The sequence below is a fragment of the Ambystoma mexicanum genome, chromosome 4q, assembly GCF_040938575.1.
Source record: "Ambystoma mexicanum isolate Mex_15411 chromosome 4q, UKY_AmexF1_1, whole genome shotgun sequence".
NCBI lineage: Eukaryota > Metazoa > Chordata > Amphibia > Caudata > Ambystomatidae > Ambystoma > Ambystoma mexicanum.
In genome coordinates, this window is record NC_090928.1 from 542,393,797 (window position 1) to 543,547,229 (window position 1,153,433).

At 46.2% G+C, this 1,153,433-nt stretch overlaps 3 protein-coding genes, 1 long non-coding RNA gene and 1 other non-coding gene across 6 annotated transcripts; 2 read left to right on the forward strand and 3 right to left on the reverse strand.

Moving 5' to 3' along the window:
* Positions 1-420: 420 nt before the first annotated feature.
* On the forward strand, positions 421-153,326 carry ABRACL (ABRA C-terminal like). Its single transcript, XM_069608111.1, has 3 exons — positions 421-554; positions 57,543-57,611; positions 152,793-153,326. The coding sequence occupies exons 2-3, from the start codon at positions 57,551-57,553 to the stop codon at positions 152,975-152,977; spliced, it is 246 nt and encodes an 81-aa protein (XP_069464212.1). The 5' UTR covers positions 421-554; positions 57,543-57,550; the 3' UTR covers positions 152,978-153,326.
* A 60,332-nt stretch (positions 153,327-213,658) lies between these two features.
* On the reverse strand, positions 213,659-424,649 carry LOC138467835 (uncharacterized). Its single transcript, XR_011268157.1, has 2 exons — positions 424,153-424,649; positions 213,659-216,959 (listed from the first exon to the last, which is right to left on the reverse strand). It is a non-coding gene; the product is annotated as an uncharacterized lncRNA (long non-coding RNA).
* Positions 423,285-860,408, forward strand: HECA (hdc homolog, cell cycle regulator). 2 transcript variants are annotated; one of them, XM_069608112.1, is made up of 4 exons: positions 423,285-423,949; positions 606,876-607,916; positions 766,956-767,110; positions 855,117-860,408. In XM_069608112.1, the coding sequence occupies exons 1-4, from the start codon at positions 423,709-423,711 to the stop codon at positions 855,279-855,281; spliced, it is 1,602 nt and encodes a 533-aa protein (XP_069464213.1). In that variant the 5' UTR covers positions 423,285-423,708; the 3' UTR covers positions 855,282-860,408. The 2 variants fall into 2 exon arrangements, with proteins under 2 accessions (XP_069464213.1, XP_069464214.1); XM_069608113.1 differs by lacking the exon at positions 423,285-423,949 and adding an exon at positions 595,243-595,389.
* A 10,855-nt stretch (positions 860,409-871,263) lies between these two features.
* Positions 871,264-871,432, reverse strand: LOC138468583 (U1 spliceosomal RNA). The gene has a single exon (XR_011268348.1). It is a non-coding gene; the product is annotated as a U1 spliceosomal RNA (small nuclear RNA).
* A 94,152-nt stretch (positions 871,433-965,584) lies between these two features.
* Positions 965,585-1,134,601, reverse strand: TXLNB (taxilin beta). The gene is made up of 10 exons (XM_069608114.1): positions 1,134,508-1,134,601; positions 1,117,433-1,117,894; positions 1,107,034-1,107,125; positions 1,047,538-1,047,708; positions 1,042,594-1,042,788; positions 1,033,063-1,033,182; positions 1,025,640-1,025,714; positions 1,022,693-1,022,785; positions 1,018,275-1,018,370; positions 965,585-970,877 (listed from the first exon to the last, which is right to left on the reverse strand). The coding sequence occupies exons 2-10, from the start codon at positions 1,117,878-1,117,880 to the stop codon at positions 970,374-970,376; spliced, it is 1,794 nt and encodes a 597-aa protein (XP_069464215.1). The 5' UTR covers positions 1,117,881-1,117,894; positions 1,134,508-1,134,601; the 3' UTR covers positions 965,585-970,373.
* Positions 1,134,602-1,153,433: the final 18,832 nt, after the last annotated feature.

The window sequence follows — 1,153,433 nt, forward strand, 5'->3', positions numbered from 1 at the left end:
GAATCAGCCCTTCAGGCGGGAGACTCCCGATTTTTGGATGAAAAATATTGATATTATTTACCTGCTGTCGCCTAAAATAAATACCCAATGCAATCATATGGGGAAATTCCTGTCTACCGCTTTCTGTTTCAAAGTCTCCCTCCTAGGTTGTCGACAATGCTGGCATGTATGAGTACATAAGTTGCAAAATGTAAACTGTTTTAAATTCGACTGACAACAACTGCGGCATTGCCGTCGTTATCACCAGCCTCGTTCTTAATCTCGGAAGAATGCACTGTGTTCATCAGCTATCAGCCACGATGCTTGCCCCGGGGTCTGCCTTCCCGCTCCTGCAATGATCACGAGGCGCTGGTGGAGCTAGCGTAGACCACATGTGTAAATGTCCTGAACGTAACGTGGAACTCACATGATGAAGAGGAGGCGGAGCTTTGCAGGACCCGTTCCTCCGATGGGAAGTATACTCACCACTTCGGGACAGGAACTGGACGCACCCAGATTGGCGCTATTTCCGCAAATCTATCAACCTTTTAAGGCTCCGTGGTGACAATACAAACGTAAGTCCAGCTGCGTTACGTTAACTGTTATTTACGCATTTGTAAGCCGAACGTTTGAGTTATGTCTGAATTGAATGGACCGTCCGTAGGGGATGCTTTGGTATCTTTTCTCTTAAGTGTAGGAAACCACCTTCGCGCTTGAATGAAAACCCGGACTTAAAGCCATAGAAGCCACCCTTCCCTTGACGCACCCATTTTGTAGATTTAAAAACTAGTACAATAGCTAGGGGAGAAAAAAAAGTGTGCCTGCCTTTATTTTGTAACATATCTATGTTTGTAATTATATTGAAACATCTGTTTAACAATTTTTTTTTTTTTTTAACCTAATGCACAGAAGGATAAACTGATTTGACCAGGATCACGCATTTTGTTTAAAGCTTGGATTTCAGACCAGCCCATCATTTAGGGGTTTCACTTGCATATTTTCTTAGGCCTGGTTAATAGTAATATGTTCAGTGTGTGGACTTCAGAAAGATTCTGTTTTTAAAGAGATTAACTGAAAAGTACTCCAAATCAAAATAAACGAACTTGACCGATCTATAAACCGCTATAGAAATATGTTAAGCAAACAGTAGCGTGGTAACTTTCTTTTCTCTCCATCTTGAATGCAAGACTATAACTACCAGAATGTAAAGTAATGCGTCATGTAACTTATTACAGTAACAAAGGCTGCGAAGCCTGGGTGATTGCACATACTATTTAAGCCCCTTCTCCTCACGCTGTATGCTAACTCTGTAACTCCCTAAATTAGCAGTTCAGTGAAGGAGGAGGGCATCAATCGGGTCAATAGACAAAGATTCATTAAATGTAGTACTTGATGGCTCAGTGAGATAAATGCTCTGATGCCACTGTGCAGGGCACAGGTTCGGTTCCTGGGTAAGGGGTTTCATCTTTATTCTTCCACCCCAACTTAGATGGCTGTGCACACCAGAAATCTCGGAGGTCTCCCGCTCTTCCCCAGAGAAAGTCTCAACTTCGGCATCTCCATGCCAATCCCAGGGTTTAGGCAGGTCTGTATCAATCTGTTCAGATTTGAACGAGATTTGCATTAACCCTTTTGCCAGATCTCTCATCACTATCCATAGAGGACATGAACAGAATATCAAAATAAACCTCCTTTTGACCTCTGATGGGCTATGCGCCGCAAGTGCCTGCAGGGGCAGATGCTGTGCACGCTTCCACATGGGACTTTAATTGCACGAGGACCTGCAGTACATGCTGATTCTCAGTCGTGCACAACATTGCTGAAGTGGGGTGCTGTAGATAACAGAATATTTAATGATGGTGTGTGCATAGTACAGGAGGGTGCGCCCTGTAACATATTATGCGCTGGCTACCACTGCCATGCTCTATGAGGCTCGTAGAGCATGGATTCCATGTGCATCTCTTGCTTGAAGCTGCATCAGAGGGGCCTGGTGTCCTTTTTCGTCCCTAGTTAGTGCCTTCTGAAAAGTTGACCAGTTCTCTAGCCCATCGAAGTACTTTAACTGCCAAAAGCTCTTTTTCCCCGATAGTTGTGCTTACAGTATGCATTAAGCTATGTTTGGGGGTCTGGTCTAAAACATTGCCTGCTGTTTTTGGGCAGAGGGGCGTTAGTACAAGGTTTAATACGTAATGATCCTTATAATAACAAGTGATAAGAGAATTCCTCATCTCTCCCCTCCTAACTGTTTTCACAAAAACATGTATGCGCTTTGTCTCCATTTGATTTTATGCAGTGTCGTGTAATTTTTGTAACTAGGTAGTGGCTTTTGCTCTGGAGCAAAGAACTCCACTCCAAAAACATGAACATTGTGTTAGTCATGCATTGCCCACCATCTTAAAAACACACCTATTGCTCTTTTCAAGCATTTTAATGATTTTCGTTCTGGGACTATCCAGAATTGGGAAAATTAGGAAGGTAAGTAATGATTTAGACTCTCAAGTTCTTCTTTGCATAGTATACACCATCAATCCTCATTGGTGTATTTGCCACGATATGACGATAGCGGCAAAAAGCTGTGAGACAGGCATACTATCAAGAGAGACACAGGGGGTCATTAAAAGGTTGCTGATCCGGAAACAACAGAACCGGTAAACGTGCCGGTACCATTGTTTCCAGACAGTAAACTATGAGTTCTGCGGGCAGGTGCCCTCCCGCCCGCCAGGTCTGACCTGGCAGGTGGAACAGCACCCGCCCGCAGACCTTGACGGATGCACTGGCACCATTCATGAATGGCGCTGGTGCATCTGTCCCCCCATTCCCATCGAGTCCAATGGAACTGGAATGGGGAGTAGATATTTCCGGCACCCGGCAGTGAGGAATCACCGGAACCGCCAGGGCTGTAATGCCCGGGTAAGTCCCCATTGCCGGGTGCTGGAAAAAAATGACTCCGGCCGCAGCCGTGCTGTTTTTACCGGCACGGCTACCGCCAAACTCATAATGAGGCTAACAGTCTCAAACGTATTTGTCTTAAAATCTTAATTTACTAAGGTTCCTGGGGTGGTGGAATGCCTGACTGGCCTTACTCCCTTAACTGATGTTTCTAATGGCCGTCTTTGTGTAATAGTCTAAAATAAGTCAGTCTGTGTCTAAACCTATGCTTGCCTTCACGCTGTACAAAAATGTGATAGGAGCAGTGGGCGGAGACAAATGCTGCCCCGGTGAGCTCCGTACACTCAGCTGCCCTTTACTCCCGAATACCCTGATCTGAGGCATGCCTGAAACATAGAAATGTGGACTGGAGGTTCCTGCCTGTTAGGCAAGATTATATGCAGTACCCTTTGGGTGCACTACAACAACCCTGACCTCCTGGCAATAGGAACCCAGCCTTTGGTATAAGTCTGTAAAACACAGGTCGGTAGCGTGATTGAATAACCAGGCTTATCTCAAGAGGGGTCAATGTGAGCTTTAGTGGAGTTAAACAGAGATTCACAGTGACAAGTATTCAAATAAACTCTTACACACAAGGTTTCTTGATTGAACAATTGTTAATTTAACAGTCAGTTTGAGTAAGCCTTCAGAAGGGGCAATATAATAGTAACACACAAATACACACTGTTAGTAGTCACCTCAGGTGACTTAAATGGCTAAGACACTGTGGACATTAATATATCACTGTTATTTAGAACAATACTTAAGGGCATGTCAAAGATAAAGGTTATTTAGAACGAAACGAGATCTCACAAGCATTCTGAAAGCAGGTAAGTACTTTGTTAACCCCCAATGCAAAGTTAGTTGACCCCTTCCTGGAAGGAAGACCAAACACAATGTCAGAGGGAAGATTTATTCAGGGAGCCAGGCCAAGCCAAAGTCAATTGGACAAATGTCTAGGTGAGCTGAAGCACGTCTTACAGGTCGGTAAAAGTCTTGAACAATGTTTTAGAAGTCTTTGTAGAAAAGAAGAAATCAAAGCAGGGCCACAAGCTGTTTAGGCTTGTGAGGTAAAGAAGCTGTTAGAAACTGCACAGAAGTAACCAAGACCAGTCTCAATGTAGAACAAGTGAGGCTACACAAGAGGTAAGTTCTCTTAGATTGTACAGTACCTTTTGGTTAGAGGAAAAATGGTTCCACCTGGCTGCAGGTCCTGTGTTCCTGGACCTCAGTCGTGGGGACAAGAGGGAGGACGCCTGGAGGACTCCTGCACTGCGACGGGACGATCAGCGACCGAAAGGAGACCGAAAAGGACCAACTTCTATTCAGTGGCACTTCACATTTTCTGCTCCTCATGTCTCAGCAAATAGCACCACTGTGGACTCTTGGCTGTTGAGAGGGGCTTTCTTTGCATCTGGGGTCCAGCACTCTGTTGAGGTGGCTCAGGCTCGGTCGGTCCTGCTTCCTCGGGGTCCGGAGGATCTTCCTGGAGCTCTTGGCCAACTCGAAAGCAACGCACACGATCTGGTGTTCCTCTCCCTGGCTCTTTGGTTCCAGCAGCAACTCCAGTGAAATTTCAACCAGCTTTGAGAGGATGTCCAGGTGGCTTACTTTGGAGTTGATTGGTTCCACCAACTCAAAGGGAAAAGTCGTCCTTGCAGGGCTTCTCTAGTCTAGGCTAATTCAGAGCTTCAGCACAGAAGCGGGGCTTCACCGGGCAAACCCAACGGTCCAGGAGTTTCAGCAGGTGTCTCTTCCAAGTTCTTCTTCGGATTCCTTCGTCCAGTGGTCGACTCTGCCTTCCAAGCCAAAAAGCCTTGCCTTTTTATGCAGGCTTCTCCCATTATTTCCAGCCTACCTGTCAGTCACCCAGCAGGGTGGCTGTCCTTGCCAGAATGCCAGCCAATCACCTAAGAGTGCATTTCTGTCTCATAGGAGACTAAGCACTGGGAGTTTTGGGTACCTCCCTCGCTTCCTGCCCCCACCAGACACCCTGGAGCCACTTGTGAATTCCTCCAAAGGCAAAACAAACCAAGGGTCCAACCCTGGTTTGGCACGTATAGTAAATCTCAAGAAGGACCTTTCCACAAAGAAATGGCAAAAATGGCCACAATAAACGCGAGCTGCAGACGTTATTTCACATCGGAGCATGGGCCAGAGTCCTGAATGGCATCAATAAGGCTACAGAAGGTAACTTATGACCGCTACAAGCAAGTGGTTGTTATATAAAATTGAATTGTGGGCCGAATAAGAGGGCTTTCTCTGTCAAGCGATTGCAAGTATCCAGCTGGCAGGCTAAACTGGGTTGAGAAAGCAGTGATTGACCAAGCATTAGGAGGTCCTTCCCCTCTATTTCCCCAGTGAAGCCTGAAATACCCACAATACAGGGCACCACGCGCGTGCACCAGGAAGTGCTCGAAAGTGTACTGTTTACTGTTCAATGTGCGTGGTGTGCTATGGGGTAAGGCACTAATTTTATTAATACGTAGATTTAAATTGAGTGTGTAGAAGTGTTGGTAAATAAGAGGAATACTGGGGGTATAAGTGACACTACCTTAACTAATGCAACTACGCTCTTTAAAAAACCCTCAAGGGAAAATGGGTGATAATATACCACATAAGATCAAGCAAGATGACACTAGTGGTATTAAACTCATGCACAATGGTAGGAAGAACCAATTCTGGCTTAATAGTTATAAGGCAAGTTTGCCTGGCAATTGACCACTATATTCCCGATTAAATTGATTGTTAGGGTGCCTGAATGTAAACCTAATGTTTCCAAGGTAGAGCTATTGGATGAAACAAGCTTTATGAGTATTAACTCGGAGGAGCTATTTCCAGCTTTGGAAAATGCTTTATTTACGATTGTGGAAAAATGTGAGTCTAGAAGATAAGCTAGCTATACACTCACTGCTACTATGTGATGTTAGTAAAAGAAGCAGGAAATATGTGTGGTAAAAGTACGAATACTAACACAGAAATAGTGTGGAAATTTGTGTGACCACTCGAATATAAATGATCAGAGAAAACTGAGCGAGCCACTGGAAGGAAAAAAATTAATATACAGTGTCAGAATATATTTCATCCAAGAAGGGTAGGTGTAGTAAAAAGAATTTGGAAAATATGAACTCTAAAAGACAACTAAGATAGAAAAAATCTAAGAAGAAAATAAGGTATGGAAAAGCAGCCATGTATAGTATAACTAAGACAAAAGGTACCAATAATGGCTGTATTTTTGATGTAGAGGACACCATTGAGTTGAATAAGATAGAAAGACTTGAACCTGAACCTAATAAGAAGGGAACTAATATTGAATTGAAAGCATCGTCGATCTACAAAGAACGTAACTATGTGGGTGAACATAAGGTTGCGATACATTAGCCTCTGGTGAATGATAGCAGTAAGAACAATATAAAAAGACAAAAGAAGGTTAATGGTACTGATAGAGATTTTTTTAATGAATCCATCTAAGCTGCATTCAGGTAAACTTAGCGCGGGGTGGCAGGGTTCCCCCAAGAAGGCGGTAATACGGAAAAAGAAAAAGTAAAAAAAAACCTGCTGCGGATATATTGATTGATGTACGTAAGCTATATGAGAATGCTCCACGTTTCGGTGATGAAGGTGTAAGTAAGGAATGCATGAAAAACACAAGCTTTGAGCGGTAAGGGGAACACCAATGGCACCCCGCAGAATATTGAAAAGGTTAGTGAAACAAATATTAAAACAAACAACAAGGAGTTGGTTGACATGAGCAATATGATATTGGCCCTACAAATAGAAAAAGTAGATACTACCGAGATGATGGTACTTAATAGACATCACATCCTCTCAATATGTGCAGCAATTATACCCCTGCGGATGATTGCATCTGATGATTTTAAAATAGTGGACCAAGAAGTAAGCTCTACTAGACTTATCACTAATGTTTGGTGTTATGAACAGTCCATACATGATTTTATATTGAGTCAGAAAAAGCTTTTCGAGAAGATAGGTTACACATGTAATGAAAAATACATACGGAAAGTAAAATATGAGGTAGAAACATCCAAACAAGAGGTGAGCAAGCATACTCCAGAGTAAAGAAAAAAGGGTGACCAAAATGAACTCAAAGATAGATGCTGAGAAACCAAATAGACCTATTGATGAAGAAATTCCTGACGGGTATTGGCAGTGGCTCCCCACTGCATTTAAATCTCATTTTGAATATTGTTCCTGATGATGTGGAGATCTTGGAACACTCGAGGAAATGCCCACTATACAAGCGAAGATGGTCTTCTTGATGATATTGCTAGGTTTAGAATGATTGCCTTGCAGGAAACGTGGCTCGTTACTGAATGTGAAAATGATGGAGGTAGTAATCATGTAAGTAATGCAACTCATGGATCTAGAGGACGTCCAAAAGGAGGATTAATTGCCTCCTATTTAACAGCCACAGAGTGGGATTAAACATAAGGAATCCGGTAGTTATTGTAACATGTATGGCATCGACTATAGATACATTTGTTTTTGTCAATGTATACAATCCTCCTGACGGAAGGCATAACAAAGAGAATATATTAACTTTAACCAAAATACTGGTTGAATATGGAAGTAGGATGCCGTTAATTATTGTTTGAGATCTAAATGCAAAACTTAACTTTGAGTCAGAGTGTACAATCGAAGAATATAATTCTGAACCGTTTGATTGTCACTATAAGAAGGAAGGCAAAGCATGGATCTCTTTCTTTTTAATGAATTCTAACTAACCATCTTGAATGGTAATACACATGGGGATTCTGAGAAACATGTGACTCGAATATGTGGCCGTAGTATGAGTACACTTACATGATTGTGAATAAAAGGGCACGTATGCTGGTGCAAGATATGGCTGTAGGGTGCAGAGAGGAAAGTGATCATCTTCCCCCTATACCTCTGCCTAATTGATAAAAATACAACTAGCAATGAGTATCAAAAGAAAGGGGATATCGAGGTAATGATGCAGGTAATCTAATAAAATGGAACCCTAGAAATATTGAGAAAGTGTATGAGACGGCTATAGACTTGTTGGAAAACTTTATTGAAGTGTTTGAATGTAGCCCTTTGAACACCGAGTAATATACTTCGCGAATTTGAACATGTAACTGAAAAAATAAAAATTGCTGTAATGAGAAACGTTATAGGTCGGTGGGTGAAAAATGGAATCTGGTACATCAAGAGATTTGATAATGACATACATAAGTGGAAAGAAATGCTTAGAAAGAATATCCAAAAATGCATAAAGGAAAATGATATAAATGTTATAGATCAGATATATGAACTTAAAAGGCAGCATAAAACATGGCTAAAATACAATTTGAAAAAGAAGGAATATGGCTTACTTTGGCACAAGCGTCAAAATTAAAAATAGTAAAGCCATGTGGGATATTATGAATAGTAAAAAAGAAAAGACGCTCCCAATTGAGTACCTGATAGCGTATTTTTGGCACAAGTAATCAATCCACTGAGTACTTTAGCCAGTGAAGAGGATGAGTTACAGAATGAGGCTACGGTGTGGAAGGGAACATTCACTGTAGTCTCACTGACAAACTTGATAAAGAAATTGCCCAAGTCAAGAAAGGTGCCCATAACGACCCAGCCAACTACAAGATGCTGGCCATGCTGGATATTCCAGCACAATTTGTTGTTAAAAGCGTGTTAGATGATCTAAATCAATGGATTATCAGTTGTGGAGTACTGCCTGATAACCAATCTGGATTTAGAGCGGGGTCTTCAACATCCCATAATATTGCCAACTTAGTGCTGTGGAATACTCGTGGAAGGCTTGTGGGCTGTCTGTATATGTCTGGTATGTCGACTTCTCGGCTGCCTTCGATACTTTTTCACGAAGCAAGCTATGGGCTAAGCTAAAACAATGGGGACTACCCCCCGGACTGCTGTATACGATACAACTGCTATACAAAGATACGTCGGTCAGAGTTTGCCTTGATATAGAGGGGAGACTACCAGAAGCCATCCCTACACTCCGTGGAGTAAAGCAAGGCTGTACATTAGCGGCCATATTATTTAACTTGTATTTGACAGTCTTTCAAAGAGAGGTGAGGAACACCCATATGTATGACATTAAGATGGGAATACTAAAACTTGGTTGGCTAGGGTATGCCGATGATCTCCTCTTATTAGACTATACACCCAAGGGACTTCAAGCTAAGTTGGATGAACTGGTAAAATTTGCCTTGGCGAATGATCTGGTGGTCAATATAGATAAAACTAAAATCATGAAGTTTGACTATAAAAACTTGAATAAGAAAAATCTAAAATTGGTGTTTATACCTGAGACAGATTGAAGTTGTCAATGAATATAAATACTTGGGTGTAATAATAGACAACAGGCTTAACTGGAAAAAACATTGGACCAAAACAAAGCGTAAATGTATGATAGTGACCAGGGCATTAAGTAAATTTATTGGAAGCCAAGGGAATTTTTCAGTGAGCACAATGTTGAAATTATATTATGCTAAAATTGTAACTTGTATGTTATACGGAGCAGAAATCTGGGGGAGTCATTTTAAGAAAGAGTTGAAATTATTTGAAGCAAAACTGTTGAAGATCCTAATGAGAATGCCCAAAAATCTCTCAGATGAATACATTCTATTAGAATGTGAGTTGCCAAGTGTTAATAGCTGTATTGAACTGATGGTGGCCATGTTGTATGCCCAGCTGACTAGACTTACTAATGGTACCTTTGTGGTTAAGTCAATGGAACAATATGAAAGTGCACAAAACAAGGTTGATTTTGTAACTTTAAATAGATGGAGAGGGGTTTATTATAAGTGGATTAAGAATGATAGTGGTGGTTAGCTGTTGTAATTGATCAAACAGACTAAGCAGAAACTAAAAAGTATGATATATGATCTGGACCATGAACAAATGTTAGTAAATCTTAGGTCAAAAGTAAATAGTGGGTTATTTCTTAGCCAACTAGCCATGAGGGTAAGCAAACCAATTTATCAATGTGCATATCCAGATTGTATCACGATCCGCTGGTACCTGATGTTTAAATTCAATATTTGTAATGTTCTTGTCATTTTGGGGGCCAAACTCGGCTTCCAACTTGGATACTGCAGATTATGTGGAGTAAATACTCTTGAAACAGCATACCATATAATATGCGAATGTAATAGCCTAGCTGAGCTACAAAGTAAATGCCTAATGAAATATAATGATACTATTCCCAAGCGCATTATGCTTGATACTTGGCGAAGATTACTTGATGGAAATGACTTGAATTTTTTATATGATGACATTTTATGTGATGATCTTAGAAATTTTAAAAGTTATCAAATGGTATATTGATGTTTTAATGGTGATGTACTAACTTTTTTTTTTGTTTTTAAATGTGATCGTTTAATTTTTAAACTTTTCATTTGTCTCCAGGTTTCCAAGGTTTGTTAACTTATTACAGGTTTGCCACGACTTAGAATTTCTTGTAGAAATTGGCATATTGTCAAGATCAGTTTTTGCGATTTGCCTTTGAGCATCTCCATCCATCTTTCTTCCGTCTCCATTATTTGCTCTCTGATTTTATAATACCTGCCGAATCTAGATCTTTGTTCTGAGAGATCGTTGCATTCCATTAGTAGGTGGAACAGTATTTCAGATTTTTGAGTGTCTGAACAGAAGCGGCAAAAATGTTCTGTTAGAGCGATTTGTCTGGTTTTGGCTAGATAGAAGCGTGTTGGTATGGTGTTCGTTCGGACTTTCAGATATATTGCACGGATTTTGGCATCAGAAAAGATGGTCAGGTAGGCTGGTGATTTGTTAATGGATCGAATGTCTTTTTTTAAAAGCTTATGCGTAGTATTTGTGATTCCATGAGATTTTATATGCAAAATTTTAATTGTTATAAGCATATTATTTAAATAATTGGCAAAAAAAGAATACTGGGGCCATTTTGACAAAATGGCACCCTTGAGTGCTTTACTACGAACGCAGCCCGCGGTAAAAGCACACCACGGTGGTTAAAAGTAAACCACTGCCACCAGCCATTCATCGAGAAAAGGGTAACCTAAAAATGTTACATGAGAAACTAGACAAAGGGGGTACTAAGTAACCCCTCCAGCACCCTATTGTAAGATAGTGTGTGCTGGGTCTAGAAAGTTACACATGTAAGTAAAGTCAATTTCACTTCACTGCTCTTGGGGAACAGTAGTTTATCCAAGAGAAGGTATTTTAAACTTTGGGAAATCTAAAAGACTTCCCTGTGCCACTACACTGAAGGTGCTGTGTGACACAGTGTAAAAGATGATGGAGTTTGTGTTTCTTTGAAAGTATGGAGTCTGACAGAGTTCAAATCACATAAAATTACATGAGAGAGTGGGGTGGGGGGAAAAGGGCTCACTCTCTCCAGGTTAAAAATGTAAAGTCCTAAAATCCAGTAAATTTGCTCGGTGTCTCTAAGGTAGAGAGGAATTGACACATTTCTGAGAATTCTCCCTAACACCGCCATCGGAAATGGCAAGCCTGAAGCCCAAAATTGCAATGGAAATGCTTGGAAATCAAGCCGGCAGAAAAATTAGGTATTCAACCAAAATGGAGGACGGAACACTCAGAGTGAGGAATAGGTTCCGATTCAACAAGCGGTCCTACCTCCAACCATCAAAAGCACTGGGTAAAGCAAAGCCAAACCCACAGGAGTAATGGAGGAGCCTGGAGGGATTTGAGAGGCGGACAGAGCAAGCGCCCAATCATACGCGGCGCACAACACTCCCATTTCCCAAGCAGAAATCCTCCCATTCCCCCAGCCAGAAATCCAAAAAGCAGGCATCGGACCGGTATGGACCGCTAAATGATAGGAGCCCTGTGAAGGGGAAGGAGTAGGCGGAGGGGCCCGCTCCGGAGGAAGAAGACAGCAGAACAAGGTACTGACCTTGCGCTGCACTCCTGTCTCCCATTCAGACATTTGAACATGAGATACTGGCCTGGGAAGGCCGGGAAAGCAGCAAGAGCCTGACAAGAGTACAGAAGTAGCGGAGGGACCCTCTCTGGAGGGGGCCATCACACAGGCCTCACAGGGAAGGGAATACTCGGGGCTCCTTCCATTGGCAGTATTCACTCCCAGACAGTAGCAGTAACAGCAGTGTAGGAGAACCTAATGTACCTGAAGGCGGCGGACAAATTGGTACTACAAATATCACTACGGGTGCGCCTGGGGTAGCTAGTAGGACGGGAGTAGAAACATCAATACCTACATTGGACTTGGGCCTTTTTTTAGGCCTAAGAAGATGACCAGGAGAGGCACAAAAATGGCAGGTAGTGTGACAAAGTACTAACAAGTGGACAACTGGACACACTTAATCGGGGCCTCTCGTTTGTTCCCACCTGTAATACCACTCTCTCTTTGTAGAAAAAATCTGTTTACACAAGCTACTATGCAAGATTAGGTTAAACATTTTCTTTGAAATCCGACCTATGGAATATTTGCCTGTTTTGCATGACCTATTAGAAATGCGTGCAAAGAGTGTTTTTGACCCTCATGTTCCGAATTCAATACTTAATTCTGTCAGCATCGTCTTTTCAAACACGTTGAGTAATATTAACTACCAGAGACCCTCCCCTTATAACATCAGAAATAGACAACTGGAACACAGAATAATTAGCCAGAGATGAAGACCTCACGATTAAACCAGCAGATAAGAGTGACACTCGTTGTAATGGAAACTGTCTATTACAACCAGAATTTCTTGGCATTATTACGAGATGAGTCAACCTACATATATTAAGCTGATCTGCAACCCCATTAATGAGATTAAAGAATTGATTTTGAAGGCATTTGATCATGATTGGATAAGTTTGAAAACCAAACGGTTTCTCATTATCAATTTCCCATCACCCCCGTATTCTACAGATTGCCTCAAATTTGGAAGAATTGTGCTCAAACACCATTTTAGGCCCATTGTGGCCGGGACTGACAGTGTGTTCGATCCCCTGGCTATCTATGTTGATTGTTGCAACCGCTAGTTCAGGTGATTCCTACTTACTTGAGGGACACGTCAGGAAAGACATTACTGCATTATCTTCAGACTGTATATTATTCTCTTAAGATGTCTGCAGTCTTTACACATCTATCCCACACAATGAAGGTTTGGATGCCGTGGAATGACTCCTTCTCAATTCAGATACAGTGAGAGGCAAGGTACAATCCATGTTGGAATTATTGAATCTCATCCTATTCAATAACTACTTTAGATTTCAGGGCAATGGCCCCAGTATATGCAAAGACTTTCATGTACAAATTTGAAAAACTTTCATTCTTGATCAACTGAAATGGGCCAGTAACCTTCTCCTATGGAAAAGGTACATGGACTACATTTTTGGGATGTGGTGTGGGTCAAAACGAGAGCTGTCTTTTTTTTCCGATTTACTTCAATTCATAGGCGCATTAAATTTACTTTAGAAGTTGGTTCGCCCTCATTACGCTTCCTGGATGCTAGAGAGATGTTTTGGCTACATCTTTTAGAAGCAGTGGAGCCAAGGGGACTCGATGAGGAGTTTTGTCTAAACTGCTTTTTATGATTGTCCGGAACATAACATGTCTGTTGTACATACTGACCTGTCAAAATAACGTTGCGCGTTGAACATTAATATCTACATCTCGCCACATTTGGCAATACTTTTTTCTATATGCATGTCCTTAAGGGACTGGTTATCCTGATAATTTAACCAATGTTTGACAAATTTGTCCCAATGTATTACTTGTTGACTGGTAAGATGGTGCTAGACAAACTTTGCTGCCTTTAAACATTTTCATGAGTGTGTAAAGGCTCTCTATCCATAAATCATTTGCTGTTCTAATTCATAATATGCTTGTTCAATGCTAACTCAATTATATGGACTACACAACTATGTTGAGAAGAGCCTACCTAATGGTGAGTCAATATTTGCTTCTTTTGGGGTTACCTGTTTGTAGTTCTAAACGGTTTAACTGTGCCCCATTGAAATTGTACATGTAACCAAATGAGCCAATTGGGTGTTTAACCCACGTAAAATTTTCTTCCCTATTCATTCCTTTTTTCGCAATTTTTGCTATCATTTTGTTTGACTTAATGTTTGTTCAGACGCTTGTTATGGAGTTATTCCCTCTTGACATAAGGCTCACCATTTGAGCCCTTAGTTAAGCAGTGTCCTGCCGTTTAATGACCGTGACATATGTGTGGCCTGTGGCTGGACCGCTCTTGATTTTCACACTTAACTGTCTGTACCGATCTAAAATGGCCGCTGGGGCCTCTAACCTTATGGTTAGTCCGCTTTCTATTTCCTCCACGTGTTTATACGCCCGTCAGTATATCACTGTGGGTACGGAGGGTTCACAGTCCATGGAATACTTTCACGCAGCGCATGGGATTGTGCCTGCTAATATTTTTGTGTAAGCGTTTGCACTTGAGTGTATGCGATTTGTCTCGTAGTTGAGTTGTGCTTACCCTGGGTTTACAATTTGACCTAATGTGTTTTTCTCCTGTGTGATGCATGCGTTGGAAGTACTGTATTGACCAGTATACCACTCTCTAAAGAACTCCCCTGAGTTTTCGGGTGGATTGAAATGCAAGTCAAGTCTATGCGCCATTCGAGGACGTGTACCTCTACTCTCTGGAGGGTAAGCTTCCTTACTTGTAGAGGGTTATACTATACCTTGGTAGATAGTGGTGGTTAGATACATTTGGTAAGCTTTTGTAATAATTTGATGCCTTTTACACTTTTTGTAGATTTGTTTGCACATGGTCGAGGAACTGGATGATTTGCATTAGCTATTGAATTACCTCTGAGAGTCAGCCCTCTCGGTCGAGCTCGTTTTAAAGGGTTTTCTTTCATCGATTTGAAACAGTAGGTTAGTGCTTACTATGCCTTTTTGTCTTTGGGTACTTCATACACTGAGCTACCTCTGATTGGTTTTTGTTTCGCTTTATCCCTGCAGTATGTCCACAGGTCCGATAGGTCTTGAACGTTTCTGTATATTTACTATGAGCTCCTGCTCTTTGGCCAGGTATGTCCATGATCGTACCATCTCTATCCTATTCTTGGCCATTTACATATGGCATGCGCCACCAGGGAGTTGATTATTAGGCGTTTTCTTTATATCAGTTGGTTACATCCAGTTGGCTCTTTGGACTTTATTGGGTTTAATTGGAATTGTATTCCCATTTGGAACACTATTTGTACATATAACCTTGGCATGAACAGCACATGAGTTCGCACGGATTTGGAAGTAATTATTTTAAGATCTATTGGGTTGATACAGACCTTATAAATATGTTTTGATATTTCCTTACGGTTTGGATTGCTCTAGAAGGTGCGTGGATCCTGAAACCGTTTTGTTCAGAATGCCTGATTTTCTAGAAGAAATTGAAGTCCTTAAACTGCCACAATATTTTAAAAAATGGTCTGCTTCATATTGTTTAATTTAAACCCTTAAGAAATGTGTATGACTTTTTGTCTCAAAGTATTGGCTGTTTTGTACAGCATTTGGAGGTGTGCAGGGGATGGGAGACTCCACACATTGGACCTCTTTTTGTTCATTATATTTTGTGATTGTGTCAGAATCATAGTTCCTCCCCTGCACCTATAGTCTGACTTGTTAGCAATTTGTATTGATTGTTGGTTCATAATCAAGGTGTGCAATAACAAAATCCATGTACTTGGTATTCACTCCCAGGCCATCAACCAGACTTCCTTTTACTTGGGATTTGAGGGATTCTTTCACCCCCACAAGTAACCCCTGGGCTTAAGGGAGGAGGAGAAGGAAATCATCAGAAGGGGAGGAGCAAGGAAAGACCCTAGGATCACCTGGCAGCAACAGATAAATTGGCAAGCAACGGGAAATAAAAGGAGATCACTACCCACAAGCACTGCGTACATCAATAGAAAAGGGGGCTTCAATTGGGTGACATTAATGCAATGATGCAGGGGCAAGAGGGTCTGAAGCGGGAGCAGACAGCGACGCAGGTCCACTCGGCAGAAGCCGACATGGAACAACTTGACGCAGAAGATTCCCCCCCCCACGAGATGCTCTGATCTCCAAGGAATGCTAGCAGAAATAAAGGCGGAGCTGAAAGACTGTCATTAACCTCACTAAATCAATCACAGACCTTAGTATACAGATGGTAGCAGTTGAAAGGACGGTGGGCGAAACAGAGGCAACGCTATGCGAACAAGAGGAACTGGCTAAACGGATGAACATAATGGAACAGCAAATGGAGTGGCTGGCGCACAAGCAGGAGTGGCGGCTTCCGAAAACTGATCCAGGCATAACAACCATAGGCTACGAGGGATACCAACATCCGTCCCAGACAGCAACATGAAAAGATAAGCACAGGAATTGTTCCATCACCTACTAGCGGATACAAAGGCAGAGATCATTGTTTTGGATAGAACCCACGGGGTCTACACAGCATACCAACAAAGGAAGAACCTGCCACCAGATGTGCTTACAAGAGTGCATTTCTTTGAGCTAAAGCAACAAATCATGAAGGAGGCCAGGAAACCGGAGCCCCTAAGATTCTGCAAAGACTTCATATTGATGTACCAAGTTGTGTCTCCTGGAACCTTACTGCGACGCAAACGCCTGAGAATTGTGAGGGCATGGTTGCAACAAAAAGGTATACGATGCAGATGGACATACCCATGTGGCCTCTGATTCTAATACCAAGGTAAAGAACACCATGTGTCCAAAGAGGAGATGTTGTACCTAATGAAGCAACAAGATCCTCAATCTGCGGAACAAACCCCAGAGGGGTGAAGTGACACGTCCACAGCGGATGCTCAGGAAGGGTGGATGGCAACAAACCTGCTCTTACCCCAATGGGAGAGGGAACGGCCCTAATCTAGCAGAGCATACCCGAGGCGGGAACCCGCTGAGAAAAACCTAATGAAAAAGGGAACGGGAGGAGCAATAGGGCGATATATAAACCACTAAAGGGCCCAAGACACTTTGCTCCAGATGAATGAACCACGGGGAGTTAGGGATTCAGGGGTGGAGGGTGCTGAGGGATGGAATCTAGCCCATTTCAAGACGTGTATGACAGGAATACAGTTTGCGATTAATACACTGGTTAGCGTTGTTGTTAAAATGGGAGGGGAAGTTCAGGAAAGTTTTGAAGGGAATAGTTTACATGGGAGGGATGACCCACATTGGCTGGAGAGATGACAGCCCCGCTTCACAGGACACTAAGGCGTGGGAAAGCGAAGCTTAATTATGGCTGATATGATGATGATGATGATGATGATGTGAAAGTTCAGGGACTGAACTCCCCAATGAAAAGCTGATTGATTTATACTGAGACTGATGGGGCTGCAGGCCTCAGTAATTTTTCCTACAGGAAACGCACCTACTACAGAGCGCCGAATAAAAACCCATGACACATAAGCTCTTCCCGTTGCAGTATTTCGCATCTAGCGGCACAAAGACTAAGGGTGTAGGGATTCTAATACGCAGAGGGACCGGGTTCTGGAAGATATTCCTGTACAGGGACCCAGATGGCAGATACATAGTACTTCAGGGTATATTGGAGGTACGGATATTCACCTTGATCACACGATATGCCCCAAACGAAAGACGAGATCAATTCCTGAACACATTACTGCAGAAAACTGGAGGATGGTGCGGGCCTATACATACTACTCAGCGGCACATCAAGGTTTTTCTAGAATTTACATTGTATTGTCAGCAACGCTCATTCCCAGAATTGTACAATAGAAATGGGGATGCAATACCTCTCAGATCATGCCCCAGTGTCCATCCGGATAGACTGCAATACACCCACGGAAGAGGTCCCCAGACAGTGGACGCTAAACAAATAAGCTCTTAGGGATATGGCCCTGAGGTCCCCTATGGAGAAGGTCATTGACAACTACTTTAACGAAAATGACTCTGAAGGAATAGACTGGAGGGTGATTTGGGATGCAAGTAATGCTGTACTTTGGGGGAAGGTGGTAAAAGAAACAAACTCTACACAAGCAGAAACAAAGACCTGGGACACTACGTAAAGCTAGAGTGAGATTAGAGGCATATATGGCAGACCGGTCCACCCAGGCACTAATGAGGGTAAAACAGACCGATTACATTAATGGGGGGGAAAGGCCAATCGTTTCCTTGCCGCTAAATTACGAAAACAGCAGACCCTTAACTATGTTACACAGCTGAAAAATTAATTGGGGGGGAATTACGATTCACAGAGGAGGATAAGCTGGCAATAGTAGAATCGTTTCATAAGGGGCGACTGTAAAGGGTAGATAAAGGCATATCTGAGCAACTGGAATATATCCAAGAGGTACAATTGCCGAAAATAACGAAGGAAGACCGAGGACTCCTTGAGTACCCCATAACAGAGGAAGAAGTAGGGGAGGCCATTGGCTCCTTACCAGCCAAAAAAGCTCCAGAACACCATTGGTAGGGAAATGGATATTACAAGACATTTCGAACTCAGCTGGTAAGGTCACTGACCCGGTTTTTCAATAGAATTGAGGAACTAAGGGTGGTTTCAGGTGACGTGAGCGTTTCCACCACAACTCTAATATTGAAACCGGGAAAAGACCCCAATGACTGCGCTACTATTGCCCCAACTCCTTACTTAATGTAGATGCTGAGTTGTATGCCAAAATCCTGGTGGAAAGGTTAACACAAATTATGCTGCAGGTAATCCACGAGGACTAGTCAGAATTAATTCTGGGAAGACGGCACAAGATATCGATATTGGGAATAAATAGGCCCAAAAGTTTTCTATGGCCGCCTTGGACGTAAGGCAGGTGTTCGATAGTATTTGGTCCAGCATTTAGAAGGATGGTATTGGCTAACTTCCAGATCCCCTCTACTAAATTCTTGATGTATGGGAAACTTGCAGGGAGGGTGGACATCCGAAGGGGCACGAGACAAGGATGCCCACTGTCCTCGTTCATATGCGCTATGGAACCATCGGCAGCAATGCTCAGGCGAGACCAGGGGTTAGCGGGGGTCAAGTACAAACAGGTGGAACATAAGATCGCCCTCTGTTGATGATATCCTGCTTTTCATGAGGGGCACGAACCAGAGACTATGCCAAATGTAATGAGGAGACTCTGGGGAATTTGCAGAGGTCTCTGTTTTCACTATTAAATCTAAAGCCCTAAATGTGTCTGACAGACCCGATAGCATAGCTGACCTAAGTAAAGCATTCCCACGGATTATGGTAGGAGAAAGGGATAGACTACCCGGGGATAACATTAACTAAAACATAGTAGGACCTATACAGGGCAAACATTCCTCCTTTTATGGAAGAAACTGCTGGAAGACTTGGACAGATAGGAAAACCAGCAACTTTCACGGCTCACTAGAATTACGGCAGTTAAAATGACTTTGCTACCCCACCTCCTTTATGTTTCGAGCTCACTCCCTATCAGTATCCTAACACAGATGGCTAAAACATTACAATCAGCAGTCTTGGTATTCATATGGCACAAGAAGCGACCAAGGGTCCCTAGAGTGGTCCTGATACGAACCTAGATAATTGGGGGGGGGGGAGGGGGATTGGGAGCACCGGAATAAAAAACGGTACATACTAGTAACACAAATGACACCCATGCTACACTGGGCAACCCAGGTAAAGGATGGTGTGAAATGGAACAAGGGGCGACCACACTACTGTTAAGCATGCTCCCCTTCATGGGGCGGGAGGGCAACTATTGGAATCCACCCAAAATACCATACAAGGATGGGACCAGGCGATGCGACTGAAGGTGTGGACTCCAGGCCTTGGCCCCTATAGTCCAATGAGTTTTACTAAGGAGTTCTCCCCAAGATGGTACAATGGAATTTGGGATAAATGGGGCGGACGCACAGCTCCACGACTGATGGATTTTTATCATGGGGGAGAGCCACTCTGTTTTGGAAACTGCAAGACCAGGTTCCAAGTTGGGGAGGGAAAATGCTATAGATGTATTCAGATTAGACGTGGGTAACCCAGAAGGAAGTGAAAGAAGCGGGCAAATGGACACTGATGGGGCTGGAACTGACAATGAAAGGAGGGGCAGAGAAGGGTGTTTTGCGATTATACCGCCTAGTAGACAATGCTCAGGTGAATGATAGGCTACCATATAGGGATAGATTGGTGGGGGGTGGGGGGGGTGAGACCTGGATATAGAAATCTCATAAGAGGTATGGGGCCAAATATGGCCACAAGCACACGGGGCCTCCAAATGTACGGCCATCATCATTCAAAATCTGTTATAGGTGGTACTTAACCCCCCAGCGTCTAAACAAAATGAAGACCTAATTGTCTCCCCCTCTGCTGGAGGAAATGCAGTGCAGCGCTCTGGGAGACCTGGGCCATATGTGGTGGTCCTGCCCAAAAGCACAATATTATTGGAAGGAGAAATTGGGCCATATCTAGGAGATTAAGGAGCGGAACTACCAAACTCCCCACTAGTGGTGCTACAGGGAGCAACAGCCGAAGGCGCATATGCGGCTAGTGGACCTAGAGCATCCCTAATCCCACATAACTGGCAGCAGCCCGAATAACAGCCCAATCATGGAAAACTAAGGCAGGCCCGTTGCTAGCATGGTGGTTGGTGAAAGTATGGGGGGTATTGGCCATGGAAAAAGTGGTGCTCTGGCTACATGAACTTATCAAAAGTATCTCGAGGTGTGGCTCCCCAGTTCGTCCAAGAACAACAACTTTTTAGACCCACCATGCTTAAGAACTTGTCAGTTATGTGAGAATAACAAACGCTTTACATGAACAATTGGAGGCTAAACACGGAGTGCCTGTTAATTCACTCAGGGTCATCCCACTTTGCTTGTGTTCAATGTTAGGGGAGGGAGGAGGGAAAGGGGAGATTTGTTATGTCTATAAAAGACATTACCACCAAGAGACAATGACTGGAGGTGTATAAAACTGGGCTGCTATAGAAGAACTATTTGCGGGAATCCAATCACATGGAACCGTGCCCAGTGTTCTCTGGTGAGGTATAATAATAGTTTTGAAAAAAGAAAGTGCTGCAACTGCCGTACCAGTATCCCTGGTTATATGATATGGCATTTATAACGCGCCTATAGACGAGTGTCTCGAGGTGCGACGAGGCAAGGGAGGGGAAACGGAGGGAGGACAGAACGATCCTGCTATGCCAAGTGACATTAAGATCGCGCAAGTGAAGGGGAGGGGAGAAGGGGTTAAGTGCAAGGGGAATGAATGTCTCAAAATGGAGCTGAGACAGGACAGCACCTACTGTCCAGTCCATGAAGGCAGCCCACCTTAAGGCACTTATGCCAGAATGATTTTCCAGAAGAGAGGACTGCAGCGTATCGGAAGAAGTCCAGCAAGCAAGGTGGGCTCAGAGAAACTCTGGAATACCCTACGATTGGATTCCATCTGCAGGACAGGAGCAGGATACAAGAAAAAAAAGAGCGACCATTGTCGCACCAAAGGCCTCAGCAGCAGCTCTCTCCAGGAGCATTCTTCCGGCAATTCAGGTACATAATGTTTGGAATGCACAATGTCTCACTGATAATCCATTAACTCGAGATTAAACCAGCCCTCTAATCGCATCCTGGAAAGCACACAAGATTTTGGTGGCCAGCAACTTCGGCTGGCCCTTTCAACTGCCAAATGCACTGGTCCACCCAAACAGGATGTAGATTGGGCAGTTTAGGATTCTTTAGGCCGTTCTTCACCAGATTAAACTAAAACCGAGGGGCCATTTGCAGGCTCATTATGAGCCTACATCTGCAAAATGGCCACTTTGGCCAAGCCTCGTGGTCCACATAGACGAAGGGATTGTTCAAAACAAAATCGTCTAGAGCAAGGATTAACTCATTCATTTGTTAGTTTTGGGAGATTGCAGGGATGGTTTGTACTTCTTGGAATGGATAGACAGAGGTTTCAAGAATGTAAGTCCTTATTGTGTTATAGGGTGGGTATGTCTAATGTCTCTTTGGCTGATGGAATGGGCTCTTTAGGATCTATGACAGCCCTCATAGGATGGTATCGACTTTTCTTGGACTCTGGTTCGGTCAGCGGTTACTAATGGTTGGGAGAGTTTAAGGTAGCAGTGGTCTACTGAGTTGAATTGTCAGTTGTCCAAGTGTGAATGGGAAAGGGCGACTAAAGAGGCAACCTTGATGAAGTTGGATCTTAAATTGCGAAAGATTTGGCAGAACATTTTGTGTAGATTTTACTGGACCGAGGAAAAGCGTTTGTTAGGTCTCCGGGATGATGACCGTTGCTATGGATGGTGGGGGACTTGGTTACCCATGTTTTGGGGATGTTCAAGGGTTGCATTAGTCTTTGACCTGTATTCACAATTCGATGTTTTGAGATGCCCCAAATGCACGTTACTGAGGTTGAGTTGGTGTAGTAAGGGAGCAAACTTTCATTTGAGAACTTGGACTGTCAAAGCGTTGGTAGTTTCTCAGAAACTAATAATAAATGTATCCAAAACTAGGAAAAAGCCGCAAATTGAAACTTGGTTGAGTGAGTTGATTATACTGTCCACTTATGAGATTGTGATGTGTAAGAGGTGAGATTGCTCTGAAGACTGTGCTAGCTTCTGAGAACCCTTTTAATGATTTTAGTGATTCTGGGGGCTGATTGTGATGTGGCTCTTGGTTATGTGACTGTGCACAATTAGTTTTATTACTTGGGTTTTTCTGTGTTTATTTTGTGGGGGGGGTGGGGGGAGTTATTTCTGTTGTATATTGGCTTGGTAAATTTGTATTTCTTCACTCCGTAAGTGCCAAGGACGAGGTATCTCGTCTTTGACATTACTTCTTTAGTGCCAAGGGCGAGATGGCTCGTCCTTTTTTGCACTCAGTTTTGTGCGATAAAGGCCTTAGCACTGGGGGGGAAAAAATCCATGGCCGTGAAGGGGTTAAAAAGCCTTCATTATGATTTCTCTTGTGTTGCACTGAGCTACATTGTTCTGTTATTTGTGACATGCTTGTGATGGAGACGTTTGGAAAGAAACATAGTGTTTCAGCAGTAATGGCGAAACCAAAGTTGGTTTCAAGTGGTCTTCTCACCAGGTACAATTTTGTCAATGTCACGAAGAGGGGTTCACTCACTAGGGCTGTTCGTATGACCTTTTCCACAGCGCCCTTACAGTGAGCTCCAACATCTCTAATGTCCTTGGGGTTCCCTTCTCCAAGCTTCAACTTGTTCACTTTCAGCTTTCAATGCAAAACAGTCCGTTTCTTAACTAGGCCCCTTGGGGTTCCCTTCCCCAAGCTCGGGCCTCTTCCAGCTTTTCTAAACACGAAGTCTGTTTCTTCAAAAGTCCTCTTAGGTTACCTTTCCCAAGCTCGGTCCTCTTTCAACTTCCAAAACACAAGATCCACTGATCGGGATGTGCCCTTTCCCATGTACAATCTTTCCAGCATAACCTCCTTTTATGGGGTAGAATCGGAGGCTTTTGGAAACGCTAGGCTCTTTACTTTTCCTCAGTGCGACCACTCCGAGTCATTTCCCCTTTCTTGGTTCATTACTTTCACTTCCTTTTGCACTTCTTATTGTCGGGTGCTTCCTGCACCTTTTCCTAGGTTCCTTCTTTTTCCAAGCACACTGAGCTTTTTATTCCTTATTTTGATTGTGCCTCTTGCATGCTGCTTTCATGCTTTTGCGCACTCTTTTACTTCTTTCTTTTCAGGTCCCTTGCACCCATTTTACTGTCCTTTCCTTTTGGGCCTCTTGTACACTTTCAATGGGCTTCTGGCCCTCCTTTTATTCATATCTTTTTGTTGTCCAACACAAATCCGCGTCTCGCGCTTACAGTTACTTGTATTTTTGTTGTTGTCGTCAGCTACAAACTAACGCCCATTTCAAACGCGGTTCTCTTTCTTGCACATTTGTTTCATTACCTTGTATCGTGCTCTTCACAACTCGGCTTTGCAAAGATGTTGAACTCACTGGGCTGACGCTTTACTCCGGCTCTTCGTTCTGAGGTCGGGGTCTCACCACCTGCCCCACTGATACTCCTGGGCTGTCTCACTGGCCCTGGGGAACGAGCATTCACATACACCCGTTCTACGGGGCACCGGCACGCCTCTTGGCGCCCATTCACAGACCCTTCTTGTCTCCCTAGCCACGCTGCTGCCTATTCGTACGGTAGTTTCTCGGCATCCAGGTCTCTTGCCTCTGGTCCTGGGCAGCTGGTGCGTCTTGGCTCTCCTCCCAACTCGTTCTCCTGCCTGCTCTCCTACTCGCTCATACATTTGTGTCGGGCCACACCATATACAAGACCAGTCAAATGGAGTCTGGTGTGAATGGTTACTATTTAATGCCTGCCTCTATTAGTGGAACAACTTTAGTTCTTTCTATGGTAGGTTGCCCTTACTTTTCCCCATGTTACTCCTATGGTTAATTTTTACTGGTCTTAGTCGCCCCTTCCTAGTCTGTGTTCAGTGGAAATGGGGTGGGAATGGAGATGCCCTATAAAGGCTGAGGGAGAGTAAGTTGGGGTGGTTTTGGGACTGGGGAAATACTACGTCTTGCCCTTGGGTATCCTCCTCCCAATCCATTGTGACTCTCTACTCTGGTCAGGTGATCCTCCCTCACTTGTCCACCCCCAGGGTCGGGATCCAAAAGCGATGGTGCTTCCCTGGCCACCTGAATGGAAGATCCAGAGGGAGGGAGTGGGTGGAAGAATACTGTTGGGTTTCTCACAAAGCTTAATCGCAATTTCCTAAAGAACCTCCACATATTAAGGTCAAATATATATTCTATTTAGCTCCTGGTTGTAGCCTTGAAGAGCCTGGTTAGCTTGGCATCAGGAGCTACTTGTCTCCCCAGGCCAACTGATGCCAAACAATCATCAGTGTGAATTTAACTCTGCATTTGGGACAATGTATAAATAAGCATTAGGTCACATTTATATGATATAAAGTACAAGGGGTAATGGAAAATATGGAAAAATGTTAGTTAGAATTCTGCAACTCTGACTTCGACATAAGATGCAATGTGCTATCTCCTGGTCCCCCCAGTAGTAGCTTCTGCCCACTGGGTAATGCCGGATACCCAAGAGATGCTTTTAGCTCCTGCTTATCTAATCTTAATTTCAACGTGTGTGTGTGTGATGTCCTCGCACTGCATACACCCATTAATAACAAAAATTTTGGAGGAGATATCTGATTAGCTGACTTTGTTGGCCCACAGACCATTATCCGATAAAGTACCAATTCTGCCCTAGATGTGTGTCTATGTAATCTATATTTTAAAAGTTAGTTTAGTTATGTTGTCCAGATTTATCGCAACAAACCCTTGAAATTCATTGGATGTGGTAAGTCGTGACAAGCCTAACCCAGCGCGTTCCCGTTGCAAAGCCAATAAGCACAAAACATTAAGAGAATTGATTCACAATGACCGTGCAAATGCCTTTATAGGGGACATAAACGGGATGCGCCGAGGTAAGCTGGTTATGACTATAAACATCTGCTGAATTTCAAGGGTTTTGTCATACCATGGTTTTTTTTATGTGCCACTGGCCATGGCCTTTGGCTGTGTCCACTGTACATGTTCCCTCAATATCTTTCTTTTACACCTGCGTTCCATGTCTTTCAAGCCCACAAGCCAGGCCCTGGCTAGTGCGGACTGCCTTTGGCCGTACCCACTGTATATTTTACAACTTTACCAAGCCATGGTCGTGCCCACTTTCCACTCCCCGCCTCCTCCCCCCCCTCACTGTAGGAGTCAAAATCCTTTTTTTTTTTCTTTATGCTCTTTTATAAAAAAAATAAAAAATCCCCCCCATAACCATGGTTATAATAGCAATGTACTACAAATAGCGACGGTTATCTGTAGGTGTCCCTTATCTGCGGTTATCAGGAAAAACAATTAATACAAATGTTTCCCTGCCCTCCCAGACACTCACCAGTTGCCCCTCTCTTCCAGTAAATACTTCCCCTAATCCTCTAAACGCCTGCTTCCCTCCCTAGCCCTCTCCCGTGCCCCCAACCCTCGTTGTTCCATGTGATGCATTTTCATTCTCGATTTCTTTTGTAGCTGCAGACCGTGGCTACGAGAAAGTGTTTGTGCTCTTAACTTGGTCGCCAGCCCTTATCCAACTCCCCAATTACACAGGGTGTCCTTCTCTCCCTCCGCCCCCCAGCCTAATGCCATTGCGTCGTTTTTCCGCCTCGAAATGGGATTTTCGGCCTTTTCTGGTAGCCATAGGTATAACCAGAGTTATTTTTTCGCATCGAACAAAAAAATGGCCGCCCTTTATTTCTGAAAAGCCTCTGCCGCAAAGCATCATGGGAGATATCACTAATCACACATTTTGGGAGAAGGCAGCACCACCTTATCCGTCAAATGTGTTAATACTGGATGCGAGCACCCCGGGCCCACCTGACGGAAATAGTCCTTGCTTTGTGTCCAAGTTGTTAAGTAGTTGGTTTGATTGCATCCAGCGGTTTTGGCTGTGCGCTTGAGCAGAAATTGGACTTTTTGCTCCATGGGAAAATTAATGCAAAACTGCTTAATAAAAAAAGAACCCCTGTTTTCATAACTTCTTTCCTTTTGGAACTGTTATTTCCTAAAAATGTCCCATCTGGGCTGCTGAGGGGTATCGTGGGGGGGGGGGGTCTATGGCGCAAGTACATTTGTGTTTGCAAAATTTCAGCAAATCTATCCTACGAGTGAAAAGTTATTAGCAATTCATTTCCTATGGAACTTGATACTCCACTATAGTGCCGCCGCCCTCAATTTTTAAACACATGTTTTATATTTAGTCACATATATCTGCGTCCAGAAAACAATTACTTGTCAAAACGTGTCCACAAGCAGATGTACAATCCTTTGTTGCCATCTAACTTTGTATACACACAGAATCCTTTTTATACACATTCACAGACGCACAGTTAATGTCACTGCAGGTATGTTTGTATGGTATTAGTTGGGTTGAGTAGGGGGAGGTTGAAAGTAACCCCTTTCAAACTGGATCGCGTAGCAAATCTGTGTTGTGCGATCCTCAGGTCCTTGGTACAGCAAAACAGCAGTATTGTCTCCTTTTTTATTTTATTTTTTTATTTTTAGATATGTGGGGGGTGGAGTATGGGTTTATCTTCACAGCCTGATGTGCAGCACCAGTATTTTATCAGTACTTCCTTCCTGCTCGCCAACATGCCTGACTGCTGCATCCTGGTCCCGGCTGAATGAATGTTTGATGCAAAAACGCCAAACCAGCGTTTTTCCCTGCAGTGAAGATTCAAAACTTTGTTTTTTGTGTGTAAAAGATGGGTCGACCCAATCTTTCACATTCTGTGGTCTTTTAGAATGGGCAGTTGATGGGAATAGTAACTAAGGATTTTCTGCTTCTCTTTTGAATTTGTGCATTGGGAAAGTGAATAGCTTGAGAAGGGGGAAATGTAGGACTCTGTCTGTCAAGAGATGGTATAACTTTCATTGTAGCAGCAAGAAGCTGGACCTATTAAGGATACCTTTTTGCTTGTTCAAATATGTAGTCAATTATGATAAGAGTAGAACGGTTCTGGCTAGTTAATCGTGTTCTTTTATAGAGCTCGCAGGCACTCATTTGCGCGCCTGCATTTTCTTTAGATTGCTGTGTGCTTTTGGCACGCGGTTAGGACAATGTTTGATTATGAGTGCTTTTAAATGAACTAACTGGCAACATATTTTTTTAGCAGTAAATCATCTATTAACAATTAAATTGACTATACAAATTGAATAAGACAAGTGTCATCTACTTAGCTTGAAAGCGCACACAAACAAGTATGCTCCCGAGACAATATATCTGCTCTCCAAAATCCGCACTAGCCATTGGCTAACGATGATTGACTCTTGGTGAGTAAGAAATAGTGTAATGTGCACACGTGGAGAAATGAGGGACTGGGTGACTTTTTTATGTCTTGCTAGCATCATGCATCTGACATTTTTACTCTGGATTATATACTCGTTCAATATGTTGCTGAAAGTTAGCAATTGCACCCAGCGACCATGGTCAGACCATCAACACTTCTGAATGAATGGATTAACATGAAGGAAGCGGAGCCCTGCAATGCAATCTGGCTCACAACTCAATCGCAGAACTGGAAACACAAAAGATTAAATCCAATAAAAATGGTAACAAATGGTATGATCATGTGTTGCCACTGATGAAGACTTGCCTTGGAAAACTAGAAATCTTCTGGTGCCATTCCCAAACCTTTCTCAGTATATTGACACCAAGTAGTGGTGATTTAGAATGGTTTGGTTTGAAAACGTTTGAGTAACAACCCTGTAGATGTTAAACTGGAGATCTTGTTGAAAGTCTGACACATTCCAACTGACCTGCCTTTCCTCCCCCCCTGTAGACCATCGATAAAATTATTTCCAACAAGTCGTAAAATTGCATATGATGATTTGGGAATAAACAGAGCAACTGATCTGTCAACTGTGACACGCGCATCCTTCTCTATGCTACATCCAGCAGGGTTTAGTTTTGGCTAAAGGGGTTTAAATATTTGCTAGTGGGGGTGCTGTAAATGCCGCCTATAAACCGAAGCTAATGTCATGGGCTCTGAAGACTGGGGACATAGTGGTGTGTGGAGGGAGGGGGGTTGGTTATTTAGCTACCCATTGACTGGCCATGGCGATGCTGGTCCCTATGGCTTTTCCCACTCACTCCCTGCCAAAAGAAGACGCGTCTGGGATTGTGTTTCTCTTTAACACTAGATTTTGAACTTCTTCAAAATGTAATATCGAATCAACATAAACATTGTGATTTTATAAAAAAAATGTGTACGTATGTTATCACATTGAGTACCATATTGCAACATAAATAAAGGGTTCTGTAGATTACAAGAATCCTGCTTCAAACTACATATTACTGCAGTGCGAGAAAGACATGAAATACATATTACCCGTCCCCCAAAAAAAGGAATATCCGAATGTAGTATATAAAATGTGGAATATATTGCTTTTGTTGGTGTTTCATTATCTGTATGTGTCTTGTTAGCCAGGTTCGAACTTAAAACTTGACATTATGCCCCTAAAACGGCTCATTGATGGAAGTAAACCGCTATAAGGCTCAGCTTCAGCATTACAGTGCATCTAGTCCTCCCTGCCCAGATTCTAAAAAAAAATAAATAAAGTTTTCGTTTTTATTTTTTTGGCTAATAAGGTGGTGCCGAAAGTGCTCCTTTTTTAAGCCGAAAATATCAACATTGAAAATGAGGCTTTTAACATAGCGCTTCAAATGGGAGCTGTGAATGAGGGTATGTAATGCTTTTCAATGCACATGACATATGCGTTTGGATACATAGGCTTTTGCTGGCGTTTGGTTCTGTCCACCCATTTCTAAGCCAGATCTACCCACACACCCATTTTGCACTGTTTTCTTGCATTTGAATTGTTTGCTGAATTTGGCTGCCATTTTTACTTCAAAAATGGCATCCGCTACATGTTGTTTCACAAAAGTTGTTTAATATTTTTTAATCAAAAAATATATATTGCTGCTTTAAGTTATATATTTGTATTTAATTTGTATTACCGTTATAGATGGGTTTTGTTCCAAAGAATCTCTCTGAAAATGTACTTACTTGTGGGTGTTGGCCTATAGTTTTCTGATGTTAGCAGTACCTGATTGTATGTGCAATATGTTAGTGATGTCAGTAGGATGTGATTGGGTCTGGAGTATGTGTTTGTTTCCCCAAGAAAGCCATTTTCTTTCACCATTGGAAGAGAGGTAAGGCTGTTTATTTTGTCGGTTGCTTTGTTAATTACGCGTTGAAACGTTTGCAAACTAGGTATTTATATATAAAATGTGCTCCGTGGTGCCTTAGCATGTATATGTGTGCTTGTACCTGAGGTGCTTAAAACACGAGATGCATGAGGTGGGCTTCCATGGCTATCGCTTTCCCATCCCTTAGTAAAGTGAAACTACATTAGCATTTCCCTGCATGCCAGGTACCGTCGGTATTGCGTTCCTGCTGCTCTCTGCTAGCCGTCTATCCACAAATATGTTCTCCCGGCTGTAGACGGGGGCAGCAGTCCCAAAGAGACAGATAGAGGGGGAGCCTGCACAGTAGCATGATGGGGAAATGGATGATAGAGACTGCAGAGAGCTGGTTCCTGATCGTTTGGGTTCGCAATTCGCAGATCCTTTGGTGCGGTACATCCTGCTGGCTGAAGGTACACTGTGCGCAAGCACACTGCCCACCTGGCTGCTCGTGTTCCTGCTTCAGGGGGGTCTGAGAACAGGCGCGAGCGACGTAAGTAGCGGGTCGTGGCTAACAAACTGACTGGGCCCGGACCCTTGTGCATGTGTAATGCACTCTACATCCCTGTAGAACGCCTGTGCGTGTATTTATATGTCCTTGTTCCTGCTTGGCTCTCTCGCTGTCCATGTCTTTTGCTTACTGACAAATCCTTTTTTTTTTTTTTTTTTAAATATTTTTTTTTAATATTCACTGTGGGGAATTTCATTGTCTGATGTTAATTATCAGCAGAAGAAAGATGCCCAGAGTGGAAGGGAAGCTGGCTGTTGGCAGTCCATCCCAGTCATGTTACCACTAATATAATCTAAATGCTGAAGTTGCTGACCCTATAACCAGGGCACGTGTTTCTAATCATGGATGCCAATGCTTGTTTTTATTTTGGACAAGGCATCCGCGACAGTTTTTAGCTATTTTGTGCCTAAAGCACCATTAAGGAAACATACAAAAAATAAGCTACACTTGGAGAGTTCTCTCTAAATGGATCCAGTAGCCAAAGTTTTAGATCAAGTTCTGCATAGTACTTGAACATCCCTATGCCATGTGTAGAAACTCGGCATGTTCACGGCTACATGTAGCGCATTCGCCAATCACTGAAGTAATGAAGGAGTGTAACTTATGAGCTGTATGGTACATTTGATGTACACATTTAGAATGTAGCAATCCATGTGGATAATTGACTGTTGGGCATTAAGCCCACAGCCATTCTTTATCAGACATCTTCTCCCACACTTCCGCCCTTCCCCCAAAGAAGCTTCCCATTATCTCAGTGTATTTTTCGGCTGCTGCCTCTTGCAATACAATTTAGAAACGATATGCATTGTGTTGGTGTTCGTCACCACATCGTGAAGGATTGCAAATTCTGCGGTTTATATGGGAAACCAGAGATCGTCTCCTTGCAGCACGGTTTAATGTATGATATGAAAAGGTTTACCTATTTGTTCCCTGTGACCTCCTCCCACCCCTCCGTCCTGCAGCTGTTCTAACATAACAAAAAATATGTCCACAAACAGGTGCCCAATTTGTCCAGATTCACAATGTACTTGGAATTGTTTTTAAAGGTAATGGGTAGGCCAGTTGTATTGAATAGTAGCATTGAGGGCAAATAATTAAAGTCAATATATTTATTTGCTATACGAAGTGCCGCCCATGTTGTATGCCTAGTTTGTCATTCCTTGATCAATACTATACTAATATCCAAAGACAGCACTGAAAGTGACAGCACATCTGTCTGTCTCTAAAAAGTCAAACTTCCTACTGCACCTCCTTAGAGGTACTCTGCCTTTCCTCTCCTTCCCCCAGAAGCACACGGTCTCCCAAGCTCTGGTTCTCTCTAGGTTGGACTATTGTAACAGCCTCTTTCTAAATCTACTTGCCTCTACTCTCTGCCCTCTGCAACTAATCCAGAATAGGACTGCGAGACTTGTCCTTGGCCTCAAGCATTGGGATCGTATCTCTCCAGCTCTGAAATCTCTCCATTGGATGCAAGGATTAAATTCAAAACCTTCTGCATTGTCCAGAAGGCTTTCTGGGGCCTGATTCCAAAATGCCTTCAGCTATCCCTCTGCAAATGCCTCCCCTCTCGAGCTCTTTGCTCCTCTACCTCCGACTCCCACAGGGTCAATCGTTTTTAAAGAAACGAGCTTGAGGTAGATCTGCCTTCGGCTGGGGCCTCCTTCTGGAACAACCTCCCTGCCACTCTCTAAAACTTGAGGAGAACCATCTCTGGTTCCGGAAGCACTTCAAGACCTTCCTCTTTGCTTCTGCCATTGCTCCCCCTCTCCCCTGCTGATCTGCTCTCTCTTAGCACCGTGCACCTGGCCACCCTCTGTCCTCCGAGCCCAGGTACCTTGCCGCCCTCCCGCACTGCCTCCGGGCCACCCCTTTCACTGGGGTCTGTATCTGTACCCATACAGTACCCACTCACCATTTTTTTCCTTCCTGCGCTTTTCAGACCTACCCTGTCTGCTGCCTCAAACCCAGCACTTGCCAATTGCTGGCTGCACTGCCACTGTTTGTTGACTTTATTATTAATCTGTTTCTCCTTTGCTCCGCACTTTCCACTTCTCCCCCTTCCATGCACTTTTCTCTCCCCCCCCCCTCCCATGCACTTGCGCGTTCTAAATGTCACTGGCCCTAATAAGATTGTTGGTTTGTTCTCCCCTGTTCCCCTCCCTTGCCTTGTCGCACTCTGAAACACTTGTGATAGCGCGATAGAAATAAAATAGCAATCAATTTATGTAAGTGCAGGAAGCGCAATATGTTCACAGTACCACCAGCATATTGAGCCTGTACTGCACAGTAATGGGTTTGCATGGCCAGGCCTCACGCTTCATTTTGCAAAGTCGGTATCTCCAATGAAACACGTGGGATCTTATCTACCCATAGCAGCCTGAGCAGCATTCTCCGAACTGTAGCAGAATATGCTTTTGGGACGAGAAATTGTTCCATTATGATGTCTGCTGGGCATAGAGACCTAAGTTACTCCTCACTGATGACGCCCAACAAGACACTTGTCTGGGGATGCTTGTGGTCTAGTGCTGAAAAGGATGTTGACCTAGCTGTTTGTGGTGCGCTTTGTGGTGCACTGCCCCTTTTGGGTTGGGACCAAGCCTGGTTTGAATATTCTTTCCCCTTCTGTAATGGCTTGGCAGGCTAAAAATGTATGCTATGGAGGGTTTCCCAGAGCTGTGCCCGTGGTTATGATTAATTCAAAACCTTCCAAGCATTGCCTTTTTGTTTGCCATTCTGATAGATAACAGCAGTTTTGTGACCACAACCGTTTTAACCAAGGATATTCTGCCAGAAAAGATATTTGAGCATTTGTATCCATTGTTCTACCTTCAGTAATTGTTTCCACATGAGTATGCACATTCAGAGACCCTGACCTCCGAGTAACATATTTTGTCTTCCCGCCACACAAACCCTACATTTTCCCTATATCTTCGCCCACTAGGGGTAAGGGATAAGGACATTAGTTTGAATTTCCTGAATTTCTCTCCGCTCCCTGATATCTCGGAGGTAGCCATGTGCTTTCCGAGCAGCCTTCTAATCTCTAATGGCTTAGCTGCAGCTACAAACCAACGACTAAGAAAATATTAATAACCAAGTGTACCTTTTTTAGAAACTTTATTTAGAAGTAGTGTCGACTGTAACAATTAAGCGCTTTTACCCAGGGGTGTTTCTAAAAGCGGACCCGGGGATCGAACCTGTGTTGCTCGTGTAAGTCTTGCTTCCAAGGCGAGCACGTTGTTCCCGAGTTATTCTCCCGAGCCTAGTCGCGATAAAATACGAATCTTGACTGGAAGCTCTCAATTGCTCCCCATTCTATTTCACTTCCACTAGAATACACGAAGTTACGAAGCAGCTGCGCTGCCCTGTGCTGCTTTAGCTAAATGCTACAAGGCATCAGGAAGACCGGTTCTTGTTTTTAATTTACAAGCGGGAACATTTCAAAATGCCACGTCAAGCCCGTGCAAGTCTGATCATGCCGCAGGAATCGGCACAAAAAGGCGAACGAGGAGAAGGCGGTGCGGTGCATTCGTTACCTCGACCCGAGAAGCTCAAATAAACCCGGTCATGTCTAGTTTCAAATCGCCGCTTGATGTTTGATTGCTCCTCGTCCTAGCCCCACACACCTTTTTACAATCGACTTTGACGCTCGTGTTTGAAGATTAATATTATACCAGTACCAGTTGTAAAATATACCATTTCTTTACCATGTGCTCTGCTTGCATAATAACCAAGTACACTTTCACAAGATCACCATTTAAAAGTATAACGCCTTTATCTTGAGCTCGGGACTTCAACGTACACATTGGAGAATCAAAAATGCAGGACCTCGTGGATTGTGTAATGTATGCGGTAGGGTGCAACCTCTGACAACAAGAGCTCTACAGTAACTCGAAGTACACCTCGGAAATTGTGCGCAGTACACAAGAAGCAGTTTACAGTATAAAGAAACCACAGGGCCTCTAGTCACGGAAGATGCTTGCACATCCTATCTGTGCACTGGACGCTCGAGCCACTTCCTGATCTGCAATCCAACACACGCAGAAAGGGACCTCCGAATTTGGACGCTACTCCGTGAGTGAGCGCAAAAGTAGCAGCCCTCTGTATCTTCAGAGGGCGGAGGCAAGGTCTTGGCAACTCCTAGCTAAAGTGGCCTCTTCTGTAAGCGTTCCTTAGAAGAAAATTGGATATTTTCCACCTCGGCTAGAACCACGAGGCCAGAGGTGGAACAGATGTCTTTTATGTCCCAGCAGACAACCAAATATGCGTCATGCGGGTCCCACTCATGTATGATTAGAAAAAGACCAGCTTTATTTAAAGGCCTTCCGTTGAAATTGGTGGAAACCAGGCCTGGAGGAGATCGAATGAAAACTACACAGAATTGCACACATTTCATTAGACACATTTTGGCAGCCTTAGTGGGAGTTGGTGGGGGGTGTTATTCATTATGCAGAAATACATTTTTAGGAGCTCTATGGAGACTGCTTTTATTTTAACCAAGCCTGGTAAGCTTAACTGACTGCTTCCTGCAGATACTTAGAATTCCAGGCCCAGTGGTGTTATGCAAATATCTGATGCAATATTACACCCGTGCTGGCCCAATGGAATTCCATGAAACTATATGTAATATGATTAACAATGCACCTTGAGAGATTTTTTAGGATTTACAAGATGCCAATGGGAAAAGCCACAGCACTTAGCAGCTAGCCATTCATTTTATTTGTACATTGCCTCATTTTAAGAACTACACAGTGTTTTTGTTTACTGAGCCACTCGGAAGCTATGTTGTGCATGAATTGTTAGTTTCAGGGTTCTAGGAGATGGCTCGATATTGGGTCTTGCACTCTGTAGCTCCCGCTCTCTCTCAATGCTTCACTCTTCCTTCATCCCCCAGAGACTGAACATTTTGGGAAAGATTGGAAGAGTTATTCAAGCAAAAAACGCAGTTTTTCGGCCTACTCCCATTAATTTTCCTATAGGGAAAAGGCCATGGCCCTGTAAAAAAAGAAAAGAAAATTCGAACAAAGCCCTTCAAATTAACTGAAAAACCTAAGTGAGGGTACAGATTTTAACACAACAAAACCCTTGAAATTCAGCGAATGAGGGAAATCGTGACGAGTTTAACTCGGCACGTTTCCGTTGCAAAGCCCATGAGCACATACATATTATAAGAGAAGGGATACAAAATGGCATTATGGGGGACATCGACACAAGCGTGCCAAGTTAAGCTGTCCTCACTTCCCACAACTTAACTAAGTTTTTTTTCCTGTGTGTGTATGTAATTTGTGTGTATGGATATATATCAACACTTTGATCAAAAGAGCGTAACTGCATAGGTTATAGGTTATTCTCTGCTTCCTTCAGAAGTGCAAACGCCCTGAGTAAAGCCAAACCCTCCCCCCCACCCCAATCAACATTACAAATGAATGTTCACAACAGAGATTCCATCACTCTGCAGGAAACAATACTAGAAACAGGAAGAGGATGGAGGTGAGACACAGGAAAGCCCAAGTCCAGGTCGTCAACGGAGACGAGTGTAGTGACAAAACCAACGTTTTTGGCTAGCCCTGTGATAGTCCTATGCCAGGCACTGCCATAACTATACTACCTGGCCATAAGATGGCAACAATTGTCAAATGCATGAATATCTGGGCGTATGATGTCCGTGCCTGGCAAATGCCTATCTAATACATGTACACAAGCCAAAACTGTTGGTTTTCCCAATGCTAGTTTCAAGAGTCTCATATTTTCTGTTAATACCCTAGATTTTTTGCCAACCAAACGGTGCCGCTTTGCACAGCATTGTTCCTTGATTATGAGAGATTTGCCTCTACAATGACCAAGCTCTGTTGTATTGCCTTTGTCTTACATGTCTGTCGTATTACAGGACCATTTTGACATACAGCTCCTGTCATGATGCCTACCTCCGGGCATCTGGATCGAGTCCATCAGCCCCGGGAGCAGGTATCCAGATACTCATTAAAACCCCAACAGCTGTTTGGATTCAGGCCTGGCGCCATAGGCGCCAGACTCAGACTTTACTTACCTTATGCAGACCATGCTGCAAATGAGTCCAAGCTAACGTGAGGCCTGGATGGGACTATTTTATTACAGGGACTATTTTTTACTCGGGTGTGGTTCTGGGGAACTTCTTACCTGGGACTACTTTGCAGGCTATTTAAACCACGCCCGAACAGCAGCTCATGCTTCGTGTTATTCTACATCCAGCAGCGTAACGCTCACCGTGTCTGCAAGTCAGCATCCAGTCTTCTGCCACGAACGCCTCGAATCCAGAGCTCCTAGACAAAAGGAAAAGAAAGGAGAAGAGGTTAGATCACGGACATTATTTGATTCCTTACCTGATTCCGGACCCACCACATCTCTGAGCCTGGAAAGGACATTATTACAGCACGCGTCGCTTCGCCAGCAGCAGCGCCGCGTTATACTCGCCAGTCCACCGCATCTTTCAACTCGGCGCTGCTTCCATTTTCTTCGTCGAAACCCAGCACCTGGGGGGAAAACAAAAGGAATAACAAGGTGAGCCGAGAAAACCGACAAAGACAATCTTTTTGCCACCATAGGCTTACTTGCTTTACCACCGGAGGTATTATCCTTTAATTCGCTGCATCTTTCTATGCCGCACCTATAAAGGGAGAGAAAACAGCAAGTTAAACTCCTGCAAATTTTACCAGACAGTGTTTGGTAATACAGACTCTTACCTGAACGCCATCAGCTGCCTCCAGGCAATATTCTTTTGGACCCAGTTGCAACCTAACGAGGGAATGGAACAAGAGTGAACATCGGACATATTGAACTCTTTGAACTTTATAGACACTGGAGTCAATATTCCTCCGGAACTCCTCCAGTACTTTCAAACCAGTGAAGTAACTGGTATCTACGCGCCCCTGCATGCCATGCAGGATGGAGAGCTCATCATTTAAAAACATAAGGTGAGGTTACCAAGAGGGGATATCGGAGGTGATTAGTGGGGAGAACGAGAACAGATGGGGGGGGGGGGGGGGTTTCACTAAAGCCCACGGGTGGCTAAATCCCTTTCTCCACTTGCAGGAGAATACTTCTACGAGTCCAGCAGACAAGATTAGGCGGGCCAGGCCAGACTGTCATCTCTTCACTACGCATCACGTTGGTGGAGACGCAGCTGTCTGGGTCCGATCGACACCCCTGTGGGAACCAGGTGAGCGTAACAGCCCCTCATTCGTATACACATGTCGTCAAATGTTAGGCATGATCGGTTTCTCAAATCATTATGAAGTCCCCTCAGATGTTATAAAGTAAGCCATCTGACTGCCGCTCAGTCTCCTTTTGAGCATGCATTCAAAAAAGTTGGCTTAATCCTTTCTCATTGTCCTACCCCACAGCTGCTACACTTTGCCTAAGTGTGATTATGCATTTTTATTTAAATTAGCTGCCTAGTTTATTTATCACATTGGCACAGTAAAGGGGAACACGCTCTTTTCAGTAAATCACGGTGGTACCAACACCATGTTTCATTTCAGACTATCTTGGTTCTTTTGCATTGTGTTCTTAGTCTGCGCAATCTAATCGTGTGTGTGTGTGTGTGTGTGTGTGTGTGGGATTTCCAATAATGCAACGTCACATAAAGTCGCCCTCTAAAACTTTCCCAGCCGCACATTAAATGGTCCGAATGAGTGCCCTCTTTTCCCCATCCACGATCCAAGTGTGAAAAGTGGCACATAAGCTTTTTTTTTTAGTGATTAGAAAGCCCTCTACCCTACTCTAAAGTAGCCATGCATGGATTGTATTATTTAAAAAAAAATGTTTTTAATTTTGTTTTTTGGGCCTTTTGGATGCAAAAGCTATTGGAATGTGAGGAAAATCTGTGCACAGGCTGCAAAAAGAGCTAGTTAGGAAATGTATGTTCAAAAGGCATATGACTACATCATAACATTCTATTCAGCTCAACTGCTTCACATAGACCAGTCTCGATGCCATACGCAGTATGAGCATACCATCCTTTCTTTACCGTTCTATGGTCCACCTAAATGTGTCTACACGGATTCCAGTTATCACAAACCATTCCTTTTCCTCTTCCCCATCACCCTATCTTTACATCTGTCATTTTACCCACCTTACCATCCTCTTATCTTCTCCCTACTCTTTTTCGTCTGGATACCCCATGCAGGAGCAAAATATTCCAACCTCCAGACATGCCAGGTTCTCTGAGACAAATACAGTGGTGTTTTGGGGCAGTATACAAGGTTCGAAATTGAGATTCGATGAGCAGAAGCTAAAACCAGCTCCTGGGTGTCTGGTATCTCCATGTAGGCAGGAGCTACCGCAGGGGAACCAGAGATGCTCAGAATATACTCCTATTCCTTATCACCCTCTGCATATATAAAGAAAAGAAACACTTTTTCATGCTTTATTATTTTTTTTTAAAACAATCTTGTTCTTTTATATATTTAGAGTCGTGTAAGTCAACATAAAATAGACTTTTAAGAGATATGACATCACACGGTACTTGACCGAAAATACAGACAAAGAATATTTAACACGAAGCCAAAACATTTTTTGGCACAGCTGCCAATTTGTGTATGTAAGACGAGCTCGATCTCAATCGTGGTTTGTCAAAGAAATCACATATTGTAGTATGCATATAAACAATTCAACATTGTAACATCACATAGAAATGTTAGAAAGACAAAAAAATTCTGTTTGTGTTAGACGGTGTCACTGCACTGTGGTTGGGGGGATAGTGCGTCTACACCGAGGTGTTTCAGCCGTTTAGGTGGGCTTGATGTGCCTCATCTTGGGCACGGCCTTCATCAGGATGAGAAGCTGTATGGTATGATGTCTGTGCTGCAGGGGAAGGGAGAGTATTTGAGCATGTATTATTTAAACTGACTAAATCATACATTGTGTTGCTTGGATTAATCTTGCAAAAACACACAGCTTACCTATGGCTAAATTAATTTCACAGGTGCTGTTATGGAGATCCAGTTGCCTCGAGGGCTGATCTCTATGTAATCCTGTCATAAAAAAACAGAACAATGGGGGATCACCGATTACTATGTGTCCCTGGGCTTGTAGCAATATACCGAAATACACGCGGTCAGTGAGTGAGAAAAAGGGTCTTACCTCTCAGTTGAGGTCAGTATCTAATACTGTAAGCCAGTTTCAGAGTTGGTTTCCTTTATTCTTTCTTTCTTTTCTAGGCGGTCCCCGCTGGGGAAATCATAAAGACAGGGGGATGGAGAGCCTCTAATTACTGCTAACGGTAAAAGAGATGCACTTTCTACACACTATGCGAGGAGCGAGCGGGCTACGCAAAGGTACCTGTACGGCTGCAGAACTTGCATGCCGTCTGCAGCTCGAGTGAGCCTGTTCCCCTCGAGTTGCTGAGTCACTGCGGCGGCGGGGGCTTGGCTGCAAAGCGTTGGTAACGCTGTTGCTAGGTCCCCGCAGGCATTTGTATTGGCGGCCATCTTGGAAGGGGGATTCCAAGCCGCCGGGTGATGAAAAAAAGTGATATCTGCTCGTCCGTCTGTCAAATTTGAAAAATATCCAATTTACGTTATGATCCATGGATATGTGGATCTAAAAATATAATTTAGGACCCATTGTTGGTGTTGCTATAGCAACCAAATCGTGTTGGTGACATGTTCCGGATCGAGTGTAACAAAAGCTGTTAAGTGGATCTAAAGATATAATGAAACGCCCACTATAATAGGTTGCCGGGGCACCGCTTGTGTTGGATACCTTTAGGGGCGCGGTCGTGCAAAGAAAGAGATGCTGTCCCAATTTGATGTGGAATGAAGGCTAAAGGGACATGCTACGAGACTGGGGGGGGGGCCCTCATATGCCTTATCCACCTAACATTTACATATGTATTGTGCATGTAAGTGGGATCACTGGATGACAGACTTGATTGCATCCTGCAGGATGTCAGAAAAACTTCATTGTGCATATACAATCCCAAAGCAACAGCATATGGTTGTACATCATAACATGTCAAAGGCATATTTGCATATCTTTATACATATCAAGCAGTAGGGATGTACATGTGTTGTCCATGAAAAACCTTCAATAGTGATAGTTGGTTGAGCTAACTATTGTGATCTAATTTGCCGTTTTAATAACATTGACACACTATGACTGTGTATACACAGAAGTGTGTTGAAAAAGCCTTCAGTCTTTTGCTCTTAGTTAATTTTACAGGAAAGATTTCCTCTTGACAGATGTTTAGTCCAGAATGTACTGTGGTAAATTTATGAAGACCTATTCAACTGTGATCTTTGTTTCCTACACACCCCTCCTGGGTAGAATAGGCTTCCAACCAGGAGCCCAATTGTTAAAGCTTCCAGAGATACCCCTTTAACTTTTTGTCCAATTTGCATGAACCAGTGTGTGTGTTAGTGGATGTGTTCTAATTCTTTATTAAAATTTTCAAATACTCAAAGGTCACATTTATATTTTTGAAAAACAACAGTTGGTAGCTGTTGGTTTCAATTTAACCGGGCTACACTGTGCTAGAAGCAGGAGATAAATGGCTCCCAGCTCCCCTCAATTTCGAACCCGGAGTATAAAACCCTATTAGAACATAACATTATGCGCGTATAACCGTTTCTCTGTCTTTACCCTTCCCTGCTGCTCTTCCCTATTGACTCGTAGACCAAAGACTTGAAAACCCCTGCAGGCATCACAATATGCCACTCTCTGGAGAAGCCTTGCAGTGTTGGGCCACTTACGCTGGTGACTGGCGCAGTATCAATTAAATAAAAATCTACCTAAACTGTGGGATGTTTTAACCTACTTATGCTCTGCCCTGCGGCATCACTGTGTGCGCTGATGGTGCCAGAATTATCAAAATGGCCGCAAAACCCCTATGCGCGCCCAAACCTATGGAAATTGCGCTTTGCAACACGAAAAGATGGCTGCCAAATATACCATGCATGTTGTCAGTGGTGGAACGGAGACCTCACTGCTGAAACATGTCACTGGGCTGCCCAACAAGTAAAAATGGGGACTGCATGAAAAGCAGTGCTTTGCTGAACGAAATCGACAATCTTGCCTTTAAATCCTTTTTCTTCTTAGCTGAAAATAACAGAATGCTGGTCCCAAACGCCATTAAACATCCTATATTCTTGCTGGGTGTTACTAGTCACTTCATTCAAGAAATCATTATGAACATACAATGTCACGAAAAGCTGAACTTGTCATCAGAACATTCACAGCAAAAAGGTGCCTGCCTGTGAAATCTGTCAAAATCTGGGTGCAGTAACAGCGGCCGCCTGCATGACAGCTGTCCAGGGATTGCATCATAAGGATTTCAACTTGTACAACTGAAATCTAATGTCTGAAATTTAAGTGACCTGCCGTTGAGAGTAACTTAGTTTGTCAATATTTAAATCTCATGGTTTAGAAGCTTAAATAATTATTATAGCTGTTAGTTTTGAAAATTGCAAGTTTTTTTAAACCAAGTATAAAAAATGTAACAGAATTAAATTTAAATTATGGCTCAAGCCAGTTCCACAGCTTTCCCTCACAAAGGCCAGGCATTTCCCTCCTGCTCCACTCCACCAGGAAATCACACTTCTGTGTATCAGGGGAGGAGAACTTGATCTGCAGCAGAAGAGGACAATGGACTTCCTCTAGCTGAAAGGATATGCAGAGTGTGAAGAGTCATAAACGGCCTCTCCCAGAAGGAAGGGGCGGAGATTGCTTCTGAGCTGCAAGAAGAGGAAGGAGGTGGGGACAGACAATTTGTTGATTCACAAGGCCAAAAAGCACATTTTTAAAAGACTGATAATTTACTGTGTAAAATTGTGAAAAATATGTAAACACCGGACTTGTGAACCTAATTTTTGGCTGCACATTTTAATAGGTGCCAGAACTCTGCTATGTTCTGGGAAGTAACAGGGTAAATTATGGTTTTAAATCAAATGTATGTATGTCAAAAGCATGAAACTTCACACGCTTATGCACCTATGCAATGCGCACATTTGTGGAAATTTGCTCCAAAATTGGACCACGTGTTCTGGACAAAAAGGGCAGAATTCTGTCAAAAGCAGACCCAAGATCCTACAGCGATGGGGCTTGGAAGTATCTGCTCCACAAAATATGTCATCTAGATATGTTATTGTTATAAAGGTTGCACATTTGTAAATATGTATTGTACTAAACATAGATTTTATGTTCAAGAGGCAAGGGGAGGATTCTCTGACTCGTAAACCCACATCATCATGGTGACACCCTGTTTTCTCCTCCAATCAAGGGAGAGCGGAGACTCTAGCCAATAGCCTGGAAAGGGGGCGCGCTTAGGATAATCCAGCATACACACCCCCTTATCATATGCATAAATAGAGAAAGCTGAGGACTTAGAAGGACACCGATTCACCCACTATCCGGATCCTGGCGAAGCACCCTGAAGCCGATCCATCCATATTCCTTGCTCCTGACTCCAGAAACTTGGCAAGCAGCAAGGCCCATTTCATTAATTGAACCATTTTCAACTGGGCCTGGAGTTTCCAGGACTAGAAAGAACCCCACAAAATCTAAGGGGAACAAAAACAGCCGGTCTGTGCTGTAACTGCTTTCCTGCTAAAAGAATTATTACCAGTGCCGTGCTGTGACCAGATAGCTGTGACCCGAGCCGTTGCAGACCCTGTCCAGTCCGGTGTGCCCAGCAGAATTTCTGAGCTGAATCCCTGATCTTGACGGACCAGAATTCCTGACGGTTCTGTTCAAACATATATAGTGAGTATCCATAGAATAGGACTGTGTCACTAGCATATGTACTATCCATAGTCTATCGCTATCTAAATCCATCCGATCTTAGTCTTCAGAACCTGCATTGTTAGAAATCTTTTTGAATTGCCTGAACTCTCTATATTATCCCTACGATCTCCTTCGGTAGTAGTATTGTTAAATATCTTTTGTGCTCATATATTTCATCTGAAGAAGGCAAGCTCCTCGGCAGGCAGTTGCCCGGATCCAGTGGCGCCTTGGTCCAGTGGCTGTGTTTCCGTGTGGTATTTGCTTCTTCATAGTCATCCCCTATTGTAATGAAATCCTGTCTTTTGAAAGCGCATCCCTGTTTTCTCATTCTTGCGCCTATCTCAGAAAAACGACCTCTACTAAAACGTCCATAACTTCCTCAAATGTTATGCTAGAAACAAAATTTCAACTTCTACTTGTAGCTAACACCCACAGCTTTGCAAATCCCTATAGTTCTCCCACAATCGCGATTACAGCGCACGGAAAAGTTTGACACAAATTTTAATTTTGGCAAAACATTACACGTGTAAAAGTTTTTTAAATTTTTTTTTCTTTTTATTGCACCCAACCTCTATTTTAAGTTTGCACATTGCTTATTCATGTCAAATCATTGCTAGTGTTTGTCTGCAACTATCCTAAGCGGCTCCCAGTAGAATTTACACAATTTCAGCAATTTAAGCCAAATTTAGTGTTTTACCCAATCCATTCTCAGATAACTTTAAAACCATTTTGACAGTTGCCAATCAGTTCTGTTTCTTGGAAATTGGGATTGACACACTTGTTTGAGTTCTGCATTCTGGAATACCTGCTCTCTATCCTCCTATCTCGTTACATTGCTTGTAGGAGGTCGAGGTGTATGCAGGGGGAAATAGTAACCACACTGCTATTTGATCTGAACACACACACACACACACACACGTATTTTTTCTGTGCTGAATTGTTTTGCTCACTATTACGTCTTGTGATTAAAGAGATTGCTTAGTGTTACCTCACCCCATTGGTGATTATTGTATAACTATTAAACATAGTGTGATTATATTGTGAACTACATAAATATTTTAACTTTGCAAACCAGCCTAATTCCTGGTTCATTGTGACCGGGGGGGGGGTTCCAAGTAAGGGGCGTGATATGAATGTTACATCGAGAATAAAAGAGCTTTTAGACACAAATAAATAAGGATTTCAGTTGTGTATTACACGCTAGGCGTTGACTTGGGTGAAGTGCCGTATTGAAATCAATTACAAAACGGTCACATAAAATATCTTTGATGAAAACTAACTTCCGACATGAACACGTTCTGTTGTCCTATTCACGCCACCCCCCCACCCTCTCGGTCTCCTTCAGTGCTTTTGAGACGCCCCAAGAGCATTTAGGGATCAGGCAAGTACATAACTGAACAATCTGCGCTTCCTTTCCCCGTTTGTGAATGCCTTCCCACACCTACCCTCAACATGTAACCTCCAGGAAATTCGACAGTTGGACATCAACACTGTAGCAGTGTTAATTGACTTCTCCATTCACTTAACGGCACAACATAGGACCTTTTTTAAACTTAAAGTAAGCAACTGTTGCATTTGAGAGGGTCTGTGTGGGAGGGGGAGGAGGGTATTAAAACCTCTGTTTGCTTTATCCCTCCACCAAACACAGCCGGTTGCATGCTCACCTATGCTGCCTCTGGAAACCTTTGAAGGAGAGAGATATTTGAGAATATTTTGATTTCATGAACTCCAATGCTCTTTTCCAAGTTGCTTTTCCAGGATGACATTTATTTTGTATTTTGACCGGTTTTAATACTATGCCTGATGAATTGCAGTCATAAATTGCCCCCAACAAATGTATGTTGGCCAGTGAGGGAAGCGCTCATCCCTTCTTTTCAATACTTCTTTTCCTGGTCAAAACACTCAAAACGAAATATTCATCCTAACCATCATTCCCCCTTATTTTCTTTTCCTACATGTTGAGAGTTAAGTATACTTTTTTGTCTCCCTGGTTTTTACCACGTTTTCCTTTTTTTTTAATGGTATCCTTCACCCAGTTTCCCTTTTACCCCACAGACCATGGTCCGACTGCCTCCTTGGGCAAGGCCACAATAACCGAGTGATGGATGTATCTAACTTCCCCACTGTGTCTTTCTAAATGAAATGCTGCTAACAATGACAACCACTGTAACTAACACCTGCTATGTTTATCTCTGTAACTATAACCAAGCAAGCGCACTGTAACAGCGCCGCGATGACCCCGGGCCGGTGTGCGCTTTATAAATTTAAATAACAAAATTATTAAACCATAGAGCATAGTCACTTTTAGTCGTTTTTTATGTGATGCTTAAGAACAAACCCTTGTTTCGGTGTTGGCATCTTCAGCACAGCCCATATGTTCCTTTTTAATATGCCAAAATAAAAACCTTCCAACAGTCTCTTCAACACCCCTATTCTGGGCTATGACCCTAATGTCCAAATCCATTTTGGAGCACACGCTCTAAGAATGTTTGTATTTTTGGTCACTGTTTACTTTTTTAGAGGAGTAGACCTGAAGGGAAAGGTGAGTTATTGTCAAGCACGCTAACCTTGTACTTTTCTCTCCCACTTTAACCACGGGTTAGTCACAATTTCTTTCTATTTCAAATCTAATGAGCAACTATGTTCTGTCGACCTTTTGTAGGAAGTACAGGACTCCGATTCAAATGGGAATGTCCCGTAAGGTGAAGTGAGCTAAAACGTGATTGCAGATCCTCCTGAGCGGGCTCTTTTGCCTTTTGTTCTCAGTCAAGGGGTTCTTGCATTTTTTGCAAACTTTGAAACACTTGAAGCTTCACCCTAAGTTTGTATGGCTAATCCAGACATGGACCCCTTGTTATCTGATCCTAGAGATACATTGCCCTGCCTCTCATACGAATTCCATCAAAGCAGAAACACATGTCTGGTTTGGTGTTGGTCCTCTTGCTCAGTGGAGAATTGCCTTGCGTTTTGGTGCTGGATGTCCATTAGAATGTGATTGTTGCCCTTCAAAGTGGGCACTATCCCATAGAAACGATTGTTCGCTCTCAGTAGCAGGGCTCACATTCTTTGCAAAGTTTGACTTTGAGAACACTTAAGACTGATATTGTGACCCTCCTTCCCCCTGCCCTTGTGACTTCTACTGCTCTGCCGGAGTACAGGGATGGGTAGTGGTTTATAAATTACTACTCAGCCCCACGCTAGTACTAAACCAGCAGTGATCTGAATCATAAAGGTAGAACCGGCATGACCTGAATGGTATGCCTCTTTAAGGCAGTATTGGCTGAGGGCAGGTTATACTGTTCAAGAGGGGTGCGAGCCAGCAAGGAAGCATGCAAACCATTAGAGGTACTAAAATAATAGCAATGTCCAATCAGTTATGTAAAAAATCCTTTAATAAAAACACAAACTACCCCTTCTGTAACTAAATAGATGGAATATGCAAACTTTAAAGGGTCGTGCTGTATATGATGACCAGGGTTTGCGGGCAATTATCTTTGCAGCAATGTGTTAACTGTATTTTGAAATGGTAAAGGGCAAGGGTCTTAATTGTCACTGTTCCTTTAAAAACAGGCCAATGGGACAGAACCACTGTTTATACCTTTTTAACCTTGGAGCTGGCCAGCATGGGGACGGGCTTCTGGGTGCTTTTCATGTGGACGAGTTTGCATGGAGACTGTGTAGCTGGTTCAGCGCAAGGCAAACGCTGTGCACTTAATGAAGTGGCTATCGGTTTAGGCCCAAATGAACCTTGGAATCAGGAGACATGTAAATATTCATAGTTCGGCACTACGTTTCTTGTTGTGTTTATTCAACTGCAACAGTGAGCCGATTCAGCTAGCTTCTAACGATGCAATGCTGTTCTGCAGCAGCAATCGGATTGATGAAGCTGAAGAACAAGCAGGAGATGATGAATCAAAGGAACCTCTGTTGGCTCGTGTAGAGGCTTGAAAACAACTGGAGAGCAGTTGAGTTGACTCAAAAGCAGTTTGAAGCAGGAAACGGAGCCCAAGGCTGCTACTTTTTATTCTGCATTGCTATTGGACCCTGTCCAGGATCTCAGAGGAAAGCAAGTGCTGCTTCTGCCCTTCCCAGCCAGGAAGGTTGCCATAGAATGCTAGCAGGTGTGCCACTTCCAATGGGCAGAGCTGGAATACTAGTGCTTCAGCAGCAGGCAGACGTTTCCAGCAGCAGGGCACTCCAAATATCCCAATGAACTGGCTGGGGTTGCGGGGAGACCTAGCTCTTTCCTTGGAAATGCTCATAACCCATACCCCCACCCCGCCGAGTCCCCTAGTGGCAGCAGACCTTTGGTAGACTGATGCCCCAATACGTTTCTGGTGAAATCCTTCCTCTTCAGTACAAAGGTTACCCGTATAATAACAATTTTGCTACAGGAGATTGGTCAGTTTCTAACCTTCTCGAAGGAATCGATCTCATCTGCTGTTTGCCTTCTCATGTCAGCTGCCAGATTGCTTTATCTTCAGGAAGGAGTTGTGCCTAAACATTTTCAAGATGGAAAAGCCTTCCTCGGAGGATATACCCTCTCCACAGCTTCCCAATATTGCAGCCCTTAGGGCTTCCTGTTGATCGAAAATACTCCAGTAATTGTCCACTGGCGTGACTGCTCTGTTGTGCTTGCAGAGGAGCCGTTTTTGAAGCATTGAAGCCAATCCTTCCTTGTGAGGGTGTGTCCTGTCCCTGTGGGAAGGTGAAGTCTACCCAGTCATAGAACACATGCAGCCTTCATGGCTGGGCCCAGGGCCCAGGACCCTGGTGTTGCTGCGCCCCAGACAGTAATGGACATCTTCTTTGACAACTGTTGGAGTTACAGGAAACCAGTTGATCATACAATTACATCAGTGGGTTTGAAAAGGTAGAACTGAATTTCCTCACAGACCACTATATTGATACAGATATAGCTTCATATGTATGTTTAATCAACCTGCAACCAGGCCTTGGGGATTCAGTTATTTCAATCATGGGTGCCAACTGTTAAGGGCAACCCATGCCTGTTGAAATAGATTCGATTACAGCAGGCTGTTTTGGTAATGTACATGTTACTCTGAGTCTGCCATGTTGGCAAACCACAAGGCAGTTGCTGGAATCTCAGTAGACTGGGTCCATGAAAGAGCATATATGTATACTATACTTTTTGAGCACTGAGCATTTAGAAAGTAAGGCCTCATTAGAGGAGCAAATTTTATAATCTAAAAATAAAAAAAAGTAGGCTTGCGCACCCGCGAAAATGTTGTTTCATCACACATTTCCTTGCATTAATGTATGTTTTAGGTTGCAGAAAGTTATACAATGCAAGCCCTTCCCTGCCTATGCACCCTGTTGTGCATCCACATCATCTTGCTGTCGCATACTCTATTTCTTGTAACTTAAATTCAGCTGACAGTCCACAAAGTCATCCTGTGAAAGTCTTAAATGGTGTGGTGGCAACAGTAAAGACAGACGCAAGTGATCACAGCTCAAGGGTGCTTAGTAAACTATATGCAGGTTGGAAAAAACACCTATTCTAAATCTAAGATGGGAGCACGCATCGACCATCAAATGAAAAAAAGGCAGTTTTAGCGGCGTTGTGTCAAATAGAAAGGGCTGCTACTAAGAAACCTATTGCCAAACCTTACAACTACTACAAAAAGGTGTGGGATGGTTTTCAAGAAAAGAAAGAAGTGTTCTCAAATAATGTCAGGATGCGGTAGCTTGGTTCTCCCTTCCCCACATTTTGAGCACGGGGCAAGGAGGGATCTTGGAGCCCAGCACACTCGAGCTTCCCCAGCACGAGTCGACAGTTCTGTTCCAGTTTATCAGGAGCCTCGATGGCCAAGTCTCGTTTTTCTTGAAAGTCTCTTGCCTTCGAGGGCCTGGCGTGTTCAAGCAGCAAAACAAAAGGTTTCTTCAACAAATGTAAGTTTGTTTCCTGGTTTCACTTGGGTCCCCTTCTTCCAGGCGTTGAACCTTCTTTACTCTTAGCCTGCCTCCACAGAGTTCACTATGACTTTTCCTTCCTTCACAACTCTTAATGTCTTTTTAAACCGTTCCTGTGGACATCCCTCGTTCGGGTTCACTCTTGTCAACACAGTGTTTCTTGGCACTTAAGACTTGCCCCCTTCTCGTCCGCATCCCTCCGTCTGGTTCACTCTTGCCAACTTCACATTAACAAATGTTTGCAGGATTCACTTCCCTTGCTTTCTCACAGTTCTTAAGTCAAAGGGTTTCGACTGTATGGGGATTTTGCTTGACCTCCTGTATGACAACTTAAACCTACTTGGCGGCTCTCCTACGCCCTTCTGGTAACTAGTTTCACTCAGACGGGGATCGACCAGAGTCTGTTGAGTTAGCACCCACATGGTGCCGGTTCCTTCTGCAACTGGTCTCCCCTCAATACCTTTACAGTTCTTTGAACTTAGTTCAACTTGCCACTTTGTGTCTTTCATTCACCACAGCCCGGACCTTATCGGCTCTTCCCTCGACTCACCAGCTGTGATGAACCGCTTGGCTTTCCTCGTAACTGGAGTCAAGTTCGGTACCACGGTAGCAGGAATTTACCTCACTCCTGCTTGTCAGCATGGACACGCTCTGTGTACTGTTGACATCTGTTGCAGCACACTTGGGCTATTGTCCTCTGTTTTACGATTCCCTCTGCTGAGGTTTCGCGGGTCTGGGTCAGAGAGGGCAAGGTTGTCTCTCTCCTTGTCAGCTTCTCTATTCTCTGCCTTTCTCCTCTTGAACTGCCGGACCTGGATAGCTGTCTCGTTGTGTGGTCTGCCTTGTTTGTACTATGCTCTCTTGCTCCACCTTTTATCCCTGTGGGGAAGGGAAAGGGCCGTCGGGTCTGTGTGATTCTGACCAATTGCCTGACTTTGCCTGACCCTTTGGGACAGGTCAGGTAAACCGCTCTGGTGTTAGTCCATTCTCTGGGTTGTCGTGCGATGTCTGTAAAGGGAAGGGGGTTAGTGGTTTTGAATGCCCTACGTGATGGGATGGGGAAAAGGCATTGAAAGAAGGGGAATACCGCGTCTTCCCCCTTTGGGGGTCCCACCCCCTGTGGGAACCCCCCCCCCCATCCAGGTGATCCTCCCTCACTGGTCCACCACCACCCCCAGGCACTGGATCCAATAACGATGGCTGTGTCCTGGCCACCTGGATGACAGATCCCCGAGGTCTAGCCAGGGAGACACCTTCAGGTTTCTCACAATGGCGAAAGTGTGGCAGTGGAGCCTGCCACCACTAGACTAGACGCTTAAGAACTCAGCCTGTGGTGATAGTCTCCCAATGCCATGGAATCTCCGCCCACAGTTAACATGGAGAGGGACAGTTCAAGAACTGAGGTGGGTGGCAAGCCAGAGCAGGTATCGACCGTAAAATGAGGCATCATTTAGCGAAGAGTAAAGGTGGCCAAATGGACTCAAGGTAGTAGTAAGTGGTGGGCAAGTGGTAAGAGTGTTCCCAGGAAGTGGCAATTAAGACCAAGAAGGCGCACGTCCACAAAGGAAGAGAGACCACAGAGCACTCCAAGGAGGAGAACTGACCCAGCAAGTCACAGGGAGACGGAGGGTAGGGACAAAGAGACCAAAGAGAAAAACTGGGTAAGGTAATGGCTCCAGGGAGCGAGAGATGCTGCAACAAGCTGATAAGGCTGCATCGATCTAAAACCCGGAAGTGGCATACAAGCGAGTCTGGATACAAGCCTCTGTGGTTTTTGAGGCACAAAGATAAATGAATGAATGAACCGTGCATGCACGGAACACGGACAGGAATGTGTTGCATGCCTGTGGTGTAAAGGGGGTGGTGCCCGTCTGAATGGGATGCCCGTGGAGTGTCATGTGGGCCACATCCAGGCTGGCATCTGCCCAGCCACCACTTCAGGTAAACCCGGTGCATGGTGACACAGCCACCTTCTACACAGTCTGAACACAGCCTGCATAGCGTGTCCAGGGTATATTTCCTCACTATATGTAGTTTAGCATGACATGATACTGAAGAAACCATTAATAGCCTTTTTGACATCAAAGTGCCAGGTTTTTTAATGTTGCGGTATTAATTTGAACACTTCATACTGATGCCTTCTGTTAGCAACAACATTCACCTTTTACAGTCTTTTCTTGATTAGGCCACTCTTGGTTTAGGCTTTGAAGTCCCAGCATTAACATTCTGATGTTTGACCTGGGGTAGAAAATTCACGGGCAATAAACCAGCATAATTCCAGGATTGTTTGAGCACGATCTCGAGCCACTAGCGCATTAACCACTTCATTGTGTACTAACTTAAGATTTTCTGAATCTGCTTTGCGCAAACAACCCAATTATCACAAAATGTAAAGACCTCATCCACCTGCTCTGTAGCAGAACTATGGTCCACTTAACAGGGCTGACCTGCACCCATGCTACCACAAAACAATATTCCCACAATGCATCTTAGTCCCTTTGTTTTCAGCATCTATTTCCCACTTTGGATTCCCCTAATCTTCTTCCTAGCTTGTTATCATTGCTCCACCAGACTAGGGACTGGATACCCCTGGCGGAGCGGAGAAGCAGTCTGCAAACCATGGGCAAGCCTAGACGCTCTAAAAATGCTACATTGGTGGTGATCATTTTGGGCTACATGCTAAACATGAAAAGGCCCTTTTTCCGCAATGACGTGAATCCCCTAATTTAATCTAGAATTTCAATTGTTATCCTTGATTAGAAAATCTGGAGTAAATTTGTTTGCGTTTTTGCTCAATTAATGGTTCTGTAAATGGCAATTTGGAGTTCCTAATCATGACTGAATTTTTAATCTGTATAATTTTACTTTGACAGTAGGACAATGTTCTCACACGAGGCACTGGTTTCTTGACTTCAATGTCCACATGAACATTCATAAATTTGTTTGATTTAGGAGGTGGTTTCTTCAAAACCACTGTCTTCAGTCATGATCTTTTGAGTTTGAAAAACAATGAGCTTCTTGTGTGGAGAATAAACGTTTGTTTTGAGTGACAATAGAACAATGAGACTTGCTGAGCCAGGGCTGAGAGATACACAAGTGTTTTCTTATTAGGCACAAATGACAGTAGAGATTATGAGAGTTCACAAGTCACATGGAGTTGTCAGAACCATCTCTGCACATTATAGAGGATGCAGCTTATGTGGCCCAATTCCAGATGGGTGCTACCAGACGTTTGCCTAAAGGTGACCGTTTGTTGCAACATCTGGTGAAACGGCGAGACCTTGGGCTTTCTTACCCTTTCGTAACATGGGGTTCAGCTAGCAGTAGCTTCTGTATCTTTCTACAGAAAACATAACCGTAATGGTATTACAAATGAGGTAATGATAGAAAAAAGGGAAGCAGAGCAGTAGAGTGTCTGATGTCGGGTTGCCGGGCTGTAGCAGAATCTGTCAGGCCTGAAGTTTGTCCATTGTGTAAAGATGATTCTATATGGTTACATAGATTGAGCCTAGTGAAAGCCAATGATGATACATAGATGTTGTTACACAACACTTGTGAAGATGGAATACAATTAGAAACTAGCATTGGCAATGCCCACAGCTTGGGTTTTTGAGGGCATCTAATAGCAGTGCCTGCAAAATGCCTAATACTTTATACACATGGTCAATCAATGGGTGGGCAACCAACCAAACGCCTACAAGCTTTGTATCGTCTCGACATATGGTATTCGCCCAATCTGAAGAGATGCAACAAAAGGCGGGCGCTTCAGTTTAATCTAGCAACCAAAATAGCGTGTGCCGCTGCGCTTGCAAGAAAAACATAGGTTTCCGCTCTGTGCTACCAAAAAGAAGAAAAATATATCCCGAAACGAGTACAGGACCTATGGATGCAAGGGACGTGAATGTTTTGGAATGAATGCATACCCTTTTTCTATCACATACTGATAAAGGGACTGCCAACAGAAGTACAGGCATTGTTGGATAAGAATGTGGGCATAGAAGCTGAGGGCTGGCCCGAAATGCAGGCAACGATGGTACATTATTGCAAACAAAAACAAAAAGCGAGACACCGGTGGCAGAAAATGCTGCCAAAGCAGAAAACAAACTGGCGCAAAAGAAATGGGCAAAATGCAAAATGGAATGGGCAATGCTCGTGCCAGACGCTGCAGCAGTGGCACCCGCATCACAGGGAGGGTTTCCCACGTGAAACGTACCGCAACAAGGGGGTTATCTGCAACCGTAATACACACAAACATGGGGAACCCCACCACAAAGGAATTGCATGCATGGGAGATTCTTTCCCATAGGAAGAGGGGGGGTATAGAGGGCCAGGTGACAGGGTCTTCGGGCTGTTACATATGCCAGAACATGGGGCACCTGTCCTTTTTGTGCAGCAAGCACAAGCGATCCAAGTGGCTCAGCAACAGGGGTACAGCAAAGTACTGCAGCAGATGCAGCTTCTTCTGGCACAACCACAACTAACACAGATGCCCGTACAGCATGGTGGGACAAAGATACATGGAGGGATAACGGATAGGGGGCTCAGCGGTGACGCAACCACCAGCAAAGGCAGAAGGGATCGCAGTGGTGCTAGGACAAAACCTGGTGCTCAATTTATACCTGGGTCAGCGTTGTAGGGGAAAATCTTTTCCCACCAAGTTGCACGCAACAATAGGGGGGCCCACAGAGAGCCAGAGGGTCCAGTCCTAGCAGTAATTGATGACCCTGAAAAGGAACCCGAGGTAGCAGTGAAAATGGGACAGAGCACTTTCTTTTCTTACAGACACAGGAACAACCAAATCCTGCATTGGGGTGGGAGAATCCCCATTGTCAATCAAGGTAATGTATATGCAGGGTTTCCCTGGGGCAGTGGTCACGGTTCCAGTTACAAAAGATTTACCCCTAACCATAGTGACGTGGGGAGGCGTGCCTTCAGGGCCATGTAGAAGATGCGTCTACCGAGGGGCTCCTGCCGATCCTAAACTGATCCGTCCAGACGGCACGCAAAATCTGCACACAGCGCACAAAAATTGCATGTGCGGCCAGACGAATACTTGTAGCACGACTGGTGCGTAATGCTGAGCGGACTAGTACAGTGACTCGCGTGCATCCAGTCCGCCGAAAATTGTAGCGGCGCTGAGGCAAAGGAAACAAAATGGCAGCCCGAGGCGAACAAAGGAATTGACTTGCTACATAGTTTCAGTTTGGAGACGGCCGCTTGCAGCCGAGTGAAGCGTTAATGGACACATGTGAGAATGCCCGGTCTCGGGCGAGGGAAAGAACAAGAATTTCCCAGTGCTACACAGCGGTTTGAAACGCACGCCGGTGGCCCATACAAAGACAGGTACAGCACCGGCATATTCAATAGGGACGCGCGCACTGGGAGTTCAGAGCTGTTGGGCACACCGAGTGGCTGCCCAGAAGAAAACACTGCGGGAGCTCGCTACCTCTGCCGAAGCACCGGATGAAGAAATGCAACGATCGGATTTACAAATAATCCGCTGAAAGCACACCGCGATGCCCCAATAACATTGCTACAACGTTACAATGGAGGACAAAGGGGGCGAAGTGTAATGAATACACTTGCAACTGGCGGCGGGCCCCTGTAAATCATCCTGCAAAGCCGGTCAGCACAAAGTGCCATAAAACATAATACGAGGCCGCATCCAACCCTTAAACACTGACCCAGCCACTCAAGATGCACAGTGGGGCATAAGCAGAGACACGGGGACCTGTGGAGGCCCGAAACGGGAACGGCGAAACGCACATGATGTGCTGGATGGAGCTGTAAACAGCATATAGAGCATAGCGTGTCCAGTTCGCATGTGGGGACCGGACAGTGGGATCACCAGAAAACGTAGTAAGTTAGCGCGGCGGTGGGTCTGGAGCGAGCCTCAGGCAACCCCACTGTGATGCTGGAAATGCATCGGAGGGACAGGGCCTCCGTATCCTTGTCCTTTAATGCTTTTTATCATGTGTAATGTCATGTTGTCTGCTCAGTTCATGTGGGACTCCTGGCGGTGCAGCTCTTTTGGTTTTGGTGAACAGACCCATGGGATACCCTTATGGCACCCATGGGCAGGGGTGCAACCCTGTGCCCCTAGTGTATGTTTTGGGCACCTTTGGGTGGCCCACAGAGCAGGGTACAGGCTGGTGGCAGCTCCGTGCTGAATTGACTAGTGCCCTGAGCGTCCTCCATTTTGGGATGCCCTGTCATTGGAATCGGTAGATTTCTGATGGAGACGAGATGGCCGCCGTGGCCTCTTGCCTTCCATCGCCTGTTACCTTGATCTTCCCGAAGCAACTCAAAGTTCAAGCAGCAGTCGGTTACTGTGCACAAGCTGAAAACCAGAATATATATGCGTCGAGCAGAAAGTAGAACAAAAACTCAAAATGGCCTCCTTACACAAAATGGCTTCTCAAGCAGTAGTTTCAGGTTCACATTTTGTGACATTGTTTCATGATGCGAAAGTGGTACAGTGTGCTTAGGCCAATACATAATCAGACGGCATAGTTGCATTTATGTTTCTACAACCTAAGATACTTTTGTTTAAACACTGGAGGATGGTTTATTGAACTTTGGGAAGTTTCTTGGAATTTTGGAACACTGGATATTGCTTTGAGTAACACTTTGGTACGTTCTTGATTGGGAAACCCTTTGACCCTTTCCACATGTTATAGTTCGATAATTTTGGAACATTACCCTGCACTTCTTTTGGACACCTTTATCCTGGTCCTTTTTAGTTACACTTGAACTAACATCCTAACACTTTATGTAGAATTAAAATAAACACTTCAAATGCCTCTTGTTCTCCATTTGTGAGGAGTCCACAATCCATATTGTGAAGACTGGCTGCAAACTGTACACTGTTTTGTTTCATATTGACAAATGTAGGTCTTGGCCATTGTCTACATAAAATCATTCTGGCACATGACCCTCAGTTACATGAAATCTAGCATAGGAAACACTGAGATTATGATCAGTGGAAACTAGCCAGCTGACAAGCCTCCCCTGTTGTGCCTGCAGAGGCTTGCCACTCCACCTAAACTATCCAAGGGGTGAGAAGCTGTCCATTACCCTAGATTCTGATCTCTTGATAGCTTCTCTAGGCAACCTGTTGGTAATGTCCAGATTTCATCTTCTCAGAAGCATTGAGCTCTTCTGTGTCATGCCTAGAGTTTGGGCCATAATGGCACTTAGATCACCAGCAGTGGACGTGCACTAATGGCTACTAGTCCCCTGACATATTTCTCTTAAAGTTTATGCATAACTTACTGAGAGCACCAGGGAATTGTTTCGAAGGGTCTTCAAAACAAACATCACAGCTAACGATGGAGATGCAGCCTCTACCCTAAAATTCACAAATTGTTAAGTTTCTCAATCTTACCTGGTTGCTGTTTCATCCTCCGTACAGACCGTCAAGCTCTGGAAAGCACTCCTCTTGTATACCCCTCATGATCTGCAAGCTAGAGTATCTCCAGTGACTGGTGTAAACATTAATGCTCATTACTGTGCCATCATTGTATGGTTATGAGTAGCTGCTTACCTGTGTAACTAGGTTTGAGGTTGAATTTCCTTAGGGGGCGGGGGGAGTATGGAAAGTGTGGGTCATCCAGGTGTTCAGGGCTTTCCTACAAGCAAGGAGGTCTAACATGTTCTGGTTGTGATTCTGAAGTATATTTCACATTTCTGGACTCTGTTCTGAGTGAGATTTAACAAAGACTTTCCATTCTGGGTTCAGGTATTCAGGTTCTGGCCTTGAGCTAGGGAGTTTATTTGATAAGAATTCCTTATTCCTTCCACCCAATCTGAACATGTTTTATGAGTTTCAGAGCATTTTATGTGTAATGCCTTGATTGTAACTTGGCGACCGATCAGTAAACAGTGCAAAACCTACAGTGCCAGAGAGGTGATCTATGTGGCACTGCGGGGCATGTTCTGCAGTAGGTCTATTGGATATGATGGTACTCTTAGGTAGATGTTTAGTCCTGGCTAGAAAATAACAGGCCCGTTACCACAGTCCCTATGAGGTAAAGCTAGGAATGTGAATCTGCCTGTCTGTGGTAGAACAAGGATTGGGTGTTTGAAGGATTTTTTAAAGACCAGAGACCACTCGCCCCAGGATGCAATGACCTGGCAGCCAGAAACTCTGGATACACCAATTTCTGTGGAAAGGTCATCCTTGAAGGCCTTAGTGATGCCTACTTGCGGGGGATGAATGTGCGTTGTCGTTCTTGTATGAACAGAAGGAACCAACCGGCAAAGGGAAGACCACTAATGTGAGGCTTGTGGGATGAGCGTGACCAGGCGCCTCCTGGCGAGCCAAGGGAACCTGCACCTTGAGAGCAGCCCGTACTGAATATACTTAACTAATGGAAACCGGGTTAAAGGAGTGAGGCCACTAGCAGGACTCAGCAGCAAAATTAAGATGCTGTCTGGAGCACAAACCAGCCAGGGGACGTGGGTATGTCTGAGCCTTCCGACAGATTTGAAATAGCCCCCACGCTTTTTGCAAGGTTTGGAACACCAAATAGAAAACACCTAAAGCGATTGAAGATGAGCACTGATTTCAACATACCTAGATTGTGAGGGAGGTGTTTTAACCAACATGTCTTCGCTCTAAATCTGCACTAAATATATATCTTGGGTTCTTTCTAGGTTTCCATTGTTCTAGGGACGCCAAGATTAACAATAAGTGCTTAAATATCATTTAATTTTTTTCTAGGTACAACAATGAACGTTGATCATGAAGTCGGTCTGTTGGTAGAGGAAATACATCGTCTTGGCACAAAAGGTGAGGATTGTATTTTTTTCATGGTCTAAATCTTAGAACTTTCCGCGTACCTGTTAAAATGGCAGCTTTTAGTACATTCCGAAAGTGAACTTATCCCTTTTGATATCCGGGTGGGAAATGGGTTATCTCGTTTGTGCTTTGTTAAGAGGAAAGTATTGTTTCATAGTTAAAACTTTCATTTGACAGAAACGTATATGAAAGGGCAGCACATGGTGACATTGAAGCCCAGACACCTTTGTTCTGATACCTACTTTAGCACTTCGCCATCATTGTGTTATTCATGGCAAATATGTTCATATGTTAAGCACAAATATATTAAGTAAGTACAGTATGCTGCCCTGTGTTAGTTCGAAGGAAGGAGGTGTCGATTGGGTTTTTTAAAAGGGGGAAGTTGGCATGCTTCAAAGAAGCAAAACCACAGCAAACATACAAATTAACAGTAGGTTAATTAAAGAGTATATATACCATTAAAGGACAGGAATTCAGAGGAGCAGCCATGTATTTAGGATGTTGGCAGCAAGAGAGAGCATGACTGTTCAGACAGATTTCTTTTGTGCCCAAATGAACCAAACCGTGTTCCCAACTTCATATATAAAAATGTTTCTCCAGCATGGGGTCTGGCATGGATTCACATGCTCATGAATATTCCCAGTCATCAGGCTGGGAATCCTCGGTAAAGAAAAATCAGTATCGGTTTCGTTTCTGATCTGTCTTTCGTAGTAGTAACCAATCACTGATCTCTGCGTCATGCTGACCACAGCCAATGACTGCCCTCTACCTAAGCCCCGCCTCTGGCAGCCTTCTTCAGATTTTTACCGCACGTTCAAGTGTTGGGAGTCCTCGTGCTTAGCTCTCGAGCTTTTACTGCGTGTTTCGCGCTTTTTCAGGTGAATTTTCACATTTTTCCGGTTAATCGAGCCTCAAGCTCCACCGTTTCTACTCCTACGACCCTCAAGAGTGAAGATTTCGTCGAATCAACTTCTTGGAGGATTCCAGAAGATTCGCGGCCAACTTCGAAATGGCCCAGGACCCGAGTTCGTCACCCGGACACAAGCTGTTTCGCAGCTGCCCTGGATGCGGGCTGCAGAATGTGTTTAAGGAAGACAAACATTTGTGATGCCTCTACTGTCTTCATGGGGACAAGACTCATGTAGAGAAGGACTGCCAGTTCTGCAAGAACTTGTCGGAGCGGACTATGAGGGACCGTCGATCCCGTCTCGCCAGCTGGTTGGAGAAGGGCTCAACGGGTGAGAAGAAGAAGAAGAAAGGGTCCGAGCGGGCTTCTAAGTCCTGTGCGGGGGCCCAACACCAGGCCAAGCGCCGCGAGTCCGCTGGCTCCGGGAGCGCCGAAAGGTCGGGCTCTTCGGTCGCCAGGCAGGGCGCGCCTTCCCCGGCACCGTCAACCACGAGCCAGCGCTCCGGTTTGGGGAAGAGGAAGTCCGAGACCCCGGGTAAGCTTTGGGAGAAGCCCCGTCCGATCTCGGAAGAGGGGGAGCGAGGCGTCGCCCCTCCCCCTAAGGAGAAGGCCCATGACGCACCTAAGGTGGTGAAGGCCCCTACCCAGCAGTCAAAGGCCTCTATCGAGGCGATCGCGGCGACTCTGGCCAAGCCGGCAGAGACCCCGCCAGCAGAGACTGCCTCCGAGACTAGAGTTTCCCTGCCGCCAAGGAGGGAATCCTCTTTTCAGCCCATCGTCATGGCCACCATGATGGAAGAAGCGAAGGGGGGCACGGTAGCCTCCTCGAGCTCCGAGTCAGCCTCGGAGGAGGAACTGACCGAGGCCGTGAGGAATCTCGAAGTCCAATTTGAGAAGGTTCGATCCCGCAAGGAAGATCCTCGGGAGATAACCGAGGAAGACGACGATGGCGAGGAAGAGCAGCCTTCCCTTCCGGCGCAGCCGGAACCTAGGCCTCAGGATAGCTGGGCGGCCATTTTGTCTGCGATCCAGTCCTTATGCTCTGAGATAAGGACGAGATTACCACGGCCCAGGCCGGAGGACCCGCAACCTGGCCCGTCGGGAAGTCCTCAGAACAAACGACAGAGGACCCAACCCTCTCCTCCACTCGCCCCCGTAAGGCCTACAGTTCCCTCCTCATTCTCCCACGAGTCGGGAGATGACGGTGCGATGGGCTCGATGACTGGTTCTGAGGGCGACGGCGACGGAACTGGTCTCCCGTCTCCCGGGCCTCGCCGCCCGACGAGATTGGCTCATTCCACGCCATGATCAGGGCGTCCGAATTGTTCCAGCTCTGTCCGGAGGAGCAGAAAAAGGAAGGTTTCCTCTATCAACGCCGGGAGGCCAAGAGGAAGACTGTCATTGCGGTGTATCTAATCGATGACATCTGGGAGGAGGGTCTGTCGGTTCTCAAGAACCCCTCCACGGCACCAGCCAAACGGGACCGGTACGAGAAGAAGTACCGGGTCCCCGAAACCGCTCCCCTGTGCCTCGGGGCCCAGCCAACGCCAGACTCGGTCGTCTCGGCGGCGGCAAAGAGGAAAGCGGCGGGGTCAGGAGCCGCAGCAACGACGATCAAAGCGGCCAACGCCCTGGCGATACGTGGCCCGTTACGACAGGGAGCTCTGCTTTAAGCTGGCCCCCATATTGGACTGCCTACCGGACGAGAAGAGGTCCGAGGCCCTGGAAATACTTCAGGAAGGCGAGGTGGCATCGGACCATGCCATAACGGTGGCAACCGATATTGCCGATACCGGGTTCCGCCAGCTGGGCAACAGTGTTTGCCTACGATGACGGGGTTGGCTCCGGGTGACCGACTTCCGTCAGGACGTCCAGACCAGGGTGTTGGACATGCCGTTCGACGGCAGCAACTTGTTCGGGAAGGCGGTGGACGAATCCCTCCAAGCCATAAAGACGGACACGGAGACGGCCCGCGCCCTAGGAGCCCTTCAGCAACGACGGCCCTTTCAGAGCTCTGGAGGCAGACAGGGTGCCTCCAAGGGATCCAGCGGTGGCTCGTCTTCCTACCGCCAGTGCGGCACGCTCCTCGTCTCAGGAGGCCTACAGGGGTCGCGGCAAGCAGGGAGCGCCTCGCCGCCGTCGGCAAGGTGGCCAGGGCGGCAAGGCCACCACCTCCAAGCAGGACTGAACCGGCCGTGATCTCGGGTCCCCACCGAAGCACCCCGGTGGGAGGCCGGCTGACGAAGTTCGTCGGCGTGTGGAAGTCCATCTCCACCGACCGTTGGGTGCTGGATACCCTGGCAAGAGGACACTCTATCGAATTCCTGAAGAAGTGCCCTCACTTTCCACCTGTGGCCAGGAAGGAAAGTCACGTCCCGCAACTGCTGTTGGAAGTACGGGCGATGCTCAGGAAAGGCGCCATCGAGCTTGTCCCGAAGAGACTCCGGGGTGTACTCAAGGTACTTCCTCGTCAGGAAGAAGACGGGCGGCTGGCGCCCCATCCTGGACCTTCGTCGTTTGAACAAATACATCAGATCACAAAAGTTCAGGATGGTCACTCTCCAGCACGTACTGGGACAGCTGGAGGAAGGCGACTTTCTATCGTCGTTGGACCTGGATGATGCATACTTCCACGTTCCCATCCTCAAAAGTCACTGAAAGTTCCTCAGGTTCGTCGTCCAGGGACGCCACTACCAATTCAGAGCACTGCCATTCGGATTGAAGTCGGCCCCCAGGGTCTTTGCCAAGTGCCTAGCACCTGTGGCGGTGCGGCTGCGCCTGCAGGGGATTCACGTCGACCCCTACCTGGACGACTGGCTCATCCGCTCAAGGACGAGGGAACTCGCCGTCGAACACACTGCGAGGACCGTCCAGCTACTCACAGACCTGGGATTCGCCATAAATTACCCAAAGTCCCACCTGGTGCCGTCGCAGGTGGCCCTGTTTCTGGGAGCGAAGCTCGATACAGTGAGGCGCCTGGCGGCACCGTCGGAAGAACGGACGAAGACCATTCTAGGCAAAGTGCAGCGCCTGCTAGCCACGGACGTGGCCAGGGTGAGGTCCATCAAGTCCCTCCTGGGGATGATGTCCTCTTGCATCTACCTGGTGCGCCTCTGCAGACTACGGATGCGCCCTCTTCAAGAATTTCTCGACGCCCGTTGGATGCAGGCGACGGGCACCTTCGAAGACAGGGTCCCCCTCAATGAGGTGTTCCGGCGGGCGATTCAGTGGTGGGGTGTTCGAGCGCACCTCACGGCGGGAGAGGACTTTCAGACGCCGGCGTACCAGGAGACGGTGACGACGGACGCCTCCCTGGAAGGTTGGGGCGCCCACACCGGAGATCTCCACGCAAGAGGCCTCTGGCTCCCGGAGGAGAGGCTCCTGCACATCAACGTCCTGGAACTCCGAGCCGTGTTCTGGGCTCTCAAATCGTTCCTCCCGTCGCTCAAGGGCAAGGTGGTGCGGATCTTCACGAAAAACACCACGACAATGTTTTACATACGGAAGCAGGGAGGCACCAGATCCCCAGCCCTATCCAAGGAGGCACAGGATCTGTGGCACTGGGCGGTCGCCCAGGGGATGTTCCTGGTTCCCTTCCACCTGGCAGGAGAAAGAAACACCATCGCCGACTCGCTCAGCAGGGAGCTGCGCGCGTGTCACGAGTGGGAACTGCGCCAGGATCAGGTGGATCAACTCTTCCGACGATGGGGCAAACCCCAAATCGACCTGTTCGCTCGAAGTGCAAGAGGTTCGCCAGCAGGTTTCCCCAGCCGAGAAGCATGGGCGATGCGTTCTCGTTCCCCTGGGACGGCCTATACCTGTATGCGTTCCCTCCGTTGCCGTTGCTGCTTCGACTCATCAACCAGCTCAAGAGGTCCCGGTGCAGGATGATCCTCGTCGCACCGGCGTGGCCGAGGCAGATCTGGTTCCCGGACCTTCTGGACTTGTCAACGTCCCCTCCCATCAAGCTGTCGGCGGACGCGGACCTTCTCTCCAGAGAAGGAGGCGCCATCTTCCACCACGACCCGGCGTCGCTGAACCTGCAGGCTTGGCTCCTGCAGCGCTAGAGTTTGGAGGCTACGATATACCGGCCGATTGCAGAGAGGTTCTTGCAAAGGCCAGGGCGTCCTAGATTCTCAAATGCTACGGTCATAAGTGGAAGAGGTTCTCTATCTGGTGCCGCGCACAGAAGATCAACCCCCTACGGATTAAAGCCCCTCAAGTGCTGCCGTACCTGCTATCGCTGGCAAAGGCTGGGCTAGCCCTTGCCTCCATTAAGATTCATCTGGCGGCGATCTCCAGATATACCAGAACCACAGGACGGTCGTCCCTGTGGTCCCATCGACTGGTAAAAGAGTTTATGAAAGGACTGTTCCGGTCGTTCCCGCCGGTGTAGGCCCCGGCCCCGGCGTGGGACCTTAACGTGGGGCTGACCAGGCTCATGGGGCCCCCATTCGAGCCGATGCACTCCGCACCGATGAAGTTTGTGTCGTGGAAGACTGCATTCCAGGTGGCCATTACCTCCGCACGACGAGTGGGAGAGATCCAGGCCCTGTCCTGCAAAGCACCGTACTTGACTTTCCATGCCTCGAGGGTGGTGCTTAGGACGCACCCCTCCTTTATGCCCAAGGTGCCGTCGGACTTCCATTTTAACAAGCCCTTGGTGTTACCTGTTTTCTTCCCGTCTCCTTCGTCGCCGGCCGAGAGGACTTTGCACTCGCTGGATGTGGCTAGAGCGCTGAAGTTCTACGTGGACCGCACAAAGAGATTTCGGAGGACATTGCAGCTATTCGTGAACTTTGGACCTGTGAATCAAGGGAAGGCTATTTCAAAGTCTTCTATTTCCAGATGGCTCTCCGGCTGCATCATGCACTGCCACCGGTTGGCTAACCGACTGCTGCCAGGCCGTCCGAGAGCCCATTCGACCAGAGCGATCGCTGCTACTACGGCATTCTTATCTGGTGTGCCCCTGCTGGACATCTGCAGGGCTGCTACGTGGAGGTCGACGCACACCTTCACGAGTTTCTACTGCGTCGATCGGGATTCCAGGGAGGAGCCCAGGGTCGGCCAAGCAGTGCTGCGCAACCGGTTCGCTTAAGGTGAGCCTGGTGAGGAGGTAAGAGATGCTTAATGTTGAGTTTTTTTGTATTGCTTAATGTTGAGCCTTTTGCCACCCCCCGTGGTTGTGCATGTGTGTACTGCTATTTACTTGTATATTCATGAGCATGTGAATCCATGCCAGACCCCATGCTGGAGAAGGAACAAGTTACTTACCTGTAACTGTTGTTCTCCAGCATGGGTCTGGCATGGATTCACATGCGAACCCTCCCGCCTACCCCTCTGCGGCTCTTCACTTGGTCATACTGCCACTTCACGTGCTACCAAATCTGAAGATGGCTGCCAGAGGCGGGGCTTAGGTAGAGGGCAGTCATTGGCTGTGGTCAGTATGACGCAGAGATCAGTGATTGGTTACTACTACGAAAGACAGATCAGAAACGAAACTGATACTGATTTTTCTTTACTGAGGATGCCCAGCCTGACGACGGGGAATATTCATGAGCATGTGAATCCATGCCAGACCCATGCTGGAGAACAACAGTTACAGGTAAGTAACTTGTTCCTACCCTCTTGTAGGCTTTTGGTGAAGCCTCGGGCTTAAAGATCAACGCCAACTAGTCGGAGGTGTTAAACTTAACATTAGGGGCGGTGGAGCGGGATAGGTTGAGGGGAGCACCCTTTTCCAGTGTAGTCCGGGGGGGATTCGTTACTTGGGGGTGAAAATCACGGCATCCCTACCAGGCTGGTATATGGCTAATTTCCCCCCTCTTCTCAAAGCAATTACGAAAGATTTCCAAAGGTGGCGAGGCCTTAGGGTGTCATGGTTGGGGGCGGATAGCCACGGTAAAGATGGTCACTCTCCCGAGGTTGCTATATTTATTCCAGGCGATCCCGGCGAACTTTTTTAAAGAATTGAAATCGCTGACTAAGGGTTTCATTTGGGAGGGGAAAAGAGCTAGGGTGGGAATTGGGCTTCTGATGGCGGCCAGGGGAGAGGGAGGACTGGCTTTGCCGAATTTTCGGCATCATTACGAAGCAACTCAACTCCGCATCAGGGAGTGTGTGAAGGGAGAGGAAGAATTGCATGACAAGCTATGGGTGAGGATGGACAGAGCGGTGGCGCACCGTAATCTGGCGTCGGCGCTGTGGCTCCCTAAGTCGCATAGAGCCCGCCATCTGTATGAGAGCTCGATTACCAAACTTATGGCCGACATTTGGGATAAGCTGACGGGGACTGAGGAGATTACCACTTTTCCTTCCCCCTTCACGCCCATCTTCGAGAATAGGGACTTCACCCCAGGTTTAGAGAGGGGAGCATTTGTTGAGTGGCGGGAAGGGGGCTGTAAAAAGCTGGCTTATATGTTCCGTGGAGGGGAATTGCTGTCTTTTTATGAATGCAAGAGGGAATTTGCAATACAGGAGGGGGAAAGGTTGCGCTATGCACAGATGCAACACTGGCTTCTACACCCAGGGGTCAGAATGGCAGCCACACGAGGGCCCACGCCTTTCGAGAGATTTCTACTCACTAATGATGGAGCGAAAGGCCTCATATCCAACATCTACAAAATCTTAGAGACCATGCAGGCACGCAATGGGCTTATATGAGGGAATGGGAACGAATCTTAGGGCAAGAGATTGCTAGGGCGGAATGGGAGAGGCTATGGAGGAGGATACCTAAACTGGCTAAAGCGTCACAATTACAGGAAATCTGGTATAGGATACTACTCGGGTGGTAATACATCCCGGTCAGACTTCATAGGATGTTCCCGACAAAATCGGATAAGTGTTGGAGGGGTTGTGGGATGGCGGGTTCAGTAGAACACATTTGGTGAACCTTTCTGGGATGAGATACGAAAGGCGCAGGAGCAGGCCTTTGGTGCGGGAGATGAAAGAACGTCAGTGCAAATCCTGTTAGTCATTCGAAAGACATTGGGGGAGGGAGAACCGAGAGGAAGGGAAAAGGCTAAAGCGATATTGTCCTTGGCGGCTATGTTGTTAATAGCCCAGAGATGGAGGGGCCCGGAGGTGCCTAGGTGTCAGGACTGGTATCCTATCGGAAGATCTGGGAAATAACGGCTCTGGAATGGGCTACGTACGCCATGAACAATAAAGTGCAGAGCTTTGCAGCAGAGTGGGGAGAGATTATGAACGTTCTTAAGGATTACTTTAGGGTGATGGGGTGCCCGCAGCGCCTGAGACTATTGGACCTACAATGAGCGTGGGATGTCTGCCCGGTAGGAGGGTGATTCGGGAGGATTATGCTTGTTGCCGTGGGGGGGAATGGGTTGGGGTAGGAAGGGGCTTAGGAGGGATTGTTTTCTTTCGTTACCTGTTGGACATGTTATAAAATTCAATAAAAAGAGTTTAAAAAAAAAGTTAATAAAGAAGATCAGCATAAGTATACTTAGAAAAATAAATGGTGGACAATCTTAAAACTGGTACTACTTGGAGAGACAAAGAGACAACTTAAAGATTATTGGGTATAAGACAGCAGGAGTTTCTAACCTCCTGTTGAAGTTTCACATCTATAAACGTGCAGCCATTTGAATTATGCACCGGTCTACTCAGTCACTCTGTTTGACCCTCCGACGTTGGTAACTACTGTGGTCCATGCAGCACCTAACCTGCTGTTTTGATCTTTGGGCAAAACCTATTGTACATGTACAATACAACAAGCTTTAAAGTCTATGTGTGAATGAACACTTTTATAAATATTAGAATGCTCTGCAGGTCCACTTACCTGACTCATGGACCAGAAGCCAAACACAATAGTACATATGACCAAAACCATTTTAATCTCCTTCCATACTGTGAGAAACCTGAAGGTGTCTCCTTGACTAATCCCCAGAGATCTGTCATCCAGGTGGCAAGGACACGGCCACCGCAATTGGATCCAATTCCTGGGGGTGGACCAGTGAGGGAGGATCCCCTGGATGGGGGTGTCCTCGTGGAATGGAAGTGAGACACTGAAGGGTGCGAGCGGTATTCACCCCCTCAACACCTTTTCCCCATCGTACTATGTTGGATATTCAAACTCTACCGCGCCCCTTTTCCGATTCAAACACTTTCCCAAACCACGAAAGACAACGGACAAACACCAAAGCCGTTTCCCTGACATGTTCCAATACAAGGGTCAGGCAAAGTCGGGCAATTGACCAGAATCACCCACACATGACAACCCTTTCCTTTCCCCACAGGGATAAAAGGTGGAGCATGGAAGCACACTACGAGCAACGAAAACCGCACGACGAGACGGCTATCCCAGTATGGCAATTCAAGAGGAGGAGAAAGACGGCGAGAACCAATGGAGTGACAAGGAAAGAAGCAACCTTGCCCTTTCCATCCCAGACCTGCAAGACCTGCGTGGAAGGAATCCTAAGACTGCGAACAATAGCCAGCATGTGTTCCAGCAGATGTCAACGGTACACTGAGCACGCCTACATGGATAATCGGAACAGTCAGAGACGCTTGCTACCATGGTACTGTCCTTGACTCCAGAGACGAGAAAAGCCAAGCTGTTCATCACAGCCGGTGAGTCGAGGGGAGAAACGGATGAGAAATCAAACTGTGTTGAACGAGAGTCGCAAACGGCAAATTAAGGCAAGTTGAAAGAACTGTTAACATTAAGGAAAGCCAGCTGCAGAGGTGTCCGGCACCATGTGGTTGCTCATTCGAGAGCCACTGGTTGAGCCCACGTTTGTTGAACTACCAAGAACCAGAAGGCCCTAGGAGAGCCTCAAAGAAAAGGTCAAAGTGGTCATACAGGGGTCTAGCAAACCCCCCTGTACAGTTGCAAGTCTTTGACCTGCACGTAATTGGAAAGCTAAGGGAGTTGAGTCCCGCATAGTGAGAAAAGAACTGTGTGATTGACATTAGTTGGCAAGAGTGAACCCGACTGAGCGATGTCCACGGTGTACTGTTCAGACATTAAGACATGTGAAATGCCACAGGTGAAATTGCTTTGAGAAAAAGCCGTAGTGAACCTGATGGAGGGAGACTGATATTCGAAAGGGGTCTGCGCCCGGAAGAGGGGGGGATCCAGAGATGAAAAGACATCACCCAACAGCACTTGAATACAGCAGATGGTATCTTTTTTGAATGCAAGCCATAGTGAACCCGACGGAGGGAGGCCTACGTTCGAGAGGTGTCCGAGTCCGGATGAGGGAGACCCAGGGGTGAAGAACCATCACCCTAGTGCAAGCAGAAAGGAACTTTTGTTTATTATTGTGAACCTATCGGGCCCTCGGAAGCAAGAAATTTAAACCGCGGAGGTCCTGATATCGCTAGGAACTTTTGTGGATCTGAGCCAGGAAGAGGGAGATCCAGGGGTGAAAAGTAATCACCCAATGTACATGCGGAAAGGAACTAGTTTCTTATTTTGACCATATCAAGTCTTCGAAGGCAAGAGACTTGTTATAGAAAAGAGACTTAACCACTGAAGGTCATGATAGCTGAGAACGAAACGGTCCTCTCGTGCTGGGAAAGCTAGCGAGCGTGCTGTGCTAGAGTCCCGCCTTGTCCCGTGCTCAAAACGTGGGAAATGGAGACCTGTGGCCATCACATCCTGACTTATCTTTTGTGAACACTTTGTTCTTTCTTGTGAATTATCTCCCACACACTTCTGTTTAGTTGTAAGGATTGGCAATGGTTTTCTTTTCTTTATTTAATATAGGCCCTTTGACAAGACGCCACTACTACTGCCTTATTATTTTTTGATGGTCGTAGCTGGCTTCCATCTTAGATTTAAGTTTAGATTAGGCGTTTTTCTGACCTGTTTATGCAGTTTAATAAACACCCTTGAACTGTGATCACTTGTCTGTTGTTACTGTTGCCACCATGAGTTCCTTACAATACACACATGGTTTATGTCAACTGCTAAATTTTATCTTATCATGCTTGTGAATATCTAGATACTTTTGTGAACCACAATAATGTACAATTCAAATATGCATTGCCCCAAGATTTAGTGGGCAAGGAAACTAACTCATTAATAAACCCTCAAATAGATGATTTTAGTCTGCAGCAATGTGCCTAGAAAGTACATCATTGACACTCATGAGTTGCGTTCAACATTTGTAGCTGAAGTGCTAAGGAATTTAAGGAATTGCTAGTGATAAACCTATGGAAGAGTCGTACATGTGTTTTAAAAAAAACATGCATTTTTAGAGTTTACTGTTAGCACCTTTTGAAAATCACTCACAAAGTAGGCACTTTCTTTTTTTAAAAAATCTTTATTTATCTTTTGCATAGAACATTAAACAGAACATAAACCTAGGCGAAGAATCAACAAGAATTACAGTAAATCGAGTGATAATCTCATCAACGGAATAACGAGGCTTTGCCTGCCTACTCTCACGAAATCACTCGATTCATGGCTATCATAAACTAAACTACTGAGCCTATACCTTGTTGTTAAACAGAAACAAAAGCACAATATACGAACACCAACAACGTTCCACAACAAACACACACTTGCGTACTCTCATTATACCTATACCTGTCTAATTTTCAAGTCTCAACTATAATCGAAAATTTATTTCAACCATACAGTTCGGTAAATGGTCCCACATTTCCAAGTAATCTCCTTCACGTTTCTGCTTTCGCATCATGAACTTGTCATAGCCTGACAATGTCTGCAAATCCAGCAACCAACCATCTACCGACTGTTTCTTCCTTGTTTTCCAGCCACTAATAGCGCCTTATCAATCCTAGCCCCATAACTCTTGGCTACAACGCATCTTCCTGAACCAAAATCACAGCACGCGCTGATCTAGGAAACATTGCCAATATTTCAATCAGTCTGTCTAGAACCTCTCCCCAAAAGTCAGTCACTCTAGGACATTTCCCAAAGCATATGTAGCAGTGTGCTGCCCCTTCGACCACAGCCCCAACCAGACTCCTCATTCGTAATGCCCATCTTAAACATCCGCTCTTGCGTCCAGTATAGACTAACAGGATCCGCTGATGGGTGTAATGTAGCTAAAGCCCATTTTAGATCTTGTTCCCACTCGTGACAAATCATCCCATTCCTTAATTCAGATTTTCTGCCCCTGTTCTCCTGTCCAGGCCTGCCTCAACTACTCCCAGGAAGCAACACAAACATGTAAGGGCATAATTTTCAGGAATTTTGATGCCATGCGTGGAGGTGAGTCAAATGCACAAAATGGCAAAGGCTTTGCTCTCATTGGTTCATTTAACATTCCCTGCCTCTGACAGCGGCTCACTCAACTCCACATAACTACTGAACTCCCTCTGTCCCAGGCCAAAATCCGTTCTTAGTCTATCAAAGGGAACCACTTGTTCTTCACTCCAAACCTCATTAATTCTTTAAATTCCTCTCTTCACCCAGCTTTGTCAGCACAGGACCTTATTCTCTATAATTGTCAAGATTAGGGTATCCAAAACCCGCAAACGCACGGGGTGCATTAAAATAGCTCTTGGAACCCTTGGCCCCCTGCACTCCCCCATAGAAAAGTCTGGAACAGTCAGTGCGTTCGAGTGCCCTTTTAGGGAACTTCAGAGGAAGTGTCTGGATGACGTACAGAACCTTAGGCAATAAGACAATTTTAATTGCGTTAACTTTCGCCCAGAGGCCGAGGGTCAAGCGATCACATTTGCACACTTATTGGCTGCAGCAAGATCATTTTATTGCAGAGATTTACACAGGGGTACATTAAACCTCATAAAACCACATCCAACATGTCCTGGGCACCCTTATGTTTAAGTGGAAATTACAGTTCATGTGTTAATGACCACACAAGAATAGAACATTCTTGCATCTGATGTTTCTATTTCTGTTCCAGGATTAGGACATCAGGCCATACTTTGGAAGTTAGGCTGGTTCACCATTTTGTAATTTGGAATTAATTGCCACCATGCCACTGTAGTTTGAATGAATTGCCAGGTCAATATAGAACTTGTGGTGTGTGTTTATTAAGGGTCTACCGAACTTCGGCTTTGAGTAACTATTCTGCCGAAGTTCTCCTGAAATCAGCTATTCGGCATTTGGCAGGATAGTTACTGGAATCTTACTCGAAGTTGCTTACACCCCTAGTTCTTGGTTGGCCTTATTCCATGTGCTGTATTATGGGACTGAAACATTTTCTGCCGTCCACAAGGTGGTGCAATTGCCTTACATTTTGTACAAGGTACAGGATGAAGGCATGCGGTTGCATAGCCTATAGGCACCCTCAAAAGCAATGGGAAAAACCGCTGCGCGCCGCCCTTGTATTGCGTGGTGAGTACTCTCCTATGAGGAACGCCTTTCCTCTTCGTTGGAATCTGCTCTGGTCTCCCCCTCTTTGTTCAAACAATTTTGGGAAGAAAGACCCCAGCCTCATGGGGTGGAGAGGGAGTAGCCTCTGATGTCTTGTGCAGACATACCATGTAAGTGCTCAGTTTCGGGGGCGGGGCCTGCAGATGTCTCCCAGGCTCTCTGGTTTCACTGCCATTAACACTTCCATCGCAGCCCAGAGCAGCTATTGTATTCCATGGAGCCACCCTCTGAAGCAGGGAGAGCCTCCTGCTGTACCCTGGGCTCGGGCTCTTTGTTGAGGAGCTATGGAATGCTCCAAAGCAAAGACTGCTGGAGAGGAGCTCTAATGGCTTAAGGAAGCACGGCAGTAATGTGCGCTCTAATCCTATCCCTGGAGGACGGCACACTACAATGAGGTGTGGTTTCATGTCATGCGTGAACTACTTTCCCTGGCTAGCATATGCATAGCATATGCTACCTCCAGGACAGCAGCACTATTGTGTCACATCTTAAGGGTTCTCAGACCTCTCGCCAGTCTGAGCAGGCACCAGCCGAGCAGGCGACTTATTACTTTAAGTCAGTCCATTAAAAAAACCAGCACTCATTGGGTGGCCCCTCCGCCGCACACGCACAAATGATTCCCATCCCGGTCTTTCCTCTCTTCCATCTTGAAGTTCCATTCTACTTTTTTGAATTGTCACTATGTTGCATTGATCTACAGTAAATCCCAATTTTCTCTTTCTTTCCTTCTTTCTATCTTTCTCTTTCTTCCTCTTTCTTCCTTTCTCTTTCTTTCTCTCATTCTTTCTTCTTTCTCTCTCCCTCTTTTTCTTTCCTTCTCTTTATTTTTCTCCTTCAGGTCCCTCCCCTTCTAAAGCTTAGTTACAGCAATGATCTATAAGAATGCCCTTCACTGAAGCCCTGTTAAAACGAGCATTGGCAAAGCCAACAGTTTTGGCTTGGTATGCATACTTTGACACAGTAGTAATCTACTATTCGGTAACTATTCAGTTCCGGCAGAATACTTACGTCAACTATTCGGCATTCGACCGAATAGTCAGTGTACTATTTGGTGTGCACCCCTAGTGTATATATGTATGTTAATTTGCTATTTTGTTTAAAACCTGTTTATGCAAACTTTAAATATTTTTTCTGGTACTTCTGATCGCTTATGGCATTAAATATGCCACAGAAATTATCATCCTGTATAATTGTCTTTCTCTTTATAATTTTCACTTGCCCTCTTCTATATATTTCCTGCCCCTTCTATTTTCAGCCTCTACTTTCTATTCCCAGTCGTACTACTTTAGTCCATCCCTGATCCCTCCTTTATTACCTTCTGTTGCTTTGTGCTGCTGACTTTTCCTTGTCTCACTTGCCTTCATCTCCTTCCCTTATCTTTCTTGTCTCCTCTTATTGTGTTCCTCCCATTTTCTCCACCCATTTTATTCCTCTTCTTTCATTTACCTTCTCTGCTCCTTGTCTTGTGCCTCTTTAATTCTGCTCTTCACCTTGTTTTCATCTCCACCCTTGTTTTTCCATCTCCATTTCTTCTTTGTTTTTTTCTCCTTCCCTCCTTACAGTCTCCTATTTACCTCATCTTCACTGAAACTCTTCCGCTCTTGCTCATTGTCTTCTTTCTCTTTTCTTCCTCCTACTCGGGACTCCAGATAAGTGCTGTACTTGCCTATTTTCCTCCCTAAAATCAGGCCAATACTCCAAACAAATAATCTGGAGTATGAGGTATGCATATATCCGATCCTCTGCCAACATCACTGCCCAGGTGATGTTTTTACATCGGTGGCCTGTATAGAACCTTTGACTCTGCTTAAAGTGCTGCTTCTTGTGAAAAAGCAAATGATAAAAATGATTCCTTTTCATTTGGAGGCATTGTAAGCTACAAGGAAGTTTGGCATTACAAGCAAAATGCTGATTTTCTGTTTAATTAAAATGCGCTTAAACAATTGGGGGTCTGACCAGCAACCAAACAAGATGGACGCGTAAGCCATGGAGTCTGCCTGATGGCGCTTAAGCATATGGTTTTGTCAGACCAAAATGGCTTTAAGCGAATGTGCAACTTGGCCCGATGTGCTTTCTGGTGCGATTTTATTTCTAATTTCGCTTGGTCTTTGATGTGTACTCCTCCCGATGCGTACCCATGGCGGTGATGGTGACTGGATTCGTGGGAGACTTGCGATGATGATGATGATGATGATGGCGGCAGCTGCTGTGAAGTGAATTGTGGTGTGTACTCCCTCCTCAGCTGGTCTTGTCTGACATTCATACTGATGAGTTACCAGTGCACTGCTTTCTGAGTTTCAGACTCGTCGTCCGAGTGGTCCATTTCGTCAGCTTTACGCATTGCTGGTGGCGGCGCTGCCCGGCTCCCTGAGGAGACCTCACAGCGTCACGTTTTACGTGAGCGCGTGGCTGCATTTGCTTCATGTGGCCTGCTCTCTACTGATATTCAAAGTTCCTTTTTAGTACTGACTGATCTGCACAATTAATTTAAAACACATATTTGGCGTTTTAAAAAGGGTTTCATTTAATTGATGGCACCATCAATGACTGATGAAAATGTTGCCAACTCCTTCTTGAAATTGGCCTCTATTAAGTGCATGGAGAAAATCCTGAATGAACTTCCCACTAGTCAATCCTCCATAACGGTATTAGACTCCAGAACTTTAACCATGCAAGATTACTTTTGTACTTGCAAAAATGATATTAAATGAATAATTCAAGATTGAATGAAATGGAGAATCGTATTTCATCTACTGAAGATGGAAGGTTTGGGTCATATGCAGCATAAATGACCATTTGCAGCTGGACATTTCAAATTTAGGAGATAGAAAAAGGAGAGACACCATTAGAATATATGGTGTACTGGACAATTCTGAACAGAATGCTCCAATCAGATTCTTAACAGATTTGATATCTAAAGTCCTGAACATTCTCCTGAATTTAAAAGGGTGTGCCGAATTAGACCTTGTTTTGTCAGCAACAGCGTGTCTCCTAGACATTGCCTGCCTGTTGGGTCACCAACAAAACCCCCGAAAGTTTCAGCTAGCAGCTCTAAAAACAAAACTCTTCTAATTGTTCAAGGCAATACTTATTTCTCCAGATATTTCAAAAAGCTACTCAAGACAAATATAAAAGGGGATTTGAGAACAGCTTTGAAGAGTCTAGACATCAAAGACATTAAGTATGGCTTATTGGAACCTGCCAGAATGCTGATCACTGCATCTCATGACATTACTAAAGAATGCACGGATCCTGATGAGTTGCACGCTCTTATTAAATCTCTTGAATCCCTAGATAATGGATGCTTTGCCCAGTGCTAAACAAGAGTCTACAATTGTCCTAGGGTGCTACAGCCGTTTCATGTTGATAACTTATCCAATCGTAATGAGTGCACATATGGCAAATGTCATCACTTGAGGAATAAACCTGACCATAATCCTCCTCCAAATCCTTTTCAAGCTCCAGATAAGCATATGGACAAATCCAGATCCCCTATAAAGCACATTGACACTTACGCAGCTGCCCCAAACAGTTAACTTTGTTTTTTATGTTATTAACTTTGGCTTACTCATGGTTTGCGTAATGTGGCCTTATGGTCTGGTCTACTACCCTTTACTTAACATGCTCTGTCGGGGCTCATTGACTAGCAGTAGTCTAGCCTATGGCAGCTCCTAAGAGTTGATTCTTTCTCTTCTTATATTACATTTTACTTGTAGATCTATTGCATCTTTGTTCATTAATTTCTGCTTACTGCACCGCATTTCCTTTTATGTTCCCTTCCCTTGTGTTTTTGTTTCACCTTTTATTACAAAATGTCTTTCTTTTAAATATTCTGTTATTGTGAATTGCATTTCCATGCATAAATTGCACTTCAAATTCTCTTGTTTTAATGCAGGATGTTTATATTTGTTTACAGTTCAGAGTGTTTGTTTGGCTATCACTATTCCTTTCCTCATGTTACAATGGGTATTAAGGTTGTTTTCTGAAATAGGAAGTGGTAAAGAGACGAAGAATCTTGGGCCATCTTGGAAAAAGTAAAGCGGGCATTGCTTGCATTCAAGAAACTCCTTGGATCTGACTGAAGAAAATAATAGATTTTTGGGTTAGAAATGTCTTTTTTGCAAGGGCTATAGGGAAAAAAGTGGAGTTGGTATAACTAATTGGTGAAGAACCTGATCCCTTAGGTCGCTGGTCGATTATTGAAGCAATTGTTCATAAATTGAAAGTTACAATTTTCAATGTTTATGTACCTAATGCCCGGGTTTGTTATTTTGGCTTAATTTAAAACAAATTATTTTTCAAAAGGATTAAATGCCCAATTGTGTGTGTTCACTCCTGATGGAAAATCTGACACTAAATTCATTAATTTCAAATCACTCAAACCACATCAAAGAAGATCTCAACCTTATTGATACATGGTGCTTTTGTCACCCTGATTTAAAAGAATTTCCTTTTTGCTCTCGCCCTCTAGATAAATCCCTATCTAGACTAGACCATATATTTATCCATTCGCCACTTGTTTGTAGTAATCTTTACTCCGAAATTGGCCATATGGTTCTATCTGATCATGCCACAGTCCCTACTGTCCTTTAAATGTGAACTTCAACTCCATTTCTCTTCCCAATGGAGATTTAATTCCTCTCAATTAAATGATCCATCTTTCATTCAACAAATGAATGACTTCTGTACTGACTTTTTCATGAATCCGGTCAATACCTCTTTGCATAATAACTTGGATGTATTCAAGGCTTCTTTACCTGGTTATATTATATAATATTCTGCATTTATGAAGAAACAAAATAAGATGTCAGAAGATCTGCTTCATTCTATTAAGTTACATTAATCCTCTTACTTTAATAATCCCACAATGCTACTTTTAAATCCCTACTGTCTAAACACATTACATTTAACAAAATTAATACAAATAAAGCTTGCTCCTTTGTTGAGAACAAAAGCCACATTTTATGTTTATGGAGGTTCTAATCTGGTAATCTGGTAAGTTATTAGCTTCATGTCTCAAAAATGAAAAGGCAAAACTAAAATTGCTTCTATTTTTAATCAACAAGGCATTAGAGTTACTAGTACTGACCAAATCAATGGTGCATTTTAGAGCCTTATTCGTCTGACAATATTCTTACTTGTGTAATAATAAGAAAATTACTGATACCCCACAGATTTGTCCTTTTTTTTAGTTTCCCCTTCAAAAATCTTTTCTCTGCCTTAATACATGTAAAGCTCCTGGGCCAGATGGTTATCCCATTGATTTTTATTGTTCCTTCTCAAACATACTCTCCCCCAAACTCCTTGAATTATTTTGTTTCAAAAGTTCATAGCTTGAGGACATTTGGAGAAGCTATATCAATGCTATTCCCTAAACAGGACAAATGCTGTTTAAAAATGGTTGCCCCATTTCTCTAACAAATTCGAAATCTAAAATGTTGGCCAAAGTTATTGCTAATACATTGGATGGGATAATGCCTAAACTTTTGACTGTAGATCTGGCTTTATTAAAGGAAGATATGTTTCTAATAGACTTCTTTTTAATGTTCTTTCTCGTGCACAAAAATCATCTGATCCTCTGATTCTTCTGGCACTTGAGGGTGAGAAAGCTTTTGATCGCGTCTCCTGGTCCTTTTTTTTTGTTTGAATCTTTAATTTATCATGGGTTAGTCATAACTTCTTTAAATGTATTAAACTCTTATACTTTTCACCCTATACCAGACTTTTCATTAATACATTTTTCAAAATCATTTCCTGTCTCTCGTGGGACTAGGCAAGGTTGTCCTTTCTCCAGTTCTTTTTTATTTTAGCTTTTGAACCTCTTCAAAGCAATATCAGTAGTATTTCTATAAATGACATCTATATAAAATGTTCTGCTTTTGCTGATATTGTTCTTTATATTTCGGATCCTTCCACATCTATCCTTGAGTTCATGTCCACTATTGATCCATATTCTGAAGTTTCTGGATCTAAATTAAAAATCTGAAATCTTACCTTAACTTATTCTTGCATAATTTCTGATATTCCTTTATATGGTATGAAATGATGCCTGTAATCCATTAAATATTTAGGTATCCTTATATCTATCTGTAATTCTAGATCAAATATATTCTTCAATTAACCAATGGTGCCCTCTTTATCCTGGAGGGGTCATCTAGATTCTATCAAAATGACATGTGGATTTATTATTCTTTATTTCCTTTCAATTATTCCATTGTTACCCACTACATAAAAAAAATAGGCATACTGTTAAATAACTGTTTGGAATAATAAAACTCTAAAAATTTCTTTGAATAAACTTAAAACAAATATAATGGTGGTGCAGGGGGCTAAAGTTCCTAGCTATCGCAGACCTTTTGTTATTACAACAAATCATTCTGTTTCAGTATAATGAATCCCAACTGATTCTCTATCTAATTTTCTTCAGACATCGTGGCCTGGTATTAAGAAGTTCCGCCTTGTACATTCTTTGAAAAATGCTTGGACCTTTTTTGGCTCAATACATTCTTTCAGTTTAAACCCAAACTTGATAAGCTACAAAGATGGTTCTCTGCTAGAGGTTTCTGGTTAAACATTTATTACTGAATAATATAGCTGTTCCGTTCCCCCCCCCCCCCCCAACACCACCAGGTTTGTATTAAATTCAGTCTTAATGCAGATTACAGGGGTTCTGTTGGCCTAGTTAAACTCAGTTACCAAAGCGGATTACTAAGCAATGGGAATTTGATTGGAATTAGCAACTCTCAACAGACACCTGGGTTAAAATTTGGGAGCAGCGTTTTTCCACTTCAGTTGCTGCTAATCTTACACAATCACTGTATTATATCCTACATAGAGCCTATCTAACACCACTTAGAATTTCAAAAAATGTCGAACACTAGTTCTAATTTATGCTGGTCCATGCCCTTCCGCTGACTTCACTCATTCCATATTTAAATGTAAATATGTTTATTCTTTTTGGGTAAACATTTGGAAATGTTTGCAGTGTGTTCATTCCAGGAACCACTAACTTTATGCAATTTGACGATCAGAGTTTTAGTTCATCCTTGCATGTCACATAGACTGTCTCCAGATTGTGTTTTTTAATCTATGATACTTTCCATTGTATTGCTACAAACTGGAAAAACATGCACCAATTGTTGTTCAGCCTATGGTGGAATTCCATTTGTCAGTTCGGAAAAATGTACGCTTTATGCAGTAGATATTTACCTACATTTAACAACAAATTGAATATTTGTACCACATTCTTCATGTGTAGAGTATTAACTTCACTTCTAATTATGCTGTTCTCCTCTCCCCGTCTTCCTGTGTGCCTTCTAGTTTGTCCTGTTTGTCTTCCCCTGTGAACCTTAATTCATTTATCTAATATTGTCAATTATGTTAGGTTGTTTGCAATATAATATTTTGCTTTGATACTACACTTTTATTGTCCAGAATTATTCTAAGCTATTCTTTGTTATATGAAATCTTCAGTATAATCATTTTTTTATGCTTCAATTTGTTAGCTTGTTTATGGAAGTGTTAAAAACAATTATTAAACTTGCAATGTGTTTAAATGTGCAAAACACATACTACTTAGGAATATGAACTATATATATACTCCCTAAAAATCCTTTTACTCAAAATGGGAAGTAAAGTACTCTTAACACAGATTTTTATTTGGAATGCTGTTCCTAATCTCAACTTCTGATTTTTCTCCCCTTTAATCATCCTTTACTTCGCCACTCATCTTCTATTCTTCTACTCTTCCTCTTATGTTCTGTTCCATTGCCCCCTCGGCCTTGGCCCTAAAAATTCGATTAATATTAATTTTGCAAATCAACAGTTCTCAAACCGTTTTTTTAAACTGTGTTTATTTTTAAAACCGAGCAGAGCTATTACAGATCAAATAACATCATAACATAGCATACAGCTTACCATATCTCCCTGTCCCCCCACCCCGCCATCCGGCGCTCCCACCCTATAATAGGGTCTCAAAAGCCCAAAATTCCTGTTACTGCATTGACATCTTCCTCTGCCCGAGAGGCTTCCCTTCCTTCCAGGAACCTCTTGGTGTTACAGGGTTTGTAGGTTAACACCGGGAACTTCCAATCATAGTCCAAAAATGGAGCCCAGGCATCTTGAAAGTGATGCAAAAGTCCAGACCTGGCCGTGGTGATCTTTTCCGCAATCAGGATGTCCCACATTTTTCCCCACCGCAACATCATGAGGTCCTTCGTGTATTTCCATACCGCGGGCAATCACAATTCGCGCTGCTAATAGACATTGGGTCAGCAGTTTAGCTTTTCTTCCCAATCTGGGGTAGCTTCCTGGGATTGGAGAACCCAGGAGGATGGGTTCGGGTTCGAGTGAGATTGCCACCTGATTGATGTTTTCAATCGTGGTTAGTCAGTGTGTCCAAAAGAGTTGTCTTCGGGCATGACCACCACATGTGAAAGGAGGAGCCCGGTCAACTGCAGAGCAAGCGGGACTCAGGGCGTGGGTCATCTGGTGGAGCCGCATGGGAGGGTAATACCAACGCAACAAAAGTTTGAGCCTTCCCTATTTGTAATGCAGGATGCCGATGAGTGGGCTTGTGTCCATATGTCGACCCAGTTTTGGTCTGTCAATGGGTGCCCCAGGTCCGCTTCCCATTGCGCCATGGCGCGGGTCTTGGAGGTAAGGAAGTCACCTAGGAAGCGTTTATATAAAGCTTAGATCCTCCCCGAGTAGGAAGTTCTTGCAGGCTCAGTTCGAGGGGTGGGTGGGTAGGGGTGCGCATTGCTGCTTGAAGAGTTTGAGGGTGAGAGCACCAGTGGCGAAGCTGAATATAGTAGAATCTGTCCGATTCCTCAAGCTGAAAGGTTTCCTTGCATTGTTCGGAGTGAACTTCCACAAACAGTTGGCCCAGTAATTCCAGGCCTCCCGCGATCCAATTTCTGAAGTTGTGGGGGTTAGTTCCAGGGGAGAAAGATGGGTTCTTGAAAACCGGGGAGAAGGGGCCCAGGCCCCTTGGGATCCCTTAGCGCCGCAGAGCCCAATCCCAAGCGCTCAGTGTTTAGTAGACAATAGCAGGTCGTTCCAGCTCTGCCGTAGCGGGGGTGGGATATGTGGGAGAAACCACAGGGGGAGAGGTAGCCAAGACTGTTCTATCTCTACCCATCTAGGGCGCCCAGATATCAGCCAAGCATGGGTATGGGCTAACTGAGCCGCTATTTGGTAGGTCTGGGACTCCCAGCCCACCCAGCCGTGCATTACCCAGGATTGTTTTCAGGGGGATTCTAGCTTTCTTGCCTCTCCAGATGATTTGGAGCAGTTTCTTCTGAAGCCCCCTGACGGGCAGCCGGTAGAATTGTTACGGGTAGCGAGCAGCAGGCATACAGGAATCTAGGGAGGAGATTCATTTTATTGGCCGTGATACGCCCCATCAAAGAGATCTGTTGCGACGCCCACATCTTCAAGTTTTTTTCCAGATCGCGGAAAAACGGGGGAAAATTTGCAGGGTATACTGTCCTGGGGTCTGCATGGATTTGAACTCCCAGATAGGGAATCATCCTCTTCATCCATTGAATGGGACACAGTGGTGCCAGGGCGTTACGATGACCTGGGGATAGGCCAACTTTCTTCTTGTTAAAATTAATAGAGAAGCCTGTAACCTTCCCATAGCCAGCTATTTCTGCAAGGGCATGCCGTAAGGAGGTGGCGGCTTCCGAGATAGTGAGCAGGACATTGTCTGCGTAGAGGGCTATTTTATGTTGTGTGGGGCCAATCTGGGGGCCTTAATGCTTACATTAGCTTTAATTCTCTGGGCAAAAGGTTCCAGGACAAAAGCAAAAAGTAGTGGGGAATGAGGGCACCCCTGCCTGGTCCCGCAGGTTAGAGAGATCGGATTGGAAAGAGCGCCATTGACCCTAAGAAGAGTTTTCGGGGATTGATAATTGGCCAGGACCATCTTCTGGAACGCAAGCCCAAAGCGGAAGGCCTCAAAGGTTTGACGCATAAAGGCCCAGTCCACCCAGTCAAACGCCTTAGTGGCATTCAGGGCCATCAGTACGAGTTGTTGGAAGTTACGAATGGTGAGGTCGACCAGGTCCAGGGCTCTGCGAATATAATCCCCAGTGGATCTATTTCTGATAAAGCCTGATTGGTCCGGATGGATTATGTCAGGTAGAATGGGTGACAGGCGGTTGGCCAGGATTTTAGAATAGATGTTGGCGTCTAGATTTAGCAAGGCAATGGGTCTGTAAGAGGCCGGGTCTTTGAGGTCTTTCCCCGGTTTGGGTAGCAGGATTGTGATGGAATCCAACAAAGAGGGGGTGGCAGTTCCCAATTCCCTAAAGGAGGTAAAGAGGGTTGCCATGGGAGCAATTGACTATGGCGGAAAGATTTTATAGAACCTTGTGGAAAACCCATTTGGGCCAGGAGCTCGGGATTTGAGAGATTTAATAGCATCCTCTATTTCCTCACCTGTGGTGCCTCTCAGGCTGAGTCCTTCAGGTGAGGTAGTGCCGCCTTCTGCAGGTATTTTCTTTGTTCACTTTGGTCTCTGGGGGGTGCAGTCATCACCGGAGTCAGATGAGCCGCCGCCAGTTGCTGCTTCTCCTGTTCTGCATATTGCACAATGCCTTGATGGTCCCGTAGACTGATATTTGTGTTCTGCCTCTCTTTGGCTAGTTTACTCACTAGTAGTTTATTCGCTTTATTATTTTTGGCATAATAGAAATGTTTAGTTTTGGCCAGGAGATGAGCCGTATGTTCAGGATAGTGAGCCTCAATTTTATTGCGGGCGACACGGACGGCCCGCTGTGTCTTCCGGGACCAGCCTTTCAATTTATGTTCTTTCTGCTTCCCGGATTTCCTCCTCAAGGGACAGGCAGGTCTGTCGCTTGGTCTTGTGGTACGCCACGCCTCGTGTAATCATCCCCCCCCCCACCTCCCCCGGACCACCGACTTCATGGCATCCCTGGTGTTCGCCGGGGAGGTGTCTTCGTTCGGATTTTCTTTGAAGAAGTTTCGAATAGTGGTGGCAACTGAGTCTCTCAGGGGCAAATCATTGAGGATCGGGTCGAACATGGCCCAGTGGCGTGGTAAGTGTGGAGTGGGTTGGTGTACTCGGAGTTCCAGTGCCACTGTAGCATGGTCGGATAGGGTTCTGGTCCCAATAGAAACTTTCTCGATGTCAGGTGGAGGTCTATTCTTGAGAAGGTCCTATGAACATAGGAATACAAATAGAAATCGCTCTCTTTGGGGTGTAACACTCGCCACAAGCCCACCACCTCTAGTGTTCTGAAAAGGTGTAGGTGGCCCACCGCCGTTTTGAAATCTTTGGGAGAAGGAGGTTGTGATTTGTCGTTCGTAGGATCCGGGACCCCTTTAAAGTCCCCTCCGATCACCATCTGGCCTTCTGAGAAGGAAGAGAGGGTCATGCCCAGGGAGTCATAGTAGGCGGACTGTCCCACATTGGGGGCATATACAGAAACAAACGTGTATAGTTGGCCCAGCAAGGGGCATTTGATAGCGTCATAGCAGCCTTCAGGGCACAGTTTTGTGTCCAAGACCTGCGGGTTCAGATTGTTCCCAAAAAGAATCGCAGTCCCCTTTCTTGGTACCACTGGAGGCTAAGAACTGCATCGGGAAACATCTGGACCTAAGACGTCCAACGGAAGTAAATTGGTCTCCTGTAACAAAGCCACTCCAGCGTCTTCATCCAGAAGTCGTCGTATAATTAATTTGCGCTTGACGGGAGAGTTCAGACCTTTAACATTAAGAGAGACAAATCGTAAAGTTCGTTAATCTGGGGCAGCATCTGCATCTACAAGGATGTCTGGGCGAGGAGGCCGGGACAGGCCAGGATCAGCTGTCACTGTAAGGGAGCCATAGCTGGAAATCACTCTGCATCTGAACTTTTAATCTGAGACTCCAACGGGAGAACAGAAAGTTATTTTTAAGTGGGTGGCTGGGGTTTCAGGATCGGACCCTCCCGCCCCCCATGGCCAACTGGGCCAGAACCATGGACCCCGCCAACATGGCGGGGGCAAGTAACCAGAGAAAAGGATCATTCCAAGGACTCCTAGATGATCTGTACCTTGGAAGCGGGAATGAACCGTGGGGGGCCCACCGCAGAGTCTGTAGCTAAAGAATGTAGGGTCGGCATTTTCTATAGAGAGGTTGGGGAGTTGGAAGGGTAGGGAGAAGCAGGGGTCCTTTAGGTGGCATTCGGTCAGTTATTTTTTTCTTCCCATACCTCAGTACTTTAGACCAGAAAGCTCTCCTGGGTATCGGCGAGGAAGTAGGAACTCTGCCCTCGTCAGCTGCGATGAGGGTTGGAGCGCCTCCCGGGGAGTCTGCGATCTTTGCTCTGCGTCTTCCAGATGGGCGATTCTCCGAAGGGAGCCGTTGTAAGTAAACTAGAGCGCTGTTGGAAACAGCCATATGTAACGAATCTGACGGCTTTGGAAGAAAAGAGTCCAAGGTTGGAGGGATTTCCTTTTCTGAGAAGTGAGAGGTCTTGATGGATTTCAAGGGTAGAGTCCTGGAAGGACAGCTCATCCCGGGAGCGACTTATTGTCGAAATGGCTTCCTTCATTTGTTTTTATTTATAAAGTGCACCAGACCCGAAGGTATCCGGGCGCAGAAGGCAGAAGAGGGATGTTCAGCTTAGATTACATTGCTGTGAGGTAGTATACAGTATATACAAAAGGCAGTAAGGGTTATTCAGCATTGGTTAAATTGCTGAGTGTCATGCATTAAATACAAGATTAAGGCAGTATAGCATCAGGAAGGCAAGTATGTACAGTATATACAAATAGGGCAAGTAAGTAATCTGATAGTGGTGAAGGTGTCAAATGTCATTTTCCTTAATCCAATTGATAAGGTTAGATCTAAATTGAAGATAAGGTAGATCTTCTCTAAGTGTTGGTGGGAGTGAGTTCCAGTATTGGGCAGCTTTGACTGGGAGACTGCTTTCGCCCGTCTTAACGCAATTGAATCTGGGGACTAGTAGGAGGTTAGCGTTAGCTGTCCTTGAGGGCCGATTGCCAGATTTGCCAGACAATCCTCCAATGAGGTACTGTGGGGCAGCATGTTGTAGACATTTGTGTGTCAAGGATGCCGTTTTGAGAAGAATTTTATCTTTTGTAGACAACCAGTTATTGGCTCTTCTGAGGTCAGATATGTGGGCTTTCTTGGGGATGCTTAGGGCCGCTCTCCGGGCATTATATTGCAGAATCTGGATCTTGTTAGTGATGTATTTGTTACTCCCCACATATAAAATCATTACAATAATCCAGTTTGGATAATACTAGGGCTCTTGCTAGGGTAATGCAATTTTTAGATGAGAGGAAGGGTTTAGCAGCTCTAATTAGTTTACAGGTGTAAGCTGTGGCTGAAGCCATAGTGTTAACTTGTTTTTTGAAGTTTAAAGTGGAGTCATGATAGAATCCAAGTGTTTTGATTTCCTTGGCCACTGTAATGTCATTGTTGTCTATTTTGAAATTCGAGTAAAGATGGCCTAGTTTGTAGAGATTGGCAGGGGTGCCAAGAATGAGGAGTTCCGTTTTGTCATCATCAGGCATAGACAGTGGGAGGCCATCCATACCTGGATGAGGTACACTCTTGTCACGAAGGCCAAATCCTTGTTCTAATCTCCCGTCAGCGGGATGAGGATCTGTATCATCCACATAGTTAGTGTAGGTGATACCCAGGCCATCTAGATCATCAAAAAGGGGCTTTGTGAAGATGTTGTACAGGGTGGGAGGGACACAAGAACCCTGGGGCACACCACATGTAATGGGTATGCGGTCGGCGGGTGCAGAAGGCGAGAAGACCCGCATCGTTCTGTTATCTAAGAAGGATTGAAATCAACCTATAGCTTCTTGTGAGAAGTGAACGGCAGAGTCTAGATGGTTGCACAGAAGCTTATGGTCGACCAAGTCAAAGGCCACAGAGATCTAGTAGCAGTAGTAGTGCTGTTTTACCATTGTCTCTCAAGGCGTCTATTTGTGCTTTGAGGTCGATAAGCGCAGTTTCCATTCCACGTTGAGATCTAAAGCCTGACTGGCACACTCCTAGGAGATGGTTACATTCCAGATATTGTTGGATCTGGAGGTACGCCACCTTGTCTAAGATTTTAAGCAGGAACGGGACTGTGGTGATGGGGCTGTAGTTTGTCGGAATGGAAGGGTCAAGTGTTTGTTTTTTGAGGAGCGGTAGAACCCATGACTGTTTCAGATTCTGGGGAATGGTGCCAGTGGAAAAGGAAGCATTTATAGGTTTGGTGATTAAGGGGGAGAGGTCACGTGCAGCATCTTTTATGATTTGTGCTGGGCATTGGTTGCCGTGACAGTTGGAAGGTTTGAGGGTAAGAATGACTTTTTCCACTTCAAGGATAGATACTTTCTTAAAGTGGAAGTGGGGTGTCGGTGTAGTGAGTAGAGTGTTAGGCAAGGTGGTCACAGGCACAGGTGTGGAGATTTTATGTGGGTTGGGTGCGAGGAGGAGGGTTTCTTTTTTATTATTGATCTTGGCTTGGAGAGTTGAGATTTTGCTGGATAGAGCATTCTTTATGCTGGTGCCTCAGCGTTTGTCTTTAAGGCCTGTGTCGGGCTTGGATGGGTGTGTTTCTATCTCTTTGAGGATAGTGAATAGTTCCTTAGTATTGGAATTTGCTTGGGTGATGCGCAAGTTGTATGATTCTTGTTCGGCAAGGATAATCTCCTTTTTGTAAAGGGAGGCTCGTTTGCTAAGGTTATTTTTGTTGGTGTCAGAAGGCTCTAGTTTCCAAATTTGTTCACACTTACGTTTCTCCAGTCAGATTGGTTTCAGGTGGGGGGAGAACCAAGTATTCATGTGCTTTTTCTGTTTACTCTTTCTAACTTTCAAAGGCGCTATGGTGTCAAGGGTGGATATCAGTACTTTGTTATATTCTTCTACTAGGATGAAAGGCTCTGTGAGGGCAGGAAGCGAGGTCAAGGTAGGTATAATCAACGGGATGAGTTTGTCGACAGTGATGTTTTTCTTGTTTCTCGTGGGAATAGCAGGAGCTATTTTAGTGGTTTGTATAGGTACTGTTGACGCTATAGAAAAGGAGATCAGGTAGTGGTCGGTCCAGGGCAACGGTATTGAAGAAGTGATGGAAGTCTGGCAGTTTTACTCTGCTATCCAGTCGAGGGTTCTACCTTTAGTATGGGTAGCACCTGATACCTTTTGGGTGAATCCTAGTTCAAGGGATTCGTTAATCTGCAGAGCAATTGGGTCCGAAGGGTCTTTGAAGCCAAGGATATATAGATATATAGATATATAGATATATGATGGATAGAGTTTGGGTTGTCAGAGATAGTCAACTTGGCGGTTAGGGATTTGCAGGAATCTGTATTAAGTGGTGGTGTAAGTCTCAGTGCTAAGCTAGATTTAGTAATTATGAGCAGTCCTCTGCCTCTAGAGGTAGTGCGATCTAATCTTCGAAGAGTATAATCTTTAGGGGTAGCTAACATGATTGCTGGGCTAGCTGCTGGGTGCAGCCAGGATTCCTTGATAGCAAGGAAATTAATTTTTTCCTTAAGGAGAAGGTCCGCTATTTCGGTTGCGTTGGCTACTATGGTTCGGGCGTTGATTAGAGCTCCTTTTATGTTAGTCTGTGATGGCTCTAAGGGTGTTGTCTGGATGTTGGGGTGGCGCCTTGGGTGGGTGTTGTGGTTTCGATTGATACGACTGTTAAGTTGGAGTGGTTGCTGTGTATTTGTAACTTTGTGAGAGGGGGCTATGGCTTTGGAGTGGGGCTGCTGTCCTCTCGAGTTTCTGGTGGTGTTATTTGGGGGAGGATGAGAAGTTTTGGCTAGAGGTTCGTATATTTTGGGAAGTATGGCGCGAAGTTTGAGGTTTCTTTGGAAGAGACAACAAGGTCTTGTATTCAGGCCGTTTGGACAGAGAGGTTTGTTGTCAGATGTTACATATGCAAGCGTTGGTAAAGACATGGTAAGGTCTGGTACCCTTATTAGATGTAGGACCAGGTAGGTCAAGGGCATATGCATAGTTTGTGTGTGATGTGGCTCGCCAGTGGTAGGTATGTCATCAAGGTAGGTTCAAGTATGTGCAAATGTCAGATCAGGGTAGGCATGGATGCGCGACTGTCTGGATTCGAAATGGGCATGGGTACCTGGATATAGAGCTATGGCGATGGTCGCAGAGGTCAGAATCGGAGTGAACACAGCAATCGGATTTGAAGTAGGGACCAGCGCACTGCTATCTGAGTGCAGGATAGCGCAGATGCAGAAGTACCGAAGTTCAGAGTAGGCGCTGGTGTATAAATGTCTTACTTTTAAGATAAATGCTGGTGCCTAGGTGTAGCGCAGTTAGCGTTGTAGCAGAGTTTGGGTAGGCATAGACGGTAAAGCCAGATTCGGGTATGCATGACTATCTAGGTTTGAGAGGGATAGATGTACAGGTATCTAAAATCAAAATGGGCGCAAGTTTCTAAATACAGTAATGTTGCTGTGATCTCACAAGTGTCGGCATGAGCACAGGGCAGAGTTGAAGTGTAAATAATTGAGCTATATTTGAAATGAGCACAGAAGCCAAACAGTGCAATTACACTAGTCACATTAGACCCAAGCCTAGGGTCAACAAGGTTACAGTAGTTGGGTATAATGCATTGACAGTGGTTAATCAGACATTGGCTGAGCAGTGAGCACTTATGGACAGATGTGTGAACAAGCAAACAGATAAGTCTAGATACAATTTGCAGCAGAGGGTTTAAATGTAGTTTACAACATTAGTACGGGCTCAATTCTTAGAGGGGGCCAGGAACACTTAATAGCAAAAGTGGTGTAGGCTTAGTATTGACGTAAGTATAGTTTTCGACAGTGGACTAAATGCATATCATCGCAGAGGGCGATGAGCAATTAGTAATGCAGGTAGGAGTACGAATAGCACGCCAATTGCTAATTGCATTTATTAGTTTGAGATAATGAACAAATCTCTGCAGTGAGCGGTCAATGAGAAGTGACCATTGGGTTACTCTAGTCATACATACAAAGTAGGTGTAGTACTCTTAATGGAGACTTACTCGTAGATGCTGAACAGGTGCGGGATTCGGGGTACAGGATGCAGTGTTAGGTGGGTCTTGTCGGGTCGCCCCTTCGTTGTGTAAAAATGCACTCTATTACGTTGGAGGGGGGTGGGTTTGTGGGGGTGTGTACGATTCCACTCCTCACCGAGGGCGCAGCCTGTGAGTACGGTCCAACAGCAGCTGAGGCTTGTCTAATTGGGGGAGAAGGGCCTGAAAGAAGTTCCCCAAGTACTCTGGGAGGGCCTTGTCTGGGACAGAGGATGGGATACCCGGAATCCAAAGGTTGTTGCGCCGGCCCCTATTTTTGAGGTCCTCCTGTTTGAATTTGAGGATCTTGCATCTGTCCTGTAGGGTTTGGATTGAGCGTTGGATCTCCCCCAAAGCGGCAGTGTGATCTTGGGATCGGTCTTTGACTTCCCCCAGGCGTTCCACTTCTGTGACCCTTTGGTTGGTATGTTCAAGCTTTGTGGTGAGTTTGGCCATGCATGACCTGAATCCGATTTGAGATCTGCCATGAAAGCTTGAATGCCAGCCGCGAGTAACATCGTGGTGATATGTGAGTTCTTATTAGCTTTTGATTGCTTAGCCATTGTGGACCCCAGCTGATGGGCGTGAGGTCAGTTGCCCCTGTAGTGCAGGGTAAGTTGGGGGGGGGGGGCACACTTAGGATTGCTTTCAATAGCGCCTGATCTTGCTGGAGGCTAGGCGATCTCAAACAGTGCTATCCTGAAGTGTATAAGTTCAAGCAGCCAAGAAAGTTGGAATGCAGCAAGATGGGGGAAGAGGCCTCCGTCAAACGCAGGCCAGTAGGAGTTAACCAATTTATAGCAGAATCAAAAAGCAGGGGGGGGAGGGTCGTTAAGTGGGCCTGGGCGCCCCAGGAAGTGGGAGAGAAAACCCCCTCTCTGCGGTTTTGCACCACAACAGGGCAAGAGAAACCTTGATTAGGGCTGTTGTAAATGCTTAGGAAGTTCAGGGCTACCTTCCTAGCCCATCAGTCGAGAAGAGGAAGTGTCCTCCCGACAAGAGCAATGGCCGTAGCTGAAGTTATAAGACTCTTTGGGTCTTGCAGGAGGAGAGCCGTTGAGTGGGCAGGAGTGCCCCAGGAAGTAGTAGGAAAAGTTCAAAATGGCCGTGCTTATTGAGAGTGAGAAGGATAGCCTTCACAGGGTAACCCCACCAGGGCAGAGCAATGGGAGCGTAACTTTCTCACTCCTCCCCAACGTTGCAGCCAATGGCTGCAAGTGGGAATCGCCCTCTAGCTAGGTCTTTTGCCTGCGAGGGGCGATCCGAAAAGGCTGAATGCGGGTGGGGCCGGGAGCGAGCCCCTCCCCCCACCCCCGAGATATACGAGCAGCTGCCGTGCTTGTAGACCAATGGGAGAATCTCCGCGCCCAGCGGAGGTGACGGACGGACGAGGGAACACTCACCACACCGGTGGTGTCCTGGGGCTCCTGGGGCAGCGCCCCTCAGCGCGGCGGCAGTCTTTGTTGTGCCGAGCCCAGCGCAACGGCCACGTTGTCCGCCCTGGAGTGAGCGGGCTAGATGCAGGGGACGAGCAGCCCGCTTCGGGGGGCTCCAATTGGACCGCCTCCGAAGTCGGAAGGACCAAGGGGGAAGGCACTGGCGTCCGGGACTCAGGCCGATGGAGAGTCGCCGCAGGCAAGGACTTTGTGGAAGAGTGGATCAGCCGTTGCGCTCTCGCGCGGAGGAACAGTGCCAGGGCGTGCCCCCGTCCGCCATCTTGGGTCATCCGGCGCTGAGGAAGCGAGGCCAGGCAAGTGTAATTCGGAGTCTCCCAGGGCAGAAATCTCGCCAATCTTCGGTCGGCAGAATCCTCAGACCTTCTTATAGTGCAGCATAAACAGTAGGCTTAAATTGAAATGCCAAAGCCATTGAACATCCACATATTCGGCTGACCCAGCACGGAGGCCATCAATGGAGCTGCCGAATCGACGGCGCTCCAAGCCACACCCGCCTATCAAACTGTTTAAGGCTCTTATGGTAGTGTGAAGAGAAGCATGACGTCTTCATACTTGCTACAGAATGTGCAGAATATGAACATAAAGCAAAATGTTCTGAACCACACCCATATTGGGGGAAACCTACTCAAACTTGTATACTCGGTGTTGCCCAGGATAAAATGCCTTAACCCAATCCCACTTGACTGGACAAGCAATGCTGACATTCCTATCCTTTTTTTAAAAAAAATGTATTCTTTATTTTCATTTTATACATTCAATGAATACATGAACAAAATTCCTCTCAATTCAAATAAAAAATATTTAGAAACCAAAGAGTCAATGTAAACTTTATACATAAAACCACAAATATTTATACACCCCCCCCCCCAAACATCCCTCCCTTTTCATCTATACAACAGACCGAGACTAATATAAATCCATGAATTTCCCCCAAATCTTTTCGAAAATAACTTTTTCTTTTCTCTCCTATAGATCATGCTCTCCATTTCAGCTAATTTATGCATTTCATCCATCCAATCGTCTACGCTCAGGGATACCATCGATTTCCAACCTCTCGATCATTTTATTTCCTATTGCAGCACCTCTAAATAGCCATTTCTTTTGGCAGGTGGTCAATTCTTCCAGTAACTCATCTCCTCCCAAGACCAGTGTTTTAAAGCCATAGGCAATCTTCTCCCCCAGAACCTCATCAGATATTTCACAAATATTCAACCAAAAATCATGCACTCTCTCACATTCCCACAGCATATGTTCCAGTCTGATGTACATCCCCCCCCCCCCAACAGTCATTTGTGTGTGAAAGACCTCTGGGGTCCAGTAGACTCTTCAAAATGTTGATTTGCCGGGACCTTTCACTCAAACAGATCGAACATGGTTGACATTTCTGCACATGCTCAACCATAGTTCTGAAGAAATTTCACATCGAAAGTCTCCTACTCCAATCCCCCCGCAACTGACCATTCTTCGTATACTCCGCAACAATCAGCGCATAGATTCTACTTGCCAAACCACCTTCACCCTTTTTGGATTTAACAGAAAAAAAGTCAAAATGTAGCCCATTTTCTAAATCCCCCCGCCCCCCGTTCCTATAGCCTTTTTCAGCCTACTTTAATCCCTGGTTGAAAGGTATTTGCTGTAAGCAGTTTCCCTTCTTTTTGTAGGTCTCCAATAGGGATGAAACGGTATTACGGTATACCGTTAAAGATACCGTGAACCACTTAATTGAACAATAATAACCGTCACATTGTTTATACCGTTCATACCGTTAAGTGTGCTTTTCAATCTGATTTGGAAAGGCTGCAGTAAGCAAGTGCTGCGCAGTCTTGGTCTTGCACCGTTGGATGTACCGTCTGCCAAGTAGTTTCAGTTGGAGCAGTTTTTAATGCCATTCATAAACCACACGTGCCTGACACAAAATCAGTATGTTAGCAATAGGAAGAATAAATGCAGTGCCAAGAAGGAAAAGGGTTTACTTTGGGTTGGCGGCTTTGGGGTTTATAGATTTATAATGGATAATGTTTTCTAAACATATGACAATGGGGGATTTCCCTGTTTCTATCATTGAATTTACATATAAGTCACACTGCAAAATGTACTCGTCTCTGAGGATATTCCCTGCTGCCATACCAAAGGGTAACATGTCCATGATTACTGAACACCTTTTGGCCCGCAAGTAAACTAAAGGCTGTAACGTAAAGTGTGTGTGTGTGTGTGTGTGTGTGTGTGTGTGTGTGTACACAAGCGTATACTACCATCAGGCTCCAATGATCTCTGGCATGCAGGTTATCAAGATGGCAACATGTTTATCTTCACAAGTAGCCAGTGGGGGAGCTAAAGGCCTAAAGGACCACTTAAGAAAAGCTATTCAGTTTGGTTTGCCAGTCGCAGCAGGGCTGCCCCCCCCTCCTCCTCTCCACATGTGTGTTTGTGCTTGGTGGAAGCAAGGGGTGGCATTTCAGTGGAAAGTATGTTGAAAAGCCCAATTCTGACCCTGGGTGCCTGGTTTTGTTTGTGATGATAAATCTGACAATTTATGACTTTTAAGAAAATAGTTGTTAAGATTAGTTAACTCCACCTGCTATACCGCGATAACCATGATATACCGTCATTTGGCAATAAGGTTATTGTACCATCATAAAACTAATACCGTGACACCCCTAGTCTCCAATCCATCTAACTCCTCCCAAAAACCATTCTGGACAAAATAAAGTTTTCCTATTTTCTTTAATCCCTGCGTTTGCCCAAATGGATGCATCTGGGCCCTGGAGTGCATCAACACCCAGTATACTGAAAGTTCTTTCCAGGAACATCGCAAAAATTCAGTGGTGAGATTCATCTTACTTCCTGGTCTTGACAATGTTAAAATTGCCCTTGGCATCAATGGCCCCACAAAACTGGTTTCAGCTATTGCCCAATCATCTGGATTATTTTCTAGGAATGGAATATAAAATTGAGCCATGAACGCTAAGCGATGAGCGTGAAGAGTTTGGCACACCATTTCCACCCTTTTCCAGAGGCAATTGTAACTTCCAAAGTTTTAGCCTCAGAGGTTTGTGATTCCAAATAAAACTCTGCAAGAGCCTCTCAAACTCCTCCCAATATTGTGCCCAATTTTCAACTGTGCATACCAAGTACATAGTTAATCTTGCTGAATTAATTGTTAAGGTGTTTACTTTCCCCCATAAGGATAGGTTTAGTACCTTCCATCTCTCCAGATCTAGTCTTAAACCTTCCCTCAAATCTTTTAGATTTTCATGTACCAATTCTTCAATCTTTGGTGTATACCATATTCCTGAGTATCTCATCCTGTCCGCACACCATCTAAAAACCAATAAAGTAATCAACTTTTTATTACAGGTTGTCAATGGTAACATTTCCGATTTCGTCCAGTTAACTATGTCCTTATGATACATTGCAATTTGACAGAAGCTCCATCAAGATGGGTAGCGTATCTTCTAAATCTTTCAAGATCAGCAGTAGGTCGTCTGCATAAAACCAAAGCGTCTGTTCCATACCCCAACAGCTTATCCCACTTAATCTTCTTTCATGCCTGATTGCAGTACCGCAATGATAAACAAAAGTGGGTATAATGGGCATCCCTGCCTAGTTCCTCTTTCCAGATCAAATATATCCAATCTTAATCCATTCGTACTTATATCAGCAGTTGGTTTTGAATACAATAATTTAATCCGTTATAAATCTCACCGGGGCCCATTTTGTATAGCACTGTATAGATGGTTCCAATTAACACAGTCAAATGCCCTTTCAGCATCTAAGGACATTACCACAGTCTCATTGGTTCAGTCTGAGGCTTGGGACATGGTTTGAATAAGCCTCTTGTGTGTTGCTTGAAAAATGTCTGTTTTGAATAAAACCGGATTGAATTTCATGTACCGGCCTTGGAAGTAAACTTTCCAACCGCAGAGCCAATATTTTGGATAAAACTTTGTTGTCCGTGTTTATTAAACTGATTGGACGGTAGCTCGATGGTTGAGTCTCATCTTTTCCTTTCTTAAGAAACACAGATCCTAGCATGTCTAGTCGTTTGTGGTAATACGCCATCCCTTAGTGATGAATTAAACCTACCCTTCATGAAGTTCAGGACAGAATTTGGTAGAATCCTGTAGAATTCAGCTGGAAGGCCCCAGGAGATTTCCCTGTATTCAGTTTACTGATTGACCTTCTTAATTCTTAGATCGTCGGCTCTTCTAGAATTTTATGTTCTGTCTCTGAAATCTTTGCGAATGGCAGAACACTATAAATCAAGTAAGATTGGAAATATACTATTAACGGACCATGCACCGGTAGACATGGATTTGAATCTAGATTTTGAGCTCAAAAGAACATTTACATGGAAGATGAATACATCAGTTCTGAGTGAAGAGAAGATTTTGGAAAAATAGTCTCAGAAGTGGAAAATCATACTGGGGATTTGGATGCAAAGACGGTGTGGGAAGCCTTTAAATGCACAATGAGAGGGCTACTATTAAGTCTGTCTAGCAGCAAGAAAAACAAGACTTGAAAATGAGAGGCAAGATTTAGATTTACGGATCAAGAGTCTTTCGCAGGAAATGATGGAAGAACCGAATAAGTCGGAGAACGTTAAGTATGGAAGTTGAAGACAAAAATGAATACAATGTTAACAGAGCTGAACGAAGTTTGTATCAAAGATGTTCCTACTATGAAAAGGGGGAAAAATGCGATCGGTGGTTGGCGCATTGATTGAGGAAAATGAATTCAGACAAGGCTATTACTTCAATTCGAGTTCCCAACGGTTTGATTATTTTTAAACCCAGAGACATTAATGACATTTTAAAGAACTACTATAAAAAATTATACCACAATGAACTAGCAGTGTCTGGAGTAGAACATGTTATTGGGAACCTAGAGATTCCTATCCTCCTTGTGTATACCCTCTTGACTAATAAGGTAGAGGTGAAGCCCACTATCTCTTCACACCGTTCCTTTAAAAGGTCCCTTCGAAAAACACTAGAACACAATCTTGCAGTGCTAGCCGGTACAGCCAACCCCTCAATGTCAACCTTCAACCAAACCATGAAGTAACTAGTAGACTTGCATAGTGCTGCACTGAGTTAACACCTTGTCTCCTTGATAACCCAAACCCTGGCTCACAATAAATGCACTGAACTCCACAATGTTGGTGCAAACACATAAGCATGTGCCCTACTTACCTTTAAAGGCATTACAAAGTACTTGCCTGGCACTAATCACCAAAGCTAAAACTACCTATTACTCAGACTATTATGGCTACCACTAACCGGAGTAAAGCTAACCCAATGCCTTGCCCCGCAATCCGAGGGTCTTTTAGGAAATTGAAACACAATGAACATCTTCAGCACCAAGATAGATACAATCAGACAACGTATTGATGTGTCAAAATCGTTACCTCCACCAAACTGACCCCACCCACTCCCCTGCTCCAGAAAGACATCTTCAGTAGTGAAACATTTCTCAGCATCCTCCCTTATTCACCCCTTTCATACAAATAGTCAGTTTGATATGGCATGCTTTAAGGTGACCCTTGACTGTTCTCCTTGGTCTCTGCTGCATTTGACACAGTTAACAATTCACGCAGATGGAACAGGGTTCACAGGCACAGTCCTCAAGTGGTTCACCTCCTATCTCTAGGACAGACAGCAAGCAGTGTAAATGTGTAACTCCAGACCCAACCATCGGTATGGCACGGTTGGTACATGTAGTGATTCACATATGTTCCCATACCTGTGTTTTTCTAGACCGAGATGATACGGTCAAATATTTTTGCCACTTTTCCTGAAAATGTCTGATCTGCTACAGCACTTTGTATAGTGCCGGGGTGCAGGACATTATACCACTGACTGTGGTCTCTGCCAAGGAGTGCTTTTTAAAATGTGGGAGACAGTTGCGAGAATGGTCACAGGCTCCCTTGCACATAAGAGTATGGGCAGGGGGTCTGTGGCCTGGTGCTCCGTGAAGAAACATGGCTGCCTGAGTGCCACCTGAGACTTTAAGGCTACAGGGCCTTAATTTGCCAGTTGGCAAACCTGATTGCCTCCTAAATGGCAACTACAGGTGGGTGAGTGCCCTGTGATGACCCTGGCCGACCTTGCATGGTGGCCGGAGCAAGCGGCCTTCTGAGCGGGTCTGGAGGTGCGTCAACGGGCGGTCTACCCTTGAAACGTCGGCTAAGCGGGAGGTGGCGGGAGAGGCTGTGGCTCACATCTGGGGGTATAGTGGCTGCGGAGACTGGAGCGGGTGTCGTCGGAGACCCGTGGGATTAGTCGGGCTGGGTCTGTGTTGCCGTCTCCACCTCCGATGTGCTCTGGATCGGCCCCCACCGCCCTGCAGGGTCTACCTGGAGTGTGGTGGCCTTGCTCCCGAGGTGATTTCCCGTTAAGGCAGAGCTGTGTGAGGTCCCGCCGTCCCACAGTGGGACCCGGATGTCGGATTCACTTAATCAGATGGGCCGGGGACCAGAATGGTCCCAAACAGCAGCTACGGGCTACCACTGCAGTAAGAGCGTCTGGCTGGGCATAAGCTTGGTGGAGGGTGGCCGCGCATGAGCAGCATCACCACATGCGAACATTGGGAGCGTGGGGGCTTCCTGGAACACTGTATGGGGCCAGGCCTACCTGGTGGGGCTTAGCAAGAAGTGGGCTCTATTGAGCATCTGAGCTTTGGGCTCCCACAAAATCATCCAATAAGCCTTAAGGGTAAAGTTGCAATCCCTATGAAAACGGCACTGCAACCACAGTCCAGTTTCTCTGAGAATCTCTTAACTTTGGGATACTGCCTATACCACACGTTACATTCTGGAAGGAACATCTGGGTCTTGAGATCCATACCATGGCAAAGGCAGGGAAGGCACAGAAATCTGGCAACATCTCCTCTGTCGCACATCCAGGATCAGGGAAAGAAAGCGCTCGCTACTGTGGGCCAGGTTCATGCGACAAAACCCACCGAGTGAACCTCAATGGGCTACAAAAGCTGACTTACAACTGTGGCTCTTGGAGATCCAGGGAAGCCTGGCCGAAATGTCTGGCAAGTTAGCCTCCATGGATAAGCGGCTTGATGAATTTGAGGGACGCATCGAGGAAGTGGAGACTACCCTATGCTAGCAGTTCTATGCAGTCCGTGAATGGCCTCAGAGTTGGAGAGCAAAGTAAGTCTCCTAGATGCTAAACATGAGGATTCAGAGACTCTCTCACACCATAACAATGTGCACATTAGAGGAGTGTGTGAAGAGTCGGGAATGAAACTCGGACACCAGTTAACCATGATTTTGGTTAAAGACTTTTATTGAAAATGTATACCTTTTCAAAATACTTATTTGTTTGGGGTCATTTCCACCCACCGAGAATAACATTGTACACATCAGTAATAAAGAAGTCTTTGGTTTCACCACCATTCCATCCTTCGTCATCTGTCCGCTGTTGCCATAAAGTATTGAATATATGGGCCCCAAACCTCTGGCGGGCGAGCATGTAGTGGCAAAGTTTGAATAAAAGCAGTATCATCATGGCAATATGCAAAATCCTGAAGCAAACCCTGTACACTGGGGGGTGGCCTTTTCCCCATGCCATGGCTACCCTCCTACGAGCTACCACGAGCAATAGCGCCGCCTCCCCATCTGCAAGGCCCTTGTGCACCCCAAAAGAGCCATCACCGGGTCTGCCTCTAACAGTTCCCCAGTTATCAAGGAGATTTCCTTTAGTACCCCTGACCAAAAGTTGGAGACCCATGGACACTCCCAAGCCAGATGTAGAAATCATGCCGTTGTATAGCCACATCTGCCACAGGCAGCTGGTGCGGAAGCCTGGGCGGGGTGTGATAGACTTGATGTATGAAGTTAAAGTGTAATATCTTGAATTTAGAGTTTAGTGATACTTTCTGGGTTTGTCTCCATATATACGCCCAGTCCTCGTCTTCTATGGTCATGCCCCTGGGCTCTCTCAACGTCTCTTTGGTGTCTCCCCCTTCCACGGCCCATCTGACATAATGCTGCTATACATCCACAAAACCAAGCGGCTCTCCCCCCTCGGATTGAATCACCCCCTGCAATAGTGGCCACACAGAGGATTGCATGGGAAACAAGGTAAAGAATGCCTTGAGGGCGTGTCATGCACAGAAACTGAGAAAAACGTCTAGCACAGAGTCGCTCCCTTGCCTGCTAAACGGAGACACTCACGCCCGACAAAGAAGTCGCCAAAGTTAACAATACCAAGTTTGTCCGCCCTCTCCAGATAGGCACACTCGCTTGTCATGGCCAACCCGGGCACATGTACCGGAAGGAGAGCCAAGGAGAGTGGAAACATAAATTTTCCCGTTTTCTTTAAACAAAAACCAAAAAATGTTCTTCTCCAAACCGCACAGGTGATCTCAACAATGTTCAGGGTGTTGGGCGATATCCGGGATGCCCCAAGAAACATCGCACGCAGCAGGTCTGGATCGGCTAGCGCCATCTTGACCTGTACATGCAGCCTCACAAATAAATGGAATACCAGTGCCCTAGAAAGTGCGCCTGCGCTGCCCAATAGTATTGTTCATGGTCTGGTAGAGCTAAGCCCCCTTGCCATTGTTTGTATTAATGTGGTATATGCCACCCTCACCGGCTTTTCGGCCCACAGCAGATCGAGGATGAGCTACCTGATGGCAGCAGGGGAGCAGTGAGGAAAATGTACAAACATTTGGAGAGCACAATCATTTTGACGATGGAAATGCGGCCTAGCGTGAGCGGGAGTGTACGCCATTTTGCCACTGCCTCCTGTGGCTTCCCAGTTGTTCGCCAATAGTTGTTGCGAAACAGGTCATCCCAAGTTCGAGACACCTGCACCCCAAGGTAATGGACCCCGGAAGACTCCCAGCCGAAATCCTCTTCGAACCTGTGTCCCCTCCGTGAGGGGGGGGGGAACACCACAGCTTTGTCGTGATTGGATCCTCAAACCCGAGAATTCCCCAAACCGCAGCACCTCCTGCATCACGGGGCTCAAATTGTCAGCAGGGTTGTCAATATAGAAGGCCACATCATCTGCATATAGAGATAATCCACTTGTGCGGGCTAAGATTCAGCCCCCTCTGAATATGGCACTCTCGCAGGATCGCCACCAGAGGCTCCATTGCAAGGGTAAATAAGAGTGGGGAGTGGCGGCATCCTTGCTGCGTCCCCCTTCCCATTTCGAATCTTTCGCAACCCACCAGCCCCACAATAATTTTCGCCAGGGGGTTGATATATAGTAGAGAAACCAGTTTAATAAAATAAGAGCCGAGCCCTAGCTTCTGGAGTACAGCGAACAGGTAGTGCCAATCAACTGAGTCAAAGGCCTTTTCGACATCTAGAGAAACAGCAACCTCTTGTGATGTTTGTTCAAGCACCACACCCTGAAGAAGTGGCAAAGGCCAAACGCGGTGTTCCTCCTGGGGGGGGGGGGGTGCCTGCCTGGTCCGCCAGTACCAAGCCGAGCATCAGTGGGAGCAGCCAATTAGCAAGCACTTTAGCAAATATTTTGTTGTCTACATTAATTGGAGAAATTTGCCGATTCGAGGTACAGTCCTCAACCAGCTTCCCCTGTTTGTGTAACAATACAATGTTTGCCTCACACAGTGTGGGGGCGGGTGTCCTGATGGCAAGAAATTCCTCATATAAACACTGTAGCCGGTGAAGCCATTGTGTCCCGCAGCTATTGATCCCAGGAGCTCCTTGATCACGGCCAGAGTCTCTTCCAATGAGACCCTCCAATTGAGAGGCTCACGGATCTGCGACTCCACCCAGTACAGTTCGACCTCCTCTAGATAATGTCGCAGGGTGTCCAAGTTTTGCGAGTACCTCAATCCGTACCGACTCTTGTAGAATGCCCGGAATTCCGCAGCAATACCATCTTCCGTGTGCATAAGCTCACCTAGAAGGTCTCTAATGCACTCTACTTGCGGGGACTGCTTATCGGCCGCTAATAGCCCCTGGTTTCTGCCCCTCCCCGTACTGACGTATCTGATGGCCTTGACCTAGAAACTGGATTTCCCAATCAGCGTTGGCCCTGAACCTGTCGAGCTCCTTGCAGAACTTTGCCAGGGTCCGGTGGTCTGTCATGGATGCGTATTCAGCCTCTGTAAAGTCCCTTCTGATGTCCCGGAGAATCCCATTTACTTTGGGAATGCCTTAGGTGCTATGTCGGCGGGGTGTGAATAACCAAAGTGTCCCAGCCAAGGAGATGGCACACTCATTGCGCTGAAAGAAAAACTGGATGTCCTCCCATAATTCCTGAAGGAACTTAGTCTTGCATTGCACCAGGTTTGAATTGCCACGAATGGCTGCCCTCCAAACCCCACCCAGCCCGCACTCCAGAAGCATGGGAAAATGATGAGAGCGTTCAGGGAGTATCCAGCTGTCACCCCACGTGAGCTCTCCATCGCGGGACACCATTAGGTCGTCCAGCCTAGAAGGTGTAATCGCGTTCATCCCTGTGTTGGTGTTGCCACTCATCTACAAGATCGTACATCCTACATATTTCCTCCACCTGCAAGCTTGCCCTGGACACCGGAGCTGGCCCACCCCGGATCTATCACTGAGAGGTTCCATCACCGTATTTAGGTGCCTGCCCCACACAATGGTGGTGCCTTGACACCCGGCAAGCTGCCCATCACCCAGTCGAAAGCTTTGGCATTGTCAACAATTGGACCGTGTGAATTCACCAGTGCCACCAGTATCCCCTCTAGGACACCACATACAAGCAGGGCCCTCCCTTCGTTTCTCGCTGTTGAGACCAGACAAAACTTGATTCCCCCCCCCCCACCTATCAGGATAGATACCCCTCTCGCATAGGAGGAGTAAGAAGAAAAATACCTGCGACAACCCCAATGGGCACCCCATTTGTGTTCGGAGGAGGGAGTTAGATGGGTGTCTTGGATGAAAGCCACTTCCACCAGGTGCCTTCGGAGGTACTGTGCAACCTTCCTGATCTTGGAAGGGCTGTTTTGCCCCCGGCCCCCCCTCCCCAATGTTCCATGTACCTATCCGGACGGTCCTCTTCCCCAGAGATTTTCGACTTAAGGATATGATGGTGAGACACTAGGCGACAAATCTGACTCCTAACAATTGGAACCAGACCAACCTCCCCTTCCCTCCTGCCACCCCCCCCCCTGAACCTTTTTTGGCCTATCGCCTGCCACCCCCACGGGCCTCCCTCAAACCCGCCTGAATGTTACCCCCCCACATCCAAAAACCATAACCAGTGCTGTACTCTGGGAGCTAGGGCCAAGCCTGCCTCGGCCCGCTACCCGTGGGTAGTAAACACATTTCCCAGCAGCCCGACCTGGCAAACAGATGGGACAGCGGTATTTAAACAGTTGCTTGACCAATCCGCAGTTCTCTTCCCGGATCATCTGTCAGGAGATCGGGCTCAGGGGGCCCCCTGATCCTCACGGCACTGGTCCCCGGCCCCGTTCCAGGGCCTCACTCTGGCAGGGCAGGAACGCCCACCAATCTCATCCAGGAAGGAGCTTGCCGCCTCCGGGGAGGTAAAGAACTGTCTTCCCATTGTGCTGAATACGGAACTTCGTGGGGAATAGCTTAGAATAAGGAATACTGTAATCTCGGAGGTGCCGTTTGACCCCCTCCAGCGCCCCCCCCTGCAAAGGACCGTCTTGATTCCTGCACCTCTGCTGAGAAGTCGGTCATATTGGATGTCTCCTTTCTGCCTGGCCAGGTGAAGAATTGTGGGCCGATCCCTGTAGTTCAGAAGGCGAGCAATGATGGGCCAGGGGGCTGCCCCAGGTACGGACGTGCAGCTGGAATGCAGTGGGCCCTTCTGGCCACAAACAGGTGAGAGCTCGGGACCTCAAAGATCTCTCTGCACAGAGATTCAACCAATTACTCCATCTTGATCTACCCATGACGTTTTCTAATACTGACCAAACGTATATTGTTTTGGCAGGCCCTTCCCTCCAAGTCCTCGTTCTTAGCCGCCACTGACTTGAGCTGTACCTCGAGGGTCGATAGCCTGGCCGCCAGCGATGTTGATCTATCCTCCAGGCCAGATACTCTGTGTTACACTTTGCCCAGGCGGTCACAGTGTTTCTCCAGAATGGGGTCTGGCATGGATTCACATGCTCATGTATATTCCCCGTCGTCAGGCTGGGAATCCTCGGTAAAGAAAAAATCAGTATCTGTTTCGTTTCTGATCTGCCCTTCTTAGTAGTAACCAATCACTGATCTCTGGGTCATACTGCCCCCAGCCAATGACTGCCCTCTCCCTAAGCCCCGCCTCTGGCAGCCATCCTCAGATTTTTACCGCACGCTCAAGTGTTGGGAGTCCTCGTGTTTAGCTCTAGAGTTTTTTACTGCGTTTTCACGCTTTTTCAGGAGAATTTCTCATTTTTTCCGTTTAATCGAGCCTCAAGCTCCACAGTTTCTAAAGCTGTTCAGGAACTGCCCTGGATGCGGATTATATAACGTTTTCAAGGAGGACGAGCATTTGCGATGTCTCTACTGCCTCCATGGGGACAAGACGCACGTGGAGAAGGACTGTGCGTTCTGCACGAACCTTTCGGAACGGACCAAACAAGATAGTCGTTCCCGCCTCGCCACCTGGCTGGAGAAGGGCACAGCAAGTGAGAAGGCGAAGAAGAAGTCTGAGCGGGCTTCTAAGTCCTTTGAGGGCACCCCGGCGACAGGGGCCCAACAGAAGGCCAAGAACCGTGAGTCCGCGGCTCCGGGAGCACTGAAAGGTCGGGCTCTTCGGTTGCCAAGCAGGGCATTACTTCCCCGGCACGTTCAACCACGAGCCAGCGCTCTGGTTCGGGGAAGAGGAAGTCCGAGAACCCGGGTAGGCCGCTGGAGCGGACCCGGTCGATCTCGAAGGGGGAGCGAGGCGCTGACCCTCCCCCCAAGATGAAGGCCCAGGACGCACCTAAGGTGGTGAGGGCTTTGATCCACCCGGCTAAGGCCTCTACCGAAGTGGTCGCTGCGACCCTGGCAGAGCCGGCTGAGACTACGCCAATGGAAACGGCCTCTGGGCCCAGAGTATCCCTGCCGCGGCGGAGGGAATCCTCTTTCCAGCCCATCGCTAAGACCCCCGGCTGAAAAAGTGGGGGGGGAGCGGCGGCCATTACAGCCTCGGAATCAGCCTCTGAGGAGGAACTGGTGGAGACAGAGAAGGGCCTCAACGAAAGGTCCATAGGCCTCAACGAGAGGTTCATAAACCTCAACGAGAGGTTCGAGAAGGTTCGATCCCAGGGGACGGTCCCTGCTGACGTGATCGAAGATGGCGACGACGAACAGGGCCCAGTGGAGCGGCAATCCCGTCCGTCGCAGCCATTGCCCAAGCCCCAGGATAGCTCGGCGGCCATTTTGTTGGCAGTCCAATCCTTATGTACCGAGGTAAGGACGAGATTACCACGCACCCCGACGGAGGAGCCAGAACCAGGCCCGTCGGGAAGCCCTCCGAACAAGCGGAGGAGAGTCCACCGGGCTCCGCCCTTTGTGCCTGCGAGACCGGTGGACCCCTAATCCCCCTCACCGGGAGAGGATACAGCGACGGATACAGCGACTGGGACGGACGATGATGACGGCGGCGATGACACAGCGGACATCCCGTCGTCACCCCCCAACCCCACCCCCCCCGCGGGCGTCCCCAGCCGAAAAGGTTGGCTCTTTCCACGCCATGATAACCAGGGCATCCGAGCTCTTCCAGCTCTGCCCTGAAGAAAAAAAAGAGGAGTTTCTGTACCAACGACGAGAGGCTTAAGAGGAAGACGGTCCTCGCGGTGCCTTTACTCGACGACATCTGGGACGAGGGGCTTGCTGTCCTCAAGAACCCTGCCACGACACCCGCCAAGAGGGACAGGTACGAGAAGAAGTACCGAGTCCCCGATGCCGCCCCCTTGTGCCTCAGGGCCCAGCCCATGCCGGACTCGGTCATCTCGGCAGCGGCCAAGAAGAAGGCAGCGGGCGCGGCGGCTTCAACTTCCACTTCCCTGCCGGACAGCGAGGGCAAGAAGTTGGACTCTATGGAATGACGAGTCATCTCGGCGGCAACGACGATTAAGGCGGCCAATGCCTTAGCGATCGTGGCCTGCTACGACAGGGAGCTCTGGTTCAAGATAGCTCCCCTGCTAGATTTCCTGCCTGATGACAAAAGGGCGGAGGCCCTAGAAATTCTGCAGGAGGGCGAGGTGGCGTCGGATCATGCCATAACGGTGGTGACGGACATTGCCGATACTGGATTTCGCCAACTGGGCAAAAGAGTTTGCCTCCAACGACGAGGATGGCTCAAGGCGACAGACTTTCGCCAGGACGTCCAGACCAGAGTGTTGGACATGCCGTTCGACGGCAACAACCTCTTTGGTAAGGCTGTGGATGAGTCTCTACAGGCCATCAAGACCGACTCGGAGATGGCCCGGGCCCTTGGGGTGCTTCAGCAACGACGGCCCTTTCGGAGCCCCAGAGGCAGACAGGGTGCCTCCAAAGGATCCAGCGGTGGCTCCTCCACTTACCGCCAGGCGGCCCGCTCCTCTTCCCAGGAGGCCTACAGAGGTCGCAGCAAGCAAGGGGGTTCCCGCCGTCGTCGTCAAGGAGGCCAAGGCGGCAAGGCCGCTTCCAAGCAAGACTGACCCGGCCGGGTTGTCGGGCCCCCACCGAAGCACCCCGGTGGGAGGCCGGCTGACGAAGTTCGTCAGAGTGTGGGAGTCCATCTCCACCAATCGTTGGGTGTTGGACACCCTGGCCAACGGGCACTCGCTGGAATTCCTAAAGAAGTGCCCTTGCATTCCTCCCGTGGCCAGGGAGGAGAATCACGTCCCTCAACTGCTGTTGGAGGTAAAGGCGATGCTCAAGAAAGGTGCCATCGAGCTCGTCCCCAGGAGACTCCGGGGCTCCGGAGTGTACTCAAGGTACTTCCTCGTCAGAAAGAAGACAAGCAGTTGGCGCTCCATCCTGGACCTGCGTCGGCTAAACAAGTACATCAAGGCGCAGAAATTCAGGATGGTCACCCTCCAGCATGTGCTGGGACAGCTGGAGGAAGGCGACTTCCTATCGTCGTTGGACCTGGAGGATGCTTACTTCCACATCCCCATTCTAAAAAGGCACAGGAAGTTCCTCAGGTTCGTGGTTCAGGGACGCCACTACCAATTCAGAGCCCTACTGTTGGGATTAAAGTCAGCACCCAGGGTTTTCACCAAGTGCCTGGCACCAGTGGCGGCGTGGCTGCGCCTGCAGGGGATCCACATCTACCCCTACCTGGACGACTGGCTAATCCGGGCAAGTTCAAGGGAACTCGCCGTTGATGATACGGCGAGGACCGTACGGTTGCTCACGGAGCTGGGGTTCGCCATCAACTACCCCAAATCCCACCTGGTTCCATTGCAACTAGCACTGTTTTTGGGGGCGAAGCTCGATACAGTGGAGCAATTGGCCTGCCCTTCAGTGGAGAGGACCAAGACCATCCTGGGCAAGGTGCAGCGCCGGTTAGCCACGGACGTGGCCAGGGTGAGGTCCATCAAGTCCCTTCTCGGGATGATGTCCTCATGCATCTAACTTGTGCCCCTTTGCCGACTTCGGATGCGTCCGCTACAGGAGTTCCTCGACGCCCGCTGGTTTCAGGCGAGGGGCTGGTTCGAGGACGGGATCCCCCTCGACGAGGAGTTCCGTCGGGCGATCCTATGGTGGGGCACCCGGGCTCACCTCACGACGGGCACAGACTTTCAAACCCCGGCGTTTCAGGAGACGGTGACTACGGACGCCTCTCTGGAGGGTTGGGGGGGGGCACACCGCAGATCTCCACGCAAGAGGCATTTGGCTCCCGGAGGAGAGGTCTCTTCACATCAACATCTTGGAGCTCCGAGCAGTATTCTGGGCGCTCAAGTCGTTCCTCCCGTCCCTCAAGGACAAAGTGGTGAGGATCTTCACCGACAACACCACCACGATGTTCTACATACGGAAGCAGGGGGGGCACCAGATCCCCAGTCCTAGCCAAGGAGGCCCAGGATCTGTGGCACAGGGCCGTCGCCCAGGGGATGTTTCTGGTTCCCTTCCACCTGGCAGGAATAAAAAACACCATCGCCGACTCACTCGGCAGGGAGCTGCGCTCGTCCCACGAGTGGAAACTGCGCCAGGATCAAGTGGATCGACTCTTCCAACGATGGGGCAAACCCCAGATCGACCTGTTCGCGACGGCGACGAACTCCAAGTGCCAGAGGTTCGCCAGCAGGTTCCCACAGTCGAGGAGCATGGGCGATGCTTTCTCGTTCCCTTGGGACGGCCTGTTTCTATACGCGTTCCCTCCATTGCCGTTGTTGCTCCGCCTCATCAACCAGCTCAAGAAGTCCAGGTGCAGGATGATCCTCGTCGCATTGGTGTGGCCGAGGCAGGTCTGGTTCCCGGACCTTCTTGGACTTGTCCACGTCCCCGCCAGTCAGGCTGCCGGCAGACGCGGATCTTCTCTCCAGAGAAGGAGGCGCCATTCTCCACCACGACCCACAGTCGCTGAACTTGCAGGCCTGGCTCCTGCAGCACTAGAGTTTGAAGGGTACGATATCCCAGCTGATTATAGAGAGGTTCTTGCAAAAGCCAGGGCGTCCTCAACTCTTAAGTGTTACGGTCATAAATGGAAGAGGTTCTCTGTCTGGTGCCGTGCACAGAAGATTAACCCTCTGCGAATTACGGCCCCTCAAGTGCTGCCGTACCTGCTGTCGCTGGCCAAGGCTGGACTGGCTCATGCCTCCATAAAAATACATCTGGCTGCCATCTCCCGATATACCAGGACGACTTGACGGGCGTCCTTGTGGTCCCATCGCCTGGTGAAGGAATTTATGAAGGGACTATTCTGATCATTCCCGCTGGTGAAGGCTCCTGCCCCGGCGTGGGAGCTTAATGTGGTGCTGACCAGGCTCATGGGGGGGGGGGGGGGCCCATTCGAGCCTATGCATTCGGCGCCTTTGAAGTTCCTGTCATGGAAGACAGCGTTCCTCGTGGCCATCGACGAGTGGGAGAGATTCAGGCCCGATCTTGCAAGCCTCCATACTTGACTTTTCATGACACGAGGGTGGTGCTGAGGACTCACCCCTCCTTCATGCCCAAGGTGCCGTCGGACTTCCACTTCAACGAGCCCTTGGTGTTACCAGTTTTCTTTCCGTCGCCTTCGACGCCGGCCGAGAGGACTTTGCACTCGCTGGGTGTAGCTAGAGCGCTGAAGTTCTACGTGGACCGCACAAAGAGTTTTCGGAAGACGTCGCAACTGTTTGTGAACTTTGGGTCTGTGAATCAGGGTAAGGCTCTCTCGAAGACTTCCATCTCCAGATGGCTCTCCGGCTGCATCATGCATTGTCGCCGGTTGGCAAACCGACCGCTGCCCGGCCGTCCGAGAGCCCATTCGACCAGAGCGATCGCTGCTACCACGGCGTTCCTGTCTGGTGTGCCCCTGCTGGACATCTGCAGGGCTGCTTGCTACGTGGAGGTCGACGCACACCTTCACAAGATTCTACTGCGTCGATCGGGACTCCAGGGAGGAGTCCAGGGTCGGCCAAGCAGTGCTGCGCAACCTGTTCGCTGAAGGTGAGCCTGGTGAGGAGGTAAGAGATGCTTAATGTTGAGTTGTTGTATTGCTTAATGTTGAGCCTGTTGCCACCTCCCGTGGTTGTGCATGTGTATACTCCTATGTATTCTTTTATTCATGAGCATGTGAATCCATGCCAGACCCCATGCTGGAGAAGGAACAAGTTACTTACCTGTAACTGTTGTTCTCCAGCATGGGTCTGGCATGGATTCACATGCGAACCCTCCCACCTACCCCTTTGCCTTTGCAGCTCTTCACTTGGTCATACTGCCACTTGGCGTGCTACCAAATTTGAGGATGGCTGCAAGGGGCGGGGCTTAGGGAGAGGGCAGTCATTGGCTGGGGGCAGTATGACCCACAGATCAGTGATTGGTTACTACTAAGAAAGACAGATCAGAAACAAAACTGATACTGATTTTTTTCTTTACCGAGGATTCCCAGCCTGACGACGGGGAATATTCATGAGCATGTGGATCCATGCCAGACCCATGCCGGAGAACAACAGTTACAGGTAAGTAACTTGTTCCTTATTTGGTATTCCTTTGTTTACGCTTTCCTTTTATTGTTCTGTTGGACAGTGTGAGGGCCAGTTTTTGCGCATGCTAGGGGATTCTACCTTTAGATTCTAGACTAGGTAGGGAATCCCCTGGTAGAGTAGGCTGTTGGGTTTCATTTGCATTTTTCTTTTTAAATAAAATGTCAAATACTGAGAACTACTCGCATTACTGACCCCTCACAAAGCATACTATAAGGGACTAATCGAGAGGCCCAGAACTTGCCTGGCCAGGATAGGAAAAATCTCATCGAAATGTGTTTGACGACGAGTGAAATTTTATTTTGAATCGGAGCACCATCCGGTCCATTCTCCATGAAATTCCTGGTCTACGAATCATTGTCTCAAGACACATCTCTAGAGTTGAACTGTTCCACGAATTCAACCTGGATATTGCTATAATTGACATTCTCCAGCATTTGGATCTTTCATGGATTCACATGCTGTGAGTAATCCCCGTCGTCGGGCTGGGAAACTCAGTCTTTTAACTTAGCGTTTTCCTATGGAAAACTTTGACGCTTCAGTGTCCTATCAATGTCCTTTTTGGGTGCTTTAGGCCCCACCAATAGGACGTAGTGTATAAATAGCCCCCCCACGGCTTCCCTTCTGATTTCAACCATCTCCAACGTGTTGGGATCACCTTGTGTTGGTTCAGTTTTTTGCACGTGCTTGTGCTACGGGTTTTGCGATTTATTCTGGTCTGAAGAAGTCTGTTCCGGCCCTGTGCGACTTGTGGGCTGAAGAAAGTGTATGAAGGGGGTGGGCATATGAACTGCATCTATTGCCTTTACCTGCATCATTTTGCTGACTCTTGCGAGATTTGTAGAGGTTTCTCGCAGACGACCCTTAAGGACCGCAATCAGCGGTTGGTTTGCTGGCTTAATGATGGCACCTAGGTGGGATCGGTGAGGAGCTTCTCTGAGCGGCATTTACAGGTGGTGGATCATCGCCGGGTGGCCTCGGCTTAGCTGCCGGGAAAGTAATCTTGGCCGGCTCCTGGGCCGGAGGTCGGAAAGAGTGGTGGAGCCTCTTCAAGTAAGCACCTGTCGAAGGGGGCTGTTTCGTCCAAACATGGTTGGTCGGACCATTCCCGGGGGTCTGGAAGTAGGCCCGAGAAGTCAAGCTCTGGCAAAGGGGCATCTCAGGAGAAGGCCAAGGGTGGCTGATGAAGACTCGTCGACGAAGCGCTCCTCTTTGGGGGACCATCATCGGTCGTCCTCTAGCCGAGAGTCCTCAAAGCACTGGTCGGCGTGGCTAAGCGACTGGTTCGCTTGGGAAATCTGCACTCCAGGTGGCGGTTCCGACGGCGTCCTCGTCGACGGGAGTTCCGTTGTCGACGGGTCTTCTGCCATCTACAGTACCGTCGTCGACGGTTGTCTCACCGGCTCCGGTGGCGACAGGGTTTGATAAAGGCCTGATGATGTTGTCGTCGAGGTTGGATACTGAAGATTTGGTGCCGGCGAGTGGCCCGTGGCAGGCCTTGGACTCGCTGATACCGGACGCCATTTTACATCAAGAGGCAGCTATTTTTTTCGGTTTCGTCGGAGGTGGACGACGACCGGGAGCAGGTGTTGCATTCGGCCTTCGGGCTGCAGTTGTGGACCTTCGACGTCAGGGGGGCTGGTCCGGCTAGTTAACCACTGGTGAACCCGCAGGCTATGTTGTTGCTCCAGGTGCTGTCCACGTTACAATCCTTGTTGGGCCAGCTGGATTCGAGGTAGCCCCCTCTGCCTGTGGTTCCGGTGGGTCCTCTCATGGACGCGGCTGGTGTTCCACCACATTCGTCGGCTACGGCAGGGTTACTGGGGCCTCTGCAGGTGATTGAAGAACGTCCTCGTTCCTACCCTGAGGAGGATAAGCTGCTGGAGTCATAATCTGACACTGTGCCTCGTGAGTCCATGTATACTGGCTCTTCGTCGCCGACAATGTACGCGACGTGGGATTCGGACGGGGAGGTGAAACAGACTCGTAGTCCAGGACAACCATCACCGCCCGATGGTTGGGGAGTTCCACGGCATGATGGCTAAGGCAGGTGTGGAATTTGGTTTGACTCCTGAGGAAGAGCGTAAGGAGTGCTTCCTGTGCGACCACATGGGCAAGAGACCGACATCTATGTTCTCTGTGCCTATCCTGGACCACGTGTGGCAGGAGGGCCTGCGCACGATGTGACATCCCTTCTCGCAGCTGGCTGTCAAAGGGAGGCTAGAGAAGAAGTTTAAGGCCCCAGACTCTACTCCAAAGTGCTTAGTGTCACAACCCACTCCCAAGTCAGTGGTTTCGGCTACAGCCATTCGTAATGCCTGGAGTCAGGCCAAGTGTGTGACCCCTCCACACAGTGACGCCAGGAGACAGGATACCTTCGGGAAGAAGGTTTTGACTGTTGGGGGGATGACAGTGAAATCGGGCAACTCCCTGGTGATCATGGGGCGCTATGATCGTGAGATGTGGCATCGGCTGGTGCCTATTTTGGAACATCTGCCGGAGGACCATTGCAAGTCTGCCATGCTTTTAGTGCGTGAAGGGGAGGAAGCTTCCAATCACAGTATTAATATAGCCGTCAACCTGGCGGACTCCGGCTCTAAGCAGATTAACAACTGTGTTGTACTGCGTCGCCTAGCTTAAGTGCACGCACTTTCTCCCTGAAGTGCATTATAAGGTTCTAGACATGCCTTGTGGGGGGAGCAGTTGTTTGGAGAGAAAATTGATGAGGCCCTCAAAGGTATGAAGGAGGACACTGAGACTGCTAAGTCGTTGGGAGCTTTGCAGAGTGGGCATTCCTTTCGGCCTTTCCTAGGGGCTTCGGGCAATACTTGGTTTACTTCCACCAGGGACTGAGGTTACAGTCGATCTGGATATTCTTCCCAGGGGTATCGGAGATCGGCGCAGAAGAGTCGGGACTTTCATGCCTCAAGGAAGAGGGGCACAGTCCTCCTCCTCTAAAGGGAGACAGGCTAAGCCACAACAATGACTGTCTCCAGGGAAACATGGTGGGGGGCAAGGTGGCACGGCACATGGACGAGTGGTGCAAGATTACGTTGGACCGTTGGGTATTGGACACGGTGCGTCTGGGCCACTCACTGGAGTTCAAGTGCTCCCCGGTTTCCATTCCTCCAGTGTATACCGTGCAACCTCATCTTCACATCCTACGACAGGTTGTACTTCTGCTACAGAAAGGGGCTATAGAATTGGTTCCGGTGGCCGAGAAAGGTCAAAGGGTTTACTCCCGCTATTTTGTGGTGAAGAAACCCAACGGCAAGTGGCGGGCCATTCTTGATCTTCGGGCATTGAACAAGACTGCAACCCCTGAAGTTCAAGATACTCACTCTTCAGGAAGTAATTCAGTCAGTACAGCCGGACGAGTTTCTGGCCTCGTTGGACTTACAGGACGCATACTTCCACATTCCCATGCGTCGACCGCACCGCAGGTTCCTGCGGTTTGTCGTAGGAGATGATCATCACCAGTTTCGGGTACTCCTGTTTGGGTTAAAGTAGTCTCCCAGGACGTTTACAAAATGTTTGGCACTGGTGCCGGCTTGGCTCCGACTGGGAGGGCATCAAGTATACCCGTACCTGGATGACTTGCTGGTGCAGGTTTCGTCGCCAGGGAAGCGCAGGCAAATCTTGGGGCTACAATGCAGCTGTTGCAACGGCTGGGCTTCGCTGTAAACTTCGAGAAGTCTTTTCTGTCGCCTTCCAGGGACTTGGTGTTTTTGGGGGCAGAGTTTCAGACTCGTCGGGGACTTGTGAAGCCTTTGGGCGAGAGGGTGATGAAGCTCCGGCAAAGGGCGGTGGAGTGGAAGATTGGTGCAAGGGTGTCGGTCCGGACCGACATGTCACTGTTGGGGGCCATGGCGTCATGCATTCCTCTGGTGCTGAACTGTCTCCATATGAGGCCAGTGCAGGAGTTCCTCGCGGACCGGTGGGCTCAGAGTCGAGGCTCGTGGTCAGATAAGGTGGTGATCGCCGACAGTCTGGTGGACGCTCCTCGATGGTGGCAGTGCTCAGAAAATCTGGTTCGGGGCATGCAGTTGCTGGAACCGAGTGCCAATTCACGATTGTGGCAAATGCCTCTCAGACAGGATGGGGGGGGGCATGCATCTCGGGGGATCACAGGTTCAAGGCCTGTGGAATCTCAGTTCCACATAAATGTGCTTGAGCTGAGAGTGAAAATTGGGCCATGAAATCATTTCTGCCGCGCATACGCAGGTCAGTGGTGAGGGTGTTGACCGACAATACCACCACAATGTTTTATCTCAGGAAGCAGGGTGGCACGTATTCCAGGGTGCTGTCGAAGAAAGCGCATGATCTTTGGCATTGGGCTCTGTCGCATGACATTGGCATTGTGGCGTTTCATATGCCGGGAGTGTTGAATTTGCAGGCGGATGCGCTCAGCAGGGATATCGGCCAGCTCCACGAATGGCAGCTGAAGGAGCAACAGGTATCCATGATCTTCCAGAAATGGGGCCATCCTCCGTCGGATCTCTTTGCAACGAGGGAGAACAAACAGTGCAGGGAGTTCGCCAGCAGGTGGGCTCACCCCGAGTCTCTAAGGGATGCGTTCTCGTGGACAGGGCGGTTCGCTTATGCATTTCCTCCGTTTCCACTCATTCGACAGACCCGCCAGTGGATCCAGAGATACCCATGCCGTGTGATTCTGGTGGCTCAGTTTTGGGCCAGGCAGCCGTGGTTCTCGGATCTCCTTCATCTGTCCGTCACAGAGGCGATTAGTTGGAAGCGATGTCGGACCTTCTGTCTCAGGACAAGGGCGCTGTGTGGCACCACAATCCGGGGTCTCTCAGCCTGACGGTTTGGCGCCGGCTAAGACTGTCCAGGAACTGTCGACGAATTTTGGAGGTGGCGGAGCCCCGTCCACGAATGTCTCCTATGCATGCAAATGGAAAAGGTTTTGTGTGTGGTGTTAGGGCCAGCCGGGGGTGGACCCTTTGAATATTTCACCTGAGCAGGTTCTTCCCTACCTATTGCTGTTGGCAGAAAAGGGCCTGGCGCTATCATCTATAACGGTTCACTTGGCAGCGATTTCGAGATTTACTCGGAGGCGACATGCGGCTCCTCTGTTTAGTGATCGTCTGATCAAACATTCTATGAAGGGGTTGTTCCATACTTTTCCTTCAGTCAAGAAATGTCCTCCGGTGTGGAACCTAAATGTGGTTCTGTAGGGTCTGATGAGACCACCGTTTGAAACCGATGCCGACGACTCCTTTGCAGATTTTGTCCTGGAAGATGGCTTTTCTGATGGCCATTACTTCGGCCAGAAGGATGTCTTGAGTTGCAGACGTTTTGTTGTGGGCCCTCCATATTTGCGGTGCTTGAAGGACAAGGTGGTGTTAGCTACTAATCCACACTTTATCCCAAAGGTGCCAACAGCATTTCACAAACTCTTCAATTGTGTTGCCGTTGTTTTTTGCTTCAGCCTCCATGCCTGCAGAACGGACTTTGCATTCGCTGGACGTGAGGAGAGCGTTGAAGTTTTATTTGCATCATACTCAAGATTTCAGACAATCTAAACAGCATTTTGTGGCTTATGGGCTGTCCGTCAATGGACGGGCAATCGCCAAACAAGGACTTTCTCGTTGGGTGTCCTGTGCTATTTCGTTGTGCCACACTAAAGCTGGAAAGCCTTTGGGAAAAACTCCAAGGGTACATTTGACGAGGTCTACGGCTTCGTCGGTGGCATTATGGTCAGGGATTCCACTGTTGGACATTTGCCAGGCGGCCTCCTGGGCGGTGCTGCATAAACGTACCCGGCATTACTGTCAGGAGATGCAGCATGGTGAGGATGTGCAGGTGGGACGGGCGGTCGTGCAATGCCTGTTTCAATAAGGTAAGCCCCGCTGCTTCGGGGTATTTGTTTGAGCTTGATCACTGGATGGGTGCTTTGTCTCATGTATGTGATTCTGTTTCTGTATTAGTTTGCCTTTGCACTCTGCCATGCTTGATTAGTACTGCTATGGAATCTATTCACAGCATGTGAATCCATGAAAGATCCAATGCTGGGGAAGGGAGTAGTTTCTTACCTGTAACTCCATTTCTCCAGCTTTGGTATCTTTCATGGATTCATATGCGGCCGCCAGCCGCCCCTGCAGGCAAACCTGATTCGGGTTTCCTCCACCTTGGGGGTTACAATCTGAAGTAAACCGCACGAGAGTGCGATTTATACCCCACGTCCTATTGGTGGGGGTCTAAAGCACCCAAATAGGTTGTTGATAGGATACTGAAGTGTCGAAGTTTTCTATCGGAAAACGCGAAGTTAAATGACTGAGGTTCCCAGCCTGACGGGGAATATTCACAGCATGTGAATCCATGAAAGATACCAACGCTGGAGAAATGGAGTTACAGGTAAGAAACTACTCCTTTCCATCTACACTAGTCCAGAACCATCTCCTTTCATACTCGGGTGACTTAAGATTAAGGGGCTTTGATTTACATGGTTATGTGGGAACAAGCTCTAACATTTTGCCATATGAGCTTAAAGATCGTATCGGTCATTCATATTCAAAGCAAAGTATAAGTGCAGTGGGAAACAACCATGAGAGGGGAGGAAACTGGGTGTGGCTGCCAGAGTTGCAACCGATTGGAGATACGGAGGCCTGCTTTGTTAGATTGGAACTCACAAGGCTTTAAACCCCTCCTCTGTCAGGAAAACGCTATTACCAAAAGTGGTAATGCAAAATTCATTCTGATTCCTTCCTGGCATAGGAAGTAATAATTGACGGTTATGTGATTTGTCAACAAATGGCCATGGTAAATCTGTCTGGGAGGCCTTGTTTGGGTTTGTGGTAGCAGTAAAGCAACAATGGTCTATTTCTATTGATCAAGTGTTTCTACCCTGTATTCGAGCTGTAAACTCTCTACCTGATGCAGAGTGTGGTCCCTACTGATTATAAACGTATATGCCAACTACAAGGAAATGAGCCAAATAATTATGGAACTTTTGAAGCAGATCATGCATAAGCAGAATGAACTTAAGCGTGACCCTATTATATTGGCCGGTGACTTCATTATAGATTGCCTTTGGGGAAGAGTTGCGCATAAACAGGATCACTGTTGGGAGGGGCGTAAAATGAAATCCTTCTTGAATGAATGGAAACTTTCCATTGATTGGAAATGTGAAATGTGACTTAAATGGCAGCACAGCCTGGCATGGAGATCAACCTCAAGAATAGATTTTGTTTATACTTCTCAGGGACTGTTTCAGTGTGCATAGCAATTCCATGTTTGTTATTGAAACTAAACCTATTGATCACTCACTGTTAGGAGGCAGGTTTGTGTGAATGAAATCGAGCCAATTGCCTTGCAGGACAGCAAGTCTAATAATAAACCAAGATAAAAATGGATTAACTTGGAATGACCGATGCACGTGTAGAGATATCCCTGTTTGAGGAAACCTGGCACAGCAGAGGCGGTATGAATTAGCAATTTGCAGCCCACAATGTATCATTTGTAAATGTTCTGAATAATACAATCAGAAAGGTTACAGTCAAAGGTTTTTGTGCAACGACCAGAAAGGGGTTCTATATCCCAGAAATTCAGGCACTAAAAGCCTTATGAGAAAAACACATACACTGCATCAAGAGTTCAAATCTTACCCTAGGCAAATGCTTGTTGGGTATAAAAGAGAAGAGACATTTTAGATCTAGGGCCCAGGGTTTACGGGTCCCGAGACATCAAATGGAGGGGGAAACTGATTTTGTCTACCATTTGGAATAAATTGGATAAGAACTTTTGACAGACTATACAAGAGAGAGCACAATCAGTCTTACAAGACTGCCCTGTGCCAGAGAACACATGGGTATCCCATTTCTCAGAGCTGTATAGCCTGAGTCACTTGCTGTGTGAGGGAGCGGATGGGAAACACTTGTGGGACTTTGTTTTTGATCTGGATGATATAGAGAATATTATACGTAAATTAAACTGCTCAAGAGCCCTGGACCCAAGCAGGCTATGTAATGCGGTCCATAAGACTGACCTAAAGTTGTGGGTAGTAGTCCTATGTAGAGTGTTTTTGTTTAAATAGTCTTTCCCGCAAACAATTTCTGGATCTGTGGCACAACGCAAATGTAGTGCCAATCTTTAAGGAGAGGGATACCCATCGCCCTGCTGGATCCTGAGTCTAAACTATTTGCACCCTGACCCAGGCTGATCCCACTCTATGGGCAAGTACTGTAGGCATTGTCCCCACTGCTTTAGGAAAGCCACATCGAATTGGCTTTCCTAAAGCAGTGGGGACCATCACAGCAGGTTTTGTCATCAATCACCTTCAGCAAAGGGTTTGGGAAAAGCAAACCCCTGAGATATATGCATTGTCGATCGATCTGTCGATGGCTTACGACAGTCTATAGAAACCTGCTCTCGTTGAAATTAAAAAAGCTGGGGTATCCCAAGCAACTTGCTGGCTGTGTTGATTAACCTACACTGTGACCCAACACTTCGAGTCAGATTGGGTCGGCGGGGCAATATGTCTATTCCAATTCAAGCTCCAGTCTACGTTAGGGTTGTGCCTTGGCACCAATACTTTTAAATTTATTTTTGTCACATATTTGAGAAGACCTACTGAAAACTTCATGTGTCCCTCCAACTGTCTGGGGATGCAGGGTGTTTTGGATTAACTATGCCGATATTCTGCTGTTAGACCATTGTAGGGTGGGTATCCAGCGACTTCTTGGGGCGTTCGGTTAATATGATACAAAAAAATGCTCTATTACTGTGAAATCAAAAATGCTGGTAATGTGTGCTGGCGTAGGTATCACACTAGTAAATAGCTGGGCCTTAAGGTCGACTAACATCGTCGAGGTGCGGTATGTGAAATATTTTGAGTTTTATATCTATGATGGGAATAAACTGCTATTAATTGAGCAAGTGATTGCTAAAACAATGCAAATCGCCTGCCAAATGAAATCACTAAATTGATTTTGAAAGTTCTCACTGAAGCCCCTTTTGAAACTTTATGAACCAAAAGTGGTCCCAACGGTGTGTTGTGGTCTAGAAGTGTCCCACCAACTTGCAAAGTATGATTTTGATTATGTGAAGGGGAATCTTAGTGTGAGTCTTCCGAGCTCAGTCCCAATATCTGTTACCTTACCTGCTTAAATGGAACTAAAAAGAATTTGCTCGAGCAGGGCCCTTTTGTGCTCCCAAGATATGTCAACCACCACCAAACTCTTTGAGCAGAAAATCTGTCAAAGGCCTTAAGTGAAAGCCACTTGGTCCAATCATCTTGTAGATTCCTAGTCGTGGCAGCAACAACCTTAGAAGAAGTGGCCATATATTGTACTGCAGCAAGGAACAACACTGGAGATCCGGATTCGATCATGTGAAAAAGCGAGGTCCTACAAGACAGAGTTGTAGGGAGGGTGTATAGGAAATGTGGGTGTTGCACCCCCTACTTGTTATATCCCTCGTGGTGCTTCGCAGGATGTTCATTATGCTTTCGTTTAAACCTGTTGCCAACTAAGAAAAGATTTAGATGGAAAATGAAAGATGCAAGTGTTGCAATTTGCCGTTATTGTTAAAAAAAAAAAAATCTGTAGCATTTGATGTGCTCAGCACTGATATCACTTGGGTGTAATTCCTTTTGTGTGACACTTTTAGGGCCCTGGATTACAACCTTGGGAAACACTCTGGGAGAATGTCCATATGGACCACTGCTGAAGATCTACACTGCTTGCTTCATATTCTTTTATTCGAAAAGTGGATTTGCATTGATAATGTATTTTCATATTTTGGTGATTTTTATTAGAAATGTATTGTGATTGTTCTTTTATTTCTTTTTATTAGGATCTGTTAGAGAATTGTGTTCATTCCTTCTTCACTTGGACCATAAGGCACCAATAAGAGAAGTGAGATACTTTTCAGGGACAGAGATAAGAGTCCGGTAGGGAGATGGGTGAGGAAGACCAGAGAGAGAGGGGATAGGTAATTAAGTTATAGGGGAGATCGGAGAAGTTGAGAGAAGGAAGGAGTAGGCAGAGGAGTAGATGTGAGAAAGCAAAATGATAGGGACAGATAGTGAACAAAAGTGTGTTCAAGAAACGAAGAACGAGCGAGGCACAACTTGACCATCGCTGTCTTTGTGAACACCAGAGCAGGTTGCTATTAGTAATTCCCAGAGGTAGTGAGATTGAGAAGGCTGCAGTTTTAGACCATCATCCGGAATCCAGCCTAGAAAAGGACAGAATAGGGTTACATTTCACTAGTCCTCATTTGGAACCATCTGATGAGTAGGGAAGCTTGGACTAGGGTGGAGGAAACCTACAAGTGGTTGAGGACCAGACCAGGAAAAATACCCAATAAGCAGGCCTCTGGGGTCCATACATATTTCTTTAGACCACTTCTTTCTAAACTGGTTTGCATCTCTGCCCAGAACTTCCTGACACATCCAGAACATATGCATCATCTCCTCCACATCTCGGGCAAGTCTTACCCCAGAACTCGGGAACCTAGATATCAAATATGGTGTCATATAAACTCAATGCAGAACATAAAGTTCGTCAGTTTAAACCTCGCATTTTTTGAGACACTTTTAGGAAACCCTAAATCTCTTGTCCATTCTGATTCTGTTAATTCCTTTCCTACATCAGACTCCCATTTTCCTTTAACCTTCAAATCTTCGTCACAAATGGATTCCCTGATAGTCTAGATATCTCATGCCCACCCTCTGATGTGTCATACAGTAGTTCCAATACTTTGTCCGCTGCTGTTAATGTCTGTGGATTAGTCCACCTGTGACGTATCATGTGCTATTCCTGAATACATTAGGAATTGGCCTTTGCTTATTCCGTATTCCTCTACTGCCTGTCCAAATTCCAGCATGTCCCCCATTATCAGTCCCCTGCTTTCCCAGTTTACTCTAATTTGGTTCTACTCTAACTTATCTGTGCTATATATCGCTGCTAGGGGTATATGGAGGGGTGGGGAGATATTCTTTTAGTCATAGTAAAGTGTTGGTCCTACTCCAAACTCTAGTTCTAGGATCTACTGGGGGTTTCTTAATCCTATTTCTCCAACCATAGCACTTATTTCAACACAAGTGGAGCCACCCTAACCCTTAATGGTTTGTGCTCTATCGTCTCACGATCCGCTAGCCATTTGGACACATGCTGCAATTGCCCAGCTAGATAGTAAAGTTCAAAATGGACGGAGTCGCACTCCTCCATGTTCATATTCTCTGTATAGTACTTCTAATGCTAGCTGGCGGCTCCCTGATCTCCATATAAAACTTCTTATTACTGCGTTTAAGTCTTTAAAAAAAGGATTTGGGTATGAGGAACGAAACATTTACAAAATAGTGAAGCAAATGGGGGGAGGGCCACCATTTTCAACAGTGCCGCTCTGCCCATCACTGACGGGGGTAATTTCTTCCAGAACGTGATTGAATTCTGCAGTCCACTCTGTGCCCTCAATGTATTGTCTATAGGTGTGTCTTATTTCAAGATATATATTGATTCCCAAATATCGGAATGTGCTAGTTTCCCATGGCAGCCCTAAATTTGGCAACACTGACTCTGCCACCCCTCTCCATCCCGCTAAAGGGAATATACATGACTCTGCCTTGCTAATGGTCACTCCCGACAATCTCGTGAAATTATGTAGCACTTCCAGATAGAGTTCCAAGTTGTCCTCGGGGCTTTGCATATACAACATTTCTCCAGCATGGGGTCTGGCATGGATTCACATACTCATGAATATTCCCCGTCGTCAGGCTGGGAATCCTCGGTAAAGAAAAAATCAGTATCAGTTTCGTTTCTGATCTGTCTTTCTTAGTAGTAATCAATCACTGATCTCTGGGTCATACTGCCCCCAGCCAATGACTGCCCTCTCCCTAAGCCCCGCCTCCGGCAGCCATCCTCAGATTTTTACCGCATGCTCAAGTGTTGGGAGTCCTCGTGTTTAGCTCGAGTTTTTTACTGTGTTTTCACGTTTTTTCAGATTTTCTCATTTTTTCGGTTTAATCGAGCCTCAAGCTCCACCGTTTCTACTTCCGATAACGGGGACCCGTTTCGGAATTCTTCTACGCCCCTCAAGGGTGAAGTTTTCGTACACTTCTTGAAGGATTCCGGAAGATCTGCGGCCTACCTCAAGGGACATGGCCCAGGACAAGGGAAGCTCGACGCCTGGATCCAAGCTGTTCAGGAACTGCCCTGGATGCGGATTATATAACGTTTTCAAGGAGGACGAGCATTCGCGATGTCTCTACTGCCTTCATGAGGACAAGACGCACGTGGAGAAAGACTGTGCGTTCTGCAAGAACCTTTCGGAACGGACCAAACAAGATTGTCGTTCCCGCCTCGCCACCTGGCTGGAGAAGGGCACAGCAGGTGAGAAGGCGAAGAAGTCTGAGCGGGCTTCTAAGTCCTGTGAGGGCGCCCCAGTGACGGGAGCCCAACAGAAGGCCAAGCACTGCGAGTCCACGGACACCGGGAGTGCCGAAAGGTCGGGCTCTTCGGTTGCCAGGCAGGGCGCTACTTCCCCGGCACATTCGACCACGAGCCAGTGCTCTGGTTTGGGGAAGAGGAAGTCCGAGAACCCGGGTAGGCCGCTGGAGCGGACCCGGTCGATCTCGAAGATGGAGCGAGGCGCTGACCCTCCCTTCAAGGCGAAGGCCCAGGACGCACCTAAGGTGGTGAGGGCTTTGATCCACCCGGCTAAGGCCTCTACGGAAGTGGTCGCTGCGACCCTGGTGGAGCCGGCTAAGGCTAGGCCAGTGGAAACAGCCTCTGGGCCCAGAGTATCCCTGCCACCGCAGAGGGAATCCTCTTTCCAGCCCATCGCTAAGACCCCCGTGAAGCCCCCAGCTGAAAAAGAGGGGGGGTGCGGTGGCCATTACAGACTCGGAATCGGCCTCTGAGGAGGAACTGGTGGAAACCGAGATGGGCCTCAACGAAAGGTCCATAGGCCTCAACGAGAGGTTCATAGGCCTCATCGAGCGGTTCGAGACGGTTCGATCCCAGGGGACGGTTCCCGCTGACGTGATCGAAGATAGCGACAATGACAACGAACGGGGCCCAGTGGAGCGGCCATCCCGTCTGTCGCAGCCATTGCCCGAGCCCCAGGATAGCTCAGCGGCCATTTTGTTGGCAATCCAATCCTTATGTACCGAGATGGACGAGATTACCATGCACCCCAACGGAGGAGCCAGAACCAGGCCCGTCGTGAAGCCCTCCGAACAAGCGGAGGAGAGTCCACTCCGCTCCGCCCTTCGTACCTGCGAGACTGGTGGACCCCTCATCCCCCTCGCCGGACCCTAGAGAGGATACGGTGACGGATACAGCAACGGGGACGGACGATGGCGGCGATGACACAGCGGACATCCCGTCGACACCCCCCCCCCCCCCCCCAACCCCCTTCCCCCGCGGGCGTCTCCAGCCGACGAGGTTGGCTCTTTCCACTCCATGATAACCAGGGCATCCGAGCTCTGCCCTGAAGAACAGAAAAAGGAGGGGTTTCTGTACCAACAACGAGAGGCCAAGAGGAAGATGGTCCTCGCGGTGCCTTTACTCGACGACATCTGGGACGAGGGGCTTGCTGTCCTCAAGAACCCTTCCACAACACCCGCCAAGAGGGACAGGTACGAGAAGAAGTACCGAGTCCCCAATGCCGCCCCCTTGTGCCTCAGGGCCCAGCTCACGCCGGACTCGGTCGTCTCGGCAGCAGCTAAGAAGAAGGCAGCGGGCGCGGCGGCTTCAACTTCCACTTCCCCGCCGGACAGCGAGGGCAAGAGGTTGGACTCTATGGGACGACGAGTCATCTCGTCGGCGGCGACGACGATTAAGGCGGCCAATGCCTTAGCGATCGTGGCCCGCTGCGACAGGGAGCGCTGGTTCAAGATCGCTCCCCTGCTAGATTTCCTGCCTGATGACAAAAGGGCGGAGGCCCTCGAAATTCTGCAGGAAGGCAAGGTGGTGTCGGATCACGCCATAACGGTGGCAACGGACATTGCCGATACCGGATTTCGCCAACTGGGCAACAGGGTTTGCCTCCGACGATGAGGATGGCTCAAGGCGACAGACTTTCGCCAGGACGTCCAGACCAGAGTGTTGGACATGCTGTTCGACGGCAACAACCTTTTTGGTAAGGCGGTGGACGAGTCTCTACAGGCCATCAAGACCGACTCGGAGACGGCCCGGGCCCTTGGGGTGCTTCATCAGCGACAGCCCTTTTGGAGCTCCGGAGGCAGACACGGTGCCTCCAAAGGATCCAGCGGTGGCTCCTCCACTTACCGCCAGGCGGCCCGCTCCTCTTCCCAGGAGGCCTACAGAGGTCACGGCAAGCAAGGGGATCCCACCGTCAATGCCGCCTCCAAGCAAGACTGACCCGGCCGTGTCGTCGGGCCCCCACCGAAGCACCCCGGTGGGAGGCTGGCTGACGAAGTTCGTCAGCGTGTGGGAGTCAATCTCCACCGACCGTTGGGTGCTGGACACCCTGGCCAACAGGCACTCGGAATTCCAAAAGAAGTGCCCTCGCATTCCTCCCGTGGCCAGTAAGGAGAATCGTGTCCCTCAACTGCTGTTGGAGGTAAGGGTGATGCTCAAGAAAGGTGCCATCAAACTCGTCCCCAGGAGGCTCTGGGGCTCCGGAGTGTACTGAAGGTACTTCCTCGTCAGAAAGAAGACAGGCGGTTGGCGCCCCATCGTGGACCTGCGTCGGTTAAACAAATACATCAAGGCGCAGAAATTCAGAATGGTCATCCTCCAGCACCTGCTGGGACAGCTGGAGGAAGGCGACTTCCTATCGTCGTTGGACCTGGAGAATGCTTACTTCCACATCCCCATTCTAAAAAGGCACAGGAAGTTCCTCAGGTTCGTGGTGCAGGGACGCCACTACCAATTCAGAGCCCTGCCGTTGGGATTAAAGTCGGCACCCAGGGTTTTCACCAAGTGCCTGGCACCAGTGGCAGCGCGGCTGCGCCTACCCCTACCTGGACAACTGGCTAATCTGGGCAAGGACCAGGGAACTCGCCATCGAACATACGGCGAGGACTGTCCGGTTACTCACGGAGCTGGGGTTCGCCATCAACTACCCCAAATCCCACCTGGTTCCATCGCAAGTAGCATTGTTTCTGGGAGCGAAGCTCGATACAGTGGGGCAATTGGCCTCCCCTTCAGAGGAGAGGACCAGGACCATCCTGGGCAAGGTGCGGCGCCTGTTAGCCACGGACGTGCAAGGGTGAGGTCCATCAAGTCCCTTCTCGGGATGATGTCCTCATGCATCTACCTTGTACCCCTTTGCAGACTTCGGATGCGTCTGCTACAGGAGTTCCTCGACGCCTGCCGGTTTCAGGCGACGGGCTGCTTCGAGGACAGGATCCCTCTCGACAAGGAGTTCCGTTGGGCGATCCTGTGGTGGGGCACCCGGGCTCACCTCACTACAGGCACAGACTTTCAAATCCCGGCGTTTCAGGAGACGGTGACGACGGACGCCTCTCTGGAAGTTTGGGGGGCCCACACTGGAGATCTCCACGCAAGAGGCCTTTGGCTCCCGGAGGAGAGGTCTCTCCACATCAACATCCTGGAGCTCCGTGCAGTGTTCTGGGCGCTCAAGTCGTTCCTTCCGTCCCTCAAGGACAAAGTGGTGAGGATCTTCACCGACAACACCACCACGATGTTCTACATATGGAAGCAGGGGGGCACCAGATCCCCAGCCCTATCCAAGGAGGCCCAGGATCTGTGGCACTGGGCCATCGCCCAGGGGATGTTTCTGGTTCACTTCCATTTGGCAGGAATAAAAAACGCCATCACCGACTCATTCAGCAGGGAGCTGCGCTCGTGCCACGAGTGGGAACTGCGACAGGATCAAGTGGATCGGCTCTTCCAACGATGGGGCAAACCCCAGATCGACCTGTTCGCTACGGCGACAAACTCCAAGTGCCAGAGGTTCGCCAGCAGGTTCCCACAGCCGAGGAGCATGGGCGATGCTTTCTCGTTCCCCTGGGACGGCCTGTTTCTATACGCGTTCCCTCCGTTGCCGTTGCTGCTCCGCCTCATCAACCAGCTGAAGAGGTCGAGGTGCAGGATGATCCTCGTCGCACCGGCATGGCCAAGGCAGATCTGGTTCCCGGACCGTCTGGACTTGTCAACGTCCCCACCAGTCAAGCTGCCGGCAGACGCGGATCTTCTCTCCAGGGAAGGCGGCGCCATTCTCCATCACGACCCACAGTCGCTGAACTTGCAGGCCTGGCTCCTGTGGCACTAGAGTTTGGAGGGTACGATATACCGGCTGATTGCAGAGAGGTTCTTGCAAAAGCCAGGGCGTCCTCAACTCTCAAGTGTTACGGTCATAAATGGAAGAGGTTCTCTGTCTGGTGCCGTGCACAGAAGATGAACCCTCTGCGGATTATGGCCCCTCAAGTTCTGCCGTACCAACTGTCACTGGCCAAAGCTGGAATGGCTCACGCCTCCATCAATATACATCTAGCTGCAATCTCCCGATATACCAGGACTACGGGACGGGCGTCCTTGTGGTCTCATCGCCTGGTGAAGGAATTCATGAAGGGACTATTCCGATCATTCCCGCCGGTGAAGGCTCCTGCCCCGGCGTGGGAGCTTAATGTGGTGCTGACCAGGCTCATGGGGGGGGCCCCATTCGAGCCTACGCATTCGGCGCCTTTGAAGTTCCTGTCATGGAAGACAGCTTTCCTCGTGGCCATCACCTCCGCATGACGAGTGGGAGAGATCCAGGCCCTATCTTTCAAGCCTCCATACTTGACTTTTCATGACACGAGGGTGGTGCTGAGGACGCACCCCTCCTTTATGCCCAAGGTGCCGTCGGACTTCCACCTCAACGAGCCCTTGGTGTTACCAGTTTTCTTCCCGTCGCCGGCCGAGAGGACTTTGCACTCGCTGGATGTAGCTAGAGCGCTGAAGTTCTACGTGGACCACACAAAGAGTTTTTCGGCAGACGTCACAACTGTTTGTGAACTTTGGATCTGTGAATCAAGGGAAGGCTCTCTCGAAGACTTCCATTTCCAGATGGCTCTCAGGCTGCATCACGCACTGTCACCGGTTGGCAAACCGACCGCTGCCCGGCCGTCCGAGAGCCCATTCGACCAGAGCGATCGCTGCTACCACGGCGTTACTGTCTGGTGTGCCCCTGCTGGACATCTGCAGGGCTGCTACGTGGAGGTCGACACACCTTCACAAGATTCTACTGCGCCGATCGGGACTCCAGGGAGGAGTCCAGGGTCGGCCAAGCAGTGCTGCGCAACCTGTTCGCCTAAGGTGAGCCTGGTGAGGAGGTAAGAAGTGCTTAATGTTGAATTTTGGATGTAATGCTTAATGTTGAGCCTTTGCCACCTCCGTGGTTGTGCATGTGTATACTGCTATGTATTCTTTATTAATGAGCATGTGAATCCATGCCAGACCCCATGCTGGAGAAGGAACAAGTTACTTACCTGTAAATGTTGTTTTCCAGCATGTGTCTGGCATGGATTCACATGCAAACCCTCCCACCTACCCCTCTTCACTTGGTCATACTGCCACTTGGCGTGCTACCAAATCTGAGGATGGCTGCCGGAGGCGGGGCTTAGGGAGAGGGCAGTTGTTGGCTGGGGGCAGTATGACCCAGAGATCAGTGATTCGTTACTACTAAGAAAGACGGATCAGAAACGAAACTGATATTGATTTTTTTCTTTACCGAGGATTCCCAGCCTGACGGGGAATATTCATGAGCATGTGAATCCATGCCAGACCCGTGCTGGAGAACAGTTACAGGTAAGTAACTTGTTCCATCTGCATACCGTGAAATCACTTGATGTATACCATTAACCTCCAGTGCCGCATTTTTTAACTCCTTTCTCATAAACTGTGCCTGTAGCTCTATTGCCAGGATATGTAACGTGGGGGACAGTGGGCATCCTGTTTGGTGCCTCTTTGAATGGTAAATTGATATGACGCATATCTTCCTGTGTGCACTCTCGCCTTTGGCGTGCGATACAGCAATTTGATCCATCCCAAACTCTTCCCCAGCCCAAAGCCTTCCAGGGTAGCCAACAGCCATCCCCATCTGAGTGAGTCAAACGCCTTGATGGCATCCAGAGCCACGATTGCACATCCTTCTTGCCAATCTTGCGTTGCGTCTATTACAGCATGCAATCGCCTGTAGTTTTCAGACGTTGCCCTACCTGGGACATGCCAAGTCTGGTCCGGGTGGATCAGTTGTCCTGTAGCCTTTTTTAGCCTTTCGGATAGTACTGCGAGGATCTTGCAGTCTTGATTAGCGATCTCGTCAGTATGACTCGCAGCATCTACTGGTTTTCCCTGGTTTCAAGACTGGGATAATGGATTCCTCCATACTTCTGGGCAATTAACCCATTTCATACGCATTCTCAAACGTATCAAGAAGTCTTGGAGCCAACAGATCAATATATTCCTTGTGAAATTCAGCAGATAAACCATCCCCTCCTGGCACCTTCCCAGTGGGAAGTGTTATGATCACGCCCTTAATTCATCTTCCGTTAGTGATTTCCCAAGTTCCTCTGCTTGTTCAATATGAAGACTGGGTAGCGTTATTTACAATAGTTTCTTTAGTCTCCTCCATTCTACTCTTACCCCGCTCCTCATATAATTCCTGGAAAAATCTCCCAAAGTCTCAATCTCCCTCTGCGATCTCCATAGTTCTCCACAATTATTCTCTATTGCCGTGATCCCCATCCTACTTCCATTTCCTCTACTCTGCCATGCTAATAGTGTACCTGGTTTATCCCCTTGCCGTGTAGACATTATTTTGTATACCTGTATCTTCCGAATCTCTCCCAGCATTACATGCATTCTTGCCGGAGTGTAGATTCTGCCCCCCCCCCCCATACCCCACCAAACTACCCCCCCCCCCCCCCCCCAACGTGATTGCTCTTCAAGTTTGATTTTATATTCAATGATGGCTAAACTCCTCTCATTCTCTTTTAATCCCCGCCGCTTTTGCGATGGCTGCACCTCTAAACACTACCTTGAAGGCGTCCCATAGAACACCGTGCTGTGTACACTCCCTTCGTTAATATGGAAATTATCCTTCATCTGCTGTGCCATTGCATCTCGATAGGATATATACTTCAGGGCTTCCGCTCGCAATCTCCACGTAGGGATCGTAGCTGGCATAATATTTAGCACCCATTCGACTGTCGGAGGCGATTGGTCTGACCGAATTCTGCCTTCATATAAGGCACTTACAAAGTCCCCTACACAGTCCATTCCAGTTCAGAAGTAATCTATATGGGTGTAGACACCATGTACACATGAAAAGTAGGAGAACTCTCTGAGGTCCCATTAACCATCTCTAGATTTCTTGCAATTCTAACACTGTTTTTAGGACTTTTTTGGTGGTGATGGGGTCATATGCTTGGTTTATGATCTGTCCAATACAGGATCTAAGGTGAAATTTAAATCCCCCTCCCCACAACCATGTCATACCTCCTGTAAGGAGCCAGTAAAGAATACAATGAGCGCAAGAAAGCCGATGCATTACGATTGGGGGCGTAGGTGTTGATCAGGCACACCTCTCTCCTTTCCAAAAAACATGTAATAGCACTATTCTCCCCTCCGTATCAGTTAACACTCGTATTTTGTGGAAGGGCCCCAATGGGGCCACCCAGATGAGAACACCCCTTGCATATTAAGTACGTAGAACCAAATCTCACCTGCCCCATTTTTGTAACATCCTGGCCTGGCTATCCGCAGCCAGATGTGTTTCCTGCAATAAAACAACCTTAAAGCCTTTACATCTTATATATGACAACACTCAAAGCCTTTTAACATAATTTAGTCCATCGGACATTCCTAGAGGAGATCTTTAGTAATTCAGCCATTGGGTTGTAATTTCATCTTCCCTTCTCTTCCTGCCACCCCCTCAACAAGCTGCTCACTTATGACATCTTCCTCCCCCCCCCCCCCCCCCCCCCCCTCAGGCTCTTCGATGAAACCACTACTTACAGTTACACATTTTTGCAATTTGCACTTAAACATGTTAAAACAACTTATAAAACGAAACCACCCATCAGGTTTTCCCTGTCGAGGTGATGCCACCATTTATTCTAGCTCGAGAGACTTGGTGGATCGATACCTCTAGGTATGTGACATCTCCCAGTAGGGAGATTAAGCAGTCACGTGGGGGGGGGGGGGTCCTGTCTCTCGATCAACACTGTCCCCTCTGTGAACTCCAGTGCCTATTCGACAGACAGCTGGGAGCTTGTAATTGTGTATTCTCCAAGTGTCTTAATCAAAGCTTATTCGTCCTTCCCTGCATCCTTGTCGCAGTGGTAATTAGGCCAGTTCCTTGTAAAAATGTTTTAGTTATGGACCTTTTTATGTTGCTTTCATCAGAGCCATTCGGTTCTCATCCGTCCAAGCATTAGCGTCCTTTGGCGTGTCAAAGAACAGGGATTTGCCTTTGTGTAGAACCTTTATTTAGTTTATAGGGGTATCGGGGGATGTACTTAATTCCCTGCTGCCTCAGTCTCTCCTTGTTTGGGGTAAATTGTCCTAGTCTCCTCTGTACTTGCAGGGTATAGTCTGGGTAGATAGGTGCAGCTGACCCTCTGTTTATCTCTCCTCCCTCTCTGGAGAAAGCAAGAATGTGCGCCTTGTCTCTAAAATTCAACATTTTCGCATTAATAGGTCTGGGTGGGGCTCCTCATCGTTGCTCGGTGGGCCCTCTCCACCATGAACCCATGCAACAGCTTCTCAATACCTATCTCTTGAAGCAACATATTTTCTACAAATGAAGTTGGGTCTCTTCCTTCTTCACCCTCCGTCAATCCTAGGATATGTATATTACTTCTACGCGCTCGCCATTCCGCATCTTCTGCTCTCTCGTGTAGCATTTTCACGGTTTTGGGCAATTCCTGGACCTTGCTCTGTACTTCCTTTGAGGTGGATGAAGGTTCCACTACCTTGGTCTCCGTCTCTCCAACCCTGCTAGGAGGCCAACGTTGCAGCGCCCTTCATGTATCCGAGTTTCCATTGCTGTTTTTAGGGACGTTATGGCCTTCAGAATCTTGGTGCCTGGTCCTTCTAGTGCGTTCATCAATTTTGCCTCCCGGGGTCTTGTTTTACGTTCCCCTTTGTGGCAAACGCATCCATTTTGGTTTGTTTGGGCTTTGCTGATGTTTTTTCTTCCTTCCACCCTCTGACATGGGTCTGCTGCTTGATTGGTAATCTATGCCCTTTATTGTGCTTCTTCAATCCCACTCCAGTTCGCTCCTCAGCATATGTATGGAAACATTAATATTGTAGTTCAGCAACGGTGCACTGCCGCAATACATTGACTCTGTGTGAAAAGGCCATATGTATTCGCCACTCGTGATTTAGTACGCTTACTATGTCTCAAATTGTCTCCTATTGCCATGGGCATTAGTTATGCCAATCCTTGAACCTTTGCATCGCGGATCGATCCGCTCAGTCTGTATGTTGCAGTCCACCGGTCGGCCTGTATTCCTTCCCTCCGTCCCTGGATGTAATGGCAACCCACGTAGATGCCTGTATGCTACTCTGGGTACTGCCGTCTATTGGAGTGCTGTTAGGGAGAATTCTCAAAAATGTACTAATTCCCTCCACCCAGCAACTTTGCTGGATTTTGAGGACTTGATTTTTTTAACCTGGAGAGAGTGAGACCCTTTTTTATCCCACTCTCTCCTGTATTTGAATGTGATTTTGAACACTCTTTTGGTTGTGGAGTCTGACAAACTCCATAGGCATTATCTTTTACATTGTTACCCAGCACCTTCAGTGCAGTGGCAAAGGGAAGTCTTTCAGATTTCCCAAAGGTTTAAATACCTTCTCTGGGATAAACTACTGTTTCCCAGAACAGTAAAGTGAAATTGACTTTACTTACATTTGTACATTTCTAGACCTAGCACCACACTATCTTACAATATGGTGCTGGAGGGGTTACCTAGTATCCCCTTGGTTTAGCTTCTCATGTAACATGTTTTCATGTTACCCTTTCCTCACTGAATGGCTGTTCGCAGTGGGTTCATTTTAACTACCGTGGTGTGCACTTACCACGGGCTGCGTTCTCAGCTGCAGTAAGGCACCAGAGGGTGCCATTTTTGTCAAAATGACCCTGGTCTTCTTTTTTCGCCTTTTTTTTTGTTGAAGGGTCCTTCTTGAGATTTACTCTGCACGCCAAACCAGGTTTGGTTCCATTGTTCGCTTTCACGAGTGAAGCCCGCCTCTGGTCCAGGGTGTCTGGGCAGGAAGTGAGGGAGGTGCCCGACACTCTGTGCTTTAGGAGACTGTATTGCTCTCCCCAGAGTGCACGGAAAAACATAAATCACCAATGAAATTACAGAGCAAATACTTTGAACGCAGACAGACGCAATAACTCACAACCACACACTCTTAGAAGATAATCAGCTCTTATACGGCTATTTATTCAAAGCTTAGAAGCAACTAACAATAACATAGAAATAACTCACAGAAGTAATATAGACATAAATCACACAAGAAGCAAAGTATTCAAAAGGAAATACATCACCGTGAGCGTAACAGGATTCCTCATCTCGCCCCGAAGTGGCTGGAAGACCCCGGGAACAGCCAGGCCGAGAGAACCACAGCTCCCAGGAGTGCCGGACGTAAGCGTCCTTCTCCGGCTGAAGGCTCACCTGACCACCTCCGGGTTTCCACATATTATACACACTCCACAAAGGGGAGTAAATTCTCGAACCTTCTGGAAATTGCACTTGCGCAGTTGATGAGCAGCCGTCGGTTGCCAGCTGGGTCAATCGAGAGCTACCCTCAAGGAGCAGAGTGCCTCCCTTCTCTAAAAACACGCTCTGCGGAGAAGACTACCAAACCATAACAACGTTAGTTTTCCCAGCAGAAATGTCCTTGACCGCATACCAGGTTTGGAAAGCATGTTTTTCTCAGCACCATGAATCTAACACACAGCAAAATGTGTGCAGCTTTTCACTGCGGCAAATATCCGTCATGGCTCCGAGCGCTCCCAGAATGCATTGCTCACCGGCGCCATTTTAGTTCAAGTATAACAGAGACCTGAATGCACTCTGTGGTGATTGGCCGGCTGACTGTCTGGCAAGGACAGCCACCCTGCTGGGTGACTGACAGCTAGGCTGGAATGAATGGGAGCGAACTGAAAGGCAAGACTTTTGGCTTGGAAGGCAGTCGACCACTGGACAAAGAAACCGAAGAACTTGAAGAGGACGCCTGTTGCAACTCCTGGACCGTTGGTTTGCCCAGTGAAGCCCTGCTGCTCTGCTGAAATTCCAAATTCGTATTGACAGAGAAGCCCCTGCAAGGATGACTTCTCCCCTTGAGTTGGTGGGACCAATCAACTCCAAAGTAAGTCACCTGGACATCCATCTCGGAGCTGGTTGAATTTCCAGAGAGTTGCTGCTGGAAACCATATAGCCAGGGAGAGGAACACCAGATTGTGTGCCTTGCTTTTAAGCTGGCCTAGAGCACCAGGAAGATCCTCCGGACTTCCAGGAAGCAGGACTGACCGAGCCTGAGCCCCCTCAACAGACCCCAGAAGCAAGGAAAGTCCATCTCGACAGCCAGGAACCGCAGTGTTGCTATTTGCGGTAGACCCGAGGAGCTAAAACACTGAACAGCCACTGATTTGAAGATCGCCGGTTGCGAGCAGTGACATTCCCATTGCAGTGCAGGAGTCCCCAGAAGTCCTCCCTCTTGTCCCCAGAACTGAGGCCCACGAACAGTGAGATCTGCAGAGCTGTACAGGAACAGAAGTCCTCTGCTGCACTTTTTCCTCAATACAAAGGTACTTTAAAGTCTGAGAGAACTTACCTCTTACTGCAGATTTGCTTGCATCTTCTAATACTCACAAGCTTAATCAGCTTGTGTATCCATACATTTGATTCTTCTCTTCAAAGACTTCTAAAACACGGTGCAAAGACGTTCTACTTACCTGCAAAGAAGTGCTTCAACTCCTATAGAGTTCTGCCTATTGACCTTGGCTTAGCCTCTTTCACTGAACAACTCGTATTGGGGGATCTGAAAGTATTTGCCTGCTTAAGAATATTTGTGGTCTCTTGTATGATCTAAATAACCTTTTCATTTGACTTATTACTATATGATTCTAAATGCAACAGTGATGTATTAATGTCCACAGCACCTTAGCAATTGAAGTCACCTGAGGGTGTAGGTAGTGTCTGTGGTCCATCCCAAAAGGGTATCTATTGATTTAGAGATATTAAGGGTGTGTATTTCATGAAGTGTATGAGTGTTACGGTTATATTGCTCCCTTCTGAAGAAGCCTTATTCTAACTGACTGATAAATTAATAATTGTTTATTGAAGAAACCTTGGGTGTAAGAGTTTATTTGAAAACTTGTCATTGTGAATCTCTGTTCAACTCCCCTAAAGCTCACATTGACCCCTCTTGAGATGAGCCTGGCTGCTCAACACGCTACCAAAACTGTGTAGTACAAGTTTATACCAAAGGTTGGGTTTCCTATACCTGTTGGGCAAAGTTTGTATGCCATACCCTCTGGGAACACTACAAATAACTCTTAACAAGTGCCTTCATGCAGGCCGACTTGGCATGTACTTTACTCTCCGTCAGATCGCAGGAACTGTTCATCACCATTTAGTGGGGTCGGTGACCAGAACCGTCCCTACGCTCCCCTCAAATTTATCCACTAGGTGTGGACACACTCTAACAGTCCCGTGCCTCCCTCACTCTGTGGGTCCCCTGCTGCGTCACTTGCCATCGGCTGGGTTTTCTTTTCCAAGCTGTGCTACCACTCCAGCGGTCCCAGCCTTGGTCGGAAATTCATTCTCCTTCGCACAATTGGGGGATGCGGTTGCAGTCATAGCATTAATCTGATGCCTCTGGGATTTACTCTGCAGTTCTTTTGTCCCTGGCGCTCTCCGAACGGCGCCCGCCATCTTGGATCAGGTCTGTTCCGTCGCGGCCGTCCTTCCAACTCTCATGTCTCTGTTCCTCTGGCGATTTTTCTCAGAGAACACTGTTTTATCTTCCACATTTGTAGTTCTCTTTGGAACCAACTTATAATCATTATCTGATGCAGGGGAAATATCAATTTAACGGATTTTCATCAGCACCCAGAACTCCACACGTCTTTCGCACATTGCTGCAGGCCATTTCCCACTAGTTCCCCCTGTGAAAGTTAACAATGGAATCTCAATACTAAGTTAGAGTTGTGGAATTATTGAGGCCATTTGTGCAAACATACAAAGTTCAAATATGGTGGGTAATCTTGATTGTCTATTCAGGAACTCTATCAAAATATAAACTGGCATACAGCTATGAGAAAAAAGGTTTAATTTAAAGCACAACATCTGGCACTTAAACAGCCTAACATAAATCTGACTAATGTTGACACTACTCACTACAGCTCTTGTTTTAGAACTCATCAGCACCTGCCATTTCACATATCACATTCTGCACCCCAAAGAGGGCGCTAGAGGGCCGACCAAGATGGCGGCTCCCTAAACGAGTTCTGTGTAGCTCCTTATTAATCCTGTACAATCCACGCTTCTGTTGTGGTCCTTGCATCTATTCTGCTGCCCAAAGTCTGCGGGGTGCACGGACGCATGCATTGGGCCCATTATTGCTGCCAACAAGACTCTCCCTGCCGAAATATTTGCATAAGCGGACCCGCTAGCTGCGACCCACACGCCCGTGCACTCGGGTACCCTCACCGGTGGAGGCCCTGCCAACGGAGACACGAGTGAGGAGCCTTCGAGTGATCGTGCCATTGCTGCGGCAGAGGAGATGCTGAGCGGCTGCCGAGAGCCCAACAACCGCCTGGAGAAATTTGCTAGGTGGCCCCGGCCGGATCGGCAGCGCCCGAGATCAGGATCAACTCGGTTTCCCGTGAAGTCGGAGCCGCGGGGCAACCAACCATCGGCTACAGACCTCGGCTGCCGGCTCGACTCGGCAGGGAGAGTCCGAGCAGCTGCCCGCGCGGGAGCCCCATAGGGCGGCGAGGTAAGAGCGCCTCATATTGTGCGTAGCACCAGAAACGTAAGCGCCCGTCCATCCTGCTCGTGACCAACACAAGATGACGGCATAAACCCCCCGGCTCGCCCGAGTGACATTTACAACTGCTTTCACCGGTTAGCAAACGCAGAGCAGTGCTGCGTTCGACCGGACACAGGCCCCCCCTCCTCCCTCTGATGTAATCCGTCAAGTGCCCGCTCAGTCAGACGGGACAAAGAGCCACCCGAATCAGGTGGCAGCACTCTGATAAACAGGCACCAGAAGACTACTCTTCCCCCATCCTTTCATGGCGGCGCACAAAACTTGCCTGGCAATATAGACCACATGCTTGGCCCTCGCCCTTCAAACTAGTGGGGGGCTGCAGCAACCAGGGTGCCTTGCCGCTCCGTACCAGACACAGTCCATGCGATTGCTGCAGGTGGTGTCCCGGGCCCTGGCCTGAGTCATCCCAAGAGTCATCCACAGCAAACTGTATCAAACACTGTTCCACCTGAGGACCGACCGCCTCTCAACACAGCATTAACGAGGAGCAGTTCACGACCATAACAGGCCCCCACAAGCCCAGGAGGGTGCCCCCCCCACAACCTTAGCGATGGACTCCCATCCCAATAGGTTCACCGCGAGCCCGGCGGGTTCACTGTCAGCACCGGCAAACACAGCTGCGGAACCCACGGCATCCCCCAGCAGCATCACTACCAAAGCGGCGCGTCCTGTGAGATCCGTCCTAGGAGTGCAGAACAGGCACTGACCTGTGGAAGGAGAGCTACCGGGGGACCCTGTGACCTTTCCCGGCGAGGTCTCACGAAGACAACTAGCACCCCTAGAGTGCACCTCCTGAGACACCCACGACATATGAGTAGAACGCTCCATGCTGCTGATTCCACCAAGACTCTGTTACTAACACTCCAATCAGCAGGCTGCCACAGACCAATTGTCGACACCCCGAGGCTGACCATGAGGAAAAACGACGAATCGCAGCGTAAACTAAATTTAGAAAAACTAGCTCCTCCGCCAACTTATCGAAACCCACCAGCAGGCCAGAAACACCTGTACAAGATGTTGCCCAAGAGGAAGAACAGTCTCAGAACTCTGACATCAAAGACATTTTACTAGACCTGAAAGCTGGGATAGGAGGTCTGGGTTGTAAACTAGACCTGTTGTCCTCAAAGGTAGACCAGTTGCAGCATCGCCTAGATAAACATGCGGACAGGTTTGGATGCAGTCGAACAACGGGTGTCAGACCTGGACGACGGTGCAGCATCTCTTGCATCGAGAGTATCATCGCTGGAGACTCAAATGAAAGTTGTAGGTGCAAAGAATGAGGACTTGGAAGGGCGCTCTCGTAGGAATAATATTAGGATTGTCGGGGTCGGGGAGCAACAGCCCGGAATCAAAATGGAAGACTGTCAAAGCTGTGCATGGAATTGTTTGGAGCTGAAGTCCTCTCCCACCTGTTGTCGTTGAAAGGGCGCACAGGGTTCCCAACACCAAACCAATTCCAGGAGTGAACCCACGCCCAATCATAGCGAAGCTCCTAAACTATAAAGATCGCGACTCAATTCTCAAGTCTGCCAGAGGAAAAGGGGACCTCCAATACGAAGGACAACTTTCAATTTTATCCAGACTTCTCCGCAGCGGTTCAAGCTCAAAGAAGGTAATATACAGCCATCCAACACCGACTGCAAGACAACCAAATCCTCTATTCAGTTCTTTTTCCAGCAAAACTTTGCATCCAACATGAAGGTAAAGTTCAATTTTTTAACTCACCCGAGGAAGCTAGTGACTATCTAGATCGAGCAGGTTGTAAACCCGCCTCTAACAACCCAAGGCCACAACGCAGGGACCGAATGAGGAGGGATCCACCATAAACCCACTAGTCAAGCACAGTAAGAAGACTGAACTGAATTGCAACCACGATCACTTGATCACCACCACAGAATCGCAATCCTAGAAATTAAAGGAGCCTTACCCCTTGGAAGGCTACTAACGCCCCAAGCACGGCACTGTTAATCCCTCCCCTTCTGAACAAGAAAATTATCGTGGGCCAGTTGGGGGTTGCCTACGAAAGGGGGGGTTGACAGTTACAAGAAGATGCCATCGACGGCTCACCCATTCTCCATCATGGCTAGTCCTCTGGCTTCCGCCACACCACAAAAAATAAATAAATAAAATTAAAAAACCAAACCACTCTCCACACGCCTCAGTAGCAGCACCGAGACGCGCCATCTACCACACGATCGCAGCCAAGAACCGACCTAACATACGCTGGAACAGTTTAAAGTAGCCACCTGGAATATACGAGCAGGCAATCAACCAGCGAAAACTCGGAGAATCCTCCAATACTTGAGGAGAGACAAAATTAGCGTGGCCATGTTGCAGGAGACCATCTCCTCCCGGAATCAGAGAATCACTGGGCCCGTACATGTGGCTGCTACAGGTACTTTTCGTCATACTCATCCTACGCCAGAGGGGTGGCCACCCTGATTGATAAGAGGACCAAATTCAGCCTGATCGAATCCAAGAGAGACACAGTGGGAAGAACAGTACTGGTGAAAGGGATCCTTGCGGGGAAGGAAATAGTGCTAGTAAATTTGTACGCCCCCAACACAGACGGCCCGAATAATTTCAACTGGGTCATGTCACACTTGGGAGTAACCAGCTCAGCAACCATTATCTGGGGAGCAGATCTGAACATACCAATGAACCCCCAGATGGATAAATCACACAGCACAGCTGGGCGGCCCTCCAAGGCTAGCCTGCAGGTTAAGGAAATCTGCCAGGCATTTGACCTGATCGACATTTGGAGATATTCCAACCAAAACTCGAATATACATTTCATTCGGCTGTTCACAACACCAGTTCGCAAATAGACTACATCATGGTGTCAGCTCAAAGTCCATTCCACAGGGGACCCAGTCAAATTCTCCCCAGATCCTTTTCTGATCACTCGATGGTGACACTTGAATACTCCCTATCTTATGCTAAACCGTCAGCACTCAACTGGAGATTCAAACCAGGATCGCTTTCTGATCACGTGTTTGCAGCGGAACTACAGCAAGAAATCGGGTCCTTCAACGAGCTAAATCAAAATTCCGTCAGCAGGCACCTTGTGGGAAACGCTAAAGTGCTATGTACGAGGAGTATGCATGGCGAAAAAGAATGGTATCCTGAAATTAATACGACGAGAATTGGCGAGCAGTGAAAACCATCTAAAAGAACTCAAACTCACCAACGCTGATACACCACAAACCCATGCCTACCTAAAAGCAGAGCTAACTAAATTTAAAGAAGCGGCCGACTGAGAGCTAAAGTTCCTGGGACGTAGACATCAAGACCGGCAATATGGCGAGGGCCAAAAGCCAGGGGGGCTGCTTGCCCGCTTAATAGCACTGGATTAAAAACCTGCCTGCATATAACGAGTCTGGGACGCTCGGGGGACCCAGTATGCAGCGAGGAGGAAATAGTCAACACGTTCCGCACCTTTTATCAAGACCTATATAGCTCCAAACACAGCACACATCCTGCGACACTACAAAACGTCTTAAACGACACTGAACTCTATTGGGTGGCTGACGAACTTCGCCTGCATCTGAATGCGCCCATATCTTTGGAGGAAATTTTAGCAGCTATAAAAAACCACCCGAACATTAAAGCCCCAGGCCCCGACTGTCTTGCAGGTGAATTGTATAAAGCCTTTGTGGCCATCGTAGCCCCGTGACTACTCAAAGTTTATGAAGAAGCCCTGGACCGAGGAATTCTCCCAACAACGTTGCGTGAAGCCAATGTAATCCTCCTTCACAAGGCAGGTAAACCCCCGGAAGACTGTGCCTCCTATAGGCCAATCTCCTTGATTAACCTAGATAATAAGATACTGGCCAAAATTCTTACGGCACGACTACCTCCTCTCATGCCTGCATTGGTGTTGGGGACCAGGCGGGGTTCATTCCAGGGCGCAGCACAACCTACGGCATCAGGAGACTCTTTGGGGTCATAGAAGCACTCGATCCTACACAACAAGCGATAGCTGTCCTTCTCGATGCAGAGAAGGCCTTCGACTCTGTCGAATGGCCATACCTCTTCCCGACACTTAAACAAATGGGAGTTGGGAACCTTTTCATTAAACTAGTCTCGCTGCTCTATAACGACCCTCAGTCCTACATCACCCTATGCAAAACAAGATCTACTAGTATAAGGTTAGAACGGGGAACCAGACAAGGCTGTCCTCTTTTGGCCCTAATTTTCTCCTTAATAATGGAACCCCTAGCCTCGCGGCTGCGCTCCCAACACCTCCATAAAGGCCTCACTCTCGGACCTCATAAACTAGTGGTCTCCCTATACGCTGACAATGTGATCCTATTCGTCAATGATTCTCCCCCCCCAAAACCAACCTCAACCCGATAATGCGAGAAGTGATCAAGTTTAGTAACATCTCCGGTCTTAAAACTAATCATTCCAAATTAGTGATATTCCCCCTGACGCGTAATACCCCCAAATTCCTGGACGACTACGGACTCTGGTGGGAAAACTCCCAGGTTCGCTACCTGGGCATCCTTATGTCCCTTAATCACAGTTATATATTCAGAGACAATTCCGAGGCAACACTGGGCTCACTTCGGGAACGCGTACACAGATGGAAGACACTTCCATTAACACTCTGGGGTAGATCCTTACGGATTAAAATGGTGTTTCTCCCCAAACTCCTGTATCTGTTCACGAATATACCACTACTCCTACCGCTGTCCTTTATTAAAAAGGTTAAACACCTCATTCTGGATCTTGTGTGGGCAGGGAAACCAGCTAGGGTAGCCCATGCAACATTAGTACTACCGGTGTCGCAAGGCGGCCTCCCACTCCCGGACATGGAGAGATACTTCTGGGCAGCCCAGGCTCAATTTTTAAGCCACTGGTACGCAACGCACTTCCGACCACATGTCTAGGTAGAACGAGATATAAATTTTCCTTGTGGGATCGCTAACAAATTGCGTGCGCTCTTTTCCACTCTCAAATTTCAAAAAATAATGAAAACTAATGTAAATACGGGGGGGTCGGCAGCAAGTGATAATACTCCCTCAAACTTCCCACAAAGTTTGTACAAGTAAACAAAGAAATCAGAGTTCGGGAGGATATCTCGCGCTCCTAACATGTCATGGTCTTAACATTCCAAATTTTTATCCAAAAATGGCTTCCACCTATACATGGGCTGGATCCCAGAACCTCAATACCTTAAATTTGGAATGTTAAGACCATGACATGTTAGGAACATACATTTTCAGGATCCACAACACAGGGACAGAAGATATAACCTATTGACATAGAGAGGCCTTGATAACGACCAAAGGTCGAAACACGTGTCGGCTGTTCTTCACTTTGAAAATCAAATTAAACTAACAAATGTTATGTAACTTGAAGTACTTTTGTATCTATTCAGTTGGTGTGAGCGCGAGATATCCTCCCGAACTCTGATTTCTAGGTAGAACGAGCCCTTGCATCTCCTAACCTATTGAGAGCAGTCCTTATTAGTCACATCCCAGTACTTCGCAACAAGTTGAATACTGTCTTATCTACGTACGCAATTTGGAAAAAATGGCACAGAAATAAGATGTACAAATAAGATTCTCACCCCTGTTGCCAATTAAATTTATCCCAGGCGTCCCCCTGACAGCGGAAAAGGTCTTCCAATAATGGCCTCACAAAGCGGACCTTCGTTTTCTCAGCGACCTGTTCTCCAAAGGCCTCGCCATAACACTCCAGATGGCCAGGGATAGGGGTTGTAATGCATCACTTGACACATTCATCTACTTTAGACTACGATACACTCTGCAGACTCTCCTCCCATCATTCCCCCAACAGCCAACAAAGTGGAACCTACTGCATAATGTAATCCAGGCGGGGGGAGAGGGGAGGTTAGTCTCAATGATAATACAAATCCCTACTTGCAGATACAGCAACCAGACTCTCAAATAAAAATGCGATGGGTAAACAGCCATTCAAGCCACGATAACCGAGGAGGACTGGAACTAAATCCTTCGTCAAACTCAGAAAATAGCTATAAACACACGCTTCAAGCAAATTCACTTCAACTTTGTACACCAAACTTACTTCACTCCAGCCAAAAAGCAAAGACATTACCCAGATCTAGCAGCGCAATGCGAAAGATGCGGCACCATGGCCGTTGACTTTTTCCACCTCGCCTGGGTCTATCCAGGAGTGGCCCGGTTTTGGAATAAAGTCCAACAAACAACGGCTGCAATCTTGGGGGAAGAGCTGTCGCCTCTCCCGACTGTTGCCCTCCTGAGCTTGACCAAATATCTGCACTCCTCGATGAGGAAACTGGCAGCCCTTCTTCTTGTGCTGGCATGCAGGAGAGTTGCAATGATATGCGGGCGCGGGCCAGCCCCTACGCTGGCTGCTTGGAAAAAGGACATTCGGTACTGTCAAGATATGGACACTGAATTTCTACGGACACTAACCCTGCACGCACGGCCACCCGATATATGGGGCCCCTACATCGCATATTTACTTTCCACATCGACCAATACAAACTCCCTAACCCAGACTTCATAAAAATGAAGATGGTCATAAACCTCCTAGCGGCACAATCAACGGCGAAGGGTGTGGCGACGGCGAGCCACCAACAAAGTCAACTAAAACATAGACGTGAGTGGTTGGGAGGGGGGAAGGGGATGAGCTGAAAGGCGCAATTATTGTTGCGCCCCTTCTACAAAATATCAAAAGGGTGCTTGTCAGGATGTCTTGCATAAATCAACCGTCTTCCGACCAAACCTCTGCTACCCTACTAGCTGGCCCTACTGCTAACAACGAAAACAAACTACTTACCGTACAGCAGTGTTTTTAATTCCCTTGTCTTGTGCTGGTTGGTGCATGATCCCGCTCGCAAATGTCTCTTGAGTCCTTTCTTTGTACTCTGTCCACTCTTACAGTTCAGAAGCAAAGTTCAAATGTCTCTTGGTTTGTTTCCTGGTATACAATACCTTTGTCTTGTATAGTTCAAAATACATTTCATTGATTTTATATACAGAAGCGGACTGCTGAGCCCTCCAAACAAAGTTTTGTTCAATATAAGTAGTGTAGAAGTCGACTCTGCGGATACTTTAATTCCATGGGTTATTAGGTTCAAGTTCACTGCCTCTGGGTGTTTGTTAGATTTTCAGGTCTCGGGTAATCCTTTGTAGGTTATCGGGTTTAGGTTCACCTCCTTCAGGGAGATTCTCTTGCTTCCTGTTCTCTGGTAACTCCTTGTGGGTTATTGGGTTCAGGTTTACCCCCTTAGTGCGTTTCTCGTGTTTTCTGCTCTCTGGTAACCTCTCATTGGTTATTGGGTTCACCCCCTATGGGTGTTCTGTTGCTTTCCGTGTTCTTATAGTCCCCCAAGGGTCCGCTGATTCTCTATATGGTTTCTCAGTACTTGTACTCCTCTCCGGAGTGTTGCAGAGTTCCACCGCCCTCCTCCCTCTCCTCGACATGGCCTGCCTAGCTGCTACTTTGCAGTGCTCTTCGCATGGGAGGTGGTCCCTCCAGCAGAATGGCAACCACGCTTCTTTGGTTGTCGGTTCCCCGGTTGTGCTTCTTGGTCTGCACGTCGTTGGTCGGGTACATCTGTATGCTGCTTTGGTGCCGGTTCAGTCTCTATGCGTCTGAGACCTTGACGTATCGGGCTCTCAGCCCACCTGGGCTGGGCAGCATTCCACAGGCTCTCTACCTACAAAATATGAAATATGGATCCGCCTCCCGAATGCCCTGGCTCCATGCTGTAGTATGGGCTATGGCAGAGCGCAGTGTTTCTCAGGCTGGCTGCTGCCATGTGGATGCTTCGCTCGCAGCTGTTACTCCCCTTCAGATAAGCAACTCGGTCCTTTTACATCTGTCTTTGTCACGAGAGACACACAGCACGATTTGGGTTTTAGTTGTGGTCATCATGGAATGGGCAGCAACCAAACCAGACAATTATTTTTTTGTTCAAAAACCTTTATTGTACATAATCACATGTGCCTTTCAACAACATAGATTTAACATGGCTTCCAGAGGCAAAGAAAGACATACATTTGTAAAGAAGCCAGAAGAAAAAATAACTCCCTGTCAGCCTTCCACTCTTCAAGGACGATGGATTTTTACATGTCTAAACCAGTTAATCCCCTCCACCCCATAGCATTGATCAGAATGACCAAGTATGACGTAACGTCAGATCTATGGAACATTCAAATTCAGTTCCAATCCCGGTGCCGTAAAGCGTTGTATAGAATTGTTGTTCCTATCTTTAACATACTCATAAAAGGTATAACAGACTTTAAGAAACTTCTGATAGGACCCGGCACTTGGTGCATATAGCTTCTCCATGGCCAAAACGCTGCAGACCTTTACCCACCACCAGGCCACCATTGGGGCCCTCTTCTGTTTTCCAAGCTTGCGCCAGTGATTCGGGCATATCTTTTGATATGCCCAATATTTCTTTCCAGAAGAACTTGGCTTTGAGGCAGGTCCACCACATGTGTCCAAGGTTGCCCGTGGTGCCACATTTCCTCCAGCAAAGGGGTGAAAATTGCAAGCTCATTCTATGTATACGCTGTAGAGGTTCAGTAAAGCTGACTTAGCCTCTGAGATCATGTGCGTGCACAGGGATTTCAGGGATGAGACCCTCTGGCCTGTATTACTTGCACTACCGCTTTTCAAGGGATCTGATCGAGCGTTTATTGGCAGTGAGCTCTGCTGTGTACCATAGTGTGGACGGTTGGACTTTGCTGCAACTAAACGTTAGGGGCGCATGGTCATTGACTAGGTTTTTGGTGAACTTGTCAAATGAATCCAGAAGGGCTGAGGTATTCCCTTTGGTGGGGAATGGTGCAAAAGTTGCCTCTAGTGTATCTAGCAGGTTACTATTGAAGGAGTGGTCTTCAATCTCACGGTGTTACCCTATCCTTTCTGTGGCAGCTGTGTGTGTGAGATATGAGAAGCAGGATTGCGGCATGGTAATTCAGTCCAGGTGGTGCGTGTTTGAGCACAAGAGCAGCGGGGAGGAGGTGAAGACAAGGTTGCGCGTGAGTCATTTCACATGGATGAGGTACAGTCAGTCTGTTTAGGGTCTATGGAGTCGGTCTGAGAAAATTAGGGAGTCACGTAGGTTTTTTGCTGGTGGGGACTCGGAGGAGTCTGTCTCTGAGGAGGATGCTATTTTTGTAGGAGACGGTAGCCAAGCAGGGAAAATTGCAAATTACATCAATTAACTTGCCTCTGCTTTTAGGTGGCTTATACATGAGTGAATTGTATAATGAAGTCCTTGCTTAAGCCGGGGAACCAGCATGAAGTGGATTTGAAGGAGGGATGTGTGGTGGTTCGTACCTGCCACCCCACCTCCCAATTGTTTCTGCGCAAGTCCATATGTTGGATGTATGTTATATGTATGTATGTCGTGGGGTAGGTGGACAACAAAGATATAGGGGGGAGGAGGATATAAATCATATTTCGAGGGGATTGGGTCCTCCGACGTATTCCATATCTATGACATGTAATCGCCACAGCTGTGCTGCTTCGGAAACTTTTTTCTGCGTCCGACGTCGATGCGCCGTCGTCGAGGGCCTCCTCCGACGTCATCCGATGTGATAAGTAGGACCCACGACGCCCGTAGCCTCAGTTCCGTTTTTTCCGCGAACGTGTTGCTTCATGAATCTCTTAACGCCTTGACTCTTTGGAGTTCGGTTCTTCGAACCTGTTCGTTTTGTGTAAATCCTTTGTGTGAAGATGTCTTCTACTTCGTCTTCGACCCCGCGTCCGGGTTTCAAGAAGTGCGGGGAGTGTGGGTCCAAGATGTCGGTGACGGACTCGCACGACGCCTGCCTCTGGTGCCTCGGGGAGGCCCACGACACGGATGACTGTATCGACTGCCAGTCGCTCACGTCCAAAGCCTTACGCGAACGTAAGAAGTTGTTGTCGGTAGGTTGGGTGTCCGAGCCCAGGAAGTCGAAGTCTGCGGGACTTTCGACGGATGATTCGAGGGGTGACTCTCCACGTCATCGTCGGAAGTGTCGTGGGTCTCCTTCTAGGAGTCGGTCTTGCCGCTCCTCAGCCTCTTCGAGGCATTCTCGGAAGCGCCGACACCGGTCGTCTTCCAGGTCCTCTTCGGAGGACTCTGCCCGGCACGTCGCTTACCCCACCAGCCGTGCGACCCCGGAGGAATGGGCTTCCTTCGGGAAGAAAATGCTGGCGATTCTTGAGTCGCAGGGTACTAAGCCGTCCGCGCCCCCGAGTGGGGTCGGTCGTGATAGGTCGAGAGACGCCGCTCGCAAGAGTGGTCGGCACGAGTCATGGGAGAGGTCCCGTTCGGACAAGGAGACTCGTTCTCGACGTACCCGGTCCAGGTCCCGGTCCTCGACGCGTTCGAGACCGTGTGCACCTGTGAGGTCTTCGAGGAAGACATCGACGTCTGAGGCGTCGAGGGCGTCGACAGGCTTTCTCGAGGCTCCGGCTCCGAGGAAGTCGTCGAAGCCGTCGACGCTCAGGTCGTCGAGGGACACGCTCGTGGCTCCGGCCTCGAGGGCTGTGTCGACGCCGCCAATGCTGGAGGCGCTGCATCTGACGTCGGCGCCGATGCCGATTCTCTCGACGCCTTTCGTGTCGGAGGTACCCCGTGGCACGGGAGAACCCCCTCGGAAGGCTCTGGTTAAGAGCAAGCACTCTCGGGTGCCTTCTTTTCGCCACCTGGACTATATTTCAGAGGCGGATGAGGATTCTGATGGCCTGGTTCCTAGTCAGGTTCCAGATGAAATTGTCTCGGGCCATGGTCAGTTTGACGATTTGAGACAGTCACTGCATGGTGCCAGTGGACTGGACACCTCTCCGGAGGTGGAGTTTTGTAGGCCTGAGCCTGGCTCTCATGCCGATTCCTCGTACCGGCGCCTTATGGCTAGGGTTTCTGAGTACTTGGGATGGTCTGCTCCCCCAGGGGAGTTTGCGCAGGATGATCTGACGGACATCCTTGATGTTGGTCCCCCAACTGATCCGGTACTGCCGTTCCATATGGCTTTACAGAGAAGGGTGGCGGCGGCTTGGACTGCTCCGGAGAGTCTCCCGGCGGTGGGCAGATCCTTGTCGCGAAAATACCGTCCAGCCAGTAGCGACCCCTGCTACTTGACCAGGCACCCCACTCCGGAGAGTTTGGTGGTGCAGGCGGCCACGGCCCCGGCAAAGCAGGCGTCGTACCCTACCATCCCTCCTGATAGGGACGACAAACGTTTTGATGGCTGGGCGAAGAAAGTGTTTTCTTCTGGTGGTATGGCGCTTCAGGCGGCCAACTCCATTTGTGCCTTGTCTCGTTTCACACACACTCTGTGGAACTGTGTTGCATTAGCGGCTGAACATATTCCCGAAGGGGACGAACGGGATGGTTACCTTGCTATGGTCCAGGATGGTAAGGATGCCATGTCTGAGTCCGTTCAGTCGGGTTTGGACTTAGCTGAATGCGTCAGTAGGTCCATGGCGGCGAGCACCGTAATACGCAGGTTTGCCTGGTTGCGGAAGTCGGGGTTTGCTCCTGATGTGCAGTCCCGGCTCCTCAACATGCCCTTTGACGGTGAATACCTTTTTGGCAGCAAGGCTGACGAGAGCCTTGAGAGGTTGCAGACCTCAAAAGCTGCAGCAAAGTCGTTGGGCTCTGCAGTTCGCCAACCTCTGCCTTTTCGTCCTAGGGGACAGCAGTGGAGGGGTGGTTCCTTTCGCTATTACTCCTTCAGTAAAGCGAGAGGAGCTGGCAGTCAGAGGCCAACGCAGGGGTACCAGAGGTGGACAGGGTACCCGTGGTGCCAAGGCCGCTCGGGCAGTTGCCTCTTTGCCCTCATGTAACGCCGCAGCCGCTCCTATTCAGTCATGAGGCCATGTCCCATGGTTCGCCGGTTGGGGGAAGGCTGGCGCAGCATCTTGTAGAGTGGCAAGCCATTACTTCAGATGTGTGGGTTCTGGAGATCATAACCCACGGCTACTGTCTTCCCTTTCGGCACAGGCCTCGCGACAATCCACCGGGGAACCTCTTTTCAGAGTCCGGATCCGCTCCTTGCGCAGGAAATTCAAGCCCTGCTGGAGAAAGGCGCCATAGAACTGGTGCCTGTAGCGGAGAGGAACAAGGGATGGTATTCCCCCTTCTTTTTTGATTTCGAAGAAAGACGGGGGATTGTGACCCATCATGGACTTGCGCGGTTTGAACGAACTCCTCAGGAAGGACAAGTTCAAGATGGTTACTCTCTCTCAAGTCCTCCAGGCCCTTCAGCTTCAGGACTGGTTGGTGTCACTCGACCTCAAGGATGCTTGCTTCCATGTGCCGATACATCCCAAGCACAAGAAGTACCTGAGGTTCGCGGTTGGCGACTCGCACTTTCAGTTTCGGGTCCTGCCGTTCGGATTGACCTCCGCCCCGAGGGTTTTCACCAAGCTCATGGTGGTGGTGGCAGCGCATCTCAGGCAAGGGGGATTCACGTCTACCCCTACCTGGACGATTGGTTGATCAGGGGGAACTCTCCCGAGCAACTCCTGGATCATCTGTCCGTCACCTGCCACTCCCTTCACAGGCTGGGCTTCTCCCTCAATTTAAAGAAGTCCCATTTGACGCCAACACAGCGGCTCCAGTACATCGGAGCAGTGCTCGACACTTCCCTGGGGCAGTGTTTTCCTCCCCAGGTGAGGGCTCTTCACATTCAGCAGATGGTGCACAAGTTTCAGCATGCCCAGACGCTCCCAGCGTTCGAGTTCTTGAGGTTGCTCGGCCTCATGGCATCCTGCATTCTTCTGGTGCCAGAGGCTCGCCTGCGGATGAGATCTTTGCAGTGGGCGCTCAAGACGCAATGGTCGCAGTCCTCCGGCAGGATGTCGGACCCGGTTCAGGTGCCGCCCTCGGTCGCCCGGGACCTTCTGTGGTGGGCCGTCGAAGGCAACTTGATGAAGGGGGCTCCATTTTGGCTTCCCTGGCCGGAGGTGACGATCGTGACGGATGCATCCCTCACGGGTTGGGGATCTCATGCCAACGGGCTGACAGTCAGCGGTCGTTGGTCTCGTCGGAGTCCAGACTCCATATCAATCTGTTGGAGCTGAGGGCCGTCAGACTAGCCCTGAAGGCATGTCTGCCGACTGTGCGAGGAAAGAGTGTCCTGATCCTGACAGACAACACAGTGGCCATGCACTACCTCAACAAAAGGGGGGGGGCAGGGTCACTTCCTCTGTGCAGGGAGGCGATGCAGCTCGAGTTCTGGGGCATCCAGCGGGAAGTTTCGATCTCGGCAGTTCATCTGGCCGGAGACGAAAACGTGACGGCAGACGCTCTGAGCAGGCAGAGCACGATCTCTCACGAGTGGGAGTTGGCTCAGGAGATTCTCCTGGAGATCTTCGCCCTTTGGGGGACCCCTCAAGTGGATCTCTTCGCCTCCAGTGTCAACCGGAAGTGCGAAAGGTTTTGCTCGCGGGAATTTCCTCCAAAAGGAGCCTTAGGAGACGCGTTCGTGGTGGAGTGGTCATTCCCGCTGCTGTACGCGTTTCCTCCAGTCCGCGTCATCCCGCAAGTGCTGCGGAGGTTACGGAAGTTCGGTTCCCGGATGATCCTCATTGCTCCGGCGTGGGCTCGGAGGACGTGGTACCCGGACCTTCTCGACTTGTCCATCTGCCCTCCGCGTCGTCTTCCCTACTGAGACGATCTGCTCTCACGGGAGGGGGGGGTCAGGTTCTCCATCCAGAGGTCAGATCCCTCAACCTTCACGCTTGGCTTCTGAAAGGTTGAGGTATAGGGATTGGGACCTCCCTGAAGACGTGATGGAGGTGTTGCTTTCGGCCCGAAGGCCAGCAACAAAGTCTCTGTACCGTTGGCGTAAGTTCTGCGACTGGTGCAGAGTTCAGAATGTGGATCCTTTTGCATGTGACTGTCATGATCTCTGCTTCCAAAAGATCAGGACTTGCCCGACTCCCTTGGAAGCAGACCCATAACCCCGGTTCCGAGTGCCAGCCAGTCCCAATTGGGACCTTTTGGACCCTGTCCTGGCGCCAGTGGCACCAGGCTCATAAAGATGCCCAGTCCCAGCGCTGGAAGCGCCGGGCTCATAATGCTTGGGTGGACTTACCTGCAGCAGACCATGCTGCTTACTTACCTGCCAGTTGAACCCCTGATCCTCTTCTGTTTGGGACTGCTTTTCCTGTTGGGTGGGGCAGTAGCCACTCCCTAGGTTCAGAACACTGGAACTCTTCTGGAAAGCAGGAACTCTTTTCTTACCTAGGCGTGGCTGTGGAAGGAGACACCTAAGCACTACAGGAGGCTATTTAAACCACACCCGATGGATGAATCTTGCTTTGCGTTATTCTGCATTCTCTGCAGCAGAACGCTCATCGTGTCTTCTGCTTCTGATCCTGGGCCTAAGGGAACAAAGGCTTACCATCCTGGAATCCAGTCTTCAGCAGCACCTGTAAAGACAAAGAAAGAACAGGTTAGCACTACGGTCTTCAGTGGCAGCGCATCTCTTACCTGGTCCATCGGCTGTCACCAACGCCTCGCGCTGCATTCCGGCATCTGAAAGACAAAAGCTTACCAGCTCTTTGCACGCTCCGGAGGCCTTCGGCGCTGCATCCCGCATCTGAAAGACAAAAGAAGGTGCGTTTAAAGACATTGGGCAACTTTATTACTCACGTGCCATTACTCCTTCCCACGCCGAATCCAGTGGGTATTCCAGCACCCTTCAGCTTCTCTAAAGCTCCGAACTTGTACCTGCAAGATAAAAGGGACAGTTAGTGCGCATCGTGAAGCAGGCTACAAGCGCTTACTTACGTGCTTCCAGGCGCTTCTATTCCTCACGCGGGTTCGATCCTCAACTCTCATCAGCCCGCCATCCGCCATCGCCGGAACCCTGCAAAACAAGAGATATCATTACAAAAGACTTCTAAGACATTTGAAGTGCCCAGAACTTACCGTTCGTGCAGTTAGCGACGGACAGCAGTCCTCTGAGGTCAAGAGGCCTGCACCCTTATCCAGTGAAGAAACTGGTTACGGCACCCTGCCCCGAGGCAGATGGAGAGCTCGGCGTTCACTTACCTAAGACATCTTACTCTTCGAGTCAGACATACAATGCACAGAGGTCCAGCCCAAAGAGCCAACCGTGTGTTACACATCACCTTTGGTGATACGGCATTCACCCAGTCAAGACCGGCGCCTCTGCGGGAATCAGGTGAGCGTTACAGTGACATCCCCATGGTTCTGTCCTTTTTACTTTCTTTGGCCCACAGGGGCTTGCAAGTGGGTACCATTAAAGGTTACCTGGCGGCGCTGTCCATCTTTAAGCGCTCGTCTGAAGAGTGTTCTTACTTTAAAATCCCTTTAATTTCACAGTTTCTGAAAGGGCTCACTAATGTGTTCCCTCCGTCACCGTTCCTGGTGCCCGGTTGGGATTTAAACCTTGTTCTTAAGTTTCTTATGGGTGCTCCGTTTGAGCCTTTACATTCTTGCCCTTTGAGGCTGTTAACTCTGAAAACTGTGTTTTTAGTTGCGGTTACTTCCGCTCGCAGAGTGAGTGAGTTACAGGCACTTTCAGTTAAGCCACCCTTCACTGTATTTCACAAGGACAGGGTTGTCCTTGGAGTACGTCCTTCTTTTCTTCCGAAGGTAGTGACGGAATTTCATTTGGCCCAGAAGGTTGTTCTTCCGGCATTCTATCCTCCTCCGCATCCTGGTAAGGAAGAGGAGAGGCTCCATAGGCTTGATCCTAGGAGAGCTTTAAGCTTTTATGTTTCACACATGTCCCGGGTCAGAGTGGACGATCAACTCTTTATTGGTTACGCTGGAAAGCGTTTGGGGCAAGCTGTGACGAGACTCTCTGGATTATTTTGGCCATCTTGGAGTGCTACCGCTTGGCGGGTAAGGACCCACCGGCTGGCTTGCGGGCCCATTCTACCAGGGGTATGGCTGCGTCTACTGTCCTGCAGAGGGGTGTTCCTATTCGCAACATCTGTGATGCAGCCACCTGGGCTTTAGTACATACATTTGTACGTCACTATTCCCTCGATTCCATCCGAGCACAGGATATGGCCTTTGGCAAGGCGGTCCTTTGCTCTGCTATTTGATTGGCTATTCTAAATTTTGATTCTAAATTCTTTCCCTCCTCCTTGCTCTGGTACTGCTTTGGGAGTCTGTCATAGATATGGAATACGTCGGAGGACCCAATCCCCTCGAAGAACAAGTTACTTTCTTACCTGGTAACGTTCTTTCGATTGGATGGTCCGACGACGTATTCCATATCGCTCCCGCCCTGCCTTCCCTGCTGCAGAATTTCTTTTGCGATTGCAGCTTACGTTCCGCAAGGCTTTGTGTCTGACTGGCATTTGACTAATGTCACACGTTCTGGGGGAAAAAACTACAACTGAGGCTACGGGCGTCGTGCGTCCTACTTATCACATCGGATGACGTCGGAGGAGGCCCTCGACGACGGCGCATCGACGTCATCGACGCAGGACGCAGACGCCGAAAAAAGTTTCCGAAGCAGCACAGCTGTGGTGATTACATGTCATAGATATGGAATACGTCGTCGGACCATCCCATCGAAAGAACGTTACCAGGTAAGAAAGTAACTTGTTCTTCTATAATGAAAAGAGCCTCAAGATCATTGTTGGTTATGAGGTTGCCGATGGCTGCATGTGCGACTGATGAGCGGTCGTTAATCCTCATAACAATATGAATAGTAGGCACTTGTGACAGGCAGGGGTGTATACAGAATATTGATTAGGTTCACAAAGGTAGCAGTCCGGGCTGCTTTGGGCATTAGACTGCCCAATCTCTGAAGAGAATGGGAATGGGTTGTGGCGAGAGGAGACTCGTGGGGATGTCGACCCTTTCGAGGCCCTAATGCGACAAAAATCGGGAATTGTCCTTTTTGTTTGTCTGACCTTCAGACACCCTGGACAGAGATGCCCTGCGATATAACAGTTAAGGAGGGAAATGAAGGGGCAGGCCTAATCAGGTACATGTGCCTTATGTCTGGTGACCTAGATCCACTTGCACCAGCTGGCCAACTGCAAAAAGAGGGCTGGACGGCTGCTTAAGTGTACCTTGAGGTATGGCCTCAAGGTATGCAACCCTTCTTGCCAGGACTAATCGCCTTGCTACCCCCAAAGAAATCTATCATTGAACCCTTTACCACAATCCAAGCCATCAGATATTACACCAGATGATCACCAGTGCCACTTGCTCATGAAAATGGCAGAGATCCACTTGATACACATCCCATGTAATATAACAAATGTCCACTCAAAACCATAATTGATTCCAGACAATAGGATTTGTTACAAAGAGACACTTTGAAACACGTTTTCAATAGATCCTCCAGTTGAAATGTGAGGCAGTTTGTAATTTAGCAGGCAGTATTGTTTTTTTTTAATTTCTAATTTTTTATTCTTCTTTTTTTTTATGGGAAATTCAATGTTCACTAAACACAAAATATGTTAACTGCCTTGTGCACATAAGCAGCCCTACAGATAAAGGGTGTATCGGCCACTTTTACGTCCTAAAAATAGGCAAATGCTGTATTTGCAGTAAAACATAGCAAACGGATGTATAGAGAACCTCGTGCCCCTGCTTTTCCCCACCCAGCTCAATGGGCGTTTGGACCGGTAGTACCACAGGAAGAAACTACTATAATGAATGTATCGGAAGAAGTACACATTTTAATGTGCATGAATAAGTAGGTGCAAAGAAATTATTATTATAAAAACATTTCTGTTTTACAGGTGAAACATATTTTAACCTGCTTATAAAATACTCAGACTGGGAATTTGAACTTACATTTTTACTCTATAAAAAAAAAAATGTACTCCCAACTTTTAAACATAGGGAGTAAAATACTCACTAACAAAACAAACGTTTTTAGGTGGAAATCTCAGCAAAATTATAACGTATTTCTGCCTATTCTAGAATGAAACTGGATGTTCTAAAAGCTTTGCCACGTCAGAATGTTCTCTTTTTCCGCATTGTCCCATAGAACATAAAATGATCCTGACGATGTGCGCAGATAGTGTTAACGTTTGTTTCTTGTTCCTTCCAGTGAAAAACGGCTCCCTAGAATTATTGATTACTTCCCCTGGAGTAACCTCCTTCTAGCCAGACCTCTCCACCCATAAGAATCCGGTTTCTTAAGAAAATCTAAAACAAAAGTCCTATTTGTAGTAATTGTGTTCAGGGCCCAGTCAACTGGATCATTGGTATAATTCCTCAGTGCTACTTCTTCAATACTAAGCTCATTTTGACTGGGGCAAAGCGGATTGTAATTTACTGGTGCTGACATGCTCGCTAGCTGTACATTTTGATGTGTGCGAGTTTTGCATATTTCATACACTGACCAGGGAGCAAGCGGTGTCTTCATCTGCCTTCCCCTGGTACTCCAACCATGAAACATGAATACATCTTTGCTGGCATATGTTTTCAGGTAGGTGGAAACGATATAATTAGAGGTGCAAACACCAGGCAGAAACAATAGGGATTCATGGAAATGGTGTCCACCATATACAGACATGGCACAAGGCGTGCAAGGCATGGTTCGGTGTGTGAGCTGAACTGAGCCTATAGGACGGTGTGGTGTGGCTGTAGTGCAAGTGAGGGTGTGGAGTGACGTGGCCATTCAGAAGTGTATCGTGAATGGATGTGGATCTCCAAGCATATTTTTCACTAGCCACATGTTTGTTGTGCTCCAGGGGAGTGTGCCAAAATTCCAAAATGACTGGTCACCTTTTAGCAACCTTCTGCTTGTCCACGGTGTCCAGTACCCACAGGCCGACTCTTTTCAGATCCCATGCTTTATAAACTATCTGCAAATTGCCCCACTGGAAATAATTGTGGTGTTATACTGTAATTTCTCTTTGTACATGGTGGGAAGTTTAATCCTCGCCTAGAAAGGTATGTACTGTAAAGCAGAGTCTCGCTGTTCAGGTTGTGTGTAAATTCTTGATGCAAATGGAGTGTTACCCTATCTGGTGCCCTTTATGCTCATGAGGCCAACGATATGTAGGCGTTGCCGGAATGGACATTTTGCCCGTGCAACTGAACCATCTCTCGGGTGAACTCACTCTGTCCTGATGCATTGCTTATTCTTGTTGTAAAGCTGAAATCCATTACTCAAACGTGATTTTGCTTGACCTTGTTTTGTATGTGAAACCCTTTACTTGATTATGATTTTTTTCTGTCTTTCTTTTGGAAAATCTAAAGTGGAGTTAAAAAAATATATATATTGGTATATCATGGGTTCCCTAATTTTAATGTAGGGCACACACGCTTCGAGTAAAATAATCTTAAATGCTAATACTGCCAGTTCCTTGATATAACATATGTTTATCTTCAGGTGCAGATGGAAAACTCCGTGTGAAGTTTGGGGTCCTTTTTGCTGATGACAAATGTGCCAATCTCTTTGAAGCTTTGGTCGGAACGTTGAAAGCTGCTAAGCGGAGGAAGATGATCAGCTATGAAGGGGAGCTGCTGCTTCAAGGAGTGCATGACAATGTTGACATTATACTGTTGAAAGATTGATGTAATGGAACTTTTCACTGTTTTGGGTAAATATTATGAAAAAGAACTCGGAGGAAAATGTATTGAATTCTTTTATGTATTTTTCTAAGTCTTTTCTACATGAAAGGAGTGGGCATTTTTCGTTTTTCTTCTTTTGCACTTCGGCCATTTTTGTATAAATAACGTGATGATGAAGTCAAATACTGGAATACATTATTTCTCAGGTCAAACTCTTTGAGATCTTCTGTACACATGTTTTGCCAGTGCATCTGTTTGGATTTGTTTATGGGATTCTGCTGTCCGGTGTTCAATCAAGACTATTAATGCAATGAACATTTTCCAAGATGTATTAAAAATGTCTACTTTCAAACATTGTAAAGCCCCTTTTATTGGTGCTGAATTTGTCCCATTTCTGAGGGCATTAGTTAACACGGCTGTTATTTCGCATGAGCGAGAAATGCAATAAGCCTCGGTGATGTTTAATCAATTTCCTTCCAAATTGATTAAATTCCTCCATGTCTTGTCCTTGACCCAATGGAATGCATCTGGATTGAATCCCACATTGCAAATGCTTCTTTATCCGATTGAGTACTAGGCCCTTGCTTTTTTTTATTTTTGCATGTTCACACCTGAAGAATTATTTTTATAATTACACTTCTCACAATTTTACATCATCTAGAGGCAATTTAGGTGACCCGTTCTAGATGAGAGAGGGGGTGTATATTGCAGCAGGACTCTGGAAATGTACATGCTTGCATAATCAATTAAAATTGCTAGGGTTTTTTAAAAAAAACTTTCTAACATGTTCTTCTGGGATTTAACTCTGTATAGCTGTTATATTTCAAACCAGGGTACACCAGTCTTCTTATACTTCATTTGTTATACTTCCACGCCACTATTCCTTAGTTTATGAATTTAGGATAACTTGTCTTTCATTTGTATAATATTGAGAAGGAAAAAATATTCCTAATGTTCCAATGCACTGTACACATACTAACCGGGAATGATGAATAGAAGGACTTTGAATGATGAAGATTAGTGGCACACAGTCGTGCACTTCCCCCTTTCTGTTGCTCCATCTCGTCCCACCCCAGAAATCATGAGGATGTACCAAGCTTCCATCCTTTGTCAGTGATCTAAAGCAAAAAAAGGCAGGCTGAAGGCTTCCACTTAATTTCAGCCAATACGTCATTGGGTAGATGCCAACACAACCATGCCAAAATTTGACAAATCAGAATCTCGAACATTAATCATGTGGTGCTTCATGAATGTGTAAGGCTTGGTGATTGCACAACAAATCCAGGAGGTGGCAACACACCTAGTGCTACTGGCCTTGCTTGAATAACCTTTGTCAGAGGTACTCTGTTGAAAAGGGGGCCAGCAAAGCTGACGTAACCCAAGGACGTTGCCAAATATGGACAGTAAGCTGAGACTGCCCAGGACAGAATGACATTTTGTAGGCGACTAGCAGTGTAAGGCTCCACATTCTCAATGCTCCCTATGGACACCTGAACAATAATTGCTGCCTGTTGAGTCCCACTCAACTGAATTTCTAGAATAAGCAATGGCTCACAGAACAGGGGAGTCGGCGCTCATTCAGGCTTCAAGCTGAGAACGCCCCCCAATGTCAGTTGTACGCTTTCAAAGTGGATGACCGGCTCACTTGTTAGATGACTTTTAAAGGCTAAGCCCTTCACCTCCCGAGCCACATGGACAGAAGGAGTTTGAATAAAGAAAAGTACGGCAAAAATCTGAATCTCAGGGTGTATGGAGAAAGAGAAGCAACCACCTGGAGCAAGGGACAGATGACTTAGCCAAGTCAACCAGGTTTTTCTTTACTACCAGGAAACCATCAGAAAAAGCATAACACCCTCCCGATTCTGAGAAGGGCTCAAGGAATCAAATGGAATGGGAGGTAAAGCAAAAAAGCTGCTAATGTCAAAAGATTGCCATTGTGGCCACTACCGTTGCCAGAGTTGTGCTTCCCCTTGAACAGTATAAAGGGAGATGGGCATCCCCTGGGATGCATAACCTCTTGGTTAGGATTCCAAACCTCTTCCGGGGGTGGGAAGGGGGAGACTACGGAGACTAGGAAGATTGAATTACGTACGCGAATGATGCACAGATTTATGTGCATGTGACCAGCTCTCCTGTCTTCAGCGCAATACACAATCAGAAGTTAGAAATTGGATGCTATCTAACAAACTGCAGATACATCGTTCTAAAACGAAGGTTATGCTTCTAGGCCAATATAACATTCAGACAGCATGGAGCAGGAAGGTAGCTTAAATGTGTTATTCAGATCTCCCCACATCCTTTGCCAGTCAGGTAAGGAATTTGGGTTGTATTTGGCAATCTAATCTAGACCTGAGACTACCATGCACAAGAAATAATTAAGACCATCTATTTCCACTGTTGACTCGTCCAGCCAATTCTATCTTTTATTCCAGAGTCCGAACGACCCGTAATGGTAGGTTCATTGGGGATTCCTGCAAAACGGGTTGCACAGTTGCAGAAAGCACAAAACTCTGCTAGGACACCTGTTTAATGGTCCTAAATTGTCATCCGTCCCACTGCACCAGAGGACTCTCCACTGACTGCTGGTTCAACCGAGAAAAACTTTCAAAATCCTCTGTCTTGTCTTTGAATTTCTAAATGGACTTGCCCCTTCATATCAACATGTGCTCCCTATTGCCCATCACATGTTCTGCGATCCTCTGATCTAAATGTTTTAGCATAACCAACCTCCCAGTTAACGGTTTTATTACTGTTGATCCTATGTACTGCCCCCTCCCTACTGCACTTTCCCTTCCCCCCCCCTCCCCTGCACGTGCCCAATCTCAATGTCACCTGGCCTAGTAAGATCATTGTCCGTCTTCCCTCTGTCTCTCCCCCCCCCCCTGCTTGCCGCACCTTCAAACACTTGTGTATAGGTGCGTTATGAATGTCATATCATATATACATGGAGGGAACAGATGTTTCTCAGTTCTGGGTCTTCGATTATGGAGCTCACTCCCCATCGAACTCAGAACAAAGGATTATGTGGTCTTTAGGAAAAATCTGAACTGCCCTTCCAGTAGTCTTTTTTTTTTTTTTTTTTTTTTAATTTTTTTTTTTAAATGCATTTATTTATTTTTTTATTCTGTTTTTCAGGCAAGCTGTAATCCCCAAATGAAGTTTAGTCTGCCTGCTTCTTTCCCCTCCATTGGAGAATATGCACATGATAAATGAAGCAAATTCTTCCCTGACCGTTTCTGATGAGGCAATTCTGCCAACTGACTGGGCTAAGTACCTCCATGGATGTAAGCCATTGCTAACTGATTGTTCATACCAGGACCAGAGAGTTTGGCAGTGAGGAGCCAACTGCTTTGGTGGCCAAGAAGACTGCTGATATGCTCACTAGTTCAGTGAATAACCTTACATGCCTGTGACCAGAGACCTAGAGCCTAGTAGGGACCCAGGCAATCGTCCCAGCCTTTAATGCTGGTGTTTTGAGTTCCCTTTTAAGGGAGGAGTATAATGAAAGGGTATACACCTTAGCAGGTTCTCATTGGTCAACCACCTTGCCAGGAAGGGGGAGAGGAATCCTGGGCCAATAGTTCAGACTATGGATGTCGGAGGTTCAAAATATCAAGAAGTTCCAGACGCTGCATGGATCACCTAGACCTTCTGATAAGGATAGGCTAGAAGGCCCTCAACATGAAGGAAGAGCCACCAGTGGATTCAGTACCTTTTTGTAAAGACTCATGGGGTTGTCATGGGTACGAAGGGCATTGCTTAACGTTTGAAAGCATTGATTTGACACTACAAGTCTTAGGAATTTGTTACACTGGAGCGATTAGCATGTGAAAATGGGCATACTTCAGCTCTATGGAGGTCATGAAATTGTCTTTTTGGAAGTTGTACAAGAAGACTAGTCTGATGACCATTTACTTAACTGACAAGTTCAACCCCTTTTGGTGCAGCACTGGCCTCATTCCTTTGACTGTTTTCACACCAAAAGGATTGAATAGAAATCTGTCCTTATCAGTATATTCTGCACACCAGACTAACTTTTGCTTCGTCCCAATAGTCTTCCATATCGGAGTACGAATACATTCTCACATAGGATGGGGCCTGGCAAACTTGAATGTGTTATTTTATGCAACTTTACTCAGGACCCACAAATCTGATATTCAGGTCCCCATGTTGCAGAGAACTCATGCAGCTTTGCTCTGCTAGCTCCTCTTTGCATACAAGATTTGATAAGACCATGTCGGAGAGTTAGTGGACCAGTAGGGGCAAAAGGGACTTGGTTGTCAGGACTGCTGAGAGGTATCGGCCACCTGTGATCGGTGAATGTGAAAGGGGCCCCTAGGGGTCCCTCGCGATATGGAAACGAGGCAATAACCATACACGAAAAGATGCGCCAGACACGAGGTTCAAATTCCGAATGCTAGGGTTTTATTGCAAGCAAAATAGTCCCAATTGGCCAATTCTGGTCTCGCGCCCCGTGACGTGTATTTTCTAGACCTCGAGGGACGCAAGAGCGCGAATTACGTACATCAGTTACATATATACAAAATGCATATCATACAATCAGCTATGTCATGTTAACACCCCTCTTTATTAAGTTTCTTTGAACTCTGGATGACAATGGACATTTCCGACGGGTATGACAATTATGACACTTTCGATGTCTATTCTAGTAACCATGTGCAATTAGAAAGTGCGGAGGCATCTTTTAGTTGTTGAACAGAAAACAATGGTTCTGTTCTTTGAACCAAGCTGCACACGGGGGAAGAGCCACATTCCAAGCTTTGCTATCTATGAGGTACTATTCGTGTCCTGGGAGCTGACACGCTCTAAAGGGTTTTGTGAAGGGGGGCCGTAAGAAGAGCATAATTCAAGCCTTTAGCTGTTTTATTCTAACATATTCTACCACAGTACGAGACTGGCTGGCAGCTGTGAAATGATTAAATGCCCTGCAGCTCTCCCTCAAGGCTACAGAGAGGGAGCGTGGGCATTCCTTTCTGAGCTGCTCATGAGGAGCTTCAACAAACTCCTCAGTCCCGCGGCCTTGCCCGTTTCATATTCAGACAACAATGTTAACAGTTGAGCAGAATTCGCAAGAATTGCAAGCTGCAAAGCTGTTTAGACAGAAAGCAATGAGCAATGGTTAACAAGCAACATGGCGATTCTTGCTACGTTTAAAATGGCCGCTTGCTGGTCAAGCATAGCAGTCTGTATTTCTATAATTCTGTGCATAAGACGGTTGGCCTTCGGCCATCAAGATACGTCCGTCAACCAAATGAAGGGTATTCACTTTTCCAGATTGACAAACCCTCCTTTTGGCCGTATGCCAAACGTCTTATTCATTTATTGTATCCTCCTCTGATGAGGATAAGTCTGGGGTACCTATGTCTAAACCTTTCATGTTATCATAAGCATCATCTTCCTCATAAATGTCTATAGCCATGAATTGTTTTATTGTTTTTGTTTCATCAGTGTCTCTGTTATTTCGGCCATGCGTTTGTTTTCCTCTCGACACCATGTGCATACATCCCTTAGTACATTTCTCAGTTATTTCAGTGCAAATTATTGGTAAGCATTGTATACAACAGCAACATGTTATGAATATACCAAGTACCACCATTAGTATCGAAATTAACTTCCATCCCCAGGACCGCAACAGTCCCCACAACCAGGATCTTATCCTCCAACCCCCTTCTTCAGTAGAGTGTGGAACTTAGGACATGTAATTTCCGGATTGCTTTAAATATCATAGGGGAGTAATCATCTATATACACACAGCATGCAGTTTTTACGAGTTTGCAAACTCCCCCACGATCAACTAATATTATATCGAGAGCCATCCTGTTTTGTAGTGCCATTAGTCTTATTCCTTTTTCTTCTAAAGTCATATTCAATAAAATAACCGTTGTTGAATCTATTGTATTTTTTAATATTCTAGACAGTTTTCTTATATTATAGGAATTTTCTATTTGGGACAAGAATGGTATAAATGATTTGGCTATATCTATTGCCATCATTCCATCCTCGCTAATCCTTTGAGTTCTACCTTTTGTTTGTCTGGCTACTTCTGCTGTTTCCAAGAGGAACACTCCTGGAAACAGTAGACCTAGGTAGCATGTACCTCCCCAGTTCCTAGGTAACCATGGATATGCTTTTTCCCCCACATAAAGTAAACAGGGTCCCCTATGTACATGGGTTCCATTTCGTGCTTTAAAACCACTGTGTTCAGGCAGTTGCTAAACGTTCCTACTTTATAGGAACCTTTTTTCTGTAAACATAGGGGAGCAGTTTCGGGGCTGTGATCCACTGTATAGGCAGGGGGCACAGCATCTTTATTCCATTCATCCCTCATTCGAAATGTCATTACTGATGTTTCTTCTGCTGGCGGGGTCGGTCTATTCTGCCTATGTAATCTATCTAGTCTTGTTGTCTTTCGTGTATTCTTCCTCATGGGATCTGGTGAAAACACGCGAGCTTTGTGGAATATGGAACAACCCACAGGTCTCATGATCACTTCCTCAAATTCATTCATATTAGTCTCATCTAGCTGACCCGTATTACTCTTGTTCCATTTCCCAAAGAACATTGCACTCAACGATTCTTCACATGAATAAACCAATGGTAACGGTTGTACATACCAGCCTATCCCTTTCCCACCGTGCTGTGGTAAATGGGCACAGACCCAGCAATCTTTTTTCTTTAAAACCGCATGGGTCATGTTCATGATGAGCAACAATGTATTGTTGCCATATCCTTCTCTGTCTTTCTTCCATTGGGGACAAAGTACCATTGATTACATGAACCGGGCTTTCAGTAGCTGCTTTTGGCAAAAGTGTTTCTAATGGGTGCGCGGACTCCAGGAACCATAGTGCAATAGCTGTTATTGTTGGTACTACCATACTTAAGAAACACAGGACCAATGGCCAAATCGGTACCTTATTCCTTTTACCATGCTTTTTCCCTAAATTTACATATTTACTATCATCTTTTCAGCAGGGGTGCAGGAGGAGGCTGAAACCGGTCTTGATTTGTTCTTCATCGTTCTTCTTCTTGCTGGCAAAATTCGTCGCAAATGTCTCTCGTTCTTGATGCCAGAAAAGTTCAACGAAAATGTCACAGTTCAATTCTGCCAGCCCTTTCACAGCCTAGATCACTTATCCACTCCGAGCAAGATTAGTTGTTCTTTCTCCCAATGCTCAGACTATTTCTGAACAGTTCTTTATTGATAGAGTACTATGTGCATCCAGCTTGTCCTGCTCTGGCTTAGGAGACACATACTTTATTATAAGCGCAACGAGGAGCTGTGAGTCTTGAATTGTCCGACTTGCACAACTCTCACACTTCTCTCCTCTACGCCCCTGGTTCCTACTCCGTATGTGAGTGGAACCGAAGGCAAAAGAAAAGCACCAAAGATCTGTTGATCACTTTGCCTGCAGAGGCCGCAAATTATACCGTTTCACTCTTGGTATTGTATGATCCGTGAATAGTGCCGTTGCACTTCCAGTATCAGGCTCAGTGTCAGCCTGCGGCACAATGATGGGTAGCGATGAGTGCCGTGGCAATGATGTAGTTTCTTTCTTTGGCTCTGGTGCGTTTGCAGAGACTGGCGGGCGCCAAAGGGGTTCACGCGTTGTTTCTGCTCGTGTGTGCAAGGCAGAGTTTGTGTCGCTCGGCAGTGATGTTTCTGCTGAGCAACGTTGGGGCACTTTTCGCCCTTTCCTTTTCTTGGCAGTCTCCTCAGGCTCTGTTTCGAGTTTCACTTCTCGCTTGGGCTTTGTTTCAACTTTCACTTCTCGCTCAGGCTGATGCTGTGGCAGTGGACTGGCAACAGTTTCTTTAGTTTCCGAGACCGTCTCCTTTCTCTGGTCGTCGGAAGTTGTCAACAGTCCTGGGAATATTTTGGCATGTGTCGCATGGATCCATGCCTTCCGACCGTCCACTCGAATAGCCGTTTGCGTCGCCAAAAGTACTTGGTAGGGGCCGCGCCACCTGGGTGCTAATGCTGTCTTCCGCTCAAAGTTCTTGATCAAGAACCAACTTCCAGGCTCCAGCGTGTGCCCCGGTCCGGTGTATCGCACTGGTAACACCTCCTGCACCTGCTGATGAATCAAACGCAACTTCTGCATTAAAAGCTCACAGTACGTGCTTAACACAGGATGCTCGACCTCACAATCTTTTGGGCTGCGGTGCGCACCATACATTTGCCGGGCTCCCCATTATAATTTCATAGGGGAGAGCCCAGTTTTAGCCTGCACAGACGTGCGCATGCACAATAGTGCTAGGGGTAATGCATCCACCCAACTCAACTTGCTCCCAGCACAGATTTTAGCTATCTTTGACTTTAAGATACCGTTATGTCTCTCCACAAGCCCGGCAGAACTGGGATGCCTGGAACTGTGGAATCGTTTCTCTATCTGTAGACCTGCACAGATCTGTAGTACTACTGCACCCACAAAGTGTGGGCCGTTGTCTGACCACAGGACACGGGGCAACCCAAACCGGGAGAAATACTCCTTCAACATTACTTTTGCCGTTGACATGGCAGTACAGTCCTTTAAAGGATATGCCTCCACCCACTTGCTAAATGCACAAATCACCACTCACACATTTGTAGTTCTGGCACCTTTCCATTTCTATGAAATCAAAATGGATCACCTCAAATGGCATAGAGGGTGGGCCAAAACTACCTACTGGAGTCACGGTTCCCTTCCCTACATTGTGTTGCAGGCACGTAATACAATTCTGCACTAGCCTTTCTGCATTCTTTTTTTATGTGCTCATTTTTCCATACTGTGGATAAATGCTGTACCATTTTCTTCGCGCAAATGTGGGTAGGGCTATGCGCCATCGTAACCATTGCAGTCACGTAACAATTTGGCAACATCCAGTTCTTTGTTTCCTTGTCCACCCAACATCCTTCCAAATCTAACTCAGCAGAGCGCTCAGCCCACCCCTGAATCTCTTCGGTCGTGGCCTCAGCCTGCATTTCTTTGACTGTGGCAACTCCATTCTCTATCATACAAGGTACTTTCTCAGTCTGAACTGTCATCATTTTATTTCCCAAATCTGTGGCTGTTTGTTTCGCAATCCTGTCTGCAAATGCGTTTCCCTCTCCCACTTTGCATGTTACTTTTTTATGCGCCTCGCATTTCACTATCGCTAAGCGCTTTGGAAACGTGAGTGCAGACAACAATCGTACAATCAAAGGGCCATGCTGAATCCTGGCCCTATGTGATGTCAAGAAGCCCCTCTCAGCCCAGAGTCGGCCAAAGTTATGAACCACGCCAAAGGCGTACTGGCTGTCAGTACAAATATTCATGTTCAAATTCTCAGAGTTCACAGGCCAGGGTCAGTGCTATTATTTATGCGGCTTGTGCCGAATTGTAGGGGATTCTTCTGCTTTCTACAACACTCTCTAGGGTAGTAATTGCATATGCGGCAGTTGACGTGCCATCTGGTAATTTAAAACAAGAGCCGTCACAAAATAACTCCCCATCTGGCTCTTTCTGTGGGATGTCGCTCAAGTCAACTCTTCCCTTTGTTTCTTCTTCAGTGACCATTAAACAATCATGGGGTGGTGATTCATTGTCACCAACTTCTGCTATGGGCAGTGGCATTAATTCTGCAGGATTCAATGCGCTACACCTCATAATTTGGGTGTGGGGTGCAAACAAGATGAGCTCATATCTTGTTAGTCTGGCAGAAGTGAGGTGTTGCGTCTGTGTTCTATTTAATAGAACGTCTATAACATGTGGCACCATCAGAATTAAAGTGTGCCCCAATACCATTCCTTCCGTTTGTTTCACTGATGCAGCAGCCGCTGCGACGGATCGCAAACATCGTGGTAGGGCGCGCGCTACAGGGTCCAGCGCGGAAGAATAAAAGACGCACAGCCTATTTCTTTCACCTTGTTCCTGTGTCAAAACCGCCAATGCACATCCTTCACTCTCGCTCACAAATAGTCTAAAGATCTTCTTATAGTTAGGAGTGCCTAAAACTGGCGCAGCACATAATGCAGCTTTCAATTGCTCAAACGCTTTCTGACATTCCTCATCCCACTGTAAAGGCATCACTGCATCCTTTTTAGTTAATTTTATCATCGGCTTCACAATCAACGCAAAATTACTGATCCACTGCCGACAATAAGAGGCCATGCCTATTACAGCTCTCGCTCCTTTTTGAGTTTTTGGAATAGGCATACTAGAAATACTTTCTATGCGTTCTAGTGTTAATCTTCTCCCTTCTTTCGAAAGTAGGTAACCCAAATAAGACACCTCCTTTTGATTATACTGGAATTTCTTCAAACTCGCCTTGTGGCCATGGGTCGCTAGGTGTGTCAATAGTAATATAGTACTCTCTTTGCAGATCTCTTCTGTGTCAGCAGCTAGTAACAAGTCATCTATGTACTGCAAGAGTACACAACCTTCGGGTAATTCTAGCATGTCTAGCAGCTCTTTTAGCGCTCTGCTGTAAATGCTCGGGCTTTCTGTGTATCCTTGTGGAATGCTTGTGAATGTGAATGATCGACCTCCTAGAGTGAACGCGAACAGGTATCTACTGCTTTTATCCACTGGAATGCTAAAGAACGCGTTCGTCAAATCAACTACACTAAAGTATTCTGCAGTGGCCGGTATCATTGTCAGTATTGTTGTGACGTCTGGGACCAAAGGGAATTGTGGGTCTACCACCTTGTTTAATGCGCGCAGATCAATTATGAAACGATAGAGTACTTCATTGCCTCCCTTCTTGTAAACTGGAAGAATCGGGCTGTTGCACGTGCTACCTGCAATTTCTTCAATCACCCCCAATCTCGCCAAGTCGGTAACAATACTCTTTAATCCCTTTTCACCTTCAACAGAAATTTTATACTGGGGAATTCGTGGTAATGTAACACCCTCTTTCAAAGTTATTTTTGCTGTTTCTATTTTCAAGCATCCTACATAGTTATCATGCATTGCCCACAGACAGGTTGGTACTCTACTTAGCTTTTCTGGTAACGCTTTTGACATAAATTACGTCACCGGTGCATCGTGAGGCCACATCGTGAGGAACACCCCATCTGCCGTACAATGTAGAACTGTCCCCAATTTTCTCAACAAATTTAATCCTAGCAAGTTCTCTCCACAATTTTCTGTCAGAAGAAATGGACACTGTTCCGTAAATGGTCCTATTGTAATTGGGACCGCTTCGGACATGGGTTAATTACTGGTGTACTTGCAAACCCTACAGAAACATTCTTTTGCCCCGACAGTGGGATCTCCGGAACCAAGTGGTGGTCTATCGAACACTTTTGTGCCCCTGTATCTACAAGGAAACGGTGCTCCTTATTCCTGACTCTCATTTCTACGTAAAGTCCTCTCTGATTCACGGGAATAGACACTGGTTCCGACCCCTGCCGTGGGCTGTCCTATTGCGAAAATAACACATCGTCCGACGTGTAGTCACCGCTGCTGCTATAATACGTGTTTGGCTGTGTATCAAAAAACTCCCATGTCCCCCTCGGTGTCCTCCACTCTGATCATTTCTCTGTTGGCCCTGCCCGCCCTGATTTTGGTTCGGAACACTTTGGTTCAATGCCTGGTTCTGTTGAGCTTGGTTTTGACCATAGGATTGGTTTTGATTACCTCCATTGGTATATCCCTGCTGCTGCTGCATGCTATTACTACTTGGGCCGTTTGACCCCTGATGTCCTCTGAGGCCTTCTCTGGCCAAACCCACCTCTTTTCTGTAGGTGCGGGCATTGCGCTCGCCAGTGTCCTTCCTCCTTACAGTACGCACATTGATTTAATCCCAATGACACCCCGTGCGTATTATTCAAATTTCCTCTGCCTTGCGCGTTTCCTCTACCTCTATTATATTCAATTACCTGCTGCAGTAACACTCCTATTGTTCACATCGCTTCTTTTCTCATCTCCAATGGGTACCCATTACACATCTCACTTCCTTCACTGACGTTCTTTTGTTCGACATCCATCGCATTGTTTCCCCCACCCATGCCTGCAATCTTTGTTTATCCCCCATTTGTCCCGGTGCCGGCAAATGCTTTGCACCACCTGAAAAATATGCAACCTCGACGCCTCCTTCCTACCTTTCTTAATACACTCCTGACTATATTCAGGTGTAGCAAACACTTCAGCATATCTATCTTGCATTTCATTTTTTAGTTCAATGAGTTTGTACACATGTTTTTGCATCCTCATCTCTTTGCGCACTGCGTGCTAACTTATTCAAGTCTAACAATCGTTGTGGCGGTAAATTCCCAAGTATCTTTTTCCATTCTCCCACCAAAATTTCCCCCATGCATTCCAACACTACCTGTCTCTCGCTGCTTCTTTGGTACCCATACAATGAGGCCAATGCTGCCGTCCCATCGATTCCTTCTATGTACCTTTCTGCCTCTTGCTGTAATTCAATCTTTCTTTCTTTGCTGATCGCGCTTCGAGTTACCTGGACGAATCCTGTTCCTTCAGCCCCGCCTCTCGCCTCCCCGGTCTTAATTTCGACTTCGGGAGGGGTGGATGGTGCTGAATCTGTCTCTGGAGCGGGAGGTGCGGATGGGACAAGTGACACAGGTGGCATCTGTGAAGGGCCTTGCTGGGTGCTGGGAAATTGCACGTCTGCGGTCTGCGCTTGTGGGAGGGCTCGAGCTGTGGGTGGGGCTTGGGTTAATGCTTGCGTGAGGGGGGAGTGCTTGGGCTATGGGAGGGGGTTTGAGAGCTACTGGTTGGGCCTGCGCAGTCACTACTGGCGTGTTTGGTTTCGATCCTGGTTTTGGGCCTCGACCCGTATTAGTTAACAAATGTTCCATTAATTCGTCTGTGTAGTTCCCGCTGCGGGTATATTCCTTCTATGTTCATTTGGTCACGTCTCCCTTCCCGTTTTAGGCTTGCCGTCTCCTCCTCCTTTTCTTCTGCTACCTCAAGCTTCGTTTTGTGCCTACGCGCATGCTTCTCTCTACTCCTAAATCGGAGCATTGCTTCCCTCCTCCAATCTTTGACAGTCTCAAAAGCTGCGGGTCGCGCTTTTTTCTAATCGGCAACCTTTCTAGGTTATCTATCCTCGCAATCTCAAAACTACCATTAATCGGCCACTGATGGTCCTGTTGCTTTCTAGTTTGCCTATGCCAAATTTCACAAAATATTATCGCACCCACACCATATTTTGCATACATGTCATAAGCCGGCGTTCCCCCAGGCGGTGCACTTTGGCCATTTTCCAAGGACTGTCTACCGCAGCTGAAAAGCCCCGCTAAAGTGGACAGTACTCCAGGCATGTTTTTAACCTTCCCCTTTGGTTACTATACTTAACCTGGACGTTTGAATTTGCAAAATCAACACTCTACCAAAAATCAGGGTTTTGTTTGAATCGGGGAATGACTCGCCTGATAAAACAAGTCGCCTGTCCTGACGCAACCTCTCCCAACGTCGTGTCTGCGCTTCTCTGGCTTCTGCCTCGTCTCGGGACCCTCTCCTCCTTTGCCCTCTGGCCCGGTACGTCGATCAGGGATCAGATGTGTGCAGATCTGCGGAAGGAATCTCTCCTCACTTCTACAGGGTGCCCCGTACACCTCTTGATCCCGGGTCGATCGTCCCGTCCTCGCTCTTCTTCCGCCTTTACTCTGTTACAACATATACGATGGGGCAAGTGGGGGAGGGTCCCTATTCGGGCGCCATCTTGAAAGGGGCCCCTAGGGGTCCCTCGCGATATGGAAACAAGGCAATAACCATACACTAAAAGATGCGCCAGACACGAGGTTCAAATTCCGAATGCTAGGGTTTATTGCAAGCAAAATAGTCCCAATTGGCCAATTCTGGTCTCACGCCCCGCGACGTGCATTTTCTAGACCTCGAGGGACGCAAGAGAGCGAATTACGTACATCAGTTACATATAGCTGATTGTATGATATGCATTTTGTATATGTCATGTTTAACACCCCTCTTTATTAAGTTTCTTTGAACTCGGGATGACGATGGACATTTCCGACGGGTATGACAATTATGACACTTTAGATGTCTATTCTAGTAACAATGTGCAATTAGAAAGTGCGGAGGCATCTTTTAGTTGATGAACAGAACACGGTGGTTCTGTTCTTGGAAGCAAGCTGCACACGGGGGAAGAGCCACATTCCAAGCTTTGCGATCTATGCGGTACTATTCGTGTCCTGGGAGCCGACATGCTCTAAAGGGTTTTGTGAAGGGGGGCCGTAAGAAGAGCATAATTCAAGCCTTTAGCTGTTTTATTCTAACATATTCTACCACAGTACGAGACTGGCTGGCAGCTGTGAAATGATTAAATTCCCTGCAGCTCTCCCTCAAGGCTACAGAGAGGGAGCGTGGGCATTCCTTTCTGAGCTGCTCATGAGGAGTTTCAACGAACTCCTCAGTCCCACGGCCTTGCCCTTTTCATATTCAGACAACAATGTTAACAGTTGAGCAGAGTAAGCAGAATTCACAAGAATTGCAAGCTGCAAAGCAGTTTAGACAGAAAGCAATGAACTATGGTTAACCAGCAAAATGGCGATTCTTGCTACGTTTAAAATGGCCGCTTGCTGGTCAAGCATAGCAGTCTGTATTGCTATAATTCTGTGCATAAGACGGTTGGCCTTCGGCCATCAAGATACGTCCGTCAACCAAATGAAGGGTATTCACTTTTCCAGACTGACAAATGGAAGGAGCCCCCTAACTCCCTTGGGTTGGGTCTCTAGAAGACTGGACGGGTGGAAATCGATTTGGTGCCTCTGTGATCAGCCCAGCCCCAGAGGTTAATGACATGGACTGCACCCCAAGCTTTCACTCTGTTTAGTTATCTTGCCTAATTTGTCTGCAAACGAGATTCCCCCTAAACCCGGGTTGGGGGGGGGGGGGGTGTTAAGCTTTCTTGGCAGATGAGCATCAATCTTGAATCCGAATATTTTTGGTCGGGCAGAACCGTTGTTAAGCACACCACAGCCGAGGGCTTGAGTCATAAGCAATGTCTGAGAGCTAATGGGGTGGCTCGTGCATCATTAACAGCATCTCTGAATAGTCTTGTCCCTCTCCCAGAGCAGAACAGTGTATCAAAGTTCTGGAGTAAGGCATGGGCCGCACAGATTGCCTAGTCTGATACCTAGTGTGATACCCTGATCTCTAAGTGTGAAGAGTCATGGGACTACAATGCGTCTTCCTGTGGTTCTATTTGACATGCTCGGGAACAAGTAGTCCACCTTCCCAGTCACTGGGCAGTTCTCAAACCCTGAAATAAGTTGCATTAGAGTAAGGAAGCGTGGCTCGTTAATACAGTGCTGTTCCTCCCGTTCACAAGCAAGGACCAGTCAGCTGAGGGTGGGGTCTGACATTGCCTTAGCTTGCCATTATCTAAAGTAGATGGCAGATTGATGTCAGGGAAATCCATGCCGACTCTAATATGGATTAGGATCTCCAAAACTTCCTGGTCACATAGTGGCCCCAAGACTGCGCCAGATCTGGTTCAGGCTCATTAACCACATTGGATGCCAATAAGGAGCTCCTGGTAGAGCAGTTTGGTATGAGCGTCTTGAGAACATTGCAATCCATCATTTTCTTGGGCGTAAAACACCCATGTAATACCAAATGGGGCCCTTTTAGGTGGGTGGATAGGGGAACTGGTAAAGGAAGGGAAAAATAAAATGGACCAAAAGGGGTTTTAATGACATTATTAAATGTAAAGTTATATGTGCTTTATCAGTAAAGACTTAACTGACTGTACAGTGTGTCCCCACTTTGGGGACACATGGAACACTGGGACTAAGAACCATAGGCAGATCTCCCCTGCCAACCAGCAAAGACTTACCTGAACCTGAGGTTCTTAAAAAGGACAGATACAAAGGAAGATCGACAGATACAGCGAAAGAAGGACGGAGAGGAGAAAAGGAAGAGTAGTGACCCATGCAGGCCGTGACCCTTGATCGGCCCTCCCAGGGCATTGAGGTGGCTAACTGGGCTGTGCTTGTGAGCTGCAGCCCAGGAAAGATGAGCACTGGGTCACATGCAGCCCAGGTGAAGTGACACTCTCCCACCCCCCATGGGCAGTGTGAGTGGGGCGATCCCGAGATGAGCGGCGTAGCCTATGAGGCAACAGCCTGCCCAAGGCAACCCTTTGAAGATGGTGCCTCAGCCTAGGGCTGCCCTGAACCGGTATGCCGCCTCTGAGGATACAGTCTGCCTGGGGGCCTGACTGGGGTTACCAGAGGAATACAAGTCCTGGCCACTGCTGGAAGTCCACCTGCCCCAGGTCCAGACAGGGTGGGTGGTGAAGAACAACCCTGACGGCACTCGTGGCGTGCATGAGCCAACTAGGACATCTCCCACTAGGGCACAGGAAAGCACTGCCACAGAGGAAAGACGAGGGCTTCACAAGCCCAGACAATACATGCACCCCCACAGAGGAAATTAAGGGCTTTACAAGTTGCATGTATGAAGGCACATCGACGGAGGACAATGGGCCTCGTTAGCCCAAATATGAAAAACCATCACCCCCCTAAATGTGTGCACTTTTCATCCAGCCCTGCGCTGAACAGCAAGGTTTTTAAACCCGTGGCAGCCACCCACAGCACAGCAAGGCTGTTCAAAGGAAGACCAGACTGGAGAAGTGGGGCAGGACAGTATAAGAAGTTACTTTACTTTTTGGTGGTTACTCTTTGTATAACGTGACTGACAAATGGGGACACTGCACTGAAAATTAAGGGCAGACTTCAACGGCAAATGGTATTGAAATAATACAAAAAAAGTGTATTGGAAGAAAAGGGATTTGTAGGTTTGAGGGCATGCGAACCAGAGAAAGCGTGAATAGGAACTGGTTCAAAGTTCATATAGAGTGAGGTTTGTTTTGAAGAGTATCTGCGATTCTTATGAATGTAACAAAAAACGCAGTGGAACCATGAAAGCGGGCAAACATAGAATGGAAGAAGGTCCAATTACTTGACCGGTTTGTGGGTTTTTTTTTTTATGTGTAGAAAAGCCTGAAAGGGTAACAAACTCCTCTCTGGTCCTGTACCTTTATTTAAGATCTGGAACCCCATCTCCTGTATTAACATCATATTTTATATCCGGTTGCTTAGCGTCTCCCCTCACCTGCTGGTCTGGGAGGGGTGAGTGGTTCCAGTCTGGCCATTTGCTGGCTCGGGTTATGCTTAAAGTGTTCACTCTCGGACCAGGGCCATAAAACAAGTGACCACACCCAGTATCCAAGGTTTGGTTAGCCAGGATGGTTCTGCTACCTCACTTTCTGTATGTATGTCAGTCCATCGCAATACTGATACCACTGAAGCATTTTAAATAGCTGCACTGAACTGGTTTAAGCTACTATGGAAAGACCAACTCACTAGTGGGAGTTTAGCCATTGAAAGTTCCATACAAGAAAGGGGGCCTGTGGATCCCAGACTTTGAGTATTGTTATGCAGCCCTGCATTTGCAGCTTGCGGTGAATGGTGCAGGGCTTGGTGATAACTGGGGTTTTTGGAGATGGTAGAGCGGTGGGTGGCGCTCTCCCACTTGAATATCTCTTGGCGGGAGTGAAAAAGTGCAGGAAGAAAAAACTGGATATGCGCAACATTATGAATCAAGGTAAGAACACACAGGAAGATGTGACTGAATACCCCATATCACCTGTAATGGGGATACTGGCCCTTAAGCTTGAGACCGTGAGAACTGTATTTAAAAGAGATCTGAATATAGGAGGAGAAGTGTTCTAGTAAGGTGGGTCAGCTTTAAAATGATGACCTATTTAGCAATGTCAATGTCACCCGATGGGATCAAGCTATACCGTCTAGTCCCTTCTTGATGCATTTGAAATTATTTGCCACAAAACTCTGGCCATACCATCCTACAGAACCATACCCAGCTTTTCTGTTGCAAACAATGTCAGTCCGACTGGGAGAGGGAAACCGTGGCCTTGTATGAATCTCTCAACATCTTTGGTATCTCATGACATTGTTGTAGTTGGAACGAGATGGGAACCCAATGTGGGCTCCGATTTGGCTGAAGTAGAGTGGAAGAGGATATTCTCTCGTGTGAATCTGGTCTCCTAATGATTTCATTTTTAAAAAAATATTTTCAACACGCACATGACGAAATAAACCATATGGAGGTGCAGATGTGACCAACAATTGTACCAGAGGTAGACTGAATCCAAAAAATGCTTAAACATATATTGTTTATGAAAGTACACATGAGCTATCCAACCCCCACAAAGGGTGCATACGTTTTGCCCCAATTGCTTTAGCTGCCCTAGGTACAGAAGTAATAGAACAGACTTCAGACCATGCAAAGTGAGCTGACCAAGATTATTGATTATTGAACTGCGCAAACTTGTTGAGGCCACTTACTGAAGGGGGCTCCCGGATCTACTACTGGTGAAAAAGGAAGAGCAAATGAGCGGGAATCTTATTGCCCATTGTCATGGTCCTGAAGTCAGGGGCACAGGCATGCAGGGGTCGCATGCTTAAGAGACCTGGGTGGACACTGGCTCATAAACAAAAGTAAACAAGAACATTCATTTAACATCAAAAAGCTTTTATTATGGAGATCAGATGCATTCACCTTGAACATTCCATCCATTAAGCACTTCAGATCCATTAACCTTGAACATTCCATCCAAAGTGTATTCTTGGGTGTGGCTGCTAATGGATTCACAGCTATATAAACTACCCTGAACCTCAAGACAGACGCTTCGCGTTATTCTGCACTTACCAGCAGCGTAACACTCCCCGTCGCCTAAGGTCAGACCTGCTTACCTTTTGAAGACTCTGCTTCCTGGACATCCTGCCAGCATACGTACCAACTGGGGGAAAGCTATTCTTACCTGTCCATCTCTTCGGCGAACCGAGCATTCATCTTAACACTTTCCGGAACGCTGAAATCTTCATCTTGGCACTGCAGCACAACACGCTCCATCGACAGCAGCGCCTGCAAGGAAAAACAGTAGACAAGGTTAGACATCAAAAAAACAGTTTAAGGTTGCGCTTCTCCATACTTCGCACTTTAACCTAAACCATCACTTACCTGCTGTCGAACGCTGCAGTAGCATCTCATAGCTGCATTGAGGCCGCATTTCCATCTAAGGGAAGAAAACGGAAGAGACATTATTACGGGGATAAGGAGCAACATATAAAGACATTAAAATGAACGAACCGAATCACAAGAGCTCAAGAGACACTTACCAAGCATAAGGAGAAGCATAGTCGCAGCTGTGCTGGACTAATCCTTATCAGGGATCAGTGAAGGAACTAGATCGCATTCAACGCGCCCCTGCCAGAAGTAGCAGGACAGAGAGCTTACCTTCCATAATTCACAGGTGAGCTTTATGGGCCGGCGTATGCTCACAGAAACCGTACTTTGGGGAGAAGGGCTTGAGAGGTACAACAATCACAGATTGGCGCACTCACACACTCTTTTCTCGACGCAGGAGCAGTATCGCCATGTACCACCGCTCACAGCTTTTCTACCGAGGGAGAGGCCTGAAGGGGGTGATTCAAGATCAGGGAGGGCTGCAACCGTGCCCCAATGCCTCCGCAGAGACCAGGTGAGCGTACTCTTACAGAAATTATACCTCACACTGCATTGGATCAGTGCCCCACCTCCTCACCCCTCTTGCTTGAGAAGTGGCAGATAGACCCGATTAAATGGCTTTCCTAACCGAACATCCGTTAGGGGAGTAAAAGATTCACAGAGCAATATCTAGGCGTACTTCCTCCTTTTGCCACAAGAATGTTTACCCTGCAGCAATTTAAGAATGGGCTCTGATATTGTTGTGAATAATTGAGGACAATTTGAACCGAAAGAAAATTAGCAAGAGGGATTACCCCTAAAGAGTCATTGGAAGGGGACAGACCTGGTAACCCAGTGATGGGTGCGAATTATCTATTCCCCATGTTTGCTCTGGTTCCTTTATCATTTAACACCAAGGTTTGGTCACTCAAGTGTCCAGCTTGTAGGAATAAGAAAGCGGCGTGGCCTCACTGGATAGATTGGCTGCTCTTCCTAGGTATGAACTGATTGTTGATTTGGAAGTGAATCTGTGATAGATTGCTCCTCAAACACTGAACGTCATGGCACTGTTTTGTATATGAATTGATATGGATTTGTTCTGGATTACTGAAGTTTATGGTTATTTTCCTTAACTTAAAATTTCATAAATAAAGCACACATTATTTTCTACCTCACCACTTGACCCCCATCCCTTTAATTCCCACCAACATCTCCTGGGTATGGAGCTTGGAGTTATTGGCTGCCACACATACTGCCATTGCTGGATTTTCTTTCTCTTTGAGGAGTTGGTTGTTCATAATTGAGTGTGACTTGGTTTGCAATATCTTGGAGTACTTTATACAAATGTTTGTCTGGAAAAAATAAGAATTGGAAACTAAAACCGCTCTCCAGAGATTTCCATAACAGGAAGAGTTCAATGCTTAATGTGTGTGGAGCAGAAAAGGCAATATTTTCTGAACTACTAAAAATCGTACATTTTGAAAAGAAATTCCTTTTTTTCCAGCATTGGGTCTTTCATGTATTCACATGCTTAGAATATTCCCCGTCGTCAGGCTGTGAATCCTCGGTAAGTTATATAGACCTTTTCCATAGGAAAACTTCCGACACTTTTGTGTCCCATCTATGTCGTTTTGGGCCGCGTACGGCAGCGCCACTAGGACGTAGAGGTATAAATAGCCCGCCCCCGCGGCTCCCTCAGATTTCAACTAGTGGTGGGATTACCTCGAGTATCTACTATTTTTATTAGGTTGTGCGTTCTTCTGCTTCTTCGACTGTTTCTTTTCGAAGAATGTCTGGAAAGGCGTTATTTCGTCCGTGTGCTACATGCGGTCTTAAGGTGTATGAAGGAGACGGGCATATGGACTGCATCTACTGTCTTCACCCTCATCATACGGCGGACACGTGTGAGATCTGTCAGGGCTTCTCACAAAAGACCCTAAAAGACTGCAACAGATGCCTGGTTACTTGGCTCAATGACGGAGCGGATGCGTACCCGGCATCAGAGGTAGGCTCTAGAGCCTCGAGATCTAAGTCTCCTGTCCCCCCTCGTCGCTCAGTGTCGGCGGAGCCTCCAGCGAAGAAATCATTCATCTGAAAAACGCCCCTCGGAGAAACATCCTGCGAGGTCCTCCTCTTCGCATAAGGCTCCGTCTTCCTCCTCATCTAAAAAGGAGAGAAAAGACTCATCAAAATCCTCAGGAGACCGTCATAAGTCTCCCTCGAGTCGAGAGTCCTCGTCCCACAAGTCGGTCAAAAACGGCGAGACCGCATCAAGGCCCTGCGCCACAGACTTCGACGACGATCCGGTCGTCGACGCCTGCTTTGTCTTCGGCGACAGCTCTTCCTACAGCTGTTTCGTCAGGTCAAACAGTGCCTATGGAAAGATGTCATTGTCGACGGTGGCCCCGTCGGTGGGATGGCAACCGGAGGTTTTTGATCCGATCCCGCCTGAGGCCTTGCTGCAACCAGAAGCGGTTTTCTCCATCTCGTCAGCGGAGGATGACCGTGAGCCAGTCGCACATCCAACCGATCTGGGATTACAACCAACTGGTTCGGGGTCGCTCTTGAGTGAAAGTGCCATTCCAGTTACCTCTTCCTTACTGAATCCCCAAGCTGTTCTGTCCCTGGAGGTGTTGAACACATTACAGAAGCTGTTGGAGCGGTTGGATACTCGGTTACCTCAGCTTGTTCCGATAGTGTTGCAGGCTTTGCCAGTCGTCGACGAGCCGGGCCCGGCTCCTCGCCCTCCATCCAGAATTCCTACCGCTTACACGGTTGAGGAGGATCGTTCTCGTACACAGGAAGGAGAACTGTCAGTCGGAACGTGAAGGGTCGGGTTCAGACATCTCGTTATCCCCCTCAAGGGACCCTACATGGGACTCTGAAGCGGAGATGGAAACTCCAAAGAGTCCGGCGCAGCCATCACCACCTGATGACGTGGGTGCTTTCCATGCCATGATGGGTAAGGCATGTGCGGAGTTTGGCCTAGTCCCAGAAGAAGAGAAAAAAGATTGTTTTCTGTTCGATCATATGGGCAAGAGAAGAAAGGCGATATTTGCTATCCCCATTTTAGACCATGTCTGGCAGGAGGCACTAAAAACCATGCGTCACCCTTTTTCAGAACAGGCAGTGAAAGGTCGATTGGAAAGGAAATTCAAGACTCCGGAATCGACTCCCAAGTGCCTGATGTCTCAACCTTCGCCGGAATCGGTGGTATCCGCCGCGGCGGCCAGAAAGGCAAGGTCGCAACACAAATGCACAACCCTGCCAGACAACAAAGCCAGGAGACAAGATGCTTTTGGGAAGAAAGTGCTATCGGTTGTAGCTACTACAGTTAAAGCAGCCAACTCCCTGGCTATTATGGCCAGGTATGATAGGGAGATGTGGCATCGGCTGGCTCCTATCTTGGACCATCTCCCGGAGGAACACAGGAAATCTGCCATGCTGCTCGTACGTGAGGGAGAAGAGGCTTCCAATCATTCCATTAACATTGCTGTCGACCTGGCGGAATCAGGCTTCAAGCAAATCAACAATGGCGTAGTGTTACGAAGGCAAGCCTGGCTTAAGTGCACGACGTTCAGACCAGAGGTACAATATAAGGTAATGGATATGCCGTGCGAAGGAGAACATCTTTTCGGGGAGAAAGTGGATGAAGCCTTGAAGGGCATGAAAAAAGATTCTGACATGGCTCATTCCCTTGGAGCCCTCCAGAGTGGTAGGAATTTTCGTTCCTTTCGTCCCTTCAGAGGAGCATCAGGTAACTCCCGGTTTGGATCATCTAGAGACAGAGGTTTCAGCAGACCCTCCTACTCTTACCAAGGCTACAGACGTGCAGCCCAAGCTACTCGTAAAGGCAGAGATTACCAAACCTCCAGACGACGAGGCGCCTACTCATCGTCGAACGAAGGATAAACAGACCAAAAGCCAGCAATGACAACTTACAGAACGTCCTGGGGGGCAGAGTGTCTCGCCACGTCGACGAGTGGGCGCGCATAACAGACCAGTGGGTTTTGGCCACGATACATCTGGGCCATTCTCTACAGTTCAAGGGCAAGCCACCAAGTATTCCACCGGTGGTCTCGACGCAGCCCCACCTTCAAATACTAATGCAAGAGGTGGCGCTTATGCTGCAGAAAGGGGCTATAGAACTGGTCCTGGTGACAGAAGGAGGACAGGGAGTGTATTCCTGTTACTTTGTCGTCAAGAAACCCAATGGAAAATGGCATCCCATTCTAGATCTACGAGCTCTCAAACTGCTCAAGAATCTAAAGTTCAAGATGCTCACACTCCAAGAAGTGATCCGTTCGATACAACCGGGAGATTATTTGTCGTCGCTAGACCTTCAGGACGCATACTTCCATATTCCGATGCGTCGACGACACAAACGATTTCTACAGTTCGTCGTCGGACGAACCTATCATCAGTTCAAGGTCCTCCCGTTCGGACTGAAATCATCTCCCAGGACGTTCACGAAATGTCTGGCTCCAGTAGCAGCCTGGTTAAGGAAAGGTCATCATGTGTACCCTTATCTGGACGATTGGCTGGTGAGGGGATTGTCTCCGGAAAGGGCACAGGAAAGTCTGAATGCCACCATGGGCCTCCTACAACATTTGGGCTTCGCGATAAACTTCGAAAAGTCCTCCTTATCGCCATCAAGGACCTTGGTCTTTCTGGGGGCGGAGTTCCAGACACAGTCAGGACTGGTAAGGCCATCCGTCGAAAGGGTTCTGAAACTGGAGCAAAAAGCATTGGATTGGAAAGTTGACACCAGAGTGTCAGTGCGAAGGTACATGTCCCTACTGGGGACCATGTCGTCCTGCATACCCTTAATCAACAATTGTCTCTTCATTAGACCGAATCAGGAATTCTTGGCGGATCGATGGGCACAGAGTCAAGGGTGTTGGTCGGACAAATTGACCATCAACAGCAAACTCGGCGTTCCACTTGCCAGGAGTCAAAAACGTGCAAGCAGGGAGATGAATCGACTACACGAACGACCAACAACTGCACTGTGTCTTCGAGAAATGGGGTCGTCCGGCCCTTGATCTCTTTGCGACGAGAGACAACAAGAAATGCCCACAATACATGAGCAGGTGGCCACAGCAAGACTCACTAGGGGAAGCGTTCTCTTTGCCGTGGACGGACAAGTTTCTGTATGCCTTTCCCCCCGTTTCCGCTCATACGTCAGACGCTGCAATGGATCCACAGATATCCATTTCGGGTGATCCTGGTGGCCCCGTACTGGGCCAGACAAGTGTGCTTCTCCGATCTACTCCATCTGTCAGCGGCAGAACCAATGAGGTTCCAGAAAATCCCAAACCTTCTGTCTCAGGAGAAAGGGGTTGTTTGGCATCACGACCCCAACAGCCTCAGTCGGATAGCCTGGCTCCTGATTTCTCCGAGTTTGGTACGTTAGAGATTCCAGCAGACTGTCGTCGCATTTTGCAAGCGGCGAGGGCGCCGTCCACGAACGCTTCATATTCATACAAATGGAAAAGATTCTGCATATGGTGCACAGGTCAATCAGGTTTTTTCCTGCGTAATATCACACCGGAACAGCTTCTACCATACTTGCTACTCCTAGCTCAAAAAGGCTTGTCTGTTTCATCCATAAAAGAGACATTCAACTCCGTTATTTAGTGACCGGCTGATTAAACATTTCCTTAAAGGATTGTTCCGAACCTTTCCTCCCACGAAAAAGTTTCCTCCAAGCTGGAGTCTTAACCTGGTTTTGGCAGCGCTGATGAAGCCCCCTTTTGAGCTGATCTCATCGTCATCATTGAAATTTTTGTCGTGGAAATTGCCTTTTCTGGTGGCTATTACTTCGGCTTGACGACTGTCAGAAATACAAGCTTTAGTGATCGATCCACTTGAGGTTTTTCAATAATAAAGTCGACTTGGCTACTAATCCTCATTTCATTCCTAAAGTGCCTACCATGTTCCATAAGCACTCTTCTATAGTGCTGCCGACGTTTTTTCTTACACCTTCGCCGGTGGCAGAGAAGACTCCATACATTGGACGTGAAAAGAGCTTTAACATTTTACCTCATCGCACTCAAAGCTTCAGAGACACGAGACAACTATTTGTGGCTTATGGCCCTTCGGCTAAAGGTAAACCGATCTCAAAACCAGGACGAGCCCGATGGGTGTCGTCTGCTATTTCCTTTTGTCACTCAAAAGCCGGAAAACCGCTGGAGAAGCATCCAAGGGCCCATTCGACGAGATCCACTTCTTCGTCGACGGCATTTTGGTCCAGAATTCCGCTGGGAGATCTCAGGCGGCTTCCTGGTCGGTACCACACGTTTACCCGGCATCATTGCCTCGAACAGCAACATGCTGAGGATACACAGATGGGTCGTGCAGTCCTACGGCACCTGTTTCAATAAGGTAAGCCCCAATTAAAGGGTCACATCCTTCGGCTAATGTACTTTTAAGTGTGGTGTTTTCACTGTTAACATACTATAATGTGATGTTTTACCATGATAAATATGCATTATGGTTATTGTGATATTGGTTTGCATACACACCTCCAATGTTGGGGGAATACTGCTATACAATCTATTCTAAGCATGTGAATCCATGAAAGATCCAATGCTAGAGAAGGGAATAGTTTCTTACCTGTAACTCCATTTCTCCAGCATTGGTATCTTTCATGGATTCACATGCGCCCGCAAGCCTCCCCTACGCATGCAAGGCAGAGATCCCCCCCATACTACTTTGGGGGTCGAAATCTGAGGGAGCCGCGGGGGTGGGGCTATTTATACCTCTACGTCCTAGTGGCGCTGCCGTACGCGGCCCAAAATGCCGTAGATAGGACACAAGTGTCGGAAGTTTTCCTATGGAAAAGGTCTATATAACTTACCGAGGATTCCCAGCCTGACTACGGGGAATATTCTAAGCATGTGAATCCATGAAAGATACCAATGCTGGAGAAATGGAGTTACAGGTAAGAAACTATTCCCTTCTTCAGATCCTGCTTACATATAATTCATGTGAATTCAAAAATCGATTGAAAGGGAAAATATAGGGTATCATTCCCAAAGAGGATGGAAAGAGAAGAGTAAGTTGGAGGATCCAGTAACTTCTACTTTAATCAAACCATCTCTCCCATGTAGCAACTTTGATTGTGAGAGCTTGCAGCAGCTGTGGGAGGTCTCTTGCGTGGGTTTCTTTTGCGTTTTTATCATTCTTCATTTGGGCATGAGAAATATAATACTCACGGGTTTATACACCGCTCACAACACCTCTTTTCCAACAGAATGCAGTGCCGATCTACAACAATATTGGATCTCGCTGGCCACTTAACGAGTCTTTATTGCCATCACACACATGCCCTCTCCCTCAGCAGCCATCCACGTTCCTGAACTCATGGGTAGCTTTTTGGAGCCCGGCCATCCCTCATAACTACTTATCAAAGGCACACACACATTCTAGCCTTCACACAATTTCCCACACCTTGGACTTGGGGCAACAAGGACGTTCCCACCACAAGCACGTTGAGGCCATATTAAGGAGAGAAAGGCGCTATACAAATAATTACTACTAAGGAAGCAATGTTTATGAGAAGGAGACCAGATAAATTGTTGGTCGCGGAGGTGGAAATATTTCTGAAAGATATTGTGTTATTGCAGAGCTTTTTTTGGGAGCGTTGATTCCATGATGGCTGCCTGCACGGGGAGGACGTGCTAACCGTAGCTTTTCTCCGACCCCCCCCCCCCATGAAAAGGGAGTTTTAGGCCTTTCAACTCCCTCCCCCACGTATGGGCACGTTAGCATTTGATCCCCCTCCAACAGTAAGGTGGAGGACCGATTGGCATGAAAGTCCAAGGGAGAGAAGAAAAACTGAGGCTGCGAGATGCCGGACCTCAGGAGGAGCATGGCGTGGCACCTCAGCTGGATCCTTGGTTTTGAGGGAGATGGTGGATGGGATTTGGTGCCCACAGGACAACAGTGCAGAGTAGAAAGACTGGGGGCATCAGAGGAAGAAGCCCTCCCTGCATGGGTATTTATTTTATTTATTCACATTTGTTAAGCGCACAGCAGCCCGTGGGCATTGTGGCGCTGGTTACAGTGGATATTCATATCTTAGTTACAGTAGTCACGTAAATACATACAGCATGAAGATGGCATTGTGGCTTGTAGCACATATGTACAGATATCATAGTAGTGCGCAAGTATATACAGTGAGTTAGCAGCTAGTTGAAGAGTGTAGTTTTTAGGTTTTTTCGGAAGGCCTGAAGAGAGGTTTCCGCTCTGAGGGCTGTGGGTAACGTGTTCCAGAGTTTAGGTGCCAGATAGGGGAATCCTAGACCTCCTGCTTTGGCCCTGGTGATTCGTGGCACTGTGAGTTGGTTGGTGTACTCTAGTCTAGTGGGTCTGGTGGATTGTGTTCTGACTAGAGAGTCCGATAAGTAAGAGGGTGCTGTTAGGTTGATGCATTTGTGTGCGGTGGAGAGAATCTTGAAGCAGATTCGGTCTTTAACTGGTAGCCAGTGAGCGTTTTTTCTTGCTTGGGAGATGTGCTCTCTTTTGGGAATACTTAGAGATGCTCTGACAGCGTTGTTTTGAGTGGTTTGGAGTCTGGCTATGTTTTTTTTTTTTATGTCCCCGCTAGGAGGGAATTGCAGTAATCCAATTTAGCTCCTATTGTCGCTCTTGCAATGGAGAGGCAATTGTCTTTTGTTAGAAATGGCTTTATGGCATTGATTAGTTGGGTACTCGGAGCGGAGGCTGATACAATGGCACTAACTTGCTTATCCATAGATAACGTAGCATCAATGTGGACTCCAAGCGTTTTAACTGACGAAAGGACTGGGATGATACAGTTGGCAATGCAGAAGTTTTGATAGGTTGGACTCAATTTGGCTAGCGTGGATTTTTGACCGAGAATGAGGATTTCAGTTTTATCCCTGTTGAGGCATAATCCATTGGTGGCCATCCAGGCTTGGATTGTGGAGTAAATTTGTTGGAGGGTAGAAGCGTCTTTGATATAGCTCCCCGTGAGGGGAATGAGCACCTGGGTATCATCAGCATAGTTTGTGTATGTGATCCCAAGTGCATCCAGTTTATCGAAGAGTGGCTTTCTAAATAGATTATATAGCGTAGGGGCAGTACAGGATCCCTGGGGGACACGACAGTGTATGATAGTGGGTTCAGCGTTTGCTATATAGGAGAACACTTTCATGGCTCTGCCTTGTAGGAAGGACGTGATCCAAGTTGCTGCGTGATTGGAGAAGTGCGCGGCATGTGTGAGGTGGTTGGTGAGGGTATTATGGTCAACGAGATCAAATGCCGCTGAGAGATCTAGGAGCAGGAGTAATGCAGGCTTACCCATGTCAAGGATGGAAGTGATTTGGTTTTTCAGATCTAGTAATGCGGTTTCCGTTCCGTGTCCTTTGCGGAACCCTGATTGTCTCTTACCAAGGATAGTTAGTTTCGAGGTACAGTTGGATTTGCCTGTGGGCATCCTTGTCTAGTATTTTAAGAAGAAATGGGACGGTTGTAATTGGTCTATAATTATTTGGTTGGTAGGGGTCTAATGTAGGTTTTTTTTAGGAGAGGACGTACCCACGCCTCTTTGAGGCAGTTGGGGACTGAGGCGTTTATGAAGGCAGTGATTAGTGGAGCAAGCTGCTCCACGCATTCTTTGATAATTTTAGGGGGGCATACATCGCCCTTGCATAGCGATGGCTTGAAATGTTTTAGGATGCCTAAGACGAAATTGGGATGGATGATGTCTGAGTGTTTGTGGTGGGTTTGCTTCTGTTTAGGTAATGGTCAGAGATTTTGTTCTGGAGGTCTATTTTTTTTTAGCATGGCAGCTTGTATGCTGGAGCACCAGGCTGCATCTTTAACGATTTCGTCCCTGCAAGTGGGAGGTACTGTTAATTCTTTAAAGATGGTAAATAGCTCTGTGGAATGTGAGCTGGTCGAGGAGATTCTGTTGTTGTAGGATTCTGATTTGGCTTTGAATATAGATTCTTTGTATTTTTTAGCGATGGTTCGGAAGATATTTTTAGTGTTGTCACAGGGGTTAGCCTGCCAGGTTTTTAGCGCCTGCCGTTTGGAGTTGCGCAGGTTAAGGAGCTCTTCTGTGAACCACGAGTTGGAGTGGAAGGATTTCTTTTCTTTTTTGTTTTCTAGCGGGGCGGCTGTGTTGATGGCGTTAGTCAGTGTGTCTCTGAATAATTCTGCTCGTGTGACAGGGTCAGGGGAGAATGGTGGTGCTAGGCATGGGAAGTTGAGATAGGCACTGATGTTCTCTGCAGTGAGTTTTTTTTGCGCTTCTAGCTACTGTGGCCGGTGCTGGAGTGGTCGGCTTGGCGCATGGAGTTATGGGGATGGTGAATAGCAGGCAGTTATGGTCTGTCCATGGGAGGGCAGGTGACTGGTGTGCAACAGCAGAGAAGCATTGCGCACAGTGGTGGAGGAACCACTGTGCAAGCAGCATTGCCCCTCATGCCAAATTGGAGCATCCTATGATGTGAGTTGACTAAGGCTGACGGGACAGCGCCTCCAAGGGGAGCACTACAGCATTAGACTCCTCAATTTGAAGACCGCCACAAAGCAAGGGTGGGTGAGCCCCAACCTCACTTTGGTATGGACAATAAAGCCTTAAGAAAAGTTGCGCCAGCCATGCTCCTAACCTAGCATATGGGTGGCGAGTGGTGCAGATGAGGTGGCACCGGCGATCGGGTGATTTCAAGTCTATTGAGTGCTGGCTGTGAAAAGGGTGAGGAGGCCCTGGGGCTTTAAGGATTAAATGGACAGCTACATAATTCACAGCGACTTCTTAAGCTTATAATCACAGGTAGGCCCCTAATCCCACGTGCGTCAGGAGGGTTGGGGCAGTAATCTTGGTAATAGGATCCAGGGCAGCAAAGGGACACAGGAGACAGACATTTTGGGCTGGTTTGACATCACATTGGCGCAAGCGGTCCCCTTTTGTATGAAAGGCACAGGACTGAAGGCTAATGGTACTTGTCATTGTTTGGAGTAGAATTTAGCCGTGGATACTGCAACCGGGTGTGAAAGCAGACGCACGAAGCGTTGCTGTGATGAGTGGAGTTGGTTGATTAACTGAGTGTAGGCAGCCAAGTGGGGCACCCCCAAGGAAGCATATGTTGAGTGCGAAAGGCACACAAGGGGCATAGGGGACGATCACTAAGTGCTGGCAATCGTAGGGGAAAGGCACGCCTCGCGAGGGTCGATCTCCAACTCCATGGTCACCACACAGTGTGACTCAAAAACTGAGACACAATGGCAATCACCAAAGAAGGACTAATGCAATGCTTCATCGCTTGAAGGAAACACTTCAGAATCGCTTCAAGAACAGATTACAGCAGTAAGATCTGACATAGAAATGGCGGTTCGGGAAATAAAAGGGGCCATTTTGAAAATAAGTAACATGTGGACATTGCTGAGCGATCTCTACAAGACCTGGCAGAAGAGTCACAGAAAAATGATGAGACCCTGGAACAACTGGTGCGGATGACGCACAATTTGGAAATTCAGTGCGAGGATCTAGAGAACAGATCAAGGTGAACCAACATTTTCAATAAGAACGTCCCAGAGGAGATGGCAGATAAAGACCTTAAGCACTCAATACAAACACTTTGTGCAGATTTGCTTGTGAAGATCCCTGCGCGCAATGTTCTTTTAGACATAAATCATAGGGTGGGCCCTCCTAGGAGAGGGTTGGGGGTTCAATCCTGGGACTTGCTTGCTGCATTCAAATCCTATGCACAGAAAAGGTCTGAGGGCAGCACGTACAGGCACATCCTTAACCATCAATGGATCAGAAGTTCAGCTTTATCAAGACCTGCTCTTCTCTACCCTTCTTAAAAAGAGGCAGATGAATACGGTCACTAGTATACTGAACCCGGAGAAAATTCCCTACAGGTGGACCTTACCCTTTGGCTTGCTATTCGCTTAGAAGGGTGGACCATTTTGAGTGACATGCGAGGAAGGTCTGGATGTAGTAGCACCAGAAAGTATATATTGGATGCGGGAGGCCAGACCACCGAGCAGAGGCGACAATGGGAGTGGTCCATGGCAAATGAAACAGGAAAGCCTGTGCTCCGAAAGGCTGGGACAAGTTGAAGGACACACCACATTCTGAGGGGTGATGGTGAGGGGGGGAACCAGGTACATGGGAGAGCATTGATGGGACTTTTGACAAGTGAATAGGGGAGGGAACAGAATTGGTGGGCAAAGTTCGGGATACGATTGGGGGTAGCAACAGGTGACCGGCTTGGGATCTTTTAAAGGTGCTTAGCATATCTCTCTGCAGTTGATTGTTGCAAGGTAGTTTACCGGTGCGTGGACAGGTTTTCCTGTGGATGTCACTAGGACCCATGTACCGGCCTGGGTTAAAGTATGGGGAGAGGTGTTTGGGGAAGGGAGGGGGAGGGCGCAATGGGGGGAGGAGCAGTATAAACTTCAAGGGGAGGCGGGCGAGAAAAGATCGGATTCAAAGAACCTAATATGCGCAATATGTGCAATTGATTTCAAAGTAGATATAGCTCATGTCGATTTAGGGGGCTCTCTACGGGGATTAGAGATAAAGGTCCAGTGGAAGGGAATGAGACTTGTTGGAGTAGGTGCTCATCATGGGCCTTAAGGTTCTCGCGTATAGCATTCGAGGGCGCAACTCACCAGCTAAGCGATGCAAGCTGGCCTCTTTCCCGAGGCATGAGAAACCAGTTATCTTTCGGTTTCAAGAAACCCACATATGTAGAAAAGATACATTGCGTATTCGATTACAAGGCTACTCGTGGATCTTTCAGGCCAATATGAATGAGAAAAAAAAGCAGGGGTCTAGATAGCGTTCCAGAAATAATCCTGATTTCGTGATGTTGAACTCGATGAGTGACAAACAGGGTAGATACCTATTTGTGAAACTCTGCATTCAGAAGGAAGTATTTACGGTTGCGACTTTGTAAGCACCCGTGTTGGGGTTTTTTCAAGGCAACAGTGGTGGCTCTTGAAAATATAGCCGAGGGTCAAGTTATACTGACTGGGCATTTCAACATTATATGGGAGGCGGAAATTGACAGAAGCAGAGTGGGATTTATGCCATGGGGCACACCAACACAACAGTTTACACAATTTGGGCTAGTGGATGTCTGGCAAGCTAACGGGAAAGGAAGCAGGATTCACGTTTCATTCTCATGTTCATAAAACTCAGTCGCAAATAGATAATATTTGGCCGTCTGCTAGAATAGGAAGTTTCAGTGGGATTGATTGCGCTATCGGACCATGCACCTCTAGCGACAATACTAACTGACACACAGAAATAGGGGGCTGTGGAATTAGGTTTTGCTGGAATGGATCCTGGTGGATATGGTTCTTTCAGGGGAGATGGAGGAGAGAATTAAGGCCTGTTTTGGGGGAAATGCAACGGCGGATTCCTCCACGGGGATTTGGTGGGACGCTTTCAAAGCGGTATTTATGGGGGAAAATTGATGGCACGTAAAGCTCTGAGAGAAAAAATGAGTCTGCGACTTGAAGAAAACTTAGAAACTCAATTTAAAAATATAATGCCCTACGAGAACTACAATGAAAACTTATAGAGCAGTTGGAATTATTAAGGGCAAAAAAAGAGGAAAGGACCCTACTTGGAACCAAACAATACAACTTTGTAGAGGGGAATAGAGCGGGTAGGTTACTAGCATGACAATTAAGACAGACAGCCACCCAAATTATTCTAAAAATGAGAGATGGGGAAGATGTGACAGATACGGAGGGAATTATCAGGTGCTTTGAAATGTTTTATGGCATGCTATATTTGTCTAATAAGCTGCAGGAGGGCCTGCTGAACACATACTTAGCGGAAGTATGTCTTCCAAAGTTACCAAGATCAAATGGGGAAGACCTGGAGGAGGGCATTACAGAAGAGGAAGTTATTCCAGCCATAAGCAAAATGCCGTCAAACAAAGCTCTGGGACCTCATGGCTTTACAGCTGTGTTTTTATAAAGAAATACCTGCAAATTTTGGCCCCCACTTAGCATGTCTGTATAACTCCTTCGAAAAGACTGGGCACGTTACTGCGTCAATGGATGAGGCTAAGCTAGTAGTATTCCCAAAAACTGTGCAAAGACCCGACACAATGTGAATCATATCGCCCAATGACGCTGATAAATATTGATGCCAAAATATGCACCAAGATCTTGGCTTCACGAATGGAGGACAGACTTCATATGTTAAAAGGGCTCAATCAAGCGGGGTTCATAAAACACTGTCAAACCTTTGATAATTTAAGGAGGGTATGCCACCTAATTGAGAAAATTGTGGCGTGGGACCCCAGCAGTATTTCTAGCACTAGACGCTGAAAAGGCGTTTGATCGGTTAGAGTGGCCCTTTCCCTTTCAAACCATGAAGAAAATGGGGTTTGGCGAGCGCTTTCTTCATAGGGTACAAGTGAATTATCAAACCCCAATCCTTTGTCTGTACGTTAATGGACAGCTGTCTGGTCCCATTCGTTTAGAGAGGGGAACTAAACGGTGATGCCTGTTGTCTCCCCAGGTTTATCTGATATACCTGGAACCTTTCGTGCAGCATATACGGTAAGTGAAATGAGATTGGAACATAAAATAATGGCATTCGCCGATTACCTGTTACTGGCCGTATCAGATCCTGCAAAATCCTTGGCGATCGCATTGGAATTGGCACTATTTAGGGAAGTTTCCGGATTAAAAATAAATACTCATGAATCCGAAATACTTAACCTTACACTATCAAAAGATCTTTTAGAGGAAATACAGGGAGCCACCCAATTTTAATGGGCTGAAGAAAAGAAAAAAAATATTTAGGGGTCTATATTATGAAATCTGTGGCAACGTTGTATGAGGCGAATTATCCGCCCTAGGCTAGGGTGTATGGCTTCGATAACGATGGTGACTCTACTGCGCTTTTGCTACTATTTTCTGGCTTTACCAGTTCCTATCCCTATGAGTTTTCAAGTCACTCAATTGTTTCCTATCCACCTTTATATGGCATAATAAAAGACTGCGGTGGCTTTGTGTACTTTAAATGGCACCAAGGAATAGGGGAGGCATGCCTCCCCAGATTTCAGAAACTATTACCGGACGGCCCAATTGAGGGTACTGAAACAATGTCTTTCAGGAGATAATAGCAAGCATTGGGTTGCTATGGATAGAGCACTGGTGGGTGCTCCATTGGACGAGGTTTTATGGCTGGCTAGGGCCGACTGTCCTTGGAGTATGATGGTATCGCATTTAACTGCACTAGTGGGTGAAGTGTGGGATGAAGTGTTGCAGCAGAAGCATATAATCAACCATTCTGTGTCCCTTCCCACCACTATTTTGGGAACCCCAAGTTTACTCCCGGGAGGGAGGTAAGAGCTTTTTGGAATAGGAAGGAGGTGGGCTGTGTAAGGCTCGCATATTTAATGCTGGGCCAAGAAATTAAAACATTTGAGCAATGTAAACAGTCTTTTTCACTTAGGGAAAGGGATCGGTTCAGTTACTACCAACTCTGGCATTGGGTTGCGCACCCCATAATAAAATCTCTGCCGGCACACAGCTCACCACGTTTGAGAAATATGTTACGTCGCATACAGAAGACGCACGTCTCCACATTTTATGCTTTGCTCTCTGAAGGAGGGGGTATACTATCCCAAAAACACAATCTATCCAAAGGGAACTGTGGTACACAATTCTTTCCCAATGGCACTATACACTGGAGAGACTCAGAATGATGTTTAATGGAACTCCACTGGACTGTTGGTGCAAATGCAAGTTGATTGGCTCCATATTTGGTTGTCTTGTCCGGCTTTGCAATCCTTCAGGGGCCGGGTCTGTAAGACAATGCAGGAGGTGATGGGGGTGAATATATCTGTGTGGGCAGGGGACTGTCTTCTGGGCCTTTGGATAAAAGATGCGGCTCCACGAGATGGGGCACATAAAAAGGCATTTATGGTATTGACTTTTGACAGCCCACCATGTGATTGAGTGGAATTGGAAGAAAGTGGTGGCCCCAACCTATTACAAGTTATGTATAAACTCTGGCTTATTTTGGCCATCCAATGGGTCACATATAATATACAGTGGGAAGAACAAAGGTTTCGGACATATTGGGGTACATTATCTGAATACTTGCAGGATGATTATGGAATTCAACTATGCCCACAAAACCTTTGGGTTCTGGACATTGCCTAATGCCTCTTTAATGTATGATTATATTGATTGCTGATCAAGGGAAATTGGGGAGAAGGGGGTGTAGGGAGGGTGGGGATGGAAGGGGGGAGTTTGTTACGTAGACTAGTGAAATGCCAATAAAAAACAATTAAAGAAAAAGCCAAGCAATGTTGTTGCATTCTCTCAGTAAGATCTGGACTGCCCCTGCAGAGTCTCGTACGAGTCGGAGTGGATAGAAGCCAGACTAGTCATATGAAATGCGTTGTGATTTTTTTCTTTTTACTACAAATGCGGTTTCATACCCACAACAGATTTGCATCAAGCGAAAGCCGCCATCAAATTCTTATACGTAAATGAATCTTATTTCTTATCAAGTAATGTGTGATTTACTTGTATTAGATATTTCGCTGCACTGTTTACCCACAGAATACAGCTCAGCACCACAAAATAATTCTATCTAGCGGTTGACATAGGGCCTCATTACGAGTATGGAGGCAGCCATGCCCTTAATAATGGCATGGCTGCCTCCATACCGGGTTCCCGGTCCGCGTTCCTTCAATGAGGAATTACCAGGCCATTCCAAACTTGGAGGACCCGGTAATTCCTCATTGAAAAAACCCATCCCCAATCGAGCCCCCTTACGGCTCAATGGGAATGGGGAGGGAGCTAATAACGGGCCTGTTAATAACGGGCCCGTTATTAGCTCCCTGGTCCTCTTGCGGGACCCGCTAAAGACGTCTGGTCTGACCAGATGTTCTGAGCGGGTCCCGCAAGGGAACCTCGTAATAGGGCATCCCGTAATGAACGTTGCCGGTCCCCTACCGGCGCCGTTCATTACGGGAGCACCAGGGTCGTAATGAGGCCCATAGTCTCGTACCTTTTGAGAATTATGCTATTTGACTAATTTCTTATAATTAACATACTTGCTACAACCCGTAGAATACAGCCCCACGCAAAATTCTGCAGCTGTTCCCATAGCTTGGCACTTTGACACAGCACCCGTTCCTTGTACCCTTGCAATTTGGGCTACTGTTAGGGATCTAGCTATGCTCTACCTGCCTTCTATTTGGCAATAAATGTAGACATGCATTTTACCACTACTTTCATTACTTTACAACACAGACTACAGTCTTCCAAAGGGCGTTCATGCTCACGGCACTTCGAAGCCATATCAATGGCAGCAAGCGCTCTACAAATACCTCCTAACCTAAACTTAAATAATATTCTTGTGGCCCTATTGCCGAATGTGTCACTGGAGTAAAAAAATGAACTACAAAGATATGTGAAACAGATGAAGTGGTTCAGAGATGCCAGCAGTAACAGTCCTCACTGAAAATCTTTTTGTTGGAACTGTTAGTACGATGTTGGAATGCATGGCCAAATGCTACTGCTAGTTCCATTCATGTTTGAAAACCAATATTAATGACTTAAAGAGCACTAGCTTCCTGCTTGGTGTTACTCCGGATCAATGTGTTGATTTGTAAACCTATAACTATATTAACAGAAAATGCACCTTGATCGCAAACCCATTTTCTTTCTGGCGTGATTGATTGGCCATTGACCGCCTCTTTGATTTGGCATTTGGGGAGCTGGTCTAACTCCATAGCAACACAGGTTCTGCCACAAAGTTTCCAGGGGGATGCGCAACTGTTCATTGCTGCACCAACCTATCCCTCGGACATTATTTGCGATAATTTACAGGATCCTATAACCGACTGAACCATTGTGGAAGTGAACATGTTCTTCAAAAATGACAGATTTGGTGGAAAAAGGCAAAGGCTTCCCAACCTTTCAGAGAAAGCTCCCATTCACCGCCCCAATACAAGGACTCTGGGATGAAGAACTAGAAAGGAAGTACATCTTCAAATGGCGGTAGCTCACAAAATTATAGAACTATCTTTAAGTGGCAAGCGTTCCAATATGCTCAATGATCTGTATTTGCCCATGGTTGGAGGTGCATGGTGATGATTTATTACAGCGTAGGTGAGGGTAACTTGAGAAATGTCTGGGTAACCCTGATTAAACTATTACTGAGGTAAGCAAACCGAGTCAAAGAAGATGCGATCGACCTCTGGAAATGAGGATTAGAAGTCATCCAGAGTGCCTGTTACACAAAAATGGTATCATATGAGAGCGCTGAGAGACCCTAATGCAAATCACCGAGGCAAGGCTGACTGGCTAAGAAATACTGAATGGGAAATGAGGAGGTTTAAAGTGATCCCAACGTTCAGAAGTTGGGGCAGACACCAATGACACTGAAAAGGAGCAGAAGGAATCAAGAGGACTGTGTGTTTTGTATTATGCTTCTATCCCTATACAACAATAGGGCAGGGATGAAGACAAGAGAAACGAGAGATCTTCATTTAGTTCTAACACTTGCCATTTACAAACTGAGTGAGAACCAAAAGAACGGAATTATGGGAGATATAGTTAAACACTTCAATTACAACAGTGCATGTGCTTTAGATAAATATAATCGAGCTAGAAGAAGCATTGCACATTGGGGGTTGTAGTTCAGCTCTTGTGAACAGGCATGCACACCCGTCAACCACGCAGACGGCTGAAAAGGAAGGATCAGACCAAAAACTGTCGATGTAACATTTGTTTAACTTTGCAAGCAATTTTTTCTACATTTATTTTTAAAAACTGTCTCATAGTGTGACATCGTAATTTGCACGAACCTTTACATATGGTGTGGAAAGTGGAGTCATTTGGACTTGATGCAACACTCAAACCTAAGGAAGTTACTGCAACCACTGCAAGCTTGACCTGCCCTGATGAGACTTTTGAGGTGTACAACATTCATTCCTGGGGAATGTTCTCTCATCAAAGATGCTGATCAGGTGGAAAGGTTCGAAGTGCATAATCCATGGCAATCCCAATGTTGATTGAGGAGACAATTCCTCCAATGCAGCAAGTGGCAATGCACTCAAGAAAGCCCAGTGGTACCTTCATAGAGGTCTCCTCAAGTCTATCAAGCCCTATCGCCACTTACTTGAGATATGGCTCCAAGCATTACCAATCACTGTCTTAACACCTCTGCTTCAGGTACAGTCATGTACAGGAGTAGCCTACACCAGATTTCCAACTATGGGTTTGGTAATCCGACCTCGAGCAAGTAAAGCAGCCCCTAACCTTACAAGCACCTCAATAAATCAAGGACATGGGAGAAGTACCTTGGCCTGGAAGTATAACCTTACCCTTCAGATGATATCAGCGATATAGATGATGAATTAGATCATCTTAAAAACAGAGGAATCCAAAAAGAGAATGCTAACCGTACATTCCAGATATCCCACATACCTTCCATTGTTCTTGAAACTGCAGTAAAGTTGGATAGAATATATCAAAGCAGTGAAATGGTGAAGACCATGCACCCAGAGGCGGGTTATCATTGCAAAGAGAGGATCAATGACTCCATACCATGAATTAAGAAGCATACTGAACAGTCTAACTACAGAAAGGAGCATGCCTTTTGGAGGATGTCAGTAAATGATTCATAGGAACCAATCCAGTTTACAGGACTCTCAAAGACCAAATGAACAACATGTATGGATGCCACCATCACACAGGTCTCTAGTCTCCACCTTGAGCGGGTGACTCAAGAGGGCTTAGCAGGGAATGAATGAGCAAGGTAATAGGAGCTTGCCACATGTACCCTCTTTCCCTTATGAGGAGCCAATGGAAATGGAGATATACACAGGCGAGGATGACGATTTTGAGGAGGAGAACATGGGTACAGCTCTAGAAGACCTTCCTGTGCACTCGCCAGAGATTGAGGACCCCATGTCCTCTTCGCCTATCGATGACAACTTACTACATAATTGGCTTAGAAAAGCAGACCAGAATTCGTAGATGATTTCCTCAATGAGAAGAAAGAGGTTTGCTAGTACATTCCTATACTTAAATCTGTAAAGAGATGACTAGACCCATTCCCTAACAACTCCAGTATTTGTAAACCCAGTTAACCCACGAGTTAAGAAGAGCTCAACCAGCACATACCAACCCTCTGTTTATCAAGGGCCACTTAAAAGCAGACTATTTGACTATTTATTTGTCACCATAACACGCAAACGGGTAGGTACCCTTTGGCAACATCAGAAACCCCTCCTGACAAAGAAGGCAACACACTTTTTGCCCTAGGTAAAAAAAATTGCCATCATCTGCAGCATATCAAATGAACATTGCTAACAACACAGCCTTATTGGCTAGTTTCAAGAGAGCTAAATGGGACCATGTAGAAGAACTTACTAATGTCATCCAGCCCATGAAAACAGAACTACTGAAAGCCTTATCAGAAGGGAAACGGACTGCTAATCTTTATACATAAAGCAGAATGTATGTATGTATGTATGTGTTTCCGGCTATACAAATCCACATCGTTGAACCCTACCAAATTTTGCATGGATTCCTCTTTTGTCTGGGTCAAGATCGCAGTCTATGTTTGGATGCAAAAATCTTATATGCAAAAAAATGTTGGGATGTGTGTCTGTTAGTCCGGCTATACAAATCCACACCGTTGAACCCACTGCTACCAAATCTTGCATGGATTCCTCATTTTTCTGGGGCAAGATAGTAATCTATGTTTGGATGCAAAAAATGCACTCCGTAGACAGCCTCATTTACTGATGCTCACCCGATTCACTACAGTAGGTACTAGAAGGAGGCAACATTTTGAAAAGTGTCTGAAGCAAAATGTTCGATATGTTGGTTATTCCTTTGAAATGTTTTACTACTGTATGTAATTCAAAAGTGTTTATTAAAGAATTTCTTTTATTGGGTTTCCATAAATACAAAGATTAAAACAAAATAAACTTAACATGCCCCCCCTAATAATTCCTCAAAACCCCATATCCCAAACCCTCCCCAACTCCCTTCCTGCCCCTCCCTCCCTTGTACACTGGATGCCAGAATATCATTAATTTAAAGTATGTTCAATATTCGTAAATTCCGCAGGCAGTGTTGCTCCATATAATCTCCACGCAAAAAGTTCAGAATCCACGGCCATTTCGTTGAAAATTTGGCCTGCAGGCATTGAATCTTATAAGTGACCTATTCCAGTGATACAAAATTCCACAGTTTCTGGTTGCAGTCTTTTATGTGTGGAGGGTCTGAGGATTTTCAATTCTGAGCCACTACCAATAGGGCCGCTAATTGAAGAATAAAAAATGCCTTCCTCGTATACTTTGGCCAAAGTATATTGCCTTGTGCCAATCCTAAAAGGCTTTCCGCTAGGGTCAACTCTGTCTTGAAAGCAAACATTGTCTTCATATTTTCCTGGACCTCCTTCCAGAAATGGGACAGTTTAGGACACAACCACCCGACATGTAACCAGTTTGCTTTCCCCCCCACATTCCCTCCAACAAGAGACCAGAACCACTGGAGCAATTTTATGTAAGCATTCGGGAGTATAGTACCATTGGTGCATTAATTTGACCCAAAATTCCCTAATCTGTATGGACCTAGTCATTTTGTATATGTCTGACCATAAGACAAACCATGTTTCTTCCGTTGGTGTGAGCCCTAAGGTTTTTGCCCAGGCCGGTTGATATGTGGGGGGCCTTGTCAAAGGTGTGTCATTTAGGAGCTTATAAAGTCTGGAAATCAAGTGTTTATCTCCCGAACTAGACATCAGGAATTGCCCAAATGTTGTCAATGATCTTAAAGCCGCTGACTTATTGGATGGAGCCATCAGCCAATGGCAGACTTGAAAATATTGGAAGCGTTGACTCTCCTGGAGGGCCAGCTCCTCTTTACATAAAGCAAATGACCTGATGTCCTGCCACAAAAACATATATCGAAACCTTGTACAACCCTGTGTTTTCCATTCAAGGTAGGAGTTTTACAGCTATACCTGGAGTGACTTGTGGATTCACAAATAAAGGGGTAAAGTGGGAGGGAAATTAAGTAAAGTGATGTTCCCGGATAGCCTGATCCCATATTTCCTCCACCAGCCCTGTGATCTCGTAATGATGTATGTTCCGTGGTCTGTCTATTCTAGGCAAACATAATTTCTCTCCCATTCTAGGTCCCACTGTAGCCCTTTCCATCTGTCTCCATCTCCTATCTGTGCCTTCCCGAAATATTCTTTTATCGCTCGTAGCTGCGCTGCTCGATAATAATCTCTGAAATTCGCGAGACCCACCCCTCCCCTATTAGGAGGAAGCATTAGGGTTTTCAATTCAATGCCTGGATGGGTTATTATTCCATATGCAATTTGAGATTATTTTATGTAATGTATGAAAAAAGGAGGCAAGGATTCGGATCGGAAGGGCCTGAAATAAATACAGCACCTTGAGTAGGATCACTATCTTGACCAAATTAATCCGACCAAGCCATGAAACCATTAGGGGGTTCGAGGATTGAAATAGCTTCTGAATCTCCGCCAAAAGTGGTCACAAGTTAGCAGAGTAAAGTTCTCCAAGTGAATGTGTAATATTTACTCCTAGCACCCGAATACCTTTCATCAGCGAGCGAAGCTGCGTTGTTTCCATTGCTTTCGATCATTTGTCTTGTTAGAACCCGAGATATAAAAATTAGGACTTTGTAATGTTAATTATAAGACCAGCTACTCTTCCAAACTCTTCCAATTGGACAGTGCCACAGGTAATGAAGTTCTCGGTGAGTGATTGTGAGAAGCATATCGTCTGCATATGCCATCAGCTTATGATTATCTCCCCCAAAAGATATGCCTTGTATGGCATCTGATTGACAGAGATAGCAATGGTTCTAAATGTATTGCAGAGAGAAGGAGAGATAGGGGGCAACCCTGTTTTATGTCCCTATGAAAAAAAACTGCAGGTCTACCTGCCCATTTATGAGCAATCTGGCCGAAGGGTTCACTTAATTAGCTTGTACCATCGCTAAATATTCAGGGCCAAAGCCCATAGCACGTAGAGTGCCAAATAGGAAGGACCGCGCTACACGTTGAAAAGCTTTTTCTTTGTCCAATGACACTGATATAGCCTCATCCCCCTTTTTAGCTACTTTTTCAAGAAATTGGTAAATTCGCTTAATATTATGGTGGGTTTTGTCGCCGTTTTATAAATCCTGTCTGATCAGGGTGGATAAGCATAGGCATAAGGTCTTCTAGTCGGTTTGGGAGAATTTTTGTAAATATTTGTGCATCAATGTCCATGCGAGCTATCGGACGGTTAGAGGCGCTTTTAGCTGCATCTTTCCCTGGTTTCGGGATACAGATTATTTTGACATCCTCCATAGAAGCTGCTATTTTATCACTTCTACTAAAGGAGTTGAAGAGGCTGGTTAATTTTGGGGCCAAAGTTGCTCAGAAAATTTTGTAAAAAGCGGGAAAATTAGCCATCTGGTCCTGGCGCTTTGTTTATGGGCAGGTTAGCTATTACAAATAGTACTTCTTCCCGAGTAATGTCTTTGTCTAAATGTGCACTATCCGCCTCTGAAACTTTCCCCAGCTGGGTTGATTGCAAATATTTCTTTTGAGCTACCTGATCCAGACGATCTGATTTGTTCAGTGCCGAATAAAATTTCTGGAAATTATTTGTAATTTCTTTTGTTGTTACCCTCTTCCCTAGTGTATCTTCCACCACCTGTATTGTTTGGCCCACTATTTTCTGTTTTAATTGTCTGGCTAACATTCTATCCACTTTGTTTTCCTTCATGTATATCTTCTGCTTTAAATACAATAGGCTTTTTTCTGCCTGTTTAGTGCATATTAATTCCAGTCTGCCCTTCGCATTGTGGTATTTCCTCTGGAGGTTCAGTTATGAATCTACCTCCATCTGTTTTAACATATCCTTTGCCTCCCCCTCCAGGTCCGTTTCTATTTTACACCTAAGTTTCTACCAATGTGCTTTTGTCGCAATAAGCTCCCCCTAAGTGTCACCTTGAACACATCCCAAACTATACCTAAGCTTACTTCCACGTCCAGATTAGAATAAAAAAACTCCTCTTGCCCTTTTTTTGGGGCATGTAAAGAAGACAATTTTATAGTTATTGATCCTGTCTGTACTAAAAGATAGAGGAAACAACCCTCCTATCAGCGTGTACCTTTGTAATAGAGACCTGTGTTCCCGTCTTAAACGCAATTAGTATCCCCACTGTCTTCCCCTTTGCCGATCTGATTATTGAATATTGCTTTAACTTGTGTCGCTCCTGATATTTAATGTGTGTTTCTTGTAGGGCAATAAGATCAGGTTGGTGTGTGTGTAATAGCCGTCTCAATTTACTCCTCTTAATGGGGGTGTTAAGCCCCCTTATATTAAGTGTCAAACAGCAGAAGGTAGAGCCGTTTTGCAAATGGCAATGCGAATGGGTGGGCACCACACTTTAATTTAGTCGTTATTTCAAAAATATTTTTATAACACAAAAATCTGTTAGAATTCTATTAATCTGTATGCTTAAAGGAGCAGACTGACGGAAAGTCCAGAGACACCTGGGCTAAAAAATACAGTGTTTGCAAAAAGCTGGGTAAAAATACCAAGCTAATCTGTCGCTCTCAAACTGTTCCCCTAGGGGTTACTAGGTATTTAGTTAGTGGTCTTGATATCCTATCTTGTTATTTATTAACAATGAGGGGGGCGTGGCTTGCGCGCACAGCAAATGGCCGCCTGAAGGGAGAGCTCCGGCTCGGCCAGAAAATCCTATGGCTAAACATCCTTCCTGAACCGTTCTACATACTTTGGAGGAGTAGAATCCTGTGGCGGGGGGTCTCCTACACACACCCTCCAAAAATCGGACAAAACCGCAGTTGTGCTGCCGAGAAATCCTGGTCGGAAGAAACACCGAAAGGGGAGAGACAGCGACGCCACACGACGGCTCCGTGGCAGACTCACTGGAGGCCGCAGGAGGAGCGGGCCGCAGTGGGGGAGGGGCGCGACGACGAGCGGAGAGTCACGGAGCCTCCCGGAAGCCAACGATGACCCGGTCTCGCTGAGCCGGCGCTCGGGGAGAGCCCCGCTGATGTACGTGGCCCCGGACCCGGCCGCCCTCCGGTGGAACCGGACCTGACCCGAGCAGGGCGCCTTAGTAAGGCGCGGTAGAAATCACCGCCGGCCGGCGGCACAAGTGAGTGGGACTCCCTGCCCCATTCCTTACAAGCATAACACGCGGCTCAACAAATACGACAGGACCCACGCTGCGTAGGCACAACGTGGAGGCCCAAGGGGACTATTCTGCTATTCTGGGTTCCAATAACTCCCCGTGGGGTGCACAACGTAAGCCCGGGTGCGTCGGTGAGGCAGCCGGTTGAGTACCCACGTGTATTGGATTCCCCGAGTGGCTGTGACGGGAAGAACGAGCGAAGGGGGATAGATACCCGGACCAAGGGCGGATACACGAGACATAGAACCCCCATACTGTCTGGGTCCGAGTCAACGACACATTAAGTGGGAGGATACGACCCACTTCATCATCCTATATGGGCCGCACTGAAAAAAAGGGTGCAGGAGGCAAAAAGGTTGGCCCTATGGATTCCTTCGCTAACTCTCAATCATGTGGTGTGCCTGGTGGGTCTTATCAGCCCCCGGACAGGCAGGAAGACGACCCCCTGGAACGCTTGGCGACGCTGGTCCAGAACGGGTTCATGGCGGTAAACGTCAAGCTGGACGATATAGTGGCAACTATCGGCTCCTTGAAGGCCAGAGTGGAGAAGGAGAGCTCACGAATAACGGACACGGAGAATAGGATCAGTGCTAGTGAAGATACAATATCTCAGCACGGCCGAGATATAGCCCAGCTGCAGATTGAACTGCGGAAAACCCAGAGCAAATGCGAGGATTTGGAATCCAGATCCCGCAGAAACAACATACGGATTGTTGGGGTCGCGGAGACCTTCGGCAGGGGAGACATGGAGCGGCAGGTGGAACACCTTTTGAAAGACGTCCTTGGTTCTGAATCTCTCTCGGAACATTTCCTGGTTGAGAGGGCCCACCGTATCCTGGCACCACCACCGAAGCCCGGGGCACCGCCTCGTACCATCATAGCACGCATCCTTAACTATCGAGACAGAGATGCAATCCTCCGGCTCTCCAGGGAGAAAGGCACGTTGCACTTCGAACACAATAGAATCCACATTTACCCCGACTTTTCTGCTGGGGTACAGGCACAACGCAGATCCTATGAGCCGGTGAAAAGACAACTTCGGATGCGGAGGGTGCCTTATGCCCTGATCTTTCCCGCGAAGATCAGAATCCAACATGGAGGCAGGGCCCATTTCTTTGAAAGCCCCAATGAGGCCATGGCATACGTGGAGGCCTCCATCCCTCTACCTCCCAGGGACAGGACACACGTTAGAAACGCTGGGAACCAGCCGGGAGTGGAGGGGCTGGATGCGGCAGACTGAAGGACTTGTACCGCCTAAATCATGCCACGGGGAAACGTGAATCAATACAGAGAACGGCCTGGACACAAACTTAATGTAGGTCCGAACCGTGAGCCCCCGACAAGGTGGCCAGATGGCGACAGCAGCTACCCTCAGGAAAGTTCCAAGTTTATTTCAGGGGTATGCCCATCGGGGAAATCCCGAGTGTTATTGGGCAACATCGTCAGGTTGGGGTAGATGATGTGGGGAGGGATTCAAGAAGTTGTGATAAAATTCGTTCTGTTGGGATCCATGGGAAGCATGTAGGGGGGTGGAATCTGGGGAGCCCAGTTGGAAGGGTGTTACGAGTTAAAAGTGGTGGTCACAACGCTGCACATGACAATCGCCCGGGAAAAACCGGAACAAGAATGATAAGATTAACACACAGCTATGGCACGTGCCGGAGTAAAAGATAAGGGACTGAAGTTGAAACTCCTCACATGGAATGTTAGGGGGCTGAACAATCAAGCTAAGTCTAGAAAGCTGGGGGCCTACATTACTAGGCATTGCCCGCAGGTGGTCATGCTGCAAGAGACTCATGCACTCCGCAAAGTAAACACGGCCTTTTTGAAGAACTGGGGGCACAATCGATACTATACAGAATACTCTACACAGGCGAGGGGGGTGCTGACCCTTATACACCCCTCTGTTGGCTTTCGATACGGAAAAAGCAAAGTGGATATCCAGGGACGCTTCGTCATAGTATGGGGGAGCATAGCGGGAAGGGAGGTGGTGCTGGTAAACACATATGGGCCGAACTTGGACGATCCCGATTTCTATGTGAATGTGGTACATGAGATAGGATACACGGGACTTGAACAAATTTTGTGGGGGGGGGGATTCTAACACTATCCTTGATGTTACGTTAGATCGTTCCAGTACAAAGCATCGAACACCCTCTAGGGCGGCAGAGATGTTGTCACAAATTTTGTCACAAATGGCACTGGTCGACTCTTGGAGAATAATACATCCACATAGGAGACAATGCACATTTTATTCATCAGTGCATGACACCGAGTCCAGAATAGACTATTGGTTGATTTCTTCGGACCTCTCACACCAGATAGACAACTGTGAAATACTTCCCCGCACATTTTCAAACCACTCCCCTGTGATGATGACGATCATACTAGGAAGCGTAAAACCCCCAGCCAGAAGATGGAGGATGCCACCAGATATCCTTACCGACCCAGAGGTAGCGGAGTCATTACATATAGAGGTAGGACATTTCCTCGACATCAACAGGGGTTCAGTGAATAGCTATCATACCCTTTGGGAGGCCTTTAAGGTATGGGTGAGGGGTATACTGCTTTCTAAGTCCACAGGGATGCTAAGGGCAGTTCGGATAGAGCTGGAGGAGGTGGAGAAATGCCTGGGGAACCTGGAGGCTAGATACACTGACAAACATGATAATGAGACCCTCTCAGATATCAATCGTAACTTGTTAGAATTCAACAAACTAGCTACCAGAGAACTACTGTATATGTCAACCCCTCATAGGGCACGCAGATACGGTGAGGGCAACAGAGCAGAGCGTACCCTGGCCAACTTACTGAAAGCCGAGAGGCAACACACACCGATTTCCAGCATATTGATAGAGGATGGTTCAGTGGTCACTAGCGAAGAAGGGATTAATAGAGAGTTTACTCGGTACTACTCAAATCTTTATTCCAATCACGACTCGAAATCACCCGAAGAGGTGGAGGCGTACCTCCACGGCATCACCCTCCCAACGCTGCCCATGGAATACAGGCTGGCATTGGACCAACCCTTGACCACTGAGGAAATCGCTGATGCGATCAAATCATTGGCCAACGGTAAGGCACCGGGCTCGGACGGGCTAGTTGCAGAATTATATAAGGAGCTTAGCGAGGAACTAACCCCGGTGTTACAGTCGGTATGGGAGGAGGCTGTGGAAGTGGACACCCTTCCACCATCAATGAGAGAAGCCATAATCACAGTATTGTTGAAGCCCAGGCGACCATCCAATGAGATGTCTTCTTATTGACCCCTATCCCTGCTTAACTGTGATGCTAAAATATTTGCTAAAATCCTGGCCACTAGACTTCTACCCCACATGCCCACATTGATACATCCCGACCAATGCGGCTTTATCCCTACTATACATTAATTATAGGTTCTTATGCCAATGCATTTCGGAGAAAAATACTCCTTCAGGGCGATTACGAATACTCAGGTTCGCCCGGAAGAAGGAGAATTAATGTAAAGATGATACGCTGACCTCTGTTCACATAAGGAGTTATTATTGAACAAGATTGAAATATATAATTTTGACTACCTGGAGGACTCTGACTTGCTCATTATGAATGAACTGAAGTACTTCACAGAATAATTTGAATCTCATTGTTAATAAATAACAAGATAGGATATCAAGACCACTAACTAAACACCTAGTAACCCCTAGGGGAACAGTTTGGTATTTTTACCCAGCTTTTTGCAGAGCCGTTTTGCAAAGCCACTACATTGAAATGCACCTCCAAGGACATGCGTCTAACCCTCAGCTTCCAGACCTGTGCAATGTTCCCTCTAAGCTGTGCGCATGTGCGCTTGCCCGCTTCCTTCTGGGTGCCGTTCAGAAGAAATGTAGCAGCGCACACAGACAAATCCCACCAATTCACAAAGATTGAATAAGGCACAAGCCACAGCAGATACCTAATATTTGCTTTCTCATAAAATAAAGCTAAATTGGACTAACTAGTCTTGATATTCTGATCTAGCCTATTTTAATTGCCCTACTATGCAAACGTGACCTGAAAAACATAAAAATCCAAAAAACAGAACACACATACAAGAGGTTAAAAACGAATATGAAAAAGTGCCTTCACAAACAGAAGATATGGCTAAGATATGCCTGCAAACATTAACCAAATAAGCTTCCCGCCCCACTCATGACTCCTATACTTGACTCTACCACACTTACAACCTATGACTGTAGTCCGTCCCAGGCAACATTCAGATATTACCAGACAACCATGACTATGCCTACTGTGGCTCTGCAAAAGGTTACCAGACATGCACCTACATCCACTTGTTTTCTGTTTGTTATAATATGAATGATGTTCAAGAACAGGAATTTCTGCTACTTATGGTGCCTTAGCAAAAGCGTCACCCAGACTATGTAACCCAACGGTCAGCTCAAATATCGGATACTGACTGTATGTAAGCAGGCTACTTGGATGTGTATCTTCATTACATCATTCCTGTTCTTTGTACATATGTCACACACGCACTTTGTAATGCCCCCTTGCAAATGCATTTTAAAATTAAATATTAATTTGCCCTCTAAAGATTTTGAGTAGGCAAATGACATGTTCAGAGTCTCCTACTTTATCATTGCTAACATTATTCGTGGAGAGCAACACTGCAACATCATTTACTTGATCTGCAAGGAATAAGGGGTATGGACTATGCCTGGCATTATGTGTACATAGTATTAGGGCAATGGATATTCAGATAACTAGAATGCTTTTTACACAGTCTGCATCCTTTTCAAGTTTCAAGTTGCCATGGGGCATAGACCTTAACATCTCATATGGTAATTCACTGGTATACAAAAACAGTTTCACTGAGCGCTTGTATAATCCTACCCAACAATTTGAAGGTGAGGTATGTTGCAAACAATGTTGTATTCACTTCGTACAATTGTGCATATGTAGAGTAGATTCATGACAGTTTCTTAAAATGCACATAATGTCATGGTGAGGCTTTAAATATGGTTTGCTTGCAAAGTACTGTGGGTATGCAAATATCCCTGTTAGTGTTTTACTACTACAAGCCCCCATTTTTTACAGAACTCAGTCTATTATTTGAGGCTAGAACATGAGCCCGGGAGAGGTATGGTTCCAAGGGCAAAGGAGAACGCTCCTTTGTGGTGAAGAACAAATCAGCAACTTTCAAAAACCGAATCCGATATTTTGGCAGTACAGTACAGTGAAGGAAATGTGTTTGTTTGGTAAAGGATAGGGTAACAGTCTAGGAAATTGTACCTTCTGTTTTTTTCTATTCTCAGCTTGCAGAGGGATTTTCAATATAATCATGCATTTGCTTTTATTGCCTCTAGCATTCCCTTGCATCTTGTTGAAATGATATCCGTGTATTTCAGAAGAGGGGTGTCTAGATAAAGAAGAAGGCATGCAATCTGTTGTACCTGTGAACATTGCTACTATTGACTTTAAAGGCAAATATATGTGATGCTTTTCAACTGGCTCCTGAAGAAACCTCAGTAAGGCTCTTGTTGAATTTTATCTAGGCTGTTGTGAAGAAGGGTGGGCAAAACTATAAGCTGCATTATGTGCCCTGTCTTTTCATCTCCTATGTCAGGGTTACAAGTAGGGCTATGATACGATTTTACTCCATACTTGGAATCAAATGATTTTTCATGGAGTAAGAAAATAATTAGCTTTGGCAGTAGGGATATTTCATGCTGAATAAATATGTTCTTTCCCATTAAAATTCTTCTTGACATCGGGCAATAATATTATTAGAGCTCCTATTTATGCCACTGCTCTGCTGGTCACTGATTCAAAAAAATATCAGTGGAACGGTGTGAATAGAAACAGGGGGAAGGCTCCTATATGTGCATGTTTTACCATTTTTGTTGGGCACATTTTCCTGTTTTTAGAGAGTAAAAATTAATGGCTTGTTTTGAGTAAATATTGCACAAGTCACAGGACAACAAAGTGGCTAGTAAGCAGAGACCCTGGAAGTCTGATCAGATTCTGTGATGCAGTTATTCTGATGCAATTATCACTCTTACACAAATAGAGGCATGTTCTCCTGGTCCTTGAATTACTTAATTAAAGTGGTATGTGAACTTGAATTGGCTTGTTTTCTTAAACATTCCTTTTAGCTGCCATTATTCCATTTTCTTTCTGAATTATTTGACAACCACATCAGTGATGAGCGATATTTGTTTTTTGTAAAAAAAATATGAGTGTTTTATTTCAAAGGCATTAAACACTTTCTGCATTGTCTCCGAGCAGTGTCAACAAACTAATAGCCACAACTAAACGTATTGATTATCCCGAGTATACAAATCTATTTTGGTGCATACACATTTGTTTCTCTGCACTGGAGTACCTTTGGTAGGTACTATGCCATATCATGAAGTCTTGAAGTGGTTGATGAGCCCTCCTTATAATCGCATATAAAATATTTATTTTAGCCTATATAAGTTTGAAAAAAATTGGTGTAAGATGCACCTTTTACACTGATTTGTAAAGAATTGCAGTCGTTGGGAAGGGGAAATACCCTTCCAAACTCTTGTGAGATGGTGACTCACTGAGTACGGATGCTCACAAAGTGGCTTACCTCGTTATTCAGTTGCGCACATGGAAAATAAAGTGCGCACGAAAGCTAACCATTCCCGCACTTAGGGAAAAATAATTAGAGGGAACATTGGTCCTGTGTACTACCCTTCTGCTCCAATACTTTCCCCCTCAACTCACAATTTATACCCTCCCCCAACACTTCAACAACTTTCCCCTCTCCCGGGTGTAGACCATCTTTGCTATTCTTTCCTCGGACTCCGTCCACGGCGATGGCCTATCCCTTAGACCAGGGATAAGTGCAGGGTATACTAAAACCCTCTTTATGTGTCTTCAGTGGGTTCCAAGATGAGCCTCTGCGAAGCCCCAGCTTTACAAAGTGTCATTCGTGATCTGTGAAAGTGTACCTTATTTCTCCGCGGGGGGAGGGCCTTTTTGATTTCTTGTTCGGTGCGGTGTATTGTTGTCCATTCCCATTATCGCGGACCTCGAGGAGCATATGCATGTGACCTGGAGTGGGGGTCTAAATGGTCTTCCTGATCCAAGCGCAAGATTTGGGTTGCTTCCTCCTTTGTTGTGACTCGATACTGTTTGGCCTCACAACTAAATAAGAGGCCAAATGGGAGGGACCATATGTATAGTATCTTGTGCATTTGCAGATGTTTAATGATTTGCCGCAGATCTCTTCTTTTTTGTCGCATCAGCAGAGAGAGGTCTTGATAAAGTGGGATTTCATTTCCATTGAGTGTAACCTGTGTCGCATTTCTGGCTTCCCTTATGATTTGTTCCTTCTGGGGGTAACATGTATGATGCTGGAAATGCATCGGAGGGACAGGGCCTCGGTATCCTTGTCCTGTACTGCTTTTTATCGTGTGTTCTGTCATGTTTTCCGCGCAGGAGTTCATGTGGGACTCCTGGCGGTGCAGCTCTCTCTCTTTCGGTTTGGTGAACAGACCCATGGGATACCCTTATGGCACCCATGGGTAGGGGTACAACCCTGTGCCCCTAGTGTATGTTTTTGGGCACCTGTGTGTGACCCACAGAGCAGGGTACGGGCTGGTGGCAGCTCCGTGCTGAAATGACTGGTGCCCTGAGTGTCTTCCATTTTGGGATGCACAGGCCCTGTCATTGGAATCGGTAGATTGCCGATGGAGACAAAATGCCCCCCATGGCATCTTGCCTTCCATCACCTGTTACCTTGATCTTCCCGAAGTCCCAGGAAGCCCTACCTCTGTCCCTTCCCCCTGACTGGCTGTTGGGTGGAAGTTCCGTATATGGTAGTGTGGGGAAGGGCCGACCAGACTGGCTGGAGCCTTCTCAACGACCGTATGTTGTGGGTATGCCTGTGGCTGGGACCTGGGTGAATGGAGTGTGTGACCAATACGCATTCTGTGTTGTGACTGTCTAGTATCTGGTGTTTGACACAATGGTTGAGACAGCCCTGCCCAAAACCGGTATGAATGCAGCTTGGAGTGTTGAATGGCTCGGTCCCAATACACATAACTTGTTGTGAGTGAGAAGTGAATGGCCTGAATACCTTGTGTGCCTGACTGGCTGCCTGTCTGCATGAATGCCCGTAGTCGTGATTGGATGCTTGAGTATGACCCAGCGGAATGAATGGAAGATCAACAGTATATCTGGGGACCTCTCACTGCTAGGAATCGTGTTCGGAAGCTGAAGTCCACTACGCCGAGTAACTGGAGTAACTGAAGCTTAACCTTGAGCCCTGCTGGACAAGAAGAATTGCTGTTGCTCTACTTTGCAATCTGAAAGCTGTTGTGCCTCAAGAACTGACCCAGAGAGGACCTGGTAAGGCGCCCTCTTCCCGAGCTACGAGGGACCATCGTGCACAGCTGATCTTTGCCTACGCTCCCTGGTAGACAGACCTTGGACAGGCTGCCGACCCGATATGGAGATTGATGCGGAACTCCAAGGAGAAGCACCCGGACTGTTGTCCACCACTGTCGCCGACTGGAGCCGCTGCACTCCCGTTACCTAAGAACTTCATTGATCCAAGGACGCTCTCATCCGCATCGTCGGCGCTGTATCCTGCCGGAGAAGGCCTGACCGTCGACGCGCCGAGGAGCATCCACCGGTGGGTTTCCCGCCACCCAAAGACCACAGAGACGCCAACGACTCGACGCCCTTGCTGGGCCACAGTTCTTCAACTCTTTGCGCTCCAGAACTATTGACATCAAGGTGCCCCGCACCCCCTTTTCCTTGCAGGACGTTTACGCTTCCCCGTCAACGAGCACCGCTAGGAACGACACAGCCACTTCACTGTCGTAGCTCGACCTGTTCTCCGTCGGACGTTCGACGACCCGGGACTCCTGCCTTAAAGGGATGGCACTCAAGAAGGGTTGTCGATTTCACCGACGAGGAACGCAACAACGCCAAGGTACTTTGGGGTTGCAGAACTATTGGAAAGTCTAGTGGGAATAATATATGGACTGGGCTTGTATCTTTCTTCTACATGTTGCCCAGGTGGGGGATCTCCACACAGAACTGTGTTTAACGGTAGTTACCAGTATTCTGCCAATTGCTCAACCATCTTGCTTTCCTTCCTCTCTCTACTGCTGGTTTCCTCTTTATTTTGATCTGTGTGTCATTCTGACCGTATGCACTTTAATAAGGTCTAATAACGTTAGTGGTACCACTTTAGAATTGTACATATTTACCATTGTGGATTTTCGGAGTACAAAAAGAAATTATCGTGATCGTGTTTATGACTTTGAATATTAATTATATAAAGACTGTGTTTTAACTGATACAGTGTGTGGACATTCCTTCGTGGGTGCTCGGGGACTACACTGTACTTAAGAACCAGCTTGCATCACCTCCTGAGAAGCTAGGCCTTGATTGCTTGATCACATCTACCAATACTAGAGAATCTTGGCAGGGGTCTCTGTGTCTCTCCTCTACCATATAGAGAGCGGAGGTACAGACCCCCCTCCGGTCTTTACAACATGCCATTGCAACCACAGTGTCTTGGGTCGGGCGCCTGGTCCTGATGTTTTGGACCAACCTTATGTATTCTGTCTATTGGAATTGTTACCGCCACTTTCGTGTTTAGTAAGTCTCTAAATACTCTTGTAACCTCCTCTCTCAAAGCTGAGTCATTCACTGATTCTGGAATGTTTCGTACCCCAATGTTAGACCTTCTTGATCTATTCTCCAGATCCTCACTTTGCAGTTCTAGATTATGTGTTGTCCTTGCCAACTGTTCGAGAAGCTCTTCCGACTTCGTGGTGTCCTGAGCCAGATCTTGTAGTGCCTTCTCATTAGTATCGGTTCGTTCCTCAGGAGAGGCAATGTCTTTTCGTATATCTGACAGGACGGATTCAAATTCTGCTGTAAAGGTATCAAATTGAAGTTGCAAGGAAGCAGAAAGCTTATCCTGAAAAAACATTAAAGCATTGTTCTACATCTTCCTTTAGAGGCTGCCATGTCAGTGTTCTTGGTGTCCATCTGTATCTCTGCTAACTCACTATTGTCATCTGGATGAATTTGAGCCCTACTCGACCTAAGCCAGCAGCTTCTTATTGGCTTCTCTTTAGGAGTGGGTGGAAGCGTGGAAGTGCGCTCTTTTCTTTTCCCTTCCCCCTGGTCCCTGGCATTGACCAAGTGCTTCTCTAGGACGATTCCTACTAGTATGCTGTGGTTAAACATCCTTCTGTATTATCGCTTCTTCCTAGGGCTTCAAGATTTCCAATAGATGTCTTTATGGGTAATGTGGCACACAGTTCTCTTCTATTGACAATTGTGGGGGACTTTTCAATCCTTCATAACTTAATCACCTGAAAAGAGTATGTTTCCCTTCTTCCCCCTACTTTGTTAACATAAGTGCTTTTCGTCCATATGTTTATTGAGACTTGCATCAGTAGCTTGCAGGGCTTTCCATGAGAGTTGTTACTTCAGATTGGCAGATTTCAGCCACTGTCTATTCTCCCATGCGCCTTACCGGGATGTTTCTCTTCAGTCCCAATACTCCTTGTGGGTCCAGGCTATGCTGTTTTCCACCAATGGTGTTCAGTTGTCCTCCAGGTTAGCCTACCATTGCAATATGTATTGTTTTTGTTGCTTCTTCCACAGTCCTAATCCGCTAGCAATTCTCGGTTCTATACCCTTATACCCGTTGCCAATATAGTACTGTTTGTGTATTCAGTACCTGGGAGGGAGTCGCTTGCGCCAGTCGATGCCCACCAGAGGTCTGCTTCCTCCTATTCCCTCTCTACCTGTTCCCGGTGGGTCCCACCGAGATAGGAGAGAGGAGCCACCCTCCAAATGCACACTGCGGAAGAACCCTTCCCTGGCTCTGTATGCCTATAATATACCCTGGGAGCTCAATGTTATGTCGGGCAGCATTTTTGGGCGGGGTGAGGATCTCTCACTATTTTTGCAGAGCAGGATTTTGGTCGGGGTCAGCAGGGCCGGCGGGTCTTCTCGCAAGCTTTCTGCCGTGCCGGTTAATAGCTTAGGTGGTGGCTCGGCTTGGGTGATGTCCTATTGTCCTGCGATAACTCCGACCATTCGGGCTTCCGTGTAGCTCATTAACGATTTTCCCTGCAGAACCGAAGGTGGGGTAGAATCCACTGTGTCGTCGTTCGGTCCCACATATTTGAGCAGTGCTCTCTGTGGTGTCCCTCAGCTGGGTGTGGTGTCCCTCAGCGGAGCTAGTCAGGGGATTTCACGTGTACAGGATGCTTCTCGTGCGAAAACACTCTGCCTTTTCTGTTTATCCTTTCGAAATTTGACTTTCCTTAATGTTGACAACATATACTTTCTGTAGGAAACATGTTTATGCTTTTTAAGGCTTGTTCCACAGATCCAGGCTTTATATGGGGTTCGGAGCTCGATCTGCCATGTCTCTACTGCTTGGTGGCCATCTTGGAATCCCATACTATTAAAGCATTTTTAAAGGGAATAAAAAGAAATGTAAACATTTTTTTATCACGCCACTCCAAACCTGGGAAATCGCAAGGTTACAGTTTACTTAAGTTCATTCACTGGAAGAGAGCACAATCAATCTTTCTTGGACATTTTCTCAAATGTGCTGCAGTCACTGAGTGACTGAAACATGCTGCACAAAAAAATTAACATCACTTGGAAAAGCTCCATCTGATGCAAAGCAAAAATCAAAATCAAGAGCTTCTGAAACGCAAAAGCAAACAGCAGCACGACTTACCGAACAGAGGACAAGAGCTACTTTCTCCAGGGCAAATGAGATGCCAGAGCAAACTGAAGCAAGACTTGCTGACATGGGGACAAGAGCAACATCCTCCAGGGCAGATGATACACCACACGATCAGAACACGGGCAACGCCGGTTACCCCAGCTAGTGCAGTACTAAAAAACACCCTAGAGGCAGCAGATACTGCTGTGAGAATCATTGCAGAGGGAAACTTATTGAAGAGACGTGCTTGGCTCAGAAACTCTGCCTTTAGAGCAGAGATTTTAGCTACCCTTTTAAATATGCCAATAGAAAATTAGGTTCTTTTTGGCAAAGCAGTCCATCGAGCCCTAGAAACTGCAAAGAAGCACCATGAAACACTGGAAACATCGAGTCAGATTTCAAACCGTCCTTTTTGGCTTTTGGCAGAGAAAGTACAATAAAGCCAGTGGAGTTATTGTGGCCAAAGATAATCGCGGGCTGCAGCACAGACAACTTACTCCTCTGGTGCAGGTTCCTCCTCATGGTTCGGAAAACCAGAGACAATTGTCTTCCTCTCTGTAAAGACTGGGGGGTTATCTGTGATGCCCACTATGATGGGGTTAGGGGCACAGAGGCACCCCTGCCAAAGCTCCCGGGCTAGCAATGGATGAGCAGCCAAGGGCAAGACTTACAGGGAGGTGGAGCAGGCTGGTTATTGGGTGAAGTGAATCCCCAAACCCGCCCCAAAGGAATGTCTATACACTATGTTATGTGCTAACAGTTCTTTTATTAAATTAGATTAGGTTTAGATGAATATATATACACACTTAAATAGGACAATCTTCTTCAACAGACAACACAATATGTACAGTACTGTGTGGTACCATAGTTATTCCTAGCTTCAGCAATAATGCACCAACTGGTAATTGTAATAAAATGCACCAAAATTACTAAGCACTGTTTAACTTCAAATCACTGTAGGAAATTACTTTAGAACACAGGCAGAATGTTTTTTTGGAGTCAAAAGGCAACAGTTCGTGGATACACCCCCTACCCCCGAACCTGGGCAACCTGCAATAAAAGGTAAGCTATACTTTCCTTTTATATTAATGCCCAGTCCTTATGTGTTCATTAATTGTCTTTTCCTGTTTCTACAACTCCCACCACCCCTCAGGTACTTGGGAAGCAGCAAGGGAACCGGGTTTAAGACGAATCTGCGACCCTGGTGTTACCCATGCAGGAGGAAGCCCCACTTCCTTGTCACAGCTCTTTGGGTGCCTTGGAAGACGGAAGTTTTGGAGTCTCTCAGCTTTATTTGAGGATGGACTCCCTCTAGAACAGTGGTCTTCAACTGGAGCGCTGTCCCCCCAGGGGGCCCAAAGGATGTCTGCAGTGGGGGGGGCAAATGCTTTAAAAAGGGGTAAAGATTACTGTTTTTAATATAAAAAAAGGAATAAGGTGGCTGCTTTTAATAGGAAATGTAAGCAGTAGTTAATATGCTTATATTTTAAAAAGCCTGAGGCCCCCCATGACATCCTTTGGGTCTCTTAGGGGGGAACAAAGTACTAGGTGGAGGGCCCAGAAACAGTAGTTTTACTCAAGGGTGGGGGCTTGAAAAGAAGAAGTTCGCAAACCACTGCCCTCAGAAGCAGTTGTTGCTGGGTTGTTGCTGTTGAGCAGGAGAAGGGAACCAAGCAGGGTCGGAAAGGCAACAGGCAGGCATTTCTCTGCAGGCGGCGAGACTGGGCTTCTTCAGCTATGGAAACGTGGACAGATTTTAAGGCTACAGTGCCACTTGAAGATTTCTTTGGTTGGAACTTGGCAAGCTCCGGGCAACGAACAGCACTATGCCAGGGTACGCCCCTCATCCTGGTGATGCACTTCCATCTGGATTTCCAATGTTCTTAGACAGCCTCCGGTTCCTGCACAATGCTGGTGGACTTCTTTGGCATAAGATGCCTGGACACTCTTCTTCAGGACCCATGCAGATACCTCTGCAGGACAGCAGGCACTCAGGCCAGGCTTCCAGGACACTTTGGGGTGAAGCACAGCAGTTGCACTATGTCCGCTCGTAGCTACGAGAAGAGGTTGGCTGTCCAGGACTCTCTGATCAGTCCTTGAATCAGCACAGCAGCCTTTGGATTTGGTGAAGAGTTGAAGTAGCAGAACTTCTTCCTCCAGCTGGATTCAGGATACAGGCTTCCAGGAAAACTCCAAGCTTCTGACCTCTGACGCAGAGGTAAGTGAGGGGTGACTCCTGTGCAGAATACAAACAGACAAAGCGCATATAGGGCTAAGTAGTGGTACAAGCACAAGGAGGCACTGTCCGTCCAAAGCATTTCCAGCATCACATTTATTTTATTTATTTATTGAGTATTCATAATGCACCTATACAACAAATGGTGTTTCAAGGTGCCACAAGACAGAAGAGGGTCGGGGAGCAGGGATTAAGAATAACAAAAATGGTCCTTCTATGCCGAATGTCATTTGGATCGTGCAAGTTCAATAACAAGAAATGCAGGAGAGTGGGGGTGATGGTGCTGGCCAGAGCGGGATGCATTCATGCTAAGGTGGGAAGGGAAGAGTGAAGAGCATGCAAGTGTTGAGGGGAGAGTGGGGGAAGGCCCTGTGGGTTAGGCAAGTGTTAAGGAGGGGCCCTTGGCTAAGCAAGTGCTAAGGGGAGGCCAGGTGGACAAGTGCCTGGGGAAAGTAGGAAGTGAAGGGAATGAGGATCCACATGCTAAGTGCGAGGACAGGGCTGGGTGGACTCAGTAGGGTGTAGGCACCGCCAGGCTAGTACAAGGGGAGGGAGCCGGGTTGGGCAGGTCCAGGTTTGGGAGAGAGACGGGGTCAGGGGAGACTGAAGTGATTGGGTAGACTGTGCGCGGAGGTCATGGTGCACCGTATGACTCAGAAGGAACCAGGCAGCCTGTCAAAATACAGCATAGGGGGGGCATTAGCTGGGTTGGGGGAAGGAAGAAGAGAAAAGGAGGGTAGTGAGAAGCTTCCGGAACTAAGGAGATCCGACTCAAACCCTGATAGGGGCAGGGAGGCCATTCCAGAGGGAGGCTCATGCAGAAGAGAGATCTCATACGCCCCTCCCCCCACCTCTCTGTTGGAAAAGCATCTGATTGATAGGGAGTTGGAGCTAGAAGATCGAAGGGCTCTAGCAGGGATGTACTTATGGAGAGAGAGTTGGAGGTAGCAGGGTCACAGGCCTCAGAAAGCCTTGTGGATGATTCAGAGGGCCTTGAACTTGATCCTTGTAACAACCGGGAGCCAGTGGAGAGATTTTAAGGCTATAGAGATGCAGTCCCTGGGTTTGAGGCTAAGAATAAATCTTTCAGTCCTATTCTGGATTAGTGGAATGGGCGAAGGGAGGAATTAGGTAGCTTGAGGAAGAGGATGTTGCAGTAGTCCAGCTTAGAGAGGACAAGAGCTCTGGCAACATTAAGTTTCTGGGGGAAGGTGAGGAAAGGGAGGATGCCTCTGAGGCGGTGCAGCTGAAAATGGGCCTTCCTGGCAAGGTCCACGATGTGAGGAGAGATGAGTCGAAGATGACACCAAGGTTTTCTGCTGCACAAGAAGGGAAGGGGAGGGGGACCATGGAGGACGGCCAGAGAGTAAGAGGGAAAGAGGGAGCAGGGGTCCCAATGAGAAGGATCTCAGTCTTGCTGGCATTAAGGCAGAGATCGTTAGTAGCACACCAGACAGACAAGAATGAGAGAGGAAGAACAGGAGTAAGTGGAGGGAAGCTAGAAGGAGAGCTTTGTGTCATCTGCATGACACTGGAAGAGAAGAGAGAAGGTAAGATCAAAAGGGCTACAGTGGCAAGGTAGATGTGAACAGCCACAGTCAGAGGATATAGCCTTGAGAAACGCTGCAGGTGGAGAGTGTGATGGGGGGAGAGAAAGTGGCCCAGTTGAACCTGTGAAGTTCGGTCAGAGAGGACGGAGGTCAAACAGTCTAGTCCCAGGTCTGTGATGCCAAGGGTATCGCATATCTGATTTATAAGGGTGCCATGATTAACCCTCCGCCCGACTGAGGCTAGGGTGAACGAATCTCCCATGAGATTGTCGCCCTCATCCAGACGGTCAACATACCTTCTGGAAAGACCATCTGCATTATCATGACTCTTCCCTGGCCTCTGCTCAATGGTGCAGTCTAGCCCTTGCAGGCTAATGGACCACGTGAGCAGTTTGGTGTTTTCACCCTTCATCTGCATAAGCCACTTGAAAGGCTCTCTGACAGTCTTCAGTCCAATGAACCATCTTGGGTTGCTTGGGTGATGTCAGGGAGGCAGCTTTGCCATAATATGCCATGAAGTCTCTATAGTACCCAGTGAGGCCATACAAGATTTCACCTGGGTTTGAGTAGTTGGGGAGGGTCCCAGTCCTATAAATCTTGTACCTTGTGTTAAGGATTTTAAAGGCACGGTACACACCAGACCAGGACTCTTTCTACTGGCCAGGGATGCAGCGCACCATTAAAACACTTTTATTTTATTTATTACAAATTCAGTTTGAGAAGGCACCCAACCCGTCTCACAACTCCCTTTACAAATACCCTGGGTCGCAATGGACCATGGCTGGTGTGTAATAATACAATATTTATTTATTTTTCAATTCCAATGAAAATCATACAAATTTAATATAGGGCAGCAATCACCAGTGTGGTGATATTAACACTGTAAATTGATAGAATACACTTAGTTTGACCTGGTTACATAAGATATACAGTGCACAATTGAATTAAGGCAAGATTTATTTTCAGGTGGTATTTTCTGATCGCACCACAGTTAATGTTTCCTCCTGCAACATCCCTTAAAACTCCGGATAACCACATTTTGTGTTGGTAGAAAGATGTAGCAAGGAGTCAGGTATACTAGGCAACAAACAGAATGTAAATCCGACCTTCCACATCTGAATGGGAGGCAGAATCAGATTGAAAACCCTTGAAATTGAGCAAAATAGCACTCGGATTTACTAAATACTTGTTTTACATATGCAGTTGAATGAATAAGGCAAAAATGGGTATAGCAATATGAAAGATGTCAGAAAACTAGCAAACTACAAGGCAATGTACTAGCAACGGACATACAGTTCAGAAAATCAACTTTGGAAGGAAAAACACAGTGCAACAAAATCACACGTGGAGAAATTGCAATTGCTTATTTTCACGGGTTTAAAATAGCAAAACAGCTTGGAAAATGGGTTAAACAGACAAAATCTGAATGCGGTTTTGATGCTAAGGTACAAAGGCACATCACAGGTATAATATGGAAATGAAAGGTAACTCTGGAGGGATGACAGTATGAGATTCTATTAAAACTATATTTTCGTGACTAGATTATCAAAAAGAGAAATGCTGCCCGTGAAAAGGTTTAAGCTGCAGTTTTACAACCTCACGCTGTTTGTCTCTTTAGATGGGAATTTAATTAATTTATTCCAAATAGTACTAAGAACTTATACAACGGACTGAAATGATTGGAAAGAACAGCGCTAACACATGGAGATCACTTCAGATTTTCCTAAGAACAGGGTACACAGAGGATTCTGACAATTTTAAGGATTTTGCTAGCGCAGTTATAAGATCTCTATGGGATTGGACCTAATACAAGGTAGCAAAGCAAGGGATACAGTTTTTGGTTACTGGGGAAGGGAAATACTCACAACAAGCACTTGAATGGGGTAGCCTGGACAGCAAACCGGGTTTCTGAGCAGCGAAGCAAGATCTGGTCACTGCGCAGCAGGCTCTCCTGGAAGGGAACAGCTGGGCCTAGTCTGGTCACTGGAGACAGCGAGGTGCATCAGCTGGCCAATCAGGTAGCGGGGCAAAGCCGGTTTGGTCAGAGGATACTCCCAAAAAAGGTACCACCGCTTTTCCCCTTTCTCCCTGAATTATTGGGATTTTAGTAGGGTTTTAATTCTGGATCAGAGGTTCAGCCTGGGTAGAGTCAGTTAGCTCTGGCCTGGCTTCTGGAATCTGTAACCTTGCAGGGTGAATGGGGAATATCTGGATCTCTGTATGTTGAGTTATGAATGCTGGATTTTCTTGAATGTCTACCTGTCGGAATTTCTGGAAGGTCTCCTGAACTTTGAATGTCTCTACGTTTATAGGCTGGATGACATCAGAGAATCTTTACTATGTGGGCAGAACTAAGCTAGACATACCTCTAAATCGGATAGGTCAGCCTATGGATGTCGCCTCCTCCCTGTAAGCAGATTGGACTGAAGGAGGTGACTCATTTTTAGGGTGGGTGTTTTATGAGGTATCTTTGTTTCACCAAAGTTATTTTTGCCAAAATAAGTTATTAAGGAAAACACTTATTTTTATACACGTCAGCCCTATAAAAATTAGGTAGACAGATCCCATATTTTACAAAGAATATACCATTCAAATCCCAAAACAGTGTGATGCTGTTTAGTCATTCTGGCAATCTTTCGCCATTTCCATGGAAAACATTTCACCTAAAATTCAACAATTATATATATGTATACATATTATCACACGGCATGTTTTCATTAATTTTCAAAGCTATACCATGTATGCTTTTCCCAGAAATGGCATTTTCCTGGCGTTTGTGCTCCAACATGCTAGAAAAACCTGCAACTTATTTTAATGGCGCAAACATGACATTTAAATGGTCATAATTTCACATTAATACGTCTTTTGATTACTGAAATAAATGACATGTTCTGAAGAATCCCTGCAATCAAAAGGGCAGGCTTTGTTTTCCAAATATGGGCATTCCTTCGAACCCCCAGCCAAATGTCAGGTTCTGGTCAGTTTAGCCCAATGTTGCTTCATCTGACAAGGTTGCTAGATTCTCCACCTTGGCCCATTCATAATTTCCATGGGGCTGGTCCACTTGGGGAAGGTGATTCTGTTCCCAGGGGAGGCAGGGCCCTTTGAAGCCAGGGCCTACCAAACCTTTTCTGCTGACCCCACAGTAATTTTAATTACTTATTTATTTTTCTTTCTTTAACCAGAAAGCAAGTCTTTTGGGACTAAGTATCATGTATATATTTTACAGCAAACCCCCGTCACATTTCTATGCAAGCACAAAGCCTTAGTTTAACATTTCACTTCTTAAAAGGCATTTTCTTGTTTGGCAAAAGCACACTTTTACACGTGGGTTAATTCTTCTTGGATGTCACTTTTACAAATGCGGCTCTTTCTCACATCTATATTCTGAACATTATTTATAGCCCTAGTCAATTTCTAATACACAGAAATTTGTACAACACAAGGGTTCTCTGAAACTGACATCAAGCAAAAGGAGAGAGAGAGCTTTTTCTGAAGAGTTTGACTGTGTTAGATTGTTGCAAAAGTCAAATGTTTGGCGTACGGCCTGGAGTGACTTTCTCTGCTATCTCACAGATTTTCCTTGATACATAATGCCTTTCATGGAGGACTGCCCTCCTTTGCTGGCGTATAGCCTGAAGATAGATGGGCATGAATGTGTCTTACTGGAACCAGCTGTGTAATGTTGAAAAAAAATGGAAATGGCATCAGTGTTAATCCATTTTAAACAAAGAACATTTCCTTTTCTTTAGTTGGAAGTTTTAAGCTGGCAGCATAGCAGCACTGCACCAGGCTGCTTTTGAATTCTTCTTTTTGATGCAAATGAAGAAAATGACTTGCAGCAATTCTCAGGGTGCTCTATGTTTCATCTCGCCCTATATTTGACTGGTAAAGACAGCTCAGCCGTTATTTTGGTGACTGCAAAATGCAATTTTGATGCAAGTCAACAGTGCTAAACAGAGCCAGCACAGCCATTCTGCTGGTAACTGCTGAAATTCAGTTTGGTGATGTGGGGGAGTTCTGCTGGGCTGGTAGATGTAACCCACAGATACCCCCCTGCTTTTCCAAGACTTCTTGTTGAGTGAGAGTAGGGCAAAGTGGGGTTCATCGGGTGGTGTTCTTCTTCCATCAGGGAGCGGTACACCAGGATCCTCCCTTCGTCTTTCGTTGGAGTGTGGAGCTACACCCCCTTTCCTTCCTTCCCTTTCTGAGTCCCCGGGCAAGGGGAATGGAATTAGTACTAAATAGGAGATAAATAAAGACAGGTTTTAGAATTTTTTCTCTAACTGTCTTACCGGAAGGTTGACCTGAGTGGAACAAGACACACATTTACAATTAGCAGCAGACAAATGACTTAACAAGGCAATAATAGTTATTGAACTTTTACACCATGGTTTTGTGATACACTTTTGCAATGCTAATGAAGAAAAGTACTCCCTGTTAGATAGATATACCTATGGACCTACCTATTCCCTTCTGCTTGTTCTTCTTCTTTTGTCCCATTCTCCAGGGGTCTCCTCTATTTGACTTTCCTTGGGCTCCTCTATCAGCCGCAAAGTGTGTCTAGGGTGACAACTCCTTACCTGATTAATGTGGACCCATTTCTCTTCTGACAGCTCTCCTTTGGGGATGCGAATTTTGTAGGCGAAAGGTGAAATTGTATCTACAATTTCAAACGGACCGCACCAGGAAGGGTGAAATTTCTGCTCCTTAGTCTGGTTCCTTTGAAACGTGTACAAGTAGACCCTGTCTCCTACTTGGTATTCCTTTTTGGTTGTTTTTAAATCATATTGAGTTTTCATCCCCTCCTCCGATTTCTCCAGATTCCGCTGAGCATACCCAAAAGCATGCTGAAGGCGTTTTCTTAAATTCTCAACATATTCATGTGTTTTGGAGGCATTTATCAGTGTCTGCTTTTGTATTCTGTAGAGCAGATGCTGAGGTAGCACCATTTTTCGTCCAGTCATTAGCTCAAATTGAGACATTTTGGTCACAGAAGATGGTGTAGATCTAATGGCCATCAGGACAAGCGGTAATTGGATGTCCCAGCTTGGCCCAGAATCTGCCACTAACTTTTGTAGAATGCTCACAATGGTTTTATTGTACCTCTCAACTCCCACACTAGAGGACACGCAGTATGCAATATGAAGTTTCCTTTTTACCCCAAGTATCGGCCACATCTTTGTCATCACTTCGCTGGTGAAGTGACTTCCTCGGCCTGACTCAATCCTTTGGGGAAGGCGAAAATGCGAGAAGATGTGGTTGATCATCAGGGCAGCTACTGTTTCTCCCTTGCAATTTGGGGCCAGGAGACATTTCACCCATTTGGTGAACAAGCATGTTACTGTTAACATGTACTTGTTTCCCCTAGAGGAGCGAATCACAAGCCCAATGAAATCTACTTGTAAATCTGACTAAGGCACTGTCATACCCCTCTTCTGGAGGGGAGCTCGGTGTGTGAGTGAACTTGGCTGATATTGTGCGCACACAAGACACCCCTTCAAATATTGGTCGAGGTCCTGCCCCATGTGTGGCCATTATACAACCTCCCGCAAGATTTCTAGAGTAGTATGAAACCCCAAATGACTGGCTGTGGCCGCGTCATGGGCGGGATTTAGCATCAGGCTTCAGAATGAGGTAGGTACCACTCACTGGTCGCATCCAGAGATGATTCTCCTTACCAACAATTTGTCTTGGATTCAGAACATTGTGGGACACTTCTTCAAAACCCTGAGGTCCTCTTTCCCATGTAACTGGTTTCCATCAGAGGAAAGTTCTCAGGGTCCTCAATGTGTTGGCAAAATTTCCCAATAATCGGATCCCCTTTTTGTGCCACGATTAAATCAGCATCTGAGGTCTCCTTACTCCAGTGGGCAGTTGAGAGTTCATTGTGAGCATTTGTCTGGAACCTGGTGACAGCATTGACCTGGATTTCCCCCAACAGGGACTCAAGCTCGAGGAGATCCCCCTGGATGGCTCTGGTTTTGGCCAACTGATCAGCCAGGTTGTTTCCAGTTTTGTCTGGCCCCTCTATCCTGGAATAACCCTTAATCTTTTTCCAATAGATAGTCATCCCATTAGAGGTGACCAGATCATCAATATTTTGTATTAGCTTGCCATGTTTAAGCGGTTTGTTATTAGCACACAGCATGCCTCTGGTTTTCCAATTGACCAGGTGCTCCACAAACCCGTGCCGGACATAATCTGAATCAGTGATTAGGAGCAGTTTGTGGAGTCAGTGTTGCACGGCAGTAAGGATGGCCTGATGAACTGCCATCAACTCTGCCACCTGACTACTGTGGGGACCAATTTTGTACCCAGCAGAGGTTTCCGGGGCATCATTCACCTAGCATTTCCAACGCCGGTCACAAGCTCCTTCTCCCTGTTGCTGTCAACATGATAGGCGCACCCGTCCACATAAACTGTGGGCATGCCCTCGCACTTGTCTTCTTCATAGACTTTGTGCGGGGAATTCGGGTACACCTCCATGTTGTCTTGGGGTTTGAGACTTTCGTCCTCGAGACAGTTTTCTCTGGCTCAATCATGCAAGTCAGCCAGACCTTGCGTGAGGGTACTCTTCTTGTTTTAGCTATATCTGGCCTCCACAGGAAAGCCTTGCATGGACAGAATCCAAGAAGTAATTCTGGAATTACTCACATTTCCTGTCCGGATTCTGTCACTATGGAGGTATTGCAAAGGCTGGTGTGGAGTCTGCACTATGATGTGCTCCCCCTGGATGAACGGGCGGTAATTTTTTAATGCCCACACCGTTGCCAGGAGTGCCTTCTCATAATCGTTGAATTTTTCCTCCACAGTGGATAAAGTCTTGCTTGCATAGGAGATGACTTTATGGACCTTGTCATGCTTTTGATATAATACTGCTGTCAAGCATGTTTTAGAGAACCCTGTCTCCAAGAAGAACTCCTTGTTTTTGACAGGGTAAGCGAGACAAGGTGCTTGTGAGAGACTTCTTTTGAGTTGTTTTACTGCCTTGGATTGTTCTGAACCCCACTCCCACTTGACCCCCCCTTCAACAGATGGACCAGTGGTCTTGTGACCTCTGCTTAATCCTCAATGAACTTCCTACTGTAATTAGTCAGTCCAAGGAGGCTTCGGAGCTCACACAGAGTTGTGGGGTCTTTCAGTTTTAGTAGTGCTTCCACTTTCTTCTCCTGGGGACAGAGATCCTCAGGAGTTATTTCATGTCCCAAGAAGTTAACACGGGTCCTGCAACATTGTGCCTTCTGGAAGGACAGTTTTTCTCCGGCAACCCTCAACTGGGTTAGAACATTTCAGATTTCCGCTATGTGTTCCTCCACAGTTGAGCTTTTAATCAAGACATTATCCACATAGACCAGGTTACATCTTTCACTCAAATCGGGCATGGCCTTGTGTAGAAAGATGTTGAATTTGTTGACGGAGTTTGTGTATCCAAAGGGAGTCCATGGCCATGTTTACTGCTGCCCCCTGAAGGTAAAGGCCAGCTTGTATTGGTCCTCCCTACTGACGGGCACAATCCAGTATCCATTTGTCAGGTCAATAGCAGTGTATACATTTGACCCCTGGATCTGGGCCAGTCCCTGGTCAATGTAGGGAAGAGGCCACCGGGACATGTGGACCCGTTTGTTCAGCTCCCTAAGGCGTGCGCAAAGTCTCCATTGGCCATTTGGTTTTAAAATCCCCAGCAGCGGATTATTAGGTGCTGTGGACTGGACGAATTATCCCACAGGACTCTAGGTTTTTGATAATTTCTGTCAGGGACTCCACAGTTGCGAGAGGCAAGTGATATTGCTTCACAAATACTGGAGTCATCCCAGGGTCTGTGGGAATTGAGGTAGTATGTATCTCGGTGTGACCACAGTCATACGAGTCCACAGCAAAGATATCATGGAAATCTAAGAACACCCGTTTCAACTTTTGCTTTTGCTCCTCAGTCTCACAGGCATCAGCAAGGTTGACCCGCTCTTTAACCATTTGCCTGAAGGCTGGAAAGACTTTGGGTTTACCAATCTCAGCGGCCTCCTCCAGCTGTCCAGCTGTGTGGGGAGGTCTCTGGTTAAAGTGTTGACCTGGACAGAGGGCTTAAGGTAGGAGAGGCAGTCATTGTGGACCTGCAATATCACCTCATCCTTCCTGATGTCACAGCTCATGTCTTCCTCCCTGTAACGGCAGAAAGAGTACACCAGGAAATTCCCCCCTTGCTGGGTGAAGATCCTGTCCGGTGGTATGTCACTGTCTCTGTCATTGTCATAGCAGTCATTGGGGATTGGTCCTATCAGTTCATTTCCTAGATCCATGGAAAAATGTTGGTCATCAACCGCCATTCCAATACTGGTGCCTGTGCCCAGAGTGATACTCCTGAGGTCGCCGTTATCCACCAATTTTGGAATGGTGTTGTGTTCTACATTGACTAACGGTGTTGGGTTTAAGCCCATCGCCTGCTGTTGATGATGGGCATTGAGGTGTACATAGGTGTCAGGATTTTGTCATTTCTGTCCTCTTTTAATTTTTAAGTCAAGTGGGAATTGTTGGGTCCGTGTTGGGTTGGTGACCTCCTCTCCAATTTGAAATTCAACTGCATATGGCAGCAATTGGGCTGACCGAAATGCTTTTTCAAAATTATCAAAGCCCATGGGATTTCCCCCTAGTCAGGAGCAAGCCTTGTAATTAATAAGGTCCAAATTAATTGCAAACCGATTGAGAATGTCACTGCCTAAATAGAATGCAGCAGGGACATCTCGCACGACTCAACAATTATGCTCTATGCTTTTGTCACCTAGAGAAATTTTGAGCATACACCTGCTAGGCAGGAGATGTTTGGAATTGGGAGTTTCCAGGCCCATTTCCCACTTATCCATCAATTTAAATGTGGGAATGGTTAAATCTTTTGGGAGTTTTCTGAACATGGCTTTGCTGATGAAGCTCTTTCCGTTGTTGAGGCACACTCGGGAGAGAACAGGCTCCTTCCCCTCATTTAACTGAATAGGGAGGAACAGCTGTTCTCTAATTTTCTGAATGTCAGCTGGTTTTTCATCACTTGACTACAGGATTTGGATTTTCTGATTGGAAATTAATATACAATTTCAAAGTATTTCCTTCCAGCATGGAATGCCACTTGAAACTGGAAGGAAGGTTGATTTTCAGGAATGGAGAGGAGTTCCCATCACCAGTTTGTTGTCCTACAGCAATTACTGTAATGTCAGGTATTTGATTATTTTGGAAATGAAACTCCATATGATCAGAATTGTGTTCAGCCATGTGGCATGTGGCATTTTATCTAACATGGTTGACACTTTGTTTTAATTTTATTGGCCGGTTAGTCTGAGTCTAGAGGACCTTATTGACACAGTCTATCAGGGGGGACAATAGACATGGGGACCCCTCTGGAGTCACGACTATGACCGGGTGCTTCACCTTATGTCACCCAATTTAAATTTCCAGATCTGCAGTCCCCTCAACAAGAATTTCATTCCCGTTGAGGTTCTGGAGTTGTCCAGGAAGAGGGGTGAGAGGGATCTGGTGTCTCTCTCCTCTTCCTGAATTTAGCTGCTCAAAGGCCCTTCTGGACAAAAGAGTGGCTTGGGATCCAGTATCCACCAGTGCTGAAAATGCACACTGCCCTGGCACTCGGACGGGGGCGTAGAATCTAGCTTCTTTCTCCTCCAAGGGGCAAAGGTAATGGGCATTTTAGGCAAGCTGGGAGGTCAATTTCTTTATTTTGGACTCCGACACAGTGGGGTTTTGGACATTTTTCATTGCCGGAATCTGGGAATCTGTAACAAAAATCTGGCATCCTGAAATATGTGGGATTTCAGAATCCCCATTTTCCCTTAGGTCGGTGCCGACCCCCCCTTTACCTGGTGGCAGTCACTAGAACCAGTTTGTGGGGAGGATCCATCCATTCATATTTTGTTCTCAGGATGACAATTCTGGGGTTCAGGGTTGGGTGACTGAATCATTCCCCACACCCACCCAGTCTTCATTCAGGTCCATTGAATGAGGAGAAGATCTTCCCAGAATCCTTCAAGGATTCTTCCCGTTCAAACTAGAGAACACTAACTTCCTCCCCAAAATGGGTCTTTTTGATTTCTTTATTTCTCCTACCCACCCTCTGTTCCCTGGGTTGCAGGTTTTCGGGAACAAGAGATTTTAGTTCCGGTTCCGGGGTGTCCAGGGGTTTTCACAGATGAGGACGGAAGCTTCCTCTAGGGCTTTGCACCCCCCTTCCTCCCGTGCTTCCTCCTCTGGAAACGGTGGGTTGTTGGGGTTCTCTCCCCGCCATTGTTCTGGGGTGCCCGACCCTGGGTTTGAGGGGTTCTGAGCCGCCATGTTCATCTGAGGGTTTTGTTGAGCCCTCAACATGCAATTCAGATCCTGCGTGAGGTTCTGGACCTGGTGCTTTAGTTGGGGCACCCGTTCTGGCTGGTACGGGGGTCTTTGCTCAAACCTAGGTGGTTCTCGGGAAGGGTACCTATCCCATCTCTCAGAGTACCCTGGGTATTGGGGGTTCCCTTGGTAACCCTCCACCCTTGGCCTACCCTCTCCCAGATTGGGTGGTCTGGACTCCTGAAAGCAGGGAAAGAAAGGAGGGTTGCCCTGCAGGTTGGGGTTTGGTAGATACCGGGGAAAGAAACTTAACCCAGGATTTGGGGAATTACTGCCCTCCTGAGGGAAGTTAGGAGGGAATTTTCCTGAGGCAGTATTCACCTGGTTGGATCCCCTCCCTTGGGCTGGGGGAGTCATACGTACCCCAAGATAGGTTTGTTGCCCTTATATCTGGGACTGATGTAATCAGCAGAGTTAGGGGTCACATTGGTGGGATTACCTACCTGACTACCACATTCTGCTGATTGATCAGATGGCCTTCTTTGCCTCTGATGTGGCTGGTTTTGGGAACATGTGTTTTAAGACCCCCCCATTTCTAGATCCAAAATGGGGGCAACCTTCACCTCTGCCACCTTAGCAGCAGTGGGGCTGTTGGTTGGTTTGGGTGTTTTTGTCTGGTTTTTGTTTTCTGCAGGTTTTTGGACATCATAGATCATGGTAGCCTGCTCTATTACCCAGTCCAGGGTCCTGTCGTCATGAGAATCCCTTACCAACTGGGTCATTATATATTTTGGGAGCGCATGAAAATAGGTGGTTATGAATTCTCTACTATTCGTGCGCACCCACCTGGTGGTTTGTGCAAAGCCGCATTTTAGCTCCTATACAAATTCTCTTGGGGCCTGATCCTCTCTGCATTGCAGATTGCAGGCTGCTTTGCGAGCCTCTTGGGGGTTTCTGTGGGTGGAAAAGTGCTTCAAGATGGCTGCCTTATAGGTGGACTACCTTGAATGGTTCTGGTCTTCCAGCCCCGAAAAGAAGCTGGAGTACTCCAGAGAGAACCTCCATTCGGCATAATCTATGCAGTTCTGGCTATTTTTGATGTGAAAAGAGTCCATCATTTGTTCATGTAGTTTCAGCTGCTCCCAAACAGAATATTTTGCATTTTGGTGATACAGGGTAATAAAATTCCTAATAGCCTTATTCTGTCTAATTGGTTCTTTCACCCGAGCTCTCTTTTGTTTATTGGCCTTCTCTTGCCGCGTTACCCGAGTCCACTCACCCTCAGCCTCAGAGCTGCTACTGTTTGAGGTCCCCGCTTTATCTTCTAGGCGCTCCTTGATTCTTTGAGCTTGCGATTTGCTCTCAGAATGGTGGGGCCTGGTTTCTTCTCCCATGCTGTACCTTGGGCTCTCTGGGTCACTCCCCTTTGACTCCCTCTTTCGCACAGAAGAGCGGCCTTCTGACTCCTCTCGGGTTCCAGGGTTGGTGGAGAACCCCTCCACCCCCACTGCTCTGCTTGTATGGAGGTTTTTAGAATGCTCTTTTGGGGCCTCAATTCATGCTGTTTTTCTGCGAAGTGAACCAAATGGTTCCTTTGTAAGTGATGCTTCTGTGGGTCTAGCTCCCTGAGTTTCTCCTCATAGGAGTCTTCCTGATCAGATATTTCAGCCATACAATTTCAGAATTCGTACAGGGATGCCCGTCCAGCAATCTCTGATGGGCGGTGGCTTGCCTGTTCAGTCATGCTGGACCTACTTGAGTCTGGCTGCCTCATGCTTCCCTGTTCTTGTGAACTGGCGGGCATGAAATCAGCAGCGCCTTGTGCATACAAAGTGATAAATGTGTTTGAGGCCCTTAGTACAGAGGGTACCCCGCTGTGATCAGGGGTTGCCCTGTCCCTCTCTACTTTTTCAGTATCCCTCCAGTTTGGATTTAGCTTAGCATACTCTTTTTCTAACGGCTCAAGTTTCTCCTTCTCAGCCCCTATTTCCTGACGGTAGGCAAAGGCCTGAGACTTTTCCTCTGCTGTCATGGATTGACTTACTTCTATGACCTTTACTTGAGCCTCTACGTGGCTCTGCAGTTCCCTGTTCTCATCAAAGAGGGCCTCATTGTCTTTTTGTGCTGTCTGTATGGTCTGGGAATACTGAGACAATTTTTGTTGCAGGAGATTCATCTCCTGATTTTGCACATTTTTAGCTTGGGTGTTCTCTTCTCGAGCACCTTCCACTCGTCTGGTGTGCCCCAATAACTTTCCATATTCTACTTTTAGTTCCTTTAGTTTCTGGAGGTCTAACTTTCTTTCCTGTAGATCTGTTTTTAGGTTGCTCACTTCCTCACACAGGGCATCTTTTTCTTGATGCGGGGTGCCCCTCTGGCGTTCTTGGTTAAATTCTGTCTGGAGGTGGAGTTCTTTACTGATTAATTTCTTATTCGCCTCTTCCAATTCTTTGATCTGATTTTGTAACATGGCTATTTATTCTGAGCAGGCCCTATTATATTTTAGTTGTTGATTCAGTTTCTGTTGACTCTCTCCCAGAGAGTCAACGTTTGTCTGACACTCCACTTTTAATGCATCTAATTGGGACTCTTGCTCTGAATGATTTGATTTTGTTGTTGTAGAACCATCTCCTCTTTTAGCTGTTTGATGTAATTTTCAAATACTACCTTAGAATCTTGGTTCTTTTGCAATTTCTCTTCTACCAGTTTTAGCTCTGTCTGGCTTTGGTTTAAGCGCTCAGACTCGTTTTGCACAAGGGTTCTATCTTCTTCAAATTTTTCCTCCATAATCCCCATGTGGAGATATAGGTAGGGTGAGAATCGGACAATTTTAATCTGTTCCTCTTCAATGCTTGGAGTCATATACATCTCGCTCAAGGCTTGATGTAATAGGCCACCGTCTTGCCAAACATCCTTGTTCATGGTGGTGATCTGTTGCATCATTTCTCCTAGCCAGACCTCCTCATCTTGCTGTGCCCATTCCACTCTGACAAATAATTTGGGCAGAAAGTGCTGCCTAGCCATGTTTATCTCTACTGTGGTCATTATGGAGAGTGTTCTTTATTAATTTATTTATATACAAGTAAACCTGTATTCTGTTACTTTTTGTCTAGTTCAGGGTTGAGTTTACTTTATTTTTACACACAGGCCTGATACTTAGAGTCTATGTTTTGGGAAGGCGCTTTTACAGTGTAACACACTTTTCTAACCACAAAAAGTATACATACCTTTTCTAGGTTAGCTTGCTGTGTTAAGCTGTCATGGGTGGAAACACTATCTCAAATCCCGGCACGAGCCCCCACTTTGTTAAGGATTTTAAAAGCACGGTACATTCCAGACCAGGACTCTTTCTACTGGCCGGGGATGCAGCGCACAATTAAAACCCTTTTATTTTATTTATTACAAATTCAGTTTGAGAAGGCACCCAACCAGTCTCATACCCCCCTTTACAAACACCCTGGGTCGCAATGGACCATAAACCAGGCTGGTGAGTGATAATACAATATTTGTTTATTTTTCACTTCCAAAGAAAATCACACAAATTTAATATAGGGCGGCAATCACCAGTGTGGTGATAATTACACTGTAAATTGATAGAATAAACTTAGTTTGACCTGGTTACATAAGATATACAGTGCACAATTGAATTAAGGCAAGATTACTTTTCGGGTGGTATTTTACGATTGCACCACAGTTAATGTTTCCCCCAGCAACACCCCCTCAAACCCCTGTTAACTGAATTTTGTGTTGGTAGAAAGGAGTAGCAAGGAGTCAGGTATACTAGGCAACAAAAGCAATGAAAATCCGACCTTCCACCTCTGAATGGAAGGCAAAATCAGATTGAAAACCCTTGAAATTGAGCAAAATAGCACTCGGATTTACTAAATACTTGTTTTACATGTGCGGTTGAATGAATAAGGCAAAAATGGGTATAGCAGTAACAAAGATGTCAAAAGACTAGCAAACTACAAGACAATGTACTAGCAACGGGCATACAGTTCAGAAAATCAACTTTGGAAGGAAAAACATAGTGCAGCAAAATCACACGTGGAGAAATTGCAATTGCTTATTTTCACGGGTTTAAAATAGCAAAACGGCATAGAAAATGGGTTAAACAGACAAAATCGGAATGCGGTGTTGATGCTAAGGTACAAAGGCACATCACAGGTATAATATGGAAATGAAACAGTAACTCTGGAGGGATGACAGTGTGAGATTCTTAAAAGGAAAGGAAACTCGGTTTTAAAAGTGAAAAGCAGTTGCACAGGGAAAATCGAATTCAAAAGGAAAATGACCAGTTCTACTAAAACTATATTTTCGTGACTAGATTATCAAAAAGAGAAACGCTGCCTGTGAAAAGGGTTAAGCTGCAGTTTTAACCCCCTCACGCCGTGTGTCTCTTTAGATGGGAATTTAATTAATGTATTCCAAATAGTACTAAGGACACATGGAGATCACTAAATATTTTCCTAAGAACAGGGTACACAGAGGATTCTGACAATTTTAAGGATTTTGCTAGGGCAGTTATAGGATCTGTATGGGATTGGACCTAATACAAGGTAACAAAGCAAGGGATGCAGTTTTTGGTTACTGGGGAAGGGAAATACTCACAACAAGCACTTGAATGGGGTAGCTTGGACAGCGAACAGGGTTTCTGAGTAGCGAGGTAAGATCTGGTCACTGCGCAGCGGGCTCTCATCGAAGGGGAAATCTGGGCCTAGTCTGGTCACTGGAGACAGTGAGGTGCATCAGCTGGGCTAGCAGGTAGCGTGGCAAAGCCGGTCTGGTCACATGATACTCCCAAAAAAGGTACTGCAGCTTTTCCCCCTTTCTCCCTGAATTATTGGGATTTTGGTAGGGTTTTAATTCTGGATCAGAGGTTCAGCCTGGGTAGAGTCAGCTAACTCTGGCCTGGCTTCTGGGATCTGGAATCTTGCTGGATGAATGGGGAATATCTGGATCTCTGGATGTTGAGTTATGAATGCTGGATTTTCTTCAATATCTGCCTGTCGGATTTTCTGGAAGGTCTCCTGAACTTTGAATGTCTCTACTTTTATAGGCTGGATAACATCGGAGTATCTTTACTATGTGGGCAGAACTAAGCTAGACATACCTCTAAATCAGATAGGTCATCCTATGGAAGTCGCCTCCTCCCTGTAAGCAGATTCGTCTGAAGGAGGTGACTCGTTTTTAGGGTGGGTGTTTTATGAAGTACCTTTGTTTCACCATAGTAATTTTTGCCAGAAAAAGTTATAAAAGGAAAACACTTATTTGTATACACTTCACCCTTATAAAAATTAGGTAGACAGATCCCATATTTTACAAAGAATATACCATTCACATCCCAAAACGGTGCGATGCTGTTTAGTCATTCTGGTAATCTTTCGCCATTTCCATGGAAAACATTTCACCTAAAATTCTACAATTATATATATGTATACATATTATCACAGGTCATGTTTTCATTAATTTTCAAATGTATGCTTTTCCCAGAAATGGCATTTTCCTGGCATCTGTGTCCCCAACATCCTAGAAACACCTGCAACATCTTATTTTAATGGCACAAACATGATATTTAAACTGTCATAATTTCACATTAATATGTCTTTTGATTACTGAAATAAATGACATGATCTGAACAGTCTCTGCAATCAAAAGGGCTGTCTTTGTTTTCCAAATATGGGCATTCCTTCTGACCCCCAGCCAAATGTCAGGCTCTGGTCAGCTTAGCCCAGTGTTGCCATGGATTCGCCTTTGAAGTCCTTCAGTTTGAGTTGAGGGGAGGCGTCATCAGGAATTCACACCTGTGTACCAAGGCAGTCCATTGTCTCATGCTGGAGCAATGCTGCTTCATCTGACGAGGTTGCTAGATTCTCTACCTTGGCCCTCTCAGTTTCCAGGGGGCTGGTCCACTTGGGGAAGGTGATTCTGTCCCAGGGGAGGCAGGGCCCTTTGAAGCCAGGGCCTGCCAAATCTATTCTGCTGGCCTCACAGTAATTTTATTTATTTATTTTTCTTTCTTTAACCTGAAAGCAAGTCTTTTGGGACTAAGTATCATGTATATATTTTACAGCAAACCCCCATCACATTTCTATGCAAGCACAAAGCCTTAGTTTAACATTTTACTTTTTAAAAGGCATTTTCTTGTTTGGCAAAATTACCCTTTTACACGTGGGCTAATTCTTCTTGGATGTCACTTTTACAAATGCGGCTCTTTCTCGCATCTATATTCTGAACATTTATAGCCCTAGTCAATTTCTAATACACAGAAATCTGTCCAACGCAAGGGTTCTCTGAAACTGACATCAAGCAAAAGGAGAGAGAGAGCTTTTTCTGAAGAGTTTGACTGTGTTAGATTGTTGCAAAAGTAAAACGTTTCCCGTATGACCTGGAGTGACTTTCTTTGCTTTTTCACAGATTTTCCTTGATACATAATGCCTTTCAGGAAGGACTGCCCTCCTTTGCTGGTGTATAGCCTGAAGATAGATGGGCATGAATGTGTCTTACTTGAACCAGCTGTGTAATGTTGAAAAAAAATGGAAATGGCATCAGTGCAAAACCATTTTAAACATAGAACATTTCCTTTTCTTTAGTTGGATGTTTTAAGCTGGCAGCATAGTAGCGCTGCACTAGGCTGCTTTTGAATTCTTCTTTTTGATGCAAATGAAGAAAATGACTTGCAGCAATTCTCAGGGTGCTTTATGTTTCATCTCGCCCCATATGTGCCTGGTAAAGACAGCGCAGCTGTTATTTTGGTGACTGCAAAACACAGTTTTGATGTATGGCAATGGTGCTTAACAGAGCCAGCGCATCCATTCTGCCGGTAACTGCTAAAATGCAGTTTGGTGATGTGGGGGAGTTCTGCTGGGTTGGTAGATGTATCCCACACTTGCAACAAAGAGGTTGGATTTAACCCCCTCCTACCTCATGACCAAGGTAAGTGACCTTCCCCTGAGCTATCTGGCACTTGGTAGCCTTGATAGTGAGGTTGGCCCTTTTCATGGCGTGCAACACCTGGTCCAAATGTGTCAAATGCTCTTACCAAGTGGAACTGTAGACAGCAGTGTCATGTAGGTAGGCCGCACAGAAGGCCTCCAGCCTACTGAGAGCATGATTGACCAACCTTTGGAAAGTGACAGAGGCATTCTTTAACCTTAAACGTATGACCCTAAACTGGGAGATCCCATCAGTGGTTGAGTAAGCTGTTTTCTCCTTGGCCTGGTCAGTCAGGACTATCTGCCAATAGCCTGATTTGAGGTAAAAGCTGCTCACAAACTTGGCAGCACATACCTGTCCACAAGCTTATCAGCCCTGGGCAATGGGTGCGCATCAGTCCTGGTGACTGCATTGACCCCTCAGTAGTCCAAACAGAACCTCCAGTCTTTGGTACCTGCCTGGGAACTAGCTTTGGGAACAAGGACCACTGGACTGGACAATGGACTGGTTGAGGGTTCATGACACCCAAGCCCAACATCTTGTCTACTGCCTGGATGTAGTTCTTTACTGTGTCTGACATCCTGTAGCATCTGTTCTTAACAAGTACACTGTCACCAGTGTATGTCAGGCCTGCATCATGGGATGATGGCTAGTGTCAGTGAAAACAGGTGCATACTGCCTAACCAAAGCCCTGCTATGTAGCAAATCAGGAAGGGGCTCACTCTCATCCTCCTCTTTCCCTGAAGCTAGCAGGGGACATGAAACATCCCCACTTCAGTGACAAGGTGAGCCTGTTGATGTGGAAGACCTGAGGGGCTACCCATGTCAACCAGGTAGTTGGCTTTGCCCATTTTGGATATTATCCTGAATGGTCCAGTCCACTTGTCTGCCAAAGCTCTGGGCTTTGTTTTCTCCATAACAAGGATCTTCTGGCCAGGTTTCCAGTCCACCTGTGAGGCCTTGAGGTCATGCCAGTACTTGTTCAGCTCCTTACTAGCCTTAAGAATTGCTAATGCCTGATCCATCATCTGTGCCTTCATCCGCCTGAGGCCTTGCACATAGTCTGCCACATGCTTGGTAGGATCTACAGGGGTGGCTTCCAAGCTTTCTCCAACTAATGCAAGGGCCCCCTCACTGGATGTCCAAAGAGTAGCTCGAAGGGGCTGAATCCAACACCCTCCTGAGGCACCTCTCTATAGGCAAACAGCAGGCATGGCAAAAGGAGGACACATTTTCTCCCCATGAGCTCTGCCAAAGCACCCAGCATGCCTTTGAGTTTTTTTTAATCTCTCAACCAGACCATTGGTCTGGGGGTTGTAGGATGTAGAGAACATGTAGATCACCCATATTCCTTCCACGTTGCCTCCATATAGCTAGACATACAATTGGTTCCCGTGTTGGAGACTACCTTTTTAGGGAACCCCGCTGTGGTGTAGATACCCAGGTGGACCCTGGCAACCACCTTGGTAGCGATAATATGAACCAGGATGAACCTGTGTCCACCTGATGTGGGGGTGGGGGGTGTAAGGTATGTCAATGCCAACCCTCTAAAAGTGTGCGTCAACCACTGCCAAAGGTCTTGCAGTAGGCTTCCACTTCTACCCCCATCCTGGGCCAGTAAAGGTGGGCTGAGAGCTTTTGCTTGCTCTGCTTAGTGCCAAGAAGACCAGCTAGGGGCACCTCACATGCCAACTGCAGAAGGAAGGGCCTGTAGACCTTGGGTACAACCAACCTTTTAACTGAACTGGGTTCTGGCTCAGTGCGCTCACTGTAAAGGAGCACACCCTCCCAATAAATCTTAAAGGACCTAGGCACTTCACCTTGTGGCTGAGCCTGTCTCCTCAAACCCTCAAGAGAGTGACACTCTCTCTCTCTCTGACCCTTACAGAAATCCAGCCTAGAGGGCCCACCTTCATCCAACAGGCACTGAAGTTCAGGGTGATTCTCTGGGGTGAGTACCTCTTCCTGAGAAAGGTCCTCTGGCTCTTCTCCCGCAGGAGTCGAGTCTAGGGTCACCACTGGGCCTAGTCCCTTTGGGGAGTCAGCATTCTCCTGCAAAGCAGTGAAACTTTGGAACTCGCTCCCAAAGGAAATAAGAACAGAAGATCACTCAGAATTCAGGAAAGTATTGAAAACATGGATCTTTAAATGCACCAAGCCACAGAAAACACCCTAGAGAGAAACCCTACCACTGCAACAAAAGAATACAACAAAACTGGACCACCCAAAGACATATACTGCGCTAAACCGAAAAGGAATAAAACTAAACCTAAGGGTTAACCCAATGCAAAAACAACCCAGACAAACCCCGACTAACCTTGCTAAAAACTCTCTAACACTCTGCATACCTATCACCCAACCAAGAACTTCACCACAAAACAGCCAAACTACAGGCACTCTACCGCAACACCCATCACGCACATGAAATACCTGCATACAACAACCCACAATCACACAAATGGCAATCAACTAAAATCATAACAGCACACAAGTGACTTTTTTTTCTGAAATGAAGCTACCAACAGCACATCAAAGCTATCTTGCGCTTTTCCCTCTCAACCCTACTAACTAACCACCGTGACCCCCTTCCTTTTCAGAGCCGCCTGAGCGCCTGGAGGCCTGCAGCGTTGTGCAGGTAAAGTCACAATAACATAATATGTACATATAGTGGAGCTGCAAACACTGGAACATCCCCAGTCGAACTTCAAGATGGCACAAGGGTCTCAAAAATGACTGACTGAGGAGATGAGCACGCTAAGGGAGGAGGAGGGGGGTTGATCCATGTAGTCAAGGGGCTTTCTAAGATAATATTTGGAATGGAAAGAGGTTAGGAATATCTGGATCAAGAGTGGAGGCTAGCTAGGACATCATGATTCAGCTGGAGGTCTATGCTAGAGGCACTATTCATTTTGAACAAAAGCTTTGTTAGGGTCTCTCTATGATCCACCAAATTCATTCCAGGAATCTACGTAGCTCTTTAAAAGACCAAGTCCCAGTGTGTGTTGATCCTGCCAGTGGTTGGGTTACAGAGAAGCTGGCCAGCAAGAAACCTCAAAAGCCCCTCTCTTTTATGAAAATGAAGTATGATAAGGAGCGGGTTATCGCAAGTCAATCATTCAAGAGGGAGGGAGCTAGATACCTACAATATCTATCTGGGCACCACACAGGAAGGGCCATCCAAAATCAAACTATGAAAAAGAATTCAGTAACACAATGTTACTGTTCAGTCAAGATAGGGAACTGAAGAGCAAGTGTAATGCAAAACACATTGAAAGCCATTAGAAAATATGCTGTTCCCAGGATAACATGTCTTGCAGCAAACATGATTGAAAGTTTGACCTTGAGACAGCTACAAACGGAGCCTGCAAGCAGCACTGAATTTAATGAAAGATGGAAAGCATCTCCCAAAGTGCAACTTCCAGGATACTGGAACAAGGGACCATTTCTCAGTAAAATGTGGGTAGTCCCAATAAAGACCCCCTGAGGATTCCAGGCCATATCAAGAATGGTAAACTGAGTGGGCTTAGGTTGGATTCCCAGGGACCAGCCAGCACTTGGTGGCACAGACCCTATGTGTGTAGAGCACATTGGACTCTGAGACGCTAGAAAATTCACAGAGCTTCAGTCCAACAGATAAACAGACTGATATCCCATTGCATCAAAAGACAGAAGCCTTAGACAAGCAGCAACTAAAGTCAAAACTTGGAGTAGAGAACAGGCAGTGCTGTCCGCAAAGCTAAGAAATCTTACAACAAATGCCACCAAGTGTCACCTTCCAAATGTTGAAAAAGAGCATAAACGGTTACTCCAAGAAATCAACCAGAAACAGTAACATATAAACCAGAGGATTACCAAAGTTGGTGAACATAGTAAGTGGAGTAGAAGACATCAGTGACCCAACCAGACGCTACAGCCACCTGTTTATTCAATATTTTGTTATTTTTATTTAAATATTTTATAAGGCTCCATCTGTGAACAGGTCACTTCTTTGTGCCCACGTGCAAAGGGAACTTGGGATAAGAGATTGATTTTTAAAGCTGTGATTTATTCAGATCAGTTAAGTGCATGGGTGTGACAAGACCCAAGTGCAGGCATTTCTGGTAAAAATAGAGCAGTATGTGAAAATATTCACAGTCGAAACCAGGAGGCTCTTGACCAAATTTCACAGAAAAAAATGCAAACCTTTTGATTTGGTTTAGGGGGTTCATAGTCCGGGCTGTAGATGGAGGAGTGCACGGTGCCAAGGGGTGACTTGGAGGAAGAGCCAGCCCAAATCAGACTGACTGCCAAGGCAGAGGACTTGGCTGCCTGGGAAAGTCCCAGAGGCACCACACCTAACCAGTTTGGCACGCAATGATAGGCAGCCGTGTGCTACCAGGGTAAACCGAAACATCGGAGCAGAAATAGTAGGTGCTTCACAATTTGCCTTTACCACATCCATTGAAGACTCCTGGGAGTTCTGAAAGCTACGGTGGATGATAACACAGATAAGAGAGTATTTATTTCCATGACCATGTGACCCACAAACAAAGCTGCAGGGATCAGAAATGGAGTAAGGACGGAAGGGGAAGTGACTCCTGAAGGCGAAGGTTGGAATTCGAAGAAGCAGAACACATCAAAGTGGAGACACTGATTGAAAGAACAGTGATCACACTGATTGACCCACAAGCAGTACAAATGAGTACTGTGCGAGGAGAAGTATAGAGAAACTACCCTGGGTAAGATCACCAGTTAAGCGAGTGAAAACGTGCAAACAAAGTCGAGAGGAGACAACAAATAACTTACAGTCTAGAACGAGGAACGCTAGCTGGTCCTGGTGGGCCTTTGATGCAGAAGGGGTATTGGATGAGGTTAATGCTGCGAGAGATAGAAATGGAAAGTGATGACTAATGGCTAATGAGTCAAGCGGTACTATGTGGAATGCCAAGAAGTGACAACTGCCGAGGATATGAAAAGTGACCCTAAGAGGTCGGGGAAGATACTGAGGAATAAGAGAAGGAATCAAGAAAACGATTTGAAAGGTGTTGTGGGTGTAACACTCCATAACAACATAGTAGAGGAGCTGACAACCTGAAAAAGGTAAAGAGAACTGCATTCTGGATGTTGTGGTACTAACACTACAATACTATGGCAAAGTGTACTGGCAACCGTGAAAAGGGACATTTTGAACTACATTACTTTGCATTTAGTTCTAACACTACACAAAGGTTGAGCATGGGGTGTTTAGATGGCTACCAAAAAAGAACAAACTGGAAAATGTATTTTGGTTAAATCACTCTGTTGGAGTTTTACATGTTGTTCTTGGCATCCAAAGGGTACCTTTAGAGAAAGGGACAATAAAGACTTGGAGTGGAACCACTCCAACAGCTCATTCTGGCATTGATGAATTGATTCGAGCCAGTAGAAACATTGAACACTGGTATTTTGTGGTTCAGCTATTCCACAATAGGCACGCGTGTGGTGTTGACCTACACTAAAGTCTCTGAGAATCAAACAGAGAAAATCTAATCCACAGATGTATATAAAGGCAGAAGAAATGAGGGGGAGAGTGTTTGATCTCCCATACTACTGAAAGTGAAGCACAAAATAGAAGGCCATCCACGTATACACCTTTATAACTTGAACTATATTGCTATGATATATGATATGATAAGTCATTTATAACGTGCCTGTACACAAGTGTTTCTAGGCGCGAAAAGACAAGTGAGGGAAGACAGAGGGAGGACAAAACAAACTATCTTACTAGGCCTTGTGTCATTCAGGTCATGCAAGTGCGATAACGCAAAGTGCAGGGGGGGCAAGGGGGAAGTGCAATCAGGGCAGCATTGCGCTGAGTAAGTGCAGCCAGGGCAACGCGACTGTGGGTAAGTGCAAGGAGGCAGGGGACTGCAGAGTTCCAGTTACAGCCCCTAAGTTTTTGGTAGGCCCAGAGCCAGTGCAGGGGCTACTGGTTGTGGAGGAGCCTGGTACCCAGTGAGACTCTGAGGGTAGCCAGGCAACCAGTCGGCATGGCAGACAGGGATCAGCAGGAGAGAGAGAAAGAGATGGAAAGCAGAGGTGAAAAGGAAGGTTTTGAGCGGGGCAGGGAGGCCATTCCAGAGGGAGGCACCTGCAGAGGAGAGAGATCTATCCCCAACTCTCTGCTTGGAGAAGCATTTGACCCTCAGAGATTTAGAGGTGGCTGAGCAAAGGAAGGTGTTTTGGAGGAAAGAATTGGATGTAGTGTGGGCACCGGCCCCAGAAAGCCTTGTGGATGATGCAGAGGATCTTGAATTTGATCCCTGCAGCCACCGGGAGCCAATGGAGAGATTTCAGGGCTGGAGAGATACCGTGCCTGGGCTTGAGGCCAAGGAAAAGTCTTGCAGTCCTGTTCTAGGTTAGTTGCAAAGGGTGGAAATTAGAGGAAGGCAGATTGAGAAAGAGGCTGTTGCAGTAGTCCAGCCAGAGAGAACCAGGGCTCTGGAGACTGAGATTCTGGGGTAAAGTGAGAAAAGGAAGAATACCTCGGAGGAGGTGCAGCTGGTAGTGGGCCTTCTTGGCAAGGCCTGTGATGTGAGGTGAGAAGAAGGGAGTGGAGGCGAAGGAAGAGGGGCCAAGGAGGGTGGCCAGAGTGAGAGAGGGAAAGCAGGAGCACGAGTCCCAATGAGAAGGATCTCAGTATTACTGGCATTACGTCAGAGATCGTTCGAGGCGCACCACTGCTGAATCGCGAATAGACAGTCAGGAATGAGCGAAAGAGCAGAGGCGGCTGAGGTAAACCTGAAAGAGAGCGGAGTGTAAGCCGCATTTCACTGAAAGTTAGAGGAGAAGGTAGAAATATAGAGATATGGTAGGCCAAAGCAGCCAAGTAGACATTGAAGAGCCAGGACGAGAGGTTAGAGTCATGGGGCACACCACATGTGGAGGGAGAGGTGGTGGAGAGAAAGGACCCAAGTTCGACCTGGGAGGGTCGGTCCAGGAGGAAGGAGTTCAACCACGCCAGGGCCTGATCCGTGATGCCCAGGTTCTCACAGAGTCGATTGAGCAGGATGGCATGATTGACTGTGCCAAAAGCAGTTCAAGGCGGATGAGGACAGAAGGAAGGCTATAATTTTGGTTAGTGAGTAGATGTTCTCGGGTGTTCAGGAGGGCAGTTTCTGTGCCGCTGGCTGCTCTGAAGCCAAAATATCACAAGAACGAGTGGAACGAGGATGACAATATGCTCTTACTCACTTTTTCATTTCAAAAGACATTAATTTATTACACAAAATATATAAAATTGGCATATTTCATTTAGCTAAACATTTTGATGCCCACATACATTTACCCACTCTTACACTCATACTCATACTTTCCTATTGTCAATTTATCTTGGTTTCCCACGATGATAGCATACATCTACCACCATCTACAATGATTATTTAACACAATATCATTCCCTTTCTTCAAATACAGGTGAAAATATCTGTGTGTCACAATTCCTACAGATTTCTAGGTCTACACGTGTTTCGAATGTCAAAGCAGGGCCTTCCAAATCGTGCCCCTTAATTGGTGCAACCTTCGTCAGGACAAAAAAGCGAAGTACCAATTGTGTCTTCCTTCAGATAAACTGGGGTGAGCCACATCTATAAAAACAAAATGATAACATCTAATGTCATCCACTTGTCTAATCGTCATCCTCATTTGTTTAAATCTCACTGTTATTGTATCATCTAGTAACTCTCACAAGTAGTTACTCACATCTGACTCACCTACACCTTAAGCTCATGGAGGAGGTGCAAAAGTTCTGGATGAATCGCAAGTAGGTTTATAAAGTTGACAAAAAAGCCTTCATTTGGCCTGTAAGTGGGGGAAACTGGGTTGGAAACATACCTACTGTCTCCAGTTCAAATATCTTAAACTCGACAGCAAAAATCTATTTACATAGGTGACATACTCACTCTCACATTTGTTGATGGCTCATATTTTTAAGCATCTCTTCTCCCATTCTATTCTGCATGTAGTCAGAACTTTTCTCATAATAGAGTGTACGTCCTCTCTGCTCACCTGTGTGCAGCTAAACAGCTGTTCTGTCAACCTCTTTTTCATTCACATTTGTGTTTTTTCTTTTTTACGTCAGCAAGGAAATATACTTACTAGATCAGTTAAGACTATTTCGTACAAGGGGGGTCCACCAATAGATGACGCTGAACGCCCTCTTAGTTAGATGATCTTTCCTTTAGTTCAATAAACTCTGGGCGATTTCCCGGTACGTAATCGCTTTACACACCCATTGTGCTGTTAAATTAAAGGCAAGACAAAGTATCACGTTTCTTGTCACTGCTCAATAGTCTTGTATGGTTATTTCATTGGTTATTTATTCTATTATTACAAACTGTCTACTCTATCACCTCCTTTTGGATCGTGGTTCAATTATCCTGAATATAACATATCCCATTCATATATTATATCTGTACAAATTGTGCCTGCTGCCATGGGTCTCTCTCTCAGAGTTGGAGACTATGAAAATCCTCAGGCCATATTAGTGTACAACATGATCTTTAACACAGGCGTGCCTATCTGGGCCCCTATTCCCTGCAGCCTGCGCTGTCTCATATCTATTGGTATTAATTCACTTAGTTATAGAGAGCTTTGCTTCCTTTGAGCGTAGCTAGTCCCGCCAATACTGTGTATGCTTAGTAAACTAAGAAATCTAAACCACGGGTCCCATCTGTAGATACAACGAAAAGCACAGTGTTGCAAATCATAATCACTTGCTGTATCTCAACTATGCGTTTTCAGCAGGTTTTTACGTCTTTCTTTGTTATTTACTTACCTTCCAATGCTGTTCTCTGCGTCTTCAGTGCCTCACGGGCGTATACACACGGTGCCTGCGTTGCACATCGCCTCATCTATGATCTATCCATGGTCATAGAAAGAGGACTGCTTTGTGTTTACGAACTGTCCTGTTTTACTCACCCTTCTCTGACATAGATATTGCGGATGGAATTCACAATGTGCATTTTTCTCATTCACTTCTTGTTTATTTCACGAACCAGATATATAAAAATTCGCCCATGATTCTCAATTCATCAATTATTTACAAATAGGTGTCATAATTATATGGGACCGTTATTATCAGATGTACTAAGGTGCTTCATCCTCCTCACATTTTTAAACCCTCACGTGGATACCTGGACAACAAACGGTGCCCGTTCCGTGTTATGCTAAAAGCAGCATCCTTCCAATATTTATCTAGGTCAATTGTTCTTCCATGTTGTAAATACTCCTAGTTGCCATCACATCCTCTTTCTGAGTTCATTCCAACTGGAAAATGTTTCATTGGGTTTATCTTTTTAACTGGCATCCTTCACAATTTATCTCAGCAAAAACTTCTCCCTATTCATCAGAGGGGCATTATCTGTTAGTGATAAGGTTATTCGACTCGACTGAGACATTGAGTCCCTGCAGTACCGTGTCTAGGTTATAGAACCAGCATCGCACAAAATGACCTACCAAAGGTGTATCCACCACCTTGTTCCGTATGCATGATCTGTGTTCAGATATTCTTTGCCTCACTTCTCAAGTCATTTTTCCAACATATATCAGGTCACAAGGACAACTGATAATGTAGATCACATTTTTAGTCTGACAGTGTGATTCCTAAGTTGCCATTTTGTAGCCCCATAGTTAAACTCGTACCTTGTTTCCGTCGAGGGGCAGGCCACACAATTCCCACATATGTGATGGCCTATTATAGATGGTAGCCCCCAGTGATTGCACACTGTTTGATCTCCTGTAGTCTCTTGATAGGTGTGGACCAGCTTCTGTTTCAAATTCTGACTTTGTTTAAAGCAAACATTGGTTTTTTGAAGAGCCTACCAGGTTGTTTCACCAGGTTGCAATTCCGATTCACAATTTTCTTTATCTCAGTACTTATCGGAATAAATGTTGTAACACAAACTAGCGTGTCATCTTTGGTCTTTTCCCGGGGGTCAAACATACATCCCGGCTAGTATTTGCAGCCCTTTTGAGGTTGTTTCTTACTAATCTTTTGGGATACCCTCTCTCGGATAGCCTCTCCTTCAGTTGCACTGCATGTTTAACAAATTCTTGTTTTTCTGTACAATTCCTGCGAATTCGCAGAAATTGGCCATAGAGAAAAATCTGCCGGAGTCCTAACGGATGGAAACTCGAGTAGTGCAACAAAGTGTTCCCATCCGTAGGTTTCCTGTACAGTGTAGTAACCAACTTGTCTTCCGATTTTCTGATCATCAAATCAAGGAAACTCACCTCTATGTTGCTCCATTCGATGGTGAATCTGATGTTCTCATTACAAGTATTGACCCATTCATGAAATGTATTCACAGACTTGCTGGACCCCCTCCAGATGATGAACACGTCATCTATGTATCTTTGCCACATCAACAAATATTGGCAAAAATGTGGATGTTGTACTAGTTTGTTATTGCTCCCTGAGATGAACTTATGTTCATAATTAGCCATGTACAGGTTGGCAACATCGGGGGCAAATGTCGCCCCCATACTCACTCCTTTCTAGTTGGTGTTTATATAAGAAAAAGTTTTTGGTCATTGCTAACCGAGTACACTCGAGAATAAAACCTGTAGGCGGTATGTGAGTTGTCCTCCATTGATCTAGGAAATTACCCAATAATACTAAACATTTCATTTGCGGAATCGAAGTATATAAAGGTTCAACATCCATCCATTCTCACTAGGATATCATCTTGCATTTTTTATAATCCTGATCATATCAGAGGAATCCTTGACATAGGATGACATCTGAAGAACAAATGGTTTCAAAAAAACTTTTTTTTAAATTTGTTTATGGTTCAGTTACAAAATGAAGAACCTTTACAAAACAGAATATAAAAGAACAATAAAATATTTACTTTTACAGCGGCTAACCTTTACATCCTATTATAGCACAACTTGAGATAGAGGATATCACATCTGATACTTAAAAATAAAACTTTGACATATACCGACAGTGGTTCAAGTAGAGAATCAATTGTGGATACAATTCGTCTTCCAGAGGGATTGATCTTGTTTTTATGTGTTTTACGTAAAGTGTAGAATGCTGCTTTCTTCGGATGCAATTTATTCAGAAAACGGCCTTCCTCCTTGATTATTCATTCCTCATTAATTGCATGATCTGTCAGGCTTTTGATTTCATCCTGGAGTCTCATAGTGGGGTCTTGATCAAGTTTTTTTTATACAAGTCCCTGTCTCCCAGTAGTCTCATACATTCGGTGTCATATTTGGTTGTTTTCAGAATAACAATCCCCCCTCCCTAGTCTGCCTGTTTTATTGTTATTCCTTGTGTGTTACACAATTTTCTTAAACTGACCCTCTCAGATTTACTCTGATTATCTGGTTGAAAGTTTTTTTTTTAATGGCACAGAGGACTTCTCAAAAGTTATTATTTCTGGAGGACAAGTATGAGGTGGAGGATTAAACGTAGATTTTACTTTGAGTCCTGTGTTGTTGGGTATCTCATCGCTGTTATCTCTTCCCCCTGTTGTCTCAGTATGTTGGTTGGGTAAGAAGATCTCGAAAAAATGATTAAAACTCTAGTTCAGTGGTAAAAGGGTCAGCCTTAGTCACAGGAACATATGATAAGCCCTTAGAAAGTAGCTCCAATTCAGTAGTATTCAACACATATTGTTTATACATTTGCAGTCTCAAATACAATTGATAGCAAATTGGTCTTTGGTTGACAGTGTTTTTGTTTTGATAAAGGTAATTTGGGTGCTGCTTGGTGGTGACTAGTAACACTCAGACTGCCGAGTGTGTCACAATTTATGAAGAACAGAATTTTCAAATCATTAGGCATGTTTATATCTAATCAATGAATTTGAATTGAATTTTCTGTTATAAATCCCTCCTGATGAGCCAAAAGATTTGGTGAAGCATGTGTAGAGGGCACTACTATTTAAGAACAATTTTTGGAGGATCATTTTTGGAATAAAAAAGCCTCATGTTACAACAAACATGATTTTTGGAACATCATTTAACCTATAGTTAGCGTTAACTTTAGGTGCGCTAGAAGGTGACTTGAAAATTCTGGTATTCAACACATATGAAGATAGATTTATAATCAGTATTTTGTCATTATCTACTGATTTTGGTACCACTGCCTGGTCCTCATTCCTGGGCTTAGGCCAAATTGGGATGGCCTTGACGGGGGCGGCCCCTTTGTCCCCCTCAGAAAAAGCCCATTGTTGTTGTGGCCTTCTTCCTCCTGTGTTCGTGCCAGCCTGACCACTCAGTGATTGGTCTGAGCCACTGGATGATCCCGACGTGTTCGAGAAGTTACAAACCTGCTGTTCCTTTGGTAGTTTGAACCACTTGTTGGGTCTATATAGAAACCTTGTTTCAAATAAGGATTGGTTTTCTCCTCCTTATAATTGGCAATATCTTTCTGTAGTTTGTATATTTTGCGGTCCAAATTAATCTTTTTAAACTTCTTTATCCCTTCCTCCAGATCGTCTCATTGTTTCTTCGCATCCTCTGGGTATTAAGTGTGTTATAAATAACCAATCATCATAGGCAGGAAACTGAGCAAATTTGAAAGAAAGTCACTTCAAAGTCTCATGAACGACCCAAATGATTTTATGAAAGATGCAGATAAACGGGGCAGACTAAGACTATAATGGACTATACTCAGGGAGCTCATAGACCATTCCTGGCTGACAGTGTCATAAAACACTGACACAGAATACTCTGATGACTTTCAAACAGTCCTGCTGGACGAAATAGAACTTTAGTACAACAGTCAACCGATTATTTAGGATGGAAAAATGTATCTATTGGCAACAATACCAGTAATGGCGAAAACCTGTTTTCTACCAAAGATATGTAATAAAAATGCAACTTCTGTGCAGTGACAAGGTGCGCACGTAACAATTGCGAGAAAAGCTCTGTAAAAGGGGAGGAGGCTCCTTTTAATCGCTACATAAGTCAATCCCAAAATAAAAGTAATTTACATATAAAAGAATTGTAGGGGCACAGGTAAGTATAACCAAACTTAGAGGTAGGCTAGAACACGGTAAATAGGCCTTGTAGCATGCCTTTGCAGCCAACGTGTGTTAGCTTTTTATTAATCTGCAACAAAGCCGCAGTGGCTGGTAACACATCGCAGGCCCTATGATCCTAGGCTGGTATGGTAAATAGCAAAACAACAGTTGTTATTTTTCGAGGTCACAGATTAGAACCCATGGGGCCGCCGACAGACATGGAGATCATAACCATTTAATAATTCAAAATGATTTGCAAAACATGATTTTTAGATGGATTCAAGAGAACCGCAGCAGTTTCAAATTGCCCCTTAACACATTTCGCCTGGGAAGAAGGTCAAAGAGTTCTTAATATGCAACATTTGTATAGCAGTATGTCCGTGGTTCAAGGATCTGACAGTGTCATGGTAGGGAGCGCTTCTCACGAGAACTTAGATGAGATGGGTGGGACAGATGAATAAAGTCCCGCTGTTCATCGCAAATAATTCAATGAATTGTCATTTTCATGTAGGAAGTGGTTGGTTGGATTGTGACATCACATAATAAAATTGAGGGCCGTGTGGGAAGATTTCTGGGCCCAATTACAGAACATAATGTATATTTTTCTATAAGGATCTAATGTGAGAGCACCAATCAGCTCGGTGTGGGGAGATTTTTTCATGTTTCAAAGTTACTAATGTTAATTAGCTCGATTATTATAAAAGTCTTAGATTTAGGGGTGTTTCTTTGACAGCGCCTTTTTTAAAAAAACGTTTTTTATTAAATGTTTAAACAAACAATACAAACCAAACTTGCACTGCATACAATAACATTTCAATTACAGATCACTTGATTGTGTTCACCGCTCCCCATATCCCACCCCCCGTTACGAGCCCACTTCCTCCAATGCTCTGTGCCCGCGTCTTGCGGCCGTGTGTTCCCTTCCATGAGTTCCATTGGATCTTGCATTGGCCCAAATAATTCTGCTATTAATAATTTCCAAGCCATCAGGGTTTCCGTCTCCTCCTCCCCCCCTACATTGCTAGCTTCATGCCATACCATAGTTTCTGCCTCTGCCCATTTCTGCAAATCCTTCCACCACACCTCCACTCGTGGTTTACGGCATGTCTTCCATCCCATGGCAATTCTTCTCTTTGCAAGTACATATGCCAAATCCTTTAGTTTGCTCACATGCTTAAGTTTCCGTGGCCTGGGGAACCCCCCCTAACAAGCAGACCCACACTGTGACGACCATGATCTAAACACCTCCTTCTGCTAGCTTGTGTGCCACTTCGCTCCAGAAGCGCTCAATAACCGGGCATGACCAAAACATACGCACCATATTCACATTCTCTTCATCACATTTGGGGCATGCTTGCCGTCCTGCATTTTTAAACCTAGATATCCTCTTTGGTGTCATATACGTTCTGTGCGTGATATACAGCTGTATCTGCTTTAGTCTAGCATTCCTCGACACCTTCCTATGATACCCTTGGGCTCGTTTCCACATCCCATCATCCATCGGGGTTCCCACTTCCCTTTCCCATTCTTGTCTCAACTGTACTACCTCCTTCCCCACTTTAGACATCAGCATCTCGTATATTCTAGATATCTCGTGTCCCCTCTCTGCTATGTCATATATTATGTCTATGGTAGTATCTGGTTCTTCCACCAGTACCGGTTCAGGCCACGCTCCCTTAATTCTCCGCACCAGTCTATGATACATTATATACTGGCCTGTATGTAGCCCATTTTCCTCACTCAGCACCTCAAAGTCTATTATTGTCCCCTCTTGCCAAATATCTCCCATGGTCGCTATTCTAACCGGTTCCCAGTGGTTTCTGATTATCATCCGTAATTGCTTTTCTCCACCCACTAGTGCAACTAGTGGTATTTGAGGTAAACACGGGGATGGATTCTCCATTACCTGGCAGGCCCTGTGCTACATCCTCCATCCCAGTACCATCATCTTGGGATGCCCTTCCATTTCTGCCTTGGGCAGCCACATAACCTCTCAAGTAAAATGGGGCACAATCCTGCCTGAACAACCTGGATTCCGAGGTACTCTCCTCAGAGAGCCATTTGGCCACGTATTGCAGCTGGCCTGCCACATAATAGACTTCATAATTAGGCATTTTAATACCCCCTCTCTCAGGAATTCTGTAGCTTCCAGAGGGCCACTCTGTTCTGTGTTCCATGCCACAGGAAGTCCCTGCACATACTGTCCAGTCTAGTGAAGAACTTCTTTGGTATCCAGTGCGGGATATTCCCAAAGTAATGCAGGAAACTAGGCAGGACCACCATCTTCAACATCACCCCACGCCTCATCATTTCTAAAGGCAGCTTTACCCAGAACCTCATGCAGTTTTCGATTTTCTTGATGGCTACCTCTGTGTTGAACCTATGCTCCTCTTCCACCGTGTGGTATATGTCTATCCCTAGATAGCGAAACGTGTTGACCACCCATGGTATCTGTAACACCGGTAGTTGTTCCAAGGGGATCCCTTTATATCCGCCTAATGGAAACATGCTGGACTTCTGAGGGTTCGCCGCTATACCAGACATCCCTGCATATCTTTCCATTACTTCCAGAATGTATTGGAGGTTTTCCTCCGGATGTCGTAGATACAACAGCACATCATCTGCATATAAGGATATCAAATGTCGTTCACCCCCTACAGCGATGCCTATCGTATCATATTGTTGCCTCAAGTAGATTGCTAAGGGTTCCAGGGCCAGTATATAGAGCATAGGGGAGCATGGGCAACCTTGTCTTGTGCCCCTACGGAGTTGACACCTTTCCGGTATCACTTCTCCAGTTTTAACGCTAGCCACCAGTTCGCTATATAACATCTTAGCCCACTGTAAATATCCAGGACCCATCCCATAGCCGGCCAGGGCCGCCAGCAGCCATGGCCATTTAACCGAATCGAAGGCCTTTATTGCGTCCAATGACACAATTGCTAGTTCATCTTCATTCTCGTTTCCGTATTCAATGACTCTGTGGAGCCTTCTAAGATTGTTGGATATGTTTCTATTAGGGACATAGCCTGTCTGATCAGGATGTATTAATTTACCAATGACCCTCCTCAATCTATTTGCCAAAACAGCCGTCAGTATTTTACTGTCTTGATTTAACATTGATAGGGGTCTGTATGAACCGCAGCTGTGCCCAGGCTTATTTGTTTTGGGTAGCGGTATTATAACCGCTTCTCTGAGTGACTCAGGCAGTCTGCCCAGCTCATATGCCTCATTCAGCATATCCAACAGTGGGGGAAGCACCTCTCCTTTAAATGTTTTATAGAATTCACTTGGGAGTCCATCAGCCCCCGGAGTCTTACAAGTGGGCAACTGTCTCACCACCTCCTCTAGCTCCTCCAAAGTGATCGGTGTATCCAGCTCCTCTCTTTCCTCGGCGCTAATCTGTGGCAATCCTATGTCCTCCAATGTTTCTACTATCGTCGCGCGATCATCCTCCCCATCATCTCCATATAGCTGCCCAAAATAGTCTGCAAACTCCTGGTTGACTCCCTCTTGGGTATCAACCACCCTCCCGTCTTCTCTTGTTATCGTCCTGATCGTGGGACTAGGGGTTTCACTTTTATATAGCCATGCCAAAATCCTACCAGGTTTATCTACTCCCGCATGCTGTCTCTATATATTTTTTGTAGTTGAGGTTACACAGTCTCTCCCAGTGCCCAGCACATTTCTGCTGCAGCCTGAGTATCACTTCGGTGTCTTCTTTAGTATTATTTCTTCCCTTCAGTGCCCTTTCTAATTCACTCTCTGATTCCCGCAGATCAGCCAGGATCCCTCCTTGCAGTCCTTTAGATTTTGATATAGCTACCCCCTCATCACTACCTTGAAGGCCTCCCACAAAGTGCCCACCGAGTCCACACTGCCAGTATTTGTCTCAAGATAGTTAACAATCTCCTCCCTCATATCCTCGCTAAAAGGGGGTCCCTCAGCGCCTCTGCTCTGAGGCGCCATGACGGTATCCTCGCCCTCGGGGGACGATATTGCCATCCGAGGATCAGAGGCGAGTGGTCCGAAAGGACCCTCGCTTTGTATTCAGCGTACGTGGTCTCTGCCATTATCTCTGGTGTGACAAAGACATAATCTAGCCTTGTATGTAATTGCTGCGGGGCAGAATAATGCCTCTCTTGGGGGTGTCGCACTCTCCATGCATCTTCAAACCCAAAGTCATTCAGCAGTGTCTGCAGCGTTTTAGCAGCTGGGGCAGGTCTATCCATTTTCCCATCTGATCTATCTACTTTAGGGTTTAATACGCAGTTGAAGTCCCCGCCCCAGAGCACCGCACTCCCCGCACACATGCTGAGGTTATTACACAATGTTCTAAAGTATGCCGCTGTATTTTGATTCGGGGCGTACGTATTTACAACACTTATCTCCCTATTTTCCACCAACGCCCTCATTATAACCATCCTCCCATCCGTCTCAACCAGCGTCTGTAGCAGCTGAAATGGGACGTGTGGCGCCACACAGATAATCACTCCCCTGGCATACGCCGAGTATGACGAACCCACCACAGTCCCCTTCCATTTCTTCCCAACATCTCCAACTTGTCTCGCGTCAGATGCGTCACTTGCAGTAAAGCTATATCTATCTTCTGTCTACGTAGGTATAGCATGACCTTATTCCTCTTCAAATAACTATTGAGCCCCCTGACATTCCAGGTAACTACTTTAAGATCCCCCATGGCATGGCAGAATCCCACTCCTCCCTTCCCCTGTATAGTCCAAATCCAATTGCTTAACTCGTCTATATAGGCTTGTGTCCAACTTAAACTCCCCTTAACTAAAAACAAAACAACCCCCCACCCTCCCTTCCTCCCACCCCTCTTCCCTGTCCCAACAACACACTCCCCAACTGTTGCCCAGCTCCATCCCTGGATCTCAGGCACCCCCGCATCTAGCCTTTTTTGTCAATAGCCTGTACTTGTGGCTCAGCAGGGTGAAGTCAGCCTAATGGCCGCCTTACTACTAATTCTCGGGGATAGGTTGCCTTAATCCTGCTGCTCCTACTTACTTCGAATTTGCTACGTCTAATGCTACACAGTTTAATGGTGCATTTTATTCAATATATTCCAGTCCAACAGGGTCAGTGAATCCAAAAGTCCCATAAAGCAGTTACCGGGACTCCCCTCCCGTTTATCCCCTTAATTTTCACATTACACCCTCCTACCTTCTCATGTTTTTGATGCTCCTGCTCTTCATCTTGCTCCGGACAGCCCTGCAAGTCCAGCCATGCCGCCACTTCCTCTGGGGTATCAAAAAAGAGCGCTTTACTTTTGTGCAAGACTTTAAGCTTCGCAGGGTAAAGCAACATGTATTTGATACCAGCCATGCGCAGTCTCCTCTTGACCGCAACATAGCTGTATCGCCATCTCTGCACCAACATAGTGTAGTCAGGGTACGCCGTGATGTTGGTAGATGCCCTTTCTATCGTTCCTCCTTTGCGAAAGTACTCCAGGATCTTTTCTCTGTCTTTGTAATTGAGGATCTTTGCAATTATCGCTCGAGGTGGGGCCCCAGGTCGTGGTTTCCTCATCAGGGTCCGATGTGTACGTTCAACCGTAAACCCCTGCAAAAGCTTGTCTGCACCTATTTTTTGCAGGATCATATTCTCCACATAATCCATGGGGTTGTGACCTTCTTCTCCCTCTGGCAAGCCAACCACACGGATGTTGTTCCGTCTTGCCCTCCCTTCCACTTCTTCTGCTCGATTCTCAAGATTTGCCATCTGCTGCTTTAATATGTGGACCTCCTTCACATTATTTGTGCTGGTTTCCGTGTTGGTTTTCACCGCACTCTCCAGACCACTCGTTCTTTCTGCTAGCGCTCTGACATCTTGCCGCAGCAAGGTAACTTCTATCCCCACTGCGTCTATTTTGTTCTCCAGAGCCGTTCGTAGATCCGCCATTGCTGTCCCCCATTTGGTAATCAGCTCCGTTATTGCCGCTAGGACCTGATGATTTTCTCCCCTTGGAGTATCGTCCACAGAGTTGTCATCAAGCTTTCTACCGGGGCGATTGGAGTCCGCAGTCTTGGCAAAGGCCTCCATTGTGGGTTGTTTGCTCTTTGTCCTTTCACCGACATCCTGCAACCCTGTGTGGGTGTACAGGTCCGGTCCCTTTGTGTCATTCAAGTTCTGGTTCCCAATGTTTCTGTGGCGTCACCAGAACAGTCCTGGCCCGGGAGCACCCCCCCCCAGGAAGCTGCAGAATTTGGCAGCCTGTGCCACGTCGTGACTTTAAGTGGGTTGTATCCTCCCACGTATCTGCTCAGACCGTCGCAGACAAGTCCCTTTGCACCTGTTCCCAAAGATCTCTTGGTGTGCCTACTCCTTAGCCACCACCGTACTTCAAGCACGTGTGGCGCTTAGTGCTACAAGTCTAGCTCAGCGTCCACCGTCTTACTTCTGATCTTGCTCCAGCAACCAGCAGCGTGTTAGTGCAGACCTTTCTTTGTAGCGTGAGTCTCAGCTGCTCCTGGGGGTGATGTTATCAGATTGGTTCAGTTCCCAAATGCATGGTCCCCTACAAGTCAGTAAGGCTAGTTCCTATCTCCCATTGAGGACCAATGTGAGCCTCATCGTGTAGGGGGCCTGTTCTATCCAGTATGGCCTTCTGTGCCCCACTGTGAGTGAGTGTGTATTTTGCAGGCCTTGCTGCCTTCTCACTTGCAGCCCAGTTCTCCACTATTTTTTATACAAATATTTCGCTCCGGCGGTTGCCCTTATTTCCACTCCAGCTGCTGCTGGGGATGCACCATGCACCTCCAGGGCTCTGCTATGGTTGTAGCGCGCGGGGGAGACAATGTATGCTGCCGTCAGCCAATTATTTAGATCATGTGTTTCATTCCAACAGCGCACCACGTACCTCTTTGGCTTGTTACTGTTACACAGCTCTTGGAGCCACTGTGTTCGCTACACCGCCAGCAGCCCGGTGCTCACCTTGCACAGCGGGGCTCTGCGATGTGACCCGCGCTGACTCCTCACATAGCGCGGATCGCGCCCGGTCTTCTCGATGAGGCGACACATCCGTCCCACGGTGTCAGCACTTTGCCGCTGCCGCCACCACAGGTGCAATGGGCCCCCCCGCTGCAGGCTTGCAGCTCGCGACTGCAGTGCCCCCTTTGTCACATGCTGTCCACGCCTTCCCAGGCAGGCGCGCCCCGGCCCCACACCGTCCCTGGTCACCGGTCCTTCTCTCCAACCTCCAGCGCACAGGATTATGCGGTTTTGGCGGCCGCGGACCCAGTTCCTTTGTTGTCCGCCATTTTGTTGTTGTTCATTGCGGCGCAGCTGCTTATTAAAAAGCTTTGATCTTGCTCCTCTTGCCTGCAATCCGTCTGCATTTTTCCAATACTGCAGGGCTCCTATTCACACGTCCTTGCCTTCATTTCCAGGAAGCAGAAATCATTTTTCCAGCGTATTTGTTAGGATCAATGTCGGATCCACGGGAGCAGCTCTCCCAGGCACGTTCTATTTCATGGCTAGTTAGCCACGCCCCCTTGACAGCGCCTTTTCATGCAATTCTGCTCGCGATCTGTTTGAATATAGCTGTCCGAGCTGTGTCTGGGCCCTGAATAAACGTTGTTACCTCTTGCCTGCGTACACTCCTTTATTGAGTACTTTTGTAATTTTTATTGGTGAGTGCCGAGGCGACCTCCGACACAGATACATAAAGCAGACTAGTGTTTTCCTTCTTGTAGACCAATCATCAGCGGTATTGGATTAATTACAGAGAACCTTTCAGAATATATTGACCACCATGTAATCACTTCCATATATCTATATTTCCCTTCCACAGTATTCCCCCTTTGAGCCTAACGACCACTACCCTTATGTCTCTAAATGCTTTGAATTAGCAGCTCCAGAAATCCAGGTTCTTTCTCAAACATCTCTTTGATGGCCTTCATTAACGTTATTTGCTCTTGAACTCAGAATATTAGCAATTTTCTTCTCCAAACACTTAAACACACATCTGCTTTGTACATATGTGCAGAAAATCCCCAATCAGATAGCCAAAATCTTCAGCATCTCATGGATTATAGGAGCTCCTAGTGAGCCAACAGAATTGGTTAGCCTGGAACAAAGGGACCACCCTGAATATGCAATCTGTGTTTAAAACAGCCACAGATGTTCTAATGTTAGAAACAATATTGGTGACATTGTCTTCATAATTTCGACTAAATGTACATCATTCTGATCCAATAAAGGCACAGATGCCTCCTTTGAGGCCACACTCATGTCTAATGCCATTCATTTGTTCAATAGCATAGCTTGCAGAGATATCTGCCCATGAGTAATCATTGAAAGGAGCAGTGAGGTATCATTTGCCACTTATGTCAGTAGCAGGAACATTTTCAGGATTGTATCTCTGTTCAGCTTGATGCCTATTCCAAGCATTAAATAATCCATACTTTCAACAAAGTTTTCTCAACCAGATATTCTCTTGTCTCTTTGAGGCGATCTTAGTTTTAGAAATTGTTTAATGGCAGGCAACAAAAACCCTATGCAACAATTCTCCTCTGTGGCGAACCAGAAGGAGTCGGAGAAGTTAGTGCCATGTTTCAAGGGTTTTATTCAAAATAAAAGAATCAAAACATCTAACTTACCAGATTTATATGAGGGAAGTTCCTTACCTAGCAAAACAAAAGGCAAGAATGTATGTTAAGGTCCAAAAAAAGCTCTTTAGTCTGAGTCCTATCAACTAACTGGCCCTACCACTTTAGAAAACTACTAACTAAAAAGGGAAAAGAGTTCAATGGCCTCAGCAGGGCTTCTGCCTTAACCAACATATGCTTGACTTGTTCTCTGTCTTTAAAGTTCCTTTTACACAGCAGGATATTCTTGCCAGTCTTTACATCAAGTTATGGGTTTCAGTCTCTCCTTTTAACAAAGAAAACTGTCTCTTGTTGCAAATCATTTCTTTCTTCCAGGATTGTTTAGAATATAAAATAAAGTCTGTCTTTTCCACCTTCGAGGCATTGGGACCAATGTTCCCTCTAATTATTTTTCTCTTATTGCAGAACTGGTTGCCTTTTTTGTGCACTTTATTTTCCATGTGCACAACTGACTCACGAGGTAAGCCACTTTGTGAGCATGCATAGATAGTGAGCTACCATTTCCGAAGAGAGTTTGGAAAGGAATTGCCCTTTCCAACCCACTGCCATTCCTTACTAATCTGCATAAAAAGTGCATCTTAAAAACACTTTTTCCAAAAAAATATGTTTTAAACAAAATGCTATATGTGATTATTAAGAGAACGCATCAGCCAGTTCAAGACCTCAAGATATGCCACAGTAGCTAACAAAAGTACTCCTATGCAGAGACAAATGTGTGCTTTATGCCACTGGAAAAACACTCATGTGTATTACAAAAAAACAAATATTGCTTTTCATAACTGATGTGGTTATCAAAAATCAGACCGGATACAATGGCCCTCATTACAAGTCAGGCGTTAAGGGTTTAACGGCGCCGTCGGCGCTGTTAACCCTTAACGCCTGATTCACACTTTAACGCCTGCTTTTTGCAGGCGTTAAAGTCCAAGGCGCTAAGCGACCTTGGTGCTAATTACAGCACCGTAATTTACGGTGCCGTAATTAGCGCCTTCCCCATCCCCATTATGCCCTATTGGGCAAAAATGGGAATGGGGAAGGGCAAATGGTGAATGGGGAATTACCGCCCCACTCACCTTGGAATGGGGCGGTAATTCCGCCATCCACCATGCCGGACTCCGGCGCTGGACCACTTCCATCTTCATCTCTCCACATTATTCTATCCACATTATTTTGTTCTGTGAGTTACTCAAAACCAGCCTTACAGCTAAGAGAAATAAACACCATCCCTAAAAACAGAAAAATGTGTCCAATAAAAATGGGAAACAATGAACACATAGGAACCAACCCCTGGCATCTGCCCAAAAAGCTCCACCGATATTTTTTCAAATCAGTGACCAGCAGAGCAGTGGCATAGGAAGGAAGAATTCTAATAATATTTCGGGCCGGTCTCAAGACAAATTTATAAGGGAAAAGAATATATTTTAATAAGCATAAAGTATTCCTGTTGGCAAAGCTAATAACTTTTTTTTACTCCCTGAAAAATCATTTTACTCTGAGTATGAAGCACCTGCTTGTAACCCTGACATAGGAAATAAAATAACAGGGCACATAAGACATCCTATAGTTTTGTCCACCCTTCCTCACCACAGCCTAGACAAAATTCAACAAGAGACTTACTGAGGTTTCTTATAGAGCCCTGTTAAAGTGAATCATATAATGTATGCCTTTTGGGTTAATAACATTGATGGTCAGAGATACAACAGCTTGAGAGCCTTCTTCTATAACTAGGATTCCCTCTGGAATTCCTTATCAGTTAAACAAGACGAGGGGGATGCCACCGTCAGTAAACACAGAACACATGTTTATATTGAAATGCCCTCAGCAGATGAGCATAAAAAAAAACAGAAAGCGCAGTTTTCTAGACTGTTACTGGAGTTTCCTTTCCTTCAGCAAACAAACACATTTCCTACACTGTACTGCCAAAACAACTGACTTGGTTTGAGAAAATTACTGATTTGTTCATCACCCGCAAGGAGTGTTCTCCTTTGACCTTTCACCGATACCCTTCCCCAGCTACCATGTTTGCCTCCAATACTAGTTGACAGGGCACTGTAAAACATGAAAGACTGTAGCAGTGAAACACTCATTGGGGTATTTGCATACCCATAATATTTTGCAAGCAAAACATAGTTAGTGCCTCACCATGATATTATATGCATTTTAAGAAAATGCAGGTACACAATTATTTTGTAGTGCATACAAGATCATTTGCAACTTATTCCACCCGTATATTGTTGGGTAGGATTATACAACTGATAAGTGAAATCGTTTTTGTATAGCACCGAGGTACAGTATAATATGTTAAGGTCTATGCCCAATGCAACTCTGAACACTTGGAAAGGATGCATAGTGTGTGAAAAGCATTCTACTGTCTGAATATCTGTTGCCCTAATACTATAGACGAGTAATACCTGGCATAGCACATGCCCATTATCTCTTCCAGGCCAAGTAAATGATATTGTAATGTTGATCTCCACTTGTAGGGTAATTTTAGAAATGCTAAAGTAGGAGACTCTGAGTATGACATTGGTCTTCGCAAAATTCTTAGAGGGCAAATTAATATTTGAGTTCTATAATGCGATAAGAGATGACTGCTTGCGTGACATATGTACTAAGAATAGGACGCATTGAATTAGGTTATATATCCAAGAAGCCTGTTTACCTACAGTCAGTATCCAATATTTAGATAATTGGTTTAGATAGTCTGGGTGATGCTTTTTTAATTATTATTATTAGTGTATTTATTGAGCGCGGACCTGGCTTTGGGAAACAACAGAGTGCTTTGTAATTTTAGGGGGAAGAACACAGTGAGGGAAGCAGAGAAAAAGTGAGTGGGAGCTAACAGGGGAGGGCAACGCTGGGTAATTTGAAAACAAGGGATCTACAAGCAACCAAGGAAGGAGACAGTAGGGAGCAGATCACAGAGCCTCAGGTACAGTGGGGAGCGGAGGGTGTGTGGACCTATGCATAACAGAGGAGCCCTTCCTTGAAGAGCAAGGTCTTGAGCTCTTTCCTGAACTGTAGCAGCAATGGGGTAGGTCTGATGTTGACGGTAGGAGGTTCCAGATTCTTGGAGCATAGGCAGAGAAGGCTGTTCTGCTCATGCGTTTCCTTCCTGCACCGTCAGAGTTCAAGCCTTCACATTTCCTTACTTCTGGTGGATTGCAGTTGTCTGGAGATGCTGACATTCTCAGTGAGCTGGCTTGGGCACTTCAGGGTGACAGCCTTATAGATGATGCAACAAGATTTGAAGATGATACAGGCTTGCAGCGGGCGCCAGTGCAGTTAGAGGAAGGTCATGGTTGAAATTCCAGAGTCCTTTCATGAGTCGTGCTGCAGCATGCAGAGCACACCTCAGGGGTGTCAGGGTAGCTGCTGGAAGGCCTACCAAAAAGGAACTTTAATAAGGCACGATGAATAACAAAAGTCCTGATACAAAAAACATTAAATAAGTGGATGTAGGTACATGTCAGGTAACCTTTTGCAGAGCCAAGAGAGGAAGAATCAAGGTTGTCTGTTAATATCTAGATATGTTTTGCGATAGAGGTTAGAGTAAGCGCGTGGTAGACTAAAGCATAGGAGTAATGGGTGCGGAGAGAACAGTAGTTGGTTAATGTTTGCAAGCATATTTTAGTTAGATTTTTCTTTTCATGGCCCACTTTTTCATATTAGTGTTTACCTCTTGTGACTGCAATTTGTTTTTAGGTTTTTAAGGTCATGCTTGCATAGTATGGTAATGTAAATGAGCTACACCAGAACATCATGACTAGTTCGTTATTTTAAGAGAAAGTAAATGTCAGGTAATTGCTGTGGCTAGTGCTGCATTAAATCTTTTAACATAGGTGCTAATTGCCTGTGTGCACTGCTAAAAATCTTCTTACCGGCACCCAGAAGGAAGCTGAGCAAGTGTTAATGCGCACAGCTTATAGGCAGTTCCCTTAGGGACCACTGCAAAAGATTTAAGACTACAGGTGTTGGCAGTAAACCCACTTGGTAGCAGTCTGTACCACCCAGATTTACCTGGTAGCTGTGGCTGAGCAGTCAGACTTCCCTCAAGAAGAGTTAGGCAGTATGCAAAGCATATACAATAGGTACCCAGATACAATAATACAAGCAAACACTGACCAGAGCTTTGGTATTAAAGTATATAATTATTTATTTAAAAACACACAGTTTGAAACACTCCAGCACTCTTATTGTAAAATGTTCTAAACACAGTTACTATTGTAATATATACACCCCTTTTCCCTTATCGGATAAATCACGGTAAAACACCACTTATTTTCATACAGAGGTGAGCGCTTAACTAGATTGCACTCTGATAAGTTTGTGAGAAAAGGAGGGAAAAAAACAGAATATGGAAAGGTACACCATTCTAAGATTCAGGAACTCTGATAGCAAGGCAGAAGAGCAAAAGTCACTGGTGGGCCAAAGTCCAAAGGTTGGGCCCCCTCTTAGAGAGAGCAGAGCACAAATGCACCCAAGATCACACAGTTACGCTAGGCTTAGAAAGTCTTGCAGAGGGTTCAAAAAGAGTTTAGAGAGGCTTAGGAAAGTTTAGCCAGGGTGTCCCAGGCTAACCCAGGTTCAAAAGCCGGGGGCTAAATCTACCCCGTACAGTCGGTAGCAAGGGAAGCCAGGCGAGACACGGTACCTTAAGTGGGAAGGATCCTCCAGAGGTGGCAGTTGTTCCTGGTAGTGGGTGCAAGTTACGTCGTCGTCCAGGAGAAGAGAAGATCTCGACTTGGAGGAAAGATGAAAGTCGTTGCACTACCAGGGAAGAAACCAGCCGCGGAGTCTTCCGGTTAAAGGTGGTACCTTTGATTCGCGGTCGTGGTAAAACATGGTATCCCGGTTGCCACGGTGCTTGGCACAGGCAAGGCGGCCACGAGGTACGTAGGGAAGGCGAAAAGACGGTGAAACTGGTTATCCCCACCAGTCAAAGGAAGAACACTCTCCGGCGGGAGATCTCCTCTGTCGTTGGGAAAAGTGGTGAGACAGTCCAGCAGGGCTCCACCAGTGGTGGTGTCGTGGCAGGTCGGCTCAGCTTCTCCCTCGTCTGATTCTTAGGTACTGTGGCGACTTCTGAAGTTCCAGTCCCCAAAGCCCTGCTTTTATGCAGCAAACCCCCATTCACTCAGCCTAGCTGTCACTCAAACATGCTAAGTGGTGAGCCGGCCGGCTCACCACTTGGGCCAATCAGGATGGAGTGCGACTTGAGTTGCCTAGGCAACTCAGTCCAGGGTGCCTAAATTTCCCTCCACCCCTCCTAAGTACCCCAGACAGAGTGGCACCACTTTGGAGGGCTTCTGTGGAGAAGCCCGCCAAAAAGTGGAACAAAGGGCTCGACTTGGGTTGGAGTCACAGAAGAGAACACAAACGCCATTTTAGAATCAAGTTTTGGCAATACCAACCAGAGAATTAATATTAATTAAATAAACTGGCGGTATGTTCGAGGCTACCGTAAATAATTAAATAAAGATAGTAGCCTAAAACAATGGGAAATCCCATAGGAAAATATTCCCGGTTGAATATAAAAAGTAGTATCCACTGCCACCAGCCAAAACTCGATCAGGGGGGACGGAGACGTGCCCCCTCGACTAACAGACCCCGGGGCAATTGAATTGCCCCAGCCAGTACGTCCACAATATGATGGTTTGTACTGGTTGTGTTCAGAATTTAAGACTAGTAAAGTCAATGGTGACTTTACATGCCCTGGGAGACAGTAGTCAGTCCCAGGGTATGGAGTCTATACTGGGGGGGTCACTATGACACCCCTGTGTCACTGCACTGAGGGTGCTGTGTAACACATATCACAAAAACACATGAAGCCCTATGGAGTAAAAGACCCCATAGCCCATTAAACACATCTAGATTCAAAGAAACACACTCAGATCATGCCCAAGAGTGAGGGTAAAAGAGTCTCACTCTTGGCAGGAGAAAAAAAATAAACCCCAAAAATCCAGCAAAGCTGCTGGGGGACTCACTAGGTTAGGAAATTCAGCCTAAACAGAGAATTCTCCCCAATACTCGCCCCCCCCCCCAGCCTAAGGGACAGGAGGATTTAATCCACTCCTGGATGAACCTCATACCTCTAGTCGATGACATACATCCTAGAGAGTCCATCAGCATTTTGATGGTGACACCTTGACCTATGTTCTATGGCCCAATCAAAGGTTTTCCTTTGTAAGCTATATGACCTACAAACCCTTTTAGGAACATCAGTCTTTTTAAAGTTATAGGGCATCTGGTTGACCAGTCCCTCAGAAGTTGGTACAACTTCTGAACCTGTGTTAGGCTTTTTCAAGGGGTCCTTATAAAGGATTCCCTTAGATCTAGAGGGGCCTCCAAGGTTCCTCACCACCTCTCTTGTGGGAGCAGGTTGGGCCCTAGGCCTCTTGGTTGGAGGGGTTGGGGTTAGGCAATGTACCTGCTTCCCCTTCCTCTTAGATCTAACCTTACCTACTTTAGGAGTTTCCCCCCTAATACTAGGATTTGAGTTGGGGTCTTCAGTAGAAGGTCCAACAGTCTGAAGGTTTTTGGCCTTAGACTTTTCTTTCCTGGTTTTCCACCAGCATTGAGAATTACCAGTTCTCTCAGGCCTAGGTAAGGGTCCAGTAGGTCTATCCTCCTCTTCCTCAGAAGCAGGGGGAGTCACAGACTCTGAAACTGGGGGAACAATGATGAAGCTTGGTTGGGGCTCCCATTTCCTTAATGCACTAGCCTGAAATGTGCCTGGGTTAGAGGTCAACTTACTAACACCAGGGCTTGTAGTGGGGGTCTCAGTAGAGGTTCCCACAGGCTTAGAGGGGTCCCTTAAGGTGGCCTCTCTAGCCAATTTGGTTAGGTTCTGGGTCTCCATACTGGGAGGCCTGGGGGTATGTGACACTACTCCTAGAGTTCTCAGGTCATTCCCCAACAGGACTTTCCCAGGCACCTCAGTCTGCACACTGACAGGGATCCTCACTGTCATGTTGTTACACTGAATGAGGGCTGGTAGAATAGGAACCATCTGGACAGGGCCTCCAGACATTTTGGTGGGACTTTGGGTGCTTTTGCCACATCCTCAGGTGGAAAGAAGCTTTCATCCACTACTGTTCTGCTGGCCCCAGTGTCTCTCCTGGCAGGAGTATCATGGCCATTGACAAGAACACTGTCCACATAATACACCTTAGAGTTAACAGGTAGGGAGGTATACACAACCCTATTCTGGGGACTAACCAGACCCATAGGCTCTAAGTTTACAGTTGCTTGAAGACCCAAGGGTTCTTCAGCAAAGAGTTCAAAGTGGGCACTAGCCATCTGTACTTCATCCTCAGGAGTGAAGGCTAAGGAGACTGTGCTGATCCCTGCAGGTTTACCCTTGCACCTGGGATCCCCTTGATATGGTCAGTAGCCTTACAGATATAACATTGTCCAGATGCTCTCTGAAAGGGTGGCTTGTTCTGACCTCCTTCTGGTTGTTGACCAGAAGGTACACTAGCCTGATTCGGTTTACCCTGGGGCTTACCCTGGTTATTTTGTTGTTTGTGGCCCTCTTTGGTATGGGAGGTATTAGAATTCTCTGGATTCACTTTAGGTGGCTGCTTTCCCTCATCCTTTTTCTGAGTGACCCCTGAATCCTTGTGAGTGGCCCTGTTGGCAACCCACAAGTCAGCAGCCTTAGCTAGTTTTCTGGAATCTAATTCCTTTGAATCAGCCAAGTGCTGTCTGAGCTCAGGAGAGCAGGCATCATAAATTGACTCCAACATAAAAAGATTCTTCATACCTTCATAAGTGTTCACCTTGTAACCCTTAATCCATCCCTCTAAGTTTTTCAAACACTCACTCACCCAGGTAGCCCAAGGGGTACCATCATTCTTTTTGAGGGTTCTAAACCTCTTAAGATACTGGGAAGGGGTCTTCCCAAATCTAGCTATCAGAGCTAGTTTCACACATTCATACTCTTTCCTATCCTCCTCCCCCAACTCCATTACCACATCAGTTACAACAGGGGGAAGCCTAGTGAACAACCAGGTGAGTAAGTCATTTCCTGTGATGTTCTGGAGCCCATGATTATATTCAAACAGAGACAACCAATCCAACACATCCAACTTTGGCTCATACATACCAACCAATTTTTTAGGCATCCGGGGTCTTTTAGGACTGGAAATTCTAGAGGAGCCAGAGAGAGAAGCATTTTCGACGGATAATGTCTTCATTTCTAGCTCATGCTTGAGCTCCATTTCCCTTAGCCTTAGTTCTTGATTCATTTCCTGATGTCTCTGTTCAGCCAGAGTATTCAGTCTCTTGAACTCTAGTTCAAGTTTCATTTTCTCTAATTCGAGATATTGAGGACTAAGTGTGGGACTTGGCAAAGGCCCAGTAGGTACAGCAGGTAGAGCAGACAGAGGCCTAGGGGGGACAGTCACAGCAGCCTCACCCTCCTCTTCTGACTCTTCCTCAAGATTATCAACATTTTGATCAATATCAATTTCTATACTGTTAGCTACATTTTCTGGCATGGTAGGTTCCTCAGCCCATCATCCAGACTTTGGTTAGCTAACAACCTTTCTATTAATTCCATTTTCTTGCCTTTAGTCAGGAGGTTCTTATGCTTACATAATACTCTTAAACAATCAGCAGTTTTTGTAGCAAGGGACTCTTGACTATAAGTTTCCATAGTTGACATGTTAGAAAGATTACTTTTTCAGTGCTAAGCTTTGTGGTTAGTTGTACTAAGGTATCCTCAAGCACTCTAAAGTGTATACTCAATACAAATCCCACCGCTGTACACCAGTGTTAGGCAGAAACCTGTGCAGTTCCCTTAGGGACCACTGCAAAAGATTTAAAACTACAGGTGTTGGCAGTAAACCCACTTGGTAGCAATCTGTACCACCCAGATTTACCTGGTAGCTGTGGCTGAGCAATCAGACGTCCCTCAAGAAGAGTTAGGCAGTATGCAAAGTATACACAATAGGTACCCAGATACAATAATACAAGCAAACACTGACCAGAGCTTTGGTATCAAAGTATATAATTATTTATTTAAAAACACACAGTTTGAAACACTCCAGCACTCTTATTGTAAAATGTTCTAAACACAGTTACTATTGTAATATATACACGCCTTTTCCCTTATCGGATAAATCACAGTAAAACACCACTTATTTTCATACAGAGGTGAGCGCTTAACTAGATTGCACTCTGATAAGTTTGTGAGAAAAGGAGGGAAAAAAACAGAATATGGAAAGGTACACCACTCTAAGATTCAGGAACTCTGATAGCAAGGCAGAAGAGCAAAAGTCACTGGTGGGCCAAAGTCCAAAGGCTCTTGGAGAGAGCAGAGCACAAATGCGCCCAAGATCACACAGTTACGCTACGCTTAGAAAGTCTTGCAGAGGGTTCAAAAAGAGTTTAGAGAGGCTTAGGAATGTTTAGCCAGGGTGTCCCAGGCTAACCCAGGTCCGAAAGCTGGGGGCTAAATCTACCCCGTACAGTCGGTAGCAAGGGAAGCCAGGTGGGACACGGTACCTTAAGTGGGAAGGATCCTCCAGCGGTGGCAGTTGTTCCTGGTAGTGGGTGCAAGTTGCGTCGTCGTCCAGGGGAAGAGAAGATCTCGACTTGGAGGAAAGATGAAGGTCGTTGCTCTACCAGGGAAGAAACCAGCCGCGGAGTCTTCCGGTTAAAGGTGGTACCTTTGATTCGCGGTCGTGGTAAAACGTGGTATCCCGGTTGCCAGGGTTCTTTGCACAGGCAAGGCGGCCACGAGGTATGTCGGGAAGGCAAAAAGACGGTGAAACTGGTTATCCCCACCAGTCAAAGGAAGAAGACTCTCCGGTGGGAGATCTCCTCTGTCGTTGGGAAAAGTGGTGAGACAGTCCAGCAGGGCTCCACCGGTGGTGGTGTCGTGTCAGGTCGGCTCAGCTTCTCCCTCGTCGGATTCTTAGGTCCTGTGGCGACTTCTGAAGTTCCAGTCCCCAAAGCCCTGCTTTTATGCAGCAAACCCCCATTCACTCAGCCTAGCTGTCACTCAAACATGCTAAGTGGTGAGCCGGCCGGCTCACCACTTGGGCCAATCAGGATGGAGTGCGACTTGAGTTGCCTAGGCAACTCAGTCCAGGGTGCCTAAATTTCCCTCCACCCCTCCTAAGTACCCCAGACAGAGTGGCACCACTTTGGAGGGCTTCTGTGGAGAAGGCCGCCAAAAAGTGGAACAAAGGGCTCGACTTGGGTTGGAGTCACAGAAGAGAACACAAACGCCATTTTAGAATCAAATTTTGGCAAAAAATACCAACCGGAGAATTAATATTAATTAAATAAACCGGCGGTATGTTCGAGGCTACCGTAAATAATTAAATAAAGATAGTAGCCTAAAACAATGGGAAATCCCATAGGAAAATATTTGCGGTTGAATATAAAAAGTAGTATCCACTGCCACCAGCCAAAACTCGATCAGGGGGGACGGAGACGTGCCCCCTCGACTAACAGACCCCAGGGCAATTGAATTGCCCCAGCCAGTATGTCCACAATATGATGGTTTGTACTGGTTCTGTTCAGAATTTAAGACTAGTAAAGTCAATGGTGACTTTACATGCCCTGGGAGACAGTAGTCAGTCCCAGGGTATGGAGTCTATACTGGGGGGGTCACTATGACACCCCTGTGTCACTGCACTGAGGGTGCTGTGTAACACATATCACAAAAACACATGAAGCCCTATGGAGTAAAAGACCCCATAGCCCATTAAACACATCTAGATTCACAGAAACACACTCAGATCATGCCCAAGAGTGAGGTTAAAAGAGTCTCACTCTTGGCAGGAGAAAAAAAATAAACCCCAAAAATCCAGCAAAGCTACTGGGGGACTCACTAGGTTAGGACATTCAGCCTAAACAGAGAATTTTCCCTAACAGTGCACTGCTAAAAATCTTCTGACCGGCACCCAGAAGGAAGCTGAGCAAGTGCTAATGCGCACAGCTTATAGGGAAGGTCTGAGGGCGGTTTAAAGGACAATCAGTTATGGCATCCAAATTACCTATCGATGAAGAATGTTCAGTTACAGATCGTAAAGAGCAGAAGAATGTTCAGTGTATACAAAGAGCCCAATTCAGTTTAGAAGGGGCTAATTTTTACCAGAAATTCATGGGACCAAGGGGTGAAGAGTTGCAGAGCTGGAGGAATGAGGGGATTCTCAGAAGAAGGATGGCACTTATAAATCAAGAATGTGGACATGTGTGGCACTGTTATCTGCAGCATTTGACATGGCTCAGGGAGCCAGAAAAATCTGTTAAAATACAGAAACGTACCAATTTTCCTCTGTTTTAAGGGCAGTAGCACAGTGCTGTTGGCACAAATGGGAACTGCAGTCACATGCTTCTCATCGCTGATCTGGCTGGAGGTACAGCTGCCCTTTTGAACATTTTGTGGACATGTGGATCTTATGCCTATAGGCAGTTGCCTCCAGCCTACTGAAGTGTGTGCATTTTCTCTACACTCCACGTGCCAATCCTCATAATCCCTGAGGAACACTTGGTCCTGGCACGCCCAATAACCAAACTCACATCTGTGCACCCTTTGTCCCCTTGCGTCCCTTTCATCATCACATATGGACAAATCCATGACTTTATTCAATGACGGGAAGCAGGAACTATTGCAATGGACTAAGCGTTCTAACTCCCTTTCCGTGGCATCATCAAAAGCCTTAATACACATTCCTGAGTAATACCAACTGTTTAGTCACACAGAGACATTCTTCTCCTCTCTCCTGGCACCTGGTGTCCAAACTGCGGCAAATGCCAAGTGGCTCCAGGTGACCAGATATGAATTTCTGCTGTTTATCAATTCATCTGAGTCAGCGTTCAGTGCCATTAAAGTATAGCTGCGGATCCAGAGGCTCACGACTTAAAAAAATGGTTACATCCTCAACCTCCTGACAGCTATGGAGGGAGGGGTGTGTCAAAACATTGGGAGTACGTACTGCATATTTGTGCCTCCCAATGACTCAGAGAATGGGACCTTGATGCAAACTATCACTGCCTTGTATAAACTCAGAGTGATCATGGAAAATGAGGCAGGAATTATAAATTATTCGTGGTGAGATTCGCTTTTCTCCTGGGTGCTGTTTTGGATGAGCCTCACTGTGAAGATTCTTCTACCTATTTTTGTCTTTTTTCTTATCTTTTGTTCTTTCAAAATGCTCTTACGATGTTGACCTGCGAGGTACCGAAAACAACTGCTATGATGACTGTGACCCTGTCCAAAGCTAGAATTACTACCATTTCATCTCACACGGGTACTCAGACTTAAACTGTTTTGTGTCCTCCACCAAATTGCGATGATTGTGTGGAGCAGTGGGTAGATTGCGAAATAGTTCGGTTTGCTCAGTGGAGAAGTATACCCATATTACGACCGATATAAAAGATGATTTTAGGGATGTTCCCCAAGAAGATAATTATGATTTGTAAGTTAAAGTATTAACTAAAATGGGGAATTTTGGGGTGGTCAGGAAAGGCCCCCACAATGAAGAGGGGTTCATGTTGTGCATGCTATATTTGTGACACGGATGCAGCAAACTGGGTGCGATGTTGCAATTTCATATGTATACAGTGTAGTTAATTGTGGATGGGATATGGTACTTTAGTGTTACTTTTTATTTAAAGTTGATACATATTAAATGTGCATGCACGTAGAAAGATAAAATGCAAAAACCACAAAATGAAATATACACGAGTCAGACATAATGTGCCATGGAGTCCCCAAAAGCAGGCAACGAGGAGTTTCTTAACGTGTATGCGGAAAAGTGGGGCCTGTCCTGAAGAACCTGCTGTAAAGGAGAGAAAATATTTATTAAACATGCATGCACACCTAGGAACATACAAAGGGAATTTATAAATCTGTATGTAGTGAGCTTTTATGAATTCATTTAGACTCTGCAGTCAGCAGTTTGTGCAGTGAATTTCAGGTGGCTGGGAAAATCTAGTTCTGCAGATTGAAGGTTAAAGGAGGAACAATGGTTAACCAAGCAGATGGTCAGCCGTCGAACAGGACACAATGGGCCACATTACAAGTATGGCGGTCTGGAAATAAGGGTGCTGGGAGCAACGTACCGGCACCCCTTCCAGACTGCCATACTATGAGAATGCTGGTAGGGGCACAGACCCACTGGCAGGCCTGACCTGCTGGGAAATCTGGCTCCTACCGTCATGTCTCCCACTGAAGCACCAGCACTGTTAGCACTGGTGGCGGTGCTTCAGTGTCCCCTGACGGACTCCATGGGAATGAGGATTTACCGTTCCACTGCCACTTGTGATATCCCGGTGGCATCGGGATAACAGTCTGCAGAATCAGTGTTACAGGGTTGGCGGCAACCTCGTAATGAGGCCCAATGTCCCTCCTCCCTCTCCCCTGCACTTGCACATTTTCAATGTCACTGGGCCTAGTGAGATTGTTGTTTTTGTTCTGCTTTGTTCCCCTCCCCTGCCTCGTCGCGCTCTGAAACACTTGTGTGTGAGCGTGATACAAATAAAATATCAATATCAATGTTTATAGCTTGGTAGTTCCGCAGGAGATAAATGTAATCGCTTTAAGTGCATTGAGGTTTTGCAGATGGACCCGACCATTTGTTTTGACCAGCAACAAAACATGGGGTGAAGGGACGCTCGAGGCCAGAGTAAACCGATACCCAGGAGTTTCAGTTGGATTCTCAGATATGCTGTGCATGTGGAAATTGCAGATATTTAGATTGTTCCGGGACGCTAGTGTAAGGGAGGCATGGTGCCACAAGTAGACACTGACACAAGATTGTAAGTTTCAAAAACTTTATTTATATATTTTGAATGGGGTGTTGGGAGAACTCCTAGCTTGCCCTAATGCTACAATGGGAGTAATCTCAATCATAAACTAAAGAAAACACAGTCCTGGTCAGTCATGTCAAAATAATAATGGTCTATGCTAAAATGCCTGATGCCTGCCCTTACTCTAAGATAACAAATGGTTGAAGGGATATGGATTGGGTCAAAAGAAAATCAGTGTGAAAAGCAAATGTCGGTGTGGCTGAGCAAGCATCTCTTCCCACATTTTGCAGCACGTGCTAATGTGGCACACTTGGCTTGGGTGACGCACGCTGGCTCCAGACACACAGACGCAGTTCAAATGTCGTGGACCAGGGCCAGCTTGGCCTACGACGATCAAGTTCCTTTTTTGGCAGTTCAACAAAATTACTACAGTTCACAATCATGCTCAGCTTCTTCTCCAGAAATATAATTTCATCCAGGTCTCCCTCTGCCAGGCTCACACCTTTATATCACAGTTCATGGGGTTCCCTTCCCCAAGCTGTGGGTCACATTCACTAGGCTCCCCTCTGACGGGCTCAAACCTCTCTTTTGGTTTCCTACTTTCGAAGACTTTCGAATGTGCAAGGATTTTTCTAAGACCTCTGCATGGCCACTTCCACTTTCTCTTGCTTTTCCCTTATAACACAAAAGTTCCTTGATTCTTTATAACTTTGCAAACACACAAAAAGAAAATTCAACAAAATCTTCACCAAATGACACTTTCTTGCAATGCCTTTTGGTACTTGCAGTTGTTCAGCAAAACGTTCCCAAATGATACTTTCTTGCAATGCCTTCTGGTGGGGACAAGTGGTCACCCTTCGTGCCCAGATGATTGGAGGAACAACATTGATAAAGCAATGGTGGATAAAGATTACAAATTAGCTTCCATAGCTCAGGATGTCAATTTCTGTGTGTGTGGCAGCAGAAAGAGATGGAATTACACAATGATAATGTGGCATGTGGCATTTTGGATAGGGATGGTGAAGTAGTAAAGTGCAACAAGAGGCCTAGATGGCGAGATGCAAAAAGCATGCAAACATCTGGATGGAAGAGTAAAAATTAGGTTTAGAGACGGGAGGTGAGCAGCCATCAACTGATTCCCGCCCCAGAGTTGCATTCAAAGGCCAGGGAAAGGGGTACCAATATACAGACAACAGTCCCCTCAAACTTTGTTTCTGGCCATTTGACTCGAAAAAGGGGTATTGTGTTCCCTGATGTTCGAAGAGGACGTCCCTAGAATGGGATGAGTACAGGATTTACTGGAGAAATAGGAAAATGGTAGTAGTGTTGCAAAACCACAATACGATACATTTAATGGCCTCATGAAACATTTAACAAAGACATATATACTCATTGATAGGGCAGTGTGAGGAGTCCGAAATGAGGGGCAGACACAAAGTTGGGTTATTCTCAAAGTCAGACATTTTATTAAACAGAAATGGGTTGGACAACACCTCTCTATCCCTATTATAAAGAGGAATCTCCCTATAAAGAAAACCACAACTAAAGGCTCTGTCTGTGTCAAGTTGTCAGTAACTCAAAAAGCAGTCCTTGTGTCCAAAACATTCAAAGCTGACCCTTACACTAGAAATAAAACAAGATGGTGCAAGGAAATGTCATTCACTTGATATTAGCTAAAGATGTTCACACCCAGAAAAATATAAAAATTATTCCAACAAAAATGGTTTCAAAGGAAAGCCAGTTGGTTTCCCTCCCCTGGATTTTTAGGTAGGATGGCAAAATGTCTCTTTACCCAACAGTTATTTTGTGTCAAATGTGTCTCTTTACCCAACAGTTCCTTGGTATCAAAAGTGTCTCTTTATCCTAGAGTTCCTTTGGGTCTTTGTCCCTGGACTCGCCAAGTTCTTGTTCAAACAATACAATCCATGACAGTCTTTCTTCTGCTTCAGACAATACATTCCATGAGAGTCTTTCTTTAATTTCAAACCATACATTTCTGTAACGCTCACCTGGTATCCACGGGGACGTCACTCAGCCTGTTCTGACCTCTTACGACCTCGAACCCTTCCCTGGAGGCTATTCGACTAGAGACTGGGCCTGAAACACAGGATTGATAGAGTTTAACTCCCTATTGTCTCTGTGTCCTTGAACCCCTTCTTCCCCTGAGTCCAACCCTTCCCTTTGATCCACAGCTCACCTTGTTTTCTCAGATATTGTGCTCTCCGTCCTGCCTTCAGCACAGGGGCGCGTTGATTGATGCGGGCTTGTTGCTGCCTAGTTACTTCACTGGCAACAGTCCGACAGGTAAGTATAATGAGTCTTTTGAACAGTTCTCTAACTTCATTCCTTTCCTTCCTTAGATGATGGCCAGCATCTGGGGATGGCAGCGTGCTGCTGAGATGAGTAGCGCTGAAGGTGAGTGAGAGTGCGATGCGCGATGCACCCCTTTCGTATTTGCATTGAACTGAGTTCTTTTTCCGTGTCTTTTAGGTGCCATGACGTTTTCAGCGTGGATGCCGATTATGAATAACAAATGCGGTGGGTAAGCGTGGTATGCGGCACCTCTAGATGTTTCCACGCTAACCTGGAGTGTCTTTTCCCTCTTGCAGATGGATGAGAAGTTTCGGAGACAGAGTTCCCCCAGAGCGGCTGGGATTCAGGTAAGCGTTTGAAGATCGTGCAGTATTTAAAAATAAGCGAAGATTTGCAGAATGCTTACTAATGCCTTTTTTCTGTTCTTTTCCCTTTTCCTTAGGAAGCGGCGTGCCGGGATGGGAATGACTCTGCCGAAGATGCCCGCAGAACAGAAGGAGCGATGACTGATGGGCAGAAGCGCCGCACGGTAAGGCTGTTCCTAACGGTGTTCTTGTTCTTGCAGGAGCTGAGCACAGAAGAAAGATGCAGGCCTACCGGAGACCGATCAGAACACAGTGAGTGTCACGCTGCAGATGCAGAAAACACAAAGCATGTTTCTCAGCCTGGGTATGGCTTAAATAGTCTCTGGGTATCCCAGGTGCCTCTGGGCTGAACCACACCCAAAAGACTAGACCGCACATGCAGTTCTGGGAACCGAAATATGTGGGGGCATCCATCTTGTCCCCATCAATGCACTACAACTCCAATCCCCAATGTTATCCTATGGGAGTGAGTGAGTCTGGTGCCACAAGCACCAAGTCTGCCTCCAAGTGGGTCTTTGGAGGGATGGAGAGGCCCTTGAGGGCCATGTAGGTGATCGTGGCCTGGCTCCAGGCAGACATCTTTTAGGGCTGGGAATATAAGGGGCAGGAATCATGACAGCATTCCCCCCCAAGGCCCCTCTCAAGGTGGCTCTTCTGTCCGGTCCTGGTGTGGTTGGATGGTTTTGATGAAGTCGTCTAAGCAAGCGAGGTGCATGGATGTACTCACAAGGCTCCCATATCCTGTCTTGTGGACCATACCCCTTCCAGTCTACTAAGTAGTATAATTTGGATCTGACGTACTTTGAATCTAGGATGTCCTTGACTTCTGTCTACCCGGCGACTACTACTTGCTGTGGTGGCGTTGCTACCTGGGTCCCAGGTTGAACAGGTTTAAGGAGAGACACGTGGAACACAGGATGAATTTGCATGTTTGACGGCAAAGCTAGTCTGACCGCCACAGGATTTATCACGGAGGTGACGGTGAATGGACCCAGGTATCTTGGACGGAAAGTTCGGGCTCCTTTAATGGACACGTGTTTAGACGCCAGCCAGATTTCGTCTCCCACTTGGTAGTTGGGGGCCTTTGCTCTGTGTTGATCAGCAAACTTCTTTTGGCAATTCTTAGCTTGAAGTAGGTGTTGAGCTGCCCTTTTAAAGGTTTGAGAAATGGTTGTGTGCAAGGTTTTGACTGCTGGCATTTCCAGGGTTGTAGGAACGTCCAACTCAGAAGTACGTGGGTGCCTGCCATACATGGTATAAAAGGGTGTCTGCCCAGTGCTGGTGTGTAGGGAATTATTATAAGCATATTCAGCTATCCATAATAGGTCGAACCAGCTTCCTTCAGCCTCGTGTAACATGCAACCCAGATACTGCTCGAGCGTCTGATTTGTCCTCTCAGTTTGACCATCCGTTTGGGGATGGTGACTGGTGGATAGCCGGTTGTCGATCTGGGCCATAGAGCAGCATTTTCTCCAGAAGTTAGATACGAATTGAGTACCTCGGTCTGAGAACAAAACTGAAGGAAACCCATGGAGCCGTACGAAGCCTTCAAGAAATACCTTTGCCAGAGTGGAAGCATTTGGGACCCCCTTAAGAGGAATGAAATGTGCCATTTTTGAAAATAGGTCCACGACCACAAGAATAGTGTTAAACCCTTGACTGGGTGGTAAGTCAGTAGTAAAATCGAGGGACAACGTGTGCCAGGGTGTTGGTGGGATTTCCAATGGTTGTAACAGCCCAGCCGGTTTCTGCTTGGATGACTTGTTTTGAGCACACACTCCACAAGATAGGATGAATTGGATAATGTCTCTACGCCACGTGGGCCACCAATAATTTCCTTTTACCTTGGCTAGGGTTTTAGCGATTCTGGGGTGGCCCTCGATCAAGGAATCATGATAACCGGACATGACTTGTTCTTGTAGTTCTTGGTTTGGTAAGAATAAACGATTCCTGAAGTAGGGCAACTGATCTTTTATCATGTAATGTTCTCCTTGTGCACTCCACGCTTGTAATTGCTCCAGACTCATCAGGTTTTGGATTTCTTCATGTAATTCTTTCTGTGTTATGGTTGCTGTGATTCCTAGGAGCTTGTCACTCGGGATGATTGCTATTGGGTCAGGGGTCCGATACCCTTGCTCTTCCACCCCCATACGGGAAAGGGCATCGGCCTTCCCGTTTTTCACCCCTGGTCGAAATGTAATCACGTAGTCATATTCAGCAAAAAAAAGAGCCCAACGAAGTTGTCGTGAGGATTGGACCTTTGCTGTTTTTAGGTAATGGAGGTTCCGGTGGTCAGATATTACGGTTATTGTGTGTCTGGCGCCCAAGAGGTAGTGCTGCCATGCCTTAAAGGCTGACTTAATGGCCAGGAGTTCTTTGTGATAGCGTAATTGAGTTCAGGGGGTGTGAATTTACGCAACCAGAAGGCAACAGGGTGTAACTGGCCCATTTCAGACGGCTCTCATAGCCATGCTTGAGGTGTCCGTTTCCACCAGGTCTGGGAGATCAGGACGAGGGTGGCGTAAGATTGGGGCAGATATGAATCTTGCTTTGAGTTCCTGGAAGGCCTCCTCGGCTTCTGTCATCCACTGGAACTTTCTGTTGCTTTTCCTTAGTAATGACATGATGGGATGCACGATTTGCGAAAATCCTGGGATGAACCGGCGGTAGAAGTTTGCAAAATCCAGCATACTTTGAACCCCCTTGAATGAATTTGGGGATGGCCAGTTCAGGATAGCATCTACCTTGTGTACATCCATTCGGATTCCATTCGGGCTGAGATTAAAGCCCAGGAATTCCACCTCAGAGACGTGGAATGAGCACTTTTTGAGCTTGGCGTAGAGCTGGTGTTCACGGAGTTTCTCCAATACGGATCAGACGTGTTTAACGTGGTCCTGCTTTGATGCAGAATATACTAGGATATCGTCGATGTACACTAGAGCACAGACATCAATCAATTCCCGTAGGACATCGTTCATGAAGTATTGAAATGCTGCAGGCGCATTGCAAAGGCCAAAGGGCATTACTTGATATTCGTACAAGCCGTATTTGGTGCGAAAAGCGGTTTTCCATTCGTCCCCCTGTTTTACGCGAACAAGGTGATATGCCCCCCTCAGGTCTAGTTTTGTGTAGCTTTTGGCATCTTTGACTTGATCAAGCAATTCAGGGATCAGTGGCAGGGGGTAGCGATTTTTTACGGTAATCTGGTTCAGTGAGCGATCGTCGATGCACGTTCTCAAGTCCCCCTCCTTTTTCGGTACGGAGAAAAGAGGACTGGCTGCTGGAGACCTCGAGGGACGGATGAACCCGTTGGCCAGGTATTGGTCAAGATAGGCCTTCAGGTGCTGGTTTTCTGGTTCCGTGAGTGTGTAAATTCACCCACAAGGGATTTGTGCGCCGGGTATCAGGTCGATTTGGCAATCGTATGGTCTATGCGGTGGCAGGGTATTAGCCTGTTCTTTCTGAAAGACATCTTGAAAGTCCTGGTATTCACTTGGTAGGGTGCCGATTGCCACAGTCGCAAGCATGGAGGTTCTGGTGTCTATTGGTTGTTTCTCTTGGCGATAACATGTGTGGGCGCAAGTCTCGGGAAAGGCCAATTCTTTTCCTCGCCAATCGATTCGAGGATTGTGAGCTACCAACCATGGCATTCCCAAAATCAACCGGAACTGTGGTGCCTTAATGAGGTCGAAGACGATAGATTCTTGATGTCCAGCCTGGCACAGAAGGGTTAAAGCTGCAGTGCATTGGGATACCGGACCAGAAGCTATTTCCGTGCCGTCGACTGTGGTAACAGTGTCGGTGGTTGATTTAGGGCGTAACGGAAGCTCCAACTTTGCCGCAAGATCCTGGTCGATGTAATCCCCATTGGCTCCACTGTCAATGTATGCTCTTGCTGCGTGCATCCGAGATGGTTGTTGGTAATTGATCAAGATCAAAGATAGTGCAAAATGGGAGATCTGTAGTTCACTTTCTTCGCTCGACAAGTGGACCCCTTCACTTGCTGGGCTGGGGAGTTTTCCGATTCCTTGATGGTATCTTCCTTATCTGTGGCCCCTACCGTCCTCCTCGGTGGCTTCACAGGGCACTCTTTAAGGAAATGAACTGACCTTCCGCAGTACAGACATAACTGCTGCTGTCTCCTTTTATCCCTTTCCGCTTTAGTCAAGGGGGATCTGACCCCCGCCCGATTTACATTGGTTCTCCTGAACCTTCCGTTGTTCGGGCAGTATTGTCCTTTGAACGCACATACATAGGGCGAGGGTCTGGTCTGGATTGATCTGCTCTTCGGTCCTGCAACCTATGATCCAGTTGAACAACAAGGTCAATGAATTCTGAGCAGTCTTTCGGGGGGTTCACTACTTGTGCGAGAACATCCTTGAGCTCCCCCCGCAACCCCTGATGAAATAACGTGATTCTCTTCTCCACTGGCCGTTCTGCTTCAACTACGAGTCTATTGAACGTGGCTATGTATGTTAATAGGTCTTGATTCCCTTGGCGTAGGGACCGAAGTTTGTTGTCTAATGCCTGCCCATGAGTACGATGGGCGAACAGCTTTTCCATTTCCTGCTGAAAGCCCCTGAAGTCATGTAGCAAAGGATCGTCTTGGGCCACAAAGGGTACAGACCAGTCCGCGGTGCTACCACTCAGGTAGGATAGCACAAAAGCGACCCGTGATTGGTCATTCGGAAAGGCCCCTGGCCTACAAAGGAAGTGCAGGCGGCACTGCTTCATGAACTTTGCAAACCTCTTGGGATCCCCCGTAAATCGTTCAGGCGGGGCCAAGGGAACTGCCCCAGGAAGGGTTATCTGAACGGGATTGGCTGATGGCACTGGCATCGAGGGCCCGCTTCCAGGCAATGGTGCATGCCCTGCTTGTGACTGGAGAAGTTGCCGGCTTAAATCATCAGTGCGTTCTTTGGCTACTATCAGCTCTCTCCTCAGGGTGTTGGTCTCTTGCCTGGCTGCATGTACTTCGGAACATAGCTGCCCCAACATGTGGGCTAACTGGTCGGTTTCTGACGTTTCCATGATGCCCAGGTGGATTTTGATGTGAGGCTTTGCGTTCTGTAACACTCACCTGGTATCCACGGGGACGTCACTCAGCCTGTTCTGACCTCTTACGACCTCGAACCCTTCCCTTCCGGCTATTCGACTGGAGACTGGGCCTGAAACACAGGATTGGTAGCGTTTAACTCCCTATTGTCTCTGTGTGCTTGAACCCCTTCTTCCTCGGGGTCCAACCCTCCCCTTTGATCCACAGCTCACCTTGTTTTCTTGGATAGTGTGGTCTCTGTCCTGCCTTCAGCGCAGGGGCGCGTTGATTGATGCAGGCTCTTTGCTGCCAAGTTACTTCACTGGCAAGAGTCCGACAGGTAAGTATAATGAGTCTTTTGAACAGTTCTATAACTTTGTTCCTTTCCTTCCTTAGATGATGGCCGGCGTCCGGGAATGGCAGCATAGCGTTGAAGGTGAGTGCGTGCGCGATGCACCCCTTTCGTATTTGCATTGAACTGAGTTCTTTTTCTGTGTGTTATAGGTGCCGCAACGTTTTCAGCGTGGATGCCGGTTATGAAGAACAAATACGGTGGGTAAGCGTGGTATGCGGCGCCTCTAGATGTTTCCACGCTAACCTGGAGTGTCTTTTCCCTCTTGCAGATGGATGAGAAGTTTCGGAGACAGAGTTCCCCCAGAGCGGCTGGGATTCAGGTAAGCGTTTGAAGATCGTGCAGTATTTAAAAATAAGCGAAGATTTGCAGAATGCTTACTAATGCCTTTTTTCTGTTCTTTTCCCTTTTCCTTAGGAAGCGGCGTGCCGGGATGGGAATGACTCTGCCGAAGATGCCCGCAGAACAGAAGGAGCGATGACTGATGGGCAGAAGCGCCGCAAGGTAAGGCTGTTCCTAACAGTGTTCTTGTTCTTGCAGGAGCTGAGCGCAGAAGAAAGATGCAGGCCTACTGGAGACCGATCAGAACACAGTGAGTGTCACGCTGCAGGTGCAGAAAATGCAAAGCATGTTTCTCCGCCTGGGTGTGGCTTAAATAGTCTCTGGGTATCCCAGGTGCCTCTGGGCTGAACCACACCCAAAAGACTAGACCGCACATGCAGTTCTGGGAACCGAAATATGTGGGGGCATCCATCTTGTCCCCCATCAATGCACTATAAGTCCAATCCCCAATGTTATCCTATGGGAGTGAGTGAGTCTGGTGCCACAAGCGCCAAGTCTGACTCCAAGTGGGTCTTTGGAGGGATGGAGAGGCCCTTGATGGCCATGTAGGTGATCGTGTCCTGGCTCCAGCCTGAAGGGCTGGGGACATGAGGGGCAGGAATCATGACAATTAATTAACAGTCTTTCTTTATAAGTTCTGACAACTTTTGTGGATTGCCTGGTAAACTCCCCTATTTTATAAAACAAAGGGGTGCCTGATTACAGTCCCAGGTCCTTCAGGCGTTATATAATAGTCAACAAAACAATTGGACCTATGGAACCGGGAATAGCCTCTCAACACATTTATTTATTTCATAAATACCAATAAATGTTCAATTTTCAATTTCTAAAAACTTTTATTTGCATATCAAATTCATATAAAATACTAGAACATTTCCACAGACAAGTATCTACAAATTCGACTCATACTCAATCACTCCTACCATTCGTTAATTTTTTGCTTTTTCGTATCAAATTCTTTGACTTGTAAAGATAAATGGCCTCACATATGGACAGCCACCGACCCTAGCTCCACATTACACAAAAGTCCTCCATTCGATTATCTGATGGTTCCGTCTGTGTGTTTCTAATTACACCGACATACGTCTACACGTGTTTCGGTTGTCTTTTTTCGGGACATCAACATTCATCAGCCCTTTGTTCATACAACCTTCTTCAGGACAAAATTAGGGGAGTTTCCTTATTCCCATACGCATCAAGTAGGGTGAGTATCACCACCTAAAATACAATATACAATATCAGAAACACGCTAAAATCAGTTGAACTCAATTCCATACATTCTCTGTTAAACATAGGCTATTCCCACTGTTTTGAACCACAATTAATGTGAAGGTATGATTCTCAATAGTAATCATCGTGAACAATGTCTAGGGGTGACACACTTGTCTAGCCCCCCATTTCCATTGTTAATTGGATTAATCCTGTCTACATCTCGGTATAGTAACCACCCTTATCTAGCCCCAACAAAGATGCAAACAAACATGTAGGAACACTACTTGTGGAGCATTGTACCTACTCAACTAGATCGTGTCTCCCTTTTCTGTATCACTACAGGATATTCAAAATCCTTCCTCAAGAGGGATTCTTCGCAGCTCAGTCAGGAGGGACCTATTAATCGTCATTGGCCCCTGGAAAGAAGGAAAAGAGCACTTTCTAAGAGGGTTTGTCAGAGTCTCTTTTGTACATATATGTAAGCCGAATCAATACTTACATCGGCTCTGATCTCGTGGTGCACCAATTCTTAACGCGTCTTAATTCGCCAATGTGCACGTCGTACACCAATTCTTAACGAGTAGCCGATATCTCTTGTGGTTGTTATATCATTTGACACGGTCTGTGGGCCAAAAACGGATGAAAATAACTAAGTGCGTTTGTGTTTCTTTACATCGAACTGATCATAATTAGAGCTGTTCCCTACATCTCCTGGTGACCTTTCTAGTATACACCCCTACATGTACCCGAGCATTAAACACGATCTAATAAATCTAGTAGAAGCTATATTCTACTCTGTACTTTCCCACCATTCTGTTCTTTCTGTTGTTTGCAGGCGGCCATCCCCACTCACTTGCTTACCTTGCTTCTTCTTTTCAGGTCCAAACTACATGCCGTCTCGCTTTTCGACTTCATCCGGCATTGTTTACATAAGTGCAGCCCGGATTTATTTGTACTTCCGTGTTGGTCGCGATAGAAAGAGGACTGCTTTTAGTGTTCCAGTCGTCACCGTACCGAATGAACTACACTTCTATTTTAGTCATGATAAAGAACGGACTGCCTTTACTAATTAATTTGTGAACATTGAGAATTTAACCCTTCTTCCTGCTTCTTGCATTAGTTGTGCATTAACGTATCTCAATGTTCTGGATATAGATCATATTTGTACATGTAGAGTGAAAAGAGACTCCAGCACATTCCACATCTATTTAATGTGTCATCAAAGCTCCCCATTCCACCGAAACATTCAGGCCATTTTTCACCGTATCTAAACAACATATCCATCGTTGTTCCAATTTGTGGAGCATAGTTGACATGTCCCCGCCTCTTTTCGGTAGTCTAATAGTCTGTAACACGAACCATCTCAGGTTGGTGTCTTTATGTTATTTCAGACTAAAGTGGTCCACCAAGGGTTTTTCCGCCACTTTTTTTTTCCGAATACAGCTACGGTGTTCCCCTATTCGCTGTCTCACCTCTCTGGTTGTTTTTCCCACATACAACAAACTGCAGGGGCATCTGATAATATAAATAGCGTTCTTAGTGCGACAGTTTGTGTGTGTTTTCATTTTCCATTTTATCGCCCCATCGTTGAACTCGTGCCTGGTCTCGGTCAGTGGACAGGACACGCAGTTGCCGCATTTATGATGGCCTGTGATTGGGGGTAGAACCCATTGGTTCAATATGGTTTGTTCCGAATTTGAATCTCTGTAAGTGTGCACTAGACGTTGTCTAAATTAAGGTTCTTTTTAAAGGCAAACATGAGTTTCTTCGAGAGACTTCCTGCTTGTTTAATAAGATCCCAATTTCGGTTTACAATCTTTTTGATTTCATTGCTTACCGGATTAAAAGTAGTAACACACACTGATCTGTCTTGTTTCTTTTTTTCTTTCGGTACCAAGCATTCTTCTCTGTTTCTGTTCAGAGCCCTTTTCAGATTGTTCTTTACTAACTTGCGTGGATAGCCTCTTTCTAATAGCCTTCCTTTTAGATTCTCTGCATGTTTTTTGTATTCATCCTTATCGGTACAATTTCTCTGTATCCTTAAAAACTGACCATAAGGTAAATTCTGGCGTAGCCCCACTGGGTGAAAGCTAGAGTAGTGGAGTAGTGTGTTTTTATCAGTTGTTTTCCGAAAGAGGGTAGTGACCAACTGCTGGTGTGACTTCTTAATGAGTAGATCTAGAAAGCTTACTTGATTTTTATGCCATTCCATCGTGAATTTGATATGATTGTCACATGTGTTTAGCCACTGATGGAATTGGTTCAATGTTTCCTCTGTGCCCCTCCATATCATAAACACATCATTGATGTATCTGTACCAAGCCCGAAGGCCTTGGCACAGATCACCTTGTTGCTTCAGATGGCTATGTTCACCCAAAATATATCTCTCTTCGTATTCCGCCATGAACAAATTTGCCACATCTGGCGCAAAGGTAGCCCCCATGCTGACTCCCTTTCTTTGCTTAAAAAGGGTTTGTTTAAATAGAAAAAAGTTCTCGGTCACCGCAATCCTTGCACATTCTTGTATAAACTCAGTGAGTGGAGTATGTGGGTCTGGTCTTGTATTCTGCCCAACACCCCCAAACGAGAATTAATAGGTCCCTCCTGACTGAGCTGCGAAGAATCCCTCTTGAGGAAGGATTTTGAATATCCTGTAGTGATAGAGAAAAGGGAGACACAATCTAGTTGAGTAAGTTCAATGCTCCACAAGTAGTGTTCCAACATGTTTGTTTGCATCTTTGTTGGGGCTAGATAAGGGTGGTTACTATACCGAGATGTAGACAGGATTAATCCAATTAACAATGGAAATGGGGGGCTAAACAAGTGTGTCACCCCTAGACATTGTTCATGATGATTACTATTGAGAATCATACCTTCACATTAATTGTGGTTCAAATCAGTGGGAATAGCCTATGTTTAACAGAGAATGTATGAAATTGAGTTCAACTGATTTTAGCATGTTTCTAATATTTTATATTGTATTTTAGGTGGTGATACTCACCCTACTCGATGCGTATGGGAATAAGGAAACTCCCCTAATTTTGTCCTGAAGAAGGTTGTATGAACAAAGGGCCGATGAATGATGTCCCGAAAAAAGACAAACGAAACACGTGTAGACGTATGTCGGTGTAATTAGAAACACATAGATGGAACCATCAGATAATCGAATGGAGGACTTTTGTGTAATGTGGAGTTAGGGTCGGTGGCCATCCATATGTGAGGCCATTTATATTTACAAATCAAAAAATTTGATACGAAAAAGCAAAAATTGAACGAATGGTAGGAGTGATTGAGTATGAGTAGAATTTGTAGATACTTGTCTGTGGAAATGTTCTAGTATTTTATATGAATTTGATATGCAAATACACATTTTTAGAAATTGAAAATTGAACATTTATTGGTATTTATGAAATAAATAAATGTGTTGAGAGGCTATTCCCGGTTCCATAGGTCCAATTGTTTTGTTGACTATTATATAACGCCTGAAGGACCTGGGACTGTAATCAGGCACCCCTTTGTTTTATAAAATAGGGGAGTTTACCAGGCAATCCACAAAAGTTGTAAGAACTTATAAAGAAAGACTGTTATTTAATTGTCATGATTCCTGCCCCTCATGTCCCCAGCCCTTCAGGCTGGAGCCAGGCCACGATCACCTACATGGCCATCAAGGGCCTCTCCATCCCTCCAAAGACCCACTTGGAGTCAGACTTGGCGCTTGTGGCACCAGACTCACTCACTCCCATAGGATAACATTGGGCATTGGACTTATAGTGCATTGATGGGGGACAAGATGGATGCCCCCACATATTTCGGTTCCCAGAACTGCATGTGCGGTCTAGTCTTTTGGGTGTGGTTCAGTCCAGAGGCACCTGGGATACCCAGAGACTATTTAAGCCACACCCAGGCGGAGAAACATGCTTTGCATTTTCTGCACCTGCAGCGTGACACTCACTGTGTTCGGATCGGTCTCCAGTAGGCCTGCATCTTTCTTCTGCGCTCAGCTACTGCAAGAACAAGAACACTGTTAGGAACAGCCTTACCTTGCGGCACTTCTGCCCATCAGTCATCGCTCCTTCTGTTCTGCGGGCATCTTCGGCGGTGTCATTCCCATCCTGGCACGCCGCTTCCTAAGGAAAAGGGAAAAAGAACAGAAAAAAGGCATTAGTAAGCATTCTGCAAATCTTCGCTTATTTTTAAATACTGTACGAGCTTCAAACACTTACCTGAATCTCAGCCGCTCTGAGGGAACTCTGTCTCCGGAATTTCTCATCCATCTGCAAGAGGGAAAAGACACTCCAGGTTAGCGTGGAAACATCTAGAGGCACCGCATACCACGCTTACCCACCGTATTTGTTCTTCATAACCGGCATCCACGCTGAAAATGTCGCGGCACCTATAACACACAGAAAAAGAACTCAGTTCAATGCAAATACGAAAGGGGTGCATCGCGCACTCACTCACCTTCAGCGCTATGCTGCCATCCCCGGACGCCGGCCATCATCTAAGGAAGGAAAGGAACGAAGTTATAGAACTGTTCAAAAGACTCATTATACTTACCTGTCGGACTCTTGCCAGTGAAGTAACTTGGCAGCAAAGAGCCCGCATCAATCAACGCGCCCCTGCACTGAAGGCAGGACGGAGACCACACTATCCAAGAAAACAAGGTGAGCTGTGGATCAAAGGGGAGGGTTGGACCCCTAGGAAGAAGGGGTTCAAGCACACAGAGACAATAGGGAGTTAGACGCTACCAATCCTGTGTTTCAGGCCCAGTCTCCAGTCGAATAGCCTCAAGGGAAGGGTTCGAGGTCGTAAGAGGTCAGAACAGGCTGAGTGACGTCCCCGTGGATACCAGGTGAGTGTTACAGAACGCAAAGCCTCACATCAAAATCCACCTGAGCATCATGGCAAACGTCAGAAACCGACCAGTTAGCCCACATGTTGGGGCAGCTACGTTCCGAAGTACATGCAGCCAGGCAAGAGACCAACACCCTGAGGAGAGAGCTGATAGTAGCCAAAGAACGCACTGATGATTTAAGTCGGCAACTTCTCCAGTCACAAGCAGGGCATGCACCATTGCCGGGAAGCGTGCCCTCGATGCCAGTGCCATCAGCCAATCCCGTTCAGATAACCCTTCCTGGGGCAGTTCCCTTGACCCAGCCTGAACGATTTACGGGGGATCCCAAGAGGTTTGCAAAGTTCATGAAGCAGTGCCGCCTGCACTTCCTTTTTAGGCCAGGGGCCTTTCCGAATGACCAATCACAGGTCGCTTTTGTGCTATCCTACCTGAGTGGTAGCACCGCGGACTGGTCTGTACCCTTTGTGGCCGAAGACGATCCTTTGCTACATGACTTCAGGGGCTTTCAGCAGGAAATGGAAAAGCTGTTCGCCCATCGTACTCATGGGCAGGCATTAGACAACAAACTTCGGTCCCTACGCCAAGGGAATCAAGACCTATTAACATACATAGCCACGTTCAATAGACTCGTAGTTGAAGCAGAATGGCCAGAGGAGAAGAGAATCACGTTATTTCATCAGGGGTTGCGGGGGGAGCTCAAGGATGTTCTCGCACAAGTAGTGAACCCCCCGAAAGACTGCTCAGAATTCATTGACCTTGTTGTTCAACTGGATCATAGGTTGCAGGACCGAAGAGCAGATCGAACCAGACCGGACCCTCGCCCTATGTATGTGCGTTCAAAGGACAATACTGCCCGAACAACAGAAGGTTCAGGAGAACCAATGTAAATCGGGCGGGGGTCAGATCCCCCTTGACTAAAGCGGAAAGGGATAAAAGGAGACAGCAGCAGTTATGTCTGTACTGCGGAAGGTCAGGTCATTTCCTTAAAGAGTGCCCTGTGAAGCCACCGAGGAGGACGGTAGAGGCCAGAGATAAGGAAGATACCATCAAGGAATCGGAAAACTCCCCAGCCCAGCAAGTGTAGGGGTCCACTTGTCGAGCGAAGAAAGTGAACTACAGATCTCCCATTTTGCACTATCTTTGATCTTGATCAATCACCAACAACCATCTCGGATGCACTCAGCAAGAGCGTACATTGACAGTGGAGCCAATGGGGATTACATCGACCAGGATCTTGCGGCAAAGTTGGAGCTTCCGTTACACCCTAAATCAACCACCGACACTGTTACCACAGTCGACGGCACGGAAATAGCTTCTGGTCCAGTATCCCAATGCACTGCAGCTTTAACCCTTCTGTGCCAGGCTGGACATCAAGAATCTATCGTTTTCGACCTCATTAAGGCACCACAGTTCCGGTTGATTTTGGGAATGCCATGGTTGGTAGCTCACAATCCTCGAATCGATTGGCGAGCAAAAGAATTGGCCTTTCCCGAGACTTGCGCCCACACATGTTATCGCCAAGAGAAACAACCAATAGACACCAGAACCTCCATGCTTGCGACTGTGGCAATCGGCACCCTACCAAGTGAATACCAGGACTTTCAAGATGTCTTTCAGAAAGAACAGGCTAATACCCTACCACCGCATAGACCATACGATTGTCAAATCGACCTGATACCCGGTGCACAAATCCCTTGTGGGTGAATTTACGCACTCGCAGAACCAGAAAACCAGCACCTGAAGGCCTATCTTGACCAATACCTGGCCAACGGGTTCATCCGTCCCTCTAGGTCTCCAGCAGCCAGTCCCCTTTTCTCCGTACTGAAAAAGGAGGGGGACTTGAGAACGTACATCGACTATCGCTCACTGAACCAGATTACCGTAAAAAATCGCTACCCCCTGCCACTGATCCCTGAATTGCTTGATCAAGTCAAAGATGCCAAAAGCTACACAAAACTAGACCTGAGGGGGGCATATCACCTTGTTCGCGTAAAACAGGGGGACGAATGGAAAACCGCTTTTCGCACCAAATACGGCTTGTACGAATATCAAGTAATGCCCTTTGGCCTTTGCAATGCGCCTGCAGCATTTCAATACTTCATGAACGATGTCCTATGGGAATTGATTGATGTCTGTGCTCTAGTGTACATCGACGATATCCTAGTATATTCCGCATCAAAGCAGGACCACGTTAAACACGTCTGATCCATATTGGAGAAACTCCGCCAACACCAGCTCTACGCCAAGCTCGAAAAGTGCTCATTCCACATCTCTGAGGTGGAATTCCTGGGCTTTAATCTCAGCCCGAATGGAATCCGAATGGATGTACACAAGGTAGATGCTATCCTGAACTGGCCATCCCCAAATTCATTCAAGGGGGTTTAAAGTATGCTGGAGTTTGCAAACTTCTACCCCCGGTTCATCCCAGGATTTTCGCAAATCGTGCATCCCATCATGTCATTACTAAGGAAAAGCAACAGAAAGTTCCAGTGGATGACAGAAGCCGAGGAGGCCTTCCAGGAACTCAAAGCAAGATTCATATCTCCCCCAATCTTACGCCACCCTCGCCTTGATCTCCCAGACATGGTGGAAACGGACACCTCAAGCATGGCTATGAGAGCCGTCTGAAATGGGCAGTTACACACTGTTGCCTTCTGGTCGCGTAAATTCACACCCCCATAAACTCAATTACGCTATCACAAAGAACTCCTGGCCATTAAGTCAGCCTTTAAGGCATGGCAGCACTACCTCTTGGGCGCCAGACACACAATAACCGTAATAACTGACCACCGGAACCTCCAGTACCTAAAAACAGCAAAGGTCCAATCCTCACGACAACTACGTTGGGCTCTTTTTTTTGCTGAATATGACTACGTGATTACATTTCGACCAGGGGTGAAAAACGGGAAGGCCGATGCCCTTTCCCGTATGGGGGTGGAAGAGCAAGGGTATCGGACCCCTGACCCAATAGCAATCATCCCGAGTGACAAGCTCCTAGGAATCACAGCAACCATAACTCAAAAAGAATTACATGAAGAAATCCAAAACCTGATGAGTCCGGAGCAATTACAAGCGTGGAGTGCACAAGGAGAACATTACATGATAAAAGATCAGTTGCCCTACTTCAGGAATCGTTTATTCTTACCAAACCAAGAACTACGAGAACAAGTCATGTCCGGTTATCATGATTCCTTGATCGAGGGCCACCCCAGAATCGCTAAAACCCTAGCCAAGGTAAAAGGAAATTATTGGTGGCCCACGTGGCGTAGAGACATTATCCAATTCATCCTATCTTGTGGAGTGTGTGCTCAAAACAAGTCATCCAAGCAGAAACCGGCTGGGCTGTTACAACCATTGGAAATCCCACCAGCACCCTGGCACACGTTGTCCCTCGATTTTACTACTGACTTACCACCCAGTCAAGGGTTTAACACTACTCTTGCGGTTGTGGACCTATTTTCAAAAATGGCACATTTCATTCCTCTTAAGGGGGTCCCAAATGCTTCCACTCTGGCAAAGGTATTTCTTGAAGGCTTCGTACGGCTCCATGGGTTTCCTTCAGTTTTGTTCTCAGACCGAGGTACTCAATTCGTATCTAACTTCTGGAGAAAATGCTGCTCTATGGCCCAGATCGACAACCGGCTATCCACCAGTCACCATCCCCAAACGGATGGTCAAACTGAGAGGACAAATCAGACGCTCGAGCAGTATCTGGGTTGCATGTTACACGAGGCTGAAGGAAGCTGGTTCGACCTATTATGGATAGCTGAATATGCTTATAATAATTCCCTACACACCAGCACTGGGCAGACACCCTTTTTTACCATTTATGGCAGGCACCCACGTACTTCTGAGTTGGACGTTCCTACAACCCTGGAAATGCCAGCAGTCAAAACCTTGCACACAACCATTTCTCAAACCTTTAAAAGGGCAGCTCAACACCTACTTCAAGCTAAGAATTGCCAAAAGAAGTTTGCTGATCAACACAGAGCAAAGGCCCCCAACTACCAAGTGGGAGACAAAATCTGGCTGGCGTCTAAACACGTGTCCATTAAAGGAGCCCGAACTTTCCGTCCAAGATACCTGGGTCCATTCACCGTCACCTCCGTGATAAATCCTGTGGCGGTCAGACTAGAATTGCCGTCAAACATGCAAATTCATCCTGTGTTCCACGTGTCTCTCCTTAAACCTGTTCAACCTGGGACCCGGGTAGCAACACCACCACAGCAAGTAGTAGTCGCCGGGGAGACAGAAGTCAAGGACATCCTAGATTCAAAGTACGTCAGATCCAAATTATACTACTTAGTAGACTGGAAGGGGTATGGTCCACAAGACAGGATATGGGAGCCTTGTGAGTACATCCATGCACCTCGCTTGCTTAGACGTCTTCATCAAAACCATCCAACCACACCAGGACCGGACAGAAGAGCCACCTTGAGAGGGGCCTTGGGGGGGAATGCTGTCATGATTCCTGCCCCTTATATCCCCAGCCCTCCAAGATGTCAAGCTGGAGCCAGGCCACGATCACCTACATGGCCCTCAAGGGCCTCTCCATCCCTCCAAAGACCCACTTGGAGGCAGACTTGGCGCTTGTGGCACCAGACTCACTCACTCCCATAGGATAACATTGGGGATTGGAGTTTTAGTGCATTGATGGGGAAAAGATGGATGCCCCCACATATTTCGGTTCCCAGAACTGCATGTGCGGTCTAGTCTTTTGGGTGTGGTTCAGCCCAGAGGCACCTGGGATACCCAGAGACTATTTAAGCCATACCCAGGCTGAGAAACATGCTTTGTGTTTTCTGCATCTGCAGCGTGACACTCACCGTGTTCGGATCAGTCTCCGGTAGGCCTGCATCTTTCTTCTGTGCTCAGCTCCTGCAAGAACAAGAACATCGTTAGGAACAGCCTTACCGTGCAGCGCTTCTGCCCATCAGTCATCGCTCCTTCTGTTCTGCGGGCATCTTCGCCGGAGTCATTCCCATCCCGGCACGCCGCTTCCTAAGGAAAAGGGAAAAGAACAGAAAAAAGGCATTAGTAAGCATTCTGCAAATCTTCGCTTATTTTTAAATACTGTACGATCTTCAAACGCTTACCTGAATCCCAGCCGCTCTGGGGGAACTCTGTCTCCGAAACTTCTCATCCATCTGCAAGAGGGAAAAGACACTCCAGGTTAGCGTGGAAACATCTAGAGGTGCCGCATACCACGCTTACCCACCGCATTTGTTCTTCATAACCGGCATCCACGCTGAAAACGTCACAGCACCTAAAAGACACAGAAAAAGAACTCAGTTCAATGCAAATACGAAAGGGGTGCATCGCGCATCGCGCTCTCACTCACCTTCAGCACTACTCATCTCAGCAGCACGCTGCCATCCCCGGACGCTGGCCATCATCTAAGGAAGGAAAGGAACAAAGTTAGAGAACTGTTCAAAAGACTCATTATACTTACCTGTCGGACTGTTGCCAGTGAAGTAACTAGGCAGCAACGAGCCTGCATCAATCAACGCGCCCCTGTGCTGAAGGCAGGACAGAGAGCACAATATCTGAGAAAACAAGGTGAGCTGTGGATCAAAGGGAAGGGTTGGACCCCGGGGAAGAAGGGGTTCAAGGACACAGAGACAATAGGGAGTTAAACTCTATCAATCCTGTGTTTCAGGCGCAGTCTCTAGTCAAATAGCCTCCAGGGAAGGGTTCGAGGTCGAAAGAGGTCAGAACAGACTGAGTGACGTCCCCGTGGATACCAGGTGAGCGTTACAGAAATGTATGGTTTGAAATTAAAGAAAGACTCTTATGGAATGTATTGTCTGAAGCAGAAGAAAGACTGTCATGGAATGTATTGTTTGAATAAGAACTTGGCGAGTCCAGGGACAAAGACCCAAAGGAACTCTAGGGTAAAGAGACACTTTTGATACCAAGGAACTGTTGGGTAAGGAGACATATTTGACACAAAATAACTGTTGGGTAAAGAGACATTTTGCCATCCTACCTAAAAATCCAGGGGAGGGAAACCAACTGGCATTCCTTTGAAACCATTTTTGTTGGAATCATTTTTATATTTTTCTGGGTGTGAACATCTTTAGCTAATATCAAGTGAATGACATTTCCTTGCACCATCTTGTTTTATTTCTAGTGTAAGGGTCAGCTTTGAATGTTTTGGACACAAGGACTGTTTTTTGAGTTACTGACAACTTGACACAGACAGAGCCTTTAGTTGTGGTTTTCTTTATAGGGAGATTCCTCTTTAGAATAGGGATAGAGAGGTGTTTTCCAACCCATTTCTGTTTAATAAAATGTCTGACTTTGAGAATAACCCAACTTTGTGTCTGCCCCTCATTTCGGACTCCTCACAATGCCCTATCAATGAGTATATATGTCTTTGTTAAATGTTTCATGAGGCCATTAAATGAATCGTATTGTGGTCTTGCAACACTACTACCATTTTCCTATTTCTCCAGTATTTTCCTATTTCCCCAGTAAATCTTGTACTCATCCCATTCTAGGGACGTCCTCTTCGAACATCAGGGAACACAATACCCCTTTTTGGAGTCAAATGGCCAGAAGCAAAGTTTGAGGGGACTGTTGTCTGTATATTGGTACCCCTTTCCCTGGCCTTTGAATGCAACTCTGGGGCGGGAATCAGTTGATGGCTGCTCACCTCCCGTCTCTAAACCTAATTTTTACTCTTCCATCCAGATGTTTGCATGCTTTTTGCATCTCGCCATCTAGGCCTCTTGTTGCACTTTACTACTTCACCATCCCCATCCAAAATGCCACATGCCACATTATCATTGTGTAATTCCATCTCTTTCTGCTGCCACACACACAGAAATTGACACCCTGAGCTATGAAAGCTAATATGTAATCTTTATCCACCATTGCTTTATCAATGTTGTTCCTCCAATCATCTGAGCATGAAGGGTGACCACTTGTCCCCACCATATTGTGCATTAGGGCCAGGGGTAGTGCAGTTCTGTGCATGAGAGATGTGGGGCAGACGCTTGAGGCTTACATAGCAGTGGGGTCTCAAGTGGGTCAATCAGGTACTTTGGGGGGAAAGGTACTGTCCCAACCTCAGCTGGGGGTCATCCATTACTGCACATATGTCCCTCACATTGTACCAAGTAATACCCTTCTGCCCTCATTTTTACTTCTTATCAGGGTGAGTTTGCCTGTATTCCATGAAATCGTCAACAAGATCTTTGAGATCTGCTTTCATCTGCCTCAACTGGTCCCTCGCTGTGTTCATAATATTAGTGAGTCAGATGAAGTTCAACCTGTACAAGTGTCTTTGTGTCTTATGTGACAGGGTCAAGGGTATGACCCTTTCAAGAGGGGCCATGGTCCTCTCTCAACCTGGGGTAGGCGGCCTACCAGGGCAAAGCCAGAGCCAGATCTATCCCAGAGATGGTGTGGGGGAGTTGAGGGAAGCCCCTGCCGGCAGGTCCCTGATATGTGTGGAGCCATGTCTGTATATTGGTACCTCTTTCCCTGACCCGATGCCTATCAGCTTCTGTTCTGGCCAGGTCTTTTTCTCTTACCTCTCAGGGGGTGCCTGAGACACTACAACTTTAAGAATGCACAAGATACCGGAGACCCCAGGATGGATAATGGTTCCCAGGAAGCAGCACTGTGCACAGAAAAACTGCAAGTACCACAATGAATTTGGGCCCACTGGCCAAGCCCTGGCCTGGAAAAGGAAAAATGGACTGCTTGCCCTAATGAAAATGGGCTATCCTTCACCATTTGGGATATTAATGGGAGAACCAACCCACAAAACCCAGACTGGCTACAGCGGATCAGTGTGGCAGCGGCAGCGGAACTGGAACTAGTCAGGGGCTGCACATGAATAGGGAGGCTCAAGAACACTCTGAAAACACTGTCTGAACTGTGACTTACTTGATAAAGAAGAGAACAAACGACCACAGTGCAGCATGGCTGGCTGGAGGAAAATAGAGTCTAGAGATGGGCGTGGTCAAAGGCTCCTATGAAGACTTCCAGGGGAAGTCTCGGTTCAGAAGGGGGGAGTTGGGAGTAGCTTAGACAGAGCTCGGCTGAGGGAAGCAGCTGACTCAGGTAGCCAATGAGAGCGGCAAGAAGCTTCCAGACAGGAAGGGGGATAGAAAAGGCCAGCAGAGTCAGTTGGAAGTGATTCATTTTTAGGATTCTTAAAGAACAGGAGAACACCCCAGCTCCCCTAGACAATTTAGCAAAAGATGACGCCTCTTGGTGCCAATTAATACAAGATGGTCTCTTCAATAAGTTACACAATATTCGCTTATCAATGCTAGAGAAAAAAAAAACCTTTACTCCAGCAAGTAAGGATTCCAACAGGAGTTTTAGTCATGACTCCTCGATACCCCAATTTGATTTTCATCCCATTACTCAGAGTGAACTTCAAATAATCATCGAACATATGAAACCCTCTCAATGCAGAAGAGATGCCTGCTCTTCAATGATCATTAAGAAATGCCCCCCACGGCTCCTCGAAGCATTATGTATTTTCATAAATACTTCCTTGAAGGAAAATAGCGTCCCAGATGAGATTAAAACCACCATGGTTACTCCCATTCTCAAAAAACTGGGTCTGCCAATGGACAACCCGCTCAACTTTCAACCTATATCAAACACCCCATTCCTATTGAAAATTCTGAATAGGGTGGCATATGGCCAACTGGCAGAACACTTGGAAAAATACCCTGTTCTCCATCCGAAGCAGTCTGGCCTCAGGAAAAAATTTGGGACGGAAACAGCGCTCTTAGAGCTCAAAACGAAACTATTGGGAGATATGGATAAAAACGGACTGTCATTAATAATCTCCCTAGATCAATCAGCCGCTTTTGATCTGATTGAACACTCTATTCTTATTCCCAGATTACAAGATGTAGCCAATCTCTCAGTCTCAGCAGCACAGTGGGTCCAATCGTTCTTGGAGCATAGAAGCAGTAGAGTCTGCACAGCTTCGGCAGAAGCCACTCCAATATCGGTGCTATACGGAGTCCCCCAAGGGGCGAGTATATCACCTTGCCTATACAACCTCTTCATGGCACCGTCCTTCTTCATGTTAGAAGAGGAGGGGGTCATTTTCTCAAATTATGCTGATGACACTCAATGCGTCATTCCACTAACAGGATTCCATGAGAGGGATGAGCTTGAAGTAAATAGAATCTTCACTCTAATTGAACAGTGGATGTTGGAAAACTTCCTTGCCCTGAACCGTAGCAAGACAGAGCTACTGATCGTTGGTAGTCCAAGGGCTCTAAAAACTCTTGATACAGCCTATAGTTCCTTCAAACTAGGAGATGACATCTCTCCACTGCCAAAAACTAAAATCCTAGGAGTTACCCTGGATTCTACCTTAAGCATGAAGCCTCATGTTTCCACAGTCGTGGCGGGAGCTGCTTACTATATTAAGCTTCTCTCCCACTTAAGGCCTATGATTTCACAAGAATGCGCAGAGAATGCCAGGGCAATAATTGGGGCAAAGTTGGATTACTGCTGCAGTCTTCTTCTAGGCATTAGTCTACTTGAATTACGCAGATTGCAGGTTGTCCAGAACTGGGCAGTCAGAGTAGTTCTTAGACTCCCTAAGTACAGTCATATAACGGAGGCCAGAAGATCTCTTCACTGGCTTCCAATAGAATCCCGGATAGTCTTTAGAGTTCTGGTTATCACTTTTAAGTGTAGGCAACAAGCTGTGCCCACTTACCTATAGAATCACATTATTGAGAAACCCAACCAATGTTCTCTTAGATCAGGAACTCAAAACCTGATTGTACAGCCCAGAAGTAGGACTTCTAAGGTAGAAAACGGGACTTTTAATGTCAGTGCTCCTTCCCTCTTGAATAAACTTCCGGATCGATTAAGGCATCACAACTCCTTGTATGTCTTTAAGAAAGAACTTAAAACACATCTCTTTACCTAATCTATACTTGGTGAACCTATCCGCCATGACTCCTCGATCCACCATTTCTAGAATCCTGCAATTTTGATCTCAAGGGTTCACCCAGTTGTAAACACTTGGTCTTCCCCTCTCTTCTCTTACCTTTTTTCTCCCAAGAGAAGGATGCGTCTTTGTGTTTTACTGTTGTATACTACCTGTTCGTCTGATCTGCGCCTTTATGCCTGAGGGTCAATAGCGCGCACTACAAATTTAATGTAATGTAATGTAATGGCCCTTGAATTACTTCATTAAAGTAGCACATAAGCTCCTATTGGCATGTTTTCTAATGCATTCCTTTTAGTTGCCTTTATTCCATCTGCAAATATTGTATCCAGTCTGATTTTTGATAGCCACATCAGTTATGAAAAGCAATATTTGTTTTTTTCTAAAACACATGATTGTTTTTCCAGTGGCATAAAGCACACATTTTTCTCTGCACAGGAGTACTTTTGCAAGCTACTGTGGCATATCTTGGGAGTCTTGAACTGGGTGATGAGTTCTCTTTATAATCACATATAACATATTTATTTGTTTAACCTATGTGTTTGGAAAAAGTGTTGTAAAATGCACCTTTTATGCAGATTAGTAAAGAATTGCAGTCGTTTGGAAGGGGTAATTCCTTTCCAAACTCTCTTCAGAGATGGTAACTCACTTACTACACATGCTCACAAAGTGGTTTACCTTGTGAGTCAGTTGCCCACATGGAAAATAAAGTGTACACGAAAGGCAACCAGTTCCGCAAAATAATTAGTGGGAATATTGCCCTCGAGTACCACGTCCGGTGCTCCAGAAACTGGTAAGTAGAGAATCGTCAGCCTTCTTTGTGAAATTCGAGAGGTATCATAAAACCTAGGTCCACGTAGATTAGAATACCTCCATCCCCAAGCACCAGTCAGAGACAGAACTCGCTGACCGGTTATTGGGGCCACAAGTGGCAGGAACAGAAAACACCAGGTCCCAGATGGCTGCAAAGGAAAACAGGTGTGTTAAAGGACATAAACTGACATGATCTCTCAAGGGCATTAACAAAAAGAAACATTCAGGGGCACCTACCAGTTGGGAAGGCCGGAGAAGCTGGTACTCCTTGCCTGTGGTCCCCTTTGAGTAAAGTGTTGTGGTAATGCTGGCAAGTGAGATAAGTGGAAAAGTCTCTTAGTTGAGACACTTGCAGGAGGGCCACCGTAGTCCGGAATAAGCCAAAAGCGTTCCTTGACAAAGGAACAACATGGTGCAAAGTTCAGTAATCCAGGGGCAAGACTGTGATCAGTTATTCAAGTATCCAATGGAACGTAGTACCAAGGCAAAACAGAAGGTTAAGGCATCCGTGGGAATGTTAGCTGAAGTGAAAGCAGTTCGGGTAGACAATCCAAAGAAAGGCGCCAAATCCTAAGGAAAAAACAGAAGCAGTCCAAGAGCAAAACGAGGTCCAAGAATCAGGAAGCAAACAGGGTTGAAAAAAACAAGCACAATGCCAAACGCCGTAGAGTACAGCTGAGACGCTCCGGGCAGCGTGAGTGAAGATCCTTTATTTCGCCAGTCCCCGGTCACGTGAGCGCTCTTCGCTCAGAGTGGATGTCACATGAGCGGGATGCTGGAAGTGCAGGTGCCATGCAACTTCCAATGTTGTTGCGGCCAGCGCCGCCAGCGTTGCCATGGTGTGTTGAGGCGTCTTTTCAGCTGACCGGATGGGTGCCTGGGCTGATGTCGCAGCTTGCGCTGCCACGGTGAACCAACATTGCTGGTTGCTTCTGGGCTGGATGCATCATGATCGGGTGAGTGCCGGAGTGGATGCATGACAAGAGGGTGGCTGAGACAGCAGGCTGGACCAGCATTCGTTGGATGCTCTGTAGCGCCCATCCTTGCAGGGGAGGCACAGAAGGACTTTTTGTACCAATCGCTGAAGAGAACACCCCTTATGAAGATATCAAGAAGGGGATCCTAGCTGGAGCGCTTGAGGCATGATGATAAAGACTATCAAATGTGGCTCAGAGTGCTAAAATTACACCTAGATGAAACAGTGAGACAGTTATCCTACTGGGTGAGGAAACTCCCAAACAGATGGTGGGGGACCAAGACATTCTAAGAGGTAAAAGAATGATGGTCCTCGGACACTCTACAGGGTCACTACCTCCATACAATTAGCGGATCATGCCATGAGCACACCATGGAAAAGGCAGTACAGATGGACAAATCAATTGAAGGATCTCCTGATAAGCGCTGGAAAACCCAAGGACAGAAAGGTTGTGCCATGTCCCGGGAAGGAAGCGGTTCACTCATGTTTCTGGCTGCCCTAGAGAAATGTATAGAGTGGTGTAAAGAGGATCCCTTGGCATCCCCACCATGCCCGGCCTTTTATTACGGGACCATCACATTGAGCTCGAACAAGCCGCTGTGCGTTTAGGAGCAGCTCCAAGTGTGGATGGAGCATATAAAACATATAGAAGACAGACACCCTTCTGGTACAACTGTCCACAAAATAAATCACATAAGATGGTAGGTCCCTCCATCCTTCGCTTAGTGTTCTTGCATAGCGTTCACAACCCCTTGGTATGTAACATTGTGCCATCGGGGAAGAGGGGTTTGCTGAGTATTGCCTCCAAAGATAAAACTCTCCCAGATGTGCAAGAACATGAGAAACGCAGGGTTGACTGTAGCGTGCATGGGCAACCATCCAACAAGAATCCTGCATCTGTGTGATTCACATACAAGGCTGAGCAATGGTGTGTGTGAATGCAGGATACAAAGCTGTACTGCCAGCATTAGCAAAGTGAAATTCCAAGATGGCAGCTGGCCTTGATCAAGACTTGTAATGCCTCTCCTCTTAGGGGGAGGGCGAGTCACAAAGATGTCAGAGAAAATGCTAACAATCACTGCTTATCCAATCTGGTCCAAACCATAACAAAGAAAAACACATAAGTATGGTTAAGTGTGGCCTGTCACCGGGGATGAGCCAGCTCACTACGTAAGGTTAGGGTTTTTTGACAATCGTTTGGAGATGGACAAAAAGCTTTGGAGAGAGTTGGAGGCAAAGACAGAATGAAACACAAGTGAAGCAGGAGGAATGAGGCTGTAGTGAAGGGGGGCAGAGAAAGAAAGGAGGAGCGAGGAAGATAACATTAAGGAAATGGTGAGAAGAAACATCAGAAGGAGTGATGTGACTGGAGGGAGAATTGGAGAAGGCGGGTAAGGAGAATGGAGCATAGAGGAGGTTGGAGATGGCATGAAGTGAGAGGAGTGGGAGTTCAGTCAGGAGGAAATTGGAGATGGCATCAAGAGAGAGGAGGATGGAAGTATTTAAGAGGAGTTTTAAGAAAACATCACAAGGATTTTGTTGCAGATTCAGTAGAATCACCGGGCTAGATTTAGTAGTGCTGGCCTTAAAGGGGGATGAACCGCCCCTGTCTACAGTGGGGCTATCAGTAAAGGCCTAGCACCTTTTTCTGGAGACACGGTAGCAAATGGATGCTGGATCAGAACTCAGAAAACTTGTTTTCTCCTTCGACTTTTAACACCATAATGTGCTCTGATAAAATGGTAGAATCATGAGTGGGTGTAGGTTTGTTTGTTCACTCACCTCATAGGAACTCAAAGTATGTGATCTCCTCAAACCCTTATGCATAAGCATCGCACATTATTGCACGTACAACCTTTATACATTATTCAGTAAAGTGTTACTTCGTGTGCTCACTGTACCCATGCGGTCACTGTGCCTGTACACATTTCAAAAGGGATAGTGAAGAAAACAGAAGGTCATAATACTTCAACACAACATTTACACATTGAATCAGGAATGACTATTATTATATAAAAGAATGCATTTTATTTGACAAAATATCTCAATTTGCTCTCTAATAATTCAGCAACAAATCAAATCAACCTTCTGACAAGGTATAATTCATACGTCTATCAAACCACATTTATGAGCAGGATCTGCAAAAAACATTGGGCCTCATTACGAATTTGGAGGTAGCCTTAAGAAGGGCATGGCTACCCCAATACCCGGGTCCGGGTCCCGCAAAAGGGGACTTACCGGGCAATTCCGACCTTGGAGGGCCCAGTAATTCCCTTTCGCTTTCCATAGGACTCAATGGGAATGGGGAGGATGGTAGCCGCGGTACCGTTCATAACGATATCGTTGCTACCATCCTCGTCTGCTCGCGGGTGCCGCTCTGCACGACTGGTCTGACCACGCGTCCAGAGCGGCACCTGCGAGCAGACGAGGAATGTTGCAGCATGGCAACAACGGCGCCGGTAGCACTACCGGCGCCGTTGTTGCGTTACCGCAACACTCCTAATGAAGCCCATTGTTTCCAAAACCAACTCTAAAAACTGCCAATTTCATTCTCACATGGATATGTCACAATTTAAGAAAAGCCATAGCTAAAATCAAAAAGCTTTAACATTAACTAAGTTCAAAGAAACATGTTCAACTGCACTTCTCAAAGTACAGGCATGTATCAGAGAAACCACATGTAATGAAATGCAAGAATAAAAAGGGCCTCATCAGGAATTGGGAATCCGCCAGGATACTGCCCACTCGTGATGAGGCCCCCTTTCTGGTGTATTAATTCATTCTCATCTCCACCAGATAAAAGACTAGCATTTTAGTATCATTGCAGGACAAATCAGTGTATTAAACACCTAGAAAAACAAACATTTTTTTAAAAAACTTTTTTATTTGTTTTAGTTGAAATTAATCAACCTTTCAAATGTTTACAAATACAGAAATATTGACATATTTAAAACATTATAATCTACAATTAGACTTCAATTAAACAAGGGCAATAAAGAACAATACAGAATTTTACCAGAATTCATAAAAGGAAAAACCAATATGAGTTAACTAATCAATGAATATCGAAAATTAATTAAGGATATCACACAACTGTTCACTTCTACTCAAGATGTAAACTTACAAGAAAGTTTACAGTAGCAATATGTAAAGGAAGATGGCCTGATCCCAAAATTAGAAACCAGGACAAATCTTGGGATGCAAGCTGTAAATAGTTGCAATGTCGTGCAAAGTGTGTTTCGCGCAATGGACGAAGGACAGTGCATTCTGTGATAAGATGTCTCATAGTCTCATGTGTGTCCGTCAAAGAACAAAAACGGCAAACATTTTCTTCCTGGTTTAACAGTTTTCTTTTTGGCAACAAATCTCTGGTACCCAATAAGTTAAAGCGCAATTTCAAGATGGAATGTCGGTACTTAAGCGAAGGACAACGTATTAAGTATGCAGACAATGTGCGCATTTTTTTATGGGGAAATATCTTTGCATCAGCATCGAAATATGTAAGACATCTCTGTCGAGTGGCAATCCAGTCTGCTTGGGATATTTTTAGTTTTGCTTTATCTGAATGATGAAGTAGAAGGTTTAACGAGACCTCTGCTTCAATTAGCACATAATAGATGGACATTAACCATGATTTAATGAACAGATGCTTACTTGAAAATAGGTATGATGAGATGAGTTTCAGGAAAGCTTGTGATGTAGTAGACAATAAGCATTTCCTAAAAAAAGTTCATTTGTGCCATTTGAGAACGGCCTGTAGTAAAATCAGTCCGAGCTCATACTTCAACCAGACAGCTGGTACGCAGTTTGGCAATTGCAAAATGCGGCGCCAATATCTCCCCTCCCATTTTGTAAGCAACTGAGATGGAATGTCTTGAAAGGTTTCTAGCCCATATAATAATGCTGGAACTATTTTTACTGTACAGAAATGCCAAGCCGGAAGTACTGAAAATTTGCCATATTTATGCATTAAAATGCTGGCCTGTGATGTAAATGATGTTAATCTTGTTTCTAGACGCAAGAGATGACCTGTTGGGTGTTTAGCAGTCTCAAACATGATGCCCAAATAGTCATAGTGTGGTACTCTAGTGATCGGGAGATTGTTCATCGACAATACATAAGAAGTGCCACATCTTTCAGGACAGAATACCACAATTTGGGTTTTGGTAAGATTGACTTTTAATTCGTTGGTCACAGTGTATATCGAAAATGCATTTAATAGACGCTGTAGACCCACTTGTGTTCTAGAAATTAGAACTAGATCATCTGCGTGAAAAAGGGTTTGTATAGGATAGCCGTTCAGCTTTGGTGAATCTGAAACGACTTTCGATAGATCATGTCTTGCGTCCTGAATGAAATACTTGAAAATGGCAGATGCTAGTAGACAACCCTGTTTGAGTCCTCTTAAAGTTGGTATTTGTTGGGACAAAAGGCCATCTAAGGTTAATCGCACCTTAATTGATGTCTCAGAGTGAAGGCCGTATATTATATCCACAAATGTTGCCGGACGTTGATCTCTCTGTAGTTTTGCCATTAAAAGTACACGGCTGACAGAGTCAAAAGCTGCATGGAGATCAATGAATGCAAAAAAAAACTGACTGTTTTTCCTGGAGACACTGGTTATTGATTGCATTTAAAGAGAATAGATTTACAGTGGTCCCATGCCTGCCATGAATCCCGTTTGATGGGGATCGCGTAAATTTGCATGAAGTGTCCAAGCATTGAATTTAGAAAGAATGATTTTTGCAAATACCTTCCCAGGCGCGTCAAGAAGGGCGATGGGCTGATAATTGGCCGGTAGACAACGATCGCCCTTCTTGAAAATTGGGATTATGATGGAAGTTTTCCAGGAGGAGGGTATTTTACGGGCACAAAGAATATTTTTGAATATGAGATAGAGAATGTGCGCCCATTCTCTTGGGTGGGTCTTGAACATAAAATTCGATAATCCATCTGGGCCTTGTGCTCTTGATGGACTAATTTGAGTTATGATTGACAGGATTAGCTCTTCAGACAAATAAAGCTGCCAGGGAGCATTTCTAGCCGATATATACTTAAAGTTGGCAAAGGCTGGATCATCATGTAGATTGGAAAAGTGCATAAACCAATCTTTTTCGGATACGCCGTTGATTTGGGCGTCACCCTGTAAAGTGGTATTATGATTATTTAGCATCTGCCACATTTGAGCCAAATTTCTGTGCTTCATTGCAGCCAGCATAGAAATGCTATCATGCTGAAATCGGAGAGATTTCCTCTGTCTCAGCCAGTTTTTATATCGGCATTTGGAAGTGTTCAAAAGTTGTTGACAAAAGGGGCCATTCTGGAAGAGTATAGATTTCCTTATTTTCCGGTATTCTGCTTTTATCTTCTTTATTGCTGGATCAAAAGAATGCGGATGACGGACGCAATTGTGTTTTAGAATGGTAATGGTTTGAGTAAATGGTTTTAAGAGATCTTGATATGGTACCCCATTAGTGTACCACTTGTCATCTTCCAGGATGGTCGTAAGCATTTTAATCCCCCGAACACTCCATTTAAGCCGATTTCTAGCAGGGTTGACACTGGCCGTAGCAGTAATCAACTGGTGGAATGGACTATTTTCACAGGACCATGCCACCTGCGCTACTAATAAACAATGATCACTATTTGGGTGAGGTAAAATGGAAAAGCGGTGGACATTTTGGAACAATTTTGCACTCATGTAAATATAGTCTAGCGTGCTTGAACTAGCTCCTCGATGCCAGGTAAAGTTTGAATGTGTGTCCCCTTCCACTGACCCATTCAGTCTATATAGATTTCTGTCAGCCATTAAAGTTACCCATTGTAGGGCTGCTAGAGAAGGATGGGAAATGTCACGACAGTCTAGATTAAGATCTCCTGTGACGATGGTATGGCTAATAGAAGTTCGAGTGAAAACAAGGTTCAATAGTTCTTCCATACCATCAAAAAAGATAGCATCACTCATGGTGAGGGAATTGCGATAGACATTCAGCAGGGCTAATTCCTGTGAGTGGCCCATGATAAGAACTAGCTGGATCTGGGCACCTACAGAGGCCCACGGAGCAATAGAGAACCCACTGGCACTGCGCACGCCCACTAATAAGCCTGACTGGAGGAGCAAGGAGCCAAGTTTCTTGTATAGCTATTAAATGGTATGTATCAGTGAAATTCGCAAAGGTGCGGGGTAGATGAGAATGACCCCTCGTATTCCAACATAGTAAAGAAATATCATTTCCTGCATCTGCTATTGGTGGTTATTGATGATTGTAATCCTCAGCCGAGGCCTCATCAGGCTTGCGCCGTGCTCCACCATAGATGTTAGATTTGGGTCTAAGGTATTGATTTTTGACAGGGATTTTTTCAGGGTCTTTTGCTAATAAAAAGCCCATGCTGAACAATTGCATTTTGCATTGCCAGATTGCATCTCGAACCAGGCCTGAAGGAATCCATAGTCTAACAATCGATGTTGATAGCTCGGAAATTAATTCGATTTGTTCGATATCATTGGACGCAAGCTTTTTAAGATCATTAATGTCTCTAAAGATGTTGAGAACACTTTTTCGATTCAAATCATAGCTAGGGAAGTTACAGTCTCTGCATTTGAGGATAAGTGTGAAAAAGTGTTCCCGTTGTGGATTAAGCTGGCGTGACACCGCCTCCATAGCATTTTTCGGGGGAGCCCACTGCAAGTTGGGCGTACCATGCTGTTTGTACTCATAATAATCAAAGTCAGATTCCCTCCCTTGGTTTTGGGCAGCATTAAGGCTTGGAGGACATTTGTCCTCCGTAACTCCTGCGGATGTAATCAGGGCATTTTTTGCCTGAGCTAAGCTAGCAGCCAGGTAATCATCAATCGTTTGTTTAAGATTTGCTAACTGCACAGACGGCACAGAGTCAGCTGGAGTTGTTCTAGACTTTTGTTTGATTTGTTTATGAAATTGTGGTATAGTAGTAACTGGAGGCACCAGTGGCCCAATGTCACCAAAGGTGCTCAGTGAGGCTCGATTCGGATTATTATCTTGTTTTCCGATGTTCATTATATCGGGAATACCATGTTCCTCAAAGAATCTTCTATGTGCATCATTTTGTGATTTTAAGGCCGCAAGTTGTTTGTCGGCCTCAATATTCCGATCTATGGAGAATACTAGCTTTGACAAAGGCGATAAAGGAACCCCCGAAAGTTTGGTATTGGGCTGAGTCATGATCACAGATGCTAACGAGTATTCTGTAGATGGATTCACACAATCGGGGTAGGTCAAGTTTTGTTCCTTAGTAGCTTTGAAGTTAACTGACTGAACTAGCGAGGCTATCGGTTTTACTGTTCTGCAAGTCAAATGAGCCTCCTTATTGATCTGTTTCAAAGAGTGGTCATTTAAAGCAGCACCCGAAAAGACTGGAGGTTACTCAGCCCTAAAGGAAGAGTCTAGCGGTGGACCTGTAGATGGAGGTTCTTTGCCTTGTAATGCAGTTGACTTACCCAAGGCTTTGAAAAAGGAGTTTAAAGTCTTTTTGGTTTGTTTCAAGTTGGCCATGTTCTTAGTCTTTTTTAATGCCAATAGTTTTTTTCGGGGCAACCTTTGGGTTCCTTGCTTTTAGTGCATCTAAGTGCCCCGCGCATTTTCCGCTTTTTCTGTTACGGGACAACTCAAGTGACGGGAGCTCTACTTCAACTTCTGATATTGAATATGATTGAGGCGTCAAGTTACATTCTTGCTGCACTGCTGGAATGACAGGCAGTTGTTCAACTGGGCGGATAATGCCAGTAATAAAAGGTAGAGCAGTAAACCTGGCACCATCTGGTTCAGGAACGTGAGTAGCAATGGGCTTAGGCGTCAATGATATTGGCGCTTCCCCCCTCCCTAAACAATCATGGCTCATTCTGGCACTTGTTGGTGAGGGTATATTTTTAGCAATTGATGAAACATAATGGACTCACAACCATTTCATTAAGTCGTCAAACTGTCTTGATTGCTGTGACACCTTGGTATCTAGGGATTCAAACAGCTTGCAAAGACTCATGATGGTTGTATTGATGGCTGACATGGCAGGTTGTATCATGACTGCATGTTGTAAAAATAAATCTGTCTCAATTGTTTTTGGGGGTCTTGGTGTGGGAAGAGCAAAAGAGTGTAACATAGATACTGAAGTTTGTGATTGGGACTGATCTATCATAGATGATTTACTGCACTGTGGATCTGCCGGTGGATATATTGACATACTCCATGCAATAGGAGACTCACTTTGCCTGGACTTTAAAGAAGAATTTGTCCGATCTTGCAAGAAAGGAGGAAAGGAAATTGGAGAAATACCAAGCCTTGATGATGATAGGCGAGGACAATTTCGCGTTGATGCCAGCATTGTAATGTCTGATAGAGGGCGCAAATTTGTTATCACACTAGGTGTTTTAGGTGCAAGAGAAATGTCCTCTATATTAGGATGTGCACCTTTCTTTTGGATCCCCAAATGAGAAGTGGCCAATGAGGAGATGGATACAATGGATTCATCTATGTCCGTATCAAAACAAAACTTGGGTTTCACTGACAAGACTTGACCTGAGGTACCGCCCGAGTGGGCAGAAAAAAATTCTTGTGGACTTGGATTTGGGCAACCTATGGATGGAATATACATGTTTGCAATTTGTGGAGGCATATTGGTCGTAAGCCGATATGTCATGACTGGGTAGAATGAGGTGCCGAGAATACTTCCGTCACAAAACAATTGGAGAAGGCACATTGCAGTTGTGATGTTCGGCCAAATATAGAGCTTCCTTGTTAAATAAGCTCATCTCGAAATACCTTGATCAGTGAATGGGAAGCATTCCTTGCACGACGCACCTCGCACAGCGAACAGCCAACAGTACTCGCTAGGTGAGCAGCGCGGGAGCGCAGGAGCGCAGGAGCAGGAGAATATAATGGATGCAGGAAGAGGCGCGGCCAGGTAGGGGCGGGCACTCTAAAAATGAATAAACACAAACAAGGGTATTAAGAAATAAGGATAAAAAGCAAAACAAAACAAATTAGCAAAAGCACCACTCCGGCGCAGCGTGCTAGCGTGATCAAATGGGCGTTATAACGTTCATATAGTTTTTTTTTTTTTTTTTTTTTAAATTTCTTTATTAATTTTACAACAAACTGTAATCAAAAGAATCAAAGGTTAATCAATGCCGTATGAGTATTTCAACAGAACATAAAAACAAAATAAACAATTCCCCCCCTCCCTCCCCACCCGCCTCCACCGAGACCACCATTAGAACTTCAATCTATGTTTTGGCTCCTTGACGGACCTGGACTGTCTATGTCTTCTGAGGCGCTATCGAGCGCTGCTGGGTGAAGCAGTGGCACCGTCAATGCCACCCACCGGAGTAGTTCCTCGCTGGATTCTAATCTCTGTACTTGGATTGCTGTTTCCCATGCAGCAGTCTCGGCCGCTATCCATCTTTTGAGATCGGCCCACCAGAGGGCTTCACTCGGGCCTCTTGCGCTTTTCCAGCTCATGGCTATGCGTCTTTTCGCCGTTATGTATATTAAATCCTTGAGCTTGTTGAGGGGTTTGTTTTTGCTGCTCCTCTTGTAAGTCCCCAATAAGCATGCTGCGGGGTCAAGAATGTCAACTACTATTTCAGCCTGTGCCACCTTTTCCTTCACCTGGGCCCAGAACCTTTGAACAGCAGGACAACCCCAGAACATGTGGGTCATACCAGCTTTGGGCATATTGCATTTGGGGCATGTCTGGATTGTGGCTCCCTTGAACCTTGATATGGCTTCTGGTGTAAGGTAGGCTCTGTTGGTAATGTAAAGTTGGATGAGCTGTAGGCGGGCATTCCTAGAGATTTTTTTGTGGTAGTGGGCTATCCTCTCCCATGTTTCGTCTTCAAACTCTCTGCCCAATTCGGTCTCCCATCTGCTCTTGCATTTGAGTTCGTTTTTGGTTGTGCCCTGCAGCAACGCTTCATATAGTCTGGAGGTTTCGTGTCCTCCCTCAGCAGTGTCGAGCATTGACTCTATGGTCTCGTTTACTATGACCTGGTCTGTGGTCTCAGGCCATCTCTTCTTTATGATTTGGATTACTGCTCTGTGGAGCAGAAACTGGCCAGTGGGTAGGCCTGTGGACCCGCTGAGGTCGATGAATGACGCCAGTTCCTGCTCACAAGTGAGGTCCCCTAGCGCCGCCACCCCCCAGGGTTCCCAAAGGGTGCGTATTTCCGTGTGCCCCCATGGGTGTTTAGCCATGATTGCGGCGATGGGAATCTGCGGGGAGAGAGGGTCTACAGACCCCACTTTTCCACAGGCCCGCCTCCAGAGCTGGTTCCCAAGTTTAGCTAGATAAGGGTAGTGCCGTAGTGTCTCCCTCTCGACCCACAGTGTGTCCCGAAGCAGCAGTGTAGGCAGGGCAGGCTGGAGAAGTCGGGTATCAGTGGTGGTTTCGTCGGCCATCCATTGTGTCACGTGTCTAAGCTGGCTGGCCAGGTAATACAGCTCGAAATTAGGGACTTTCAGCCCTCCTCTCTCAAAGGGTCTTTGGAGAATTTCCAACGCCACTCTGTGCCTACCCCCCTGCCATAGGAATCTCCCACAGAGTTTGTGCAAGTCTCTGAAGAATGAGGGGGGAATGTTAAAGGGAACGTTAGTGAAGAAGTGCAATAGTCGGGGGAGTGCTACCATCTTGAGAAGACCTGCCTGCCCCGCCACTGAGAGGGGAAGCTTGCCCCAAAAAACCATGGACCTTTCAAGGGAGTCTTTGGCTCTGACTGTATTAAGGATATGTTCCGTGTTGGGGTTGCGGTGTATGGTGACACCAAGGTATCTGAAGGATGTCTCCTGCCATTGAAGGTCTAGTGGGGGTAGGGATCTAAGTTCCTCCCTGTATAAAGCAGCCAAGGGGTAAAGGCACGATTTGTCCTTGTTAATCTTAATGCCCGTAAGTCTATAAAAGCATTCTAGGGTCTCTAGTATGTAGGGCAGAAGGTGCTCAGGATTGTGTAAGTACAGCAGCATGTCATCTGCGTACATGGACACGAGGTGAGTCACCCCATTTAGTTCAATGCCACCGTCTCCATATTCTTGACGGAGATATGCTGCTACAGGCTCGGCCGCAATAATATAAAGCATAGGGGACAGTGGACATCCTTGCCGGGTGCCTCTGTGAAGGGGCCATTTATCGGAAAACGTCCTGTTGGTGCGCACTCTGGCGGCGGGGCAGGCGTAGACCAATTGGGTCCATTTCAGGAAGGCGGGTCCGATCCCCATTTTGCCCATAGTGGCATACAACCATTCCCATCTCACCGAGTCGAAGGCCTTGGTGGCGTCCAGTGACGCCACCGCGTATTTTCGGGGGCTGTGCTCAGTGCTGTATATAATGTGGTGCAACCTACGCAGGTTTTCGGTAATAGAGCGCCCCGGCACGTAGCCCGTCTGGTCCTGGTGGATCAGCTGGGGGATCACTCTGCGTAGCCTATTTGCAAGCAGTGCTGTTAATATTTTGCAGTCCACATTTAACATAGAAAGTGGTCTATAAGACCCGCAGTCTATTCCATCCTTTCCAGGCTTTAGCAAAGGAATTATTGTGGCCTCCCTCATGGAGTCGGGGAGGATGCCACGCTCGTATGCCTCATTGAATACCCGTGCTAGCATTGGGGCGAGGGCGTCTTCATATGTCTTATAAAACTCCCCAGGTATGCCATCTGAGCCTGGCGCTTTTCCAGTTGGTAAGGATCTGATTATAGCCAACACCTCATCTGGGGTAATTGGCTCTTCTAGGGTTTCGGCCGTTTGAGCGTCTAGTGTAGGTAGCTTAATACTACTCAGGGCATCTTCTATTTCAGTGTTGGTGGGGGGCGGGGTCTCGGAGTAGAGTTCTCGGTAGAACTCGGAGAAGACCAGGTTGATCTCATCTTGAGTATGTGCTGTGGTGCCATCTGGTCTGAGTATGGTACAAATGGGTGTCCTGGGGGTTTCTCTCTTATAGAGCCAAGCTAAAAGTTTACCAGGTTTGTCCCCTAGTGCGTGTGTCCTTTCAGAGTGTTTAGCGTAGCTCAGTTTCCCAAGCGACTCCCAATGGGCCAGACAGGCCTGTCGCAATTCGGTTATTTTCTGTATATGTTCCGGGGTCGAGTTTGCCCTACCCTCCAGCTCACTCAGCTCTTTTTCAGCGCCCACTAGGGAGGTCGTGATGGATTTCAGGGTACCCCCGATTTTGGCTATCATCTCACCTCTCATAACAACCTTATAAGCCTCCCAAGCAGTTCCGATGTAGTCCACACTATCTAGGTTGTTCTGCCAGTATTCCTCAGTGCTGTCTCTTATATGTTCTCGGAAGGCTGTGTCTAGCAGGGCCTCGGCTCTAAGTCTCCACGTGGGAACTGGGGGTTTAGGTGGATATATCTCCCAGGTGGCCTGCATGGGAGAGTGGTCTGATAGCACCCTGGGCAAGTAACGTGCATCTCTAAACCTAGCTTGCAGCCCTTGGCTTATCAAAATATAGTCCAATCTGGTATGGACCTTGTGAGGTGGGGAGAAAAAGGAGTATTCGCTTTTCTCGGGGTTCTGTTCTCTCCACAGGTCACATAGAGCCAGTTGGGTTATTAGTTTAGAGAGTACCTTGGCTGGGGGGGAAGGGCGGGAGTGTTTAGAGTCGGACCTGTCTTTCGTGGGGTCTAACGTACAGTTGTGATCACCCCCCCAAATCACGGTGCAGTCTACATAGGGGCCGATTCGAGAGAATAGGGAGTGGAAGAAAGCTGTGGCGTCATGGTTAGGTGCGTACGTGCTAATCAAACATATCTCCCTCCCATCCATGGTCCCATGCACCAGAACCATCCTACCCTCGTTGTCTGTCTTGGTGTTCACAACTCTAAAAGGGATGGATGGGTCTATCCATATCAGGACCCCTCTAGCGTAAGAAGAGTAGGGGGATCCAATCAGGGTTCCTCGCCATATTTTGGCCATAGATTCTTGTTTGTCTTTTGTCAAGTGTGTTTCCTGAAGCATGGCGATTCCTACTTTACATCTACGCAGGTATGCGTGTATCCGGCGTTGCTTAACAAAGCTATTCAAGCCTCTGACGTTCCACGTTATTACGTTAATATTTCCAGCCATGGGTGTCGAGATATCTGTAGATTGTCCTCCACTCAGGTCCAGGCCTTACAAGTGGCACAACTGTTAAGGAGTGTTCCTGTGGTCTCGGTGTTGTCTGACTAATGTTCCCAATAACAACGGGTCCCCAAAATTGACCCCATAACTGCGAAATCCCGGAACTATGAACTGGTCCGTCGGGGTTCTTCTCGCCTAGACGGGCTTCCAGGAGTGTTACATATGAGTTCCCCGTCCCAAAAACATTAACCATTGAACTTTTAAACAATACAACCAGTCTAGTGGGGTTGCCCCCCCTCTGACTATCCCGTTTCCGCTCCGTTTGACCTATGTCTACAGGTGCCCTACGGGTGGGTTAATCACCCAAAAGTGTTTCTGGGGGTAAGAGATAGGTTGGCTCAGCAGGTGACTTACTTCGCCGTTGGTCTCCAGTATGGCTCCAGTTGACTCTGTGTTGCCGCGTTTAGAGTTTCATGCAGTGTGTTGCCGTCTATAGGTTTCGGTCCAATGTGGCAGTGGTCAGGGCGCCGACCGCCGTGGCCGACGCTGTTTGATTTCGATGTCAGGGATTTGTTCCCTATCCATCCACTCACATACTTCCGCTGGTGTATCGAAGAAATGGGCTTTATTGTTGACCAGGACCTTCAGTCTGGCGGGGTATAGGAGCATGTACCGCAGGCCTGCGTTTTTCAGTCTGACTTTAGTGTGGATGAATTGGGCTCTGCTCCTTTGAACCTGGAGGGTATAGTCAGGGTAGATGGCAATTTTCACTGAGTCCCTGATTATGCTGCCGCCCGACCTGGAAAAAGCAAGAATCGTTTCCCTGTCTTTGTAATTAAGTACCTTGGCTATTATTGGCCTGGGTGGGTTTCCAGGTGGTGGCCTTTTGGTGAGGGATCGGTGAGCCCTTTCGATGGTGAATCCTTGGGATAAGTTGCCAGCTCCAATTTCCTGGATCAGGAGGTCCTCCACGTAGTTGGTGGGGTCATTCCCTTTGATTCCCTCCGGTACGCCGATGAGTCTGATGTTGTTACGGCGTGCGCGCCCCTCCGCTTCATCCGCCCTGTCCTCTAGATTCTTCACTTTCTGAGTCAGAATGTCTACTTCCCGGAGGAGCAGCGTCTTTGCCTCCGAGTTTTCCTTAACTTGAGTCTCTAGCACTTCGGTTCTGCCCGCTATGGATCGTACATCTTGCCTCAGCAAGTTTAAGTCTATAGCAACTGCGTCGATTTTACTCTCCATCGTTTTTTGTAGCGTCATGATGGCTTCCAGCAGCTGGGAATTAGCGGGTTCGGGGGGCTCGGTGCCTGCCGCAGCTCCCTGGCTAGGGTTAGCGTCTGTCCTCGCAGCCCCCGTGGCCGCGTAGGTCTCCATTGTCGTTTGCCTCTGCTTGTTCCTGGCCCCTTTAGTGGCCATTGCTTCGCACAAGCCTTCGCGCCTGCTGCCCCTATGGTGAGTGTTAATAGTGTGGCGATGTTGTTGCCTCTGCCGGGGGCGCCTCCGTCAAGTGTGCGTCGCCCAGTTGGCCTGACTCGGAGTGGGGAGCCCCCGGGGTTATCAGCGTATCCGAATAAGGTGCTTAAGTGTGCCGGCCACTGGCCCTGTCTCCTAGCGTAGGGCTGCCCACGTATTTCGCTGGGTGTGCGAAGGGCCCCCCGTCCTGTCTCAATGGCTCCTGTGGGGAACCTCCTCACCCCCACACCACGGAGTCCGGGCCCCCGCACCCCTTTCGCCCCCTCCTTACTGCGTTTGGCGGGGTATTGGTTGCGACTTGCTGAGGATCAACCCAGCCCGGCGGGGGCCGGTCGCTTCTTCTCCTCCGTCGGGTCCACCGCTCGCGTTGCCTCTCCTGGCCTCGGCAGCCCAGGTCTTGTGTTGTGTCGCGCTACTCCGGTTCAGAGCTACTCGCCGCCAGCGATTTCCGCCTCAGCTCGCCCGCTCCTCGTCATGCGTGCTCCGACCCTTGCAAAGTTCGCCGGGTTCTAGTCTCCAGGCGTCTAGGCCGATCACTGCTGCGGTTGTTGGGCAAGCGCCATTTTGTGTGCCGGATCGCTTCGCCCAGAACCACGGCGTTTCTCCTCAGCTGAGTCCTCCAGACGTCCGAAACCTCGGCAGGCAGAGCCTCCAGCCGACTCCAACCTCTGGGGAGAAATTCGGGAATAGTTGTTGCGGCAAAATATTGTTTTAGCGGCCAAATGTTGGGCACATCGCTGGAGCCGACTGAAGACGCGTCCTTCTCACATGGCAGTTAGCCACGCCCCCAACGTTCATATAGTTAAACGCCCATTTGGGGCGTGCTACACAGAAAGCACCTATTGTGAAAGTGCAAGGTCGGAAATGAACCCAGTATGGGGAGTATATGTCTTTGCAGTCACCTTTAGGCTTCCTGAATCAGGGTCAGGCAAACAAGTGTTGCCGTGAAAGACGTCCTCTGGGCGAAATTCAAAACAACTTGACAAGAAGTGCAGAGGAGTTACGGGCAGCCGGTCCTCACAGCAAACAGTACTTGTGGTACTCGCTAGGTGCGCAGCGTGGGTGCGCAGGAGCAGGAGAATATAATGGATGCAGGAAGAGGCGCGGCCAGGTAGGGGCGGGCACTCCGTCACCGCTTAGTTGTGTGTGTGTGTGTGTGTGAATTCACTGCTTGATTGCAGAAAAACGCCGCTCTGCATTAGACACCAAACAAACATTTTAGCATCATTGAAAGGAAATGTAATAATGAATATGGAAACACATTATGGGCCCGATTCATTATGGGCCCGATTCATGGAATGAAATTGCGCTGAAAAAGGGGCTCAATGTACATGCATTTTCTGGCCACTGTGTCATTTCAGCAGACAACTGCCATAGTTGGGAAGATTTCACAGCCCACGCGGTCACGCTGCCTACACCAGGTGTTGGCAATCATGACTGCACGCCCCTCAGTCCGCAGGCACATATGTATGCCCAGAACACCTGCAGAAAGGCAGGCCATGGTCCAGGACATTTACGGGATGGCGCACTTCCCCAAAGTGATTGGTGCCATCGATTGCACACATGTGGCCCTACGTCCACCTAGGGCCACAGAGCACATCTATCGCAATCGCAATCACTGGCATTCCATCAACGTGCAGGTTGTATGTGATGCCAATGGAATCATTACCTCTGTATATGCCAACTATCCAGGGTCCACCCATGATAGTTTAATATTCAGAATGTCACCCCTACACCGGGCCCTGGAAGCTGGGAGGCATGGCAACATATGGCTCATTGGTGAGTACAAATGGCCCTGCAAATGCATGCATATCACACACAGACAAAACCACACCACTGACAAACCACGTCACCTCCACTGGGGACAGTGCCTACCCTCTGAGCACCTACATGATTACGCCAATATGGAACCCCACCACATTACCCCAGGTAAGATACAAGACATCCCATATTGCAACTCGGGCCCAGCTGGTCCGATAGCACAGCGAGTAGAGCGCTCGCTTTGACATCTGTGCAGAGCCTGCTGATGCAGGTTCGAATCCCAGCAGGGCCAAACTCAGCCTTTCATCCTTACGAGGTTGATAAATGAGCACCACACACCGTGGGTAATAATAAGCAGCGCTCAGATGCCTGATGGATCGTAGCGCTATATAAATGCTAAATTATAATTATTATTTACAATTATAGTGGAGTGCACATTCGGAGTGCCCAAGTCACGCTTCCGCTCCCTTGACCACTCTGGTGGTGAGCTACTATAATCACCACCAGATGCAGGATCATTATGGCAGCATGTGTCCTGCACAATGTTGTAACACGGCGTGGCATATCGGTGGACATGGTGGTGCCCCCACATCCCCAACCACATGCACGTGGGAGGGGAAAGGGCACGTGGCGAGGCTAACCGTACCCAGCTTGTGGCACAATTTTTCACCAAAAATCCAACCCCAGCGGAGTGCACGCAGCCCTGGCACATACCAGGTGACATTCGTTGATGACAAAGGGACAATCATCTGTCCCAACCTTACCAACCTGGGAATCTGTCCTTGGAAGTGCTACATTGTGTGCATCCCTTAGAACTTAAACCAATTCAATCAGTTGTGCACAAAAGCAACACATGGAAGATGGAGTATGCCACTAACACCATGCCTAACTACACATCTAAATGCCGTTATGCCACCTAAACACTCCCACACTTCATTGAACCTGGTTGCCACACCATGGTATGGGGTGCAATGTCAAAAGAGACAAATAAATGGCCAACACATAGCAGTACTGTCCCAAAGCGCTGAACGAGCAATGGAACTAGTTCAGAAAGAACACACTCTCACACATCAAAATAATAATGTACACAGGAACATCAATTGGCCAGTACAACATAACACAAACACAGTATCCCAACAGTTAATCTGTTTGACAGTGACTCGTCATATTAGCACAAGTACCCCAATGTGTTGTAACTTGCACTGGGCACCCTTGCAGTATTTGTGTGGCTCTGCTAACTAAAGGGGTCAGGTAAGTGCATACATCATGAAGGCAAACAATACTGGACATAGCCAAGGTAATTAATGAAGATGCAACATGAACAAAGGATGGATCTCAATGCCCAACCATGCAGTGGACAAACAATGAATCCCACTAGGGGTGTATACAGAGGATGGACTTGCGACTTCCCACAGATATAATGGAAGCCCAATGCCCCTGTGTAAGTTACTTTTACACGCTGCACTCCTTGCAAGCCCATGGAAAGGGGAAGCAGGAGTGTCTGGACCCTAAGGCACAAACAAGGAGTGTACAAACACGAGGCAAGCTGGTATGGGTCCAGCCAGAACCTACAATGAATGACCTTGGATGCCACACAAAGCAACAAACTGTCACATAAATTCACAATAGACCACAGGTAACACAAGGGAAGGGAAGGTGCAGAACTCGCCTGCTGAGAACCCCCAGCATTGGAACAATGGACTAACATATGCACAAGTGAGGACACAAGAATGGAAACCAAAATAAACAGGGTAAAATAGGCAGTAAAGTCACCAAGGTTCAGTAGATGTAAAAAAAGTAAACAAAAATCAAAAATGCCCATGGTGGACTAGAGGGGGGGCACCCAGGAGGGTGGAGGGGCAGGGTGCATGTCAACACCCACATGTGTGGATTTTGAGGAGAAAAAAGAATACCCCCCCCCATGGCTTCATGGGATGCACGGCTAGCATGGATCGGGAGAGCTGTCACTGCTGTCGCCACCTTCCGGTGTGGTAGTAGTTGTAAGGGAGCCCTCAGTTCTGCCCATCGGCTCCTTTTGCTGGCCTCCATGTGCAGCCTGTGTGAACGGCAGGTCGACCGCAATGCCTGCTGCTGGAGCTCCACCTGTCTTTCTGGGGGATAATGGAATTGGCCAACCTATCCATGCTCTGAGCCAACATCTCATATGAAGCCCTCTGTTGTTGTGCAACAATATACATGGAATGCTCCCACACAGTATTGCCAGCTGCCACACGGCCACCGTGTTGGTGGACCCCCCGCCTGCCTGGCCCACGGAAACCTGGCCCTTGATGTGTTGTCGCTGTCTGTGGCTGCAGGACTGCATCCCTCCCTTGATCAGCTGTCCCAGGACCAGAAGCAAATACTGTGGAGTGTGACCCTGCACCCATAACCACCACAGAGGGACAAACCAACACTGACTGGCCCTGTGAGGGGTCTCCCCCCCCTGCAGATGCTTGAACAGAACCCACAGTTGATGCACTCACCTGTGACAGCACAGAGGAATCAAATTCCGGTTCACCACCAGAGCCACAGGTTTCATCAGAGGTGGACTCATACTGAGTCAGGGCCTGGATGGATTGTAGCACCAGTGAATCTTCATGGTCTGCCACACCACGCCCTCCACTGATGCTCGGTGGTGGCTCAGTATCCTGTTCCTCCTCCACCACCTCCTCTGCATCCAGTGCCTCATTACCTGCACACAGACAGAAAAAAACATGAAGACATGTAAATAGCATAACCCACACACATAGGTATCACAATGTTGTCTTGCAACACATTCACATGTCATGTCAAAAACTCCTGCACGTACACAGTGTCAATGGAAGGGATGGGTAGCATGAAAGCAGCCACAGATGTGTGTTCAAGGGCTCAACAAAACATGTAGTGCATGGTGCATCGCACCTGCTTCACAAACAAGCATCTGACTGGCATAGTTCAGTCACCAACATCACTGATGCAAATACACAGATGCCACGTAGCATAGACATGCGTGAACTGTCAAACAGCATGAGATGGAACTTGATGACGACTGTCTCAGAGCCATGTACAATGGTTGTGACATGACATTACATGGAATTCACAAATTCAAAACACATAAGTGTCACAAGGTGCTACGGTGGTGGAATAGAGTGAAGGCAGACAACGATTCCATAGGCCAGGTCACATTGACATTACGCAAGTGAATAGGCACGTTGAAGGGGAGACCTGGGGTTGGAAGTGTGAGGGGGCAGTGCAGTACATGGGAACAGCCTCACATTAAAATACAACTAAGTAACCAGTAATGTACATTTTGTGGGCTGGTGACAGTGGAAGGGCAAGTGCAGACGTCAGTTGTCAAGTGCTGGTAGTAGATTGTAGGGATACAGTTGTGGAGGATGCCCGGGAGGCAGTGCATGGGTTCAACTGGTGGCTGAGAGGACCATGTCGGAGATAAGAGTGTGGCCAGGTGACTAGTGCATTCACTCAGTCATCCAGGACTCCAGCAGGGGGGAGGAGGAGAGAATGGACAACACATGAGGAAGCATCATCTGTGCCTACAGACCTGGAGAACGTTCACCTCCAGTTCCATTGAGGCAGGGAGGCTGTACCAGAGGGAGGCCCCAGCTGAAGATAGCCATTAACCACCAACTCATTTTGAGAAGAACCTACCGACCCAGAGGGAGTACGAGAGGGATGATTGAAGACCATGAGAAGGAAGCAAATGTGGAAGAGGGAGTAGAAGGAATTGCAGCCCCAGGATCCATAAGGCCTTGTGTAGAATGCACAGGTTTTGGAAATGAACTGTCATAGCCACTTGGAGCTAATGCCATCATCACAGTCCTGGGGAGAAACGATACCTGGCCCCAAGACAAAAGGACAATTCTCACAGGCCTGTACTGGATGAGTTGGAGAGGGAAGAGAGTAGAAGCACAGACATCTGTGAATGACATGTCCTCTGGAAACAGTGAGCTGCTGGAGGAAGGAGAGGAAAGGAAGAATACCTCTGAGGAGGTGCAGCTTTTAGGGTGACGTCAGAGATATGAGGAGAGAAGGCGAGTATGGAGTGGAAGATTATCCTAGGCTATCTGCCATCACAGGTTGGAGCCGGAAGAGGGCCACGAGAGGATGGACAGAGAGTGACAGGAAAGGAGGGAGCAGGTGTGGTGATGAGGATTGTCACAGTGTGTAGCACATTGTTTGTATGCAGTCTGCAGGACAACAAGCCCATGTCAGTTCACCATGACATGGTTCACCCCTGGCAGTCATGCAAATGCAGGCCTAAGTGCCAGACAATCATAACACTTCATTCAATCAACGTACACATGTCCTAGATGCACACGCTTCACCACTCAACGGACATTTCCTCATAAATTGGCAGGTCTCCCACGCCTTCGATCTGCTCCACATCAATCATATCACTGATGGCCTCTTCATGTGGAGTGAGTTTAACATCCTCTCGTGGTGACCCACCTCCAGTCACCAGATTAGAGGCAAAGTTGGCACCCAGCTTCTCTTTGGCTCGACACCGGAGGTCATTCCAATGCTTCACTACCTCAGGAGTGGTGCTCCTCTCATTGCCCAAGGCGTTGATTCTATCTGTGACACGCTGCCAATGGGCCATATGCTGAGCAGGCTTATGTGTGTTCCCTGCCTGCACGAGCATGTCACGTTCATGCTCCCGCACGTAGTTCACGAGGATCTGGAGTTCCTCTTCCTCGATGTGTGGGCCTCCTGTGCCATGCCTTGGGTTTGAACCTGTCCTGCTACTGCAGGCTTTGCCTTCTTGCAAGGTCGTGCAGACCCTGTGTGGCTGGGACCACTTGGGTCAGTAGGGGCTGGAGCACTGGTCGAGGGGCTATGGCATCACACACTGATGCTGGCACAGTAGGTTGCCTTGCAGGTAGCCATACCTGGTGCTGGTGCCAGGTCGTTTCACTGCACATCCCTTCCCCTTGGATGCAACAACATCTGCCCCTGCGACTAGCTGGACCAGGGCTGTAACCATTACAGGTCTGGCTGGGGGACCCTGAGCCTGGGTGGTGGGGGCTGCATCTGGCCCTGCAGCTTCCTGACCCTGGCTGGTGTGGACAGCAGATGACCCTGCTGCTCCAGGACCCTGGGTGCTGGTGCCAGGACCTTTCACTACACGGCCCTACCCCTTGGAGGCAACTACATCTGCCCCTGTGTCTAGCTGGACTAGGGCCGTGACCACTACAGGTCTGGCTGGGGGACCTTGAGCCTGGGTGGTGGGGGCTGCAGCTGCCCCTCAAGATTAGTGACCCTGGCTGGTGTGGACAGCAGATAGCCCTTCTGCTCCAGGACCCCAGGTGCTGGGGACTGCCAATGACCCTGCTGCCCCTGGGTGCTGGGGACGTCAGCATCAGCTGCATCTCCCTGACTCTGTTGGGTGGCGGGCATGTCTCTCCCTGCACAGCCCCGGGTACCTCGGACACCTCAGACACTTCTGCCACCTCTGCCACCATTCCCACTTGTTGCCCTCCCACTCATGTCACTGATGGATTGGTGCAATGGGATGTGCCGCTATCAATTGTCCTGGGCAATTTCAGTGAGGGGGCAGTGTACGTGATGTTAAACGTACCAGTGTGCTCCAGCAAGGCTCAATGTAACCCCATGGGAAAGAAAACGGGACGCGTAACGCACATGCACCACCAAAAAGAAAAATATGTGTACGTGACCCCTCGGTCGCCCACGTGAAAAGAACAAACGTTATGCAGTACGCTGTCGCACCAGCAACACAAAAAATGAGTACGCGAAGGGCACGTAAGTTACTGTGATGTTAAGAATGCGGGTATGCGACACACAGGGGCACCCACAGTATGCAAAATGCAGACGCGACTCACCATTAGCATCACCAAAAAGGGAACAATACACACGCGTGTGTATGCGCAGAGGCAAATCCCCCAGAAAAAGCTTGCACTGTCGCAGTAGTGAAGAGATCGCGTGGAAACGCTATTATCACCAAAGTCCACATGTCCGTCCGTTATAACTCGCACAAGCGTGTGATGCTTTATCCCAATCCTGTATGCAAATGCCCTATGTTCAGCACGTGTCACATACGTTACACGCTTAGGCCCTTTCCTCTGATTTCACGCTAACGCACTTTTCTGCACGTGCAGAGTCACTCTGTTTCCGGCTGTCCACGCAAGTAACACGGAACACCCACGCGCCTGCCTACCAGCCAATTTACCTGCCTCCAACTGCCCTGAGCTGCCTCCTACGAGTCATCTGCTGCTGCCTGCCCTCTGTGTGTGCCTGCTGCCCATGTGCCCTGCAATTGTAGTCCCTGCTGTACAACCATTGCCAGTGCTCCTGTCGTCAGACCTGTGACCACCTCTGCTGATCCAGAAGACTCCCAAAGTGCCAGACCACTGTTCCACAGCCCAGGACCACCTTGCCCACCCACACCTGCCTCAGGGTTGCCATGTGTGAACAAACATCATCTGAGGCAAGTGCCAACCCCCCGGCAGCGAGGCAGAGGGCTGTCAGCTTCAGTGCTAAAGAAGTTGACATCCTGGTCGAGCAAGTCCTGGGGCATTATGATGCCCTCTTCCACTGACCAACGCAAGTCGGCAAAGAAGGATGGAAGGTAATCTGGGACCAGATCGTGGGTGCCATCAACGCAGGGGGGGTGGCACCCGAGGATTTCAACCACGTGCACAAGTGCTGGGAGGACCTGAAATCCAGGACCCGCAACAAGGCCCAGTGCTTCCTCAAGGTTGGTTTCGACCAAGGGGGGGGGGGGGGCGACGGGGCAGGTTGAACACCATGAACATGCGCGTCCTGAAGAAGTTTTACCCGGCGTTGCACGTCCAGGTCATCGATTTGCAGCGCTGTCTGGAGTCGACTGTTAAGTGTCCATGTGTTGCTATCCTCCACAGTGCATGTGCATTTTGATGTGTGGTGGGAGCATGCACCTTGGCCTTACAGCAAGTATGCCTCTTGTACAGATGTCTGTGTGCATGTCCCAGACAGTGCTGCATATGTGTTCTATGAAGCATGCTTGATTCCAACAGTGTTACTTTTGCAACGTATGGCAGCATATTATGCCGTGAACATAGTTGCTTACATGTGTCTGATACTTGGCCGTGTGAGAGATGTGACATATGGGTGTTGTCGTCAACATCATGAACAGGCATGGTGTACACCTGTATGTGTCTGATATGTGACTGTGTGACTGGCCAACACTCCAGGATGGATGTAACTGGTGCATTTGAATGTGTGCACTACTCTTGCTGCCAGATTGACGTTGAGGGGACTCTGATGTGATAGCTCAGTGCACTGCTTCAGGACTGTCAGGTGATGTGTGTGAATGACATGTGTATGGGCCATGACGCACGTGTGTGTAGCATGCACAATTTGTAGGTGCTGACAGTGCCTTGTCCAAGGATGTGATTGTCTGTTGGGAAGGACAGACATGGATGTGCATGTGTGTAAATTGCACGTACCTGTGTATTGTGGAGGGTGATGATGGTTGTGACCTTTGCCAGTGCACTTCATGTGCATATATTTTGTGCCAAACACAAATATGTACAGTGCCCTGATGTTTGTGTTCTATGTCTCCCTATCCACAGCAATGTTGTAAGAAGAGGGCGGAGAAGGTGCTGTGGAGCAAGGCAGCAGGGATGCCTCCACCAGGCACAGACGCAAGGCCCAGTCACGCCCCCAGCTAATTTAATCTTCAGAGAATGAGGACACTGGTATCGTGTCAGAATCATCGGCCACAGCTGCTGTGGGGAGGTCCGAGAGGCCAAAGGTAGTCATGTACCCCTTCTAGAGCAGGAGGGACAGATGAGCTCGCACAGGGGCCACCCAGTGCGGAAGACGCTGGGGAGACATCCAGGTTGGTGGGGGTGGAGGAGGGTGAGGAGGCTGCATCAGCCCAGACCATGAGGGCCCGGCGGGGGTGATGAGGTGGGTGTGACTGGTGCAGTCCAGACTCAGAGGCAGGAGGCAGTGCAGGTCGCCATGGAGGTGCCTGTGCCTAATCCTGCCCATGGGCCTGCACCTGCACCAGCATGCACCTGCGGGCATGCCCCAGGTTGGACCCATCCACAGGTGGCGGATATTTCTACACTTACAGAAACACCAATACCTGCGGATGTCGCCATTTGAGACAGGGTGGAACCGGTGCTAGCCGGTTTCGCAAGGTGTACAGGCACCATTCGTGATGATGTGCAGGCTGACAGTGGTAGGCTTGCACATCATCACAATGAGATCTGGCGTCTCTTGAACTGGCTAGCTCAGTTCCTGGTCTCGAATTGGGTGCGTGGGCTGGCCACTTCTGTGACCCCCTCCTCGTCTTCCTCCTCTGCGTGCCAGTCATCCTCCCTGTCGCCTTCCAGCCCAGATACCACCAGGGCCCCCTGTGTACCTGTCCCACCCCCGGCGGCCCGTCTGGTGGAGATCACATCCCTGCTAGAGTCAGGAGTCGACGTAGGATCAGCCGAGGGGGTCACCACGCCGATCCAGCCGACGACAGGAGCTGTGGAAATGGAGGAAGAGCAGGCACCAAGTAGCAGGGCACATGCACGATGGCACTGAGTGATGTCATCAGCCCGGAGGCTGTCCTCAAGGAGCAGGCACTGGGCAATTTGGCAGCAGCAGGCTCGGAGTAGGAGGCTACAGTACTTGGGACATACCATCTCAGGGAGGCAGGTATCGGGCATGATGCAAACATGGACCTTCGCCAAAGGATGTTTTCTGTGTTGTAGTGGATGGGGCAGCAAATCGGGGCAGAGCAGGCACGGGAGGCAAAACTCACCATGGCCAGGGCAGAGATTTCACTGCATTGGCAGAGAGGCAGGCTGAGGTCCTTGAAGAGACTTGCAAGGAGTGAGGGGGGGTGGAGAGGACCATGTTGGAGTCCCTGCAAGCCCTCGAGGAGCGAGCGCAGGCCCACCTAGGGGAATTGGACGAAGTGTTCGATGATGCCCTGGCCGAAACATTGAGGGAGCATGGTGAGGAGAAGGACTAGCCTGCTGCCTTTGTAAATAGTTAATTAGGCATAGTTTCTGTTTGTTTTCTTTTTCATTTGGACTTTACTCCAATTTATGTACATAGTTGTTCATGTTTGATTTTGCTTTTATATTTTATGATTTGGAGTACAAATTGGACTTTGCTCCATTTTCCTTTGTACATAGTTTACTTGAGTTTGCAATTTTTGTGTTCACCATGCGGAAATGGTTATTTTTTTCTTTTTCCTTGTATTTGAAAGACTTTCATGGAAGTGGACTTTTTTTCTTTCTTTTGAGTTTTTCATGTGCATATTCAGAAGTTTGTTTTGGACATTTTAACATTATTTTCATGTATTACTGTACATATTTTTATTTATGATTTGCAGTGTGTATGAACAAAATACAACTGGAGACTATATTTAATTTGGTTTACGCACAGTAATTGTTTCTCTGACTATTTTCTATCCAGTTTGCATCTTTGTTACTCAGTTTGGTGTCACTGATAATGGCGATAGTTGGTCATGTGTGTGCTTCCTTGCATGCATGTGTCATGTTTGCTATACATTTGCGTGGGGCATATACACATGTGCATGACCAGTAGGTGGGTGTGAAGGGGGAGTTTGGGTGTGCACAGTCAAGTGCCATTGGCTTTCACATGAGCAGCATCACTATGGGGGTCATTACGACCCAGGCGGTAAGTACACCAACTTGGTGTAAACTATGTTTACACCATGGTGGATGACGGATTTACCGCCCCATTCCAAGGTGAGTGGGGCGGTAAATCCCCATTTCCCATTTACCCTTCCCCATTCCCATTTTTGCCCCATGAATATGTGTCACAATGTCAACATCCAGTATGCAGGTGATGTCCGGTCTGGAGGGGGCTTCCTGCAGGGTGGCGTCACAGGTGATGTGGCCTGGTGGGTCCCATGTGGAGGGGGCTGCCTGCAGGGTGGCGTCACGGGTGATGAGTGATGGGGGTTGGGGTGTCCCATGTGGAGGAGGCTGCCTGCAGGGTGGCATCTTGGGTGATGGGGGCTGGGGTGGAGGTGTCCCATGTGGAGGGGGCTGCCCGCAGGGTGGTGTCATGGGTGATGGGGCTGGGGTGGGGGTGTCCCATGTGGAGGGAGATGCCTGCAGGGTGGCATCACGGGTGATGGGGGCTGGGGTGGGGGTGTCCCATGTGGAGGGGGCTGCCTGCAGGGTGGCATCATGGGTGATGGGGCCTAGGGGGTCCCATGTGTTGTGGGCTGCCTGCAGGGTAGTGTCACGGGTGATGGGGGCTGGGGGTGTCCCATGTGGAGGGGCATGCATAGAGGCTGGGGTGATGGGGGCTGGGGCGTCGGTGTCCCAGGAGGGGTCTGCTTCCAGTGGATTTCTGCGGGTATCATTGGGTTGTTTTGGAGCGATTAGGGTGTGCCTCTGGGTATGCGACTTTTCACACGGTTTGTCAGGGGTGCGTCCGGGGTACACGATGCGTTTTCATGCAATTTGGCTGGGGTGCGTTCGGGGTATGCGATGAGTTTTCACGCGATTTGGCTGGGGTGCGGCCGGGTACGCAATGAGTTTTCACACGATTTGGCTGGGGTGCGTCTGGGTTACGCGATGAGTTTTCACGCGATTTGTCTCGGGTGAGTCCGGGGTATGCAATGAGATTTTACGCAATTTGGCTGGGGTGCGTCCGGGGTACGCAATGAGTTTTCACGTGATTTGGCTGAGGTGCATCCGGGGTACGCAATGAGTTTTCTTGCGATTTGGCTGAGGTGCGGGTGGGATACAAGATGAGTTTTAATGCAATTTGGCTGGGGTGCGTCCAGGGTATACAATGAGTTTCCATGCGATTTGGCCGGGGTGCGGGTGGGGTACGCAATGAGTTTTCTTGCGATTTGTCTGGGCAGAGTCTGGGGTACGCAATGAGTTTTCACGCGATTTGGCTGGGGTGCATCCGGGGTACGCAATGAGTTTTCACGTGATTTGGCTGGGGTGCATCCGGGGTATGCAATGAGTTTTCAAACGATTTGGCTGGGGTGCGGACGGGGTTCGCGATGAGTTTTCATGCAATTTGGCATGGGTGTAGGCAGGGTACGCAATGAGATTTCATGCGATTTGGCTGGGGTGCGTCCGGGGTACGCGATGAGTTTTCATGCAATTTGGCATGGGTGTAGGCAGGGTACGCAATGAGTTTTCACGTGATTTGGCTGGGGTGTGTCTGGGGTACACGCAGAGTTTTCACGTGATTTGGCTGGGGTGCGTCCGGGGTACGCAATGAGTTTGGCTGGGGTGCGGGCGGGTGTAACGCTTACCTGAACTCTGCGGGGACACCCACTCCTGAATAATTAACCTTAGGACTCTTCTTGGCTTACGATGTTGTCTCTTCTCAAAAGATTCTTCTATATGCTGCCACCATTCATCTATGGGATACACAGTAAACTCCTCAGTGATGATTTCCAAGGACAAATGTAACAAAGATCAAGGTTTCCTATTCTAATTCCTTGTCACTCTCTCTCTCTTTACCTTTAATTCTTTTATGGTGGGCTATCCATCCTGCTTCTGCGCAGGGGCACTTGTTCTGAACAGTGGAATCAGCAGAATGGAAACACTACTTGAGGGGAGTGGACGGAAGAACCCCTACGTATGTGTGGCAATAAGGAACTGGGAAGAGTACATGGAAGAAACCCTACGTATATGTGTGACAATAAGGAACTGGGAAGAGTACCTTGTGCAAGAAATAAATAATGGACTGGGAAGGGCTTGAACACAATAGTGTGAACTAAGACTGAAGGCTAGTGCACAAGGAGATTGAAGAAACAGTGTATGAGCCCCAACATATAATAACACGGTAAATACACCATTCTTTAACTGAGTAAAGTTGCGCTGGATAGGAAAATCCTACAGTATCTTCAAAAAGGAAACCTTTAACAGCATAGGGGACAAGCTGGTGCTGCAAATGGAAAAAGCTCCCTAGTAACGTTCATAGCCTTAAGGAACACTCCCAACGGCTCTTGCCTTCTAACGTATCAAGAGCAATGGGAACTTCCGTAACACGGAACGCTCTACTAATTAATGTCGGAGCGTCCGGTGACAGAATTTTTAATATAAAAACAAGAATGTATCAAGGCTATGACGGTGACAGAAATTCTGTGTATAGCACTGTTCCAACACACGGAACTTAGAGGGGCTCAGTGTTCAATACATACACGGTACGTGCTAAAGTGGAAACAAAGAATGGAACGTACGCGCGTCACTAAACAATCAATGTGAGAAAATACTTGCTGTGAGACTTGCTGACTGAAGTTTAATGGTGCGGGTGACGCTGCCGGCTGTAAACGAGTGTGTGCTTTCTGACTGAAACTTCGTGACAGAGAACAATTATGCTACGAACCTAGCGGAATGTACTTTAGGTATATAATTACTAAGGCTGTGGAAACTAATGGAAATATTTCACTAAACTGACTAAGGACAGAGAGTGGATCCGCGGTGAGCGTTCACTGCAACAGCAGAACGATGCGAAGCGCGGAGCAACAGAGGGGAGGGGCTTAAATATGCAATGAGTGTAAACATCTAGACACACACAGCCGCTTCCAGAAGAAAACTAGGCGGCCATGTTGGGTAATGAGGAAGTAACTGTTTCATGAATTTCTTTGGCATTGTGTTTCTTACCCACCACCCAGGAATGGTAAGCAACAGTCCAAGAACTTTTGGAGGTCACTAGGCGTTAATCGCACATTGGGACTGGGTGGCCCATAACCCTGTCAGTGCATTGTGCACGTGTTTGGTAGAACTCTGTGTCAAAATACCGTTAAATGTCTATGTGGCTGTTTATAACTTTGCGGCAAGTCTGGCATCTACATGACATTAGATTTGAAATGTCAGATACTGTGTTTTCAAAAAATGCATGGAATCCACAAAACAGAGGATACTCAAGCACAATTTAACTATGAGAGAAGGGGAAAGCTGCTAGAAATCACCAAGGAGAGCTGCTGAAAATTACCAACAGAAAGAACTGCAAAAAGATTACCAAGACGGGCAGCTGCCGTAAATTACCAAAGGAGATTTGCTTAAGTTTCTTCTGGGAGGAAATATTGTTGGGGAGACTAGAAAAGCAGAGGCTGTGATTCTTCACTGGAGCCAATGAGAGAGAGGAGCTGTGGGATCCAATTGACTGAAGTGCTGGCTAGAATACTAGTGTTCCACTACAAGCGAAGCTGCTTGGTCCCTGAGCGCCAAACCCAGAGATTTCACAAAGTAAGTAGATTGTCCAACAATGGGGGGGCGTGGCTACATGGCTACGGACTAGGACATGTATTCAGCTTCTCCTGCTGATCTGACAATGATCCGACCATCAAATAGGCTTTTTCAGCTCGATAAGAGGAGTGGAACGGAAGCCACAGCAACATGAACATGGTGGGCACACATCTCTGAAAAGTCTGAGGCAAAACATGATAGCGGAACGAAATGCAGAGGCAGAGAAGTTTGGAAGATTCTGTGAGTGAATTCAACAAAATCGTGCCTAGCCAAGAATAAAGGAAAGGGCTGATCACGTAGCGCTTGTGAAATGTAATGCAGCCCTGAACTCAAACAAAATCAACACCGGAACTCATGATAGAGTGTGGAAGCGAGCTGCAATCACAATAAGACAAGTGGAGTTGAACACAAAACATGCTGTCAGCTGCAGAGAATGATACCGAAGATCGATTGATACATTTTGTCACTGTACGCGAGCAGTGAAAGCAACGGATGGCCGTGAGGAACACGCAGAACTCCAATGTCCGGATGCTACATTGTGACACTGCAGGCAGGCTTGGACAACAGCGGAAAGCTGCGAGGGACGCTTAGCACATCCAAGTGAGGAGGATACCCAGTGACATTGCAAGCAGACTGAAACAGCAGCGGGAGGCTGCGTGGAACACGTGGTGCACAGGGTGCTGCAGCGGGGCTGCATTTGATGAGGGACCCTTGGGCCGGGGCACGAGAACCCCGCAGAACAGGTGACAGGATACTGGGCCAGAGGTGGCTGGCACACTCAATAAGCATAAACACGAAGCAACTCGAGTCCCAGCAAGGGCACTATACATGCAGGAATACGAAGGCTGGTAAATCGCATGACACGGAGGAACAGGGCAGAGAGATCACAGAAGGGAAGTGATCTGCCTGTCATGGGAATCGAAGAGCTGAGGGGGGGTCAGCGCCACAGCGCAAGACGCCAGCAAGCCTCGAGAAAGGGGCCCGTGAAGAAGCATTAAAACATACGCCATCTGCGCACAGGAGAATGATGACCATGCAGAGGCCTAATGCTCCTGGAAACAGACTAGGAGTATTCTAAGATACTGTACTGCAGTTGGGAGGGCAGCGGAGGCATGAGGTCTACAGCCCCAACCACGCAGGTACAAAGAGGACACAATAGGGTGGTTGGCAAACAGGGCGGGCCGCGGCGGACCACAGGGACCCTCACATAAAGACAGTGGTTAGCTGTGAGATAAGTGGCAGTCCCGGGTCTGAGACCCTAATTAAACTCTGCCTCGACAAGGGGTGCGTGGATCATAAGGCAGCATACACACATACCAACAGATTGAAAATTCACTGAACACAGAACTGCAGGCATTACTCCGAAGCTAGGGGAGCCAAGAATAGCAACACTGGCAGGCCAGAGGCACTGTAAACAAAAGCTCCTGGAACCTAATGAACAGCAATTACCGAAGTAGCGAGAAAGGTGCCGGGGAAGTCAGAAGACCCCTACAGAATGGCATAAATGACCCCCTCAGACCAGGCTGGCATAGACACAGAGTGACAGGAGGACGGATGCATGTGGACAAAGAGACGACAGATGATACGGAGCTGCAGCACACCTCGTACCACAACCGGATGATGGACATAGATAAGTAGGAAGCCAAACAGGAGCGAAAACAGGAGATCCACAGCAATGATAAGCTCCAAGATATATAGATAATGGACTGAGACGAAGATACTAAAAGGACGGCCCAAGAGGGACAGGGAGGATCTGTGAAGGGAGCAATTATAAGTGTCAGCAACAAACAGTGTACACTTCCCGCAGCAGCAAAGGAACGACTGAGAGAAACCTCACGAATGCCAGCAAGGAAAAAGACCTCCAGGGAGAAAGCAATAGCTATGACAGCTAACGGGAACAACAGCAAGGTGAAGCAGTCATCCTGTAACGCTCACCTGATTCTCGCAGAGGCGCCGGTCTTGACTGGGCGACTACCGTATCTTCAAAGGTGATGTGTAGCACCCGGTTGGCTCTTTGGGCTGGACCTCTGTGCACTGTATGCCTGACGTGTAGAGTAAGATGTCTGCAGATAGAAAATAAGGGGTTAATGAACTGGGGTTATTGGGGTGTCCCTATCTCTTTCCTCTTCTCCTCTCCTGTAGACCCCCAAAGGTTAACGCTCTCACCTTAGGTAAGTGAATGCCGAGCTCTCCATCTGCCTCGGGGCAGGGTGCTGTAACCAGTTTCTTCACTGGATAGGTAGCGCAGGCCTCTTGACTTCAGAGGACTGCTGTCCGTCGTTTACTGCACGAACGGTAAGTTTCAAGTCATTCAAATGTCTGTAAAGTCTTTAGTAATGATGTCTCTTGTTTTGCAGGGTTCCGGCGATGGCGGATGACGGGCTGAAGTGAGTTGAAGATGGAGCCCGTGTGATGAATAGAAGCACCTGGAAGCACGTAAGTAAGCGCTTGTTGCCTGCTTCACGATGCGATCTAACTGTCTTTTTATTTTGCAGGTACGAGTTCGGAGCGGCTGCAGGGTGCCGGAATACCCACTGGATTAGATGTGGAAAGGAGTAATGGCACGTGAGTATTAAAGTTCCCCAATGTCTTAAACGCACCTTGTTTTGTCTTTCAGATGCGGGATGCAGCGCCGAAGGCCTCCGGAGCGTGCGAAGAGTTGGTAAGCTTTTGTCTTTCAGATGCCGGAATGCAGTGTGAAGACCTCCGGAGCGCACAAAGAGTAGGTAAGCCTTTGCCTTTCAGATGCCGGAATGCTAACCTGTTCTTCCTTGTCTTTATAGGTGTTGCTGAAGACTGGATTCAGGATGGTAAGCCTTTGCCTTTCAGATGCCGGAATGCTAACCTGTTCTTTCTTGTCTTTATAGGTGTTGCTGAAGACTGGATTCAGGATGGTAAGCCTTTTTCCTTAGGCCCAGGACCGGATGCAGAAGACACGATGAGCGTTCTGCTGCAGAGGTTGCAGAATAACGCAAAGCAAGATTCATCCACCGGGTGTGGTTTAAATAGCCTCCTGTAGTGCTTCGGTGTCTCCTTCCACAGCCACGCCTAGGTAAGAAAAGAGTTCCTGCTTTCCAGAAGAGTTCCAGTGTTCTGAATCTAGGGAGTGGCTCCAGCCCCACCCAACAGGAAAAGTAGTTCCAAACAGAAGGGGATCAGAGGCTCAACTGGCAGGCAAGTAAGCAGCATGGTCTGCTGCAGGTAAGTCCACCCAAGCATTATGAGCCCGGCGCTTCCAGCGCTGGGACTGGGCATATTTATGAGCCTGGTGCCACTGGCGCCAGGACTGGGTCCAAAAGGTCCCAATTGGGACTGGTTGGCACTCGGAACCTGGGTTATGGATCTGCTTCCAAGGGAGTTGGGAAAACCCTGACCTTTTGGAAGCAGAGATCATGACAGTACCCCCCCTCAAGGCCCCTCCCAAACCGGGCTTCTCCAGGGGTTTTGGCTTGTCAGGAAATGTTCGGTGAAATCTTTTGATTAGGCGAGGAGCGTGGACATATTCAGCAGGTTCCCAGGATCTCTCTTGGGGGCCGTAGCCTTTCCAGTCAATTAGGTAGAATAGTTTAGATTTGGAGATCTTGGAGTCCAGAATGCTTTTGACTTCAAACTCGAGTTCTCCATCAACTAGGATAGGTTTTGGAGATTTGGTTAGTCGGGTTTGAGGTTGCACGGGTTTTAATAGAGAGACGTGGAAGACCGGATGTATCTTCATGTGCGGGGGCAAGTCCAACTTGACCGCTACTGAGTTTACTATGGTAGTGATGGAATAGGGACCAAGGTATCTTGGGTTGAATGTGCGTGGCCCTTTTAGAGATAGATATTTGGTGGATAACCAGACTTGATCCCCTACTTGATAGTGAGGGGCTTCCTTCCGATGTTGATCTGCTCCTTTCTTGTATTGTTCTTTAGCCCTTTGAAGGTGAGAAACAGCTTCCTTAAAGGCTTGGGTGATTGTAGAATGCAGGTAGTCTACTGCTGGTGTTTCAAGATCTTGGAGGGGATCCAACTCCGAGGTTCGAGGGTGACTGCCGTACAAAAGAAAAAACGGGGTTTTCCCAGTTCCCGAATGGACAGAGTTATTGTAGGCATATTCGGCTATCCAAAGGATATCTTTCCAAGTTTTTTCAGTTTGTTGCAGCATGCAGCGTAAATACTGTTCCAGAGTTTGATTGGTCCTCTCGGTTTGTCCGTCGGTCTGAGGGTGGTGACTGGTCGATAGTCTCACATCAATTTGAGCCGACCGACAGCAACTTCGCCAAAAATGAGAAATAAATTGACTACCTCGATCCGAAATTAGAACCGAAGGAAAACCGTGCAGTCGGACGATGTTTTCGAGAAATTCTCGGGCAAGAGTTGCTGCTGTTGGCAAGCCTTTGAGCGGAATGAAATGCGCCATCTTGGAGAATAAGTCCACGATTACTAGAATCGTATTGTATCCAGAGCATGGAGGTAGATCGGTGATGAAGTCCATAGAAAGCGTATGCCAAGGGCGAGGTGGGATGTCAATAGGGCGTAAGAGGCCTGCTGGTCTTTCCTTTTGACTCTTGTTTTGGGCGCATACTCCACAGGACATTATAAAGTCTCTGATATCTTTCTTCCAAGACGGCCACCAGAAGTAGCGCTTGATCTTTTCTGAGGTCTTGGCCATACCGGGATGACCTTCCATTAAAGAGTCGTGATAACAAGAGATTACTTTTTTCTGTAAATCTGTGCTGGGTAGGTATAATCGTTCTTGGAAATACAATAAGTTGTCCTTTACTGCAAAGTCCTTTCCCTGCAGATGCCAATTCTGTATGTCTGCTGGAGTTACAAGTTGCCTGGCTTTATCCTTAACTTCCTCTATGGATTCGGTGGCGATTACACCCAGAATTCTTTGTTCGGGAATGATTGGTACAGGTTTAGGGTTGATCGAGTGTTCTTCCACTCCCATCCGAGAAAGGGCATCAGCTTTACCGTTCTTTGTACCAGGTCGATAGGTAATTATGAAGTCAAACTCGGCAAAGAATAATGCCCAACGGAGTTGTCTAGAGGATTGGGCTTTTGCGGTTTTCAAATATTGCAGGTTTCGGTGATCCGTAATCACAGTAACGGTGTGTCGGGCGCCCAGCAGATAATGCCGCCAAGCCTTAAAGGCAGACTTGATAGCCAGAAGTTCCTTGTCAGTAATCGTGTAATTGATTTCAGGAGGCGAGAATTTGCGGGACCAAAATGCCACGGGATGCAACTGATTGGTTACCGGGTCCTTTTGTGATAGAACTGCCCCCATGGCAAGGCTTGAAGCATCAGTTTCCACGATGTAGGGGAGTTCGGGGCGAGGGTGTTTTAAGATTGGTGCAGAGATAAATTTAGTCTTCAAATCCTGGAAAGCTTGTTCCGCCTCGGTAGACCATTCAAAACGTTTGTTTTTCTTTAACAAGGCAGTGATGGGCTGGACTATTCGAGAGAATTCGGCGATAAACCTGCGGTAAAAGTTAGCGAAGCCTAACATGCTTTGCACACCTTTTACGGAGGATGGTGATGGCCATTTGAGAACTGCATCGACCTTCTTTGAATCCATACGCACTCCGCCAGGTGATAATATGAATCCCAAGAATTCAACTTCAGTCACGTTGAAAACAGATTTTTCCAACTTAGCGAAAAGTTTGTGTTGACGCAATCTTTCGAGGACCATTTTCACGTGTTTCCGATGTTCAGATTCCGATGAAGAATAAACGAGGATGTCGTCAATGTAAACAACAACACATACATCTATGAGCTCTCTGAGGACATCGTTCATAAAATATTGAAAGGCGGCCGGGGCATTGCAAAGTCCGAAGGGCATGACCTGATATTCAAATAACCCATACTTGGTGCGGAAGGCCGTTTTCCATTCATCGCCCTCTTTTACTCGTACCAAGTGGTAAGCTCCTCTAAGATCCAGCTTTGTATATATGCATGCTTTTCTGACTTGGTCCAGGAGTTCAGGGATCAAAGGTAACGGATATCTATTCTTAACGGTGATCTGGTTCAGGGAGCGATAATCGATACAAGTTCTAAGGTCTCCTTCCTTTTTTGGAACGAAGAACAAAGCTGAAGAAGCATGGGACTTGGAAGGACGAATAAACCCATTTGCCAGGTATTGATCCAGGTATTGTCGAAGGTGAAGGTTCTCAGGCTCGGTGAGGGCATAAATTCTACTACAAGGAGGAGTAGATCCAGGTATCAGGTCTATCTGGCAATCATAAGACCTATGAGGAGGTAGAGAGTTAGCCTGATCCTTCCGGAAAACATCTTGGTATTCTAGGTATTCGGGAGGTAACTGGGGAGTCTCTGAAGAAATTGCGGCCAGTGCAACACCAGGTGGAGGGTGACAAGTAGAGACACATTCTGGAAACTGGACCGTTCTTGCTCGCCAATCGATCAGAGGATTGTGTTTCTCTAACCAAGGTATTCCTAGAATAATCTGAAACTGAGGGGCCTTGATCACATCGAACACGATCTTCTCATGGTGTCCATCTTGACTTACTAGCGTCACCTCTTGAGTGGTATGCGTTACTGGCCCGGAGGCTATCTCCGTACCATCCACCGTAGTAATGACGTCCTTTACAGCCTTGGGACAAAGAGTTAGATTCATCCTCAAAACCATTTCATGATCCACATAATTGCCGATGGCACCGCTGTCGACGTAAGCTTCAATTGCATGTAATCGATCCGGATTATCAGGGCTAATGAGGACCATCGGTATCACGAAATGCAAGGTCACGGAACTGGTTTTCACGCTCGGCAAGAGGACCTCTATTCTTGTCGGGCGAGGTCGTTTCCCTGCTCAGAGTTTGTAACTTTGGTAACTGCAGCTCCTACTGCCTTCTTGGCAGGTTTCACCGGACAGTCTCGAAGAAAGTGTCCTGATTTTCCGCAATATAGGCATAATTGCAACTGTTTCCTCCTTTCCCGCTCCCTTTGTGTTAGAGGACCTTTCAGACCCCCTATTTGCATGGGTTCCCCGGAGTCTACTCCTTTGGAAGGAGTTGGCGGTTTGGAAAATACTCGAGCATCAAACTTGGAACGATCGGCCTTCCTGTTCTGCAGCCTGTGATCTATTTGAACGACCAAGTCTATATAATCCGAACAGTCTTGTGGGGGATTCACTACTTGGGCTAAAACGTCTTTGAGCTCTCCACGTAGACCTCTATAAAACAGCGTAATCCTTTTGTCCTCAGGCCATTGAGTTTCCACTATTAGTCTATTGAAAGATGCAATATAAGCCAAAAGGTCTTGATTACCCTGTCGCAACGAAAGAAGCTCATTGTCCAAGGCCTGCCCCTGTGAATGTCTTGCGAACAGTTTTTCCAAACTAAGCTGAAAGGCTTGAAAATCATGGAGAACCGGATCATCTTGATTAACTAGAGGGATCGACCAGTCTGCCGCATTGCCACTAAGGTACGAAAGTACAAAAGCTACTTTTGCTTGATCAGTTGGAAAGGCTGCTGGCCGGCATAAGAAGTGCAACCGGCACTGATTGATAAATACTGCAAACCTCTTTGGGTCACCAGAAAATCGTTCGGGCTGAGCCAGAGGTACATTCCCAGGTAGGTTGATCTGCACTGGATTCATAGAGGAGGTTGAAGGAAGATTTGCCCCTGATGCGGGTAACGGGGTCTGTCCGGCTTGTGACTGTAGCACTTGTCTAGCAAGATTGTCTGTTCTCTCCTTGGAAATAGTTAGTTCCCTTCTTAGAGCATTAATTTCCTGACGAGCTGCATGCACTTCTGCCCTTAGTTCCCCAAGTAACCAGGCTAGGGGGTCAGTATCCGAGGTTTCCATAGCGCCTGGGCGAGAGTTTTGCGGTAGGCTTTGCGTTCTGTAACGCTCACCTGATTCTCGCAGAGGCGCCGGTCTTGACTGGGCGACTACCGTATCTTCAAAGGTGATGTGTAGCACCCGGTTGGCTCTTTGGGCTGGACCTCTGTGCACTGTATGCCTGACGTGTAGAGTAAGATGTCTGCAGATAGAAAATAAGGGGTTAATGAACTGGGGTTATTGGGGTGTCCCTATCTCTTTCCTCTTCTCCTCTCCTGTAGACCCCCGAAGGTTAACGCTCTCACCTTAGGTAAGTGAATGCCGAGCTCTCCATCTGCCTCGGGGCAGGGTGCTGTAACCAGTTTCTTCACTGGATAGGTAGCGCAGGCCTCTTGACTTCAGAGGACTGCTGTCCGTCGTTTACTGCACGAACGGTAAGTTTCGAGTCATTCAAATGTCTGTAAAGTCTTTAGTAATGATGTCTCTTGTTTTGCAGGGTTCCGGCGATGGCGGATGACGGGCTGAAGTGAGTTGAAGATGGAGCCCGTGTGATGAATAGAAGCGCCTGGAAGCACGTAAGTAAGCGCTTGTTGCCTGCTTCACGATGCGCTCTAACTGTCTTTTTATTTTGCAGGTACGAGTTCGGAGCGGCTGCAGGGTGCCGGAATACCCACTGGATTAGATGTGGAAAGGAGTAATGGCACGTGAGTATTAAAGTTCCCCAATGTCTTAAACGCACCTTGTTTTGTCTTTCAGATGCGGGATGCAGCGCCGAAGGCCTCCGGAGCGTGCGAAGAGTTGGTAAGCTTTTGTCTTTCAGATGCCGGAATGCAGTGTGAAGACCTCCGGAGCGCACAAAGAGTAGGTAAGCCTTTGCCTTTCAGATGCCGGAATGCTAACCTGTTCTTCCTTGTCTTTATAGGTGTTGCTGAAGACTGGATTCAGGATGGTAAGCCTTTGCCTTTCAGATGCCGGAATGCTAACCTGTTCTTTCTTGTCTTTATAGGTGTTGCTGAAGACTGGATTCAGGATGGTAAGCCTTTTTCCTTAGGCCCAGGACCGGATGCAGAAGACACGATGAGCGTTCTGCTGCAGAGGTTGCAGAATAACGCAAAGCAAGATTCATCCACCGGGTGTGGTTTAAATAGCCTCCTGTAGTGCTTCGGTGTCTCCTTCCACAGCCACGCCTAGGTAAGAAAAGAGTTCCTGCTTTCCAGAAGAGTTCCAGTGTTCTGAATCTAGGGAGTGGCTCCAGCCCCACCCAACAGGAAAAGTAGTTCCAAACAGAAGGGGATCAGAGGCTCAACTGGCAGGCAAGTAAGCAGCATGGTCTGCTGCAGGTAAGTCCACCCAAGCATTATGAGCCCGGCGCTTCCAGCGCTGGGACTGGGTCCAAAAGGTCCCAATTGGGACTGGTTGGCACTCGGAACCTGGGTTATGGATCTGCTTCCAAGTAAGTTGGGAAAACCCTGACCTTTTGGAAGCAGAGATCATGACATCATCCTTGGACACGTTTGCCATTCCGGCACAAGTGATGGAAGGCGGAAAGTCAAAGACGAATGAAGCAAGGGAAGGAGATACACAAGGGAGGATGGACAAGCAAATTCTTGCCGCAATAGCGGAATTAAAGGTGTCGCTGTAGTTTAAAATAGATGCAATGCAAACAGACATGAATCTCCTGAGACAGGATGTTAGAACATTGTCGGAGCGCACTGGGGTGCTGAAAAAGTAGGTAAAGGGCAATGCCAGTAGCTGTAAAGTCAACTCCCTGGGTGTCTCCACCTTGAAGCAACAAGTGCAGAACCTGGAAAATAGGGCGGAGGAAGCAGAAGGCCAAGCCAGGCGTAACAACATGCAAATCATCGGACTGCCGGAAGGCGAGGAAGGCCAGAACCCAACCAATTACATAGAGGACATGCTCCTGCAAGAAATAGGAGCAGGCGCGCTTACCCAGGGGTTCACAGTGGAGAGGGCTCATAGAGCCCTAACGAGGAGACCACAGCCGGCACCTCCAAGGCCGATAATCGCCAAGATTCTCAACTATAAGGACAGAGAGAAGATCCTGGAACATTTACATAAAGGGGGCACCATTAGCAGGACGTCAGCAAAAGTAACAGCATATCCAGATTACACCTTCCTGGAGGATATGATGTAGGGTAAGGTGGAAGAGACACTGACAATTGTGTAACTAAATATGTTGGCCTATTTAAAGCAGCAAAATGCAGGATCACGCCTACCCCTCAATAGGTTAGTTAGTAGTGATACTAGTAGTACAGTATCTGTAACGCTCACCTGATTCCCACGGAGGCGCTGACCCAAACTGGACTGCTACAGTTGCTTCTATGACTATGATGAGGCGTAGAACTCGGAAGACGCTCTGGGCAGGACCTCTGAATATTGACTGTCTGGCTTGTAAGGTGAGTTTTCTGCAGGTGAAAGAAAAAGGGGTAATTACAAGCTGGTTGGATAAGTTCTCCCACCAATCTTCTGCTTTTCCCACTTCTTGGTTCTCGACTGGTCTCCACGAACTCTCACCTTTGGTTTAGTAAAGCCGAGCTCTCCATCCTGCTTCTGGTGCAGGGGCGCGTTGGAATCCAGTTACGTCACAGGCACAATTGCATTTGTCGTCTTCTGTCACGCTCTTTCTGGGTTAAGGGACCCTTTACGGCCCTAATCTGCATAGGTTCAACGGTGTCGACGCCTTGGGCGTTGCTTTGTGTTTTCGTGAATACTCGGGTTTCAAACCTGGATCGGTCCGCCTTTCTGTTTTGGAGCCTATGATCCAATTGGACCACCAAATCAATATATTCCGAACAGTCCTGAGGAGGATTCACGACCTGGGCAAGGACTTCTTTAAGTTCACCACGCAGACCTCTGTGAAATAGCGTGATCCTTTTATCCTCGGGCCATCTAGTTTCCACGATTAACCTATTAAAAGATGCAATGTAGGCTAAGAGGTCCTGGTTGCCCTGTCGCAGGGAGAGGAGTTCGTTGTCCAGGGCCTGCCCTTGGGAATGTCTTGCAAAAAGTCTCTCCATATTCGCCTGGAAGGCTGAGAAGTTCCGAAGAATTGGGTCATCCTGTGTAACCAGAGGGATCGACCAATCAGCGGCGCTGCCGCTAAGATATGAAAGTACAAAGGCTACCTTGGTCTGGTCAGTTGGAAAGGCTGCGGGTCTACAAAGAAAGTGCAGTCGGCATTGATTTATAAACACTGCAAATCTTTTAGGGTCACCAGAAAAGCGTTCAGGTGGTGCCAATGGCACCTTTCCAGGTAGGTTGATTTGAACGGGATTGGTTGAAGTATCTGGGGTATAATTCCCCCCTGAGTTAGGTAGAGGAGTTTGCCCCGCTTGACTCTGTAATAACTGTCTGGCGAGATCGTCAGTTCGTTCTTTTGACATTATCAATTCCCTCTTAAGGGCGTTCGTTTCCTGGCGAGCAGCATGGATTTCAGCTCTTAATTCCCCCAACAACTGGGCCAATTGGTCTGTGTCGGAAGTTTCCATAGCGCCTGGGTAGGAGATTATGGGTAGGCTTCGCGTTCTGTAACGCTCACCTGATTCCCACAGAGGCGCTGACCCAAACTGGACTGCTACAGTTGCTTCTATGACTAGGATGAGGCGTAGAACTCGGAAGACGCTCTGGGCAGGACTTCCGAATATTGACTGTCTGGCTTGTAAGGTGAGTTTTCTGCAGGTGAAAGAAAAAGGGGTAATTACAAGCTGGTTGGATAAGTTCTCCCACCAATCTTCTGCTTTTCCCACTTCTTGGTTCTCGACTGGTCTCCACAAACTCTCACCTTTGGTTTAGTAAAGCCGAGCTCTCCATCCAGTTTCTGGTGCAGGGGCGCGTGGAATCCAGTTACGTCACTGGATGATTTCAGTGTTTAGGCTCAGTGTCCTTTTGTGGCTTGTAATAGTCCTTCAGGTGCCGAGGAGCTGTTGGCGACACCACCACTGCTGTGCAAGAAGAGGCTCGTGAGTATAGAATATCTGAGGCCGCTTCTGAAGGAGCACCCTTTTATAATGTCCTTTTCTGTCTTTCAGGTGCCGAGATGCTGTGGGCGATGCCGCCTCTGTTGCACGTGCGGTGGCACGTAAGTATAACTGAATTGTGGCCGTTTCCAAATGGGCGCCTCTGATAATGTCTTTTCCTTCCTTTCAGGTGCCGAAATGCTGAGGGCGATGCTGCCGCTGCTGCGCGTGAAGAAGCGCGTAAGTATTACTGAGTTGCGAACCCTTCGGCTCGGACACCACTAACAATGTCTTTTGTCTTCCAGGTGCTGGGATGCTGCCGAAGCGAAGACCGCGGTGAACTCCTGTGTGATCACGGATGGACAAGGTAAGCGAGCGCAGCTGCGAGCGTGTTGCCCGTTTTCTAACGTTATGTCTTTATTTGCAGGTTGTCGGAGACCGGACTCTTGTGGCTGAATTCTGTGCCTTTTCTTCATCCACAGGTTGCTGCTCGAGAAGCTGAGGGTGTGTCTGGACCTGGAATGCAGGAGCCGACTCGGTGAGCGTCCTGCTGCTGTTGCAGAATAACGCGAAGCACGTGAATTCTATCGGGCGTGGTTTAAATAGTGGAGAAGTGCTTTGGTGCGTATTCTTCCTCCAGCCGCACCCTGGTAAGAAAAGAGTTCCAGTGTCAGAGGATTAGCATCAGCCCCACCCAGGTAAGAAAAGAGTTCCTGTAACAGAGGATTGGTCCCTCCCAGCCAGTGGCTGGGACTTCACCCAGCTTGGATTGTTCTAGGTGAGTATGCAGCATGGTCTGCCACAGGTAAGTCCACCCAATCACTACTGCACACTTTAAGAATATGGGCCCGGCGCCCATGGCGCCGGGACTGTGCTTCCTTATGAGCCTGGCGCCAGAGGCGCCAGGACATGGTCCAAAGGGCCCCTGTAGGGGTCTGCTGGAACCGGGGGTGGGGATGATGAGCCTGCTTCCGGGGACACTGGGCCAGTCTTGGCTCCTCGGGAGTAGCGCTCATGACAGTATCCGCCTTCCACACTGCGAGTACTGACAATGGGCCGGGAAAGGAGTGAGAAGCGGGGGTAGCCTGAGATTCATTTATGGAACTGGGCAACTGTTGGGGTTGTTGGGGATGGGGGGAGTTGGGGGAGTTTTAGGGGGTTGGCCTACAGACATGCACCACAAAACAAGGGAAAGGGAGTTGGAGCTAGGGAGGAAGGGAAGATAATTGGAGATGACGGGTGAACTCAAGATAGTAACCTGGAATGTGAGGGGGCTCAACAGCTATATTAAACGAAACAGGGTTATGACATACTTGAGGCGGCAGAAGATAGACATAGCATTGTTGGAAGAAACACACCTGACTAAAGAGAAACAAGTAATGATCACGAGCAAATGGAAAGGGATGACCAGGGGAGAACCTTACTCAGCATATGCTGGAGGAGTCCTGACATGGATAGTACCACATGTCCCTTTCAAGACACTGCAGTCCTACATTGATAATGACGGCAGAATGGTAATGATATGGGGGTGGGTAGAAAGTAGATAAATCTGTATCATCAACGTCTTGGCACCGAATCAGGACACTGCAGGGTATTTCAGAACTCTATACACAAAGATCAGCCTGTATGTGGATGGAACGCTAGTGTGGGGGGCCTTAATTGCACCCTAGATTCGGCAATGGACAGGTCGGACGAAAAGCTAACTCATCCGACCCCGGCAGCAAAAGCTCTGAGCACATTGTTGCAGTCCTTTCAGTTGTTAGATGTATGGCAGGTGCGACACCCACAAGAATGAGGGTAATCACATTACTCGGCCCCCCAAAATCTATACACCAGGCTGGACTATGTGTTCACAGGAACGAACTCGATAAATGAGGCAATACACGCGGAATACAAAGCTATAATCCTGTCAGACCATGCCCCTCTAGTGGTGACCTGGAGTGGTGACCTGGCACTCCCCCCGACACTCCGGGCCAAGATACCGACATGGAGACTCAGGGCGGAGGCGTTAAAAATGCAGGGTTCGGGGAGGGCCTGAGGGCGGAGGTGAAGGAATATTTCCAACATAATACTGGCAGTGTGGAATCGGCCAAGGTGTTATGGGAAGCGTTTAAAGTGGTGGTGAGAGGGACGGCCAAGGCCAAGTCTAAGGGGGATACAAGAGGTCATCACGCGGGTGCTACAAAGTGCTGAAAAAGAGTTAGAAACGATTATGTAAGAGGGCACAAGATCCCAGGAGTACAACTGTGTCCCGACAGCAACGGGAATGCAGAGGCCACTGGGAGAGACTGGGCAATCTTAGCTATAGGAAATATACCGAAAGGCAACATGCTGAAGGAGACAAACCAGGCAGATTGCTAGCCTGGCTATATAAAAGTGACACCTCCAGACAAACTATTAGGGCGGTGCGTGGGAAGGATGGTCAAGAGGGAGTGAACAAAAACTTCTATGACTTTTACAAGAAGTTATACGAAAACTCTGAGGAGGGGAGGGAGCCAGATATACGTGAAACACTCACAGAGATCATACTCCCCAGATCGGACAAAGCAGAGAGAGAGCCTGGAAATCCCTATAATGGCAGAAGAGCTGGGGCATATGATAGAGCAACTGCCCACCTGTAAGGCCCATGGGCGTACAGACTCCGTAGTGAATTTTATAAGGCATACAAGGCAGAAATACTTCCCCCCACTACTTGAGATGCTGAATGAGTCGCTCACCATAGGCAAACTACCTGAAACTTTTACGGAGGCGATTATCATGCCGCTCCTTAAACCTAACAAGCCGGATACGGAATGCAAATCCTACAGACCCCTCTCATTACTGAATCAAGATGGGAAGATTCTAACTGCAGTTATGGCAAATAGATTAAGACCACTCATAGGCAAACTTATACACCCAGATCAGACCGGCTACATCCCACACAGAAATATAACCAATAATCTGAGGCTGTTACACCATATCATTGATCACACCCAGGGAGGAGAGCAAGAAGCAGCAATCATATCACTTGATGCGGTGAAAGTATTTGATTCCGTCAAATGGCCATGGCTTCTAGCGGTCCTAGAAGGATTTGGGATCAGGCCCACATATCTGAAATGGGTGCGGTTGTTGTACAGTGAGCCGATAGCGAGGGTCAAGACGGGTTCCACTATATCTGAACAATGGCAACTGAAGAAAGGCTCCAGACAGGGATGCCCGTGGTCTCGGATGCTCTTTATCTTAGTGTTAGCACCCTTACCTGTGTACTTAAGGGAGATATATGCAGAAGTAGAAATCAGTACAAAGGGAGGACAACTTCTGATATCACCGTGTGCAGATGATATGCTCTTATATCTGAAATACCAGGAGCAAAACCTACAGTACATTCTGGAGGTGTTGGAACGGTATGCCGCGCTATTGGGTATAACTGTCAATCCGCAGAAATGAAGTATATTCCCCCTAGGGAAGTATGTAGGGAAGCCCATACACAAACTGCTGGTGTTACCGATAGACTGATAAAGACTTTTCGATGCCTAGGAGTAGATATATATCACGACACCGGGGTGCAACACATACAGAACACGGATGGCCAAAATAGAGAAAAGTATGGCATTCTGGACCAAGTTACCATTGTCCATGACGGGTCGTGCAGCATTACTGAAGATGGTGGTGCTGCCCAGACTTTTGCACTACTTTGCAAATATCCCACACGTAATACCCAAACGTGAAAATGTACAGAGTATATGCAGGGGATTCATCTGGCATAATGCTAGAAACAGAGTTGCATCGTGGAAACTACAGAACTCATATGAACATGGAGGCATTAAACTGCCTAATTTTGAAGTGTACTACTTAACGAGTCAGCTCCAATTTGTGGCAAAATGGTTATCGGAGGAACAGACACCCGAATCCAGGCTAATTAGGGCCGAATGCACCCCATATTTCTTTAATGAGATAATATGGCTTCCAAGAAAGAAGGAAATCAGAGGGGGCCGGTTGTTGAGACTAGGAGGGGATATTTGGCGCAGGGCGTGCAGAGCGGTAAGCAACCCTACCCGGTGCTCCCCGCAGATACCACTGTTGGCGCTGGAAGGAGTAGATACGCAGATTAGGCTGAATGTCAAGAAGTAGTGGGAACCAGTTGGGATAGCGACAGTTGGCGATGTATGGGTGGATGGGGCGCGCAGAGAGTTGGAAGAGCTGGCAGGGGACACAGGCTTGCATCAAGGGCAGCACATTACGTACTATAGACTCCGACAGATCATCCAGAGAACGCGCCCGAAGCTGAAATGGCCCAACAGCCGGGTGCAGTGATAGAAACATTTTATGATGTGGCAGAAGGGGGGCACAAGGTCTCCCGTACATATGAGCTGCTGATGTCCAAGATAGGGAAAGAGATAGTCCAGATGAGACTACATTGGGAGGAGGAAGCAGGAGTACCAATGTCCGATGGGATGTGGAGCAGGGTACAAGGGTACCACAAGAAGGTATCTAGGAATGTACGACTGCAGCAGATCCAGTTGTATGTAACCCACAGAGCATACTTAACCCCTGGGAAAATCGCTAAATTCAATAAGGCAGAAATACAGGCATTCCCGAAGTGTGGGGAGGTGGATGCAGGAATGGTACATATGTTCTGGTCCTGTGCAGAGATAATAAGATTTTGGGAGGAAGTGGCACAAATGATGGCTAGAGTGGAGATTAACCTGGATGTGAGCACACCCTGGGCATGCCTGCTGGGGGGTCCCCAAGGCCTCAGAGAGCTAAAAACATGAGCAAACTAAAAGACCTAGTGTATATATTGGCGAAACGCAGAATAGCGATGAGCTGGAAAGCACAAACACGACCGTCTGCTAATGTATGGTGGCGTGATATAATAAAATGGGCGAATGTGGAGACGGCGGTGTGGCAAGATGCCAGACGCTGTCATGAGGAAGCAGAGGAAGGAGTGCTAGAAGCCTGGAGACAACCAGTGGCCGAACTGGCTCTACAGGACCAAGTATATCCGGGAAGTACCTAGTTCTAGAAGTGGGATAAACTGGGGGATTGTGCCCAACGGGGCAAGTAATCGACGGATACAGTGTGTTGTAGGCCAGGGGTGAATTGGGGTGGTGGTAGTGGCAGAAAAGGGAAGAAAGCATATGACTGTACGGCAAATGTATGGTAACCAATGGTTGGTGAAAATGTATGGTTGTATGTTGAAAACCAATACAAATAATTTTTTAAAAAACACTAAAAAGTAGATTGTCCAACAATCGGTCAGTGGGGCGATCTATTTAATTAACCCATTCCTTTTCATTGGTGGGTTCTTTTCCAATAGTGTACATCCTTAGCCTATTTGACTGAATACAATTTAATGGATTCCCTTTTAGAAAAACACTCCTGGCAGATTTTTCTTTTACTTTCGAAAATTAATTAGCTCATTCCCAGTATACGCTGAAAACTGTAGCCTGTAATTTAATTGGTTAATCCTATTTGTCCTGTTGACCCCAAATTCTTTAAAGAAGAGGGGTGTCCCAAGCTAGAACAATCCCTAAACTGTCAACTCTCCCAACACAGGCCTTTAAGTGGACGGGCGTCTGAAAATCCAAAATCCTAAAGTATCCCAATGTTTGCTCTCCAACTTCCCCAACACAAGCTTTTAAGTAGCGGGGTGGGGGATCTGAAGATCCAAAATTCCTAAATCATCCCAATTCTTACTATCCAACTTCCCCAACACAGGCCTTTAAGTGAGGGGGATCTGAAAAACAAACTTCTAAAACTGTCCCCACTCCCTAGACCTGGCCTTTGAATAGAAGGGTGCTGCATGAAATTGATGGTTGGGTTTTTGGGGCTGTGGGGAGAAGTGCTTGCAAAAGTGAGACCTCATGTATCCAACATTGTGAACCAAACTGCTAGCCTTTTTAAGTGCGCAGGAAAATCGAAATTGCACAGCACTGCATTTGTAAATTGATTTTGTTCATTGACCAATGTTGATTATTCCTTGAATTGAAATCTGGATAAAGTAAAGTATTGTGATTTGAGTATTCCCAAACAACTTGTGTGATTTATTTATGTAATAAGAAGTTTCACTGTAAGCCACACAGAAGGTGGCATGTGTAGTTTTAGTGCGATTCCAACACGGGCCACCAACAACATGGCTGAACTTTTCAAAATCTGTAAGGAACTTGCCAATCCTACTGCAGTCTCCACTTCTCCTCTTCCTTCCCAGGACCTCTGCATGGCTTTGGCCTCCCATTTCACATCCAAAACTCAGGACATCCTGTCCTCAATCACCTTCACCCCGCCTCCACCCTCACCCTCCTGCTCTCAGCCCGCCCCTTGGCTTCCCTCCCTCCCCCTCTCCACCTTCCTACCCATAGTAGCCGAGGAGGTCACCACGACAGTCTGCTCTACGAAAGTCTCCTCCAAACAAGTGCTCCCCTGCTCTTCCAGAACCACCAAGTACAACATTGCCGCCCTTGCTCCCTCCTTGTTGGAGTTCTGCAACCACTCCTTTCCCACTGGCCCCTTCCCACCTCCCCTCAAGCACTCCCTTGTGCATTCCTACCCAGCTAACTACCACCCTATCTCCAGCACCCCTTCCTTGGGCAAACTCTTGGAGCAGTTGGTCATCTTCCAAATAATCCTTCATACCGAATCTGTTGGCGGTCTCCACGACCACCAGTCTAGCCTTAGAGCAGCCAGAGACACGGAAACTTCTCTCCTGATCAACCGTTAAGAATTGCTCTCAAACCTTGATTCCAACTCTCCTTTGGTTCTCATCCTCCTCGAACTGTCCTCTGCCTTCAACACTGTAAACCAGGCCATCCTCATAAATCGGCTCCATAATACCCATGACATCACAGAGCGGGCACTGGATTGGTTGACCTCTTTCCTCTCTAATCAATCCTCCCAGGTCCAACTGGGCCCCTTTCTCTCCTCCTCCTCACTCTCTTCTTGTGGTGTCCCTCAGGGTTCTATACTCTCACCCTGGCTTTTCAACATATACCTTAACCCTCTTGCCCACTTGATCGCCACCTTCTTGTAGTGTCACGTGACCCTGCGCGCGCAGGCACGTTTCACCGGATTAATAAAGGTATCACCGGAACTGACGGATCCACGTCAGTCCGGGTTTAGGCACCGAGACAACGAGTCGTGTATTTATTATGCGCGGCTGTTCCCGCGCTGCGATTCGAATCAGCCCGCCCCGCGCATCGGCGGAGGCCTCAGCAAACACGCCGAGCCCCAGGCAATCCACTAACATCACACTGGCGACGAAGTGATCGACACCCACATCAGCTACAAAATCCTGCAGCCGAGCTTAACGCTACACACACGGTGGTTGAAGCCCCACTTTCTGATCAGGACAAGGGCTCCCACACACGGCTGCAGCAGAACCATCCAACACTCCTGGTGGAATCCAGCAGCTTTCAACAGGTACTGCGCAGCGGTATACAGTCTGACCACGACGACCCCTATAACGTCGAGGTGCCACACTCCACACCGCCACCCTAGGCCCACGTTACAACGCTTAAGAGGACGCACATATAACTAAAATGTCGAGTCCAAGCACCAGCCCTGGGAGAGCCAGCATGAGCCCTTCTTCCAGGAGGAGTATCTCCTATGAACATCCCGACCCGACGCAGACATCATTTATGCCGCCATTTGACCCGTTCACCTCAGGCGCTGCCATCAGATGGGAAATCTGGCTCCAACAATTTGAGATGCACCTCGAAGCCAGAGAAGGTGCCAAAGAAAATGCGCACTTTCCTCCTACTCAACATTGGGGCAGCGGCCCTGCGACTCTTCAACGCAACACCCAACCACGGCAACACAGACAATTACGACGCAGCGAGATCGGCACTCACGAACATGTTCAAGCCTGACCTCAACCCAGACTACGAACGGTTCCATTTTTGCATGGCGAGACAGAGAGATTGAGAGACAGTGAACAACACCACGCGAAGGAGACCGATGAGCATGTATGTCAGGTAGTCGCTTGCGCGAGACCAAGAGCCCTGACTCTATAAGAAGTGGTGCGTGAAACAGAAGAAGATACCGTCCTACAACACACGGCGGCAGCCATCCAGTCCGGCAACTGGAAAAACTATCTCATGTCAATTGCCCAACGCACAACACCGGCTCAGACCAAACTCAGAGCGCTATTTGGGATCAGGCACGAACTCTCAATAGCTCCGGAAGGAGTGCTGCTGAAGGGGCACCGTATCATAGTGCCAGAATCCCTAGAGGAAAGGGCTCTCAGGTTAGCCCACAGCGGACACCAAGGAATCGTAAAGTCAACAGCCTACCTCAAGTCCAGGATGTGGATGCCAAACATGCAGCAAAGAGTAGTAGAACTAGTTGAATCATGAGCGGCCTGCCAAGCATACAGGAGGCCCGAACACCCTGAACCAATCAGCAGTACCCCAAGGAGCTGCACACGCTGGCACGCGGTCAGCATGGACAACTGCACCATTGCTGGAGAAGGATACCTGCTCGTAGTGATCGACGAGTTTAGCAGATATCCGGAAGTCGAACACGTAACCTCGACTAACGCCGCAACCACCATCCTCGCGCTGGAGAAGATATTCGCCACCCACGGAATCCCGAGGAAAGTCAAAAGCGACAACGGGCCCTCCTTCACCAGTCAAGAACTACGTGACTACTTCAAAGAGGTAAACGTCAAGCACCAGCGGATCACCCCGAGATGGCCCCAAGCAAATGGAGACGCGGAAAGATTTATGGGGTCACTTAACAAGGTCATCAGAATTGCCAAAGAACAAAAGCACCCGTGGCTGAAGGCCGTATACTGGTTTCTGAGGACACACAGACAGACCCCGCACTCGGCCACCGGGATCAGTCCCGCCGCCCTCATGTTCGGGGTACCGATACAGGCGGAACTCCCCGTATACCCCCACTGGACAGCCCCAGAACCTGACATCCCAGCGATAGACGGCAGACGGCTAAGGAGAAACGAACAGGAGAGCATCGCCAGGCGCGCCAGCCACCGAGAACTGACCCCAGGAGATACTGTCATCGTCAAGAACCGCGCACCGGCCAAGAAAATGTCCCTTAACTTCGAAGTACGACCATGGACAGTCAGCGCAACCAACCACAGCATGGTCACCGCCACCCGAGAGGGAGAAACCGTGACACGCAACGTGTCACACTTCAGGAAGGTACCGCCGGAAATGTGGGAAGAGCCATCAACACCCCCAAGAGGAGGCGAAAGAGAAACACTGCAAATCCCTCGAGGGCCGGCACCAACGGAGAGTCGTGCTACACCAGGAGAGATAGACAGATCACACTCACCCAATGGGAAAACCGAACCGGAGATCACGGAAAAGGACGTGCCCAGAGAAAGAAACACCCGCTACCGTCTGAGAGAAAAACCCAAACCGTCCTGCCGTCTCCGAGGGTACATAGTAGACGGAATCTACAGGCGAACGCCAACGCCATGATGAACCCCAAGAAGGACACGAATGAAAACAAGAACTTTAAGTCGCATGTTGCTGTGCAAGTCAGAACAGTTTATAAGACCCCGTGTTGATTACCATGTTGTTAAATATAATGCACAAATATCTCCAAGTTGGGGAGGAATGTGGTGTCACGTGACCCTGCGCGCGCATGCACGTGACACCGGATTAATAAAGGAATCATCGGAACTGACGGATCCACTTCAGTCCGGGTTTAGGCACCGAGACAACGAGTTGTGTATTTATTATGCGCGGCTGTTCCCGCGCTGCGATTCGAATCAGCCCGCCCTGCGCATCGGCGGAGGCCTCAGCAAACACGCCGAGCCCCAGGCAATCCACTAACATCACACTTCTCACCTCATTTCCAGTGTTATGCTGATGACACAGAGCTCTTCTTTAAGCTTCCCACCTCTACCTCCTCTCCTTCCTCTCTCATTCCCGACTGTCTGACTGCTGTTTAGGCATGGTGTGCTGCTAATGATCTCTGCCTTAATGCCAATAAGACTGAGATCCTTCCCATTGGGACTCCAGCCCCCTCCTTCCCTCCTACTCTCTGACTGCCCTGATTAGGCCCCCTTTCCTCACCCCTGTGTGAAGCAAGAAACTTGGGCATCATCTTCGACTCCTCTCTCGCCTTCTCACCTCATATCTCTGACCTTGCCAAGAAGGCCCACTTTCAGATTCACCTGCTCAGAAGCATTCGCCCTTTCCTAACCTTCCCCTTGAAACTCAATGTCTCCAGAGCTCTGGTTCTCTGCAGACTGGATTAATACAACAGCCTCTTCTTCAATCTACCTCTTTCTTCCCTCTGCCCCCTTCAACTAATCCAGAATAGGACTGCAAGATGGAAGGAACTAATGGTAGCAACAGTAAAGACAAACACAAGTGATCACAGTTGAATGGTGTTTATTAAACTGTATATGCGGGTTGGAAAAACACCTAATCTAAACCTAAATCTAAGATGGGAGCAAGCTACGACCATCAAATAATAATAAGGCCGTCCTAGTGGCATTTTGTCAAATAAAAAGGCTTATACTAAGAAAAACCTATTGCCAATCCTTACAACTATTACAAAAGCATGTGGGATAAAATTCACAAGAAGGAAAGGATGTGGTAGCCGGGGGTCTCGGTTCCCCACATTTTGAGCACAGGACAAGGCAGGCCTCCTGAGCACAGCATACGCTCAAGCTTTCCCAGCACGAGACGACAGTTCAGTTTACAGCTATCAGGACCTTCGGTGGTGAAGTCTCTTTTCTACAAAAAAGTCTCTTGCCTCTGAGAACCTGATGTGTTCAAAATAACAAACAAAATGTTTATTTTCAAATGCACTTTGGGTGATGTCTTTTCAACCCCCTGGATCCTCCTTTTCCGGGCTCAGATCTACACAAAAGTTCTTAGCAATATCAGGACATTCAGTGGTTACGTTTCTTGATTCTGAGGGTTTTGATAGGTTCAAAATAATAAAGAAAAGTTCCTTTCTGATTTCTGTTAGGGTGATGAATCTTCACCCCTGGATCCTCTCTTCCAGGCTCAGAACCCTTCCGAATGTCAGCCTCCCTCCGTTGTGTTCACTATGGCTTGAATTCAAAGGATTTCATCTGCTACATTCACATGTCGTTGGGCAATGACTTTTCACCCTTGAATCCACCTCTTCCGGGCTCAGACCATTCTTGAATGTTAGCCTTCCTCTGTCAAGTTCACTACGGCTTTCCAAATCAATTTCTCTTATGGCATTCACAAATCTTAATGTCTTTTTAAACAGTTCACCGTGGACATCCCTCTGTCGGGTTCACTTTTGTCAACACACTGTTCATTGGGACTTTAGTCTTCACCCCTCTTCATTGGCATCCCTCCATTGGGTTCACTCTTGCCACTTCACAATTCCTTTTGCTTTCTCATGATGCAGGATTCACTTCCCTTGCATTCTCAATGGTTCGACGGTCAAAGACGTTCCCCTGTACAGGGATTTTGCTAGACCCCTGTATGACCACTTTCACCTTTTCCTCACTGCTCTCCTAGGGCCTTCTGGTACCAGTAGTTTCATTCAACACAGGATCAACCAGAGTCTCTCGAGTGAGCACCCATGTGGTGCCGGACCCCTCTGCAGCTGTTTTTCTCTTAACAGTTTACAGTTCTTTGAACTTTCCTCAATGTGCACATTGCGACTTTCATTCAACACAGTTCGGTTTCTTATTGCTTCTCCCGTCGACTCACTGGCTGTGATGAACCACTTGCCTTTCCTCATATCTGGAGTCAAGGACGGTACCACGGTAGCAGTCGTCTTTCTCTGTCCTGCTTATCAGTGTAGGCATGCTCCATGTACCATTGACATCTGCTGCAACACACTCTGGCTATTGTTTGCGGTCTTACGATTCCTTCCACAGAGGCTTCGTGGGTCTGGGACGGAAAGGGCAAGGTCACTTCTCTCCTGGTTACCCTTTCGGTTTATGCCGCCTTCCTCCTCCTCTTGAACTGCTTTGCCTGGATAGCTGTCTCGTCAGGCGATCTGCCTTGCTCGCATTGTGCTCTCCTGCTCCACCTATTATCCCTGTGGGGAAGGGAAAGGACCGTCAGGTGTGTGTGATTATGGTCAATTGCCTGACTTTGCCTGGCCCTTGTGTCGGGACATCTCAGGTAAACGGCTCTGGTGTTAGTCCGTCGTCCTTCGTGGTATGCAAAAGTGTTTGTGTCGGAAAGGGGGGGGGGGCAATAGAGTGTTTGAGTATCCTACATGGTAGGCTAGGGAAAATGTGTTATAAGAAGGGGGAATACCGCGTCTCACTCATCGGTGTCCCACTTCACTCCTCGAGGACCCCCGTCCCAGGTTATCCTCCCTCACTGGATCCAATACCGATGTCTGTGTCCTGGCCACCTGGATGGCAAATCCCCAGGGACTAGCAAGTGAGACACCTTCAGGTTTCTCACAAAGACTTATCCTTGGCCTCAAGCCCAGGGACCGCATCTCTCAGCCCTAAAATCTCTCCATTGGCTCCCGGTGGCCACAAGGATCAAATTCAAGACCCTCTGCATCATCCGCAAGGCTTACTGGGGCATGGGACCTTGCTACATCCAGCTTTCTCTCCCTAAATACCTCCTTGTTAGAGTCCTTCAGTCCTATAGTTCCAACTCTCTGCAGACCAGACGTTTCTCCAAGCAGAGAGTGGGGGTAGATCACTTTCTTTGGCAGGCAGAAGGCAGCATTTGGGTGCTGCCAGTCCAGCCGTTTCTTACTGCGGCATTGTATATTTTTCTGGGCATCTGTGATAAAATAACCATGATAAGTGTTATTGCTTTGACTGGCATTTTGGTGCAACCAGTCTAGGTATATCTAAATGTGGCCTGGCATGCTTTACTGTAATATGTTATTACGCAACTATACTGGTATACATTGTGCAGCCAGTTGGAAAAGTTTTCATTGTGGCATAGCATTTTTAATAGCAAAGCATTATATTAATTAAAGCATTAGGTTCCTGTGCACTGTTGGAGACTTGCAAGTATTGGATTTTAGGATTGGTGTTACCCTACAAGACAATTGCAAATGTTCTGCCCTTTTAGCTAAAACACCTATTTATATCGTTCTCCTAGTGCAGTGTGTGGCGTACCCCTGAAGCAGCACCCAGACAGAAACCATAGAAACCTCTCAGCCTGAAAGTAACTCTTCTACCCCCTGGAAAGTTAGAACCCAAAGAGCAAAGGGTAAGTAGGAGAGGCCAACGAAGAACCCACTTTGTGGAGGAGCTCAAAATGATGCCCTTTGAAAGAGAAGAGTTCCTGGAGGACTTAGGTAAGCAGAATTTCTCTTTCAGAAACGGGGGAATCCCTCCCAAGAACAAATGGGTCCCAAAAGACCATGAGTGGGACAGGGTAAGTATGGAGACCGACCCAGGACAAGAAACTATTCAACCCCCAAACTGTAAGTCAGATAAGGTGGAAATTGAGGTGTCCCCCCCCCAAACAGGTTCTGAGCACTGCTTCCAGGTAAAGGGGGGGGGGGGCAAAGAATCGGGGTGAAAAGAGGATTCCCCAAATCCGCCCATTGTTAGTTGTTAAATTTTCTTTACAGATTCCAGATCTCCGACACCGAAAAATGCTCAAGATCACACAGTGTCGGAGTTCAATATTAAGAAAATGACCACCGGTCTGTCAAATAACTCACACTTTCTTTGCACCCTGGACTTGAAATAAGGGCGATTCTATGCACCTGTAAGGGTGCAGGGTAAGTGTGAGTTATGAGCTCTGGTGGACACTGGATCCCAAGCCACCTTCCTGTCCAAAAAGGCCTTTGATCAACTAAACTGAGGACATGGTATATGGGGGGCACCAAATACCCCTCACACGACTTCCCAGACAACTCCGTAAATTTCAACGGAAATGATATTTCCGTCAAAGGGACTGTGGATGTGTAAATAAAGATTGTGCGACATTGAAACATAAGGTGATTGTCGTTACTGCAGAGGGCACCCCATTGTTTACTAGGGAACGATCACCTAAGGAGGTTATCACCTCTGTTCGACTGTATAAACAGCCTATAAAATTGAAAATGAGTGTCAATTCTGTAAACATGAATGTTACCTGTCATTTAATTGATCGACTTTCTGAGAAAGTAGAATTCCATTTCAAGAATAACTAAGTCCCAGACATCACTGTCATCTCTGTGGTAGAACAAACTGGTGATGGAAATCGTGCTGTGTTCTTGAAAAGCAATCTTCCTTCGAGTTTTACGTGGCAATCCACACTGGAAGGGAACATCCTAAAATGTTACACCAGTCCACAATCAATAGAAACCTTGAGTCCTGTGAAACCAGACCAGGAAGAACCCGCTCAAAGTCTGACAGACATTCAGACAAAGGGCTTGTTTTTGTTGTTTTCCCCCATTCAGTTAAATGATGGGGAGGAGCGGGTGCACACCAGAGTATGCTTGAATAATGGAAGGAAAGGATTATTCAGGAAACTCCCAAAAGATTAGACCATTCCCACATTTAAATTGATTGACAAATGGGAAGTAGGTCTGGAAATTTACAAACATCTCCTGCCTAGCAGGTTAATGCAAAAAATGTCCTTTGGCAGTAAAAGAATAGAGTCGTGAGAGATGTCCCTTTTGCCTTTTATTTAGCCAGTGACATTCTTAACAGATTCACAATCAATTTGGACCTAATTAATAATAAAGCCTGGTCCCGACTAGGGGGGTAACGTCATGGGCTTTGACAACACCGAAAAAGCATTCCTGTCAGCTCAATTGCTGCCTTATGCGGTTTAAGTTCAGGTGCGAAAAGAGGTTACCATCCCAGGACAGGTGCAATAATTAACTATTCCCCTCAAAATTAAGCGAGGACAGAACCTCAAACATCACGACGCCTACAAACATTTTAATTCCCATCGCCAACAAAAAAATGTTTATATTTAAATCCAACACCTCTACAAGACCTAGAACACAACACCATTCGAATATTGGTGGATAACAGAGACCCTCGAAGTATCACCTTGGGCGCAGGCACCTTTATTGGAATGGCAGTTGATGCCCAACATTATTCTATTCATTTAGGTAATGAAATCATGGCACCAATCCCAAACGACTGTTTCGACATCAGCAACGGTATTCCTCCGGAAAAGATTTTTACTTCGCATGGGGGAATTTCTTGGTGTACTCTTCCTGCCCCTACGCAGTGGAAGAGGTGACCTGTGGCATCAGGTGGGAGCAGGTAGTGTTCAGAGTCAAGTACCACTGCCTCGAATCCATGGAATCTCCTGTCCAGGTAAACACCATGAAAGAAATACCTCCACCCAACTGGAGGATACTTATGGAATTGCTATGGTTTCAAGCAGATGGTTGAGGAAAGGATCAATCTTGCTGATGCCTGTGGGGCCGAGGAGCAGAAACAAAACCTGAAACAGGTATTACGGGAATTCCAAGATATCTTTTCAGTGGACTCATACGACTGTGGATGCACATCCATTCATTCAACCACCATACCCACGGATCCCGAGATGGCTCCAGTATTTGAGAAACAATACTGGTTACCTCTCACGTCCATGGAGCCCCTCACAGCAATTATTAAGAACATAGAATCCTGTGGTATAGTTTGTCCGATCCACAGTATCTTCAACAACCAGGTACTGGGGATACTCAAACTACGCGGCCAACGGAGACTATGTACAGACCTAAGGGACTTGAACAAACAGGCCACATATCAAGATGGCCACTTACCTACATCGATCAGGGGCTGGCACAGATCCAAGGGTCAAAGGTGCACACCGCCATTGACCTGACCAACGGCTACTGGAAAGTACCGTGAGTAGGGAAGACCAGTACATGCTTGCCTTTACGTTCGGGGTGCAGTAGTACACATGGACCCGAAACCCCTTTGGATACATAAACTGGGCAATGAATTCAACATCTTTCTACATAAGGCCATGCCCGACTTGGGCGAAAGGGGAAACCTGGCCTCTGGAGATGATGTTCTGATCAAGAGCTCAACTGTGGAGTAACATATAGCAGACATTTGCTATGTTCTAACCCAGTTGCAGAAAGCTGGGGCAAAACTGTCCTTTCAGAAGGCACAGTAGTGTAAGGCCCGAGTGAATTTCTTAGGGCACAAGATCACCCCTCAGGATCTTAACCCTCAGACAAAGAAGGTGGAAGCCTTATTGAAATTAAAAGACCCTACTACACTGCGGGAATTAAGAAGCCTCCTTGGTATACACTAAGTATAGTCAGAAGTTCATTGAAGACTATGCAGAGGTCCCTCGACCCGTGGTCCATTTATTAAAGGCTGGGGTCAAATGGGAGTGGGGTCCAGAACAAGCTGAGGCAGTTAAACAACTGAAAAGAAGCCTTTCCCAGGCTCCTTGTTTGGCTTATCCCATACAGAACAACAAGTTCTTCTTGGAAACTAGGGTCTCAGATACTTGGTTAACAGCAGTGTTGTATCAAAAGCATGACAAGGTCAACAAAGCCATCACGTACGCGAGCAAAACTTTGGGCCTCATCACAAGTCTGTCGGTAACCATTAAAAGTGGTGGTAATGGTAATAGCGCCGCCAATACCACTCAAATATTGCTGACTGTAAAAGCAGGTGGCGCTATTACAGCCAGTGGTATTACAGCCAACACCAATACTGCTGCCGATATTACAGCCACCCACACAAGGCGCAAACACAGCTGCATCACAAATCCATCCTCAGCGGTATTAGAGCCAAAAACCGGCACAAATACTGCCAAAAACACAGGCCAGTTACCTCTAGCATCCAGCTGCAGGTAAATGGACATGGGAGGCAGAACAAGGCACAGGTGCAACCAATGCACTCAGAATGGCTACATAAAGCACCCCCCTACCCCAAACACTGTTTCCCACACCATGCTGTCATTAGCCACTGCGAGCTGGGACAGGCAGTTTCTCATGCTGCGTCTGGAAGCAGAGAGGCGGGAGGAGCAGGCCAGGGCACAGGGAGCACGGGTTGGGGGGAGCTTGGAGGATGAAGAGGAGGAGGAGGAGAAGGAGAAAAGCACAAGCAAGACATGCACCCATCCCCAGGGACAGGCCCTCACCCTGGACCCTCACATTGGGAGCAGGATAAACACCCGTACAGCTCTTCCCTCCCTTCTCAAGCTAGTGTCAGTATTACAATTCCTATGTTCTGGCACCTTTCAACACTCCTTGGCCATGATGCACGGCATGGTACAGCCAACATTCTGTGCAGTTCTTGCCCAGTTGTTGGATGCCTTCCTGGGGCATGTGCAACACAACATAGCACTGCCCACCACCCCAGCCCAGTTCAATGCCATGAAGGCAAAGTTCTATCCTGTAGCCCGATTGCCTAAAGTGATTGCAGCCCTGGACTCTACCCATGTTGTGTGGTTGGCCCCGAAGGCCCACGAAGCAGTGCACCGAAATCGCAAGTACTACCACTCCCTCAATGTGCGGGTGACCATGCGACCCCAACCTCATCATCACCCACTGCTGTGCCGCTACCTAGGTTCCACCCACGACTCCATGGTCTTTTTTTTTTTTTAACTTTATTTTTGGTTTTTCAATATTCTCACCATACAAAGGCACCTCTAGGGTGCTTAATCAGAGTGAGACAAACACAGCAAAGTTAGAAAGAAAAAACAAAACCCCAACTTTAAACAACCCTGCCGAGCTAGCCCCCCCCACGTTCACCCTTACAGGATCCCGTGGGTTCCTTCCTTATTTTCAGTTCAAGATTGTCAGGTGCCCTCTTGCAGGTCTGGACTTCACCGCACATCCTCTAGTTCACAGATATATCAGAGTCTGATGGATCAACATTTCTTAGCAAATAATTTATGTATGGACCCCAGATATCCGGGGGGCGAGCATGCAACGGTAGGAGTCTTATAAATTCGCATTCAGTGTTTTGACAATAAAGAATGTCTTTTTTCCAGTCTTCAATATTGGGGAGCGGGCCTCAACCCCATGACATCGCGATTCTCCTGCGGACCAGCACCAGGAGCAGGGCTGCAAGTTTTCGAGATGCCGGCTGCAAGTATTTCGTAAGGCAGAGCAGGGCTCCGAGGGGTGTTGGGGTTACTTGTTCTCCAATAATGTCTTCGGTAACTTGTAGAACGGAGGCCCAGAAATTGTGGATTCCCGGACAATTCCAGGCTAGGTGGAAGAAGTCAGCGTTAGCTGCCGCACACCTGTCACATCTGGGTGACAGTTCTGGGTGATGTTTGTTCCTCTTAACTGGGGTGTAGTACGTCTGATGCACGAAGTTAAAGTGAATCAGTTTATGCCGAGTGTTTATTGCCACTTTTTGCGTCTGGCAGAGGATATAAGACCAGTCTTCATCAGATATCGCTTCTTGAATGGCTGTTTCCCATTTTTGCTGCGCCTTGGATTTGGGAGGCGCATTGCCTACTATGAGGGATTTATATAATGACGACACTAATCTTCCCTCCCCCTGTGCTTGAATCGTATCGTATTGTGTAATAAATCCATGTGGGAGGTTGTTTGGGAAAGGACGGAAACAGCTTTTGAAGGGTGTGGCGTAGTCTAAAGTAGATGAACACGTCTTTGGCCATTTGTGGGGTCAGGAAAGTGCCCCCGGGGAAGAGGTCACCAAAGGAGTGAATGTTGACCTTGTCCGTCCATATTAGGAACACTTTCTCATTAGTAATGGGAATACCAGGAACGAATCTAATGGGCAATAATGGGGAAAATCTTATTGTCACCCCGTATTTATTAGCTATTTTTTTCCAAATTGCGTAGGTGGATAGGACCGTGTTTAGCGTGTTATATGGGACCGGAATATGACTGATAATGACAGCCCTCAGGAGGTTGGGGGAGGCTAGGGCACGTTCCACTTGCACGTGGGGCCGAACAAAGTGGACCATATACCAGTGACTAAGAAATTGGGCCTGGGCTGCCCAATAGTACTTTTCAATATCGGGGAGCGCAAGTCCCCCGTTCGCCACCGGCAACGTAAGTGTGTTGTACGCCACGCGCGCTGGTTTCCCAGCCCACACCAATTCTAGTATTAGGCTCCTGACCTTTTGGAAGAAAGACCTGGGGTCCAGTAACGGACTGTTCGTAAACAAATAGAGGAGTTTGGGTAAGATGACCATTTCCGTTAAGGAGGTTCTTCCCCATATCGTCAAAGGTAGAGTTTTCCACCTGTGAATTCGTTCCTGCAAAGAATTTAATGCACAGACATAGTTATCCCTATAAATCTCATGATGATTTTGAGACATATAGATACCCAGATAGCGAACCTTTGAGGTTTCCCATTTAAAAGCGTAATCGTCTGGGAATTCAGTTGTGGTCGGGGTCAGGGGGAAGATTACGGATTTTGAATGATTGGTTTTGAGACCTGACATTCGACCAAATTTTATGACTTCTCGCATTACCGGGTTGAGATTGGCCTGGGGGTCGCTGACAAATAACATAACATCATCAGCGTAGAGGGAGACAATTAATCTATGGGGACCCAGTTTGAGACCTCGTGTCAGATGGTTGGCGCGCAGCCTGGATGCCTGGGGTTCCATAATGAGGTCAAAGATAAGGGTGGAGAGCGGGCAGCCCTGTCTTGTTCCGCATTCTAGTGTTATGCCTGCGGACCTGGAGTTTCCGAGAGTAATATATGAGCGGGGGCACTATAAAGCAGGGACACTCATTTGATGAAGAATTTGCCTAGACCCATTTGTGCAAGCGTTGCAAACATGAACGGCCATTCAACCGAGTCAAATGCCTTCTCGGCGTCTAGAAGAACTGCTCTAGCCCGTTGTGTTGGATTTAGGGCCTCTATGACGCCGAACAGTCTCCTGATCCCGTAGGTTGTGCTTTGCCCCGGGATAAACCCAGCTTGGTCTCCGATTACAAGTGCGGGCATAAGAGGCAGTAACCTTGCAACAAGGATTTTAGCTAGAATTTTATTGTCCAGGTTAATCAAGGAGATTGGCCTGTAGGAAGCACAATCGTCTGGGGGGGTTGTCGGCTTTGTGTAGCACCATTACGTTGGCTTCACATGATGTGGGGGGGGGGGAGCCACGCTGCGAAGATTCTTCAAAAACTCAGAGCAGAAGAGGGGCTAGGATGGATGCATGGGCCTTTTAAAACTCTCCGATGAGCCCGTCAGGCCCAGGCGCCTTGGCATTTGGGAGGGATTTTATTGCCTCCAGAACTTCTTCTACTGTTATCGGAGCATTTAGGGGTTCACGTAGCTCCGATTCAACCCAGTACAGCTCTGTGTCATCGAGGAACTTTTGTATAGTTTCTGGATCGGGGGGCCCCTTTAGAACTATGAAGATCTTGATAGAAGTCTCGAAATACCTTGACAATGTTTTCTTCAGAATATACCAGTCTACCCTGGTCATCTTTGATACACTCGACTTGAGTCAGGGTTTTATCTATAGAGAGGAGACGGGCTAACAAGGCGCATGGTTTCTGCCCTTCCCAATATTGGCGGACCTGATGCTTGCGGCTCGTGAACTTTATTTCTCGTTCAGCTGTTTCTTTAAACTTCAGCAGTTCTTTCTTTATTTCAGCCTGAACATGTAGGTCTTGAGTAGTGGAGGCTCTCATCTCTAGTTCTTTCAAGCGTTGTTCGCTACTGGCCAAGTCCTTCCGGATCAGTTTTAGTATGCCATTTTCTTTGGCCAGGCAGACTCCTCGTACAAAGCATTTTAGTGTTTCCCACATGGTGCTGGCCGAGGCGACCGAGTCTTGATTTATTTCGATAAAGGATGTTATTTCCTTGCGAAGTTCATCAGCAAAGACGATGTCGGTGAGTGCTCCGGGCTTGAATTTCCACCGGAGTCCAGGATTGGTGGTGCCTGGAAGTGTGGCTTCCAGTGTGACCATTGAATGATCAGAGAAGGAACGTGGCAGGATTTGACTTTCTCCCCAGTTAAAATGGCAGTGGATAGATGCTAGAATGTAATCGATCCGGGAACTAGTGTTGTGAACAGCAGAATGAAAGGTGTACTCTCTAGCATCTCGATTGTGGCGCCTCCAAGTGTCGGATAACTCAAACGTGTGGCAAATCTCCCGGACTTGGGCACTGGCTTTAGAGGGGTGTCCTGTTGTATTATGGGACTTCTCGAGGATGGGGTCAATTGGCGTGTTAAGGTCCGCTCCCCAGATAATGGTTGTTGAGTTGAACTTCCCCAGCTGAGTCATGACCCAGTTAAAGTTGTTGGGTCCATCGGTATTTGGTGCGTATGAGTTTACTATTACTACCTCTTTCCCTGAGATCAACCCTCTCACCAATAGAGCTCTTCCCTCTGAGTCTTTCACTGAGTTGATGAGACTAAAGTTCGATTTCCTGTCTATTAAGATTGCAACACCTCAACGCCCCATGATTTAGCCCAGAGTTGTTCCGATGAAGGCAGGACATGCGTTTCTTGTAATATAGCTATATTGATTTTGTGACATCTGAGATAATGGAGGATTCTCCTGGTCTTCGCTGGATAGTTACACCCACGGATGTTCCAGGTGGCGATTTTAAGTGATGTTCCCGCCATCTGGGTGGTCAATTAAGCGCCGGTTTATCAGGACTGGAGGTGTTGACTGGATTCTTGCGATCTGGAGGTGACCGGAGGGCCCGGCTTGTATTGGAGTAGCGAGGAACCTGATGGTTGTTGTAGAATAAGGGTGAGAGGTAGGTAGCGGCCCAGCTGAACTGCAATCCCACCCTTGAGTGGGCAACCCCCAACTGGCCCACAGAAAACAATCCCTTACAAACAGAACAGACAACATAGCAGTGCTTGGGGCGCCGGTGGCCCTCCAAGAGGCGGCTGGCTCCCAACTCTCGTTGCAAATTACGGTCCGTGGTGATAGAGATGCTGTATGAGTGTTGTTGAGGCGTCATATCTAGTGCGATAATTATGAGGCTGATGTTTATGGTGGATCTCTCCTCGGTCTGTTACCCCTCTGAGGGATGTGGTTGTTTGGGGCGGGCCGGCAGCCGGCTCGGTCTAGGTATTCGCTGATCTCATCTGGAGAGTTGAAGAACTGCGTTTTGCCTTCATGCTGAAGGTGAAGTTTCGCTGGGAAAAGCATGGAATATTGGATCTGGTTTTCTTGCAGTCTTCATTTCACGGCTGTGAAAGTACGTCTTTGCGCCTGAACGGCTTGGGAGATATCCGGGAAAAACTGAATCTTATCACCATCGTATTGGAGCTCTCCTTTGATTCTGGCTGCTCTGAGAATGGCGTCCCGGTCCTTATAATTGAGTAGCTTCGCAATGATAGGTCGGGGGTTTGCTCCCGGAATGGGTTTTGCATTAGGAACCCTATGGGCTCTTTCGACAACAAAACACTTAGACAGGATTTCTGAGCCAAACAGGTCCGTGCAAATTTTCTCCACGTATTCGTCCATTTTCAGGGCGGGTTGGTGTTCTCCGATTCCGACTATCCTTATGTTATTACGGCGTGAGCGGCCTTCCAAGTCCTCCTTTTTGGCGTTTACGGCCTTCATTTGGGGCTCCAGTAGGGATACTCTGGAGGATAAGGCCGACGTCCCATTCATTCAACCACCATACCCACGGATCCCGAGATGGCTCCAGTATTTGAGAAACAATACTGGTTACCTCTCACGTCCATGGAGCCCCTCACAGCAATTATTAAGAACATAGAATCCTGTGGTATAGTTTGTCCGATCCACCGTATCTTCAACAACCAGGTACTGGGGATACTCAAACTACGCGGCCAACGGAGACTATGTACAGACCTAAGGGACTTGAACAAACAGGCCACATATCAAGATGGCCACTTACCTACATCGATCAGGGGCTGGCACAGATCCAAGGGTCAAAGGTGCACACCGCCATTGACCTGACCAACGGCTACTGGAAAGTACCGTGAGTAGGGAAGACCAGTACATGCTTGCCTTTACGTTCGGGGTGCAGTAGTACACATGGACCCGAAACCCCTTTGGATACATAAACTGGGCAATGAATTCAACATCTTTCTACATAAGGCCATGCCCGACTTGGGCGAAAGGGGAAACCTGGCCTCTGGAGATGATGTTCTGATCAAGAGCTCAACTGTGGAGTAACATATAGCAGACATTTGCTATGTTCTAACCCAGTTGCAGAAAGCTGGGGCAAAACTGTCCTTTCAGAAGGCACAGTAGTGTAAGGCCCGAGTGAATTTCTTAGGGCACAAGATCACCCCTCAGGATCTTAACCCTCAGACAAAGAAGGTGGAAGCCTTATTGAAATTAAAAGACCCTACTACACTGCGGGAATTAAGAAGCCTCCTTGGTATACACTAAGTATAGTCAGAAGTTCATTGAAGACTATGCAGAGGTCCCTCGACCCGTGGTCCATTTATTAAAGGCTAGGGTCAAATGGGAGTGGGGTCCAGAACAAGCTGAGGCAGTTAAACAACTGAAAAGAAGCCTTTCCCAGGCTCCTTGTTTGGCTTATCCCATACAGAACAACAAGTTCTTCTTGGAAACTAGGGTCTCAGATACTTGGTTAACAGCAGTGTTGTATCAAAAGCATGACAAGGTCAACAAAGCCATCACGTACGCGAGCAAAACTTTGGGCCTCATCACAAGTCTGTCGGTAACCATTAAAAGTGGTGGTAATGGTAATAGCGCCGCCAATACCACTCAAATATTGCTGACTGTAAAAGCAGGTGGCGCTATTACAGCCAGTGGTATTACAGCCAACACCAATACTGCTGCCGATATTACAGCCACCCACACAAGGCGCAAACACAGCTGCATCACAAATCCATCCTCAGCGGTATTAGAGCCAAAAACCGGCACAAATACTGCCAAAAACACAGGCCAGTTACCTCTAGCATCCAGCTGCAGGTAAAAAGACATGGGAGGCAGAACAAGGCACAGGTGCAACCAATGCACTCAGAATGGCTACATAAAGCACCCCCCTACCCCAAACACTGTTTCCCACACCATGCTGTCATTAGCCACTGCGAGCTGGGACAGGCAGTTTCTCATGCTGCGTCTGGAAGCAGAGAGGCGGGAGGAGCAGGCCAGGGCACAGGGAGCACGGGTTGGGGGGAGCTTGGAGGATGAAGAGGAGGAGGAGGAGAAGGAGAAAAGCACAAGCAAGACATGCACCCATCCCCAGGGACAGGCCCTCACCCTGGACCCTCACATTGGGAGCAGGATAAACACCCGTACAGCTCTTCCCTCCCTTCTCAAGCTAGTGTCAGTATTACAATTCCTATGTTCTGGCACCTTTCAACACTCCTTGGCCATGATGCACGGCATGGTACAGCCAACATTCTGTGCAGTTCTTGCCCAGTTGTTGGATGCCTTCCTGGGGCATGTGCAACACAACATAGCACTGCCCACCACCCCAGCCCAGTTCAATGCCATGAAGGCAAAGTTCTATCCTGTAGCCCGATTGCCTAAAGTGATTGCAGCCCTGGACTCTACCCATGTTGTGTGGTTGGCCCCGAAGGCCCACGAAGCAGTGCACCGAAATCGCAAGTACTACCACTCCCTCAATGTGCGGGTGACCATGCGACCCCAACCTCATCATCACCCACTGCTGTGCCGCTACCTAGGTTCCACCCACGACTCCATGGTCTTTTTTTTTTTTTAACTTTATTTTTGGTTTTTCAATATTCTCACCATACAAAGGCACCTCTAGGGTGCTTAATCAGAGTGAGACAAACACAGCAAAGTTAGAAAGAAAAAACAAAACCCCAACTTTAAACAACCCTGCCGAGCTAGCCCCCCCCACGTTCACCCTTACAGGATCCCGTGGGTTCCTTCCTTATTTTCAGTTCAAGATTGTCAGGTGCCCTCTTGCAGGTCTGGACTTCACCGCACATCCTCTAGTTCACAGATATATCAGAGTCTGATGGATCAACATTTCTTAGCAAATAATTTATGTATGGACCCCAGATATCCGGGGGGCGAGCATGCAACGGTAGGAGTCTTATAAATTCGCATTCAGTGTTTTGACAATAAAGAATGTCTTTTTTCCAGTCTTCAATATTGGGGAGCGGGCCTCAACCCCATGACATCGCGATTCTCCTGCGGACCAGCACCAGGAGCAGGGCTGCAAGTTTTCGAGATGCCGGCTGCAAGTATTTCGTAAGGCAGAGCAGGGCTCCGAGGGGTGTTGGGGTTACTTGTTCTCCAATAATGTCTTCGGTAACTTGTAGAACGGAGGCCCAGAAATTGTGGATTCCCGGACAATTCCAGGCTAGGTGGAAGAAGTCAGCGTTAGCTGCCGCACACCTGTCACATCTGGGTGACAGTTCTGGGTGATGTTTGTTCCTCTTAACTGGGGTGTAGTACGTCTGATGCACGAAGTTAAAGTGAATCAGTTTATGCCGAGTGTTTATTGCCACTTTTTGCGTCTGGCAGAGGATATAAGACCAGTCTTCATCAGATATCGCTTCTTGAATGGCTGTTTCCCATTTTTGCTGCGCCTTGGATTTGGGAGGCGCATTGCCTACTATGAGGGATTTATATAATGACGACACTAATCTTCCCTCCCCCTGTGCTTGAATCGTATCGTATTGTGTAATAAATCCATGTGGGAGGTTGTTTGGGAAAGGACGGAAACAGCTTTTGAAGGGTGTGGCGTAGTCTAAAGTAGATGAACACGTCTTTGGCCATTTGTGGGGTCAGGAAAGTGCCCCCGGGGAAGAGGTCACCAAAGGAGTGAATGTTGACCTTGTCCGTCCATATTAGGAACACTTTCTCATTAGTAATGGGAATACCAGGAACGAATCTAATGGGCAATAATGGGGAAAATCTTATTGTCACCCCGTATTTATTAGCTATTTTTTTCCAAATTGCGTAGGTGGATAGGACCGTGTTTAGCGTGTTATATGGGACCGGAATATGACTGATAATGACAGCCCTCAGGAGGTTGGGGGAGGCTAGGGCACGTTCCACTTGCACGTGGGGCCGAACAAAGTGGACCATATACCAGTGACTAAGAAATTGGGCCTGGGCTGCCCAATAGTACTTTTCAATATCGGGGAGCGCAAGTCCCCCGTTCGCCACCGGCAACGTAAGTGTGTTGTACGCCACGCGCGCTGGTTTCCCAGCCCACACCAATTCTAGTATTAGGCTCCTGACCTTTTGGAAGAAAGACCTGGGGTCCAATAACGGACTGTTCGTAAACAAATAGAGGAGTTTGGGTAAGATGACCATTTCCGTTAAGGAGGTTCTTCCCCATATCGTCAAAGGTAGAGTTTTCCACCTGTGAATTCGTTCCTGCAAAGAATTTAATGCACAGACATAGTTATCCCTATAAATCTCATGATGATTTTGAGACATATAGATACCCAGATAGCGAACCTTTGAGGTTTCCCATTTAAAAGCGTAATCGTCTGGGAATTCAGTTGTGGTCGGGGTCAGGGGGAAGATTACGGATTTTGAATGATTGGTTTTGAGACCTGACATTCGACCAAATTTTATGACTTCTCGCATTACCGGGTTGAGATTGGCCTGGGGGTCGCTGACAAATAACATAACATCATCAGCGTAGAGGGAGACAATTAATCTATGGGGACCCAGTTTGAGACCTCGTGTCAGATGGTTGGCGCGCAGCCTGGATGCCTGGGGTTCCATAATGAGGTCAAAGATAAGGGTGGAGAGCGGGCAGCCCTGTCTTGTTCCGCATTCTAGTGTTATGCCTGCGGACCTGGAGTTTCCGAGAGTAATATATGAGCGGGGGCACTATAAAGCAGGGACACTCATTTGATGAAGAATTTGCCTAGACCCATTTGTGCAAGCGTTGCAAACATGAACGGCCATTCAACCGAGTCAAATGCCTTCTCGGCGTCTAGAAGAACTGCTCTAGCCCGTTGTGTTGGATTTAGGGCCTCTATGACGCCGAACAGTCTCCTGATCCCGTAGGTTGTGCTTTGCCCCGGGATAAACCCAGCTTGGTCTCCGATTACAAGTGCGGGCATAAGAGGCAGTAACCTTGCAACAAGGATTTTAGCTAGAATTTTATTGTCCAGGTTAATCAAGGAGATTGGCCTGTAGGAAGCACAATCGTCTGGGGGTTTGTCGGCTTTGTGTAGCACCATTACGTTGGCTTCACATGATGTGGGGGGGGGGGGGAGCCACGCTGCGAAGATTCTTCAAAAACTCAGAGCAGAAGAGGGGCTAGGATGGATGCATGGGCCTTTTAAAACTCTCCGATGAGCCCGTCAGGCCCAGGCGCCTTGGCATTTGGGAGGGATTTTATTGCCTCCAGAACTTCTTCTACTGTTATCGGAGCATTTAGGGGTTCACGTAGCTCCGATTCAACCCAGTACAGCTCTGTGTCATCGAGGAACTTTTGTATAGTTTCTGGATCGGGGGGCCCCTTTAGAACTATGAAGATCTTGATAGAAGTCTCGAAATACCTTGACAATGTTTTCTTCAGAATATACCAGTCTACCCTGGTCATCTTTGATACACTCGACTTGAGTCGGGGTTTTATCTATAGAGAGGAGACGGGCTAACAAGGCGCATGGTTTCTGCCCTTCCCAATATTGGCGGACCTGATGCTTGCGGCTCGTGAACTTTATTTCTCGTTCAGCTGTTTCTTTAAACTTCAGCAGTTCTTTCTTTATTTCAGCCTGAACATGTAGGTCTTGAGTAGTGGAGGCTCTCATCTCTAGTTCTTTCAAGCGTTGTTCGCTACTGGCCAAGTCCTTCCGGATCAGTTTTAGTATGCCATTTTCTTTGGCCAGGCAGACTCCTCGTACAAAGCATTTTAGTGTTTCCCACATGGTGCTGGCCGAGGCGACCGAGTCTTGATTTATTTCGATAAAGGATGTTATTTCCTTGCGAAGTTCATCAGCAAAGACGATGTCGGTGAGTGCTCCGGGCTTGAATTTCCACCGGAGTCCAGGATTGGTGGTGCCTGGAAGTGTGGCTTCCAGTGTGACCATTGAATGATCAGAGAAGGAACGTGGCAGGATTTGACTTTCTCCCCAGTTAAAATGGCAGTGGATAGATGCTAGAATGTAATCGATCCGGGAACTAGTGTTGTGAACAGCAGAATGAAAGGTGTACTCTCTAGCATCTCGATTGTGGCGCCTCCAAGTGTCGGATAACTCAAACGTGTGGCAAATCTCCCGGACTTGGGCACTGGCTTTAGAGGGGTGTCCTGTTGTATTATGGGACTTCTCGAGGATGGGGTCAATTGGCGTGTTAAGGTCCGCTCCCCAGATAATGGTTGTTGAGTTGAACTTCCCCAGCTGAGTCATGACCCAGTTAAAGTTGTTGGGTCCATCGGTATTTGGTGCGTATGAGTTTACTATTACTACCTCTTTCCCTGAGATCAACCCTCTCACCAATAGAGCTCTTCCCTCTGAGTCTTTCACTGAGTTGATGAGACTAAAGTTCGATTTCCTGTCTATTAAGATTGCAACACCTCAACGCCCCATGATTTAGCCCAGAGTTGTTCCGATGAAGGCAGGACAGGCGTTTCTTGTAATATAGCTATATTGATTTTGTGACATCTGAGATAATGGAGGATTCTCCTGGTCTTCGCTGGATAGTTACACCCACGGATGTTCCAGGTGGCGATTTTAAGTGATGTTCCCGCCATCTGGGTGGTCAATTAAGCGCCGGTTTATCAGGACTGGAGGTGTTGACTGGATTCTTGCGATCTGGAGGTGACCGGAGGGCCCGGCTTGTATTGGAGTAGCGAGGAACCTGATGGTTGTTGTAGAATAACGGTGAGAGGTAGGTAGCGGCCCAGCTGAACTGCAATCCCACCCTTGAGTGGGCAACCCCCAACTGGCCCACAGAAAACAATCCCTTACAAACAGAACAGACAACATAGCAGTGCTTGGGGCGCCGGTGGCCCTCCAAGAGGCGGCTGGCTCCCAACTCTCGTTGCAAATTACGGTCCGTGGTGATAGAGATGCTGTATGAGTGTTGTTGAGGCGTCATATCTAGTGCGATAATTATGAGGCTGATGTTTATGGTGGATCTCTCCTCGGTCTGTTACCCCTCTGAGGGATGTGGTTGTTTGGGGCGGGCCGGCAGCCGGCTCGGTCTAGGTATTCGCTGATCTCATCTGGAGAGTTGAAGAACTGCGTTTTGCCTTCATGCTGAAGGTGAAGTTTCGCTGGGAAAAGCATGGAATATTGGATCTGGTTTTCTTGCAGTCTTCATTTCACGGCTGTGAAAGTACGTCTTTGCGCCTGAACGGCTTGGGAGAAATCCAGGAAAAACTGAATCTTATCACCATCGTATTGGAGCTCTCCTTTGATTCTGGCTGCTCTGAGAAGGGCGTCCCGGTCCTTATAATTGAGTAGCTTCGCAATGATAGGTCGGGGGTTTGCTCCCGGAATGGGTTTTGCATTAGGAACCCTATGGGCTCTTTCGACAACAAAACACTTAGACAGGATTTCTGAGCCAAACAGGTCCGTGCAAATTTTCTCCACGTATTCGTCCATTTTCAGGGCGGGTTGGTGTTCTCCGATTCCAACTATCCTTATGTTATTACGGCGTGAGCGGCCTTCCAAGTCCTCCTTTTTGGCGTTTACGGCCTTCATTTGGGGCTCCAGTAGGGATACTCTGGAGGATAAGGCCGACGTCCCATCATCAAGGTCGGAAACCCTCTGTTCAACAGTGTCGAGTCTGTCAGCATGTTTATCCAACCGATGTTGGAGCAGGTCTACTTTGGAGGAAAGCAAGTCTAGTTTGCTCCCCAGGCTCCCTATCCCCGCCTTGAGATCTAACAGAATTTCTCTGATGTTGAAGTCTTGTGTCACCTCATCTTCGTTGGGCGGACTTGAGTTGGGCGATTGAGGTCTGCTGTTGGAAGAGGACGCTTTGACTGAGGAGCAGCTCTCAAAGTTCAGTTTTCTTTGCGATCTATCAGTTTTCCCCATGATCTCGATGGAAGAGGGTGATGAAGTGCCGAGAAGGCGACACGGAGTGAGCTTGGAAGAGCCAGTCAAGAATCTGCTGTGTGTGTTCTTAGCAAGCTTGCCGGGGATCTCTTACGGCTTGCTTCGGCGTGCACACTACAAATTTTGGTTTTGCCTCTGTCCCCTCTATTGTCTCTGAGAGGCGTTGGTGAGGGATTCCGTGTCGCGGCTGTGGATGAAACGACAACGTCCCTCAGATACACCAACCTCTAGATGGACACTTGAGCAATTTGCGGGGACAGGCTAAGTGATCAATGCCGTTTATGGCCTAGAACTGATGCAGTGACCTTGTGTGGGCTCCAGGCAGCTTTCACCGTCAGCGGCCGGAGGTGGGGTGTTTCTGCTGCGATCCAGGGCACTGTTTAATTGACTGGTAACCCGCCGTGGAGTGACGCACATATCTGTAGAGACCTTCTCATTCGCGGGGTTCCCGGTGCTTGCCCCGTACCCTCTAGTCTATGGATCTCAGATGGCCTCTTCCAAGCAGGGCTTGTCTATACTCGTTTTATGTATGTGGCCTCTAGGCCTCACCGTACCGTGGCGGCCGCAGGCTATGTTGATGCGCGGGAGAGCCGGGAGACGAATCCTACTTATCGTGGGTGCTGACGAATAAGGGGGCGCATATCGCGCTCGTACCTGGCTTTCCTTTGGCGTTTGGTCATCGGCCTCCGTCGTTCTGGCTCATTCGTGCCTGTCCTCTGGGCCTTCTCCGAGCTCTGCGGCCTCTCTGCGATCGACCCCTCCGCCGTCTCCCAGGAGTCACGATGCAGCGCGGCCGGCGCTCGGGGGGGGCCTCCGCCGCACACCACTGCCCTGTGACTTCTCCGCTGCGTCTAACGCCTCTGTGGTACAGTCGGTGCCTTTTGGTGTTACAGCCGGGCACTGCCGCCTCCCTTACGACTGCTCCGCCTCGGCTCCGCTGAGGTCACGCTGCCACCAAGATGGCGGATGGGGGTTGGGTCCTTTCTCGGGCCGTCGCTCATGGGCAAAAACTCATGCGACAGCCGAGCTCGCTCCAGAGTTGTGCACAGAAACGCCTTAGCTCTCGCTGGGTGTTCACAGCAGCTCGACTAGTCACCTCGGAAGCACGCTATATTCAGGATCTTTGGGGAGCTACACGGAGCTCACAGGAAAGCCGCCATCTTGGACGGCTCTCTCACGACTCCATGGTCTTACGGAAGAGCACACTGCCAGGATACATGGAGAGGCACAGAGGACAATGGAGCTGGCTAGTGGGTGAGTAAAACTGCCAGCACCTATGCACTGTGAAGCACCTGACCAAATTGGGGGAAGGTGAATAATGGCACAAAGCATGGCATGACAAGTAAATGCAAATCCAGTACCAGGCCAGCTCTCACACCAATGACAGGGTACAGCCCAGGGAGCATGAACATGGACAGACATGCAGATGAACACATACAGCAGTAATTAATTCCACACACGCATGACTACAGGTACCACTATGCATCATGCATAATCAAAAGCAATAACAAAAAAAAGTTCCACATTGCAGCACACAACAGCAGCACTGCCAGTGGAGCACCCATGTACCCATGTACACCCACCCCGCAATGCTGACCCACTGCCCCCAGAAGCATAGGGAATGCTGATAGGCAACCCAGCAAGCCACATGCATGAGAGCAACACCCTGGCTCAAGACAGCCACCAGGTACACATGTCACCAACAGACACCTCACGATACATCTGCTGCAACGTAACAGGATGCATGTGATGCCAATACAATGCATGATACCAGTGACACAGCATGTACAGACATTGTAAAGGCACATACCATGGGATGAAGCCCCAATTGCATGCACATGATGACCATTGCCATGATGCTGTGCAAGTCCACCCCCATACATTTCACAGTGACTAATGTCTGTGCCTCTCCCCATGCAGGTGACTCCAGATACCCACATCTGCCTTGGCTAATGACCCCTGTACATGATCCACGAACACTGCACAACATAGCCTACAACCACGCACACAGCAGGACCTGTGTGTGCATTGAGCCCACCTTTGGACTCCTAAAGGCACGTTTTCAGTGCCTAGATCGTAGAGGCATAGCCCTTAAGTTATGCTTCAGAGAAAGTAGGAAAAATAGTGCTTGTGTGTGCCATGCTTCACAACATCTGCATAAGGAGGAATGTGCCCCTACCCCTGACATGGACATGCCACCCCCAGAAGCCGATGAAGGCAGAGGCCACAGCAGGCAAGACCAGAGATCACTGTGTGACTGTCACTTCTGTAAATTAACTCCACAACAACGCAATCAGGAATGTCCACGCATTGATATAGTTCAACTGTTTTATTCTAACTATGTGCCCTGACTATCCACCTCTCCCTCCACCACCAACTCCGCAGCACACAATCCCCCCTCCCACCACCAACTCCCCAGCACATTATCCCCCTCCCCCCTCCCACCACAAACTCCCCAGCACACTATCCCTCTCACACTCCCACCACCAATCCCCCAGCACACTATTCCTCCTCCCCCTCCCACCACCAACTTCCCGGTGTGGCCACTCATGGCGGCCAGTGTGCCAGTCTCATTCACTGTCGGGGCCTCTCCTCCACCCCCACCTGCCGGCCCCAGGTGATCTCGGGTGTAGTAGTCGCTGCGACTGTCATCATGGTTTGGCCTGCTTTGAACCCTTTGTGGGCGTGGTGGAGGTGGATGGGACGGCTCTGCCACACCGTTCTGATGCTGCTGCATCTCATTGCCATGCTGTATGGCTTCCGCTAGTGCAGAGACGCCCTCTGTCATTTCACCGACACGTTGCCCATAGAGTGTCAGGGTGGACGTGTTTGCATTGATCTCGCCCCTGTTCCACACCATCTGACGCACTACCCTGCGGATGGCCCTTGAATACAGTCCCTGATGGCCTGCAGGTGTGCAGAGTGAGTGCACCCGATTACTTCCATCTCGCGCTGCCTGCGCTCCATCACATCCAGCCTTTGCAGCAGCATGCTGTGAGATGCACTACAGTGACTGGGAGAAGGGCTTTGCACTACACCACGGCTGCGTGCAGGTGAGCCATAGCTTGGGGTGTTCATGTCCGTCTTGGGTGTCATCACGCACTGAGGGTGCTGAGGGCTCCCTGCGGATTGATGGTGCTGGTAGCGCTGAGAGCTCCCGGGAGATTGATTCCACTGGCGGCACAGAGTGCTTCCTGGAGATTAATGGCCTTCAGCAAGTGGTGACTCTGGGCTGCTGTCCCCCTGTGGCTCCTCAGTGTCTGTGGCAGCAGGTGTTTCCTCTGTCTCCGTGGCTACGGTTGCTGGCCTTGCTGGGTGCAGACATTGCATGGTGGTCCATGCGCCTAGGCGTGGATTGTGTGTGCCTATGTGGGGTGGTGGTGGAATACCTTCAGGGTCTTAAAGTGCCACTGCCTGATGAGCTGGTAGCCTTTTCCTTCTCCCCCTCCTCTGAAGCCTCTGATGATGCGAGAGAGCCTGTAGGGGACATTTGTAATGTCGTTGGTTATGGTTCTGCCATGTGTTATGTCATGCAAGACACAATTGCTATGGCACATATGGGCAAATGGGTATGGTTGGCCATTGGAGTATTCATGTGGGACCACCGTCATGGTGTAGCATGATGCAATGGGTGTGTGGCCCATGGCCTGTTGGTCATTGACCTGTGTTTGGGTAGGGCAGGTTGGCCATGCTGGGGTGGATGTGGTTGGACATGCATGCTTGGGGTCCTTCATAGCCCCACAGCCCCTCCCCTGGAGTCAGTGAGATGGTGGGGTTGGAGGGTGGCTTGTTCCATGGCACCATCATGGCTCTATAGGGCACTGATGCGTATCCAGCAGTGCTGTTCTGTGGTTGACAGTGATTGGCAGGATGGGAACATGTCTGTGTGTGGGACGTGTTCTTCCCTGTGGCTTGTCTGCCATGCCCTCATGGGGCAGGACTACTGGGTCAGCTAAGTACTGGGGTGACCGCTGCACAGTGCCATGGTTACTCACGCACCTCAATCCCGCTGGCACAGAGGTGAGAATGTCATTTTTTTGGTTCACTTGCCTGCCCTCCCCGCTGCTGTGATGCTCAGTGGTGCCCTTGGTGTCCTGCCCCATGACTGTTCTGGGGGTTGCTGATGTGCAGCCCCATCACTCTGCCCTGTCAGCATGCCCAGTATTGCAGTCTGCTGACTTGTGTCCCTGTCCACTCGGGCTTCTTGCACTGGGTTGTCATTTGTGCATGCATTGCGGGGAGGTTCACTCACCTCCAGCCTCCTGACTGCTGGCTCCCGCCTCTGCACTTCAGACTCCCTCTATCCCCTCGAGGTCGAGCACTGCACTGCACAGTACTGTATTTATCCTCCCATGCAGTGAGGACCAGTGGCTTGGCTCCTGTCGCCAGGGACTCCTGGCAGTGTTGGGACAGCAGTCCATGCACGCTTACCCTCATGTCGCTCCATCTTTTCTGACAGTCCTCATCATGACCGGGTACACTGGCAACTGGTGTGACCTTCATGGGACTGTTGTGACATATTGCTGTCCGCCGCTGCCCACTGGTCTTTCTTTGCCTGGCTCCATACAGATCATCACAGTGGGCCACTACCTCTTCTGTGAGGACCACAAGTATACCCTCGCTAAATTTGGGCTTTTTGAGGAGATGTTCGGCCCCCTTGCCTCTTAGCCCCTCCTGAGACGTTTTTGATGGATTGCAGTGCTGGATGGCTGCAGGAAGGGTAGATGTTTGATGGAATGTGTTTCAAAATGGCTGCCGCGATGCTTTCCGTTCTGGCGGTGTTGCAATTTCCGCTGGCGCTAATAGTGCCAGGTTCACTGGCAGTAGCGCTATTGGTGCTGCTTACTTGGCGGTAGCCCTTACTACGGCGCTATTAGCGCACAGCGCTAATAGAGTTACCACCGGAGTCGGGGGCACCTTCATGCCAGGTTGTGATGCAGCGCTAATTCCGCCACACAAACCTGTGGTAACGCTGCATTACCGACAGACTTGCGATGAGGCCCTTTGTCCTTTGTGGAGGAAAAATTCAATGACTGCGAGAAGGCACTCCTGGCAATGTTGTGGGCACTCAAAAATTACCACCCATTCTTCTAAGAGAAGCATATCATTGTTGAGACTCCTCACCAACAATATTTACAAAGTGACAGAATTCAGATGGAGAATGTTAGTAATTCCAGAATTACAACCTGGATTCTGTCAATGCAAGGCTTTCCTGTGGAGGGCAGATATGGCCAAAACAAGAAGAGTCCCTTATCGCACGGGTTGGCGGACATGCATGACTGTCTCAAGGACGAAAGTCTGATGACCAACAACAACATGGAGGCGTACTTGACTTTCCCACACAATGGGCCTCATTACGAGTCCGGCGGTAACCGAGCCGGAAATTCCGGCAGGTTACCGCCAGACTCGTATTATCATTCCACCTCCATGATTGCCGGAATCACTGGGGCATTACAACCCCGGTGACCCGGTAATTCTAGAGGCGGAAATCGGTAAATCCCCATTCCCATGGAGTCCCATAGGACTCCATGGGGATGGGGACCATGGAAACACCGGCTCCGTCTATTACAGAGCCGGTGTTTCCATGTCCACCTGCAGGCTGGTGGTGTTAAACCCGCCAGGTCAATTTCCTCTGGCGCTAATAGTGCGAGGTTCACTGGCAGTAGCGCTATTGGTGCTGCTTACTTGGCGGTAGCCCTTACTACGGCGCTATTAGCGCACAGCGCTAATAGAGTTACCACCGGAGTCGGGGGCACCTTCATGCCAGGTTGTGATGCAGCGCTAATTCCGCCACACAAACCGGTGGTAATGCTGCATTACTGACAGACTTGCGATGAGGCCCTTTGTCCTTTGTGAAGGAAAAAGTCATCTTTCGCTGGGACAACAGCTGGGCTGTTACTATTCCGGTCCTGCTCTGCAGTCTCTGGCCCGCATACCGTTTTCCCTCACTCCGTCAGGCCGCCCGCTTTGCGGATTTGCTTTCCAGCTGAGCACCAATTACTCTGTTCGCCATCTGCGGCATACACGTCTGTTATAGTTGCTGCAGAGGGCCTTTTTACATAATCCCCACTTTTAATACTTGGGTGTCCTCTGCCAGGATGAAACCACAGACACACCAGTGCATTAAAAGTTCAGTGTGCCCTGAGCCTTTGTCAGTAGCACAGTGTACTCTGTAATGTTTGCTCTGCTCCATTTACCGGGTCCACCCTCCGGTCGCCTGTGCCAAGTGTCCTCCTGCAGCACTTCCACGATCTCAGCCGTACACAGTACCTGAGTCCCTCATGCGACTTACTGTGCGGTCAGCTGTTTCCGGTGCCCTAATGCCGAAAAGGCCTGCAGCGCTTCAACTCTTGTTGTCAGCCCTGTGCTGATCTACAGAGCTGCTGTCTCCTGGCATCCACATCTGTAGAGGCTCTAACATGCCCCCGGATTCTAGCACTCTAGTCTACAGTCTCCCCTTTATTCTGCACCGCCATCTTTGTTGTTCTCCGCGGGCCAGGTCCTGGACTTTGAATGGCTAGTGCATTGTTAATAGGATACATCAAGGTCTCTATGAGTGCCCTACTGTGCACGCCTGTTTCCTCCACTCAGTACTGCAATGACAGACGCTGAGGCTTGCTTAAACCTCCTCCTCCGGATAGAGTCATGTACGGATCACAGGAGCCACATCCTACTGCAGGGCTGCTTAGCCACACCCCCCTGGGTGATTTTTAGTTAACATTCAAAATTAACAAAGCTCATTCCCAGTGTACCCTGAAAACTATAGCCTGTAATTTAATTGGGTAATCCTATTTGTCCCGTGGACCCCGACATCTTTAACCCTTAAGTGCTAAGGACGAGTATTCTCGTCCTTGTTGTATAGACCTGATTAAAGCTCAGGAGTTAAGAGGTTAAGGAAGAGGGGTGTCCTTGCCCCTAAACTAGAACAATCCCTAAACTGCCAACATCCCCAACACAGGCCTTTAAGTGGAGGGCGGGTCTGAAAATCCAAAATTCCTAAATCATCCTAATTTTTACTGTCCAACTTGTCCAACTTCCCCAACACACGCTTTTAAGTAGAGGGGGTGGAGGGCATGAAAATCCCAAATTCCTAAATCATCCCAATTTTTACAGTCCAACTTCCCCAACACAGGCCAAAATACAAAATTTCTAAATCATCCCAATTTTTATTGTATAGCTTCCCGAACACAGGCCTTTAAGGGAGGAGTGTCTTAGCCGAATGGCTGGGATGAGGGAAGGGGGAGAGAGCAGGGGAGGAAGTGCAGGAGGCGGGGGCCCAAAGGGCTGAGCCCAAGGGGCTGAGCAAGTACTAAGGGAAGCCATGGAGGCAAGTGACAGGGGAAACAACCGGAAAGGGAAAGCTAGTGCAATGAACGGGGTGGACCAGATTCGGGGTAGGCTCGGAAGGGTGCACAAGGGCAAGTGCTGCTTAGGTTTGCTTGGGGTAGACTGGTTAAGGATGGCCTGGTCCCTGTAAGACTCATAAGGGCACAGGCATCAGTTGCAGCAGCAGGGGGACATTAGCACGGGAGGGGGAGAGGGAAGGAGGAGGAGGAGAAGAAGAAAGCCTTGAGAAGTTTCCGGAACTTAAGGAGATCCGGCACAAGTCTCAGGGGGGCCATTCCAGAGGGAGGCTGTTATGTAATTGTGTTGGGCTCTGATCATCCATACACAGACCAGCTGTGGGGCCATATGGTTTTGTCCAGGTCAGCTTTATTGTACATATTTACACTTGTACAGGAACCAGTTTCTCTTCATATGTACAGTACCATCACTGGTAGCCACAGTAGGCATCACAGGTAAATAGACAGGTAAATACATGGACAGAAAGGACAGAGAGACCCGCCAGCTATCCTTAGACACCCAGCTCAGGCCCCCAACTGACATTCATGGAACACTCACTCAGAGACCCACTCAACATTCTCCTGAGCTGCCTATTATTCAGACATCAACATTCCAATGGCATGCACTCCTGGCCAGTGACAATGCAAGACTTACAACATAACATCTCCCTTCCATACAACAGAACACATCACAACAGAGGCTCCTGCCAAAGAAAGAGATCTACCTCCCACTCTCTGCTCAGAGAAACATCTGATCTGCAGAGGGTTGCAACTAGAGGACTAAAGAATTCTAGCAGGGAGGTATTTAGAGGCAAAGGGTCTTGAATTTGATCCTTGCAGTCATTGGGAGCCAGCGAAGAGATTTTAGAAATGGAAAGATGCGGTCCCTGGGCTTGACGCCAAGGATAACTCTTGCAGCCCTATTCTGGATTAGTTGAAGAGAGCGATGTGGGAAAGAGGCAGACTGAGGAAGAGGCTGTTGCTTTACTCCAGCATAGAGAGAACCAGAGCTCTGGAGACATTGAACTCTGGGGAAAGGTGAGGAAAGGGACAATGCTTTTGAGGAGGTGGAGCTGAAAGTTGGACATCTTGACAAAGTCTGTGATGTGCGGAGCGAAGGAGAGAGAGGTGTTGAAGATGACCCCAGGGTTTTTTTACCATACAAGAGGGTGAGGGGAGGGGACCCAAGGAGGGTGGCCAGAGAGTGAGAGGGAAACAGGGAGCAGGCGTCCCAATGAGAAGGATCTCTGTCGTACTGGCATTAAGGCAGAGATCATTAGCAGCGCACCACACCTGAATAGCAGTCAGGCAGCCAGGTATAAGAGAGGAAGAAGAGGAGGTAGATGATGGAAGCTTAAAGGAGAGCTGTGTGTCATCAGCATAACACTGGAAGTGCGGAGAGAAGGTGGAGATCAAGTGGGCCAGAGGGGTAAGGTAGATATTGAATTTCCACAGTGATAGGATAGCGCCCAGAGGAACGCCAAAGGTAGAGAGTCAGGTGAAGGAGAGGAAAGGGCCCAGTTGCATTTGGGAGTGGCGGTTACAAAGGAAGGAGGTCAGCCAGGCAAGTTCCCAGTCCATGATGACTAGGGTATCACAGAGATGATTTATGAGGATGGCATGATTGACTGTGTCAAAGGCAGAGGAAAGATCCAGAAGGATCAGAACAGAGGGAGAGAAGGAATACAGATTCGAGAGCAGGTCTTTATGGGTGTTCAGGAGAGCAGTTTCCGTGCCTCTGGATGCTCTGAAGCCAGACTGGTGGTCATGGAGGCAGCCAGCCAATTCGGTGTGGTGGGTCGGTTGGGGATGACCAACTTCTCCATGAGTTTGCCAAAGAAAGGGGTGATAGAGATACAGCGATAGTTAGCCGGGCAGAAAGGGTCAGCAGATGGCACAAGAGAGTGTTTGAGGGGTTGTGGGAAAGAGCCAGTGGCAAAGGAATGGTTACAGAAGTCAGCCAAGGCAGGGGATATATAGGAGATGTTGTCCTTGATAGTTCTGGAAGAGCAGGCGAACACCTATTTGGAGGAGACTTTCCTAGAGCAGACTACTCTAGAGACCTCATCCAGTGCAATTGGAGAGACAAAGGAGAGTATCGGGGGCTGCGAGAGGGAAGGCAAGAGAGGAGGGGCTGAGAGGGGCGTAGATGAAAGCGAGGACAGGAAGTCCTGGGTTTTGGTGAGAAGTGGGAGCCAGTGCAGTGCAGAGGGTCTGGGAGGGAAGAGGAGAAAAGCAGACTGCAGTAGGATTGGCAAGTTCTTTGCAGATTTGAAAAGTTCAGCCGTGTTATTGGTGGCCCCAGTGATGCAGGCTTGGGCATGAGCCCTCTTCCTAAAGTGGATGGAGAGTCGATATTGGCTTTGGAACAGGCGGCAGACCAGTTTGTCAGTAGTGTACTTGAGGCCTGCCACTTCCGCTCAGCAGTTTTGCACTTGCATTTCATTAGAGCCAAGTAGGTGTCATACCAAGAGCAGGACTTGGAGGTAGGGTTCATGCAGATCCACATGACAGGGGCAAGGATGTCCAGCGTGTTGGAGATAGAGAGATGGAAGAAAGCCATAGCTGAGTCGGTATGAGAGTCAATAGCAGGGGTTTGAGGGGGGCCCAGGAGCTCAAGATGGGAGGAGAGAGTGGTCAGACCAGGAGATAGGAGTAGTTAGAGGGTTAGAGAGAGGGATGTCTGCTGAGATGAGCAAATCCAATGTGGAAGAATTGTGAGGGAAAGAGAGTCACATAGGTTGCGGAAGAGTATAGTGGCCGCATCCGGAGTGTCAAGATGGATGTTACAGTCCCCAATGAAGAGAAGTTTAGGGGAGGAGGTCAGGAGAGTTAAGGAGAGACCTGTCCATTATGAGGGGAAAATGGGGGTAAGTCTGCAGGCCTATGGATAGACAGCCCATAGATGAGGCATTCAAAGGAGGAGTAGGAATAATGGTGATAGGAACCCACTCAGGGAAAATCACGGCCACTTGGACCCCAGGTCAGATGGGCCTGGGATTGCAATGGATCTTGTAACCATGGGGGAGAAGAGTGTCAGAAGCAGTGACAGAGCTGGCCTATAACCACATCTCAGTGAGAGCAAGGACATCAAGGTCAATTGTTTTACAGCAGAGCGAAAATTGAGAGTAGCTAAGTGAAGCTGGTTGCCCCCTTTAAAGGTTTTCCGGGGGGTACAGGGGTGGGATACCACCACCGGGGGTGTGAATGAGGGGGGATGGAAGACAGTGGAGTGGCAGGAGAAGGGAGATGGTTGAAAAAGACACAGTAAACACCTGTTGGGCTGAGAGCCCTGGGCCATGGTAGTGACATTACAATAGACGAGAGTACTTCCCATCTGGTACCACCATTAATGGGTGAGGAAGAGAAAGGGGAGAGGACAGAAACCATTTGGGAAGTCCAAAGGTCAAGAGAAGGAACGGCAAAGAGAATGTCAGTGACAGTCTGCCTGGGGGAAGCATTGACGTAGGTGTCAGCTCTGGGTAGTCCAGGGTTGGAGACCAGGACAGCCTTCTTACATTTTTTCCTTCCAGGCTTCAAGAGAGAGGGAGGATAGGTGATGGTGAAGAAGTTAGAATAGATAGGGGAGACAGAGAGCCTGTTAGGTACGGGGGAGGAGGAGATAAGAAAGAGATGCCCAGGGAAGGGAGAGGGACAGAACTACACAGTGCACAACAGAACTCCCCATGTGCCCTAGCAGCCAACCAGGAACAGATGAAACAGGTACTTTAAACAAGACTACAGTGAGGACAGCAGAGTTAAAAGTACAAGATTTGAAGGTTCAACCATACATGAGGAATGCCAGAGCAGGGCAACACTCAAGAGAAGCAGGGAAAGAAATAGCCCTACGGTGCGGCCAAGAGGTGAAGAGGCACCTAGATTTGTGTTTTAAAAAACGGCCACTAAAATGTAAGCAATTGAATGGGGCAACAGATTATAGGACGCGCCTAAATTTAAGTTACAAAACAATGACCAATGCATAAGGTGAATGCAACATGAACGACACACAAATTTCGCTCGCTATCACAGAAACAAGAGTGTAGTTCCATCTTATTAAAAATGGAAGCCACAACATGTCTCTGAATGAGTACAGACCTCAAAGCCTCAGGAAAACTCAAAATGCTGAATCCACAGAAATACATATCCGTGCCAAGCTCAGACAGTGGCTGGCAACTGGAACCAAGGTTAAAGTAAAATTAGGGAGGATCAGAATGACGCGACAAAGACACGAGATAGCAATTCCCAAGACGCAAGCAGTATACTGCCAGATTAATTAAAGCTTTATAAGAGCCCCACCAGCCTTTGTTAGCCAGGTGCAGTACAACAGTAATCCAAAGGCCTCCATGAAGAATAACTCAAAAGTGTCCCCACTGGCAACCGAAAGCACGACACACATATTAATCTTAGCTAAAACCTCAATAAATAGGAGGTAAATCTATTCCAAACGCGGTGCCATTGCACGTGACCCATAATTGGAGAGCTCTGCCCATTCATTAGAAGCAAACACAGATAAGACACCTGCCGTACTCCCTAAATGCACACATAGACAAAAGGCGCAACACATGGCCAAGTACAAAGGGATAGCCCAGTCTCATGGCCTGAGAATGAGGGATGGTAACTTTTGTTATTTCTTTTTAAAGATTTGTGTATTAACATTTTGCAATAGACAACAACGTTCCATGGGCCTCTCTCCTCCTACTCTATATCGGGCTGATATCCTGACGACCTTTCAAGTGTCAAAGGTTGGTTAGCAATGTGCTAACCTATCCAAATTCTTAGTCATGCAACCCATCAAGTAAAATGCCAACGAAGCCCGTGCCATGAAGATGACATAGTTTAAGCTTTTATGAATATAGGGGTGGTTCCAGGTGGACCCATCAGATACTTGCAACCCAATGAACTGTTTCACCTATATGGAATCTATGTGTAGCCAAACCCACTAACCTATCCCCGTTCCCCACAGGTTTTGTAAACTTATATTATGTTATGTTATGACGTCAGGGATGACTAGGTTGTAGTACTTAAACTATTGTTTTTGATAAGCATTTTGAGAGTGACGAGATTTCAATATTTGTATGCTGTCCCGGCTTTGTTTCGATGTGAATAAATGTGGGTTTTGCCATGCACTTTGTCTACTCCAGCATTGAGTCTGGTTTGGATTGACCCTGATTCCTCTGAGCCTGTCTGGGAGTTTGGGGCCACCTTAACACTAAGGAGCTGTACCATAAGCATACTAGGCGGTCCTTGATGTTACAAAGTAGCAGGCGCAGCAGCAATTATTTTTCTCAGAAATCCTGAGATAGACTGGGAGAGGTACCTGCGGATTTTAGACTGTTTTTGAAAGCTGTTATATTTTACACGTCACAGCGTATACCGGAATCTAGAATGCCTCTTGTACACTTCTCTTTGCTTTTCACTGTGCTCTCTTGCACCTTCAGTTTCTCACTGTGCTCTCTTTCACCTTCATTTTCTCATTGTGCTCTCTTCCACCTTCATTCTACCTTTAACATGCCTCTTGCACTCTCTGTATTTCCTTTGGGTCGTTTGTACCCTCCTTATCACTTTCGGGTTTATTTTCACCCTCTCTTGACTGTCCGTTTTTCTCCTCTCTATCTATTTGCTGTATCTTTGGATTCGGGTCATTTACACCCCTCTCCTTACTTTTGGGTCACTCGCACCCACTCTTGGCTGTTGTCGCACCGCCAGCGCACTTGCTCTGTCTTTCTTTACTTCCGTGCCTCTAGCGCACCTTTCCTATCATTCCGCTTTGCTTTCTTTCACCGCTTTCCAGCTTTCGCTTGCTAGCTTTGCTTTTACCTTTTTCTTGCTTTCTTTCACTGCTTTCCAGCTTTCGTTTGCTTTCTTCTCGCTTTTGCTCAACAGGCTCTTCGCCTTCAACAACGCTCGTGTTCCTGCTCCAGCCTCCCGCGCGCTACTGAGTTTCTTTCTGGCTCACAAAACTCACCAATAGTAGTACGGCGCTGGCAAGCAGGTAAAATGGGTTTGGGGTCGAGTTCAGGGTCTCCCCACCTGCCCCTCAGATACCCATCGGACACGCACACATCCCTGGGGAATGAGCACTGGCTTAAACCAGGACGATAGACTGTCTTCTGTTCTGCTCCAGCTTCCTGGAAGCACAGCTCCCTCGCCACGCTGCAGCCCCTCACACACACACAGGGCCAGCATCTCGGCTCAACTGGTCCTTCTGGGCTCCTCTCCTTGAAGCCTCCTGCTCCTTGGCCTCCTGGTTCCGTCCAGCAACCCCAACTTTCTCAAAGATTCTGGCTGAACCACCATTTTTATAATGCAGGTCTGAGTCAATTTGAATCAGGTGTGCACAGTTGGGAAAAAGTGCCTGACCTTGCCTGACTCTATTAGTGTCACAATTCAAAGATGTTAGTTGGTAAACCTCACTTTGTATCCCTATGTTGTTTCAATGGGTAATCCTCATTGCTCCCATCACCTCTTCCTCATCCCAGTACTTATTGGAAATGGGTGAGAAGGGGTGTGATTGAAAATACCCCATCAAGACTGAGGGAGAGTGGGTTGGTGTATAATTGGCAAGGGGGATACCATGTCTCACCCTTGAGTATTCTCCTCCCAATCCCCGTGACCCTCCACTCAGGTGATCCTCCCTCTCTTGTCCACCCCCAGAGTTGGGATCCAAAAGCGATGGCCTTTCCCTGGCCACCTGAATGGAAGATCCCAGGGCAGTAGCTGTGAGAATACCATCAGGTTCCTCACAATATTTATTAGATTTGATCACAGCTATGTAAGGAGGAGTGTGTGTGAAAATTGGAAGCACTTGCAGTAATTTTGTGCACTCAAATGATGCCAAAAAATTGAAGTTTGACTGAAGCTATTAATGCACTGCACACACTCAACACTACTATGGAAAAGAAAGTAGCAGAGTGGTCTAGGAGGATTGGTACAACACCATTCTTTCTTGGGTGCCCATGTGGTTGAGTAATATCGTAAAGGTGCTAGTTCCTATCCTCGTAGTGGTGCTTGTTGGTCGTCGTGAATTTTAAATTGTTTTGGGTTGCTGCAAGAGGGTGGGGTTAAGGGAACAGATATGATGACATATAAATAGAGGAATCCCTACGAAGCTCCCACACCCCTCTCGAGACATGTTCATACACAGACCGATAAGTAGAATGGTGAGATTGAACACTTTATGGTTCATATAGGGAATCCAATCGGTCCCTCAGGGACACTCTCTAATCCACCTCCAGATGCTGAGAATTACAGTGAACATTGGGTAGATTGTAAAGCTGATGGTGATTGCGCTTTTATGACCTGTACACCTGAGGAATAAGCAGCGCGAGGAGAGAGCATAAGTGGTGTCTGCAAGACATAGATCCCGAAGGATGACTTGGATAGGAAGGAGGTGGAGTTATTAGTTAATGAATTAACTAAAGGGGAGGGTAAACATGAAAATCTAACACCCCAAAGGTGGCCGCAAGTATAAGATGATAAAATTCTTTTAGCAAGGCATTAGACGTATGGTGGTGACGTGGATCCCACGAGTTGTCTTTAGTGTGACATTGCATTTAGACTAGATGTAATTTTGTCACACTTCAGGGAGCTTTTAGGCTGCATGCTGCACAGAAAAACACACATGCAGCAAACCTCTTGTTTATTACACTGTATTCTTTTTTATCACACTTATATTAGTAGAGGAAGTTAAGCCATTTGGATTTAGTTGGATTGTGTAGCTTGAGTTTTAGAAAGTATAGGTGTTAGTTGTTGTATTGAGCAAGAGGTCTGCCATGCTGAAGCACACCATTTTTACAGGCTGCAGATCTTGCCATCCTAGGATGCTACGCCGCATTTTGGAGCTATAGTAATTTAATTGAAATTTCATTTTGCTGTTGGGCAGGAGGCTGCAAGCAGCCATGGTCAGAATTTGAAAGGGGTGCCAAACACTGTTCAGTTAATTGTTTCGAGGAACAAAGTTTTCAGGAGCCTGAAATGGGGCTTGAGGCATTAGGTGCCTTCCCAGACGATAACCGAACAAATACATAATGGTTTCACAGGATACATGAGACACACAAGAAACCACAAACAGTAGCATTTCCAAATTGAAAAATGAGGATGTGAGCACAGCGCCTCCACTTAGAGCAGGGCATTTGGTCTGGAGGTAAAATTGCCATGGGTGAAACTAAGAAATAGAAGAAATTAATTTCCAGGAGCAGAGCCGCACACATGTTTTTTCATATAGCTATTCATTGTGAACAGATGACTAGAATGTCACATCCAGATTTGCCACATGTCTCGGGACGGGAGTTGCATGTGCAAGGGGAGGCAGGTCAAAGGGAAAATCATGGGAAAGGGATTGTGTTTTTGCAGGGGATGCAACAAAGTTTTGACCTCACTAATTTCCACTTACCATATCATTGGTCTGTCTCGGTGAGATGCTATGCCCAGAGCTGTCTCAGGTGTCATTGCCCTATTAGGACAGAGCTTTGTAATCAACTATATTATGAAGAGTGCCAATCGATGGCAACGCAACACTTTCTGCTGACTATTAAATTATGTCACGTTTTGGGGTGGAATTTTAATTGTCACGTGAAAAGGAAAACCCCCAATCAGATTGCTCAATGCATAGTGTTCTTTAGGGGCTCAATGACAAATAGCCAATGAAAATTTTTTGGAGTGTAATTAATGTTGGATTTGTAGAATAGGGTAATTCTGCCATTTCCTGCCTTAAATATTGTAGCCTTCAATGGGCGTGTCGAGTTGACCATCAATTCAATTCCATAGAGCTGTTGGATGCACCCGGACATATTTTGCGGTTAAAGAGCTTTTTTTCTTGCAAGTTGAGAACTCCATTTTTGACTACTTTTGTGTTATTTTCTTAGATTACTTCGGGGGACTGCACCTTTACAGTGTGTGCGTGTGCTTTGGATGCTGGGGGTAATTGTCTATGTTCCACAGTTTCCCTTTGTTCTACTTACATGAACATGAGTTTGATGTATGTATGTGTTGAGCGATATTAACTTAATTTTGTTTAGTTAAATGCAGTGTGTGCTTTTTGCTGGTGAATTGTCAATCGGTATAACATTTCTGTTGGTCCTTCTGACTTTTATGCAGATGAGTAACCTGTTGAGAGCACTGTCCGCATATCTTTCTTTGTGTTGAGTGGTATGAACTTCATTCCATTGGTCCCTCTACACTTAAGGTGTACGTTTAAAAATATCATTACATTTATTGGTGACTAGGTGGGGTACCCGGCATTGCCTGTGTCCTGATTGAGTGGTGTCTCATGTGACCTAGGGGATGTTGCGCTTGTCCTCATGTCAGCAAGTCTTGCTTCAGTTTGCTCTGGAATCTCATTTGCTCTGGAGAAAGTTGCTCTTGTTCTCTGGTCGGTAAGTCGTGCTGCTGTTTGTTGTTGTGTTTCAGAAGCTCTTGATATTGATTTTCGCTTTGCATCAGATGGAGCTTTTCCAAGTGATGTTTGTTTTGTGTGTGGCATGTTTCAGTCACTTAATGGCTTCAGCACATTTGAGAAAATGTCCAAGAAAGATTGATTGATTGTGCTCTCTTCTCGTGAATGAACGTAAGTAAACTGTATCCTTGCCATTTCCCATATTTGGAGTGGCGTAATAAAAACACATTTTTAATTATTAATTTTATTCCCTTTAAAAATGCTTTAATAAACAGTTTCCAACTGTATATAGCAGCAATACATTTTAAAGGAATAACAAACATATTGAACATTTTGCTTCAGACACTTTTCCAAATTCTGCCTCCTTCTAGTACCTACTGTAGTGAATCATATAAGATGTGTGCATCCAACATCCAAACATAGACTACGATCTTGCCCCAGACAAAAGAGGAATCCATGCAAAATTGCTAGACATGGTTTCACCGGTGGGGATTTGTATAGCCGGACAAACACACACACACACACACATACATACATACATTCAGCTTTATATATAAAGATTAAAAGTGACTTCTCTTGAGTCTGGCTGATGTGATTTTCCACATTTTTGCAAATGCACTACTTCAGCCTAAGACCGAGGTGTGTGCCGAAAATCTTGGAACTCAGAATGGACTATCATGAGTGATTTTGGTGTAAATTCCGATTTGACTCCCTCTATAAAAATTCCCATGGAAAACGAAGGGTTTTATTTCGGCATAGAAACATTCATGAAAATCATGAAAATGTGCCAAATTTTGTATGAGTTTAATGTGGCTACATCAGTGGCTTAAACAACCAGATTAATGACCATCTGCGACAAACACCCTACATTATTTGAGAAAAGGAAAGAGGCTTATTCTCAGATATTATAGTTCTAAAAAAGGTCTTCTTAGGGGTATTTAGTATACTTGGTTGGTCAGGTTTCAGTGTCTACCGGGGAAATAAATGATTTCTCACTTTTCTTTAGATGCTTGTAGGGGTAATCAAAATCCTTTGTTGGCTTGACCCCACTTGGAATTCTATTCCCTTTGAGATGCACGATTCACAACACTTGTAACAATTCTATTGTTTGGATAGTCATTCAGGTTTCAATCCCAACTCAAAATAGTTCCTTCTACTTGAAAAAAAGCATTGACTCATTAATTGTGCTCTCATCAGATCTTGTACTATACACCAACTCCTCCATGTTTTAAATCATCGTCTCCATTTCGGTGGGGTTTTTAATGCCCAACCATCTTATTAGGTAAAATAAAAGTGGCGTTCCGCAAGGAGCTAACCTTCACCGTTTATGGACAACTCTTGACTAAACCCCTGACCAGACACAATAGTGAGAGCATAGGCTCCTAAGTACTTGGTAGATAGCTCAAGTAAGTGTCGGCCCTTATTTTATAATTACATCAGTGGCTTGCCAAATTTGGTGAACTTTAATGAACAGGAATATAAGTTGACATCTAAAAAATCTGATTTGGAGATGTGCAAAACATTATTTTGCAAAATTGTTACCCACTGAGGTAACTGAAAACCTTTCTCAATTCAGGTGCTACTATTTTGGGGGGATTGTTGGGAAGGAGATGGTCCTATCCCAACCCCCTAGCCTTTCCTGCGGTAGGTAGATCACGTGTTGGCCAAGGGGGGAGAGAAACCCACATCCATGGCACATCCCCTTATGATAGAACATAGAGACTTACATAAATAGCGCTGCTCACAGGCCCGAAAACAGACACCATTTTGCATTGGCGCAGACACCATCTTTTTTACTAGGCCTGGAAATCATCTCCCTGTAAACTCAGCTCTCCCTTGACCAGCACCTCACACAGAGAGCACAAGACATCTCCACTCCCTGCCAGCTCTGTGCGAGCCTTGTTCTCACGAAGACAAGCCATTTATTGTTGCAATTGTTTAGTATCACTTCCACAGAATGTGCTCTCCGCAGAGCGTGAGATCAAAGCAGGTCCCAGCACAAGTGCCCTTCCATCTTCATTAAACTACCCATGCCCTCTCAACCCCCACCTCGCCAGACCAGAGCACACCAGTCCCTGACCCCCCACTCTCTTTCATGTTGGTACCCATCTTACCCCTTCGTACTGACCATTCCAGAACACTGACGACAAGACTGGCACCCAAATAAATAGCTCCACCCCAACCAAGTAGTTCAACTACACCAATACCAGAACAACAGCCTTTTTTAGAAGAAAGCAGAGCAAAGAGGCCAAAAGAAACTAAAGACCAAGATAGAAATGAATAATTCTATAATTATTAATATTTCAAGTAAAGTAAACCTTTAACCAAACCACAAATAGACAGGCTCAATCTGGGTTTGTCTTTCATTCCAACTACCAACACAACATGTTTCGAAGAAGAGGTCAAACCCTTCAAACTTATCTGCAAAATGGAGTTAAACATTTTCTTTGAAAACTTACCTGACACACAATACAGAGCTAAATAAATAGAATATTTAGAAATGAAAGGAAAGAGCACTTTTCATCCTCAAGTCAACCATCCAATCATAGACTTCCTTAAATTGAAAACAACGAAAGAATTAAGACGTCTTGACTACAATACAAAAGGGACCCAGAATGTCAGACAGCATCAATTGAGACTTATCAAGGAATTTGCTGATGACAGGACAATAGTCATGAAACCGGCTGATAAGGGTGGAGCCCTAGTAATAATAGATACCACATTTTACAATGAAAGCTATATGCAATTACTATTGGACGAACAAACCTATTCACAACTCGATAAGAGCCAATAATGGAAATTAAAGAAGTGGTGGAAAACACAGTCAAGAAGGCACCGGACTCAGACTGGACCTCTGAGCGGACAATGGAATTTCTCATAAATAAGACCACAATAACAACTGTTTTTATGCTTTACCAAAGATTCACAAAAATCCAACCAATCCATTATTCAGAGCGATAGTGGCTGGAACAGTGAGCATATTCCAACCACTTGCTATCTATTTAGACGCGGCATTACAACCCCTCATACAAGTGACTGACACCTACCTTAAAGATACTTCACATTTTCTGCAACTACTAAATGAATTACCTTTGACGAATCCCACACTCATACTCTACACACTGGATGTTACCAATCTTTACACTTCAACCCACCCTGGAGAAGGAATAGAAGCGATGGAACGGTTGCTGCTAACTCATGAGAATTGTACGATTCAAAAAGTCTTCACCATTGAGTTATTACACATCATCCTGTATAACAACTACTTTAGGTATTTAACAGTAGAGGCCAGTATTCTGCCAATTGTTCTAACCAACTGCTTTCTTCCTATGTCTATTGTTGGTTGCCTTTATTAAGTGATCTGTGTGACATTTGAGCAGAGTATAGTTGATGCACTTTAATGAGATCTGATAATAATTGTGGTACCACTTTAGAACTGTATATATTTACCATTGTTTATTTTCTGAGCATAAAGTGAGTTATTGTGATAGTGTACATAACCTCGAATATTAATTAAATAAAGACTGTGTTTTAACTAATACAGTGTGTGGACATTCCTTTGTGGGGGCTTGGGGACTACACTGTACTTAAGAACCAGCCTGCATCACCTCCCGAGAAGCTAGGCCTTGATTGCTCAACCAGCGCTACCCTATAGAGAATCTTGGCTGGGGTCCTCTGTGCCTCTCCTCTGCCATATAGAGAGCAGAAGTACAGACCCCCTCTCCAGTCTTTACACTGGTGGCAGCGGTGGGATGCTTATGGGTTTAAGAATCAGTGTATAACCGTGCCACTTACAAAATATCTGCACTTTGTTAAATTAAGGTTTAGTTGTGTACACGATAACTGCATTACAAGCAATGGAATCTGTTGCGAATGGTAAATTGACTCGGATGAGCTTAGAGGCTCTCCAGAGTGCTTCTGAAGCCAGGGAGTTAGACTTTGTGGATAAGTCTAGGGATGAGCTGATAGCTGCCCTGGCGGACTACCAGACTGATTGTGAAACTCTTAAAGGGGGGGATGCAACCAATGAGGACTCTGCCCCGGGCGTTATCGTTGAATCTGTCTCTGGGAATGCCACCATTCCTGCTGCCTCTGTTCCAAACCCCAGCAATTCCTTGGAGCTTGAGTTATTAAGGATGAAATTGGCCTTTGAATACTGCAAGTTGGAAATAGATGCTGAGCTTAAGAAGGAGGAGTTGGCCCAACAAGTGGAGCTCAAGAATAGGAATCTTGAACTCAAAAATAAGGACCTTGAACTCAAGAACAAGGACACTGAATGTCAGAGAATCCAGCTAGAGAAAGCTAGAGTGGAGACTTCAACTAAACCCAGTGAGTGTGTCAGGTCCTCAGCCACCAAGTTTATGAAAGATTTGGTTGGTGTGTTTGTGGAGGGTTCATATATCCTCCAATGGATTGAAGCGTTTGAAATGGCTTGTGCAATTCATGATGTTGATAAGAGAGATTGGGCTAAGTGTTTGTTAAGCAGAGTGCCTCAGACTGGATATGACTGTATTCTGAAACTGAGTGTGGAAGAAAGGGGTCAGTATCAGTGCATGAAGTCTGCTTTGATTGCCAAGGTTGCCAAGTTTGGCAAGAACCTACCCAATACCTTAAAAGGTTCAGGGAATTTAAGAAAAGAGAGAATGTGTCTTGGGTTGACTAGGTGAGTGCTGAGCACATGAACATGATGGGGTGGGTTGATGGTTGCAAAGTGAAAACGTTTGTTGAATTGTCTCACCTTTTGTTCACCAGAGCTGTGTCAGTATGTTGCTGACCAGAACATATTAGATCCGTTTAAGCTGGCTAGGTTGGCTGACAAGTGGGTCTCCCACCGGAAAACTGAGGAGTCCCAAAAGCAGTCACAGTCGGGTAAACCAAAACCTTCCTCTCCTAAAACCCAATAATCTAGTGGGGATAAGTCATCTGTGGGTGGGAATAAGAGTAATGGTCCACCTGCTGCAAAGCAGGCTCCCAGTGGTTCCAATACCGTATCCCGCATTCCTGGCACCTGTTGGGAATGTGGGGCCCTGGATCACAAGAAGGGTGACTCCAAGTGTAAAGGTAAGGCACTTGGAGTACAGGCTGTCAGCCTGACCTACCCTACCCCATGTCTGAGGTGGAGGCCACTGTCCTCCCCTCCTCTACAGGGATCACATTTGGTGCTCCTGTAGAGATTTCCCTAGTATCCCGTGGGGCATGGGACCAGTACGCAGAAGTACTGGCCACTATCCCACAGAACACCCGTAGATTTTTGAGAAGTGTCCTCTTGAATGGCCAGCCTTCTACTGGCTTGAGAGACACTGGGGCAAGCATGTCAGTGGTGGACAGGACCCTGCTCAAGCCAGAGGACTGTGTAGGTGCTCTTCTTAGAACCACCAGGTTAGCTGATGGGCCTCCCAAATTATCACCTGTAGCCTTAGTCACACTCATGATTGGAGACAAGACAGCAAAGCTTCCTGTCCTGGTTCAGGACAATGTCCCTGCTAACATTCTTTTAGGTAATGATCTAGTGGAGTTGGGGTTGATCTCGGATGGTCTTCCCATGACTGCTGCTGCAGTCACTAAGTCACAGGTGACACAGAGTCTGGCTGTGAGTCAGGTACCCGAGCCAAAGGCAAGGCCTAAGGCAAGGAGAAGGAAGACCAAGAAGGCCACCTCTGCGAGGGGGGCTCCTTCTCTTCCTGCTCTTCCTATAGCACCCATTGGGATCCATGCTCCAGGCGGGCTGGGTCCAGTGGAAAACCCAAACTCAACTCCTGAGGGAGAAGAGACAAAGACTCTCCTGTGGGAGAGGTTCTCAACCCGGAGGACCACCCCGACCTTAATGCCTGTTGGCTGAAGGGGGACCCTCCCGGGCGGACTTCTGTAAGGGACAGAGAGAGTGCCACTCTCTCGAGGGTCTGAGGAAACAGGCCCTGTCCCAGGCACAAGGAGAAGTGCCTAGGACATTCCGGATCTGTTGGGAGGGTGAGCTCCTTGTTAGTGAGCCCACTAAGCCTGAACCTGGTGCCCTCATTAGGTTGGTGGTACCCCAGGTTTACAGGCCCTTCCTACTGCAGTTGGCGCATGAGGTGCCATTAGCTGGTCATCTTGGTACTAAGAAGACTAAGCAGAGGCTCTCTGCCCATTTCTACTGGCCTCGGATCGGAGTAGAAGTGGAGTCCCACTGCAGGACCTGCCCAACTTGTCAGTTGTCTGGCAAGACTGGAGGCAGTGTGATTGCCCCACTGCAGCCATTGCCAGTGGTTGGCACACCGTTTGAGAGGGTGGGCATTGACATTGTCGGTCCCCTTGACGGTCCCAATTCAGGTGGACATCGGTTCATCCTAATCTTGGTTGATTATGCCACCAGGTACCCTGAGGCTATACCCCTTCAGACTGTTACTGCCAAGGTGGTTGCCAGGGCTCTGCTGGGCATTTTCACCCATGTTGGATTCCCGAAGGAGGTTGTCTCTGACAGAGGATCCAACTTCATGTCTAGTTACATGAAAACCATGTGGAAAGAGTGCGGGGTAACCTACGAGTTCTCTACCTCTTACCATCCCCACACCAATGGTCTGGTTGAGAGGTTTAATAAAACTCTCAAGGGCATGCTAGGTGCTTTGGAAGAGCCCCTAAGAAGGAAATGGGATCTCCTCCTGCCATGCCTGCTGTTTGCTTACAGAGAGGTACCTCAAGAGGGTGTTGGTTTGAGCCCCTTTGAGTTACTCTTTGGACATCCCGTGAGGGGGCCCCTTGCTTTGATCAGAGAAGGTTTGGAAGCCACCCCTCCAGGTCCCGCCAAGCAAGTGGGGGACTATGTGTTAGGCCTCAGACGGAGGATGACAGTGATGATTTAATTTCAAATTTGTTTATTGGCATTTAACATAACTGGATGACACATGTCAAATCATATATGGCATACAATGCGCAGCCTCTAGTGTTATATAATGGTTAACGAAAGACAAAAAAAGGAGGGGAAGAAGGAGAGAGAGAAAAGAAAAGGGATGGGGGAGGGCAAACAAACATTTCAAACGATAACGTGGTAACATTAACTGTCTCCTTGTCTAATCTTCATCATCCAGGTTCAGGGTCTTCAGCGGGGCGTGTTGTGAGGTAGGGGGGGTGCCTAAGTTTAGCCGTTGCATTGGGTGTTCAGGGGCCACCCCAGCGGGTTTCTGTGTTCCGGCAGTCCAGTGTGATCCACTCAATATATGCTCATGGGGGTTTATCGTCTGAGGGGTAGATTATAGTGCTGATGATCTCCCTCCATGCCTCCAGGGTGGCGCTTGACTCGTCGGTTGATCTAGTGACGCTGTCCTCCCATGCCCTTGTCTCTGCGTTAACCCATCTTACAAGTTCGTTATGCCAGGCGTTATGTCTGGGTCCCGCTGTTTTTTTCTAGGACATGGCGATGTGTCTTTTTGCCACTATGCACAGCAAGTCCATTAATTTCACCCGATGTTTAAGTTTGGCCGGTCTGGGGTATGTCCCTAGGAGGCATTCCTCAGGAGACCATCTGTAGCTGGAGGTGCACGCTTTCTCGTAAGTCTGCTTCACTTTAGCCCATAAGGATTGTACTGTGTTGCATTCCCAAAACATGTGTATGAGGTCTGCCCTGTCCGTTTTGCACCATGGGCAGTTAGGGTTCGCTTGCCCATTGAATGCCATTAGCCTGTGTGGGGTTAGATATGTCCGATGCAGGACATTTAACTGTATAAGGCGAAATCTGTGATTTCTGGACACGGCCTTGGGAAATGCTAGCGCCCTGTCCCATTCTCCATCCGAGAGTACTCGGCCAGTGTCCGCTTCCCACTTGTTTTTCAACTTACCTCCTTTTGGGTTGGGATTATCATTGAGGTGTCTGTATATTTGGGAGACCAGTTTCTGTCCCTCGCCTAAGTTATACAGTAGGGTAGTGAAAGTATCGGACTCGGGTTCTTCTGGCCAGGTGTCCCACTTATGTCGAGCTAGTTCACGTATTTTACGGTACCACAAGTAATGACTAGTGGGTATCCAATCCATGTCCTGCAGTGAGCTAAACTCTCTGAAGGTGCCCTCGCCATATAAGTCTCCCCACATGTAAACCCCTTTCTTCTCCCAGGCCCTGAGGTATAGCAGGTCAGAGTTTGTTTTACATAGGTCCCAGATCATTGGTATTTCCGGGGAGTATATGTGTGTTGGGCGCCTTAATGACTTTGTTCTTTGCCAGATTTGTTTTCCCAGGGTGGCTATGAAGGGTGCGTTTCTCAGTAGGTGACTTGGCGCCCAAATAAGTTCTTTTAGTTACAGTGGAGAGATCAGGGACTGTAGCAAGGGGGTCTCAGATGTGGTCTCGTCGGCCAACCATTTGGACACAAAGTTAAGTTGGGCTGCTAAATAGTGTTTTTCGAAATGCGGGAGTTGAATTCCTCCTTGGGCATATGGCAAGACTAATGTGGAATGTGCTATTTTATGCCTACCCTGCCCCCAGATGAATTCTCGAATTAATGACTCTAGTAGACGGAAGAATGGGTTCTTAATGAAACATTGTACATCTTGGAATCCATACAGGAGCCTGGGGAGGATTATCATTTTAGTTATCGAGATTCTCCCCATTGGTGACAGTGGGAGTTTTGCCCAAAAGGCCATTGATCTGCGTAACTTGGGTATTACAGCTATTGTGTTATGTTCATGCAATAATTGAGGGGTGTGCATAATCTGAATGCCGAGGTAGCGAAACTTGGCGGTCTGCCAGTATATCCCCAACGATGGGAGCTCCTTCGCGCTTCTGTCTTTAAGGCCTGCTAGTGGGAATAAGCAGGACTTTACTCTGTTGAATTGTATGCCTGATACTTTGGAAAAATTGTCTAGGACTTCCAGCATGGTTGGGACATTGAGATGCAGGTCTCTAACGTACAGTAGAACATCATCCGCATAGAGGGAGAATATGTGATCGATTTCTCCTATTCTTATTCCGGCATCAAAGAATTGCTTCCGGAGGTAAATAGCAATGGGTTCCAGCCCCAGAATGTAAAGCATGGGAGATAGCGGGCAGCCTTGCCGGGTGCCTCTGCATATGTCCCAAACTTCTTATACATGTCTCCCAGTCTTTACTCTTGCTCGTGGTTTGGTGTACAGTATGCAGACTCACCTAATGAATCTCGGGCCAAATCCAAATTCCTTCAGGACCGCTAGCAGCCACTCCCAGAATATGGAGTCGAACGCCTTAATGGCATCAAGTGATAGCAGGGCATAGGATTCAGTGCTTGTGTCTGTTTGTTGGATGATGTGTTGAAGTCTGCGTAAATTCATGGTCGTGTTCCTGCCTGGCACAAACCCGCATTGATCTATGTGCACAACATCCGCTATCAGCCTGGACAACCTCTGAGCTAGGATTGTGGTCAGCAGTTTGACATCGTAACTAAGCATAGCTAACGGGCGATATGAATCACAATGCTCAGCCGGCTTGTTCTGTTTGAGGACTGGGATCACTAGGGTTTGCCTCATGCTGTTAGGTAAAATACCTTGTTCATATATCTCTTGGAAAACCTCATGCAAAAGTGGTATCAGGGAGGGGCCATAGGTTTTGTAAAATTCTGGGGGTAACCCGTCGCTCCCGGGGGCCTTACACGTGGCTTGCAACTTAATTGCTTCGGCAATGTCTTCTGTTGTAATCTCAGCCTCTAGGGCCTCGGTTTGTGCTGAAGAGAGTCTAGGCAACCCTATCTCCTCCAAGGTGTCTGCTATCTGGTCCGCGGGAACTACAATTTCGTGTGAGTATAGTTGTGTATAATAGTTTTTAAAGGTCTCATTTATGTCCTGTTGGGTCTGATGTGTATTGCCCTGTGGGTCATGAATCATGGTGATAGTGTGCCGGGGATGTTCCTTTCTGCAGAGCCAGGCCAAGAGCCTGCTGGGTCTATCCGCCTCTACATGCGCCCTGTTCGTTCGAGCGACGTAATCAAACTTAGCAAGTCTGTCCCAAGAGCTCGAGCATTCCTCCCGGAGCGCCCTGAGCCTGTCTTCATGCCGCTGTGGGTCTGTGGGGTCGCTACTAAGCCTCTCTATCTCGGTTTCTCCCTGGGCCAGTTCCTCCCGTAGTAATCTTCTGATGCCACCCGCTTTTGCCATGATCTCGCCCCTGGTCACTATCTTTAGGGCCTCCCATACTGTGCTTACATGATCTATGCTTCCCTTATTGAGTTCTATGTAGTCGTCGATCACATCTTGTAGTTCATCTCTGAATGCTTGGTCTCTCAGGGCCTCTACTGGCATTCGCCACATAGGGATAGTAGGTCTGGGACCGGTGTGGTTCCATTCTACTGTTAAGGGGGAGCGGTCTGAGATAGTTCTTCCTAGGTATTCTGCTCCTCCCATCTGGGGTAGGTGTTCTCTGCCTATAAAGATGTAATCTAGCCTCGTGTGGAGGCCATGTGGGGAAGAGTAGTACGAGTAGTTTCGGGTTTGGGGGTGGAGTTCCCTCCATATATCGGCCAGGTCTAATCTATCAATCAGCGTGTTTAGCGCGGTCGTGGCAGCCATTGTGGCGGTGGGTGGTGGTAATGATCTATCCAGTGTGAGGTTGCGCACGCAGTTGAAATCACCTCCCCAGATGAAGAGACTATGTCTATAGTGCGTGGTCTTAGCGTACATGGAGGCCAGGTGGGCCGTGATGTTGTTATTAGGGAAGTACGAGTTCACTATGCATAGCTCTTGTTGTTCAATGTGTCCCTGTAGTATCACATATCTACCTTCTGGGTCGCTCACAAACTTAGATAGTCGGAAACAGAGTTGGGGGTGAATCCAGGTATATACCCCTCTAGCATATTTCGAATAGGCTGTTTCAAACCCCTGCCCGCCCCAGTGTTCCTGCAGTTTGGCCATGGTTTCTGCTGTACAGTGCGTTTCTTGCAAAAGCGCTATTCCCACCTTTTTCCTGAGCAGATATGACTTGATCCTGTTCCTACGGAGGTAAGTCCCGAGGCCCCTAACATTCCATGTCATTATTTTTATTCTTCCGGCCATGGTGTTTTAGGGTGGATTTTGCCAGTTTCCCGGTCCCGGAGGGGGGTTGCCCACATTGTAACTCCCTCTCCCGCCCACATTCCCGCTTCTGTTCCAATGTATTCTGGAGACTTACCAACTTTCGTAACTTTCATTCGGGTGAATGAATAAACCAAAATGTTTAACAGTGAACTGCCCCCAGCAGTTGCTTCCAACTTGCAGCGCTCAGGGGCTCCCGAGCCTTCTAGGCCACTCCAGGCCTTTCGACGCGGGTAGTGTGCAGGCATTTGACCCGCACTGTCCTCGTGGGGGTGGGTCAGCGGTGTACTTGCTTGTGGTTCTTTGTGCTCCTGCCCTACATTGCTGTATTATTTTCTATAATGGCCCCTTGCGTTGTTCAATTAACCATCTTGACTCTAGTGTGGGGCCTTGTAATGGCGTTCATGTTCTTAATGCTTGTTTCTCTTTTATCTGTTTTGCTGTGATTCCTCTCCGTTCTCCGCTGAGTTATTGTGCTCAAGCCACATGTTTGCCACCGCCGGGGTCTCCAAGAAAGTTGCCTTTCCCTTATACAGAACTTTGAGGCGAGATGGGTAGAGTTGCATGTATTTGAGGTTGAGCGTTCGAAGCCTGGCTTTCACTGGAATGAAGGATTTTCTGGCTCTTTGGACCACGGGAGTATAGTCGGGGTATATGACTATTCTGGAGTCTTGTCTCCTGATCTCCCCGCCTTCTCTGGAATGCTGTAGTATCGTTTCTCTGTTGCGAAAATTTAGAATTTTCGCTATTATGAGACGTGGGTGTGAGCCTGACGGGGGGCGCTTTTGAAGTGATCTATGGGCGCGCTCCACTGAGAACCCTTGTGATAGTTTTCCCACCCCTATTTCTTGTAGGAGCAATGTCTCTACAAAGTCTGTCGGGTCTGGGCCCTCCATGTCTTCAGGAACCCCCAAAATCCTAATGTTGTTGCGCCGAGCGCGTCCCTCCGCATCTTCAGATCTTGCCTCGAGTCTCGCTACTTTCTGCTCCAAGTCCACTACCTTTGCCTTCAAGTCGGAAGTACTTGCTACATTGTGGTGCAGGGTGGCTTTGTTCGTATTTACTCTCTCAGTTAGGTTACGGGCATCCTGACGCATAAGCTGCATATCCGCCCTCATTTCCTCTATTTTGGTTTCAATAGAGGTGTGTAGTGCTGCAATAGCTTGGAGGACTAGTGTATCTTTGGGTTCTGTTTCCGGTTGTGGTGGCATTGCATTGGGTGTGGGCTCTTGTTGCTGCAGCTGTTTGGGCCTAACCGTCATGTAGGGGTCCATTGTTGTTGTTAATTTTGTCTTGGTTTTTGGTGGGGACATCTCCGTCACTGGGTCCAGTGCGCTGTCTCTACCGCTCAGCAGGTGGTTATTATAGTTCAGCTCAATGAATGCCGCCGTCTAGGCAGACTATTATGTGCAGTTCGATTGCAACCCCTAGACCACCTCTAGCACCATGCTATGCCGTTCCAAGGTGCGTGGTCAGTTTCAGCGTCGTGTAGGAACAGGGGGCCCTTAGTGAAACCCGCTGGTCCCTAGGCCTCGCCAATAATCAACAGCCCCCCGGGGTCTCACATGCACGATCGTCCTCTTTGTGTGGTCCTCCGCCCACGCCAGAGACAAGTTTCTTTTTAATGTGTGCCAGGTTGCCGCCAGCGCGCATTAGTTGCAGGGCCCTATTTAGTTCTCAGGACCACTTCCTCGTATGGAATTATGGCAGCTTGTCCATTGCTTGGGCCGCCTCCCTGGAGCTGCAGTGTGCCCCGGCGTAGCAAGCCGTGCTGCGTGGCAGGCCCCCATGAGAGTCCCAGGCCGCTCCTCCCTCCTTCCAAGGGCGGGCGTCTTTACCTTTGTAGGTCCCGTCGCAGGGCCGCGCAGCTGCTGGTGACTTCACTGCCTCCCCCACTGGCCAGGGGCTCCGTCGGACCGTGAAGAGAAAGGGGGAGGTCCACGGCCGCAGTGTTCTGTCTCCTTTCCTGCCGCGGGTCGCTCCTTGGTTCTGGCTCCCCGGTGCCTCGAGGCATCGCCGTCCGGTTATGGGGGGCTAAGACAAAGCCGTCGCCCCAGCGCAGTCCGTGTGCGGAGAGGGGCAAGCGTGGGTGGTTCCCAGCTGGCTCGTTGGGCTCGCGTTGTTCCGGATCAGAGTCTGCTGGGCGCCGCCATCTTGGGTGGTCAAGGGGCGCCTCTTCCCCGGCCTCGTTCAGGGCCAGCTGGCTTCCGATTTCTCCTGGAAGTGGGGTCCGATCACGGGGGAGAGGATCCCCTTTCAGCTGAAGTTATTTTCGAAAAGAGTATAGCTGTATTTACAGCACGATTCCGCTCGTGTCAGGATCTCGGGCAGGAGCTCCTCGGATTCACGGCTTACGGCATGCGCGCTGGCCACGCCCCCCGATGACAGTGATGATGGGTCAAGCACCAGCGAATCTCAAGGCCAGCCAGGAACTGAATAAATACTGGTATGACCTTAAAGCTTCGCAAGTGGATTGGACTCCGGGACAGGAAATCTTTGTGAAGGAGCCTACCAAGCCTAGAGCTTTGGCAGATAAGTGGACTGGACCCTTCAAGATAATCTCCAAGATGGGCAAAGTCAATTATCTGGTGGACATGGGAGTCCCTGGGGTAGCCCCTCAGGTATTCCATGTTAACAGGCTCAAGCCTTTCCATAGGCGAGCCAAAGTCTCATGTCTCTTGCTGGCTTCAGAGCAAGAAGAGGATGAGAGTGAGCCCCTTCCTGATTTGCTGCATAGAAACCCTCAGGATGGCTCAGTGGAGGGAGTACATCTCTCTCCCGATCTGACAACAAAGCAGCAGAAGGCCTGCAGGGCTTTGCTCTGGCAGTATGCCTCTCTGTTCTCACTGACACCAGGGCTTACACCTTGGTGTAGGCGCGAAATTGACACTGGTGACAGTGTGCCTGTCAAAAGCAGGTGCTACCGTATGTCAGATACAGTTAAAAACCACATCCAGGCTGAGGTCTCCAAGATGTTGGATCTGGGTGTTATTGAACCCTCAACCAGTCCCTGGACCAGTCCTGTGGTCCTTGTCTCCAAGGCAAGTTCCCAGGCAGAAACCAAGGATTGGAGGTTCTGTGTGGACTACTGAGGAGTCAATGCTGTCACCAAAACTGTCTTGCACCCATTGCCCAGGGCTGATGAGCTCGTGGACACCATAGGTGCTGCCAAATTTGTGAGCACCTTTGACCTTACCTCAGGCTATTGGCAAATAGCTCTGACGGACCATGAAAAGACGGCGTTCTCAACACCTGAGGGACACTAGGGACTCTACCAGTTTAGGGTCATGCCTTTTGGGTTGAAGAATGCCCCTGTCACCTTCCAGAGATTGGTCAATCATGCACTCAGTGGGCTGGAGGCCTTCTTTGTGGCCTACTTAGATGACATTGCCGTCTACAGTTCCACCTGGGAAGAGCATTTGACACATCTGGATAAGGTGTTGCAGGCCTTGAAAAGGGCTAACCTCACTATCAAGGCCACCAAGTGCCAGATAGCTCAGGGGAAAGTCATGAGGTAGGAGGGGGTCAAATCCAACCTCTCTCCAGTAAATTACAAGATGTACATGACTGGGAGACTCCCACTACTCATACCCATGTGAGAGCCTTTTTGGGCCTCACTGGGTATTATCGCAATTTCATGGCGGACTATGGAACCATAGCTGCACCACTGACAGCTCTGACCTCACCCAAACAGCCTAGGAAGGTTAATTGGACTGAACACTGTCAGAGGGCCTTGGATGGCTTGAAATAAAGTCTGTGTAGGGCACCTGTGTTTTGTGCACCTGACTGCAGCAAACCCTTTATCGTCCAGATGGATGCCTACGACACCGGAATTGGAGCTGTCTTGTCCCAGTTAGATGACAAAGGGAGGGAACATCCGATCATCTTCATCAGTAGACAACTCAAGGGTAAAGAACTTAGGTGGGCTACTGTTGAAAAGGAATGTTTCAGTATAGTTTGGAGCCTTAGGCATTTAGGCCCTACCTTACAGGGTCTACCTTCAAGGTCCAAACAGATCATAAGCCCCTGAAGTGGCTTATGTAGATGAAGGGTGAAAACCCGAAACTGCTCAGGTGGTCCATTAGCCGGCAAGGGCTAGACTTCACCATAGAGCATAGACCAGAGAAGAGTCACGATAATGCAGATGGCCTTTCCAGAAGGTATGTTGACCATCTGGATGAGGGTGTCTATCCCGTGGGAGATTAGGAACCCTGACCTCAGTCTGGGGGGGGCGACTGTGATGCTGGAAATGCATTGGAGGGACAGGGCCTCCTTGTCCTGTAGTCCTTTTTCATTTGTGTTCTGTATTGTTTTCTGCCCAGGAGTCCATGTGGGATCCTGGCAGTGCAGCTCTTCCTGTTTTTGGTTTGGTGTACAGACCCATGGGATACCCTTATGGCACCCATGGGTGGGGGTGCAACCCTGTGCCCATAGTGTATGTTTTTGGGCACCTGTGTGTGGCCCACAGAGCAGGGTATGGGCTGGTGGCAGCTCCATGCTGAATTTGACAGGTGCTCTGAGTATCCTCCATTTTGGGATACCCAGTGTCATGATGCCTACCTCCGGGCATCCAGAACAAGTCCATCAACCCCGGAAGCAGGCATCATGTTACCAGGAGCAAACCCAGCAACCCCTGTTAGGGGCTATCTGGGTACAGTCCTGCACATATAGGACATCAGTCCTGGCGCCTATGGCGCCAGGCTCATATGTTAAAACTTACCTGAGGCAGACCATGCTGCAAGGGATCCAAGCCCATGTGAGGCTTGGAAGGGACTATTTTATCTTAGGAACTATTTTGTTACTCGGTTGTGGAGGAATACTTACCTGGGACTACTTTGAAGGCTATTTAAACCACGCCCGAAGAGCAGCACATGCTTCGCGTTATTCTGCATCCAGCAGCGTAACGCTCACGTGTCTGCAGTCAGCATCCAGCATCCTGCCACGCCCGCCTCGAGTCCAGAGCACCTAGAAAGAAGGAAAAGAAGAAGAAAGGTTAGAACAAGAACATTACTGGATTTCTTACCTGATTTCGGATTAAGCGCATCTTCGAATCAGAAACAGACTTCATTTTAAACACGTTGCATCGCCTGCTGCTGAGCCGCTCCATACTCACCGTTCCTCGCAGCATCTCTATGATCCGGTGCTGTCTCCATCACCAGGTTGCCGCATTCCAATACTTAAGAGGGACAAGAAAACAACACGGTGAGCCAAGGGAACAAACAAGGACAATCTCTTGCCACCATATGCTTACATGATTTTACTGCAGGAGGTATTATCCACCAGCACGCCACTTCTTCCTACGTCGCACCTGCAAGAAAGAGAAAGCAGCGAGTTAAACCTTGGCATCATTTACCGGACAGTGTTAGAAAACACAGACTCTTACCTGAACGCTTTCAGCTGCCACAAGACGATCTTCTTTTGGGTCTAAACTGCAAAAGAAACAAAGGAATTGGACGAGAGTGATTATTCAGACATTTTGAACTCTTTAGAACTATATACTTACGGCCTTTCGCCCGGAGGTGTGGAGCCAAGATTTGTCCAGAACTCTTCCAATATCCTCAAGCCAGTGAAGTAACTGGCCATCAACGCGCCCCTGCATTGCTCGCAGGATGGAGAGCTCATCATACAAAACTATAAGGTGAGCTTTGTGAAAGGGAATGTCGGAAGTGATAAGTGGGGACACAGTGAGGTGTTAATACTCAAATCCGTGGGTGGCTAATTCCCTTTCCCTGTCTTTAGGAGACTATTCCTACGGGTCAAGCAGACGAAGCTAGGTGGGCCAGTCCAGTCAGTCATCTCTGCACTACGCATCACGTTGGTGGAGACCGTGGCAGTCCAGTTCCGCTCGACACCCCTGTGAGAGCCAGGTGAGCGTAACACCCATGCCCTGCCATTGGGATCAGTTGATTCCTGATAGGAAACAAGATGGCTCCTGTGGCCACTTGCTTTCTTTTGCCTGTTACCTTGTTTTCCCAAAGTCATGGGAAGCCCGGACTCTGTCCCTTCCCCCTGACTAGCTGTTGGGTGGAAGTTCCATATATGGTGTTGTTGTGAGTGAAGTCCAGGCCAGACTGGCTGGAGCCTTCCCAATGACTGTATGTTATGGGTACACCCTGTGGGTGGGACCTGGGTGAATGGAGTGTGTGACCAATATGCACTTTTTGTTGTGGATGTCTGGTTCCTGGTATGAGAGACAAAGACTGAGACAGCCCTGCCCAAAACTGGCATGAATGCAGTGTGTAGTGTTGAATGGCTGGGTACTTGTCCCAATCCACATTCCTTGTTGTGAGTGTCTGAGAGGGAGGAGTATGCCTGAATGCACTGTATGCCTGATTGGCTGACTGACTGACTGCATGAATGCCCTTCTGTATGATTGCCTGCTGAGTGTGACCCAGCAGTGTGGATGAGAGACAGAATAGTATATCTGGGGACCTCTCACCACTGGAAATTGTTCAGAAGTTGAGTTAACACTTGAAGAATAACTGGAACTGCTCATCCTCGACGACCAGCTGGAAGAAGAACTGCTGCTGCATTTGCTTCGACCCGATCCAAAAGCTGTTGAGTTTGTCACGGACTGATCCGAGAGAGGACCTGGTTAGGCGCCCTCTTCCCATGCTCTGAGGGACCATCGAGCACCGCCAACCTGCACCGAAGCTCTCTGGAAGTCAGACCCTTGAAAGGCTACTGACCGGAGATGGGGACCACCGAGGAGAACGAAGTGAAGCACCTGAACATCGACGCCGTCGAAGTCCATTGCCGTTGTCTAGGGTTCGGAGTATCGCTGTAACTGCTGGAGGCCCATCGAAGCCGTGTTGCCCAGAAGAGGGGACCGCTTGATGCTGTGCCACTGACGAACTGAGCCGCGTGCTCCTTTGCCTAAGACTGTTGAATCGAAGGACTCACTTGTCCGCACCGTCGACCGCTTTATCCCGCCGGAGAAAGTTGAGGACGCTGACATGCCGAGGAGAATCCGCCGGTGGGTTTCCCGCCACCCAAAGACCACAAAGACATTGACGACTCAACACCCTTGTCGGGCCACAGTTCTTCAGAAACTCTTTGCGGTCCTGAACCATCAATCGCAGAGGTGTCCCGCACACCTCATCCTCGCAGGACGTTGCCGACAAGCACCGCCTGCATTGACGCTGTGGGCTTGGCACCCTCGAACTTTTCATCGATGCTGTCGACGCCAAGTTCACCTTCTTCAACGCCTCTCGACGATCCGTGGCTCCTGCTTTAAAGGGAGTCATTCAAGAAGGATCCATCGACGCCTCTTCGAAAAACTCTGCTCTACCAGGTACATTGGGGCGGTAGAAACATTATAGAAGGAAATAAGACTTATAGAACAATATATGGACTGGGCTTGTGTCATATCTTTATTTTACAGGTTGCCCAGGTGGGTGGATCTCCACACAGAACTGTGTTTAACGGTAGAGGCCAGTATTCTGCCAATTGTTCTAACCAACTGCTTTCTTCCTCTGTTTATTGTTGGTTGCCTTTATTAAGTGATCTGCGTGACATTTCACCGGAGTATAGTTGATGCACTCTAATGAGATCTGATAATAATTGTGGTACCACTTTAGAACTGTATATATTTACCATTGTTGATTTTCTGAGCACAAAGTGAGTTATTGTGATAGTGTACATAACCTTGAATATTAATTATAGAAAGACTGTGTTTTAACTAATACAGAGGAGGTCATTACAACCTTGGTGCTAAGTGCACCAACTTTACCACCATGGTGTAAACTATATTTACACCATGGTGGATGGCGGATTTACCGCCCCATTCCAAGGTGAGTGGGGCGGTAAATCCCCATTTCCCATTTTCCCTTCCCCATTCCCATTTTTGCCCCATAGGGCATAATGGGAGTGGGGAAGGCGCTAATTACGCCGCCGTAAATTACGGCGGCGTAATTAGCACCATGGCGGGTTAGCGCCATGGACTTTAACGCCTGCCAAAAGCAGGCGTTAAAGTGGGAATCCGGCGTTAAGGGTTAACGCCGTCGTTAACCCTTAACGCCGGGGTTGTAATGACCTCCAGTGTGTGGACATTCCTTTGTGGGGGCTTTGGGACTACACTGTACTTAAGAACCAGCCTGCATCACCTCCTGAGAAGCTAGGCCTTGATTGCTCGACCAGCGCTACCCTATAGAGAATCTTGGCTGGGGTCCTTTGTGCCTCTCCTCTGCCATATAGAGAGCAGAAGTACAGACCCCCCTCCAGTCTTTACAGGTATAATGATAAATACTAGCTACAAATATTAGGCGCATTAATGGGCTCATCTGTTATTCTGTTATCCGTTAGGGCTACAAATTGGAAGCCAATGTATCACATTAACAGTTTTGATTCAAAGGATACTCTCACCTCAGCAGACTGAATAATTCCATGGAAGGCCAATGCTGAAAGCAAAGATCACCCCGACCAACGCGCCACTCCCTGCTCGTAAACAAAACCCCGAGAAGGAGTATGCGCCTGTCAGGGAAACCCTCTGGGGTAGAAAACCCTGGTCGAAAGTGTATCCCGGTGTCTTGAAAGCGGCGTGAAGACAGCGTCACCTGAGGTTATAGAGGTTCAAACTCAGGAAGGCTTCTTCTGGAGAGGATGACAATAGAGAGAGGTAAAAGGGAGGAAGTAGGTGAATATGGCAATTAGAAGGTAAGTAACCATAGGACTTCCCCTAACCTCTGAACCAGTCGAGTCTTGAATACCTGGAGAGAAGCCGCAGAGGCGGGAGCCACAGAGGACTTGAAAGCAAGAATCCTGTCAAAGAGAGAAAGGTAAGTGAAACTCTGGGAGTGGGAGGCTACGAAGCCCGGAAGGATACTTAGAATATATATCAGACGTGGACTTAATATTACACGGGAAATGGTAGCGAAATGACCAAGAAACTGAATCGGGATACAAGATGCGGGTAGCAGCCTGATGGATTGGGTACACTTCGAAAGCTGAGGAAAGAATGGAGCATCAGCTAGAACAGTAGTGACGCGAAGAGTTGACAAACTTCGTGATGTATAAGGGATCACATGACCTGCACGCTGCGCTTCTGGCATATGTGAAAAGGCTGGAACGCTGCATTTGGAACTGTGAGCAATGCGATCCGCCATCTTGAAATCACTGCTCCGAATGAAGCCACAGAGTTGATTCGGGGACCATAAGGACCACTTCTTCATATGTGTAACATCATCTGCAGCACCATCATACGCAAATATATTTATGTATTATTTTGAAAAAACCTTTGTGCTTAACAATCAAGATTGGACACCAAAATTAAAATTCTGGAAGAGATTCATCGATCATATTTTTGGAATATGGGAAGGAACTGAAGAAGAACTCCAGCAATTCCACAACTATTTGAATAGATGTAATGAACGGATACAGTTCACTTTAGAAGTGGTAACACCATTCATACACTTTCTAGATGTCACAGTTCAATAAACAAGAACAGAACCTTTAACACCATATACCGGAAACCAACCAATGTAAATAACGGTCTGCATTATAAAAGCTTCCACCCGAATCATGTGAAGGAGAATCTACCTTTCAGTCAATTGTTGAGACTAAAAAGAATAACATCACACACTGAAAATCTGCAAAAAGAATATGAAAATATAAGAACAAAATTAATTGAAAGAGGTATTCCAGAAGAAATCTTAGAAAATGCAAGACCTATAGAGGAACCATTGAAAAGGGATAACCTCCTCAAGTACATGAAAAAGAAGGAAAGCACCAGATTGATACATTCTTTAAAATTTTCATCCCAAAGATTAAGAAATGTATAATGAAGAATTGGGATCTTATCAAGAATGATCTGACTTTACACCATCTGTTTCCCGAACCACCAATGTTAGCCTATAAAAGAGGAAGACATTTTAGAGATACATTGATAAAAGCAGAAAGACCAAAGAACAAGACACAGCTATTACTGAAAGGACAAAAGAATGGCACCTTTGCCTGTTTAGATTGCCAACATTGTTCGAATTTGATAAAAGGGGACCATATCAGACACCCGAATACACGAAAGAAGATCCGAATCAGAGATTTTTCTACATGTATCTCGAAGAACGTGATATATGCTCTTAAATGCCCCTGCGGGAAATATTACATAGGCAAAACAGTGAGGAAAGCCAAAGAACGTTGGACAGAGCATAAATCCAACATCAGGACAAACAACATCCAGTCGCCAATTTACAGATATTTTCGAGACAATAAACACACAATAGCTCAATTACGATGTTTAATCTTGGAAGTAGTGCACCCCCTACCGAGGGGTGGAAACATCTCTGAGATACTCTCCCAAAGAGAATTATACTGGATCCACAAATTAGACTCTATGTCCCCACTGGGACTCAATGGGGAATACTAAATAGGGCCATATGTAAAGACTGGAGATAGTTGTCTGTACTCCTGCTCTCTATATGGCAGAGGAGAGGCACAGAGAACCCCAGCCAAGATTCTCTATTATTGGTAACGTAGTCGAGCAATCAAGGCTTAGCTCTTAGGAGGTGATGCAGGCTGGTTCTTAAGTACAGTGTAGTCCCAAGCACCCACAACGGAATGTCCACACACTATGTTAGTGAAAACCGAGTCTTTATATAAATTAGGTTAACGTTATGTACACAATCACAATAACACACTTTGTGCTCTGACAATTCTAAAATGGTAAATATATACAGTTCTGAATAAGGTCACCTGAGGTTATAGAGGTTCAAACTCAGGAAGGCTTCTTCTGGAGAGGATGACAATAGAGAGAGGTAAGAGGGAGGAAGTAGGTGAATATGGCAATTAGAAGGTAAGTAACCATAGGACTTCCCCTAACCTCTGAACCAGTCGAGTCTTGAATACCTGGAGAGAAGCCGCAGAGGCGGGAGCCACAGAGGACTTGAAAGCAAGAATCCTGTCAAAGAGAGAAAGGTAAGTGAAACTCTGGGAGTGGGAGGCTACGAAGCCCGGAAGGATACTTAGAATATATATCAGACGTGGACTTAATATTACACGGGAAATGGTAGCGAAATGACCAAGAAACTGAATCGGGATACAAGATGCGGGTAGCAGCCTGATGGATTGGGTACACTTCGAAAGCTGAGGAAAGAATGGAGCATCAGCTAGAACAGTAGTGACGCGAAGAGTTGACAAACTTCGTGATGTATAAGGGATCACATGACCTGCACGCTGCGCTTCTGGCATATGTGAAAAGGCTGGAACGCTGCATTTGGAACTGTGAGCAATGCGATCCGCCATCTTGAAATCACTGCTCCGAATGAAGCCACAGAGTTGATTCGGGGACCATAAGGACCACTTCTTCATATGTGTAACATCATCTGCAGCACCATCATACGCAAATATATTTATGTATTATTTTGAAAAAACCTTTGTGCTTAACAATCAAGATTGGACACCAAAATTAAAATTCTGGAAGAGATTCATCGATCATATTTTTGGAATATGGGAAGGAACTGAAGAAGAACTCCAGCAATTCCACAACTATTTGAATAGATGTAATGAACGGATACAGTTCACTTTAGAAGTTGTAACACCATTCATACACTTTCTAGATGTCACAGTTCAATAAACAAGAACAGAACCTTTAACACCATATACCGGAAACCAACCAATGTAAATAACGGTCTGCATTATAAAAGCTTCCACCCGAATCATGTGAAGGAGAATCTACCTTTCAGTCAATTGTTGAGACTAAAAAGAATAACATCACACACTGAAAATCTGCAAAAAGAATATGAAAATATAAGAACAAAATTAATTGAAAGAGGTATTCCAGAAGAAATCTTAGAAAATGCAAGACCTATAGAGGAACCATTGAAAAGGGATAACCTCCTCAAGTACATGAAAAAGAAGGAAAGCACCAGATTGATACATTCTTTAAAATTTTCATCCCAAAGATTAAGAAATGTATAATGAAGAATTGGGATCTTATCAAGAATGATCTGACTTTACACCATCTGTTTCCCGAACCACCAATGTTAGCCTATAAAAGAGGAAGACATTTTAGAGATACATTGATAAAAGCAGAAAGACCAAAGAACAAGACACAGCTATTACTGAAAGGACAAAAGAATGGCACCTTTGCCTGTTTAGATTGCCAACATTGTTCGAATTTGATAAAAGGGGACCATATCAGACACCCGAATACACGAAAGAAGATCCGAATCAGAGATTTTTCTACATGTATCTCGAAGAACGTGATATATGCTCTTAAATGCCCCTGCGGGAAATATTACATAGGCAAAACAGTGAGGAAAGCCAAAGAACGTTGGACAGAGCATAAATCCAACATCAGGACAAACAACATCCAGTCGCCAATTTACAGATATTTTCGAGACAATAAACACACAATAGCTCAATTACGATGTTTAATCTTGGAAGTAGTGCACCCCCTACCGAGGGGTGGAAACATCTCTGAGATACTCTCCCAAAGAGAATTATACTGGATCCACAAATTAGACTCTATGTCCCCACTGGGACTCAATGGGGAATACTAAATAGGGCCATATGTAAAGACTGGAGATAGTTGTCTGTACTCCTGCTCTCTATATGGCAGAGGAGAGGCACAGAGAACCCCAGCCAAGATTCTCTATTATTGGTAACGTAGTCGAGCAATCAAGGCTTAGCTCTTAGGAGGTGATGCAGGCTGGTTCTTAAGTACAGTGTAGTCCCAAGCACCCACAACGGAATGTCCACACACTATGTTAGTGAAAACCGAGTCTTTATATAAATTAGGTTAACGTTATGTACACAATCACAATAACACACTTTGTGCTCTGACAATTCTAAAATGGTAAATATATACAGTTCTAGGTGGTACCACGATTACTCTGATTCCATTAAACTGCATCAACTGTACTCAGTTCAAATAGCATATGAATCAACACAGCAAAACAATATCAATTATAGATTTAGGAGGCAAATAAGTTGGTTAGACAATTGGCAGAATACTGGGCCCCTACCACTAGGCACAATTCTGTATGAGGATCACCTGTGTAACCTGTAAATAAAGATGTGCTACAAGCCCAGTCCATATATTGTCTATTGGAGTCTTATCTCCGTCTATAAAAGTTCTACTGCTCCAAAGTACCTGGTTTTGTAGAGTTCTTTGGTGAGTCATTGACAGGCCCTTCGTGTGTGCACTCCCTTTAAGGCAGGAGCCGTGGGTAGTCGAGATTCGGTGAAGAAATGGGTGAACACTGTCGTTGCGGTAGCAGCTTCGGTTCTTGCAGTGCTCGTTGACGATCGGCCGAAAATGTCCCGCAAGCTGAGGCGTGTGGTGCACCTCGACGACAAGTGTTTGTTGCTGCAAAGAGTCAATGAAGAACTTTGGCCCAGCAAGGGCGTTGGGTCGTCAGCGTCTGGCGTCGGCGAATGGGATGTTACCACGGCTGGCTTCAGTAGCTTTGTCAGTGTCTCTGAGTTCTTCGGGTGGCGGGAAACCCACCAGCGAATTCTACTCGGTCGTCGGCGGCCTTCACTTTCTCCGGCAGGACGACAGCAGTCGACGATGATGAACAAGGGAGTCCTTGGATCAAAATGTTCTTAGGTAAAGGGAGCACTGCGGCTCCAGTCGGGGATGGCGGTCTGCGACGTGGACATCTGTCTGGGGCCTTTCTTCATTCCCCTTGGCGGTCCCCTTCTCCGGTCGGCAGCCTTTTGAGGGTTCAATGACACCCAGATCCAACCTAAGCCTGGATGTGGTTCAGAGGCGCATACTGCTGGAGCAAAGCCCTGCATGCCCTCTCCTGCTCTGGAGTCAGAGAGACATGAGAATTTGGCTCGCCTATGGAAAGGCTTGAGCCTGTTAATATGGAATACCTGAGGGGCTACCCCAGGGACTCCCATGTCCACCAGATTATTGACTTTGCCCATCTTGGAGATTATCCTGAAGGGTCCAGTCCACTTATCTGCCAAAGCTTGAGGCTTGGTAGAACCCATCACAAGGATATCCTGGCCTAGAGTCCAGTCCACTTGCGAGGCTTTAAGGTCATGCCAGTACTTGTTCAAATCCTGGCTGGCCTTGAGATTCGCTGTCGCCTGACCCATCATCTGTGTCATCCTCCGTCTGAGGCCTAACACATAGTCCCCCACTTGTTTGGCAGCACTTGGAGTGGTGGCTTCCAAAACTTCTCTGATCAAGGCAAGGGGCCCCTCACAGGATGTCCAAAGAGTAACTCAAAGGGGCTGAAACCAACACCCTCTTAAGGGCCCTCTCTGTAAGCAAATAGCAGGCATGGCAGGAGGAGATCCCATTTCCACCTTTGGGGCTCTTCCAAAGCGCCTAGCATGCCCTTGAGAGTTTTTTTAAATCTCTCGACCAGATCATTGATCTGGGGATGATAAGAGGTGGAGAACTTGTAGGTTACCCCACACTCTTTCCACATTGTTTTCATATAACTCGACATGAAGTTGGATCCTCTGTCTGAGACAATCTCCTTAGGGAATCCAACATGGGTAGAAGTGCCCAGGAGAGCCCTGGCAACAACCTTGGCAGTAACAGTCCGAAGGGGTATAGAATCAGAGTACCTGGTGACATGATCTACCAAGATGAACCGATGTCCACCTGAAGTGGGAGGGTCAAGGGGACTGACAATGTCAATGCCCGCCCTCTCAAATGATGTGCCAATGACTAGCAATGGCTGCAGTGGGGCAATGACACTGCCTCCAGTCTTGCCAGATAACTGACAAGTTGGGCCGGTCCTGCAGTGTGACTCCACTTCTACTCCCATCCGGGGCCAGTAGAAATGGGCAGAGAACCTCTGCTTAGTCTTCTTGGCGTCAAGATGACCAGCCAAGGGCACCTCATGCGCCAAATGCAGTAGGAAGGGCCTGTAAACCTGGGGTACCACCAACATTTTGAGGGCACCAGGTTCAGGTTTAGTGGGCTCACTAACAAGGAGGTCACCCTCCCAATAAATCGGGAATGTCCTAGGCACTTCTGCCTGTGCCTGGGACAGGGCCTGTTTCCTCACACCCTCGAGAGAGTGGCACTCTCTCTTACCCTTACAGAAGCCCACACAGGAGGGTCCCCCTTCAGCCAGCAGGCATTGAAGGTCAGGGTGGTCCTCTGGGTTTGGCACCTCTCCCAAGGGAGGGTCTTCTGCCTCTTATCCCTCAGGAGTTGAGTTTGGGTTTACCACTGGATCCAGCTCGTCTGGATCATGAATCCCAATGGGTACTCCAGGAGGAGAAGGAGCCCCAGTCACATAGGTGGCCTTCTTGTTCCTCCTTCTTGCCTTAGGCCTCGCCTTTGGCTTGGGTACCTGACTCACAGTCAGACCCGGTGTCACCTGTGATCTAGTGACTGCAGCAGCAGTCATGGGGAGACCATCAGAGATCAATCCAAACTATACTAGATCATTGCCTAACAAAATGTTAGCAGGGACGTTGTCCTGAATCAGGACAGGAATCTTTGCTGTCTTGTCCCAAATCATGAGTGTGACTAAGGCTAAAGGCGATAATTTGGGATGCCCACCAGCTAACCTGGTAGTTCTCAGAGGAGCACCTACATAGTCCTCTGGCTTGACCAAGGTCCTGTCCACCACTGTCATGCTTGCCCCAGTGTCTTTCAAACCAGTAGAAGGCTGGCCATTCAAGAGGACACTTCTCAAAAACATACGGGTGTTCAGTGGGATTGTCGCCAGTACTTCTGCATACTGGTCCCAGGTCCCAAGGGATAATAGGGAAATCTCTACAGGAGCACCGAATGTGATTCCTGTAGAGGAGTGGAGGACAGTGGCCTCCACCCCAGGCATGGGGGAAGGGTAGGTCAGGCTGACAGCCTGGACTCCTAATGCCTTACCTTTACACTTTGGCTCACCCTTCTTGTGGTCCAGAGCCCCACAGTCCCAACATGTGCCAGGAATGAGGGGTACGGTACTGGAACCAATGGGAGCCTGCTTTGCAGCAGGTGGACCACTACTCTTACTCCCACCCACATAGGACTTATCCCCACTAGATTTTGGGGTTTTAGTAGAGGAAGGTTTTGGTTTAATCGACTGGACTGCTTCTGGGACTCCTCAGCCTTCTGAGAGGTCCCCTTTTCTGTGTCCTTGTCCTTCCCACTGGAGTCCTTAGGGGACACCCGGTGGGAGACCCACTTATCATCCAGCTGGCTAGCTTAAAGGGATCCAAAATGTTCTGGTCAGCAACATACTGACGTAGCTCTGGTGAACAGGCTTCAGAAAAATGCTCAAAAAACAAAAGGTGGGACAATTCAACAAACGTTTTCACTTTGTAATCATCAATCCACCCCATCATGTTCATATGTGCAGCACTCACCCATTCAATCCAAGACACATTCTCTATTTTCTTAAATTCCCTGAACCTATTAAGTCATTGGGTAGGTGTCTTGCCAAACTTGGCAATTAGAGCAGATTTCATGCACTCATACTGACCCCTTTCTTCCACACTCAGTTTCAGAATACAGTCATATCCAGTCTGAGGCACTCTGCTTAAAAAACACTTAACCCAATCTCTTATCAACATCATGGATTCCACAAGCCATCTCAAACGCTTCAACCCATTGGAGGATATCAGAACCCTCCACATAGACACCAACAAAATCTTTCATAAACTTGGTGGCTACGGACCTGACACTCTCAACTGGTTTCTCTGAAGTCTCCACTCTAGCTTTCTCTAGCTGGATTTTCTGACATTAAGTGTCCTTGTTTTTAAGTTCAAGGTCCTTGTCTTTGAGTTCAAGATCCCTATCCTTTAGTTCCAGATCCCTGGCTTTAAGGATGAAGTGCTGTGCCAACTCCTCTTTCTTAAGCTCAGCTTCTATTTCCAACTTTTTGTATTCAAAGGCCAATTTCCTTAATAATTCAAGTTCCAAGGAATTCCCTGAAGAAACATTGCTGGAGGTCAGAACAGAGGCAGCAGGAATGGTGGCATTCCCAGAATAAGATTCAAAAACACCCCCAGGGGCAGGCCTCAATGGCTGCATCCCCCCTTCAAGAGCTTCACAATCAGTCTGGTAGCCCACCAGGGCAGCTATCAGCTCAGCCTTAGACTTATCCTCAAAGTCTAACTCCCTGGCTTCACAAACACTCTGGAGAGGCTCTAAGCTCATCCGAGTCAATTTATCATTTGCAATAGATTCCATTGCTTGTAATGTAGTTATCTTGTACACAACTAAACCTCAGTTTAACAAAGTATGGATATTTTGTAAGTGGCAAGGTTACACACTGATTCTTAAAACCATAAGCATCCCACCGCTGCCACCAGTGCAAAGACTGGAGGGGGTTGTCTGTACTCCTGCTTTCTTTAAGGCAGTGAAGAGGCACAGAGGACCCCAGCCAAGATTCTATATTATTGGAAACGTAGTCAAGCAATAAAGGCTTAGCTCTCAGGAGGTGATGCAGGCTGGTACTTAAGTACAGTGTAATCCCCAAGCACCCACAACGGAATGTCCACACACTATGTTAGTGAAAACACATTCTTTATATAAATAAGGTTCACGTTATGTACACAATCAAAATAACACACTTTGTGCACCGACAATTCTAAAATGGTAAATATATACAGTTCTATGTTGTAACACGATTACAATGATTACATTAAAATGCATCAACTGTACTCAGTTCAAATAGCATACGAATCAACACAGCAAAACCACATCAACCATAGATATAGGAGGAAAACAAGTTGGTTAGAGAATTGGCTGAATACTGGGCCCCTACCACTAGGCACAGTTCTGTATGAGGATCCCCCCACCTGGGCAGCCTGTAAATAAAAATGTACTGCAAGCCCAGTCCATATATTGTCTATTAGAGTGTTATCTCCTACAGCCCCAAAGTACCTATGTTTTCTAGAGTTCTTCAGTGAGTCGTCGACAGGCCCTTCTTGAGCGCACTCCCTTTAAGGCAGGAGACGCGGGTTGTCGAGATTCAGTGAAGAAATGGGTGAACACTGTTGTTGCAGTACCAGCTTTGGTTCTTGCGGTGCTCGGTGACGATTGGCCGAAAACGTCCTGCAAGCGGAGGCATGTGGTGCACCTCGACGACGAGTGTTCGTTGCCGCAAAGAGTCAATGAATAACATTGGCCCAGCAAGGGCGTTGGGTCATCGGTGTCTGGCATTGGCGAACGGGACGTGACCATGGCTGGCTTCAGTAGCTTCGTTGTTGTCTCTGAGCTCTTCGGTTGGCGGGAAACCCACCAGCGGATTCTCCTCAGTCATCGGCGGCCTTGACGTTCTGCACCAGGACGAAAGCGGTCGACAGTGATGAACAAGGGAGTCCTTGTATCAAAATGTTCTTAGGCAAAGGGAGCACTGGGATTACGGGCGGCGACTGCCGGTCGGCGACGGTGGACGGCTGTCCGGGCCTTCTCTTTGTTCTCCTCGGCGGTCCCCTTGTCCGGTCAGCAGCCTTTCGTAGGTCTGTCTACCAGAGAGCTTTGGCAAAGATCAGCTGGTGCATGATGGTCCCCCGCAGCTCGGGAAGAGGTCTCCTAGCCAGGTTCTCTCTTGGATTAGTTCTTGAAGGCAAAGCAGCTTTCAGATTGCAATGAAGGGAACAGCAGTTCACCTTCTTCTTCTGGCTCGGCTTCGAGAGTAAGCATTAAGTATCAACTTCAGTTTCTGAACGATTTCTGGCAGTGAGAGGCCCCCAGATATACTGTTTGGACTCTCATTCATTCTGCTGGGTCACACTCAGGCAACCAATCACTCAGAAGGGCATTCAGCAGCCAGGCAGCCAATCAGGCTCACAGTGCATTCAGGCCATCCTCCACCCTCTCAGACACTCACAACAAGGAATGTGTATTGGGACAAGTACCCAGCCATTCAGCACTCCACACTGCATTCATACCAGTTTCGGCAGGGCTGTCTGTCTTTGTGTCACATACCAGAAACTAGACACCCATAACAAGAAGTGCATATTGGTCACACACCCCATTCAACCAGGTCCCACCCAGGTCCCACCCAGAGGGTATATCCACAACATACAGTCACTGGGAAGGCTCCAGCCAGTCTGACCTGGACTTCCCCACAATACCATATATGGAACTTCCACCCAACAGCCAGTCAGGGGGAAGGGACAGAGCCAGGGCTTCCCAGGACTTTGGGAAAAACAGGGTAACAGGCAATAGAGAGCAAGAGGCCAAATGGGCCGTCTTGTCTTCTATCAGGAATTAACTGATTCCAATGGCAGGGCCTTGGTATCCCAAAATGGAGGATACTCAGAGCACCTGCCAAATTCAGCATGGAGCTGCCACCAGCCCATATCCTGCTCTGTGGGCCACACACAGGTGCTCTAAAACATCCAGTAGGGGTATAGGGTTGTACACCCACCCATGGGTGCCATAAGGGTATCCCAAGGGTCTGTACACCAAACCAAAAAGAGGAAGAGCTGCATTGCCAGGAGTCCCACATTGACTCCTGGGCAGAAAATAACACAGAACATACATGAAAAAGGACTACAGAACAAGAACGGGGAGGCCCTGTCCCTCCGATGCATTTCCTGTCAAGTCTAATAAGGAGACAGGGTGTCAACCCTCTCTCCCGAACCACAGAAGCCGAATAGATCGACCCTCCCACCGTGGTTGGCACGGGCCTCTGAATGGAAATACACAGATAACCATGTGGCAGCCAATGGGGGGAAGACGGAGTTAGGGAAAGGGGGTGGAATGACAAAGGAAAGGTAGGGAACAGACAACATGCATTTGCAATACAATACTTAATCCTGAACCAAAATATAGCCTAGTACTTCCTACTTGATACTACCTGTCTTACTAGCCTCCTAAGCGCTTAGGGTTCTTAATTACCCTATGCAATGACCATACTTATGACCGTGTAGTATAACATGTAGCTAACACATAGCGGACAAGAGCGATACGAACTGCATGGCACATACAAGGGAAACTCCCTTACGTGAAATCAGCATACACATGGCCCCAAGGGCTGACATTGAACATGAGCAAACAGAAGCAGTAACATAACCCAAGTTTTCCCTTCAGAATTGGAATGAACAGTCTTGCCCTTTATCTCTCAGGAGAAATGTTCCTGCGGTAAGTATTGCCTCATACTTTTCCTGGAGATAATGTTACATACAACCCGTGGGCTTGCCAAACTTAATTGAGTCTTTTAACGTATCAAGTAAACATAATTCTTGCCAATATACACAAACACGTATCAGGATACTTATCTTCGAGTCCGGGTGACTCACAAGTACACCCCGACGATCTGATATGACGCCGTGAAAACGCTGCCGCCCCGTGGAGCAGCTGCCGCGTATAGAAGCGAAGGCAGCGGTCTGAGAGGGAGGAATTGTTCACCGCTGCGGCCCGGGGGATATGGGGGGGAGCTGCGCGAATGCTTGCGTTGCCTCCCAAGTTAACCAGCAAGATTAACCATGCTCGGGCCAGACGCTCTCCTTTTCTGCCGAAAGCCTTCGTCCGCCTTCATGGACGTAAATCACTCGCTCTTCCTCTTGCGTTCCTCACACACACTGTCGTGGCCGCCCGTACTGCATAACATTAATTATCAGCACCTGTGCAAGGGCGGTCAACGGCTAAATACACTAGTAATTAACTCCAGCTGTCTCTTAGCGCGAATCCGGGACTACATTGTGCCTCTAAGCATGCTGGGAATTGTAGTTTTTTCCCTATTGCCTACAATATTGTCGTCTAGGCTTGCCCCAGACCCTATTCCTGACAGTACCTCCTCTCCCAGGGCTCTTCCCTGGGCCTGCCTTTTCCGGGTGACGTAAATGGAACTGTCTTACCAATCTGGGTGCATGCACAGAACTGGCTGGTTCCCAAGAACAATCCTCCACTCCGTAACCAGCCCATTCAATTAAATACCACAGGTTCCGCTGTCTGCGCCTTGAATCCAATATCTTCTTGACCTCATACTCCGTTTGTCCTTCCTTGGTGATGGCTGGCGGTCTCTGTACTCGTGTTCCCAGAAATGCGGGTTAAAGGAGAGACACATGAAATACAGGATGTATTTTCAATGTTTCAGGCAATTTTAATTCAACAGCCATTGGTGATATACATGTTATCACTTCATACGGACCAATGAATCTGGGAGCAAATTTACGATATCCTGCCAATGGTAAATTACGTGTGGATAACCATACTTTGTCACCTATTTGATACTTAGGGGCTTCCCGTCTCCCTTTGTCTGCCTGCGTCTTATAATCCTTCTTGGCTTTCTCCAAATTCACTCTAGCCTTTTGTCTTAGGGCCAAAAGATATTCTTTCCTCTCCTGTAATGCTGGAAAGTTTGCCACTGACGGTAACTGTTCTGGTAACATGTTCAGTTCTTGTCCATACAAACATTCATTAGGTGACATCCCTAGTGAAACATGTTCAGTGTTGTTGTATGTAAACTCTGCTAGCCATAAAGCCTGAACCCATGATTCCATACCATCATGCAAATAACATCGTAAATATTGCTCCAAAGTCTGATTGACACGCTCTGTTTGTCCATCAGTCTGTGGATGATAACTGGTGGATAATGCGCATTCAATACCCAGCATTGCACAAAAAGCACGCCAAAACTTCGAAGTAAACTGTGGGCCCCTATCCGACACAATACTTTGTGGCAAACCATGCAACCGAACAATGTTTTGTAGGAATAATTCTGCCAGTTTCCCTGCACTAGGAATACCTTGACAAGGCACAAAATGAGCTTGTTTGGACAGATAATCCACTACCACCCAAATAGTGTCATAATGCTTATTCTGAGGCAAGTCAGTTATGAAATCCATTGAAATATGAGTCCACACCTTCTCCGGGGTAAGCAAGGGCTGCAACAGTCCTGCTTTCCTTACATGATCTGCCTTACACTGTGTGCATGTTTCACATTTTTTAACATAATCAATTGTATCCTGTCTTAAAGTTGACCACCAAAAGTACCTAGTCAACATTGCTTGTGTCTTTTTCCTTCCTGCGTGCCCTGCCAAAGGAGAGTTATGACACCAATGCAGTGCTTTATTTTGTAAACCCCGAGTAGGTAAATATAACTTCCCTGCATAGTACGGAAGACCTTCTTTAACCGTCTCCAAAGGGTCCTTAGTGCCCCATGCCACATTCATGTTTTTCTTCATTTCTTTTTTCACCTGTCTTAATAGACTATTCGTTATCGCTCCCACCACCCTTTCCACTAGAAGTATAGTCTTCACCTCTGGCACCACATTTTCCAAGTTTTTCTGCCTGGATAGTGCATCAGCCTTACCATTTTTCTTTCCTGGTCTGAAAGTTACCAAAAAGTCAAATTCATTGAAATATTGTGACCACCGCAACTGTCCGGGGCTTAAAGTGTGTGCGGTCTTGAAGTATTGAAGATTCTTATGGTCAGTTACTACCACCACTTGATGTCTCGCTCCCATAAGATAATGTCTCCACTCCAGAAATGCTGCCCGTATAGCCAATAATTCCTTGTCCGTAATGGAGTAATTCTGCTCACAACTCGTAAGTTTCCGGCAATAGAAAGCCACCGGATGCCACTTCCCTTCTCCATCTTTTAGTGACAACACTGCCCCCACCGCTGTATTTGAGGCATCAGTTTCTACTTGAAAAGGTTTTTCAGGATTTGGGTGTCTCAGCACAGGAGCAGAGGTAAAGGCCAATTTTAGTGTGACAAATGCTTTCTCTGCTTCTTGGTCCCAACTAAACCCAGAAGACTTTCTTAACAACTTAGTTATGGGCGTAACAATTTGTGAAAAATTCGAAATGAATCTCCTGTAAAAGTTAGCAAATCCCAAAAAGGACTGAATGTCTTTGATACATTGAGGCACTGGCCAGTCAATGACTGCATGTACTTTCTTCTGATCCATTACAATACCTGTGGGAGTGAGTATGAACCCGAGAAATTCCACCTTAGTAGTGTGGAATTCACATTTTTCCAACTTCACACATAATTCATGCTCCTGTAGTTTATTTAACACCAAACGCACATGCTCAATGTGTTGTTCTTCTGAGGCAGAATAAATCAAGATATCATCAATATATACAATGACGAATATGTCCAGAAACTCTCTCAATACATCTTGCATAAAATATTGAAATGCGGCAGGTGCATTACACAAGCCAAATGGCATAACTAAATATTCAAATAGTCCAAATTTAGTTCTGAAGGCCGTTTTCCACTCATCTCCACTCTTTACTCGAATCAAATGGTATGCCCCTCTCAAGTCCAACTTAGTATAAATCACTGCTGATTTTACCTGATCCAACAGAACTGAAATTAAAGGCAAAGGATATCTGTTTTTTATTGTTACCTTGTTCAATGCTCTACAGTCAATACAGGTTCTAAGTGTTCCCTCTTTTTTAGGCACAAAAAACAAAGGAGATGACACTGGTGAGGTAGAATGTCTAATGAACCCTTTTTGTAACATCTCATCCAAATACTCCTTCAAATGTTGATTTTCTTTTTATGTTAGTGCATAAATAGGACTGCATGGTAACTTCGCCCCAGCCTCTAATTCGATCACACAGTCATAAGAGCGATGTGGAGGAAACCTCTCAGCTCCCTTTTTGTCAAACACTTCTGCGAACTCCACATACTGCCTAGGAATGCCAATCCCCACAGCCCCCACCACTTGTGAGTCACCTGTCTGATCCGCCAGAAATAGAGCCGGCCCTACCCCTTCCTTCAAATGTTCTTCACACTCTGACCCAGTGAAAGATACCTCTCTGGTGACCCAATCAATACGAGGATTGTGTAAGATCAGCCATGGCATACCCAAAATAAGACCAAAATGCAGAGCTGCAATCAAATCCAACACAATCTCCTCCACATGCCCTGATTCACATCTCATCTGAATTGGTTGTGTTTGTTGGCAAATAGGACCAGAAATCAAGGGAGAACCATCCACATACTGTACACCTTCCACCTGTGCTTTATCTCTCAATGGTAGTCCCAACTTCCTTGCCAAACCGATATCAATAAAATTGCCTGTCGCACCTGAATCCACCATAGCTGACACCATTTGTTTTGTGCATGCAAAAAATAATGTTACCAACAGATACACATGAGAGTTCTTGTGATCCATCGTATTAGCTGCCCAACTTGGGAACTTCTTCAAACTGGGGCCTGACCCTTGAGTTCCCACTAAGGTCGGCCCAATCCTTTTCCCGCCTCCACCTTACTCCCATCGCTCCTTCCGACCTTCTTTGGCGTATTAGGGCATGTTCTTATGTAATGGCCGGATTGTCCACAATACAAACATAAGTTATTCACCTTGCGCTGTTCTTTCTCGGTTGCTGACAAGGGTCCCCTTACGCCCCCAATTTGCATGGGCTCTCCATCGCTACTCTTTCCTCCCCTACCCTTGTCCAATCTTACAAAAGGTACCATCTCTGGTTTCTTCTTGTCACCCTTCCTTTCATTCATACGATGGTCTAACCTCAAAGCTAGATCAATCATCGCCGTACAGGAACTCGGTTGTGGTTCCACCTGGGCCATCGCATCTTTCAATTCCTCCCTGAGTCCCTGATAAAACAGAACTGTCTGTTTATTTTCCGGCCAATCTGTCTCTATTACCAACCAATTGAATTGCGTAACATAGGATACTAAATCACGTGACCCTTGTTTTAAGGCTAACAATTCCTTATCCTGAGCTAATGAAACTTCTCTTCGATCAAATAAACGTCAAAATTATGTCAAAAACTGATCCCAATTGTATAGCAAGGGGTCATCCTTTTGCACCAATGGCATAGCCCATGCTGCTGCATCCCCTGTTAGATAAGATATCACAAACGCTGCCCTAGCTTGTATAGTTTCGAACGCAGCGGGTTTACACAGAAAGTGTAATCTACATTGCGTCAAAAAGGTCATATACTTACTCGGATCCCCCGCAAATCTTTCTGGTGATGCTAATGGCAAACTGCTGGGTGCTTGTACAACAACAGTAGAGGTCCTGCCTGTGACACCCCCTGTGGACGTTCCCGCTCCCTCCAAGGGAGTACCCTGGGCCACTGAGCCTTGAACTTGAGCCTTAAGAGCGTTAGATTCCTGTCTGGCATGTGCTAATTCTGCTTGAATTGCTCGTAATGTCGTTAGCACGTCTGTTAACGAAGGAGGATTCAAATCCATTTGGCTTGGGTGGTTTAAATACCCCTAAAATCGGGGGCTGATAATTCTGTCAAGTCTAATAAGGAGACAGGGTGTCAACCCCCTCTCCCGAACCACAGAAGCCGAATAGATCGACCCTCCCACCGTGGTTGGCACGGGCCTCTGAATGGAAATACACAGATAACCACATGGCAGCCAATGGGGGGAAGACAGTGTTAGGGAAAGGGGGTGGAATGACAAAGGAAAGGTAGGGAACAGACAACATGCATTTGCCATACAATACTTAATCCTGAACCAAAATATAGCCTAGTACTTCCTACTTGATACTAGCTGTCTTACTAGCCTCCTAAGCGCTTAGGCTTCTTAATTACCCTATACCATGACCATACTTATGACCGTGTAGTATAACATGTAGCTAACACATAGCGGACAAGAGCGATACGAACTGCATGGCACATACAAGGGAAACTCCCTTACATGAAGTCAACATACACATGGCCCCAAGGGCTGACATTGAACATGAGCAAACAGAAGCAGTAACATAACCCAATTTTTCCCTTCAGAATCGGAATTAACAGTCTTGCCCTTTATCTCTCAGGAGAAATGTTCCTGCGGTAAGTATTGCCGCATACTTTTCCTGGAGATAATGTTACATACAACCCGTGGGCTTGCCAAACTTAATTGAGTCTTTTAACGTATCAAGTAAACATAATTCTTGCCAATATAAACAAACACGTATCAGGATACTTATCTTCGAGTCCGGGTGACTCAGAAGTACACCCGGACGATCTGATATGACGCCGTGAAAACGCTGCCGCCCCGTGGAGCAGCTGCCGCGTATAGAAGCGAAGGCAGCGGTCTGAGAGGGAGGAATTGTTCACCGCTGTGGCCCGGGAGATATGGGGAGAGCTGCGCGGATGCTCGCGTTGCCTCCCAAGTTAACCAGCAAGATTAACCATGCTCGGGCCAGACGCTCTCCTTTTCTGCCGAAAGCCTTTGTCCGCCTTCATGGACATAAATCACTCGCTCTTCCTCTTGCGTTCCTCACACACGCCGTTGTGGCCGCCCGTGCTGCATAACATTAATTATCAGCACCTGTGCAAGGGCGGTCAACGGCTAAATATACCAGTAATGAACTCCAGCTGTCTCTTAGCTCGAATCTGGGACTACATTGCGCCTCTAAGCATGCTGGGAATTGTAGTTTTTTCCCTATTTCCTAAAATATTGTCGTCTAGGCTTGCCCCAGACCCAATTCCTGACATTTCTAGCATCACACCACATCTCTAAATAATTTGACAAGAGTGGACAGATTGTGAACTTATGAGAGACAGAAAAGCCACAATGGACAATGTTTAATTTATTATGATAATACCTAACATGTCAATAAATGATATTCACTTCAGTTAGACATAGGTGTAATGTCTAGAAATAGATGGCAGAGACCAACAAGAGAATTTATGTACTAGATATCGACAAGAGAGCTTTTCAGGATGGATTCATAAGACTAGCCATAAGTAACAATGTACTATGTTTACGACAACATTAAACATGACAACAAATTATATTTTAATCCATTGTATATTTGTGTACTGTCTGGTAAGAGAAGGCTTAAACCAACCAAAAAAGCTGCTTTTGGTAGAAACACAAATTGAGAAATTATCTATAAATTAAGATAACACATGAGTTAGAATGTGCACCCGAATGAGACAGAAATGGAAAATTGTGGATACACCATAACTATTCAAGATCTTTATTGTTCCAAAAACATGGATAAGAGATTGTATAAAGAGGGTATTATATAGTAGTTCAACCCCACACAAGTAGTGATTAACTGCAAGACTCAATATATCACAACTAGAATTCTCAACTCCATTCTGTTAAATTAACATTTAAATACAGTTAATCTTTAAAACTCATTAATTTGGACACTATACCATGAGGAACAGACCATTTGCTTTAATTGCCCAATAGAATAACGAGTATGGATATAGTAAGTACCATAGGCCCATATATTTATGGGCAACTTTAAATACATGTTTTTGAACAACATATGTGACCATCTTTTCATCGATTGTCAATGTAATATCAGACTCTTTCCACTAGAGAAGTTATCAAAAATAACAGATTCAACTTAGTAAATCCAGAATGCTTTTTTGTTACCCATCGTTTTTTGTTAGTGACAACTTTGAATTACTAATCAGATATTGACATAACTAAACCTAAGATGATCACTTAGACCAAAAAAACTATTATGTCCATGGGAAACACACATAGTAGTTTCTTGCATATATATATTTTTATTATAATTTCATATTCTCCAACAAGATCATATATTAATGAGGGAATTCTTTTGTGATTCATATTAAGCACCATCACAAATTATAACCAATTATGACTTGTATTCTATCATAAGGAATTCAACCCGATAACATTAACATTTTACGTCGTTATTTTTACAATGGTGACGACACCTACGTCAAACGTGACATGATGACGTCACTACAATGTAATGACGCTACCATAGTAAGCGGCCATCTTAGTTGTTGCGCTTGAGAGAGGCAACCCTATCACCATGCGAAAATGCTGATACCTATCCTAGGTAACGTATCTTCCATAATCCTGAATGTTTTCTTGAATTTTTCATTGAACCTGATTTAGACACATAATATTGGAACACAACCACTTCAATAGAGTTGTGCTTGGTTACAGTGCACTACGGGAACTCTTTACGTATTCGATACGGGCATTAGCCTTCAAATGAAATTCTCCACTACGTTACTCTTCTACTTTGACCCTACTGACACAGGCAATTAGACGATGCCTCCATTATGGGAGATCATCGAAATATATTTTTAATTCCTATTACTTAATAAGAAACACTATGCTTTTGACAGATTTAGAGGGAACATTTCAGCCATATATGCAAAGGAAATCTAACCAAAGGAATTAAGATCTAACAGCAGCAACAACTATCAAGTTAGTATTGGAATACAACGGCTAATGTAAGTAGTAGGCCAATAAGAGATGGGTCTTTCACCTATAAAGAATTGGTACTTAATGTCACATAATTTATTTAGGGAGCATACGAAATAATGAAGGGAACAAAAAAGGAAATAACTCTGATGTACAAATGAGCTTGGTCTCAGAGGAAAGGAAAGTACTGGATCCTTCACGATCAATAGAAAAAAGACAGGTCAGCACTTGGTGAATATTTGAACAAAAAAGGAAATAACTCTGATGTACAAATGAGCTTGGTCTCAGAGGAAAGGAAAGTACTGGATCCTTCACGATCAATAGAAAAAAGACAGGTCAGCACTTGGTGAATATTTTTGGAATATATATATATATATATATATATATATATATACACACACACACAGTGTTTGGTATCGCTTTTTACAGTGCACGAATGTTAATGATCACAATAGCGTTCTATTTTTTATAAAAAGTATTGGATTTTGCAAATTTAAGGTTACTTTGAAAAATGAAAGGTTATGAAAATTTAAATTAAATATCTTTCTCTATGAGCACAATACATAGCCAGATACATTAGTGGTTTTTGAATTTCTGATTTATTGATAACGCAGCTTAATTCATAATAACTGTACAAATATCATAACTGTACAAATATCCTGAAACACTGAAGAAATTACTAATTGTATTATTTCTGAATACATTATTTATAGAAAGAATAGCCCCTGAAGAAGAGATAAACAGTCTAGAAAAACGCGTTGGACATTAAAAAACTTAATTTGAAGAAAAACAGCTTGAAAAGTTTTTATTTGAAAATACAACTTGAATATTGAGTAACACATTTATGTTGAATTACATGGCCTGCGGTAGCGGCCATGTAGTTATGGTTAAGTTGCTTATCCCATAGGAAGAGCACTTTTTGGGCGGCTTATAACTTTGCTCCCCCTGGAAGAATCCTCACCAAAAAAAGTCAAACAAAAGTATATGGCCCACTCTGATTTTTTTTGCGAAGTTTGGTGAGATTTGGTCCAAGAGGGGAAAAGTTTTAGAGGGGTCCCAAAATATCTTTTTGACATAATGGGAAAAAACTTTGCTCATGCCTACAGCCCAAACCGCTGGACGGATTTTCACCAAATTTGCGGCAGGAGCGGCGGCTTGGTCCCGAAAGCGTGCTTTTGTTAATTTGGTGTAAATCCGTCCAGTAGTTTTTTTTAAATGAGTAAAACGTGAGGCAAAAATATTTGTGATATCTATGTCCACTCTGCGGACTCACTTCCCTGTTCGATCCGCGGACTGGCCTCTGATTGGCTGTACTGTCTGCAGACTGGCCTCCGATTGGCCAGAAAATTCACTGACTTTAGCGTGATCCGCGGACATCGGGACGCACTGGCTGACTGGCTGGTGGGAAAATGTGAAATGCGTCGGTTTTCCTGGAGCGCCCGCCATCTTGGATTCGCAGACTTTTTTGGGGTCCGCGGACAGTGCAGTGAAAACATTTTTTTAAAAGCAGCATTTCACTTGTCAAACTCAACAAGGAATCTCTGGGGATGTGGGGGGGATGAGGATTGGATTGGATATAGCCATAAGAAGCCAAAAAACGGGTTGTTTCACCGACGGCGGAGGCGTCCCGCTGTAGGAAGAATAATCCTTCCTTCTTGCGGCATCCCGCTATAGGAACCCGGGTTGCTAATGGCCTTTATCCCCCATTTCAGGCGCTGCAATGGACGATAATGGTCAGTAGCCCTCCTTATTTATTTATAATGCACCAATGCCCTCATACATCAGGCTGTGTGGTTACAGTATTTGTTGAGGAAGTTGAGGTGGAGGAAGACAGCTTACTACTTGCTGAGAAAGGAATAACCTTTCTGAGAGCATTGCGGTCATTGGATTTGGTGTGGTGGCGCATGGAGGTGGTCCCATAGGAGTACTGTCTAGGCAGTCTGTGATTGAGTGCACTCAGTGCATTTCACTTTGGTAGCTTTAGCTTTTGGTACACTCTCAACAGTAGCAAAGAACTGGCACACCCATGATTCGATCTTGGTGCTAGAGATAGGCACTTCCTCTACTTCATCTTCTTGGTCCTCTTCATTGTCTTTGAAAGTACTGCGCTTTTTTTTTTGTAAAGGTCCTCCAGTTGGTGGTGGTGGTGGCTCTTGGGGAGGAGGGATGGCTATAACTGATGTCATTTTTGAGATAAATAGCAGTTTTGATAAAATTCTTCCAAGTATGTACTGTGTACTAGATTGGTAATGGATAATGAGTATGAACAGGTGTAGGAGGTGTGCAAGGGACATTTTGAAGTTGAAAGTTCCTAGATCAGTAGAAAATGCAGTTCAGAACTGTCCACGAAGGACGGATCTTATTGTGAAGTGCAGACGGGTTCCCGGACCCGTCATCATGCCGCGCGCCAGCGCATGGTCATGTGGCGCTGTCCTGAAGGTCCGCAATGAAGTCACATGTTCGTAGACGTCTACGGATGCAAAACTAGTTGAAATAGTTGCAAAAAGTGTATAGAAGTGTTAAAAATTAATCTAGAAGGTGGGAGATGGCAGAGTTTTAAGGTGACACTTTATAAACTGGACACAAATATTGTTATATTTGGTAAATATGATATTAGTAAGTTGTAGGAAAATTGCACACTCTGGTAAAAACACATGAAATTCACTGAAATAACGTTGTTAAAGGGACATTATGGTTAAGTTGGACTAATAAAAACCTATGAAATTCAATGAAAAAACTTTTTTTAAAAAAGGGACGTTATGGTTAAGTTGCACTAATAAAAACCTATGAAATTCAATAGAAACACTTTGCTAAGGGGACGTTATGGTTACAAGTAAAATCGAAAAACCCCTGAAATTCGCCAGTTATGGTAAGCTAAGCAACCATAACTCGCGCCACCACCGTGCACTGCTAAGACTCACACCCAGGACATCAAAGATGACATCACAAATATCATTGATGACATCACTGATGACATCACACGTGCATTTACTTTTCATACAAGGGGTTGTGAAGGTAATGTTGGCAAAAAAGTATTAGGGATTATGGGGAAATGTGTAATAAACTACATACTTCCTTACGCAATGTAGTGTTCTAAAGAACATTCCATTGCAGTTTTCTTTCTAGTACAGGAACCTACTCATACATAAATGTAGGTATTGGCTGCAGCATACACCACAGAGGTGCTATATTTGTAATTTTCCTAAGTTTTATAATAAAACGGTGAATGTTCTGTATCAGACTTTTCCGTACTGTGAAACATGTACTAAGTAGCTAATAATGCATCACGTACTACATATTTCTACTAATACACACAAAACATAAATAGACTACAATGCATACAAATATGAGGCGTATATATGGAGAGTAAAGTAAGCAAACAAGAGGCAGTGTCATTAGCAACTGCGTATAATCTATATGATTGTATTCATGGACAAAAATGATTGCTGTGTTTCAGGCCTGCTTTTTGCTTAGTGTAAGAACATGTGAGAATAGCAATATCTATAAATGTAATACCTTTTGAAAGTTAAGTTTCTGACTATAAGTAAATAAAACCACCTGGCCTAGATATGGCAGTGAACAAAAAAGAAGGGGTATCAATGAAGCCCTGAATGTAGAGGTTGGAATTCCAATATATTATCCCATTCTCTCTAAGTAACCCCATTCATGCAAGGATTTTTATGGTCACTTTTATTCTCTTGTTATCAGTTCCTGTTGTTTAGCTTAGACAGTTAGTAATTTGTCACATTTGTCCTGACCTTCACCGCTGAGATGAGTCCAGCGGACCCACGTGCCACCCGATCAACAGCCAATTGCAGCCCGGCATCCCCTATAGAGCAGGCTGTGCCATACAGCCCCTCCAATCCACACTGCATACATGCCAACCTTCCCGATTTAGGCTGGAGACTCCCGATTTTTCAGCGAAAAATCGGGCTATTTTTCACTGTCTCCCGCCTGAAATAGCTGTAGCCCGAATGCATTCCAATGGGGAAATGTTGGTCTCCCGATTTCCCTTTGGAAATCTCCCTCCCAGCTGTGTCTGAATGTTGGCATGTATGACACTGTGATTTTGTAAATGCTTCTTATAATATGCTGCCCGTGTTACCTTTGGCAGAACGCTCTCGGGCAGCAGAGTTCTTTGCTTGCATACTTTATTTTATATAAAGTTTGTTATCCTTGCAACCTATCTCTTGGTCTTATTCCCTGACTGGGCATGTTATCTTTACTTTTGCCTATTGTGAGGACACGTGTTTGTGCCTGCCTTCTGGATTTTGAATCCCAGCAAAGTTTTTAGCCACAAAAATACCTCAGATCCTATGGTGCTCTGCCTACATTTGAGGATCATATTTAAATGCACATGCTTTCATTTCCTGTTGTATGCTTTTGGCAAGAAATGATTTGTACAAGCCTCTTATGTCCGATACTCTTTAACCTGAATGAATAAAAAAGAATATAGGGAGCCAGTGGAATTTTTGTGAGTGCACTCAGGTGGGTGGGCGCGGGTGAGATATCATCACCACCACCAACAGCAGCAACAAGCACTGAACTAGGAAGGAGAGCAGCACAACACAGCAGTACACGCAGCATCAGATTATGGCGGCGGCCATGTTAGAAAAGAGGCGATTACCATTCAAATGCATTTCGACACCTACAAAAACGATATTCAAGCGCAACATGTTTAGTATTAGTGAACTAAAAATATCTAACAGTTTCAAAAATGGAAACATTTTAAATGTTAACATTTCCTTAAATGTACTTTCAAATTGTGGCGCGTCAATTGTTTGTATATGAATTATTCGATGCATAGTTGCTGAACGGCTTCACTTGATTCCTCACAAGTATTCTTCTGTGTAGTATCAGTTAGCGGTGCCCTCTATTGGTCGTTTTCATATTATATTTCCTTCTGAAATGGCCGCCCAGATAGTCCCAGTTCTTCCGCAGTCTTCAGCGGAACCTGCCAATTGCATGCAGGGTTAACAGAGTGGCAGAAACAAAACAAGGGAGGCAGGGGAGCTGACACACCCCTCCCGACTCCTTGCAATGCACAGACTGACAGCCCCGCACGGCCGCTGCACAATGTAAACAGTGCGGGAGGATGGGCGGGCCCCGCACGCTGCAGCCCTTGCATTAATGCACAGAAGCTGAAGCTACAAACCTACCACACAGCCACAGGTCTTCTGCTCAGTCTTTGTGTCAGCCCAGGAGAAGAAATACCAAATATCTCCTTTAAAACAAATTAATACCGAGCTTCTGCCCCGGATGGTGCTGGCTTTACAATGAGGCCGTGCTGAGGTCGCCAACCCGCAGCAGCCGAGGGGGCACTGGCTGGGGACTGAGCTATGCCGAACCTAAAAAGCAGCAAGAGCAGGAAGAACAAGCGCGCTAACAGCAGCGGCGACGACGAGCAAGAGAACGGGGCCCTGGCAGCGGCTGCACTGGGGCTGGGGGGCCAAGGGACATTGGCTGCAGCGGGGGCTGCCGCACCCCCGGTGGCAGCTGCAGCAACAGCGCAGGTGGCAGCCGCAGCTCCCCCGGCAGCAGCGGGCCCGAACCCCGCGGCAGCAAGCGACACCCGCAGCGGTGAGCAGCACTATGGGGGCGGTGGGACAGTTTTCATGTACAGTAGAAAGTACATCGCAGCAAGAGCCATTGTATGGAAGTGTAAAATAAGTGCAGCACTTCAGCTTCTTCTAGCCGTCCATTGCACACAACCTGTGGATCACGCCCTCGCAGCATGCCTATCCTGTACAGTATCATCACTACTAGTATTTTACTTAATGTACCTTGCACAGCAGAATCCAAGTATTGCATGCCGCCTTCCCTGCAGTAGGGCAGAATAACTGACTGCACCCCAATGATTCTCTCTGCAGCAGGACACAACATTGCCTCCCGACATACCCATTGCTCGCATGCTCTAAGAACAACGTTGCCTGCCTTCCAATTGCAATATCCTTCAGCACACAGCCCTGCCAGCTGCTCCTTGCGTGCTCCTACTTGTAGCAGCACTCACCAAGCCAGCCTTCATCTGCATCCTCCACTTGAACAAGAATATCAACACAATCTCCTCTCTTTCACATTCCCTCTCTGAAGCAGCTCCTGGCCCAGGCCTGTGCTTATTCATGGGTAATATTTCTTCCATCTCCAAAATTCCATTGGGTCTGCTTGTTTTTGCACGCATGCAAATACAGCCGGACACCAGCATTACCTGCATTGTCCTGTAAGCTTCTGGCAACAGTAACCCACGTTGCCTGTCCTCCTAGATACCCCACACTGCCAGCAGGACAGTATTTGGTGTGCGAGACTCGAGTCGCACTCAGACGTGTGATGTACTTGCTCAGAGTTTATGTAGAAACTGTCCTCATGCATGGTGTCTCGAGTTATGAGGGAAATAGGTGCCCATAGTAATAGTACTTCAGTGCAGGAAAGGAGAAAACACTGCAGTTGTAGGGGTAAAGTGCGCATGGTGAAGCCGGTGAACGTTCCTAATTACACATTGTACCCCAGTCCCCATCCCACCTTGTCGCAGGTCTTTGATGTTCCAGTCTCCCAACAAACGGTATAACGTTACCTTTATCCCTATAGACACCAAATAATGCCACTTTTATATACACGGTTACTCTGCAACGGGTGTGCTTTTTGTGTGCATATTGTGCAATCAGCAAATCGATTTTCAATATTTGTCCATGCTGTCTACTAGCATTACAAAACACCCCTCTCCACCCATCAAATTAGGGATATTGACACCATTAACACCCATGACGAAAACGACGCTCAAGGGTTGGACTAGACAGCAATGCTTGCCTTTCTACGTTTGAAAACATCAATTCAAAGACACGTGGCGGTCTAGGTCAATCCGTGAATTGTTGTATGCAGCTGCTTATGACGTAGTGCATTCATTCGGTGTCTTGGAACAAACTACTCAGCGCTCCGCACTGGGCATATCCTTTGTATTGCCTGCTTTGCACTTGTTTAACCTGGTTGCAGAGCATGGGTTGGTAATGAGAGACACTAAAAGGAAAATCTCACGTAGCGATTAGGCACGTACACTATAACTAAATATGTGCCCCAAACATTGAATCTTTGTCTTTAATACTCAACAGCTACATATTGACTTGATTAACATCAAAGTGTAGAAATATCAGACCTGCTAATTTCACAATGGAGGACACGTTTAGCAATTTTTAGAGCAAGTACCTTAAATCGGCGAGGAAAGCAAAATGGAAGAGGCTGGTGCAGTGCCTAGATCACATATTTTCGTCGTAATTTCCATAAGAAATCATTGAACCGCCCCATCTCCACTTAAAAGTCAAAGTGAAAGAATTACATGTGGTGTGATAGCCTAACAACTTGGGTAAACTGCCCACTACAGTTCTCTTCATACATGGAATGTTTACCATTTGAGACAAAACCTCAAACATCTTGGATGAAATATAGAAATAATATAATAATCCATAAACACACTGTTGGCAAACCCTGAGCTCGACGTCGTGTATTTGCCCTCTAAACACAATCGCATAGCTGTGCACCATAGTGTATCATTTATTTTGCCTATATAATAACAAGATGAATGGGCGCATGGCTGAAGCTATGTCAGTTTTCAGGTTTACATTTGTTTGTACTGGCTTTAGAAGAAGAGATGCAAACAAGTACAGTTACACACTGTGTCATCGACAGGTTGACAGATCAAGTTTCGTTCAGGGTAACATATAAGTAATCTAGTGAAACGATATATACCTTGTTACAACGTATTCACATGTAGAAGACTAAAAACAGTTTACTATTTTAGCTAAAACATAAACTTTATATCTTCAGCAAGAAAAGCTGTAGCTGTCAAATTACATATCACCTGCTAGCTTGTTTGTACATTAGGTTGATTTCCTAACATGCTGTATCGCCTATATTTTTTGTTGTACATATAGATGAGGGGGGAAAGGGAATTGATCAGAGCAAGGAATCCTTTGCCACCTATGGATTAAGTCCGTATCTATCTGTGTGTGTGTGTGTGTGTATATATATATATATTATAGGGTGGGTGGCAGTCGCTGCCCTATAGTTCAGGTGAGTTGGACTCCCATAGGAAGACAATTAGATACACCCATGCCCTACGAGACTGCACATTTCGGGAAAGATTTGTTAAAAAATAAAGTTAACTAAGAAAACAAAAAACACAGTTTTGGCCTACTCACTATTTATTTTCCCCATAGACAAAAAAGGGCAATATTCGGTGGACCGCACAGACCAAACCACTGTACCGATCTGGACCAGCTGCAAAACAACTTGGGCACAAAGCATTTACTTGTGGCCCTTTTGTGGTTTGGGGTTATTCTGTCCAGTAGTTTTTATATTATTTGATGGAAAAGGGGTGCCCCTTCTCCAAAATAGATAGCTATATCTTGGGTACGTTTCCAAGAAACCACGTGTTTATAAATTAAACAGCCGCTATCTTTTTTTTTTTCCCCTCAATGCGAGAGATGACCACTGTTATAGCCAAGGGTATCGGGAAATGAAACGCTGTTAAAAAAACATGCAAATGCCATCTGGCTAGAGGCGAGAGGAGGGCAGGGGAGGCAAGAGGACACTAAGTTAAATTTGGGAGTTGGAGGGGGTCTAGGGACTGAGTTTGCAACACACATTTTTCGGTAACCTCGGCTATCGGACAGAATAGCTGCAAATGAAATCGGCCAAAATGACCGAGTTGAAAAGCATGAATGCGTAATTTGGCCGAATTTCAGCCGTTCGAAAAATTATGAACGGCTGAAAAAGTTCGACCAAATCACGCATTCGGTACTGGGAGATGCGGGGTGTCCCCCGCACCCTTGCTCACTATATTGTGAGTGTGGGTTGCGGGGAGCCCCGCAGCTGCCCAAAAAAAAAAAAAAAACAAAACAAAAAGAAATAAAAAAGGAAAGGCTCCTGTGGTGCCGGTTCCCATCACGGAAGTGAAAGGGATCAGGCATTGCAGGGACACAGGAGTCGGCAGCAAGGTAAGTAGGGGGGTGGTGGTGTGGGTAGGGGTGTGAGTGGGGATGTGGGCCAAGTCGGAAATTTTCAGAGGAGGAAAGACCGAAGGTTATTTTCGGAAAAATAATCTTCAGTCTTTTCTCACTTGAACATTTCTACCTCAGTCTTTCAACCCCGATCCGGTGCGAATAGCTGACATTTCATAGCAAACTGCGTCACAGATCAGAAAGGGTTGTGGGAGAATGGGAGAGGGCAGCGGAGGTCAGGAGGCCATCATGGGTGTTTTTGGGAAGAAGCACACAAAGGGGGGGCAGGGAAGAATTTTGGGGTTTTGCTGTTTCCCCCGATATGATGACTACAAATAACTGAGGGTTCTGTATTTCTGTACCCGTGGCTGCAGATAAGTTTTAAAAAAAGGATAGCTACAGTAACGTCAGAGGTGAAAAATCACTGGCCTTTGTCCAGTGCCACGATAGGCATCCAGGACTCCCATCCATTCAGTAACCAGGACCGACCCTGCTTACCTTCAAAGAGAGTAAGGGGCTGTCCCCCTCAGACAATGTTGCCTAATAGATGAGCACAAGTTCTAGACCCCTTAGAACAACATGGCCTGAGAGGGCCAGCACCTTCCGCGCTTTGAAGCTAAGCAGGGTTGGTCCCGATTAATGCATGGATGGGAGTCCCAGATGCTTATTGTGTCACTGGCCAATAGCCATGGCCAGTGATTTTTCACCCCCTACGTTACAGTAGCTGTCCAGGGAATATTTAAGTACAGATTGCTGTGTTTAAAAGGTGAGCATCTGTTTTACTTTGCCAGCATATTTACTGGAACATTTCCTCTCTCAGGTTATTTTTCTGGTGTCCAATGCTATTTTGTCTTGCACATTCTCTTCTAAGGGGGAGGTCAATTGAACTACATTTGTATATTTCACTTTAAGATATATGTTCACTTACTATGCGTGTATTCATGGGTGGCAGCTTTTGATTTTCGCTATTGGGGCAAAGGTACCTGGGCATATATTATTCTTGCAGCTGGACATTTTGTTCCCTTTTCCTTGCTGCTTAAATGTGGTTAGTTGGGGTTGTGCGATGTATCACAGCAGTCTCCAGGAGACCAGACAGAAAACAAGGGGCTTGCAGCACGTTGCTTAACCAAAATGTGTGATCCTTGGCAAACAATTTAATCTCACTGCAAATTGCCTAAAGAATGGTGAGTTCTCAAAGCCTTCCATCTTTATACTTAACAATACCACTGTCAAAAGATCAGTCTGCGAGTGATGATTGTTTTTGAGCAATGGGTTGCAAGTGTTTTAAAATCTGGAGTTGGTAAGGCCGAAGGGAGTGCCCACTGGCCTTGGCTAGTGGTCTGGTAGTGTTTTAAAATGGACAGTGGCTGGCCGGTGGTGTGGAAAAAATCTATGGAATAACAAAACCCTTGAAATTCAAGGAAATAACTTTAGTTGCAGGGACGTTAAGGTGAGAACTTAATGCAACGAAACCCCTGAAATTCAGCTAAAGCCATATTTAACTTCATGCCTCCTGTTGTGCAGCCTATGACATCAAAGATGACATCACTAATTACATCATCTATGACATCACTCATTACATCACTGTTTATATCATATATAACACCACTGATTACATCTCTGATGGTGTCAGACATATTATAATTTATGACTTGGCTAATAAAAGCTTTGATTAACTAATAAACAATTTAGGCCGTGGCCTTTGCCATGGCCAAGGCTGTGTACACTGTGCATAGCCACTGCCCATGGCTAGTGGCTGGTTAGTGTTGTACAAAATACAGTGGGCACGGCTGTAGCCACTGGCCATGGCTGGAGGCCATAGATAGTGGCCCCTTAATGGGTTACCATACAGAGTGGGCACGGCCGAAAGCTGGGACCACTGACTATGGCCAAAGGCCATGACTAGTGGCCGCTAAGTGTTGTAAAATATACAGTGGGCACGACTGAAGGAGGTGGTGACTAGCCACGGCTGGAGGCCATGATGGCTACTGCCCCTTAATGTGCTATGATATACAATGGGGTGGGCAATGGGCGTGGCCACTGGCCATGGCTAATAGCTGGTTAGTTTTGTGAAATATACAGTGGGCAGGGCCGAAAGCTGTGGCCACTGGCTATTGATGAAGGCCATGGCTAGTGGCCCCTTGATGTGGTAAAATCCATAGCCGTTTTAGTGTTGTAATTTAATCAGAGATTCCATCAGTGATGTCATAGATGATGTCATCTGTGATATCATCATTGTAGTCATATGCTGCACAACAGGGGGCCTGATGTTAAGGTGGCTTTATCTGAATTTCAGTGGTTTAGTTGCCTTAAGTTCTCACCTTAAAGTCCCTGCAACTAAAGTTTTTTCCTTGAATATGAATCTATATTGTGAGACAGTCATGGTATCAAGAGAGATGACACTGACAACAGAGATCTATTTACTTTTATAATAATCAGGATGGTCTAACGCCTAACTCTATTCTATGGTGGGATTTCCCTGGCTAAAGAAATCTAAGGAACGTCTGTGTCTATAAGTCAAAAACAAATGTCTGTCTGTTGTGTATGGATAAAATAAAAATATTTTTGTAATGACAAAATAAAGCTATTGATGTATTATTATTGGAATCTAATGACTTTTCAATTAGTAATATGGCATTATTGGCATTTATGATTAATAGAGCTATAGACTAAAAAAGTACATTATATCCGTCTTACAAAGAATCCACACAGCAGGACTGTAGGAGAATGTTTTGTAGTTTAGTATTTATAATGGGGGATTTCTCTGATTGGTCTGTAAACTCCCTGTAGTCTCTATCTTGTGTGAATAGTCCCATTTTGTTCTCAACATCGCCCTGCGTCCTTGCTTATCTGCCACCACTGCAACTATGAGGGTCTGTGGCGAGATAAGATCTTCAAGTCGCATCATTTTACAGGCTCTATTCCATATTTTGATACCCACCGTCACTAAATACGGGTGGCTATGCTGTTCCTTCATAGGAGTCCAAATCAGGTCCCTAAAGTAGAGTTTACTAATGGCAGGCTGCAGGAGAGTAGTTTCTGTCCTGGGACCGTCTGCCATCCATAGTAATACATATTGAAACTTTGAAACATATTGAAACGCTTTGAAACACATTGTGTATAGGTGCTATATAAATAAACTATCATATCATATCATATTGTAACTGGCAAGCCAGGAAATACAACTCAAAGTTTGGTATCTTCAAGCCTCCCTCACCATATGGTCTTTGAAATACGCTCAACGCCACCCCGTGTCTACCTCCTTGCCATAAGAAGCCCCTGCAGACTTGATCTAATTCTAGGAAGACTTGTTTGGGGATATTATACGGGATGTTCCTGAAACAATGCATTAACCTCAGTAGTGCCACCATCTTTAGCAATTGGCAGGGTCAGCTTACCCCAAAACTTCATCGATTTTTCGATCCCTTCTTTTGCCTGTCTGGTGTTGAATTAGTGTTCCGATTTGGGGTCATTATATATATTTAAGCCCAGGTATTTGAAGGAGCCGGTAACTCCTCCTCTGCCATAGTCGCCTTCTTGGCCACTGGGAAACAGACATGACTTGCTCTTATTTATTCTGATCCCAGTCAGAATTCTAAAATTGTCCAATACCTATAACGCATATTGTAGATTTTCTACTGGGTTGCTGAGGTATAATAACATATCCTCTGTGTAGAATGATACGTAATGACTGTATGACTGTAAGTGTAACACCTAGCCAAGGTCTGTGAAGTGGAGTGGAGTGTACTTTTCTTAAAGAGGCTGAGCATACATGCTCCCGGGGATTGAATGTCAAGATCAGGACCTCCCTGGGCCACTTTATTTGCCACCCACTTCCAAAATATCTGTACCACAGGACATCCCCAAAACATGTGTGTGAAGTCTGCCCTCTCTTCCCTGCATCTGGTGCATTCCCTGTGGGCAATGTTCTTATAGTGGCTAGGACTTCTGGGATTAGAGGCTCTTCTAACATGTTTTACTGTTGAGTGTCTAGATGTGGCAGGGGGCGACGAGATCTAGGGCATCTTGTATTTCACTTTCATTGTCTGTCTGGGGGTCTACGTACAATGTCTTATAATACTTTGGGAAGACATTGCTAATGACTGCTTGTGTATTCATTTCTTCTTCTTCTGTGTTCCGAATGTAGCATATCAGGGATCTCTTATTCCTGCCTTTATACAACCAGGCTAGCATTCAACCTGGTTTGTCGCCCTGTGCATGACTCCTTTCTAAGTATTTTGCATGGTTACATTTCCCCAGTCTATCCCATTATACTAGGCATTCCTGTCTCAGTCTAATTTCTTCCTTCACATGCTCCTTTTCTCCTTCTGTTTGCTTCTCTTGCTCCAATAATTTCTGTTCCGCTCTTTTGAGGTTGTTTATGATCGTTTTCTGTACCCCCGCTGATGTCGCTATCATTTCCCCTCTGATAACTACCTTGTAGGTTTCCCAAACAGTGCCTATCTGTTTTACACTTCCTTCGTGTACCTCTATGAAATCTACAGTGCTTTTTTCTAATGTGCTCGTAAAATCCCTTGTCTAATGGTGCTTCGCTTCTCAATCTCCAGGTACGAATAGGCAGCCTTGGGGCTGAAATCCTTCATTTTGTTGAGAGGGTGGAGTGGTCTGACAGGACCCTAGCTAGGTGTTCTGCCTCGGAGAATTCTCCCACGTGTTCCTCTCCTGTGAACAAGTAATCTATTCTAGTGTGAACTTTGAGTGGGGCCGAGTAGTGAGAATATTCTCTGCTATTCACGTGCTGTGTCTTCCATATGTCTTCCAATTGGAAGTACTTCAGGAGCGTGTTCAGGACTTTGGCTGGAGGGGACGACCTCTTGTTTTTTGAGTCAGACCTGTCTATGGTGGGATTCAGGGTGCAATTAAAATCTCAGTCCCATATCACTGTTCCATCGCTGTAGGGGCCTAGTCCTGTATACAACGACCTGAAGAAGACAGTGGCATTGTGATTAGGTGCGTAGGTGTTCACTATGCATATTTCTCGGTTCTCCAGCAGGCCATGTATCATCGCCATCCTGCCCTCTTTGTCCGTCTTGGTGGTCAATACTCTAAGTGGTATTGCGGGGTGTACCCAAATAAGGACCCCTCTTGCGTATGTTGAGTATGTGAATCCCACCAGCACCCCCATGCCCTTTCCAGGTTCTGTTGCTTCCGTACATCTAAGTGTGTTTCTTGAAATAGCGCAGTCCCTACTTTGTTTCTCTTTATGTACATGTGCACCCTTCTGCACTTTAAATAGTTATTTAATCCCCGGATATTCCATGTCATTATCTTTATAGTTTCAGCCATTATGACACAGTGTCCCGGGTGCTTTTAGGTCCTTACGTCTGCTACGACCTTTGGCAGAAAGCATGCACAGTGTGTAACCAACTATACCAGGCTTCCCTCCCATGTCCGGCCCCCACTTGCCCCCAAACTTCAAACAAAATCAACTGTAACTTAGATTGTCCAGCTATGCGCAGCAAGCTAAGACTTTCCCGCTTCTGCTCCATTTGACTCACAACGGGTGGGCACTATTCAGTACCCCTGAAACCAACTTTAGTGGCAGTAGTGGGTCTTCGTTTAGCGTTCCTCCAATGTGGCTGCACCCCTGTGCTTCTGCGTCTTCTTTGATTCATGTTGTTGCTTCAATTTGTCCAAGCCGCGGTCATCTTAGTTCAGTGTAGACTTGTCACCTATCTTGTGTGCGCAGTCCATACATAGTTATACACTGTGTGGATTTTCCCCGGGTTACCCTCTTATGTCGAAGTTCACTGTCTCTGCTCTGTGGCCTCTGGGATCTGCACGCTGTCCATCCAGTCCTGCGCCTCTGTTGATGTTTTGAATAAAAGTACTTTGCCATTATGAATCACTTTCAATTTCGACGGATGTATCCGCATATACTTTAGACCTGCTTTTTTGAGTCTCGCCTTTGTTGTGATATAATGAGCCCTTCTCTTCTGCACCTGGAAGGTGTAATCGGGGAACACCAATATTTTCGCAGAGACCCTCTGTATTGTTCGTCCAGTCCTGGAAAAGGCAAGGAATTTTTACCTGTCCTTATAATTTAGGACTTTAGCTAGTATGGGTCTGGGCGGTGCGCCCAGCGTTGGTCTTCTTGTGAGGGAACGGTGTGCCCTCTCCATCGTGAACCCCTGTGACAGTTCTCCTGCTCCTATTTTGTGCAATAGCAAGTTCTCGACATATGTAGTGAGGTCTGCCCCTTCTGCGCCTTCTGGTAGTCCCACAATCCTTATATTGTTCTGGCATGCACGTCCCTCCACGTCCTCAGCTCTGTCTTCCAGTAGTTTAACCTTATGCAGTAGGATATCGATGTCTCTAGATGTTTGTACTCTGACCTCAGTATTTTCTTTAACTTGTTCTTCCAGTTTTCCAGCGCGTTCCGCTATAGCTCTAACATCTTGCCTTATTTGTTTAACGTCAGTGCCCACAGCGTCGATTTCGATTTCTAATGTCACCTGTAGTGCTGCTATTGCGTTCAGGACCTGTTGATTCCCCAGATCATTTGTGTCCTTCGGAGTCGACGCCGGTTCCCTCTATTTATCTCGACTGTCTGCATTGTGCCTGAGTACTTGGCCCTTTGTGAATGTCTACATGGTTGTCTGCTTGTTTTTAGATTATTTGCTTTTGTTTGCCATCATTCCACCTTCCCTCTCGTTTGAGCCTCTCTTTTCTGTTCCTCCAGCAGGGGCTGACTTCACTCGCGGGCCCTTGTCTTGAGATGTCTGTCTTTCTTCCAGAATTGTGCACTTTCCCTTTGTGTTAACTAGGACCACCTTAAGTGCAGGGCGTGCCTGGCAGCTAGAGTCGAGTGGCTTCTTTACCAACTTGCCCCAAAGGGCGTCTATTGGCATGTTGCTGCGTGCTTTCTTCTTCTTGCAAGGAATTCGAATGCCGTCTTTATATCACACGGTCCAGCTATTGCTCAGACTTGGTTTGTGGCCAACGTCCTCAGTTCTGCCTATTCACTGGTGCAATGTTGCTCGTGCCTGGGGGCACTTCTATTAATGTTGTTATGCAGTGGCAACTGTCCGCTGCATTCTAGCGCAGGTTTGGGGTGAAGCCGCGGGTCTAGTGGGCAAGCCTGCACCGGTATGCCAGTATACGCCAGCTGTGTCTGCTCCCACCCTGTCTTCCAGTCTTCACTTGTGGGCTTGCAAGTAACTTCTTTCGGGGCCTCCGTGTTGTTTTAGGAATATGTTACTGCATCTGTGCCAGGCTTTATTTGCTTATTCCTTTCTCTCAGTTATGCTTTGTTCATCATTTTACATGGCACACCTTACTTTTTGTCTGCGCGTTATGTGGATGGCAGGGTGCAATGTTCGCTGTGTTGTCACTCTTCCTTGACTTTCGGTGCCTCAATGCGTGTGTGTCGCTTGTTTCCCAGCTTGGCTTTTTGTGCTGGTGTTGTGTCGTGCTCGGCGGGAGTGTTCTTGTTCCTACGTGTTGCACCTTTGCTTGTGCCTGATGGAGTGTACAGGCTCAGTTTAGTTGTACGTGCCTCCCGTTGGACTCTCCTGGCAGGGTAGCGTTGTTTCCAATGCAGCGCTTATATGGCGTCTGTTCTGTACTAGCGTATTCGTTCAGGGAGGGATAGGGGCTGCCCTTCTTGGCTGCGCATCATTGGCGATGTGCGTTTGCCCCCCCTTCAACTCCCCCTCTCCTTACCGCCGTCCTCCGAGCTCGATCTCGTTATCTCTAACGGCTTGCTGCGTGTCCCGGACCTCCAGCTCCTGTGGCTGCCCTGCATATGGCGGCCGCCGCAGCAAGTGTTGCACCTCTACCTGTGTTCCTTGGCTGCAATCCGCCTGTCCTCCGCTTCAGGGGACTGTCTGAGGTGATGAGTCTGGCTGACGGCACCTTTTGTTCGTCTCTGGGTCCCGCGATAGCCGCCTTTGCTGTCTCTGCCGGCACGCTGGCACAGCCTCCCTGTTCAGCATTCTATTTCATCTGCGTTTTGTCGCATTTCTCCCTCGCCTTGGCCGCGGCTCCCAGGACACTGAAACCTTGTGTCTTTCGCTGTTTTTCGGCACCTTTCCCTGTTTGTTGCGCTGGATCTCCTTCGCTTGAGGATGTCTCCGCTTCTCCTCTCGCGTTGTCGTCCCTCAGCTCACTGCTACGCAGCTCTCTCAACCTCACGCCGCCATCTTCGTCTCCTCTCCCGGTGCAGCTTTCAACACGACGTATCTTGTGTTTTCCTTGTTTCTTGGGTTTGCTGCTTGCACCTGGCCTCTTAAGTGTTTTCGGATACCGCCTTTCAGTTTTTTAGGTAGAAACCGTATTATTTGAGCTAATCATTTGGCGGATCAGCAGGAGCCTCTAGTGTGCACGTCCTTCTCATATGGCTGCTGGCCATGCCCCCCTAATTCCATGTTTAACATTAGTCAAAACTCTCATAGGGTAGCATTTATTATTTTACTAGCCAAAATTACCAGATTAAAAATGCTTTATTTCTATGATGCACGATTCAGCCATTTCCTATGTGTATGTATGGTTACATTCCTGCATTACCAACACTCCCATATAATGTTTTTTTTTTAGATGAGTACATTTTTTAATACATTAAGTAGTTCATGATAAGGCTCCCGATCACCTCTGACATCTTGCTACCAACATTGTAAACACAGCCCCATGTAGGGACTTTTTATCAAAATTAATTTCATAAGTGATGTCATCAATGACATTTGTGATGCCATGTTTGATGTCCTGGGTGTTAGTCTTGGCAGTGCTCAGTGGGGGAGCAAGTTATGGTTGCTTAGTTTACCATAACAGGCGAATTTCTCAGGGGTTTCGATTTTACTTGTAACCATAACGTCCCTTTTAACAATGTTTTTTTTCACTGAATTTCATAGGTTTTTACCAGACTCTCCCTTAATTTGCTACAAGTTCCTTGCATCGTACTCCCGCCAATTTAGAGGCTATAGAGACCATAGATATTACGACAGCAGGCAGCATCAACAAAGCCCAGAAGCACGGGGGAAAACTCTACAACCAGCAAAAAATACATAAAACAACATTACTGATATTTACAACACCCAAATATATATTTTTATATGATTCAACATTTCAAAATGTAAAACATATTTCTTTATTTAGAACACAATATTATGAAATGCACCAAGCACAAACCATAACTAAACACCTCATATTATTAGTTAAGTCCAACTCTTCATACAGCCTGAGATACACCAGGAGCTCACAGCAAAAACCCTTTTAGCAAATAGTAAGTAAACAATATTTATTTCTCTATTAATAGCATTCATTAGGTAAACACTTCTCATAAGCAAATAACACCATTTCATATTTTGGCAGAAATGGCAAACACACTTGAGTGGCTAGAAGAAAACATTCCGAAGAAGAAATTAGTGAAGATGAAATCTCTAATGGAAAACAATACATCTTTCAATATAAACAAATAATGTAATTTATACAGAGCTCATTGAAATAATAATTTCTTCTTTTCTTATAGTACATACTTTACATGAAGAAACTACACCACAGATTAAATATGGACAAGTCCAAAAATCAGAAATACAATCCCAAACCCCAACTGTACACAATAAAATCACGAGCGTGTCTTCAAAATTGGATCAATTTAGCAGTGACTTTAAATTATGTTAATCATGTTACACACTGTCCTATTTGCACCTGTCCTCCCTGCCCCCAGCAATCACCCCAATCAAATTAACAAAACATAAATCAAAGAAGGTTTGATGAAACTTCTCTCCTTCCCTGCCACTTTGAACTTGCAACATCCTAGATTGCCCGAAAATGCAGTTTCAAAGTGTACCCTTCCAGAGCTCCCAGACCCATTCTTAGTTAATCCATCAAGATTTTACAACTTTTGAAGGCCTATTTTTGACTTGATAGTCTGCAGACAGTCGCGCAGTCCGTGGACAGTTCCTCTGAAGGGAACTATCCATTACTTTTAGTCATTCTCAATCTGGCAATCCAGGAGAGAGCACCTGCTTGGAGTTCCTGCTATTTACCCGCTGTTTGCCATAAAAAAGCACTTGTGGCCATCCCTCCTTCCCAGGGGCCACCACCACCACCAGCTGGAGGGCCTGGACAAGGGAACAGTCGCAGTGATCTGAAAGGAGGATGATGAGGAACAGAAAGATGAGGTAGAGGAAGTTCCTACCTCCAGCACCTGGAGAGAGTCATTGGTGTGGCATTTATTTACCACTGTTGGGGGGGGGGGGGGTGTACCGAAGGTTCAGGCTGCCCAGGTGAAATGCATTGAGAGCAGGGTCATACTCATTCGCAGACAATCTGGGCAGTACTCCTTCAGGACCACCTCCATGTTCTGCCACACCCATTCCAACCACCCGGGTGCTCTGAGAAAGGCTGTTCCTTTCACAGGGAGAAATAAGTTATCTTCCTCTACCCCATCTTCATCAACTGCTCCTGCCACCACACAAGCTACTCCTGTGGGGCAGAGGATCCCACTGGCTGCCTCGCAGGCCAGACAGAACACTGTTGATCCTTACCTTTCGAGTGTCACAGTACTCTGCGACACACCGCTCTGCGGGGGGGGAGCAGTTTCGGAGTGCTTTCGAGGATGCAGTAAAGGAGCACGAGAAACACTGCCACCTACATTAGATTTAAGGCATGCCCAACATCTTCCTCTGTCCACCTGCCCCTCCGTACCTGTGGTTGGTGCCCCTTCCCTCCCCCATCTTACCTTCTTGCCTCTCCTACAAAAAACAAATTCCCCAAAAATATAAAAGCCAGAAAGAAAAAAAAAGGTTCCATTTGGAGCCACCTTTCATAGTTAAAAATAGAACTAAAAATAAATAAATCAGAGGACCTTTTGCAGCCAGCAATGTCTGCGGACACCTGATAAGTTACAGGCACAGGGTGGGGGGGATTCAAATCAATTAACTAGATTTTTGTTAAAGAATGGTGGCTCTTAAAAGAACATCTTTTTTTAATTCTTTGGGGGTTCTATGCACTGAACTAACAAATGTTCTACTAAACTTTCACAAAAAAGGCATTAATTACTTTTCTGTTTTTGCATTTTGTTTACTTAAACTATTTAAAATACTTCAATGCATATTTTATGTGGTCACAGAAACAGTTTCAATGCATTTTGAACATTTTCAAGAAAAATCCTATTGCCAACATCAGTCAAATGCACTCCATCTCTTGAAAATTTTTTGACAATATCACATTTGACATTTTTATTGTGAAAAGATGTAATTCCAACATTGCGCCTTGCTTTCTCTTTAGCTGGTTAGGGCTCGTCCCGGGGGAGTGGATAGGGCAAGGATGGCCCGAAGTGAACATTCACCTCATAAGTCTCCCAGTCTTATGATGGTATTTGTTTTCTGTCATTTATATCTGTATTTATAAATTGTATTTTTTTGCCATTTTTCTGTATTTGTTCACATGTATTATTTGTCATATGAAAACATAACTTGCAACCAGTATATTTCTGCATTTATTCGAATGAAATACTAAATTTATTAAAACGATGGAAGTTGCTTATTCGCCATCAGTGTCCGCTCCATGATTACCGTACTGTTAAGCCGGGAAAGATGCGTCCACGCTTGGTAAACAGAACTAATCCCACACTAGACTGAGAATGTTTCCTGGAGAATTAAAGGACCGAACCACTAAAATACAGAGAAATAGTTACCTCAGCAGGTGCTGGAAGGTAATCGGAAACAGGGGGCCTCCTCCAATTGCACAGATACTCACACATACCAATATGCTGACTCTCACCTCTGCACCAGCAAACGATAGAATGCATCTATACCCCTCGATTAATTTCGCTTAGCCGCACACGTAATTATCAACCATCACGAACACCTCACCATTCTTTAGAACGCAGCTGTTCCCCACGTAAAATCGACCATGCTGGACACATAATCTCATATACAAGCACCATCTCCGCTAGAATGTAGCTCCCCCCCCCCCCAAGTCAAATTGGCCTTGCTGCACGCATACTACTGACCCCACACAACCTCAATACCACTCCTACCATTAGAATGCAGCTACCCACCAAGAAACTTCAGCCTGGTTGCACACATACAGAGTGCACCCAAGCACTACTTACTACCCTGTATCACCACTGACCTTGACTACAGTCCCCAAGGAGGTTCAACCCACAGCGCAAGGTACAGAGATCTTAATGTTTTAAGAAGTAAATTCATGCAAGTTAACTATTTGAGCGTTTAGCCTAACCCCAGCCAAAGCTCTTTAGCCTAACCCCAGTCACAGCATTCAGCCTTCAGCTTACCTCGGAACACCCTCCCCCGTGTTGTTTAGCTTTTTGTGCTTTCATGCTGGAAACCTGTCTGCTTAAAATGCCTCTGTTTCGTAACACTTCAATGTAGAGCTTTGCTGAGATCTGCTGTTAGCGGCAGGAATCGCTATCTAGGAGTTGCGTTCCTGGAAGATAGTCATTGGTGTTGTACACGGTATCAGTTTTGTTGAAACTGTTAAAAATCTTGCGTGTTAACGGAGCACTGCGGAGATCCGCTGAGTCTTGCAGTTAGCAGCAGCTCACAGCAGCTTGCTGTATCCGTGTTTGCCGTGAAAGGACACTTACTTGAAATGCCAATGGCAGGTAAGCGTTCCTATTACCTAAGTAGTAATACCGAGCCGGTTTCCTACTCTGACGCTGGGACACAGTACACATCCGGCCCGGTAGAGATGGAGCATAACGAAATGCAACTGAATGCTGACAGATTTAGGCAAGAAGCGGTTGTAGCCACTGCCGGAACTTCATGCCCACAGATACGTGTATTATCCAAGGCTTACAAAGGGGGGTAAAAAAGCTAAGGGGGTAAACTTAAAACAAGGAAGATAATGAACCCCCATACACCATCTGTGGGGCAGAAAATAACCTATTTCTTCCCTTCGTCTGGAACCAGTGCTGAAATGAGACCTGCCCATAGCAGGCATCTTCTGGACCCTGTGGAGAATAATAGCAAATGACTCAAGTATTCTTGAAATGGATGACCGGTTAGTCCTACTCATAACACAGACTGCATTGAGGCCGATAATATGGGCTTGAACTCAGTTTTAAATGAGAAAGAAATTGGCTATCCGGAAGAGTCCTGATCTGCTACACCATCTATGTTGACTGAACTATTAACAAGAAATAGCTCTTGTTCTTCTACTTCTCGGATAAATGAGGGAGAACCCCTATTGCACTATACGTTAAGAGAGTCAGATGAACGAATTAAGCTATCAGCGCCTATGATCTCTGCCTTGAATTCCGGTTTGAATGTTTTGGCCAATCTTTACGATACATCCGAGGTGAAGTAAGGTCGCACACCATGAACTGAAATCAAAACTAAAATTTGAAACCTTAGACCTTTCTTCCATAAGGGCTCCCCCAGAAAAAGTTACTAACACAGACCAACGGAACAAGAAAGCTGGTCCTTGTAATATGGAGCCGCATGGGGATGGGAACATAGCAAGTAGTTCCGATCACGCTCAAGGAGAAACGTAGGCAATGAATTTGGGTAATGAAAATCCTTTCACCAGGGATATTGCTGGCAAAGATAGGGAACAAAAAATAAAGTGTTCACAGAACAAAAAAGTGCCTTACAGCCTCAGGGTGCATGCTAAGAAAACTAAGAATTTAAAAAGCAAAAGCGGTAACAGTAAAAAAAACTCTAGAAAATTCCTTGGCTCATTGCACCTTACAGAAGCGGTGGGAAATGAAGCATTTGGGAATACAGACAATATTTACCTCTTGTTCAAGAAAAGTAAGCACAAGCAAACCTACTTCCAAGATGACACGAATGAGGAAGGGAGATATAGATCACAGAACAAAAGAAGTGGAAAATGTAAGACAGAGCGATGTGAAAATAACAAGTTCTTGTCGCAGTCGAGTGACACAAACAATCCAATGGCCAAATCCAATGAGGAGTTTGGCACCATTTCACAACAATATAACTTATTGCTACTGTCCGCAGCAGTCGCTTCCACCACTAATCTAAAAGTTCCCTCTATGGCTCCAACATCTGTGTCTAAAGATAGTGATTGGCCAAAATGTTCTTGTAATTGTGGATCCAGGTCAGAAATGACTAAAATGGACGCACAAAAGGATATAACTGGTTATTCTCTTTTTCTGATTTCAGAATTTTTATTATGTTCTGAAATCAGTCCGTTTTTAAATCGTTCAAATATGTTATCTTTATTTAGCAAAATCCCATGTCTACGACTGATCTCCACCAAGGACATAGAGTTGGTTGATGTCTTTGATGATAGAAGAACTGAAATTTTTGCAATCGAGATCCCATCAAGAGCAGTGTACACAAAGGTATTAGAAGAGTTAGAATCACTGAGAACCCTGGGCTATGATTTGCACCCAAGCTCCCTGAAACATCATTCACAGAAGAACTGATATTTCTAATGGGAAGAATCTCGAAAGCCTTAGCAAATATGACTCTGGGTTAAAAATGATGTCTACTGCTGATTCCAATAGTCGGAAGGTCACTTTGCGGGAGCAATCCATGTCACAGAGGCAGATGGTTGATGATTTGAACTTGGTTGCCAGGTGTTTTATCATTAAATAATGACTTGATAATCGGGGGGAGGAAATGTCTTTAACATTGTGGTAAATGCAAAACATGCTCAAGATAATATAACTTGTCCGCAGAAACATATAATTTGGGATGGGTTTCAAACTTTTCAAAAAGAAGCAACAAAAATGAAGGGACGTCGACCCGCCGGAGGACGGATGACTACTTTAAAAACAACTTTAGCTATACAAGTGAATGAGTCGAGTCCATTGCAAGATGAAAGATATTTTAGAGGTTAGAATCTTTTTCCAGGTGCGGAAGCAAAATTGCAACTGCCCATTGATTAATATCTATTGGCACCTGTCTCATTCCACGATTGATAGCTTTATTCTTGATTTGGAGAATTTGCTTGGGCGATATGAAGTTGAAGTCCTAGAGGGGGATGTTGTCCTTGCCGTTGTCTGGAATTCCACATGTCATATTTCTCCCAGTAATGTTACATTGATTCTAGAAGGAAACTCTGGACACAATATCTGTAAAAGGATTTCGGGTACGTATTGGTCTAAGGTCTGGGTGGAATGGGGTTCGTATATATTAAATGGTAACGTAAAGGGAGACATCCCACGTAAACCAACCTGGCAAAAAGGAGACCAACATTTGAGGATAGACTACATATGCCTGACTGAGAATCTTTTATCAATGTGAATGTTTTGAAATTCTAAATAGTGACTTCAGCGACTGTAAGAATGAACATCACTCGCTGCAAAGCTAGTTTGCATAGAGACATTGAGGTTAGCAGTGGGAAAAACCGGGTGATGCAGATGAGCAGAGATTTCCATATTTTTTAGGATAACATTTCAAGGTTTATGGACAGGTCTACATTTTACCAAAAGATGGCTGCTTTTAATCGGAAAGGTTCTCCAAGTTTATTTTTAATGAAACACATGACATATATGGGGACAAGGTTAATTCTACCCTTTGTGGTCGTTGACATAGTTACGATGAACTTGTTCACATTTTTAAAAAAAAGCTTTAGGAGAGTGCTTAGGTGAATAAAGTTAATTGATCCTATCGTAAACAAGAAAAAAATACAAAAGTTGAAGCAAAATGACAAAACCGGGATTGTAGCGCACTGATACTTACTATTTCAGAGAGAGTATGAGCGCACGCTGGCAGCAGTTACAAAAAACAATGCTTTGAATTTCTTGGCATGTGGGAAGAACACGAGCAGTATTCAACTAGAGGTCCAGACTGCGAAGTACCTAACTGATCTTTGCAATCAAACAATAGGATCATTATTCAATGTAGTCGGTAGTGGTACCTGGAAGTTAAAATATTGTTTATCCTGAGATTTTGGAATCAATTAAAAAAGTTCTCTAACTCTAGGGCCCCAGGTCCAAAGAGCTTGAGCAATAGAGTATTAGAAGCACCTGAGGAGGCCACCAGGGGGCGTGCAGGCGATGGAAGCCTGAGTGCCGAGCTCCCTATCCACCAGGCCATTATGGGAACAGAGCCCCCCTAATAGACCCCCCTGAGAAGAAGCGGGTGAATTGTCGAGGTGGGGAACACCCACTAACCATCGAGGCGAAACTCTGAGCACGGGGGTCCCCTGCAAAGTGAAGAACAGGATGCAGCGTGAAGCACGGAGTGGAGTGCACGCAGTCCCGAAAAGCGGCCGGGTCAAGGTGGCAGCTGGCATGAGGACTGTGCAGTGTTGTGCACCCCCTCGGGGAAGAAGAATCAGAGGCCCAGAAATAGCGTTATGGACGGAACTGATGAGGGAAACCAGAATAGAAGAGGAGCGCGGCCGGACTGCTCAAGGCGAGCAACAGCCTCCCTCTGTGGCCCCCACCCCCACCGCCGCTGCCGACCTCTAGCCCACGGATCGGGTGTGGAGAGCAGAGCGGTGTGCTCACGTGTGCTGTGGGTGGCACGGTCCGACGCCCCCGCCCCCCTCCTTGGGATTAACATGCAGGGAGAGAGGCCCGCAAGGGGAGGTTGAAGATTGAGCGGTACTGACGCTCTTGCCCAGAGGTCTACAGTGCTTTACTTGCTTCAATACAGCAGGCCACAGGGGATCAATAGTGAAGGATACATCCCTGAAGGGCGAATACCTCTATACTGTTATTAGCAAATGCTGTACTGGGACAGCTTGAGGACAGAGGAAGCATCTGGTCCATGGCCAATGCACATATGAACTCTTGGTGGGAAGGGACCGTATGCTGGGCTGGGATAGATTGACGGACAAGCAGAAACAGACCTAGCCTTGTCTGCTAAGGCACAACTAGGAAGCTGTACACTGTACTTCTCTTCATCTAGGGCGCCCACGCTGTACCGAGAAAGGCCTATATTAACTAATTGAAGGAATATAAGTGACTAAGTGATAGCTAGTCCCTGGACCAACCACAGACACAGGGTCATCACGCTTTGGGCACGCAAAGGTTGCTCCCTCCTTTGAAATCCACAAGGAGAGGTCAAGCTTGTAGAGTGGAGCCAGTCGGGGTTCGACAGCTGAAGCCAGAGGGAGGTGAGGGCTCCCTTCGCAGGGGCCTGTGCCCGCCTCCCCAGGGAGACTGGAAGAGCCGGGAAACTGAAGGACCTGTCCCTCTCACTGCAGCCATACGCACCGAATCAAGTCCACGGGCAGCAGGGGACGTGGAAACAGAAAGAACTGTTATCTCAGCTGGAACCCCCCTTCCCGAAGTGCGTGGTGTGAAGAGGGGGAGCGTCATATACCAGAAGACAGTGCCCGGTTTCAGATCCACTAACAAGCGGATTCCTCTCAGAGGTAGTGCGACAGAGGAGGGACCTAATAACAGCCTTTGAGGAACAGCAGCCCCTGAATACTCCCCCGGGAAACAAGTTGCGGCGCAGGGCCGTGCTTTGGGTGGCCCTGAACCCACTACACACAACACGCAGAGTGAGGATCGCTGGCAAGGGTGGCATTGAAGGAGGGAGACAGCCTGGAGTAACAGGGTGGACCCTGAGTGGGCGGACATAGGGATTCTGAGGCCAAAAGAAGAGAGTGTGTGACCCTTGAGCACACTCGGGCCCCTATACCCGCACCTGTACTCTGCTAGCGGGTAAGAAGATACTCTGCAGCCCTTGAGGTAAACTCCTGAAGAGGTCTCTCCCTGGCAGGGGTCGTGAGCTATCTGCTACTGGCAAGGGACCCCCCGCCCTTCTGAAGTGGGATGGGAAGTACTAGGCTGATCCTGGGATTTGAGGGCCCCTGATCTCAGGGCATGTGCCCGCCCCTCGGGCCGTGGACAGAGGGGACATCTCCCGAACTGAAGGCATTTTGTAGGTGGACGTCGTGATGGGAGTATCGACCACCGGCGGCCACTGACCATAGAGGGGGACACCACTCAGAGGACCCATTGGGGACAGCAGGAAGAGGCGCTTGAAGGCAAGGCTGAAGTTGGCTGCCTATAAGTACAAATTGAGTGGTCTGGGATTTCGAGATATACCACAGCCCAACTTGGCCATTGCACCAGTGGAATCTGCTGCAACTAAGAAGGATGTCGCCGTACTAATGGAGGAATAAAGAAATATGAGGGCGGACATTGGGAGCAGGGTGGATAGAATTATCCAACAAATAGACAAAATGGAGGAGAGACTTGAGGAAGTCGAGCACAATCAATTCTCTCTTGACACCCTAGAGACACAAATGTATATGCGGTTTACTGAAATGGAGAGACGCGAGGAAGAGGTCAGGATGAAGATGGATGATCTGGAAAAAGGCGAGAGGCGGAATAACCTCAGACTTGGTATACCGGATAGAGAGGGGGAGACGAAATTCGACCTGAAGAGAGCGTTACATGAGGTTACAAAACTGGTCTTCGAGGACGACACCATTGACAAAGCCAAGATTGAGAGAATTCACGGTGCAGGCGGGGCTGCGGGAGGCCCGAGGTCTGTCCTCGCCAAGTTCAATAACTACGCCGACAAAAAGTGAAAAGTCTTGAAAAAGCAAGGCTGAGAGGCCCGGTCACATACGGCACATCCAGAGTGACGATCTTTCAGGACCTGTCCTCCCTGACATTAACCAAGCGGAGAATGTGCTCTACCCTGACCAAATGGGTAATGAGAAAGGAGTGCAGTACAGGTGGGGGTTCCCGTTCTCCATCTCCTTCGAGTTTGATGGCCATAAATACAGGTTGAAGAAGGAGGAAGACATTTGGAAAGTCACGGGGGAGTTGCTTGGAGACGTCGACGCTTCAGAGACTCATGGAGACAAGGCGGGAGACGACAGGCAGTGGCTGATCAAAGGACCTATGAGAAGACGGATTCCAGGATCCGGGAAATATAGCAAGTTGAACACGTTGCCCATGGTGGACACTTGACTCAGACTCAGAATGGAAATCATCTAAGACATGGTCACAGGACCAGTGCGTTTCTCATCAGGGGGTATTTGGGTGATGTATAACAGGTCACCGATGTGGCCTGCTAATGTTGTGCACGTGTTGAGGACATGGCCCTTTTGGTGGCGGGAGAGGGTGGTTTGGTATAGGTGAGACGGGGGGGCTCAAAGTTTACGCGGTTCGATGTGCACGGGACCGGAAGGGAGCTGGTTCCAACTGGTGGTCCGGTCTTACCCTGGTGATGTTAACCGGGGGGAATCGGGGTGCCGAGGTGGGATAAAAGGGGGGGTGGGCGGTTATTTCTTAATGGGGCGGGATACGAGTCTTGTCAAAGTGGTGTTTATTGGTTGTGGTGGGACGGATTTATGTTTACAGGCCAGCCAGAGCGCTTAAGGGGATTAAGGTGTGGGAAAATAGGAGAATGGCAGTAGTCCAAGGTGACAAGGGGGTAGGCCTCCTGAGGGTGGGGACGCTGAATGTAAAGGGGATTAAGTAGCCCACGAAGAGGTCTCTGGTGGCGATGGAGTTTCGTAGAGATGGCTTTGATGTGATGTTCCTTCAGGAGAATAAATACGTCAGAGGGGAAGAACGGAGCGTCCCGGGCAGGGCACTGGGTCAGGCCCCTAAGAAAAGCAGGGGTTGGAATCCTTATTGGTAAATGGCTAAGAATGGAGGTTACAAAGGTCTGGGACGATAAGTAGGGTAGGGCCCTCCTGGTCTCTGGGACTATAGACAAGGTGGCGTTCACATTTGCTGCAATCTACTTCCCAAATCAGGGGCAACAGAGGTTTCTGTTGAACCCCCCCCCCCAAAGATAATACTCGAAGCTATGGGCCATATGATACTGGGGGGAGATTTCAATATGTGGTCAGATTTTACGACTGACGGACAGACCGGGGAGGGAGGGACAGAAGAAGTGCCTAGACCTGCGCACGGTGAGGTCTTGGGAATGTTGGAAGTCTATGGGCTACAGGACATATGGCTGTACTCGCGCCCGGATGAAAGAGGGTATACCTTTTACTCTGCCCCACATGGTACTTTCACTAGAATTGATTACATGTACATATCAAGGGGTCTATGGAAGGATGCACTGAGCACAGAGATTTCTTCGATCACGTGGTCGGACCACGATCTGGTCTTAGTGGACCTGAACTGGCGAGGGATGGTACCCAGGGGGTCTAAATTGAGATGTAACGAATCCCCACGGAAAGACCCAGAGTTCCATGAGGAGTTGACCAAGGAGATAGTGGAATTTTTCAAAATAAATAATACAGAGGAGGTCCCTAGGAGAATGGTGTGGGAAGCGGGGAAGGTGACCTGGAGGGGGATCCTGATTAGGGAAGGGGCTTGGAAAAAACGAGAGCGGAAACTAATTGAAAACAAGTTGCAGTTCGAAATCACCAAGTTAGACAAGAGGGTAAGGGACACTGCCGAGGGGAGGGAGAAAGGGGTCATGGAGGCGAGGGGGAAGCAGAAAGAACAACGATTCCTTGAGGAAGGTAAAAAAAAAAAAATCACGAAACTGCAGTTCCTGAAACAAAAGTTCTATGAAAAAGGAGACAAGGCGGATGCTTTGCTGGCTGCGAGACTGAGGGGGCAACGAGCCGAAAGGTGGCTGATGGCCATAGAGAGGATGGATAAAACGCAGGACCAAGGGAGGGGCAGGATGTGAGAGGAATTTGCGTCCTTCTACAAAGATCTCTACAAAACAGGCGCCAAATTCAGATACCGTACAAATAACAGATTACCTTTTGGGGATATTAAGATGCCCAGGCTCTCCCTGGAGGATGCCGAGGTATTAGAAGCCCCAATAACGGTCGAAGAAATAAGGAAGGCAGTGACGAGGGTTGCTACTGGAAATGCCCTAGGGGAAGATGGCTTCTCGGCGGGCTTTTATAAGTCTGTTCTTACCCCTCTTATCCATTTAGGGTAGAGTTATTCAATGATATCCTGGAGACGGGGGAAGCCCTGGAAACCTTCTCCCGAGCAATGATCACAGTCCTACCAAAGGAGGGCAGGGACCCACAAAGATGCGGTTCTTACCGCCCCATTGACACCAAAATGTATACACATGTTTTGGCGGCAAAACTAGAGACACACATGCCCCAATTGATCCACTCTGACCAGGTAGGCTTTATTAAGGGACTCCAGGACACGGACACATTTAGGAAAACTTTACAACTGATTCATGAGGCGCAGGGTATGGGGAGACAAACCCGTTCTCCTCTTGGTGGATGGGGAAAAAGCCTTTGACAGGGTAGAGTGGGGCTTTCTGAAGGAGGTGCTGGGCAAAGTTGGTCTGGGCCCGAGGTTCAGATGGGGCATCATGGCGGTCTATGGGTCCCCCCAGGCTTGCGTGGCAGTTAATTGTGGCTTTTCCCGTTGGTTCGCTCTGAGTAGGGGTACGAGACCGGGGTGCTCTCTCTCTCTCCGATCCTATTTGCGCTCTCTCTAGAACCACTAGCACAGAGAATCAGAGAGGACCTAGGTGTAGAGGGATTTACGGTGGGGGGAGTGGAATAAAAGGTAGCGTTCTACGCTGATTATATGCTTTTGCCTATGAAGAACCCCCTAAACTCCATACCCAGGGTAATCGGGTTGATTGAACAATACAGAGACCTCTCCGGATTTAAGATTAACAGGTCAAAATCTGTCCTATTGCTGCTGGACAGGGACAGGGACGGAGAGATACATAGGTTCACTCCTCTGGGGCTATTGGTTAACCATGGCACATTGAGATACTTGGGGATTAACCGCACAAGGGACATGAGAGACCTATTTCAGGCCAACCTCCCCACACTGCTATTAGGGTTTCAGAATGATCTCGAAAGATGGGGACAATTGACCATTTCATGGCTCGGACGCCTCAACGCCCTTAAGATGGTGTGCTTACCGAGGTTCCTCTATGCATTTCAAATTCTCCCTATTCATGTCCCAGAAGCATTTTTCCAGGGAAATAAAGTATGCTATGGTGAAATTCCTGTGGCAGGAGAAAAAGCCGAGAATATCCCTTGAGGTTCTCACTTTACCGAGAGACAGGGGGGGCCTCCGAATATGAAACTGTATTACAAATCCTCACAAGACAATCTCCTCCAGTCTCCCGCCTCAGTCAGGGAATGGCTGTGGGTGCCTAGGGGCAGACTCCCTCGCAGAAGCCGTGACCACCCTATTCTGGGCACCATATGGGACTTATGGAGACTGGGCACGGAAATGCAGGAGATGACAACCTGGCCCTCCCCTTTGAGCCACTTTTGGGCACCAGAAATACGTGATGCAATCCCGAACCCAGACAGATTCCATTTTTGGTTTGAGGCAGGTCTGGAGTGGGTGGGTCAATTGTGGAGGGACGGTACCATTGTCATTATAACGGAATTAGAGGGGAAGCTGGGTTTGGGTACCCTATCGGCCTTCTCATACCTTCAGCTGAAAGGGGTGCTCACGAGAGGAAAATGGATCGACAGGATACACAGAGACCTTACTCCTTTCGAAAACATCTTAGCTAAAAGAACGGAAATTAAGGGCCTGATCTCGGTCATGTATGTGATTGCATGGAAGGGGTCCACAGAAAAGCTGAGACGGAGATGGGAAACATATTTGGGGACCGAAATAGACCCAGCGTTATGTCTGAGACTGTGTAGAGGGGCCTCTCAGACATCGATTTCGAGCCATTACAAACTGCATGCTATCAAGCTCCTCCATAGGTGGCAATATGACCCAGTCAGGCTCACAAAGATGTTTCAGACTGTGAGCCCAGAGTGCGGGCGCCTATGTGGGGAAAGGGCCAACTAATGGCACATGTGGTGTGGATGCCCCCCGAGTGAAGATGCTTTGGGATGAAGTGTTGGGTTGGATCAAGGAAATTGACGGTGTACACCAATCCAAAACGCCTTCTTGATCCTGTTTGGTATTGAGGAGGCTGAGGGAGAACTGCGCAAGGTTGAGGGGTCGGCAGCGCCCCTGCTGCGCCTGGTGATGAGATGGAAAAGTGCTCGGACGCCAGGTAAAAGGGACTGGATCAATGTGGCGCTGAATATATGTACCATGGAAAGGATCACTGCAGCACTTCATGGGAGGGCAGCATCCCATGAAACCTTGTGGGGGGATTTCATGGCCAAATATTTGAGTAATTGAAGCAATGTGATGCTCAGTATAAGGACAGAGGCATTCAGGCGTGTGCCATGCTAACGGGGTAACTGGCAGAGCTATCCCTCATGGGACCCCCATAAACTGGACTATGGCCCGAGAACATGGAAAAGGGGCAGGAGGCAGCATGTATCAAACTCATTGCTTTATTTCTATCCTGCTCTAGACAACCAAAGGTTTTTTATGGTTTTCTTGAGTTAGAGAAGACACTGTTAACAGGGGGCAGGGTGGGGGAAAATTGGGTTAGCATGTCGTTGTGTTTGCAAAGGTTTGTCATTTCTTCTCTGTGAAAACCCCAAATAAAATAAAACATTTTAAAAAAGTAGCACCCGAGATGTGGGCAATCATTTTCCTCACCTTGTTTATGGACATACTGAGGGTGCATAAGTACGGGATGGACACAAAGGTGACATAGTTTTGGTTATAAACCTTTATTAACCAATAAAACTGTTGAAAAAATGACCATTCTGTCCGTAAAGCTAAGAGGGGTTTATCTGTATCAAAGGAAACTAATGTAAACGTCAGGATGTCAAATAAATGTTATGTCACTGTTGCATCCAAAATCCCTGCTTCTGACCCTAACACTATCAACTTAAACCTAATGTCCAAGGATACTACAGTCACAATTAAAGTGATAATGGCAGTTCTTCTCAACAGAAAGTTCCCAATGTCTCTGGTTGTCACATGAATAAAGCAAGTGTTCCTTTTTCACAAAGTAGTATTTGAATATCCAGGGATTAGCTCCTTTCCCCTGAATTCCCCCTTGTTTCAGTTCACATGGTATGGTCTTGTCTCCTCCTTATATGTTTTCTTTTATGTGGAACAAATAACTCTAAAAGTAAACACAGTGTTTATTCAGCCAGGGGCGTTGTCTCCCTTCCCTGCGCTTTCTGAACTTTCCCAAAGGTGTACAAAAGTTCTTGGATTTTCTGTGCTTTCTTGGCTGAACATCATTTTAGTCTTAGCCTTTCAAATGGATGCAGGTCTTGGACTCGCACTGAGCAATTATACAGGCTTGGTGTACTCTCCTGCCAAGCGTAGGTGTTTTCCTTGTCTGTCTCTTGTTTTCTGGCTTTCGTATGGGCGCGGTACCCAGACTCGCAATGTGGTTTCACAATAGCTTAGTTTACTTCCCTGCTAAGTATCATACCGCAAGACATGCACGTAAAGATTATCCCGTCTCCTTTTAGATGACATGGAATTTAAGGTTGCCTTCAGTCTGGTGGCGACTAAATGTAGCCGAGATTTGTTAGTTTTAACTTTAACAGGCCAACGAGTGAGCCTTAAAATAGCAGAAACATTAGTTGAACAAGAAAAAGCCTTTCTAACTAATGTATTGATAACAGAGGCAAAACAAAAACTTGAACAGATAGAGAAATCATTTCAGGAGTTTAAAACTATAACTATCGAAAAAAAGACAAATAAACTTAAGAAAGACATCTCTATGTTCAAAAAAAGAACGGGTAAATCCCTACCTGGCTGATGGTTTTAGCTACCAATCATTTTGGAAATTAAATGGAGGCGCGACTACTGGAATGGGCAAAAGAAAATGGGTTACTTTTTCAGACACTTCTTCAAGTAACTCAGGCAATGAGGACCTGTCTAATCAAACATTGGGAGATTATCCTTTTCGAGCAAGGGGCGGCTGCAGAGGCCACAGAAATATCCATCAATGCAGAGCAACCCGCAATATGCAAATATTGAATACCCCCAGCCCCCCCCCCGCAGGGGCCATCATATCAGGATTTCCAGACATGCAACCCGGCCTACCGCTGGTAAACGAAGCTTTGCCCATTTTCAATTTGTCTCCACGAATCCTCACAAAGCCAGAAATGTCCATCTTAAAACAAGGCCTTTCCTTTGTTCCAACACAAACCCCAAGTGCCTTGCTTCTTACTAGCGAGGTAAAAGATGTTTTGAGAAAACTCAGATTGAGATTCTATTTTTCTGACAAACACCACTGAGACTAATGTATCAGGTCTGACAACACGTTCGTCCTTCACTCCCAACTCCTCGGACATCCCACCAGAGTTTGTGACTTTTGAAAGAATTGTGTTGAAAGAACTTGAAAAGACAATCCAACATCCGAGAAATGCCTTCCGCCCTAATCTAGAACTATCAGAATTCCGTGCCACTGAAACTCTGGCCCAGGACCCCTCAATAGTTATTAAAGCGACGGATAAGGGCAGCGGCATTGTGGTTTGGGACGCTGAATCCTATGATCGGGAAGTACAAAGACTTCTGGACATCCCAGGTCACTATACTAAAATTCCCAAAGATTCAACAGGAATGATTAAGAAGAAAATCCTTATGTTGCGTGAAAGAGCAGTACGGGAAGGATATTTATCCACTAAAGAATTTGAATTAATCAACTGTTCGTACTCTGCTATTTTATATCATCCCAAAAGTGCACAAGGACACTTCTAATCCTCCGGGACGACTGATTATATCGGATTGTGGGTCGATTTTTGGAGCCGTTGTCTAAATACGTCGATTTTCTTTTTAGTAAACCAATCACAATGGCTAGATCCGCTTTTCTACTTGACTCAAGGGATGTGATTAATTTAGTGGAAGGACTGGCCTTCGATCTAAGTAAACAAATCCTTGTCACGCTTGACATAGAAGCGCTTTACACTAATATACCTCAAGACAAAGCAGTACACAGCTTACAAAACCATGTTGGAAAGACGTCCCTTACCACACAATGTCCCCACTGACTTTTTGCGAGGGTGCGCCGAATTGGTTCTTGCAAATAGTTTCTTTAAGTTCAAGGAGACTTATATTTTGCAAAGCAAAGGGACTGCTATGGGCTGTACTTTTACCCCCAATCTGGTCATTATTTTTATGGCACTGTTGGAGGAAAATAAAGTACTGAATAACACCAACCCATTTTTTGAACACATGAAATTATATCGAAGATACATCGACAATATTCTATTGATCTGGGAGGGCGATGTCGAGACACTGCTATTGTTTGTAGATTGGCTTAATCAGGTCGACTCAAACATACACTTTACATTTGACTACTCTATAATGAGAATCTCATTTCTATATTTGTCAATTTACAATGAATTAGGTATCCTGCAGACTGAACTTTACAGGAAACCTACTGAAAGAAATGCCACGCTACAATTCGACATTCAACACCCCAAAAGTTTGATACGTAATCTTCCCTTTGGGTTGTTTTTATGTTTACGCCCTAATTGTACAAACATCTCAAACTTTAATAAGCACGCTGACATCATGGAAACTAGGCTCCTCGAGTGAGGATACCCTAAGAAGTTGTTTAGACATTCTAGAAAGAGAGTACAGTACATTAATCATGAGTCACTGCTTTGCCCTAATGCCAGACCTACTGATCAAGATCAATTGGTGTGCATGTCTACCTTTTGCAAGCACAGCAATGCAATTAAGGGGATAATTGGAGAATTCTCAATTCGACTGAAGTTAAATTACAAAAAACATTGTTTGCTATTAAAAAAGAGTAAATATTTAAGGCAGAAACTTACCTGTGCCAGCAGAATTTCCCCCAAATGCAAATCAGAGTCACACATTTGAACTGTGTTAGGACACTACCCTTTCACTTCATGCGTGGCCTCTACGTTTTCAAAGAAAACAACTTCTTTTACCTGTGAAGGCAAGACTTGGGACTTGCGCACTTTTACTACTTGTAAAAGTAAAAACGTCATCTACGCTCTCCAATGTCCTTGCTGAATGTTTTACATTGGTAACATTTCAATACATGTACGCATCAATGAGCATCGATCAAAAATCGGAACATGCAATTTGAATGCACCTATGGTCCTCCATTATGTGGAAATGGGCCATAGTGTTGAACAGCTTACATGGTCTTGCGTGGAACAAATTGGTGAAAGCAATACTGTGCGAACAATAAATAGGCTGGCCTATAAGGAACAACTGTGGATTTTCAACCTTAAAACACTAGATCAAGGTCTCAATACACTAGAACCATGGAATGTCAATTCCAGATAGAATGTGTTTTTTTTTTCCCTCAATTTCTTCGATTTAATATCTTTCTGCGATTTCCCTGTCTTGTTGATAAGGTTCCCTTGTATGCAAGAGCTGTGCCTCTGTATACATGGTTAGTTATAAGTTAAAAGTTAACTACTTTTTCCATGCATTTCCACCCCTTGATACACTGCTACTGGACATCTGTCGGGGTAATCCATCTCCCCACTGTACACGGCCAGTTTAAACCATAAGTTAAATTCTTCTTTTTTCATGCATTACTATCTCTTTATATACTGCCATTGGCCTCTGTTGGGATAATCCATCTCCCCGCATGAACGGCTCTAGTATATTTAGATTGGTTGAGTATCCTACTTGCCATTTTACCATGCTGAGCGATTCCACCACAGTTACATTATAGATACGTTTATCTTGAAAGTAGTCCGTGCCCCTTTAAATAACATGGCAGTGTTTACCTTTGTTTACCACTACTACTTATGATTGTGCTTGCTGAGCAATTCTACAACGGTTACATTGTAGATACATTGTAGATACGTGTATCTTTAAGGTAGTCCGTGCCCCTTTAAATAACATGGGAGTGTTTACCTTTATTTACGACGTACGTCGCGTATCTTCGTTTAACTTTTGTATTTAAGACGACTCCGCATGAGCACTTTTTTAGTTAGCGTTGCTGCAGTCAGCGGGCGGAACACGGATTGGGTTCATGCAAAGTGTCACACACTAGATTTGTAAGTATTCTTTCTCTTTTTCCATTGCTTTTGGAACTGCTGTGCCGTCACGTAGGCAGAATTTGTCAACGCTTATTTACTTTCATTTATGCGATCGAGTCCACGCAATGCGGCTTCTGTCTGAGAAAGACTCATTCATAACGGCCCTGTCCACGTAACAATACGGTACTTTTGTACCACTTATCTGATAGACATCTCATTTGTTTCTATCTATTTGTATGTGAAAAATGGGTCCTCGGTCCAGATTTCTTGAAAGATATATGGTTTCCAAACTCACGTAATTCTGTCGATTTCTGGAGACAGTGCTTGCTGTTTAGTGGGGAGCTATGGGGGATTCCATTTACTCAAAACGCTTTGCCACTGTTAGTCTAAATTGTGCAATCCTTTTCTCTTATACAGATTGCGTACAAATATAGCCTGACTGAACCATGCATGGATTGTTCAAGTAGGAGAGAGGACAGTTCCTGTATATCCAGGTCTATCTAGGTTTATTAGCAATCTATAAACGAAGGCTGACAACACTCAATGGGAACAAATTTTGATTTCCCCTTAATAACAAAGGGAGTTTTTCTAGACAATAATAATTTACAACAAAAATCTGACAATTGTCGGTTAACACTGACTATTCTGTCATTTTTCAATTTTTTCACTTGTATATATTTTTTTCTTTGTCATGTTCACTCAAGATACTGGTGCCATTTTCTGCTTAAGCCAGTTGGCAAAGATGACATCTACCTTTGCAGCATATGATTGTTAATGGTAGGTTACGTTGCCTTTTCTACTCCGTTAGGCCTTTCCACCCAGCACACTGGACCATTTTCACTGTGAAACTTGCTTCTGCTTGGTGTATACTATCTTCCACCACCGGGCACAGATTTCTTTCTGGTTTCACAAACCCTTTCGCACTGGGAAATGAGTGCCACTGTTTTTTTATTACTATAGGTGCACTTGTATATTTTTGTAAGGTGTTTGAATTTGGTCTTTGTAGGTATTTGTACAGTGAATTTCCCTTCCCTTTTTTCTTTGTCCCTTATGATTGTTTGTGTAGTTTGGTGAGTGCACTACTCATTATGCTGTGCACATTCCATCCTAGCACATCATATGTTTTTCCTGTTGCAGACGTGGACTAAATCAATTTTTTTTTTAATTGAAAAACTACAGTTTTAACACAAAAAGAAAAACTTTTGTGTCAAGACATCAACACATCATTCCTTTGCTACAGGCACAATGGGTTACAGTCATAAATGCCGACTCCTGAAGCATCAGGATGAGTTCCCCTTATATTCAAGAGGAAGCTTCAGAAGTGCGTTCAGGTAGTTTACGATAGCGCAAACATGTTTGGTGTTTTGTCCAGAGGAGATCAAATACCACCATGCCACCATGTCCCCATCCAGAGGGGCGAATTTGCCTAAATGAGCAGAATGAAGGTCACAAATTGCTGAGCAATTTAGGATTAAATGCTTCAGCGTTTCAACCGAGACAGCTCAGAAGCGACAGAGATTGTTGTTTACAGTGGGATGTTTCCTTTGAAATAGGATTTCCTTAGTATTCAGGATATTTAAACGAAAACGAAGGAATTGTTCACTGTAAAAACGGGAGTAGCATTGAGTCAGATATTGAGGCTGGAGATGTAGTTTTTTTTGTACATTGCCTAGCCATTGGGATGCCACAAGTTTTGTGCGTTTTTCAACATTTATAATCCACGACCAAGCTTCAAATTTTCTTTTAGCAAGTTGGGGACGGGAGAATAAATCGAAGTTGTTAATTTCTGCAGCAACAATCCATTCTTGAACTCTTGTGTACCATTGATCTGACAGGCAGCTGATTTTGGGTCCATCAGTGGGAGTAAATATTCTGTAGGCTGGCGCTCCACCCGCCTCTTTCATCTTCCTCCACAGCAGGATGGACTTCCAAATCACATGAGTGAATAGGGAGTTCAGCGATAGTTCATGGTGTATCAGTATGATTGAAACACAGGCCGGAAGATTAAGAACACGTCTCCAAAAGAGTCCCTCTAGTTGGTTCCATTTTCGCTCACTAATATTCCAGCCTGCTTCTGCGCCAAACGTTAAGATGGGAACTACCTTTTTGAAGGTAGAACGTTTTGACCGGAATTAGCGAGAACTTTCCAAAGCTTTTATTGAGCTTTGCCGCCTGAAGCGCTAATCTTGCGGATTTCAGTTTCAGGTCATTTATCCACTGATCTTCACAGATTGAATTATTAAACTGAATTCCCAGGTAGCAAATCGACGTGACTGAAGTTAGCGGGTGGCCGCCAACGGCCCACTTAAAAGCACAATCTTTTCTGCTGGTTGTAGGTCCGATTGACAGGATTTTCGTTTTATCTGTATTGATTACGAGTTCATTGATAGCTAAGTAATCAAAGAGACAATTTAGCAGGCGTTGTAGGCCAATCTGTGTTCTGTCGAGCAGGATCAAATCATCGGCATATGCGATGTATCGTACAAAGTACTTGTTTAGTCTTGGGGAAAAGCAGTGGGCCTGGGCAAGATGAATCGGAAGATCTGCCAGAAATAATTTAAAAAGGTCGGCAGCAAGCGGGCATCCTTGCTTGACTCCCCTTGTAGTAGGAATGCTGTCAGATAGAGCACCATTCTTATTGAGGCGAACTCGGAATGAAGTGTTCGCGTGGAGAGCCATTATTGGATTAAGGATTGCCACAGGGCAATTCCATTTGATTAATTTTGCCCAGAGCAGATTGCGGTTAATGCCATCGAACGCTTGCTTCATGTCAATGAAGGCTAGATGGAGTTTGGTTTTTCGTTTTAGGGCATCGAGTTTCAATGTTGTTAAGATTGAGAGGTTTACATCCACTCCTGTTCCCTTCGAAAACCCTGTTTGACGTACATCCAGGATTCCCGCTTTTTTCGCCCAATTTACCAGCTTCAATCTTAGATTAGAGCCGAAAAGTTTGCCAATGCAATCCAATAGGGCGATGGGGCGATAGTTTTCAGGTACATCCCAACTGCCCTTCTTGTGGATCGGGATCACGATTGCAGTAAGCCAACTCAGGCAGTCTATTAGAGGTAGCAATTTTTTAAAAAAGACACTCGATAAAGGGGGCCCAAATTTGTGGATTTTTTTTTAGCATCACATTGCTAATCATGTCTGGGCCTGCTGCGTGAGAGTTTTTAAGCGTCTGGATAGCATCCACAATTTCGATGTGCGACATTTGTACATCCCAAGGCACTAATTTAGCATCCAGAGCTAGTTTATGCGCTTTAGACTGACTGTTGAACACTGCCGTGAAGTGCTTGCACCAGGTATCGCCAGGGATCGTATTCTGCGTTGAATTTAAACTAATTGACGGTCCCATATTCAAGATTTTCCAAATGTTGCGTGTATTCTTGGTGATCAGCAACTTCATCATGAGTTCTGCACGGTCTTGCGCAACAATAAATCTATGTGATCTGATCCAATTTCTAAAGATCGCATGTCTTGGTTTTACTTCATCAAACAAAATCAGAGTGGAGACATTTTTTTGTTTTTTTATTCTACACACGTCACTTCTTAGCTCTTTCTTTTTGTCGTCCAGCACTTTGCTGAACAAATGGTTGTGACTTTTATATTGCTGAGATGCATCATTGGTGGTTATTATATAGGACGATAAAAGCGGAGTATAGTCCACGCCAATTGGCGAGTTTATCAGATTTTCCGTTAAAGAGCAGATCTTCTTAACGCTTAGTCTTAAACGATTTCCACTTGGATGTGCCTCTACTGGCACAGAATATAAAAGCGCAGAGTCAGGCGCTGCCAACAAACAATCGAGTTTTAGCAGCCTATGGTCGCTCTTAGTCGTTTTTAAGGAATTTAGAGTAATGACCTTCGCCTCAAAATTCCTAGACACCCAGAAGTAATCAATAATGCTGTGCGTTGACTTGCTATGTCAGGTAGGTTGCGCCGGAATATCACCTTGCACACCGCCATTCAACATCACACAATCATGCAACTTCATTACGTTTGTCCAACGTTGCTCTTTCACGCCCAAATCCTCATAGGCGAGTTGACAGTAGCAGTTAGAGTGTGGCTCAAACTTAAACCATGCACTATTTAAGTCACCACAGCAGATGATCGTCAAGTTGTTATATTTTAGAATTGCATCATCCATAATAGCAGTGGTGAAGACTTTCATTTATTTTCGCTGGGTTCCAATAACAATTGATAAGCAGTAAAGAAGCAAGTGCATTTGAATTAACGGTCCGTGAGTGCATGATTGATCCTTGTACGTAAGGGTTTGGGTTTGAGCAGATTGGAGTAGACCAGTTTTGGGACAGACGGACCATGGTCAATAGCCCTGCACATGGGCGACCTTGTGTATTCTTAATTGCGGGATTGACCAATGTAACATAGCCGTCTCTCATTGGGGCATCAACCAGCCAGGTCTCTTGCAGACAAATAGCAAAAACGTCATCTAAAGAAACATCAAACCCCTGAAACAAATTATAGAAACCTCGGTTGTTCCACGATAAGATGGAGGAGATGGCCTCCTGCTGGCACAATCATGGCTAGTTCCATTTCGGCTGTCTCTGCTGACCTACCTTTTTCTCATTTTGGTGACTTGAGTCGCCTGGTCTCGCATCAGAAATCATGCTATGGCGTAAAGTTCTCACCTCTGCTAAATCATTTCTATACGTCGAAACCGGTTTAAGAAAGTTGGGGATCTGATCACATTGATTAGATCCACTCCATCAATTGATCACATGTTTTTATAATTGTTGTTATTTCAAACATTTAATGTCCTTTAAAATATGGTTTTCTGTTGTGACTATTAGAATGTCTTATTACACATCAAATGTACTTTGGTATATGTTTTAGTGTTTTGTGGATGGATGATTGGCATTGAATGTGGACGAAATGAGTGAATGACTTACTACAATTTTGCTTAATTGGTATGTTTTTAAAATTGATGCTGTCCTGCAACGCAAATGAAATGTGAAGTGTTGATTGATTCATGATTCGTTCATTTTGTATAAATTTTGTATCATGCTAAATAAATGTTGATACTTATTTTTAAAATAACATCCCATGGGCAATTTTTCAGTATACTTTTACTCTCCTGCCAACCATGTGTTTCTCTCTGTGATGTCTCTTTTTCTCTCAGGGTCCCAGACCCTCTCTTTCTTTCATATGGGTGCGGGTCCCAGACTTGCAATACTGTCTCTTCCCTGCTTGGTTTACTCTCCAAGCATGTACCTGTTTCTTTCTCTCTGTTATTCTCGGGCTCCCAGACCCTCTTATATTGTGTTCTGTAGTTCATCCCCCAATTCCGCCTGACCTATAGTACCTCTCAGTCTGTTTGCGTACCTGTTTGCCTGGTTCACGTCTTCCGAGCGGCGGTGTTCTGCTGTGGGGCTCCGGCAGCGTTGGGGTGCCTTCTCGGGACGGCAGCGGCTCTGCTGGTTACTGTTTCCTTCTCAGATTGTGGATTTGGCTTCAAGCAGCTTTCGGGTATCTGCTCTCGCCGGCGGTTGCTTCGCCTGTCACTGCTTTGTTCTCGAGCTGTGGTTTTGCTCTCCGGCAGCTCCTCGTACTTCAGGACGCCCAGAGGGTTAGGTGGGTAGCGGTCAGCGTAGTCCCTTGGTCCTGGACTACCTTCATGCTGCCAACTGCCTCTGTGCACTGCCAGTTGCAGTTTGTCTCCCTACTTGTCAGGACGGTGTCTCACGGGTTTCCTGCTCGGAGGATGGCTCTCCCCATGTTGGTTTCCCTCTGCTATTTTGTATTGCCTTTCACCAATCAAGTGAGTGATCTTCGTACTCCTGGTCATCATCTTTTTTATTTATTTTTGCTTTATTTAACTTGCACACATACATTGCATTGTAAAACCATACTTTGCATGGTGCACTTAGCACAGAGGGTTATTTCAGTAACATTATAGAGAGCAGCTTCATACACACACTATCTTACAGTATGCTTACTTCTCCTTCTTCAGCCACACTTTCAGATATTGTTGAAAGCCGCCCCATATATCTCTTGGTCGGCTTGCCGGAGGCACCAAGCTAGCATACAATTCCTCCTTGTCATTCCCCCAAATCATGTCTTCGAGCCAGTCATTAATTGTGGCGGCCTCCTTACTCTTCCACCTCATCAGTATACCCCTTTAGCCAACAACAGACTGATATTTACCAATTTGCGCTTGATCGGATTCAATTTATAGACATATCCCAATATACATGTTGTGTGTCCCCACGTAATGGGCAGGTCCACCATCTCCTCTAGTGCCCGACATACTTTGTCCCAATATTCCGACAGTGCCCCACACAACCACAGCATATGTATTATATCAACAACCCCCTCCACACATCTGGGGCATTGCCTGCCCAAAGCAGGATAAATTCTCTTGAGGGGGGCTGGGGTAAGATGTACTCTGTTCAGGATCTTAATGTGTATTAACCTATATCTAGAATTGAACGATATGTGCCTCGTCAGCCTACATACTTGTAACCAGTGTGTGTCAGTGAAGGTAGTGCCCAGGTCCCTCTCCCAGTCACCCTTGATGTTTGGTGTTTGTATCCCCATGGACATTTGAGCTAGTTTGTAAAGTGCTGAAGCAGACTTCTTTGCTGCCCCTGTGGACAGTATGTAATCAAGACTCTGGTGGGAAGTCAGCTCCTGTGGAAATTTAGACCACGTCGATGCCACAGCTGAGCAAAGCTGACACTATTGATCCTTCTGAAGTGGGGTGTTACCTACATTTACCTTGATCATGTCCCAGGTTACAAATACGCCTTCGTAAAATAAGTGGCCCACATACAAAATGGCCACCTTATGCCAATGTGCCACTAGCAGCGTGTCTCGCGCCGGGCCCAGAAAAGTCGTGCCCCAAATTGGAAGCATATTGAAAGCAAATTGGGTTTTTAGTCCGGTCTAACATATTAGGTTGGCTGATTTTACAGCAAAAGATATGGGCACTGGGGGGTTATTATGGGAGTAGGGTTTAGATTTGGCACAGAAGGAGGGTGTATTAAAGCGGAGGTATATAGCGTTCTCAGGGAATGATCGTCCCAAATCCCATAAGGGTCTTCCTCTCCCATGCGTTCCTCCCCCGGTACACCATTCACAAGGGGATTATTGTAGTGTGGACTCACCACCTGGGCCCCATTGTAGAAGCCTCCCCCTAGGGTAGAAGGGGCGACATCCTCAGATTCGTCACAGAGGTAAAGTTATGCTGCCACCGTGGAGGACTTCACATATTATTCCTTTACATGAAAAGGATGGTCGTACTAATCCTGCCAACTACCGGCCAATCGCCCTTTTAGATGTAGACAGCAAAATCTTGGCCACACTTATACTAAAAGAAACGGGTCGGCGTTGTAAATTTCAAACAGGCTTTAGAAAAGGCATAGGTACTCGGTTGAATGGGCTTATAATGAATGCCCTAATTGGTAAAACGTATGACTGAGGTACCTGCCCTCTTTATGTAGCCTGTGTGGATTTGGCAGAGGCATTTGACATGGTCAGTAGATCGCGGCTATGGTTCAAAGTACAACTGTGGGGCATACCAGAAGAACTATTGAATATTTTGATATGTCTTCACGACAGGACCACTTTAAGAGTAAGGCTGACTTATTTCAAACATTTTTTATTGAAGTTTCGTAAAGTAACACAAGAATGTACCATAAGAACACAATGTAACAGAAAAGCAACAACAAGGCAAATAGCAGGGCAACACAGGCACCAAAGGGCATTTGCTCAATTTCGGGGACAAAAAACAAATCACATAATGGGCAGGGACATCAGGGTTAAACATTTCAAGGGGTTCAGCATTGCACCTTTTGCAAGACACACCATATTAATCAACAGATCAACTAGTAAGTTCTTGTAAACAAGTACATAGGCGGCTCTAGCCTCTCAGGGTGGTTTACCGTCAGAGCGAGAGAGCATTGACTGTAGGAGGGCTTTCCAGTCATCCACGTGCTCAGTGGGCTCATTCATGCCATTCTTCAGGGCCTTGCACGATTCCACTGTTTCTGCTGTGGATCACTTCAGCCACTCCCTTCACCACATGCTATAGCTAGGGCCCGGACAGATCCTCCAAGACAGGGCAGTTCTGGGTTTGGCAATTATACATGCCAGGTCCATCAGTTTAACTATATGCCTAACTTTATCTGGGCGGGATATATGCCAAGTAGGCATTCCATAGCTGTCCACTTATATCTACTCATGCCTGCTGTTTCCAGGACCTGTTGAATTTGGAGCCAAAAGGAGTGCACCTTCAGGCACAACCAGAACATATGGAGGGAGTCCACAGGCTCTCCTCCACACCATGGGCAGCATCCGAGGGACGCCGGTTTATTAAAACGTGCAATCTTATGTGGAGACATATGTCTTATACAAGATGTTCAACTGCAGCATACAAAATCGTGCATTTCTTGAAACCTTTTTTTGCAAACAGTAAAGCGATATCCCCTTGTTCATCATTTAATTCACACCTTAAGTCTGCCTCCCAAGCATCTTTGAGTTGTGAGACCCGGACAGTTGCTTTTGCAAACAAACTCTGATAAAGGCGAGTCATAGGTTTACACCCATCTTCCAGGCCATATAAAATGGACAACATCTTATCATCTTTAAGTTCCTCCGGACACATGGCCACGGCACCTTAGCAAAGTTAGTAAGCTTCATATACTGAAGGAAGTGGCCCTTGCGTATCCTGTACTCATTAATCACATCACAGAAGTCCCTGTATGCTCCGTCCTTTAAGTCACCCCCCCCAAGTGGCAAGTTCCAGCCCCTCCCATCTCCTAAACAAGGGCACATCACACCTGCTTCGGCCTGTGCCCACAGCTAACGGTATATATGGGTTTTATGCGTACCCTAAACCAAGGACCTTTCTTATCCTGTTCCAGATCTTCCTCCCTAGGTCTAGCGTATAAAGGCTTATCCGGTGGATAGCCACAATCCACAGGTTCTCCTTAAGAATGACTGGTGTCATGGCCCCCTGCACTAATGAGGTGTCTAGCGTTGCATCATCTGACAACCATTTATCCAAGTACTGTTCATACGCGTCCAGGTAATACAGTTGAAGCCATGTTAGTTTGACCCCTCTGTCCTTGTACCTCAGCTTTAACATAGTGCAATTCTATGTCTTTTTCCCCCATCCCCACCAAAGAATGAATTCCATTTACAAGGGAATTCTGGGATTTAAAGAACGAACACAGAATCAGGAACAAGTCCTTGGCAAAGAAATGTATTAGATAGGGTAGCACCACCATTTTGACTAACGCGACTCTCTCCATCATCGAAAGCGGTAAATGACCCCAGAATTTCATAGATGCTGAAATTCCCTTTACAGCCCCACGTATTATCGCCCTTGCCCTTTAGCATCCATCTTGCTTCTCTTTCTCACCTTAGCTCCACTTTTGCACCACACTTCCAGTGCTATGCAGACAACGCCCAACTCTTATTCACCCTCTGTATTTCTTCTGACCTCCTCTGTCATTCCTAATTGCCTGTCCGCTATCCAGTCTTGGTGGACCTCCAATGACTTCTGTCTCAATGCTAGCAAGACTGAGATTCTTCCTATCGGGACTCCTGTTCCCTCTTTTCTCCCTTCACACTTGCCACCATCTATGGGCTCTCCCTCCTCTCCTTCCTCTGAGACCAGAAACCTTGGAGTTATCTTCGACTCCTCTCTCTCTTTCATTCCTCACATCCTGGACCTTGCCAAGAAGGCCTGTTTCCAACTCTACCTCCTCAGGGACATCCTCCCTGTCCTCACTGTGTCCCAGAAGCTCAATGTCTCCAGAGCTCAGGTACTCTCCAGGCTGGACTACTGCAACAGCCTCTTCCTTCATCAACCTTCTTCCTCTATCTGTCCCCTCCAGCTAATCCAGAATTGGGCTGCAAGACTTATCATTGGTCTTAAACCCAGGGGCCGTATCTCTCCAGCCCTAAAATCTCTCTATTGGCTCCTGGCATGCTGACAAGATCCAATTTAAATCACTCTGCATCCTCCAGCAGGATGTCTTGGGCCCGGGACCACGCAATCTGCAACTTGCTCTCACCAAATACTCTCCTTCCAGATCCCTCCGATCCTCCGGCTCCAACTCTCTCCTTGCCAGGCGCTTCTCTAAGCACAGCGTGGTTGGCCGTTCCTTTTCGTCAGCTGGCTCCCTCCTCTGGAATTGCCTTCCCCTTCCCCTTCCTTTCTGTCTTGGGCCTGATCTACTCAAGTTCCGCAAATACCTCAAGACTCTCCTCTTCTCCTACTCCTTACAAATGCCCAATAAAATAAATGAAAAAGAAATAAATCATCATGCATATAGTCTGCCTGGTGCCATAGGTTGACCCCCAGAAATCGGAATGCCTGAGTTTCCTACCTGATACACAGCTTTGCGAGGCCCTCTAAGCTTTAAGTACGGAGTACTTCTTGCTGAAGGAGCTACCAGTGAGCTCTGCAAAGTTGTCCGATACCTCCAGAATCATGCGAAGACATACAAGAGACAATCGTCTGCGCACAGTGAAATCAAGTGACACGTCCCATCAATCAGTATCCCAGCATCCCAAACTCAGACCTCGGGAACACTGCAAGTGGCTCTAGCACCAATATGTATAACATTGGGGACAGAGGACAACCCTGTCTGGTGCCCCTGTGTATCATCTGGGCGGGTGATATGTTTACTTGTATGCACCATAGCCACAGCTGCAGAATAGATCAGTTACCCAACAGGCACACTGTGAAAGTAAGACAGGAGCGATAGGTGGATGCAGAAATGATACGTTTAATTCTGAGTGTTCTCCAAGTAAACAGAGTAAAGGAATTTGAATCTCCCCTGTCAATGTCGTCCTCTGATTGAGGAAAGGTAGCTTTCATTCAGCCTTCTTCTATTCATTTGTGGCTGTCCGGCGTTCTGTAACAACCAACAACGACAAATCCTTGGTTAATTCACCAGAAATATATCATGACTCCGTCCTTGTACGCCAACCAATCAGGGTTGCCCAAGTACAGACCCCTTCTAATTGGTCTGTGTTGTAGAGACCCGCCCCCTACTTGAGCTGCCGTCTGGGACCTTCCTCCTGCCCCTGCCCGGTTGTTAGTGACTGGGCCCTCCCTCTGTTCCCCAGCTTCCCCTTGCCTGCCGGCTCCCTGTCGGGGCCAATGGTGTGCCGTGTATGGGTGAGCCCCGCCTCCTGTGGAATGAGCTGCAGTGTGACGCTTGTCCCTCATGCGGGAGATGCGATTCCGGCGCCGGCCTGAAGGCACCCTGTCGTCCCGCGGTTCCTCAGTGAGAGAGCCGTGAAGGCACAGAGATCTGGTGAGTCTGTGATGGGGGAGGGTGTTGAACCGTTCCCATTCCCCGTAGTCCTGGTGTTGGTTCCGTCCTCGGAATGGGTGAATGTGTCCGTTCCTTCTCACACCCCGCCTCCACCTTACACACACCCAGCGCCAATTCCAAAGCCACCCTAGATAGCATAAATGTGTTGCCAATAAACAGAATAGAAAGCCTTGACTGCATCTGATGAGACATCGCCATAAAGAGTATCATGAGTTTGGGATCTGTCGATGAAATACTGGAGCCTGCGCAAGTTCAACGATGTGCTCCTGTTTGGGACAAAACCCGGTCTGATCACAGTGTATCAATGACCCAATAACTCACTTCAGACTGCCGGTCACCAATGCAGTTAGTATTGTGAGATCATGATTTAGCATTGACAGAGGCCTGTAGGAGTCGGACAGGGAGTGTGGTTTCCCTGGTTTACGAATTTGGACAATCGTGAATTCACACATATTATCTGGTAGGTGACCTGTCTCATACGCTTCGTCAAATACTCGAAGGAGCACCGGCATCAACACGTCACTATAGGCCTTATAAAATTATGACGGCAGCCCATCCCCACCCGGGGTCCTAACAGAGTGCAGCGATACTATAACACCCCGCAGCTCATCTTCAGTAATGGGCACTTCCAGGGCCCTAGCCTGTTCCGCCATCACCTTAGCCAAGTTAATGTTTGCCAGTGAATAGCGAACCTCTTCCACAGCTACCACCTTATCCACACTGAACACACCATTAACTGCTGACTGGGACCTCCAGGCCTCACCACATTCGTCAACAATTTCTGTAATGACATGTCTGTGGCTCTCATTCTTGCACAACCATGCCAGCAACTGGACAGCCTTGTCCCCCTCTCCATGCGGTCTATAAGCATAAGTGCTATAGTCAAATTTCCTGAGATGTTCCCAAGTTTCAGTGCACATTATGCGCAAAGGCTGTAAAACCTCCTCATTCGGACCTCCCCACAGTCCACCCCCTCAATCTCCTGTATGTCATCCTCCAATCGATGCAGCTCCGATGACATTTTTCTTACGCACCCCGCTTTGCCAATCACCTCCCCTCCTACCACCACCTTAAGGGTCTCCCAAATCGTGCCCCATCTATCTACACTGCCCACGTTAACGTCTAGATACTCCTGTAACGCATCCACCAAGTGGTCCTGGAAAGCATCATCTGAAAGGGCATTAACAGGCATATGCCAGGTCGGAATCGGAGCAGATGAGCCTCGCATGGCCCAATGGGGAGTCATCAGAAATGGTAATACCTGCATAAACCACGCTCACAAACTCAGTCATACATTCCTTCCCCGTAAATTCCCCATACATTGGTAATCAATCCTAGTGTGGACCTTCTGCACAGAGGAGTAATAAGAGTAGTTTCTATTGTGCCCATTGAGAGTACACCTTATGTCAACCCTGAGAGGTGTCAGTTTCTCATATAGGGCGCAGAAGAAAGCAGATTCATCACAATTCTGGGCGTATGAGTTCACAATACAGACCTCTCTGTGTTTGATAAAGCTCTGCACAATGACCAGTCTGCCTTGGTCATCTGCCTCTACTTTGACCAACTTAAACGGTACCGACCCAGTGATCCACACCAGGAATCCCCTAGAATACCAGGAGTATGATGAGCTGTATCCACCCCTGCCCATTTAGGAATTATTGTTAGTTAACCGCAGAGGCGTTGCTAGGGGGGTGCTAAGGGGGCTATAGCCCCTGATCTTTTGGTTGTAGCTACGGATAGAATCTCGGGAGCTACATCCAATCCCGACATCAGCGTAGCCCCGGGTCTTTTCCAGACTTAGCGACACCCCTGGTGAACCGTGCGATTTTCAAAATGACTGTAATAGAATGATTTTGCAAAAAATGGTCTTAAAGTCGAGCACGTCGCAGGCATTAGGAACAGACATCAGGACGGATTAAACGTGAACAACTGGGGAATGGAAGGGAACACACGATCCCATATGGCATGTGGAAGGGGAATCGGGGTTAACGCATGTAGTACGTTAAATGGGTGGAATAAAATAGCGTTACCCTACCTCGGACTTCGATCATTAAAACTTCGGGGTCTGCAGGTAAATGCGTTTTTGTTAGGCATGGCAGTGGCGCGAACTGTTGGTAATCAGTAAACAGGGTTTTTACGAGACCCTGGAGCGGCACGCATGTAGCGGCATATAACGGCAAAGTCTCCAGGCAAGGGATTGGTGAGCATTTTTTTACTAGTTGGGATACGGGAGTGGTACAGGGAAACTTTAAAGGGGATGTGCTGGATTTGATCAAGTTCGGGGTTGCGGCAGAAACGCACCAGAGTGCAGGATTCAGGTTGGGAGGATGCGATAACTGAGGGCATAAGGTGGTTGGGTGTGTTCTATGCTGTAAATGCTTACTTTTTACCTTCACTATTAATAGTGCAGATTATGCACGTTCTAAGATCTGATATAGGCGCGCACTGGGTTCCGAGGGCTGGGGTTCTCTTGGGCTTTGGTGAGGCTACCCCATTGGACATGGCGCTGTTGATCTAGTTGGGCGAGTAGATGGGCTCCCTACTTGTTTGGGCGGAAACGAAGTTCGTGGCAGGGGCCATTGGGTGTGGGAGCGCCATTGGGCAAGTATTACATAATGGTCTATAAGCATTATTGCATGACTCTTTCCAGGGGGTGTGGGAAGGCTACTGGGCAGGTATTACAAGTGGCGCTATAAGCAGTAGTGAATGACGCTTTACATTAGGTTTAGGAGCACCACGAGGCAGGTAGTACAAAGTGATGCTATAGGCATTGTTGCATGACTCTTTCCAACGTTTATGGGAACGCCACGAGGCAGGGATTACGAAATGGCATCAAAACCAGTATGGCAGGCCCCTGTGTCATTGGGGGTGGGGGCACCACGAGGCAAGATGGTAGGCCCAACTATTATACATGATGGCAAGACGGGGGCAAACATATTGCATTTGTTGGATAGGAATTTTAGCAGGCACAGTATAGGGAGGTGCAGGGAATTGACAATCCAGGTGCCAATATGAGGAGGCAGAGTTGCTTAACTTTACGACACACGTTAGGATAGGATAGGGCTGCTATAACGCGCTTATACACAAGTGTCTCAGGGGCACTGTTGTAGCCCCAGGGATTACCAAGCATATTTCAAGCATGAGGTAGTTTTGCTATTAAATGGCTTGCAGCAGCGTCCTTATGGTAGTACCGGCAGGCGTGTAGCCCTCCTATGTTATGAGATGGCAATTATAACGCATCTATACACAAGTGTTTTGAGGCGCAATGTTGCGTGAAGGGGTGGCCCCCCTCACACTTTTCAGCAGCGCAGGGGGTAACCAAGCATATTGTAGTTGTGCTGTAATTGGCCAGTTACTGCTTACAGCGGTATACGTAGGTGTGAAGTTCATTTGGGACGTAAATGGTTAGCTTATCACTGACAAAGATACTCTTATCGTCACCTGGCGGGGGACTGTGGGGCGTAGGCTCGGTATTCTCTGGTATGGTTGAGGGGACCATGTCACTCACAGTTGCTCCTCTTGGGATTAAGAGTAGGTGCACATGGCCTTGGCGCCGGCCGCTTGTGAGCAGATTAGGTGCAATGTACAGAGCAAGGGTTACCGGCAAGGGTACGCACGTAGGGTTCGGCTGAGGCTGGGCGGATGCAATTGGGTAGTTGGCCGGAACCCTGAGTCAACAGGGGGGGTTCATGGGGGTAACTGCGCTAAGTAGTACTATGGTGGGAAGAAGGTCGGGGTTTAATGATTGAGTTAATAGAAGGCAGGAGCGGGGGCTGGAAGATGCATTTTGCTGCCACGGGTGCTCAAAACTGGGATTAACGGAAAGTATGATAGGGGCGCCCTTGGGAAATAGCTAAGGAGTCCCGCTGAGATACAAAGGATGGCTTTAAGGGGATGTTATGTTAAGGCATTCGCGCGAAAGGGGTGTGTTGCGTTACAAAGCAGTCAAGGGGCGCTAACATTGGGGGAGTAAGGCTCTTAGTTGAGTTCCGCAACTGGGAGAGTGATGCCCGGTAAAGAGTGATAAAACGAGGACTAAGATGGCAGGGTTGGTGTGGGGGTGTAGTTTGGTTGAGGTACACCAGTTCACACATGGAGTACGGCTCTGGAATGGCGCGGTAGCACGCAGGACTGGGGGAAAAAGTTAACTCCGGCATGGCAGCTGACACAAGGTGTAACTAGATTTCGGAAAATATGACTGGGGTCCATGAGCCAGGCGTTAACCGTTTACAAGCGGAAGTAGGAAAGGCGTCATTCGCTAAATTAAGGTGGTAAGCAATGCATTGGGGTACGAGGTTTGCATTGTGATCAGGGTTTTTAGATCAACAGATCAGCATGGCCAACCCAGCCTTTCATCCTTCCGGTAGCATTTTACAAATAACAGTGGGGATGATGCAGCTGGTAGGTAGCAGACATGACAAAGGGAAATGGTACGAGAGCCTCTCTTGGAAGCCCATCGGGGCCGGTAAGGAGGGGATTAAAGGGCCAGCAGAAATGGCGCTCCTCCAGCAGAAGTGCTCCGGCGAGGGCGCGCAGGCTTAGGAGTCTGGTGGTTGACAAATTTAGCTTGATGTAATATGGAAAGGGCAGATGCAAGAGGGAAGTGAAGGCGGAGTTGGGGTTAACTGTAACGAAGGAATGAAGCTCAACTTCACCGTCGGGTAATGGCGCTCCCACAGCAAGGGAACCACTGAAAGGGCAGGCGGAGCAACGAGGTGGTGGGGGAGAGCTAGCCTAATAAGACAAGCAAGTGACCCCAAAGCGAGGGGAGATCAGGAATCAGGGGTCCAGGGTCACTCCGAGGCAAGAACGAAATGGGGCAGGGGTAGAGGTGTTCCCAGAGCAGGCCTGCCCTTGTTAAGGCAGAACAAGATTGAAAGGTGGCAGGGGCATAAGTGTCTCCCGAGCAGGCCCGCCCTAGTTAAGGCAGAGCAAGATGGAAAGGTGGTTGGGGCAGAAGTGTTCCCAGAACAGGCCCGCCCTGGTTAAGGCAGAGCAAGATGGAATGGTTGCAGGGGCATAAATGTCTCCCTAGCAGGCCCGCCCTGGTTAAGGCGGAGTCCCAAGTAGTCCATGCAAGGGACAGAGTGCACTGGTCAGCATTGGGCATGGAGTTGCACTGGAGATCGCACTCAAAACAAAGGGAACTAGGAAAGAGGAAAGGGGGGAGCCGCGGTGGACTTTAACCACCTTCGGCGTGGCAGTGTTCTGGTGACCAGTGACATGAGACATACTCTGAATGAGCCATTGCACAGCCGGAAGGGTCTTCGCTCTTCTCGGACCAGCACCTCATGGGAGCCTAAACGGCCGGGGCGCCTGGTGGTAGCAATGAGGGCTCAGCTTCCCCTGAAGAAACGGCGCTCTCCCAGCCCAGGAACACCTGCAGGGACAGGCTGGTCTCAGGCACGAAGGGTGGGGAGAGTTAGGCCTACTGTGGACTTTGTTGGGAAAAGGGGGAAGCAAGTTTTGGATACGGAGCAGTCGCTGCACCTTCGTAACTATTTTCATAATTGTTTGCTGTGTTTTCTATTATGTATGAAAATAAATCTGCAGCCTTTTATGCCAAAAAAGAAGACATGTCTCATCCTGCACCTTACTCATAGGGAGAAGAAAGGGGCTGAGATGAATGAACAAGAGTAATGTATTTTGGTATAACAATGGACAAATGCCCAGATTATCTGTGTTAACTCGGTCACAGGGCCCTGTTCAAACCCCTGCCAGGTCAGCCTAGGATAGTGCTCCAAGTTAATAAGCAATAACAGAGGAGTCAGTCGTCAGTTTGCCTGTGTCTAGTTTAATGATTTTCTGGACAGAGGACATTGGGGTTTTTCTTGTGGCGGGGCTTTGAAGACGGCACGTTGGTTTTGAGCGCTATGCTGTAATGGAATGCTTCTAGGTGCTTTTACAGAGCTAACTGCACAGTAGGTTCTAAAGCATGGGGTCGCAAATGATAAGTAAATGGAGCCTCCTAAAATAAACGTCCTACAAACAGGGTCCTCCTCGGGCATCAATTAAAAAGTGTCCCACCGTTTCAAATGGCAATTAACTCTTTTTGTGACAAACAGTTGGTTTAGGACCAAAGTGGTAAGTTTTTGGTCAAATGTGATGCAAATTGTGCGTTTTAAAGTAACACTGGTCAATGCTAATAGCCGCATGGTGAAGTGGCTAATGGAACTGGCCCCATATGGCCAGGATGATCATGCGCTCCAGTATTCATAGGATGGCCATGCATCTTAATATGAATAGGGTGACCACTTTAAGTACTACTGGGTAGTGGCATGCACGTGTATGCAGTTCAACACATACAGCACCAATATGTAATGTGTGCATGCAGCTGTGCTTGCTTTTCTTTAAAAAAAAAGAACGTTCTAAAACAATTCGGGCTGGTGGAACTGCAGCACCTCAGTCATTAACCAGGCAGCATACGGAGGGTCCCCAGCCTACCAGTGTTTATATTAACAGGTGGCATTTTCCTACAAGCAATTAAAATGTTTTTACTGGAAAGAACGAACATCTTTTTGTAATAATTATTTTTGCACCTATTTATTCATGCACATTACTTCTTCTGATCAGGCAGTAATAATACTCGTTTCTTCTTGTGGCACTATGTGCACTACTGGTCCAAACATATCCATAGAGATGTGTTGGTGAACTCAGGGGCGCACGGTGCATATCCATAGAGATGTGTTGGTGAACTCAGGGGCGCACGGTGCATATCCATAGAGATGTGTTGGTGAACTCAGGGGCGCACGGTGCATATCCATAGAGATGTGTTGGTGAGCTCAGGGGCGCACAGTGCATATCCATAGAGATGCGTTGGTGAACTCAGGGGCACACGGTACATATCCATAGAGAGGTGTTGGTGAACTCAGGGGCACACAGTGCATATCCATAGAGATGTGTTGGTGAACTCAGGGGCGCACGGTGCATATCCATAGAGATGTGTTGGTGAACTCAGGGACGCTTCTACATGTCAGTTTCCCATTTTTTGTTGGGAGTATTTTTAGTCCCTTTTTTTTTGGGAGTGTTTACATATTGTTAGGGAGTGAACGTGGCCAACACACCTCTTATCTGTAAGGCTGCATGAAATAAACTGGTTGAATCTGATCATTTTTGGAAATTGATTTATAGTGGAAGGAACACTGCCCTTTTAATCACTACAGTAGCATTTATGAAAGTGTTAAATATAAAAGATACATTTTAGGTATATGTGTGGGATTTTACATTGTTAACTGTGTGAAGAGATTTGTTGAGACATCATATTTTTAAGTTTGGAAACTAATCGTGGATTACATAGAGATTTTTTTTTATACTGTTGTTGATTTTGTATACGTTTTTATTTTTTGTGAGTAAACCAATACAATACAAAAAAAAGAGTAAAGTATGGAAAATTAGATCGTATCGACCTCAAATTGATGAAAGAATTAAAAAAAAAATCCTATTTTGGCTACATCAAGATATGTGCTTTATTTCACAATGTGACTCAAAATGTCTCTCGATTACCCATATTTTCTTGCCTACTTTTCTTGCATGGGGAAAAGGACATCTCCTGTCCCTTATTTGTTTGCTTGCGTTCTGGTTCCCGTGAGTACTCTGTTCTGCCATAGTATGGCTCATAAACGCACAAGGTTTTAATGTTGGCAATGTTGAATGACTGTCAAGGCAGAAGTGGGAATCCCCACGGAGAGTATCACGACTTGGAGCGTTTAAAGAAAACGATGCCTGGCCGGCCACCACTTAAGTAAGAGTCCAGTCTTTTTGTATCTGCACAGGCCAAATACAAATTATATCGTAAACGATGAACTTTTAATCTTCAACAGATTTTCTTTTACCTTCCAGCTGTCTTGATTTGTATATGAACTCAGCGTTTGGGAAGCTAGTGTTAATATTCCACAGCATAAAAACGTTATGCTACCACAAACTCTCACAGCCTGACTACTGTCTTTCTTTACTGCTTTGTTCGCGACAAATGTTCTCACTCAGCATCTGTATGTTGGGTTGCATTTTTCCATTTGTGGGATAAAATAAACCATCTAATGCCAAACCCTGGGATTACATTTGGGGATAGTTTTCTCCTTGATTCCCACTTCAAATGAAGGGTGAATGTCAGAGGAAAGCCACTGCTAAAATGGATGATTAGGGTGCTGGTTACCATTTGCATTAGGTTTTTGCACCCTTTGTTGTGGTTTGCACATTAGTTTATTAATTGTAGGTGTAGTGAGAAAGTTGGACCATGAATGGGTGACACATTTGCTGCGACAGCTGTTGACATGACCTCGTTTTGCATCACTTGGTGAGAGCTCGTCATTGTTTACATCTGTCTTTCGTAGTCCGAATTCTTGTGATTATTGCCTGACTTTTTCACAATGGCCACGTCAAAATAGGTTGGCAGGAAAAATAAGGGCCCTACACAGCGGGATTGGACTTCTAGGCACACATTGGCATGGATGTTTGGCATTCCTGCTGCTTCACTACCCCCCACCTTTGTGGTGGGGATCTAGGTAGAGTAGGGATGCCATGACAAGCATCTCTCCTGCAGCCTTTGCTGTGCTTTTCCTGCCTGCTCTCCCTGCCCGTGGCAGTGTGTACAGGAAGGCGAGTGAGCATGGGAAGCTTCACAAAGCCACACTGCAGTGTAGCTCCATTCTTCTGGGGCAAGTGCATAAGTAAGTGATGGCAATCTTTGTCATTGGTACAACAACATGGATATCCAATGCCATGGTGCAAGTAGATGGCCAGTTGAGGACAACCCCCGACGATGAGGCACATAACCTGTGCAGTTCATGGGAACCCTTCTCAATAGGGCAGGTATCTGGGAATTTCATGACAATTCTAGGAAGTACGGCAAGTGTCTTGTCCATTGATGGCAATGGGCGAGTTATTTTGGCTTTTGTTTGCAAATTAGGAATGGATCAAGAATTTGCACGTTTCATGGCCAATCCCTTGCAATGGGAAATGGAGTTTTTTAGGTGATGGCAATCCTTGTCATTTTATAGCAAACTGTCCGTTCACAGCATTTCATGGCAGTCTACGGCAGTGGGTGTATACCTGTGTATTTAGTGGCTATACTTGGCAGGGGGGTTAGCACTTGGTCATTTGATGGCAATGCCTGACCATGAATGAGTACTGAGCAGCTATTGCCAGTATTTGACAATGAGGTGAATACCTGGAAATTTGATGGCAATTTCTGCCAAACGGTCAAGAATCTGGGCCTCCAAAGGTAAATATCGAGCATTGGATACCTGGGATTTAATGGTCCTGTGTAATGTATGCTGTGAGTAATTGGCATAGATTATGAATACCTGCTTTTGATGGGGATACCTGACATGATGTGTGAGTACCTGGGCATGTGAGTGCAGTACCCGAGGAGATAGAAATTCGTGCCAATATATAAAAGCCTAAAGTTTTTCCTTGGCCAGTGCTCATTTGTTGCTTTTGATCATGGTAGCAATGTGTCTTGAATAGGGTTCTGGTATTGTGACTATGTTACATTGTCCTTACAGTGTATTTGAAAGCTTCCAATCAAACGCCACTGTGAATTCACTATTCCCACTGAAAGGGATGATGCACCATCTGATGGCACAAACACAATAAGGAGGGTTCAAAACACGGTCTAGAGGCTGCACACCAGTGACAATAAAGGCCTCTGCTCAAGAATGGGAAATAGAATACCATATGCAAGCGCAAATGTTGGTGAAACACTCACACTATTGCTGAATGTTATCAGGTATTCTTGTGTTTCCACTTGCTTATAGCCCTAGAAAAACCTCTGAACAAATAGGTATGTTCCTACGTTGTGTCCTGTATATTTAACATACTTAATTCAACCATTCAGTTCTTAGTTTAGTGTGATTGTATCGTGAGAAATTATATATAAAGCATGTGTGTAGTTTGATCGATTTGTCTTTCTTTATATGCAGGAAGGGTAACAGATTTTAATTAATAATGATAAAATGTGATGGTATGTTAGTGCATCGAACTCTATTGTTGCTCGTTCTCAAAACAATTTTTTTTGTATTCTAACTATTCAGGACAGTATACGTAAGTAGTAGAGGATGCCCACTTTTGTCTCATGTAAAATATTGACACTTGGACAAGCCCCCTGTTTCTGGTCTTAGTCCTGCCCCCTTTGGATGTGCTTTGATATAAACGTAATATTAATTTGATGTAAAAACGATATCAAAAATGTTTATCGATATTTATATCAAATGCATATTTTTATAGGAAGTGTTTTCTAATTTATATTAGTTTTGATATAAGTGAGTATACATTTTATATAAAATCTATATAGATGGGAGCAGCGTTCAACAATGTTCTTTGGTCTAGCACCGAGAGCGTAGTGAAATCTGAAGATTGGCACTGTAAATATAGTGTTTTGCAGAGTGATGCAATGCTGACGAGACAGAGGGGTTCTGCCCCGGGGTGATAGGAAGCAGATATACATTTTATATCAAATTGATAAGCCCCCGCAAAGTTTTTATTGGAAGAGGAACTATCAAACAATGTTGATATATTTTTGAGATAAAAATATAAAATATCTTTTGATATATACATTTATATAAAAATAGAAAATCTTTTTTTGGATATAATAATGTATGTAAAATTCTTAAATCATATTTATTATACAGAAATGTATATAAAAAGAATATTTTTTGTATAACATTCATTTAATTTTTTTTATATAAACGTCCCTGAAAATTTGTATATAAAAAAAATGTTTATCAATTTTGATATACAAATGTATACAAATTTTATATGAACTGCCTTTGTTTAGTACAGTGTGTACAAAATTAAAAGCAGTTTACTTTATAAGTAAAGTGTGCTTTCCAGAGCCTGTACAAAAGTCAAACTATTGTTTCTAAGGCGTCTACGGCATCTCCTTCGCGACATACATGTGTCCATTTGCGACCCACCAAAGAGCTGTGAATCAACTCGTCAAGGGGGTTTTATATCCACAGCAAGGCCCAGGGAATCTTAGCAATGTGTGGACACACAGAGTGGCATTCTATCCATATCAGCAGAAAGCACAGATGGGCTTTATATTTAGCTCACCCGAATACAGCGTGTTTGTGTCAGTTGTATGAACAAAACCACCCATGTAAATACATGTTTACCAACTAAAACCAATGGTAGTTAGCAAGGCTATTTTTAATTTATGACTGAAGGCCGGCACAGGAAGCAGCTGCAGGCTGAACTTAATTTTAGATGTTGCTATAAGGATACAGGAAGCTAACTATTTACAAGCTATGGTGACACTCGCTAATTTTTGCAGAGAATGCAGGAAATAGAATGATGTGCTTCTGTTGATAAGAAAAATGGCATCGGTCCCAGTAAGCATCTGCAGAGGTGAGGTTATTTTTAGATATTGCTATAATACATAAGAAGCAGTATGCATGAAATAGAATTTTGCGTTTTGTCAATAAGAAACCCATTTCTGCAAACTAAACAAATACATAAATCTGTGCATTGTTGATAATGAAACAGCTTTGAGCTTTCACCCCTTAAAAAGAGTCTCTGACTCCAGCATGGGGTACTGTCGACCACAGTGTCAGAGCTCTGGATTCATACACTCCTGCTGACACTGGCTAATTGACCTGGAACACTTGATTGCAACTCTGCAGGGTGCCTTGCTTCGGTTGGATTTGATCGTGGGTCTGTGCACACTGGGGGAACCCATGCAGGGCCTTTTAATTGGTAGCTGTGTCTGCGGTTTATTCAGAGTTTTATTTGAATATCAACAAAAAGGTGAGTTTTGGGGGGTATTTCAATACTTTAATGTATAGTTTTTGTATTTTTCTAACCTTTCTGACTCATGCCATGAGACAGGCCCTTTCTGAGACAGGCTGTGCACTGTTAACTAAACAGCTGTGTGCTTTTAATGAGGTGTTTGAAATTGTATAGTTTGCTTAGAATGATCTGTGGTTATTCATGTCAGCTAGTGTAGCGCAATAGCGCATAGATGTCGGGGGGGGTGTGGGGTGTGTGTGTGTGTGCGTGCGTGTGTGTGTGTGTGCGTGCGTGCGTGTGTGTGTGTGTGTGTGTGTGTGTGTTTTGGAGATTTCGACTACAATGCTTTGAAAGAAGTTGAAAATGTGTAAAGGGTTTTGTAAGTGTTTAGTGTTTATAGCACTGCTACACAATCAATCAGACGCTCATACAATGAATCAGACACACAATCAAACACTCACAAAATCAATCGGACATTTTCAATATTAAAGTTTGGACCCCGCCCTTATAGACGTTCCAAACATTGGATAAACCCTGACTGCACTTGTGGGGCACTTGTCTTTTTGTGATGCGGCATACGTGCACACGCACAATGCAGTGTTTTAGCTTCACAGTGCCGATAAAGTTGATGAAATATTTTTAGCATACATTGTGACGCTAGTATTTGAGTATTTAAGTTTTGACCAAAGATCAAACATGTTGCGCAAGCAGTATACCCGTGATTTACTGGGACTAAGGTTGATGACATTTTTAAGGTTGGCGAATGCCAGGGTGTTACACTGGGCTTGTGATGTTTGGGGATGTGTACACGTTGGCTTCTGTGCCAGTGCCTGTTTTAGATTGTGCCGAATTTTTTTTGTACTTCAAAGTAGGTGCTACATTTTCTTTTATTCTGCATGCAGAGTGGCAAAAAACAAAATGTGTCTATGCTCTGTCTGCAAGGGAAGCACAGAGTGTTGCCCCGCATCTTTACATGTGAAAAATGCATTGTCTGCTTTAGAACAAAAGTGTGAGGTACAAGTGTGCCAGGACATTTAAAATACGGTTCTAACTTTTGCAATTTTCTGTACAATCTTTACAGTGCATGCAACTAGAAAGGCCCAATTTTGGCAGATCAGGCACTGTGGGACTCACATTTTTGCCAAAGACCACACCTTTGATGAAGTGGTATAGCCGAGATTCCTCTATATAAATGGATGGAAATTTCCATTTCTTAAGGTCCCTGTACCCGTTTGTTATATTCGATTTAATATGTTGACGCTGACGTTGCAACACGCTGTGTGGTGTGACAGTTGCAATATTGTTGGTGAATATTGTAAGGCGCTAATGCTCACTGTGTAAAAGATGCTTTATTCTGAATCAAATTTTTTGGGGTATTTTTAGTGCCATTGCGTACACCAACAGATGGATGGCACAGCTGGCAGAGTCTTTGGATGTGGATTGTGGCAACCAACAACCCCCAGCCGTTGGATTTATGGTGAATGATTCATCCAACGCAACACGTCCCCTTTGGTTTAGGGGCCCGCAAGACCCAAGGTTGAGGGGGTCAGCCACAGTTTCAGGATGACCTATTGTGGCACTTTAACACAGTTGAACAGATGGGGCGGTTCAAAGATGGAGATTGTTTTTTTTAATTTCTCAATGTAGCTCAGTAATCTGTGTCGCAGGGATGTCTTGGTTTATGGATGCAGGCCCACGGGACGGCTACAGATTTTGCTGCTCTGTTGTCACAATGGGTTATACATTTGGTACAGTGCTGCAACCGGGGATCAATCATGGAAAGCTATGGATAGTGGTATTGAACCCCAACCGACATTGCTTGTCTGTGTCGGATACCACAACAGTGTGAAGCATTGTCCTGTAGGTTTCAAACTCCTCACTATTGAACAGCGCCCCTGCCGTCTCTACCTTTTAAATCATCTAGGTCACACAAGCGATGTACCCGTCCTAGCTGCGTGTCTGAGAGCTGGTTGTTTGAATCTACATGTTTTTTTCTTTGTTGCATTAAAACCTTTGCTCTCTGCATTGACCTGACTGCACAATCTGTTTTCCTTCCTGTGTTAAATATGTCCTTCTATATAAATAAAATATTTTGTTCGAAATCATAAAATGGGCTGGCTGTTTATTACGTTTTCCTTTTTATTATGTATAATAGCCATCACTGGTTGATTTTTTTGAAAGTTATTCCATTTGGAGGTGTAAAGCTAGGATGTGCTGGGGGCCCAGCAATCCGATACGGGGTAGAGAAACAGTTTCTATGTTTTCAGTCACATGTTGTAAGTTAAGACACATCGTAGAACTCTGTTGCTTTTCCAGATGCTGGCTTTTTTATTTTCACAGCTGATGCTACAAGCTCCTAAAATACTTCCATACCTGTCAACCGTTTGTCTTAATATATTTCCAACAACTTCAAGCATGCGTCTCAGGAGGATAGCTCAGGGGCAACGTGCTCGCCTTGGAAACAAGATGACACGGAGCATCACAGGTTCGATCCCCAGGTCCGCGCTTAGAAACCTCTGGGTATTAAGCGCGTTATAAATAACCTATCATATCATATCATGTTCGTCCCATACCAGCTGAACATAAAGATGCAAACTAGGTGTTGTAAACAGCACATTTTTATTAACATTTAAAACAACAATTTTTATGCAGCTTTTATACACAATAGTCTGGGTTATCAGATGTTGTAAAATAATCCAGTCAGCTACTAAATTCGCAGTAGCGGCAACCACCATAATGGCATGTTCCTTCTGCACTTTTATTTTTAAAAAGCCAACCCTTCTGGGAATTTTAGGGCTCATTCATCTCGATAGGCTGCAAAGTATGTTGAGAACTCTAAACTTATACATGTATGTACATGTAAAAATGGGCGCATTTCGTGCAGACTGCTGCTGAGAGATAGTAGTGCATGCGTACACATCCTCCTATACATGTAAATGTTTCTCACAGCATTGTGACACGGTAACAAAATAATGCATACTAATTATACATTTACAGCGCATATGTATAACTCTTAGGATGTCTGAGCTATGGGTGTTGGGCATGTCCACAATGAGAGCCAGGACTTTTTATTTTAAAACGCTCCAGACATAGAAAGCAAACATATATATGATCAAGCCACTAGGTGTGGCGAAACGCGTCACTTTTTCTGCCTCCTGTTTAATGTTGCTGGGTATTGGCTGGAACGATTATTTTTTAAACAAATGGATTGATGGAATAAAGAAATCTTTTAATTGAAAAGAAATTCGGACTATGATGTTCGTGTCAAAACTTTCTAATGATTGAGTGGATCGATATGAGCAACTGCGAGTGCGATGTTACTACACCAACGGAAGGTTGGTGTTCATGAGAAAATATATATATAATCACATCACTAACAAAAAACATTGTTAAAGGGATGTTATGGTTAAGTTGCATATGAAATTCTATGGAAAAACGTTGTTACAGGGACGTTGTGGTTACAAGAAAAACCGAAAAAACCCAGAAATTCGACAGTTATGGTAAACTAAGCAACCATAACCTGCGCCACCAGTGTAAACTGCAAGGACTAACACCCATGACATCAAAGATGCCATCACAAATCTAATTGATGACACCACTGATGACATCACATGTGCGGCTGCCCCTTTTTTGTTCACTGACATAAGTATGCCAGGTGCTGTTCTTCACTAACAGGATGTAACAATTCAAAACGTTCTATCTTTGAGTACGGCACCCTTCTCGTATGTTCTTGCACTACTTTCCTCAGGGTTCACTCATATCATATCATACATATACATAAAGGGGAAGAAGAAAGCGTAAAACACAGCAATCATTTCTGTGCATGAAGATAATCAGTTATGTTATGAACAGTTTCTGGTAATACTGCTCCTTTTTTGCTTAGTGTAATTACCCTGTATATGCTCATATCTGTATGCATTGTGGTGTCTTTGTTTTCTGTGCAGTAGTGCAATTATGTAGTTATTAAGGCAATGGTAGCTACCTCTTACATGTTTCACAGTACCCGAAACTCTAAAACGAAAGCATTCATGATTTCACTATGTAACATGGGAAGATTTTCAAGATTACACTTCTATGGGGCATGGTGCAGACAATGGCTACGTGTCCACATGAGCTGGTTCATGTACTGCAAGGAAGTCTGTAATACAATGGTGTGTATAGCAATGCATTGCGCAATGAACTACGTATCTCATGATAGTTCTTCCAATGATCTTTGATAGTTTTCTGCTACCATTAAAATAACAATCCTTTGTGGAGGCTTTGCATGAAAACTAAATGCACATGTGATGTCATCAGTGATGTCATCAATGAGATTTGTGATGGCATCTTTGATGTCATGGGTGTTAGTCCTTGCAGTGCACACTGGTGGCGCGAGTTATGGTTGCTTAGCTTACAAGAACTGGCAAATTTTGTTTTTTTTCCTCAGTTTTACATGTAACCATAACGTCCCTGTAACAATGTTTTTTCATTGAATTTCATAGGTTTTTGCTAGTGCAACTTAACCAAAATGTCCCTTTTAACAACATTTTTTGTTAGTGGTTTTTAGTAGGGCACTGTAACCAGAACGTTGCTTTAGAAGAGTGTTTTCAGTAAAGGCAATCGTTTTTTAGTAGCGTAACTTAACCATAACGTCCCTTTTAACAACGCGTTTTCAGACAGTACGGACTTGAAAGTACCAATACCAGGACGTCACTCCAATGTAGTAAGCACACTGAAGTTTGTGTACTAAATGCATAGGTGCTGCAGTAAACAATAGTTGAGAAGCTTAATGTCTCATTTATTACGGAGCAATGGCAAGCACCTTAGAGTGGCTGGAAGAAAATTCCCCTCATGACGCAGTGACTTACACTACTAACCCCATTGGTACGCACAGTACTGTGAAGCGTACATTATGTAATATATATTGCTATATGTACAGCAAACACATGTTCTTTTCTGTGAGAGAACATATTGGAAAGGAAAGCAAGGCAGCACAAGCGGCAACCCTTCCACAACAGCATACGGCTATAGCAAAGGAAAGAAACTCTGTGCATAGCAAAAAGGACAGGCTGGAAGCCAAAGTGGAAAAATTGGTGAACAATTGTGCCGGCTGAAAGGTTGTGTGCAAGGGTGCATTATTGACAAAATGAAACGGCTCTAGCAGACCTGCACGTATACCCCTTCCCCATGTCAAAGGGCGCCATTCACTCAAAATCTGTGTGATGGGAGACATTAAGGTGATACCTCAATGTCTTCCTCCCCTCACGACCAACTTGAGGAAATCCCCCATTCCCCACAATAAGTATCCACTTATGCTACCCCTTCCCTTTGCTAATGGTGTGTATGAATGTGTACAAGTAAATGTTAATAAGTGAAAGGTTGTTGCGTGTATATGTAATATGTTTTTTTTTTTTTTTGAAATGCTGTTCTCACTCAGCGGCACACAGTCCTCCTTGGAATGACTGCCATTAAGGAAAAGGTAGGTGCCCTACGGACACCGCAGTTGCCTGGCCTATCCACAATGACAATGGAGGCATCCGTATGATGCCAGCACGCTCCGCATGTCCGCATGTTGTCCTCCACCTACGATGACGTGTGGGAGGGGACATTTGGTCGTTGTGCAAGTACACGCATGTGTATCTGTTCCTCTGTGTCCTGGTAACACTGCCACTGTGCAGCATATGCGAACAAACGTTAATTAGTTCGCAGTGCCTACCCACTGCCTACAGGTACCAATGCAGATCCCACCTGCTATACCATATAAACAGCCAGCGTCTCCCAAAAGGTTGTATATGAATTGTTTGTTTTACAATTGCTCGAATTACAATTGACCTTTTCACAATTGACCGAATTGGGAAACCCCCCGCAATCACCCACCCAACGCAAACCCCCCCCCCAAACCCCTTATATATATTACCAAACCGATATATATCTATATATATATTCAGTCAATTGTGATATTCGGTCAATTGTGACCCTTTAAAATCAGTCAATTGTTCATTCGAACAATTGTAAACAAACAATTTGGGTAATACCCTCCCAAAATGCTCGGCACACGTATCGTGCCCTATTATTCAGTATAGAAGCGGCAACGGTATGCACATGCGCATAATGTATTCCCCCCAAAACGCGTCCTGTGGACAGCAGTTCGAAAGGAGAGCAGTGGCGACGTCACCATGCGACCATACTCATTTCGGGGACACGACCGGACCCATAGACAGCGGCAAAGTATAGTGTTGAGGAACGTAGGGAGTGTTTTTCGGAAAGTACACGCTTACAAACACACCACAATGGGCCGTTGTACATGTATTTAGGTTTTTGAACAATGTAGGCCTGTTTTCCCGGTGCAAGTTCTCCACAGCAGCCCTACAAAAGGCCACACCCCAGAGCTGCTCCGCAATCTGTTTGCAGCTTTTCAGAACACAGTAGCAGGCCACATAGGTTTGGCGTGTAAGTGAAGTTGGACCAAATGGGCTGTGCTACATTGCCTTTGCAAGTAAATGCAACTATGTCAGTCCGGCTCACTGTCCACTGTAATGTACAAAATTAAGAACGGTCCTTCCTTTGACCCCCACCCACAGGTGTGATAGTCCCCACTGTCCCAATGTCATGGGTAGCAAGTTGAAAGCAGGAGTCTGTGCATGTGCGTTTCCCCAAGGACGGCGAGGGCTGTGCCCCAATAAAGCAGAAACATTCCTTCTTCGCTTTCTAATGTCTTCTTTCCAGCACACCGTCATTGGGTACTGTTAAAAAGTTGCACACTCATCCACCAATAACATCGAAGAGCTCTCCATGTAACAGTATCAGTTATGTACAACGGTCCTCTGCGTACACACCACAGCCAGAAACGTTATTGAGCAATCCCTCTGCCTCCACAGTCCCATTTCCATTACCGGCATCCTAAAAGTTCCCGGGTGTGGCTTTCATGCTGCGTGCGGGCATGGGGGAATAAATTGCAACCAGGGTAGGGGGAGTTCGTTGTAAGGGGCAGCTCTCAAAAGAGCTTTTTTTTTTTGTGGATGCTTCTAGAGAAACAACTTTTCGTTTTTTTTTTATTTTGTTTTATTTGTGCTCACATTATTACAGTAAACTCTTCAGTGCATCCTGTAGACGAGCAAAGAAAACTGTATTACCAATGGATGACAACAAAATGCCATTTGCTTGGAACAACTCTGTATTTCCACAACTGATGGGGTCATTGTTGCAGAAGACCATCCCACGAACGGACAAAAAAGTATACATGGTTCTGTTAATGAGACCCCTTCCGACCTCTAGCTGGCGACAGCAATCATTGGAATAGGTGCATACTAATATAGGCGCTACACATGAGAAAAGCACCTTGGCAGCAATAGCAAGCTGGGTAGGGGATTGGGTCTTCCATCGTGGATGTATAAAGGTTTCTTTTATTATTATTATTTTTATTTTTTTACGTGCGTGCAAGCAACTTTTTTTAAAATCTTTATATGCGTTTCTGTTTCCCTCTCCTCACATTTTTACCACATTCTGGTCAATGCTTCTTGCACAGTGTAAAAGAAAACGACATTGCCAATGGCACTCAAATAAATGCAATTTCTACGGAACCACTGCATATTTTGCGACCTCATGATCTCATAGTGGGTGGAGAACATGCCAGCAGTCTGCATAAATTCACACATGCTTCTGTTTACAACACACCTTCCGACCTCTGGCTGGGGAAAATTACACTGGCATGGGTCCATACTCCTCTTGGTGTTATGTATGAGAAAACGACCTTGGCAGTAGGACAAATCTGCATCACTGCGTTCAGCAACCTCTTCAGGTGACGGATTAAACGTCCACACGACATGTAACCCAAATGTAGACTTCCATATTGCACCACGACAAAGTCTATGTTCGTGACGGAGGCCACATATCTGCAAAGGTGAAACATCCTGCTGAAACTGCAGTCACCCTGACAGCCCCAGAAAGCGTCCACTCCTTCCAACCCGAAATGACCAGCAAAGCCTCTTTGCACACAGCACCTATGCAGATGACGCACAAAGGTATCGCCGACGATAAGCACTGTGCGTCTCTCCATCTTGACCAACCTCACGACACAGTGTTGGGAAGAAATGGTACCGCCCCTTCCGGTCAACCACATCCTAAAGGCCTAATTGCCTATTTCCCACAATTCCATTTCCATGGCCACCATGCTCATAATGGCAGATTGTGGCACATGCGCTTTCCCATCGACAGCGAGGGCCACGGCCCATTAAAGCAAACACAATAATTCTTCTCTTTGCACTGGCATTTATGCAGCACTCCCTCATTGGGTGCTGTCAAATTTTCAAACATGCATGCCACCATGCTCATAATGGCAGGGTGTGGCACGTGGGCTTTCCCATCTACAGTGAGGGTCATTGCCCAGTAAAGCAGACGCAATACTTCTTCCATTTGCACTGGCATTTTTGCAGCACTCCCTCATTGGGTGCTGTCAAATTTTCAAAAACGCATGCAGCAATCACTTACAAAACCTCTGCATTGCACACTCTTTTTTTGTACACCACTCCATATTTGCCGTTAAACACTCTCAGTGCACGTTCCATTTGATTAAAAAGACCCTACACCAGAAACATCTGCTAAAAAATGCACGATTGCAGAATCCACAAAGATCCTGAGGCGCACCCACCACACCTTTGGCCATGCACACAACAGTGCAGCCCTTGCCCACACCCACCACAACATTATGAATCCATGCATGCAACCATGTGGGCAGCTAACATTATGCACAAATGTAACCTACGTAGCAGCACTTCTACCCAACTCCCGACACCATAAAACACTAATTCATGAAAACGTGTTACAATTAGCAGAATCCACAAACATACCACAGGCTGCAGCACCCCTACCCATTGCCATTCACAAAGTATTGTGTCAATGGCAACCTAAGCACAACATTGGACCTACTTCAATAAGTCTGTACACAGCAGAGTAACCAAGCACATATAAGCTGCACTTCAACCATACCCTCTTTCATACTCATATTATATAAACACTGCACCCGGTGGCCACACTGCACATCTCACTGCACCATCTCCTGCCGTACACCAAATACTGTACCATGTTGTAACTATCACCACAACCATGTAACGCACAATACACGCTTTTCAACACACTTGTGCTGCTGTAGCACGTCTACAATGTGCTCCACACCCATTCTCCAAAGATCACCACCCTGTGCCTATAAGCTGCACTTCAACCATACCTTCTTCCATACTCATATTATATAAACACTGCACCCTGTGGCCACACTGCACAACTTCTCACTGCACCATCTCCTGCCGTACACCAAATACTGTAGCATGTTGCAACTATCACCACAACCATGGAAGACACAAGACACGCTTCTCAACTCACTTGTGCTTCTGTGGCATGTCTACAATGTGCTCCACATCCATTCTCCAAAGATCACCACCCTGTGCCTGATCCACTGTCAAACCTGCATTGCTGCAGTGGGTGTGCTCCTTGCACAAATTACCTGCACCGTAATGCAACCATGCATGTTAGCATGTCGCCAACTACCACTAGGCACATACGCACCACTGGCACCAGCACTCCTACCCAACCTCAGCACCGTACCATAATCTACAAACATTACACTGTCTCCGGCACCCCTACGCCCTTTCATTCACATACTATGGTCTTACCCACTTCCACTCAGATAGCATTGTGTCACTGCCAACCTAACCACAAAATGTTCACAACATTTCCCCTACTACAAGCAATTTGCACATAGCACACTATCCAAGCACATATAAGCTGCACTTCAACCATACCCTCTTCCATACTGACAGTACGCAAACACTGCCCCCAGTGCCCACACTACGTGACTTTTCACTGCACCATCTCCAACCACACATGAAAAACTTTACCATGTTCTAACAGTGGCCTCACCTGCAAAACCAAACATACACACATGGCAGCTCACTTCTGCTCTATTGCATCTCAAAAGTGCTCCACAACCATTCTGTACAATTCACCACCCTCTAACTGATGCAGAGTCAAAAATGCATTACTGTCGTGTGTGTGTTCAAGCCCTAGGCTCTTGAGTGCATGGCCTACGGTCTTCGGCCATGCACCCAATAGTCTAGGCCTTGAACACACCCACCGCAATGTAATGCCACCATCCATGCCACCAACTACAACAATCCACATACACACCACTGCCACCAGCACTCCTACCCAACCTGCGCACCGCCATGGAGCTTTGCAGCAATACATTGCAACTGTTACCATAATTTAGAAAGAAAACACTGTCTCCTGCACCCCTGTGCATTTTCATTCAGATACTATGGGCGTACCCACTTCCAAGTACTGTGTCACTGGCAATCTACCCGCATACTGTTCGCAACATTGGCCCTACTCCAACCAATCTGCACACACCACACTATGCAAGCACCACCCTCCACCGGATACAGAGTCAGACATGCATTGCTGCAGTGGGTGTGCTGAAGCCCTAGGCTCTTCAGTGCATGCCCTACAGCCTATGACATTCGCCCATGCACCCAGTGTAATTCTTCAACATACCCACCACTACTTCATGCACCCTTGCATGCCACCATGTGCCCAACTACCGCAATCCATCCGCAGAGCACAGCCACCCGCGCTCCCACCCACTCTATGTCATGTGCAATTCACTCCCCTTCTGAAAGTCACCTGCCACCACTCACCACGGAAAGAGGACGCCGCAAACATGTCGCGGCACAAGCTATCGGACTGTTATGACAGTTGCCTCCAATTACCACACAAAGTAGTCACCTGTCTAGGTACCCGCGATGTGGTGCAATACGCACGTATACTGCAGGCACTCCTCCGTCTTCTTCCACCTATTTACATATGTCACATGAACCACTTCTCACTCGCCCACCCTTTCCCTCCCTTCTTGCCGCCAACACATGGCGTATGGTATATTTTCCAGACCCTTCCGCCGGCGCACTATCCTGCGATACATCATGGCGGTGTCAGGCAAAATATGTTGACGCACAGCATACTTCCCTCCAGCCAACCACCGGCCATGTCTCAAGTTCTCTGACAGCATGCTGTTCCGCAAGCCAATAAGACTTCTGTCCGCGGAGCGAACAGGGAAATGGGTCAGCGGAGCAGACCCAGATATCACTGATTTTTAGAGATGTACATTTCAGTTGTTTCCAACAAAAGTACTGATTGGATTGGCACCAAACACACAAAAGCATGCTTTCTGTCCCAAGCCCCCGCTCCTGCCGCAAATGTGGAGCAAATCCGTCCAGCCGTTCGGGCTGTATCCGTGAGCAAAGTTTTTGCACATTCAGTTTATGGAGAAAAAAAGAAATGTTTTGGGACCCCCCCCTATAACTTTGCCCCCCTGCACGAAACCTCGCCCAACTTGGTGAAATAATTCAGAGCCGGCCCTATACCTTTTTTGCAAAGTTGGGTGGGGATTCCTCCAGGGGGAGCGAAGTTATAAGTCGCCGAAAAAGAGGTCTTCCTATGGGTTTAGCAACTTAACCATAACTAGACAGCCGCTACCGCGGACCGTGTAATATATATATATCATATCATAACTTCAGAGGCAAAACCTTGAGCTGGTCAAATGAGTGCAGGTGGTCATGGTGACAAACATTTATAAAGCTAGGTAGAGTGTTATGCAAAAAACGAAATGAAAACTAACCTATAGTGTTAAAGTATACAACTCTTTTAGCACTGCCTATAGGGCGACTGGCCGAGTGGCACAGTAAAGCATATGTTTTATTTATTAAACATAGTGATGATTTATACAGCAGCCATTGCCAAAAGGAGTTAGTGTGTGTGCATGCCTTGTTGCTGAAAGGGACGGCACACCCCAGCAGCTATTTTAGAAGTTTTCATAGAGTTTATGTACGATTTGTTTTCAATATTGTGATTATAAAAATCACTCCGAATTCATGATGGGCACTGTCTGCAAATATACTTGTGCAAGGGTGTGCATTTGCCAAAACAGCTACTTCTCTAAACACCCTCTGGCAGCATTCCCACGAAATGATTAAATTTTAAGCCCAATGATGCTGCCGCACATCCACAGCTTTTAGCTTCTCATTTAATCGCTTTACAAAGGTATCCTACAACAACAAATGTGTCAGGAGTCTAATAATAAATTGTGAACTGCATCCTACACTTTGACTAGAGATAACCGAGTAAGGGTTAAAATTCTTTCTGCGGGCAGTGGTTCTGTGAATAACACAAGTCGGAGCTTTTCACAGAATTAACACAAAGCATAGCTCAAACATCTCACTCGTTTGGAATGTGAAACATGCCAGAGTCATTTGCAACCAGTCTCGGAAGAAGACCAAGGCCTTCTGATGCTGCTGATTGCCACATGTTGATCAAAAATGGACTCTCAAACCATTAAACAAAACAGATGGGGAAAAAAACAACGTGCTATCTATCCCGAAGGAAGAACACCATAACCCTAGCAGGAGTGCCTATCCCTAGAAGGCGGGTGGTGCAATGCCTGTCTAAGAGGGATAGATGAAGAGAAAACTGTGCCTCGACACTACCAATTGAGTGGGTAAATCAAAATAATGATAACATCGTTTTTAAGCACCAACCTACAACACACACAACCAGTGGGATATTCGGAACAAACAAGACTTGTGATTAGATCTTGTGAAATAGCGGTGTCTGGCTTGCATGGGGGCAGTTGTGCCGTGGGATTTAAAAAATTATTTTATTCACCTTTTGGCATCAATTTAGCCACATGCGATAGGTTGTGTATGCAAAAATTCAAAGTGTTAAAAAACATGTTGAAGAAGACATGTGCCCATATCTATGGAACAATCTTAAAAGGCTCACGTAATGTGAGTGGTTCGTTTTTATTGCTATTAGAACGTATCCCCCATCGTTGTAAGGGATATCTAGGTGGTTGTGGGTACACCCAAGACCAAAAGGGTCGACCGGTTTTGATGGTACAGCGTGATACACCATCTTCTTCAGGACCAATAATTTGTTCTGAAATCTATACACCATCCAGTGTGTCTCATAATGAGGCAGCATAGGCAAACTGCTCCATCCCCTGTAGGGAGACCCAAACAAGAGATGGGGGGCTGGGTGTCAGTCAACCCTAGAAATGGTCAGGACTAACTAGAAAACAAACGATTGGAGCACATTTTTGTAGAGTAAAAGAGATGAAATCTGATCGTGCAGAAGCATATATAATATGCGTGGCCACACAACTATGTGGCATGGTGTGTGCACAAGTAACCAAGTGGTGAGGGAGGATGCGTCAGAGTTGAGGTGGTCTGGTGAACCCGATATTCAGAGAAGGGTGAGTTCAAATGATCAGGGGGCACTGCCGCTCGGTGTGGTCAGCATATATGGAAAAACTCATGCAACAGGTGCAGGATTAGGTATGCATAATGAACTTGGAGACGGATTCCCACCTGTTGTTCTGGGTGCTAGGTGGGAATCCTGGAGAACAGCATGGGAGGGGAGCAGGTGTCTGCGGAGTCACACACCGTTGTTCTGCAAAGGATCACAATCCTGACAGATCAGATTACAAGTGTGAGTTCCTGAATCACCAAAGGGAACTCTTGTGTAGGAAAGACCGCGTTGTGGTTAATGAGCTAGTGAGTAGCTCTTACCTGTATAGGTCAGGATACGCACCGTCTTGTCCATATGCTGGTGAGGAATGGAATGGGCTCAGCGGGTGTAGAGGGAGAGACACAGCGCTTCTGCGTGCGTCGCAAGGGGGAGGGACCGGAGGCGTGGGCTGCCGAAGCGTGTGGGTGGAGAAGACAGCCAATTGTGCGTCAGATGGGAGTGACAGGTCCAAATTCATGTTACTGTAGGGCAAGCAACTGGCAGTAGGCGGTTGTCATGTGAGTTTTGACAACTGTTAAGCATGTTAGGGACATTTATGAATGTGTGGGCGCGCATGGAATAGGCTGCAATTGTGCGCAATGTCTAAAGGTGTTCTCGTCTAATTGTGTTGAGAACAACTCGACTGGTTGTGCGATGAAGATCTGCCAACAAATGTTGGTGAGTCCAATTATGGTGGTGGCGAATCCAGGAAGGGCTGAAATTGGCTCTAAAGAAGGGCTGATCGGGCAGGGCCTGTGTCTGTAGTGACTAGGACGGGCGTGCAATATCACAGGGATATTCAGAAGATCCCCTGTCAAGGCAGTGTACAATATTACCAAACGAGTGGGGGGAGCTCGGAGGGGCGAATTGGTAATTGGGGGTATCTAACCTCAGGTATGAAGAACGGACCAATGTGGTGGCTGGGGAGGTCAACCTGCGATATTGTATCACAGCGTGGAATCGCCTAACGTGTAAGAACTGCTAGCGCCTGCCATTGAATGGATTCATTGAGTCCTTGTTGGCATGTGTTTAATCGAAAGATCCACATCTGCTAATGCTTAAACAGGATGTCATGGAAGTTGCCTCCACGTATGAAAGGCTTGATTTTCTCGAGTATTGTTCATTTAAAATCATCAGCAGTATGACCCTCGGCAAGGCAATGTGGAACGAGTGGTGCCGATATTTTGCCTGTTCTAATACATAAGCAGTGTTCTATCATGCACTTTTTGACTTCTCGCACTGTCATCCCTATGTACTTTAAGCTGCAGGGACAGGTGTATATATAACACCTTTTGTGTTGCAGTTGGTAAAATGTTTGTGTACCCACGGGGTATGCCAACCAATGTCCAGTGAGTTGCTTCTTATGGTCTGTGCACACATTGAACATTGGCCACACGGAGAGTGGCCAGTGGGTGGGTTGGTGTTCCATAGGGTCCATTTGGTGGAATGAGGAGTTGCATCCCCTGAATGTAGGGTCTTCACCAGTGAGTCTCTGACATTGCGTCGCCTTTTTAAGGCAAAGCGATGGGTTGGTATGGACAATTTGCCAGTGTTCAGGATAGGCTACAACTTCCTAATTTCTTTTTTGATCTTAAGAAGGGGCGAATAACTGAAAACCGCTGTAAAACCTGTGCTCTCATCTATGTTCTCTTGTTGTTCAAGAGTGACTCTCCGGGGATGTTCCTGGCTCTTTTGCATGTCTAGTTGACAATCCTGGAAGGATAACCACGCTGGGTCAGCTGAGCTTTTAGAGATTTGGCATGGACTGTGTAGTCAGTGGTCTTCGTGCATAGTCTGCGATACCTAAGGAACTGCCCGAAGGGGAGATTGTCTTTCAGTGCCTGTCATTTGTCTTTCTATAGACTTTGGAGATCAGTCTCCTATCAGATGTAGAGATGGCTAAATCTAGAAAGTGCCTTTCTTTTTTGTCCATTTCCATCGTGAATTTTAGGTGAGGGTTCTGATTATTAAGCCATAGATGAAAGGCGGTCAGTTAATCTTTAGTGCCTCTAAAAATCACAAAGATGTCGTCAATGTATCGACGCCAAATGAGCAGGTGCTCACGGAAAGGGTTTGAGTTTGGGTATATGTGTCTTCACTCGAAATGATCCACGTTCAGATTAGCCAAGCTGGGAGCGAAGGTCGCTCCCATGGCTGTTCCGGAGACTTGCTGGTAAAAATTGTTGTCAAACAGAAAGAAGTGATTTGTTAATGCGATCTCGGCCAAGTCAGCTATAAAGCCTGATGGTACTCCATGGAGATTGATGCCGGATTCTAACAGAGACCGTAACATAGACAATGTTGCTTGTTGAGGAATTTTAGTGTACAACGACTCTATGTCGATTGTGACCAACCAATCCAGGTCAGGGTTGAATTCCAAGGAGTTGAGTAAGACAAGCATTGCAGTAGAGTCTTTGATAAAAGAGTACATCCTGGGAATTTCATTCTTGATTAAATAGTCCACGTATTGGGACACGGGTTCTAGTATTGAATTGATACCAGAGACAATCGGATGGCCAGTAGTGGGAAAAAGGCCTTTATGAATTTTGGGCAGTGCATACGTGGCAGGTGTCCGTGGATGTGGGGGTCTGAGGAAGGCTGCTTCTCTGGCGCTTATATAGCCTTCAGCCTCTGCTTTTTTGATGATTGGAGTAATGAAGGCCTGCCAATTGGCTGTGGGATCAGTGGACAGAACCTGGCAAGTAGTGTTATCACAAAGGAGGGCTTCTACCATCTTGATGTCTGTGGTGTCTTGGATGACAATGGCCCCAGCTTTGTGTGCTGTTTTAATGGTGATCTCGCTGTTCTGGCCAAATCTGCGAGGGCTGCCAGTTGGGGTTTCGTGCAGTTGTTATGGATGAAAGGAATGTTTGATTCAAACTCTGCTATCTTCTTGAGTAGTGCCTGCTCAAAAGTGATTGATTCGGCTGAGTAAGAGCAAGAAGGCGGGAAGAACTGGGAAGAAGGACGTAGTCCTGTGACATCTTGTTGTTCGTAACTCTTATCTGCAAAAAATTGCTTCAAGCGAGTCTTGCGCATAAGTTGCATGCATTCCACTCTCGTTGGGAAGGGACCATATCGGGCTGTTCTAATGACTGATAGGCCCATTTGTAGGATGTCTTCCTCAACTTGTGTCAATATATGTTGAGACTGGTTCACAATAAGGGAGGGAGTAGTGGTGGTATCGACCCTAGCCCCCTGCTGCGAGTGACCACTGGTGATTGCTGCTGCGTTTGCCACTGGGGTTTTCTCTGCCCTCTGCCGCGCTGGCCTTCCCTAACATGCTTAACAGTTGTCAACACTCGCAAGACAACCACCTACTGCCAGTTGCTTGCCCTGTAGTAACATGGCTTTGGACCTGTCACTCCCATCCGACACACGATTGGCTGTCTTCTCTGCCTACACGCTTCGGCAGCCCCCGCCTCTGGTCCTGCCCCCTTGTGACACACACGGTAGCTCTGTGTCTCTCTGGCTACGCCCGCCGATCCCATTCCATTCCTTACCGGCAGACAGATGAGACGACGCATATCCTGACCTACTAAGGTAAGAGCTAATCACTAGCTCATTAACCGCAACACAGTCTTTCCTACGCAAGAGTTCCCTTTGGTAATTCACAAACTCACACTTGTAATCTGATCTGTCAGGATTGTGCTCCTTTGCAGAACAACGGTGTGCGACTCTGCAGACACCTGCTCCCCTCCCATGCTGTTCTCCAGGATTCGCACCTAGCGCCCAGAACAACAGGTGGGCATCTGTCTCTAAGTTCATTGTGCATGCCTAATCCTGCACCTGTTGCATGAGTTTTTCCAAATATGCTGATCACACCAAGCGGCAGTGCCCCCTGATCATTTGAACTCACCCTTCCCTTAATATCTGGTTCACCAGACCACCTCACCTCTGACGCATCCTCCTTCACCCCTTGGGGACTTGTGCACACACCATGCCATATAGTTGTGTGGCCACGCATATTCTATATGCTTCTGCACAATCGGATTTCATCTCTTTTACCCTACAACAATGTGCTCCAATCGTTTGTTTTCTAGCTAGTCCAGACCATTTCTAGGGTTGACTGACACCCAGCCCCATCTATTGTTTGTGTCTCCCTACAGGAGGCAGAGCAGTTTGCCTATGCTGCCTCATTATGAAACACAGACCGGAAGATGTATAGATTACAGAACAAAGTATTGGTCCTGAAGTAGATGGTGTAACCACATTGTACCATCGAAACCGGTCGACCCTTTTGGTCTTGGGTGTTCCCACGACCACCTAGATATCCCTTACAATGATGGGGGATACGTTCTAACAGTAATAACATCAAACCACTCACATTACATGAGCCTTTTAAGATTGTCCCATAGATATGGGCACATGTGTTCTTCAACATATTTTTAACACTGAATTTTTGCATACACAACCTTTCGCATGTGGCTAAATTGATGCCAAAAGGTAAATACAATATTTTTGAAATCCCACGGCACAACTGCCCCCATGCAAGCCAGACACCCCTTTTTCACAAGATATAATAAGTCTTGTTTGTTCCCAATATCCCACTGATTGTGTGTGTTGTAGGTTGGTGCTTAAAAACAATGTTATCATTATTTTGATTTACCCACTCAATTGGTAGTGTCGAGGGACAGTTTTCTCTTCATCTATTGCTCTTAGACAGCTGTTTCACCATCCGCCTTCTAGGGTTAGGCACTCCTGCTAGGGTTATGGTGTTCTTCCTTAGGGATAGCTAGCACATTGTTTTTTTCCCCATCTATTTTGTTTAATGGTTTGAGAGTCAATTTTTGATCAACAAATTCAATTTCTCCCAAAGAACCTTTTATGTTGAGATATAAGACTGTTGATTAACGGTTAGGGAAGGCAGTTGTTTTTCCTATATTTTATTGTTAAATTTACCCTGTTATTTCTTGCTGATTGCCACATACCATTGCGCTTGATATGTATACCCAGTGGTGAAAAATAATCCCCTGAGACATTTGCACTGAATTAACATGAGGCATAGCTCAAACATCTCACTCGTCTGGAATGTGAACCATGCCAGTTATTCGCTTTGTCAAAATTGTACAGGTCATTGCAAAAGTTAAATTAGTATTTTGAAAGTCCTGGCACACTCCTACCTCACACTTTTTGATTAAAAGCAGACAATGCAGTTTTCACATGTAAAGATGCAGGGCAACACTCTGTGCTTCCCTTGCAGACAGAGCCCAGACACATTTTGTTTTGTGCCATTCTGCAAGCAGAATAAAATAAAATGTAGTACCTACTTGGAAGTACAAAACAAATCCGGCATAATCTAAAACAGGCACTGGCACAGAAACAAACTTTTACACATCCCCAAACAACATGGGCCCGGTATAACATCCTGGCACTCAGCACCCTTAACAATGTCATCTCTAGCGCAACATGTGTGATCTTTGGCAAAAACTCAAATACTAGCATCACATTGCACACTAAAAATATTTCATCAACTTTATTGGCGCTGTGAAGCTAAAATAATACATTGTGCGTGTACAAATATGCAGCATCACAAAAAGACAAGGGCCCCAAAAGTGCAGTTAGGGTTTATTTAATGTTTAATTTAATGTTGGGAACGGCTATAAGGCCGGGGTCCAAGCTTTAATATTGAAGTGTCTGATTGATTGTGTGAGTTTCGGATTGTGTAGCAGCGCAATAAACACAAAACCCTTTAAACATTTTTAACTTCTTCCATAGCATTGTAGTCAAAATCTCAAAAGCAACCCACACACACAGAATCTGGCGCTACTGACTTCTATGCGCTATCCTAGCCAACATGAATAACCACAGAGCATTCTAAGTAAACTATACATTTTCAATCACGTCATTAAAGAACACAGCTGTTTAGTTGAAAAATGCACAGCCTGTCTCAGAAAGTGCCTGTCTCATGGCATGAATCGGAAAGGTTAGAAAAATACAGAAAACTATACATTAAAGTATAGAAATACCCCCCAAACTCACCTTTTTGTTGTTGTTCAAGTGAAACTCAGAATAAACAGCAGACCCAGCTACCAATTGAAAGGCTCTTCAGGGGTTCCTCCAGGGTCCACAGACCCACAATCAAGTCAAGTTGAGAAGCAAGGCACCCCACACAGTTGCAATCAAGTGTCCCAGGTCAATTAGCTGGTGTCCGCAAGAGTGCATCAATCTAGGGCTCTGACACTGTGGTCGACAGTACTCCATGCTGGAGTCAGAGACCCCTTTTAATGGGTGAAAGCTCAATGTTTTTTCATTATCAAAAATGCACAGATGTATGTATTTCTGTTTAGTTTGCAGAAATGGGTTTCTTATCAACAAAACACAGTATTCTATTTCATGAATACTGCTTTTCTTATCAACAGAAGCACAGCATTATGTTTCCTGCATACTCTGCAGGAATTAGCGAGCGTCACGGTAGCTTGTAAATAGTTAGCTTTATGTATCCTTATAGCAACATCTAAAATTAAGTTCAGACTGCAGCTGCTTCCTGTGTCGCCATTCAGTCAGAAGTTAAAAATAGCCTTGCTAACTACCATTGGGTTTAGTTGGGAAACCTGTATGTACATGGGTGGATTTGTTTATACAGCTAGCACAAACACTGTGAATTCCGGCGAGCTAAATATTAAGCCCGTCTGTGCTTTCTGCTGATGTGGATAGAATGCCGCTCTGTGTGTCAGCGCATTCCTAGGATTCCTCAGGCAGTGTTGTTTCACAGCTCTTTGATGGGTTGCAGGGGAACACATGTACGCTGCGCACTAGATGCCTAGACCCCTTAAACTTTTGTACAGGCTCTATTTACACTTTGTATCAAAGTCAGTTCATAAAACATTGCTATACATTTTTATATCAAAATTGATATAAAATATGTTTGATATCAACATTTTTGGGGACGTTTATATAAAAAATGTAAATGAATCTTATAGAAAAATATACATTTTTATATACATTTCTATGAAAAAAATTTTTTTTGATATTTTTCATATACATATCTATATAAAACATGATTATTTATATCCTTTTTTATATAAATGTGTATATCCAAAAATATAATTTTATATTGATTTTTATATACATGTATATCAATTTCTTTTTTATATTTTCATATACATTTTTGTATCAAAAAGATATCAAAATTATTTGATATCATTTTCCTCTTCCTATAAAATGTATATACAAATGTTTGAGGTTCAATAAAATTGCTATCAAAACCTTTGGGGGGCTTATCAATTTAATATAAAATGTATATCCTCTTCCTATCACCCCAGGGTGGAACCCCTCTGTGATGTCAGCATCGCATCACTCAGCAAAACCCTAGATTCACAGTGCCCATCTTCAGAGCTCACTTCACTCTCGGCGCTTGACCGAGCAACATTGTCGAGCGCTGCTCCCATCTTTATATAGATTTTATATAAAAGGTATATTCACTTATATCAAAACTAATATAAATTAGAAAACACTTCCTATCAAATTTATATCAAATGTATATTTTTATATCAAAATTTGTGTTATTGTTTTTATACCAAATTAATATTAAGTTTATATCAAAGCACATCAAAAGGGGGCGGGACTAAGACTAGAAAACGGGGGGCGTGTTCACCTGTCAAAATATAACATGAGGTAAACAAAGCAATTATAGCTGGGGGTCCTCTTTTTTAGGGGGCTGTGTGGCTGAGGACCAGATGCAAACATGTATATAAAGAAAATGCCACTAAAAACAGCTACCCGCCTACACACGTACTAGGTGTGTCTGGTTGCAACAAGTGCTATCATTCGGGTCAGTCAATGGATCAAGACAGGAAAAATAGAGATAGACATATTTTAATTAGTAAATGTAAAAACATTCAAAAGGTTTTATAAAAAAGACAAAAATGCATTTTGTTTACACTAAACATCACATAAAAAACATTCTGTGAAAGTCAATATTTTCAACAAACCAAAACAAACACAATCACCATGTTTTAACGATGTTGTGACGTTAGTAAGGGTGTGAGGTAGAAATATTGCTATTTCATATGTCCTCGGTTTATCATTAACTTGTCCTTGGCTCTGTCGACACAGGAAAATGTGTTTCTGGGTACTAGCAGCAGTTACTAAAAACACTCTATAGCCGACTTAAACTGCTATGGGATGTGAGCTGGACCCGTCTTCAGGACGTTAAATAGTAACACCAGGGATTGGATGTCAGAAAAAAGTTCATTAGTTGACCCTTCACTTATGGCAATCTTTTGATTACTTCAATGGTGTGTGTGGCCTCGAATCAGGTAGACATATAGACCAAATTCAATTGTTCGGACTGTGGATTCTCACAGTTGTTAGAGCTTCAGGCGCAGTGGAAGTAGTTTCTACAGGGACCTCAACGACCGCGGTGTCCACGTGTTGAGCCCAACACATGGGGAATCTGCCGTACGTTCAGTCTCTCTTTGATGTGTCCTTCAAAATTCTCTATTTTTCCTGTCTTGATCCATTGACTGACACAAATGATAGCACTTGTTGCAACCAGACACACCTAGGGGCAGCAGAGATTGTGTTAATACAGTTCTCCCAGAAGGCCTGCAACACCCGACAGTCCCATATCATATGGTAGAAGGTGGCAGGCTCAGTTTTGCATCTAACGCATGTCCCGTCTTCTAGTCCCCCCCATCTGGCCATTGCAGTACGTGAGTGGTATGAGCGGTGAAGGATTTTCAATTGTATTAGTCTGAGCTTAGATTCTATACCAATTTCTCTGGGGGACATTAATGCATCAACCCAGTCTTCAGGTTCGAGTTGACCTAAATCTCTTTCCCACTTTGCTTTGAGCCCGTCTAGCTGTGTAGCCCTGAAGGAGTTAAGGGCCTGATAGAGAGTGGAGGAGACCTTAGAGGAGATGCGTTGCAGGAGGATATTGGTCTCAATGGGAGAGCAGGGGGGTATGTTTGTCGTGTCGGAGAATTGGGTGCGGATGGCGTGGGCCAGCTGCGCATGTCGAAACCGGTCCATGGGTGTCAGGTCGAATTGCTCTTGCATGGTCTCAAAATCCAGGAGGCAACCCTTTTGTATCACATGCGCTAGTGTGTGTATCCCATTGCGTGCCAATGACCAAAAGAGCCAATTTTCACTATTTCCGGGATGAGCGCGTTGTGCCATATGGGTTGTGATAGTGTTGGCTTTCCTTTCCAGCCGATTAGTTTGTGTGCATCCCGCCAGGCACAACGAATATGGTGGGTCATTTTGGGCAGCATCGGGAGCTGGTTGTGGGTGGCGTACAGGATCTGCAGCGGGGTGAACGGGGCCATGATCTCCAGTTCAATACGGATGTGTGGTAGTGTGGGGTCTGCATGTATCCAGTAGTTTACTACCCCTATCTGTGCCGCAAGGTAATAGGTGCGTATACAGGGTAAACTGATGCCTCCCTCCCATACTGATCTCTGGAGCTTTTCAAGGGCGATCCTGGATTGTCCCCCGCCCCCATAGCAGCGTGCGTAGATTTTTGTCAATGAGTGCGAAGGTTTCTCGGGGGATGAGGAATGGGGCATTCTGGAGAACATACAACAGTCTGGGGAGGGTCATCATCTTGAATAGCGTGGCTCTACCCATTAGCGATAGGTGGAGTGATTGCCAGTGGGGGGTGTCTCTGTTGAACCGCTCAATTACTGGTTGTAGGTTAAGTTGAAGGAACCCTTTGAGTGTCGGGTCAAGCCGTATACCCAGGTATTTAAATTCCTTAATAGAGACATGGTATGGGCAGGTCTCCGGGATCGCAGACTCGCCACCCTGAATCGGGAAGAAAATGGTTTTGCCTTCATTGACCTTTAGGCCCGCAAAGCTCCGATATTCCCCAAGAATGAGGGAGACAGCCGGGCATGAAGTGCTCGGGTTACTGAGGTATATGAGGAGGTCATCCGCGTAGAGCGATAGGCGGTCCTCTTCCCCTCCCGGCCAAACAAAACAGGTCCAGTTGGTATTAGCTCTGAGCTCAATTGCAAGTGGTTCGATGGCCAGGAGGAAGAGAGGTGGGGACAGCGGGCATCCCTGCTTCGTACCTCGACCCAAGGGAAATGATTTAGAGGACCTGCCGTTGACCCTCACCGTGGCCTCCGGGGATGCATAGAGAAGTTTAACCCATGATATAAATGTTTGCCCCAGGTTCATCCTAGCCATGATCGCCCACAGAGCATCCCACCCCACAGAATCGAATGCCTTTTCAAAGTCCACCGCCAGGAGGGCTAGTGGGGCTGGTATTTCTTTGGCTCTACTCAGCGCCAATTGAACTCTGCGTAAGTTCATGCGAGTGGATTTATTGGGCATGAACCCACATTGGTCTGGGTGGACGAGGGTCTCTATCACCTGCAGTAGTCTGTTGGCAAGTGTTCTGGGGAGGACCTTGGCTTTGCCGTTGATCATGGATATGGGACGATAGGAGGCACATTCCTCTGGGGGTTTCCCAGGCTTGTGTATGACTACTATGCATGCCTTCCTGAGGTCTGGGGGGAGTGCTCCTAGTTCTTTGCTGTGTAGGAACACGCGGTGCATGTGGGTAGATAGTGTGCCACCGAGGTATTCTCTAACCAGGCCAGGCCAGGCCAGGGTCTTATTCGCTTTGTCGCCCCGTTCATAAATTTGGCTCCGGACTAGTTGATGGGCGGTTCGTGCATTATCTAGAGACAGGTTGCTAAGGGCGTCTTGTGCCGTGAACAGCGCCTCTTTTGCCTCTTGGTTGCTGTGTTCTAGGATTTGCCATTCACACTCCAAGACTCGTGGTTCTACTTCTCTGATCTTTTGGACTTGTCATTGTTGGTGGCCGGAAACCGCCGAGATAGCTTCCCCTCGGAGGACAGTCTTGTACACCTCCTAGATCGAGATTGGGCAGTCCACTGAGCCTTTGTTGAGTTCCACAGCATTTAACTTGACCCACTGCAGGACCACTTCGATTTCACAGTTCAATAATTCTCACACGCTCAGTTGGATATCAAACGAAGACCTTCGAGAGAGCACCCACGTGGTGCCGGACCACTCTGTATCTGGTACCTATTTCGGTTTCATAAAGTTAATTTACATTCAAGTTATCTTTCCTCATACAATGTTGCCGCTTGCACCCTTGAGCTTAACACAGTCTGGTGTGCCTTCAGTTTCTCGGATTCGACGGCTTTGCTGAACTCACTGGTGCTGCTTTGCTGTCGGAGCCAAGGACAGTACCAAGGAGGCAATTGCTTCTCCCCGCCTTGGCTATCAATGCGGGAGGGCCCTGTGTTCCTTTGTCACACACTGCACTATTCGTCAGCTGCAGTTACCGATCTTATTTTTCTTTTCCTCGAGGCCTCTTGAAAGACACAGTCCTTCCCCGAAAAGGACAAGGGTAGTTCCCTCCTTGCAGTCCTCTCTAGTCTTGTCGTCTTTCTCCTCGGTTTAAACTGCCATCTCAGAATTGCTGTTTCCTTGTGTGTTTTGCCCTTCTCAGTACTTTCGTGCTCCACCTTTTAACCGCATGGGGAAGTGGGATGGAAGTCAGGTCTGTGCAATTATCACTAATTGCCTGACCCTTGTGTTGGGGCATGTCAGGTATACGGCTCTGGTGTTAGTCCGTTGTCGCTCAGATTGAACTGTCAGTGAGAAAGTGTTTGTGTTGGGCAAGGAGGGGTTGAACTTCTAGTTATCCTACTTGGTAGGATGGGGGAAAAGGTGTTAAAGGGAAGGGGATACTGCGTCTCTCCCTTTGGTGTCCCATTTTCACTCCCCAAACACCCCTCATCCAGGTGATCTTCCCACACTGGTCCACCCCCAGGAACTGGAACCAACAGGGATGGCTGTGTCCTGGCCACCTGGATGACAGATCCCCGGCGACTAGCGGGTGAGACACCTTCAGGTTTCTCACATACCCTTCCCCTGTGCAAGGTGGATATGCCTGTTCTTTGTTCAGGTTCTTCATTGTTAAGACCTGGGAGTGAACATCGGGGGAGACATGTCAGAGAAGTCGCATATTCCATTGATTTTCTTTGGCCGGTGAGTGGTTTTATTGGTCTCTCTAAAGTAACCTATGAACTGGTCTCTAAGGGTTGCCTCAGGTTTCAGAGGTTCAGACTTTTCACAGTCAGATATTGGAGAGTTTTAGGAGTAGTAATTTGACTGCCAACAATCCTGGGGTAGAAAATCTCAAGGGGAGGTGGGGTTTCCTGCAAGAGAGTAGAGAAGGTAGGGAAATCCCGACTTAGAATAACTTCCTTGGGGAGTCCAGGAATGATGGCTGAAGATATTAAACAGGACTCGCCCCGGATGTTAATGTGTACCGGTATTTTGGGGTATACTTCACTGTCCCCGTGTACACAGGTAACTCAACTAGGGCAGTGTTTTCCAGGTCCTTTGTTGTGACTTAGTCAGCTCGTATAGCGGTCTTCTCTACCCGAGTCGATTAATGCTTTTACTTGCTTCCCATTCACCCAAGCCTTTTCATATGTGAAGTCAGCAGAAGACTTACATAAACATATGCTAAAGGTCTCTTCTTCAGGTTCTTCTCCATTTAAACAGCCTATTTCCATAAGCTCGTCCCTTAGATTCTTCGGGCAGTGTCTAGCTAAATGCCCCACTTCTCTACAGGATAAGCAGACAAGAGGGGGTGGTCTGCTTCCTTTTAGTTTCTTCCCTTCTGCTTTTGTCTTTGGTTCTAGGGTCAGATCTTTTGATCTATTCTTTCTTTTGGTATCCCTTCCTTAAATCTATACAACCACCCTTGTTTGTCTTCTTCCTGAGGTTGAGGTCAGTAGATAGGTTTGTAATCTTTCTGTTCCTCCCTTCGATGCGCCGAGTGGAAGTGTTTCGCTGTATCTGAGTGGTTTTGTGCAGTTTAAAAGGCCATGGCGAGGGTAGGTCGACTTAACTGTAAGACAACTTTTTGCACAAAAGGGGGTAGGGAATTGGTGAATTGTTCTAGGGTGATCATCTCTGTCAGCTCTTCTAAGGATTTGTTATTGATCCAAAGGGCTACAGTGTTTTTGACACATTCACCCATTTCTAGGGGGGTTTGTAGTTCACCTTTCAACAAAGTTCACCTTTCAACAAATCAGTCAAATAGCACCTTTTTTTCCACTTTGTTTTTATTAAGCTTTTCAGCAAACACTGCTTCTGCCAAACAACAACTGGCGTGAACAAACAAATACAACCTACAAGAACAAATCATAACCCTTTATCCCCCACCTACCCATCCCCCCCCCCACATCCTCCCCCTCACTACCACAGGCAAACCTGGCTTCAGAGAACAATAGGCAAACGAGGCTAGAAGGTAGGACTGAACACACAATAAGGCATTTCAGAAGAATATCCATGTCGGCGAGGTCCCAGGTTACGTAACAGGACGTGGCGACAGAACCATTTAATGGCTACCCTCTCCGAGCCTCGAACCAAGCAACCCCACCCTGATCATTCACAGCTTCAAGGCTTCACAGTCAATATTTAACAGAACAACAGTCCAATCCTGTAGAAAAGAAGACATGGTGTCATTTGCAATGGCCGACAGTTTTTCATGCGTAAAAATAGTAACTTATTAAGCCACTCCGCCTTCGTGGGGGCGGTGGCTCCCCTCCATTTTTGGGCCAGTGCCAGTCTCCCCGCTCTCAACATGGCCCCCGTAACTGTAGAGAAGGGTAAAGACTCATCATCAGGCAGGGGCGAACCCAGAATGACCTCCAGGGGGTGAATGGAGGGGCTCTCTCCCAATATGTCCTTTATCCAGCTGAGCACTTCTGACCAATAAACCTGGATTGCCGGTCACTCCCACCATAAGTGGAACCAGGAGCCGCGGGAGGAACACCCCCTCGGGCACATTGGTGACACCCTGGCATACATTATAGTGAGGGATACAGGGGAACGATGCCAGGAATGGAGAATCTTGAAATTGTGCTCCATGGCTGCCGTATACAACCCCACAGAAAAGATTGACTTAAAGACAGCCTGCCATACATGATCATCAAGAGCAAGGCCCAACCTCCCTTCCCAAATGCGCTTGAACGTCTGTCTACCTTCTAAATTGGCTGTGATCAGGGCGTGGTAAATCTTGGACAGGGCCCCCTTCCTGGACTTGGCTTCCACAAAGATTCTTTCAAAGGGGGTCAGGGGCCTGGTAAGGTCAGACAGCCAAGCCAAGAGTGAGGATTCCCTTTAGCCACAAGTATTCGAAAACAGAAAGCGATTTGTCATCCAGCACCTCCAACAACTGAGCGTAGTCAAGGAAAGCCCCCTGGCGAAAGTGTTGGGCAGCCCTTTCCACCCCCTGATCTGACCACGACTGCGTCCCTTGAAACCCTCTAGATCCTAAGTTGATCAGGGGGCCCCATAGGGAAGATGGGGGAGAGGGCCAAGATGAAAGGAGCTTGTTATGCTTATTAGGCTTCCAGGACGGCCACAAAACCGCCAGTGTAGGATGCAATCTGACCGCCCCTCGGATAGAGCTGGGTGGAGCCCAAAGTAGGTCCCCAACTTTTTTCGGGTGAACATGCACATCTTCCACATAGGCCCAATACGTTCTAAGATCGTTCCTCAGATGTTCTAACATCACCCGCAGCTGGGCTGCTTTATAGTACAATTTAAAATCCGGCAGGCCAAAGCCCCCGTAAGACTTGGGAAGGGTCAGGGTGGAATTTCACTCTAGCCTTCTTGCCACCCCAAATGAAACAGAGAAGACGAGATTGCAATTGCTCGAAAAAGAAATCCGGGACAATGCAGGGAAAGACCGAAAAGAGATACAAGAGCCTGGGGAGAATATTCATCCGTACTGTGACCATACATCCAAATCAGGAGAGAGTAAGGGGAGCCCATTTCACCAGATCACCAAAGATCTTAACCTGTAAGGGAGGGAAGTTTAACTCGAACACTTTCCCCAGGTCCCTGGGGATATTAGTACCAAGGTATCTAGATGACTCCCTCTCAACCCTCATACCCAGCACCTCAGTTCTGCCTTTGAGCTCCAGGTCCAATTTGCCCATCGGCATTAAGCGCGATTTGGAAACGTTGACCTTTAGCCCACAGAATACCCCGAAACGCATGATTAGGCCTAACAAATGCAGAAGGGTAGATTGGTGTAGATTAGTCAAATACACCAAAATATAATCCGCAAATAAGGATAAATGAACTCCCAATCCCCACACTGAACCCCTGAGACACCACAATCTGCCCTAACAGCGATGGCAAAGGGCTCCATCCCCAGAGCATACAGAAGGGGAATAGGGGGCACCCCTGCCGAGTGCCTCTGGAAAGCGCAAAACCCGCCGAGGTACAGCCGTTCACCTACACCTTTGCAAAGGGACCATTATATAGGGCCGAGATCCACCCACAAAAATTGTCCCCCAGACCCATCCTTCGGAGCACCTTCCCCAGAAACGGCCACTCGACACGGTCAAAGGTCTTTTCCAAATCTAAGGAGAGAAGATAGGCCTCCGAATCCCGCCTGGACACCTCATGTATAAGACCCAGAGTTTTCCTCACATTGTCAGACCTTTGGCGGCCGGGAATGAAACCCACTTGGTCTCCGTGAACCAGGGAAGGAAGATATTTCGACAGCCTATTCGCCAACATTTTGGCCTTAAACTTTAACGTCGACGTTGAGAAGAGAAATAGGCCTATAAGAATGGCAAAGCAGGGGGTCTTTCCCTTCTTTCGGAAGAACCACAATGAGGGCAGAGAACATGGAGCCCGGCAGGGACCCCCTTTCTAAGGCAGAATTGTACACTTTCGCCAGGAAGGGTGCTAACGTAGAGCGGAAGGTTTTATAGAAGCGGACCGAAAAGCCATCGTCCCCTGGCTCCGTACCACTCCTCAGTGAAGCAATGGCATCAAGTATGTTCTGGGGCGAAATTGGTAGCTCAAGAAATCCGAATTCTCTCGGGCTAAGTGGGGAATGGGGAGGGGATCCAAGAACCGGTCTACATCCGCCCAATCTCCTGAGTACTCCGAGATATATAAACCTTCATAATACTGCCTGAACTGCTCTGCTATCTGATCATCCTGCAGACATTTTTCCCCCTCTCGACCAGTTCACCCTTTTGCTATTGCGGAGCTCCCTCAGCCTCCAAGCCAGGATCCTATCTGCCCTTTCCCCCCCTCTCCATGTACCGTTGCTTTAAGAAAGCCAGCTTTCTTTCCGTTTGCCCCACTAGAAGAGCAGACAATTTTGCCCTGAGGCTCTGAAGCTCCTCCACTTGCCAGGAAACAACTGTGATCTCAGCTTCCCTCCCGGCTGAATAGCTGCTATTTTCTCTCTCAGCCTCGACTCTTCCCGATTCCTTTCCCTCTTCTTCCTAGAACCCATTTCCATCAAAGTACTTCTAATCGTGGCCTTGAATGCATCCCAGACACTGCTAATCTCCACCTCCCCGGTATCATTGAGAACAAAGAATTCCTTCATGGTGACTAACAGCGACTGCCTCAGCTCCTTATCCTGCAGCAAAGAATCATTACAGATCCATCGAGACCTCGACGGACTAGGAGGGGGGACCCCCAACTTGACCCTAACCAGGTCTTGATGAGACCATGGAATCGTCTCTACCCCAAAATGGGAAACGCAGTCCCTGATCGAGGAGTCCACCAGAACATAATCGATCCTGGAAAGTGCCAGATGTACCCTAGAGAAAAAGGTGAAAAGAGAATTGCGATTACGCTTGCGGCGGTGAGTATCTACCAGGCCCAGCTCCCTGTTAATCTGACGGAAAGAGTCAGAGAGTCTCGTCTGGGACCACATGTCTGGGCAGGGGTTGGGGGACTTCCTGTCTCTATCCGGACACAATACCATATTGAAATATAAGAGTGCCTTCAGTAAACTCTCTGATTTTCTCCCCCATCCCTTCCCAAAAGACGTCCTGCCCCTCGTTCGGGCCATACACACCCACCAAGGTGTACATCCTGCCTCTCACCTCCCCCTTGACCAAGACATAACCCCCTTCCGGCTCAGACCTAACAGCCTTGGGGGAGAAGTAAGCATTCGGGGAGATAAAGAGGGCAACCCCTCGCTTCTTCGCCGAATAGGAGGATCGGAACACATGCTGGATAGCCTTGGACTTAAGTGGCAGTTCCTTCCCCCTGGCCCAGTGAGATTCTTGTACAAAGAGCAAGTGAAGTTTGAGCCTAGAAAATTCCCTAATCACCATAGACCTCTTGGTAGGAGAATTTAATCCTTGTACGTTCAGGGTCCCCACTGACAACCACTGGGGAGAATCACCCATTAGGAAAGTCAGAAAATCCCACTGACTCCATAGAGGAGCCCCTTATGACAGCCCCTACCCCCAGCCTCCGCGCACTAATGAAAACCAGGAAAAACCCTGTGGATCTCTCACACCCCACCACACCCAACTGCCTTGAAAAACCCTCATCATCAACCAAGAACAACAACCTCTTCATCCCTCCCCCCAACCCCACCCCAAAATAACAACCCGTTCTTCCCCCAACCCACCCCCTCTCCGAGCGCCTGGAAAAACTGCGACATCCAACCGCCGCACATCCAGGCCACCAAGTGTCGCTTCCACCCGGGCGATTGCCCAACAGCAGAAAGCACATAATTCTGAGCCCCCCCGCTATATAAGGACAGATAAAATCACGTAGTATTCTTCATCCCCCATTCCCACCCCACCAGGCAACCCTGTAGCGTGAAACACAGGCAACAAAGAAGAACATTGCACTAGCAAACACCAATTCCTGAGGCACACAAATCGAACCATCCAAAACCCCAACATCCAAATTAAGTTGCCGGCTGCTCTGGGGAGGGAGGTGCCACTTTTCTATACTTCCTATGCCTTTGGATGCGACACCGCCCTGCGTTCTCCGAGGGTGCACCATGATCTCCTTTTTCCTTACTCCCTCCATCCTTAATTTGCTTCGGGGTGGGGTCCCCCAATAATTCTCCAGTCACTCTCTGGATATCAGTCTCCGCAACCAGGGAGTACTTAAAACCATCAAACTCGAAAGAGAGCGAGAACTGGTGGCCCCACCTGTTTCGCACTCCCTTAGACTGCAGCCACCTCGTAAGGGGCCCACATAGTCTCTGACGCGCAAGAGTGAGCGCGGAAAGATCTTGAAAGATCATAATTTTAGCACCCTCCCAGTCAATCGGACCTTTGCTGCACGCCAGCTCAAGAATCTTGGCTTTGTTCGTAAAATAGTGAAATTTCACCAGGACAGATCTAGGGCCACCGGGACGCCCTCCAGCTCTATGGGCTCTGTCAATTGTGGGTTCCCTGGTATTTTCTCCATCGAACAGTTTGCTAATGACTGCCTTGACCACTCTCAAAATGTCGAACAGCGTCTCCCCATCCTGCTCCGGAATTCCAAGGAACCTCAGGTTGGAGCGTCTCTCCCCGTTTTCACGGTCATCTAACTTAAGGGTAACCTTCTCCTCCCTCCGCTCCAGCTCAGCTAGTCTCATGTCAAACTGCATTTCAAAGAAGTCAGCAGAGGTTTGGTTGGCCTCAAGGGCTTGGACTCGATCCTCCACTGAGTCCATCTTATTGTCAAGGGAGTCAAGCCTTCTGCTTATGTCTGCCCTGAAACCGCAAATCTCCTCCAGCAGGGCTGCCATGTTGCGACTCATCGATTGCGAGTCCATTGCCTCCGGGTGACTCGAGCCTGTATGTTATTCCTGCTCTCAGGGAGTTTGGGGGCCCGGCGAAACCTCTGCAAGGCCTGTGCCCAGTCCATCCAAAGCCCCTCTGACCTGCTCACGTCCCCCCGCTCTCCCCGGCGGCTCCCTGGACCCACTCTCCGGTCCAGCCCCTGGCAGATTCAATACTGGTGCTACCTCCTCCTTCCAACCTGGCCGGGGGGCCACCGGAACTGGACCACGTCCACCTGAGGGACTGTACTGAACGTTCTGCCCTCTGCCCTCTGCAGCGAGACCAGAAGCGGGGGGCACGTGTTTACTTGCACAGAAAAAACTTTCAGCTGATCAAGGGCATTGTGGCAAGTCACGGTACTTTTGCAATAGTAAAAGGCATAGTACTTTTCTTATGGCATTAGAACACACACTGTGCTTGAGATTCAAGTGGAGTACCGTTATTATAACAATTGTCTGTAGGCCACAGAACAGTGATTTCGTTTTTTAATTTTAATTTTTTTTTTTCCTGTATTACAACGCCGGTCCTGCTCTTCAGCTTCAGCCAAGTGCAGCCTCCCCCGGGTGGCCCTCACCCTCCACCGCCCCTCAGCTCATGTGGGGGGACACATCACAGGCCTCCACTCCCGCACGGGGGTCTCCCAAGCCCCCCAAACCTGGCGGAAAAACGGGGGGGCTCCAGCCCACTACCCCCGATTCATGCACCAAGAGTGTGGCCCCAGGCACGGACACCCGCTCACCGTCCTCAGTCCTGACCACGAGGCAGCTCCAAAGTCCGGGGGGCCTCTGCACTCCCGCTCCTCCTTCCCCTGGCTCACCTCCGGACCTGCCTGGGTGGTGGGGGGACCTTCACCCGGTCTCACCCCACTACAGGGTTGCCTGCGCTGGGACGCCGGCCACGTCTAAGAACAGCCACACGGCGGCCGCACACTACCTCTGCTCTCCATGCCGGGCACCCGCGCCGTCCTCTGCTGCCACACACCTTCCGCAGTCCGGCTTGTGAGAACCCCACTCGCGGGTCTCCCCTGGCTGCGAGCGCGTGAGGGAGGCCACTGCCCCTGCCCCACCGCCAACAGGCAAGTCTCCTTGCAGTCTCCAGCAGGCAAGGCCACTCCGCCGATCCCGCTTCCAGGGAAGGAGGGGGTGCTCTCAGGGGTTCCGGCACCCCCGGTCCCCAGAGTCACACTCCGTTGCCACTCCTCTGTACCAGGCATCCTCAGAGAGGGTCGGGGTTCAACTCCTGCGATGCTGGGGGGCTCAGAATTCAAAAATAGGCACCCCGGGACGGAGACCAGCCGAGATCCGTCAGTACATCTCGGCGCCCCCTGGCGGCTCTCCCAAATAGCACCTTTTAAGATTCTCTTCACATCCTAGTTGTTCGGCTAGGCACTTGAAATTCAAGAAAACATTTCCTAGATCTTCGTCTTATAGCTATGGTTGAAGTACCCCCTGTGGTAGTAAGGGTCTAGCTTGCACCTTAATTTAGTTAAATTTTCTTGGATTCTAGCTTCAGCCTGCATTTAATGGGCTGCCAAATGGGCTATGACATTGGCTAGGTCGTCAGTTTATTCGGGTGGGGTAAAGGTCCCTTCTGTGTTTTTATCTGAATCAGAAAAGAAACAGGTCTCGACTCCCTCTGATAAGGTTTCAAAGTCATCTGATTCTTCTGATTGAGTGTGTCGAAGGAATTGACTTTGGTAGGTTGGTCTCTAACCCTGATGGCCCCGATACGGATGACAATTGGGTAAAGGTTCAGGAGCGGGGGGTTTATGGCATTAGGTCTAATAATACTTGATTTTTAAAGAACAGATCTTGTTGACCAGTAGGGGTACGTAGTTGAGAGAGCAAAATCTCTTTTAGCGTGGATACGCGGTCAGAGTCAAGGAGTTCAACGATTCTATTTTCCCCTTCTGGTGGTACGACATTTATCGGCATGGATTTCATTTTTTATCAGTTGAATCACATTCCATTCTTGACACCATATGTAAGAAAGGCATGATATGAAAGTAACACAAACACAAGTGACCACAGTTCAAGGGTGTTTATTGAACATTATCAAGTTTGTGAAAAACGCCTATCTAAACCTAATTCTAAGATGGGAGCAATGTATGAACATCAAATAATTATAATACACTCCTAGTGGAGTCTCGTCAAATAAAAAGGGCCTATGCTAAGAAAAGAAAACGATTGCCAATCCTTACCGCTATGCTACAAATAGTGTGCAGTAATGTTCATGAAAAAGAAAGAAGTGTTCACAAAATGATAAGTCAGAATGTTCAGGCCGTTGGCTTCCCTTCCCCATGTTTTTAGCACGGGGCAAGGTGGGTCACTCGAGCACAGCACACTCTTGGGCTTCTTCGGCACCAGGTCACAGTTCCTTTTACCAACATCAGGACCTTCTGCGCCCAAGTCTCTTACATTCAAAGTATCTTGATTCAGAGGGCCTGATGTACTCGAAACAACAAAAAAGGTTCCTTTCCAAATATTCAAGTCAGACGATTCACTCTTCACCCTGGATCCTCCTCATGGATCCTCCTCAGCAGGGCTCAGATTCTTTTTCATACAAGTAGCCTCCATCAGCCGGGCTCAGACCAATTTTAGTTCGCAGGCAACCCTCAGTTGGGTTCACACTTGCCACAGCAATATCTTCACGGGTGACTCACGGTTCACCCCGGATCCTACTATTCCACGCTAAGATCCCCTTTTATCCAATTAGTCTCCCTCAGCCGGGCTCAGACCATTTTCAGTTCATAGGCAATCGAAGACTTTCGAATGTGCACAGGATTTAACTTGACCCGCTGCAGTACCACTTCGATTTCACAGTTAAATAATTCTCACACGCTCAGTTGGATACCTAATAGAGACTTTCGAGTGACCACCCACGTGCATCGGACCACTCTATATCTGGTACCTATTTCGGTTTCATAAAGTTCATTTGCATACAAGTTATCTTTCCTCATACAATGTTGCAGCTTGCAACCTTGGGCGTGACACAGTCTGGTGTGCTATCAGTCTCTCCTACTCACCAGTAGTGCTGAACTCACTGGTGTTGCTTTGCTTTGCTGTCGGAGCCAAGGACAGTACCACAGAGGCAATCGCTTCTCCACGCCTTAGCTATCAATGCGGGAGGGCCTTGTGTACCTTTGACGCACACTGCACCGTGTGTCAGGTGCAATTCCTGTTTTTTTTTTTTTTTTCCTCTGGCCCTCTTGAAAGTCACGTTCCTTCCCCCGAAAAGGGCATGGGTAGTTCCCTCGTTGCAGTCCTCTCGGGTCTCACCACCATTCTCCTCCGTTTAAACGGCCATTGCTGCTTCCTCATGCATTTTGCCTTGCTCAGAGTGTGCTTTCGTGCTCCGTCTTTTATCTGCATGGGGAAGTGTGATGGAAGTCAGGTGTGTGTAATTATCAGTAATTGCCTGACTCTGCCTGACCTTGTGTTGGGACATGTCAGGTATACGGCTCTGGTGTCGCTCAAGATGAACTGTTAGTGAGAAAGTGTTTGTGTTGGCTAAGGGGATGGGGGGGTTGAGCTCCTAGGTATCCTACCTGGTAGGATGGGGGAAAAGGTGTTACAGGGAAGGGGATACTGCGTCTCACAGTTCGGTGTCCCACCTCCGCTCCCCGAAGATCTCTCATCCATGTGATCCTCCCCCACTGGTCCACCCCCAGGAACTGGATCCAGCAGTGAACGCTGTGTCCTGGCCACCTGGATGACAGATTCCTGGGGACTAGCATGTGAGACACCTTCAGGTTTCTCACACTACCAAATAATACACCAGGAGCTGTGTAAAATTGCACACTCTCAAAAGTACAATATTTTTTGGACCGTTTTATACCAAATACAAAGAAATAAAAAAGCCATTGGTTTTACTTCTGAAACACCATTGCACCTGCAAAAGGTATCTCCTCTTTTGGAACAAAAAGCAGTTTTAGAGGCTAGCGGCAGCTGGTTAAAATGCATCTTTCCTCGGCTGGGGCCTCCCTTTGAAACTTGAGGAGAACCATCTCCGGTTCCGGAAGCCCCTTAAGACCTTCCTCTTTGCTTCTGCCTTTGCTCTTCATCTCCCCTGCTGATCTGTCTGCTTCGGCTCTGTGCACCTGGCTACCCTCTGATTTCGGGCCCAGGTGCCTGCCCACCCAGCCACACACCCGCACTGCCTCCTGGCAACCCTTTGACTTCGGTCTGTATCTGTAACCCTACAGTCCCGTTACCTGCACTTTTCAGACACCCCATGTCTGCGCTTTAAACCTGGCACTTGCCACTCTGCCGGCTGCTCTACCAGTTGTTGTTGTTTTTATTCTTTGCTCTGCACTTTCCACCTCTCCCCTCTTCCTTGCACTTTCCCCTTTCCCTCTCCCCTGCACTTGCATGATCTCTGTCACTGGGCCTAGTAAGATCGTTGTTTTGTCCTCTCTTGCCTCGTCACGCTCTGAAACACGTGAGTATGAGCGCGATACAAATAAAATGTATCATATCATCATAGTATTAAGTCGTCTGGTAGAATTTGCCACGTATGTCAAATGTTATCATGGTTGCCTAATAGATACAATAAAGTAAGAACGGCCACCAATGTTTATTTAGACTACTTCACAGGGTATGCAGCCTTTATATCAAATATTTTATAAAGAATGAATATATATCAAGGGTAAAAGTGCAGTACACTAAAATAATTATCAGTGGAAATTGCAAAATGAATCTGTACATTTTTCACTCAGACACAGTACTCAGGCATGATCATCAATTCCAACATCAATGACTTGCCGTTTGCACAGAAGGTCTTGCACAAATGCAGACCACTATCAGCACAAGGCATGTTGATAAATAAAAAATATGGAACATTTTCCTTAAAACCGGTTATTGACTTTTATAAAATGAAGGCCGTAACAGCGTTAATTTACGGCGCAGAAGCAGCCCTTGGTTGCCCACACACAATCTGGGCTACATGCGAAAAAATGTGTTCTGGCGTAAAATCTTATTCTTACCTAAAGGAACGCCAACAGCATGTATAAAATATGAGCTTGGACTCATATCCATAAATGCAAGGGTAATTTGGAACACACTTAGTGTATACCGGAACTGATATGCTCTGATACCCTTCCTCAATTTGACATCTTGAAGAAAGGCGAGAGAGGCAGTAAAGACTCTTTTCTTGATGGCTGGTTAAATCGATGAGAGAAGGTATTAATACAACTGAACTGTGATGAGCTTGTGCTACAAGGGAATCCTGATCAGGTGAAGAAAACATTATGGCAGTTGTACTGGATTCAGACTATGGACAAAAGATCCAAACATAAGTGCATGCAATTGGTTGCTTCAGAGGCCAATGCGTACAATATCTTGCAGAATTACTTGCTAAAGTTCCCTAACCAACATCGCAGGCAACTTTTTATGCGATTTCTCTTAAACTTGTATGACACAAGAGAAAATCAAAAGTTAAGATCTAAGAGTTTAAGCTTTAATCGGAAGTGCAGTTTCTGCAATACTGAGAAGGAAACCCTAAAGCATCTCACAATCTACTATACAGAATTAAAAGATTTGAGAATTAAGTATCTTGGTCGGGAGACTGCAAAAAGACTGCTACTAGACGGAGAAGATTGGTGGACTTTGTTAGCCATAGGCAGTGACAAACAATTGACATTCGCTCTTACCTTCTACCTAGCGCAATTGAATGATTTACTTGCAAACACCCCAAACAAGTAGCTGTTCAAAAGTGATTCTGGTATTTATACGACCATAGATAGAGTGACTTTTAAGTTATTGTAAGAGAGTCTATGGTTATTTTCTGTTCTTCTCTTCTCTGATGAAATTCATGTGATGTTCTAATTTTTAAAAAAGTTTGTAATAAACTAAAATAAAAAAAATATTTTATAACAAAAAATGTTATAGAGAATGTATTTGGGGGTGGGGTAAAGGGTTAAATATTTTTGGTGGGAATCGGGGGTTTGTAGCGACCCCCCCCCCCCAAACATGTGCATTCTCTATAAAAAAAAAAAATCTTTATAAAATATTCGATATAGGTTCATTCTTTATAAAATATTTTGGTATAAATACATGTAACCACTTCACAGTAGTGAAATATTGATCAGCACTTTGCTTGCATACATCTTCTAAAACATTTTGTCAGAGGCGTTATCAATGCTGGATGTGATTGGTATACTTATTTCTTTTTTTGAACTTCTCTTTATCAAGGCGGTCTTTCCCTGTCTTCATCCTCCAGCCTCCCCTCTACTCTGTTCTAACAACCTCTACTTCTCATAGCCTACGGCCGTTCCAAAGTTGTTCAGATGCAGTGGGGCACACTGTGAAGTACAGACGTACTTTGTTGCCCCATTTCATTGACTAGGAAGCCTCTGCCACTTGTCCCAAGAAGTGTTCTTCATTTCCTATCCTATTAACACGCGAGTATGATTACTATACAGAAAAAGTGGGAGATTGTATGGAAACACCCCATTAAGTCCACCAAGGTATTTTTTATATACATAAATAAAAAATAGTTGCATTTAATTTTGGCCTCGGATGAGTTTGAGGCTTGTGCGAGACATAGGAGTAGATGTCTGGGATGAAACAACCAGAGATTGTGGCCCATGCCTCAATTGCCTGACCAGCACATTTCATTGCAAGGCCCAGCTGGAAAATGAAATGTGGGCGCCTGGGGTTCTCATATGCTGCGTGATGATTGTGTTTCTAAGCCATAGAGGATACATGGGACCACTTTTTGTTTCCAATATAATACAGCTGGTTTAAGGGTAAAATTGCCTTAGTGATGTCATATGACTTTGGTTTGTGAAATCGCTGTATTCAATTTCTGGTTCATAACCTCTTGGTGACCTTTAGGCACAGCAGAACATTCAAATATCATGCCAAAGTAGGTGTAGTTTGTAACTACCAACAGATTATTTTGATTAATTGTCCACACAAACTTATTTGGACAGACTTGCTTGGCCGAGTAGTTGACAATTTGTTTTTTTTGGTGTTAATTCTGAACTAATTTCTTACTATGTTAGAAATTAAAAGCTTCGAGCAGGCTTTGCAGGCCCCTCTGGGTTTTCGAGATGAGAGCCAAATCATCGGCGTACATAAGAGTCTGGATAGGAATGTTGTTTAATTTGGGAGAGTCTGAAGGCACTGTCGCGAAAACCTGTCTGACATCATGCAAGAAGTAGTTGAAAATTGCAGAGGCAAGCAGACAGCCTTGCTTAAGGCCACAAGCAATAGCGATTGGAGTAGACAGCAGTCCTTCTAGAGTTAGTCTAATACGAATTGAAGTTTGGAAATTAAGCAAATAGATTATTTCTAATAACGTCTGGGGACAATTGTCTCGTTTTAATTTTGACATTAGGAGAGGCCTGGAGATGGCTTCAAAGGCAGTTTGTAAGTCAACAAAAGCAAAGTACACTGATTGTTTTAGTGTTTGGCATTGAGCTTTTATTGCATTGAGGCACATCAGGTTTATGTTGGTGGCCATGCCTGCTAGGAAACCAGTCTGGAATGGATCTCTTCTATTGGTGGTCTTGGTCCACTCATTAAAGTCACGTAAGATTAATTCGGCAAAAAGCTTGCCTGGCGCATCTAGGAGCGCAATAGGTCTATAGTTGACAGGTTGAGTAGGTCACCCTTTTTATGGATTGGTACAATTCTAGACGTCTTCCACGATAGAGAACCTGTTGGAAAAGTCAGTCCAAGATTGCAGCCCATGCAGACGGATTTGTTTTAAACATGAAATTGTTGAGTCCATCTGGGCCCATGGCCCTAGATGAGCTGATCTTCCCAATGTAGTCTTCAATGATAGTTGGTGAACATTCGATTGCCCATCTGTCTATATTCTCTGAGACGTGGATACAATTTGAGAAATTAGGATCTGCATATAGATTGGTGTAATATGAGATCCATTGGGCTTTTGTGACATTATGCAACTGTACCAGAGGCTGAGTCCGATGAGCACATCGATTGAAGACAGCCCATATTTCTGCAGTATTTTTATTAGATAACAATCTCAACATATGTTCGCTGTCATTTTGTAAAATCTGTGCTCAATATTGTCGCAGCCAGTTGTGGTATCTGCACTTAACAGTTTTCAGCTGCTGCGTCTGCAATGGATGTTTCGACAAGAGGAAACGTTTCTTTTCTCGTCGATATTGCGATTTCCTTATTTTTACTTCCATTTTAAACGAATGGTTATGTAATGGGCGCACCAGGCTAGAAAAATTACTTGTATTTCTGAATGGTAGTAGTAAGTTGGGGTAATGGGTGGGAAATTGCACTTTATTATTTCGGTCAACCATTCCTTTAAGCATCAATAGATTAGACTACGACCAACAGAAACGGGTTTTCGCATTATTGACTACTAGACCTTGAGATAGCTTCAATCTATTAGAAGGATGGAGGACCTAATCAATCTTTAACGCTAGCAGATTGTGATCGCTGTGCGGTTGGGAAATGACTTCAAATGACTGTTTGCCCACTCAGATTAGAGTTAGTATAGATGTAGTCAATAGTACTAGTCTCCGTTTCCCTTTGCCAAGTAGGTCGGGCTGTGCTGTCACCTTGGGTTGAACCATTAACCATGTGGAAGTTTCTCTCTAACATAAACATGGACCAGCATTTGGCTTTATAAGAGTTGGATTTATCTTTAGGATGTAAACAATCAAGGTTAAGATCTCCAACTATAATGGTATCTGTGATATCTGGAGTAATCATTACAACATCAAGTAGTCTTGTCAAGCCAGCATAGAAAGCAGCATTTGTTAGACCAAGCGGATTGCGATAAATGTTAATAAGGGCAATCTTATGAGGCAGACAGGTGATTTTGACCAGCTGGATGTAAGCAGTCACTGAGTCCCAATGCACAACAGAGAGGCCTCTGCTCATGTTGACACCTACTAACAGGCCCGATGATGGTCTACCTTTGGTCCCCGCAATGGCTGGCAATAAGGCTACTTCATAGTTATTCCATGCGGGGGTACTCGAGCCAGGTTTCCTATAATGCTATGACATCATACTCAATGGGAAAGTTGTAAATTGAAGATTGTAGATGTGAATGTCCACATGTATTCCAGCTAGCAATGGTAAATGAACAACATTGAACTTCCCCTGTTGGTTATGATATTTTAATATTTATCGAATTGACTCTAGTTGTACTTGCACTGCCTATATAAGTGTTGGCAATTGTGTGTTGAAGTTTGCTTCTGACATTCGTCCGGGCAGGATCTTGTGCCACTAAAAAGCCCATGTCAAAGAGTTGCATTTTGGCTTTCCATATTGCATTTAGTACTACCCCCGATGGAATCCAAAGCCTAACCACAGAACACGTGATGTCAGATAGGAATTAAATTTGTTCAATATCACCAGAAGTGATATCTTCTAATTCCACTAATTCAGAAAAGATATTAAGGACACTACGCCTATTCAGATCATATGTCCTAAAAGCTCCCTCTCTACATTTCAGAATTAGTGAATGGCACCTTGAATTGTTTTGGTAAGCGTGCCGCGAGGAAGAAATGGGCATGCTTTGTACCTTTTTGTATTTTGGTCACCATGTTTTAAGAGACGTTCGATGATATGAGAGTGCATTTGTGGCGGTGTAATAGAAACGATAGTAGTAGCCAAAGGTGGTTGTGTTGTTGACAAGCTCACCTGTGCCCTATTAGGTAAGAGCCAGTGCTGCAATTGCGAATCTGCCAAGGTAAGGGCAGGAATTTTGGCATCAAGTACCGGTTGGCGCGTTGAGACAAATACTTGTCAACCGCTTTTTGCAAATGATCTAAATTGAGGCAGGAAACTAAATTTTCCCCTACAAATAAGGGATCAATGGTCTTGACGGACTGAGAATTTTATGCAGTATTTTAGTTTTGGCACTGGTTCAAAGGAAGAAGTTTTTCTGATTGATCCAGCTCCTGAATTAAATCATTCAAAGGTGGATAGGAGATGGTTGATGTGGGCATCAATGTCTCAGCTACTGGAGGAATAGGAAGTTGAACAATGGGATCTAACGTGATCACTGCTGGACTTAGATCAGCTGGCACTATCTCCTCGAAGATTTGAGGAGCTTGGTCCCCTTCCTTCAGTTCTGTGCCTTTCCGTGAACTAACTTTAAAGGCCTGAAAAACAAGGTATTTTTACATTGTCTTGCATTTAGGGTGTTTTTTTGATTTCATGGTGAGAATCCCAGAGGCTTTCTCAGATTTCTTTACCATTTTCTTTTGCTGCAGAGAGGTGCCCCCAGCTTTGTTCAGGGATACTTGGGCTAATGCAGGACTTGTCATAATGCACTCCGGAGCATTAGATGTATTTGAAATACTTATCCATGAGTCATGTACCTGTATAGCAGACTCAACCTCCTCACAAACCTGCGGGACAAGGAGAAGATGCTCAACCTCAACTCTCGCAGTAATGATTTCTTTGAAGGACGGTAAAGGAGCTTCTTTTAAGGATTGTCGGGCTGGCGGAGAACCTATAGTGATGATTGATATGTTGTCAGACGGTGAACAATCCTTATTCGAGTCATATTGCGCCGGACTAATGTGGCGAGATATGAGCTTCAAGCCACTGAGACAACTGTTCAGTTTGGTCGGCATGTTTGCTGACTTTAACGTCCAAATCTTCAAGTAATTTGAAGAGGCTCTGTAGGGTGACGTTGATAGCATTCAAAGCCACTTCAATCATGGGGGTGGGGGACCGCAATGATGGAGAAACCTCTACCACGGCGGCTCTCTCCCTCTGCGGGATGGGATGTACAAATGATACCACTGGAGAGCTTGAAGAGGGACCAGAAACAAAATCAGAAACTGCAGTGATGTCTTGGTGTGCGGGTGAGTCGGCAAACATGGACGTTGGCGACTCGCACTGCGTCGCATAGATAGATGGATCTGGGTCTTCGCAACATGGCGAAGAGCATTGACCCCGTGAAGTCAGATCTCCAGGGAGCGGAGAAGAAAGACGCGGGATGGGTTTATGGAGCATTGTGTGATCAGAAAGCGGGTGGGATGCAGGTCTGCTATTGGGAGGGAAAATAGTTATGGGTTTAGGTGTTATTTGAGAATTGTTCCATGAGGTGCAAGAATGCGCCAGATAATTCGGAATGCTTAATGGCAGTGCTGCATTGAAAGGAGTTAAGGTTTATGGGAGGCACATAGCGCGCGACCTGTTGAAGTCATTACTGATTTATTAAGCATATGAGCAGTTGTTGGCATGCCAGTTTTCAATGTGTAAAACCTGAAATTCAGACCAGAATGCACAAGTCACAATTAGCAGTAGAACTAATCAAAGGCTAATGAACAATGGCTTGGAACTTAAAAGGAATCAAATGAGCGCCGGCGGGACACGCAAAGGAAATGGCACCCGGCACTGGCTGTGCAGCTAAGCAGCCAAGCAGTACTCACACAGTACTCCCATGAGTGCGTGCGCGCTGTGCGCGAGCCCGCTCGTTTTATGGAGGTTGGCCTGACAACGGGGCGTGTGACATCCGGCTCTAAAAAAAACAAAAACAAAACCAGAGACTCAATCTAGTCAATGACACAAAGTAACACGACTCGCAGGAGGTGGGGTGGTGGGGGCTGGGGCTCGGGCTGGGGGCTGGGAGAAGAGGGCAGCGGAAGATAAAACAATAGTCCACAGTACTATGAGTCGCAGCAAGGTGGTCACAATCACCTTCGCTACCAGCATGGGTTCCGTGTCCGTGTTGAATGTTTCTTCGTTTTTCACTGAAGTAGCAAAACCAGGAGAAACGGAAAGCAGCAAATGGGGAGTGTGTCGCAGGCAAGCAGTACTCACACAGTACTCCCACGAGTGCGCGCGCGCTGTGCGCGAGTCCGCTCGTATTATGGGGGCTGGCCTGACAACAGGGCGTGTCCACAACCGGCACTTAGCAACCAGCAGGGGTTCCGTGTCCGTGTTGAATGTTTCTTCGTTTTACGCTGAAGTAGCAAAACCAGGAGGAGCAGAAAGCAGCAAACGGGCAGCGTGTCGCAGCCAAGCAGTACTCGCACAGTACTCCCACGAGTAAGACACAATCACATCCAACCAAAGACCTTTTCCATTAAAAATGGGCCCTGGATTCTAAAGCATGTATAATTTCCGGATATGATGTTGGTTCGGCTTTTTAATGTTGTTATTTTCATCCAGCTTCATTAAATATTAGACTGTCTTCAGGGAGAGGCACTTTTTGTGTAAAGCAATGGAGAAACCTATTCCATTTACGCAGCTGAAGAGAAGCTCTTCCTTGGTCTCCTTTTCTGTGTGTGTTATAAGGAAGGCATGCTATCAAAATTAAGATGGACACGAGGGACCACAAGGGACCACAGCTCAAGGGTGTTTATTGAACTTACAAAGGGTTTGTAAAACCCTATCTAATCCTAAATGTACAGATGGGAGCAAGCTACGACCATCAAATAATAATAACACAATTCTAGTGGTGTCTAAACAAATAAAAAGGGCCTATATTAAGAAACCTATTGCCAATCCTTACCTCTAAATACAAATAATGTGGGAAACAATGTTACGCAAAAAGGAAGAAGTGTTCCGAAAATGATATGTCAGGGTGCTCAGGCCGTTGACCTCCCTTCTCTACGTTTTCAGCACGGGACAAGGCGGTACACTCAAGCTTAGCACAGTCTCTGGCTTCTCGAGCACACGGATACAGTTCAGTCATTAGCATCAGGGCCTTCTGTGCCCAAGTCTCTTTTCCTTTCAAAGTCTCTCTTAGGCGATTCACTATTCACCATGGATCCCCCTCAGCCTGGCTCAGATCCTCAAACACAATGTTTGTAAATTATTTATGCATCCAATTTCTTGTAGGATATTCTTTCTCTTGTGACTCACGGTTCACCCCGGATCCCCCTCAGTTGGGCTCAGATCCGGATCCCCCTCAGTTGGGCTCAGATCCGGATCCCCCTCAGTCGGGCTCAGATCTCGGATCCCCCTCAGTTGGGCTCAGATCAACTTCATATGTGTTTTCATCGATTATCGAAGACTTTCGAATGTGCACAGGGTTTAGCTTGACGCAATGCATCGCTTTCACAATTCTTGATCACTTTTCACATTTGCCACCTTGCTGTTTAATTATGTTCGCGTTGCTTGCCCCATATGCTTCATACACTGTTCTCTTCAGTTTTCACTATACAATATTGCTGCTTGCAACCTTGGCTTCAACACAGATCGGTCTAGTATCAGACTCCCTAACTCACTGGGTGTGCTGACTTCACTGGAGCTGCTTTGTTGTAGGAGACCAAGGATAGTACCACAGCGGCAAACGATTCTCCCCAACTTGATTATTGATGCGGGAGACCCCCGGGTACCATCGACACACAATGCAGGATTCTTCAGTCTTGATTCCTGGTCTTACATTTCCTATTCTCGAAGGTTCATGAAAATAACAGTCTTTCGGTGAAAAGGTCAAGGGCACTTCACCCCTTGCAATCCTCTTCGGTCTTGACGTCTTCCGCCTTGTATTAAACTGCCATCTTGGAACTACTGCTTCCTCCTGGTAGAGCCTTGCTCAGAGTGTGCTTTTGTGCTCCGCCTTTTATCCATATGGGGAAGTGTGATGGAAGTCAGGTGTGTGTAATGATCAGTAATTGCCTGACCCTGCCTGACCATTGTATTGGGATATGTCAGGTATACGGCTCGGGTGTTAGTCAGTTTTCTCTCAGTGAGCCGTTTGTGAGAAATTGTTCGTGTTAGAAAAGAGACAGGGGTTGAGTTCCTAAGTATCCTAGCTGGTAGGATGGGGTAAAGGTTTTAGGGAAGGGCATACCATGCTCGCCATCCAGTGTCCCACTTCCACTCCCCTAAGGCCCCTCACCCAGGTGATCCTCCCGCAATGGTCCACCCCCAGGAACTGGATCCAAAAGCGATGGCTGTGTCCTGGCCACCTGAATGACAGATCCCCGAGGACTAGCGGGTGAGACACCTTCAGGTTTCTCAGTGTGTGTGCTTTTAATTGGGCTTTGTGGTGGAATATGAAAATGATAAACAATAACTAAATATAACTCCTTTACATATTGGTTTCCAATCCTCCAAAAAGGTAACAAAATGCATTGCGGTCTGGTTCTTGAATGATAAAGTGGCCATAACTTAAAAACCGTCTTTTGAGATGACATGTAGCAATGAAAAAGAGTTGATTGATTGTAAGAGGTTTTAAATAAAAATGTCCATTACCACCACGTCCCACTTCCTCATCCCAGTACTTACCCATGCGACCCGGTTCCCCTCACTGGAGCCATCTTTTTTTTCTTCTGAAGTTATATAACCTCTGCGACGCTCCACCAAGACGCTTCGACTCCGGCACCTTTCCAACTTGTGCCTCTGACACCATTTATTGATGCTCCAACTGTCTGGAAACCCCAGTTCCAGAGCTGGCACCTTGGACTAACAACCATAACAACAGTGGACATTTTGCCACCGCCATTACCTGTCCACGCACAGAATCGACCGGAGACCCTTAGAAGCTATTACCGCCATACCGCTTGACGGTCCATGATACCACACGGACAGTGTTTAATCTTCACCTCCATCCTGAAGAAGGCCATCCCAGCCACCCACGTCCAGTCTTCGTTCCCTGTGGCCGAAACACTACAGTGTCGATCTATGACAACTCCACCCCATACTCACCTGTTCACACCTGATGTTGTGTTTTTCTATGACAGTACCCATGGACCGATAGTGGTCCTGGGCTGCACTCACTCTTGTTTTCGTGAACCTATGTTAAATGTGTATTCAAGAGATTTTGCACCACCAGAAGGCTAACACCCTCCACACCCGTGAAGGTAGTACCGAGTGGTTCTCCTAAAAAACGAAATGTATCACTGTCTGTTTATCTGTTATCATTCAAAGAAGTGATATATTGAATGTACTATCACCAAAATTCAGAGATTAAATTTATATGTCCTGAATTACAACGTGTGGATCTCCCATCCTGATTCTTCATTTGAATATATAGTTATATAACCTACTACATAACTACAATGCAGTGTTAAAAAATGTTGGACAGGAACCATCATCATCTTCCCGGAATGGGGTGACAGCAGCAGGCTTTGCTTGTCACTCTTCCAGCAGGGCAGAGGTAGGGCACAAGGGTTGGTATGGTCTTTGACTCCCTGTGGTACGAAAGGGTCCAATCAAGCAAAAACCTGCGGGTAGGAGCCAGGATGATGAATATACTCTTGGGCCATCTGCATGGCAAGTGGTTCCTGATTGAACACCTCCCGGTGACCACGGTAGGCTCCTGGGTCGCAGGAGAAGCTGTACCTGGGGCTCGCAAGGTAAGTGGAGGAAACTGTCCAGGAGGATGGGACCAGTGCTGCCATTATTTAGATACAGAGTGACGAATCGTGGGATTTGGCCACTTCTTCACAGAGGGGTGCCTTTTCTTGTGAGGCTAGGGAAGTGAGCCTGCTATGCATTACCCTCCCTAGAGGTAGAGGAAGCAGGACCTAACTGGGAGAGCCTACCCCCCCCAATACCCCCCTTAGGCACAAGGAATCCCTTTCCGATGAGGATCCCCCTAGTCAAATGACCTATGGCCCAATAATAATAACATCTGACAAGAAGAGTGGTGGCATGACCGAGAGTCCGTGGACTGAGAAGTCCATAAACAATGCCGATACCACTTATCGGAAAGCAACGCAGAGCATGCCGAACACAGAGGAAGCCAGAAACAGAAAAGCCAACCTGACAATCACTGAAGTCACCCCTGACCGCATCGCAGACCCTGTGACACAACCCCTAAGATCCAAAGGTAACTGGGAGAGCGGGATACCCGGGTGGGGGACCAGTAATAATGACTGGAACATTCCTACTTGTCCAAGAAAGGACAAATATTTAAGAAGAGTGAAAACGATTACTAGAGTGCCCGTCCTCATCCCAGTAAAGAACAAGTGTTGCTGAACTAAAAGGAACCGCTGTTGAGTCATTCATTGTTGTAGATAATGACTGCTGTCAACGCATTCATGAAGGCTTCGTCCAGAAAACAACACAACATCAGCAACGTGTTCTGGACCAAGTTAAACTGATACAGCCAACAGAAGACATTATATTCCTTTCTGGTAGCACAACTAATCCAGAGTCTGTTCTTTTCGCTTTTATAGAGGTATCAGAAATTGAGTTTATGGAGACAATACATACGATGAAACTTACATCATGTAAGGGGGATATTTTTCCGGCTTCACTTTTCAAGGATTTCTCTAGAACTCTCTTTCCCTGTGTCACAAGATTTATCAATCGTTCTTTTCAGGAGGGCTATATTAATGAGGATATTACAGAGGCGTGGATCATGCCTCTAATAAAAAAGGAGAATCTTGATCCAACAGTCGCTAGCAATTATAGTCCCATTGCGAATGTTCCCTTTGTGCTAAAAATAATTGACAGAATAGCTTGCTCTCAATACCAAACCTTTGTGGAGCAACATGAAATTCTGGCTAATGAACAGTTTGGTTTTTGTGTGAATCACGGGACGGAGACTGCTCGCCTGGATTTAAAAGCTAATATTGCAGTAATAATTGAGAAAGATAAGGCAACATTGCATTTACTTTTGGATCTCTCTTCTGCTTTTGATCTGGTTGATCATTTCTTGTGGGGGACAGACTACTTAAGGTGGGTAAATGCACCTCCTCTGCTGCGTGTTGGTTCATATCCTTTCTGGGAACTAGGACGGCGAATGCGGTTAAGGAAAATGCCCATTCACAAAGAACGCTCTTAGCCTGTGGTGTTCCACAGGGATCATGCTTGTCTCCATTACTTTTTAATGTGCACTTCAAACCTCTAGGCAATCTTCTTGTCTCCTTGCGGGTCCAGTTTGCAAACTATGGAGACGACACCCAGATAGTGATTGAACTATCTGGGTTATATAGTGAAGACGTGGCAAATTGGACAGAAAACAATTTACATGCCCTAATATATTGAAAATCAATCAATTCTTGCTTTTCAGTCCATTAGTCCATGTCAATTGTTTGCTGTCTAATTTAGGTTTGATTATTGACATACCATACATACTTTTCCAGAGAGGATTAGAGTCTGGATTTCTTTTTTACTGGCATATATACATAGGTTGTTTGTAGTGTTACAACCTCCAGATCCTTGCAGCTGAAGCGGATGTTGCATTGTGAATAGGAGTTTCATAAACTCAACAACAACTTAAATTTAGGGGAACGTAGTGTCCTATTTTGAATAACACTAATTCACGATAGTACTTCGGTTTAAAAAGCATCTGAAGACTCTTCTTTTTGATAGAGGGATAGATTGAAATCATATGGTTACTGCTCCAAACTAACTAGTTATGGCCGACTGCATTTCTTCTATGTTCTTTGTTGTATGTTTTGTGAGTGCCCTGAGTCTTTTGGGCGAGTGGCACAATATAAGAAACATATAGATAGAATAGCGAGGCTCATTACTGGAACGTTCATCCTTGTACCAGTAAAGAAGAAGTATTGCTGAAGAGAGTGAGAATCATTACTGGTACACTTATACTCATCCCAGTAAAGACCAAGTGTTTGGATTACATAAGAGTGAGAACCAGTATTTGAATCCTTATATTAGTGCCAGTGGAAATCAAGTGGTCGAAGCGTATGCAAACAGTAAGAACCATAGATGGAACAGTCTCATTTGTCTCAGAGAAGATAAGAGATAAAAATTAATAAGAATAAGGAAAATCAGAATTGGGAAAATCAGAATTGGAACAATCTCATTAATCCTAGTCAAGAGAAGGATTGGACATTTATCCAAGAGAAAGTCTCAAGTATGTCTTACAGAGGAAGAAGAGGAATATCTTCAGAAGGAAAGAGGATCAACATTTCTAAAGTCACAAGAGAGTGAGAGGAAGAAGCGTGGTGTAAAAGACGCCAATGAGAATCTGAGGAATCCAATATCTGAACTATACGACTTAATAAGACTGGTTGCTAAGAACTCTCTACGAATAGATTATTAGATTGAGTTTGACGAGAAAGCAGTGCACAGGAGAAGGGAGTCATTCTCATGTGCCTTAGTTGGTTGTGGTAGTGGTAGGGTCAGGTTAGATTAGCTTGGACAGTGGACAGATCTTTCTTTTGGATTTAGGAAACCATTTATTTATTGGATATTTGTAGGGCGCCTATACAACAAATGGTGTTTCAAGGCTCCACAAGACAAAAAAGGGAGCGGGGGATAAGGGAGAAAGATACAATAACGATCCTACTAGGCTTTGTGACTTCCGGAACATGCAAGTGCTAAACATGAAGTGAGAGGTGGGTAGGGGGAGTGCCAGTCTGCTCAAAACAAGTGCTAAGGTGGGAAAGGAAAAGGTTGAAGAGGTGAGGGGCAAGTGCTAAGGGGAGGCCAGCGGGCAAGTGCCAGGGAATGCAGTTAAGTGCAGGGAAGGGTGGGACTGAGCAGGGGGCAGGGGTGCTGGAGCTCTGTAGTACTCAGAGGGAACCAGGCAAACAGACAGTGAGACAGAAGAAGGTCTTAGCAGGGGAGGGGGAGAGTGAAGGAGGAGAAAAGAAGGGTTGTGAGGAGCTTACAGAAATTAAGGAGATCCGGCTGCTCAAACCTGAGAGGGGCATTTCAGAGGGAAGCTCCTGCGGAGGAGAGTCATCTACCCCACACTCTTTGCTTGGAGAAGCGTCTGATTCACAGAGAGGGAGCTAGCAAACTGAAGAGCTCTAACTGGGAGGTATTTAAGGATAGAGAGGTGGATGTAGCGGGGTCCCAGGCCCCAGAAAGCCTTGTGGATGATGCAGAGGGTCTTGAATTTGATCATAGCAGCAACTTGGAGCCAAATTACGGGAGAGAAATTACGGCTGGAGAGATGCAGTGCCTGGGCTTGAGGCCAAGAATAAGTCTTGCAGTCTTATTCTGGATTAGTTGACGGGGACAAAGGGAGGAAGAAGAAAGGTTGAGGAAGTGGCTGTTACAGTAGTCAAGCCTAGAGATGACCAGAGCTCTGGAGACATTGGGCCTCATTCCGAGTACGGCGCTAACCAATGGCGCTATTAACGCCTTGGTTGACGCCGTACCCGGACCGGCAGCGCCTTGGTGGATGGCGGAATTACCGCCCCATTCCAAGGTTGGCGGGGCGGTAATTCCCCATTCACCAAGGCTCTTCCCCATTCCCAAATGAGCCCCCATAGGGCTCAATGGGAATGGGGAAGATGCAAATAACGGTGACCGTTCATTACGGTCACCGTTATTGGCTTGGAGGCCCCTTTGCGCCCTCGACTTTAACACCTGCTCAAAGCAGGCGTTAAGGGCGAGGGCGCAAAGGGAACTCGGAGTATGGCGGTAAGGGATCACCGCCACCGGTCTCGTTACCGGTGGCCGCTATCCCTTACCGCCATACTCGGAATGAGGCCCATTGAGTTTCGGGGGGAAGGTGACGAAAGAGAGAACACCTCTGTGGGGGTGCAGCTGGTGGTGAGCCTTCTTGGCAAGGTCTGAAATGTGAGGAGAGAAAGAGAGAGAGGAATCAAAGATGACAACAGGATTTGTTGCCTCAGAAGAGGGTGAGGGGAAGAGGACCCACAGAAGGCAGCCGGAAGGAGGGAATGAGGGAGGGAGGGAAGGTGGGAGCTGCAATCCCAATTAAAAGTATCTCGGTCTTATTGGGCTTCATTACAAGTTTGGCGGTAGCCTTGCCGGCAAAACGTTCCAGGACTCACTGTGTGCACAGCCGTCACGGCCAGGAAAGCACCGTGCACCTCCCCTGCAGCTACGCTCCCGGCCGCAGCAGCACCAACCTCATAACTAATGAGCACTCTAGTTCGTTTTTGTTAGGTAGGGTAAATCCATAGCTTAGGGAAATGTAGGAGTTTTATTTTCTTCTTGAATAAAGACTCTGCCTAAAAATGGAAGATCTGTGTCCTTCTGCTGACTTGCAACAAGAGGCACCTCTTGTGGTGGCGAGCGCTCTCTGTAATGATTGGAAACATGGCTCCTGGTAGTTTCATGGTTACTGCTTCTCCGCTTGTACTGAGAGGTCTGGCACTCATTGCTGACTGCAATTGGGGTGGCTTCTCCTTTCTACAAGGGTGTGGACAAAGGTGGCACTGCAGTTCAGGCCCCTCATTGGATTGAAAACTCTCCAACCAAAATTTTAAAAAATCAGCTGTCCAATGGGAGAAAATAAGACAAAATTATATAGCACTTGAGGATCACAGTTTAGTTTATGAAATAAAGAAGAAAATAGATTCATTATCCCAGGGGCACCGTAAGGATATCGCCATTAAGCAAAGTGTGGATCTCAGAGCTGGTGGTGGCCTCGGAACCTAAACCAGGCAATACAAATTCCCCCCTAAGCAGGGTTTCTAGTTAATTTCTGGCATTAAAAATTAACATCCTTGCCGAATGGAAGGATCCCGACCATGGGCCTCATTACGAGCATGGAGGTAAGCAAAAAAGGAAGGCGGAATGGTAATACCGGCATTGAGTACCGGTCCAGGCCATTACGAGCCAAAGATCCGGCATTACCGCCACCACCTGTACCGTGCCCCTTCTTACTGGCATGCGCGCGTACATGCGCCCTTCGTGGCAGCAATACCGGGATGCCGCTAACAGGAGGACATCACAAGTCACACAGGCATGCACCTACTGGCATTCCGAAGGCGGTAAATAGGGCCTGCGCAGTGGCGTTATTACAGGCATCGCGGATCACCTGTAAATAGCAACCTGTTGTGTACCCAACTGCCACAGGTGCACACAATCGCCACAGGTGGAGGCAATGGAGCCTGTCCCAGCACAAAAGGAGCACACCCACACACCACACCCCTTCCTACACCAACATGATCCCACTTGCTGTTGCAATCTTGGGGCTGGAGGACATGCATGTACTGCTACACCAGCAACAACAACAGGCAGCACAGGAGACGCAGGAGGAGAAGGAGGGTGAGACAGGCCCAGCAAGTTCCAACAGTTCAGGCAGTGGTACCACGTAGGCAGCCACCAATTCCTCACATCAGAACCAGTACATTCAATCTAACCCCTGTGCAGATCCACACCCTGTACTGGCTGGACTGGGACACCATCACCACCATTGTGGACATGATACACGACGACATCGTCAGCCTGATTGAAATCTGCACTGCCATCCCCCCTCTACTGAAGGTAGTGTCTGTGCTCCACTTCCTGGCCACAGGCACCTACCAGCACACAGTGGGCCAGCTGCATGGCATATCACAACCTCTCTTTTCACGCATGCTGACCCAAGTGCTGGATGCCCTCCTGAAGCACGCAAGCAACCACATATCCCTACCACGGACTGCCCAGGAGCTAGCCGACACTAAAGTTGGCTTCCATGCAGTGGCAGGTATGCATGCCCAATTACATTGGTGCCCTCGACTGCACCCATGTTGAATTGGTGGTCCCTCATGCCATGGAGGGGGTGTACTGCAATCGTAAGCTATACCACTCCATGTGCAGATGGTATGTGACTCCAGCAAGATGATCAGATCCACACATGATGTCATGGTGCTGCGGAACTCCTCGCTACATGGAGCGACATGCTGGACGCAGTGCCTGGCTGCTCGGTAAGTCACCTGACAGGCCCATGGCAGTGCAGTGGGAGGAGGGGGGGTGTGCATACTCCACCTAGGTGAGATTGGGGGGGATGCATACCCCACCTGGGTGAGATTGGGGGGCGTAACTACTCCACCTGGATGGGATTGGGTGTTGAGTGGACAATGCACACACAGCAAAACACTGTGGCCCTAAACATCCCAACCGGAACATGACACATCAATGCCATACATAAGACCAATGCTGCACACCAATGACAATATGACAGACGTACAAGCAGGCCACATCCCTCAATGCGTCGACTGCACATCATCTGAGCATACCCTCTGAAACACAATCCAGCAACATGCAGTGAGTATGCGTAACGGACATGACTGCAGCAAAGCACAACACAGGACATGCACCCATGAGTAGTAACAAAGAAATCCCACTGAGGGAATACACTGATTGTCACTGGCCCACCACCACAGTCGTGCTGCATGCCACCATGGGAATGGCAACCAATGGATGACAAATCATGATGACACCTGTGCCAATGCTGCTAGTGGGAATACATACAGAGTACTATACATCACCAATATGGGTGTAAATACATTGTTCCGCATCCACAGTACATCTGCAACAGCATTCAAGTCAACACCCTGCATCATCTGGACAACGCAATCCACACCTGCAGACCATAGTACAGCACACATTGCGACAAATGAACCTGTGTGCATACATCCAGGGACATGTGCATGTCAACACCAAATAGCTGCAGCCATGACAGTGATTTGTACAGGTGTCATGTCAGATATCGACTCACAAATACCACATTGTGCTCCCATGCAGGTGATGGTGGCTATCCCTTGAAGTCGTGGCTCCTTACCCCTGTTCGGAACTCACAGAACAGGCATGAAGAGGAGTACAATCAGGTTCATACCTGTACCCGTGTTGTGATCGAGCAGACCTTTAGCCTGTTGAAGGCACGGTTCTGCTATCTCAGCAGGTCTGGTGGCGCACCCCTTTACAGGCCTGAGAAGGTGGGAAAGATCACCATGGTCTGTGCCATGCTGCACAACATGTGCATCCAGAGAAACGTACCACTCCCACCTGACATTGACCTACATGCACCGGGTGAGGATGAAGATGATGATGGAGGAGAAGCAGCACCCCTGCCAGTTCGCAATGCACAAGATGGCTGTGCTGTGCGCCAATCGGTGATTGGCGATTTCTCCTGAAACACTGGGATGCTGATGGTTCTGTGTTAGTACTACACTGGGCACTGGGATCGTGTGCATATGGACCCAGGGTGTGTGGGGAGTTGGGCACTGTGCACTGTCATGAATTGAATAAACACACACGAAATGAACAATGTCCAGTCATGATATGTGCACATTCCCCATGGAGGTTGCCGTCCATGTCAGATAATTCTTCAACGTGGCCCTCTACATCGCTAAGGGGGGCAAAGGCAGCTACCTCCCAAATTGAGCTGGAGGCAGCAGACTGTGTGCGCCATCAACTTCAGCTTCTACAACAGGGGACAACTCCTGTGTGGCTGTGTCGTCGGGTGGTGTCTTGGTTGTTTTTTGCTTCTCCAGTGGCCTGCCTTGTGCTGGCATGTTTGGCAGTCTGGGCATTGATGTTGCCCTGGAGGTAGATGGTCCTGTGCCTTCTTGGCTGGCCCTGGATCCCTTGGAGGATGTTGTGGCCTGTGCGGCAGCCTCCTGGCCTTCACTGTCAGCATCTGTGCCTGTGGGGGACCAAGAGATGCAGGGCATCAGTGATGGTGGTACGTGCATGATGCATACATTGATGTTGTTCAGTTGTTCACATTTCATGCATTGCATACTTGTAGGTGTGATGCACAGGGTGCTTGCAATAAGGGTGGGGGCCATATTGGCATACGTTGTGGACTCTTTTTGAACTGATGTGTGCTATGTGGCCTACCGTTGTATTGCGGCTTGCGTGATGTGCGACATGTGATGTTTTGCTGTGTGTTGGGTGTCTGTTGGTAACGGGATTGGCATGCAGCATGCATATCAATGTACCAGTGTTTGGGCCACCATCTGGACATGGATATGTTAATGTGTGTATGATGAGCCATGCATTGCCTTGGTTCACTTTCACATCAGTTGTGCTACGTCATGCTTTGGTTCTCTGTGGTTTGTGGGGACACTCACCTCCACCTGCCGATGACGGCACCCCCGCCTCCATGTCTCCAAATCCCTCTATCGACTCCATGCTGATGTGGTGCTACAAGTCTCCTCCCACCTTATCAGTTTGGTGGGAGAGTGGTCCCCGTCGCCTGTTGCCAGGCCCTCCCTGCGGTTGGCAGACAGGATGTTGTGAACGTGGAGACGTAGATCGTCCCACCTTTTTTTTTTTACGTCCTTCACTGTGCGGGTGGTGGTGCCAACCGCAGTGACCTTCCTCGCCACCTCCTCCCAGATTTATTTTTTCTGCAGTTGGGCTGGGCGCTTTAGATCTGTTGCAAAGAATTCATCTGCATGGGCTACCAGCGTGTCGGCTAAAATATTTAGCTCTTCATCCGAGGGCCTCGATCTCTTCTTGCGCAGGCAGGGGGTGGATTTCCTAGTTGCCTTGGACATTTTTTGGTGATTCGGCCTGCTCTCAACTCAGTACCAGTGCTGTGTTTGGAGGATTGCGATGGATTCTGTATTTAGGATGGCTGTCATCGCATTTCCCGTTCCGGCGCCATGACGTTACTTCCGGGTCCGGTATTACGAACCTGTTATTTACATGATGGTATTGCCTGGTCCGTTATTAAGGGGTTGCTCCTAGGCGGAGGCGGTATCAGTGGGTTCCGTGATGCTGCTATCGGGAGGTTGGGGGGTCTTTAGCGGCATGGCGGGGCAGCCATTCCCGGCATGGGGGTTCACGCATGCTCGCACTCTCGTAATCAGCCGCTATTTGCTGAGTCGAAGGAACACAGACGCGTTACTACCACCATGCCGGTAATGACTGTGTTTTTACCGCGATTCTCATAATGAGACCCCATGTCTAGCTTTATGGCTAAGTGATATCCATGGAAGTTGGAATCAGTTGAATATTGAGGATGGTCTGGTGAGTGACCTGGTGGATACAATGTCAATGCAGCTTTGAAGAACGTCCATGTGGGTGCTCATCTGGCCCTCGGGTTAGCCAAAACAGTTTGAGAGGTTTCTAGTAGGTGAGAAAAGCCATAAAGGATGGTTTGGATTATACCCCTATTCTGTCGGATATCCAGGACCAGGTGGGATATTTCCTGCTTGGCCTATGACAGGGTTTGGGGTACTGGCCTGATCCGGGCATAGATCAGCCAAGAGCAGCAGTAGGCCTCTATCATCCCTCCTACAGCAGATTGGAGGTAGGACAAGAATAACGGTATGCTCTTAGACCGGGTCCAATGGAGTGGAAACTCGTGGGCCAGCAGAGACTGGGCACAGGCATCGAGCCAAACACCCAAGCCTGTTAACTGTGGGCACGGGTTTCTCCAAGCCAGGAAGTTTGAAATTTTCCAGGCATGATCTGTAATCCGGCTAACAATAGTTGGCTGGTGGGTGGTAGATTCTGACTCTTTTTCTGAGCCTGCGGAATGTGTTCTGAAGATGCCTGGGCAAAACGGACTACTGAGGATGGGGTTGGGGGGCACTCAGGAATTGGCCCCTCGGGTGCAATCGCACCTGTCCATTACTCTTGCACCAAAATGCAGGCTAAACAGTAAAGTTTTGAATGTGTATGTAAAGGGGAGAAAACTCAAAATGGAAACCCTGCAAGACGATCATCCTGTTGGTTACAAAATGGGTATTGCCTTTGTCATTAGCACCTGTCAGAAAACATATTATCATGTGCCTGTAGCCCTCCCTGTAGAGGTTCCTTAGGTCTGCCGTGGAAGGTAGACATTCTTTCCAGCACAGACCCATGCTTTACATAATATAACATAGCATAACATAACGGGCGTATTTGTAAAGCCCATGTCCACCCCCGAAAGGGCATCTAGGCGCTAATAACAGATGTTTATTGTTACCCAACTTAATGATACTCATTTTATCAACGTCGGAAGGATGAAGGGCTGAGTGGGCCTGCCAGGATTTTAACTTGTGTCCATGTGGTCAAACACAGGCCCCTGTAGTTTATGCATTAGTCCACTGAGCCACAGACTCGGCTGAAAAGCTGGTGGCTCTGTTGGTTGATCTTTCCATCTCTATGGGTTTCAGAAATTCTTCTACCTGGATAATTGGTTGATCAAAGCTGCCCAGAGGGGGACTGCACAATCTCATGTTCCCCATGTGTGCACGACATTACAGGATTTAGGGTTTCTCAGGCACCAGCAAAAATCTTGAGTTCCCAGAACTTAGCGTCAGGAGTTATCCAAGTCGGATAGGTCCTTTGCTTGCCTCTCCTATATCGGTGAAGGTCACACTGTTCGTTCAGGGTTTCAGATGGCAGGGCCTTGGCTGGACCCACATACACCTGGAATGGTCTTAGGACTCCTTTACGCTCCCATGATTCTTCTGATTCCCAGGGTGGTCCTGGCAATCGGGGAGAGCAGGTCTCAAAGGCCTCTGGTATTTCCTTATTGGCCACGATAGGGCTGTTTCCCCTCTCTCAGAACTCCAGATTCAGGACAAGTGGAGGATCCAGAGATGGCTTTGCCCTCTACTCGCTGGTCAAAGTCCAGGGAATGCAAAATCCAATGGTCAGTCTGGAAGCTGATAGGGGCAGGTTGCCAGCCTTAGGTGGCAGAGACCCTTTGCCGTTCATTTTTCCCAGCTTCCTTAAAGGCCTATGATAGCTATTAGGCACATTTCTTGACTGGGAGTGTGAGGTCCTGGGGTCTTCCCCCACTGGAATCGTACAAAAATGTCAACCTGGGAATTGTGGTGGTCGAAAGTGGTGACTTTTTTTTAATCCCCCCCCCTTAATCCAGTAGTAGTGGCCATGTAGTTATGGTTAAGTTGCTGTTTCCATAGGAAGAGCACTTTTTGGGTGGCTTATAACTTCGCTCTCCCTGGACGGATCCTCACCAAACTTTGCAAAAAAAGTAGTTGGGTCACTCTGAATTGTTCTGCAAAGTTTGGTGAGGATTCGTCCAGGGGGGGCAAAGTTATAGGGGGGGCCCCAAAACTTTTTTTTTTCCAATAGACTGAATGGCTACAGCCCGAACCGCTGGACGGATTTACACCAAATTTGCGGCAGGAGCGGCGGCCTGGTCCCAAAAGCGTGCTTTTGTAAATTTGGTGTAAATCTGTCCAGTAGTTTTTTTTAAAATGACCAAAATGTAAGGCAAAAAAATTAGTGATATCTGGTTCGCTTCGCGGACGGACTTCCCTGTTTGCTCCGCGGACAGCACCCCGATTGGCCCATGGGCTTGCGTCATGTCCGCAGACATGCGACGTGTTCGCTGATTGGACGGCGAGGGGCGTGGAGCGCGTCAGATTTTCTGTGGCGCCCGCCATCTTGTATTCGCAGTCGACCGCGTACAGCGCGTGAAACGTGGATAAAAAATTGTATTTAGTGCCGTGTGTTGGTGTGTAAGAGTGTTTGGGGAGGGTTGGGGAGTATGGGATAGGTTCAATGCTTTGTTTTTTTATGTGCTAGACCTTTTTGTTGCGTTCGATTTGTCCGCGGAGAACACGGCTGTTCTGACATTTTGTAAATAAACTAAATGGTGGGGTGTTTAACGGAGTATGTGTCATTTTTGTTCGCAAGGAAGGTAAAAATGAGCTATGAACACTGGCGGTGTACTTAATTGTTCGTAAATACACAAACTGGGGGTGTCCTCAGGACGCTGTCCGTATTGTAATCTGTCTAGTTGAATGTGTTCTAAGAACACTCGCAGTGTCCCGAAATGGTTGCAATTACACAAAATGGGGGTGTTCTGAGAACGTTGTTTGTATTGCTCGTTGTCAGGGTGAAAGTGTTTTAAGAGCACTCCTTTTGTTCGCTAATAGTACAATTTCCTAGGGGCGTCAACCGACTTTTTGTCCACTAAAGAAACGATAAATCCGGCTGGTGTGCGTCGACATTATGTGATAATCCTATGACTGGCGCTATTGACCTGGCTGACTTGCTTTTGCGACACTAAATCATATCTCCCGCCCCTAAGCCTGATATTATCAAAGCATTCATGTTCCCCGCCTTTCTCCGTGACGTTACAGGATACGTAATGAAACGCACCCAGTCGTCTCCAGTACTACGCGACTTTACACAGAACCCGGAAGACAACACACATTATGTCACAACACAGCGCGCCACAATTCAGAATATGAAACTGTGATTTAAAAGCAAAGAGCAAGATTGTAAATGTTGTAAAGTACATTTATTTGACATCAAATGTTTAGAGAATATTCAGCAATTTGCATTTGTCTTTGTTGTCGATCCGCAAAAGTTCATGTTGAGACACGCGATGTTCCTTTGCGGTACAGAGAGTGTTAGATCAGGTTACAACTCAGTGCGCCACAATTCGGAATATGAAACTGTGGTTTAAAAGTAAACAGCAGGATTGTACATTTGGTAAAGTACATTTATTTCACATGAAATGTTTAGTGAATATTCAGCGATTTGCTATTGTCTCTGCTGTCGATCAGCAAAAGTTTATTTGGAGCCACGCGTTGTTCCTTTGCGGTAGATAAGCTGTTGGTTTATGATAAAAGCAGTAAATGGTCTCTCTGATAATCGGAAGGTTGCTCCAACAACGAGCCATTAGACCACCGTATTGGTTGGTATGTTGTTTGTAGCCGCTAGTACTGCGTAAGGGCATATTGGTCCTTGGCGATTGTCCCATAAAATGGTGAGGGTCATGAAGTTGCATATTTGGACTTGCACCTGGCAGTTGAAGACCCCATCCGCTGGAGTCTATAAATCGTGACATAGACAAAACGGGGCCACGTACCTGTTTTAAAAAACATAAATTAGTCTCACCAGCCGATCTTCATTAAAAATCATCATTTTATTTATTAGGGCGTGAAACTATTTGCTATCGAAGATAGTGCAACAGAGTATGTTAATAATAAAATAATAATATTTTCCCATTCATATAGCGCTAAGAACTGTGAGGTATGTAAGCGGTGCTTATTATTAACCACAGTGTGTGGTGCTCATTTATCGACCACGGAAGGATGAAAGGCTGAGTTTCGCCTTGCCGGGATTCGAACTTGCGTTAGCAAGCTGTGCACGGATGTCAAAGCGAGCGCTGTACTCGCTGTGCCACTTGACAGGCTACAGTGAAGTGGCACAGCGAGTAGAGCGCTTGACCGCCTATAGACCGGTTAAATTATTTATATTAACCCACTCTGTGTCGTCTGCCTTTTTCAGAGCCCTCTAAACGACAGGGGATCAATTTGGCGGTGATAGTGCGCGGTAGAAAACATTATGCCACTTTCAACGAACAAGTTCAACTTCAGCGGTCTTTGATGCAACACTATTATAATTATATTTGGTATAAAGTAATCTAAAGGGTTACTTACAGTACAATTGCAATTTCCATTGTCTACGAATGGTGCAGTCCCAAAATACGACTCCGCGTGTGCCAACGATCTTTCGCATACTGATATAATATGTAAAAGTGGTTTCGTTTCAGAAATTTCATCTTTATCTTCTCTTACGTTTTAGAAACACTCCTTCAAGAGAAGTCTTTCATCACAATCTCTGTCTGTCAAGGTCAAAACACAATACAACCTTATAGTCTGCTTCGTGAGCCTCTCCGGGGCCCGAGAAAAAAATGGAAGCAGCTGACCTTCACTGTGAACGAGCATAAATTCTTACTTTGCAACATTCTGTGTAAAGCCATCTGTAGAAGTTGGTTTTTGCACGCCATGTTTGTATATTGTTTGCGTGATATTAAAAAAAGTTTGTTTAAAGAACGTTATGGTTCTAAGTACAGCTGAAATACCCCTGAAAATAGCAAGTTATGGTAAGCTATGAAAAATAACTCGCGCCAACACCATGCACTGCTAAGACTAACACCCAGGACATCAAAGATGACATCGCAAATGTCATTGATGAAATCACTGATGACATCACATGTGTATGTACTTTTCATGGAATTTGTGTAAAAGGGATTTTTATTATAATGTTCCGAAAAAAGTGTCAAGGATATTGCAATAAATATCATACCGTTATTAGTGCTTTGAACAATGCATTTATATCAATAAATAGCATTGTATTATGGGATTCTATGTAGTATACTGAGCTACTAATGGAGAAAGATAGCATTGTGTGCAGAGTACAAGATAAAAGTATAATATTTGTAATGTTAATATGTAGAATAATGAAATGATAATTGTCCTGAAATGTTCGAAAATTCACAAAATGGGGGTGTTCTGAGGACGTTATTCGTATTGTGTGATTGCTTAGCTGTATGCAATGAGGGAATGGTACAGAGAGTAAAGTGGACGCCGTCCGAGGACACCGCGGCTGTGGACAGGGCGTGGTAAATCCGGGTTTTTCCAGGAAATCCAACATGGAAAGAAGACTGTACGGATCAGCCAATCAGATGTCGAGGTTGTGGATTTGTGTTGAAAGAGACTGTGTGTGGTGAAGATGGCAGAAGTGGAGAAAGTCAGGGTGTTGGTGCTCGGAGATATGTTTGTGCATGGTTTACAGCAGTACGCTGAATGCAGGCATGTTGCAAAGAACTTTGATGTCAAAGGAGTGGAGGTGGTGTGGAGCACTGTGCCTGATTGCAATGTATAGGGAATTGTACAAGTTTGTGCGGATATGGCCACGATGAACAGTCCGCATGTGGTAGTTTTGCACTATGGTGCTTTCCATTTGGGCAACGTCAGTGCCCCTACTTTGTTGGCTGATTTGGAACGCTTGGTTCAAGCCGTAGTGAAGATCCTTCCAAATGCGAAAGTAATTTTTTCTGGATTACTACCTAGGGCAATATGGGACAATAGTTCAGTTTTTTGTCCTCAGCAAAACATTGCTAGGTGTGTCATCAACCGAGGCATGTGTGCATTCATGCTTAGAGCTGGTATGTTCTTCTGTAACAATGAGAATATTGATGCCAGTAATGCTGTTAATTTTAAAGAAGATGGCATTTGTTTATCTTTTACCGGAAATGCCTTTTTATTTTGGAATGTAAGGGTTGCTTTGGAGAAGGTTATGTGAAGATTTTAGGAGTAAAGTAAGAAAAAAAAACAAGAAAAAAAATATAAAATAACAGGTGTCTGTCAAGCATCTGTATAAAAAAAAAAAAACGGCTCCTTTTAGAGCCAACTTCAAAGGGGAAATGGGGCACACCATTTAAATTTACATTCACCACGCTCAGATTTTCGATGTGTCCGCGGACATGGCGGTAGTCCGAGGACATGAAAATCACTACGAGGGGATTAGTATGTTCTATGTTACATGTCAGGGATATTATGGTTAAGTTGTGCTACTAAAAACCTATGAAATTCAGTGAAAAAACTTTGTTAAAGGGACGTTATGGTTCCAAGTAAAACCGAAAAACCCTTGAAATTCGCCAGTTATGGTAACATAAGCAACCAAAACTCGTGCTAACACTAACACCCAGGACATCAAAGATGACATCACAAATGTCATTGATGACATAACTGATGACATCACATGGCTGGCTCTCCCTTTTTATCCTTTACTGACATATCGAAACCACATAGTTTTCTACAGTAACAGTCAGGAAGTAAAAATTGAAAAGGTACTATATTTGTAGACTTGGGGTCCTGTCACATCATATATGAAACATGTACATAGCAGAAGATACAGGCTTGAAAGAGAGCAATCCTTTCTGTGCATGAAGATAATCATTATGGTTATCAGCACTTTGTCATAGTTTTATTTTTATTACTCTACCTTCCCTCTATATGCTCATATTTGTATACATTATACTCACTCTCCATAGAGCGAATGGGAAAAAAAATTTGCTCGCGTCTACAGCCCAAACCGCTGGACAGATTTCCACCAAATTTGGACCAGGAGCAGCGGCTTGGTCCCGAAAGCGTGCTTTTGCAAATTTGGTGAAAATTCGTCCAGTAGTTTTTTTTTAAAATGACCAAAAAGTAGGTAAAAAAAAATTAGTGATATCTGTGTTCGGTTTGCGGATACACTTCCCTGTTCGCTCCGCGGAAAGTGTCCTGATTGGCCAATCGTCTTGCGTGCTGTTCGCGGACATGCAAAGTGTTCGCTGATTGGACGGCGTGGAGCGTGAAGCGCGTCAGATTTTTCGGTAGCGCCCGCCATATTGGATTTGCGGACGTCCCCGGACAGCGCGGTGAAACTTTGTTCAAAATGTGTATTTTGTAGAGTGTGTTGGTGTGTAGGAGTGTTTGGGGAGGGTGGGAGTGTGTGAGATAGGATGAAAGTTGTGTTTTTTATGTGTTAGATGTTCTTTTTGTGTTCGATTTGTTTGCGGACATCACGGGTGTTCTGAAATTTTCTAAATAAACTGACTAGGGGGTGTTCTAAGGAGTCAATATGTGTCAGTTTTGTTCGCAAGCAAAGTGAAACTGTTCTAAGAACACTCGCGGTGTCCGGGGAGTGTTCGTAGGTGGTGTCCTGAGGACGCTGTCCGTATTGTTCTCTGTCAAGTTGAATGTGTTCTAAGAACACGCGCGGTGTCCTGGAATGTTCGCAAATAAACAAAATGGGGGTGTTCTGAAGACGCTTCTAAGAACACTCGCGGTGTCCGGGGAGTGTTCGCAGGGGGTGTCCTGAGGACGCTGTCCGTATTGTTCTCTGTCAAGTTGAGTCTGTCCTAAGAACACTCGCGGTGTCCTGAAATGTTTGCAAATAAACAAAATGGGGGTATTCTGAAGACGCTTCTAAGAACACTTGCGGTGTCCGGGGAGTGTTCGTAGGGGGTGTCCTGAGGACGCTGTCCGTATTGTTCTTTGTCAAGTTGAATGTGTCCTAAGAAAACACGCGGTGTCCTGAAATGTTCGCAAATAAACAAGATGGTGGTGTTCTGAAGACGCTTCTAAGAACACTCCCGGTGTCCGGGGAGTGTTCGTAGGGGGTGTCCTGAGGACGCTGTCCGTATTGTTCTCTGTCAAGTTGAATGTGTCCTAAGAACACTCGCGGTCGCCTGAAATGTTCGCAAATAAACAAAATGGGGGTGTTCTGAAGACGTTTTTGAGAACACTCCCGGTGTCCTGGAATGTTCGTAGGGGGTGTCCTTAGGACGCTGTCCGTATTGTTAGTTGTTAAGTTGAAAGTGTTCTAAGAACTATCGCGTTGTTCTGAAATGTTCGTAGGGGGTGTCCTGAAAATGTTGTCCGTATTGTTCGCTGGCAAGTTCAAAGTGTTCTAAGAACACTCACATTGTTCGCGGACATTAAAAGTTTCCCATAGATCATAGTTGAAATGTTTGACTCTATGGATGTGATATGCTGCGGTGGTTGTTGCCAGGGCATAGAGTCTTGGGTGCATGGCCATTTGGCTGAGCAGAGTCAAAGAACCCCCCACAAAGAAATTCATTAACACCCCCCCCAACATTTGGTCACCCTGAACCCCCTTATTTCCCCCATCCCCCATGCAGTAGTTATCAAGCAACTCCGGTGGATTCATATTGAGAATAACTACCCCCTTCAGACAAGACAGTTTCATGGTCCTTGGGCCAGTCCTCCAACCGTTGCTTAACAGGCCACCCATTCCAGAGGAAGTGTGTGGCCGCAGGCTGGGGTTAGCAAGCCTCTGCCCATTCCACCCATGTCATTCCGTCCTCAACCTCATCCAACCACACCCGAAAGAGGAGAAACCATGTTGAGCGTCTCCTATGAATCCCGTCCACCCCCGGATCCATGCCAAAACCTTTCTCCAGTACCACTGCACTATGTGGAAGCCCCACCACATATGAGCGTAATCCCCTCTTACCCGATGACACTTCCAACAATGTGAGTCACGCCCCCTGTCCATCTTCGCTAGCACTGCCTGGGGGTAATACCATCTATGCAGCAATTTCAGGGCCTTGTGTCTGTACTGCAGGGAGGCGGTCAAGCATGAGACTTTCCTACACATCAACGACCAGAGGGCATCGTCAATGTCTTTCCCCAAGTCTTGTCCCCACCTGACTCTGGCTGGGAGTGGGTCCCTGGGCATTGCCAATAGTATTACCAGGTACAACCGTGCGACTAACCCTCTCGTGCTTGCTTTCTCGAGTAGGAGCTTTTCAAAGTCTTAGTCCCTTCTACAAGTTCTCACCCCATTGTGAATCCATCAACACTCCCTTCAACTGCAAGTGATGAAATACTGACAGTTTTCCCACAGCCAGCAGCTCCTTCAACCTGTCTATAGAAAGGAAAGCCCCCTTCCCACAATTGACTAGCCCTACTCAAACCTGCCTCGTACCATAGTTGGAAGGCCAGTGGCTCTGTGACACCATTCCTCAGTTGAGTGGCCCAGATACAGCTCAGTGGTGACGGCCATGTAGTCAGCCATCTGTCCCCCCCACCCCCTTTGTCTCCACAGGGACAACAGGACCTCTAGGATTGGGTGATAACAACACCCTCTGCGGGATGCAGGACCTGGGCACCCACAACCATTCTCCCAGGGAAACTGGGGACAGGATCTCGTTGTCCATCGGCACCCACTGCTTGTCAGTGAGTGGGTCCAGATGTTCCAGCAAGACATGGAGCTGGGTCGCCCTATAGTAGGTCATGAAATCCGGTAACCCCACTCCCTCTTCCTCCTTCAGCAGGACCAATGTCCTGTATCCAATTCTATGCTTGGCCCCTGCCCAGAGGAATGTCAACAAAGCCGCCTTAACGCTATCAAGAAAGGGCTGCAGGACCACCATTGGGAGCATTTGAAATAAGTATAGGAACTTAAGCAACACCACCATTTTATTGCAGTTGAGGTGCGCCGTCCACGAGAACCTCAACCTCGCCCACCTCTCCATATCATTCCGTACCACAGATCACAGCGGCAGGTCATTCTTAGAAAAGAGATCTCAGTACTGGCGTGTCACTTCTATTTCCAGATAGCAAAAAGAATCCCCTCGCAATTAGAATGGCAGCCCATTAATGTATTCCCTCTTTGCCTTTGGCAGCCGCCCAGCAGTCCACGCCATTGACAATTCCAGATTAATCTTAAAGCTGGACAGCTCCCCATATCTCATTAGGCTTTCCATAAGCCGCGGCACCAACAGCGTCAGTCTGGTGACGTAAAGCAGGGCGTCATCCGCAAAGAGACTAAGTTTGCATTCCACTCCCCCAATTGAGACCCCCCTTATTCTCTCTTCCTTACTCACTGCTCGTCCCCAGACCCCCATCGCCAGCGCATAAAGCAACAGGGAGAGCAGGCAACCCTGCCTCGTACCCCGCTGTAGCGGGAAGGCCTGTGACATGCCTCCGTTCATCACCACCACCCTGGCTATTGATTCAGAGTATAGAGCTGCAATCCATCCCCTCCATCTCGTGCCAATCCCTATGGGCAAGAGGACTTCCCCATGAAGGCCCAACTCACCCGATCAAACGCCTTTTCAGCATCTAAGGCCAGGAACATGGCCCCCTCCTTGGCAATCTCTGGTGCATTAAGAATATGAAACATCTTGCGCATATTGTCCGCGACCTGCCTACGCTTGATGAAACCTGTTTGGTCTGCATGTATCAACCGGGGACGGCAGGACTCCAAGCGTGACGCAAGCACCCTGGCAAAAATCTTGGCGTCCACGTTTCGTTGGGAGATGGGCCTATATGAGGCAAAATTGGTGTGATCTTTCCCCAACTTTGTGATCACTGGTATTAGGGCCCGGAGGAATGTCGGGGACACAGTACCCTCCCCAATGATAGAATTAAACAGCTTGGCAATGGGCATCACCAGAAGGGCCCGATACTGTTTGTAAAATTCTGTGGTATACCCCTCCTCTGCGGGAGCTTTACCCAGCTTTAACCTTTGTATTGTCCTCAACACTTCTTCCTGTGTTACCTCCCATTGAAGCACTTCACTTTCCTCCACTGTAGGTTTGGGAAGCCGTAGCCCATCAATATAGCGGCGCATTTCCTCCCCGATGCCTCTACCGGTCTAGCATAGAGATCCCGGTAGTATACAGCAAACTGTGCCGGGATGTCCTCATCTCTCTCCACCATGACACTGTCAGCCCCGCGTACCTTGTCAACTCTCCTCTCTGCCCTGCACCTCCTTACCCTGTTCGCCAAAAGCGTACCAACCGCGTCACCGTGTTCATAGTATCTTTGCTGCGCGCCTCATCCTCTTCACCTCCTTGACTATCGACACCGAATGTAGCTCTTGTTTCTTGTCCCTCATTCGGCCCAGGAGTCCCTGACTGTCGGCGTCCGCCTGGACCAATTGAGCCCTCAGGGCTTTCAGCTCCTCCCAGAGGTTAGCTTCAGCCAGTCCCCTTTCCCTTTTCTTCCACGCCCACTCTGCAATGAGTAGTCCCCTCAACGTGGCTTTAGCTGCTTCCCACACTGTGGCCATGCTCACCTCCTCATTTTTCATTAGTTTCAAAGCAAGCCTCCATTTCCCTCCCCAGGAACTCCCGGAACACCTGGTCCCTGACCAGCGTGTTGTGACACCTCCAGTGTGACTGCCGTCAGGGGGGCCTCCTCAGGCTCCACTCTAGCACCACTATTTTGTGATCAGACCAAGTTATTGTCTCCACTTTGGGTCCCCTTACCTCTCCTGTCTGCTGCTGCGGCACTAGCAGCAGGTCTATTCTTGTGTAAGACTGGTGTAGGGTAGAGAGAAAAGTATAGCCCCCTGGCCCTGGAGAGTGGGCCCGCCAGACATCAACCCAATAATGCTCTTGTCGGAGGTCCCGAAAGTCTGTTTTCTTTACCCAGCACTCTCGGTCTGCCCCCCTTCGCTGACCACCAATCCAGTGCTGGATCCGCCATTAGGTTAAAATCCCCCCTAGGATCGTGGTGCCCTCTGGCCACCCTACCATTACCTTAAATATCTGGTACAGGAAATCCATCTGCCCTGGATTGGATGCATACTGTGTGGTCAGTGTGATCCTTGCCCCCTCATATAGGCCCTTTATACCCAGGAACCAACCTCCCCAGGCCCCTCTTAATCTGGACTGCTGTCAGGCTAAATATTTTCCAAACAAGATACCTACCCCCTCCTTCTTACAATCCCTATGAAAGGCCCTGTATGTCTTGCCTATGTCCTTTCCTTTTATTGCCGACTCCGCCCTTTGCTTGTCGTGGGTCTCCTGGTGAAAGAGGACCACCAAACGCTACTTGTGAAACCATATTACTCTTATTTGCAGAGTTCAGTCCTTTTATGTTTAACGTGGCCACCCTCAATTCAGTAATAGCCCTTCTTCACTTTTTGCTGAATGTCCATCCGATCCTCTTCTGAACCCTCTGAACCCTCTGCACTCCCTTTCCGCATTAGCCGCTGCATGTAGACCCTTCTCCCTCCACCCCCTCCACCTTTGGCTCTCCCCCAGCCCCTCCTATTCATCCCCCTAACAGAGGCATTTGCTGTGTGTCCTAATTCTCCCAGCCACACCAGCAGAACCACCAGGGATACGTCTCCCTGCCTGGCTACTCCACCCACACCCCAACTCCCACATGGTGGACTTTATTCTTCCCTGTGCTAATCCCCAACCAAATCATCAACTTGTCCATACTTGCAACTCCCACTTCAAACCTCTTCCCACCCCCCCCAGCCCCTCAGACCTCTCAAAATGTCCACACCAACAAGCCAACTCTAAGTATCGCTTCAAACATGTGTACCGCCCCCAACCTCCCCCAACTCTTTTCAACTAGGGGGGATACAGCACTGCGGGTCAGGATACAGGGGATTTGGGTGCTCTTACTCCACTTCAACTCTGCTAGACACCAGGGCAAGGGACAGAGCCTTGCGCCTCACCTAGGCAGCCATTTTGCATGCACCCCCTGGTGGTCTCCAGGGTGGGGTGTTAAGGAAGAGTGACCCTAGGTTTCTCCTGAAGATGCTGCCCACTTTTCAGTCTTATCACAAGGTGTCTCTCCCTGTTTTCATTTAGGGATCCCAAAACAGAAGAAGGATGCAGCGCTTGGCACTCTACAGATGTCTGAGGAGCGGCTCCTGAATATCTGGTTGAAACAGCGTTTTTTTGCAGATTTGACTGTTTGGGTAACGTTTGTGGTCTTGGTGGTAACTTTCAGCCGTTGGATCTGTGTTATCGCGATGGCATGGGAGGTGTCTGGTTATCCCACTCCTTTACATGTACAGGGCCAAGCAGCATGGTTATGCCAGCGTCATGGGCAGATGCCCAGGGCGTCTCTCTACCAGAGCTATGTAGAATGGCTTCCTGGGCTGACCCAAATGTGTTCACAAGTCATTATAGATTGGCCGTGGCAACCCTAGAGATGGAGCTTTTGCGGTTGGTGTACTCATGGCAGGAGTAGAGAGATTAATTGCCAGTGGTGACATTTGTATTAAATGGGGATGGGATGCAGTAGTGCTCTGATAAAATCCAAGGTAGACAGTAGTGAAGTAATAGCTTTATTCTGGACCGCGACACAGCAGCAGCCGGCCAGGCTTCAGCAAACAAATCAACTGACACGCCTGGAATGTTGCTCTACAAAGCGGAACAACATTCCACGCGTGCCAGACTACGACACATCTTTCCCCCTTAGCCCCCAACACAACATAACATACTTTTGTAAAACAACATAACATAACTTGTAGAACAACTAGGGTTGAGGTAAAAGAAATAGCAAGTACAATAACACATAAACAACATGGTTTCTCGCAGAAAGGTACATAACAGTTGATGACATTAAAAGCAATGAGACCCCTACAATACAAGTTAACACACATAATCTCTGAACTTGATAGGAGGACCACACCTCCTCACGGGGCGACTGGTGCCACTCTGTACTACATCATTGAGCAATCCATTGTCATCACCCCTTTCATCAACCAAATCAGTTGTTGCGCTCACCTGGTTTCCACGGGGACGCCACTCATCCCTGGTTGGATAATATACGCCTCAAACCTTCTCCCCGACCCCTGGGGAGTGCCTCCGATGGAAGTTGAGCCTAAAATACAGGAGGGCTGGATTCAAAACTTAACTGTCTCTGGTAGGGTGTCTTACCACCTCCCTTGTATTCTAAACCTTCCCTTGGCCCTCTCCTCACCTTAATTCCTTAGAAGGCGTGCTCTCCGTGGCAGGGGTGCGTAGTCTCGTGTTGGGTGTGAGCGACCAAGTTGCTTCACTGGTGTGAGCCCTTTTGAGTGTCTTTAAGGTAGGTCTTGCTGCTTTTCAGTCACTGTATTCTATTCTGTTCTTTCCTTCCTTCCTCTTATTGTTATTAATGTCTTATTTCTTCTCTTTAGGTGTACAAAGAGATTTTGGCTTTTTCGTGCGGGTTGGAGCTGAGCACGAGCTGGTAAATGAAGGCGCGGTGTGCGCGATGCTGTCTGGTAAGTAATGCGCGATGCGTGGCGCTGTTTTGTCTTGTATATGCTAACCTGTGCCTTTCCCCTTCCTTCGTAGGCCGTGGTGCTCTTCGCCGGTTGCAGTGATGTTCCGGAATGATGCTGAACAAGAGGTGACTAATCCGGTAAGAATCTTGTGATTTTCGTTGTTTTTGTGGAACCATGAGTATGCGCTCACTAATGCTGTTCTTCTCTCTCCCCTTTTCAGGTTTCTGCATTTCGGGAAGCATGCGGTGCCCCGATGATGGAGTTCGCTGGATAGAATGTCTCCAGGTAAGCAGAATCAGGAGCTGACGATGGGCTGAAGACCGGATGCTACTCACAGGTAAGATTCCATTAACAATGTTCTTTTTCTCTCTGCAGGCACGCGGTTCCAAGAATACCGGGCATCAAATACTGGAGACCCAACTGGACACGGTGAGCGTTACGCTGCAAACAGCAGAATAACGCGAAGCGTGTTCTGCTGTTTGGGGGTGGTTTAAATAGTCTTCAGATAAAGTAGTCCAGGTAAAGTAGTCCCAGGCCAGCCACACCCTAAACACTATACCGCATAGCTCAGTTCCTGGGAACTGAGCTATGTGAGTGCCTCCATGTTGACTGAAGCCCCCAAGAAAGTAGTTCCAAGTAAAATAGTCCCAACCTAAAGGTGTTCTCCATAGTGATTATGAGCCTGGTGCCAAAGGCGCCAGGACTGACTCCAAGAGAGTCTCGGGTGAGATTTTAAGGCCTTTAAGGCCATAATGGAACCCCAAAACCTGGTCTTACCTGGCAGGCTGATTTGCCAGTGGGGGTCAGCGGTAGGGATCATGACATCAGTGGAAACGCCATCACTCAATCCCACAACATTCTCCACAGGAACATTCACCTGTCCTCCCTGCAACACCGGATGGAAATCCAAAGCAGACCCCTCAAGATCATACTCCCGATGGTTAGCTGCCAAGACACCATCTTTGATGCCATCCAGAACCACAATGCGTTTTTTACTCCACTTTGAACCATCCTCCAATTGTATGTTCCCTTCCCCACACTTCACAACTCTCAAGGGAGGCAAAAACACACTCCTACCCTTCGGCACAAACCTGGGATTCCTGACGCAAACCAAATCACTCACATTCACCTGTAACTTCCTCTTACTGGTTTGACTCAACCTTACGGCTTCCTGGCGCGCTAACACCTTCTGCTGCACACCACTAAGATCCATGCAACATGGGCCACCTCCACCCAACGCCATACACCTTACCCTTGACCCCTCCTTCCTTCCTCTCATTAACTGAAAAGGTGTCCGCCCTGTGGAAACAGATTGAGTCCTCCGATACGCAGACAAATATTCTGTGACCACTTCTTGCCAGTCTAGACCATTGGCTAGTGCAAGCTGGATGACACTCTTGATTACACCATTTACTCTTTCTACTAGACCATTTGCGCTCGGGTTGTACAATGCGGTGCGATGGTGCTCCACACCAATCCGCTCTAAAAATGCCCTAATTTTTTGGGAAACAGATTGAACACCATTATCCATCACTATACTAGCAGGCACACCCTCCCAGTCAATTCTTTTTTTTTTTAAGAAAGGCAATGACACACTCTATCGCCACTCTACCGTAAGCCGCAACCTCCACTCACCGGGAGGTATAATCAACTAATACCAGCAAAAACCTATACTCGGGTTGTAAAAACTCAAACGGACCCATAATGTCAAGCGCCACCTTCGAACAGACTTCTCTGGAAACCTCCACTGGATAAATTGGTTGCGAATGCACCACTTTGCTTTTATCACTAAGTGCACACGCACCACAGTCTTTGACAATAATCTCCACCTCCCGATCCATGGCTGGCCACCAGTATTCCTCCCGCAACCTTCTCTTGGTTAATGAACAGCCTAAATGACCTTCATGTGCCAACGCCACCAACTTACTCCTTACACTCACAGGCGGAATTAATCTCTCACCCCTAGACACACTCCCATGGCCCGACAGCTAACTAATCCAACACCTGGGCATAACCCTTCCCTTCTGCCCTACCTCTGAAAGCGTCCCATCCCTAAACAAACCCTCCTTGATCCAACACAACTCAACATCCTTATCACTTTCCACCATCCACTCATCTTTGTCCACAGCGGAAAGAATACTCGCAACCTGCACACCCACTTCGCAAGATTCCTGTTCACTATTGAACATTGCCACCGGTAAACGAGATAAGCAGTCGGCCACTACATTCTTTCTTCCGGGCACATACTCCATGGTAAAATTCTACTCTTGTAACTCCACTACCCATCTGGTAATTCTCGGAGAAACTGATGTAGTGCCCCGGGTGGAAAATACATGTACCAACGGTTTGTGGTCCATCCTAACAACATAGGGAATACCTCATAAGAATGTTCTAAAATGTTTGGAGGCCCATGTCACTGCTAGGACCTGTCTTTCAATCACCGAATATCTAGCCTCGGCATCCCGCAGGCCTCTAGAAGCAAACGCCACTGGGCCATTTTCACCACTGCACCACTGCTCCAACAGGGCTGTAAGTCCCACCTCACTGGCATCCACTGTGAGAACTGCTTTACATTTGGGATCAAAAGATCTCAGACACGGGGCACAATCCACCTCATCCTTCACCACATCAAACTCCTCCTGACACTTACTGGACCAATCAAACCTGGCACACTTCCTGAGCAGAGCTCTCACTCATGGATGCTGTTTTTTACGCATAATTGGGAATGAACTTCACATAATACTTTGTTAACCCTAAGAATGACCTTAACTGATCTTTGTTTGTGGGAGCAGGCGTCTCCCTCATGACTTTGACCAGTTCCGGTTTGGGACTGACACCCCCAGCACTGAGCATATGCCCCAAATATGACACACTAGACACGCCAACTTGGCATTTCGACAGTTTCACAGCGAGTCCCTTCTGGCTTAACACCTTCATAACCTCTTGCACCCTCTCATCGTGTTCTTTGCGGCTACTGCCCCAAACCAGAATGTCATCCTGGAAGTAACTCAGGCCTGTATCATCACTAAACAATTCCTGCATGAGACGTTGAAATACCGCAGATGCTGATGCCAAGCCAAAAAGCATGCAGCAAAAACGATAAGCCCCAAACAGAGTTATGAAGGAAGTTAAGGGCCGTGAATCTACATGTAAATCGATCTGATGGTATGCTACAGATAAGTCAAACGTTGAAAACCAATTCGCTATGCCCATGGTCAACAACTCGTTGATATTTGGTAAAGGGTGGCGATCCACCCATATGCTGGCATTTAACTCCCGGAGATCGACACACATCCTCAAACCCCCGTCACCTTTCCTCACTAACACCACTGGGAACAGCCATTCAGAGCACTCTATTTCTTCAATGACTCCCTCAGTTTTAATCTTCTCCAACTCACACTTCAGACCTTCTCTGGCAAGAAACAGAACACTCCTAACTTTGTGCACTTTGGGTATCGCTCCCTTCTTAAGGACAATGCGGTGAGCAAAACCTTTGAGTTTCCCCAGCTTATCTGAGAATACATCTGGATATGTGTCCCGCAAAGACTCAGCGGTTATCCCACCCCCCTCTTCACATGTATCCTCCTGAATACTCAACACAGACACCTGCTTTCCCGGTTGAACCACAATATTGTGAGCCGCTTTCTCATCCCAACCTAAAACACTAGCCCCTTTGAGCGCTACATAAAGCTTTCCCACAGTGTGCCGCCCTTTGAATTCAATGCAAGCCTGCCCATAACCTAATACTTTAATGGGGGCTTGGCCATAAGCGATGGGGCTTATGTTGGAGGGACATTGACAGCTCCTTTTCAAATTTCTCCATGTATGTCTCGGGTGATATCATGGTATATGGTGAACCTGAATCCACCAACATCTCCAAAGGTTGACCATTGACTAACAGTCTCCCACGGCCCCTTTCGTACTGTGCCACCCACGTGTAATATCACGCCTTGATTGAGTTTATCAAATGCTCCGGCATCCTGGCACACCACACTACCATCTGACGCTACCATACTCTCACTACGCCTTTAGACTGCACATCACTATTAACCTTGCACATGTGTGCGTAGTGTCCCTTGCATTTGCATCGCCTGCACTCAATACTAATAGCTGGACACTCTTTTGCGCCAGTCTGATGACTGAACCAAGCACATCTTTTGCACGGTTCTCTACCCTTAGACAATCTCCAGCCCTCGCTGTCCCCTTTTTCAGCTCTCTTTTTCACATCTGCACTGCCCCTCCTATATTGGGGTAATACCGCTTGTACTGTATCCTTTGGGCATTCCTTCTCCGTGACGATTTGCACACTGGCCTTTGATGCTTCAATAGCCCTAGCGATCTCCACAACATTGTCTAAAGGTGGATCGCTCTCAATATAGAGTCTCTCTCTAATTTTTTGGCTGCTGGGTTCATCATGACCTGATCCTGTATGTGTTCATCCAGGATACCAGAAAAGCTGCATGTAGCCATTAATGTTCATAATGCCGTAACATAAGAATCAATGGACTCTCCTACACCTTGTGCTCTTGAAAAGAACTGATAACGCTCCAACACCACATTGATCCTTCTGCCGAATCGCCCCTCCAGTTTTTTTAAAGCAGTCTCCTAAGCGCTGACTACTCTGTCCCCTTCCGCACCTCTGGGAATATACACATCTTCACCTGGTAAATGACGGAATATGCGCAGGCCCTCCATGCCAATGCAATTTAGAAGCGCAGCCTCCTTCTCATTGTTGCTAAAATTTCCACCCGCAGCAGCTCTCAAGTATTCTTTAAAAGCTATTGATCCCATGGAGATGCAGGTTCACCGGGGGAAGGCAAGAAAGCAGGTGGGGGCCTGGCAGCAGTGTGCAGCATGGCAGCAAAATAATGAATAGACAACGAACACAAAGAACTGTGCTGCGTGAGTGCCACCCCACTTTATGCAGTATCAGTCCTGCGGATCGTAGCACCAACCAGCAATTGCCCCTAAGGACCCTGGAAATGTGCCACTTCCAATTGCCAACACTCCTGACACGTGGCGCAGGGATGCGCTTAGTTTAAAACCAAAACAGTACTTGCCATGCAGCGCAGTTTGTAATCCCTGCATGCCCAGTGCACCACTCCGCTATACAAGCGCTTCAAATGGTAGCGCCAATAAGCAATTTGGCCCTCAGCACCCTGGGGCGTGCCACTTCAGCTTGCCAACACTACTGATACGTAGCGTGGGGACGCGTTTAGCTTAACATTAAAACAGTACCTGCCATGCAGCGCAGCTTGCAGTCCCACATGCCCAGTGCACCTCTCAGCTGTAACGAGGCGCACGCCAGGCACAAGTCCTTACACTTGACAGCTGTGACGAGATAAAACACACGCCGGCTGCAGCTGTGTTGATGCAGGCCCCGTAATGGTCCATCGAATTCTGAAGACCCACGTAAAACCACACCCACCTTCTTCAGTGGGGTACGCTGTCCAGGAACTGCTGAAGCGCCAGATAACCAATCGGAGAGCGTATTGGTACGCCTCCCCACGCCTCCTCTCAGTCGTCAGTTAGGAGCGCTGCTCGGACACGTCGCAGCGTTGCCCCTTGCCACCCCCAGCCGAAAGAGGAAGAGGTGCGCCCTACCGCAGCAGTCACAAGCCGTGTGCTGGGCGTGTGCTGGGAGCTGCGGACGAAAGGCGGATGGCAGGGGCCTGGGCTTGCCGTGCAACGCCGACACCTCCCCAGTGCAGATTTCTCTGCACGCGTGGCAGAGGGGAGCAGGGTCCAGAAATCCTCGTTGCCAGTGATAAAATCCAAGATAGACAGTAGTGAAGTAATAGCTTTATTCTGGACCCCGACACAGCAGCAGCCGGCCAGGCTTCAGCAAACAAATCAACTGACACGCCTGGAATGTTGCTCTACAAAGGGGAACAACATATCACGCGTGCCAGACTACGACACGCTCAGTATCTCGTGGGTGTTCATAGTGTCCCTTCCACAAGGTACAGCCTTTGGTATGCCTCAAAAGTTAGAACTGGGATGAGGAAGAGGGACGTGGAGGTAATTCTCAGATTAATTACTGGTAATCTATATTACTCTTCCTCCTTTCTTGCCCTAGATGTGCAAGTTCCCATGATCTGGCTTGGGAAAAATGTAACACTGGATTGTGGGTAAGTGGGAGGTTATATACCTTCAGAAGGAAAAAAAAAGATGTTCTTGTGAGGAAGGCAGGGCCTCAAAGCTAAGTACGGTGATGCGGAAGAGTAGGACTAGGAGTAATGAAGGTTACAGGTAAGTAATGGGGCATTAGACTGTTGCGTTTTTTGTTTCTATTTTTGAAAATCCTACAAGCTTACTATTCCATGTTTTTCTCTTGGAAAGAGGAAGTACGACCTAACAGGGTGATGTGTCCATGACAAGCCGCACTGTGTAACAAGATTACTTGTGCTGAGTAAGGCAGTATTGGAATTAAGCCAGTTTGAGTTCACAGTGCCAGTTTCACATAGAACCCCTCTGTAATTTACTTTGAATATTACCTACTTAATTGCCGAGGACATGATTGCCGCTCACTAATTATGCCGTCTGCACTGGTAAGTGGTTAAGAATTGTTTTTTAAAAGAACAATAACCTTTGCTGATTTGATTGTATTAACCGAGAGTGCAGAGTAAGAATTATACTGGGGCTTGTCCATGTGGTCTCCTGGAACGACAAGGTGATTGTTGACATAGCGATATCATTCAGTTTCAATAATAAGAAAAGGCGTGAAGGTGCTAAAAGTAGATCCTCCCTTATTTCAGGAAAAATTCCTTGAGGAGAATCTGCAAAGCTGAACATGAAACTGCAGGTATTAAATGTCGCAAATCTCGCTTTTAAAAAAACACAAACACAAACCTACAAATTAAGGCCTGGAAACACTTAGCTGTGAAGTAATTTCGAGAGAACTCGAGTCGTAATGCTGCATGCCTCATAACAGTTTGCACTGGCAGCCAAAAATGTTTTTCAAAGTGACCCTACATTACGCCATGCAAATGAATGTAGCGAGCAACACGAAGCCCTCTAAAGTAGGGTTTGGCGGGTTCTCCAACCAAAAACATTTTGTCATATGTGTCCAAATTAAGAATTTGAAAGCACATTTGTCGCTATTTACGGATTAATGCGTAGTTAAACTTTTAAAAAGATATAAAACATGTTAAGCATGAGGACTAACATACTGGAAGTGTTATAACACATTTAATTCTTCAAAGAGATGTAGGGGTGAGGGGAGATGGAAGGGAGGGGGTGAGGTGCATGGGAGAGTGGGTAACCGCAGCAGAAAACCAAGGTACCCACAAAAAAGAGGTAAATGGTGTAGAAGCCCACTAGGAAATCGCCAGAGTTCCCCATAAATCAGTCCACTATTGATACTCCAGTGTTCTGCAGATTAGCCAATTCTTAAACATCAAAATAAATTAATGTATTGCTGCTTGGTGTGGTGTAATCTGACTTTGGGTATTACAAGACAAGAAACGACAGCCTGATAGCTACAATGTTTGCTGCTTTCGTTGTTCAGGGAATCACCTAGTTATGTCTAGGTATCAAAAGGTTTATAAATATTGACCAGGTTGCATCTCGACTCTTACACTCAAATAGCCGCCTTTTCATGGAAATGCTCAACATCCAATACAGCTGGACCAAAAACCAAAACAGTGATTCAGAGAAGATCTGTCTTTGAGAGAGTTTTTAAGAAAAGGCAAAAATAGCACTTGCTGCCAGCTTCATTAGCCCCATGTCCTCTCTTCCATGTCTCAATCCAAACAGAGGAAGGCAGTATGCTTTCACCACGGACATTCTCCCAATGAATTCCGTCCAAATAATATATATTTCTGGAGACTCTGATAGAAGTATAACCCCACACTGGAGATACCTTTAGCACCAGCAAATTTAATTTCTCAAATTATTTATCTTACTACCTCGCAGGGAACGAATGTGAAGTTATTGAGATAGTAGATATGTGTATTTGACAAACATTTGTGAGATTGGATGAAATTCTATTGACTATCATCTTTTAATATTGTTTATTATGCATTATTCTAGTGAGTGTTATTTAATAAGGAATTCGTTTTACGTTGTGGAGGATAATTTATGTGATTCTTGAACAAAAAACTTCATAATGTATTACATATCTTGGGGGAATTATTGTAATGCATTGTTGCTATTATATCTGGCTGAGTTGTTTGACGGGAATGGGTCTGGTGAAACCGGGGCAGTCGCAGGCGACATTCCGAGTAGAACAACCTGGCATAGAGGTAACTCTGCCTCAACTATTGATCATGTTTTTGCTGACTGTTGGTTCTTTGATAAACATACTAGCTTTTTAGTTAAGGAGACTGAATTGAGTAATCACTGCTTTCTTATGGCAACATTTTTCACTGAGGTTATCAAAGGTGAACTGAGTGGTTCAAACGACCTGAAGGTAAATCCTTCCAAAAACAGAATTTCTTGGAAATGGAAGAAAGTACTGCTGGTAAATGGAGTCATGTTATCTTGTATAAATAATACCACTCTAGATAGAAATTCCATAGATTTAGTGCAGATAACTTCACTGAATTCCTGGATGAAATATTCAACTCCATCTTTAGTATAGGAGGTAATAGCGCTCCCATAAACGTCTTCATGTATGTGATCCTTTGGTGGCTGACAGGAAAAGGGTGCCGAGATCCGAGATTCATATATGTTAAGTGAAGGGGCGTCGACAGATTTTGTTGGAGCCATGAACAAGATTAAAAAGGTAAAGCAGGAGTTCAAAAATTGGTTAAGGAGTAATCGCTCACGAACGCATGCAGAGGATGTGCTGAGGAATTTAAACAGCAAAGATTCCTCTGCTTTTTGGAATTAATGAATAGTATGGGCTCATCTCAGGCGGAAGCACAAGCGAACCCTGTATCCGAACAAGAATGGTGTCAGTATTTTGAGAAATTGTATGCTGTGAGGGTTGCCCCCGCAACTGTGCCAGTAACTGACGGTTGAAGTAACAGAAAGTTGGAATCTTGTTGTCAGTCTAGAAAAACTGACACCTCTCATGATTTACGGCAAATGTATTTTGGTGGCCGTGGGCCAACCGTCTCATGTACATAACGATAGAAATATAGGTTTCCAAGTTTGACCAATGAGCGGCCATTTTGATATAACAAGAATCGCCATTTTGCTCTTTAACAATTGCTCATTGCTTTCTGTTCAAACTGCTTCGCAGCGTCGGTTTGCTAATTCTGCTTATTCTGCTGACTGTTAACATTGTTGTCTAAAACGTGAAAGGGCAAGGCTGCAAGGCTAATAAAGAGTTCGCTGAAACACAACATGGGCAGCCCAGAGAGGAATGCCCAGCTCCCTCCCGGGTAAAGCCTTGAAGGAGAGCCGCAGGGCATTTAATCATTTCACAGCTGCCAGCCAGTCTCGTTATATGGTAGAAAATGTTAGAATAAGGCAGCTAGAGGCCTAAATTATGCTCCTTTTACGGCCCCCCTTTTCTAGCCCTGTAGAGCGTGTCGGCTCCCAGGACACGAATAGAAACTCAAAGATAGTAAGGTCTGGAATGTGACTCTTCCCCCGTATGTAGCTCGCTTACAAAAACAGAAGCACGATGTTCTGCTCAACAAAGAAGTCTGTCTCTACACTTGCAAAATTGCATATTGTTGCATATTGTTACTAGAATAGATATTTGAAGGTGTCATATTCGTCGAAATTGTCCATCATCACACTGAGTTCAAAGAAACCCAATAAAGGGCGGTGTTAACATGTCATAGCTGATTATAAGATGTACATTTTGTATATATGTAACTGATGTATGTAATTTGCTTGCTTGCGTCCCTCGAGGTCTAGAGATACACGTCGCGGGGCGTGAGTCCGAGTTGGCCAAATGAGACTCTTTTGCTTTGCAATAAACCCTAGCTTTAGGAATTCAACCTCGTGTCTGGCATATCTATCGTGTGTGGTGACTTGCCTTGTTTCCATAACGCGAGGGACCCCTACAGGCCCCTTTCATTGTGGTCGATGGAGAGTCTATCAAAGACATCCTTAGTAGGATTAGTAATTCTCGTGCTCTGTGTCCAGACAAATTGTCAAACTATTTGTTTACCAGTAACCCAGGGCTTTGGGCTACAATTTCGACAGTTTATCTGGGGCAGTGGTTTGCTTTTCGGAAAGTGCACGACCAATCTTATTTCTCTCACCAATACACTGAATAAAAAAACCTTCGACAAAGGGAGGCAATGGGCCTCATTGCGATAGTGGCGGTAAGGCAACAACGGCGCCGGTAGTGCTACCGGCGCCGTTGTTGCCATGCTGCCACATTACGAGTTCTGCTCGCGGGTGCCGCTCTGCACGCCTAGTTAGACCAGGCGTGCAGAGCGGCACCCGCGAGCCGAACTGGATTTTAGCAACGGTACCGTTATGAATGGTACTGCTGCTACCATCCTCCCCATTCCCATTGAGCCCTATGGGGGCTCAATGGGAATGGGGACGTACCGGCTGCGGGTCCCGTGCAAGGGGAATTACCGGGTCCGCCGAGGTTGGAATGGCCTGGTAATTCCCCTTTCGTGGGACACGGAGCCAGACCTGAGTTTGGGGGGGTTAGCCATGCCGGTATTAATGGCATGGCTACCTCCAACCTTGTAATGAGGCCCAATGACTCGCACATACACACTCTTAGCTAAATGGTAAACTGGCTCTTATTCAGCTCTTTATTCATAAGCATACATAAACGAATAAACGCAACACAGAATAAATGAATCAAAGAAGTCTAAAGAAAATTCATCACCATTGGCGCCTCTTTAAGGAATGCCCTCCTCTTGCTAGAATCTACTGAAAAAGCCCCGAAATCAGCCAGGCAAAGAGACCAGAGAGCAAGCCCCTCCCCCCCTCCGGGTGAAGCTTTTGGTCTGACCATTCCAGTGCCCTGCATTTTAAGCCTTGCGCAAAGGCGGGGTGGCATCTTCTAGAAACTTCTGGCCTGAGTCTCTGCTCGTTCGCAGTCTCCGTACGCCTCCGGCCGTAGTGACCTACACTGACCTCATATCCTCTGCTTTCACAATGTCCATGGCAACCTTATCAGGTACCAGCCGGCACCTGCGTATCCCAGCCTTTTCGCGCACAGTGTCCTTGGATAAGCAATGCAAACCAACATAAGCAACGAATAATGTTGAAAACATGTTTTCCAGTGAAATAGTGCTAATGATGTTGAAAATATGTTTATAGTTCACAGCAAGTGCAGCTTTCACTGAGGCATGGAGTGAATGTCCATTATGGCTCCAAGCGCACCAGAATGCACTGCGCACCAGCGCCATATTTTAGCTCAAAGTATTACAGGCAGGTAGCGGATACCTGACATTTTCCATTACTTGGGGCATGGTGTACGTCGTTCCAGTTTTCAAGAAAGGCTCCCACTCTGACCCTATAAATTAGAGACCCATCTCCATACTAGATGCTAACAGTAAAGTCTTTGCATCACTGATTGTAAGGCATCTTGAAGGTTGGGTGAGAGAGAGATTGAGTGCCTAAAGAAATGGAAAACTGGGTTCAGAAGGGTACATCTTTAAACCGGTTTAGTCTTAAATGCATTCAGGACCTGGCTTGGTCTAAGAATTATGAGCCAGTATTCATTGCAGCGGTCAACCTTTCGGCTGCTTTTGATGTGGTTGATGGGGGGACCCTCTGGTGCAAGTTGAGGCATTGCAGGCTTCCTGAAGAGTTGCGGCAACTGATAATGCATTTGTTTTATTTATTGTGCGTTCGCATGGTGCTTCTACATCAAGTAAATTTGTGTTTCAAAGCGCCCATAGGGCAACAGGGAGGGAACATGGGAATTAAAATGAAATATAACAATGAAAGATAGAGGCGGACCTACTAGGCCTTATGCGCATTCAGAATGTGCAAGTGCAGAGAGAGGGGGAGAGAAGGGATGAGGGGTTGGGCGAATAAGTGCAAGGTGTACCAAGAGGGAAGTGCTAGGGAATGAGCAGCTGTAAGTGCCTAGGTGAGTGATTAGCTGCCAATAAATTAGTAAGTGCAGGCCAGTGGGAGCCAAGGCAAGTGCTGGGAGGGGCGAAGGCTGAAGGTGATTGTGTGTGTGATACCAGGGCCCAAGAGGACACATAAGGGCCCTGGCCACCAATCTCAGCAAGTGTGGGGTTTAGCAGAGGAGGGAGAAAGGGAAGGAGGAGTTGAAAAGGAACGTCTTGAGGTGCTTTCGTAATTTGAGGAGATTCAGCTAAAGAGGAAGGGAGAGCCTGGTCCATAGGAGGGAGCCTGCCGAGGAAGGAGATCGGCCGAAGCGCTTGACACGCAATGAGTTGTTGCCGGAGGAACGTAAAGTTCTGGAAGGAGAGTTTTTACGGAAAGCAAGTTGTAGATAGTGTAGTCCCCGGCCTCAGACAGCCTCTTGGATGATACAGAGGGATTTGAATTTGATCCTTGCTCCAATCGGGAGCTAATGGACAGTTTTTAGGGCCGGAGAGATGCGGTGCCAGGGCTTGAGGCCAAGGATAAGTCTTGCAGCCCTATTCTGAATTAGCTGGATGGGTCATGGAGCCGAAGAGGGTAGATTAAGGAAAGGCTATTGCAGTAGTCTAGCTTAGAGAGAACCAAAGCTCTAGAGACATTGAGCTTCTGGGGGGAAGTGAGGAATGGAAGAATTCCTTTGAGGAGGTAGAGATGAAAGTGGGCCTTCTTGACAAGGTTCAGAATGTGAAAAAGGAAGGAAAGAGAGGGGTCGAAGATGACTCTCAGGTTTCTGGCTTCAGATGAAGGAGAAGGTGAGAGCCCATAGAAGATGGCCAGAGCGAGGGGAAGAAAGAGGGAGCAGGAGCCTCAACAGGAAGGGTATCTGTCTTGCTAGCTTTGAGGCAGAGATCATTGGAAGTGCACCAGGACTGGATGGCAGATAGGCAGTCAGGAATGATGGAGGAAGTACTGAGAGAATCAGAGGGAAGTTTGAAGAAGAGTTGCCTCATCTGCGTAACACTGGAGGTTAGTGGAGATGGTGGAGATGAGGTGTGTGGGTCTGTATGAGCATTCAGGCATCCAAGTTAGGTTGGATTGTGAGGCCATTCTTGTATGGAAAATCAAGACGAGTGTTGGAGTTAGACAGGGGTGTGTTTTGGCCCCCTGTCTCTTCAACTTGTATGTATCTGACATTGGTGAAGCATTGGAGCTAGCCACGTTTGCTTCCCCAAAGTTGGTTCCTCTGAAATGTGTATGGCCAGTTTACGCAGATGATTTCCTGCATTTGGATTGTGCTCAAAAGAGGCTACAGAATGAATCAACGACTTTATTTGTTATGCATCACTCCTTAAAAATTAATCCTCAAAAAACTACGGTGATGCAGTGCACTGCAAAAGGAAATTGACTAATTATCAGTGGTCTGTATTGTCGCATTTCTTACAAATGATGGGCAGTTTTGTATATTGTGGACTCACAATTGTATATAAGCTTCATCAATCGCAGCTTAAAGAATGGTATTTGAGTAGGGTGTCTGCGCCAACGAATCAACTTTCCAGGATTGATGCCAGTTACAGGAAGTTTTCTTTAATTCGGTTATTGAGATTCTATGAGGATAAAATCGTACCAAAACTCCTGTACTGGCGCTGTGGGTTCTGGAGTTTCTTCCAATGTTGGAAGGTTTTATATGGCGGAACGTCCTAAAGCTTCCAAGTGCCGTGCCTTTAGTGTCTATTGGATATGAGCTGGGCATTACGTCTCTTGTCTACATGGGCCAGTGGAAAATTATTTCCTTTTATCAGACGGTGATTGCTCCCCAATGTGATTCATTGTTCATGGGTTTCAATATTATTAAGGATGGGAATAATGTTCATTTCATGACCAATTTTAAAATGTTTTGTCACAAGATGCTGTCTCGGCTAGGTTTCCTGGAGCTTGATTTAACGAGCAACGCAGATAGAATTAAATGTGCATTATATAGGTTGTACTGGATCGAAACAGAAGGAATGCATGGTTGTCAATCATTGAAACATCTCCATTTCGATCATAAAAATATGGGTTTGTTGGCTCCTTATCTTTTATTATATCCAAACAGAACTGTACATAGATTATTATTAAGATTCAGGTGGAATCTCCACTTGTCTAGGCAAATGCTAGTTAAATATGGTTTACTGGACTGTGGTACGGCAAAGTGTTGATTTTGTGACAATCCCAAAGAACCTGAAACCCTGAAACATCTTTTAGTGTACTGCCCTGCTATACATGGGAAACGTATTACTTCATTTAAGAAATGTTTCTATTCTGGCATATCCATTGATTGTGAGGTTTTGTTGGATCATATGTCTAACGGGGGATACTACCTCGATTTGTTTTGGCAGAGGTTGAATTTATAAATGGTTTGAATTTGGATCAATAATTGTGCATGCTGCTTTTAAGTCTTTCTACTATATTTGTATGATCTTTTAATTACCATGTGATATGCGTTTTTTCTTTTTTACTATTATGGATTGAATTTTCTGTCATATTTTGTATGTCAAACGTTATGTTTTAACCACATGACATTAAAAATAAAATTATATCAGGCTCGGGAATATGCATTACTGCATGGATGTTATTTATTGCTTCCATGTAACGTCTATTTCACTATTGTAATCGTATGTTGTACATTAAAAACATTTTTATTGGTTGTATTTGGGTTAAGGCAATGCCGAATAAACGTATAGAATATTATTTATTGGTCACCCCTGTCAAGGATTGCCATCTGGCAAGGGAATGAAAACCTTTATTTTTCATTAATAAATAAATGATATAGGAAATGCAACTCTGGAAGGGTGGTCTGCAAAACGGCCCCTCCTTTCATGAAATTCCATGCCAAATGTATGGTGCACACCTGTGACCTACTACACCAATCTCCCTGATCCACAGCTCCTGCTCTCCAGTGGCACAGAGCAGGTTCAGAGGTCACGGGTGCCGTATTTGGCAACTGTTGTGCCATCAAAGCCACTGCAGTGCGGAGGTTGCATTTAAATCTGAACCTCTGATCCAAAACCATAATTAATGATAAACTATCACCTGGTGGCAGTATAATCTGGAAATATAAGACATATTTGAGTTTTAGTATGGTGGCTGGTAGGTTAGATAAGTATTAAACTCCACATCCCATTTGTACATACGCATGTTAACACTGTGAGCCCAGGCCAGCCAGGAAAATGTAGTGTGTATTCTAGTCAGACTGTCTGGCTCTTCACACCCTCAGAACAATGGGCAGGAAGACTGTGCCTCTCTTTGATCCTTTGTGATGTCAGGTAACACCTCTCCAGAACAGCAGCTCCCGGCAGGAGCAACCCTCAAAAACCATCTTCAAAGGGCACACCCTAAACAACAGGGCCAGCCCCACACCTGGGTGCTGCCTACCAAAAGGCCTTTGTAGTGCTGGCTTAGAGAAGGGAGCTTGTTTATGCAGTCAAGCAGACCAGAACAAAAGGGAGGAAGAATGTCTCTATCTTGGTTTTCAATGGGCTTCTCTTTCCTTCCTGTCTTCTACATTTGCTGTGCAAGCAAAACACTTTGGGTATCTTGCCAGAAGGCAAAGGTCACTTGTTCCTTAAAAGTGATTGAACCCCTTCAAGCAGGCTGGTGTTTGTCCAATCCTGTGTGCCTTTTTGCCTGAATAAGGAAAATGTTCTGCACTACTTCTTTGGTTCATTTTGGAAGTTCATGAATTCAAGAAATTGTTTGAAACACTTGTATATAGGCACGTTATAAATGCCATATCATATCATATATCATATCATAAGAAAGAATTTGTTTGGGCACTTCTGGGAGAGCAGTCCTTTCCAGAGGTAAAGGCAGGTTTTACAATGCAGAGGCAAGCTCTGCTCCCTACCCATCTCCATGGCATATTGGGGGTGAACTGCTGTTGGGACCACTCTCTGCCAGCTGCACTGTTACCCCAAGGCTCAGTGGAGGTGAAGGACGCTGAGAACCCAAATATTGTTTCAGAAATTGATCAGGTGTTTGTAGTTTATGTAGCTGTGTTTGCCTTCTCTGCGTGGGGGAAAATGCAATGAATAATAATGATTATGATGAGTTGATGAGAATACTTGAGGTCAAATATAATTGAAGGAAAATAACCTTAGATGATTGCCTCCATTTAACGTATATAAAAGTGCTGGACTAATAGAATTTGACATTGTGGGAAGATTGGTTGACCTCAGTGGGTGTGTTATTCCACACATTGGGTTGCTGAAAAGGATTTTGAATCTAGCCCATGAGTAACGTTTATATTACTATCAATGGGAACTGAATGATTAGGGCCAGTTGATGTGGATAAGTAGGTTGACGGTATGTTTTAGCTCATTGCAGGAGGCAAAACTTGCATTGGCCATTTGCTGGTGAGAATTGACTCATGGTGAGTAAGACATTGTGTGCTGTGTGTATGTGTAGAATTGAAGTGACTCTTTGTGTGGCTAGTAGCTTGCAACTTGAAACCTTTACCCCATGCCCATTGTTATGCTTTTGATAACATTTGTTAGACTAGGACTTTTGACTCTAATGGAATTTTCCAGGTTACCATGGGGGTGGTAGCACGGAAAGGTAGCTTATTACTTTTAATTGAGCCGTTTTCAAAGTGGCCTGAGGTTGAGGTTGAATTTTGACATGACCCCTAGTAAGGTGAGTATGTACCTGGAGAAGAATATTTAAATGGGGATGGTTATCCAACCACTGTTTTGACAGACAATGGGGTACAATTTGTATCCAAGGAGATGAAGAATTACCTGGTGATCAGTGTTATCAAACAGAACTTTAGCTCCTGAAAACCAATGGGTGTATTGAACGATTTAAAAGGGCATAATTGATGTGTGCAAGGAGTGCTTTGAAGCAATGTCAGCAGTTGAAAGAAGAACTCAACTGCCCATCGCTTTGTGCCTCATGCCACAATTAATTTGATACCTTTTGTTGTTCTACAGGGAAGGAAGCCAAAGAGTAAGGATCGTAGTACATGGTTGCTTTTTGGTGACAGTGGTTAGAGTGATCAAGTACACATTTGGAATCCTGTAGTTGTGACAAATGGCAATCTTCTATTTACAGATCTATCACAGTGATTAAATTAATGGACAGTGCCATTGAAATGAGTGATGGTAGGGTTTGGAGCAATGAGAGGGTGGTTGGGATGAGCCACGTGGCTGAGGGTGGTGGACAAAGTTAATCATGAATGTTCGTGTCTACACAACCTGCCGTAGGGTGGAGCTGTTGAGAAGCAGTTCATGCTAACAAAGTGGCGGAGGTGGGTGGTATTTCTTACTGTGACCATTGGGCCTGTTTTGATATGTAGACCCAGCTATGAATTGTTCGCCACGTCTATTGTTTACCTTTACAGGTCTAGCTTCTCTCCCAAACCTTTATGTTCATTCCCTTTACAGAGCTTTCAACTTTCCAGTGGCTATGTGTGGTGAAAAGGCCATCCAGTCCTGGGTTTGCTTGGAATTCTGGGACTTGTAGTGTTCCTCTATTTCAAAATGGAAAGAAAAAAACTACAAGTGCCAGAATCTAAAGGGGGGGAAACAGGATACGATGGCTTTCTTGATGAAGCCCCTGGTTTTTTGGCCCCGTACTGGGTCAGTGCACACATTATATTTCCCTCTGGCCAGACATGGACCACATTGGAACCATCCACTGTTTCAGCCCGGCTGGCTAGGTGAGGTGTTGAGGAATCTGAACAAGATATTAATGCAGGAAATGGGCCACAAACCTGGGTTCCTGATCATGAATAAATCAACGTACGCTGTTCCTGAGCTTCCCCCGTCAATACCATACCTTTTCCCCTTTGGCCTACAAGATCAATTATTTTTTCTTTCTTAATAACAATGGCAGCTTCAGTCTGCCCGTAATGGTTAGTCCATATCATGTTACCTCCATCAAAGTTTATATAAAGTAAGTCAAAGGACAGTACCTTTTTATGTTGCTGTCCTCCACTCTTGTTCAGTCTGTCAAACCCCTGCTCCGGCTGCCACAGGCTTCATGAACTACCCATAAGGACCTGGAAATCTAAGTTTCCTCTGTGGTGGTGTTGTTATTCTTGTTAGCGATAGAGCAGCTCAAGTTTCCTCTGTGGCTGTGCATTTAGCCTTTATGGAGCCCATCTTTCCTCCACGGTGGTGCCGTTCACCGTATTGGTTCCATTGGAAAAACTGGTAAGTCAGCTACAGCCCTGCTGCTTGCTATTTGTTGTAGTTTATTTGTTGTAAACATTGCTCAATGGTCTACTTTTCCCTTTCCCAAAACCTCCTTTAATGCTGCTTATCTGATTTTACTTGTGGGGCATTTTATGTTCTTTGGACGCTCGCATCCTATGGGCTAGAGTCTTTTGTCACTTGCCGCTCTACTGCGGTCATGTGACTTCCCGGCCCACCATTTACTCTCTGGCACAGGATCGCGTTTGAAAACTAGTAAGGCAGCTGCAGTCCTGCTGCTGACTGCTTTTTTTAAAAAGTTTTTTTGTTGTAGAAATTGCTCAATTATGTGCTTTTCCCTTTCCCAAAACCTCCTTTAATGCTGCTTACCCATAGCTCTCAACCATTTGTCTCGCAAAGGCGAGAAATCACCCGATTTTGTTTCTGGCGGGTGAGACGCCCATTGGAATGAATGGGCGTGCAGGAGGCTTGGCGGGTGAGTCAGCCCTTTGCAAGGCGGGTGACACCCGCCAAAAGCGGGTGAGTTGAGAGCTATGGCTTACCTGATTTTACTTGTGGGGCATTTTATATTATTCCTTGGACGTTTGCGTCCTTCGGGCTACAATCTTTTGACACTTGCTACTCTTCTGCGGTCACGCGACTTCCTGAGCCGGCATTAATGTGCTGGCTGATCAGACAGCGCAGCGGCGCACCTAATGCGCGCCAGAGGCGTGTAAAAGGCAAGCCTGTTTGTGCTTGTCCGGCCGCAGTATGGGCCATGGGCTTCCACTTCCAGCCGTTCTACAACTACAACGCAAATATGGTCCTGATTTGACCTAATGCTTCTAGCACCACAGGTCACTACTACCATTCCTCCAGGTATGACTCCTGTAGTCCCTGTTATACCCCCAGATATGACTCCTGCTTCAGCTGTAAAACCACAAGACAGTTCGTTTCAAGGACTGCTGCTGAACGCTCGTTCATTGGTTTTATACGCCGCTTCTTGCCATGATTTAATTTCGGACCTCGGCCCAGATCTCATAGGGGTAACTGAGACCTGGCTGAGAGATTCTTCGGGTCCAATCCCTCCCCAACTCTTACTAGATCCTGCGTCTGGACCAGATAGCCACCCTCGGGTGGAGGCATTGACTTGAACTACAGAGCCCCGCTTACAGCTATAATTGTGACTCTTTCCCATGACTTGAAATTAGAATCCATGCTTGTTCGCATTATCGTTTTCTCAGTCTCTATACTTCACATTCTAATCGCTTACTTGCCCTCTAGGACCCTCTAGGGCTGATTCACAGTTTTGTAACCAATTTCTTGATTTAGCAGCTAATCTGCAGTTGAAATTCGCCAGTCTCATAATTATGGGTGATTAATATTTTAAATGTAATCCCCCCCTGTCTCATTAGTGGCAGCCCAGTTCTTTGAAACCATGGCCGATTTGGGCCAGGGACAGTTAGTCCCACTCACTCTTTGGGTAACAGGCTGGTTTTAATCTTTGCAGACACTTCTTTGATTTACAATTTTTGTCCTTTTCCTATTTTACGGTCTGACCACTCCATAGTCCCCTTTTCGTTCCAGGCGCAGGTCTCTCGTGCCTGCTAGTCCTCGAGTGGTCCTGAAGCACACTTGACATAGGCAACTGAAGAGGACATTATAGTTAACATACAAGCCGAATGCAATGCCACCCAGCTGGTGGATTTCACATCTGTTACACAGGACTTCCTCTCAGTTGCCGATCGCCTGGCACCTCTCAAATTGTGGAGGGCTGCATGTCGTCCCTCTGAATCTTGCTTTAAAGACAACCTGAGAGTTCTATGGCTGGAAAAACACCAAAAGTGCAAGTGGTGCTCCTCTTATTCCCCGGAAGACATGGCTGACTTCTTTACTAAAAAGATCAGTTATATTCGCAACCAGTGACATTATGCCTCAAATTGCAACCCCGTGCCTCATCTGGCCTCATTCCTGCAGAGTTAAAACAGTCTTTTGTTATTCCTCTTTTGAAAAAAAAACCTCTTGACCCCAATGGGATTGCTAATTTCGGCCCCATTCCCTTCTTCCATTTTCTATGAAACTCTTGGAATCTCTGGTCTCTTAATTTTTCGCCTCTTTTCTGGAAAACTCTAACTGGCCGATTCATGGAATTAATGTGCGCCCGGAAATTTCGGCGAAAGCGTGCGAAAACGTGCGGAAACGTGCGATTCGCAGTGAAAGAGCGAAAATCGCAGTGCAAGTGCGAATATTGCAGGGAAACCAGCGCACATCTATTCATGGAAGTCCATGCGCGAGTAAAATCAGGGATGTGCGCTGAAAAAGCCGGCGCACAGGTCATCTAACGGCGTGCGCTAAGACCACAGCAAAAGCGCACATAGCGCGGCGCACATAACAAAAGTAGGTGGAACACGGGGTGTAACACTCGGAATGGGGAACAACTCGTGAAAATGTGGGCGTCACTGGGGAAGTACAGGAGGCAAGTGCGCGGAACGCCCACACGCTCGCCTACAACACGTATTCATGGAATCGAATAGGGCAAACCAGCGCACGGGCAACGACGCGCACTGACCTAAACCCGTCCGCCACACGAAGGCAGGCGGTAGCGTCCCTGCGCTGGAAAAAAATCTGCGCCAAAATGTGCGCTAACAAAAAGCACGAATATACAGCTCTGATGAATGTCCCATACTGTGGCCCCCTAGGACAAATGACGTGCAAAGGGGTACGCGACAAACAGCGACACCCGCTGTGTGAAAAATTAGCTTGTGCGTGTATTTCGTGTGTGTGCGGGAAGTTCTACACGCGATCGGGCCTGGGGGAGCGGGATACGTGTACTTCAGGGGCTCGCGGGAAGTTTCACACGCGATTGGGCCTGGGCGAGCGGGGTACGTGTACTTCAGGGGTGCGCGTGAAGTTCTACACGCGATCGTGCCTGGGGGAGCGGGATACGTGTATTCCAGGGGTTCGCGGGAAGTTTCAAACGTGATAGGCCCTGTGCGAGTGGGGTGCGTGTATTCCTGGGGTTCGCGTGAAGTTGCACACGCAATTGGCCTGGGTACGTGTGAATCTCGGGTTCACGGGAAGTCTCCCACACGATATGCCCTGTGCGAGTGGGGTGCGTGTATTCCTGGGGTTCGCGTGAAGTTTCACACGTGATTGGCCTGGGTACGTGTAAATTTGGGGTGCGCGGGAAGTATCACACGCGACAGGCCCTGTGCGAGTGGGGTACGTGTATATCTGGGGTGCAGGGGAGTCCTACACGTGAATTGGCAGTGTGGGTCCTCCCAGGTGTTCCCTCTACACCCTCCACAGCCCCTGCAGGCAGCCCACACCACAGGGGACTTCATGTCCCTCAGGCAGCCCATCCACCATGGGCATGCCCCCCAGGCAAGCCACATTTCAGCTTGCACTACTGATCACCAATGCATGACCCCCTCCACCCCCACCCCCCAGCAGTGCAGGGCACCTGCCAGCAGGCCCCCACTCATGTCCCCTTGCACCCCCACCCCCAGCAGTGCAGGGCACCTGCCAGCAGGCTCTGACTCATGTCCCCCAGAACCTCCACTAACCAGCAGTGCAGGGCACCTGCCAGCAGGCCCCCACTCACGTCCCCCAGCACCCCCACCCACCAGCACTGAGGGGCACCTGCCAGCAGGCCCCCACTCATGTCCCACTCATGTCCCCTTGCAGCCCCACCCCCCAGCAGTGCAGGGCACCTGCCAGCAGGCCCCCACTCATGTCCTCCAGCACCCCCACCGCCCAGCAGTGCAGGGCACCTGCCAGCAGGCCCCCACTCATGTCCCCTTGCACCCCCACCCCCCAGCAGTGCAGGGCATCTGCCAGCAGGCCCCCACTCATATCTCACTCATGTCCCCTTGCACCCCCACCCCCCAGCAGTGCAGGGCACCTGCCAGCAGGCCCCCACTCATGTCCCCCAGCTCCCCCACCCACCAGCAGTGCAGGGCACCTGCCAGCAGGACCCCACTCATGTCCCACTCATGTCCCCTTGCACCCCCATCCCCCAGCAGTGCAGGGCACCTGCCAGCAGGCCCCCACTCATGTCCCCTTGCACCCCCACACCCCAGCAGTGCAGGGCACCTGCCAGCAGGCCCCCATTCATGTCCCACTCATATCCCCTTGCACCCCCACCCCCAGCAGTGCAGGGCACCTGCCAGCAGGCACCCACTCATGTCCCCTTGGACCCCCACCTCCAGCAGTGCAGGGCACCTGCCAGCAGGCCCCCACTCATGTCCCCCAGCACCCCCACCCACCAGCAGTGCAGGGCACCTGCCAGCAGGCCTCCACTCATGTCCCCTTGCACCCACTCTTGTCCCCCAGCACCCCCACCCACCAGCAGTGCAGGGCACCTGCCAGCAGGCCCCCACTCATGTCCCCTTGCACCCCCAGCAGTGCAGGGAACCTGCCAGCAGGATCCCACTCATGTAACACTCATGTACACTTGCACCCCCACACCCCAGCAGTGCAGGGCACCTGCCAGCTGGCCCCCACTCATGTCCCCAGCACCCCCACCCCCAGCAGTGCAAGGCACCTGCCAGCAGGCCCCACTCATGTCCCCTTGCACCCCCACCCCCCAGCAGTGCAGGGCACCTGCCAGCAGGCCCCGACTCATGTCCCCTAGCACCACCACCCACCAGCACTGAGGGCACCTGCCAGCAGGCCCCCACTCATGTCCCCTTGCACCCCCACCCTCCAGCAGTGCAGGGCACCTGCCAGCAGGCCCCCACTCATGTCCCACTCATGTCCCCTTGCACCCCCAGCAGTGCAGGGCACCTGCCAGCAGGCCCCCACTCATGTCCCACTCATCTCCCCTTGCACCCCCACCCCCCAGCAGTGCAGGGCACCTGCCAGCAGGCCCCCACTCATGTCCCACTCATGCCCCCTTGCACCCCCACCCCCCAGCAGTGCAGGACACCTGCCAGCAGGCCCCCACTCATGTCCCCCAGCACCCCCACCCCCCAGCAGTGCAGGGCACCTGCCAGTAGGCCCCCACTCATGTCACCTTGCACCCCCACCCCCCAGCAGTGCAGGGCACCTGCCAACAGGCCCCCACTCATGTCCCACTCATGTCCCCTTGCACCCCCAGCAGTGCAGGGCACCCGCCAGCAGGCCCCACTCCTTTCCCACTCATGTCCCCCAGCACCCCCACCTCCCCAGCAGTGCAGGGCACCTGCCAGCAGGCCCCCACTCATGTCCCCTTGCACCCCCACCACCCAGCAGTGCAGGGCACCTGCCAGCAGGCCCCCACTCATGTCCCACTCATGTCCCCTTGCACCCCCAGCAGTGCAGGGCACCTGCCAGCAGGCCCCCACTCATGTCCCACTCATGTCCCCTTGCACCCCCACCCCCCAGCAGTGCAGGGCACCTGCCAGCAGGCCCCCACTCATGTCCCACTCATGTCCCCTTGCACCCCCACCCCCAGCAGTGCAGGGCACCTGCCAGCATGCCCCCACTCATGTCCCCTTGCACCCCCACCCCCAGCAGTGCAGGGCACCTGCCAGCAGGCCCCCACTCATGTCCCACTCATGTCCCCTTGCACCCCCACCCCACAGCAGTGAAATGGCGATCCCATGACATAAACCAAAAGTCAACTATGTACATCAACACATGTCCGCCACACGAAGGCAGGTGGTAGCGTCCCTGTGCATAAAAAAAATGTGCGCTAACAAAAAGCCGTATATACAGCTATGATGAATGTCCCATACTGTGGCCCTCTGGGACAAATGACGTGCAAAGGGGTACGCGACAAACACGGACACCCGCTGTGTCAAAAATAGCGTGTATTTCGGGGGTGCGCGGGAAGTTTCACACGCGATTGTGCCTGGGCGAGCGGGGTACGTGTACTTCAGGGGCTCGCGGGAATTTTTACATGCGATTGGGCCTGGGCGAGCGGGGTACGTGTACTTCAGGGGCTCGCGGGAAGTTTTACACGCGATTGTGCCTGGGCGAGCGGGGTACGTGTACTTCAGGGGCTCGTGGGAAGTTTTACACGCGATTGGGCCTGGGCGAGCGGGGTACGTGTACTTCAGGGGCTCGCGGGAAGTTTTACACGCGATTGGGCCTGGGCGAGCGGGGTACGTGTATTACTGTGGTGCGCATGGAAGTACAGGAGGCAAATGTGCGGAACGCCCACACGCACACGCCAAAAAAGACGCGCTAATCCGGAAACACATACGCCAGCAGGAAGCAGGCATACGTTGACCCGCGCAGCATAAAAGTGCGCGCAAACAACAAACAAGCTCAGACGCCAGGATGAATATATCGTTCCTAGCAGCAGTGGCCGTGGGATACCGCAGGAGGAGGAGGAGGATAGTCAGGGCCAGAATTTTTACACGCAGAACCAGCCTTTTTGGGATGCCTGATGACCACGTGTATGGGAGGTATAGGTTTCCACCTCACATAATACTCGACCTGGTCAGTGAGTGGGAGGATGACCTCACATCACCCACCATCTGCTCCCAAGCACTCAGCCCCCTGGAGAAGGTCCTTAATGTACTGCACTTCTTGGCCACTGGATCATTTCAGCGGACAAGTGCCATAGTGGGGGGGGTGTCACAGGCCACGCAGTCACGCTGCCTACACCAGGTCTTGGCCATCATGACTGCACGCCCATCAGTACGCAGGCACATATACCTGCCCAGAACACCTGCAGAAAGGCAGGCTGTCGTCCAGGAGTTTTACGGGGTGGCACACTTCCCCAAAGTGCTAGGTGTCATTGACTGCACCCATGTGGCTCTACGTCCCCCCAGGGCATCTGAGCACATCTATAGAAACCGCAAGCACTGGCATTCCATCAACGTCCAGGTAGTATGTGATGCCAAGGGAATCATCACCTCAGTATATGCCAACTATCCAGGGTCCACCCACGAGAGTTTCATTTACAGAATGTCAACCCTAAACCGAGACCTAGAAGCTGGGCGGCATGGCGATACATGGCTGATCGGTGAGTATAAATGCCACAGCACATGCATGCATGTCAGATACTGAGTAATGTCACAACCCCACTAATGATACCCATCACCACCTCCCCAGGGGACAGTGCCTACCCTCTGAGCACCCACATGATGACGCCAATTCGGGACCCCACCACGCCACAAGAGGTAAGATACAACACAGCCCATATTGCAACCCGGGGCATAGTGGAGCGGACATTCGGAGTGCTCAAGTCACGCTTTCACTCCCTTGACCGTTCTGGCGGGCAGCTGTTATACGCTCCCCCAGTAGTGTGCAGGATCATAGTGGCAGCATGTGTCCTGCACAACGTTGCAACACGCCGGGGCCCGCCCGTGGACATGGTGGTGCCCCCACATCCCCAACCACATGCATGCCCGCTGCGCATGGGAGGGGAAAGGGCACGGGGTGAGGCAGCCCGTATGCAGCTGGTGGCTAATTACTTCACCTAAAATCACACCCCTGTGGAGTGTACACAGCCCTGGCACATACCAGCTGAATATCAATGATGATGAGTCAAGTGACAGTCAACTGTCACAACCATACCAGCCTGAGATTGTTCACCTGGAAGTGTTCCATTGTGTGCATCCCTACCTACACAAACACCACCAATGCTGTGTCATCAAAAGACACACTTGTATGCTGCCAAAATCATTACCCCCTTGCAAGATACAACATGACAACAGTGCCATGTCACCCAACACCTCCCCAGCACCGCCACCCAACACACCATGGCATGTCATGCTATGTGAGAGCAAACAAAGGAATCCCCAAAACATGACACAAGTGTCACAAAGTACAGTGTCCCGAATGAAAAATGGCCACACACAATATGCTCCCATTAATGTAGAACTGACAACACACATGACCAAAGACTTACCACAATACAATGCAGCTAGCCAACCCCAAACATAGCATTCACATGACAGTACTAAGTTAAAGGATACGTAGTCTTACAACCTGGTGATGCTAGCACATCGACCACTTCCAACTGTACAGTGTTGGTGCCACGCACATCTGGAAGTGCACTGCTTACAACATGAACTCCATCTCCAAAGTAGACGGCCCTGTGAAGACATGAGGAATGAACCTGCAAATTAGGAGGGAGACATGGATGCACATCAATACACCATGCAGTGTACAATACTACAACAATATGCACTAGGAATGTATACACAGTATTGACTACAGACTGCCCACACATGTCATGGGAGTCCAACGTCACTGTGTAAATCACTGTCACTTGGCACACCCTTTGCAAGCCCATGGAAATGGGAAGCAGGAGGGGTGTGTGTCTCACGAACCCAAGCATCTAACCCAAACTCAGGACAAGCCTGCATTTGCCCAGACGGAATACAGTGGATGCCCATGGGAGCCACACAAGGCAACACACTGTAACAAAAACTCAAAAATCAAAAACCAAAAATCAAAAATGGCCATGTGGGTGCCAGGGGTGTGGGGGAGGCCACCCAGGAGGTCCGAGGACAGGGTGCACACCAACAGCCACCTGTGTGGATGTTGCGAGAAAAAAAACACCTCCATGAGCTCATGGCCTGCACGGCTACGCTATCGTGAGAGATTCAGAATCGCTGTGGTTGCTCTCATCACCCTGTGCTGCTGCCGCCACAGGAGGTGGTGGTGCTATGGGAGGCAGCCCACGCAAAGCCCTAGTCTGGTCCTCCATGGCAGCAAGCATGCGGGTGTGGAAGGCCTCGTTCTGGAGGAATATGGTGCGGAGATCCCCATGCACCACCTGGCGTGATGCCCGGACCTCCTTCCGAGTTGCCTGCATCTCTGCTGAGAGCGTACGTGTGAGCCGCTCCAGCAGCTGTTCTGTCCTCGTGACAGTGGAAGCCTCAAGGTCCACAAGAGTCTGCCTGAGGTGATGGAGTTCTACCCTCGGGGCTTCGCTCTGGCCCTGGGACTCTAAAGAAATGGCTTCCCGCAGAGTGTCCAGGGCCGCCCGGCTGTTCCTGTTGGACGCCAACATGTCCTCCCTGAGTGATCGGCAAATGGAGTCTGTTGCCTGCTGTAGTTGCTCCATCTGTCTTTCTGGGGTGACAATGGAAGTGGCCACCCTCTCCATAGCTTGAGCCATCATCTCAGATGCTGCTGCCTGTTGGTTTGCCATACCGTATATGGATTTCTCCCATGCGGTATTGCCTGGTGGCATATGGCCACCGCATTGGCGGGCACCACACCTGTCTGGGGCAAGGCGAACTGTGCCTTGCTGTGTCGGCAATGCCTGAGGCTGCAGGACTGCATTCCCCCTCTGATCTGCTTGCCCAGGAACAGGATCAGATGTTGCAGAGTGTGGCCCTGCATCCGTAACCACCAAAGGCGGACCTACCAACACTGACATTCCCATAGTGGGCTGTACCCCTGATGCAGGTGGGTCGGACAGAACAGAATCCCTCCCAGAAACACCTACCTGCGAAGCCACATAGGTCTCATCATCCGAATCAACACCTGAATAGAGGTCTGGGGAGGTGCACCCAGAGACACCCCTGGAGAGAACGGTCTGCAGCAAGAGTGGGTTTTCACCCACCACCACACCCCGTCCACCACTGGTGCCCAGTCCTGCCTGAGATCCCTCCTGGGTCTGCACCATCTCCTCACCCTCAACAGCATCAAGTGCGTCATCCCCTGCAGAAACATGAAAGACAAAAAATGGAAACAGGCATTAGCACCATGGCACACAATTAGGCCTCACAAGCTACAGAACCAGTACTTGATTGACACATGTCCCACATGACTATAACCCTCCCATGCATGCACTGTCACTGAGTTTTAAGGGGAGGAAAATGTCACACTGATGACACCGTGATGGAAGAGCAACACATTAGCTGCATGCTGGCTAGCAGAGCCATCACACATTGGCCTGTGAGTGGCATGTCCAATCCACATACATGACACATGCCATCACACAGATGGCATGTACCATAGGCATGTCACATATCGTTTGACAATAGGGCTGAGAAATGCGTAGTGAAAGTGGGGGGATCGAAACAATCAGCCTGAATGAACAATGAGAAATACGGAACAATGTTGTTGCAAGATGCCACTTCAAGGGAAACTGGCGTGATGCTGCACAAAATGTCTACTGTGGGCAGAAGGGATACTGTAATACCCAAATCCAGGGGCGCAGAATGTTTTGGATGAAGCACATGGGTGACCCAAACCACTCAGACACACACACCCTCACCTGGCACTCAATCAGAACCCCTCACACACACAACATACACATGGATCACACACACATGCATGTGCACTCACTGGACAATGCCTCCTAATTTGGCAGCTCTCCCACACCTTGGATCTGTTCCTCTGTGACATAGGTCCCAGCAACAGACTCATGTACAGTGAGTTCAATGTCCTCTTGTGGAGACCCACCTCCAGTCACCAGAGTAGTGGCATGACTTGAGGCCAGCTTTTTCTTTGCCCTGTGCTTAAGGTCATTCCAGCGCTTGTAGCACTCACCCGCTGTGCGCCTCACTAATCCAAGGGCACTTATGATGTCCGCGACGGTCTGCCAGTGTGCCTGACGTTGAGCAGGTGTGGTCTTGCACCCTGAAGTGATCAACATTTCGCTGTCATGTGCGGACACATACTGCACCACGTTCGGCATCATTGAAGCTAGGCTTCCTTTGCGTGCCGGACTGCGTAGCCATGTCTGGGGTATCAGCCTGTAGTGGACGAGCACTCTTCCTCTTTTTTTTGGAAGGTGGTGGGGATCCTGAGTGGCCTACACCGCTCTGGCCACTAGGGGCAGGAGCACCGGTGGACTGGCTAGTTGGAGTGTGGGAAGGCACACTGAGCATGGGACTTGGTGCAGGCATTGGCTGAAGTGTTACGTAGTCAGGGGGAACGTTAGCAAGATGGTGGGGATCCTGAGTGGCCTACACTCGGTGCAGGCATTGGCTGAAGTGTTAGGTAGTCAGGGGGAACGTTAGCAAGATGGTGGGGATCCTGAGTGGCCTACACCGCTCTGGCCACTAGGGGCAGGAGCACCGGTGGACTGGCTAGTTGGAGTGTGGGAAGGCACACTGAGCATGGGACTTGGTGCAGGCATTGGCTGAAGTGTTACGTAGTCAGGGGGAACGTTAGCAAGATGGACTGGGATCAACACTGCCCTGGCTGGGAGAGTTAGAGCTGTGGTGGATGGAGCTGCAGGTGCCCCTGCAGCCTCCCCACCCTGCCTACTCGGGGCAGCAGATGACATAGCTGCCCCTGATCCACGTGGCCTGGTGACACCAACTTGCACCGCCACATGTGGCCTAGATATGGCGACCTGGAAGTCAGCCTGGGAGTCACCCTCTGCCAGGTCAGGTGCCACAATGGGCCGGTCCAACAAGGGCTGAGCAGAGATGGTGTCAGCCACATTTCCCTCAACTATGGGGTGGGGGGCATGGGTGTCCCTGACTGGTCCTCCACACATGGGGGGCTAGGGGTACCCTGCAAATCCCGGCCACGTCCCCTACCGCGCCCACCACGGCCACCTCTTGAGGCTCGGCCACCTTTGCCACCCTTACCGCTTGGTCGCCTCCCAAACATGGCACTGATGTTGTTGTGCGTATGGGAGTTGCAGTAAACTATTGTCCTGGGCAATTGGGGGTCAAAGGGGTAGGGTACTAGATGGAATTCGTACCCTAGTGCTCTAGCAAGGCTGTATGTGACCCCTGGGGAAAGATGACGGGTCACGCAACGCACAGGCACCCCAAAAACAGACAATAACGTGCACGCAACCCCTCGTAGACCACGTGCGTGGAAAAATGAAACTGCACTACGCTGTGGCACCCAGAAACACAAAAATGAACGTATGCGTGTTACACGCAGCCTACAATGATCTCTGAAGGGGTACGCGACACACGGGGCAAGCACAGTTGGTAAATACGTGCGCGACTCACCGTCTGCCTGGAAAATGAGCGTGAAAAATACGCGCATGTGCGCGTTGGCAACACCCCCGCCAAAAGAAGAATTGTACACTGTCTGAGGAGACAGGACAAAAGAAGAAGTGAACACTGTTTGAGGAAACAGGCCCAACAGAAAATCAGAAAAAAGCTGTCAGAGGTAACAGGGAGTACGAACTAGAAACGCTCTGAAGTAAATCGCGTGTGAACCGACAAAAAGTACAGAATTCACCCACTCGCTCTCCACGAAAAGCACGTACAAGGAAATGACGTCCTACACGCACCTTTTGAACCGGCCCACACGTCCAACGTCACTTCCGCGTATACGCGCTAAGGCCCTAACATCCAATTACACGAGCTGACACTCGGACGTGCAGTTCTTGGATGTGTAACATGCATCCGGGTTCAGGGGAACGCCCGCGCGCGCACGTCACAGACGCGCTTACGTGCTAAGGGCCTTTCGTCCAATGAAATCGCATACGCGTGCTGACGCGCTATGGGCCTTTCCTCAAATTACACGCTGACGTGCTAGATTTTCATGTGCCAAATCACTCTGTATCAAGCTGGCCACGCATACGCACACGGAAGACCACGCTCCTGCCCAGAAGGCCGAATTACTGCCCCCCAGAGCCCCGAGCACGCTCCCACCTGCCATCTGCTGCTGCCTGATTGCCTGCTGCCCACGTGCCCTGCCATTTGCTGCCTGCACGTCAGCCATCTGCAGGGGTCCAGTTTGCTGTGTCCACCCCTGCTGGAACAGAAGACTCCCGACTGGGATTCCATCGCTCCACAGCCCAGCCCCAGGACCCAGTTGCCTACTCACTCCTGCCCCTGGGGTTGCCATGTCGGGCACTACACCATCTGGCACCACTGGCAACCCCCAGCCAGAGAGGCAGAGGGCCACCAGCTTCACTGCCACCGAAGTTGGTGTCCTGGTGGAGCATGTCCTGGGGCATTATGATGCCCTCTTCGGAACATCACGCGCCAACAAGGAAGGACGGGAGAGGATCTGGGACGACGTAGTGGTTGCCATCAACGCAGAGGGGGTGGCAACCCGCGACATCAAGCACGTCAAGAAGCGCTGGGAGGACTTCAGGTCCAGGACCCTCCACAAGGCCCGGCGCCTCGTGGAGGGGGGCCGGGCACGCCTGAGTGCCTTCCAGATGAGGGTCCTGGAATGCGTAGGCCCAGCGCTCCACGCCCAGATCCTTGGGAGGCAGACCCGTCTGGAGTTGAGCAGTAAGTGGCCAAGAACTGCTGTGTGAGACAGTGCATGTTGCAGTGTGCTGGTAGTCTGATGCTTGCCTGTATGTGTGACATAGGCCATGTATGGATATGTGTGTGTACAGGGACATCATGGTCATGCATGTGAGACCAGTTATGTGTGAGCCACATGGTTGGTGCATGTGTTTAAAAGCAACATGGGGAGCTCTATCTGGAATGCACACATGAATGCATGGCTGTCTCTGTTCCTGGACATGGGGGAGGGGGGTGAGGAATGGGTGCTGATGTCATGTACATGTATGGTGCACGTGTGTGTGTGTGTGCCTGAGAAGTGTGTGTGTGACTTTGAAACGCCATGGATGCATGTGACTTTCAAGGCAACATCTTGGTTTACAGGGGCCCTTCTACATGGTTGTTGATGTTGATTGCAGGCGCCCGGGCTGTTTCTGCATGTGTGTTGTGTGCGTTCACCCATGTGTTGTGGAATGACAGGATGTAAGTGACATTTGACAGTGCCACTCATGTGTTATTGCTTCCTGTCTAGGGTATTTTGTACTGTACCCTGATGCTTGTGTTCTATGTCTCCCTCTACGCAGCGTCAAGTGAAGAAGAGAGCGGAGACGGCGCTGTGGAGCCAAGCGGCGGGGATGCCTCCACTGGGCGGCGACGCAAGGCCCAGCCACCCTCCCAGGAATTACCATCATCTGGGAGCGAGGGGGCTGGTGCTGCGTCTGCCACAACGGCTGTGGCAGAAGGGCCGGGTGAGACGGTGTGGAGACATCCAGGTTGGTGGTCTCCACAGAGGAGGAGGAGCCCGCTACTGAGCCGCACATGGGGCCTGGTGGGGGTAGTACCACTGGTGCAAGTGGTGCAGTCCAGGGCCAGGGTCATGAGGCAGCACAGGTCACCGCGGAGGGGCCTGTGCATGTCGCTGTCCTTGACCCTGTGACTGCACCATCATGCACCAGCAGGGAGGACCCGTCCCAGGCCCGTCCGCAGGTAGGGGAGAGTGCCATATCACCTGCCTCTCCACTACCCGCGGGCGAGGGGTCCCGCGACCATATGGGATCCGTCCTGGTGGGTGTCGCGTTGCGCACGCGTGTCAGTCGTGATGACGTGCGTTCTTCCTGGGCGGAGTGGGGGCCTGCTGGCAGGTGCCCCACACTGCTGGGGGGTGGGGGTGCAAGGGGACATGAGTGGGGGCCTGCTGGCAGGTGCCCCGCACTGCTGGGGGGGTGGGGGTGCAAGGGGAGATGAGTGGGGGCCTGCTGGCAGGTGCCCCTCAGTGCTGGGGGGTGGGGGTGCAAGGGGACATGAGTGGGGGCCTGCTGGCAGGTGCCCCTCAGTGCTGGGGGTGCAAGGGGACATGAGTGGGGGCCTTTTGGCCCCCACTCATGCAGGGGGGTGGGTGTGCACCCACACTGCTGGGGGGTGGGTGTGCACCCACACTGCTGGGGGGTGGGTGTGCAAGGGGACATGAGTGGGGGCCTGCTGGCAGGTGCCCTGCACTGCTGGGGGGTGGGGGTGCAGGGGGACATGAGTGGGGGCCTGCTGGCAGGTGCCCCGCACTGCTGGGGGTGGAGGTGCAAGGGGACATGAGTGGGGGCCTGCTGGCAGGTGCCCCTCAGTGCTGGGGGTGCAAGTGGACATGAGTGGGGGCCTGTTGGCAGGTGCCCCACACTGCTGGGGGGTGGGTGTGCAAGGGAACATGAGTGGGGGCCTGCTGGCAGGTGCCCTGCACTGCTGGGGGGTGTGGGTGCAGGGGGACATGAGTGGGACATGAGTGGGGGCCTGCTGACAGGTGCCCTGCACTGCTGGGGGGTGGTGCTGCAAGGGGACATGAGTGGGGGCCTGCTGCCAGGTGCCCCTGACTGCTGGGGGGTGGGGGTGCAAGGGGATATGAGTGGTACATGAGTGGGGGCCTGCTGGCAGGTGCCCTGCACTGCTGGGGGGTGGGTGTGCAAGGGGACATGAGTGGGGTCCTGCTGGCAGGTGACCCTCAGTGCTGGGGGGTGGGAGTGCAAGGGGACATGAGTGGGGGCCTGCTGGCAGGTGCCCTGCAATGCTGGGGGGTGGGGGTGCTGGGGGAGATGAGTGTTTGCCTGCTGGCAGGTGCCCTGCACTGCTGTGTGGTGGGGGTCTAAGGGGGTAATGCATTGGTGATCACTAGTGCAAGGTGACATGTGGCTTGGCTGGGGGGGCATGCCCATGGTGGATGGGCTGCCTGCGGGACATGACCAGGGGTGCAGGGTAGTCTCCTGTGGTGTGGTCTGCCTGCAGGGGCCGTGGAGGGTGTAGACGGAACACCTGGGAGGACCCACACTGCCAATTCACGTGTAGGACTCCCCTGCACCCCCGAAATACACGTACCCCACTCGCACAGGGCCTATCGCGTGTGGAACTTCCCGCGCACCCCAGTAATACACGCACCCTGCTGAAATCGCGTGTGGAACTTCCCAGGCACCCCAGTAATACAGGTACCCTGCTGACATCGCGTGTGAAACTTCCCCGCGCCCCAGAAATACACATACCCTGCTGTAATCGCGTGCAGAACTTCCCGCGCACCCCAGTAATACAGGTACCCTGCTGACATCGCGTGTGAAACTTCCCCGCGCCCCAGAAATACACGTACCCTGCTGGAATCGTGTGTGGGACTTCCCGCGCACCCTAGTAATACAGGTACCCTGCTGTGATCGCGTGTGGGACTTCCTGCGCACCCCTGTAATACATGTACCCTGCTGTAATCGCGTGTGAAACTTCCCCGCACCCCAGAAATACACGTACCCTGCTGAAATCACGTGTGTAACTTCCCGCGCACCCCTGTAATACACGTGCCCTGCTGAAATCGCGTGTGGAACTTCCCGCGCACCCCTGTAATACACGTACCCTGCTGAAATCGAGTGTGTAACTTCCCGCGCACCCCAGTAATACAGGTACCCTGCTGAAATCGCATGTAAAAGTTCCCCGCACCCCAGAAATACACGTACTCTGCTGAAATCGCGTGTGGAACTTCCCGCGCACCCCAGTAATACTGGTACCCTGCTGAAATCGCGTGTAAAAATTCCCCGCACCCCAGAAATACACGTACCCTGCTGAAATCGCGTGTGGAACTTCCCGCGCACCCCAGTAATACTCGTTCCCCGCTCGCCGTTTGCTGTTTGGCAGCCCTGTATACTGGTCCAGGGTTAGCGCAGCCCTTTGCGATGAATTGGGAATTTTGATGGTTTTTCCTTGCGCGAGGGCGTTCTTGGGGGCGTAACTGGCGCAGCTGCAGGGTCGCTGCGCCACGGCTGGTTTTGAAGGCTGAAATCCATGAATATGATGTTTGCGGATATCGATTTTAGCGCATGCGGCTGGCGATAGACATTCGCACGCGCACATTGTGGCCAGCCGCATGCACCACTTTTGTGCGAAATTCTATGAATTACCCTGTAAGCTTCTAGATCCCTTCCAGTCAGAATTTCAGCCAGTCGAGGCAGAAAGGGTGTCCTGGTCTCCGTTTTGGATGGCATGATGCGACTGCTTGACCCACAAGGGAGGGAGTTAGGCACATTAATTATTTTAGATCTCCCAGCAGCTTTTGATACTTTGGACCCCCCCGTGCTGTTGCACCGCCTCCTTTCCCTGACTGGCCTCTCCGGACAGGTTCTCTCTTGGTTCTCCACCTTCCTGATAGAAAGGACACAGACTCTTGCTCTCTCCTCTTTTCTTTCACAGACTAATACACTATCTTGTGTTGTCCCGCAGGGCTCCCCTTTGTCTCCTGCTTTATTCAACCTTTACATCCAGCCTCTGTTGCTGATTATCCGCTCCCTCGGCTTCCCTGCTACACCTACGCGGTTGACACAAATCATCGTCCGGCTTGATTTAGCGCAGCTGGACACAGCGTCCCAGCTTAGGGGTTGCTTGACAGTGGTGGGTAACTGGATGGGTAGCAATTGGCTCAAGTTGAATGGAGACAAGACGGAGGTGTTGGTGATGGGCCTTCCCAATGTTGCCTCTCTGGCACCCCTCCACCTCCTCACTCTGGTTGCCTGCTTGTTGGCCTTTGGAACTTGGCCCTTGCCCTTTTTCTGCCTTGGATTCATGTTTGCCAGTTCTCTGCCAGATTAGCTCTGTCTGCAAAATGGCCTTTTGACAACTGAGGGTTTTGCGAAAGGTCTTGCCTTTCCTTCCAGTCCATCTCTGTGCCATGGTAGTTTCCTCCCTAATTTTGAGTCACCTAGACTATTGCATTTCTCTTTTTTTGGATCAACCTCTTTTTCTTGCATCATCTCCAGCTACTGCAAAATCTTGCGGCCCATATTGCCACAGCAACTCCTTACAATGCACATATCTCTTCTGATCTCCAGTCGCTCCATTGGTTGCCGGTCCAAAAAACGGATCACTTTTAAGTCCCTTTGCCTACCTAGTTCATTGGACATACTATGGTTTGGGAGCAGAGTATTTACAGGAGAAGTGTCAATGGTACGTGCGTAGCCGCACCCTCGGTTCATCTGATGCTAGCCTCCTGGCAGTGCCGCGTTATCGACTCAGCAGGAAGGGTGGCTGCTTAGTTTAGTTTATTATTTATATAGCGCCGCCTGGCCCTGGGGCATCCAGGCGCTTGGCATGGTTACAGGTAGCCAATATATTAGAAGCATGGTCAGTGGGTAAACAATACAGGTAGTCTAGACATTATAAAGCAGTTACTGATAATGTGTACATTATAACATACTTACAAGATTTGAAATTGTACAGAATATGCAGGCAGTAAGTACATTTGTGTAATAATAAGTTGGCGTTTTAGGCTTTTTTGGCCAGTAGCCAAGTTTTGGCACTGTCTGAATCGGTGAAAGGATGGTTTGGATCTGAGATCAGCTGGTAGTGAGTTCCAGAGTTTAGCGGCAAGCAGAGGGAAGCTTGTGCCGCCTGCTTTTTGGAGCTTAAATCTGGGGATATTTAGGCAATGTGTTTGGGCTGATCTAGTTGGGCAAGATGGAGTGTGGTGCGTGAAGTTGGCCGAGAGGTATCTAGGTGCTTGGTTGGGTAAACATTTGTGTGTGAGAGTGTTTTATATTCGATTCTCTGAGGTATAGATAGCCAATTGACAGGATCGTCTGGCGTCGGAGATATGCTCCTGCTTGTTCTCCATTGTACCAACCAAATTGTGGAATGCCCTTCCCTTCTCACTTTGTGCTACTGAAGACCACTTTGTGTTCTGCTGTTTATTGATAACTCTTCTGTTTTAGGGTGCTCTTGTCTGATTTTTCCTTAGCAGATATAGGGGGTCATTCCGAGTACGGCGGTAGGGGCTTAACGGCACGGTTAAGGATGCCGGTGCCATTAAGCCCCTACTGCCGCATTCCGAGGTCCCTTAGCGGGTCCCACTTTGGCCGGCTGGTTTTACCAGCCGCTAAACCAGCCGCCCTTAGCGGGACCCGTTAAGGGACCATGGAGCTAATAACTGGCCCACAATTTGCGGGCCCGTTATTGGCTCCTTCCCCATTCCCATTGAGCCCTATGGGGGCCCTATGGGGGCTCAAATGGGAATGGGGAATGGTTTTCGGAATGGGGATTTACCAGGTCCGCATAGGTCGGAATGTCCCGGTAAGTCCCCATTCCGACTACCCGGACCCGAGTTTGGAGGCAGCCATGGTGCTAATAGCCCCATGGCTGCCTCCAAACTCGGAATGACCCCCATAGAAAGGAAACAGGCTACCCCTCCCTTTCAACACTTACAGGTATGCTATACACCGCATTAAACAGATGCCTAATTAATCTGTATTCAACATTAAATAGATCACCACTGTTTTGTTTTACAACAATCGAAATTTTAATTATCACACATATTTAAAATGAGTACGCATGTGCAGTACCCGGACGGAGGTTACACAGCGTCTACAGTTCAGCGCGTATAACAGACAGCGACAAACACACTCTGCGAGACGGCAGCAACGCTTGTCATTAAAACTACAACTCTTTTGATTATTCCTTGATGAGAAGTAGAAAATAAATTAAGGTGAACACAAGACACCTCACGCAAGAAATATTGACCCTAGACACTGAAGATATCAGAACAGATTTACTACTTAGCCAAGAAAAGGTTTGGATGAGCAAGTCTCCATCAAGAGCCCCCTGTTCCTTTTACCATTCCTGAGGAAAGCATGACAACTACTACAACAACAGTAGAGATTTTGTTCATGCTGGAAACACGGAATGTGTCGACTTGATATGAGTATTGTAATGAGAGCTACACTATAAGTCACTTAAAACACTAACCCTCTCACTGTGTATTCAACACCCCACCTGATCTTTATAGGATTGTATAATATGATGAGTCACTGTGGGTACCAAGAGAACTGATCTAAATCTTAATAGCCTCGAGTAGGCTCATTTTAAATATGTGTGATAAATAAAATGTCGATTGTTGTAAAACAAAACAGTGCTGATCTATTAAATGTTGAATACAGATTAATTAGGCAATCTGTTTAATGTGGTATATAGCATACCTGTAAGTGTTGAAAGGGAGGGGCAGCCTGTTTCCTTTCTATATCTACTTTATATACACCCTCATGACACAGGCTCCCCATAAACAAAAAAGAGGGTCCCTCCACCCCATATTATAATCTCAACTGATTTTTCCTTAGCGCCACGATGCCCTCAGCGACCGCACGCTATATAAACCTTTATAACATTACATAATGTAACATTAATTGCTTTCCTCCCTGACCGTGCAGTCATGAGCCTACCACAAACAGCACGCTCAGCGATGAGCCTGTCCTCATAGGACGCAGTGGTCAGGCTCAAGGTAAGTCATTTGCGCTGCTCTCCCCATCTAGCAACAGTGAGGGTGTGAGCCCTGCAGGTCTCTCATTGGTCTCTCAGTGGCGCAGGCAACCCTTTCTCACACCGTGTGGCCAGCAGGCAGTCTTTCCCAGCCACAAACTCTTCACTCGGGCAGCTGCGCGCTATGCCGGCCGGGTCTTGGATCTCCTCCGATCTGCCTGGTCTGGCCCTAGGGAAGACGGTATGCCACCCGGGCTGCTCCGACTGTGCTTGGGGGATGCCGGGCAGCAGCTAACATATGCAGCCTGACCGCCAGAATCTTTGGAGCCCTGGGGGTTGCTCTAGGCAACAGCCCCCGCCAAGGAGTGCCTTCCTTTCATTCTCTCTTCTCCCCTTTTTCTTTATCTCTCTTTCCTTCTCTCCTTCCAAATGTCACTTTCCAACTGTCTCCTCTTTCAACCCGTTGCATAGAACCTTTTCTAGGTACGTCCAGAATAGTGCCCATTGTGGATATTCTAAAGGTTCTGTGTGCCCCAATGGTTGGGAAACCTAGTACAGTCATGAGCCAAAGCACAATCAAACACAAACACATTTAATGAAACTATTTAAAACTGATTACTTTGGTTGTGGTTCTTTTCCTTGTCCCATTCTACTCTCAACCTCCCCCAACGTATGTCTTTAACCCCCTGCCTGAAAGAGCTCCATTTGGCCTGGAGGTTACATTATGCGTTTCCACAGGAAACTTGAGAGCTCTGTCTTTACAATGGTCTGAATTCTGAATGTGGCATTTTGATCCACTCTGGGGCACATGGTTTACATCCATTTGTATAACACATTTTCCTTATGGCTACTTGAACATATTTTAGAGGGTTTGTTAGAACTCTCCTCTGTCCAGATGCATGACATATTTTGCTGCACCTTTTGGGTGTGTACTGACTTGTGAGCAAATGCTGCCCCTTTGCTGTGTCACATTAAAATGTTTCTTAAGTTAGATTGGTCTTAAGTGTGATGTTTGCCATTATCTAGGATCACATTGCTTGAATGCAGTTTTTCAAGAGTTTTTGTGAATGTTAATTATTCTGTTTGTTGTGCTTTATGTTTGCACTCTATCGCAAGAAGAGCATGGCTGACACTGTCTCATCCAACCCCGGCTCCCCCTTGGCCATTGCCAGTTGCGCCTTCTCCTGTGGTGGAAGAGGCTGCCCAGACAGACACTGATACTGTCATGACCCAGGATGCACAGTGAACTGATGAGTTCAATGAATACATTCCCACAGATGGGGAGCCTCCTGACGTCGAGGTGCCTTCCAGGGATTCTCCGCCAGACGAGATCTGTTCATTTCATTCAATGATCTCACGGATGGCAAAGCTGTTCAACCCCATGCTTGCGGAAAAGAAAAAGGGTTTGCTTTTCGAGCTGCTGGAGTCCTCCAAGAGGACTATTGTTTCAGTAGCCCTTCTGGATGACATCTGGGAGGATGGCCTGTTGGTTATGAATAACCCTAGAACGACCCCAGCAAAAACCAATCGTTTGGAGAAGAAATACTGGGTCCCGGGCACAGCCCTGAAGTGCCTCAGATCTCAACTATCACCAGACTAGGTGGTCTCTGCTGTGGCTAGGAAATGGTCCTCTAACCCTTCTTCCTCTTCTATGGTTCCTCCTGAATAGGAGGGTTAGAAGCTGGATGCGACTGGGAAGCACATCATCACAACGGCGGCATCTACTATCAAGGCCACCAACGTTTTAGCCATTCGCTCTAGGCATGACAGAGATGCTTGTTGTAAGTTGGGTCCCATCCTCTACTTCCTCCCGGAGGATAAGAATGCCGAGGCACTGGTGTTGTTCCGTAAGGGAGAGATGGCCCCCGACCATTTGATTACCGTTGCTCTGGACATCGCAGATTCAGGATTTCGGCAGATGGGCTATGGAGTGACTCTTCGCTGCCAAGGTTGGCTAAGGGCCACCAACTTCCGCACAGATGTGCAGACAAAGGTGGTGGACATGCGATACGATGGTGACCAACCTTTTCGGGTAGGTAGTCGACATCCTGCAGGCCATGAAAATGACACAGAGACAGTACATTCATTGGGCACTTTCCAACAGAGGAAGCCATCCTTTCGCTCCTCTAAAGGGAAGCTCTCAAACGGTATCTGGTCATTCTATCGAATCACAAACCATCTAAACACAAACCATAGAATTTTTTCCATCGAAATACCATTCCATAGGATGGCCATTTTGTTGAAAAAAATGTGATGGTTCCATCGACATGTAATGGTAAGTATGTTAGTTTATGTTGGGGATAATTCTCATTCTATGGCTAATTTCCCTTACCTATAGAGTCCCCCAGCAGGTTTGCTGGATTTCAAGGGTTTGTTTTTTTCTCCTGCTAAGAGTGTGACTCTTTTTCCCCACTCTTAGGCATATTTGATATGTGTGTTCTAGGCTATTTTTTGTGTTTAATGTCTATGGGGTTTATCTCACCCCCATAGGAACCATCTTTATACACATGTGTTACACAGCACCCTCCATGCAGTGACACAGGGGTGTCGTAGTGACCCCCAAACATAGACTCCATACCCTGGGACTGACTACTGTCTCCCACGGCATGTAAAGCCCCCATTGACTTTACTAGTCAATCTTTATGAACAGAACCAGTACAACCCATCCTACTATGGAGGTACTGGCAAGGGTTAATAATTTTTCCCTTATGTTCATTTTCGAGAGGGTCCCGTACAGTCCCTCTCTCAAAAGTTTCTGGCTGGTGGCAGTGGTTACTACCAAAAATATTCGACCGCAAATATTACCCTATGGGATTTTCCCATTGTTCGAGGCTACCACATTTACTGACAGCCTCTAACATACCGCTGATTTATTTTTATATTAACTTATTCCGGTAGGTTTTATTTGCCAGAACTTTTATATAAATTCTTTCTTGTGTCTTTCTCTAAACTCCTAACCCAGGTCGGGGATTCTTTGTTCGTCCTTTTGGCAGGCTTCTGCCAAGAAGCCCTCCTTTCTGCGCCACTGAGTCTGGGGTGGATCCATTGTGTGGGAGGGGGGAGTAGGACCCCAGGACAGGGTTGCCTCAGCAACCCTGGTCAGGCTCTGGCGTGGCTGACCTCTTTCCTTTCCAATCGACCCTCCCAGGTGCAACTGGGGTCCTTCCTCTCTGACATCTTTTTCTCCACCTGTGGTGTCCCCCAGGGATCTTATCTCTCTCCCTGGCTGTTCAACCAGTATCTGCATCGCCGCTCTCTGCCCCAACTTTCAGTGCTATGCGGACGATACCCAGCTCATTTTCAGGCTACCCTCGGCCTCCTCCTCTCCTTCCCTCATCTCTGACTGTCTGTCTGCTATCCAGGAATGGTGTGCCGCCAATGACCTCTGCCTTAATGCCAGCAAGACTGAGATTCTACTCATCGGCACACCCACTCCCTCCTTCCCTCCAGTTCTGTGGCCAGCCTCTCTTGGCCCTCTTCCTGCTCCTACCTGCAAGGCAAAAAACCTCGGGGTCATCTTCGACTCCACACTCTCCTTCTCTCCTCATATATCTGACGTCACTAAGAAGTCACACTACCAGCTGCAGCTCCTCAGAGGTATTCTTCCCTTCCTCTCCTTCCCCCAGAAGCTCACCGTCTCCCGAGCCCTGGTTCTCTCGAAGCTGGACTACTGTAACAGCCTCTATCTTAATCTGCCTGCTTCCACTCTCCGCCCTCTGCAACTCATCCAGAACAGAACTGCGAGACTTGTCCTTGGCCTCAAGCCCAGGGACCGTATCTCTCCAGGACTGAAATCTCTACACTGGCTCCCAGTGGCTGTGAGGATTAAGTTTAAAACCCTCTGCATTGTCCACAAGGCCTTCTGGGGCCTGGGGCCTAAATACCTTCAACTCTCTCTTCCTAAATATCTTCCTTCCCGAGCCCTTCGCTCATCCGTCGCCAACTCCCTCAGGGTTAGCCGCTTCTCGAAGCAACGAGCTGGGGGTAGATCTCTCTCCACGGCAGGGGCCTCCCTCTGGAACAGCCTTCCTGCCTCCCTGAAACTTGAGGAGAACCATCTTCGGTTCCGGAAGCACCTCAAAACCTTCCTCTTTGCCTCTGCTTTCTCTCTCCCTCTCCCCTGCTAAATCATTCACTGAAACTGCACTGAATCTGCAACTGGGCCACTCTCACCGACCTCGGTCCTGGGCCCAGCCACTCTCCACTTGCACTGCCTCCCTGGCAACCTCTGCACTGCTGGACTGTCTCTGTATCCCTACAGCCCCCCCCTTCCCAGCACTTGTCTGCACTTACCTTGCACTTGCCACCAGCTGGCCCTATTTATTTATTTATTTTATTCTACTTACTTGTACTGCCCTTCCCCTCTCCCCTTCCCCTTGCACTTTTTCCTTCCCCCTACCCCTGCACTTGCGCGATCTGAATGACACCTGGCCTAGTAGGATCGTTGTCTGTCTTCCCCTTGTTTTCCCCCCTCCCTGCCTCGTCACGCCTTGAAACACTTGTGTATAGGCGCGTTACAAATGCCATATCATCATCATCATCAACCCATGTCGCACTCTGCCCTGATGGGCTGGAGGGTCTCCCGCCAGGATGACCACTCCACTGTATGAGTGACAGCTAGGCTGTATGAATGGGGATCTTTTTGCATAAAAGCAGGGTCCTGAGGACTGGAAGAGCAAGACGTTGCCACTGGAACTAAGAAGCCGAAGAGGAGAGAAGCCAAAGACATCTGCAACGACTGAACCACCGGTAAAGCCCTGCTGCAGCGTCTCACCACTTTTCTCCTCACGACGAGAGATCTTCTTCATCTGCAAGAGCCTTCTTCCCTTGAGCTGGTGGGGCCAACCAGTTTGACAATCGCCTTCCTGGACCTGCCTTGGTCGAATCGCCAGTGACCTGCACTCGGAGACCGGATAGCCAGGCACCCGTCCACCCGGGCCGCGATTTAAAGGAGCGTACCTTTTATTTGTTGGGCAGCACCGCGGCTGGGTTCACCCCTGGGCAGTGCAGTAACTCGAACCTTCATGACGAGAGTCTCCCTTCCTCTGCTTTATCTTCCTCTGCTTTATCTTCCGAACTGCAAGAACTGCCAGGAACAACCGCCACCGCAGGAGCCTGTTCTACATTTTAAGGCACTTTTTTTCCGACAGGTCTCCCTTTTCGTGTGGTAGCGCTGAAGGTGTTTTAAATCCTTTACCTACCTGCTGGGTTGGCCGCCCCTATCCTCTGACATTGTCTTTCACCTTCTGCATCCACCTGTTATTTCGAATTGTTTAACAAAGACTTGACTGCAGCTACAAGAACATTTTGCTCCTGGGCTCTTTGCCCTGTACCACTGACTCTGGCACAGGCCTATTGACTCTGGCTGAATTGGTTAGAACTGCCTTCTCTAGATTGCTTCTCAAATAGAACTGTGTTGGTGCACCTAATTCTTATAACCACCTTTTCCTTCCCACTTTTAAAACCTGTGAAGTGCCATTTTGCTCGGTTTTCATTTAAGTATTATACATGCTAAAGTACTGCCTTGCCTAAACTTGTTCACAAACGTATGGGAAGTGTTGCTAGGGTGTTTAAGAATATATTCCTGTATAACTTGTGCTTTCCCTCCCTTGTGAGAAATTGCTAGAGTGCCATTTGTGTTTGGTTTTCACTGTGCTGTTTTGCTCAGTTTTCACTCTTGCTCAAACTTGTCTACAATTTAACTAGGGAATTGTGTATACTTTTCGTGACTGATTTTAACTTGCTTTAATAACTGTGATTAATGTGTGTAAAATAAATGTATATATTCTTTTTAATACAAAGCTTTGGTCAGTGTTTCCTTGTGCCATAGTATTATAGCCCTATTGTGTAAACCCTGAATACTGCTCATCTCCCTCTTGAGATAAGTCTGACTCCTTAGCCACAGCCACCAACTAAATCTTTGTGGTACGGACTAATACCAAAGGGGATTTATTGCTCATACCTGTAGTCTTAATCTTCTGTAGTGCTCCCTAAGGGAACTGCACAGGATTCTGCCTAACAGTTTAAAGGTTAAAATGGGGTTAGGGTTGGGGCTAGGGTTGGGGTTGGGGCTGGGGTTAGTTTAAGGGTTAAATTAGGGTTAAGGCTTGGGTTAGTTTAAGGGTTACCTTAGGGTTAGGGGGGCAAGCCCCCAATATAAAAAATAAAAAAATCAAAGTTACAATGGGCTGGCTAGTGCTGAAATTTCAGCACTGGACAGCGCCATGTAACATTTTAAAGTAATACAAAAATGCATGAAAATGTTGCTTTTTACATGTAAAAGTGCATTTCCATTGAAACCAGTCCATATATATTTTCGATGGACTGGTTACGATGGAATTGCACTTTTATATGTAAAATATAGGATTTCGAGGGTTTGGGATCTATGTGATCACTGCGCCGCCCGCAACTGCGACGTGAAAATGCCGACGGCAGTTACATCACGGCGCAGTGATCATATGGATCACTGTGCCTGCTTCCCCTAGCCTGCATTACTCCTCCCAACCCCCCACCCCACTTACCTTTAGGGCGACACACTTCTGCGTGTGTCGCCAGCACTCTGTGATCCCTGCGGTGTCAGCTCTTCCCACTAACGTGGGTTGGAGCTGAAGCCGCAGGGTGCTTTTTTTTTTACGTGTCCCCCCGCTTTCCGAAATAGTAAGCGGGGGACACCCCTGCAACCCCCGACCCCTATTACTGCACCCAGGAAGAGCAGGGGATACCCCCGCAAGCCCCGCTCTTCTTGGGCGCACTAAATGTCACCCTCATTTTGTGCGCCTCCAAAGTCGCAGTGACTGTGGGGGCGCACAAATGACGGCGAGATTTTTGTATTATACCGAGGGTTTGTATTCAATGCTTTTGTAATTCGACCCTTTGTTTTCGAGGCTATTATTATAAACCTCTCTAAATCCTCCAAAGGGTCTATCTCACCCTATCGCCACCCTCCTGTTCAGCCACCAAGGAGGCATATAGTTGGGTTCCCAGACCTAAAGAGCGGGTAGGGCCAGGCCCCCCGGCGGTCCCCCACAATCTCAAGACTAATTTATGCCGAAGACTTATACTACCACTAATTACTTCTCTTTTCACATTCAGTTATTAGGCAATTTTCATCATTGAACATAAACAAGTCATGGCAGTCTTATCAATACCTCACTTCTCACGATAATCCCCAAAATCATAGTATCATGAACGTAGCGTCCATCCAACACTGTCACTAAGCCAATATAACACCCCTAATTCACCCCCTTCTTCCACTTTTGCATGCCACAGCTATAACGAGGAATACAAATGCATTGATTAACCTAACACAACTATTCCCGCTGGCAAGTATAGGTTTCCTGCAGCAAGCAGAACACGAGTGTGCACTAACTGTATGCTTTTGCATTGCCCCTTTATGTGTACTTACTTTAAGGCGGAAGCCCGTGAAAACAGTAGTCGATGTGGAGAACCACTTAAGTGAGAGTGTAAAGGCAGAACAACTTGAACCCAGGCTTTCTGACGAGCAGATAAGTCGTAAAGATCTAGAAAAGGTATCTGTCTTTGCATGAAGCACTTCTCAGAGTTCCACGTAAGGGAGTTGTCCTACTACATCTGCTCCTGGTCTGACCTCTTCTTCGTCCAACTGTCTAGATTCAGTATCCAACGACACTTCTATTCATGCAGTATCATATTTTTGCTCCTCTACATGCTTCTTCCGAACCATTCACTCTTTGGGTCTGAGCGCCCAGATGCCCCTGGGATCGGTGTGCTTTACAAATCAGAAAATAAATAAAATTACAAGTTTGGACGTAATTCTGTGGTAAATCTGTCGAAATACCACAAAATGAAATTACTGTGACTGCCACTTGGTCCTGTGCATTTACTGTTTTACCTGTGGATATAAGTAGTGTTTGGCGGTGCAAGTTTCCATTCTATATGACTCCATACTAATTTCAGCAGAATTATCGCTGATGGTTATTCTGACTATTTGTACATCTTTTGGCGGTAAGGTGGAGTATTTACCTCCAGAATCTTGCTGAAGGAAAATCCTCCACCTTACCACTGAAGTTCCTGCACTGCAGTACTCGTAATCATGCCCCTTGTCCTGTGTCTTCATTGTTGCTATGTCATTGACGAGTAATACTTTGCTATTAAGTTGAATTGAAAAGTCTGATATCAACAGTATTCCCTCTGCAACTTCCTTCCTCAGTTGCACCACGCCTAGGCACCCTAGGAACATATGATTGTACCACATGCCTGGTGTGTAGCCCCTCCAGCTTTGATCGTTCTCCAGCAAGTGCAGCGTGTGCATTTAAGATGGTGCCCACTAGCTGTCCAGCAATGTATTTTGTTGTGCATAGATCACCTGTTGGCTTAGTCAAACGTGGCACATACTACCTACGAGACTGTGCCAGTGTCATGTGGGAATTTTCATCTGCAGATCTCGCTCCCATTATTTTCAGGCCTCGTTCTTGAGATGTTCACCTTTGGATTGAGTATGGATTGCTGCTGTTTTCAGTAGTTAAAAGGGTTCTCTCTGAATGGATCAGATGGAGTCGCTTTCCTGGAACAGCATGGTTGCAGCAGAAGTCCTGCACAAGGACCACACATGATTTATAAGATCCTGCCAAAGCACAAGCAAGGTAAGGCAGGTCCTGGGTATCATGCACTATATCCTTGTGTGCCAAAATGCATTTTACAATGTGTTGTAGTGATACCTTCTAGGCACCCTTAGGGCAATGAAGTTTGGAGAAGTCGTTTGTAGTTACTTGGACGATTTCTACCAAGACATAACAATAATTTAGATTACCACCAACAGCCTGCAATCCAGTATAGTCAGACTGAATAAAGGTGCGCAAAACATATATGCCCTCACCCCTCTGGTCTTCGACTTTGCTCTAGGACCAAATGTTCCTCTATTCCATGGTAACAAAATGTCTCTTCCTTGCAGGTGATATGCTGGTGGTGAACACCTCACCAGAGACCTCGGGTTCTCTCTTTGAGCACCATGGAATATTCTCAGGCTATCCAGTAAGAAAGGAGAAGAAGCATTGGCAATGCCAACAGTTTTGGCTTTTGTGTAAGCATAGGAAATACATTTTTCAGGAATTGCCATAGTGGTATTAACTGGCCATCGATAGTACCTGGGTATATAAAAGCAGTGCCTTGCAAATGCCTAGTACTTATACACAAGCCAAAACTGTTGATTTTATCAATGCTTGTTTTATTACACCAGTAGCGCATTTACAGTTCAAATTAAGTTATTAACACTCAGAAGAATTCTTTTGACAAAACAGTAGCAGACAAATCGAGCACACCGTTTGATGGTTAGACTTGATAAAGGTACTTCAAAGAGATCCCAGGAGTATGGGTTTTGTGCAGGGATGGCCAGGAAGTGGGTGGGAATGGCCGTCGGGATTAGTATGGCCATGGACTGTCAATAAGTGGGTAAATAACCAAACAACGCCTTCAAGCTTTGTGTCCCTCCTCATGTGCCATTTCTCCCTAGCTGTATGTTAATGCAATAGTTTTGGATTAAAGGTGGTGTCTTAGCGCCAACTATTAGCCAAATTAAAAATAGGCTCCTGCCGATGTCTAGATTAGTTTGCCTGCCATGATCGAGCTCTGCCTGCAAGACATTTGAAAAGATATTCTTGGGCTTTGTGTGGAACAACTCCTCAAGCAAATGTAAGATATCCGTGGATGAAATGAAAACCCTATCCTTGAATGACGGGCTCTACTTCCCCGATTTTACAGGGTTTCCAACTCTTACAACTTGGCTGCAGCAACCCCATCAAGATATTTTGGGCTTGGTGCAATTAGAGTGCCAAATACTGGTTAGGAAACAATTGGCAATGGTACAATTTTGCATCACTTTTCTTGGCTCCATCATTTTCACAATATATGCCATCAGAATGCATGCAAGCAATACTAAATTGTTATTCACCCTCAAGCCTTGGCGCCTCTCTGCGACAATACTGAAATCCGAGTAGATGGAATGAAAATCTTCTGGGAGAACTTGGCTAGAGGCGGGAATAGTGTGTATTCAGGATGTATGGGGTAATGTGAAAATGATCTTATTAGTGCAATTGCTAAACACCATTTTCTTACTAAGACACACGACACTAGCATTAATCTAATGCCTTCTTGATCTCTCTGGAATATCTTGCACTAAGTACATTTTCTTTCTGTTAACTCTGTGAAGTGTATACTCTAAGACCTTCTCTATTATGGCATAATTTACCTATGTTTCTGCATATGAATATTGATAAACCTCCAAGAAAAGTAGACTTACTTCTGATGGGACTGTTAACACTTAACCAGAAATTATTCTGAATGGATGGACATTGTGTTCTAGGCTAATTGGTTCTTTACCGCAAGGCTAGTAATCACCCACTCCTTTCCCCTTCATATGTGTTCTGTAGATAGTCACAAAATGTTTATCAATTGTGTACATTTTCAGCTATCTCATTTAAACTTTCTTCACTCTCCTTGAACCTAGGATTTCTGCATCGAAGGATTGCTTTCTGAGCCAATGGTATATTAGGTTTGCTGGATGAGAGATCATTAAACCCCACATATTTGATTTAAAAGCTTCCCATATTATTTTTATTTGGATGTATTCCATTATTTTGCCATTTGTATTGTTCAGAAAAATGTGATCCACTAATATGAGTAATCCAGCCTCCATGGCTTGTGCTAATGCATAGTGCCCAAATCTGATTGATGAGCAAATATTGATTAAACTATTTCTGTTGACATAGTCCAGATTTTGAGGCCCTAAAAAATCTAAGATCTTGTTACATGTCTTTGACCAGTATGGATAAGGTTTCACACTTCTATATACATGTGCTATATGTAGATCGCCAAAATCTTCCACCTGACTTTTCATACAACCAAACTGTTTTGATTTCCTAATGTTGTGGATTACACCAATGCAATCTATTCTTTACTATACAATTGAAATTGCCCTCTGTCAAATAAGTGTCGACAGACAACATTTCCTGCATTAATAATTCTGCTGGAATTTGTAAAGGTGTTACATGCAAAAGTAAGAATCCTAATTTCCATAGCGGCTATCACCCACTTTCCAGATTTGTTCACTTTTTTGATAATACTATCTTTATAAATCAGTATAACTCCCCTTTGATCGCAGATATGGTAGATGATATTACATTTTTCCTCTTCCCATCACAATGTGTTCCCATGCGCTTCTGGCTAAATGCCCCAGGTCTAGATATCTGTGGGCAAGCTCAAGCCACAGCGTGGCGAGCGTGATGGGCCAGAAGCGCCATGAGTGAAACGTGGTGCCAAAGGAAAAACAGCAGTGCCTGTTAGCTCAAAAAGCGCTTTGAAATCACCTTTGTTTCTCTGAAATGCAAGCTCAAAATGCATATTTCAACCATTGTAAGATATTCAAAAATCTTACTGAACACCAGCAGACGTCTGGTAGAATGAAGTCTTGTGTGCATACAAAATTTGGAAAGATGAAGAGCCTAAAATAATGTTCATAACAAAACTGGCTGGGCTGTGGATGTCAGCAGCTTAAGTGAAATGGGATTTAAAGCCACTAAAATCGAAATGTTTAAAATAAATGAGTGACCTACTTTTGAGTGTCACATAGGTTGCAACTGCTTAAATGTCATGGTTTTGAACTTGGAATCAGCGTTTTACCTGCATGTGTCAAAATTGTAAGTTTGATTTGAATGAAGAAAAATGGGAACAAAAGTGACCTTTGGCTGCAGTCTGGCTTAAAGGGACTGAATTCTGCCCGGCAACTACCCCCGACAGGAGTTGAAACTTGCCCAGCAACTGTATTCACAGGCCTGGCCTCCCTTCTGCTGCCCCACCAAAAGGAGTTCACACCTCTCTGATTGAATCAAGGGAGGGGCACCATGGACTGCAGGAAAACAGAACAATGAACTTCCCTTTGCTCCAAGCAATTTCTAAATCAGGGGTTCGTAAATGGCTTCCTCTTGGAAGGAAATGGGAGGGGCACTGCCTCTGTGAGCCAGCTGAGCTTGGAGGAAGTGGACAAACCAGAAATTCCCCCATGTCCTTTGGGAAACCACACCCCTCTGGGCCAGAGCATAATTTTAGAAAGATGGATAATTCATAGTACATATTTGTCAAAATTATATCAATAATATTATGATTCCTGTGATTTTTTCTGTGCACATTTTAAGAGGTGTTAGGGCTCTGTGGTATGTTCTGGGGGGTAGTAGCGGAAAATAGGGTATTACTCCAAATGTATGTATGTTAAAAATCTGACACTTCATCATCTGATGCCCATATTCCTTGCGCACATTTGTGTAAATTGTGGAAAAGTTTAGAGGTTGTGTTCTGGATGAAAAGGGCAGAATTCTGTCAGAAGTGGACACAACGGGCCTCATTACAAATCGCCCGGTATGGAAACAACGGTGGTGGTAAACCCGCCGCCACCGTTGTTTCCATGCCGGGCGATCACAACTCCTGCAGGCGGGAGGTGATGTTCCCGCCAGGTCTGACCTGGCGGGTTTAACACTGCCCACCTGCAGGCGGACGAGGAAACACCGGCAGCATTACGAGATGCTGCCGGTGTTTCCATGATCCCCATTCCCATCGAGTCCCATAGGACTCGATGGGAATGGGGATTAACACCATTCCGCCTCCGTGATTCCTGGAAAACCGGGGTTGTAATGCCCCGGTCATTCCGGGAATCACAGAGGCGGAATGGTAATACGAGTCTGGCGGTAACCAGGCGGTTTTACTGCCGCGGTTACCGCCGGACTCGTAATGAGGCCCAACATCTTACAAAGACAGGGATCGGATGGTTTGGTGCTACAGAAAATATGTTAACTGGACATATAATATTAGAAAAATTGTACATAGATAAATATGCATTTAAGTCAAAAATAGATTTGTGTGCAAAGTGACAAGGGGAGTGTTCTTTCTGTATGCCATAAAAAGGATGCCGGATGACTCACAATTCAGTTCCCCACTCAGGCGACAGAGAATCCTATAGCCTATCAGGATCCTCAGAGGGTTGGGCATAGAAAGTCAGCCTTCCCAGCCACTTTCAAAAGACATAAAAAGACCCACTGAGCCCCAGGTAGGGATTGCTCTTTCCTCTTTCTTGCGAAGAACTTTGCCGGACGACTTCAAAACCAGACTCCAGAGACCAGAACTTAGAATCCAGACTTCAGAACTTGTAGCAGAGAGGCTTAGTCCACAAGCTGAATCCTTCAGAGGCCTCAGAATCCAGCAACCTAACCAAACTATTCAACAGCCGGGCGAGCTGTTTGATATTGGCTAGAACCCTGTGCCAGAACCCAGAAAGCAGAGCTGTATCCAGACCGCCGTGCAGTGCCGATAGAAGACCAGACCCAGACCAGACTGCTGTGCAGTGCCAGAACTTTTGCCAGAACCAGAGATCCAGACCAGCAGAGCAGAGAGAACCGCAGCTAAACCTGTTGACCAGATCTGTGACGAGGCCCATTCCTTCCAAAATTAGGAGTAGGTATCCAGACAGAACTGTGCAAACCAATCTCTTAGTTTAAAATAATCTAATTAAAACCCGTTCCACCTATTTAGAACTGCATAGAAATCATGTGTCCATTCTGTGATTTCAAACCTGTGAAAGTGTCAATTGCCATTCTGAATCATTATTTCATTTCTGAAATCTACCTCCACAAAATCGTCCGTATCTTTTGCTAGGAACGAGATTTAACTTTCATTTTAAAGCTAAGATCCTCAGCTTTCCAACAAGCCAAAAACTTTCTTTCTACTCCTTATAGTTTTTCCGTAATCGCGCTTTACGCACTCGGAAAAAGTGCAGCGAATTGCAATTTGAATCAAATTCCTCCACCTGTCAAAATCGCTGTCTTTTGCTGACAACTGCTGAAATCCGTTTTCAACCTGATAAACCCTCATGAATCACTGACAGTGTTGACCTGAACCAATCTTAAGTAGCTATCACCTACCCTGAATCTCCTGTAGGGAATTAAAATCATTTTGAGCATATTTACACTTCTTTGCAAATCACATTTAAGTATTTTTGCCTGTGTTTTAAAATCATCCCTGTTGCTCTAAGCTTGCTAGGGGGGAACTGAATTGGTATTGCATTTGATTGTATTCCTGAAAATTGTGTGCTCTCCTTCCATCTCCTTATATTGCATAGGGGGGGAGTGAATTGCCACAAGGGGAAAAGTGATTATATTATCTCTTGTGGAAACCATCTCAGTTATTTCTGTGCTGCATTCTTTTCCATCATTGCATTTCCTTGAAACCATAAAAGTATTCTCAGCTACCTTATCCTTTCTCTACCAACTCCTAAGTAAGTAAAAAAGTGTGCTAATGTAATATTATCCATTGTTGATCACTGTCATATTCATAAGAGTGCTATCAAATATTAATTATTTATAAAAGCGTGATATATATATATATATTGTTTAATTTGTAAAATAAATCCTTTTAATTTGCAAAACAAACCTACTTCTTGGCTCAGTGAGGTCAGGGGGATTCAAAGAGAGGGTCGTTATACAAGGGTTTATCATCCAGATTCATGAACTAGTCATAAAAATATATAAATAAGGGCTTTCATTGGGCATCCCAGACTAGGCACTGACTTAGTTGGAGTACTGAATTGAAGTCACTTAACAATGCTGACGCAAATGCTTGAGATCTCTATGGAGTCTGCCTCTTTTATGCACCAGCTTAAACCAGGCAGACACAATAGTGATTAATTGTACACAAGCATGGCAGGCTGTGTGCATTCTGGCATGCGAATGCCAAAAATGTGGCGGCGGCGGCGAGCAGCCTATTTGTATGCCAACACAACTGCTTTTCTCCGCAGAATTACTCATTTGTATCAAATGAGCTCCACTGTTATTGCAACATTATATTGTGCAGAGTTGAGAATATGGATTACCTCCCTTCTGATTTCTACCTTGCCCTGAGCAATCCCTTTCACTTCCTCCTACCTCCCCCTTCACGTTCTCACCTCTTTCTTATTTTCTCTTGCAGTTTTAACAATTTTACTTAAGGATTTCTCTGACTCCTACTGGTCCATGAAGAAATGGAACAATCCTTGCCACAGAACCCAGTTGTGTTGGGTGTGTTAAATGATTTTACATATTTTCTTCAGAGCTCTAGCATCCTATTTTATTAACGCCTGCCTTAGTAGGGTAGCTTGCAGCTCTGATCATTCTACATTTCAAAAGCAAATCCTTCCTTACTCGCAAATGGTATTTTCTCCTTCCCTTAGCTGATATTGTTTTTGAACCTTGAAATTCTGAAAAAACCATGACTGTGTTTTTAAGGTTTCAGATGAATATGGGTCAACATACTTCTGCTGGTTGCGCTTATTACATGCAAAACATTTCTGTGTATTCCTCAAGCAAGTGCATTAGATCTCCTTCAATGTTAACTAAATACTGTGGTTTTGCATTTGTCGATTTGAGTTGCCCCTCAACTGATCCTACACATGCCTCCAGTATTGCTATATTATCCTTTTCCAATGGAATCCATGTCTCAATTTCAAAAGTCCTGCTGTTTAGATTAGTCACTTTGGCCTTTACCTATTGTCTCTGTTTAGTTTCTCCGCAAAGCTTTCCTGTAGGGATTTTACATGATCAGGACAGACGTTCATGAGTCTCCTCCTTTTTGGTGCTGATGTTGGTGCTGAAACATGGATTGACCCCTCCTGTCAGAGCCCATCAGATGGGTAGCTGCATGCCCAAGCTATGGTCTGAGAGAATTTGTTTCTTCGGGGGTACTTGCCATAGTCTAACATTTTGACAACTTTCAATCTTTCTTGCTGTGAAATGGCAGTCACAGTGCTATTTGCCGTGTTGTAGAGCATGGCAAAGAGCACTGTGAAAGCAGCTAAGGAACTAGACCACATGAGTCCTTTAGGAACTCGTGCAGTCTATTTCCTTAGCTGCTTTCACAGTGCTCTTTGCCGTTCTGTACAACAACAAGGCAAAGAGCACTGCGATTACCTGGGAGTCCTGTGGTCCAGTGATGAAGAGCTGGCCCCTTCAACCACGCGACGTGGGTTGGAGTCGAACTCTGGTTGTGTGGTTGAAAGGGCTAACCTTTCAGCACTGGACCACAAGAGTCATTTTCCAAGAACAAGGCAAACACACCCTGTTAAGTAAGCAGGACGCGTTTGCCTCATTCACATATTCATAGGGCTGACAGTCCTACGAATGCCATCCTAATTCAAAAAACTGATTTTGCTGTAAAGTGTTTGTTTTGCTGTATTGGGATAGACATTTATCGGACTGCCTCTCCTGTGAACGTGTGTTTTAATTCTCTGCTCTCTGACAGTCAAAAGGTCAAGCTCCCAGTAGGGGGCTCCTACTTGATTACTGCTGTGAGAGCTTTGAATTAAAGAAACATATGATAATGTTTCTGAATACAAAATGGATGCCTCCAAGTCCTGTAACAGCAGAACTTGGAGGCACATTTGCATCTAATTTTTCATAGGAACTTTTTTTTTAAGTCAATGTTGATTTTTTATTATGGTTAATATTTATAAAAGTTAACATTTTTGAGAGCACTTCCCCTTAACACCTTTTCACGCTGCTTCCTTAATCGTGTGTTTGCTATTTTCTCATGCCTCAGACGTTCCCTTGTGGCATATTTGCAAGTCAGACACCTTTTATATTCCAACTACATTCCCGCGGGCTACAGATGCCAAACTGCATGACTCCCTGTCCCAGACCCATCGGGAGCTCATGCAATGAGCTACTTAGCTTCAGCGCTTCCGGAGTCATCTTGCCTCCCTTTCTTTGACTGCTTGGACCCCTTCTCGTCCACAATATTGAGAATATCTGGTTAGTGTTGGACTATGAAATTACATTTAGCCAGATTGGGAGTGAAGCTTTGTAGGTGGGATTCTATCAGGAAGTTTAGATCAGCAACAATTGTGATTTCACATTATATGTGGAAAGCTCTGCTATTGCCGTGCATGTCAAAGCAGAGTACTTATTAGCTTTCATGAGCCTTGAACCTTCACGTATTTGGAGAATCGGACTACAATATTACATGAATGATGAATTGCCTAAATAAGTCATGTCTTTTATGATCATTGGTATATTAAAAGATGTCAACTACTATAAATGTTACATCTTTTATAAATACTTCATCTAGTCATAGTTTGGAACAGAAATGCAAGAGGAAAATGTTCAAATGAAGTGAGTAGTTGCATGAGTTTTTTTTTTTTTTTTGGTAGAACCTCTGAATGGTCCCCTGTAAGAAATGAAATGAACGACAGTGGGCAGTACTTATGCAACTTTCACAATATATTTGAACCCTTCCCCCCGACAATAGGAGAGCATAATAAATGCATAACTTTCCTGACCTGCCACGAACTGGTTGAAACTATGCTACAAAGACCACTGAAAAATGTTATCAATAATATAGATATAGGTATCTCCTGTTTCATACAAAAATTATGCTTACTAATAATGATATTTTAATGTCAAACTATTATTTATCTGATGCATTTTGGATAATGGTATCCATCTTCAGGGGCATATATGTGTATTGTAGTGTACAAAAAGTGAAAAGAGAAGAACATCAAATAAACAGTTACGCACTTGAATCTTTAACTGGGGACAGTGATATATGCTTATAGCAAATTACCCAAAGATGTACTTGTATTGTCGGTGTACATGCCCAAAACAAAAAGCTGCAAAGAGCAATATGGTGATTCAGAACAAACACTACAATAAAGTAGCAAAAATATCATGCATAAAATACCTTCCAAATCTTCATAACATCCTCTGGCTGAAGTCAACACCTCTGGATAAGTTAGTGCCTGTAAGGCAATATGTATGGATCAATGTCTACTTCTAGAGTATGCCATAAAGGATCAAAATGTTTTAAAAAAACACACTCCAGATAATGTGTCCCAGATCTAACTGGATGTGATGTCGAAGTCGCTAACTTGTGTTGTTTTGTGAGGATGCAAACAGATTCATTTCTGTTATTTAACAATGTTGTCACCGTACTCGGGCACCACACAAGTACAGTACATTATAACGTTAAAAGATGTAAGCGTAGTTCTGAGAATACAGATACTTTGCCATGTTTGCAGTGTAGTAATTGCAATAATGTGACAAAGGGAATTGTATATCATCCACATTCTGTAAAAAAAGAGTTTTTGCCAGATGTGAGAGTTATAACATCATTTATTGTGTAAGATGCCCTTCTTGACAGTATTATATCAGAAAATGAAAGAGCAAGGCTAAAGTGCTTTGCAATGAACACTGGTTCAATATACGCACCAAAAACCTGAAATCGTGGGTAGCGAGACATTTCCTGGAATATAACCATCCGCTATGACGGATCAAGTTTCAGATTCTGGAAGTTATACTACGGGGCAAGAGAATTTCAACATCGCACACCACCTTGACCAGAGGGAAGCCTTCTGGATCGACAGTCATGGCGCAGTAATACCTGGAGGAATGAATGAAGAATGCAAGCTCAACACTTCTCTCCAAATGATGAACATTCAGAGAGATCCAATGCAATACATTAAGACCTATTCTTTACTTTTTGGCAGTTATATCTCATAGAAGAAGAGGCACATCATGTTTTTTTGATTGATTTTTTTAATGTTATATTGAATTAACATCATACACTAAACGAATATGCTATGATTCATTGATACAAAGTGTCTGTTGGAAACCGTAAACTAACACTATGCATTAGAAAAATATTATGGTTTGGCTTATTGATTTTATGTGTTTGTTATAATTTGTGAATTTTGCTTTCAACATTAATTATGCAACTTTCCATACAAATCCCGGTGTCCATAACTGTGTGCTTCATTACAACTAACACCATAAGATGTTTGTGTTATCAATTACAACCTGTCAGACCCCCCACACGGAATGCATCTATGAATTTGTGGCACAAATAATTAATCATTTACACTCTTGATTAACATGCACTCATAGCTATCTTTATTAAACAATGGGTTGCTGTTTTTTCTTGATTCTTTTGTATGGAAATTGAGATGAATTTGGAAACGCCTTTTTATTAATGTTTTCATTATCCATTTTATAGTAAATTTTTAGATCCATCCTCATTAATCCAATTTATGTAACACTCTTTAACATAGGAATAATCCAATATTTATCACACATTTATGTGGATTAGAATTACACTGATTTGTATATTTTTAATCTAATGACATTTTTTTGAATCAATTTGAAAGTATTTTCAGAACTACAGATACATCTTTTGATGTTATAATGTAATTTCTGCTTGTGTGGTGGCCGAGCACAGTTACCTCATCATGCTGATGACATGAAAGTGCATGCATTCAGCATTGTTAAATAAAATTTTACCTGCATGCAACCTTACACACCAGAACAAGTTAGCGACTGTCCACATCACATCCGTTTGGAACTGGTAGATATTATCTGGGGAGTTTATTTTTAACTTTTTTGATGCTTTAGGACATATTCTGCAGGCAGACACTGATCCATACATATTGTTTTACAGGCACTAACTTAATCTGAAGTGTTCACCTCAGACAGATACATTTATGATGGTTTGGGAGTTATTTTTTACATGATACTCTTGCTACAGATTAACTTTTTTGTAGATTTCTTGTTCAGTCTGACAGTATTGCTCTTTGCAGCTTTTTGTTTTGGGCATGTACACAGACAAGACAGTTATATATTGGAGTAATCTGCTATATGTATATATCACTATCCCCTGAAAAAGATTCATGTGTGTAATTCTTAATTTTATTATTTCTCTTTCTACTTTGTGTACAGCATGATATGCAGATGTGTCCCTGAATATGGATATCATTATCGAAATGCACTGGAAAAATAATTGTTTGCGTTTGCCATTAAACATCATAATCTTATGTACATTACTAAGAGTGACGTTTGTATGAAACGGGGTACTATATCTATATTATTGAAGTAATTTTTTAGCTGTCTTTGCTGCATGGGTTCAACCAGTTTCTGACAGGTCTTTGCTAGGAAATGTATACACTGTTAGACAAAGACCATGAAAACTGCCTACTGAAAACAATGTACTGAAGAAAAGGCATGTCACTATAGGAGTTAATGCTGTAAAATTCCATTGTAAATTAAATGTTTTTTTGTTTTGTTTGCAGATGCTCCATGTGCCACCCCATTGATCTGTAGCTTTGGAAGGTCTGTGGATCTGGAGAAAGACGATTACCAAAAAGTGGTGTGCAACAATGAGCACTGTCCCTACAGCACATGGATGCACCTGCAATGCTTCTATGAGTGGGAGAGCAGCATCCTGGTCCAGTTTAACTGCATCGGCCGAGCCCGCAGCTGGAATGAAAAACAGTGTCGTCAGAACATGTGGACGAAGAAGGGATATGATCTTGCTTTCCGTTTCTGTTCTTGCCGATGTGGGCAGGGTCATTTAAAGAAAGACACAGACTGGTACCAGGTGAAACGAATGCATGATGAGAAGAAGAAAAAAACTCCTTCAGAGAAGCCCACTGGCCGATCTGGGTTAGAGTCGCTAGACGATGTTAAAAAGTGTCGAGCTGCAGCTAAACCACAGAAAAGTTTAGGCTATGACCCCCAGCGAAAGCACTCAATCGATAGGCAAAATTCTCAGGAAAAGGGCACAGCAAGTGGTGGCTATAGTCTACGCTCTCCTTGTGGTTCTCCTGGTCAGTCTCCTCCTTCTGGCTACTCCATTCTTTCGCCGTCCCATTTTAGCGGCCCACGTAGCTCACGCTACTTAGGAGAGTTTTTAAAGAACGCCATTCATTTGGAACCACACAAGAAGAATATGGCTACTGGTGCAATGCTTAGGAATGCCCATTATGAGTATGCAACTTCTAGTTTACAGGTGCATAGGCCCGGACACTTGACTGCCCCAGTCCAGTTCCTAAGAAGGCTTGACCTTTCGGAGCTACTTGCCCATATACCACGGCATAAACTGAACACTTTCCATGTTCGAATGGAAGATGATGCCCAGTTGGGGCAGGGGGAGGACCTCCGCAAATTTATTCTTTCAGCACTTAGCGCCAGCCGCAGGAATGTTGTAAACTGTGCACTCTGCCACCGGGTGCTCCCAGTGTTTGAGCAGTTTCCATTGGTGGATGGTACCCTGTTTCTCAGTCCTTCAAGACATGATGAAATTGAATACGATGTTCCTTGTCACCTTCAAGGTAAATGGGTGAGGAGGGTTTGAGATATCCATTTCATTGAATTGAACGCCACATTTGTTTTCTTAAACACTGTAAAGTTCACTTAAATGGTTTTAAAATTATACCTCAAGTTACAGAAATTAGAAATTTAAATTTAGCACATGTGCATCGTAATGCAGCATAGAGGTGGCTAGTGGTTAAACAATGTTTGACGTATTACTGCAGATACACCAGTTATGTTAAGCATGGGCTTTGTCGATGTAAGCGCTGTTATGTTGTGAATTGGTTTTAAGGTATGTGTCTGTGGTGCAAATGCAGAAGCGCCGTCTCAGGTAAGCAATTTCCTTTTTAGTGGTGTAGTTCTGTACGCCCTTTATTTCAAAAGCGCAGCCAAGAAAGTAAATGATCAATTTACCAGAGCTCGACACTTTGAAGTAGGAGTTTTTTTACCCTTGATTTGTAAGTTGGGAGTAAAGTACTTTCTAGCGAGTACAAAAGTAATTCATTTTTGTCAATGGTGGTATTTTGTAGGCGAGTACAACTTTATTTTACTCGAAACCGATAACTTGTTGTTATTCATATTTCTTTGTATTTCGTTTTTCATGCGGATTAAACAATACAATGTCACCTTAAAGCTCAGATTCAGATCAGGCAGTAACAATACCCGTGCTCCTCCCTCTGGCATTGCTCTGCCGGTAAAACTGATAAGAACAGAAGTCAGGCTCCTGCATGTCTGTGGTTTCGTTTTTTTTTTTTTGTGGGAGGATTTTACTCCCTATTTTCTGTTGCAATGATGTGCCTGGTTTAGGTAGTATACACGCGGGCACTACGCCGCTTATACTTAGGCAGCAGCATGGTTGTTTGTCCATTTATTTAACACGTTATGATACAGCGCTCTGATTACCCATTTAAATTTCGAACTTTATCATTAATCTCCTCAGAGTGTGGGGAGTTTCGGTGTTCAGCGTGTCAAAGCATGTATTGGCATTATTTACAGCCAGTGTTTGAACATGAAATGATCTCGTTTTATTTCCAGTTCCTACCTCCGAGCATTGCTCCACTATGCAGGCAAATTCGTTAGACTTATGGGAGCAGTATGATTTTACTAGTAAGGGGATGCGCAAATCGTCTGTTAGAAATACACTTAACGTTTATTTTGGGAGACTTTTTTTCAAGCCATACATATTTCTTTAAAAAATACTGAAGTTTGAACTACCTGCCTACTAGAGAAGTGAGGTTGCCCCATCGTAAATGAGAAACGGCTGATGGGTGGTTGCTGGTAAAGTGTGCAATTAATTATTACGACTCAATGACTGCCTCCTACAAAAGCTGATTTGCCTCTTCACTGTGAACATTCCACATAACGTTCTAATACATATTCACCTTCAACGTTAGGATTTCTGTAAGGGCGTGGTATGCGTTCTTAACATTGGTGGGAAGAAAAAGGGAACCCTAGGGCATAAAAGCATACATTTATACCGTCATGATCAGTACCCCAAAAAGCCACTCAAGAAACGGTTGGAATAATTGCTATATCTAAAGTCCATTGTAGAATTAATCTTAATTTGCCCGCCCTACTTTACATTCAGCACCTGGAAGTATTGAAAGGGGTTAACACTTTTTACAGCCAATCCCACAGGGCCACCAAAAGTTAGGATTAGGATAGACATGTTGTACCAGACGCATATGGTTTTATTACACGCCCAGAAAGTAGATGCTTTCACAAAAAAGTGATGCTAAATAACTTGGAGCTTTAACTCCCTCGTCTGTCTTCCTATTCACAGTCCTCACTTATCTGAGGAAGTGTCCTCGTGACAGACCCTCCACATTACCCATCCCCCTTCGAAAATGGTGACCTGATTAATCCTTTAGTCCCTTTTCCATATGTTTTTTGTTTTACCACGGGACTATACAAAAGGACACACCAAACCCTCAACGACCTGTTTTTTCATCTTTCCATCAGAAGACTTTTCCAACCCTTTCCATCAGGTCAAGATGAGTACTATTATTAATTTGTAATGATCTATGATGCGTTGCCTTCAATTCTGCTGGGCTCCCCACTTCACAGGTAACGAGCAGTAAGTATTTAGAGAGACGCAGGAGTATGTGTGTCCGAGGCGTGAGAGGGGCATGCCAGCTGCGCTGCCCTCCTTGTTTATATGACACAGATTAGGATCAGGGATGGGGGAAGGCAGAGCAGAATTGTGTCGCACAGGTTTCGGGTTGCCAGGCAACCAAGGTCAGCATGGAACATTATGCCAGCTCAGATCCAAAATGGATCGGGACACCCCCTGCATGTGCCTGCAAATGAAAAAGCATTTGCATGTGGCTGAGCCTCTCCCACAGCTCCCACCTCATTCTCTTCCTCAGCCTGCACAGCCACTAATTTTTTTTGGATGATGGGAGATCGTTTTCTGAGACGAATTGTTGTTGCAGTGGCATCTGCATTAAAGGAGCAGGAACCCTTGGCTGCTGTCCAGTGGGTGTGCCAGATACCTCCAGGGCTAAGACCTGGGAGAGGTACTGTGGCACATCAGGGAGGTGCTGCATTTACCAAAACCTTCGCCCACAGACCCTGAGGATGACTATTTATTTGGCGATTACAGATTGAACTAGAGGGGTTACCTGTGCACAAGGCAGTGCATACTCTCCTTCTGTAGGAATGGAAAGACAATGGGCCTCATCACGAGTTGGGCAGTATCCTGGATGGGATACCGGCCAACTTTATTTGCGTTATCGCCCTGATCACGGGATGGGCGCTATTTACGGTGCAATTACCGTGTGGTAAAACTTCCGGCGGTAATTGCACCGAAAATTGGCATTTTTCTGGCGTGTTAACCATTCGCTCTGAGCTGGGGTAAACGCACCAGACTCGAGATTGCACGGACCCTTAAATGCATTTAAGGGCTACCACCCAACTCGTGATCAGGCCCAATGGCTGCCGGGTACTTCCAAGCTTTGTGGTCCAGCGATATCCCCTGGTATGGTTTGAGATGGATGTTTTAGAGATGGAGGTTCCTCCAGTACCCAAAGTAGACTCTCACACATGTAATGTAACTTTGCAAACATCTGTTCCCTCTGAGGAAGCTACTTCCGGGGATGCCACTGGTGAAGAAAATATGTGCAGCCTACGTCGTGAGAGACTTTAAGCAGGTGTCTCAATTACTGCTGAATCAGGATGATCCCTCTGCTTTACTTGTAGACCTGGACTTGCAATGCAATACTATCAATTGTTATCATCGAACTGAGTGCATCAGCTGCACCAATAGGTTTATCATTGGAGGTCTGTGTCGGCTTTGGATGAGGCATTGGAAGTTAGGTGTGGCCCAGGAAAACCTAGTTCTCCAGCTGCGATTTAAGAGGTACAAGGAATTCGGGTCCCAAATGGAAGAACTGATGAAGAAATCGGCAGAGGACTGCAATAAGATTAACCCAAGGTGTTCAACACCATGAAGGTTAATTGAATTCCGAAGATCACCATCATATTGTCAGGTATTCCTAACAAGGGGTCAGTTTCAAGGCAGGGGTCACGGCCAGGGGGCCCTTGCAGCTGATAAACTCTAAACCTCTCAGGCCATCTCTTCTACTTCATCCGCCCAGGGCCAAAAGTCCTGACTATCCTCTTGGTGGATGCTCTGTGCCAGTGAGACAGATCTGGCGTGGAAGATCAAGGGCAAATGGTTTCTCTGGGTCATAGCCTAGAGGTATGCCATAGAATTCATGCGCACTCTTTCCTGCAACATTCTGAAGCAACAGGTTATGCAAGCGGTCGTCAAGAATCTACTGAACAAGAGGCTGATAGCATTGGTGCCAGCACTGGAGCAGGGTTGAGGGACCTATTCTGTCCTGTTTCTGGTACAGATGGCAGAAGCAGATGATGGATTTCAGGGCAGCGATGAATCTGAAGCCAGTCAACACCTCTGTTTCTCACCACCAGCAATTCTCCCACTGATCCATCCAGGCCTCCGTAGATTTGAAGGATGCAGATCTGCACATTCCGGTTCATCAACGCAGTTAAGCATTTCCTTTAAGTTAACTGTTTAATTTGTTCATAATAAATAAACATATATTCAGGGGTCTGCAACCTTTGGCTCTCCCGGTGTTTTGGGTATCGCCCCATAATTTCACGGCCCAAAATCCTGAATACCAAAGTGTCGAATATTCTACTGCGCACTTCAGTGCAATTATATGTGGGGCGGGTTTGGGTAATTTATAATTTAAGGGGCGTATGGAAGGGTCTGTGGGGGCTCTCCTCTGTTAGGACTGATTTTCTATACTCTGGCTTGGGGACAGATGTATAGTAGGCCAACCTATACTGTGACAGGGACAACTCTGTGAGCTGTAGCCAAACCAGTTCAAGGTAGCAGTGATGAGAGGTCTAGGCTAAGTCTCAAGAGGTGGTGAGTTTTTAAAGGGTCAACGATGAGTACACACAATGGGAGTCACAAATTACACTTACACAGTATGTATAAAAATACAGTTATTCATTTATGGCCAAACAATAGTATGAGAAATGCCTACTAACAGGTAGAAGTATCGCAAAACACTAACAATAGAATACATATACAGTCACTAGAGTAGGGCATAATACAGATCAAACTCCTGTAAATGAAAGTATAGATTTGTTTATGCACTACAGGTCCACAGAGAATAAGCCCTAGCTTCAAAAGTCCTTCCCTAAATTGTCTGGGGCCTTATGCCCAAAGGTTCAGGAAAAGTCCGACACAGTTTGTTACGCTGGAAAAAATGAAGGTAGGGTCTCTGGTGTCCAGTGAACTATTCCAAGGGTTAGAGGACAAGTTATTCTAACTAACAAAAGTGTCCCCAACTTTTGGAAGGCTTGCGCAAGCAAGCAGTGGCAAAGCCAAAGTGTTGTAAAAGTTTTAGAAAAGTTAGCAACACTTTTAAAGGGAGTTTAGGGGAAGGTAAGAACCACTGTAACTAGCCGCCGTACTCCGATTCTTCACAGGATTTGGCAGGTCAATGGAAGAAGGTCCGAGGTTGCTTTTTCCACTGTCAATCTCAGTCCTTTATTTGTAGGGGTTGCAGGTTCGAGCAGATCTCTGGTCGGTGTCTGTGGTTGGTGCAAGGACTCTTAGTGACAGAATGCAGCAAAGCATGATGCAGGACCCCTCTCAGGACTGGGCCTGACTCAGGTGAGCTGTTTTGGACGGCGGTCACCACAGCACAGCGACGCAAAGGGACTCACTCCTCGCGGTCAGACTTTCCCTCCTATCTCGGGTCCCCTTGTTGCTAGGACTCTGACATTTTGTTGAGGTAAATCTTGCAGGACAAGCTGAGGATCCCACAGGTTCCAGGCCCCAACGTGGAATAACGATGTCAGCAGCAGGGGAGCCCAAACTCAGAGCTAGTCAGCCACAGGGCAGTCCCAAGGCACTTCCGAAGGCTCTTCTTTACAGGGTCAGAGCAGAAGTCAGGAATGGATGTTACCTCCACTCCACGGGTCGCAGCGCCCTTTCAGGATTGCTGAAGATCTATGGCAAGACAGGGCTCTTCCATGACAGCAGCAGAAGTTGGTCGCCAGGCCTCCTTCAGACGGTTCTCCGGTCTCCTCATGGGTCTCACAGTTGAACAGGATTCTTGGTTCCTTCAGTTGTCTCCAGGATCTCTCTAGAGTGGGTGCAGGGTCCTCTTCTTATCCCAAAAGCCAGGTAACAGCAGAAACTCCCAGTAGCCAATAGCAGAACTAGCCCCACACACACCCCAGCAGTGGTACAATCAGGACTACTGGTGGGAACACTCATGCATAACACTCAGACGCACTGAAACCAGTTTGTGGATTGGGACCAGACAGTCCCAGCCCACATCCTGCCAGCAAACACAGATAGCCCTCCTGTAGCCCGCCAAAAGCCCCTGCTTTCCCAAGCACTGGAAGCCCATGTAAGGATTTTCCTGGCCTCACAGGCCAGGAAGAAGGCTAAGACACAAGATGGACAAAGGACAAGCGAAAAGCCTTGTGGCATGGCCATGTTTTGTCACTAGCCACAGTTAGTAGCCAAACACGGTAAGGCTAAAACGAAAAGCACTAAAAAAAGGTAACAAGTCACTGCTACCACCATCTTGTCCATTTAGCACACCTAGAGTAATCAAAAATCCTCTGAGTGTTAATCTATGGCAAAAACAAAAGTGTACCCCATTGTACTGCATTGTAAGATAACAAGTGATAACAAGTTACTAAAAGTAGTAACCAAGTAACAAGACTAAGGGAAACCATGTTTCCCAGTAGTGACAGCCTGAAGGACATGTCATTTCCCCCATAACAGATGAGCAGAAGACAGTGTAGTGAAGCTTAAGGCTTCACTGCACTGGAAAAAGTACAGGTCAGGATCAAAAATACAAGCAAAAAGTGTGTGGGTCCATTAAAATGGAAGGAAAGGTGCAGTAAAGAGAAATCTTTCCTAACATCCTCCAATTATAAATGTGCTGAAAGGTGCGAAAAGAGCGAAAAGAAAACAGAAAATGCTACATTTTGGGATTCAGGATTTGTTTTATCGCAGTATTCACATATATCCGATGTTTTGGACTACAACTACCATTGGCCCTAGCCAGCATAGTCAATGTGGAGAAAGATCATGAGTCGTTGTCCAAAACATCTGGAGAGCCAACAGGTTGCTCACCCTGATATATATTTCGAAGGCTTGTGGAATCTGCTTAGATCACATGCTATGCAAAGGCCGACATCTAGTGGAAGCTGCATAGTATTACAGTTGTTGTTTTCGAAACTAGAAAAGGGATATCGACAGGGCGTGCCAGTAATACTATCCCTAGTGTGACGTCCACTGTACCCATGGTCCTTCACGCATCAAGGTCCCTCAGATTGTTTTTTTCCGCCATCATAGACAGGCGCTTAATTGCAGAGTTCCTGTTTCGGCTAACGCCATTGATTACTTTGTAATTAGAGTTAATTTACTCTTTCTATCCTTTTGTTCACCGACTTTCGACAACTTCAATCGCAGTGAAGAGGACAAACCTTAAACTATTCGACTGACCTCTTTGCCCTTGGAAGGCCGCACCGGGCCTCGGCACAGACAGTAGGGAGAGTGGGGGTGGTAATTTCTTAGGGATCTAGGAGAATGCATATTCCCCTTTACCCTCTCTATTCTCGCCTGGCTGCCATTCCATCCAAAAATGGAGAATACTCCATTTAAATTCTGCCCGAGTTGTAATAAGAAGTTCCCTTGGAAGGACAAGCACCTGGTGTGCAACCTTTGTCTTCCACGCGACCATGACGAGGGGCATTGTCGAGCTTGTCAGCTCTTCAAGGCGAAAACACTCAAGGACCGAAAGACAAAACGCTGGGCCTATCACGCCATGCAGGCCGACGAAGGCAACGGGGAAACTATAAATTCCCACGTGCAAGCCACCGACCCCAATAGACAGGCTGGCCGCTCTGTTACGGGGATGACACCCGGCGGCATTAGCATTCTACACTACAGCCCGTACTAAACACATACCCAAGGTCCGTGATTCGATGGCAAAGTCGTCAACATGCCCGCACGTGGCGTCGAGGGGGGGAGGTCACCAGTTCTCTGTCCTCTGGGCACTCGAGGTCCCGATCGCCACATGACAGGACCCCAAAGTCAAGAGACGTTACAGACGCTGTGTCCAATCCATCCACCGAACGTCGGAAGACGCAGCATCAGGCCTCACTACCGCCGAAGTTCGACGCTTTGCCCAAAAGGCTAAAACGGCCAAAGACACCAAAAGCTCCAAGTTATCCCATTTGTTGCAAAAGCATGTCCCTGAAAGCCTCCTTAAAGCTGCACATTCTAAGAAGCACTCCTCAGAGAGCCATCACTCTCACGGGAGAAGTCTAGTACAGCTCATGGGGAGAAACACTGTTTCCCAGTGGGAGGACACCATAGCAGCAGCCTTGAAGAACAAGACTACACCTCAGGGACAAACTACACCTCAGAACCCTTTGTCCATACCAAGTTCCTCTCAATGGACTTCAGAGGATATTGATAGAGTTATGAGGAGAATGACGTTCATGACAGATTGTTTTGAGAAAAATCCCCAGGCTGTCCAAAATTTCCAAACCACACCACCTACTACAGCCGCTTCTTCCACTCAGCCCCAGCCAAAGAGGTTGTGTCCTGACACCCTTCTTATGTCACCTCAGCAAGACCATGTCCATATCGATCTATATGATCCAAATACAGACACTGAGGACATTGATACAATACAGGAGGGAGGAGACCAGTACTACGATGAGGATGAAGAGGATGTGTACAACTTACCCTCTGCCGTTAACCTAGACCCACCAGTGGCTGATTCACCAGTGGACAATCAACCACTGTATAATGATATGCTCATGAAGGCAGCTGAGCATTTTCAGATACAGACCCAAGAAACTCAGCTAGATAAAGATTTTGTGGAAGACCTTTTGGGGACCGGAACGCTGTCACCCAATTTATACCAATCTCTCAGTCCATTCAAAGAAGGATACAACCTTCTCTGGAGACCCCTTACCAAACGTGGGCAGTCAACCCACGTATTAAAAAACTGTTCCGCCATGCATCCACAGACCCACTGTACATCAGGGGGCAGTTAAGACCAGATTCGCTTGTGGTGACCACAACTCGGAAGAGTTCAGGAACACATTTAGCCTCATGGGAAGCGCCCAAAGATAAGGAAAGTAAAAAAACTGTACACTCTGGGGCGGAAAGTGGCCAAATCAGCAGCGTTTCAAACAAGGATTGCAAATAACACCACTTTGTTGGCAAGCTACAACTGCCACAAATGGGATGAGGTTGCAGCCGTAACAGCTTCAGCTCCAGAACCCCTCAAAGCCCAACTGGCCATAGCAGTAGCGGATGGCAAGGCGGTGTACAGCTGCATCTTAAAAAACAACCTAGATGCTGCAGATAACGCAGGCAGGATCATTGCTGAGGGAAGCCTCATTAAACGCCATGCATGACTTTGCCAGTCCGGGTTCAAACTTGAAACACAGGCAACACTCCTCAACATGCCAGTAGAACCAAATGTCCTGTTTGGAAAGGCTGTGGAGGATGCATTAAAATCTGCCAAGGAGGAGTATGAATCTCTGAAATCACTAGGTGTGCAGTAATAAAATCGTGGCAAAAATGTCGCCTTTACAAAAAAATCGCTGCAAAAATGCCGTGGTTTGACCAGGTAAAGGTATACCCCATTATACCATTTAAGGGGAGCGGTGGTGCCCCCCGCTTGCCTTAAATGGCATAATGGGTCTCAGGGTTGCGGGGGTGTCCCCCGCATTCTTTACATGGATTGCGGTGGCAAAAACACAGCCTTTTTGCCATGATTGTTTTGTGTAAACAGCCATTTTTTGCAGCGATTTTAACACATGGAACCAATCACTAGGCCAGCTAACTAATAAGCCACCAGGCCAGAGAGGCGGAAGCAATTTTTGTAGATTTCAAGGTCAAAGCTCAGGGTTCAGGTTATGGCCGGAGTCAGGGATCATCCTGGGGAAACAATCGGGGTCAAGCCTTGCAAGGTTTCCAGAGGGGCCAGCATCGATCTCTTGGCTGGGGGAGGTCCTCCACTTCCAGAGGTGGAGCTGCACCTCCCAAACAATGACCAACTGCTTCAGGTACCCTCCCATGCCTCTCCAATAGGAGGGCGTATTACACACTTCTCCAGCATGGGGTCTGGCATGGATTCACATGCTCATGAATATTCCCTGTCGTCAGGCTGGGAATCCTCGGTAAAGAAAAATCAGTATCAGTTTTGTTTCTGATCTGTCTTTCGTAGTAGTAACCAATCACTGATCTCTGCGTCATACTGACCACAGCCAATGACTGCCATCTCCCTAAGCCCCGCCTTTGGCAGCCATCTTCAGATTTTTACCGCACGTTCAAGTGTTGGGATCCTCGTGCTATTGCTCTTGAGCTTTAGTGCTTTTTTCGCGCTTTTTCTTAGGAACATTTTCTCTTTTTCGGTCAAAAGAGCCTCAAGCTTCCACCGTTTCTTTATCCGATCAACGGGGACCCGTGTCGGATTCTTCTACGCCCCTCAAGGGTGAAGATTTCGTCGAGCCACGCTTTTGGAGGACTCCAGAAGTTTCTCAGGCCCATCTAGATCATGGCCCAGGAGAAGGGAAGCTCGACGCCCGGAAAGCTGTTCAGGGCCCTGGATGCCAGCTTCAGAATGTCTTTAACGAGGACGAACACTCCCTTTGCCTCTACTGCCTGCATGAGGACAAGACGCACGTGGAGAAGGACTGTGCGTTTTGCGGCAATATGTCGGAGCGGACCATGAAGGACCACCATCTGCGTCTCGCCAACTGGCTGGAAGGGAAGAGCCCGTCAGGCGAGAAGAAGAAGAAGAAGAAGTCCGAGTGGTCTTCTAAGACCTTTGAGGGCACCCCGGCGACGAGGGGTCTAACAGAAGGCCAAGCACCGCGAGTCCGCTGGCACCGGGAGCGCCGAACGGTTGGGCTCTACGGGTGCCAGGCAGGGCGCATCCTCCCCGGCGCCATCAACCACGAGCCAACGCTCTGGCTCGGGTAAGAGGAAGGCCGAGCACCCTGCGAAGCTCCTGGAGAGACCCCGGTCGAGCTCGAAAGGCCCCATCGGAGGGGGAGCGAGACGGTGACCCTCCCCCCAAGGAGAAGGCGGTGAGCGCACCTAAGGTGGTGAAAGCCTTGATCCACCCGGCCAAGGCCTCTATCGAGACAGTTGCGGTGGCCCTGGCTCAGCCTGTGGAGGCTACACCAGTGGTTGCGACCTCGGGGCCCAGAGTCTCCCTGCCACCGCGGAGGGAGTCCTCTTTCATGCCCATCGACAGGACCCCCGTGAAACCTCCGACAGAGAAGAAAAAGGGGGGGCAGGAGGTCATCGTGGATTCGGCCTCAACCTCTGAGGAGGAGCTGATCGAAGTCTTAAGCCACAGCGTTGGCGTGGAAGAAGACCAGCCCGTCGGGAGGGACCCCGATGTAGGAGATGACGAGAACGTCGAGGGTGCCGACGGGGCTCCTGACCGCCCATCGGAATCCCCTCAACCAGTGCCACAAGACAACTCGGCGGCCATTTTGTTGGCTATGCAGTCCTTATGCTCGGAGATAAGGACGAGATTGCTGTCACCACCAACGGAGGAACCGCTCCCGTCGGGGGACCCGGAGCCAGGCCCTTCTGGGAACCCTCCTCCTAAGAGAAGAAGGATTCATCCTCCACCTTCTTTTCAACCATCGCGCCCTGCTCAGCCCTCCTCCCCGTCCACAACCCGTGGGGATGATACGGGGACGGACACGGCCGCGACGGGTACAGACGACGAGGTTTACGACGAGGATCTCCCGTCGTCACCTCCTCCCCGGGCTTCCCCGCCCGACGAGATTGGATCTTTTCATGCCATGATCGCCAGGGCATCCGAGCTTTTCCAGCTCTGCCCGGAAGAGAAGAAGAAGTAAGGTTTCCTTTATCAACGGCGCGAGACCAAGAGGAAGACGGTCCTCGCTGTACCTCTACTGGACGATATCTGGGATGAGGGTCTCGCCCTCCTCAAGAACCCATCCACAACGCCTGCGAGAAGGGATCGGTACGAGAAGAAGTACCGGGTCCCGGACGCGGCCCCCTTGTGCCTTCGGGCACAGCCGACCCCGGACTCGGTCGTCTCCGCGGCGGCCAGGAAGAAAGCGGGGGGGCCTCGGCCTCTACGTCAACCTCCCCGCCGGACGGTGAGGGAAAGAAATTGGACACGATGGGACGCAGAGTCATCTCATCGGCAGCGACGACGATTAAGGCTGCCAACGCCTTGGCTATCGTAGCCCGCTACGACAGGGAGTTGTGGTACAAAATCGCCCCCTGCTGGACTTCTTACCAGACGACAAGAGGGCGGAGGCCCTAGAGATCTTGCAGGAAGGAGAAGTGGTGTCGGACCACGCCATTACGATAGCGACGGACATCGCTGACACTGGATTTCGCCAGTTGGGCAACGGCGTGTGCCTTAGACGGCGTGGATGGCTCAAGGCAACTGACTTCCGTCCACGTGCAGACCAGAGTCTTGGACATGCCGTTCGACGGGAGCAACCTGTTTGGGAAAACAGTGGACGATTCCCTACAAGCCATCAAGACGGACACGGAGACGGCCCGGGCTCTTGGTGTTCTCCAGCAACGACGGCCGCCCTTTCGGAGCGGCGGAGGCAAGCAGGGTGCCTCCAAAGGTTCCGGCGGCGGATTTTCCACCTATCGTCAAGCGGCCCGTTTGTCGTTACAGGAAGCCTACAGGGGACGAGGCAAGTCGGGCGGACCCCGCCGTCGTCGCCAAGGAGGACAAGGCGGCAAAGCCCCGTCGAAGCAGGACTGAACCGGCCGTGGGGTCGGGCCCCCACCGAAGCACCCCGGTGGGAGGCCGGCTGGCGAGCTTCGTCAGCGTGTGGGAGTCCATCTCCACCGACCGTTGGGTGCTGGACGCCCTGGCCCAGGGTCACGCGCTCGAGTTTCTAAAGAAGTGCCCGCGTGTCCCCCCCGTGGTCAGGAAGGAACATCACGTCCCTCAACTTCTCTTGGAGGTAAAGGCGATGCTCAAGAAAGGCGCCATTGAGCTCGTCCCAAAGAGGATTCGGGGCTCCGGAGTTTACTCAAGATACTTCCTCGTGAAGAAGAAGACGGGAGGATGGCGTCCCATCCTGGACCTACGACGACTGAACAAATTCATCAAGGCACAGAAGTTCCGGATGGTCACCCTCCAGCACGTCCTGGGTCAACTGGAGGAGGGCGATTTCCTGTCGTCGTTGGATTTGGAGGATGCCTACTTCCATATTCCCATCCTAAAGGGACACCGAAAGTTTCTCAGATTCGTGGTCCAAGGGCGTCACTACCAGTTCAGAGCCCTTCCCTTCGGATTGAGGTCGGCACCCAGGGTGTTCACCAAGTGCCTCGCACCGGTGGCGGCGCGGCTGCGCCTGGAGGGGATCCATGTCTACCCCTACCTGGACGACTGGCTCATCCGAGCAAAGACAAAGGAGCTCGCTGCGGAGCACACGGCGAGGACTGTCCAACTACTCACGGACCTGGGATTCTCCATAAACTACGCCAAGTCCCACTTGGTGCCCGCGCAAGATGCACTGTTTCTGGGAGCGAAGCTCGACACAGTGATGCTTCTGGCCTCTCCGTCGGAGGAAAGGGCGAGGGCCATCTTGGGCAAGGTGCAGCGGATGCTGGTTGCGGACGTGGCCAAGGTGAGGTCCATCAAGTCCCTCCTCGGAATTATGTCTTCTTGCATTTATCTCAACCGCCTGTGCAGGCTTCGGATGCGCCCGTTACAGGAGTTCCTGGACGCTCGCTGGATCCAGACGACGGGCAGCTTCGAGGACAGGATCACACTCAACGAGAGCTTCCAACGAGCAATCCTGTGGTGGGGCACCCGCGTGCATCTGACGGCGGGCATGGACTTCCAGACCCGGGGCCACCAGAAGACAGTGACCACGGATGCCTCCCTGGAAGGGTGGGGAGCGCACACCGAAAATCTGCACGCGAGGGGCCTTTGGCTGCCGACGGAGAAGTCTCTCTCTATCAATGTCCTGGAACTCCGTGCAGTGTTTTGGGCCCTCAGGTCCTTTCTTCCGTCCCTCAAGGGCAAGGTGGTGAGGATCTTCACCGACAACACCACCACCATGTTCTACATCAGGAAGCAGGGCGGTACCAGATCCCCAGCCCTGTCCAAGGAGGCGCAGGATCTGTGGCATTGGGCCGTCGCCCAAGGGGTGTTTCTGGGGCCGCTTCATCTGGCAGGAATAAAAAACACCATCGCCAACTCGCTCAGCAGAGAGCTGCGCTCGTGCCACGAGTGGGAACTACGACAGGATCTAGTGGACCGCCTCTTCCGACGGTGGGGCACACCCCAGATCGATCTGTTCGCGACGGCGACAAACTCCAAGTGCCGGAGGTTCGCCAGCAGGTTTCCCCAGCCGAGGAGCATGGGCGATGCTTTCTCGTTCCCCTGGGAGGGCCTGTTCCTATATGCGTTCCCTCCTTTGCTGCTGCTGATCCGGCTCATCAGCCAGCTCAAGAGGTCACGGTGCAGGATGATCCTCGTCGCACCTGCGTGGCCGAGGCAGATATGGTTCCCGGACCTTCTGGACTTGTCAGCGTCCCCGTCAATCAAGCTGCCAGTGGACGTGGATCTTCTCTCCAGGGAAGGAGGCGCCATCCTCCATCACGACCCAAAGTCGCTGAACTTGCAGGCCTGGCTCCTGCAGCGTTAGAGTTTGGAGGCTACGACATACTGGCCGACTGCAGAGAGGTTCTTGCAAAGGCCAGGGCGTCCTCGACTCTTAAATGCTACGGACACAAATGGAAGAGGTTCTCTGTCTGGTGCCACGCACAGAAGATTAACCCTCTATGGATTACGGCTCCTCAAGTACTGCCGTACCTGCTGACGCTGGCCAAGGCTAGACTGGTGCACGCTTCCATCAAGATTCATCTTGCTGCGATCTCCCGATACACCAGAACCACGGGACGGACGTCTTTGTGGTCTCATCGTCTGGTGAAAGAATTCATGAAGGGACTGTTCAGATTGTTCCCGCCGGTGAAGGCCCCGGCCCCGGCGTGGGAGCTCAACGTGGTGCTGACCAAGCTCATGGGACCTCCGTTCGAGCCTCTGCACTCAGCTCCGTTGAAATTCTTGTCATGGAAATCAGCGTTTCTTGTGGCCATCACCTCCGCACGACGGGTGGGAGAGATCCAGGCCCTTTCCTGCAACCCCCCGTACTTGACTTTTCACGACACGAGGGTAGTGCTCAGGACGCACCCCTCCTTCATGCCCAAGGTGCTGTCGGACTTCCACCTCAACGAACCCTTGGTGTTGCCCGTTTTTTTCCCGTCGCCTTCGTCGCGGCTGAAAGGACTTTGCACTAGCTGGATGTGGCTAGAGCGCTGAAGTTCTACGTGGACCGCACGAAGAGTTTTCGGAAGACGTCACAACTTTTTGTGAACTTTGGACCTGTCAATCAGGGGAAGGCTCTCTCGAAGGCTTCCATTTCCAGATGGCTCTCCGGCTGTATCATGTACTGTCATAGGTTGGCAAACCGACCGCTGCCTGGCCGTCCGAGAGCCCATTCCACCAGAGCGATCGCAGCTACCATGGCGTTACTACCTGGTGTGCCCTTGCTGGACATCTGCAGGGCTGCTACGTGGAGGTCGACGCACACCTTCACGAAATTCTACTGCGTCGATCGGGATTCCAGGGAGGAGTCCAGGGTCGGCCAAGCAGTGCTGCGCAACCTGTTCACCTAAGGTGAGCCTGGTGAGGAGTTAAGAATTGCTTAATGTTGAGTTTTGGATGTAATGCTTAATGTTGAGCCTTTGCCACCTCCCGTGGTTGTGCATGTGTGTACTGCTATGTATTCTTTATTCATGAGCATGTGAATCCATGCCAGACCCCATGCTGGAGAAGGAACAAGTTACTTACCTGTAACTGTTGTTCTCCAGCATGGGTCTGGCATGGATTCACATGCGAACCATCCCGCCTACCCCTCTGCGGCTCTTCACTTGGTCATACTGCCACTTCACGTGCTACCAAATCTGAAGATGGCTGCCAGAGGCGGGGCTTAGGGAGATGACAGTCATTGGCTGTGGTCAGTATGACGCAGAGATCAGTGATTGGTTACTACTACGAAAGACAGATCAGAAACGAAACTGATACTGATTTTTCTTTACCGAGGATTCCCAGCCTGACGACGGGGAATATTCATGAGCATGTGAATCCATGCCAGACCCATGCTGGAGAACAACAGTTACAGGTGAGTAACTTGTTCCTTCACCCACGCATGTGAGGGAATCACCTCAGACAAGTGGGTGCTATCTTCCGTTGCGGGTGGGTATTTGGCGGAGCTACTTCAGCGACCCCAAAACCATCCCCCGCGTCAAAAGACATCCATGAAGGAAGAACAAAGCATCCTTCCCGAGGAAGTCGCCACGCTGCTTCTCAAGGACGGCATAGAAATCGTCCCAGGGAACTAGGTTAACAAGGGTATCTTTTCAACCTACTTCCTTGTACCAAAAAAAAAATCTAACAATGCGCCCCGCATTAGACCTACGCCCTGCTAACACCTATGTCAAGCTACAAAAATTCTGCATGACAACGCTACAGGAAGTAATCCCTCTGCTAAAGCGGGGGGACTACATGGCAACATTGGATATGAAAGATGCCTATTTTCATATTTCAATGTTCCCAGCGCACAGAAGATTCTTGCGTTTCAAGATAGCAAACCAGCACTACCAATTCATAGTGCTACCCTTTGGAATAGCATCTGCTCCAACGGTATTCACGAAGGTACTGGCGGTGATGGCAGCGCACCTGCGCAGGGAACCAATCCCAATGTACTCCTACCTGGACGACTGGCTGATTACAGGGGAGTCTCCCCAAATGTGCAGGCAAAACACTCAAAGAACCATAAACCTTGTCTTCCAATTGGGCTTCTCAATAAACGAGAAAACATTAGGCCTTGTGCCAAGCACAACCAAACAGTTCCTAGGAGCTGTCATAGAAAGGGAAGAAGGGTTAGTCTTTCCATCAAAGGAAAGAGTTTTGAACATGCTACTGCAAATACCTCAGTATCAAGCCGGTCACCAAATAAGTTTACGCAAAGATATGCGTTTGCTCGGCATGATGGCATCTTGCATTTACCTAGTCCCACATGCAAGAGTGGTTGGTGAAACAGTGGTCTCAGGCAAGCGGTCAATGGGATGATCTAGTGGTCGTTTTGCCAACACTAGTAGAAAACCTTTGCTTGGGGACAAGGAGAATCTGTTGAAGGGAACACCCGGTGGTGCAAGCGATAGTTACGACAGGCACGTCACTCTTCGGGTGGGGGGGCTCATCACCTTCATCACACAGCACATGGTCTGTGGACTCGCATCACGGTACAGAACCACATCAACCTGCTGGAACTTCTGGCAGTATTCAAAGCGCTTCAAGCATTCGAAGCATTTCTGACAAATCAGTCGGTACAGATCCTCACCGACAGCACCACTGCAATGTACTACATCAACAAGCAGGGGGGCACACATTCTCTAAATCTGTCCAAGCTAGCACAGAAAATATGGAAATGGGCACTCGGAGGGGGGGTGTTCCTATCTTCCAAACACGTTCCAGGGGAACTCAACACTCTAGCAGACTCGCTTAGCAGAGATCCCCTACCAGAGGAACAAGAGTGGCAACTAGACACACATGTCGTAGACCACATCTTCTCACAGTGGGGTTACCCCATGCTAGCCTTGTTCACTACACGAGAAAACAAGCAATGCCCAGACTTCCCGTCCAGGTTTCTCCAACTAGACTCCAAGGGCAATGCTCCATGGATGTGCTGGTCAGGGAAATTTGCTTACGCTTTTCCCCCAACTCCTGTTATGAACAGGGTGGTGAACAAGATTCACAAAGAGCACATGACGCTCATCCTAGTTGCTCCTATGTGGGCAAGACCACCATGGTGGCCACATATGTGCAAACTGGCGATGTGCGATCCCATCAAACTCTCGTGCCAGACCCAACTTACTGACCCAACACAGGGGAATAACAGTGCACCCTCCACCTCACTCAATGAACTTGGCAACATGGCTCCTCCGGTCATAGAGTTTGGACATCTAAACCTACCACATTGGTGTATGGATATCCTCAAGGACTCTCGTAAGCCAAATACCAGACACTGTTATTTCGACAAGTGGCGGAGATTTGTAATTTGGTGCCAGTCTAAACAAATAAACCCAGTAGAATGTACTCCATCCCATATTCTTCATTATAATGCTCCACTTGTTAGACTCAGGGTTACTATTCAACTCTATAAAGTTCACCTGGCGGCTTTATCAGCTTACAACACCTCTCAGAGTAAAGTATTGTGGTGAAAAGTCCCTGTCATCAAAGCATTAGTGGAGGGAGTAAAGAGACTCCACCCTCCAATTTCAAACCCACCGCCAGGCTGGGATCTCAATGTAGTTCTTGCAAAGCTCATGGGACCTACCTTTGAGCCTATGCATAAGGCAAGTCTTAAACACCTTACATATAAAACTGCCATCTTAGTGGCTATCACTTCCATAAGAAGAGTCAGTGAACTTCAAGCTTTGTCAGTGCATGACCCTTTCTTTGTCATCCACAAGAACACATTTTTTTTACGAACACACCCTAGGTTCTCGCCTAAGTTCATCTCCAAATTTCATGTAAACTAATCCATTGAGCTACCGGCCTTCTTGCAGAACCTAACAAGCTCAGCTGAGAAAAAACTCCATACACTAAATGTAAGGAGGGTGGTCCTTTCTATGTAAACAAGACCAGACCGCTCAGAAAAACAGACCAACTGTTTACTTAAGTAAATCCGATATTAATCTATTATTCCTTAAGCCAAATAAAATTGAATAGATCCTGCTTAAAAATGTATACTATTATAGATATTTTTTTAAGTATAGATATCTTAAAAAAGATGTCTACAAACAACAAAGTGTGAATTAAACTATTACATTGTAGTAGATAGTATCACCAAATAGGTACTAGTAATCTATGAAAAATTATTCTGAACAACTGCACAACTATAGGATAGTACACGTGGAAAGGGGATGACTACTGGGTAATTTAAGTTTGATGCAATAACAAACAAGATGTACTTTTATGAACTAAGCATACTATACTAGAGTTGAAATTCGACAAAAAGTATTATAAACCTATGCCCTTTATCTACATTAAGTTAGGCGTTACAGTAGTGGATCTTTCTACTTTCTGTACATTGCAAACAGCCTCAATATTGATATTATACAGCTGTTTCCAATTTACTGCGATTATTTGTATTGCAATCAACACAAGAATGACAACAAGGGAACGCAAGTACTTGTCCACTGGAGCTTCAAATGCCAAGCTGCCTTGAAGTATAATTTCATACAACAGCGCCATATTAATCTTAGATATGTTTTATAACCATTTCCAAACCTCTCACCAAAAACTGTTCACAACTTTACAATCAAAAACCTATCCTTACAAGACCAGCATTCATGATCAGTTATGCATTTGGAGTTAAATAATCTTGTAGGCGTTAGGATGGCCCTATGTAAGACGAAAAAGATTGGGTTAACGTTGCTCAAATCATTTTAGCTCTATTCCATATTCAAGGCTACATATTGTCATTCTGTTCTGTTTCACAATCCATTTCCCAACTAGATGCAGAAGACCATTTATTACTTCTGTTTTTATCACGTTAAGTTAAAGTATTTTAATCTATCAGTGTCGGGAATAATAGCTTGATCACTGAAAGAATCGAGGTTATCTGTTAAAATATCTAACACTTGAGATGTTGAAGACAATGGAAGAATATATTTAGCTCCAAATTCATTTAATATCAATGGAAGCCCATCACCAAAGTGCTGATTAACAAATGTTATGCCTTTACCCAACCAGCTCTTCCAAAGTATAGACCTCACATTCACCTTCATTCTCTTGTTAAGCCATAAATATCGGGCTATGAACTCAGACAGTTTCCTAAAATGTGGATATAGACATTTTCCTTCCTAAGGATATAGCCTGAATGCAAATTGGTTCCAGAGCTTTACTTTTACCGTTTAGATAAAATGTATGCTTAGAAGTTATAGGGGAAATGAAAGGTTTCTCTAAAAGTAACCACACCAGGATTGAGCTTGCTTTAAGTATAAAAGCAGAATGATAAAGTAAAGGTGGGAACTGTAACTCCCCCAGAGTTTTTGAATAGTTTTAATGTACTAGGTGAAATATGAAGATTGTTATCCCCCCAAAGAAATGTAGTCCGAATAGAATCCTTTGTATTTAAAGAATTTAGATGGAAAGGGAATTATAAAAATATCTAGTACATATAAAATGGGGAATTGTATAATTTTAATTGCCACGTATTGTCCCACCAAGTCAGATATAATGGTGATCATGCATTAATAATATAATAATATTATTTATTCTAGTACATCTATATGAATTGGTTTGTTAAATTACATTTTTAGTTGAGCAAGAGATATACATACCTAAATATTTAATACCATCAGGGCACCATTTCATTTGAAAATTAAGAAATTCATGTTCATGAAAATATGAATTGTGAGGACGTATTTCTGATTTATCTAAATGTAATTTATATCCATACACTTTACAAAAAATATCAATGGAGTCGGGGAGGTGATGGAAACTAGTGCCAGGATTATTCATGCAAATTTAATATCCGCATAATCTGCCAGTTTAAATTCAAATTTCTTGTATTTGACACCCAATATTTCACTATTCTGTCTCATCAGTTGAAGAAACTATTTTAAAGCAAGAATAAATAGAATAGGAGATAGGGGACACCCTTGTCTCGTACCTCAGTAAAGCAAGAAAGGGTTGGACAAGTATCCATGTTTGACATTTTTTTTTAGGAATAGAATAAAGACGTTTAAAAAGAGAAATCAACTTGGATGCAAAATCATACCATTTTAAAGCTGCAAACAATCCACTCTACTCATTCAAATGTTTTCCCGCTGTCTAATTCAATAGCTGCATAGCTGTCACAGTTGATTTACGAGAAATATTAGCAATGTCAAGAAAACTCCCAGAATTAGCAGAGCAAAATCTCGTTTTAACAAAACCTGTAATAGTTTGCTTTAATTAAGAAAGGAGAGGGTTCATTCTGTTTGTCGTGACTTTAGCAAATATTTTACCATATTTTACCATCGGAAACAAGCGATACAGGCCTACCATTTTTTGGAAGCTCAGTCTTTATCATGTTTAGGAATAAGTATTAATAGCTTCAGAAAACAAACCTCTAGTACTACCATTTCTTTCAAGAAAAAAGATCCAATAATCTCTAATCCCAACATATTAGAAAAAATAATTTAAATAATGTATTGTGAAGCAATCATCCTGGTACCTTATTTTTTAAATATCAGGAATATTTCTACTAATTACATCTAAAGAAATGGGTGTATCTAAGGAGCTAAAATCACAATCTGGGTCTGATGTGTGCTGTACCCTATCAAAAAAAGTATTCAAGGTATAACTATCAAAAGTATGTTCAGATGTATACATGTCCTTTGTCACATTTTGTAAACACAACTAAGATCTCTCTGTCATTACACCCTCACACTGTTCTCCGTTTTGATACTCGTAATTTTGCCGTATGCTTTTCGAAACTTAAAATAATACAAAGCAAGCAATTTACTAGCTTTATTTGAACGCAGATATATTTTTGCTTTATATTTAAAAATTGCACCACAAGCTCATGCTGAGGTAATTTAGTTGTGCTCCATTCATTGAGTAATTGTGTGTTTTAAGTGATTTAGCTTTGGGATTCACATTATATCATGTTTCAAGTTGTTTCATTTGTTACAAAAAATGTTATCAGAAACTTTTCTAGCTTCTTTTCTTTATTGGCAACAATGAAATTATAGGACCTCTAAGAACAGCCTTAAAGCAATCCTAATTATTAACCACTTAAATATCTTCATATTTATTTAACTAAACAAATTGCTGATTGTAACATAGTCTACAAATATATTGCATAAAAGGGAGTTATTATATCTCTTACATATATTAGATATATGGTGTGTATGATGTAGTTCTAGTAATCTGTCTACAGGGGCTTGGCCAGCTTCTGTAATCCTATCTAAAGGAGAGTCCAACATATTTGCAGCCAAAGATTTAGAAATGCATATATAATCAACACGTGATAATGTGGCTTTGAGTGAAATGTGAATTCGATGTCACTAGGCCTCGTTCAGATATACATTGTAAACATTCTTTGAGATTTAGTATTTTTGAAAAATGAACTAATCTGCTCATATAGGGCTCTATAATGTTGAAAACTCCACACATTATACAATTAGGGAGGTTGTATTTCATTAAGTGTTTCCTCATGTTAGACCAGAAGGAGGGATCTGCAGTAGTAGACCTCACATATTCATTAGCAAAATCACAACAGAATTATTAAATTATTTGATCAGAATCCACCTATCTTAATCAACAGCTCCACTATGTAGCAATTTATATCTAAGAGATGCACTAATTAAAATAGGGGCACTATTTTATTAGCAGCCTCTCCAGGCAGGAACATCAGCTCCAGATATGTGTGTCTCAAAGGCACTCGACACATGCAATACACGATGGACGCCGTCTCCTTTCAGTGGCCCCAGATGTGGCACCATGCGTTTCCTCCAATCCCGTTAGTTCCTTGAGTTCTCTGCAAAATTCAGCTTGTACTGGTGATTATTCCCTTCCGGCCTCACTGGCCTTAGTTTCCTTTACTCCTCCTGCTAGCCCAGTTAGATCTGAGGTTTCTTCCCCTTAGCCCTCCCCCGCTTCCTCTAAATACCTTGCAGATGCTCCTCTTAACGGCTTGGCGGTTAAGTGACTAGACCAAAGTAGAGTAGCTTTCTGCATCCATATGTCTAAGAAACCTTTCACTCTACAGGCATACTAACCCTGGGATCACTGGTCAAGCCCTGGCATGGCTGACTTCTTTCCTCTCTGATCGACCCTCCCAGGTTCAACTTGGGTCCTTCCCCTCCTCTATCTCTACCTGTGGTGTTCTCCAGGGGTCTAACCTCTCTCCCTGGCTGTTCAACCAATACCTGGCACTTCTTGCCCACCGCATTGCTGCGCTCTGCCCCAACTTCCAGTGCTATACGAATGACACCCAGCTCATTTTCAGGCTACCCTCAGCCACCTCTTCTCCCTCCCTCATCTCTGACTGTCTGTCCGCCATCCAGGAGTGGTGTGCCGACAATGATCTCTGCCTTAATGCCAGTAAGACCGAGATACTCCTCATCGGCACACCCGCTCCCTCCTTTCCTGTCACTCTCTGGCTGGCCTCTCTTGGCCCTCTTCCTGCTTCCACCTGTGAGGCTAAAAACCTCCTTCCACCAGAAGCTCACTGTCTCCAGAGCTCTGGTGCTCTCTAAGCTGGACTATTTCAACAGCCTCTTTCTAAATCTGCCTGCTTCTACTCTCTGCCCTCTGCAACTCATCCAAAACAGGACTGCAAGACTTGTCCTTGGCCTCAAGCCCTGGGATCGTATCTCTTCAGGACTGAAATCTCTGCACTGGCTCCAGTAGCTGCGAGGATTAAGTTCAAAACTCTCTGCATTGTCCATAAGGCCTTCTGGGTCCTGGGGCCTCAATACCTTCAACTCTCTCTTCCTAAATATCTTCCTTCTTGAGCTCTTCGCTCATCCGCCTCCAACTCCCTCAGGGTCAGTCGCTTCTCCAAGCAATGAGTTGGTGGTAGGTCTCTTTCTTCGGCTGGGGCCCTCCCTCTGGAACAGCCACCCTGCCTCCCTGAAACTTGAGGATAATCATCTTCAGTTCCGGAAGCACCTCAAAACCTTTCTCTTTGCTTCTGCCTTTTCTCCTCCTCTCCCCTGCTGACTTCCTGGCTGAAACCAAACCTGCACTGGTTAACTGGCCACTCTCTGATCTCGGGCCCAGGTCCCCTCCCCGCCAGTCACACACCTGCACTGCCTTCCTGGCAACCCCTGCACTTGGGGACTGTTTTCTGTTTCCCTACAGTCCAACTACCAGCACTTCACTCCTGTTGTCTGCACTTTCCCTTGCATTTGCCACCTGTTGGCCGTACCTTTTACTTATTATTTATTCTTTTATCCCATGTACTGCACTGTCCCCTCCCCTTCCCCCTGCACTCTCATCCTTCCGCCTTTCCATGCACTTGCACGATCTGAATGACACCTGACCTTGTAGGATCGTTGTCTGTCTTCCCTCTGTTTCCCCTCCCTTGCCTCGTTGTGCCTTGAAACACTTGTGTATAGGCGCGTTATAAATGCAATATCATATCATATATAACACCATTGGGAGTCCTTTCAAACCTTTTCCACTCAAAGGTTTCTCCCTCTCCAAGTGGATCCTTTTCAGATTCGGGAATTTCTCTGAGATGCATCCCTGTTAGGCTTGGCAGTTTTGACTCTCAAATGTCATTGTCACTAAACTGTTCCGGAGCGTTGAGTTGAAGGGACCATTCTGTCGCTTTATGGTTCTGTCCTTTTGGATTCTGTTTTTTTTTCTTTTTTAAAACTCTTTTTTATTGAATTGACAGCACAACAAAAACCAGAGGGAGCCACATGGCACCCGCACTAAATGCAAACAATATGAGTAATAAACAATACATATTGCGTAAATGTAGCATATTGATAAAAAGCAATAAACAAAGTATTAATACATACACCATAACAGGACACTATTTAAGGGGAACCACCTGGGGAGGTAGAAGGAGAAGTAGACGGTGAAGTCAAGGCAGAAATATAGTCTCGGAATCTCGGCCAGATGTCCCTCGGCCTGGAGTGGGAATGCTGCATAGCGCTCCAGGACTGCTCAGTATCGTGAGCCCATGTGACCGATCTGAGCCATTGAGTATAGGTAGGCGCTCTAGGGCGGAGCCAACAGAGTAATATACAGCGAACTGCCAGTAGCATGCAGAGGCCTGCTAGTTTCTTACCATCACGGGGTAACTGTGGGAGATCATGGAATAAGCAGTGCTCTGGGGTGGGGGTGATTGGGTGTTCCAGAATGTCAGACAATGTAGAACAAATGTCTAGCCAAAATTGGGACAGACGGGGACATAGCCACAACATATGTATATAGGAGGCTTGATCTGCGCCGCACCTAGGACAAGTGGGGGGGTTGGCGTGAAACATGCGGTGGAGTCTCATGGGTGTATGATAATACCTGTGTAGAATTCTAAACTGAATGAGTTTAAATTTAGTGTTGTAGGAGACCTCGTGGGTACGGGCGCACATCCGAGCCCACCTCTCGTCGGTGATCTCAGTACCAAGGTCCTCCTCCCATCTGCGTCTCAGCTCGGTGAAGTGGGGGGCCGCTCTAGTCTGCAATAAGGAATAGAGCCTCAACACCTTACCTCTGAAAGAGAGATCGGAGCAAAGCTCCTCAACTATAGGTTCATCAGTGGGCAAGGCGGGGAAGTCTGAATATCTGGACTTGAGATGTGCTCGGAGTGAAGAGTACTGTAGCCACACCGAGGGTCGGCGCCTGAGTGAAGGGGGAAGGTCAGACCATTCTATAAAGTTTCCCTGTTCAAAGGCATCGCGTAAGGTCAGGAAGCCGGCAGCGGCCCAGCGAGTGACCACCGAAAGTGGAATGTGTGGAGCATCGGGAAGGAAGTTCCACAGAGGCAGATCCCCATGGAACGGGCGAGGTGTGTCGACCATGGACCAGAGTTTGGTCAACGCCAGGGATGTACAAGCCACCGGATTCACAGAGTTTAAGGCAGGGGGGATTGGCTGGAGGAACAGGGACCCGATCACTCGGTCACAGACAGCTAGCTTCTCAAGGCGGACATGAGGGGGGGGATCAATGGTGTTGAACCAGAATGCAGCGAACTGTGATTGGGCCACCACCCAGTATCTGATCAAATCGGGTGCGCTAAAGCCGCCCAACGCCTTAGGAGCAGTTAGTGTAGTCAATTTGAGCCAGACGGCCCCAGAGTGCCAGAAGAAGGTGTTACATATGGTGCGCAGTGTTTGGAAAAAGGTATCCCCAGGCCATAGAGGCAGATTGGTAAATCGATACAGTAATTGAGGTAATACAATCATTTTAAGTATGCCTACTCTGCCTGCTAGTGAGAGGGGAAGCTTAGTCCAGCTGGAGGTTTTAGCCTCCAGGTTAGTTAGATAAGCGTGATAATTGTCGTCACGTAGCTGTGACGTGTGCCGGGAGACCACCACCCCCAGGTAGGTGAAGCTAGAGGAAGCCCAGTTGAACCCATGTAGATCGGGAGGGGGTCGTGTCGAATCTGTGAGTGGGAATAATGTAGACTTGGAGCAATTGACCTTCAAACCGGATATGTCCCCAAATCGAGCCACGTCTGTCAGTATAGGTAAAAGATTAATTTCAGGGGATCGAACAAACAGCAGGGTATCGTCAGCATAAAAGGAGACTATGTCAGTCTGGCCAGATGTGCGCAACCCTCTGTGCGAGTGTGACTGCCGAATCATGTCAGCAAAGGGCTCCATGGCTATAGCAAAAATGAGTGGGGAGAAGGGGCATCCCTGGCGTGTACCTCTAAATATCTGAAAGGGGGAAGAGCACCTGTCTTCCGTACGGACCTTGGCCGACGGGGCGGTGTAAAGGAGCTTTATCCAGGCGCGGAAGTTGGGGCCGAATTTGCATTTCTCGAGAACACACCACAGGTATTTCCAAGAAACTGAATCAAATGCCTTTTGCATGTCTAATGTGGCTGCCACTGCTTGTGTGGCCGGGTCGATTCTGCTGACTACATTGAAGAGTCTCCGTAAATTTAGGGAGGTGGACCTTCAAGGGACGAAGCCAGCCTGGTCTGGATGAACAATGTGGGACATGTACGGGCCTAAGCGGTTGGCAAGTAGTTTGGCAAATATTTTAATATCGCTATTAATCAGCGAGAGGGGTCGGTAAGAGCTACATTGCGTGGGGACTTTACCAGGCTTGAGGAGCACCGTAATCAATGCCTCCCGGAGAGACGGTGGAAGTATGCCCATGTCGCACGATTCTTCCCATAGGGTCAGTAGGTGCTGCACTAGTTGGGCCTTGTATAGTTTGTAGAAATCCCTCGGGAGCCCATCAGGGCCGGGAGCCTTCCCCGATGCCAGTGACTCGATGGCCTCCACGATTTCCTCTAGGGTAAAGGGCCTCTCGAGGGAGGCACTAGTGTCGGCTGATAGGACTGATAAAGGGAGGTTCTCTAAGTAGGAATTGATTTCAGAGATCTGGGAAGTGTCAAGTGTCAACCTCCGAGTACAGGGAAGTGTAAAACGTGAGAAACTCAGAACTGATGTCTTGGGGGGAGGTGGCGAGTGTGCCATCTGGTCTAGTAATGGCCGGTATGTTGGGGGCACCGAATTCGCAATGTAGCAGCCTAGTTAACATTCTGCCGGGGCGCTCACCCTCGCCGTATTTCCTCACCGATCGAGGGGAGTCCAGGAACTTAACCTCGCTCTCGGCAAGGCCACGGAACCTGTCCAGCTCAGAACCCAGCATTGCTAAAGTAGCCGGGGAGTGATCAACTGCGTATTGGGATTCATAAACAGATAGGGCTGATTCGCTGGTGGTGATGTCAGCACGGATGCCCTTAAGGATGCCACTGCTCTTAGAGATGGCGACTCCTCTCGTGTGTGCCTTAAAGGCTTCCCAGAGCACAGCGTGTGTGGAGACAGAGTTTATGTTAATCTCGAAATATTCCTCGATGGAGGATTCAAGCTCGGAGGCAAAAACCTGGTCAAGAAGCGTGTGAGGACTCATCCTCCACTGTCTTGTTTTGTTGGCGTCCGACCCCCAGTTTAAGGAGATTAGTACCGGTGAGTGGTCCGACAGTGTCCTGGGGAGAATGGCCAAGTGAGTTACGCATCTAACCAGTAAGTCTGTGACAAGCCATCTATCTATTCTAGAGTTTGAATCATGCACTGAGGAGTAAAAGGAGTATGTACGGTCATCAGGATGCATCAGGCGCCAAACGTCCACCAGTGCCAAGCGGGGGAGCGAAGTCAAGATTAGGAGTAGAGTAGGCTGCCCTAGACAGTTGGCGAGGGCGAGAACCGGACCTATCCAAGGTGACATCTAATATCGTATGGAAGTCCCCGCCCCATAAAATAGGAATCAGGGGGTAGCTCTCAAGTAGAGTGGCTATGTGAAAGTAGAAGTCAGCGTCGTCGACGTTAGGACCATATATGTTCAGAATAACTATCTCCTGATGTTGTAATGTATCAGTGATGAGTACAACTCTTCCAAGTGGATCTATGTGGGATTGCTGACAGGTGAACTTCAAACTTCTATGTATTAGGGTGAGGGTGCCTCGACCGTGAGTGGAATAATTAGTGTAATATCTCTGGGGGCCCCATTTCTTGGCGAATCGTTCACATTGCTCCGAGCGAGCGTGGGTTTCCTGTAAACATAGGATCTTTACTCCGTGGCGTTCAGCGTGGAGCTGAATCTGCTGCATCTTCTTATAATTGCCTAATCCCTTGACATTCCAGCTCACAAAGGTTAGAGAAGTATCAGCCATATTCGTATGAGTGGCGGTGGAATAAGCAAAGGTGGATTCCAGGGACATGAAAGGTGTGTACCTTAGGTGTATGCGGTCGGCTGACTGCATATATGATTTGATTCGGCACGGTGCCTGCGGGGCCTCCGGAGGCTGTCAAGACATTTTTAAACCATAACGTTCCCTTCCAACCCCCCGCCCACATCCCTCCCCCAATCAGAGGGACGAAACCCGAATAAAACCAGAACAACCATAAACTTTTAGGCATCAACGCCTGGGGGTCTGTTAGCAGCCGGGCGATGGCGGCCGGACTGGGAAGAGCGTAAGGAGATTTATGCTACGTAGTAGGTTAAAGCGGAGCATTTAGAGTGGGTGCAGGTTACATCAGGACCAGATCCATAAACAAGGGCCCACGGGAGAATGGGGTAGGGCCATGTGCTCCGACATGGCACCAAAAGAATTGGGTGTGATCTCGGTTAGGGGGGGGCAGGGTCCCGGGACATGATACAGAAGTGGGTGGGTTGAAAAAACAGGGTAGCTCCGGGCTGTGAACCCAACAAGACAGTACAGTCTACGATGCAACAGCATGGTAATGAAACATCACCTACACGGAAAGGTAATGGGGCAACAGAAGCAACCTGTGCAGGAGTAGGCTACAATGAACAGTGCCCATAGTGAGGGAGGAAGCGCCGTGGCGGTCCAGTCCCGTGGCCCAAGTATGTTAACAGATATTGAGAAAAAAAAACCCCAAAAAAACATGCGAGTTATATTAACACTGCTTAGATCAGCCAGGAATGTGTTTGTCTATAAACTTCGAATCCTCTTCTGGGATAGTGAAGAAGTACGTTTGATTGGAGTGTTCAATCCTCAGCTTGGCGGGAAAGAGCATGGGGTACTTGACTCCTAAGTCTCGAAGTCTCTTTTTCACCGCAAAGAAGGATTTACGCTCTTGTTGCACAGCCACAGAGTAATCCGGATACAAGTGTATTCTCGCCGCCCCAAGATGCAGCTCCCCCTTGGCCCTGGCCGCCCGGAGCAGGGCATCATGGTCACGGTAATTGAGGATTCTGGCTATGATGGGACGGGGTGGGGCACCCGGACTGGGCTTGGCAGTCAAGGATCGGTGGGCTCTCTCAACTGCAAATTGTGCCGAGAGCTTGGGGTTATCCAGATGCGCTAGGAGGGTGCGTTCCACGTAATCCTCCATGGGCTCACGAATGTTGTCCTCCGGTATACCAACAATGCGGAGGTTATTTCTCCTGGAGTGGGATTCGAGGTCGTCATTTTTCTTTTCAACCGTAGAGACCCGGCTGGTCAAGGTGGTTACAGCGGTGCGTAAGGAGACAAGGTCGTCCTCCGCGGTGCCAACCCTTGTCTCGATCTCGGCGATCCTGCTGTCTGTCCTCTCGATATGGGCCTTTATAGACGAGATGGTCCCATTCATATCGTCTAACTTAGTGTGGAGCGTAGTGAAGCCCTCTCACATGTACTCCAGCATTTTCTGCGAGTCGTCAGAGGTTGAGGGTGCCATGGTGGTCGGTGATTCCTCCGGAGGGTCAGTCAGTGGCTTGGAAGGGGTCTTGGCAAACATGTTTAGTGAACTTTGCTTCTTACTAGAACCGGCTCCCTTAGTCATGGTGGTAGGCCGTGTCCGGTGATCAGGGCCCGGTCGCCAGAGTGCACAGGACCAGGAGGCGAGGCAACAGGGGCCGGAGGGGTGGACCAGATGTGATATTGCCACTGGATCGTTGGATCGGCGATGTAACGCAGGAGGACGTGGCACAGTTGCTGGCTCAAGGGTAGGCCGTGCAGAGGTATGGCTGAGTCCAGGTCGGGGCACTCCAGCCTCTACGAGGAGGTTGAGGTAGGCAAACTAGGTGCCAATGCGGGTGCCCCCCCCAGGTCATGAGGCGTGGAGCATTTATGTAGTTAATATAAGAGTGGGGTGGCGAGTGGGCACACGGTTATAGACCAGTATAGTTGAGGTGGCAAGAGGCCCCTGAGAGCAAAGCTGTAAGTCTAGGTGTGCTTTAATTAAGAGCATTGGGGGCACAGCCCTGAGGGGCTTAGAGTAGCTGGTTCACTGCGAGGAGGAAGAAGGTGAGCAGACAACGTTCCTGTAGTTTAGATTAGCTATTTCGCTGCGAGAAGGGAGAAGGCGAGCAGACAATGTTTCTGTGGCAGGTGGGAGGGCATTCAGTAGTATTACAGGCAGGCAACCGGTGCAGGTCCGAGTGCACCGGGAGGCACACAGAGGCTACAATATCACCGTGGTCGAGATGGCCCCCCACACAGCCCAGGTGCGCCGCTGTGTATACAGTAGAGGTGGATAACGCCAATCGTTGCGGCGTGGAAGCAGGGCCGGAGACAGGGTGTCCTGCGGCGGGACGCCCAGCCGAGACGTAGCAGTCGTATAAGTGGGGAACCCGCAGCCAGGGATCCGAGACAAATGGTGGCCCGCAGGAGGGGTCAATATCCGGAAAGACGCGCAAAGGGCCTCCGGGTATCGGTGGAGCACCAGTGGTAGGAGCCTCACGAAGCCAGCTAGCAAGTCGCAAGGTATGCTCCCCTTAGTTGCCGTGGGCCGACACAGGCAGGGCAATACTGGGGGCAGGGGATAGTCCAACCTTGACCTGGGTGTGTGGAACTATGAAGTATCGGTGTGCAACCAGTGGGTTGGCCCGCCAGGAACAGGGAGATGTTATGAGGGGTCAAGAACCACAAGGTTCCTCAGTTTTTCTGAGCCATAGTAAGCAGTGCAGTAGGCAGTGAGATCCTGTAATTAAGTGCAGTCACAGCACTGAGGTGCTGCGTGGTGTAAGCGACAGAACGTTCACTCCACAGCAGGGTTTGCCTTTATAAGCGTGTCTCTCGGGCCCCAATGAGATCCAAGGCTAGGCACGGATGATCAGATTGCCCGCAGTAAGAGGCAATGGCAGCGCGTATTGTGGGCGAGGTTGAGGCCAGGGGATCAAAAATCACAGGCGGGTGGTAGCAAGTGTTGTGGGCCCACACTCCAATGGCGAGTCACAGGTAGTTGAGCAGAAGATGGGGAGGCGAGGCGTGAGGCGCACACGCGCCGGCAGATGGAGAGGGCCGCGGCCCACAGGAGACACACACTCAACCCCCCGCACCCCCCACCTGACAGCAGGCCCGATCCGGAGCGCCCGCAGGGGGCGGAAGGGGGGGAGGGAGGCGCCGTGCCGGTAGGTGCCGAGCTGCGGCAGGCAGGAGCCCACACTGCAGTGCAGATTCTGTGGTCCGTGCTGGACCAAGATGGCCGAGGGGCCGTAGTTGAGCAGAGGAGGGGAGAGGTAAGCAGTGAGGCGCCCACGCGCCAGTAGATGAGGAGGGCCGCGGCCTGCAGGAGACACACACTCAACGCCCCCAACGCCCCCTGCGCCCCCTACTTGACAGCAGGCCCGATCCGATGTGCCTGCAGAGGGCGGCATGTGGGGAGGAAGAAACCATGCTAGTGGGCGCCGAGCAGCGGCAGGCAGGAGCCCACGCTCCAGTGCAGATTTTGTGGTCCGTGCACAGGATCGAGACAGCTGAGAGGCCGTAGTTGTGCAGAGGAGGGGAGAGGTGAAGCCGTGAGGCGCCCACGCGCCAACAGATGAGGAGGCGCGGCCCGCAGGAGGCACACTCTCAACCCCCCTCACTCCTTACCTGATGGCAGGTCCGATCCGGCAAGTCTGCAAAGGGTGGCAGGGGGCAGGAAGATGTAGTGCTGATGGGGGCGGGGCCGCGGCTGGTATGGCAGTCGCACCGGTGACCGCTCTTGTCTGGGTGTCGCTGACGCTAGAGGAGGTTGCAGCCGGATTAGTTGCTGCGGGACAGCAGGTTGAGGTGGCTCGCTGTAACAGCTGGAGGGGCAGGGGCCGGCTCAGTCAGCCTCAGCAGCACGGCGGGCTCGGGGGACTTGGCGCCCCTCCCCAACAGCAGGCTGCGGCGCCGCGCCCCCAAGTGGTCGGGCGAGCCGCAGTCCCTGGAGCGGGAGGCGGGGAGAACTGGCAACAGGAGTCCCAGCAGGGGTCAGGGGGGCGCACAGCTCTGTGGTGGAGGCGTGGTTCTCCTCTAAAGTTTCCAGGGGTTCAGCGGATATGGTCCTGAAGGATCGCCGTTGATTTCAGACAGATGCAATGAGGTTGCAGGCCTGAACACGACGTCTCTTTGCCTCCCCAGTCCGGAGCAAAACACCTACGGGGCCATCTTACTTCGGCGCAACAGCGCCCCTCGGATTCTGGTTTTACATGCTCTTCAGGAGCTACCCCTGAAACCTTTAGTACAAGACCCATGTACATTTCTATCAGCAAAGGTGGTCTTACTGGTGGCAATTACCTCTGGCATGCGGGCCACAGAGTTGGGGGCTTTACTAAGTCGTGAGCCATACTTGCAGTTTTCTCCAGAAATAGTGGTTTTGAAACATCCTGATTCCTTTCAGCCCAAGGTAGTTTCTGGGTTTTATTTAGCACAGGATTTGGTCCTGCCAGTCTTGATGGAAGATCCAATAGTACAAAACGGCTTCCCCACCTAAGGGAAAATACCCTTTCTACCTTATGGCGTAAACAGTCTAATATCAAATTAAAGGAAAACTACACCGTTCAAAGGGAACTGTATTTCCATCATCGAATTTTCAGACCATTTGTTCAATATCATAAAATGTATTTGATTAAACATGTATGCAATCAATCATAAAAAACTTGTAATACATATACAGTTAAAAAACATACAATAGAAGCATATTTCATCTCTATACCTCACACACATATTAAAACTAGAGAAATTGTCGATATGCAATATCTTATTCTCAAGTACTTAAGCATGGTACACACAATGTGCAAATTCTCACTCCCTCAGGCTTGTGAAGGAGTGAGAATTTTCACATTGTGTGTACCAGGAGCACATGCTTAAATTCCAGTCTTTTGTAGGAAACTCCAGGGAACCAGGGGAGGGATGCTGGGGTGGGTGGAAGGCAAACAACAGTGCTGAGGACAGTACTCTTAAATCGTTTAAGTGGAGTTTTCAAAGTTTGTCAAGGTTCCCCTTAGGAAATAAAGGACATGGGCTGTAGACACAGCTGTGGTTATGGGGACAAGTTAGGTAAATATGAGTCTGTGGAGAAAAGCAAAGCAGGATTCTGGCCAGTAGAATTCTATGGCAAAGCCCTGTGGAAGGGGACCTGCAACACCCCATGATCATGGACAAGGGAGGGCTTGAAGAATAACTCAAAAGCCAATTGCCCAAACATAAGCAGGCACAGCAGTAGTCCTGTGAAATACAGCCCAGGGATGGTGAAACAACCGGTGAGTACAGATCTTCTCTTGCAGGTTGAGCTACAGGATCTGGTCACGCATGGTTCTTGAACCCCAGACCAGTGACGACCCAGATGAACCAGAAGAACAACAATTGGCCTTCCCAAGAGGATGTGCCAGCAACCAGGAGTAAAAAGACGAGGAAGACACTAGGAAGACAGAGGAACCCAACCCAGCAGATCCAGAAGGCTCAGGAGAAACAAAGAAGCATCCAGACAGCAGAAAATGGTCCCATGAGGTAGAAGCAACCCAGGACGGCCCAGACGAACAGAAGAGATGGATGGCAGTGTCCCACCACCCTTCTGACAGCTTCTTATCTTGAGGTGTGTGACCTAGAGGATAATTGGGGAAGGCATTAGTAAATCCAGTGAAGAGGACCAAGGAAGGACGTCCATCACCCACAAATGAAAACTGGAGGCAAGTTCACAGGGCCCATTCAGTAGGTCCAAACTAAGTCCTGAAATTGCAGCAGCTGTTTCGTGGCAAAATCCCTCGAGCAGGTAGGTAAACATGCAGACTTCTGGCAGAAATCCAGCAGAATTGAAAAAGGGTCAGGGTTTCCTCCAGATATACCCACTCACTCATAGGTTGGCTTAAGCCAGCTCTACAATCACACACAGCAGCACTCAAAAAGATGTTGGCGGTCAGCCAGTCAGGTTGGCCCTAAAAATGCCAAAAGAAAGTTCCATCTGCAGAGTCTTTTTATGGGCCTGTGTCTAGGACTAAGGACCAGTCTAAACCACTATACACTGGGCTTAAAGTGAGCCCATGTTTGCACAATGGCCCTTTTAGGAATGCCATTTGGCTACTAATGTGGTAAAACAAGCTGCACCCCTTTGAAGCCAAAACTAAATTACAGCTGCCACCAGACTACTCGCCACAATCAATGCAGTACTTAAAATGCACCTCAATGCTAGGAGCCTTATGGGCTAATGTAGGACCAACTACTAAATAAGAGTTGCAGTTGCAAGGTGACTTCGGAAGTTGTCCCCTTGACCACGAAAAGACATCAGAGATCCTGAAAATCAAAGGAAAAAAGAAAAATGTTTAGCTGTCTCATGCAAATCCTCCAAAAATTGAACTCTGCCCTAAGAATCCCGTTCTGCTGTATCTCCACCTATGGCCAGCGGCGATTGATGTTTATATCTCCGACACTCAAGAAGTTTTTCTAAATGTTAAGACTGTGCACTTGCATGGGAAGCCTTTCTGACTGTTTTCTGCCAAACAGGTCATTGTGATGAATCCGATAGTGTCATCACTCCTTTCCCAGTGGTGACCTCTCCCCATGTGGCCGGGGTGACGGCAGCCGCTACATTTCCCATGCCGTAATGGCATAATGTCATCCCTCCCCTCACCAACCTAAGAAAGGCACTGACGACCTCTTCCCAGATTCTGCACACAAGACATCAAGGACTGACTAAGAACACAGTACCAAATTTCACATCCAAGTTATCAGAAACAGACTTTTATTTCCCTATGTTTGAAAATCCTGTGACAAGGAAGATGTGCCGAGTAATGCGGATCAGTTGAGGCCAGGATTGCAGGCTGCACTCCCGTTGTTACAGAGAGCTGATGAACGAACGCTGGCTCGAGAACGCTACCTCTCTCGGTGCCCACCGAGGAACCGAAGGGCTGGAGTGGTGTCCGTGGACCGACGTGGCTTTTTGACAAGGGAAAGGAAAGCAAACTGCAGGCAAACGTCTGCAGTAAGATGCCAGAAGCAGACAGTGAGCCCCTGTGCATTTGCTGGTACTACGAGGCAGCCTCCACTGAACTAAAGCCCGGAGAGATGCGAAACAGAGCAGCGAGAGAAGGCAGAACGCCGGAAGTATGCCACCGGCTTGCAACGGGGGAACCCACATATGCCAGCCAAAGCTGGTAAGTCCACACAAGGGAAGCAGGGACATTGGGGCGTATCTGCAAGCCTGGCAAAACATAAATAAATGCAAATAAAGCAAATAAGAAAGAATGTGAAATTTTCTTACAGAGGCATAACGGAATATACAGAAAAGAGCTTTGTGAGTGTATGCAATACACCTATGAGTGAAACCCTGGCGGGATAGTATACCAGGGGATTCAAGATAGGACAGTACAGATACAAGAGACTATCAAGTCTGAAAGTGTGTGCAATACTCGCATGAGAAAGCCCTGACAGGGCAGTATACCAGGCAGTTTAAAGGTGCAGGAATATACCTATTTGAGAAAGCCCTGGCGGGAGAGTGTACCAGGCAGATACAAGTTACAAGTATCTTTAAGTGGATAAGTCCTAGCAGGAAAAGTATACCAGGCATGATCAAGTTGAACAACGTGTACTATACATTACCTGAGAAAGTCCTGATCAGGATATAACAGGACTAACAAAAGGGTTGTGAAAATACATCTAAAGGAAGTGGAAAACTGGCAGGAGAGTACACCAGGTATCCGAGTAAGATACAAACTAACATCCAAGTTGTTTTGGGTGTTTGAGCAATGGAAACTTGAAGAACTGACATTCTTGAAATACAAGGAAGAATGAGGAGACATTCAGGGGAAGGGTACCACCCTCTGGAACAAGGAACTCTTATCCTTCTGGACAATTTTTGTGTTGGAGTTACTCATTTCCTTTTTGAACATTTGTGCACTAGTCAAGGCCAAAGACATTTACCCTTGTCAATGTAGAGTTATTGTTCCTAGATGTGAGGGCCAGAATAGTACATTGGGCACAGGGTGATTTGCTTTAGACATCCTGACCTTAGACAGACCCTTATTTTTGGTTTTGGGTAGGGAAACACCTCTTGGAGTAGGTATAGAGAGAGGCATTTCCCAACCCCCTTTTATTCTAATAAATGTCTTTCACCAAATCCATTAATCCACTTTGTCCGTGTCTCATTCCTGGCTCTTCAGTGTTCTCCTTCAGTTTGTGCTTCCTTCAGTGAGTGGAAAGGGGCCTCTTCAAGTCAGGGGTGAAACTCTGGATATTTCTCGGTAGGCCTCTACATCAAGGGCCTCTTTAGTGTGGGTGAGCAGGTTGACTGCTTGTCTTACCCTTCCAATCACATCTCGTTGAAGCAAATAATTTTTGAATACAATTCCAGCATTTTATTCCTCAATGTTAACATGTGTATTATGTCCCTTTTTGGGGTTAACCACTTGTTAATCTGAATATAGGGAGAAATGTGCCGTACAATACTCTTGTTGGACTCCTCTTTCCAAATTTCCTGTGGCAGAACCACCCAAACTTTACTTTGAGGGGTTAGGCTTGTTTTCTACTTTCTACATTCACTTGCATTGTGTAGTGTGAGGCCACTTTGAAAAAGAAATCCAGCGCCACTTCTGGTTCCAAGTCCACCCAAACTTCAATGTAGTGCCAATGGTAATCTTAAATCCTCTTTGTGCAGTGCATTAAGGTGTTCCCTTCCTCTTATACGTAACTCTCGTATTGTACTACCAATATAAACAGGTTTGCACACAAATAATTCCATAGATCACAAATTTCGTCATGTAATTAATAAAATCATCTATTTGCAGCTCTTCTTGTATATTAATCTTTACACTTTGGCATTCCTTTGTGTAATAGCACAGGCTGCAATTTCCTCATTTACGAAAACCTTTAAGGTTATGGTGTAGCCAAGTCTTATCTGTATTAATTGGTTAAAAAACGACAGACATAGTGCATTTTTAAGTGTTGTTGCCCTCGCATAAACAATATTTGGTTTGGTCCCAATGTAATCTTTGAGATCTGAATCTAAAGTTAATATTTTTTCAATTTGTATGCATTAGGCCAAACATTCTTTGACTTTTAGCTGAAAACTGAGTTATCATCCTTACTTTAGAATCTTCAATCCTTTCTCTTGCCTTGCGTTTCAATAAGTCAGCTCTTTAGATCTTGGTACTTTTCATTCTTGCTTTGCTCACAATCTCATCTGTGTATCTCCTTTGTTTAAATCTACTATCTGGGATAATAAATTCTCTCTCAAATTCCTCATCTGCTTTGCAATTTCTATGGGCTCTAATATATTCACCAGTCGGGATGTTATTAAGAACACTCTTCTTATGGCAACTTGAAGCCAGTAAAACAGAGTTCACCTCAGTAGGCTTTCTGAATGATCTTTTCAAAAACATTCAGAAAGCCTACTGAGGTGAACTCTGTTTGAGAGAGAATGTATTATCCTGGATAGTAGATCCCCGAAACCGAAAATGCCGAACATGGGAAGAGAGGTACACCCCTGCAACCCCTGCTCCTCATGTTCGGTATTTTCCCATTCATACAAATGGTATAGGCCTTTCTTTGGTCTTTTGTACCATTCGTACGAACGGATACAGTCTTTTTGGACGTGTACTAGAGAGACCCCCGACCGGCCCATAGAGTCAGAGTTTGCTCTGTAGTACTTTAAGATGAGATAGCAGCACCTTGAGGTGGACGGGGGTGTAGGATTTCTTACTCCAACACCAATCAATAAGGACAACTCAATGGTTTGGCAAAGGGGAGTCTGTTTAATGATGAGTATAAAAAATGGGGAAACATGGAAATCAACAGTGATGCGATAGCCCGTCTCGCTTCAACTCCCAACAACTTTATGCAATCAGTAACAGTTATACCCAAAATTCGTCACCATTGACGTGTAACACTCAAAGGTTATTATGCAATTATATTGGTTGGAAAAGGTAACTTAACTATATGTGCTATATCTGTATATGGTAATGGAGTGTGAGGTTTAGATAAACATTATCAGGTGGGCGTCTAAGCCCTTCCTTCAAAAATGACTACTGTGGACGTCACTAAAAGTACGACGTCCCATTGGTTCTACTATCTATAGGACCCCAAGATTATTTGGTCCATCGTGATTGGGTTGGCTTCGACCCCATGCATAAATCTCCACTTTAATTAGCAGCACGCAGAATGGACAACCAGGTGCAGGATGCCCCAAGATTCACCCGGCCTCCCTTCCATCAATCAGTACTTTAGTGGCTATGTGTCAATTAGTTGGCTGTGGTCGTTCTCAAAACTGTAGCCTCTTTTCAGAAAAAGTTATGGTATCTTCTGTTTGGGAGACAGCCAGGCGTAGGTGTGAAACTGTGTCTCGTCTCGCTCAGCTGGTCACGTGCTAGCACACCATGAATCGGCTTAGTTTTCCTTCTATTTGTGCATTTAATTCTTATTCAGCTCGCCACCTGCCTGGGCCGCCTTATCTCGGCCTTCCTGGGGCAGGCTGTTCTGTTAAGTTTCGATTCCGCAAAGCTACTGTTCGCTTCCCTCTCTTGGTCTGACCTCGACTTCCCAGGCATGAGCTGCTCTTGCTGAGTTTCGATTCAGCCGTCTCTTTTCATTTTAGTTGGAATACGAATCCTGTCCTGTTTGACCCCTAGTAACCTGAGTTAATTCTTCTTTTGTATAAAGTGGACTAGATATGTATATATAGGTGGCGCTTGCCGCTCTATTTTTCTACTAAGCATAGCAAGCCACACTGTTTTCTTTGCTTCTTGTGGTTACAAGCATATGTACAAGCGTTAGCTGGTTGAATATCTTCATCCTGTTTACGGCTTAAGTTTCTTTATATTTCAACATCGTCTCTCCTTTAAGGTTCACGCTATCCTTACTCATGGCGTTTCATCTCATGCGTTATCCTTGGGTCGTCATATCTTCTATCTGCGAGTCTGTCCGGGCCTCCGTGACGTCACCATTTGTCTTCAATTAAGGCCTTTTGAGTTTCTTCTGGGACAGTGTTTAAGCAGTCTTCATTTCGTGTCATTTGCTGGTAGGGTTGTCTCAATGGATACCGTACTGTCCATGGTTGTCTGGTTATTGGTAGTTCAATAGGTATTCTTTTTCTGATAGGCACTGAGCCCTACTGCGGCTCTCTGCTGGTTTATTTGCTCATCCTACGTCGCATATCTCAGTGTGAACGTTCCTGGAACTTCAAAATGGGTGACTGGAGTGCAGACCATATTTGGGACCTCCTCTTCCGCTTCCTCTTTTGGATTCATCTTACTTGGTTCTTCTGTATCCATTTCTTCTTCATCTTCTGGGTTTGTACATGATGGTTTGAAGGAGTGTCATATTTTTATCACTCCTTTCAGGCTTCCTGCTGTCTTTACATGTTCGTCTTTGTTCCATGTCATTAGCTGACATTGTCCATTTGGGCTCCAATAGATCCATTTCCCATCATAATTTCTGCGTTTCCTGGGATACAGAAACTTCGTACCTTCGGGTGCATGTTCGCTGGCCTTCACAAAGTCTCTTATTTCATCGTCAGTAAGATCTCTGGGCTTCAATCCTGGTTTGACATCAATCATAATCTTTATCCCTGTGGCTTTCTTCGCAGTTTTCTGGCATTGCGAGATTATTATCTTGATAAAAAAAAACCTAGTAATATCATTACTAGCAGGGCTCCTAGGAATTTAAATGCATCCGCCATCCATTGTGGAACCCACGAAAACAGCGATCCAAACCAGCTGTCATCATCAACTTCGTCTGTTTCATTGATCATCTGGTTCTGTAGATTTATCAGCATACTTCTAGCCTCTGTTAAAGTGACATTTTCCTCATCGTGAGAAGGTATAAATGTGCAACATGATTTTCCAATTTTTGCACAAACTCCTCCGTCCATAGCTGTGATTATGTCAAGTACATATCTGTTCTCGAGAGTCATCAGTTGGATGGCTCTTAACTCTTCCTTGATCCCATTGAATCCTTTTATTGTCGAGTTGATGGTTTGCAGTAACTCCCATCTGGTTATCTGCAACCATTTAGTATTTGCTCCAACTTGGAATCTTGGCATGATGATTGTTGCGAACACTGATGAGGTGAGGCTGAACAGCCTGTGTTCATATGTGATTGCATGAAATGCTTCTTCTGATTTGGCAGAAAAAGTAATTTTCTCTCTTTACTCGAGTTATCAGTTCCACAGATCTCCTCTTCCTCAGGTGAGCATCTGCTTTTAGGAAGCTATCAATATTCAGGCCACCTTTCGGGATCACTAGTGCTGGAACTTGGACATTCACTTTTGTGCATATGCCTCCCCAGTTTTTAGGCAATCTGATGTATGCTTTGGATCCACATGCCCAATAATGATCCATAATTACTGCAGTTCCATGAGTCATTCCTGGAGCCTCAAAAACTCATCTGCAGTTCTGGTTATCTCCCATCTTCCTTGTGCCATTGTCCCTGAAGCGCAATTTCGGGCATTCTAGTGGTACTATCTGCAAGGGATCCTCCTCTGCCTTCGAAACTGTTCCCCAAATCTGCATTTGGCCTCTGTTTTTCCAAATTTGAGCCTCTTGCAGAGTTTTTCCTTGGACGTTCAGTCTCGGGTTTACTTCCCATCTTATTCCTGCTCCCTTTACTTCAGGTTTCTCGTAGCTGATCACGTGATTCCTAGTATGGGCTCTATTTCTCGTCTTAATGTCCTGAACATAGTCATCTTCATCGGGATAATCTGTTTTAGTTGCCCATATCAATGAGGCATCAATTCCCATGAACTGGCCTCTGGTGTTGCACATTGCTACGTGTGAGAGACAGTGTGCTGTCGGAACATCGATTTCTACAGCCACGAAGATCTTGGATTTCCCCATGCTGTATGGTAGAAGTGCACAAACGAAGCACTCTCCTTCTCAATTTCGTCTTCCAACTTCTTTCATGTGCTGGTACCAAATGTTGTTCCCTAGATGTGCTGTGCTGTCCAGGTAATTGATTAGTTTGTTATTATCTTCATGTAAGCTTCTCTTTATTCTTATTGTTTTCCTGTAGTTTCCTATAACTACATCCCTGAATGCCTCTGTATGGCTTTTTCTTGCTGCTGGGTTCTCAGGTATCCTAGTCCATGGTGCAGGTTTCCTCATCTGCGCCATTTGAGTGGATAGGAGTCTGGCAGCTCTTCCTTGATCCTCATGCATCTTTTCTTTGCTGCGTGCAAGTGCCCATGCCAACCAGCCTGACACCGGTCTGGTATATGGCTGTATTGTAGGTCTGGTACTTGTCCCTTGTGTTGGAATACGTGTGCTGGGTAATACAGCCTCTGTCGTTTTGTTCTTCAGTTTCTCTTGTTGTTTCCTTGCTCTGGCTATGTATGGGAACGCTAAGCTTACTAACATCGTGTCCTTGCGGAGAGTTGTTCCGAGGCCACTTCCATTCTCTTAAGGGCTTTTGATATGACTGCTTCTGTTGGTCTTTCTCTGAATTCTTCTTGTTTTCTCCCACTATCTCCTGTGAAGGGTTTTTCAGTAGGCAGTCTCATCTTCTCTGTTGCTTTCGTTTGAGGTTCTGTGGTCATTGACATTCGGCCTGGTTCGTGTGCATTTAGTGTGTGTGTGCGCATAGTTGTCAGTACTTTTTCTTCATTCATTTGTTTTGTATTTGTATTTATTTTGTTTATATAGCGCTTTACTTCAAAACGCTGTATTTCATGCCGACCCTGTCTCCGGCTTTCCTGTTAATTCGTTACCATGAATGTGTGTATATCACTATTAATCACGTTCATTTCAAGTTCATTTACTCTACCATCAGATTTTCTAGGAACTGGAATGACTATATAAGGTCTGGGTGCTTTTGTGGGTTTCATGCGTCTATCATCAGGTGGATGCACTGAAATTGGAACGCTTCGTGCACCAATAAAGAATGCAGTTCTGATCGTTAATGACAGTAAAATTATGGTTCGATATGTGAGGCGACATTTTCTTCCAGAGAAGCAGGGGTGCCGCTCTGCTTGTGGGAGGACCAGGTTACTGCTCTGGGCCCCCATCACGATCATTCACCAAATGTCAAGGTTATTGTTCCCCCACTCAATATCATTCTTTGAGCTCTGTATCAAAAGTGTCAGGTGCTTCACAGGTGTCCCCCCTCTTGCAAGTGACGATTGTCTCTTAATGCAGGATACAGTTCCTTTGATTAACTATGGGAAAAATAGATTAAAAGAATACTTCGATGAGTCGCCTTTACTGTGCATGTTCAAAGTACGTAAGTTCCCAGTCCACTCCTCGAATCTGCTTCAGTCCTGGGGACATGTTGGACACTGGTCAGAAAAATACTTTTCTTGACTCTGCTCCTTCGATCTGTCCCTCGGCGGAAAGTCTCCTCGGATCTCCTCAGGAGTCGATGGAGATTGGAATTTTTAATTTGGGCTACAATGCATGCAAGAGCATGTTTAGCTGAGCACCTTTTACTGGATCTCTGAGAAATGTAAGTACATCAACATTGGTTGGTCTTCCCACTAGCTCTGGAAAGTTCTCAATGAGATGAAAGAAGACTTGGTATGCATATCTCCTGTCTTCTGGTGATGAGGACATTTGTCCAGTCTTTGTTGAGATTCAGGATTATACGTTCTTCCTTGATGTAAACAATTTCTGCACTGTCCGGTCGCGTGCGGTGCAACCAAAGTAACGATTTTATTCAAAATATTGCTTAAATGTTCAGTGTTTGCTGGATCTCAAAGGAATGTTAACGTATCAGTTCTCCCGACGATAGATGGACAATCTTCGATTATGCCAAAGAAAAGTGTATTGATGAGCTCATCTACTTCCACCTGTGTTGGAAGCATTTGATTCCTTCCTACTGTACTCAGGGAGTATGATGAATTGTTCGGCAATGACAGTAAGCATTTGTCTTATTATTTTTTTGATTTCAGGATCTTGAAGAAAGTCTGTGACACTGATGAGCCTCCCTACCAGTGACGGATATGATGTTAACACTAGGTTGAAATATGTAATCACGTCCTTTGTGATGTCTCTACTGTGGGACCCCATAAGTGCTTCCAAACAAAGTCTCGGTTTTGGATGAATCGGGATACTGTATCTGTCTCCAATGTAGATATTCTTGATCAGATTTTGTCATAGTCCTTTTCTCATCACGGCTTAAGAGTGCCTTAGTTCAAAAGTTCAAATCAACAAAACATGTTGTGGCTTATACGGGCAATTTTCTTCTCCACCCTGCAACTCGGATGCACACAGTGTCCATTTTTTATGTCCTTATCCCCTTTTTGCTTAGAGGGAGTGTCCAAGTTAAGCCACAACTTGCAAAAAGTTCTTTGTCTTTACTCTGCTGGTCATGCGTCCTTCTTCCTCATCATGGATCTCATCTGCACGTGCTGTGGTTCTTACCCGTTGTCTATAGTCTCTTCGCGGTGGCGTGCAGGCAGGGGGGTTCCTCCGAAGTATGGCTTGATATCACCCAGGAAGATCTAAGCTCTTCTTTCTTGCAGCTTGACTGCGGATGGAGCAACGTCTTCAACTGTGAACGGTCCGTTGAACCTTGGCTCGTCCCACTTTTTCCTTGTATAATTCCTCACCAAGACGGTGTCTCCTAGGAAGACGAGTGGAACACGTAGACCCTGAGCTGAGTCTGGTGTAGTATCTCTTTCTGTGTTCTGTACTGCACTGCACCCTTTTCGTCGTCACTGCAGCTGGTCTGAAATTACAGTAAGGCAAGATGTCCTACAGTTCAGATAATTTTGCATTTCAGATCCTAGAACCTCTCCTGTCGACTGGGCGTCACATCTAGCTCTACCCCGGGGTGTGAGGGGAGTTCTCATTCTTCTTCCTGGGGCTATCTCGTGTGGCGTAAGATGTTGGTCGGAGCCAGGTTGGTTCCAAAGAGCATACCGTGCCAGTGGAAGGCAGTGCAACCATCCCTTCTTTAGAGTAAGCTTCAACTTGGCTATCCTTTCCTTTAACAAGCTGTTGAGCCTCCCACAGATCCCATTACCTTCTGGATGATACGCCTACGAGAACTTGTGCTTTATACCAAGCAACAAGCTAATCTGCTCAAAGATTGCATTTACAAAATGAACCCCATTATCTGATCTTATTACTTCACACACCCCTCACCTGGGGAACACTTCCCTCACTAAAACTGTGGCCGCACGTAGAGGTTGGGTGTGTACATGGACCTGCTTCTGTCCATCTAGAGAATGGACACATCACGACAATTAAATATCTGTACCCGTTGCACACTTGAATCGGTTTATAGTCATAATGTCGAAAAAAAAATGTCGACAAACAAAAATGTCGAAAAAAAAATGTCGAAAATAATAATGTCGACATCCTATACTTATAATGTAAAAAGTCATTTTTTCGACAAAAAAAATGTCGACAAAAAAATGTCACTTAAAACTATCAACACCTCACCCAACACCCCCCTGCCACCCCCCACCACCACCCTCCCACCCCTCATACTCAACATATTCTAATTATATATTTATTTATTTATTTTTTCAATACAGAAATAACCAAAGAGAGTATCATTTACTAATGGGGGGGTCCCCCCCAACCCCCCTCACCCAACACCCCCCTGCCACCCCCCCACACCCTCCCCAACCACCCTCCCACCCCTAATACTCAACACATTCTAATTATATATTTATTTATTTATTTATTTATTTTTCAATAAATAAATAACCAAAAAGAGTATCATTTACTATTGGGGGGGTCCCCCCCAAACCCCCCTCACCCAACACCCCCCTGCCACCCCCCCACACCCCCTCCAACCACCCTCCCACCCCTCATACTCAACACATTCTAATTATATATTTATTTATTCTTACAATAAATACAAAATTTCGAAAAAATATCGAAAAAATGTCGACATTTTTGTTTGTCGACATTATTGTTTTTCGACATTTATTTGTCGACATTTTGACTGTCGACATTTTGACTGTCGACATTATGACTGCCCACCCTTGAATCATGTCGACGTAATCGACATGCAAGTGCTGAAAAGGCCCATTTGGCCTGGGGATGACTCCTCTCACTACTTTTTGTCAAAATCTTTTTATTGAAACATCGATAAAACATTGAATTCATCCAAGAACCAAAATCAGTGGCAATGTGTAATATTACTTAATCTCATGAATGATCAGCTTCTAAAGTTCATAAATTCATAATTTGTCACTGTGCTTACAACTTCAGTTAACCTTTTAACAATGCATCAACATTTCATTTTAACGTCTTTATAATTTCTCTAGTAAATACATTTCATGAACAACCCTTGGGGGTATAGTATTGTAGCTTTGTGTTCAGTAGCGTTCCTAAATGGGGGGAAGACAGAGAAGAAAATAAAAAAACCTCACCAGGATCACCATTAGTTCAGGGCGTTGCCTTCCGGGGCACTGCAGCATCTCCCTATTCTGATTCCCTGTAGGTGGGTACTTCCTTTGTTTCAGAAGCTTGTCAGGGCTGGAGGAGGCATTTGACAAGTCTAGGCTGGAAGAACATGTGTTCTTTCTCCGCTAAGTGGTCCAGGAATGGGCCCCAGATATTTTGGAATTTGGCTGTCCGGTTTTCCATTGCAGCCGTCAGTTTCTCTACTCCAAGGAGTTCCCAAACCTTAACTCACCAGTATGCGATGTGAGGGCCCTCCCGCTCTTTCCAAAATCGAGCTTGCGTAAAGGCGGGCCGCCATAAGTAGTTGTGTGATTAGCCGCGCTCTGGGACCGGACTGTGGATAGGACCCGTCATCTGGAGTGTCTCCCAACAGCATCACTAATGGGTCCAATGGGAGGAGGTTTCCACAAATGTCCTTAATTTTGGACCTGATCTCCAGCCAAAAGGATTGAATGGTCGGACAATGCTGCCACAAGTGCCCCAAGTCTCCCTTTGCCCCACAACCATTCCAACATACATCAGGGTAATCTACATTCATTGCGTGCAGCCTCTACGGTGAAAAGTACCATCGGTAGCATATCTTAAGTGCGCATTCCCTGACCGTTGTACATCTAGAGGAGTTATGTGCTCTGTCCCAGATTCTCTGCCAAGACTCTGGAGATACCTCTATCCCCAACTCCCTCTCCCATTGCAGCATATAATGGAGTTTCTCCTCTTCTGGGACGTTTTCTAGTAGGCGATAACACGTTGTCACTTTGTGTGAACGTTGCCCTTCCGAGACCGTTAACTTTAAGCCTGAGGGTGGCCAGTGGCAGGCTTTTTAACAATCGGGTTAGTGGCCAATGCCTGAGTTGTACACATCTAAATCTCTCCGTCTCTGGGAGGTTAAATTTCTCCTTGCACTGGGTGAAGGTCAAGGGGTTATTGTCAGCATAGAGCTCTTGTAGTCTTAAGGTCCCCGTTGTTGACCAATTTTGATATGAACTGGGTTGGAGCCCTGGAGTGAAGGCTGGGTTCTGCGTGATTGGGGTTAGAGGGCCGAGTCCCGGGGTGATTCCCCCCCCCCCTTAGCGTACAATGTCTGTCCCAGCAGCAGAGCGTAGAACCCGTGGTTGGGAGAAGGGGCCTCTAGGAGGCCCGTACATCTCGCATTAGAAAGGGGAGATGAGAGAGAGAGGGGCTCCGGAGAACTCTTGTTCAATGTCTCGCCATTTGGGGGGGGGTCCGGTTGGATAGCCCAGCTCAGTATGGGGGCGGTTTGAGTTGCTAGATAGTATCTCACGATGGAGGGGAGCCCCAGGCCTCCTAGCTGCCTGCTTCTGATGAGGATCTTATGCTGAATTCTAGGCGTTCTACGCTGCCAGATAAAGCGGCATATTTCTTTCTGCAAGTCTTGTAGGTCTCTCTCTAGAATCTAGACCGGAAGGGCTTGGAATGGTAAAGAAGCCGGGGTAGCAAGGTCATTTTAACGGCACTTATCAGCCCTAACTATGATATTTCTTGGAGGGCCCATTTTTGTAGGGACTCCTTCGCATCTTTTATCAGCGGAGGAATATTGGCTCTCACCAGACCCGAATATGTCGGAGTTAAGTGTACCCCAAGGTAAGTGATTTTGGAGTTTCCCCAGATAAGTGAGAAGGTGTTCTGTAGGGCGTTTAGCACCTGCAGTGTTTCAGACAAATTCAGGCCATTTGATTTGGTCATGTTTATTGTGAAGCCCGAGATCTGGCCAAAACAGTCAAGCAGACCCATAAGCGGGGGAACCGAGGTCTGAGTCTCCCTTAAGGAGCAGAGCATGTCGTCCGCATAGAGCGATACTTTGTGGCTCTGATCTTCTACCTCGAACCCCTGAATTTCGGGGTGGAGGCGGATTTGTTGGGCTAATATTTCCATTGCTAATGCAAAAACCAATGGCGATAGGGGACACCCCTGCCTGGTCCCTCTGCCGAGAGGTATCTGTGGTGTCCAGTGGGCGTTGACTCGTATTCGGGTGGAGGGAATCCAGAAGTTAGACAGGACCAGTTTAGAGAAATGTGGGCCGAAGCCAAAACCCTCAAGGACCAATTGCAGATAGTCCCACGACATGCTATTGAAAGCCCGATGGGCATCTAAGGATAGCAGTGAGAAGGGACCTCGTAGGGAGGGGGCTAGAGCTATTAGGTCTATTGCTCTCCGAATGTTGTCGTGGGCCGCGCGGCCCTAGATAAAGCCTGTCTGATCCCTGTCTATTAGTGTAGGTAACACTTCCCCCAATCGCCGTGCTTTAATTTTACTAAACAGTTTGGTGTCCATATTGAGCAAGGCTATGGGCCGGTAGGATACACAATCTGTCGGATCTTTTCCAGGTTTTAAGAGTAGGGTGGTATTTGATTCAGCCATGGATTGTGTGACGGACCCTGTTTCCCATAAGACATTCAATAGCTATGTGAGGCGCGGTACGAGTTCTGTAGCGAAGGTTTTGTAAAACTTATTTGTGAATCTGTCTGGGCCCGCAGCCTAGCCGATAGGGGGGGCTTTAATGGCAAATTCAACTTCTTCCACCAATATTGGGGCTTCTAAGGATTCTAATGAGGACTGTGGCAGCTGAGGGAGATCCGCCTTGGTTATGAACTCTTTGGCGGACTGCGGGTCCCCCTTGTGCTGGGTTGCATGTTCCCTGAAATATTCTTCTATGATGCAGCGTTTACCTTCTTCAGAGTAGGTGCCTTTGCCTGATTTATCCCTCAGAAAGTCTATTCTATTTTGCTTAGTCTGTTTACCCAATTTGGCTGCTAATAATTTGTTAGCCTTATTTCCTTTTGTGTAAAAGAATTGTTTTGTGCGCATCATACTGTAGGCCGCCCTCCCCATGTGATGTGTTTCGAGCGCTTTTTTTGCCATACTCAGGTCTCTCAGTGAGCGCCGTGAGGGTTTTTTCTTGTGCGCTTCCTCTAGTCTCCGGGCTTCCCCCTCCAAATGCTGCAGCAGTAATCTCCTAACTCTCCCCCTTTGTGTTGCCTGTTCTATTAAGTGGCCCCTGAGCACTGCTTTGCTTGCTTCCCAGATCGTACCCCAGCTCACATCCCCAGTGCCATTCTCTGATGTGGTCACAAATCCCTGGATCATCTAACAGAAAATCATTTAGTCTCCAGGGAGGTTTTATAGGGGAGATAGTTCGGGGCGGGGTTATGGACAGTAAAACCGGTGAGTGGTCTGCAAGCTCCTCTGGGAGTATGTCTACTTCCAATACATTCTGGATGAGTGTGTCTGAGATCAAAAACATGTCCAGCCTTGAAAATCCCCCCTGAACTGCCGAGAAATATGTGTAATTCCTTTCTTCTTGATGGCAATATCTCCACACCTTGGTCAGGGAATGATCTTTCAATAGTGCGGCAAGAGCCTTGACGTTGTTCTTGTCATTTAATGTTGGCGGTAACGTTTTGTCAACCAGGGGGTTGATCATCGCATTGAAGTCCCCCCCCCCCCTGGATCACTTCCCCCTCAGCGTGATCGAGTAAGGCTTTCGATAGCTTCATGAAAAACAGGTCTTGGTTAGTGGTTGGGGCATAGATAGAGACCAGTGTTACCCTACAGCCATCCAGAGTGGCGATAACCAGCAGAAACCTTCCCTCCTCATTTCAGACCATTCCCAAGGTCTTAAAGGCGATCCCCTTGTGCACCAAGATGGCACCCCCACGTTTTTTCAACCCGCTTGGGGCAAAGAATTTGGTGGGGTAAAGCCTATCGTTTAGGCGGAAGTCATCAGACGGTCGTAAATGAGTCTCTTGGACAAACAGGAATGATGCATCTAAGGACTTCAGTCTATGGAGGAGTGATTTGCGTTCCAGTGGGGAGATCAAGCCTTGTACATTAAGTGATATGAACTTATAACTAAGGGTGATGTGGTCGCTCAGGTTTTCGCTTTAAGCCGGCCCTACTGACCAAGTCAAAAGTAGGATATTTCTCTCGATCAAACATTGCGGTGCAGCATGAATAAGGATTGTGGTGAGTCAAAACATAACATCTCCCTACCTGCTTCCAGGTGGGAGTATACTCAGTAAATACAAAACAAAAATTAGGGTAAAAACAGATAAAACCATATAAACTCGCTACTATCAGCAAAAATTGCATTGTTCCTAGTCCCCTTGGTAATTTAAACCAGATACTAAATCTCTCGTGCGCCATCCATTCCGTTGCCCAAGTCAGCTATTAACAAATGTTCTTATGCCCTAAATCGAGCTAAACAAGAATTCAAAAGCGGCGGGGGGCTGCCATAATTTCACACAAACTTCTATTAAGGTGAAGTAGTCCCTTTCCGTCACCTCGGGCCAGGCTGCAGCTGAGGTATTCCAAGGTGCAGTTCAGGCATAGAAAGGAAGGCATCCCATGCTGTCCAGGATTTCCCGCTCTGCCAAGGAGATCTCTCTCTTTGGGTATCATTAGGAGCCAAGCGGAGATCCAAAAGGTGGGCATTTCTCCTCAGTAAAGAATGTGCCTCTCGCCTTCGGACCACTCAAGTCGCTGCCCAACTTTCCCCTTCCGACGATGCTGGAGGCAAAGCCTCTTCTGGGGCTTTGGTTGCTTTTGCTGGGCCTGGGTTTCCTGCGGCTTGTGGGTGTCGTCGGGATCTTCCCCGCCCAGTTTTTGGCAGAGGGTGTAAGGTGGAACCATTCGCCTCTTGGGATTGTGGGTTAGGGTCCATCTCATCGGACGTCTCGGCCATCAAGCCTTTCGCTGCTTCTTCTGAGGAGATTGTGTGGTGTTGATCATGGAGTTCGAACATCAGCTTGCATGGGAACCCCCAGCGATAGCAGATCTTTCGGGCCCTTAACCAGGATGTTACCCTCTGTAGATGCCGTCTGCACGCCAGAGTGTAGGGGGCCAGGTCCTGAAAGAGTTGGACCTTCGCGCCTTGGAATGTTATTGAGTCTGAGTTCCTGGCTGCAGCCATGATGTCCTCTTTCTGACGATAAAAGTGCACCCGAGTGAGCACATCTGGGAGTAGGTTTTTCCCCATTTGGGCTGAAGAGTATACAAGGTGGGTACTGTCTAGTTTTAGCTCTTCGTTCGGTGGGAGGTCCAGGAGGGTTCTAAACAGCGTCTCTACATATTCCGCCAATTCTCAATCGGCTATCTGCCGGGGAATCCCCCGAAGGCACACGTTGTTTCGTTTCGACCTGTTTTCCAGGTCGGCCTGTTTTGCCCAAATGTCTTCAAGGTGCTCCTCAATGTCCTTTACCCTTCCTGCTAGGGCTTCATTGTCATGGGATTGCACACAGGTTACATTCTCGAGGTCATTAACTCTAGACTCTAGTCCCCCAAGGTGGGACGTGAGGTCTGCAAGTGACTGAGCCAGCAAGTCTTTGGAGGTCTGAATTTCTTTTTTAATCTCCTGGGTGATGTCTTGCTTCAAGGTCTTAAACATTCCCTCTAAGTCTTCTCTGGACATCGTCATGTTGGAGGCCAGCTTCGGGGTTGGGGCCGGGTGGATTTCAGCCGTGGTAATGTAAGTAGAGGGTGGGTCCCCAGGCTGTGGTGTTGGGTAGGCCTGAATGCCGTGTGTTTTCCTTTTAGCCGCTGTTTTGGGCATCCCCTGGCGAGATTGCAAGTGTTGCCCACTTGATTTTACCGGAGACCCGGAGCGCCCGAGGGGAGAGGCGTGCAGGGGCTCGGTGTGTGTGTTTTGGCTAAGCACTGTAGGATGTGAGAAGCTTTGGTGGTTTTGTGATGTTATTGTGGGCCCATTCACAGCCGTTAGGCTCTCGCTCTAGGGCTCTATTACAACTAACCCGACTCCTCTATTGGAAAGCACCACCCTCACTCTGCACTCCCGGGCCCAGACACTCACTGGGGCTTTGCGTATGTGTCTTCGGGGACCTCCGCTCCTCCTTCAGCCTCCAGATGCCAGGATGCCTCCTGCTTTCGCTGGCCTGCTCCCTCAGGGGTCTTATGAATCCCCCTGCTATGTCCTGCTGCCCCCGGGAGCCGGTACCACGCAGGGCCGAGGCTGGCAAGGCTGCAGAGGCTTTCTCCCTAACCGACACTCCCTCTATGCCAGCATGGGCTCCCCCGGCCACCAGGCGGGCCGCTCAGCAGATCTCAGGGCCGGCAGGGCAGCAGGGTCCTCCACTCCTCCCGCCCGATGGGCCGCAATGCTCTTTCGGCTCCTCGTCTCTCAGGGGGGCTTCCCCTGCTTAGCCTGCCGTCCCCTCCAGGCGCAGCCCACCGCCGCACGCGCCACCCCGAGCAGAGCTCCCAGGGGTTGGCGCCGCACCGTAGCCGTTGCCGGGGGGCAGCGGGACTCAGTCTGTCTCTAGCGTTCAGGCCGAATCGTCCGGGGGATCCACCGGCCCTCGCTCAGATCACTCGGTTGGTCTCGTCCCTGGCGCTGCGCCGCAGGTCCTTGCCCCCTCGGAGGGGTCCGGATCTCCTCACGAGGGTCACCGCCAGCAGCCCGGACCTCCGCTGCTGCACCTCTCTGCTGCAGCAGCGGAGGTCCGGGCTGCTGCACTTCTCTGCTGCACCTCTCTGCCGCTGAAGTCATCCATCGGGTCACAGCACCATTTTGTTTTCTTCACCGGCAGATTTTCTGCAGCCCGAAAAGTGCTCCATATGAGGGGCTTTAAGCCTCAAAGCCCACCAGAATCATTGGCCTCGGTTCTTTCGGAGTCAAAATTGAGCGAAAATTCCTCAGTTGAATGGGGAAAATGCATGACTTGGGCGTTACGGAGTGGAGCTCAGGGGAAACAGGCCCTGCCTAGCTGCCTAGCCACGCCCCCAGTCCTCTCACTACTTTTAATGTGTGCCCAGTGGTGAATTGCTGACAGATTCTGCAGTTCACCCTAAAGAATGCAACATGCTCAGCTAAATTTGGTATGAACCAGTCTGCCGCAAGCGTTGCTGCTAGATTCTCTTTTGACATATGCGCCAGGTAATGTAATTGCTCCAGTGCTATTTTTCGTAGGGCTATAGGCATTACTGGTTTACTAGTGCTGTCTTGTCGCCACAAGCTGTCAAGAGGGTTTTAAAGAACACCCTCGATGTTTCCACAGGTTTTTCTCTTCCTGTGGTACCTCCCCTTGGAGCTCCATTAGTTGCGTTTGCCCAAGATCGTTATAGGCTTCCGCTGTGGTTCATGCAACCATCATTCTTTCATGGGTGCACGCCACTTCCACTTCCATAACCGTCTCACCTTTGGATGCCATACGCTTGGCTTCTGTGTCTGCCACATGATTTCTGCGTGAGACAAAATCTGTCCCTTTCGTGTGGGCGGCGCATTTCACGACCACTATGCCCACTGGGAACCGTAGTGCCTTTATCAGCCTGTCCAATCAGGCTGCGGGCTGCACTGGCGTGCAGTACGCTCGGAGGTAGCCCCTCTTCCAGCGCGCTAAGCCTGCGTGCACCGTTGACGTCACATGGGCAGAGTCACTATACACCGTTACTTCCTGGTCTGCGTGATTCTCAATGGCGAGTATCAGCACCAATAATTCTGCAGCCTGTGCTGAATAGTGAGATGGTATTCCTGCACCAACAAGTACTCGAAATTCTTCATTTGCTGTGTGTTCCATCACAGCGATGCCTGTGTACCTTTGCCAGTCACTTTGGTCGATCCTCGAAGACCCGTCAACAAAGATGATCTCTCCTCCTGCCAAGGCATTTTCTTTCACCCTGTGGATTTCACCATAGAATTCTTTATAATTTGTGCAGTCATGTATCGGCTCTCCTTCAGTGACTGGTTCTGCTATAAACATAGCTGGGTTCACTATTTTACATCAGACTATTTTAATCAATGGGTTTGATATGATCACTTCATAGGCAGAAGCTCTCTGAGATGTCAATGTGCCCTTTGGTTTCGCTAAGATGGCAAATAATGAGTGCTCGACGTATAACGTCATGGAACATCCCATTACAATGGTTGTCGCTGTCTCTATGGCGAACGCTGCGGCAGCTAAACTTTGTTCGCATGGGAAGTGGTCTCTCATTACTGGGTCCAGATTCCCACTGTAGTATGCTAAGGACTTGTACCCCAATGAGGTTCTTTGAGCGAGCACTGCCGTCATAACGCTGCCATCTGTATGTGAAAACAGGTAAAATTCCTCTGCATAATTGGGAATTCCGTGAACTGGAGCTGTACAAATCGCTCTCTTGAGTTCAGTAAACCCCTTCTCCATTGTCTCAGACCAGTCAATCTTTTCTTTTGTCACTTGGGCCTTCTTTAGGGCCTGAAGTAAAGGCTTAGTATACGAGCTGTAATCGAAAACCCATGCCCTAACTTAGTTTCATAGGCCTAGAAAGCTCTGCATTTGCTTCATCATGTGTGGTTTAGCCGTGTTCAATATGGCTTCAACCCTTTCTGGGGTCACCTTCTTGCCTTCATGTGAGATTAGCTGGTCAATGTACAGCACTTCCTGTTGACAATATTGTAACTTTTCCTTGTCAATCTTATAACCCTTCTCAGCCAGTGTAGTCAGTAGCTGAACAGAATCGTGCCTGCATTGCTCTTCTGTGGTGCTGCAGATTAGGATGTCATCCACATACTGCAAGACAATGCTTTCTAATGCAACATTGCTCAAGTCCATCTGCAGAACTCTGTTGAAAATAGACGGAGACTCAAAGTACCCCTGTGGCAGCCTTGTGCTTTTCAAGTGCATTTGCCTGAACGTGAATGATGTCAGATCTTGTGAGTCACGATGCAACGGAATTGAGAAAAAGGCATTTTTCAAGTCAATAACCGTGAAATATTTTGCCTCGACGGGTATATTACATAGAATTGTAGATGGGTTAGGGACTAGAGGGAACTCAACCTCAACAATATCATTTATTGCTCGTAAATCCTGAATTAAACACCAAGACCCCCCCTTCGATTTTTTGACAGGATAAACTGACATATTACATGGTGACTCTGACGTCACTAAGATGCCCTGGTCCATCATGGCAGAAATTGTCTTAGAAATCCCTTCATCTGCCTCTCTGGACATGGGATATTGTTGGGCTCTTGGTAAAATTGCTCCTGGTTTCAGTTTAATCTTTACTTCTCCCATCCCCTTCAAGAGGCCTACGTCATCGGGTCCTGTAGTCCACACTGAGACAGGCACTTTAGCTATATCATCATCAAAATATTCAGGACGTTTTAGTGCCAACAACATTCTCTGTGGTACTTCTCTTTTAATCATCTTTACCCAAAAGGTGAGACTTACTTCCACCATTGTTTCTCCTGTGTCTGCTTGTTCTTCAAACAGATCGTCATCGGTGACGTCAGTCACTCGATATCCTTCTTCGATGGCGATAATCGCGCACCATTTTCTGCCTTCATCATCGTAGCCATCAACCAATACTACTTTCCCTCGCACTGCTGCTGTGTGTATCGTCAAGGGAAATACTTGTCCCTCCTCCTCATGCATAGGTATTCTCGGTCTGAATAAAAACTCATCAGGGGTTCTCATGGTTCTATCTGCAAAGCCTGGCAATCCCGCCATAAGCACACGCATGCCATATGCGAAAACTTCTGGCTCCAATGGTATGGCCCTCATGGCTGTGTCCTGAGTATGCTCTAATCATTTCGCATACATTTGAATAGTGCATTCCTGGAGTGGAGCATACAATGCCCTCCTCCGTGAATGAAATTGTCATGTTCAACTTTGTCATTAAGTCTCGACCCAAAATGTTTACTGGGTCTGACGCGAATACAATAAAGGTACATTCATTTCGCACTCTCCTATGGAGACTGGGAGTGAATTTGTAAAGGGAACTCGACTGTGAGCTTCTCTAAAACTCTGAGTATCTATGGCCTTGCCGGACAAAGAAAACTTGCCTTCACGTATACACGAGCGTGTTGCACCCGTGTCCACTAGGAAGGAATATTCTTTACCCCTATAACGACATCCACCCTAGGTTCCCTATGAGGGTCTGGTGTCACTGATAGGATAGAGCACATCATGGTTCCTAGTGAGCTGTCCTGGTTCATATATGTTTGGCCCACTGTGCACTTGCGGATTTTCCCCATTCCTAGTGTTACTTCCCCTTCCGGGATTCTGGGTTTGTGGTAGTTGCGGCGGTGCCTGTTGGAATTTTCCTGGTGGAAAATTCCCCATGCTTCGTGGTTGCGCCCCTTGTTGCGTTTCGTGGAGTGTAAACAAACCCCTTTCACAACATCTTTAAACGTGGTTATAGCCCAGTCGTTCCCTATTATATGGGACTCTGGGTACACGTTTCTTCTAGCCGCTATATTTAAAGTGCAGGAATAATGCAAATCCTCTCACTTCTCAGGTGTCCGCCTTGGTAACCTCTCTCTTCTTGGGTGTCCACCCCGGTAACCTCTATTTATTCAATTATTCTCGGGTCATTATCCCCTTATATATATACAGCCTTCTCTACTTCTAACTATATTTAGTTTTTTCATCCTCCCTCCGTTACCTTTTCCCTTTACTTGTTTCTAAAGCATGCGCTTTTGCCAGACCATTAGTCTTTTTCACTCACTGTTCGCATTGTTCCTCTCTGGACCCTCGGGATCACCGCCTTCGTTACCGCCTTCTTCAGATTTTCTCCTGATCGGCTACCCATAGGAATGGGAAGGGATGTGTTGGGATAACGGGTCCCTTCAGGCCCCGACTGCAGTCTTGCTTTAAACTACCACTGTCTACGGGGAGCTTCACAGTCTACTCAGCCGAATGGCAAAGGGCTTGTGATATTGCCGAAGACCTAGAGTTACTTTGTCAACTTTCAATAGGTGTCTTATTTTAATCAATAATCGATGGTCACAAACCATCCTCTGCTACCAAGTGTACTAGAGAGACCCCTGGCGGGCCCATAGTCGGAGCTTGCTCTGTAGTACTTTAAGACGAGATAGCAGCACCTTGAGGTGGATGGGGGTGTAGGATTTCTTACTCCAATACCAATCAATAAGGAAAACTCAATGGTTTGGCAAAGGGGTGCCCGTTTAATGACAAGTACAAAAAACGGGGGAAACATGGAAATCAACAGTGATTTGATAGCCCGTCTCGCTTCAACTCCCAACAACTTCATGCAATCAGTAACAGTTATACCCAAAATTAGTCACCATTGACGTGTAGCACTCAAAGGTTATCATGCAATTCTATTGGTTGGAAAAGGTAACTTAACTATAGGTGCTATATCAGTATATGGTAACGAGTGTGAGGATTGGATAAACATTATCAGGTGGGCGTCTAAGCCCTTCCTTCAAAAATGACTACTGTGGATGTCACAAAAAGTATGACGTCCCATTGGTTCTACTATCTACAGGACCCCAAGATTATTTGATCCATCGTGATTGGGTTGGCTTCGACCCCATGCATAAATCTCCACTTTAATTAGCAGCACGCAGAATGGTCAACACATTCATCACCCTTCCATCAATCAGTACTTTAGTGGCTATGTATCAATTAGTTGGCTGTGGTTGGCCTCGAAACTGTAGCCTCTTTTCAGAATAATTTATGGTATCTTCTGTTTGGGAGACAGCCAGGCGTAGGTGTGAAACTGTGCCTCTTCTCGCTCGGCTGGTCACGTGCTAGCACACAGTGAATTGGCTTAGTTTTCCTTCTATTTGCGCATTTAATGCTTATTCGTCTTGCCACCTGCCTGGGCCTCCTTATCTCGGCCTTCCTGGGGCTGGCTGTTCTGTTCTTAATTTTCGATTCCGCAAAGCTACTGTTCGCCTCCCTCTCTTGGTCTGACCTTGACTTCCCAGGCATGAGCTGCTCTTGCTGAGTTTCAATTCAGCTGTCTCTTCTCGTTTTAGTTGGAATTTAGTTGTCCTGTTTGACCCCTAGTAACCTGAGTTAATTCTGCTTTTGTATAAAGTGGACTCACACTTATATAGTGTGCTTCATTGAGGTAGATATGTTTATATAGGTGGCGCTTGCCGCTCTTTTTTTCTACTAAGCATAGCAAGCTGCACTGTTTTCTTAGCTTCTTGCGGTTACAAGCATATGTACAAGCGTTAGCTGGTTGAATATCTTCATCCTGCTTACATCTTAAGTTTCTTTATATTTCAACATCGTCTCTCCTTCTAGGTTCCCGCTATCCTTACTCGTATCGTTTCTTCTCTTGTGTCATCCTTGGGTCATCATATCTTCTATCTTCAAGTCCGTCTGGGCCTCCGTGATGTCACCATTCGTCTTCAATTAAGGCCTTTTGAGTTTCTTCTGGAACAGTGTTTAAGCAGTCTTCATTTCGTGTCATTTGCTGGTCGGGTTGTCTCAATGGATACCTTGCTGTCCATGGTTGTCTGGTTATTGGTACTTCAATAGGTATTGTTTTTCTGATAGGCACTGGGCAGAGCCCTACTGCGGCTCTCTGCTAGTTTATTTGCTCATCATACGTCACATATCTCGGTGTGAACGTTCCTGGAACTTAAAAATGGGCGACTGGAGTGCAGCCCATATTTGGGACCTCCTCTACAGACGTTTCCATAGACTCCATTTAGTTGGACTCAATACGATTCTCCAACATTTCCATTAGCATTTTGTACTGTGCTAAAAAAATAAAAGGACAAACTATTTTCTGTCCCAAATTCTTTTCTCTATCATACAATAAAGACCATAATCCATGGACCTTCATAACCATCTGCGGTCTCTGCAGTCCCCTTTCTAGGACATGCATCGTTAAAAGACCTGGATGGCACATGCACACCATCACAAGAACAGCCCTTCTACCCTTTTTACTTTTATGTTTGTATCACTCCCTCATTGCGTGCTTTCAAACAGTCACACATCCATCCACTTATCACTTCCAAAACCTCTACATATAACCCTATCAACATATTAACTTCCACACACCAGCTGCCACTACACAATGTTTTACAAATCTTGTCCATCTGCATTTCCCTTACTTATGCAAAAGAATTGTACACAGTGCTGCTATAAATGCGCATATGCATTCTGTAGTAACAGAAGTGCATGAATGGAAGGGGGAGTAAGGATGGGCAAGTGCTGATAGGAGCCCAGGATGGAAATGCCAAGGTGGAAGGCTACTGGGTATCTGCTGGGGTGGAGGAGTCCCAAGGGTGGAATGCACAGCCGCCAGGCAGTAGACCTGCAAGGGCAGTGCTGAAGGGGGGAGGTACTGGTGTCGACTATATGTAGGGCCTGGAACCTGTGAGGTTTATGAGGGACTAGGCCACGAGTTTCAGTGGCAGTGCTATGAGGTAGCAGAGAAAGGATACAGGGAAACAGTAAGAGAAAAGTAGAGTTTTCAGAAGTTTCTGAAACTTCCAGCTCAACCCTGAGAGGGGCAGGGAAGCTGTTCCAAAGAGAGGCACCAGCTGAAGGGATACCCCTGCCTCCCACTCTGTTTGGAGAAGCGTTTGACAAGCAGAGAATTGCAGTTAGAGGAGTGGAGGGCTTTAGCAGAGGAGTATTTAGGGAGAGAAAGTTGGAGATAGCATGGGCCCAGGCCCCAGAAAGCCTTGCAGATGATACAGTGGATCTTGATTTTTATCCTTGCAGCCACCAGGAGCCAATGTAGAGATTTTAGGGCTGCAGAGATACAATTGTTGGACTTGAGACCAAGGATAAGTCTTCCAGCCCTATTCTTAATTAGCTGAAGGGGCCGTAGAGAACGAAGGGTGGGGGGGTTGATAAACAGACTGTTGCAGTCGTCCAGCCGAGACAGGACCAGGGCTCTAGAGAAGATAAGCTTCTGGGGGAAGGTGAGGAAAGGTAGAATGCCTGTAAGGAGGTGAAGCTGAAAGTGAGCCTTCTTGACAAGGTCCAAAATGTAAGGAGTGAAGGAGAAAGAGGAGTCAAAGTTGACTCCAAGGTTTTTGGTGTCACAGGATGGTGATGGTAGAGGGCCCAAGGAGGGTGGCCAGAGGTTAGGAGGCAATCTGGACACAGGTGTCCCAATAAGAAGGATCTCCTTTTTACTGTCATCGAGACAGAGATTGTTAGCCAACCACAATGCCTGGATGGCGATTAGACAATCAGGGATAAAAGACAGGGAAGAGAAAGTAGTAGAGGGAAGACACAGAGCTCTCTTTCAAGCTGCCTACCTTCTCCTCCCTCATACCTGACACCCTGACTGCTATTCATGCATGGTGCTCTGCCAATGATCTCTGCCTGAATGCCATTAAGATGGAGATCCTTCTCTTCGGGACGCCTGCTCGTTGTCCACCCCCCACCCCTCTTGCTCTGGCCAGTCTCCCTGGGTCCTCTCCCCTCACCCACATGTGAGGCAAAAAACCTTGGGATAATCTTTGACCCCTCTTTCTCTTTCTCTCCTCACATGATAGGCATTGCCAAGAAGTCCAATTTCCAGCTGCATCTCCTCAGGGGCATTTTACCTTTCCTCACCTTCCCCAGAAGCTCAGTGTCTCTAGAGCCCTGGTTCTCTCTAGACTCGACTACTCACAAAGCCTCTTCCTCAACCGGCCTCTTTCCTCCCTTCACCCACTTCAACTAATCCAGAATAGGACTGCAAGATTTATGCTTTGCCTCAAGCCCAGGGACCGCATCTCTCCAGTCCTAAAATCTCTCCACTGGCTCCTGGGGATCACAGGGATCAAATTCAAGACCTTTATCATCCACAAAGCTGTGTGGGGCCTAGGACCTCTTTACATCCAGCTTTCGCTCCTTAAATTTGTCTGGCTCCCTTTCCTCGGATGGCCACTCCCTCTGGAATGCACCCCCCTCCTTCAGTCTTGAACTGGATCTTCTTAAGATCCCGAAACTGCTCAAGACTTTCCTTTTCTCCTCTTCCTTCCCTCACCCCCTTCCGTGCTAACTCTCCATCTGCCACTTCGACTGGGGCCTGGTCCCTCCAGAGTCATACAGAGGCAAGACCACCCCCTACCAGTCCCTCCTGCATCCCTTCTCAGCACTAGCCCTCTGGCCCCCTTTCCCGGACTAGCCCAACTTGTCCTCCATGTCCACTGCACTCTTCCTCCCCTTTCCTCCTTTCCCCTGGCACTTGCCACCTTGGCCCATCCAGCACTTGCTTGGCACCCCACCCCTGTACTTCTCCCTCACCTCCTCCCCTTGCACTTAGCACCTTTTCATGCACTTGCACGGTAGGATTGTCACAAGGCCAATATAACCGTTTTTGTTTTACTTTTTGATTCTGTCACGGCTCGCTCCCTTCGCTCCCGTTCCCGTCACTTGGGGGCATGTTTTGTTTTTTTTTCCCTACTGGTCATTTCCTCCGAACCTTATGCTACAGTGCTGTGAAGAATTGGGAGCGCTAAAACCTTATTTTCCAAGTTACTTCCCTTCCGGATCCATTCCAGGTTTTTGGCAGCCAGCATGCTACGTTAATCTAATGACTATGCTTCCCAGAATGCCTGGCTCACTGCCTCACCTCCTCCCTTGCAGGACAAGGTTGGGTGGAGGATAGGCAACACCTATGGCTGCAGGTGCAGCAGGCGGCACAGCTCAGGGGTGTGCTCGTTAAGGAGCTTTAAAAGCCTCAGTTTACTTCAGTCCAGCGCTGGTCATTGTTGCAGTGTTCCTGTTGTGACTGGTCCCTTGTTCTTGGTTCCTAGTTTTTGTGCCTGGTTCCTAGTTCCTGTTTCTTGTTCCTCTGCCCTGGATTTCTAATTTATGTGCTTAATTGATTTCTGCTTTCTGGATTTCCCTTTCTGTCTTGCTCTGTCTGCAGGCAGCCTTTCTCTGTGCTTTACCCATTGATGCTGCTCAATTTGCCTGTGTTCTCTGTTTCTTTGAAGCTGTCCTTAGCTACTGAAAAACTTGATGCATTAGTCTTTCCCTTTATAGATTTAGCTTCATGCCTTTTCTCCTTGGATGGGTGGGAAAGGTTTCCTTTTGTGATATCATTTTCCCTGCTCCTGATCCTTACTTTCTATTGGGATCCATTCCATGTTTTCCATTGCACTTCTGCTTTATTTCCCATTGACTATTAGGTGTGGGGTGCTGTTGTAACTAGTCCCAGTGTGAATTCCCTTTGTTTTCCTCACTATTCTATAAATACTATTCCTACTTGCCCCTTGACTAGGGTCTTATGTATTTAGTTTCCTCCACCCATTGCTGTTATAGCCTTCAGGGTCCCTGTTTCATCAACTGGGTTTGTGGGTTTACTGACATTCAAGTGGTCTTTCCGGTCCTCGTGAGTACTGTTTCTAAGTTCCTTATTCAGTATCATCCAGAGTGTCAGCTCACAGATCCTGTCCTTGCTTGCCCTCTACGTGGGCTTAGCGCTGTCAGTATCTGTAATAGCATAGTGGGTAAGGAGTTTGCCGACTTTCCTTTCAGTCATAAGGATGTACTAATTGCTTACACCACATCCCTTTTCATATATTGGTATTATTGTTTCACTCTATTTGCACTCCTGGGTTTTAGTATACACAAGTCTTGGGTATTGTATGCACGTTGTTAGATTCAAAGTTGTTCACTGTGTGATTCCGTGCACATTTCCCTTGCCATATTCATTGCCTTCTACCTTTCTTAACAGAATGACCAGCCATTATTCCCGTTTGAATATGGCCAGTTTAAAAAAGAAAGGCAGCAAGGCCACTAACAAGTTTGTACAGAAAGCTTCCCTTAAGTTTACCTGTGACAATCCAATCACTGATCCTGACTTAAATGAACTCCTTGTTACAAATGGGTATTTATGTGTAAAGTATTTTTCCCACAGGATGGCCCATCGTACATTGCCTGATCCTAGTTCTGTCTTTAATTTTGATCCAGATTCTATGTCCGCACAAGCCTTAGCAGCGGAAAATAACACTGTTAGATTTACTACACACAAGTACGTCTGTTGTTGAACCCCATGATTCCGGTTGTGCTTTACCTCAGATTGAACAGTTTCATGATTCAAACATAAAGAATGGAGGGGTTCATTGCATATCTTCTGTTTTCAGCCCTCAGTCTACTGCTTACTCCTCTGCACAAGTACTTACTGTAGTCCCTAATGCCACAAGGTCTGATGTCAGTAGTCTGCTTAAGGGAAACACAGACCAAGTCGGTAAGAGAGAGTATAGATCCCAAAACCTGCAAGCAGTAAATGACAATGTACAATCAGTGCACATCCGGATGGCTAGGGCAGGATCCAGCCCTGATGCCACCATGCCTTCCCCTGTGCCTCCTGATAGGGATGTACAGTTAAGGCGGGGCATGCTAAAAGCTGAACTTGAGGAGTTAAAACAAGAATACATTACTTTACAAGAGGAGAATAAAACCTTACAGTCTTTTCTGAATACACCTCAAACTTTATCCGTTGATGAAGTGAATACTGTTCAGTCCCTGAGTGCGGAGATTTTTGTAGGTCATGAGACTTGTCAATATGTAAAATCTATTGGGAGTGAAAGTCCTTTTTCCAGCACAGCACTTATTCAGGGCACAGGTTTTGACAATTGTCCTACCGTTTGTCAGGAAATGCCGTTAGCTGAAGATTTACAAGCCACTCCTTTACCTAAGATTTCCTGTGTAGCAGTTTGCCATAATTCTGAGCTTGAACACATACATGCTTCTGATTTCCAAACACAATCCACAATGGTGGCATACACAGAATCAGTCACTACTGTAGGCTTAGGTTCTGCCCTTGATCTAGCTGCTGAGACTGAAGTAGACATTCAAGCTGATGTGGAAAACGATGCTACCTCTGTGTTCGCTCCTCCTTCTGCCAATTTTTGTCACAACGAACAGTTAAAGACAGTACAGAATTCATGTTTTGATGGACTCATTCCACAGTATACTGAACCAAAGACCCGGCAGGCAATTCCTGAACTGTTGATTGTTAATATGCCACTTTCAGAAGCTAAAACAGAGGAATTGACATTTGACGAAATCCTGATTAACAGAGACTTTACTATGGTGATTCCTCTGGTTGATTTTGACTCCTACAAAGGAAGAGACTCTGTGTCATCCACTAAGGAGAGGGACGGCAGGGGTACAGCTCAGTCTTTGGTTACTGGTGCCAAGGAGTCAGCCGCCCTAAAGGTGCTTTCCATTCCTGAGCCACAAATGTGTCTGTCGACTTCTGGGACTTCAGTCTGTCCTCCTACAACTATTGACTCTTCGATTATCCAGTCCACGGCTCTGCAGTCATCGTTGTCAAACGTGTCTTCAATCAATGAACAATTGCTATGTCTGCCAGTCACTCAAGAGCCTTCACCATGTACGTGGTCAGAGCCAAAGACCTTGACAAGTTTGTCTTCAGCTAACGAGACGGCTCCAGCTTGCATGCCCTCAGCCTCAGAATTTCCTCTGGCATGCCTGTTTTCGGCTACAGTGACTCATCCAGCGGATTATCCTTAGCCATGGAGCCTCCGGTAGCACATCCTGAGTGCCTGTCTTTGGTCCCAGAGCCTACTGCTAGTTTGGCTTCAGTTCATGAGAGACCTGTATCCTGCTCAGCCTCGCTGCCAATATCGGAGGTGCACCTGTCTGCTCTGTCTGATCATGTTGCATATTCTTCTACTTCAGAGTTACCTCCTGAATCCCAACCATTTATTACGGATAAACGTCCAGCCTGCCCTTCTTATGCTTCAGGAGGATCACCAGAAGGCCTGCCTTTTACACAAGTTGATTCTCCCAACTGCTTGTAGAATCAGCGCCTCCCGAATATGCAACATCTGAGTCTGAGACTTCTGTCAGCTCTCTTCAGAAACATCAAGCTGGATCACGACTCGGGAGGGCCTTAAATGCAAGGCCGTTGGTCTTGCCTGGAGTGTTACGAGAGGGAGACGGATACCATCCGCCATGGCCCAGACACCGAACAAGTAGCCGACCAGGATAACGGGCTGGACGGTTTGCATTTGGGGGCCAGTTTGGATCAGCCGCTTTACAGCTTTTTTGTTGCCGGATCTCACATGAGCCTGAGGGAGGGGACGGGCACGGCCCGCCAGCTGCTGCACCATCCGGTTGCTAGTAGCCAAAGGAAGGGTATGACTGCTGCAGTTCAAGATGTGCCTGTTATTGCTCCTGCTGCGAGTGTGCCTGATGTACCAAGTACTGCGTCTATCACTCCTATCGGTATGCCAAACGTCCCTGCGGTTGTATCCCACGTGCAACAAGGTGGCTACATGACTGACACCAGGAGTGCCAGCCTCATACAACCCATTGGACTTCCAGGCCCCCAAGGCGTGGAACAGATGCAGTCGAACCTTGGTCACCCTCAACCATAGGCCTTTAACCAGATGGATGATGGGAGAAGATCCAAACCTCTACCTCGGCCGCCACCTTCTTTTTCTGAACATGAACATTTCCTGAAACCTGCTATTTTCTCACCTCCTGTGTGTCCGCTCTCAGCAGGGAGGCTACCAGAGCATCTATCATTGTCTTAAGCATGTTGCACCAGCCTGCCTCCCTTCTCAATGATGTATGAGTGTTCGCTCCCAGAGACTGAGCTTCCTGGACCTTCCAACTCTGCTTCGGGTCCTGCAAGTCCTTCATGCCTTTCTTCGACCCATGAGTCTCTTCCTCACCGAAAACCTGCCTATGGCTCTTCTAGACTGCGGCCTGATTCTATTCATTCCAGTCCCTCTGCTTTTTCCCGCGGGTCATCGTTTCCGTCAGTGCCACCTCCGAAGACAAAGCACTCCTGTCATGGAAGGAAGATGTTTTGTGCGGGTGACGGCCGCCTGGTGTCGGCCGTGGGAGGGGGTATAGTGTCACGGCTCGCTCCCGTTCCCGTCACTTGGGGGCATGTTTTGGGGTTTTTTCCCTACTGGACATTTCCTCCGAACCTTATGCTACAGTGCAGTGAAGAATTGGGAGCGCTAAAACCTTATTTTCCAAGTTACTTCCCTTTCGGATCCATTCCAGGTTTTTGGCGGCCAGCATGCTATGTTAATCTAATGACTATGCTTCCCAGAATGCCTTGCTCACTGCCTCACCTCCTCCCTTGCAGGACAAGGTTGGGTGGAGGATAGGCAACACCTGTGGCTGCAGGTGCAGCAGGCGGCACACCTGAGGGGTGTGCTCGTTAAGGAGCTTTAAAAGCCTCAGTTTACTTCAGTCCAGCACTGGTCATTGTTGCAGTGTTCCTGTTGTGACTGGTCCCTTGTTCTTGGTTCCTAGTTTTTGTGCCTGGTTCCTAGTTCCTGTTTCTTGTTCCTCTGCCCTGGATTTCGAATGTATGTGCTTAATTGATTTCTGCTTTCTGGATTTCCCTTTGTCTTCCTCTGTCTGCAGGCAGCCTTTCTCGGTGCTTTACCCATTGATGCTGCCCAATTTGCCTGTGTTCTCTGTTTCTTTGAAGCTGTCCTTAGCTACTGAAAAACTTGATGCATTAGTCTTTCCCTTTATAGATTTAGCTTCCTGCCTTTTCTTCTTGGATGGGTGGGAAAGGTTTCCTTTTGTGATATCATTTTCCCTGCTCCTCATCCTTACTTTCTATTGGGATCCATTCCATGTTTTCCATTGCACTTCTGCATTTATTTCCCATTGATTATTAGGTGTGGGGTGCTGTTGTAACTAGTCCCAGTGTGAATGCCCTTTGTTTTCCTCACTATTCTATAATCACTATTCCTACTTGCCCCTTGACTAGGGTCTTATGTATTTAGTTTCCTCCACCCATTGCTGTTATAGTCTTCAGGGTCCCTGTTTGATCAACTGGGTTTGTGGGTTTACTGACATTCAAGTGGTCGTTCCGGTCCTCGTGAGTACTGTTTCTAAGTTCCTTATTCAGTATCATCCAGAGTGTCAGCTCACAGATCCTGTCCTTGCTTGCCCTCTACGTGGGCTTAGCGCTGTCAGTATCTGTAATAGCATAGTGGGTAAGGAGTTTGCTGACTTTCCTTTCAGTCATAAGGAGAAACTAAGTGCTTACCCCACATCCCTTTTCATATATTGGTATTATTGTTTCACTCTATTTGCACACCTGGGTTTAAGTATACACGAGTCTTGGGTATTGTATGCACGTTGTTAGATTCAAAGTTGTTCACTGTGTGATTCCGTGCACATTTCCCTTGCCATATTCATTGCCTTCTTCCTTTTTTAACAGATTCCCATGTCCCCCGACCCCCCATCTTGTCTTGTGGCACCTGGAAACACCTGTGAATAGGTGCCATACAAATGTCCAATAAATAAAAATACATAAATGAACAAATATTTGCTACAGACATAAAGACACTCATTCAGACATCATTCACAAAGTCAACCTCCTCTGCAGCTTGACTAGTTCACCACAGTGCAAATGCTATAAAGCATATGCATAGAACATTGGTAACCACACATAAGTGTTCCTCACAATGGAAAACACAGTCATCCAAAGAGCCCTAAAATTGACAAGTTTGCATTATAAAGTGCCAACTACAAATGCTTGAGTACAAAATCACAAAACTGTCCCAAGGAGTAGGCTGTAGCTGTGCGCAATTTGTCGCCTTGCCTAAAATAAGAACCAAGCGTCAGTTTTATAGTCGGAGAGATTCATACAACAAAACGAAGAATAGAAATACCATAATTATAAAATCCAGTAGAAACAGTAATCCAGCATGATTTGTGTATACAGGTGTTAGTTATCAAGGTTCATACCAATCGTTACCCTTCCTCATTATTCATTAGTTCCTTTGTTTACTCCCCATCTACACATTGACCTTCTGAAATTCAAGTAGTCCCAAGTTAAACAGAGACATTGTGAATGTAAATCATCACTGTTATATCATTATTGTTGTAAATCTTAGTCGCCTTTGCCATGCTGCTCACATATGGAGAACTCTCATCTTTATTTGGTTCAAATGTTGTGTAGCCTTTCATCACTTATACAGTTAATTACTCTTGCTTTGAATAAGGATTTAAGCCATTGCGCCCTCATTCCCCTCTAGGGAGGGCACAGCAATAAGAAGTGAGCTAATGTTTGATCATACAATATTGGCAATTCGTAGTCTCCTTTCTCCCCCACCGTGCAGTAAAGGCTTGAAGAGGCAGAGTCCTTAACTTTAACTTTAGTACAAGGGAACATTCTTTAATTTCAAGAATATGGAGCTAATGCTTAAAGCCAGTGTACATTTACAATTCAAGTAATCTCTTGATATGCTAGCACCAATGCCACTTGACCAAGCCACATATATTACCCACTCCTTATATGCCTCTTTAACCAAGGCTTTAGCAGGCATTCAATAACAGCATGGATTATCCCACAATTCCGGTCGACAGATAGTGGAACGATGGCAATTTGCCAACACCTGTCGTAGACAGGAAGTCTTGAAGTGATTGGCAATAGACTCTGATATTCACACAGTTCCATATCATTACCCAGTATGCGGGAGGCTTTGCTCTTAACGCGTATGCAATCCCATGCAAACCCAATTCCATCCTTATTGGAAGAGACAGTGAACTATCTGGGAGCAATCTCTCTAGGATTTTGTTTTCTTTAATTTCCAACCCATTGATGTCATGGCCCCACTGTTTCCGATCTGCATTCAGTAGCAGATAGTTCCTGTAACTTTTATCGCTCTGCAGCGCTTGATATTGCCCTCTCCCTGTTTTGTTTGTATAAGTGCTTCACCACTTCGTGCTAAAACATGACTGCTTTTGTGTAATTGAAGTTTCCAGAAATTGCATTTTTTATCTGAAAGTAAACATTTACTTCAACAGTCTCTATGGTTAGGCATTCAACAGCAAGCCTCGGCTGTGGCGCCCTCTTGATCTGCGGTGGCCATGCCATGAACTTTGTTTTAGCGATGTTCAGCTTTAAGCCTCTATCTTCAGCTAGATAATTTAAGGTTAATATCTGCCACTGGAGGCCCATCAATTGTTTCAATATTAAGATAGCTTTGGCTGCAAAAAAGAGGGCTGCTAGTTTACAACCCCCCTAGGCTCACTGGAATGGTATCCAGGTTCGCACAATAATATTAATCAGACCATTAACAAACAGGCAAAAAGGAGGGGTGCCAACACGCAACCCTGTCTGGTACTGGCCTTATTCTGAAATGGGGTAATGTGTCCCTTTTCTTTGCCCCCCCCTTAGTAATGAATAGTTCTCGAAATATAATAATCTGAGCTCCTCCAACACATACCCTAGCCTAGGGCGCAAAACCATATCAGAAGCCGTTTGAAAATCTAAATACATTAAATATATTTGTGGCCTCTTGAGTAAAACAAATTTGCAAATGATTGATAAAAGTCTGAATACTTGATCAGTAATAGAAATATTGTTTCACCAACCTGCTTACAGTGAAGACAAGAGCTTATTTGTATCCAATCTTTCCTATAGTCTATCTGGATCACCTTGCTAAAAAAACTTTCCCTAATGTGTCTAGTAGAGAAACGGGGCGATCATTTTGTTGGGGATTACATGCATCTTTTTCAAGATTGAGACCACAATTGCCCCATGCCAATTGTGTGGAATATATAATCCTCAGTAAAAGAATTTAATTATAAAATGTAGTTAAAATAGGGATCCATATTTCTGGTTGCTCTTTAAAAATACCCACTCTGATCAAATAGGTCCCTGGTGCGTTTCCTGACTTTTGTGTAGATAATGCTTGTATGACCTCTATAGTTGTAAAGGGACCATATGTCTCCATGATTATACTGCAATGGTTCCATGTGTTAATATCCCCGCAAAAATATCGTGATAGAAAAAATCGCCATATTTTTCTGGTGATATTGAGCCATGGACCCTGCGGGGAACTCCCCCGCAACCCCAGCATTATTTTTAAGTGTGCGGGGGACATGCCTCCAACCCCCGCTCCCAGAAATTATCCCCCACAAAAATATCACCTATGGCGACAAAAATGACCATATGTACGGCAATATTTTTGGTGGGGATAACCTGTAGGGATACCACTGCAATAGGGTAGTACTAAAAGATGACTGCCCTACGGTTCCAATAATATACAGGTTTTCATAATGTTCGAGCCACTGATTTTAAGTTATGTCATTATCTGGCATACTATCGTCGTCATCCATTCCCTAATATGCAAGCTGACAGAAGTCTTCATTTTTATGAGACTTGGTGGCTTTTAAAAGGAGTGACCATGGTTTCCTAATATACTGTTCTTATGTTCTTTTAGCACTTCTTTTATTTTATTTTTTTACTTTATTTTTTTACTTTTATTTAACTTTTGCACAGAGTTACAACATCACAATTCAAACAATCAGTTGTTGTCTTGCACAGGAGTTATATCAGCAGACATAGGAAGATGATCCATTTGCACTATTATCATAGCGTTTCTTCTTGACTGTCACTCCCCTCACTCCTTTTGAGCAGGTATTGCCGATTCCTCCCCATATGTTCCCCGGGCGGTTCGTTAGGGCCAATAGACTAGAATATGTTTCTTCTTTGTCATTTGCCCAGGACATATCATTCACCCACTCATCCAACATAGGTGCTACCCTGCTTTTCCACCACATCAATATAGCACGCTTAGCCAACAACAATCCCATATTAAGGAGTTTACGCTTCATTGGATTCATTTTACACACAAAGCCCAGTAGACATGACACTTGTTTGCATCTGACAGGTTGGTCCACCATTTCTTCCAACGCCTTACAAAAATCAGCCCAGTACCCAGAGAGTGTCCCACAGGACCACATGTGCATCAAATCAGCATCTTCATTCCCACATCTTGGGCATCTTCCTTCAGCCATCACATACATCTTAAGGTGGGCTGGGGTAAGGTGCACCCTGTTAAATATTTTAAAATGGATTAGTCTGTACCTGGAGTTGAATGAAACTTGCTTTGTTCCGTGAGGCTGATCCCCAGGTCCTTTTCCCACTCCCCTCTGATGTCTGGCGTATTTACCTTCGTAACTGACAACAATAATTTATATAGCGCTGAAGCAGTCTTCTTAATTGTGATGGGGGCGATTACATACAGACTCGGGTGTGAGGTTTGCTCCCGCGGGAATCTATCCCACACTGTTGCCAGTGCTGAACGACTGCAGTTTCTGTAGTGCGGTGTCGCCAAAGCATGACTTAATATCATCCCAGGTCACTAATTGACAGTTTCGATACAAATCTCCAAAGTGGACTACGCCCTTTCCCCACCAATGCGCTGGCAGAATTGCATCTCGTGACGTGGGCAGGTATGTTGCGTCCCAGATGAGTATGTCCGGATTATATATTATAGTGTCCCTGGGGTGACAGACCAGTCTCGCCCATGCCTGTTGCGTAACTAAAACAGGGTCCATTCGGTTGTCACCCCTCAATTTTCCCTCAGCCATCCTGTTCAATAGGGGAGCCAAATACTTCCCTTGTTTCTCCAGTTCCACGTGTGATGCATGAGGCCCACCCTCTGTCCAATGTACCGTGTAATAAGCTTGTGCTGTTAGGAAATACAATTCGAAATTAGGAGCTGCTAGCCCCCCGCCCCCTGCTCATACGGCATTGTAAGTCGCTTCCAACTGACCCGCACCTGGCCCTTCCACACAAACGCTGAGCATGCCCCCTTTATTCTCGAGAGAAAGGATCTCCCCAGCCACAATGATATCGTACTGAAGAGATAAAACAATTTGCGAAGTATGATAATTTTCACTAGTGCCACCCGACTCATGAGTGAAATAGAGAGATGACTCCAACGTTCAAGCTTAGTGCAGAGTGCATCGGCCAGGGTATCATAATTAAGAGATTGCACCAATGTCCCTTTGTGTGATATGTCTTCGCCTAGTTATTTCACCTGTTGGGGTGCCCACCGCAGCCCGTACAGATTACTGGATTCACCCGTCTTGTCCGTTAACGCAAATATTTCTGATTTATTAGTGTTCAGTCGGAGACCTGAGTATGCCCCAAATTCCTGGACAACTGTTAGTATCCTCTGCAGTTATTTCTCGGGGTCCTCAATATACAGCATGATGTCATCTGCATATAACGTTATCAATTCCACTCGTCCAGCTTTGGTCAATCTGGCCCGTGCATGCTCTCATTAGGTCTGCCAGAGGTTCTATCACCAATGCGAATAGCAATGGCGAGAGCGGGCATCTTTGCCTGGTGCCCCCTGCTAGCTCCAGAATCAAGGATAGCACACCGTTCATGCACACCCTGGTGTACGGTTGCATGTAAAGGATTTGCACCCACTGGATAAAATTCAGGCCAATCCCGTAGTTATGCATTACCCTGAACAGGAATGGCCAATGTACAGTATCAAATGCTTTCTGCATATCTAAGGATAGTGCGACCCCAATTGTGACTTGGGGAACCCTCGCCAGTATATTGTAGAACCTCTGTATGTTGGACGCTGTTGATCTACCCTGCACGAATCCCGCCTGGTCCTCATGTAGCATATATGTCATTAACGGGTTAAGTCGGGAGGCCAATATCTTCGCGAATATCTTTGCATCAGTTTTGATGAAGGACACCGGTCGGTATGACCCACAGTCTTCTGGTGGCTTCCCTGGCTTCAGTAATAGAGTGATGATCGCCTCTTGCGTTGTATCCCGCAGAACGCCAGATTCCAGTGCTTTGGTCCACATTAGTAATAGACAAGGAGCTAGCTCGACTGAGAATTCCCTGTAGAATTCTGCGCTCAGCCCATCTGAGCCAGGAGCCTTGCCTCCCGGTAGAGTCTTAATCGCTTCTTTTATCTCACTTAACGTTATTGGTGCTTCTAATGCATTACAAGTGTCTTCCGACAGCAGCGTTGTGTGTATTCTAGCCAGATTTTCATTGATTTCGCTGTCAGTGGCCGTGCTCTTTGGGGAGTATAATTTAGCATAGAAATCATAGAATAACTCGCCAACCTCCTCCACCTTGGTGACCACCACTCCATCCCGTCTGGTGACACACGGGATGTTCGTGTTGACCCTTTCGCTGTGCACCATATGCGCCAAGAGCTTACCCGGCCTGTCCTGTGTTACTTCCCAATGTTACTTCCCAGTGCCTGCCGGCATGGCCTTATCCGTAATCTGTGCGTTTCACGGTACAAGGAGTAGGTTGGAATGTCCCACAGATTATGCGAGTTCTAGCAGAGCTGAGCGTAGTCCCCAATCCAGTGCTTCGCCCCTTGTTTTGTCCCAGAATTGTAACTAACAGCACTCCGGTGGGCTAACTGCTGAGCACCTCCTCTTCTTAAATCAGTTCGGACCACCAGTGTGTAACCCATCCCAGCAGCCAGTGTCCTGCGCCCAGGAGTTGCTACTGAGGTGATTGTGTAGCAAGAAGCATTTGCGCGAGGAAGAGTGCCAGTGAGAAGCCGTGTCATGCGTTCATAGGACAGAGTCCATGGCAGTGAGTGCTCCGGTGGAAGCTTATAGAGGCATAACCTGGGCATTTGTCCAATAGCTATGCCGTTGTATCCAACATTACCCATTTTGTCAGCCCCTTTCGTTTCCCCTCCAGTAAGGTGCTGCATGAGACATTTCCTTTGATTTGGCATAACAAGGCCGCAGATTTATTTTTACATATACATAACCACTGTAAACAGGTATTAAAAATTAGTTCCAAAAGGTGTGGCGACTGCTCCTCGTCCTGCTTCCCCCTTTACCTCCATATTGTTTGCAGGCACAACTCCCCCAAGGCCTTCGAGTCTGAGAAATCGCCTGCCCCTGCAGGTCTTTGCGGACTGGGGGAGCGCCGTTTGTTGGGGGGAAGTTGAGCCCCAATTGCTACCGCCAGACACCCCCGCCGTTTAGGCTCCCAGGAGGCGCTGTCTAGAATGGGCGAAGCCCCTTCCGGTTTAGCAATGGCTCATTCGGAGTCTTTGTCTTATCATAGGTTGCCACAACCCGCCTGTCCATCCTGCGACAACGACGTCCAGGCTCTGTCATAACTGTAGGGTGGGAGGGTGGGAAAACGAAGTCCTCCACTTTTGGCGGGCGCCCAGCTGCTGGAAGAGCTGCAAGTGCCCCTGCGCCGGGCGCCCGCCGCTTTTATGTCCCAAGCCCCGCCTCCTTCCTTTGTTGCCCTTCGCGGGCTTTCCCGGGCTCTTGTCGCCCTCTCCTCTGGCTCCTTTGCCGCCCTCTCCCCTGCCCCTGGGGGGGAGGGGCGACAGAGCGTCCAGGAGGAAGGCCCCTGCCCCGGTTATCGGGGTGCCTCCTCCACTTGCTGCGCTCTCCGTTCGTCACCTTCATAACCTGGGCATTTGTCCAATAGCTATGCCGTTGTATCCAACATTACCCATTTTGTCAGCCCCTTTCGTTTCCCCTCCAGTAAGGTGCTGCATGAGACATTTCCTTTGATTTGGCATAACAAGGCCGCAGATTTATTTTTACATATACATAACCACTGTAAACAGGTATTAAAAATTAGTTCCAAAAGGTGTGGCGACTGCTCCTCGTCCTGCTTCCCCCTTTACCTCCATATTGTTTGCAGGCACAACTCCCCCAAGGCCTTCGAGTCTGAGAAATCGCCTGCCCCTGCAGGTCTTTGCGGACTGGGGGAGCGCCCGGTTATCGGGGTGCCTCCTCCACTTGCTGCGCTCTCCGTTCGTCACCTTCAGTCGCTGCAATGCCTGTTCGTTAGAGGACATACTGTGCACTCTGGTCACGGGGTACCTCTAGTTCTCCCCTCTAGTCTGTTTGTGTCAGCTGGTAGCCTATGAAATCGCATGTACCACCTTACTACTGCAGCCTCTTCCCGCCGCTGCTCTGTACCAGAGTGTCTAGTGTTGCGAGTTTATACACGCTCCGGAGTGCCTGGGGGGACTCCGCCATTTATACTTGGTGGCTATACAATCTGCTCTTGAGCTCTGGGGCAGACCCCTTCTCCTTGTGTTGGGGCTCTGAGGACGCTGGCCGTGTCATCTCCCCCCTTGCACGCCCGCAGCGTCGGCAAGTTGTCTGAGCACCGGGAGTAGGTCAGGTGCTATGGGTGTATAATGAGCACCAGAGTGCTGTTCTGCGTCAGCCCTACATACCTGAGTGAAGTCTTCGACATGGGATATCCTCCCACTGCCAATGTATTGTCTGCATGCGTGTTTCAGGGTAGGTATGCCGGCCGGCCTCCTCCCTCGTTCACTTCAGTGGTGGGAGCCTCAATGGGTCCGCGGTTCGCTTCACGCATCTTCCTCCCCGCAGTGCAGGCAGAGGTCGGCGACCACAGCCCCGTCCGCATTTATGACTGACGGTGCACCGTTTGGCTGCAGTCAGCCCAGCTGTACTATTCCCAGTCTCCGCCCCGGCTCCTTTCGTCTCAGTGGGAGGCACCTCTAGGATCGGTGCCCGTCCTCGCCAGGTGCACCTCTCGCAGCGTGCAGTCACACTGAAGGTGGGCCAGGCCCAGTACAGAGCCTTGTATCTCTGGAATCACTGGGGTGATCTCCATGATTTTTGGCCAAGATATGCTCGCCTACTTTGCACCGCTTCTTGCTAAGATTGGTGAAAAACCAGACATATTTTCGGTCATAATTATGCCTTGAACCCCATCACGCCAACGGAGCTCACACAGGGATGTGCATACAGCTTCGAGCACAACAGCGCCACCCCCCCCCGTTTTAACTCTTCTTTATTGGCCTTCTCCAAATTGCCCACCAGTTTATCTCCTGCCTTTTTTAGTTCCCTGTGTAGGCATTATTTTGCCGGTCTGCATTCTGCATTCTGCATCAAACCAGCTTTTTTGTGTGAAACTCTTTTTTGTTGGAGCATTACTGACCGTTTGACTCACAAATGGTTGGATTTTATTAACTATTTCATCATAAAAGTTCATGGGATTAACAAGCAAGTTTTTATGGGAATAACATTAAAACAATAAGAAATAGTCATAGGCGCCCTTCTGCGAGAACAAACGCGGCTAAATGACCTGTTCTTTGCGAAGGTACCCACTCGAGAGTCCGCAGCCACACTTTAGCTCACTGTACCTTTCACAGAAGGGAAATATCTATTTGCATATCAGTCTTTGTCCCGCCCACATGGGCAGTTCATCACCAAAATGCTATGGTAATTCTCTTCTGAACAAGGGTACAAATAGCAACCCCAGACACGTGTTTCAGCCTTGTTGGGCTTCATTAGTGAGGTACGCAGAAACAGCCAAGAGTGGGTGCGAATGATCCGAAAGTAGGGAAAAGGGGTGCAAGTGACCCAAAACCGAGAGACACTAAAGAGAGAGAGAAAATGAAACCGAACAGCTAAAAGAGGGTGCAAGCGAACGAAATAAATGCAGAATGCAGTAGAGCACGATGAGAAAATGAAGGCACGTCGAAAAGCAAAGAGAAGTGTCCAAGAGGCACAGGAAGGTGAAAAATAAGGAGAATTATGCAAGAGGTACAGAAAAGTGTAAAGAAGGTGCAAGTGTGCACGATAGAAAAGGAAGGTGTGCATGAAGCACAGTAAAGAGGAAAAATGACAGAGTGGAAGAGTTACAGAAGAATAGGTGCCAAAGAATAAGGAGAGAGGTTGGAGGTCAGAGTGGTTGCGCCTGAGAGGAGCCAAGAACCTGGAGTTCTTGAAAGTTTCTTGGTGCGACCCCATGAAAGAACTGTACAGTGAAAGATACATACTGACACAATTCACTTTTTGTTTATTTGTTGAAGTGAATAAAGAGGGGCCGAGGCTTGGGGAAGGCAAACCTAAAACGCCTTTAAAACGGAAGTGGGACAAAAGTGGTCTGTCTGTGTTCGAGTGTGGAGTAGAGTCTTTTTTTCATTGCCCATAGTTGATGGAGGAGTGCCTTTCCAGGAAGAAATTGCACACAATATCAAAAGCAGCACAGACGGAAGTGGTCTGTTGGTGTTTGAGTTTGGAGCAGAGTCTTTTTTCATTGCCCATAGCTGTTGGAGGTGTGCCTTTCCAGGAAGGAACTAACTATAATATCACAAGCATCACGGAGCGTGGCGCGGATAGAAGTGGTCTGTCGTAGTCTGTCGAGGGTGCAGAGAGTCCTCAACTTGTGTGCTAAAGGTATACTTCAGCTTACTTGGTCTTACTTGTATGCACGCCCTAAACATTGAAAGAAAAGCGATGTACAGTCGCCTCTATGGTGACTGTTGGGGTCATACCCTTTGAGCCGAAGTTTCCATCTCTTCCTTCACCTCCCACACAGTGTCTGCTGATAAAGCAATGTACTTGTATGTACAAAACGTATTCTAAGTGTGTTCCCTCCACCTTGCATCTACATACGTACTGAGCCACAAGTACTTAACACTAGCAAGCCCTCATCCCTACATTGACTGTGCAAACCCCTTTGCTCCTGTGATCTGCGCCCGCAATCTTCCTTCATTATGGTTGCAAGGCAAGGGATGCAAAGTCAGTCAGTTGAAGATGGTTATCCAGGGACCCAAGGATGGGAGTCAGACTGTAAATGTAAGGTAGGACCAAATGGTTGTGGCACTGATTACAAACCTGGGAGCTACATGCCAGAAAGTACAATGTTCGGAAGAGCTTGAAAACGGTCTTCACCTAGAAACAGATCGATTCCATGCATTTGGGAGCATGTTCCAAACAATTGAAATCGATATATAAGTCCTCTATGAAGCTTCACTCACACAGCTCCTCCCCGCACCCACAAACACGCCCAATTGCGGGGCGCGCTTTTTCGGACTTCTTCAAAGTGTCAAACCCGAATAATACAACCAAATCAATGGGCGTCACTTCCTTGGCCGCCCTGGACGGTTTTCACATGTATGACTTTAATGATGGAAATGGCATGAATGATCTAAGCCTAATTGAACACACTGATTCTAATGCACTTGACGTAAGACACCATCATGGGCATAGTGTGATGCTCCGACCTGCAATTCCTCTATACAGAGCTCTCCAATGGACCTAACAAACCTTATTGATATGAAGAGGCTGCAGAACTTTGAGCCAGGCTCATTATTCGAGAGAATTGGTACGAGCGCATTCGTCCAACATCGCCAACCCCATCTGCTCTAAACATGTATGATCCTGGAAATGCATTGGAGAGGCAGGGCCTCTCTGTCCTCATCCCCTACTCCCTTATCATCAGTGTTCTGTGTTATCTTCTGCACCGGAGTGCAGTTGGGATCCCTGGCAGTGCAGCTCTTCCTCTTTTTGTTTGTGGAGAAACAGAGGCCCTTGGGATACCCTTCTGGCACCCATGGGTGGGGGTACAACCCTGTACCTCCATTGTATGTTTGACCACAGAGCAGGGTATGGGCTGGTGGCAGCTTCATGCTGATGTGAGAGGAGCTCTGTTTATCCTCCATTTTGGGATACCCAGGCCCTGCCATAGGAATCAGTAGATTCCTGATAGAAGTGGGATCTTGGTTCCTATTGCCCGTTAACTTGTTTTCCCAAAGTCCTGGGAAGCCCTGACTCTGTCCCTTCCCCTGACTGCCTGTTGGGTGGAAGAACCATATATGGTATTGTGGGGAAGTCCAGGCCAGAATGGCTGGAGCCTTCTCAGTGACTGTATGTTGTTGGTACACCCTTGGGGTGGCACCTGTGTGAATAGTGTGCGTGACCAATATGCATTCTATGTTATGGGTGTCTATTCTGTGTGTGCGTGACACCATGAATGAGACTGCCCTTCCAGCCCAGCCCCGCAGCACTGACAGGCCAGAGAACCGCCGACCGCGACACCCCACATCCGACGCCTGCTGCCGGGCCTGCATCCATCACCGCTGAAGGCCTTTCAAGTCCACATAGTCTATTTGCGGCAACAAACATTTTGCATGAAGGCCTTCGGCATGCCTCACCTTTGCAGGACTTTCACCATCGAGGAAACGATCGATCGTCGAAGAGCACTGCAAAGGTGTAAGATGCTGTATCACCGCAAGTTTTCCACTTTTCTTCGAGGATCTCAATGCCCAGGGGCTCCTTCTTCAAAGAGGGTCCATCCTCGAAGGATTCTGTTAAAGAACCACTGAAGAAACTCTTCCACTTTTGGTACAATGGGTTGGTTGAACATTTTAACCAAGAAGCAAGGCTTATTGAGCATGTATTGACTGGGCTTGTTAATTATTTTATTACGGGTTGCCCAGGTGGGGGGATCCTCATTCAGAATTGTGCATCTATCTCCAAAGAAAGCTTTCTGCTATTGCTTAACCTTAACCGGCTTTCCTTCTTTATCTATGCTTATACACCTTACTGAATGATTTGTATGCTCTATTATAACTGCTAGCAGTTAATACATTTTAAAGGAATCTAAAGTCTAAGGGCCTCATTACACGGACGGCGGTAACCATGGTGCTATTAATGCCATGGTTGCCGCCGTTATATTACCGATTCCGCCTTGGTGAATGGGGGAATTACCGCCCCATTCCAAGGTTGGCGGGGCGGTAATTCCCCATTCACCAAGGCCCTTCCCCATTCCCATTTGAGCCCCCATAGGGCTCACTGGGAATGGGGAAGGAGCAAATAACGGTATTAGCGGTACCGTTATTTGCCCTGAAGTCCCTCAGCGGGTTCCTTAACGTGTGGTCTGGCCACACGTTAAGGACGGGACCCGCTGAGGGACCCTGTAGTATGGCGCTAAAGGATTACCGGCACCGGTAATCCCTTAGCGCCATCCGTGTAATGAGGCCATAAGTGTGATACCACATAGAATTGTATCGATTTGTCATTGTATGTATTACCAGAGTACAAAGTGTGTTAATGAATTGTGTATATATATATATATCGGAACCTTCATTTTATATAAAGAACTGTGTTAGCACATAACATAGTGTGCAGACATTCCTTTGTGGGTGCTTGGGGACTCGCTGTACTTAAGAACCAGCCTGCATCACCTCCTGAGAGCTTAAGCCTTGGTTACTCATCCATAGCTACCAAATAGAGAACCTTGGCTGAGGTGCTCTGTGCCTCTACTCTACAATATAGAGGGCAGAAATATAGATTCCCCCCTCTAGTCTTTACAAAATGGTCCTGAACTCTTTTTGTTACCATATATGACAACATTTGGGATTAGGTAAGGGTACATACAAATATGCTATCGGATTTAAATATAAAAATAGAGGATTTGGCATCTACAAAGTGTTTGGGTGATGGTGGTAGTCTCTCAAGAGCTCATGCTTAAGGAGAGATGGTCAAAGTAGTTCTCCACCCTCCCATTGTAATCTTGACTGATTCAGAGGAAGAAATACGAGACCCTGAAATTCGAGATTTAAGAGAAGCCCCTATAGCTAATTCATTAAATACAGTTGCCATACCCCATAATTCAATTGAACTGCCATGTCCCCCGATTGCGAAAGAGAATGTCAAACCAACTATAAGAAAAGAACAGGACGGTTTGCTTAGTCAAACAAATGAACGTAAGAACCACAGAACTGAAAAAAGAAAAATGTGGCTATTCGAACATTTGTAAAACAAAAAGTGTTCACTGGGGATGTGATAGAGAATAGGAGAAATAAGATCTATGAGAAAGCTAATATTGCATGCCTGTCACCAGTTACTGAAAGGAAAGAACATGAGCATGAACCTGGCTTGTGTAAGTGTAAGATTGTGATTGATAGGTAAAGTGATATATTTACGAAGGAGACGTGTTGTGTACAGAAAGTGGTGACCTACCAGTGTGATAAAAATCTGTGTGTGCCCATGCCAAATAAACTTGGCCATCAGGTGAGAGAAATTGAGGGGAGTGGCAGGACCACTGTCTCCTCTACTACCCAAACTGGTTTGGATCTGTGCGGGTTAATGGGTCCATATACCAAAGTTGTAATCCTGGAGAATGATGCCCCGCGGTCTGCATCGAAGTGGCCACATTGTAAACCACCAATGAGGAATGGCGATAGCCGGGAACGAAGAGCACTGTCCTCTGTCGACTATGGGATCTAATGGTTGTGGTTGCCAAAGGAATAGGAATACACTACCTCCTAATGAACATAAGGGATGTAGTGACCTTTTTGATGTTTAAATAAAAAAAACACTTATAGAATTACTTATTGTGATTGCATTGCTGTATATTTAGTCATCTAGACACTGGTGTAACTCTCGCACTAATTCTCACTCATGGTCATTTGTTGTCTTTTGGACCAACGAAACAAACCTTTTACTTGTATTTTCGTATGTGTTAAGTTTTTGTTGAATTAATCTTGCCTTTTAGAATGAACAATTGTATTCATAGATTTTATGCATTTTAATGAAGTCTCAAAAACTGCTGTTCATCCAAAGAAATTTCATAGCACACTTTGCACATTTGCTAGTTTTGCACACAACCTGGTCACATTGCATACTTTTGTTACATTTTAGGGACCGACTGAGCAAATTGTTCTTCTCAATTCTGTCCATGTTCTAAATTTCAAATTTGTGAAAATATCGAATTTTATGTGTTGAAGACGAGTTTATAAATGTTTGTAAAGGTTTTCTTCTATGCATATAACCAAATACAAATTAAAAGAAAATATATATATGGCCCATGGTTGTAGGTGGTCTTGTGCTAAAGGGAGGGGAGAACCACTTGGGAGAATACTGTCACGATAGGGACCCAAATAGAAAGAAAAGTGTTAAGAGACCGAACGACTGTCCAGAATGTAAACTTTTTTTTTTTGTAAAACTTTATTTGTTTTTAGTCAAAAATATAGACCTTACAAATAATTTGTGATTCTTTCAGACAATACAAAATTATTAAAATCAGACAGCATAAGATATTGTAATATGAACAGAATCAATGTAACATGTTGAACATAAAATGTCAAATTCGTAAATTAAAATTTGTACAAGAGTACACTAGATTTAAGCACCATCAATTCTCAAAATTCATTAGCTCTCTAAAATTGAGATGCATTTTCCAATTCTTTCTCAATGGTATTTACAAGGTTCGTTGTTTTTACTACAGAAGTGTCCGTTAATCCCCACATACATTTAGTCCAAATCCACTCTCTAGCTAGAATCGTATTAGCTTGCACAAAGGACTTTATAAGAATGCATCGTACATTTTCAAAATAACAGCAATATAAGAACAGATGTTTTAAAGTCTCCAGAGCTTGATTATAAAAACGACAAACCTCTTTGGTGTCAGCCAATGTATCTTTAGACCAGTGTTTCGTTCTAGATCGAGTGTGAATTAAATCTAGCCTGAAGCGCATAAAAGTGCGACAGACCTTAGAACAGGGGCAAAGTGTTAGATAAGACATGCGTGGTTTCTGCTTATGTATGAATTTGCGATATTCCGCACAAGAAGGGTAGATTTCCATTTTCGTACAGGTATCGCCCCAATCCTGTAGCAATAGCTTTTTCTTGATTTTCTCTTGAAAAAGTTCCAAATCTTCCCTTGGGAGATTGATCTTATCCAGTAAAGTTAGCATGCGTTCTTTAAATTGCACCATAGAGGGAGGGTTGTTATCTGTTAACATTCTGTTTAGCCCTATGCAGAGCGAGTTTCTAATAGGAAATAATATTTTAGCAAAGTTATTTAACATGCGCCAATAGTATCTGGAGGAGAGGGAATTAATCCCCAACTCGTGTTTTATCACAACATTAGGCATAGATAAAGGTAAGCCTAATACATCTTTCCAAATAAGCCCTTGAAGTTGGTCCAATAATGGCCCTAGGTCATGTAAGCTAAGTTCAACGCCGTATAATAAAATGGCTTCAACTTTTTTTGAATAAAATTCCAAAAGTGGCAATAGAGAACATTTACAAATTTTCTTTAGTAGGATTTTCATTTGGCATTTTAATGGAGCAATTTTCGCAATCAATTGTTCTTTCATGAATTTATAGGAGGTATTTTGAGAGAGAATCAATCCTAAGTACGGTAAAGTGGGACTAATTGTAATTGGAGAGACACCAATTTTCCATACAAACTTACGTACTTTTTTCTTATTTGAAAAAATAATAATGTTAGATTTTTGAGGATTGACTACCAAATTATTAGAGTTACAATATTGCATGAAACAATCAAGTTTAGCTTGAAGACCTGACTGAGTCCAATCAAAAAATAAGATGTTGTGAGCGTACGCTAACCAAGACAAGGCTCCGATACGAATTGCAACAACTTCTTAGCATTCCATAGATCTTCTATATCTAGGAGGTAGAGATTGAATAGTATCGCTGCTAAATTACAGCCTTGTTTAACACCTGTAAAAGATGGAATAGCTTGGGTTAGTGAGCCTTCCCTGTTGATTCTAACTTTGAAGTTAGTTCTAAAGTGCAACATTTGAATAAGAGTAATGAGGTATTGGGGGAATTTTGCTTTCCACAATTTTTCCCATAATTTGCTCCTAATAACCCCGTCAAACGCAGCTTTCAGGTCTAGGGAGGCAACAAAAACGGGGCCATGAGACAGGCAAGTAGAATGAGATATAATATGAGCCATCAAACACGCATTAAGGGGAGTTCCCATCCCTTTGCGAAATCCCACTTGCGAAGAACACAATGAATCGTGGTTGCTTGCAAATATTTCAAGCTCTTGTAGAATTAGAGAAGCAAATATTTTCGTAGCGACATCAATGATTGCTATAGGACGATAACTATTTGGGTCTTCAATTGAGCCTTTTTTGTGTAAGGGGATGATAATTGAAGTAAGCCAAGACTCCGGCATCCTTTTAGATTTGAATATCTCTTGGAAAATCATACGAAAAATAGGGGCCCAGAATAAAGGATCATCCTTTATTAAACAAGGAGGGAGTCCATCAGGACCTGCGCATTTAGAGCTTTTTAATTTCTGAATAGCCTCAAGTATGTCATTCTTTCCCCAAGGACAAACATTAGGAAGTAAATGGCAATCAGGTGGAGTATCAAGCACGCAAAAAGTTTCTGGAAGAGCATATTTGGCGAGAAAAAAAGAATTCCAGGTTGCACTATCAATGCCAGAGACAAACTCACGCGCTGGCTCTTTGTCTAGAGATCTTATCGTATTCCATATGTCTTTAGTCTTGCGATTGCAAAGAAGAGTTACTATTTTTTGATTTTGAAGCAGTTTGTTAGCATCATGAATCTCCCTTACTGCTTTTTTATATGAAAATAGAACCTTTTTTTTTAGCGCAAAATACTCGGCATTGGAGCACTACGTAGACTTCTTTAACATCCGTATATGAGCGTTTTTCTTACTTTTTAAAACTGCTATCTTAGCACAAAGGTCATCTCTGTTATATTCACAGGAGAGTTGCTCAGACTTACGAAAAACACCTTTAGCCAAATGTGTGGCAATCATTTCACAATTCCAATTTAGGATTGCAGAGTTAAACATGCCATTTTGTGCTTTATCTTTCCAGAGGTCTCTATTGACAAGAAATGTGAAATCTCTGCATAGGGCAGGAGACCAGTTAATTGAGGCACCTGGTCTGTGACTTAAATTAATGCTAACTGAGCTACTGGAGGACACAAAGGAAGATAGTTCCGAATTGAGGTGGTGATCATTACATGATCTCCCATATCAGTCCTAAGGGTATTTGTTTTAGTCATAGAACGAGAAAGTCCATTTGAGGCAAATATGTGATCGATCCATGAACTTGCATTTCCCCTTTTCCAAGTGACATTACAATGAGTGTCTGTATGGGCAATTAAGTGTATATTCCAGGTTTTAAGGAATTTACACCAAATCTTTCCTTTTAGACTAGAGGCATGATGATGGTGTGAGTAGGAACTCTTAGAGATGCCATGGTATCCCATATGGGAATTAAAATCTCCTCCGATAAGGATTTCTGCAGATGGAGCTTTGCAGAGTGCAAGGTTCAGGGCATCACCTAAGATCTCAACTGCTTTTTCAATTTGGAGTTGAACGGGATTCCAATAAAGGGAGACCAACAATAGATTTTCATTTGTTTTAACCATAAAGGAAATGTCCAACATGATGAACATATCCGATTCATATATATTATTGATGGTAAAATTTAAACCGGTGTCAATCAAGATCGCAATGCCACCAGTAGGTCTTCCTTTCACCCCTTTTTTAGCATGGTGGGAAAAGGTTTTATAGCCATCAAATTGGATGTCTTTCGTGGCCATAGACTCCTGAATAAGTAAGATGTTAGGTAAGATTTTATGTCCTGCCGCTCTTCTCCATTTCAGTAAATTAAGTAGCCCACAACAGTTCCACGCCACAATGGTAAGGTCATGACTTTATGAAGAGGCTGTAGATTTACTTATATTAACAGCAGACTTTATGAGAGGCTCCAGCCATTTGAGCCCATTTAGGGCATTAGTCAAGGCAGAAAGTTGTTCCGACATGTTTTTGGTCGATGCATTATCCACAGATAGGGAATCTGTGAAGTCACTGTTTAGTTTCGGAGGAGGTGGTTGGTACTCCAGAAAGTCCATAGCAATTTTTATTTGTGGAAAACCAACCATAGCCAAACCAAGGATCAAAAGATCACTTTGGTGATCCCACATCAGTTTAGCAATTATGGGAGAAGACATTTTAGACAGCATCCTGCTGTTGTTCATATTCAGCAATCTAATCCACGCTGTCATTTGTAACCAAATTTCTGAGTGGAGGAATTTTATATAAGGCGTTCATAAGGAACGATCTGTTAATGCGAGCTGTCCCATTGATTTTGACGTCACTGATCCATCCAATGGTATTTTTCATTTCCGAGGGGATATTCTGGAATTGCTGGATGGTTTGATTCTCTTCTACTTCATTAGGGCACTCTTGTTGAAAAGCCTCATCAGCGCTCTCTTTCAATTCTTTGGGCAAATCACCCCCAGCATGGTAACTTGTTCAGCCCTTGTTTGACCATCCTGGTCTTGTTGTATGATTGCTTCTGGAAGGATGTTTTTAGCGAGGGTAGATACTGTGGAATCAGATATAGATTGACCAGGATCCTTCGTCTGCAGAACCTTTTCAATCAATTGACCTTGCATTATGTGAATATCTATGCAAGAGCCTTCTTCTTTGGGGATTGATTCTAGTAATATGGCGATTTTTTCTAACACTTCTTTGCTATGCATGGTTTTTGAGTGTTTTTCTTCTTCAATCGCAGTAGACGCAGTCTCTCCATGACTGTCCTCTTTACTTTTGAGAGTTAGGTTTCTAGTGAACCCATCCGATTTTTTTGAGGAAATGTCAGTAAAAAACGAAGTTAAATGGGGTTGAACCATCAACTCAGACTGCACCTTAGATTCGATTTCCGTATGAGCTTTTCCTTTCAGGTCAACGACTTCCACATTAGAACGTTTCACGAGATTCTTCTGTGTTTTTTTTTGTTGAGTAACCAGTTGATTCAGAGCAATTTCATGAATAGGAGATGGTTTCAATTGCAGGGCATTTTTGCTCTCCTCATTTAACTCATTTAAGTTTCATTTTTGTTCCGGAGAGCTCACCAAAATAACACCTAAATTAGTGCTTATGGATTCTTTATTTCCACAAGAGAGTTCTTTAGACAGATCATGCATTTTTTTCTCGTCTTTGAGGGAAATTCCTTTATTTTTGTGACGTCTTTTTAAAGCTTTTAAGTGATTTTTCTTGGATCTTCGTGACGTATATTAGAACTTTGCTTGAGATTCAGCGCTTTCTTGAAGCTCTTCTTTGGCCGTGGCTTTATCCATTAAATCAATCAAAATCGTAGGACTGTCCGGTGCAAATTCTACCAAGTCTTTACTGTCATTGGGGGTTTGATCCTCTTTTAGCATGTCTAGAATATTATTTTTGGAGTTCATCTGGACCAAGATGTTCTCGACTTGTATCAATCTTTCGTGTTGCAGTTTAGCAACTTCCAGATAATCAATTTTAGCAAATTCCGACGATGACTCCCTATCCTCTTCTTTTTCTACTTTTTCAACCTTACACTGCAATATTTGTGAAAAAGACACTGGTACAGCGTTTAGTAGGTTCGCGTACCCATTTGGTTTTTTTCAACCTGCGGGATGTAGGTTTCTGCAGCATCCTTCACTTTGCAGTTCATGTGATAACCCTGCCATGCTTCTTGTGCCAAGATGTAACCTTCAATTTTGGTGATGTGGGAAGTGTTTTCTATCATTTCCCTTTGTAACTCTTGCAATAGAAGATGCGAGTATTCATGACCACGATCCAACAAGTTTAAAATTTTCATGAAGATAGGTAGATCATTGATTTTTTGTTCAAAGCAGTCCTCCTCAATAGTTCCTTGAGTCTGTGGCATGACGGGCACATTGGAAAGGTTAAACACAGGAGCCGAAGTATTCTTCTGCTCAAAGAGTGGGCTTTGCGTGAGTGGATTAGACACGGATTTCTTTGAAGGCGAACTGGTAGACGGAAATTGCACAACAATTTTCTCTGTGATATTTCCTGAGTCTGTACACTGATAATTGAACTCTTTGATGTTAGATTTGTGAAAGTGTACGTGCTCCATCCGCATGCCTTGAGTAGAAACTGGAGTGGAGGGGACGAGTGATAAACGCACTCTTTTGTCTAAGTCTGACATAATTATAGGTGCAAGCATAGAAATGTCAGAAATCGGTAAATATCTATTGTCATGGATGTCAGCGATTATGTTTTGAATGTTGCGAGTGTGTTCCTCTGTAATAAAAGGATCATTGGTTATATTATCGTTTGCTTTTTTTAACGAACAAACTTCATCAGACCCAACGGGTACGATTTGTTTTTCAGACATAGTGTCAACTTCATCAAATGGTTTCAACGCATCGTCATGATTTGACATAGATAGAAACGATTGTTTACCATTAAGTGAGGTTACAGGGCTACATTTTTTCTTTTTGTTTACGTTTTTTGGAGAGTCGGCGGAGGGAAAGGTTTTAGAGGAACACTCCCTCCTCTTTTTCCCATTTCTTAAAGCCAAATCCATAAGTAATTGGCACAACGAACTCTAGAAGTTCTTGAACTATAAATAACACAGAACAAGAATAATTAACCACGTGGTTTAAACAGGAAGAAAAATCAATTTCCTACCCCAAGTTTACTACTAGATAAAGCAGAGAGCCAGTCCCCGCGAGCCGCACCGTGCACAGCGAACAGCCAACAGTACTTCAGTGTACTTCACGGTGCGCGGCGCGGGTGCGCGAGGGCGCGAAGGATCTGGTATTTAATTCCAAAAAGGAGGCGGTGACCACCAGGAAGGCGGATTGGCAAATTAGGACACACCTCTAGGCAAAAGAAAAGAGAAGAAACAATCAGGGAAAATAAAATAACAATTGTCAACGTGACTTACGTATGTACACGTGTGAAAGACACGTGTCATAGAATTTTAGAGCAGCACAGGGTCACAACGTGAAAAAATAACACGGGGGCACAACGTGAAAATATCGCGTGACTTGTGGCACTTGAACAACACAATGTGAAGAGGACATGAACTATCAGGCTAAGTACGTAAACACTATAAGAGTAGTGTTGTGTATATTAACAATAGTCCAGTCACCTTTTAGAAGTCAGGCAGAACAGTGTAGCAGGAATAGACGTCCGTGAGGTTTCCGGCTCACAAGATCCTGGCAACTTTTCAAATGGGGAGAGCGCACGCACGCAGCCAGCAGCCAACAGCACTTCAGTGTACTTCACGGTGCGCGGCACGGGTGCGCGAGGGATCTGGTATTTAATTCCAAAAAGGAGACGGTGACCACCAGTAGGGCGGATTGGCAAATTAGGACACACCTCTTTTAGAGGTCAGGCAGCACAGTGTAGCAGGAAAAGACGTCCGTAAGGTTTCCGGCTCACAAGATCCTGGCAACTTTTCAAATGGGGAGAGCGCCCGCACGCAGCCAGCAGCCAACAGTACTTCAGTGTACTTCACGGTGCGACTGTTGTGCACAGCAAGCCAAGGGTGACAACGAATGCAGTGCACAAAGAGATGGAGTACGTCCCCATCGGAAGGGATAGAAAAGGTGCGGCACCCCTCCACTAAGAGATAGAAACAAAATCCTGGCTGGCTTTTTGACGGTGGAAGGTGGTCTGCCTTTGAATGGCTACGAGAAACATCCAAGAGCCATCCTTCCACAGCTGATGCCTTATGTAGCAGAGAGGGCCACTAACGGGAATGTAAACTTTGGTGTCTTGCTCAAAAAATGTACAAACCACAAACAGAGGAGCAAGTGGGGAGGCGTATTCCCAGGGAGGAATGTATACACTTGATGAGCGCTAACATCAAATGTACACCTATTTGTCAAGGTACAAATAACTCCGCCAGTAATGGACGGGTCAATGGGAACTAGGAAGATATTAAGTCAATTCAGGGTCAACTTAAACCAGAACTGAATCATCTTAAAGGTTATGGGTTGCAAAAGTAGGTTTACACGTTCTTTGGGCAGGATTACACACTTTGTCTCAACAGAACGAATGTTATCTTAATTCTCAATGAAATTCCAAAACTAAGAGCACTAGTGTCTGCTGACATTGATAGATTGGAATTTCCATACAACGGAGACATAAACTGCTGTATATTGCATTTTAACTCAAATATTGTGTTTGTTCTTGTCCTGTCGGAGAGAAGGAGTTTGAGTGATCTTGGTTTTATTATTGCCCCCATAGACGAAGAAGAGGTAAGAGAAGTGGACAATAGATGAACAATGAGAAAAGAAGTCCCTATGCACATGAATGTACGCCACTGGCAAGATGATTCTGTGCCTAAAAAGGTCCCAACAAAAGCAAATTGGGCAGCCATTGGCTCCATCTTGTGGCGAAAATCGTGTTGGTAATTGTAACATCCAGGAAACGAATACTTATATTGGCAATTGTAACATCAAGAGAATGATTAGTCATGGTACTCTTGGGGATTCTATGAAACTGATTGAGAATCTAAAGTGTGTTGTGGGAACGTGGAATATCAGGGGCTTTGGCAAATTGATTCAGGACAACACGTTACTAGCAATTTTAAAGGATTACCCCATATTGTGCTTTCAAGACACTTGTGCCCTGGATGACCTTGTATGGAATGGGCATGTGATCTTCCAGCAGGTAGCAATTGGAGGTAATGGTGGGCGTCCTTTGGGGGGGGGGGTCTGTGCAAACTGATTAAAAACGGAACGGAATGGAATGGAATAATGGCGAGTGCGTTTTCGGATGAATGCAGGGGTGTGTTGGCAGTAAAATTAAAATTGCAACTGGAGAAAGTCAAAATAAATATTCTCCTGCTGAACGTTTACTAGCACCCTGCCCATTGTGAACTCTCGGTCATGATCAGTGGTTTATAGAGGATCCTCGCGAATTATAAATATATCTTCCCAGTCTCTGACATAATAATGGTAGGGGATTTCAATGCACACTGCCTTCCTGACGGTATAGATTTAGGAAAAAAGATAGACTTTACAAATCTGCACACCATACTTTTAACTGAATATGGCACCCAATGGAGAGACTTCTGTGAGGGCTGTGGCCTGATTGTTGCTAATGGACAAATGGCTGGAGATATCCCTTCCCATACCATGTGGCATGGAGATAGTCTAAGCTCTTGGCTTGATAGTGTTATAATTTCAAAAAATCTATTTTCCATCTCAACATTACTTGAAGTTATACATAATTCATTCAGTGATCATGACCTTGTTGCACTACTCTTAAATCGAACGCTCTGGGCACCCAAAATGACATGCTGTAAAAACATTGTCAATCAAAAAACAAAAACAGAATTAGCTGGAATGAGAAGAGCCTTGAATTTCAATAGACTCATTGGGCCTCATTACAAGTTCGGCGTTAGCCTTGCCGGTAAAACCTGCAGGTTGCTGCCGAACTTGCAAATCGTACCGGTGCCTGGGAATGGGCAATTACCGGGTCATTCCGGTTTGCCGGACCCGGTATTTGGCCATTCCCGGGCACGGTAAAAAAATGCTCCCATTCCCATTTGAGCCCCACAGGGCTCAATGGGAATGGGGAGGCTGGATGCACCGGCACCATTCTACAGTACCGTAGTTACCGGACCGGCAAACTTGTAATGAGGCCCATTGAGGATTTTTGTTATTCTACAAATTATCCCCAAAAGTAAGTGGCCTGTCAGTTGGACATTTCTGTGCATTTATAAGGGATACGGCCATCACCCTCATAGGCAACAATGTCATTAGAAAGAGCACTAGCCATCTACATGTTTGCACAAAGGAAGTACAGGTAAGAAATACCCTAATGCGCAAAACAATTAAAGATTTAAGATCAAGTTCCCGTAATAAAGAGGAGAAAAACAAACAGATTCGTAAAGGGAGACAGTCCTATAGAAATTGAATTAAGAATATGTTTTTCCTTAAGAAAAGATATGGAGAAAGGATGTTGAGTGTGGTTCTGCAGAAAAATAGCAGACATTTTTGCAATATTGTAAACTCGCAAACTGGGCCCCGAATCTTCTTAAATTATTAATCCTATTCCAGAAGAAGCCTGGTACAAACATTTTGAGGAATTAAATAAAAATATGGGTAAAAGAACACTGAATCCAAAATTCAACGAACCCTGGATCTTAGACATCTCAACTGAACATCTAGTGGAAATCATAAAATATAACTCGAACTCTTGTGCCCCTGGACCAAATGGTGTATGTAATCTTGTGCTGAAGAAACAACCAGAAATGTGGGCCAGAGTACTCCATATCCTAGTTCAGGATGTTTTGGTTAATAAGGCTCTCCCCGCTCTTGGCATTTCTCGGTTATAGTGCCTATATTTAAGAAAGGCAATCGCATGAATCCAGTGAGCTACCTCCCTATTGCTTTCCTTGATGTGGAGAGCAACATATTCGCGCACGTTGTGTTCTTGGGAGTCTGGAGGAGTAGATTACCTTGATAAAAAGACTATCAAGATTCCAAACAGGTTTTAGGAGGGAAACAGGAATGGATGCAAGTGGTCTTTCAAGATTCCAAACTGGTTTTAGGAGGGGAACGGGTACGGGAACGGATGCAGGTGGTCTTTTTGTCCAGTCAATGATAGACCAAGCAAGCATAGAAGGGAAAGATCCATTCTACATGGCCAGCATCGATTTAAGTGTCGCCTTTGACAAAGTGAATAGGGCGAGGCTATGGTCGAAGCTATTTGGCTGGGGTATTCCGACACAATTATTGGACATCTTGATACAACTACATATTAATACAGAGGTGAGAGTGCGACTTGGAGCAAATGTAGCGGTGTCCAGGCCGATAAAAACTGACCGAGGTGTGATACAGGGGTGCATCTTTGCTGCCTGTCTCTTTAACTTGTATCTATCAGATGTGGGGAAGTCTCTTGGCAAAGCCTCATTTATTGCTCCAAGATTAGGGGGTGAGTGCTGTTCATGGGTTGCATATGCTGATAACCTGTTGTTCCTAGACAGGACTCCGATTGGCCTGCAAAGGCTACTCAATTGTTTCTCAGAGTATGTAAAAACAAATAGACTCGCAATAAACCCAACCAAGTCTAGTATTCTATGTTTTAATGGAAGGAAATTTTGGCCTTTTAGTTCAGCTGAAGATGCTGCTATTATTCCAGAAAACGAATTGTAAACTCTCAGGACTCATTGGGCCTCATAATCTTACCGGCACCCTTGTTTCCAGACTGCCACACTCCGAGACTGCCAGCCGGGGACGCTGCGACCTACAGGTCTGACCCTGGACGGGCACAGCAGCCCCAGTAGGCAGGCTCATCACGGAATCACCAGCAACATTAGTGACGGTGCTTCTGTGAACCTATTCCCATGGAGTCCTGCGGGACTCCATGGGAATGGGGACTAACATTTTCCCAGGAAGCTAGGTGCCGGAAACCGTTGCGAGGTCGGCGGCAAACCGCTGGTCGCACAGCCAGGTTTCTGCCGACCTTCTAATGAGGCCCATTGTCTGCTATAATGGAACCCAAATGGGGAAAGGGACAGGAAAGCCATTTCAAACATTCTATGGGCAGTGCCAACAGATAAGGAGATGGTTTGATGTTTCTTTGGAGATGTTTCTATCCAACCCTGAAAATGCAGAAAAAGAAATGTTAGATTCATATTGGGCGTTCACATGTGGTGAGAGAGGAAATTATAGACTGTCAAAATAAAAATAAACAAACAATCCAAACTAATATATTTTATTTCTATAGCGCACTTAGGTTGCAATAATAGGGTTAAGACATAGGCAGTAGACAGGTTGCGGTTGCATAAGTAGACATACATATATACAATTGAAAAGGGTAATAGCGTTAAACAGGGTAATTCTTTTGGATTGGATAAGAGGCATGCAATAGACAGTTATATGCGATTGTGAGGAATTGTGAGTAAGAGTTTCTTATCTCAGTTAGTTTTTGCTAGTCAGCCAGGTTATGGCACCTCTCCGGAAGTTGGAGAATTACTGTGTTGTCTTTAGAGCAGGTGGGAGGGTGTTCCATAGTTGGGCCGCCATGACGGGGAAGCTACTACCTCTTGATGTTTTTAGTTTGTATCCGGGGACCAGTAGACAAGGCGTGTTAGTTGATCTGGTGGCATGTGTGGTGGATCTGATGGTGAATTTTTCTATTAGGTAGGGTGGTGCTGTGGGGTTCATGGATTTTAAGGTAAGGCACAAGATTTTTAGATCGATTTATTTTTCCTTTATGGTGAGCCTTTTGTGTTGTCTTCTTATTGCTGAGATGTGCTCTCTTCTTGGTAAATTTAGGACAGCTCTAAGTGCATTGTTCTGCAATATTTGTAGTTCGTTGGTCACATACTTACTAGCGCCTAGGTAGAGTCTGTTACAATAGTCCAGTTTGGACAGTATGAGTGCTCTGGTTAGGATAAGGCGGCTTTCTGTTGAGAGCAGTGGCCTACAAGCTCCTATTAGCTTGCCTGTGTAGGCAGTGGCTGAGGCAGTCACGTTAGCTTGTTTGTGCAAGTTGGATGTGGCGTCCAGGTAAAAACCTAGAGTTTTGCCTGTTAGAGGGAGGAGGATCTGGGTGTCATCCGCGTCTTTCTTGTAGGTGACACCCAGTCGGTCCAGTTCATCAAAAAGATGTTTCAAGAAGATATTATACAGGGTGGGGGACACGCACGAACCCTGTGGCACTCCACATGTGATGGGTATGGGGTCTGCTGCTGCGGTTGCTGCTGCGGTTGGCGAGAAGACTTGCATGGTCCTATTGTTGAGGAATGATTTGGTCCAGGTGATTGCCGACTGGGAGAGATGGGCCACTGTGGCGAGGTGGTCACAGATTATTCTGTGTTCCACCAGGTCGAAGGCAGAAGGAGCAGGATTGCAATTCTTCCTTTGTCTATGAGTCAATCTGGCTTTTTTAGTCAATCAGGGCCGGAGGTCTAAAGCCAGATTTTCGAGTCCCTAGGAGGTGGTTCGTCTCTAGATAGGGTTGCATACCTGCAAATCTAAGACTATCTAATATTTTCAGCAAGAATGGGACCGTTGTGATTGGCCTGTAATTGGTGGGTATGGCAGGATCTAAGGTTTGTTTTTTAAGTAATGGGAGTACCCATGATTCCTTCAAGTTGCTGGGTACAATGCCTGTTGAGAAAGAGGCGTTGATTCATTTTGTTAAGAATGGGGCTAGGTCTCTGGCAGCATCTTTGATGATCTGTGCTGGGCAGCTATCTCTCTGGCATCTCCTGGGTCTCAGGGAGGCGATGATTTTTTTACTTCTGGTACAGATACTTTTGAAAATGTGAAGCCTTGGGAGTTTTGAGTGAGATGCTCTTGGGGTGGAGAAGTTGAGGCTATGTTAGTTAGGTTACGCCGTTTGTTAGCTATTTTGGTTTGCAGGGTGGCAATTTTGTTGGTGAGAGCATTCTGGATGCTCGTGCACCAGGGCTTGTCTTTTTTGCATGAGTCGGTGGGAGGGTTGGGTGTCTCCCTTTCTCCTAATATGATGAGGAGCTCTTTGGTGCTGGAGCTGGCTTGGTTAATTCTGTTGTTGTAGGTATCGCGCTTAGTGCAGATGATCTCCTCTATGTATTTAGCTGAAAGGTTGGCCAGGTTGGTTTCGTTCTCTAAGGATCGGGTGTGTTTCCATAATGACCCGAGTTTTCTTTTTTCCGATCAGAGTGTTTTTAACTCAGGGGTGAACCAGGAGTTCAGGCGGGCTCTTGGTTTGCCTTTGCGCATCTTCATGGGGGTGACTGCGTCTAAGGCTTTGGACATGGCAAGGTTGTAGGTGTCTACTAGTAAGTTAGGGTCTGTAGTGGTCAGTAGAGAGTTAAGGGTGGGGATCACCAGTGGCATGATTGCCTCTGCAGTGATGTTTTGTTTGTTTCTTGTTGGGTATATCGGTGCTATGGGGTTGATTGTGTTATGTGAGTTGTTAATGGCTATCTCGAAGGAGAGGAGGTGGTGATCTGTCCATGGTTGGGGTAGGATGTCAGTGATTGTGATGTTACAGTTAGGTCTGAGACCCAGTCAAGGGTTCTTCCTTTCTCGTGGGTGGGCTGGGGGATTTTTTGCATGAAGCTGTGATCGGTTAGTGTGTTGGCTAGTGATGCTGCTTTGGGGTCGTTAGGGTCGTTAAAGCCTAAGTTGAAGTCGCACAATATAAGGATTTGCAAGGAGGTTTTCGTATTGTCGGATTGCAGAGTTATCATATCTTCCTCAAATGAGCCTATGGGCCCAGGGGGTCAATAGATTAGGTGAATTGTGATTGTGCTTTTGTGTGAAGTCTGTAGTTTGGCTGAGAGTAGTTCGCAGGAGGAGAGAGATGGTGAGGTGATTATTCTCATGTCAAGGGTTTTCTTGAACATGATGGCAATACCCCCTCCTTTGGAGTCGGGTCTGTCCACTCTAATGATGGAGAAATTGTCGAAACTGATAGTAGTAGTGAGGGGCAGGCCGCAGCGTGCAGCCAGGATTCAGTTACTGCTAGGAAGTCCAGATTTTTGGCTAGGATGATATCTGCAATATCAGTGGCATGAGATATCACAGACCTGGCATTTATTAGGGCTCCATTGATCGCAAGGTCGGGGCTGCGGGAAGTGGGGGTAGTACGACTAGTCTTAGAGTTTTTTTTGGGTATATGGTGTTTTATTTGGGGTTGAGATGCTTGTCAGAGATTTTCTTTTGGTGGATGGAGTAGATTTGTTGTGGTAATTTTTGGTTGGTGGTAGGTTGTGGTTTGGTAGTCTAGAGCGGAGTCTGTGGTTCCTGTTGATGGTGTGGCATGGTGCTTTAGTGTGTGTAACCTGAGAGGGTGTTGATGGAGGTGAGGCATGCTTGTTAGTTGGTAAGTTGACCACGAGCTTGTTGAATGCAGGGGTCGTAGGGCTTTCCGTGGTGTCAAGGCGTAGTTTGGGTAGGAATGAGGTGGGTCTGATAAAAGCCTTCGGAATGTCGAGGTTTAGCGAGGGTAGGAAGGGGGTGGCTTGGATCCCGGACGCAAGGTCATTAGTTGGGATCATGGTATAATAGGGGTGGTGCCTACTTGAGTGGTACGGAGGTGGAACGTGCCAGTAGGCAGCTTCTGAGAGACCTAGTACTACTAACAAGTAGGAGTGAGGTGTACATGTTGAACCCTTTGACCGTAGGTTTACATATGGGCAATTTCAGGTAATTATTGAAGTGCGGCGTGTTACGGCATGTTGCGTATGGCTAAACATCAGGGCTATATAGTGCAGTAGGCTGGTTCAGGTAAAAGGCAGTTGGTGGATGCAAAAATAGGGAATTGGTCTAGTGCAGAAATGAGGCAGTAGGTAAATTGCAAATAACAGCAGTAGGCTATTCTAATAAGGCAGTAGGCGAATATTGAGCAGTAGGCTATTCTGAATAGTAGGCTAGTGCAAATATGAGGCGGTAGGCAAAAATGCAAATAACAACAAAAGGCTAATTCTAATAAAGCAGCAGGTTATGGCAAAAAAGAGGCTAGTTCGAGTATAGGGCAGTAGCTATATGCAAGTGTCATGCTTGGTCTAATGCAATGTGCCATGGGCTAGTCCAAAAATGAAACAATAGGCTAGTCAAGATCAGATGCGGCAGGCAATAGGCTAGTCCAGATCTGATACAGTAGGCAGTAGGCTGGTCCACATATAGGGTAGTAGGCAAGTGCACATATTAGTCATTAGGCTAGTCAAGAGTATAAAGCAGCAGCTAGTTCAGGTTTAAAGCAATAGGCTAGTCCAGGTGAAGGCACAGTGGTTAGAAACGGATAGTACTGCTTCAGTTCACTTGCAATGTCAAAAAGAGGGTTTGAGGGAAGGCACTGTGCATGTAGGTAACAGGCTGGAGCGATAAGTAGTTATGCACATTGGCGGGAGGTTAAGCAGTAATAGGTGAAAAATCATGTGCCAACCGGCGGCATGTTCACAGGGCTAACAGATTGGTAGCGTGACTAATGTCGGGATAGATCGGGCTACAGGCATAATCAAGATACTGACAATATGGCAGGTGACCACATTCAATGTGGAAGTATGGAGAAGTACAGTGTACCATGAATAGATCTCGGAACGAGTTATATGCACAGATTGTATGGAGGCCGTAGACAACGGGTGGCAAACAAGTTAGTTAGTGGCGGTAGTTCATTGCTGTTTGTTGACTTGGGACAGGAATGTGCAATAAGAGTTAAAAGTAACACAAGGTCGAAGTCTGGAGGCAATACCTTAATAGCTGCTTGAAGTCAGGCATCAGGTGGGTACAGGGTTCGGTTGGTAGTGTATAAAGGTGTATAAGGCTCCAGGCTCCTGTGGCGAACAGGGGCAAACAGGGCTTGTAAAAAAGAGGGGGAATCTTCCATCTTATTTGAAACAATGTCCAGATAGACGTTTTTGCAAAGTTTTTATGAGATTGTGCTTTAGTTTGTTTTACACGTGAGAAGTTCTGTAGTTAAGAGGCCATCGTGAAACCGCAAGATGTAGGTTTTGTCAAGAACCTATGGAGTCTCCTATGGAGTCTTTAAAACATGTAATGATACTGTGTCCTGCTCTTTGTGGTTTGGGAGAGGAACATTTTTGTTGTTTTGTACATTACACCGAGCATTTGAATAGTGAGCATGCATGGTCATATATGTTGCAGGGTTGACCAACATCGCTACTAATATGAATTGTGCAATATCTTAAAAACTCAAGATTATAGAATGAAATGTCTTTAGAGGAAAAATTGATGTAATTTATTGAATTGTGATTTATTTGTAAATTAATGTGAGCTTAGTTCTTTTTCTTGTATAAAGTTTATTTAAACTAATTTACAATAAAAATAAAAAAGGCCCACTAAAGACATTTTTTAATCTTGTGAAAAGCGACCTAGACCTGGGCAAGGGAACCCTGAGTGAAAAGGAACTGTGTTTCTTTGTGTTTGGAACTGGAAGGATCAAAGCTTGGGGAAGGGAACCCCAAGAGACCCAGAGACGTTGTGAAATCTATTGACGTGCTGCAAGAGCCCTACAATGAAGATTCCAAGGGTAACCCTGTTGAATTGGACTACTTTGAACTGGGAGAACTACACCTGTGGGTAAGACTACCTGAAACCAGCATAGGTTTGGACACAGACAAACTTTGGTTTTGGACTTACAGACATTGACAGCCCTTAGAAGCATCAGTTGAGGGAACAATCCTCTCAGAGTTAGGGCCAGGTAGGTATTACATCAACCCCACAAAGTCTGACAATAAAGGTTTTCAAACTGTTAATTTTGAGTCTGTGTCTCTCTTGATACTGTGGGATGTATCGACCCACTCTGCTATACTATGCGGCATCATTCTGCTATCTATGGTGCGAGAAACGGTAAAATGGCAGCAAAACCCTTGCGCGTGCCAAAAACTCCAAAAAAACGCGTTTTCAACACACAAAAAGATGGCTGCTCAACCTGCCACCCATGGTCCATGTGTGGTGGAACAGAGCACACGCTGCAGAAAAAGTGCCAGTGGGCTCCATGACAAGTAAACGTGGAGGCCAGAGGGAGCAGCAGCGCTTTGCAAGTGAAACTCCAAAATTTGCCTGTAAATGACATTTACTTTGCTGCTGAAACTTCAAAATGCCTGTACATAACACTTTCCAAAACTCAAAATCTTGCTTGGTGCTAAAATTCATTTAATCTAATGAAGCACAGTGAATTTACAAGGTCCTGAAATGTTAAAAGCTAAACATTTTCTCAGCAAAACTGGATTGCCTGTGGATGACAATTCCTGTCACAAATCTGTGTGCAGCCAAACTGGGCTACCTGTGAGTGACAGCCCCAGTCAAATGGGCTTTCCTGATTAAACTTTAAAGTTGTCTAAAACTAAAGATCTGCCGGATTAGCGAATATAAATGGACTGTTGCTGAAAGGAACAGGGATCTCAGTTATTTTGATCCCAATTATCCAGAAACAAGAAGGGCAGATCCCGAGCAGTTCTGGCGACCGGCCTAGCTGATCCTGTCCCGTGCCTGATGTGCTGTCCTTCCCTGATAGACCCGATCCATTGACAAGAACTTTGAATGTCCAAAAATCTTAAATCCCAGTGGATTGTAAGTATTAACAGGACGCTAGAGAACTATTGTATACCTTGCCTTACCTTGTTCCACCCTAATCTCTGAACTATCCTTACTTTCATAACCAGTAACAGTGTCAAAATCTTTAAGGCTATCTTATTCTGTCTATTTGCTAAAGCGTCATTTTCATAGTCATTTTTATTTGTGTAACTCTGATTAAAAAAATATCCCACTTCGAGTGTTTGGACTGGTTCCGCCGGGGAAGGCCCCGGGCATCTGTTACTGAAGTCATGAATCAGTCTCAGAGCTTACTTCATCCCAACCTGGTTGTCTAGCCTGCATGCTCTAGTCTTGAGTAAAAGCATAACCCATATTTTTTGATTTTAAACTGAAGTTCTTGTCCAAATTCGTGTCTTGATTTCCGAAAAACATCTCTCACTAAAACCTCTATAACTCCCTCAGTTTTGAAGATAGAAACAAAATTTCAATTCCCACTGATACCTAACATCCTTAGCTATCATCACAACCCATTGCGATACAGTGTCTTTGACCCGTTTTTAAAAATAGCATAGTAAAAGTTTGCTGCGAATTTACATGTTGCAAAGGTTTTACACGTGTGAATTGTCTTTTAATTATTTCCCATTTTGCCTTTGAGATTCCAATTATTTTCTTTTGATTAAATCATTGCTTTTGATTGATTGCATCTGTTCAAAGCGGCTCCTGTAGAAATGTGTAATAATTGAAGCATTTTTGGACACATTTAGGGTTTTTGCTCAGCCAGTTGCCAAGCCATTCTGACAGTTGAAAAGTCAAATCCGTTTTTCTCTTGGGATTAAGGGGGGAAGGTGGAAGTGATATTCTGTTTGGTCTGCATTATTCCTGAGTACCTGCTCTCTCCTCGTATCTATTTAAATTGCATATTGGTGGGTTGAGGGGTGTTGCAGGGGAACCTCTAACCATAGCGCTATCTGTTCCAAACCAACCCAAAAGTATTCTTTTATTTGCTACATTTTTGTTGTGTTCATTACCTGATTCCCAGTGCATTAAAGATATCATTCATTGTTCTTGTCACCCCTTGGTGATTGTTGTTACCTATTAAAAATATATTGTGATTTTAAATTCTAAATAAATAAAAAAATATTTACCGTTCCAAACTAGCCTGATTCCTGGTTTAGTGTGACCGGGGGGGTATTTTGAGAAGGGTGTGATATGAGTGGTATTTCATTCAGAATATTGAATTTATAGACAAAATAAATAAGGGTTTCATTTGCGCACTACATGTTGGGCGAGACTTGGGTGTGTGCCTGATTGAAATCCCTTTACAATACCCTGCCTGTCTCACAGTATATTCTTCTTGGCCAGGACTCGTCAGAGCAGTTACCTTGGGACACAGTCAAATGCGGTTTTGAGGTCTACAAAGACCGCATAGACCCTTGCCCTGCTTAAAACTGTGTATTTTGTTTAGAATGAGCTACAGGCGGAAGCTCTGATCAACTGTACTGGTCCACTTTAACGCCAGGATTGGGGGACTGTTCCTGATTTGATGGCCGCCTTAAAAAAACTGGTAAGGACTGGTGCCCAAATCTGGGGTTCGTCCCAATAGAGATCAACTGGGACTTTATCATGGCATGCGGTGTTACCGCCCCTCAGCCCTTTAATAGCTCCTACCTCCTCTTTCCCCGTTATCTAAGTCCGGTGCAATGTCTCAGGCTGGTTTATGATCTCCACCCTTTCGGCAGGAGGATGGTTTACTGGGTCAGAATATAACTCCCCAAAATGCTTCTGCCAAGACACAGCCGATATACTGCAAAAAGGGATATTGGGGGCATGCTGATCCTTCCCTGCTACCATCTGCCCAAAGAAGGGACGGTCACCCTCTTTACAGGCTGATGTTATGGCATCCCATCTGTCCAGATTATAGGAATCTTTTTTCCCCTCAATCAACACTTTATAGCAGGCCCTAAGGGTTTGTAACCTTGCTTTCTGAATGGCCTGGCCATCCTTTAGACATGCTAACAGATCCCCTTTCGCTGCTTTACACTCCTTGTGAAACCAGCTCTCATGCTCAAGTGCCCTTTTTATAATGGCTGTGGTAGGCTTAGTAAAAACACATTGCTAGCACAATATCATGGCCTCATAGTGGCACGAAATCGATAGGTCACCTGCAGAGTTACCACAGGCAACATTGATATCGCCCAGTATGAGGCCATACGTGTCTGGCCTGGTATTATTCCTCAAAACATCCTCCCATTTTATCTTTCCCTAGCATGGCCCACTACACAGATCTCCACCGCACACTGCTTTGACTGGGTGGGCATGTCCTCCCCCACCCTGCAACCCAGCGAGCAGGTTAGAGGCCTGTGATCACTTTCGTTACGCTGGAGGATAGAAAAGGTATCAAACAACGACCACTCTCTGCACTAAAAAGAATGTAATCAATTCTCGAGTGGCTGTTATTGCCAAGAAAAGTATTTGCAAAACAAAAGAGGTAATGGCTGGAAGGTTTTGAATTAATCTTAACCTCTGGCATTGCTCTGGGCGCAACACTCTAGACCATCGTTCTTCGCCTGCCAAGCCTTTACAAAAGAGGAACAACCGAGATGGAGTGCCCCTTTTAGGGTGGGACCAAGCCTGATTTGCATATGGTCTTTCCCCTTTTTTGTTATGGCTTGGCAGGTGAAGAACGATGGTCTGCAGGGTTGCCCAAAGCCAGAGGTTAAGATTAATTCTAAACCTTCCAGCCATCACATCTTGTATGTTCCTATGGTCACCCCGAGTGGTACAGGTATGCCCATAGGTGGGTCCTGTGACTGCTGGGCCTAGTGGCCCAAGCTACTCCCCCCTGATGAGGCCCAACAAGGCCAAAACATGTATGGGAATGCTTGTGTGACCTAGCAGTTTGGGATGACAGGCGAAGAACATCGGTCTGGAGGGTTGCCCAGAGCAATGCCAGAGGTTAAGATTAATTCTAAACCTTCCAGCCATTACCTCTTGTATTTTGCAAGAAAAGTATTTGCTGTAGGTTGATTATATTTAAACTTTCCATTACAGGCTCTCAAATTAAGACTCTATAGGATATGTGCAACCTCGATTGCCTGTGGGTGGGTTCTCTGTTGGTTGGCAGCCATCAGGTTTAGGATCCCCAAAGCTTGGTCCTGTTCATCTCGTACATTGTCGATAACAAGTAGCGGCATGCTGATAAAGAGAGCACTCCAAATGTACTAAAATACTACACTCACTGTATCTCAAAACAGTCCTTTTAAGGGCTACTTATCACATATAAATGCACAAATACAATAAAATAACACCCATCACATGTAAATACACAAATACAATGAAATAACATCCCAAAACCTTTTTTTAAATAAATCATCAATCATAGCCGCAGCTAGAGTTCATTGACTTTTTTTTTTTTTCCTAGCCGCGGTTACAAGATGATACTTAAGGGAGTAAATCACATAGGTGTTTAAACATATATACAGATTTATGTAATAGTTCTTAAAAAGGACTCTTTCGGTATGAAGAATGTATTTTTCAGCGCATTGAGACCTATAGCCACGGGTAACCCGTGGGCCTACCCCCAGTCGTTAAGGTTGACTGGGCCTCCAAATTTCAGCACCCCGATGGATGATACAGTAACCAGGGTTATACTATGTTTAACAAAAATAATATCTTTCTATCTGTAAAAAAAGAAAACCTAATTAGTTAACGAACACACACACTTTAAGAAACACAATTTAATACACACATTTGTATGACCCTCATATCTTGTATACAGTGCATCACATGCACTATATAAGAGGCAACATTTGTGCATACAACACTGTTGTTCTCTTCACACACAGTAATCACTGGGGAAAAAAATCCATTGTGGATTTAAAAAATCCATAGTGTCAGTACACCATTATATTCCACTTCTGCCACCACTTTACTTCCTCCCAACCTCATTCCCTCTCTAAATCATCTCTTTCCTGTTTTCTGTCATTGCTTTTGTTGTGTGGGTGAACTTCATTGTAAGCCTTCAGGAACTTTTAAAAAGCACTAAGAAACATGACAAAAAATAACCATTCGGTTATTAGGAAAAGAAACATGAAGGATTAAAAAAAGCGAAGTACATGAAAACATGGTGTGAGTGTCTTATGCTTTTCCTCCACTCAAAAAACAATCCACAACGTTTGGGAACCTCAACGTTGATTCAAACCTTTGTCCAAGAACATTGGGATTAAGTGGACGAACTGTAAGAGAAAGCTCATGTGAAACATAAAGTCAAAACACATAGAGCAAAATCAACACACCAGTATTTATCATCTGTGCCACAGTGTTCCAATATAATTACTACTTATTTTCCACCTACTAACAAAATCTTTGTTACCCCTGCCCAGTATATCTCAAAGCCGGAGCTATTCGATGTGGCTGTAAATCTTGCCTTGTAGCCGCGGCTACACGTACCTTTTCAGCAAACTCAAAATCAAACTAAGCCAACCTTCAAAACTTCAAATAAGACATGGGAACACCTAAGCACATAAAATAACTAACACAGATAGCATACTGAGCTGTGTCATCCACATAACAATATGATTATTGCACAGAAAATGTATGGTCCAATAGTCGTGGCTATAGTAGTAGCTGCGCCTACCACAACAACCAATGAAATGGCAAAAAGTGTTGACGCACCCACGCACATGCTTGTTATAGTCGCGGTTATAGAGGCGCATCGCCTGTTCGATTGTTAATAGCTTTGGCTGCGCAGGGTGCCACTTTCCCCCACGGGTAGCAACGCCATGCACCAGTTGGTTGCTGGATATCCGCGGTTCAACAGCTGAGCCGTTGCTGTGGCAAGGCGCGATCCTCAATACACCAATCAAACCGTTTTTTGTATAACCGCAGTTAGAATGTTTTTTAAAAAAATCTGTGAATGAAATAGGAATTTCGAAAGAGTGAGTAGTGATACAATGGTAGTAAAGGTGTCGCGTCAACTGAACTGAGCTGTATTTGTTCTCTTTTTAGGGACCGTGTGGGTGAGGACTACAATATAACACGTACTCCAAAAAGTCCCACAAAAACGGCTTCCACCCTTTAAGCCAGAAGGATGTGCCTCATATTCACCTGACACCTATCCACACTTTTTCTATTCAACAGAATTCCAGAGATAGCTCTTGTTTGTCAAAAATAACATCCATATTTTAATATTTATACATTTGTAATACATATTCATAATAAAAACTATGCTCATAAAAAATAATTATACAAGTGGTGAACACACAATAAGTCATTCTTCTCAAAAACACTATTTCATTATTAGTGTGTATGCATCAAAACATCAAGTGTTACTATAATTTGATGTTCCAACAACAATCATAAACCCTCTTAAACACTTCTTTCTTCTAGGAGTGTAGATGTCACAGCTCCTTTTTAGGGGAGATTAGATGTGTCAACATTTCGGATATGTTTCTAGAACCAACGTCTATTTCAGAAATACCAAATACAACAATATTCATTTATATTTCTCGTTGGTTCTGTCTTCAGGACACTTTTTTGTTTGTTTCACTTCACGTCGTTTCATTCAACGTGTTGCATGTCAAGACCACAATATGTGCAATATCTTGTCTCATTCGTATGATCTACGGCTTAACTGGAAACCCCATTTGGTGTTTTTGATGTTTCTTGTACCAAACGTAAGTCGCACAAAAAGAAGCGCCACATCGGCTTCTAACGAGGTTGCAAAGTTTTCACAGAATCACAACTGCCCTTCTGCCCGCATTAACGTCGGCGATCAATCGTGCAAATCGGAATGACTCCCAAATTGTCTTCTATTATTGTTTCGTTCGCCTCCCAGCCTCCGCTTTGGACCCACTGCAACCAATGTTGGTAACGTGATCCTTACGTCTCAGTAAAGGTGTCACCACAGTATATGACTAGTAATGGAGTTCTGTAAAGTGGATGATAATGAAAGCACAGTATACATGGTTAAAATACAGAATATGGGGTTAACTTGGCTACATGCAGACACGTTCATGTTGTTAAGGTTCTATGTCTTAAAATCACGGCAAAAATAGGTGCGAATACAAAATATTGTGGCAAAAAGGCCGTGGTTTTTTGTGCCACAATCAAGTAAAGGATGCGGGGGACACCCCCGCAACCCCCAGACCCATTCTACCATTTAAGGGAAGCGGGGGACAACCCCGCAACCCCAGCTCCCCTTAAATGGTATAATGGGGAACACTTTTACCGGGTCAAACCACAACATTTTTGGCGAGATTTTTTTTACCCGTGACATTTTTGCCATGATTTTATTACCTGATACCGTTGATAAGGATTCCAATCGGGCGTCACACACTGGACCAGGACACTTGGTCTTAGCCTGGGATGTGGTGCTCAATAGGAATGCTTTTTCTTTAATTTCAATTAATTTAAATTGAGCCGGTACCCGACCCATCTCACACCCCCTTTTACAAATACCCCGGGTCACAATGGACCACAAACCAGGCCGGTTGGTGAAAATATTATATTTATTTTTACAAAAATCACACATTTTAATATTTGGCAGCAATCACCAGTGGGGTGATAATTACAACAGAAATGGAAGCAATGCACTTGGTTAACCTTCTAGTAGAACATATCCAAAGCACAAGTGAATAGTAGCACTTTTTAAATTAGGATAGATAGCACCCAAGTTAAGGTTCCCCCCTGCAGTGTGCCCTCAACCCACAGATAATCGAATTCTGAGTGGATAGAAAGAAGCAGCAGGTAGTCAGGGATAAGAGGCAAGAATCAAAACCCGACCTTCCCTCACAAAGTAAGATGCAAAAACCCTTTGCAATGGCCTAAAATGACATACGGATTTTTGTAAAATAATTAATTATATGTGTGTTTAAATAATGATATACATATGTTTTATCACAATATTAGGGATATTATCTCACTATCAACCATCAGGCAAGGTATCACAAAAGCAAACATTTTACAAAACAGATTGAAATTGAAAACCAAGTGCAGCCGAATTCACACATGGAAAAGTTGCATTTTTTCTAGGTTGCAGTTTTAAATACAAAAACGATTTTTCAAAAAATGGGTGAAAAACCCTGAATCGAAATGTGGTTTTTGGGCAGAGTAAGAGGTACACAGCACAGAGACAATATAGAAGTGAAAGGAGGGCTGTGCCTGGTAAATTGAGAGAGATTTGGAAGGCAGAAGGAGGTTTGTTTTTAGGAAAATAGAGCAGTTAAAAAGAGAAAATCGGTTTTAAAAATGAAAGGCAAATTTTACCAAAACTAAATTATTTAGACTATATTGTTAAAGAGGGACACAGTAAGATCCAAGGTTGATTCGTGACGTCAACCCTGTCACCCCAGCTTAGGATCTACACAAGACAGAATTAATAGATAGATGGCGCTAGCACTTAGAAAATCAAGGACAGGGTGCATGGAGAATTCTAAGTTTTAACAAGTTACCAGGGTATGGATAGGATTGCTTAGAGAGTGGAATAAAGACAAAAGGGTCAAGATGGGGAGACTATGTACTTCTCTGGGATAGGGAGATACTCCCATTCCATGCTTGAGATTTGGGATTTTGGAACAGTCAGGGTTCACAAAAGATTCTGGTCACCGGATAGCGGACTCTCCTGGCAAAAGACAGCTGGACAAAGGTCTGGTCACCGGATGACAAGGACAGCTGGTGGCAGGGTTGCAGTGGGCATGCAGTTAGTGGGCAGCAAGTCGGTCTGCTCACAGGATACTTCCCAAAAAGGGTACCACAGCTTTTCCCTTTGGTTATTGGGATTTTAGTGGGTTTTTCTGAATCTAGGCCTTGCTGGGGATAGGATCAGCACTGCTTTGGCCTTGCAGTGGAATCTGGAATCAACTATGCTTTGGACCTGCAGTGGGATCTGGAATCAGGTATGCTTTGGCCTTGCAGTGGGATCTGGAGTCTGGCAGGATGAATGTAGAAGATCAGTAACGCAGGCGCAGGAAATTGAGGAAAGAGTGTGTCCAGAGTTCTTTAACCCACCCTTTATATAAAGCATGGTGACATCACAGAATTATTGGTGGGCAAACCTGAGCTAGGCCTACCTCCAAGACTCAGATAGGTCAGCCTAAGTTAATCGCCTCCTCGAGGAGGAGTCTCAGTTTATGAGGTTGCATTTTATGAGCTGAAAAGCCTTCCCACAGTCCTTTTTGCCAAAAATCTGCCATAGCATAATTTATACATTTGTACAGTTGTGGCACTTTAACAAACCACAGGGGCAGATTACATGTTTTATGTCGAGCATAGCAGTCCAATCCTCACGGTTGTAGGACCTTATTTCGACCTTGTACCAGTTTTTCACACTTTTCAGTGAGAATTATATTACTTAAAATTCTATATCTTTACACATGTGTATAGATTATTATTAGGCATATCAGTATTAAATTTTACAGTGGCATCCTGTACACTTTCTTCAGAATATCTACTTCTTTGCCATTTCTGTTCCCAACATGGCAGTGAAGTCTACGACGTCTTAAATTAAAGCCCATAAAATCACATTTAAACTATTAACTTTCTGTATTTTTGTGAAGTCCTGTTGCAAAGATAAAAGTTTTATTAATAACATAGTCTTTGGGAGCAAATGTTCAGTATTGTTCCCCATATATGGGCAAAGCTTCCAGGGCTGCTCTTGAGTTGGCTTTGGAGCTCCCAGCAGAAGTCACGGGGAGGTGTGATTTCCTTTTTCACATCTTCATGTCCCAGATTTCCATTGTAGGAAGCCGCAGCCCAGACTCAAGTCTGCCAAGGTAGCACTTAGCACTTATGTGTCCGACAATCTACTGCGAGGGGCCTTCTGTTGCTAGCATCCCCCAAGCAGAAACCTGTTTTGGGCTAATTTCCCCCCATGTAGCCACTGCTTTATAATTCCTTATCTTATTTTTGTCCTGAATCAGAAGAAAGCCTGCTGAAAAAAAACTCCCACATATATATTTCACAGCACAATCCCCTTTCACATTGCTAGGCAAGGATAAGTTCTCAACATTTGTACTTTTAAAACTGGCATTTTCTTCTTTGGTTTGCAAAAGCCCATTTTGACACATGTGGTGAAAGCTGACATTTTTCTTTCAAATTCGGTTTTTCCATCTGACTTCCCAATATTGTTTTGCAACCATAGTTAGTTTCTTGTAGGCAACAATTTGTTTGACCACAGATGCACTGAAATTGACATAGGCCCACAGGGCTGGAGTTTCTTTCAATTATAGACCTTTGACACTTTGCAACTCAAAAAGTAAAGTGTTTCCCGTGTGACTGAAAATGAAGTTCTTTCATTTTCCCATGTTTGGCTTGGAAGAGCTTGTCATTCAGGGATCATGCTTTCTTCTGCTGAAGCACAATGGGTTATGCATGGGCATGGCAAAGCTTTATTAATAACAGTAGTTTGATGAAAAACAGATGAAAATAGCATCAGAGCAGCATTCTTTTTCATTTGAAATATTCCCTTTTTCAATGGGAATTGTTTGTTTTTGCAAGCAGCAGAGCAGCACTGCTTCGATTCTCCTCTTTTGAGTGCCCCTCAGAACACCCTGGCACCTTTCTCTGTGTGCTCCCTGTTCCAAATCACTCCTGGCCTCAACCGCTCAACTCCTCCTTCTTGGAGACTTCAACATCCACCTGGATGCCTCCTGTCCTCCCTCTGGACACTTTCGCGACCTCTGCGACTCTCTCTCACTCACTATTCTCCCCTCAGGCCCGACTCACTCTGCAGGGCACCACCTGGATGTTCTGATCTCCTCAGACCTTCCCCTCTCTGCCCCTCTCACCACTCCTCTCTCCTGGAGTGATCACTTTCTCCTCTCTTCCCACCCCACGCTCCCTACTCCTCAGGCCAAGGCAGTTCCATCACTGCCACCCACCTTCTTGGTCATCCGACCCATGAAGCATTTGTCAGATGAGGTTTTCGCTGCCACCTTCACCTCCCCCTCCTCCTTTGGCTGACTCTCACCCTGACATAGCCATCTCCACGCTCCACTCTGCTATATCTGATACTCTTCATATCCTTGTCCCTGTCATGAGAATCCGCCTGAAGCCCAAAGCCAAGTGCAACTCCTGGTACGACTCAGACATCGTCACCCTAAAACGCAAGTGCAGGGTGTCCGAGAGGAAATGGCGCGCTTCATGTACATCCTCTGACAAACTGGCCTGCCGCCTGCTGCAAAGGCAACACCGGCTCTCTGTCCTAACCAAGAAGAGAGCTCTGTTAGGGAGAATTCTCTGTATAGGCTAATTTCCCAAACCTAGTGAGTCCCCCAGCAGCTTTGCTGGATTTTTGGGGTTTATTTTTTTCTCCTGCTAAGAGTGAGACTCTTTTTTTCCCACTCTTAGGCATGATTTGGGAATGTCCTTTGACTTTGTAATGTGTTTTATGGGCTATGGGGTCTTTTACTCCATAGGGCTTCATGTGTTTTTTGGTAAGTGTGTTACACAGCACCCTCAGTGCAGTAACACAGGGGTGTCATAGTGACCCCCAAACATAGACTCCATACCCTGGGACGGACTGCTGTCTCCCAGGGCATGTAAAGTCACCCTTGACTTTACTAGTCTTAAATTGTGAACAGAACCAGTACAAACCATCACATTGTGGAAGTACTGGTAGGGGTAATTAGATTGCCCCTGGGTCTGTTTTTCGAGGGGGCACTGTGCAGTCCCCCCTCATCGAGTTTCTGGCTGGTGGCAGTGGTTACCACGCAAAATATTCCACCAGAATATTTCCTATGGGATTTTCCCATTAATTTTAAACACACCACTTTTTTGGTGCAATGTTAAAGATACCGCCTAGTTATTTATTTAATATTTATTCCCCGGTTGGGTCTTTTTGCCAGGACTCGGTTTTAAAATGGCGTTTGTGTTCGCCTCTGTAACTCCAACCCAAGTCGAGCCATTTGTTCCACTTTTGGCGTGCTTCTGCACAGAAACCTCCAAAAGTGGTGCCACTCTGTCTGGGCCTACAGGATGTGTGGGAAGGGCGAATAGGCACCCTGGACTGAGTTGCCTCGGCAACTCAAGTTGCACTCTTGTGTGATTGGATCAGTGGTGAGCCGCCCGGAGAAGGACTGTGCGTTTTGCAAGAAAATGTCGGAACGGACTATGATGGATCGGCGTATCTGCCTCACCAACTGGCTGGAAGAGAAGAGCCTAGAGGTAGGTGAGAACAAGAAGAAGTCCGAGCAGTCTTCTAAGACCTTTGAGGGCGCTGCGGCGACGGGAGCCCAAGAAAAGGCAAATCACTGCGAGTCTGCAGGCACCGGGAGCGCCGATCGGTCGGGCTCCTCGGTTGCCAGGCAGGGTGCCCTTTCACCGACGCCATCAACCACGAGCCAACGCTCTGGCTTGGGGAAGAGGAAATCGGAGAACCTGGGTAAGCTTCGGGAGAAGTCCCGGTCGATCCCGACAGAGACAGCCGAGGGGGAGCGAGGCGGTGACCCTCCCCCCAAGGTGAAGGACTCAAGCGCGTCCAAAGTCGTGAAGGCCCTGATTCACCCGGCTAAGGCCTCTATCGGGGGAGTCGTGGCTGCCCTGACGAAGCCTGTGGAGGCTACCCCAGTCGAGGCAAACTCGGAGCCCAGAGTTTCCCTGCCACCGCGGAGGGAATCCTATTTTCAACCCATCGATAAGACCCCTGTGAAAACCCTGGTGGGAAAAGAGGGGGGGTGGTGGCCATCACGGACACAGATACAGCCTCTGAGGAGGAGCTGGCCGGAGTCGCTAAGATCCTGAACAAGATGTTCGAGGAGGTCCGGTCCCACGGGAGGGATCCCGATGAGGCGGATGAAGAAAGCGACGGTGGTGCCGACGAGGAACCCGTGGAGGTGGAGGATTCCACTCCCCAACCATCGTGGCCCATGTACTGGCTGCGACGGGCGCAAGACAGCTCGGGGGCAATCTTGATGGCGATCCAGGCCTTGTGTACGGAGATAAGGACAAGGTTGCCCTTACCCCCTACGGATGATCCAGGAGACCCTGGACCGTCGGGAAGCCCTCCAAGCAAGCGGAGGAGAATTCATCCCCCCCGCCCTTCCAGCCTTCACGGCCTTCGCAGCCCTCATCTTCCCCTGATCTGAGGGATGACACGGGAACAGAGACGGCCACGACGGGGACAGATGACGACAGTGTTGACGACGGGATGGGCCTTCCTTCACCACCTTCTCAGGCCTCCTCGCCCGACGAAATTGGCTCCTTCCACGCCATGATAGCCAGGGCATCCGAGCTCTTCCAGCTCTGCCCCGAGGAACAGAAGATGGAAGGTTTTCTCTACCAACGGTGTGAGGCCAAGAGGAAGACTGTCCTCTCGGTGCCGTTACTTGACGACATCTGGGACGAGGGGCTGTCGCTCCTGAAGAACCCATCCACAACTCCTGTCAAGAGAGACCGGTACGAGAAGAAGAACCGAGTCCCGGATTCCACCTCCATGTGCCTTAGGGTGCAGCCGACCCCGGATTCGGTCATCTCCACGGCAGCCAAGAAGAAAGCGGGGCGGCGGCGGCTTCAACTTCGACCTCCCCGCCTGACGGTGAGGGGAAGAAACTGGATGCCATGGGACGGTGGGTCATCTCGTCGGCGGCGACGACGATTAAAGAGCCCAACGCCCTCGCGATTGTGGCCCGCTACGACAGGGAGCTGTGGTTTAAGATCGCTCCCCTACTGGACTTCCTGCCCGACGACAAGAGGGCTGAGGCCCTGCAGATCCTACAGGAAGGCGTCGGACCACGCCATAACAGTAGCCACGGACATTGCCGACAGAGGTTTTCGCCAGATGGGCAACAGTGTTTGCCTTCGCCTGGCGTGGTTGGCTCAAGGCAACCTTTTTCCATCAAGACGTGCAAACCAGAGTTCTGGACATGCCTTTCCATGGGAACAACCTGTTCGGCAAGACAGTGGACGAGTAACTGCAGGCCATCAAGGTTGACACAGAGACGGCTCGGGCCTTGGGGGTGTTGCAGCAACGACAGCCGCCCTTTCGGAACTCAGGAGGCAAGCAAGGTGCCTCCAAAGGATTCGGCGGCGGTTCCTCGAGGTACTGCCAGGCGGCCCGCTCCTCGTCGCAGGAGGCCTACAGAGGACGCGGCAAGTCAGGAGGATCTCGTCGTCCTCGCCAAGGAGGCCAAGGTTGCAAGGCCGCTGCCAAGCAGGACTGAACTGGCCATAGCGGTGGGCCCCCACCTGAGCACCCCGGTGGTAGGCCGGCTGGCGAAGTTTGTCAGCATGTGGGAGTCCATCTCCACTGACCGATGGGTGCTGGATGCCCTGGCCCGCGGGCACACTCTCGAGTTTCTAAAGAAGTGCCACTGCATTCCACCCGTGGCCAGGAAGGAAAACTACATCCCGCAACTGCTCCTGGAAGTAACAGCGAGGCTGAAGAAAGGAGCCATCGAGCTCCTCCCAAAGAGGCTACGGGGCTCCGGAGTGTACTCAAGATACTTCCTCGTAAGAAAGAAGACCGACGACTGGTGACCCATCCTGGACCTTTGTCGTTTAATCAAGTACATCAAGTCCCAGAAGTTCTGGATGGTCACCCTCCAGCACGTGCTGGGACAGCTGGAGGAAGGCGACTTCCTATCATCACTGGACTTGGAGGATGCCTACTTTCACCTCCCCATTCTAAAAGGACATCGAAAGTTCCTCAGATTCGTAGTCCAAGGGCGGCACTACCAGTTCAAGGCCCTTCCCTTCGGATTGAAGTCGGCGCCCAGGGTATTCACCAAGTGCCTAGCACCAGTGGCGGCACAGCTGCGCCTACAGGGGATCCACATGTACCCCTACCTGGACGACTGGCTCATCCGAGCAAAGACAAAAGAGAACGCGCCGTCGGGCACACGGTGAAGACCGTCCAGCTGCTCACGGATCTGGGATTTTCGATCAACTTCACGAAATCCCACTTGGTACCTTTGCAAGTCGCCTTGTTCCTAGGAGCCAGGCTCGACACAGTGGCGCGATTGGCCTCTCTGTCGGAGGAAAGGACGAAGGCCATCCTGGGCAAGGTACAACGGCTGTTGACCATGGACGTGGCCAGGGTGAGGTCCATCAAGTCCCTTCTCGGCATGATGTCCTCGTGCATCTATCTCGTGCGCCTGTGCAGGCTGCGGATGCGTTCACTGCAAGAGATCCTCAACGCCCGTTGGATGCAGGCAGCGGGCAGCTTCGAAGACAGGATCCTGCTCGACGAGACCTTCTGGCAAGCATTCCGGTGGTGGGGCACCCGCGCACATCTGGCGGCGGGTATGGACTTCCAGACCCCGGCACATCAGGAGACGTGATGACGGACGCCACCCTCGAGGGATGGGGAGCTCACACCGGAGATCCCCACGCAAGAGGCCTCTGGCTCCCGGAGGAGAGGTCACTACACATCAATGTCCTGGAGCTCCGAGCCATGTTCTGGGCCCTCAGGTCATTCCTCCCGACCCTCAAGGGCAAGGTGGTAATGATTTTCACCGACAACACCACCACAATGTTTTACATCCGGAAGCAGGGAGGCACCAGATCCCCAGCCCTATCCAAGGAAGGCCAGGATCTGTGGAACTGGGCCATCGCCCAAGGGATGTTTCTGATACCCTTCCATCTGGCAGGGATAAAGAACACCATCGCCGACTCACTCAGCAGGGAGCTGCACTCGTGCCACGAGTGGGAACTGCGTCAGGATCAAGTGGATCTGGTATTCCGTCGGTGGGGCAATCCCCAGATCGACCTATTCGCGACGGCGTCGAACATCAAGTGCCGGAGGTTCGCCAGCAGGTTTCCCCAGCCGGGGAGCATGGGCGATGCCTTCTCATTCCCTTGGGACGGATTGTTCCTGTATGTGTTCCCACTGTTGCTGTTGCTGCTGCTGCTGCGACTCATCAACCAACTCAGACAGTCCCGGTGCAGGATGATCCTCGTCGCACCGGCATGGCCGAGACAGATCTGATTCCCGGACCTTCTGGACATGTCAGGGTCCCCCCCAGTCAAACTGCTGATGGACGCGGATCTCCTCGCCAGAGGCGCAATCCTCCACCACGACCTGGTGTCGCTGAACTTGCAGGCCTGGCTCCTGCAGCACTATAGTTTGGAGGGTACGATATCCCTGCGGACAGCAAGGAGGTGCTCGCAAAGGCCAGGGTGTCCTCAACTCTCGTGCTATGGACACAAATGGAAGAGGTTTTCTGTCTGGTGCCGGGCACAGAAGATTAACCCTCTGTGGATTACGGCCCCTCAAGTGCTGCCATACTTGCTATCGCTCTCCAGGGCGGGGCTGGCCCATGCCTCCATCAAGATCCATCTTGCGGCTATCTCCCGCTACACCAGAACTCCGGGGCGCTCATCCCTGTGGTCCCATCGCCTGGTGAAGGAGCTCATGAAGGGACTGTTCCGATCGTTCCCGCCGGTGAAGCAGTGGGTGGGTGCTGGAAAGCCGTGGGTAAACACCCCAGTCGTTGCTGTTGTTGGGCGCGATCCTCAATGCACCAATCGCTCCCCTTTTTTATAGCCACGGGTATAAGAATTAAAAAAAATATATATACATATATTCAGTAAAAAAACTTTGTTAAAGGGACGTTATGGTTAAGTTGCGCTACTAAAAACCTATGAAATTCAGTGACAAAAACGTTGTTAAAGGGACGTTATGGTTCAAATAAAAACCGAAAAACCCCTGAAATTCGGCAGTTATGGTAAGATAAGCAACCATAACTCGCGCCGCCACCGTGCACTGCTAACACTAACACCCAGGACATCAAAGATGACATCACAAATGTCATTGATGACATCACTGATGACATCACGTGGCTGGCTCTCCCTTTTTTTCCTTTCCTGACACATCTAGGCCACATGATTTTCTTCAGTAATAGTCAGGAACTAAAAATTGTAAAATACTATATTCGTAGACCCATCCTTCAAGTATGTTCTTAGAATAATTCCCTTATGGTCCAGTCATATCATATGAAACATATACATAGGAGAAGTCACAACCTTGAAAGACAGCAATCCTTTTTGTGCATTAAAATTTTCAGTAGATGTATCAGCACTTTCTGATACTTTTGATGTTTTTTTATTACTGTACTTTCCCTGTATATGCTCATATTTTTATATGTTGTACTCACACTATTTTCATTAGGGTCCAGACACATCATGTGATATATATATAGATAGGGTAAGTAACAGCTTTGAAACAGAGCAATCATTTCTCTGCATAAAGGTAATCAGTTAGGTTATGAACACTTTCTGCCACTATTGCTGTTTCTTTTTCCTACTTCAATTCCCTTGTATATATTCATATTTGTATGTGGTGTTGTCTCTTTGTGATTTGTGTACAATAATGCAATTATGTAGTAAGTGGGTTTTATTAACTACCTATCACAAGTTTCACTGTACGCAAAACTCTAATATGAAAACAGTTATCATTTCAATATTCAACATGGAAAGCTTATGAATATTGCACCTCCATCATGTATGCTGCACACAATGCCTATGTTTCTACATGAGTACCTTAGTATACTGGATTGAAGTTAATAATAGAATGGTATTTATATCAATGCATAGCTTAATGCACTGATTAGCACTTGATATTTATTCCAATAATCTTTGACACTTTTTTTATTAACATTACACTAAGAATCCCTTGTACAGACTTTTCATGAAAGGTAAATGCACATGTGATGTCATCAGTGATGTCATCAATGACATTTGTGATGTCATCTTTGATGTCCTGGGTGTTAGTGTTAGCAGTGCACGGTGGCGGCGCGAGTTATGGTTGCTTATCTTACCATAACTGCCGAATTTCAGGGGTTTTTCGGTTTTACTTTGAACCATAACGTCCCTTTAACAAAGTTTTTTTACTGAATTTCATAGGTTTTTAGTAGCGCAACTTAACCATAACGCCCCTTTAACAACGTTTTTTTACTGAATTTCATAGTTTTTTAGTAGCACAACTTAACAATAATAATTTTGACTTTATGCACATATAATATGGAACATACTGACCTTTCTACTGAATTTGACGGTCCGCAGACATGTTTGGACAACAGTACCACCACCTAAAAGCTCTGGGGAGGTATGTGTAATAGTTATATCATAATATAGGAACATTTAACAAATTCACAAAGCAGCACACATGCAAAGTATATGTAGTAATACTTAAAAAATGTTACCCATATATGTAACACACTAACCATTCATGTAAATACAATATGTTTTAAAATGGAATATGACAAAAGAAGATAAAGTGGCTTCCACCATAATTACCTCACAGACGCTCCACAACCAACAGCAAGACCAGACGTATACACTACTGATTACATATCTCACCAGACATAGTAAGTCCACTTCTTTTTACTCATATATTTATAAACTTTCTATATTAGAAAATAAAAAACATATTACTTTTTTGTTTTCTCACAGAAATGTGTAGTACTCTCGACTGGCTAGAGGAGCATTTCCCACGAGAGGAAATGTTAGAAAATAGTCCACCTAATGGTACACACTTTACTATATAAACCAATTAATAAATATTATTTTGTATACATTTAACAAATACATTTTTTTTATTACAGACCATACAAAAATTCCAAGCATCTCACAACAACAATCAGAGGATATCACTCTACAGCAGATTAATCAAAAAATGGACGACCTTATGCAAAATTTTATGGATTTGAAAAACTTTGTGGAAAATTATGTGAAACCCCCAACAGCACACCATTGTCCAACCTGCACTTGTCCCCCCTCACCCTATCCCATGCAGTTAACCCCAAACCCTGTCTATGGACCAAAACGTTTCGATGAGATTTCCTTCCCTTCTTCACCTGATCCCAGTTATCTAGAAATCCCTAATTCTCCTGTTTTTGTTTCCGTTTCTGCCCCACCTTCCCAGTCATAATTGTATATATATATGAAATAAAGTTACTTTTCTTATATTGTGTTGTAATTACTTTCAGTTCCTTGTGATAAAACCAATTCAGGTGTCCACGGACACCGCGGTTGTTCGAAATGTTCGTAAAGAAACGAAAATGTAACTGTCCTGAGGACACTACATCTGTCCGTAATGTTCTCATGCAAGTTGAAAATGTTCTAAGAACACTCGTAGTGTCCTGAAATGTTCGTAAATAAACGAAAATGGAGGTGTGCTTGAAACACTATGTCTGTCCGTATTGTTAGCAAATAAATTAAACTGTGCTAAGAACAAACGGCTGTCCGTAACTGTTCATTTTACATGTGACGCACTTTTAATTAGTTCAGGACCCGAACACTGTCCGCAGAACATCAACACGCATGCGCAAAACAATGTCCGTACATTGGGTGTCCTGCGGACGACCGCTACCTTAGCGAACATGCTCACAAAACAATCATGTGACTGCGCCCACGCTCATCTCGTGCTCTAAATGCGGACACTGTTCGTGTCCCCGACCAGTTTAAACGTACATTTCCAAGTAATCCATAATATTCCTCATTAAAAAATCACCATACCACAAATCCCACATACTAATCCTAACTTTCCACATAGTTTTTGTGACTTTTTGAACCTTTTTTGATGTTCGGTCTGTCTTGCGGACGGCGCGCATGTCCGCGACCCGCGCACAAGCACCCCGATATAAGACCACGCAAGCGCATTCTCATTGTGTTTCTGACTATTCCACAGAGCACACTGCATTTTGCTGCATACTTTGCAGATTTTGAGATTTCCATCTCCAAGCCTATGACATCCATGGCTCGACTATTACCACATGGTGCTACATCTGCCTCAGCACCACCCCCACCCCCTCCACCACCACCATTTCCCCAAGGGCCTGTAGAGGGGAACAGGAGTGAGGATACAGAGGAGGAAGAAGAGGATGACGAGAATGAGGTAGAGGAAATCCCTACTACCCGCCGTCGGCGTGAATCTTGGGTGTGGCGGTTGTTTACCGTTCATGGAAACGGTCCTAAGTCTCATGCGAACCGTGTCACCTGTAATGAGTGATGGTACTCAGTCTCGGGAAGCATGGTTCATATAGCTTTGGGACCACTACCATGAAGCGACACCTGCGCTCATTCCACACTGGGGCCATTCGCAAGCTTGTACCTTGCGAGAAGCGTAGTAGGTTGATTGCCTCTACTTCATCCTCCGTTCCTGATCCTGTCACCACAAGGAACACCTCTGTGGGACAGCGTCTTCCTTAAGCTGCCTCACAGGCCATACAGAATTCTGATGACCCTTACCTTTCGAGGGTCACAGTTGTATGTGTGTACTGTGACACAGTACTCTGCAGGGGGGAGCGACTTCGGAGTGCTTTTGAGACGATCGTCTCAGAGCACCAGAAGACCTACTCACTACCCAAATAAAACCCACTCTACATCTTCCTCTCTCAGCTCGCCCTTTCTTATCCCTTTGGTTGGTGTCCCCCTCCCTTTACCCTCCTTTCCCTCCTCTCCTAGTGTGTCGTGTATAAAAAAGAACAAAAAAAATACAAAATAACAAAAATCAAAAAAGAAAATAAGGCTCTTTTCAGAGCCGCCTTTGACAGTTAAAAAATAGAAGTGAAGATACATAAAGCATAGCCATTTCCATTTCGTGTAAGTCCGCGGACGGTCCGCGAACAGAAAAACAATTGCATTGCTACCCTATTGAAACCAATGCATTTTTCTCTTACAGGAAGTGGTGGCTCTGAAAAGAGCCTTTGGGAGGTGTTTGAATGTAAAACATTTTAACTACGTAAGACGTACTTCAAAACGAATGCTGTATTTCGAAAAAAGGTCGCAATGCATTTTGTACATTTCTCAGAAAAAATCTGATTGCCAGCATAAGTAAGATGGACTCCATCTTTGCGAAAAATGTATGTACTACGAAACAAAATATTTTCATTGTTAAAAGAGGACATGCCAAAATCTCTTAGGAAGGCACAAACAGCCTTATTAACATTACGCCTTGCTTTCTCCATTTATGGACCACATGAGAAAGAACGAAGACACACTTGTCTCTGCGCAATCCGTGAACAAATTATTTTAGAGTTTGGAAACATGCCCATTATCTTCATGAAGTCCTTCTTGCATTTCAAATTGCAAAGAAATTCCAGACACATGTCCTAAACGGTTCCCTCCACAATGAATTACAATTATGTCTGGATGTTCCTCTATCTTCAAAGTTGCACAGAGAGGTAGCAAGTCCAACCACTTCATTCCACGCACTCCATGCCAGTGCACTTCCACATGTGGGAATCCAAGATCTATAGATACTCCACAGCTTTCTGCATGCACCTTCAACCAATGAATCCACGAGTCTCCCAAAATCCATACAATCTGTGTTTTGAAACATTCAGCCATAGCTATCTGTTCTTCTCTCTGCAAAAACAATATCTGAGAAAACCTCTCCTAGCACAACACACTCACTAAACTTTACTGACCAATCCCTTGCTTCATCCAATCTCATTTCCATACCTCCCGTCCCCGAATTCCCCGGATGTAATACGCGGTGTCCTAGAACTACCGCCATGTCCGCGAACGTATCATAACATGTACAGCCCTTCTACCATTTCGATTTCACTCTGTGCCATTCCCTCATTGGATGTAGCTAAGCAATCACATGACCATCCACCAATCAAATCCAATAACTCTACATGTAACTGCATCATCATAGAGCAGCACTACAAATGTACGGTGTATCTCTCGGAGTACAAGTCTCATACCATTGACAACCACGATCTACGAGAAATACTATACAAATCTCCAATATTTCTACTTGCAGCTTGGTCCATATCCATATACATGAACAGAAAGTACAGGTATGCATATTTTCTACACAGTACAGGAAAACATTTTCTAACCGACTTTTACCTTCTATAATCTGAAAAATGAATGGACAATCATTATTTCATTGTCCTAAAATGACCTGTCACTTACAAACCTTTATATCGTTTAATTTCTTCATACACACATACATGCCAATACTATTAAAAAAATTTTCGTTTATATAAATACTTACATACATTTATATAGGACAAGCAGACTATGACATTCACTCACTGTTACGTGCAAAAGCAGGCTATGACACATAGCTCTCAACTCATACGCTTTTGGCGGGTGTCACCCGCCTTGTAAAGGACTGACTCACCCGCCAAGCCTCCTGCACGCCCATTCATTCCAATGGGCGTCTCACCCGCCAAAAACAAAATCAGGTGATTTCACCCGCCTTTGCGACACACATGGGTGAGAGCTATGATGACAATGACTCACTATTACGTGGAAAAGCTTAGTTACAAGAATAGTGGTATACGTTGGTAGATTATGAATTCCACAAACCATAGTAAAGATATTTTCTTTCCTACTCTTAGTCATTTTATTTTCAAATTTGTTTATTGGCATTTTAATATAGTTACATATTTCAAGGTGACCGATTGGTCAGCGACATTCAGCCTTTGTGGTTAACCAACAATTTTTACATAACAAGAACTTAAAAAAAAACATTAGAAACTTTAACTATCTCCGATTCAAGGGTGGTTGATGACTGATGGGGTTGTGGGCGGGGAGGGAGCGGCCGGGCAGCATGGATGCGGGTATGGGCTTTCCGAGAATGTTAATGTTGGAGGGGCTTGGTTTCGAATTTCTTAGGCCATCTTTCAGGTCTTGTGCTAGGGCCGATGGGTGGTTCAGGGGGGCTTATCATCCGAGGAGTGAAACAGTCTAGACATGGTGTCTTTCCAAGCAGCAAGGGCCATGCTTGACTCATCCGTGGATCTAGCCACGCTGTCCTCCCAAGCTCTTGTTTCGGCGGTCGCCCATCTTTCAAATTCTTTGCGCCATGCCCTTTGATTTGGTCCTGCCGGCCGTTTCCATGCCATGGCGATGGTCCTTTTGGCTGTTATGCACAGCAAGTCCATCAGCTTGACCGCATATTTGAGTTTGGCCAGTCTGGGGTAGCAGCCTAGGAGGCATTCTGCTGGGGTCCATTTATATCTGGTGACTTCTGCCTCTTCGCAGGTTTTTTTAACCGTCGACCAGAGACTGCGGGTTTTGGTGCAGTTCCATAGCATATGGATTAGATCTGCCCCCTCAATCCCACACCAAGTGCACTGTGTCTGGTCGGTTTTGTTGAATTTAGCAATCCTGCTCGGGGTTAAGTAGGTACGATAAAGTACATTTAATTGGATTAGCCGAAATCTCTGGTTTCTAGAGACCTCTTTCGGAAAAGCCAGTGCTCTGCTCCACTCCTCTTCGGACAACTCCTGTCCCACGTCTGATTCCCAGCGAGTCTTTAGCGCATCACCGCGGGGGTTAGGGGTGTCAATAAGGAGTTTGTATATCTGAGATATTGCTTTCCCCTCTTCGCTCAGGGTGTACATCAAAGACAAGAGGGGAGTGGCCTCTGGTTCCTCTGGCCAGGTGTCCCATTTAGTGCGTGCTATCTTGCGGATCTTTTGATACCACAGGAATTGGCCAGCGTGGATGCCCTCCACCTCCTGCAGCTCGGCGAAATCCCTGAATGTGCCTCCGGAGTATAGATCGCCCCAGGTGTATACACCCTTTTCCTCCCAGTGCCTAATGGTGTGGAGGGTGGTGACAGACTTGTCGAGTCCCGAGAGTATTGGTACTTCTTGGAAGTAAGGTTGCTTCAAGTGTAACACCGTCTTGGTTCTACTCCATATTTTCCTGCCTAGGATTGTTAGAAAAGGCTGTTCGTGTAGCAGAGTTTGAGGGGCCCAGAGCAATTCCCTCAGGCGGATTGGGGAGATCATGGCCTGCAGGAGGGGGTTCTCCGAAGTGGTCCCGTCCGCTAGCCATTTGGTTACATGGCTTAGTTGAGCTGCAAGGTAATATTTCTCTAGACTTGGTAACTGAATCCCTCCTTGGTTGTGCGGTAATACTAAGGTAGATAGTGCCACCCGATGTCTGCCCCTACCCCATAGAAACTCCTTAATTATTGTGTCTAGGAGCTGGAAGAAGGGTTTGGTGATATAAAAGTGCACATTCTGGAACCCATATAGGAATCTAGGGAGAATGATCATTTTGGTTATTGAGGCCCTGCCCAGCATGGACAATGGAAGCTTAGACCAGAAACTTATGGATTTGCGCAGTTTGGGTATCGCAGCCATCGTGTTTCGTGTGTGCATTTGTTCTGGGGTGTGCATTATCTGGATCCCAAGGTAACGGAAAGATTCGGTCTCCCATTTTATGCCCACTGAGGGAAGCTCTTCTGGAGATTTATTTTTCAGGGATGCTAATGGGAACATGCAGGACTTCGTTTTGCTAAATTGTATACCCGAAACTTTGGCGTAGTTATCAAGGATCTCCAGTATTGTCGGGACATTGAGATGAGGGTTGTTAACATATATTAGGACATCGTCTGCATATAGTGAAACAATATGGTCAGTCCCGCCCAGCCTAATTCCTGCATCAAAAAATTGCTGCCTAAGGAAGATTGCAATGGGTTCTAGACCCAGGATGTAGAGCATGGGGGAGAGTGGGCAGCCCTGCCTAGTGCCCCTGCGAATATCCCATGTGTCCGATACATATTTCCCAGATTTTATCCTGGCCCTGGGTTCATTATATAGGATCACTACCCATCTGATGAATCGTTGGCCGAGTCCAAAACCTTCCAGGACCGCTACCAGCCATTCCCAATAAATGGAATCAAATGCTTTAATAGCATCTAGGGAGAGTAGTGCGAGTTGTTTTTCGCTTGTATTGGTTTCAGCTATAATGTGCTGAAGCCTGCGTAAGTTTAAGGACGTGTTACGTCCAGGTATAAAGCCGTTTTGGTCTTCGTGTACTATGTCGCCAATCACTTTGGACAGACGTCTCGCTAGTATCGTCGTCAGTATTTTCACATCATAGTTGAGCATGGCGAGCGGGCGGTAGGAGTCACATTCATCAGAGGGTTTATTGGGTTTGAGCATCGGGACCAGTAGGGTTTCCCTCATACTGTCAGGTAGGATTCCGGTTTCGAATGTCTCAGAAAAGACCTGGTGTAACAGGGGCGTCAGGGTGGGTTCGTATTCCTTGTAGAATTCTGGGGGGAGTCCATCGCATCCTGGGGTCTTACAGGTAGCGAGTGACCTAATAGCCTCTGTTATGTCTTCCGGTGTGATGTCGGAGTCTAGGGCTTCGGTCTGTATTGGTGACAATCTGGGCAGGCCAATTTCCTCCAGGGTGTCTAATATCTGGTCTTGTGGGACCTTGTGTGCGTGGGAGTATAGTTGTGCATAGAAACGCTGAAAGGTATTGTTTATGTCTTGTTGGGTCCTGTGTTCTATGCCTTGTTCGTCTTGTAGTGCTGTAGTAACCTGCCTAGGGTGTTCTCTTTTGCAGAGCCACGCTAGTAGTCGACCCGGTCTATCGGCCTCTGCATGTGCTCTATTGGTTCTAACGCTAAAATCAAACTTAGCCAGCCTGTCCCATGCCCTGGAGCAGTCCTCCCTAAGAGAACTCAGTTCTTCCTCCCTCCCCAGCGTGTCAATAGGGGTGGACTCTAGTTGTTGAACTTCCAGCTCTTTCTGATTCAGTTCCTCCCGTAGCAATTTCCTGATGCCCCCTGCTTTTGCAATTGCTTCTCCCCGTATTACCACCTTTAGGGCATCCCATAGCGTACCTATTTGGTCCACACTGCCTGTGTTTACCGCTATATAGTTTTCTAGGGACTCCTTGAGCTCATCCCTGAAGGTCGGGTCTTTCAGAGCCTCAACAGGCATTCTCCACATAGGGATGGGCGGTCTAGGGCTATTGTGTTGCCAGTCTAATAGGAGTGGGGAGTGGTCGGAAATGGTCCTTCCTAAATATTGTGCGTTAGCCGTCTGAGGCATATGTTCTCTGCTTATGAAGAAATAATCTAGCCTCGTGTGAAGTTTGTGCGGGGATGAGTAATATGAGTATGTCCTTTCGCTTGGGTGGAGATCCCGCCAAGCATCTACCAGATCAAGTTCGTTAACAGTTACCTTCAGGGATGAGGTGGCAGCGGGAAAGCCGCTTACCGGGGGATAAAACCTATCTAGTTCAGGATTGTGAACGCAATTAAAATCACCCCCCCACAAGAAGAGGCCATCCCGATATTGTGACATCTGGGCGCTAAGTGTTTTTAAGTGAGCTGGGATGTTATTGTTAGGGAAGTACGAGTTTACTATACATATTTCTCTTTGTTCCACTGTTCCCCATATGATCAGATATCTACCTTCAGGGTCCCTCACCAACCTGCGTAGGAGAAACGGTACCTGGGGGTTGAACCAGATGAACACCCCTCTGGCGAATTTAGAGTAGGGGGCTCCGTAGCCTTGTCCCCCCCAGTGTTCTCTAAGCTTCTCATCCGCTTCGGCGGTGCAGTGAGTCTCTTGTAGGAGAGCGATGTCCACTCTCTTTCTCCGTAGATAGGATTTAATCCTGTTCCTGCGGAGATAGGTGCCCAGGCCCCTTACATTCCAAGTCAGTAGTCTAATGTGTGCAGTCATCTTGTTTTCGCAAAACGCTGGGAGAGCCCCCACTTCCACCAGTGATGTAGACGGTGGCGACCGGCGTCGCCAGTTCGGCACTGTTTTGTGCGGTCCTGCCCTTCCTGGCCCCCCAGCCAATTTCCCCACCCGTCAGTTCTGATTTTGCCTTCGGAGATCTATCAACATTAACAACCTCCATCTCGTAAGATGGATCAACGAAAAAGAACAACAATAAACTGCCCCCAGCAGTTGTTATGAACTCACAGCGCTCGGGGGCTCCCGGGCTTTCCAGTCCTCTCCAGGTCTTCCAGCCCGGGTGTTGTGTAGGTATTTTACCTGCACCGCTTCGGTTGGGGTGGGCCGTCAGTGTTTTTGCACAGGAGCCTCCGAGCTCCTGCCCGATTGCGTCGCCTTCTTGATGTGGCGATGTGATTCATTCCGAGGTGGTGACCATGGTTGATATGTCCTTCAGCTTCTCGCGTGATCTTTGTCGTTGCCTTGGTGTTTATTGTTTCTCGCTATTCCCTCCGCATCTTCAGCCAGATTGTTGTGCTCTAGCCATAGGTTTGCCGCCGCCGGGGTTTCAAGGAAGATCGCCTTCCCGTTGTAAAGTACTTTGAGTCTCGCTGGATATAGCAACATATATTTAAGGTTGAGTTTCCTTAGAGTGGCCTTCACTGGTATAAAAGAGTTTCTCGCCCGCTGTACTACTGGGGTGTAATCAGGATACATGACTATTGACGCCGCGCCTCTTTTGATCTCTCCGCCTTCTCTCGAGAACCTCAGAATGGCCTCCCGATCCCTGAAGTTTAGGATTTTAGCTATTATAGGTCTCGGATGTGAGCCGGGGGGTGGTCGCTTTTGAAGGGATCGGTGAGCTCGCTCCACAGAGAAACCCTGGGTGAGTTTGCCTGCTCCGATTTCCTGCAGGAACAGCGTTTCAATGTATTCGGTGGGGTCGGGGCCCTCTGAATCCTCCGGTATCCCCAGTATTCGGACATTGTTGCGGCGGGCACGGCCCTCCGCATCTTCTGAGCGCGTTTCCAGTCGAGCTACTGTGGATTCCAGCTCTTTGACTTTCGCCTTAAGTTCCTGTGTGGTCTCCGCGGTGTCCTGCAGAGAGGCTTCAGCAGTGATCATTCTGTCGGTTAGGTTTCGCGTGTCTTGTCTCATCAGTTGAATGTCCGATTTTATTTCGCCGATCTTGTCTTCCATGGATGTTCGCAGTGCTGCTATCGCTTGTAGGATTTGAGAGTCTCTAGGATCCGTCGCCTGAGTCGGAGATCCTTGGACAGCGCTCATCTCCTGTGGAGCTTGTTGTTTTGGTCGGACTGAGGTGAAGGCATCCATTGTGACAAGTTTGGGTTTGTGCTTTGGAGGTGGCATTCCTTCTAAAGAGGGCTTTAGTGAGGTGCTATATGATGTCCGCTTCGAGCTCGTCCACCAGGGCTCTTAGGAGAGTGTTCCGAGAGGTATGTGCAGTGTCCTGCTGCCTGCAGTGGCAGCGTATCCGTTGGGTTGTTTGTGCAACTGTCGCCCTTGCTTCTTGTTGTTGTTGGGCCAGACCGTGTTCACATGTTTTAGGGCTGATTCGCGCAGTGTTATGGCCCCTCTCAACGGCCCGGTTCTCCGGTACACTTACTTCCCGCAGTGTTACTCTTGTCGGGACCACTGGTTGTTGGGAATATGGGGCCGTCGTGGTTTGGTGGGCTTTGTGGCCCGATGGGTCCCCAGGACGTTTTCAGTGATTGTGTGGGAGGGTGCCATTCACTGGTTTGTTGTGGGCGCTGCCATCTTGCATGCAGCGAGGTGCTCCCCTTCACTCGTCTCGTTGTTTTAGGAAATTGATCAGGTGGTTGCCAGCGGGTCGTTCTTCCTTTTGGGGGTTATGGTGCTGGTTTCCCCCGGCCGTGGGTGTATCCCTTGGGCAGGAGGTGGGAGGTGTCCGATGGGGTGAAGCCGCTTTTAGCCGTCAGTGCGGGACGTCCCTTATGCTGGGGCCCGGTACCTCAGCGTTGTGTATCTATCAGTCCTCTCGTCCGCGTTATATGGGTGGGCCGTGTGATGGTCCCCGCCGCGGGGCTCACAGGCCCTCGTTATGGCCTGGATATTTCTTGGTGTCTTGGGTGGCCCGTGTCCTGTGTGCAGGCCGAGCGACAGGGCCCGCCGGCGTCTATTAGGGGCGAATATTGCCCGGCAGCGAGGGCCCCCACCAGCCGGGTTCAAAGAAGGGCCGGAAGGCCCAGCGCGCCCCCCGCGGTGTTCCTCGTCTGTTCGGGGGTCCGTAGCGGCCCGGGCCACCAGCCTCGACCTTCACCTCTCCTCCTGCAGCGGCGGTGCGTGGCGGTGAGCGCCCCGCGGTGGTCTCAGCGCAGGGATGGGAGGCGCAGTGTTCAGCTCACCGCCTCCTTTAGTTCCCGGGCTCTCCTCGTCTGCGGGCTTCGGACGGAGTCGCGGCCGCCATCTTGGATTCCCGGGGACCGAAGCGCTCAGGTCGCGTTTTCGGTGTTGCCGGCTCCGTTTTCGTTCGGGTTTTCTCTCGGGCGATGCAGGCTCGGATGAGGCAGCTGGAGATGTGCTTATTTCCGTCCTCAGTTCGGGCTGGAAGTTCCTGCGAGGATCGGTCTCAGGATCTGGGCAGGAGCTCAGGAGAAGTACGTCCTCAGTCCATGGATCTAGGCCACGCCCCCTCCTACTCTTAGTCATAATATAGTTTTAATGGTTTTCAGGAAGGCGCTGAGCATTTCAATTTAAAAAAATCTGTCTAAAATGAAAACAGTGCTATATAGCAACCAAATTACTAATTTCTTTCTTTTACAATTGCAGTGAAGCCCATTCTCCTGAATAGAAGCAGCCGATTTTGATTTACAAAGAACAACTAAGAAGCAAACTACTCATTTTTAAAAAAAAAAAGTAAGTAGATTGTTACCATAATATTTGATTTATAACTCACACGCACTGTACGGTGCATTCATGGTATTTCTGTGCCTAAAAATAGAGATTCTGCACCATTCTGACCAAAAATCCCCCCGTCTTAAACAGTGATCTCCTGTCAGAATGGCCCTCAAATTCCTATTTTGCGGCACACAAATTACCCAACTCAGCCGCTAGAATGTAGATGTTGTAGAACAAACGACTGTTTTAAATTTATAGTTTTACCTATATTATTTATTCTTCTCCACACCACCGGCTTACTTTTTTCTATCATCTGAACCACAGTTTAGTAACACATTAATTGAAGAATACCCATCCCTAGTAGATCAACTTCCCAATTCACAATCACACACCATTACATACATCTTTATCATCTTACTCAAACAATCATGCACACAACACACATGCATTGCAGAAAACCCCAACCCATACCTTCTGTATTTTTTTCAACAGACGCTAAAGAATGCCCACCAAAAAGCAACTCCGTAGAAAGGGACGCAGAAGTAGAGCAAATGAAAAGAAAAGTCTCCAACATAAACACCCATCTATAGCAGAATTTGTAAAAAACGTTGAAACACAAAAGCTAATACAGTCATGTTGTGAAACAGAAGAAGTTTCTAGTGCAAAAACTTTGCCTCCTCTATCACAAAGTAAAACGACCCAAAAAACTATTAACAGAAAATCAACTATCACTACAAATAAAACGTCTTCTATAAATCTTGATATAGTACAAAGTAAGCATACCAAGAAAAGTATATTAGCCAAAATGTTCCGTCACAAAGTCCTTCAAAATCTGATAAAAACAGGAGAGAAACCAGGTTGAACACTTCAAACCTATCGTAGGAAAGTAATCTTAGAAGCGTTGATAGACAGTGCAATTCTTCTCAAAAGAAACGTATTTATTGTTGTGTTAAACAGAATTAAACCACTAACAAAACTAATAATACATTTCAAAAAAGACTTCTCAATAAACGAAATGTGAACAGAAATAACTTCTTAAATATCTGTGGAGGTGAATGGAGTCACACTACAAGCACAGAACCATACTTTAATGAAGAAGCGTACAAACAAAAGCAAACAAATACAATTGCCATACATAGCAGTGGTCGAGGTTATGAAAAAGTTAATAATACCATAATGGAACAAGAAGTACTCCTTACAAAAATATGCCCTGAAAACTTAGATTTACCCCTCCATTCGACTGAATCAGAACATCTAATTTACACATAACATTCTTCTACATGGTACAGCAAACAAATACAATTGCCATACATAGCAGTGGTCGAGGTTATGAAAAAGTTAATAATACCATAATGGAACAAGAAGTACTCCTTACAAAAATATGCCCTGAAACCTTAGATTTACCCCTCCATTCGACTGAATCAGAACATCTAATTTACACATGGCCATGCACGTCAATGTGTAACATTCCCAAAAAAGTTGAAATCTTTACGCCTATTCCTCAATCAATATGTGAAAAGCAAAGACAAAATCAAAATTAAAATACTGCAAAGTATGGATGCTTGTCCAGTACGCAAGCACACGGGACTGCAAGGACATTCGTTGGCCTGCATATCAGGAGCTACTTGCAAAACAACCTTCCATGATATCAAAAGGATATCAACACATCATGCAACCGTAAGAAATCTAGTTTATAAACTGTATTATGCAAAAAGTCCTGCTTTAGCACTAGCAAATTTAAATAACATTCTTCTACATGGTACACCAAAAGACCTACTAGAAGAAATCGAGTATATACAGAAAAAATATTTTGGAAATGAAACCCACTTACAAGATGAATTAGCTGTCAACCAACTTCGTAACAAATCTGCACATGGCAACCTTTCACTACACACATACAAAAAAGAAATACTAAAATTTCAAAGCACTTCAGCTGAAGTACCAAACCACGTGTGTGTATGTTGCCGCAGAACGTGTTATAAAAGTAACACAAAAACTATAGACCTTTCATACAAAATAGAAGACAATAAAGATTCTAAATGGTTTGAATTAGCTCTCTACCTTATAGCAGAAAACAAATACGAAAAACCTGACCCCATAATACTTTGCAGTTACTGCACTACCAAACTTGACAACAACCAAACTCCTTCACGTGCTATCTCAAATAACTTGGAATTACATCCACTTCCAAAACTCCTTCAACAACTTAATTTATATGAGAGCATCATAATTCACACAGTTCATCCATTTCAAGCAATAATACGCCTTCAACCAAAAACTGCAAAATTACCTCCCTCTGAATTAGTGAAAGGTATTCGTGGAAAAGTAGTGTATTTACCATTAGATCTAAAAGAAATTGTGCACACTCTAGGAGTGCAACGTCCAATGCAACAATCTTTAATTATCTTGGTAAATGGAGTACCTACAAAAGACAAAAGAATTTGGCAACAACTGGTAGATTTACATAAAGTTAGAGAAGCCCTGCAATATCTCAAAGAGAATAATGATTATTACAAAGAAATTAATATCGAAGAAAACTTGAAAGATACAACTGAAATAATTCAAGAGACACAAGAAACTGGTCAATTTGAGCTCCTAGATCCTGCTACAATAGCAAACACTTTAGACCATTATACAATTCACCCATTGCACTCTAATGACACCATAGAAGATGCACTGGAAACATACCAAATGCGTCAAACAAAAGGATCACCAATCGGCATATGGGAAAAAAGTATAGAAGCACGTGCTTTTCCTCTACTCTTTCCTACTGGCAAAGGAGGAAGATACGATGATCATCAGAATATCGCTCATTACGAATGTATTCTGAAGATCCCAGATTTCGACAAAATGTGGAATACATATTCCACCTACTCTTTGAAAGTGAACTAGCAACTTTATGTTACAGAGTTGCACCCATATTAAAATCAGGATCACACTTTCAAAATATGACAGCCACACAATTATTACAAAAAGTTCAACAAAAAGATGAGGTTTTACAGGCAAATCTTACAAATCTATTAGCAAATATGCGAGGTACTAAAGAGTACTGGTTTCAACACCATGGAGATGTACGTTGTATGATCAGAAACCTTGGCCCACCCACTTGGTTTGTTACATTAAGTTGCGCAGAATATGCATGGGAAGATTTACATGCTTTCCTACGCATATCAAACGAAAACAAAACAAACATAGATATACTAACACCTGGAGAACTTTGTTTTCAGGATCCTGTTAATGTTTCTAGATATTTTCACCATCGCTTCATTGCTATGCTACATTTTATTTGTAATAAAACTGTTCCTCCCCTTGGAGAAGTGCAACATTTCTTTTGGAGAAAAGAATACCAAGCAAGAGGAGCGCCACATGTCCACATGCTTTTATGGATTAAAGATGCTCCTAAATTTGGTCAAGACAGTGATGCCACTGTTTTACAGTTTATTGAAAAATATGTCACTTGTGAAATTCCGTCAGAATCCACAAATAGTGATCTTCATGCAAAAATCTTACAATTCCAAAGACACAAATGTGGCAAATATTGTCGTCGCAAATACAAAAACAAAGGGAAATACTACACCAAATGCCGATTTGGTTTCCCTAGACCAGTTACAAATACAGGTCAAGTGAACAACCTCATGTCTTCAGTTAGACATAGTGTTAAAGGTAAGTCACCTAAAAATACATATTGCATAAAAAGAAAGGAAGAAGAAAAATATATCAATGATTACAATGCAATCATTGCCCACTTGTGGAATGCAAACATAGATGTGCAGTACATTGCAGACAATTCTACTGCAGTTGCACGATATGTCACAGCATACTTAACCAAATCAGAAAAGACAGAGCTCCAAGACCTCTGGAATGACCTGTCATCAGATAAAACAGTGTCTCAGAAATTATACAGCTTGGGCATAAAAATGCTGTCCCATAGAGAATGTGGATCCTATGAAGCAGCTGATCGATTAACTGGTACTGCATTGTATGGTGAATCTGCAAATATAGTATGGCTAAGTCTTGGTCCAGCTAAATCTAGAAAAAGAGTTCTAAAATCATACGAAGATATAGAAACAATAGCCAAACATGATCCCAACAGCCAAGACATTTTAAAAAACAATTTATTGGACACATACTACCCAAACAGGAGTACCACTTTGGAAACCATGTGTCTATACCACATAGCCCAAAACTACACATACAAAAATAATATAAAACCTGATAAGCAAAACCGTAAATACAAAGTGACAAACTGTGATGGCAGCTTAGCAAAACTCACCAAACCAAATTTAATGAATCATATCAAATTGTCATTAAAGACTCCTCAACATAAAGAAATATATTACATGTCCCTGCTACAACTCTTCAAACCATGGAGAAAAGAAGAAGAAATACTAGATACCTATGACTCACATGAAGACGCTTTCAAAGCCACTGAAAGCAGTATAACTGATGTAAACTTTGCACAGTACAAAACAATGTTGCACAATGAACAGCCACACGAAGAGGAACTCCAGGCCCAACTAGATAAGGACACTCCTGACAGTAGTCAACCTTCTGTCACAGGAAGCCAAGAACCACTGGGAGAACCACTAATAACAAATGAGGCAGAATTAGCTATGATAGAAGTAGAAAACACCATGTGTCACTATGAAGATAAAGAAGACTTAAATACACTACAATTAAAACTAAACAAAGAGCAACGTAGCATTTTTCAAGAAATAACAAAAGAAATTGCACATGGTGTGCAGCATGAAAACAAAGAATGCACCTGCCAAAATTACAAACCTATACTATTGTATGTCAGTGGTGAAGCTGGTTCTGGCAAAACATTCCTAATCAAAATCATCAGTAAATTCCTTCAACAATTGACAAACAACAAACTGTCAGCTGTTGTCACTGCCCCCACAGGTTTAGCTGCCTACAACATAGGTGGTGTCACTTTACACCGATTACTACTCCTGCCAGTAGAACACCAAAACAAGTTAGATTATTACAAACTTTCTGCAGAAGCTGCAATGGAAGTACGCAGAGTATTGAAACAAATGAAAATGCTACTAATAGATGAAGTGAGCATGGTGTCCAACCTAATGTTGGCTTTGATTCACCTCAGATTACAAGAAGTACTCAAAACAAACTATGAAGAGCTCTTTGCAGGAAAACACATCATTGTTTTCGGAGATATTCTTCAATTGACACCTGTAAAAGATGAGCCTATTTTTAAAACATTAGGACACAAACTCTGCCGTAATACTGTTGGCAGCACTGGAAATGTCAACCTTTGGCAACATTTCCAATACAGAGAATTACCAGAAAACATGCGCCAATCTGCAGATCTCACTTATGCCAACATCTTAAAAAGTATCAGAGTTGGTATACTTTCTAGAGAAGCAGAGCAATATTGAAAACCCGGCACATTCATGCACTTTATGGTGATAATGCATGTGCTACAGATGTTATGGAACAATTAGCCCACAAAAATGTCAATTGTATGGCTTTAATGCCAACTCTTGCAAGCTGTTTCAAATTCAATGAAATAATGTTAAGCAAAGAAATGCAACCAATTATGGAAATTAGCTCCACAGACAAACTAGATGTACATGGAATGACACTACCCATGTGTGACCAAGCCACAGCAAGACTAAATAGTTTAGAAAAATCAATCTCAAACACAGCAGGCTTGGAAAAGATATTAAAATTATCCTTAAATTGCAGAGTAATGCTTAAACGTAACCTTGACGTGGACCAAGGACTAGTTAATGGAGCACTGGGTACAGTTGTTGGCTTTCAAACATACCCACGTGACAACAAAATTCAGTTTGTCAATATTCTCTTTGACAAACTTTCAGAAGTAAAAAGAATAGGACGCTCAACAGCTCGATTCCTTCTCTTCAAAGACATGTATGTACGCAGAGAACAATTTTCTCTAACTCTTGAATACGCAGTCACCATTCATAAATCACAAGGTCTTACTCTAGACAAAGCAATGATAGACATTGGTAACACAGCCTTTAAAGAAGGCATGAGCTACGTAGCACTGTCACGCCTACGTACAATTGACAGTCTATTTCTAATACACTTTGATGCAAGTAAAGTAAACGCTGATATTCCTTGCATTTTAGAATACAATAGACTTCGTTCACTATACACCCCCATCTACAAACATATCCTGTTCCACAAAAAGGAAAATGTTCTAAAAGAAAACTAAATCAAACAGAAATGCAACAGGATGTCACTGCAAATCCACCAAAGAGACTAAAAGAAACTTCATCAAGTACCTCAAGCAAAAAAGAATCAATTATGGAAAGTAAACCAGGTACTTCTTTAAAGAAGGAAGACAAACTCCAAAAAAAGCAGTTAGATACAGAACTACCTGGACCATTTAAATTTCTCAAATATAGTTGGTGTAAGTTGCTACGCAAATGTAGGGATGAATATTCTATTTCAATTACCACCAATTGTTGACAACATTTACTTACACAGTACAGACCCATTGTGTTTGCAAATGTTAGTACTTCACAGAAATGCAGCAAACAGTCCTGACAACACGTATAGTGTTTTTGGAATAAGACAACAATTGGACTACTGTGCTGGAATGGTGAAATTCACTATAAACTCACAGGAAGATCCACAAGAATTTCTAATGTACTTACTATTAGTACTGGAAAACAAAAACATACCTATAAATGAAATCTTCCAGATTTCATACATGTGGAAACATACATGCACTCTCTGCAACAATGTGACACAAGAACAAATCCCCAATGAGCGCTTTGTCTATATAGCAATACCTAATTGTGAATCTGTTCCATTTCAGCAACTTGTACAAAATGCAAACCACGGTAGATTATGTTCTACCTGCAATTCGGATAATCGCTCCACATTACTAATACAAACACATAGTAAATACGTAATACTAATGCTTCTACGTTACAATGCAGATGGTACGAAAAACAACTGCAAGCTGACTGGATTCACACATGGTCAAATATCACTTGGTCGGAAAACCTTCACAACAATAGGTATAATCTACCACGCAGGAGCCACAACCAACTCAGGGCACTATACTGCATATATAAAAAAAAAATGTGGATGGTTTGAATGTAATGATAGTACCGTTACTCTAAAGCAGAGATTACCAGCTAATCTTACAAACGCGTATTTAATGTTCCTAAAACCAAAATTTGATAACTGAACTGTACTTAAACCTTAAGTACACTTGTAGTGAAAAAATATAAACTGTCACAATATTTCAAAACCTATCTAACTGCCCAAAGATTCTACAACAACTAATCAGATAAATTAATACCACTCAAATAGAGCAAAAAATAGACAGTTAGAATACGCCAATTGGTATCTAACTGTCCCAAAATTTACAAATATGCAAACAGATAAATCAATACCACGAAATTATATCAAAACATAAACAGTTAGAATACGCCTACTGGTATCTAACTGGGCCAAAATTTTACAAATACCTAATATCTTACTGCTCACAAAAACTGAAACAATCCAATGCATAAAGCATTAGGCAGAAAGAACAAGTAAACACGGAAAACAAACAAATAAATAAACTGTAGCATAACAGAAAAAGGTTTTTTTTTTTAATCCAACATGGATTTTTTTTCTCCCACAGACCCAATGATTTTAGCAACAAACACAGAAACTTTGCAAATTGCACAGTACTCTGGTTTGTAATCTACTAAATATGAGGGTCAATAAAAAGAAGAAAATGTTGATTGTACAATGTAATAAGTCGTTATAAAATACTAATACTAACATGCTATTTTCTTTTATTACAGAAATGAACAAGAAAAACATGGACTCCCGTTACTAAACCAAATAGTACGTATAACAAGATAAATACAATCATCGCACCATATCACACCCATACAAGCTTATAACATTGTTCCTTATAAATTAGTTTTTGACCCAAAGTTAAAAGCCACTATGGGTGTGATATGCTGCGGTGGTTGTGGCCAGGGCATACACTCTTGGGTGCATGGCCAAATGGCCATGCACCCAACATTCTATACCCTGGCCACAACCACCGCAGCATATCACACCCATAGATGCAAGCATTGCAACCATTTTTATGTCCGGGGACAGGGGGAAGGTCCTAGGACACATTCAACTTACCAGAGGACAATACAAACAGCGTCCTCAGGACACCCCCATTTTCTTTATGTACGAACATTTCAGGACACCGCGATTGTTCTTAAAACATTTTCTCCTTGCCAACGAACAATACAGACAACATCTCCAGGACACCCCCTGCAAACATTCCAAGACCCCACAAGTGTTCTTAGAACACTTTCAAGTTGACACCGAATCCATTCTGTTTATTTACGAACATTCCAGAACAGCCGTGTTGTCCGCAGACAAATCGAACACAACAAAAGCGTCTAGCACATAAATAAAATACAACTTTGAACCTATCTCATACTCCCCCATCCTCCCCAAAGACTTCTACACACCAACACACTCTACTAAATACACATTTTGAACAAACTTTCACCGCGCTGTCTGTGGACGTCCGCGAATGCAAGATGGCGGGCGCGACAGAAAATCTGACGCGCATCACGCACCACGCCGCCCAATCAGCGAACACGTCGCATGTCCGCGGACATGGCGCAAGCCGCTGGGCCAATCGGGGTGCTGTCCGCGGAGCGAACAGGGAAGTCCGTCCGCGAAGCGAACACAGATATCACTAATTTTTTTGCCTTACATTTTGGTCATTTTTTAAAGAACTACTGGACGGATTTACACCAAATTTGCAAAAGCACGCTTTCGGGACCAGGCCGCCGCTCCTGCCGCAAATTTGGTGTAAATCCGTCTAGCGGTTCGGGCTGTAGCCGTGCGCAAAGTTTTTTCCCATTCAGTCTATGGGGAAAAAAAAGTTTTGGGACCCCCCCTATAACTTTTACCCCCCTGGACGAATCCTCACCAAACTTTGCAAAAAAATTCAGAGTGGGCCATATACTTTTTTGCAAAGTTTGGTGAGGATTCGTCCAGGGGGAGCGAAGTTATAAGCCACCCAAAAAGTGCTCTTCCTATGGAAACACCAACTTAACCATAACTACATGGCCACTACCGTAGCCATGTAATATATATGAGTATAGAATATAAAAGACATTAGTAATAAAATAGTACTTAAAGAGTGTCAATACAATAAATGACTGCTCATGAAGTTATTTAAAGTTGATGATGATAAAGAAAGTATACATAGTAGTTAGGATACAGAAGATTGAAGTTAAGTAGGGTGGATGCGTTTCAAAAACAGAGAAAGGATGCATTGGACACAAAGAATGAAAGTATGGTACATTAAGACCTCTACAACCAAAAGCACAACACTGCACAAAATCGTGCCTTTTATACATGCTGCCTTTTATACTTTCCAAAATCAAAACCACAAAAAGAGGATAATATTTACTATGCAAAATACTACAATGGCCAACACATTTTGACTGTAAGCTATCACAGGCAAGCACAAAACAAACACTGAAACAAACACATCATACATACCCTACTTTTACAAATTAGTAAAAATTCTAACTAGGAGTCATTTTCCTGGAAACAGAGAAAGACTACAGACATCATTGCTGATTTTAAAACTGTGTGGATGATCGGAGACAGTTGGCTATTTTGGTTACTGGCTTTTTGTAAGAAACTAAATATTAACATGGACCTAGGTTTCAATAATTTTGCAATTAAATGGTTTGGACTATGGGGAATGTGTTGGCACCAAGTATTTCCAAAATTCTTCAGACTGAAAAGTACAGGGCAGCCAGAAATCATACTAATTCATTGTGGTGGCAATGATGTGGGTAATGTTCGGTGTGTTTCTTGCTTTGATGATGAAACAAGACTTGGAAAAACTAATGGAATATTTTCCTAAAACCATTTTTATCTTTTTCTATCCGACTCTGAGGTAAAAATGGAGATGGACCACCAGATTTAATGGTCAAATTGAAAAATCACAGAGAAATGTTAATGAAGTAGTTTCAGCATTTATGACAGACATACAATTATGGATTTCAAACAACATACAGTTTTACATAACCAATTTGTATAAACATGATGGAGTACACCTAACCGATGAAGATGATGCAATATTCTTTAATAACATCAAAGCAGTACTCCAAATGTGCTAAAATACTACACTCAGTGTATCCCAAAACAGTCCTTTTATGGACTACTTATCACATATAAATACACAAAAACAATGGAAAAACATCCAAAAATATTCTTCAGTGTAACCGCAGCTAGAGTTCATTGACTTTCTTTTTTAGCTGCGGTTACAATATACTTGTGTGAGTGAGTTACATGGGGATATACATACTTATGTAATAGGTAGTCCTTAAAAGGGGACTGTTTTGGGGGTACACTGATTGTATTATTTCAGCACATTCAGAGTACTGCTTTCATGGTATACTATTTTTATTCTGACAATGTGTCAAACTCTGCAATTACCCAATATATATATATATATATATATATATATATATATATATATATATATATATATATATATATATATATGGTCCATTAGAAGATTTCAAAAACAAATTCAATGTGTCTCTGTGCACTTTCCTCAGATGCTTTATTAAATGCCTTTTCCCAAAAATAAAATATCTTCTGCTCCCTTCCAAAATTTGCTCTGCACAATTCCTACTTGCTGCTAATCTTCCCACATTGCCATCCTCAAACCAAAAAAATTAACTTAGCCAATGGTTCTTAAAGTATTCCCCAATTTCTTCCACATCACTGTTTGATGTTAAGTCAAAATCACTTATTCCTCATCAATCCTCTAAAAAAGATTCACAACCTGAGAAATCAGTGAAAGAGTTGTCAATGTCTTTTTCAGTATTTGTATCCATTTTTGAACCTATAATAAAATGTACATAAACAGTACTCCTTTCACTTGATTATATTTTTCTTCTAAGAATTTCCATTTTAAGAACCACGCTTCTTTTTGTATTGAGTTTTTTTGTTTACAATTTTCTTCCTTTTTTCTCCAGTCTCACATGTAAGAAAGTCTGAAAACAAACAGAAATAATAAGACTCAAATACCTATCGTGTCACTGAACATGGCCTTTGGCCAAGGCCACTGATTTTTCACCCCCCTCACCCGCGTCACTATATCTATCAAAAATAACTTTTAAAAAGAAATAAAACACAAACACCCCAAAATCTATAGCCGTGGGCACAGAACTACTCATGCCGGTGGCTATCTGTAGTCATGTATAGCCTTGAATCCGGCCAAAAAAAAGACATTCTTACCAGCCCCCTCCCCGAGGCCCTCAACAAGTGCCCGCCTCATCTGTGCCAGCTCCCCCCAGTCGGCCTCCTCGTCTCCCCTGGCATCTCCATTTCCCCTAACAACACACACTGTTTCTGTGACAGTTTCCTTTTTGATGTTGACTTTGTGTTGCAAACTCAGTCTCTGGGCTTACTATAACTTCCAAATTTCACTTGGTCTCATCCAGCAGCCTCCCCGCCTCAGAGTAATGTTATTTGGAAATATTTTAACCCGCAAACAGTTGTTTAACTACTTTTCTTTTCCTGTTATCCTCAGCTGTAACCACGATTATCTCTTGCATCAAGAGAAAAACAAAATGGCGGTCGTTTCATTTCTAAAAAAACATGGTTTTGGTAATTTACCCGAGATGTAGCTATTTTGGAGAAGCGGTCACCCCCTTTTCCGTCAAATATTTAAATAACTACTGCACGGAATAGCCCCAAACCATGCATGGATTGCGAGTCTACGCTTTGTGCCCAAGTTGTTTCGGACCTGCTCCAAATCTGTCCAGCGGTTTTGGCTGTGTGCTTTGCCAAAAATTGACCTTGCTTGTCTATGGGAAAATAGTAGGCCACAACTTTGGAAAAAAAAAGGTTTTGTCTTTTATTTTTTAATAGATCTTTTCAAAACTTTGCATTCTGACGGGGGTGGGGGAGTCGCGAGTCCCTAATCACTTTTGAAATTTCAGTTAAATCCGGTACTCAAATCAAAAGTTATTAACAACAGAATTTTGAGGGGTTTCTATGGGAGCCCGACTCACTTTAACTATAGGGCCGTGACCACCGGCCTATAATATATTCCAGGAAAAAACTTTAGTTGTATGGACGTTAAGGTGAGAACTTAATGCAACAAAACCCTTGAAATTCGGCTAAAGCCACCTTAACTTTGTGCCCACTTTTGCACAGTTTATGACCACAATGATGACATCACAGATGACATCAATGATGACATCACTAATTACATTACAACAGTAACCAGCATTAGTGGTCAGTGTGCATGGCCAAATATATTTCAACACATTAATGGTTACTAATCATGGCCTTCAGTCATGGACACTGGCAACAAGATTCACCTATGTGTACTGTATATTTTAAAACACTAACAGGCCCCAACCATAGACTTTGGCCTTGACCAGTGGCTACAGCTTTTAGCTGTGTTCACGGTATAGTATATACTCTAATCAGCCACTGGCTGTGGGCTTTAGCACAATACTGGTCAGTGGCCACAATCTTTGGCTGTGTCCACTATATATTCTAATATATAAATGGGTCACTAGCCATGGGCTCTGACAATGAGCAGTTTGTACATCTTTTGGCAAGGTCCACTGTATATTTTAAAATAATAACATGCCATAAGCGATGGACTTCGGACATGCCCACTGTGTATTATACAACACTCACCAGCCCCTCTCTATGGCCTTCAGCCGTGCCCACTGTATATTATATACACTAACCTGCCACCAACCATGGTCTTCAACACAGTACTAGCCAGTGGTCAAGGTCTTTGGCCATGCCGACTGTATATTCTAACATATTAACGGGCACTAGCTATTGCCTTTAGCTATGGCCACTGACTACAGCTTTCAAAGTTGCACACTGTATATTTTAAAACTGTGACGGGCCACTAGGCATGGCTTTTAATCATGCACATTGGTATTTTGCAATGTTAACTGACCACTAGCTATGGTGTTTGATGATGGCCAGTGACGACAGCCTTCGTCATGGCCAAGTCCATGGCCTAAATTGTTATTAAGAAAATCAAAGTTTTTATGACCTAACTTATTAATCATGTAATGTCTAGTGCCATATTGATGTAATCTGTTACAATGTAATTAGTGTTGTCACCAGTGATGCAATTTGTGATGTTATCAGTGTTCTCCTACAACATGTCATTAGTGATGCCATCAGTGATGTGATCTGTGATGTCATCATTGTGGTCATAGGCTGTGCAACAGCGGGCGCAAAGTTAAGATGGCTTTAGCTGAATTTCAGGGGTTTTGTTGGGTTAAGTTCTCACATTAACATCCATGGAACTAAAGCTTTTTTCCTTGAATTTCAAGGGTTTTGTTATTCCATAGATTTGTTTCGCACATGGCCAGTGGCCACGGCCTTCGGCTGTGCCCACTGTATACCTTAGAACACTACCAGACTACTAGCCATGATCTTCAGCCATGACCAGTGGGAGCGCCTTCTGGCGTTCCCACTGTTCGGATGGTTACCAGGTATGCCAGAGGTCGTCTGGGGGTCCGTCCGGCTCCCAAGGGCCCAACAGCCCCTCCCCAGAATAAACAGAGGACATAGCCAACGCCAAGTTAGAACTGTGGTTTATTACAAAAAAGCAACAGGAATCATACAAGACAAACCGGATTCTCCAGTACACAAAGCGTGTTCCCCGGTTTTGATGCTGTAGGTTGTCATCACCTGGGCCCTTCCCCGAAAACCTATCCCCATGACTGATTGGGTGCTGAGAGTGGTAACCCATATAGCGATCCCCTTTAGAGGTTATTCTACTGGCCCTCGCATGTCGGGTAGCTGACCTGCCCCGTTCCCAAGAAACTATCTATTACATTGTTGGAGAGTAGTGGGCTTACCATTGGCTCTTGCCCCTTGCAATTCACCCCTGAATTACTGTCTTGTGATTGGCTGGAGCTGGTCTCCCCAGTCCTGGGACCCAGTTTGGTTCTCAGACCTCAGTGCACCTCTTCAAGGTGATGTGAAACGACTATGTGTCTGAATTGTATCTGGTAATAGACCACCTTTGCCTATGAGAGTGCGTTTCCATGTTGCAAAACTTCTTTCAACTCTCTTCTGGGTTGCTGAGAACAGCTCGTCTTCCCACAACGGGTGAATGCCCATTGTCTAGTTCGGCTGCATCACGTGGTTGTGGACCACACAATTTAGCTCTTGGGTCTGTGGCTTGAGGCCTTGTGTAATTTTCCTTAGACTTATAATGTGATTTCTAAATGCTCTTACTCATGTTGGACATCAGTCCTGGCGCCATAGGCGCCAGGCTCATAAAGGAAAGTGTTTGGTGCACTTACCTGATGCAGACCATGCTGCATACTCACCTGATGCAGACCATGCTGCATGAAGACCCAAGCCAAATGAGGCTTAGGAGGGACTATTTTACTGAAGGGACTATTTTGTTACTTGGGTGGGGCTGTGGAAGAATACTTACCTAGGACTTCTTCCAAGGCTATTTAAGCCACGCCCAGACAGCCACACGTGCTTCGCGTTGTTCTGCATCCCAGCAGCTGAACGCTCACCGTGTCTGCTCCTGCACCTGGACTCCAGCCACGCCCGCCTCGAACCTGGAACACCTGTAAGGAAAGAAGAGAAGAGAAAGGTGAAAACCAAGAACCTATTCAAACTTCTTACCTGCATCCGGAATCTTCACGCCAGCATTCTTGAAGAAAGACTTCCATTTAAAAGCATTGCGTTGCTCGCTGCAGCTCCGCGCTTCACTCACCTGTCCTCGAGACATCTCCCGGCTCCATCGCGGCTGTCAGCACCGGTCGCCACATCTCTGCACCTAGGGGAGAGAAGAAGAGACAAAAGGTGAGCAGAGGGAACACAGGAGGAAAGCCGAATTTTCAGCCATAATACTTACCGGCTTTTCTTGGTGAACCATTCCACAATTCGGGTCGGCGCCGCTTCGTTGGCAGGTACCGCACCCCGGTCCCTATTGGGAAAGGACAAAAGACATTACTGGGGAATTATAAAGACATTTAGAGAGGTCGCCCTCATCACTAACTCACCTGATTTTACCATCGGCAATTTAACCCCTCAACGCATCGCCTTCGTTCTGCACCTGAAATAAAGGACAGATCACAGGTTAGGAAGACAACATAAAAAGAGGCTCACACTTGAACTTTTGAATCTTCATACTTACGGCGTATCGCTCAGAAAAGTCAAGTGGATTTTGCCAGCGCCATTCTGAAAACGAGTGAAGTTACTGGACGAACGCGCGCCCCTGCACCAGAAGCAGGATGGAGAGTTCATCCTTCCAAACCATAAGGTGAGCTTAAACCGGGGGTTTTGGTGGAAGTCAGAAAAGACGAAGGGGGAAAGGGGCAGCAAGCACACTATTCTGCAGACAGTTAATCCCCTTTTTCATCTGCAGAAGGATATTCCTACGGGCCAGACAAGCAAGATTTGGGGGTCCTGTTCAATCGGTGGTCCGAGTTCTGCGCATCACGCTTGAAGAGGCCACAGCAACCCAGACTAGACCAGCGCCTCCGTGGGAGCCAGGTGAGCGTTACAGTATGTATACGACCCCGTCCTCTATCTACAGAACTGTTTAAGCATGTTCTTCATGTATGCAAGTGTGTGTTTGTGTAATGCTGTGCACAGCTGTGAATGTTCTTCATGACTAACGCTGCCACATCGTGGTGTCACTAGTGACGTCAGCATAGTGGCTTCTCAGTACTTAATCGAGGCAGTCCATTATTGTGTTTGGGTCCGCGACCTCCATTGAGTTCTCTGGATCTGGAAGGATCTGGACTAGATAAGATTGGAATGGTTGTCTGAGGGCTTACCTTCTTGCGTACGAGTCGGGCAGGGGGTGCACTTGGGGTTTGTCCGAAATAGGATGGGTGACTTTGAGCGTTCCTGGCTCTGAGGCCTGTCGTGTTCATGTTGGTGAGGGGAAGCATTCCCGGGGCCCTCTCTTAAGTCTCCCCCTCTGTTCGACCTGTCAACCACTCCATCATACTTCACCACTTTTATTCTTGGTAGCCATATATTTATCACTCATCCGAGGTGTCCCTAGTAATTTGCATGATCGTCAAAATTCCAGGTCATGTAACTGCAGTCTCCTTCTGGGTTGCACCATACCTATTTTCCTTCATACGTCTTGTTGTTGTGTGGGTTGTTGAACATTACCGTTTCAGTTGGGAACAGTGGACTTTCCCTTATTCTTCTCCTCAAGTTCTCTCTTTCATCCACTATTTTGTCCTTTTCACCTCCTATATTCACATCCATCATCACCTTCATCGCTATCAACTTCTCCATAGACTTGCGGCATTGACTGATGCAGATCCTTATCACACCTGGTCCCACTAGTACCAATATTAGTGCCCCTAGTAATACTTTCAGTCTGTCTGCCAGCCATGAAGGCATCCATGACCAGAGGTATGTTTATCCAGCTTTGATCTTTTCCGGTCCCTTTTGTTTCTTCCTCCATTGTGGCATGCATCTTAGACATTGTGTTACTGCTTCCGTCAATGTGCCATTTTCTCCATCATTGGCAGGTACGAATGTGCAACAGGAACCCCCAATTTTTGCGCAAACTCCTTCCATCACTGTGAGGAGATTTAGAACGTATCTGATCTGGAGCGTCATCAACCTTACTGCTCTGAGCTCTTCTTTTATTGCGTTAAAGCCATTCACTGTAGAGTTTGTCAGCATCAACTCCCACCTGGTTATTTGTAACCATTTCGCATTTGTAAATGTCTGGACTGCTCTTACTACTGACGCAAAGAACATTTCTGTCCTGCTGAATAACTTATGTTCAGGCGGTACATCATCCAGGGATGCGTCTGACTCTGATGAGAAATAGTTATCTCTTTTGACTGTACTCACTTCGACTAACTGCTTCTTTCTTCCCTTTTCTTCTACTCCCACTGACCTTTTCTTTCTTGTATTAGTGTCCATCTTCGGGAAGTTATTGATCTTCATCTTTCTGGGCCACTACCAGTGATGGCATATTGATGTACACCAATGAGAAAACTCCTCCCCAGTTGGGTGGCAGCTTCTCCTATGCCTTGGACTCACACACCCAATAATGGTCCATCAGTACTGCAGTGCCAACCTTCATTGCTGGATGCTTTTCTGTGTACCAACATTCTGTATTATCTCCAACTCTCACTGCTCCTTTAGTCTTGTAGCATAATGCCGGTTTCTTCAGAGGTATTATAGGCATCGCACCAGTTTCATTGTCTAACCAGATGAGCAGTCTGGCACTTGCATCCCATTCCTTCAGGCACTTGTCATTCTGTCCTTGTACTGTATTCGCTGGTGATTGTACCTGGGTGTGTGCTTTGCTTCCTACTACTCCATCTTTCCATCCTTCCTCTGTGTGCACTTGGCCATACACAAGCATCTGCGGTCTTTCCCAACATCCTGGTTCTCCTCCTATTTCCTTCAACCCCTTCTTTGGGCAAGGCAGCTTTTCAGTGTTATCGTTTTCATGTCGCCTTTCTGCAGGCCATCGGTTATGTACTGTATTGCTTGGTCTAAATGCCAATAATTGTTCATCATGTCAAGAGTCTTTGTGTAACTGTCTTCATAGGAGAATGCTGTTTGGGGCATCCATTTCAGTGTTGCTGTTTTCCCTTGGAATGTTCCTCGGTTGTAACCATGGATAGGTACATGAGTCATTGAGCTCTTGCTGCTGATATTTCAGTTGCTATGAACGTTCTGGAGGCACTCATGGCATAGGGGATGAGTGAGCAGACATAACAGCTCTCCCAGGTGGTTTCCTTACCTACTTTGGCCATGTTTTGATGCCACATGTTATTAGACACTCTAGCAGTGTCGTTGAGATATAGATCCACTCCCCCCATGTCTGTGTCAACACTGCACTTACCTCTCCTTACCGTGCTTGCAGTGCTCCATTGTCCACCTGACATGGTTGTTACACCTGCTTGGATTGGGGTGATGTAAGTCGAGGATGCAGCGGTTTCAATGGACACAAGGCAATATTTGCCAAAAAATAAATGCAAGGACCCCACTTGGGAATAAAAGGCACAACACAATAAGCATATTATTTATTATTTCACCATTTACCTGTGCTGTTGGATCCTTGTGCAGCTTGAAGAAACCAGTTGCCCACCTGAAATGTGGAAAGGCTGTGCATTAATATATTTGTGTTGTATTAGTTTTAAGTCCTGTGGATCATATAGTCGCTCATGGCGAAGAGGAAAAGTTGTTGCCACACAGTACTGATTCTAGTGTTGATGGGTTTCCTCACTCAAGTTGTGGGTAAGCTTTGGCCAAATATGCTATGAAAACGTTTTAATATATAAGAGGAGGACATCCTCAAAATCTGTTGGACCTTCTAATGAAGTGGACAAATTGGCCTGAAAAAGTATCAGGTTGTAAATCATTGGGCAACATGAACAGTTATAAAATAAGACAGTCACACTAGTCAGTCACACTGTCACGACGAATGTATGTAGAAAGAAAAATAACAAAGAGTGTATTCTCACTCTGAATGTGTAGGAAGTCCTTGCCCTAATTCTGTTGCCCGTGAGCGAATAACCATTGAGTGTCCTCCACTCGGTAGTGCTGGTTCCGAATGATCTTGTTGTTCCTCTTTCAGTTACTCATTCGACGGTGTTGTGGCTCCTCTCACAACTCTCAATGTATGTGCCGCAGTAAATTGCTTGCATGTCAAGCATTTACTCCTAAATTAGGCCACTTTTGCCGCCAAATTAGGACAGAACCATGTTTCTCCAATATGCGCAGAAAGCACCTCCTTCCCTGTGTGTGTCAGATAATGTAACTGCGTCAGTGCTGTGTGAAACAATGCAAGTGGCATGACCACCTTCCCTGTGTTCTTTTGCTGCCTTAGGGCATCTGTTGGAGATACTGTAGTCCACAGGTCCTTCTCCTCCCTGGGTGCAGCTCCCTGCTGCTCCATTATTTGTGTTTCTGGCAAAACATGATACCCCTCATTGAGTATCATTGCCCTTGCATAGTCACGGGCATGTGACGAGGCCTCCATTTCCAGGAGTTCCCCAAAATATGACCAATAGGAGTGCATGCTGTACTGGTGACCTGTCAGCCCTCCTAAAACCACTCCTCATCCATCGTGACAGTCCTGAGTGTACTGTGGATGTCACATAGTCTGAATCTGAGTAAATTGTCACTTCCTTTTTTCTTGCTGTGCTCAAATGCCAATGTTAAAGCCACTAGTTCTGCTGCTTGTGCTGAATAATGGGATGGTAGTCATGCTCTGGCCACTACTTCGCTAGTTCCATCCTCCCTGAGTCTCATCACTGATACCCAGATGCTCTTTGTCTTGTCAGTGTGCTTTTTGGTCTTTCCAATATTGCGAAGAGGGAATGCTCCACGTAAAGAGTGGTGCTGCACCCCATGGTAATACTTGCTCATTTGTCCACTGCGAATGCGGCTGTAGCCATAGCTTGTTCTCAAGGATAGTGTACTCTCATTACTGGGTCTAGCTTTCCGCTGTAGTATGCTAGTGGCTTGTGCCCCAAGCTTGTCTTCTGGGTCAGTACTGCTGTTATCACTAACCCATTGAAGTGTGGACAAAGATAATCCTTTTTATAGTCTTGGATCCCTAACACTGGAGCTGTACATATCGCTTCCTTCAGCTCATCGAATCCCTCAGTCATTTCTGTTGTCCATCGTTTTATCTTGCCCCCTTTTTGCACTTCCTTCAGTGCACTCAGTAGAGGCCTGGTGTAAATGCTCTAGTCAAAGATCCATGCCTTGCAGTAATTGCATAACCCCAAGAACTGCTGCATCTCTCTTACTGTCGCGAGTTTTGCTGTCCTGCGTATTGCCTCCGCCCTTTCTGTCATGACCTTTCAGCCATTTTGGGAAATCATCTGTCCAATGTATAGCAGTTTATTCTGACAGTACTGTAGTTTGGCTTTTTCCACCTTGTATCCCTTGTCAGCCAGCACTGTCAGCATGTGTACCGAGTCATTTCTACACTGTTCTTCTGTCGTGCTGCTGATCAAAATGTTATCTACGTACTGTATGACCGTGCTCTCCATCTGTATATTGCCTAGATCCATCTGGAGGACCCTATTGATTATGGAAAGTGACTCACAGTACCCTGGAGGAAGTCTTGTATGGTTCCACTTCATATTTCTATAAAGAAAGGAAGTCAAGTCTTGTGAGTCTGGGTGTAGTGGCATAGAGAAGAAAGCATTCTTAAAGTCTATGACTGTGAAACGGGCAGCTTATGCTGGAATGCTGCACAAATTGTCGCAGAATTTGGAACTAAAGGATATTCTGCTTCTACAATATGATTAAGGGGGTGCAAGTCCTGTATAAAACGCCATGAACCCCCCCTTTTGCTTTCTTAATGGTGTACACAGCTGTGTTGCATGATGATTCTGATGGTACTAGGATGCCCTCCTTTACTAGTGCTGCAATCTTCTCATAAATGCCTTCGTCTGCCTCTCTTGAGAGTGGGTATTGTTTGACTCTGGGTAAAATTGCTCCTGGTTTCAGCTTTATCTCCACTCCTCCAACATCCTTCAAAAGCCCCACTTCATAGGGGCTAGTGGTCCATAAAATGCTGGGCACCTTGGCCTGATCCTCCTTGCAGAAGGACGGCGGTGCTTTCAGCACCATCGCCATCCTCTGTGGTACCTCTCTGTAATGTATTTCTATCCAATATGTGACACTCATTTAGAACACCATCTCATGGTCTGATCTGTTATCTCTGAATAGTTCATCTGTCGCTGTGGTCAACCTTTTTCCCTCAGCCACAGCGATCACTGCTCGCCATGATCGTCCTGTGTTTTCCATCCCATGTACCGCCATCCACTCGTCTCCCACAATCTCTGCCTCCAATTCTAGTGGCACTATTGTCCCTTCTACCTCATCCAATGGCATCTCTGGTCTGAACAAATACTCATTTGTGATGCGCCATATCTTCCCTTGGGTCCCTGATAGCCATGCTATTGCAATCTCAGTCCCGTACTGGAACAGTTCCTCGTCCACTGGCACCCCCCTCTGTACCTTCCATACACAATATGCTTGAATGATTTCCCTTACATTGGGAAAGTGTATCCCTGGTGTGAAGCGCACTGTTCCCTTGTCTGTGAATGAAATTGTCATATTGAGTCTGCTCATGATGTCTCTCCCCAGTATGTTTACAGGTGTCTGCTGAGAGTAAAGAAAGAGCAAAGATAAATCATGTTCCCCTATAGAAAGTGAAATATTGTCTGTGTAAGAACCCACTTCTGTAGCCCCAGAGAATCCTTGAGTATTCATGCCATCACCTGACAACCTATAGCTTCCCTTCCGGAAGCAGGACTTAGTCGCTCCTGTGTCTACAAGAAAGGAAAACGTGTTGTCATTGTCCCCTGTTGACACCCCTATGCGTGGTTCCCTCTGCAGGGTTGGGTGTAATCGACAGGATCAAACACATGAGGTCTGTCTGTTAGCTGTCCTATTGAGGGTGTAAGGACATCCCATTCCCAGAAAATGGATTGTTCCCCACCATGATGACCCCTCCCAGGTACCTGATGGGGGTTGTTGCTATGGAGTCTGTGCGTGCCACTGTCCTGTTACTTCACTGTATGCTGTTCTGTATCTGCGGTACCTGTTGTGCTGTATGCAGGTGCTGGTGGTTACCTTGAGTATGGGGCATCTGTGGTGTCTGTAAATATTACAGTTTATGTGCTTGCATCTGTGGCGTCTGTGTCATGGGATGGTGTGGCTGCGGGTATGCGCTCAGTGCTGGTCCTTGCTGTTGTGCTTAGTCCTGTGTGTAATACTTATCTTGTTCCCCTTGGTATGCTGGCTGGTACTGCATCCCACCGTTCTGTTGTACCCCTGCTTCTACACACTCTCTGCCAACACAACCAGCACTCTGATGGGTCCCTCCCTTGCCCTTGAAAAAACCCAGAATACTTCCCTGGGCTTTGCTGCACCTGCTGCCCATATCCTTGAAACCCTCCTGGAAATCCCCCTTGGTTGTGATGCATCTGTGGCCCATACCGCGTCCCCTGGGTGGCCCTCCTCTTGCTCAAAACCTGTGCTGCATGTTCCCCCGGCCCATGAATCCTCCCCCCGCGGGTCACGGTGTCTGGGTATTGTGTCCCTAGAGCTTGCCATACGGCAGCTCGGCAGTTTGCAAACGATGAACCATCATGCGCCATATCCTGGATGGTCACTCCCGGGAACACTGCCCTTCTCCATACTTCATCAGCAGCTTCCCCGAGAATCACCACTAATAGTCCCTTTAGGTCCCCCACTGCTAATCTCTGTCCCGCTGTCATACTTTCCATTTCATATATCCATTTCTCTGCACCTGCGGTTAACAAAGGTAGCCTACATCTCACGTTTTCCTTGCCAATGTGTTTCCATGGGATATATTTAGGTCACCCCCCTCCCTTTTCCAGTAGGGGCAGCTGTGTTAACCCTACCTCCCCACTCGCTCCTCTAGTCAGTCTAATCTGCTTGTCTGCATCTCTAATGTCAGTGTATGTATCTACTGGCGCTCCTTGAGTCAATTGTGCACAGTTGTCAGACCTGCCTGGTGTCCCTAGTGCCAAAACATGCTATGGCCGTCTCGCCCTTCCTTTGTTCTGGGAGATCCCTAGGTTTCTCAACATATGAGATAAATCGTCCATCGACCGCGGTGTTCGTCGTCCTTGTCTCCCTTTGATCCCCCTGTATGTTTCCCCAGGTCCCAGGTCACAATTTTGTCTGCACTTTTCCCTGTCAGAATGGTGCGCGAGTTGCCTGCTTCCCTCGTCCCCGCTGTCCCTTGCTTCTTTGTCTGAGTCAGAGTCATATTACTGCAAAAATCGTCCATGAAACTCAGTCTCCTAGAAGTTGTGTCTGCATTGGGCTTCACGGTGAAGTCAATGTCACGCAAGTCATGCCTGCCTCCTATCTGATACGGCAGTAGTCCTATCCTGCGTGCTTGTGCTATCTGGCTCCACTCGTCTGCCCCCTCCTGCTCTGTCATTTCCAGTGCTCATTTCCTATCATGTTTTTATATCTCTAAACACGTGCCCCTCCTACTCCTTGCATGCACACTTTTGTGCTATTCGCTCTAGCTGCCCCTTTCTTTCTCTATTTCCTTCTCATCCGCATCCCTTCGTTTCTCAATCTCTTCTTACTTCTTCCTCCTCCTTTCTCGCTGCTCCTGCTCTTTCTCTTCCTCCCTCTTCTGCGCTCCCTTTTGCACCTCTCTTCTGCTTCCCTCTCTCTTCTGTATACTTCTTCCATTATTTCTGCCAAGTCCTTTGCTTAGCTATTTCCTTTATTTATTTTATTTCAAAAGTGCTAGAACACGAACCCAGAGGCATAGGAGCGCTAACACTAACATACAACTCTAAACATAAAAAGCAGGCAGTCAAGGGGGGGGGAGGGGTAAGCAAGGCAAACATTCAATCTTCATTCAAAAAGGAATGTTTTTAGGTTTCGCTTGGAACTTGGTAAGCTAGAACATACCCTCAGGTCGAGCGGAAGGGTGTTCCATAGGCGTGAGGATGAGAATGGAAAACATCTGTTTGTCACCTGTGTCAGTTTTGCCTTGGGTATAAGGAGTAGGCCAGAGTTGTTTGATCTGAGGCTACACCTGTCCGGTAGCCATTTAAACTGGGCTGCCAGGTAGGACGGACTCTCGCCATACAGGCAGGTGTGAGAGATGCAAAGCGTGCAAAACATGACTCTTTGTCAAAGGAAGCCAGTGTAACGTTCTCCTGGCTATTGATACATGATACGTTTTTCGCAGACCTACTACAGCACACACTGCGTTGTTCTGAACACCTTACAGACAGTTTAGCTCCCCTTTACCAGCACCTAGTAGGGTACTGGCACAATAGTCAAGGCGTCTCCCTATGATAGCCCTGGCTAAAGTGGCACAGCTGGTTACATCCAAGCATGGTCTGATTTGTGCTAGTAATTTGATATAGTACGTTGTGTTTGGCAATAGGCAGTTGATATGTGCCCTCATTGAGTGTTCTTGGTCAATGGTAATGCCCAAGGTTTTCACTTTCTTAAGGGTAGGTAGAAGACAGTCTGAGATTTGGAAGGAAGTGCAGGCTTGATCAAGATGGCTGAGCTTATGACCAGTGCCCAAGATTATGATCTCTGTTTTTGAGTTATTCAGGGCTAGGCCATTGAGCAACATCCCGAGGTGAATTTGGTTGTACGTTGCATTGATGTTCTCTGTGTCTCTGAGGTGATCAACTGAAAGTGGAAATAGACAATAAGTATCATCCGCATAGTTAGCGTAACAGATACCATCTTTTTCAAATTGATCAAAAGGTGTGAGCTTGAATAGATTGAAGAGAGTGGGAGATAGGCACGCGCCCTGTGGCACTCTGCACTCCAGGGCCAGTCCTTCTGACATAGCATCTTCATGGAAAACCTTAGCAGTCCTCTTTGACAGAAACAATAGGACCCAGTTGACTGCTTCCTTAGAGAAAAAGGCCTGCTCTAGCAGTCTGCTGGCTAAGATGGAATGATCTACCAGTTCAAACGTGGCTGTCAGATCGAGGAGCATCAGCAGAGATGTCTTGCCATTTTCTGTGAATTGAAGAATGTTAGATTTAAGGTCCAGCAAGATGGACTGAGTGCTATGGGCACTTCGGGAGCCTGATTGTTTATAGCCTAGTATGCCATGTGCACTTAGAAATGCTTGAATCTGTCCATGTGCTATTTTGTCCAGTACCTTCAAATGGAAGGGGGATTTAGTAATCAGGCGATAATTGCCTGCTATACATGGGTCCAGTGTAGGCTTCTTCAAGAGAGGAGTGATCCAGGCTTACTTGATGTCTCGTGGTACTGACATATCTTTAAATGATGCATTTACAAATGTAGTGATAAGAGGGGCAAGCAACTAGGCACAAGCTTTCACTATTTTAGTTGGACAGATGCCTCCTCTACAACTGGTGGGTTTTATTTATCCTTCTTAATATTCACAGAACCTCCTCTTCGGTCACTTCAACAAAGGTAAAAAGGATTGATCTTGGGTGATTGGTGGTGAATATGAGCAGAAACAGATGATGGATTCAATTGAGTAAGCTTGGTTTCAATGTCCTCCTTAATGATTAGGCTCTTGCTAGCCGTGGCCTTTTCAATATGGGTACACCAGTCTGAGTTTTCACAACTGTAACATCGATGGGGCAGGGGTCTTCCACTTCTTTTAGGATCCTAAAAAGTTCCCTTGTGTCTGACACGGCAGTCTTAACTATATTCTCATAGTAGCATTTTTTTTGGCGCAGATATCATCTTTGTGCTCTTTAGCTTCACGGCTATAATCTGATTTGTCAACAGCAGATAGTGTTCTGCCATTTCCACAGTGTTTTGTGTTTCTTAATTTTCAGATTTTGTATTTCTGATGAATACCAGATTTTTGAAGGAATAGACTTTTCTAGTCTTAGTTTTTGAGGGGCTAAACTATCAACAACTTCAGTCCTCATTTTATTATATACTGCTGACAGATCAGCTGCAGACTTGTACTGAGCTAGATTGGCTAAGAAGGGAACAAAGAGCAGAGCTAGTGCTCCTGGAGTAAGCTTTCATAGGTTACGACATAACTTTTCTCCGTGGCTGTTAAACTTTCTTAATAGTGTAGATTGATGATATTTCAAATTTTACAAAGCTATGATCGGACCATGGACAAGGTTTCACTTCTATCTTGTCCAGTCCAATGCCGTGTGCCACTACCCAATCAAGTATTCTGCCACCACAATGGGTTGGTTGCGATACATATTGAATGAAATCCAGGTTTTCCAAAGCACTCAATGTTGCTTTTGTCAGAAGGGGTCATGGAAACCCATGTTGAAATCTCCAATGACGATTACTTTGGATTTGGGTTTAAGAGTGGAGGAAATCAATTAATTTAGGCTAGCTACATAATCCGGCATAGAAGACCTTCCAGCCCTTAAGACCATCCATCCCTTTGGTTGCTACTTCTGCCTCTCCCGTTGTCTTCCCATCTAGCTTTAGGAGGATTTGTCCCCCTACCCACTTGTTTGTGGCTATGCCCTCTAGCCCCTCCTTCGTGCCCCTCTGCACCTGACTGCTTACTCCCTTTTCGCTGATCGTTTGCCCCATTCCTTTCTGTCCCTCCTCCTTGGTATATGGTGGTGGTTTAAATATTGGGTTTGAATAGCCCTTTGCTGCTTTTAGCTCCCGGAGTGGGTAAATCCCCTGCTCATCATCTTTCTCTTCAGAGTTTTCGCTTGCAGGAGAGGATGTGGGGGTGGTGGTGGGGGATGCCTCCTGCTGGTTCAGCATCCATTGATGCCTTGCTGTGTCCCCATCACCCTCCTGAAACATCGTCCACAACTCAAATATTGCCATGCGGTTTGCTATCTTATTTCCCTTAAAGGTACCCTGTAAGTGTGTCAGTAGTGATTGCTGCACATCTGTGGAGAAACTTTCACATTGTGGCCATGGTTTAGTCAATTTACCCTCGGTACTTCTAGTCCATTCCACCCTATACTTACAAATCTTGTCCTTATAGGGCGTAAGAGTCTTACATAGGTGCTGTAGGGACATGTCACTGCTGCACTTCCCTTGATACATTGCGTTTATTCTTACTTGACGTCAAGTCGAGGTATTCGACAATCCGCTGTTCGGGGAAAAACACAGTGCAATGGTAATTCTTTCCATTTTCTTTGAGCCCTTCTGGCTCCACAACAGCCTGTCAGGAGTGCTGTGCGCACCGCCCCTACACAACTCTCAACCTCCTCAGGCACCCCCAAATGTCTCGCGCATCGCCCTTGTACCACCTCCTCTATACATTTCAAGCTTCTCACCACCATGACCACGACACCTTGTGCTCTCCACAGGTGACGTCACCAATTCACTAAGTAAGGTAGTGCTAAAAATCACTTACAGCATGCCCAATGCTAGAACACACTTGCACAAAAAAAATACAGCCACAACACAAACCCCACAGCTGTCTTCCTGCCTCCTAGCAAAGTATACCAATATTTTCTTGGGTTCGATATGTACCTAAAGTGGCGCTTTGTAGATAAATGCCTCCGCAAGACTTAATCAGATGAATCACTATCCGCAATCTAGGCCAGCTCCCTTTGCTAAACCTTACTGGGATACTGTCATCTATGACCCGAGCTAAAATGCCCAACCCACAGGAAAGCCAATATTTACATAACATTTGTCGCCCGTGCCCTCAAGTCAATTGTCTAGGTTGTTCACCAAAACGTTTTAGTTTGAAACCGAATGTACCCTAACCACAGAAAAATTATGTCTACCTCTGCTCGTGGCCCGACTAAACTTGACTTTGCTAGACAATACTTGACAATACTCTGATACTCGACAATGATTGATGCCACCCTCGCACCCCCCATTACTTTCCCTCTCCCCTTAGTTGCTGTGTGACTAGGTCAATACTTACACTGCGTGGTTTGCTGACACTGCTCGGCTGCTGCGTCCCTCAAAGCTGCCACGCCACCCTTCTGGTCTGCTGGACTCCTCAAGGAACGCGGGCAGGATATTTCCCAGGCTGGCTGCTGATGGTCTTTACACGGGGCACACTTTCCCCGCTGTCTCGAAACATGTTCAGGCTTTGCAGCGGTAGAGTCGGCTTCGTGCTGGACTAGCGTAGCCGAACCATCAACTCTGCTACCAATTTGTTTGGATGGTTACCAGGTATGCCAGAGGTCGTCTGGGGATTTGTCCGACTCCCAAGGGCCTAACAACCCTTCCCCAAAATAAACAGAGGACTCAGCCAACAGCAAGTTAGAGCTGTGGTTTATTACAAAAAAAACAACAGGGATCATACAAGACAATCGGGATTCTCCAGTACATCTTAACTTCACAAAGCATGTTCCCCAGTTTTGATGCTGTATGTCGTCATCACCTGGGCCCTTTCCCAAAAACCTATCCCCATGATTGATTGGGTGCTGCGAGTGGTAACCCATATTGCGATCCCCTATTGAGGTTATTCTACTGGCGCTCGCATTTCAGGTGGCTGACCTGCCCAGTTTCCAAGAAATTATCTATTACAGTGTTGCAGAGTAGTGGACTTACCATTGGCTCTTGCCCCTTGCCACCCAGCCCTGAATTTCTGTCTCGTGATTGGCTGCAGCTGGTCTCCCCAGGCCTGGGACCCAGTTCGGATCTCAGCCCTCTGTGCACCTCTTCAAGGTGATGTGAAACGATTATGTGTCTGAATTGTATCTGGTAATAGACCACCTTTGCCTATGAGAGTTCGTTTCCACGTTGCAACACTTCTTTCACCTCTCGTCTGGGTTGCTGAGAATGGCTTCTCTTCCCACAATTGGTGAATGCCCATTGTCTAGTTCGGTTGCATCAAGTGGTTGTGAACCACATAATTGAGCTCTTGGGTCTGCATTTAGGAGCATTTATTCCATTTTCCTGCAGCTGGTCCCCTTGACGTTTGGAATGTGACTCTATCTCTGACCTAAGGCTTTGTGCAGCCTGAGCCAGCTCCTCTTGTCTCCTGTTCTGTGGCATGAGGCCTTCTGTAATTTTCCTTAGACTTATAATGTGATTTTTACATGCTCTTGCTGTGCTATGTTGCTATGTTACCTATATATTAGTCATACGTGGCCCTACCAGGCTCCATATATACTACTGTAGTCCCATAGGGTTATTTGCTTTAAGCATCTGCGAGCTTGCTCAGGATCTCTTGTTGCCTTGCGTTTCTGCTTTACTGCATTCGGCTAATGAGAAAAATAATAAAAGCTTTGACAGTATGTATATGTACCCGTCCGCTGTCTACAGAACTGTCTAGGCATGTTCTTCATGTATGTGAGTATGTGTTCGTTTAATGCTGTACAGGGCTGCAAGTATCCTTCATGACTAACGCTGCTACTTCGTGGTGTCACTAGTGACATCAGCATAGTGGCTTCTCAGTACTTAATCGAGGCAGTGCATTGTGTTCGGGCCTGCGACCTCCATCGGGTTCTCTGGATCTCGAAGGATCTAGACTGGATAAGTTTGGAATGGTTGTCTGAGGGGGTACCTTCCTCCGTACGAGTCAGGCAGGGGTGCACATGGAGTTTGTCCGAAATAGGATAGGTGACTTTGAGCGTTCCTGGCTATGCGGCCTGTCAGGTTCATGGGGTTGAGGCGGGGCATTCCCAGGGCCCTCTTTTCACCACTGTCCATTTTAAAACACTACTAGACCATTAGCCATGCAATTAGGACATGGATGATGGGCACGGCCACTGTATGTTATAAAACACTTGCAACCCATCACTCAAAGACGTTCACCAATCCCAAACTGATTTTGACCTGTTTTGATAGCGGTATTGTTATGTATAAAATATTGCAGACTTTGACTCACAATGTTTTTATCAATGCTCTGTGAGATGAAATTATTTGCTGAGGATCACACACTTTGGTTAAGCAGTGTGCTACAAGCCCCTTGTTTTATGCCTGGTCTTTTGCTGACTGTTGTGACATATCGCACAAGCCCAACTAACAGCATTTAAGCGGCACGGAAAAGGGAAATAAATGGCCAGCTACAAGAATAACATATGCCCAGGTACTTTTGTCCCCATAGTGAAAATCAAAAGCTGACACCCATGAACATACACACAGTAAGCATATATCTTAAATTGAAATTTACAAATGTAGTTCAATTGACCTTCCCCTTAGAAGAAAGTGCGCAAGAAAAAATAGCATTGAGCTTTTAAAATAAAGTAATGAACACCGGCAAAATAACCTGAGAGAGGAAATGTTCCAGTAAATATGCTGGCAAAGTATATAAGGTGCTCACCTTTTAGACCCAGCAATCTGTAGTGAAATATTCCCTGGACAGCTAGAGTGACGTTGGGGTGAAAAATCACTGGGGAGGGGGAAATGTAATATTCATTGAGATATGTCTACCCCAGCAGTATCATGGCAGGTTCCTAAATAGATGTCTGGGGTGAGTGAGACCACCCCTAAAATTCTTACGTTGCTGAAACATGTAAGCATGAAAGCACCATTAACGAAGCGGGAGATCCCTGTAGCCGCCTCAAAGACAGCCTTTGAGCTCCCCCAGTGTCCCGCAGGGATCTCCTGTTTCGATAATGGTGCTTTCATGCTTAGATGCTCCAGCAACATAACAATAGCAGGGGTTGTCTCATCCCCGACACCGATTTAGGAATCTGCCTCGATATTGTTAGGCTAGACTTATCTCAATGAATATCGCATTTCGGCAAACGGGTCCCCTCCATGTCCTTAATTCACAGTTTGCTGTAAGGAGCTTGCATACACAGGGTATTGCAGGTCACCCTGGGAATGCCCGCTTCTAACATTGTGCACTTGCACATACTTCCGTATTGGAGGACATGCCACACAGCAATTCGTTTGTAATATTGCTGTTGCATATTTTATTCTTAGTGGATTGTGTCAATATGCCTAGTGAAAGACCCAGCCTTTCGAAACGCGCATGTAGGACAGTCTTTATGAATAATAACTGTATCACTCAGCATTATTGTCTTCACGGGTGGTATTTGCAGATTTTTCTAATGATTCAATTCTATATAATTTTCAACTGACGACTTGTTATGGAGATCCGCTAATTGAATGTGTTCTTATTTAGCTTCTTACCCAGCGCAGTGTGCCAGGATCTTTCAATTGTTAATTACTCCAGGAGGCTGACTGGCCAACAGCTGCCACATCCTTTCCAGACACCCCCAGCAGGGTTTCTTTAGATAGTAACTAGCACGGGTAGTTTTTAAAATCATACGTAGTGCCAGCGCGTGGGGTTGGTATTTGCCTTTCCCAAACTTCAGACGTACACATATGTTTAGTTTGCTTGTACCGAGTTTGCCAAGGATTGAATATAGTGTTGATCCAGAAAAAAAGAAAACAAGTGCATACCTTAATTAAGCTAACAAAGTAATTTATTTCCAGGCGTTCGTGGTATTTAACCACTTCCTTGGGCAGAGATGAAATTAAGCCTTTAAAAAACATTACAGCATTACAGCTTAAATAGCCCCTCCTGGAAATCCTTTTTCCTTTTATCTGTGCCCATCTGTGACCTGATTTGTAGTTCTGCTCAAAGAGGCATGCATTAGGCGTTAAACTCACGCGGTATCACACAGAGCGAAAGTCCAAACCTTGCATCTGCCTTGCTGACCAGGGACAGAGATAGTTCAGATACGACATTACTTCACTCCTCGAGATTTATTCCAAATGACTTTAATTATTCCAGAGATTTACAGACAAACACGATTGACGCCTTTAGCCCTTACGGGCTTCCTCAAAATAAAATGCACATTCTTAACCACTCCCATTTAAAACCACCAAAGTGCTTCTTCAGTGTTTACTGCCCATATTGTATCTTCAAAACCCTAATTATAACAACCGCAATCTAGAAAAGAGACGGTCCCGGAAAGGATGTCACTAATGCACTCCTACATCTCATGGGAGCTCCGTGTTTATGTGCCTGGGCCAGCAGCAGTGACGGGTGTGTGGCAACCCTCCTGATAACAGGGCACCGCGTTGATAAATAGCAGGCCGGGCTGCACTAGTGATGTTGCCCCTCTTACAGATGTAATCTGTAGATTAGATCACGAACACCCCGGGTTCGCCGAGGGTCAGTGTCCTGGGGAGGGGAACAAAGGGACCATAACTTCCTCTTGTGACCCCTCAGATGAGGGGTCACAAGAGGAAGTTACAGTGACTGACAGAAGTACCAGCCAGCCACAGCGTTGCTGAAACTGCAATTTACAGTTTCACTGATGCTGTGGCTGGCTGACCCTTCTGTCAGTCACACAGCTGCCTGACTTTATCTCCCTTTGCGGCTACGGCAGTGGCGGGATAATGTGTCCCGCTGTGGCGTGGTGGAACCGGGGAGCCCCAGCAAGTTCCCGGCTCAGCCCCACTCTTCAGAGACTGCTGGGGACCAGCCCCGGCTGTCCCCAGCCCACTTAAAGCACAGCGCACGGTCTGTGCCATAGAATGGAGGTCTGGGCTGGGTGGCAGTGATGGCGGCACCCATCTTGTAATGGGGCGCCACACTTGGATGAGGCAGGATCACCCAGGTATTTGTTAATTTAATAGCGAGGCCGTGGAGCAGGGCGCTGGCACAACCCACTTGATGAGGGTCGGGCAAACTGTCACAACGTTGCTCTGTTTCTGTGACTTAAATAACGGTGCATATGTTTTTTTGTTTTTAGGGCCCTCTTGCAGCACATGCGCTGGTGGCACTCTTCGCTTCTATCTTCATGGGAGGGGAAGATGGGTTTACACATATCTCAACATCACTTAATGCATTATTTGGATGGCTAGATGTACTGGCAAATAGATGCAAGACATAGAATGTTACTTGTAGCAGAGGCTGTGCTTTCCTAAATTGTACTTAGTGATGTTTTTGATACATGTATATTGAAACGCAGGTATGTTCTAGGACTATGATGTGCCACATAAATGTTGAACTGGTTGTTGTATATTGTGGACAACCTTTATAGTGCTTCTTAATAATCAATCAGAATGTGAGTATTTCTCAGCACTGTGACATCCAGTTGCAGATGTATGGCATGACATGCTTTTCAGAAACGAAACTGGGCTTCAAATAACGGCATATTTTTCAGGGACTGACTGCTAAATCGTTTTTCATTGCTCTGTATCGCAAGTAATCTTTTGTTTTCTTCCTGCAGGAAGGCTTATGCACCTCTATGCTGTTTGTGTAGACTGTTTAGAAGGCGTTCACAAAATAATCTGCATCAAATGTAAATCCCGATGGGATGGAAGCTGGCATCAGCTGGGGACAATGTATACCTATGATATTTTGGCAGCCTCTCCATGTTGTCAGGTTGGTATGATCCATTATCCATACAGCCATTTTTATTTTCCTGCTGCTGCTCACCAAATCTCATTTTCTTGATGAAGGTCTGAATCCACAGGAGCTCATTCCCAAAGAATATCTTTTTTGGCGTAAGATACTCCTAAATGTGGTTATAAATTGCACCACAAAATGGTATTCACAAAGAAATCTGGTGTAACTACTGTCGTAAAATCTGTGCAAGTTGCACCTGATATGCAAGAAGAGGGCCTCTTACATCCAAAATTGGTGGTCTGGTTTGCTCCAGAGTTACTCATGTCACGTGGAAAAAAAGTAATACTATCCCTAGTGTGACGTCCACTGTACCCATGATCCCTCACGCGTGTAGGACCCTCAGATTGTATTTTTTCTGACATGAGGTAGCGTGAGTACAGATTATCCAAGCAGATAGATAGATGAATAAGACTACAGGCATTCATGACCCTTCTCACATCCCACCTCCTTCTTCTAACACTGCTCGCTAATCTATGCACAGCATGTGATCTAAGCAGATTCCACAAGACTCAGAAGGGATACATTACTCACCGTAATCGTATTTCTGATGCTTGTATCTGCTTAGATTCACATGCGTCCGCCCTTACTCCCCTCTGAGAGAAGGCACATGGATGCTTGTTCTAGGGAGTGACCCTCAAATCCCATGCACTGACCTTGCAAGTGGGTGAAGAGATTCAAAACTGGCATATTCCAAAGAGTGGATCTGGAGTCCTTGCGTTTGGTTCTGGCATGAGTAAGGAGATCTTTTAGATTTTTAGATCTATTGAGGGCCATCCTGGGGAGTGGTTCTTCAGGCAGGCTCAGCTGTACAATGGGCCAACATTTTTTGATGATCCCCTTGAGTTGTGATGTATTTGCGTTGAAAGTTGAGATGCATGACATGGGATTTTCAGTGTTTTGGTTGTGAGATTTGGGGATAGGTAATGCTTCTCTTGGGGTATAGAGGGCTGAGAGCCTGGAGATCAATCCCTGGCCTTTTGGTTCAATACACACCAGTTTTGAATCTTTTCACCCACTTGCAAGGTCAGTGCATGGGATTTGAGGGTCACCCCCTAGAACAGCCTCTCACGGGCTCTTACTCTTTACATTTTAGGAATGATCCATTTCCTGGAACATGTAACAATATGTAATCATATTGGTTTTTATCTATAGGGAGACTGTCATGATCTCTGCTTCCAAAAGGTCAGGGTTTTCCCAACTCCCTTGGAAGCAGATCCATAACCCAGGTTCCGAGTGCCAACCAGTCCCAATTGGGACCTTTTGGACCCAGTCCTGGCGCCAGTGGCACCAGGCTCATAAATATGCCCAGTCCCAGCGCTGGAAGCGCCGGGCTCATAATGCTTGGGTGGACTTACCTGCAGCAGACCATGCTGCTTACTTGCCTGCCAGTTGAGCCTCTGATCCTCTTCTGTTTGGAACTACTTTTCCTGTTGGGTGGGGCAGGAGCCACTCCCTAGATTCAGAACACTGGAACTCTTCTGGAAAGCAGGAACTCTTTTCTTACCTAGGCGTGGCTGTGGAAGGAGACCTAAGCACTACAGGAGGCTATTTAAACCACACCCGATGGATGAATCTTGCTTTGCGTTATTCTGCATCCTCTGCAGCAGAACGCTCATCGTGTCTTCTGCATCTGATCCTGGGCCTAAGGAAAAAGGCTTACCATCCTGAATCCAGTCTTCAGCAACACCTATAAAGACAAGAAAGAACAGGTTAGCATTACGGTCTTCAGTGACAGCTCTTCACTTACCTGGTCCATCGGCTGTCACCAACGCCTCGCGCTGCATTCCGGCATCTGAAAGACAAAGGCTTACCTACTCTTCGTGCGCTCCGGAGGTCTTCACACTGCATTCCGGCATCTGAAAGACAAAAGCTTACCAACTCTTTGCACGCTCCGGAGGCCTTCGGCGCTGCATCCCGCATCTGAAAGACAAAACAAGGTGCGTTTAAAGACATTGGGGAACTTTAATACTCACGTGCCATTACTCCTTTCCACATCTAACCCAGTGGGTATTCCGGCACCCTGCAGCCGCTCCGAACATGTACCTGCAAAATAAAAAGACAGTTAGAGCGCATCGTGAAGCAGGCAACAAGCGCTTACTTATGTGCTTCCAGGCGCTTCTATTCATCACACGGGCTCCATCTTCAACTCACTTCAGCCCGTCATCCGCCATCGCCGGAACCCTGCAAAACAAGAAACATCATTACTAAAGACTTTAAAGACATTAGAATTACTCGAAACTTACCGTTCGTGCAGTAAACGACGGACAGCAGTCCTCTGAAGTCAAGAGGCCTGCTCCCCTTATCCAGTGAAGAAACTGGTTACAGCACCCTGCCCCGAGGCAGATGGAGAGCACGGCGTTCACTTACCTAAGGTGAGAGCGTTAACCTTTGGGGTTCTACAGGAGAAGAGAAAGGGAAGAAGAGAGAGACATTCAATAACCCAGTTCCTTAATCCCATATTTTCTATCTGCAGACATCTTACCCTTCAAGTCAGACATACAGTGCACAGAGGTCCAGCCCAAAGAGCCAGCCGTGTGTTACACATCACCTTTGCAGATACGGTATACGCCCAGTCAAGACCGGCGCCTCTACGGGAATCAGGTGAGCGTTATAGAGACCTGCTTTACCCGGCCCCAGAAGAAGGCTGCAACACCTTAACAGCCGAAACGTCATGTTCTTACTGAAACCTTTTTAACTATGACACAAATTACCATCACTACCTTTATGTATACGTCGCCTACAGCAGACCCTATTTTTAGGTTTCTTGGTCATTAAGCGATTTGCTTTGATTTGCACACAATATTGTTTATACTATTGAAATACATTGTTTGTTTGGCAAATATGAAGTAATATTTTGCAAAGCTTTGCACAGGAAAAACAATGCTGCACTATTGTATAGGTGTGTTGGCAGCACACCACATGAATTTTGTAAATGTACCTTTTTGAACTTCCAGTGCATTTCTAAAGGACACTTTAGAATTTGGTTTTCTATTGACTTAAAAAGGCTAGATTCAGTGCCCGCTTGTCACCAATGAACATGTAACTTTAATCAATGTGCACTGAACATTTGAATTACATGTTATTTATCTAACACAACATGCATATTTGGTGATATGTTTTACTTTCTAATTTCTATTTTTCAATTCCTACATGTGTGACCTAATTAAAATAAAGGACACTGTAGTTTTTCTCCAGTATTTGGATCAGAACCTTCTCCCAATAATGTATACTTGTTTTGATGTATTACCACTAATATGGAGGTCTGTTTAAATTATCACTGCAACAACTCATTGTAGTGTAAACTTTTGAGGACAGGACCGCCCCCCTGTACAAAGTATCTTTTTGATCTTGGCTTCGTTTTTAGGAATCTGGCTCCTTTCCACTCATGGACTGGGGTTATGGTATCCCTCCCTTTTTATCTTTGTCCAGGCTTCTGGTGTTGTAGTTCTCCATCGCCTTGCTTTTTTCCCAAAGTTTGTCTCTGTTCTCTGGGTAGCTGTCTTCAGCTGGTTGAGGGGTTCTAAGGTCTGAGCAGCAGTGGGCGAAATGAGCGCGAGCGGTTGGGAGTGTTGCTCTTCTACTTTTGAAAAAGTTTTACTGTTCCTATACTTATTTATTTTAAAAAGAAACCGTTCCGGAATGGTTTCATTTTAAAATAAGATGTTGGAAGAAGTTGAAATTTGCTCTTTCAGTGCACTGCACTGAACGTTCCCTTAAACAACTGGCACATTGTTTGGGGGTTTGTATTGTGTGTGGGAGGGTGCGTGGGGATGGGGTTTGTGGGGAGCCAGGGTATACCAGTAGGGAACATAGTTCCACTGCTTCTTTTCGTACACTTTGACCATTGCTGAGTAGTGCAAACTGAGTGGCTGAATGAGGTTTGGCCCTGCACCCTAGAGATGTTCCCAGAACCATGCGATTCTAGAGCCTCCAGGGCATGGCATGCTTCCTTGTTCTTCCCAGGAGCCATCATTGCGTCCCCACCACCAATCCTGCTCTGCCTTGGTAACGGTCAACCATGTGCTTATTCATAAGGGGAAGTGGTCTGTCCCATCTTCTCTGTCCTCCACCAGTTCCTGTCTCCTAGCCATCTTCTTGACGCTTTGCTATGTGACACCCATTGACTTTAGATTGTGGTTTCTTTTTCTCCTCTCACCTACACCTGCCTCCAAGCCTGCTTAATCCCCTCTTCCCCCACTGTTATTCTCCACCCTCTTCTGACTACCGATCACCTGCTCCATATGCAGGCCTTGCTAATTCTTTAAAATTCTGCTGGACCGCCGGTCAAGTAACTTTTCCTTTGTAACCTAAGAAAGAATTCACTCGACCCATGGCGACACGTGACCGATTTTACCAACAATTTCTTTCAAATGATTCATGTCACTATAATCCTACTTCATGTTTGGTGCACTGCTGCCACCCAGAAGCCAGCCATACATAGTGAAACTTTTATCAGACATTTACTGCAAACAAATCTTGTCAAATAGGTTTCGCTCATTCATTGTACTCACCAACAAGGTCAAGTTTCCATGGAAATGGTACTCGACCTACTTAAAAACCCCTTGACTATGCGAGTAGTTTAGTAGATTTTGTGGGCCCTAATATATCATTTCCTACTTTTGATGGATGTTTTTCTCCACCCCTCCCTATGATGCACTTCTTTTTTTTTTTTGTTTACCTTTCCTGCTTCTTCCTGACCTTCACTCCAGCCTGTACTCATTGATCTTCCCGTTCTTCTTACTGTTAATCTCCTACTCTTTTTTTACACTGCCCCTCCTTTGTGCTCTCCTCACTTCCTCTTTGCCTCCACCGGCATCCTCTCTCCTTCTACCAACCACCAGCTGCTATCCTCCTTTGCCTCATGCTGCTCTTTCTCTACTCTCTCATTCGCCATTCTCCATGTCCAACCTTCCACGGGGTCCTCATATACTCCTGAATAGTTAAACTCTTTGAGTTTCACAGGTGGGTTAATTCTGTCTGAAGTCTTGAAATGGGTGGTTTCTAGCTCTGGGGCCAGCCTTTTGAATTCATTAGTTCTACAACGGGCCAAGCCTTTCTAAGGACTGACCATTATTTGGAAGTGCTTGTCTGAGCTTGTGCATCCAGTGTCTTCCTCGCAGTTGCTGAAAACTACACACTGCCTGTTCTGTTGGCCCCAGAGAGATGTGTAAATCTCGAGGTTCCCACAAGCAGCAGCCCTCCTAGCGTTTCTCTCATTCTCTCGCTGTATGGCGCAGGAACGCGGATAGTGAATGTTTACATGGGGTGACATCTGACTTCGGGGTATTTCTAGTGACATGTAATAAGGGTGCCAATATCTCATTTTTAAGAGGTTCTGCAACATGTGAGTCCATTAAAGGGAAAGCATGCACTCAGGTAGTGGTGGACGCCATCTGACAGGCATCTGCCTCCCTTTTATGGCAGGGGAAGGGTAGCCAGGGGATCCTTATCATCCCACCAATGGGCCAGCATCACTAAGACCCCCCTCACACCCCGGATACCTCGCCCTCCACCTTAAGTGTCAGGTAGGGGACTTTCTCAAAGTAGGCAGCGTGTTTATACATACTGCATTCAAGTTCCGCTGGAGTTAGATGTTTTTTGTTCCTCTGTGCTTTTAAGCAGTCAGGAGTTTTTCTGACCACTTGCCTGGTCCCCTGGGTGCTTGTGCATGCTGCAGATCACTAATTTGGAGATCACACTTTGATCTGCATATTGTTTGTGTGCTAAGGAAAAGTATGTAATATTGAATGGACGTCGTTGGCTGTCAAACCTGGCTTTTTCAGTTCAGGACTTTAATGTTCATAAATTAAATGACATTTAGAAAGGACAAATTGCACCACCACGTGTAGGGGAGGCTTGGTATTACAAGCAGAGACTGACACAAAAGAAATATTTTCAAAACCTTTATTTAATTCAATCTTGTATTATTTTGGTTAACCCGCCATCGGGATCACTTCTTCAATTTAGCGTTACAATGTTAATTTCACATATCTCCTGTTATTTTCACTCACTTTGCCGCATTTATGAGATCAAGACACTTCGCAGAGACTTTCGATTGGGCAATCTTTCTCCGTCGGACCACTACGTCACTCTGTATCCCTTGCATCTCACTTTAACAATGCAGGCTATCTCTCATGCCTCATTGGCGCCCTCTAATCTTCATTCGATGGACACACCGTTGCCGCTACGATTCTTTCGCAACACAGACCGGTCTCTTAGAGCTTTCATCTACTTAGCGGCTGTGTTGATATCGTTTCCTTCGCCGCTATTGTTCATGGAGTCAAGGTTATAGCCACAGACGCTGCTTCGCCTCCCCAACTCTGCCCTTCACCTGGCATGGTGGTTGTGGTCTTTGAAGTCTACAGCACGATTTCTCAATTCCGTTCAGGGGCTGTCCTGGCAACTCCTCAAGATTATCTGGAACCACGATTTCTCGCCCGGATGCTGAAGGTCTCGTTCCTCCCCAAGTCAGCCCCTGGGCCTGTCGTTCGCTTCCATCTGGTTTGCCACTGCCCTGGGAAAACTATCCCTTCTTGTGGCTCAAATTGCTTAGGAGGATAAATAGAAGGGTATCTGTAAGTACCATAGGTCTTCCAGGTAAAGTTGTATATAGAAAATAAACAGTGGACCTAGGAATAAATGAGGCTAGAGAACATATTTTTCAAAATTACAATTTGTATAACTTCATAATAGATAAACACACAATTTAAATATTATTTGTTCATAATATACCATAAATTCCTTCACATCAGTCTCTCCTCTTACAATCTTTCACACATACCATAAATGGTTCCCAGTCAATTGGTCGAAAACATTTGGTCGACAGGACAACTGGTCGACACCATTTGGTCGAATGCCAAATGGTCGAATTTTTTTTTTTTTGTTTTTTTTGGGGGGGTGCCCCCCCCCCAATCCCCTTTTTTTTCTTTTTTATTTTTTTTCCCCAGACGAAAACCCACAAAACACATATATATATATATTAAAAAAAAAATTCGACCATTTGGCATTCAACCAAATGGTGTCGACCAAATTGCAGTCGACCAGTTTGCTGTCGACCAATTGACTGGACACCACCATAAATATCTAATTTCTTTCAAAGAAATCATGAAGCCTAAATAATCATACAAGAACATGAAATAATCCCAACAATATCAGTATTGTTCTTTTGTATATGAATGCACATCTGTTGTTCAAAGAATAGCTATAATTGCTTTCTCTCAGATCTACATATGTTTTGGTTGTGTTCGGACCCCACTGGGTCCCCTGTTTTTCCGACCTTCCTCAGGACCTGGAAGTCCCAACTCAGGGTTCCCAATTTCACTGAAAGAATGATGTCTTCAGGGATATATCTCTCTAACTGGAAACGTGTCAGTGGTAGTGTCGAAATAAATCCCCCCGGTCACTGCTATTAGTTACAGGCACATGGATCCTTTCTTCATTTTGGGAAACTGGGTAGACTGCCTCAGTTCAAATTCACTTGCAGTAAGTTACTCACACGTTGTCTTCCAAATTTACATCCACCTCTATCTAGCTGTTTAACATGTGCAGCTGTAGGGCAATCTCAATACCGTATCCTTTCGACCACCAGTGAACTCTTGCAATACTGATATTGATGGGATTGTTTTATGTTCTTGTTATAAAAATTGTAATTTTGAAAGATACGTTCTCTAGCCTAATTTATGCCTAGGTCCACTGTCAAAATGCTTAGTGAATGCTTGGGATTTAGGAAGGAATCCTCTGCTGGACTCGCAGCTTCCCTCCTGGTTTCCAAGAGCAACTGCCTTCTCCTCCCCTGCAGGCTATTTTTAAACACATGTGAGAGGTTAATGTGCTGCAGGTGTATGGTCAGGGTTGGCTCTGCCTGACCTTGTTAACAGGATAGCCTGTTGTCAAAATGGGAGAGTCTGTCCTCTGTGTCTTAGTGTGTGGTTTCTCAGTGCTCTTCATCCTCTCAGTCCCTCTCGTCCTCGTCCCAGTGTTTGTATAAAAAAGGACGGTTAGGGGGAGTTGGGAAGTCGGAGTATCTGAAAAAATAGGATGGGGTAGGGGTGTTGAAAAGGGGGGAATACCGCGTCTCACCATTTGATGTTCCACTCCCCGAGGAACCCTCACCCAGGTGATCCTCCCACACTGGTCCACCCCCAGGGACTGGTATCAACAATGCTTGACGCTAGGGGCGTATCAACAGGGTTATTCGTTATATCGTCCACCCCACTCAAACCCTCAGAGTCTTCAAGCTCCCCTTCCTCCTCACCTGATGATGATGAGAAATCCAACTTCTTCCCGCGGGATCGACGAGTAAGAGTCCTCTTCTTCTTGTGTAGATAGGGTCGGCCTCGGGAGGAAGCCACCGTGACCCTTTGGGTACGAATCAACGGTGACTCCCCCCCGCGACAGACAAGCGGGCAAGGGGAAAAGCCTTGCGGCACAAAAACCCCTTTGGAGCGTAGGAATCCGATGAAACGGAAAACAAGATGAGGATCCGAATCAGCTGGATATGGAGACCGGCGAACCCGGCAGGTATGGGCTCCGCAAGGTAAGCTGAGAGAATGGAACAAATGGAAGCAATGGGGGGGGAGGAGAGCCTGGGAGAAAGAGAGATAATCAAGAAGGGCAAAGGCAGGAAAGAAGAGAAGGGAGAAACGAGCCAACCCAGCGCCCCGGGGAAGAAAAGGAGCGCAGAGAGCGAGGAGAGAGAACTACGGGAAGAGAGAGGCAAGAGGGAAAAAAGGACAGAGGCGGAACTCCGCCAAGCGAGTGCACTACGGAGCGCTAGCAACAATGAGGAATCATAAGTTGCAACGCGCCGAAACGCCGAGCGTAAACAGGTAAATACACTCGGCGGCGGCCATGATGGGAAAGACTAGACCGCTAACGACGTTTGGGAACACAACGTGGCGGCACAGTCTGACGGCTGCCATGTTTCCACCTCTTCCACAAACGCCAGGAACTCGCGGTCGTGACAGTATGCCCCCCTCGAAGGCGGGTTCCCCCCGGCTTGCTGGGATGCAATCTGTGAAACTGACGTAGTAAACGGGAAGCATGCACATGGGTCCGAGGTTCCCAGGAATCGTCAGATGAAGGATATCCTTTCCAATGAATAAGATATTCAAGGTGGCCTCTGTGGTATCGAGAATCCCGGATGTGGGAGACCTCGTATTCCTCAGAGGTGGGAGCCGGCAAAGTGTGTAGTTGGGGGGTATACTGTTTTCTGTTTCCCGATACAAAGGGACGCAATTGAGAGGTATGAAAGGTCGGATGAATGCGGCTAAGATTCTTAGGCAGCCTGAGGCGATAAGCAACTGGATTGATCTTGGGTAGGACTTCGAAAGGACCAATGAATCGGGGAGACAGTTTAGAAGGACATACCTAGCGGGGCAAAAACTTGGTTGACAGCATGACCTTGGAACCTCTGACCCAGTCTGGTACAGGTCTCCGGTGTTTATCAGCTTGTAGTTTGTTTCGGGTGTTGGCCCTTAGAAGACTTTGGTTGGCGGTGTTATGGGCTTCCTTTAATTTCGCCAGAGAAGTTTCTAAGGAAGGTATGAGAGTTTCAGTGCAGAAGATGGGTACTGTGGATTGAGGATGGCACCCATAGGTACAAAAGAAGGCTGATACCAAGTGCGCTGTGTACAGAATTGTTATAGGTGAACTCAGCTGTGGGTAGAAGGGAAACCCAGTTATCCTGTTGTTGGTTGACGAAGCACCTCAAATACTGCTTGAGGGTCCCGTTTAATCTTTCAGTCTTCCCGTTAGTCTGTGGGTGAAACCCGGAAGAGAGCGCCCTTTCGATACCCAGCAGTTTGCACAAGGCAGTCCAGAATTTTGAGGTGTATTGGCTCCCACGGTCAGATACAATCTTTTTGGGAAGACCATGCAACCTGAAGATATCTTTCATGAAGACTTCCGCCATAAGGGAGGCCGAAGGTATCCTGGGTAAGGGGGAAAAATGAGCCAGTTTTGAGAAAGAGTCCACAGTTACCATGATACAGGTACAGCCCTGGGAAAAAGGTAGATCTACGATGAAATCAGTAGATATATGCTTCCAAGGGCCTGAAGGAATAGAGTCTTGTTGGAGCAGGCCAAGAGGACTTCGAGTGGAATGTTTATTTTGCATACAGGAGAGACAGGTCTGGATGTAAGCCTGAGTATCGGCTCGCATACCGGGCCAATGAAAGAACCTCTGCAGCAATTCCAAAGTCCCTCGTAAGCCTCTATGCCCAGCCACCTTAGAGTCGTGACACCACTGGAGAGCTTGTAATCTGAGGTCTTGTGAAGGAAGGATAAGCCTCCCTCGAGTGAAGTACAGACCGTCCCTCTGATCCACCGGAGTTCTCCCCACATGCAAGAGTGATTCTTCCGGGGAAAGGGATCTTTCCCTCACTCTTTCCAGGAAAGAAGATACAGCGGAAATGATCTTGATATGAGGAAACATGAGCTCTTTCTTATATCCTGGAGAGGTCTCATCTCTGCGAGACAAAGCGTCAGCAACCTGGTTTTGGGTACCAGGTATGTATGTAATAAGAAAATGGAACTGTGCAAAGAAATGTGCCCATCGGGCTTGCCTGGTTTTATAACACTCTTGTTGACGTAAGATCTGTAAGTTTTTGTGATCAGTATGTATCAGGAATGGGTGTAAGCTTCCTTGAAGCAGATGCCTCCATTCTAGACAAGCCAGTTTCATAGCTAAGAGTTCTTTTTCTATGACTGAGTAGTTCAGCTGACTAGGGTTCAGAGTCTTGGAAAAATAGGCAATGGGATGTTCTTGGCCCTGATTGGATTGTAGGAGAACGGCACCTACCGCACCAGCGGAGACGTCGGTCTCAAGAACAAAGGGTAGCAGTTGGTCTGGCTGTCTCAGAATGGGGGCAGAACAGAACCTTCTTTTCAGACAGACGAAACTCACCTCGGCTTCCTTGGACCAACAAAAAGGCATGGAGGATTTCTTTAGTAAGGAGGTGATAGGCAGAGTGAGTCTGGAAAATTCGGGAATAAACTTCCGGTAAAAGTTGGCCTGACCCAAAAATCTTTGAATCTCCTTGACTGACGAAGGGGAGGGCCAGGCTAGAATGGCTTCGACCTTCTTAGGATCCATGGTGATCCCCTCACTCGACAAAATAAACCCCAGATAGGAGACGGAGGATTTGGCGAAAGCACATTTTTCCGGCTTGACCAACAAATGATGTTGCTGTAGCCTGTGTAATACTTCCTTCACATGTCGGGTATGCTCTTCGGTCTGACGGGAGTAAACCAGAATATCGTCTAAGTAGACAACGGTGTTTTGGCCCAATAGATCAGAAAATATGCGGTCCATAAACCTTTGAAAGATCGAGGGAGCATTGACCAGTCCGAACGGCATAACCTGATATTCAAACAACTCATAGGGAGTGCGGAAAGCCGTTTTCCATTCGTCGCCGGTCCTGATGTGGAGCAAATGATAAGCATTACGTAGGTCGAGTTTGGAAAAAACAACCGAGCCTTGGACAGCCTCTAGGATCTCCGAGATGATAGGCATGGGATACCGGTCCTTGATGGCGAGTTGGTTAAGGCCTCTGTAATCGATACAGGGTCTTAGGTCCTTGGAGTCCCTCTTGGGAATGAAGAAGAGAGATGCTCCTGCTGGTGATCTGGATGGTTGGATAAGTCCGTTGGCTAAGTTGTCATCTAAGTAGCGTCTAAGGACTTCCTTTTCAGACAGGGAAAGGGGATACATCCTGCAAAACGGAACCAGAGCCTGAGGGACTAGGTCTATCCTACAGTCCTCCGGTCGACGAGGAGGAAGTTCCATGGGTTGTTGGTTTTGGAACACAGTAGCGTATTCCTGAAAACAGCCTGGGATACAATGGATCGTGCTCCTCTCCGGGGCACACACCGTTTTGACACTTTCGAACGAGGGTCCTGGAAGGCACTTCTCCTGGCAGTAAGCAGAATGAAAAGTTAGAAGATTCGTAGACCAATCTATGGTAGGGTTGTGTCGTCGGAGCCAACCAATCCCCAATATGACTGGGAAATGAGCTGCGCGGATGATATCGAAGTTCAGTACTTCAGTATGTTGTTGAATGGATACCCGTACCTCCTCTGTGGTGTGGGTGATAAGGCCGGAGCATAGAGGGGTACCATCTACACCCTCTACCTTCTGGTCTTCCTTCTTGGCTATCCTGCGAAGGCCTACTTTGTCGGCCCACAAGGTGTCCAGGAAGTTTCCCGCTGCTCCACAATCCAGCAGGGCCAGGGTCTCCATTTCCTTTCCTCTGAATTGAAGCTGGATGGATACCACCATTAAACGTTGGTCTTCCGAGGGTTGGGCTGAAGTAACAGAAAGAGTGATGTAGGAACTGGGGAAAGCCCCTCGGTAGTCCGTCCTGCCAACTACCGAGGGCGTTCGTTTCCCTGACGTCTGGGGGGTACATCTGGGCAGTCTCTCAAGAGCTGAGTGGAGGAGCCACAGTAAAGGCAAAGGTTGCCCTCCCTTCTCCTCTTCTTTTCTTCCGCTGTCAAGGGAGCTCTGGTAGTTCCTATTTGCATAGGTTGTTCCCGGGAGGATGGACGAGTGGCAGGTGAGGAGGTCGAAGGGTGAGTCTCTAGATAAGAACTAGAGTTACGGGTCTTTCTCTTTTCATTCTTCCGTTCAGTCAACCTGAAATCTATCCATACAATCGCCTTGATGAGATCTGAGAAAGAATCGGGGCGAGGGCTCCTAGCAAGCTCGTCCTTCAGGTCTTCGCGCAAGCCCCTCCTGAAGATGGTGTATTGAGCCTCTTCTTGCCAGCCTGCTTCTGCAGCCAGTCTCTTGAAGGAGGATATGTACGTGAGTAGGTCAGAGCTACCCTGACGAACATCCAACAGGTCTTCACTGGCCAGGTGAGCGCTTTCAGTGCGAAGAAACGTCTGCTTGAGAAGATCCTTGAATGCTACAAAGTTCTGTAGCACTGGGTCGGACTGGGACACCAATGGGGTAGCCCACGCTAGGGCATTTCCAGTCATGTGTGTGATCATAAACCCCACTTTAGCGTGATCGGAGGAAAAGGCGTTCTGTCTGAAAGCGAAATTGATATTACAGGCTTCCAGGAATTCTTTAACTTTTTTCTCCGATCCATTGAATTTGCCTGACACCAAAGGCAAAGGGGGTAGATCTGTGACTTGCTGTTCTCTGGCAGTAACTCTCTGTTGGAGAGTGGTATTGGCAGTCTTAAGAGCTTGAACTTCCAGGTTTAAGTTTTGTACTGTCGCAGCCAATTCTTGAAATTGCTGGGGAGTTGCCATGTCGGTATCTGGGCGTTGCAAGCTATCAACAATGCTTGACGCTAGGGGCGTATCAACAGGGTTATCCGTTATATCGTCCACCCCACTCGAACCCTGAGAGTCTTCAAGCTCCCCTTCTTCCTCACCTGATGATGATGATGAGAAATCCAACTTCTTCCCGCGGGATCGACGAGTAGGAGTCCTCCGCTTCTTGTGTAGATAGGGTCGGCCTCGGGAGGAAGCCACCTTGACCCTTTGGGAACGAATCAACGGTGACACCCCCCCGCGACAGACAAGCGGGCAAGGGGAAAAGCCCTGCGGCACAAAAACCCCTTCGGAGCGTAGGAATCCGATGAAACGGAAAACAAGATGAGGATCCGAATCAGCTGGATATGGAGACCGGCGGACCCGGCAGGTATGGGCTCCGCAAGGTAAGCTGAGAGAACGGAACAAATGGAAGCCATGGAGGGGGGAGGAGAGCCTGGGAGAAAGAGAGATAATCAAGAAGGGCAAAGGCAGGAGAGAAGAGAAGGGAGAAACGAGCCAACCCAGCGCCCCGGGGAAGAAAAGGAGCGCAGAGAGCGAGGAGAGAGAACTACGGGAAGAGAGAGGCAAAAGGGAAAAAAAGACAGAGGCGGAACTCCGCCAAGCGAGTGAACTATGGAGCGCTAGCAACAATGAGGAATCAGAAGTTGCAACGCGCCAAACCGCCGAGCGTAAACAGGTAAATACACTCGGCGGCGGCCATGATGGGAAAGACTAGACCGCTAACGACATTTGGGAACACAAAGTGGCGGCACAGTCTGACGGCTGCCATGTTTCCACCTCTTCCACAAACGCCAGGAACTCGCGGTCGTGACAACTGGTTCCAAAGGCGATGGCTGTGCCCTGGCCACCTGGGCAAGAAATCCACGGGACCAGACGGTGAGACACCCTCTGGTTTCTCACACACCCCATAACCCATTTTGATCATGTGTTCTTCCTGGACAAGTTATCTCAAAAAGGATGTTAAGTCAATGAAGAGAATGCTCTGGATGTCAACCCAAAACAAAAATGATAGCTGCAAGGTATTGAATTTATCACATCCACTGGCAACCCTCCATAACATTGTTTTTTTAGACTGCCTTCAATATTGCAGTTGGAGATGCGCCATATTTTTTTAATTTTTTTTAATTGGTTTTGTATAACACTCGTTATACCATGCCAGAGTTTTGTTTCTAAGAATGGATCCAGGATTCAAACCGCTGTTACTCTGCGTGGTCTTGCTTCCAAGACCAATGCATTGCCCTTGTGCTATTATCCGTTCACGTATACCATTTGGTCTTAGTCTGCCGCCAATGTGAGCAGTCCAGTCTTGACTGTTAGCCCATATCACTCAGCTCTGAACGTGAAAAGGAGCAAATCCAGAAATGCTTTGGCAGGCCTCATTAATGAGGTGCAACTTCTCACCTTGTTGTGCAGTGAACATGGTGCATGGGTATGCATTCTAGCTTCTGCCTCCTTGATCCCTGATCCTAGCTCCAACATTTCTGCTGTAGTGATATACCTGTATTTGCTTTCTCTACAGAGAGGCTGAAAGGAAGGACTGAGGTGTGGCAGAAGCAGCACTCCCAAGGGGAGGGACAGGCCAATCCAAAGTCAGAGTTCAACAGCCCATCCCAGCTGACACACCAGTGCCCCTTTCACCAGAGATGTTGGAAGGCGGGCTAAAGCCCTATAAAATCCCAAGGGTTCATTCTGAGAGTGGAGGTTTTAGGAGCATGAGCTGGAGGCCCGAGACAGAAGCTGTTTTGGAGCAGGATGGAAGAGAAGCCAGAAGGAGCTAGAGAGGGAGCAAAGCCGAGGTGCCTGGAAGAGAGGTACAGAATGCTGGACCCCGCTGGAGTCTGAGAGTTGGCGGAGAGACTCAGGGGACCAAACAGAGGAGCCAAGAGAACTGGAGCTACTGGTAAGGAGTGAGGAAGCCGTAGCCAAGGGTAGTAAAGGTGAGGTGGTGAGGTGAGGCATGGAGAAGGTGCAAGAGATACTTTGGGGGTTTGCAAAGATGATAGAAGGTGGGGGGAAGGTGCTCAGATGGGATAGGAATGTCTGAGAGGTATTCATGAGTCAGAGATGATCATTGAGGAGAAGGTTGGTGTCCAGATGGGTGAAGAACGTGCAAGAAGCAGTTTGAGTTGGAGAGAGGCATTGAGAGGTCTGATGCTGCAGAGAGGGATGAAGAAGATGGGAGAGATAGGAAAGTTTTGAAGAACAATGATTGCAAATAAGTTTCCTGAAACAGTGGAGAAGCTTGGATTTCTCTTGTATTTAGAGATTTGCATAAGGAAAAGGAAGGTGCCAAAAGGTGCAAATAATGCATGACAGAGTGGAGAGGAGAATGCAGCACTGAGAGGTGGTTGTGAAGGGAGATTAAAGTATAAGAAAGGCATGTGGATCTGGCAGGGGGCGCTGAGAAAGGAAGTGCAGTAATGGAGGATCAGAGAACAATCGGGGAAACAGATTGAGGTAGAAAGTAAGACAAGAGATTGAGGATTGAAAATCCGGGATACGTTTACAAGAGGAGCTAGGCCAGTTCTGGTTGTGAGAATTTAGCACCAGAAGAGTATGTTATGAGCTTGGGAGGAAGAGTCAAGATGGCCCGGAACAATAGGAGAGAGAGTTTTGAGTAGTTGGCCACCCTTCTGTCTTATAACGCTACCTAAATCCACCTCTGGATCAAGTAACCACTGCTAACCCCCTGAGTGGGTAACCCCTTGTGTGGGTGGTCACAGAATTCTCATGAAACTGTTCTTCTGCACAAAAGGGTTTTATTTTGAAGTGCAGTGGTGTAGTAATACACTGGTATTTTTCTAAAACATAGGACATTCACATTTGAGGACATACAAGGTGTAGTACCTAAGTACGAATGATCAAGTAGTCAATATTTGAGACATCTACTTGTACAGTTTGTTCATTCTCTATAGGTACTTTGGGAAGGACGCTTAAGAATTCAGTGGAATCATAGACAGGTAGGGGGCCCATAGAGTGTGGGCACAATCAAGAGTTGAACAACAACATATAATACATGTCAACACAACAGTGTTTCGGCCATTTTGCGTGGAGCTAGGTGAGCTCTAATGGTGTAGGCCTTCATCAGGACAGGAGTGTCTTTACGAAGTGGAGGGTCCTATGTGGTCTGTAGGAGTGAAACAGACAAAGAACATGTCAGGATGTACGTGGTCAGCAAAAGATCTAGCGGAGAGAAGTTATGAATACTATGTAAGGCGGATGCCAGTGCTTACCGAATCCGAAGAGCCTAGTGGCTCAGCTTAAGAGGTGGAAGGATCCACTTCTTTAGGATGCAGTCGTCATCTTGTCAACCGGCGTGGTCACGCCTGTCAGGTGATAAGGAGGTAGGATTACTAAATGGCGCCCCAAGGGTGCGGTTCCTCTCTAGCCCATAGTTAGTGTTACTGTCTATGATTCCACTGAATTCTCTAAGCTTCCTTCCCAAGGAACCTATAGACAATGAACAAACTGCACAAGTAAATGTCTCAAATATTGACTACTTGATCATTCGTACTTAGGTATTACACCTTGACATGTATTATATGTTGTTGTTCAACTCTTGATTGTGCCCACACTCTATGGGCCCCCTACCTGTCTATGATTCCACTGAATTCTCGAAGCTTCCTTCCCAAGGAACCTATAGAGAATGAACAAACTGTACAAGTAGATGTCTCAAATATTGACTACTTGATCATTCATACTTAGGTACTACACCTTGTATGTCCTCAAATGTGAATGTCCTATGTTTTTGAAAAATACCAGTGCATTACTACACCACTGCTCTTCACAATAAAACCCTTTTGTGCAGAAGAACAGTTTCATGAGAATTCTGTGACCACCCACACAAGGGGGTACCCACTCAGGGTGTAGCAGTGGTTACTCTTCAGCAGAGATCGACCTGACCTTGCTCATTCGTTTGTTGATATTATTGCACCTCTGGGATCTACCATGCCTGCTCCAAAAGCCTCTCATTAGCTTCACTTGATATTTGGAGGCTTCCATGGAGGTAGTGGGCCTTGAGGTGCAGACGTCGGAGCACATGGAAGAATGAGATGAGACTAACAATCAGTATGGTCAGGACAAGAAAGGGGAAAGAGGTGCAGAAAAAAAGGGGGGACATCCCTGTGGAAACCAGTATTGCCGAGGACTATCCATGAATCCTGGGAGAAAGCAAGTCCCAGATATTGTGAAGCTAGACTTTTTATTAAAGACTTATTTTGTTTATAACGAAATGTTGACACCCACAAAGGGAATCCTGTGCACCTTCCAAGGTCGCAGGAAAGCCACGTTTAAACTTTTAGTTGTCCTGGAATTTGTAGTTAGAAATCCCTGGACCTATCTTGACGTGTTTCAGTTGCACTTTATGCCTTTCCCGATTTATTATTTTCACGCTCCCAGGCACTGTTACAGTTTCCCAATAAACCACTTTGAAAATAAGTTTTCTGTGTTTTTCTGGTTCTTGAGCCTCGTCCACTATGTGACGACATGAACCAGGAGTTCAGTGAAGGTCTTTCTGGGAAAAAACGCTTCGATGTAGAGTAAGATCCAGAACAATTGTTGTTCAATACCAAAGAGTCAAACCACCCTCAATGTACTGAGGTGTGTAGCTATAGGCCTAAGCCTTGGTTTGGGTACTTTTGTTGATGGGAAATGTTCAGCCTACCACACACTCTGGCTATGCTAGCCCACACTTAGAACACTTGGATAGCTTTGCAAATAAGCTCTCCATGCGCTCGACATAGCAGGCGCTTTTGAAAAACCAAAAAGAAAATGCAGCCAAAAAAACATGGCGGATGGCACAGAGAGCGTGCATAAACTAATTAAAGAAATACATAGAATGACAATCTAGGGTACTGTAAAATAAATGCTGAAGAGCTGGTCAAATAAACTAAAGAAGTTTCCATCCTCCTATCCCAACAAGATGATCAGATTGAAGATGATGATTGGTGTGTCAGTGCTACGAAGCACAATTACAAGAGCATGAATAACGAATTAGACATGTTAGAGAAATGTTGAAGCTCTTAGTGAAGTGACTCAAGAGTCTCGTGAGTCTCTGACCCACTGCTTACCTGGAGTTCCTGCTGGAGAAGTGCTGTCCTTCTTCTATTGCTACTATCAACCAGAGGGGTGTGGACTTAAAAACCTCCTCTTTCCGCGGAGCGGCGCGGAGTCGGTGCAGAGTCTCGTGAGTCTCTGACCCACTGCTTACCTGGAGTTCCTGCTGGAGAAGTGCTGTCCTTCTTCTATTGCTACTATCAACCAGAGGGGTGTGGACTTAAAAACCTCCTCTTTCCGCGGAGCGGCGCGGAGTCGGTGCAGAGTCTCGTGAGTCTCTGGAGGCTCACGAGGCTTACGAGGCACCTTCTGCCATCTAGTGTGTGGTAAACATGGACCGCGAAAAGCAGCTACCACGAATCATCCACCACCCTCTAACGTGTCTACAGCTGCGCAGAACTGAGCGAGGAGTAACTTCGAAGACAACCGAAACTACAAGCTCAAATAAGGAGGATTCTGCGACTGCTCAAGTAAGAAAAATATGCGTCCTTTCTTCCCCGGCCCCTCGTATTATCTCTCTCCCAGACCCCTTAACACTTAAGCCTCGCGAAAATCATTCAAACACGAGAGCTAATAACATTGTAACTGAGGCAACATATATGGAATACTCACTTGATGACCCACCCCAGGCTCACCTCATGTTTAAAAATCATGAGACCTTACCTCACAGTCGGCTGGCTCCATTGGGGGCGGGTGTGGTGGGGGCTGCCGGGGTGTATGCAGCTGCCTCGGTCGGCTGCTGGTGCACCGAGAAGGAGGCGGCGGCGAAGGAAGGGTCAATCAGCCGCGCTCCAAGAGATCAAGGCGTGCAGTGTGCCCGGGGGAGGGAGAGGGGTGACCCTGATCCCCTGGGGGCCACGGGAGGAGGGAATCTCATATCTGAGCCGCCGCGGTTGCGAGTGTTGGCCTTGCAAGCCGTGCAAGTGGCTGGACTGGATGCAGACCCCGTGCCTGTAGTCATAATGCCAAGAGACAGGCGCCTAACTTCAGACTGCACAAGTGACTGGTTAGAATGCGCGCCGATCTGTCCAGGAGTCCCCGTGAGTGCTCAAAAGGTTCATATACCAATTACTCACCCTGCCCTCATACCCGAGCTAGGTGAAAACGATACAGTTTGCACCACTGAGACTCGAGAAAAATATACAGATTGTAATAAGGAGTGCATGGAAGTTTCCCACTTGTTGGAAGAAACAGATGTAAATTGTAAAATCAAGAACCCATCTTCTGAAAAACTGGAAAGATGCAATGACGCCTCTTGCCAAGACGAGGCGAGGATTGCCTCGCCACAAGAAAATATCAATCCTGTTTGTTCAAAGAGCAACATTATATAAAAAGCTTGCAATCCCCTGCAAAAAAACAAAATTCGCTGGCCATTGTAAACAAACTGCTGTTAGATTTGACTGAAATGAATGGCTCTCTAACCTCAAAACCAGCCATAGCCATTGAATCAAAAAGCAATCTAGAAGAAATACACAGTGAACCATGTCGAACACAGCAAACACCACCGATACCAGTTAAAGAATCTACCCCGCGGAATCACTGGCTAGGTGGTGCAAGAAAAAGAAGACGGGTAGCTGAAAGTCTGTCACCTCCGTTCGAATGCTCACAGAATAGACCCAGGCAAATCGATATTACTCCTTCGACAAATTTAAACAGCAATCATCAAGAGAGATGCTCCTCACCTAAGATTATTCTCAGCCCAAGTACAGAAAAACGGCCAGCCTCATCTAGCAATGATGAATCTCTCTCATACTCTCCAGAAGAACAAAGGCATAATTCAAAACCAAAACGTTTGAGTAATAGAGTTCCATCAAATCGAAGTAGGAACGATGCAAACGTTCAGAAATTAATCAAGGAGGCTTTAAATGAATTAAGACCTTTTGTCATGTCTTCGCTGACAATAGCGATAGCCCCTATGCTTAAGATGTATGAGCAAATTAACGAGAATATAAAAGATCTCTCAACCCTGTCTGCTTTAATGAATTCGAAACTGCCTCTCGCAGATACCCAGGGAGCTATGACAACTGCCAAACTTTGGGGAAACATCCAAAGAATAGACCAGTCCATTAAGGACCTTGCAGACCAAAAGAGAAATAATACTGAAGACAAGAGGGTTTTAGCTGAGGTGACCAGAGAGGCACTGGGGCTATTAAAACAAAGTCAAAAACTGAGAAGGGATGAAGTGGATCCAAACACGATGACATCTCAGCAATCTTCATCGAGGTCTGTTGTTACCCAAATGAAAGGATTTGAGGGGCTGAATCAACAACCGGTGAGCCGGACCGGTACGGCAATGCCATATCTGTCTGGACACCCAGACAAAGAAACAACACAAGTTCGTCCTGGAGAAATGGAAGGTATGGAACCGTCTATCGTGGGAACTATATGCCCCACGTTGATGCAAACTATACAGGTTTCCTTCCCATCGTCAAATGTGGCGAATGTTACTCATAATCTTCACCCTGTAACGTGCCAACCAAACATTCGCAATCAATTGGAAAAAGAGAAGACTGCAGCCGTCCAGGATTCTACCCCCCAAACAGAAGTGTGTCCAACAACTTCTGCCAATGCCGATGGCATCACAGAGTCCGGTGACCTCAATTCGCAAGTTCTACATGTTAATCAAAATCCTCAGTCTACAGGTGAAAAGAAAAAGATCGTAAGCATCCTCAACACACCAAATGAAACGGACCTTCCATCCCCATGTCCGACAAATGAAGTGGAGGTCTCTAGTTCAAGTGGAGGAAATATTTCTGGTCAAAATTTAAGTAAGACTAAAACTTACGATATATTTCAGAAACCGAACCTGGCCACTTCAAGTCAAGAACTGGAAAAGAAAACAAAAAATCAAAAATGCAAGAGAAAACGAAATAATCTCGGCTCAAGAAAATTTCTCAGGAATCTGAAGGCAGTGAATGTCTTCGTAAACACAGAACAGCCGAGTGTAAGCCTCAAAAAAGCTCTGCCAAATCCTAAAACAAACGAAAAAACCATTGTTGATGAAACAATTATCGTAGATGAAAGCGTAGAAATTGCACAGAGTGAACTACTTGATCTCTCTACCTACGAGGATGGTTCATGCTATGAGGAAACTGAAGAGCAAACTGCTGAGGACTCTGCCAATCAAAGTGTTCCACAAATTGAGAACAAGCAGCTGGTAAAACACACACAAGATATGGCAAACTGTGGAAGAATCTGCCAACTAATATTGCCCATTGAAGACTTAAAACCCCCAGATCCATTACAACAAGAGACCAAATTCGAGACAATGGATGAGAAAAGAAAACGGCTAAGAGCTGTTAACGGTTTGATTGAAATATCACACAACAGAAATGATACAGGGACTTTAACAAATAGTCTAAAGGTGAAGGATGCTGCTGGAACAACGAGATGCCACACTCCACCAGGTAAATCCTTACTTAAAACATGCTCAAAGGATCTTACAATAGGATCAACCGCCAAAAAGAATGATGGAACCTGGAGGCAAGCCATCCAAAAAAATAGCCTACAAAACGGGAAACACAAAAAGCCTGGGAGGCACGTATTGATCCTGGAACGAATTTTAGATACAAAAGATGGCCTAACGTTAAATAGAAACAACGTATTACGCCTATTACATCATGTGCCCGGCCTTCGCTCCATAGAGTCAAATGATATTCAAACAGTCGAATTTGTAAGTGATTATCGAAATGACAAAGTCCGGCTTCACATTGACTCCAGATTAATAAGTGACCTGCTCATGAACGCAATCCATTTTCTGCTGTCCATGGGATTCGACATTCATGAAGAAAGAAATACGTCCCGGGAAGATGTATTTTCCATCGATACCCAAAGTGGAAGTCCGGAAGACTCTCAAAGTCAGGATAGACATGCCGAGAAATCTGGTGTGGCCCAAATAGGATCTACAAGCGAGCAGGCAGCAGAGCGATCAGTAACACTCCAGATTGAAAAGGAGTTTAGTGATAAAAATCATGCACGCTTTACACCCGGCGAACAAATAAAAATTACAATAAATGGAAACATAAGCACAGCAACAGATGAAAACGATGCAACACAAGATATAGAAAAGCCAAATAAGAGATCAAACTGGAACTGGTTAGCGGGTGCCCTAGGCAGTAAATCGAGCTAATGCCAACAAGGGCCAGTCGGCCCGACCATTAACATTCTTTCTTGGAATACAAGAGGCTTCATTCACCTATTTAATGACCCAAAAAACTGGAGCAACGATCAAACCGTTATCTGCTTGCAAGAAACATGGATGGCAAATTGTCCTGTGTCCGACGTATACGAGATAGCTATAAACCCGGCTATTACAAGAGCCAAGGGACGTCCATCTGCCGGTCTCTTAACAATGATAAAGAAGAACTCTGGTTGGAACTTAGAGAAAACAATAAACTTATCATCCTTCATACAGTATTCTGTGATTGCCGCGAAAAATGAGATGAACAACAACAGAACCCAAATTCACATCATCAATATCTATTGGCATCACAAGAATGCAGGAAAACATAAATTCATAACAATGGTGTGTGATCTAATTGATGGAATAAACAGTGCTCACCATAATCCAAACATTATCTGTTGTGGTGATCTTAATCTGGACTGCGTGAATGAGGCAAAGACGCCTGGGCCTAAAACCCTGCTACAAAAGCTGGCAAAAAAATGGTGTGACGATCTAGAGGAAAGAAATGTCACCATCTTAAATGGGAACATCACGGGGGATATTCCGCCAAAAAAAACGTGGAGATTTCTGAAGCAATCCTCCACCATAGATTATTTCTTCATATCTGATAATCTGCAACAATGCGTCATTGCTCTCAACATCACAGCAAACTCAAACAGTGACCACAGCCAACTAGAATTGACAATTAAAATGTCAAACATTAAGAAGCCCCAACAATGGCACAGTCGGATCTTTGTCGAACCTAACAGATCTCGGCTGAGAATAAAACCTCAAGAAGTCGAGATATTAACAAAATCCTATGACAAGTATGTACTGAGTGCAACAGAATCGAGAGCTGAATATAGTTGCCTTCTACAACAATTTATGACGGTAGACTTGGGGCTGAGAAAACCCTCCATCCTACCAATACATCGTTTTGATAAACAAGTTCGGGAAAGAAAACAACAACTGCGAAAGGAATTGAGGCAACATAGAAACCTGAATGTTGAACAACGAAAGAAGGCAGTTAAAATCAGCAAACAGAAATACAAAAACTGGCAAATCTCGCATAAAGCAGTCATGTACCAAAACGACAGCGAAACAATGCTTGCAAGCCTTAACAACAAAAATTCCTCAGAGTTTTGGAAACTAATAAACAACCTTAACTGCACGCAAGACGCAATTCAATCAAATATGGTGAATGAAAAAGATTGGATCAACTACTATAACTTGGTATACGAGAAAAAAAGTACCACCATCGACCCAATGCTCCCTGAGCTTTCAAAATGGGACTTGCACTTTGATAAAGAGGACATCCTACAAAGTATCCAAAGATGTTCCTCCTCCAGGGCACCGGGACCAGATGGCCTGACGAACTTTATTCTCAAACAAAACCCTGAAGAGTGGGCAAACTTCTTATCAAAACTGTTTGCCACAATTGCTAATGAAGCAAAAGTCCCAACCAGTTGGAAAACCGCAATTGTCATTCCAATCTTTAAAAAAGGCAATAGAGCTGAACCTAAAAACTACAGACCCATTGCCTTGCTGGACGTTGTGGGAAAAATATTTGCGACTCAAATACAGAAACAACTCCAAGAGTGGATCCAAGAGTCAAGTCATCTGGACATCCGTCAAGCGGGTTTTGTCAAAGGTGTAGGCTGTGGCCTAAACCTTTTTTTGCTAAACCTACTTAAGATGGATGCAATACAAAGAAACAAAAAAATCTATTTGGCATTTGTGGACTTATCGCAAGCCTTTGACAGCATAGACAGAGAGTTACTTTGGAAAAAAATGTTTGATTGGCAATGTCCAATTAGTCTACTTTCAGCAATAAAAGCATTACACACCGACACGGAGATAAAAATAAAGCTAGACAAAAGTGGCACCCTATCGGCTCCAATAAAAACATATCAAGGAGTAAAACAAGGGTGCCCTCTGGCTTCTGTCATCTTCAATCTGTTTATCTCAGACTTGGGCGATGCATACAAAGGTGCAAACACTTTTCCTCCAAAAGTTAATGGAAAAGATCTTCATTGGCTTTTGTATGCGGATGACCTTGTTCTCTTGGACTTGACGCCAATAGGTCTGCAACGAAAACTTGGGATTTTAGCCCAATATATCCAGCTAAACGGCCTAAATGTGAACACACAAAAATCAGAAATTTTAATCCTGCAAGATCTGCAAAAGAATAAAGATCCTATTGGGAAAAAAAAAGTTCACGTGGAAACTGGATGATGGCAAAATTGAGCTAAAAAAACAATCACTGTACTTGGGTATGTTGCTCAGCTCAAGTATAAACGATGCCCCATGGGTAGGAAAAGTCAAGTCAAAATGTAAACAACTGACAGCGCAGGCTTGCATTGTAAACGCAAAATTCGGGAAACACTCATTAACACCTGTTTTAACATTCTATAAGGCAAAAGTCATACCGGCCTTGATCCATGGAGCTGAATGTGCCTTTGGCTGCCCAGCAGAGTTATGGGCCTCTTTGGAACACTCGTTTTGGTCGAAAGTCTTGTGTCTACCCCCTGGCGTACCAACCGCCTGTATAAGATATGAGCTGAGCCTCCCATCTATTAATGGAAGGATAACGTGGAACACCCTAAATGAATTCCGCAAAGTATCTGCTGAAAAGCCGATCATCCAATATAACATCCTAAAAACTTCAGTTATAGAGCATGATAATTCTGTGCTCTCAATGTGGCTCCAACGTTGTGAAAAAATCCTCAGCGACATAGGAGCAGACAAAAATCTACTGCAAGAAAATCCGAATAAGGTCAAATCCTTGTTGTGGATCCAAGACTGGATTGACACGGGTGATACGTGCAAAAAACACAGAATAATGAAGCTGATGGCAAACGGAGAGAGAAAATTGAACATAACCCAGCCATACTTACACAAATTTCCAGACAAAAAACGTAGAGCACTGTTCATGAAATATCGTCTCAACCAATTTCCAACCAAAGAAAATCTAAACATACGGAACGGCATGGATCAAACCTCCACAACGAGCCGACTCTGTGGGAAAGATACTGAAACGTTGAAACATCTGACGCTGGAATGCAGTCACCTGACACAGGAATGCACAAAGCATTTTGGGAGGTTTATAATGGCAAAGCCTTCATTGTCCGCTGAAGAATGGTGGACACGACTCTCTCAAGATTCAGATCGCAGCCTAACAATTGAACTAACCTTCTTCTTAGAATTAATGATGGAGAAGCTACTAAAGGCAGAACCTAATTTGGAAATACAATCATCGAAGTAATCAGAGGCGGATGTTTAATCAGCATCAGTGAAAGAACTGTCCCTTTCCTATAAACACCTAGCTTTGAAGTTTTGACGAATGTAAAATCAACCCAAAACACTGTCCCAACAAATCTATGTCGCATGAGGGACTCACTGACTGATTCTGTCCTTTTGTGGGTGCTCTAGTTTGGTGGTTTTTTCTAGTCTTCTCCTATGTATTTCTTTTCTTATTTTTTAAAGGTTTGTAACAAACCAATAAAAAAAAAAAAAAATAAAAAAAAAAAATAATTAAGAAAATCCTGCAAGGAGAAATAATCTTCGCCTTGTTGAACTCTTGGGGGGAGAGAGGGGCCAACACACCATAGCTTTCTTGAAGGTTAAAATCTGAGGGTTGTGCAGATAGGTAACATTACCTTAGATTAGAAAGGGAGCAACCGTTCCCTTTACCGATAATGGAGCTAGAACCGGAGCAACAGTTATGCAACATTTAAACTATAAACATTGAACACACAGTACTCAGGGCACTCCTTGCAGCAAAATGGGCCAGATTGGTGACGTGGAAGTTCAATGGTTATTCTCTCCCGTTCTCTGGCGCAGACAAGACTTCAACTGGTTGTTTGATGTGCTGATGAGATCAACACACTGTTAGTGTTAGTATCTGGCAATTCTTACATGTGCAGTATGAGCAAGTGTGGCAATGATTTGAAACTCCATATGGAGGCTTGAACTAATTCAGAAGCCCCAATCTTTCAGCGATTCCCCAGTCCTTGCCGGGAAAGCAGACCTGGCCAATCTCTGATCTGAACCAAATCAGTCCAGAATTTTCAGTTCCTCCACAATCGCAATGCCCAGGAGGACCAGGAAAAATGATTGCGGAAAGGTAGGCTCAGAAGACCTAGACTGTGGAGCAAGCAACAGAATCACAAGAATGAACTGCAACCACACTGAACCTGACCAGAACATGATTGTCACGAAAAACTGCAGTCTTGAAAACACCACTCACGGCTGAATGGCATTGGACATAGCCGGTTCTTTTTTCTCTTACCCATAAGGCATCCTTTAGAATTTTCCCACCATAATTCACACACATACTTAATTTGCAAACAGGGTTATCTGATCCCTGAAACAGGCAGGGAGAGTGATGAACTCGATCGTGGTGTGAATATTTCTTTTTGAATTGACATGCATTTTATTCATTATATATGTATCAAAGTGAAAAGGATAATCACAGGTAAGTCTTTAAATCCTTGTATTAAAGTAATGTCGACATAATATATCCCCCTCATCCTCCTTCTGTGTGTCATGTTAAATGAATGCTGTGAGAAACCTGAAGGTCTGTCTCTGGCTAGTCCCTGTGGATCTGTCAATCAGGTCGCCATGACACAGCCATCGCTATTGGATCCAGTTCCTTCGGGTGGACCACTGAGGGAGGATCACCTGGGTGAGGGATCCTCTGGGAGTGGGAGTGGGACACTGATGGGTGAGAAACAGTATCCCCCTTCCTTTGACAACTTTTCCCCATTCTCTCCCATAGGCTATTCCAAACCACTCCCCCCCACACACTTTCGCAAAACACAGAGGACAATGGACTAACACCAGAGTCGTTTACCTGACATGAGGGCGAAGTCAGGCAATTGACCAGAATCACACACACCTGATGGCCCCTTCCCCACAGGGATAAAAGCTGGAGCCAGAGAGCACAGTAAGAGCACGGCAGACAGCACAATGAGACGGCTAATCAGGCGGGGCAGTTCAAGGGAAGGAGAAAGGCTGCAGGAATTGAGAGGGTGGCGAGGAGAGAAGTGACCTGGTCCTTTTCGTCCCAAGCCCGTTGAACCTGCATGGAAGAGAGCCTAAGACCACAAACAGCAGACATTGCAGCAGATGTCAACGGTACACTGGGCAAGCCTACACTGATAAGCAGGAGCGAGTGAAGCTTCCACGACTCTGGTAGCGGCCTTGACTCCAATGAAGAAGAAAAGCCAAGCGGTTCATCAGCCAGTGAGTCTAAAGGAAAAACGATAAGAACCAGGCTGTGTTGAGTGAGACTCGCAAAGTGGCAAGATTGAACCAAGGTCTATGAACTGTGAAAGAACTGTAACAAGTGTTAAAGGGGAAACCAGTTGCGGAGGGAAACCGACACCATGTGGGTGCTAACTCAAGAGACTGTGGTCGCGGCCCATATGAGAGAAAACTACAAATACCAGCAAGCCATAGGAGAGCCAGCAGAATAGATATAAGTGGCCATACTGAGGGTTAAGCAAAGTCCCTGTGCAATCGAAAGACTTTGATCTATAAGCTAAGTGAAAGAAAGGGAAGTGAATCCCGCCATATGAGAAAGCAAGGGAAGTGAATCCCACAAATACAAGTGAATGTGAATTGAGAAAAGAACTGTCATATCATTTGTCTAATAAGATATATAAGAAGAGTCAGCGCCCAGAAGAGGGGGACCCAGTGGTGAAGCCATAAGCCTATGTGAAACTGTGGTGAACAATTGAGAAGGGTCAGCTCCCAGAAGAGGGGGACCCAGCGGTGAACCCATCACGCAGCGAATATTGGAAACAAACTCATTTGTTAGAGGAACGTTTGTTTTTGTTAGCTGAAGACCTCGGGTCCTCGAAGGCAAGAGACTTTCCGGGAAACGAGACTTGGCCATCGATGGTCCTGAGAGCTGCCATTAGAACTGTGTTCTCATGCTGGAGATGCCCGAGATTGTACTGTGCTCCAATTTTCCAACTTGTCCCATGCTCACTACGTGGGGAAGGGAGCCTCAGGCTACCGCATCCTGACATATCATTTGAGAACACTTCTTTCTTTTCTTGAGAACAATCCCACACCCAGTTTTTGTATTAGTTGTAAGGTTTGGCAATAGGTTTCTTAGTATAGGCCCTTTTATTTGACACAACGCCAGTAGGACTGCCTTATTTTTCATTTGATGGTCCACACATTAATTGTTCAATAAACACCCTTGAACTGTGATCACTTGTGTCAACCTTACTTGTTGCCACCATGAGTTCCTCACAATGTCCTATACTCAAATAATTCGTGTTTAGATCTTGTATTGCAGTGTCTTGTTTTTGAACAGATGATCATACAATCTTGCTTCTGTTTAATGCAAATCTCGTTTCAAAGTCACAACAGGCCTAAGCCCAGAGTCATGCAAGGCATATGAAACCCTTGTTTTGGGATTTAATGTATTTCGGCAAGCCACCGCAGAACTCAAAGCAAGGTTTCACATATCCTCTCCCGTAGAGTACCACCTCCTCACATATTATAGGAAATAACATTTTAGAGAGCGAGATCCGTGATGTGTGGCTTTCCAATGCCCAGCCATCATCGTTGGGCAGCCAGTAATGATTTTAAGACTAGGTTGCTAGATATGCATGCATTAGGATACATTATTTTAATTGGTTTTGCCAATATACATAAAACACAGTCTTTGGTGATTTGAAAATCTATTGACTCTCTAATTTCTTGAAAGACGTCTGACCAGCATTTCTCCAACTGGTGTCATTACAACCATATGTGGAGTAAGGTTCCATCCCCCTACATCCTTGCCAACATAGACCTCACTCGCCTGCCCATAGTTTATCAGCTTTCCTTGTACGGTTAACCAAACAGGATCATTTTAGACTGTTGCTCTTCCTGTTGCTTACAGATTTTTGCTTGATTAGGCCATGTCCCAGGTGTGTCCCCACATTCTGCCGCAGAGCTTTTCAGCTCAATCTGATTCCCAGGCATAAATGGTAGAACCATCTTTTACATGGGTGTATTCAAGTGATGGTAAAGCTTTGCTGTATTCCTTTTGATTCCTGGGAAGCAAATATTAACGTTCCAAGCTTAGTGAGAGACATTGTGACGCGCTCCTTCATATGCTTATGAGTTAACCACTGCCGGAATCTGGAAGTAGCACAAGCATTCTTCACAATTACAGTTTTAAAAGTGGTCTTTTATTGAGGGACGGGTATCTCTCGAAACATATATGTAGCAAATGCACATTCCCAAGTTTCCAGGCTTCCAGCCCCCACTCCCTTTACACAGAGGTGATGTGTGGGTTCCGTGCATTGGGTAACTGGCCCTGTGAAGGTAGTAAGGGTTGGTCTAGCTGCTAGTCTTGTCTCACACTCTGATCATGGTTTTAATTGTTGGGTGTTAATATCCTGTGAACATAGTTTCCATTTTAGGGAGCCACAAAATGAAGGGCATGCCATTCACTGTTTCTATATTTTAGTTAGTTGGTGATGGGTCGCTCCTAATACGTAATTGTGCTGCTTATAAGGTAGTATTGGCTGCTATTTGTTTATTTTCCTTCAAGCTATTCCACCATTTGCTTTGTTGGAGGTGTAGAATTGTTACACACTGTGTCATAGTCCCATGTTAGAGGCTGGGCGTGGGGGCTCGTGTTGACCCTGGGTGCAGGTGCCACTACCAGTTCTATTATTTAGGCTATGGTGGAGGTACAATACAGATGCCCTAAACGCCCCAATCCGTCACCGGCCCCAGGATAATGTCTGTCTGCCATACCCAAAACCTTGCCAATGTACACACCCTTGTTTGATTTGCATACTAGGGAAACAGGGGAACTAGAAGGGGACCCTCCATCGGTTGATCTGCGAAAAGGAAAATGGAGATCTGTACATCAACTGAATATCAGAAAAAAGGCGGTATTACCAATGGGCTGAAGTAGCTAGAAGAGCATCAGCCATGAAGCGAATATGGGTTTTGTGTTGCAGAACCTGAGCCCCTGGAAACACCTGCTGTTATGTTACAAACAATGATGGCTGACTCTGACACTGAAAAGTGCTTTTACTCAAGACCGCTCCAGACAACTGCTGTTTGTGGGTCTGCTGACCCCGCCACCTCCCTTGTTATAAAGATACCAGGATAACAAAACATAGTTTCACGCACCTCCATACCCAGAACTTCCAGATCCTGCACTTTCTGCCCCTCCCCCGTCAAACGGGAACAGAATCGATTTTGACCTGTTAATCTTAAAACCCCGAAAATCGTCCACATCGCTCAATCAGGTCTACCACCACTGGTACCAATGTCAGTAGATTCCTGAGATGAAGCAAAATATCATCTGTGTATAATCCCAATTTGAAATCCCCCCCACCTTAATCCCCTCCACGAGGATCCACCCTTGCCTTCTGTGCCAGAGGTTCCAATGAGAGCACCAATAAGAGAGGTGAGAGTAGGCACCGCCGCCTCATGCCTCCGGCCAGACCAAAACTTCCAAGAATAACTTCCATTTGCCACAACACAAGCCGGGGGTCCTGAGAAGATAGTTGTAACCCTCCTGCGGATCTTCTCCCCAAACCCAAATTTACCCAATACTGCCTACAGAAAGGCCCAATCAACTCTGTCGAAAGCCTTCTCTACATCTATGGAAAGCAATGTCAGATCCCCACCCTTCCCCCAAGCTTATTCCATAAGGTGTAATGTCTTCCTCATTGTATCAGCCTCCTGACACCCCCTAAAAAACCCCACTTGATCAGAGTGGACCAGTTCAGGCACCTCAAGACCTTCCGCTTTGCTTCTGCTTTGTCTCCTCCTCTCCCCTGCTGATCTCCTGGCTGAAACTGCACTGGTTACCTGGCTACCATCTGATCTCGGGCCCAGGTCCCCTTCCCGCCAGTTGCACACCTGCACTGCCTCCCTGGCAACCCTTGCACTCGGGGACTGTTCTGTATCCCTACAGCCCCCTACCTGCACTTGCTTGACACCTGATGTCTGCACTTACCCTTGCACTTGTCACCAGCTGGCTGCACTTTTATTTATTGTCTTATTTATCTTACTGTTTATCCTATGCACTGCACTGCCCCTTACACCTTACCTCTGCACTTTTCCCCTTCCCCTCTCCCCTGCACTTGCGCGACCTCAATGTCACCTGGCCTAGTGAGATCTTTGTCTAGGTCTTCCCTCTGTTTCCCCCTCCCTTGCCTCGCGGCACCTTGAAACACTTGTGTATAGGCGCGTTATAAATGCCAAATCATATATCATATCATATACACTTCCATTCTAGAAGTGGGTACCCATGTAAATAACTTGGCGTCCAGGTTGAAAAGCAAAATAGGTCTTTAAAAACCACACAAACGGGGGTACCTGCACCCCTCAGGTGTTACCAATATAAGTGCCCTCACAAACGACCAGTGAGCCTGCTGTGTCACTAAAATGTGGTTAAACAATTTCACCAAAAGGGCCAAAAACGATTTATAAAAACCAGCCGTGTAGCCATCCTCCCCCGTGCCTTACTCAACCGTAGTCTACGAATCACCTCCAAAATCTCCTCCTCCCTAATGGGGACCTCCAAACTAGCCAAATGGGGACCTCCAAACTAGCCACATCCTCTGGTGACAAAGCTGGGAGAGCAACCAAGCTCAAATACCCTTACAATCCCTCCACATCCACATGCCCCTCTCTTCCATAAAGTTCCTCATACAAATCTGCAAACCTATCCACAATCCCCTGAGGGGTCGACAGCACTTGGCCCTTCATCCCCTCCACAATCTACCATGTAGGTGGCCCACTAGTAGCCCATCTCCCTTAACCCCTTTTTCATAATACTTCTGCCCCATAAGCTGTAACTTCTGCACCACCTTACGCACTTCTGACAACTTCAACTCCTCCAGTTTACCCCGTACCTCCTCAGTCAGTACTCCCGTTCCCATATGCGATTCCCGAATCCTCTCCTCCACGGACCGTTCTCTCTTCTCAACCGTTTTTCCAAAAGCATTTGCTCCCTCTTCTTCCTCGCCCCTTTCCTAATCAACAATCTCCTCCAGGCCGCATTGGCCTTCTCCCAAACTGTGCATATATCTACCTCTCCCGTATCTATGAACAAAAAGAACTCCCTGATGGCTCCCTCCAACTCAACCCTAAATGCCTGATCCTTCCAGAGGGACTCATTGCAGCGCCACAAGGTGTTGCTCCTGCACAACCCCTCCAACTATAGTTGCAAGCTCACCAGCTCATGATCTGTCCAACTGTGATGCTGGAAATACATTGGAGGGACAGGGCCTCCATGTCCTTGTCCTGTACTCCCTTATCATATGTGTTCTGTGTTGTTTTCTGCACAGGAGTGCACTTGGGACTCCTGGCAGTGCAGCTCTTCCTCTTTTTGGTGATGGTGAACAGACCCTTGGGATACGCTTATGGCACCCATGGATGGGGGTACAACCCAGTACCCTTAGTGTATGTGTTTGAGCACCTGTGTGTGGCCCACAGAGCAGGATATGGGCTGGTGGCAGCTCCATGCTGAATTTGACAGGTGCTCTGAGTATCCTCCATTTTGGGATACCCAGGCCCTGCCATGGCAATCAGTGGATTCCTGATAGGAGACAAGATTGGCCCCTGTGACCTCTTGGTTTCTGTTATGTTACCTTGTTTTCCCAAAGTCCTGGGAAGCCCTGACTCTGTACCTTCCCCTGGCAGGCTGTTGGGTGTAAGAACCATATATGGTATTGTGGGGAAGTCCAGGCCAGACTGGCTGGAGCCTTCCCTTTGACTGTATGTTGTGGGTACGCCCTTGGGTTGGGATCTGGGTGAATGGAGTGTATGACCAATATGCACTTCATGTTATGGGTGCCTGGTATTTTTGTGTGTGACACAAAGAATGAGACAGCCCTGGCTGAAACTGATATGAATGCAGTGTGGTGTGCTGGAAGGCTGGGTGCTTGCCCCAACCACATTCCTGGTTATGGGTATGTGGATGGAAGAGAATGGCCTGAATGCACTGTGAGCCTAACTGGTTGCCTTCCTGCATGAATGCCCTTCTGAATGATTGGCTGCTTGAGCTTGGCTCAGCAGTGTGAATGAGAGACAGAACAGTATATCTGGGGACCTCTCACTTACCAGAATTGTTCAGAAGCTGAAGTCGAAACTTGATGCTTAACCTTGAAGCCCAGCTGGAAGAAGAAGGTTCTGCTGCTGCTTTCCTTTGACACAATCCGAAAGCTGTCGTGTCTCCAAGAACTGATCCAAGAGAGCACCTGGCTAGGAGACCTCTTCCTGAGCTACAAGGGAACATCATGCACCACCTAACCTTCACCGAGGCTCCCTGGAAGTCAGTCCTCCAAAGGCTGCCGACCGGAGATGGGGATCGCCGAGGAATCTGAAGTACCCACATATTGAAGTCCATGGTCATCGACCAGGGTTTGGAGGACCGCCATAACCACTTGAAGCCCTTTGAGTCATGTTGCCCAGAAGCGAGGACAGCTTGACGCTGTGCTGCCGACGCCGGAGCCGCAAAGCTCTACCTTTGCCTAAGACACTTTGAAATCAAGGACTCCCTAGCCATCACCATCGAACGCTTTGTCCCGCCGGAGAAAGGTCGAGGTCGTTGACGAACCTAGGAGAATCCACCGATGGGAAGTCCACAAAGATGCTGATTAAGATCCGAAAGACAGCCATGGTCGAGTCCCGAACGAAGACATCCGACGCCGACACTCGACGCCCGCTGCTTGGCCTATGTTCTTCATCGAAGCTGCTTTCTCGACGACAATGTTCCCATTTTCTTTGAGGAATCTCAACGCCCTGTGGCTGCTGCTTTAAAGGGAGTTCACCTTCAAGGGATCGGTGGACAAACTGTCGAAGAAACTCTGCTAAACCAGGTACATTGGGGTAGAACATTTTCAGCAGGAAACAAGACTATCTTAAACATATATGGACTGGGCTTGTTGATACACTTTATTTAAAGGTTGCCCAGGTGGGGGATCCTCACACAGAACGGTTTCATGGTAGTGGGATAAACTATTCTGCCATTGTTTAACCTAACTTGTCATCCTTCCTTTGTCTGATGCCGAGAGTAAGCTGTGGTACCACATAGACATTGTACATATTTACCATATTAGAATGACCAGAGTACAAAGTGTGTTATTGATTGTGTTTATATATATTGAACCTTATTTATATAAAGAACTGTGTTATCACCTAACATAGTCTGTGGACATTCCTCTGTGGGGGCTTGGGGACTACACTGTACTTAAGAACCAGCCTGCATCATTTCCTGAGAGCTTAAGCCTTGATTGCACGACCTTCGTTACCACATATAGAATCTTGGCTGAGGTGCTCTGTGCTTCTACTCTGCCATATAGAGGGCAGGAGTACAGAAACTCCCCTCCAGTCTTTACACCAACTTACCGGGATTATCTCACAACCCACACCCCTGCCCTGCAGCCCTCTGGACAGGCAGATATAATTGATGTGAGTTTAAGTATTGTGCAACAGGGAGAAGGTAAAACCCCTATCCTGAGGATGAAAGAACCTCGACATATTCCTTAGGTTATGCAACTCCAGTCATGCCTGTAGGCCCCCACATCCACCCGAGTGAGTCCCCACTTCCCTCTCCGCTTTCCGGATCTGCCCACATATTGATGTCTTCCCCCCCAAAATCAAATGCCCCATGCTTTCCATCCTCACCTTGGCAAACACTCTCTTCAAAAATCGCAATTGCCCCTGGTTAGGAGCATAGACCGTAGCAAATGACAAACAGACCCCCTCAAATGCTCCGGATACCTTCAGCGACCGACCCTCACCCCCACTCCAAACCACCACCTACTCCAACCTCAGCCTCTTATGTACAAGGATCTCCACCCCCCTCCTGACATCCCCAGAGGCCCAATACATGCGCCCAATCAAGCTACAAGGAACTCTCCTCCCCCTGTATCATCCTCATCTCCTAGAGAAATAAAATATCCGGCTCCAACTTCCTAAACTCTCTGGCCACCAATGATCACTTGCTTTGCGAATTTAGTCCCATCACATTCAACGTCAGTACCCAGAGGCGGTCTGCCCTGCCCCACATTGAACTCCTGCATTGCGAGGCAAACCACAAAACCATCCCCCAAGAGATCATTGCGATGCAGTAAGAGGTTTGCAGTCCCATCGACGTGCCAAAGTAAAAGTGGAAATGTCCTGGTAAAGCTGGACAGAATCCCCTTCAAACTGGATAACTCACTGTAACTTTGCCTTGCCCAGCACCGCCAACCTATCAACTTATCTCAGAAACTTTACTATCACTGAGCAAGGTCCCTTGCCCGAGGCCAGACCCCCACAATGCGTCCTCCTAATCAGCACCTCCTTAAGCCTATCACTAGCAAACAATGAGTTAATGAGGGCCTCCACCTTCCACTGCACTTCAGTCGGCGTCTCCCCTATATGTTCTTCCAGTCCAAAAATCTTCAAATTATTGCAGCGTTCCCTGTTCTCCAGGTCATCTAACTTGAGCTGCACATCCGCTTCCCTAGTCTCAAGATCTGTTTGCCACCCTTCCACCTTCATTTCAAACAAATCCACATTGTGTTGGTTGGCCTTGACGCCCTCGAGCCTATTTTCTATCACCTCCACCTTCCCTCGGACATCTGAGGTCTGCACCTCTCCCTGCTAAGCTTTTATCTCCTGTAAAACATCTCTCATATCCTCTTTAGTAGAGGGCACCTATATGTCCATTGTCCCAACTGAGTCCACCGGCCCCTCCCCACTTTCCTGTTCCATTGTGGCAATCGTCTGAAAGCTCTGCAGCCAGAGAGCCATGTTCCACTGTTATTTCTCCAAGGCCAGTTCTCCCCCGGGAGAGGTCACCTAGTGGACCCCACCCCAAACACCAGCAAAAGGCACCCCAACCTCTATCGTACAGGGGGAGGGGGACGGCCACCCGTATCTCCCACCACGTGCCAGGCATCTCAAAACACTCCAATGCCTGCCAAGAGTAGGGAACAGAAAGCCACAACAGCCCCCTATGAAAAACGGGGCTCAGCCACTAAGCAGCCACCACCACCACTGTAACTTCACCCCGCCAGACAGTAAAGGGCCACCATTGCTCCGAACCAGAAATGTTGCTCCAGTGTGATCAGTCCAAGGCACGTAAACTCCCAGCCAGAAGCCTACAGGCCTAAATCATGCAGCTGTCCTTCCGCTGCACTTTGCCATCCAAATGCACCCACCACCACCCCAATACCTCACTCGCTCTGCTTCCCGCACCCAGGTGGCCCACGGTAGACAACACAGTGGGCCCAGGTGCTCCCCCACCGGGGGCTCCGTTCACCGCCACCTTGGAGGTCTCCCTGCTCTGCTCTGAAATCACACTCCGCCTGTATTCAACGAAGCTCTGGCTACACTTCCCACGCCAGCTGTCTAGGAGCTCACTGCGCTGAATAGGATCACTGCACTGCCCAACAACCCTCACTGGGCCACACTGCTGCAGGCCGAGGCTAACGTCACTGCCAAACTGCTCCAAGTCCTCCCCGGCAGCGCGGTCCTCCGCTCACCCTGAAATCCACCCTTTGCAGCATGCAAGGGGAGGACAGATGCTCCAGGCTACCTCCATGTCAGCAGTGAGGACACCACCATCCCCCCCACTTATTCCAAGGCCTCGCCTCCATCGCTATGACCGCACCCCCATCACCACTTCAGGGTGCCTGGACGTAACTTGCTAACGCAGCTCGGCCCTCCATTCCGCTGCTCCCCTCCAGGAATGCAAACTCACCTGTGACCAGGTCGGCCCAGACGGCGGCGCTTCCCTTCAGCCTTCGTCATCAACCTGGTTCCCTCTGCTCTTCCCCAGCGAGAGGTCCCGTACACCCCTATGGGTCTCGTTCCAGGTCGTGGAACACCACCACTCCTTTCAGACCATCCTCGCCGGCATATGCCAGCCCCCCGTTCACAGCACATCTTACCTTTTCAGCTGAAATCACTTTCAGAGGGACAGCGGAGCTCAAGCTCAGGCCGCCATCTTATTCTGCGCCCCTGGTGGTCTCCCTTTACTAGTACTTTTGTCTAAACATACTCATCCAATTTGCTTGGCTTATTCACACAAACATCCATACATGTATGAACAGAAATAAATGGGCATGCTGTATAGAACGCTTATATATTTAATTTTACAATGCAGCCATCATAAACCATTTTAATGTAAAATCAAATTCATAGACAATTTTCAAATATTCAACACAAGCTGTTCAATGTGAGAGGAATATTCTGCCATGCTGTGCAAGTGCAAGTTGTATTAGAGCAGACTTAAATTTGGTCGAGAATCTAAAAAGAAATTCACGTGACTTCCACTTATCTCTTAGCAATGAAAGAGGTTCCTACAGTACTTGTATTTATTAAGTGCTTTCACCAAAGCTTTGGACAAGCAATCATCGTACAATATTAAGAATATACAAATTAGCTTGGGAAGAGATAGGTAACAGATGATTTTTCAACTAAAAATGAAAGAGTGAAGGAGGAAAGACACCAATGAGCAAGAGGACGTTTATTCCAGTATAGGGAGGGGCCAGGCCATGAAGACATTTCCAAACAATAAAGAGAAAATGAAATAACAGACAAGCCGAAAGTCATCCATCAAGAAGAGAAAAGAGTAGGATAGAGAGAATTGCTAGGAGAAAGACAAAACAACAGACGAATACAAAGTGATGGAGTAAAGAGGAGCCAGATTATTTGCAGAATGACCAAAAGGAAGCGCAGAAAAATAGTCACGTCGTAAGAAAACAAGAGCAGTAATGAGATGTTTAGTAACATGAAGGTCAAAGACTGGCACACTTTCAGAATATTAAAGAGATGAAAGCGACAAGACCAAGCAACAGCAGAAGTATGCACAGAGAAAGAGGAAAATGTCAAAGATTACACCAAATTTATGGCAGCTGAGAGTGAGAGACGAGTAGGGGGAATAGAGTTAGGGACAGGGTGCATAAGTGATGGTATAGTAGAGACAGGAAAGAATAATGGCTCTAGATGGATTTAGATTAAGGAAGTTATCTGACATCAAATACTGAATAGCAAGTAGGCAGGCAGCGAGGGAGGACTGAAGAAAGTCAGTAAGCGACGAAAAAGAAAAAAAAAGATCTGATTCATCAGCATAGCAATGGTGACAGAAGCCAAATGAGAAGATAATAGAAGATAAAGGAATTGTGTAATGCAAGAAGAGGAGAGGACCAAGCACAGATCCCAGAGGAACACCATAACGCAAGGGATAGTCTGAGAAATCTTTCCAGCCCAAGTAATAGAGTAAGTATTAATAATAAGGTTAGATCAAAACCAAGAACGATGAAGACTGAGATGGGACAAAGTAATAAGAACCGCAGTGTCAAAGGGATGATAAGAACAAGAAGGGAAGAATGATTGGCACATCATGCACACAGGAGAGAATCCAAGACTTAAGACTGAGCCTTTTAAGTGGAATAAAAGGTATGAAAACCAGATTGATGGAGAGGCGGCGAGCGAAACGGTTAAGATGATCAGAAACCTGAGCGTAAACTATGCGCTCAAGAGGTTTTAGAGATAAAAGGAAGAAGAGAAATCAGACGGAAACCTGAATCCTTTTTTTTTTGGAATGGGGAGAATTGAGGAATGTTTGAATTCAGTAAGAAAAATAGCTGTGGGCCAAGAAGCGTTGCATGCAATCTTTAAACCAGGAATAAGAGAAGGGTAGATTTTAGGAATTAATTATCATGTATGGGGGGACTAGAAGGAGGAAACCTAGGTTGAGCACAAGCTAGGTAAGTGCTAACCTCCAACAAGGACAGGGAATAAAATCAAAATATTGGAAGAGAAGGAAAAGAATAATCGGCAGGGGTGGGTAGAAGAAATAGAGGAGCAAAGAATTGTGACCTTAGAGCTTAAGAAATCAGCAATTAAAGGCAGAGAGAGTGGATGAAAGGTATGAATCACTGGAAGGAGAGAACACGATATGAGTAAGCAGTTGAAATCGAAGATGAGGAGAATTTTTGCTAACGGTAACAGGTCATCATAGGACATGTTAAGAGAAGAAAGATCACAATCATGAAGAGATTGCAACTTCTTCCAATAGCTTTTGGCAAAGTGATGATGTCGAGGGGAGGAGCATGGAGAGAGTAAGTCATCGAGTACTGAGGAGGTTTACGAGAGGGAGAAAATGGATCCAGGGTAAAGCAAATTAAGAGTAGCACATAATTTAGTTGACAGAAAGCATGAGGTGGAATCAGCCAACACAGAAGAGAAAGCATCAAAATGATGGATAGGACATAGCAGAAAATAAAGGGAGAAGGATCAAAAGATTGAAGCTTACACAAATAAAAAACAGCAAAGGATGACAAGGAGCATGGGTAGGAGGATATGGGAAAGAATGCATATAATGGTCAGGAAAGACAATTGGACAGGCAGGAACAGCAGAAGACAAAGGGGCTGCAGAGAAAGAAGACCCCAAGGAGAAGGTGCGATTGGAAATGAAAGGCATCTAATAAGAATCAATAATGGAAAGAGGGGTACAAATGTGAGTGGAACCAAGATGAAGCTTGAAATCTTAATATAGATAAGGGGAAAATCAGGGGTTAAATAGATCAGAATAAAGAGTCAAAGTCATCAGAGAAAGAGTGAGCACATGAGCAGAAATTAGTAGGGGTTTGGGTTTAAAGTTGTGAATAACTGTAAGGGAAATTTCAAACTGCTTTGCTTTCTTTTTAAAGGGGATGGTCTTGTCTTAAGTGGTAAAGAATGAAACCCCATGAATGACAGTTTCTAAAATCATATTTCTTATCAGATCTCCCCTACTTTGCATCCTGTGGAAAAATATTCTATTTTGTGATATTTAATTATAAAAGTGTTCTCATCAGAGGCCACAGATTCTAGGAGACTATTTGCATTCTGAAATAAACTCAGGAAATTAATAGTTTATTATGTCTGCAGAGAGAAATAACCTCTGACCCCTTTTTTAGGATTCAATTGCTAAGGGATTGAATGTTTGTATGCACAATGAGGCAGGGGTTCACTCAGTTTTAGTTGTTGAATTAAGTCTTATGAATGCTATTAGCGTCTGGCAAATATGTATCTAGACATCTCTGGCTGGAACTGGAATGGGCAGGCACTGGACTCCCAGGCCAGCTTGTTCTCGTCAGCTCTTTGGTTCGAAGTAGCAAGGTACCCAACATCTCTGGTTTAGTTCTGGCTCAATTAGGGAAATCCTCCTCAGATCAGTACTTTCTGCAAATTCTGGTGTTGATTTTTCTTGGCCAAATTGGGTAGCTGGTCTTATATCTGTTACCAACCATCTGTCTTTGTATGCTCATTTAACATGACAGATGACAGATTCAGGATTTGATCCATGTATTTGTTGGCTTAAGAATGCATATGTTCTTTGAACAAACTCACTCTCCTCATCTGGCTGGTGGAGGTGGAGGCATTGGACACCTACTCTCTTCCCACCTCAGCGTCTTACAAATCTCCAATGCCACATCCTTTCCTACCTCTTTTTAATTCACCATCTCTACTATTGTTCTGCCTCACTCAGTTCAGATCATCTCCATCTATCACCCTCCTGGTTCCATTGGACCATTCTCTGATGAACTTGGGCAGCCCCTTGGTCCTCTTTACACTAAACATCACCTCATTCTCTTAGTTGACTTTACCCTTCCCTCTCCAACCACTTCTCAGAGATCTGAACTTCGGTCTTTTTTTAATGAGCATGCTATCCACTCTCTCTTGCCTACCAACCCACACCAGTTGTAACTCTTTGGATCTCTTATTCATCTTGAATTCTCCCTCAGCCACTAATACTACCGTCCCACCAACCCTATCTGATCACTCCATTGTTTTCACCACCATCTCTTTCCACCCTCTGACTGCTCCTCACCACTTGCCTCACCTATTACTAAAAGGAATTTTAAACCTTCTGCCATTCCTCAATTTCTGTCTGGCCTACAGTTCTCTCTCTGTTCCTTCACATCTGAAGACTCTTTCACTAACACTGCCTTCTCCAGCTTCCAATCCCTACTATATGACTCCTTCTCCTCACAATTTCCCACTGCTAACTTTCACCGATATGTCTGAGCGTCCTCAACCATGGGTTACCCCATTCATACGCTCTATCCGCACAGACATGGGTTGGCTGCTGCGTAAATTGAGGCACACCCACTCGTATGAGGACCTGCAACCTCTCTGCCCTGAACTCACTCAAGTCCTAGAGCTGATAGAATGAAAAGGGAATTCTACCTCCCCCTCATTGACCCTCACTTCAGTCATCCTTGCCGGCTACAGGGCACCATAAAATCACTCGCTCTTCCTAAACCTATAACTATCAACTCCACTCTCGTAGCTAATAACCTAGCTAAATACTTTGCTGCAAACATTTCCAAAATGTCCATTTACTAATTTCCTACATTCTACACTACGCCTATGCTACCCTCCTCCTCTGCCTCTATCTCCCACTCCAGACACACAAATACTGAAGAAGTTTTATCTCTACCGATGAAGCATAACCCCTCTTGTGCCCTATGAGACCCACTTGCTCCTCGATTAATCAAGCCTTTAGTGGCCTCTTACATCGCCAAACTCTTCAACCTGTCCTTTGATTCTGCGTGCTTTCCCTCTATTTTCAAAATGGCCATGGTTCTCCCTCTACTAAAAAAGCCAGGGACTGACCTGAACCTACTACCTAACTTTCGCCCTGTGTCTCTCCTTCCAGCCTACTCTAAACTGTTGAAAGAGTTGCTTTCAACCGTCTCATAAATTACTTAGACATCCGCAACCCTCAAGAACTCTTACAAGCAGGTTTCCCCTTCTGTCACTCCACGGAAACTGTTCTCATGAATGCCTTCAACTTCATTGCCTTTGCCATTCTCATGCTCTCACTCTCTCTTTCACTCAGTCTCTCTCCTTGAGATGCCCGATGGATCCCTTGTCTGGATTTAATCCTACCTGGCACCTCCCCAATTCTCGTTCTCCTGGAACAACACCACCTCTCAACTCACCCCTCTAACTTTTTCTGTTCCATAAGGCTTTGCCTTGGGTCCTCTCCTCTTTACACTATAAACCTCTGCCTTTGGGACACCTATATCCGTCTTTGGTGCTTGTACCAACTCTTCGCAGATGACACCCAAATATTCTTCTTTTCCTGAACTATCCTCACTTCTCCTATGAACATTTCCAACTGTCTCTCTGCCATTAAATATTGAATGGCTTTGAACTCTCTGATGTTAAGCTCTACCACAACCGCTGGGGTAATGTTGATGAAAAAGAAAGATGTGTTCACAAATTGATAAGTCAGGATGTTCGGGTTGTTGGCCTCCCTTGGCCACGTTTTCAGCACGGGACAAGGCGGTTCCCTCGAGCAAAGCACACACTATGGCTTCTGTGGCATGAGGATACAGTTAAATTTTCACAGTACAAGACCTTCTGTGTCTAAACCTCTTTACTTCTTGTACATCTCGTAGCTCAGAGGGCCTGGTATACAAAAACACCACAAAAACATTCTTTTCCTTTTCCAACAGTCAATTTGGGTGTTCATCCTGGATCTCCCTCTGCCAGGATTGGACCAATTGTGATGTACTTTAAACTATCAAGGGTTTAGCAAGACAGGTTGCATGACCACTTCGATCTCATTATTGCTTTTTCTCACACTCTTCATCAGTTGGATACCGAGACCTTCGAATGAGAGCCCACGTGATCCCGGACCACTCTCTGTATGGTATCTTGGGTTGCCTCCCAAAGTTCATTCACAAAGTTCAATTACGTCTTTGGTTCCAATTATATCTGCGTCGATATTTACAAACGCCTCGCACGCTGTTTTCTTTGTACAATGTTGCTGCTTGCAATCTTGGTTCAAAATACAAGCTGGTTTGGTATTAGTCTCACCGACTCACCAGCTGTGCTGTCTTTTCTAACGCTGCTTTTTTGTAGGAGCCAAGGACAGTACCACGGCAGCAGTCACACCTCCCTGCCTTGGTTATCGATGCGTGAGAGCCCCGGGTACCTCCGACACACTGTGCAGGTTTGATCAGCTTTAGTTCCTGGTCTTCGATTTCTTATTTTCCAAGGTTCATGAATGTAACTGTCTGTAGAGGTCACGGGTACTTCCCTCCTTACGACTCTCTCTGGTCTCGCCGGGGTTTATGGTCTTTCCATCTATGGCAATGCATCGAAATGCAAATGCATCGAAATGCTATCTTTTACATGTAAGCATATACATCGAAACCTATCCATCGAATATAGAAATGGACAAGTTTCGATGAATATGGACTTTTAAATGTAAAAAATAGCATTTGGATGCATTTTTTGTAATGTTAAAATGTTACATGGAGCTGTCCAGTGCTGAAATCTTCAAAGGATTTTGGCACTAGCCAGCTTCATGTAACGTTTCATTGTTTTTTTTTTGGAGGAGGGGTTCCCCTCCTACCCCCCAACTCCCAAGACCCCCCCAACCCTAACCCAACTCTAACCCTAAGCCTAGTGCTAACCCTTGCCCTACCCCTTATCCTAATTCGAACCCTTACCCTAACCCTTGCCCTTACCGTAATTCTAACCCTTACCCTACCCCTTACCCTAAATCTAACCCTTGCCCTATCCCTTACCCTAACCCTTACCCTAACCCTTGCCCTAACCCTTGCCCTAACCCTATTAAACTGCCATCTTGGAACTGCTGTTTCCTTGTGTTGTTCGCCTCACTCAGAGTGTGCTTTCGTGCTCCGCCTTTTATCCATGTGGGGAAGTCTGATGGAATACAGGTGTGTGTAATAATCTGTAATTGCCTGACCCTCCCTGTCTACAGTGTTGGGACGTTTTAGGTACACGACCTTGGTGTTAGTCTGTTGTCGCTCACGGTGAACTGTCTGTAAGAAAGTGTTCCTGTCGGAAAAGGGGTTTGGGGGGTTGAATTCCTAAATATCCTACCTGGTAGGATGGGGAAATGGTGTTACAGAGAAGGGGATACCGCTTCTCACCATCCGGTCTTCCGCTTCCACTCCCCGAAGACCCTTCATCCAGGTGATCCTCCTGCACTGGTTCACCCCCAGGAACTGGATCTAAAAGCGATGGCCCTATCCTAGCCACCTGGATGACAGATCCACGGGGGACTAGCGGGTGAGGCACCTTCTGGTTTCTCAAACCTTCTCTACTTTCATATCCAAAACAGTAATGGTGGCTTGCCGTAACCTCCTAAATATTAGGAAAATCAGGCACCTCATTCCTTTCAACACTGCCAACTCTCTTAACCACTCTTGTCTTCTCTTAACAGGGCTACTGTGACAGCATCCTCGTTGGTCTCCCCAACAATGCTTTCTGTCCTTTCAACAAGATCATTAACGCCACAACCAGGACTCTATTTTAACTCACTCTTTTCACACCTACTCCCTCTTAAAATCACCAGACTGGATGGCTGACTATGCAAAACAAGGCCAGATTTAAATGTATTCACCTGGTTCACAAATCTCTCCACGGTAAGGCACCACCGTATCTATCCTTCTCTATAAGCCTTCTCGTAATCTCCACTCTGCCTCCTCGACTACCGTTGTGGCACTTAGCCCTCCCTGTGCTTCAACTCTCTTGCTCCACTTGCATAGAATTCTATTCCCTTAGACATGCGAGAAACCGTCCACACCGATTTGTTCAAAACCGAACTGAAAGCCCACCTCCTCCCCTCCGAGTTACCCTCTTAATGTACCTCATACCTGCCTTCAAGCTAACAATGTTCCCTTGCTTCTAACCTGCCTTTGTCCCTCACTTTCTCTTCTTCATCCATCATGGTCACATCACTAACGCAGCTGGCCCTAAGTCCTACCTGCGCGTAAACATGTCTTATGTAAACTTTCCATATGTGTATGTCCTCCCATGTATTTTTCCTGGTGACTTCCATTTACTCCCCTCCACAATCTGGTAAGAACTTCACTTGAACTCACACCATTGTAAGAAGCTTACTGCTTCCCATCCAATCTGATGTTTTATCCATTGTACATTCTTTTGTGACCAAAAGAGCATTATTATTCCTTGTATATATATATAAATAAAAGTGAAACCTTTAGCCTACATACAGACATCACTTAACACCATGATGTAGTTTGCAAGCAATTATATGCTATAAAGGATGTGAGCAATATGACCAATTTTTCTCCGTAGGGTGTTTTTTGATCCAGAGGTCCCAGTGACCAATCTCCCAAATTCCTGTAGGACCTCTTCAGAGACATAGCTATATCCACAGTGTCCCCTTTGATCTATCCACGGTCCTGTTGAAATCTCCTGTGATTAGAACTTTTCCCTGTGCAGCTTCCCGCAGTTTAGGCAAGAAATCCCTAAAATGTTTGTTTTGACCCTGCATATGCTGGTGTCATTGGGATCTCAACTCCCAGAACAGAACCAATCGGGATACAAAACCTCCCTTCATTAACAGCCACCCGCTCTTGTAAAACTAATCAAAACCCCTTCCCCAGAAATATGCTTAAGCTCATCCTTTTCTCCTTCTTTGATGCAAATAGTTTGTGGCATACGTTACTAGGATAGTTTCCTGTATGCAAGCTAGGCTAGGTTGAGGCTTAGCTGCCTTAACAGATGCAGAAAAGCAAAGCTTTGATATTTTAGTGGTCGAGTTAAGGCCCCTCACATGAAATGTCACTTTGAATGTGCATGATAAACAAAACCTTTGCCATGGTTTGGCGAGTAAGCACATGCTGTTGTTGCATGATCTACCTTTTGATGAAACATGTTTCCTTGGAATTCCCCGCACCCATTACTCCTTTTCCCCATCCTCATTAAAATATGAAAACTCAAACAAAGGAAATGGAATTAAGATGCGTTGGACTAGAAATAGCCAAGGAAATTGTGCATTTAGTTATATCTACGTGCAATACGGTGGAGTTTCCATCTCTGTCTGAAAAGAAGAATTCTGTTACTATGGAGCCTTTAGCCATTCCAGGCTTCAAACTACGTTGGATTGTCTAAAATGAAGGACTGACCTCTGTAGTTAAGAACCACGTTCATAGAACCTTCTTCTCCCGTGTATGTCCCCAGAAATTCTGCCAGTTGACTCTTAGTTCCAAAGTACTGGGTTCAATGCCCCAAACTCTGAAGTTGCCTGCTCTGTTTCCACTCGATGGTCCCCTTGTCCTCTGCTCCTTCTTAGAGTCCGGGTCCAGCTGGAGGAAATGCTGCTGTAGCCACATCCAAGATCTGATCCTTCTGTCCCTTCTATCACACCTTAAGTTCTCTCTTCAGTGGCAATTTTTTATTTCAGTCTTTGATTCTGCTTATTGCTATTTCTCATCCTTGCTGGTTGTCTTCAGGTGTTACCGTTGTCTGATCCGCGTCCTGCTGCAAGTCTTGTATTGCTTTTTTTCCTATCTAGTCACATCCTTCTCGGAAAGTTCTTGGTTGTTTCACCCGCAGTTGCTTTGATGATCTTTGAGGTCCGCAGGTTCTCTGTAATCTTGTGGCCTACATCTTTCTTCAGCGAAGACATGCTGGCCAGAAGGTCCTGGTTACTAAGGAATGGGTCCGTCAACACTGATTGGCTCCATTCATGCTTGCTTCCCTTTTGTACTACTCTCCTGCCGTAGCTTTTTTTTGTCCTTCTTCCTAGCATCCTTTTCTGGGCTGGCTCAGAGTGTTTAGAGAGCACTTCCATTGGAAGCTACACTCTTTCCCTTGATGGACACCTTAATGGGTGACTGCTTCTAGAAGTAATCTCTTCTCATCAGTGGGCAATTACACAGTTATGGTACTCTCCAGAGAGGTGCCCTTCACTGGCCTCTGGATTGGCAGTAGAGCCAACAGCCGTAGTTGGGACTTAGTCACAGCCTTCCACCAACTGAGCAGAAGGTGAATTCATCTCCCTAACAGGTGATTAAAGTGGGCCAGAGGGAGGATGAACCCTAATGCAAAACATACTATTGGGCTGTTAACGCCACCTCAGTGCTCAAATGCTCACTGGCTTATTGAAGGAAGCAGTGATTTTATTTCAAGGCTTGAGTTCTGCCTTCTCTGAGCGGGGGGAGACAAAAGTGACACAGTTGCCGGGTTCAACTGATTCGGGCCACCCAGGGTTTCCCAAACACCCAAAATGAGGGTGCAAGGACTCAGTCTTGTCTCCTTCATAAGCAAATCCTCTTCACATGGGGACGCATGCAGGTCTAAACACAGATCTCCAGATCTCGGTTGATAGATAGAAAAAGGCCTTGTACCGCAGGGAAATGTGACGTCCTTCCCTCGAGTGATTGTTTCCCTGTGATGCAGCAGTGCCTCTCCTGGCATCACCAGGCCCAATATTGCATGGAGTTCTGCTCCCTCCAACAGTTCGCTTCAAGGAGACCTTGCCTAGACTGTACTTGCTATGCAGCCCCAGGGAGCTTCCCACCAGGAGGCGGTGCTTTAACGTTCCTACTGTGCCCCAGCTATCTGCTTCAACTCTAGCTCTGAGGTTGGGAAAGCAGCGTCACTGCCATCTTTGTTCCTTTGCAGGTGACACTGTGTAGTTTGATGATGTTCCAGGCTTGAGGCCAGAGGATGGGACTCTGGGGACCGGCGACCCGCTCCACGATGCAGGTCCCACATGAGGTACATGGTGGATCCCAAATCTATCCTTTATCTTGTAAATTTAGCCAGGGCCGTTGTCCCAAAAAGATGGCACAGGCGGAAGCCACTTGATGGAAAACACAGTAAGAATTTGGCGATGGACCACACGATTGGCGGAGCGGCCACAGTGTGTGTCCGTGAAGCCCAAAATGTAGGTAGTGCGACTCGGTTCACTGAAAGAGCAAAAGTTCATGAGCATTGCTGGCCCATCTGTTTGCATGACTTCTGTGCTCTAGCGGAACCGAGTCTACCATAAACCTTATGACTTTGCAGAATGCATGAAGCACTGACCTCTACAACCAACAGTATCACCAACTGCCATGGGAACGAATCCAAGAAGACGGGCGGATGCATTATAATGTTGGCTAGCTGAGCCATGGCGCAGGCCATTAAATGATTACTTTCACTTGGTGGATCAGTAGTCCACTCAATCTGAGCCCACTCACCAAGCGCACTCACACCAGAACATGCCTGAGCCATTGAACAGCCAGAGTCCAATCCCGTGCAAGGATCAAAATGTGTGAAAGTGATGGGACGTGTGGGATCCGAGGTACAGCAAGCGAGGTGCAGGTTCGACTGTTTCGGTGTGCCAAGTTGGAAATGACTAAGCAAGGTAGGAGAGGGAAGAGAGGGGGGAGCAAGGGAAGTGAAAGGAAAGGTAGAATGAGATTAAGAAGGCAGAGGAGGAGAGAGAGAGAGAGAAAACCAGAGGTAGAGAAGAATTAGAGTAGAAGAGGCTGGTCAGAGTAGCTAGAGGAAAGAGAAAGCAGATCGATGAAGGGAAAGGAAAAATTGCAAACAGAGGAGTACAAGGGAGCGGAACAATTAAGAGAAAAACTGAGTGGGTGGTAGAGTGAGAGAGGCGCAGGTGGCCAAGGAAGAGGGGCAGATGGAGAAGGGGAATGAATAAAAAAGAAGAATGGAGAGGGTGGTGGGACAAGAGAATCCGAGAAGTAGAAGAGAGAGAGTCTGGCAATTAATGAGGCTGCAGGAAGAAAAAGAAAGAATCAATGATGTCAACCGGGGTAAAGATGCAAGTGGAATGCAGAGGTGCACAAGAGGGAGGCCCCAAGCGCGTGATCCGGCGCGAAATAACTGTGGTGGAAAGGCTTCCCGATACACTCGAGGGCTCGAGAGCTCACCACTGACGGGGGAGGAAGCCTCATAACCCTGTGCTTCAAGAGTCTGACGCTCGACCGCTAAACAGACGATTCAGGGCACCAGACGTGCTGGTTGTGCCATGTGTTAAACAAGCCAAGGAGAACTGATGCAACACCCTGGCAAGTCAACATTGTAAAACAAGCTCTGAAAAAAGCCAAGGAAGAAGTGCAGGGCATTATAAACCCCAGAGTGTGCGCATGACTTTTTCCCTTTGAGAAGGCAAACTATTGGGGAGAGAGAAGTGTCTAGGAGGACAACTAAGTTGTGCCTACTTAAGAACCCTGTGAGTTTGCTTAAACCTAATCACCTGTTTACTTTTGCACTCAAAAAGAAAATGTGAGCCTGCGTTTTGGCTTTCTGTTGTCTTCCAGTTGCTCGGCTGCCTGTCAGTAGCCACTAGATCCTGCCGTGCTGCGCCTCAGTCATTCACCAAAGGCCTTCAGGTTGTCCTCTGGTACGCAGTAAAGTAATACGTCGCTACTTTCAGGCCTGTAAATTGCGCATAGGCCCAAACAGCGGTCCTCTACTGCCCTCTAGTGCCGCTGTCTTTAACTTGCCGTTGTATGGCCCCTGAGTTCAGAAGAGGGAAGCTGTGAAATAGTTACCAAAAACTTTTTTTTTTACATTTTGTAGTAACCCTTGGCGCGCAGCATGCCTGCGATGTCGCAGGAATAAAAAGGCAGACACGGAGCTCTATAATGAACGTCCTCTTTATTTCCCTTCTTCCTCGAACTCCCTGATCCCGCCCCCCGCGGCGTCACTTCCCTTCTCTTCCCGCCGCCCGCCCTCAACATCACGGAGACGTCAACGTGACATCTCCCCCCTTTTTAAACAGTTACCAGGTTCCTCGCAACAGGCGACGGCCTGGTGGGCTTCTAGTCCATTTCCTCTATCCATCTCCTGGGTCTGTTCCGAGCCCTTTGTGGTCGTGCTTGCTTTCGTCCTGGTGATGGCCCACTCTCTTCCACTGCATCCTCTCCTTCACGTTCCGACTCACTCGAGTCCCACTGGTCAGCCTGATATGGATCATCCGATTCATAGGTGAGGGGGGCTTGAACTCGACCACTCAGGCGCCGAGCTCCAGTCAGTGGAAGTTCTTTGAAATGTGAGGAGTTCCTTGTGATTGATCCCTCGACCCCTTGAGCCGTCACCATAGAGCCCTTCTTCTGAGTGACTAGTAACGGTTCATCGCGAAATGCCGAGGTGTGCTTGTGTGTTGAAGGTTGGCGTACTGCCACGACGTCACCTACCTCGAGGCGTGAAGGCTGCGCCCGCCGACGGGTGTCAGTGTATTCTTTCATGCGAGCTTTCGCAGCTCCATCTTGTTCTCGTACCGCTTGATCCAGCATCGGTGGCGGAGAGATGTCATTGGCCTGGGGGATGCGTGTTTGAGTGTTTCGACCGAACATCAATTCCACTGGGGTCATCCCCGTGGTGCTATGGGGAGTCCCTCTGTAATCTCTCATCAGTTGGTTCAGGACTTGTTCATAAGGTTGGCCGGTCAGCCTCGCTATCTGTAGGGCTCGCTTTAGGTTGGCCATAAATCGTTCGATCATTCCATTTGCCTGAGGCCACAAAGGGGTGACCTTCCTGTGATGAAACCCCAGATAGTCAGCAAATTGTGCAAATTGATGTCCGCAGAATGGAGCTCCATTATCCGTCTTCACTACCTTCGGCACTCCATAAGCAGAGAATATTTGATCCAATGCGGGGATGACATGGTGAGCAGCCGTTGACGATACTAGTCTCACATCGGGGTATCGTGAGTATTCGTCCATGACGGCCAGGACATATTTCCCCCCTTCTATGGGCCCAAAGAAATCGGCCGCCACTGCTTCCCATATCCTCTGTGGGAGTTCCGACATGAGTAGTGGCTCGGGGTGGCGGTTTGGTGTGATCACACAGCACGTGGGGTACGCCTTCAGTGCAGCTTCAACCATGCTGTCCATCTGAGGGAACCACACCTTTTGTCGAAGCAGGCGTTTCGTTGATACCATCCCTCGGTGCGTCTCGTGGGCTAGTTCTATGACTTTGGTTCTCATGGATTGGGGAATGACGAGCTTGCAGTCCTTGACGAGCAGGTGCTCATCCGATATTGCGAGTTCCTGCTTTACCTGCAGTAGTCTTTCCACGTCCTCTGGCACCATGCCACCTGCAACCCTCCCCCTTTCCTTTGCCCTTCGCCACAGCCCTGACTCCAGACCCTCACGAATGATGTTGCATGCTGCATCTTTCTCTGTTTCTGTGGCGAGCGCCTCCATGTTTATTCCTTCTGGCGCGGATTGATGAATTAAGTACCTTAGGTATCTGTCGGCTACGGACGGTTCCGGAGCACTCTGCTCTCGAGGCCTCCTGGACAGGAAATCAGCCGGGTTTTCGCCCTTTCCTGGCCTGTGAATGATCTCAAACGCATAGTCTTGCAGTCTCAGACCCCATCTTGCAATGCGTGGGGGCATTTTGGCTTGAGGGTTGCCGTACAGAAATAAGAGGGCCTGATGGTCCGTAACGACTTGGAACGGTTTGCCGTACAGGAACAGGTGAAAGTGCTCGCACGCCCATACCACCGCAAGCCCTTCCTTTTCTGCTTGCGAGTATGCTTGTTCCGTGGTGGATAGACTGCGACTGGCGTACGCTACGATGTGTTTCTGTGATGGGTCTTTCAGATCAAGTTGTGCCAAGGCCAACTGGACTGGCGTCCACAGTAAGCTCAGTCTTTCTATTGGGGTCATAGTACGACATGTTCTCTGCTTTCGCAACTCGCTCTCTGATCACTTCGAATGATCTCTGGCAATCACTAGTCCATTCGAATTTTGCATCTTGATCGGTTAATCGCCGTAATGGTTCACTGACTGACGCAAAGTCCCGTATGTATCGGTTGCAGTAGCTCGCCAGGCCTAGAAAGGACCGAAGTTCCGACACATTGGATGGGGCAGCTCGTTCAGCGCCGCCACTTTGTCCGGGTCTGGTGTCATGCCAGATTCAGAGAAGACATGGCCGAAGAATTTCAGTGTGGATTTTCGAAAGTCGCACTTGTCTCTGTTCAGGGTGAGGTTGGCATCATGAAGGGCCTTACATACTCTCGTCAGGGTTTCATCGTGCTTGTTGACATCGTTCCCGAACACCAATATGTCGTCCGAGTAATTGAGGCAGTTGGGAATGTGCTTTATGATGTTATGCACTTCAGCCTGGAATGTCTCTGCTGCCGAAGATACCCCAAAGCTTAACCTTTTGTACCGAAAGAGACCAACGTGTGTGACGAAGGTCGTGATGTTTCTGCTTTCAGGATGAAGAACTAGCTGGTGGTATCCCTTTTGCAAGTCAAGCTTTGAGAAGACTTTGGCTCCATTTAGTAGGTGTATCATGTTGGCTATGCGTGGTGCAGGGTGCCTCTCTCTTTCGATGGCCTGATTCGGGCGTTGCATGTCAACACAAAGCCCGATTGCCTCGGAGCCCTTTTTGGGGACCGGAATGATCGGGAACACCCACGTGGTGGGGCCGGTGGCCTTCTCGATGATGTCTTGTTCTAACAATTTTTGAAGCTCATCTTCAACCTTCTTTTGGATGTTTACCGGAATCCCGCGGTATGGCTGGGCTACTGGCCGGATCGAATTGTCCATGTGGAGTTTTATTTGTCTGTTCCGAAGTTTTCCGATGCCTCTGAAGATTTTGGGGTACAAATTGTTTATCATGTCCACTGGATCTATATATTTGTGGACCATGATGTTGTATAAGATGTGTATCAGTCCCATGTCAGCAGCCGCTTTGAAGCTGAGGACACACCCACTGTCCGTTTCCGTGGCCAGAACATGAATGGGTATCTTCATTTCATGCCCTTTGTAGCGGCACAAGCCGCTGAATTGTCCCAGACACTTGAGCGGTGTTTTGGCTCCGTATGCATATATGTCCACCGTCGCCGGGATCAGCTTCGGTTTTTGTATTAGGTCAGTGTAGACTTTTTCGCTCACCACGTTGACCGTGGCTCCTGTGTCAATGAGAAATTCCGTCGGCCTTTCCTGTAGCTTGATTATTGATGTGGGGCTGTGTGCTGTCGCAGTGGGGTTGCCCAGAGCATACACGTAGGCCTTCCTTTTTTGGTCGCTTCCGGATGAGCTAGGGTCGGAGTCTGTGGGGGATTGTTCCACCAGGTATCGTACATGGCGTCGGGACCTGCGCTCTGGTTTTGCACGCATTACGAACCTCCTTCTGTCCTTCCTCCTCTGCCGATCTTCTCCCGAGTCGCGCTCTCGCTGATCACCTGTGGGCTGGTTCGGGGTGGTTGACGTGTTGGGGATGGGATTGTTGCTGGATGTTCCCCCATGTCGGCTTTTCGGGCGAGCCGTGCTGTCCCTGGGTCGGTCTCTTCCCCGGTCACGGAATAGCCGGCATACGGCTTTGAAGTGTCCTTCTTCACCGCAGGATGTGCATCGTTGTCCTATCGCAGGGCAGGTTCCTTCATGTGGGTATTCAAACCCACACTTATAGCAGAAGAGTTCCTCTGATCTTTTCTCTAGTTGTAGTTTGTTCACGCTTTCCCCGGCATTTGTGCTTCCAAAGCTCTCTACCTGGGAGTCTATGGCTCTCTCGACTCTGGCCAGTGCTAGGATTTCCTCCAGCGTGCGCGATTTTTGCAACAGCTTCCGGCGGAAGGCCTGGGATTCGCAACCGGAGAGGACTTGTGATCTTAAGGCCTCCGTATTTGAATAGTTTGCAAAGTCACAATGTTTCAATTTGGTGCGCAAACGCATCTCATATGCGTCCATGGTTTCTCCTTTGGCCTGCTTGGTGCTATGGAACAGATGTCTTTCATAATCCACATTAGTGTGTGGTGCGAAGTACGCAGCAAGCGCCTCTTTAAGGTCTTGAATTGAGTCAATTGAGTCTTGGGGCATTTCATCAATTATGTCTCGGGTGGCAGATCCTACAGCTAGTTTGAGTAGGCATACCTGTCTTGCGTCCGCAATAGGTCCTGTAGCCCCCATGTATAGGTCAAAGTCTCTGATCCATTTGGTCCATCTCGGACCCATGTTGCTGGTGTCCGTCACGTCAAACGCCCCCGGCATCTGGGCGGCTAGCCTGTCCGGCAGCTGGTAGGGTACGTGGTCCTTCGCTGGCATGCCTGGAACCGGCTGTGCATTTGCCTGCGGTTGTCCTCCTTGTCCACCATCTTGGCCTGACATGGCGCTGAGGGTGTTGCGTGCTGACAGCGTTTCCTTGCGGGTCTCTGGTGGCGGTTGTTCGCCTCCTCCTTGGTTAATCTCTTCACTGGTCCGTGAGGGATGGCTGCCAATTTGGCACGAGCACCATCCGTTGGTCTTGCCTCTCCCCGGGCTCTGGTGCCCCCTTGCTGTTGGGGTCTTGGTGGGCCCGTCGGTCTGGGCTGCTGAACTGTGATGTTCCCTGGCCCTGCAGGGTGCGCGCACTGCGTGCCTCCCCCGCCGTGTCCCTTGTTGTGGGATGCGAGGGCCTCTGAGGCACGCAGGCGATGTAGGCCACAGCTGCGTGCTCAGCGCACGTGCGCTCGTGCTGCCGGCGCCTGTAGCTGCAGCCAGGAAAGCACATGCTCTGTGGGCTCACCCGTTGGTTGTCCTGCGAGGTCTTCTCGCTCCCCACGTGTTTTCACCGCCGCGGCCCGAGCCGCGTATTGGTCCAGCGTTGTTTGGGCCTTTTCGCGCTGCGCGCGTTCTCACTCGTGGGGTCCATGGGCGGGCTACAGCAGCTTCATTGGGTGCTGTCGTGCCACCGATCCCACCTTCGTCGCCAGTGTAGTAACCCTTGGCGCGCAGCAGGCCTGCGATGTCGCAGGAATAAAAAGGCAGACACGGAGCTCTGTAATGAACGTCCTCTTTATTTCCCTTCTTCCTCGAACTCCCTGATCCCGCCCCCCGCGGCGTCACTTCCCTTCTCTTCCCGCCGCCCGCCCCCAACGTCACGGAGACGTCAACGTGACACATTTGTTTTCCAATTAGTTTGGATGCCTACAGAAAAAGGGGGCTATACATGATGTGTTGCCTGATCAATGATGCAACTGTGCAAACAACCTTTGCAAGGTATAAGAGCAACAGTACCTAGTGTAGGGTGACCAGATTTTCAAAACAAAAAACCGGGACGGCCAACAACATAAAAGAGGGACTACCCCATCACAGCCCACCAATTACTGCCCTTCCCCCAACATGCCCCCACAACCACCCCCCAACCATATTTCCAGCACTTCTCCTTTCTATAAACTGTATATAATCTCATTTGTGCAGTTTTGTCTGTGAATCGGGGCATGTTAATTCAAAACGAGCGTTAGCTCTATCTAATTGATATTACATGGCTTGCTGTATGATGATTCCTAAGCCAGTCTCCGTGGCACAGTCCGTAGGTGTTCTGACTTGTACCTGAGAGGTTGGGGGTTCAGCCAAACCTCCAACTTCAAAATTCTGAAGGTGTTGTGAAAAATAATTACGGTTTTAATTACCATAGCCCCCCAAAACATGCAAACCCCGGACGGGGTTTCAAAAATGAAAAAAACTACCGGAACCCGGGGACGGAGGGTGATTTCCCCGGACTGTCCCGGGAAAACCCTGACGTCTGGTCACCCTAACTTAGTGCCCTGTTAAATCATGAAAAGCTCTTGCACTGCATACGTCCTCAAATCGACTTTAACTGAATGCCTAGAAATGCCACTAGAGGGCCCCCTAATACATGATTTTGTGCAGGGTCCATTTTTTTCAAAGTGGCAGTGTTTACGTACTGTCCCGTAGTTTTCTCTGTGCCTATTTGCCTCCTGCTGCTCTACACAGCCTGACAGTACGGGCAAAACTAAGTTCGGTGCAAGGTCTTGGGCTACACACTTCGCTATCACTGTTCTTTGATCTGCGGGATGACATCGCACCTGTTTCAGACTTTCACTGCCTTTCATATTCCTCGCATATGGAATACCTGTGAATTCAACCCTTGTCCATTTTAGGGGGGGGAGGGCACAGACAAAAATAGGGGGTCACAGACAAAAGTAGAGGGGCCGCCTATGAAAGGGCAATGTGTGACGGCAGAAGCACTCCTGCAGGTAATCTTTTGTGCACACCAACTATCACACCCCTTTTGTGCACCCCCCCCACATCAGAATGCAGGCACTAAACCCAAGTCACTAATGACCCATCCTTGGCGGTTTTGTGTGCTACATTCTGATTGGAGGGGCTGCTCTTGGCTGCAGGGGGCACTTAACAGCTTTTCATTGACGTGCGGCAGCATTGATTGTGGCCCTGTGTGTGTGCGCCGTGAAATGTTCAACTAATACTTTTATTTGGAGAGCATGTCCCTTTTTTGGTGAAATGAAGTTATTTTTTATTTCATCTTTATTCTTACTGTTTAAGTTACTTACAATGCACAATTATTATGTATATCCCTACATTTTCAGTTTGGGTCACTCCTGCGACACTATGCCAAAAAGCCTTTTCAAACTTGACTCGTATCATAGAGAAGGTAGGGTGGGCACAAGGGGGTGGGGGGGCAGGATTTTAGAGGAGGTGTCCGCCCTCCCTACCCCCCAGCAACGCCACTGCTTAAATACTCACATCTTTTTAAATTTTTTTTATTGATATATGGTTATACAATTGACAACCTTTTATCAAGTTAAAACAGATTAGAAACTTTTCCTTAGATTTTAAGTAACTGTCAAATTTCCTGTCTCGGTTTTTTCACACATGGATAGCTGCTTCTGTATAGTGATGGAGAATTTGACTATATCAAGAGATACTGATGTTTTTTCGCCCGATTGAAGCATTTTCCACCATAGTTCTCTTGATTTGTATCCGTATTTGTTAATGATGAGAATCAAGTGAACGGTTCTTTGTGGTGATAGAGCCGGGCAAATCATGAATAGATGATACAGATTCTCTGATGACTCAGGGTCTTGACAAAGTCTGCAATTCAGAGGGGTATCGTGGTTTCGTGGCCAGGCAGTTTCTCGTGTTTTAATTAGATTGAGCCGGAATCTAAAAAATTGATCTCTGAAATACCAGTGCGGAAACAGTCTTAGATATCTTGGTAAGGAATTTGGTCTTTTGCTGTCCTCCCACGGTTTCCCATAGGTCTTGCATGTTGACCATTCATTTTTGGTTCTGAACCAGTCATAGGAGTACAGTTTTTTTTTTTACTTTGTCCGGATTGTTGATTAGAGTATCCATTTGTTCTCCTGTAGCATCAAGTAGACGTCGACATTCTGTTTGCCACTCGCTCAGAGTTGGGTCAAATTCTTCCATGAGAGCTTTTTTTAGGCACTTAAATCCGCCTTTAGGATTTAGCTCCATGCATTTTCTGTAGAATGATAACATCTTCCATTCGACAATCGCTAGCATAGAGGTTAGGCCTAGCTCTCTGCGGATTGCCTGCATTGGAGTGCCTTTGGGAAGGCGAAGTATGTTTTTCCAAAAGTGGCCTTCTAAAATTGCCCAATTTTTGGCTTTAAAATTGAATGATGTTTCGGCGCCATAGGTAAGGATCGGAATTACCTTCGCTTTGTAGAATTTAATAATTGGAATCAGACTGAAGCCACAGTATCGTTTCAGGATAATTTTGCCTAGACCTGTCAGGTTCAGAACTTTTTTTCTTAGTGTTTGGAGCCGCGCAGCATCGATTCTGCTTGAGTTAACACAAACTCCTAGATATTTAAAGGATTGAACTACGGGGACTTTTATTCCGAGAAGAGACCAGTGCATTGTTTTAGTTTGTAACTGGCTCCTATGAACACCAAAAGGTAGTATGGCCGATTTTTGTGGATTAATTGTAAGTCCATTGGTTTCCACATACTGTTGTAGGGTGTTTAATTGGCTTTGAAGACCGATTGGAGTTTGGTCTATGAGGACCACATCATCAGCATATACTAGGCGACTGACTTGGGTGTTTGCTATTGAAGGGGGAAAACATCTGATGTTTTTAGCTGCAGCATCCATGTCAGAAATGAAAAGGTTGAATATTTCAGAGGCCATCGGGCAGCCTTGTTTGATGCCTTTGTTGGTTGGAATTGGCTCGGTTAATAGACCAGTTTTATTCAACCGAACACGGAGAGTAGTATGATGGTGAAATTCTTTAATGGGGTCTATGATTGAAACAGGACAGCCCCATTTTTCTAGTTTGGTCCATAGCTTTTGGCGTGAAATGCTATCAAACGCTTGAGTTAAGTCAACAAAAGCTATGTACATTTTCAGATCTTTTCTTCTCTCTGTGCGGCTTTTCAACAGATTTAGAATGAATATGTTAAGGGATGTCCCAATACCTTGAACAAAACCTGATTGCCATGGGTCGACATGGCCTGATGTAGTTGCCCAATTTCGCAAAGATCGAAGTACAAGTGTGCCGAATACTTTGCCCATGGAATCTAGCAGCGCTATGGGGCGATAATTGGATGGAATCTGTCGGCTGCCCTTTTTGTGAATGGGTACGATTATCGCCCCCTTCCAAGAGGTAGGAATTTTTGAGTTGATGTAATATAGTCGAACAGAATTGATAGAAGTTTCGCCCATTCTTCTGGATTTTCTTTAAGGGCAGCATTGCTGATTCCATCAGGGCCATGTGCATTGGATTTTGACAACTTCAAAATGACATTCTCGATGGTACTCACTGAAGTGTCTATTAAATGCCATTTCACATTGACTTGTGCGGATGGCATATCTTCTTGTTTGTGATTGAACAGAGCCTTGAAATGAGAGATCCAAGCGGAAGGATGTTATAGGCGTTGTTATCAGGGAATTTTGATCTGTTTGTAATTGATTTAACTGTTTCCACATTTCTGCAGTGTTTGATGACTGTATGGTGCGCAGCATTTTCTCTGCATCATTGCGATCCAGTATCTTTTTATGTCGTTTTAGCCAATTCCGATATTGCTGACGCAGGAATTTTCTTCTAGTTACGGCTAGTGCAGAGTTGTCGCCCTTTAGGGTGTTTAGGCTTTTCCTCAGTGTTTTTTTTAAGGATGATTTGATGGTCAAAGGAGTGCCGATGTTTGCTGGGGTTCAAATAGGAACATTTGGATTTTATCTCGTAAATTTTGAATAAGCTGAGATAGTTCAAAGGGTCTGTCTCTCTTGAACAATACAGAAAATTTACAAGAGTGGTTGTGTTTTCAGTCAAAGATGGAAGTTTGTTAGATGGAATTTTGATGCGGTTTTTTCCCATATTGATTTCAATCAACTTCATATTTGTGATTTTTACATTATTTTGAATTGGTAGTAATTTGGCTGAAAGCAAATTATGATCACTGTTGTTCATGTGTATTACCACCATTTTATTTTCTGCCATAATCAGTTCCGATGAAATGTAAATGTAATCTATGATGCACGCCTCTATGCAAGATGAGCACATTGGTTCGGGAGTGTATGTTGTTTTGAGGGTGCTTGTTGCGAGGTAAGCAGACAAACTCGTGTGGCACATAATAAAGCAGAGACCGCTCAATATGGCTGCCACTCATAGCATACCTATCTTTGGCTCCTGGTAGTTGTAGTCTTTTCTTGAGAAGAAATGGCGACTATGGCCATAATGAAAGGAAGTCTGACAAGAATGCTTTTGCATTTCATTCACACATTTTAAAGTTCAAGAAGGAAACATGGAAGAACCTCCACAAATTACCTAGAAGGAATGACTCTTCCCACATCCTTTATGGCTGTTATGAGACTAAGTATGATGGCGTAGAGTGTACCAACGACCATATGGGCTTGGTGGATTAATCCAGTGCTTTGCGGTCTCTCTGCCCCCTCAGCACTCCTACCAGCTCGACATTGGTGACCCATGTTTTAACAGGACAGGGTCAGCACTTGCCTTTGGGCTTTTTACGGGCTGTCATTCAGGATGTGCCCCTTGAATTAACGGGTCCCCAGCTTTCCCTCATGTCATGCCTCCCACCTCTGCCTGCCCTTGTGTAGTGCCACTCACCCACCATCCATAGTTTCCCTATCTCCCCACCAGTCAAAGTGCTCCTTCGCTTGCAACTTTATCAGTCCACCCAGAGGATAGCGAAGCCACTGTGGGGCTATTGGCATTTTGAATTTGTTTAAAGGGCCTCACTGGCGCTGTTAGGCATGGAGAGTATGGTATGTGTCAGGCACTGCCCTAGTGGTATTAACTGGCCATTTATACAGCTTATCAATCATCATTAATGTCTAACCACTGTCATGGTGCAAGGACCTCAGGCTAATCTCCTCCTCTTTGATAGGCGGTTCCCTCTCCTTATCAACTTCCTCTCATCTCCAGCTGTCCCCTACTCTCCTCTCTTGGCTAACTTGCCCTCTTCTCCTTCCTCCTCTGCCCCATCTCATACCCCCTCCACACCTCCGCAGGGCATACTTCCGATTTGTACCCCTCCTTGGAAGGTCTGTAAGGCTGGCAACCTTCTTCATGTTGCCACTCAACTCTCGCTCGGCTGTCAAACGCTCCTCTGACATCTGCCACCTCTTAGAAGAACTTGACCTTGATTTCCTCGGTCTTACCGAGACATGGTTCACGGCCAGCTCTGTCGCAAACTTTGATACTCGACTCTCTGACGGCTACAAGATCCTCTCTGCCCCCAGATCCACCCAGCTCCGAGGGGGTGTAGCCCTGATCTTCCCTGAGTGGATTCCTGTATCTATCATCCCCACTCAGACTTACTCCTCTTTTGAATGCCTTGTCTGCAGGCTCGCTCTCTCTCTCTCCTAGCCACTCTCTCTGTTGCTACTCTCTACCGGCCCCCTGGTCAAATCACATCTTATCTCTCTATGTGAGCTGACCTCTCCTCCCTCCTGGCCTCAACCACTCAACTCCTCCTCCTTGGTGACCTCAACATCCATCTTGGTTCTCCCTGCTCCTCATCTGTGCTCTTTCACGACCTCTGCAATTCACTCTCCCTCTCTATCCTCCCCTTCGGCCCAACTCTGCTCGTCACACACTTGATATCTTGATCTCCTCTGGCCTCCACCTCTCTGCTCCCCTCACCACTCCTCTCTCCTGGAGCGATCACTGCCTCCTGTCCTCTCATCTTTCCATCTCCTCCCCTCAAGCCAAGCCTACCCCAAGATTGCCACCCACCTTTTCAGGCATCCGACCCATGAATCGTGTGTCAGTCGAGGATTTTGCTGCCACCTTTTCAACCCCTCCTTCACCCCAGGCTGATTCAAATCCAGATACAGCACTGTCTCTGCTCTACTCCTCTATCTCTGCCACTCTTGATGCACTTGCCCCTGTCATGAGCATCAGTTTGAAGCCCAAAGTCAAGTGCAATTCCTGGTATGACTCTGACCTAGCTATACCTAAACGTAAGTGTAGGGAGGCCGAGAGGAAATGGAGGGCTTCTTGCTCATCCTCTGACAAACTGGCCTACCACCTGGTCGAAAGGCAATACTGACTCTGTCCGCACCAAGAAGAGAGTCCACATTGAACCCGCGTCTCTGCGCCATCTAACAACTCAGCTGAACTCTTTAAAATCTGTAAGGAGCTGGACAACCCTGCTGCAGTCTCCACGCCTCCCTGACTCTTTGCAATGCCCTTGCCTCTCACTTTGTCTCTAAAACCCAGGACATCTTGTCCACACTCTCCTCTGCTCCCCCTCCTCTCCCATCTCTTTCTCTGCTTGATGACCCTTCTTCAGCTACCCCCCTCCCTCTATCTCCTCCATTCCTCTTTTCGCCGCTGGTGAGGTCGCTAGACAAGTCCGATCTCTGAGAGCCTCATCAAAACAGGTCCATCCCTGTTCCTCGAAAACCATTAAGGACCACAACGATACCCTCGCTCCGGCTCATGCCAATTTCTGCAACCTCTCCTTTGTCTCTGGTTCTTTTCCCTCCCCTCTGAAGCACTCCCTTGTGCATCCTCTCCTCAAGAAACCCACTGCTGATCCATCTTGTCCGGCTAACTATCGCCCAATTTCCATTACTCCATTTTTGGGTAAGCTCCTGGAAAAGATGGCCATCTCTCAACTTTACCTTCATTCTGATTCTGTTGGCTCTCTCCATGACCACTAATGTGGCTTCAGAGCTGCCAGAGCACAAACTGCTCTCCTGAACATCTGTGAAGTCCTGCTCTCCAACCTTGACTCCAACATTCGCTTTGTCCTTATCCTACTTGATCTCTCCTCTGCTTTCGACATGGTCAACCTGCTCAATCATCTCTGTGACAACCTGTGTATCACCGATCAGGCTCTGGCCTGGCTGTCCTCTTTCCTCTCTGATCGTCCCTCCCAGGTACAACTCGGGTCCTTCCTGTCTTCTATCTCCCTCTCTACCTGTGGTGTTCCCCCAGGGGTCTAACCTCTTGCCATGGTTCTTCATCCAATACCTGGCAACTCTCACCTACTGCATTTCCATTTTCTGCTCAAATTTCCAGTACAATGCTGATGACACCCAACTCATTTTCAGGCTTCCTTCAGCCACCTCCTCTCCTTCCCTCATATCTGATTGCCTAATTGCCATTCAAAATTGGTGTGCCGCAAACAATATTTGTTTAAACGCCAACAAAACTGAGATCCTCCTCATTGGTACACCTTCACCATCCTTTCCCCTCACTGTCTGGCCGGCCTCCCTTCGCCCTCCTCCTCCCCCTACCTGCCAAGCTAAGATCCTCGGGTCATCTTTGACTCCACACTTTCCTTCTCCGCACACATCTCTAACGTCTCTTAAAAAGTCAAACTTCTTACTGCATCTCCTTAGAGGTACTCTGCCTTTCCTCTCCTTCCCCCAGAAGCTCACTGTCTCCCAAGCTCTGGTTCTCTCTAGGTTGGACTAATGTAACAGTCTTTCTAAATCTACCTGCCTCCACACTCTGCCATTTACAACTAATCCAGATCAGGACTGCAAGACTTGTCCTTGGCCTCAAGCCCTGGGATCGTATTTCTCCAGCTCTGAAATCCCTTCATTGGCTCCCAGTGGATGTGAGGATTACATTTAAAACCCTCTGCATTGTCCACAATGCTTTCTGGGGCCTGGGTGCTAAATACCTTCAACTCTCCCTCTGTAAATACCTCCCCTCTCAAGCCCTTCAAAGAAACAAGCTGGGGTAGATCTGTCTTCGACTGGGGACTCCCTTTGGAACAGCCTTCCTGCCACCTTGAAACTTAAGGAGAACCATCTCTGGTTCTGGAAGCAGCTCAAGACCTTCCTCTTCGCTTCTGCCTTTGCCTCTCTTCTCCCCTAGTGATCCGCTTTCTCTCTCGGCACCGTGCACCTGGTCACCCTCTGTTCTTCGGGCCCAGGTACCTGCTCAGCCTGCCTCCCTCCTGCACTGCCTCCGGGCCACCGCTTGCCTAGTGGTCTGTATCTGTACCCATACAGTCCCCCACCCACTTTTCTTCTGCACTTTCAGATAAACTCTATCTGACTAACTTAGCGCTTTGCCACTTGCTGGCTACACTACCACTGTTTATCCCCCTTATTTTATTTTACTTATTATTATTTATTCTGTTCTCTCCTCTGTTCCGCACTTTCCACTTTCTCCCCCCTTCCATGCACTTTCCCTTGCACTTGCTTGCTCTTAATGTCACTGGGCCTAGTAAGATCGTTCTTTTTGTTCTCACTTGTTCCCTTCCCTTTGCCTGGTCACGCTCTGAAACACTTGGGTATGAGCAGGATATGAATAAAATATAATTTAATTTCATTACTGGTGACCCACAGATATGATGATCAAAATCTATTGATTCAGTAGCCCCTGCATGGTTAATCACAAGACAGGTAACGTGTGCTTCAAGTAGATTTAAGGGCTCATCGGATATAGAATGCTAATAGAGTACATATAACTCACTTTCTTTCCCATATCTTCTTTTTAATTACATGTGCTGACCTAATCTGACAACATCATTAACATGGTATGTTTTCTATTTCTACGAATACTTTTTATAGACTGCAAAGTAATCTTATTTGTTTCTGTATTAACAGTGTGAATGTGATCTGATGAAGGATATCTTTACGAAATGCATTGGCTAATGAACCATCATTCAAAGATGTGGGCATGTTGACTATCTCCTCACTAAGAAACGATTAGTGAATCCAATGTATTATATAAACTGTGAAGATGAAATATGACTCTGGTTTAAGAGTTTTATTACAGAAGTGTACTTCGAGAATGCATTTATAAGAAGATGATTTTTTTGCACAAATTATTTGCATAACTTTTATAGGCCACAATTCATATAACCCAATTTGGGTGCACACAGGGAGCGACCGCATAGCTTGGTATGGTTACCCAGCTTTTTGCTCCACTGATATTTTGGGTCTGGGTGTCTCTAGACCCTTTGCAGTCTGCTCCTGAAGATTCCTACATATTAATTGAATCAAGCTAATTTGAATTTACAAGTGGTAACTAATGTTACTGGAACTTCAAGTGGTGCCCACTCATTTTGCATAGCAAAATCTATTGGGTGTCTTACTTTTATTTTTGCTGAGCAGTTCCCAAGATGCTCCCATTCTCTCCCTGATCACTATCAATAAGGATACTTTTCTCTCTCGACACATTGGTGGTTTGCTTGTGAAATCAGAGCTAAAACCAGAGAAAAACGAGTTTCTTAAAACGCTATTGACCGTCTAAGTATTATGCGGGAAGTTTTAGACTAATAGTACTGCCTGTGAGTCTGGTAAGCTCCACTACAGGAACTAAAGGTCTTGTTACAAAACATTTAATTAGGTTCTTTGTTTTTTTTTGTATTTAAATCTTTTTATTGTCATTTAATAATAAGGCAAGTTAAACACAAACATTGCTTCTCCCTCCGCTAGTCTAGTTCATGTCATAACCATTCAAAGTACATGAAAAAAACATACTGTAAATAACAGAACATTAACTCATAAGAATTGGCATTTCCATGAGAGTACCATAAAACCCCACTATTCCATTACCCACCACGACAGTTAGTCCACCAGAGAGGCTGCTTGCTTAACATTAGATACACCCGAGAAATCCCATAACACTTAGCTTAGTAGGGCAGGTAAAATCCCTGTTGTGTGTGGGTAGGAAACTACTCCATCTCGCAAAAAACGCCTGCACATCATCTTGCGCAAAGTGGACTACTTTCTCAGTCACCAATAAATGACCACGTTCGCGCCCACCAATCCTCGACGTGGGTGATCTCAGCTACTTCTAATAAGCTGTCTTTGTGGCCTTTGCAATCAAAAGCATGGTGCTCAGAATGGATATGCCTGTGCAGTGCTTTACCATCTTGCGCCTTCTGAAGACGCCTAGTAGACAAACGATCGGATCCTGTGATAGTGATGCGCCGGTTATGTGATTAAGTGTAGCCAGTGTCACTGCCCAGTAACGGGTAAGCTTTGGGCAGCACCACCAGAGGTGAAGATACGTATACGTTCCCACCACCCCCCGCAACAACCCCTCCAAGACAGCCCGTCACCCCCCACACTGCTCAAGTGCCTTGTTCTATCTGCGGTTATGTGTCCCGTAGCTAAAAATGTTCCTATTGTACACTCTTGGTTGACCCGTTCAGACCTCTACAGATTTCACTCCAACTCTCCACTGGAAGTTCCACCCCTAACTCTTTGTGCCAGGCCTGTTCGTATGATGGTGTGGAGTCACCCCCTTAGAGCCCAGGTAAATGTATTGACTGGATATAAGCCTTGTGGAGTCATACAGTGATAATATAATTTTTTATTCCGTCAACAGTCTAGTGGCCTCCTTCCTGTTATGTGCTTGCATTGCCCAATGCCTCAGCTGCCAATACTGAAGCCTGTCTTTTTCCCCCACCCCAAAAGTCTCTTTGCAAGATTCAAAGTACAGGATTTGTTCCTGTTCAGATAAGTGTTTTAGAAACTCACACCCACCTGCTCTCCAGCTAACAAAACGTATTCCCTCATAGGCAGGTTGAAAGTCAGAATTGGTGTAAATGGGATTGACAGGGGAGGGGAAAGAAGAGTCCCAAACTAATGGCTGACCCATCCCATACCTGCACGGTCACTCTAGTGGTTGGAAACTCATAAATTCTCATAAATACCGTTTTGAAAGCCATGGGATGGATCTCAGAGGTTTGCCCGACACATCCTCCTCCATGTGACACCACCCCTTGACCATGCTCTGGTTAACCCACTCGTGCAGAATTCTCAATTCTGCCGCTTGGTAGTTTCGCCTGATGTTCAGCAGTGCCATTCTGCCACTCTCCCTAGTACTACGTAGGGCCGCTCTGGCAATTTTGGCCCTCCTTTTATTCCACATGTACTCCAAGATGTCCCGTTGGAAGGCCTGAAAATGGTATAGCAAACCCGGCAGGATGTTCATCTTTACCGAGGCAACCTTGCTGACCCAAGAGATTGCCCTCATTCCCCAAGATCGCAAATCAGTCCTAATAGCAGCGAATAGCTCTGGGTAATTAGCTTCGTGCAACCATGAGCTATGAGAGGTTAGATATATGCCCAGGTATTTTAAGGCCCCCTTGGCCCATGTGAAGAGAGCTGTCATCTGCAGGTAACGTATAGTGCCTTTACTGCTATTAATGTTATAATGTTAAGTGGCTCACTCTTGTCAAGATTCACCTTGAACCCACAGACCTCACGAAAGGTCTCTAAAATCCCAAGAAGACGGAGGGATCGAGGTTTCAGCCTCTGTCAGGATCAAGATCTCATCATCTGCAAACAACGCAATCTTATGGGATTTACCTAGGTGTGGTATGTCTTTAATCCCCCCTCTGCTCTAATTGTTATCACCAACCTCTGGCTTGGGTAAATCCTTATGACAGGGTTTGATTAGCGACCACTCCAGCTACTCTGCACGAGTATAGCGGGAAACCCCCCTAATAAACATTTTGGCAAAATTGAACCTTTGGTCCTCTGAACCTTATCTGAACTTGCCGCCCAGGCACAATATCCGAGGATTTTGTCAAGCCTGGATGCCAACATTTCTGCGTAAATCTCGATATTCTTGTTCAAAACCGCTATAGGCCGATATGAAGTACACAAGGTGGGAACCTTGCCTGCCTTCACAATTAAGGATATTTTGGCCTCCTCCCCTGGTGCTGGAAGATATGCCCTGTGAGAACATCTTGTTAAATAAGCTATGGAGGGGCTCAACAAACTACTGGCAAACTGCTTACATTTTATTAAGCACTGAATCCTTGGAGATCAGTATGCCTCGCATTTATGCTTTAAAGGCATTCCACCCTACCATCTCTGGGACCTGATTGACTGGGTTGTTGTGAAAGTAATCCCTTATCGCCTCATCAGTGTCCTTACACACTATTGGGTCCCTCAGAAGGGACTGATTGAGCTTCCAATGCCTGGACTCTGGCTCTCTGGACAGAATAGTTAAACTCATCAGTACCTGGGAGTGGTCAGAAAAATCGTTAGTACCAGTTTCAACCTTACCCACCCCGGGGATTAGCTCCCTACGAAGCCAGAAATAGTCTATTCTGGAGTACATGTGATGGGAACGCAAGAAAAAGGTGTAGTCCCTCACAGCGGGACACACATGCCGCCTCGCATCTACTAAGTTGGAACCTGCTTGAGTAGGCCCCCAGATGGTCTTGTCTCCCCCAGTAGCGCCCCTTGGTTTCGTCCCCATTAGGGTCCATGGTTAGATTAAAGTCCCCTGCTAATATTGCGTAGCCTGACGCAAACTCAGCTCCCTCAGGGAGGCACGAAGAAAGTAATTATGCCCAGATTTTGGGCATTTATTGATGCCAGGGTCACCTGCACCCCTCCCAGCCATTCTGATATAGATATCACCCCTCCCTGCCTGCCTTAACCAACCCTACCTGGAAGGGGATCTTCCTCCCAAGTAGCACCCAACCCCCCTGTATTGAGAAAAAGTGATGTGGAAACATACTTGACCGCATTTTCCCCAAGTATAACCTTCTCAGATGCGTCTCTTGTAGGAACGCAATATCCGCCTGCTGGCGCTTCAACCTATGGAACCGGATAGTGCGCTTCCTTGGGAAGTTCACGCCTCTCACATTATATGTCATAAACAATAATTCCATACACCCAGAGATAATTTGGTAACACATTATGACAACCCCCACTCCTCTGGGGGCCGCAAACCGAATGAGCCTCCCCAAGCACCGGCGTTATAGAAAATAATGCCATAAATTACTTCCAACAAACAAGACATTTTACAACATGAACCAACAAACATTTCAACTAGAGCTCCTTCCCACAGACGTGTATTAGCGGTATTGTCCATCCGAGACATAGAAAACCCCTCCAATGGACAAACCCGCCACTCCACTCCCTGGACAAGATACCCCCACCCATCCTTCCACATCCCTAAAGCCCTAGCCAGCATACCTAGCACACTGTCGATCCTAAATAATGAGCCACCTCAAGGCTGGCTGCCGGCCTCACCCCCCCAGGGCCCTGCACAGCACTCATCCCACCTCTCCCTCCCCTCCCTTACCCTGCACCATCTTCCAGCCTCTGTCGTTGTCATCATCCCAGGCCGACCACAGAGCAATGCCCAGGACCTTGGTGGCCTCTTCTGGAGCTGTACACTGCCATTGCTTTCCCTCCCAACAGGAGAGCAGGCTTAAGGGGAAAGTCACCTATATTGAATTTGTTCCTGCCGCAGCTTCCGTGTCCTCGGCCGGAATGCTAGCCTTTTCTGGAGCGTAACGACCACCAGGTACTGTAAGATTAGAAGCCTCTGGTTACCATAGGTGATTTCACCTTCCACCTTAGAGGCCCTGAGAATGTTCTCTTTGATCGTGTATGTATGAAATTTCATCAGTATGTCTCTAGGCTGTACGCGGGGCCCCTTCCATAAAGGACCAACCCTATGTACACAATCCAGCGTAACATGTTCAGCTGCTATCTCTGTGAAAGTTTCTTCGCAAAAACGTAGCACCCAGGCCCTTTGGTCCGCCCCTTTGGTGTCCTCCTCCAGACCTCTAATTCTAAGGTATTATCTCCTATGCCTGTTGTCTAGGTCTTCAATGGTGGATATCAGTTCTTCCATACCCTGCTTGGCTCCCGCTAGCTCACCCTGCAGGTGAATGATGTCCCACTGCAATGATTGTATTGATTCCTCTGCAACCCCAACTCTTGTGCTTATTTGCCTCAGGTCTTTAGAAAGATTTGCCAGGGATTTCTGAATTCCCTTCGTCGCTTCAGAAAACTCCTTCTTGACCATCGGGGAAATGTCATCCTTTAATGCCTTTAATTCACTCCAGGTGGTCCCTTTTGGTGAGAGGCCTCCATCCCCGGCTCTACTGCATACTTTGTCTGCCATCTCTTCCGCTGTAGACCTGGTATCCCTCTCCTTCTGCCCACGGTGAAGTGGGTCCAATAGAGGTAGGGCCTCCGTTTCCTCAGGGCCCACACGACAGAGAAACATTCTTTCTCCACAGTGGACAATGTGAGCTCTCTGTCCTTAAGCTGGCAACCAATTAATCCAATCTGGTGTTTGTTGGCCTTTCTCTACTATCTGTGATAGTACAGCACCTATCCCAGTGACAGAGGCATTTGTCTGCACAATAAAAGCATGTTTTTAGTCGGGGGGAGGGCCTGAGGACAGGAGCCTGGCACAGGGATTATTTTAAGCCATTGAAGGCCTTCTCGAACTCCACAGACCAAGAGACCTTTGTAGGCTTCTTTGGAGTTGAGATCAGTCAAAGGGGAAGCTATTGTGCAATAGTCTTCCATAAAATGCTGATAGTACCCAGTGAGTCCTAAGACGGCTCTCACTTGGGTTTGTGTAGTGTTTGCCAATACCCTGCAGTGAGGTCAAATGTGCTGAGCTACTTGGAGGCACCCATGGTATTAATCAGCTCATCAGTTCTATGTAGGGGGTGAGCATCTGTCCTGGTGACCGCATTCAGAGCCCTGTCATCCTCACGGAAACCAAGTTCAAAAGTACCAGCTTTTGGCACTAGAAACACAGGACTGGACCCTGGACTACTGGAAGGCTCAATCACCCCAAGACCCAATATCTTGTTGACCTCAGCCTTGATGTAGGATCTCACCTTGTCTGACATTCTGTAGCCCCCATTTTCGGCAGGTACACTATCCCCAGTGTCTGCCTCGTGTTTGCAACATGATGTCAAACCTGGAGTTAGTGAGAACAAGAAGGCGAATTGGTCCACCCGCAATTGAAGAAGCTAAACCTAGCCACTCCCAATTTTCACAGCGTCATTAATGGTCAGCTGTCATAGCCCTGATGAAAGTGGTCCCATACCACTGAAACCGCTCGGCTCATCGTAATACTGTATCTGCACAATTTAATGCAATATGCTAGAGTACAGTTTGGTCAACCTTAATGAAAACAAGGACTGATCAAGGATCACCATCGTGTACCTAATACACAGAGATATGGAGAAAATACTCTATATTACTAACATCAAGCAAAAGGAGGAAAAAGAAAAATACAAAAGAAGAAGAAAAAGAAACTGACGCAAGAACCCAAGGTCCTAGACGTAGTAAATACACCCACCCTACAGTGAAGACTTCAACTAGGGACTAGTGGGGGTCTTTTAATAAGAAAAAACCTGCCCTCAAGGGAAACCCATTAAAGTCTATGTTGCTTCACCTTTAGGACAGCCTTTTATGACAAACAACAAACGTATGACAAAACCTTTGTTTTTTAAGAAACCATTACAAATAAAATTACCCAAATCCCAATGTGAGAACCTGATAACCAAGGGAAGGTTTGGGTACTAGACCACCCTTAAAGGTCCAGTACGTGGATACCCCCGCCCTTACAGGGTGACCAAAAAGAAGCTCAAAGGGGCTGAAGCCAACTCCTTCTTGTGGTATCTCTCTGTAAGCAAAGAGTAAGCAAGGTAACAGGTGTTAGGTTAGAACTCTTAGGCAGGTTGAGGAGTGACAGGAGTAGGCAGACCCAAAACTCATGGTAGGCCTAACTCCTTCCCTTCCCAAACCGAAAGGCAGGTCCAGACAGATAGCAAGTTCAACCATGGTTTTATTACAGCCAAAACCAACCAGGATCAGTACTAGGATAAAGCCCCTGGAACGTCTCAACGATCTCTAGCGCGCAGGCCAGTTTTTAGGCAAATCTACGTCACAGTGACGTCCCAACCTGGGCCCCTCTCCAGCAGACCTATCACATTCTGTGATTGGTCATTGAGTGGTAGTTCCCCTATAGCAGTCCCTATATCAGTTAGTTAACTGGCCCTTCCATGTCAGGTGTCAGGCCTGGACCCTCCCCTAGAAGCACTATGTCTACAATGTTTCAGTATGCAGACCTGATGATTGGTCTGTGCCCATGGGTACTCACCCCTAGGGTCCTGAACTGTGATTGGGTAGAGCTGCTGCTCCCAGGCCTGGGACCCAAGTCGGTTCTCGGCTCGGAGTGTACCTGTTCAGGGTAATGATCGCAACTATGTGTCTGCATATAACTGTGTGTATGACCACCATAGCCCATGGGAGTACTCGCTCTTGCTGTGCAACGTTGAGGCTCTTGTTTTATCAACTTTGTTGCAAGCCATTGCCTGGCTCGTGGGACTATTCTGTTTCCCAGCTGTTAGTTTCGGTTCATCAGCAGCTCGGCCAGTCACGTGTCCAGAGGCCATGTTTCTGTGCTCTGCTGCTCTGAATTAGTCAGAGTTTATGGGGAATTATTTGTATTTTCGCGGCTGAAGTTACTTGAGTTCAGGGAAAGGAATGTCGCTTGCCTTGGTGGCCTTGGCGGTGGCCCAATCCTGCACGGTTGCTTCTCCTGTACACTCTGAATTTTAGCTCTGTAGCTTTTCCTTAGACGGTTTGTGGCTTACTGTAATTCCCTAAGCCATGGCATGGCTCCTACTGCCTTCTACCGTCCTAGTATCCATAGGTTAGAGGTTTAGGGCCTGCCTGGTCCCTCAGGTGTTCCTGCAGTTCCGTAGGATTAGTTGCATCTAAGTATCTGCAAGCCGGTGCAGGATCTCTGGTTTCCTTGCGGTTTCAGTGTTGCTGCGGCAAGCTAATGAAAAAATAATAAATGTGGAGATGGCATGTATATGTCTCTGTCCTATAACTCATAGAACTGTAGAGATGTGTTGTTCATGTAGCTGAGTGTGTGTTTGTGTCCCGATGTGCGGATGGCACGTGTGCTTCATGTCTAACGCTGCTATGTCGTGGTGTCTCTAATGACTTGGAGCACATCTTCTGAGCGCTTTAGTTGAGGCTGTCATTTGAAGTGTCTGTGACGAGATCTGGTGACTCCTCATCCACTGTAGGCAGTGTTAGTGCAGGTCCTGGGCTGTATGGCTGACGGAGTGGGTACCTTTCAGTGTATTTGTCAAGCAGGGGAGCAATGGGAGTTGGTGCACTCCCATCCGGACGGCCATACTGTCATCAGATCTTCTTCTTGTTTGAGTATTTTGCAGGTGAGGGGGTAGGGGCATATTTTTACCTTCCCTCTTCACCCCCCCCTCTGTCCGACCTGTTGACCACATCACGATAAAACCGTTTTTCTTCTCTCAATCACCATATATTTGTTATCCCTCCAAGATGTCCATAATAGCTCACATGATTGTCGAATGACCAGTACATGTAGGTGCACCCTCCTACAGGCTTGCACCAAACCCATTTTCCTACATACTTCTTGGGTTATGCGGATTGTCTACCTCTATTCATGCCGGAAACAGGTTCACTCGTTGTTACCTTCTCTTTTACTCTGTCTCTTTCCTTTACAATGTCATCCATTGCTGCTTCTATATTCACATCCATCAGAATTTGCATCCCTATAGCTTCTTCTGCCGTTTTCCTGCATCTTCCAATACAAATCCTGATTCCACACAGTGATGCTGCTCCTAGTGCCAGTGCTCCAACTATCACCATAAGTCGGTCTGCCAGCCATGATGGCATGCATGACCAAAGATACACTAGCCAGCTCTGGTCTTTTCCTGTTCTACATGCTTCTTCTTCCATTTGTGCATGCATCTGGGCCAATTGTACAACTGTATCTGAGAGAATTCTGTTATCTTCATCATTGGCAGGTATGAATGTGCAACAAGAATAACCAATTTTTGCGCAAACTACTCCTTTCATATCTGTGAGGAGATTCAGAATGTTATGTTTATGGCACTGAACCAATTCAGTGTCTAATTTATGGTTACCATCAACTCCCAGCGAGTGATCTGCAACCACTTGGCATTAGTGAATGTCTGTATCCCTGGTATCAGTGAGGCAAAGAGCATTTGTGTTCTGCTGAACAGTCTATCATGTGCCAGCACTGCATCCAATGCTGCTTCTGATTTACCTGAGAAGTAATTTCCTATTTTTTACTCAGTTCAGTTTCTTTGTTCATCCACCATTTCTATTTGAGCAGGGGTTGTTCCCTCTGTTGATCTCGTCCTTCTTTTATTGGTTTCCATCTTTGGCAAGTCATCAATCTTCACATCTTTTTTGGGCACTACTAGTGAGGGCATGTTGATGTGTACTAGGCAGCATACTCCTCCCCATTCTGGTGGCAACTTCTCGTATGCCTTAGATCTGCAAGCCCGATAGTGATCCATCAGCACTGCCATTCCTGCTCCCATTGCTGGGATAGTCTCAGTTCTTCGGGATCCTATTTTTCACTGACCTCTTTGTTGCTGTTGTTTTGGTAACACAGAGCTGGTGTCTTAAGAGGAATTATTGGCGTTGGTCCAGCTTTGTTTTCACCCACGTCACCAACCTTGCACTCCTGTCCCACTCCTTCAGACATTTGTCATTTTATTCTTGTACCTTGCTCACTGGTGCATTTGCTAGGGTCAGCGCCTTGCTTCCCACCACTCCATCTTCCGAGCCATCGTTAGTGTATACCTGTCCATAGATCAGTATCTGCGGTCTCTCGCAGCAGCCGGGCTCTCCCCCTATTTCCTTCACTCTTGTCCATGGGCATGGTAATTCTTTCAGTGTCAAAGTCTTTGTCTCTCCCTTTTCTCGGCCATCAGTTATGTACTGTAAACCTTCATCGAGCTGCCAGTAATTGTTCTTCATGTCTAGTGTCTTGATGTAATTATCTTCGTAGCGGAAGATCCCCTTGGACATCCACCTCAAGGTGGCTGTTTTCCCTTGCAATCTGCCTCATTTTTGGAACATTGCGAGGTACATCAGGCATTGTGCTTTGGCTACTGGTATTTCTGTTGCAATGAACGTTCTGGAGGCATGCATGCTGTATGGGATTAAGGAGCAGACATAACGGCTCTCCCCGGTGGTATCCCTACCAATTTTGGATATGTTGTTTATTACTCGTGTGGTGTCTGTGAGATACGTGTCAACTCCCTTCATGTCTGTAGCAACTCTGCGCCTACCTCTCCTTACCTTATCAGCAGTGTCTTTGTTTCCACCTGACATGGTAGTTCCCGCTGCTTGGGTCAAGGGAAGTTTAGTAGGGGTCATAGCAGTAGCATGCATTGCAAAGTAGAGCTGCCATAAAACGGCACCCAATATTCCAGTGGGAATCAGAAAACACACTACTATTAAAATAAAGTATATTTTTTCCATTATGACCAATTTCGCTGCTTTGTCCGTGCAGCTGATGAGGTGTTAAAAGTGCCTGCCTGAAAATCGCAAGAAAGGCGTTATTGTTTTAGTATTTGTCAGTACAATCGAGCTCTGTGGACTAGGTAGTCACTTATAGCAAAGGCAAACACTTCCTCCCAGACCTTTCTTATGGATGGGTCTCTCAATGTGGGCAGAACGGGGTATGCACTGTATTCAAGTTGCAGGTATGCTTGTGTCAAGTACTCTATGAAAACTAGGAAGTAAACTTGGGGGGATCGAGCTCTAAAATGCCTGTGTCTTCTAATAGAGTGTACACATTGGTTGGGCAATGCTTCAGGGTGACCAATGGGAGGTAACATCAGGCTATTTCCCTAAACAGTTCTAAACAACATACGTGGCAACCTGCATGTGCAAATAAAGAGAAGTGTTAAAAAGTGTTTCAGCTGTTAAATGTGTGATGGCGTTTAAGTAACAATTCCACAGTCTGCAGGTGTGAGGAACAAGATAATGAACAATGTTTTTCACTGGTCAATTTCCACCAGTGGAGCTGTCGCTACCTCTGCTGCTTGGGAGCGTCAGACCATGGGGTGGCCAGTACTGTCACACCTCGACACCTTTCCACACAGCGACCCTGTGCTTCATACTTACATCAGGGCAGACAGTCAAAAACGACATCTGGCAAAACTATTGCTTTCCGCCGTGGTGTTAGGCATTCTGCAGCGCCGTTTCTGACAAAGTGGCGAATGCCATGGAGGCTGGCCACTGCAGCACCATCCAGAACGGCTTCAGCCTACGTCTCCCATGAAGCCTGAGTGTTTCCGTAGTCCATAACATTTATGTGGGCCTCTCGTCACTTGGCTCCGCCTCCTCATTGATTTAAGCTGCTGCAACTCAGAGGACGCTGCTTCCGTTTGAATGTTACAGCCGGCGTTTGTAAGTTCCGTCTTCATCGCCTTCTCTCTGAAACTCCTGTATAACAGATTCCAGTCCATTTAATGGAATTCTGTTCTCCCTCCTCAATTCAGTTTCTCTATGTACCGAAACTTCATTTGATAAAGGACTGCCTGCCTGCTGATTTTGCTGTGTTCTTGCTCGCCCGTGTACCGACTTGATTACCGGCTTAACGGACCACCTTGGTGCTTTCATTGTGTTCTAAGCACTTTTCGTGTGCTTTCCCAGCGCGCCCTACTCCCATCTGGTGAGTGAAAACAAAAGTGTTCTAATACTTTCTTCTTGATTCTGAACTGAATGGCACTACTCACAATTTATTAACACACCTCTTCTTGTGTGTTTTGTATTGGACCCTACATCCTCCTTTCCCATCTGGAATCCATTTCGCCTAGCTCCACTATGCAAGGACGCTTTGTTGTTTATTGACTCTACCTGGCACCGCCCTATACAAGTGCACATAAGAACGCTTTGCAGTTGTGCACCTGCCCGTATCTAGTGCGTCCCTCATGCCGCCCGGGACTAGCTACCTGACTAACATTCCCGTTTGTTATTTTGTACTGTTGTTGTGTCCAAATCCTGGAGTACAAGCTAACTCAAACCTCCTAAGGGGTGATTCCAGTACGTGGTGTTTAAATCAGGGGACTGGGTTGTTCAGCTGGGTCTGTGGTGGTGCGTTCTCCCCGCTCTTATCCTGGCTCATCTAGGACTCATAAGGTTTTTTTGTAGGCTGATTTATTCCGGCCATAGAATAATGAACTTGTTAGATACTGGATTGAAAGTATGCTAAAATGAACTAGTGGAAAGACCATGCTCCATTGTTTCTCGGCTGTGAATTGCTGGCATGTTAGACAGCTACTAATGAAATTTGCTACAAGCTCAATCAAATTTGGACAAAACCATGCTTCTCCAATACGTGCAGCAATGACCTCTTTCCCTGTGTGTGTTGGATAGTGCAACTGTGTCAATGCTGTTTTCAAGAGTGCAAGTGGCATGACCACTTTCCCTGTGATGTCCTGTCGCCAAAGGGCGTCTGTGGGGGACATCGAGCACCCTCTTTTCACTCAGAGTTCCCTTTCTGCCTTGGGTGCAGCTCCCTGCAGTTCCATAATCTAAGTTTCTGGTAGATGATTGTACCCCTCTCTCATCACAATGTTTCTCGTCCCTCCCGGGATTTTGGGCCTCTCCTTCAGTTCCCACAACTCTCCGAAGTGTGCTGCGCATTTTGCCTCATAATCAGCTGCTTCATTTCCCCTTGAGATAGCGTCTTCTCCTTTGATGTGCTCCTGTGGGTATCTGATGGCCTCAATCAATTTGCCTAGCAATAGCGCATGCTGCACTGGGGTCCCATCAGCTCTCCTGTACCCTCTTCTGGGCCAATGTACCAATCCTGAATGTACTGTTGGGGTGACCTAGGCGCTAGATTGTTACACTTATCCCTACACTGTGCTCCAGAGCCAATATAAGGGCCCCAGTTCTGCTGCTTGTGCTGAGTAATGGGCTGGTAATCGTTCACACAAAACAACCTCACTTGGCTTGTCCTCTTTTAGCTTTACCATAGCAGCCCCAGTCCTTCGGATCCCATCAGTCTGATCAATAGTTGAAGACCCATCAATGTAAAGCACGTCTCCCCCCTCAAGTGAATCTTCCTCCACCATGCGTGTTTCACTGAATTGTTCTATGTTCTTGGTACAGTCATGAGCCCAATCCTCTGGTTGGTAGACATCTGCCATGAATAGTGTGGGGTTTACAGTTTTGCATCTCACTATCCTGAACTCTGGCTTGGATAGTATGATCTCATACCGTGAAGTTCTTTGGGTGGTCAATGTGCTCTTTGGCTTGGCACTTTTGAGGCACGCTCAACTGTGAATGCTGCAGAAGCCAATGATTGTTCACATGAGTAATGTCCTCTCATCACTTGGTCAAGCTGTCCACTGTACTAAGCAACTGGCTTGTGGCCCATGTTTGTCTTTTGTGTCAGAACTGCCTTCATCAATATACCGTTGGTGTGTGAAAATAGCAAAACTCCCTTTTGTAGTCTGGGGTTCCTAATACTGGAGCTGTGCATATTGCTTCTTTCAGTTCCTCAAATGCTTCAGTCATCTCTGTTGTACAGGTCAGTGTTTTTGCTCTTTTCTGTGCCTCTGTCATGGCAATCAAGGGTGGTCTGGTGTATGTGCTGTAGTCAAGAACCCAAACTCTACAATAGTTACACAACCCCCGGAATTGCTGCATATTGTCTGTGCTCTCTTTGGGGGCAATATGCCTGCTGTCTTTGGATATTAGATGCCCAATGTACAGTACCTCCTTCTGACAATACTGGAGCTTGGCTTTGTCCACCTTGTACCCTTTGTCAGCTAACACTGTTAGCATGTGTACTGAGTCTCCCCTGCATTCCTCTTCTGTCTTGCTGCAAATCAGGATGTCATCTACATATTGTAGGACCGTGCTCACTGACTGTGTTGCCCAAATCCATCTGTATCACTCTGTTAAAGATAGATGGTGACTCGCAGTACCCCTCTGCGATACATAAAGCTGGTCAGATCTTGTGAGTCTGCATCTAGTGGCACTGAGAAAAATGCATTCTTCAGATTAATAACCGTGAAACAGGTGGCTTCTGCTGGAATGGCGCACAGAATTGTTGCTGGGTTTGCTTCTACTGGATATTCTGCCTCCACAATGTGGTTAAGAGGGCGTACATCCTGACTGAAACACCATGATCCCCCATTCGCCTTGTACACGGGGTACACTCTTTCGTTGCATGAAGACTCTGATGGTACCAATATGCCTCTTTCAATGAGGGCGCTAATTGTCTCATACATTTCTTCATCTGCTTCCTTTGTTAGGGGATATTGTTTGAATTGTGGCAAAATTGCTCCTGGTTTTAATTTCATCTTCATTCCCCTATGCTTTTTATGCATTGCACATCATAGGCACTTGTGGTCCATAAACTGTCGCATATCTTGGCCATGTCCTCCTCCCAGAATGTGGGCAGCACTTTCAGCGTCATTGCCATTCTCTGTGGTACTTCTCTGTAATGAATCTGTAACCAAAACCGTTCACACATTGGAAACACCATCCCCATCTCCAACCTCCCTTCCCCAAAGAGCTCCTCGTCTGTCACTGTTGTTAGTCTGCATCCTTCAGCCAGAGCACTTATTGCTCTCCACGCCTTCCCTTTGTCATCTGTGGTGTGCACTGCAATCCAGTCCTATTCAGCCAAAACTGCCTCAATCTCTGTGGGCACTGTTGTTTCTTCTTGCTCATCGAGTGTTGTCTCTGTCCTGAATAGGTATTCGCTTGGCACCATCCATACCTTTTCTGCGATACCTGGCATGCATGCTATTGCAACATCTTTCCCATACTGGAACATCTATGGGTCCAATGGCACTCCCCTCTACACTGTGCTCCCACAAAATGCTTGCACAATCTGTCTTACATTCAACATGTGTATGCCTGGTGTAGAGCACACAATGCCCTTGTCTGTGAATGAAATGGTAATATTTAGTCTGCTCATGATGTCGCATCCCAATATGTTTACCGGTGCCTGTCGAGAGTAGAGCAAGGGTAAATATAAGTCATGATCTCCTATAGATATGAGATGTTATCAGTGAAAGGAACCACTTGCTGAGCCCCAGAGAATCCTTGTGTGTTCATGGCATCCCCTCGCAACGAAAATGTCTCTTCCCAAATACACGACCTAGTCACCCCAGTGTCAACAAGAAAGGAAAATGTTCTGTCGCCTATCGCCACCCCTATGCGGGGTTTTACCGCAGGATTGTGTGTGACCGACAGGATGGGACACAACAAGTTTGTCTGTGGGTTGTCCTATTTTGGATACATGGATAATCCTTTCCTGGTGAAAGGGTTGTTTCCCACCCTGGTCACCCCTCCCATACGTCTCACTGGTATGGTTGTCACTACGTCCATGGGCTCCGTGGTGTCGCAGTTCTGTACTTGTACTAGCTGTTGTGTGCTTTCTCTGGGGTGTGCTGCTTGCAAATACTGGGGTAAAGGTGCTGCCATTAGTGGTGCTAGTGCCTGCCCCTGGGATGATGTTGCTACCTGTGTTTGTCTGCTGTTGAGTGTTCTGTACCTGCCCTTGTTGTTGTGGACCTTGGGTATGATAATAATCATCTAGACCCCCTTGATAGTTCTGCTGTCCCTTGTCTCCCCAGTTCTATTGTGTTCCTCTGAGAGATGTGTCCTAGCTGCCCACAGGTCCAGCACTGGGGTGGCTCCCTCCCTTGGCATGGGAACCCCCCCTGGAAATCTCCTGGTCCTTGCTGCATCTGTTGTCCATACCCTTGGAACCCTCCTTGGTGGTGTGTTTGTGGCCCGAAGCCACGACCTGCCGTAAACCTCCCCTTCCTCTGAACCCCGGGTGGAACCCGCCCGCCCTGCCCCATGTATCCTCCTCCCATGGGTGGTGAATACTGTTGTGGTTGTTGATACTGTTGCTGTGGTGCTGGTGCTTGTTTGCGGGGTGGGGCTAGTTATGACCACCGGTTGCATAGCATATTTTGACAATTTCTTCTGAACTAACTTAGCTTTGTGTTCCTTCCTCTCTTCCTCTTTCTGCTTGACCATCTCCTGCCACAACCTACAATGATGTGCTATTGTGAGCTGTGTCTCTGGTCATCCCTTTGTTTCCATTCCCAACAATTTCTTTAAACTCTTCTGTACCGGATCTGGTAGTCCATGCACCAAAATATGATAAAAGATTGCTATCTTTTTGTCCCACGGCTCTCAAGTTTGAAGGCACCAAAGCTCTTGAATCTCCTGAATATATTGAACAGGATCCTCTTCACACATTTTGCATGACGTAATAGCCCCGTTGTCTGACGTGTCTGGATATTGTGTACGCAATGCTTGCCACACTGCTGCTCTGCAATTTGCGAATGGCGATCTGTCGTGTGCTCTGTTTTGGACCGTCACCCCTGGGAACCCCGCCCTCTTCCATACGCCATCTGCTGCGTCACCCAAAATCGAAACCAACAATCCTTTGACATTGCACACTGCTAACCTGTGCCCCGCTGTCAATTTCACCATTTCATAAATCCATTTCCCAGCTCCTGCACTCAACAAGGGCAACCTGCACTTAACATTTTCCTTGTCAGTGTGTTTCCATGGCACATACTGAGGCCTCGTCCCTACCCTCTAAGAGGGGCATCTGTGAGTAGGCTGCCCTCTCTTCGGCATCCTTCTGTACTGTCTAATCTGAATAGGTCCCCTCTCGTCTTCAATGTATGTGCAAATGTCCACTGGCTCTAGTGTGGTTACTCAATTACGTTTGTTGTGTGCTCTAGACAGTCGCCCTCTGGAGTGTGCCACTGCTGTCTCCTCCCTCCTGCGTCCTGGGAGATCTTAGTCTCTTAGTGTATGGGCTCTGTGGGGGGGGGGCATCTGTCGGTCGCTTGCTGTGTTGGCTCTTCCAGATCGGTCCCTGCCTTCCTTTGTCCTGCACTCCCATGATGTCCCTTCACCTGTCATTTTGAGATAGTTTGCTGTGTTTCCCCCTCTCGTCACCGATATGTCTGTCATCATTGTCGGACCCTAAGTCCATGTTGCTACAAAAGTAATTAGAGAAATTCAATTTCCTTGATGCTGGATCTATGTAATGTTCTAATTCGAGATCACTATCCACCAAATTATTCTTGCTCTCCCCCTGCCATATTCCTAGGCATGCAGCTCCCTTCTCACCCTGGCTTCCCGAAGGTAGATCCATGCTCTCTGACCCCATTTGTCTCTCTCACTGACGTCTTTTCCTTTCCCATTCCAGTGCAAACTTCTCACCGGCTGCCCTTATTGCTCGATCATCCTCTTCATTTCATGCTCACTCCCCTTGCCAGCCTGCCCAACTGCAACTTCCTCTGTTCCCTTTCTGCAAACGTGCGTTTTTCTTGCTCTATTATTTCCTTCCCCCTTTCTGCCAGCTCTTCCTCCCTCTCATGTCTTTCCCTCCTCTCTCTCTCTTCCCTCTTTCTCTTCTTGAGTTCCCCTTCTAGCCTCTCTGCTTGCTCCTTTTCCATAAGTTCCTTCTCCTCTTCCTGTCTTTGTTCCCTCTCTTCCCGTTCTAACTTCTCTTCTCTGTTCTCTGTCCTTGCGCTTTAACCGTACCTCCTTATCCCGTTGCTTCCCTGCTCCCTCTCCGGGCCCTCTATTGCTCTGGTCGCCCGCTCTGCTTCTCCAATTGTCTTCCCTTTAAGTTTTAAGAGTATCTGTGCTGCTAACCACTCCTCCGTGCCTATGCCCTCGAACTCTGTCTTTGCGCGCTGCAGTCCCTCTTCCGTGGCACCTGCGCTAGCGGGCTCCCTTGCGGTTTTTCTTAATTTGCATATGGTCGTGGTTTATATGTTGGGTTTGAGTACCCCTCTGCTGCTCCTAAGTCCCTTAATGGATATATCCCCGGGTCATCATCTGTATCATTGGACACTATACTACGAGGGGCCGAGGGAGGTGCGTCAGGGACAGGCCCCTCTACCTTGGCCTCCTGCTGGTTCATCATCCATATGTGTCTCCCTTGGTCCCCTAATCCCTCCTGGAACATGCGCTAGAGCTCGAATATAGCTATGCGCTTGGCCAGTTTCTTCCACTTATAGACACCCCGTAAATATGTCGGTAGTGATTGCTGCACGTCTCTGGAGAAACTGCAGCTGGGCGGCCAAGGCTCCAGTGTGTGCTGTGCTCAGGAGATTCATGTTCTCCCGTCCTCAAAATGTGGCGAAGGGAGACCTCTGGCAATCACAACCTGACTTATTATTTGTGAACACTTCTTTCTTTATTGAAAACCCTATCCCACACTCTTTCTGTAATTAGTTGTAAGGAATTGCCAATAGGTTATTTTAGTATAGGCCTTTTATTTTGACGCAACGCCACAAGGACTTCCTTATTTTCATTTGATACTTGACGCTTGTTCTCATCTTATATTTAGGTTTATGTTAGGTGTTTTCCCAGCCTGCATTTACAGTTTAATAAACACCTTTGAACTGTGATCACTTGTGACTGTCTTTACTGTTGCAACATGAGTTCCTTACACTGGATATCGTTCAAATAATTTCCTCCATCAAATCGTCTAGAGCCCCTGCCCCAGATTGGCTTTGTAATAAATTACTTGAGGCTAATCCAACCATCTGGGCCAGAGCCTTGCATTGGTTGTTTATTTTATAAGCTTGACCAACAAACTGCCCTCCACTTGGAAGGAGAGCATCATCCTACCCATCCACAAAGAGTGTTGTCGGACTAGTCCTCCAAATTATCAGCTGTGCTGTGCTATGCTCGACTCCCCAGCCAACACTTCTGCTCTAGTATTATTAACCGAACAAAATACCTGGATAACTGACAACAATATTATATACCTCTTAATCAAACAAAGCAAGGTACCAGCACTACTGACAATGTTTCATGCAAGGTGCTAGCACTACTTACAATGTACTTGCCTTAGTCACTATAATTCAGCAAGTATGGACCATTCATAAGGGAACGGTTTATGTAGCATATATAGACTACAGCGTTGCGTTCGGCACAGTCATGAGAAACATACCCTGGGGTAAACTCAGGAACTGCAATAGTCATCTGGCCTTCTTAGCATGATTTTTGCACTGCACAGTGATGCCCGGGTGAGAGTACGGATGGACCATCAGGGCAACTCCACTAGCTGGATTAACACCTACCCACTGGCCTTAAGCAAGGCCGTAGCCTGGCCCCTACATTCAACTTATACTTAGCTGATCTGGGTTTGGGACTGGAGAATACTGTTTCCACTCCTCCCAAATTTGGTGATGAGAATCTCCAATGGCTGGTGTACGCAGACGATGTTGCCATATTGGACTGCACCCCCATGAGTCTGCAGAATGCTTCAAATAAGCACTCTGATTACGCTGACTGTAATGCCCTTAAAATTAACATTGGCAGAACTAAAATCATGGTGTTCAGGCCCAGGTGTGTTCATTCTTGTGGCAACTATGTCTGGAAAATTAATCAAGCGAAAGTGGAGGTGGTACAGGCCTATCGGTATCTAGGGATCTGGTTGGACAATAGACTCAGCTAGCAGGTGCACCTTGACTATGTGTAGGTTAGGTTGTCACAAGTCACTGGAGGCATTGCTGCGATATCACATCGTTGTGGTGGATACTCTGGTGGTATCATCTTAAAGCTCTATTTGATTAAGATTCTCCCTGTTCTACTCTATGGAGAAGCCATTTGGGCAATTAATCTCATCCCAGAAATTGAACGGTTATAACGCATTTCTCTTAGGAAATTACTTTGACTACCGAAGCATTCCTCGGCTGAGTATATCTACATGTATTAGTGCCAAGCTTCTGCTTCGTTGCGTCATGTTGTACTGGAAGCTTCGTAATGCTTCTAGGGAGTCTTTGCAAGGTCGTCTTTGGCATGTAGTAGTGTCACATGTATTGTTAATGAAGAAAAGTGTTATTGCTTACCCACATACTAAGTTTGTCCATTGTGATTTCCTGATAATGTTCTAGAATTTTCTTCCAACTTCTTTAAAATTAGGGTACGTGAAGTCTTATTTACTGAACAAACCATTGTTGATATTGTCCCAAAAAGTCTTTCTGCGCTATTTGTTCATTATATTGCAGAGCGCACGACTACACCAAAATACATCAATGCTTTCCTTGGCACCTATTCTGTGTGAGAATATCTCTGTTAAATGCAATCCTACCCCTAGTCTGGAGGTTACGGTGGCATGGTGCAATAGTCCTAAAGAATAAAGACTATCTTGATTATGTGGTGAGCAATGTGTGGAACATATAAAACATCTCTTATTGGAATGCCCCTCATTGACTCCATTAAGACAGAAATGCTTTGCTGCTATTGGATTACAATCGGAGATCTCAGTCATATTGACTTCTTATGGAATCTATTCATGAGCTGAAATAACGTTGCTTCCATTTATTTTTTTACGAAATTATGTTTGCGAATCAAAAATCAAGAAGCGAGTGACCACAACTTACTCCAAGCCACTTGGAACTCATTCAGAGGAAAAAACACCTCGATGGGCTATTCGGTCGAAAGTAACAACCAAGGGACACGCCTCAGATTAACGGAAGATCGCATCGCCCAATTAACATCAAAATACAGAGCGGGCGGTCCATCGACAGACTACCAACCACTCTTAAGCCCCTTCAAAGTCACTTCGAAAGGGAAAAAATCTACGGCCTTGACCAAAACTCACAACTTCGACAAACAGGTGGTGGAAAGAAGGGCAGTACTAAGACGACTAAAAAGGTGGATCAAAACTAACCACTCGGAAGCACTGCAAGAAGAACTGACAGTGGAAACGAAAACATGCAAAGCCTAGATAAAAAACCACCGCATAATCCTATACCAAAACGATTCAGAAGCCATGTTAAAAAAGGGGGCCGGAAAAGATGCCAGAGAATTCTGGAAACTGCTAAATCAAGCGGGCCCTTCAAACCAAATAACCCCCTGTAATGCAGTAAGTGAAGAAAACTGGAAAACTTACTTCACCAAACTGTTTCAGGAACCACCATCAGCGCCACCCTCAACTCAAGCTGAGGCCGAAACAGAGTGGGTAAACGTTTCTGACAAAGAAGATATCCAAGACGCACTCCGAAAACTCAAAGCCTCGCGAGCACCCGGCCCAGACGGAATCACAAACACCGACTTGAAATCACATGCCGAAAACTGGGTCCCCTTTATCAGTCAGGTGTTCAGCAACTGCTCAAACACTAGATCCATCCCGAGGTCCTGGACTTCTGCCATAGTGGTCCCTATCTATAAAAAGGGAGCAAAGTCTGACCCACAGAATTACCGACCAATCGCACTCCTGGACACAATCGGGAAGATATACGGATCACTGCTGCTAAAACGATTCCAAAAATGGGCAAAGGCTGCTCCTTGTGCCGATCCATTTCAAGCAGATTTCAAGAAAAACTCATCCGCCACGGTAAAGATCATGCTACTCAGCATTATCAAAAGCAAGACCCTTCAAACCACATCGAGAGTTTTTCTCTCGTTCATAGACCTATCGCAAGCATTTGACCTGGTGGATCGAACAAAGCTATGGGAGAAGTTAACAGCATGGGATTGTCCCCCGAGCATCCTCGCCCCAATAAAAGCCCTCCACAAGGCCACCACCATGAGGGTCAAGCTAAACCAGCAGGGCCTACTCTCAGGAGAGATCTCGACCAATCGAGGTGTGAAACAGGGGTGCCCGCTGGCACCAGAACTCTTCATAGCATTCATTGGTGACCTGAAAGAAGCAAACAAGAGCTCCAGATCATTCCCCCCCAAAATCGGCAACGTGCCAACAGCACGCTTGCTATATGTCGATGACATCACCTTACTGGATAGAATAGAAATCGGACTCCAGAGACAAATGACCGACCTGGCAGACTACATCAAGCAGGCAAACCTTCTTATAAACAAATAAAAACAAAAGTCCTCACACTGGAAAAAAAACCCAGAAGATTGAACCGCTTCAACTGGAGCCTGGAAAAAGTCAACGTCGAAGTAGTGAAAAACTTCAGATACCTGGGAACAATAATAGACAGCACTCCCACAGAATTAGCCATGCAAAAAGATCTTTGGAGGAAAACCAGATTACTGACCTCCCAAGCCCGACTTCTGGATAAGAAATTTGGGTGTTTCTCACTGATACCTACGATAAGGTTCTACAAAGCTAAAGTGATACCTGCCTTGACGTATGGAGCAGAGGCGATGCCAGCTATTCCAACTACAATATGGAAAAAAACTCGAGGGCTTCTTCTGGAAAGCAGTCCTGAACCTGCCGAATTCCACCCAGATCGAAGCAATCAGGCGAAAACTGGGCCTCTCTTCACTGAGCGCCAAAGTGAACCTAGCGAGCATATCCTTGAATAGGAAAACAATCCTTCCCGATGCACCCCGCCTCTACAACCTAATAGACCTGGAGATCAAAGCAGGCACTTGCAGGATGATCGTCAAATGGGCTGAGCAGATACAATCGAAGTTGGCCGAAATTGGATGCTCCAACGAAGATCTCATCAAGAATCCTAACAAAATAAAAAAAAAACTGGAAGAGGCGGATTGGATTGACACCCAAGAGAGCGCCAAAGGAAACAAAACACTGGCTCTTTTTCCCCAAACCCCAAAGAAGTTAAACCAAACAAGACAACTATTCAGAAGATTCCCAAGCAAACCATTGCGGCAATTCCTCCTAAGAGCACGTTTAAACTTGCTACATACCAACGAGATCCTGTTCATGAGAGGTCAGTCACCCTCCAAAATTTGCCGCTTATGCAAAGCCGACACAGAAACAGTTAGACATCTGCTACTCCAGTGTCCTGGGACTGAACAGGCTCGACAATCCTACCTACTCCCTCTGCTGGAAACCCATGTCGTGAGTGAAGAGGAAACATGGTGGGTCCGTCTAATCAGCGGCCAGAAGACAAACTGGTCTATTGCAGCGGCAAAAATCTTACAGGACGCCTTAGCGCAGTGCTCACAAGGGGTGTCAGCCTAAGTTAACGTCTGATCAAAACAAAACCGAGCATTTGTTAAAATCCAGAAAGCTGGATAAATACAATAAAAAAAAAAATTAAAAAAAAATACATTTTAAGTATTCTTGATTTTCGCCTACGACAAAAAGCTACTATGTGGTTATTCGACAAATGCATTGTTTTTTTTATTGTAGTTCATCTCTTTTAACACACTTCATGTTGATGTTTCATTAAGAACGTTTGTGAATTCTAATTTGTTTCTAAATTTGTTTACGGTATGGTTTTGATTAATTTGCTATTGTATTAAAAGTCGATTATTTGTCTCCTGTATAATACCAAATAAAATAATAATTGCACTGTAACACAATCTGCTAAAACTATGACTTTACAGGTAAAACCTGAGCTGCACTTAGTTATTTATAGAAACTGTCACTTGACTAAGCCATAAGAATATTGCAATGTACTTCAGTGTCCACATTGTTGGCCCAAACAAAGGCGTGTGTGGTTCCCTACTTCTTGCAAACTGTCTGTCTTGGCGTGATAAAGCTTTGTATAAAATAGTGCTGCATTATAAGACAATTTTCTGAAGCAAAAAGCATGATTTGAGCCAGTTTGCATACCTGCAATGCATTGCACACCGAGGTTAACTTCCAGAGGTGGCTACTGGATAGTCCTGTGTCATGTGTGACGTCTTAGCTGAAATGGCCCAGTCCACTCATTTGCTTTCATTCTTTTTTAAACCCATCAGAACATTAATGGGGTTTTCCAAGTTTTCACTAATAAACACTTTTGCTTCCTTTACGCCGCCAAACTACCATTTCCCCCAAATCAACTTGTTGTTTGCAAATATGTACCCATTTTAAATGCCCTCTTTTTCCCCCTGACCGCCTGACACCGGTTTGTCCTGATGTGCCGTTTCTCTGACCTTCGTTCGCAATGTATCAGAGCCACTAAGCCTTTTTTCTCTGCTTCTCTCCACCCCGCAGGCTCGTTTGAACTGCAAGCACTGTGGGAAGCCGGTGATCGACGTGCGCATCGGAATGCAGTACTTCTCAGAGTACAGCAACGTGCAGCAGTGCCCGCACTGTGGCAATCTAGATTACCACTTTGTTAAGCCATTCTCCTCATTTAAAGTTCTGGAGGCTTATTGACGAAAGCTTTGTTTTTAGTAACTGCTCTTTTTTTTTAGGTATTGCAACTTTGTTATGTATCTTTTATAGGAACTATTCATCAACAGAATGAAATTCTTTTCTAACTAAAATACTTTTACATTATGGTATGTTGCGAAAACATATAAAACTTCTAGATGGTGTCAGCTGATCCAAATTCAGATTCCTGATAGATGGACGAAGTAAGCTAATTGTTTGACGAGTGAATGTAAATTGGTGCCAGAAACATTTTTAAAAAATTTCTATTTTTTTGCCATAATGTTTTGCAATATTTATGTAAATTAGCATTTCGCCCCCACTGACCTAGCACTTTGGAACACGGTTCTCTTTCTGCCAGTATTGCGAATCGGAGAAAACCTTTTATACCAAAATGTATTTTTTTCTTCTTTTTATTTTTACTTAATAGTCAATTTGCTCTGCAAAGAAGTTTGCGGTGTGCTGTATTATTGTTTTGCGGGAGAAAGATGATTTTATAATGATTAACTGGAGGGCATGGTGTGTTAGTGGGTCCCTTTTGCAAATCTTTTATTCACTTTTTTTTAATGAACTCAAAGCTCGACAGGTGCGCAAACCTTTTCATGCACTTTGTTCCGAATTATGGAGACAACATCCATTCTCAGTGCCCTGCAGTCTTTGGACGAGGAGCTCAGACGGTTCATGTATGTAGCATGTTCATGGGCAGGTCAGATGTGTACAAATGATAAGGGTATCCGCGTTACGTCATGTAGCAGGAAGTCAAGTCTTAATTTTGTTTCCAAACCCTAAAATCAAGCTACTTGTCCCCATGCATTTTTCTGATGCTTTTTATTTTGCTGCAGACCTGGTTGGTCTCGGTTCTAGAGCAAGTCTGCTTTTGAAAGAAAATGTCAAGGTAGTGTTTTTTTGAGGGGCTATTTAAGTCGGTTTGAAGGGATGCGATTGAGTGTCAGTTGACAAAGTATATGTGAGAAGAGAAGCCCAGCACGGTTAAAGGTTAACTTGTGCCATGCAGTATAAACCACCATAGGTTAAAGCCATTGCAAACCCAGCATCGCTGCGCTGTTTTTTTTTTTATTAAGTGTTTTGGGTTTGTGTTTATAATAAACCCATTCAAGGGGTTGCATACGATTTAAGGAGCTGTAATTCATACTTGTAAGGTATGTTTTCGTGTCAGACACACAACATTGTACCATTGTACATACAGCAAAATTTGTTTCAAAGGATGTTGTTGCTTTTTCACATAAGATCGGACATTTCCGTTATGTAAACCGACACAGGGATTATTGTTTTAAGAAAGAAAAGGCTGCGTATCCTACACATTTTGCAAAAGAAGACACAATTAAATAATTTGCATCCATCCTCTGCTCTGAATTGGATTGTTTGTGTACAATTAAACTCTTACCTCCAATGTTTAAAGGCAGGTCAGTGTTTGCTACCTCAAATTCTCTCCTTCACCTCTCAAAGGAGTGAGAGGTTACTGGGTGGGGTGCTCGTAAGTGGATAGTTGATCAATAGTTCATTGATCCACCAACAATCGAACCACCATTTGTGGCCTGGCCATGCTAAGGAAGCAGTGTATTGTCCAGCGATTCAAAATGGGAGAAACCAGCATCTCCGAAAGAGGCGGGGTGGCCGTGAAGTGATTGAAATGCTTGCTGGGAGAAAGCTTTGTGTTTCTTGGATTCAAAACCAGTTTCATTTTCAAGGGAGACTCGTGGCTCCCATTGACATTTCCACCTGGCCCCACAAATTGTTGTGAAAGACAGGGCTATTTAAGCTCTTCAGGGGACCGGGGCACAGAAACCTATTAGTCCCCCCACCCCCCTCCACCAAACCAAAGGTATTAAAAGATCTGAATATCTGGTTGCGATCACTAACCATACCCATAGCTTGATATGGTGCCTACAAGCCATCAAAACGTGTCCACAACAAACAGGGAATAGGTTTAGCCTCAGCAGCATGCCATAAAATATCCTGGCGTGTGCCATTCATGTTTGGTGAACAATGGAACCGGACTTCTTCGAAAATACTGAGACTGCAGAGCTCATGGTGGGCTCTGAGTACACTTTTTAGCTCGTGAATTTAAAGACCTGAGCATTTGACTTGCAAAATTGTGCACCTTTGAAATGACAAACGTGGCACACTTGCACCGTATCGGGCATCTCCAATTCCCACCTGACTTTTAAGCAATGCAAGGAGGACACCGAGCCTGGTGCTCATAAAGACACCCTCTTAGTCTGGGCTCTGTATGCTCCCAGGATTACACATGCATAGCTCTCAACCTTTTGTGTCGCCAAGGTGGGTGAAAACACCCGATTGCTTTTCGGGCGGGTGAGAGCCCATGCAAGTAAATGGGCACATAGGAAGCTTGGCGGGTGAGTCGGCTGATTGCAAGGCTAGTGACACCCGCCAAAAGCGTACGAGTTGAGAGCTGTGCACACCCACTTCCTGGCCACCGTAAGAACCCCCCTTTCTTATTGTTCATCACCCTTTTTCTGTATTCTGTGGAAACTAGAGATGATATGAAGGGGGTAATTCATGGAGTATTTGCGCCGAAAAAAACAGGATTTGCGCGCCATTCTGCCCGCAAATCCCTGTTTAACAAATGGGGATTTGCGGGCAGAATGGCGCACAAATCCCGTTTTTTTTCAGTGCAAATAATCCATGAATTACCCCATAATCTAGAAATGTGTATTGTACCTTTGGAAAAGCGTTTGTTGTTTTCAAGTATGTTTTTTATAGAATGCCGGGTATCCCAATGCAAGCATGGCACTTTTTCACAGAGGGGAAAGGCTGGTTTCTCTACTGCCATCATACAAGGTGCGGAGAGTTGGCAAGGTTAGGTACAGGCTAAGACGAGACTTTGTGCTCAAAAGGAAGTTTGTTTGATGGTTACCAGGTTTTGGAAAGGGTATTTGGTTCTTTTATCATTTAAAAACATCCAGAGGCCTCCATCCACCAGGCCTCTCCAGCATTATCTGTTTAAAAAGTGTCACGCTAGGAAGCGCTTGTTCTTGAAGAACTACGTTTGGGTAAGTTTAGTTGGAACGGGGGCTAGTGATGCAAATGGCCACACTAACAGTGAGTGGCATGCAGCAAGGAAAGAGACCCATCGGCTGGGTTTTCCCAGTGCATATTTCTCTTAGTTTTTCCATTAAACATTTTTTTTTATCCTGCATATCAACAAACGCACCCTGTCAAACCGACGGTGAAAAGTTTTCACTAGTTTTCACATGCTGTTCTTTAAGAAAACTATCAGCTGTTTTGAAATGTGTCGTGCAAAGGACCACGAATATTATTGATCAACCTTTCAGAGGTCCTGGAATTTTACACGGTGTCTGAGCCCATACTAGCCTGCATCTTGTCTGGTTTATTACGTCTTTTTAAGGCAGCAATCTACCGGAAAAGAAAGGAAGTTTAAACCATGACACTTAATTAGCACCAGGGGGGTTATTCCAATCAGGTTTCAGCATTTGGAGGCTCAGTGGTAAACATTCACGACTAGTACAGCTCGTTCGACTGTTGAGAACCCATCGGAGTAGGGAAAAGGACGGAGGAGAAAGTATTATCAATGTTGTTTGTACTCGTCACGGTAATCTCCCTCCACTCTGCTGTAACGCGGACAGATCACACCTCTCCTTCGAAATCTTTGCTTTCGTCTCAGGAAGTTTTTCTCTTTTCAAGGCAGTGGAACCCAGAGTTTACTCGATAAATGGCAATGCATACTGCCGCCATACATATTACATACTCCAGATACTATTTCTCAAATAAATAAACTCTGATGGCCTTTTAAGAACATCGAGGACTGGCCATGTTGGATTGCAGAAAGTACCTCCATGCAGAGCCGGCCTTGGGGGGGGGGGGGGGAGAAGGAGGGGCGAGCCGGGCGACTGCCCGGGGTGCCACGCCCCTCAGGGCACCATTAGCCCCCCGCCACGCCAGCTCAGGGGAATCTTTCAAAGGCTCCCCCGAGCTGGCGTAGTGGCAGAAGGCGCGGCAGGCGCCTCATTGTCATTGAATGCACCCAGAAAGGCGGGTTCATTCAATGAAAATGGGGTGCTGACGCGCACTATTCATATCATTACCTCCTCGTCGGAGTGAGGAGGTTAAAAAGGGGCCCATCCTGGTCCTGCCCCCCGTTAACCAGTGCCACACGGGGCACCAATTCGCCCAGGGCGCTGCTGCCCTTAAGGCCGGTCCTTCCTCCATGGCCCTGGAGAAGCTCCTCCTCATTATCTAGTATTGGACCTGCTGAAATGGACCATTAGGCCAAACTTTGCAGACTGTTACTACACAGCAACACATCCTCAACAGGTTCATATGTTAGGATTAAACCCTATTTTCAGTGAACTAAGAACTGAAGCATCATTTTAAAAGCATCTTTTTCTAATGTACTACCAATTTTATGATTTTGCCAGTTACATGAGTTAATATATATCTAGTTTTTATATAGCGCTACAAGCCGCAGGCATCTAAGTGCTGAGATAACAGTTGATATTATTATCCCACAGCGTGGTATTGCGTGGTACTCAATTTATCGACCGGGATTCGAACCTATCAGCAGACTGCACACAGATGTCAGAAACGGGCGCTCAGCTGGTTGTGCTATCTGACCGGTATAACAAGAGAGACTATCAGCCGCTGGATATTTTTGAGGTCAGGCTTGTTTATTGTTGCATTAGGCCTAGAGGACAACATGTCTACACTGGGTCCCAATTTAATGTTCCTATTTTTTCAAAATGTGGCCGTGTTTCAGAATTAAAAAAAAAAAATTCTCTAGGGCAATCACGAGTACGCTGTGCTGGCAGCGTTTGGTGTGTGCGGTAACATGGGGTGAAATTATATCTAAATGGGAATGCAGGCAATTTAATTCAAAACAAATGTGAGCGTATACTAGGCTCTGCGAAAGCAACTGAAATGAATAATGGTTGAAAACATTGTCAATTCTAAAAATGATGCATAAATACAAATGACAATTTTTTTGTTTTAATTTCACACTCGTATATCTCTAATTTAATCAGTGTTGGCTACATTCAAATGTTTTACTCCCTTTTTATTTGTACTGGATGAGGATGGATTTTGTGTAGATTATTTTTCCTGTGTCAACTGTAATAAAAGGTGCGGAACATACATTTGTGCAGGAATGTTCATATATTTATACATCTGCCTTGTATAGTAATACAGCGTGGTATGTGTGAATTCAACACTATAATAATTGCCAGAAAATGTATAAATAATGATATCATTTTGTTTAAATCGATTTTTTATAACGCGCCTAATACCGTACCTGAGTTCGGGTTCGAAGCGCGGATCCCGGCTTTCAAGACCTGCGCATTGCCCCTGTGCTATACTATAATGTGCTCATCTGTAATCATTTTATGGTACAAATGTACATCCCAACAAAGCAACATTTTCTAATTTGATGTGCTTGTTTCAAATAACCTTTTCACTCCTATCACAGCGATTTTGGACTGGGCAGGGGAAGTCAAAAATACTACTTTCTTGTATCTGTGATAACCTTCCGGGCACCCCCTGCCCCCACCACCCTAGGTACTTGTTAATCCATCCCAGGGATATAAAATGGTGTGTTCCACAACAAAATATTGCACTTTTACCTAAACGTTAGAAGAAATACTCTGTGCAGCTTATAGAACTCCAATACCTAGCAAATTGGTTAACCAAGTATGTATTTTAGCATTGGTTTGGAGCAGCATAGAGAGGAGGCTGCATATATGTATTTATTTATTGTGTATTTGTTAGTTATACAAGAAGTAAATTGTGTTCCGAAGCACCCACGTGGCAACACGGAGGGTATATTGGAATTGAAAAACAATATAAACACTGGAGGATAAAGACGAACCTACTATGCCTTGGTGAGTATTCAGAACGTGCAAGTGGAGGGATAGAAGGGGGTAAGCGGGAGTGGGGATAAGTGCTGGAGTGTCAGTGCACGTGAGTGAGCAGCAGATGTAAGTGCAGAGTATAGTAAGTGCAAGGGAGCGCTGAGCTTCAATAAGTGGGTAAGTGCAGGCCTACAATGGCTTAGGCCACTGTGTGCTGAGGCATGTGCTGTGTGTAAACAGAAGCTGAGGCGATTGGATGTGGGAGGCCAGGGCTCAAAGGACACATAAGGGCCCTGGTTACCAATCACAGCAACTGTGAGGTTAGCAGAGGATGGAATAAGGGAAGGAGGAAGTGAAAAGGAAAGTCTTGAGGAGCTTCCGGAATTTGAGGAAGTCCAGCTCAAGACGAAGATGAAGATTAAGGGGAGGGTGTTCCATAAGAGGGAGACAGCAGAAGCAAGAGATTGGCCTCTGGCCCTCTGTTTAGCGAAACACTTCACACAGAGACTTGGTTCTGGAGGAACGTAGAGGTCTAGAGGGAGAATAGTAATAGCAAGTTGCAGATAGCGTGGTCCCCGGACCCAGGCAACCTTGTGGATGATTTAGAGGGATTTGAATTTAATCCGTGCAGCAACCAGGAGCCAGTGTAGAGTTTATAAGGCAGGATAGATGCAGTCCCTGTGCTTGAGGCCAAGGATAAGTCTTGCTGCCCTATTATGTATTAGCTGGAGGGATCGTAGAGACAAAGAGGGTAGATTCAAGAGAAGGCTGTTGCAGTAGTCAAGCCTAGAGAGAGCCAGATATCTGGTAACCTTGAGCTTCTGGGGGAAAGTGAGAAAAGGGAGAATTCCTTTGATAAGGAAGAGTTGAAAGTTGGACTTCTTGGTAATGTCCTGGATGTGAGGGAGGAAGGATAGAGAGGAGTCGAAGATGACTCCAAGGTTTCTGGCTTCAGATGAAGGAGAAGGGGGAGAGCCCATTGGCCAGAGTGAGGGGAAGAAAGAGGGAGCAGGGGTCCCAATAGGAAGGATCTCAGTCTTGCTGTCATTGAGGCAGATATCATTGGAAGTGCACCAGGACTGGATAGCGGATAGGCAGTCCGGGATGATAGGAGAAGCAAGAGAGTCAGCAGGAACTTTGAAGAAGAGTTGCGTAGCACTGGAAATTGGGGGATAGGGAGGAAATTATGTGTGCCAGCGGAGCAAGGTAAGTGTTAAAGAGCCAGGGGGAAAGTTTGAAGCCCGGGGGAACACCACAGGTGGAGAAGGAGGTAGGTGAAGAGCAGGTTCCCAGAATGACCTGGGACGGATGATCAGGAAAGAGGTCAGCCAGTCCAGTGCCCACTCCGAGATGGCCAGAGTATCATGGAGCCGTTTTATGAGGATAGCGTGGTTGACCGTGTCGAAGGCAGAGGAGAGATCAAGTAGAATGAGGACAGCTGGAGAGTTGGAATCGAGGGATGTGAGCATTTCTTAGCAGGTATTCAGAAGAGCAGTTTCTGTGCCTCTGGATGCTTGGAATCCAGATTGATAGTCGTGGAGACCACCTGCAAGTTCAGCGTGTGAGGTAAGTTGGGGGAAGGCCATCTTCTCCAGGTGTTTCCCTAGGAAGGTGGTGATAGAAATGGGGCGATAGTTAGCTGGACAAGTAGGATCTGCTGAAGGTTTTTTCAGGAGGGGGCACACAAGGGAGTGCTTGAGGGAGGAGGGGTAGGAGCCAGTAGCAAAATAATGGTTGCAGAAATCAGCAAGAGCAGGGGCAAGAGAGCCAATGTTGTCCTTGATGGTTCTGGAGGAGCAAGGGGAGACCTGTTTGGAGGAGACTTTCATAGAGCGGACAACTCTGGTAACCTCTTCGGATGTGACAGGGCAGAAGGCGGAGAGAGAGGCCATAGGAGGTAGGGGGTGTGGGAGAGGGGTTGGGGGAGTGCATAGGAAGGGTGCTCAGGATGTCCAGAATTCTAGTGGTGAAGTGTGGGGCCAGGACATTGCAGAGTGCCTGGGAAAGAAGAGGGGAGGGGAGACTGCGGAAGGGTTAGTTAGTTCCCTGCAGATTTTATAGATTCCATCCATGTTGTTGAAAGCACCCGATACCCAAGCTTGGATGTGGGCCCTTTTCTTGGCATGGATGGAGAGTCTGTATTGCCTTTGGAGCAGGCGGCAAGCCAGTTTGTCTGAGGGTGTGCCTGAGGTTTGCCACTTCCTTTCTGCAGCTCTACACTTGCGTTTCAAGGCTGCAAGCTCAGAGTAGTACCATGTGTTACGCTTAGAGACAGGTTTCATGCGGATCCTCATGACTGGGACAAGAATGTGTTAGTAATGGCCAGATGCAAGTTGCTGAGAGAAGAGTCAGAAGTAGAGTCAGAGGTCGGGGGAGAGGGATGGATGGAGGCAGATGCAAAGGCAGCAGCCGACACTCGTTTCATCGACGGATGTTCGTGAATGAGGTTGGCAGGGCTGGAGGAGGTCCAGTCAGGTGACCGAGGGGACCCAGCTAATAAGAGAGGAAAGAGTGGTTGGGCCAAGAGTGTGGTATGACCAGAGGAGGGGAGAGAGAGAGAGGTCAGAATGTATGTGGGCGTCCAGATTGTGTCCAGCTGAGTGGGTGGTACCAGAAGGGAGAATGGAGAGGGATAGAGAAGTGCACAGGTCAAGGAAGAGAGTGGATGCTTTCATGGGGGAGTCCAATTGGATGTTGAAATCGTCCAAGAGGAGGAGATTGGAGGTGGTTGAGAGGAGAGAGGAACTAAGATCAGCCCATTCAGAGAGGAAAAGGGTGGTAATGCCGGCGGGCCTGTAGATAGTGGCAATGGTCTGAGAGGAAGAGAGAGAGATGACCAACCTGCAGACTAGCCACTCAAAAGAAGAGTAGAGCTAGGTGGGTATAATGGAGGAAGGAACCCACTTAGGGAAGATTAAGGCAACCCCACCGCCAGTATGGTGAGTTTGTGGCTTGGAAATGATCTTGAAGCCATCAGGGAGAAGGGAGTCAAAAGCAGTGACTGAGCTGGCATTGAACCACGCCTCGGTAAGAGCGAGAATGTTGAGCTCAGTGTCTTCAAGAAAGAGGCAGATGTCGGCACAGTGTTTGTTTTGTTGAGCGGGCGTTAAGAGTAGCTAGGTGAAGGACGTCTACGCCTTTGAAGGTTTTCTGAAGTGGAGTACAGGGGCATGGTACACCATACATAGGGTGCAGGGTAAGATAGAGAGTGGTAGGGAGGGAGGTAGGGGGATGTAGGTGAAGGAAAGAAGTTAATGAGAGACGGCAGTCACCTGTCAAAGAGGAGTAGGTTGGGTTGAGGACCCTGAACCAAGATAGTGCCTGTGTGGGAGACATTAATGATTCTGCGTGATGATGAGAAGCTGGCCAAGAGGACTTCCCACTTGGTGGCACCATTAATGGATGAGGATGTGAAAGGTGGGAGAGTGGAGATGAGCTGAGGAGTCCATAAATCTGGAGAGGATATAGAGAAAAGGATGTTGGTGAAGACCTGTCTGGAAGTTGCACTGACATAGGTGTCTGCAATGGGTAGGCCAGGGATGGCTCTCAGTCAATGTGCCCTCTAATTTTTTGGGCTGTGTGTGCCAAAGAATAGCTGTGTGCAGGCTGTTTTTTCCGTCATGTGCGCAACTGAGTATTGTGGCGGTCGGCGCCAGTGGCCCGCCATTGAGCAAGTGCTTAGTGATCCACACTGTGCAAGTCAGGAATGCAAATTTGCGGCACACCAAGCTCTACTTCAAGAGACCTTTGGGTGCTCTATTCTCCTTCTAAGACATTTACTCATCTGAAAGTGTGTCATTTTAAATCTCTAAATATCTTTTGTTTTATGATGGATTGGTGCGAGAAGGGAGCCTGGTTCTTCTAGTGGAAAACAGATTCTCCTGCACAGATAGCTTCTGCATTCTCAGTTCACTAAACGTATGGAATATAAAGGAAATGCTTTCTATTGGTTTAACGAAATAAGCAATAAATGAACATGATTAATGACAAAGATGACTTAAGAGAGGGGGTACGGTTGGACACTGGAGTGTACAGTTAAATAGCACTAAATCATGTAATGCCAGATTGTTCCGGAAGACAAACCGACAGTCTCCGAAAGTCTGCCAAGAATAGTGTTAAAACAGCCTCATAAGAGGCCACTTAGGACTCAGCCCTTCAATGTGGCAGTAACACTATTACCGCCACATTTAAGGCTGGCCCTATTATGGGTTGGGTGGAAAGTTTGGAGTTTTACCGCCAGCTTTTTGCTGGAGGTAAAAATCTTGCTTTTTTTCGGTGCTATTAGCGCAGTGCTAATTGAACCAGCGCTAATAGTGCCCCCCAGGTCTATTGTGTCCAATGGGAACCTACCGCCTTACCGCTACTCGTGAGCCGCCTCTAGCACCGACCGAGTAGCGGTAACACTATTTGCGCTGGTGGTATCCCGGCGGTATTACCGTCGGGATACTGCCAGACTCATGATGAGGCCCTTAGTCATGAACAACAAAAGCAGAGGTCCAGCAAGAGGCAACACTCTAACAAGGAAGGGTTTAGTATATTATCTTTACTGTTTTATTCAACATGAACAATAAATATAAAGATGTTGGAACTTGGAATGAACCTGGAACTTGGGAGTGTAGGACTGGTAGCAGCCATGTAGCACATTACAAGATACATTGTTTTACAGTCAATCAAGGAAATAAATAAAACTATTATATAAATAATACAAAAAAACAGATTTCTCATCAGATAGGAAAGCAACATAACAGAGACCACCACCAGTTTCGCCATATATTGTTCCTTGAAGCTGATGTTAATATTACTACCAAGACAAAATACAAATCTACACATTTTCATTTAAATGAAGGGTTGTGTGAATGCCATACATACCAACTGCCGTTCGTTAAAATTGGAGTATCATTAAGATTTCACCAGCATCAACAGGTTTAAATTGAAAGCTTGTTTCTAATAAGCCTTTGCTTTTAAAAGACAAAGTTCTGTCTGATGAGCAAAGCGTCAAATAGCTCTAAAAGTAACTGTGAGAAGTCAGGCTAAACAAAGTGTCAGCATTGATGAAAAATGGCTATCTTATCACACTTCACTGGTGCTACCACTCGCCATGACCGTGCCCATGCCAATACCAAAACTTGAGTCATTGGAGCTCTGAGACTCCTGATTCACATGCTTCTCTCACCTGTCTTTGCCGCTCTTCCAGTGCTGATACATATTATCAAGATTTACTTCATTATGTAACAGATATACCTTTGTTCTCATGAGCATGTCAAGGTGACTTTCTTCCAGTCGATTCCTTGATTTGGTCTTAATGCTGATCATGAGACTGAAACCTTGCTCACACTCTGCGCTTGAGGCTTGAAATGTGGCGCCATGTCCATGTGCAGTGCCACTGCATTGTACTCCATGGTATTTTGAATTGTGAAATTCAGCATATCTTAAAAACATTTTAAAGAACCACACTTGTTCCTCTCTGCTACCACGTACTTCATGGCGTTATATTGCGTAAAACAATGGAATCCACTACATGCATGGTAGGGTCTGATTCTAAACAGTCTTTCTTACAATCTAAAATGTCTTGGTATTTTTCAACAAGATGCTTCACATTTTCTATTCCAAACTCAAAGGGGCATTGAGTGGCTAATGAATCAAAATCAAAACTGGTCCAGTTCTTCAGTTAGTTTTCTTTTGGATTTCTTGCACAGATAGCATGGATGTGTTTAATTTTACAGCTAGCAATATATTGTGCAGTACAACTTTGACCTCATCAGGCTTGGACCGTTGTCGCTCAACCATGGCCAATTTATTAACTCTCTCAGTAGAGGTTTGTGCCAGCATACTATGCAATCCAAACCCCAGTTTCACTGCCGAATTCTTGTTCCTGAGAGCCGGTACAGCAGAGACATGAACTTTTACAACTATATAGCGTTTCATGTAGTCCAATTTCCAACCATCGGCCCGTTTCTTTCCTGTAGAAAATTTGCCAGTAACTTTAGCTTCTGCACATACTCTGCAAATCAGACCCACATCAGCATTGTACTAGAAAATCTCTCCAAGTCGCACATGAACCTTATATTGTGATTTCCGGGACTCTGTTTCGACTTTTTTCCTTCAACCAATCCTCTTTGAAAGCAGCACAACATTTTGTCTTAGGTGGTGTTGTAGCAGCAGCAGCAGCACTCCCTTCCTTTGATGAAGAAGACTTGGATCTTCGGAAATTAAACAGTTTATCCATAATCTGGTTAAAAAAGAAATAACAATTATTCGCATGGAAAGAAAGTGCTGTGATGCTGCTGTCCTTGTGGAAGTGGAGAACTTGCATTCATCAGACCAGGGTCAGGCGCCTTTTATACTTATTAGTTTGCAGCTTGAAATGTTTACCGAACCCAGGCCACAAGGCAAGACTACAAGTAACAAAATGTTGTTCTAATATGAGCTACAGAACCCGTGATGACTAAATGAGCAGCTTACACCTCAGTTGGAGTCCATTGACTACCCATAACCAGCTGCTCTAGGGATGCAAAGTGGCATGTGTTCCAAGGCTGGCTAGAACCGCAGTACCTACACTCTAAAATATCTAATGTTGTTGGTTATCCCCTTAATCTATGTATCTCCAGTTCCACCCATGTAATTTCAAACCGCAGCCCGCAGGCGAGTGACTGTTCCAATTACCCCCCCCCAACCTCGTCTGAATGTCACTCAAACTCCCTGCATTTTCAAACTCACTGCTTCCTGTCAAATCTGATTTCTTATCTATTAGGCGTTCTTTGTTATTGAAAGAACATTGTTTCTTCCTGTATATAAAATAAATTAAGGACTGCAACACAGCCAAGGATAGTGGTTGATCAGCTCCTGGACAGAGGCACGAAAAAAATGCAAACATGCACCCTTTACCAGCACATCAGGGGGTGGGAGTTCAGTTCACATAAACATGGACCTCCTCAGCTCAGAGAAGGAGGTGGCATTTGAATTGACTAATTTGAATTGACTAGCATTCACCCTGGCCCTTGGCATCCCATGCAGTAGCTGTATATTTAATAGGACTGGAGCCGACAGAACAGTGGAGACTGCACCCACTGTCTCACACTCTCTCACCATTTTTTTCTACTTTGGTTTTAATTTCTTTATCCCTATGTCATCTTTACTATATACATTTTTCTATTTAATTTCTGTCACAAATCACACCACCTCCCTTACTGCTAAGCTATAAAATAGGTAGCTGCTAAAGTGTTAGAGATAACACATTATTTACATTACAAAATACATCTATGGGAAGAGCAGCTGGTCCCACCAATCCCTCACACACATTTTGAACAAACATGACAGAAACATCAGGAATCCAGTGGCGGCTGGCATCTAACCGCCATAGCTTTCCATGAAAGCACTTGGGAAGAGAGGGACCATTTTGCCTGGGAAGACAACAGGGCAACTTCATCCCCCAACTGTTATTGCCCAAGAAGGATTTCCCAGCAACACCAAATAAAGAGTAAATAGAGCGCATTGGAGCAGATGATCGGAGAGGTTAGTGGGTGAGAGGGCATTGCCCTTGGCAGAGGCTTACATGAGTGAAATCACGGACTTGTTTTTTTTGTTTTTTTTTATTTGTGTTTGGTTAATTAAAACCTTTACAAAAAATCACAAAGTACAAAAGACATAAAATGTTTTTGTGCAAGACATCTTACAATAAAATGTTGTTGCATGCTAAGAAATACCTTCTGAAAGTATCAACTTTTCACTTCACATAAAACAACTTTACACAAAACTACTTTACAATAAAATTAAATGAATCCACCATTTTCCTCTTAAATTCCACAATTATTTGTTTCAAAGATTGCTAAGTCTTTTTCAATAACCTTTAAGAGATGTGCCAATGCAAGAATTAATGGATAGTGTGAACCCTGCATTAGTCTATCCCATAAGGTTTCAATAGAATCTGCGTTTCCAGAAGACACAAATTTCATTAGAAACACTTTGCGTGATATTTTAAATTGTGGACATTCCAATATAAAATGTTTCAAAGTTTCATTCGGTTCATCGCAATTCTGAAATCAACATTTCTTCGTCTGCATAAACAATGGCATACCTTCCCAATGTCCACACCGCTCCTTGGTTCTAAACTGGTTCAATTTAAACTGAATGTATATAGTTCTTATAGGTGCACTGGGAAATATATTGACGTATCTACTGCAGGGTAGTCTCCTACGCGTCCCTTTGGCGTATTCTGAATATGTAGACTATGACTGTAGTTGTTCAACTCTGTGGATCCAGTCTTTTTCAAACAATTTCTTTTTTTAACACATGCAGTTCCATGGCATAGATCATAAGGAGTTGCATCAAGCTCTTCCAATATTGTTTGCATCCGTGTTTGGTAAGTTGTAATGGAGTGTATAGTTCTTGCTTCCATAATTTTATTTAAATCAATGTATAAACAATTCTTTGGTGGATTCAAGAACTTTGTGTAGTTACTTAATGATCGCCATTGTACTCTACATGAAAGAGAGATAAGACTGAACTTATGCCTGATAACACAGTTGGGTATAGATATTGCTACATTTATTGCTCCTTTGATTAGTCTACTTTGTAGAGAGTCCAAGTAAGAATCCATGTCAAAAGGGCATATATCAAGAATATAGATTAATATTGCTTGAGCTTTCTTTATTAAGAAGTCTCTTAATGGTTTGAGGGAAAAAAGACAGTATTTGGCAAAGATGATCTTCATTTGACTAGCCAGCCGTCGGGCTTTCTGATTTAGTCGTTCTTTCCATAAAAAAATTGATGAGTTACTGCTTACCTGGTAGCCTAAATAGCGTATCTCATTTAATTGTTGTAGCTTCATTCCACACATTTTCCACGTGAATGATTTACATTTTTTTCCAGCATGGAAAACCACTATATTGGTTTTACTCACATTAGGTGCTAAATTCAAATCATAGGCATAGTTCACAAATAGCTGAAGTTTAGTCTGTAGGCCTGCTGGTGTAGAATCCATGATGATCAAGCCATCTGCAAATGCAAGCCAATGCAATCTTAGCCATTTCGAACCGAGGACATTCCCCAACCCATTCCATAGATGATCAAGATCGTACAAGTTCAAATTAAATAAAATTGCTGCGAGATTGCAGCCTTGTTTAAGACCTACATAAGTGTTAATGGGTTTGGTCATTGGTCCTTCTTTGTTGATTTTGACTTTATAGCCTGTAGTTGAGTGCAATCTAACCAGCCAGAATACAATTCCTTCAGGTATTCTTAGTTTTAATGGTTTTTGCCAAAGAATATCCCTTACTACACAATCAAACGCTGCTGACAGATCAATACTCGCGATCTATACAGGAATAGCTCCTTTTTTTGAGTTTGCTATTATATGGGAAATGACAGTTGTATTCAATGCTGTCCCCATGCCCATCCTAAAACCAATCTCAGCTTTTGATAGGATGTTATTCTGGGCAATAAACTGCTCTAGATCATGTAGAAGAAGACTTGAGAAGATTTTAGCACAGGTATCTATTAGAGAAATAGGTCTGTAATTCTGTGGATCATTCAAATTGCCTTTCTTATAGACCGGGATGATTATGGATGTGCCCCATTGCTCAGGAGTGTTACCGACCCATTGCTCAGGAGTGTTACCGACCCATTGCTCAGGAGTGTCACCGATGGACTTGTCTCTCAGTAAAACCAAAAAAGAAAATGCCTAAGACATTTCCAATTTGACCGACATCAGAGAAACTGGCGAGTGGGGGGCTACTCCAGTCCCAATTCTCAAAAGAAGCGTATCTACCAGAAAGTGGATGAGTCGTTTCAATGGTTAACAAACGAGAATAACAACAAACAGACCAGTAACAGACCAGCATCCGTACCTCACCGTATGTAAATAATTTGATTGAGATGTGACATTTATATTAGAGCAAATATAGGAAAATGCCCTTTTGTGTTATAAATAGTGCTTCCGTATCGGTCAACAAAGCGAAGGGTTTGCACTGACTGCACCTGCGGAGCTGAGCAGCTCAGCGCTAGCCCTCTTTCACTACTACACTCTGCAGCAAAAGAAAGTCTGGTAAAAGACCAGGGGGTCTGTTTGCAACCAACCTTCTTGCTTAACCTCTCGCACATACACACAGTCCACACAAACGTGACTGTTTCTTTCACCAATAAATCGAGGGAAAGCGCAAATGCAGTCCCCCTCTACCAGAAATAATACAGTCGTGTATCCCGCATTTGGGGACATCGCAGGGGTCAGCAAAGCAGTTCCAAAGTGCAATTGATGAGCATCACGGCTGGAAGATCTGCCTTTCTGATCACAGATTCTCCCCACCAGGTAAGTATGAGTTGAAGGCGTTGGGCCTGTTCTTGAACACCCGTTAAGCGGGGGTGGGAAGGCAGGCCCTGCCCCAGCCCCTGCCATCCCAGAAGCCCTAAGCCTCTGCAGAGCTGCCTGTCCCACGTGTATGGGATGCTTCGACAGGCAGAGCCGAGCAGAAGAGGTACATTGTAGCACAGTCCCTTTCTCCAATTTGGTCCTGCTCTTCCTGGGATTTGCGTAAATTTGGGCCTGGCCGCCAGCCAGAAGGCACAATCGCAAGGAGTAGGGCTCGAGCAGGCCTGTTTCAGTCTGCCCACAGGCCTGTTGCAGTCTGCCCACTGGCCTGCTGGCCCCATATGGCCCATGTCCCTCCTGATCCGCAGGTCGCCTGCTTACCAAGAGCGACTGAGGCGGGGTGCCCCCCAGCCAGACACGGCAACACAGTGAAGACAAGGCCCAATGGTGCCCAATCAGTGCTTGGACGGGGCCAGTGGCAGCGCCCCAAAGCTGGCAGGTCCTTCTCAACGCTGGAGGGGCTTGGGGCGAAAACAGAGTCCGGGCAGGGTGGCTTCAAGAACAACACGGGCACCTGATATCATAGGTGCACACATCTGAGGTTAGGAGCCTGTGTGCTTCATCCCTCCAGTGAATGCTGTGGACATGAGCATCTCAGCGCTGGCCCTTGTCTAGAGCAAAATAAATTCTGCTGCAAGACCAGAGGCTCTGCGTGCAACCTACTTTTTCTCTCCCACACTTTACTTTTTCTTTCTTTTACCAATGAATCAGGGGAAAGTGCAAACGCAGTCCCCCACCCCCACTACCAGAAATAATGCAGTCCGCGTCCTGCATTTGGGGACATCGCAGTCATAGCTGGGGTGATCTGCCTTTCTGCTCACAGATTCTCCACTGCCAATTAAGTATGAGTTGCAAGCGTAAGGGCAGGGGCTGGGCCTGTCCTGGAAGCCCCGCTAAGCGAGGGTGAGAAGGGAGGCACAGACCCAGTTGAAGCCCTAAGCTTCTGCAGAGCTGCCTGGCCCACATATAGGGGACGCTTCGGCAGGCAGAGGCGAGCAGAATAGGCACATTGTAGCACAGTTCGTTTCTCCATCAGGCCCTGCTCTGCCCCAGATGTTTTACATAATAAATTCGGGCCTGGCTGGCGGCTGCCATTTGGAAGCAGGAGGGATCCAGCAGGCCTGTGCAGTTTGCCTACTGGCCTGTTGGCCACAGATGGGCCTATCGCTCTCCTGAGCCCCAGGTCACCCGCTTAACAAGAGCATCTCAGGCAGGGTTCCCCCCAGCCGGACATGGCAATACATGCAAGCACTATTAAGCAGCCGCTATTTTACTCACCGCTGCTACCCCCATTGTCAAAGGTAATGCACACAGGCCAGTGCCCAATGTATGGGCCTGAATAAATGCTGGAAGTGGAGCACAATGAGTCACTCGACCGCACAAGTACCAGAGAGCGCCTGCAACCAAGGTGCCTGCGCCATGCCTCACCACAAGGTCTCACTGTCAGAGTGAGTGGGAGGCGAGAGCAACCGTGTGCAACCGTGTTTGATTGGCTGTAGCAGCGCAGCACCTTCATCCAAGTGCTGCTACAACCAATCATATTAAAAACATGTGACTCTATCAGTTCAGTGATTGCAGAGGACTTTGCCATGCGCTTCCTCATTGGATGAACTGTTGAACAGAAGAAAAAAATGTATGATGATTGAAGGGATTGCACGTGCATGATAATGAAAACAATATGCTCTACCTCACAATCAAAGGTGCACGGCTGCTCAGGTGCGCACCTTGTAGGGAACCGTGGTTCCTTCTCCCTTTTATTGGTTGCCATTGACTCAGAGGTGCTGGGTCGGGATAGAACAACCCATGTTCATGCTTTCTGCAAGGAATGAGGGTTGGGGTGGGGAGGTAAGTGGGTTTGGAAGGGTGTAATCGGGCAGCGAGGGCTTATCTTCCCAGGAGGGAAGATGGTGGCTTTCCGCTTCTGAGGTATAGCCCACCTTCCAAGCTCCCTGATTGGCTGGGAAGCGTTCTAATTCCCCCTCTCGGGTGCTAAATCCCCTTAAGTGTACATGCTCAGCAATCCTTTGGTTCCTCCTCTTTCTGGAACTTACCATACACTCTTGGCTGGGAGCAGATCTTGAAGGTGCATTGAAGAACTGTCTTGTGTTTTGAGGATTGTCCTGGACATGGAATGGAATAATGACCTGAAGCCAATGCCATTGTGATTCGTGGTGTGGCATTGGCTAAAGGTGGAGAGAAATATGAAATGCCCTGTTGGGCACAGTGGACTGGAGAAAGCATGGATTGGCTAGCATTGTGTGGTGACATGCACACCTGACCTTCTGGGTGCAGTGACTTCGTGACAGCACCAGAGGGCAGTTGACAGAAAAGCTCGGGCAGAGCAGGTAGGCAAAACAAGAAGAGGCAGTTGTGGTCCCTAGATATTTTGATGCTGGCTCACTGTGTTACTGATTCTGCTTGACTACCCGATTTGCCACATGCACAGGGGTGGACTGGGAACCAAAGGAGGCCCTGGAAATAATGTTCAAAGTGGCCCCATATTACACATTTTCAGCAAGCCCAAGCCTTCGCTGGAAAATGTGGAAATAAAAAAGTTTACCAGACAAACGAGGTAAAGGATGCAATGGCCTAATGGGAAATCTCCAGAGTTCCCTATGGGCTAGTCCACCCCTGCACAGTAGTGATGTGGAAGGGTTCCCTACACAGGCATGGACATGGGAAAGTGCTCTTATGAGTTGGCAACTGATGTAGTGCTACCAAAGACACCTCACACTAAAAAGAAGGAAGGAGTTCACCCGTTCCTTGAAACCTCACTTTTCCAGACATGAGGACAGAGACAGGAGAAAGAATAGATCAAGATTGCATGAAAAATTGGCCCATGTGATTCATAAGTGTGAGAAAAATGACCGATGGGGGGGAAGGCGAGGGATGATTAAAGACCTTTAATGGACCAGGTCATTGCAGAAGCATTGCAAAATGAAAGGATTGCCAAAACTCTGAAAAAGGAATTGAGGAGGTCCACCCAAATGCCTAAATGATATGTATCCAAAGAAGTAGCATAATCCTTAGTTCGTTGCATCTGAGAGACCTTGAAATGCCATAAAAGGAAATCAACCATGAAGACAAAGGGGATTTATCTAGCAGGTACAACATAATGGGGACATCACAGTACCAATTATTAAAATGATCAGGAAGGCCATTAACGGAGCATGCCGAACACCCAGACATCCTTACCTCACTCTCCACTATGAACCTTGAGGGATTCACACCCCAGCTGACCAGCTGTGCCAAGTTCTTTGTTTTTTAAAAATTATCTTTATTTAAATTTGAACTCATACACAACAATAACAATAATTGTGAGAATCATTAAGGAACAATATTCTAACAATGTTTTTTCCTAAATGTAAAACTTCAACCATATAACAATAAAATCACATCAAGATTCCCCACCCTATACCCAAAACACATATGAAAAACGTACACAACCAACAAACACACACACACATATAACACCACAACACTAACACCCACCCCAACCCTATCATCAACCAAACCAACTAATTACACTTTACCCAAATAAATCATTGAAGGATTCCCAACTTTCACAGTAAGCAGTCTCTCGATGAAGTCGATAAGCACGAGACTTTTCATGCCCCGACAATGTACGCATATCCATCAACCATCCATCAACATGTGGCTTTTTCCGTTATTTCCAAACCCTCATAATTTGTTTTATAGCTGTCATCAATGCCCTGTTAATCCAATCAGAGGCACCACAAAATCTCAGACCTCTACGGTCATTCGAAAGGAAAATCACAGACTCAAAAGTTCGAGGAAAGGAATCACCCAGCACCAAATCCACACGACCCAAAACCTCCTTCCAGAAGGCAAGCACCCTCTCACATTCCCACAACATATGCACATAAGTTCCACTCAGTTGTTTACACCCCCAACACAGATCTGAGGCCATCAAGCCCCTCGCTTTCATCTTAACAGGGGTCCAATAGATGCGCCCTAAGATTAGCTGATGAATATACCTTAAATTCACTCCCCAGTTCAGTCATCCACTTCATTCTCAGAGCCTCCCATGAAGCCTGCATGCACTCTTGTTCAGGTATCAACTTAGTAAAAGTGGAAACCACATTCGGAGCAGCACCAAACAACATACACATTTGTGGTTTGTCACTCAAAGGTTCACTAAGCATTTGACGCCTCTCCAACATTAACTGCTTCAAACAAGTATACTGTATAAATTCCCTATTACTTAATCCAAATCGGAGCACAAGATCTTCAAACGCAACCATTCGATCATTTTCCCTCACATCCCCTATGCTCAAAATACCTTTGCTAGCACATCCTTTCCAATACAACATTCTATTCTCAATCATCAAACCCGGATTCAACCAAATGGAAGCTGTGCTATAAAGAAATATATTCTCATCACCACCTTCAATTAATGATAACAGTCGATTTAGTAATTTCTAACGCCTCAAGCCTTAACCTGGGATTTGGCAACTTCCGATAAGAATATAAACAATCAATGGGTAATGGATTTAACTTTTCCTTTTCCATCCGAAGCCAAAACGGATCTGAATGTCCATCACCCCTAAAATAATAAGAGGCTTTCTTCAAAAGGAACCCCTTGTAATAATTTTCCAATAAGGGATATCCAAAACCCCCATCCCTAACACTGCGTGCCAAAATAAATCTTAGAATCTTTGGCTTTTTCCCAACTCCCCATAAAAATTCCATAAAAACCTTATCAATGCATCGCAGTACTTTTTTAGTGAATTTAAGGGGAAGAGATTGTATATAGTATAAAACTTTTGGAAGTAACACCATTTTAACTGCATTAATTCTTGCCCATAAATTTAAAGTTAATCTATCCCATCTACGTATATCCCTCAATAAGGTTTCCTTCAATTTATCCACATTAAATTCCACGATCCTTCTGACATCCCGCACCAAATAAACACCCAAATACTTCACCGAAACATCCGCCCATTGACAATCCCAATCCAGCAACCCGCTACTTATTGGACTCATTTCCAAGGGAAAAACAACCGACTTTCCCCAGTTGACCTTATAACCCGATAACCTTCCCACCTCCTGCAACATATTCCGAAGTAAGGCCCCCCCTTCAACCGGATTTGTTAACACTACCGTTAAATCATCAGCATATGCTAACACCTTAACCTCACCATCTCTCAATCTCCATCCACGAATATTTCTAGCCTGCCTAATATATGACAACAATGGTTCAAGCACCAAATTAAACAAGAAGGGGGAAAGTGGACAACCCTGTCTAGTTCCCCGATACAGTTTGAAAGAATTAGACATCACCCCATTAACCCATATTCTAGCCGAAATATCATATTGCACAGCACCCACCATGTTCAGAAATTGTGGACCAAAACCCATCCTAACCAAAGTGTAATTCAAGAAAGACCAATTGACACAATCAAACACCTTTTCAGCATCAAAAAACACAACCATAACTTCATCCACTTCCATTTTTGACAGACCAATTATACTCAACCAGGTTCTTATATTATCATAACCATATCTATTGTTCATAAAGCCAACTTGTGAGTAATCTACCAATTCCCCAATGTATTTCTGTAATCTAATAGCCATGATCTTTGTAAAAATGTTCATATCAACATTTAATAGAGAGATGGGTCTATAACTACCACAGTTGGTTGAGTCCTTTCCTGGTTTGGGAATTAACGTAACAACTGCCTCACGCATTGAAGGAGATAACGTCCCTCCCGATAGAAACATATTATAAAGCCTGCATAACCTGGAAACCAAAGCCATACTAAAGGATTTATAAAATTCAATTGGCAACCCATCAGAACCCGGAGACTTACCAACCTTAAGAAGACAAATTGCCTCACTCACTTCACTTTCACAAATCTTAGCATCAAGGGCCTTCCTCCCTTCATCCGACAAGACCGGTAAATCTATTTTCGCAAAGAAATCATTCAGCAGCAGTTCAGCAGATTGAGAATTCTCTGAGTACAAGGAAGCATAATATTATTTTTTTTTTAACAACTTTATTTATATTTGCACACAGGTTATGCACATACATTTATAACATTCGGTTAATCGAGCATAAAACATATACAGGTCAACTTTCCTTAGTGCTCAGGTTTTCGAGGTCCGTAAGCTCTGCCCGATATTGCTTATATCGCAACCATATGTTTCTGGGTCTACAGGGGGGCATGACTGAGTCCATCTACAGTTCTTCAGTATCGTTAACCCACACCATGTCTCTGTTCCAGTCCTCTATTGTGGGTGATTGCGCATTCTTCCATTTAATTAAAATGACCCTTTTCGCTATTAGCAGGTTTAGGTTCAATAATTTCCGCCACGTCGGTTCCATTTTCCCTTCTGCCCCCAACATGCAGATCCGTGGTGTCCATACCACCGGTTGGTCTGCCATCTTATCCAATGCTCCGCAAACCTATGACCAGTATTGTCTCAACTCAGCACAGTCCCATAACATGTGAAATATGTTCGCATTTTCCGAGTTACATCTTGGGCAGGTCCCCGCCGAGGTGGGATATATTTGCTTGAGTCTGGACGGTGTGTAATGTGCTATATGAACTATTTTGTAATGAATCAATTTGAATCTTGAATTACAAGATATCCATTTGGTCGTCGCACAGATCCAGGACCATTCTTGGTCTTCTTTCAGTTGCCCCAGGTCGCGTTCCCACTTGCCCTTAGCTGTGTGAGTTACCGCAGGGCGTGTTTGTATTATAGTTTTATAAAGAGCGGAGGCAGTTATTTTCTGGGTCCCTCCTGTGAATATATAACCTAGTGCCATGTTTATCTCAGGTTTCTCCGGGAACGTTGGGAACATATGTTGTGCGAGAGCCGCCACCCTATGGTATTGCTGCTTATGCGCATTTGTGTTACCTACTACATCTTTAATGTCCTTCCATTGGAGGAAGCTATGATCCGGGAACAACTGTCCCCACTGGGTAACTTCTCTAGCACTCCAATGTATTACCATTTCACTGTCAATGGCGAATGGTGTGTGTGGGTCCCCCCATATTGGCATACTCGGGTGATATAGCTTACTGGCTCCGAATAAGTCTGCAATTCTGGACCATGCCATGGTAGTAACCTTGGATGGGTTTGTCGTGTTGTATTGTTTAGGGGTGGGCTTAGTTATCCTATGCAGAGCCAGCATTGCTTCGCGCACCCTTAATGAGGGGGGTGGGGGAGGCAGGGTTAAGAAAGCATGTGGCCCACCCAGCCGCATGTTGAGCTTGCGCTGCCAGGTAGTACAATTCCATATCCGGTGCCATCAGCCCGCCTCTGGGATATGTGTCTGTTAATAACCTCCAACTCAGTCTGGGATGTCCTCCCGATACAAATGTTATGCAGGCGCTGTTAATTTTGGAGAACAGAGCGCGTCCGGGCCATACTGGGACCGTGCTAAAAAGATAAGAGTTTCGGCAATATCACCATTTTGATCAAGGCTATCCTCCCGGCCAATGATATGGGTAGCGCATTCCAGCGGTTCAGTTTTGCACATAGTGCATCTGCTAATGTAGTGTAGTTCAGTGCGCGGGAAAGTTGGGCAGTTCTGGCTATGTGAGCTCCTAAATAAACAATGTGTATCGGGCTCCATATAAGACCGTGTAGATTTTGGGGTTGTGGAGTGTTGTCTATTAGCGGGAATATCTATGACTTATAGGGATTAATGCGCAGCCCTGAATATTCACCGAACTTTCCCACCTCTGCCAGTACCCTGCCAAGTGTGCAATCCGGATTCTTAAGATATAATAGAATGTCATCCACGTACAAAGTTATAATTTGGAGTTTACCCTCAAGCCTTAACCCAAACGTGCTGTAACGTGATCTGAGTATGTCTGCTAGAGGCTCTATAATCAGAGCGAAGAGTAATGGGGAGAGTGGGCAACCCTGTCTGGTGCCACCCAACAATTCCATTATGTCTGTGAGGGATCTGTTGATTCTGATCCTCGCGTAGGGGCGTGTGTATAGTATCCGGATCCATTTTATGAATTGTGGGCAGAACCCGTAGTTTCGTAGCACTCCAAAGAGAAAGGGCCAGGAGCTGTGTCAAACGCTTTCCTCATGTCTAGGGAGACAGCTATACCTTGAGTTGCAGGGGGGATCGTGGCTATTATTTGGTGACATCTTCTTATATTTGTTCCTGTGGATCTACCCATTATAAATCCCGCTTGGTCCTCATGTACCATATATAGCATCAATGGTGTGAGTCTAGTCGCTAGTATTCTTGCTAGGATCTTGGCGTCGGTATTTATTAAGGATAATGGCCGGTACGACCCACATTCTCCCGGGGGTTTCCGTGATTTAAGTAAAAGTGTAATTATTGCTTCTCTAGTAGTTTCTGGGAGTTCACCCTTATCTAGTGCTTCCATCCAGACGGCATGTAGTCTGGGGCCAGTAGTTGATTGAATTCTTTATAGAATTCAGCTCCCAGCCCATCGGAGCCCGTTGGGGAGAGCTTTTATTGCTTCACATATTTCAGCCACTGTTATAGGTTCCTCCAGCGATTCCGTAGTCGCTTCTGCTATAAGCGTTGTCGGTATCTGGGAGAGGTACTGTTCTATCTCAGCATCTGTAACAGAACACTGGGGGGAGTATAAGTCTTTATAGAATGCGTAGAATGTCTCTTTCAGTTTATTCTGATCTGTTGACATTGTACCATCTGTTAATTGTATGCAGGGTATGTTCCTGGGGCCTCTCTCTCCGCGCACCATTCTAGCTAGTAGTTTCCCAGGGCGTTCCCCTTCTCCATATCTACACGCTGCTGCGGGTCTATCAAAGTATCTAATCTCTTGGTCAGCTGCTTCTCGGAACTCATCTAGTTTAGTCTTTATTTCTGTACCCAGGTGGGAGGATGAGGACAGAGCATACTGGGCCTGCAGTGATGTTCATTGTGTTTCCAACCTGGCCAATCTAGCCTGAATATCTTTGAGAATTCCCCCCTCTGTGGATATCGACTGACCTCTTAAGCATACCTTAAATGCCTGCCATAGTATAGCCTGACTTGTTACCGAGTGTTCATTGAACTCGAAATAGTCCTGTATATATTGCACCATTGAGTCTTTATACACTAGGTCTCTTAAGGCCGCAGGTTTGAATCTCCAAGGTGGTCGGTCACTAATCCTGTCTGGGATCTGCAGTGTCAATTGTATCGGGGAGTGATCTGAGTAGGTCCTAGGGTGTGTGTGAGAGTCTGTTATCCATGACATGCTATCCGTATCTATTAGCCATAAGTCAATTCTGGAGTGCATGTCATGGACAGTGGAGTAGCATATGTATTCTTTCCTGCTGGGGTTTAATGTTCTCCAGAAGTCCCTTAAATGTAGATCTGCCATGTGTGTAAGTATTGTCTGTGCTGCTTTGGTTAGTTTTCTATTTTGTGTTGATGTGCGATCTAATTGTACATCCAGAATTGTATTGAAAACTCCCCTGCATAACACCGGGCCGTAGGGTACCTCGCTAGCTTTTCAAACACAGAGGAGTAGAAATCTGGATGATCGATATTTGGTCCATATAAGTTAAGGAATACTATTTCCCTATCATAGAGATTACCATGAATCAAAACGTACCTCCCGTCTGGGTCACATTCAGCTTTGATGCAAGCAAAGGGTAGCGTTTTATGTATTAGTATTACAGCCCCTCTTACTCTGCTGGAGTAAGTTGTGAAGTACTGATGAGTCCCCCAGTTAGGTATCAGCTGTTCACCCTGTCGGGGTCCTGTGTGGGTCTCCTGCAGAAAGATTATCTTAGCGGCCTGTCTGTTTAGATAGGCCATGATCTTCCTTTTCTTGATCTTGGAACCTAGCCCCCTCACATTCCAGCTCAGCACATTAATACCGCCTTTGTCAGATTTAGCCATTATCTATGGGGAGTTTGAATGTGTATGTACACCAATGTTTCTCTGTTTCATGCTTAAGTCTTTTCTTGCTTAGAACCTGTGTGCTTTTTGTATTGCCAACCTTCTGTGCATAGCAAGAACCCAACTTTCCCATACCAGTCCCACCCACCACCCTCACAGTTCCCCCGACTTCAACTGTGCTTCTGAGTCTCCCCCCTCCCCTCCCAACAACATCCTGAGCACCTGCTACAGGGGGGGCTGTGGCGTATCCAATGCACAAGCCATTATCATTTCCGGACGTTACCTCCGGTTCTGGCTTGTTACTCCCATTTATTATAACTTCGGATGAACGCTTTCAATGTGTTTTGAGCCATAGTTTTTCATCCTCTGCAATGTGGGGCTCCCAAGGAAGCCTACACCTTTGCTATTCCTTCTTACTTCTTGTACGCTGCATCGATAATCTTGCCTTAGGATTGGTTCGATAACCCTTCTTTCAGGTTTGTCCATTAAATGGGGGGGTATATTTGTCTCTATGAAGCTCCGGGAATGTGAAGAAGTATGATTTATTTTGATGTTGGATTTTGAGTCTGGCGGAGTAGAGCATTGCATATTGTACTTGACGTTCACGTAGCATTTTCTTGATTCCTGAGAATAGCTTTCTCTCTTGTTGCACAGCCAGAGTGAAGTCAGGGAAGATGCGTATAGTGTTGGCTTCCCATTTTAATTCCTGTTTCTCCCTTGCTGTCTTTAGGATCAGGTCTCTGTCCCTGTAGTTTACTATGCGTGCTGTGATGGGTCTGGGGTAAGCCCCGGGTTTCGGGTTAGGAGCCAAAGATCTGTGCGCTCTCTCCACCATGAACACAGGCGACCATCCCGGCTCCCCCAGTAGTGCACGCAGAAGATCCTCCACTGCTTTCTCCATTGATCCTTTAATAGCTCCCTCCGGGACACCAATAATACGGACATTATTTCTTCCGGATCTTGCTTCCAAATCCTCACACTTGGATTTTACTGTCCCTAGCTCGATGGCCATCATTGATACCGTCGACTTCAGGGTCTCCATAGCATCTTCAGTGCCTGATATTCTTGTTCCCGCCTCCGTCATGCGAGCTGTTGTTTTGTCAAGTTGCGTTTTTATATTCGCGACACTAGCCGTGATGCCATCCAGCTTGTCTGTTAATGCTGCGAAGCCTTGCTGCATGGCTTGGAAGACAGCCTGAGGATCCATCATGGAGGCCGGGGGAGTCTGTTCCACCTGTGCGAGTGTTTCTTCCTCTCTTTCGGGTTCGGTGTCTTTCTGCATTGCGGTCGTGAACTTATCAATAGTTCCTCTGCTCCTTTTAGGGCCAACGTTTTTGGGCATCATTCCGGGTCAGGAGCGTGTAACAGGAGGAGTTTCTTTTCCTATGAATACCTTTGCCAGTTACTTTGTGATTGCACTATATTTCAGAGGCCAGGTTGTAGAGTGCGTGGCATAGGTTGACACAATGTCTAGTTACCGTTATATCTTGTACTGTTATGCTTTGCTAGTAGTAGCCCAATTGGTGTCTATGGCAGAGGGACACTGGAGGTGGTTCCCACCAGCTATCTTTTTAGTGATTCGTTACCGATGCACCTCCGTTACCAGGATGGTTTGGGTTGTCCGGGGGGCTTGTTCCGTCGTGGCATAGAGTTTGGGTATCTATATTCACGCCCTTCAGAGGGTTGATATCTTCTTGCCCTGTGTCGTTATTCCATTATCACATTGGGACCACGGAGAGGTGGTTGTATCCTGATTTGTTGCCCCTTCTGTTCCTGAGGGGAGGGAGGCATGAGCGTTATTCGGTTGTCTAGGTCACCCCAAATGTCGTTGCTACCGGACCAGTGCTGTATCCAGTGCTCCGCAGAACGGTTTCAATGTTATTAAAGATTCAAATGTGGAGGAGCAGTGGGAAAGTAGTTCCACCTTCTTTGCGTATGAATTAGTTGTGTGATCCCCAGCCTCTATAAATCCGCGGCAGAGGGGAGGGGGGGAGGAGGCCCAGGTGTGGATTGTAGGGGTGGGGGAATCTGGTCCTTTAGCACACCCTCCACCCGGAGGTGGGTTCAGTGAGGTGGAGGGGGGGGGACCGCCCGTGCGTTCCAATCGTTCTGCAATGTGTGGAAGAGCGGAATGTGCTCGTTGAACGTCCGCCCGCCCCTCCCGTTGTCCGGTAGTTACAGCGCCGTCCGTATGCTGAGGGGAGGGCGCGTTGTCATGCACAAGGACAGGGCTCGGGCCCGGCTTACCTTCACCGCCGCAGGCCGATGGGGCGAGGGTGGGTGATTCCTCCCTTCATACATGTTGCTGCAGCGGTGTTGGCAGAGGGTGTCCGCAGGTGCTCAACGAGGAGCGGAGCGCCCGCGACTCTCCCTCTCTAGGTAGGTGGCTCCGACTGTCACTGCCACTGTACAAGTTGTTTTGGCGCCGGGCCCCTGCCCTCACTCCTCGGCGGGCGCGTCCCGCGCTGCCTCAAACTACTCCTGGGTCCACAACTCGGCACTCGCTCCACAACTCGGGTCCAAACTTTGCGTGGGCTATCTGAAGCTGTGATCACACATCCTTAGCAAAAATCGCATGAAACCGGAGAGAATAAATGGATAAATTAGGCTTTTTGGCCTTGGCCACAGCCGGAGCTCACACAGAGGCAGCTATTTCCTTCCGTGCGCAACAGTGCCCCCACGAAGCATAATATGATTTAAAGCAGTCACAAATATCTTGACTTTTAACCTTAATATTCCCAGCAGCATTCGAAATCCTATGAATAAACAACTTTTCAGTCATACTCTTATAAGCCAACAAACTACCACTTTTATCCCCTTCTTCCCAAAACTTTTGCTTCATAAAAACATAATCCTCTTTCAATCTGTTCATCCAAAATATCTTTCAACTTATTCTTAGTCTCATCAACTCCCAACCTGTCCCCTTTCTTACCAGATAACGCATATTTCTGTTGCATGACTTTCAATTTCAATTCGAGATCTCTTACCTGTTTCTCCCCCTCCTTCCTCTTCCTGGAAGTCCAGTTAATCAATTCTCCCCGAATGGTAGCTTTGAAAGCATCCCAGATCACTAGTTCATCTGCAGAATTCAAATTGCCCTCAAAATAATGATCAATAACAACACCAAGCTCTTCACAAACCTTCTCATCTTTCAGAATAAATGTCTTTAATCTCCATTTATCACAGTGCAACTTACCCATCTTCCTATCAATACTCAAGTTTACCAATGCATGGTCCGAGAGACATCTCTCACCTATATCCACACTCACCACATCATCAATTAAGGAATCGGTCACCAACAAATAATCCAATCTTGAGTAAGAATCATGAACTGGAGAGTAGAATGTGAATTCTTTATCTCTAGGATGCATTAATCTCCAACTATCTACCAAATCAAACGTATCTAAAAAATTATTAAAAACACCACTCAACTTTAAACCTGAAAATCTACAATTTGATAATCTGTCCAAAGAGGCATCCAAAACACAGTTAAAATCACCACCCAAGATAATCTTGTCACCCTTCATGGATTTTAAGCAATCCGTTAATGTTTGAAAAAACCCAATACCATTTGTACAAGGGCTATAAACTGATCCCAACGTCAAAAGCTTCCCGTAATACAAAACATCAACCAAAATAAATCTTCCCTCATCATCCATAACCACATTCTCAACCTTTATGCCTACGTTTTTCCGAAACAACACACCCACTCCTCTAGATCTGCCTGTGTAACAATTCAACAGAACTTTCATACATTTCAAGGTGCCATAAAAAGTACCCGGTTGGTCCGTCAAATGCGTCTCTTGTAAAAAGATGACATCCGCCTTTTCCCTTTTCAATTTGAGCAGTATAGACTTCCCCTTTTTAGGACAATTCATCTCTTTCACATTCCATGTCACAAAATGTAACGACCCCATCATTTATAATTCAATAGTGAACCCCAGTATCCATTTACTACATTCAACATTGAATCCAATTATCAAACCAGCTCTCATGACCATGAATAAAGTGAAGAAAAAATGCAAAGAACCCTTCACCCCATAAATACACAACAACATCAACAACACATACAAACATAACACAAAACACAAACATTGACCAAATCATCATCTTGAATATTGTCCAAAACCAGGAGAAAGCAAATAAGAGAACCATACAACCCACTACTACTAAACTACGACCCTCAGAACCTATGCCCAACCTATATATAAACACAATTATTCTCCCCTAACAACAAACAGCGTAATTCCTAAATACCATCTATTTAACATCCCAACCCAATCACATTACAGTTCTACACTAAGTCAACTAGTGACACATACACCCACCCATATATGAATAACCATAATATAATCAACATTCGCCTACCTTCCCATTAAATATAAAATTCAACATTAAAAAAGTAGAATAAAACCCATACTAATGTCATAAACAACATCATACCAATCCCCAAACCCAATGTAATCATTCCCATCATAGATCAAAAACAACAACCGCACTATTGAAATCATTGACCAGTGCAAAGAAGAACAAATAAAGAAATGTAGTTTATACCAGCAACTAGAATCCCCACACCAGATACCCCAATCCCCCTTAGCAACATATCACTAAGATAACAAGCAACAAAATCAAATCAAAACCCAAACAACAAAAGAACATCCAGTCTGGTACAGCATGCAACAAGTAAAGAATAAAAACAGTTTTCATAACACATGACCACAAATCAATAATAACATCTTGAGGTACAACTAGATGCACAGTTCCAGTGTGTAATTAGGTTGTCATCAATCCAAAGAAACAGGAGAAAATCAGATTGATCCACCACCCTATATAACAGTCTTCCGAATATTTGAAACCCAACACATTGCTTCTCAAAGCTAATAGATGCACAATTAGTTAATTGATTGTTCCAGCCATCTTGAAGTGTGCTGCAGAAGAATCACCCATCAGTTAAGATCCAATGCCATGTAAAGATAGTAAGGTAATCACACAGTTGACAACCCGCATTGCCCCCATTACATGCCCCCAACAGCATATACCGATATCAAATGTCCCAAGACTCCAATATTAATGGAACCTTTTCTCTCACTTCACAGTTTTGCTCCTGTCCCACACGTTGTTCTCAATCCATATTTGTCCCATTCAAGACAATCTTATTATACTCCCCCAAAACGCCTTATCCACCTATGCTTCTTGGGGATCATCAGATGCATCAAATGTGAAAAGAGGGCAGTAACCTCACATATAGTCCATACTATCACCTGAATGCCGCGCCTTGAAGAGTGAGGTTATTAACATTGTTTTAAAAAACAGACACCATCTGACATGTTCCAATTCCAGTCCCCGCCAGATCACGAAAGTGGCAGGCGCATAGGTTACATTTTCGATACCCGCCATCTGCCACTGATGCTGTTTTCATTCCTCACGTAACAAAATGCGTATCAGCCTTCGCCATTTTCACGTGACAAAGATACATTAAAAAGTGTCCTGTTCGAGACTCTGCCATTGCACCTATTTAATCCCTACTAAAAATGTTAAGAGATCACCAACAGTCTGTGCCTAATGTCATGCACAGACACGCTGCCGGCTGGAAACGCATCTGGTTCTGAGCAGGCACAGATGCCAGCGGCGCCCCTGGCATACGCCTCCCACAGGCAGCAGGAGCAGAGGCACATGATGGGATTCAATGAGGCAGGAAGCCAGTATGTCTCACTCACCGAGTATGGCGACACGCACTGTGGCAGACGACGTGCCAAGCCAACACGGCACCACTCGAGCAGTGCCACTACAAACCGGATACTGCGGCTGCATCCCAAGGCAGGTCAAAGTACACACAACATTAAAAAATGCAAGTCCAATGGAGCAAAAGCATGCATGGAACCTTGACGTCGGAGACTTGCAGTGGAATTGTTTCCTGCTCTAAGACCGGAAAGTGGGTGCAAAGACAATGGGGGAGCATTATATCAGAGCCCCACCCGTCCCAAAGGATGCACACCAACACCAAGTATCCATGTAAAGACAGATAAACAAAAGCTTGTTGACAGTCTTCTTATATGTTAATATCCGGGTGAACATAATCAAGTTACCTTTTCCTCTAATCGTTGCATTCTTCGGCAGCGTCGCGGCAAAAACATATTCTCCAATGAGCTCCACACAACGCCGCATCCATCAAACAGAAGTCTTTTTCGTAACGACGGCCGTGCGATTCCCTCCTCCCTTTCCACATTGAAGGCCGTGCGTGCGCTAATCACATGACCAACGTCAATGCTTAAGGTGCTTATCTCTAACCCGCACCATCTGCAACACTTTAATACATTCAATTAGATAATAAGTTCCGAAGCCGTTAAAAATAACTGATGATTTAACAGTAAAAAATGAATAATATTATGAACACTAAAAAACAAGAAAAATAAAAAGGAACAATATTTAGAGCAATTTAAATGTCAAGAAAGGTCACTAAAGAGTGAATCACCTTTTTTTCTTGGATGAATATTTCTGAGGCTCAGATGGAGTAATTTCCATAGCTGAAGGCTCCAAATTAGGCAGAAAGGTCTCAGCACTTAAATGATCCGCAAAGGACTGAGTTTGGCCATTAACCACCACCCTTAAGACTGCAGGATAGACCATGTAATACTGCATTTTCATACTCCTTGCTTTTTCCTTCGCTGCTTGGAAAAGCCTCCTCTTATCCAATACATCTTTACTAAGATCACCAAATATCATAATCTTGTTGCCACTCCATGCCAAATCACCTAACTCACGTGACTTTTTCAATATAAGCTCCTTAATGGGGTATCTGAGAAACTTCACAATGAAATGTCTTGGTCTTTGACCTAATGCTGGTTTTCTTCCCAAGGACCTATGAGCCCTTTCCATCTCCAGAGAAACAAATGAGTCCAATTTTAAAATTGAGATTAAAGCTTTCTCCAGAAACTGTATAGGATTCCCATGTTCAACATTTTCTGGAAAACCGGCCACTCTAATGTTGTTTCTCCTTGAGAAATGTTCTTGTTCTGACAGTTTCTCCAGCAATTTTCCATTTTGTGCTTCTACTTTGTTGATCTTATCTTCCAATTTTAAAATCTTCTCATCTGCAGCTGATAAATGATCTTCAATTCCAGACACTTTAACTGTGAGTGCTGAATACCTTTCCTCAGTATTAATCATCCTGGTTTTGATTTCTGAGATGTCCAAAGTCACTTTAGTAAGAAGCTCTAGCAGTTTATCATCTCTTGTTTCAATTTCTTCTCCATCTCTCCCTTTTTGGTGCTTTGCTGGCTGAGAATCTTCCGAATTTGAATCAGACATATTGTAAGGGAATGTAAAATCAGACCGGGCACAGGAGCACAGCCACTATGCCGCCATCTCCCGAGCTTGCAGTTCTAGAATCCAAGTTCTTTGAGTTTTACATCGACAGACACCTCTCCTTTAGGACGCACATAGTGAAGAATACACAAACGGTATAGAACCAAAGCTCCATTCTGTGGAAAATCAAGCACTTCCTCCCATCAAACAAGTTCAGATCCACTTCGCAAAGCCTGGTCCTCTCCCCACTGGACCAGTGCAATGCCCTCCTTGAAGGGCTCCCGACGACCACCCTGGTACCACAAGGAAGTGTATAACATGGCACAGCACGACTCCTCAAAGGTTGGTCCAATTTCGACCATGATTTACTGACCCTCATCGAACTGCGCTGGTTCCTGCTGCACACACAGTTCCCACAGATCCTGCTGCATCTACAAGGTCTTAAGTCTCCTAGCTACCTCACTGAGAAGCTCAGCATCTACGGCAGCCAACAATCTACCAGAAACCAGGCCATTTGCAAACCTGAACACCACTGATGCAGGAAGGAAAAGAACCAGAAGACAGGCGCTCTCTGTCGATGCCCTTAGACTCTGGAAACTCCTCCCATCAGTGTCAGTGTCAGACATTCCCCCATGCAGATATAAATCAGGAAGGTTCTCATGACCCTCCTCTTCAAGAAATTGCTCCTTCACAACGAGTAGGGCTTCACCCTCCACACACTCCTCTTCTCATGACCCCGTGCCTGCCTGCTCCACCTCCCTGTAACTCCCCCCTTGGTGCTTATGTATCTATCATGCTGCTTGATGCTCCGTCCTAACCACCTTCTCAACACTTTAAGCTCCCCACCTCTTATTTCTTTGCCCCCTTGCTGTAAGCGATCCATTGTCATGAGCTGCACCCACTTACTCTGTAAAGAGCTCCATTGCTTTCAGTATGCAAGTCTGTGCTAAATAAATAACCAAAATAAAATGAAATACATTCACCACCAAAGAGGCACTACGCAGGATCAAACGTTGCTTTAAGAATGGGCATGTGACTCATACATGACCCAGGCAATGCTAAGGACATAACAAAATGTACTTCAGGGTAGATTAAAAAGGAGGATGACAACAAAGTCCTTCTGCGCACTGAAAAAGGACAGCTGATGTCGAGTACAGCAGTGTACACTATCGCATCAGTAGCAACCAGATCAGAGTCAGAAAAACATTCAGCTGCACATGCCGAATCTTGGGAACAGATTGGTGGACCAACGCTTCATGAACTGGTCAAAGAACGAATTGACTTTGAACCCAATGCAACGGAAACCCCAAGAACAAAGGCAAGCCCTAAAGCAACAGCCTCAAAGACCCTTTAGAAAAACACGAGGCTTTCCAAGGGCACAGGCGAGACCACGTTTTTGTGTAGATAGCCACATTTTTCCACGCAGTTGGCCACATCAAAGTCTCAACAGTCCTGACTATGCAGAAGACCCACACACTGGCAGCCTTCCAGTCAGGAGTCATTTGTTGGCATTTGCCGACAGTCGGAGGAGTATTATAGGAAATCCACGGCAGTGAATACAGTGATGAAGGCAGTATTTCATAAAATTCGCGTCTTTACCTCTCTTGAAGGGAGCAGTAGCCATGAGGATTCTGAAAGATCAGACACAAAACCTGACACTGGAAGAAATGCTAGAAGATCTCCTGCAGACAGAATGTGGTGGTATCAGTGCCAGACCACAAACAAGGGCAGGGATATTATACGAATGAATTCCACGCTTGAAACTGTTTGGGGTATTCAGATTAGTAATTGAACTTGTGGATCCTAAGTAGTCACTTTGCGATGGAGCCGTCCCAAAGATCATTACTTCCACTGCAACCGGGTCTGTGCTTGGCATCGTTGGATCGCCAAGATTCTTACTGCCAAGCCACGATAGTGAACTATCAGAAATATCTTTGGTTCACCACATTGGGTCAATATCTCTAATGCACAGTACTTTGCTTCGGGCTAACGAAAGTGCCAGGTATCTTCACAAAGTAAGTAGCTCCAAAAATGGTACTTCTGCACAGAGGGGCAATCTGAACACATTCCTGTCTGGGTGATTGGGTGATCGTCGGCCCAGCTGTGAAGATGACTCACCTAAACAGAGCTGCATCACAGCTGGGGTCCTCATCAATGATCGGAAGACGCAAATCCCAGCTGTGCTGACACTGGGTTTCAATGGAGCAACCCTGGCGACTTACGTGGGTATGGTGTACCTCCCGGAAGCAGGGCAGTGTCGCTGAGGAGCTGGTTATCCGATGCTCTGCCTATACATGGTGGTTTCATGAGGGGAATTACGGGTTGATGGGTGCAAGTTTTAAGCATTCCTTTACACAACATGGGTAGTGTGGCTACCTGCGCCAGTTCCTCTGCTTTTAGAAGCATCTACGTCAGGGGTCTGCAACCTGTGGCTCTCCAGATGTTTTGGACTTCGATGCTCATGATCCCTAACCATTGATTAAGCTGGCCAGGAATGGTGGGATTTGTAGTCCAAAACATCTGGAGAGGAAAAGGTTGCAGACCCCTGATCTACGTGATTTCACTGCATCACAAAATGTTGAATTCGAAAAAGCCGAATTCGAAATGCGTGCTGTGGTGAAATCACGCATGGTTTCAGGTGCATCCCCCTCCCCGAACCCCCACAGATCCCCCTACTTACCTATTGGCGGCACACCTCGTTGTGTGGGGCTGACTCACCCATCTCCCTGCGACACCGGTTCCTTTCACTTATGTGGTTGGGAACTGGCACCTCAGGGTCCTTTTTTTTGTGTGCAACTTTATGTACACGAAACAGGGGACAACCCTTCAACCCCTGGTACCATTGTAGCAAACGAGGGTGCTGGGAACACCCCTGCAACCGCCTCTGGCCTTGTTCACTACAATTGTACTATATGGTGGATTTTATGCGAATTTTCGGCTGAACGAAATTTTCATGCAGCTAAAATTCGATCAAATCTGCCATAGGTTTTTTCTCTTGAGAATTTGGGGTAATACCCTTTTAGCATACATTGTAAGGTGCAGGTTCAGATCACAGCAGAACATGGAGTCGGATCCTCAGTCCTGAGTTTCGTGAAGTTGCTATAAGAGATGGACTGATGATTCCCAAAATAAAGGGTGTTGCCTAATGTGTAGGTTGTTGTGCATCGGTAGTCCTGTCTCTCTGTTGCTCTCAGCTCTGCCCTTCTTTTGGAAGGTGATTCACCGCCGTCAGCTCACTCACATCCCTCCTCCGCCCATCGGCTCTGCGGACCTGAGAATGGGTAGGAACAGTCTATGTTGAGATCTGCTTAATTGGCGCAGAAGTGGGATGGACCCAGGTAGGGCTCAGCATGCCTATTTAGGGAGCAGCGATACAATCCCGGAAAGGGTTCTGTCGGGAGGTGAAGGATACCTATTCTTGAGTAAGGTGATGAGGGAGGGCAGTTGACACAAGTAGGATTGCCGTACATAATCTAGGAACTCAATAGCACAACACTGAACACAGAGTAACAAACCAGCTGCATACAACACACACTTTCACACCACTGTTAGCCTGGGTTCAGACTCAAAGATGTTTGTTTTGGCTATTAATATGGGACCGAGGATCGGACCCCTGTTGCGCAGTATTGTCATGATCCCATTACGTTGCCCCTGAACTATCATCCTGTCTAAGGGATCTAAATGAATATTTTTAATGTATGTATTTGCCTATAGGTGAAATTCTAATCCATATAGAATCCATGTTGATAAAGAATAGAGCTTAGTTTAACATATGTAAAAGAGAAATCTTTGTAACAGCTACATGAAAGAGCACAAACAAGGAAGAGCTATAACTAGGCAATGGTGCTTTTTGTGGCGCTCCGAACCAGGCAGTAATGGCCTGCCACCTGACTTAAGAGGTCTGGGTGTAGTTGAGCCTTCAGTCAGGGTAGCGGACCACATGACCCCGGTACACCATGCTAGTTATGGCATTATTCCCATTAACGTCTGCAACAAGTGGCAGGTTGCTAATGGCTACGTTTTGCATTTATGAAAAAAATCCCTTTGCTGAAAGATAAAAGAAAGGCCAGAGAAAAAAAAAGACTTCCAAGGAAAATAGAAAAGGAGTTGAAAAGATGGATACTTTTTATATTACCTTTTATATATCAATGGTGGCCAAAGCGGAGGAGCAGGACCACAAAACTGGACGGGGACAGTGAAAATGACAAAGAGGCTGAATGGGAACTGGTGAAGGGCAAAAGTGGACAGTGGGCATAGGAGTGAGGAGCGGGGAGGGAACTGCACCACAGCTTGGCAGTGGTCAGGGGAGGATCCAGCTGGCGTGACGGTATCTACTAGGAAGGACGGAATGTCGACTTTCATGAGTATGAAGAGATTGACAGTGAAGAGGTCCAGAAGGAGAATATAAGGAAATAAGGAGCGAGTGATAGGATGGAGCCAAGACCATGTATTAAGCCATGATCACCCGTTCCATGGGCTGGAATGGGTGCTTATGGTCCGGGGCCCGATATAATACACCATAGCTCTCAACCATTTGTGTTGCAAAGGCAGGTGAAATCACCCGATTTTGTTTTTGGCGGGTGAGACGCCCATTAGAATGAATGGGCGTGCAGGAGGCTTGGCGGGTGAGTCAGCCCTTTACAAGGCGGGTGACACCCGCCAAAAGCAGATGAGTTGAGAGCTATGAATACACTCAGACCTTTAAAGAGGGTCCCCAGTGCCGTTACCACCAGTTGCAGCCTGTTGAACGTGTGATTAAGGCTATTTGCACCCTGGGTTTCTAATCTGGTAACCCTAGGTGCTGATAGCCTTGTCTATTGTATGAATGAATGGGCGGCCTCAGGTGTCCCGTTAATTCATATAAAAAACTGACTCAAGATGGCCACCACGGAGCTGGAAGACGGGGCTCCAGGCGGAGCCCCTCTTCCATTTCCATGGCAGCCAAAAGGAAAACAGAGTGGCAGCCGCAGCAGCAGCCCTGCTGCCACTGAAGCCATCAAGTAAGTGGGGGTAGGAGGGATAGGGAAGTGAAGGATAAGGAATGGGAGGGAGTGGGGAAGATGGAGGGTGGAGAAAGACACTGTCAGGCTGCTCAGAACGTGGGCTTGGATCGTGGGATTCAGCCGCGATCTGAGCACCCCTGATTGATTGCTCCCCCTACCTCGGTTGCTAAGGTAGTAATGGCCTGCCACTTGATTTAAGAGGTCGGGCTGCAGAGAGGGTTTTTAATCAGGGCAGAGGTACACAATTTACATGGCGGCTAAAGTGGGGTGGCACGATTACAAAACTGGACTGGGACAGTGAACATGATAAGCCGCTGAAGGGGAACTGGTGAAGGGCAAAGGTGGACGGTGGACATCGGAGTGGGGAAAGTGGAGGGAATTGCAACACAGCTTGGCAGCGGCCAGGAGTGGAACTTGCTGGTGTGATGGTATCTACTAGGAAGGATGAAATGTCCATTCTGATGAGTACCTAATCCCAACGTTCTTCTCTCCCTGGTAAGCCCCAACACAGCAGCAGAGTGCTCACATGAGAAATAAGCTTGGCAGGGTTGGTTTGAGTAAAACTCAAACCGCTAGACTTTGAGGTTTGAGCTAAGAGGTTCTACTGGCGTCACCACTGTATCCACGTGAAGGCAGACGTGCAGAGTCGTGGGACACTCGGGGGTTGGCATTTGAAGAGGCAGGAGCCATATGGCAGAGCTCTGAATAGCTAGGGATGGGAATGTGTGACGGTTCATAAGGATTGGTTATTGAGTAGATTAGAGTAGAATTAAATCCATGATAGAGCCTAGATAGAGTTAGGGAATTAGATTCCTATTTTAGGGTGTTTTGGGGTTCACATGATTTATGGTTGGAGTAGAAGCACACAAAACTAGGAGATGGCCAAAGCAATAAGACCACTTTGTGCAATTTGTAGATGTGGGAGTATGTCAAAGCAGTCTATGAACACATGAATGCTGTAGGCTAGGGGTTATGCCAAAGCAACTGTAGCATGAGTTGGCGGGTGAGTATGTCAAAGCAGTCTATGAACACATGAATGCTGTAGGCTAGGGTGTATGCCAAGGCAACTGTAGCCAGAGTTGGCGGGTGAGTATGTCAAAGCGGTCTATGAACACATGAATGTTGTAGGCTAGGGTGTATGCCAAAGCAATCGTAGCCAGAGTTGGCGGGTGAGTATGTCAAAGCGGTCTATGAACACATGAATGTTGTAGGCTAGGGTGTATGCCAAAGCAATCGTAGCCAGAGTTGGCGGGTGAGTATGTCAAAGCGGTCTATGAACACATGAATGCTGTAGGCTAGGGTGTATGCCAAAGCAATCGTAGCCAGAGTTGGCGGGTGAGTATGTCAAAGCAGTCTATGAACACATGAATGCTGTAGGCTAGCGTGTATGCCAAAGCAATCGTAGCCAGAGTTGGCGGGTGAGTATGTCAAAGCGGTCTATGAACACATGAATGTTGTAGGCTAGGGTGTATGCCAAAGCAATCGTAGCCAGAGTTGGCGGGTGAGTATGTCAAAGCGGTCTATGAACACATGAATGCTGTAGGCTAGGGTGTATGCCAAAGCAATCGTAGCCAGAGTTGGCGGGTGAGTATGTCAAAGCAGTCTATGAACACATGAATGCTGTAGGCTAGGGTGTATGCCAAAGCAATCGTAGCCAGAGTTGGCGGGTGAGTATGTCAAAGCAGTCTAATGCATACATGAATGTTGTACGTGGAGAACTATGTCAAAGCAGTCTTAGGCAGATGCAAATTTTGTAGATGGCGGCGCATGACAAAGCGCTCTTAGGCACACATAAATTGTGTAGGTGAGGTAGTACGCCGAAGCAGTCATGTGCATGCATGAATCTTTTTGGCAGTGGATTATGCCAAAGCAGTGTGACTGGCAATGAGCTGGAGTGTCATCGAACACTCCCTTGTCACCAGTGGTTTATTGCTCAAAATTGAAAATGCAGTAGTGCTTATAGTTTTAGTCATGCTCTAGGTGCCTGCGGGCCCCGAGATGTGATCAAGAGTGCAAATGAGTAATGGATGCTTCAGACCAGCTGTCCGTAATATTTGCCACTTGATGAAAACCGGGAGTTGGTCTGGATGTGCCAAGCCAACTAGCAGAAATGTTCGAACCAAAAGTGGGCCGTGTGCAGAGTGAATTCTGGAGGACACGAAAGAGTTAAGATGGAAAGTGAAGAAAAACGTGCTCTCGTAGACCAAAAACAACTCGACAGCAAGGAGGGGTGTGACTGGGTCCCAGGCATACCTGTACCGTGGACGAGAGAAGGATTTGCATATTGCAATGATATACAGCTGTTGCATAGATTGTATGGTAGAAAGCCCTGTAGAGAAGGGCGGACCCCCAGGGATGCAATCCAGGTCCAACGGGGGGAGATAAGAGTAGTACGTTGAGCGAGTGGGTAGCCATTTTTACAGGAGAAGATTACGTGGAGGCGGTTGCAAACCAACGTTTGACTCCTCAAAAAGAAATATTTTATACAATCCATACATCATATGGTATCGTTTTATGAGCTGGTGACAGACAGTTTTGTGGGTTGGCAGTTAAATAATGGGTAAACTAAGTGGTAATGGAGGGACTTTCAGTGAAATCTTAGCTTCCTAATATGGACTGCTATATCGTGGGAGTAGGTGTGAGTTAAGTGTTTGAAATGGGTCCAGTGGTTTGTGTGGGATTTAAAGGTTTTGAAATAAGCAGGTGGGCACGAATAAGACTTACCGCTAATCACTGTAAGAGCGCTGGATAAAAAGTAATATGGTGCTGGGGTGTCCTCCAGCGGTTTGGCTGGGCATTTAAAAATGGACAAGAAATGATTTCGAATTGTTTAAAGTCTAGGACACAGAGAAGAAAAACAGACAATAACGCCAAAGGGCAAGGTTGGAGTTGACCACCAAGATGTTTTCCGAAATATATAGTTATTAGTGTGAAGAGGCCGGATGAAAAAGGACAGGGAAGAAATTGGCCTTGAAAAGGGCAGAGCTGCGCTCTGGCAAAAATTGTCTGACTGAACCACCGTTCGTGCCATCCCTTCCCCAGCACGGGAAGGGGAGGGAGTTCCCCCAGTACATTTTGTCTGTTTCTTGCACAGCAAGAGGAAGGGGTCACACCTGAATGCAAGAGTGCTATATGATGGGACATTTTTTAATAGGAGGGGGATAAAGGTTTCCCGTCAGTATGTGAGTGACAACAGGGACGTCATTTCACCAAAATGCCAGGGGTAGCAGAAGTTACAACACACGACCCTCGACTCCTGGTGACATCACAGGAAGTGATGTCATTTGACCCAACCCTGAAGTGATATCGCGGGATGCGATGGAACGTGACCTTTCACCCGTTGACAAAACAAGAAGTGCTATCAGCATTGTACACTACAAAAAATATGGTTACGATATCGCTATAACGTGATGTACATTTCATACAAGAATGGCTCACCATATGTATCGTTAAGATCAGTGTATATAGGCCCATATTAGCAAATTACTGTGAATGCAAGCAGACGTCCATGACCAAATGATAATGATGTGTTATTATATAGCACTTACACTTAAGCGCTTTATTTAGAAAAAATATACACCCAATATCACCCAACCTGTGTTGGTACTCATTTATCGACCTCAGAAGGATGAAAGGCTGAGTTGAGGCGTTTAAGAACAGACTAAATCAGTGACTCACCCCCTGTAGTGTGCCTGAAATAAACCTTTAATGAGTCTAGCAAATATTGTGTAGAATTCCAGAAAGACACATTATTTGGTATTCCTATTCTTTCTTATTTAGGGTCAGTGCTGAAAGTGTTAGACTTGTGGCACTCCTTTTCTTCTTTTTCTTCTCTTTTTTTAAAGGGCTTTAACAAGAAAGCCAGTCACTCCAGAACTAAAGAGCCACATGGTGCTGGCCACAGCCCATGAGCTTACATTACAAAAAAAAAAAAACTTTTCGTTTTCTTTTTTTTTTCTTTTTTTTTCTAGAGGTCGCAAGGGAGACCTCAGAGGTCGCAGTTGCGACCTCTGGCGACCCCTAAATGACGTCCCTGGTGATGAAGCGTAGCAAGAGAGCCCGAAAAGCCAAGTATGGTTTCACGGCAGATGGTGGTGGGGGGTGGGGGTGACGGGCGGTTATAATGGGTTAAAATTGTACATTTATCAGCACATTTTCAATGGAAAAAATGGGTAAAAAGCCAGACAGTTTGCAATCGGTATTGTAGGGTAACCATGAAACAGTACACAGAAGAATTTTCTGATGCATTTCATTGATACCTTTGCCCACGATATATATGCCAGTATAAAAACGAATGTTCATGCTGGCTGGGCCCATGCATGTCCATGTTGTACCAATTTATGCCAGTGTTACCATACGAGAGCATACTCCTGCTGCATGTACCAGTAGAAAATACCATGCCACAGTAGGAAAACATGGCCTGAACAATTGCACCAATGTAGGCTAGTATTGCCATGTAAGAATACTCATAATGTAGGCTTTACTCTTCATGCCAGTAAATAAGGTTAGGCAGGCAGGCAGGCAGGTAGGAAAACATGCCCAGACTGGCTGCACCAATGTAAGTCAGTATGGCCATATAAGAACACTTGTCATGTTTGCCTTACCCTTAATGCCAGTAAATGATGACATGCCCCAGTAAGACAATCTATCCAGACTGGCTGCACCACTTTAGGCCAATCTATCCACATCATTATACTTATCATGTTTTCTTTACCTTTGATACCCAGTAAAAAATGTCATGCCACAGTAAGAAAACACGTCCAGACCGCCTGGCGCCACACAAATGTAAACTGCCCAATCAGGTGGCAGTTCCCCTGCACGCATGCATGCAAACACAGCCACACAGCATTCATACACACCCACACATACAAAATGCATACACTGTTTCACCCGTGCACCCTTACAACATACACTTTCTCAATCACACGCACCCGCAACAACATGATGCACTAATTCATTTACACACGCACACTTACAGACATCAACTCTTGCATGCATGTAGACACACATGCATACATTTCCTTCCTTATCTGCAGCCTCAGTCCAGACTCTGGTCCGTCTCAGGCTCACACGATGGCCCTTCGGCTCCTGCGCAGCATGAAACAGGAATCCAGAAGCAGAGAGAGCCGCAGTGGAGGCAGAGCAGCAACAGTCCAGCACCTCTGGATGTGTGGAAAGGCGTAGGAGCACCCCTATGCATATTAGCCCAGCCTGCACCCCCAATGGGCCATTCAAGGCGGTGAAGCAAAATGGTCCTGGTATTGCATGGCCAATTGGGCATGCATGCTGGGGCAGTGCAAACTGCCAGAGGAAGTGCAGGAGTCCCCCCTCAGCCGCTCTCTGCTGCCCATCATGGATGAGCCGCCCCTGGCCTCTAGAGAATAACAATGACCAGGAAGGTGGGTGGCGACGTATTTAATGGAAGGGAAAGATGAGGTCATGTTTAATGCATCTGGGCTTCCACATTTGAATCGGATTGTCACAGTAATACAAGGGGCTATGGTGTGATATCAACAGGTGCGGGAGGTTGAGTTGTTTGAAAGAGTAGATGAAGACTATGGAATTAAATCCCCAAGCCATGGATGTGAAAATGCTAATATGGCGGGTAATCGCAGCTTGTGTTTAAAGGCTTGTCATTTTATGAGCATTTATGATGGTAGAAATCCAGGTCTGCAAGTTCCAGAATGCAAAATAAAAAAAGCCCAGGACTAACATCTCCCGAATGGAATGGATAATGTTGACATGTATGCAAAAGCGTCAAGGAGACATTCAGGGCGCAATTGTCCTACTTCAGTGTTCTCTATATAAAAGCAAATGGACTCCCGAATAAAACATATAATGTAAGGTGTTAGAAAACTGGTGGAAGCTTTTTTAACTTAAATCATATACTTAACGCAGAGAGGATCACGGTGCAAACTGACACCAGTTAAACGTTTTTATATTTTATGATATGGTCTCATACCGCCACCTATTGATGGATTTTACATTAGCAGTTATAAACTCGTTTCCTTCAAATGTCCTGTGAATCATACTGCCTATATATAGCTCATGCTCACGGTTCTGTCGGTATCTTAATAGTATGTGAATAATTTTACAGCAACTCGTTTAGCGCACCCCCCTTCTCCACCTCTCACCTCGGTCCCACTCCTCAGTCATCCTTCAGAATTATCAGTCTTTATCCTCATTTCTCTCCTCCTTGTCAGTCATTGGATTCTCATCAGCGTACTTCATTCCTGCAGCTGTGTATAGCGTTTGCATTCTTTACACCGCTGCTATTGAGCCCAATTTGTGTTTATTGTGGACAGTACTGTGAGAAATCGACGTGTGCTTGCCCTTTACAATTTTGGAAGTCTTGAGTTGTGTAGCATTTCTCTGATTTCTTCCTTCTAATGAGTGATGGGGGTTAGAGTCCTGGAAACAGAAGCACGCCTTGTGCACGAGGTGCACGACTGTCCTCTCCGCAATATGCGCATGAAGAGGGCCTCGTGCCAGGGCCATTCAGAGGTGATTGCCTTGGTATGTTACATACACAGACACAATACGCCAACATGTCTTCCATTTGAGCGTCCTCGTGGCAGTGATGGGTTCTGTCAGCCTGCACAGAATGAATGTGATGTGCACTACAGTGCATACGCTAGCACAGTGGCACGTCACAGTGGTCACATCACCACTTGCATGCCCACAGGCGTAATCCGTGTAGTGAGAACGGAATACACCCATGCGTCCTCAATCCCACATGACAGCATATGTGTCATAGCAGCGAACCTGTTTTGGTTGGTTTATAAGACCACACAACACAGCACGGAAGTAGATGTGCACCGGTTCACAAGCCCCGATGCCGTGCCACTGATTCTCACGTGAGCCACGACACTGACCCTCTGCTCACCTTGATAGTTGCAGGAGCACCTCATCACACAGGGCAGTGGAGCAGGTACTAGGGGTTGAGGAAGGACTGTTGCACCGCCATAAATGTGTCTATTTGTGCAGCTTACTATCAGGGCCGGGGCGCCCGGCGATCGCCCGGGCCTCATTAATACCCCCACATGCCAGCTTGGGGGAGTCATTCAAGGGCTCACCCGAGCTGGCATAGTGGGAGAAGGAGTGGCAGGCACCCTATTGAAATTAAATGCACCCCACTCTTGTGCTGGTGCCAAGCTTCCCAGCATGGGGGCGGGTGCATTTAATAACTATAGGGTACTGAAGCTTTCGCATGGCACCATATTGAGGTGATTACCTTCCCACTCCGGCGTGGGAGCAGGCGGTTTTCATTGGAATAGGTTGCCGATGCGACCCAGTGATTAACTCCCTGCTCCGTCGCTTGAGTAGGGAGTTAAAATATATGTAGTATAAAATGTATCTTTCACTGCACGCGGTGCTGCTGCCGATAAGGCTGGCACTGCTTACGATACACAGGGGACATTCACTGACAGCATACAACACTTGAAGCCTCGAAAGCTGCACTTGACGTATCCTGGCAGTACCTGTGTGTAGTGTCTGCACCCGGGACAGGTAAGCAGGACGCAGAGAGTACACAGAAGTCAGCAGGTGCAACAGGTGGGTACGCTTTATGGTACTTTCAGGTCATAGGCTAGAAGTAAGGGGAGAGCATAGATAGCGACGAACTTCTAGTAACATATCCCATCCTGAATCCCCAACTGCAGACCCCAGAATCCTGCGGGAACACAAGGTTCCAACCTGACCAGCATTCCATGGCTTGCATTGCCATACACACAATGCAAGCCCACACCACACTGTGGATGTGAAGGGGCACCTTATACACACACACCAGAGATATGAGACACCAGGTGGCATTCAATGACATATCTGGGAAAAACGGATGCTGAAAATAGTAATATGGTGGCAGCACGTGGATATTTTCGGTTGTATGTTAGGTAGTATCGACTATACCTGGCATGTGAGGTTATGATAGACATGGCGGCATTAAATGCAAATAGGAGGATACGCTTGGCATATTATGGCATGTGACGATTTAACATTGTGTAACACTCCCACCAGTGGATGTCAATCCCCCTTCAGTGTGCATCAGCAATGTTTAAAGGAATGGATTGCATGCTCCCTTTGGGACCTCCCAGTCCACAGCTGCTCCTTCTGCCTGCAGAGAGCTGCCTTTGCTATGGCGAAGTGCATCTAACAGCCGGTGTCACTCTTGCCTCTTCAGCTTCAGCAGCATAATAAAAGGACTGTCTACTCCCTCTGAGACCTTCTACAGCCCAACTCCACCTTCTGATCTGTAAAAGGACTCCTTGAATCCTGTTTGCTCTAAAACACCACAGTGAGAAAGATTCTGCCAACACTGTGCAGTGTCCTGACTTATCACGTGTGTGATAAAATGATGTGTGAGGATGCCGGAAGGCCTGGGGAGCAGGGCGGTTGAAGGGGAGGAGTGTCTATGGCACTCGGTATGTGGAAGATGGAGAGTAAAGGTGTTGTTGAAGCCTGCCATGGTGTCCATGCCTTTTTATGTATGAATGGCGCTGTGAGAGAATGCAGGTAACGTAGACTGGCTACTAGGAAATGGCTACTTGACACTGGCGATGAGAGGAGAGCGGCACGGCGGACCCGCTCGTTGAACGCCGCCGGAGGCGTGCAGGTGCGATGTGTTGGCACTCATTCAGCGTAGTGGAGCGTGAAATAAAGAAACAAAGGCTACGCATGAATGCGCGACATACTGAAGCAGGAAAGCAGTCAATGCAGACTGCAAGACAACGGGTGGTGGCCTCTGGAAGAGGTTCACTGTGCGCACAAGTGGCCAGCATGAACGTCATAAAATTAAAGCCGGACTCATTTCCTCACGAGCAGCATTAGCACTATGCTGGAAAAGGGGAATCATGTACTAATGTAGCTTTAGCGCGTGGTGTAGCTTCAGTGCGTGAGCAGTAGGGGTGTCACAGTATTAGTTTTATGGCGGCACAATAACCTTCTTACCAAATTACGGTATATCATGGTTATCGCGGTATAGCAGGTGGAGTCAACTCATCTTAACAAATATTTTCTTAAAACGTCATAAATTGTCAGATTTATCATCATAAACAAAACCAGGCACCCAGGGCCAGAATTGGGCTTTTCAACATACTTTCCACTGAAATGCCACCCCTTGCTTCCACCAAGCACAAACACACATGTGGAGAGGAGGAGAGGGTGGGGAAGAGCCCGGCTGCAACTGGCAAAGCAGACTTACTAGCTTTTCTTAAGTGGTCATTTAGACTTTTAGCTCCCCCATTGGCTACTGGTGAAGATGAACATGTTGCCATCTTGACAATCTGCATGCCACAGATCAATGGAGGCTGCTGGTAGAATGCGCTTGTGCGCATACACACACACACACTCACTCTCTATATCTTTACGTTACAGCCTTTAGTTTACTTGCGGGCCAAAAGCTGTTCAGTAATCACGGACATGTTACCCTTTGGTATGGCAGCAAGGAATACCAGCAGAGATACGTGAATTTCGAGGTGTGACTTATTATATGTAAATTCAATGATAGAAACTGGGAAATCCCCCATTGTCATATATTTAGAAAACATCCATTATAAACATATACACCCCAAAACCGCCAACCCAAAGTAAATCCTTTTCCTTCTTGGCACTTTATTTATTCTTCCTATTGCTAACATATTGATTTTGTGTCAGGCACGTGTGGTTTACGGAATGGCATTAAAAACTCTTCTAAATGAAACTACTTGTACCAAAAAAAGAACTTTTTTTTACATTGCCTTTTTGCATTTGAAGTTCTTTAACTTACCCTTAAGTCAATGCTTTTTAGTTAATTTACGAATACGCAGGCAGGATTCTCCAGCTGTTGCATGGTAGCATTTTGAAACTTGTCGCTGCACTTATTTAGCTGATCCTCCAGGAATCTAAGGTGGCTGCCGAATTGGTTTTTCATGGCGCTCACTCGTTGATCGCCGTGAATGAAAGAGTGACTAGTGGAAGTGTTATAATGCACATTTTGAGCAATGAGCTTGCTGCTCAGTCACAGGTCATCGCTTTGAAAATTGGCCTCGACTTGCATTTATATGTAACCACATGGCATGGGCATCATGTCCCCTCGCTGCGACAAAAAGTTTGTTTTGACAACCCTTTATCCCATTAAAGGGAGAAAAGTCACTCCTGTGCGTCATTGTGTTTCTTTTGTCCAAATGTCATAACCAACACAGGCACACCAAAATGTTACATAATGATCTTTACCATCTGCCTGTTGTTTTATGAAGGTCTGATGTCGGTGTCACCACTGACCATGTAATCCTAAAGGGACAGCGTTCAGTGGGCGCTGTTAATTTCTTTCTTGATTTTTGCATACACGTTCATTTACCTTCTTAAAGAAAATGGCAAAGAAAATCCTTTGAAAATGAGAAAAAATTAAAATACATATCGGCACAAATATGGCCTAGCCCACCACCTTACCACATCCCCATCATTACTGTTTTCCCCAGTTGTGAGTGCATTAGGACCCTTGTGATGCGAGTTCAGTGGGAGGAATGCTTTCATGGGTAGTGTTACAAATTGAGAATAGACTTAAGAAATATTTCACTCCCATTGCTCTGTATACTTCAAATTGAATGTAGAATCTGTCCTGCCTGCTTGATTCCAGTGCCGTATGCAGAAGGCAGGTAGGTGAAGGATCAAGCAAAGCAACAACTCTAGTCCCAATGTGCAAATCTACACAAAGGACAGTGGGGGTGGCAGTTTATTTACTAGCAGAAAGCACGGATAGGCCCAGTGTTCACACAGTCAACATCAGGGTCGGACTGGGGCATAAAAGTGTCTCGTGCACCAACATAAAAGTGGCCCATAGTTGCAAATGGAAATTCATTCCTTTTGGAACACTGTTTGAATAGTACCCCAGGGGGAGATTTTTGATAAAATGTGATGCAAATTGTACATTTAAAAGAATATTCAGCAACAGTGGTCAAAACTATTAGCCGCATAGTGAATTCACTCATCAAACTGGCCCACTTTAACCAAAAAAGTCCCCAAAAAATGGGCCCACGTAAGCATTTCACGTTTTTGGTTTGGCCATGGGCCTATTGCCCTAAAGGCCAGTGCATGCCTGGTCTACAGAGCTAAAGTTGTTTGTGGACATGCATCAGAAGGGCATCCAGTTCATTCCCCCTTTTGAATTCTGGGGTGTGTAGTTCCCCATCTTTCAAATTGGTGGGAAAACTACAAATCCCAGATAAAACAGAACTGGGTGGCTATCTGATCCATGACTGAGAAACTTAAGTTCATTGAAGCTAAACCTTGGGGAGAGTAATTCGATAGGCATGACTTCACTGGCTGTCCTTTTTTTTTTACAATTTGCACAGCCAGAGCAAGAGCTGTTCCAATGTGTGTTTGCTCAGTGCTGTAGGACCTTAACTTACTAAACTAATGGCACATGATGCAGGGCCAGACTAAATCGATATATTTCTGCTCCTGCTGGCTGAATGGTTGCTAAGCACAGTGCTCCCGGCTCCACTGTTTTGCAAGTCCCTGAACGTTTTATTACATTTGTTTACATACGAACCAAAGGAAAAATAAAATGCTCACTTTCAGTTCAGACCCTCAGCTCACCCTTGTGATGTCCCTGTGGTCTTTCTAATTGCAAATTGAAAATCGGCACAATCACCATAGAAGATCTGACCTGTAGCGTGGAGCAGCATGACTGTGTGAAAAGGTTTAAAATCTGTATGCTGCCTTTCAAATAAAAAATGCCTGAAACAAACTAACTTTGTTCTAGTTTGCCCATAAAATCCAGGTCTGGCGGAGTCTATGAACTGGAGTCTCCGGTATGCTTATAGAGCCAGTCAGTCAGCTCATCATTACCAGCTTTGCATGGAGAACACAAAGGTGCAGGCACTGGACAGCTTTCAACACAATTTGCGCGAAGTCAGCTGATCTTTGACTCGACTCTACTGATCACAGAGAAAGAGCGGTCACAGCAGCAAAGCTGCATTTACTAATGTGGCCTCATTTTCCCTATGCTCTTGTCTGCCAAACAAGGCCCCTTTGGCAGACGACACATCCAAGAGTGCAAGACTTTCCAAAACAGATTGTAAAGCACACTCAACGGTATAAACGGTATACCGGAATAAACAACGTTACGGTTATTATTGTTCAATGAAGTTGTTCACGGTATCTGTAACGGTATACCGGTATACCGTTACATCCCTAGTGAGCAGGTGCGTGTGTGGACTGTGTGACGTGGGCGCGTGTGAAAATTCTAAGAGAGACGATTGGGGAGTGAGGACTGCTGGGTGGGATGTCCAGTGTTACTCACATGAATACTATGCTTGATGTGTGACTCGCGAACACACTTGAATAACTAATGTGACTGGAGGCATATACGTACCCGATGAGATTGTTACAAATCACTTACCAGTGACTTCAAATGAGCACACTATTGCCATATTTGACAGGGTAGGACCACCAGGCCACCAGCTAAACATGTATTGGGGGGATAAGAAGACTCTGAGACCCCAACAATTAAACTTTATGCAAGAGAGCCCACCAAACTACCAGTGCATTGCACCAGTAAAGCCCAGCAGTCAAATAACCAAGCGAGAATTGGAAGTGCAGCTGCTACAGGAAAGCAGATAATGTAATCAGTACCTAAAAGGTGGAGATCAACAACCACACCATGTCAGAGCAAGACCACATCACAATACCCATCAAACCACCTGCCACGCCACAGTGAGGCTTACCATCCAGATTGCAAGACAATTTGGTCATGCAGCTACCAGGCCATTTTGATGTTATGGAGACCAGCACCCAGGGGCCCAGATGGAAAAGGTGGGTCAGAGACTTCGACGTCTAAATACGAGCCATAGGCCCATTGGATGATGAAAAAAAACACAATTTACTGTCCATAGCTATAGGGCCAAATGTGAGGGATATTGTGAAAAAACTCCTGCCTGATACCACAGACTCTTACACATTCCTGAGGGCAGCACTCAGTGGATATTTTACCCCTCACACCAAAGGAGACTACAAGCGCCATGTGCTCCACATGACCAAGCAGAAAAAGGGTTAGTCTATAGACACGTTTGTGATGCGACTGCTTTTCTGGATGAAGCACTGCGGCTTCAACAATTATTCCATCAAAGAAGTATTAGGATCCCAAATCATTGTGGGATGGGAATCCCCCATATTCTGAAAATGTCTCCTACAGAAGCCACGGTCAATAGATAAAATGTTAAAGCTGGCCAGGTCTGACACCACGCTGGAGCTACAGGTGGAAGCCATGGGCAACAGCAAAGTATCTGCCCTGCCATCAGAAGCAATTCACATTAACAGTACAGTGACCCTTTCTGCTATAGATGTGGCTATGAATTTTCCCACAAAGGTGTGTGCCCTGCCCTGGGTCAACAATGCACAGCATGCAGAGAGATCCATTTGAAAGCAGTATGCTGCATGTCCCACAGCCAAGCAAGAGGAGAAGGCACACACTTGGGGATGTGTAGACCGAAGGACAGATCGACCACACTTTAGATGGGGGAATCGGCACTGTACGAACCCCTGCAGGGATGTCAAAAATGACTGAATGGAGAGCGGCGTAAACACAACAAACAAGTACCAGAATGGTGTACTCGTCATTCTTCCAGCTCGAGGCCCCAGAGGAGGCCCAAACACTATGTTAGATGGCTGAAAGAACAATTTGCTTCGGGCAGTGGCTCCAGCTGCTCTTTGGCCGAAGAAGCCAGGAGAAAACACAAATCCAGATAACCAGCCCCAGAAGAACCAAAGCCCAAAGTATATTTCTACGCTTTGGGAAACCCTAAAGCCAAAGAACATAGCCCCATTCTGTTGCTACAAGTACAAGGGCTGTTGGCGCAGTTCCTTGTCGATACAGGTGCAACAGTAAATGTCATTAGTGAAGAAGTATATGGCAAGAGCCCCGAGATGCAAACCACCAGAGGTAAACATATATCCTTAAAGGTCCAAAACACCCCTACCATGCAAGGAGTATTTCCTAGCTGAATGCAAATACAAGGGGCAGACCAAGACGCTGCCTATCCAGGTACTCGAAGCAGCAGCAGAAATCGGATGCATTCTAAGCTCCATTGGCCTGATCCACATACTATATTGCCTCATGGCACAGAAGTACTTTGATGCAACAGACAAAATAGAACCATTGTTACCCACACTGTTTAAAGGACTAGGCAAACTAAAGAATAGACAAATAAGACTGCACATCAATTCGGAGGTGCGCCTTGTAGCCCACCACTACAGGGGTATCCTAGTAAACATCCAAAGGCAGGTGGAGTAAGAATTGCACAAGCTACTTGAGCAAGACATTATTGAGTCGCAACAGGACACACTCCTTTGGTCTCACCCATAGTCCTGGTTCCTAAGAAAGGATCTGATGACATCAGGATCTGCGTCGACATGTGCAGGCCCAATGAAACAATCATGAAGGAAAGACATCAAGCCCCAAGAATCACAGACATGATCCATCTGTTGAATAGTGCGCACATTTTCTCCAAGCTAGACCTTAACAAGGGATACCGTCAGTTAGAGCTGAGTGAGGAGTCCAGATAAACAACAACTTTTATCGCACATATAGGGTTGTTCAGGTACAAGTGCCTGAGTGTTGTGGTATCGTCGGCCACCAAGATCGTTCAGGCTGATATCTACAATGTCATCAAACACATCCCCAACTGCCTGAACTATAGTGATGATATACTAGTGTTTGGAAAAGATCAGGAACGGCATGATAACACCTTGGCCAGGGTATGCATGGCCCTAGAAGCAGCTAATCTCACACTAAGCAAGAAGAAGTATGAATTTTGCACAGCAACACTACAATTCTTCGGACATGTGTTCTCTGAGTAAGGAATGATGTCAAACCCAGAAAAAGGTGGTTGCACTCACCAACACCAAGTCACCCACAAATGTATCTGACTTACACTCATTTTTGGGCTTGCTAGTTTCTGCACTAGATATATACAACACTTTCCATCAGTGAGAAAAACCCTCCACACTCTCACCAAGAAACAGGTGCCCTTTGTAGGGAAGCATTTGAAACTATTTGGCTGCACTTTTCACATGGTTTACTTTAACACAGCTCTGGAAACTGAGCTTACGGTTGACGCCAGCCCTGTTGGACTGGAGGCCATCCTGGCTCAAGTAGACCCGGAGTCACCAGACAGAAGTCACATTGTATCGTACGCTAGTAGAAATCTCCCTCTGAGACGGAACAGGCATACTCACAAGCCAAAAGAGAAGGCTTGGCTGTGATGTGGGCCTGTGAGCATTTTTGTTTATTTTTATGTGGGAATCCATTTACCATCGTGACTGACCACCAGGCTCTCCTGTTTACTTTTGGAAACCCACAGGTCAAGATGCCTCGTCGAATTGCCAGATGGGGTCTATGACAACAGGACTATCAATTTCGTATTGTCCAAAGGTCCGGCAAGGAGAAGAATCCTTCAGACTTTCTATCCCTTCACCCGATCACTTCAGGGGGAAACAGGCTCCACGACTGCGGACCAATACATTCACTATGAGGTCCAAACAGCCATGCCGAAATGGGTCAACAAATCGTTCAGGAGTCAGAGAATGACCCAGCCATCCAGATCACCCTACGATGCCTACAGTCAGGCAGATGAAGCAAGCCAAACAACTGGGGGAAGGTACCTGTACTGAGATGCAAAGAGGCACTGAGGGATCACTGCTAGTAAAAGAGGAACTAGCCTGGGGTGAAGAAGGCCTACTCCTGAAAGGGACCTAGATAGTGATACACAGAAATCTGAGATGGATGATAGCGTATGAGGGACACAGGGGCATCATATCCACAAAGCGGATCTTGCACCAAAAGATCTGGTTTCCCGACCATGATGGCCAAGTTGAAGACTTTCTCAGAGATTGCCCTATGTGAACCATCCTGAGTTCGCACACCAGACCTGAACCACTGCAAATGACAGAGCTTCCAGAGCACGCATGGGGCGTAGTAGCCGTTGACCTCTTTGGACCTATTGCTGGAGGTGAACACATGCTTGTGACCATGGATGAGTACTCCCTTCATCCAGACATACAGATAGTGTCTTCCACAGTGTCCTATCACACCATCCCGGCCCTGGACAGGATGTTCACGGCTTATGGGGGGCCCCGCTTAGTAAAACCTGATAATGATCCCCCATTCACAGGACAAGACGTCAGGATGTTTGCTGAATATATGGGCTTCAGACATAGAAGGATTACTCCACTATGGCCCCAAGCCAATGGAACAGTAGAACGCTTCATGAGTAACATCAAAAGAACTGTCCTATTGCCCATCTAACAGGAGAGCCAGAAGAAAAGGTGCTGTATCAACTCCTGAGGGTCTACAGGGAATACCCCACACAGCACCACTGGGAAAACTCCATCAGAAGTAATGTTTGGCCGCAATGTCAGAACACGGCTACCACACATCACACTGCCCGGGGAAAGATATTCTAAAGATCTGGATTTGAGTGAGCGAGAGGCCTGTGCTAAGGAAGGTATGAAGCACCATGTTGACACCAAAAGAAAACAGGGACAGTTTCTATGCAGCATTAGGGTTTCTAAAATTTGGAACTTGACTTGAGAGATGTTATGCTGCTTTGCATTAAAGCGGAGCTGTGAGCCTGAGGTGTGAGCCAGTCTACTGCAGCTATCCACATCGTTGTGCTAAACCAGCAGGAAGTGCCTATTTCTGCCGAGAAACACCGCGGAGCGGTGAGCGGAGCTGTGAGCCTGAGGTGTGAGCCAGTCTACTGCAGCTATCCACATCGTTGTGCTAAACCAGCAGGAAGTGCCTATTTCTGCTGAGAAACATCGCGGAGCGGTGAGCGGAGCTGTGAGCCTGAGGTGTGAGCCAGTCTACTGCAGTCCGCTGCGGACGAGAAGCCAAAGCCAAATGGAGCCAGAGGTACGTCCAGAAGCATGTCCTTTGAAAACCTCCAAAGCATGCAAAAGCTCCAAAAGCCCAAAAACACTCCTGAAAGAGTCGCATCCGAAAAAATCTGCGTACCCGGAGGGGAAATCTAACCCTGATAAGAGGCGGAGGAGGAGCAAGTTCGACTCAGCCCCTGGACTGGGGGCCTCCCAAACGGTGTTCCCATCGATCTTAGAATTGCTACATACGACTCAGCAAACCTCGAAGCCTGCCTTAATCACGGCACTGAGGAATCCTCAAGACGCAGCTATAGCGCTCGAGACACCAAAGAATACCAGAGCAGGAATGGCGACCTTACCTGACCCGTGAGGACAAGCGGGAGAGCTTGTCGTGGCAGCGGTTCCTCTGCTGGTGCTGCTGCCGCCGCCGCCGCCGACGAGAGCAGAAAAACAGCTCTCGAGTATACTGGCGTCGCGGACGGCAGCCGCATCGATCCAGGCGGCCGTCCTCGTCTCGCGGGATGTTGAACTGAATCCGATGTGTGGGCTCGGAGAGGAGCCCGGTGCGGCGGAAGAGACAGACCAGCAGGACCCATACAGCCACTTGAGTCGCGGTGGAGAAAAAGATCTGAAAGACGCGCAACCTGATGAAAAAAGTGAGTGCCCTGGAACGCCTCCCCCTCCAATCCAGTCTCATCTAAAGAGGTGAGATGGACTGGAGTGAGAAATGCTATTACTGCCAACAGTGCCAATAGTGACTCAGATGGGGCAAAGGGGATAGCGCACCAAGAAAAAATATCGGACAAACCAGAAAAAAGGGAAACAGCAGGACACAGAAAACCCATTGAGGAGGGGGAAATAAGTCATGCAGTGGAAGGAATAAGGGTGACCAAATTATCCTTAGTTCCACCAAAGGAAAACTCCATGCCTAATGGGATAGCCATTCGAGCTCAGCTCCACGCACTTGAGCAGGACACCGAAAAAACGGCGCAAGGCCTGGGGGAAAACCAGGTAAAGATTGTAAAGCTTTCGAGGGAAGCCAGTGACTGTGTGAGAACTCCCGATCATGATAAGGACACGGATTCGGACAATGAAGCCTCAGAGTGAAAACCCTTTTGAGGGTGAGCCGGATGACTCCAATAAAGAAACAGATGGTGAACAACTAAAAATGGGCTCTTGCCCTAAAAGAAAAAAAGGAGGCAAACCAAACACACTAGTAAAATCTAGGCCTCAAGGAGCAAAAAAAACTGTGAAAACAAGAGCGCAAAAAAATACCATACTGGGGGATCAAAAAGCGAGAAAATTAAACAAAAAAGGGCTGGCAAACCCGCTACTTTCACGCCTGCTAAAAGCCTTTTTCACACTGCAACAGAAAAGAAAACAGAGCGTCGATACTGAAGTATCTGATGCAGAGATGTTGGAAAGAGCAAGCCTAACTCAGCCGGCACAAAAACAGAGAAGAACTGAGCCGCCTGCAGCGGCAACAGATAAACAAGTCCGGCCAAATGGCTGCGTGCAGGATAAAATCATGGCTATCTCAAAGGACTTAAATAGTGGCATCAAAAAAGTTAAAGGACCAGAAACCACTGAAACGAGCCATGCGGGCGTAAAGGACCTCCCAAGAGGTAGGACCGAGATTCCTCAGACTGTACCCACGCCTAAAGGGGTTCCTCAAATTATAGAGGAGATCCTCGTGTCTGACAATGATCAGGAAGAAGAGCGCTCTGAGGGGGCGTATCTCGACTGGGAAGCCAACTGAACGAATCAGATACAGCAGGATAGAGAAGAGCGTTTGGCTTGGACAAAACCCCATCTCTCCAGGAGGGTTGATGCTGCGTCTCCGCCTCTATCGACGAATTCTGGATTTCAAAGAAACCCCTCAAACAACGACAGAAATGTAAGATCAATAGGGGAACGTCCGGATCTTAATTCTTCAACACCTTCAAGAAGATCAGACAAAATTCAATTGTCACCAAAAAAGAGACGACTCAGCGAAATCGCTGTGGCCCTACAAAACGAATCGCCAAATAAAAAAACAGAAATGATTGCCATCATGTCGGCAATGACAATCATACTGGCCCCTTTCTGCAAGCTGTACGAAACAATTAAAGACAACGTACAAGACAATTCAGAAATCCTCTCCAACCTAATGGCAAAATGAAAATGCGACGGGGACCCAAGGTGAAAGAGCGATAGACAGATCGCAAATTTTGCCAAATCAGAAAACAACATGGGAAACCAAAATTGAAGCATTGGAAAAAAAGATCGAAAGGTTGGAAACTTTGAATAAAGGTTTCTCAACCATCTCTACGATCTCAGACGAAGGAGCAGATGAGCCAGTGACCCACGCTAATGGAAAAAAGAAAACTGTGCTGATTCTGGCACAAGATAAACCAGATGGTAGGCCGCAGGCTAAAGCACAAAAGACGTATCCCGTAAAAATTGACCTGAGTAAGAAAATAACAAATGAACAAAAGGAAGCCATAATATCAGCTAAAGAAGACAGCATGGGGCAGAGGCCTAGCGAACAGCTGGCGAGCAAAAAACGACAAGAGTCAAGCACTAAACCAGAGGCGAGTGGCCTGGTGCGATCACCACGAACAATAGAGGAATTCCTACAATGCGCCGACTTAATGAATATCTCTAGTCATTCAGATAACGGGTCAGTTAAACTAAAGGATGACAACAAAGAAGTGGGGGCGAAAAAGTTCATAGATCTTGCGGAAATACACACAGCAAAGCCTAAAAGTGACAGTGAGAGACCTAGCCAGATGGAAAAGACTGCACCAAGTCTTTCTGGTGGACAGGGAGCTGTTTTTCAATTAACGCCGGAAAGTGAAAAAATTCAAACGGAGGGGGAGAAAACAAGAAAAAGCCCTCCCAAACAGCAACCAAGGCATGAAGGAGAAGACTGTCAAAGAAGTCCATGTAAGCATCGAGTGTAAAGAAGAGATGTGGGTAACAGAAAGGTTCCCAAAGAAGCGATACGAATTTTCAAGCTGGAGCAAAGGGAATTGGAGAAAAATTTCCATATTCTAAATAGACCAACAATACTTCAGATAACAAAAAAAAATGAAAACCCTAAAAAAGCTTCGGACAGAGGACCTAGTGCTCGTCGAACCCTATCATAGGGAAAAGAAGGCAAAAGCATTTATACACTTGAAATCAGCCGCCATCGAACATATTGACGAGGCAGTCTATGAAGAATTCCAGCAACTTGGCCTTTCCTTGATGGAACATAAGAGAATTATGGAGTGCCAAGAACCCGAAGAGGAAAGGACAGAGAAATCTAAACGACAAATTCACTACAGATCGAAAAGGGAAGATCCATACCAATAAACCCGAGGGTATAACACTCGAGAAAGACAGGAGATGCACAGACGCCCACTCTACCAAGGCCGGGGTAAAAGACGTCCCTCAGATAGGAGGGGGAGAGAATATATAAACCAAAGTCACGGCCAATACACCAAAATACATTCCGATTGGACAGAGAACACCGCAAGAAGTAACAAAAATCAGAGATCTACTGAATATTCCTCCAGATCGTACTGTCTATCGCCCGAGGTGTTCTCAAACAGTTCTGACAAGCATCGGAAAAATACGGAAGATGAAAGAAAACTGAAAGGCCCATGGAAGTGGCTCATGTCAAATTGGTCGAAAAAGAATGACAAATAGCAACGACCAGGGTTAGCTTGTCGCAGTGACTCTAACAAAACCTGCAACGATAAATGCAACGAGCAACCCGCAATGGCAGCCTTAAATTTGGGCTCATGGAATACGAGAGGCCATATGCACCTCACGTCACCGAGAGATGTCGATCTGGGTTCCTATGATATTCTCTGCCTCCAAGAAACCTGGCTCGTCCACCAACCAGTTCTGGACGGGTTCTCTGTGCGGATCTCTCCTGCAGTTAAAGGCCTCTTAGGTAGACCGTCATCGGGTTTACTTACAGCTATAAAAACAGGTACGGGACTGAGTGAACCTAAAAACTGGAAACATACCTACAAAATGCTTGTCTTCTTGACATCTTTATCCCAGGGAAAGATCAAAATGAAAAATGGCCACCAAAAGATGGTAGCTATTATAAACTGCTATTGGAATCCCCAGCAAATGTCTACCGAAATATTCTGCAACAACATCGCCGAAACAATTGACCAGCTGTATGCAGAATTGGATAAAATCGAGCTCATCATTTGCGGTGACATGAACGCCAGATGTACCGAGGTCTTGGATTCCATTCAGAGGGTGCATTGGGGAGACCTGGATTCTGCCATCGAAAGAGGCAAAGCTTTGAACGAATTTATGAGTAAAAGAAATGTCCAAAATGTGGCGATGTTATTCCCCAATTAAATTAACTCTCCGACATGGGAACGCAATGAATCCAAAGCAACTTTGGATTACATCTTTATCTCCAATGGCTTCATCCAGGAGCTGTCAGGTTTTGAGGTCAAAAAAACCATCCATAGTGATCAAAACCTTCTTTGCTGTTCATGGAGTAACACTACTAGGATATCCAAAACTTACGATTGGACGATAGAGGTAAACCAGCAACAGACTCGCCTACGGTTAACCGAACGAGACATTGAGAAAATTAGAAATACGTGGGAGATTAGAGTAAAAGATCAGGCTTGGACCGACAAGAAAGAAAGACCAAACTACCTACCGTTATTGCTAGCTTTCCAGATCAAAGGAGCAGGGAAAGCGAAGAACACGCCCCAGAACAACCATATGTATGACAAGACGGTGGTAGAAAAAAGAAAAATTGTCTGTCGTTTGCGAAGAAAAGCTAAGAAATCCAACGATGAGCTTGATTGGGAAAATTGGCGCAAGGAAAATATAGGCTACAAAAATTGGCATAAACATCACAAAGCCACTCTATACTAAAATGATGCCGAGGCGATGATGCAAAAACTTCACACAAAAAAATCAAGTGACTTTTGGGGTTTGATAAAAGATATGAACAGACCCCAGTCCGCCTCCATGGGAAATGCGGTAGCGGAAGAAAATTGGATCCAATATTTCACTGCTGAATTCGACGGCCCCACCAGTGATATCCAAGGGGTAAAGCTAAATCAAGTGATAGCGTGGGTCGATCTGTCTAATACTATAGATATTGAAACAGCCATACAGAACCTGAAAACATCCAGAGCACCGGGCCCTGATGGACTCACCAACACGGACCTGAAAATGTTCCCAAAAAAATGGGCTGAAATGATCAGTACTATCTATTCGGAATGTGGCAGAACCAACATGGTGCCGGAATCATGGCAGAAAGCAGTAATCGTCCCGATTTATAAAAAGGGACCGAGACAAGAACCAGCGAGCTATAGACCTATCACCCTTTTGGACATTCTGGGTAAAATCTATGCTACCCTCCTCCTCGACCATTTTCGAGTATGGGAAAAAGCCAGCCAGGCCAAAGATCAGCTTCAAACTGGCTTCCAGATAAATGGGTGTACATCAATCAACCTCCTCATACTTAACATCATGAAAGCCAAAATCAAAGAGGGGGCGCCTAAAGTATATTTGGCATTCGTGGACCTCTCAAAGGCGTTTGATAAGATCGACAGAAAAAGCCTGTGGACGAAGCTACAAGATTGGAACTGCCAGGCAAAAATATTGGAGCCAATAAAATCGCTCCACTCGAACACCAAAATAAGAGTTAAACTCAATAATCAAGGCATGCTCTCAGAGGAGATAAATGTTAAACGAGGAGTAAAGTAGGGGTGCCCGTTGGCACCGGTACTGTTTACAGCTTTCTTGGGCTACTATCAACTCTCCGAAGAAATAATTCGATCTTTTCCCCCCAAAATCGGGAAAACTGAGATCCCACGGTTACTCTACGCAGATGACATCATTGTGATCGACCAGACGAAGGTGGCCCTGCAAAGAAAACTCTGTAATTTGGAGGCCTATATCCTGGAAAATAAGCTGGAACTCAACAAATCGAAGACTAAGGTCATGGTGCCCGAGAAAGTCCCCTGCAAAAAGACGAAAAATCTAAAGATCTTCTTGGACGAGTCAAAAATTGAAATCGTAACCAGCTTTAAATATCTGGGGATTCAATTAGACAGTTCAGGTGTGGAAAAGAGTCTTGTTGACCAGCTCTGGGAATAAGTGAAAAGACTGACTACTCAAACCAGAGCAGTGGATCGCAAATATGGCAAATTCTCCCTGATCCCGGCAATAACTTTCTATAACGCTAAAGTTGTTCCGGCCCTAACCTATGGAACGGAGTGTGCGCTATATCTCCAGCGCAACATCTGGAGCAAAATCGAAGGCCACCTCTGGAAAACGGTTTTAGGCCTATCCAAATCTACCGCTATGCCAGCGATAAGGAGAGAGTTGGGGCTCATATCATTAGTATCGACAGTGGATCAAAGTGCCATTCGCCTCTACAAACGAATCATCATGTCAGACACCCTACCCATTTATAATACCATACGGGAAGAAATTGATTTAGGCAAATGTATGGCTTTGAATAAATGGGTGGAAGTGAGAAAAAATGATCTGAGCAAAGTTGAATGTACCGAGAAAGAGCTAAAAGAAAATCCAGAAAGAATTAAAAAAAAGACGGAAGACATGGACTCGATTTTGACAACAGAAAAAGCGGTGGAGAATAAACTCCTGAAACATCTCCCACCCACTTTCAACAAGGGGAAAAAACCTCTCCAGTACTGCGTAAAGTTTCCAAATAAGAAGCTGAGAATTTCTGTCATGAGAGCGAGACTCAACCTCCTCCCTACGAGAGAGATCATAACTATAAGAAGAACTGGAGCCGAAAGCCGCTGCCGTTTATGTAAAAACAAGTTTGCTACTGAGACTTTAAAGCACCTCGTGGTCGAGTGTCCCAACACAACGGAAAACAGAAAGCTATACCTCCCCTCCCTGGCCGAAAATATGTGGATTTTCCAAGCAGAGGAACTCTGGAATAGACTAATATCGGGCGAGAAGACAAGATGGACCCTGGCTCTGGCCAAACTCATCGACCTAGTATTTGAACAAATCAACAGTCTTCGGACTGAAAGTCCTTCCGTGACGGTCTTTGATCCTGTTGAATGAGGCTTTTTAGCTTCTCGGACAGGGCTTAGGAGTCGGACTGTGGCCAGGTCTGCCCCCCATAGGGGAGGTATTTTGCTGTGCGACCTTTCGTTGGTCGCCTTCTTTTATGGTGTGCAAGATCGAGAAGGTTTTTGACAAAACTCAGTCTTTACTGAGTAAAGTTCAAATAAATAAAAAATAAAAAAGAAAGCAGACTGTAGTAGTGACACAGCATCGCACTCACTAGCATATAGCAGCATTCAGCAGTGCCCCTCTGACTGTTACCAGAGTCAAAGGATTCCTGATAACAGCAGGGGATGGGCAGTGGCAAATTACCAAGAATTCATTGCCCCTCAGGAGGTTTCCAGAGACACTGGGGGGAAGAATAGGAAGAGATGATGCATAAGTAGTGGAATCAGAAGAACCCTATGAAGGTGATGGGGAGGAGTCTGACAGTGATATTTGGAACCCTCCTGTTTATTCCAGACTGCATAGGGTCCTAGTGCACCCCACAGGACGGCCCCGGTGAGCTAGAAATAAACCTAAGAGACTGATAGAGGAAATGGAGTAAGGATTGATTTTATGTTTTAAAAGGGGGAGGTTCAGTGTCCTGATGATCACGTGTGTGATCACATGATGTGGGAGGGTGCCAGAAGGCACGGGGAGCAGGGCAGGCAGAAGCGGAGGAGTGTTTATGCCATTCGGTATGTTGAAGATGGAGAGTAAAGGTGTTGTTGAAGCCTGCCATGGGGCCCGCGCCTTTTTATGTATGAATGGCGCAGTGAGGGAATACAGGCAACAGAGACTGTGGCTACTAGGAAATAGCTACTTGACATGCAGTTTCACACAGCTCTGCATCGTTACAGAGCGCCACATCATGATTTCTGCCCGGTCACCAACCCTCCCCAGTGATGTGTAAATCAAAGCGAGAATCAAAAACTACTGCACAACCCTGCCACAAACATGTATTAAGCACACGTCTCAAGTGACCAAAATGCCTTATAAAGAACATCTCTCAATCATCGCCTTACGTGGCGCAGTCTCAGACCACGGCTCTCGCTGCGAAACCTGTACAGCTGAAGAATTACTTTCTCTGAATCCTCTATTAATTACTGAAATAAAATAATTGACAATCTGCTTGAATAGCCCTTCAAACACCATTAACCCACACTCAGACAAGACCCAGCCCCCTTCCCCCTCCAGCTCTCTCACAAGCTTCATATGTACCTTTCAACTCTAAATAGATCTACACTAAGCACTATAGTGATTGGACCGATAACCTCACAGCCAGGGGGAGGGGACAGCTAGCATTAGATACGAATCACAGTATTCATAATAGGTTTGTCAAATAGGTCCCATATTTGACGGTCCAGGGAACAATAGCGGCAAACGTTCACAGTATTCCTAGCATGCCCACAAAGTGGCTGTATGCACACAGCTGTAGAACATAAGAAATAATACAAGAACGTCTACTTCTTTGTTGAACAATTGGAGGTAAATGGTGTTTTCTCTTATGTGTTCGCTTTATATGTTGTCTTTCGGTTGGTATTTGTTTGTATATCTTGGGGACAAATGAACAATGATGGTCTGACTTTGAATGTATTGAATTTTCACCATTTATCATAGGGATTACCCCAATGCCATTATTGTTTGATCATACAAATTCGTGATCTCATAACTTTTAATGGTTTACGTATTTCACCTACATATGGCGGTGATTGTTATCTGCTGTACTTGTTTTCCCTGTGGATGAATTGGGGGATATCATTGTGAGAACCTGATAACTTTCATGTTATCTTATTAACTTTGATTTGTCACACTGACTTGTGCTATTAATGATCAGATGACTATTTCATGCCCTGAAGAAGGACTTTGGATAGTCCGAAATGCATCAGCGATTGATGCATCTGCATTTACTTCAACATTAATAAAACTCCAGGCACTTTTTGGCAAATAAGAGTGTGAAGAACATTACTTTCTGTGAACTATATTACGCCCTTATAAGAGATATGGCAATACAACTTGACTATACCTTCTACTGAAGCACACAGTGGATGTTAGGGTGTGCAGCTCACAACGGGGGCTATATAGCCTTCGTCCTCTCTTTCATTTTCATTGTGTGCCTGGCACGGAGGCACTTAGTACTGGGTTTGCACCCCACTCACTTATAATTAAGTATTAAAAAGATTGCCTCGAAGATGCATAGATTACTAAACAATTCAAGTAGAAGCTGTGCCACTCACCACAATCATCACTTCTGCCCCGTGTCTCATTTGTTGACGCCATGTGACCACGGTGCTGCGGCCACCAATGATCTGGATTCCCCCAGATCATCATGTGTAATCTGGGAGCCCCCAGGCCACTGTCATGCTCTGGGACCACAGCACCGTTGCAAGTCCGGGAGCCCCCGGCAACTCTAAGTACATGCTGGGTGCCCCCAGCAACCATTGGGCTGGCCCGTGTATCTGTGAGCCAGCCCGCAACAACGGCAATGGAAGATTATGCCCCAGCACTGGTGAGGACGGCCTCTGTGGCCCGGACCGCCCCTCAACATGCTGGACTTCCTCTGGATGGAATATTCAGTCTTGATTCTTCCACCTCTGTTAACACCCCTCAACCCCCGTTACACATTTCATGATCTGACCAGCTTGGAATACCATGCCACGTCTCACTACCAAGCAAATGTATCACTCGGAGAATCACCTGAAGAAATCGGGCCCTAGTTACTATTAGCTCCATTTTCCACCCACTATACTCAAACTAAAAAAGTCTGTCAATGACAATTTCACAGGCAACAATCCCCTGATGCCCTTCGTTGCAAATTCACTGAACACAGAGGGAGGCAGAGTGACCCATGGTGAGATCCTTTACTGGAGGAAAAAACATTAGACAAATTAAACCTTGCAGTTTACAGACATGAGTCGTAGCCAACTTCACATTCCGTTGCAGCAGAGGCCAAGCGGAGACCGACAATACAGCAAATATTGAGGCAGGGAACACGAAGAGCTGTGAAGTGACGGCCTTTCTTCAAGTGATTCCTTTTAATCTGCCCTGCAGTTATCTCACAGAAAGAAAGTACCTGTGCACTATGATGACTCATTTCCCATCATCAACCTGGAAAGAAAGCAATATCATAAAATATGGGAGACTTGATGGAAAGGTCAACAAACCTGCAAAGGTCAGGGAACAGATATAAACCGCCATTGAAGATGGCAGACAACACAGCAAAATCCATTACTTCACCTCAAAATATGCTATTGTGACTTGTACCGTGCACCACTGCCATTTTTCATCATCTCCATCATCTCCAGGGGCTCTGGCGGATCTGAAAAGGAAGGGGGCTGGGATGGTAAATTAGTAGGGTTGAGAGGCAAACAGGCAAGAGAGCTTTCATGTGCTATTGGCAGCTTCAGTCAGGAAAAAACGGTCACTGTGCGCTGGTATGATTTTGGTAGATTGGTGTTATTATGATGTTTTGTGGGTGGTTGCATGCAGTTGTTTCATGTGCGCGTTGGGCGTTGTGGAGAGTTGGTAGAGTGCCTGTAGTTTAGGTGTTAATTATAGATGGTCTGTGTCATGTCACTTCTGTGTTGAGTGGTGGGTATGCAGAGTGTTAGAGAGTTTTTAGTAGGGTTAGTTGGGGTTGTCTGTGTTGCTTTTGTGACAGGTTGACCCTTTGGCTTAGTCTTATTCCTAATGGGTTCGGGTTGATTTTTCTTTGGGTGGTACAATCTCGTACAGATCTCTTGCGTTGCGTTGATAGGATTTGTCGCTCTGATGTTTTCTTTAGCTTGGTTCATTAAAGAGCCACATTTTTAGTAGTTTCCTGAATTTGAGGTGATCTTCTGTTGTTCTTATTTTCTTTGGGAGTGAGTTCCAGAGTTCCACTGCTATGCTGGGGAATGTTGATACCCCCAGATTTTTGTTTTGAGTATTGTTTCAGTTCAAGTTGAATGGCGTTGCTGGATCTTAGTGTTCGTGTTGGTTTGTAGTTGGAGATTTTCTCCTGCATGAACTCTGCTCCTTGGCCGTGGATTTCTCTGTGTGTTATGCAGAGAATTTTGAAGAAGATTCATTTTTTGACAGTTAACCAATGCAGTGTTTTAGCGCTGGTGTGATGTTTTCTCTTCTACAGAGTAGTGAAGCATCATGAAGCAAGACACAGACAACAGATTCAAAGTTCAAACAATATATAATTATTAAGTTAAATGTCAGGATGTTGTAAGGCCTAACTTGCCCTATGCTAAGGTGGGATTTCCATACATAAAGAAACTAAGGTTAGTCTGAGTCAGTAAGTTTAACTTAAACGTTGCCTGTGTCCAAAACCTATACTTGCCCTCACAACTAAAGCTAAACACTGTGTAGGGATGTCAACAACAAATGAAATAGTGTTCCAAAAAACGTTCTGAGCTTCTTCCAGCTCTTGGCTTACCAGACTGACCGAGGTGGAACGGAGGAAGGAAATCAGATGCAGGAAACAGGACACACATCTAATCCGGAAACTGGTAACAGAGATCCTGGCAGGGACTCAGACCAATACGACAAATAAGAAGGCAACAGTGGAAGTGGAAGTGGAGCTGTGCATAAAGACCGATGCGACCCACTTAAACAACTAGTCGATCTGAAATATACCAAGCAGGATGGTCAGCGAGAATATTGGTGACTGATAACACATGAAGGAATGGTCCACCTGAAGACAGGGCACCGAAATAGTAACCACCGAACGCCCGACAGAAACCCAGAGAAAATCCCCCTCAGTCCAACTGATGGACAACATGGCATGAATGAAAAAAATCTCTATAACTGTTATACAACCAAATTATTTGTATCCAATGTATTAGATGTCCTGAAGACAGCGGTAAAAGATTGCAAGCCGCTGAAGCTGGTCAACATTATAGGAATAGGTTTAGGAGTGATGACCTAAACCCCGATACCCACTATTAATCACAAGTGGCCTCGGTGTACAATCATCTATTTAGCTATTGGTTTAATAATTGGCAACATAAGGGATTTTTTGTTGTCTAACTTTTAGATGTACTTAATTGGTAACGATTAAGTATCAGTAAATAATAAGACACACATCTTTGGAGGTGATACAAATAAAGTTGTTATCGACTTCCAAACAGTGTGCACTTACTTTTAGCAACAGAGGAAAATAGTGAGAGAGGATAGGGCTAGCCTCTTGATTCTCCCTCACCCTAGATAGGCGTGACACCAGTGCTTCCCAGGGAAAGTGCGAGTCACTTGGAGGGACTGCAAGATGTCTTGGACAGGGATATGTATGTATCTGTGGGGACCTAGCCCAATAGGAATAATTTGATAATTGCTCGGTTCTGTCTATATTGTGTTAAAAAGCTTTGGGTAACGACAGAATGGAATTACCCGTAAACTCCACACTGTATTGATTTACTTTCTAGCTCCCCATCCCCAAGTTTATAACAGTTCCACAAATCCCCAGGGTTCCCTTCCCCAAGAAGACAACACAGTTCCAAAAGGGCCTTGGTTTCCATTCCCCAATGCAACAACAAAGATCACAAGGGCTTAGGTTTCCCTTCCCCAAGACTTCAGCTTGTCCAGCTTGCCAACTCACAATCAGTTCCAATCTCTTAATACTCAAAACCAGTTCCAGGTCAACTTTAAACTCCCTCTGACTCTTGAATAGTTTACACAGATTGGTATCTTCTGTATTGACTTCAGCAATCTATTTAATAAGCAAAGTTTTGTTACTTGTATTTTCCTTGCCTTTTTCAGACAGGGTATACTCGGTCTAGGCACAGCTGTCAGATCACACGGTCCACCCATTACAGGTCAAGCAACCGATAACCCTACACTTTCTTGCCCCCACAGGTTTCTCTGTTACTACATCTGTGCTCACGTTCACATTCACTTTGGCTTCTCCTTGCAAGTCTCTTGACTTTGTCACAATGTTTTTTTATCTCCTTGTCATTCTTTTGGCTTTGCCACAATATGTTCTTCCACACAATTCATTCTGTAGTGCTCACTCTCTTTCACAGCTTACTTTCACAATCTTTCGCAATGTTCATTAGTTGTTTTCCACTTTATTCAGAAAGATTCGTTCTTTGACTTTCAGTATTCATTACATGTGTTTCACACATGCTTGCATTCCATTCGAAGGCTCGTCAAAGCTTTCCTTTAGTTCAGCATTCAATAATGCTTGATTCGCAGTCTTTTGCTTACAGTTCAACTTGCTTGTATTGTTCAATAAAACCCCTCACTTTGTGTTCACTTTCACTTGAACATATATTTCCGTTCATCCGACAGTCATATCTGCCCTGTAGTAGCCTCAGGAGCGTCCCAGTACCAGTGTTCCCTCTGATTCACTCACCGGTTCTTGGTGGCTCCTCCAGGCGTCTTCTCTCTGCGTTCTTTGCTCCATGCACACGTTTCTGTAGCTTTGTGAGCAGCGCTAACCTTTTGGAAATCTTGCTGTGGGTTGCCGGTATCTCCGCCCACCAATTGCAGATGCTCCCAGTGGCCTGCAGCATTGGGGTCTCTTCCGTGCTTCACAGCTCCATCTGTGGGCACCCTATCAAGAAGGCTCTGACAGCTTTCACCCTCTCACGGCCCGCTCGTGCCCCAGTGTCACAGTCTCTCCTTGACAATTGCTGGCGTATTGGCCTTCAGGCAGGACCCTCCTCAGCAGCCTCCTTTGTATCAGGAGTTCTCCCCTCTAAGGTCTCTAACACCTGACACAACTCCTCTCCTGCTGGTCTCTCCTTCTCAACTGGTGGCTCTACCCTTTATGCACCTGTGACCTGTTAACAGGTTGCAGGTGTGAGCCCTTCAGCTCAATTGCCTGACTCCAATTACCTATGTTCTTGGCATATGCCTGCGCCTTGTAATAGTTTCCAGGCCTCTTCCTTGTCTCAGTACCAGAGTGGCGTAACTGAATGTTAGTGTGCACAATTCCTAATCTCTTCTTTGCCGTCCCAGGATTAGAGTAGTGTGACTGAGGGGAAATAAGAGGAAAGGACTGGCAAAAACCTATGAAGGTAGGGGGAGTGTAGGGTTGGTTATCACAATGAAAAGGGGGATACCATGCCTCTCCCAAAGACATTCTCTCCCCAGGGACCCTCCACCCAGGTGATTCTCCCTTGCATATCCACCCCCAGGGCCAGGATCCAAAAGCGATGGCCTTTGCCTACCCACCTGAGAAGGGGATCCAAGGGGAGTAGGTGTGGAAATGCCTTCAGGTTTTTCAAATACCCTCCTCCTACGCGTGTTGGACCGGGACGCTTCACATGGAAACCGAAAGAGAGAGTACACGTTACCTTGCTCTCGAACCTTCTGGTGTTCCACAGGGAAGCAAGAGGGTTGATGGTGCAAGAACCACTGCCTAAACCTTGGGTTGGATTATTTTCTCTGACTAATCAACACTAATGGGGAGTGGTCCGTGATTAGTCAAAATGTACAACCCAAGAGATAGTACTTGAGATGTATCACAGCCCGCTAAATTGCCAGTGCCTCTAACTCAATGACTTAGTCATTTTTCACCCTGGGAATCAGCTTCCGACTGATGTACAATATTGGGTGTTCCAGTCCATCATGGTTTTCAGATAATGCGGCTCCTAGTCCTATTAAGGAAGCATCAATTTGGAGGATGAACACCTTAGAGAAGTCTGCTACTTTCAAAATGGCTTTCTGGCATAGGGTTTGTTCTAAGGTGGTGTTACATATCTCATCTTCTTCATCCCATCTGATCTTTTGGGGTTCAGCGTTTTTCAGTTTGTCAGTTAACCGTGAGGTTCTGCTGGAAACATTTGGAATGGACCAGCGGTAGCAATCTATTAACCCCAAAAAGGCTCTCCGGTCTTTCTTGGTTTTGGGTGTGGGGGTATTGAGAACAGCTCTAACCTTTTCCTGCAGGGATTGGACCGTACCATGCCCCACAAAAGAAACCTAGATATTTAACCGTTGACTGAGCCAGTGTACATTTTCTGAGGTTAGAGCTTAGCTCTACTTTTCGTAATACTCTCATGACTGTGTAAAGGTGGTACAGATGATCTTCCCATGTTTTATTGTGTATCACCACGCTGTCTATATAGGCTCCTGCAAAAATGTAAGTACAGTTGTAAAATTGTATCCATGGATCTCCGAAATGTTGCAGGAGCTCCATGCAGACCGAAGGGCAAAACCTTAAAGTGAAACAGTTCTAAGGGAGTAGCAAAGGCTGTTTTCTCTTTGTCAGGTCCATACAGTGGAACCTGCCAATAACGTTTCATAAGATCTATTGAGGTAGACAGCATTACCCAGCCAATCCATAAGATCGTCAATAAGTGACATTGGGTAAGCGTCAAAGGCAGAGATGGGATACACCTTTCTAACATCTTTACAAAACCTCCAGCTTCCATCGGGTTTTGCCACTAACATGTTAGAGGAAGACCAGTGGCTATCAGAAGGTTCAATGATGTTGGCTTCCAACATTTGCTTAATTTCCTGAATGATGGTATCTTTTAGGGACTCAGGTAATCAGTAATGTTTTAAATGTACCACTTTGCCTTCTGGAGTGTGGATGTAATTTGAAATATCCTTTACTCATCCTGGCTCTTCTCTAAACACATCAGTAAACTGTCCTATAAGATCATACAGATCTTGTTTTTGGTTGTCACTAAGATCAGGGGAAATTAAGGCAGTAGTATCCAAATCCTTAGGTAACAGACAAGATAATTTGATGGCATTGTACTCGGACGGATTATCTCTCCATTCCTTTAACAGATTTATATGGTAGATTTGGGTTTTTAAGTGACGGTCAGGTTGTGAAATTTTATAGTTACACAGTCCCATTTATTTCAACACCTCATGTGGTCCATGCCACTTAGATATAAGTTTATTTTCAGAAGTATGCAATAACCTAAGTACTTTTGCCCTATGGCAAAGGATCTCAAAGAGACATTTTTGTCATAAGAGGTTTTCTGTTGTTCCTGTGCTTTGACCATATATGACTGTGTACCAAATATCCAACAGCCGTCATGTGTTTTTTAAGCCTAGTTGCAGTTTGGGAGAGTGGTATTGCGGCTTCTTCTCTCTCCTCCCAAGTTTCCCTCAACATATTTAGGGCATCCTGGGGTTCCCGCCCATAAAACAATTAAAATGGGGAAAATCCTGTGGAAGCCTGAGGGGCCTTTCTAACTGCAAACAAAGCCCATGGAATCATTTCATTCCAATTTCTGTCATCCTGTTCTACTAACTGTCGCAATATGGTCTTTAGGGTTTTATTAAATCTTTCTGCAAGGCCATCTGTCTGTGGATGATATACTGATGTTCGTAATGCGTAATGTGGTAATATTCAACCGTTGTTTAACTTCCTCCATGAGTTTGCTCATGAAAGTAAAGCCCTGGTCAGCCAAAATTTCCTTTGGAATCCCCACTCATGAAAAGAAAGGGAGCAGGTGCTTCAAAATGTGTTGTCTGATATTGGCTTTTTAGGGGAAATGCTTCTGGGTGCCATGTTGCATAGTCCACAATTACCAGAATGTATTTATTTCCCAGTTTGGAAGTTTCTAGGGGTTCCACAATGTCCATACCAATCCTTGAGAATGGAATTGCAATGATTGGTAATGGATTTAAGGGAAATGGTGGTCGTATATGAATGCTAGTCTTCTGGCAGATTTCACATTCCTGAATAAAGTTCTTAATACCAGCATGTATTCTGGGCCAGTAGAGCGTGTTAGTTATTTGGGCCTGAGTCTTGGACTATCCCAAATGGCCTCCTGTCAAATGTGAAAGGGCTATCTCTAGGACCACCTGTTTATGACTTTTAGGGACAACAAACTATGTTTTTACCAACCCCTCTGAAGTGGTGTCTCCTCTATAGAAAAGCTCCTGTTTCAAAAAGAATGATGGTGCCTCTTTTTCACGACCCTCTGGCACAGATAGTAAAAATGCTTCAGCCAATAAGGGGTTGCTCCTTTGGGAAAAGGCTACATTTGAAAGAGTTTCAGTTTCTTCTTCTCTAACCTTTCTGGGTTCAGGGTCAGGAGGGCCATCAGGTGTTTCATTTGCCTCTCCGAAACCTCAAGTACCCCTATCTGCTCTTTCTTTCCCAGATTCCCCCTTAACCCTAGGGAACATTGCCCTCTCAAGCACCCCTTGAGCGATTTTATCCCTTTGTTGGATTTAAAAGGGATCATTCCCTTGATTTTGTGACAAGACTTTAACATCATCTCTTAGGTCTGGGTCTATAACCCCAGCTAACACTTCAATTCCAAAACCTCCATGCTAGTCCGGAGTTGGGTGCTAGTCTTATATAAGTATCAGGGGGGTGGAATTAGAATCAAATCAGTGGGTATCAGTCTTCCTTCACATGGAGGAATACTCTCATACCTACTGCTACAAATGTCAAACCCAATAGAACCCTTTGTGGTTATTGATGGCTCTGATGCTCTGGCACTAAACGTCTCAAATTTTAGAGCCCCCCGATCAGTTGAGCCGCATCCCACGCCTGACACCATTTGCGAAGGCATCATGAAGCAAGACACAGACAACAGATTCAAAGTTCAAGCAAAATATGTTATTAACTTAAATGTCAGGATGATGTAAGACCTAACATGCCCTATGCTATGGTTGGATTTCCCTACCTAAAGAAACTAAGGATAGTCTGAGTCAGTAAGTTCAACTTAAAAGTCTGTTTGTGTCCACAACCTATACTTGCCCTCACACCTAAAGCTAAACACTATGTAGGGATGTCGACAACAAAAGAAGTAGTGTTTCAAATAAAGTTCTGAGCTTCTTCCAGCTCTTGGCTCACTTTCCGGCTCCGCTTCTCAAACTTCAAAAAAGTTTCACAAAGCCTCTGGGTTCCCTTCCCCAAGTAACAACACAGTTCCAAAAGTGCCCCGGGGGTTCCCTTCCCCAAGGCAACAGCAGAGATCACAAAGTTGTAGGTTTCCCTTCCCCAAGACGTCAGCTTGTCCAGCTTGCCAACTCACAATCAGTTCCAGTCTCTGAATACTCAAGACCAGTTTCAGGTCAACTTTAAACTCCTTCCGACTCTTCAATGGTTTACATAAATTGCTATCTTCTGTATTCACTTCAGGAATCTATTTCATTAGCTAAGTTTTGTTATTTGTATTTTCCTTAACTTTTCAGACAGGGTATCCTTGGTCTAGGTGCAATTGTCGGACCACACGGTCCACCCAACCTATAACCCTAGCCTTTCTTGCCCACATAGGTTTCTCTGTCTCAACACCTGTGCTCTGGTTCACATTAACTTTAGTTTCTACTTGCCAGTCTCTTGGCTTTTCCATAATGTGTTTTCCTCCTTAGACGTCTTTTGGTTTTGCCACAAGGTGTTATTCCACACAATTCACTCTGTGGCGCGCTCTCTCTTTCACAGCATACTTTCACAATATTTAGCAATGTTCACTACTTGTTTTCCACTTTATTCAGTAAGATTCCTTCTTTGTCTTTCAGTATTCATTATGTGTGTTTCACACATGCTTGCCTTCCATTTGTAGGTTCATCAAAGCTTTCCTTTGGTTTGGCATGCAATAATGCTTGATTCACGTTCTTTCAATTATAGTTCAACTTTTTCGTATTGTTCAATAAATTCCCTCACTTTGGATTCACTTTCACTTGCACACATATTTACATTCATCAGGCAGTCACATCTGTCCTGTAGTGGCCCCATGAGTGCCCCGGTACAAGTGTTACCTCTGATTCACTCACGGGTTCTTGGTGGCTCCTCTGGGCATCTTCTCTCTGTGTTCTTGGCTCCGCGCACCCATTTCTGTAGCTTTAAGAGCAGCGCTTGCCTTGCAGAAATCTCACTGTGGGTTGCCGCTTGCTCTGCCCATCATTCGCAGATGCTACCGGTGGCCTGCAGCACTGAGGTCTCTTCTGTGCTTCACAGCTCTGGCTGTGGGCACCCGACCAAGGAGGCTCTGACAGTTTTTACCCTCTCACGGCCCGCTCGGATCCCGGCATCGCAGTCTCACCTTGAGAATTGTCGGTGTACTGGCCTCCAGGCAGGACCCTCCTCAGCAGCCTCCTTCATTTTAGGATTTCTCCTGTCTCAGGTCCGTAACACTAGGCCCAGCTTCTCTTCTGCTGGTCTCTGCTTCTCAACTGGTGGCTCCACCTTTTATACCCTGTGATCTGTTCACAGGTTGCAGGTGCAAGCCCTTCAACTCAATTGACTGACTCCGATTACTTATGTTCTTGGGACATGCATGGCCCTTATAATAGTGTCCATGCCTCTTCCTCATCGCACTAACAGAGTGGTGTAACTGAACGTTAATGTGCACAACTCCTAATCGCCTCTTCCTCGTCCCTGTACTAGAGTAGTGTGACTGAGGGAAAATAAGAGGAAATGACTGGCAACAACCTATGAAGGTAGGGGGATGGCAGGGTTGGTTATCACAATGGAAGTGGGGATACCATGCCTCACCCAAAGACATTTTCACCCCACTCGCCAAGGACCCTCCACCCAGGTGATCCTCCCTCGCATCTCCTCCCCCCCCCCCACGGTCAGGATCCAAAACTGATGGCCCTTTCCTTGCCACCTGAGAAGAGGATCTCAAGGGAGTAAGTGTGGAAATGCCTTCAGGTTTTTCACCGAGTTTAAGGAGTTGTCTTGCTGCTGTGTTCGGTATTCGTTGTAGCGTCCTCATAAGGTATTGTGGCATTCGAAGGTAGATGCTGTTGGTGTAGTCTATTCTTGACATGACGAGAGAGATGACGGCATGTTTTCTGTGTGTGAAGGAGAAGAAGGGAAGTATCTTCTTGATCGTGTGTATGTGGAAGAAACAATTCTTAATTACTCCTTTGACTTATGGTTCTAGTGTTCGTTCGTTTTCCTGGTGCCCTCAGCCACATCTCCAGGCCATTGTCTGCACTTTTAAATAAACAGATAACTGACGCCATACCATTCCTGACACAGAGTGCCCCTATTAATATCATGGTGCACAACAATTATAACATAATCACATAAGTGTTTATTTTCATGACACTGCTATAAGTAGGGTCATGATTGAATAGAAAGTGGAACTATTAGAAGGAATGTTGCAAGCAATCATTGTGACAAATTGTTGGCACTCGCTGAAGGACCATTTAAAGGAGTGCCATCTACACAACAAATGCCATGCAAAATTCTTGGAGCTCTCCTAAACCTGTAGGTTATAACACCTGAAAATAAAAAAAAATAAAAATAAAAAGTAATTTTTGGGTGAGGCTTTCTAGAAGTAGACTGAACAATCTCAAAGTTGGTCTAAAAATAGAAACGATTTTTCAAATTAAATTGGCTTTGGCCCAGATGGTTCCTCTTATAGCAATGGAAGAGTCCGAAAATGAGGAGCAGCAGAGCTCTCTAGTTCTAACTTATGGATATTTCAGGGCCACTCAGGGCTCAGTTCGATGATAAACAGGGATCGGACTTTTCACTTAAAATTTGATAAACCATTTCTTGGCTGTTGCCCATAAATGGTATGATGACGTTTAGAAATATTAATCAGTAAGACTGTCACATTCAAAAGGAAACAAACCAAATAAAGATGGTTGCCAGGAAGGGCGATACCAGGACTGAGGGAACGAAGTGAAGACTAGGGACGACTGACAGAGAACAGGAAAGAAGGAGAAGTCGGGCTTTGAAGACAAAACAGACAAGCTCATCCTTAAAGAATGAAGGTAGGAGGCAAAAGTGATAGGCATTGCAGATGCAACTGGGTACAGCGGCTGCGGGAAAGAACCATAGGTCATTAGGCATTAGGCCTGGCGGCTATGGACGATGTCAAGAAATAAGTGAGAGTTAATGAAGTTCAAACTGAAGTGCTTTGAAACACATTGTGTATAGGCGCTATACAAATAAACTATCATATCATATATCATATCATATAAAGTGAGTACTACCTCAATCTAGGGACTAATCATCCCCCCCCCCCCCCCACTGGAGTTGCATTATGACAGCAACCTCATTCAGAACCAAAACTAGACTATAGACTTTATGCATAATGCTTTAGTGCAAAGCGGAATTCTTTGTAGAGCTACATAATGCATGAAAACGAGGCGTATACACCACGCTTTTAAGCAGCATAAATGAGCAGCTGTGCTCCAGCTTCACCTACATCGCAGTAAAACAGTGGATCTCCCCCCTCACTGAGAGCAGAAAAATCCTACTGGGTATTCCGAAAAGCGCTAAAAACACAGCTTTTTGCCTAGACTGAACCACTTCTGTGCTTTTTTCTTCTTACCTAAAAGTATTGTATGTTAAACCTATTGTAAATAACCTGTATGTTAAGACCTACTGTGAATAACCTTTATCCGTAACAGTGCCTCAATGTCTCTGGGTTGTTTGTGCACTTTACAAATGAAATAAATAAATAAATAAATAAATAAATACATATCAGCTTCTGGGTCTGCTTCAAATCAAAACAAAAGTGGTGATGGCTGGAAGATTTAGAATTAATCTTAACCTCTGCCATTGCTCTGGGCAACCCTCCAGACCATCGTTCCTCGCCTGCCAAATCATTACAAAAGGGGAAAGACCATATGCAAATCAGGATTGACCCCACCCGAAAAAATTGGCCGTCCAGCCCGAACTGCTTGGTCACATCCCTTCTGGACAAGACCACAAGCATACACAGACTTGTTTCATCCTGGATGGGCCTCATCAGAGAGGAGTAGCTTGGGTCTCTAGGCCCAGTAGGCACAGCACCCATGTTTGGTCATAACCGTCACACTTGGGGTGACTATAGCAAAACAGAAGAGGTGATGGCTGGAAGGTTAGGAATTAATCTTAATCTCTGGCATTGCTCTGCACAACTCGCCAGCCCATCATTCTTTGCCCGCCAAGCCATTACAAAAGGGGAAAGACTGTATGCAAAATAGGGCTTGGTTGAACCCCAAAAGGGCCAGTACAGCCTGAACTGCTTGGTCACATCCCTTTTGCACAAGACCACAGCATCCCCAGACATGTTTTAGCGTCATTGGGCCTCATCAGCGAGGAGTAGCTTGGGTCTCTAGGCCCAGCAGGCATGTGACCCACGTCTGGGCATACCTGTCCCATACCCTTCAAATCAAAGCAGATCCCGGAGCAGAGAGTGACCTTGCTTATGAACAGTGCGGTGTCAGACAATGAGGAGTGAACACACCATCCCATGGCTAAGACTACCAGAGAAAGGCAAAGAGCCTCACAGATCCATCCTCAATTTAAAAAAAGCCTAACAACCTTTGGCCATTATTACCTTTGCCCCCACTGACTTTTTAAACACCCCTAAATGCCCTGCACATATATCCAGCCCCCAACAAACAAATATATACATTAAAAAAACAAATCACACCTCTACACCCTTGCCCTCAACCTTGCCTTTCTGCTTCACCCACAACTCTGCTGACAGGGCCAACCCCCATCCAAAATCTCCACAGGAAGGCATAGAGCCTCAGAACGTCCTCTCCTCCTCTAATTTAAAATAAGAAAAAGTCATCCAAAAACCCTTGCCTCTTGCTCCCGCTGACTTACTAAACACCCCCTACATCCCCTGCACATGCCCCCAAACCCAACAAAACAAATAAATTAATAAAAGCCACACCAATACGGTATTACCCAAATTGACCTTTTACAATTGACATGACAAAATGACATGAGACGACCCTTGACCTCTGATGACATCACAGAAAGTGGTGTACTTTGATCCCACACCCAAGTGACATCACAGGAAGTGATGGCACACTGCCTATCACTTCTTGAAACAAAACAGAAAGTGTCATCACGTAGCATTGGTCCTCAGTACACTAAGAACAATATGGTTACAATATCACTGTCATATGATATACATTTCAGACAAGAATGGATCACCATATGCAGTATTATCAGTGTGTATAGGCCCATATCACCAAATTACTGTGACTGTAAGCAGACGTCAAACACAAAAACCTGGACTATTGTACATCACTCAGGTTTACTGTAAACAGACAGAGCATCTCGAAGAGGCCTAAACCCCAAAGCGCAAACATCCAGCGCCTGCCAAGTGTCTGGCCACAAACTGGAAACAACAACTGACAAACACAAGTCCAACCAGAAAAACGATGTTCTGGAGGGTTGCCCAGAGCTGTGCCAGTGGTTATGAATGATTTGAACACTTCCAGCCATCACCTTTCTGTTTTGATTATTTGGCAATTATCCACTGTTTTTTTTGTTAGATGGGAGATAGAGGGGAAGGATGTGTTGCAGGTCACAGTAATTGCATGTTTTTTTATTTTAAAATGTAAACATCAGCAGCAGCATCATGACATCACCCCTTGAAAGGCCCATTTTCTTTGGGACTTTATATGTTGCTTAGTGCCAGCCCCCTCCAGCTTTTAAGCACTGGAACAGAAACTGAACCCACGTTGCACTGCATCATATATATATATATATATATATATATATATATATATATATATATATATATATATATTACATGGCCACGGTAGTGGCCATGTAGTTATGGTTAAGTTACTGTTTTCATGGGAAGAGCACTTTTTGGGCGGCTTATAACTTCGCTCCCCCTGGACGAATCCTCACCAAACTTTGGAAATAAAGTATATGGGCCACTCTGAATTTGTTTTGCAAGGTTTGGTGAGGATTCGTCTAGGGGGGGCAAAGTTATAGGGGGGTCCCAAAACTTTTTTCCCCCATAGACTGAATGGGAAAATGTTTTGCTCGCGCCTACAGCCCAAAGCGCTGCACAGATTTTCACCAAATTCGTACCTGGAGCAGCAGCTTGGTCCCGAAAGCATGCTTTTGCAAATTTGGTGAAAATCCGTCGAGTAGTTTTTTTAAAAAATGACCAAAAAGTAGGTAAAAAAAAATTAGTGCTATCTGTGTTCGCTTCGCGGACACACTTCCCTGTTCGCTCCGCGGACAGGACAGGGATTGGGCAAGCGGGTTGCGTGATGTCCGCGGACATCTGACAGACATCTGACGTGCTCTCTCATTGGATGCGATGAAAGCGTGCAGTGCGTCGTGGCTTCAGAGATGCCCACCATCTTTCTTTCTCGCATGAGAGGCTTTAGGCTTTGTCAGGTCAGCAGGAGCGGGATCTGCCGCCTGCACAGTAAGTCCCCCACCCCCGCTCATGCCCGTGTCTGTCTCCTGTTCCCCCCACCCCCTGCTCATCCCCCGTGTCTGCCCTATTCTGCCCCACCCCTGTTCATGCTCCGTGTCTCCCCTGTTCCTCCAGCCCCCGCTCACGCCATCAGCACACGGTGGCCAGCGGAGGGCCGAGGAGCGGGATCTGCTGCCTGTACACAAACTCATGTCTGTGTTTTTGTCTGCCTCCCCTTCCCCCCACCCCCTGCTCATGCCCCGTGTGTCTCTCCCCTTCCCCCCACCTCCTGCTCATGCCCCGTGTGTCTCTCCCCTTCCCCCCACCCCCCGCTCATGCCCCGTGTGTCTCTCCCCTTCCCCCCACCCCCGCTCATGCCCCGTGTGTCTCTCCCCTTCCCCCCACCCCCCGCTCATGCCCCGTGTGTCTCTCCCCTTCCCCCCACCCCGCGCTCATGCCCCGTGTATCTCTCCCCTTCCCCCACCCCCGTTCATGCCCCGTGTCGCTCTCCCCTCCCCCCCACCCCCGCTCATGCCCTGTGTGTCTCTCCCCACCCCCTGTTCATGCCCCGTGTGTCTCTCCCCTCCCCCCTACCCCCACTCATGCCCTGTGTGTCTCTCCCCTCCCCCCACCCCCCGCTCATGCCCCGTGTGTCTCTCCCCCCCCACTCCCGCTCATGCCCAGTGTGTCTCTCCCCTCCCCCCACCCCCGCTCATGCCCCGTGTGTCTCCTCTGTTCCCCTAACCCCCGCTCATGCCCTGTGTCTCCCTCCTTTCCCCCCCACCCCCCGCTCATGTCCCGTGTCTCCCTCCTTTCCCACCCCCCGCTCATGCCGCGTGTCACTCTTCTTCCCCCCACCCCCGCTCATGCCCCGTGTCTTCCTTCTTCCCCTTCGCTCATGCCCCGCGTCTCCCTTCTCCCCCCACCCCCCATTCATGCCCCGTGTCTCCCTTCTTCCCCCCCACCCCCGCTCATGCCCCGTGTCTCCCTTCTTCCGACCCCACCCCCGTTCATGCCTCGTGTCTCCCTTCTTCCCCCCACCTCCTGCTCATGCCCCGTGTCTCCCTTCTTCCCCCCACCCCTCGCTCATGCCCCGTGTCTCCCTTCTTACCCCCTTCCCCCGCTTTCATGCCCCGTGTCTCCTATCTTTCCCCCCACCCCCCGGTCATGCCCCGTTCTCCCTTCTCCCCCCCACCCCCCGCTCATGCCCCGTGTCTCCCTTCTTTCCACCCCCACCCCCTGCTCATGCCCCGTGTCTCCCTCCTGGACCACCCACCCCCCGCTCATGCCCCGTGTCTTCCTTCTTTCCCCCGCTCATGCCCCGTGTCTCCCTTCTTTCCCCCCCACTCTCCGCTCATGCCCTGTGTCTCCCTTCTTCCCCCACCCCCTGCTCATGCCCCGTGTCTCCCTTCTTGCCCCCACCCCCCGCTCATGCCCCGTGTCTCCCTTCTTCCTCCCCCACCCCCCACTCATCCCCCGTGTCTCCCTTCTGTACCCCACCACCCCTCGCTCATGCCCCGTGTCTCCCTTCTTTCCCCCCACCCCCCGCTCATGCCCCGTGTCTCCCTTCTTGTCTCCCACCCCCTGCTCATGCCCCGTGTCTCCCTTCTTCCCCCACCACCCCCTGCTCATGCCCCGTGTCTCCCTTCTTCCTCCCCCACCCCCGTGTCTGCCCTGTTCCCCCCATCCCCGCTCATGCCCCGTGTCTCCCTCCTGTACTCCCCCACCCCCTGCTCATGCCCCGTGTCACCCCCCTGTACCCCCCACCCCCTGCTCATGCCCCGTGTCTTCCTTTCCCCCCCACTCCCGCTCATGCCCCGTGTTTCCCTTCTTCCCCCCACCCCCCGCTCATGCCCCGTGTCAGCACTGTTGGAACAGGACAGACACGGGGCATGAGCGGGGGTGGGGGCCCCACCTTGCCCTACCCCCGCTCATGCCCCGTGTCCCTCCTGTTCACCCCCACCCCCGCTCATGCTCCGTGTCTGTCTCCCTCCTTTTCCCCCGCTCATGGCCCGTGTCTCCCCTGTTCAACCCCACACCCCGCTCATGCCCGTGTTTCCCATCTTCCCCCGCACCCCCCGCTCATGCCCCGAGTCTCCCTTCTTTCCTGCTCATGCCCCGTGTCTCCCTTCTTTCCACCCCCCACCCCCTGCTCATGCCCTGTGTCTCCCTTCTTTCCCCCCACCCCTGCTCATGCTCTGTGTCTCCCTTCTTTCCACCCCCCGCTCATGCCCCGTGTCTCCCTTCTTCCCCCCAACCCCGCTCATGCCCCGTGTCTCCCTTCTTCCCCTCCCACCCCCCGCTGAGGCCCCGTGTCTCCCTTCTTCCCCCCTGCCCCCCTGCTCATGCCCCATGTCTCCCTTCTTTCCCCCCACCCTCCGCTCATGCCCCGTGTCTCCCTTCTTTCCCCCCCACCCCCGCTCATGCCCCGTGTTTTCCTTTTCCCCACCCCCGCTCATGCCCCACGTCTCCCTCGTGTTACCCCCCACTCATGCCCCGTGTCTCTCTCCTGGTCTTCCCGACCCCCCGCCGATGCCCTGTTGTGTTCTCTTTATACACCCCGCCTTCCCTTTCGATGGTGTCCATCTTGGTAAAAGATTTTCCTTCCTACACTGGGACGCCTGCCTGCAGCATCCCGGTTTGGGAAGAAAAATCTTTTTTTTACCACCCCAGGTTCCCACTTTGAGAACCTAGGATGCTAGTGGTCTTCCTCCATTGAAAAGGACGTTATGGTTACGTTGCACTAAAAAAAAACTATGAAATTCAGTAAAAAAAATGTGTTAAAGTGACTTTATGGTTAGGTTGCACTAATAAAAACCTATGAAATTCAGTAAAAAAACTTTGTTAAGGGACGTTATGGTTAAGTTGCGCTACTAAAAACCTATGAAATTCAATAAAAAAACTTTGTTAAAGGGACGTTATGGTTAAGTTGCGCTACTAAAAACCTATGAAATTCAGTAAAAAAACGTTGTTAAAGGGACGTTATGGTTAAGTTGTGCTACTAAAAACCTATGAAATTCAGTAAAAAGACTTTGTTAAAGGGACGTTATGGTTAAGTTGCGCTACTAAAAACCTATGAAATTCAGTGAAAAAACTTCATTAAAGGGACGTTATGGTTCCAAGTAAAACCGAAAAACCCTTGAAATTCGCCAGTTATGGTAAGCTAAGCAACCATAACGCGCGCCACCACCGTGCACTGCTAAGACTAACACCCACTACATCAAAGAAGACATCACAAATGTCATTGATGACATCACTGATGACATCACATGTCTGGCTCACTCTTTTTTATTTTGCTAACATATCTAGGCCACATGGTTTTCTTCAGTAACAATCAGAAACTAAAAATTGTATTTATTTGTAGACGTATCCTACAAGTAGGTTCTTATAGTAATTCCCTTAGAGTCCAGTCACATCATATGAAACATATACATAGGGGAAGACACAAGCTTTAAAGACAGCAATCCTTTTTGTGCATAAAGATAATCAATAGACTTATCATCACTTTCTGATAGTTCTGTTGTTTTTTTATGGCTGTACTTTCCCTGTATATGGTCATATTTGTATACATTGTACTCACACTACTTTCCTTAGGGTCCAATCACATCAAGTGATACATATACATAGGGTAAATAGCAGCTTTGAAACAGAGCAATCATTTATTTGCATGAAAATAATCAGTTAGGTTATGAATTGTTTGTGCTACTACTTGTGCTTTTTTGCTAACTTCACTTTCCCTGTATATACCCATATTGGTATGTGTCCTTGTCTCTTTGTGTTTTGTCTATAGTAATGCAATTATGTAATACATGGGTTTATTAGCTACTTATTACATATTTCACAGTACACAAAAATCTATTAAGAAAACAATTATCATTTCATTATTCAACATATTAACATTACGAATATTATACCTTCATCTTGTACGCTGCACACAATGCTATGTTTCTGCATTAGTAGCTTAGTATACTAGATAGAACCCCATAATAGAATGCTATTTATATCAATTCATCGTTCAATGCACTAATTAGGGTATGATATTTATTGCAATGATCCTTGACACTTTTTTCGCAACATTATAATAAGAATCCCTTGTACACATATTTCATGAAAAGTACATGCACATGTGATGTCATCAGTGATGTCATCAATGACATTTGTGATGTCATATTTGATATCGTGGGTGTTAGTCTTAGCAGTGCACGGTGGTGGCGCGAGTTATGGTTGCTTAGCTTACCATAACTGGTGAATTTCAAGGGTTTTTCGGTTTTACTTGGAACCATAACGTCCCTTTAACAAAGTTTTTTCACTGAATTTCATAGGTTTTTAGTAGCGCAACTTAACCATAATGTCCCTTTAACAAAGTGTTTTTACTGATGATATATAAATATATATCTTTTTCGCACTGATTGAATCAGGCAGGGTGAGTAGCACTATTCACTTCTCCAATGTAAACGAAGTCCGGACACCAAATCGAGTTAAAATAACAGTTTTTATTAGTGCCTTGCAAACAGCACAAACAAGTTAAAAAGCCATCGAAGTTTGGCTCTCCCAAATTGCAAAGAATATTGTGCGCGTAGGGAACGTTAACGCGTTTCGCGGCTTTCCTCGCCGCTTAGTCACAACACTGCGTCCCCATCAAACCAAAGAGTTTTAAAATAAAGGTGCAGAGCAAGCGGTGACCATTACCGCCGAAACAGATGAGGGACTCCATTAGAAAGTGCACCCTTTTTGGCATGGACTCAAGGCGGACATATTTGCCTTGTTCAAATTGTTAATAGCAAGGTTGCATTGGCATAGAGGTAATTGTTTTTGTAGCTATAAGAACCCCGTCAAGTGACTTTATATCGGATCACAAGGGGGAGTTGTCTGAGGTGTTATTTCCACTTTTTGTTCGCCGTAATCTATCGCTGTTAATGAGCGTCTAACAATGGAGCCCCTCAGTGCCGAGTATGTGCTTGCATGCCTTTCATCTATTTACTGCATGTCCTGTAGGGCTCAGACTGCTGGCGCCTATAACCTCCAGTGAACATTCATATCGTTCACCGGTCGTCAAAATGAGGTCGATCTGATTACTCAACCAGTCCCCCATATGGGCGCATAAATGCTTGAACAGCTCTAAAATAGATTACAATGATGGTCAGATGGCATGAAATTCCGCATTAGCATGCTTATGTCGTCACAGATCACCTCTTCAATTACATCAATCAGCCTGCTATGCATACTGTATGCCGCCAACAGCGGTGCATATCATTATTTTATGGTCAAAATGCCAATACATTCACCACTGTAGGGCATACCATCACTCATTAAAGTGCAATGGTCACTTCCACATGTATAGTGCACATGAATCTGCTAAAGTGCATCACTTTCTTTCAAGTATATTGTGCAAGCAGCATGATACAATGCGTCAATCTCGCTAGAGTGCAGCAGTCATTATGAAGTGCATAGTGCAAAAAATAATGATGGGATGTAATCCTTACTGTATGTATGTATGTATGTATATATATATATATATATATATATATCTATATATATATATATATATATATATATATATATATATATGGTGAAAAAGAGGAGAGGGGTGCACTCCAGATCCCTGCACAGTAAACCTTCTCAGCCACTGGTGTTCTCCTCTTACCGGTTTCTGTGCTCTTCACATCGTCAGGGAGGCAGTCTTAACTTGCAGCTCACAGCAAGTGCAGGTGTTAACAATCAGTGATGATTCTGCTGCAAGGACTTCTGGTAGCTGTAGTCATCAGGTTTGCAAGGAACAAACTCACACCCAATCCCTTAAGTGGGGAAAGGGGGGGAGTAGCCTACAGTGAGGCACTCCAAAGTAGGGCATATGTCACCCCGGTGCAGCACCCTATAAGATATATATATATATTTTGCTTCAGGATGCAACAGATGGTTTACTTCTAAGGCGGAGGGCAAATTCTTGTAAATTAATTATCTCGCCTTGCGTCAATCTACAGTGCGCCTGTGATACAGGTCTGGCAGATCTGGGTCAGGTCACATAGTGCCCAGGCAGGATTGGGGCCAGAAGCCACTGAGGCACACCTCTCATCACAGGCCGAGTGGCTCACTGGATGTGCAAAACAGAAACACTGATGAGATTTGCGTTCATGCTGTGCTATCACTTAGTACTGCAGGCTGCTCTTACCCATTCCCTGCTAGCTAGACCTAGCCCCCATACTCTTCCTTTTGATACAGTACTGGGTATGAGCTGCACAAACAGCCCCGCCTCTGAACCCAACCATTCAGGCATTCTTCACTAATGGACTGCTACTGTTAGTGAAGGCCGGATCATGGTTTTTCCTGCATCTCTGTTATTTCTCTAGCTCACGAGATCTAGATTCCAGATGAAAAAAGCTGAGTCACATTTAGGTGCATTTACAACCACCTTTTTCAGGTGCTATACATATATCTGCTCTTGGCACTGCCTCTTAGTCCAGTGGCCCAGGGGTCGCAAGGACAGGTCTAGGGATAGAAGGGGGGCAGGGGTTGCACATTCTACCCCTGGCAACACTCAAATGACATCCCTGAGCACACAATATGGCCTTATCTGCCTCCAGCCTCCCTGGCTTGCCCCTGATTCATCCCATCCTCATCCCGTCCTCAACCACCCCAAATCCAGTAGAAAAAGCAATTCCTCACTACTGCGAACCGAACCTATTACCCACCTGCACCTGCCAAGCTTGCCTCCTTCACTGGCCCACTCCACCAGCCACCCACCATTACCATGTTGTACCGACCACATTTCACACAGGAGGAGCTTAAAGTTCTATTGAAGGATGTATCCAAGGATGCACCATGCATGACAGGCCCTTTGCACCACAAGTTGTCTGCCTACCAGTGCAATCAGATCTGGGATTTAATGCTCAACCAGGTGAATGCCATTACGCTCACCTGATGCACTCTGGCTCAGGTCCAGAAGCTCTGGCAGCAACTACAGAGGCATGTCCACAAGCTGGTCAGCAAACATCGAAAGGGAGTGCTTGGCCACAGGAGGTGGTTAAGCCCCCAGAGCTGCCACTATGGTAATTAGAAGAACAGGTTATGATGGTGATCGACCTCCGTCACCTTGAGGGGATCAGAGGGGTTGAGATTGGAGTAAAAGGTGAGTACAAAGAATGTACGTGCAGCAGAAGAAGATATGTTGTGATTTCTAAAATGTGTAAAAAATCAACATTGCTGGTGACACAAAAGACAAAAACAGTTGTATAGAATGGCAACTCTGGTACCAATGCCTGATAAAAGAAACATTCCCAGTGGATGCTGTGAGAAACCAGAAGGTGTCTCACCCACTAGTCCCCAGGGATCTATCATCCAGGTGGCCAGGGACACAGACATTGCTTTTGGATCCAGTTCCTGGGGGTGGACCAGTGCAGGAGGATCACCTGGGTGAGGGGTCTTCGGGCAGTGGGAGTGGGACACTGGATGGTGAGACACGGTATCCCCTTCCTTGTAACACCTTTACCCCATCATATCAGGTAGCATATTTAGGAACTCTACCCCCCCTTTTATAACACAAACACTTTCTCACGGACAGCCGGCCGCTATGAGAGAAAATAGACTAATACCCGAGGAGTATAACTGACGTGTCCCAATACAATGGTCAGGCGAGGTCAGGCAATTACTGACCATCACACACACCTGACATCGATTACACTTCCCAAAACACGGATAAAAGGCAGACATGAGAGCACACTCTGAGCGAGGCAAAGCACATGAGGAAATAGCAGTTTTGAAACGGCAGCTGAGCAAGAGAGGAAAGACGGCAAAAACTAAGGGGATCGTAATGAGGGAAATTCCCTTGACCTTTTCGCAAGGAACTGTTACTTTCCAGAGACCTCGAGAATAGAAAGCGTAAGACCAGGAAACCAGGCTGAAGAATCCTGCATTGTGTGACAGAGATAACCGGGGCCCTCTGAAGGCGGGGAGAACCACCAGCCACTGTGTTTCCATCCTTGGCTATAAGAACAAAGCTGCTTCAGTGAAATCAACACAGCAGTTGAGTTGGGGAGACTGATAAAATACCAGTCTGTTTTGAAGCCAAAGTTGCAAACAGCAACATTGTATGGTCAGCACTGGAACAAACATTGTTAAAACTTCTGTGATAAGAGACACAAGTGAAGTTGAACTGCTGACGAATGATTGAACTTTAAAGCAAGCTGCAATACTTTTGACAGAGTGGTCAGGCACCATGTGGGTGCTCAATCGAAGGTATCTGTAAGGGATCCAGCTGAGAAGTGACAAAAGTAGATGCATTTGGTCTGAGCCCAGCAGAGGGAGAGCAATTGAAAGAGAACAAATAAATGTGAATTGAAGTGGTCCTGCGACGGGTCAAACAAAATCCTGCGCATATTCGAAAGTCTTTGCCGGTCATTCAGAGTTTGGAGGCAGCCATGGTGCTATTAGCACCATGGCTGCCTCCAAACCCAGGTTGGGGTTGGTGTCTCTGAAGGGGGACTTACCCAGTCATTCCAACCTTGGAGGACCTGGTAAGTCCCCATTCAGAAAACCATTCCCCATTCCCATTTGAGCTCCCATAGGGCTCAATGGGAATGGGGAAGGAGCTAATAATGGGCCCGCAAATTGCGGGCCCGTTATTAGCTCCAAGGTCCCTTAACGGGTCCCGCTAAGAATGGCTGGTCATACCAGCCGTTCCTGGTGGGACCAGCTAAGGGACCTTGGAATGTGGCGGTAGGGGGTTAATGGCACCGGCATCCCTACCGGTGCTGTTAGCCCCCTACCGCCATACTCGGAATGAGGACCTTTGATTTTGATGAAGTAGAGAACGTTTGGAAAAGTACATGAATTTGTTCCGAGCCCGGCAGAGGGAGACCAATTGAATGTTTTGTGTTAAGGTGGGTCTGAGACTGGCGGAGGGGCAACCGGGAAGAATAGTAAATCATCCAAGAAGTTGTATAAGTGAAAATCCTGAGAAGAAAAGAACTTTAATGTTTTCTCGTATTGTATCAGGCCCTCTGAAATAAGAGACTTTGAATGGCAAATCGACTTTGGCACAGAAGGCCATGATGCTGAAGTTTTGAACTGCATCCTTGTGCTAGAGAAGCCAGAGACTGTGCTAAGCTCGAGTGTGCCACCTTGTCCTGTGCTGAAAACGTGGGGAAGGGAAACCAATGGCTTGAATATCCTGACATCTCATTGCTTGAACACTTTTCTTTTGCATAACATTATTTCACACAATATTTGTATTTTGAAGTAAGGGTTGCCAGTAGGTCTATTAGTATAGGCCCTTTTATTTTGACAGACACGACTAGCACTGCCTTATTATTATTTGATGGTCGTAGCTTGCTCCCATCATTAGATTTATGATTAGATAGGCATTTTTCAAACCCAATTGAAGTTTAAAAACATCCTTGAACTGTGATCAGTTGTGTCTGTCTTACTGTTTGCTACCATGCCTTCCTTACAATGCACAGATACATGTCCCAGATGTACATCAGTGTGCAAAAAGGACAGATGTTTCCCCCATGTCCTATCACATCTGTGAAGTAAAAGAGCACAAAAACATGTGCCAAAACAAAGAGTCCCACCCTCCTCCATCTTGTTAGTGAACCTTGTTTAATGTCTACATGAGGTTTTAACATAACACCTTCTACACAACGGATCATAAAATGAAAGATTAAAGCAGAGTTTGCATGTTTACACTCTTCCCTTTTGGACTCTTTCTTGCAGATTTGGAAAAATGAATACAATTGACCCAACTACAGAGAAGGGAAATCTGTGGTAGCCTCCAGCACGCAATGTACATGTGGTATGAAAATACCCCATAGGTGCCTGTTGCATCTCACTAGTCTCACTGTTGTCATACTTAAGCAACAATGGGGAGATCCACTGCAGTTAACCAATACATGAACTATAATAGGGTTATTTGGAAATGAGCTGGAGGCCAATAAGAAAGCTTAAATCAAGGTGTAATGCTTCAATGCTTTCATTTTGCCTTCCTTCAAAGGCGTGTAGGGGCAAAGTGGAGTTTCCATTTCCGCTGTGCTTTCCTCCTCCGACTTGAAAGAGCACTGGGTTGAACACCTATATGAACATTGGTTTTTAGCTGTGGAACTTCCAAGAACCGGAGCAAAGTATTATTGACTGCTAACTGCCCCGTTGGAAGAGGCTGGTCATGTCACTTGGAAATCTTCTGCACACAAGAACATATGCTTTTAAAGAACATTGTGGTTTTTACTTGCCCTTTACCCCTGGTTCATTACGCTGAGTGATGCATCTTGCTATCTTTGCTAACTCTGTGTTCTTTCCTCAGGGTGGATTTCATGTAGTGCTTTTCTATTTAGTTTTATTGCAAATGGTGTGTTTAATTAAAGTATATATTTGTTAGAAACTTTATTGGACATTCCATTATTTTAGACTGATATAATTTACGGTTTATAGTGATATTGTCGAAAAAATATGTCGAATGTATATATGTCGACATTACATACTTAAAATGGCCATGATCATTTGTTAAAAAAAAAAAAAGATTTTTTTCAATAACCCAGTGCCATAATATCAATGGTATTTGTCCAAAAAAAGGCAACGTTGTTATGGGAGGGGGGTCCCCCCAAACCCCCCCACTACACATGGAACCCTCACACCCTCCGCAAAAATTAGGCATATATTACACATTATGAATGACGAAAAGCACATAAAGTACGATTACTAGGGGTTAAACGAATGAATAAAAGCCAAGAGTAAAGAACCTTAAATGAACGCTGGCAAACAGATGAAGGTTGCGACAAACTGTCATTACCTGACAGAACCTGAGGTCAGAGCAAACGGAAAAAAGTATACTGCAGCTACTTGACGTAAATACAGGTAATATTACATAAAAATATAGCAATTATTGTAGACTGTAAGAAGAATAATCTGTACATAATATATAACTAAAAATAGTGAAACGTTGTTTTCATTATTTCAGACATAAGATGAGCGAGAAAGTGGAATACGTTAAATCTCAGAGAGGTGGAGAACAGTTAATTCATGAGGGATACGTATACAACAAAGAATTTTAAAAAAACGAAAGAACATATTGGAAGTGCACAGAATATACAAAAACAAAGTGTACAGGGAGAGTGATAACGGAAAATACAATGTTAAAAATAAAGGGGGAACACAACCATCACCTCTGACAGAACCACTATACTGGTTAAAAAAACAATGAATGAACTAAAATGAAAAGCTACGGAAAACCCGACTGAGGCCATCGGGTCTGTGATAGCTGGAACGTGCAACAAAAAACCATTGCACGTAGCGGCACATATGCCAGCGGAAAAACATATACAGCGTACCATAAACAGAAAAAAACAACAAAAGGAAAATCTACTGCTAGCACCCAGAAATTACAAAGAAATATGCATACCGGAAATATTTAAAAAAACAGAAAAAGGTTAACATTTTCATTACACAACAATACAAATTAAGGTTGAAAAAATTATAATGTTCACAACAAACAGTAATTTAAGGCAGCTTGATAAATGTGACATTTGGCAAAGCGACGCCACATTCAAATCGTGCCCACAACCATTCCAGCAATTTTACAGCATACATGGTTTGATTAACAACAATCTTATTCCACTAATTTTCATTTTAATGCCAAAAAAATGGAGGAAATGTACAAAATAGTGTTTGAGAAAATTAAAGAGGCCGTACCTGAAAAAAAAACGACCACCATCATAATGGACTACGAACTGGCATAGATAAAGGCATTCACCGGAATATACAAAGAAACCAGTATACAAGGATGTTTTTTCCATTTTACCCAAGCAATATGGAGGAAACTGCAAAAAGTAGGTCTACACACCAAGTACATAGAAGATAGCACTTTCCAACATAATATAAAAAAAACTGTTTGCTTTAGCGTTTGTAAAAGAAGACAAAGTAATTACATTTTACGAACAGTTGATAGACACAGAATACTTCAAAAACAATGAGGAAGATACCACAGATTTAATGGGCTCGATCCCTTCATTGTTAACAGCTGAAGGGATCAAGCCCATACAATCAGCTTGCTGCACCGTGTGTCCATTGGGGGACACCACTGTTGATCTCAGAACCAAACCTGCGCCCACAGGGGGACATTAGTAAACAACGTACCTTTGCATATACGCATACGGACATTATCAAGGTTGCATTTCTCTAAGATGACATGAATTTACAATCCAGTAACGTATCAACATAACATTGAATATTTAGCCTTGAGAACAACGCTTAGTCGAAACACGTGTCGGCTGACTTCTCGTGGATAACTTCATTAAAACTTTATTTAAATCTTGGATACTGTGTACTAGAAAATCCGATTGGTATCTGGGGAGAGCGCGGCTCTGCGTGTCATACTGTTCAAATTGATATTAAGAGAAACAACCTGAATTTCCTTTCTTGGATATAAATCTCAACGATGGTGATTCATATCATGTCCTTTTCTTACTAGTTCCTTGACATGAAGGTTCTTATCAAGATCCTGTGCGAAGAGGGCACTAGTTATCTGGCCCTGAACAAATGCATAACCTTCACCTTTGACAGGGGAAAATAGGTTGGGATGAAACACAATACTGCTGTGTCCAATTCAAGCACTAGTGGTATGTGGTATACTGCAACTACTGCAACCCCACCCTGCAGCTGTGGAGGCACTGATGCTGCAGCTGATTTCTTTCTAATAGGGTGCGGAGAATGCTTCAGCTCATTAGGCTGACTTGACTTTTTTTCTCCGCCCACCCTCTGATTCTCTCCTCCTCATACCTCCTGATGTTCCTCTATGCCCTCCCCATGACATCTTGAAGCAACCTTTTCCTGACTTACCTCCCCCTATACCCGCCAACCTCATCCTCTCTCAAAGCTCCACTCTCCCCCCATATTCTCCCTCTTGCTCAAGGCTCCTCCAAACTCCTTTATTGGTCTCTCATGTCCTCTGGATTCCTGCCACCCAGTCCTACTGTTTTTTTAAAACTTTTGAAACTCTTCCCCCTGGGTTGCGCTTCTTGAGAGGGGCTGCACCTGTGAGGAGTCATGGACGCGGGGCTGTGATTGATCAGTTCGTATTAACATTCACTATTCCCGGCGGGACTTGATGAAGGTAAGTTTAGGAAAGACTCTTTTTGTTTTGCTGCCTGTTCTGCACAACTGTGTGTTGCATAGGAGCATCTATTGTCTTACGTTATTCAGCAAGATTGTGGAGTGAGGCTTGCTGAAAGGTACAAGCTTTTTCAGTGTCTGCTAGGGTTTGCGCTATCAGGAAGTTAATGCAGTGTTACTTTCTTTGGCAGACCTGCCAACCCACTCAGAAGTATGACTTGGTTCCAGTGTTATTGGTCTGTGCCACATAATTCATAGTATTTCTGATAGGACACTGTTTCATATGACCGTGTAGCATCTATGTAAAAGTGTGTGAGATAAATGGGCCTTATGCTACATGTTTCCTTTGGCCTGCAGTACTTTGCTCTCTTAAAGAGACAGTGCGCCTTATTACGACGGTAAAAACAGCACAGCTGCCACCAGAGTTGTTTTTTTCCGGTGCCTGGCAATGGGAATTACTGGGGCATTACAGCCCTGGCGATTCTGGTAATCCCCATTGCCAAGCGCCATAAAAAATAACTCCCCATTCCCATTGAGTCCCTTAGGACTCAAGGGGAATGGGGAGGACGGAAGCAGTGCCGGTGTTTCCGTCAGAGTCTGCGAGCGGGTGCCATGCAGGACTCAGAGTGTGCCGGTCCGGTAACAACGGTGCTGTTAGCTTACCGGCATACTCAAAATGAGGCCCACTGTCAGCCTCTGTCAAGTTTCCTAAACAAAGGAATTGTCAATGCTAGAGGGCAGGGTGAAGGATATATCACCACTGCTGTGTATGTTGACTGTGGTAAGAGCTAAAATTCCTAAAGAGGCAATATCCTTAGGTCTCATGTGACCATCCCCTGCCACACGATGAAGTACCTGGGGAACCCCATTTACCACCCCTGGGCTCATCATCCACTAACTTGTGGAGGCACTTAGCCCCCATGGTCACCACACTAGATGCCCCAGAGTCAGGAAGGGGGCCTCGTCACAGACACTCCTTTAATTTCTTTGCTCTATTGTGTTTCACAGGGGGTTGTGTTGGCATATCTCGTCTAAACAGGTTGCCTGTATCCTTTCGATATCACCCTTAGTTCTTGCTTTATTTACTGCCATGCCTTTTAAACCTCTACGTCTTTGTATTGACAGCCTGTGGTCCCTGTTACACACTCTTGGAGAGATCTGCTCCTTTGTTCTGCCCTGAGTGAGCTACCTTTTTCTTATTCTCTCAGTTCTTAATCAGCTTTTAAGGGTTGCTAACAATTCACGCATCACGGTTTACGCTGCCGACTCTGGTGGTGGCACTTAAATTGTTATGTGGTGCGCATCCTTGTTCCTGAAAACGAGGAAAAGGATGCTTTTTGAAGTGTACAACACAGAGGTTTGCCTCTGTGAAATCCTGATAAAGGGTTGTTTATTGGGTGTTATTTCCTTTAAGTTTTTTCTTTTATCACTGGGCTGGGGCACACAAAAAAAAAAAAAAAAAACAAGTGTCTAATGGCGAATGCTAATGGCCCTTTTCACTGACAAGTCACAACTCACTGGGAAGGGGCTATTAGTATTCCAAAGCCCCTCATTCTGTGTATACTTCACAGTAAATGCCTGCACCACATAAGCATGATTCTTCCTTTTCTTGCTAGCTGTTGTAATGTGTCTTGCTAGCTGAGGGGATGACATCACTGTACATGGAATGTAGTGAGGTCAGTGTGAGTGGAGTGTTGGTGTGATGTGATCTGAAGAGGATTCTATTCGGGGCAGTTGGAGGTATGCTGACTTGGATAGGACATGCCAATGTTTTGTTCGTGGCAATTGAACTACAATAAACCTACTTAATAACTTACCTGCTGGCTCGGGTGTTCATCAGCTTCCAAGTTGTTACAATAGCCTGTGATGTATCTAAGTTGACATGAAAACAGTGAGGTAATAATGCATACGCACTAGTAAATTGTATTCAGAATATGCTTGCGTGAAACAATTCTGAGTGAAGGCAAATAGGGCAATACACAGAAATGCCTCATTGTCTCGGGAGGATAGCTCAGGTGCAACGCACTCGCCTTGGAAACAAGACAACGCAAAGCAACACAGGTTTGATCCCTGGGTCTGCAGCTTAGAAACCTCTGGGTATTAAGCTTGCTATAAATAACCAATTATTATTGTCTTGTGCAGGCTAGAAAACTTCAAGCATCATGGCGTTGCAATCGTTTTAAAAACTTCTTCATTTCGGGAATAAGGGGTATTTAAAATGAATGTTGAAAACAAGGAAAGGGGGAGTTTTAAAAAAATGGAGATGAGCATGGGTACAACTTTAGATTGAGAGTGCCACCACGGGGCTGCCGACATTGCACTATCCCGCGAGTCACTCGCGCCTGGGGTGTTTTTCTTGCCATTCTTTGAATGCATGTGCTTCCCCTGTCTGTGAGCTCCTACCCACACTTCCACCTACCAGGTGCAAAAGTCCTGCTATTATGACGAAAATTCAATCGGAAAAATAGAAATATTGTGACCTACCTCTTCCTATATCTGGCCTTCACCTTTTCTTTGTGGTCTGTTTCTTTGGGGTTGATGCTGCGGGCCTGTGAGCTTGGACTTTCTTCCTCAGAAAAGGTGTTTCTCAAGCATAGTGAGAGTGGCCCTTACTCCTGCTCAATCTGACAGTAATGGCCCAAAATTGCGACGGACGAAATTTCTGACTTATTTTTTTAACACCCCCCTTAAGCCACATATATATGTGGGGTGGTATGTGATATTATAGTGATATGGGGGGCTGCGGGAGGTCTTCCTCTGCATGTATATGTGGAATAAAGGGGGTAAAAAAAATAAAAAGTTGGCATTTTCGGCCATCGCAATTATGGGGGTCGCAATGATCACATAGATCCAAACGGACAGTTCCTGTTGATAACGGGCCCGTTGTTAGCATGCTGGTCCTTTAGCGGCTCCCACTAAGGGCGCCTGGTAAAACCAGCTGCGCTTAGCGGGACCCGCTAAAGGTCCTCGTAATGAGGCAGTAAGGGGTTAATGGCACCGGCGCCCTTACCAGCGCCGTTAACCCCTTACCGCCAGGGTCGTAATGAGGCCCATAGTGTGACCATGCATCGTTTTTGTCCCAGTCCGACCCTGCTTCCCTGTCCCTAAATAACACTTTTCATGACCAAACATGCTTCCTTTGCAGCAGGTCACAAGGAGCTGCATCCTCCTGTCACGGAAAAGAAAAGTAAGAAAAAGAATATATATTTTAGAAAACCTGCATTTGTGACTGGCTCACCAGGTGACCCTTGGCTACTGCAGAGGAACATGTTTAGATGATTGTACCTGGCCTGCCACTCAGCAGTGGCCAGAACCTGGTCCAGGAAACAGGTGGCCCACAACAGCAGCCTTCCAGAAGTAGCAGGTACTAGGAATGCCCGAGGATGTGCATGATGTGCAGCGTCCATCGCTTCATACTGCTCACGTAGGGGGGAACAGCAATGTTTGGAATATAACGCATCTATTGATCTTGGCACGTGGACACACGCATGCCCACAATGCACCGCCTTCTGTGGCAGGAGTGCTCTGTGCTTTTAGCTAAGACTCTGATGTAAGCTTGTGGCATAAAGATGAAGGTATGTGTAATCAGTGCTTAATTTGTAAGAAAATAAGTGGCAGGGCCCAAATATTTTCTAGCACACTTGTGGCACAGCTGCTCCCCACAGTGGGCGACACATTTGGGGTTGAACCATAGCTGGCACCTGCTCATTGGAGTTGATGGATGCTCTGGTTATTACTACTTCATAATCAATCTGAGTCTGAGACAATAAGGGCCCAGGCTCAGAAATAAGTGCCTGGGCTGAGCCGTGGCATACATCCCCCACAAATTAAGCACTGTGTGTCATGTCATGCAGTGCCTGACACGCAGCCAATGATGATAAGCGTGGCAATGGACCAGGGCTATCATCTATTGGTCTGTTCATGAGCAAGGAATTGGAACTACAGAAGCAGAATTGAATAATACCAGAACAAAGTCTCCTTTCATCACTGTGAAAAATATGAAACCTGTAATGCATTTTTTCTTTAACTGAATTACACTGGGGTGGTATTGCTATGGAAATTCTGCGGTGTAAACTCCATGAACTGTAACTTGTACAGGCCCCCTCAACCTATCTCCACTCCAACTACTCCCTTTTGTCCGTCTTTGCCCCCCCTTCCTAGATAAAACTGCCGTTTTGACTTTACAAATGGTCCGATGTAATTGGCATTGACATTGAAAAACAGTAGGGTCTGGGGATTATCTAGGTATTTGAGGTTATATATTTGAAATTGGAAGTGGGCAGGACTTATTATCGTGTACATAGACAAAATAACACATACATTTAAGAAAAAAATCAAAATAAAAGCGAAACATACAAAACTTAGACACTTTCATCAGAGAGAATAAGCAAAGTTGGCAGCCGAGGTGACAGCAGTCTGCGGCAGTCTGCTTTCTTGTTTTCCTGCTGGCAGTGTGCTTACTACCTTTGTTTCCTGGAAGAGGAGGAGTTTTGTTAAATACTCTACTGCACCGCGGAGCGGGCGCGTAGTTGGCAGCCGAGGTGACAGCAGTCTGCGGCAGTCCGTGGCTTGGGTCCCCTATCGGAGTACATGTCAATCTCTTCCCGTGACGAGGAGCCCCACTGCGTAGTCAGGGTAGCCAGTGCTCTAGAAGTGAGGACAGTGGCCTGGAGCACCGTAGTCCGCTGAAACCAGCACCACGACGAAAGAAAACAGCGGTGTGGCTTGACAGCAAAGCCCAGCAGGAGAACTCTCCACTGCTCCCAATCGTACAGAAGGAGAAAGACACTTCGTCCCTACCAGCGGAAATCATTGTCCCCAGCCGCTCAAAGAAACTATTGACTTCAACACCCATTATAAATCTCACGTCCCACGCCGAGGAAACCCACAACTCGATTGGCCCGATTGACCCACCGATAAACAATGTGGACACAAACGATCATCTGGCCCCCCCCTCACGCAGCTGCCAAAAACTCACCTGGACTTCGCTGGTGGGGTAGAGCTGTCCCCTCCTGCCCGCTCGGGGGTGGGGGCGGCTGCTTGCGACTCCCCGCCTGTGGGGACGGGTGGGGTTAGGTGGGCCTTGGTCGCTGGTGTTGGAGGAGGATGAGGAGCCAGGCCCCGAGCCGCCGGTCGGTGCGGAGATGCCCTGGGGCAGATCCCGCTCCTGGGTGCGGCGGAGAGGGACCGCAGGTCTCTGGAGGCACTCCCCGGGGACTGGGATGGCCGAGCCGATGCCTTCGCGGCTCCGAATGTTCAAGGCGTAGTAAATGAGGAACGTCCTGCGGAGGAAGGATCAATCACCTCAACATCAAGCCACCATCACACGTCTCCCGCGGGAGAGACCGAGAGGGAGTTAGGCAACCTCCGGCTGCTTGAAACTGCTGCAGGCGAACCGGCAAATACAGGGCAGTTGCCCATGGCCCCAGACAGGAGGAAAGCGATTAAAATCGCAATAGAAGTCCACCCAGTCACTATTAGGGCGGACCTAACTAGCCCTTTAAACATCTCAGGAGAAAAAGCCCAGCTATCTGAGCATTCTTACCTAACGATAGAGGCATCACTCTGACCACGAAGAAGCCGTGCCTGGAGCTGGTTAAAAACACAACACCACCAGAAGCAATCCCAAGGAATTACAAAAAACAGAAAAACAAAAACAAGAGCGAAATGGGAAAGGCGCAGGATTGCGCCTAAAAACCAAATGGCTGCTGAAACCTCCACACGATTTAGGGAAAGAGTGGGCTAAAATGAACAAATCTTTGGACAGCAATCCCACTTAGGCATCAAACCATGAGAGTTCATCACCAGCAATACCGGCAAAATTGAAACCAAAGACTAAAAACACAAATCTTACTCAAACCCCGCGATCTGCCAAAGAGGCCTTCACTAACTTCTTTTCTATAAAGAAAAACAAAACTACAGTAATTGAAGGACGGGAGATATCTGACGCAGACCTTTTGGAAGGTACCCTGGAAGAAACAGACTTCCACAAGCCGGCACTAAATCAGACGCAATCCACCCCAAAACAAAATCCTTGCGATCCAAAAGGCAATATCGTCCCCCTTAAGAGATGGCGTTTTGGAACCCCACCTGCTTTTGGCCGACCAAGGCAACAGTCTTTTATGGGTTCCAATCAGGCCCCAAAAGCTATGTTTTCTAACAATACATCAACAACGAATGAGGATTCAAACAGTACGAAGGAACTCCGAGAAGCTACGAAACACAATTCTAACGATAAACTTATAGAAAACAACTTAATGGAGGCCAAGTTAACGGATAACAAGACCAACCATTCACAGAGTCTGGTGACGAGCATGGCCGAAGCTAAATCAACAAGTCCAGCTCACTCCGATAACATTGCAGATCTCTCACTGGAAAATCTTCCCAACATTCGGAAAAAAACGATGGTCAATCAAGAATCGCAAACTCGGACGCCTGTGATAAAATCACCAAAAAGACTCAAAAGACTTAGTGGGATATCAGGAGAAGCAGAGCACGACACCACAAACAAAAAGACTGACCTGTTTGCGATTTGTCGACTCTAACGATAGCCCTCGCACCATTCACCAAATTGTATGAATCCTTGAATGACACCCTCAAGGATCATCTACCCATAGTCGCATTTTTGCAAAGAAGACTGACCTACCTCGAAGGATACTTAATGGCAAAGGACAACACAAAACCAACCTTAAAGGATATCGGAGTCCAAATCGAAGCCCAGAAAAGTTTACTCTACGCAGAAGTACACACTCAAACGGAACTGACACCTCCTAAACATTCTTCTTTTTGGCGCCTCCCAACCAGACACTCTATGGAAACTCAACAACTGCACCATTAGCCCCGGGAATGCAAGATACACAACCCTTAATGTCATAAAAAATCCAACCTAAGAATCTACAATTGCAAAAAGGCCCTACCCCACTCTTTGATAAGATACAGGGGGGAACTTCTAAGAAAAGGGACCCTAAGGTAGGCTCACATGGCCAGAACCAGAAAACCTATTCTAAGACCGAAACATCTCAAATTCGTTTTGGGGCAAATGGTTGTACAATTCAAGAATCAAATCCCTCTCTTCTGATAGAACAAGACCAACCTTAAGGCTTGACCACCAAAACTTGTTTAGTACTATCCCAGAGAGAGATGGCTCCAACGGTGATAAAACCTCTGATATTAAAACAATCTGAAATTACCTTTGGTAAGACAACATCACTCAAAGGAGGCACCAACTTTCAACCTCAGACTTTGGGGAAGCACAAAAAAAGTAAGGATAGTGATAACGAACCTCCTTCCCCGACGGAAAGTGAAATCATGGAGAATCTGTTAGATCTGACACAATACTCCAGTGAAGCTTCGGAAACTGAACTGCTAGAAAAACCAAATGGGAAAGGAAAAGCTGACTCACTTTCTAAAAACACGCCAGGGGAGATTTAGAAAAAAAGCCTCTTACGTTAAACACCAGGTCGACAAGATTCTTTACCCTTGAGGAAAAAAAAGATCTAACGATAACCAAAAAAGAGGAGGAAAGAAGACCGGTTAACAAACCCTCTACTAAATCCAAAACTACTTTCGAGGGGCCCCCTTCAGGGGTCACACCAAGTCAGGGATCCACCAAGGGGGTTGTCAACGTGACGCAAGGACTTCAGGTTGGCCAGGAAGGGCGGTTCGCCACAAAACGGAGATCCAGAGCCCACAAAAATAAGAGGGCATGGAGTACTTCACCTTCTCCACAAACTCGACAGAGCCCAAAAGTGGAAAGAGGTAGATACGCCAGAAGATGTCAACCTCCGCAGCTTTAGAAGCTGTATCAGTTATATCCACTACCTCCTTCCCTTCCTCCTCACCTGAGTCCTCTGGAGAAGTTTCACAGCGGTTAGCCTTCTTTCCGATCTTCTTCTTTTTTGTGAAGAGGTATGGCCGTCCGCGGTGGGAAGCCACCCTGATTCCCTGCCAAGCAGGGAAGCAAGAGGCTTCCTTCCCGCAGGGACCGAATAGACGAGGGAAAAAAGCGGATGCTTAAAAAAACCCTTGGTGTATAAGATAACAGTCCAGCTGGTCCGGAGAGTGAAGTGATGAAAACCTGCAGATCCAATGTCAGAGGGAGGACGACTGAAGCAAGGATCCTGGACGTGTGTCTGGAGGTGAGGTAAGTCCTTAGAAGTTTCCAGGAGAAGAGGACGAGGAATCAGCCGGAGAGGGCAAGCGGCAAAGAGAGAAAAGGAAGGAAAGACAGGAGAACCAGAACGGCGAAGGAGCGCCACGGGCGAGAAATAAAAGAGAGAAAGAACGGCGAAGAGACGCCGACTGGAGGCCCAAGGTTAAACAAGGTAAGCACGGAGGAAAAAGCACACGGAGCAAGCAACAAGGGAAAGAAACAAAGTTGCAACGCACCGAACCCGGAAGTGGGCGGTGCTTAAGTAGCAAAACCAGGGAGACAGAGAAAGACTAGAGCGGGCAAACCCGGAAATGGACAGGAAAGCAATGGACGACCTAACGGCGCCGCCAACGCCAGGCGTTCCATAGCCCCCACCGGCGACTAGATGCCGGCGGCATGACAGTATGCCCCCTTCCAATGGAGAACCCCCCCGGCTTGCCCGGAAAGAGACGATGAAACCTCTGAACCAAAGATGGGGCATGGACATGGGAGACAGGTTCCCAGGAGTCCTCAGAGTGGGGGTACCCCTTCCAATGGATGAGATATTCCAGGCGACCACCCCGCAAGCCGGAGTCCAAAACGGAGGCCACCTCATACTCCTCAGGGGGCAAAGCAACCGGGGGTGGTACAGTCGGAATGGAGCGGTGATAGGGATCTGGCCTAAACTCCCTCAAAAGAGAGGAATGAAAAACAGGGTGCAAGCGGTGCATGTTTTTGGGCAAAGAAAGTCGATAGGCAACAGGGTTGATCCTGCGCAGTATGGAAAAAGGTCCCAGGAATCTGGGAGACAACTTAGAGGGGTGAAGCCACCGCGAGAGGTATTTGGTGGATAACCATACCTTAGTCCCCTTCTGCCAAGCGGGGGAGGGCAAGCGCTTGGGGTTACTCTGAGTACAATTGCGCCGGCTACTAGCCCGTAGACTATCAATGGCAGTCTTATGGGCCTCTTGCAAAGTGAGGAGAAGAGAGTCCACAGAAGGAACAGTAGAAAGAGCAAGAGACAAGGAAGGAGTAAAGCTGGGATGATACCCATAAGAGCAGTAGAAAGGACTAAGACCAGTGGCACTGTGAACAGAATTATTGTAGGCAAACTCCGCAGTCGGGAGAAGGCTAAGCCAATTGTCCTGCTGGTTGTTGGTGAAGCAACGTAGATATTGCTCAAGAGTGGCATTTGTCCTTTCTGTCTGTCCATTGGTTTGGGGATGGAAACCTGACGATAAGGCACGGTCAATGCCCAGCCTCTTACAAAGCTCCGTCCAGAAGCGTGACGTATATTGTGAGCCCCTGTCCGAGATAATTCTACTGGGAGTGCCATGTAGACGGAAGATCTCTCTGGCAAACACGGTTGCCATCTCCGCTGCCGTGGGTAACCCAGCCAAGGGTGTAAAATGGGCCATTTTAGAGAAACAGTCAACCGTGACCATAATACAGGAACATCCCTCTGAAGCAGGCAGTTCCACGATGAAGTCTGTTGAGATAATACTCCAGGGTCTCTTAGGTACCTCACTCTGCTGTAGGTAACCAATGGGTCGTTGGGTAGAATGCTTAGATCTACAGCATATAGGGCAGGAGCGAACATACAAGTCCACCTCTTTAGACATTTCTGGCCACCAAAACAAAAACTCTGTCAAAGAAGTTCCAGAGTATTCTTCGCCCCCCTGTGACCAGCCACAAGATCGTCGTGGCACCATCTTAGTGCAGTGCGTCAAGTCTGGGAATCGGGTAGGAAGAGACATTGTTGCTTGAATCCCAGACCATTCTGTATGGTGATGTCATCTGAGTGGAGAATGGTATGGGGAATACCCTCTGACTGTGTGCCTTTACGTACCCTCTCCAAAAAGGCATCTACAGTATATATGAATTTCACATCCGTTAGAAGCAAACTGGGAAGTTCTCTGGTCGTGCCACCGGAACATGGCCTTCGAGAAAGGGCATCTGCTAGGATATTCTTAGATCCCGGTAGATAGGTCAGGAGAAAGTCGTATTGAGAGAAAAATGGGCCCACCGGGCCTGGCGTGAATTGACGCACTCCATATTCTGCAGGACCTTGAGGTTCTTGTGATCCGTTCTTATCTCAAATGGGTGAATGCCCCCCTGCAGAAGATGTCGCCATTCTTCACAAGCAGTCTTCATGGCCAGAAGCTCCTTCTCAATGACGGAGTAATGTGATTGACTGACATTCAAGGTCTTGGAAAGATAGGCTATTGGGTGTTCGAGTCCAGCGTGTTCTTGTAAGAGAACTGCACCCAAAGCAGCTGACGAGGCATCGGTCTCCATGATGAATCTTAATCCTTGGTCCGGTTGCCGGAGGATGGGGGCAGAGCAGAACTTCTCCTTTAACAGTAAGAAGGCTAGATCAGCTTCTTGAGTCCAGGAAAAAGGATTGGAAGTCTTCTTGAGTAGCCTGGTAATAGGGAGAACTGTCTCTGAGAATCCCTGAATGAATTTGCGATAAAAATTCGCAAGCCCAAGGAACCTTTGGATCTCACTGATTACGGAGTAGGCCAATGCAAAATAGCTTTGGTCTTAGCTGGGTCCATGCGGATCCTTCCGCGGAAAGGATAAACCCAAGGTAGGTTACCTGGGAAACTCCAAAGACACACTTCTCTACATTGGCCTTGAGATGGTGGTCCTGTAGCCTTTTAAGAACTTGGATTAGATGAGTACTATGGATCCGTGCAGTTTTCGAGTATATCAAGATATCATCGAGGTAGATTATGACACAATGAAAAAGAAGATCAGAGAATGTTCTGTCCATAAAACGCTGGACGATAGACGGCGCATTGACCAAGCCGAATGGCATTACGCAGTACTCGTAATGACCGAACGGAGTCCGGAACGCAGTCTTCCATTCGTCCCCAGGATGGATGCACAGAAGATGGTAGGCTCTTTGAAGGTCGATTTTTGAAAAGATCCGTGCTCCCTGCACCGCCTCCAGAATATACTTCATGAGAGGCATGGGGTAACGGTCTCTTACTGTCACTTGATTGAGACCCCGGTAGTCGATGCACGGTCTTAATTCATCCGAACCTTTTTTCGGAACAAAAAACAGAGATGCCCCTGCAGGAGAGTGGGAATGTTGGATGAGACCATGTTGTAGATTGGAGTCCAGGTAGTCCTTGAGAACTCTCTTCTCCTTGAGGGAAAGAGAAAACATACGGCGAAACGGTATCACCGCATTGGGCACCAGGGTGATATGGCAATCCTCAGGCCGATGTGGAGGTAGTTCTTGAGGACCTTCACCCTGAAAAACTTCCTGATAACGAAGACACTCCTTAGGAATATTGTTCACGGATAGAACATCCGTCAGGGTAGGAGGATCCGGAAGGGTGTGGATCGTTGCAGCCAAAGGTTGTATCGAGCAGAACCTCTTGCAAAAACTAGAAGAAAAAGACAGTTGGTTCTTGGTCCAATCAATAGTAGGGTTATGCTTCCGGAGCCAGGAAACCCCCAGGATGACGGGAAAATGAGCTGCTCGGATCAAGTCGAATTGAATGGTCTCAGTATGATGGAGAACCTTCATGATCATGGGAGAGGTAGCATGAGTGATGAGACCGGAGCTTAGGGGTGTACCATCAACGCCCTCAACCTTTTGGTCTTCCTCCTTCTCCAGACGACTGATGCCAGTCTTGTCAGCCCAAACGACGTCCATAAAGCATCCAGCTGCCCCGCAGTCCAGTAGCACTAAGACTTCAAATGTCTGATGTAAGTGGTTCAACTGGACTGCAATAACCATGAGGTGATTGTCTTCGGAGGGGTTGATGGTAGGTGTGATAGACAGAGAGACGTAGGGACCGCAATAGCCCCCTTGGTAACTGGTCCCTACTAGTTCCGAGGTATGGCGTTTCCCGACCTGCGAGGAGGTACGTCTGGACAGTCCCTTAAGACATGGGTGTTGGAACCGCAGTACATGCATAGATTGAGGTCTCTGCGTCGCTTCCGTTCGTCGGGGGTAAGAGGTCCCTTGGTGGTTCCGATCTGCATGGGCTCGTCTTTAGCTGAACCCGAGGGAACGGAGCAGGATGGAGCTGGGTTAGCAGAAATGGGGAACCCACATTGTCTCCACCGCTCAGACCGTCTTTCCGATAACCGAAAATCGAGCTGGAGGACAGTAGCCCAGAGCTCCGAGAGTGTGGAAGGACGGCTAACCCTAGCAAGTTCATCCTTAAGGTCTTCTCTCAGACCTCGACGAAAAATAGTGTACTGAGCATTCTCTTGCCAACCCGCATCAGCGGCCACCCTTTTAAAGTGGGAGATATAGGACAAATGGTCCATGCTTCCCTGATGGATATCTAGTAGCTGTTCACTGGCTACTAGTGTAGTCTCTTGTTGTTCAAATGCCAGTTTGAACTGGGCGGTGAACCCAGCATAATCCTGAAGCAGAGGACTGGCACTGGTTACCAAAGGGGCTGCCCAGGACAGGGCATTTCCGGTCAAATTAGAGATGAGGAACCCTATGCGGGCTTGGTCTGTAGCGTAAGACTGAGGTCTAAATGTGAAGTAAATCACGCAAGCCTCCATGAATTCCTTAAATTTGTTGGGTGATCCGTCGTATTTGCCACAGGATAAAGGCATAGGAGGAAGGTCACTGCGGGACTGCTCGAAGCGGTCCAACCTTTGTCTGAGGGTAGTGTTTTCCGTCTTAACTACCTGTAACTCTTGAGTAAGATTATGGACAGCTGTTAGCAGTTCTTGCACCTGCTCAGGAGAGGCCATGATTCTTAACTGTGGGCGTTGCAAACTGTCAACCTCCGCAGCTTTAGAAGGTGTATCAGTTATATCCAGTACCTTCTTCCCTTCCTCCTCACCTGAGTCCTCTGGAGAAGTTTCACGGCGGTTAGCCTTCTTTCCGATCTTCTTCTTTTTTGTGAAGAGGTAGGGCCGTCCACGGTGGGAAGCCACCCTGATTCCCTGGCAAGCAGGGAAGCAAGAGGCTTCCTTCCCGCAGGGACCGAATAGACGAGGGAAAAAAGCAGATGCTTAAAAAAACCCTCGGTGTACAAGATAACAGTCCAGCAGGTCCGGAGAGTGAAGTGATGAAAACCTGCAAATCCGATGTCAGAGGGATGACGACTGAAGCAAGGATCCTGGACGAGTGTCTGGAAGTGAGGTAAGTCCTTAGAAGTTTCCAGGAGAAGAGGACGAGGAATCAGCCGGAGAGGGCAAGCGGCAAAGAGAGGAAAGGAAGGAAAGACAGGAGAACCAGAATGGCGAAGGAGCGCCGCGGGCGAGAAAAAAAAGAGAGAAAGAACGGCGAAGAGACGCCGACTGGAGGCCCAAGGTTAAACAAGGTAAGCACGGAGGAGAAAGCACACGGAGCAAGCAACAAGGGAAAGAAACAAAGTTGCAACGCACCGAACCCGGAAGTGGGCGGTGCTTAAGTAGCGAAACCAGGGAGACAGAGAAAGACTACAGCGGGCAAACCCGGAAATGGACAGGAAAGCAATGGACGACCTAACGGCGCCGCCAACGCCAGGCGTTCCATAGCCCCCACCGGCGACTAGACGCCGGCGGCATGACAGAAGATCGCAACTTTTGATGTCTGAAAGGACAACAAACATACGTTCTTTTCTCTTAGAACGTATGCTTAACGAAGGAGATCAAATCGTCCTAAATAGAAAAACGATCATGGCTCTGTTGCATCATATCCCTGCCGTAAGAACGCTCTCTTCAGATGACATTGAGATTGTCGAGTTTACAGATAGTGTATACCTGCACATTGAATATTCTATGGTAAAAAAGTGGATAAGGGAAGCAAGAACCAAGTTAAGATCACTGGGTTATGACCTAGTAGAAAATGACTGTCAACATTCAGGCGGAAACAGGAGGCAACTAAGCTCAAGACCACGACCTGGCTCACATTCACAGAGAACTAGGTCATCTACTAACATAAAGTTCAGCAAGTCCAAACGTGTACGATCTCCGGCTGCAAAAAAACAAAACTTTGTATACTCATACAACCGCTTCCAAACAACTGAGACAGAATCCTAAACGGGAAAGCCCGGGTCATTCGCCATCACAAAGAAATGTCAGTAGATACTTAAGAGAAAAACACAAGAGTGATAAGAGAAGAGAATATAGTAGACACAAGCCAACAGATTCTCCAAACAAATCTAAAGAAGATACATCAAATCGCTATTCCACCAAAGCAAACATTGACGACTCATTTGAGAATGAACACGTGTCTCCTGGTCCTCAGAAAAACTGGACCATAACGATTGATCAGGAAAAACAAAAAAAAAGTCCCACGGACACGAACAATAGTTCCCAGACAAACTATAAAGAGAAAGAATCAAAAACATGGGCTTGGTTGCCGGACGTTTTGGCAAACACTAACCACTCTTAGCAATGAAAAATATTGCCATGCTTCAAAAACGAACCCTTGACAAAGGTTACAACAACTTTCTTCGATCATGTTACAATGGGTTCATGGAACACGCGTGTCTTCTCTCATTTAACTAAACTTCAGATGTCAATTTAGGCTCATTTGATCTCTTGTGTCTCCAAGAGACTTGCATCACGAAGAAACCCTCAATGGATGGCTGTGACATTGCCTTTTCACCGGCAATCCAAGGCCCACTGGGAAGACCTCAAGCAGGATCGCTCACAGCCATCCGTACAGGTAGAAATCTATTTTTGGAAAAAAACTCTTAGAAATGAGTCACATATACTGGCCACTTTGATCTCCTGGAACCCGTATCAATCTACCAAGGGTTACAGGTGTTTCAAAAAACTACTTGGTGATCAACACTTACTGGAATCCAAAAGAACCAACAACTACCTTCTTTTTGGCCAAAATAGAAAATTTCTTGGATGATACAATATAAAACCAGTTAGTAGATCACACGATTATATGTGGAGATTTGAATGCGACAATAGCTTCCAGGGAAAAACGCCCTAAAACATCAAACAATTCACTGAGCACCGCTGTTGGACCATATTTATTTTTCACGTGACGTACTGGCAAGGGTAACCTCCTTCAAGGTCATACAGACTCTTAACAGCGACCATAACCTGTTAAAGCTAACATGGACCACCGCAAAAGTCAGTTTCTCACTTAAGCGCCCTCAAATCCAGTCCAATTTGGATGCAAATAAAGGCAGAACCCGTCTTCAATTGAAACCATCTGAAATAATTACGATCACAAAACAATACATCCACGCAAAAGAGAGGGACTTGGAAATTCTGGGATCGACCAAAAGTGACTATTGCCCACTGCTGGTCCCGTACCAGCGACCAGTAGTCCAGAGAGTAGCTGCTCTTAAACCATCTAAAAATCACTGCCACGCTAACAACCACACCTTGAAAGCAAAAAAGAGAAGAAATGCGTAGATCATTAAGGAAAGCCAAAAATATGCCAACAAAGTTCAACATAGACGAGGCCAACTCATTAATAAAGAAGTACACAAACTGGTTAAAGTCGTACAAAATCCAACTATATCAAGATGACGCTGAAAAAATGCTAAGAACTCTTAGTGGGAAGCAGTCAAAGGATTTTTGGTCGCTAATAACGTCTGGTGGAAGGGCCATACAAGATATAATGAGAGAGATTGGATCGATCATTTCTCAAATTTGTTTGCTCCACCATTTTTGATTCTTCTGAAAGTTCAACCAGACACTGACAAATGGGATATTGAACAGGATACATCAACTATCGAGTGTAAAATCTACAAATTAAAAGCCTCTCGAGCTCTGGGTCCGGACAGGCTATCAAACGCGGACCTGAAAGCAAATTCCAACGTTTGGGCGATACTAATAGCTGAAATATTTAAGATATGTGCCAATTCGAAAACCATACCTACCTCATGGAGGACAGCAAACGTTGTCCCGATTTACAAGAAAGGGGACAAAGGGAATCCCAACAACTATCGCCCGATTGCCCTCTTGGATTGCATTGGAAACATATTTGGTTCATTTTTGCTGGATAAATTCATACCTTGGGCAGCTTCCTCAGAAGGACATGACCCATTCCAAGCAGGTTTCACAAAGAACCTGGGCACAACAACGAACATCTTGCTCCTGAGCATTTTGAAGGCTAAAGTTCTGGAAGGCTCATCTAGACTATTTTTGGCCTTTATCGACCTCTCCCAAGCCTTTGACAGAGTTAATAGAGCAAAACTCTGGGCGAAACTTACCGACTGGAAGTGCCCGAAATCAATTTTGGCACCCATAAAAGAACTAAACATGGAGACATCAATGAGAGTCAGACTCAGTGGAGCTGACCTCCTATCCAAGAACATACAAACAGCTAGAGGAGTGAAACAAGGGTGCCCTTTAGCTACAGCTCTATATAACGCATATACGGGGGACTGCCAATACTCAGAAAAGATGGTCAAAGCTTTTCCACCATCAGTGGTCAAAGAAAAAATAAGTACTCTATGCAGATGATATCATCTTAGTCGATCAAACGTCTATAGGTCTACAAAGAAAGCTGGACAATCGGCAAGAATACCTGTTATCAAATGATCTAGAAATCAACGTTGGTAAAACCAAAGTGCTTATACTAGAGAAAACAGCAAAGAGAAAAAAAACATCCTCGTGGCACTTAGCGGAAGACAGATTGGAAACAGTCTCCTCGTTTAGATATCTCGGTGTCACAATTAGTAGAAGCTTACAAGAAATAGAGATGCAAGAAACTCTCTGGACAAAAACTAAAAGCTTGACTATCCAGATGATGGTACTAGACAAAAGGTTTAGTCGTTTCTCGCTCAAAGGAACTCTGATTTTCTACAAATCTAAAGTGGTACCAGAGATCGTTTATGGAGCCGAAGCGATGCCCGCAATTCCACCTGAAATCTGGAAAAAACTTGAAGGCTTTGTTTGGAGGAAAATACTGCACCTCGCGACATCCACTCCGGTTGAATCAATCAGGAGCGAATTAAGCCTGGTGTCATTAAAAGGCACGGTAGACCTTAACGGCCTAATGGTGTTTCGGAAAATTCAAACTTCATATTAAAAAATGCATGAGATGATCCAGGAAGAACAAAAAAATGGATCAAACAAAATGCTAACTCTGTGGTTTTGCAAAAATCTCACTTTGATGGAGGAAATAGGAAGCTCTGAGGATGAATTATACAACAACCCAACAAAATCGGCAAAGAAATGCAAATAACTTGACTGGTGTAATACCCTGGAGGATGCAGCAAGAAACAAGTTAACCAGGCACCAACCAATCAACGCTCAAAAATTGAACAAACCTATAAACTACTTGCTGAGGTTCCCTAATAAAAGGATTCGATCCATTTTTTTGAGAGCAAGGCTAAACGTCTTAAAAACCAACGAAATCCTGGCCATCAGAGACAAGGCAAGGGAGAACACGTGTCATTTTTGAACTGAGACTAACATACCCGAATCTCTAAGGCATCTGATCCTTAAATGCACAGGCTTGGCATCTAATAGAAAGACTCACCTAAGCCATATGTTTTCAAAGTTTTGCGAACTGGATGAAAATTACTGGTGGACACACCTAATGAATGGGGCCAAGAGGAAACCAGTGATTGCAGTAGGTAATTTTTTGGAAAGCTTGAACTTGGAAAATGTATAAATTCATAAACAAAAGGGGAAGATAAAGAGACATTCATTCATTCATTCATTCATTCATTCAATCACTTCACCCTTGGAACCATCTATGGAAACATATTCATGGAAACGTACTTGTAAAAACTGTTGAAATTCAGTTAAATCAAGAATAAAAAATAAAATTCAAAAAAATAAAATAAGCAAAAAACATCTTTTTGAAAAGTCAACTGATATTTTATTAAATGTCTTTCTCAAAATCGTAAATCAGACCTTTTTTGTTGGCGTTCAGCTTTCATGGACAAAACAGTAGTGACAATCTTAAAAGAAAAACACTGTAAAAAATGACTTTACAGGGTTCAAGTGTTAAACACACCCACGTCACCACAAACCATTGATAACAATGAACACTCAATTTCACAGCAATTGGGTTTCTAAGAACAGCGACTAAACAATATGTAATGCATGTTGGGAATTAAATTGTGACAGCAATTATTTCTTCCTGTGCAATCAGTGGATGATGGAGTAATTGTCAAATCAAGCCTAGAGCAGTGAGAAGGATATGAACTGTAGCTTCAATGGGCCTCATTACATGTCTGGCGGTAACCGCGCCAACGCTTCTGTGAACGGTCTGCCTACTGTGGTTGCTGTGCCCGGCACGGTCAGACTTGTTGGGCACGGCGGCTCCGGTAGGCAGACCTGTAATATGCTGGTCCGGAAACAAGGTGCTGGTAAGCTTACCGGCACCCTTGTTTGCGAACCGGCAGGGTCAGAATGAGGCCCAATGTGTCAGTTTAGACAGATGGAGGTGGGGGGGAGCTGACTGGAGGATGGAGGGATGTGGTAGAGCAGAGTGCTTTAATGTAAAAAGAAAAACGGAATCAATGAATAGTACAAGTAAATCCAGCATGAATCCACCCTTACCGCCACCAAGTCCCTCCCCCACCCTCACACTTAATAATGATGATGGGTTCCCCAAGGAAACTATGTTCACTTACAGCATCAGTGGTAGCTTTATATCTGTACCCGCTTCTCTGGAAGAAGAAAACTATTGTGGTCCAAATGTCACACCGTATATGATTCCATGCCAGAGACCGCCGAGTAAACCTTTCCTCATGACTAGCGAACCCATCCTAACTGTATTAAAGAAATAGTGCCCGCTTTTTAAGTATTAGATAGGGGTCTTCATTTTTTAAATGTATTTTTTCATGTTAGCTGTGAGTACAATCTCAGAAAGGACAGGTGTATGTGGAGAATTCTGGAGACTATCACAAGCCGCGATAACGTTTTGAAAAGGTCAAAACTTTGAAAGCGTGTGAGAAGCCCAGAAGACTCGTAAGTGTACAGAGTATCAAGGCTAAAGGCAGATGGAAGTGTAATCTTGTTGGAAATATTTGCATGAGGTTTACAACACTTGAGACAGTATTTTAAAGAGTGTGAGCACAGGAAGGAAAACCGAGAAACACTTTTTAAAGACTTGGAAAAGAAGGTACTGGGCAGGGCTCAAGTCGAGGGTACACGACGGTGGTTTGAGTACCCACACTTTTTTGAGAGGGCACCTTGATATGCTAATTTCTGGTGACACCAAATTCAATTGGTATGTTAATGAGTCCCCCACTTTTTTTTAAGACTTGACCGCTAGTACTGGTCCATCTTACCGCATATGGGTTTCCGCATGCATACATTCCACAGCCTTTTTTTTAGACAGGATACATGCCGGGTAAAGGACGCACGTCATCAAAGTATTGCGCATACAAAGATCGGGTGCGAAGGTTGCCTAGCTGCCTTAGTGTGAGTCGCAACCATGCAGCCAGTTAGAATGTTTGCAAAAAGAGAAAGAGTGAGGGACGTCACAGGGCTATCATTCCTCTTTATAGTGCACTTCCAAAAGTAAAAATAAAAGTGGACAAAATGAGCTTACAATATAATTGAATCACCCCAATACAGGAAGGAATGGGCACATGTTCACTAGGAAATAAACACACTAAAACACAGCCACAGTAAGAATGCTTAGAACAAATGCCCAAGAAAAGCAATACAGTGAAAACAAACAGAAGGTTAAGATGCCCCTGTGAAATGGAACAGCATGGCGAGGGTCAGACAGTTGCTAATGTATCAGATTTCTTCAAATTGTGAAAAGGACCGGAAAATTATATGATTGCAGAAAAGATTTTGGGATTGGGGGAAACTAAATGTAAGCAATGGCCATACTGCTGACATAGTTAACACATGTTTTGTGATGGGAGGGAACCTTTACGATGTTCACAACATGGAGAAGGGAAATATAAAATGGCACTATTGCCAGTCGTATATATTAACTATTAACAACCTTCAGCTCACCATTTATGCACCTTGCCCACACATGAAAAACAAAATCTTTCAAAAGGAGGGAGTAAAGGACGTCACCTGTGGGGCTGTGTCCAGGTTCAAGCTTTGATGACTGGATATACTGTAAGGGGAGATACGTAAAGGTCCTTGTCTCTAGCTTTTTTCCCCCAGCTGTCTTGCTCATACAAAATATTGATTTACAGAACTTAAATCTAGGATCTAGTTTAGTTGTTTTGGAGATCTTTTAAATGTACTAGTTAATCTAGGGCACTAGAATGTCATGCAGAAATGAAGCAAAAGAACATAGTGGAAAAGGTAGTGTTATTTAGATTCAAGAAGAACGCAGTAGTTGATCTTTCATAAATACTAAATAGATAAATAAATGATCTTTAATACATCTTTCATAATACTGGAAAGATACTCCTGTGGATAATAAGGGACACAAAGCAACAAATAGCCACATCTACTCTGCCAAGGCTAGGCTTACCTACCAACAAAATGATATGTAGTCACAGAACATAGACATATGCCATGGGGTATTGATTTCATATTAGCTGTTTTATTAGATGTGCCTGCTATGGGAATACAAGGAATATTCCTAAGTGTGCGTAAGATAGGAAAAGATTGCAAGCAGCGACTTTCCGCATTTAATTTCTTCATCTTGACTTTTAATTGTGATGGAAGATAATTATTATCACTCATATCCAGAAAAATTAACAATTGGAATGATATCAAACCTAGTGGCGCGGTTGCAGGATCCCTCAGCATCACACATTGATCAATTTCCAAAACACTGGAGTTTCTAATTCTCTTGAAAGAAAGATCTTTGTGAATTAATCAGCTGCCAAGTGGGTTATGCTTCCGCTAGCGGGAGCCAAAATGCCTGAGAGGACCAGCAGCTCATCATGATTATATCAATGGTAACGATGTTTGTCATCCCCAATAACACAAGTATGAACCACTACTTGATCAGCAGAGATGAAAAAGCAAACTATGTGTTAATAATGCTGGATACAACCAGCTCACTTAAGTAACTCTCCTGAATGTTTCATGAGTTTAGATGTCTTGTGTTTGTTAACAAAGAAACGGAACCATCTGACTTACTCTGTGACAGACTTGCATCGTAATTCACGTCCCAAATGTGCAGCGTAGATCAAGAAATTCTGAAGAAAATCCCCAACAGAGTGACAATGACCCTTCCACTACCTTACCCAGAATGATGTATCAACTGAGCAAGCAGTAGCAATATTTAAACATAGTAAGACATCTGGCTCTTCTGAAACCTCACTACCGCTAAAATATTTCAAAGCTCTCATCCTATACAGTTGATTCTCAGGTGCCATGGCAGCCTTTATGAATTCTTACTCAGCTCCTGGTGTGGTACAAGTTAACTTAAAAAAATAAATGTTTGTCTTCTCTGGAAAAACTCTCAGATCATGGAATTATGTCCACATTTCAGTCTTCACTCCCAGCCTAATCACTTGGAGTAAATTGCAGCTCCAGGGCTTCCCCTTATCCAGGGTGTCTGCCTAGGGAGCCGCCCAGAACCAATTCCAATGGTGGTCCTCAAGGATCTAATGCTGACAAATTCAGTCTTGATTGTTAACCCATTTCCTGGATAACCGCAGTATAGAGCCATTGGCTGCTGTATAACTGTTCACTTATTTGACACATGTGAAATAATTAGTCTCACTGCTCAGAGCACCCTCACAATTTCATGATCAGATCACAAAATGACCATTTAAATCAAATAAATATACAAACACGCATTGGCGACAGCAGACAGAATGTATCAGCATTGGTGGGAATTATTTTCCAATTTATCATTCTGCCTCTTCATGAAATATCTTCTTTCATAAATGTCATTCCTTTAAAAAAAAATCCTTCTTTAGGATTGAAGATAAATTAAATGTGGATTCTTTGCTGCCCCTCTATTTAAATTGAACATGTCAGATTAGTGGGGTATGGGGAATGGGGGAGTTGTGCTTTTCAGAGATTGGGCCTCATTACGACCCCGGCATTAGCCGTGCTGGTAAAAATGGCACGGCTGCCACCGGAGTCGTGTTTCTTCCAGTGCCTGGCAATGGGGAATTACTGGGGCATTACAGCCCCGGCGGTCCTGGTAATTCCTCTAGCCAGGCACAGGAGAAAATGACTCCCCATTCCCATTGAGTCCAAGAGGACTCAATGGGAATGGGGCGACGGAAGCACCAGTACTGTGTGCAACAGTGCTGGTGCTTCCGCCAAAGTCTGCGAGCGGGTGTCGTTCCGCCCGCCAGGTCAGACAAGGCGGGAGGGATGGCACCTGCCCGCAGAATTCAGAGTGTGCTGTTCTGGTAACAAGGGTGCCGGTAGCTTACCAGCACCGTTGTTACCAGACCGGCACACTTTTTTATGAGGCCCATTGATACATATTAGCACATGGACAGTAGATCTGGTTGACAACTTTAGAACTTCAGTCCATTTTACATTGATGCCTTTGTAAATGTGAATACAGTTTTTCTCCTAAACAGTGATGTGGAAGGTTAACAGATCCATTGGTCACTATGAAAGTCAATGCATCTTCAATGTCTTTTCAAATGATTTTCGTAGCCATTTATCTTGGAAATTACTTGCAGGATAAAATGAAATTACTTTGATAAGGTTGTGAGTATAAGGATGCGTACAGCATGCCAATTAATCCACCCCTTCCATTCCCGCGTCTACTGCCGGCTGCAGGGGGGTTTTGATGGAGGCATTTTCTGGAGTAGCCCCTCCACACACTTCTGCCTCAGCTAGAGCAGCTGGTTTCTCAGTGGCATCTGTTAACACAGACACAAGTTCTTGCTCTTTTGGCGGTAGAGCGCTGGTTGTTTGATGGTCATGTGATAGTGCCGGACGGTCTTCCTTTTGTACAGGTGCTTCAGTTACATCCTTGGCAGTGTTTTCCTCAGTAGCACAGGGCAACACACCAGGTGCAGTGGTTACAGGCGCCACTATTCCATTTTCTACGCCCGAGTGCCCCTCAGCTTCTAGCTCAAAATCTTCCTCCTCTTCCTCGTCTTCTTGTCCTGGGTTTTCTTTGGCATCTTTGATTTTCTTGTACAGTTCGATTCTCTCTTCCTGCAGTGCTCTGCAGAGCCTCTCGAGCCTCTGAATCTTTGTCACAAAGCACTCGTATTCCTTCGCCCTCACTGATTTCTGCAACAGGAAAATTGAAAGGGTCAATTCGAATGTTAATTTATTTCAAATACGTTTACTAGGCACTCAACAGCGTTCTGATTGAAATACCCATGTCAACACCACCTCCCTAAAAAGGTTATCTTTTTTTTTTTAAATGTTCATTTACATTTTACCAAAACAAGAATACATCGATCACAAAGCAAATATAACATAGTATGAGCTAAGAGCAACAGTACAAACAATATTTGAATACATAAAGAGAGAGAGAAAAAAAAAAGGAGAACACCATTTATTATATATACTCCTCTTGCTAATACAGGTTTATATACATTCCTCTTGCTAATACAGATTTAAGAATACATCCCACACCTTAGCATGTACTCGAAATGTCCTCAACCGCCTGTACATCACCTTCTCAATATTTGCCAAGGAAATCATCTCATCCGTCCAACCTTGCATTTCATTTCCTATCTGCCTATTTTTAAGTCTCTTAAAAATGCTAAAACTAGCGAGAGAGAGGGGTGGGGGTGTTTGGGTGGGGAGAGACATCGTAGGTTGGAGCTGGTAGAAGAGATGCATAGCAATATTTTAGATTTAACTCTCAGACATTTAGTGATGCCAGTCTGCAGAAATTATAGCAGGGTTCCCATGATTTGAACACGTTTTGCAACCGGAAATGCTGCAATTTTCGCTAAAAGTGTTCCTTATTCATTTCAGCAATAAATAGGCTCATACTTCATCATATTCAGTTCTCAATGACAGCCAATGATACAAATACTCTATTGTGTCAACCATCTGGCAAACCAGCTTCCATTTAACAAAACCGAGTCCCGAGGAAGCACCCATTATACAAAATAAGTGTAATCTAAAACAGGAGTTACACAAATAGCACACGTTCTCACATAACTGTTTGGCCATTTGAGCGTGACACTAACCTTTCTGTCCCTATCATGCATAATAAATGATGACCGGTTTTAGAGCAGGCTGTGTACTCTCAACCTTACATGCATAGAGTCAGACACTTGCCAATAATCACGATCAATGCTGTGTGGGTCCCGTCACCTCTTCAGTTTATCACCAAAGGAGAATAAAACAGAATTTTCATTGATAACCCTTACCTTCCTAACATGACTGTCCCCCTTTAAGAATGTACCTCCTATCCAGTTTCTTGACAGAGATTTTATCTCATTATACATTTCTTTACATTAGCCAAACAAGCTCAATCAGCCAATGGTTGTGGGAACCTGTGAACCTTCCACTTGTGTGTCATTGAAGCTAACCACACTGGTATTACTAACTTGGTTACCGGTGCTTATAATTTAGCAACAATAAAACTGCACCATCTTGATCCCCACTGCTTTTGAATTTAGCCACACTAGAACTATACTGATTTGGCATCTCCTGCTTTTTAATTTAGCCACACTAGAATTGTACTGATTTAGTTAACACTGATTTTGTATTTACCCACACTAGAACCATACTAGTTTGGCATCCGCCCCTTTTGAATTCGCCACACTCAAATTGAACTGAGTTAGCCTTGCTGCTTTTGAATTTAGCCACACTAGAACTATACTGATTTGGCATCTCCTGCTTTTGAATTTAGCGACACTAGAATTGTACTGATTTAGTTAACACTGATTTTGTATTTACCCACACTAGAACCATACTAGTTTGGCATCTGCCCCTTTTGAATTCGCCACACTCAAATTGAACTGAGTTAGCCTTGCTGCTTTTGAATTTAGCCACACTAGAACTATTCTGATTTGGCATCTCCTGCTTTTGAATTTAGCCACACTAGAATTGTACTGATTTAGTTAACACTGATTTTGTATTTACCCACACTAGAACCATACTAGTTTGGCATCTGCCCCTTTTGAATTCGCCACACTCAAATTGAACTGAGTTAGCCTTGCTGCTTTTGAATTTAGCCACACTAGAACTATACTGATTTGGCATCTCCTGCTTTTGAATTTAGCCACACTAGAATTGTACTGATTTAGTTAACATTGATTTTGTATTTACCCACACTAGAACCATACTAGTTTGGCATCTGCCCCTTTTGAATTTGCCACACTCAAATTGAACTGAGTTAGCCTTGCTGCTTTTGAATTTAGCCACACTAGAACTATTCTGATTTGGCATCTCTTGCTTTTAAATTTAGCCACACTAGAATTGTACTGATTTAGTTAACACTGCTTTTGCATTTACCCACACTAGAACCATACTGATTTGGCATCCGCCCCTTTTGAATTTGCCACACTCAAATTGAACTGAGTTAGTCTTGCTGTTTTTGAATTTAGCCACACTAGAACTGTGCTGATTTGGCGCCTGCTGCTTTTGATTTTATCCACACTAGAATTGTACTGATTTAATTTTTTAGATTTACTTTGGGCACACCACTCTGCAAACCATACACCAGGACCAAAGCAAACACAGAACTATGCAGAACGAAGAACCGCCAATAAAACTACTCAACACCCATAGATCACCTGAAACCAACTAACCAGCCGCCTTCTCTTCTCCACACCCTCAAACCTCTCACGTACTACACACGCCCAAATGGCTAGTGAAACAACTGGACTTGGGGGATCCAATGAATTCATGGGTAGGGCCAAGCCTGGGGGTCAGGCCTGGCTCTAGCAGCTAACCACAGGCCGAGCACGGAAAAAATGGCTGAACGAATTCCACATTTTTACCATTCCGAAACATGGCATACAGCCCGTGGCAGATGCTGTTGCGGGTGCAATGGGCAAAGTGTACGTGGTCTGCGGTTCGTGGTGGGGGCGCAGAGCAGCAGCAGCTGGAGGAAGACGACCCCCAGTCGGAGGAAACTTCTTTAAGGTCAGTATACAGGGTGTTCTTGTTACAACAACTTCTGTTATTAAGCGCTCCTTTTCTGCATGTAAAACCCGTGCCAGGCACGTTCTGTGGCAGCAACTCACCCTTGCTGTTTATTCCACTCCTGCCTCTTTGCTGCGATGTGCTGGTCATCTGGTTCAGTGTCAGAGCCATGCGGACAGGACAGGCCATGGTTACATGCACAGGTATCATTTGACAAGGCTCCCATGGGCAGAGCACCTGAGATGGCATTGGCAGGGCTCTGATGGAAAGGCAAGGCACACGAGCTGTTATGCGTTACGTGGGCAGGACAATTGACCGTCGTTATTGGGCTTGAATGGGCAAAACCCCTCAGCTGCTCCTTTTAAAGCACCGATGGGCAAGGCTGGTGAGATTTCGGTGGGGAAGGGCACATGTGGTGCAAACAGCAGCACTTTAGCCTGCAGAGCACAAGTGCTGCTCATGGAACCGTACATCGTGTGCTCAGGGTGTGTAACATGAGATGCCCATGGAAAGATTAGTTGGGCAAGTTAAAGGAGATTCCCGTGCCATGGCAGTCTTAGAAGTAAGAATGCACGAGATGCCCTTTGAATTGTTCCCCTAGGCAAGGCACATGACGTGCCAAGGCAGGAGCGGATCAACCCGTCACGTGAGATGTAGTCCTGCTCTTGATGGGCACGGGTCTTTCCGTGGCAGGGCTCAGATGAGTTAGGCACGTTACAGTTAAATGGCAGGGCTCTGCTGGCCCGGGAGCATGAGATATTCAGGGCAGGGCCCCAATGGGTAGTGCACATGATATGCCCATGGCAGTGAAATGTGAGGGTGATGATGTTGCTGAGCCAGTGTGTCTTGATGTGTACGCTGCTCATCATGGTGCAGAAGAATGCACAGGTGGTGAGGAGGTGGCATGGCTGGCTACCAAGAGCACCAATAAAAATAGCCGATGATGTGTAAGAGGCTGTGGGATGGATGTGCTCTGGGTCAGCTCTGTGGCAAGTGATGGCAGAGACTCTGTTGTGACCCAGAGTGCAATGACTCAACAAGTGTGTGGCGCTGAAAGGGTGATTCAGCGCCAAGTAGTGGCGTACCCTACAGCGAGCAATAAGTAAATAGTTTCATTCCCTCACACACTAGTCCCTACTCACTCTTACTGGTTCCCCCTCTTTTACCCCCTTCCCCTCACTCTTGCTCCGTCATACACACGCATCTCCATGCCCCGGTTGTCTCGCTCACTCGCTGTGGGAATAAGGAGTTCACGCTTTCTAGGGATTATTTCGAGTTAAATGACGCATGAAGGCAGCAGAGTCTGATCAGATGGGCAGCATGTCCAGCTCACGAAGGGTGCCCAGAGGCGGTGCAACCACAGCACAGGGGCTGCATGGACCCTTGAGGCGTCTTGACTATGTGCGTGGCATGGCAAGGCTATGAGGCTTCCTTGGAGTGGAATTGGACCCGCTTGCTGTTAGGTGAAACAATGGCGTCACGGCAGCCTCTAAGGGTCTCAAGTTGAGCATTAAAGACTGACAGAGGAAAGTTCTGATATGAGTATGGAGAATGTGGATGACTTTGCCTGAAGGCAAGGTCCACCTTGACAATTCAAATCTTCATTGCTTCCACCTTCCAATCTGCTGAGCAGGTAAAACGCAAGTATTCTAGCCAGGGGCACTTGGCTGGAATGAGCGTGTACAGTGCCATAGGAAAACCGCAATCTTGCATTTTACATTCCTAAGGATATGTCTACAGGAGAGCAGTGAGCTGATGCTCTGAAGGGGGATATGGGTGGCAAATTGTAGCCTTAAAGAATCACATTCCCTCCAGAATTGGGACCTGTTGTACAGCAGCTCTCACAGTGGAACATTATTGCCATTGGTAGACACACTGGCGATGCTGATCGCCGACACTGCACCTATTTACCACTGTTAACATAATGCACCCACTGATGGCCATGTACGCCTCAACTGTACTGCATGGTTACTTAGACCACGTTAGGGTTTTGTTTACTCTCGTAGGTCACATATATATGTATGTGTGTGTGTTTTGCAGGCTTATGGGGTGAGGATGGGATGCATGGGAAAAGGGTCATGGGGGAACCCCCATTTGAAAACGACTTATAATATTCAACCAAACCGTGGTCGAAGTAACTGTGGTCAAAGTAAACACATAGACCCCCCTAACCACCTGCTCCCAGAACAGTACATGCAAGGCTGGCCGGGTCACCACTGAACAGTGCAACTCCGCTTGACATGCATCCCTGAACAGTATATCCAGTCTGGCTCTGATGCTAGTCATGCACCCGCAAACAGCTGGTGGGGGGGGGGGTGCTGTCAATGGGTATACCCATCATGCTCCTGGACAGTATGTGCTCACAAACGCACCCGCCACACTTTCTCACTCGCTCCCTTTCATTGTCTGATCAGTGCTCTGAATACTGCCCCAAGACCCCTCACCCCTGTGATGTCTTGTGAAATGTCCAACTTCCAGCAGGTACCCCCCGGAGAACCCTCAATTGCAGTGCAAGAACTCTGTACCTGGAATATCATTCCATTAGACGCGTGTTTTATTCCCAACTATAGTATTTTCCCCAAAACTCTTGAAATCCACATTTTAGCCACTATTTTAAATAGGTGGGGCACGTTCTGCAGCCCAGCCACAGAGATACAGACAATCTAACGCCACGACAGAGTCACCGAGCACCTACCTCCCGACCACAGAGCATCCTCCAGCACAGCCACAGTGAAACTGACCATTACCAACAAGCCGCAGACTCACAGAGCACCTACTCCCAGTTCTGCAGTGACTTGAACGTTTGGGAAGCCCCTTTTCCTGTCCTGCTGCCTGACTTTCCCCAGCCAATCAATGAATGGTTGGGGAGGGACCGTCAGTCAGGTGGCCGAGACCGGAAGTCAGGCAGACACGCTCCTGTAACTTACAGAAGCACATCATTTTTCGTTTTCTTTTCTTTTTTTTAAATGGATTGGGCAAGCACATGATGGAGCTAATGGCTGGCCCCTGCTTTGGGCAGGCACTGGCCTGCGTGGGAGGTCGGACCAGTGCCATAGGTGGGGTTCGGGCCAGCCTGAGCCATGCCAGGTTGGCCCAGCTCTAGAAACATCTCACCATATAATTTGCAAACCGCACACCCCTCTCTACTAATACTACAAACCCAATACCTTTAAACAACAAACAACTCAGACACTGGACACCTCCCTTACGGACACAACAATCCCAATGCACATAACAAAGCACACCCAGAAAGCTTGCACGCACAGAACCAATTCCTCCTGATTCTGCATACATCAACAGATGAGAGCAAATTCTGTCCCATCACTCTCTCCCTCACTAATCAACCCTAAGCACTTTTCTTACAGAGCCACGTGAGCGCCTGGAGGCCATGCCAATGGCAATGGTGCACGGTATAAATCCAGATAACATAACATAAGATCTCATCTTTGCGGAGTGAAGCATTGACCCTTGGATTCAAGTTGCAGTGGATCTCTGCTGAGTCAACTATTACTCACATCTGCTGTGTCTCAAGCTTTGTTTTCAGCAAAGTAATGTTCTCTAGTCATTGTGATGTTGTACCTGCTGCTGCTGCTGCTGCCATCAATTTCTTTTGTCACTCTGGATTACTCAGTGTTGCCCGAACTACCCATCTCTCCAGGTTTGGTGACTCCAGGTGGGCCATAGATCCGTGGCTGTATTTTGATGGACATCACGCTTTGCAGGTATATACACAATATTGCTTATCTCCACTCCTCCTTCATCATGAGGATCTCCATGACACTCATGTTTGCAGCCTTGGCCCTGCACCCTAAGAAATCAGCCTTGGATTCTGTGACAGGAAGTGACACGCTGTGGACATACTTTTGCATGGCCTTTGAGAATCTCATGCCTTTTTCTAGTGCACCCGATGGTTACACCAAGTCCAGATACTTATTTGTTTTGTTTAGTGTTCAGGAAGCTGCGGTGTCAGTTTTGCTTTCCGCGGACACCATATGTACTTTCTTGCCATCTGATTATTTGTTGTAATCTGTCTAAGGCAGTGGTCCGCAGGATTTACCTCGCCAAATGTTTTGGTCTATAACTCCTGTGAGTAATAGCTAGCATAGTTAATGGTGAGGAATCATGGGAGTTGTAGTCGACAAATCTGGAGAGCCACAGGTTGCAGATGCCTGGTCTAAGGAGCCCAAACATCTCTCCCATTCGTTTGACCCTTTTATGCCCTGCTCTGCATCCTATTCATTTCTTTTGCGTGTAGTTTTCGGCGGAATGCAAAGACCTCTTTTGGAATCTCACTATTGTATTATTCCCCCACAACATGTTCTAACTCTTCCCAATGTATGTATGTATGTATGTATGCATGTATATGTTTTCTATGGCCGAACCCTGCCCCGGAAAGCAATAGAGCGCTGTTTAAAGAAGGGGTGTATTGAACAGAGCAGGGGGCAGGTTGAGATAGTTGCAGACATAGGGCATTTATTCATAATACCATGAGCAAGCGGCTGACAACATTCTCTTTGAGGAGTCTATTTCTTTCCTGAATTTCCGGTAATCCAGCCTTGTGAGGTCCAAGCTTCTTTGTTAAACTGCTCTTGGGAGATTGTGAGGTTTATAACCCGGTAGGCGGTGGAGGGGGGTTTTCATTGGCTTGTATGCAATGTAGGCTTTCCTGAAGATAAAGTTGGCCTGTAGAGGCAGCCAGTGTAGCACCTTGAGGTTGGGCATGACACAGTCCATTCCTTGTGTGCCTTTGATTAGATGGTTGTCCATACTGAATGGCCTCCAGAGCAGCAAGGGTGGAGGTTGGAACATCTGCAAGGCAGGATTTCCACAGTCCTGGTTGGAGAGAATGAGGGCTTGGACCTCAGTTCTGAACTCTGAAGTTCCTCATGAATCCACAGCCCAAGATGTTTGCTGTGCAATTCTCTTACTGGGTAGAGGGTGAAGTGTTTCATTTCCTAGATAACCTTAATTCACTAGTATCTGGTGGATCACTACAGACCTTGTGCCAGCAGCCCCAAGTGTTTCACTAACATCCACAGTTCCAGAGGCACCACTCACTCACTCACTCGCTCACTCACTCACTCACCACTAGGGGCTGAATGAGGTTTGCCTTGCCTCTTCTTCTGGTTCCCTCTCCATTTGTCCTTCTCCCTTTGCATCTGCCACCGGCTTCATTCTGAGGCCGTTGGACAGTGCCAGGGAAGCCATCAGAACAGTGACGTCCAGCTATGTTATCTCATGAATGAGATGATGAGAATCACTGTATTAACGCCACCATCATGGCACTCTAGTGTGCCGCAGTGTGACTGCACAAGACTCCTGCATTTCACCATGAGCTGCTGTCCTCAGTGGCAGGTCCTCAGGAGCGCCTGCAGGAAATGAATACTGTGAGTGGGAAAAGCACCAGAACCTCGGGATGACCTGGCCCAGCAAGTGGTTTTCCATCCAATGTTTGTTAACAATTGTCACCTGATATGCTTCCATTAATATTCTGATGCCAGCTGTATTGCTCCCAGTCGCTTCTTGGATAACACTTCTACTGAAATGTTAGGATTCCCCTGGTATCAGAACCGATGTAACACAAACTAGCATAAGAGCAAATGATATTACACAGCAATATTAGCCTGTCCCACCCAGGGGTATCCCGCCTATGGTGTGAGCTCATGCAATGTTATTTCTGTAGGTGCAGTGAGAGTTTACAGAAGAAAGTATAGTATAGTTTTCCCATGAGGTGCAGCTGTTAAACAAGGCCCAAAGTGATCTGCCTATTGAGATTAGTCCCAGAATGTTGTCCTCCTTGTTGTCAAAGATCTCTTTTGTCTCTAGTATTTTTAGCTGTGTCTAGGTCTACTGCTATCCTCCACCTGGTTTTATTCATATCCAGACTGTCATTCATAGTGCCTTGTGCTGGGCTGACTCCACCTATTACTTTCCTAGGTGTTTAATACACCAATTTTTATAATAAACACAACATATAGCGCTTGCACACCACAGTCCTCTGAAGCAATGTTTCAAGGTTTCATCCATTAAGAAAGATATTTACTTACAAAATCCTGAGGCGGGGACTTTACCTTCCAGTAATGGCCCAGGAACCAAGTTACAGGCCTGAGTGACCCAAGGACTTCATGCTGTCCCTGGGGCTGTAAGCAGACAGAACCCCCCGCCCGCTAGCCCTCCCTCCATCCAAGGTTTCATAGCGATTGGTATCTCACAACAGATAAAAGTAGAGCAGGGGAATATGAGGTTCTAATTTGGTGAGACACGAGGCGAGCGGACAGAAGAGTGTGCACTGCTTGCAGAGAAGGAGCTCTGGGAAGCAAAGAAGAACAAACAGGGAGGTGGATCAGGAAGTCATGAGACTCATGAAGAGACAAGGGGCTGAACGAAGAAGAGGGAGAGTGTATGGATGTTGAGCAGGGCAGAGCGATGGATGAGGCCAAGAGGGCAAACGGGAAAGCCGTAAAGGTACACATAGTTGAGAGGTGAGTGCAGAATGTGTGGGAGTGGGCAGTAGGTGAGCACGGCCTCCCAATGCAGAGATTCTTGCTAGGAGCACTCAGTTCTCAGTTGGAACAATCAGGATCCAGAATGCCTGGCAAAAGGGAATTGACGTGATGCATCTACAAAACATTATTATTTTTGTTTTGTATAGCCTCAATTATGTTGGGTTACACCTCTTTGAGAGGTGCATCAAAATTTGAATGTTGAGGAAAAAGAAAGAGAAGTTTCTACATTGAGAATACTTCATGTTACATAGTACAAGTAAAGCACAAGGTCTGCCAATTGCATGGCCTCCTGCAGCCGACATCTGACTCTAAGATAGATATTTAAATATTTTAGTTTTGGGATTTCCTCAGGACACATCTCCTTGAGTGTGGAAAAGTCTTTCAATCTTCCCAATAGATTGAAAGCAATTTGTTAGTGTGAATGGGGAGTAGGGTTTCCAGGTTTTTAGGATAAGAATAAGGAGTGTATTTACCCATGAGCCTGTTACCTCAGTGTGGTTAGGCTTTGCCATCTTTCACAGCACATAAGTGTTTTTAGATGCTGTTTGCCTCTTCTATCTGACTGGCTGGGATTGGCAGCCTTCAATGACACCTGTGCTTGATTTTTCAGAGTAAGGCTCTTCCTTCAAGGAGACTGGGTTGTGCACATTGTCCTCATACTCCACCGTTAATTGCCAGTAGAAAGGAGTTGGATTGTCAAACATGGGTCTATATTTAAGTCAGGGGAGGGGAGACTGGAAGGTTTGGTGGCCTTAACTAACATGTGTAACATGTGTGGGGTATGTGGTCCTTTGTACTATGGTTTGATTTTCTCTGTATGTGGTGGGACATTGTATGGGAGTTGGGCCCAGTGTGAGTTCATAGTGGGATCAAGTATAAATTATGGTTTTCCACTTCAGAACTGGGGTGAGAATCTTGATCTGTGACTGGGGCTCAGTGGTGTGTCGGCGTATCTGTGAGACTATTTTTATTTTTTTAAAGTGATGTAGTCTAGGCCTCCTCAGTTTTGGTTTGAGAGCTTATTTGATGATGGATGATGATAATTTGATTGATGGTCAGCATCTCATGCTGTGTGGCTGTGGCCTCTAGTGTTTGCTTTTAGGGAGTCTGTAAATCAGATGTGTGGGTGTGTGTGGAGTTGTTGAAGTTGTGCGATGCAAGTGACTTGCTAGAGTAGGTAGGAGGTGGTTGCAGCATTTAAGATTGACCTTTAGGAGTTTCCTTGGAATATCATTTTGCAGCTTTACCTTTCGTGTTGCTGTGTGTGGCAGGGCGGAGAGTTTGATGGCTGTGACTGAATGATATAAATGAGTGATAATATAAGGTGTGAGTGTCTGCATGTGGATTGGGTGTAGTTGGTGTTGGATAGGTACAGTGAATCAATATGGGCAATTAATGATATGCCAACCATGTTTCAGTATGTCCTCATGGTGTTATGTGTCGTGATGTAGACTATAGACTGCAAATGCATACTACTGTTGCATACAGATATGCTCAGACAGTCTCCATGGCAGCAGATGCCGGTGGGTGGTCCTTAAACTGCGACCTAACAGAGCCTTGTTATAAGATTACATGAACAACATTCAACTTTCTTCCAAGCACCCTAACAGTCAAGGCCAGCCCTATCGACTTTAACAAATGAGACCTGGTTCAGGGAAAGTGGATCTCGTAAATGTCTGCTCCATCCCCTGGTAGGACATATGAAGTTATGGGCCAGGCACTTAGGAGTGCTCCTGGTGCACCCTTCTCATCCTGTTGGACAGTTTTTGTAAACACTATGAAACGCTCTTAGATGCACTCTCTCTGGATGCAGGAACTCTCTTGGCTAATCCACTTAAAGTTAAGAGGACTTTGATGGACACTGACTGGATCTCTAAGATCAAACTATTTCATTCATATCCATTAATGAACCACCTGGCCCACAAGCACAAAAAACGCGGGCACTCTCCACTATGTTTACTTTGTTTCCATCTCAAACCTACAGGGACATATTGATGAGATTCTGGTGGAATGTGCTCTCAACTAGGGAGATTCAACTTAGAAGGAAACTTATATCTGCTAATAATAGTGGATGTAGATTCTGTAATGCCTCGGAGGAAAGTATCAAGCACCTGCTCCTTTATTGTAAAGCCCTATCTCAGCGAAGAATGATAACTATGGCAACATTTCAGGTATCTGAATTCATGTTGGAGAATGAAACTCTCTAGTGGAGATGTCTACACTTCAAGAATATTTGGGAAGGTATTGTGATTTCGTCTTTCATCAAGAGTTTGAACCTCAATTAGTTTTATATGTAGGTGGAACTACAGATGTAACTATTTATTTTAACATCTTACCCTACCTTTGGATGAAATGTCACCTTTCTTTTTAAAAAGATTTTTTACTGATTCTTTCTATGTGTAAAATGATAAGTATCCTGTTATCTGTTTACTCTGTTCTATCTGTAAAGGTTTTTGTTAAAACATATACAATAAAAAAATAAAAGAAAATGTTCCATATTTTGGAGCTGGCAACTAACCACCGGGGAACTTGCTCCCTGCATCAAAATATATCTCTACCACAAGGAAAAAGACTCAACTCACATAAATTCCAAAATCAGGCTGCCATCTCCAATCCCTATTTCTTCCCGATGAAGGCTAGGCACACTCCCTTAATATTGACCCAGTTAGCAGAATCTCAAGTGGCTTGAGTCAACAAACCCCTGTTAAATGCATCCCAATTAGCGGTGCACCTGCGCAGGCAGTCCATCCCAGTCTATCCTTACCTTGATGACTGGCTCATAACAGGGGATTCGTACGGAACATGCCAGACAAATACCCAGAGCACTGTAGATCTCCTCGTCAACCTAGGATTCTCTATCAACGAGAAAAAATCCAGCCTAAACACCAGCCAAGTCAAACAGTTTTTGGGGGCTCTAATTCGGACAGAAGACGGGCTACTCTTCCTCTCCAATGAGAGGGTCCAAAACATGCTGTTCCAGATCCCTCACTATGTAGTCAGTCACCACGTGACCGTACCCAAAGCCATACCACTGATGGGAATGATGGCTTCCTACGTCTACCTAGTTTCTCACGCTCACATGCGCCCCACGAAGAGCCAATGGTGTCAGGCCAGCGGGACGATCTACTGGTAGTCTGGGCAGCCCTCGTTCAGTCTCTGCAGTGGTTGTCAAGGGAAAACCTTCTGCAGGGGAAAACCTTCACCACCCCTGCAGTAGAAGCCACTCTCACCACAGACACATCTCCAACGTGGTGGAGAGCTCACCTCCTTCAACAGATGGTGCATAGCGTGTGGTCTCCAGCAGTAGCATCCAATCACATCAACCTGTTGGAACTACTAGCATTGTTCAAGACCTTAAAGGCCTCCCAAACACACCTACAGGGGAAACCAGTTCTAGTCCTCACGGACAGTACTACAGCCATGTACTACTTAAAAAGGGCAGCACTCACTCTCTAGGGCTGTCCAAACTGTCCCAGAACATTTGGAAGTGGGCACTCAAACTCTTTCACAACATGTTCCAGGGGAACTCAATCTTCTGGCAGACATACTCAGCAGAGACTTCCCCCTACCCATAAAGCATGACTGGCTGCTATAGGAGGACATTTTACTCAGCGTTTTCACAGAATGAGGCTTCCCAGAGATCAACTTATTCACCACTGTCTAACGACCAATGCCCAGATTACACCTCCAGGTACCCACAGAACCGCTCCAAGGGGAATGGTCTTTGGATAACATGGTCAGGGAGAAGTCGCTATGCTCTCCCCCACACCCCTGTTTCCCCTGCTCAACAGAATAGTGCACAAGATGCAGCAAGAACCAGTCACAATAATCCTGGTGGCCCTTATGTGGGCCTGCCAACTTTGGTTCCCCCAAGTCATGGCAGTGCCAGTCTCCCCTCCCAGGAAGCTGCTGTGCCCGTACAACATGCTGTCTCAATATTAGGGAGAGACACTACACCCATGCCCTCAAACTGTCAACTTAGCAGCCTGGCTCCTGAGGTCAGAGAGTTCGGGCACCTTCAGCTCCCTCAGAGATGCATGGAAACCTACTACCAGACATTGCTACTCCAGAAAATGGAAGAGCTTTATCTGGTGTAATGCCAAGGGCATCAATCCTATTGATTGCTCACCTAAAGATATCATCCTTTACCTAACCCACCGGTTAGATTCAGGACTGGTTTTCAATTCCCTTAAAGTCCACTTAGCCGCACATTCGACGTACACCACGACCCAAAGCAAGGTTTCATGGTGGAAAATCCCTTTAATTAAAGCCTTTATGGAAGGGGTACAAAGACCTCATCCCCCTATTTCCAACCCAGCTTATGGGTGGGACCTGGATGTTGTTCTTACCAGACTAATGGGACCTCCTTTTGAACCCATGCACAAGGCTAGCAAAACAAAGGGTGGTCTGGGAATCTCTCTACAAGCACGAACACAGCCCAATGACCTGTTCTTGGGTGAATAACCCCTGGGAGAGACTCTAACAAGTCTTTAACTCCCTGTCCTTTTCACAGAGAAGAAATTTCCCTGCATATCAGCCTTTGTCCTGCCCAGTGGCAGTCCAGCGCCGAAATGCTAGGCAATTCTCCTCTGAACAAGAGTACAATCAGTAACCCCATACACGTGTTTCAGCCTTGTTGGGCATCATCATTGAGGTGAAACTGTTGCCTCTCTAAGAACAGTGAGCAAAGGGTCCACGTCTGGATTGCCCTGTTAACTTAGGGTGAAACCCAAAGTTAATGTATGCAAACAAAGGGGGGTCTGGGAATCTCTCTACCAGCACGAACACAGCCCAATGACCTGTTCTTGGGTGAATAACCCCTGGGAGAGACTCTACCAAGTCCTTAGCTCACTGTCCTTTTCACAGAGAAGAAATTTCCCCGCATATCAGCCTTTGTCCTGCCCAGGGGCAGTCCAGCGCCGAAATGCTAGGCAATTCTCCTCTGAACAAGAGTACCATCAGTAACCCCATACACGTGTTTCAGCCTTGTTGGGCATCATCAGTGAGGTGAAACTGTTGCCTCTCTAAGAACAGTGAGCAAGGGGTCCACGTCTGGATTGCCCTGTTAACTTAGGGTGAAACCCAAAGTTAATGTATGCAAACAAAGGGGGGTCTGGGAATCTCTCTACCAGCACGGACACAGGCTAGCCTTAAAGCACTTACCTACAAGACCGCCTTTCTGGTGGCGATCACCTCTATAAGAAGAGTTGGTGAACTGCAGGCCCTTTCAGTTCAGGACCTATTTGTCACTATTCACAAAGGCAAGGCGGTTTTGTGCACACACCCTCGCTTTGCGCCCAAATTGTTCTCAAAGTTCCATGTTAACCAGTCCATAGAACTACCCACCTTTTTCTAGAACCCCACTAACGTGGCAGACAGAAGACTCGACACACTGGATGTAAGGAGAGCAGTTATCTACTATCTGGAAAAGACAAAGCCACTTACAAAAACAAATCAGTTCTTTGTCTCAGTGGCAGCTGGTAGAGAAGGGGACCCTGTCTTTAAATCAGCTATTTCTAAGTGGATTGTAAACTGCATCACACTGTGTTACACTCTTGCCAAGAAAGATCTACCCTTCACGCCTAGAGCACACTCTACTTGGGGCACAGGGTCTACCATAACATTCATTACGAATGTTCCTCTAGATTAATATTTGCAAAGCAGCAACCAGGAGTTCTGTACACACCTTTACACAACACTACTGCCTGGATACACACTCTAGGTCTGATTCTCAGGTGGGACAAGCAGTGCTAAGACATCTCTTTGCTACTCTTCCTTCACACATCCCACCACCATCTCTGGGAACTGCTTGCTAGTCTATGCACAGCATGTGATTCTAGGCACATTCACAAGCATAGGAAGACATTCTTCAATCACCGTAATACATTTCTGATGATTGTATCCGCTTAGATTCACATGCACCCACCCTTCCTCCCCTCGTGGAGTCGAAGGAACATAGGCTTCTTGCACCTTGTAGATGCATACTACCCAGCTTCATCTTCATGATACTTGGGCACAAACTCTGTTAAGAGTTGGTACAGATGCCAGTTAGTTACATCGGGTGATTCATAAATCAAGTCCCTCACTCTACCAGCATCTCTTCTCTGCCTCTCAGGCCTACTGTTGCTTCCTGGCACTACCTGCTTGACAGCCAACTGCAGTTAATCTCGGGAGGATAGCTCATGGGCAATGTTCTCGCCTTGAAAGCAAGACGACACGGAGTTCAACAGGTCTGATCCCTGGGCCGCGCTTAGGTACCTCTAGGTATTAAGCGCGTTATAAATAACCTATCCTATCAATACGTCTTCTAGCTGACAACTTCGTAATTTTTGTACTCTTTTCTCACTACTGATTTACACTCATATTTGAGTGCACTACAATATATGTTTTATTTAAATTTGTCAAGTACTATCCTTTAGCCTGTTTCTATAGAAGGATGCAACATTTGATATAGATATATATTTTTTCCAACTCAAATAGAAATGTGTTCCAACTATTTTATTCAGGCAGCAACAATGACATTCACATCAATGTTGTGACACTTCATGTGATATTATTAATATGGCATGAACATTGTCATGTACCATCTTGTGTGTTTTTTGATGTATTATTAAAAATGTTTTCCTTTTCAGATGCTGTCCTTTCAATATCTAAAGCTATGAGTGTTATCCTATGAAGGATCTCCTTTGTTGTGTATGTTTGTCCCTCAATCCCACTATTTCTGAATGACTTGTGTGCAGAGAGGCAACATAATTATGTTGTTGTATCTGATTTATAACATGGCGGCTTGAAACTACAGTCTGTTTAGGAAACAATACGTATCAGTGGATAATAGGGTACAAAGGAACCTTGTACGCATGAAGAACACAGGGCAGTTCAGACATTTATTTGTTGCATGACCTGCTATCATCCACCAGTTTTGTTACTGTGTTCTGCAGTGTGAAAGGGTACGGATAACACAGTAGCATACAATTCTCCTGTAAGTGCTCTATGGAGTTTGGGGGCGCTGGAAGGGATAGTTGTACTTCCCCTTCTTTGTCACATTCTCCCTCTCGAGCCTAGGGGAATCGTGTCCTCTGAAGTGTTGAAACATGGAATAATTAGGTTCACAGTCATTTCTCCTTGTTCAGCTTCTATCATGGTCTCATGAAGAAGGGTGGCTGTAAGGGTACTTGTTGTAATTTGGAATGTTCCTTTTGGGTGTCGATCTGTAAGTAGCAAAATGTCTCTTTCTTGCGTTCCATTACTAAGTGCTCCATACCACTCACCCATCTACTTGCTGCATCATTTTCTCCTCCATTCTACTTTGTCCATCCGAATGTCTGTGGGGGCCCAGGTGAAATGCGGTGGGATGGTATTTGTATTTGTATTTGTTTATTTATATAGCGCACCATGCCCAGGGGCACCTGGGCGCATTTCTTACAGTTACAGGTTAAATTACAGCCTGGAGTTAAAGCTTCTTGGGGTGAAATTACATAGAAGCCGACCGAGGTAATACATGTACAAGCATATATTACAATAGCAATTGGCCTCACAATAAATACACTTATGAGTACACTTATGAGTAACATGATCATTACGAGTAGTTAGGTTATTCATCTAAGCAAGTCTAGTCAGAGCAGGCAGTACCATAGTGTGACAGATGTATACAACCAAACTCGGATGGTGGCTAGCTCTTGCCCAGTGAGCCAAAGTTTGGCTTTGTTCTTGAAAACGAGGTAGCGGGCTTCATTTCTGAGCATGTTTGGGAGTGTATTCCACAGTTTGGATGCAAGAACCAGGAAACTGGACCCCCCTGAATTTTGTAGTTTAAATCTGGGTATAACAAGTGAATGAGCTTGTGCAGATCTAAGTGGTCGGGTAGGTGTGTGTGCAGAGAGGCGATTGGCCAGGTATTCTTCTGGTGTTTGCTTGGTAAGGCACTTGTAAGTAAGTGCGAGTGCTTTGAGAGATATTCTGTGTGCCACTAGGAGCCAGTGGAGGTTCCGTCTGGTGTTGGAAATGTGCCTTTTTCTGGGGATATTGAGAGCTGCTCTAATGGCGTTGTTCTGAGTTACTTGAAGCCTGTTGATGTTCTTTTGACTCGTCCCCAGATATAGGGCATTACAATAATCGATTTTAGCCATTATGAGAGTTCTTGCCAAAGTGATACAGTTAGGAGTGGTGATGAAGGGTCTGCAGGCTGTAACTAGTTTGCACATGTATGCTGCTGCTGAGACCACCAAATTGATTTGTTTTGTCAGGGAAAGTGTAGAGTCAAGGTGGAAGCCTAGAGTTTTTGTATTGTTCGACACCTTAATAGTATTCCCATCGATGACAAAAGCTTTGAATGCCGGTTCCAGTTTATTGAGTCGAAGGTGGGATCCGAGGATAAGTAACTCAGTATTATCGTTGTTTAGGCATAGGCCATGAGATGCCATTCAAGCTTGGATGACTGAGTAGATTTTGTTGAGGTCTTTTAAGTCGGTTGTGTAGTTGCCAGTGATGGGGATGAGTATCTGTGTGTCATCCGCATAATTCGTATATGTGACACTCAGAAAATCGAGAATATCAAATAATGGTTTAGTAAACACATTGTATAGTGTAGGGGAGACACAGGACCCTTTTGCGACCCACCATGTGACAGTTAGAGGCTCAGATGAGGCAGATGGTGAGAAGACATGCATAGATCAGTTTGCAAGGAATTTTCTAATCCAAGCAGTCAGCTCTTCAGAGAAGTGGGCAGCAGTTTTTAGGTGATGGCAGAGTATTTGGTGATTGACCAAATCAAATGCTGCTGAAAGGTCAAGTGGTAGTAGTAGAGCTAGCTTGCCTTTGTATTTGATGTCCTGGATTTGTGTTGTTAAGTCAATCAGAGCAGTCTCAGTGCCATGTTTTGGGCGGAAACCTGACTGTCGGAGACCGAGGAGTCTGTTAGTCTCAAGGTATTCCTGAATTTGTAAGAGGCTGCTCCGTCTAGTTTGGTAACAGCTACTATTCGGTCGAGCAACACTGTTGATGAGTGAGGTGTGGCATTGTGTTCTCCTAGGAATTTGTACAGTTACAGTTATATGCCGCAAGCGTGTTGCACCACAGTTTACAAGGTTTCATTGTTAGGTCTCATGAAGCATTCTGCTGCTTCATTAGTTTGGGACCATCTCAGTGTTATGCAATGGTGAGTAATGCCAAGATATTTGTCTTTGACTTACATACCTTCCAGACCATTAAATGCACAGCTGTTGCTCTCTAAATGGAGGTCTGTGTGTGGCCTCTATATTCACTATCTTGGATATTGCCAGATCGACCACTGGGAATGCCACAATTTCCATATTCTAGTTAATTAAAGGATTCATCCACTACTACCAGTGGATACTGACCACTAGGGAGCATGCAGACATTTCCACATACAAATTGAGGTCATGGCCCGGTGAATGTTTGTCCTGGTTGCTTGACATGACAGGTATTATTGTACCTCTGCTTCCACCATTGCATCTAAGCCAGGGAACCACATTTTCTACCTAATCCTGGCCTTCATTCTGACAATTTCCAAGTGTGATAGGATAATGCTAGTGTCTCTGTGGTTAGTAAGTGCGGTAAGATGCTACGAGTGTCCTTGAGTAGAATGTCTTCCTGTGGGAGAAGCAGCCCATCACTGATCCCTATAAATGTCTGGATTCTCATTTTAGCCTCTGGCATCTTAAGGCTGTTCTCTACTTCCAATATTTGCTGAAGTCAGCACAGATGGCTGCCTCTATGCACTTATCATTTAGTGTTGTCTCAATGGTCTGAAGCATCGACACTGGCACAGCACTGTCTACAAAGAGGTGTACATGTCTTCCATTCGCTCAGAATATTGCTGTTTTTTTTGTTGCAGGCCTGATGTGCCATACCAGATAATCTGCTGGGTTATTCACTCAATCAGGAAGGGGTACACTTTAAGCTGCAGTGAGCCATTTTTCTGTTCCCAGCAGTGGCCGAAATTGGAACCAGTTGTTTGTGGCCAGGCATCAACTTGTGAGCATGTCTATTTATGTACAAAGGAAAATGTTAGCAGTCCACAGAATTGCAATTGTTTCTTTTTCTATGTGTATCACTGCTCTGTGTGGGTGAGTTCTCTGCTGGCATACATCAGTGGTCTTATATTACACTGTCTTTCTTTCTGGAGCTGAACTGCTGGGTTTACCCACATTGACCACAAAAAAGGTTGTATGGTACCATTACAACAAAGCCCAAAATACAAAACACGAGGAGCAGGATTTGCAGGTGTGTCCCATGCTCTCCATGTTCGCTATTATGGGTTTCAGGGATAGTAGGGATGTTCCCCGCTTCCTTGACATTGGAAGTGGGGGCCCAGAAGAAAAAAGGGACCATACGGCGTCAGATCTGACCCACGTTAGAGGGACAGAACTGACGCCACAGGGGTATAGGAGAAGCGGCGGCAGCCAGCGATAATGTAAGGGGGTTTGAATTTTGGATGTTTAACCAGTTTTGGGTTGTTCGGTAAAACAAAACAACACTGTTTGTGCAAAGAGGATGTGTCTGAAAAAAGCAAACGTGTTCTCCTAGAATTCACACATGTTCATGTGTATTGTCAGCTCACTATACTGTAGTGTTTTTGCACCTCTCTTAGTTGCTCATGGTTCTGTTACCCAGTCACTCTGTATATGTCATCACTTACGTGTATTAGTCCAGGGACATCCACAATGATTTCTCAAATCTCGTTTTGAAAATCGTTGACCTCCAACAATATCCTAAAGCTGAATTGCTTGAAACTCCCAAGCCCAAAAATGAGTTAGACAAGTCAAAATGTACTCAGAGTCTGGATACAGGCAGATTTGGTAGTATCCGACTTTGAGGTCCAATTTGTATAAGCCTGAGCTACTTTTAGGTCTGCTAGCACATCATCCATTGTGGGTATAAGGTGCCTCCCTTCTGATGGCTTTGATGGGCTGTCTCTTGGTGACACAGATCCTAACTTCTGCCAGTTATTTTCCTTTCTTTTCTTTTGATTTTTATTTGCGATATGGTTTGATATAAACCTTTTCACTTATTATCAATAAAACAATCATATAAAAAATGACATTATACATATAAAAAAGTGACATTATACATTTCACTATAAATCATAAATATAAATTTGAATAACAATCAAATTCCAAAAAGAAAGGAACATTTAATTAAAAGAGAAATAGACTAGGACATTTCACATATATACATAATGAATTTAACAGTGTGTCCTTCAGTACTAACCCAATTAATTACAGTAAAAATGCTATTTGTGCACTTCTGCAATCTTAATCATCGCATGCCTCCACATTTTAAAAGATAATTGGGTGAGAACCCTAGTGGATAAGCTGAAAAAACATTTCTACAGGGATCCCTCTGGGACTCTTCCCCATGGGGACTGCAATTCCCCATACATACTATGATATAGCTCTCTTAATGCTTCTCAAGTAGTCAAGAGGAGTTCAATTGTCTCAATTTCTAATCTGCATAGTCTAAACCATCTTGCTTCATGTGGAGTATGGTGTCTAGCCACCAATATCATCATTGCTGGTAATTGGTTAAAGTGAAGCTTCAAACCAAATACTACAAAGCTGGATCATCCGATGTGAAGATATAAGTTAAAGGCTGTAGATAATGGAACATTTGTTCTGCATACATCCTATAGGTTTTATTTCCAACTAGATGGTTTATATTAGCTATCCTGCACCAATCCATTGCCTTCCTCATTAGTAACCTCTTAACCATCATAAGCTTATCTCCATAGTCCATACTAAAATCTATCTGGGCATGGAACTCTTGATTAGCATCCATCCATGCTTTTATCATGGGAGAATCCGTCTGGGTTCCACCACCAAGAGAGCTATACCAGGTGTATTGAGTACTTCCATCATCATTCTCAATTTTGTCTGGTAACAGACTTCTTTAGATTTTAATCATTGTCGTTAGCGACACAAGACAGAGCTCCAATTGTATAGCCTCTATAGGGGTCCCAATACACAGCGCCAAATATTCCCCTCTAGCATCTTCAGCCAACCTAATTCCTTATCAGTATCCATCTCTAATCCATAGAGCATACTCGGGATGAGGCTCGCTTTAGACACTTCGATTAGACCTTCAATGGAGCTACCAAATTGTTGTAAGTTTACATATAGCTCCAAATCTACTCATTGCCCTTTGGTGGAGCACATACCACTTATTTGTGTCCCTAGATAAACATAGGTGTGTACTTTCTCAATAGGAACCCCATCAATTTTCCATATAAACCTTTTTTGCTACTCGCTTGATGCCTATTTCAATTACCTTGGTTAAGCTCAAGAGCATTTATTTTGTAATATTAATATATTATATCCAGGGCCCTTTGCAGTGCAATATGTGCTCTATCTAATAACACTATGTCATCAGCATACATCATCCACCATGTGCATTCTCTTCCGATTTTAGGAGGCAATGTCGTGAATTTATCGAAATGATTTGGGAAATCTGATACATGTTAAACAACATCAGCACAAGTACACATCCTTGCTTCAGGCCATTCAGAGTATCCACATAATCAGTTATACTACCCTCCATATTAAGTCGCACTGCAGCTGAGGTGTTAGTATGAAGCTCTCATATAAGGAGAAGAAGGTCAGAGTCTATGCCCCAATTCTCTAACTTTCTCCAAAGCCTATGCCTATCCACAGAGTCAAAGGCCTTGGCAAAGTCAATATAGGCAACATAAAAAGTTGCACCCGGCATAGACTGTGTACGGCGAATTAGATATTGGGCCTCATTACGACCCAGGCGGTAAGTTACCGCCTGGGTCGTACCCTTACCACCATGGTGTAAACTACGTTTACACCATGGTGGATGGCGTATTTACCGCCCCATTTCAAGGTGAGTGGGGCGGTAAATCCCCATTTCCCATTTTACCCTTCCCCATTCCCATTTTTGCCCCATAGGGCATAATGGGAGTGGGGAAGGCGCTAATTACGCCACCGTAAATTACGGTGGCGTAATTAGCACCATGGTCCCTTAGCGCCATGGATTTTAACGCCTGCAAAAAGCAGGCGTTAAACTCACCATGGCGCAAAGGGACCTCGGAATCAGGCGTTAAGGGTCGGCGCCGTTTGCGGCGCCGTTAACCCCTTAACGCCTGATTCGTAATGAGGCCCATTGTATGGCCCAAATATTGTGATAGGTGCACATCTCCTTCCTAAAGCCTGTTTGTTTCAGTGACAGAAGATGCTGAGTGTCTGCTCACCTCCTTAGTCTATCAAGGAGCAAAGAACAATATCATTTACCCAGAGCATCTAGCATTGGAAGAAGCCTGACATTTTCAGGCAGCCCTCCCCCTTTTTTTAAATAGGGACAAGTAGCAATTTCCGCCAAGTATCAGGGATTATACCTTCTTGCCCTATCTTATTGAAAAGTTGAGACAAGGTGACAGACCATAGCTCTGGCTGCCTCTGAATAACCATGTTCGAAATCCCATCAGGGCCAGGGGTTCTAGAATCTTTTAGTCTGCTAATGGCGACTAGGATGTCTTCTTCTGTAAAAATGACAGTTCCACCATACTTCCTGTTTCGAATAGAGGCAACATGAGAGGCCGCTGCATACAATCCATACACCGTCTCCATATACTGCTCCCAGGATGCTTTATTCATCGGGTTGACCATATCATCTCTATTCATCTTTGGACTTATGGTCACATTGACTTCTCACCTACATTTTTTTGTCATTATTCCTTCGTAGCATAGATATCATCTTCCACCTACATATCCTTACACTTCTCTTGTGTATTTTTACCCATGTTTTATAATTAGTGGATATTACCCCTACTCTGTTCATACATGGCTGCGTATTCTGACAGCAGTGTGGTGGCTTCTTCCAGTTTGTTAATGTGTGGTATTTCAGTCAACACGTTATCCATTAGAAGTCTATTATTCAGAGCAGCAACATTTTTCTCAGTCCACCTAATCCTGTTTCCCTTACTCTTTACCTCCTTTCATTACTGCCACTTTCTCCTTGTGGGCACTTATCCATCCTACCTTTAGGATAGTGTGGTCACTCAAAGTGTTTCCTACTAGAGTTAAGACAACCTCTAACATATGCTGCCCCTGCCCCACGAACATATAGGGCTTCATTACAACCCAGGCGGTAAGTTCCCTACTTTACCACCATGGTGTAAACTCTGTTTACACCATGGTGGATGGCGGATTTACCGCCCCATTCCAAGGTGAGTGGGGCGGTAAATCCCCATTCCCCATTTACCCTTCCCCATTTCCATTTTTGCCCCATAGGGCATAATGGGAGTGGGGAAGGCGCTAATTACGGCACCGTAAATTACGGTGCCGTAATTAGCACCAAGGCGGGTTAGCGCCTTGCATTTTAACGCCTGCTAAAAGCAGGCGTTAAAATGGTAATCAGGCGTTAAGGATTAACGGCGCCGATGGCGCCGTTAAACCCTTAACGCCTGGGTTGTAATGAGGCCCATAGTCTATCCAGCTAGAAAGTTTCCCGTTGGAGCAAATGCTGCATTCAGCAGAGGGGATGGATTTCCAGGGGACCCTGCAGTCAAGACATAATGGGCCTCATTACGACTCAGGCGGTAAGGGGTTTACGGCGGCGTAAACATCGCCGACCCTTACCGCCTGATTCCGAGGTCCCTTAGCGCCATGGAGGTTTTAACACCTGCTTTTAGCAGGTGTTAAAATCCATGGCGCTAAGGGACCTTGATGTTAATTACGCCACCGTAATTTACCGTGGCGTAATTAACGCCTTCCCCACTCCCATTATGCCCTATGGGGCAAAAATGGGAATGGGGAAGGGTAAATGGGGATTGGGGACTTACCGCCCCGCCAACCTCGGAATGGGGCGGTAAGTCCGCCAACCACCATGGCGTAAACATAGTTTACGCCATGGTGTTAAAGGTACGACCCAGGCGGTAACTTACCGCCTGGGTCGTAATGAGGCCCAATATCTGCATAAAGTTGCACCACATCATGCCTTGCCTCAGACGTGCCCCCCCAGGCCACTCTCCAGACCTGGGGTTGACCACAGAGTTGCACAGCCAGGTTAAAGCGGGCATTAAAATAGCCCCCAACTCCAATAGCACCTGACCGATTGTGGGCTGTCCAATCGCTACTCACCTGTGTGAGTGCAGCCATTAGAGTCTGAGTGCAGCACCACCTGGGGGGTCGTATACATTTATGAAGAGGGTGGGTATACCATGCTTATTATTTGATTCCCTTAATTGCACCACTAATACATTTCCCTCTGCACTATGTATCACAATCTGATTAGCCAAACGTTAATTTTTGATGTCTAATAACAGACCTCTGCAAAGACGACCCCTGCAGCCCTGCGGAGTCGAGGTTCCCTCTAGGATGCCAAACCCATCCCCCATGAGAATGTATATTGTTATCCTTCCCTCCAGTATACCCTTCCCTAGGCGCTTTTACTGGGCCTGGCCTCTCCGTTGCTGTCTGGGCTCTGAGAAGATCTATCTTGTGTACATTTCCCAACTCAAGCAGGTATTCCATTTGTAGCCTGATTCATGGAATTATTTGCGTGAAAAACTCAGATTTACGTGCCTTTCTGCCCGAAAATCCCCATAATTCAAACAGGAATTTTCGGAAAGAAAGTCTCGCAAATCTCCGTTTTTTCACGCAAATAATTCCATGAATCAGGCTGCTGGAGACAGTAGCAAAAGACATAGTAAACTCGGCATCAGTCTGTTGTGCAAATGGACACAAACCCAGTTCTCTTCCCAAGCATACTCTGGAAGCTCTACTTGCGCCAGATCCCTAGTCGACAGTACTTTCAAGGTATTATATGCAATAGCCTAAGTACTTCTTGTCGATCTAGATATGTCGTCTCCACATTCACTCTTGCTGTCTATCAGCTGTAAATCAGAATCCCTCAGTGGAATATATCCTCATAGCCGAGAGCTACCAATCTGCAATTCTATATCATTTTTAGTTTAGCTAGCCCTCCTGAATTCCAAGATTTTGGGTACTTATCATTTTATTATACAGTGCAAACAATTCCGTTGCTTTGTATGCAATAAATAAAAGCAAAATTGAAAAATCCAAAACGTTTTTAAAAAAATACGATTTCTTTCTTTTGTACGCACAAGTATAAGATAATGGTGTGTTAGGATATCTCAGTGGGTTAATACATAAGCTGCCGCCGTGTGTATAATATCAAGATCACTGGTTTAGGTCCCAGTGGGCACAATCCCCAACTGATCCTTAAGGGATAGAGAACATTTAGAAACACTGACAGGGTAATTCATAGAATTTCGCAGAAAAGTGTCGCAAGCGGCTGGCGCAGAGTGTCCGCGTGCGATTGTCTGCGCCAGGCACGTGCGCTAAAACCGATTTCCGCGCACAGCGTATTCATGGATTTCAGGCTCCCAAACCAGCCGTGGCGCAGAGTATCGCAGCGACCCTGCAGCAGCGCCAGTAACGCCCCCAAGAACGCCCTCGCGCAAGGAAAAGCCATCAAAATCGCTAAATCATCGCAAAGGGCTGCGCTAACCCTGGACCAGTCTACAGGGCTGCCAAACAAGGAACGCAAAGCGGGTAACGTGCATATCAGGGGTACGCGTGAAGTCATACACGCGATTAGCCAGGGTACGTGTATTACAGGGGTACGCGGGAAGTTCTACACGCGGTTGGCCAGGGTACGTGTATTACAGGGGTGTGCGGGAAGTTCTACACGCGATTCGGCTGGGTACGTGTATTACAGGGGTGCGTGGGAATTCTCACATGCGATTTGGCCAGGTACGTGTATTACAGGGGTGCGCGGGAATTATCACACGCGATTTGGCCTGGTACATGTATTACAGGGGTGCGTGGGAAGTTCTACACGCGATTGGCCAGGGTACGTGTATCACAGGGGTGCGCGGGAATTCTCACATGCGATTTGGCCAGGTACGTGTATTACAGGGGTGTGCGGGAAGTTCTACACGCGATTCGGCTGGGTACGTGTATTACAGGGGTGCGCGGGAATTCTCACATGCGATTTGGCCAGGTACGTGTATTACAGGGGTGCGCGGGAATTATCACACGCGATTTGGCCTGGTACGTGTATTACAGGGGTGCGTGGGAAGTTCTACACATGATTGGCCAGGGTACGTGAATTACAGGGGTGCGCGGGAATTATCACACGCGATTTGGCTTGGTACGTGTATTACAGGGGTGCGTGGGAAGTTCTACACGCGATTGGCCAGGGTACGTGTATTACAGGGGTGTGCGGGAAGTTCTACACGCGATTCGGCTGGGTACGTGTATTACAGGGGTGCGCGGGAATTCTCACATGCGATTTGGCCAGGTACGTGTATTACAGGGGTGCGCGGGAATTATCACACGCGATTTGGCCTGGTACGTGTATTACAGGGGTGCGTGGGAAGTTCTACACGCGATTGGCCAGGGTACGTGTATTACAGGGGTGTGCGGGAATTCTCACATGCGATTTGGCCAGGTACGTGTATTACAGGGGTGTGCGGGAATTATCACACGCAATTAGGCTGGGTGGGTCCTCACAGGTGTTCCCTGTACACCCTCCACGGCCCCTGCAGGCAGCCCACAAAACAGGGGACTACCCTGCACACCTGCTCATGTCCCCCGGCACCCCCACCCCCCAGCAGTGCAGGGGCAGCCTCCACCAGGCCCCCACCCATGTCCCCTATCACCCCCACCCCCCAGCAGTGCAGGGGCACCCTCCACCAGGCCCCCACTCATGTCTCCCACCACCCCCACCCCCCAGCCACCAGGGGCACCCTCCACCAGGCCCCCACCCATGTCTCCCACCACCCCCACCCCCCACCCACCAGGGGCACCCTCCACCAGGCCCCCACCCATGTCTCCCACCACCACCCCCCCCAGCCACCAGGGGCACCCTCCACCAGGCCCCCACCCATGTCCCCTATCACCCCCCAGCCACCAGGGGCAGCCTCCACCAGGCCCCCACTCATGTCTCCCACCACCCCCACCCCCCAGCCACTAGGGGCACCCTCCACCAGGCCCCCACCCATGTCTCCCACCACCCCCACCCCCCCGCCACCAGGGGCACCCTCCACCAGGCCCCCACCCATGTCCCCTATCACCCCCACCCCCCCGCCACCAGGGGCACCCTCCATCAGGCCCCCACCCATGTCTCCCACCACCACCCCCCCCCCCAGCCACCAGGGGCACCCTCCACCAGGCCCCCACCCATGTCCCCTATCACCCCCACCCCCCAGCCACCAGGGGCACCCTCCACCAGGCCCCCACTCATGTCTCCCACCACCCCCACCCCCCAGCATCCAGGGGCACCCTCCACCAGGCCCCCACCCATGTCTCCCACCACCCCCAACCCCCAGCCACCAGGGGCACCCTCCACCAGGCCCCCACCCATGTCCCCTATCACCCCCACCCCCCCGCCACCAGGGGCACCCTCCACCAGGCCCCCACCCATGTCTCACACCACCCCCACCCCCCAGCCACCAGGGGCACCCTCCACCAGGCCCCCACCCATGTCCCCTATCACCCCCACCCCCCCACCACCAGGGGCACCCTCCACCAGGCCCCCACCCATGTCTCCCAACACCCCCACCCCCCAGCAGTGCAGGGGCAGCAGGCAGTCAGGCAGCAGCAGGTGGGAGCGTGCTCGGGGCTCTGGGGGGCAGTAGTCCGGCCTTCCGGGCAGGAGCGTGGTATTCCGTGTGCGTAGGCGTGGCCAGCTTGGTACGGAGTGATTTGGCACGTGAAAATCCTGCACGTCAGCGTGAAAACCGAGGAAAGGCCCTCAGCGCGTAAGCGCGTCTGTGACGTGACCCGCACGGGTGTTTCCCACACAGCACGTGATGACAGAGCACACGTGGAAAGACTGCACGTCAGAGTGTAATCGCGTGTGATTGGTGGAAATGGCCCTACACGCAGAAGTGACAAAGCGTGTGATTGGTGGAAATGGCCCTACACGCAGAAGTGACAAAGCGTGTAATTGGTGGAAATGTCCCTACACGCAGAAGTGACAAAGCGTGTAATTGGTGGAAATGGCCCTAGCGCGTACACGCCGCGTAAGTGACGCTGGACGTGTGGCCCTGTATAAAAGGTATGTGTAGAACACGTTTTCCTTGTACGTGCTTTTCGTGGAGAGCGAGTGGGTGAATTCTGTACTTCTTGTCGTTTCACACGCGATTTACTTCACGGCGTTTCAAGTTCGTATTCCCTGTTACCTCTGACAGCTTTTTCTCTTTTTTCGCTTTTACTGGTTTACCTGGGCCTGTTCCCTCAAACAGTGTTCCCTTCTACTGTTGTCCTGTCTCCTCAGACAGCGTACAAATCTTCTTTTGGCGGGGGTGTTGCCAACCAAACGTGCTCCTTTTACACGCTCGTTTACCAGGCAGACGGTGAGTCACGCACGTATCTAACATCTGTGCTTGCCCCGTGTGTAGCCTACCCCTTCAGAGGTCATTCTAGGCTGCGTGTGACACGCATACGTTCATTCTTGTGTTACTGGGTGCCACAGCGTAGTGCAGGTTTTTCTTTCTGCACACGTGGTCTAGGAGGGGTTGCGTGCACGTCATCTCCCTTTTTTGGGGCTCCTGTGCGTAGCGTGACCCGTCATCTTTCCCCAGGGGTTACAATCAGCCTTGCAAGAGCACTAGGGTACAATTACCATCTGGTACCCAACCCCTTTGACCCCCAATTGCCCAGGACAATAGTTTCCAGCCACTCCCATACGCACATTTACATCAGTGCCATGGCTGGGAGGCGAGGATTCCGTAAGGGTGGCAAAGGTGGAAGAGCCACAAGTGGTGGCCGTGGTGGATCCGGTAGGGGACGTGGTCGTTACTTGCAGGGTGAGCCTGTCCCCCCATGTGTGGAGGACCAGTCAAGGGCACCCATATTTCCCCCCCCTCCCGTTGAGGCTGATGTGGCTGACACCATCCATGCTCAGCCCTTGTTGGACCAGCCCATTGTGGCACCAGATCTGGCTGACTCCATGGCTGACTTCCAGGTCAGCAGGCCTATGACACGTGTGCTGGTGCACGTTGATGTCACCATGCCACGTGCATCTGGGCCAGCAAGGTCATCTGCTGCACCAAGGAGGCAGGGCGGAGAGGCTGCAGGGGCAGCTGCGGCTCCATCCACCCCAGCCCTCACACACCCAGCCAGGACAGTGTCGGTCCTAGTCCATGCTGCTGACATTCCCCCTGACACCATCACACTAGAGCCAATGCCTGCACCAACTCCCATGCTGAGTGTGCAATCCCACACTCCTGATACAGAGTCCACCAGGGCTCCTGCCCCTAGTGTCCAGAGCGGCGCAGGACACTCAGGATCACCACCACCTTCCAAGCGGAAGAGGAAGAGTGCTCGTCCGGCACAGGCTGATGCCCCAGACACGGCTACACAGTCCGGCCCATCCAGGAAGCCCAGCTTCACGGATGACGAACTGAATGCACTTGTCGAGTATGTGTCCGGACATGACAACGAGATGGTCATTGTTGCAGGATCCAAGATCACACCTGCACAACGCCAGGCACACTGGCAGACCGTTGCGGACATCGTAAGTGCCCTTGGAATCGTGAGGCGCACAGCCAATGATTGCTATAAGCGCTGGAATGACCTAAAGCGCAGGGCAAAGAGTAAGCTGGCCTCAAGTCATGCCGCAACTCTAGTGACTGGAGGTGGGTCTCCAGTAGTAGACATGGAACTCACTCCACATGAGTCAGTCGCTGGGACCTACGTCACGGAGGAACAGATCCAAGGCGTGGGAGATCTGGCTGATTACGAGGCATTGTCCGGTGAGTGCACATGCATGTGTGTGTCATCCATGTGCATGGTGTGTGTGTGAGGGCTTCTGTTTGTGTGCCAGGTGAGAGTGTGTGCGCCTGAGTCGTATGGGTCAGCCATGTGCTTCATGCAATACTTCCTGCGCAGCTGCATTTGGCCATAGCAGTATCCCTTCTGCCAACAGTAGACATCTAGCCCAACTGCACGCCAGTTGCCCTTGAAGTGTCACCTTGCCACAACATAGTTGCTTATTTTTCACTGTTCATTCAGTCAGTTTGTTTGCATTCCACCCCTTTTACTAGGCATGTCGCTGTCCACTAGTCACATGTCTGACATGGCTATGGTAAAGTGGAGTGACTTTGTTACCTGGATATCATTTGTACACACATGTCCCTGTGCAATTGGACCATTTCAGACTGGCAGCTCCAGGTGAAAAATCTGGCCTGTTAGAATTAGAAAAGCGATTACATGCGGGAACTGGACTGAATGAATAGGTGCTGCCCTCCTCTCCATCTTCACTCAATAGCAATGGTACATGCCATCTGTGTGATGGCATGTGTGTTTCACCTGGCAATCACAGACCAATGTGTGATGCCACTGCCAGGCAGCATGCAGAAAATGTGTTCATCTTCCATCTTGGTGTCATCAGTGTGTGCCATTTGCCTGCACTTCATACGCAGTGAGGGTGCATGCATGGGAGTGTTTTAGTCATGTGGGACATGTGTCAATCAAGTACTGGTTCTCTTGCTTCTCAGCCCTCATTGTGTGCCATGGTGCTAATGCCTGTTTCCATTTCTTTGTTTTCATGTCTTTGCAGGGGAAGACGCACCTGATACTGCTGGGGTTGTGGAGATGGTGCAGACCCAAGAGGGGTCCGAGGGCCGACCAACCACCAGTGAGGGACGTGGTGTGGTGGTGGGGGAGAACCCACAAGTGCTGCAGGTCGTGCTCTCAAGGGGTGTCTCTGGCTGCACCTCCCCCGAGCTGTACTCAGGTGTTGATTCGGATGAGACCTACGTGCCGTCGCAGGTGAGTGTTCCAGGGAGGGATTCTGTTCTGTCTCACCCACCTGCACCAGGGTCAGAACCCTCCATGGGGATGTCAGTGTTGGCAGCTACGCCTTCGGTGGTTACGGATGCAGGGTCACACTCCGCGACATCTGATCCTGTTCCTGGGCCAGCAGATCAGAGGGGGAATGCAGTCCTGCAGCCTCAGGCAGTGCCGGCACAGCAAGGCGCAGTTCGCCTTGCCCCAGACAGGTGTGGTGCCCGCAGACGTGGTGGCCTTACGCCACCCGGCAATACCGCATGGGAGCAATCCATTTACGGTATGGCAACCCAACAGGCTGCATCATCCGAGATGATGGCTCAGGCCATGGATAGGGTGGCCACTTCCATTGTCCCCCCAGAAAGGCTGATGGAGCGACTAGAGCAGGCAACCGACTCCATCTGCCAGTCGCACAGGGAGGACATGTTGGGGTCCAACAGGGACAGGCGGGCGGCACTGGTGACTCTGCAGGAGGCCATCTCCATTGAGTCCCAGGGCCACAGGGAAGCCCTGAGGCAGGAGCTCCTTCACCTCAGGACGACTCTTGTTGAGCTTGAGGCTTCAACACACCAAAGGACAGAACAGCAGCTGGAGCGTCTCACCCGTACGCTCTCAGCTGAGATGCAGGCAACGAGGGCGGAGGTCCGGGCATCCCGTGAGTTGTTGCATGGGGACCTCCGCACACTCATCCTCCAGAACCAGACCTACCACACCCGCATGCTTGCAGCCATGGAGGAGCAGACTAGGGCCTTGCGTGGGCTGCCTCCCATAGTGCAACCACCTCCGGATGCAGCTGCACAGGGTGATAATAGCGACAGCAGTGATACTCCCACAATAGGGTAGCCGTGTGGGCCATGAGCCCATGGAGGTGTTTTATCTTCCCAGGATCCACGCAGGTGGGTTCTGGTGTGCATCCTGTCCTCGGACCTCCTGGGTGGCCTCCCCAACCCCCCCGGGCCCATCAATGGCCATTTTTGATTGTTTCTTATTTTTATTTTTATTTTTATTTCTTTTATTCCCAATTTTTTTGGGACGATTTGTTGGCTTCCGTGGTTCCTGTGGGCATACGCTGCATTGTGGCTGGGCACATGCAGGCTTGTAATGTATTTGGTTCAGATGCTTGGGTTTGAGTCACACACACCCCTCCTGCTTCCCGTTTCCATGGGCTTGCAAAGGGTGTGCCCAAGTGACAGTGAATTACACAGTGACGTTGGACTCCCATGAGCTGTGTGGGCAGTCTGTAGTCAATACTGTGTATACATTCCTAGTGCATATTGCTGTTGTGTTGTACACTGCATGTTGCATTGATGTGTAACTCTTCTTCTGTGTCTACCTCCAATTTGCAGGTCCCTTCCTCATGTCTACACTAGGACCTCTAGTCTGGAGATGGGGTCCATGTTGGCAGCAGTGCACCTACAACTCTACATGGCGCCAACACTGCACAGTTGGTAGTGGTGGGAGTGCAGGCATTTCCAGGTGGTGAGACTACTAATATGTAACATTTGTGATGTCATGTTAATGGTAGTACGTGCTCAAGTATGTTGTTGGTCCGGCATTGCTGTGAGCATTTCAGGTGTTGCAGGTTTCTAATAGGGACACTGTACATAGTGACACTAGTGTCATGTTGTGGGGATTACTTTGTTTACCTGCAATTAGCATGACATGGCACGGTGTGTCGTGTGGCGGTGCTGGGGTTGGGTTGGCTGACATGGCACTGTCCTCTTGTTGCATTTTGCAAGTGGGTATTCATTTTAGCTGCTTGAATGTGTAACTTCACAAAACTGCATTGGTGGTGTCTGTGTGGGTAGGGATGCACACATTGTGACACTTCCAGGTGAACAATCTCAGGCTGATATGGTATTCACGGTTCATTCTCCAGACATTCAGGATCAGTGTCAGGTTGAGTCATCATTGATTGTCAGATGGAATGTGCCAGGGCAGTGTGCACTCCACAGGGGTGTGATTTCTATGTGAAGTAATTAGCCACTAGCTGTGTACGGGCTGCCTCCCCCGTGCCCTTTCCCCTCCCATGCGCAGCGGCTGTGCATGTGGTTGGGGATGTGGGGCCACCACCATGTCCACGGCCAGGCCCCGGCGTGTTGCAACGTTGTGCAGGACACATGCTGCCACTATGATCCTGCACACTACTGGGGGAGCGTATAACAGCTGCCCGCCAGAACGGTCAAGGGAGCGAAAGCGTGACTTTAGCACTCCGAATGTGCGCTCCACTATGCCCCGGGTCGTAATGTGGGCTGTGTTATATCTTACCTCGGGTGGCGTGGTGGGGGTCCGAATTGGCGTCATCATGTGGGGGCTGAGAGGGTAGGCACTGTCCCCTGTGGAGGTGGTGATTGGTATCATTGGTGGGGTTGTGACCTTGCTCAGTATCCAACATGCATGCATGTGCAGTGGCATACATACTCACCAAGCAGCCATGTATCGCCATGCCGCCCAGCTTCTAGGTCCCGGCTTAGGGTGGACATTCGGTAAATGAAGCTGTCGTGGGTGGAGCCGGGATAGTTGGCATATACTGAGGTGATGATTCCCTTGGCATTACATGCTACCTGCACGTTGATGGAATGCCAGTGCTTGCGGTTCCTATAGATGTGCTCAGATTCCCTGGGGGGACGTAGAGCCACATGGGTGCAGTCGATGGCACCTAGCACTTTGGGGAATCGTGCCACACCGTAAAAATCCAGGGCGCCAGCATGCCTTTCTGCAGGTGTTCTGGGCAGGTATATGTGCCTGCGGACTGATGGGCGTGCAGTGTTGATGTTCAAGACCTGGTGTAGGCAGCGTGACTGGGTGGCCTGTGACACCCCACCCACTATGGCACTTGTCCGCTGAAATGATCCAGTGGCTAAGAAGTGCAGTACATTGAGGACCTTCTCCAGGGGGCTGAGTGCTTGGAGCACAGGGTGGGTGATGTGAGGTCATCCTCCCACTCACTCACCAGGTCCAGTATAATGTGTGGTGGAAACCTGTACCTCCCATACACTGGTCATCAGGCATCCCGAAAAGGCTGGTTCTGGGTGTGAATATTCTGGCCCTGACTATCCTCCTCCTCCTCCTTTGGTAGCCCACTGCCACTGCTGCTAGGAACGGTATGTTCATCCTGGCGTCTGAGCTTGTTATTGTTAAAGTGCGCAAATTTATGCTTTGCGCGTGTTCTAGGCGAGCGTGTGACCCGCGCACCCCTGGAATCCAGTTCCCAGTCCAATAGCGTGTGGAAATTCACACGCACCACGGGATACAGGTTCGCTGACGTACTTGCGTGTGTAAGTGCCCGTGCACCCATGAAATACACGTACATAGGCCAATCGCGTGTACGCGCACTTTTGTCCAATTACACGCGATGACACTCTGACGTGCAGTATTTCCACGTGTGCTCCGTCATCACGTGCTGAGTGGGGAACACCCGTGGGGGTCACGTCACAGACGCGCTTACGCGCTGAGGGACGCTGGTCCAATAGAATCGCGTATGCGTGCTGATGCGCTTACGCGCTAAGGGCCTTTCCTCGGATTTCACGCTGACGTGCAGGATGTTCACGTGCCAAATCACTCCGTATCAAGCTGGCCACGCGAAAACACACGGAAGACCACGCTCCTGCCCAGAAGGCCGAGTTACTGCCCCCCAGTGCCCCGAGCAGCCTCCCACGTGCCATCTGCTGCTGCCTGCCTGCCTGCCTGCCTGCTGCCACCGTGCCCTGCCATTTGGTGCCTGCACATCAGCCATCTGCAGGGGTCCAGTTGCTGTGTCCACCCCTGCTGGAACTGAAGACTCCCGACTGGGATTACATCACTCCACAGCCCAGCCCCAGGACCCAGTTGCCCACCCACACCTGCCTCTGGGGTTGCCATGTCGGGCACTTCCACATCTGGCACCAGTGGCAACCCCAGGCCAGAGGGGCAGAGGGGCACCAGCTTCACTGACACCGAAGTTGGTGTCCTGGTGGAGCATGTCCTGGGGCAGTATGATGCCCTCTTTGGATCGTCCCGCGCCAGCAAGGAAGGACGGGAGAGGATCTGGGCCGACTGTGTGGTTGCCATCAACGCGGAGGGGGTGGCAACCCGCAACGTCCTGAAGATCAAGAAGCGCTGGGAGGACTTGAGGTCCAGGACCCTTGTGAAGGCCCGGCGCCTCGTGGAGGGGGGCCGGGGCCGCATGAGTTCCATCCAGATGAGGGTCCTGGAACGCGTACGCCCAGCGCTCCACGCCCAGATCCTTGAGAGGGAGGCCCGTCTGGAGTTGAGCGGTAAGTGTCCAAGCATTACTGTGTGAGACAGGGCATGTTGCGGTGTGCTGGTTCTATGATATTTGCCTGTATGTGTGCCATAGGCCATGTATGCATGTATGTGTGCAGGGACATCATGGTAATGCATGTGCGACCAGTGATGTGTGACCCACATGGTTGTTGCATGTGTTCAAATGCCGCTTGGGGAGCCCTATGCAGATTTTGAACATGAGAGCATGCCAGTCTCTGTACCTGGACATGGGTGGGGTGAGGGATGGGTGCTGATGCCAGGTACATATATGGTAGCCATGTCTGTGTGCCTGACCTGCGTGTCTGTGACTTGTGCATGCCATGGATGCATGACACATGTGTGTGACAATGCACAGATTCAGTGAAGCAGGCAAATTACCCTTGTATCCGCTGTGTTTGGTGTGTTTGGGCCCAGATGGATGAGACTGAGGTGAAGTGTGTGCATGTGATAGGCATGAGCCATCATGCATGTGAGTTACATATCATTGAATGTTTCAAGAGTCCATTGGACAAGCATGGAAATGTCCATGGCATGCACCATGCCTGTTACTGTGTGTGTTTTGCCTGGACTGACCCATGTGTTGTGGAGGGACATGATGGAAGTGTACTTTGACAGTGGTGCTCATCTGCTATTGCTTCCTGTCTAGGGGACCATTGTACAGTGCTCTGATGCTTGTGTTCTTTGTCTCCCTCTACGCAGCGGCTAGTGAAGAAGAGGGCGGAGACGGCGCTGTGGAGCAAGGCGGCGGGGATGCCCCCACGGCTGCAGCGGAAGGGGTGGGTGAGCCCCCACAGGGGCCTGCTACGGTGGGAGACGGTGAGGAGCCATCCAGGTTGGTGGTTTGCACAGAGGAGGAGGAGGCCGCCACTGGGGCACACATGGGGCCTGGTGGGGGCATCCCTGCTGGTGCAAGTGGTGCAGTCCAGGGCCAGGGGCAGGAGGCAGCACAGGTCACCGTGGAGGGGCCTGTGCATGTCGCTGTCCCTGACCCTGTGAGTGCACCACCATGCACCAGCAGGGATGCCCCGTCCCAGGCCCGTCCGCAGGTAGAGGGGATGTCCATGTCACCTGACTCCCCTCCACCTGCGGACGTGGGAACCCCTGGCCGTGTGGAGAAGGTCCTGATTGGGGTCACGATGCGCACGGCTGTGATTCGTGATGCCGTGCGTGCTTCCCGGGAGGAGGACGCACGTCATCACGAAGTGCACCGTGCCGACGTGGCCCAATTGGGATCGGCCATGTTCGGGGGTTTCCTGCATGTGTTGTCCAATCTGGGCGGCCCTCTCCTCCTCTGTGCAGGCTATACACCAGTCGTTCTCCTTGCCGTCTTCCGGCCCAGATGCCACCAGGGCCCCCTGTGGACCTGCCCCGACCAATTCAGCCAGCTCGGTGGGGATCCCATCCCTGCCACAGTTGGGAGTCGGAGGTCCAGCAGGGGTGGACAACACAGCAACTGGACCCCAGCAGATGGAAGATATGACAGCATCATCAGGCAGGGCACGTGCACGACGGCGTCAGTGGTTTCCATCAGCCTGGATGCTGTCGTGCTGGCAGAGGCAGTGGCGTCGGAGGCAGCAGCAGGCTCGACGTGGGAGGCATCATGGCTCGGGGCCTTCAAGATCAGAGGGGCAGGCATCGGCCGGAGGGCAGGGCAACCCTGGGATGGTGGTGTCTTCCGTGTGGGAGCAGTTGGTCCAGCGGATAGGTGCGGAGCGGCAGCGGGCGGAAGAGGAGCGGCTCACCATGGTCAGGGCGGAGTTCTCCATGCGTCGGGCGTTGAGGCGGGCTGAGTGCCTCGAGGAAGCTCGCAGGGAGTTTGAGCTGGACATGGGGTTATCCCTGCGAGACCTCGGGGCCAGGACAGAGTCCCGCCTCCAGGACATCGACATGGAGTTCGATGATGCCCTGGCCAGCAACATCACCGAGTGAGCCGCAGGACTTGCCCGCTGCCTTTGTATATAGTTATTTAGTTAGTTAGTGTTAGGTTTCCTTTATTAAGTTTTGTTTTTTTGGACCGCTCGGACAATGGCCACTTTTTTGTATATATTATTTTCATTAGGTGTTGGGCTCATGGACCCTGGAATTTTCGTGTATATAGTTTGCTTTTTGAAGAAACATTTTTTTTATTAATTATTGTGTTCACCATGAGGAAATTGTTTTTCTTTATTTTACTTCCACATGATTTTGCTTTGGACAACATTTGTTTTTGGATTACTTTGTTTTTTTTATTTTTACATTTGTTCTCGGACATGGACCATTTATTTTGTTATCCCCATTGTTGTATGTTTTATTTGTTTACTTATTTTTCATCTTTAATACATGTTCTTTTAACTTTCACTTGTGGTATTTTCTCATTGGTTTCATACATGTCATGATATGGGTTTTGACATTCACTTGCACCCATTGTGTATGTGTGTGTGACGGACATGTGTTCATTTACAGACTTGCCATTGGGGTTGTATCATGTAATTGCATTCACTATGTGGGTGGATGCAATCCTTGCCTGGGTGTTTGTGCTGGGTATGCTGCCCATTACTGCCATGATTGAGTATCGTCAGGACCTGGGGGCGGGGGGACATGTGTGGGTGCCTGGTGGAGGATGCCCCTGCACTGCTGGGGGGTGGGGGTGGTGGTAGACATGAGTGGGGGCCTGGTGGAGGGTGCCCCTGCACTGCTGGGGTGTGGGGGTGGTGGGAGACATGAGTGGGGGCCTGGTGGAGGGTGCCCCTGGTGGGGGGGGGGGGTGGGGGTGGTGGTAGACATGAGTGGGGGCCTGGTGGAGGGTGCCCCTGCACTGCTGGGGTGTGGGGGTGGTGGGAGACATGAGTGGGGGCCTGGTGGAGGGTGACCCTGGTGGCTGGGGGGTGGGGGTGGTGGGTGACATGAGTGGGGGCCTGGTGGAGGGTGACCCTGGTGGCTGGGGGGGTGGGGGTGGTGGTAGACATGAGTGGGGGCCTGGTGGAGGGTGCCCCTGCACTGCTGGGGTGTGGGGGTGGTGGGAGACATGAGTGGGGGCCTGGTGGAGGGTGACCCTGGTGGCTGGGGTGTGGGGGTGGTGGGAGACATGAGTGGGGGCCTGGTGGAGGGTGACCCTGGTGGCTGGGGGGTGGGGGTGGTGGGAGACATGGGTGGGGGCCTGGTGGAGGGTGCCCCTGGTGGCTGGGGGGTGGGGGTGGTGGGTGACATGAGTGGGGGCCTGGTGGAGGGTGACCCTGGGGGGTGGGGGTGGTGGGAGACATGGGTGGGGGCCTGGTGGAGGGTGACCCTGGTGGCTGGGGGGTGGGGGTGGTGGGTGACATGAGTGGGGGCCTGGTGGAGGGTGACCCTGGTGGCTGGGGGGTGGGGGTGGTGGGAGACATGAGTTGGACATGGGTGGGGGCCTGCTGGCAGGTGCCCCACAGTGCTGGGGGGTGGGGGTGGTGGGGGACATGAGTTGGACATGGGTGGGGGCCTGCTGGCAGGTGCCCCACAGTGCTGGGGGTGGGGGTGGTGGGGGACATGAGTGGGGGCCTGGTGGAGGGTGACCCTGGTGGCTGGGGTGTGGGGGTGGTGGGAGACATGAGTGGGGGCCTGGTGGAGGGTGACCCTGGTGGCTGGGGGGTGGGGGTGGTGGGTGACATGAGTGGGGGCCTGGTGGAGGGTGACCCTGGTGGCTGGGGGGGTGGGGGTGGTGGTAGACATGAGTGGGGGCCTGGTGGAGGGTGCCCCTGCACTGCCGGGGTGTGGGGGTGGTGGGAGACATGAGTGGGGGCCTGGTGGAGAGTGACCCTGGTGGCTGGGGTGTGGGGGTGGTGGGAGACATGAGTGGGGGCCTGGTGGAGGCTGCCCCTGCACTGCTGGGGTGTGGGGGTGGTGGGAGACATGAGTGGGGGCCTGGTGGAGGGTGACCCTGGTGGCTGGGGGGTGGGGGTGGTGGGTGACATGAGTGGGGGCCTGGTGGAGGGTGACCCTGGTGGCTAGGGGGGTGGGGTGGTGGTAGACATGAGTGGGGGCCTGGTGGAGGGTGCCCCTGCACTGCTGGGGTGTGGGGGTGGTGGTAGACATGAGTGGGGGCCTGGTGGAGGGTGCCCCTGCACTGCTGGGGTGTGGGGGTGGTGGGAGACATGAGTGGGGGCCTGGTGGAGGGTGACCCTGGTGGCTGGGGGGTGGGGGTGGTGGGAGACATGGGTGGGGGCCTGGTGGAGGGTGCCCCTGGTGGCTGGGGGGTGGGGGTGGTTGTAGACATGAGTGGGGGCCTGGTGGAGGGTGCCCCTGCACTGCTGGGGTGTGGGGGTGGTGGTAGACATGAGTGGGGGCCTGGTGGAGGGTGCCCCTGCACTGCTGGGGTGTGGGGGTGGTGGGAGACATGAGTGGGGGCCTGGTGGAGGATGACCCTGGTGGCTGGGGGGTGGGGGTGGTGGGAGACATGGGTGGGGGCCTGGTGGAGGGTGCCCCTGCACTGCCGGGGTGTGGGGGTGGTGGGAGACATGAGTGGGGGCCTGGTGGAGAGTGACCCTGGTGGCTGGGGTGTGGGGGTGGTGGGAGACATGAGTGGGGGCCTGGTGGAGGCTGCCCCTGCACTGCTGGGGTGTGGGGGTGGTGGGAGACATGAGTGGGGGCCTGGTGGAGGGTGACCCTGGTGGCTGGGGGGTGGGGGTGGTGGGTGACATGAGTGGGGGCCTGGTGGAGGGTGACCCTGGTGGCTGGGGGGGGTGGGGGTGGTGGTAGACATGAGTGGGGGCCTGGTGGAGGGTGCCCCCTGCACTGCTGGGGTGTGGGGGTGGTGGTAGACATGAGTGGGGGCCTGGTGGAGGGTGCCCCTGCACTGCTGGGGTGTGGGGGTGGTGGGAGACATGAGTGGGGGCCTGGTGGAGGGTGACCCTGGTGGCTGGGGGGTGGGGGTGGTGGGAGACATGGGTGGGGGCCTGGTGGAGGGTGCCCCTGGTGGCTGGGGGGTGGGGGTGGTGGTAGACATGAGTGGGGGCCTGGTGGAGGGTGCCCCTGCACTGCTGGGGTGTGGGGGTGGTGGTAGACATGAGTGGGGGCCTGGTGGAGGGTGCCCCTGCACTGCTGGGGTGTGGGGGTGGTGGGAGACATGAGTGGGGGCCTGGTGGAGGGTGACCCTGGTGGCTGGGGGGTGGGGGTGGTGGGAGACATGGGTGGGGGCCTGGTGGAGGGTGCCCCTGGTGGCTGGGGGGTGGGGGTGGTGGTAGACATGAGTGGGGGCCTGGTGGAGGGTGCCCCTGCACTGCTGGTGTGTGGGGGTGGTGGTAGACATGAGTGGGGGCCTGGTGGAGGGTGCCCCTGCACTGCTGGGGTGTGGGGGTGGTGGGAGACATGAGTGGGGGCCTGGTGGAGGGTGACCCTGGTGGCTGGGGGGTGGGGGTGGTGGGTGACATGAGTGGGGGCCTGCTGGAGGGTGACCCTGGTGGCTGGGGGGTGGGGGTGGTGGGTGACATGAGTGGGGGCCTGGTGGAGGGTGACCCTGGTGGCTGGGGGGTGGGGGTGGTGGGTGACATGAGTGGGGGCCTGGTGGAGGCTGCCCGTGCACTGCTGGGGTGTGGGGGTGGTGGGAGACATGAGTGGGGGCCTGGTGGAGGCTGCCCCTGCACTGCTGGGGTGTGGGGGTGGTGGGAGACATGAGTGGGGGCCTGGTGGAGGGTGCCCCTGGTGGCTGGGGGGTGGTGGGTGACATGAGTGGGGGCCTGGTGGAGGGTGACCCTGGGGGGTGGGGGTGGTGGGAGACATGGGTGGGGGCCTGGTGGAGGGTGCCCCTGGTGGCTGGGGGGGTGGGAGTGGTGGTAGACATGAGTGGGGGCCTGGTGGAGGGTGCCCCTGCACTGCTGGGGTGTGGGGGTGGTGGGAGACATGAGTGGGGGCCTGGTGGAGGGTGACCCTGGTGGCTGGGGGGTGGGGGTGGTGGGTGACATGAGTGGGGGCCTGGTGGAGGGTGACCCTGGTGGCTGGGGGGTGGGGGTGGTGGGAGACATGGGTGGGGGCCTGGTGGAGGGTGACCCTGGTGGCTGGGGGGTGGGGGTGGTGGGTGACATGAGTGGGGGCCTGGTGGAGGCTGCCCCTGCACTGCTGGGGTGTGGGGGTGGTGGGAGACATGAGTGGGGGCCTGGTGGAGGTTGCCCCCGGTGGCTGGGGGGGTGGGGGTGGTGGTAGACATGAGTGGGGGCCTGGTGGAGGGTGCCCCTGCACTGCTGGGGTGTGGGGGTGGTGGGAGACATGGGTGGGGGCCTGATGGAGGGTGCCCCTGGTGGCTGGGGGGTGGGGGTGGTGGGTGACATGAGTGGGGGCCTGGTGGAGGCTGCCCCTGCACTGCTGGGGTGTGGGGGTGGTGGGAGACATGAGTGGGGGCCTGGTGGAGGGTGACCCTGGTGGCTGGGGTGTGGGGGTGGTGGGAGACATGAGTGGGGGCCTGGTGGAGGGTGACCCTGGTGGCTGGGGGGTGGGGGTGGTGGGAGACATGGGTGGGGGCCTGGTGGAGGGTGACCCTGGTGGCTGGGGGGTGGGGGTGGTGGGTGACATGAGTGGGGGCCTGGTGGAGGGTGACCCTGGTGGCTGGGGGGTGGGGGTGGTGGTAGACATGAGTGGGGGCCTGGTGGAGGGTGCCCCTGCACTGCTGGGGTGTGGGGGCGGTGGTAGACATGAGTGGGGGCCTGGTGGAGGGTGCCCCTGCACTGCTGGGGTGTGGGGGTGGTGGGAGACATGAGTGGGGGCCTGGTGGAGGGTGACCCTGGTGGCTGGGGGGTGGGGGTGGTGGGAGACATGGGTGGGGGCCTGGTGGAGGGTGCCCCTGGTGGCTGGGGGGTGGGGGTGGTGGTAGACATGAGTGGGGGCCTGGTGAAGGGTGACCCTGGTGGCTGGGGGGTGGGGGTGGTGGGAGACATGGGTGGGGGCCTGGTGGAGGGTGCCCCTGGTGGCTGGGGGGTGGGGGTGGTGGTAGACATGAGTGGGGGCCTGGTGGAGGGTGCCCCTGCACTGCTGGGGTGTGGGGGTGGTGGTAGACATGAGTGGGGGCCTGGTGGAGGGTGCCCCTGCACTGCTGGGGTGTGGGGGTGGTGGGAGACATGAGTGGGGGCCTGGTGGAGGGTGACCCTGGTGGCTGGGGGGTGGGGGTGGTGGGAGACATGGGTGGGGGCCTGGTGGAGGGTGCCCCTGGTGGCTGGGGGGTGGGGGTGGTGGTAGACATGAGTGGGGGCCTGGTGGAGGGTGCCCCTGCACTGCTGGGGTGTGGGGGTGGTGGTAGACATGAGTGGGGGCCTGGTGGAGGGTGCCCCTGCACTGCTGGGGTGTGGGGGTGGTGGGAGACATGAGTGGGGGCCTGGTGGAGGGTGACCCTGGTGGCTGGGGGGTGGTGGGAGACATGGGTGGGGGCCTGGTGGAGGGTGCCCCTGGTGGCTGGGGGGGTGGGGGTGGTGGTAGACATGAGTGGGGGCTTGGTGGAGGGTGCCCCTGCACTGCTGGTGTGTGGGGGTGGTGGTAGACATGAGTGGGGGCCTGGTGGAGGGTGCCCCTGCACTGCTGGGGTGTGGGGGTGGTGGGAGACATGAGTGGGGGCCTGCTGGAGGGTGACCCTGGTGGCTGGGGGGTGGGGGTGGTGGGTGACATGAGTGGGGGCCTGGTGGAGGGTGACCCTGGTGGCTGGGGGGTGGGGGTGGTGGGTGACATGAGTGGGGGCCTGGTGGAGGCTGCCCCTGCACTGCTGGGGTGTGGGGGTGGTGGGAGACATGAGTGGGGGCCTGGTGGAGGCTGCCCCTGCACTGCTGGGGTGTGGGGGTGGTGGGAGACATGAGTGGGGGCCTGGTGGAGGGTGCCCCTGGTGGCTGGGGGGTGGGGGTGGTGGGTGACATGAGTGGGGGCCTGGTGGAGGGTGACCGTGGGGGGTGGGGGTGGTGGGAGACATGGGTGGGGGCCTGGTGGAGGGTGCCCCTGGTGGCTGGGGGGTGGGGGTGGTGGTAGACATGAGTGGGGGCCTGGTGGAGGGTGCCCCTGCACTGCTGGGGTGTGGGGGTGGTGGGAGACATGAGTGGGGGCCTGGTGGAGGGTAACCCTGGTGGCTGGGGGGTGGGGGTGGTGGGTGACATGAGTGGGGGCCTGGTGGAGGGTGACCCTGGTGGCTGGGGGGTGGGGGTGGTGGGAGACATGGGTGGGGGCCTGGTGGAGGGTGACCCTGGTGGCTGGGGGGTGGGGGTGGTGGGTGACATGAGTGGGGGCCTGGTGGAGGCTGCCCCTGCACTGCTGGGGTGTGGGGGTGGTGGGAGACATGAGTGGGGGCCTGGTGGAGGTTGCCCCTGGTGGCTGGGGGGGTGGGGGTGGTGGTAGACATGAGTGGGGGCCTGGTGGAGGGTGCCCCTGCACTGCTGGGGTGTGGGGTGGTGGGAGACATGGGTGGGGGCCTGATGGAGGGTGCCCCTGGTGGCTGGGGGGTGGGGGTGGTGGGTGACATGAGTGGGGGCCTGGTGGAGGCTGCCCCTGCACTGCTGGGGTGTGGGGGTGGTGGGAGACATGAGTGGGGGCCTGGTGGAGGGTGACCCTGGTGGCTGGGGTGTGGGGGTGGTGGGAGACATGAGTGGGGGCCTGGTGGAGGGTGACCCTGGTGGCTGGGGGGTGGGGGTGGTGGGAGACATGGGTGGGGGCCTGGTGGAGGGTGCCCCTGGTGGCTGGGGGGTGGGGGTGGTGGGTGACATGAGTGGGGGCCTGGTGGAGGGTGACCCTGGTGGCTGGGGGGTGGGGGTGGTGGGAGACATGGGTGGGGGCCTGGTGGAGGGTGACCCTGGTGGCTGGGGGGTGGGGGTGGTGGGTGACATGAGTGGGGGCCTGGTGGAGGGTGACCCTGGTGGCTGGGGGGTGGGGGTGGTGGGAGACATGAGTTGGACATGGGTGGGGGCCTGCTGGCAGGTGCCCCACAGTGCTGGGGGGTGGGGGTGGTGGGGGACATGAGTTGGACATGGGTGGGGGCCTGCTGGCAGGTGCCCCACAGTGCTGGGGGGTGGGGGTGGTGGGGGACATGAGTGGGGGCCTGGTGGAGGGTGACCCTGGTGGCTGGGGGGTGGGGGTGGTGGGAGACATGGGTGGGGGCCTGGTGGAGGGTGCCCCTGGTGGCTGGGGGGGTGGGGGTGGTGGTAGACATGAGTGGGGGCCTGGTGGAGGGTGCCCCTGGTGGCTGGGGGGGTGGGGGTGGTGGTAGACATGAGTGGGGGCCTGGTGGAGGGTGCCCCTGCACTGCTGGGGTGTGGGGGTGGTGGGAGACATGAGTGGGGGCCTGGTGGAGGGTGACCCTGGTGGCTGGGGGGTGGGGGTGGTGGGTGACATGAGTGGGGGCCTGGTGGAGGGTGACCCTGGTGGCTGGGGGGTGGGGGTGGTGGGAGACATGAGTTGGACATGGGTGGCGGCCTGCTGGCAGGTGCCCCACAGTGCTGGGGGGTGGGGGTGGTGGGGGACATGTGTTGGACATGGGTGGGGGCCTGCTGGCAGGTGCCCCACAGTGCTGGGGGGTGGGGGACATGAGTTGGACATGGGTGGGGGCCTGCTGGCAGGTGCCCCACAGTGCTGGGGGGTGGGGGTGGTGGGGGACATGAGTTGGACATGGGTGGGGGCCTGCTGGCAGGTGCCCCACAGTGCTGGGGGGTGGGGGTGGTGGGGGACATGAGTTGGTGTTCATTAGTTCAAGGAGACATGTGCCTTTGCTGGGGGGCATGCCCATGTTGGGTGGGCTGCCTGCGGGACATGACCAGGGATGCAGGGTAGTCCCCTGTGGTGTGGGCTGCCTGCAGGGGCCGTGGAGGGTGTACAGGGTACACCTGGGAGGACCCACACTGTCAAATCACATGTGGGACTCCCCGGCACCCCTGAAATACACGTACCGTGCAGAAATCGCGTGTAAATTTTCCCACGCACCCCTGAAATACACGCGCACAGGCTATTCACGTGTGGAACTTCCCGCGCACCCCTGAAATACAGGCGCCCAGGCTATTCGCGTGTAAAACTTCCCGCGCACCCCTGAAGTACACGCGCCCAGGCTATTCGCGTGTGGAACTTCCCGCGCACCCCTGAAATACACGCGCCCAGGCTATTCGCGTGTGGAACTTCCCGCGCACCCCTGAAATACACGCGCCCAGGCTATTCGCGTGTGGAACTTCCCGCGCACCCCTGAAATACACGCGCCCAGGCTATTCGCGTGTGGAACTTCCCGCGCACCCCTGAAATACACGCGCCCAGGCTATTCGCGTGTGGAACTTCCCGCGCACCCCTGAAATACACGCGCCCAGGCTATTCGCGTGTGGAACTTCCCGCGCACCCCTGAAATACACGCGCCCAGGCTATTCGCGTGTGGAACTTCCCCGCGCACCCCTCAAATACAGGCGCCCAGGCTATTCGCGTGTGGAACTTCCCGCGCACCCCTGAAATACACGCGCCCAGGCTATTCGCGTGTGGAACTTCTCACGCACCCCTGGAATACACGTAGCCCGCTCCCCCAGGCCCGATCGCGTGAGGAACTTCACGCGAACCCCTGTAATACACGTAGCCCGCTCCCCCAGGCCCGATCGCGTGTGAAACTTCACGCGAACCCCTGAAATACATGTAGCACGCTCCCCCAGGCCCGATCGCGTGAGGAACTTCACGCGAACCCCTGTAATACACGTAGCCCGCTCCCCCAGGCCCGATCGCGTGTGAAACTTCACGCGAACCCCTGAAATACACGTAGCACGCTCCCCCAGGCCCGATCGCGTGAGAAACTTCACGCGAACCCCTGAAATACACGTAGCCCGCACCCCCAGGCCCGATCGCGTGAATAACTTCACGCGAACCCCTGTGATGCACGTACCCTGCTGAAATCGCGTGTGAGACTTCCCGCGCACCCCGGTATACACGCACACGTATTTTTTGTCAGCGGGTGTCCGTGTTTGTGGGTACCCCTTTGCACGTCATTTTTCCTGGAGGGCCACAGTATGGGACATTCATCATGGCAGTATATAGGTGCTATTTGTTGGCGCACCTTTTGGCGCACATTTCTTACAGCCGCAGAGACGCTACCGCCTGCTTTCTTGTGGCGGTCGTGTTTGTGCCTGTGCGCTGGTTTGAGCGTGCGCTTTTTTCCCCTATTCTATTCCATGAATACGTGTTGTAGGCGAGCGTGTGGGCGTTCCGCGCACTTGTGCCCTGTACTTCCCCCGTGACGCCCACGTTTTGGCAAGTTGTTCCCCATTCCGAGTGTTACGCCCGTGTTCCGCCTACTTTTGTTGCGTGCGCCGCGCTATGTGCGAATTTCGCTGTGGCCTGTGCGATTTTCGCTGTGACCTGGCGCACGCTGTTAGATGGCCTGTGCGCCAACGTGCGCCGCGCACTTTTTTATCGCACATCCGCTGGTTTTCTCGCGCACGGCCTTCCATGAATCGACGTGCGCTGCTTTTCGTGTGATTTTCGCACTTGCACTGCGATTTTCGCTATTCCACTGCGATTCGCACGTTTTTGCCCACTTGCGCCGCGCTAATTATTCCATGAATCGGCCTGTGAGTTGGGTAATAGTACTATCTCTGGGCAGCGCATCATGAGGACTCATTGTACTATATGCATCTATTAAATTGACTACACACCTGTGTAAATGTGCACATACACACAGGTGCTCATTACAACATTGCCGGTCCGGAAACAACAGTGCCTCCCGGCACAATTTTTTCCGACCGGCAAAGTACAAGTCTGGTTGGTGGGTGCTGTTCCGCCTGGCAGGTCTGACCTGCCGGGCGGAACAGCACCCGCCCGCAGATTTTCACAGAATCACTGGCACCGTTATTAACTGTGCCGGTGTTTCCGTGGTACAATTACTGGCGCCTGACTTACCGGACCATCGGGGTTGTAATGCACCGGTGTTTCCGGCAAGTCAGGCACTGGTAAATCATTATGGGTCCGGTGGCTACCTGCTGATTTTACCGGCACGGTTACCGCCGGACCCGTAATGAGGGCCACAACAGTATTGTCTGTACATTTTGGAATGCAACATGCACACGTTGCCTTACCTCTTCAATCATGTCAAGCATCGCTTTATTACAGTTCTCAAATCTGGTTTTCCAAGTGTGCGTCTCTTTTTCCAGTTTTTTCATCTTCTTTGTCATCTATGAAATGAAAAGGGAGAAATACATATTTTGTTGCAAGGATCTGAACCAGGAACTGCTTGCCTTGATGAAACGACTGAATTACTAGTACAACAATGTAATTATCTAGGAAGGGACAACAGAGAAAAAGAAAACCCTAATCTACGCCAAATGAAAGAGTGCAGCACCGAAGGCAACTCTTCTGATAAGAACATATGAACATTATCGGGGTAATTTTTATCATAAGTACAAATTGCATGCATGGACCTGCCAACGTTAGCATGTACTTGCTGTAGGGGCCGTGCCATACAATTTTCAACTTTTGTAAAAACAGAGTGCTAGAGTAAAATCAAGCGAAATAACCTTAACTCCTTGATTTTATGCTGTTTTGTAAAAAATGTAAATGTCTCCTGCAAATGATGCTTTGCAGGAGGTACAATTGATTCCTATGAAATCTGACTGCATTTAGCAAGTGCTAAACCAGACTGATTTCTAAGGAATCCATTAGTTTTGTCCCAGCACGAAAATCAAATGCTGGCGATGCTGGCGTAAAACAAAGTGGTTGTGCAGACGGAGTGGGAGCGAGGAGGTGGAAACATGTATCCCCTTCTGCTATGTGCCTGGTGGGATACCCTGGTGGGATAGCAGCAACGCAAGAGGTACCTCTGTAATACGAGTTCAAATACCTAATTATTTAACTCAAATGTGAACGTCCACACAGTAGCTGGTGGAAAAACCTTTTTTTCCTGTTGTACGAGCACTTCCCTGCAGCAGAAAATGAAGGATTGCATGGGGACAAGCAAACGGGCAGATCTGTGCTGTGTACAAAAGGGTGAGATCTGGCCATTTTGCACATTTTAGATTTTTCACAGCAGCAGTATGACCTACTACTTTTTAGTGTCCATTTGTAGCCATTTGCCTTGGATTTTCGACTTGCAACAACTTCACTCCACTTTTGACTTGGTACTCACTGCTGCCTGCTGTCATATGTCTTCCTCAGTCTTTCTCAAGAGTGATTTAGTAACAGGCACTGCACGCACGCTGTCCACTGCTAGGAACACTCCAACACTCCCGGATGCCTTAGGGCCACTACCAGAACATTCAGACAGCCACACCACTGGATGGATACTCCAAGGGTTTGCTGAGTCCTCCACTGACTGCTACCTGCACTAAGACAATCGCTAAGTATGTTAAAGATAATGGCCTTGCAGATCCATTCAAATCTTGCTTCCACAGTAAACACTCCACCGAGAGTGCACTCATGCATCTCCAACTTTCTCTCTCTTCCTCACTACTCCAAACTCTCTTCTATACTCCCTCTTTTGGACCACACCGCTGCTTCTGACACTGTCGACCAGTCCTCTCTCTCCTACTCACTCTCCTGGACTTTGGGTTTCACAAATCTGCTGTAGTCCGGACTGCCTCCGACCTGAAAGGTTGCTCCTTTAAAATCTCTTGGGACTCGCAAACCACTGACCCCAACTCTCACCATGTCATGGTCCCCCAAGGATCATTCCTTGTTCCTCTGCTCCTTCACATCTACACCTGTGACCTCGGAAGACTTATCTCGTTCTTTGACTTTCACTATCACTTCTTTGCTGAAAGCACTGAAATCTTTTTTTCAATTCCCTCCTTCACACCAGCCATCTTGAAGTGGATTACCAACATGATGCAATCCATCACTAAATGGCTCTCTTCAAAAATGCAAATCTTCTTTCCACCGACTTTCAAAGCCATCCCAGCCCATCCCTCTCCAATCTCTTTCCCGGCTGACCTTCTTCTTCCCTCACTCATTGATCACAACCATTGTGTGTTCTTTGATAGCAAACTTTGACTGCAACAATTCACCACTACCAACACATCTCTGCTGGTGGTATTAACCTTCTCAACATTCAGAAAATGTTCCCCTTTCTTACTCACTACTCTATGAAAACTCTAATTTTCACCCTTGTGCTAAGCAAACTCAACTACTGCTCGAGCCTAATCCTTGCCCATCTTCCTTCCTCCCTCTAGAGAAATGTGTCAACTTCACTACCCACACGTTCTACAACCCAGCCACATCAACCTCTACATTTACCTACCAACACCATACTGGTTGCCTACGCACAATCTGTCCATATTAAAATTCCTTCTCGTAGTCTACAAAGCTATCACTGTGCTCCTTAGTCCCCTTCCACCTGTCTGGATGTATTTCTGTGCACTCCCCATCTCTTTTCCCTGCTCCAGCTTCCTTACTCAACCTCATTGCCTGATGCCCATCATGTGCCTCCCCTCACTTACACTCTTTCTCCCTACTCACCCCAGTCCACTGGAATCCACTGCCCATTACAATCAAAGCCAGCCCGACTGTGGATCTCGTCAAAGCACAACGTAAGCTTTAATTACTTGCCAAAGATGGAGCTCCCCCTGTCCTTTCCTTCTTCCTCTCTACCTGACCCTCCGTTCATCGCTGCCTAATTATGTAATTTTATATATTTGTACTGTACTCTTTAGTTTCAAGCACTTACGTTTCTAGGCTAGTGTTACCTTCCTATGTCACCTGTATGTAAGTACACTTTTGGTGTGTGTTTTGTTTTGGCCACACTTTGTTCACCCCCCATAAACTTGCTTAACACTTGATCTCATGTTTGTGCTGTTGTAAAGGCGTCGCCTCGGGATGCCTCCACCGCCTGTGTGTTATTGTAAATCATTTCTGATCAAAATCGAAAGCCCTGTTACTCAAATTAATATAAATATAAATTCTACATTCCAACACAGAAAATGCATACCAACTAAGCCACACACACATAGCAATTGAACACACCTCCCAAAAATCATAAAGCATAAGGATACTACACTTCTATATCAGTCCCGACCAGTACATTTTGCACTATGGGCACACAAGGCTCCCCTCTGGATACAGATATCTCAAGGGCTGGTGACACCAAGAAACAGGGTACTGCCGAACTTCCAAACTGCCCACATCAACATACCATCAGTTATCTGGCATTTTCCCTTTCTCCCCACTTACCAAACACAGCCCCCCTCTTTTTCAGATCCTCCAAAGCACAAAGAGACAATGCAATTGCAATATTTCTGAAAATCTACATCCATCACTGCAAGTGGTTGTGCTATAACGAGGTGGGTTCCCAGATTTTCTGCATGTGCTAACAATAAGTATGTTATGTTATAGCTCTGGGAATAAGTCTGCTGAACTCGTGATGAGGGTCTTATTGTTTCTTTACTATGTGCATGTATATTAGGTATGCTATATCTTTCTGTGGGCATTACAGTGGTAATTCTTTCTTCACCATTAGGCTTCACTTATTCAACTATCTTCACATGTCTTACTGTTCCTATTCCTATAGGTGACATTTTAACCTATATGCACTTTGAACACAGGAAGCGTGCCATTAGGTAATGCAATGCTCCTAATGCTTAGTCTGGCACTCATCTTAGAACATGCAGCGAAGTTGCACAGCAGAGCCCATTTAGCAACTTGAAGCACAGCAATGCACTGTAGGAAATGTGTTTCTGAGGCTTGCTCTGGCATCTTAGATAAAACTCTGGAAGCAACACGAATATAAACATAGTTAACATCATCAGCAACAGTCCCCAGTATTATCACCTTTGGGGTATGGGGCTGTTGTACTCCTGCTGTAGCCCTGATATGTCCCCGGATCGCTTTCCAGAAAATCTGAGCCTCTGGACAGAACCACCACGTATGTCGCAGATCCCCCACCTCCCTGCACTTCCTTCAGCAGAAGGGTGAGAACCTGTCATTCATCCTGCAAATCCGTTGCAGAGTCAAGTACCATCTGAAGCACACTTTCTAAGCTGCTTCTTTGATGGCTATACTTTTCAAGGCCTTGTGGGCTCTCCCCCAGATCTGGCTCCAATCCCCTTCTGTGAGTGTGATTCCCAGTTTCCTTTCCCATTTGGTCAAATGCACAAGTTTCTCTTCCAACAATGCCCTGTCTAATAGACGATATAACCTCGATACTCCCTTCCATGACGACCCCTATCACATTGTCGTTTCTAGGCCCAATGGAGCCCTTGTGCCCGCCTCTTTGACTGCGCTTTGTGAAAACCAGTGCCTTATCTGGATATACTGCAATCTTTCCCACTCTCCCATATTAATTTTGTTTTGCACTCCTCAAACAGCAGGAGGACTCCCTCCCGACAGAGGTCCACCAGTATCAAGGCTGCCCTCCTCCACCTCTCCCAGAGGTTGTTGCTCCATCCCGGGGTACCAAATGGCTTTTTCATAGTTGTGAAAATGTTGGAATGTGGAAAATCGCCAGCAGTGCCTAAATATGTCCAAAGAAGCCAAGTACCTATTAACTAATCGAGACAATACTCACTTTATCCATCTCAAGCTTGAAGGTGCTGAAAACCTCATTGCTTTTTGCGAGCGAACCCTGGAATTCTCCAAACTTCTCAGAATAAAGTGCAATCTGCATGAGAACAAAGGAATATATGGTCATATTTCAAATGGTTAAGTGCATCTGCAAGTGCTTCTTTTCCTAGCAGTGCAGCTGGGCCATTTTGGAGTGGTATGTGGAATAGGAACTCGACTCTGCGCATCTCCCCCCTATCTGGAGAGAATTCACCCACGCCCCAACTAGGGCTGTGCTCAATTGCAGGACTTTGCATTCAGGAACCTCATGAAGGTTAACACTAAACGTTGCTTACTTCACAAAGTTGTAAAGATTTTCTCAGGCATCATTAAATGTCCAGGGATCTGGTTTTTAAGTATTTACGTATGCGTATGGGTTTATTAGCACAATAAATGGGGCTTGTAGTTTATTCTTAAACAGTAATGACCAAACAGTAAATCTGGCTAACTTATACCTGTCGAAACAAGTAAATGGATGCAGATAAATATTACGGCAACATATTATTCACAAACCAAGTACTCCCAAGTTCAAAAAGGATGATAAAGAGGAGCATGCCAGGCTGTACAGTATGCCACTTCTGCCTTCTATTTTTCTCTTGTGACTTCCCTGGAAATTGTGACTTCCCTGGAAATTATGTTTGACCACACCTTTTTGTCTGGAAGATTCTGAATGAGTCATTTGGTCTGCTGTATGATCAGAACAAATGATGCACCTTACCAAAACACAGGTATTTTTCTACATTTATAAGAACTAGTTACTTTGATTTTGATGAATTTGTACATTTTTACATTTTTTTGGGCAGGGTTGCACATGTGCAGATTGGATGCAAATATGAGTGTGAGTGTTCTCTTTACCACTTATTGTAGGACATAAGTAATAAACCTCATCAAATGTGCTTTTGAGTGGGTTTTTTCCAGCTACATGTACTTTAGCTAGTACTACTCTATGCAAAGGGGTGTATGCCTCTCTGAACAATTGTATTTTTGTGAACTTGATTTTTATCTGCAATGAGAATTGGCAGGAAATTTGATCAGAAAAATGAATGGTGTGGGCAAAACACTTCACTGTCTGTGTAGCCAGAATACAAATGGGGAACTTGGAAACTTCATGTAGCTTTAAAGTCAGGAATTTAGCACAATTATGCCGGTGGTTAAAAGGCTTAGCACATCCTTAGTCTCAACCCACATAACATTATTGAGACAGGTCGAAAGGCATGTATCCCTGGTGATTCTCCCCACTCTTTTGCACCTGAGAAGAACACGCGCACTACACAGAGATCCTCAGTAATGGCAGCCACTATGTTGTTTCATGGTGGATGCACCACTTACTGACAATTGAGCAAATTCACTGCCTGATGTAGTGTTTGATATGAAAAACTGGAGAACAGACAGGTCCCCATGTCTAACACTGCATCCTATAGTGAATGGCGGTTTTCCCTCAGAAGGAAACGCACAGACAACCCAGTCCCACTTCTTCATACCCGTAATATGCCGAGTTCAACATAAGTCCATACGTGTTTCAAACTTGTCCCAATAACAGAGTGCTTGAGGGATTATCTTGCGAACATTCCCACAACCAGAGAAGCATCATCTGAGCTTGAGATCTAGAACAAACACTAGAGCTTTTTATAGGTGCACATTGATGAGACTATATAGAATAAAGTGTACTTTAGTTACTTAAGTTGGACCAAAGCTGACAAAAGTGATCCTATTTTCATCTCAATACATTATAACCAATACAGGAATAGTCTTAAAAAGAGAAGGAACAAGTGAACCGAACAAAGAGGTTTTGCAGTAGACCATTGGAAAATTCGCCAATTTTGCTTCTGCACATTTTGTGAACTTGAGCACAACATTTCCCCAAAATCATAAAAGTGGTGACATTTTGTGAAATAAAAACGTAATAAAGAATGTGTGGGATAAATACAGTAAATGTAATGATAACTCGAATTGAGTTCCACTTACCTTGCTAATAACATAAACCAGGCAGTGAACCCTGAACTCCTCACTCTAGGGGTAAACTCTATACTTTTGTGTTCTACTTTTTTTCAAATTCACCAGAAGAGTAGTTGAAAACACATTTATGATTTTGCAATTTCATGTAGTCAATAACTGAACTCAATTCCGCTGATTGTAATTACATTCGGCACATGCCTAGTTTTTGAGCAAACGCATGCCGATTAACCCTATCGCTGTCCCTGAATTGGAAACAATGTGGGATTTGACAAGGGTCATATATTATTCACTGAAAAAACTTAAGTTAGGAGAGGGTTCAGGTGATCAAATTTAATATGAAAAATACTTGGCAACAAAATCTTTGAAATTCAATGAGAAAAGCCTTGGCTAAGCGAGTGTTAAGGTGATCAGATTTAACGCAACAAAACCCCTGAAATTCACCAATCGCATTTCGAGCAAGTCAACCTTAACTATGAGCTTGGGCCTTTTTCAGCTAGTTCTGGGCGACTCGGGCATCATTTGCACATGCCACCCTTTTCCAACAGCCGTCGCTGTGCTGCAGTTTACAACCTAATATAAACCATGACTTTACTCACAGATATTCTTCTGCATGGCCCATTGCCGTTGAGACCTAGCCTCCTTAAATCTTTATTTTATTTTATTTACTGAAGCAAGATAATGTTTATTTTGCAGCTTTCATTTTTTGAATATGGGAAAATTAGGCACTGACACGCTGTTGAATCTGGGGCTCTATGGAAACTTATCCAGTGATACGCCAATGTTATGTTGCACCATCACCATTCTCCCAGCTGCAACCCTAGCTTCTCCGCTGACACCTGGAGATTATCAGGTTCCACCTTTCATTGTGTGCTGCATTGTATGGCAAAGTTACAGCAGAGATGACAAATCATCTGTAGAAGCACCTAAAAACCCAACAGATGTTACAAGTTCTGTACCTGAGCCTTTAGGAGTGTTTCCTGTTCTTTCATCATTTGCGTCTGTATCTTCCATTCGGCAGCCTGGTTCAGTAACTGTTTCAATAATGGTAAAAAGAAGAAGAGGTTTATTGCTTTTGTTATTAACTTGCTCCCCTCATTTACATGTCAGCCATGTCTTTTGAGCACTCCCAACACTAAGGAAACTGGATTTTGGAGGCTGTGGAGTGATTTTATTGATCATTTACAAAATATTCTCTTTTAAGAGCAGCCCCTGTCAAGTCATTATAAAATGAAAGCTCAAACTATATAGGTGATTCATTTTGGCAATGCACTTTATAAGCTCTCCAACACCCACTCACTCACTCGCACACTTACTCACGCACTCACTCACACACTCACTGGGAGCCTAATCTGATCTGTAAAAAATGTGCCATCTTTTCCAACACCTAGCAAAGCTATTGCAATGCGAATGACACCCATCAGGGGTGTAGCTTACTTGGTTTATATGGGGTACATCATGCCCTTCTCGCCAATGTGCAAGTGAGCTAGGTTGGGAAGGGCAACATTGGTTTAGTGTCTGTGAGTGGCTTTTGACTAAAAAACATGGCATCTATGTGAAATGCATTCTGGGTGCGCTTAGAGTTATAATGGACATTCTCTTCAATCCTCAGTGGAATCTGCAATTTTTTTTCAGGCCTCAGTGAAAGCTGCATTTTAATGTGAACTCTGAATAACAAGAAGAGCATGTTTTTCTCGCCTATGCTAGTCTGCATTGCTTCAAGGTCTGTTTTGAATAAAGTTGCCAGCTAGTGTCCAATAACATTGTAGAGCCGGAGGAAAGTTATGCTGTTTTTTGCACTTTCATGAGAAAAGGGAAGAGTTTAACTCTTGAGGTTGCCATGGGTCATTTCGGCCGAGGATCTATGGGAATTGGCAACAGGTGGACTTTGAGAGGCAGAACTTTCTGGAAAATGCCATCTTGCATTTGTGGGAGGTTTAAAAAGGAGAGCACCAATTTAGGCAGACAGAGAAAAGATTCAGAGAAAGAGTGGACACACTGCTTTCTATGTCTGTTAAGCAACATCTCTCTGCCTGTCTGATTCAGGGGTTTTCAGTGCAGTTCTGGTGAGATGAGGAGTTTTATGCCAGCTGCTTAAACAGTGAAATATTTTTTAACATTCATGCATTCTTTTTACTGCATTTATTATTGTATGTATGCTGATTTGCGAATAAACGACCTTAAAGAGACATTTTACATTTGAGCTAAGTGTGTTATGTGGATTATTGCCTTTCAGCGTGTAATGTTTCTCTTTTCATTGTGTACTTGGGCTCTCCAAAAACTACTGTGCACTAATGGGAAGCAAAACAGGGATGTAATCAAAGATGCAGTGTAATGCTGTTTTACATTCCCACTGTCCATGATTCGACTCAAGCACTTCAAGCTTGGCTCGTGCAGTGATGCCATACTGCTGCCATGGGTCATTTATGGACAGAATATTCCCTCCATTGCATTTAGCATTGTATGCTGGAAAGCAGCACATATATGTTATCAATCCACAGAGATTGCTGGATTGCTTTGTAAAGGACAATTCAAGATCTCATGTCTGGTCCACAAGGTTTTGCATGGTTTACCCCTCCATAGACTGTCATTGTTACCTCACTTCTAGATCTCTGAAATTAGCCAGCATAGACCTACTGTAATCCACCAGACCAAATATTAGTGATATGGCAAGAAAAATTTCCATATTTTAGGTTTATCTCTGTTGAAATTCTGTCCACTACTTCTTAGATATAAGGCCCCATTTCTCAAAGACTCAACACTTTTGCACAGAAATGAATCCCCAATCACGTAAGAAACCCTTTCTCAATCCTACTATCTTGATTGCTTCACTGCTTTCACAGACCTTTTTGCTGTGACACTGTTGGGCAGACACCTAAGCTCAGCTGCTCCTCACTTCCACTGCACGGCAGGCAAGTGGGGTGACTCAATGGGCTCCTCCCATCTGAAGGTTTCTTGGTTGACCTTTTTCATTCCTGTCCAGATTTGTCTGACTCCGGGCCTTGAGGGGCAGAATCCTGATGGACTTTCAGGATATCCCTCATTAATATTCATGAGAAAAATGAGATTAAATTGGATTATGATTATAAATGTTTTTTTTATAAAGCGCTTAATACTGAAGAGATTTCTAAGCACGTACCCAGGATTCAAACCTGTGTTGCTCTGCGTCGTCTTGTTTCCAAGACGAGCGTGTTGCCACTGTGCTTTACTACCCGTGCTACTTTCAGTGGCAAACAGCTCGAAACTAGCCGATCTGGCTGTTGAACAGGGTGCAACTTCAACAACCAATGAAAGCAACCAGCCTAATACCACCATTAGTACACCCATATTGGATAAATTAACAAAATTTGATAAATTATTGTGCATCGTATTATCGAAGTGGTGGGAATTTCCAGCGCTGGAAAGATACATTGATGTTAAGATGATCCCTCAGGGACTTTGCATTCTCACCTTTCCTAACTATTAGGAGAAAAATTGTGAGATGCTTAAGGAATGGGAAATGGGCTTAACAGAGTGCCACAACACATGCTTTGTATTTTGATTCAATATGCAAAAATGTACCACACACAGTTAACCTAAGAAATAACTGATCTTATGGAGGAATTAACTAATTCACAAGATCAAGATGTGATAAATTAGTTCAAGACAAAGCGGAATGAAAAACTACGCAACTATCAAGATGAAATTCATCAATGGAAGATCCGTAAGTTCCAACGAGATCGTGAGGACTATAACAGTGACAGAATGTATACCTTTTCCAAAAAATAGGATACCCTTTATAAAACAAATGACACCATTCCAGTTGGTTCAACGTTGGGATCCTCTTCATCAGAATCATCTGATATTAGTACGGCAGAAGAAGAATCGACATCTTTAGCTTCTGGGTCAACGTGTGGGAAAAGCAAGCGTGTTTTTTTAGTTTTTAGAGTATATGTGGATGATTTCTACAGAAAAAGAAAAGTCCAAAGAATGTCCAATAGAAAATAAATGGAACCAGACGTGGCAGACAGAGGGAGAAAAAAAAGAGCAGAGGAAGAGGTAGAGGACAAGAAGTATGGAAACAGAACCCTTCTCAGATTTGGACTGATTGATGACCATGCCAGTCGACTACTGGAGTTGGGGTTATAATTTGTTCCTGATCAAAATATTGATTTGGTAGACACTTTGATTGACCTGTTTACATTTAGTAGGATTGATTGACCTATTTACATTTAGTAGGAAATGACGCCTGAGAAAGCATTTTTTACATTCTGATGTAACAACATCACAACATCAGGTCCGAGAAGATCATGCTAGGAGTTTCAGGGAATTGGAAGACTTTACCTGTTTCTCACATTGGAATCAGATGCAAACAACTATAATACTGCATTTTCAGACTTGGACTATGAATTTTTCAGCCATCATAGTGATTGTAAACCCAAGTTATATTTTGTACCCCCATCAGTTGATGATAAGAACATCATCCAATTTGAAAATCTAGTAAAAGTCAATCTAGCCAAGATAGATTGGTTTAGGTATTCCAAAAACATGTCTAAGAACAACATACAATGCCTTAAAAATCTGGGCATGAACCCCACTCAGATCATTAAGCCTGCAGACATAGGTGGAAATGTAGTTATCTGAGACAGAGATGGTTATGAACAGGAATCTTACTAACTTCTCAGGGATAATGATTGCGACCAGAAACTCAAAAAGATCCAAATGAACATTTTTAAACTTTTTTGAATTCTTTACTCCATAGGTGGATTCATCACTAAAGATGAACATCAGTTTTTAAATGTCAATCACCCCACAATCATGACTCTATTCCGACTGCCTAAAATTCATACAAAAGCAATCCACACCATCCGGCAGACCCATTGTTAGCTCCATTGTTTGACTTACCAAACTCATGTCAACTTTTATTGATTCCTTACCCGCCTCCCCCCCTTGTAACAAGTCTACCATCATTTGTTAAAGACATGGGTGATGTTCTTAACCGGTTTCAGGACATACCTTGGAAATATGACTTTATTCTGGTCACTTTTGATGTTACTTCATTGTACACAGTGATTAAACATTCTGACGGAATAAAAGCATCTGAATTCTTGTTGAGGAACAGAAACGATCATGTTTGTTCTTGAGCACAATTATTTTCTGTTCAATGGCAATTATTCTATTGCTTATAACTCATGGGTACTGCTATGGGCAAAGAATTTGCACCAAATATGCGAGTCTGCTGATGGGGTATTGGGAGGTTGTAGTTGTTTTAAACAATCTAAACAATAAATTGAATGATAAAATATTCATTTGGCTCTGTTTTATAGACAACTTGTTCGGGCAAGGGAGCCTGGAAGAGCTGCATTTGCTCCATCAGTTCCTTAACTGAAATTAATTGAATTTCAAATTTGTTATGACCACGAGTGTAGAGAGCATTGACTTTCTGGACCTTAAAATATCAGTGACAGAAGGAGTAATTCAAACTCTTATGTTTCGTACACCTACTGCAGGTAATTCTGTACTTTATGCTAAATCATGTCACCCCCCCAGCACTATTAACCTCATTCCGTATGCTGAGTTTTTGCTCATTTGCTTCTGACTTCAAAACAATTTGTGATGACATGTCGATCAGATTTTTGCAAAGATGGTATACCAAGGAATTATTATACAGTCTAACAAACAAATTGTTAACAAGCCTGATATGCCTGATATGATTAGACTTATTACATTTAATGGCCTGCAAGCAAAGGAAGTTTACAAAATAATTAGCAAACATTGGCATATACTGACGAAAGACAATGATTCAAAGGCAGTTCTTGGTTCCAAAGCCCAGATTACCTACATACGTAGGAGAAATATTGGCGACCTGGTAACGCAGTCATCTCCAGGTCACTGAATAACGGAATTGGCTTCAGCAACAGAAAGGCTGCTTTCCTTGTGGCTAATGCAGTATCTGTCCACAGATTATTAAGAGTAACAACCTCAAGGTCAGAGGCACCAACTGGACACACTGTATCAATTCCCGGATCAACTACAATTCAGACTTTGTGGTTTATGGACTGATGTGCCCCTGCGAAAAAATATATGTTGGCAGTACTAAAAGGAAATAAAAAATATTTAGCTTGGAACATCTACGTGCCATTAAATCAAAGCATGAGAATTATCCAGTTGCCATGCATTTAGCTCAATCTCATAATCAGGATAGATCTTTTTTTTAAATGGATTGGACAGGCTCAAATGAAACCACATCCCCTTAAAGGAAACAGGGAACTTGTCCTTCTCAGGTTTGAGGCCAGATTGATACTACAGTTCAATTGTAAGATCCCTAAGGGCCTCAATGCCAGTGAAGGCAGTCATGTATTTTTATAACCTGTTTTTGATCAAACAAGAATAAGGTACACATATTTTCTTGTGTATCCGAAGTGTCTTTTATTCATTCATCTTGTACAATATTGAGGCTCATTTTGTACTTAACATTGTATTTGCTTGTGTTCTTTGCCACTGCTATATGATCTAGGAGAATATTACACTGCTTTTCCTCATAATGTTTCTATGTACCATTGTACTTGGGTCCAGTTGGTCTTGTTTAATTGAATTGACTTCTTGGACCTGGATAGTTCCTAATGTTATTGATAAATTCACCATGCTTATTTTAGTATGTGTAAGAAGGTGTTTGTATGTTTGTTTTTTATAAGCACTTTGCACTTTTACGTGTTATTATTAGCACTGTCACTTTGTATATGCACTGCATATCCTACACGGTTTATAGTGACCTTCATCTCGCGAGTTTCCGTAACTATTTGAAACCATAAATAATTTGGATTTTTATAATAATTTAACAATCTGGACCGTAAATTGTATTAACTCTCTGGCCCATTTAATTATTGCATGTTAGTTATTTGTGGTAAAGGCACTATATGCTTTATGAACATATGTATGCATCAAGCACTTTATAGGTACGCAGTCACACTATGTACCTTTTTTGGGACGTGGAGACATCATGTACCATATTGATGTACAGTACCTATGAGTCTTTGCTTGTATCGGCACTATGCACCTTATTGACATTCTGATACAGCAGGTAATCTGTTGCTATGTACAGGCCTTCTGCCCTTCAAAATCTAGATAAATTACTTCTCCATAAAGGCACTGTGCACTTTACTGGCATGATACTGCATTTAGCACTTTCTTGGTGTGTAATATCGCTGTGCATTTACATTTTTCCTCTCCTGTATAATGTATTGAGAGAGCATTTCTTTAAACAACAAACACTTGTAATACTTATTTAACTCTAACAGGTGTTTTTCACAAACAAGGGACAGCTTGCATGATGGATATTTCAATTAGAAAAGATGTGTAGCCTTTTTATTTAAATAAGCATGGGGCACTTTCTTGGCTCTTTTCAGCACTGTTATTCCACGCTGGTTGGGTCTTTTCTCTATGTTTTGAAAAGACTACTGCATTTGGTTAAGAAATATGGAAAATGTCCTTTTAGAGTAGGTTATGTAGACAGTCCTATTTTAAAGGTTAGTTCCATGATTAAGCTGTGAAAACAGCGAAACATCAGTCTTTTTCTTGTTTTTGCTTTGGCGAGGAAATAAATGCCTATTTTGTAACCCTCACCTCTCAGTGACACTTTTTGTTTCATTTTGCAAGTTTGTACTCAGCAGTGCCCATCTGACGAGCATTTAACCCCTTTGGTGTTTATTTGGAATTATTGTATGCAAATGTATCTCATGGATATTAATGGGTGGTATCCTTACACTCCAACATGGATAAGGCTCTCTAGGCGCCACCTGCCCAGCTATCCCACACTGCTTATGCTCAGCAATCGTGAGACCTTCTCTCAATCAGCAGCCTGATCTTGTCATTGTGTTAACCCTGCTTTAACCAAGATGCTTCGAGTAGGCAACCTACAAAAATCCAACTAATGCGAGCATTGCTTATAATGTAACACCACCATTAATTTAAAATTGAATATCACCTGCTCGAGCAGTAGTTTCATTATTAATACTCAATATTGGATCATACTCAAGTAGTGCTTTCTCAACCTTTTCACCCATTTGCTATTCCTCATTAGTCCTGCAATCGCCTTGTACCTGGAAACGGATGTCTTGTTATGAATTCTCTTAGCAAAGATTCTAAAAGTTCATTAAGCACAAATATTACTAACATTTTGCTACAGCTGCTAAAACAGAACAGGTAACATTTAGGCTTAGGAAACCTCTGAACTCAAATGATACACACCCTTTGGCATCCCAAATTCAAAGGACAAATCATAAAGGGTTGTCCTAATGTTCCATGAACTTGGGCGTCTTGCATCTCTTCACCTGACCTTTCACCCTACTGTCTTTTATATTGCATAAACATTACATTGACAATAAATGAGCTGCGGATACGTACATAGTCCTTTTCACGCGTGTGCCGCTCTTCCGCCTCCTTCATTAATTGCTGTGCTTGCTCCACTCTGGCATCCACCAGCTTCTGCTGTAGATCTCGGTGTTTAAATACTTTATCTAGGTGCTGAAAGAACGTTTGGTTTATTACATGTGCTATGTTTTATGTGTGCATATGGATCACAACAACGAATGTAGAAAAAGCCTTACCAAATGATATTACAACTAGAAGTAACGCTTCTTTTAAATTAGACATACCCACACAAAACAGGCGTATTAAATAGTCAGTGGTCATTCTATACGTTCATTCCATTGCATTGAATTTGTTTTGAAGAAATGTAGGACATTTGGTTTATTAGTGCAATCAAAGTAGGTGTATCCTAGCAGTCTCCCATTGCAGCTGTGTTGTGAGATTGTGCTTGCAGTAGGTGGTGGGGATTAGGTTAATGCCTCTCTGCAGAGGATAGCAAAAGTCACTTACCCTGAAGATCCATCATGCAACACATCTCCCTGGTCTCCCATTAGATAACAAGCCTTCGAAACATAGACATGGGCAACACCCTTCCCCATGCAGCATCGCCCTTGGGTGTCTAGACCTCGTCAAAGAGCTAACAGATAGGTCGGTATTTGGAGTGTCTGCTACATTATGTTATGTCGTGATAATATGCTTCTATGCTGCACCAAATCGCCACACTAGTAGTCTGAGAGTGCCTACGATTGTCTGTGGAGTGGCATACACTGTGCCTCCACCAGGGGTATCCAGGCCTTAGTCTGCTAGAGGAAAAAAGAAAATGAGCGAGGGGGAGATAAGAGAATGGGAATGTGGGAACTAGATGCTACAAACACAGGGAGGGAGTGCTCAGATAATGCTCAGGCAAGTAGTATCTTTTCAATTTAGCATAAACACATATTAACCCTGGTCAGAACATGCATGAAGATTTGCAGCGTCCATCAGTTTTCTGAATATTTTCATCAGACGAGGAATGTCCCTTTTCAAATGCTATTGTATGGCAGGCAGCCTGGATTGTGCACATTATAAATTACCTACAATATTAGTACCCAGCGAGGGGGGTGTGGCGTCTTCCCAGCCAATGAGTAGGCTCAGAACATATGCCCGAGATACATACGCAACATAAAAAAGTGATCATAGCCCTTCACACCTCTTTTATCTTGCGCAGCGCATGCCAGCAACTTTTGAATTTGAGTGCTGTGCAACCCTGTATAACGTGGCCTCTGCTCAAAACAAAATTAAAGTTTACTGTTGGGTAAGAATGCTGAAAACAATGAAGGCACACATGCTAAAGTAGGTGTAACACATTTTTAAATACTACCAATACCCATATGCTGAATGTTTTAAAATATTTCTCTTCATTATTGTTTTGTAACTAGTTTGCATACCTTAAAAAAAGCACACCTGAATTTTCCCCAATTAAATACACCAACCACCCACTGCTAATTAGCTCACACAAGCATATAAATACTAAATGTCTCTTTTCTTATTTAATGAAATACTAAGTGTGTTCTAATAGCTTTATAGACCTGCAACTCTGGCCGTACCGGGCGTTATGGTCCCTCAAACCTCGTTAAAGGCCCTCGTTACGCTCGGGTCTTTAACTCAGTCTTCAGGGCCCATAACGCCTGGTACGGCCCTCGCTGCAGGTCTATAAAGCTATAATAATGCTTGAAGTCATTGGAACCCAACGTTTCTTTTTGTCCCGTTACTTACCCTTAAATATTCATCTGCTACAAGACCAGAGACTGAGCTTGATGCCGGACCAGAAGTAACTTCACTCACTGCGGCCAAAGCACCCTATAGGTACTGCAGTCTACAGCCACGGCGGAAGCAAGCACACATTCCTGCTACCTGGGCATCGTATTATCTATTGCCTCAGCGAGGCGATGACTGTGGCTTCAGTGCAATCTCGAGTTCACAAGTCTGAAATCTAGCAGCGCTCACTTAAGTTTCCATACGTTTGAGGTGGATATGATTAGTGACCTGGGCATTTAATCCTCCAATGGAAATGTATGTCATATGTTGTGTTTTTGAAATGGTTTATTAGAATGAGTCTAAATGTACACCTATGTGCAAAGCTATGTTATTCATCCCTGTGCATTTGTTTGCAATTGATGAACTGCCACTTTCACAGGCAACTCATCTGATCTGGATGGTTTAGCCACAGGCGACTTAATGAGGCTCCAGAAGGCTTGGGGGTCCTAATTCTATGAACGTTCTCATTTCATAAACCTGCCCCTACTGACTCTGCAAAGTAGAGATGCTAATCTTTGATTAATCTGGATTTCAAGATTGCTTAAACAATGTGGGCAGATTGTTTAAATTGAATTTAAAAAAGTATCATTGCAGAAGATCAGAAGCAAACAACATAACACAAGTGTTTAAATTCATATTGCATATTGCACGCAGGAACATAAAATAGTATGAAGTCTTAATAGCAAAATACTTTTTACAGTGTTTCCTGGCAGTATGTAATTAGAGTGTTGAACGAAAAGTACTATAATTATACATAATTGTAACAGTATTGTTCACCTATATGCTGCTTTGTGGCATTTGTTAGGCAGCTTGTTACTGAAACTTGCAGTTTTTGTTTCAGTTCCAGATCCGCTCCTCCTTAGTGGCACTTATGAATACCATTCGCAGCTGGGGAAGGGCACTCAGCCAATCAGGTAACTGGAACAGTGGGTGAGAATACACAATCCCCACCTTCTGTCCCAGCCACCCGAGGCCCTTCCCCGGGTGGCGCCTCTTTTTCTCTCCATTCTTCCCATGCGGGTAGGCAACAGGGAGCCTCTCCCTGCCCGCTCCACATACCAGCGGGACTGGAGCATTGCCCTTCGGTTCTGGCACTCCTCCCGTTTGCCCTGCGCTATAGACATGGAAAAGGGACTTTTTCCCATTTTTCATCAGGAGATCGCCTGTGCTAGCAGTGCAGATCTCCTGATGAAAAGTTATGAAAGCCACCCACACCCCAGGGGTGCGAATGGCTTTCGTGCCCTGCCAGGAGGGCGGTCATGGCCTTTAACCGCCCACAGCCCGAGCTGAGGTCCGAGCTTTGCTTGGGCCTGCCTTAGCTCAGGCTGGCGGGCCGTTAAAAGCCATGTCCGCTCTTCTGGCAGGGCATGAAAGCCATAATGGTTTACTGTCTTACAAAGCTCAGATACCAAGAGACGCAAAATTACAGATACTCACTTTCTCTGCGGCAATTGAATTTCATCCTGGAAACCTTAGCGATTGCAATAGGAGGCGACTTGGGAGGAAAAGGATTCATAGTGTGAAAGGCATGAGTATACGTCATTCGTGCTTGCTTGGAATGTGTTGTGGTCTTTTAGGAGAGAAGGTGATTAAAAGGAGAATTCATCTGATTGTGAATTAACGAATAAAATGTTGAGGTAAACCATAATACCACTATTGCTGTTTATTAAACGTTATGGAATAATGCCACAAGGCAGTAAATAGTATATTTTGGCATCCAAGAAAAGCGTACTATGGATTTACATGAAGTTTGAAATCCGTTTATCAGAAATTAGTATATATATCTTTATTAGTATTAGGTCCCAAGGTGGTGGAGGAGGGGGTTAGGGTTACTGTCTGTTAATGGCCAGGGGATCAAGTTACAGGCTTGAGTAAAATAACGTGCCAACAGCATTGTTTTTAAAGTATGAAAGTCTGGCCTACAGGGAGATGGGAACTACTCTTAATCTCTTTTCCCTTTCCATGACAGCCAATTAAAGAGGAGGGGACAGGTTTTGTTTGTTTGTTTGTTTATTAATTTATAATGCGCACCAGACCAAGAGGTAACCGGGCGCAGCAGAAAAGAGTATGCAAAGCTTACAATGTTGCAGGAATCTAGCATTTACAATGTTACATACATGTACATTTTGCATACTTGGAGGTATATGCACGTACATTACAGAGGATTAATATACAAGGTACAATTGGTTTACAAGCAATGATAAAATTATATACAATTGTTGATAGATTTCTAATAATACATATGTACAAGCCAGATGGGCTAAGGATACCTAAGTATCTGATGGGGTGACTACAGGTTGTTGGAGTTAATGTGTTTGATGACATTCCTTCTGAAGTGTGAGAAGGGATGGTCTGCTCTCAGGTTATGTGGCAAAGCATTCCATAGTTTAGCGGCTGTCACCGGGAAGCTAATGCCGCCAACTTTAGCTAGTTTAAATCTTCGTACTACCAGACAATTAGAGTTGACAGTTCTTGTCGGTCTGGTTGATGTTTGTCTCTTTATTTTATCTGTTAGATAAATGGGAGCAGCATTATTGAGGGCTTTGTGGGTCAGGGAGATCATTTTCAGATGGATTTTTTTCTCAGTAGTAAGCCATTTATGTTGGCGTCTAATAGAGGAGATATGCTCCCTTTTATTTATGCCGAGTGCAGCTCTTAGGGCATTATTTTGTAAGGTTTGTAGGCTTTGGGTGATGGCTTTGTTAGCACCACTGTAAAGGGCATTACAGTAGTCGAGTCGGGAACGTATTAAGGCTCTTGCCAGGATTATACAGCTGTCGTTGGATAGGAAGGGCTTGCCTGCTCTTATTAATTTACAGGTATGGGCTGTAGTTGACGCTAGGGAATTAACTTGTTTAGTGAATGACATAGTAGAATCAAGGTAAAAACCAAGTGTTTTTACTTCTCTAGAGACCTTGATGCTATTTCCGTCTATACTGAACGCGGAGTAGTCTGGGCCTAACTTGTTGATGTTGGCCTGTGTACCCAGAATTATCAATTCTGTCTTATCATCATTCAGGCAAAGACCAGGAGATACCATCCATGCCTGAATGATGAGATACACTCTATTCACCAACTCCCTGTCCTTACTATGATACCCAGAAAGCAGGAGGAGAATCTGTGTATCATCTGCATAGTTAGAATAGGTGATACCTAGATGGTCCAAATCATCGAACAGAGGTTTGGTGAAGATGTTGTATAAAGTTGGGGAGACACAAGAGCCATGGGGGACTCCACATATGATGGATGTCGGGTCTGCTGCTGCCGATGGGGAGAAAACTCTCATTGTTCTCTCACTTAGAAAGGATTCTATCCATCTGATAGCCTGGGTGGAGAAGTGAGCGGCCGAATCCAAATGTCTACAGAGGACCTTATGGTGCACAAGATCAAATGCAGCTGAGAGGTCAAGTAAGAGGAGGAGTGCTGTCTTTCCTTGATCTCTCAGTTCATCTATTTGGTCTTTAAATCAATAACGGCTGTTTCAGTTCCATGTAGTGGACGGAAGCCCGATTGTCTAGCTCCTAGCAACTTGTTTAGTTCAAGGTGTTTTTGAATTTGTGTATAAGCCACTTTGTCTAATATCTTCAGTAAGAATGGTACCGTGGTAATCGGGCAGTAATTAGTAGGGATGAGTGGGTCTAGTGTCTGAGTCAGTGGGGCAAGGGGCGAGTGGCATGTGCGCAAGGGGCGAGTGGCATGTGCTGCGGAGCAGCATGAAAGACAGAAGTAAGTGGATTCAAGGGAAGTGTGGTGGAGGGAACAAGCATGCAGAGATGTGACCAGAGGCCAGTGTTTGGAGCCTGCAAGGTAAGATTATACCATACCACTGTTTAGGGGGCTCGGAAGGCTAGGCAATACCATAAGGTAAGGCCTGCATTCCAAGCTAATTGATTGGTTGGGAGTACTAATTCCAATTTGTTTCTATTTCTGAATCCATTTCATTGCATTTATAGGTACATTATGTCGGCGTACCTTGGTGCTAACTGTAGCATCACCTGGTAACATAAGGGACAGCCTGGGGGTCGGGCTGTATTATTTGATTTAATTGTTTGCTTTCCTTTTGAAATCTACATGTGTAGCCAAATTAAAAAAGGCTACAGTAGCCAAATCCCAGTGGTTGGATCATTGCTTTTCCAGTGACACAAATGTGTCTATTGTTTACTGGTTGTTTTTGGAGGTTTAAATAAATACTGCAAGAAATTATTGCAGCTTTAAATGTTTTGAGGACAGGACAGCCCCCCTGTATACAGTGCAACTGTAGCATCACCTGCATACAAAATGGTCACCATGGCAGGTTATTCAGGATAGGTCCATGTTTTTACTTGTTTACAGGTCCATGGACAGCCTAATATGAATCAGAGGGCAATTCCCTAGTTTTTCAAACTGGTAAGGGAGCTTTTGCCCATCCAGCTGCAAATGAGTAGCGGTCATAATCAGACATCTCTAGGTGGATAAACATCCCCCTTGGCAAGACATGAAATTCAGAAGTATTGTGTAAAGAACACTGGTCGTTTTCTGCACAGTGGATTGTGGACCAGGCATATTGCTTTGCACTGGTTTCTTTTTCTACTGGAAACCAGTGTAGTTTAGGCAGTGCTGCTGATGTGGAATGCCCAGGTCCAAGTGTGTTTAGCAATCTGGCAGATACATTCGGTACTCAGTGGAGATCTTGTTAAATCGAGGTACAGAGCACTGAAATATTCTAATCTTGGGTTTTAGGTGACATGAATTTCAGAATTTTGCCTTGTCATCTCAGATGAAAAAATCCTACCTAGTCTCCACTGGAGTTCAGCTCAGATGAAGTCACGTTTGCATGTAATGTTATCCCTAGAATGTTTACTACGGGTAATGGTTTTGGACACATGTCCATCCTGGTGGCTTTTCTTTTGTTTTTAACAACTTGTTTTAAGTACGGCTGCACATCAACAAAATACAGATGACGCTCATGCCATTTGCAAAAACATAAAGCCCCCTTGATGTTTCATGCAGTCCCCAATCCGCCCTCCCGCCTTCCCCATTCCCACCCCCTGCCCGACCTCCTTCTGCCCCAGTGCAGCCCAAATTCACAGCCCAGCCTGTACAAACCGTGTCATCGTGGTGGCTTTTTAAATGTTTCAACATAAAAAGGGGTACTATGCCCACATTTGAAAACATATACAAGAGTTATATTTGTTTATATGTTTAATTAAAATGCTTTTTTTCTTTTAAAAGATTTAGGATGAGTTATTCTTCCTTTTGTGGGTTGTATAGTACGTATTATATTTGAGAAGTTTCTTAATGCCATATTGTATATATTGAAATTGTCCTATGCACTGTTAAACGTTGTCATGTATATATAAAACGTAGGTGGTATCCTATACAAGATAGAAGGATAGATCTTCAACCTGTGTTTTCATTACCTGACCATAAATTCTTGTAGGTTGATTCACAATGCTTCTTTAAAGAGAAGGTTTGACGACATTTGAATTACCTAAATATGTGTCACTTACTCCAAGACCAGCAAAAGTGAGCATTCCTTGAGGTGCGCTGGGAATTTGGGGTATTGCCAAACAGATGTTTGACTAGGGAAGAGATACACAGCCACATAAGTGTATATTTAAGTGTATTGGTAAAACCACACAGTTCTCTTAGAAAACATTGTGAACCAACTTAAGGCATAGATGAATGCTCTAGGTGTAAGTGTGGGAGGTTAGGTATGTAAATGCATGAAAGAATATGGGGTGTGTCGGCAGAGAAGGGGTATGTGGTGGAAAAATAATTTGGAGCGGCACAAAACAGTTTATACATTTCATTTGTAAAATTCTCTCTTTTCATGTTGGTATGGATTGGTGTACTCTGGAGCATGGTACTGCATGTCCTACCACATGTGTTGGGTGTACAGAAAGTGGGTCCTTTTTTGTGAGTCAGGCGTAAGCTTCATGGCTTTTCTGACAGTAGTAAGTTAACATCTGACGTCTTTGAGAATACTGCTTTCAGTTGTAATTTATGACCATAAGCAAGAATGCCTCAAGCAAGATTCTTTGTAAATTTGTCTCATAACTTCTGAATGCTACATAAGAGTCTTATCAACCTGTTTACTGACAACACTGTGATAAGGAAAGAGTACCGGAAGCATTCCTCTAGAGTCTAGACAAAAAACGGGAGGGAGGCTGTAATTAAAATAGTGGACCAAAATCATGAATCTAAAATCGCTTTGTTTCATGAGATACTAATAGTTAGCCGAGCCATGTGGAAATATTTATCACTTTTTCTAAAAATGTTAACCCCTGTGCCAAAATCTTTATATGAAGACGTTAATTCATTGCTTGAGGGTGTGAAATAAATTTAAATGAGGAATTTTGTGGATTTATGTGATTCCTTATTGGATAGGATCGGTGCAAGCAGAGCAGAATTAGTTGAGCAACCAGGGTACACAAAGAACGTATTGTTGAAATGGGATTGGTGCCAGACAATTGATGAAATGCATAGCTATCCCTCGTTGGGCCATCAATGGTTTGAGCATAAGAAATGGGGGGTCTTAAGCTTCATTTCTTTCATTATATCCTAATTGTTTTGTGCATAGTGACTTTGTAAAATTCAGGTCGAATCTCCATTCCACCAAACATCTGTGTGTCAGGTATAAGATAATAAATACTGATTAAGCATTCTGCCAATTTCGCATTGATCGGCGGAGGTGGAAACCATGGAGCATCTAATAATACATTGTCCTTCCCTTCAAGCAAGGTGAATTGCTTATTTTTTTTTAAAAAATGTATTCACTAAACTTTTTGGACATAACTTATTTTTGGACCAGGTGTTTGAATGGTAATTCCACGTCAGACATGATCTCTGTGGTGGGTTTTATTAAATCATTGAATTTAACGGCCAATTAGTAATGTGTGTTGTTATGAAATGCTAGTACTTAAATGAATGGCTGTTTGATTTTATGGAGATTCAATGTCTTTTTTTAACCTATTTGTTTATTTTTTGTTTTTTCCGATGAATATGTACTTTTCATTTTTGTAACTAATTATTTTCTCACTGATATAATGCATTTTTTTAAAGGTTTGATTAACCAATAACATTTAAAAAAAACACTCATTGAGAAGAAATTCAGGGTGAAATTCTGGTAAAATTTGGCAAAATAGGTATTAAAGCACATTGGGTAAGAGTGGCTAAAACTACCAGCTGCACAGTTTACCAAGTTATCCAACTTGCCAACATGGGTCCACTAAACTGTCTGAATCTAGCCTTTTGGGCCAGCTCTACGGGCATTCCCATACTGCTGTACGCTCCAGTCCAAGCCTGAACTTCTGAACTCTTAATTCAGGCCCTCCCTAAGATTCCAAACAGTGACAAGATATGGACGACTGCATACAGGTAACAACAGGACAGGAGTGGGGCGATTGTGATTGATAGACCAATGTGGTTATCTTGTTTGCAATGCAGTAGTAATGGCGTTTACTTAGTTCCAGAGGTTAAATGAAACCCAACCAGGAGCTTCCAAGCCTCATTCATGATTATTTTTCTTGTGTACAAAAGACATCTCTGGACTTTTCAACCACAGCTGTTGTCACCTATTTATTGAATGACCGGTGCTTAGGCACCTTCACTAATACTACCATTTAAGTATCCTGCTGGGCCTCTACCAATGTAAATTGTTTTTTAACACCTTTACACCAATGGGCAATTTCTTGGACTGATTGCTTGTGGTTATCTTACTCCAGAAAAATCCCATCAATTCTACAGGTGGGGTGTTATTTATACAGATGTGCTGAGAATGGTTCTTACCTCCTCTCTTCCTTCACACTGCTCAACGATGTTCTTCAGTTTCTCTGCCAGATCAGCATTCTCCTGGCACAACTTGCTGTTCCTCGTGCTCTGTTGCTCAATCTGTGTCTGGATGTCACCCAGCGTGGCCTGAAAGTGATTGGTAATTGTTTTCCGCTTCTCTTCATCCTCTCGTGCCCGTTGAAGGGTCTCTTCCTGTTGGTGAATGAATTAGAATTTAGATTTAATTCCTCACTATTCAGTAGAACCTTTCATTGTAGTAGTAATTATTGGATTTGTTTCTGAAAAAAAAGTATTATGGCGTGGTTTTTACCCATTTCATTGCATTCATTAAACATAACAAATTCACCCAACTTGTATGACATTATTCCACTTAAACCTAATGTTTTCATTATGGAGAAGTCTAAATATGGAAAATCAATATATGTATGATTGTTTAAGAGACTCTGGCATTGAGTTAGCAATGATTTGAATGAATACCAGCCAGATCATGCTTCCTATTTCGTGTGTAGGGAGGACCGTCTTCCCAGTATGTGGAAGGTTGTGAGAAATACTTTAAAAACAACTGCAAAATCAGTCAGACTTCTCACCCTTTACTTGCATACTGTTCACTCTAGTGTGTGCAAATGCAGTGAAACTCTGGGTAAAAGGGCTGTGTCTGATTTTTTTCTGCATGCACACATCCTGTATTTGTGGACTCTCTGGCACTGCAAGCATAGAACTCTTTAATTTTGTAACCACACTCAATACAATATAATCAAGGATACAATGTACACTTGAGATTAGCATACCCTCACTACTTTTTTTTAGACACTAAAACCATTTTAGCTAATAGTGTCTTCAATACAACAATATATCATAAATCTACAGATGTCAATAATACACTACATTACACAAGTTTTCATCCACGCAGTACAGGTAATAGTTTACTGTACGGTCAATTTTAGAGATAGATATACCAACCAAAGTAACCATATAGCAAGAATCATCAGAAATAATTGGAAATTGTTACACTGCGATACACAATTATAATGCCTGTTTTCTAGGCCTCTGATTATGGCATACAAACAAGGCAAAGATTACTGTGATGATTTAGTCAAAGTTTAACGTATGACAGGTGAAAAACAATTGACACTACAGACAAAAAATGCAGGTACCTTCCCATGTCTTGGTTGTAGTAACTGCAATGACATTATGAAGGTAAATCATATCGCTCATCGGCTCTTGGCGAAAAAGATTCAACTAAAATACTATGCAGCATGTCGTTCCAAAAATGTTATTTATGGTATTTGTTGTCCATGTGGACAATTTTAGAAAGGCTAAGAAAAGGCTAAGGGTAGGACTAAGAAAAGATGTTTTGAGCATAAATGCAACATCCATTGGTAACTTCAAATCCTGATTACCACGTCATTATGTTTAGAAAAAACACAGCAAGCACAGATGAGGTTTGTAATCCTTGAAGCAATACAACCATCCACTTCAGGAGGGAATTTATAGAAAATATTGACACAAAGAGAAATGTTCTGGATAGTTTTTAGGAACATTATACCCCTATGGTATGAATGAAGATTTCAATCTGGGATTATTCATATAGAACTCAATTAAATTGTTAATTGTAAGGCAATTGATTTGACAACAAGCAAAAGTCTTGATTGAGAGATCTTCAGATTATGATATTTTGAACATTGTTACATTTGATCTACACTGTTTTAAACAATCTATGCTTGGATTACACAATGAATCATTTATGAAGGTGTGGTGCACACCATAGTTGCATAATTGTGGAGTTGAACAATAATTTTGAGCCATGAAGTTCCTGTTTGCTAGTTACGATTAGCCCCAAATTCACGTTATCTTCTTTATTTTTTTAAGTGTGTATAAGTGCACATCACCCAAGTCACAAAATGATTTACCTTATCTTTTCCCTTTTTTTGTAACTTTGTACATTTTATAATTATGTTTTTTCAAGGGGGCATTTTTTTAATTTTACGTGAATCCCGTTAGAAGGAATCAAAATGTCTTTGTTGTTATTACCATCTTCGAAATGTCTTTGTTGTTATTACCATCTTTACGTCACCTTGTCTTGACGTGAATATTTAATTATATTGTGACATTATTACATCACTGCTTAGTGTAAATAAAGGCACACATTTTCAAATGCTAGTAAGACTTGAACTGAACACGCTTCCTGCCAATATTTTCTAGCTTTCTCTTCAATAATTGTTACTATTAAGGTAAAAATATGCCTAAAAATACTTATGATTTCTATTGCTATGTAGTTTTTTACAATTCATCCTATAGAATGAATACAATTAGAACAAATCATTAATTTGTTTAATTTATTTGCACAGATAAGGTGAACCCGAATAGCTTTCAAGTGCACCCTATCAATTCAATTCTTGGAACAACAGGTACCAAAATAACCTTTACTCATCATGCTAATGATATTTTTTTTGCCTCTGTTAGATGGGATGATAACAATTGGAAATCCAGTTATGTCTAAATCTTTATTAGCTTAATGCTTTAGTAATTTCGTTTTCTCATTTCCTTTCCCTTTTCTAATTGTAAAGAAAAGAAAAAAAGTCTATATTTACATTTGAACAAATACACACAATTGATCATTTTGGAGCTACATATATTAATATACATAAAATAAAGTCATGTAAATGTTTATTTTGGTATACATGTGGGTATAATTCAGGAATATGAGGAGACATTTAGTAAGATTTACATAGAGTTGATTACAATGTAGAATGAAGTAGTGAAATATTAGTGCTTTTATTTATCACATTTTTTCAGATAAAACATTTTGTTGCCCCTGAAGAAGGGATTGTAGTCCCAAAATGCGCTGAGCTCAGTTTTGAATGTTTAAGAAGATAACTACAAAGAAATTAGAGACAATTTTCCCATGACAAGACAAAGGAATTGAGAATTATTTTTCTTTTGAATAGACTGAAAGTTGAATAAATATTTTCAATAAGTGTATTGCGTATATGCCTATAGAGTTACACCAAAAAAGTCGTAATTTACAAATGTTAACTTAAAGGTTTACACAATTTGATTGGTTTCACTACTACTAAGGTGTGCAGGTGACAGGGGTATCCTTACCTTAGGATATCATTTTGTAATATGTAGTGCAAGCATGCAAATGCAGAGTCCTTGTCTGTGGCCCAGCGTGCTAAAATGCTGCCACATTGTGACTGGAGCTGCATCTGTGCAATTACATGGATTGTGCTCTGTTTTGTTGCCAAGGAAAACCAGGCTCACAATGCAATTGGATGGCATTGGTGTTGGAGGGGTGGACAATATGAGAACAATAGCCACCACCATTGCAGCTCTACTCTTTGCTCGTGGGCACACAGGGGACATATCCATGAATCCACTGCATGCATGATGTGAAGAGCCTGATAATCCATTTGTCTTTGCTGATAACAGAGACTGGTGAGAATAGCATCAAAGAGCATAACCCCAATTTATGGTATTTGTCTGGCTTTTTTCCATAGGCTTACTGCAGATGTCAAAACGAGCTCATTATTAAGGGACAGAATAGTGTCCTTTTATGCAAAGTGTATCTGAAATAAAAATGCATTTCAATCATCTCACAGTCTATTAACATATTAATTTCCATAGTTCCTCACATATTCGGTTAAGCATTTGACACATCCAGCTCTGTCTTATCAGTAGACACATTTGATTGATTCCTTTCCTTTCTTTTGGTATATTTTGAGCAACTTTGCAGATGCAATCAGCAACCATACAGAGGCAATCAGCCACCATGCGGATGTAATCAGTAACTATGTAACAATGCAGATGCAATCAGCCACCGTGATGAGGCAATCAGCAACCATGCAGATGCAGCCAGCCACCCTGGAGATACAGTCAGCAACCATAGAGATGCAATCAGCAACAATGCAGATGTAATCAGCAAACATACAGAGGCAATCAGCAACCATACAGATGCAATCGGTAACCATACAGATGCAATCGGTAACCGTACAGATGCAATCAACAATCATGGAAACGCAATCAGAAACCATGCAGATGCAATCAGCAACCACACAAATGCTATCAGTAAGCATACGGATGCAATCGGCAACCATGAATATGCAATCAACAATCGTGCAGATGCAATCAGCAACCATACTGATGCAATCAGCCACCATGCAGATGCAATCAGCAACCATGCAGTGGCAATCAGCAACCATATAGATGCAATCGGTAACCGTACAGATGCAATCAACAATCATGGAAACGCAATCAGCAACCATGCAGATGCAATCAACAATCATGGAAACGCAATCAGCAACCATGCAGATGCAATCATCAACCATGCAGATGCAATCAGCAACCACACAAATGCAATCAGTAAGCATACGGATGCAATCGGCAACCATGAATATGCAATCAACAATCGTGCAGATGCAATCAGCCACCATGCAAAAGCAATCAGCCACCATGCAAAAGCAATCAGCCACCATGCAGATGCAATCAGCCACCATGCAAAAGCAATCAGTGTTGAACCAGGTTATCTGTGGAGCAGCAATTAATCGATGCCTTTAACAGTCAGGAAGTGTTTCTAGCTCTCACAACCACACAGCCCGTATCAAGCTCTCTCTAAAAACTAGTGCAACAAGAATATAGCCATTGTTTCAGTGGGTGCTGGGCTCAAAGAAACGATCTGTCTTTGCTTGTACCAAACACTGTAGAGTAGGATCATCCATGGTAGGATGGACAGGGGTTTCAGCTTTCATGTTTCTGTTATAGTTCCCATTATTCAGGTATGTACATAAGGAGAATATGAGAAGTTTTATAACTTCTGTGCTTTCCAGTATAAACAGGAGATTCTCTCTCGATTGCTACCCTAAATAAGTTGCACCCCGGCCACCAAGAAATCAATAGATATGACGATAGTATGTAAAACATCTGAAACAATGTTATGCAGACCTTGAGTGATTTGTTGTGCCTTTGTAGCTCTCTGCACAGGCTCTCCAGCTTGCTGCGGGCCAGGATGGCGCGACTGTGCTCACTCTGCAGCTGGTCCTTTTCCTTCAAGACCTGTGCCTGCCTCTTCTGCAGCAGTTTCAGCTGCTTCTGCTCTGTGCGGTGCTCTTCTGCCTGGAAAGACATGAAACAAATAGGGGCGTTTAGAAGGAGGGAGGAGAAGAAATGATGTAGACATGAAACCATACGACTTGCTTTGCTTTTGTAATATTTTATTGCTTTCAAGCATTATTTTTTAAATAAAAGAAGTCTGTTTTCTGGGCCTGTCTTTTGCTGTTTACACTCAGGATAAACACCTTAGATCTAATGGTATAGTCCTTGGTTGATGATTCGCATAATGTTCACATTGATGACCTTTGTTCAAATTCAGAAATGGAAAGGCTGTGTTGTGATGATTTTCTGATGCTGGTGTGATCCTCAAATGAAACTAAAAATGTAAGCCCTCTGCTGCCCATTGGCACTAGAATGTTTATAGTGAGTAGAAACCAACAGGGAAATTTGCAATATTGGGTGAGTAAAGTGTGGTTTGTATATGAAAGCATGAGTCTGCAGCCGCCTCTGTGGGGCCACTGAGAACAAAGTCATGACATTTTACCAATCTGCAAAATTGTGTGTCTATAAGTAGAGGGACCAATATTGAACTTTCAGAAAAGAAAAATAGTGACGGGATGGGTGCCACCCACCTGAGTAGAGTCTGCACGGCCCCATAGTGGGGAATTTATGAAAGTATACAGGGAACATTCGCATATGGTTTGCATAACAGCAGTGATGGTGGAGTTTACTGGCTACTAAAACCTCGTTTATGATACATGTTGGTCCTTGCTCAAATGGTCACTCCACCAGTACCTAGTTAAATATGGGACCACAGGTTACAATCCGAAAATAAGTTCATCTACAGCCTTCTAAGGTAGATGAAATGAACAGTACACCTGATCTATTGTGGATCATCAGGTCCAATGTCCTTTGATGATGAAGGAGCCATCTTTGTACCAATCTACTCATTGCCTTATGAGTAATCTGTTCTGATGAACCACCAACTAACTCATATGGGAGTGTATCCATACATTAACTGATGTGATGGTTAGGCAGTTTTCCTAGTATTTAAGTTTAATTACAACCCTGTGCTTCTTTCTATATAAGAAGTTAACTTGTTCATGTGCCCCCCCCATAAGGACTCTCATCATCCATTCTAGGAGTTTGTATTGAATTAAAGTACAATCTACTGAATGATATTGCACACCCCCCAGTTTATCCATATTAATGTAAGTATTCCGTCTGCCTACTGCAGAATGCCCCTGCAATCCTCTCTCATTTCCTCTGTATACGATTATCTTAGTTTCCTTTAAACTTTAAGATGTAGTCTCTTTGGTCCAGATAATGTATGTGCTCAAACTTTTCAATTGTTCCCTTTCTGCATCCATTGTCGTTGGCTTTTGTTTCTAAATTCTTATGCAGTGTTATGATGAGCTACTTTTGTTTGCCTATTCTTTACTACAAAACGTTTATCCTTTTTTCATCACAGTACCTGTAACATTTGAAAGAATGCTTTACAAAATGGAAGCTATGCGATCATGAGGTAAACTGTGCCCTGGGGCCCTGAGCATAATTAATACTGAGGAGAAGGAGGAGATAGACTGATACATTGAAAACTACTAATATGACAACAAACACATGGTCTGACGAACACTGTTTAAAGAAAAACAGCGAGATCACTTGCTGGATCAGACTGGTATGTTCTTGAGGCCATGGCTACAGTTGCATGTCTCAATAAGTGAAGGCAGAACTCGAATCACATATTCTACAAAAAGAAAGGCGTCATGAAAAACATTTAAGCTGGTTCAATGCAAAATATACATTATAGTTAGAACTAATACAAAATGTAAACTTAACATTCAGACAAAAAGTATAGCTGTAAGACAAATTAAAGATGCAACATCCTTTATGTTATCCTTATGCTGTTTATTTGCCAGTGGTTTGCAAGTGATATTGAAAGTCTGACCAAATATCTTTAGGGTTACTTCTACCGGGAAGCAATTTTATATACAGTTCTTCTATAGCATGGGCCATTAATAAAGTATTCTGCCATCTTTCAATTGTGTAGAGCATCACACTCAGCCCCTTTGATATTTTGGCCAGGGTATTAAAGACATCAACCCAAAAATCAACCCGTTTTGGGCATGACAATAACATATGCAGTAAGTCAGCTTATGGGTGATGCATCTTATAATACAAAATCAGCAATGGTACGTCAGCCAGAAGGTATTTCTAACTAACATATTTAAATCATTCCTGTTTGATGGTCAATTGCAGGACTTCAATTGCGGGATCTAGGTTTATATCAAACTCTTGTGTGGTGGGAGTGATATCTTAGCAACCATTAGGGAACAGCATCATTAAGAGTGTTCTCTCCATTGACTGATATCTCTTCTTGGTTGTTCTGCCAAATCATTTGCAAAATAAGTCTGGCAGCGATCGAAATGCTGACTAATTAATAACATTATCACACCTTCTGAGCAGTTTGCATTCAGAAGGGGCTTCTCCACAGTGCATCAGTGAGACATTCTAAACCATCTTGCTCTGGAGCCTGCAAACAACAAAGGGTGCATGGTGTGCTGCTGCTTTGTGGACTTCAAATCAAAATTTAAGGAGGTTGCTGATGTGACTTCTTCGAGCAATCAGCAGAACTAGAGAATTAACAAGTCATCGCTGAGCTCCTTGCTGCCTTCCTCCAGCATTGCCGGAGGCAGGTAATTTTTTTATGTCCTTTGTCACACTGTTATTTTGTTTTTATTTACTCTTTCAAATCTGTTCGTTGTAGGCCTTTTTTTAGGACATATGTTGCCTGGGCTCAGTTTGTTTTTGAAGCATCAGCATTCGTGCTTACCTGGCTTCCTACCATGCCTCTTCCGTTATATATATCCTTCGGTTTAGATATGTCATTCTAACCGATCACGTGCCAACACATGACAGCAAGAGATGTCTTATTGCCTCTATTTCGTTTTTCTCTTCGCAGAAGCAACATTTATTTGAGAATGATAGACCTCTTACTGGCAGAATTTCGTTAGTTTCCAAAAGGTTGAGACAAGCTTGTAGGAAGATGTTTCTTAAAGATATATTCGGGAACTTCTTTAGAAATTCTTGAGTCTGGTTTCATTTTTTAGTGTTGACCGGCAGGTGGATTGTAAGTTTGTTCTTAGCTGCTATATCTAGCATCTGTATCCAGTCTAGTTCTTCCACTTTCTTTTTTTACTTTTGTCGGGTTCCCGATCAGTTCTTCTTCAGAACTTTGGATCACCTTCAGTTTTTCTTTAATGTCCTGACACGATTTGTTAAACATTTTACAGCGCCCCCCTACAATTTCTTCATTCATCAGGCTGTATATGGGTGGATGATTCTGTAACAGGCTTTTCCTATAGAGCGTCACGCTGTTATACTCAATCGTTTCTTGAAGTGACAGGAGACTAAATTCACGCCTAATCGAGGACATAGGGGTTGATTTTGGGAGACTTAAGACCGTCCTCCAGAAGTAGCTTTCCAGTTTTAGCCACATTTGTTTTGGTAGGCATGGCATAGCTTCAGCACCGTAGGTCAAGGATGGTATGACCTTAATTCTATAGAAGTTAATCACTGCGATCAATGAGAATCAGACACATATTTTGTCAATAGCTTTAGCTTGTTATGTTAGTTTCCTTGTTTTTTTCTAATAGCACTCGTTTCATTGACGTTTCTGACTTTGAGCTATCAAAGTTGACTCCTAAATACTTGAATTCCTCAACTTTTTCTATTTGGCAGCCTTCCAGGTTCCATTTTAGTTTTTCCGCACTTTTGTGGGATTTTTCTAGTGACATGACTTTGGTCTTTTCTTTGTTGATTTCAAGATTGTTAGCAGCGATGTACTTTTGAAGATTGTCTGGTTGTCTCTGTAGACCAATCGCTGTATGATCAAGTAAAATCATGTCGTCAGCATACAAAAGGCGAGTTGTTTTTGCTTGTCCTAGTCTTGGTGGAAAAGATCTTACACTATCTTCTGTGTTCTTGTGGTCTCCCAGATATGTCAGAAAAAGTGCTGGAGCAAGCGGACGACCTTGCTTTACCCCTCTCAGCATAGGTATTTCTACTGATAGCAGGCCCTGGTGATTAAGGCGGACTCTCAGGCTAGTGTTTGAATGGAGATATTTTAAAGGTTCTAAGAGTTCATCAGGGAATTTCCGAGATGACAATTTGCTGCAAAGTTGACCTCTATCAACCTGATCGAAAGCTTCCATTGGATGGACAAACACTATAAAGACCCTGGGACTCCCTTCCATGATCTTGCTCTTAAGTATATGCAGCAGCATGATGTCCGCTGTGGTCCCGATGTTTTTCGTGAAGCCTGTCTGGAACGAGTCTGCACAATGATCTTTGCTTGCCCATGCTTGAAATCTCTTTATTAAAAAGGAGCCAAATACCTTCCAGATTACATCGAGTAATGCAATTGGACAGTAATTTCTCGAATCGGTTTTACTACCTTTTTTGAAGATCAGGACCACTGTTGCTGATGTCCAGGATGGTGGAATTGATTTGGATTCTGCACATCTTTTAAATACGGCACTGATAAAGGTGCCCCATTCCTCCGGATGTTTCTTGAGGTCGATGTTCGTTATCCCGTCTGGTCCAGGGGCTCTCGATGATTTCAGCTTGCGGATTACCCCATGATGCTTTCTTTGTCGTCCATCATTGCCCAGGCTTTATTTGTCGCACTTTGTCTTTCCTGCTTTTTGGATGCTGAGGATTGAAATAAGGTCTTGAAGTGTTTCACCTAGGTGGCTTCTCCAATACTATTCAGGCGTGCATTGTTCGTAGCAGTTGTTGCGTTTCTTATAAGCGACCAAAATTCTCTTGGCTTATGTCCACTTAACAACTTCAACATTTCCTCTGAATCTTGCTGCTCTAATGCCAGTTGGTGCCCTTTAACCCAAGATCTATATTTTTTTGACGATTCTACGGCCGCGTCCCTGGTGGACTGGGTGCTCAATCTTGTTGCTGTTCTTTTGATTTTGCGAAGCGCACGTCTTTTTTCTACCAAGGTTTTCTCACATCTGTGTTTTGTGAGATTGGGTAACTGACTCTGCTTGTTTACATTTTTCTTGTAGACCATAAGCAGAGGCTGGTAGTCAGTTTGATCAATGTTGCTATTACCTGCAAGATTTTTGTAATTACTACTAAGTTCTTTGATGCTTCGTGCACTCTGCTTTAATCGATTTCCTTGCGTGTTTTTTTCAATTTGTACGCACATTTTCTGGTTTTGGGCGTGAGGTGACATCCACGAGGTGATCAATAGATTGTGGTCACTAGAGTTGGTTTTTGTGACCTTAAAGGACATTGCAGCAGAGAGAACAGTGCGGGATACAAAAATATGGTTGATTGTTGCGGATGACTCCTCTCTCTCCCATGTCGGAATACGGCTTGGCAATTCAAACACCATGTCTAGGTTGTACAGTTCTCTCGATTCCATTAGGTCTTGCCATAAGACACCTTTGTCCTCTGCTGGTGATAGTTTATTTTTCCTGTTTTTGGTCGTGAGTCTGGCATATTGCATTTAAGTCACCACAAATATGTATATGTAATACTTGATAGTCGGCGTATGCTTCATCGACTGCTCTTTTGATCATTCTAAGGTAATTCTTGTTCTCAAGTGCTGCTGGATTACAGTAGGTGTTCAAAATTATCACAGGCGTTGATATCAAAATTCCTGTTTGTTCCATTTGGTGTTCCCAGCTCACAAGAGTTACCAGCAAGAATAGATTTGCTACTAGAATTACTTTCAAGTAGAGACCACTCCCAGAGCGAAAGGCAGATATTAAGCCAGAAGAGGGACGATCCTTGTCTAATTTTTTTGCTGGGACGAAGGCGATGTCATAGCCATCCAAAATAGGTTTTTCGACCAACCAGGTTTCCTGGAAACACAGTATGTCAAAGGTCCCTAGGTCCACATCTCCAGGGGCTGTCAGATGTTGAAAACCTCTCGTGTTCCAAGAGCCTAACCTCAACACTTTATTTTGATCGTCAATATACTTTGCCGCTTGTTCTTGGTGCTGAGGAATCGCGCATTGCTTCTTCCTTAGATGAGAATTAAGCGCCTTTGGAATCCAGGCCCAAAGCTGTTGTAGAGGGGCTACTTTGTCCTTTTCTTGACCAGTTGCGGCACTGATTGGAAGCTTGTTCTCTTCATTTTCGGAATTGGACCACTTGGAAATCTACCGGTCTTGAGAGGATCGTCATAGGTTGACTTTTCTACCGGCTTTGCTCTGGTTGATGTCCTTTCCAGTGAACATGAGTTTTTGTTTTGCAGGATCTCACCTGTTTTAAGGGCTGAAAGGCTACGATCGTAAGTTTTGTTTCTGACAATGGGTTGGGCATTCACGCTGATCTTGGAGCAACCTTCGTCTTGCATCCTCTCTCTTTGTGGTGAATGGCTTGTGTTGATATGGGGACTATTTGCTGATTCTTTACGTTTTTTTGATTTATATAAAGGTGACAAAGAGGCCACTTTTTCAGTAGGCTCTGTTAAATCATATCCCAAACTTAAAAGATGTTCCACTGAGTCTCTTTAACGTTTTTTCACAGTTGGGGAAGTTATGTGTAGATAGGTTATAGCTTTGTGATTCTTATGGCTTAGATCAACTATTTTTAGTGTTCTTATTGATCAGAGCTTATGGATATGATGTAATAGATCCATCACAGTTCTCCTATTTAGTATAACGTCTTCCCGATTGTCTAGTAGTTGTTCCAATTTAAAGATCCATTTAGTTTTCACTCTTCTCCCTGGGCTGATGTTGGGCTTGTTTCTTTTGATGAAGGGTTCCATGTAGGTGGATCTTGCAGGTTGTTGCTTTGCTTCATCGAAGTGGATTTATCGTCTGGGTTGTTCACACTATATTTGAGCACAGTGACCTGCTGTGAGCCCCAGTTTGAGTCAGAGGCCAATTCTTTACATCTATCTTCTAAGGTGTAGAAGGTTGCTGTGGTGACCGATATCTGGGTGCCTCCTTCCGCACTTATTCCCTCACTACACGATGGATTTCCCAGATTCTCGTTGTTTGATTTTCTGCTCGTAATTTTAACAGGACGATTTTCCGGTTTATCATTTAAATGCTGACTTATGTTCATCAGAGCCTCGTCCGATAGGAAATCATTTCCTGTTTTTGGAGAATCAGGTAAATCAGGTAAATGCAGTTTTTTGCCTGGGTTGTTTTGAGGGATAGATTTGTCTGAATTATTACTCATAAATAATGGGGTCGATTGAATACCTTTTCTCAGTGCGGGAACTGGGCACCAGATTTTAACTCTTTGGGTTGTGCTCGAACATGGATCCTCCGAAGATGGTGATTTGAACGAGGTTTGACATCGTTTTCAAGGTTCTTGTCGAATTTTTGTTTTGATTTGTCAAAAATCACAAAATCTTGGTTGTTTTTTTTCTTTGGAGGCATACCCAGAGCTGCAAATTCTGACAGGATCTTGCAATGATAAAATTACATCTTCATCAATGGAGCAATTTATTTGTAGAGGGTCTGCTTTACTTTTAGGGAGAGCACCTTTGTCTCTTATTGTCCCCGATGTTTGTGATTTCTTCCCAGCGTCTTTCAATTCTCTTTTGGCAAGATGTGAGGCCAATGTGGAAGGACCTGGGTCGCTAACCAGAGTAATCATGTCCTGTTCTCTGGGTTGGTTGGGTGGAATGTCCACATGGTTACAAACATTAGGTACTGTGACAGTTTGCGATACAGTCTCAGTTGGGCCTCTAGTAGCTTTATCTTGTCCTTGGTGTAAATCTCTACCTTCGTTTACTTTGGCGATGATTGTGGCCAGATCTGCGTGGGTTTGATTTTTAAATCTATCTTCCATGGCAGTTTTCTGCGGTGTAGATCATGGGTCGCGTGGCGGGTGCTTTTGTCTTTATTTGCACAGGCTTCTTCTGGAGCGTGGATCATATTGTTAGTGGTCAAGCATGAGGAAAGTTGTTTTCACAATTATTGCCAGAGGGTGGTGAGATCAGAGTTTCAGCAGGCGCCTTATTATTCTGTTTCTGGCATTTGATTTGCTCTAGTGATATATCGGACCTTTGATCCCCTAAAGGGGGAGTTTGATTCAGTGCGAGATTGCACAAAATGCAGTCCTTTGTCTTGCTTTGATGGTAATTCAGACCTTTTCTCCGTCAAGGGAGGCAAATGGTTTAGTCTCGCTGGTGGCAGTTGGTTTTGCATCGACAGCTGAGACGTAGTTAAGGACACCTTTTCGTAGGTGTGAAAAACTTCTTCTGCAACAATCGTTTGTGTAAGTTGCTGAGGTGGTGGCATGTTCCAGGCGCTTGGGTGGATCAAAGGCACAGGCAACCCCCATTAAGTTGGAATTCTGGCTATTGGTCCATCATAACTGTTTGTGGCAGTTTCTTTGAGGCTATGTTTGTAGTCAAAGAGGGAGGGGGGCTGGTTTGCCAAAGTTCTCCGGGCATGGAGCGTCACAGAATTAAGGAGTGTTTGAGGATCTGTAGATTCCATTGGTAGGTCTCCATCAATCTTCTGATATTTTGTTGCCGTCTGATTTTCTTTAACTGCTTCAAGTATTTCAGCGTCAGAGAGTTCACCTTTGTTATCAAGATTCCTTTTGGGATGCTTGCTAAAAACATCTTTTAGTGCTTTTATGGACAAAGCTTTGTCCATTCCTTGTTTATTTACTGCTTTGTTTGCACTCTTTTCCCTCTGTTTAAATGGGTTAGTTTGTTTAAAAGTCTGTTTCTTTGACTTTTTTTTTATTTTCCTTTTTTTTTTCAAAAGTTAACTTTATTTCACAAGGAGTTGCTTCCATTTGGTTCTGTGTTAGTTTTTAAAAATTTTGTTTCACTGATAAGGTGCTGTTCGCAGACTTTTTCCTAGTGTCTCTGATGTCTTTGGGGGCAGTACCATCGGCGCTACTACTGAAGAATTCCACCTCCTCTTGAAGGTCACTCGCCATCTGTTCTGCTGAAGTAGGTTGCAGCGTTGTAGATTCAACGACACAGGTCTCCGAGTAGAACACCCTCTCTCCGCGGGAACCGACATGTACATCAGCTCGCACCGTAAGGAGGCTGGTTGTGCCTGCTTTTCCAGACACATTGTGCTACCTCCCTCGGGATGACAAGGTGTCGCTCGCGGGTCCAGAGCTCCACGACACCCACTGATCTTCACAAGACAGAGGGACTTGTTCTCAGCACCAGTTTCTCCCACACGAGCAACCTCAAACCTGTTGGGAGGCCCGCAGCAGCACTGCGCTCCCGAAGGAGCAGAGCCACCATGTTTCATCTCTGCCCCGGGCCACCCATTGTCCCCGCCTTGACGGAGGCAGCCGACGCTGCCTATCCTCCGACAGGCTGGTCAAGCGTGCCACAACCAGGTGAGGAGGTGGGTGCGGGGAGGACGGGGTGGGAAAATGTTCATAGAGGCGCTTTTAGAGTTTGTAGGGAAGTCGCCAATTCTGCAGGCGCGATGGTGAACTGGTGCTCTGTGTAAATCGCACATGTATCAAATGCCTGCAATGATCTTATGTGTGGCGCTTGCAAAAGGGAGCTCGCTAGCCCTTTTCCTGCCAATTTTGTTATTTCAATTTTGCCGGTTTTCTCACGGCTTGCTGGAATTGTCGGGGTATGTAGAATGGAAGTCAACTGATATTTTGCAGACAAAGGGAGCTTAACTAGATTTCCCAGCTCCAGTTTCTCCTCGCGGCGAACATGCGAGCTTCGGAGACAGCGGCCCTCCTCCTCCAAGCCTTGACTAGGGGTAGCGGCATCCATAGCGTCCGTAGCAGTCATAGACTGCACAGACTGCTACTCTGCCGCTACTCTGCGGCCGCTGCGTGGCTGTAGAGGGCTTTTGAAGCACTGCTCCTCCCTCAAAACGAAAAACACTGCAAACAGACTTGCTTGAAGAGAGTAACTGCACAGGCTGCTACTCTGCCTCTACTGCGCGCCTCTTCCTTTATTTGTATTTAATCCCTTGCTGCAGCCCTAGCCAAGATGGCTGTCAGACTATTCCTGTAGACCTTTCGTCACTACCTGACATGTGACTCCAGATTTATATTGCAGCAAACTGCATTGTTCCTAGCAATGGCTGGGCTCTCTGTGGTCCATGCTGCACGTCCCCAGAGGGGTGATCATTTTTCAATTTCCTTTGTTATGCTGTTATGTTAGTGTTTGTTTACCTTCTTAATCTGTTCCTTGTTGCCTTTTCAGACCAGAGTTTGACCAGCCTCAGTTTTGATTTCTTTAGTTGTAGCTTTGGCATACATAGCTGGCTAGTCTTGTACCTTCTCTCAGTTTATTTTTATTAAATTATTACTGCTTTCCTAGTTAAGGTGGTTGTCGTCTATTCTGATAGGTTTCTGCTACCACCTGAATTGATACTCTGACTTATGTACTGACAGTAAACCCGGCAGTGCAGGGGACCCCTGAAGCAAGCAATTCAAACCTTAATGCTGAATTACTCTAGTGGAACTAATGTCACAAAGCACTGCTCACCTTAGCAAGTACTTCTTCCCAGATAGATTGGCCGTGTTAGCTGATCTTTGTGGGTGGGATTGTGTATGGAATCTAATTAGCTCATATTCACTTTGTTGTCCACCTCCTGGTTTATCAACCACACAGAGGGTAGAGAGTCCCACCCACCTCATTGCACCTGCCTGCTTGTAAAGTGCTCGGTCTTAGATAAAAATCACCATCATATTTCGACATACTTACTAGTTATCAACCAAAGCTCTTGCTTGTGACGGAAACCTTCCTACTGCCATATTCAAGTTAGGCACTAACTTAGGCCATTTTCTTAGCTTCAAAATTAATCATGCAGATCTCACTTCCACTGATCGGATTTCAGTTATCTTTAAAGAGCACCACCAAGTGCTGTGACCCCCCTGTTCCCTCTCTATCTCCAATAAAACTCTCCTAGGCATGACTCAAGCTTCTTCTACTGACCAGCTAACATTCCTTCTGATATACCCCTCTGAGGTCTGATGTCTTCTTTGCAGGTAACCTCAATGAATTAGATGTGAATTTCACCCTTCACCACACTTGCCAACTCTATCTCTCTCGTTTTCTCTCTCTCTCCCTCTCTCTCCCTCTCTCTCTCTTTCTCTATCTCTCTGCATCCCTCTCTCTCTGTTATTCTCTCTCTATCCCTCTATCCACGCACTTGATTTTGCTTATGCCCCACCTAATTTAATCTCAGTTTATCCTCCCCTTCCTATGATCTAGACAGACCATGTGTTGGTACCATTCTTCTAACTGATGATCTCTGCAACCTTTCTGACATCTGACCGGATGAAGTGGACTGAACAGATTAAGTGGACAGAACGGATGAAGTGGACAGAATGGATGGAACGGATGAAGTGCATTGGAACAAATGTCGGGATAGAACGGATGGAAAGGATAGAAAGGATGGAAATGATGGAGTGGAAGGATAGAGTGGACGGAGTGGATAGAACAGACGGAATGGATAGAACAGACAGAGTGGATGTAGTGGACGGAATGGACGGAGTGGACGGAACAGATGTAACGGATGGAACCGATGGAGTGGCTAGAGTGAATGAAAAGGATGAGTGGATGGAAAGGATGGAATGAATAGAACAGATGGAAAAGGAAGATGGAGTGGATGGAAAGGATAGAGTGAACGGAATGGATGGAAAAGACAGAGTGGACGGAGTGGATGGAGTGGATATAGCCCTGTATATCTCTGTATCTCCTGTTTATGCTATGTATATGCTATGTAGCTGTATCCCCATGTTATCTGTATCATATGCTTACCATATCCATCCTGTCACTTTACTTATTTTAAAATGTGTTTATTGGCATTTAGATCTGATTACAGAGCGACACCAATGGTGGGTGTTTCTTCAAATGCCAGAATATCAGAATTTTCTTAAATTATGCTGTATCACATTAAACAGTAACATTTCTAACAACAAATTGACATTAACTGTCTCCTTGATTGTCGTGAGGAATGGTCTACAAGCTTCCGGCAAGCTGGGTATCTGGGTAGTGGGGGGGAGAAGGGCAAGACTGTTTCTGGAGTTTTCTGGGCCTGTGTTGGTCCCGCGTCGAGTGGCGTAGTTGGCCTCGTGGTTCAGAGGATCACCCAGGTGGATTGTTCAAGGGTGTTTATCGTCTGAGGAGTGGAACAGTTTTGCCATGGTGTCCTTCCATACTGCTAGTGCCATGCTCGAGTCCTCAGTGGATCTGGCTACACTGTCCTCCAAGGCTCTCATTTCGGCGTTCGCCCACTTTTCAAGCTCTTTGCGCCACACTTTGTAGTTCGGTCCTGTGGGCTTTTTCCATGACATAGCAATAGTTCTTTTAGCCATGATGCACATTATGTCCATCAGTTTAACTGAGTGCTTGAGTTTAGCCAGTCTGGGATAGGTTCCCAAAAGGCATTCGGATGGGGTCCACTCATACCTGGCCACACCTGCTTCCTCACATGTTTGTTTTATTCCTGCCCAGAGGCTCTGTGTCCTGGTACAGTTCCATAGCATGTGGATCAAATTTGCGTCATCTGACGCGCACCAAGTGCAGTTCGGTTGCGTGGGTTTGCTGAATGTAGCCAGTTTGCTCGGGGTTAGGTAAGTACGGTATAGTACATTTATCTGTATCAACCGGAATCTGTGGTTTCTAGAAACTTCCTTGCGGAATGCCAGTGCTCTATCCCATTCTTTGTCCATCAGCTCCTGTCCCATGTCTGTTTCCCATTTCTCCTTTAGATCAGCGCTTCGAGGGTTGGGAGTGTCAATTAGATGGCTATATATTTGGTACACTGCTTTCCCACCTTCTCCCAGATTATACAGCAGTGTTATGAAGGGGTCTGCGTCCGGTTCCTCTGGCCAGGTATCCCATTTTGTTTGTGCTATTTTTCAGATCTTTTGGTACCAGAGGAATTGGCCGGTATCAATGTCGTCTTCCGCCTGCAACGTAGCAAACTCCCAGAAGGTTCCCTCGGCATATAGGTCACCCCAAGTATACACCCCTTTTTTTTCCCAGAGCCTGATATTATTCAGATCGGCTTCAGTTTTATTCAGCCCTGAGATTATCGGCACTTCTGGGGAGTATGATTGTTTTAAGTGCATGATCGTATTGGTCCTGTGCCATATTTTCCTACCCAGGGTCGCCAGAAAGGGTGCGTTTCGTAGCAGGTTTTGGGGGACCCAAATTAGTTCTTTCAGTTGTATCGGGGAGATCATGGTCTGTAGCAGGGGAGTCTCTGAAGTGGTCTCATCTGCTAACTACTTGGATACAAAGCCCAGCTGAGCTGCCAGGTAATATTTTTCCAAATTCGGTAGTTGGATACCTCCTTGTTTGTATGGTAAGACTAATGTGGATAGAGCCACCCGGTGTCTGCCTCTTCCCCACACCATCCTGCCACTTTATATATGTATGCCGCTATGTACGCCCCCCCTCCTGCTCTCATGCTTGGTCGCAGCTGCTTTACTTATAACAACCATATCACACTGCTACGCTTACTCTCTCCTATACATCAGCATTCAACTAGAACACAGCTATGCTATGTCACATTCGGCCTAGCTGTTCTCATACTAACATGAACCCAAGACCACCTCATCATCCTAATAAAACACAACTAGCTGAGCACATACCGGCTAGCTTACGTGCCTCCTCAGGCCTAACGTAGCCAGAACTCAGTTTGGGTGTCCACCCTCCAGACTGAACACATCCAACTGATTCCTCAGCACCACACCTACCGCTAAGAAGCAGCTATCATGCAACAACCACACCAGCTGCACACATACCCGGGGCGCCCATGCACCACATGACTCTCACTCTCTCTACTGACTTGAACTGCGGTTCCCGAGGGCATTCAACCTACCAGCGCTTTGAGGTCATACCAATGATACATAAGGCGCTATATAAATGCCAAGTAACATAACATAACATAACATAATATAACATAACATAACATAACATCTATAGCTTAACTGAGCTTGGAAGGATATCTATTTTGCTTGGTCATGCTTCTTAGCATCTCAGCCTTTTTCAATGTTTCTCTCGCTAGGTAATGATTCCCTTTTCCATGTTTAACCAATGAGCTTTGTTCCAATTGTTAGCAGGTTAAACATAGTAAAGAATTATGGCGTAGGTCATATCTAACATCTGACTACCGAGCCTTTACATTCCTTCCTTGGCTTACCATGCTTCTATTCTCAGTGCCAAACGTTAATTAGACAGGTACAGGGTGTCTTCTGCTACCAATCAATAGAAAGGGCTCTTCTCTATGATGAATGGTCTTATGTCTCCCACCACATACGTTTCTACTTTTACCCCTCCTCGATCCTGATATAATGATATATCAGTTTTCTTTGCCACCAAAATCACTATTATTCAGCATTATTTTGCTTCTCACTCAGTGTATGCCGCAACTATAGTGACCTTATCATACAACCAAACCTTCTAACTTCTAGGCTACCTCCTCTAGCTCTCATTCTGTTCTCTCCTTTCCACAGATAACTGTGGACGAGGAGGCCACTCTTGGATCACAAACTGTCCACCCCTCTGTCAAGTCTCAATTCTCAAACTATCCTTAGAGAATGTTCTCCCATGATCTTGGGCCGTAGGGCATAGTTGGTACTAGTTGCCACTCTTGATGTCCTCTGCATGGCATGTGATTTTGACAGGGTAGTGGCTCTGATCATGCTTGATTTTTCTGCAGCTTTTGACACCATCAACCATGAGATTGTGTCTGATTGCCTCACTGGGGCTGGAATTTGCAGATGTCTGCTTGCATGGTTTAGCTCATCCCTATCTGAAGAGATACAGACTCTCTCTCTTACACCTTTCTGTTCCTATAACCCCTCTTATGTTGTATTTCCCAGGTCTTTGTACTCTCACTAATGCTTTTTAACTTTGACCTCTACCCTCTGTAGAGCCATATCCATATCTTTAGTCACTGCCTCTACTGCTACTCTGTAGACACTCAGATAATCCTCCATTTTGATGGCCATCTTGGTGTCAGCTACAGCAATTCTCTATTAAAGGAATGTATGGTAGCCATAGATAACATGTATAACAGATAACAGGTAGCATGGCACTCCTCTGGCTCAAGTTAAATACTGTCAAGTCAGAGGTGATGCTGGTCATGGCAAGGTGGACAACTGGGTATCCCATCTTGGGTCATTCAGTATGGAACCTCGCCCTATGCTGGTCAAGTCAGATGTAATCTGGGCTTTCAGTTTGAGCCTGGTTCATTGCTAGCCTTCAGTTCATCGCAGTGGCCAGCAGCTGTTACTTTGCTATGAAGCTTATACAGAAAAGCCCCCGTTTTCTTCAGGTTGGCCCCAATGCTACATCTGCTAGTGCGCTAGTATCTCCCAGGCTTGGTCATGAAAATCTATCTTTGATTATCTCTTTACTTGATACACCACCTTCAGATTATCAAGAATGTGAACATCTGACTGGTGGCTGGTGTATATCAGGCGGATGGTCCAATGTAAAGCATGCTTCATTGACTACATAGCTTTTTATAGATTTGGGTCCACATTTCCAGCCTAAAAATGTTCACTCTATCCAGCTATGTGGTAAATCCCTCTTTGTTGTTCCTTGATTTCATTTGGAGTGTAAAGACAGCCATGCTTCATCCCTGCTGGCTCCCTAGATATACAAAAGCCTTCCCCTACATCAGTTTGCCACAGAGAATCATCTCTCCTGTCCTTGTTTGTTTAATAATTTTCCCAGATGATTCCTCCTGTTCATCAATCTGGGACTCGCGAACACCCCATCAATCAGCACCAAGAATGTATACCTAAAGCTTTTGTTTTATACGGGCAGAGTTATACACTGGACATCAAAAGAACACACATGAGTAATGAGTGAAGTTCAACACTCTTTTTTGATTAGGCCATGATGGGTGTGACTTTCTCCTACAGGTTCTACAGGAATCACACTATAAATGATAAATTATACTTTGATAACAGTGCACGGATGGGATAACTCAACATGTCTCAAGAGTCTTACTATGGGGATACTGTTCTTCCCCAGGTTCATCTATCTAACATACAGTCTCAGGAATATAACACTAAGCAAGCTTTTAAGCTCACACTCGTAGGCTCAGGGATATAGCACCTAGCTCACTTCTTGACAAGTTCCGCCTGAATGATATAGCACCCTAAAGAATTCTTAACTTCACAATTTCAGGGATATAGTACCTAGTTCACTTCTTGACTTCAACTAGCAACAAGTAATTCTCTTCATTTGCCTAAGGGTGCTTGTCAGGCTCAGATATTGTCACCCTATAGCCATGCGCCAGCCTCCTGGGCTGATGACAATACCTTTTTTATTTGCTTCTTCCAGCAAGTATTTCTTCCCCCTTTCTTAGGGTTTTGTGAGCCTTCAATATTGTCACCGCCCAGCCATCGGTCACTATCCTGGAACAAGTCTTGTCCACTTTGGCATCTGGTTGCTTTGCAGGGACTGGCATTAGCTCTCAACAGGCTCTCTGGCCTCACCATATCTGGATCTTTCTCAGTCAGTGTCTGAGATATAGCCACCAGCACGGATGCAGCTTCCACGTCTTCTCTTCGGTTACTTTCTGCCAATGTCTGAGCTATACCGTCCAGCAGGGATTCAGCTTCCACCTCTTCAGTTTGGTTAGTCTGAGCCAGTGTCTGAGATATAGCCGCCAGCACGGATTCAGCTTCTACCTCTTCTCTTTGGTTAGTCTCTGCCAATGTCTGAGATATAGCCACCAGCAGGGATTCAGCTTCAACCTCTTCTCTTTGGTTAGTCTCATCCAGTGTCTGAGATATAGCCACCAGCAGGGATTCAGCTTCAACCTCCTCTCTTTGGTTAGTCTCAGCCAATGTCTGAGATATAGCCACCAGCATGGATTCAGCTTCCACCTCTTCTCTTTGGTTAGTCTCAGCCAGTGTCTGAGATATAGCACTCAGTAACATTTCTGCGTCCAACTCTTTTCTTGGTCTGGTCTTAACCCATGTCTGAGATATATCCATCAGCCGGTTTTCAGCTTCCACCTCTTCTCTTGGTCTGGCCTTAGCCAGTGCCCAAAATATAGTGCTAAGCAGGCACTCTAACTTCTCCTTCTCTGGATCTGGTCTCCGCCAGTGTTTGAGATATAGCCCTCAGCAGGTTTTCAGCTTCCACCTCTTCTATTAGTCTGATTGGAGCCATATCTGAGATATAGCCCTCAGCAGGCTATCTGGCCTCTCCTTCTCTGGATCTGGACTCCGCCAGTGTCTAAGATATAGCCTTCAGCAGGCTTTCTGCTTCAACCTCTTCGACTGGTCTCATCTCAGCCCATGTCTGAGAAATTGCCCTTATCAGGCTTTCAGTTTCCACCTCATCTCTTGGTCTGATCTTAGCAGTGTCTGAGATATAGACCCGAGCAGGCTTTCAGCTTTTCTCCTACACTCTGTAAGCTCCTTTCCATAGGCTCCTTTCCTCACCCTTCTACCATCTGTAGCCGGGTCTCTCCCTATTGCTATAGCAACTTGAGCTCTTTCTAAAGCCCCCTTCATTGAGATGATTGACTATTAAGGCTTGGGATAGGTATGTAATATGTTATCCCCTTTTTGTAAGTGTTCACTGCCAGGTTTTTCCTTTGCTTCCATTAGAATTCCCTATTGAGGCCGATCACTACCCTCCTTTTGGTAATGAGTATTCTCTGTGGGCTGCGTGGCAGCCGCTGAGGATTTAAAAACCTGGTCTGCCATTTTGAAGTCAGGCAGAAGTGTTTTGGAGGCTCTGCCTCAGTCCATGTCACCTAAGAGGGACTTCGATTGTGATCTTCCCCTGCCTTGATCTTTATTACATGAGAGGAACTGCAAGTAAGACCTAACCCTGCCTTTGGCTAATAACATAAGTGGGTTCGTGGAAGGTATCTGAGAGGCTCTGAGGAGTCCTCCATATACCACTTCCGGGTAGCTCCTCATGTAGTGGGGGGCTTCACTAGTTTCCAGAGTACTCTTGAGCCACGAACGAGGTGTATTCAGTGTAACTTTATTACACAGACTGAGAACACGCTAGACATAATCATGTCCCACAGAGTTTATATGGAGAATGGCAGTAGACTGGGGTGTGTTCTTATCTAATTACTGGTTGAACTTTACTTAATGGATGTATGTGTATAGGTATAAACCAATTGATATTTTGCAGCCTGAAAGAGCCCAATGTTGGTTCTGTTGTATGCAGACGCCCGATTTTGTATGGTCAAATGCAACTTAAAGAAAGGCTTTTAACACAGTTTAGTCTTATAGAACAGCAAATCACATTGGTCTTAATTTGTTGATTCAATATATATACAACCCCATGCATTACCATTAACTTTAAATCTGAATAGGTTAAATCCTAATAACTAGCCATTGATTTTCATTCATCCCTAATACGGGATTTTCACTCAACCCCCACATGGGGAAATCATCACCATTTTTAATTTACTGTTATAATTTAACACAGTTATAGAGGGTGTAAAAAGGGATCGCTGCTTTAGGTTTATAAAACAGAAGACCAAATAACAGAAGGGCCTGCTAGACCACAGAAAATATTTCAATAGTTTACCACTGAAAATGAATGGCAGTGGTAAAACGACCACAGTTGGTAAAAGCAATAGCAGAAATCTCCTGCACAGAAAGGTATGAAGTCCAATAATGATGGTAATTACCACTGAAAATAACATTAGCTCTGAGCTGGTCTTAAAAAATGCCTTACCAGTTAATGTATTTTGAAATGTTGCAATTGTCAAAGATCAGTGAGCTTTCAAGTGGTAATAATTCAGATCAGTGAGCTTTCGAATGGTAATAATTCAGTTCAGGAAGCTATCAAGCAGTAATTATTATGCTCAGTGAGCTATCAAGCTGTGATAATTCAGCTCAGTGAGCTACCAGGTTGTAGTAATTCAGCTCAGTGATCTGTCAAGTGATAATATTTCAGATCAGGGAGCTATCAAGCAGTAATTATTATGCTAAGTGAGCTATCAAGCTCTAATAATTCAGCTCAGTGAGCTATCAAGCTGAAATAATTCAGCTCAGTGAGTTATCAAGTGGTAATTCAGATCAGGGAGCTCTCAATCAGTCATAATTAAGCTCAGTGAGCTATCAAGAGGTAATAATTCAGATCAGTTACCGTTAATGTGGTAATGATTCAGCTCAGTGATCTGTCAAGTGGTAATAATTGAGCTCAGGGACCTGCAAAGCAGTAATAATTAAGCTCAGCTAGCTATCATGTTTTAATAATTCAGATCAATGATCTATCAAGTGTTAATAATTCAGCTCAGTGAGCTATCAAGTGGTAATAATTCAGATCATTGAGCTCTTAAGTGGTAATATTTCAGATCAGGGATCTACCCATACATACACCCTTCATGTGCAGGACAGGGTATTGTGAGCACTCTTAGGAAGTAGAAGCACATTCTTCCCATAAATTACGAGACACTGTCGACCAAGAACTGACACAATGCTTTAATGTTGCCATAATGCTACTCCATTGTGGGAAAGTAGCCTATGACATATGTTCATGAATTTTGCCCTCAAAGTTGCAATGTGCCAGTTATTCGGCTCTTTGGAACAGCACCCTTTTCTCCCCTATAGGCCTTGTTACAGGTTTGGTGGTAACCCTGCTGCAAATCCGCCGACATACCACCAAATGAAGTTACCGTTACGGGTACTTGATCCAGCAGTATTAATGCCAGATTACAAGTAACAGTGGCGTTGTTAGTCCCCATTTCATTGGAGTCCATAGGACTTCATGGGGGATTTCACAGTAATTCTGCTGAAATTTGGCAGAAAGTCTGTGAATTTCCCTCCTGCTCATAGTTGGAGTGAATCCACCAACTTAATGCCAAACACATAGTTGGGTGGTGCGTTAATGCAGTGGTATATGGCAATAACACCACATTTTACTCACACCACCAAACTTGAAATGAGGCCGTATATGTTTTAGTGAGACATTAAAACCATTCCAGTGACTATTGAACCATGTGAGATCTCTGCCGTCTCCCTTGGTGTTTCTATCATTTGCTCTTTTGCAGTGAATTGTATGCATCTGACAATCTATGTTTTGTTCTAACTCCTTCTTTTGCATTGGTGCCACCTGTCAGTTTCAGTTATTTAGCCCAGGCAGGGGGTTAATATTTGTGGCAAATGTTTTTTTAAAGAAATCACTTGGCTAGGCAGTGCCAAAACCTTCTAGAAAACCTATTATTGGTATGTTAATTTGCATGAAATATTCTCCCTACTCAGATAGCTGATTCGTAATACTTATCTATTGGTGTGTTAAGTACTCACCTCATTTTCTTGATAAGTACCCCTGTATTCATACTAAACAAAATTCTGCTCCTTTTACTCTGGTCTCATCTTAGAAATTGCCTCCCCCTTGCCACGGTTCCAAGGAAAGAATGGAGCGCCCGATTCTTAGTTGTGGCTGCACCACCTCCAGCTACACGCCTGTCACTTGTTTGGTCTTCTGCGATTTCACTTTCTGAGGTTGGGAAGGAATCCAGCCTGACTCTTTTTTATGCTTCCTGCATTTCAATATTCTTTTCCTCAGAGATCATCTAATTGTCTTGGCTTAAAATCTGAAATTGTAAAGCATAAGCCAAACACACACTGCGTGTAGGCCTGCTGCCGTCCTGGGTATCTGATAGTTCTGAATCTTTTAATGAGTACCCAAAATACAAAATATAAAAAATAAAATCATGCTTGACATGGACTTTCAATGCTTTGTCCGGGGTCCCTCCAATCCTCTTGCTCCTTCTGTGTCTCATCCCCCTTCTGTCTGTCACAGATCAACCACTGCATATTGAAAAACATGTGGAGGGAACCTGACCTTTTGGGAGGTCTGGTACTTTTTGGGGGTAGTTGATTGCTCTGCGAGAGTTGACATGAGTTTGAGGGGGTCAAAGTGGTAAAAAAGCACCTCCTGCAGGGCTCTCCATTTTAAATGGGTTTCTCCCCCCCCCCCAGTGCGAAGGCCTTTTTTGGTGATTTTGGTATCTCGCCATTCAATGCCTTCTAACGTTATCTCGTCCCTGGCAACAGGGAGGTAATCCCAAGGACGAGATACCTCGCCCTTGCCACTTAAGGGGTTAATGTGCAGTGCATGGCCATAGTGACATCCAGCAACGTACGCCTTAAACTAAAAATGCAGGAGTGGCTCTTTTCTTCTGCGGATTGCAGCTCATCCTACATGCGCATGGGTCATGCACCATGGATGGGACATATCACTCCAAAGCCTCCAATTATAGACAAACATCATACCTATTCCGAACTTAACAGATTCACAAAAAAAGTCAACTTTTCCAAATGTTAAAAGCTGACTGGCTCAATAATTTGCTTGTTTGATGCTCCAAAACATTTTTTTTAACTGTGAATGACATTCACATTATACATAAAAAGCTAAATAAGGAGTACAAGCAGGCAGCTTTATTACACAGATTCTTTTAGGGTGTAGCTAAGTCTGGGGAGTAGTGCACCTCACTGGACAGTTTGCAGAATTATCAAGCTGTTCCTTGTTGAGTGCTAAATAACCAACTAGTCGTGGTTTTTAGGCTTGCTACATATTTCATTTTGGTACTTGTGGTCCCACATGTATAGGGTGTCCAGGAACGCAGAATGACCTGTTTTGCACTACTTCCAGAACCTTCCATCATATTTGTGGATGAGGAAGGCAGGATGTCGGGTATTAGTTTTGGGTTACGAGGTGCAGAGGTGGATGATGCGGGCACCGGGTATAGGTTTGGTGTCTCGGGGAGGGAGAGCATCAGGTGTTGGTTGTGTTTTTGGGTGTGGTCAATTTTGTGAGTTACAAATAATTAAGTTTCAAGATTTATATATCCTTACTTCAGGCCCTCTGGCTCGGCTTTTACCATGCATTTCCCTGACTTCCCCACCTCTCAAATTGATTTACTAATTCCTAGTTGTGTGTCTTTAGTGTATGTTCAAGGAAGTACAGACCCTGCTCCAAGAGAGTATAACAGGTGAAACCTCACACTGCAGCCAGATTGTGTTGCATAAGGAACGAGAAGTCCAACTACTAGGAACAAATGCAAAGTGATGGTTTTTAAAAAGGTACTCAATTGCTTCCATGGGCAAAGCAATGGCTTTGTAGCAATATGAACTATTTAGATCTTCAGCAATAATTTGAAAAATAATTTTACCAGGGTGAAATGACTATTCAATGCTTTTTGTGTATTTTACGTATTGGTCTGGTGTAACAAAACATGTGTGTTAACAGTGCTTTAGGAGAACATCTGAAGAGTTAAACCCTATAGACATTTTTTTTATTTTGCATGTTTTAAAAACATTCTGTGATTGGAAAGTTATTTGAAAATCCAGTCTGGTCCTCAAGACCAATGCATTTCACTCTTTCGTCACATTCCTTAATAGTCTAGCCTTCCAATTGGATCTATACTATTTCTAATTGGATCCATATTATTTCTAATTGGATCCATATTCTTGTTGTCTGCTACTTTAGCCCCCTTTGGTGCAGCCCTGTGGTACTCAACAGCTTGGTTCAGACTATATAAAAGAACCCACAAAAAATCAGTCTTTAAACTTGGAGGCCGGATTTACTCTTTGAAACTAGCAAAAGTGAACACATCGATATATTTTACAAACAGGCTCCTCTCTTTGCTGGGACTATATGCCCCTCCTTCTCCCATGACTTCTATTTTGACTGGCGGGAGGTGAGCAAAGTGAGGTTGCGCTCTCTTGTTTTTCAAGAAATTAAGTTTGTTGAAGGGGTAATGCTTTCAAATAAATTGCTGTTGCAATCACCACCTGCCCTTCCTTTCAGATGATTCCATGAAGCTGCCACCTCTACATAGCACGCATCACTAGAAAACACGTCAACATCTCTTTTCCTGAGGTCATTGAGTTTTGGGTATACTAGAAGAATGCGCACCAAAGTATTCCACTGCTGCATAAAACGCTGGCCTAACGGTTGACCGGTCGGAATGTTATACTGATCACCCTTGACAATGAGCACCAGGAATGTTTCAAATTGAGCACGCCCCACCCCCAAACACCCAGCCATTTCAGATGAAGCAGTAGAGAACAGATGCGCTTCAACACCTGCTGACTATTTAAGTTGGGAACAGGGCTCTAATGATTGCTTTCTCGCTGCGGCCTTAACATACATGACCTAAGCTAGCTCAAGGGTGCACCCTTCCCCGGAATCACGGTACCCCTCAACAATGAACTTTCAATCATGCCAGAATGTCCTGTGACTACGACTAGACCCACAAACCTGGATGCAATATTAAACCATTGACACTAAGGCCCTGATTCACAGAGTGTTTTCCAATGGAGTGTTGCTATTATAAAATGCTTCGGTGAATTAGGCCCTTTGTGCTGTAAACAAGCCTTCTGCAGGTATTCCTTTGCCTGACCACAGTGAAAGTTGTTGTGTTACTGAGTGGCATAATGGCTGGCCAGATTCGTTTTAACATTTACTGGTCACAAAGCTGACTTAGGTACAATGCCATTAAAACACTGATAACACTTAAAAAAAACAGTAACACATATACGACTTTGTCACTAAAGCTGCACATTTCAGAACTTATCAGATTTTGAAACAGATCTTGAAACAGATTTATTAGACATTTTAGTTGCATCCAACCACCCCTCCATCACGAATATGTTGGCCCAATCATGCATGGGCGTGAGCGTTTACAAGTCGAAAGTAAATGTAAATGATCATCCCAAAGAAGCCCATTCAAAGGCAGCACAAATACAAAAGGTGTCTTAAGACTTGTAGTAGGAGTGCAGAGGTTCTCATGCGCGCACCTGGTTCTTAAATAGGTCCACCATTTGAAGTATTATGCAGTCATAAGCCCATTTGAACACAAAGTCTAGTCTCCCACATATCAGAGGCAATCCTTGCAGGCAAGATCTTCTGGACTCAGGGACAAAAACTATGGAAATAATCCTGGAAAACCTTACTCTAGAGGAAATCACAACCACTTTAAGAAATCGAGTCTACTAAGTCAAATGACCAACAGCTTTCTTAAAAAAACACTGCTTTGCACACGGTCCAATGCTCTGATAGCCATTGCTTTTTTATGTGTTGTAAATGACATTAACATATTTCTATTTGATTTTTTTTTTTTTTTTAAACCTTTCATAAATTCATATCTTGTTCATACATTTAAAACATCATCTTCCAAACACACATAATACATCATCTCACACCGCAATGTCATCTCCTTCGGATAGCTATTGCCTCTCTCTTCTAAAATAGTAACAGGAGCTTAGTGGCTCTACATAATACATTTTCTTTTTAAAAAACATCAAAGTCTGTCTCAATTTGTCACTTCTCCATTAGTAACTCAGTGGGCCGCATTACGAGCTTGCCGGTCTGGATACAACGGTACTGGTAAGCTTGCCGGTACCGTTGTATCCGGACAAGCAAACTCTGAGTTGTGCTCGAGGGTGCCTTTCATTCCGCCAGGTTTGACCTGCTATGATAACGGTGCCTGTGCATCCGTCTTCCCCATTCCCATTGAGCCCTATGGGGCTCAAATGGAAATTAGGAAGATTTTTTTCCAGCAAGGCCGTAATGACCCAGTAATTGACCATTTCTGGGTGTCAGAAAAAATGCAACTCCGCCAGGATTGTAATGAGGCCCAGTATCTCCATTCTAAAGACATGTCACTCGATTTCTTCACACTTCTTTACAGTTCAAGCACCTCAGTCATTAATTGTGTTACAGCTAATATCATATTACACTTTTCACCGATCAGTAATAAATTCCACCATTCATCAATGGATAAAGACGTGTAATCAACAACTACCGCACTGAAGCAAACTCACGCCTTCTATTACCAGATGTTTGGTGCTTTCAACTAGCCCCTCCTTTCTACAGAATCTACACATCCTGTCTCTATTAGGTGTCTGTTCTCTTACACTGAGAATCCCTCTGGTAGGTAGAATATTTAACCTTAGTCTCATAAAGACGTCTCAGTGTTTAAGACTAGGACATTTTACTAAATAACTCGGTAGTTGATTCAAGGCCATCCCTTCATGAGTTAGGTCTAAGGGAGTTTATATGAGCGCCTCTTAGCCTGGGTGTCAATCCAGTCTTGTCTTTTCACATGGATGTTGTCAGGATTGGTTATTAGTATGTCTTCCTCTTATTTGAGCCGTACCAAACATTCATGACATTCCCTTTTCCAGTTATCTAGCACCCCTTCTTTATTATGATCTCTATTTTTTAGTATCCTGAAAGACTACAACTGCTCCTTATCAATGCATTTCCGATAGAGGTCTACCTTTCTCCATTCAATCATGGACTTTAAAGATTGTGGGCCCTATTTGTATCATATTTGTGTGACTGGTAGTGCTCTCGGCAATCAGAGAACTTTTTTACACAATTGGCATTCAATCAAGTCCCAAAAATATTGTGAAATGATCAAGGCAGTTTCGGCACCATAAGTCAAGATTGGAACCACTTTCTGTTTATTGAAAATCACCACCGGTTTCAAGATAAATTCCCCATATTTCTTGAGTATTATAGCAGCCTGATTAGCTAGCTGTAGACATTTAGATGTAATACTGTCAGACCAGATTCTTTCTTTAGCACTACAACGAAAGGGAATACCCAAATATGTGATTGAGTCTACTAGCCCCAACCGGACATTGCCGATTGACCAGGAAAACTCAATTTTCTTTCTACCTTTCTTAGTGGTCAGAATCATTATTTTAGATTTGATCAGTTTTATTCTCAAATCATTCTCTTTTACAAAGTGATTTAATGGATGCAATCGTCTCTGCAGACCGATGGGGGTTGGGTCCATCATGACCAGGTCGTCTCCGTATAGTATCCATGGAACAATATTGTCATACATTTTAGGAGGAAAGCTCTTATCATTATTTGTATTGACCCCAAGTTAGACATATATAGAATGAACAGGGTAGCCGCCAGAGGGTAGCCTTGTTTTATACCTCTGTCTGCCTTTATTGCTTGTGTCAATGAACCCTCTCGAGTCATTCTGACTTGTTTTGAGGTTGAGGAGTAGAGTGCCATTATTGCTTCTAGTAGATCTAATGGGCAACCCCATTTTTTCAGTTTCTCCCAAAGTTTTTTTCTATTAATTGTGTCAAAGGCCTGTTCTAAATCAATGAAGACCAAATAGACCTTCTGTTGTGATTGTATTGCCTTCATTTTCAGTATGTTCAACGAAAATGAAATTCAAGTTGGTTCCTATCCACTTAGTGAAGCCTGCTTGTCTTTTATCCAAGATTCCAGTCACACATGCCCATGTTTTTAGCTGTTTCAAAAGAATCGAGGCAAAGACCTTATCAAATGAATCAAGAAGTGCAAAGAGTCTATAGTTTTTTGATCCTTCCATATCGTGCTTCTTGAAATTTGGGACAATGACCGCTGTCTTCCATGAGGACAGAATCCTCTGAGTTCGAATTACTTGGTTAAACACCATATAGAAAATGTCAGCTCAATCCACTGGGGGTTGTTTTATCACCATCCGGGCCAGATGATCAAGAGGGGTTCAATTTACTAATTAAACTGATTATATCATCATGGAATTGCCCATGACACAGAGATTAGGTTTCTTACTGGCTGCATTTTTTGGGGTAACTCAGCAAAAAGTTCTTTGAAGTGTTTTACCCATGCTACTTCTTTTACTGCACGCACCGCTCTCGCCAATTGTTTAGTGTTGTTGTTGTTCAACAGCGACCATAGTTGATGTGTGTTTTTATTGGTGAGGATACTCGTCATTATTTCAGCATCTGCTTGGAACTGTTGAGCTTTCGGAGCTATCAACCAGGTCTGTCTTTTTTCATTATTAACACTTTGTCCCCTCCAGCCTCTCAGTCTATTTTTCATAAGTTCCTTCTCAGTGCTCTCTTCATATCCTTCACTTTTAAAGGTGTGCAATGGAGGTTCTTACCCCCTTGGTTCAACAACAACCTCTCAGAGCCCTGTAGGTAACTATTGTGATCAGTCATGTTCAGGGTTAATTTAAGTAAATGATGGCCACTGCACACCGTTGGAATAACAGTCATGCTGTTTATCCGTTGCTGCAGATCACTAGACACAAAATAATAGTCCAGGCATGCCATCAAGGAGTGTGGGAGCAATATACTGTTCTTGTCCATACAATTTATATTTAGGTCCCCACATAATAGAATCACGGGCGCTTGAAGTTCAATTTGCTTCTTATCTATCAATTCCATAATTGACCTTACAAATACAACATCATTAATTCTTGCTGAATTCCAGCAAAGGTTGAACAGAATAAGTGTAGTTTGGGTACCTTTTGGATTGTGTGTCCAATGTAAAATTAGAAGTTGGATGTATGGATTTACATTGACAATTTCATTTGCTGAGAACTTGCTCCCCCGTTTTGTCATGGTTAAGAGGCTCAAGGAGGGTCTAGCCGCAGCTTGAGTTATCGCTGGATTTAGATATAGGTCAAACCCCTCACAAAAGGGTGTAGAAGTCAGCCAATTCTGTTGTAGACACATTATCTCATATATTGTGGGATCCCATGAGTCATCATTAAATAAATGCTTGAATCCTTTGGTGTTCCATGATTCTACACTGATTTGGAGGTGCCGTTGGGATGCTAGTTGTTAATGATTGCCTTTCTTTGCTAGTGAACCAGTTTACCAAGACCAACCTGTCGCTTCAACTTTCTCTCCCATTCAATTTGAAAACTTTTTAATTTCGTTTCCAGATTCTTTTGTGTTCTCAGATGTAATTCTGAGTTTAGCTAGCACTTTTATATTGGTTGTTTGTTTTGGGAGTGGTCTTTGATTCACTGTATTCTCTTGGTATATCAGATTGTCTGGGATCACTGAGGGAACAAATTCTTCTAATCTTACATTACTTTTATGGGACACTGGGGACTTGCCTGTTTAACAACCATCTTTCCTTCCGATACTTCAAACCCCAACGGGAGCAAGTCAATGGCAGCCTACAATAGAGCTTGTTCCACCAGAGGAGAATATAGATGTAGGATGACCCAATCAAATCTTTGCTCATTTACCAATTCCACAATTTTAATATTGTTTGCATCGATATACCTCAGGTTAGGGGAACAATGAAATAAATTCAAGATATTTCTTCTGTTCATAATTAAGCCACCTGACTCTGGGTTTATCCTCTCCACTGTTATTTGTAGTGCATCTGAGAATCTTTTCTCCAATGGGGATCTTGTTTTGTAAGCCCGCTCTTGATCATTTCGAGCGTCTGGCTTCTCAGGAGATAATGGGCCTCATTACAAGTTTGCCGGTTTGGAAACAATGGTACCGGTAAACTTGCCGGTACCATTGTTTCCGGACCAGCAAACTACGAGTTCTGCGAACGTGAGCCTTTCAGCCCGCCAGGTCTGACCTGGCGGGCGGAAGGGCTCCCGCTCGCAGAACTCGGCAGATGCACCGGCACCATTCATGAATGGTGCCGGTGCATCCGTCCTCCCCATTCCCATTGAGTCTGATAGGACTCAATGGGAATGGGGAGTAATATTTTCCGGCACCTGTGAATGGGCAATTACCAGGTCCGGAAAATTCATGACTCCGGTGGAAGCCATGCTGGTATTTATCGGCATTGCTACTGCCAGGGTCGTAATGACCCCAATGCTTTGTTTTCTATCCTCTTTGCTAGTGCAGTTCTTCTTTGCTCCAGAGTAGCAAAGATTGGTTATGTAGATGTCCCATTGGTCTTTTCAGGATCCATTTGCAGTTTAGCTGTGGTATTTAAGTTAAATGTTATGGTTTTTGCTTGATGCACCTCTGAGTCACCCTGTTCTTTTAGTATTTCAAAGGTTACATTTGTTTGATTCTCATTCCATGTCCCTTCTTTGTTTTTTGAATATGTTGATAGGTTCAATAGAAGGCTCATGTTTGAATCATTGTAATTTGGCTCTCCGACTATCATTCACTTGGAGTTCGGACTTCTTGAACAACAATGTTGTCTTGTTGTTTCTCTTGGGGGCTGTTTGGTAGCACCAGTTTTCTCAAAAAGGCCCTCGAGCCATTGGAATGAATTTTCTTCATTGGAAGTGCTTTTTTCATTTTCTTTGATAGCGCTATTGTTTTCTTTGACATATTGGAAGAAAAACTTCTGGGTTTGGCAAATATGGCGAAAGTCCTTGGCTTTGTTGAATTATAGTCTTGAATTGGCCTTTCGGTTGGCTCCTAGTCTGTAATTGTTCTCAAATTCAAGCATTCATATTCTGACTCTTGAGGAATTGTGCTTGAAATTATGCTCATGTCCTCTTGTATGCTGGATATGGTCATCTCAACTTCTTTTTTGGCTCTAAGTGGACTAGTTGAGTCTTAAGTGATCCTCACTTTCGGGTCTGATCTCGCTGTTTGATGTCTACAGGTTGATGTTCTGTTTGTCAGATTTTTGTTACTATAGCCTTCCACATGCTTCCTTGTCTGCATCGATGGTGTATACGCTTTCACACCGTAATCTCAGGCGTTTTCTTTGGTCTTGCTGACTTTAATAACTCCAAAATAGCTTCTTCACCTCTGGGCAAATCATATAATCTTGCTTGCCACTGCACTGTTAATTCAGCTTCGTTGTCAAGACGAGCTTGTACTACGTTTGTAAAGATTTCCAAACTTTCTATTTTCCTGAGTACTGTTGACAGCAATGACTCTTGGTCAAGTTTCGATTCGTTAAGCCCTTCATAATGTTTTATCAGCGGATTCAAGCAGATTGTCAGGGAAGCTGTGATCATATTTTGCAGTTGCATCAGGACCGTCACACTTATTTTGGACTCTGTAAGGGTAGACAGGGCCAGTCACGTCTTGTGCACTTCAGTCTCACATGAATCTACAGACAAATCTCAAGATGTTGAAATTGGAGCATTAGCAGAATCGCTTTTAGCTTTCACCTGACTTTCAAATGGCTGTCTGATAGTTTGATGCTATATTACGGTTGCTCGCGTCTCCATTGATCCGTTGTGTGTTTCCCGTATGTTTGCTGGTCATTTGGTCAACTTCACTTCTCCTAATGGAGGACTGATCATTCCCGGTCAGAGGTTTAGCTGTTGTCGACGTAGAGCATTTAAACATGCTGTGCGTTCCATTAAAGCCAGCGCTTCTTTGGTTAGCTATCGTTGCACTCAATCGCCATGTCTTGCGTAATTTGACTGGCGAGTGAGGCATGTTGTATTTCCAACAAGTCTGTGCAATCCGCCAAAACGCTCACCACCTCATGATTTAAGAAACCTCTGAAATCACTCCGGTCTTCACGCATTGCATATTCAGGTGAATCCGGACATGTAAAAACCTCTTCTAAGAAGAACTAGATCGTCCTCAGTGTCTACATCAAGCAAGCGTACATCTTTTGGTACCCCCTTCATATGAATAGCTCTGTCGCATTCTGGACTGTTGTTATGTAGTAGATTCAGGTTGTGTTTCAGCTATAATCTTTTACTGATCATCACTGGATGGCATACTACGGTTCATCATTGTTCTTTCCAATGCTGTAGTTACCATAGGAAATTTTATTTCAGCCATTTTACGTGCATTTCCCTCTATATTCTGATTTATGTTTTCGGTCATAGTTCTGTTTGTTGTCATGGGGGAGGAGCATGTTCATTTAACACTAGGAGCAGCCCCACTATTAGGTTGGATCAATCGCACTAGTAGTAAAGAAGTTGTGATCCACTCTGCAGGCTCAGATGTGGTATTGCCGCTTCTTGGTGCTTCAGAGTCATCACCTTGTTTGAAGGTCACTGACGTGAGTGCCATGACACAGGGTGTTCGAGGAAGCACACGTGAATTTGCCAACAACGCCTTCTTTCCTTGCCCGCTTGTAAAGGGGCCCAACATTTTTGTATGTGTAATCAAATCTCTCAAATACCTGGCTTGTATTCAGCCTTCTTTGTTGACTTTGTTGGCAGAGGGCTGGATGTTTATGGGTTGCCGGTAGTATTTGATGATGCCTATATGTCCCAGACCACTCACAACTGGGGTAAAGATATGGGTAAGGACACTGAAGATTCAGAGGGAGTTCAAAATTCTCAAGTGTAATTCTCGCAGGGTCTCACAGAGTCTTACCTCTCCAAGCTGGCGGGGGGTTACCGCCAGGTCAATCTCGTTGTCACTGTGATACCAGGGAGTTCACGCTGCATGCCCTGCAAGGACTGCAAAGACTGCAGACACCTCTGCAGCACAGTTCTGCGGTACGCTCCACACTGGGCTGTGCATTATGTAGCGTAACTCTTCCTCAAAACAACCGTAGCCAGCAAGGAAAGACTCTCGTGTGGAAAGACTGCAGGCACATGTGCAGCACAGCTCCACGGCACGCTCCGCATTGGGCTGTGTGTTAGGTACAGTAACTCCTCCTCAAAACAAGCATAGCCAGCAAAGAAAGACTCTTGTATTGAAAGACTGCAGACACCTCTGCAGCACAGCTCCGCGGCACGCTCCGCATTGGGCTGTGTGTTAGGTACAGTAACTCCTCCTCAAAACAAGCATAGCCAGCAAAGAAAGACTCTTGTATTGAAAGACTGCAAACACCTCTGCAGCACAGCTCCACCAACATGCAATGTATAGCAGTGTCCTGGAGTGACATGTTTGTAGGAGATCCCTTTCAAGAGCAACCACCCTCTCAGGGATAAAGTGCCACACAATTAACATACATGGGCCCTCCATACTTTGTGCTCCCCCCACACTTGGGCAATGTCCTAAATTCCACTGGGGGTCAATGTTGTGTTGTAGGTCTCAGAGAGGCTAATTTAAATAAATAGCTAGTTTCAGCCAGATTGTTCATGTTTCAGGCTTCCTGGGTGAGAACTGAATAAACCAGAAAAATGTACAAGCCTAGAGGAGAAACTGGGATTGTTAACTGTTCTTTACTATTCATACATTAAGGATTTCATCCTCTTTGGAACCTTCTTGGGTGCTTTTAGCTACAGATATATGCTCCCCTCAGGTCTGTAATAAAAAATGATTGACCATTATTCATGGTCCCCTCAATGTGCCCATCACAAGGATCCAGGATGCTGCAAAATAGCCTCAATAAATAAATAGGGTGTTGGGGGTCAGATCTGTGGAGCTGCTATGCCACTATGAGCTCTATGCAGAGCAGGTACAAATCATTATGATTCCCGAGCCCAGAGTAGTAGAGCATTCTGCTAATGTGACCCAAAAGTGGAGAGGAGGATTCTGAGCAACTGGGTCATTTTCTGGTCTCCTGAGTCGCTGCATGGTGGCAGATTGAGCATCATACACCTGCCGTTGCAGGTCGAGCAACTGAGGGGCGTGTGATGCCATGCAGCACGGAGTGAGCAGGGCTCTCATGAGGTGTGGAGGGAGCCCTCGCTGGACTGGGTCTGCTGCAGATTGATCCGGTGGACGAATGCCTGCTGGCCCTGCTGCTGCTGATGAGACCCTTGCTGTTGTAGGGTCCGGAGGCAGCATTCCCTGCTGTTCGTATCGCTCGCAGCCGCTGGGCACCATTGCATCCCTTGCACCCGGGGATTTGTGGCAGACGGGCGGTGCATCCTGCTACAGCGCTGCAGGGATGCTTTTTGTAGAACCGGTAGAAGTGGTGAGTGGTATCTGTACCCCGACTACTTGTGAATTTTGTGCTGCCCTGGAACAGGTGCCAGGCAGTGTTGGCCAGCTGGGAGGCTGAGTGTGTGCTGGCCATGGGGATGTTGTTGACACATGGCTTATGGCCGAGGTAGGGAGTACATTTTGTGGTGGCGGCAGGCTAATATCCCTTGGGTGCACTAGGAGTTCTGAGGAGGACTCAGTGAGCTGGCCACACGCTGGTGGAAGATATACACTCAAGACTGGTGACAGAGCTGGGCCCTGAGTGCTGCAGAGGCTGCTCTTAGGGGATAGCAGTAGGAGACAGGGCAGGCAGTGAGTGCAAATAGAGGTGGTTGGAGGGCCCTTAACTCTTTGACAGTGATGGCTCACCTGACCTGCAGAGGAAGAACCTGCAGCATTTTTAAATACAACAACATTGTATTTAGGTTTTCTGTTGCTTCAGCTTTGGGTCTCCTGGGCTCCCCCGGCCAGGGGGAGTACAGGAGACTCAAAGTGAAAGCTGCCGCAGTCTGAAATACAACTTTGCTGTATTTCTAAATGCTGCGGTTTTCTTTCTACGTTTCTCTGGCTCCGGGAAACGTAGAAAGAAAACCACAGCATATTTAAATACAACAAGGCCTTTTAAAGCACTTACCAGCTTGTGTTATTCTCTGCTCTCCGGCAATAATGAAGCAAAGGCCACCTGCTGGTAGCTTTTGTTTATTACAGCTGGCTGGCTTTTGCTTCATTAGTGCTGCAAAAGCAGAAATTAACACAAGTACAGAAGGCTCATCCATTTCACAAAATGGATGCCTCCTAGTGTATAAATCTCTGACTTTGAGCCTCATTTGCTCACAAGTTTACATAGGAACTTTTTTTTAATGAATGTTTTTTATATATATTTCTGATGATGGCCCATCTTTTGAGCCAAAAAAAAACGTTTGATGGCACTATTCCTTTAACATGTACGGGGCTAATATAGATGACCCCGGCTTTTACAATACAGTGTTTCAGATGTGTGCAACCTACACGTTGGGAGAAATTATATGTGGGGGTATCTAAACACTATATTAGACACAACACTTAACCGCACTAGCATGACCACTAGATCACTGCATGACCACTAGATCACTGACTAGGCCGGCACATGCAATTCTTCTTAAAATGCAGTGCTGGGGCTTTCGGGTGCATGGAGATCTTTTTACAAGATGGACAGAGAGTGCATGATATGTACTTGTGCATTGACATGTGGCTAATATCCACTTCATTACTCAATAGAGTAACCCATTGCTTGACACTACCCCGCACCCTATCCGATCATTCCCTGGTGCTTATAATCATGTATTTACTGACAGAAGGCAGTTCTCACCCTCCTTGGTCGGTTTAAACCTGCTGCTCTCTTAGACGTGGAATTGTCACTAAATGTGCATGAGCAGGTGACTTCCTTTTTTGATACTAATATGGATTTGGTTACATCAATGGCAACACTAAGGCAGACATTTAAAGTGTTTGTCAGAGGCATAGCCATGTCAACAGAATGTGGGGTCCTCAGGAGCATAAGGAACGATTTAGCGTCCTGCAGCAGAGGTGTGCACACAGATTCTACTCCGTAGCTGTGTCACAAGGTTAAACATTTTTTATTACGTTTGATTTATTTCAAACCTTTCATATATTATCCATGACCTTTAAAGCAATTTTCATCATCTTCACAATCAATAATTTCAATTTAGCTATTCTTTAACATCCACCCAAATATTGATACATCCTTCTTCAAGCAAACAAACCATAAAAAAGAGGGAAAAATACAAACACAGGGTTGAATACAAAATCAGTTTACGGATACCCCGAAGCAGATGTTGCAGATCCTGCAGCCAATCCCATTCAATGGAGTATCTGCAGCACCTCTTCCACAAATGCCATTACCCCTATGATAGTTGATTTATTATCCCCTATTAAAAACATAATCCACCATTCCTTTGGTGACAATGTCTTGCAACCCTTGATAGTATCACGCATATGTTTCACCCTCATCATATTTAGAGAACTACATTATATGAGCAAATGCTGTAGAGATTCAATCATGGTCATCTGGCCACAAAATCTGCATTCTGGTCCTAGGTCACTGAGCAACCTTCTAGTGCCAAGAACTTCTCTTGTTGGTAAGATGAATCTGAATCTGAATCATAGGAAAAGGTTGCGATATCTTGGGCAGGGAAATTTGGTCAAATACATTGGAAGCTGAATGATTCCTCATCCTTCCATCCCAAGGTTCAAAGTTAGCTTATAATTTGACCTTTTTGTTTGCGTATCTATCCAATCATGATACATTATTTGCTTTTTGACTTTCCCTGGAGTTTTCAATGGAGCTTCTTCAAACAGATCTAATGCCTTTTACCATGTTATAAAACCCAATTTTTTAGTATTTCAAAAGGGGAGAGCATCTCTTTGTCGATGAATTTTCCATTCAATGCCAGGTTCTTCCATTTTATAAGGGAATGCATCGACTGTAACACCAGCTCAAATCTAATCATGGCATTTGGGAGGGATTGTGGTAGGCAAAGCACTCTTTTCCAATAATATCCTTCCATAGACTCTCAGAAATTGTTGGGCCAAATCTGCGTGGTTTCCACATCATATTTCCATATCAGAACCACCTTCTGTTTAAAGTAGGTTCTTACTGTTATCAGGGAGAATTTACAGAACCTTTCATGCGGTATCACCCCTGGGTTGTTAATCTCTTACATTTTAATCTTACATTCTCCATCCATTGTTTTTTGATCATATTGTGGTTCAAACATACGTCCAAGTTTGCTTCTCCCACCCTCCATCTGAATCCTAGAGCCTTTTTCCTCTTTTTGGTTCCAAGACAATTATGTTTGTCTTTTTTACATTCATTTTGAGACAATTCAGCTCAAAATATTTAACTAGTTTGTTCACAATCTCCTCTGCAAACCTATTTGCGTCTGATCTAGAATGACAATGTTGTCCGCATAGAAGATCAAAGGAACCGGTTGATTGTTTATTCTAGGTCGAAACGATTGCACTCTCTCGTGCCCATCCTCAATATCTGCCAGATACAGATTAAATAGAGCAGGGGTCAGGGAGCAACCATGTTTGGATTTTGTCCGAAAGTAGTCCCTGAGTAGACAATCTGACCTGCATACTCGTCTTTTAATACAAGGCTATGATTGCCCCTACGAAGCCCATGGGGTTGCCCCAGGCTATTGGTTTTCCCAACAACCTCTCCCTGCTGACACTATCAAAGGCCTGCTCTAGGTCAATAAATGCCAAATATAGCCTTAATCTTACTTTAAATGTTCTAGCCTTTAGTGCATTCAGCAGGAAGAGGATGAGGTTAGTCCTAACCCTCTGACAAATCCGGTCTGTCTCATATGTAACCGTCCCACCTCCCTTGCCTATCTAAGCAAATGCCACAACAGGATAGAGGCAAAGATCTTTCCCAGTGTGTTCAGAAGAGCGATTGGTCAATAGTTTTTTCGATCTTCCCTGTCACCCTTCTTAAAAGGTGGGGTAATCAAGCTGGATTTCCAAGACTCTGGGACATCACTGGTTTCTAAAACCTGACTAAACAATAGGAGACAGAATCCTACCCACATTATTGGGTTCTGCTTCAGTATTTTGTTATTTAGACCATCTGGTCAGGCAGCCTGCGAGGAATTAAGCTTCTCTATCAAATCTATGATGTCTTCTTTATCAAATTCAATGGCCCATTTCATTTCTTGCTTTTCCATTTTCAGACTTTCCTTATCATCCCCACTTGCAAGGAACGGGTCGAATGCCTAACCCAATTAATTTCCGATATTACCGATGTCCTACTTGCAAAGAGCTGGGTGAAGTGCATAACCCAATTAGCTTCCGTTACTGCCAGTGCCATACTAGCTATTTGGTATACCTCATTAATGTTTAATAATGCCCATAGACATCTCATGTTCTTTGTGGTTATCAATTTCATAATTTCCTCAGCATCATATTGTACCCCTTGGGCATTGGTAAACAACAACCAGTTTCTATAATGATGTTTCCTTTTTTTGACCAGATTATGCCTATCCTTCCCATCCAGGAGATTGAGCCTTCTCAGGTCAGCACAAAGTCTTTTCCGTTCCTCCACCAGTTCTTTATTATAGTGGTGGAGTCTCTTTACCCCATAGTGGGCCCAGACTAGGCTTTGTTTGGAACTACAGCAATATCCCATCATAGTTCAATGTGCTAGTACTAGTTGCCTAACACCCTCCATAACATCAGACACTTCCCCAGTATGAATTCTTTTTTTTTTTTACGTTTATTTATAAAGTTGGCGATTGAAGATACATACAGAAGGGGCAGGCCCCTTTCAACAGGTGATCTTGTACAATATTTTCAAATACCAATACAACAGTACAGTTTACATCACACATAGGAAGGATATTTCCGTTGACATAAGCAGAGAAAATAGACAATATCACTCATTCGTAGCTTCTTGGGTAAGGTAGGAGCGGAATCCGCTCCATATATCCCGGGGTCTAGTCCCGGAGGAGAGAGTGTGGGCATAGAGATTCTCATTTTCTTGTGCCCAGGTTAGTGCTTTCAACCATTCGCCCACAGTAGGCGGGTGCTTATTTTTCCAGCGAAGTAGTATCGCTCTTTTTGCAATCATGCATCCTACATTGGCGAAGGCCCGGTCAGTCCTACCCAGAGTCCCAGACCATAGACCGAACAGTGTGCCAGCGGGTGTTTTTCTAACGGGGTGCCCACTATGTCAGAGAGAACATCAACAATTCCAGACCAAAATGCCTCAAGCTGCGGGCATCCCCAGAACATGCAGAGGTGGTCCGCCGCCCTTTCACCACACCTGAGACAACCGTGTATTTTGGAGAGTCTGGAGGAGTGTAGTACAGGCGTAAAATCTTAAATTGCATAAATTTGAGCCGAAAGTTGAGGGAGACTCTTCTAGTGTGTGTGCACATAAGTGACCATTGGGTGTCAGTAATGGTTGTCGCCAGGTTTTCTGCCCGGCGAGAGCATGCATTCTGAGAGGGAGGGGCCATCCCTTCCATCCCGTCCAGTAACAACTTGTATAGTGAGGACACTACGTGATGACTATCTCCGGAGTTGGAAATGTAGGCTAAAATCAGTGTCTTCGGTGGTTCCCGGGGGCACCTGGGCCAGTGGGATGCAATCGCAGCGCGGACCGAATGGTATTGAAAAAGGTCACCTCCGATGGCCCTGTGTCCCGGCCTCCAAGTCTCTGGCATAATGAACACCCCATTTGGAAATAGGTCAGCCAGTGCTCTATAGCCCAATGCCTCCCATCGAGATTGAATTGCCTTGTCGCGCATTGGGTGTAACCCTGGAAAATTCCAGATAGGGAGCCATTTATAGAATGGGTGTTCAGCCCCCACCAGGGTGAAGATCAGCTGCCAGGCCTTCAGGGTAGAGGCCACCGGATCCAGCAGGGAGTCATCCCTGTAGCGAGAATCTAGGATAAGTGTCTTGAGATCTGTGCAACCAGCCGCCAGCGACTCGAGTTTGACATGTGGTGGGGGAAGCTTCACTAGATACCGGTATGTTGCATATTGTGCTTGGGAAGACATCCAGTAGCAGTCAGTTTTGTCCACTTCTTCCTGACCACACCGGAGTGCCACAGGAATTGTGCGAAGAGTGAATGTACTTGATAAAAGGATTCCCCAACCAGCACTGAAAAACGACTCACATAAATTTGTGAACACATTTTGTGGAAACGGAAAAGATTTGGTGAAGAACAGTGTGAACATTTATTGTACTAAGTGGAGATTTCAAACATAATACGATAATCACCATTAGGCACTTTGTTCCACACTGACTCAAAAGTGATACTACGCTGCTCTTGTATTGACACAATATACCAAGACCACCACAATGTTCCTATATAATTGATTTTTCACATTCTAGACAGTAGCTTCCTCAAATTCTGATATTGATGTATAATACCAAAGTGATCCCAGAAAAGGCCCAATTTTCATACAAGTAGCTTGTTACCAAAAACAAAGATGCAAAATTATCTGATGGATTATACCAAAGCAATCATGGAAGATACCCAATTATCATATGAGTGTCTCATACCAAAGACAATCATAAGTAATGCCAACACGTGTTTCAACCTGCTATCGGGTCCTCCTCAGGGCATGTACTAGTTATTAATTCTCTGGGTGCTATATGTGATTCAACCCACAAACACTATTTGCATAACAGACATCTGCATCATTAATATTGCTGCATCTGAAAGCCCTTGAAATAAAGTGAGTGCCAAGTGTTCATACAACAGGGACTTTCTTGAAATAAAACAATTGCCAAGTATTCATACTGTTCTTACACAGTGGCGAGCTAGAGAAATATAGAGTGCGAAGACCAGATGTAACAAACGGACCGATCAAGAGACGGTATGTTACAACAAGGTCTTAATATCAATCCCACACCAAAGCGTGCCACAAATATTACTTCCAGTGTCCGGGTGAAATACTCGCAATTCACAGCTGTTCCATTAGGCATGTGTGATAATGTAACGGGAAACCGCTCAAATCCCTTTTATGGTTGAAACTAAGGACAACGCTCAGCGGCGCACATTCCAAAATGGAGAAAAAGCCAGTGCCTGCAATTATTGAGTGACCAGCAAATTGTTAACGACAGCTCCTAGTCAGCGCCTCGATGCACTCATGTGTCACTGTTCAGCCAATGAGCAAATGTAGTCTAGCAAAATACTGTTTACCAGGCCAGATCGTAACTTTGGAGAACACATAAAGCAGCTTAGGTAGCAGTGTCATTTTTATGAGTGAGAGTTTGGCCGGTGCGGACAAGGGGAGGCTTTGCCACCTATGCATTTTGCCCTCGACCACCACCGCCGACAGTTGTAGTTGTCTCTCACTAGTACAGGGCGTGACCTAGTCACAGTCACCCCAGGTATTCATATGTTCAGCTGACCAGCGGAGGGGGAAGAAGCTGTGGAATACAGGGGTATTGTTTGTGAGTGGGAATATTTCAGACTTAGATGGATTAATTGTGAAACCAGAGAAATGCCCGAAGCGGACGATATCTTGCAGTATGGGGTCTAGATTGAGATTTGGATTGTGGATATACGGAAGTATTTCATCGGCATACAGGGATATAATCTCTGGGTGACCTGTTAGTCGAAGGCCTCGGTGACCATGTTTCTCCCTAATGAAATCTGCCATGGGCTCAATGGCCAGGGCAAAAAGAATGTGGGAGAATGGGCATTCCTGGCGGGTGCCTCTATTCAAAAGGATTTGTCCTGACATGAAAGAATTGACCAGCACACTGGCTACCGGCTGGGTGTAAAGAATTTGAATATAGCGGATCATATGTGGGCCAAATCCCATCTTCTCAAGGACCACCCACAGTTATTCCCAAGACACCATATCGAAGGCCTTTTGAGCATCTATGGTGACTGCCACCGATTACGAATGAGGGTCCAAACGCACCAAAACATTGAAAAGACGCCTGATATTGAAACAGGTGGACCTCTTAGGGTTAGACCCAACTTGGTCAGGTTGGACTAAGTGAGGCATTAGGAGGAGTAGGCGATTGGCAAGGATTTTGGCGAAGATCTTTGTGTCACAGTTCATTAGTGATGGGACTGTAGGAGCTGTATAGGTTGCCAGGTTTGTCCTGCTTCAGGAGGATTGTGATCACTGCTTCGTGAAGAGATGCAGGGAGCAGCCCGACCTGCAAGGATTCCTCCCACACCTCAAGAAGGACGGGGCCCAACACTGCTGCATATTCGTGGTAAAATTCAGCAGTCAGCCCATCAGAGCCGGGGGCTTTCCCTTTGGGCAGGTTGGAGAGGACTCCCATAATTTCCTCAAGGGAGATGGGGGATTCGAGTGCTTCCCGGTTTTGGGGGTTGAGTCGCGATAATGGTATGCCCTCAAAGAGCGCGTGTAGGTCCAGGGGATCATGGGGGGGGGACCCACCGAATATAGGTCCTGGTAGGACCCCTGGAAAACCTCCACCACCTCGGCATCCGCCCAAACCCGCGTCCCCGTCCCGTCTAATATGGACTTAACATGAGATCGCCCTCTTTCCATCTGCACCGGTCTGGCCAGCTTCCTGCTGGGCCTGTCACCTTCACCGTATTTCCTAGCGTCCATGGGGCGTGAGAAGCAGTGTACCTCGCACGTGGCATGAGATTCAAATATTTCTAGTTCTGACCTTATTTGCAGCAGGGTGCCAGGTAATGGGGAGTGGGCATACTTGACTTCCAGTTTCTTAAGGGACTGTTCTGATTTCACTTAGTCCCTACGTATACACTTGAGGACGCTGCCTTCCCTGGATATCCCCATGCCCTGAATAAACATCTTAAAGGCCTGCCATCTAGTCCTGTGTGAGGTATCCCCAGCAGCATTGTTGGCGAAATACGTATCTATGTCCTCCTTGATATCTGCACGGAAGACTATGTCTGCCAGTGCAGCCGATTTAAAACTCCAGGGGCGGGAACCATGACTACCCCCCATCCGCAGTGTCAGAAAGATCAGGGAATGGTCCGAGAGCATGCAGGGCCAATGTCAGAATCAATAACCTTCCCCATTATCGACCCGCATATCAGGAACATATCGATCTGGGAGGACATATCATGCACCGTAGAATAGAATGAATAGTCCTGGATGTGTGGATGCATAATACACCAAGGGTCGCATACGTCTAGCATAAGAGAATGTAGTCTGCGGGTGGCCCTGGACTGCGGGCGGGGATCAGTGTTGGATCTGTCAATCGCTTGATATAAAATCAATTTCATATCCCCTCCCCACAGCACCCCCACATATAAGAATAAAATTCCCTCTAGCGTCTCAAAAAACTCTGGGGAGTCGATGTTCAGGCAATAAGTGTTAACTATTATCATTTCCACCCCCTCCAATACAGTGCAACACATCATATCTCCTCTCCGGGTCCACGCGAACCTTTTCTTCAACAAATCTCAGGTTTTTGTGAACTTAAGTTAACACTCCCCGTGATTGAGAAGAGAAAGTTGTGAAGTATCTGTTAGAGCCCCATCCTGGGGCCATACTCTGGCACATAGCTCCCTTGGCATGTGTCTCCTGGAGGAGAAGAATGCTGACTTTGTGCCACACAGCAAATGATATAATCTTATGAGTTTTGACAACATTCCCCAGCCCCCTGACACTCCAGCTTTGAAAGCTCAGTTGCTGTGCCATATCTTGTGTGTCTTTGCAGCATATATTCGCTGTTCGGTACCAATCTTACCAGCTGCGTGTATCAGGACCACCCCTTCAAAGAACCCAATCACCAGCAACTTTTATTTTTTGCCCCAGGGGCTTCTAGAGGGCATAACAGGGGGACCGCCATCACTACCTTGACGTTTCCTGTCTGCACCAAACCCAAACCCCGCCTCCCCCACCCCCACTGCTGCCCCCAACCTGGTAGTGACACTCCCACCCTCTCCCCCACCCTCCCCCCAACTGCAGCCAAAAAGGAACCCAAAGACCACTGAACCAGAAACTCAACCATTGCAACTGCAAGGGGGTACGCCATTGCTGCAGCCCCAGACAACATTCCAAGGGGGTGGATGCCCCCTTGCTATAAAATATACCGGTGGCTAATACTTCAGTGTGCCTCTATTGGCTCATATGAATGAAAGGATTAAACAAGAGGAAATATAACATCTGAACCAGTCAACAACTATTGTGTCAGCCTTCTTCTATCGGGTTAGCTGCAGGACTTGACATCGGAATTTGCGCCTCAATAAACTTCACAGCTTTGCTTGGGACGGTGAAGAAGTAGAGTTTTGCTCGAAAGGTGAGTTTTAGACGGGCAGGAAAGAGCATTGCGTACAGTATATTCCTCTCCCTGAGCATTTTCTTCATCCCGCTGAATTGACGCTGCTCTTGCTGCACACCAATGGAGAAATCCGGGAAGATCCTGATAATCTACAAAACCAGCTGTAGTTCTCCTTTCTCTCGAGCCAGCCTAAGCAGCTGATCTCGGTCACGGAAGCTTAGGATTTTCGCAATGATGGGTCAGAGGAAGTCACCTGGCCTGGGGTGGGGGGCAAGGGCCCGGTGGCGTGCTCCACTGCAAAAAAGGGGGAGAGAACTGGATCCCCCAGAAGATCTTTAAGGAGGTTCTCAGTAGCCACTTCCATCTTCCCTTTGAGGGCATCCTCGGGGACACCGATAATGCAGACATTGTTCTGCCATGAGCGGGACTCTAGGTCGACGCACTTGTGCTTGACGAGCTTCATGTCACGGGTTAGGTTCGCCATTGTGTCCTGAAGAGCATGTAGTCCATCTTCGTTGGCCCCAATCCTGGTCTCAGCCTCAGTGATGCGGGCACCCTCATGAGACATTTGAGTGTGAAGTGATGGCACGTTAGCGTTGATGTCATCTAGTTTTTCATGTACAGCCGCAAAGTTCCTGGCCATGAACTCCATCATGTTAGTAAGATCCGGGGGTGGTGTAGAGGAAGGCAAGGATGGCTCCCCTTGATCGTGAGTCGAGGTACCCTGTTCCGGTCTCGGAGTTGACATAGTGAACTTGTGCATGACACCAGTTTTCCTTCCCCCCTTAGCTCCCTTTGTCCTGGTTTGGGGTCAGGGCCGGGCCAGCCCACCAGCCACCCTGTATCTCTGATGAGGGGGAGTGAGGATGGCACACAGGTGTGAGCTAATGAAGTTTGCTGTGGCACTCTGTGGCAGCTGACTGAACTCCCGGATCTGTGGCTGCTACTGCGGCATCTGTAGCATGTCATTGGTGTACCCAGCCCCCCTCCTCAATGGCACTTGTGGTCTCCTCTCACCGGACTCGGATGCAGGAGGCCGTCCGGCAAGGCGCACATTTTGCAGCCAGGCAGACAAAAGTGGATCGTCCCGCCCTGAGTATCTTGCGTGTACGCACGCAGGCGAATCAGACAATAACCCCTCAGTGTAGACGGCAGTGCAGAGATGACAGGTGGAGAGGGAGCCACACAAACGAGGGGGGGGAGTCTTGTCAGCTACCAAGGGAGACAATTAGGTTTCTGCAATGGAGGCCCGACATGAGCCTATCCTCACTCCACATGTCCAGCAGCCAGACAACAGTGGAGGCATGTAAATGTTCACTCAGCCAGCCAGGGGCGTTGGGGGTCAAATCCAGTGGAAAAGATATAGCACAGTAACGCTTGTGTGTGCCAGGCCCTGTGCTGCCAAGGGTGGGGTGCAAGGGGGAATGTGGGCCAGCTCATTTCGGGTCCTCTGAAGCTTAAGTGGGTCCGCATTGGCCCCGCCCGGGGACGTGCCTGCCTGGAGCCGATGTGAGGAGGCACCCGACAAGCTGCAGCTCTGCGTGGAGGTTTGCAGCACTAAAAAGTAAAGGGAGACTTGCGCCGACAGGAGGTTCCCAGTGCGGTACAGTGTCCGAAGCTGTTGGGGCCGCTCAGGGGCCCCACTGCAGTCACCAGGGAGCAGAAGAAGTGGACGGCCAGCCAAGGCAAGGGTGGGCAGGCCCTGCAGCAGCATCCCAGGCAGAAGGCGTGTCGGAAGGCGAGGAGGCGGAGAGGTAACAGGGGTCAGGAGCGCCAGGAGCGAGGCCACCACCCACCAAGTAGAGGCAAGCCGAGCAGTGCTAGTATGTGGCTCCCACCACATCAGACTGCAATGCGGGCCTGGTGCTGCCGGGTCTATAGTCGCCCCACTGTACAACAGGTCAGTTGGACCAGCAGCAACGGGCACCCGGACTCCAAACCCTCCAGGGTGCATGGCCCCCGGAGAGACCCGGGAGAAGCACTGAGGTGCGACGCCGGCCCAGTTGCCGATCACTGGGTCACGGGTCACACCGACCCCCACCTCCAGCCACCATGCAGCACCTGCCAGCCTCGCTCCGCACTGCAGGGGGGGGACCCGGCAGGTGAGGGTGCAGCGTCGCTCCCACCCCAGCCGTGTATGGGACCTCCAGAGGTGGTGGCTGGCGGGGGGGCGCCTCTCCCGGGCCAGGGCGGCAAGGTCCTCAGGATACTTTGCGGGTGGAGGCCGGGTGTATCTTCGGTGCCGCCCAGCACAGAACGGGGCCACGCTCACTCTCCAGGGCACTCAGTAGGCTGAAACTCGGGTCTTCAGTGCTTCAATGGTTTAGAAGCCCTCTGGTGAATTATTTTGTCTGAAGAAGCTGTGAATCCGCCTACAGTGTCGGATTACGGTTTTCTGTGGTGCAGAGCTCAGCGGCTAGGCAGCCATCTTCCAGGCTGCTCAACAGCACCCCTCCCAAAGGATGAATTCTAATCCTATTATTACCCTGGTTTATCTGAATGTTCTCAGCTTTCATCCTAACCTGAGTGTCAACCCTGGTTCCATTTTAACTCTAAGAGTTGATGATCGCTATTCACCATCAATCTTATATATAATCTAGTAACCCATTTATTTACATTATGGGAAAAAAGTAGTAATCGAAGCAAGAGTGCTGTTTGCCTCTAGACCATGTATTCTGAGCTGGAATGTCACCCTTAGTTTGTCCATTTAACATAAACATGTCACGCTCTTTCAGCTCGTTTGTCCATACTAAGGCCTTTTTTCCCAAACTCGCCGAGAGTAATATCATACCCTTAGCGTCAAAGCATGTTAGGTTAAGGTCACCCCAGATAACAATATGGGGATTGGCATCTTTCATATACATCATAGATATTATCATGTTAACAAAAGAGACTCATAGACACTGGATTCCAATATAGATTAAATATCACCAGAGACACATTTGGTGCACCCCCAGATCTTTCCCAGATTACAGTAACAATTTGGATATAGGGATTAGGATTTAGTGTTTCCAGGATTTTTAAACCTCTGCCCAATTTTATCAGGGTTAGTAGCCCAGATGACGAGCGTCCCACTGCATTCTTTTTAGCTGGATTGCAGCTGACCTCAAAACCATCACAAATGGGGGAAACACAAAGCCAGGTCTCCTGCATACAGAGAATGTCATATTTATTTAGATCCACACCCTTCTTATGAAAAAGATGCTTGTGACCCCTCATGTTCCAGCAGCCACAAAGAAGGGGTGCCAGATCCTCCTTTTTTGGATATTAATTCTCAGCCTTTTGAGCCAAGACCCCACCCAGCCATGACCAGTCTTGTCCACTCTTCTCTTGTGTTTTCCAACCGGGGTCAATCTTTATCTTCTTTTTTCCTTGGATAGAGCAGTCTGTTGTAATTGTTGTCAATGAAAGATCTCTTCACCCGATGGCTGACGGTGAGTCTTTTTGAATGAGTCTCTGCATAGTCTGTGACCCTAAGAAGGGATTCTCTGATATCTCAAATCCCATGGGGAGCCAATCCTCCACTGTTTCCAGAAGGATGCTTTGCACCAACCGAGAATGCAGATGGAGGATGACTCAATCCTGCCGCTTTTCATTAACAAATTGGACAATCTTCAAGTCCTCAGATTTGAGGTTTCTTAGCTTCAGGGCACAATGGAAGAGTCTCAGAACATTTTCCCGATTAAGGATTAGACCATCTTTAGAAAAGCTTAGTCTTTCGATTGTCACCGATGGAGAGGGGCTTCCATCATTGCCAAGAGACTTCCTAGGTTTTTATTTGGCTTTCGTAGCACCTAAAGGTGATAGATTCTTTCCACAATCATGCCTCTTTTCAGATTTTGTTTTTGTCATCATTTCTTTTCTTCTTTCCTCCAATGTGCAGAAGACTCAGGAATCCAATTCACTTTCTGATCATTTTTTGAGGAAGATGTAGGAAGTCAAACCAGGGGTTAAGATGTTTTCTGCCGTGATAAATTCTGTGGCTCTTCACAATAGGTGATTTCATCAGCCACCTCCCTGTCGTAGTTTATCTCGTCTGAATATGTCGAAAGATCCAAACAGCGGACTATCTTCTTGTTCATCACCATCTCTTTTTTATCCAGATCAATAGTTATATCTGGTCTTAGCTCCTCTCTTTGAACAGCTGACAGGTTATTCTCTTTCACCTGTCTGGTCTGATTTATTGTCACAGGTAGAGGGGCTGTCAGCTTGCGCATAAACACCCGTGATCCATTGGATTTGGTTTTGTTGGAGATTTGCTGATTTTTTGCCTTCTTCTGTAGGATTGCATCCCCATTTTTCATTGTTTCTTTCTTTTTTGGCTTCTCAAAAATCACAAAGGCTTAAGAACAGATAACAATATGATTTACACCTTCTGCAGGTTCACTCGTAATCATCTCTTCAATCCTCAACCCTCATTTCATCTTCAGCAGTTTGTGCGTTGTTCTCAGCTATCGCTGTAATCTGTGGGTTCAAAGTGAGATCTTTAGACACTAGGTAAGGATTTATCTCTGCCTGCTGCGATCTCGGGGGTGGGGGATCCCTTGGAATCATACCCCTAGCTCCAGGGTAGTGTCTTTCTGTGTTTGATCACTTCCAACGATTGTCACCTCATCCAAAGGTCTGGCCGTTAACTGCTGGAGCAATAATGTTGGATCAATCCGGGGGAGGTTTGACATTGGTCGTTCTTTGGTCACTCTAACATTCTCGTGGGCCACTCTTGCCCATTTCAAAGTCTCAAGGATAGAAGTCATCAGAGTGGTTTCATCATTGGCCTCTCCTCTGGCAAGATCAAACAACCTCTCCTGCCATTGGGTTGATAGTTCGGCTTCTTTATCCAATCGACATCAGACGGCTTCAGAGAAGGGCTCTAAAAATATCAGTTTCGTATGTGCCATGGCCTGCAAAGTCGCTTGGTCTTTCATTGTATCATTCATTGACTCATATAGTTTAATGAATGGGTTTAGCACCACTGTCACACTCAATATTATAATATTCTGTATGTTTTCCAAAGGTGGAATCGCCTGTTGATAGTCTCTCGAGGCCCTATTATGTGAATGCACTCACCCACTCTGGGATTCAGATCACAAAGTTGACGAGGAGAATGATCTCTCTGAGCGCACATCCCTACCCTCCATTGTCTCTAGGGGGATAGGATACTGATAATCACGCATCTCTAATGCAGGTTTAGTGTCTTCTTTATTTTTTAAAGGCATAGTATTAGGTTCTACTCATATAGAGAGTGACTAGTCTTTGAACCAACGTGCTACCAACCTTCTTTCAATTTGGCTTCCATCGTCCGTATTTTTATTCTTTAATATTTGAGCCAGAGAGAACTTGTTGTTGACTTCACTAATTATTTTCTGCCCATCCATTGTGGTTGGATATCTGCAATATCTCACGAAAGTCTGGCAGTGATAGCAGAGTGCTGCCTCTCAAGGCTACTTCGATTTGAGTTTATAGACAACCCTACTCCTTGTGTTACTGGTTTTGTAGGAGAGTTTGTTTGTTCATAATCCGGGAAGTCGGGACGTGTGAACACCTCTTCCAGAAATGCATAATCGCCCTCATAGCCAGAAGCTTCCTGCCACAATGGAAAAGCTTGTTCATTCTCTTCATCGTTCTCTTCATCTTCAGGTTCATTAGAGTCCTTGTTGGTGCTCTTATTATCAGTGCATATCTCTGTCTGCTCTGGCGTAAGTGGAAATGGCTGAGGATCCCATCGTCATTCCCAGACTTTCTCCAATAGCCACAGAGGAATGACAAATCCTTATTCTCCCACATACCTCAGGCCCATTTGTCTCAAGTTTGAGTCTCCCATCACTGGGCGAGTTCAAATCAGGATGTAGGGTCGTATCCATGGTACCCATTGTGTCAGGCGCCTCGTGGGGAACATAGGGTTCCGTGGCGTTGTTAATAGCTGACTCGATCGAGTCACTAGGCATATTCGCTGTGCCCCCAAGAACAGCCAAATCAGCTGAGTCAGGAACATGGAGGGAGGGGGACAGATGAAATCTAGGCGGAAGAGTGAAAAGCTCTGTGGTAGTAGACAGCGTTTTCTTCCCTGCCTGCGAGTGCACAGACCTTTCCATGGCATGTGCACCTCTTTGCTGCCCCCACCTGTATCTTATATGTGAGATATCTATAGTAGTAGATTATAGATAGGGGGAGATCGTATCCAGGACGTTGGGTGTTAAAATCTGGTTAGACAGTTCACAAAGTCCCACAGAGAATACTGACAGTACTGGCCTTAGCGGAGATAGTTTTTAGCATCCTGGGGTTTATACCATCCAGATCCCTGCCTCGAGCTTCACGGTACCACAATTCCAGGCTGCCAGACTGCACCACTCAGCACCATTACAAAGCTCACGCAGCGAGTGGTATGATGTTTTGTACACTTGCTCCACCTCCAAAGGAAAAGAGAGTATAGACAGACTCTCAAACAGCAACTGCCATACTGCACCACTCAGTACCACTCCGTGAGGGCAATGATGTTTTGTACACTTGCTCTGCCTCCAAAGGAAAAGAAAGTATAGACAGACTCTCAAACAGCCACTGCCAGACTGCACCTATCAGCACCAGTCCGCGGCTTGCTCCACAAGGGGAATGATGTTTTGTACACTTGCTCCTCCTCCAAAGGAAAAGAGAGTATAGACAGACTCTCAAACAGCCACTGCAAGACTGCACCACTAAGCACCACTCCATGAGGTTAAGATCACGCTGGATGCTTATAGAGACATTGAACATAGGGACCTAAAATTCATGGACAGACCAGAGTTAGCCAGGAAATACGGGGAAGCGGATAGGCCTGGCAGCACACTGGCTCATCTGGTTAAGTCTGTGTCGGGGAATGCACACATACAGTATTTTAGGAAATCAGATGGATCAGCAGTGCATATTGATGTAGGCATCAATGGGGTCTTCTATGACTTTTACTTGGCACTGTATCATCCAAAGGAGACCGCCCTGCCAGCTGACACAGAACACTACCTGAATGGTATATCGACCACCCTGTTGTCCAGAGAGGTGAGCAAGGCCCTTGAGGTGATACTGGCCCTGGAAGAGTGAGATGCAGCCATTCTGGACTTATCAAATGGTAAGGCACTTGGATCGGATAGTCTGGGAGACAAATCCTATAAAGAATATCAGGAATGACTGTTTCCGCACCTGCTACTGCTTTGGGAAGAGGGGCTTGCGATGGGTGTGTTGCCTGAGATGGTGCAAGAAGCAATTATAATTCTTTTGCTAAAACCATATAAGGTGGCTGAGGACTGTGGGTCCTACAGACCACTGCCCCTCATAAATACAGGCGCTAAGATATTTGCCAAGGTATTATCAGCTAGACTATCTCCTTTGATGCCGTACATGGTCCACCCAGACAAGTCTGGATTCATACCAGGCTGCTCTGTGGCATAACATTTGCTAAGGTTATACAATATTATGTCCCAGATGCCCACTGGGGAGCAGGCGGGGGTGGCCTCAATAGATGTGCAAAAAGGCATTTGACACTGTATCATGGCCATTACTCTTTCAGACATTAGCCAACCATGGGTTTGGACCTAGGTTTATTTCATCGATCAAATTGTTGTACGCGCAGCCCTATGCCCGGATCTGTACAAATGGATGGTTGTCCCAAGTGCTTAATTTAGCCGATGGCACCAGGCAGGGATGCCCTCTCTGCCCCCTGCTTTTCGCTTTAGTGATTGAGCTGCTCGCGGATGGGATATGTGCCAAGCATCGCATAACAGGCATAAGGGTAGGGTAGGGCGGAAATCATCTTAGTGTGTGCGGATGATATCTTACTATACATCCAGGACCCCAAAACGAATCTGGCTGCAGTGATTGACAGCATGGTGGAATTTGGGAAATACTCTGGCCTGCAGTTAAACAATAGCAAGTCAGAAATATTCCCACTAACAGAAGATACAAAGCAGAACTGCACAGGTCTAGAATGGTGCTGTAAAGCCATGTGCTCCAAGGCCAGAGGATTTGCCATTAGGAAGTTCATTGCTAAGATAGCCGACCAAATCGCTCACATCCTTTCTGTATGAGGCTTATTGTGTAAAACTCTATCAAAACCCTGAGATTTCTGTGCTTGGGGCCACATTTTTGGAATGGAATACTTTGTCAATTTTATACATATCTGCAAAGCTGTATGTAAATATACCTGCCTCTTGCTTTGCTGCCTTGCTTCCTATTTGGATTATTGGGTGAAGGGCTATGGCAGCCGTTGTTTGGTGCCATTATGCCTCAGATTCTCCATGTCCGGCTGTGATGGCAATTGGGGTGGCCGACCATTCCCTTCGTACCCCTTTGTGCACAAAAAGGATAAGTAAGGGGCCAAATTGAAACCTCTAGAATGGGTTTCGAGAGAAGAGCTGCCTGTGAAGATTGGTGTTTTTTCTTCGGTTGGGGATTGAAAATAATAATTACATTGAACACAATGCAGAAATGTAATGGGGTGACTGGAGTTGGGGTTTGATTGGGTTCTCAGGGTGTATCTGTTCAGGAAATCGATGCTAAGAGCGGAAGCCAGAAAACCTCTGAAATAAGTGCAGTCTTGCTTAAGGCAAAAGGTTGAAACATCTGGTGATAGGGTACAGGTATGATGTTAATAAATAGAACAGAGAAAGACTTGTCAGGGAATAAAGCCATCTTTTGTAAAGCTATGCCGACAGAAAAAGACGCCTCGGACTTTGTCCGTCGTCAAAGCTTTATAAAAGATCTATTGAATTGTGTACTTTTTAAGCCATCCTATACTATGCTTAAAAAAGATAGCTTGAAAAGTATGCAAACCATAAGGTATGCACACAAATATATAAATGTTATATATTTGTGTGCATACCTTACTATGGTTTGTCGCGGAGCTGATGGCAGAGGTTATTGCAGTCACAGGCAGTGTTTCACGCGACTTACAAGTCTTTATGTGTCTTTCTTTGCTCTTCATTGTTGTGGGAGGCTGGAACACAAAAACTTGTTCGCCTCGCAGAGCGATCGCTGAGCTGATTGCAGAGGTTATTGCAGTCACAGTCAGTCAACGGCAGACTGGCAGACCGGAGGAAAACAACATCACCCTCGACCTACTCGACCCTCACTGATACGTGACAAGTGTCAAGTGTCTTTTGCATGTCTCTCCCCTCGATTTACTGACTTTCTCCTTTACCTTACTTTGTTAAACCTGCTGGCAAAGCTTATCTAAGGGAAATTTCCATATGCTCACTTCGCTGCTCATGTCTAGCCACCTGGGCTTGAGAAGCCGGAAAATGCAGATTTGTATTTGTATTTATTAAATTTATAGAGCGCTTTACTCCAAAGCTCTTTACATTACAACAACTGAAAACATTGAATAAATGGAAGCATAAATGCAAAACATGAGACAAACCATCAAAACAATATAAAGAACAATTTACCTAGGGCAGTGAATGAAAGAACGGGAGAGAGGGAGAATGAGAGAAAATTGAGGAGGTTAACAGGACGGGGAATTAAGGAAATAGGATTTCAAGGAGGAGCGAAAGAAGGGGTATGAGGAAATGGAGCAGTTAGAGAGAGGTAGAGAGTTCCAGTGTAGGGGGGCAAGGAGTTGAAAGGAACGGAAATGAGAAGGGGCACAAGGAGGCGGGGGAACAGTGAGTACGAAGAGATCAGCAGATCGGAGGGGGCAAGAGGGCGAGTAGAATGAGAGAAGAGACGAAAGGTAGGAAGGAGCAAGATCATGAAAAGATTTAAAGACGAGACGAAGGAAGTTATGTGTCGACATTACTACTATACAAAACATGGATGACACGGACATACCCCAGTCTGCTGGATTAACTTTCCCCTTAGCACTCAGCACAGATGCCCTCTTGCTTGTCCAGCTCGAAATTCCCAGAGCAAATAAGAGAATGCATCAAACAGTTAGCCCTGGCGAAGACCTAATTGATTTAGAAGACTACACAGAAAAGAATGGGGACTATGAAGAACTCCCCAAAATACTTCAATCAAAACAGGTGAAATCCCATACTCGCTCCAAACAAAAATCGAATCCCCTACATACATTGCCTATAGCTGGCCTGTGCATCACAGATTTCTTCCCTGCAACGTGTGCTAGCATGGAAATTAAAGCCCTGTGGCTATGCGTGCTGCGGCCACAATTGCTCGGACAGACGTTCACGATCTAAGTATGGTCGACTTTATGAACACCATTTTAACAAATGTGGCAGACGTTAACCAACCTAACATGGAAAGTGGGTAAAGCGTCATCCAGCAGACATGCAACACCTCGGTCATAGGGTCGCCTTCTGACTTAACTAAAATTATTGATGCAGTCCAAAAGATTCAGGGCCACCATCATGGCCCTTCGTTTGGAAGTACATTGCCTCATTATTCTGACTCTCGCCTTCACTACACTCTGCAAGATAGAGATGCCAGCATAAGGCTGATGTCACCTACTATTTCAGCCCTGAATGCTGTCCTGAGTTCCTTTGTCAATCTCTATGACAATGTCTGGGAAGAAGTCAGGGCTCACAATGACTGCCTGTACAAAATTAACCGGAAAATAGACCTGATTAATACAGGGTTTCCATCTACTCAGTGGCCTGAGCCACACATGTCGGGTAGGCTTCCTTCTAAGCCACAGCGAGATCAGGCAAGCATGACAGACCCGCATAGCCCTGGCTCAATCAACAAGTAAGCCAAAAGAACCTGTACAAACCCAGAGAAAAAACGTGACCCCCCTGCCCAAAATGCCCCCAAGGAGAAGGGGAAGCATATTTCGAACCTACAAGGTCTGTCGGAGACTGAACTGACGTTCGCCAAAACTCAGCATTTCCAAAAAAAGCTGTGACAATAGAACTCAGATAAATAAATCACAGAATGGCTCTCAGAGTTTTTTAATGCTCTCGACTCAACTGAGCAAGCGGCATTAGCAGCCAAGAAAGCGAGAGCCTCCAGTTTTCCAAAGTCCTGCCTAAGTAAAAACAAGACCCTGCACCCCAAAGGTCCCCTGTCAGCCTCATTTACAACCCCTGGGACCAACATATCAATAGCAGTTGCACTCAACAGTTTATTTATTTATTTTTTATTTGATTTTTAGCATCACATTACAATTACACCACGCAGAGCAACAGGTTCAACTACAATCCATCCCTCCCATCTTTATTAACCAACATATCCCTACCCCCCCTCATCCCCCAGCCTGCACATTCGTCTATATAGCTATCGTGGCTAATGCACCACCTTCCGTCTGGAACTACATTTGCCAAGTGACCACACTAGTATCATGGAATATAGGAGGGTTTGCCAAGCTAACGTCATACTCAGCCTCTTTGCAATCCTTAAGAACCCACAACATAGTCTGTCTGCAAGAAACAAATGCCATGAAGCCCCTGATATGGCATGGTTACTTAACTATTTGTCAGGGGGCCACGAGACTGAATGGAGGTAGACACTCTGGAAACCTTTGTATTGCACTAAAGCATGGTTTGGGCCTAAAAGGGGTCTTGTTCAATGATACTATTAGAGGGCTCCTTGCTGTCGAAATAATATCTGAATTTGAGACAAATACTGGTCACATATTATTAATCAACATTTATTGGAACCCAGCACATTCCATATTGGCGACATGCTTGCAATCTTTACAATCCATTAATGAAATGTGCAAGTAGAAATAACCTATTTCAGAAACGATCTTGGTGGGCGACCCAAATTCCCACTGCCTGTATACTAATATAATAACAGACATGGACCAAGGGAAACAGAGCGACTACCTATTTCGTCAACTTGCACAAGGTCAAAAATGGATAGAATTCTGGGAGGGTTGGGGGTTACAAGTCTTAAATGTCAGACTCTTGGGGATGTTCCACCCAGGCCTACCTGGCATAGAGATAGATTTAGATCCTGGATGTACTATATTGTAGCTTTGGAGGCAATCTTTAAAGAATCTACTTATTTTGAGATTAAGCACTGTAGCAACCACAATATTCTGGTCCTAAATCTTTACCTCATAGTCAGATCCTAGGAAAAGCTATTTTGCAAACATTTAGTGGTGAATGCCCGAAAAAATAGGCTTGGCTGGAATCCCAAGACCCTTGACTGTTTCAGTAACTACATTAACTGTTTTTGGTCCTCCACCACCCTATTAGATAAGTTGGAAATGCTTACTATTGAAAACTTTCACTTTCTACTCGATAAAGGTATGTCCAAACACTCTCCAGGCAACCTTAATATACACAGGTCTAGTCGGCCTCACCCTTTTGACAGGGAGGTTCAGGCAAGGAAGACCTTCATGCAAAAGAGGGTAAGAACAATTAAATCCCTTGGCCTAAGCGAGCACACACAAACAACAATGATTAAAAAAGAGAAGCAAAGTTATAAGAACAGGACAATAGCAAACAATCTATTAGTCGAGAAAGAGGGGGGAAATATGCTGGAAGCAATACCAATCTCGTCCAGTCGTATCTTCTGGTCTCTAGTAAATATTCAATAAGGTGCTAATGTCCAGGAGAAGACCAATCCAATCGTGGAGGCAAATTGGGAACATTACTTTGAAGAATTTGTCTCAGGAGGATAGCTCAGGGGCAACGTGCTCCCCTTGGAAGCAAGACGACACAGGGCACCACAGGTTCGATCCTCGGGTCTGTGCGTAGGAACCTCTGGGTATAAAACACGTTATAAATAACCTATCATATCATAAGATCTATTTAAAAAGCCTCAAGCCATTCCCTTTAACCTAGAGTATAGCGGAAAATGGGAAGTGGACATCTCCCTGGAAACACTTTCTAGTATAATAAAATCTGGTTCAAACTCTCGAGCTCCTGGATCTAATGGTCTCTGCAATGCTATCATGAAACGAGGAGCAGATCTCAGGGTGTCTATGCTACACACCTTGTTTCAGGGCATTTTGAACGGAAAAACGTTCCCAGAATCATGGGAGACTGCCATAATTATCCCCATCTATAAAAAGGGTAGTAGCATGGACCCGGGGAACTACTGCCCTATAGCCTTATTAGATGTTGAGAGTAAAGTTTTCGTGAAATGTGTCCTAAAAAAGCTGGAGGAATAGATACTCCTCACAGTGAGACTCTCGATATTCCAGACAGGCTTTAGAAGATCAATTGACACCGATGCGAGTGGCCTATTGATACAGTTTTTAATTTATCAATCCTGTGGTAAAGGGAGAGACCCCCTCTGCATGGCTTGTGCAGACCTGTCCCAAGCCTTCGACATGGTCGATAGAGAGAGATTATGGCGGAAATTATTGGAATGGGGTATTCCCCAAAGACCTATAAGACATAGTTATCGAACTACATGGCAACTCCACGGTAAGGGTAAGACTGAGTAATAAGGGCGAAGTAACCAACCCAATCAAGACGGCCCGAGGATGAAGGCAGGGATGCTCCCTTGCAGCATGCCTATTTAACCTTTACTTTGCGGAGTTGGGCGATTTCTTAGGTAACACCGGCTTGGTCGCCCCGAGGTTACAGGTTGACCCCTGTTTGTGGGTTGTCTATGCAGACGATGTTATTCTTTTGGCCAGGACGCCTGTGGGGGTTCAGAGACGCCTGACCAAATTTGAGACATACGTGGCACTAAATAGTCTAGCAATCAACCTGTCCAAATCCATGGTTTTGTCCTTTAATGGCGGAGGGGGGGGAAGCCCACAAACTTCACTTGGTGACTAGGCCAAACAGAGCTAGATGTCTCTCAGTCAACAAAATATGTGGCCATAATCCTAGTTAGACCTATACATCTAAAGGTCAGGTGAGAGGCCATATGGGCCAGAGGAACACAATTTGTAGCCTAAATGAAACACCTAAAGAATAAATATAGTTGTTTTAGCATCTACCCCTTGATTACATTTTTCAAGTGCAAAGTGGTGCCGGCCCTTCTATATGGTTTGGAAACGGGGGTTGAAAAGGAAAGACTTGAGCCAACTAGAAGGGTTGATTTGGTGTAGAGCACTGGACCTTCCAATTTGTGTTCCAGCTATCCTTCTGCATTTCGAACTAGGCGTAAACTCACTAAAGTGTGCAGTACGCATATAAAAACTGATGCTGTACAGAAATCTACTAACAAGCAACACAAACTCATTATATGTGTTTATTGGGACAAACATTGCACAGTCAGCAGAAGGGCCGATCGCCCCATTTAGGGACGATTGCATTAACATCAAGGCACGATACGAGATACACACTGAGGCCCTAATTGAGAACCCTGACAAAGCTAAAGCCAAAATTTTGGAGGCAGATTGGACGATGACTAGGGATGCTAAGACAGCGTATCCCTCATATGCTAACATATAATGGGAGCCAAAGAAACGCGCAAGCAATTTGAAATATCTTAGACAATGCCCTGATGGCCAATTAAGAGACAGTATCATGTGAATGAGGTCCAATCTGTTACCAACTAAAGAAATATTGTTTAAAAGAGGGCAAATTGAAAACTCTGACTGTCGTTATTGTGGGAGGGAAGTGGATGGAGTCAGTAAAACATCTAGTGATTGGATGTCCCGAACTGCAAAACCTGAGAATAGAAGTATTTTGCAACTTTGTACATCGAATGGCCTCATTAATAGAAAAACCTTTTTGGCACTATGTCTTAGAAGGTAGAGTGACTCCACTCTTGATTCAAATCAGCTCATTCTTGAAAAATTTGCATCTGCGGCCTTGATACCACGATCTTCAAATGATTTTATAACTATTAACATCATGAATTGTTGTTTGTACTATATACACTATATCAAATTCATGTATTATTGTATTTAATCTTTTAAAACGAATGTATAAGGTTTAAATAAATCATGTACAATTAAAAAAAGAAAATTGTAAGGTACGGATACAAATATATAAATGCTTACATACATTTATATATTTGTTTGCGTATCTTACTGTGGTTTGTGCACTTTTTAGGCCACACCCATCCCACAAGCCACGCCCCCAGATAAGCTGAACCCCCCCTCTTGATTTCTTACCCCACTTAAAGCCCTGGGCCCAGCTATATTCCCTAACCCGGCCCATCCCCCATAATAATGCCACGGCTGTGGTGAGTTGGGCCAGCACCTTTAAAAATACCTTTTCCATCTGGATAGCAGAAATCTTCCTTTCGCCAAAAGTAATGCTTCTTGAGGCATCTTCACAGAGATCTACGTTTTAGTACAGTGCTACTGTGTAGATTATCAAAGACTATTTCTGCTGCTACCAAGATGTAAAAAAACAACCTGAACTACATTAAAAAAACTCTCCATGGAATACCTGACAAAAAAACCTTACCATCACTGAAACCAGGGGCATTGCTAGGAGGGATATAGCCCTGGGTCTTTTGGTTGCAGCCCCAGATAGAAGCTCACAAGCTAAAACCAAAAGGCTAGTTAGCCCCGAGTCCCAGCAGTCCCAACATTAGCATAGCCCTGGATCTTTTCCAGAACTAGCAACACCCGTGACTGAAACCAACAATCTAATCAGATGGCCTCTTGCCAGTCTCCATCTTCAAAACACTCCTCGCAAAGCTCTCCACCCCATTCTGACAATCCTCAATGCATCCCTCACCCAGGCCCCTTCCCGAACCCCCTGAAACCAGACACCACCTCATCCTCCTCATAAAATGAATGCTGCACCCTTATGATCACAGTAGCTACAGCCCATCACATGCATGTCTTCCCTGAGTAAGGTCCTTGAAAGAGCAGATGTCACCCACCATCAAGCACACAGACCTGTGAATCAGGCGTCAGACCAGGAGGCAGCACAGTGACAGCCACTATCCAAGTGGTAGATGATACACTCCTCATCCCGGATGATAGACATCCCTCTGCAGACTTTGACACAGTTCACTATCACGCCCTCAGCAACATAATTCCAAATCACATGGAAAGGTGAGAAACCATCCGCTGCTGGTTCACCTTGTACCTAAAAGAGTTGCCCAGATGATAAATCACAGAACACGACCTCCACCCATCTCCCCTGGACTCCCACATGGACCCCCACATGGACCCATAATCCCACTCATAATCTTCAACCATTCCATGGAGACCTTAATAGCCATTCTGATCTGCCAGAATATTTACAGCAATATGCACACAATATAAACCTGTGCCTGAAAGTATCCTCCATTGAAGACATCTACCAACTCAAGGCCTGCCTCGCCCTGATCCAGACCCACATGTCCAGCACCTACCTCAATCTTATTCCCACTAAGACAGAGAATCTTTCATCTTCACTAAGAACATCAAACATCCCCACATCCAGACCTGGTTGTCCGCCATAAACTCGTGGGCTTGTACCTGCAGCTCACACTTGTGCCAAGTCTCCGGGATTACACAGAGACAGAACCTCAAGACCCTCACCTTCAAAAACACAGTCTTAATTATCTGTAGGACACCCCCCCTGAATCCTCCAGACCTTCCATACCAATATATCTCCTGGTAATCACCTTCTATTGCCCACTCCCCTATTCCACTCCACCCCCTTCTTTCAGTTCTTTTACACTGCTCCTTACTACTGTAAATGTTAACTCTTCCCATCCCTAATGGCATGCTGGAAATAAATGTAAATTCGTGTGGACTGTTACCACCTGTAACTATTAACTGTGCGCCTGCAACCCCGACCCAAAGCTAGGTTTGCACTCCAAAACCACACACAAATAAAAAAAAGAAAAATAATAAATAACCTGAGGTCTTCACTCACCTTCTGGTAGGCTTAGATAACTCTCCCTGAAATCTCATTGGCTGTGTAGGTTAGCACATCATGCCTTCTTTTTTTATAGGTCAAGATGTTACTCTCAATGAATATGCAAATTAATTGTATATTGTGTTTGTATATGTCATTAAGCTTCATTAATCTCAAAGGTAAAAAAATGTACCAAACCCCATGCTGTTGCTCAACTAGCTGTAAATTGAGATGAACAAATATGAATGAGCCTGGTTAAGAGTTTCATTTTACAAATGCCTGCTTTAATGGCAGACTTTCTGGAGGCAATAGTGTTTACGGCGTGCGGATGGGCTGGTTTGAATTTCGCCAATCTAACTACGGTAGTACTTTTCTAGATTTTTACAATTGTTCAAAATATTAAATATTAGAACATTTACCTAAGTTACTACATCAATTAGCAAAAATGTTGGCTCCCCAGACATTGAAGTTGTGTACTCACTATTTCAGCGTACTTCTTAATCACCACTTCCAGCTTTTCTTCCGGAGTATTCAGCTTGCTCAAGCTTTGCACCAGTAGAGTGGCTTCTTTTCCTACATTGGGAGGTAATGAAACAGGAAGATAACACCAAGCACTACGCATGGTATAAGATGGGATCAGCAACAGGTCATGTAGCACTGTCTCCAAAATGGGGGTGCCTTAATGTCGTCTAGCTAATGGCTCTTTTCTTTCTAAATCCAGCCACTTACTTTCTGGACTGTACTGATGCCTCTGCTATCTAGGAATCTGGACAGTATGCCGTCACCTAACTGCTGGTTGGTTACCTGTCTGCTGATGGCTTGCCATTTGGGTCACCTCTTGAGTGTTGCTGCCCAATTCCTTTGCACAGCACTGACACACATAAAGGAGGGCAGGAAGAGCATTCATTTCCTGATCATGTGCCGGTTATTCCTTCTTTGGTTGGTTGGCTGGGCACATGGTTGATAGTCTGTAGCTGCTGTTAATAGGTTGCTGTTTACTATGCTTGCTGATCAATTGGACAACTGGTGGGTGAGACATCAGCCTTGTGTAAATGTGGTAATCATCACTGTGCAATTCCTTAATTTACTGCACGATCAGGGTCAGCAGCATGCATCTGTGCTTCCAGGCTGATAACAATGATTTGCTTCCATTTCTCCTGGTACCCTCTGGTTAAGCATACGCACATACCCTAGTTCGCTATGTTCCAGCATGAGGTTTTTTCTGCTGTCCCCTGAGCATCAATCTAATATGCATATGCATCCATAGGTGATGACTGACACACCCAATGTGAGACATTCTAACACTCTCAATGCCACTTCATCATCCTGTACAATAAAAGGCCTGATGTATGTTTGTCTGAAGCTGTCATGCACAGTAGAGGCTGCCCGAACACAAATAATGGTCTGCTAGAGGGAGCTGCCACCTTAGGATATACAGTGGTCGAATTTGCATAGCTTTGCCTGTTGTCACCACTAGAGGGAGCTGTAGGTTTAAGATCTACAGTGGTCCTATTCTGTTAATGAAAACCTGCACTTTGACCCGTGTACAGGGGCCTGTACACTAGTCTAGAGATATTAAGCTAGGGCTGCTCACCTGTCCTCACCTGTCCTCTTCCTTGAGAACAGCTGTCTGCGACCCCTGACCCACTGGTTCACATACAATGGCAAGAGAGTCACTCACTCTATGGGGAATACTGGCAAGCTTTTATGAGGCATGGCTGGGCCACTTGTTGTTAGACCAAGGTAGATCAACACTGGTCTTTCCATGGCACCTCATGTTCATCAATAGTTAGAAACGGAGGACCTGGTGGGTCCCTGGCCCTGTCCTCACCCATCAGGGTGAAGGCTGGGCCGGGGAGGTGCTCAGTAGGGGTTGGAGCTGACTCTAACATGTGGCACATGTCACATGCCACGTTCAGCTCTAACTCCCTCTCCTTGGCTTCCTCGCAGCTCACATACAGGAACCAGGAAGCTCTCACAGCTTCCTGGTTCCTGTTTGTGAGCAGCACGGAGGAGCCGAGCTTGGCCTAGAAGGACAGACCGAAGCTGCAAGAAAAAGGTAAGAAGGCTTTTTGAAAAGAAATATGATATGTAGTTTGCATCTGAAATGTGTGTGTCACATTTGAATGATGGGTGAATGAGAAGTGATGTGATGTGTATTTTTGAATGTTCTGGGTGGATGGGTGTGTGCCTGTGTAGATAATGCAATGAGTGGATGTAAGAGAAGGTGTGAGTGACTGGTGGCTGACTGGGACGTAATGTGATGTGTGTTCTTGAATGTTCTGGGTGGGTGGTTGTGTGCTTGTGTAGAGAATGCAATGTGTGGATGTAAAAGAAGGTGTGAGTGACTGGTGAAAAGTGATGTGATGTGATTTGTGATTTTGCATGTCCTGGGTGGGTGGGTGAGTGCCTGTGTAGGGAGTGCAATGAGTGGATGGGTGTGTGTCTGTGTAGAGAATGCAATGAGTGGATGTAAGGGAAGGTGTGAGTGAGTGGCTGGTGGGTGAATGAGTATGCATGTGATGGTGTGTTTTTGAATGTTTTGGGTGGGTGTGTGCCTGTGTAGAGAATGCAACGGGTGGCGGTAGGTAAAGGTGTATGAGTTAGTGACTGGTGGGTGAATGAGTATGAATGTCATGGTGTGTTTTTGAATGTTCTGGGTGGGTGGGTGTGTGCCTGTGTAGACAATGCAATGAGTGGATGTAGGAGAAGGTGTGAGTGACTGCTGGGTGAATGAGAAATTATGTGATGTGTGTTTTTGAATGTTCTCGGTTGGTGGGTGTGTGTCTGTGTTGAGAATGCAATGAGTGGATGTGATGGAAGGTGTGAGTGACTGGTGGGTGAATGAGAAGTGATGTGATGTGTGTTTTCAAATGTTCTGGGTGGGTGGGTGTGTGCCTGTGCAGAGAATGCAATGCATGGATGTAAGAGAAGGTGTGAATGACTGGTGGGTGAATGAGAAGTGATGTGTGTTTTTGAATTTTCTGGGTGGGTGGAATGCAATGAGTGGATGTAAGAGAAGTTGTGAGTGACTGGTGGGTGAATGAGGAGTGATGTGATGTGTGTTTTTGAATGTTTTGGGTGTGTGGTTTGTGCCTGTGTAGAGAATGCAATTTGTTGATGTAACAGAAGGTGTGAGTGACTGGTGGGCGAATGAGAAGTGATGTGATGTTAGGTATGTTCTTGAATGTTCTTGCCTCTGTAAAGAATGCAATGAGTGGATGTAAGAGAAGGTGTGAGTGACTAGTGGGTGAATAATAAGTTATGTGATGTGATGTGTACTTTTGAATGTTCTGGGTGGGTGGGTGTGTGCCTGTGTAGAGAATGCAATGGGTGGCGGTTAGAAAATGTGTATGAGTGAGTGACTGATAGGTGAATAAGGATGCATGTGATGGTGTGTTTTGGAATGTTCTGGGTGTGTGTGTGCCTGTGTAGAGAATGCAATGAGTGGATGTAAGAGAAGGTGTGAGTGAGTGACTGGTGGGTGAATGAATATGAACGTGGTAGTGTGTTTGAATGTTCTGGGTGGGGGTTGGTGTGTGCTTGTGTGCTGGACCAGTGTGAGTGACTGTGAGAGGGGTTGTATGGGTGAGTGACAGGTGGGTGAAAGGGGATCTATGTGTGTGTAAGGCCCTGGGAGACTGGGGATCACTGGAGCATTTTTGCCACATTCTTTATTGACTTTGCATGTTTACTGGTATTTTTGGGCAGAGCCAACTTCATCTGTGTCATTACCTCGCTAGACTGGCATTTAGGTGCCGTCAGCCTAGCCATTGCTTACTATGGCATGACATGTATTACTCAGCAGCTTTATAAAAGCAGGCATGATAAGTAGTGTTACCTCGCTAGACTGCCGTTTTGGTGTAGCAGCCTGTATATTTCTGCCTGTAGCATGATTCTTTAATAACTGAGCATCCATGATGAATCAAGCATGATAGGTGTTATTATGGGTCTAGACTGGCTTACATTGGAACCAATTTGGACAGGTTTTCATATTGTGACAGGACACTTTTAATGGCCAAACCAACGGAAGTATGTTCTTACATAAGAGTACTGGCATATATTGGCAGAGCCAGTTGTGTGTCCAGTGCCAGTAATAATACTATACAAAAAACATCTTAAAGCAAACATGAGTATGGTTTTATGTGGGAATACTAGTATATGTTGGTGGAGCCAGCATGGGAATGTATGGGCAGAGCCAGCAAGAAAATGTTTTTTATACTGGCATTTGTTGCAGGGACCGGCATGATAATGCATTGGGAAATGCCCTAGTTCACTTTTGGTGACTTGCATCTATTGTACTTCTTGTCATGATTTACCCTACACCTACAAAACAATTGCTGGCCTTTTACCCAAATTGTTGGACTTTTACATGAATGTTCACAGAAAGTGTGCTGTGTAATGCATCATTTTTTCCCATTATTCAAAACACTTTCTCAGGGGAGGGAGAAGAATCTCTCCTGCTCCCCAACCCATTTTCATTAGTTCGAGCTCCCTCGCTAAACTGGGTTGCCATCACATACTTGTGGCAAATATTTACACTCTTCAAAATAAACACTCACCAGCCACCACTGGTGGCTGGTATATTTGTGGACCAGGCACCGCCTTCTTCCTTCTATGTTGCGTGAAACATTTAAGCTTTGATTAAAAAGCATATTTACTTCTTTCACTTAGTGCATGCCCCTGCAGTGGTATAATCATCATGGACATCACGCACACATGGTGGTCCAGACCTGCCCATGGTGTCGTGTGCCCTTGGCTTTGTTAAGTAGCTTGAGGGGCCCTGCCAGCGTGACTCGCAGGGCAGCCACCACATTTTGTGCTTCACCATTGGGCACCACTGGGTCTGACAAAGGGGTAGTGTTCAGTGCACGTCTTGAAGTCTGCCAGTGAGTCCCAGGATGAGAGGCAACTTGTGGGTGTTTTCAATTTAAAATAACTGTGTGATGCCATGGATTTATGTGTGCAGCAATGATATTACATTAAATGGTGTTTTTAAGTCCTCTGGCACACAGTATTATGTTATCCCATTACCTCATGAGATAATTATCCCATTATCCCATTCTCAGGTGCACTCCCCTGTGTGCACGCAGACCAGTCTACTAGGTTTCTTCTATCTTAGTAGAAGTGGTAACTGTCTCATAGATGCAAAGATACATTCATAACCAGGGAATTGTGTTGTTGATTCTAATCCTGGTCAATCATTTCATTTTCAGGCCTTGCTTGTGCAGCATTTTTCTCCTGGGTAAGCAGCAGCAGACGTCTTCCCAGGTCAATGCTTTTTTGGCTTGTTTAACACAGCAATGCGATAGATAACGCGTACTTCTGTGTCCACTGATCTATAGATGTTTCATGCACTAGCTATAGCTTGCGTTAGAGACTTCGGTTACCCAGTTACAAATACTGCATTATGTATGTTTTACATATAGACCCCACGTTGAATCGGGAAAATGATATTCCCCAAATGTGTGATTATGGACAAATCACGCCTCCCACTGTGCCTGGCTGAAATGAGAGTGCCTGGAAACACAGGTGCTAGACGCATCTGAAAAATCTGAAGGTTGTTTGCCATCACTTCCCGTGATGTCACTTGGGGGTGGGGTCAAATGACATCTCTTCTTGTGATGTCATCAGGGGTCAAGGGTTGTGTGATGTCACTTCCTCTACCCCTGGCATTTTGGTGAAATGACATCAATGTAATCGACACCCTGACATTGCCCCTTAGGGGCCACCTTCTGGGAATGTTGACTTCTGCATTGCAGGCTCTTTTTGCTGTTAAATTTAGACTGCTCTGGACAGCTTAAGCTCCATGATATTCATCCATTTGGGAATCATGGAAGCCAGGATCTCCGTGTCTGACTTGTGTTTACTTCTGAATTTCAACCCAAGGTACTTTGTGCATAAAACGCCCAATCAGTCCCTATGGCGCTACAGGAGACTTGAGCATACTGTTTTTTCACTCTACCCGCACTTCAGCTAATTTACCGTTTTTTCCAAAGTATTTATTTATTTGGTATTTTATAATGTGTCACGTGTGCACAGTATGTAAAAAGAATTGGGAGGATCCTATTTCGATGAGCTACGGCACCCTTTACTGCTTCCCATAAGGGGTGTCTCCATGAAAAATTGAATAGCATAATGGAATAGGAAACAAAAATTTCCCCTTTGATCGACACTTTTGTTGTCCTTTTCTTCAATTTAGACTCCTGCAATCAGTAGAGCTGTACCTCCGACGTAGAGGAGTCATATGTAAAACAACAGTAAGAAGTTCCTCCTTCATTGAACATATTTGTTGCAAATTGAATAGTAAGGTGAGTCGAGGATTCCCCTTTTTCCTGAGTCTTTTTCTGAATAATTGATAAACCTGATAATTGAAAGTAACGTGAGTTGAATTAAGTTTAGAAATCTCGCCCATTAGAATAGAATTTTAAAACTGTCTTCCCTTAGTCAAAAATCAGGCTATAATAAAAACTCTCTATGAATTAACAAATTAATGGTTCCGAAGGGTCATAAAACGGCACCTCCTGGGAATTAGCATGAAAATGTTCATACCATGCTTGTCTCTGATCTGTATCTGTAAATCAAGTGCTGTTGGTGTGTACTATGATGGTAAATCACAAGAAAACATTGCCAATACTGTCCTATTTGCAAAGATGTAGCTCTGAAACCTATTTGTTTTATGTCTATTTTGAGGGGGCTAAAAATTGAAACAAGTACGACCAACTAGAAGTGCTCAACACAGAAAAATCTCTTTGAGATGAATAGTCCTTTTTTTGTCCTGAAGACGGCTACACCTGCTATAACAGGCATATTGTGAAAGTGCCTGATTGTTTGTGTTGCTATTAGCCGAAACATACGTTGACTATCACAAGAGCCAAAGGTTTCTAAAAGGTTCATTTCTTGATAGAGCAGTGTCCTGTGAACACGAGTACTCTAACCCTTTGTTTTTTTAAATAACAGTGAAAAAACACAAACGCACGTACTAACCCCACTATATTTTAATGTCATGTATCAGACTCTAGTCTGTTCTTGTTTATTGTATACTATGTTCCAGTCAAAGATCTTTTTGTAGTAAAAACCTTTTTATACATGTTTTCTTGATAATCAAATAACATTTATTTTGTGTTATATGTGTATGGTTTCATAACTTGTATTTCATACCAGTAGGAGTGCACCAGGAGAGATTATTTTCCATCAATACAGGTATAGAGTGAATCTCTGTTTTTGAGCAAGTGACCTCTACCGATATAGGCACACTGATTGCTAGATGACAGAATCAAGAGACAGGGTCACCACGTGTGCACAGTATACTTCAGTGCACACAGTAAGAATAGCTGCGGGATAGGAGGCAAGGAAGGGGGCATCTCAGAGATGTCAATGCAGAGGGTTTGACAAAAAAGCCAACTGGAGACACAGGCACGAGGCATTAAAGGCACTTATTGCATTGCGGTTCCACCTGGAATCAAATGAACATTAATGAGGGAAGGTATGCCCTACGGAGAGCCCTCCGTTGCTTCACGGCTACGTTCTGCTTTACAAAGCCCATACATTTCTACATGCATCCATGCATATACATGGGAGATGGGCTAAGCGTGAGAAAATAGTGGCCTGCTCCAGTGTTATAGAACGTTCTCGTTTCTTGGGCAAAGCATTGCAGAGGGGAAGAGTTTTGAAATCTTTCCTAAACTTCAGGGGGGTAGGTTCGAGTCTTAAATCCAGATGAAGTGCGTTCCCGTGTCCTGGACACGAAATTGCCAGTCTCTCTATCCAATTCGTTTTAGTCTCTCGTTTGAGGATTAGACTGTTAGATGAAAGGGAGTGTATTTGTCTCTGGGGTTGCAGGGGTGGGGGTATTTTTTTGTTGGCCGCATGTTCACATTGTGAGTCGCAATTAAGTAAAATGTTCCTCTTGTGACACTTTAAGTCTGGCCTCAATATTTGTTTATTGATGGCCAGGGTAGACTTTAATCATCTGTCGTCCCTCTTACTGCACTCAACTGTATGCTATGTTTTGTTATGCTATGTTATTGTGATTTATACCACGCACTGCTGCCATTTTTATGGTCTCCAGGCCGCACTCGTGCAGATCTGCGAAGGAAGGAGGGCTGTGAGGACTTAGTTAGGTGGATCGAGAGAGAAAGCGCTAGAGAGCTTCAATGTGCTGTTGGTAGCTTCAGTCTGGAAAAAAACGGTCACTGTGTGCTGGGTTTGTTTTTAGTTGGTAAGGGTTAGGTGGTGTTTGTTTTATGAGTGTGTGTGGGATGATTTGTGTGTAGTTGGTTTCGTTTCTTGTAGTGTGGTGTGTTTAGTTGAGTGTTGCTGTGTGCGCAAAATGATGGTGGTTTTGGGTTTCTGCTGCGGTAGAGGTTTGGGGGTGTTTTGTTGGGTGTTTGAGGGTGAATATGCAGGATATCGTAACATTTTAGTTTTAGTAGGGTCGGTTAGTGATGTGAAACCTATATTTGGAATACTTTGGCTATACTCAAAAATGCAGCTTAATAAGAGAGTGGCTATCCTCAAAATGCAGCTAAGTAGTGACAGTGGCTAAACTCAAAATGTAGCTAAGTAAGGAACAGCGGCTATACTCAAAGATGCAGCTAGGTAAGAGACAGTGGCTATACTCAAAGATGCAGCTAAGTATTCCCGTCCTCTTCGCTCAGCTGACCAATACCTTCTCACTGTACCCCAGCCCCTTGTGCCTCCTCACGCTTCCGTTCCTTCCAACTCTTGGCCCCCCTCCACTGGAACTCCCTTCCTCTACCTATCCGTTCCTCCCCCACCTACCCATCTTTCCGCTCCTCCCTGAAAGCCCTTCTTCTCCACTCCCCCCGACTCACCTTCCCTACCTCCCCCCATACCCTGCCCCCTTCCCCTCCCTCGCTCCCCCTCCAACCGATTACCATATTGGATGCTGTAACCACCCAAGGGCGTTAAGACCAAGGGCGTTAAGACCTCTGGGATCTTCCCCCTACCCCGCACCCTCCCTCGAGCAAATTGTTCTGTATACTGTAACACTAGTTTGTTTCAAGTTTGTAAATATGCTTCTGTCTCTTTTTGTACTGTTGTTATATTGTAAAGCGCTTTGGAGTACAGCGCTGTATAAACTCAATAAACATAAACATAAACATAAACATAAGTAAGAAGCAGTGGCTTTGATCAAAAACAGCTAAATATGACCCAGTGGGCCTCATCACGAGTTGGCCGGTAGCCCTTAAATGCAGCGGTAACGCTATTAATGCTGCATTTAAGTGCTGGCCCGATCACGAGTTGGGCGCTAAACGAGTTGTATTACCTCCAGCTTTTTGCTGAAGGTGAAAAATCCCATTTAGCACCTGTTTTTGGAGCTATTAACACCGGCGGTAAAAGCGCCGGCCGTAATAGCACCCCCCTAATCCCGTTGGGTCCTATGGTTTTCTATGTAGACCATTCTGCTGGCTGCAATATTCACGTGTTTTGATTTCTAGTCACACCTCTAATTAGTAGTGCTGTCACTACTGAACCACATCTAAGTGCACTTATCTGTGGTGGAGTCATGGATGGCCTTCCTCATTCTCCGATGTAAACTCCATAGAATAGAGATTCTGGTTTTCCCACTACATCATCCGAACATTCCGTTCGGACCTTTTTTCCTTCTTTCATATGCTTCCTGTTCCTCTTCTATCTTTTGAGAGAATCTCGTATTTGGAATAGAACTAAAATAGTATTTGCAGATACACATGGAACACTCGAAGTGTGGAGGGCTGTAACAGGTTAATTACCCCGTCCTCCACTCAACAGTCAGAGAGACAGCAGCAAGATCAGAATATACATGCGATGTCCTGCAAGGGCCGCAAATCCTGCAGAGAGAGACCAAGGTCAAAAGCCCTGAATTGTCCAAAGCAGTTGTGCAGTTTTAAGCCCTTAGGCCTGGGGGGGATCTGTGGGTGGTGGGGCTTGCTCCAGGAGAGGTTGTGTGCAAGAGGTGTAGCCAATAGGCAGATGTTTGTGTTTATTTCCCTTATACAATGCGATCCAGTCTCGGGAGGATAGCTCAGGGGCAACGTGCTCGCCTTGGAAGCAAAACGACACAAAGCAACACAGGTTCGATCCCCAGGTCCGTGCTTAGAAACCTCTGGGTATTAAGCGCATTATAAATAACGGATCATATCACTGCATACCTCACAGCATCGAGGCACGAGATGTTCCCATATGCCATAGTGAAGAGATGCAGGGCTGACCGCCTCACTGCTGCCCTAAAGCGTAGTGGTATTGCTGGTGTAGACTTGTGGGATACACATGCTTTCCTGCTTGTCCTTGTAGTAGAAGGCTCTTTAGAGTGTATAGCTATTACCAACAGCACCAGTCTGAAGTTAAATCCTTCAAGAGGCCATGCCAAGTCTTTCGGTGTGACCAACAACTTCATGTACTTCTGCTGTGGGCTGTGCCCTGCCTTTATAGGCTCTGTGGCAGAGCAGCTAAGCATTGTCCCCTCATTAGCCTGCAGTTTTTCCAGCTGACCTTGGGTTGGCTGATCATGTCAGATAGCTCCTTTTCTGCTATCAGGAGGATAGTTTTACAGAAAGGGGAAATGCTTAGGATAGACTATGAAATTATAAGGTTGTGAAAATGGTATACCCTAAAAACCTAAAACCTACTTAAACTATATTTTCGGCTGTTTGCTTTATTTTAGTGAGTGATCAAACTGGTGAATGACTGAGTGACTCAGTGAGTAAGTGCGTGAGTGGGAACACCTATTGAACTGACCCTCTAAAGCTCATTCCCTCACAGCCCGCTCTTGTATTAATAAATAATAATGCACGTGTTACTGCCCACTGCCCATGCCCTCCTTTGCTGGCTTGGCCAACTGCGCCAGCGCTATGATGCGTGCAAGTATGACTTACCTAGTCCTTTCAGCATTTTCTTTTCCAGCTTGTGTTCTTTGTTGCCACCGGGCTCCTTGGGTGTTGAGGCATCACCAGCAGCAGCCTGCTCTTTCTCTGCCTCATCGCTTGCCTCATCAGCCTCTCCATCCTCGATGGCACTGGGCTCTTCCATCTTGGGTGGGCCAGTTTCCGTACCACTCCTCCCCTGCTCCCCCAGAGTGGTGGACCCGTAGGCCTGGATGATGTCCTCCAGCTGTCTGCTCAGTTCCTCTGAAATGTCAGAGGCAGTGCTTTCCGTCTTCTCAACTGTTGCATTATCATGGGATAATGCATCAGGGACTCGGCTTTCACCAGGCTGTGCCTCCGGGGTACTCTGATTCACTGTTAGCTCATCGGCATTGTTTCTCTCTGCTGGAAGCTTTAATTCTTCCGGGTTGGGGTCAGGTGACTGGTTAGAGCTGTCCATGCTTGACACGTATCCTAGAAAAAAAGAGAGTCAAAGTTGAGGATTAGGAAATTCATTTGATTGATACATTTGTAGCAAACATGAAACACAGAGAAGCACACATTTGGAGCGGCTGGTGCTGGGGATCCAGAATGTGGCCTTTACTCTATACTGATCAAAATGGTGGACGTGTCAGAGCCTCTGCATCATCCCATGAGTGTTCAAATATCCTGAGGAGTGCAGGTAGCTTCTCTGTCTCTCATCAAAGCTCGTATGAACTCCTCAGAGCAGGGATGAGGAAGAAGTTAAGGCTCTGTGCCCTGCAGAGACTACTAGCAGGTGCTTATATCCTCTTTACGCACAAGCGTACGCCTTACAGGCAACACGTTTCTCACAAACAAAAGAGTTTTATTTGAAAAAACACAATTGCTTGCTTATCTTCATTTCATTCCAGTGGGGGATTTTAGGGGAAAAAATGACTGTATGCATCAGAATACATGCACGTTCAAATATCCATGTGGCGCTGTCCGGGATGGGTAGTTTTTGCCACAGTAGAATTCGGTGCAGTAAATTTTGTTGCATTTTTTTCATCGGATTTTGCCACATATATATGTGGGGGGTTGGTTTAGGAGAAAAATTACTGTAGGAGGGTTAAGGGGAGAGTGTAGGGGGGGTCTCCCCACGCATACATTTGCTGCAGAATCTTCCTGTAAAATAGAAATTTGAGGAAATCTACTACAATGAAAAAGATTCGACCAGATAACTTAGAACCTCGCTGTCCAACTAATCTGACATGTATTACACACCAAGGCAGATTGGCTGATCTTTGCAGTACCTGTCGCAGGAGGCGCTCTGGCAAACCTCAAAAACTGATAGAATGTTTAGAACGTGTGATGTCTTCTTTAGTTCTGTCTATTAAGTGGCACTCTTAGCGCTGCCTATAAGATACAACTATTGGCATGGCAAGTGAGGCTCGGAGGAAGATGAGATGTGAGAAGGGACACAATGCAAGGGCATTTCTTTGGGCTTTTTACTCACCCATTGATGCTCTAGGGCCATGGTCATTCCTACAGCAATTCCCACCCACTGACCCTCTCCCAATCCAAAACAGTCAACCCAGGACCTCTTTGAGCTAGTTTTGTGTTTTTAAGTGTATGTAAGCCAGTTATATTTCGAAGCAGTCTTCTGAAATATTGGGATTAATTGCAGTTGTAAAACATCCCCTGTTGTATTAAAAATGTCTTAACCAAGTGTGCCTTTAACCTCTTGATTTTTAGAAATAATATGCATCTGTTCCTTGCCTATTAAAAAAGCATTGGCAAAGACAACTGTTGCGGCTCTTGAACAGGTATTAGGTATGCATTTACCAGGCACTGACATAATATACACAGATAGTAACAGCATATGACACCCCTTCACATTATATGGCTAGGTAGTACCATTATGGCAGTGTCTGAAATTGCTTATCCCAAGAAGCCAACCACTGCTGTTGCTAGAGAGAAACGTTTCGGCTCATCCACTCCCTGGCCAAGCCGCGGCAGGCTTCCCACTAGGGTACTGGGAAGCCCCCCATATTTGATTTTTGTGTTTTTGGCTTGAAGCCTGGTAAACCCATTTCGGCCCTTGTCCACTCCCAGGCTGTAAATGGGTGCAATTAAATTGAGTAGTAACACATATTTTTCCAGTTTAGAGCAACAACTGCTGGACAGATTGACTTTATACTTGGTTAAGTTGTTGTCAAGTAGTGACACTGTGCTGTCTTTGACTGCGCCTTGGGCACAATGTCACCAGGACCGTCACGAGGGAGGTTCAGGGGGGGCAAACTGCCCCTGGCCTCGCGCTTGCTGGAGGCCTCGCGGCCCCCTCTCCTAAGTGGAAGGCAGCACAGTCTCCCGTGTCCTTTATTCACACGGGGGACTGTGCTGCCCTGCAATGATTTTGCTGTTTCTTGTGAAGCCGTTTGGCTCCGCAACAAACAGCAAAATAATGGGAGACAGCAGGGCTCAGAAATGAGCTCTGTTGCCTCCCGTCATTCAGCTGAAAACGTGGACATGCTGAATGACAAGAGAGGACTCCTCTCCTGTCAGTCGGTGTCAGGCCTGGCTCCAGGAATTTTCATCTGGGTGGGCCAGGGTTCTGACCAGGGGGGTCCACATTTCATTGGGTGTGGGTCTAGGAGTACCCTAATCAAAGTGCTGGCGTGAATCCAGATTTCCCATGTGCACTGCTCTATAAAAAACAGTAGATAGCAAAAAAAAGCAAGGCAAATAGTGTTGCAACTTCAATCTACCTATCTTCCCTTCCCATCTGCTCTCCCCTTTCTGTTATATCTGATCCTCCTTCACCTTTCACCGTCCAGACACCTTCCTACAGCTGCCTAACCACGGTTCCCATTTACCTACCCTTCCACCTATTCACAATAGCACCCAGCACACCTTCCCTGGCCTGGCCTGGGAGAATTGAGGGTGATGCCTCCTCATCTTCCTCTGAGAGGCTGAGCAGTGAGGCCCCCAGTCTTTGTACCATCTCAGATGGTGTCTGCCCAACAAAACCTTCCTGAGCACTGTGGCTACTCCCAGCAGACCCCGGAGGAGATGCTTGTGCTCCTTCCATCTTGATGTTAAAGATACACCCCCATAAACCCCAGAATACTGAAGCAAGGAATAGGAGATTTTATTTCCTACAAAATTAAATTTTTTTCAAACTAATTTTTATTTTCAAGAACAGAACATACCATGCCCAATCAATACAGGTAGCCTTGTTGATCTTAACAATATTTAGAGCACAAAAACATATCATCCAATAGCATACAAATGTATACAATCCTCCCTTCACCCACCCAGTCCACAAACCCCCCCTCCTTTCCAACTAATCCCGTACAGTAGTCCCATTCTGAATGTTTCCCATCAATGGTTCATGTCCAAAATTATTACATTTTAAACACAAAATGTTAGATTTTGTTGCATTTTTTCAAACATTTTAATTGAGTTGAGAGTGCAAGACAGTGCTAGGGCTGCATCAGGAGGCAGACGGTGCTGGTTGAGGGGTTTCTGGCATCCTGGTATCGGTCCTGGTGGGGCGTGGCATGAAGGAGAGGGCCTTGCTCCCCTTCCATGGCCCTGTCATTGTCTGGTACATACTGTTTATACACTGGTTATAATATGCAATTGTCCATGATGTCTCTTTGCTTGATGTGTTTACTTTGATTTGGCATTGAATGATACAAATTTGTTCTATAAATGTGGCCCGGATATTTTCAAAGTAAGATGTGTATGTGTGTGTGTGTGTGTGTGTGTCCTAATGCCTGTTCTGCCCATCCATTAAACCATGAGTGAGGCTTTTTGGAATAGCTTATAATGCGAACTGAATCACTTCTATGGGCACCTCATTTTAACAAGCAAGGCATAGTGAAAAATGAAATTCTCAGGATCACACACTTTGGTTAAGTGGTAAAGCCATAATTTCAGATTAGCCTGAAATTTAGATACTACACATCTTCTGAGCTCAAGTTGGTACGAATATATGTTGAATTTTAGCTTTGAATACCTAAAATAATGATCAATTATATACAGATTACTTTAAAATTGCACAAGTCACATGATAAAACAACCTGACAATGTATTCATCATTGTAGAAACATGTTGATGAAAAGATTAAGGGGGCATTTTGTTTTGAATTATAAACTGCATAGAGCAGAATTCTCCTGTTTGCACATTTTTGCAAAAGGGGCCATTCGTTAATTTTAATTGTTTCCACCAAGTACTGGAGAAGTAAAGAGTAAAACACAGGAGAAAATCGCCTTTGCTCTTTACTTTACCACTACGTGTGTGGAAAAGTGTAAATCACTTCCACAATTAACGATTGTGGGAGCCATCCACAATGGATTCCTTTTGACTCTGTCCACTTTTGCCTGGTGTAAAAGTCAGGCAGATCCCATAGGAATCCATTGGTTTTCTACCAACATAAAAATATATGCTGGTGGAATACCAATCGGATTTGGCAGGGGGACCTTGTTAAGTTTGATCTGCTCTCCAACTTCACCTATCAAATCATACAAAATCCTACTGCTTATAAAAAGTGGAGCTAAATGCATTTAGTGCCACTTCTTACACTCCGCTTGACCTGGAAAATAATCCCCTATGACTGTAGCTTTATTTTCCCCATCCTGAATGGAAGCCTATAAGCTCCAGCATAGCAATTAATGAGAACTTACAAAAAGTCTGATACAGCCACAAAGTGAAATGAAATGCATGACAAGGTTATTGTTTCACACAGCTTGTTCTGTATCCCCTTAATTACTAAACACCCAAACAGCTTCTTAAAACCCTATATAATTTTTTTTGTTTAATGTGCCACAGCAATGGTCCCTTCCTTTTTACCTTTTTTCATCTTTAATTTATTTCTAAAGCGCTAGGACAGTGGCCCGGAGGCATAAGAGCGCTGACATTACATACAATAAAAACAGAGCTCAGAGAGGCCTCAGGAGAAACCTGAGGGAAACTAGTGGAGGCCAAGGATCAATATACTTGAAAAGAAAGGTGTTCAGGACACGTTTGAACCTGGGAAGACTGGCACACAGCCTCAAATCAGGCAGAAGATTATTCCACAAATGAGGAATTGCGGCTGGGAAGCATCCATTTTGCACCTGTACCAGCTTGGCCTTTGGGGTGAAAAGCAACCCAGTGTTATTGGATCTTAGATTACGCCTGTTAGATAACCACTTCAAATGTGCTGCCATATAAGAAGGGCTTAGACCATACATGCAAGCATGTCCAATGCAAAGGGTATGAAACTTGATTCTCTTTCTAATGGGGAGCCAATGTAATGCTCTGCATGCTGTTGAAATATGATCTGTCTTACGCATACCAATAACGACCCTCACTGCGTTGTTCTGCACAACTTGCAGACAATTGAATTATCCTTTGCCTACCCCAAGTAGACTGCTGGCACAGAAGTCCGGGCGGCTCCCAATGATCGCCCTGGATAGGGTGGCACAACTGGAGGCCTCAAGGAATGGTCTGATTTGTGCCAAAAGTGTAATGTAGTATGTTGAGTTAGACACTAGGCCACTGTTATGGGACCTCATTGAGAACTACTGGTCAATAGTGATCCCCAAGGTTTTTACTTTTTTCAAAGTGGGAAGCAGACTGTCTACAATTTGAAAGAATCAATAGGACTGATCAAGCTGGCGCCACTTGGGGCCAGTGCCCAGGATAATATTCTCAGTTTTTGAGTTATTCAGGGCTAGGCCATTATACAGCATCAGCTGGATTTTAGCTCTATGTGGCATTAATGACCTCAGTGTCTTTGGAGTGGTCATCTGATAAAGGGAAAAGGCACAGTATCATCAGCATATCATAGCACTTCCTGTTGTAAATAATCTGCCTCCGAGGCACGTTAAAAAGAAACAATCTGAATGGTAGGGCCTGTTCAGCCATGCTATTTGCATTTAAGGGGAGAGGGTAGAAGAGGGGGTGGGGGCATTGGCATTTTAACCTTGTCCAGATGTTAAATTCACCTCTGATGGCACTCTTTAGAAAATATTGAAATACTGCTTTTTAGTTATAAAAGATGTGCACCTTTTATACTTTGCCCGCAACATTATAGAAAACGCTATTCTTTTATGTTATTTTACGGGTGTTCATGTTTAATTTCCGGCACTGCATAAACACCTAGCACCCAGGATTTACATCATGCTTTCCAAACAAATCCCACAGCAAGCATTACATATTCTGTTTGCATGCAAATTCTGTAAAGTTACTCAGAATGCGGTTATCAAGTCAGTACCTATCAGTTTGAATCACAAAACGTTCTGGCAGAATAGACAAGGCTTCCAAACAAAGATACATTCTATTTAAGTCGCAGCCCCACTGGTAAGTATGCCTGAGGAAATCTGAAACTGGTCAATAATTGCCAACCTAGCCTTATCATTTTCAGGTAGGGCCTTGTTGGACCAGCACAGTGAGTTGCAGCTTGATTCCCTAGGCATAGCAAGCAAGACACACACATTCACTTAGGGAGACAAACGGAAGCCAACATGCATTGACAAAGCCAACAGCTTGGGATTTTGATTAGGCATGGATAGGCATTTGCCAGGCACTGCCATAAGGGTACCACATGCGGGTACCAAATGGCCATAAATGGCAACAGCTGGAAAATGGTGCCAGTAACTGGGCATATGATTGCATTGCCTGGCAAATGTCGGCTAATACCGATGCACAAGCAAAAACTGATGGAATGTGGTTGCTTGTTTAAGACAGGACTTTAGTGCACTGTCACTGAGGCATTGACAAATATATTGAAAATCAACTGGCTAAAGACACGCATTAAGAGAACCAGGAGTTCATTTACAGAGGCAATTAAGTAATTAAACACTCAAAAGAATGCTTAGATATAACACTGGCAGACCCTATACAGCAACACATTTGGTGTTAGTTTGTGATAGAGCTTGCTCAAAAAGTTCTAGAAAGGTTGAGTTTTGGTGATGAGGCATTAACATAGCCATGGCTAGTCATTAGGTGGGTAAATGACTAGACACCCCCATAGGGTGTGCGTTTCTCCTCACATTTTATTGCAATCCTATCTGTGTTTCACAGCATGTGTTCTGATTGCACCTAACAGGTAAAAAGTATGTGGATCAATTAGAACCACTGCCATTGCTCTGGCCAGCCTTCCATACGATTGTTTGCATATCAGACTTGGCCCTGTCACTAATATCAGAAGCCCGTCGCAAACTGCTAGACCACAGGGCCTAAAAATGCATGTGGTTACTTGTGTTCCAGTGCAGATGGAACACAGCCTAGCAACTGATATTGAAGTGCACATTTTGGTGGCAGCACCAAAAGTAATTTGCGAATGGCTTGTCCCCTTCTGTAATGGCACATACATACTACAGAATTATGAAATGGAATGTTGCGCAGAGAAACGGTAGTGGTAATGTTTAATTCAAAGCCTTGCATCTATCACTTTTTGATTTTACTACACTCTTCCCCTCCAGAATTAAATGTGTGTTACTACAAATCTTATATTTTCACTTGTACTCGAGTAGTTAATGCAGCAGACTATATACTTTGAATTTAATTTGCAAGAGCCACCAGTCAGTTGACGCACCTTCTGCAGAAATCTGTGTTCAAGCAACTTTAACTGTCATTTATATTGTTTGATATAATTAACCATTTTATTAAGCATGATGTGAAAAACCACTATGTTCCCACAAAAAATAAACATACTTTAAATTACAGAAACCAAAATTGTGATTTTAGGTTTGAGAAAATAGCTGTAGGCAGTCTGTTTGAATATGTGTGCTATCTCACTTAGAGTTGTGAATGGCCCTCCATCTCCTGGGTCATTTGTACTTTCATAGCTGTGGGGCATAAATCATTGTCTAGGGCAAGAAAACAAATCCTGGCTGGGCCTCCTGCAGTTCAGCCTCTCAGAATGATTTCTCTGAGGTTGCTGATGAATGTTTAGAGTGACATCCACCCTCCACTACCTTGGTTACTAATGGTGTATTACACCACTGACATTAATTCCTTTGTAGGGGGGGGCAGGGGCTGGCTCTGGGGGGGCCTGGCCCCCCTGGCCACCCTGCTGGAGCCGGGCCTGGTCAGTGTGTTCACGTTGCTCAGCGTGACCACACTGACTGACAGGAGAGGAGTTCTCTCTTGTAGGTCAGTGTGTTCATGTTGTCAGTGTGACCACACTGACTGATGGGAGAGGACTCCTCTCTTGTCAGTCAGTGTGTTCATGTCAGCGTGATCATGCTGACTGACAGGAGAGGGGTTCTCTCTTGTCAGTCAATGTGTTCACGTTGCTCAGCATGACCATGCTGACTGTCACGCCTTGGCACCGTTCCACACTAAGACCCCGTGCTTTATACTTACCCCAGGTCCGACAGCGGAAAGGGACATTTGGCAAGACTATTGCGCTTCGCCGTTCCGTTCGGTATTCTGTGGCGCCATTCCTAATGAAGTGGAGAATGCCCTGGAGGCTTACGACTACAGCATCAGCCAGACGGTCTTCGAACTACGGTTCCCATGAAACCTAGGGAATCCGTAGTCCATGACATCATGATTGCCTCCCTCATTCTGCTCCACCTCCTCATTGATTTAAGCGGCTGTAACCTGGAGGACGCTGCTTCTGTTTGAAAGTTACAGCCGGTGTTGAAGTTCCGTCTTCGCCTTGTTCCTGAAGCTTATTGTATCGTTGTATGTTCCTTCATACCACGCTCCGTGTATCGAACCCTTTTCTGAAACCAAGGACTGCCTGCCTGCTGATTCTGTTCACTTATTGCTCGCCCGTGTGCCGACTTGAGGATTGCTGTAAGGACTGCCTGCCTGCTGATTCTGTTCACTTATTGCTCGCCCGTGTACCGACTTGAGGATTGCTGTAAGGACTGCCTGCCTGCTGATTCTGTTCACTTATTGCTCGCCCGTGTACCGACTTGAGGATTGTTGTAAGGATTGCCTACCTGGTTCCACCCTTTAAGTGCACCTTGGGACGCCTTGCAGTTGTGCACCCACCCGGATCTAGTGCGTCCCTCGTTCCGCCCGGGAAAAGCTACCCAACTAACATTTCCCCGTTTATTATTTTACACTGTCGTTGTGTTCTGCATCCTGGAGTATAAGGGAACTTCGACTTCCTAGGGTAAGACCTTCAGTGCCCTTAATTTTGTTCTCCTTGTTATCTACACCTCTTAGGTTGTTTTCTAAATCCTTGTCTAGAACTCCAGGGGGGACCAGGGCGTTGTGGGTTCAGGACACAGGGACTGGGTTGTTCCGGTATTATTCTGTCTTATCTCCACTTAGTGGTACCACTGTTATTCCAAGTGATTAATCGTGTGTTGTTTCTTGCAGCTGGGTCCGTGGCGGCGTGTTTCTCCCCGCTCTTTCGGGTGATCGGTCCCTCTGTCTGGTACAATAATCAGCAGTGGGTCATATCATCAGGAAGGTCGTTTTTTCCCTCATAGAGAGGAGGCTCGGGTGGAGGCTCCAACCCGAGCTCTTCAATCAAAGCACTGTCTCGCCGGTTTGGCCTTCTGTCTTGTCCACTCCCGTTCGGTGAGTAACACTGACTGACAGGAGAGGAGTTCTCTCTTGTCAGTCAGTGTGTTCATGTTGTCAGTGTGACCACGTTGACTGATAGGAGAGGAGTTCTCTCTCGTCAGTGAGTGTGTTCACGTTGCTCAGCATGACCACGGTGACTGACAGGAGAGGACCCCTCTCCTGTCAGTCAGTGTGTTCATGTTGTCAGTGTGACCACGCTAATTGATGGGAGAGGAGTTCTCTCTTGTCAGTCAGTGTGTTCACGTTGCTCAGCGTGACCACGCTGACAGATGGGAGAGGAGTTCTCTCTTGTCAGTCAGTGTGTTCACGTTGCTCAACATGACCACGCTGACTGACAGGAGAGGAGTTCTCTCTTGTCAGTCAGTGTGTTCATGTTGTCAGTGTGACCACGCTGACTGATGGGAGAGGAGTTCTCTCTTGTAGGTCAGTGTGTTCATGTTGTCAGCGTGACCACACTGACTGATTGGAGAGGTCTCCTCTCCTGTCAGTCAGTGTGTTCTTGTCAGCGTAACCATGCTGACTGACAGGAGAGGAGTTCTCATGTCATTAAGTGTGTTCATGTTGATTAGAGAGAACTCCTCGCTTGTCAGTCAGTGTGTTCACTTTGCTCAGCGTGACCACGCTGACTGATGGGAGAGGAATTCTCTCTTGTCAGTCAGTGTGTTCACGTTGCTCAGCGTGACCATGCTGCCTGATGGGAGAGGAGTTCTCTCTTGTCAGTCAGTGTGTTCACATTGCTCAGCGTGACCACGCTGACTGATGGGAGAGGAGTTCTCTCTTGTCAGGCAGCATGCCTACGTGTCGACTGCATGGATGCTTTTTAAGGGTGCATGGAGGTAAGGTAAGTGTTTTTTATTTTAAATTAAAAGTGTATATGTGTATTTAAATTAAATTAGTATGTATATGTGTATGTATGCATGAATGCATGTGTGCATGTTGATGTTTGTGTCAATGCTGTGCATGGTTTTATGTATACATGCATGGTTGAATGCATGGGTGAAAGGGTTTTTTGTGAGTGTGTGTTCAGCACCACCCCTAAATGTAGCCGCCCTGGGGGCCACTTCATTAAGGGGTGGGTTCATGGCATCAGAGGTGCACCTAGGCTAAAATGTCAGGGGGGAAAGGGTGGAAAGGGGATTTATACTTCAAATGTTGGGAGAGGTGCTAACGTCAGTAGCTGTGAGGAAGGGGCAAACTTCCTTGTGTGGGGGCACCTAAAACCTTTCCACTTTTCGAAAGAGACTATTCTGGTGAAGCTTCAATGTTACAGGTAGCTACCTCTTGCCTTCATTTCTGAAACATCACACTTACGGACTGCTGTGAGAATCAGATGTCTCATGTCACCACTTTCCTTCTAATCACTCCCCTAGCATGCAAGTGCTAACCCCACATCACGATTTCAATTACCTAAAAATGTATGGATATGAATGCAGGTGCTAACAGTGAAATGACTTCTCATGGCCATGCTAATCCCTATGGCAATTCTCGCCCAGTCCCTGCCCTCCCCACCCAAAACAACTCCTCACTGGAACTCTTTGGGCTAGCTTTAAACATGGCTAGCCATCAAACTTTGCCCTCAATGTGCCTGCAAGTGTTTCCTCAAAGGAGTCTTCTAAGAGTTCATGACTTCATTGGAGTTGTAAACACGTAACTGGTGTAATAAAAATGTGTTAATCAGGTCTCCCTTTGTCCACTCAATTTAAAAACACCCTGCATGTCTTTCGCTGAAGTTCTTTTAAAAATAAGCATTGGTAAAGCCAACAATTTTGGCTTGTGTATAAGTATTAGGCATTTACGAGGCACTGCTATTAGCTGCTCAGGTACTCAAACCATTTTGCACTGGCAATATCAATGGCCAGCTAATACCAATACAGAAGTGCCTTTCCCATGCATACACGAATGCCCAAACTGTTAGCATTGCCAGTGCTCTTTTTGCTTTACTCTTGATGCACAGGACTATGCATCAAGGTTAAAGCAAACATCCTACTTGGCTAAATTGGCCCACTTTGAACGTAGGCCAATCTAGCCAGTAATAACACTTATGGTACACAGTCAGCCTGGATATACTTTCTGTGGCATAGCATTTTTACTGGTTGGGAATCCGTACATGGTAATAATGGCAAATATTGATGCAGCCTGCATCAACATAATTAAAACAACCAGCATGAATATATGTTTATACTAGCATATCTCGCGTGGAAAGGCGGCATGAAATGTATTGGAAAATGTTCCTATGCACAATTTGTGATTTGCAACTATTGGGAATTTCCATGTGCTTCCATACAAAACCAATTGCAAACTGTGTGGATTTCTACCCAATTTTGCAAAGACAGTGCTGTAAAATGCATACTTTTAACCCAATGTTTCAAACATTTTCTTGGGAGTGAGAACCCCCCCTACCCCCCAAGCAACCCTTGTTTGGTTTGGGCTCCCTTACTGTGCTCTGTTGATCCTGCCTAATTGGAACAAACATTTACGCCTCTTAAGTTCAGAAATGTTCCAGCCTCCACTGTACATCATTTGTCACTGTGTATGATGTGTGTTTTAATGCGCAAACAGGGGCAGGGTGCTCCTTAATGATATGATATGGCATTTATAACGTGCCTGTACGTAGGTGTTTCTAGGCGCAACAAGGCAAGAAGGGAGAAACAAAAGAGTAGGACAAAACACAGATATTACTAGGCCTTGTGTCATTCAGATCGCGCAAGAGCAAGGAATGGGGGAGGGGAGAAGTGCCGAGGGTGGGTAGGATGCAGAAGTGCAGGAACAAAGGAGAAACAAGAGTGCAGCCAACTGGTGGCAAGTGTGAGTACTCATAAGTGCAGCCAGCGGGTGGGGAATAAGAGCAAGAGCGGGGACTGTAGGGTTACAGATATAGACCACAAGTGCAGGGGAGCCAAGAGGCAGTGCGGGATTGCAACAGGAAAGGCAGGGACCTGGGCACGAATTCAGAGCTTGACCAGGTGACCAGTGCATGGATCAGGCAGGTGATCAGCAAGGGAGAGGAAGAGAGAAGGCAGAAGCAAATAAACAGGTCTTGAGGTGCTTCCGGAACCGGAGATGGTTCTCCTCAAGTTTCAGCGAGGCAGGTAGACTGTTTCCAGAGGGATGCCCCAGCCGAAGAAAGAGATCTGCCCTCAACTCTTTGCTTGGAGAAGTGATTGACCCTCAGAGAATTGGAGGTGGCGCAGTGGAGAGCTCATGCCATCTTATATATATTTATTCATATGATAAAAATGTTAGTCTGGCATGAACCTTTCTTCAGTAGAGAAAGTAGTAATAAACCATATTTGGGATCTTGCACACAAACTCAAGGGTAGATTTCTCGAGTCTCCTGTGTGTGGATATGCCGCCGCTGGCCGAGTGCAAAAAATTGTAAGGGGGCCTCACCAAATATTTTGCCCCGGGCCTCACCACATCTTCTGACAGCCCTGAGTGTCACATGGATGGCCTGTGGCCAAGTCTAGTGGGCACTGCAGGTAGGGTCATTATGTCCTGGGGGTGCCAGGCAGAATGACAAGCGGCATGGGCTTTGGCAGTGCCCGCAGGGCATTGCAAAGTGGGTCAATGTGCCTAGGGAAGGGATTGGCACCCTACGGCTCTCCATTTGCATTGGCCTATGACTCCCATGATAACTCACTATGTTGCATAGGGCTGATGGAAGCTGTAGTAGAAAACATCTGGCGATCCACCAGTTGCAGGCCCCTGGCCTAGGGCATGGGCAAAGGGGGTGCAGGGTCAGCTGGGCATGGCCTGAGTCTATGTCCAACGGTCACGGCAGGGAGGGTCACTGTGGCATGGCCAAAGGCACAGTGCAAGGGGCATAGTGGCGAAGCTAGGGATAAGCATGGCTGCGGGCCATGGCTAGCAAGCACTTCAGTGCCGGGACAAGGCCAAAAGGCATTGCGATGAATGGGCATGGCCTGTGACCATGGCCATGCCCGAGCCGTGACCACTGGGCCTGAACACATACATAAACAGCAAAAACGAAAGATTCACTAAAGAAGTCATGGTTAATCTTCTGTTATAAAAATGTTGGCATTCCCTGAAAGCATGGTAGCTGGAAGTCTGCCATGGTTGCAATGCAAAAACTAAAAAGCATTGAAATTCGCTAGCTATGCTTAGCAACGCAACATGCTTGTGATGTTGCACATGACAATACACAGACATCACAGAATGGTATCATTGATGCCTTCTTGGTGACGTTTAATAAGACATCACCAATGTACAAATGACATGAGGGGAAAGGGTAGTGCGAATGTTTGGGGCATGCAAACTGTGTGTGCCATGTTCTTTGTCTGTGCCCATTATGAATGCTGTGCTCGGGGCCTGGCAGCAGGGCATGTCTCGTATGCAGTAATCACAGAGTATGCCCGCATTGCATGCACCTTAGGTACAGTGGGACAGTCAATGCTGCAGACGAGGGGCCTCATTACGAGATTGGTGGTAGTCATGGCCCAATTACGCCATGACTGCCACTAATAACGGGTACGGCACCGGTGTAGTTCAATGGGGACTTACCGGTCTAGTCCGACCCTGGCGGGACCGGTAAATCCCCATTAAACATGCCATTCCCCATTCCCATTCGAGCCCCCATAGGGCACAATAGGAATGGGGAGGGTGCTAATAATGGGCTTGTGACATGCAAGCCCGTTATTAGCACCCTGGTCCCTTAGCGGGACCCGTAAGGGACGTGTGGTCTGACCACATGTTCCTTGCGGCCTAGGGGTGTCACGGTATTAGTTTTATGACGGTACGATAACCTTCTTGCCAAATGATGGTATATCATGGTTATCGCGGTATAGCAGGTGGAGTTAACCAATCTTAACAAATATTTTCTAAAAAGGTCATAAATTGTCAGATGTATCATCGCAAACAAAACCAGGCACCCAAGGCCAGAATTGGGCTTTTCAACATACTTTCCACTGAAATGCCACCCCTTGCTTCCACCAAACACAAACACATGTGGAGAGGCGGAGGAGGAGGAGGGGGGAGGAGGGGAGGCCTGCTGCGCTGGCAAAGCAAACTGAATAGCTTTTCTTAAGTGGTCATTTAGGCTTTTAGCTCCCCCACTGGCTAATGGTGAAGATGAACATGTTGCCATCTTTATAACCTGCATGCCACAGATCAATGGAGGCTGATGGTAGTATACGCTTGTGCGCACACACGCACGCTCTCTTTACGATACAGCCTTTAGTTTACTTGACGGCCAAAAGGCGTTCAGTAATCACGGACATCTTACCCTTTGGTATGGCAGCAGGGAATAGCCACAGATGAGTGAACTTCGCAGTGTGACTTATTATATGTAAATTTAATGATAGAACCACGGAACTCCCCCATTGTCATATGTTTAGCAAATATTATCCATTATAAATATTTAAACCCCACAGCTGCCAACCCAAAGTAAACCCTTTTCCCTCTTGGCACTGTATTTATTCTTCCTATTGCTAACATACTGATTTTGTGTCAGGCACGTGTGGTTTATGGAATGGCATTAAAAACAGCTCCAACTGATACTGCTTGCAAGATGGCACATCCAACAGTGCAAGACCAAGACTGCGCAGCACTTGCTTACTGCAGCCTTTCCAAATCAGATTGAAAAGCACACTTAACGGTATAAACGGTATACCGGTATAAACAATGTGACGGTTATTGTTGTTCAATTAAGTGGTTCACGGTATCTTTAACGGTATACCGTTATACCGTTACATCCCTATTGCGGCCCCCGCCAAGGGACCTCGGAATAGGGCGGTAGGGGATTACTGGCACCGGTCTCCTTACCGGTGCCCGGTATCCCTTACCGCCCTACTCATAATGAGGCCCTAGGTCTCGAATGAAGTCCATGCCCTCTGGGGACTGTGGATATAGCGTTTGTGTTTGGGGCATAATGGTAGTCTGTAGCCCATGCCCCATGCACACTTTCCATACCCATGGTTACTCGGGAAAGGCAACTGCATCCAGGGCGTGGGCGGGGGCCAATCAACATGTGCCATGCACATGGCATGGAAACACGCATTCTCTGTCTGTGGTGTTTGTGGTGGTCCAGCGCAAGGTGCATGCCCGTAGGTTGTATCGGTGCCCATGTGTAGTGCCCGAGGCCATGGCTGAAGTCCATGTTGTGTGGGTATTTTGAAGATCAGAGCTGTTGTGGGCGACATTACTGCAGACAGTGGCCTGTGCTTAGCGCACAGGGAGAAGCTTTACCAAGCATAAGCCGTGCCCAGTATACAGTACCCACGTGGCAAGAGCCAGGGCCATACTCTCGAGGGGCAGAGGGTATGGGTGTTCGAGTGCGACCAGGGGGCAGGGTTAGCTCCTGTGCCATTTTCTTTTAAGAAATATGACAATAACATATTTAATCACGCCGTTTGTGATGTCCCCTGTGAAGTGATGACATGGCGGGCAGCGAGCTATGTTAGCCTAGCCTTACTGATCTCTTTTCTGTTCCTTGAACGTATATATGTACACACACACATACATTATTTACGATATTTGTAAAGCATACACTGCCAACAAATCGCTTGTATTTCTTGTAGGTCTACACTCCTAAATACTGGAACCATCGAAACTACTAGTTTCACCACCTAACTCTGGTTGCATCGCCATCAACCACATCGATGGCGCATCGTCTGGGATGGCACAAGAAAGTGATTGGGAGCTATACAAGGCAGGCCCTGCACATTTTTCTGAAAGGTTTGTTGTAAGTTCACACAACGTGTTTTTTTTAATTTTTATTTGGAAATGTGCCTGTTGTCTGAAGGCCGCAGTTGTTAAGCAGCAGCTGCAACACATGAAGCACACTTCGCTCGGTTGTCCCGGGAATGGCAGAGCCTGCCTGGTTTCACTAGAGTTTTGAAACTCTGTCTAAATTTAGCTCCCTCTTCACTCTGTCTTTACTCCAGTTGGAAAGAGACGCGGCACCTGCTGTCCGGCCACGAGCTATTCTAGAACCTTCTGAAATGCGTCATGGGACCCATTGCTCTATCGCTGAAAACAGGAGCAAGATAAGTCGCACAAAACAATTCCTAAACTAGGCAGGCGAAACGTGAAGCAAAAAGCATCCTCTGGGCCCTGACGCTGACCCAACTGCCAAAAGACGTATACAAACGTATGATGTCAAAGGTCAACCAGTCTGAGTCCTGCGACGTGGCATACATTAACTACTCTGCAGGTTACTATCATAGCTCGACGGCGAACTCGCTGAACTTTTATTCTGTACAATGCATAACTCACAGACGAACCCACTCACAAAGGCTTTCATTTTTCAACACCTCAATAACGTGCCATTTCGCACCAAATTGCGAACAAAATAGATGTAATTTCCAAATACATTTGGGGAAAGTTTGGTCAATGGGGGAAAGGGGAAAGGTCTATAGAGGTGCTGCTAAATTAATACATTGAACCTAATGCTAATATAATCTAACATAATCTATTAGCAATTCACAGAGCCCTCGCCATATGATGTTAGTTTCACTCTGTAGCGAGCGATAACGTCATCTTCGACAGGCCCCAGTGACAACAACGCGCATCATTAGAGTTTGCAGTTCCCTGCAAAATAGGAAGACAGAGCCGCTGAAACTCACCAGGCAAAGCAGAGAAGACGCAGGAAAGACCCAGCCAGTTCCCCGAGGACAAATGGAAGTGGCAGGCAGGGCTCGTGGTCACACTGACGCGCAGGGAGAGGGAGGGGGAGGCCGGGAGAGGGACAGCGACAGATGACAGAAAGAGGAGGCACACCACAACGCGATGTGACCTCAAGAGGGCTGCCAGGGCAGGTCTGGGGGTTTGGACAGATGGAGAGGGAGTTCAGGTTAGCAGCACTGTGCAGGTTCACACTAACAACCGACCCTCTCTCTACTTTTTTTGCCCCCAAACTGGCATTAACATCCTTCTATGAGAAGGGTTCTACTTCTACATGCATTGGCCAGTCAACTCAATGTGGGCAGGGGTGACGTTCTTCTCATCCAACGTGCACAAACGAACAGAAAATTGCATCTGGGTATTTATTTATTTATTTACCGTGTTCCGGTTTACACGCTTGAACCTTCTGTCTCCACAGTCACATAATAAAAACATTCACATACATATATTAACATTTTTAAAATGTGTGAAAACTCTGCTATACGCAATACGTTATTAATACCGTGAACTCAGATTAAATAAATACAATCGTGTTCAAAAACTGTTTACAGGGATACATATATTTCTCTCATGTTTTTTTCCTTTCCTTGTCCTGCTATCCTTTCTTTTAGCTCTTAGTTTTCGGTTTGCTCCTTCGTCGAGGAAACTGGGGCGCAGAAAATGCACAAAGCCTTATAGCAACCCCAGGAATTATTCCAGGAGGTTTAGTCTGTCTTGCCCCCTACTGTCCCAAGGCCAAACTCTCCCCCTCACCTTGAAGATGCGTCTCCCTGGAGATATGTGTGGAAAGGTGGGGGATAGCCTGCAGGGCATTGCCAATGATGCGTCGCCTCGCCACCTCACCCCTTCCAGGGGGTGACCCAGTTGGTCCATCGCTGTGCAGGAATGCCTGCGCTTCCTGCTTTATCCCTCGCCTAGAGAATATGTTTGCAGATGGATGACTTCACATCGTCCTTGTCTGGCCTGAAGGTGCCATTCCTGCTTTCCTCGCTAAAGAGCAACCCTGCAAACTTTCAATGGCAGACTGATTAACGGGGAGCAAGATCACAGGCACCCTAATACTTTCTTTTGAAAACAAGGGGGTAAACTGTAAACCTGATAGGACATTCCCCCAAATATACTCCAGGTAGTCCATGAAATAATGCAAATCTTCAAGGGCTGCCAGAGTACTTAGAAGCATTGCCTTTCATGGGCTCATACGAAAAGTGTGTGCCCAGTGGGAAAACTCGGGGCCCAGCCGGCAAATATTCACGCCACAGCAGAAATTGTGTCTGGTACATATTCTGGACCACTGCAAAATGTGCCCATCATTAATTCTTAACCATAACAAATACCACGAATATCTAATCGGAATTCCCAAGTTGTGAAATAAAATATCATCCGAGTTGCTGGCACCCTAAGCCAGGGGCCTGCCATCACATGGAAAGGTGTCAACGCTAAAGCTGTCCTAAAAGCTGGATGGATCAGAAAACTACACCGCGCTCTTTGAAAGACAATTTGATATTGTGAAGGTGTACTTATGCTCTAGCATAATTAAAATGCAATCTTAACGGAGGATGCTGGGTTTCTCTCAGTGGGATTTGAAATGGTGGAATGGGTCAGGGCTACTGCTATGAACCCAATTGTGGAAAGGGACATTCAGCCCTGGATGGGTGTTCTAAGGAGAGAGGGCCAGCGGAAGGTTCAAGGGCCCGGCCATTTTAGGGACCAGTCGTTTGAATATGGTCCAGTACTAAGGGATTGGACTCAAATTAGTCCTATTCTTCAGGGCGATACGACGGGAAGGGCTTGGGAGAGTGGAGTATGGTGGGAAGAGTTGCATCATGGAATTCCAGGGGAGTCGCAAGCATTGGAATAGCCAGGTTGAGCTTGCGCGGTTCGACATTATTTGTCATCATCATTAAGGAAACCTTAATGATGGCTACACCTATGATTGATGGCTATGACGTAGAATTTATTAAGGTGCAACGTGGCGCCAGGGGGTGTCATTGTGGGAGTCTCTTAACGGCTGTGAAGCAAATTCTGTTCTTTAGATGTGTGAAGTAGAGCATAAGAGGAAAGATATGCTTGTAACTCTCTTGGAATGGTGGGCCAATGGCTCGGATGTAATGGCGAAATGTCTATTGATTGATGTATACTTAAACCCGGATCTTGGCCGGTTGGTGGAGGCTCTAGCTAATCCCTCGTTCCTTCTTCAGGGGAACCCCCAGAGGAAGGGGCTTCAATTATCACACTGGGGGATTTTAACCCAGAGTGTTTGGAGAACATATGGTATCAGAATCCAATAAGAGGGAAGACCTCTATTGAAACACGTGAAAGGAGTGATTTGATTAAACAAGAACTAGAGGCATGCAATCTGGTAGTCCTAAATGGTAATTGTACTGGGGATGTCCGGCAGCTTTTACGTGGTTTAATGGTCGTTCGCGTTTAAAATTGGACTATGTTTTTGTATCCCCTAATTTTTTTGTGGCTGGAGTCGAATTGGAGGTTACATACTCAGCGGTGAGCAACCACTCTATGGTGGTTTGCGATATCCCGGGTATAATCTTGGGTGTGTCTAGGTCTCCAGGTCTTATTATTGAGGTGGAACCAAGAAGCTGGGCGGTAAAATGGTCCCCTAAAATTACACATTTGTTAGAGAAACGCATTGCAACCCTATTTGCCAATAATGATATGACCCTAGTGACGCCGGGGAGCTTTGGTAACACAGTTGCTTCTACACTGGGTGAGCTTACACCGGCATACTATTTAGAAGGGAGGGCTAAACGCTTGGGTAGTCATGCTTTTGATGGTGAGGTTCTGGCCCGCAAAAAACAAATGAGGGCCAGTATCAAAAGAATTTGTGCAGGGGACCAGGGCATGGCACTCAACTCTTGTTAGTGTGAAAAGGGATTATCAACATTTGTAGCGGAGGCATACATTTCTGTTGGGTATTAAGGTAGCTGAGAAGATCCTGGCTTGCATACGTGGAAACTCCTTGAGTGTTTTCTGGCGAACCATTCAGCCCAGCGGCCTGGATCATTTCCTCCAGATACAAGCTATCCCAGATAAAGTGTGGTTATGGCATTTTAAAGTTTTATATTTTCAAAATGATCTGCTGGGACAGCAGTTCCTTCGATGTATGAACTGGGTAGATGAGAATCTCATGCTGATTAAGACTAGTAAGAAGTCCAATGACCCAAGCCCAGGTGGGATGTCAAATTTGTCATTAAAATCTAATCCTTCGCTCTGGGCTATTGTTTTGTCTAAATTGTTTGAAAATATTTTGGTCCAGCAGAGATTCCCTGACTCATGGGGTAACGCCTTGATCGTTTTAATTTTTAAAGGGAGAGACCGTATGTCATTGTCTCAGTACTGACAAATATCTCTGCTGGACGAATCACATACAATTTCTGCTATGTTATTTTTAAAAGAACTCCAGATATGGGCAGTGGAGTCTGACCTCCTTGACTGGTGCCAATGAGGGTTCAAGAAAGGAGTGGGGTGCATCTTTGAATAGCTTTGTGCTGTCCCTGCTGGCTAAACATGCAAAACAGTTGGGGAGGACAGTGTTTGTGGCCTTCCTGGATATACCTAAAGACTTTGACCATGTGAACAGGGCAATTCTTTGGGAAAAGCTTAACAATGATGGCTGCCCGTGTCCTCTAATTAACATGTTGGAAGCTCTGCATTTGGGGACCAAAATAAAATAAGACTAGACTCTGATGGGTCGTCCTCAGTTTCGATCAATACTAATGGTGGCTTACGGCAGGGGTGCGTTCTTGCCCCTTTTCTTTTTAATCGCTATATTAGAGGCATGGTGACGTGTTGGGAAATGGCGAGGACTAACCCCCCAGTGCTGGGCATGTAAAATTACAACACTTAAATTACGCAGATGATATGGTTATTTTGGATATGACACCAATTGGTCTACAGCGGGCATTCAACAGTATTCTCTTGTTTTTGGGGAACTTTAACCTCTCAATCAATGCAGGTGAATCAAACCTTTTGCTATTGAATAGAGGGAGTTCGAAAAAGAAAAAAATCAAATGGTCCTTGAATGGACAGAATATTGAAATAGTCAATTGTTTTAAGTATTTGAGCTCTGTCAGTTATGACTCCAGAGGGAAGCTTGGAACTTTGGGTGATTTAAAACCATAATTTATACCAGCAGCGGTCCAGCTGAGACAATTTGGGAGATATTTTCACTTCCGTTGATAACATTATTTTGTCAAAGAAATTCTACTGCAATCGATCTTTGGTGCGGGAGCACAGGAGGCGGAAATTCCGTGGGAAAAACTGGAAGCGCTATTGTGGAGGAAAGTGTTTGCACACCCTAACTCAGTGCCTCTGGTTGGAATACTCTATGAATTAGGGAAACTTCCAATCCAGACTTTTGTTGAGTGGGGTCAGCTACAACTATTTGCAAAAGTGTTGGAGCCTCCAGCCGCATCCTTTTTCCTATATTTGAACGCTATGTGGGAAAAGGGCTCATGTAGAGGCCTAGACCAGTGGGGAAATAATTGTATTAAACTTCTAGTAAAAATTAATTTGTAGGCTGAGGAGTTGTTGGGTAATCCAAACAAAGCGAAAATGAAACTCTCCAGATATGTATGGATTGAATTAAGCAAAAAAAAAAAAAAAAGGTGATGACTGGAAGGTTTTGAATTAATCATAACCACAGCCATAGCTCTGGGCAACCCTTCAGACCATCGTTTTTCAGCCTGACAAGCCATTACAGAAGGGGAAAAACCATATGCAAATCAGGCTTGGTCCTACCACAAAAGGGGTAGTCCAGCCCGAACTGCTAGGTCACATTCCTTCTGCAGGAGACCACAAGCATCCCCAGACATGTTTCAGCCTTGTTGGGCATCATCAGTGAGGAGTAGCTTGGGTCTCTAGGCCTGGCAGACTCAGGACCCACGTCTGGGCATACCCGTCCCACTCGGGGTGACTTTAGCAAAAAAAAAAAAAAAAAACGTCGGCCCCTTGCTCACTATTCTTAGAGAGGCACAGCTACACCCTACTGATGAGGTTCAACCAGACCGAAACACGAGTCTGGGGTTGCTGTTGGTACTCTTGTTCAGAGGAGAATTGCCTAGCATTTCGGTGCTGGACTGCCCCAGGGCAGGACAAAGACTGATATGTTTAGGATATTTCTCCTCTGTGAAAGAGAGTGAGCTAAAGACTCTGGGTAAGGCTCTTGTAACCAGGACTCATGTCTGGCAGAAAGTCTCCCAGGACCCCCCTTGTTATTTGGATTGAATTAAGGCCAGAGTTGGTGGTGTATCGTTGTTTTAATGATAACTTCACTTGGTCAATCAAAAATGTGAATGTTGTTTCATCATTTTTAAAGAAACTTCCATCTAGGGAGTTTAGAGCAAAAATTCAGAGATTAAAACTGAATGTTCTCCCGACAATGGAAGTGTTTTGCATTAGGGGGAATGTACCAAGGGGGCTACATCAGTGTCGATATTGTGTAACTCAGGATGAATCTCTAAAACATCTCTGTATACTGTGGCCTGTACTAGCCTCATCCCGAAGGGAAAGAAAAATTATGATTTGGCTAGGTTTTAAAGATAAATTTTGGATAAGGATTTTAAATATAAATGAAATTTCAATTTTATTAAATGTTTTAGCTTTTTTGGGAACTGTTTTGGATTTTAACAACTCTAGGAATTAAGCTTTGTGTATTGAAATTGTTGGATGTATTTATCGTTTCTGTATTATTGATGGAAATATTAGAGCACTTGGTTGTTGAGTGCCTGAACTTGAGATCTTTAAGGCATTTGCACTTCAAGAAGTTTTTTGATTCCCAAAGGAATATAGAGTGTGATTATTTTTGGAGAAAATATATCTCTGGCCAACAAACGAACTTAGTGGTTGCAGTTATGATTTTTTTGTATAGCCTGAATTTAAGTGAAGGATGAGGAACAATAGAATGGGATGTCACATTGATTTTGTCCTTTACTGTGCCCGCCCACTCCCTGAATCTTCGTATTGAGTTTATTTGTATCATCCCTTTCACCCTTTCCCCCAATTCAATCATGTCTAACTGGTTCTAAAATACTAGGATTGTTAACATTTATGTGGTTGATTTTACTGTTTTTGTATTTGTTTTTTTAAGGAAATAGAATATGCGATTGTGATTTCATGAATTGTATGTTTTGATATTTGGAACAATTGTTTTTTATTTTTTTTGTTTTCTTTTATCATATTGTTAAGGTTGAATTCATTTTTGACCAATAAACAATAAAAAAAATATTCATGTAATGTGTGAAAAGTACAAATGTGAACTATAACATACAATAACATAATAATAACATTTTGAAAGACACTTCTCCAACTGTGCCTCTCTGCTCAATCCCCCAGAAGTGTTCTTCACTGGATACAATTCAAAATGTCAGTTTTAGATGCTTCCGGGCTATTTTACTGGTCACAAGATGCTTGATTTTAGAGTCAATTGTTATGAGGGAGGAGATGGATGAGCACAAAACATTTTACAAAGGAACCCAATTATGGAGTTTTAAAGCAGTGTCAGCCTATTGTCTTTGCAAAAACATGTAACAATTTAAAAACAACTAAAATAGGGAGCTTGACACCCCTCCGGAAATCCTTTTAGCATTGATGAGGAAAATTGACCAATTTCACGCATTTCCAAACTACTTCACTTCATAGGTACAAAGTGCTACATTTTGTAAGGCGGTTAAAGTGGTTTGAGGTAATGCTAGCACAGAACAGTTATTTATGTTATTTATATTCTAAAGGGAGAAATCAGTATATCTAGTTCATTGTTAGAGACCCTTGAATGTGAGGGTGAGTTTTGTGAAAAATTAAATGAGCACTATGTCTACTGTACAATATGTAATTGGTAGTTCAAGAAAACATACATTTTGTCACAGGAATATTTGTACAAAGTAAAGATCTGTCATCATTCTTATGTTCCCAAAATGCTCTGTGATTTTGTGCAAAGCAGGCTGGAATCCTCAATGGCACTTTCTGTCCCTTCCCATTTCTCAAAGGGCCATTTTGAAAGAAAACAATAGGTGTGTAACGGAAGCCCATCTTGGAATTACATTTTATCCCAAAATAATTATGGTAATTCTAGGTTTGGACAATGTGCTTTGCTGTGTAAGATAATCATAACATTCTCATTATGATTAAAATATATACTGGAAGTGATCATTAGAAATAAGAGTAGTTCAAATTTAAAATGAGCCAAATCACAATGTGAATTAAAATAATTACTTTTTTTCAATAGCTGCTTTTACAAAAAAATACATTGTGTGCCCTCTCAAGATATCTGTTTATTTCCTTTTGAGGCACAGCTGTCTGCAATGTCTGGGGTGGCTTTAGAAAATGTCAACCTGACAATGCGACTCTCACCTACATAGAAAGAGACAGAGATCTAGTTTGAGGCAGAAGAGGAAAAGAGAGAGAGAGAGAGAGAGAGGGAGAGAGAGAGAGAGAGAAGGAGAACTGGAGACAGAGAGAGGCAGAATGAAAGAGGGACAACCGCATAGAGGGAGAGAGAGAGAGACAGAGAGACAGAGGGAGAGAGAGATCTAGATTGGCATATGATACACTGTGTGCAGCTAGTGATTATGAAATGCCATTACACTTGTGTGAAATGCCCTTCTTACTCCCAATGCACCAGTGAAATGCCACAACATATAGTAAAAAAAGACCTTACATCAGCACAGTCGGTCCTAAAATAACTTTAAATATTTTTAAAGCAGAATAATTTGATCTAAAACGAACACATTAAGCATTCTCATTCCTTCAAAGCCTCCCTTCTAATATAGACATGTCCAATGTACTTGAAAGCTTCCTCTCATACCAGCTTGACCCTCTCATACCAGCTTGAGATAGTTAATATAGAAACTGGTTTCACCCCAACATATCAATCCCAATATTCAATAAATATATTTTTCTGGCCCCAATGTATCCGTTGGGAATAGTCAATGCATTTATTGGTTTGACTGCAAAATATCAGTGGCAAATATCCAAAACATTCACTTAATGGCCCCTCGAGCAGGCATAGAAGTTGCCTATCATTCATCATTTCTCATTAAAATGTAGACTGGACAGCCCGGCTTCCCACCCTCCTTCTTATCCTTCTCCTTACCGGACATTACAGTTCACCGGAAGAGATGAGGGCTTAGAGGAGGCCAATGAGGGGCCGTGTGAATGGGCATGGGATATTATCTACCTTCTTGCACCCTCTTAGATGGACATCCTAGATTGACCCTCCTAGATGGCACCCTCCTAGATGAACAAGATCAGTTATGAAGGGGGATTGGGCAGAGGTCTTGACCACTGCATAGCGTGCCTCATGGATCATAAGCATAATGATATACATTTGCATCACAAGAAAATTAGCATTGATTTGGAAAGTGATGCGAATCACCTTATAAGACTTCGTTATTGCCCCTTTTATCAGATATGTTGCCAGAGCAGATGCTGGAATGAACACATGACAGCTTACCACCAACACAGCATGTTAAGTTTGAGGAGTACTTGGGGTTGTAGGAAGAGGGGAAAGAGAATAAGGATGAAATCACAGCGGTGTGAGAACAAGGTGTTTTTAGTTGTGTCTATCGGCTGGCACAGACACCAAAAGCCACCTTTTGTTAGAACATCAGTGGGGAACTTGTTGAATTGACCAACCTAAATACTCCATTGAAAACATGGCTTGCTAAGTGCAATGTTCCTATGGCATCAAGCAGAGTAGTGCTCACTGTTGGGAGGGTGATTGGGGGTACTTTGGCATGCAAGACAGTAGTAATTACAGATACAGACACCAGGCCATGCTTGTCAGAAGGCAGCACCTCATGCGTAATCCATCATCAAGCCAGACTATAGCCCTAAGCTCCAAGCTGGCAGCGGGACACAGATCATTGCTCCCCAAAATATTGAACAAGAGTAAACCTTTATAGGTTTGTGTAACTCTTCAATCATATAGGAAATAGTCCTTAAAGTTGGAGGGCATCCTGCTAATGGACTGAGGATAATTATTCTCCCAGTGTGTTATTTGGCTGTAGTCCTTCCTGTGTCCTTCACTCACTTCTTAGGGCTGTTTGTCTCTCACTGTTGCTGATTCTGGTTCTCCAAAACACATGTTGTCATCCACTCCTAGTTCCTCTGATTCTCTTGGACTTGTTGCTATCCTGGCCTGGATTGTTCTCTGAACCAGCTAGAGCTTCTTGTGACTTGTCTCTGGCAGTGACAGACAGTGACCATTGATCCTTGCGTCCCTGTGACTGTTTGTGGATGTGGCTTAAATGGCAGTTGTAGTTCGTGATTGCCTTAATTATTCTGGATAAGGAATTTATTTAGGTGTGTTGCACATATTCCTCTTGCTTTCCTTTTCATTTCCCTATACCGGTTTGGCTCATACAACCTGTTTTTCCGCAACAAGATCTACCGTTCAGGGACGTGCCAGAATCGTCGATCCCATTTCCATTGTTGTGTTTGATCAAAAGACAAAGCAAACATAACTGAAAGGCCCACTGAAAAAATGACCTGCCAGCCTTAAAAAAGTTCCACACTGAAAATGGACCTATTCATGCAGACTGTGAGTTCTTCTGCAAGTAACACAAGGAAGAGCTACGTAAATGGCCAACCATTGGAAATCAAAAGGCCTATATTTCATAACAAAAGGAAAGGTCAAACTGAAAATCAGCCTTTAATTCACATGTGCTGAAGAAATTCAAAGGCCCCTTCTACATGAAAAACAGGGTTTTCAAACATTGACACTAAAATGGCTATGCATGTGCGTTTTGCAATTTTTAAAGCAAGACATGAAAGATCCTTTGCCCTGCTAAAACAAAGATATCAGGGAAAAGACTTGATGTGTATTGACAAGATTCAATGTATTAAAATACATAATGTGTTTCACAAGCAAAATACCGACAGCAATTGAAAAAAAAGGATATTTTGTTTCCATGGGCCCGAGACAGACCCTGTTTGCTTGTTATTGGGCAGATTTTCAAAAGCCTGCCTGGCTCTTTATCTGGAAGGGAAATCTCAAAGCTGGTGTACACTCCAACTATTTACCACAGGGGCAGTTAGATACCAGTTGGCGTATTCTAACTGTTTATTGTTTGATATAATTTAGTGGTATTCATTTATCGGTTTAGTTGTTGTAGAATCTTGGGGCAGTTAGATACCTGTTGGCATATTCTAACAGTCTATTTCTTGTTATAATGAAGTGGTATTGATTTATCTGTTTGGATATTGTAACATTTTGGGGCAGTTAGATACCAGTTGGCGTATTCTAACTGTCTATTTTTTTTATATAATTTAGTGGTATTCATTTATCTGTTTAGTTGTTGTAGAATCTTGGGGCAGTTAGATACCTGTTGGCATATTCTAACTGTTTATAGTTTTTTATAATTAAGTGGTATTGATTTATCTCTTTGGTTATTGTAAAGTCTTGGGCCAGTTAGATACCAGTTGGCGTATTCTAACTATCTATTTTTTAGATATAATTTAGTAGTATTCATTTATCTGTTTAGTTGTTGTAGAATCTTGGGGCAGTTATATAGCTGTTGGCGTATTGGAACAGTTTATAGTTTTTTAATAGAAGTTTAGTTAATGTTTAAGTACAGTTTAGTTAATACATTTTGGTTTTAAGAAGATTAAATAAGCGTTAGCAAGATTTGCAGGTAATCTCTGCTTTAGAGTAATGGTACTATCATTACATTCGAACCATCCACATTTTTCTTTTATACATGCAGTATAGTGACCTGCATTGGTTGTGGCTCCTGTGTGGTAGATTATACCTATTGCTGTGAAGGTTTTCTTACCAAGTGATACTTGACCATGTGTGAATCCAGTCAGCTTGCAGTTGTTTTTGGTACCATTTCATTGTAACATAGAAGCATTAGTATTACATATTTACTATATGTTTGTATTAGTAAGGTGGAGCGATTATCCGAATTGCAGGTAGTACATAATCTACCATGGTTTGCATTTTGTACAAGTTGCTGAAATGGAACGGATTCACAATTAGGTATTGATACATAAACAAAGCGCTCATTGGGGATTTGTTCTTGTGTCACATTGTTGCAGAGAGTGCATGTATGTTTGCACATGTATGAAATCTGGAAGATTTCATTTATAGGTATGTTTTTGTTTTCCAGTACTTGTAGTAAGTAAATTAGAAATTCTTGTGGATCTTCCTGTGAGTTTATAGTGAATTTTACCATTCCAGCACAGTAGTCCAATTGTTGTCTTATTCCATAAACACTATACGTGTTGTCAGGATTGTTTGTTGCGTTTCTATGAAGTACTAACATTTGCAAACACAATTGGTCTGTACTGTGTAAGTAAATGTTGTCAACTATTGGTGGTAATTGAAATAGAATATTCATTGCTACATTTGCGTAGCAGCTTACACCAATAACATTTGAAAGTTTAAATGGACCAGGTAGTTCTGTATCTGAGTGCTTTTTTTTAGTTTGTCTTCCTTTTTTGAAGAAGTACCTGGTTTACTTTCCCTAATAGTTTCTTTTTTGTTTGTGGTACTTGATGAAGTATTAGTTTTTTTTATTCTCTTTGGAGGATTTGCAGCTACATCCTGTTGCATTTCTGTTTGATTTAGTTTTCTTTTAGAACATTTTAGTTTTTGTGGAACAGGATATGTTTTTAGATGGGGTGTATAGTGAACAAAGTCTATTGTATTCTAAAATGTAAGGAATATCAGCGTTTACTTTACTTGCATCAAAGTTGATTAGAAATAGACCGTCAAGTGTACGTAAGCGTGATAGTGCTACGTAGCTCATGCCTTCTTTAAAGACTGTGTTACCAATGTCTATCAATGCTTTGTCTAAGGTAAGACCTTGTGATTTATGAATGGTGACTGCGTATGCAAGAGTTAGAGAAAATTGTTCTCTGCGTACATACATGTCTTTAAAGAGAAAGAATCAAGCTGTTAACCGTCCAACCCTTTCACTTCTGAAAGTTTGTCAAAGAGAATATTGACAAACTGAATGTTGTTGTTACGTGGGTATGTTTGAAAGCCAACAACTGTACCCAGTGCTCCATTAACTAGTCCTTGATCCACGTCAAGGTTACATTTAAGCATTACTCTGCAATTTAAGGATAATTTTAATATTTTTTCCAATCCAGCTGTTTTGGAGATTGAATTTTCTAAACTATTTAGTCTCGTAGTGTCATACCATGTATGTCTAGTTTGTCTGTGGCACTAATTTCAATTATTGGTTGCATTTCTTTTTTAACATTGTTTCATTGAATTTGAAACAGTTTGCAAGAGTTGGCATTAAGGCCATACAATTGACATTTTTGTGGGCTAATTGTTCCATAACATCCGCAGCACATGCATTATCGCCATAAAGTGCATGAATGTGCCGGGTTTTCAATATTGCTTGTGCTTCTTGAAATAATATACCAACTCTAATACTTTTTAAGATGTTGGCATAAGTGAGAACTGCAGATTGCCGCATGTTTTCGGTTAATTATCTGTATTGGAAATGTTGCCAAAGGTTGACATTTCCAATGCTGCCAACTGTTTTACAGCAGAGTTTGTGTCCTAAGGATTTAAAAATAGGCTCACCTTTCACTGGTGACAATTGAAGATCTCCGAAAACAATAATGTGTTTTCCTCCAAAGAGCTCTTCGTAGTTTGTTTTGAGTACTTCTTGTAATCTGAGGTGAATCAAAGCCAACATTAGGTTGGAGACCATGCACAATTCATCTATTAGTAGCATTTTCATTTGTTTTAATACTCTGCATAGTTCCATTGCAGCTTCTGTAGAAAGTTTGTAATAGTCTAATTTGTTTTGGTGCTCTACTGGCAGGAGTAGTAATCGGTGTAAAGTGACACCGCCTATGTTGTAGGCAGCTAAACCTGTGGAGGCAGTAACAACAGCAGACAGTTTGTTGTTTGTCAGTTGTTGAAGGAATTTACTGATGATTTTGATTAAGAATGTTTTGCCAGAAGTAGCTTCACCACTGACGTACAGTAGTATAGGTTTGTAATTTTGGCAGGTGCATTCTTTGTTTTCATGTTGTACACCATGTGCAATTTCTTTTGTTACTTCTTCAAAAATGCTACATTGCTCATTGTTTAGTTTTGATTGTAGTATAGTTAAGTCTTCTTTATCCTCATACTGACATATGGTGTTTTCTACTTCCGTCATATCTAATTCTGCCTCATCTGTTATTAGTGGCTCTCCCAGTGGTTCTTGGCTTCTTGTTACAGAAGCTTGACTCCTGTCAGGAGTGTCCTTATCTAGTTGGGCCTGGAGTTCTTCTTCGTGTTGCTGTTCATTGTGCAACATTGTTTTGTACTGTGTAAAGTTTACATTGGTTATAGTGCTTTCATTTGCTCTGAAAGCGTCTTCATAGGAGTCATAGTTAGATAGTATTTCTTCTTCTTTTCTCCATGGCTTAAAGAGTTGTAGCAGGGACATGTAATATAGTTCTTTATGTTGAGGAGTCTTTAATGACAATTTGATATGATTAGTTAAACTTGGTTTGGTGAGTTTTACTAAGCTGCCTTCACAATTTGACACTCTGTATTTACCTTATTTCATCGGGTTTTATATTATTTTTGTATGTGAAGTTTTGGGCTATGTGGTATAGACACATGGTTTCCAAAGTGGTACTTCTGTTTGGGTAGTATGTGTTCAGTAAATTGTTTTTTAAAATTTCTTGGCTGTTGAGATCATGTTTGGCTATTGTTTCTATATCTTCGTATGATTTTAGAACTCTTTTTCTAGATTTAGCTGGACCAAGAATTATCCATACTATATTTTCCGATTTTCTATACAAAGCAGTACCAGTTAAATGATCTGCTGCTTCATAGGAGCCACATTCTCTATGGGAGAGCATTTTTATGCCCGAGCTGTATAATTTCTGAGACAGTTTTTTGTCTGATGACAGGTGATTCCAGAGGTCTTGGAGCTCTGTTTTTTCTGCTTTGGTTAAGTATACTGTAACATATCGTGCAGCTGCAGTGGAATTGTCTGCAATGTTCTGAACATCTATGTTTGCATTCCATAAGTGGGAAATGATTGCATTGCAATCATTGATATATTTTTCTTCTTCTGTTCTTTTTATGTAATATGTATTTTCAGGTGATTTACCTTTAACACTATGGCCCTCATTACACGGAAGGTGGTAAACCATGGTGCTATTAGCACCATGGTTGCCGCTGGTACCATATCGGCACCACCATGGAGAAAAGGGGAATTACCACCCCATTCCAAGGTTGGCGGGGCGGTAATTCCCCCTTTCTCCATGGCCCTTCCCCATTCCCATTTTTGCCCTATAGGGCATAATGGGAATGGGGAAGGAGCTAATTACGGTACCGCAAATTGCGGTACCGTAATTAGCACCAAGATCCCCTTGCGGGACCCAACTTTAACGGCTGGCCTACACCAGGCGTTAAGGTCGGGTCCCGCAAATGGACCTCGTAGTAAGGCGATAAGGGTTAATGGTCACCGGTACCCTTACCAGTGTCCGTTAACCCTTACCGCCTTCCGTGTAATGAGGCCCCCATGTCTAACTGAAGACATGAAGTTGTTCACTTGACCTGTTTTTGTAACCGGTCTAGGGAAACCAAAGTGGCATTTGGTGTAGTATTTCCCTTTGTTTTTGTATTTGCGACAACACTATTTGCCACATTTGTGTCTTTGAAATTGTAAAATGTGTGCATGAAGATCACTATTTGTTGCTCCTGATGGAATTTCACAAGTGACATATTTTTCAATAAACTGTAACACAGTGACATCATTGTCTTGACCAAATTTAGGAGCATCTTTAATCCATAAAAGCATGTGGATATGTGGTGCTACTCTGGCTTGGTATTCTTTTCTCCAAAAGAAGTGTTGCACTTCTCCGAGGGGAGGAACAGTTTTATTACAAATAAAGTGTAGCATAGCAATGAAGCAATGGTGAAAATATCTTGAAACATTAACAGGATCTAGAGAACAAAGTTCTCTAGGTGTTAGTATATCTATGTTTGTTTTGTTTTTGTTTGATATGCGTAGGAAATCATGTAAATCTTCCCATGCATATTCTGCACAACTTAATGTAACAAACCAAGTGGGTGGGCCAAGGTTTCTTATCATACAACGTACATCTCCATGACGTCGAAACCAGTACTCTTTAGTACCACGCATGTTTGCTAATAAATTTGTAATATTTGATTGTAAAACCTCATCTTTTTGTTGCACTTTTTGGAATAATTGTGTAGCTGACATATTTTGAAAGTGGGATCCTGATTTTAATGTGTGTGCAACTCCTTAACATAAAGTTGCTAGTTCACTTTCAAAGAGTAGGTGGAATATGTATTCCACATTTTGTCTAAATCTGGGATCTTCAAAATACATCCGTAACGAGCGGTATTCTGATGCTGTTATTTGAATAGGTCTATCATCGTACCTTCCTCCTTTGCCAGTAGGAAAGAGCAGAGGAAAAGCACTGCTTCTATACTTTTTTCCCATATGCTGATTGGTGATCCTTTTGTTTGTCGCATTTGGTACGTTTCTAGTGCATCTTCTACGGTGTCATTAGAGTGCAATGGATGAATTGTATAATGGTCTGAAGTATTGGATACTGTAGCAGGATCTAGAAGCTCAAATTGACCAGCTTCTTGTGACTCATGAATTATTTCAGTGGTATCCTTCAAGTTTTCTTCAATATTAATTTCTTTGTAGTATTCATTATTGTCTTTTAGATATTGCAAGGCTTGTCTAACTTTATGTAAATCTACCAGTTGTTGCCAATTTTTTTTGTCTTTTGTAATTACACCATTTACTAAGATAATTAAAGATTGCTCCATTGGACGTTGCACTCATAGAGTGTGCAAATTTTGTTTTAGATCTAATGGTAAATACACTACTTTTCCACGAATAACTTTCACTAATTCAGAGGGAGGTAATTTTGCTGTTTTTGGTTGAAGACGTATTATTGCTTGAAAGGGGTGCACTGTTTGAATTATGAGGCTCTCATGTAAATTGAGTTGTTGTAGGGGTTTTGGTAGTGGAAATGATTCCAAATTATTTGTGATAGCACGTGAAGGAGTTTGGTTGTTGTCAAGTATTGTAGTGCAGTAACTGCAAAATATTAAGGGGTCAGTTATTTCATATTTGTTTTCTGCTATAAGCTAGAGAGCTAATTCAAACCATTTAGAATCTTCATTGTCTTCTATTTTGTATGTTAGGTCTACAGTTTTTGTGTTACTTTTATAAAATTTCTGCGGCAACATACACACACATGGTTTGGTACTTCAGCAGGTGTACTTTTAAATTTCAGTATTTCTTTTTTGTATGTGTGTATTAAAAGGTTGCCCTGCATAGAATTGTTGCTAATTTGTTTTAAAGCTATTTCATTCTGTAAGTGGCTTTCACTTCCAAAATATTTTTTCTCGATATAGTCGATTTCTTCAAGTAGGTCTTTTGCTGTACCATGTAGAAGAATGTTATTTAAATTGGCTAGTGCTAAAGCAGGACTTTTAGCATAGTACAGTTTATAGACTAGATTTCTTATAGTTGAATGATGTGTTGATATCATTTTGATATAATGGAAGGTGGTTTTGCAAGTAGGTCCTGAAATGCAGGCCAATGAATGTCCTTGTAGTCCTGTGTACTTGCGCACTGGACAGGTATCCATATTTTGCAGTAGTTTAATTTTGATTTTGTCTTTGCCTTTCACATATTGATTGAGGAATTGGTGTAAAGACTTGACATTGTTTTGGGAATGTTACACATTGACGTGCATGGTCATTTGTATACCAGACATTGTGATTCAGTTGAATGGAGAGGTAATTCTTTGGCCCCACAAAAAGGATTTTCTAAACTGCCCAACATCCCCAGCACAGGCCTTTAAGTGAAGGGGGAGGGAGGTCCTGAAACACCAACATTCATAATCAACCCCATTTTACTGTCCAACTTGCCCAACACTAGCCTTTAAGTGAGTGGGCTGTGCAAACCGAAATTTCTAAACTGTCCCCACTCCCTAGATCTGGCCTTTGAACAGAAGGGTGCTGCATATCACTCCCACCCCCCTGACCTCAAAACAAACATTGTAACCCCCATTATCTACCCCCTCTCCCCTCTCCATCCCCCACTTAGCAGCTCCTTTTAGTAAATTGTTCTACATATTGTTCTAATGACTTGTTTCATGTTTGTAAATACGCTTCTCCCACTATTGTACCTGTTATTAAACTGACTCACTTTGGCTTAAAGCGCTATATAAACTCAATAAACAAACATAAACATAAACATATCATTTGATGCTTGGGTTTTTGCGGATGGGGGATAAGTACTTTGCTAAAGTGAGACCTCATGTATCCACCACTAACATGTGATGTATGTCTTGTTTTCAAATTAGCCCTGTGTCTATTCCTAAGCTAAAATCTGGAGACGTCTTATTTGCCATATGCATTTTACAAATCTGTTATTTAAACTACTAGAATTTTGACTGCACAGGGAATTCCATATATCAATCCTTGAAGGTGAACTAGTTTCCACAAAACAAAAATGGTGCTTATGTGTTAAAACCGAACCTCTCAGCCAGTAGTGTTGAAGATTATGTCCTAGCTTTGTGCCATATTATTATTATTGAAATTCGACTTACAATGGGATTGATGGTAAAATACATTTTGACATTTTATGTAGCCTGTGTTCCATGTTTGGGAGAAAAAAGTAAATGTAGACAAATTATGTTTTGTAATGGAAGCTGTGTTTTCTGCCGTAAACAAGGTGGCGGCTGCGATTGAACAAAATTATTATTCGTTGATCTTATAATTAAAATAAATATGTATTCTTTTTATACCCGGCCTGGTTCTTGGCTCACTGTGGGGACATGGGGTTAGGGGCGGCGGAGATTTATGCAGCCCTATAGGAGTCTTTAACAAGGTCAGCTCTAAAAATAAAATATAAGCAAAATATTGTCGGGCTCCTTGATTGGGGGGGCGGACTCCCCAGTTTAAAGGTGGTCTCTCAATATAACGCTACACCACACCCAGAATGCTTCAGCAGGGGATAGCTCTGTGGTGGAGTGAGGTGTTGTGCTGTAGGTCACCGAGAATGTGCAGAGCACACCTTGTAAAGGAGTTTCCTGGTTCATGCGCTATACACAACACTTTTTGGCGGCTCCTCGTCAAAAAATCCATGTCGTGGATTCCCCTAGGCCAGCATGGCATGATCCTTGTGTGTTGTAATCTTAGCAGACCAACTACTCACGTAATGCACTGCTCTGCAAGGAGGATCCATTGTCCGAGCTTAGAGACAACAGAGGATCACGTACCGCAAAGATTTTCCTTAACGTCAGAATAACCAGGTATGCAGATGTGGAAGGTAAGAATTACACTTCCTGATATTGAAAGAACTTGTCAATGATGACCGTAAAGTGTTGATCATTTAAGGCAGTGTCAAAGTTAACACGGAAGGCCTAATGGTTCATCACTGCTTACGAGGCTCTCGGTGGGTGGTTGTCTTTCCTTGTTTGCAGTAGCCTGACACCACAGAAGGTGTTATGATCCCGGTAACCACACCATCTCTCTTAGTCATGCCTTAGTTTTAAATGAACCTTGCTGTCCGACATGCACCAAAACTATGACTCCTTCCGCTAGACTGTCAGGAATTAATGTTCTAGGTCTGCTAAGGAGCAACCCTTCAGAAGTTACGTAGAGTTCACATCTGATAGAATGCAAACCTTCCAAATCCCCTTTTGCCTCTCTGGGGTTGCAGGGACAAGGCCTGTTCCACCTATTGGCTTCCACTTGTTGAATGATGAGCTATAAGCATCCATCTTTCACAGAGGCTTGCCTAATTCAGTCGAGTGTCATTGATACAGGTACTGCTGATTCTTTGATGCTCTCCGTGTCCCCAGATCATGTTGTGTGTCTTGAGAG

What these genes read in the sequence shown, in the direction of transcription:
- ABRACL (XM_069608111.1), top strand. Translation starts at nt 57,551, where the DNA reads ATGAACGTTGATCATGAAGTCGGTCTGTTGGTAGAGGAAATACATCGT. An exon ending in ACATCGTCTTGGCACAAAAG is followed by an intron (nt 57,612 to 152,792) that starts GTGAGGATTGTA and finishes GTTTATCTTCAG; the next exon opens with GTGCAGATGGAAAACTCCGT.
- HECA (XM_069608112.1), top strand. Translation starts at nt 423,709, where the DNA reads ATGCCGAACCTAAAAAGCAGCAAGAGCAGGAAGAACAAGCGCGCTAAC. An exon ending in TGTTCCTTGTCACCTTCAAG is followed by an intron (nt 607,917 to 766,955) that starts GTAAATGGGTGA and finishes TTCTTCCTGCAG; the next exon opens with GAAGGCTTATGCACCTCTAT. An exon ending in CAGCCTCTCCATGTTGTCAG is followed by an intron (nt 767,111 to 855,116) that starts GTTGGTATGATC and finishes TCCACCCCGCAG; the next exon opens with GCTCGTTTGAACTGCAAGCA.
- TXLNB (XM_069608114.1), bottom strand. Translation starts at nt 1,117,880, where the DNA reads ATGGACAGCTCTAACCAGTCACCTGACCCCAACCCGGAAGAATTAAAG. An exon ending in AGTGTGAAGGAAGAGAGGAG is followed by an intron (nt 1,033,183 to 1,042,593) that starts GTAAGAACCATT and finishes ACGTTCTTTCAG; the next exon opens with CACCTAGATAAAGTATTTAA. An exon ending in ACACGCGTGAAAAGGACTAT is followed by an intron (nt 1,025,715 to 1,033,062) that starts GTACGTATCCGC and finishes TTATTGAAACAG; the next exon opens with TTACTGAACCAGGCTGCCGA.